The 1153433-nt window shown below is 42.7% G+C and overlaps 22 protein-coding genes and 13 long non-coding RNA genes across 97 annotated transcripts; 16 read left to right on the top strand and 19 right to left on the bottom strand.

The window, feature by feature from the left end:
• Positions 1-53897: 53897 nt before the first annotated feature.
• Positions 53898-56162, top strand: LOC147650818 (uncharacterized). The gene is made up of 4 exons (XR_015275351.1): positions 53898-54033; positions 54127-54201; positions 55628-55693; positions 56081-56162. It is a non-coding gene; the product is annotated as an uncharacterized LOC147650818 (long non-coding RNA).
• An 8170-nt stretch (positions 56163-64332) lies between these two features.
• Positions 64333-70147, bottom strand: LOC147650817 (uncharacterized). Its single transcript, XR_015275328.1, has 2 exons — positions 67949-70147; positions 64333-67837 (listed from the first exon to the last, which is right to left on the bottom strand). It is a non-coding gene; the product is annotated as an uncharacterized LOC147650817 (long non-coding RNA).
• A 21868-nt stretch (positions 70148-92015) lies between these two features.
• Positions 92016-94844, bottom strand: CEBPA (CCAAT enhancer binding protein alpha). Its single transcript, XM_023935007.2, has one exon. It carries the CDS (start codon positions 94588-94590, stop codon positions 93613-93615), a length of 978 nt encoding a protein of 325 aa, XP_023790775.2. The 5' UTR covers positions 94591-94844; the 3' UTR covers positions 92016-93612.
• A 4581-nt stretch (positions 94845-99425) lies between these two features.
• Positions 99426-105045, bottom strand: LOC147650816 (uncharacterized). Its single transcript, XR_015275457.1, has 2 exons — positions 103843-105045; positions 99426-102214 (listed from the first exon to the last, which is right to left on the bottom strand). It is a non-coding gene; the product is annotated as an uncharacterized LOC147650816 (long non-coding RNA).
• Positions 105046-112435: 7390 nt separating this feature from the next.
• On the top strand, positions 112436-119349 carry CEBPG (CCAAT enhancer binding protein gamma). The gene is made up of 2 exons (XM_086847817.1): positions 112436-112535; positions 117280-119349. Exon 2 carries the CDS (start codon positions 117390-117392, stop codon positions 117840-117842), a length of 453 nt encoding a protein of 150 aa, XP_086703943.1. The 5' UTR covers positions 112436-112535; positions 117280-117389; the 3' UTR covers positions 117843-119349.
• A 3296-nt stretch (positions 119350-122645) lies between these two features.
• PEPD (peptidase D) lies at positions 122646-268623 on the bottom strand. 3 transcript variants are annotated; one of them, XM_086847814.1, is made up of 15 exons: positions 268339-268623; positions 262532-262715; positions 261196-261323; positions 245624-245687; positions 243555-243602; positions 241851-241912; positions 234871-234915; positions 228472-228547; positions 227033-227079; positions 181314-181382; positions 175379-175456; positions 158892-159040; positions 141513-141697; positions 131084-131275; positions 122646-123298 (listed from the first exon to the last, which is right to left on the bottom strand). In XM_086847814.1, the coding sequence occupies exons 1-15, from the start codon at positions 268353-268355 to the stop codon at positions 123149-123151; spliced, it is 1494 nt and encodes a 497-aa protein (XP_086703940.1). In that variant the 5' UTR covers positions 268356-268623; the 3' UTR covers positions 122646-123148. The 3 variants fall into 3 exon arrangements, with proteins under 3 accessions (XP_086703940.1, XP_086703941.1, XP_086703942.1); XM_086847815.1 differs by lacking the exon at positions 261196-261323 and having other exon boundaries at positions 268339-268611; XM_086847816.1 differs by lacking the exons at positions 261196-261323; positions 268339-268623 and adding an exon at positions 263063-263136.
• A 51941-nt stretch (positions 268624-320564) lies between these two features.
• On the top strand, positions 320565-497507 carry CHST8 (carbohydrate sulfotransferase 8). Of its 3 annotated transcripts, XM_086847801.1 has the most exons (6): positions 320600-320672; positions 345875-345994; positions 356761-357065; positions 362385-362609; positions 494028-494065; positions 496094-497507. In XM_086847801.1, the coding sequence occupies exons 4-6, from the start codon at positions 362501-362503 to the stop codon at positions 497240-497242; spliced, it is 1296 nt and encodes a 431-aa protein (XP_086703927.1). In that variant the 5' UTR covers positions 320600-320672; positions 345875-345994; positions 356761-357065; positions 362385-362500; the 3' UTR covers positions 497243-497507. The 3 variants fall into 3 exon arrangements, with proteins under 3 accessions (XP_086703925.1, XP_086703927.1, XP_086703926.1); XM_086847800.1 differs by lacking the exons at positions 320600-320672; positions 345875-345994 and adding an exon at positions 358904-358970 and having other exon boundaries at positions 496091-497507; XM_086847799.1 differs by lacking the exons at positions 345875-345994; positions 356761-357065 and having other exon boundaries at positions 320565-320672; positions 496091-497507.
• LOC111922178 (uncharacterized) lies at positions 330020-342375 on the bottom strand. Of its 3 annotated transcripts, XR_015275450.1 has the most exons (3): positions 342112-342194; positions 335589-335721; positions 330020-333161 (listed from the first exon to the last, which is right to left on the bottom strand). It is a non-coding gene; the product is annotated as an uncharacterized LOC111922178 (long non-coding RNA). The 3 variants fall into 3 exon arrangements; XR_015275452.1 differs by lacking the exon at positions 335589-335721 and having other exon boundaries at positions 342112-342375; XR_015275451.1 differs by lacking the exons at positions 335589-335721; positions 342112-342194 and adding an exon at positions 341967-342090.
• Positions 339325-341949, top strand: LOC147650815 (uncharacterized). Its single transcript, XM_086847474.1, has 2 exons — positions 339325-339430; positions 341198-341949. The coding sequence occupies exons 1-2, from the start codon at positions 339325-339327 to the stop codon at positions 341947-341949; spliced, it is 858 nt and encodes a 285-aa protein (XP_086703600.1).
• Positions 348256-351647, bottom strand: LOC111934841 (uncharacterized). Its single transcript, XR_002867437.2, has 2 exons — positions 351379-351647; positions 348256-348416 (listed from the first exon to the last, which is right to left on the bottom strand). It is a non-coding gene; the product is annotated as an uncharacterized LOC111934841 (long non-coding RNA).
• On the bottom strand, positions 491988-499544 carry LOC111934699 (uncharacterized). The gene is made up of 2 exons (XR_015275454.1): positions 499452-499544; positions 491988-497913 (listed from the first exon to the last, which is right to left on the bottom strand). It is a non-coding gene; the product is annotated as an uncharacterized LOC111934699 (long non-coding RNA).
• A 3346-nt stretch (positions 499545-502890) lies between these two features.
• On the bottom strand, positions 502891-523025 carry LOC111934700 (uncharacterized). The gene is made up of 6 exons (XR_015275453.1): positions 522800-523025; positions 521963-522069; positions 521255-521363; positions 520607-520833; positions 519214-519291; positions 502891-502960 (listed from the first exon to the last, which is right to left on the bottom strand). It is a non-coding gene; the product is annotated as an uncharacterized LOC111934700 (long non-coding RNA).
• A 165-nt stretch (positions 523026-523190) lies between these two features.
• Positions 523191-577875, top strand: KCTD15 (potassium channel tetramerization domain containing 15). Of its 8 annotated transcripts, none has more exons than XM_086847802.1 (8): positions 523201-523409; positions 523450-525729; positions 528052-528158; positions 530708-530766; positions 538463-538638; positions 560889-561033; positions 568493-568798; positions 574144-577875. In XM_086847802.1, the coding sequence occupies exons 2-8, from the start codon at positions 525704-525706 to the stop codon at positions 574297-574299; spliced, it is 975 nt and encodes a 324-aa protein (XP_086703928.1). In that variant the 5' UTR covers positions 523201-523409; positions 523450-525703; the 3' UTR covers positions 574300-577875. The 8 variants fall into 8 exon arrangements, with proteins under 8 accessions (XP_086703931.1, XP_086703928.1, XP_086703932.1 ...); XM_086847804.1 differs by having other exon boundaries at positions 523244-523352; positions 523971-525729; XM_086847805.1 differs by lacking the exon at positions 530708-530766 and having other exon boundaries at positions 523191-523409.
• Positions 577577-724206, bottom strand: LOC111934701 (transcription initiation factor TFIID subunit 4-like). The gene is made up of 15 exons (XM_023934879.2): positions 723154-724206; positions 719323-719495; positions 705273-705404; positions 704770-704997; positions 703803-703925; positions 702067-702156; positions 699985-700242; positions 690735-690840; positions 686585-686699; positions 679166-679335; positions 661150-661280; positions 659080-659205; positions 649186-649242; positions 622843-622965; positions 577577-579285 (listed from the first exon to the last, which is right to left on the bottom strand). Exons 1-15 carry the CDS (start codon positions 724187-724189, stop codon positions 579118-579120), a joined length of 3036 nt encoding a protein of 1011 aa, XP_023790647.2. The 5' UTR covers positions 724190-724206; the 3' UTR covers positions 577577-579117.
• On the top strand, positions 614246-637979 carry LOC147650814 (uncharacterized). Of its 2 annotated transcripts, none has more exons than XR_015275456.1 (3): positions 614246-614552; positions 614666-614774; positions 635667-637979. It is a non-coding gene; the product is annotated as an uncharacterized LOC147650814 (long non-coding RNA). The 2 variants fall into 2 exon arrangements; XR_015275455.1 differs by having other exon boundaries at positions 614275-614552; positions 634731-637979.
• An 18-nt stretch (positions 724207-724224) lies between the features above and the next one.
• Positions 724225-726664, top strand: LOC111944869 (uncharacterized). The gene is made up of 2 exons (XM_086848189.1): positions 724225-724787; positions 724936-726664. Exons 1-2 carry the CDS (start codon positions 724225-724227, stop codon positions 724958-724960), a joined length of 588 nt encoding a protein of 195 aa, XP_086704315.1. The 3' UTR covers positions 724961-726664.
• Positions 726665-730581: 3917 nt separating this feature from the next.
• LSM14A (LSM14A mRNA processing body assembly factor) lies at positions 730582-749701 on the top strand. Of its 4 annotated transcripts, none has more exons than XM_086847796.1 (10): positions 730582-730922; positions 738403-738566; positions 739757-739889; positions 740841-740960; positions 742729-742905; positions 743217-743279; positions 743852-744031; positions 745614-745785; positions 746625-746853; positions 747900-749701. In XM_086847796.1, exons 1-10 carry the CDS (start codon positions 730802-730804, stop codon positions 747921-747923), a joined length of 1383 nt encoding a protein of 460 aa, XP_086703922.1. In that variant the 5' UTR covers positions 730582-730801; the 3' UTR covers positions 747924-749701. The 4 variants fall into 4 exon arrangements, with proteins under 4 accessions (XP_086703922.1, XP_086703921.1, XP_086703924.1 ...); XM_086847795.1 differs by having other exon boundaries at positions 740838-740960; XM_086847798.1 differs by lacking the exon at positions 743217-743279.
• Positions 749702-749750: 49 nt separating this feature from the next.
• SS18L2 (SS18 like 2) lies at positions 749751-752081 on the top strand. The gene is made up of 3 exons (XM_086847813.1): positions 749751-749883; positions 750029-750105; positions 750744-752081. The coding sequence occupies exons 1-3, from the start codon at positions 749815-749817 to the stop codon at positions 750829-750831; spliced, it is 234 nt and encodes a 77-aa protein (XP_086703939.1). The 5' UTR covers positions 749751-749814; the 3' UTR covers positions 750832-752081.
• A 2563-nt stretch (positions 752082-754644) lies between these two features.
• GARRE1 (granule associated Rac and RHOG effector 1) lies at positions 754645-810175 on the bottom strand. Of its 3 annotated transcripts, XM_086847792.1 has the most exons (15): positions 804649-804779; positions 804366-804459; positions 780841-782171; positions 773289-773495; positions 770784-770924; positions 770406-770501; positions 770109-770270; positions 769003-769161; positions 764489-764586; positions 762609-762734; positions 761158-762143; positions 757715-757880; positions 756739-756873; positions 755445-755523; positions 754645-755024 (listed from the first exon to the last, which is right to left on the bottom strand). In XM_086847792.1, the coding sequence occupies exons 3-15, from the start codon at positions 781333-781335 to the stop codon at positions 754707-754709; spliced, it is 3168 nt and encodes a 1055-aa protein (XP_086703918.1). In that variant the 5' UTR covers positions 781336-782171; positions 804366-804459; positions 804649-804779; the 3' UTR covers positions 754645-754706. The 3 variants fall into 3 exon arrangements, with proteins under 3 accessions (XP_086703918.1, XP_086703917.1, XP_023790655.1); XM_086847791.1 differs by lacking the exons at positions 804366-804459; positions 804649-804779 and adding an exon at positions 809986-810175; XM_023934887.2 differs by lacking the exons at positions 804366-804459; positions 804649-804779 and adding an exon at positions 809119-809366.
• On the top strand, positions 766806-773653 carry LOC111934706 (uncharacterized). Its single transcript, XR_002867395.2, has 3 exons — positions 766806-767155; positions 768770-771528; positions 772487-773653. It is a non-coding gene; the product is annotated as an uncharacterized LOC111934706 (long non-coding RNA).
• A 22946-nt stretch (positions 810176-833121) lies between the features above and the next one.
• Positions 833122-855165, top strand: GPI (glucose-6-phosphate isomerase). Its single transcript, XM_086847794.1, has 18 exons — positions 833122-833378; positions 837561-837651; positions 838035-838103; positions 840909-841028; positions 842849-842932; positions 843018-843164; positions 844912-844983; positions 845988-846032; positions 846824-846877; positions 847767-847827; positions 849307-849350; positions 849579-849731; positions 850050-850179; positions 850541-850617; positions 851877-852005; positions 852421-852496; positions 852579-852645; positions 854109-855165. Exons 1-18 carry the CDS (start codon positions 833260-833262, stop codon positions 854230-854232), a joined length of 1662 nt encoding a protein of 553 aa, XP_086703920.1. The 5' UTR covers positions 833122-833259; the 3' UTR covers positions 854233-855165.
• Positions 855166-855245: 80 nt separating this feature from the next.
• Positions 855246-946037, top strand: LOC111934709 (uncharacterized). Of its 18 annotated transcripts, XR_015275438.1 has the most exons (11): positions 855246-856481; positions 894911-894982; positions 896590-896897; positions 897077-897164; positions 899971-900139; positions 904182-904364; positions 909864-910004; positions 912502-912705; positions 913767-913998; positions 916202-916346; positions 927475-929105. XR_015275438.1 is itself a non-coding variant. In XM_086847809.1 (9 exons), exons 7-9 carry the CDS (start codon positions 912642-912644, stop codon positions 916297-916299), a joined length of 327 nt encoding a protein of 108 aa, XP_086703935.1. In that variant the 5' UTR covers positions 855504-856481; positions 896590-896897; positions 897077-897164; positions 899971-900139; positions 904182-904364; positions 909864-910004; positions 912502-912641; the 3' UTR covers positions 916300-917302. The 18 variants fall into 18 exon arrangements, 3 of the variants coding, with proteins under 3 accessions (XP_086703935.1, XP_086703936.1, XP_086703937.1); XM_086847809.1 differs by lacking the exons at positions 894911-894982; positions 927475-929105 and having other exon boundaries at positions 855504-856481; positions 913834-913998; positions 916202-917302; XR_015275443.1 differs by lacking the exons at positions 894911-894982; positions 896590-896897; positions 897077-897164; positions 909864-910004 and adding an exon at positions 943591-946037 and having other exon boundaries at positions 855493-856481; positions 927475-927607.
• Positions 908558-989341, bottom strand: WTIP (WT1 interacting protein). The gene is made up of 8 exons (XM_086847793.1): positions 987794-989341; positions 961080-961181; positions 933489-933556; positions 920842-920904; positions 918427-918557; positions 917302-917353; positions 915511-915579; positions 908558-912677 (listed from the first exon to the last, which is right to left on the bottom strand). Exons 1-8 carry the CDS (start codon positions 989235-989237, stop codon positions 912525-912527), a joined length of 2082 nt encoding a protein of 693 aa, XP_086703919.1. The 5' UTR covers positions 989238-989341; the 3' UTR covers positions 908558-912524.
• An 8891-nt stretch (positions 989342-998232) lies between these two features.
• Positions 998233-1015256, bottom strand: UBA2 (ubiquitin like modifier activating enzyme 2). 17 transcript variants are annotated; one of them, XM_086847775.1, is made up of 18 exons: positions 1014564-1014854; positions 1013732-1013799; positions 1011500-1011583; positions 1011157-1011227; positions 1009986-1010050; positions 1009455-1009555; positions 1009188-1009309; positions 1008447-1008514; positions 1006109-1006230; positions 1005237-1005336; positions 1004524-1004681; positions 1003542-1003635; positions 1003338-1003450; positions 1002778-1002933; positions 1002100-1002196; positions 1001390-1001495; positions 1000479-1000615; positions 998233-999566 (listed from the first exon to the last, which is right to left on the bottom strand). In XM_086847775.1, exons 2-18 carry the CDS (start codon positions 1013753-1013755, stop codon positions 999283-999285), a joined length of 1902 nt encoding a protein of 633 aa, XP_086703901.1. In that variant the 5' UTR covers positions 1013756-1013799; positions 1014564-1014854; the 3' UTR covers positions 998233-999282. The 17 variants fall into 17 exon arrangements, with proteins under 17 accessions (XP_086703901.1, XP_086703900.1, XP_086703903.1 ...); XM_086847774.1 differs by having other exon boundaries at positions 1004524-1004684; positions 1014729-1014849; XM_086847777.1 differs by having other exon boundaries at positions 1014729-1014849.
• Positions 1015257-1016543: 1287 nt separating this feature from the next.
• PDCD2L (programmed cell death 2 like) lies at positions 1016544-1022200 on the bottom strand. Its single transcript, XM_086847770.1, has 7 exons — positions 1022083-1022200; positions 1021815-1021978; positions 1021575-1021644; positions 1020108-1020547; positions 1018978-1019091; positions 1017201-1017349; positions 1016544-1016700 (listed from the first exon to the last, which is right to left on the bottom strand). The coding sequence occupies exons 1-7, from the start codon at positions 1022191-1022193 to the stop codon at positions 1016570-1016572; spliced, it is 1179 nt and encodes a 392-aa protein (XP_086703896.1). The 5' UTR covers positions 1022194-1022200; the 3' UTR covers positions 1016544-1016569.
• Positions 1022201-1022255: 55 nt separating this feature from the next.
• LOC147650812 (uncharacterized) lies at positions 1022256-1070229 on the top strand. Its single transcript, XR_015275432.1, has 12 exons — positions 1022256-1022536; positions 1026672-1026770; positions 1029122-1029194; positions 1030649-1031374; positions 1039688-1039766; positions 1042133-1042205; positions 1043663-1044388; positions 1053997-1054095; positions 1055997-1056069; positions 1057527-1058252; positions 1066709-1066893; positions 1068476-1070229. It is a non-coding gene; the product is annotated as an uncharacterized LOC147650812 (long non-coding RNA).
• On the bottom strand, positions 1025535-1036467 carry LOC147650813 (fatty acyl-CoA hydrolase precursor, medium chain-like). Its single transcript, XM_086847760.1, has 14 exons — positions 1034159-1036467; positions 1032747-1032939; positions 1031793-1031937; positions 1031207-1031340; positions 1030717-1030870; positions 1029744-1029845; positions 1029363-1029467; positions 1029178-1029231; positions 1028565-1028705; positions 1028394-1028480; positions 1027556-1027703; positions 1027234-1027365; positions 1026832-1026904; positions 1025535-1026411 (listed from the first exon to the last, which is right to left on the bottom strand). The coding sequence occupies exons 1-14, from the start codon at positions 1034229-1034231 to the stop codon at positions 1026237-1026239; spliced, it is 1716 nt and encodes a 571-aa protein (XP_086703886.1). The 5' UTR covers positions 1034232-1036467; the 3' UTR covers positions 1025535-1026236.
• LOC111946110 (fatty acyl-CoA hydrolase precursor, medium chain-like) lies at positions 1038691-1051245 on the bottom strand. 6 transcript variants are annotated; one of them, XM_086847755.1, is made up of 16 exons: positions 1050854-1051153; positions 1050241-1050309; positions 1047014-1048937; positions 1045768-1045960; positions 1044807-1044951; positions 1044221-1044354; positions 1043731-1043884; positions 1042758-1042859; positions 1042374-1042478; positions 1042189-1042242; positions 1041582-1041722; positions 1041411-1041497; positions 1040573-1040720; positions 1040251-1040382; positions 1039848-1039920; positions 1038691-1039429 (listed from the first exon to the last, which is right to left on the bottom strand). In XM_086847755.1, the coding sequence occupies exons 3-16, from the start codon at positions 1047084-1047086 to the stop codon at positions 1039255-1039257; spliced, it is 1716 nt and encodes a 571-aa protein (XP_086703881.1). In that variant the 5' UTR covers positions 1047087-1048937; positions 1050241-1050309; positions 1050854-1051153; the 3' UTR covers positions 1038691-1039254. The 6 variants fall into 6 exon arrangements, with proteins under 6 accessions (XP_086703881.1, XP_086703885.1, XP_086703883.1 ...); XM_086847759.1 differs by lacking the exon at positions 1047014-1048937 and having other exon boundaries at positions 1049870-1050309; positions 1050854-1051245; XM_086847757.1 differs by lacking the exons at positions 1047014-1048937; positions 1050854-1051153 and adding an exon at positions 1050450-1050653 and having other exon boundaries at positions 1049870-1050309.
• Positions 1052860-1060934, bottom strand: LOC111944463 (fatty acyl-CoA hydrolase precursor, medium chain-like). The gene is made up of 14 exons (XM_086847761.1): positions 1060481-1060934; positions 1059062-1059254; positions 1058671-1058815; positions 1058085-1058218; positions 1057595-1057748; positions 1056622-1056723; positions 1056238-1056342; positions 1056053-1056106; positions 1055447-1055587; positions 1055276-1055362; positions 1054881-1055028; positions 1054559-1054690; positions 1054157-1054229; positions 1052860-1053736 (listed from the first exon to the last, which is right to left on the bottom strand). The coding sequence occupies exons 1-14, from the start codon at positions 1060551-1060553 to the stop codon at positions 1053562-1053564; spliced, it is 1716 nt and encodes a 571-aa protein (XP_086703887.1). The 5' UTR covers positions 1060554-1060934; the 3' UTR covers positions 1052860-1053561.
• CES2 (carboxylesterase 2) lies at positions 1064835-1075819 on the bottom strand. Of its 4 annotated transcripts, XM_086847764.1 has the most exons (14): positions 1074989-1075159; positions 1074297-1074927; positions 1073541-1073745; positions 1072998-1073136; positions 1072623-1072756; positions 1072022-1072175; positions 1071682-1071783; positions 1070835-1070933; positions 1070222-1070362; positions 1069006-1069086; positions 1068006-1068153; positions 1067237-1067386; positions 1065453-1065525; positions 1064835-1065307 (listed from the first exon to the last, which is right to left on the bottom strand). In XM_086847764.1, the coding sequence occupies exons 2-14, from the start codon at positions 1074370-1074372 to the stop codon at positions 1065118-1065120; spliced, it is 1692 nt and encodes a 563-aa protein (XP_086703890.1). In that variant the 5' UTR covers positions 1074373-1074927; positions 1074989-1075159; the 3' UTR covers positions 1064835-1065117. The 4 variants fall into 4 exon arrangements, with proteins under 4 accessions (XP_086703890.1, XP_086703891.1, XP_086703889.1 ...); XM_086847765.1 differs by lacking the exons at positions 1074297-1074927; positions 1074989-1075159 and adding an exon at positions 1075404-1075819; XM_086847763.1 differs by having other exon boundaries at positions 1074297-1075646.
• Positions 1075820-1075854: 35 nt separating this feature from the next.
• On the top strand, positions 1075855-1078126 carry CIAO2B (cytosolic iron-sulfur assembly component 2B). Its single transcript, XM_086847772.1, has 5 exons — positions 1075855-1076029; positions 1076487-1076566; positions 1076737-1076862; positions 1077380-1077425; positions 1077907-1078126. Exons 1-5 carry the CDS (start codon positions 1075891-1075893, stop codon positions 1078002-1078004), a joined length of 489 nt encoding a protein of 162 aa, XP_086703898.1. The 5' UTR covers positions 1075855-1075890; the 3' UTR covers positions 1078005-1078126.
• A 3166-nt stretch (positions 1078127-1081292) lies between these two features.
• LOC111934719 (uncharacterized) lies at positions 1081293-1093742 on the bottom strand. Its single transcript, XR_015275434.1, has 9 exons — positions 1093694-1093742; positions 1089082-1089291; positions 1088506-1088674; positions 1088304-1088420; positions 1086895-1088195; positions 1085146-1085225; positions 1082860-1082988; positions 1082278-1082435; positions 1081293-1081603 (listed from the first exon to the last, which is right to left on the bottom strand). It is a non-coding gene; the product is annotated as an uncharacterized LOC111934719 (long non-coding RNA).
• Positions 1092405-1097887, top strand: RRAD (RRAD, Ras related glycolysis inhibitor and calcium channel regulator). Of its 3 annotated transcripts, XM_086847768.1 has the most exons (6): positions 1093359-1093578; positions 1093622-1093745; positions 1094204-1094540; positions 1094665-1094738; positions 1095269-1095473; positions 1097024-1097887. In XM_086847768.1, exons 3-6 carry the CDS (start codon positions 1094207-1094209, stop codon positions 1097299-1097301), a joined length of 891 nt encoding a protein of 296 aa, XP_086703894.1. In that variant the 5' UTR covers positions 1093359-1093578; positions 1093622-1093745; positions 1094204-1094206; the 3' UTR covers positions 1097302-1097887. The 3 variants fall into 3 exon arrangements, with proteins under 3 accessions (XP_086703895.1, XP_086703893.1, XP_086703894.1); XM_086847769.1 differs by lacking the exons at positions 1093359-1093578; positions 1093622-1093745 and adding an exon at positions 1092405-1092548 and having other exon boundaries at positions 1094187-1094540; XM_086847767.1 differs by having other exon boundaries at positions 1093263-1093745.
• Positions 1097888-1109253: 11366 nt separating this feature from the next.
• Positions 1109254-1123112, bottom strand: LOC147650811 (uncharacterized). The gene is made up of 2 exons (XR_015275435.1): positions 1121989-1123112; positions 1109254-1112972 (listed from the first exon to the last, which is right to left on the bottom strand). It is a non-coding gene; the product is annotated as an uncharacterized LOC147650811 (long non-coding RNA).
• LOC111934711 (uncharacterized) lies at positions 1123042-1143455 on the top strand. The gene is made up of 4 exons (XR_015275433.1): positions 1123042-1123180; positions 1124889-1124965; positions 1140449-1140600; positions 1141185-1143455. It is a non-coding gene; the product is annotated as an uncharacterized LOC111934711 (long non-coding RNA).
• The last annotated feature ends 9978 nt before the right edge of the window (positions 1143456-1153433 follow it).

Raw genomic sequence — 1153433 nt, 5'->3', positions numbered from 1 at the left:
TTTCAAGTGTTCAAAAACTAAGTTTTAATGTTGAATTGTGTAAAGAAAGGAGTAAAAAAAGGATCATAAAATAAAATATTAATTCATGTGCTTTAGTGAGATAAGAAAACCACACTGGATTTCTTCTGTCAATGAAGAACACATCTACAAAAATTGCCTCTCTATGGTTTTGGGGTAGAAATCTGCTGTTCAATTAAAGTGTTGGGGGATAATTTCTGTCTTTGTAGAAAATGTATTTTTTATTTGGGGGAAGAGAGGAAGACAAAATCTATAAATGGAAAGTAATGATTTTGTTCTGAAGGATGATAAAAAAATAATTTTCAGAATATGAACTTGGGCTAAAGGATGTGGCTTTATGAGTTGGATTGTGAGTTGGGAAGGGGACATTTAGTGCCACCATGAGCAATAGAGGGTACACAAAGCTGTATCACACCAATGCAGGGGCCCATGTTTCCACATCCCAATCCCTTAATAAGGGATTCTTATCCCTTGGTGAGCAAGAATGTGTATAAATGCCCAGTTCAGCTTCCAGATTGTCACCCTACAGTCACAGATCTGGGATTCAGAGCTGCAGCTGTAACCAGGCAGCCAGAGAACTAGAGCCATCCTTGTGAGCCTTGTCTGGAAAATGCCTCTGTTTTCCATCTCCTGGAGGAGACAGAAAAATGTTGGTGGGAAAAGTTTTCGAGTTTAGTTTCCAGCTTGTGCAGTCAGCTGTGTCTTCTAATCCTACCCATAAATGAGATGAATTTTTTCTTTCCTCTTTTCTTATTAGAGTCTAGTTCTGTCTCTCATCCTCTCATGACCAGAACTTTCCTTTGGTTTCTAACCCAAATATATTAATGGATATTTTATGCCTGTTTTTCTTTAGCTCTCTCTTTTAGTTTCAACAGCTCTTGAAGTGTCTCCCCCTCAGAATACCTACAGAGAGCTGTACCTTTGATTTAGCCAGGAAAGGGAAAAAAAAAAAAGAGACCCAAACTCTGCTGGGAAAAGAGAATATAATACAAAATCAGGCAGTTTCTCTCTCTTGCCATTTTGCAAAGTGCCATCAGCTCTGCCAGCTGCACCATCCCCTGCTCTCCAGCAGCAGTGGGATCCAGGCTGGCTGAGGATGTGATATTTCCTGCTTGTGAAACATTCCAGTGTAAGAAGGGGGCACTCTCAAATAGACTCCTCTTTAATGAGTATTGTTGTATCAATAAATTCCAATCAGTAGATGCCATCTGCATACCACTGTGACCACACATAGCTGCCAGAACGCCAGAGCTGTCAGTGGAAAGGCAGTGCTGTCTGCTGCTGCATCAGCCTCCCAGAGCTGCTCTCCAGCTTCCATTCAGGCACTGACAAGGCGTGCTTCACACAGAAACCAGATGTGGTGTGCTCCTTGTATAATTGCACAGCTGCACAGAGGTGGCCAGAGAGCAACGAGCAGGAGCCACGGGGAAGGGTTCTGTCTGCAGACCAGGCTGGATGCAGCCACTCAGTGCCATGGATTCCGACACCTGGGAGAGGTTAACCCTCATTTTGACTCACTGTAAATCTCTTGAATGACCTGAGACATGAGCTGTGGGCCAGAGCCCCTGCTCAGCCCTGTGAGGGGCACGGCCGGTGTGACAGCACACGAGCACCCGTGCTGGGCTGAGCACACCAACGTGCCACACAAACACCTCAAAGCTTTCTGGTCACACCTAACCTCTGCTATTTATGTTTTCAATTCAGACATTCATGTGTGTGTCCAGTGAATTTTGCAAACAAATAGTTGCAGAGCTTATATCAGATCCTCATTTGGATGTGCACGACTGTGCAGCCAAAATAATACTTTGTCACCATGAGGAGTAATGGTGACACTGCTGGCAGTATCATTACTAATCTCATCTTATTGGGAAAGCTGGATTTTTGATTGCAAAATTTTCATTCTCCCAAAGATTAGAATTTCAAGAACAGAAATGGTTATTCAGCATTTGATATTCAGCCAGAGCAGTTGAACTTCCACTAAAGATATAAATCCAGCTAACACTGAGAGGGAGCACTTTGTAAACATAGTCAGATGACTCAAAACCTTTACCAGTCCCAAAATACAGATAATTTATGATTTGAAATGTCCTTCTATCACGACAGGACTCAGGGAAGATGGTCAGGGGATACAACATATTTCTTGTTTGAAGCAGTATAAAATAATTCTCTCTGCTAATGATGCTCTGATATTTGTTACCCATCCAGATAATTGCATTAAATCTTTGCTTGAACTTGTTGACAAAGCTGCTTCAATATTTTCCTGTAATCCTGATTGGACAAAGTCAGGGCTTTTGCCAGTGAATGGTCTTTGCTCACAGCTAGTAGTTAACTGTTTAATTCTTAGGGTTTCACACCCTCAAGGTACACACTCAATTAGTGCAATTGCTAAATTTAAGGGTTAGAATTGCCAGAATTATCAGGGAAGTGTCAGCAGATTGATTTCCTTTAAATTTATCTTGGTAGGGGAGACTGGCAACTAATAAGATTATGATTGTTCCAAAAAACAATTACATATTGAAGATGCTGCCAGTTGCTATAAATCCTGGATGTTTTCAAGAGATGGCTGCATTACTAGCACTGTTTTTGTGGAAAAATGAGAACCACAACATTGGCATTAGGAAAATCCTGGAAACTGATAAAAGTGAGCTTTTGTTTGGAGGCAGAGTATCGTTCTGGTTCTCACCTCCTGAAACTGAAAGGGACCCTGTGTGGTTTTACCCAGAGGAAGCTCAAGCCCAGCCTTGTTTATTAAATATTTGAGCTACAATGTTATCTCTTGTGAAGAATCAGGTTCCACGCTGGCATGATTCACCGCAGATGGAGCCAAAGGGCTTTTGCTGCTGGCCTGGCTGGGTGTGTAGCTCGGGATGACAGAGGCAGGGAGTGAATCTGGGCTGTGTATGGAGTTCCACATGGATACAAGGTGTAGAAACATGTCCTGATGGCAGTGTGGTCTCAGCTCTCTCAGAAGCACACCTGAACCCCCGAGGTGGGCACAGAGGGGATGAGCAAAGAGCAGCTTTGGGTCTTGCATGTCACTGCCAGCCTCACTTCTCTGCTGTCAAACCCCTCTCCCTGCCTGTGGTAGCTGCAGAAATGCTTTCTAGAAATCTGTTTTGAGACAAATTCAATATTAGTAATTAGAGAGAAACCAATTATCCTCCAAGACCACTTGAACTGTGTTTCCAATCCCTGAACGTGCCTGTGATGAAACTGCCTTGGGAGCTGATAAGCTGTGAAAAGTCTCTGCATTTTCCCATTGCATCACATATGTTCAGTATTGATTTGGAGCATGTCCTCCCACAGCCAAAGGTTGTCTTTAACTTTCACCTGTGTAAGAATGCTCAGAATATAGCAAAATTAAAAACAATAAGTATTCTAACCAACCAAATGACATTCTGAAAATGTTAGGGAAAAAAAATCTAAAATAGTAAAACAGTTATTCTATAAAATTCCTGGCATCCTTGGGATGACTTTGTTTTTGTGTGCTGGAAGGGCCTTTATCACCCACTTTTGGTTGTGCCTCTCAGGGTAACCTGGTTTTCTCATAAATCAGTTCCAGATTAGAGAAAAGTACTGGCTTCACTGAAGTGGATGAGAATTTTGGTACACACAGAATATCCCCAGATTTTCAAACATGAGGAGATGAAAATCTGGCTCTTAACTCTCCCTTGGGATTCTTGAATTTGTGGTTCAACTTCCAAAAACTCTGACACACACTGATTTCAATAGGAGCTGCTGGAGCTCTGTGAAAAAAGGTTGTTGAATTCCAACACTAAATATGGATTGTAGAATCTTGAAATTAGTCTCCCACTTTTGAAAATCTTGGCCCAAACCTTTATTAATACCACACTACCATGTGTCCTCTATCTATTAGAAAAGATAACATCATTCAGATCCACATCTGTTGTATGCTGTAAACTCAGGAAACAAAAATGGTATTTTAATCAGATTTAGATGAAAAACTCTCTCTGATATAATAATTGACAGTTAGGGATAGTCCATAACTGTCTATCACCTAACTGACCAAATAATTTGCCATTAGTTAATATATCCCAAACAGCACATAGGACAAGTGGTATGTATATACAATGTCCCCAAACAGCTCTGGCCATTTGAGTAATTTCAGCAATTGCCAATTTTAGAGTGAATAACTAATCCCAGGTTACCTGTAGTCATTTTTACTGGCAATATTGTAGGTTTGAAACATTTTCTGCTTTGCCAATATCACAGACTGTGCAATTACAAATGTATCTGTCACTTCTGTATTTATATTATTAATACTGGTAGTTCTTAAAAGTATATTATTTAGGGCAGTCTCTGCCTCCATTAAAAAAATAAAAAGAGAAAAAATTAAGAGTGTTATTAAAATCAGTATGAAGTCATATCTCCTCTGATACAATTTCATCAGAGCTAACCAGCAAAACAGAGCTGGCTCTGATCTGAATTTGAATGGGAAACCTCTTGGTGCAATGAAAATGCTGAGGGAAGTGGTATTACTAGTTCTGTAGGTGGCTTGAGTCAATAGACTCACATTGCTTTTATATTGCTTTGAGCTGTCAAGGGCACTGCCTGTGTTTTAAATAAAAACTCTATGGGACATTTTGCAGAAGAAGTAGCACAGATGTTTTAGCTGGATTTCAATTTGGCTATCCTCTGCTTATCTCTCTAGAAACAGCTAGAGTTAGGGTTGCAAAATATTTTCCATTACAATCCTTGCTTTTAGTAGGCTTCTGATTTCCTGAACTGTGTCATTTTGTTTGCTGAAATTTCTTGAGTCCAGCTTCTGTTGTGCAGTGGGGTTCAGCACTCTGTGCTATGGTTGAGCAAGATCTCTTCAGCCACTTCTGGGTATGGGAGAAGAACTTTTTACACATTCCTCAGCACAAACTGAACCATGAATATGAATTGTTGTGAACAGAGCTCTGGTAAAAATCTTCCTCCCCACAAAACGGCTGGAGTGTGAAGTTCAAAACCTGGCACAAGCAAGGCAATTGTGGATAAATAATGATTACCACTGCATCTTTATACTTCTCATTTTATATTTGCATGAGCAGCAGCCCTGTGAATATCACAGGCCCTTTTGGTAATACAAGGTGCCTCTGAATACAACACTACTATCCAAATCTGGCTCTGGCCAAAGGAGGCAGAAGCTTCTTGCAGTTTCTGCTGCCTTGAAATTATGTCCTCCTGATAGTAATACTGCAAAGTAGTACCAGGACTCTGTCTCCTACATCCCTAGGAACCAAGAGACAGGGTAGTGAGAAGGAAACCACACAAAAGCCTTTCTGCATTGCTACATCAGCTTTCTGCATTTTATTACTGTAGGCAGGGTCTGCCTCCTCATCTGCTTCTCATCAAAGCTGAACCCTGTGGTACCTTTGTATGTTTGGGCCATTTAAGGCTACCATAATAAAAACAATATAAATAACAAATAAGCAGCTGGAGTCCAAAGCTGTAGGATGGATTCCTTCCAGCTCCTAATGGAGTGAAAGATGAAGTCCCAGTGGAGCAGCAGAGCCAGACGTGTCTGCAGGACTGTGGCGTGGGGCACACTGAGGCACATCAAGGATCAGACCCTGCTCAGAGCCAGCTGCCCAAGCCCATTGTGTGCCCCCAGTTCCTGACCTTAGCTTTGGCCTGCACACTTAAAGAGATTCTATCTCCTGCTTTCTTTCACAAGACTTGAACTTCTTCCATTTTCTACCTTGTCCCTGGCTTGCGGGAAACTCCCAGTGCTGCTGAGGGCATTCCTTTCTGTATGCCTCAGTGGCTCCTACATATTTATGACATTTAATTGAGGTATGATGCAGAGAGGAAGCATTTACAGGGCACTGAATTTCCCTGCTGTTGAGCAGTGAATTGCATGTCAGAGTAGTGTGGCACTGTTTGAAGATGACTGTGACAACAGCCTTCCTTCATATTCATTCTTCAGTCATCGAGATGTTGGATTTGTTTGCCTTTTGGAAATGAATATCCCTTCAGCTCTAAGGCTGTTTTCACCAGCACCCAAGCATGGTGCAGTCCTTGCCCTAATTCCATGCTAGTCTGTCAAGCTGTGCTAGCCAGAGCCACAAGTGACCCAAACTGGAGAGAGATCTGAAGGGTTGCTTGGCAGATTATTCCTTGCTGCTCAGCAGTGGTCCACAGTGTGTAGTCTCTAAATTTGGAAGATATCTGACAGGTTGAAAAACTGAAAACCAGAGGCTGCACCTTTAATGCCAGTTTAGAAATGTGTCTGGTTACCCCTGTCTGGGAAGCTAATTCTCAGAGAGCTGAAAGTATCTGGCAAAGAAACACATTTTGCCTTGGGCATCATTTGGGAAGGGAAAAAAAAGTAATATTTCCAGTTTTTTAATCAATCTTTGGCAGCCATGGAGCACTGCCTTACAGGATTACTATGATTATAGACTACAGATGACATGAGACATAGACTGCAAATGAAGACTTTTGAATACCTGCTCAGTGCCTGGTTGATAGGTGGCTGGTGAGGATGAGCACTGTGCTGAGCTCAGGAAGAAGTGAGAGCCACGTTTGCCTCCCATTTTTTTCAGCTCTAAAAGACAGATATGTTCACAATCAGTATTAACCTTGTAAAGTGCTATCCATTATGTGACATTGTCTTTTAGATCCTGTTACCAAATTTCTCCTTGGTTATAGAAAAAGTGAATAAAGTAGATGAGGGATTTTTAGTATACCCAGATAAAAGTAGACATGGTCTATGGCTTTTCAATTTCTTCCTACTTTAGCAAGGTTGATTATTTCAGCTTTTTCCATTTTATAAGTTTGTTACTTCTGGCTTTCTGCTGATAAGTATATTAATGTATTTGAAGATAATTCTGTTAGGATTCAATTGCTTATGTGCAGTTTCACACAGAGTTTTAAAATTCATTATTTAGTACTGTACATAGATTATCTTACTTTGTGATCCCTGAGAAGCCAAAAGCAGGACCTTTGCACTCAACCATTAGCTTTTGAAAGGATCCTAATCTTGACACAACCCAAGATGGTTTGTGTGTTCTGGCTGTACAATGCCTGTAAAGGAATCTGGGAGGTTGGGCAGGCATTCTCACAGGGTTTGAAAAGAAATTGGGCACCCAGGCCCCATCAGTGTCCTGACCACCGTGTCACATTAACGTGCCCACAAGGAACACCACACATCAATAAATGCCCCGCTCTTCTGCCGCCCACATCAGCATCTCCCAGAGAATTCCAAGGAGAACTTGTGCAAGAGAAGAGGCAAGAGAGTAAGATGTATCTGACATGTAAAACCAGAAAAAGTTATGAAACAGAGCTAGGGCCTCTGAAAGGCTTCCTCAAGAAGAAAGGCAAAAGGAGGCGATAGCGTAATCGTAACAGTTGATTGGCCGTAAGCCACAGCTCCGCGCTGTTGCAATGAGCATCTTCTGCTGTTGGGACATGCCATGATAGGGAACTCTGACATAGCCACCAAGTAACAGCAGCAGACCCAGAGCAGGCTCCTTCCTATTTTAGAATGTGGGGTAAGAATGGGTGGGAAAAGAACTGGGAAAAAGAATTGCTATAAAATGCAGAGCAGGGTCTCAGGGTGAGGAGCACCATGCTTAGCAGAAGAGATATTCCTTGCTGAAAAGAGTAATAATGGAATATGGGTAAGATTTGATTCAGAGACACACAGAGTGTCCACAAGGCACTGCAGGCAAAGCACACATTCGTGTGCCACATGCCCAATTCATCATTATTTCAAAGCCGTTTCACCATTGTTTCCCATTGAAATAGGCTTAGAAGAGAATTATGCATGGCATATTCATTCTTAAAATGACCTGGGGAAAGAAAAGCATTGACACATTCAAGTGAAAATATAAGGAGTGCTATGAACTCTAGGTGAGTATGGATTCTTCTTGCAATTCCCAAGCCCAGCACCTGTAGAAACAGTGTCAAATCTAATTTTTATAATTTTTCTTTTCTGGAAGGATGATTGCTAAAATTAGTATACCACTGAGATAGGCAACATTTCACCTTTTGAGCAGCCCATCCTGCTTGAATTAGAACTCAGAAATTATGTCCTACTATTTGTGGGCTGGAGTACCATGTGTTGATGGTTACACCCAGCCTTTGACAAAAATGTCAGAAGGTTTCAAAAAACACCATTAATTTCTAGCTCGGCACAATTTTATTACATTTCATGAAGGAGATCAATTAAATACCATTAGCCCATATCAGAAAAGATGTGAGAGCTCTAATTTGCAGCCTAGACTTAGCCTGACTTCCATTTTGTGGTCACCCCAAATCTGAGTCCAAAAGCTTTGCAGCTAAAATGGAGATTAGAGTCAGTAAAGTTGCTGTAAAGATGGAGAAATAAATAATCTCATCCCTAGAAAATAAGACTGAAACATATTTAGGGACAATGCCTCTGAATGCCTTCTACATATTTGGTAAACATGGGGCAACCAGATTGTTACTCAGGGCTGGTTTAGGAGCAGTTGATTTACTTAAGCATTATGACACTTATTTGTGCAAGGCAGATCTCTTTTAAGGCATGTGATGTTTTCCAAAGCTGTTGAACTGCTGTAATTTCTCAATTAAATAAGAGAGCTGCTTGACCTAACTTTTTTTTTCCACAGCTATATAGATGTATCTTAATACAGAGTTTAATTAATGCTGAAATTAATCACACAAGTGCTTTGTGTTTTCTTGAACGCTGTCTGGAGTTTAAAAACTCAACGGAGAAATTAAGGCCACTCAAGCCATCTCCTTTTCTATAATGGAGAAATAAATATTAAAGGAGGTTGAAGTTGAGTCACAATTTACTAAAGAGGCTCACAAGAAACACAGCAATAGTAATAAATGATTGTACAAAGAAAATGGTTTAACCAACAAAGACATCTCCTGCTTCCCCCTGAGGACAAAACCCAGATGGTGGCTGTCCCCAGGCTGTCACGTGGAGCCCCAGAGAGCAAGGGCAGCACGCCAGAGAGGTTCTTGGAGCTCAACCTTCTCCTCCTCCCAGCTTGGCAACAATGGAAAAACAGGGCCAAAACAAAACCTGGAGTGCCAGTTCAACCCATCCAGCCAGGAATAACTCAGCCCTGTGTTGGCAGTGCAGATCCAGCTGAGACACTTTACTCTGGCAGCCCAATCCACCTGTCTGTTGTTGGGATGTCCTTTGGCAGCCCCACATGAAGGGCTTTGACAGCCACGTTCTCTGCCAGGCACGGATGTTTGGCCACAGCTCAGCAGCCCTGATGGGTTTCCCCTCTGTGCTGCCGACTGCTCCTTTCCCATCACTCCAGCCACCCCCACAGGGCATTTGCCACCATCCACCAGGCACTGCAGAGCTGGTGTTGGCCATTTCTCTCTTTCAGCCACATCCAAGAGCCTTTCAGCTCTGCAACCTGACTTGATCCACCTTGTCCCTCAGGAGCTTTTGTGACCCATGGTGTAGGGCTCCGTGCAGCAGCTTTCCATTTTCAGAGTATCTCTGACACAGCAGTGAAGAGAGCGCATCGCTTTTCCTCTTCTGGTGGCTGATTGTATGGTGGGGCTTCCTCAGCACATCACCTTCTCCTCCTCCCATCATGCTAATCTGCAATTTTCACCTTCAGGCCAGTTTGTGGTAACTTTCAAGCTCCCTGGGCAATTGGGGTTTCCTGTTCAAGGTTGCTGTGTGATCAGAGCGATCCCCTTACTCCCCTCGGCATCAGGGCCAGGATGTGTGGAAGGGACTTCTCCTCTGAACATCCAGCCCAGCCTGGCAGTCGGGGTGCCAGGAGAGGCTGTGCCTCAGTGCCAGTCCCTTCTGATCAGCCCTTCCAAAGGTGCCAGGATCTCCTTCTCAGCTGGAGTGTAGCAGGCCTCAGACCCTTGGTATCCCCAGCTCCAGAACCCCAGAGATCACTCTCCACTCTCCCCAGGTACTTTTGGCCAGAGGCTGCAGGAAGGACCATTCTCCCTGGCTGCAGTGCACAGCAAGATTTCCCCTGTCCTGTCCTGACCAGCCCAAGGGCCATTGCATGAACAATCTCCTGTTTAATTTGTTCAAAAGTTTGATGTTCAGGACCTCCCTTGAAAGCATTCTTCTTCCAGGTCTCATGGCAGAGAAGAGGGCTGACAATCTGACTGTAACCTGGAATATGCATCCTCCAAAATCCCACAGCACCGAGGACAGCCTGTGTTTCCTTCCTGCTGCTTTCTGGGGACATAACTGGTATTTTGTTAATCATGTCCATTGGAATCTGATGACTTAAATCTGAATCTCGCCACTTCATTCCTAGAAACTGAATTTCCTGGGCAGGTTCCTTAACCTCACTTTGTGGTTTATGGCAAAACCAGCCCTCAGGAGGATTTGAATTGTCTTTTCTCCTTTCCCAAAAAGCTCCTGTGCCGTGTTCCCCATACAATGATGTCATCACTGTACTTCAGATGTTCTGGAGCCCTTTTCCAGTGCAGTGGGAATCAGTCTGTGCAAACAGTGGGGCTGTGCTCCCACCCCTGGGGCACTCGGTTCCAGGTGCACTGCACACCCTCCAGCTGAGAGCAAACTGTGGCTGCACTCTGCTGCCAGGGGAATGGAACAGCCACCCAGGTGACACTGATGGTGACACCACTTCTGACTGTCTGACCCCAGCTCACACTGAAACTCCAGCACGTCCAGCCCTGCAGCTCTCAGCCATGGTGTGACCTCATTGTGGCCACCACAGCCCACTGTCAGTCTCCACTGGGCTCATGCACAGGCCAGTGGGGCTGCTGAAGGGTGAGCAGGTCTTGCTGAGCACTCCCAGCTCTCCAGTTCATGGATCACCCCCTGTGTGGTGTCCCAAAATCCCAGCCAGTGCCAATTGCACAGGGCACTCTTGGGGTGCCCATCGGTACCTGCTGCTTTTCCAGCCTCAGCAGTCCCACAGCAGTCAAAGGATTCAGCTGTTCAATTTCCTCTGGCTCCACAGCAGCTCTCCCAAAGCCCAGTGATGTCCTTTTGTGTCCTTGGAATGTCCTCTCCTGAGGTAATCCACACCAAGGATACGCACAGGGCCTCTGGACCAGTCATGATGGGGGGTTTTGCCATTTGTTCCCAGTCAGGCTCACTTCAGTTTCCAGTACAGGCACTGGGGACACCCCTGCCAGCCCAGGAACAGACGGATTCTGCCCCTACAGGGCTCGATGGCATCAGAGTTCATTGTGTGCCAGTGTCAGCTAAAGCCTTGTACTCCTCTGATTCTGCTGTGCCAGGCCATGGATCCACTCAGTCCAACAGATCAAACTGACCCTTTCCTCCACCTGGCTGGAGGCAGGGTCCTTGTCATGGTATTCACTGCTCACTTGTAAATGTGATCTGGAGGTCTCTTCAAGAGTATCAGACACAACACCATCCCTGCTATTCTGCCTAGGGGCTTGTCCCTGAGCAACCACAACCACAACAAATTTCCTGTTCTAGTTCTTCCTCCTCTCAACTCACATACCCATGCTTCCAGGCCAGAGGTGGGTTTTCCACCCCACCTCCTCATGTATTCCCCATATTCAGGCAGGTAGAGCCAGATAACCTTGTGGAGTGTACCCCCTCTCCCTAGCCAAGGGTTCCTGCTCCTAAAAGCAGAGACTGGTCTGTACTGGTCAGATGGAAAACGAGTTTCTCTGAGTTTCTGGTGGAACTTTCTTCCAAGTTCTGGACATGCTTGGCCATTTTGGTTTCCACAGACAAGATGTGGACCTGCCAAGAGGCAGAGGTAGTGTCTTCAGATATAAGGAGTTTGCTAGTCATAGTACCCACTTTGTCTTCTCTCTTAGCATTGCCAAGTAGTGGTAACATATCTCTGGCTCCAACTCTATGAATTTTGGCCTCATCTGTGATGTGCACTGGACATGGATTTTTAGCAACTTGCTCATCATCTGAAAAAATTACCTCCAGCAAGCTATTTCTGTCAGGCCGTGGATACCTCACGTCATGGTGTTCCACTGGCCTTGCTGTGCACAGATGCCTTCCTTGCAAAGGTGTCTTTCCTTCAAACTTAACCTGAGTCAGCTCCAGAGGCTGAGATATTCTTCACCTTTTCCAATTCCCTGGTCAATAACTACATCCTGGAGCAGGGATAATACTTGCCTGGCTTCACTACCATCTAGGTTCATATTGTTGGCCACAGCATCCCAGATTTGGAACAGCCAGCTCAGTTTGGACTCATCTGTCAGGTGGGTGAGCTCTTTCTGCAGCTCACACAGCTCACACAGGGGGGAGGACTGGGGGATTACCTCTGGCTCCACCTCTTCCATTGGCTGGGAGGGTCCAGCCTCTTCTTCATCAAGTGTGAACTGTCTTGGACTTGGATTTCCTCCTCTGAACAGGGGCAATTGCTGCTGCCTTGTCCTTCTGGTTCAGCTGCAGTTTGATTGACTGTGATGGCAGCTGATTTGTTTTCCTTCCCTTTTCCCTGAAGCTGCTGTCCAGTAACAGTGTTCAATAAATCACAGCCAGGACCCAGCACACTGCATAAATTTGTGCCTCTCTGGAAATGACACAACATTTTCCCTTCACATATTTTATCACTTCAACAGCGCCCTGTTCAGTTCAGGGCTGAACTCCCAAACCATTGGAGGAGAGAAGTCCTCCAAATACTAATCTATTTCCTCCCCCATTCCATGGCAGTCAGGATTACCCACCCCTGGGGAAGGCCTCTGAACAGCTTCCCTCAAAATATTTGTATTTTCTCTGACCAAGGTAAATATATAAATATGTACAGAGGAAACATAGCAGAACAAGACTGGGCCATCCCGAGCATCCAGTGGGGAACACAACATCCTCAAAACCTGCTGTAACAGACCTGTAGGAGGAGGAGGAGGTGAAAGGCTGGGAAAAGTCATCCTCTCCTGTTTCCTCCACAGGCTTAGTGTGATTATTAATGAACTCCCATAAGTAGCAGCCAAGGCCAGAAAAAATACCACCAAATACACATTGGAAATGAACCTCATTTCCCCTGATGTTATCATGCCATAAACTGATTATCACCTAGTATATTAAAAAGAGCAGTCTTGATTCCTCCCCCTGGTTTGAAAAGTAACACCATGATGGGCAAATAATTCCACACATATGGACACAAACAGGGTTGGGTACCACACCCACATGAGAGGAGCAACATGGTGACCAGGGAGTTCTGTACTCTATATGCTTTAATCAAAATTGTGGCTTTAACTTCCCTCTTGTGCCCCTCATTGGCTGCCAAAGGTGCCCTGGGTTTAAAAACTCAATGGAGAAATTAAAGCCACTCAAGCCATCTCCTTTTCTATAATGGAGAAATAAATATTAAAGGAGGTTGAAGTTGAGTCACAATTTACTAAAGAGGCTCACAAGAAACACAGCAATAGTAATAATTGATTGTACAAAGAGAAAACGATTTAGCCAACAAATACAAGGTATCTCCTGCTTCCCCCTGAGGACAAAACCCAAATGGTGGCTGTCCCCAGGCTGTCACGTGGAGCCCCAGAGAGAAAAACCAGAGAGGTTCTTGGAGCTCAACCTTCTCCTCCTCCCAGCTTGGCAACAATGGAAAAACAGGGCCAAAACAAAACCTGGGGAGCTAGCTCAGTCCAGAAACCCTTCTGCCAAGCTGCTGTGGCGAGCAGCAGAGGATGCTTCTCTCTCTCTTTTTTTCTCTTTCTTTCTCTTTCTCTTTCTCTTTCTCTTTCTCTTTCTCTTTCTCTTTCTCTTTCTCTTTCTCTTTCTCTTTCTCTTTCTCTTTCTCTTTCTCTTTCTCTTTCTCTTTCCCTTTCCCTTTCCCTTTCTCTTTCTCAGCACCAACACGCGGCTGGTCCCTGGCAGATTTTGGCTGCACGCGGCTCAGCTGCGGCTGGGCTGGGCTGGCACTGTCCTGGTGCTCCATTTCTTGTGGCAGCCTGCCACACAGGAGCTGTTCAAGGTTTGAACTCCATGGGGCTGGAAAAATGATGATCCAGGGAGCTGTGGTGCCAGAGGTGCCGTCTGGGCAGCCCATAGCTCTCCCCAGCACCGGGCCAGAGAGGATTGGCCACCCTTCCTCTTCCTTCAAAAGTCAGTTCACTAAAGATGATGTAGGGGAGAGTAGAATACTCAGTTTTGGTCTCCCCCACATCATGGTAAGCTCTGCCTCCTACCCCTGTAACTAGGACAACCTGTATGTGCTACATTCTGATCATCAGATGGGAAGTGCTCTGCTTTGTTTCTCGGCAATACTTTGTACTCAGTTTTTATTGTCTGTGATAAAAGCTCAACCTCATTATTATCCCGGGATTTGGGTGACAGTAGAGAATGCATCACAGCAAAACTAAAGCCTAGCTGAGAGCAATTTTACTATTAGAGGCACAATTACTGTCCATTACAAGTTCCAGGAATGAGCACAAACATAACTTTAATAGGTGACTATGTTGCAGCAGCATGCAGAGAAAAATGGCATCCCTCCCTCAGCACAGAAGAACAAAGAAATAAATAAAAGACTTTTGGTTGCATGCTCTGTATTGAACTCAGGCAGTCCTGAAGGCATTTGGCTCTTCAGTGAAAAGCAGCCTGGCTGTTGCTGTTTCACTTGATTTAGTGAATCTGTCCTGCCTGGTTAGGCACCTGTGCTGAATGCAGCCAGCTCCAGTCAGTCTGCCCAGGATCTCTGGTTCCTGCTCTCCACAGAGTGCTGCTGCACCACGGCTGTGTCTGACTCTTCTTGTCCCAGAGAAAGGATGGGTGTTTGTGTGAACACTTGGACACTCCTGGGCCCAGGCTATAACTGGAGCTGAAAGGGATTTTTTTTCTGTTTAAATAGCAGGAACTGAAGCTTAACTGAAGTTGTTTGCATTTACTTTCTTTTCACAGTTCAATTATTACTGCTTTAAAGAAAGTTTTTTTTTTCAATAGAAATGAAACTTGGACCAAGGGGCCATTTCAGGAAAGCACTTCCTTATCCCAATAGCTCTAACGTCAATTCCTGATTTTAAACAGCTGCCCAAATGCCCTTGACTCTCCATCTCCTAAGGGCTGTTTAGCCAAGTGAATGAAGCAGGCCAGAAACAAATATGAAGCTGAAAAAAAGATCAATCAATTTACGTTGCCTATAGCTAGAGAACAGCACAAATGCTGAGGGAAAGGTAAGTGCTGAAACTCAGACTGATAGGTTTCCCCCCCCCAGCAAAACTATTTAATTTAAATAATCTCAAAGGTACATTTTGGATAAAAATTACACACACAATACTGTTCCTGTTCTTTCATGAATATTTCTTTATATCACACTTGTGTGCATGAAGAACACTAAGAAGGAAGGCTCTTGAGGAGTGGAGATTTCAGTGAAGGCTCTTGAAGTCTCTAACACTTTACTTGGCACGTTCTCATTTTCTTGCAACTTCAGTAATTCATCCAGCTATTGCAAGAAAGGGGAAGCTGTGTATACAGGTTCTAGACAACATAATTTCCATGCCCACATTTTGTAACTTTTAAATTAATTTCTGTTCTTGAAGTAACAATATTAACATAATTTGTTGCAGAGATTTAATCATACATGACACTTCAGCTACCCATTTGTATTTGAATAACTGTATAAGATTACTCATTAGAGCAGGATCTCCAAATACAACTGACTGCTTTTCTTTCCCAGATGTCTGTCCTCCTGTCCTTGAGTTCCCTTTGGCTTGGCACTGTGTTGAGTTTACAGCATTATGACCATATGAAATACAAAAGCTTTTCGGAGGGAATAATGGAGAAATTGTCTTCTGTGCCTTATTTTCCAGTAGAGGATCAGCAGCTGGAATATTTTTTGCACTCGGGCGTTGTGGCTGTGGCCCTGGGCAGGTCAGAGGAGTGGTGTGCTGGGGCAAGGCACAGGCACCAGACAGGTACACCCTGTCCAGGTGTAACCACAGACCTCTGCCCTTAGAAGTCAACTAAATACTAAATACAGAGTGCCTAAGAGCAGGGAGCTGATGGCTGAAACTCCTTTGCCACTGACTTCAGCACAGTTCTGGCTAAATTACTTGTTATTCCATTTGTAAAGAAGGAGTAACTACAGCCCAACACGTTAGAGTGAGCTCAGCTGAACTATGGAGATGTGCTAACATTAAAGAACAAGGGCTATAATGCACTGAGGAAAGCAGTGAAAGTGCCTGGGGTCATTGCCATAGACTTTCTCTGGGTAAATGACATAAAGATGTAAGTGGTGAGTTTTGATTTGTTTTTAATTTAAAGAACACCTATTCAATGAATTTTGCATGAATGCATTGCAGGCACTCTGCCTGTTGTCAGCATTTACATCTGTAAATGTGAATGTCCAAGGCATAGTTCAGTGGTGTTAATTCTTATTTCACTTCATGGGAAAAAGAAACAGAACAAGGAGTTAAGTGCCTTTTTTTTTTTTTTTTTAATTTCTGTGTCAATAATCCAACTAGCTTAAATGTATATTTATTCTACGTTGGAAATGCAAACTATTCAGAATGCTATGAGAGCTATGAAAAACACAGGGCTTGGAAAACTGGCAGTTTTTGTGGTTTTGGGGTTTTGAGTAAAGTTTCATAACCAATCAGCCCAGAATAATGTCCGGTAAAGGCATTTCTGCTTGTTAGTCTATTTATTTATTTACTTTGGCATCGTGGGGCACGGCAAGACTCATTTGGAGGAAGGTCAGTGAAAATACTCCAGATCTGCCCAAGGGGCTGATGCTGGAAAGTGCTGAGGTCCTGCTGCAGCTGAGGAGGTGCTGAGCAGCCCTCTGAGTCTGGTCAGTCAGGAGTGGGCTGGAGCACAACCTGTCTGCTCGGGCAGAGCGGGCACACACAGCCTTGCACGGAAAGCAAAATCAGCGTTGGGTCAGTTTGGCTTTGTTTCGGTGGCCACTGGATTCTGAGCATCTCCTTCTCTGCGAGTGGCCCTGATTGCATCTGCATCACTGGAGACCTGCCCTTTGCTCGATGCTGTGTGTTTTCCAGCAGCCTTCCCATCGAGGCACGCCGCCTGCCCCGTGGCCAGGCATGAACTCTTTACCCGGGCACTGGCAGAGCTTTGAAGGCGGTGGATGCAGTTTGTGGTTCCTGTCCCCGCTCCCCAGAATGTCATACGTGTCATGCAGCGTTTTGCTCGTGGGTTTATGGCCTTGGGGTGCTGGGATGACTCGAGTTCAGGAGAGGAGATCTCCCTGGGGGAATGTGTTTGCTCAATGGCTTGTTCAGCTCATCCTGGTGATTTCCAGCGGGAAAGGCTCTCCTTGCTCAGCTGTCACTGGGTGTGCTGCCCAAGGGGGGATGGAGGATGGCTCCAGAAGGACTTTGGTGTTTCCTTGGGAGCACAGGCAGTCCTGGGGCTCACAGCTGGCTGTCACACTAGTTGTCACCCTGTCTTGCCTGCAGTGGTGCCCGGGGAGCGGAGCTGTCCTGCCCGCAGAGCCCCGAGAGCCCTCGGTGCTGTGCCCAGGGCTGGCCTCGTGTGCAGGGTCCCCACTGCGCTGATTTCCTCTGCAGCTTTTGTTCATGTCCCTGAGTGTGACAGAGGGACAAGTACCCACCGCCAGGAGGCCTCTGCAGGGGAATAAACAGTTCAGAGAAGCAAAGGCTGCTTGTCCATCCTGCATCAGTCCCACAGCCCCCGCCCCACCGGCAGGCTCTCCACAGCCCTCCCTGCAGCCATGGACACAGAGAGCATCACATCACATCATCTCATCATCACATCACATCATCTCATCATCACATCATCCCATCCCATCCCATCCCATCCCATCCCATCCCATCCCATCCCATCCCATCCCATCCCCTCCCCTCCCATCCCATCCCATCCCCTCCCATCCCATCCCATCCCATCCCATCCCATCCCATCCCATCCCATCCCATCCCATCCCATCCCATCCCATCCCATCCCATCCCAGCTCTCATCCCATCCCATCCCATCCCATCCCATCCCATCCCATCCCATCCCATCCCATCCCATCCCATCCCATCCCATCCCATCCCATCCCAGCTCTCATCCCATCCCATCCCATCCCATCCCATCCCATCCCATCCCATCCCATCCCATCCCAGCTCTCATCCCATCCCATCCCATCCCATCCCATCCCATCCCATCCCATCCCATCCCATCCCATCCCATCCCATCCCATCCCCTCCCCTCCCCTCCCATCCCATCCCATCCCCTCCCAAGGAAGATCTGGCCTTGTGGCACACCAGGGCACACACGGCTGTGCTGAGGCACCGAGCAGCAGCCCCTGGCTCTGGGAGATGCCATTGGAGCCAGGATGTCCCAGGAGCTCTGGACCTTGTGCCTGTCCTCCCCTTGCTGTGGCTGGGCCATGTCCTGGCAGAGAGCAGCAATGTGCTGCCCATGAGAAAGCAGATCCCTCCATGGCCTGAGGTGGCTGAGGGACACTGCTGGCTGTCCCCTCCATGGGACATGGTGACACAGGGGCACAGCCTGCCTGTCCAGACAGCATGAGGAGCCTCAATACCACCAGCAGTCCTACCCAACAGCTCTGTGCAACACGGGAAGAGAGGCTAGAGCGTTTGGCTTTCTCCTTTAACCTGAAAGGCCATTTCCAGCCCTCCCCATCCTTTGCTGGGTGCCTGGATTGCTCAGAGCTGCATGCTTCCATCAGGCACATTCTGCACTGCATTAGTTTAATGGCACTGTCACTATGAATTGCAAACTTTCTCAGCTCCCCCCTGTGCTGGTGAAACATGGCAGCATAAGGAACATCTGTTCTCTTACCCTTTGCTGGAAATGGGAAACATCATATTGCATTTTTGTTATTAGCCTTATTTGGATGCCAGTGGTTTTGTTTCTAAACACATCAAGGCAGCTGAATAACCTTAATTGAGTACTACAGAAAAAAAAATGGTTTCATGCAAATGTGGCTGCCAGCATAATTATCAGGACAATGCTGAACTTCTATTCCTGAGATCGGTTCCAGTTCCTTGGTTTTTATATTGCTCCCTTGCTGCTGAACTTCATTATAAACATCTCCACAAAAACTGATCTATAGTTAGGCAGTAAACAAGTTAAGTCCTTAATTTTTGACATTAAAAGCCAAACAAACCTAATTATTACAAATGTGAATTCCAGTCTTTATTTATACACAACATAATTACCCAGTTTTCACTAGGAATAACTACCACAGGTAAAACCCTGCCTTATAAGACTTAGAATGGGCTCCAAGATTTTCAGTGCAATTTCATTAAAGACAACAGATTTTTGCAGCTCCTATGGAAGATGACAGCATGTATAAATAGAATCAATTTAATAATTCCCAGATTTAATTATGATGGATTTATTGTTATTGCATGATAAACCACAGAACACAATGGCAATTAAGCAGAGAGAATATATACAACTCTCTAGTCCACCCATTATATAGAATCATTTCATTATTAAGCCTGAGGGCAAGACATAGAACAAGACTAGAGTAAGAGCATAAAAAGTGGCAGAAATTGCTCCAATAACTTTGCTGGTGTCTTTCTGTGCTGCAAGTTACACACATCCTTCATGATATGCACACCTTTAATGGGCCTTCATAAAAATATTGCATTTTCATCCTGTCTCCTTTACCAGCTTACTAGGGCATTCCAGGAAACTGCCAGCCAGGTGTGGCATGCTCTATTTTTGGTGGATTTACCCAGGTTTGGAGAGGTTTTTGGTGAAACCTGAACATCAGGCTTCTGGTGTAAATGATGAGGAGGCTTTTTACCCTGATGATTTAATTAGGTTTTCTTTTCTGTTAGACCCACAGCAGAATTCAAGGGTGTTTTGGGTCTGCCATGAAGTTTGTTTGGTGTAATTCCTAGGAAGGGCGTGCTCATTGTCACAGAACAATCGTTTCTAGTGTCACACTGGTAGCAGTTTCTCTTTAAGAAAGGCAGACTGTAAAACCAGCAATCCTGGCCAGGTCAGGATTGTGTTGTATCAGCAGAACTTTTGTGGGGAAGCTTGCACAGCACGTGCCTGCCCTGTCTGGCTCAGTCCATCGTCTTCACAACTAATAACATTTACTCCAAATTTAAAGAGGCGCAAAGTTCAGCGAGCCAGATTTAGTCTTGGGGGTATCTTTACTGAAGCCAGTGAAGCTTGTAAACTTGGCCTGATATTTGGTGTAGGAGGAGTGAATATAAGAACAAATCTTCTGTTTGTTTTCTTTTTTACAATCACAGAACAAGGCAATTTGCAGCAAAGTGTTGCACACAACTGCTCTCAAAGTCCCAAAGGATGCTGGACTTGGGTTTAGCTTTAATTAATACTAGAAGTTTCCAGTAGGTTTGTGCTCGTTTCTGTCTCCCCCAGTATCCCCTCTATGAGAAACAGACTCCCTAACTAGTCTGGTCATTTGAAGCTGGAAATCTGCACTGATGGCACCCCATGATAGTGGGGGTATGCACTTCTTTACTTCATAAAACTCATGTTTCCCTAAATCTTTATCCACTGGTATTGATTCACATAGTGCAATAATGTAGTGTAATTATCAGCTACTTAAACTCATGCCTGGACCCCAATGCAGACTTGCCTATGCTTCTACAATTTTAAAAATGGCCAAACTGCCTGTGAATTTTTGTAGGAGTTGATATTGGCCAGGTGCATGTGCTACAGCCAAGCACTGAGGATGAACAACAAATGCCATCCTGAGAAGGGAAGACTGTTGTGGCAGAATTTGTTCAGTGCTTTCCTTGGCCTGTTTTATTCTATTTTAACAAATCTGCATTAGTGATTTTACAGTGGTTTGTAGTTTGAGCACAGTGTGAGCTATGCTGTATTTGTGATTTGCTGTTAGTAAACAGCCTGAGTGCACTGTTTGCAGAGCCTAAGCAGACCTTCCAGGCAGTTCAGCATGGTATGCTTCCCACCATCACCTTTGGAGCTCGGATGTTGAGATCACAGAACCAAGTCCTCTCGGAGCCAGAGTTTGTGGCCACCTCTTTTATTAATCAAAGAGGGAAAATTCAGTGCAAGCAGGGTACTCCAGTGTCCTGAGATGCCAAATTGTTGAATAATGACATTTTTAAAATCTTTCCAAGGAGATTTCTGTCTTGGGGAATGTACCTGAGATCCTTCCTCTCCTCTGACCAAGCCAGTTCCTCGGAGGTGGCCTGGGCTGTGACTTGTGCTTCCAGGCCAGCGTCACCTCTTGCTGTAGGTGACACCTGGGCTTCCCTTGGCTTCCCCAGGCCCAGCAGGGCTGATGGCAGTGTGATGGAGCATGCTGGTGCCACTTTCTCCCTCTCCTTCACAGCCCAGGGCTGGGGTGCCAGGCTGGATGTCCCAGCACAAGTCACTCCATTGCAGAGGCGGGAGAGAACAGGAAGCCAGCGGTGACTAACAGTCCACATTCTTTGCTTTTGAGGCAACAGAGCCACACACAGCCCCTCACTCAGGGCAAGCTGCTCAGGCACAGCCTAGTCCTTGGTAAAATTCACTGCATCTGGCATTGCTCATTTCCTTTCAGTTTTTATCTAGTCTTTCTGCGTTTCCTGTCAGCACCTAATGCCACTCGGGCCAGCACAGGGACTGCTGCTGGCTGTGTGCTTGTGAGACCAGCTGGTGATCCAGCTAGCTCCTGTCCTGCTCCATCCTGCCTGCACTTCTACATGTTCTGGCTCTTGCAGCAGGTGAAGTGCAAAGGATGAGGAGCTGAGGCGTGGAGGGGCCTCAGTGAAGTCTGTTAAATGGATCCTGTGTTTCTGCTGGAAAAAAAACTGAGGGAAACAAAGAGCAAAGACCAGACAGCTGTGCGTAAAATGTGGATTCTACTTCTTCTTCTTCTCATGTGTCTCCCTCTTTGACTGTTCTTTATTTGTACTGATATAACCATCCACTTCAATATTTCCTGCATTCTCAAGTCTGTGAACTTTTGTTTTTATAGGTTGAGCTTGTTTGCCAGGCAGGTTTTCCTCAAACTCTCCTGGTGCCAGTAATTAAGGGATTATTGTAATTACCTCACTGGTGCAGATATTGAGTATTAGTGCTTAGGCTGAATGTGCCCACTTTGATTTCTCTGCAGTGACGCTAGGTAGGCTGTGCCTGAGCTCTGCTCTAAATGAGCACAGTGTCATTAATGACAGAGCTTTTACAATCACCACTTTTGTGCTTAAGAAGCTTTTTATACCTTAATCCAACCTGATGCAAGCTATGGATGCAAGTGCATTACAGGTACAATTTACTTTGTGGCATTAACAAAACTTAAAAACTGATCTGGGCTGCACTGTGAGGTGTTTAATGAGCTGTGTGCCAGATCCTTGGAGCTGGCTGAATTCTCTGGCTGCCAGTCAGCATCTCTCCTTTCCCTGTGCTGTGCCTGGCACTGGCCTTAGTGCTTTGCTCCTTCCAGGAATGAGAGTTCTTCTGGTTCACATGGGCCTTCAGGGATCAGAAGGAAGTGAAAAATGTCCCAGACTCTTTGTGGATGGTGTGGCACGCTGCTGACAGCCGCTGCACCGTGGCCCAGCTGCAGGGGCAGCCACAGCCAAAACACACACATGTGCCACCCCAGGTGGACACAGAACAGCAGCAAATGTCCTGAGCACGTCCTGAGCAGGGGCCTCACCTCGGGCTGAGCTCTGAGAGGGAGCAGAACAGCTCTGCCAGAACTGCTGCTCGTGTGCTTCAGCACACCCGGCACTCCTGCCTCTCCAGGCCTGTTCTCAGGGGCTGCTGTGCCTTACCACATCTGGCTCCTTCATGTTTGGCCTGAAATGGCCCTTTGCTAATGGCAACCCTTCCCCTGCACACGGGCTCCTGAGCTGATGAGTACATTATGTTTCCCTGTAAGCTGTGCATGTGAAGCTGGGTCTTGTTTCTTGTCTTATTTCATCGGCAACTAAACTGGTGATGAAACCATTCAAATCCCGAATACCCCTGCACTGTGGTCAATACAAAGTTCTAACACTCATGAGAACGAGGTCTGATCCTCAAGTTCCCTTGCAGGTCATTATTTTTTATTCCATGTCCCTTTCTAAACCAGCTGCAAAAGCCTCTGTGCTGTAGGGCAAAGTGTCCCTCATGTGCACCACGAGAGAGCCCAGGCCCTCAGTGCCTGCAGTGACCATGCCCACAGAGAAATAATCTCTTCCACTTCTACAGCCTTTAATTTTTGTTTGTCCTGCTGCCATAGAGGTTGTATGTTATGTATGCCATCCTCGCTCGCTTCCTGCCCCTGGCCAGCTGGGGATTGATGATAGCATCTTCAAGTTGTTGGACTTCCCCTTCTTGCCTTTAATCTTTTGGTTTCAAAATGGCCCCACATTTACAGTTACCGACCACAGCGGGCAGATAGCAGCAGCTGGTAGCCAACCTGACAACCCTGAGTGCCTTTTAAAAACAAAAAGAGATCTGTTCTTCGGGTTATGTAAGAGGATCTAGTGCTAAGGTTTAGTGAAACAGAGTATTTCTGAAATGCTTGGCAGTAAATATATTAAATGTGCTGATTACTGACACTTTCAAATTCATGTTGGTCCAGTTTGACTCACCTGTACTTGAAGGAACAGTGATAGTCAGTAACACACTTATGCTGCACAGTACACAAATTCAAAAGGTAGCAAATGAAGGAGAATTTTATACTCCATGAACCTGCTTGACTGGCAGCAGACTCCTGCCCATCACACCACACGTTCCTCCCCCAGTTACTAAAGGCTGTTCAGGAAAGAAACACATTTTCTGTAGTTAACACCTGTGCTCAGAGCCAGGCTAAAGCAAACCTAATGCAAACATCCAGTTCTTCAGAAGCAAAGCCACAGGTAATTTTGCTTCCTCTTCCTTTCCTTCTACATTAAAACCTAGTTTCACAGGGCACAGAGCCTGACTGGGCTGAAGAGCAGATGTTTTGGAAAAAAAGTCCTGGCTATAAGCTGCTTTTTGGTTGGATTTCTTTAAAGATTGAGAGGGAAATGTATGCTATTGTACACTATTCCAAGATGCATGAAAAATAAGAACAAGTCAGGAAATGCAGATTTTCTTCAGTCAAATGCTACAGCCCTTCCAGCTGGGCGTGCAGCCAATGTACAACTTGCACAACTGAAGTATCCTCATGTGTCAGGATTAGGAAGATGAGAGAAATTCATTAGTTTGCTGCTAGTATGCACTATTCATTTCTAACTGCTTTTTAAACTTATTTTTATGCTACAATCATGCAATTCTGCTAATGAAGTTATAATTCTGTAATGTTAGCATCAGAGTCTAGACCTGGGCTGGTAGTAGCACATCTTGCTTCTGAGGTTTCTTCAACCATGACCTCTTGGTATACCTTTTAGACACTGCAAGTTCTTGCTTTCCTCATTCTGCTCACAATCCCAGATTTCTACATTTCAATATAAAACTTAAGTGGTTTATTGTAAAGGTTTTATCTAAGGCTATTATTATCTACTCAGTGCTTCGCTGTGAGGGAAGTTGTGTTTATCATTCAGGAATCATGGCCACAACCAGGAGATCTATATTCAGTTCATGATGTTTTACCTTAGGCCTCAACACTGCAGTGTCTCAGGTCCTCGGGCTAAAGCCAGTTGGGCATGATCAGTACCATGGACTGGTAGAGGAAGGTAGAGGGTTTATGTCCTCTAATCTCTTATCTGCTCTTATCTCTTGCTTCATTTATAAAATGGGGACTGTGTCATAAATGTTCCTTTATCAGCTTGTTTTTAGGGTTCTTTGAATAGCTTTGGTCCCAACCATCTCCTGTTGAAACCTGCCTGCATTCTGGGCTTGATCCAAAATCAAGGGCATCCAAACAAATCGGGCCAAACTCTCTCAGGCTCTGGGGAGAGGCTGGGAAAGGCTCTGAGGGGCAGCTCTCTGGGCTCTGCTGTGCAGCTCTGAGGGGCCAAAATACCCTCAGATTGCCCCAGCACTAACTGGGGCTCTGTAGCTGGACCTCCTGCCCCAGTGTGTTTGCAGCATAGCCAGGATCCCAGGCAGATGTGACACTGATCTGGTCCTCTCACCCCTCCCCTCTTTTTTGGCTCCAAGAGCCAGGGTGCAGATCCCAGACCCCACATCCCATTCTGTGGCAGTAGGTGCCTCTTGTCTGATGCTGTCTTCTGACAAAACAGGTCCTGCATCCATTCCAGGTTCTTTTGTAGAGCAGCTCACCCAGCAGGGAGGACTCCCAGCAAGGGCAGCGTGTGTGGTAAGTCCACACCACCCACCTGAGGGGAGGCTGGCCACTGCAGTGCCACGGCACCCATCTCCCCATCAGCCTGCCCACTGGCCTTTGCCTCTGTGCCAGCCATGCCCGGGCCTCCTGTAGAGCCTGACGTGCAGACCTGGGGAATTCTGTGCATGGGGACAACAACCCAGGGGGCAAGAGGGCACTGCCTGAGCTGCTGGCCCCACGGTGGCTCTGAGAAAATCAATGTGGTATTGTTAACACAGGTATCACCACCACTGTCTCATCTGGTTCGCCTTTAGTTGTAAACACCACGGGTGTTATGCAGTCATTTCATCTCCTGGCTTTACAGAATCCCCTGATTGTCCTGGAAGCACCTCAGCTGCCTGCCAGGGGTGGTCTGCAGCTGCCTCTGAGTACAGCTGGGCTGTGTGTTTCCAAGGGTAACTTCCACCCCCCAGCCCCAGCCTCAGGACAGGGAGACGTCAGAAGGACTCAGTGGACAGAGCTCAGCCTTGTCTCATTGGGCTGATAAATGCACTCCCTCTGCCCCACCTGATCTCTCTGACCTGCTGATGCAGAAATCTAATTGTCATTGGCAATATCCCATGTTGGCCTGAAAGCCACAGATTAGCTTCTGAGAAAACCTGATGTAATATTTCATTCTCATTCCCAAGTTTAGAGGGAAGACACCCCTCACACACCTCCTCCCTCCCCTTGGTAAAGGATTTCAGTTTCCACTCATTGGTTGATGGTGGTGGTGGGTGTGATACACGTAGTTGAATGGATATATTAAATTTGAGCCAGGGAAGAGCTGTTCTCCTCTCCAGGATGCTTCATCCTTATTTTCCCACTGAGATTGTGCCTATGCACAGCACTGACTTCTCAGAGAAGCTGAACCAATGGGAGCTGTAAAATTTCAGCTTGTGTTTCAGCCCATATGTACTTTTATTTCATGGTAGAGAAAGAAAGAATATCCCTTCTATGATGTTATCAATATATTCTCAAGTACTGGTTATGTTATATGTTATATGTTATATGTTATATGTTATGTTTTATGTTTGTTATGTTATATTATGTTATGTTATGTTATGTTATGTTATGTTATGTTATGTTATGTTATGTTATGTTATGTTATGTTACACGTTCTCAAAAGCTGAATACTGATCTTTGCCAAACTGGTGTAAATCCAGCCGTTCTCTACTGGCTTTGGGGAAGGCAGTCTGGATTTGTCCCATTGATTTAGTTTCAAAGCAATCGTGTCTTCACACTTTCAAAGTAATTGCATTTAATCTCATCAATATGAACAAAGTATGCAATCAATGCAGAAACACTAAGAAACGAGGGAAGTCTACCTTGAAAGTGCAGCAAGACTTGCCCTTATCAGCCCAGGACATATAAATTAGTTTCTTCTGCAACTCATTTAACCTTGGCCAGTGACTTTTTGTGTCAGTTTGCTTCACTTCCAAAAATATATCCAGTTCCTCTCTTGATGCATGAGTAAGGCTCTCTTCTATTGCTGACTCTGTCAACTGAGTAGTATCCCAGCCCCTTCTCATTGTGTAATTCTGCCCCAGTTCCAATATATTATTCCCCTTTTGCTTTCAAATGAGCTATCTCAGAAACAGCACTGGCACCATGCTGTCCCTTTAGCTTTCTGTGTGCCTTTCCTAGCCAAGCTCCAAGTGCTAATTTAAATCCCCCTTACACTCCCCACTGTCCCCTGTGCAGCTGCTGCTGGAGACACACAGGCAAGAGGGCAGGAGAGACCCAGTTTGTGTCTGCCATGAATAGCTCAGGGCTCAGCTTTGTGGTGCCAGCACAGAGAGGAGCTGAGAGACGCCTGCAGCTCAGCCTCAGGGGCAGCTCCTGCTGTGGGTGTGAGGCACCCGTGAGCTCCTGCAGCTCATACACCTGCTGTGCTTGACATTTGGAACCAAAATGTGCCCCTGCTGTTATGTTTGTGCTTTGGTGGCAGCTGGAACTCAGAAGTGTCCGATGTACATTTGATGGAACATCAGGAGGATGAGCAACAGTGGCTGTGACCAAAGGGGCTTCTGAGACAGGCTGCTGGCACTGGCCCTGTAATGACAGCTAGTCTGGTCTAGGGGTGTCCATGTTTCAGTGTAAAGCTCTTAAAAGGGCTAATAACAATTAAACCAGACAGACTGTTGAAAATGAAACCATGGGCTGTGTGTGGTGGTGTTTCCTCCATAAGGAGATGAGCTGTATGGTGCTGAGGGTGGGACACAATGAGCTGTGCAGTCTCTGCATGTGCACGAGGGACAGGGCAACTCCTTCCCTCTGTTCATCCTTGCCTAGAAGTGTGAGAAGACGCTGTGATTAGTGCTGATGTGTTTTAGACGAGCCCAGTGCACCTCAGGGGATCAGTGCACATATTCCAGCACAGTGGGCTGTACGAATTAGAATTGTGTAGCGAGCAATTATGCAGATGTGTAGGGTTTCCGTAATGTATTTCTGGTTTAGAACAAATTGCATGAATCTCTGCAAAATTTCCTGCAAAAATGCCCATCTTTGCTATCGCTGCCAGCTTACCAGGCTGTTTTGTCATCTGCTCAAAGCTTGTTAGGGCTTTGGAGTGCTGTGCAGAAAAATCCCTGGGTGAGATGTGTGCTGTGAATTACAGTCCTGACAGCTATCAGAGGGTGCATGCTGAGGTGCAGCATTCGTGTTTATTTGGGAACAGATGTCCTGGCTATTAGCCAGGGCATAACCTTGTTGTGTTAGATGCTGGGGAAAGAAGTCTTGCCCCTAAGAACTCAGTCCCTCTATAGCAAGTACTAAAAAGTATTTAATATTTTAGGTAAGTTAATTACTATGTAGAATAAAAGTGTGGGTGGAGGTAATGCTGTAATAACTTCTTTTCTCTCAACTGAAGAAAATATTTCTAAACAAAGGTCAATTTATGTATTTACTTTAAATGGGGTTTAAGTATCCTTTTTTATCCCAGCATTTTTACATGGAAAACCTTAGCTATAAAAGATTCTTATTTTGTTTATATGATAGAGATGTTAAGTAAGAATTCTTAAGCCATTTTCCTGCTCTGTAGAGTCATGGGAATGTAGCAACACCATATATAAAAATCTTCTTTCCCCTTCCTGTCAAGACTTTTAATTCCAGTGGAGAATGGCAACATCTCCTTCTGCTTTGTTGGTGTCATGTATGCATGTGCCTGCTGTTAGTTTCAGGAGAACAACTTCACACCAGACCCAAATGGGCAACAGGAAAAGCCAAAATAAGACTGTGTTTATGCTGGTAATAGCTCTCCTCTGTGCTTTGTGTGCTCTTTCTAGGGCAGAAACTAATTCCAGTTTTGAAGCAGTTTGCAGCAGGTCTCCTGCTGGGATGGCTTGGGAAGTCAGGGTGTGCTGCAGGGTTAGAATAGCTCCAGATTCTCCCAATGCCATTTGCAGAGGTGAACAACAGCTGGCTTGGCAGGGCTTTGATACTCCACAACTCCTGCCATGGCTCCTCTGCCAAGTCTTGGCGTTGAGCATCCAAGAGTTGAGCTACACATTTTTGTACATCCTCTCTGTTCTTTGTGCGTGCAGCAAGATGAAGCTTGCCTCGCTATTTGCTTTTCTAAATTAAGATCTCTGCTGGCAGGGCCCTGCTCAGGAGCTCGCAACAACACTGCCCAAAATGCTGCACACCCACTGGAGGGAGAGGCCCGAGGCTGTGGGCATTCAAACATGCCCCCTGCAGAAATGTAAATGTGGTCTCGATGTCAGCACAGGGAAATGTGGAGAACTCTGCCCAGAGTGTGCCATTTCTATAAGCACTGGAATTCAACCTTCCAAATTAGAGGCCAGGCAAGAAATTAACTCTATATAATGAATATCTAGGAAGGGAAGGAAGGGAAGGAAGGAAGGGAGGGAAGGGAAGGGAGGCAGGCAGGCAGGCAGGCAGGCAGGCAGGCAGGCAGGCAGGAAGGAAGGCAGGCAGGCAGGAAGGAAGGAAGGCAGGCAGGCAGGAAGGAAGGAAGGAAGGAAGGAAGGAAGGAAGGAAGGAAGGAAGGAAGGAAGGAAGGAAGGAAGGAAGGAAGGAAGGAAGGAAGGAAGGAAGGAAGGAAGGAAGGCAGGAAGGCAGGCAGGCAGGCAGGAAGGCAGGCAGGAAGGCAGGAAGGAAGGCAGGAAGGAAGGCAGGAAGGAAGGCAGGAAGGAAGGAAGGAAGGAAGGAAGGAAGGAAGGAAGGAAGGAAGGAAGGAAGGCAGGAAGGAAGGCAGGCAGGCAGGCAGGCAGGCAGGCAGGCAGGAAGGAAGGCAGGAAGGCAGGCAGGAAGGCAGGCAGGAAGGCAGGAAGGCAGGAAGGCAGGAAGGCAGGAAGGCAGGAAGGCAGGAAGGAAGGAAGGAAGGAAGGAAGGAAGGAAGGCAGGCAGGAAGGAAGGAAGGCAGGCAGGAAGGAAGGAAGGAAGGAAGGAAGGAAGGAAGGAAGGAAGGAAGGAAGGAAGGAAGGCAGGAAGGAAGGCAGGAAGGAAGGAAGGAAGGAAGGAAGGAAGGAAGGAAGGAAGGAAGGAAGGAAGGAAGGAAGGAAGGAAGGAAGGAAGGAAGGAAGGAAGGAAGGAAGGAAGGAAGGAAGGAAGGAAGGAAGGAAGGAAGGAAGGAAGGAAGGAAGGAAGGAAGGAAGGAAGGAAGGAAGGAAGGAAGGAAGGAAGGAAGGAAGGAAGGAAGGAAGGAAGGAAGGAAGGAAGGAAGGAAGGAAGGAAGGAAGGAAGGAAGGAAGGAAGGAATTAGTTCCAAAGCTTGTAGCCCTACTGATGAAGCCCCTGGTGTGTTTTACCCCAGAGAGGAACAGTGGGCTCTGCATGTCAGCAGTGCTGACAATCCAACAGGAAGCATAGAGGGCAGAGGCTTGACTCATCTCCATGGATGTAAGAGCAGTTCTTTGAACCCGCTGCACTCATGGGAGCATCTTTCTTGGAGAGGTGATTCATCACTGAGGCAGTCCAGGATGAAGAATGGACACCACCTTCCCAAAAGGGACAGCTGGGATCTCTAACACCAACTCCTCCCCTGACTGGTAACATTCATATTACTGTCTCAGCGACTCAGGGGATGTGCAGAGCTCAGGGATTTGTCTCCTCACTGCCTGAATTCCTAAAGCTGAGCCACTGTCCCCTCATAATGGGGTCTTTGTCAAAAAGGGCTTGCAGACAGTTTTATGGGTCCTTCTCAGGAGCCATAAAGATTGCATGGGGATTTCTGGAAAGACCTAAGGCTTTTGTCTTTTTCACACTGCAGAAATCTGATGTATGTTTCACCCACCTAGGAGTGTCACACACTCTGTGGTCCAGCCTTGATTACACAAGGTGACAGCACCAAGAACTCGGTCCACTCCCAATCAACAGTTCTGCTATAAATTAGCCCAGCATTTCAGGGGAGATTCTGACAATGCACTGAGATTTGGGGGGGACCACAGGTAAACCTCAAAAAGGGGCACCAGCCTAGACAAGGAGCTGCAAAAGTGAAGGGTCAGAAAGAAACAGTATGGTTGAAGAAATATGGGACAATATGTGTACCATGGAACCAGAAGGTTTTGAGGATTTATAGCAACTTGCAAGTGATGGACAGTCCCTGTGGGTGACTTTGAGCTTTAGGCATCTTCTTCATGAGTTGTGGTGAAGTTTGAAGGATGGAGAAGAAAGAAGGGGCATGTATGACTAAAACTCTGTGAAAACACAGATGAATTATATAAAGGGGCATACATCCAGCAGGAAGACAATGAAAAGTGTCTGAAGGGCAAATAAATAAGAGCCCAGAAAGAGTAAGGCTTGAGAAAGCATAAGGATATGAGAAAGCACAAGAACTGTTGAAGGATGCAACCCAGGGCTCTAAGCACATCAAAACATCCTTGGCTCCAAAATTTTCTAATCTGGAGATGGTGGCTGGGAGAGCACTCAGGGGAAATATTGTATGTGCTTACCCTGTGTTCATACTTTTCCCCAGGCATTTTGCTTTTGCCCACTGTTGGAGACAGGAGCTGGATGGACCTTTGGCCTGGCCCAGTGTGGCTGCTCTTCTGTTCTTGTGCTCTCATATTGTGAAAGAGCTGATGTCCTTGTGGTAAGGTCTTGCGTTCTTTAGCACAAGCTGCAGGACAAGCCATGCTTATCATGCTGCCATTGCTGAGTCAGACACAAAGGGATCTTGCAGAAATTCTGCATTGCTTTGCACTCACAACATGCTGAACAGATTGTGAAGACTGTGTTTCCCAAAACCAAGCGGGCTCTTCACCAAGATGACTCTTCTGTAGGGCCAGCAAATCGCTGTCTCCTGCAGCCAGGCTGCTCCAGCATCAGCTGTGCAAGGGTGGCAGCAGCAGCTCTCTGGCTGACACAACAAATTTTGGTTTAGCACCAGGGTGTTGTATCACTGGGACTACCTGGAAGCCTGTCAGGGGCATTCTCTCAGCTCTGTCCCACTGCAGCCCCACAGCCTCTGTTCTTCAGGCTGTTCCCCACAACGTGCATGTGAGGCTGCTTTCGTTCTCCGAGGGGATGGAGGTGCTGGCAGTTCTTCCCATTTCTCTTTTTGCTTGCATCTCAGCAGCTGGTGACAGGGGACCTTTCTGAGCCTCTCTACTGGATGTTTTGGCTGCCTTGCTCCTCCTCCTCTTCTCTGGCTCAGTAGTCCCAACTCTCTTGCTGTAATTATCTCCATGAGTTGTGCTATCCTGTCTTGATTATCAGGGCTGGAATTACCAGGAGGGGTCTCCATTTTTCCAAGAACACTGTGTCACTTTTCAAAAATAAGTATCTCCCAAGGACATGAACCTCCTGAGAGCTTCACTCACCTTTTTCCTTTTTCCTTTTTCCTTTTTCCTTTTTCCTTTTTCCTTTTTCCTTTTTCCTTTTTCCTTTTTCCTTTTCCCTTTTTCCTTTTTCCTTTTTCCTTTTCCCTTTTCCCTTTTTCCTTTTCCCTTTTTCCTTTTTCCTCCTCCCTTTTCCCTTTCCTCTCATTTATTCATTCCCATGGTAAGAATGGCAATATCTTTTTTTGCACAGTGTTGGTGTTTTTTCCCCCACAGTATTTTATCATTTATCATATTTATCAGGTAGGAAGAGGGGAGGAATTTGTAGGTAGTGAGAAGGGAAATTTTCTTCCAGAGTGAATGAGAGGAGGGTCAGAGTTCCAGAGCAATGTTTATACACAAGTACAGTAATTTTTTGCCCAGTTTATATGCAAATGTATGCACATGAACTACATGTTAACACTGCATTTTTCTAAGGTCAGTCTTCCTCTCTGCAAAGCCCAGACCCCACTTAGGGGTGAAATAAGCCTTGCCAATAAACGGATCCAATTTAAAAGAAACTAGGTGGAAATAATGATGAGGAAATGAGAAAAATAAGCATTTGATGAAATAATTAATGACTAGTTGTGACACAATCTCACAGCAGCAATCCAAGGCTCAGGGAGATCAGAGGAGACAATTTACTGCCAGACAATGCTTACTATGCAAAGCCAAGTAGCCTCCTGTTTGCAATTTAAAATCATACCCATATACATGAACTGCAGTTGGTGGTGGCTTGTTTGTTTTAAACTCTCTCCTAACAAAGCAACAGCACTCTCTTCACATCTGAGAGGGGAGCGAGTGCCCTCGGAGCAGTGTCACAGCGCTCAGGACAGGTCCAGCTCCCAGGCAGCCAAAGCCAGGAAATTAATGTTTCAACATGTGTGAATTACTTCACTGCCATCAAACTGAACAGAGCTCTGCTGCTCACAGACCTGCTCCAAAAGACTGAGGCTAGGAATTCTTAGCTGGGGGTGTCTGGGCTAGGGAGGCCTTCAGAAGAGCCTGCAAAAGGTGCAGAGGAAAAGCGAGCCTTGTGTCAGCAAGATTGCATTTGCTGTCACCGAGTCCTCACCCACGACAGGGGGCTTGGCAATATTTTTATGAACCCACAAGTGGACAAAGAAGAAAAACGCTTGGCACAAATATTTTTTGCAGAAGGCTCAGTTCTGCCCTCAGAGGTTATGTTCCTTAGTCCAGCCGTGCTGAGCTGCGGGGGGCAGCGCGCTGGCTCCCCTCAGTAGCTTTGGAAGAAAATCTTGCTGTTGTCCCCACTCACCCAAACCTGCTTCCATGGCAGCTTGGTCTTAGCAGTGCAGACTGGATTGCTGTGCCCAAAAGCACCCCAGGAGTGCCCTGGATGGGCTGTGGCTGCTAGAGGGGGTGTTCAGTCCACACAGCCAAACTGCAGATAGTCCGAAAGCACCAAAATCGCTCAGCAGGGACACAGGGATGGCCACACCATGGGTTTCACAGCACAGTCTGCTTCTTTGCAAGACATTGCCTGTCACTCCAGAAGAGCCACTGCCAGCACTCTTCCCTCAGCTCCTGAGACAGAGGCTGTGGAGGTGCAGAGCCATCGTCTGCTCCTTCCACTGGGCTGCTCTGCACATCTGCCATCCCCAGCAGATCAGTGCAGGAAGGCATGGCAGGAGACAGTCCACTCCTAATCACTTCCAGAGGTCCTGTTTCCAACTTGGTCAAGACACTGCTGAGTCATTTTCATGCAGAATGAGTTATGGCTGTGTTTAAAACCTCTTTATTGCCCTTCAGTAATCCAGAGCTCAATCTCGCGTTTTTAATGTTGCTCTTCTAAAGGGCAGATTTATATGTAAAACACTTTACACTTTGGTTTCCTCCTAAATAATAACTAACGTTGTTCTTATGAGTGCTTTATGACATTAGCTAACTAGTCCTGACAACACCCTGGTTTTACATATGCACAGCAGAAAGCTTGGATGAGCTTCCTAAGTCTGCTGTTTTCAATACTCATGATTTTATTGTGAGTCTAGGGTGGGCTTTTTCTTCAAGTCTCAGCTTCTGGAAGCACACAGTCACATGACTTTCTCATTTTATTTTTTTTTTTAACAATAAATTTCTAATTCTTCCAGTTCCAGGGAAAGCCTGAGGATGTGATCCTGATGCACTGCAAGGCTCAGAAACCAGATGCCAAACAAGAAGCCAAACCGTGCTGCCATTTTTAAATATCCAAAGTTTTAAGGAAGCCTTATGCTCTGGGTCCTCAGCCATGATTTCTGAGTGTGGGAGGGCTTCACATTTCATGGACACAAAGGCAAATAAAGACTTCAGGGGTGCTAATATTCCCCATCTCCCCTCTCTTGCGTACTTGTTTCTGATTTTCATCCTGCATGTGCTTTGCTTTCCACATTGTGAGTACTCACATTCCTCTCAGTGGTAAAGAAAAACACACAAATAAATCTTTGCAGATTTTAAATCAAAACTTTGCATAAAGTACTGTCAAGGTTTTAAACTCTTCCATCTGTTATTACATGTAGAGTGCACTTTGCATCAGGCTGGGGGATGCAGTTGATGGCTCTCAAGGCTACTGTAACACAACCATTACTGCTACTGATGCTTCTACTACCAATAAAATAGAAACGTTAAATAGACTTTGTGATTTTCTGCTTCAGAAGTTGCAAGAAAGCCTGCAGTGAGCTTTTCCTGTGCTATGGCACTGCAAACCAGCTTTTCCTACGTTGTAAAAGGAGCTGGACAACAAAAAAATGAGTGACATACTGATTTTATATCACAGAATTTGTGTTTCTTTTATTTCATCATTGGTTTTGTACTAATCCATTTAATTTTCCCCATTATTTCCTGCTGACACAGATGCAGATTAGAGACCATGGATAGCTGAGCTGACTTTGGGGCAGTGATTTCGATTTCTCTCACTGGTTTTTAGTCCTGTGTAATGCTCGCTGCTCTGCATGGGAATCTAATGCTATTTTAATTACTCCACACATGTATTTCTTCTTTAGATGTTAGAAAATCCCTGTTAGACTTGCAGGCCAGAGCTTTCCCAAAGAAAATATTTCCTATCCTGGTAATCTTAATGACACAAAATGGTCTTGATATTTATTATAAACCATCATTTCTTCATTTTCTCCCGTGGCTTCCACACAAATATTTCTGTGACTCCCCAAACAAATCCCTTGTTTCTCCAAGTTGGAGAGTTGCCTCTCTCTCACTCCTGCTCAGCTGAACAATATTCTTTTCTCCTTTCAGCATTTTAATCATGCTTGCTGTTTTTTGAGCCATCATCCCTGTGTGCCCACGTTTACGTGCTGAGTAGAAAAAAACATTTTGCAGGTACTATCAAAAAAACCTGGTGTTTTCCATCCTGTGGTGCCCAGATAATATGTTAGCACACCTTCACATGCCAGACTGCCAGCAGAAGCCACAAAGGAGCTCCCTGTGCCAGCCACATGGAGCTGTGCCACCATCACTCGATTGAAAGAGCTGATGGGAGAGCCAATTGCCTGCTTCAAGCATTGACCACAAACTTATCTAGACAGGTTTTGTCTAGGAATCTAAGAATTCCTGTATTGCAGTCTTCCCAGGACCAATTCTCTGCCCACTTCCCTAATTTATCTGCATAAGTATGGCTGCTTTAATTTTGCAAACGTCCTCTATTTTTGTTCCAGTTTGGAATGTTCAAAGCCAATTATGTTTGAACATAGTTTATGTTTACTAGTTTATGTTTATGTTTACTCTTGTTAAAGGCACTCTATTCTACAGGCACAGCAGAACCAAACCAAGGTTGACATTCACTTAAGAGTTGATGGTTTTTTGTGGGTCCCTTCCAACTCACAATACTTTGTATATTGAATTTTTTCACTGAGGAAAGTGAGCAAGACTCCAGCTGATGAATTTGCTAATATCAAACAAGTGAAATACTATCAAGCACGAGACAACCACAAATAGGCCTTTCCCAGCAAGGAGCCCTGCTAGACCCTTTCCTCTCACTTCCAGCTCCCTTCCAAGAGGGAAAGGGTTGCTGTTGAGCTGAGCTCATGGTGCTGGAGTGACAAGGTGCCTTGGCAGTGCTCCTGCCAGGGCAGCATCCCAGGAGAGACAGGAAAACGTTCCTTGGACAGCACGAGGTGAGGAGGAAGGGATTTATATGGGGATTGTATAACTGTGCTAAGGGCTATAAGGTGGATGGGCAGTCTAGAAAAGAAGGTGGTTTATATATGCAAGGTCAACAGCTAACTCAGTGGGATCATAGGAAATATCCTGCTGAGCTGAGGGATGGAAAAGGGACACACACAGTACTGATTCAGCTGGCCTTCTCTGTGTCATTCCTTGGTAGATTCACCATGATTTGGTTTGGTTTCCCCTCTCCAGTCCTTTAGAGAACAACTCCTTTCATGATGATTTAACACACACCTTACAATAGAGCAACTCAAGACTGTGGACTGAAAGATTTGCGTTGTTGATTCTGCAACAAACACATCAAGTTCCAAATGTGCTTTCAATACCTTCCTGCATCACCTGAGCTTGTTGGTGGAAGGCATCTTCAAAAAAAATCCCTCAGTCACACCTGGGCCTGATTTGATGTGCTGTCTTTCATTCCCTGCTGTTTCCTGCGCAGGCAGCTCGCTTCCACTCTCAGCTTTGCTCCTCTACCAACCACTGAAGCCGCTTAAATGAGCTGCACTCCAATATTTGGACATTGACCTGTGTTTTACTTGTTTGTTTAGTGAAACTGCCACCTAACTGAGCCAGCAGAGTCAGGAGTTATAAACAAACTTTGACTGCAGAGTGTGTGTTTGGTTCAGCTTTCACCTTGACACAAAGCCTGCAGTCCCTCAGCACAGTGCACACCAGCTTCCCTCCAGTAAAGCACAACCAGAAAAAGGCAGCAGAAAGTCCTATGGCATGCAGGGGTGCTTGGTTGATGTTTGGTTTTGGGTTTATTTTTATTTTATTTTAAAGCATGTGTGATAAACGTACAAGCTGTTGGTGTTAATGTATTTCAGTATCAGGCTGCTTCATACCTGCATGGTATATAAAGCTGCTGTGAGCAGAGTGGCCCATGAGATCATTTATGTCACCATAAATACAAAGTGACTCACTTGAAAATTAAACTTACAGTAAGTCTGCATTAGTGTTCATAACAATTAATTTGTCCTCTGGTAGGTTTCTGTCCCTTACACATGCAAATGCAAGTAGTTTGGGGTTTTTTGAGGCAGAACTATTTGCTAAGGCTGTAGATATTTAAATTCATCCAAATATTGTAATATATAGATGCTGTTCTATTGAATATTGTAGTCTGAACAAACAGGACTTACATTGAAAATGTAATAGAAAGCTCTTAATCTCTAGTTTAAACTATTAAAGGGTGTCCAACTAAAGCTGACTAAGAAAATAGTTATGGTATCAATTCTGTGGTCTGTTGTAAATAAGTGACAACTGTAACTGCCTGGTTAATATCAATGCCAGGAAATGACCACCATCAATTTTACAAAGTTAGCAATGCCTTTCAGAAATAAGTCTTTCAGGAGCTTGTGGAGGCTTCTTATGACTTGGAGGAGCTTTCAGGGGGGACACATTGGCTTGGACAAATTGACAAATCTATCAAACTATATGTTTGCACCAGTAAATTCATTCAGAGTCATTTTTCCTAAAGAGCTTCCCTGCAGGGGAGCTATTATACATGCTCTAGCCTGAAACTTGAGCTGGCCAGAGAGTGGAAATTGTGTTTCACAGACAATTTTGAGATTTTGAAATTTGTTTTCATTCCAATTCAAAACAAAACCTCAAAATGTTGAAATTCTCCACAAAGGAAAAAAAAATCCACAAAAATAAATAGTTTAGGCTTATTTAGATCATTATAGTTTTTAAAAATGCATATATTATATAAAATGAATAACTCTAAATGTTTTATTTTAAAAAATGTTGTCTTTTTTTTCTCTTTTTCTCTTCCCCCAGAAAAGCAGTTGGCAAAATGATAGTTTCACAAGCATTTTGATTGTGACAGAAGGACATTTTTGGAGGAAAGCTGCTCCATTAAATAATTCTCCATCTGAAGTCTATTAGAATTCCTATTGCCACATTGTCCAGACCTTTTGTTGGAACACAAAAACTCTACAAATAGTCCAGTGCCAGAGCCATGGTCTGTGAGGCTGCTGCTCCTGGGGTGCTCGCTGTGCTTTTGTGCTGTGGCGAGACCTGGAAGGTCCACGTGGGTGTCCTTGACAAGGTGTGAGCAGGAAGGAATGAGCACTATTTCTGAAAGAGCTCTCAAGGTGTGAGACGAATATCTTACAGCTGCTCTTGCTGCTGCCAGGCCCCCAAACACAAGAGATCCTCTCCCTGGCAGGAGAGCCAGCAAACAAACCAGCACTGGGCATTAGTGATGGCTCCTCTCACTGAAGGGAAACCACCCAGAGGAGGAAATGTGCCTCTTCTCTGTCACTAGCAGAGCAAAGTCCAAGTGAACAGACTCTAGGACACTTCAGCATGCACCAGTGACAACAGCCTGTATCCCACAGGCCAAGAGAGACAGTGGTGACACGCTTCCAGTGCCCCGCTGAATTTTGGAAGTCTTGCGCAGTCCCAGGGTTACCCGGGCAGAAGGGAGTCTCATTTTTCATCCATGTAAAACTGTGATCTATTTGACACCAGGACCAGATGGAGGATGCCTGACAAACTGAAGGCTTTGGGGAACACCAGGAGTGCTGGCCAAGCTGCATCAGCACTGCAGTGTAAGAGAGACGAGCAGCGAGGGCTGCACTGCCCTCACAGCAAAGGCAGTAAGAGCAAATGCTCTCCTGCATTTCACCCCTCCTTAGGGACCTGGGCAAAAGGGATGAGGCTTTGCTTTGGGGAGAAAAGGACTTCACATGTGCTGCTGCCTCTTTGCTTCTGATAAGCAAAACATTTGGTGTGGGTTGTTAGTAATGACAGTAGCAGGTGAAGAGGTTATTGGATGACAAACCTGTCCACACAGGTCTGGTGAGATTCTTGCCCTGCAGGCTGTGCCCAACAAGAAGGAGCAGGGTTTGAGTCCCTATTGTATGTACACAAAGCCAGCATGTTGTCTGCAAGTGGGACATTCAGGCTTGGAGGGTAATTCTGGAATATGTTTCTTTCCTTGGGATATTTCTGAGCTGCAGTCACTAGAAAGTGTCATGTAGGAGTCACCCTTACTTGTTGAAAACTTGGTAGAATGTCTGTGCAGTATTATGGCCATCAAACTATGTCTTAACCTAATTGGCTGCATGTGGGATTAATTGCTTTAATATAAAGAACTGAATGCACTGAAGACCTGCCAGGGGTTGTGGAGAAGATCAAAGGTGGTCAGATAAAAGGCCAAGTGTAGCTTTAGGAAGAGCAATTGTAAATGGTTATTCCTTCAGTGGAAGGGCTCTTGGCAGCTCCAGGCTGGGGCTGTGATCCTTAGGATGTAGGTTTGGACAGAGCCTGCCCTTGACATCACCTCCATCCTCTCATGGAAGCATTACGGTCCAGGCAGCTGCGTGGTTTCATCTTCATCTGGGGCCAATAATTCAGTGTGATGAGCTCAAAATGCTTCGGTCCTCTGGGAAGTAAAAATCTCTCTTGAGAAATTTATAAATTAAGTGTCTCAAACTATTGTCAGAAACTCCATAAAAGCGTCAGGAAAGAGGCACCAACCTTCCTGGTGACACTGCCACCCTGCCATCTCCAGAAAGACCAAAACCACGGCAAAGCTGTCACCGGCACGTTGTGCCCACACGCAACAGCCCCTCTGAAAGCCAAGAGTTCACTGCATTGTGAGAGGAGCATTGCAGCTCAGTACTGAGCAAGCAGGGTGCAGAGCCCTGCACAGGACCTCACTCACCCTCAGAGCCCACTGCAGGGCACAGCTCCACCCTGCTCTGCTGCCAGGAGCAGATCCACTGGGGATCACCAGAGTACTGATGGAATATTTGCATTAAGGTGAGATAGGTTTCTAGGTGAAAAAATGCCAGGAGCTTATTTTCCCACCAGCTACCTGTATCAGCTGTTCTTTGTTGGTTTAAAGCCATCCCAAAGCATGTGAAGAGCCCTGCTTAGTGCTCAGAGGCAGAGAACATCAGTGAGTCTGGAACAAGGGTGATTTTGGTGTTTTGGTGTCTGGAACAAGGAGGATTTTGGTGTTTTGGTGCAGATCTTCAGCAAATGACCTGAAGCAGAGCAAAACCTCAGCTGTGCTGGGGGCACAACCAGGAGAGGCTGCCCCTTCTGCAGGGATGCACATTGCCTGGCCAAGGGCTTATGCAAGATCCAAAAAACTTCTTCAAAGCCCAGTCTGTGCCATGAGAGATGCAAGACAGAGCTTATTGAACAGCACAAGATGTTGCCATTAGGCCCACACAAGGAAAAGGATCAACTCCAACACCTGAGTTTCATTTAAATTTTTGCTGCCATAGCTACAGTGGTCAGGAAGGGAAAGGTGAGAAGGAACCTCTGAGCAACAGAGCTATGCTGGCAAGAAGCCTGGAGTGAACAGCCAGGTCTCCTCTGTGCTCTGCAGGCTGGGGAGGATGGCACAGGAGCCCTCTCCAGCATGAACCTGTCCTTTCCAGATCAGCATCTTTGAGTTTCCAGGGTGTCCCTAAGCAAGACAAGGCAAGGAAGGCTGCAGACACTGAAAACTGGAGAGGCACTGGGCACCCTGGTGAGGGAATTTCCTCCATCTCTGCTTCTCAACAGCAGCTCCCAGTGAGGCTGCAAAGGCACAAGGACAAGATGCAAAACCAGAATCTTGCCAGACATGAAGTTTGAGCTGCACCAAATTCCCAAATATCTTTGGGGCTCTTCCCATTTTACACAGGGCTCCGTGACTGGCCCTGGACATTTCAGGACTGCTCTTCCCTGATGGGATCTGGAGGAATTCTCCTGTTCTGTTACATGTACAAGGAACTCTTGAGATATGCCTAAACACAACCCATAATTATGGTGCTGGTGTTAGCACATCAGAACAAACTGAGCTGAGGAATTAGATGAGGCTGCAATTGCACACTTGCTTTCTGCTGCTGCCTGGTGGGGCACTGACACAAAGTGAAAAGCTTGGCAGCATGTGAGAAGGGCAGCTGGCTGGTACAGTGTCTGTGTCCCTACCCAAACCCCTCAAGGTTCTGGGAGATAAAGGTTAGATGGACTAGAGTCATTTAAGCACACCTAGCTGAAATAATGAGCACATTTTAAAGCCTTTTATTTCCTTAAATAGCAGTGTGTATTTAGGCATCTCTAAAAGGGCTATGCCTACTTGGCACTCACCAGCCTCCCGTGGCTCATTTAAGGGCCTGCCTGGACTCATGGCAGAAGCCAGGACTGGTGTTGAGCACTCCAGAAATTCCTCTCCAGTTCCAGTTCTGTTTGTTTTATTATCTTTGCAGAGCAAGTCACCTAGAAGTCACTCTCTGAAGGGCCCCACACTAAAAAACACCAAACACTCCATGGTGCTGAGTGGTGACTCAAACTGGTGCTATTTTTCCCCAGGATGTTTGGGGAAGCCAAGGCACTGTGGTGGAGTGTCCCTGTGACCTGTGCTTGTGACTTTGAATGGCTTCAATGGCTTTGAGCTCCTCAGCTCAGGGCAGAGATGGCAGTGCTGAGAGAGAAGTTCATTATGAACAATATCCATGGGTTTGTCATTCCTTTTTTTTAATTAGCATTTCAGTAATTAGTACCAATTTAGCAAACGAATGCCGTGATTAGCTTGATTAGGACTGGAATGAAGGGGAAGGTGTGGGATATTGAGGAGAGAGGAGCTGCTGTCCTGCAGGGATGGAAGGTGCAGCTCTGGCTGTGCTGGGCTGGCCAGGAGGAGTGGGCAGGCTGCTGCTGCTGTGTGCTGTGATCACATCCCCAAAGGCAGCAGCCTTTAGCTTCAGGCAGGGGATCATGCTGGATTGATATTTCTGTAGAACTCTACTGAAGAGGAGGAGACCATTGCTGTCTCTGCTGGGATTAGGGGAGCCTGAGCCATCATCATGAGGCTTTTGGTACCTTCAGAGACTGTCACAGCATCTGCAGAGTGTCCCAGTGATGTCCATCCCTCCCAGCTTCCACCTGCTGCCATCAAATCCCTGCGCCCAGCCTGCCTGTGTCCTTGACACCATCACCCCCCAGCTCCCAGGGAACAGATTAAAGTGCAATAAGCAATGTATTGTAATGTAATTATATTTGTAATGGCCTCTTCCCATTATCATGCTGCCTGATTAGACAAGAGGGTAAAATCTCTACACAGGAATTGGACAAATGCTGTCCAGAACATGACCATGGGAAGCTGCCTGTGAGCTGGGGTGCTGAGGGCACCAAGCAAGGGAGCTGAGCACTGATACAGAGCCCTGGCACTGCTGCCCTGGGGTGGCTCAGGCCTCTCCAAGAGACACAGCTCCTCCAGTGCCACCAAATCCAGCCACCTCCCCCTGAGCAAATTTTGCTGTTTTCATCTCAAAACACTGCTGCAGCTGAGAGCTGTTCGGTGGATGCTGCACCTACCTCACAGACTGCTGCAAAATCCAGTTAAACTGAGAAACTTTGAGTTCAAGGATGGTCCAGAGGAAGCAGCAATTACATATCTATTGTCTGATTGCTGCTTTTTTTCTTTTTTCCAGCAGGCATGGCTCCTTGACATTAGGCCTATAATGGAATCTGCCCATTAATAGTAGTTTTAAATGGTCAAGAGGTTACAGCAGTAAGGAATGTTAGCAAAAAAATGTCTCTGTGGAGTTTAAACAACCAGTATTTTAGGCAGGGCTTGGTGGGTTACTGTCCCTGCACAAACAACTAGAATGTGAGAGTCTGGGCTGGGAAATACTTAAACTGTTTGGAAAAACTTGTTTTGTGCAGCTTGAGAGTGTCCCTGGAGGCTGTGGCCCGATGCCATGACTCCTGGTAAAGGCTGGGCTGCAGTAACAATGAAGCTTTTATGGGGAAGCTGGAGAACAATCAGAAAGTTTTTGGTCCCAAGGGATTATGGGGAGGGGAGTTCCTGGGTTCATGATGTCTGGCACATTATGCACATTTCCACCAGGATTTGGGGGTGTTCTGTGGCACGCAAGGTATGCAAATTGCTAAATGTGTTTTCAATTTTGCTGTGTTGTGCTGTCTTTCTTGGGTGATCATTTTCTCTTCAGTGTAGCCAGAAGACAAGATGGGTTTGTAGCACAATTTTTGTCTCACAAGCAGTACTGACCTATGTGGAGCTCGTCTCTGATCCTGCAGCCTGCTCCTGTCTGGGTGGCTGCAGGATATTCACTAATTAAACTTTCTCCAGGACAAAGTGTCCTGGACAGAAAGGCATCTCTGATGGACCTCCTTACCAGAGAGATCAGAGGAGAAACACGATTGTTATTGCTATGGTTTATCATTTGCATGCTACAGCAGATGTCAGCAAGGGATCTCTGAGCCACTCAGAATTCCATCAGTGCTGCAGCAGTAATTCAGATTTTCTTCAAAGACATCTCACTGCTGGTAATTAATTTGAGGGCGTTACAGAAGAGAAGGCATTTCCTTTTAGAAATAGGCTTCCATTACCAGTGGTGTTAGCTGCTAGAAAAACCAGGGCAGGATGGACCCTAAATCCAAAGGAGAAGTTCAGCCTGAGTCAGGGCTGCACTGCCACTACATGTCCATTCCAGCATCTGGTTTGGGAACATTAAACTGACCCACTGGGATCTGGGAAATGATTCCTGTAGATTTCAGCAGGCCTTGGAGCATCCAGAGGCCGAGGAGCAGGAAACCCAGCTGGGAGGCCAAGGAGCTCTGAGCCCTGAGCCCTGCACATACATGCCAGGACAGCAGAGGGCTGGGCAAACCTTGGCTTGAGCCTGGCAGTGAAGAGCTTGGAAGCAAATTGTATTTTATTTTTTTTTTTTTTAGATTACAGAAATGTGGGTACCAAGCTGAGACTGCCCAAAGACTGTAGGATTCAATGTGTTTTATTGCTGCTCTCTCTCCTTTCCCTGGACTCTCAAGGAAGCGAAGCAGTGATGAGTGGGCTGGTTTGCTGACTGGGTTCTCCTGCCAGGGTCCCCAGTTTGTGCATCTTCCCCCAACATTTGCTGAGGTTTAACCTCAGGCCTGCTTCCAGTTTGCAAATACTGAACAGCCCCTAATGACAGCAGCACAGACAAAACCCTAGAGAGGCAAGATTTGTTATTTACATGGGCTTAATTACCACATCAAGCATGTTTATTCACTTCTTTAATAAATTCTAAAGACAGGAACATGTGCTAGCTTGACCAGATTCATCTGTGCATTTATTTTTCTTGTAGCCATTTTTGCCAATCTGTATGTGCAGGATAGAAAGAGGCAGGGGATGTCCATTATTTAGGCAATAAGCCATGAGCTGAGTGTTTTTCTGCCTGAAATGGCATTTACTTCAGATCTGGCACAGAACTGACTTTATCAATACTTTTGCTGCCTTTTTTTTAAAAAGGAAATGAGTAGATCATAAATGAGTAGTAACTATCACTGACATCCACTTGCCATTGGAAGAATGTGAAGTCTGTGTCTGTTTCTACTAAATTAATAAGACCTGCTCATTATATTAATATTTTATATTAAAACCTGCAGTGGCAGATGCTGGTGCAAGCCCAGGATCTGTGATGTGAAGCTGAGGGTCCAACAAAGTTCATCATTTTCTTACACATTGCTGATGACAAGCTGAAGACTCACACCATCAATTTGAATTAATAGCTTGGTTTCATCAGTCTGATTTACTGATGTAGAGAGGTGACCAGTGGCCTCTGGTTTTAGGTGATGAACCACTTGAGCAACTCCATGAGGACCAGTATTATTAAACACCGTGTCTAGTATTTATTAATGAATTAACTGCATTAAACACCATTGCATTCTGTGGCAAATAGGATTTTCCTCAGTTCAAGCCTAGCTTTAGCCACCTTCCAGGTTCTCAGTGGTCACTCAGGTGTAAGGCTGTGTCCCTGGCTTCCTAGGAAAGTATTTTTACTGGATGGGAACCCTCTGCCATTCCTTGGGAATTTGTGTCAGACAGAACATTTCGTACAAGGCAGATTTGGTCACCTTCAGTCGAAGGAAGCTGTTTGTGTTAATGCTTAAAGGTAATGTGAGACAAGGCAAGCTCTTTACTTTAGAACACACATTGTGCCATTGATGTGCACAGTACAGTAAATATAAAAAAAAAACCCCAAAGAATCCGCTGTGGTATTTGCCCTCACTGCAAATGCATTAGGAAAATGGGATTATTTGCAATCAAATAAAACAGTATTGCTTTTAGGCAGAAATCCTGGGTGTTCAGGGAAGTGTTCTCCTCGTGTTTTTTACCATTTATCAACCCCAACACATTCCACCCCAATTTCTTTTTTTTTTTTATGCCTTCCATTAATAGTTAAGAAAAACCCAGGGAAAACAAACACTCTTTTCCTGATTGTTTATTCACCAGTCTCTTAGGAACCATAATTACGTCTCCCAGGAATTGTGTTTTATCATACTGTATATCTTAAAGAGCCACTTTAGGTAAAATAACAAGGAGTGCCTTATGAAGGAAAATTGGATTAATTTTAAGACTTTTTTAACCCTCTGAAGAATGGCTCTTTGTTTACTTCTTTAGTGCATGTGGCAACTTGCCCAAGTAAATACTATGCTGCATAAATACCAGAGATTGGTATTTATGATATTACATAAACACACAGGGAATAATGAGTCATTGTAAGAGTGAAGAAGAACATGAGGAACATACATTGCAGGGAATGCACTGCTCCCCATCACAGCACCAAAGAGGAAAAAACCTACAGCACTCTTTAGCACATCAGAGTTTACTAAACAGAGCAGAAAACAGCCAAAACAGGAATTTGATGAGGGTAAGAAGCACAGCAGGTGAGTCACCAACATGCAGGGGTGAGGGACCAGTGGTTAGGTATATTTTGGGGTTGATTTATCATTTATTTCTATTTATTTATCATTGCTCTTTATGCTGAAGCACCTCATGCTGCTGTTACGAGGAGCTCTCAGGGTTCATCCCCCTGACCCACAGTGACCCAGGTCTGCCTGTGGCAATAGGATGTTGAGAGCAGTTTTTCACTCACAGAGCCACCTTTCAAATTTCTGGAGTCTTAGTTTCTCCAGCTACAGTTTTATTAAATATTTACCTGTGCTTCTGCAGAATTCAGTGTGTGCTGAATTTGTGTGGACAGAAATGTCACCGTGCCACCCTTGGCATTAATGCCAAATGATCTGGCTCCTCTGCTCCATGGGGCTCATACCCAAAAAATCAAAACCCTAAAGAGAAGATGCCTATGCCAGACCTTCTCTTTTAAATCTAGCAGGGTATTAACAAACCTTATTTTCAAATCCATGTTGTAGTCTGTCTCATCCAAACAGAAAAACAAACAAAAATGTAAACACTCAAATCCTCAAAGGTACACTGAACCCTCCCCTTTCAAAAGGATAATAAAAACTGCCATCCATAATAAAGCACAAACCTAAAAGCATGATTTAAAAAAAAATAATTTTTCCTCCTTCCCTGGCACAGTCACAGCCCTGGAGGAACAGCAGAGAACTCCTGAAGGCAGATGAAGAAGATGGCTGATCCTCCTAAAATCCTCCTAAAATCCATAAATAAAATATTTTAGGATTTTATTATCCTAAAATAAAAGTTTGGGGTGCACTAAGCTGGGTGCCCCTCCCTCTCTGAGTGTGACAGAGGGGTGGCTCCTTGTGCTTGCTGTGCTTTGCTGTCAGCAGCAGGCACTTCCTAGGTGTGAATAAAGGCATTTAAATAAAGGAATTGAGGAATACCCCTGGTCCCCCTGCTCTCTCACCTGAGGAGATGGCAGTGGATATCCCCAGTGGCCTGGCAAAGTTCATGGCTTTATGGAAACCTCTGGATTACTACATGTTAGCAGTTGTTTATTGTGGTTATTAAACCAAACCTTATTCCTGTGGTTTTTTTTCCCCAATTTTATTTTAGTCAAACACCCTGGGCTCAAACAGAGCTGTGTTCTGATGTTGTTCTGGTGCCATTCCATCTCACACACAAGGCTTTACCAGACAACTGGGGCAGGCATTGACTTTTTTTTCCCTTGTTCTTTACAGATTTTTACATAACAGGAGGTGGCACAGGTGATGGGAGAATCAAAGGCTGCTCTGCAGGGAGTAATGTTTAGAGGATGTTGTGGCCAGGAACAAATGCATGGCAAGATTTGACAAGGCATTGCCAGTAAGCCTGGGCATGGCTGGGATGCCCTCTGTGCCATTCTGGATGACAGAGGATTTGTGCCTGGGCCACTTGCAGACAGCTGCCTGAAGCAGTGCAAGTCCAGGCAGAAAGTTACACCTTCAAGGTTTGTCTGTATTTCCTATTCTCCCAGATAAAAAGAAGTAGTAATATACTCTGACAAAGCTGAGAGAACAAGAAATGCAGTCATATTTCAAATTCAATCACAGTTCCATTTTGTATTTTAATATTATTAAATCAGCAGCACTGCCCAAAGCCTTGAGTTCCATGGTGTAGGATGCTCTTCAAACATATACTGGGATATTGTGCCAAGACATCTCCCCTTTGTTTGGATTTTGGAGCCATGTCTTAACCAGCAGTTATCTCAAAACACATATTGAGACTTGTCCCAGCCAACTTTAATCTGAATTCTTTCCTCACGTTGCTTGGGGTCTTCTGTTCTCGGTTCCTGGGAGCCTGGGTGAGGGCAAACTGAGCTCAGCACCAAACCCTGACAGGGAAATCAGAGGGAAGGCCTGGGTGGACAGCAGGCATCTTGGCTCAGGTCCAGAGATACTGGGAAAATAACAAAGGGGACAGAAAGAAATAGCTTGGACAGCTCTGGGGGTTATTCCTCCCGTCTTTGGAAAGGAATAAGGATTTGGCCTCTGTTACAAATTGATCTGGGGAGTTGTTTGTGTTCCCAGTCAGTGTCTTATAGCCATGTGCCTGTGTGATGCAGGCAGAGCTTACAGGTTTAAAATTTCTTTTTCAGTGCAGTTCATTACAAGGAGATTTGTACTGGTGAATTGTATTGGTGAATTGTGATTCACCAATCTTCCCTCTGCCACGCTGGTCTGCTGGGCATGAAAGCATTCAAACACCCAGCATGAGCATGAGGGTCACACTAACAAAGAATGATAGCACTGCTTTAGCAGTTAAGTTGGTTATTTATTAATTTAAATGTAGGCAGATCTGCAGCAGCTTCCACACCTCTGATTAGTTTGTAAGCTTTATTCTGTTCTGTCTTGTTATTTAGTTTTGCACAGAAGGATGGGGACACCATTTCACTGACAATTGCTTTGGAAACACTTTGGAAACTCTGCAGTACCTGTTGAAGAATAAAACAGTGCAGTTCCTGCACTGCTGTTCATTATTTCTGCACACCAGATCTCAGCACTCACTCTGCCTGTACAAATGAACATGAAAAATTCTCTTCCAGTCAAAATGTATCTGTGTGGGCCTAGAACTCACAATCCCTTTTAGATTTTAACCTTTTCAGAAGTTTTTCTAAAGGAAGCCATCGTGTTCTGGCTCCTTGTCCCAGCTGCTGCTGCACAAATGAGTTTGTGACTGCAGGATGGAGAGAAGAAGGATGCAAACTCAGAATATAACATTTCTTGAAATGGCCTAGAAGAGGATCTTACAACTTGAGGATGCTATCATGGCTCCTCAGTGGTCCTGATTCCTTCTGCCACTCCCCACAAACACAAACAAAGCAAATTCTGTCTCCCAATTTCACCTGTTCTTGTTTGTACAACAAATTTTGGTTTTCAGATATCTTTCCTGTTATTTTTGAAGAACCTATTCTGATATTTTAGTTCATTTTGAGAGCAAAAAGATAAATAAATTTGCAAACCAGACATGATCAAGTGTTAATCAAAGTTGTCTGACAGGTGGGAAGTTGGCATCCAGTTACCAAAGGAAGAGATTTGTCTCTTTTTTTGGCCATTTCAATATCAGATTTTGGGGATCCTGAAAGATGAAATTGCTGTGTAGAAGAGAATACACCTCCCCTGTAACTCAGCTATGCTGAGGGGTAACATTGCTTCATATTATGGATTTTTAACTCCATAGATAATATTTGTTTAAAAAATATTTAAAGATTCTCACATCAAAATGATGCATGGATCACATCCACAAATATATTACATCAAGACAAGATGTATAGCCATGAATGTACTTAGGGAACAATGCAAAATTATTTAATTGAGTTTTGTACAGTTCTGCATAGAGTTAAACCTCATTAAAATGAAAAATTACATTTTAATTCTACAGTTCATTAAATCACCAGCAAGGCACACTCTGCCAGCACCTGGGGAGCTGAGAACTACCCCAGACAGAAAGTGGTGGCTGCAGAGGAAGTGCTGGTAATTCAGAGGGCTCTGGGGCTGGAAAGAGTGTCCAGGGTCAGACCTTTACCCAAATGGATGGAAACTCCATCCTTCCCTACAGTCAGAGGGCAGGAGCATCCCCACTCCTGTCACCCACTGCCTGACTGCAAGGAGGGGCAGGGATGAGCCAACATTCAGATTCTGTGGTGGCATCACCCACCTGTCACCTGCCCTGTTCCAGCTGGGACAGGAGCCACGGATCCACTTCCATGCCCTGCTCTCACTGCCCTGCTGCATCCATCACCCATCCTCATCCCCCACACCTCACTGAGAACCTTTGGCCTTGGCTTTGCACCTCTGTGGGCACCTGGCTCCTTTTCTTTCAGCCAAATATTTTTGCTTGGACACAGGGATCAAAGTGCCCCAGGCTGACTGCAGGTGAGAGAAAAATGCACATGAGAATCACTGAGAACAGGCAGATTGATGGTTATGTTGCCTGTTATATTTATATATTTCACTTTTCCTGGTAGTCCTCCTAATTGCTGGGCTGTGGCAGGATTGTGTTCTTGAATTTCTAAATAGAAATATGCTGAAAAAATTACTTCTTCACTCAATGCTGTGCAGTCTATCCTTTCTTATGCAGATGTCTGTGAAATTACTTAAGTGCATTTTAGCACTTTAGACTAAACATGTAAGAATTCTTATTTTCCCACTCCACAGAAGCTTCTGTTTCTCTGCACCATTAAGGATTTGCCCCATCTCTGTCACAAAATTCACCTGTTCAACTCATGATAAAAAAATTACTGCAGAGTATCTGAAGAAAAGCTTACAACCAACAGGTACCAAGTGAAAAAGGCACTCAGCCACTTGATAGCTGTACAAGAGATGTGGTGTCAGAGATGTGTAAAAGCAGCCACAGATAATAAACTGCATAATAAGCTGGATAATAAACTACAGCAATGTCCTGGATAATTGATACAGTTGATATTGCTGAAAATAGCAGAACCTCCAGCCTTTGGACAGTAGTTAGATGCTTCATCAGGCAATGCCAAACTATCAGTGCATTTAAGGATCACATTCTTAGTGTACTCAGGTGTATTATTCACAGAGCATTTTCTATAAAATCAGTGGTTCATTCTAGGAAAAAAGATCTCAGTGCTCTTGTCAGATACCTCCCAGTGAATCACGAGTTGTTCTTGCTCACTGGTGAGGTCAGCTGGCTTTTTCCCTATCACCAAATGCTTTAAATTCAGCCTGTGATCTGAGGAGAACAGGCAGTGTATGCTCTTTCATTTCCATCAGTCTGCTAATAAAGATTTGCAGCTGGATCCTATCTGGCAAGATGATTAATTGCATTGCTGCACGAGTGTAAATAGAATTCAGGTCCATCCTCCATCTCTGCGTTTGGCTCTCCATGTAGTGATGGTTTTTTGGTTTGTTTAAAATGTGTGCATCCTGAAACTGGATCTGTTGATCAAATTCCATTTTTTACCACTTCTATAACCTTAACTACCCTTTTTTTAAAGAAAACTGAGATCAGCCTCATTGATGATCTATGAGTCAGAGAGCTGTCAGGGACTAGGAGGGTGATAGCTGTTCTCCTGCAGCCACAGGCACTCAGCTGGGATTATTTCTGTGCCATCATTAATGGAACATGCTCAGACTTGAAGGACTAGTGCTGACCTTCCCTTGCTAGCTAATCATTTATACACTCCTTGTTTTGAGTGCTCCACCTTAAGGTTTCTCATGACTCACTTTCTCTCTGCAGTGAGCAAAAAAATGCAGAAGGACACTGTACACTTCCAAGTGTGCAACTTGTCCCTTCACACTCCCAGCAGCAGCAGCAGCTCTCCAGGCAGCAGTGCTATTTATTGTGGTGTTTATTGTACAGAGGAACAGGATTTAGCTGAGAGGATGGTGCTGTTCTGGTTGTTTTAGGCTTCCCTTGATGGATACCCAATACTCTCACAGGTGCTCTGAGGAAGGGATAAAGTTCCTCTGCCTTTTGGGGAAGTTGCACATTTATAGTTCACCCTCCAAAGAGGGAACCCCAAATACTCAGATAGATTACCTTGACCATAGCCCAAGGCTCACTGAAGGAAAATGAAACCTATTATATCTCAAAGGGATGTGTATATATAATATAAACCCTATATGACATATATCATATCTACAACATAATATACAATTTGTTATGGTTTATTTGCAGTTCTACCTTAGCTGTGCATTACACATTAGGGGGGTTTATCTGCATGTATACCCACCTATCCATACCTACAGGTGCACATAAATGTGTGTGTGTGTTTATAAACACACCTCTTTTAAACCATTTTTGTTCATTTTATACACTGAGGGTTCCAAAGGTGCCTCACTGGATGGGCACTGGCAGACATGTGCTGTGTCTGAAGGGAACTGTGAATGGAGGAGAATTTCTGGGTTCTTCAGAGCAAAAGACTCAGCTGCTGGTAACTCCCATCCTCTGCACTCGCTGGGGTTCTCATGCTGACATCCCTGCCTCCCTCACACCACTTTTAGGACAAATAAACAGCAGCTGGTTACAAATGCTTTGGACTTACAAAGGGTGCACAGGGGTGAATATTAAAATGCTGTGGAATATAGCAACAATTGAAAAGAATTGATATTGCATTCATGAGATGTGCAGCAGTTCATAAACAAGAGAATGAGCCCAAGAAACCCAGTGGAAGCAGATGTGAGAGGAGACAGGTACGAGAGCGTGCAGGGAAATTCCATCTTGCCTTGGTCCTTCCCCTGGGTAGCTCTTTCCAGGAAGCATTGCAGGGAAGCAGGGGGTGGGAAGGCTTCCTCCAGAGACAGCTTATCTGCCTGGAGCAGGGTTAGTTTGGCTGAGAGGCCAGAAGCAGAGGGAAGGGAAGGACATCTTTTACATTACATTCAGCAGAGGTTGTGGGGCTGGAGCTTGATTCTCAGGGCTCGTGATAGGCCTAAATGGGTGGGGAACACATCAAAATGTCATTACAAAGAGGGAGGGAGATGTGATCTGACGTGCTGGGAGCACTGCTGCCCTCATGGTCCCTGGGTGAGACACTTCTGAAGGGATGGAGCTGCAGCACAGCAGTCACAGGGGAGCAGGGTGAGGAGCAGGGCACCAGGGCTTGGTCCAACTTAAACTGCAGGGCTGTGATGCAGAGGAGGATGTGGTTCTCTTAATTCCTTCCCCCTGTCCCATTGTTTCCTCTCCAGGCACACACAAAATCTTCCTCTGCTGCTCCCAGCTCAGCTTTTCTCCTCTCTTTGGCTTTTTGTCCTGTCTCTGTTGTAGAGCCAAGCTCACCAGCACCCACACCCAGTGCAGCGGGGACTTGCCCATATTGAGTTAAATTTGCCTTTTTATTTTTGCTGTTTCTCCCTATCTGGGACCCATATGTTGAGCAAAACAATTGTAAATGGAATTAATTCATAACTTTGGCATGGGGCAGCGGGAGGCAGGGCCAGAAATGGGTTCCTGAGAAAAGGTTGTATTTCACAGCTGTGCCCATTACTTGTGCTGGGTGGACTCTCATGACTTTACAGAGTGTGATGACAGCAAAAAGCTGCACATTGCAGCCCAGGCTGAGTCTCCTCCCTATCAGGAAGGTGCTGGAAAGGCCTGGGAGCCATGAGCACACATTCCTGCCTGGAATATAAAGGACATGACCTGTCCTGCCACCAGCTTTTAGAGCCAAACTCTGCCTGGCTTCAGAGGACACTTTATGTGTGTGTAAGGAACCGTGGCAAGGTCAGGGCTAGGTTGCTTCACATCACCAAAATATGAATTCATAGGTTCAAGCTAGAGCAAGGGTTGTGCAACAAAACTAAATGGAATAATATAAAAGCTGGGAACTGGGATGGACTGCAACAGGAAAATGACACAAAGATTAATGCAGCCAAATTAACCAGAGATTCATTTTTATTTTTATTTTTATTTTATCACAGACATGACCTTAGAGCTTTCCTCTTCATGCTGAAGATACCACCTTTGACATTGTGAGGTGCATTGCAGAACTGCATCTTTTAATGGAAGTTCCCAGGCAAGCTGCCAGTGCTCTGCAAACAGATAAATTTATGGTCTTTCAGGTACAAACAGGCATGATTTGTGGTCTGGAGGAGGATGTGGTTCTTTCCATTTGTTCTCCCTCTCCCCTTCTAAGCCTTCCAAAGCACACATGAGGGTGGCTCAGCAGTGTAATTGTCACAGGTCTGGTAACCTGGGACAATCAAGGTTACTTACATACCTTCAGCAAAAATAGGTAAAATTTCCATAAGCACAATCCATTAATCATTCTGCAAAATACTGTGTTTGCCTCACTGGTACAACCCAAGACACCCAGGAACCATATGCTTTATTCTTATTTCTGCTACTGTATCTGTGATCTTTTGTTACTTACAATAATTTAAAACTATGCAAACATGGAAAAGTTTGTAAACTGGGAAAATCCCTCTCTCAAAATTGGAAATGTATTTTTCCATACTGATCCTGCACCAAAATAAACAGCGTTCACCCTGGAAATGGACCCAAGTTCTTGTGCTTTGCTGAATAAATACATCTCTCCAGATGGGTGCAGGCAGCCCTGAACTTGCTCTGCTGGCACTCTGTGGGGTTTGGATGAGCTCCACAGCCGTGTTCCACAGCACCACGCCCCGTGCTCATGGGAACACCAGGCAACTGCAGAACAACACTGCCCAGAAACCTCCCTGCTCTGCCAGGGACCAGCAGCACTGCCCTGAGCTCTGGGGACATGCCATGGTGTCACCACCTCAGGTGTGCGCAGCCAGCTGCCATCCATGCTGTCATATTAGAAAAAATTCAGAATTAAAGCCACATCAAGTCCAAGGTGTGCTGGAATGGGTGAGACAAAGTGACAAATGCAGTGATTTATAATGAAGCAGTGATTTATAGCCCTGCTCTTCTGATTGTTTTCTGTCAGCTCAGAGAGAGTAACTTGTGGTGTCCACATTGAGCCCCCAGTTTATGGCATTATTGCTCAGGGACTGTAAACAGGGTAAGCTACTTTCTTTATATTATTATCTTTATAATATATATTTATTATATTATAATATGTAGTAATAATATAAACCCTCTTTGTAGCAGGGAGGGAGAGAGGAAGATGTGGAAGCTGCTGCATGCACAATAATATTTATTGAATCTTAGTTATTTCATTACCTGCATGGTGATATGGCTTTGCTTTCTTCCTCCATTCAAGGTCTTAAAATGCCTCACAGCAATCCAACTGATAGACAAACAAACTGGTATTTAAACAGACAAACATATGCAGGGCCACAAAGATCTGTCTCCATTTTAAAATAACCTTCAAGAGAAGCAGCAATTTTCAATGCTGAACGTGGGTTAAGTGCTACTGTGAGTTCAGGTGACCAGGGCAAGGTCCTTTGCTTCTCCAAGGGTAGCAGGGAGGCAAACAGTGTCCCATTGCTGCTCCAGAAATGCTCCAGTGAGAGATGCCTTGGCTCTCTTAAGGGTAGCTGCCAGTTTTGAGAAACTACCAACACCTTGATCCAAGGCTCCCAGTTTTTACTAAGGCCACAAAATCACATTTTCCTTCTTGTGAGTAGTATTGTCTCAGGAATAGTTTCGATTGCTCCCCTATAAAGCCTTTTTTCTGCCTTTGGGATGTTAATCTTGGCACATAGGTGTTTTTAACCTTTTCCAGAAAATTTAAATTGTTCTGAAAAGGGAATTAAGGTGGGAAGATTGTCAACAGTTTTAAAAATCCAGTGCTTCAATACCCATCCTCTAAAAATGCTTTGTGATCCAAAGTATTGTTGTCTGTCATTGCATTGGCAAGTCTTCCTTTGTCAGAGCCTTTCCATTTTTCTTCTTAGGATATTAACACAGACATAATCAGTTAAAGCATCTCATGAGGTAAAACTTGCTTCTAAAACTGGCTGGAAGGGACATCAAGTTATTTATCTTGCATTTTTAGTGGTATTTTTTTAAGCATTAATAACTATCCAGATTATTGGTTTTGCCTCCCTTCCAATAAGTTAATAAGGACAAAATTTGGAACTGTTTCACAGTGCTCTTGGAAGAACAGGAATGGGATGTCTTGCTCCCTGTGTAGGATTCATTCTAAACTCATTGTTATTTCCAGACAATGTCTTTATCTGGCTGTTTGCCCTGCTGTCTCCCTGGCTGTATGTTGTTAACCTAAAGATGATTTGAGATAAATAAACAGTGGCTCAAACTTTACCCTCCTCAAGCTGAGTTAATGGAAGTATAAATGCCACTTTTTCCAGCTTTCTTGACAGAAGTGCTGCTTGCCATTACCACAGCTGATTGTGTCCTTAAACCAAAGCATTTCCAGAGCTTGATGTCCTCCAGGTCTCCAGAGCCACAGCTGTGATGGCCAAGGCTGTTGCCTGTTGGAACCAAGTTGATGAAAAGCTACCAATCATTATTCCTCTGTACAGATTCACCAGAAGTCAGATGTGTCTCCATGGGCCCAACAAAAAACAAAAAACAGGAGTTTTGTGCAGGTGTGTAGTTTGGAAACAGCCACAGGTCAGAGATCCTCTTTTCTAGCAGGACAAGGGGTGGCCTTTTAAATTCATGGGACACTCGAAGCCCCAGCCAAGACGAGGCATTTGAGTGCTTAGATGCATTTTAGAAATATGGGTTTCAAATTGTTATGGGTTTCAAACTTATTACCTGCCATGGACAAGTCCTGAAGGACGGGCAGACCCTTCACTGTCACCGTCCTCTCTGAGTACACCAGTGTGGCAGGATCAAGCCTGGGTCACACATGACACTGCCACTGTCACAGTGTCCAAAGCTCTCCCAGGTGGTGCAGCAGGGCTCCCTTGCCCAACCTGTGGGGCAGGGAGAACCCACATGTCATTCCAAAGGACATTTTTATTTTTAAGCATCCTTCTGTGGCAGCAGCTGTTACCTGCAAACCAGCCTTCTTCTGCTATGGATTTTTGCCTTGGTGGGTAAGTTAAAGGAGCTGGGGGATGTAGGTGTACAGCTGACTTCTGCAGAAGAAAGAACACAGAGGATGTGCTGCAAGCAGGAGCTGCTGTCAGTGCTGCTACCCCGTGCAGCAGGGCTGGATCTCTCACAGACTCCCCCCACCCTCAGCCTCACAGCGGTAGAGCTGTCAGGGGGCTCTGTGCCAACCCAGCTCCCTCCAGCCACTGCCAAATCCCTTGCAGAGCCAGTATTTTCCTGGTGTCACGTCAAGAACCCTTGGGGAGGTGGTCTTGCAGCTCCCAGCAAGCATCTCTGCCAGGCCAGGCATCCCCTGGCCAGTGCCCTTGGCTGCTGGGCCATTCCTGGCAGAGGTGACTCAGAGGCAGGGAACCCTGAAAGCCCTGGCACAAACCTGTCCTGAACCTCTGCCTACAGACTCCTGCCTCTGCCCAGCTCACCCTTCCTGCCGCCTTTCCCCCAGGGTCCTCACTCCCAGCTTTGTTGCTCTATAAACATAATAACAATAATTATTCTCTCATTGGACACATAGCCATCTTCTTTGTTTGCAGGCTTAGATAAATATCATTCAAATCATGGAGTCTGATTCGTGAGTCAGGACCATGGCAGCCCTCCAAAACCTCCTGCCCATGGAGTGTGTTTGTGTGAGAGGGAGAGAGAGTTTCACTGCGTGAAGAGTAAGAAACTGGAAGCCAAGTGAATTAAATACAAAGCAGATAATTATGTGTAATTCATTTACTGACTAATGATTGCACCTTGGTATGGAGGTTCATGAATTTGACTCTGCAAGGTTCTCAAGAACAATCTCCCTGCTACAAGATAAGAGCTGGCTGACTTGTTAACAGACCAGTGTTTACATTAGTGTTATTGTAAGATTCTGCCTTTTTGGCTCATTTCACGTTTTACCTCATGGCCATTCACTTTTCCTGGGTTCATCTGGTGTCTCTGACAGTTTCAATAGCTCAGTGCTGGTCAAGGCTGGCTGTCCCTGCAGACTGAAGGCATCATCTGCTCCTGGAATCAATCACACACAGCTCTTCTCTCCTGTCTGCTGCAGCCAAACCTTGCCATGGCGCCTGTGATTTTGGCAGGGGAGCAGCAGGTCACAGCCCCCTTTCCCCAGTGCTGGTGTCCCCAGCACACTGTCACTCTTCCTGGTGTCACCAGTGGCCACTGCAGCCTGATGCCACCAGCACCTTCCAGCTGAAGGCAGTGCCAACCTCCCCCTACGAACACTGGGTGGATTTTGGGTTGAAGACACAAAGACAAAGCTTTTGATGGGGTGAAAAAGTTTGTGCTGACCCAATGAAACCCAGCAGCAGTGTCTCAGTGTTGATGTCACTGCTAAGACCTCGGCCTGTGTGACACCACTCATGCCTGGCACCCCCGGCCCCCTGGGCATCTGCAGCTCCAGGCTGGAGGTGTGAACCATGCCAGGCAGCAGAGGTGCCACCCAAGGTGACATTTGTACCAAGTGGCAGAAACAGAAGAGCTTTTGCAGTTGTGGTCCCATGCAATCGCCTGGCATAAGCAGAGCCCCTCTCCACCCCTCCCCTCCAAGTAAAACTCTACACTCAGTTTTAATTGCTCAGGACGTCTGTGGTTTGTCAGTCAATGGACATTTGACTGGGCCATCATGGAACTGGGAAGCATTGTTTTATCAATCAGTTTAAGCACAGGGCACATGAGAGGTGACTGCACAGCTTTGTGCTCGAGGCAGAGGGACAGGAAAAATGTACTTCTCTATGAGATACACATAAAGACTGATTTGGGGAAGGGAACAAAACAAGAATGAGATATCCTTAAGGGAATAATAAGGGAAAGGGGAAGTCATTTGGTAGCTTGAATAGAGACTATTTAATAAATCATGATCACACTGAAGGAAGAAAGGCCAGTAAGGTGATCACACTTGCACACACCTTCTGTCGTTCCTTGCCATGGTGTGGGCTGAAGTGTCACGCTGTGAAGCTGAGCTGGTGGCTGCCAGTAAAACAGTGGCAGCGTCTGCTGTGACTCCCACTGCTGCAGGAACTCACCCTTGCAGTGGATCTGCCCCCCTGCAGCTGCTCAGCCTTGCTGCAGGAGCTCACTCACAGCCAGGGACCCCTGGCCCCAGCTTTGCACCCTCCTGGGCAAGAGACAGAGCTGCTGCTTTCTACATCCATGGCAGCCAGGAAAAGAAAACAGCAGCAACAAACAAAAGCAACCCCCTGCTCTGCTCTGCTCTTTTTGATTTGAGCAATTTGTAATGAGAAAAGCCAAAACCAGCTCATCTGGTTGATATGAGTATTCCCATTGACTAAAATACAGTCACCATGCATTTTAATTTTGAGCCTGTGCAATCCTTTTCCGATGAAGATCTGGCAAGCCAGGACAGATTTCAGTCCGTGAGATACTTGCAGTGTGATAGTATTTTACCTGTAGGTGGATCTTCATTTTAGATACTGAGGTGCAAAGCCAATGAACCTGATTCACTGCTGTGTTACTCCAGTTTTTCAGTGGAATAACACCACTGAATCATCAGCAAAGCTGAAATAACAAATGATAAAATGGGAGCATTGTGTCAAAGTTTGCAGCGAGTGCATGGAAATGACTCGCTCCCTCTTGTAGAACCATTAACTTAAATGGACTTTTTTCAGTTTGAAATGTATCAAAAATATGACAATATGCCTAGGATAAAGTTTTACATGTCAAAAAACTTTTAAAATTTAATGTAATCATTAGTGTGGGAATCCCTCAGTATCTCTATGCGGTAAATAATACTTTACTTTCATTCAGAAAAAGAGGGTTTTTGAGATGAATCCTTGAACAGCTTCTAAGAAGATGCAAGTTTAGATGTGGTTGATTTCTATGCACCAGCTGGGCACCATGTAAAACTTAGAAATAGAAAAAAATTAAAACTAGAGTCTTGGGTTTTTTGTTGGTTTTTTTTTATTTATGAAAACACTCACTGAGCAGCTGAAAACAACTGAGTAATTGTGAGGTTTTTGCAAGTAATGCTCTGGAAAAGCCAACTGAAGGTAGTAGGCAAGCTTGCAATTAGTATTTCTAATTATAAAGTGTATACATAAAACAATGTAGCATCATAAATAAAGGCCAAATGTAAATGATGCAATAGGAACAGTAGAACATCGTATAAAGATAGACAAAAAAGCCAGCAATAGAAATACCGGTAAATAATCTATATTTTTCTAATAACAGCAACAACAACAGATAAAAGAATGTTGGTGCTTTGTTTTATTTGATGGAACTTTTCCAGCAGCCCTGTCTCAGTGGCACCTGATGCTCCTGCCTGTGTTGTGGAGCAGGGTGGTGATTCCCAGTCAGGTGTCAGAGGCTGACAGACCATCACACACATGATGCTGTGGCTGCCTCACTGATGGTGAGCCCCTGGCTCAAAGAGCAGGCTCAGAGTAGCTCTGTTGTTTCAATAACTCATGGCCATCATGGAAACAGCTTCCAGGTGCCACAGAGGGGCTGCTGAGCCTGACCCCGCAGGGTTTGGTGAGGCAGATTTGAGTCAAATCCAAGCTGTGGAGCTTGGACAGGCCTGTGGTGTGTTTGGATACAGCCCAAGCTTTGCCAGCCTGTGAATGTTGTGTGGAGGACGTGGGAAAGGGAAAATCCATCTCCATGGAGCATCCCCAAGGCAGCACTCCTGGGACTGACACCTGGGCAGGAGCACAGCAGGATTACGTGCTGCACTCCTCACAGAACTGCTCTCCAAAAAAGCCCTGGCTGCAACTAGAGAAGGTGAAGAGACATAATACCTCAGGGAAATGTTTTTATTTATTCTCCTTGGGTGCATATATGGCAATCACCCATGCAGCGTGATCCAGGATGTTGAAAACCATTTCATTATGTTCTATAAATAAAGGACTGATGTGGTTCAATTGTATCAATTATGCAATTCTTCTAAGTGGTGTAGTCAAGGGTAAATTCAGGCAAAGGGCACTCCCTTTGTAGCTACTTCTGCTCTGTGCACTTCTAGTATTTACCTGCTCCTTGCACACCACAGACAGATGAATCTACCCACTTTTATTTACCACTATACCACTGACTCCTCTGTGGCCAGGAGCTTTTCCTATGCACAGATCACACAATGAAATAGAAAATGGAAGTCAAGACACTGCTGTGTGTTAGTCTGTTGTGCAAGATATGTGGCTATACGGTAATTCTGAGCAAAGCATCAGGCTTAAACAATGTTTAAACTGACACCATTATTATGCAATATTGTTAATTATGGCTAATAGGGTATTTGAGGTTAGTTGGTGCTACCTGTGTCCATTTTATAATTATACCAAGAAAAGAATGACTAAATTGTGCCCAAGCTAATTGTATCCATTTGATTTTATCCCTCCTCTTCACCACTGTAAGTCACTTGCATTCTGAGCTGTTTTTTTGAGGGGATTGGGTGCATTTGAGCTAACTACAAAGGAGCTCAGCACTGACTGGGCAGCTGCAGGTAACATTGCAATAGCAGCACTAACAATAGTAATAATAATAATAAATACAGCTAGTCCCAGTGATAAGTACACAATAAATGTCACTTTTCTCCTGCCACAATTACCTGCCAGAGGTTTATCCTTATCTGCTCCTGTGCTGTGTGTTCTAGGATGTGAAGCTCTGCAGCCCCAGTGCCAGCCCTCCTGCCCACTGGGCTGCAGGGTTCTGTATTCGAGGGATGCACAGGACAAATCTGAGCTGATGGAGAATCCTAAAGTGCAGCCACCCTCCTGCTCTTCACCCACCCCAAAGCCAGCCCAGCACGTCCTGCACCGTGCCTGCCACGGGCAAAAGTGACATTGTGCCATATAAGCTGTCTCATTTGAATGTTACCTGTCAGTGTCAGGAAAAAACAAAATTTACAAAGAAACAACCAAAAAAACCCCCAAACCTAACCCAAAAAACAACTCCACCCAAAATACCCACAAAACCCCACAAAATCTAACCCACACAAACCAAACCAAAGGGAAAAAAAAATCCCCCAGTGTCAATGGATTTACCCTAGAAAGTAATTTGGTAACTCATGGTCTTGTTTGCCTATGACAAAAGGCTGCAGTCTGCCATTGATGGCAGTTACGTAAAATAGAGCTGCCTGCAAGGCCTGAATGCTGTAATTAACAAGCAGTTTTAGAAATTATTGGCTAATGCTATTTAATAGAAATATTGCCAACTATTGTTGTAAAAACGTGGTTTGTTCCTTTGCTATTAATATAAAATGACTCAACATGGCTTCACTGGGAAAACATACCTTTGTCTGTCACATATCATTACCTTCATTTTCACACTGGTTGAACATCACAGTGCAAAGTTTGGAATTTAAAGGTTTCATTTCTCAAAACTCACTAGAGGGTCAAAAGCCTCCTGAGCAGCTCCAGTGCTGGTGCTACAACCTGGCCCTTTTTTTGTAACATGGCATCACTGCCTAGGCAGCCAAGGCAGCTTTTGACACTGGTGGTGTTAAAGCAGTGGCAAGTTTAAAGGTTTTTGTATCAGGGAGATGCACTCCTGTAAGCCTGAGAAGCATTTCCCTTGCACTGTGTACAGCATCACTCAGAGAATTAATACACATTCTTGTTAATAACCTCTCTGGATCACACTGGAGAGCACAGCTAATTCTGAGATAATGTGCTCTGCTCATGTGATCTAGCTGTTGTATCACCTAAGAACATTTTCACTTATTTCACTTCAGTTGCAATAGTGACTAAAAGGTTATTTCTCAAACCTTGTCACCCAGGAGGAACCAGCTGAAATGTTTCTGTTTGATTGCTAAAGAGTAGAAAGCAACAAATTAATATTGGCAAATTTTAGACGAGGCATGATGTGAATGTTGCACACCTCAGTCTAACGCCCACCTTCAGGGAAAGGAGAAACCAGACTTGCAGACACATTAATTGCCTCCTGGTTTGAGAGTTCCCATTCACCTGTTTGGAAATGAACTCCAGAATCTCCCTGCTTTCTGTTTACTTGCTGAGAGCCAGAAATCTCATAGCACTTCTAAAGAGTCATTAATTGCACCCCTAGTACGGCATTTTATGATGCCTTTTAATGTACAGATTTTAAAAAAGGCAGTCCATACAGAGATTGACCTTCCTGATACATGAAGGGGAGGCAAAGTTCTCTCTCTGTTCAGCTGGCAGCAGCACAAAGGTGACACAGATGTTTGGGACATCTGCATGGGTGTGACTCCCCAAACCAGGGTCACCTCACCTCAGCTGCTGCAAGGACAAGCATGGGGCAGAGTCAAACAAAAACACAGCTCCCAAAGTCCAGCTTCTGGCAGCCCCCACTGGCACTCTGAACACACAGGCTGAGCATCCTTGCTGGGCCAAGAGCCAATGCCCACACCTTTCCCAGGGCTGGCACTTGAGAGCACACGGGCACTGACGCTGGTGGTCAGCGCCTTCGGGACATGCCTGAAGTGAGCAAGACAGGGACACTGACAGCACCAGAAGGATTTGGGTACCCCATGCCATTGGTTTCCAGAAGCACTTCCCACAGCAAGCTGCTGGAGAACCTTGTGGAAGCCAGACCAAGCTGCAATGGCAGGTGCAGCGTGCCCCGCTGGAGCGCTGGCTGGCTCTGGAACCCGCGCTGCTCTCGGAGCGGCTGGCAGCAGGGATCCTGCTCAGGAAGGCACAGCAACTCCCAGTTCCCTTCTGCACACCACACATGGTCTCAGTGGGGAGCAGAGCCTCTGGACAGTAAGGCACCCCAAAATACTCCCAGGTCTGTGGGCAGTCCTAGTGCTGGGGTCAGAAGCCGCAGCAAACATTCCAGGGTACGGCAGGGCTGTCGCTGGCCTAACCCCTGCCTCGTAAGCAGCATCCCTGTTAGGTGACATTTCACATGCCTGTAGCACGTGACACTGATATTACAGTACTTACAGAGGTTGTGGAACTCCTGTATTAATATATGGAGTGAACTGATTTCAGCTTCCATTGCTGTCTCTTCTCTTTTCCCTCCATTGATCTCGCACATTAAAAGACAATTTTTCTGGCCTTGTCCAGGCCCCATGTACCTTTGTATCAGGAGAATCCTTGTCCACTGGCTAGAAGCAGTGAAGATCTTAATGCATCTTCTCTTTTCAAGTGTTATTCCATCCTCCCACACATCTTTCTTCTTTGGTAACTACAGTCAGCCATCCCCCAGGACCTACACTCACTCTGACCCCAACTCACAGATGAGCATACATAAAACCAGATCTTGCTAAAGAGATTGCTGCTCGTGTTCCATAGTGTGTTTATCAGCTTGTCTGGATCCTACATCTGACCCCTAAATGTGAGCCCACTTCCTGGGTAAGGCCTCTGTGCTCAGCATCTCTCTGTGGAACAGGTCCCTGCTCACAGCTCTCTTGGACCCAGGGCAAGGGGAGGCTACCACAGGTCCTGGTGAAGTGTTTGGGAACATCCCCCCTGTGGGATGGGCTCCAGAGAGCCTGAGCCCAGCCAGAAGAATCCTCCTGCAGACTGTGCTATGGTGGAGCACCCAGCTGAGTGTCTGAAGTGCCCATGGAGCCCTTGCCCTGCTCCTCCTGCCCTCCCTGCCCAGGCAGAGCCCTGCACTCTGGGGCTGGGACACTCCCTACGTGCTTGCCTTGCTTCTGGTAGAGATTTTCCACTCCACACCAACAATTCCCTGTGTTGGTGGAAGATGCTGAGCAACTACAGAGTTTGGTGTGGGACACTGGTGCCAGAGAGGTTTCAAAAGGTGAAGGGAGGAAAAGTTGCCTACTGCTGGTACTGTAATGGCTCAGAACTGATGCCATTAATAAAAGGTAGTGTGCTGGATCTTTTGTTTTGCTTGTGTGTAAACTGTATGGTTAGAATCTGAATAAACATATTTTGTCCATTTTATTACCTTTTTGATATAAAAATAAATGACCTTAAACAAAGAAGGAGTGGAGACCTGCCAAGCCAGACTGGTTCAATAGGAACTGCACTGGCAAGGGAATAATTTTGTCCCAAAGATAAGGGGGATGAAATTGTAAGTTTTCAGGATGGCAAATCCCCTACAGTAGGAGCTGTGTTTTACACAGTAGGCTCTAGCATTTCAAAAGGGACTCTTTAAAACAGAAAGGAAAAACCAAAAATGCTATAAAGTTTTTGCTACCAGAGCTGCTTTCTGGCTTAATGGGAAGGCTGCATGCAAACAGCTGCTGAGAAATAAGAGCATGACAGGGTAACAGCAATTAGGAACATTTTAATGATCATTTAAAAAATCACAAGGAAATGATACCGAGTACAAAGTAACTGAATATAAAACAGACATCAAGAAATCAAGCTCTTACTTTGCAATTAACCCTAGCAGTGAGTTCTAGGCTCAACGCTCTGATGCCAACACGGGAACTTCCAGTAGGCAGCAACACAATTAGTGCTGGGTGAGGGTGAATCAAGCACTTCCAGTCATGAAGCAAAGAAAGGAGAGACCCTCAGCCCATCTGCAAAGGTGGGTGGCTGGGTGGGAGGGTGAATAGGAGTGTTACTTTCTCGCTAGACTCCAATCAGGGCACCACACCTTTTGATAGTATCTCTGTAATAAGCAAACAACTTTAAATGGTATTGTGTCACTCCAGGAGGGTGACCCAGCAAATCAGGTTTTGTTAAAGCACAAGGACTGCAGTGTGCAGCTGCTCACACTTCCCTTGGGACACTGGAATCCTCAGCCTGCCATGCAGAGGAATCTGTGTCTGCTTCATTATCAGTGCACATGGCTCCAAGCAGCACTTTTTGCTTTTAACATCCCTTTTGCTTTTCTGTGCAAAGTCTTCTGATGTGCTAGTAAAGACAGGTAAAAGTCCATCACAGAATTACCATCACATTAACATGGATATGACAAATGATGACAGAATTATGGATGTTTCTTCCAGTTAGCAAGCCATGCCTGATGCTGCTTGCCTGAGTGTTCCTACAGAGCTGTTACCAGCCACAACTCTGCTGCCTCTCTGCTCAGGTGCAATTCCATGGCATTCAGTCACAAAGATCGTGTCTGCTCTGCTGAGTCTTTCTGGCTGTGAAGGTCCCAATGAAGCCTGCAGACCACCTGAGGCCAGCCCATCTCTGCACTGACCAGTGTTCCCAGGAGTTTTGTTTTCCACCAGGGGTGATCCAGGGGGTGGCACAGCTGCTGCCTTGGCTGGGAGCAGCTGCTGTGGCTGCAGCTGGGGCCCTGTGGCAGGAATAAGTCTCAAGCCACCCAGATGCAAGCCAGCTTGGCACAGCAGCATTTCTCCTGCTTGAGCTCCACAGTCTGGTGGCTTTTCAACCATTCTCTTCTTCAGCAGTACCACTGACCTCAGTCCTGTATTCAGATACCCATGAACCAAAGTTACAACTAGTGAAACTCAAGTGCTGTCTCTGAATTCAAACCACTATATGCCAATTGTGCAAACTGGTTTTTCACAAATGCCTGGCCCTTCCTGTAGGCTGAACTACTCATGCTCTCTAGAAAGGACCATGCCTGCCCCAAACACTCCATGCAGCTGACCTTACCCTTTCTTCCTGCCTATTTTTTCCTTTTACTCCAACTATTTCATCTTTTCCAGGGCCAGGATTTGGCACTACCATACTGTGCTGTGGTAGCCACCACACACAGGGGCCTCATTCCCTGCTCCTCCCATTTCTTCCTCGCAGGGGTCCTGCTCTGAAGTAACACCAAGACCACAGCAGCAATGGCAGGACCATTGTCCCTTGGTGGTGGGGCTGGGGACAAAGGGAGTCCCAGAGGAGGAGAAATAGGAGTGTCCCAGTTAGGCTGCTTAGCCACTCCCTAACAAAAATTTCCTCAACCAACAGCACAGGCTCATGCTGAAGGTCTCACGAATCCAACACACGTCATTAACCCATGTGTTCTGAAAGGAACTAGCCAAAGCAAAGATGAAGATGTCTGACATAAGATATCCATACATTTTCCCTGGCAGTGTTTATGGAACAAATCCACAAAGGAGCCATGTCCAGAGCCAAGAAGCTAGATAGTAACAGCCAGTGTGTCTCTAATGGGGACAAATAGCAGCTAACTGGTGTGGTTGTCACCTGTACTGGAATGATGTACTCAATGGACAAGGTGGGGGAAGCAGTGGATGTCTCTTACTTTGTTTTAGTGTGGTTTTTGGCATTGTCTCCCATATGGGCCAGTCTAGGATGGCATTACCTGAATGGATGCCCCACAGCCTGCCTGAAAAAAGCTCACAGCTATCCTGGAAGGCTTGCAGGATAATAATGGTCAAGATTTAGACATTTAATTGGTATTAACAGTTGGTATTCCTCAGCTGACAACACTAGGGCCAATCTTCACCAGCAAATCTGGATGACAGAAAAGAATGGTTCTTCAGCAAGTCTGCAGGACACTGAATTGAGGTTCTGTGTCATTATGCTAGAGGACAAGGCAGCCATTCAGGTGGTTTGCAGCAGCCTGGAAGACAAGCCTGAAAGAAATCTGTTGAAATTCATCAAGGACAGATTTAAAGTCTGCAGCTGACACAGATTAAAGCTGTGTGACAGTCAGCAGCGTGCCTCTGCAGTGCTGACAGGCAAGGACACCCTGGCCTGTGTGAGACAGGCTCTCTGCAGAGGGAAACACAAGAAATCACAATGAACATCAGAGAAGAAGTTTTTCAAAATAAGAGCAGCTAAACTCGAGCAGGTGCCCAGAGAGGTTGGTGAAATCCTTACTGGTGATCTCCCTTAGAGAGTTCAAAAATGTAATGGACAAAGCCCTGAGCAGCCTAAGCTCATGTTGAGGTTAGCCCTGCTTTGAGGAGGTTGGTGTAGAGCCTCCAGATGTCCCTTCCAACCAATGTTATTTTGTGTCTGTTTTGTTGGGCTTTTAGGTTTGTTTTTATAGCTGCTAAGTAGGGAGATTCATCTGGAGTTAATGATTCCCCAGAAAGAGTGGAAGCTGTTACCACTGTTGTGGTTACCTGCCAATTATTTATTTATAATATGAATGAATTCTGAATATGCATCGCAAGTTCAAACAGTCAAGAGACTTCACTTCAGAGATTTTGTGTTTAAGGATCAAAGATACTTTCTCAGATCTTAAAACTAAACAGAAAAGAGGTTCTGCCTCCACATAGGAGTCAAATTTGCAAAACCTTCCTCAGTTCAGAGCTAGCAGAAGACTATTTCCCAGTTTTGCTTTGATATATGCAGCCTTCACATTCTTGTGGTGGCAACTCAACACGTTGAGAGGCTTTCTAATGAAAACATTGTTTTCATTAAAAGCAGCTCCTGAGATCTCACCTCCAAACCAAACCTCTGCTCCAGGATTTTCCTCCCAGCACGACTTGTTTGTGTAGATACCCCAGCCCATCTCTGCTCCCAGACTGTTCCTGGCACACGGTGTGGAGCAGCCTGAGAGCTCGGGGGTGCGGGGAACAACCTTCCAGTGCTCAGCCACTGCCCAGAGCAGGACACTCAGGGAGTGCCTGTGGCACAGGGCAGCTCTGCATACACTCACACTCACACTCACACTCACACTCACACTCACACTTACACTCAGGGAGTGCCTGTGGCACAGGGCAGCTCTGCATACACTCACACTCACACTTACACTCAGGGAGTGCCTGTGGCACAGGGCAGCTCTGCACACACTCACACTCACACTCACACTTACACTCAGGGAGTGCCTGTGGCACAGGGCAGCTCTGCATACTCACACTCACACTCACACTCACACTCAGGGAGTGCCTGTGGCACAGGGCAGCTCTGCATACACTCACACTCACACTCACACTCACACTCACACTCACACTCACACTCACACTCAGGGAGTGCCTGTGGCACAGGGCAGCTCTGCACACACTCACACTCACACTCACACTCACACACACTCACACTCACGGGGTGCCTGTGGCACAGGGCAGCTCTGCACACACACTCACACTCACACTCAGGGAGTGCCTGTGGCACAGAGCAGCTCTGCACACACTCACACTCACACTCAGACACACACACACACTCACACACACTCACACACACTGGCACTCACACTCACACTCACACTCAGACACACACACACACACTCACACTCACACTCAGACACACACATTCTCACTCTCACTCACACACTGGCACACAGGCACACTCACACTCACTCTCACACTCACACCCCTGGTTGGTACCTGCATTCAGCTCCATCCCAGCCAGCACTCTGGGCTGTGCATTATTTCTGTGCAGCCATCTGTCCAGCAGCCCAAGCTGTCAGAACTTCAGGAAAATCGTGCCTGATGCCATGACAAAACCACAACCAAAGCTGAGTCCCAGCAGAACCGTTCTGCAAACATTAGGGCATGGGAGACCTCCAAAAGCACTGCCTGCAATGCCAGGTGTGTCACCCAAAAATGGGCCAGGATATTGAGATACACAGTCTATAGATAGACCTGCTGGTCTCTGGAGAGACACAGATCACTCCTGTGAGTCAGCACAGACCCAAATTCCCCCCAGCCCTTCTGTGAGCTTATTGTTGTCTGAACAACCAATCTCAGAAAAGGCACCAGATTTGTGCATTAAAAATAGTGAATGCAGATCTCTGCATTAGTTGGGGTTTTGTGACACCAACACAAAATAATAAATAAATAGAAGTAAAAGCCCAAACTTATTTGAAAGTGTGTTCAGAAGCTAACAAGCAAAACCTCTTATCCAAACAAACCACAGCTGGATCTTGGGTGACACCATGCTTATCAGAGTTTAGCCAAGGAGTTTTGGAGATACTTCTCCAGCCTCAACATAACACTACCAGCCTGGACAAGTGCTACTGAAAACCTCATTAAAATGTTGTTGTGGTATTTCTGCATCGATGGTAATTTATATCACATCCATGGGATGATCTGGCAACTGTGATCAGCAAATTGGGCTGCTTCTCCCATGGCACAACCCACTCCCCACATCCCCCACTCCCTTACAACACCATTGCTTCCCACTGGGTGTCTGCATGTGTTCAGCCTGGCAGAAGTGTCATTCTGAATAAACTTTCCCCTGTCTGCATTTATCCAGCCCTGCAGCACTCCAAACATGCAGCTTTGCATGCAGAGATGCAGCAGCCACATCAGGAGCCAGCCACACATCTGGGGTGCTCTGCAGGTTAAGTGTGCCTGGCTGCAATCATCAGAGGCACTACAAACCTTATCCCTGCAGTGGACAGGCAGCTGGAATCTTTATTTGCTGGAGGGCCCAAGTGGCTTTGGGATGTGTGGAGGACAATACCAGAGAATCACATCTGCAGGTCACTGACACTAGTGCAGCAGGCAGTGTGGTAAAACACCCTCAGATGAAAGCACAGGGTGTGTCTTCTGTGGGGGGGTAAAAAAAAAAGGAAAAAAAAGAAAAAGACTGGCCAAAAACCAGATGTGATGTAGCTGGGCATTGCCAGGAGCAATGTGAAATCAGTTTACATTAGAGCAGGTTGCTCTTGATTTCACTGCAGCAGTCGTCATGCTTGGTAAGAATAACAAGTTATTCATGGCAGCTATCATTGTGCAGCCCAGCACATGCAGCCCAGTGTAAAAAAATCTGAGCAAAGGCAGTGCCTAGGATGGGACCTTTCTTTAAAAGAACATAAGAAGGTTATGTAAATGAGTTTCCACTTCAGGAATCTGTGAGAACAATAGTTTCCCTGTAATAGGAATTTGTTACTGGAGCACCTGATGTTTTACCTGAAATCTGCACTTTAGACTGAAAAGTCAAATTCATCCCCCTGCAGCTCCTCAGTCCTTCTCACTATCTGGCCCCTTCAGTCTCCAACTTACTTTAATACTTTCAAGCTCCTAAGATCTAGATTTGCACTTTCATGCATGCCCAGAACTGCCCTAGTCCTGACAAGGCCAAGCAGCTCAGCCCAACTCACACCTATGTCTGATCAGGATCAAGAAACTAGGTGTTGCTTTGCCTAAATGCCCCGAGGCTTTGATCAGGGATTATATGTTACCTGGTGACTGCTTCATGTACAATGCACAAACAGTCCTGGGAGCAGAGTCCAGAGCCCCAAACTCCCTTAGAGATGCTGGAAGAGGAGGTAGGACACCGTGCTCACCTCACCCACCAATGTTCTGCTGCCTTGTGGCTTTGGTGCTGTGCTGGAGGTGGCAGCTGAGAACAAACAGCCTCTGGAGAACAGTGACCCTGTTTGTCCCTTCCTGCCTGCTGGTGATCCACATTTCAGATTAGATATTTTTGCCGTGACTGAAGGCTGCTTCCAGGAGTTTGGATCACTGCAGCAGTAGCATTTAAGTCTTAAAATTTCCTTATTAATTTCTCTGGTCACCACCCTGAATGTTTTGATCCTTGTGTGGAAGTGGCAGGCTTGCCTCAGGCACGCTGCAGGGACTGCTGGCTCTAAAATCAGGAGCTGGGCACTAGAAATAAACACACAGCTTACTACAGAGACATCAAAGTATAACTTAAAAAACTTGCAATTGCATCTGCAAATTGATATATCACATCCTCGAGCTAGGAGCTCAGGTCCTGGTGTTTGACATGAGGCACATCATGAATTAACATGAGCTAAGTGAGAAAAGGCATTGGGAAAATCTGTACTGCTGCTATTGTACAGGGAAACAGCCCTCCCCTACCCAAATATCCCATCAGCTTCCTCCCTGATAATGCTCTAACCACTAGTGGTGCATTTGTCTCATTCAGGACTGTCTGGGGGGGAGAGCAAACAGCTTTGTTTCTTCTAAAAACGGGGGGAAATTGCATTTATTTTTTTAAATAGCAAAATTATTTCTGCATCTGTTTGCATTGCTCATAGAGGAATTATTTTACCTTAAAAATGCACAAATGATTGCATTTCTCTGAGGAAACATTCAGCTGAACATGCTTCCATCTGGACCAAATTCATGACAGTGTACATGTTGGTCTGGCTGGTTTCCATTTTTACTACAAAAATTAAATTTGTGATGGTAGAAATTGATAATTCTGCCCTGGACCAAATACACAAAAACACCTTGAAAAATGCTGTGTCTTGCTTATAAATGCAAAGCAGAGGTTGTTTCTTAGCCTCACTTATTCAAGAACTCTTCCATAGTGAACTTCCCTGTTTGCTGCAGTGCTGAGGACATTCCTTTGGAAACCACTCAGCACTCCCAGTACACACACCAAAAATACCAGGAGAGAGCCACAGGCCAAGTTGTTTCTCATAAATGCTCTCAGGCTTCCATCTGAGATGACACAATGAAGAGCAAAGCCATTCACATTGCTTTCACACCATGATCTAGAGGCAAAACCTCTTTCTGATACCTCAGAAGAATGAAAAAAAAAATGAAAGAGAAAGCTGGGAATATGCTTCTGAACTGTGCACTTCAGCCAAAGCAAGCTCCACCATGACTTCATGGCTGGTGCCACAATTCAGCTTTGGATTTCCACTGCCTTTGCCATCACAGGCAATATTAGCAACTCCCCAGCTAAAAGCTGACTGAGCTCTGCATCACCACAGCTGCTGCTCTAAGAAATTTGGCTCCTCCACAGCACAAGACAGAAGAAAAACAAAGCCACTGGTTGGTCCATCCCCAAGACCACCATTATCTACAGAGGGCTATGGATACTGCAGGGCTGGAAAAGGAAAACAGCTTTCTCTGAGGCTGCCAGGGTGAATGAAGCTCCAAGACACAAGTGAGGAAGCAGGTCACTGTTCTTCCCAAGAGTGGAGCTCACCTGCTCCAGCACTGATTCCCAGAGCTCCTGCTCCAGAGCTCTGATTCCCAGCTCTGCTCTGCTTGCAGGGCCTCCCTGTGCAAATCAGTAATGGCTTCAGGGGAAAATTAACAGATGGTCATGGGGAAAATTCCCAGGGTTTCTTCCTCCTCTCCTCTGTGATAATAGGCTACTTATGATTGTCTGAAAGCACCTGCATTTTTTCCCAGGCATCCTGGCTACCAGTTGGAACAAAGTGTGTGTCTCTACAGTGGTGCTGGCAGCACTGGGCTCGCTTTTCAGCCTCACATTCATGTGCAAGGACTGTACAGTCCAGAAGCTCACTGCCATGATGCCACTGAGGTGTGACATGGTAGTAATGGCTAATACTCAGGCTTAGGTTAGGGGATACTTAACATTTTCTAGATAATCCCACTGCTTCAGGTAGTACATCCTGGTATATCCCAGTTTTCCCACTGCTGGAAGGGGAAGAATAAAATCACCTGGTTTTTAGAGAAAGAGTGTGGTGAATCAGTGCTGTTAAAAACTCCTGCAACTTGCTAGACAACTTTGAAACAACAGATGCTACTCAGAAGAAAGCACAAAATGAGGAAATAGCACACAATCCAGGGAAAGGAGCAGAAGATGCTACCATGCTGGGTGTATATTGCTGCAGCAAATGTGTATCTCAAGTGTGTAAGGTGAATTTTCATGTGGTATCCCAATTGTGCAAAGTCTGCCATCCAGTAACACTTCCTGCTCTCCCTACCATGGCATGTGATGTACAGCATGGCCATGTGCCCCCCCAGAGCACACAGAGGAACAGGATCTGAACTTTTTATCACCATCCCTCTAGGCTTGCTTCAGGTATTTTCTAAAACCCCTGGCTCAGCCAGATTTCATAAAAGCAATCATCAGTTTCACTTAACTCCCTGTTTCTGACCCCAGGTTTTCCTGGCTGTGCATCCTGCACACACAGTGATCTGTGAGCTGTGCTGCTTGCCAGCCTGAAGCTCATCAGGCAGGCACAGACACCAGGGCAGCACCAGCTATGCCCCCAGGACACTGTGTGTCCTCCACTCCCCTCCTTCCCATCCTACTGTCAAGAACACATTAAGGCAAACATGAGGGCTCTGGGGCTCTGGGGCACCCAAAATATCCCTTTCCTGGCAGTAAAGAGCCACTGGTGCTGCCTCCTGATGTGTGTGAGCGCTCAGTTGCATGAATCCTCTTTTACTCCTGCTCCAAAGGCTCTACAACACATCCCACATATGTTCTTCCCAGAATATTCTGCTGTTCCTTCACACCAGAACCTGCTGCACAGCCTCACTGAGGCACTGCTCGGTGCAGAGGGCCAGCTTGGTACAAAGCCATTCCTTCCCTCTCCTGCTTGTGTGGCCAAGCCCTGGATGGAGGCAGGCCCTGCTCCCTCTGTGACTCCAGAAGATCCTGTTAAAGGTTTGGCTCTTGAGAGATGCTCTGACTTCACAGCCAAAAATGACCTGCTCTGCAGAGACAACCTCTCCTCACCAACCTCTCTCCCTCCCCCAGGCTTAACAGGCAGCTGGGGCTGCTGCAGCAGGGGTTGTTGGTTTGTTAAAGGATCACTGCCTTTCCAAATTGCATTTCAGGGAGCTAGGAATTGTAAGCTGCAGTCTGCAGGATTCCTGTTTCCAAAGGTGATCTTGTGTGTGTGTGTGTGTAGGTGCCACCCTCCCTTGAGAGCAGCCATGCCTGGGGCACCCCAGCCGTGCTGTGCTGGCTGTGCTGTGCTTATGGCTGCTCCAGTCCCGTGTCCATCACATTCCCTGTCTTGGGGACTAAACATGTGCCTCAAACCAGGCCAGCTGAAGGACAGGAGCACAAAGTGCTCCAGCTGAGAAGCTGTGGTTAGCTGGTGGGTGTCAGGAGTATTAATGGCAAAACCTTCTCTAGGGAATCCTACCTGCAGCCAGGAGATGAACCACAAAGGACAGCCTCCATCTCTTTTCCAGAATACTGCTTGGTATCTAAAGACAAATATTGCTTAGAAAATGACTGGGTTTCTTTTTGCAAAAGACAATGACAGAACACGGGTCACAATGCATAAAGTGCACTTGTGCTCAGTTAGTTGGAAGAAGGATGTGATGTAGCCCCCATGTTTGAATTTTAACTGTTTGAATTGACAGTGAGCCAGCTACAGAGATGATGTAGGTCTTTTTTTAAATTACATTAGTAACTTAGTGGCCAGCTGCACCACAGCTCTTGACTGGCACAATTCCATAGCGAAGATGCACAGGTCTGAGCCTAAAGGAGAATTTCCCAGGAGATAAATAATGCTCTGTCTGATATTTCAGTCTTGATTGCCTACAGTGTCCTGAGACAAACACTGGAAGATATATGGAAAAGATTTTGTTGTTGTTATTGTTGCTGTTGTCCCCACTTGTGAACCCTCTCAATAGATTTGGAGATGTTGAAAATAACCTATGAGAATGTGGATTATTTTTAACAGGTATTTTAATCCAGAACTGAAAATAATGGTGATGGAAGAAAAGCTAAGTCAGGCTGATTTGTTACAGTAAAGCTGTGCTGTACTTTAGATTACTTATTAACAAACAGCAAATGGACCTCTGCCTTGACCTTTTTCATTTGAGCAAATATACTCTTCCTGCCCCTTGTAAACAGAAGTTACTGGTAACTGAGTCACGTACCCCCTCACATCCCTGAAGTTAGTTTTTTTCATCTGTGGCAAAGATTTCAGTCAAATTGAATTTTGCCAGGCTCACCAAGGTTATTAGCAGTATTATTAGTCTTAATAATACAACAGTAATAATACTTCTTGGGATCACCATAAACCTGAAAACATCTAAGTACCTCACAAATATTAATTAAAAAAACTCCACAGGAGATCTGAGAAACCAACAGAAATTGTCAGCTTTGCTTCAGAGCTGAAAACAGCCACAGCAAGCAGAAGTGGCAGTTTCCTTGATGAATTTCAATTAATGGCTGTTCCCTTGGTGTCATGAAATGCCAGGTGCACAGTGCCTCTGGCAACACTGCCAGGTTAAAAGCAGCAGCCCACAGCACAAATCTGGAGCAGCAGAAGTCAGTAGTAGGTTTAGAACTGGAATCAAAAGGATAGGTTCTCCCACTGAGAGCTGGGGTTTCAGCAGCTGCTGGGCTTTTAATGGGACTGTTGGGATCTTGTGCCTTGGGATCCATAGCAAATGGCTCCTTTGGGATATCCCACTTCTGCAGGTCTTCAGTGAAGCTGAAGATCAGGAACACGCCCAGAAATCTGCAAATGTCCCAACAAGCTATGGCTATCCACTCCTTTATGTCAATTTTTGTGTTAAACCTTTTTTGAACGAAGGAGGCAAACTCTGACAACCACAAGGAGCTCCTCTGCAAAGCTGATGACTACTTTTCCTACCTAATTATTTCCCTGACTTGTCTCTACTGGTACAAAACCTCCAGAGGTGACCAAAACATGACAATAGCACCAAGGAGTTTTGTAGAATTCATCTTGATTTTAAGTGAATTTATCCTGCAGATATCACCCAAATCCATTTTGTAAAGCAAAACATCACGTATTTGGTCAACAAGGTGAAAGTTTCATCTGGATTCTTAACTGGTGATGTTTAACAGTTTTTGCCACATGGGCTAATTACTTGTACTAATTGCAGACTCCTCTAAGGTACCTTATGCCACAGCATTTGGATGATTGGATGTACAATTTGGAGCAGTGACTTTTATGTTTTGTTGATTTGTTCAAACCATTTGTAGGAATAGAAAGGACACAGACAAAGTCAGTCTGGACACAGACAAAGTCAATCTTTGCTTGAAGTCAGAAGGACAAAGTCCTAAGAATAACAGCCTCACAAGTGAGAGATCCAGGTGCAGTTTCTCACTCTGACACAGACTGCTCATGTGATCCTGAGCATGTCACATAAGCTGTCTGTCCCCACTCATAAAACTAGGATAATAGCAGTTAGTTCACGTCAAAACAGTATGAAAAAAAATTTGTCTACACTGACTCTTCACCCATCAGTGTCTTCTAAGACAAAAAGCATTGTGACCAGACTGATGCAATTTTCTTCTCTGTGGTACAATCACTCAACTTTGACAGGTGGGCAATTTCTTACTCTGTGTCTGTGCTCACTCCTCATGCTCCACACCTTGTGAAGACATTCTCTGAGAACCTCTTCTCTTCTCTGGAAAGGTGGATGCTCTGACTTCACCATCATATTATCCAATTTCACCATCATATTCATCCAATTTCACCATCATATTCATCCAATTACTCCTTTGCAATAAATTTGAAGGATCTCATTTGCTGACAATAAATCCTTATGTTTCACATGTTCCTTTACATCTCCTGTGATACCTGCTCCAATCACTCCTTGTAAAAAACCACACTGATCCTATGGCTGAAATCCTGTGAGGTCTTGCTTTTGCAGGCATGGCTGAGTCCATTTTCCTCCACTTCCCAGCCCCAGCAATTCCTCTGCACAACCACACTCTTTCCACAGAAGTTCTGCCATGTGATGCCCACTAACTTTAATGAGAACCCCATAGCTGCCATTCCACGCAGTGCTTTGAAGATCTGGGCTCTGTGCTTCATCCCAGATAGACAATCTGTGTGTTTGCCATAAAATCATGGCAAACAATTCAGGCACAGTCTCTGGCTTGGCCAGCTTTCTCCACTTACATGTTATTCCAGAGCAGAAGCAGCTTCTGGGCTTACACTCAGGCAGGAATGGAAGTGATGCTGCATCTCTCTGGGAGCCCTGCTAGCTAGCAGATCCTAGAACACACAACCCAAGGTGGGGGTCCTCTGCACACCCTGCTGGTCTTGCACTCTCCTGGCACAACATTTGGCAAACATCAGAGAGGGGCAGGAAGAATCCTGCCCCCACTCCCCACCCCTTCCCCCCAAGCCTGGCAGGAGTTTTGGGAGTTTCTGCAAGGTATGGCACACTGTCTAGTTACTCTGCAGTCACTCACAGAACCATGGAATTACACTGAGCTTTCTGAAGAGCTTTTGTGACTGTGATAGAAGAAAATAAAATAAGCAAAGGCAGGATGAAAGGAAGGATGCTGGAGTCTGCTGACAGTCCCTTTGCATGGGAGAATTTCTGTTCACAGCCTGGGCACAGCTGTGTATAACCTCCACTTGCTAAGGGCAGAGGCTCTCTGGATTAGACCCCAGTTTCTCCTAGCTCTGTTCCACTCAGCTGTGGGCTCTGTCCTCTACAGACACAACGGCCTTCACTGCTGGCCCTATTTCCCTCCCACAGCAGGGAAGGGCAGACAATCCTACAGGCAGACAGCAGGGCCATAATGTGAGACTACAGTGAGGAAATAGGTTGCTGAGGTCCCAGACTCATGGGCACATGAGTCCAATGCAAGGTATCAAAGAGCAGGATCATGTTGCCACAGCTTTCTGTATCATTCTTCCTCACTTCCATGATTCCATCAGCTGCCAAGAGCAGCTGCTGGTGGGGCTGACCTGCTCCACGCCACCCAAATATCCAGGAGCTGTTCTGCACCTGCAGCAGGGTGATGGTGCAACAGATCATGCCCTTCCCTCCCCTTCCCTTTTGTTTTATCAAACACTGGGTCTGTTGGTGGCTGTCTCCTTCCCTGAAGGGCACACCTGGGTGTGATGTCAGGTGAACAGGGAACAGTGTCTCACCATCACCCCATTCCTTGGCTGTCACACAATTGCAGAAGGTCTGGGATGACCATCCCTAGGCTTAGCTCCATGCCCAGACCCTCAGCCCTCTCCTCTATGGAGGTCCCCCTCAGCGGTAAAAAAGAAACAGAAAGGATCTGGAAAGCTCTGTGACCCAGTGCTGGTTTTGCATCTCTTCACACACATGACTCTCTAAATGGGCAGAGACCTGTGAAATTGCTGATTCATTAACATCTTTGCCATCTTGGCTGCTTCAAATGAGAGTTCACTCTGACCCAAGAATGATTTACTTCTCTTGGCTGTTCATCACAAACTGATACTGTCTCCAGTCCCTCAGATTTGAGGGATTTGTGTAAAAATAAACTTTATTGAATGTCTTGTGAAGTTTTTACTTTTGAGCAGTGAAACACTCAAGTCTCTGACAGAGAAGGGAATTATATCTAGAGTTAGTGCTGGGAGAAGACTACTCACCAGCTTCATACCCAGCCAACTCACTCAAACCTATCATTATCAGCATATTTACCAAGTGATAGCTTGGGGACCATGGAAGGATGGATGAGAACCTGTGACACTCAAGGGCCCTGAAACAGGTCTGTGCAGGGACTGGAAATAGGTTTCCAAGCTGCCACATACTGCACCTGTCTATCCCATACCAGCTACAGCCACCTTCTGTCACATCACCTGGAAAGCTTCATTTCCTCCTTTCTCACCTCAGCTGTCATCAGCAGCTGTTTTTGCAGATGATTTCAGCTCTTGTCCTAGTGCCTCTGCCTGCTATCTTTTCTCATTGTGCTCTAAGAATCTGTTACTGCCCATCTGCTTTCCCATGAATGATCACAGTCTCACTAGGCAGGGAAAGCTGTGGGAAGATTTCCTGCCAGTGCCATTTATAGGACACTATTGTGGCCAAGAAACTGCCCCCTTCCCCCCCTAGCTAAGTTTTCCTACTTGTGAAACCATCCCCCAGAACCAGAAGAACTCACTCCAGGGTAAGATGCCTGAATGGGGCTAGTAGGATTTGACCCTGAAACTTTATTAGAGCTGACACCAGAATCCAAAGAGGTGCTGCTCAGCTGCACCTCCCATTCAGATCACCAGCATGGAAGGTGCTTTTCATACCTCAGTATTAGCCCCAATGTTATCACAGGACAAATCAAAACCATCATAATAAAATTTTGCAGTAACCTCAGTTTAATTAATAGTAAGGAGAAAAAAAAGTCTTGCCAGGCCAGATGGCAAACTCGTGGTTTCTCACATGATGACTGTCAAATTACCTTCTCCACAAATGAACATCACAGAATACATTTAATAAACCTTGGAAATGTTTATCAAAGTGACAGTAAAGATCCTGACTGATCTGACTGGATCTGTCCACATGAAACAGCCAAATGTAGACTGGGTTTAAGGAGTTACCACCAATAAAAGACTCAAGTGCATAAAAATAGATTTTAGCAGTACTCAGGCACTGAAGTCGGGTCACAGAGGTCCTGCTCTCATGTGCCTATACTCTGTGGTCTCTCCTTGGCTCACATTCACATTTTATGTTTCCACACCTGGCCAGAACAGCATCTCCAAGGAGATGCACTTTACACTATTGTCCATGGGCATCCAGAGATGAGGCACCTCTTCTCTGAGTGTGCTAAGGGACGGGGTGCTGCAAACCAGCTCTGAGAACACCAAATGCAGCCTGAGGCTCCCCAAACCATGGAGCTCTAATCCCTTCACTCTCAAACAGAAGCTGCCCACCAGCAGTGGGACAGGGGGAATAACCATGCCATTAGTGGAGGGCATGGTTTCACTCTGAAGACCTTCACCCAGAATAGCTGGTCAGCTGGCAGTTCAACAGTCTCATGGGAAGTGAGAGACAAACACTCTCAGATTGAGGAAGGCATTGAACTCAGGTCTCCCACTTCCTCAGTGAATGCTCTAAAACAAAAGACAGTGACCTAGACACCAACCAGAAGGAAGGAACTCTACTCTCTTATCTCCAAGAGCACTGACCCTGGGGAGATGGATGCCATCAGAATGTTCAGGGGACTCAAGCACTAAGTCCTGAGTGAGGTTTCTGTGCTCTGATGGAATGGCAGGGAAGGGAGAGTAGAAGATTTCAGAAACACCTGTATTTTCAGTCTGCCCTCAGACACCAAACATGGTCACTGTTTGAGAGCAAGATGTGTCAAATGTCTAGGTTAGATCTGAAAGTAGCCCTTAGTTGAAGAGGGACAAGGAGAGGGAGAAAGTGCTGTGTCATTGTATAGCATTGCTGCTCTTGGGAGCACACACTCCTCTGGACCATGACCCCTTCAGCCCATCCCAGCAGCCTGGCCTGCTCTCCCCTCCCTGTCCATGGGCTAAGCCTTGGCACAGCAGTGCTGATTTTGGCACCAGTCTCTTCTTGAGACCAGAGACAGTGGCACCTCCTCTTTGGACACTGAGCCTTCCACATCTGGACTTGCAGTAAGTCAGCACCACAACTCGGGCACTGGGGTGCTTGGGTGGCACCGTCAGCACCAGGGGCTTGTCTTTCATCTATGCTCTTGGGATGAAAGAATGTGCTTCACTGAAGCTTTATAGGTTTTTGGCTAGTGAATGGACATGTTTCTATGGGAATTTGTTTTGGTTCTTCTATATTTTTGTCTTTTGGTGGGACAGTACACTCTGAAAATTTCTTTCATCCCTCCTTACAGAAAATAGGAGAAAAAAAAATGACACTTTCATACTGCAGCAGAACAATCTTCACACTGCACTAAGTTCTGCCTCATCTGTGTGAAAGCAAAGTACTTTCATGGCCTTATCTGTTATCTTGCAGTAATAATAACAACAATAAGAAAACAAATTTTCCATATAAAACAAAGCAATAAAAGTGCATCAGCTGCAAGTGCTGGTTGGTAATCCCATGGAAAAAAGGCAATATGACAATTTTTGCAAGCTGTTTCTCTTGGCAGGTGTTATTTCCATTTCCAGTGTAAAGGCTGAAGTGACTGACACCACTCAACTTTAGTGAAACCCTGCTAGAGCTGCTGAAGCCACTGCAGAGTTCTGCTTTCATGTTGCTGCTAGCACAGGGAGTTTCAGAATAATTTTGGATTGGCTTGGATACAAGTCTAGCAGGGTGCTAGAAATAGAAATAGCAGAAGAAGGTAGTAGAGTAAAAATATGCAGTTAGATCACGGGTGGAGAAGTGGCACAGACAGGAAGGCAATGAAAGCGACAGGCATGCTGCTGTTCTCTGCCACTTGCTAGATTTTGAATGCACTCTATTTACAAATTTCAGAAAAAACTATCACTTGTGCTAACCTTGCCTTCTGCCTACATATCAGCTTGGGTAGTCATTCTGGGTAAAAAGGCAGCCTTGACTGGAAGGGGAACATCTGCTTTAAAGCTGCCCTCTGAAAGCCACCCTGTGCATTGCATCACAGTTCACACAGTCACCACACTGAAGTTTCATCTCACAAACAGCTCCACTGGGGCACAACCCTGCACTTGAACCTCTCTGACCTCTGGGGATACCTGTTTGCAGTCTGGGCTCAATCCATTCCTCTGCTGGCCACATCTGACAATCTGCATGCCCGCAGCCAGACTTGGTTGATGCACCTAATGGCACGGCTTGCTGTCCACGAGCACGGCCAGTTCCTGCTGCCCCATGTGGGATTTGTCAGCCACGTTAAGGAATCTCCATCTGGATTTAGGAACCTAATTTACAGCACTTGGAGTGGAAAACTTTAGCCAGTAAGGCTGCACAATCCTATTACCATGACAGCTCAGGAATGCCAGAACTCAGCAGTCTGCAATAAGGTGCCACTTTAAATGTAGATTAAACTGAAAACAGCCCTTATGGCCTAGAGCGCCTGGGACAAGTGTCTGCCAGCTGAAATGCCTTGAAGGTAACTATTGCTAGTGAATCAGGTGCTGGCTTAAGGTGCCTACAGTCGCCTCAAGACACAGACAGATTTTTTTTTTTTTCCAGAGACACTGTGTTTTTTAATTTTCTTTTTAGTACCATACGAAACTTGGCAGCTCCAACTCTACGGAGATCCATGCAAACCTCCTGCTTGCTTTGGTTCCCATGGCACATCCACTGAGTTTCACTTTGAATTTCAGCCTCACAAATCTCCAAACTCAGCCTAGAGATATAAACTATGCCAAGCTCTGGCTCCAGCTCTTCCCCTTCCTCTGAACACTACTGTATGAAACCAACTTCCCCTACTGTGACCCAGGAAAAAATATGATCAGCATCAAGGTGTAGGGAGGATGTATTTTCTCCTCTGTTTGCAACCTGAGGGTGAAACAAAGGGTGAGGTTTTTTCCCTGGCTGGTGTCCTCCTGCTAGCCAGGGACAAAGTCACTTGTCCTTTTGGTTCTCTTAGATCTGTCTAGCAATGATCTCAGAGATTTGCTGACATGCTGGAGGGCACTTCTGACTGTGGATGGGGTGCCAGTGGTTCTGCATTTTCTTTTCTGACAACTCCCAGAGGACAGTGATGCTTTTATGCTTAATATATGCTGTCATTTTGTATTATAGCTTTTCTTGGGAAGTAACTTCATAAAGGACCAAAAGAAAACACAATCCCAAACCCCAAAATCCAAACACCATAGAAAACTGAGTTCTGCAGACATCACACATGAATTACTGCTCCTTCAACTGACACAGAGCCAAAAGAAGCCATAGCCCTGCCTGCTTTCCAACATGATCTGCCACTGACTGGTGGTTACTGGTCACCAGCATGGCTTCCCTGGGTTTCTGCTCTTTTTCTTCTTCAGTCCCATCATGTGGTGAGGCCCTTGATAGAGGCTTTTGCTGCTGTATCAGCATTTCTGGCATGAAAAAAAAAATAAAATTGTGACAATAGAGCAAAACTTTGGATTCCACAGCTATGTTGTTTGGAGACATAAATGACCAAGCACAACCCCAGCGCCAAACTGTCCTCCTCCTCAATCTGTCCTCCCATGCCTGATTCATGCAGCAGTCACACAGTGACAGCAAGGGTTACAGTCTTGCATAAAGAACTGACAAATGACTTGCTCAAAGCAGACTGGATGGATTTGCATGTAATGGTTCAATGTGCTGGCATAATATTACAAGCACACTCCATCCAATTTCATCTTCAGTGAGTACAGTAATTCATTCAATATTGCAATACACTTGACAGATTAAGAAACCTTTTTTTTTATTTTATTAGGCTTAATTCCCTTTGTATCTTTCTTATTTTCCCTGCAGGACTGTTTGGGAATGCCATACACTCACAGGACCAAAAATAGACCTGAATATACCAAGTATTTAATGGCTATGCCCCGTGGTAGAAACAATGCCATAACTTTGGGGTGATTTTTCAGTAATTCTATTTCTGTTAATACAGGTTGTCTGAAAATATAATTGACTAGGTTCTGGTGAATAAATAAAACCAGATAAATGATAGATGGGAATACACCTCCTGCACATCCTGAGTTTTTCAAAGGCATGCCTACTCCCTACACTCTACACAATCTATACATTTTAAGATCCAGAAGGCACCTTTTTTTCACACCTAACTTTATAATTTTACACTAGGCTTCATAATCCTAAAATACCTCCGTGGCACAAAGCCACATATACAATACGTGGGTGGAAAAGCTGTTAGCATAGTGAGAAAATATTCTGCTGAAACTCAAAACTTTGAAGAAACAGCTGAGTCACTCTTTCACAGTTAAGGTAGTCTGGCCTTGTTACTCTCCCATGCCCTGGATGGTGCCTGGCACACTGCCCCCATCCTCTGTCTCCCAGTGACTCCTGTGCACTGCTAAACAAGAACTGCCTTGGAAATATTGGGAGTTTCTCACATTCACACCTGGTGAATCTTTGCATCTAGCACATGGACTGAAGGAGCACTGATCCTCCTGGGGACTCCCCGGGCACGTGCAGCAGTGCAGGTACATCTGCACTGCCTGACTCAGACATCAGCTCTGCCTTGCTGTGCAAGGTGATGTTCAGCAACATCACCAGCTTACCATGTGATCACAGTTCTCAAGGCAAACCATGTTTTCCTGGCCTGAGAAAAAGATCTTTTTTTTATTAAAAATCATAAACACAGGCAAAATTTCAAACCCTAGCTCAAGTGTATTAATCTAAAGGAATGAGACAAAAATTTTAGAAAAAAAAAAACCCTCAGTTATCATTCTCTTTTTTCTTTTCTTTTCTTTTCTTTTCTTTTCTTTTCTTTTCTTTTCTTTTCTTTTCTTTTCTTTTCTTTTCTTTTCTTTTCTTTTCTTTTCTTTTCTTTTCTTTTCTTTTCTTTTCTTTTCTTTTCTTTTCTTTTCTTTTCTTTTCTTTTCTTTTTTCTTTTTTCTTTTTTCTTTTCCTCTCCTCTCCTCTCCTCTCCTCTCCTCTCCTCTCCTCTCCTCTCCTCTCCTCTCCTCTCCTCTCCTCTCCTCTCCTCTCCTCTCCTCTCCTCTCCTCTCCTCTCCTCTCCTCTCCTCTCCTCTCCTCTCCTCTCCTCTCCTCTCCTCTCCTCTCCTCTCCTCTCCTCTCCTCTCCTCTCCTCTCCTCTCCTCTCCTCTCCTCTCCTCTCCTCTCCTCTCCTCTCCTCTCCTCTCCTCTCCTCTCCTCTCCTCTCCTCTCCTCTCCTCTCCTCTCCTCTCCTCTCCTCTCCTCTCCTCTCCTCTCCTCTCCTCTCCTCTCCTCTCCTCTCCTCTCCTCTCCTCTCCTCTCCTCCCTTCCTGATTCTACAGTCAGCATTATTACTTTGGCAAAGAAGAGGGAGCTGCCTATGAGCCATTTATTACTACATAAAATTACTGAAATTACAAAGGTCCATAAGCAATAACTGCCAACAGATTATAGGCTCTACTAATGCAGCCACCCATGAAATATATAAGGCTTATTTTAGAAGGAACTCTAGTACAGCTTATGCATTTTGATCCCCAGAAAATAAAACTTGGCTTGAAAATATTTTTGATCTTTTGACCTGTATTTTAATCATAATGCAAGATTTCCCTGAAAACTTGTTTTTGTGTGTACAAATCAGAAAAGCTTACCCAGATGTAAACAACAAATCAATTTGTATGTATAACAATGTGCCAGGTTTTCAGCCTGTAAGAATAATTTTCATATGGACTGCAACAGCAATGCACACTAATTAGCTGCACCATACACACACAGCCATACAAATGTTATCACTGGGATTCACAGTGGCTTGTGGGACAGGTGTGCCAAAATGGCAATATCACAGCTAACTTTTGCATTTTAAGCCCTGTGATCACAAGCCCACTTTTATTAATAAACCTTCCATAAAAGCCTGTTTCTCAGTTTTGAGATATGTGTTAATGTGATAGCTTCTAGCCAGTCTGATGTGTTTAATGTGTGGAGAAAAAGAACACCCATGAGTTTCCTCTTCTTATAATCCATATTGTGCATCATAAAGCAGTGCTCAGGATGTGAACATACTCCAAACCTGAATTACCTTACTCTGCTCTACCATCACATTGGAATTATGGGTGGGACTCTTGTTGATGAAAGAAATGGAGGGAAGGATTCCCATATGTTTTCAAAAACTTTCTGCAACTTTTCTTGGTGTCCTCATATTTCATAATACCCAGAAGTCCTCCAGCAAGAGCACTTTTGCTTTTCACGGGAAATGACTCTGTCTGGGGCAAAAATATGCTTTTCTAAATAAACAAATTATGTTCTATAGCATGAAAGCTAAAAAAATAGCGTAGGCTCAGCACGCCTACACCCTGCCTGCCATCACCAAGCACACAGACATGCCCAGGCTTTTCAAGTGCTAGGCCCTCCAAGAGCAGATGTCCATTTTCTCTCTCTAGGACCCTATTTCTCCTTTTCCTGGATTTTTGTCCTTTTACATTTGCTCCCAGTCCAGTTAAACTCAATGCTAATTTTGCCACTGGTAGAATTAAACTCTAAATAGCCTCACATCCTAACTGCAGCCTTTTTTCTCCTGTCTTCTCCAACCTTCTCTCAGTATAACATTTTCTTCCAAATACATTCTTCCTTGTCTCCAGTGACATTTATGCTTCTGCTCACTGGGTACCTGTGGGTACCTGTAATGACCTGTGCTGTAGCACCACACTGGTGAAGGAAAACCTGCTCATTCACATGTGTTTTACACGTACAGAAGCACTGGAGACAGCACTGCCAGGCTCATGTGAAGGGTCTTTCCATGCTCATTTGCTCTGACCTTTTAACTCAGTCATTCCTAAACACAGCCCCTGCTGCACTGAGAACAGGCAGAGGCAGGACACCAGAACAGTTTCCATCATTGTCAGCTGCATTTGCATCTGCAAAGGAGGAGCAGCCACATCAGAATGTAAACTTTCTCTCTATTAACAGCATATCCTAAAAGAAAAGACAGACACAACTCCACGTGCTTCCAGGAAGCTCCTCCAGGCCAACCAGCAAAATCAAAGATACCTGTATTCCATGATGGGCATTTTGCATTAAGGTATGTAAGCCTCTAAAAATCATTGCTCAGTTGTGGGCACAAAATACAATTACCAAAATACATACTGTCCAGCTGAACCTCAAAATGTTTTCATTACTTAAAATCTTCTTCTATCAGCTACTGAAAGAGAAAGAGCAAATTGCACTCTACTGAATGGATACATGGCTGCACATGAGCTCTTGCAGGGATAACTCAGATCACTGATGTAACACTGAGGAATACATCCAGCTACTGAACAAAAGTCACGATGAACATCAGTCTTGTCAAGAAATACCTGCTACTGTTTAAAATTCTAAGGAAATAATCCATATACAAATTGGTTAATAAAAGTTAGTTATATTACTGAGAGCTAAAATATCAGATATCCTAAAGCACTTGGTAATCCCATTACATAATATATTACATGAAATAAATTAAAAACATGAATGGTATTCTTCATGTATTATATAATAATCAATAATTGCTATGGGTCTCATGAAATATGCACTTGGAATTTCCCTTAGCAAAGGTTGCCTTTAGACTGTTTTTATCAACTCAGAATTGTTGATGTGATATTTGTAAATGTTATTACTCACAATGCAAACAGAAATCAGTATACCTGGAGCTTTATTTATTTACATTGCCTACATGTTCACTTAAAATCAGCACTTGATGCTGTCCTGTGGAAATCATAGACTGACTTTTCCAAATAAATGTTGCCACTGGAGTTGTTACATACATTCCTCACTTAGCAAACCAAATACACAGTGTTAGTCTTAAGACTGCAGTCTAGGGAATCAAATACCAGTTTTATTCCAGTCAACAGGAACTCCAGAAAAATTTTGAATAAGCCAATTCTGCAACAAATAACAAGATAGGTCAAGAAATTTTTGGTATGAAAACTCTGGCAATCCCATTCTTTTGATATTTATCATGAGTTCCAGTAAGCACAGGAGGGTTTCTGACTGGAATGAAGCAAACATCAGTGGCACATAGCCTTTCAAATTTTATATTAGATTATGAGAAGTCTAAATGCTAATTTGCACAATTATGAATCAACATTTATTTCAGCCTGACTCTGTCATCAGCATTTTAACTGAACTGACATATCAATAAAAATGTGAACATAACTTTAAAAAAGTTAGGGAAGATACATTCCCAGTCCACCAAACTGAACATGGCTCCACCACAGCAAATAAACCCTAATGTACAAACAACAATATAAGAAAGAAAGATTTATATGACAGAACTGATAATAAGCTTTTATGTAAGAACTAGAATATGTGACACTTAGTGGCCAGAGCAGATCTGGCATTCAGCCCTGATCTCAGAGTTGCTGGTTTGTGTGCACTTACTGTTATTCATATAGTCTCCCCTCCCTGAGGGACTCGAATACAAATCATATGGTGGCTCTAATATGTAATAACAGCTCAAGAGTCATTTGGTTCTTGAGGCAAGTCTGCAGCCAGATGCATTAGGAACTGCAGAAAGAATACCCAGAGTGAGAAAACTGAGACACAAAATTTCCACAGTATTCATGAAAGTTCTGAAATGTTTTGAGGCATCTATTCAGACAAGATTTTCCCTGACTTCAAAATTATTTTGCCAGAGAAAGTAGTTTGAATGTCTGAAGTGGGGTTAATTCCTAAATGTGGTTCTTTATTTTAAATGTAAACAACTAAAAATCACAAAACCCCTCTAGAAAAGGTTCTGTGCTAATTCCTCTCTAGTTGTCAGTGAAGCTGTGCTCAGGAAAGCATTCATCACTGCCTTCTACTGAGCATTCTCACATTTTGTAGAAGTCATCAAACTAATAAAGAGTCATGCCTAAAACTAGGGGAGGTCTTGAATCTCTCTGTTGACAAAGAACTGTTGTTAAAATATAAGTTTCTCTGCCACACAGAAAATACAGTCAGTGCAGGTAACCAGAGCCAGCTTCTACCACATGGGCACAATCCTGTTCCCACTGAAGTCAATGGCACAACTCCAACCCGTCTAATGGGAACAGCAACAAGCCTTCTATCTACTTAATACAAATGAAGATACTCATCTCCTCTTTGACATATTTTGGGCTCAAAGCCATTGGCTGACACTTGTTTGGTTCTCTGCATGTATGTGACTCATGGGATAATATAATGCCTAACTTCCATTCTGCCAGACCTGTCTTTCTCTGTGGTTGCCTATTAATTTCAGAGGCAAGATGCAATACTGCAGTAAAATAGGATGGTGTTAAACGAAGAGAATTGCACTTACTGGGAGTAAATTAACCAGATTCCCTTTGTGAGGATTCCCTTCCAATTAAAGAGGTATACCCAAATAGCCCTGAAGGCGTCATCCCATTTCTGCATAGAAGGGGAGTTTGTGGAAGTATCTAGCAAAGTACTTGGCAATAAAGGCAGCGTAAACATAACTGCCTTTGCCCCACCAGGGGTAACCTAAGGAGCAACCTAATAGTGGAAAGGACATTTAAGAAGTCTGTATTTCAGGCTACATACACAGACTGGGTTACTCTGGATATACAGGTGTTCAATCAGCTAAGCATAAGCTGGTTTTCCACCAAAGGTATAAACTCTTTGAGATATGGGTTGATTTTCTCTCTTTGGATCCACAGACTGAGTAGTAGTACCATAAAATAATAATAATAATATAGTACAGACTGGAAGGAATATCTGAACAGACTTTCTGGTTCTTCTTGTTTCTTGTGATATGCTTTTTTTTACTAAGTCTTGGCTTTAAAACGCAGTACACATTTTATGTGTGATACAGCAAACCACACTGTAATACTGATATTTGTATGATGTTTGTATTTCATGCAATTTCATGTGTATAAACATGGATTTCATTACAGGAGAAGAAAGACACACACAAAACCAGAGGTGTCAATGTATAAAACATCATTTTTTACTTTATTACACCAAGACAGGGCAGTGGGCCTGTTTCTCCACCCTTTACTCAGACATTTGCCATTCTTTTCACCACTGAATAGGGTCAAAGCCAATTCAACCAATAAACCCAAATCAGTAAGTGCAAAACATCTGCTTTCTCCTGCCAGCAAAGCATCTCTCATTGCCCCACTCCAGTGTAGAAATTTGTTCCTTTCCTCCAAACTCCTGAAGCAGGTAGATGAGGAAAGCTCCTCAGGGGCAATTCTCTTGTGGCAGCAATAAAAATTAAAAGACTGAGAAATCATTGCATTCCTCTGCCACCCCCCCAACCTGCAGCAGGACTTTGCCATGGTCATGAGCAATCTCTCAACTCTGTACACAGTGCTAGCAGACAGATACTCCCTTCATCCTCAACATGTGATTACTTGCTCAGCCTCAGTTGGTGCCCAACCCCCTGCCTCACCCCCCGTCCATGTCCCCAGCCCCATGTCTGGGTCTGGTGAGGGACAGGGGTGCAAGAGGAAGGACTGCACAGCCCCACTAGTGAGGCAGGACAGGCAGAGCCTTGGCAGCAATGCAGCTGTGCTGTGCGTAAAAGGAACAAGTGCAGTGGGAAAACCAAAAACCACCCAGCAGTCATGAAGACAAAAGTTGCAGAGTACATCCACCCACAGCACCCTCCCAGAGCCAGAGCCGATCAAGCCTTTGTCCCTGCCAGGCTAATCTCGGTGCAGGGTGCCTGTGTGCAGGGGGGTGAGTGGAAGAATGTGAGAAGAGTCCCTGCCCACACTTACCCGTGTGTGCCACAGCACTGCAGAGCTGCTGCCTGCCATCCTCGGCAGCAGCACAGACTGTGCTCATACGAGAGTGCTGCTCCAGACAGTCCCCAGAGGTCCCTTCCAGTCCAACTGTCTGCTGATATTTGGAGTGGACAGTGCATAAAATCTTTTCCACCATCCAGCTGCTGTAGTACATGCCCAAATAGTGCTGAAACAGACAATGTATTGTGTCACACGTGAGCCTGGAGCACTGCAGGACTGCAGGCTTTGACCCTGGCGCTAAGGCACTCGCTCCTGGACGTGTCGCACGCAGAACATTTTTCACCTGAGCAATGGCTTAGGGACTTTTTGAAGGCTCGGCTGTGTGTGCCAGGGTAAGGGCTTGGTTTGAAAGGAAGAGAAAATGCAGATCTGCAGCTGGGAAGGGCTGGGATGAGGCTGCCAAAGCAAAAGGCAGTCCGAAAAGAGCACGTAGAAACTGCAGAAAGCTCCATGCTGTAAGAACTGTTTTGTCTGAGCCGTGACTGAGGGCCTTGTCGAGGGCTCAGCCTACAGTTAGGGTTAGGATTAGAGAACACTGCTCACTTTGGCACTGTGTTTAAGGAAAGTTCTCTAAACACTTTTCTGCTATCAATAATTTACCTTTCGTAGTATTGCAGGGCATTCTGTGTTTATATAACTATTGAAACACCTACGTGGTAGACAGGTGATCTTACTTTCGAATCACAGAATGGCTGATTCTTCTGCCACTGAAGACTAGTTTAATCTACAGTTAATTTAAATTAATGGAAAAATCTGCTTTGTGAGGCCATAAATGATTTGCTGAAACCACACACACACAACACACACACACGGTGAGTCACAGTTCAGAACGTAACTCAAACAACCAGGACTGTATTCCCATGCTCTAACCACTAGATTACAGTCCCTCCCACATATACCCTGCAATAATCTTTGCTCAAATGATAACAGCATTTCCCCACTTTACACGCTGGACAGCATTACTGAGTAAGGCACATCCTACCCAACGGGTGTATAGCTCTGCAGGGCTGGGGAAGGAAGGAAGCACAAGTAAAAGTCATTATTTTTGCCCAACACCACTAGAACTTAACTCTCTCCTTGAAAAATTACTAGCTCAGGGCCCCAGCACCCACATTTAACTGAAAAGTGAAATCCTTGATCCCGATTTGCATTCATCTTTCATCCCTCCCAAGCAGTGAGCGCTTGCAGACACCATCACAGTGGATTTGGGAAGAGCAGCTTCATCTTCCCTCGCTCCCGCTGACGGCCTAGCATGAGCCCCCTGGCAGAGGCAAAGCCTGGGCCCACGGCAGCCAGCCCAGGGCCAGCAGGGCTCGGGGGCTGCAGCCGCACCAGCCTCGGGCGCTTCGGGAGCCCAGGCTCTCCCCCACAGCTCGCGCATCGCCGGCTCACACACTCGTGGATGCAGATCTCTCTCTCTGCGGTGTTTAATTTCTGCTGTGATGTGTCGCGCTGGGCATACACAACGTGAGGGCAGTGGGCCCACCATGGAGCAGTGAGCTGCGGGGAGCTCGGCTGTCCGGCGGGATGCCCCTCCAGGGTGAAGGTGGAGCCAGGCGCTGCTGGGGGCCAGGGGCCGCTTTCCCTGGCACGCCTGAGGCGCAGTCCCAGCGCAGTCCAGGGCCGGCCGCCCGGACATCAAGGCCCGACGGAGAGAAGGGCGGGCGGTGCCCCGAGACCCCGGGGAGCCCCTCACAGGGCGCCCGGGCGCTGGGCCACAAGCCGGGGGATATTTCACCTCAGGGCCGGCCGCCCCCACGGGGCAGCTCCGGGACGGGACGGCCCAGGCGGAGCCACCTCTCTCCTCACGGCTGCCCCTCGCCTGCCCCTCGCCCTGCCCCGCGCCCCGCCCGCACCGAGGGCACCGAGGCGGTGCCTCTGGGCCTGACCCCGTGGGAGCGAAACTCCCCGGGGAAGAGGAGGGCTGCGTCCGGCCGGGAAGGGACGGGCAGCGGCGGTGCTGCCGGGCGAGCGGGACCCGGGCCTGCCCGCCGCCTCTTTCCGCCAGGCCCCGGGCTTGTCCCGCTGAGACCCGCGTTGTCCCGGGCGGAGCACGGGCAGCCCGGCCGGCCGGGCCCGGGGGAGCGGGCGGGCTGCGTGTCCTCGGCACCCGGCGCCTCCCTCGTCCCTCCCGGCCCCGCAGCCCGCCCACAGGCCCCCGGCCCGGCCGCGGCGGGGTAAAGGGTGAAGCGAGGCGTGACTCACGGGCACACATCTGCCACCGCAAGCGTTTAGGAAATTGCCGTTCTCTTAAAGGCAACCGTGTATTTATTTCTCTGGGGCGAAAACCGGGGAGTTGCACTCCATTAACGCGTTTTAGTCACCAGCCCCGGCAGGGGATGCAGAAGTCAGTGGAGAGCTGGATGCTGCTCTGGAGGAAGAAGAGAGCTTTTGCACTCCTGCTACAGGAGAAAGACTGGAAACAAGCAGAGAGGCAGATCATTATGGTAGAATATATGCTGTTTATTTATGAAGGTAACCAGGGTTTCTGACAAATTTTATATGCAGCTCCCCCCCCATTAAAAAAAAACAAACCAACGCACCAATGTGTGTGCATATACATACACGTATACATACCATACACACACACTGCACACACATACACATGCTGCCAGCACTGTGCTCTCACTGTCATGCTTCCAAACAGCTCCATCCACCTTGTTCTCTCTTGTCAAGGCTTACTTCAGTTGGACAAACTGTTACGCAGCTACGACACAAGGAAGAAATGTTCCGCATGGCTACCAGAATGCCCAGGGGGCCTGTTTGTTTGTTTATTTTTCTCTCACTCTGGGAGAAGCTCCAGAGTCCAAAGGTGCAGCAGCACCAGGGACAAGCCTCCTTGCCCCACACCAGGCATTCTGCAGCCCCACAACCCATGCCCCGTTCCAGGCACTCCTGTCTTGGGGTTGGGAGGCAGCAGCCAATACAGGACAATGTGAAGAAGGCAACACACACTCATACTCACCCACCCATACAAATAATAAAATAACGTTGCAGCACAAGGGCATAGTCTCTGTCACCAGATAAGAAAGTTGTGTGATGGCAAAGATCTAAGTAAGGCAATAAAGTATAGCTAGTGTACACAGAACGGCTTTCACATTACATGAGGCACAGTTTGGGCAGACAGAGACTTGGAGAAGCGCTAAATGTCCTGGAATAAAGCAAAATACACTGAAAGTTCATAGTAAATACCCGCATCAATAGGTATTTATTCATTTGTGCTTCGCCACGTCGTGACATACAGTACAAGACATTGCTGCTCTTTCTTTCGATGGAGAGAGCTCACCATACTCCTGCAAGCTGCTGCTCCATCACTCCCAGGCTGTCCATCGGTCCTGCAGCGGTCCTGGCCCCTTGCCCCGCTCCCAGCCAAGGCAGAGGACGGGTCTCGGCAGAGTCAGCCCAGCCAGGCTGCGACAGTCCTGGCAGCAGTCTGGTGGCTGCCCCACACCTCAGTGCTCCCAACGGCGTCCAGTGCTGCACATCTCTCAGCCTCAAGTCCTCATCGCTGACTTCCCCAAAGCTGCTCCTGCCTGCTGCACTGCAGGCCAGCTGCAAGGGGTCTGGCAGGACACCCCAGACACCCAACCCTCGAGCCTGCACGCCCCTCTGTCCTTCTCCTCGCACCCTGCAAGGCTGGAGGGCATAGTAAGCCCCAGAGCTCCTGCAGCCAGCTTTTAAGGCACATCTGGGTTGCTACGTGTGCTTTATTACTGTTGTTGTTATTATTATTATTATTATTATTATTACTGTAATTTACCCTGTGTAGACACGTGGTCTTTTAATTCTTTCTTCCCCTTGCCTTCCTCCTTAGAAAACCCACCATGTTTTCAGCTTATTCGTATGTCATCTCTAAGGCACAAACCTTTTAATACTAGAGCTGCCTGGCTTCTTGTACAGGTCGTGAATCGATAAAAAACAAACGAAACAAAACAAAACCAAAACAACCCCCCATTCCCCTCCCCGCGGCGCTTGCCGGGCGCCGGTACATAGAGTTTGTATGCGCGGCCAGGGCAGCCCGGCCGCTCCCGGCACGGCGCTAGGCGCAGCTGCCCATGGCCTTCACCAGCGAGCTCTCGGGCAGCTGCCTGAAGATGCCCCGCAGAGTCTCCAGCTCCCGGGTGAGCTGCTCCACCCGCTTGCGCAGCCGCTCGTTGTCGGTGGTGAGCTCCAGCACCTTCTGCTGCGTCTCCACATTGCGCTGCTTGGCCTTGTCCCGGCTCTTGCGCACCGCGATGTTGTTGCGCTCCCGGCGCACCCGGTACTCGTTGCTGTTCTTGTCCACTGTCTTTTTCGATTTGCTCCGGTGGTCCGAGGGCATCATCTTGAGGGTGCCCGCGGCGGGCAGGCCGCCGGGAGGGTGCGGGTGGTGCGGGTGGTGCGGGCTGGGCACGGGCGTGGGGGGCGGCGTGGGCTGCCCGGGCTGGAGGTGCATGGTGGTCTGGGCGCAGTGGGCGATCTGGTACTGGAGGTGGGACGGGTGCTGCTGCGGGGCGTGATGGGGATAGAGGGCCGACAGGGCCGCCGACTTCACCTCCTCCTCCTCGCGGGGCTCCTGCTTGATCACCAGCGGCCGCAAGCCCGGCGCGGCGATGCGCTCGTACAGGGGGTCGAGCTTGCCGTCCATGTAGCCGGCCACGCAGCCGAAGAGCGGCTGCTGGTGGTGCTGCGGCTGGTGCCCCGGCGCCGAGGCGGCGGCGCCGGCCCCGTGCATGGTGTGGAAGTCGAAATCCCCGGCCAGGATGGCCTTGGCTTTCTCCTGCTGCTTGTTGTGCTGGAAGAGGTCGGCCAAGAACTCGTCGTTGAAAGCGGCGGGGTCGATGTAGGCGCTGATGTCGATGGAGTTCTCGTTCTCGCAGATATCGCCGAGCTCCGCGCCGCCCGCAGCAGGTGCCGCCGCCGAGGAAGCCTCTCTGTAGCTGTAGGTGCTGCCGGGCAGGGGAGTCTGGAGCTGGTGGTGCTGGCCGCTGCTCATCGGGGGCCGGGAATCGACCTCGTAGAAATTGGCTTGCTCCATGAAGCAACTACAGTCTGCCGGGCATGGTGAAGGGCTCCTGCAATCCAGGTTTCGGACGGGACGGCAGCGGCGGCGGCTGTAGCAATGTCGCGGCACGGCTCGGTGCGCCCGGAGCCCGTCCCCCGGCCCAGCCCCGCTCCGCTCGCTGCCTGCCCTGTTGCTAGTGGGCTGCCGCGGTCCTGCGTGCCGTATATATACAGCCCGCAGCAGGGCCGGGGATCGCCCTCTAGTGTCCAGCCTCCTGCTGGGAACCTTTGACCGCCGCGCAGCCGGCTCCCAGCGCCCCGGCCGGGCGCAGCCGACCTCCCGCCCGCCCCCGGGAGCCGCCGCACCGCGGGGAGAGTGCCCCGCACTCCTGGGCCCCCCCTTCCCCCCTCCCGCCGCCGCCCCGAGCTCGGCGGGCGCTGCGCCCGGGCTGAGTCCCGCCGAGGAAGCTCGGCGCTGTTCGGAGGCCCGGGGCACGGCGCGGGGACTTTGCGCCCGCGCTGCCGGGGCCGCTCGGCGGGGCAGAGCGGCCAAACGCGGCCGGGACATTTCCAGATCCCGCTCCCGCCTCCGCGCCGAGAGATCCGGCCCAGCGCTCCCCGGCCGCGCTTCGCAGACAGTCTCAAAGTTCACCATCCGCGCCTGCTTGCACACAGTTGCCCAGTCGGGAATATTCGCCCCGTCGGGTTTGGGACCCCAGGCGCTGGCTCCCCGGCGGTGGTTACCTGCCGGCGGAGCCCTGGGGCTCGGAGCAGCCGGCCGAGGCCGCCCCCGCCGCATTCCAGCGCGGCCCGGCTTCACCGGCGGCACCCGCGGGGCTCGGCCGGTCACAGCGGGACCCGCGGAGCCCGGCCCCGAGCGCCGCCAGGACCTGTCCGGGATGGCGCCCGGCGGACAGGGGCGGAGGGCCCGGTGGCCCCTGAGGCTCCCCGGCTCGGAGGCGATCGGCCAGGCCGCTAGGTCCCGGTCCCGAGCCCAGAGGAGCTGCCCCGCTTGCACGGAACAGCCCGAGCCGGGTCACCTGCGGGCCGCTTCATTCCCCACACCAACGGAGCAGGTAAATTTAATGCCGGATTTCCCCAAAGGCACACTCGGCAATCCCGAGCAGTGCCGGGCACGGGCCTCCTCCCGGCCTTGAGCGGGGTCGAGCGGGCGCAGCTGGGCCCGGAGCCTCCCTCACAGCGCTGCAGCGGCCCGGTCTCCGTGTGCCGCCGTGTGCCCGGCCCCGCCGCCTGCCCAGCCTCGCTTTCTGCGGCTTTTGAAGGAGATCAGTGTTCCCTCGAGAGCGGGACTGGAGAGGATCCTGTCCCATTCTCTCCGCGCTATGCGCCTGCATGTGGCTCCGCTGTACAGGCCGCGGCCTCCCCAGGAGCCTCCGTCCCAAACTTCACTTGGTGAGGATGCACAGAATTCCTCTTGCTGCCACCACTCTCAGTACGCAGAAGAGATGTGTCTATCCCTTCTTGCAAACACCCAGCTGCGCTTGGGCAGCCCCATGGGCATTCAGCTCTCCTGGTCCTGAAGGTCCCCTTGAAAGGATGAGCCAAGCCCGCTGGAGCAGGTGCGAGCTTAAAATTGCTCCAGAAACATCTGCAGGGAAAATGAATCAAACATAGTGATGGCTGGAGGAAAAAAAAATTCAATTCTTAGTTCTGAGTGTTTTAGTAAAACAGAAATTTGTGACAGTGAATTCCTCAGAAAGGGTTTGAGAGATTTCTTGCAATTAAAAGTAATTGACAAGGATGCAGAAGGAAACAAAAATGACAGTGCACAAAAACCCCATGTTTTTGTTTCACACAGTGCAGGTGTGAACTTCTGTTTCATGAGCAAATGGAAGGCCAGCAGAGTCAGCTGGCACACTCCAGTGTTCTCTCAGGAGAATGGATTCTGTAATTAAAACAGGGAAACATTCATTTACAGATTACAAAGTACACTTTATCAATTGAAAAAAAAATCCTAAATTGTTTTTATATACAGTCAGTATTTTCTAAAATTATATGTCTTGGTTTCAATGCAGTGCCTTACAGGGCTGCTTCCACAGGGAGCTGCAGCACTGCCTAAGCAATGAAAACACTCATAAGAACTCTGAGCAAAGTCCTGGTCCAGAGGAAAAGCCTCAAGTCTATGACGGGAGTGAGTTTTAGGTGTTTCAGAGTGGAGAGTAAAATGTCCCTGACTGTACCCAACTGTCCAAATTCAGCTTGTTCTATTCAGATGAACCCATTTCCAGAAATGGGACAAACACAGAGCTGGGAGATACATCATCTTCTTTTGCCTGCTGGGTGAAATATGATGTGGAATAAAAGTTGGTAAGCAGTTTATGCTCAGAATATTCAAGAGGCCTTGTCTGACTCCAAAGTCAAAGACTTCGAAAACTTCTGTTTCAGCAGAAACAGGAATAGGCCATGAACATTTCAAATAAAAAGTCAGGGCTGCATGAAACAGCAGAAGGATAACCAAGAAAGTGTAAGCAGAAGTGTATCACTAAGTTTGTAATTTAATAACAATATCCACACCTCTCTCGTCTTTAAAACATTCTCACATTTTATAATCATTCTGAAATTAAGGCCTAACTACATATTAAAAAAAAAATTAAATCAGAACATTTAGGATCAGATTCCATTCCTAATTACTGTAATTAACGAACAAGTCCCCACAATTTAAGGACTGGTTTGCTCAGTTTTGTTGGTTTTTTTTTTAACATAGACCCCTTTTATTTAAGTTAGGGACTTTTAAATCTTCTATTTTTTACATGGAAACCTAAATTCCTGTTCAAATTATTTTAATATAGTATAAAGTGAAGTTCCCAGCCTTATAAAAAAAGACATAACTTTGTCTTTTTATTTTGCCTCCCCGTTTGAAGACAAATTAAATGTTTAGAACTTGATCATCCCCAAATGAGCACAAATGCTTATTTCCACATTCATATCATCAGTGATATAAGTGAATATTTAATACAAAGTATTTCAAATATTTAAACTTGTTGCTGAAGTTCCATGAACCAGGGAGCTGATTAGCTTAGAGAGGAAGGATGCGTGTTGCACACTGTGGCTCCCTGAAGCAGCGCTGTCAACTCTTGAGGGTGCTATTCTTCCATCCCAAAGCACATCTTGCTGTCCAGAAGCTCGGGGAGGGCGAGCGAAATGCTCCACAATTCAAAACTGCAGCAAGAGTCATCTGTACCGACTCAGCTGCACTCATGTCTGCTCAGGGAAGGAAACTGAGCAGAAAAACGTAACTGAGGAGGAATGTGACCAAGTGCATTTGTGACTGTTCAGAGTTTTTAATTGCACTGGAACATTGAAGTGTCTTTATTTCACCTAAGCTCTGCTCCTGTGTTGTTCTCAGGCCTCTCACTCCTGTGGGCTCCACACAGGCTGCAGGATATGGGCTGGCTCTGCAGGCTGTGGGCAGGATGGTGCTCTGCCTGCTGATCCCACAGCCTGGCAGTTTGTGCACAACATAGCATGTGGCAGCCCTGTTAGCAACCAGAGTGCAGCTCCACATTTATTTTACTACCTTGTTAAACCAGAATATTTTGTTGCTACTGACAAAGCTCCAGGCAGGAGTCTGCACGCAAAACTTCTTGGGGTAAATGGGAGCCCAGCCTCTCTCCCACTTGCAGAACTGGTGGGAGGAAAGAAGATTGGGGTGGGCACTGTGGAGCAGAAAGGATGGAGTGACAAGAGGATGATATCCTCAGCTGTGTCCTGAGTGCACCTGGGGAGTAGGCAGGGATGGAGCAGCAGTGGTTTCCTATGCAAATAAAGAGCTGGCAATCTACCATCTCACTTGTTGTGGTACACTGAAACACAAACTTCTCCCCTCTCCTGTTGTGTTTTCTGCCCCAGGGAGGAGACACGTGATACTGCACATAAAAGCTGCCCCACATGACAATTTTCAAAGGAAAAGACTTTATATGCCAAAGCCTTGGAGGCTCATAGATCAGTATGCAGCAGTGTGTGACAAGTCAACCAAAACCTTCCCTTCAGCTAGGAAAGGCAGCTGGGGACTGCTTTCCATTTTTCAATGTGTATTTTGGTCCAACAACAGATGATTTAATGACTTATTACAGCTTTTCACCTTTGGAGAAACACAACTCCAAGGTGAACCAACCCAGATCCACTTGAGGAGGATAGAATATCATCCTCTTTTTTTGTACCATTCCCCTTGTTTTCAAGGTGTCTATGACCATGTCACAGTTCTTGGTATTCTTGTGCTCTTCTGACTTCTGGCTCTTCTACTGAGAGCTCAGTCCTTTGCAATTTCCAAGCTAGGTAACCGAGGGCATCTTTTCACTTCCATTTACCTGATAACTGCTCACTTCCATTCAAATGACCCTCACAGCCCAGTCTGTTTCCAGCTTGTCACCTCTAATCTTGCACCAATCAGTCTGTGAAGCTGTTTCTTACCCATTCACAATCTTTGCATGGTTAATGAGCCATTGCATACACAGTTCCTTTCTTATAATTAGGACCACATTTCACTGCCCACATCCACAGTGCCCAAAACACTGCAGATATTTTTCAGACACGGGATTAAATCCTGTTCTAAAGAACATACAGTTGAAATACCACCAAGAAAAGCCCCAAACAAGTGACACTTGCTCATCACCGCTCAGTGTACTGCTTCTTCTGCAGTCCTGGGCCATCACCTCTGCCTTAAGACCTCCACAAAAACTGTTATGATGTTTAACAGTAATTCTGCTAGTGGTATGCATCAGTTGTCCCTTTGTTCAGTATTTGGCCTATCCACAATCACCCATTTTCACTCTTTAGTCTTTCACCTCTGATTAAATGATAAACTCCTTTCTTTCACACCTGAATTTCCAACCTTTTGTCTTTACCTTACAAACTTCAATGGTTTTTGTTGTCATCATAAGTGGCTCATCATCTTTAATTTGTTCATTCTCCATCTCTCTGGATGATGGAGCAGTTTATTACTCTCTATTTCATAGTTAGAGATCCATGAGATGGAATGACTTGCCAAGCCCATACAAGAAATACAAATCAAAGCTGAGTGTTTTATCTCTCCTATGCCTTAATAGTAGCCTTCTAATACCACCATCAGTGAGCATGCAAAAGTTCAACTACTGTGTTCCTACAAAGGAAATCCTTTCATGCACTGCCCTCTTGTCTGTTGGTTTTTTAAATAGAAATAGATCAATTTTTTATCTGAAATAAATTTATCTCTGAGGTGAACTGTCAAGAAAATGTCATTCTTTTTGATATTTGCCATTGTATGCTGAAAGAAACATATAGAAAATACAGCTTATTTTCTTCTAGATCCTAGCCCTAGTCTACTGGATTGGAAACTCTCACTGATCCCAGTAGGAACCTGTGCAGACCTTTACCTGGCATATAAATTATGCAGCAGAATAGTAAAAGAGTATACTCAATTCTCAGTTGTGCTTTTAGGGGTGTTCTCTAAGTATTCTCTGAACATTGTATCTCTTAGACTTTGGCTAGCTACTTTTCATGGCATTATACAAGAGGTAGTCCAAACCCAGAGATTTAAAATCCTTGAAAATCCAGAAAAATTATACTTTTTTTTTTTTTTTTCTCCCCACTTAGGTGACACCAACTTCTGGCATTTAATTAAGATGCTCTCAAAGTGCCTACATGAGCTGTGCAGGGAACTTAGATTTACAAATCTCAATGTCCTGAACTGCACCTAAAACTAGAGGCTGAAATAACAGCGACTTAAGATGTTGTCAGCAGGACTGCACAGCTGGGTTAGCATCAGTATTTATCAAACCCTACTAGTTAGAGCAGTAGCATCTCCTCACCTGTATGATTAATTCACTGATACCCAGAGTACATTATGATTATGAGCTTCTCCTTAAAACAGCAATTTGCAGCTGTTTTAAAAGTGGCATGTAAGGCTGAACAACTCCATTGGTTTCACAGCACACCTCTGTGAACACAAAGAAGAAAATACCCTTGTTTGTCTCTTGCACGTGACTGTGCATTAATCCTTTGAAAATACTCATGTAGTCATCCTGCAACATTATTCATACCTGTCCTTTTCATGCAAAAGGTCATTTTTAAGCATAGCTTTGGCGGTCCATAGTCAATCCAAAATCATCTGGTTTTGAGAAGGCACATCTACAAAGCTGAGCTAGTACTTGAGAAGACTCCTTAGGTAATGAGGAATCTTGCCACTGACTTAGATATTACATTTTGCTGTTTTCTAAAGAATTTCAAAAAAGATCATTCCTTATAAGTAGCTGGCAATGTAAACATTATTTTTTGAGTTTCTGAAAAAAAAAAAAAAAGACAAAAATACCAAAAAATGTTATGCATTTTTCAGAAATATAGAAAGAGATGCTTTGCTACACAAAGAATATACAATCAGAAGAAAATATGAAAAGTGAGAGCAATGGGACTGAAATGAAGAGAAAGATCAGTTTATTAAAATAGTTATAGCATTTCTTAATTATGTATTTTAGTACATAATCTATGGGACATCCTGTCATAAAACTTAGACCTTCACATGGACTAAATTCTATGTTTTCATCCAATTTATTCCCCTTTAGGAGAGACTGTTACAAGGATCAAGATTAGGCTAAAGAGTAAAAATGTGGTAAAAGTTTACATTCTGTAGTACAAAATGGATCTGAAAGCCTCATGCTGTTGTTTCACAGATGAAGACATTGCTAAATCCATGTCAGACTTCAGCATGAGAGCCCTCAGAGAACTCAGGGATCTGGTGATTCCACTACTCTTAGAGTGAAGATATTGTGTGATTCACTGTTTGGACACTGGGATAAGCCATGACCTCACAGTTTTTGATTGCCAGCCTGCAAATATTTGATACTCAAAGTACCCATGGAGTTAAGGACTAAAATTTTAATATATGAAGATAATATACTTTTGGTACAAACCTCCTTTTATTAATGTCATAAAGCATTCAACTTCAGTGGCAGAAAGTTTTGGGAACACACTCAACTCATATTTTAAAATGTCAGCTTCTATAAGTATTGACTCTAAAGTAAGAGGAAGCAATTTTACTGCTCAGAGCAGATGTCACTGTGTATCTTGAAATCTGACCCCCTTGTTGAGATAAATTCAGTTTTCTTTAATTATCCCACTCTTAGCCCAGGGATTGCTGGCATGAGTAATCCAAGCAAGAGCTGACCTACTAAATACAAAATGTCAATGGCAGCAAGAGGAAAGGGAGCTCAGGAAGGAAGGAAGCTCAGCAAAGTTCTTAGAGTCACTCAGTGACATCACCAAAGAATCCAAGCTGTGATCAAACCAACCACCAGCATGGGGAGCAACAGAAGGAAGGAATTGAGTCAGAGGCAAACCTAGCTTGAAAAGGAGCACAGTTTTGTCATCAGTTCCAAGCTAATCCTAGTAGCACTTCTGGCATCAGGATTTCCTTGGCCCTCCTAGGAGTAAGGCCAGAGCTGGAGGCAGCTCATCCTTTGGAGTGAGCATGGAGCTGACCTGCAGCAGGCTCAGGGCAGCAGCAGCTCTCCTGTGGCCCCTCCTTTCCTGCAGGGATTCCCAAGGTCACTTGGGGCATCCAGAGAAAGAACCTGGCACTCCTGCCTGCTGGGATAACAGCTATTCTGACTTCTCAGCCTTCACAGAAAGAGAAGTTGCCCACAGGAACATTCAGCATGCCAGTCCTGTTAATAGAAATAAGGAGTCTTTACTCACCACCACGTGAGTTCTTTAAAACCTTCATATTTACTTTTTTTTTTTTTTGTTCAAACTGGAATCTTCTGCTTTAGGTAAAACAAGTCTTAATTGAAATAAGAGTTAATCACAAAGCAAGCAGATCAGTAGGATTTTCCTGAAAGGATCACAGACAGATAAAAATCTAGAATCCAAAGTTTCAAAATTTTGGAGGAAAACAGGGCTGGCTACTTCAAATGATGATGTTTGGAACAAACCATTCCTTCTGCTTAGTGCTCAAAGGCAACTGACATCTGAGCTACAGAATACTTGAAATAAATATTATCGGAACTCATACAAATACAATCAGAAGATTAATTTTGATGGAAGCCATCATATTTTTTACTTATTTTATAGAATCATAAAAGTATTTTGTTTGCAATAATATTTCAGAAAGTAAAAAGCCAGTGACAGTGCTAGGTTTTTTGCAAGGTTTGGGTATATAAATGCTCATAAACAATGATGAAAAGACACTGCCCTTCACATAGGAGGGAGCAGCAATGTCGTGTGACTTACCTGGCCATAGTTAATAGTGGAGCTAAATATAATCAAGGCTAACCATTCAGCAAGAGCCCAGGGCTGAGAGGTTTCTAATTCCAAACAAAAAGTCCTTGCAAAATACTCGTGTTTCCAAGTAAAAAATGAACAAACTATGAAATGGGCTTCCATGCAGCAAAAATGTCTATTTTTTTCCTTCTGCTGTAATTAAAGATAGGAAATGGGAATAAGGTTTTGGACTCTAAATTATTCACTTTGAATAATTCTTTCAAGCCTAAACAATTATGCTAGATGCTAATTTTACATGTAATATGTTAATATGAGTATAAATTCTACATTCCTTGACAAACACCAAGATTATATTAATGTTACATAATTATATTAATGGGGAATATGAGCAGTACAAGCTGCTCCCATTTATGACTTGAATGTGGTAAATATAAAGTGAAATTCGACTTGGCAAACTAAAATTTAATTTCAGAAAAATTACTCCTGTCCTCTTTAAAGCAGGTAAAAATTCCAGATTTTTAATTACATGAGTTGCATGATTCTAAAAAGAATTCATGCAACATGTTTTAGTGTTGGGTGCTATAGTTCTTGTTTTTATTTTACTGAAATAAATGATTTTAAAAGGAATATGATGATTTAAAATCCCACGTGGCACAGACCCCATAGCAAGGGAAGGCTGAATCCATGCTGGTTGTCTGCAGTCTGACACTCAGCTGCAGAAGACAAGGAAAGTGTAACTTGGCACAGAACCCTGCTGCTCCCTGTCAGACAAACAACTGCTGACAGTTACCACAGCCAACACAGCTGGCATTTATGTTGGGTAAGACAGTACAGCTGATGGAGGGGCAGCATTTTCCCTTTAGAAAGGGGCTATTCCCCACCAGCATGGATGTTCTGGGACATTTTAGAAAGGCTTAGTAGATGGAAGTATTTATGTGACTAAGTGCTAGGCTTATGGACCATTTACATTTAATTTAAATCATCAAGAGATCGTTTGAATCTATGGTAGGGTCTAGACCACATGGGAATTACTCTTCTCCTTTATTAATAAACTGAAATAAACACCACTTACCCAGCTCAGGGTGTCATTGATAAAGTCTGAGGCTCCCATTTCCTTCTCTTTTATGGAAGTTGAAGACACTGTGGGACTCCTGACTGCAGTTGTCTCTTGTACACAGCTATGCAAACTCAGCTGCTGTTTCCACTGGATATGCAAAAAGTGGTGCCAGTGTTTCATGGAAGACAATCCATATAAATGTATGTGTCCCTAGTAAAGGAAATGCCATATGTTCAAACTGGAAAACGCTGCAGGAAGAGCTCAGACCTTGTGACATATCAACTGCAAACTCAGTCTTCAGGAGGGTGCTTTGCTCCAGTGCCCCTTGCCTATTTCTTGCAGTGGGCTCAGAGCTACACAGTCAAATCTCCCTTGCAGCACTGAAATCCTTCCAAGTCCTTGGATCTACATATTTGGATCACATCCATCTGGTGGGGGATTATCCAAATGTGTGACTTACCAAATTTTAAGTGGACTGCAAACCTTTCCAGAAATCTATTAAAAAACACTCAGAAAGTAAAAGCATGCAGCTCTTCAGTTTCCACAGCTCAGCTAGCAGTGCTGCTATAGCATGAGGTGTCAGAGCTGACTGTGAACTGGCAGGAGAACTACAACCTTCATGTGAGGGAATTCAGAGACACATGGGCTGTTCCAGATTGCTGCAGTACTCTCTCCTAATGCCATTCACTGGTGTTGAATAAATGCCCCTACACTAAATCAGTGTTCACACAAATGAAATATTGTGTTACAAACTTCCTGTGTTTAAGGCATTGGCATCTGTTTTGAAAAACTGAGTTTTTTCAGTAGTCTGTGGCACCACTAAAGCACAACATCCCACTTTATCTTGCTAGTGGTGCAGAAGTTTTCAAAGCTGGAGCTCTCTGGAAGTGGGTGCCTATGTGCAGATTCCTGCTAGGAGTACACATACACCTGTGAGCACTCATCCTATGCTACAAAGTGGGCTTTTTTTCTACAAATTTGTCTGCAATGTTTACATTCAATACAAACCCAGACTGTGTCTTGTAAGTTCACAATGACAGAGATATTTGGATGTCTACAAGTGCAAGTGCAATTGCTCTGTTCTTCTGGGAGCCTGCATCAGGTTTGAAGGCTGGCAGAGCCAAAGCAGAAAGCTGTTCTCCACTGTTTCTTTGGAAATCGTTTCTGTTTCAGGAGGCAAGAGAACTGATGCCTTGGAGTGGCTACCTAAAACAGAGGCTAGACAAAGTTCAGAGAATAAAAGTGGATATTTTTAAAAGTGGTGCACCTTGGGCAGTCAAAAGCCTCCAATGGACTACACCCAATACAGACAATGGTGACAAGCTTTTCATACAACTTACATTGCAAGTTTGGTGCGTTTACATAGCAGGGGTTAATCCTCCAATTACAATTTCAGGTAATGAAGTAATTTACTCCAAGTTTGTCCCCCCCAGTTCACTGTTGTTTACATCTCCTGGGGCCTGAGACAATAAGACATCCTTGAGTTTCAGGCCTAGAGAGGAATTGTTTTGTCTGAAGCAAATGGGAGATGAGCAGCTGGCAGGCTGTGGAGTTTAAAGTTATACACTAAAGCAGTACAGGATCTGAAAAATATAAAAGCTAAATGCCAAGGGATCAGGACTAGAAACAGTTAACTCACCAAATGCAAAGAACTGACGTTCTGGAAGGAACTGCTGCTGAGGTAAGCACTTACCTTCTTTTCTGGTGGGGACAAAGATAGAGTCTGCTTGTCTGACCAAAGTATCAGTCACTCATTATCTCGTCCAAAATTCTCCTCGGTGTTAGCAGCAGGAGGTCAATGACAGACAAGTTGCAATTGCCAATACATTTTCTCAAACTGTCCTCCCATATATTTTGTACAGTGATAAGTAATTCATTTTCTATTCATGTTTATGAACAGAATTGAGGTGGAGTAAACAGTCATGTTGGACTGTCCTCTGCCAGGTGCCAGACTCTCAGTTTTGTGTTTCAAATGGCTGTTCCTTGAGCTTTTCATGGTATTTCAGAGGTCATTTTGGTTGCAGGGAATAATAAAGCCATTGATAAGAATGCAGTTTGTGTCCTCATCTTTCCAAAACCATAGACCATAAACAAAGCTATGCCTCTCCAATTTCATTGCTTTTCTGGAAGGGTGTTTATTTCAGGTTTCTGTTCTGAACCATTTTGAAGTCTGGATAAAATTAATGACTAAAACTATTTACTCTTCTTGATATTATAGGAATAAGGTAAAGTTCTTCTCTAGAGTATACCCTGTGATAAATAATGCCCTAGTAATTATGGGTGGGGATTTTCACGCGGTGACTGATGATGCCTTGGAAAAGAGCCATGGCACTGTGCATTCAGAAGCTAAGCTATCTAAATCCTTGCAGGCCTCATTTATGCTTTTGGGAATATAGGACAGGTGTGGCAATTACTAAACCTGGATACTTGAGAATTCACCTCTTATTCCCAGGTGTGGGCCATTAATTCTCGCTCAGACTTGTTCAGTTCTAACAAGTCTCTTTTGAACCAGATTTTATATGTGCACACACACACAATAAATAGCATTTTCCTTTCAATCCATTTATCTATTTTGTTTTTACTCATCTTTAGCTATGCAATCTTTATCTTACCTAACATTTTACATACACATGGCAGCAAACCCCCAAGATGATCAGTGGAAGTCCACAGATCCCTGTCGTGTTCTGTAGATACCAGAAAACTTGCAGTTTGCATTATTTAGTACAATCACTAAAGAAGCTGGGGTAAAACTCCAGGCAAGCCACATGAAATTCACAACAAAGGCTATATTGATTTTTATTGGATCACTAGACATCAGATCAAAGCCAGAGAACACTCAAACACAAACACATGTTTGTTAAAATCCTTTTATAGAAAACTGTAAAGGAGTATAGTGTTCATTCTTTTTGTTAGATGGTCTTCCAGAAATGTGAACACTTTGGGTTGACACACCTAGAAGCCTCCTCACACACCAGGCATTCTTCAGGGATATATTTTTAAATTCAAGTACTTACAAGAAAGCTTCTAATTCCATGTTCTGATATTTCCATAGATGGTCACAGATAGTCTCAGCTGCTTCATTCACTTCAAAGAGACTCGTGGCTACTGAACTCCAATGTATGTCTGGTCATCTTTATGTACCTAAAATACATTGGTCATCTCCTAAGCAGTCCTCTGAAATACAGTGAAGAGATGGGATGATACATGCTAAATTGTGAAATAGCACACATTTTTGTGACAGTATTTTTATGTGCAAAGAATTGTAACAAAGGTAACAGATTCCCTCTGCCTTCAAATCCCTCAAGAAGCCATGGCTGTGATGGCACACTTGTCAGGTCAAAGTACCATCTGGTGAAATGGAACATTGGTTTTGGAGAACCTGAGCTGGCTTGTATTGAAGAACAAATTCTTCAGCATGACAGCACAGACTGAGTAAGGATTCTGTTAAAATATAAATTTACAATCAACAGTATTTTGTAGCTATGAAAAAAGACTCTGATATGTGACTGCTGAAGAACCCAACCTACTAACCAGAATACCACACAAAAAAGTGAAACTTGTAAAAATGGGCACACCTTTATCTTTGGCTGATTCTGAAGGTGCTTGCTAACAGTTCATGATTTAAAAAGTTACCTTCCTGATAACAGCATGAAACAAAAACATGGCCATTAGGAAATCAAATCTCACAGCACCACTACTGCAGACTCTACCCAGATTAAACCAGTTCATCAAGCTTGAAGTACCAACCCTGCCATTCCCCTCAAAGCTGCAGAGGGAAACGTGAGCAGCAGTAGCTGGAGAAGCATGGCTCACAACGCCTATAGAAGTGACAGCTTGGGTTTGTTGTAAAAGCACACAAATCATCAGTGCATTAGTTTTCTGCTATATGATGTATATATCTCATTGATCTATTAGATTTTTCAGATGCTGTAAGACTTCTGTGTTAGCCTGGTTCCTTTTGCTGTCACCCATTGAAGTTGTGGGGAACAGCTGTCTGCTCTGGGGGGTTGTGTCCTCCTCCATTTGAGAACCATTGCATTTACTTTGCACATGTAATTGAGATAATTGATTTTCAGAAGTAACTCTAGATAGATAACATGGATATTTTGATAACTGTAAATAAAGGGGAGTAGTTCTGGAAAATGCAGAACTAGAAACTGGAAATACTTAGTTAAAAGACTTATTAGCTGCATAGAGAGAAAGAACAAAGGCACTCAATTTTCCCTGCAAATGAACTCCAGGCAATGTGACAACAAAATGGATGTTTGCTATTAGAACAGATTGGTTCCTTTCTTTACTTTGTATTTGTTAGAGCAAAAGCTCTGTAACTTTCCAAGGGTGTAGTGAGTCAGTGCTAGAATTAGCAGCATGATACTGAAATAGCGATCACCACTCTGCAATCTCTCCTTTCTCCTCACCTAGTCAAAAAGGCTACCTCTGAAAAATCAGCTGTTGGCAGATAAGTTTCTGTCATTTAAATTATTAAATATAGTGAAAAACTCAACTCTGTGCTTAGGAAGTATAAGCTTTTTCAAACAAATAGGCAGAGCTATTCGTATTGCTTTTTCTCTCTGTGTTTAATTTTTTTTTAATATAGCCAGAGTCCTGAGGAAAGAAACTCAGTGATCCTTCTTCTTTCTGAAGCTTTAATAGCCTCAGCTCTGGAAAATTCAGATTTCTAACAATAGGATTTTGGTCTTGGTGCAGGCCAGTCCTGAACATGAAAAGTAATTATTGTAATACCAAAATGCAGGGCTGTTAAGAGAAGGGAGATTTGCAATAATAAGATTATGGAAAACCTCTATTACGGACTTTGTATTTCTGGGATATTCCTGAATTAATGCCATCTGCTTGGTGATCATGAGGAATATAATCATACTGAGAGAATCTTTCCAATTTTGAGTAAATCTAGGTTGAGAATACCAAGAAAAGGGGTAACAGTTACTAAGAAAAGGTTATATTTTGGTATAATTCAGTGCATTTGCCCTTAAATACATCTGAGTGTTCCTCGCAGCCTGGAATTATGTGTTTTGCTAAGGAAGGCAGGAGCTTCTCTTGAAATGGAAAATGTAAATCCCCTTTCTCCAAATTATTATGATTTTGAAATCAAGGGGCTCTCAGGCAAAGATATGGGAGTAGGAATAACAGTTCTTTACTAGTATGTATAAAAAACCAACTTAATAGGAAAATTAAATGTGATAGTATAAAAAACACTGACATTGTTAGAACACCTGACACCCCGTTGGTCAGGGTGCTGGTAGCTGTCTGATTGAATGCTGGCTGCAGTCCCCCTGCAGTGACAGACATGGTTTGTTGAAGCAGTGATTCTGTAGAAGGTGTAGTTTTCCTCTGAAGGCCCAGTGATGTAGAAGGGTCTGGTCTCTCCTCTGGGAATCCAGTGGGAAAAGGCTGCCTGTGGTGTTCCAATCCTCAGATTATATCCAGGCAGGAATTCTTGGCTCCCCCCTGGGTGGAGCATCTCCCAGTGGGATGATGGAATTGTATCAGTCCTGCAGTGAGACTCCATGGCCATTAACAGAAGGTTTCCCCCTGGAGGGAGGATGGGCTGTGGAAGAGATAAAGAACACTGCCCCAGCTGGTTTTAACAGATGGGAATAGAACACATCTGGTCACATCTTGTATTGCAGCCTAAGACAATATCTGAGCAGCCTATTTACTTCCACCTGTAAACTACATATACAAATATATTTATTCCTTTCTCTTCTAAATTGCTGGGGAGAAATTAGTGATTTCTTCTCTAGAATCCAAAGGCATAGCTGTTAGATCAGTATGAAAAAATTAGCAGCATCATGTGTGCAAAGTAAACTTTTAACTGAAATCTGCAAGTCTGAAGCATAAAAAAAACCAAAAACAAACCAGCAAAGGCTTAATCATGAGGGAAACAGAGGCAAGTGCTTATGGAACAAAACATTTTTTAATGTGTAGGTTGTAGTCCAGGAGTCTGTAGGGCTTTTATTTTAAGACAAAGAAGTAATTGCCCATGAAGATAGGAGGAAACACATGTGAACAAGGAATCAGACACAACAGAAATTATTCCAAGGGCAACAAAGTAGTTTCTGCTCTAAGTGAAAGGCACCAGAGAATTCTTAATGTTTTTGTGTTAAAGGAACATACTGCATGGGCAGTAAACAGGGACATTTGTACAACATTTGTACTCCTCTCCCCTTTATACCTTCTGCCTGCAGTTCCCAAACTTTCTCTTTCCTCAACGGCCATTCTGCCTCTAAATGTGAATTGCTGTAGATTACTTGAATATCAGTGTCATTTTTTTTCCAGGACTAAAGTCTTTAAACAATCATGAGACTGGAGAATGCATGTGAAAATGAGATACTATCACAGCATTATCTATAGTCATATGGGTAAGTGGTTGCTGTAGAAGCAGACCCAAAATCAAAGTGAGAGGGGCTGTGTCCCAGCAGGGATCAGGCTGCTTGTGACACCCGACTGCTCATTTGGCACAACTTGCACATAAGCAGGTAAAGTGTTTATTTCAATGCCACATCCCAGTTGTCCATGTATTTCCGTGCTTACTTTTTAGATAACTTCCACGATATTCTATTTTTACTGTAATATTGCAGGGAAAAAGAATCCTGCAAAAACTGTGTGGTGGTTTCCTTTAACAGGATATAATGCCAAGCAAGCACTGGAGTGGCTTACACACAGGCAATTATGTGTGAGCTTTAAGGTTTAAAATAGACTGTGAGAATAAGTTTGTCTACATTTGATTTTCCTCAGCTATCTTTGATGAGGATTAATGAATGAATGGCCATAAAGTGCTCTAAAATCCTACGAAAGCATACTAAGAGCACACATTTACTTAACTATTGTGAGCAAGGGATAATGTTTAAAGCTTACCTGGAATTTCAGTCTAGCTATAGATGGGTGAGTCATTGTCACAAAAAATGTAACAGTTTCAATTAAGAAGCACAAAAACATTAGAGAAGGTAAAGCAAATACTTGATGACTGACAAGGAGAAGTATCTTTGTGGTAAATGAGCTGAGTAAAGCTGTTTGCCCAGACTAACTCTCAGAATTTTTCTGCAAATATAGTTTATTTTCCACTGAGCTTTACAAAAATGAAACCCCTCCAGAACATCAGACAGCCATAAAAATGGTAAACATAAATAATTGTATCTATATTACTGAGCTCTGCAACTGAATTTACAAATCTAATTCTTTGCAGGTCTTTTGCAGACATAAAACATTTTCAAGCAGGTCTGTGTGCTAAAACATAGATTGTTAACTTTTTTTCTCTGCATTAAAAAAAATCTCATTTTTCCAATAGTACTGTTTTCACTGTCTGCACACTTGAACTTGTTCCAAACTTGCCTACTTTATAAACAGATGATTTTCAGACCTGCCCACTGCAAACACACACACCTGTGTACTGAAGTGTACATTTCCCACTCAGGGAGCTGCAAACACACCTTGCTCACACACAGCTTGAGATGTGAGCATATGTGTGTATATACACAGTAAGTATATGCTTGTTTGGGCAGAACTGAAGTGATGTTCACCAAAGTGTCTGGAAACTAATAAGGGCAAAAAGAACTTTTTTTCACAAAAAGTGAAGTATTTTATAACAAACATAACAGTGAAATGGTGCATAATCTTCCTGTGACTCTATGAACCAGATGTTTCCTAGCCTGACAGCATTTAGGATTTCTTTTCTAATACTAAGTTAGAAAAGAAAAATTAACCAGGAATCTATAAAATTTAGAAATTTGCCATAATTTCTGTTGTCAAGAAAAGTGTTGATACTTTTTTGGGATGTTTTTGGTATTCCTTCCCCTTCATCTCAACATTCTACGGAGGCAAACCACACGGCAGCTAGGATCGAGATGGGAATACAGTGCCAGGTGTTAATTAGCAGCCCAGGAACAATTAGGAGATGCCAATCAGTACAGAAACACACCACCATCAACTTCGATGCCCGGGGGGCACCGGCCAACTTCACCAGAATCGGGGAACATTTGTGAGTTGGGAGAGCCCCGCAGGGCTCAGGGAGCCCAGCCCTCCCGAGGCTGGAACCCCCGGCCGGTGCCGGGTCACGGCCCGGCCGGGCACACCGTACCGCGCTCACCGGGAACCCAGCCGGGACACGCGATTTCGGCCTCTCCCCCTCGGGCTGTGGGAGGTGCCGGACCCTCCTGGAAGTGCGGGCGGGCCGCCGGTTCCCACCGGCCGCCTCGCTCCCCGCCAGCCCCCGGCCCGGGCGGGGCGGCCTCTGGATCCGGTGCTCCGCTCCCGGGGTCCGGGCACAGCGCGGCCGCAGCAGCGCAGGGACACAAACCCTGCGAGCGGCCGCGACAAGAGCCCGGCAGCGGGCAGACCCGGGCCGTGGGCACACACAGCCGCGGGCCGGGCTCTCTCGGGCCACGAGCCGGGCTCCCTCGAGCCAGGCTCCTTCGAGCCACAGCCGGGCTGTCTCCGGCCGGGCTCCCTGGGCCCCGGGCAGCCGCAGCCGCGGCCGTGGCGGGGCCGGAGCGGAGCCTGCGGGGCCCCTCCCCTCAGCGCCTCGGGCCGAAGCCCCGCCCCCGGGCGCTGATTGGCCGCGCGCGCTGCCAATCGCTGTGCGGTTGCATCACCCGGGGCGGGCCCCGCGCGGTGTCGCAATCGGCGCTCGCCGCGCGCGCACGGTACCGAGCGCGGCCCGCCCGGCCCCTCCCGCCGCTCGCGCCGCTCAGGTAAGCGCGGGGGGCGCGCGCCGGGGCCGGGGGGCCGCGGCCGCCCCCGCCCGCCGGGCCCCGCTCGGCAGCGCGTGATGCAATCGGCGGGCGGCCCCGGCTCCCTCCCCTGCCCTCCCCCGGTGAAGTCACGGCTTGGCAGCGCCGGCGCCCCCGCGCTCCGCTCGGACGGGGGAGGAGCGGCGCGGCCTCGGCGGGCGGGCGGCCCGGGGAGGGCGGCGGCGGCGCCGCGGGCCCGCCGGGGAGGGCCGGGCCGGTCCCGGTGGCCGCGGTCGGTCCCGGCCCGGGCGCGGGGGGGGAGCGGGGCCGCGCCGGGGGCGGCGGCGGCGGGGCCGGGCGGGGAGCGCGGGCCGGGGGAGGCCGCGGATCCGCCCGGGCCCCGGCGAGCCGCTGCACAGATGCTCCGGGCTCCTCACGCCTTCCCAGGGCTGCTGCCCGAGCTCCAAAGCGGAGCCTTGGCAGGCAGGGAGCTCCGCGTCGGCCTTGGCGCTGACGTCCGGCAGGAAGAGCGGCCGCAGCTCCGCCAGGCACAGCCTCTCCGGAAAGCATAAGCGCTGATAATCTGCAAAACTTTCGGCTTTAAGGAATTAGTTTATCGTTAGAAGTCACAGCTGTCGTTCTAATTCCAAAGACAGAGTCTTTTGATACCTCCTTGCCTCCCAATGTTTGGGATTCTGTCGTGTCAAAATACATGCTTTATGTGTTCCGATACAGTCTGCTAAGGATGTCAGAGTGCGTTTTTCTTTTAAAATGTGTATTAAAAATGGAGATTCTGAAATAAACGTGGGAAAGTGAACGACATCACTATGGCAAGAAATGATGGGATGGAGCTACCCGGTCTCCACAGCGCTGTTGGGCAGCCTGCAGTAGGTGAGAGTTAGCATCAGCTCCTGCAAGCCTGAGTGAACCGTGCAGGAGTCATCCCTCAGTGATCAGCAAAGCTCCAGGGCCTGAGTCCTGGGCCACTGTCCTTAGTACAGGGTCACTGGAACCTAGAGTCGATTCCTGTTGAGTCCTAGTGAAGTCTAAGAGAAGAGAAGGCACCTATTGCTGTTCAGTTTGGGACCAATTTTGCATTTGACAAGGGAGCTTTGTGAATTTGTGCAATAAATTCATTCTGACTAAAGATCAGAATCAGCACAGTCACATATCAAGATAGGAGCAGAGAGAAACCAAGTTAAAAAAAAAGCAAAACTGATTTAATTGACAAAACACTTTTTCTTTTTTTTTTCTTTTTTTTTTTTTTTTTTTGTCAAAGCAAACATTTGGAAGTTTAACATCTTTATTTTTATTTTTTGTATGTGTGAAAGCAAATGAAGGCCTTCATTGCTTCATTGGTCCCTGAGGAGTACTGTGAGACAGTAAGAAACATCTTTCTGCCTGAGAAGACACCTCTTGAGCTAGCAGCTATTATGCTGTAGTGGGTGGCCATCTGGTTTCCTGGGTGGCCAGTCGGTGGCCCAAGGAGAGAAGCAGGCAGTTCTGACTGGCCACTGGAAACAGTACCATGTGTTGGGTGGAACCAGCCTAGGGCTGTTGCTGAGCTGAAGCTCTTGAGCAGCTTTATGGGAACAAGATGCTGGGAAGCTGGGCTGGCTCTCTGAGGAGTTGTCTCCTGCTGTGCTGGGGCTGTCACCCCGTGCCAGGAAGGCAACCTGTGTGCAGAGGTGTGGAGCAGCTGCATTTGTGCTGCACAGGCTCTGAGGAACTGGAGCCCCATCTGCCTCCCCACGTCATGGCCTCTCCCAGCTACCATGGGACATCACCCTTCTTGAGAGTCCCCTCTGTATTTCTTGTACCTCCTGCCTTTAAATCTCCTTGCAGTATCTGCTGAAGGATGCCCCTCTTGCTGTCTGGGGTAGCCTTCTGACATTTGGTAATAGGCATCCAGCCTCCAAATCAGGTGCAAAAATGAGTTTCAAGCCCCAGTTGTTGGCACTCGTGTAACTCTGTGATGCAGTACAGTTAGTGCTCCTTGCTCTGCATATTCTTTGGTGCAGAATATGCAAATATTGAAATATATATGAATACATATGAAATCTGGAGAGCAGCATCCAGGTGTCACCTGTCCCAGTTAAGGGTTCTGATCATCAGATAAGAGCACTTTTCACTCAAGAAATAGCAATTTAATAATAAACAAATGAATTCCAGTGGGAAGGAGCTGAGGGAGGTCAGTTCTAGCAGGCAGGGCTAGAATTCTTGCTTGAGAGGTGTGACATTGGTTATCTTCTCTGCTTATATCCATGTACTGCCCAGTTAAAATACTTCATTAATATTAGGTTTAATGGAACAAATAATTTTTCATTGAATCATAGGGAAATCCGATAGAGATAGAAGTGTTCAAGCAGTTTTAAATAGTTTTGCTAGCATAGAGAAGAGTAGCACATGGAAATGAGGGATGTGAAGAAACTTGTTACATGTCAGTTCCTTTGGGGGCAGGAGCCACCCCCTCCTCTGTAGAAACTTATGGAGCACAAAAATCAGATTGTGAAAATGGAATGGGTTACTTAACTGGCCTGTCCAGGTGAGCTTTGCAAGCACTGAAATGTGTCAAATCAGAGGGGACAGCAGAGCATTCTCTCTGATTTGGAAAAGGTGTCAAAAATCTACTTGTCACAGACAACCTAAGAGAATTGCATATGCTTACAGGGCTGCAGAAAGCCTGTATTTTAAAATAAAGTGCAGACAAGGCCAGTGTATGCTGTAAGAGGAGTATACACTTAGATTTTGACTAAAAATGTCTGTGCCATTACACATGCACAGCTACTACAGCTAGCCCTGCCAGTCTGGTGGTGGTGGTGGTGCACATCCCTGTTAGCTGGATGTTCAGTTTAACTGCCCAACCAAACTGCTTGTTAGGTCACAATCTGAGTCTGAAACACGGTTTGCAGAAGTCACTGTAAGTGTTGAAATTGGGAAAATAGTAACACAAAGGTGTCAGATACTGTATCCAGATCCAGCTCCACAGATGTCAGAAAGTGCTGATGGGCTCATTCTGCCCTGGAATAGGAAAATGAAAAGATTTCTTGATAGGAAGGGTGTGGGTATACTCATACATTTTCACAAGTGGGAAGACCTCTTGGTGTTAGAGAGTTAATTTGGAGTAACATTCAAGCCAAATTTAGTGGGCTTTTCCATGAATGTTATTGAACCACACTCTGTAGCTGCATCACATTCTGCCTCCTCCATCATGGAAGGAAGTATGCATTTGATCTAGACAGTTGAATTTTAACATTTTAATGATAGCCCCTCCAGAAGTAAAACAGCAGCTCAGACTGCGGAGGAAAACAGGAGGAATACACAGCTGATGGACCTGTGAGTTTAGAATGACAGCCATGAGCTTGCTTACAAACCTCTCTCACATCCCTGCATTCATCAGGCAGGCAGTGAAGCCATCCATCTGCTGTTATTGGATGTGAGGCTCATTCCTGGGCTGGACACTGCCCAGTGCTGCTGCAGCTGTTTGCTTTTCCCCAGCCCTCTGGAGGATGCCTCACACTGCTCCTGTGTGTGACAGTGCTGGGCTGCAGCTTGACAGTCTGACCTTGAGTAGGATTGTTTGGTGTGGGTTAAATGCTTCTCTTCAACATGACAAATCCATGTTGATTTGACTGCCCAGAGTGTTTTTTCATTGGAGCCATAGGTAGGTGTTTCAGGAGCTTAGGACCATCCTGTTGCCCTTCCCCTCTTCTCTCCCAGCCATTTAGGAAGTCATCCTGTGAGATGAGAAGAGAAGGGGACCAGCTGTTAGCCTTGCCAGGGCCATGGCCCTGCAGCTGTGGTGGAATCCTCCTTGTGCCACCAGTAGGGCCAGGAGCAGGCTGACCTCAGCAGCGGGAGGACGTGAGTCAGGTGAGAGGATGTCTTGCTCATCAGGATGGTTTGTCTGTGGAGAGTGGGCAGTGACCAGCGCACAGACTACGGCAGGCGGCCTCATTTGTGGATGAGTCAGCTGTGGTTGCTGTCTTTTGATAGGTGACAGTCCTCTGTGTGGTGATTTACACTGCTCCCTGTGCTGCTGTCCCACCTGCTTGATCCATACTGTTAGAGGCTCAGCACGCTGCTTGTGGTAGGAATGGCACCCAGAAACAGCCTTTGCAATGTGCTACCTTTTTCCATAGCTTTATTTTTCCACTCAGTGCTAGCAGGCCTTGAGACAGCCATCAATTTGAGCATCATCTTTAAAACAAGTGCTGTGAGATGGTTGAGAAAAGGTGGGCAGGCTGAGCACCTTTGCTCCATAGAAAAGAGATCAGGGAGAAATTTGTCTGTGGATACACCCAGAGATGTGGTCCGAAGAGGACAAGGATCAAATATCCCTGTTGGTCAAGAGTCAGGCTGTTAATAGGTTTAAGCCACAGAAGGCAAACTCCAGTCTGAAAACTAAGAAAATTGTATAACTGGAGGAAAAGTTAGACAGTGGAACACGTTGCCAAGACAGAGGTTGTGAAACTGGAGATATTTGAGGCTAGGCTAGACAGCCATCCATCAGGGATGGCTTTGGAATAACTGAGTGAAGCCAGTGAACAATTCAAACAGCTTGACTAGATGACCCAGTAATAGTTCCATCCAATTCAAATATGTTTGGGGCTTCAGAAATGCAGTTGGCAGCTTGTCCACTTCCAGCACAGTTGTGATGTGTTACTGCCAGATGTACCATCAATACTTTATGCTAAAGCCAGTGATGTATAAGATTGTAGCTGAAGTCAGCATCTTTAATAGCGCTTTTTTTCCCCCCTACTAGGTTCACCTTGCTCTTAATCCATGTGAAGATCTGTTGGAAACACCTTCTAGAAACCCAAGAGTTTTCAGTCTCCTAATAAATTTTGCTGTGTCCCAGAACAGCCTGTCCAAATGAGCAAGACATCCCAACAGAACACCACCACAGATGCGAGCGGAGTCAGTGTGATTCACACCCAAGCACACTCCAGTGGTTTGCAGCAGGTTCCCCAGCTGGTGCCAGTCAGTCCTGGTGGTGGAGGCAAAGCTGTGCCTCCGAGCAAACAGGGAAAGAAGAATTCCTTTGTGGATAGAAACAGCGATGAGTATCGGCAGCGCAGAGAGAGAAACAACATGGCTGTGAAAAAGAGCCGGTTAAAAAGCAAGCAAAAAGCACAAGACACCCTGCAAAGGGTCAACCAGCTTAAAGAAGAAAATGAACGTTTAGAGGCAAAAATTAAACTCCTGACCAAGGAGCTGAGTGTACTGAAAGACTTGTTCCTTGAGCATGCCCACAATTTTGCAGATAATGTGCAGCCTGTTGGCACTGAGACCAGCACAACAAATCCAGAAAGCAGCGGACAGTAGGCACCTGCGACCTTCTGAAACAAACTGTTGAGGGGCAGCTTGTCTGCAGTGCCCATGCAGTAACCAAGCAAAAACTGTACCTTTAGTCATTGTTTTGTGGAGATTTTTCTTCTTTTAGATTTAACACTGAAGATTTGTAACAATTAAACCAGAAACTGGTTAGATATTTGTTTTAAATATTTTTCTTCTCAAAGATTTATGCAGATCTGAACTCCTAGTCAACAAGGAATGTAATATTTAGGAGATAACACTTTCACAGGAATATTCACTTACCATTTTAGACTTCACATAATGGGAGGAATCCAGCAGGATGGCTCACTGCAGTATCAGAAACTTGTAATTGGATAGAAGCAATTAAATACCCGTTAATGTATTTTAGCCCTTTGTTTTCTCCATTACATATTACAAACTGCAAAGGCTGTGGAAAATTTTTGCTTTTTACTTTAAATCTGTAGAACAAATCTTCTATGAAGCACCTCATAGGTCCCTCCTGCTCAGTTAACAGGGAGGTTGCAGTAATAGTGAGCTGGGATGTTTAGCAGTGTTCACCAGAAAAATAGCAATATACTCCAGTGATAGATACAGGCAGTTGGCCTGCAAATGGCACAGAAACATCATGTACAAGAGGCAAAGCACCACACTGACAAAGCCTCTTATTTGTGTTCATATTGCTCACATAGTGACTGGGGCCTTATGAGAACAAGAGTTTGTTTTCAGAAAACTTCCAAATGCCACCAAAAAAACCGTGCCCCACAAAATTGCCTTCTTGTTGGGAAGGAGGAATTGGGGAGAACAAAAAGTGCAGCTTGGCTTAGCAGGGAGAGGGGCAGGACAGCAGGTGTTCAGCTGGGATGTATGGGTCACTGCTGCCTGACATTTATCTTCCAGAAATTCTTTGGTGATTTTAAAAATAAATGGCCCTAGTCTGAAAAACTGATTCAGTGGAATTTCTACAGCCATCATACAGCTGTGTGAAGGAGTAGCTTTAGTCTTGTTTTATTTCCATAGAAGTTTTTCTGTAGCAACTTTTTTTATTGCTACTGCTTAGTCTTTGCCATGATCCATAATGCAGTGCTATGTGCTATACTGAGGGTTTAAACAAAGTAAAGCAGGAACTTTGATATAACTTTAATTTATTTTCATTTTTAAGGATTTCATTGATGGTATGGTTATTTTACATTTAACCTGTGTGTCTGTCTTGTAGATTACTACACTGTCTTAATTTCCCTCTTACACTACCTTTGTCCATAGATTATTTTGGAGGATGCTTGTTTGCTTTGTATCTGTACTTAGAAAAGAACTTGGATGTTATCTCTATGAAGATATTGTTGGAGAATGGAACCTTGAAAAGTTCTTTATTGAATTTAAAGTTTTAATACACGTGGAAAACTTTAATGGATTGTTTTGGATTATGGTAGACTTTTTACAGATATGTTTTTTCATTCTAACTGCATCTTAAGTTGGTAGGGTTGAAATACCAGAAGTTAATAAAAATGTTTTGCTTGTAGTGGTCTCATTTTTCCTGTCCCTTTTCTATTTCCCTCAAGTGCAGAGTTGCCCAACTCACACAGCTCTCTTGGAGAAATCAGTGCAATAGTCTCTGTTCCCCTCTTCCACTCAGGTTTCTGCTGCATGGAACCAATCAGAAACTCATTACAGTTTTGTCTAAATGTCTGATTTAACAAAAAGGAAAAAAAAAACAACCTAAGACTGAAAATATACTGAAGTTATAGGGGAGGGGAGAGGAGCAGAACAAACAGTGACAGCAGCAACAGCAATGACAACAGCGTGGAACAGGACCAGAAGGGACAGAAATGGCTCCATTCATCCTGCCCCAGGACAGGACCAGAAGGGACAGAAGTGGTGGCACAGCACCTCTGTCTTCTCACATGCCCACACAGCTCCAGCCACAGCCTAGCCTGGCACAGGGACAGCAATCCCTGGCCTTGGGGACACCAGGACAAGGATCCTTGACCTTTGTGACACCAGGACAAGGATCCCTGGCCTTGGCTGACACTGGAACAAGAATCCCTGTCCTCGACTGGCACCAGGACAATGATCCTTGTCCTTGGCTGGCACCAGGACAAGGCCTGGGAGGAGCAATGGCCTCTGAAGCACCTCACTGCCACGATTACAACAAATCAATGTTTTAAAGGTTCCCTCAGTGAGAAGCTGGTTACAACAACGGGGTCACTCATTCTAAGCCCCCACCTGCCAAAGTAGCTGCAAGGACCAAAGGCAGTTTCCCCCAGGGTGAAGCAGCCCCGGCTGTGAGGCAGCAAAGTGCCTCCATCTCACCCCTCTACTGCAAGGCACAGAAAATTTCAGTGCAGACCTAGAAAATTTTCCTTTTGACACATTACTCTTAACTCCAGTCTGTGACAGAATCCAGTGCCTGTCAGAGTTACAGCACCCCACATTTGACCAGGAAAGCTGGTTCCCATTTTCTGGCTGTCCCGTTAGGGGAAGGGCTCTGCTGGAGCCCCCAGGAGCGCTCCTGGAACTGCTCTGTGGCTGCAGGTCATGGGCAGGTAAATCCAGAGCGCACCCAACCCCAGGGAGCTGAAGCAATTTGCTGAAACAATTTACATGTATCATTTCTGAAGCGCTCAGACGTTTCTAAAGGTACAAATTTGCTCAGCATAAGATACATTCTGTTATTTCGGTGCCAACTCTTTCTTTGTGCCAAGGGAAAAAGGCATTTGGGAAAACATGATGGTAAGAGTATAAAATATCTTAGTCAAAAAGAAAATTTGCCATAACCTGTACTTTCACCCCATTAATACACTTTAAATTATTAAACACCACTTTTTAATGTATTAAATATCACTCTGCCTTTTTAAAAAAGGTTTATTCCCTCTCTCCTCCCCAATTTAGGAGAAAAGGTCTAATTCACTTTTTGCTTAAGTGGATAAAAATGATCATAATTACAGAACAAACTTCTGGAACGAAGGATGTTCTGTACATTCACCAAGTTGGTGGGCCTGCTGAAGGAAAAGGGGAGAGCGAGGAGCATCCCCAGCCGGGCTGGCGGAGCAGGAGCTCCCCGGGCTCCGCGCGCGGCCGCGCCCCAAACAGAACCGGTTCTGCCTCCTGCGCCGCCCGACCTGCTCTGCAGCAGCACAGAACATCTGCTGGATCCTGCACAGCCAGCCCAAGAACTGCAAACAGTTCCAAAGCTCTCCTCTCCAAATCTGCTCAGTGTTGCTATAAAACAGCTGCTGCTGCAGAACCCCAGCAGGAGCAGCTTTTGGAGTGCCCAGAGCACTGAACCATCCCCTGGGTGGGTTCTGAGCCTGCCACGGGAAAACACTCGGCTCTGGAGGGAGTAGGCTGAGGCCACAAGCACTGCTTTGCACTGAAAAAACCCTGAGTTTTGGGGGCAGATGAGTTCAGAGCAGTGCCAGGATAGTCTCGGTGTTCATACCTGCAAGGCCACCAAAGCAAAGCCTGATGTCCTTGTGCAGGTACTGACTAAGTTTCAGAGGTGGAAGATTCCAGACACCACAGCAGGAACTTCAGTGCAGCAGCACATTTTAATGATAGCCCATCCAAAATAAAACAGCAACTCAGACTGCTGAGAAAAACAAACAGGAACAGCACACAGCTGATGAATCTCACACCTCCCTTCCTGAAAAAAACTGTTTCCCTTCAAAGTCAAGAATTTCTACGCTTGCCCGTTTTAAACCAATGTCAAGAAACACCCCAAAAAATGCAAATAGGGTTATTTATTGATTGAGTGATGTGAATGAAATCCTCTGGATGGTTTCACAATGTTTCTTTGGTCTCTCACATGAAGTTTCCTACACAGCAGTGGATCACCAGGCTGTTGGAATGAAGAGCAGGTTCTTGTCACACAAACCAACCCACTGAGCAAAAAGAGTTTTCTGAGAACAATGTATATGATGCTTTTTAAGGAAATTATTTCAGGCCTAAATGCAGTCCTGGGGAGGCAGAGAGGCAGCAGTGGTTTCTGTCCCCATCCCAGCCCGTGTTGTGCTGTGCCCCACAGGGCTCTCAGTGGGTCCTGTCCCCCACCGTGGCCCGATGTGAGCAGCAGAACTGAGCTGCTCTCACCGAGGTGCTGAGGTCCCAGCCCAGCCAATCCCTTCAGGAACTCCTCACCTGGCAGGCAGTGGCACCCAGGCTCTGCTCACCCAAGTGGCCTCAGCTCCCCCCAGCACAGCACAGGGATGATCTGAAGTGGCTTTGCAGTCAAACTGCAAGAAGTCAAATTTGCAGCAGAATCTGAATATTGAACAGTTCTGATGTGTATGTAGAGTGAGAAAGACTATTTTTATCTAGTTACCAGCACCCAGTGCTATTCTATGATGCAAGGATGATTATGATGCATAGTATTTATTATCCTGCAAGCTGATGAATACTTACAGTAAAGAAAAGCTTTTCTTGGTAATTTAAATCTTGCAAGAGTGAAAAATCAGTTTGTGACCAATATTAATATGTTTGTAAGGTACCCAAATAAAATTCACATGATTTCATTCTGAACAGTCTTAACACTGAACTTTTAAAAACAACTCTATCGTGCTGCACAGCATATGCTGCTGAATGACCATGAGCCCTGCAGCAAAGATATTCCCTTCTTTCAACTTTTAAGGGTCACAAACACCATAGAAATCTATGTTTTTAAGGAAAAAATAGATGAACAAATCTAATGGGCATGGGTGTGAAGGATCAGTACAGCCACTCTCCAGAGCAGAAAACTCTGACTAGACTAGGGTCTAGTCAGACCTAAGCAGGAACTGGAGCAGAAAAGCATAATGACCACAAAGTTGCCAACATAAATTATGCCAAGGTGAATTTTAATAAAAATTTGATTCTTACTGCGTGGATACAGATCCATAAGAAAAATATGTGTCATTATGTCCACCGAGAACAACTGATTTTTATTTCTGTTTTCCACAGCACTTGTGATAATGTTTAAAAAAGAACTTCAGAGTGTTACAATTGCTGATAGCTTTCAGATATTCCATTTGGTATTTCAGAGTCCCAATCATCAAAATTCAGATTTAATTGCAAGATACATCTGAGCTGAGATCTGACAGAAGTACAAGCCCCAGTGATAAGGCAGCAGGGCTGTTTAGCTGCCACTTGGTCACGTAAACTGCTGATTGCAAGCAGCAGTTGAGTTACCTGGGCCCTCTATCTTCGTTTTTAATACATGAATTATTCCAGCTAACAGCCTGCCTGCCTCTCTTGCTATTAAGAATTAGATGCATTTTATTTTATATTCCGCAGCATTAAGTCAGAACGATGGCTGATTAGGTGAGGCAGTATCATCCTGGAGGTTACTGCCTTTGGCTGGAGAGGCAGTCAAATGATTTGGCACCGCTCTGGCCTTCTGCCATGAAAGCCTCTATTTCCTGCACGGTCCGTGGGACACACGTGAGCAGCTCCATGCCCGTGGCTGTCACCGCAATGTCGTCCTCGATGCGCACCTGCACGGGAGCACACGGTTACCGGGGAGCAGCCAGGGCAGCAGCCAGGCTGAGCACCACACTGCCAGCAGGAATGGGCTGTGAGACCAGCAGGGAATGGGCTGTGAGACCAGCAGGGAATGGGCTGTGAGACCAGCAGGGAATGGGCTGTGAGCACCAGCAGGGAATGGGCTGTGAGACCAGCAGGGAATGGGCTGTGAGACCAGCAGGGAATGGGCTGTGAGCACCAGCAGGGAATGGTCTGTCAGTCACCAGCAGCACCTGGGCACGGGGCTCTGCAGGCTCCAGCTCCCCTTGGGCCCCTGGCACCTTGCTGGGATCACAAGAGCTTGGTGGTGAGCCCTGGTGTGTGGTGGCCCCTCGGGTGCCTCTGCTGCACTGGGTGCACCAAGGACAGTCTGAGCAAGGTGCTGCAACAGTGAGTTCATGCTATGTTGTTCTACAGAGCCAGTAAATCTCAGCACCCTGACAGCAGGAGCAGTAAAAAGAACATTCTTCCCTGGATTTGCCTCCAGCCTTATTAGCACTTGGCTTGCTCAGGACAGTGCCTCCTGACACCCACAGTGTCTGCTCTCAAAGCTGTCCTGGTGCTGAGCTGCAATTCAGGTGGCTTCTCTTTGCACCTAAAACTTTTCTCTAATCACAATAAACTTGCAAAGTGAAACTTAGAATATGAAATAGCTTGCAGCTGATATTCCAAACACTGAATTTTGAGTTGATGAGAAAGTTCTAAGCAGGTCAGACATTTCTTTAAAATACAATCACTAAATTTCAAATCCTGGAAGGAATAAGGAGATCCTCTCAGTTTTTCAACCCTTGCTATTAAAATGAAAAGTGTGCTCCATTTCTGTTTGTCTCTAATCTTCTCTTTCCAGTAAATGTGCCTACCCAGTCATTCCCGTTATCTTATCAGAAGAATGTTGCTAAGTTGCTAAGCTGCAATAAAAGCAATTTTAGTAAGGTGCAAATCCAAGAGAACACAAACCCTGGGTACTCCCACCTTACAATTGCTTTAATTGTTTCTGACCTCTTGACATTTTCAACTAAAAATAAAGCTGGTTAACATTTGTACTTCTGATTGCAAAATAATCCATTTGTTTAAACAAAATGAGTCATCCAGTCCTTATTAAACTGTTTAATGATGTCTTTGCCAGATTATTTCTTTTACTTGGTATCAAGTTAAGTGTATTATAAAGCAGAATTAAATAAACAAACTCCACTGAGTTTACACATTTATTTTGGACAGCTGTACATTTGAAAGCTGTGAGGCTCTGTGTGCTCAGTGTGCCTGAAAGGCTGCAGGAGAGATCAGCAGCACAAGCAGTGACTCTGCACTTGAACAGATTTTACCAGGATGGGCTTTGAAATTCACTGCTTCAAATTTGACTGCTGAGCAAAACATAACCCAAGGATTACAGCAGGAGGGTCCCACTGCATCCAAAGGCAAATCCTGCTGTGTGCCTGTCCTGCTGGCTCTTGGGCACAGCCTGCTTGGGTGGACCTTGCTAAAATCCTGCTGGTACCAGGCTGACCCTGCAGGAGTGCCAGAATCCAGGAACACACCTGGCAAAAGCCAAAGCATCACACTGGCAGGCCCAGGCAGTGTAAAGGGAGCTGGACACAGCAGTGATGTGGAAAGTAAAAATGACAGTGCAAAAGTAAGTCTGAGAGCAGAGGGAAGGCCAGCCAAAGCTAGAACTGACTCTGCCTACAGAGAGAGCCTTTTCCCAAGCACTGCCAGCTTCATAAAGCTCCCCCTGCTTGAGCTGAAATTCCCCAGCTACAGCGATGTATCAGCTACAATTCATCTGCTTAACCAGTAACACTAGCAAAAAAGCAAGAAAAATGGTTTGTGTTTTCCAGTCCAGTGTTTCATGCCTTCACTTCTGCACTCTTTGGGAGGATGGACTGACTTAAAAGCAGAGCAGATGAAAGCTGGACAATAGTGGGGAAGAACAAGTGGGGCAAGGTGCCTGTCCCTGCTGTTCTCTATCTAGGCCACACAAGAAAATCAGGGTGGGGAAGGAGCTGAGAAAGTTGAGTGATGAAAGGACCAGGGAAAGGAAAGTGTAGTGAGATGAGACAGGATTGACAAGTGACAAAGAGAGCTGGGACTGGCTAAGGGGTCCAGGTAGGGAGATGCTGGTGGAGGTGAGAAGTGAGACATCCTGAATGAGGAGAGCACTCAGGGGCTGAGCTGCCAAAGGCAGGGAACTGAGAGTGACCAAATGGAGGAGGATGAGGGCCCTGCCCAGTGACCCCTTGTACAGGAGGAGCACTGCCATGGATCCACAGCTGTCATCTGCTGTGAAAAGTGGGAGAGCCAGTACTTCACATCAGCCTGCTCAGCATCAGCACCTCCAAATGGTCTCTGGGGTGTGGATGGAGGCACAGAGAACCACCAGTCCCTGGGATCACCCAGCACTCCCTAGGAACACACCTCTTCCTTCCCCAGAATCTAACCCTTCCTCTGCTGGATGAATCTCACCTGAAATGGATGCTTGCCACAAGAGAGAAGTCAGATTTCTCATTTTCAACGCATAATTTTTAGTTTGCCTAAAAGCACCATGAGTGCAGAGGAACAGGCTTTCAAGGGGAAGGAAATGGTTTCATTTGCTCCTTTCCTTCACACCCTCCAAGCTTCACCCTGAGTTTAAACCCAGCAGCAGCAAGAGGCAGCTTCAGAGGACCTGCAAAACCTTCCCCATAGGAGACCCTGTCATTTGGTCTTGTCTTCTGTCCAAATGGACAAAAGATGCTGGATCTGCCTGGCAAGGCTCACTGGCGTGGGACTGCCTTTCCCAGAAGGGGACAGTGGTTATGAAACTTGCTCTCAGAGCTGTCCCTGTGTGCAGGCTCTTTGTTCATTAGTACTGCTTGCTTCAGGGCTACAGAGTGGTTTGGAGTTGGGCACTGAAGTGTGAGCCTCACTGCACCCCCAGCTTTCAGGGTGCTCTGTAAAACCCTAGGGGAGGCTTTATTTCTTTGGTGTGAAAAGGCAGACTTTGAAAAACCACTCCTGTAAAGTGGCAGTGGCCAGGAATGCCAGGACTGCTCCAAAAATGCCTTTTTCTTATCAAGGGTAGTGGCATGATCTGTCTAGATAGACCTGATTGCACAACTGCCTAGCTCCAGCAACAGCCCATGTGGCTCGTGGTCTCAGCTGGACCCAACTCTGTCCCCAAGTGGGGCAGAGCCAAGGACAGCACAGGAGTTGAAGGCTGGGCTGCTGTCAGCTCTGAACAGCCTCGCACTTTGTCCTGACTCACTAACACAGCCGCGCTCCCCAGAGCCTCCTGTGCTACCTGCCAAGGGAAACGGGGCTGAAGACTTATTAATGTCTTTTGGATGATAATACATATACATACAAGGCTTTTGACAAACAAGAAACTATTTTGGCCAATTAAATAATCCAGATTTGCATGATGACTGATCCCAGATGTCAAAAAAGGCAACCGGTGAAATGCCCCCCTTTAAAAAAAAAAATCTCTTGATCATTTGTTTGGTTATGGCTGTGGAAAGCAGCAACACTGTCACTGCAAGACCTCAGAGTGGGACATTGCCTGGAAATGATGAGAGGATGTGGCCATCACACATGGGACACACGTGTGGCTGGAGGACCTGTGCCTCGGTTCCTACAGAGGCAGCTGGTGGAGCCAAGGGAACTCACTCCAACTCAGCCAGCCACTTACCAACAATTTTTAACAGAGCAAACTTACCACGGGCAGAGTTTGACTTCTGTATCTCAGAGGGACTGGTCAGGAGGCAGAGCTGCTGCATCAAACCCAGGGGCAGGGCTGGGGGAGGCACTTTGCTGCTGTTACTCACAGTGGCTATGCCAGGGTGTTTTCTGTGCTCAGTGAATCCCATCCCATGCTGTAGTCTTCCTGGCACAAGCAGGTTTCATTCACAACCAAGTCCCCATGTCAAGAGAACCTTCCTTTTAAATGTTCACATTTAAATGTTTGTATTTTTATAGAAGAGGATGAATATTAGCAGGGTAAGGCCATGTATTTTATTAGATTAACTGATACAGATGGAAAAAAGCCTCAGGTGCCCAGTCCCTTCATCCAGGCTCAAAAAGCAGCATTAAACTACAAGCTAAATACAGGTTAGAAACAGCTGGTCTTACTTTAACCTAATTAAGTTAATTAGACAAGGGTTTAAAGAAGGTTTATAAGCAACTAGCAGTAGCTTTTGGGTTGCCTACACCTATCACTTCCCTTGAAGAACTTTTAAAGGAAGTATGTACATTGTGACAACTGCTTTCCTATGAAACTTTTGAAGAAATTCTGTGTAGCACCATTATTGAGATACAATAAGCAATGTTAAAAAGTAGATGAGCATGAAGTCTATTGCCTAATAAGCAATTTAATTTCACAGTACAAATTCACCATAAATTCAGAAACAGAGCCTAATCTTCTGAAGAATAAAAATCAGGACAGAGACAACTATATGTCCCTCTGAACCAAAGGTAGAAGCAGTTAAATATCTTGCTCTTTATTTGGTTAGCATTTATTCTGAGTAAGAGAAGTACTATTGTTTTGAAAAATATTGTAATATTAGCGGATCTTCAAGTTCCTGCTCTTTGTAAATCTGTTTAATTTTTAAATGAGAACAATCTGTAAACGAAAGAAAGTAATGCATTTAACACCCATCTGTTTTCAGCATTTTCTCTAAGTTGCATAGTTTTCAGATATTAAGTCTAGTGCTAGTTCTACAAATCCTAGGGAAAAATAAAGCCTGAACAGAGACTGAATGTGTAAGGCCAAAAAAAGACTGAATGGCTTTACTGTGTCTCTGAGAAAACATCATATGAACTGCATGAATCAGTAATCAGCTTATGAAGAATGGAAATGTCAAACCCTAAAGGGCAGCATTTGGAGTCAGCATTTCCCCTTCCCCGAGGATTCAGCTGCTTTTCCTGAGCGACACACATGTATGCACATCCCTCTGTTTGCACATCTGTGTTTGTTCAGGAGCCTGTGGGGCAGAGTCCAGGCAGAGCAAAGGTGCCCTGGGCCAGGCACGGTGCCAGCGTCCAGCAGCCCCTGTCCCACAGGAACGATGACCTCGGGAAACTGGACCTTGCTTTTGCAGATGGAGAGCTGAAGAACACAGGACTGAAACGTCCCAAAAGTGGCTGAGGGGGTTTGGGAAGGCCTGACCTCAACAGCTGTCAGGTGAAGAGCTTCAGACAGGGCAAGATCCCCTGAGCACTGCTTGCCTCCCTCTGGTGGGACCTCTCCTCTGGTGAGAGCCTGGATCAGGAGTCCCAGAGCAGCAGGGACAGGGGGAAGGCTGAGCCTGGGGCCGGATGGAGCCACAGAAACCTCACCTGCCCTTCTCCCCTGCTCCTCAATCTCTTCATGGCAGCACAAAGTACAATAAATGCCTACAGTCCTGCCCCTTTCTGGGAACTACAAGAGCTTTGCTTCTCAATGCAGAGACTTGTCGTAGTCGAGAAAATTATCCCAAAGCCCAAAAAAGATGGGAATTGGAGGTGAATTTATTAAAAATCCACAAATTCCCTGTGTGGACAGACTTAGAATTACAGTGGTGTTACTTCAGTGAATGTCAGTTCATTTTTGAAGTGAATTACACTAAACCAAATTAAGAACATTTTAATTAGTGCTGAGCTCTAGTGCTTTCCTGCAGAGGGAAATGGGAAATTTATTTCTTTTTGTAGAATGCATTGTACTTTTACACCAAAAGGAAGACTGGACTGGCTGCAGTGAACTCTTTAGCTAGAATTGACACCAATCCTAGCCCCTGTAGTATTAATATTTGTCAGTAAAAACACTGGGCTTTACAAGATCTTTTTTAATCCCATAGGAAGAAAGTTTTCTGGAATGCTTTTGTGAGAATTACTCACTTACTCTGGATAAACTAGAATGAAACATCTTGTTCATAACTAAGCACTCTACACAGCAAAAATTGAATCTTTTATTTATGCAGAATCAAGTCAAATTGGTAAAGATGGAAAAACTTATTTTGATTGCATTATAATTCAGCTTTTGTGAAGATTTCAGAAATATTCAGATGTATTCCAGTCTCAGATTTTATTTTCATTCTTCTCCTGGACAAAATCAAGTGACAACATCTGGCTCAGGGTACGTGTGTATTATTATTTTTTCCTTCTAAGTAAAATGTATTGTTCACAGGGGGATCAGAGATTTAGATTTTTGCTCAATCGTTTTTGGGCTGCCCCTTCTTTTAGCAAACTTTGTTGGCTGGCTCTCCTTACAAGTCATCATTACAGGAAGCTAAGCAAAAATGAGGGAACAAAGTTTGCTTGAAGTCTCTGGAACAAAAGTGATCCAGCAGCTCATGACCAAGGTATAGATCCCATGCTGTCACTCCTGCTCTGTGCAGCCACAGGCACACCTCAGGCTGCAGAAATGCAGTGGACATTCACATTTGGGAAAAATGTGGGCTTTGCTGAGCAGTTTCAGGGAACGCTCACCAGGAGTCAATCCATTGCTGAAAAACTCCCACTGAATGTTTACAAGGAAAATGAAGACAGTTAAACCTGTTTCCATTGCAGTGTGAAGCTACACAAGCACAGAATGTGCTCAGTAAGAAAATACAGAATTAGCTGCCTTTTGTTCACCAGAACCTCGGTTGTCTGGCTGGAAAATCCTGATAAAGAAACAACACAGAGACAGATAATGCCCCAGACCTCAGCAGTGAATTAAATACCAGCAAGGGTAAAGTCCTGTGTCTCTTAATAAGGCTGCAGCCACATCATGGGTGGCTGCCCTGGAGCCTGGTTGGCTCACACGACCAGGGATAGCACACACAACTCCTCTGTCAGGGCTGGTGGTTCCAAGGCAGCCCAGACCAAAGTGCTACAGTAATCACCCTCTCAAGGCTGGGGTACAGTGATAAATCAGTCAATGGCAACAGCAGACAATTCCTAATGAGTGACTTTTCATACCAGAAAACCACCAGCACTGCCAGTGATTGCTCACTGCACTGACACTTAGCAGAGGAGCCACAGGGAGGATGGGCCATGGCAGCTGCCTGCTCTATCTCCTCTGTGCAGGAACACAGAGGCTCACAGAACAATGTGGCACCCTTCTGAAATAAAAACCCACTGGGAGTGCTGAATGCTCTGCGAGGGTGGCTTTGAATGGACAGTGGTACAAACAAGGCCCCTGAACTTGCCCAGCAGCTGCTGCATGGCAATGATTGCCCAGATCACCTCTAGCTCCTGTGCACACTGCTGCCTGAGCCTGTCTGGGCACAGGTGCTCTGGAAACCCATCAGCCATTCTTCTGGAAAACAGGGAAGGCTCCCCCAAGACAGCCGTTCTGTCAGTAATCCTGCAAGAGCAATTATTGCTGTTTTCATCTAATGCCACCCCTGCTTAAACAGCATCAGGCTCTTCTGCCCTGGCAGGAAGCACTGGACTGTGCTGCTGTCAAGGAAGCTAACTCTGGACTGCAGAACTCAGTCTCATATTGCACAACATACGTGTTTCACATGTTAGACAAGACACCTACCTGGCAAGTCTCTGCATGGTGCTGGCAGAGGATGTTTCAGTCAATGGGAAAATATGGGTCTATCATTAATCACTAGTATAAAACCACATTGAAAAATTAGAATAAAACCCCCCAGTTTGTCTGCAGAGCCAAATGGACCAAGTGACCCAAGGTGCTGCTTCAGGAACAGCTCTACATGCAATCCATTACAACTCCCAAAAGACTTCTCCTCAGCTACGTCGTGAGGGCAAACGAAGAGAAAAGCGATGAATAGAAACAGCCGCTAGGAGTGACTCACCCCGCCGAAGCCTCTAAAGCGCTGCAGGACGCTGCTGTTGATGAAGCAGGACTGTGCAGGGTCCTGCAGGGCTTGGTCCAGGAGGTGGTTGATGAAGTAGATGCCCGGCTCGATGGTGAGCACCATGCCCTGCTGCAGGCGGCGGGCGGTGCGCAGGCTCCGCAGCCCCGGCTCCTCGATGCGCTCCACGCCCTGCAGGACACACACACTCACCCTCAGACACACCAAGGCAACACGTGGAGGACTTTATATCAAGCCCTCCTATGCTGACTGCTCCATAAGACACATAAAATATAAAAAATAATCATCAAGCACTGAAAGTTAGCAATGCAATTGCCTCCCTCCCACCAGTCCTCATTTAGCTTTCACACAGAGCGATGGCCAGTTTTCAACTCAACACCCCAACTGTATTTTTCACCACAGAAATCCTGACTTTGGATATGCTTGGTGCAGTTACTCTCTACCTTGGGAGAAACACTGCACTACAAAGCAAAAATAATGACTGGCAGTACTACTTGCTCTAGCCTCCCTTGCAAAGTATGGTATTGTAAGCGACACGCAAATCTTGAAATGCCCCTGCCACGTCATGGCTGAAACAGCTGAACTATGCAGCAGAGAACAATTTCTCCAAGGATATGCAAATACTTGGTCTCACCAAATGTTATTAAAATTACACATTTATGATCTTGATTCAGGAGCAATGAGTCTACACATGACCTCATAAAAGCAGCCCATTTAAACTAAACTTTTGTCAGATTCAGACTTTCAGGCAACACGGTGCTGATTGGTGTTATTAAAAGTTAAGTCAAAACAAGTCCAAACTAGCAAAACATTCTCTTCTTCCCAAAAGCTGGCAGAATAAAATGATATATGAGGATGTGCTTAGTCAAGGAATTAGAAACACTGCAAAGACTAGTTCCGGATATTAATTTTCTTCCCCTCAAATGTGCCAGGTATTGCAATATCAGAATAAATATATCTCAATCCCATTAGCTTCTTGAAAATTCTTTGCAACTGTAGCAAAATTTCCCCAACAAATTATGGTAATGACCCACGAACTGCTCACAGGCCCACCAAAGTGAGCAATGAGGATTGCAATGTGCAATCCTGCACACACACACTCTGCTCATGGAACATTTAGCCAGCGAGTCAGAGGTTAACACATCTGCGAGATCACGGCATTATTTATCTGCTCTCCACGGAGCTTTCCCAAATCCCACTCCTGGCCACAGCCACGGTGCTTTCCCTCGCTGGCAGAAGGGGTAGCTGGTGTCAGCATCCCTGTCAGCATGAGTGGCATCACGAGGATGAAGCTTCCCCTTGCTCCCAGACAAAGCCAGCCCTCGGTGCTGGGGCAGCACAGCCGAGCTCCCGTGGCTCTGCCAGGCCAGTGCAGAATCACCCACGTCTTCATCCTACTGGATCATTCCCTCCTCAATGGACACAGCCCTGCAGTGCTGTTTGCTCCTCTCTGAGCTCAGGGAAAGCCTGTTTTACAGAAACTCTGCTTTGCTTTGTGCTCACTGGTCACCCAAGCACTGCTGGGGCTGCTTTTGTTCCCTTGGCAGAGCTCATTCTGGTCCAATGTACAGCATCTTACAGTAGCCAAGATTTCTAAGCTAACCAGTCTGGACATTTGGACATAGGTTTGCCCATTTTGATTGTGTGTTCCATATGCTTTATGTCATATGTTTGATTTGGATTTTGCAGAGCACTATATATTACACCAAAATAAGAAAACATGGTTTTGTTTTTGTTTACTGAGCCTAGGAAACAAGAATACTGTGAGATTAAGCAAGGCATTTTGAATTTGTATTCTTATCAAAACTCAAAGAAAATCAATATATTTCTAAACTTGAAACAATAACTGCACTGAAATGGAGCCATTTTTTCTCTCATACTGCCCCTTGGGGTTTGGCATTTCACACATTCATTGTAATGTGTAAAGGAAATGAGGGCATCCAATCTTGTGGATTAATCTCTCCATGAGCTGTAAACAATTAGATTAGTGTCTGGACCTTTTGGTGCCTTGCCAACTATCTATCGGCTACTTTACAACAAACAACCCATATTTGGCTTTTAAGTACACTTCTCAATTCCACTTGTAAATGCCTTTTTCAAGGCAGCCAATCCAAGACAGATGCTAGAAAGACAAATACAGAGCGAGGAAAACAATTGCAAACATCCTCTGAAGGCAGCCCTGGCACAGCATCCGTATTTTTTTGCCTTTGCTTAAAAAAAATTGGTGTTTAACATCAGGTGTGACAATAAAGCCTGAGTAGCCCCTTTTATTTACCAATGTACAGCTGCTGAAGCAATGGCAGGCATTTTGTCTAGACTGCTTGCAGGCTGATACTGCTTTTAGCTCTTGCTTCAAGAAGCTAACAGCAACTCAGGAACAAGACCCAAAATGCACGTTTGGATTTGTCTCTCAGCAATGCAGGGAGACTGCCCAAGGCACCTGAATATTGCTGCTCACCCAAAAACAAAAATTTAACTTCTCTGGAAGGAATTTGCTAAGTCTTTTTGCTGTTCCCCCCATCATATCCCAGTGCTGGGTTGTGCTGGCTGCAGGTTTCCTCTCCAGGTCTTTGGATTCTGCAGGCACTGAAGCAGCTGCATCCCTAACATGAAAGCATCTCTAGCAGGCCTTCAAAGAGAGGGTAACATTGCTCAGCTTTCCAGAGCTGAAAAGCAAGCAGGACAGCAGTGGGTGGGCTTGTCCCTTTGACCAGAGGCTAGCAGGGTGCTCACAGGGAATGTGTGAAATGGCTGAAGAGAGCCAGAAGGCTGTGGCTTGTACGTGGCCACTCACACTCGGAGCAGAGGACAGCCCCAACCCAGTTTGCTGCAAGGCTGAAGGGCAAAAGGAGCTGGCACAGGAAATTAGCAGAGAGGGGCCAGTGACCAAGCTGGGCAGATGACAAAATCCCTTCTTCTGAGGACAGTGCTGGATTAAAACACACATCAGACTGTGGCTCCAGCATCCCAAGTGACATCTGATCTCTGGCCACTCATGGCCGGCCACCTTGGTAGCCACCAAACCCATCAGGTCCAGGGGCTGACAACCCTCAGTCTGCTGTGGCTGCTTATGAAAAGCAGGACAAATGGAGGACTCTTTAATGTCTGAAAAACCACAATCCCCAAACAGAAGATGACTTGCCATTTTTCATCAAGTCAAGCTCTCTTGGGAGCAAAGCCCGACAGGCCAACCTTGCACTGCCATTTGTCAGTGAGAATCTTCTGCCATCAGAAGGATTTCCTTCTTGGAGGAGGAACCTTCCCACACCTCACAGCTTTGTTTTCAACCATGACCATGATGTTGTTTTGCTGTCAGATGAAATGAAGAGTGAAAATGTGAGTGCTGGTTCAGCAGCTGTGTGGGTACCTGTTTCTATCATCATTATATCCTGGAGGCCTGGCCACTGAGCAGGACCCTTCTCACAGTGCTGCACACAGAGGAAGTATAAGCTGATACTTTTCCCCCCAAAAGTGTACAGAATAATCCATAAAATATTACTGCCTAGGCATCTAAAAAGTGACTTGCAGTTATATTCTGTGAAAATGAAATTTTGAATAACTGTTTATTCTCCCGTATATTGCAACAACAGATTATATCTGAAATTGTTTTCTAAGACTGACTTTATTTGGAGGTTCTGCTCACATTTTAAGATTGAGACACTCCACCCCCAGTAAGCACAGATGTATGACACTGTCATTTGTGACTGTACTCCTGCCAAGAACATTGGATTCCAATTAATGGTTCATCTAAGGTAACAAAAACCAGCATAGCTAGGCAATAAGGACTGTCAAGGGAACAAGAGAATTATTATGTAAACTGATTTTATTACTATGTAAGCAAAATAAAAGTTCAAATTAAGTGTAAAGTAATACAAACTATTACTATTTTTGGAATAAGCAGGGAATTAGGAAGTATGCAAATCTGCCTATTTCCCAGAAAAAGGGCTGTGGAAGACTAGAATTTGCAATATCCCCAGAATATCTCAGTATAAAGATGAACTACTGCTCGCTCCTAAGCAGCTCAATGGGTAATATGAACCATTCACGATACACAATGGAGTTCATGGAAGAGCTCCACTGTGTATCATGCTGGATCTTGTTCCACCAGGCAAAGCAATCAGAAGCAGAGGCAGCTCCAGACCCACTCAGGCCTGATCCTGGGTTTGTTTTTGGATCAGAAGAAAACCCCAGGTGCTGTCCAAAGCTGCACAAGGGCACCCAACCTGCCAAAACCAGGGGCTGCAAGCTGGCATCACCCCAAAGTTTCCTCAAGCCAGAGATGGCAACAAACCCCAGCCACGGCAGAAACACCTGAGGTACTCAAGCTGCAAATACTGAACCACAGTAAAAGATTCATCAGTGACACAATCTAGTTTCACATTCTATTTTCCAGCTAAATCATCACAGAACTTTTTGGAGCCTGACAGACTGTCCCAGTTGGAACACATCCAGTACAGTGAAGCCCTAACCACTTTACCAAGCTAAGTGCAATCAAGTGTTTAAATTAATCGGAATACTAACATTATATTTAGATAATATGAAATGAGCACCAAAGTGGAATCTCAGCTCTTTTACTCTTCCCTATTCTCCCACTGCATATACCTAACTTCCAATTAGCTCATTTAATGTAAAAAGAACAGAGCTCTGTGCAGCTAGGAAAATAAAAGTCTCAAATTCCATTTCGCGTGTCTCCTGCTCCCTTCTCTCTAAGCCTTGTTTCACTTGCTGAGTGCTGCTAATGAAGATTAGTTTATTCAATCTATCCTGCTTTTCCCCAGCAGCCTGAGCTGCCTGTAGTCACCTGAAGGAACTGCTGTCAGTCCTGCCTTTGAAATCAGCAGCAGGTTACAGGAGAATGTGCCCCAAGCACCACATATCACTCGTGGCATTTGCAAATCAAAGCTCCCACTTCTGCAGGAGAATCTCATTATTAGCTGGAGCTTTTGGGACACAGCTCAAAGTTAATATTGGGGGAATAGAGAAGTGGTGATGTTTAACTGGCTATTTGGACTATATAACACTTGAAGTGTTTTCTTCTTTTTCTATGTATTAACCATGGGATCAGGTTTAAATTACCTAATAACTTTCCTCTATTGCAGGGAATGAGGAAAAATTATCTGCCACTTATTTGAAGCACTGCTGCCTCATAATTCAGCTGGAGCTGAATTTTAATCTATCACTACAGCATGGTTCTGAGCAGAACTCCCCATATAAATTTTTGCTTTCTGATCCTCTGATGTTACCAAGCTCCAGTGTTATCATAATGGAAATAACAAAATATCTGGACTATATTTTTTCCTCTTTTCTTAGAACCTAAATTAGAGAAAAAAAAATAGCAAATAGTAAAAATCACCAAGCTGACAACTACAGCATTAACCTGGATGATGAGGAGAATATTTAGAAGAAATTTATATGAATTTTATGAGAAATGAGAGAAAGAATTGCAAAAGCTACCAACAACACTGTTTTAAAATGAAACTAAGACAAGCACCATTTAAAATCCAATTAACAAGTTTCTTGTGGCACACAGAAAGCAGACATAGGCAATAATCTCAAAAGAAAGGTTTTATCTTTAAATACCATTAGTGAATTGTATAGCAAAAACCCCAAAGTATGCCAATGATACCTTACTTTTTTTCATGTAATTGAAAGCATAACTCTACAGTTTTGTTTTTTCTCTCCTACTGCACCTAAAATGAATTGCTCAAAAACACATAAGCTCCATCAGTTGCTGCTAAAATTTCAGAAATATTTGGACAATAAACATTCAGATAAAAACTCTGTTAGCACACAAAGTCTTTTACAACAAACTCCAATAATATGAAATCCATGGATTTCAGTGCTGCTCTGCATGGAAAGGCAATTTCCACTCATCTGTTTCCTTCCTCCACGCTGCCTGCTCAGTGGCTGTATGTTTTTGCTATAAAGGAATTCAAAGAATAAAAAAAAAAAAAAAAAAGAAAAGAAGGATTCAAGGGGATCCTAGGAAGCAGAAACAGTGATGTTTTTTCTCCTAATTTTTTTCTCAAGGTGTACAATCACTTGCAAAACCAAAAGCTAAAACTAATGGCAAGTTTTTCTCCTTTTACTCTTTGTAAAGTAAAGACACTCTAAGTGCCTTCCATACAGGTTGTTTCATGTTTGCAGGTCCTGGGTAACCAAAGCTGGAGTGAGGCTTTGCAAGGTTATGGCAAGTGAAGCAATTTGCACCAGCAGGGCCCTACATAACAGCTTTAGGCTTCTTGGTAAATTCACTTCATCCTCTGATTCTTAAAGGAAAAAAACATTAATGCATCATTTGCAATGCTAACCACAAAAAAATGAAATCTTCTGCTTCAGCACGGTCAGATACATAAGGAAAGTAGTTTTTGCCAGAACAAGATTATTCCAGTATTCTCCAGTATGTTTGGTGACTTAAATTCCCAGTCAGTCATCTGGGATCTGGGAGCAAGCTTTTTTAAAGCCAGACACAGCAGAGATGTTCCCCAAGCATGCACAGGGATGGAAGGGTTTGGGAACTCCAAAACAGACCTCCAAACTTAATTTGTGATGCAGAATAACAACAAAAGGATCAGCTTTTCATGAGAATGGAATTAAAAATTTAAACCAAGGTAAATCTTATAATTTTAAAAAACAAACCAAAATTAAACTCTTAATTCATAAGATGTGAAAATCACAGTAGTTATTAACCTAACTTAAATTAACTGGCTTATTATTATAGAAAGTCATCAAATGTACTTAGCATTCTTTAGAGCCTTATAGTCAATTAATATAGCATGAAATTGAATCAAGTCAGGCATCCAGAGACACTGAACCTAGATTTAAATGAAAACTTCAGCCTCATCTACCTCAGGGTCTGAAAATTTGGGGCCACCTACCACATTTTCTTCATTGCAACAGGCACAAACCCTCATTTATATCCCATATCGAATTTACCCAGAAACAACTGAAAGAATGTGAGAAAACCATCTCCATGATTAAATTTTCCAGCAGAAGCTAAGCCCAGTGGGGTTTTCACCCTTTGAAGCAAGCTCTGTCTGACTGAGGGCCAGATTTGCTGGAGTGATTAGTACCACTGGGGCTGAGTTTTGAGAGCTGCTTGAGCTGCAGTCGGACCCTCAGAGGAAACAGGAGGATTTTCAAAGCAGGGCTCGGGTTCCCATGGGGAAAATCGCAGCCCCCAGGGAGCTCCTGGCTGCTCAGCACCCCTGAAATCCAGCACCTTCACTTCCTTCACTGGGAAACACTGCTCTGAACACTGTCCTAAAATCAGGTTGTCACATTCATTGCTGGCCAAAACCCATTATTCTTTATCACAGAAAAAAATAGGAAGGGAAATGTTATATTTTATAATATCCCAGAGTATAGTTTGCAAAAAATCTGCAAGCATTTACAACATTTATCAAAGAAGAAGAAAGTGCTTGTTCAATGCTGCATGTGAAAGCAGCTTACTGGAAAAGATGAAAACTTATTATTGCCAATTTTGAAAAAAGAAATCTTTGGCTACCAATGAATAACTAATCCAAGCTAACAATGTCTGGAAATAGTTTTTTTGGAACACACAAAACTTTCTGACGGATAAAAATTAGGAAATTAACGTTTATTGTATTATTTCAAATGTAACTGTTTACACTTGAGGAAAATAATGGAATAATATCCACTTGGAAAGTTTTTATTTTTAAAAAATCGTTTGTAATACTCCCAGAAATTCCCTCGGCCAAAAGCAAAGAAGTTGCTTTTTAACCAGCTAGAAAAAAGAACATGATACTATGGGCATGGGCTCAGTGTGCAATAAACACCAAAATGGCTTTATAAAAATCTTTGTGAAGATCTTGCTAGCTGGTAAACATTTAAAAAGCACCACAAATCTCTCCAGAGTGCACTAGATGCCTTCAAAATGTGCTTTTTCATGAAACAATGAGGCATGGACAATAAGCCTTCTCCCATTTAATCCAGACACATCCCACACTTGCAGGAAAGGTGCTCAGCTGCTCGTGTTCAGATGGGCAGGGGAAGAAGAACATCCCCTGCATCCCTGCACCCTGGGCAGGGACCAGGGGTCCTGTGAGCTCCTCAAGCCCAGAGAAGGCTGAGCAGATCCAGCTCTGACAGGCTCAGGTGTGCCCTGCCCACCCCCAGGTACCTCACCTTAGCCAAAGCCTCCTGCTTTGGGGCAGAGAGAAGTGAAGGGTCTACCAGAGATGGAATTAATGCTGCACAGAGAGTTTAAAGAATTAAAGAGTTTATTCTGCAGAATGCAGAATTCATAATTTTTCAAACTAAGGTGATGCCATACACCCATCTCTGTGCACTTCTATATGCAAATACAAAACATTAACTATTTGTTCATGAGCTTTCATATGTGCTTCACATTCAAGGAATTTGCTATTTAGGATTAGATTTTGAAAGTAAATTAGCCATGCAAAAATTCTTCATGTAAGAATGCAGTTGCATGCCAACACAAACAAATTTAGTATTTGCAGCTACAAAATTCTGTGTATAGCTCTGGCATTTTTACACACAGTAAGTACAAAGCTGGAGAGCCTAACTCATTTGACAGTACAGTCCCTACATCCATTTTTATCTGTAACAGGTTGCTCTTTCAAAATTGTGGATAGATCAGTTTGCTTTCAAAAAATGACCCTTAGATTATATAATATACCATAATAACAATTATAAATTCAGTGAAATGAAAACAAAAACTATTGTTGGAAAATTATTCCATAGCTTGTAGTCCACACAGCTGAAATCTGCTGAGAGATGGAAGGTGTACAGGGTTTATTGCTCCAGACTCACACAGAATCAGTTCTAGAAATCTCCTTTGACAGTAAGGTACCTGCTCTAAAATTAAAGAATACAGCTTTTAGGCAAAATCAAGAAGGGTCCTTTGCACTCTTAGAATTCTTCTCACTTGCTCCTAAAATTTAGTTATCTCTTTGCCCTTCTAAGTCTTGAACACACTCTCCTGGTTTTTCAAGTCCACCAAATTCAGAGAGGTTATTCACAACACAAGTGAAAACAAGCTAAGCAAAGGCATGCAACAGCAGGGGCCTGGGTTTGAAAGTTTATGAAGTCTCCAAGTGAGCACAGTCCTTGTGCTTTTCTGGATGTCTCCATTTGTACACAAACAGAATGCACTCTGGAGGAACAAAGGGACAAGCATCCATCCTTTATCTATCAGCTAGTGCAGAAACCTTACAATCAGAATAGGAATGCTTTTGATTTTTGTTTCATTTTTATTGCATGTAAGTTCATTAGCTGATGCTGATACATCATTATCACAATATTGTATGTCAACTACAATTATACTGTGAATGTAATAAGTATCCTCAAATATTCTATGTTTCTCCCCTGCCTGCAAAACTGAACCAGCCATAGCAGCTGTTTTGTAGCCTGGCCACCCAACATGAACAAGTACCAAAATATGCCTAAACCTCACCTAAAACGTTCTTAATTTCTTTTGCAGATTCTTGCAAAAGAAAAGATTATATATGAGAGGAGACAAATGATCTATTTTTGTACTGAAAATCCTTAAACAGTTAGCCTCAAATAACCACAACCTAACACAAATACAATCCTTCTGAAATCTTTCTGAAGCTGCTGTAAACCTTCTTTATTCAAACCTTGAGTACAATTCCCCATAGAGATTTTATTCTTTTATCATTTTTCATTGCATATTCATTTATCATTGCAGGCCGACCGCCGTTAATTGGTTACAGAATTTTACCTGTTCTGCTTTCAGATCATAGTCACAGATCAGCAAATTAATTCAAGGAAAAAGACAATCACTCTGTGTTTTCTGCAGAAACTCAGAATACAAGAGGATATGCTTTCACATTTGCAAAGACTGGGAGATTTGATGGTGTTTCTTCTTTCTGCTCCCACTCCTGGACAGCACCTCCACACCAGTGCCCATGCTGACTCTGGGCATCACAGACAGGGCTCTGAGCCAGCTTGCTTCCATGTGACACAGCATTTACTGCCCAGGTTCAGCAGGGGGCTCCTGCAGCTGCCTCACATCTGGAATGGAGCAGGTGAAGCTTGCCAGTACAGGGCTCAGGTAGACTGAGATGCTCTGCCACAGCACAGGGCACGTGGGTGTGTCAGAGCAGTGAGTCACAGAGGAACAACACAATGTGTGTAGAACAAATTGAACAGATGAAGAATGCCCAAAGAGCACCATCAGTTGACTTCTTCCCATAAATAATTTATGTTTCAATGAACTGATAGATTTTTTTTTTAGAGTAAACTGCATAAAATACCACATTTACAAAAGAGGAGACGCTTAAATGCACATCTGCTCTACCCCTGAGGAGATGCAACTGGGTAACACACACAAAGTCTGAGCAGTGCTGGTTGAACTGAGGGGGTTAATCTGCAGGGGAGTTGAGAAAGGACTAACACTAACCTCTGGGTAGCCTCCAACATCATGCACATCGATTCCAAGTAGATGTCCAAGTCCGTGTGGCATAAATATTGCACCCAGATGAACCTTCACCATGTCATCTACATTGCCTTTCAGAATGCCAATTCTAGTCAGCTCCTCCAGATGGACTCTGTCAGCCAGACGGTGCATATCAGGCCAGGAGACCCCTGAGAGAGCACAAACAGGCAGCTCAGTTAACTATTGCTACAAGGTTTTTAACAACAGCTCCCAAAAAACAGATGTAACACATGTGCCCTTTGTTTATATAAAAAAAAACAAAGGTGGAAAGAGCAACTACATTTTCACAAAAACGCTTTAAAGAAGACAAAACTATTTTAACGTGTCTGTGAAGTCCAGAAAACTACAAACAAGAGAAACAGCAGCACTTTATAATCCAGACCCAGATGAAAAGGTGTTAATAGATGTATCTAAGCAAGCCCATACAGATGTAAATGCATCAGTGAGTCTCCTGTAAGAATGGCAGCTGTAGATTGCAGTTATTTAAAATGCAGACCATAGAACAAAAGAATAAGATAAAATCCAATTATTTTCAAGAATGATCATACCCATTTAGAACATCTGACATGGACACTGCTTTTCTACGTACATTGAAGATTTAAAGCTCACATCTTTCTGGCAAAGACACTCTCCAGAAATTAATGATTCCCTTGTGTTAATGGGCTGTGTAAAACACAACTCCTCTAATACATGTACTGAAACAGCATTACAAAATACTGTTGTTTGACTAGAGACAGAGTGCCAGGATACATTAGGTTGCTATTATTTTGGTATAGGATACAATTTTGTTTGACAAACTGCTGGGGAGAGGAGGGAGGAAGAAAGCAGCTCTTTTGTTAGTAACAAAGTACTGTCCTAATTAGTTCACCATGGCATTGAGTCATCATCAACAGAGCAGCAGTTGCAGAGTCAAGACAACTAGGGCTAAGGTACAGCTGAAGAATATTTTCCTTATTCAATTCTGGCATGATTAAACAAATAAGAAATGAGTGATTTTTAAGGCCAAACTCCCACCAAGTTCTGTTTGCTTTAATCCAGTTAAACATGCAGCTCTAGGGTCTTGTGAACATAAATGTCATATCTTAATTACATTATCACTTTTTGCTGAAAGTACTGAGGCTTCAAAGACCAAAATAAACCCATCCTATGGGAGTGCTTGGATAAAGCACTCAGCTGACTTTTATGGCTCTGATCTAAAGATCAGAATCAAAGTGAGCAGCAAGTGGCTGCTGTTCTGTGCATCCTCTCCCAAACCCATGCACCTTTACCCTCCCATCAGCCCTGGGGAACAGCTGGGTGTGTAATCAATGAGCTCAGATCAATCAGATCCCATCAGATCAGCCAGGGATCCATCCTGCAGCCTGCTGCACACAGCTTCTGCTGCCAAGCAAGGCCACAAGGCAGGGGACAGGCACAGAGAAACCCTCAGCTGCTGCTTCCTCACAAAACCAACACTGAGTGTTGCTCACCCACACAATGTGTGCAGTCTTCCTGCTCAAAACGTGCTGCTTTTCTGGTTTCCCTACTTTAAAAAGGAATTTAGATTTTTCATTCAATATGAACCAATACAACTATAACCAGCTGTTCTTTAACAACTGTTCAATGTATTCTATGATTATTTATCTTTCTGAATACTGATTGTATTGCAATTTTCACTTCTCTAGCTTCACTTGTGTTTCACAGCTCTCTCACATTAGGATCCACTCTATTGAATGACAAATTGGAATCACTATAATCCATCACATCAATATTATACATATCACACTAAAAGTATTACTGAACCACAGTTGCTTTCCTGTTTATTTTATAATTGTGGGAATGGAGCATTTCTGTCTAAGCTGAGGTTCAGCTTTTGCAGTTTGCAGCTAACTCCAACTGCTCTAAAAGTCTTCAATCCCCTTTCTGAGGACACTGAATGTTCTTTCAAGATCTCTCCCACGATTTCTTAGCTGAGTGTTACTACATGTCACCTATTTTCACCTCCATAACTGCAGAGCCACACGTAACAACATCTGACCCTGCTCAGCTGTTTGAAGCCTCACCCTCTCTTGTTAAAAATGAAGGTCAGAACTCCATGGCTGGAAGACAAAACAGAGCCATATCCTGGATGCTCTGGATCAAGCTGAGTGAGGTGTCTGCTGCAAAGGGGAGCTTCAGCTTCCCTCTGCAGCTCTGCTGGTACTGCTGGTCTCAATCCAAACCCACTGACTCCACTTAAAGACACACAGTCACCTTTGTCAAACTGAGGAAGAGACACAAAAAGAGATACAAATATCAAACTGATCAGAAATAAAAACACCAAAACCATAAACCCATTTGTCTGCAGAAGTTTAACAGAGCAAATGAATGACACTATTGCCCTAACTGAAAAGACTGCCATGGTTGTAAATCCTGAGTGTTTCTGGGCACTGAGAACTCCATTAGAACTCCTTCCCTCGTCCCTATCTTTTTATTTATCTCTCATTGGCTGGAAGTGCAACTACTTCTCCTCTCCTTCTCCCCCATACTCTTAATTCCCTGTCTGTTTTGGTTTTTACTCATCTTATCTGTTTCATTAGAGACTGAGGACAAGAAAAAGCTCTACTGTGAAATAAATAATGAGGCTGGATGGAAAATCTGCAGCTTTGGGCTCTCTCTTGGAGCTAGGGTGGTGCTTCAGACAGAGCCCAGCAAAATGACTCTGGATCACTCTTTTATCATCTAGCCAGTGCCACAAGCTTTGCTAGAGATATGAAGGATTTCAGCTCCACTTCTCTCCCACACGCTGCCAGAGCTGCAGACAGCACTGGGGCAGCTCTGGGCAGAGGGAAATTAAAACTTCTGCTGGAGGCACCCTGCTAAATAATACAAATCTTGGTTTACAAATAAATAGGTATTCAAATAGTCTTAATTAAAAAGCAAAGGGTTTACAGATAGATTGCACTTTCTATTCTGTTGTCTGGCTTCATGGTTTATTATGGCTATGGGGTGGTGGCCAGCCCCCTCCAAGGCACTTAACCTACAAGCCCTGGATAAAACACTCATATACAGACTATTACTTGAGTGCAAAGACAAAATAGGAAGATATTTTGAGCTGACTAGAGACAGTGAATTAAGTGGAGTGATTTTTCTGGTCTTCACTTAAAAAATGGTGATACCCTTGGTCTTGTTTGATATGAGAGGATTCCCATCATGCTAGGAATAAACTTCAATAATAAGGTTCAAACAGATTGCTACCTATTTAACAGGTAATTTGACAAAGAAAGAGGATCTAAATGCAAATCTTCAAACACTTCCCACCACTCTTTTAATATTAAAAACATTAATTCTGTGAAGAGAAAAAAATTCTACAGTACTGAGGCAACTACTTAAAAGTATACAAAAAATTCCACTGAAGAAAGGAACAACTGTAGTTTAAGGAAGATGTCTTTGTCCTTTTTATACAGAAGTATATTCATATGCTGCAAACATTTATTATAAGCAAATATATGATCCTTTAAAGTTATTTTAAAACTAAAATGGTATTAGTTTGATCTGGCAATTGAAATCTTTGTAATACAATGGTCTGTGCAAGGCCAGCTGTCTCTGGGACTGACTGGCATGCCTGCACTCAAGTGTCATTTAGATAACTAGTAAGTATACTTAAAAAGTAGAAGTCCTTAAATTCTGTTAACCTAATTCTCCTTTGTGGGTACTCAACTTCAAATAATTGCAAAAAGTAGAGGAAAGGAGGAAAAATTAAATATCAGAGTTGACAGCTTCATCAAGCTGACAACTTGGTAAGAAGCCACGAACAGAACTTTTTGGAATTCTCACATGATGTGCAACTCAACAATCTGGAAATGGCACAAGGAGCTGCAGTGGGAATATGTTCAAGGGCAGAGGTGTCCATACTCTGCTCAGATGTCTGAGCACACATCTAAGCATGGACAGCTTTAGCATGTTAAAAAAACAATAACAAAGCAGAGGCTGTGGGCAGCCAGGGAACAATGTGCCCAACAGATTGCAGATTTGCAGATGTGAAGAAAAACTGGCCAAACAGTGCCGAGTGAACAACATTTTGTAAAAAGAGTCCTTAATTCATGGAGGCTCCTTCATGTTCAGGCACTTCAGCTTTTGGATTATTGGGGGTGCAGAGACCTCTGTGCCCTGCTGCAAGCCGACAGGAGAAATCAAACACCAGATCAGCTCTGGTAAGGAGAAAGAGCAGTTAAAAACCAACCAAACCCCACACACAACAACTCTACCATGGGGTGTGTGAGTTTCTTCAGTGGCTGTTCTGCAACATGGGCTGGCACTGACCTCCCTCCAACCACTCACCAGGCTCTTCTACTCATGTAATATTCAGGACTATTATTTTTAAGCTTTGGTGAAGTTTATCATAGTTGCAGACGTGGTTTTTTGTGTAAGAACTTTTATGATAGTTGCAGACGTGCTTTTTGTGTAGAAAGGTTAGTTCTGTTATTATCTTTAAGCCAATTTATAAACCAATTACAGTCCAGTGACAGATGAGGTTTAAAAAGTCAGATTGGAGGGTCCTTGGACTTTGACAGCTTGTACCAAAATGAGTCTGTACTCAGGAAAATCTGCTGATGAGGTGTCTGCTCCCTTCTTAATTCTCTGCAGAATGAGATCCTGGGTAACACAGGTCACAGGCAGTGCCTGGCTCCCCAGGAAAGCTCAGCTCCCAAGGCTCATTAGGCTGTGATTTGTTACCTGCCATGCAGCACGTGCTTAGGAGAGAGGCCAGCTCAAAACCCACCTTTTACAGCAACCAGAGCACCTGAGATTCCTGGAGATACAGAGTGAATGAACCACAGCAGCAACCAGATACTGGAGATGTCCAACAATGAAATAAAACAGACCACGGATTAATTAAACAACAGAAAATGAGGGAGGTTATTGGTTTTCAGACACCATGAGAACAGGACAGTGGAGGTTTGTAGATGTCTGAGGTACCACTTAAAAATGGCAAATTTAGTGCATTACATTTGCCAGAGGTTTTTTTTTAAAGTTATCCTCATAAAGTTAAACATTATCTGATACTCTTAGATATTACTGTGAAAAGAAAAAGATAAAATTAATATTGTTTTACTTCCTTGAAAATATTTCCTCTCTGATATCTGTTTGCCAAACCCCACAAAATTTCAGATAAAACACCAGGTTCAAGGACTCTGGAACATCATATAAGGATCTCTGCAATAATGTGTGACCTCTTTGATCACACCAATGAAGGAGATTTTTGCTCCCTCTTTGTCCCCTCACCCCAAAAAGAAAGAAATGCTTCTAGTGAAACCAGAAATCAAAAGCATTCCTATCTTTTGATGAATATACCATAAATTTTTAAACAGTAGAATTAAAGAGACGAGTTGCTATAACACATCACACCATAAACTGTTCCTCAGTTGCTCTTAACTCACTGGTACTTTTATCCCAGTGATTATTATCTGAAGTTTTATTAGAAGCCATTTGAGAACATAAAGTAGAAACAGCACACAGAAATAATTTAGAATTACTGTGTGGTATTTAGCCATTTTGGTCAGAAACACTAAGGCTCTGAAAAGGCCTAACAGGATTTTTTTGGCCACTACTTAGGGTACTTTGTGGTTGTAATGTGACAATGATTAAACCACAAATGATTTAACAGGTTTTTTGTTGTTGTTGTTGTTGTTGTTGGGTGGGAGTTTTTTGCCAACAGAGATGTCACAATCTTACTAAAAAAAAAATGAGCATGGCAAGGTTGTAGTAACTTCTCCCCAAATTGTGCTAAGGTTAAGTTACATTTAATTTCCAAGTGTCCACAGACAAGGGCAAAAGGCCCAATGTCCCCTGGCAGTGCCACTGAAATGCAGACAGAGCACACAATCCCAGGCCAGCCAGCAGCCCATTGGAACAGATTAAAATCTGCCAACTGGCACAGACCATATCAGACATAAAACAATAGCTCTTTAGAAATTCCAATCAGAGCCAGTTTAAAAAACAAACCAAAGCATAATTTAAATACTGAAACCAATTCTCTTTTCCCTCTTCACTTGGGTGCTAGAGAAACAGCTGTTATATGAGTGATTTTCATGTTTTATTTCCAGCCCACTACACCAAATATTCAGTGGTTGCTCTGGTTTTGAACTTGGTGTTTTGCAGCACCAGGTAAAGCAACTCTGCCATGGGGCAAACCCCCAGATTCTGCACTTTAACAATGTTTGGGAAGCTGTTCAAAGCTGCATTTACTGTGCAGATGAGCCCATGGCTCATGGGGTGAGCATCAGATGGGTACATGGGTGCCCAGCTGAGGGATGCAGTGCAGGGGAGAGGAGCCTGTGAACTTTCCCAGCCCAAAAGGAACCAGACAGAATTTGCTGCTGTGTCACACCTGCAAATACCCACAGTTCTGACTGCAGGGATTACTAGACCTGACCCTGCCCTGTGACACAGCTCCAGACCAGGATGGACTCCTTCAACATCCCTTTCTTCCCCAGGAAGATGCACCTGCCTTACAGGGATGGGAGTTACTGCAGGGAAATAGAGATTGATCCTCATCATCTCTGAAATTTGGGCTTCTTCAAAAGGCTGAACAGCATTGTGCAATTCAGCTGTACTGTGACATTCCTTTGCACCAGTAGGATGGAGGTTTTCAGCAGTGACTCCATCCTCCCAGTTATAAACCCTGCACAGGATGAGCTGTCACTCATCAGAAGCAATGTCAGGATACCATTCTGCCATGCAGAAACATTAAGAAAAGCAATACAAATAGATGAAGATGTGGAGCAAGAGGAGGGATTTTTTCCATGTCTGGATGCAGCTGGGATTGAGCAGTGCTGGCAGGCACTATGGATTTTACAGCATGTTCCTTCCACAAGAGGTGTATGCTGCAGAAGGAAAAAGGCAGATTGACAGGATGAAGGAAGTGCTTGGATGGAGTGACTGCGGTGTGGAAACTTATCAATCTTTGAAGCTCAGAAAAGGCTCTGTTTAGATAAGACTCAGGCCAAACAGCACAATTTCTGTCTAGCAGGTTTGCACTCTGACAGCTACAGCTGATGCAGTGTCGAGATTGAGGGACTTGTGAACTTTACACTGCAACTCAAATTACAACGTATGGCAAGCACAGTTCCTGAGCACTGCCAGAAATCAGGGCAGGTACTAAAAGTCAGACAAGGCACAGGCAGCTTACTCCCCAAAAGTCACTATTAAAAGCAGAATTGTACAATGTTACAATATACAGTGAACTACAACTACGAAAAAAAGGATAAAAAAAGGCCTTAAACCAAAATTTCTATATTCAGTATAGAAAGGCTAAAAAAACCTGCACCAATTTAGGTTGAGTCTGTAAAGACATCTAAATGTATTTGCTTGTGCAAGCCATATCTTTGAAGAATCCCTGAAGAAGCAGTGACAAAACCCACACATTAAGCTGTGCTGGAAAGCTGCAGGTTTGCCCCTGAACCATGGCAGCTCCTGCAGACCCTGCTCAGGTATCTTGAGATGAGAGGGACTTCAGGACAGAAATCCTGTTTTAAATGCCTGGTTTTATACCCTTGGGAGTAACCCAGCATTATTTTAGGCCTCTGAAGGCTGCAGTGGTCACTGTCTGTGGGGCAGCTCCTGTCCAAACCAGAGGAGCAGCTCCCAGGTCTGCAGCAGAGAACTGGCATTTCAGCAGATTGCTGCTTCCACAGAGGGTCTGCACATCTGCTGAAGCTGGCAGAAAATATTCCCTTTTCTTTCACCTCTTGCCATGGGTTACTGCTGTGCTGCACAAGGTTAGGTTACGTGACCAGCAATGAGAGCTGCAGTAATCAATCATACCATTTTTATTTAATATTTTGAAAGAATAAAGAATTTCAGATTGATTGACCGTATTGTCTATGCATCCTTTAGTGCCTTCTGCTTTTATTTCCTAAGTAGTAGCAATGCCTGAACCATTTTTACTGACAAAAGCAGAATTAAAGCACCACAGAAAGCTGGACTGCCTTTGCTGGGTCCATCTCAGATAGTCAGTACTCAACTTTCGTTGAATTTTTTTGTTTGTTCATTAATTAATGAACAATTAATGAAGCAAAAATGTACAACCAACTCCATTCAATAGAGAAGAGAGAGCAGATTTCAAAATAGCTTTTAAAAATATACATTGACAAGATTTACTTTCCAATCTGGCTTTCAATACAGTAACACATTCTGAGCTGCAAGGAGAGAAAAATAATACTGCAATGCCATTCAGCAAGATTTGTGAATATCAAATATTGGTTACAACATGCCCTAAAAGCATTTGCTCTTCAGAGGAACTGGAATAAAATCTTCAACTTCTGTCATTAATATTTTATTGCTGAGAAAAATTGTTTTGCTGCAGATATTACAGCAGATTAATAATGCTCAGCAGTGCTTTGACTAAAATATGACAATCTGGACAGGAATAATTCATATGGGCACCTTGAAATTATACAAACTGTAAACCAGATTGCACTCTCATACCCTTCCCTGTTGTGCTATTGTCAAAAATTCCAGTTTACAGTCCAGTTTCTTTTTAAAAACTCACCAAAATCAGCTACTGCTTTTATACAGCACAACAGAGAAGCATGACCACATGGTGTTCCACTAAGCACAACTCTGCACTACACAAAATAAAACTCAAAATTATTTCCATGCAAAAAAACACCCACTGCATGTGAATAAGAACCTTCTACCTGTGAGGATAAATATTAGTAACAGTTACAGTTATTTTCTTTAGGTATAATAGATTTCAATCCTAGTTGGGTACAGTGACAATTACTCTGAAGCAGTATTAGAAACCAAAAATAAATCTGAATTGTAAAGAAGTTAGAGAACTGTTGTGGACAAAAAGGAGCAGTAATCTGTGAAGCTGCAAATTTTGAATTTGCATATGTTGCCAAGTTCAACTCTGCTCAACTTAATAACAGAAACACCTGCTGGTAAAATGATCTGCTATGCCAAATATATACCCCAGCTATTAGTTTTCATTAAACTGTTTTTATTAAACAGTTCTTTAATTGAGTTATTTTCATCTTTGGTCTTAGTGCTATTCTACCTAAGCTGGATTCTCCACTATTCTTTCTCTGTTAGAGGCCTTTCACTAGAAAATAGAACAGGGAAACATACCACTGCTTTGAATTCAAATCACAGCATTTTTTGTTGTCTAAATAGGTTATTTATGGTAGTGGGTCACTAAACTTATTTCCTCTTGCCAGTCTCACTGAAAGAACTGTGCCTCAGTATTTAGGTACCAAAGGAGGACACACCATCCAAAATCTACATCCTGCTGTACTGAAATACAGATAATTCACCCTGTAAAGTCCCTGGCCCTACCCCTCTACCCCCACCAGCTTTACTGCTTCAATTCTTTAGCATCAGGAAGGAGGCAAAACACTAGAAAATAAAGTGGTTTCTTTGCTTTGCCCTTCTACTTCACATCATTTCTTGGTTGTAGATGGGAAAACTAGCTAAGACAACCCCTCCAGTACAAAGTTAGGAAGTTACACCAATAAAGAAAACCTGAAGAAACCAGGAGAAAAGCACAAAAAGTGGCTGGAGTTTCACAGAGCAGCTCAACCCTTGTGCAGTTACAGCTGCCCACGGGACAAAGCCCACATGGGATTAACTCTGTTCTGCATCCTGCACCTATGAATACACAAATATTCTCTTTAGCAAGGAGAAAGCAGGAGTGGCTGACACTCCCAAGGACTGTTTCTCCTGTCTTCAAAGTATAGTCCTCAAGTCAGACCTACAGAAGGGGTCCTCTCTGAAATATTATTATTATTATTATTATTATTATTATTATTATTCAATTTGTATCTCAAATTGTTCATTTTAAAGTTGTCTGAACATGACAGAGAAATGCCAGAGTGGAAGGGTTGCTCCTACCATTAGAGAAATGGTATTTCTCCTATTCTCAAATTCACAGAATGCCAGAGCTGACCCAGTGAGGCACCTGGAGCAAAGACAGAGGAGGGAGCATCAGCTACAGAGAATTTCTGAGCCAGACACTGCTGGTCTGGGCTCTCTGGCTGCTCCAGCCTGCTCCCCTTGGCCTCTCCACCTCAAAACACCCGAGTCTCTTGAGAACTTACTTACTTCTTTGTATTTATTTAGCATCCACAGCTAAAGGATATTTCTTGCAGGCTCTGAGGGTCAGCTGGTATCTACATGATTTATAAAAGGATCTTTTATTTGCTTAGCATGTAGGTCTACTGCTTTGCCTGAAATTTTTTTGACTGTACTTGAAGTGTACTTGACTGCACTTTCTTGGTCAAGGATTCTATGGCAATCCTGGCATCAATGAGGTCTGCAAAGTCTGATCTTTGATCCCAGAAGACAGGATTTAAGACCTTAAAGAACCCACATCTTTAAATGAAACTGGATTTCTGGGAATAAATCAGGAACCTTCCAGCCCTGAGATGGAGAAACCTCCATCTTGTGTTATCAGACATGTTAGCCCTAGGACTGAGATTTCCTTCAAGACCTTCCTCAAAAGCATTTATTGGAAAAGCAAAGCCTGAAAGCCAGAGGCACAAGGCAAAACTCGCTGTCTTGGATAGCAAAATGCAGAACTTTGGGATATGCATATTAGATGAGCTCCAACTTGAGAAATGCAGAGATACAAATTCTATAGGGAAACCCTGTGGTAATGTCAGTATCCCAAGGAGGAATTCACTGCACATAAACTGATGTGATGAACAACAACTTCTGTGCATATTTGGAACTAATTTTTATTTTTCATTTTATTGAAACAAACAAACATCAATCAGCAAATATTCCCAGCTGCATAGCTAATGTCTGAATGCAATTTTGATTCAGTGGGGACTCTGTATACACAAGTTTTCAAATAATAAAAATGTAGAGATAGGGACTTGAGTGGCTGCCAACCTAGCCTTACTCAACTGTTCCTTGGGAGCAGTTTGCTAGACAAGGAGATCTTTTTTGAAACTGGAATTTAGGACAATAAACCTTACAGAACGAGGTGCTTTAATTCCTTCTTCCTTGCACCCCACATTTTAATGTATATAGATGAAAAGATTGAAAAACAGATTTTTTAAACATAGATTTTGCAGTAGTACCAGGCATGATAAGCACAACCAGCTCCCTTCCTTCCCCTTCTGTGATTTTCCATTAGTCTAGAGAGAAGACAGAGAGTAATTCTTGGAGGTCCCAGGATGCAATTGCAAAAGGATGAAGATGGAAAATATGTGATTGCTCCAATATTTAGCTCATTAATCTTAAAGACTCTGTTTATGCTCTAGTGCATTAATGCAAACTAGTTCTAATTGCAAAGCTGAGATAGCCATGCTTCCTTTTTAGTTCTTCTCAACACAGTAGCAACTTAATATATTTCAGAAACTTCAAGGTTTCTATAAACAGAAACTTTCTATATGTAGCAACCATATTGTCCTGAACTAGGAAGTTATAGAACTGAAATTATTAATAAATAATTTCTAAATGCTCTAAATGCTTCAGATAAAAACCTGAACAATAAATAGCAGAAATCACCTGAGAGGCTGCACATGGTATAAATACACAGTCATTTGCTGAAGGATAAAAGAGAAGCCACTCCACAGGAACCTTCCCAACATTATTAGATGTAAGACCTTGGTCCAAGAAGCATTCCAATGCTGGAATGATTGCACTTGGCACAGAGCCACTGCTGAGGGCACGGGCACTGATCCTCACCAGCATCTCCTTGGCCTCCACCACTGGCATTTCCATGTGCATGGTTCACAACACAGCTTCAGGTTAGGGGGGATACCAGGAGGGTACCAAGGCCTGGCTCAGAGTAGGTTTAACTTCAAAGTTAGATCATGATTCTTCAACAAATTGTTTTCTTACGGTTGGAGAGAGGGACTTACAGCAAAACAAATTATTTCACACTTTTTTTTTTAAATAGATTGATATTAATTCCAAAGAGCAAACAATAGTGTTCTCCCAGGTGTAACCAGTGACAAATGATGGGTAACAAAGCTAACACATTGACACTGGATCTAACTTCTGCAACTAAGATAAAGAATGGACTGAGACAGGTTTGGGAACCATGCACAGGTGCCTTTTCTAGTCCCTCAGATCTCTCCACTATCAACAGACATGCCCAACTTGCTCACAAAAGACTCTAACCTGCTCCTGAGTTCAGCCTTTCAATGCTACCACGAGAGGAGCCCACTGGAGGTGCTACAGGCATGAGAGCTGGCACCCTGCCCTCCACCACTGCACTCTGCAGCCTCGTGCCTACTGAAGGTGTGCTTCATTTATTGTACACAATACCTTTTTTCCACCACAGTTTGCTTTTTTTATGCCTGGGCAATTATGGGGGTGGGGGAGAGCTGCACTAAAAGGAGTAATTTTATGGTTATAGCATCAAGGACTCCAGAGTTGAGCAATGTCAACTGACATGTGTGAGCTTTGCTTGGACCCTCGGTGCTGACGTGTTACGGTTCAGTCCTTTAGTGACATGAACATCTACTTCTTTACACAGGATTTCAGCAGTACCTAGGCCTTTTTGATGCTGCTGCTCATTCCAGTCCTGCAGTAAAATCTTGAAAAATGTAAAAAAATTTCCAATGACACTCACCAGAGGAACAGGGCTATGTTTTGCAATGTTAAATGCTGGCTAAAGGACAGAAGACCTCATGCAAGCAAGAGTGCAACATCCATTCATGTGTTACTATAGACATGGAGGGGAGCCTCAGAAGTACCAGTGGAAAAGACTCCACCACCCCAAGCAAAGCTTGCCACCAACTGCAAGATGCAAATCCACAGCAAACTCCAAGTTCATTTACTTCTAGGGCTACCCAGTTTCCAGAAGACTCCAACCTCCAAGACAAGCACACCTCCTGATAAACCACTGAAGATTTCTGTTCATTATATAACTCCTCTTCCATCTGTTACAAAAGTTGAAAACAGCAAGAAAAAACCCAAGGGACTTCACAAGCAGGCAAGCATGGCAAATGCACCTAAAAGTTGCCTCTGGTAATCAGCAACCTTTCCTGCACCAGACTCAGGTTCCCAGCAGGATGTTAAACAACTTGCTTCAAACACAGGGTTTTTGTAAAATTCATTTTACATTTTTTCATTAACAATTTTCTTTCATTTTACCAGAGTTTGGTTTGACAATCTGGAGCGTAATTTGCAGAAAGGCTGGGCACTCAACAGCTGTAACAGAGGTAACAGCTGGGGCTTGAGCAAGAGCAATGTTCAACTCTCTTAAAAAAGTCTGATGATTTTCCATCTTGGAATCCCAAACAGCTTTTACATTAACTTCTCTGGCTCCTGCCTGCACAAGGGGGACTGCTGCACACTTGCACAGCACTAAGATGCAGTGCAAGCAAACTTACTTGCCTGCCCAGCACCTGTGAACTGTTATGATGAGCACTCTGAGAAAAACTGGTGAGGACGTTGATAATTTTGGATTCTGAGCAGGTTTTGAACAGTAGGCAATAAACAGCTCCAGGCCATGCACAGAACAAAAGGTTAAACTAAATTACTGAATAGCTGCTCATTAGTTCAGCTCTTGCTGTTCTATGTGTGGTGTGAAGACAGCAGAGTGAGAAACAATGAATTTATCTACAGGAACATTTAATTCCAATCATCCTGGGAGGAGAAATCTCTTAGCTGTCCCCACTTACAGTGTTTTTGTTTACACAGTGGAATTTTGAAGTGCAGGAATTGAATTAATTTCAGATGAAAGTAAACTGGGAGATGTGCTCCAGGACTGCACTTAATGTGCCTCAACCTTTGGCAAATCCAATGAGATTAAAAAGAATGCAGAAGTGAGACAAATTAGGACACTAGCTTCTGGAATACTCTGAGACACGTGGCTTTACAATTTCACCCCTTTTTAACTATTCTTTCTGTGTAGCATACCTCTGTAAAGCGAATTGTTTCTCAAATCACTGTTCTGAGAAAGAACCAGACCATGCCTCAGCCACTGAAGGAAACGAAAGTGTCAATATTCTGCACATCTGCCCCTGTATTTTAGTTCTGTGGAAGAGGAAATTTAATGCAGATGGACTATTAAGAATATCCCCTAAGTAGGAATGCAACATTCTCCTCTGAAATGCTGGATCATGGGCCTGACTTTGTAGGAAAGACAATCAGCCCACTGCCACAGTAGGGCACTTTTTTGACTTTCCCTTCAGTGACAAGCATCGCTGTCTTCATCAGTGCTCCATGTTCAGTGGTTTCAAAACTGCTGCTTATGCAAGACTGAGTAAGTCTTCCTCCCCTTTTATTTTAAACAGATTTTGGTTGTGGCAGAAGTTGTGACAACTGCACTGAACTTGGGCTGTAATCCCACAGAGAGTGTTTCTTAACTTTCAGAATATATTATTTGCCTTGCAGAAGGAATTCTGCTCTTGGAATTGTAAGGTAAGGAAACCCATATATGTGATTAGAGCTGCTTGCACATTCAGACCATGCACAGAATATAGTCAGATGAATGCTTCTCTATAATGAAATACAATGTTCTGGAGTATTTTAAAAATTATAGCAACTGCTTGTACATAGAAATATAAACAGAATGTATTAGGAGGTCTATTATCTCTCAGAAATTACCTGCACTCAAAAGTTAATTAGGTTCCAAACTGAAAGAAGAAGTACAAATCTCTGAATTAAACACAGCTACACAGAATGTTTAAGGTTGCAGGCAAGCTGTGTCCTTCCATAAACACAGTTATGTAACCCAGGATTTGGTCAGTGACTCTCCCTAAAGTACTCACTCCTATCTGGCAGTCAGAAGGACCCCAGGAATCATTAACCCCCTGATGACAACTTCTAGATGTGCCCTGTGACCCTCTGCCACAAGGCCCAGCTCTGCAGCTGGGGATAATCCCCATTTCCAGCAGCTGCTGACTGTGCTGTGCCCACTCTGGCTCAGCCTGCTCCAGGAATGGCTCCTGCCACCTCAACCTGGCTGTCTTTGATCTTAGGAGCTCTGGGAAATGAAGCCTAGCAAAAATAACAGCAAAATGAATATAGGCTCCATAATCCAGCAAATATCACTAAAACATGATGGCTCTGGATTTTAAATTTAGATTTAAATTCAGTGCCTCTAATCCTGCAAGCTCCTCTGCCTCTTCTTTTGGAGACCCAAAGCATTACAGGGAGAAGAGACACTTGTGAATTCACATCATGATTTCCTGCTCCCCTCTGTGATAGTACCTGGCTCCCCCAGGAGCAGATCCTAGTTCTTTAGGCAAGGAGCTCACAAATTAGGTTTGTTTAAGGAGGCTGCAGCCTCTCTCCCTGGAACATCTCCCTCTGGCCAGCACTGACACTGCATCAGTTGGCATCAGCCCCTCGAGGGGCTCTGGGGTCTCTCAGCAGCCTGACAACATCAGGGGTTCCATTTCTTCTTTTTCAGAATGCTGAGGAGACCTTAGAAAGGACTTAAAAAGCAGACTTTTCAGATGGTGAAAATGTTTGCATGTTACCAGACTCTTAACAGGATCTGTAATTCAAGAGTCCACGTTGCATTTCATTCACTCTGAAGTACAAAAGAAATGAAACCAATGAACCAGTCCACAGACTTTTTTCTGTAGACACAAAATTCATGATTACTAGTCTCATAAAGAGTGTAAATGCATTTGCACTGTTCTTCCAAACAGGCAAGACAACAATAAGAACAGAAAGTTCAGTCCCTTTTTCTGCCAGAGATTAGGAATGATTTGTCTGTCTGTGGGTCTCCAGCTCCCAAAGCTTGTAAAAGACCCTTGCAACTACTTCTCAGAAATACTCAACTTAGTATGTCCTTATTTTCTGACACTGTAAATAAAGTGTTCAGCAAACTGAAAAATTCTCTATGCCATCCTGAGCACAACATCATATTAGCTCTCAAATTCTGAGGGCAGTATATTTTATTAGCATAAAATACTGCTAAAAATGTTACATGAAATTAAAGGTGACACTGAAATGCAATACAAACTGTGAAGAGGAATAGGGACGAGTCTTCAGAGGAGGAACAGCAGATGATGAAGAATTCATATTGTTATTAAAATAGCAAAATATCTAGTCTCATTTTGCAGATAAGCATCAAGTGTTATTTCCCCTGATGCCTTGAGAGGCTACCTAAAAGAGAGGCTAGAGAGTGTTAAAGGAATAAAGTAGGTATTTATTAAAAGGCCTTCACAGGATACACCTTGGGCAGTACAAGAGCCAGGCCAAGGCTCTGCCCTAGATGGAGAACAGATCATGAATTTTCACATTTTTATAAGTTTTGGTCCATTTCCACATTGGGGTTAATTGTCCAATTACAGCTTCAGGTGATGAAGACCCATCCTCCCAGATTGCTCTCCTCAATTTGCTGTTTGTACTTTTTGGGCCTGAAGCTGCAGCTGTGTCCTTGGTGCTGGGGAAGGATTGTTGTGTCTGCCTGAGCTGTGAGCAGCACTCGCTGACACTTCATGTGAAGCTCAGAGTTATGAACCAATGCACTGCAGAATCTGGGTAATATGAAAGCTAAAACTTAAGGCATCACTCCCTTGCAAGCTGCTCAAATAAACAGTGCTGCTGCCAGCCTGTACAGCAGGAAAATTGCTTCTGTTCCAAGTGGAAATGCAGAAAGCACATGCACTCAAGGCCTGACGACTGAAGATTAATACAGCACATTTAAAGGATAAGTGGGCTTTGTGCATTGAGTACATTCTTCTCAAAGATGTTCCATTAGCAATACTGAGAAATGCTCAAGTACCTTCACCACTGACAAAATCACAGTAGCAGCTAGCTTTAAAACATTTATTTGCTGCCCTGAAAGCAGAATGAGAGAAAAATAAGGCTTTCATTAAGGCAGACAGTTGTTTCAAATGAAAATGTATATTTGTTGAATCAGTTTGCTTGCAATTTAAAGGCATACAGTGAAGCACCCAATAGCCAGTGCTTTTGAAAGCTTTTTAAGGCTAATTATCCCTCCCAAAAATGCACACTCCATCCCCTTTTTCAACAGAGGATTTCTATTGTGCCTACACATAAAATACAGAAAATGCTTAAACCAAACTGAAGCACGTGTGCTCACTCGAACTCTGACTTCAGCATTTCACATAAGATTCCTAAAAAGATGGCTGTCTGTGTAAAGACACACCTGAGCAACAACTGCCACTCTTAGATGAAGGGAATCAAAATAATAATAAAAAAAAAGATTAAAGGATATTATTAATTGTGTTAATAATTGTTTCTATGTTACGTCTTTAAATGTGTATGGAAAATCTTTTGTATCCTATCTCTGTATTTTAGGAGCTGCTTAACCATGAAAATTAATTTTATCATCTTATTCCCTTCCAACACTTTCTAAAATGCAAACATAATAGATTTGGCAGCCTGAATGCTGCTACCAAACCTCTCAACTGCTGCTGACAGGCACTGATCTTTTACCTGGCTTGACTGCTTTCATCACAGCCCGTGATGCCTTCAGCACAGCCTCATAGATGGCCCTCTGGTCAGCAGTGAACTTGCCATTGGCAGGGAAGGTGCAGGTGATGTCAGAGCCATAGCAGTAATATTCTCCTCCCATATCAAACAGGCTGAAAAGGAAACACAGGGGAAAGAAATAAAAATTTAGTTCCAAAGAAGTTGGAGAACATAGTGGACCTTTCTGTTGCTCTGCACTTAAAATCACCTACATTTTGGTAGAACACCAATATAATCCCTGCTTGAACACTGTTCTAAGTAAAATGGGATGGCAGCCCTTTGGGATCTCCTGGCAGAAGGGTATCTGCATTCCATATGGCTTAAATGGACACCCTTCTGGGCTGTGCTGGTCCAGGATGGGAATGTTCAGAGAACACAGAAAGGAAGATAAAAAGTACATGAAGAATCCACTTTAAGCTCCTCTGTGGCAGTTTTTACGAATTCTTCTCAGAAGAAAAAGTAAGTCCTTTTTTCCTTTCCTGAAAAACGCTAGCACCACATACAGCACTTAAGAAAGAAATGTTAATGGAGTAAGGATTATGGAAAGATCCAACCATGAAAGTACACACTGTACAGCTTTCTGCATCAGAGGCAGAAGAAAGAAATTAGGAAGTGCTTTCTTTTATGGGGACAAAAAAACTGGCTTACCCCTTGAGAAGTACATTTATTCTATACATGAATAAATGACTCACCACTGATTGCTCAGCTGCCAGAAATCAATCTACAAGAACAGCAAGTGGGACTCCACACCCTTGTGAGGACCATGTAAGACATTTGCAGTGCTGTGCTTCTCAAGCCTGTTTGATAAGGCTTTCAGTGCCTTCAGCAGGCTCAGAAATCAGTAAATAACCAAATAATCATTTGGACCAGACAATACTCGAGCAAATAACCCCCTTGGTTCATCATATACTGATTACAGGAAGGCACATTATACATACAAGACTTTGATCTTGATACAGTATTTGTGTGACCTCCTGATTTCCATGGTAATGAGTCAGAGCTGAAATCTGAATTTAAGTCTTCTTCCAACCACCCCAAACAGTTATGAGAGGCTAATCACCATAAGAAATATGATTTTCCTTTGCTGTGTTTGAAAACCTTGGAGTTTTCCTCCTCTTGCTGTTTTTTCACAGCAGGGTCAGTCAGAGAGCACAAGCAGAAGGCAGGACACTCCACTGGGGCACCCTCTCTGCCACTGAGCCCTAATTACAGCAGTAATTAGGAAAACTGTGCAGTGCAGCTCTGTCCCCAAGCAGCATATGTGACTAGGTAAGGATAAATATAAGCTGCCACAAAAAGTGCTACCACACTGCTGTAGCTGATCACCATTTCCAACACAACTGCTACTGAAAGCAATGGACAGAGAGTAAACAAAGGCAACCATGAGAAAACTGATGAGTATTGCAGCAGGGCTAGGATTAGGATTAGGTTAGGTCTTGCTGCACTGCACACACAGACACACACTCATGAAAATTTACTCCAAGAACTTTTAAAATCCACTTTACAATTTCCTCCACGAACAAATCTCTGCACTGAGTGAATCTCTGCCCTGCCTGAAGTCTTTGCCAGCCTCCCCAAACTGGGCAGGGTTCAGCTGCAGAGACTTGCAGGACCGGAACATCAGGAACAGCCCTGGTGGCTGCAGAGCTGTGCAAGGCTTAAAGCTGCAGGAGCAAAGAGAGCTGCAAAGTTAGCTGTGTACACACCTAATACAGCACCACATTTGTCACTTCAATATGGAATATGGAACCTTAATCCAGAAAGTTGTTAGTTTAAAAAAATATATATAAAACAGGCAGCAAATGTCAGAGCCACAGGGTGAAAAAACCACGACTGGACACCAACACAGAAACTGTAAGCCAGCCTGGCCAAACCTCAAAAACATCAACACTGCCTAAGTTGTGATTTTATGGATAGGCTCACTTCTAAAAATAACTAGAGATACACATAAAAAAATCTTCAGATACAAAAAAGGACTTGCAGCAACTGAGAATCATGGAAGAAGCTGCTACATGCTGTAATGTACCAACAAGAACCAGATCCGCTCTAGACCTTTGAATGCACCCCAGACTGACCCTTTCAAAGTCACAAATCAGGTTTCAAGATGCTTTGTGGGTTCTGCAGCAGCTCTGTGGCCTAACTCTGTTGCATTTACCAGTGTAAATGCCCATATTCAGCATGGTGACAGGAAAGCTGTGACTAACAGCTTGAGAACCTGTACATGTCTACTGGAAGTTGCTATGCTTTATGTATTTTATTGTAAATTTTACCTACAAAGTAGTTATTCTGAACTTCCCAGAGGCAGAATTTTACCTGTGTCTTTAACCTTACAATTATCAGCATTTTCTCAAACCCATTCATCACTCAAGTGGCTGTTGAATAGTTTTTGAGTTACTGGAGAACTGAGCAATGGAAGAAAAAATCACAAAGCTAAAGGTACACCAAAACAAGGCTCACAAGCTAGGAAGCACCATTTGTTCAGGTTTCTTGGCTTCCAGACAAGAGAAGACATGAGGGAAGATGATCTTTCAAATTCCACCACAGATCACAGCACAGCATCCAGCCTGTATGCTTCAGTGAGAAAGCATCCAAACCAAATGGGACATCTGGGAGATATTTTGGCTCTTATCAGGAATTCTCTTCCATTTAACTTCAGTTGGGAACATATCCATTAGCTAAAATGTTGCCCAAGACATGGAAATAGCCCAAATATTGTAGTTACACTGAAAAAAATAATGGGAGCCTGAGAAGATCCCAGTTTCATATATTTGCTTGCCAGGCAAAAGAAATGGTGAAGCACATTTATATCAAATAAAATGTATGACAGCTACTATCTTTTCCTGTTGACTAACCAGAAAAAAAAATTCTAGAAGAAGGTTCCTTAGAAAAAATACATTTATTTTACCCTGGAATTGGGCAGTAAATTGCTAGTGAAAAGGATACTATTAGTACATTCTAGTTTGTTCTCAACTGCATGTACAAAATTACCTGTCTGATAGTGTAGTCTTAAAAGAGTCACATATAGAAAGAACTGTTTAATGTTATTTGGACTGTTATCAAATGTAGCAGCAATATAAACAAATTAAATGCAGAAATGAAAATAAGCCTTATAGGCATCTTGATCTATAGCTTACCTCTTAAGAGCTGTTTAAAACAGATCAACATATGCAATAATATCATAAACATTCACCAAAGCCTATCATATTTCCCTTTTAGATAAATAAAGTGCTACACATCTAGCAGACTGTGTGTGTCATCATTACATACACATTGCATATACATTACATTTTGTACAACAAAAATTAACTGTGAATTCAGTTTTCTGCTCAGTGATGAAAAACTTTATTCTAAAAATACCATTTTACCACTCCTTTTTCAGCAAGAACACAATTGTGAATTGCTGATTTCAATGAGGTGATATGTCTGAGGCTGTCAGGTTTCTGAGGCACTTGAAAGGGATGCTGAATAGAGCAGTGGTGCTGACCAAAGAGAGACATTAGGTTTTATGTCAAACTGTTCATTGATTTAGCTTGAAGCTGAGGAGGTCAGCTCAATCTCGTTCAAAACCTTCTGAGAGAGAAGCTAGTCTTGCTTTGCATCATTTTGCTGGGAGCAAAAGCAACAAACACCTCCATTTCAGGGTGAAAAGTGCATGATGTATAAAGGAGATTTAACAGTTAGAAGACCTGAGCACCCCATGAAAATCCCATGCTACTGTTTCAATTTATTTTGTAGAAGAACTTGGAAGCTATACCATAAATAAAAGATGCATAGTAAATATAGTACAAACTACTGAAGTATGGGCACTAACTAAAACTGGACAATGCAAAGCATAAGAAAAATCAGATTACCTGCCAGTTACCTGACAGAATGCCTTGCTTATGTACCAGTAATCCAACATCAGCCAATAGTGTCAGAGTACCAGCTGCCTTCTGCCTGCTTCATAAGTCACCTTCAAAATCAACTAAGAGCATTTAATTCCTTTCCCAAGGAAAAATATAAACCCACAAATTTTGCACATAAACCAGTATCACACAGTCAAAAAGAAGAAGAAACATGTGTGACATGGCAGAGCCTTGCAGAAAGGCTTGGCTGGACATGTCCCTCCTGATAGAGCTCCCCAGCCCTTCCCAGCAGCGGTTCTCCCCTGTACAACCCAGCTGGGGCTCTGCTCCCCAGGCAGGAAGCCAGGAGGGAAGTTTGCAGCAACCATTTCAAGTCCTGTCAATTTTAAAGTGAGTACAGGTTTGTAAGTCAATGCTGGAACTGAAACACGACGTGATGCACAAAAGCTCCTTTCCCCTCCTGTCCCTCTGAAACGAAATGGATGAGTAAGACATGGCTGTGTTACTTTCACAGAATATTGGCACCACAAAATGCAGATTTATAGTTATGTTTTTTGCTTCCAAGCCAAGCATTTTGATATTGATTTTAGCTTTCTTAACCTTTGACTGTGAAGCACCATGAAACACTTTGCGTAACACTTCAAATTTGAACGCTGGACTATAAAGAGTCACAGTTCTTTTCTTCATAAAGTCACTGTATAGCATTTTTTAAAAATAAAGCATCATCTTCCTTTAAGCATGTGTTTTACTTTTATAGGCTTGCTGACACTTTTATTGTCAAATAATTTGAAACTGCCAGGCAATGAAGCAAATTATGGCCAATATCACAATGGGAAGCAATACTTTATTTGGGATATCTGAGCCATGTGTATGAATTGTTATGATCCAACCACCAACCCAACCCAACCCAACGACAAGCTCTCGCAGGCATTTTTTGGGAAGCCTACATCTACTCCCACGAGCTAACACATAAAGCTGTCACCTTCCTGCTCTACAGATCTGCTTGATCTGTACACTCAGAACTGGATCTCCTCATGATAGTTATAAAATAATTACTCTTGTGCAGTTGTTAATGTGGCAGAGCGATGAGTGGGGCGAGTGCAGGTGGATGTCCTTGTGCAATGCACCCTGACACCGTGTCATCCTGAGCATCACCTGCCTGCAACCCACGGCCTCCCCACAGTCTATTCTGAGGACAAAACCTTCCCTTCCCCTGGGTGGGTTTGCAAGACTAGCAATTAGAAAACTGATATTGCCCTATCTTACCGTGCCCTCCTCACACCTCAGGTTAAACAGGTGTGAATACTGAAGCCATTTACTCAGCAACATTTACTGAGGGTTTAGGGGTTTGAGCCATTATTAAGCAACACATCTATGAGCAGCCACACAGGTGAACTGGTGCCAGCCAGACTTAGGACAGCAGGAATAAAGGTACATAGAGTCTTGTCTTCTTCTTATTGCCATAAAAGCAAGTCATCCCCAGCTGGAGATTTATCTGTGTGATCTCAGCATATTCTGCTCCGAGTTCACAGAGTGCACTTCATGCAGCAATTAAATCCTTAAGTATTCACACACTCACAAAATCCAACTGTTTGTTTGGTTAAACACTTCTAGGGCAATTTCAAGCTTAAGGGAACTAGGTATCAGCATTTCTATGAGATATGTTTTGGCAACAGGCCAACTGATTTGGAAATAGGGTGGTTTAATAGGAGACCACAAGAATGAATTATTGTAAATGATATCACAAGGAAGCAAACAGAGAGATAAGTGACAAATACTTTTTCATACACTTGCATCTTGACTAGTCAAGAGTTATCAATTAAAAAAAGCAACACTGGGTAAGATAACATCACAAACCCCAAGAGGGAATTGGGACAGTGTAGTGTACAGTCCTACCATGATCAGGAAGGGGTTTTTTAAGAGAAGCCTCAGTACAGCTTCCATCTGACATGGCACACAAGGAACTTGTACTGGCTCTCAAATCCACACTTGCCTCACTGGTTTAAAACCAGGTTTTTGCCATCAGGACCCATGGAGATGCTGAGGAGCACTTAAAAAAGTGTTGGAGAATAATTTTTGTGCAGGAAATTTGATTCTGGGTATTCACAAGAAATCAAGTTTTTGTTTAAGCCTCCTGTTCAAAAGAAGAGGCTGGAGCCACACAGGTAAATGCAGGTAGAGCTGCATGACTACTCTCACCCAGCTGCAAGTCAGGTAACCATGTGGTCCCACTCCTGTTGTTTCTCCTCAATTGTGTCTTTTCATGTTGTCTACCTTCTCTATGGCTTTTTTATCATCTTGTACCACTGTCTCACTTCACAGGCTTCCCCAAACTATCTTAAAGATAATGGGAGGTTTGTCTCAAACTTTTCTCACAGAAGATGACAAGCTTTGCTCAGACAGAAAGTGTGACAAAAATAAGTATCTCTGTCTACACTGAATTTTGAAGGAGAGAGGATTGCCTGCCTCTATCTCTACAATTCCAACTACAGAGACTTCAGTGGCTGTAGCAAGAATGCACAAAAGTTGGAGCTGGCTGGATTAAAAAAGGAAAAAGAAAAGAAAGCAACAAAACACAAAAGCTTCAGCAAGTGTTGGTGCCTGCACTGCTCAGGGCTTCCCCTCACTGTCACAGCCACAGGCTGACAGAATCACACCAGCAGTGTGGAGGGGGTGGGTGCTGTACCCTGGCAGGGAGCTGTGCTCCTGCTCTGCTGCTTCAGCCCTGATGCTGAGAAAAAAACAACAACTGCGTGTGGGAGTGTCCTCTCTTACAATAATTTGTGCCAAGCAGACCTTCAGATCCATTCCTCCCATAGGATATGAAATCTAAATCTCACTGAATCTACCAAATGAGCTGCATGTAAGAGCTGGTTCAGCAAACACCCACACATACTAGTAAGATTGCTATTTTCATACTCAGGAGTCCCTTGCTTACAGCATTTATCTCTTGAAGAAATCTATGACAAGATCCTTAAGCTTCTACGCTAAAACAATCAATTTCCACGTCAAATATAAGCCTCCTTCTACCCCCATGCAGTTTGCATTAATGCCTTCTTAAAAAGGTTAAGTTTGCCCAGAGCAAAGAGACAAAAAAATCTTGTGATTGGCTTGTTCATAGATAAATTTGCCCCCAGGTGAAATTCTCAGGGTTTCAGCTAAAGCAGAGGGATGTTTCTGATTCAGAGGTGCTGCACAGGAATAACAAGTACTGGGAACACCACGCCACTGCTGCTGGGTTGGGGGAAGGAGGTGGCAGCAATGAGGACTCCACAAGATGCAGAAGGCAGCTGAAAACCTCAGATCCATGCTGACAGTGTGCCAGAGACCAGGAGCAGGCTCAGGGGAAGTTCTGATGAAAGGGTTACCTATCTGACTTGTCTTTTTGCTGAATGGATGATTTATTTTTCCTGTCTTTACTACCCTAATTATTATTCATTTTTAACAGGCATGTTTAGTAAGTCTCTCAACTTACTCTCTTCAGCAGGTACAGCTTGCTGAGAAGTCAGCAGAGATGGCAGCAAACCCCAAGTTTTGGCTGGTTTCCATCCTTTAGGAGCCTCCCCATTGGAAAGGCAGTATCTGGGACACTCATGGCTGCAGCTGACTTGCTCAAACAAGGAGCAAGGAAGTCAGAGCTGCAGGGAAGAGAGGGGTGCATTCAGGGAGAAACCTGTATTGGCAGCTGACTACTTCCCAATCAACACCACAACAGCAAACCTCACTGGCTCCTCACCAGAGAGTGTCTCACCTGCACAGGTAACAACAGCACAGCTCCCTTTATAAGTTACTGAACTTCTGCAGCTGACTAAACCAGTCCATTTCCAGATCCTACTGAGAAGTGGAAGGCACTGAAAGTGAATTGTGGAAGTTTGATACTTCCAATACAGGCCACGATTCTTGGGTGCTGACATTGAGAACTAAAAGCCTGCTTTGCCTTCCAGCAGCTGTTTCTGGACACTCTGACCTGTGCTGCCCAGCCTTGACAAACAACCTCAGAGAGCATCTGAACAGGTGAAGGGTCAGAGCTTATTTAATGATTTTACTGTAAATACTGCCAAGTTCTCTTCCATGTGTGTATGTGCATGTTCACACATGTGTCCATGAAAGTAAAAGGCTAACACCTCCAATGTTTTTCCATGATGAAAACTGGGCCAGTGTCCAATGGCACAGGTTCACTGAAGATTTTTTGACAGCCTGTGGTTTTTTCATTGATTGTTCAAACAACCTGCAAATTATCAGTTCTCAAATGGAACAAAACAGACAGGAGTTTTAGAATACAGAAGCTGACAAGTGAATGAAAAACCCCTGAGAAGACAGCTGCTAGCATTTCCATAGACATATCCAGAAGTTCAAGCCAAGTGCACAGTAGTGAAGGTAGCAATGAGTATTTCCAAAGAGCAGGCTGCCTATTCCCCAGCCAAGCATGTTGTTTTGCCTGTAAGGACATTTCTTTCCTATTTGAGAGGAACACCCACTGTTCGTGGCAGCACCTGAAGTGGAAGTGCAGCCCTCAACTCCTCAGTGGGCTCAGCACCACAGCAGCTCCTCCTGAGGCTCTGCCAGACCGTGCCTCTGCCACGGGGTAACAAAAGAGTTTCTGCACACCCACAAGAGAAGATCTAGGGCTGACCCGAATCCAAGGACTGGGAATTACACCTGGTTCAGGGAGAGCACACAGAAGTTGTGTTGGGGGCTAACTGTACCTTCCCTCTGAGCCATACAGTGCTTTAAAAGCCAGGCAGACTCCCACTAAAATTGCATTTTGACCAATCCAGTTGTGTTCCCCACACCACTGAGAAAGATTTTGCTACTGAATTCTATTCAACACAAGCAATATCCATCTTCTATCACACTCAATGTGTATTTGTGTTAAAGACCACCACAAAAAGTAGATTACAAGTCCAACAGCAGCCAGTTTTTTTCAGAATATGCTGGAAATGCTATGCTAAAACTATGACAGATAAAACTCACAGCTGACAATTAAAAAGACATTTCACATACATTAGAGACAGCAAATATTACAAGGAAGACCATAATAAAGCACTTAAAGGAAAGCTAAAATTTGTTACAGCAAACACACTACTAATACTTAGTGATCTGGGCTTTGTATAAAGGCTTACACATTTCTGACAGCAAGCAACCTCACAGCCTGAATTAACCAGTACAAACAGAACACATTCAATTACAGCAAAATTATTGTTAATTCTAGCAAATACATTTCTCTATTTTTAATCAAATTCAATTTTTCTGAATTAGCATAAAATTAATATAGTCCATTGGTACAACAAAATGAAAAATACCTACACTTGATGAAAACAGTAAATATTAATCAAACGTGAGGAATCAAGCCAAAGGAATTATTTCAGAAATGGATAGCCAGTTAATTTTGCAATCAACCAGTAAGTAGTAGCAATGTACTTTGTATTATTATTAGAAACAAAACCATTACTACCAACAAGCTGTTTCAAAACTGCAGACTGAAAGCTAACCATAATTTTTGCATATTATTACAGCACTGAACTTCAAAATGCATAAAAGTGCACAAGGCCAAATGAAAATACTAGTCTTACCCACATAAAATAGTTGAGTATTTACATCTGACACATTAACATCCTGAGATCTTACAAACAGTGCTTTCAAGAAGTAATAAATACAATATTTTGTACTGTAGATACATGTAGATACATGGATAGATGGTTATAACAGCAGACACTGAAGGACTTGGGTTTGAAAAAGAAGGACTTCTACTATCTGATGGAAAAAGAGGGTCAGTTCCTGCTTTTTAAATGCAACATTGCCCCCACCTGGACAAATGAATTTTGGTTCTAGGTTGATACTGGTATCGTAAAACTTGATAAAATACTGAGAATTCCAAGAAGGAGTTTGGAAAACAGATGCAGAAAACTTTGATCATCTTTTCTGGAATACCTTTTTCAAACTCGTGTAAATCTTTTCTTGACTTACTAAAAATTTTCCAATATTTTCCTGAAAAAAATGACAGCCACTCAGTACTCACAGAAAGTCTTACACTTACTCATTCCTCCAAAGAAAAGAATAGTGCATTTCCTACAAATAAAACTGTATAATATTACAATAAATATGCAAATATCATTTCAGTGCAATATGTATACTGCACAAGCATAGTGTCTGCATATATAAAATATAAATACACATAGATTATACCTGAACTGACAAATATTTTGATTCTAGAAAACTTTATATAATGCTTTGAGATCAAAGAATTCAAATCAGCAAAGCATCTTTTATTTTAGCTAATAGAAGGCTTAGCCATGAAGAACTGAATCTGGCTAGCTCTTGCAAGAAGCAACTTTCTTTAGTGATATTCTTCACAGAATCACAGAATAGGCTGAGTTGGAAGGGACCCAAAAGGATCACCCTGGCAGCACTGCCCAAAGGCTCCTGGAGCTCTGGCAGCCTCAGGGCTGGGACCATTCCCTGGGGAGCCTGGGCAGTGCCAGCACCTCTGGGGGAAAAACCTTTCCCTGAGATCCAACCTAACCCTCCTTCTTCACACACCTTGGGGTGACCAGCCACTCCAGGGAGCCTGAACACTGTCACTTTTCAGTCATTAAAAATAAAAAGCCCCAAACATTCAACATCATCCCTCTGCTTCATCCAGAACAACCTTTCACAACTACCTGTACTTGCAGCCAGGAAAAACTCCCTGTGATGAACAGAGCTTCTGAAATGACAATAGGAGAGGTGCCAGAAGGATCTTTTGAGAGCACCACAGGTAATAATAAAAAGAAAACACCAAAAGCTATGTACAAGTGCCAAATGGAAGGAAGCAAACCCAAGTTTGACAACTTGAGCAGAACATATACATGTAAAGGCAGTGCTCCCAGAAGGCTGCTGCTGTTTGCTCTGGCAAATAAAGGACATTACCAGTATGAAAACTTGGGCAAAAATCACTTCTTTCCACAGCTCTTATTTTAGTGCCCCCTGCTGTCAGCATTATTCTGATGATTTAAATTTGCACTGGGATATTAAAGAAAGAAGTAGAAACAAAAATATGCCTCGGAGTTAAACTATTCAGATAAAGGCTTTTTGCAATACTAGACAGTTTTCCATATCCCCAGCTCTATCCTTTGACTCAGCAAATAACCATGCTTGTTGGTATAGCCAAGACACTTATAAATCATTTAACATTATGCTAAGATTATACTTTTATGACAGATGTGTTTGGTTTTGTGACACTAACAAAGCTTTCTGGTACCTGAACAAGATAAAACCATTTCCAGGTAAAATTTCTTTCACAGTCATCCACAGCAGTGGTGGCACATCATGGGAACAGCAGTGAGAGACATTCTGAGTCACCAATGATACTGTAACTCTGCCCAATGCTGTCACTGAAATCAATAAATTATTTCAATGAAACAAGTAATCAATAAGCAATTATGTGAGTGTTACAAGAAACAGTCAAATAAAATGAAAGACACCATCCAATGATCCAACCTGCTTCTGTTCAAACTTCCAAAAGCTGGTTTTATTTTATAAATAATAGATAGTCCCACTGTGAATACAAGGTTAATGGATTCTCTCTTAGGTCTGTTACACTTCCCAAGCAGTTGATGCTGGTTGTACTCCCTTATTTATGCTTTCACACAAGCCCTGTTAATAAATTCCACTCTGGCCCTGGCTCCAGTGAGGAACAGTGTCCCCTTCCAGCTGCCAGTGCTGCAGCAGCCCCTGCCCAGGTGAGTGTCTGTGTTCCCTGGGGTGTGGAGCAGACCCTGCTGCTCATTAACACTGTAGCTTAGGAGGATATTTCAGAATGTTAAAAATGCCTCTTTTTTTTTCAGCAAAATAGACAATTATTTTCATTATTTTGCAAAGCTAAAATGGACCCATTAACCTCCAAAAATATCATTAAGTGATTGAAGGCAGTGAACCTGCCAATGAGAGTTGTTTACAAAGTACTGAATTTTCACTGAGGTAAACTTGTCAGATGCCATAAAAATACCAAGACCTGCAACTCATGTTACCTGCAGAAAAACACCTCAGGTAATATCTGTATCCATTCCAGTTACATCTGGGGTCAGGCTGATTTTCTTACGTTTCTATTGTTTAAGTGTAAGCCTCATGATGAAGAATCAACCTTTATTTTAAGATCACAGCAGCATTTTCTATTTGCCAAACGTTGCAGGAGGCCTGCTGATCAACTGCAACACAACAATCAACTCCTGCCACACATCTGGCACATGGCAGTGCCAGGGACCCACAAAGTCAGGCTGCAGATCAAGTACAATTTTACTCAAAAAGCTTCTCAAATCACAACACAAAACATACACTTCAGCTTCCCATCTCTGCTGGTTTCTAGGACAATCCAGCAGACCACAAAGGTGAGCAGAGCCATTTTCCCTGTCCCAGGTTTCCTCTGCTGCACATGGCTTTGGTGTTCAGTGTCCCTTTGGCTGTCCCCACAGCCACGGTGTGACTCCACACTGCAGCACTGCCCACAAGGGCAGCAGGCAGAAAGGAGGACCCAAGGCAATTTGCTTCCATTATTTTTATGGAAGCCTTCATTTTCCAGATGGCAGATGCTGATTTGTTGGGACATCACTGTTCAGAGAAGCACACTGGCTCTTACTGAACTCGTTTGGACGCTGTTTCCCAGGGCCAAGTCACAACTGCCAGCCAAAGTCAGAGATCCATTTCGGAGAGTTGAAACCAGAGTTTCCACCTCCCACAAGGGCCCTCTAAGCATTGAACCAGAATCTTTCTGCAGTGTAAACAAAAGCAAAACTGCTCATGAGACACTTGCCCAGAAGAATGAGCCATGTGGGGGCTGCCATTCGATGAGCAGCAGTCCCAGCTCACATTTGCTCCTGATTTGCACCTAAAGGACTCAGATCTCTACCCCTTCCATTTATTTGGGTTATTGTCGCCTTGAGTGGCAGCTTTTCATTTTATTCTACTCCTCACCAAACTTTGAAAGGCTTTTGGTTTTCCAAAAAGCTGGAAGTCTTTTGTGTGCAAGGCAAGAGATTGCAAACTACAAGTACTTTAGCTTCTGACTCCACTTTCCCTACTACCAAACACAGTTACAGCCTCAGGAAGAGAAGGGGTCATGGTATCCAATTAGTAATGCAACACCTGGAGAGGATGCAGTCAACCTCCTCAGTCCAGGGCTCAGCTCCAATCCAAACTGTCAGAGTTTTAAGATAACAGAAGAAAATCAGTATTTGTGAATAGCCCCACACATCATCACTGCAAGCTGTGATTTGCAACATTCCAAGTAGAAGATTTTATTTGAAGTTAATAAAGTGACTACAATGGTGTCTCCTGATTATCTGGATGACTTTTCCAACCACAAAGACAACAGGTACCTGCTTAGGGAAGGTGTTTGGTTTGGAGCCAATTGATAATTTCAGTGTTCAGCACAGAATGCTATAGTACATGAATCATTTATACAAAACACTGACTTGCTGCTATTGGAATATTTCCTTTTAGTATCCATACCAGTTAAATATCTGTATCCTGAATACCTAAACTTCCCTAAAAATACTGATTTCTTTCTCTGTCAATCACAGTGCTTTGTGTTAGATAGCTATTTCAATATTTAACAGATTGAAAAGAATAGCCCTGCTTAGCAAGACAGTGGGTATTAACAAGAAGTGTCAGAAATTCCCTTGATAGTCCTTTGTTTTGCACTGGGATCTTTTAGAGCAGAAGCTGTGCCTATAAAAAGGGTGGATTATGATGCACTATCAGAGATGCAATTCCATACCAGTTTCTTACAGAAGCAATAAACCCATTTGATATAGGTTAATTTAAAAAAAAAAAAGAACAGCATAAAGGCAGGCTTTTCTAAACCTGCCACAGCTTTTGATGAAGAAGTCAGAATAACAGCCTTATAAAAAGATATAAAAATGCAACAGCACAAATATTTTGGCCCATGATCTTCTTTTGATACAACTAAATCCTTGTTGCTTGTACTTTTAAAAGAGCAAACAATGCAGGCACTCAAGCATTTCATAGAAGCAAAGCATCAGTCTTCCAAATGTATTTTTTTTTAATATTCAAGTGCTTAGTTGTCTTATTTATGATATTTACTGCACTGCACTGCTTTGTACATAGAAAAACTGAGCAGCACATTTCTGCAAAACCCATGAACACTATTCATATCCACTAAGTAATGTTAAGAAAAAGACATGAAATTCTACTGAATAATTTATTAAAAATCATACCAAATACCCAACCTCTCAATTCTATAACATACAACTCTGTGAACAGCTAAATTAATGTTATGCTGGCATAAATAAATAAAGTAAAAAAATAAATAAAATGCTGGCAGAAACAGAAATAACCCATAAAATACTCTTACCTCTTTATTCACCAGAAATAAAGTCTATTTTTTCCCCATGTTCAGGGCTTCCTAAGACTATCCAACAGAGGGCTCCCCATAGCTATTAAAAAGCTTAATTGAAAGCCAATATACAAATGCTAATAGACACAGACAAATCAGCACACTGTCATTTTAATGCCTCCTCTGTATGCACACACACACCCCACCTCCTACACCCAAATCAGACATTTGTAAAGTCACACAGACACTCGGGTAGTGGCAGAATTTGTAGGCTGCTCATGCATGCTGCACCTCAAGACTTTTTCTCAAACACTATATTTAACTGTGGAAAACTGGTGTGTTTTTAAATTGTCTTTACAGAAATTAAATCACTTTTTCTTATTTTTGGTTTTTTTTTTAATTCTCCCTTAAGAATAAAATAAATGCTAAGAAGCCAGTGTGCAGCAGAGTGTGCTCAGTGAGTACCAGCCTGTGGGAGAGGCAGGGCAGTGGCTGGAGCAGCAGGGGCAGCCTTTGCTGACACCCCCTGCACCTGCAAACACCTTCTCAGCAGGAGCACAGAGCCACCACTTCAGCCCCAGCTTATTCCAACCTCTGGTAGACCTTGCTCTCTTTGCTGGGGCTGCTCAGCAGCTTTGAAACGCTGAAGTGATCGATGTATGTTTGGTAGGTTATGGTTTCCTGACACTGAGATACCTGAGCTTGATAAAACCCAAACACATTGTAAAGATTTTTCCAGTACTGCAGAAAATAAGGGTTTGTGAAGTCTTGTATGAGCTCTTGTGGTTTAAGAAGCCACCCACAAAACCGTCCTTGGAGACTGTAAGTGGAAGATTCCTACACATACCCTTCACCCTGAGGCTTCCCTCACTGTTTAAAGACCTTAGTTTTTAATATGGGTATCATAATGCATGGTGGCATATCTTCTCTCAGTAACACAGGCTGAGATTTCCTGTATGCTACACACTTTCTTTTTAATATTTAATTAATGACACAGCTGATGGACTTTTATATTGGTATGTCTTTCCTGAACAAAATATGCTCATAGCATATTATCTACTCAAACATAACAATCATAAATAAAAACTATAGCCCTGCAGTAAATTAACTTTAGCATTTGATGGGTTTAGTAAGCTATTAACAGATGAGATAATATATTAACTATTGTACAAGAAGCTCTTAAAAAAGTTCTTACAATATTATAAAGGAATTATCTATCTGTAATTCCATAAATTCACTGTGCAGCAGCTGAAGATGTGCCAACTTTGGCCAACAAGGCATATTTTTTTAAATTCTGAGATTCAATTTGTTTTCCATAATAGGTTTTGAGCTTATTGATGATAATAGTAATTTGCTTTTCTTCATACATTTACATTCCACTGTGAAAATACATACCTACACTCTTCCTGCACAGGCTACAAGGGTAATCCAGTACAATTCCCCCACTGAACATCAGTGATTAACTTCTCCAAAACTAGTTTTGCATTTTTATAAACAAAGGCTTTTGACACATGTCTCTGGAGGTAAAGTATGAAAGTCATGATGGTATATTCCACATCACACAAACAGGTCTGTCTTTCAATCTATGGGAATGTGTTTGGTGCTTCCATTCACTCTGCTTTTACCTGCAGTGATACTGTGTGTGGACATGCAGTGCACATAGAGACAGCTTTATGGTATTTGCAGCTGTATTACACATCATTAAACTCTAAGTAAATCTTTATAGAAGTTTTTGGCATGACACAGAACTAGAAGCACCCTTCCCTGACCTGAACTGAGTTTGATCTCTTCACACATTCTAATCTCTACCTTCTTGTTGGGGTGTCTGTGGGCACATAGGCATTTGTAAGATCTAATCCATTCTGCAATTTAATGCAATTCTATAAAAGTAGCCAGCTCTCTCCTGATTCTCCACCCCACCAGCAGGTTTGGATCTGAGGTTCAGATGTGAGGCCCAAGAGCAAACTCAAATGAGGAATTTTGCAACTGCCCCTGTACTTAGAATACAGCCACTCCTTAAACTAAATTCTAAGTGTCTCTGGCCCAGAAGTGTTTGAAACAATATCTCCTTCTCCCTTTCAACTGGAGATGCAGGTGTACAGGACCTTTGGAAGAAACCAGAACAGTTTGGCATGCAAAGCTACCTTCTGTTTTAAAGATTCAGCCTTTTTATCAGTATGCAGTCATCCTTTTCCTAAGAATACATACAATTCCTGTATGGAAACAGCAGCAGCAAAACAAAAACATCAAACAAACTCTTACCCTTTACTTACCATAAATCTCCATCTTCAATGGTCCTGTCATTTGGGGCTCCAGCATGGCCATAGTGCAGAACAGATGAGTTCTCCCCACTGACAGGCAAAAAGAAAATGAGCACTATTAGTGGAAGAAGAAACATTAACACACATATTCACACAACAAGAAGGCATGCTGTAAGCATCAGTGTATTCACATAAAAAGCAGCCTGTGAGAGCTGCCACAAGCCCTGCCCTGGTGTGGGCTGCAATTGCTACCCCAGCACTTGTGCAGCAGAGATGGGCTTGGCACAGGAATTCTGCTGCTCTGGCTGCAGGACAGGACCTTGCTGCAGAAGGACCATGGCACAGTTCATATGAATATTTCCTATCTCCATGACAGTGTAAAGGAAACAATTATGCACAAGTAATTCTTCACTTAACACACATTTATTATTTTCTGGTTGGGTTTTTTTTAATTACTTAGTGCTGTTTTTCCCTAGTTGAGGTTAAGCAGTCTAAGGCATAAAACAAACTAACTTCCACTGGAGTAAAATCTGACATTTGAAACACTCTAGGGATGACTGGGACTGGAGAAATTGAGCTGTCCAAGGGAACAGCTCCAGTTCCCCTCTGGCATGGCTACAGGTGTTCTCTGCTGGAGGGGATGCACTGCTTGGGGAACATTCACAGCTCACAATGCCAGCAGCAGGAGCAGGTATGAAAACTGTCACTCTCCTCTTACCTGCTGTTGAAAAAATCACAGTGCAAAGAAAAGAGTTTTACTCCTGGAAACCTTTCAGAGTAAACTGCTGATTCATATGAATAAAACAGCTCCAGAGAAGGATGGACACTTGTTCTGTTGTTCTGTAATTCCATGATCCACTAGGTGACCTACATTTGGCCTTGGCATCCTCTCTTGCCTACTGATATTCCTCTGGGTCTATAAAATGTCAGTTAAGAGGCTGATAAAGATCTCAAGCTCTACCTGCTTTACTGTTCTCTTCAGATAGATGCTCTTGCTTTTTCTCTTCAAAAAGCTGGAAGAATTATATCACATCTAAAAATACACATGTTGGGACAGGGTTACTGCAGCTTCTCTCTGACCCCTCCAGCTCACTTGCCAGTCTGTACCTCAGCTTTCATCAAAACCTTTCATTGGTCACCCTGTTCAAATTTGGTTCTTTCAAGTTATGATGCTGGAACAGCTTTGTATCTTGGATGACAGGAATCCAAGGCTCAATTTCAATCAATCTTTTGTTGTATCTGCAGTAAATGTGACATTTGACACACTTCTCATACCAGACTTCTGATGTGTGCAGTCACAAAAACAGTAAGCATTCACTGTATCCAAAAAGAGATAACCTTCAAGATACATTAAGTACTTGTGATATTGGATATTTAACAGATCATCAGTCACTCAGATCATTTCATAAACAATGATTATGAAGTTGAAAGTAGTAGATTTCTGCAAGCTCTCAATCCAAATGGCTGGACTGTGTCCCTGGAAGTGTTAAGAAAGACATGTGGCTGTGGCACCTGGGGACACAGTTTAGCAGTCAGCTTGGCAGTGCTGGGTGGACTGGATGATCTCAGAGGGCTTTTACATCCTGAATAATTCTACATTGATATTTTGAAAACAATAAGTATTTATTGTTAACTATTTTTTAGCACTTAAGAATCACTATGTACTAAGACAGTGAAAGATGGTATTTCAGAATCATGGGGATGATTTTCTGATACAAAGTATACTTCATAAAATTATACACACTCCAAATAGAAAAATTAGAAAAGGTAAAAGTTGTTAAATCAAGAGTTAAAAAGCCCCACAGAACTAAGGCTGCAATATATTCATTTTGTCATGCTGGCCCAATGGCTTAAGCACAGTTTCACCACTGGCTGGATGCTTTTTCCTTGCTGGATGCTGGACTTGAGAACCTCTGCTGCTGTGCAGATAGCTAAAAATGGACCCAGAAAGCCTGTATACAAGATGAAGTCAGACATCAGCTTCTTTCTGAGATGTTCTGTCTCCTGAGCACTTTTGGAATATTTTCCACACCAGGACACTCTCAAAATTAGTTTGCTCTATCTGAAGAAGAAATCTGCAATAGGGCAATGGAGTGCAATCAGAAGAAAAGGTCTTGTGTGTTCCCACGGTGTGCAGGGGGAGCTGTGACAGGGATGCAGACTGCTCCACCCCTGTGCTATCGGCATGGGGAGGGGAGGCAGCTTCACCTCCTGCCTCAGCAATTCCCACCTGGAGAATGCACAGTTCTGGGAGGATGGAATGTGGAAGCAACTGGAATGACCTTGCATGACACTGTTTGGTGTTTAAGGGAAAACACAAGAAATAATAAAAAATCACCACCAGCTGGGGTGCACAGTCACACTCCACAGCAGTTTGCCAGGATTTTAGCTGCAGACACTGTTCCTTATCTCCCTCCCAAACTGGGGATAAAGCAGGAGAAGCAAACAACACATGCACATATTTATGATCAACTTTTAAAAAGTTATCATGAACCTTAAGGGCATGACTCCATGCTTATGTATTTGCAGACAGCTCATTTACTTACCAAGATATACTGGCACCCTCAAGTGATATATACCATACCAGTGCATAAATAAGTCAAATACTCAAATTTGACAACTGCACACATGCTTTCAACAAAACACATTGCAAATACAAAGATGAGGTGTTTCTTTTGCACATTTTAATGTAAAGGTTTAAGTTTACAAAATATTTCTGTTAGGCTCAGCACCAACTGTGATGGGAGCTGTGTGAAGGATCTGTTTTTCAGCACCGTTGGTGAAGCGTTAAGCAGGCACAATCTTTCTTGGCATTGGAGGCTCCTGATCTGTCAGGCACATCTTGGCTGTGTCACACACACGGGATCACAGCACACAGAGCACAGTTGGTGCTGGAGACCAGATCTGCACACCATATGCACTTCAGGGGTTTGGCTGCTGGGATTTATTGGTGTGAGAGGGGCTGCTCCCCTGGAACTGGCTCTGGGCAGATACCCTGGGCTCAACACCCACTAGCAACCACAGCTCCTGAAAGCTCTCCTGACTGCTTTTCACCCAAAACCAACCCAGCACATGCACTGCAGGACTGATCCCTGGCTCTGAGCAGGCCCTGCAGCTGAGGACGAGTGGGAGAGCCTGACTCAGGAATGCAGACCCAAATTAAGACAGCAATATGGAACCTCCAGCGGGTTCCTGCTAAGAGGTGCACATCCCATCTCCTCCCCAGGGTGCATCTTTACCACTGTCCTGAGAGGAAGGCAGGAAGATGCTTCTGGAGCAATGCTACAGAAATTATGTGTACCTAACAAGGTAAATGCTGCAGCTAGCCAGAAATTGTTCACACTGATTCAGTGAGCCTTTCAAGGTGGCTTTAAAACAGTTTAAACAAAACCCCCAGCCACTGGCAAAGCAAATGAGCCTTCACTGCTTTTTTCTCTCAGAGGCAACAGCTGCAAGGCCAAGCATTAGAGCCAAGTTGGGGTTTAGGATGAAGCTCTGTGGGGAGGTGAGGATCACTGGCTTCACTGCCTTCTTTTCAGTCAGCACCTCTGAAAATCACTGCACACGAGGATGCCAGTGCTCACCTTCAGGCAGCCAACCTGAAAAATCCTCCAAGAGGTTTTTGTGTATCTGTTTTTATTCCTCTAGTAACTTGCTTCTGACTGGTGTCAAGACATGCTTTGTTACAGAAAGGATTGCAGGAGGCAGCAGAAGAGCTGCAAATTAACACCACTGAGAATGCAAATTGCAGTAAGAGATTCTGATTACTAGCAAAGGAAAACAATCCCCCAAGATGCATTTTAGATCAGAAAACACCCTGAAAACAAATTATTAGAAGAAAGAGGAGAAATGTCAGCAATATTTTAAGAATAGGACTATGCTGAGCATCAAGCACTATAAAAAGTGTAGCTAGTAGCTCTTTATTAAGAACATCTAAAGAAACAACAAAAGACCATTAACTAAAACTGGGACCTATTTCCATCATGACTTAAATCATCATAGAATCAACCCAGAAGAAAGCAATGGCTCCTTGGTACCCTAAGACACTGCAGTGAATAATTCTTTAGCTTTTGGACAATACTTGGAAGTAGCACTTTGTAAATGAGTGCCAAATATATCCAAGTATGCTTAAAAAATGCTCCCTTCCTCCTTTCATGGCACTTAGTGATGTCTGCACTTCAAACCCCTCCCCAGCTGCCAGCATTTGAAAGTATCACTAACTACAGGGCTAATCCTGAAGGTAACACCCTGTCACACTCATCAATGTGTGTTACCATTCTCTTAATAACACTGAACACATTAAGCACTTCTGGTCACACCAAATATTCATTTAGCATCTCCTCAAGAATATAACACTGCACAGGAATAACAATATATAAAGGTACCCATCACATGGCAAGTGATTTATTTCTGTACTGAAATATCTTATTGATTACTCCTTGTAATTGATTTCCAGCTTCATCAGCATCTTTTTACAGAAATTTGAATAACAAACTTGGTTTTTTTATTTAAAAGGATTATTCTTTTCTGTGGAAACTGTAATCAGGCCTGTAATCTAAAAAGGAAAGATCCTGTCAAAATATGCCCATTTTAAGTGTTCAGAAAAATACAAAATTCAGCGTGAATGAACAGAATAAAACATTCAAAAATCCTAATTTCAAAAGCTATTTTTAGCTGTAAATGTACTTAAGTGGAATATTTACAATGCATGCCATTTTCACAGTATTAAAAAATGTCCATTATTTTTGCCATTATTATGTTAATTGAATTCATTCATTTATTAGGAGCTAGCTTAAAACTGTTACTATTATTCATTCTTACTTCATCACTCATAGTCAGAACATAGAATACAAAGACTTTGGTCTGTAAATTGCTATCTCATGTAATTATTTTGTTTTTAATCAAGTTTGTCTGCACTTTTAATTCTAGTGGTAGGATACAATGCCAGCTCCTAATGACAACAGTGAGTCAAATGTTTAGAGATGGAGTCTAATTCCACTGGGATGTCAATTCTCAAGTTATACAACAGTACTTAAACAAGCAAGTAAGCAAATTTTCAGACAATTTAGATACACAATTTGCCATGAAACTGCTCATGCTCCTGCTGCAATTTTGCATATAAATTGGAAAATTGCATTTACAAATAAGCAATTGAGCAAACTGCAGAAAGAAGTGAAGGTGTTAATTGTTCTTATTACCTTCGAAGCAATATAGCATTATTGTCATTAACATAAAAATTATCTTTTCTAAGTGTATGTGACTTCAGTGTAGGGCAAATGTTTCTGAGTAGCAGCAGAACAAGTGGAACATATACACCAACATATATGGCTCATCTAACTGTCATACATCTCTGATTAGATTGATTCCACTAAGTAAGATTAATCTCTGCATGAAACACACAGCTGTTCTTCAGCATGTATCTCACACTGTTCTCTTGTGTGTCTCTACAGCTGCAGGCAGAACTTTTATATTACTTTCCCCAACACAGGAACCTTCAACACTAGCTGTTCAGCAAGAAGGAGAGCAAAAAATTCCAAATTCCAAAGAGATTAGTTTCATTACATCCTAATCTTTGAGACAAAGAATTTTGAGGATGGTAAGAAACACTTGAGGTGTAAATACTTTCAAAGAACAGAGAATAGCTCTAAAGGCCTTCTCCATGATGCCATTTAATAAAAAAAGCCAACTGCAGCACAGGGGTGAACACAAACATGATCTTGGCAGCAGCAGCAGTCATTGGGAAACCTCTGGAGTGCAGCAGAATCTATTACCGAGTTATGTCCTCAGGAGACAGAGGTAGCCACCTACCTCTCCTTATCTTTTCCAGTGAAAACAGGCTGGAACTCTGGTGGCATTTGCATGACATGCCTAAAAGGACCAATTTTACAAATATACAGGGGGAAACTGACCATAAAGGTGCACAGCTGAGTGTAAATCATCCTCTTACCTGCCACAGATGCAAGTGTAGGAGGTGTGGCGCATGCCACCTCGGGTATAGCAGTAGTGCTGGAACAGGCTGCAAAGAAACAGAGGTGGTAATTAATGATTTATGCAAAATCACCCCAAGACAGGGAGAAAAACAAATTCTGCTTGAGTACAGATGTGTTGGTGTAAATCCCCAGCTGCCCAACAGGCTCTCTGCCCATTTCTGCTCAGCTGAACACTCCAATTGCCCCACATCACAGCTCAGCAGCCCTGCAGAGCTGCACGCGATTTCCACAGAGCCATTAAACAACTCTGCAGCAGAGAACAGGGCTCAAGTGCAGCTCTGTGACCTCAAATGGCAATTGCTTTCCTACCAAAAGGAAAATTACTGTAAGCAAGAGAGTTCATCTGACCACAGAACAAACAGGATGCTAACAGTTAGAACGTTGAAGCTGGTAAAGCTGGCCAAAATCTCCCAAGTGGAATTGAGAAAATCACTGCATTGCTGCATTCCAGCTACACAATCACATCCATGATCCTTCTTTTCAATCCTGCTGCCCTCAATCTATGTCATGTAGATTCAGGAAAAGTGAAGTCCAACTAGCCCTTCATGGAGGAAAGAGCTTGCCAGACTGGTCAAAGCTCCTCAAAGTAATGTGAGCAGAAGCCCTCTCATTTTTTACCACTTCACAGGCACCTTCTGCTGGAAGCTGAACTAAATATCCCCTAAGCCTGATCTGCATCTGACTACACTGTTCACCCTCCTCTCCAGACAAGGCAGCAGAGCTCTCCTTTCACATGAAACCAGGCACTTTCTGCATCACAGTCTAGGCTGGAATGGGCAGTCTCATGTTTTCTTGTCTGTAGCACAACAGACACGGAGAAAACATAAGAATTCCTCAATTTCAGATTATGGTACCTAAATACCTCTATGATCTTTCCCTGTCCAAATGTGGGGAAGAAAAATAACACAGACTCAATCCCAAGAGCAAGAAGATCATGTGGTAACACGAGGCCAAGCCTCCTGTAGCCTATAAAGAACAGTACAAGGCAGCATTGTTTGTATTTGTGTGTGCTTGGGACAGGAAGGGAAGGGGAACAGCCCATGGAATTCCTCTTTCACTGCCATCCTGCTGGAGGAGCTGTTTGGCCTTAAAAAGCATTACAATATTTTCATCTTCAAAGTCCCCTTCACATGAGGGCAGATGTGCCCAAAGCACAATTAATATGGGATTAGGTGCTTTACGAGCTAAGCACATATCATGGATCCTTTTATTCTTTTTGAAATATGTTCTAGTTACAATCCAATTCCCTGTAATACTGAATGAATTCCAAACTCTCATTTCTTGTAATACTGAAATCATTTCATTAACACAGAGTGATAATGGTGCTATTCAAAGAATAGAGATGTTGTGATTTTGTCCATATTCAGCAGCAAGCCACAGAATACAATTCAAATTCAAAAGATAGTAAAGACATTACATGCTTGTAAATCTAAACTGGATTTAAAAATTACACAAAATGAAGGTATTTCAAGAGAAACAAAAGAAAGCATACAAATTAATCACGTATGAAAAAAGAAAAGCTTCCATTTAGAGACTCAGTAGAGGAATGCCCTGTTTACAATACTGTGGTGGTTTACAAGGCAGAAAACACTAAGCTTGTTTTGGCCTGTAAATGAATAATGGCAATGAGTAGGTCAAATGCCAGAGAAGCTGAGGAGAAACTCTGACACGGTGAGAACCCAGCAGAGATATCACCAAATTGAGCTAATAAAATTTATCACCTGAACTGACAATTTTTCTGACACAGACATTCTTTCATAGAAATGGACATTTCATATGGAAACACTTCCTTGCAGGCAAGGTTTACTCTGTAAGGCATGATGCTATACACAAACACTTTGCACAATAATTATATTGTTATATATGTATAATTACATTTTAGAAAGCAACTTCTATTGTATTTTACAGCCCTTCACCTTAAATGATTGAATAAACTATGTCCTCTAGACAGCAACTTCCAGTAACCTTATAAAGAGCTTAAAAATGAAATGTAAAAATGAAATAATGAAGGCTCTAAACAGCTTTCCATCATCAGTGATGCAGGAGAGCAAGGTTTATTTTTCCATATGACAACTGATCATATATTCATGGTGGTAATTAATATGAAACTATGCAGCCAGTAATGGCAGTCACCTCTTGCAGTACTTCCCAACTAGCAGTAAAAAGCAATAAATAAATTAAGACATGCTTTGTATAATGCAGCTGCTGCCTGAACTTGGTTTCTGTTTTCATCAAACATCATGGACTTCCTTTTAAGACTAAGAAAGAAGGGGCTATCTGTGTGATTGAGCTGATGATGGTACAACCTTGCCAGGTGATGAGTGAAACTACTCACATCACTTTTTTGAATTTACTTTTTCATACAATGAGAAAAAATAATCCAAAATTTCCATCAGAGACAGCCTTGTATAATATGGCATGGATAAGTGAAGGACTGGACATCCCTTTGATGAAAAAGGCTGGCTTTTCAAAGCTAGAAAGTGTAAATGTAGAATTAGAGAAGGTGCCAGGACTTTGTAGGTAGAGTCCCAGTTCCACTGAAGTTAATGCAGATTCTGCCACTAGAGCCACCACACCAAGATTTCACTGTCCACACTCTGTAAGAATCTTTGTCCATAAGAACAACATGAAAGTATGAAGTCTGAAATAGTTGTAAGGTTTATAATTAAATCTGGCACTCTGCATGCATTGCATATATTGTATCCTGAATTTCTCCTGGTCTTTTTGACTGGAGGATGTGTGCTCAGCCAGTTTGATGTTGGTGCTGGATGCTTTGCCCTGAGCTTTTAATGCAACCAACACAGGCACAGAAATGAAGCAGCTCTTTCTCTTCTCACATGGGTTTCAAAGCTTCCTGCCCTGTTTTGTGCAGCATTTCTCCACAAGGCAGAAGTATCACTCACCATGCAAGCATGGCCTCAGTGGTGCACACAGATCAACCCCTGGTGCCTTGGCCTGTCACACATCACCTGTCAGCTTTGCTAGAGCTGCCATGGGCTGTGGATTGCTTTGGACACAGCGGGTTTGTTGCTGTGTAGAGGAACATCCTGGCTTTGGTGCTCTTTTTTTTCCCAAAACCATCACTTTTTTTGACTGAGAGTTTGCAGAGAGTTAAGGCAGTTTTTTAAAACTCACTGTTTTTTCCATCAATATAAAAAAGAAACAAGTATTAGTCACCATCAACTCAAGTAAATCTGACACAAGTCTGCTTCCCCTCCTTGCAAATTTGCTGAGGCACAAGGTGATGTTAACCTCACTGAGTCTCAGCTGCTTCACTGACAGTGCTGACTTGAGAGAAGAAAGCTCCCCTTTCAGAAATAATGGGTTATTCACCAGTAGAAATATCAGAACAAGTATATACCTGCTGTGTTTCAGATCCTATGGATTAACTGCATACTTTCAAATGAATCTCCAGAATGCTTAAGGAGCCTCAACTCCTAAACAGCCTAAAAGCAATTAAAGTAGAATCTTCTACAGTCTTTCTGACAAATTATCAAAATCACTCTGACAATGATGTTTGTGTTTTATGGTCATCTTTGGTCCAGTTTCTACTGCTGTCTAATGCACACTGACAATTACAGTCACGTGTGTGCTATGAATGGAAATTGCATTAAATAAGGTGGTTTAATGTCAACTGTTTTCCTAATCTAAAGGAACTTACAGAATAAAGACACATAAAGTAGGAGGAATAGAACATTCTGTATTGATTTCTCTCACATTTTGATTATTTTCAGGTCTTCCTCATCACTAGAATACAACATATCCATACACTGAGCAGTGTTATTTTTGTTCCCCAAAATAAGTACACAAATAATCTCTAATTTAAATTCTTATCATCAGCTCTTCTTGAGCTATAAGAAATTTCTAAGAAAGCAATATTTGCATTTTTCAGCTATTCACTCCTGAAACCAAGACACTTATAGATCAAAAAGGTTCCAATTTTAAATACAAATCCAATTGAGCATTTTGACCCGTATCTTACAAAACCAGTGAGAAATGCAATTAGAGAAAGCGTAATAAACATGGAGAACAGAGAGATACAGAAGGAATTAAAGCAGCAAGAATATCTGAGCAATGTCTGACACAAAAAAATAAATAAATTAAAACTTCACCAAGTTTCTATACCACTGCCCAATACATTCCTGTGACATCTGACAGTCCCACACCCTCAGTGACTGCAGCAAAGCACTGCAGAATGAGACATCCACATCACTTTAGGCTGGAGGAACAATTACTCATCCCTGATGAGAAACCACTGAATAATCCTGTTCATTATTCCCAGATACTGCATCTAGGACCCCTGTGGGAGTTCAAGAACCTGATTTTTAGGTTGTGTGTCAGAGATCTGCTGTCAATTTGCCCTGTGAAGCACACGAGTGCAGAGGAGTCAAGGACACTCCTTAGGTCAGTATCTCATGTTGTTTATATTGAAAACACATATTTGAGAAAGTTGCCTCCCAATAAAAAGAAACCTTTGTATACTTCAAAAATAGTGTTCTTTGAACATAGCCCTTGAGAGCTGCCTTGAAATGCAAGCAGGTGGGTTTGAACTATAAACTGGAAATCACAGTAACATAAGGGAGATCTGGACAGAACCTGGAGGGTTTTCTGTAGTTCCTTCTTTTATTTTTATGACCACAATTGGAAGATGTAGGTGAATATCTATTAGTTGCCTGTGCACTGAATTACTTTTGAATTACAACTAGAATGTGCCCTCATGTTTTTGTATGGTATAAATATGAAGCATAGCCATGATACAGGCTAAATTCCAAAGCCTTTCTAAAGCATTCACAGAAGGCCAAATATTCCAAAGTTGATCTCCCTAGTTATACCAGGACTGAAAACCATTATTTTGATCATTTAGACACATAAAAATCTCCACAAAAGAAAGCTATAAACCCAAACCCCACAAAAGTGTTGAGCCACAGTAAATATAATTTGCCCATGATTACTGAAGCATTTATACTTAATACCAAACTAGGCTGAAAGAAACATGTTCAGAGGAAAGAAGAGAAGGTGTCAGTAACAGCCCATCAGTGAATAACAGGAGCAAGGTGAGCAGTGCTTTCTTTAATCCCACACTAAACATAGTGAGGTTCTTAAAAACAGAGCATTTTTCTTTGTTAAACCACTTACTCTGCTAATGTAATTTATTTTCCATGGGCAACTAGATGCTTAAAGGCTTAGCCTATCTAATCCTATTTTCATTTAGTTCACAACAGCACACTGCAGTACTGCAAAACATCTCTGAGGTTGTTTTGTTTTGTTAAACAAAAACAAAAGTCAGTACTTCACTGCAAAAGGGTAAAATAGAGTGGAGAAGTGTAGGAGGAATAATCCAACTTAGTATTAATGAACAAACAATGGATTACTAACTTGCAGCCAAACAAGAAAAACAGCACAATGAGCAGATGAGCAAAGTTATTCTACACCTTGGAGACAATATATTTAATGATTTATGCCTGGAAATTGTTTAGAACAGAACTTGCAGATCCATGAATGGCAGGAAACAAAACCACCTGTGTGCACTGACTTCTTAAACTAACTGGTTACACCAATCCTAACGAAAATTTTAGATTCAAATCCCTGTGTTATAAACGCAAAGGCAAATTTATGATAGAAATGAAAAATAGATTTATTAATAAACAACAAAGAGAGAAACAACGATAAAAATCCACAATAAAAAGATCAGCGCAGCGCTGGGTGGACAGGGTCTACACCAAAAGGTATAGGTTTCCCAAATCCACGTCTGAGGGTCTCCAAGCCTCGGTTTTTATAGAGGTTTTGTGTCCTTAGGCTAAAATTCCAGGCAGGTTTCATTCACCAAGTGTCTCTGATTGTTCAGTGAATGAATTTCCTGCCGTAGAATGATGACATTAACTTGTGTCCGGCCAGAATCTCCTCATATGTAAAGGAGATTCTGTATGTATTTCAATTTGTGTTGTCCTGGCAGGGCGGGGGAATTCGGGCTGGTGCCGATGGATATCTTGACTGCGCCTTTCTCTTTGTTCCTCCTGATCGCTTTCTCAACACCAGGAACAGCCCTGGTCTGGCAAGGCTCAGTTTTTCGGAGCCTGTCTTTTCACTATTGATCAGATTGTTTCCACAGAAGTCTGCAGGGCGTTGCTCAGGTCCGGAGGCCGACGATTTCCCTGAGCCAGCTCCATTGTAGGTTTGACGAGCTTCGTCCTGTTTTTTTTGTTCGTGTTGATGGGCCTTGCCAAAGTTCGTTATCAAGGTGTCGTTTTGCAATCAGTTTCTCCCCAAAGGAGATTTCGGCCAGCCCCAAGAAGGGGTTTTTCTGTACATTTTATATTTTATATCCTTGCAAACACATTTGTCACATTTATACAATTTTCGAATTTTTAATACATATGGTAATTTATTACAGTCCCCCACCTAATAATTTATCACATTAAAAATTCGTGCAAACTGAAATAGTTTAACCTTTGAAAAGAGGAATATTTGTATTCCTTTTTACCCTTTTTCTTTTAGTGTCTTTCTCTATCTGTTTCTAAATCATCATTTTCAATTGACAACATGTGTTTGCTCTCAAAGTCTTTTAAAGCCTGTACTGCTTCCTCACTTTCTTTCTCCTCTTCTAATAATAATAATTTTGAGAGAAGGGCCGTTTTATTTTGTGCTTTTTCCGGTTCTACTGGGAGGGCGGCAATCTGCATCCCTTGAACCACGGAGTGAATTAATCTAATCAGGCATGGAATTAAACAGGGCAGGAAGATGACTCCGGCCGCGGAACACCCTATAAAGAATACTAGCTTTTTCCACCAAGCCCCTTGTCCAAAAATTTGGTCCCACCATGAGGCTTGCAAGATAGAATTCCATTTTTGGACAGGGACATGCGCTACCTTTTTAATTTCCGCAGCTAGACCCTTTATAGTTTCCCCGTAGTCATCTATCTCCATGCAACACTCGGATTCGTTATACCTTCCACACACTCCTCCCTCCTCGGCTAGCAAATAATCGAGAGCTAGTCTGTTCTGGTACACAAAAGCTCTCATCTGCGAATGTTGTTTTGCTAGGAGTTCCAGGGCTTCTGAAGTGTGGTTTGAGACTACTTCTACCACTGCCTGCAGTCTGATGAGTCGATTGAGGAGGTAGATGGGGGTTCTATAACTCCAACTGCCATCATTAGCCCAGGTGGCCGGACTATAATATTGTATGATCCTTTCCGCGGGCCATTCCTCCTCCTTCCACTTTTGACTGCCTCCTGCCATTGGTAGTCCCTTTTTCAAATCCCTTTTTTGTCGGGCCAGAGTTTCAAAGAGGGGAGCACCTAAAGACTTACTTTCATCTTTAGGTAGAGTAAAGAAAAATGGTCGAATGATTCCGAGTGTGCATGACCCTTTCCATTTCCGTGGTAATTCACTGTATGCTTTTTTCCCGCATACCCAGTAAATCCCATCGGGTGCTTCCCAATTTCTGCTAATTCTTGCCGGATCCTCCCAGTAGTCCCTCAGGCCTATGAATGAATGAAAGGGATTGGCCCCCAGTTTTTTGTTCCAGCAAAGCCCAATATCTTCTATCCATTCACAGTCATTTTCCCGATAGGAGTTCCAATATCCTTCGGGTGGCTCTGGTTGCCAGATTTTTGTCTTTTTGTCTGAATTTACTGCGAGAGTATTTACACAAGGGGTATACCCTACTAGGTCAGTAAATTCTTTTCCTTCCCGGCTGATACAAAATGTTCCGATTATTCTCTTGTCAATCACCCACCCTTCTGGTCTCTGGGTTGTTTTGGATAATATTAAACCTGTCCATTTTAATAATTGTTCTGGGGTCAATGCCTCTCCCTTCCAAGGCCACCTTTCGGCTGATTTCAAACCACCACATATCTAACAATTGGATAAACCCAATTCGGTGGCTATCTCTTGCATTAGATCTGCGAATAGATTTTGATTTGGATTTGGCAATTTCCAATTGTCATATTGTTTTTCCAATTGTTCATAATGTTCACTGAGAGAATTTAACCTCTCTTGTTCTAACCTCTTTCTTTTGTTTTCCATTTCTCGTCGTTTTATTTCTAATGTTAGCTGTTTTATTTTATTTTCCGGATCTAACCCTTCCCCGTCCTTCGAAAAACAAAACACCGGGTCAAACTGGAGACATACCCTTTCATCATTTGGTTCCAATAGGTCTAAAACTATTGGTTCGTTATTGAATGCCATTTTCTTTTCATGTTTCAAATTTTTCCCTTCCCAGTACAATTTATCACCCATTAAACACGGTTTTAAGTTTGCTTTGTTGTAGCAAACAGGGTTAACTCGGTGGTATGCCAAAAAGGTTGATTGTTCTCTCCCCCCGATCCAGACAGTTTTGTTACACTGTCCGCAGACCGAGATCGGGGGAATCCCCTTTATCTCTCTTTTACTCTGTAAGTGGGTCATCATAACCCCTAGTTCTTCCGAGGTCTGAATTGGTCTTTTTCTAATACTCGCTCCAGGGTTAGAACACCAGATTTTTTCTTCCAATTTGCACATTTTGAATTGCGTGTCGTTTAACTAGCATTCTCCCGAGTGTAATTCAGGTGGGCAGACAGTCAGTCCTTCGATTCTCGTGGCAATTTTACATTGCTCACACTTCCCCAGGGGACCCTCCCCTGGGGACACCTCGGACCCCATTCCTTTGGTCGAGTACGTGGCTAGGCTCAGGAGCATCAGGATTCCCCACAATTGCATCCCTCTGCCATTCCCTCCGCCCGTATAATAGCATACGGCGGGGATAACCATCTTCTCGGCAGCAAGGACTGTCTTCAGGGGCCCTTGATGTCCTGATGGCGAACCTTCGCTTGAAGGTCGCCCACCGAGAAGCCTTGACTGTATCAAACCGGCACGGTACTTGCACGGTTCTACGACACTCTATTTTCAGGGGCTCTGCCTTACAATCAAGTTGACCCCTTATTCCTTTTCGGTAAAACAGGAACCACTCCGGAGAGTCGAGTTCCAAAAGGCCCGCCCGGGTAGCGAGTATTAGAAACTTATTGGTCTGTTCTAATTCCCTTTCGTAGCACCTAGTGCACAGTCCCCTTGGCCTATACTCCCTTAAGCAATGAGTTACCCAAGTCTGCTTACAATAAGCACACTTAAAATGTACAAAGGGAAAACAATAGCAATCGCGGATTTCGCAACTTATCCTTTCGTTATTGTTCATTTGCGATGTCTCCGTAGTTTGATCTTCAGCTCTCCCGGCGGGGTGGTGACTTTCCACTCAGTGGCGCTGCAGTCCGGAACTTTCTTTGCTCGAGAGTGATGTGTCCACCCTTTCTCGGCTGTCCGTACTGCAGTATCGGTTGTCAGAAGAACGAGATAAGGGCCTTCCCAATGTGGGCCGAGGGGTAGCTCTTTCCAGACTTTGATTAATACTTTATCTCCCGGTTGAATTTTGTGGATTGGAAATCCCAAGGTGACACTTTGGGGAATCAATCCTCTCTTCCTGAGCTCCTGTAAATTTTTATTTACAGAGATGAGATATGGTTGTAATTGTGCATCCTCTGCTTGAGGATGTGACACGGGCATCCCGTGCTGATATGGCATTCCATACAGCATCTCAAAAGGGGACAAACCCGTTTCTGAATGGGGCATGGTCCGAATGTTTAACAACGCCAGAGGGAGACACCGAACCCAGGTTAATTTTGTCTCTATCATTAATTTAGATAATTGTGATTTTAGTGTTTGGTTCATCCTTTCCACTTGCCCAGAGCTTTGAGGGTGCCAAGGGGTGTGATATTGCCACCGGATTCCTAATGCTTCTGATAATTGTTTGATGATTTTCGATGTGAAGTGCGTGCCTTGATCCGAATCGATATGGTCCACTATCCCATATCTCGGAATTATCTCCTCTAACAGAATTTTGGATACGGTCTGGGCTGTGGCTTTTGCTCTAGGAAAAGCCTCCACCCAATGTGTTAATTTGTCTACTATTACTAGCAGATACTTGTTTCTTCCAATTTTTGGTAGTTCAGTGAAATCTACCTGAATTCTTTCGAAAGGTCGATATGAAAGTGGCCGACCCCCCAATTTTGTTTGTTTCGAATTTGATCGGTTGACTTTCTGGCATACCACGCACCCTTGTACCTCTTGCTTGGCAAGTTCGAAGATTCCCTTACACCCAAAAAATTTCAAAAATTGTTCTGCCAATGCTCTGGTTCCCCAATGTGTTTGTTCATGCAGTCTCCGGAGTATTCCCCTTGCTATGCTTTTGGGAACTAGTTCCCTCCCATCAGGTAACCACCATTTTTTGTCTTTAAATTGCCCCCCTACCTTTTTGAAGTCTTCCAGCTCCTTCTCCGATGGGAGCGCGGACACCTCTGGTGATTCCTTGTGACTAACCTCGGGAATACTTACCGTTAACAATGCCGCTCGTTTTGCCTCCTTGTCTGCCCAATTGTTTCCTCTGGTTTGAAATTGCCACCCAGTTTGGTGTCCCCTTACATGGACAACCGACACCTCCAGTGGCTCCCTGACTGCCTCTAAAATTTGCTTAATGATCTCTCCGTGTATTAATCTTTTACCTTTCGTATTTATTAGTCCTCGTTCTTCCCATATTTTTCCGAAAGTATGCACTACCCCAAATGCATACTTTGAGTCTGTGTAAATGGTTCCCCTTTTTCCTTTCAAGCCTTTGAGGGCTTTTAGGAGAGCAAATAGCTCACAGGCCTGGGCCGACCAGTTTGCCTGCAGGGGACCTGATTCTATGGTTTGTCCCGTCATACCATTTATGATGGCATAACCCGATTTTCTTTTACCTTCTACCATTTTCGATGATCCATCAATGAACCATTTTTCTCTACCTTCTAACTCCTGGTCTTCTAAGTCTGGTCTTATCTTAGTTTGCAGCTCTACTGCTTCGATGCAATTATGGAGTAGCTCGCCTGTTGGTTCCCCGAATAAAAACTGCGCTGGATTTTGGGCAGTGGTTGTTCTCAGCTCGAGACCCGGCGAACTGATTAACATCGCTTCATATTTCAGAAGCCTCGAATCAGTCAGCCATTTCTCGGCTTTTTGTTGTAAGACATTTCTTACATCATGTGGGGTATATACTGTTAAAGGGGCTCCAAAGGTTATCCTTTTTGCTTCCCCGACCAACAGAGCTACCGCAACAATTGCCTGCAAGCAAGTAGGCCAACCTCGGCTGACCGGATCTAGGATTTTCGATAGAAATCCTATTGGTTTTTTCTTTTCTGCCCACTCCTGGGTCAGAACTCCTTGGGCTGTTTGTCCACTGACGTCGACAAACAATTGGAACTCTTTATTCGTGTCAGGTAAAGTTAGAACCGGAGCAGTAATAAGTGCATTTTTCAGCTCCTGGAACTTACTTTCATCCTGCGCTGTCCATTTTAGTCGGTCCGTATTTAATCTTTCATACAAAAATTTTACCTTTTCGCTAAATCCTTCAATCCACTGCCGGCAGTATCCCAAAAGTCCTAAAAACTGTCTTATTTGTCTTTTCGTTTTAGGGGCAGGAAGTATGAGAATTCCTGCTACCCTGTCAGGATCTAACTTCTTTTTACCCTGTGATATCCAATGCCCTAGATACTTTACCTCGGGCTCTGTGAACTGCAGCTTAGATTTGGACACCTTCAAGCCCTTCTGTCCTAGGAAATTTAACAACGAAATTGTGCTCCTTTTAACTTGTTCCTCAGTCGTCTCAGCAATTAATAAATCATCTACGTATTGTAATAGTTTTGTCCCTTCCTCCGGATGAAATTGTGTGAGTAGTTGTTCCAATGCTTGTCCGAACAAGTTTGGTGATTCCACAAAGCCTTGTGGGAGGACAGTCCACCTTAACTGTTGATTTCTGTTCGTGTCAGGATCCTCCCATTGAAATGCAAAGAAATTTCTACTCCCTTCATCCAAAGGACAGGTCCAGAATGCATCCTTTAAGTCAATCACACTGTACCAAACATCCTCAGGCGAGAGTCTGTTTAGTAAAGTATAGGGGTTGGCTACGACTGGGAACCTGGTTCGGGTCCGAGCATTTACTGCTCTCAGATCCTGAACCAGTCGGAAACTCCCATCTGCTTTCTTTACGGCCAGGATGGGGGTGTTATGTTGGGACATGCACGGCTCGAGAGTTCCTCCTTTGAGGAGGTCGTCAATTACTAGTTTTAAACCCCTTCTCCCTTCTATAGGGATGGGATATTGCTTGATCCTGATTGGGTCTTCCGGGTTTTCTATCTCAATTTTGATGGGGGGAATATTCAATTTCCCCACCTCTCCCTTGGAATGCCACACCTGAGGATCAATTTCTTTCTCATCTTTTGGCGTTAAATGGAATATTTTTATTACTAATTCGGAATCTTTCACCACAATGTTTATCCCTAATGCAATAATCATATCTCTCCCTAATAAATTATAATCCGCTTCCTCTACTAACAACAAATTTCCTAAACAAACTTTATTTTCAGATTCAATTTCTACATCTTTTATTACAGAGACCTTAAAAGGGTCTCCCTTTGCGCCAATTACAACCACCTTTTCTTTGCTTGTGAGGCATCCCTTGGGTAATTTCTGTAGGGTGCTTCTTTCAGCTCCCGTGTCGACTAAAAATTCAATTTCCTGGCGATGGGGACCTACTTTAAGTTTTATCAAGGGCTCCGTTGCTGTTAATGTCCCCATCTGAAAGAGCCCAAGACCTCCCTAGTCTTCTTGAAATATTTTCTCATCTTTTTGTTTCTGCCGGCAATCCCGTTGGAAGTGCTCTACCTTTTTGCAATAAAAACATTCTGGAGGATTTTTTCGGGGAGCCGGGTTGTCCTTTTGCGACCCCTGTGGCTTTTTCGGTAATGTCTTACCTTGTTTCTGTTCTTGTTTTTGAACTTACTGCGGCCACTAGGATTTTGGCCTGCAGTTTCTGTTTTTCGTCTTCCCTTCGCATATATACTTTTTGAGCTTCTCTTAGAAGCTCTTGTAAACTTTTCTCTTGCCACCCATCAACCTTCTCTAATTTCCTTCTTATGTCCTCCCATGATTTTGCTACGAACTGTGTTTTTAGCAAAACCTCTCCCACTGGAGAGCTGGGGTCCGTTCCAGAATATATCTGTAAACTTCGCCTCAGTCTTTCTAACCACTCTGTGGGAGATTCTTCCTTTCCTTGGCATTCCCCGAATACTTTACTGATATTTTGTCCTCGGGGAACCGCTTCCCTTATTCCTTGTACAATCATGTTTCTTAAATCAATCATGTTCCTTCTTCCTTCTTCTGTTTGGGCACTCCAACTCGGGTTTACGCCGGGCCATTTTTGGCTTCCTGGCGTCCCCTGCGGGTTTCGCCGCTCCCAGTCTCTGATACCTGCCTGTTTGATCATTTCCCTTTCCTCCTGGCTGAACAACGATCTCAATATAGACATGAGATCCTCATAAGTGTAAATACTACTTCCTAGAAATTCGTCTAACTTCTCCGCCACCCCAAACGGGTCGTCTAACAATCGCCCCATCTCCTTTTTGAATGCCCGCACGTCCCCTGAATTAAGGGGTACATTTACAAATCCAATAACTCCTGGGGCGGTAGGCACTTCTCTGAGGGGAAACATTCGATGCCTACTTTCGTTTTCTCCCCAATCCTCATGCATCGATCTCGCTTTGTAGCGAGTTCGACTTGAGGGAGGGGAACTAAGATTCTCAAACATTGGTTCTCTTATTGTTTGCGGATATTCCGCTGTACCCACCTTATCAAATGGGGTACTTTCTGTTGTTTTTGAGGGTCCCGGCAGTGGTGGTTGGACTGGCAACGGGGGATAAGGTGTTTTCCAGCCTTGCATTCCCCTGGCCCCTGAGAGGGCTGTGGTTGCCGTGGTTTCAGTTGGCGGGGACATCGGGGGAGCCGCCGGAGCCGTTACCGGCGCCGTCTCCCTTATCTGTGGGGTGTGTCCACCAGCCGGTTGTTCAGGGGAACCCGTGGGTGCTGATGGCACCACTTGATCTGCCGCAGGAAGCCCCGCTGGCCCGTTGTATGGTGGGGGCAGGTGATCCAGGGGTTCCCAACTTTCTGTTTTTATTTCATTTTTCTGTTTCACTGGGAACAGCCCGACCTTGGGAGCTAACCAAAGTCGGGCGTATTCTTTTTCCTCGGAGTCCGAGGAGGCTTTACGCTCCACGTGAGAGATTAACTCGTTACATGTCCACTTCTCAAATGTACCTAGTACTGGCCAGATGAGGTAATTTCGCAACTCTTGCCCACCCCAAACCTCAGCACAGTAATAGATCATCTTTGCCTTGGACTTCCTTTTTCTTTCGGGACACTTTTCCCAATTTCTCAACATCCACCCCAAAGGACTTTCTGGGGGAATGTCTAACAATTCCTTCGTTCTTTCAGAAGGGTCCTTTTCCTTAATTTCTTTTTGTACCTTACTTTTTCTCTGCCCCATAGTGAAGAGAGAAAATTCTTACCTGTTCTCTGCGTTGTGTTCTTTCGGTTATACTTGGGAAGTCAAAAGGACTGCCAATACTCACCTTCGCGGTTTGCTGCACCGGGGTTTTTCTTGGCGCTCTGACCTTTCCCTCGGAACCCTCCCTGGGTTCTCTTTTGGGTTGAAAGAGTTTACTAATTCCCGAGCTCGATGGGACGTCCTCTTCCCCTTTCAACCCCCTTTGCGATCGGTCCTCCGGGACTCCCTTTAGCCCCGGGATTGACAAATGTGGCAGAGAGTCTCACACGGAATCGCTTCCTTCGCGGCCGGCCAATTCCCTCGCGGGAGGATGGAAACGCGGCCTTGAAGTCCACACTCGCTCCGTGATCAGATCACGTCTCACACACACTTGCCCAATCGCCTGCTCAACCTCACAATACTTACAGCAACTTTTCTTGCAAGGATGTCTTTGTGCACTTCAGACTTTTTACAAGCTACCAAGCCTCGGCTTTTCCTGAAGGCCCCGTGCCTTCCCGAGCTCTCTGGATCCGTTTCTTTTTATTGTGGTTTTTACCTTTCCCAAATTTGGTTCGGATGTTGGGGTGGGCTGCGGAGGTTCTCGACTTCCCAGGCCGCCGAAATCGGCGGGGGTACCCCCCTGGACAGCGAGATTCTCCCACAGCTGTTCCCAATCCGAGTCACGGCACCAATCTGTTATAAACGCAAAGGCAAATTTATGATAGAAATGAAAAATAGATTTATTAATAAACAACAAAGAGAGAAACAACGATAAAAATCCACAATAAAAAGATCAGCGCAGCGCTGGGTGGACAGGGTCTACACCAAAAGGTATAGGTTTCCCAAATCCACGTCTGAGGGTCTCCAAGCCTCGGTTTTTATAGAGGTTTTGTGTCCTTAGGCTAAAATTCCAGGCAGGTTTCATTCACCAAGTGTCTCTGATTGTTCAGTGAATGAATTTCCTGCCGTAGAATGATGACATTAACTTGTGTCCGGCCAGAATCTCCTCATATGTAAAGGAGATTCTGTATGTATTTCAATTTGTGTTGTCCTGGCAGGGCGGGGGAATTCGGGCTGGTGCCGATGGATATCTTGACTGCGCCTTTCTCTTTGTTCCTCCTGATCGCTTTCTCAACACCAGGAACAGCCCTGGTCTGGCAAGGCTCAGTTTTTCGGAGCCTGTCTTTTCACTATTGATCAGATTGTTTCCACAGAAGTCTGCAGGGCGTTGCTCAGGTCCGGAGGCCGACGATTTCCCTGAGCCAGCTCCATTGTAGGTTTGACGAGCTTCGTCCTGTTTTTTTTGTTCGTGTTGATGGGCCTTGCCAAAGTTCGTTATCAAGGTGTCGTTTTGCAATCAGTTTCTCCCCAAAGGAGATTTCGGCCAGCCCCAAGAAGGGGTTTTTCTGTACATTTTATATTTTATATCCTTGCAAACACATTTGTCACATTTATACAATTTTCGAATTTTTAATACATATGGTAATTTATTACACCTGGCTGGGTTATTTTCTGTGCTCACAGAGGAGAGCTGCTGAAGCTCACTATCAACCAGAGATACTGAAAGGAGATATACTTTGAAGCATCTCTATTTACAATTGTCCTAATTTCTATCATGCACAAGCAGAAATAATATGTGATTATTAAAAAACGTTGATCCTTCTGAATTCTAACATCAAGATTCTGTTCTCATTTTTGCTGTGTTTTCTTTAAATAAGTTATTTTTTATTATATGCAGCAATAATAGAACCTTAAAAGTGACTAATGTTATTTGAGTTCAGCAGGGACAGAAGAAGTGTAACTTTGGCAAGTAGGTATGACACAGGAAATTGGCAGTACATTAATGTAAATACAATAAGAACATTTATGAAGTAAAGAAGAGCTGTGTAGAAGCAGCACAGAAGTAAGTGGGCTCACCTCTGTAATAAATATCTATAAATAAAAATAAATAATTCATATGGGGATTTCTAAGTGTGTTACTGCTCTGTACAAAAATGCATCACAAGCCAGAGCTCAGGGCAGGAACAGAACAGGTAAGATTACCCTAAAATGCAGATATATTTTAAGATACAAAACAACACAGATCAGAAGGAATAACATTCCTTCAGGAAGCAAACTCCATCAGGGTAAAGCCATTAATGCTGCCTGGAAACCAGAAACACACAAAACAGAAAGTCCATAAATAATATAAAATTCAGCACTGTCACATATGTCATACATGATTTGCAATGATTGAAGGTAATTGATAATATCAGTTCAAGAACAGAGAGTTTAGGTGAGGGGTAATTAGCATTTTAATTGCATAATTGGGAATTATAAATTACCTGTCTTATGTAAAGAATAACTGAAGAGCTTATATGACATGAGCTGATAATTCATCTTTCTGTCTAAGCTATACAGGTTGGTGAATTTAGAGAATCAGGAATTGCATTTTCCTCATACACAGAGACATTTCCTTTTCGTTTTTTAATTTCACAGCTCTTCCTTTTATCTATTCCACATGATGAAAAATTTTCCCCATCAACTTGCAAATCTAGAATTTTTGAATGATTTTTGAGTTAGAGGACATGACTCTGATACTGCAGTAGTTTAAGATTTCCCCTTCTCCCATCCAAACTGATGTAAGTTTTTTCTGACCATTGGAGTTTAATCTATTTTTTTTTTTCTTTTTCCAGTATGAAGGAACAGCAAGAGCTTTCAAAGATGTGATTTTAAAGAAGTGCACATGGACACTCCAACTTGATTTGTGTTTCATCTCATTCTACACTGGTGCCACATCTCTAACTCTGAAAATTCATCAAGTTATGCTTTTTCACAGAAGTTCAGCAAAGCCATTTCACTATCAATGTTCAAATGCAAACAATGGTTATGTAAGCCTATAACCTCCTACTCAGCTGCTGCTTTTCCAGAAGATTGGCAAGACAACGGGATGGGAACCCTAGAGATAGGACAGTTACCAAGAATGCTCTGTAAATACCACTTTTCACTAAGTCAGCCTTTAAACTAACACTTAAGAAGCCTTTAAAAATGTCTCCAGGTATGGTTGTCAAATTATTATTTTCCTGAAACTCTTTTAACTCTACTCAGAAAATTCACCTATCATTTGTCAGAAGTGTTTGATTCATCTGCATAAAACCCAGTTGACTGTGGATTCAAATATTATGACTATTACGCTACTGAAATCTTGCACTATCAATCCTGTTGAAATAGTGTTTCATAGCAATTGAGCTGATTAAGATATTCAAAATAAAAGGGTTTAATGTCAACTCTGACAGACTTGTAAGTCAAGATGTACCTCACCTTCTGGTTTTTGGCAAGCAGAAGCTCAGAGGCAGGAGGTGTGCGCTCTGCTGGCACAGGACGCGTCTCCTGCAGAGCTGCCAGCTCTGCCCTAACAGGGGCTGGGAGAGGGAACACAAATTGGTAGAGGGAACACAAATAAGAATTCCCCACAGCAGGGCTCAGCCAGGAGAAGCCCATTACTACGAGATGGCCACGGCTGGAACTCCAGCTCTGATTAGCGCAGCGCGGGGCACAACACCGAGCTGATGTGACGGAACCATCGTGCTGCCCACAGAGCCACGGCCCCCGAGTGCCAGAGCAGGGAAAAGGGTCCCTTCACTGCTCCCCAGCTGCAGCTTCAGCACTGGCACCAGAGCACACAGTCTCAAGGAGGGAACTTGTCCCTCTGTGCCAAGCCCACATTCCATGTGCTCCTTCCCACTCCTGCCCCTGCCAGGCTGGCTGTGCTAACTCTGCTCCTCTGCAGTGAGGAGGAGATACAAACTCTTGAACAGGATTTGTTTTCATCCATTTTCCAGAGCAGAAGGATCCTCAAATAGTTTTCAATCTTTACTAAATACATAAATGGGAAACGTATCCTGCTGCAGCACTACAAGGCAACAATCACTCGAAAGAGTCTCTGTTTTAATTCTTCACCAATTCCAAAGAGCTCTTGGAATCACATCCATTACTAACAAGGCAGAACAAAGTTCTGTACTGGCCTACATTTCATATTTAATTTAATATTATGGAAAGAGATGGTACAGATTTTTCTGAGACTCGTTGCTCCATTTCCAGCTCTAATAATTCTACATCACAACTGGCATATTTTAAATTAAATTTTTTGTAGTTTAAACCTATTTATCAACAGCTAATTAACGAGGTCTAAATCCTTTGATGACAGAATGATTAAGCTGCATTTTAGCTAATCCATCTTTAATTAAAATGCTGCCAGCAAGCCATTTCTGGGTGTGTAAAAAAGACACATTTATAGATGCTCACTCTTTAACTATGCATTATGTAAAGCCAATAATTAGAAGAACTCATAATTTCAATTATATTTTAATTACTGTTACATATAAAACATGCTTTAATAGATGTAATGCAATACATTTTCTTTCTTTACAGCCTACTAATCATTCCTATTGGGGTGACAACCAAATAAAAGGAAGTTTAATATATGTGATAGTACAAAGCTAGAATCTTTTTCCAGCTTTGAACCAATTCTCTCTCCATTTCTTCTTTGCAGCAGAAAGGTACTTAATTATCTCCAAATCTAAACCACAAATGAATCCCTATAAATCCCTGTTAAAACTCTAAAAGGAGATTAGCAATAACTGACCATAATAAAGAGAAATGCTTTATCCTTATTATTGCACCAGCATCTCCTCAAGTTTCTTCAACTCAGAGCACAAGGCTACTAAAAGCCTGCTTGTTAGGAAAAAATAGAAGGTGACAATTAACCAATTTTCCTATTGAATTACTTTCTAATTTTAGGAAACAACAAGAACCAAGTGAGGCTTTAGTTCCTGGAGGAGCTATCTATTTTCATTTCTTTAGGGTATCCCCTTGCCTCCATGTGGGAAGGGAGGGTGGTGGGTGAACACAATGTCATGGCTGCAGCCAGCTCCCCACCACCTGCATTAATGGGAGACTGAGACTTATAAATGTGACAGTGATAAAAGTTTAACTGTTCTTTACTATGGCTAAGTCAGTTTTCAGTGCAAATCTCTATCTAAAGCTGGTCAGGAACACTCAATATCCCATAGCAATTCAACATTTAAAATTGCATGTTATTGCAATAGATTTTGTTTAGCTATGACAAACTAAAATGTGATAAATTACAGTTTTTAAACTTGTTTATAAGCTCTCCATGTTCCAATTAGTTGTACATCACTGTAAACTGTTTTACAGCTTCATTGCTTGTAGTGATCTGAATGTGACATGAGGAAACCAGTAACTCTGTAGGAGAATCCTGTTTACCTATTATATTGTACTTTATAAACATTAAAAAAGGTATATTATACTATTTCTTCTGACTCAGACATGTCAAAATTGAATTTTCATGTTGATTTCTACTGTTTGGATATCTCAATGAAATTTCTGGTATTTCAGCTTGTTTCAAGTTTTCTCTAAAAATATTTAACATTTAAAACACTGTGATAGTTAAGATGTTTTCAGCACAGGCACCTGTCACGAAGTCACTGAACATACAAATACTGAAATAACCAAACCAAACAAGACCTGAGCTGCTGTCTAGTTTGACTTACATAAATCCTATCCCTTCATTTCCATTTTTGACTATTTCTGCTTATAAGCAAGCTCTTTGGGGCAGAGAATATATTTTATTACCTTACAAAGTGCATTTTCCATTTATATTCTGATAAAATAATGAGAATAACAGCTTATTATTAACAGTATATGAGCTGTATCTCCTCGAAAGAACATGTCTGGAAAGGTCATTTGGAATATCTAAGTTCTCATATCTAACAAGAACAGATGCTGATGTAGCAATGAGTTTTATCAAGGTTTATGAAGAACACTCATTACTGTTTAAAAATTGCAGTAATTTGGAAGAGAAAACACACCTCAAAACTTATTATGAATGGTACCTGACTGCTGTTCCCCCAGAAGCCTTGTAGTGCCAACAGAAGTGACAAGCAGACAGCCAAGACTGCATCACCTCCTTCCACCTCTTCTCCCAACCACATTACTGGTTTTCCTGTCTCTCACAACGCCTTGGCAGTCTGACACCAAGGACAAATACATTTAAGGACTGCACACACAGTAATATTAAACAAGATCAAATATTCAAGAAGAAATATTTTAGCTGTTAGAAGCACTGGGGAAGGACAGTAATAAGGCCAATACCAGAAATAGCATTATGATAGAAGGTAATCAGATATATATTGACAGCTTGTCTGACTTTTGATTTAATGCATGGCTTCGTTTAAATGCTAACTATAGTAACTGCTTCTGTTTGAAGATGGCACTTTGGCCAGTAAGTGTTCTGATTTCCTTCTCAGTCTACACAGACTGCCAGAGCAAAGACACAGCATGCAAATGCCAGCTGTCACCTGAGAGGTGACTATCATCTTATTGGGAAGATACTTGCTTGCAGGAGGCTCATGCCAGACAATTTGACTTGCCAGAATTCAGAATCCTGCAACCCTGCCTGGATCTCCCACGTGCTTTCTGGAGTAACACAGTGCACTGCTGCTTCCCCAGCAGAGAAAATGCAACTAAAGATAGAAAAGCTGGTTAAGTATTTCAGAATCTTCTAGCAAACACTATCCAAACTTTCTTAAAACTGCATTTATCTTGGTCCCAGAGGTCTTGAGTAAGATGGTATGTTTGGCTGGGTCTGCTTCCAGATGCTGTATCGTCAGAAAGAAAGTTTTCTTGGCTTGATAAATAACAGATCAGAGATGTCCTTCTCTAATCTTTCTGACCATGTTTCAAGGGTCCCAGTCACATAAAATGAGTGAATGGCTGTCCAGAGGACTACACCATTTACCACAAATTACTTCTTTATGGAAGAATCAATTTTATAGTCTCCTGAATTTCAAACACTTGCCTCTTCAATCCAGTGGAATTACTCTTTTGAGAGCCAAGCCTGAGATAGATGACTCCAAGGATCTACTCTTGGGGCCATGAAATATCTGTTGTAAAAATCTAGGGAGGACTTATAAGTCTTTGCAAAAGACTCTGAGTAAAGAAAACATGTATCAACACCTTAAAATTATATGGCGAGAAGTGTCCAGACTAATCTGTTGAGTCACCAACAATCTTCTGTCCTGACACAGCAGGGAGCTGAATTCAAGTCAATCCAATCCAACAGAACCAGAAAGTGTTGTCAAGAGACACCCCCTCTATGCTGTCCTGGAAACTCCCACGTGCATGGTTTTCTGCTCATGCAGGGAGAGTTTTGCAAAGCTGAACTCATAATAAAGCTTTAAAGAAACTGTCAACTCCTAAGGAGCTGCAACTTGGGAAACAAATACCACTGCAAGACCTGGGGAACAAAATGAAATGCATTCAGGAGAGATGATTCCAACAGCTCTTAAGCTCTTGAAGTCTCAAGAAGAAATCCATAATACTGATTGTGATTCCCTTAATCCATATTGCAGAGTACAAATCATCATCTGGGTGAGAGTGAAGGGAAAGTACACCCTCAACACAACTTTCAACAATTCAAGCTGTCACACAAGGCTTGACAAATCCATTTGCCTGCTTTTAAGGGGCACACAGAAAATTGCCTGACTCGATGTTCATCAGTTTCTGCAGATGTACTGATCTTATTAGAAAGAATTAAAGCTGTAAGGATTGGAAAGATAGTATTAATCAACTATAAATGAGCCTAACATTTCACTGCATGCCTAAAACTCTGAGTTTCAGTTACTCCATTCATGGCAGAGCCTCCACCAGCAGCAAATAAAACAAGAATTTCAGTCCTTAGCTAACAGCATAAGGTCTAGAACTGTTAAAAGAGTGAAAAAACTTTTGTCCTGATGCTGCATGTCTGCTTAAAGATTGAAACTGTTTATGTCAAGATGTGAAACTGCATAGAAGAGCTCTGTCTGTGGGGAGGCACAGTCCAGCTCTTGCACCAAAATGTTCTCTCTATACAGAAGATTTGTGACCCACCAACTCCTTCCTTCTCCCTACAAGAAGATGAAGGCACACAGAAAAACAGGGCAACACACAGAGGCAGCACTTCCAGGACCACATCTCCCACATTTAATCCCACAAATTCTTCTATGCTTCCTGCTGATGTTGTTGGAGAAGTCACGTCCCCAAAGATGGTTGAAAAAGATGTACACAGTCACACTGCCTTACAGCATTCCCAGAGTCTAAGGCACATCCAAGCAGCAGTGGATTGAGCTACAGAAATTCTCAACTCTTATTTCTTACCATGCAAATCTCTGCAACAGGAATGTGAGTGGCTCCAACAGGTCATCCAGGATGCCTGCAAGCCACTAAATCTGCCAGGAATATAAAGTCTAAAATACCTCTTGATTCAGCTGGCAATTATCTTTTCACTAGCACACTCTACCTTTCAGCACCTCTGGAGGTGCCTGTATGCAGAAGAGGTAAACACCTTTCACTGTATTCAGTAAACTGAGCAGATATATAAACAGAAATACGGACTTTATTTGCCATTCCTCTCAAGGTGAGAACAGATGAAATCAGTGTTGAAACCCCACTAACAGGCTTTGGACACAGTCACTCCTACCGTCAGATTTGACAGGTCTCACCAACACAAAAAAGAGGAGGCAAAAGACCAGGATTGTTGAAGACAATGGAACACCAGGAAGCAGTGAGGGCTGCTGAATTCTGTGAATTCAGGGTGGTTAGGAACTGCCATTGGTTTGATCAGACACATGCATTTTTACACTTAACCTCTAAGTCCTTTCTTAAAAAAGTCTTTGCCAGAACAAACTGGTTCTCCACTTAAGAAGTGCTGATTCTGTAAACAGGTAGAATTCACCATTTCCTTTATTTATCATTTATATCTTATCTGTGCCCTTCAGTTTCTATTCAATGTCACCTGGCTTCACCATACAGATACTAAACATGTGGGGGCTTTTGTTTAAGCACTCAAGTAGCCCCCAAAAGAACCTGAACATTCCTTAAAGAATTATCTGTAAGTACCAAAATAGCTGTTCTTGGATAATGCTGGGTGTAGCCCTCATATTTCTCAAGAAAGAAGTGTTCCTTCCCATCACTTTCAAAATGGAGCTGACATTAGAAGACATTAGCTGTGACTTTCCACACAGAAGTAATATAGTGAGACATCCAAAAAACATTACCTTGGACCAGAGTCATTCCCCCTGAGGTAATTAAGCCTTTGTTCTGATGTACACAGAAACGTCTCATTAGCTGTTTCTGAGAGCTTACTCCACAGAGGACATGTTCAGTTGTTTGCAAACTCTCACATTTAAATTATTTCCAGATCACAAGTGCACTATTCTCTAGCTTTCATCTAAATATTTTCTTAAATTTATGACCACTTTCTTGTTTATCTTTAAAAAATACTATATTGATAGGCTCAACTGATCAAATGATCCAGATCTTACTGCTCAATTCCCATTTGATAACCTACTGACTTTCAGAGGTCCACACCTACATGATTTATTGAGATCCAGAAATTTCTTCTGAGACATTGGTACTGCCAGATGATCTCCTTTGCAACTCCACTTGTGAAAAAAGAACAAGTGTTAGAAGATGATTCGTTCCTGACAACCACTCCTGTCAGTTAGCCAAGCTCAAATTCACTGAATGTGTACCTTATTAATATGGTTATATAGCTAATCCCAATGTTGTGTGAGAATAAGTCAAATGCACTGCTAGATATATTAAATATAAGCCATTTATCAACTAAATGTAAACTAAATAAAAAATTAAATGCTGGTTTCTTTAATAAGATGTCCTTCATAATACATTATTTTGAATTAATTAAATACTTGTCCTCTGCTACTGGAACTTCATATCAGCACTGTTGTAGTTGCCAAATAAGCTTTTTTCATCATGAATTCAGCCTGATATCATCCATAACCCCAGGCTGCACCTACTGCTTGCTCCCTCTCCTCCTGCCCCAGTATAAATCAGAACCAGATGATCTGCTGAAGTTTAAGCCATGTTTTAGAATTTCCACATTGAACACACATATGGATAGTAAAATACTTAGGACACAGTAACAGCCAACAATATTCATTCATTTCCTCATGGAACAAATGTGCAGTTTTTCACTTTTAACACTCACTGAAGAAGAAATGGAACTGCTAAAGGAATCTGTCTGTATCATGGCTTCATTTAATAACGTAAATAATGAAATCATGTTTATCTATATACACATTTATACAAACCTGCATACATATATACATATATATATATGAATGTATAAAACCTGCATTTTTAGAAGGACTACTTATTTAACTACAGATGTCAGATGACTTTGGTAATTCTACCAAACAAATTCTTTTTTCGCTTCATTTTTGAGTTCAGTTACTTTTATTTGTCCTCAATTATTCAGCAGAAACCAGTAACATCAATAAAAAAATGTCAATTTTGATCTGCCTCATAAGATGCAAGAGCTCTAGATAGATTTTCAGTCAGGAGACAGGGTGAGTAGAACAGCTATTATTAACAGCCCTTAGACAGAGTGGCAGGAGCAGAAGACAGCTCCCTAGATTTAGGCTGGATTAAGTGGATACTGTTCTCAGACAGACCTTCAAGCACTGCAAATAACTTTAAAACTCTACATTGTGGCTGTAGTCTCTCTGCTGTCAGAATTGGTTAGGTCACATCATGAGATGGTTTACAGCAAAGTGACAAGGACTTTGCTGAATTGCAAACTGTATATGGCTTATCATAATAAATTAAAATTACTTAATACAGGTACTGGAGCAAAGGTCTACAAGAATGAGTGAGGCAAAGAAGATTGGCACAGAACTAACCAGAAAATCACTATGGGAGAGGAGAAAATACAGCAGCTTTGTTAGAAAGTTCACTAATTTTTAAATAACATTTTCTGCTTCTCCCCATGCTATCAAATCATTCTTTGGTGTCTTAGGTTAGAGTGTAAGATGTAACCAAAAGCATGTATTCTAGCACCATCTTCATAAGATGTTCAAAGCAGGTAGGGCAGTGTTCTTTACCCCTTCCATTACTCATCCCTGCTAATTCCAGGGGCTATCTCTGTTAACGAGCCATCAAGTCTCACTACACAGCTCATAAAATTCATTCATCCCATTGTGAGATGCTGTGCCCAGGGGGATGAGCTGAGCATTCCTACCTGGATATAATCTGAGGATTGGAACACCACAAGCAGCCTTATCTGGTGGATTCCCAGAGGACAAAGAGCTACATAACCACCACTGGACCCTTAGAGGAAGATGAAATCCTTCTACAGGATCACCAAGAGAACCACAGCTCCCCCTTTGAGAGGACTGCAGCCACCATTCAGTCACACTGCTACCACCCCCCTGACCAACAGGGTGTCAGGTTGTATCCTGACTCTGGCAGTTTGAGCCAGTGTTTTCTGCCTTTATTTTAGTTTTCCTATTAAATTGTAGTTCTGACTCAGAATCTCCTGCTGGTTTGATTTCAAAGTAGTACATTTGGTTTTATGCCACCTGTATTTAAAACAGACTAGTTAAATGGAAATAACTTAACTGGGCAGATACCCAAGTTCCAGGATTGTTGGGGATAAATGCCCACTGGGGATAAAGACAGGGACATCAGTATTATTCATATTAAGAAAGGAATCAAAGTGAAATGTTTCACAGCAGTTCCTCATCCTGTTTAACAAAAGCACAGAGATCATTCTAGGATTTAACTTTCTTTTCCCTTTCATTTCTAACATGTTTGCCAATATCCATCTCAAAAATGAAACCAAAACCCCAGAAAATATAGAATAGAAAAAGACTCCAAACCCAAACAACCAAAACCAGCTACTGGTAAAGAGCTGAAATGATCACAGAAAAGTTGTCATTTCTTCTTTACCATTAATATTTCCAGGTCTCCCTTATTGTTCTCTGAAGTTTCATATTTGTATTCCATAGCACTGCAGCTTTGGAATAGAACAAAGAGAAAATTACTTTTATTCAAATATTTTATGCTCTTATGCTAATTAAGACCATGAACTTCAAGAGAAACCACTTCATGGCATTCTCCTCATCCCACAGCCCTGCTCAGGAGCAGAGGCAGGACCAGCCCTTTTGGAGGTCCTTCCTCCCCTTGTCACCCCACACTCCCTGCACCAAACTGATGTCCTGTGTGCTGAACCACCAGTGCTGCTCACCAGTTTCTTTACTGGGGCTCTAGGGAGGAAGATGGCACACAGATTGCACAAACTTCTGCTGCTCCTTTTCAACAGGAGCATCTCCTCATGCCCACCCTGCATTAACAATAAGGCTTTCAAATTGAGAATAGCCAAAAAGGTAAGATGGTCTTTTCAGAAAGCACTTAAGTATCTTGGAAATTTAAGCCCATATCCCCAAAATATTACAGACTGATTCCTACCCTATCCAAAAAGATCCAGTTGGCCTTAGAAACCTAGCCTTTATAACTTTAAATTCTACTGAAAAGGTGATATGGAAGAGGAACTAGAGCACTTTTCAAAACTGAAGTCTTTCCTTACATTAACAGCAGCTCCTTTGATAATCTAAGCTGAAAGGAATCCAATATATTTTTCACTCTCCAGTCTTACTTTTAATACCCTGTTAGCCTGGATAACGAAAATAGATGAATCCATTTCACTTGCAGCTTCTTGTGCAGCAGGTGAGCTCGCCAGCCCCCAGCACAGCCCAAGCCTGCCTTTGGGAAAACACAGCTGCTTCAGGCTTCTCCAGGTAAGTGAATGGAATTACCTCAATTGCTCTTCATTAGGAAAAATGGGAGAGGAGTGGCTTAGGGATAACATTTAACAATTGTGGTTACTCTCAGGGAAGAATGCAGAGTTTAAATTTCTCTTTTTGAATTTTTAGCAACTGGAAAGGGATGTCATTATTATAATGCACACAATAAGGAAATAAACTGCAGTTCTCCAAACTATTTTGTTTGCTTTCCTACCAAAAAAATCAAACTGCTCAAACTCTTCAAACTGCTACAAGTCATCTTTACCAAGTTCAGTAAGCATCTTTTAAATCACAGCTAGCCAAAAGAAGACCATGATATACAAAAGACCATGACATACAAAGCTCACCCACTGGAAAAAAATTTTCGTTGTGCTACTAATTTTATAATATTTGATCATGTTTCTCTTGAGTGAGTTTTCTACAGAATCTTGCCAAACTAATTTACAACTACTCCCAGCTTTTGGGAGATAATAAAAAAGTTTTACCTATTTACTCCAGCTGCTTCCAGTACTTGCAGCAATTACCACACTGGGGTGAAGTGCAGTTTAGAGACTACCCAGACTCATGTTCCTATTCCCATCATTTACCAGGAGTTAAATTTTCTTCTCCTTATATTCACTAACTCGTGCTGAGAATCTTTAAAAGCATGTGTACTGCTCCTTTAATTAGTAATTTCCTGAGTTGTGTTCTGCATTTATTTCACCTCTTAATGACTACCAATAACTAAACCCCACCTCATAACAAAAGCAATCTGAATAGCTCCACAGCAAACTGGGATTTGACTCTCCTGCTCCAAAGGTGCACAGCTGTGGCAGCAGCTGAGCAGGAAGGAGGCCTGGGCTGGATTTGGGGGCACACCTGAATGCTGCACAGGAGATCCAGCTGAGGATGGTCCTTTGCTGTTACAGGTACTGTAGGGAGAATTGGAGTTTCTCTGTCTCCAGAGAGACAAGAAATAATGAAAGGAAAAACATGAGCTGGTCCAACAGACTTGTTTGGCATCTCCTGGAGCAGCTCAGCACAGAAACACATTTTTAAGTTCTGGTCCAAGGCTTAGCCCCTGGATATGCTGATCCTTGTCCCAGCTGGCTGACTTGGCAGTGTCTCAGCTGGCAGCTTTCTTCACTTCAGCTATTAGATGAGCATTTATTATAAATCTAGTTTTCTGTTCTGCTCTCATATGAGAACTTCAGTGCAAGGCAGGTTCATCTAGCCCCATTAATGAATTACATGTATTAACAGGATTAAAAACCCAAGTATTTTTCATACCTCAGGATGTACAGCCTAGGCATTGCCTAGCACTTTAATTGGAACTTAGTGATGTTTTTTTACACTTTATATCATCACTAAGGTTAGAAAAGCCCTCCAAGATCACTGAGTCCAACCTGTGTAAATTTCCCACCTTGTCCCCAGCCCAGAGCTCTGAGTGCCACATCCAGGCATTCCTTGGACACCTCCTGGGATGGGGACTCCAAACCTCCCTGGGCAGCCCCTGCCAATGTCTGACCACCCTTTCTAAGAATAAATTCCTCCTGATGTCCAACCTGGACCCCATGTGCAGCTTGAAGCTGTTTCCTCTTGTTCTGTCTGCCCTGTGCTTTGATTCCCCCACACCCACACAACAGGATTCTTTAGCCTTGGACAAAATTGTACATTCAGGCCAATTCATAATTAATTTACTATGGACTCTCATACACAACAAATATATTCCTTGAATAGGGAATACAACTGGACTTCACAGATGATTAATCTGATACAGTCTCCTAGCTGGAAAAAGGATAAAGTATACAATATTCTAAAAACTATCTGTTGTTATTTGGAATATAGATAATTATATAAACCATTTTACAGCTTCTGAGTTTGCTATCTACAACTCTCAAACTATTATCTCGCTATGAATCTTCTTTGACTAAAAAGGAGGAATAAACCAACAAGAAAGACAACAAATACCAAATTGCCAACCTGATGAAATCCTAGTGGCTTCTTAAGCTCTCATAACTAAAATGCAATCCTTTTCCTTCCTATTTCTTTCCTAAAAGAAATTTCCTATTTCCCACTCTCCTTTCCTAAAAACCCTGATAACATGAGGAATCTGTTTCCATTTTTGCTACTTTTTGATTTACTCTACGTTGGATTTTTGCAGTAACAACAAGGTCATGAAAAATTTTTTGCAAATATTTTGTTGGGTAAAGATCATATCTATATTTACTGCTTGCTTTTATGTTTAGTAGCCTTATAAGCATTCATTTTCCCTAATCCCTTTGGACTTCTGCACCTTTCAACCAAGTCTCCTCACAATCCTACTTCGACTCAGGGTAGCACTTCCTTTCTCTAATCACTCCAAAAATCAAGACCTTTGAACGGGATTATAAATACTGACTTTGATATTGCCTACGCTCCTGTGACAAGAGATCAGAACAACACACCAAATATACACTAAATCTGTGTGTGCTGCTGAGGCAAACAAATACTTTGCAATATGCAATGCCCACCTGTATTTCCTGATACTGAAATCTGGCATGTGCTGCTTGGTATTTCTCATTTCAGTGGTCCTCACTGCTGTGCTGAGGGGCCCAGCCAGTGTTCCCAGGCTCTACATGGCACCCTTTGGGACTGCAGACACATGAGACAAGCCCTGGGGTTGGAGTGAGGCACTGAGGGATGGCCACAGTCACTGGTGTTCTCCTCCTCACCTCTGCAGGTACGGATGCTTAAGAGCTTCACAGCCCCCTGCCAGCTTCGTATGTAGGGATAAAAGAGGAATAATGGGTCTTAACAAGAAAAAATTGGACAAGTTCATGTGTCTTCCTTTCCAAAACCCTGCCTGTAGGATGAGGAATGCAAGAATCTTCAGAAGCTGCTAATAACCCCACAGGGCACTGCTACTCACAGAGTCTTTTGAGAGAGATGTGTTTTATAGCTGTAACAATAACTCCTGAAGCTGCTAAAGCATATATGATGCTGTGTTTCATCAGGGCTTATTTAAAGCAATTTTAAATATTGTAGGGAGAGATATGCATGTGTGTGTGCACACTTACATCCTCTAAAATCTGAAATAGGCACAAATAATATTTTAAACATCCAGTATCTAACTAGAGCACTGAGTTCCATCCTTTCACCCATGCAGCTGGTTTCACAATATCACACCCTTCAGACATTCCATAATCTAGTAACTTTGCCAATGAAGAAAATGCATTTTGGAGGCTAACTAGTGCTTTTTAAAAAGTATCAGTATTCCTTTTGGTGTCTTTGCACCTAACTGGTATAAATCCTCATTAACAAAGGCTTTGACAGGCTCCTGTATCTGCAGAAAGCCCTCCTGAATCTCTCAGCACATTGCAGTATTGAACACAGCTCCATGCCAAGTACACAGATCTTGAAAACACTTCCGACAACCTCATTTCTTTCAGAATTTAACCATTCAAAACCCACAGGTTTTCAGCTCTAAAGAGGCTTTAAGCTCTCCCTGCAATAAGGTATTGTTATCCCTTGATGGCTTTAGAAAGACAAAATATTCTGTGGGAACAAGCAAAAGATCAGGCTGATAACAAGCAAAATTCTCATCTCTGGTATTTCTAATTTCTACTCTAACCTCAATTTTTTTAAAGTTTCTCTATAAATGATATTTTTAACACACTCCTTTTACCACTATTTTCTGAACTGTCCTGTCCCAAGTTCATTACTGCCTGTTGTAATCTGTCCACAACATTTTTACAAAACATATATCTCATATATCTCAAGTAATGGCATACATACTGTAAGACACTTTTCCTTGGTTTATTATATTTAATGTGGCTGAAGAGAGACTAAAAACAATTTAAAAGATGGGAAAGGGAAAAGGGAAAAGGGAAAAGGGAAAAGGGAAAAGGGAAAGGGAAAGGGAAAGGAAAAGGAAAAGGAAAAGGAAAAGGAAAAGGAAAAGGAAAAGGAAAAGGAAAAGGAAAAGGAAAAGGAAAAGGAAAAGGAAAAGGAAAAGGAAAAGGAAAAGGAAAAGGAAAAGGAAAAGGAAAAGGAAAAGGAAACTTGCTGACTTGCTCTCTGGTGCCAGTTAAGTGTGTTCAAGCAATTTCAAAGAAAAAAGGTATGAAAACAGATATGCTAAAAATGTAGTTGGAAATTTAAATTGATGTCTAATCCCACCTGAATTCTGGCAACTAGTGAAGCTGTATTTTCAGTCATGATTCTTCAGTGCTACATGTGTATGGCAGCCTCACCAGAGCTCTGCTCTCTGCTTCACAGTCCCTGTCAGCTGTTGGAAACACAATCACAGCTGGCACAGAATTTCCATATCACCTTTTCTATACATCCCATTCAGAAAAAACCAGCATGTAGAAAAAGCCATACTTTGAATTTTGAGCAATGTACATTGAGTCCAGGGTGCAGTATGATTTCACACATATTTATAGAAGAATATCTTGCAAGACAACAGTTTGAAGCATTTGTTCAATGAAATGTCAATCCTGTCAACTGCACCATTCTTCGAACAGCCACATCAGACCATTTTTTCACAGCAAGGGGTAGCATGAAAGTCTCAAGGCCAATGTGTTTTTCCAGGTCTTTTGTGTAAGATCAAGCCTGCATCAGGAAAAAGTAACAATTCTCTTAATAGGCTTCTTCTTTTCTGTTTTTCCTTGAATATGTTCCTCAGCACAGACTGAAAGCTTATTCAGATGTTCACACTCAGACCAAGCATTACCACATATGGTTTATAAGTATATCTCAGACAGGCACACTTCCAGGGAATTTAACAGATAGTTTGCTTGCACAATACAAATCAGCAAGACCAGTGGCTTTAAGAAAGTATTCTTGTTAGCAAAATGCTCTGTGAACATTACTTTTATCAAAACCATGTGCCAACTCACTGCACAAATAAATTGCAACCTCATAAAATTGTCAAAATTGTATCCCTTAGGAGCAACAAAGCACTTTCTGCATTGTAAAGTATTTCATATTTTGTTTCTCCTATGTAAAGTGTAATAGACTACATGATTTGATTTATATTTTGGGGATCCAGTACATCTATTAGCTATGTAAAACACAGCACACCAAATATTTCACAGTTTATGCCCTGAGTTTTAATTATTCCTGACACTGAAATAATGAATTGGTGCAGGCAAGAAAGTACTAGGGGAGCAGAAAAACCAAAAGCCAACCAAAAAAACCCAACTAACACCATTACCCAGAGGGGGCTGGCACTGCCCAGGCTCCCCAGGGAATGGGCACGGCCCTGAGGCTGTTGGAGCTCCAGGAGATTTGGACACCACTCCCAGGCACAGGGTGGGATTGTTGAGGTGTCTGTGCAGGCCCAGGAGTTGGACTGGATGGTCCTTGTGTGTCCCTTCCCACTCAGCCTATTCTGTGAATAAAGAAGAATTATCTGCTGACCACTGCCAGCCCAAAATCATTCCAGAGCAAAGCAGGAGCCAGACTGGGGAAACATGAGGAATTAAGAGACCAAGAAAAGATTTAGCTACATAAAACAATAGTAGTTTTCTAATGTGGGGTGGTGAAACATTTTAATTCATGCCTATACCATCATTAACATTGCAATTAATATTCCTATGTGAACTAAGAAAAACTATTTTATTATAAATAAAAAATAATTAGTTTGAAATATGAGAAAGAAATAAAGCTAGATAGATTGCTGCTATGAATGAAAACCCTACCTCAGTTCACAAGTTACCAGTTTTGGAAATGAAGATCATATTTGCAAGTTAGTAGCCATTTTTTTTTTAAAGTCCCACACAAATCCTTGCTTAAAATCCCTCTAGAAGTCTGTCACATGCAGTAAAAACCCCTGATACTATCTGCATGTCAACCCAGGAGCACTGACAGCAATCTGCACACAAGAGTCACACCTGTACATTTGAACAATTCTTTCAATTTTTCAGATGATGAAAACACAAGTTTCCTTGTGTTTCTTTTTTAATCCTAGATAAATCGTTCTGAGTAGAGGAAACAATTGCTCCAATACACATATTAAAAGATTTAAGATCAGCTTTGTTGTATGTGTTGAAGTTTTACTAATGTACCACAAAAAGCCTCCTGTGCATGTGAACAGCAAACCCCCAGGTCCCCAAACAACAGCTCTGCCCCCCTGCCATTAAAATGACAAACTGCATCCCCAGCTGCAGCACACCCAAACTCCCTAACAGATTAGATTTAAAATTGAGCAGTGCACCAAGGCAGCTATTAGTCTTTCAACTCAAGTGTCAACTTCAAACAAATTAATGGCTGAGCAATCTCAGCCAAATGGCGTCTTGACAATTAGAAATTGCAATTCTAAATCCAAATTCCAGGGCAAGATTACTGAGTAAGTTTTCTGAACTGTAGTAATTTGCTTGAGTAAAAAAAAAATACTGCTGAATGTGGTTCTGTGGTTATCACATCCACTTCACCATTCAATTCTGTGAAGAAAGACATACTGGAGATGAAAGAAGAGGAGATCAGAGCAGGAGTTTGATACGCAAGAACTGGAAGTTACAACACACATGCAATCCTTGTCAAATTCCTCCTACTACACCCATCTACACATAATCTACAGCTAAGATGAAACTGAATATTCTCCATGAACCAGCATGATGTGAACTGTATCTCAGCTTGAAACTACAAAGGAATTGGACAGTAGTTGAGATTTTTGCACACTATCATCCATTTTCATCACACACTCTTGGAATTAGGGAAGACAAGTAAGCAGACAGTTGCAACTAATTGTATGGCCCTTTCCTTTTCCTTAAAGATTTATTTTTTCTCTTCAAAGCTTTATAGATTGACTGCAAAGCTATGCTGTAAATCAAAAGGAAGCCACTACTCATTACCTAGTTAGAATTTTCTCAGCTCTTTACTGTGAAGCTGTTTCTCTGCTGTTTGATCCAAAGGCCACTGGCAATGTCTGAGTGCACTGCCTGCCATGGCAGCTGAGACTCATTGTTTCCCACATCCATTTTCAACTGCTTGATGAATTTCCAACTGCTTCCAGTTCTAAAGAGAATCACCAAGGTATATGATTCATGGATTCAAAATACTTGCTCAGAGTGAACAAAAAACAAAAAAGTAGTCTAAGAGACAGAGTAAAAGAAAGTGCATGCAGGTCTACCAGTGCAGACCAACATGCTCAGTTGTGATTACCTACACTCCACCTGAAAAATAAGGGAAGTAATGCCTTTTTCTTCTTCAAGAAAAAGAAAATTTAGAAGTACTGTTGCCACTGTAAAAGTTATCCCTCTGCAAGAAAAAATACATTGAAGAACACAAGCATCCTGCTCACCCTATCAGCTTCTAACTTTCTTCCTGATGTACGAAAGATGGCAGAGAAAGTTTTATTTTCTGGGTTTTTTTTAATCTCTGAAATAGACCAAGAGTCTTCTTTCTACTACTGCAAAAGGACACTACTCAAACAAAGCACTTCCATTTTCCAGTCCTTCAGCATGCAATAGTCATTTAGTCCTTCACCCATGTTCATTCTAGATAAAAGCAAATACCTTAAGCCATGTTTTTATCACTGCCAGCTTTGAGAAGCCCTGTGCCTCTTGTTTTAGTACAGTGAACACAGCTCCAAATGGCAGATCTCTGGCAGCAACCCAGCCTTGCTACCCAAGCACTGGCAAGTACAGGAAGCACCTGAAGGGATGCGGGAGTGTCTTGGGACCTGGGGACCTGTGCTGAGTGCTGCTGAGGGCTAGTGAGCCCAGGTGGAAGCAGTGCAGGAAGATGAATGGCATCTGGCAATGATCTGGCATTTATCTGGAGTGACAATGGGGACATCTGTGATTTGCCATGATTTGTAGCAGGAAGCCAGGAGCCCTACACCCCATTCAGGGGTTGAGGATTAAGGCAAAGCCACCAGCAGACAGTCAAGATGAACATGGTGTAAAGTGCTGGCTGGCAGGGGGAACTCCATGCCTGAGCTGGTCCCTCTGGCACCCACAGTCCCCACCCAGCCCCAGGGACCACAGTAACCACAGTGACGACAGTGAAGTGACCACAGTGACCACAATGACCACAGTGAGTGACCACTGCCAAGTGACCACAATGACCACAGCCAAGTGACCTGGCCCAGCACAAACCTGTAACACACAGCCTTTGTCTCCCACAGACTCAAGTGAAATCCTTGAGTGGTCTCTTCCTACACATGCTTGATTTTTCCAAGCTGTCCTCAGAGCATCAAAGCAGTGACAAATGGCATAACCCTGCCCCTCCTCTGTCACCAAGCAGGAGGGGAAAGTGGAGCAAGGTTAAATGTATAGACTGAACCCTGAAGCAATGAATACACCTGGCAAACAACAAAGTAATTTAGCTAAAAATAACCCCCAGGAATCATGGCCACAGATGCAGGTGCAGCCTGCAGAGCAGCAGTATATTCTGTGTACATCAAGTGGGATAACATGCAGGAGGTCACAGAGCTCCACCCGAGGTGTGGCAATGTCACCTGGGCTACAGAATGGGGTTCATAAAAGGAGAGCAGGGCATTTCTCCATATTTTGGAAGAAATTTTTCAATGCTTGTCACAATAATCTGAAATGACATTCTGACCTGCTGAAAGGCCTCACAAAAACTTTTAAAATTACTTAAGGACGCTAAGCAAAACTGAACCAAAACCTAATGTAACCTCTAGGAAGAAAAAGAACTTGTTAAATTTCACTGGAAGCTCTACATAATAACTAAAAGATATCATTTATGTCTACCCACACAAATGAAATTTGCAGCCTTTAGAAAGTAAAAAACTTATGGATTTTTACTTGCAAGTCCTCTCTTTATCTCTCAAAAACAGAAGTTCTTCACTAAATGTTGCCCGACACTATTTTGAGTATCATCAATATTTTATATTTGGAAAAGTACCAAACAATGTGATAAATACAAATCACTAACTAAGAAATAAAAAGTACAAGTAAAGGTGACTCATCCTGTCCCAGGGTTGGTATATTTGGGACCCATTTGTCTTTATGTCTCACTGCAATATTATGGTGAGTGAATGGTGCTCCTGACTGCACAACATTCCTCTTAGCATCTCACAAATACTGTCACTTTGCAAAAGCCTTTGAACACATGATGCAAGCTCTATCCATTTTATCAAAGTTTTGTCCCAGTTAATGACCAGACTGTATCCAGCACCAAGGAACACACATGAGAAAATAGGGAACGGGCAGGAAATCTGCTGCATTTGGATCTGTTACTTGGGGAATAGAAAAATATTCTTTTAATTTGTGCTAGGAATAATGGACAGGCTTTGATTCAGTAAGTCTTAAACAAACAGCAGAATTAAGGAAGCAGAAATGCACACCCACGTTGCACCTCCTCCAAAGGACGTGGGTTTCCCCGAAGGCAAGATCAGCTCCCACTCCCCATCGGTTCCGCGGCTGAACGCGCTGCTCTGAGCACCGAACGTGTCCCTGGGCTGCAGCTGAGAATCAGATCCAGCCGTGTTCCTAAGCAACCCCACACTCCCTCCACACTCTCCCCCTGCTGCCACCGCCAGACAAGAGGTTTTAATCATCAATTCACTCTGCATCCAACCTGCACGAGCCCCATCAGGAGAGGCTTGGGCACAGCACTGAGTTAAGCAGCATCAGGCAGCTCCAGCCCAATTTTGTCTTCACCAAGGCATGCAGACTGCGACTTAAAAGACAGCAATTCTACCTTTCAGTTGTTTATAAAGAAAAGCTTTTTAAAAAAAAATCCTGGCTCAAACATAAAATAATGCAAATACAAGCTAAATTTTTTTATTCTTGCCAGCAGGAATGAAAACATTCTGTTAGAGGTACTGAGGGTTAAACTTTTTTTTGACATTCATAATATTCAGTGCTGGAAAAAAAAAATCTCAGCAAAGAGTAATTGCTCCCACAGGGACCAATCCATGGGTCACAGTTTTTTGCACTTGATGGCAACGGAGCCTTGACTGAGATTTTCTGTAAGACCCAGATTTAAGCTTGCAGCATAATCACAATGTTTGCCCTAGCTCCAGAAGCTGAGCTAAAGCACCACTTCTACAGTGTAATTATTCTACATATGTTCCAAAAACCCATGGGGAAATTTTATTATTCAGAAGAATAAATAGGGTAAAAATAAATGGTTTTTAATTTTAGCCAGTTTTTAAACTCCTTATGAATTTTCATTTTTCTTATGCAAGTTTAAGTCCATGGGAGAAAGGATTTGCCTTGAAGAAATAATTAAACTTTCATCTTCAGTTACGCTTCTTAGCAAATACACAGCCACCCACATAGCACACAACGCATAAGTGCTGTTCAGTGACAGAGTGCCAACATAACCACTAATGCCTCATAATCTCCCTTTCAGTTTCAAATTGAATATTTAAAGTTTGAACTTGTGTTCAACAACCCAGAGCAAGCAGAAATGCAGTGAGGGCTTAGGTTAAAAGGGCGTTGGTGTCCCAGCATAGAGCTTAATTTGCCCTCAATAGATTTTTGAATACTTGAACTGTTCTGAGAGGAAAAGGCAGTAATTTGTCATTTGGGATATGCAAACCTGCTACCTTAAGGATAATAAAAGATTATAGCGCTCAATTTATGATGACAATGTCTGGACCAAATTTAGTCAGGTGCAGGAAAGTCAGAATTTTTAAGGGAAGGAAAGTTGAGGAAGCTTCCCCAGAGCTCAGCTTTAGGCTGGTCCTGGTTACCATCTTTACTGATCATCTGGATGTGGGGATTGAGAGCACCCTCAGTAAATTTGCAGAGGCCCAGTTGGGTGGGAGTGTGGATCTGCTGGAGGATGGGAAGGCTCTGCAGTGAGACTTGCACAGACTCAATCAGTGGGCCAAGGACAATGGCCTGAGGTTCCACAAGGCCAGGTGCCACATCCTGAGGGTCACCAGACACCTCAGAGTGAGCCAGAGTGTGCCCAAGGGGGCAAGAGGCCACGGGCACCTGGCCTGTATCAGCACCAGTGTGCGCAGCAGGAGCAGGGCAGTGCCGGCCCCTCCGTGCTGGGCACTGGTGAGGCCCCACCTCGAGTGCTGTGCCCAGCTCTGGGCCCCTCATGAAAAACAACATTGAGGGGCTGGAGTGTGTCCAGAGAAGGGCAGTAAGGCTCATGAAAGGCTGAGAAAATGTCCCATGAGGAGCAGTAGAGGGAGCTGGGTTTGGTCAGTCTGGAGAAGAGAAGGTTCAGAGCTCACTCTTCCCAAGCCCCTGACAGGAGGGAGCTGGGGCTGGTCTCTGCCGCCCTGCTACAGTCAGAGGACAGGAGGAAACGGCCTCAAGCTGAGATGGGGAGACTCAGACTAGGCATCATAAAAATACTTTTCACTGTTTGGGTGGTGGAATCAATAGTTTGCTCAGGAAGAAGGTGGAGTCACCACCCCTGGAGGTGGTTAAGAGGAATCTGGATTTGGCACTGGGAAATGCTGTAGTGGTGTAAGGTTTATGGTGGTGCTGCTGGGTTGATGGCTGGGCTTGATCTTTAAGGCCTCTTCCAACCTTGATTCTGTGATTACATATCATCCTGTAATGACAACCCTGATCTTGCATATTTCAAAACTGCTGATAATGTACACACTCAAAATACCACCTGCCAAAATAGCACACAATTCTGTAGTACACAACAGAAAACCAAACAAAAATCAAACAAACAAAAGAGCCATCCCAATAGACATTAGAAATGCTGATTAATAAGCTGTAAGGTGTCACTTGTACACTATGATGATGAGGATGCTCTAAGAACAAATTTGGAAAAGAATTTATGCAGCAGGCATGCCAGCAGCAAGGAACAAATTCTGTTCTTTTTCTTTCCATGTGTATAAAATAGCTTTAATTTTCAGGTTAGTGTGTGATATCATGACATTAATGGACAGTCTTGGTATTCTACCCATTTCCTTCAAGTTGAGCTTCTGGTCTCTGATCATTACCATGAGCAATTCTGTTTATCAAAAGATGGCCAACAAACACAAAGTTCTCATCTCTCTGTTTCCTCAGTAATTAGCAAAAAATATTGAGGTAAACCTTACAATGCAGATAAAGCCTCACATATGGTAGAATCTTTACTTTTGACTTGTCTGAACAAGCATGAACAAAATCCACATCAAATAATAATTTCAGCCTGCTGTCTTTTACAATGAGTTTCATTTCACATATCTCCAATCTTAGCTTGTCATTAGCAATGTTAATTAGTTCACTATCTCAATACCACACTAGAGTCAGTAAAAACTGAGATCACTGCTAATTTGAGAAGAAAGCTTGTTCTTTCTTTAATACAGTAATAGTCACTGCGGTGACTAATAGTAAGTCACTGTAGAAAACATCCATAGAATTAATAATGCTTGCAACTTTCAGTTAAAAAATTAAAATAAAAATGCTACTACTTTTTAATTTCCAAAAAGATAATCAAAGGATCATTATGAATTATCACATTCACTATATTACTAACCCTGTGAGGACATACAGTGACACAGCATTCAAAGTTGGGTTATCTCTTGCTATGGCACGAGCCAAGTTCTGGATGCACACCTGTGGTGTACATCCTGCCACAGCTCTCTTTCTGATGGCAACCAATTTCCAATACCAGCATGGTAATTCTTCTTTGGCATCTCTGTGATGATAGAGGGGCTTATTTTAAATCTCTCACATGGTCCAGGTTCACAGGTTTTTTGTAGAAGGTAAAACTCGATTATGTGGAATTTCAATCACAAGAGGGGCCTGTGCAATTAAACATTACTTTTGTACCAGGAGGTGACTGAAAGAACATCTGAGCTTCCCCCAGGATCTCCTGGAAAAGGAAAATGCTGAGAGGTTACTGGGAATGTACTGAAACTGCTCTGCTGCCTCCCAGCAGCTAATGGAGTCCATCACCAACCACCACGAACATACTGACCAGAGCAACTGGAAATGGGTGTATGTTTTCCAGGGCTGGGGCAGCTGAAACTTCTGCAGTGGATTTACATCTCCTAAAGCAGATGAGGTGCTGAGACAGGAGGTCTCCATGCTCACAGGTAATCCTCCCCCCCATTTCTGCTGAGTCGAGTGTGCACACATTTGCAATTGTGCAATGTCACAGAAGAGAAACAATGCTCAGGGGTTTTCTAAAGCAATTTTTCAATTTAGATTTATTTAAAGACTATTTACAACCTTATTTCAGCTGGATTAGGAAATGAGTGGTGACAGCCTAATTTAAAACATCAAAGGACCAGCTGTATGCAGGGAAGGTGGGCAGGAGGGGAAGGCTGCAGGAAGTGTCTCTCTGAATCCAGTTGCTCTTCCAGGAAAACACATTATATCTGACTTCCCTCTGGGCACTGAACACATGAGACTCAGCAGCTCAAACCAAGCAATTAGCAGGTATCCAGCATTTGCTGTCAGAGCTGTCTGCATTAAGCTGCCTACCCAGCTCTGGACACCATAAATTATTTCATATCAGCATTTTTAGGAAGTCCTGGATAACCACTGCTGCCCCTAACATGGGCACAGGTACAAAACCACTGGCTCAGCTCCTTCCCTGCCAGCCCCAGTGCATCCACATGGAACAGAAGCTCCCGGGCTGCTGCCTACTGAGGATCTCTTGCTAAAAACAGATTGTGGCTGATCCACTTCTTCCTTCAACCCTTGTGCTAGAACTAGATACACAGACAAATAAATAATATCAGGTACAGGGTCATCTTACACCAAACCAGCATCCAGACTGCAGTCTCCCTTCCCACCACACAAGGAACAAAGGAATGAGGATTAGTGGATTGCACTGGGGTTTTTAAAATGCAGGGAAAGGTCACCTTCCACCTCTCTCTCCATTTCTCATGCATTTAAAGGTTTTAAAACTAACCTTTTGATAGCAGCACTCTACATTTAAAAACACATCACCTCTAATTGCAAGGCAGTTTGGGAAATAAGGCAGCCAAGCCATTTGCAGGCTGCACAGCACTGTTAAAACAAAAATAAAACAAAAGAAAAACAAAAAGCAAAAAAAACTAAACCAAAAAAACCCAAAAAACAAAAAATAAAAATAAAAAAAAGGAAAAGAAAAAGACATAAAAGATGTATCAATAACTGAGCACTGACATGCTGACTGACATGCTGCTTGAGACTTAACAGAGTGCTGGTCTGCAGTTTAATAAAAATACACAAATACCAGTGAGGGTCATGATACAATTCAACACCATTCCCATGCCAAGGAGCAACTCTAAAAGATTCACCTGGGTATTTTTGTCAGCTGCAGTGGGCATTCTTATTTACTATCTATGTACAGTTATGTGAAGGACTTAATTGAGTTAAAATTCTATCCAGTGTCATTAAAAAAACCTCAAGTATTTCTGAAGATCATTTGCAGCAGATGTCAGTGACTTTTTGAAAAAAACATTCAAAGAGCAAAATCATGAGGAAATGGTAAGTGGCAAATACTGATTAGCTAAAATCATCAGCATTTCACTAAAAGGAAATACCCAAAGGAAAATAAAATTATTCTGGTTATTTTCTCTCTTTTTAGTGAAATAACATGTGTGTTTTATTGTCAGTTTGTTCCACTGGAGCAGAGGAGAGAGAGAAAAATGAAAGATGAGAGCCATAATCTGTGAAAGTACTCTCAGACTTCCCCAGATAGTGAAATTTAACACTGACAGATACAAAAGCAACTCATCTCAGAGCCCAGGCTCTGCTCTGGAATCAGGGACAGCGCTGAAAAGAATAGGGATAAAGAACTTTTATCAGCCTCAGCTGGTAAGAGAGGCAAAGTGTAAAAATAGTCTGTAAGCATTGTAAACCAACAAGAAAAAAACCTCTATAGCTGCTTTCTTGCCATTTTATTCCCCAAATTATTGCCGTTATAGCAGAGCAGAGTTTAAATTTAGTATTAACTGCTACAAAATCCCCACAATTATTTCCCCTCACAACAAAGAATTTTTTCCTAATATCCCATCTAGCCCTCTGTCACTTTGAAGCCATTCCCCCTTTGTCTTGTCCCTGCAGCCCTTGGCAATTGTCTCTGTCCAGCTTTGCTGCAGCTCCTTCAGGCCCTGCAAGGCCACCCTGAGCTCAGCCCAAAGCTTCTCCTGTGCAGGTGAACAATGGCAGCTGTGGCAGCCTTTCCTGCCAGCAGAGCTGCTCCATCCCTCTGCTCATCCTGGAGCCTCCTCTGGGCTCTCTGCAGCAGCTCCAGCTCCTTGCTGTGCTGGGCCCAGGCTGGGGCAGCTCTGCAGGTGGGGTCTCACCTGAGGCCCAGAGGGGCACCATCCCCTCCCCTGCTGCCCTCGCTGGCTGCTCTGTGCACTAGCTACTGTCCCCTGTGCACTAGCCACTGCTCTCTGTGCACTAGCCACTGCCTCCTATACACTAGCCACTGCTCTCTGTGCACTAGCCACTGCCCCCTGTACACTAGCCACTGTCCCCTGTACACTAGCCACTGTCCCCTGTGCACTAGCCACTGCCCCCTATACACTAACCACTGCTCTCTGTGCACTAGCCACTGTCCCCTGTGCACTAGCCACTGCCCCCTATACACTAGCCACTGCTCTCTGTGCACTAGCCACTGTCCCCTGTGCACTAGCCACTGTCCCCTGTGCACTAGCCACTGTCCCCTGTGCACTAGCCCCTGCTGCTCTGTTATAAAAGGCTCCACTCTGCAGGATCAGGAGCCGGGTTTTGGGCACTACAATCACAGTTATCTGCATGGCAACCCCCAGGTGCTCCCATGTTCAGCAGCCACAGAGGTTTCAGAGACAGTCACATAATCCAGGGGGTGTTGGACAAGGGAATGGGTGTTCAGGGCTGGTTTTGCTGCCTGTGATAAATACATCATCACTTAATGAACTCAGGACTGTGCACACACTCCTATCACACTGACACAAACAAAAGGGTTATTAATTCATTGTACTGTACCTGTGAAGCTTTTAGCAAACAAACAAGGCATGCAAAAGCTGCTTTCAAAGGACTGAATCTCTGGGAATATGGGGTGGGATTTATGGGAATGGCTAAATTTTAATGCCATTTTTATATGCAGGTAGCAACTGTACCTAAGGAACACTCTCATAGAACCATGTGTCCACATTAGGTTAGGATCTCCAGCATGAACTTCAGGCCTGAATAAATGATGCTCTCTTTAACACAACTTTAGTGTTGGACAGTCTTATTCTGATATTTTGGACATTTGGTAACAACAGCACCTTCAGTGCTATTAAGAAAAGGATAAACCCCCACAAAAATGTGCAATGCATGCAACAGCTGTGTGTCCAGAACTCGTGATGCAGAAGTCACTCACCCAATGCTACAGCACACACTTTCACATCATTCCCCAGTCAAAATGACATTCCAAGTAGCCATCCCAAACTTAAAAATGTTCTTTCTAATAAAAAGGGAACAAAAGAGGAAATACACACAAGATTCCACACTTCATTTGGTAAACAATACATAGATGAAATATAGAAATTGATGAACACTGATCTAGAGAAGTTATCTCCAGGCCTTCAGAGCACTCTGAAACAGATAACTGTAGGTCCTAATTAGTACTTTCAGTGTATTTATATATACACACAAAACATCTCTGTCTATAGAGGCACACTTAAACAACTTTGCTGAAATCACAGATTTTATTCACACACTTCTCAAGCTGAAGAGATCTTTTTTACCATTTTACCATATTTTTAACAGTATATTCGCTACAGAGCAGTTTCATAATTAAAAGCCATTAATTAAAGAAGATTAATTAAATATGAGATAAGCACAAATACTAAACAAACTGCTTCAGAGAAAGCCCAGAATCTGACCTACCAAAATGACTATATGCAATTATACATGCTGTGAATTACTGTTTGTAGATAATTGCCTTGGCTGTCTCCTTAAAGTCAACCGACCACGCATTAAAGTTAAATAATATCAAACCAGAAAAGAAGTCAGGGCTGACTGGAGTTGCAGTTAAATGCACTTATTTTTTATATATCTCAGCATTAACACATTACTGGTTCAAAATCATTTACCAGTGTTTAGCCAAATGGACAAAGAAAGGCAACACTTTGGTCTTAGATCCAGCAACAGAAAATTTTAATTGCTTTTGGGATCTCTGCCATTATTCTTCCTAGCAGACAGAAGAATAGCAGACAGCATTTAAATTTTTAGGGCCCTTTCCCCCTAAAGGAACGAGTGCAGGGATGAATTCCACCAGTAAAAGAAACTGAAATTCTAATTATAGTCTCCAAGGCAGACATAGTAGAGCAGTCTGCCAAGACCTCTTTCATTAGCTAAATACCTGCAAACTCTTTCAAGAGGTGTAATCCATCAAGATGTATGGAAGAATAGAAGGCAATTTTAAGTAGGTGTACTAGCTGCTTAATTTATTTCTTTATTTTCAATTGAAAGACACAAATAATCTTTTCAAAGGGTTGATGTGTATGGAAGGAGCTAGCCAGGGAAGAATGAAAGTCCTGGAGAAAAAAGGTAATATACCATGTAGACTTACAGAAGACTGCTTATATACATAGTTGTTGTATGACATTTAAATCAAACTGCCAGGATCATGACATTCAAAAGCACCTGAGAAAAAATTCTGCTCTAGGGAAATTTTTGATTGCTAATGACTTTCAGAGCCAAAATTTGATTATCAGCATGTACAGCATGGTCAGTGAGTAAAATTAACACAAAGAAAGTTCATAAATAAAGTTAAGGACAGAATGCAAACAATATATTCTTTTTTCCCTGTCACCTGCTGGTATATGTAAATGCAATTTGAGGCACTGAAAAGTTATAGGCATGAGCCTATAGTATCTGCAGAAATTTAAACTGCTTAAATGTAACATTAGTTTCTCCACGTTACATATGTTCTAAGGTCTTTTGAGCTACCTTGAAATCCTAATGACAAATATTGTGATGTCTTTATAGTCCCTGCCCTGGGTGCTGCTCTAGCCTACTTAGAAGCCTTTGAAAAATTACTGCCAAGAAAGAACAGTAACTGACATATGACTGCTATTTTCTATTTCTTCATTATGCAAATACTTTGAAAATTGAAAATACCATGTACAAGCTAAAAATAAATGGACTTGATGATCAAAACCGTGCTTTATATGATAAATGCTGATGCTTTCATGTAAATGTTGATTCAAGAGAGGAGGCAGTGTTTTCCTTAGATCTAGACACATCATCAGTGTCTCAGTTAGGACCAGCCAAACCCCTCTTGGATGTACAGCACGTTCTCCTCAACATAAGAGATGTCTGCTGCTTTCTTATTGACTTCTCAGCAGCTGTAGAACACTCACCACACGTGTGAGCTGAGCTCCTTGTGCAGGCTAAGCACAGGTACTGCTGCCTTGGAATTGCAGGCAAAATATAATTGAACACAGCCTTTCCTAAGACTCTTAAACACCCACTCATGCAGTCTTCTAAGCATAACCAGACTAAAGGCAATGTTTAACCATAAACACCATTTTATTGGATGGCTTCAAACAATGAAAACAGCTATTTCATCAAGCTTCTGTAAATTACTGTAACTCCAGGAAGAGAGATATGCTACACTTAACCAAAAAATAATCACCCCTCATCAAATGCATGTTTGAAACAGATGAAGTACCACCTCAAAATAACAAAGTAATGCTTACAATGGCCTTAAAACACCAATGAACTCTCAGTTTCAACTGAATCCATGCTATTGCATTGTCTCAGCTATTGTTTTTCCCCCTAGTACAGAGATATTATCTTTTCTATTATAATTAGTGTAAGAACTCTTACCTCTCCATCTCGTATTCTTTCATTCCTACTTTTACGGCCTTCATTACCTGTAAGATACATATTAGCATGGGACCATCACAGTGGGAGGGAGTCTCATATTTATAAATTTACAACTTGTGACTATCTCCAGAGAAACCTATATTACAAAAATATCATCTGTACTTCATTTAAATTTACATCAGTAGATGCATTTTAAAACTACACTGGAATCAAACCCTTTAATCTTTAAAAATGCCTGCAGTCTCCAGCAATAAAGCAAGTTTAATTGCCAAACTACCATATCCTAATGAAGTGCAGCTCATCAAAATGCCAGTGTTCAGTTGTGAAAGCTGTGGTGAACATGGCAGCAAGACCTTTTGTTCTACTTAGGCAAAACAAAGCTATGAACTGGATTATCCTACAATGGGAGAGTCTCTCATATACTTTGAGATCTGAATCAACAGAAAACTACTAGAATTACTGCTGGTTTACAAGTCTTAAATCTGATCCTTGTTCTCAGATTTGCTAAGAAAGTTTTACTCCCGTGTCTGTTTCCGTATTGCAGAAGTTCTAGGCAGCTGCTCTACAGAAAACAGTACTCTCAGATGTGATAAGATTATTCAAAGATGATGAAAAACCAAGGAGTACGAATGCAAAATGACTATCCTTTGAATTTTCAATTTTACAACATTCATTTTAAAACATTCTTACTTCATAGTTTGGATATCTGAGGAGCAGGAGCCAAGACAACATCTGAGCCAGTGACCTCATCAGCTACTTTTACCTAAGCTCCCTCTGCTCATCACCACTCTCAGAGCCCAGGGGCAGATCTGCATCACTCTGTGGAGTACAGCACTGACACCCAAGTTGATTTTATCATCACCACCAGCAGAGGAGTGCAGCTCCCCTGGTGCAGTGCCAGGTCCAACCTGAGCAGCCCTGCTGAGAGCCTGGACCTGTCATTGTCACACTGGCAGCCACAGAACAGCAGGGCTCAGCACTGCCCCAGGGACAAACCCAGCTCTGAGGAGCACCCTGAGGAATCCCTTCCCTGTCCTACACTGTGCATGGAAAGTCTTCCCCAGCCCACCAGGACCTGGGCACAGTTACCTGCTAGTTCAACTTTTCAGAGCTGCACATGGGCCTGACTAATCATGATCTTCTCTTTCTCCATTGTTACACAGGTATTTGTGCACACAGAACAGACAGACTGCAAGCAGGTCACCTTCTGCTGAGGTGAGCTACCCACACTTCATTTCTCACACATCACAAACACACCAGTGAGTTCAAGGACAATGCAAGGTATATTACTGGGCTGTAATAGGAGGGATATTATCCTCTTATTTCTATCCAGCCTTTCCATTATTTTATTACTAAGCAATTCTGGGTTGCTGGGGACATTTTCTGAGTACCACTGCTACACTAAGAGCAAAAATTATTAACGGTAAAGGATCCATTACCTCTTTATGAGCTTCACTGGAGATTTTATTGGTGTAGCGCAGAACTTCCAACTCCATGTCTGTCTTAATGACACGACTTAAAGAGAAGAACAACAGATAGCATGTTAGACTGCAACTTCACAGCTAAAGAATGCAAAATGAAAAAGCCCTGAAAATAATATGCATCACCTATAATAAGATTAGATCAAGTACACCTCAAGAGCAAACACCTATTACAGTATTCATGACAGCAAAGTATTGTTGGCATTGATTCAGCATTAGCAAAACAATCTCACAAAGGGAAGTCACAAGAATTTCAAACATCATCCTGCCCTATTTAATACTTACAAACAAGTGGTTCAACCACTTTTTTCAGCTCATTCTACAATACATTAGAAACAAAACCAATGCAATTCTGCATTTACCATAACTCTAACAACAATTCAAATGGAACATTTCTACAAGCATGCTTGATTTCACTTCAAACTCAATTTAAAACTATTTTGCATATTTAAATTCCCAGAGTTCCAGAATTTCTGTTCAGCACAATCCCAACTCCCACCTATTTGCAAAAGGTGGGCAGGGGGTGGTGCAAAAAAACACTATTTTTGTTTGGTATTAAAAAACTCAAACCATGAAATTCAGAAACCACAGCAGCAGTAATTAAAGCTGTGGTGTCCATTCTTTCACATGCTTCCAAAGGAAGATAAAAAACATAAAACCCCAAACAAACCAATGCCCTAAAAACCCCATTTTACTGTTTGTGCCTAACAAGATACTGAATTCACGTATGTTTATGTGCCTTGATACTCTCCTCTGAACTCATGTCAAAAATACACTGTTTAACTCTTCTCTGCATGTATTTCTATCATGTATTTCAAATAAAAGCAGCTATTGAGTGTGACATGCTCAGTAAAGCAGACACAGTTCCATAACCTCTATTAAACACCACGTACTCCTTCCACTGTTACACAAACTGAATTCCTAGTATTTTTCATGCCCATCTCAAAGGCAGCTGTGAAGTACATACTTACTGTTTACAAAGTACAGAACTACATCTATTGAATTGCATGAAAATATTTCAATCACATTTTCAAGCTGCACTCCAGGGTTTGCAGCAGTTACAAAGAACCATAACTGTTATACTTTGAAACTGCCACCAAGACCCCTCTTTTTATTGTTACATGCTCCTCCTCACACTGCTGTAGAAAACTATTTACTGTATTTCTGCTCTGTAGTTTGTTTTATTGAGTCCAGAAACAGGTTTCTCAGCCATCAGTGCCTCTGATGTGAGATTACAGCATCTCCCACAGATGGTGCTTTACTACAGCACAGCCACTCCCTTCCAAACACAACTCTTATGGCAAGAGTAAAGGTACCTTTGTTAAATCCTGATCTTGATCAAAATGCTTCTACAAACAGAAACACTGCAGAGGGGAGTGGATTGGCTTTCTAAGTCAAATGGAATATGACACAAAATAATCACTGTGCAATTGAGAATGAGAAGTACAAGGTTTTAAAATGCACACCCGGGTGAAGAAATTACACTGGGATGGTAAAATCTGCTGACCATGAGTGAGGAAATAAACTTCCACTCCTGTCTTTCAGCCAAGACATAAAAAAGAGTGGCTCAAATATATTCCAGTTAGAATGAGGCAGCAAAGGCTTATAGATTTTTAAATTTTTTTTTTTAAAAAAATCCTGTTCTTTGGAAGACTGCATGTGCTAGCAGGATAATTTAATACTTGTTTGATGTGCCCTTATATTACTTTCAGTATACAGTACATATCCATGATCTGCAATTGCCAAAAAAATAGGTTGTTTCATAATTCAGTTGTCTAATCTCTTTGTTGGAATCTGCTAGTAATAAAAGTCAGTAACTGCTCCACAGCAAGTGCAGAGAGTGTTAGAAACCATTTCCCTTGACTTTTCCTTGACTTGGGCCAAAGACTTCAAGATCAGGGTATTTGTATTAGATCACAAAATTCTCAGGTATCTCTTCATATATAGAAATTCATGCTCAGCCTCAGACTATTTATGCAATGCAACCCCTTCATGTACACAAGGTCAGGCACTGAAATACTTTACAGAAAATCATTCTGAGACCAAAAAAACAAAACCCAACCCCCAGGAGGAAGAAGAGGGAGGATGTACAGTTGTGCAGTGAACAGAATCAGCTTCACCCTACACCAGACACTGGGCTCCTGTGCTAGGCTGGTATGGTTGGTGGAGTTCCCACAGAATGTCTGGGTGGTAGAAAAGCCTGTATTTCACCACCTTCTCACCCTTCTGACACTGCAAAAAGCAGCATCCCCCCAAGGCAGGTTTACAGCAGTGCTTGGCACTTCAGGGCAATCATGCCATAGTCTCATGATGTTTTCCCCCACTTCCAAAATAAGGATAGGAAGAAAATCCCACCTTTTTTCATGAATGTGAACTTCAACATTCTATTAAAAACAGCTCTTGGATCAGTTACAGCCTCTGCATAAACGCATTAATATTATAATTGGAACAAATAATGATCCAGTCTCTGGCTAATGCAATTGCCACAATGTCCAGATTCCACATGTAAAGCACTCCTCAGATTAGCAGGGGGGCCACTAAGTGCAATCTAGTTGAAATACAGGCACAAGTCTGACTGTCAGGACTGACCTAAAACTTTCATATTTCCCCTCCCTCATTTTACCAGTGTAAAAACATTTCTTCTTCTTCATTCTCCTTTTATACTCATTTTCTGCTTTTATTTTCACTTAGCCATATGAGCAGCTGGTCTTTTCACACATGTCAGTCATCCAACAGGACAGAGAAACTTTAATATAAAGAAGCAGCATTTCAACCCTGAAAGTGCATTTGGGCATTTTAAATGTCTGGATACCAAATTACATGTATGACCTAATCAAGTGCTCAAGAGCATACAGAATTTGAGGCTGTTATGAGGCTGAAACTCACGTAACTGTATTTTCCTAAAGCAGTGCTCTCAAAGATACATAAATTGGTTCTCTATGTGCATTCTGCAGCTCTGATAATGCTGCCAGAAGTATTTGTTTCCAGTTATCAGATCAGTGTTTCATCAGCTGGCTTGTTTTGCTGCTTTTTAGTGCATGTGTGCATCCTTAATGTCTCCTTTCTGTGATATACATGGAAAACACCTGGGAATGTCCACTCCTCCTTTTCCTTCTGGAAATATTAGATTTACAGACCACCTAATAGGTAAGGATTATGTCTGTGTGGGCAGACTTCACAGGCCTGCCTTATTTTTACCCTTTCTCACCTTTGCTGTTACCTTTCCACATTTTATTTACAGAAATTTCTCTACCACGGTTTATACATTTATGTTCTTCTGCAATACATAAAAACTTGCAGACTGAATTAGCATCAAAGCCAGCAAACAGAGCAATGCACATATGAAAAGGAGAGGCATCACAGTACAATTCTGAAAGACAGGTGCATGAACACCAAAGACAGGAGTTCAAAAAAATGTTGAGAGGTTTACAGCATAGATAGGAAAACCTCTGAAAACACAAAAAGTGAATGCACAGTTTTAAGATGTTAACATACAGATCAGTTTTCATAAAGAAATAATTATAGCTTTCCATCAAAATACTGCAAAATACAGACCATATGAAATCTTTCACATTAAACTATCAAATCCCATTTTCACTGAGATTACAGGAAAATACAGTATATATATATATATGCATATATGTGCAGCACAAAGAGAAACACTTACTAAACATTTTAAATTTAAAATTTTAAAACACTTACTAAATGTTTACTTCTACCAACAACATGATTATGATAGACACTGGCAAATTACAGGAACAAAAGGCCATTTGGCTAAGTGTTGGAGTCAAAAAAACTGATTACTGAGGAGATAATTTGGACAAGTTTGAATTCGTTCTTCTGTTAGATGACATTTTCTTTTCAAAACACTGGAATCAATACTTAGCATATCCATTCATTATGAAATTTGGAGTGGAAGTCTTTAAATTTAAAATAAAAGTTTTAAAATATGTTTGAAAATACACCCACTCAATAAAATGAAAAAAAAAAATAAAATAATTAGAACACCATCTGCAAACTGCTGAAATCCAGTGTAAGGTTGAATTCTTTTGTTTTATCTTTAAGTTCCATACCAAGTCAGAAAATTATGAGATCTTGAAAAAGTAAGCAAGAGAGGCAACAGATCCTTAACCACAAACATTTTGCCTCTTGACAGTATGGAACCATTTTTTCTGTATTTTATTAGAAGCTTGTATAATACTAGAGCTGCCTTTTGTAGCTCCCAGTTCTCCCTGGCTGCTTCAGGAAGCTCAGCCATTTCATCTCTAGCTGGCAGCTTGACAGCATGGCATAGAGCAAAGTTTTTCTGACAAGTACCATGTAAAACACAGTAGTTCAGAGCTTGCCAAATCTGAAATGAAATGCATCCCTGCAAAGCAGATGATTCAAAGGGTGCAATTTCCTACCCCAGAATATAACCCAAAAGAATTCATCCTCCTAAACGAAAAATTTTCTTAACTCTAGAAATATTGCTTTCCAAACAAACTTTCTTGGCTGGTAACTTGACATTCCAAGGAGATTTCTACTTTAGTAAGCTTTAATATATATGACCTGTCATTCACATGTTAACTTCACCAGACACTTAAGTCCTAACAACCACCTTTAACATACTTCTGACTTAAAATGAAAGCCACCAAACTCAGTAAAACCTTTTAAAACATTTCTGAATACAAATCTGACCTCTTTTTTTTTTATTTAGAATTCCCTTTCCTTGAAAGCCAGGTGTAGGGAAGGTGCATACCAAGCATCCCTCACCTGTGAGGCTGCAGGAAGAACTAAATCAGAATTCCAAGTTGACACTCACAATCCACTGAAGAGATGATTTTTTCCACCCTGGCTCCAAGTGCTGCCCTTCTACTGCCTCAGTGCTCTCTCAGTACAACCTCCAGGGCATGGACCTTATGTTTGCCCATACCTGAGCTTTATAAAGGAGAGTTTATCTCTCTTTAATTGAAACCCCAGAGGAGAAAAGCTTATGACACCTTGGTAAGGTGGATGGAAACAACCTGAAAGCTACCTTGGGAAAAAGTCTGTAGCCCTACTCCAAAGCCTTCTGCAGTTGAAATTGCCACCTCTGTCCCTGTTGTCCTGCTGTGTCTTCACAGCAAAGCTGGGAAGTCAGACAGGGCCCTCTCCAGTCCTCTTCCTCACCCCTCTTAAATTCAGACAGCAAGCCTACAGCATAACTTCCCTGTTTAGGAAAAGGAACGACACAAATTCTAGAAGGACAGAATAGGCAAAATCTAAAAATCAGCAGCCCCTCTCACACTCATCAGGAGCAGGAGCAATGAGTCCACTCCCACAGCTCCAGCCCCAGCCACAGCTCAGGGATGGAACAACCTCTACACAAATCCTCCCCACGTCCCTTTTGCAGCTTTATGTCCTGCCAAGCAATGAAAAATATCTGCCACAACAGATCTGTGACCTTTTAATAATTCTAAATGTTCTGAAATCACTGATGTTCAAAAAAACATCTCCACGGTTTTCAAGCTGGCAATTAGCTGTAGATGGAGACAGCAGAAGATGGTTCTCAACATACATGCTGAAAATAAACATTAAAAAGCATAATATGTAGGAGCATGCAATACAATACAACAATGGTAGTCACTGTGCACCTGTGTTTTGTATTTTAAGCTTATCTGTCTTAACTAAGGATTTGCTTCCTCATTTCTAGATGAATACACAAAAAAAAAAAGCTTAGATTAAAAACCTAATTCATTAACAAAAATCCACTATGTTCTTTCTTCAGTAATTTCCTAAATGGAAAACTAGAGAGCCTTAGTTATGGAGCAATCCTGTGGACAAAGTCAGCAAAGTTGGCCAAAAGAGGAAAACTGGTAAAATGCAGTTAGTCACATGTCTAGTTTGTTTGTTTCAGATAGACCACAGCAGAATTCCCCAAGAATTACAAAGTACAGGTATGTGAATAATAATTCAACAAAATTAAGGCTATTCAAATAAATCCTGGAGAAGAAATAACACCTAATTAAATACTACCTGTTTAGACAGAGTTTAGATCTACATTTGATTTCTCTTGCTAGAACATAAATTATCTTCAGTTCTTTTCCCATTCATACAATTCATATTTACACAAATGTGACTTAAACCCTAACATATCCTAGAGAAATGTGTATCCAGACACAATGCTTAAGAAATGTTACATAAATTCTTTGGTTTTCAATGCTGTTACCTAGCCCTATTGCTACATTTGTACATGATTTCCAGTCCATAACATGAAATCAACTTAAAACTCCTGTGGTAATGCAGGAGGCTTCTGCTGAGGGCATCTCTCTGAAGCAATGGCACAGTATAAGCATGTTCAACACTACTCAAAGAGAAAGACTTTATGTTACTCACCATTCTGCAATTTCAGGATGAAGAATTTTGTTGTTCACATTAAATCTAAAAAAAGCCAAAGACACTAATATTAAAAAGCAGCCAGACACAATAGCAGAGATGACATACTCCTTTTTTTTAACCATGTCTTCCCCAAGGAAGTGAAAACAAGTATTGTATGGGAATTCAATAGAGAACCCAGAGAGAAGAATGCATTTAATTTTGAAATATGTGAGACTAAACCAGATACATAATTTTGAGAATGTGAAGAAGCCAATGTAACAGTATGTTTGAGACATGCTTCTTTTGACAATGATTAAATGTTAGATTATCAGTTCACTGCTGTGAGTGTGAGATGAACCAGACTGACCTCCAGATGTTCCTTCCAAATCATTGTGATTTTTACTTTGTTCCTCCAACACCCTTCAGTGAAATTAAACCCAGTGAATTGTAGATTTCATCCTTTGTTTCCTGCCTTTCCACTTTTGTGTGCACAGACGGTGGCCATGTGATAAACAAGCTTGCTTAGAGGATGGTGAAAAGAAAAATGACCTCTCCATGTCTTTTCTAATCTACACAAGAAGCAAAACAGAAGCTTCCAGCTTGCCTTGGCCTCTGACACTTCACTGTTTTTCTTGGAATGATTTTGAAGCTCTCTAAACAATAACACTACAGTGGCCAATAAATTAAGGAGCTGAGTAATTAGGTGGAACACAAATGGATTTTCAAGCATTGTTACAGGGTTTTTTTGTTTACAATTTAAATGTCTAAGGAGTGTTCTGCATCAAAGATTTTTTTGGTCTTCTAAGGACTGTTGGCTCTCCAGTTAGGGTATTTAAGAGAATTAAAATGCTACCAGCTCCCAACAGCTCTTCAAAAGAATATTATTAGGCAACTTCATTGTCCTGCATTTTTGAAGGAAAGAATTAAATCTATTCCAGGTTAATAACCATTCTTTATACCTCAGAAGGGACCAATGAAAGCACAAATTCCATTTTTAAAAAAGTTACTTAGCTTTTAATTGTGTTAGGGTCTCCCTGTGTCCTGAGAAAGCAGGAGAAAAACCCCTATGTTTCTCTTTTTCAGAAACAGATGCTCATAAACTTATAAAAACCTAATAGGGAGAAGTGCTAGTAGCTCTGTGTTTCTACACCAAGACACAAACCAAAAACTTACAACATCAGCAAGGACAAGCTGTATGGTATTCAATATTTGGGTATTAATGAGAAATCACTGTAAAAACAACTCAAGGCAAAAAGTCACCCACCAGTCACAGAAAAACGCATTGTTATGTAATAAAATTGGTCACTTGGAAACAAGAAAGTATCCAAAGGGTGTATTTTCAATTTAATCATCACCATCTCAAAAATTATCACTGATGTACACCAATGCAGAAATAATTCTAAAATAGTAGAAGGAAAGAAATAGTAAAGTAGTAAGTAAGAAATAAAAGATAGTAAAATAGTATAGAGATAATAAAATAAATAAAATAAAATTTATATGGAAGAAGATATATGAGTCACATAGTAAAATTAATCTATGAATATTCTAAGAGCCCAAAAGCCTGAGCCCCCTGTGTGGCTGGAGAACACAGCACCTGACATCAGCACAGAAAACCAAGACACAGAATTATGCTGCAGCTGTAACAAGAGACACAAAACCTCTCAATAATGTCATCAGTATGTCAGACAGAAAACTGATCAGTGAAGGCAAATATAAGGAGACAGTGCAGCACTGGAGTGTCCAACACCAGCTCTATGCAAATAGGAGTAAACTATGTGGTTATTGGGAAGTAACAAAAGAAAATAAAGCACAGGGAAGGGCAGTTACAGAAGGCAACCAACTTTGACTCTGAAAATCCACATTTCAAAAAACTGAATTGATCACTAACTGCAAGCACAAATGGATGAAATCAAAAGATAAATGAGCCAAACATGAACCTCATAAAAGAACACTGTGCCACTTGCTTCCCTCCCTCCTCCAAGTGGAAGCACAAAAGGCAAAGATCATGGGTTGAGACAAGAATAATTTTCTGGAAACATCAATGAGATAAGAAAATGAACAGGAACAGGAACAGCAACAAATTAAGAATAGAAGGTATAAATCAAAGAAAATATTTACATGGAAAAACCCTTGACAATAAAAACATGGAATGGGAGCATTCCTCCCCAGATATTTCTCTGCAGGAACATCCTTCTTCTCCAAAGCAAAAGAGTCCCTTCCCCAGCCCCCAGCAGTGACATGAGCTGGTACAGAACACCTGGCCTGGCAATGCCCCCTCCCAGACACTGCAGAAAATTAACCCCAGCCTGGTCACCCAGGACACCTACCAACAACACAGCTAAACAAACCAACCACATCCTCAAAGTTACTGCTTCAACTCATCAGGAAGAGCTTTTCACCACCAACAGTATGAGTATACAAATGGTGTTTAACTCACATAATTTGTGCACAAACCTGTACATAAAATTCCCTGACCATGGCCTCCCAGCAAGGTTTTAATCTCAGGAGACAGCAAACAATTTACTCTTCAACAAAATAACAAAACATGTTCTACCCTAATGTCAGGAGGATTAGGCGGTGCAATCTAATTCCATATTTCTCTGCAATTTGCAAATTGACAATACTTAGATGATGAGATACGTGGTCTTGAGGAAGGAAACAAATTGGCATTTGCTACAGTTGCAATCTGTAACATATTAAAGCTCTCATTTAATCAATGCAGAACTAAGAAATACAACACTTTGAGGCATGTCCAAATTGATTTCATACTCAGTTGTCCTTTCACATGCAAGAAAAATTCATTAGTTAAAACAACCCCAGAAATCTACACCTCCTATATAAAAGCACTGTATAATGATACCTCTTTTTGTCAGTTTAATGAATACACTATGTGTGTCTGCATGATAAAAATCTAAAACATTTTCATACACAACGTTAAAATTTTCTCTCTTCTTCAACATGGATAGTCTATGCAATATGGAAAGAGGGATTCACTGCAAAACTTTGAACATTAGGTACATTGCCTAAAATGTCCATCATTTACTTCACTTGACTCTGAAGATGAAAAAAATCCTGCCAACACTGTGAGAAAAGATTTATTCAACAGTGTTTTAAAGTATATGGCACATTACTGTTCAACCCTACAGATTCAAAATCCATTTTCTGTATAGTGAATCACATCCTCTCAAAACATTTTTACAAGGGGTACATAACTGACATAATTAAAGAAAATCCTGACCATTTTCCAGTCTGAAGAATGGATCCATGAATTGGGAAAAAAAACTGCAAACACAGAACTGGCCTCTATTAGCAAATAGAAATATCAGTTTCTAGAAAAGAAAGCACCAGAACTACTTTAGAAATCTGCCTTCTATGCTTAGGCCTTTTGGGGCAAGTGAACAATCCAGTTGTGCAGGACCCCAAAGAGCTGCACACAGAGCTGACCTCAGGGGAGTTACCAGAAGCAGCAGCAGGAAATTGTCCAGGTCTCCTGTCTCATGCCCTGTCCCAGGCTGGTCCCTCACTGACCCTCAGTGCCACCCTTGGCAGAGCAGGGAACCTTCCCTGTACCACTGCTCTCTGCTCCCACAGCCTGCAGCCACAGAGCAGCTCTTCTGAAGGACACCACCCCTTACATAAACTCATGGAAACCATGGAATGATCCACCACTATAGACCTGAAAAGCAGGACAGGATCAAGCTTAGCTATTGCTAGCATGACAAAAATAACTTCAGGGTCATCTTCAGGGCACAGAAATAACCCAAGACCACAGCAGTCATTTTGTCTCAAATGACTATTTATGACAGTAGAAAAATTAACCAAATAGCTTAGGTAATAATGTTCCAGAAGAAGTTCAAAAGGTTCAAAAAGTAAGGCAGGGAAGCAACATCACTAGGGCAAGAAAAAGACAGCTTCTGACAGAAGCAGATGAACAGCCTGCAAAGAGAGCAAAAAGATTCGACTTTTCCAGGAAATTAGGCATTATTTTCATTATTATCCATCAGTAAATGATGCCCCCATGCCCCCAAACCCCACCAGGCCAGGTCAACCTAGGAGAAAAAAGATCTTTGAGAGTAAGAGAAACATAAAATGGTCCTAGCAAGAAAATAGATCTTGGCCAGGAAGCCAGAAAACAAAACAAACAGGAGAACAGGCATAAAATAGAGCATCATGGGCAGGGCAGAGCCTGGCTGAGCTGAGGACACAGACAGGCAGGAGGAAGCACAGTTTGAAGGAACACATTCCTGTGGGTACAATCCTCTTGGAAACAATCAGTACATCTGAAATGTACTATAAAGGAAACATTTGCCACAGGAGAGGTGGAGAAGAAGGAAAACAGGAATGTTGAAATTGATTTGGGTCTGTATTGAAAACAAATATAAAATGGACTGGCTTATATAGACAGTTACAGAATTGTGAGGCAAGCAAAGTTTCAAAGGAAGCTCACCCCCTCCTCCAGAGCACCTCCCTGCATGTGGAGCAAGCATGAGCTCACAGAGCCACCACAGCCCAGGAGAAGACACAAACAGAATCAGGGAGCTCAAAGAAAGGCTGCAGTGACAAGTGGTGTGAAGGCATGGTCTCTGTCAGAAGAGGGGAGCTGATCCAGCAACAAAAATCAGTGAGCTTGGGAGGGGAAGGTACCAACCAGACCTTCAAAGGCAGCAGAACGAATGACCTGGTGCTCAGGGTTGGAGAGGGACACACATGTGCCAAGTCTCAAAAGAGAAATATCTGCCCACAGCTGGAAATCCCTGCTAGGAATGGAGAAGCACTCCTGGAGCACCCAGACAGAAAGTTTAGCACTAACTGAGAAGCCAATGCTTAAATATCATTAAGTGTTGTAGGAGATGCTCTATTAAAATCTCAAATAAATGCTAAATGGAGTGGATTCCTAGCTTAATGTTGACCAGTGAATGGGCTGCTAATTAAACCCTTTAAACGGAGTTTAGTGAAATTCAGGGTAAAAAAGGGGGTTCTGGTAGTTCAAACAGACTTTTCTACCTCATTCCAATAAAGAATTGCCAGTGAAGCTAATAACTGTTTATATTTCTTGAGAAAGGTGTATCATAAAACTGGAGATATTGCTCCACACAGATTTTGTAGTCCACCTCCAGAATGTATGTGGAGAGTGTAAGATGGACAAAGCAACAGAACTCACAGTGGTTGTAACAGCAGAAAGGACACCAAAATTAGAAGTGACTTGCCTGTATTGTGGAATACTTTATATTTAACTCAGTGGGTAGCAAAAGATGTCTAAAGGTTGGAGTCAGAGGCACAGAGAGTGTGCCCTTATCTCTGACACCTGGCTCTGACACCCAAGAAAGAACTGAATTTCATACAACACCATGAAAACAGCTGTTAAAGTTAAACAGAAAAACTAAGAGTGCAAGTGTATAAATTAGAAAGTTTTCGTAAGTCACTGAGTGAGAAAGTTCAACTTTAAGGTTTCAACTAGTTTAAAAAACAGAAGACAAGATAAAAAAATTAAAGCATTGTCTCTTATCCTTCTTTTCTTTTTCACCTTCTTCTAGAAGTTTTTGAGTAATAGTAAGTGATTAAATGAAAAATACCACAGTGCAACACACAAGTGTTGAGTCATTAAGTCACTAAAAAAAATAATTTACGTGCTTATTGTTAATTAAGTGAAAATAAGTATAAAAATAAAAGAACTGCATATTTCAAGGCCATTTTGTGCCATTTGAGCCAGGTGATGGTGGGTTAAGCTTGAGCAGAAGGTCTGGAGAAGACCTGCCAAGTCTTTTAATAATATATTAATAAACAAAAGAAACAAGAGCCTAACGAGCCTTCAGAATATTCTTCCTGACACAGAACTAAGGTAAGTGAAACTCCCCATGAGGGAGTATCCCAAAAAAACTCAGCCCTGAAGAAACCAAAATCTCCCACATCATCTAAATGCCTGGCACCTTGTTCCCAATATCCCTGACAGAACCATTAAATTCCTATTTAGGGTACAGAGGGAAGAATTAAGTAATTGTGAAATCAGATTCCAGATCACTTGACACAAAGAAGTGATCCCAGCAGAAAGCAAGCTCAGACTATACAAATGAGTGCCCAGACTTGCAGCAAATTCTGTGCCTTACCATCTTCACTGCAGAATTAACATGCTGTTGATAGAGGAGGGTGGAAAAAAATATAGTGGGGTGACTGGGAGTCAACAATCATAGAAAAAAACCTCAACATCTCAGCACATCTGTTTATTTTAACAGGCTTTTTCATGAGGAAGGTCTGCTTCTTTTTTGCCATAGTCATGAGCTAAAACCAGAAAATTATCTCCTTTAAAAGGTATCATAACAAAACAGACAGTTGTATGTCATTAAACATTGAGGCCATCATCCTCACATCCCAGAGCAAGCTGTGATGTATTTCTGTTTACTGCCCTTTCAAAATACTGCATGCAGGAAGACATTTTTACCTCACTAGTAAAGTAATTGTAGCCAAACTTCACAAAAGGACAGCATTAAGGACACTAAAAGCTCACCTGTAGACAGAGAAATGATTATTCCTTTTTTTTTGTGACTTCTGATTTTATTTTACACCTCGAATGTAATATTTTTTCAGAAGACTGTGCATTACCAGAATCCCTAATATCTAGACTAATAATGTACAAGGAACTCAGTAAGAGAAAGAGGCCACTCTTAAAGATTAATTTTCCTTCAATCTGAAAATCAAATATTCCAGTCTCAGAAGTGGAAATGGATGTATGAGGATGGGTTTATTTGGTTTTAAATAGCTACAGTATAAACACAGAGAAAGAGAATTAACTTAGATGCAAGAGAGATTAAAAAAAAAAAAAAAAGACTGTATTTCAAGTCATTTGAAACAAGTATCAAAATTTCTTTGGAAATAAAATGTTTGGCATCTGATCTGCCAATCAACATCCTTTCATTAAGAAAGAATAGAATTTAATTTGAAATATAAAATTAATTTAACATAACCATGTAACAATTAATATACAAAGAAGCTGTGTCACTTACTGGCTGATCCCCTCAAATGAAGCTTCTTTGGAGACATTTCCACTATCAGTATTAACACCACGCTGGGAGGAAAAAGATTAAAAGGATTGTGATTCTGAGCCAAACACATATATTTAAAATTTAATTCATGGGAACAACCTGATTGCAGTAAGTATTTGGGAAAACTTACACATAAGTTTACCTGAATCACTATAAATAAAAAAAACCCAACTGTTTGTTCAAACACAGTCCAATATAAGAAATAATCAGTTCCATAGGAGACCAGCAGAAAACTCAGGCTAGGATATGCTGCTTAACGAAAAAGACAAGCTTTGATTTCTAATGCCCTTATGTCTTGAGAGGGAGGTGTGAGACCTACAGTATAATTATACAGGGCAAGAGAATGAAAAATAGGCAAGGTTTCTTCTAAAGTAATTTAATATTAAAATTAATTATTATGCCCTGCCTTGGCAATGTTACTATTTAAATTTGCTTGCTGCTCCCCTACAGCTTTCCATTCAAGCAAGCAGCATAAGCAAGAGTATTTTGGCTGCTACACAGCCATGAACACTTGTGACATGTGCCTGGGGAACCCTGCAGAGCAGCAGTTCTGGAACGAGACCACAGGAGGACAGGACCAGATTTCCATTCAGCAGCAGACAGAGAAGTGCACTTCCCTGCTCTGAATACTTCTTCACAGCAGTGGGAGGAATGTGAAAGCACCACAGCACCCTCCTCTCAGCCAAAAATTATGTGAAAATTCCTGATTACAACAGGATGCTCCCAGAGTGATAACTATTCAACAACTCCATGGGAAGAAATGCACAGTAAGAAGCACAAGATAGGTCAAACATTCCAGTTCTCTCATTTCTCTTAAAGAACATGAAATTAAACCATTGGGGACATCTTTTAAGTGTTTATGTGTGTATACAAATATAAGTGAAAGAAAGACTGAAAACTATTTAGGGTCTCTGTTCTGAATGGATAAAGAATTCAGATCTGAGTCCATGTAACTTCCTATGGAGGGATTTTTTTGTTAAGATTTCTGTCTGGTCTCTATCATGGGAAAACAAGAAATCCAGGAGCTGCCACTGCATTTGTTGTAAGGGAAAGCTCTGAGTCAGCAAATAATTTTTATAAAGACTGGAGACAATAAACCAGATAGTAAGAGTTTACAGAACACCTGTAAAGCGGGGGAGCAGCTGGGAGAGAGGTGATGGAGAAACTTGCAGTCTTCACCTCCACTCATTCATGCCTCTTCCCAAGAAACAAGCAAGCACCATTCCAAATACTTAGCAAGCATTTAATATTGCCTCACTCCTCCCAGAAGCTGTTCTTACTAAACCACTCTATGCAGAAAACGTATTCCCTGAATCTTGTGGGATTCCCACAGAAAGGCCCAAACATGCTCATGACATGACCAGAGCAGCACAAAAGGAAAAAGGAGTCAGTGTGGGTGGGTTGGAGGCCACCACAGTTGATAGGCTTGTTATGTTTTCCCAGAAAACCAATACAGCTTTAGGCAGACAGAATGCAGGCTGGAGGAGGCCAGAAGCTACAAATGTTGAAATCATGGAGGAGCCAGAAGACCACGTTGTTATACACAGGTGACCTCAAACTTGGTGTAAGATAGGGGGGAAAAACTAGAGAATGCCAGTGCTAAGAAATGCTCCATAAACTGGTATCCTTATTGAAGGAATTTAGTACTTTCAAAATATGACTTACCAAAGTGAGAAGTACAGCAGGTTTCTTCGAAGCCAATACACTGGATATCTAAAAAGAGGTTTCAGATTACTGTTATTTGTCTTTTTTTCTTCCACATAACCAACCACACTGATACCAATTTCATCAATATTCACTGTATATACAGTAAACAACTTGCAAAGACAAAAATGTTCATCTGATACCTTTCAGATATTGTAGTATTACCTGAGATATGCAACAAGAGACAGTAGAATACAAAATACTGACAGAAACACAGTGATGAAGTTCATTGTGTCCTTTAAAGACATAAATACCAACTATAACTCATGTCTATTGTCATCATTAGGAAGACAAAACATAGGAGCCAAAAAATTGTAATGTCACAGAAATGAGGAACACCAGGGTGCTCTATCCTGCACACATAACATCTGCATCAATATTATTATGTTACAATGTGCTAAATGCTTAGCAAAGAATATTCACTGTTATTCTCGCTGGGTCACTTCCACTGAACTAATCCTTTTATTATCTCCTTCAGTCTCCTTCAAACATTCACAAACTGAGAACAAAATCCCTGGGTTTGTAGAGGGCTGGGCTTTCAGAGCAGCTGCAGCAGTTGGGTGCTGAATTAATATATCATGAGGCAATGAACACATGACACAGCCTCATGGAGCAATATTCTATCCACTTTGAAGCACCTTAATAGCATACTACTGATATTAACAAAAGAAAGTATATGGCAGTGAAGTTCAAAAATATCAATTCCACCCTTTATTTTTTTCATTTCTTAATTTCATTAAATATCAGGATAACACACAGATGTTGGTCATTCATTGACATAAAGCTATTCTATAAAATATAGACTGGTGTCCTGATGGTGGAAAACCAATTCCTTGGCAAACAAGGCAAAAGTTATAGAAGGAACTGTTGAGAGCTGAACAGTTATGTTACAAGCTTCAACAGCTTCCCACTTCAATACATGCAGTCCAGGTCAAAAGCAGCCTTCATTTCAAAATTTATTTACTGGTCCACATGAAGAGCTCTTTTTCTTATCAGTGGAGTTTTTAAGCAGTAAAAAAGCAGAGAATAGAACTGCAATAAAGACATTTGTTGATAGGAAGTGACCCAAAACGACTAAGGCAAATGTGATTTTTAAAAATGTGATTCTTAAAAATAAAACAAGTGTTTTCCATTTGCAATTTCCACCATCTGACAGATGAGCACTGGAGCACCTGAACACTACAGGACTCCAACCCACACACAGCAAAAATAAATCTCTCCATAGCTCACTCCATTCCCAATTCCTGACATAAAGATCAAGCTTTACTTTGTTGCTGAACTCATTATAAAAATGGAATGAAACCTCCTCACAGCTGATGAGAACAAGACTTTCGGTCTACAGAGTTAGTGTTCTATGGGAACAGAAGAAGCAGAAGAGTCTTCTTCAAGACTTTCTCCATGAAAGTCACACACAGCTTGGCAGGAATACTGTCCTCACCTGCTGAGCCTTCCTACCAAAGAAACAACTGCTGGCCAGGTGCACGAGTGTACAAACATCTGCTCAGAAATTAAATCAGAAACCTAACTAAGCAAGGCATTTGCACTGCAAAATGTGAATATATTTGCTTATTCAAGTAATAGGATACTCTTTTTTTTTTTTTTCTATAGAAAATAAGAGTGAGGCAGGTAGCCTTTCCCAATGGTTTTTTGGAGGCATAAAATGAATGTAGGCTCCCAAGTCCCAGCTAGGACATGAAACCTCCTTGACAGAAATCTCCTCAAATCTCCAAGGCATTCCAGAAACTGTATTTAGGAACATGTTTCAGTTGGATAAAGCCACACACTGACAGGTCTCACCATGCACAGAACATGTTTATGAGACTGTCTTTGGATTAAGAACTGTGTTCAAAAGAGCAGCCTTAAAAAAAAATTTTGCAAGTGCTTTGTAAGATAAACGGACATTTTGCAGTAACAGGGAAGGGAGAGCAGATGAAGATATCCATTAAGAAGGGGACTAAAATTAACCAAAGTCATAGCCACTCATTGATTTTGTATTCACAGAAAAAAATATTCAGACACAGACAACTCACCTCAGTCACATAGTGGGCTTCATCCACAGCATATTTGTTCTTGAAGAATTCAGGGGGATGAATCCTTTGGAAAACAATAAAAAGAAATATTTTGGCTTAGCTCTGCTTTTATATTTAGTAAGGCCAGAGACAAAGAAATAATGTTCTTTACTACCACAACAATAGAATCATATATGAGGAACATTTTATTAAGAATATCTTTAACTTTATTTCTCAAAATAGGAAAGTTGCCACGGCTACAAAAATCTGTGTGCTTTAATCCAGTCCATGTTTAGATAGCACCGTCTCCTCAGAAAGAAAGTGGGTTTTTTCCATTCCATGCAAGAAAATTTTGTTTTGCATGACTTTTGCCATGCAAATTTGGATCTAACTTTCCAACTCACCAAATTTGGAAGGATGTGGACACAACAAAAGACCAGCCTACCCTGTGTTACATTCAAAGAGCAAATAAAACATTCATTTTTTATCCTGGTAACTGCTCTAGCAGACTGAGGGCTATTAAGATGTGGGTTTGCTGCCTCTATTCCTCAGGACACCAGAGATACACTACTCTGACCCAACAGAGTGGGCAACTTTACAGGTCTATGTCCAAAACTAAATCTCTTCCACTCTTTTCTCCTGATACCCAGCCAAATGTATTTTTCTAAAGGCAAGAGGAATGTGAAGGATCTGCTTGCAGTCAGTCCCTCCAGGGCTGTCCTGCTGTCTTCTGTACCAGAGGCTGTACAGTTGCTCATTCCTTCCCTGTGTGGTAGCAGCCAGTTATTCAGGAGATTTCAGTCTCTGATAACACTGAAATAAATACAACCTCTGTAATCCTGAAAATGTGATCTCAAAATAATAAAATCACTCTGTTTATATCCTTATATCCTTCAACGAAAAAAAAACCCAATTTCTTTACTTCCAGAGTAAAGAAAACAGGAGGAAAAAAGCCATGACTGGAAGTGCTGGAGCTTGGAGGATCCCCTGCATTTTGCTTCCTGAGTGACAGCAGGAGAGCAAGAGGTGCCTCAACTGTGTAAACATTACACAACAAGAGCACAAGAGCAGCTAGGGAAAGAACAAATGAGGCTGGAGGCCAAAGAGCATTTCTAACCCCTGCAGGGAGGAGCATCACAAGTGGTGGGACACAGAGCTCAGCACCTTGAGGAGCTGCTCCACACCACAGGCACTGGGAGCTGCTGGCAGTGCCAGGAGGCTGGAGCACTGCCTCATGTCCATGTTTTTAATCTTGTCTGCTCGTTTAGCATTTACATTTCTTCATGCTCCAAACAGTACTGGGCTGTGACATGAACAACATGAAATTCTCAAACAGAAAATCACAGATATCAAAAAATTTCTTATCTGTGAAAGTGCTACTCAAAAGTAACACAAAACTATCTCATTATATGTTCCCTTTTGCAATACCCCTTGTGCAGACTCTTCCTATCAGTGATGGAGATTTCAAAGCAATTATCATTTATCTTTTATCCCTGGCTTATTTCACATATAATGTTTAAAAACCCACTATTATCATCTTTATACACTTTCTATATTATAGTTCCCTTACCTCCAACTTTTGCACTCTGTTTCTCCTACAGGCATCTCCTGATTTTTCCTTCATTCCTCACACACTGAAATATTTTAATAATCCAGAAACATGATGAATAGATTTAGCACCTTCCAGTGTTGTTCTCTTTTACAGTTTTAACCAATTTATCTGGTATCAGAAGAATCCCAAATGTCAAACCAGCTAATGTATGGCCAATGGTAATTTATGGTAACATATACTCTTTAGAGCAATACATCCAAAGCACCTTTTTATAATTAGCTGCATTGTTTAAATCAAAGAACTCTTTAATGTAAAGTAAATATTCACAAAAGTATCCCCACAAGTGTGTTGGATTTTATTGACTTCATTTAATTTAGTTAAAGTAAGAATAGGTCTCATTTTCCATCACTCCAATAAGAAAATTTCTTTCTTTTTGCAAGCTCTTTCTTAACTTCTTTTTTGTTCCTCTTGTTGCTAGTTGTCTTTTATAATTGTGTAGCCTACAGCACACAGCTACTAATTTAATTCTTCAGTTATGGTTAATGTTAATCTGTTCCAGCTTTAATCCCTCCAACATCTCTTTTTATGTACACTATGACTCTTTTGAGGAACAAAAGTGGCTCATCATTCTTTCAAGGCTGAGGAATTTTTCTCTACTTTAAGAGAAACAGAACAGCAGCTTCCCACAATCCTCCATCCTCTCCCTCAGTTGTTAAACTAGGTCATCTTTGAGATACTTTTGACTTCATCACACCTAATGACAAGTTGCCACGATTCCCAGATGTGTACCTCCCTGCTCATCTTCCTGCTATCTCACTCAAAAGTCAGCAAGACTTTTAGCACAAAGTTGAGAGCCAGACTTCTCAGCTCCTCTCAGAAGCACTCACAGCTCTGCCTCACTTTTTTTATACAGTCATTTAGCACCTCCAACTAGATGGAAAAATAAATTCATGTATACTTCCCACAAACTCCCATCCCATGGGAGCCATGATGCTCCAGTGATGAAGCTGCCTCTCCCACTGGGAAGATCTCTAAGACCAACTCTATTGCAGAACCACAGAGGTGCAAGGAAAAAGTGTACATGAAGTCTGTATTAGAGCCAAAAAATTCTATGCTGTCACATATAAAAAAGCAGCATAGAAAGCAACCAAAGTTCAGGGAGAAGGAGAAGCAAGAGAAGAAAAACAGGCCAAGGGAGGCAATTCTGGCCCTCTGCTCCACTCAGGTGAGACCTGCAGAGCTGCCCCAGCCTGGGCCCAGCACAGCAAGGAGCTGGAGCTGCTGCAGAGAGCCCAGAGGAGGCTCCAGGATGAGCAGAGGGATGGAGCAGCTCTGCTGGCAGGAAAGGCTGCCACAGCTGCCATTGTTCACCTGCACAGGAGAAGCTTTGGGATGACCTAATTGTGATCTTTCAGTACCTGGAGAAGCTGACAGGAAAGGTGGAGAGAGACACTGACAAGGGCCTGGATTGACAGGACAAGGGGGAATGGCTTCAAACTGACAGAAAACAGGGTTAGATGGGATACTGGGAAGGAATTCCTCCCTGGCAGGGTGGGCAGGCCCTGGCACAGGGTGCCCAGAGAAGCTGTGGCTGCCCCATGCCTGAAGTGTCCAAGGCCAGCCTGGATGGGGCTCTGAGCATCCTGGGATAGTGGAAGATGTCCTTACCCATGGTGGGAGGTTGGAACTTGATGATCTTTGAGGTCCTTTCCACATTCTCTCTACTCTCTTCCATTTTTTCCCCAGTGGAAATCAACAAAAGGTAATTATGCACAGCATGGTAGTTTTTGTAAAAAGTACCAGTGCAGAGTTCCTGAGCAGATACAGGGCTCAGTACCCATTTTTATCCAATCTGAATGCAAAACAGGCTAAAGCTAGCACTGATCCCCACTGTCACAGGTATCTCCCATGAAATGCTCATTGGCATAATGAAAAACAGAAGTTACATCCAGTTATCATAATTTCAAGTACATCTGACACTTCCCAGGGATGAGGAGTACTTCTCTCTACAAGGGACTCTCAAGAAGCTAGAGTAAGTTAACTGGCTACAACTTTTAGGTTTGGCTTTGTCATCTGTAACGCTGCTATGGGCTGCCAGTTTTAGAATTCTGATTAATCGCTGCAGAGACTATGTGCAAAAAACCCCACAGCAAGCCATAAATTAATTAGAAGGATTACCCAAGTGGAGGATATGATCCCAGATATTGTTGAATCATGCCTATTTACCTATAAAAAAAAATAAACCCCAACCCTTTTGTAAACAGATGTGAACAGAAGCAATGACCTAATTTTTACAGCATTCAGGCAGGGGCTTGGGGCGTGCAAAATTGTTTAGATTCCCTGACAACACAATTTGGCAAAAAACCCACAGAGAATAATGCATATCAGCCCTAAACAGGCTCAATATCCTTCCCCCATAGTTTTATAACTCCAGCCAAGCAGATACCAGTGTTAATTAGAATTGTCAATAGCTAACTTCCAGGATAAGGGGAGTCATCACTTTCTCTTATAGTGGAAATAAGCAACTCCCATGTACTCATGCCCATCTACTCACAGCCAAGCATCTAGGCAAAAATTCATCATCACAGACTTCATGGCCATTGGAAAGAAAACATTAAAAGTCCTACACTGATACTAATTTACATTAATATGGTCCTCATTTTTCTTATTTTCAGCCACAAAGGATTCCTTAAACAAGAGACTGTCTCAAGTTCATTGCTTACAATTCATCCCAATTTCCAGTGAAAAAGCGTGAGTTATTTTGAGTTAAACATTAAGCTGTCTACTTTCTGCTGATGCTTCTCATGAAACTCCTCTCTCTTCCATGTTTTTCTGCCCCATCTAGATCACCCACTTGGTTTCTTACTCCTAAGATTTTCACAGTGATTGGAAAATGCTGAAAATGGTATAAAGATGTGAAGCTATGTTTTAAGAAGATTTGAATTCTTATACACTGCCTTATTTTAACAGCTATGGTTTTATTTAAGCACCAAATACTGAAGATTCATCCTTCAATGACAAAAAAATAACAACTTTATTTTAAATAAAATTCTTCTCAGGTAGCAATGGGAAAAAAGAGGTGGGGGAGCAGCAGCAAAACTTTCACTGTAAAAATACAGTGTGAAACATTAAGTCAGAGAGTAAATTAATACCTTACAATAACTGTATTTCATTTCTCTTACAAACATTTATCAAGCACAAAAACCACCAGTAAAAGTGTCAGGGAGCATAGAATTAAAAACTAGCAATCACAGATCCCAGTCAGTTATTATTCTTAGTGAAAAAAATCCAAGTTTAGAATAAACTTTTCCATTTGGCTTAATTAAATTCACATGGTACATGATGGCATGTTTAAAAACCAAGATGCTTCATCAAATTACAACCAAATCACACCAGTTCAGATTTTGCCAGACCACATTATTAGGATTGGCTCCACTTTGATGTGATCCTCAAACTGGAATATAACACTGACTCCTCTGTTTATCCATCAGTAAGATGAATAGCTATAACAGTTCTATATATCTATAAACACATAAAGAAATTATTTTAAAGCTTTTACATATTTGGACAAAATTCAAATCACAATTTCTTTGCAGCAGTTTATCAACCATGTTGTGTTTCTACTTTAAACCAAATAAAAACTTGGTCTCCTCTAAAAACATTTTAAACCTATTGTTCATTACATTGCACAAGAATTCATAACACAAATTGTAAGAGATCTGTACAAATTTGATATTCCTGTAAGAATTCCATTAAGCAACATTTCTTTGTATGCTAAAGGACTCTGGAGCAATAGCCCTGTAATACCAACATGATAAAAATTATTCTAGTTTTCATAACAGTATTCAGAAAAGAGGTAAAATGAGATGGATCTAAACCACAAATGCCAAAGAAAAACTGTGAACAGAATTTGTAACAGCTGATAGCTATTCCTGAAAGAAACACATCTAAGCCACCTGCTAATATATTTGCAGCCTAATTGCTGATACACATTTTTATGTATATGCTTTCATTTGCATCTAAACATTCATCCAAACTTTAATATATTTAACACTTATTCCTAAAGGTTGCTCTGTATTTCCATGTTTCAATGATTCTAGGATAGATCTTCAGTTTTTAGTTTTTACAGTGGATCAGCTCTAAAATGAAATTCATCTTTTCCTGAATCAGTCCTATTTAGCTTTTCTTTGGCATTTCAGTTGAAGCTCCCAGTTCAAGATTAGTTATCTTACTGCATAGCCTAGAACGTAGAATATTCATCTAGGGGAAAAATATTCCAAATGATATGTTCACTATGAGTATTAAACAAATTGTACACCTTTAATGTTAATATTTGAATGGATTCAGAGAATTCCTTAAGTCCTCACACCTGGCCTTGTTTGTGTTTTGCAGATATTCTGGAAGTAATAGTTAAAAGTTAATTTTTCATGTAAAAGAAAGCAATAGGTGAAGCCTACCATAAGCACCAATAGGATGTAACTGCTCTTGTGAAAAATGAAATATTAATTTAATATCAAATGGCACAGACAACAAAGCAGTATTCTGGATGGCTGACCACTCATGCTGTCACTGAATGTATATTAGGGCAAATAATGGGAAATACCTACAGTTTCTAATCACTGTATCTGGCTTTAGTAAGAAAAAACAAACCAAAACAAAAACAAAAACACACAAACAACCCCCCCAAAAACAAACAAATAAACAAAAAAACCCCCAAATCACAAAAAACCTGCTAAAACCAAAAACCAACCAATCAGCAACACCCAACAGCATTAATTTGATGTGTTTTTTAAAAAGGAGCTGTAGGAATCTCAAAATAACCAGGCAACAACCATCTTGAGGAACTCCTACTATGTCAGGGAAGAAGACAGCAAGCAGTGACAGAAAGCAACATGTCATGCTAAAGACTCTCTCCTACAATTAAAATAAAGACCCACAAGTCTTATTGTCTTTAGGATCCACAGCTCCTGGTAGATACCAGAAAGTGCTTAGTTTTTTTCACAAGCACTAATTAAAAGTAAGGATTAACATAATTGGAACACTAACAGAATAGACCAATAACAAACACTTCTACACAATAATGTTCAGGGTACAGTATTCTCCTAATAGGTTTGAGAAGTTTTATTGCCTAAAATACACAAAAAATTGTCCAAGTTTGTGTCACAAAATCAGGAGAGGATTATTCTTGATGCAGTGAGACAGAAAGGCTAAAACTAGTTTACTTCACAGTAAAGCTTTCTGTTTCTTCCATTCAACCCTGACTTTCATATTCAGAGTAACAGATATAAAACATCACTTTATGGCAAAATCACTTTGTCTTGAGCAAATTGAATGCCTACATTATCCTGCAGGTAGCACCTGTACATGTGCTGCAACACACACACACAGCATGAATTACACTACATTTTTCCTCACATAAATGAGGGAAAGCACATGAACAAGGAGAAAATTGGACAAGCATAATCTTCAGCACTTGAAGTTCTACACAGTCAACAACTCATTTCTCAGTCCTTGCTAGAATGAGCTTAAAGCAGAGTATAAATTTCAGAGACTGCAAACACAGAGTAACAACCTTGGCAAAATTTAAAGCAGAAGAATAGAAATACATCAGCATATGTAGAGCTGAAAGAGGAAAAAGGATGCAATGTTTTAATGCTGTCAAAGATCCACCAATAAACTCCCTTCTCATTACAGTATCACCAAGTTAACAGATGGTAAAGCATTAACCAAACAAGAGGGTGTCAAGAATTGCTAGGAAGAACAACACAGTGCACTTTTAAAAGACACCAGCAGATGTTCCTGATTTTGTCCAAAAAAGTGCCATCACCTTTACATCCAAAAGGAATTTCACTATCTCAAATAAGATTAGAAGACATCAAGCTAGATTTAAAACAAAACAGTACTAATGGGCTTGCTGGTACCACAGATAACCTCCAGCAATGTTTTGACTACCTAAATGGTATTCCCTTTCCACATTTCCCTGGATTACTGCTACACTCTGAAAGACAAAACTACCTGCACACATGCAAACTCAGACTCCCTGCTCCTTTTGATACAGCCTACAGTAAGATGAAGTCTGAGAAAATAATGGACTTTAAAAGAAATCAAGATGAAGATGACAACTCAAGCTGATCTGACTGGAAAACAAGCAGGACTGTAAGTGAAGCCCCATCTGTCTGAGCATGGCTATGTGAGACTGAACTTCCCAGAGCTATACAGATCATGCAGAATCAGAATAACTAGGAGCAGCAAAACAGGCCATTTGACTTAGGAAATCAGAAATAAAGCATTGAGGAGAATCTCACAGTAAGTCCTAGTAAAAGCCAAACACTGACCTCCCTGTTCCATCAGCTTCAAGTGTACAGTCTCACTGCTCCTGCTTAGCTATTCCCACCACAGGCGTCTCCAAAAGATGAACAATCCTTTAGACTTTTATAATTTTTACCTGAAGCAGCAGTGTCTCAATTAGACATTTAAGAGATACTGTCAAGAGCTACCCAACAAAAACACAGAAAACTTGCAATGGGTAACCTTTCCTTTATTCCTCTTTGCAAACAAAATTCTTCCTCGGAGTCAAGGGCTCTATACAGAAAGAACTGAGGTTAAGGAAATGTTTACACACTGAAATCCCCGAAAGATTTCTTGTAGCATTAAACTGATGACATATATTCATTAGAAAGCTCTTTTCTCAAAAAAAAAGAGTATGAGAATTACAGTGGTTAAGGTATTAAGTGTAATTTCTAGGTCACTGTATACACTAAGTGTTTCACTCAAACAGTGGTCTCAGTTCATGCTTCTTAACAAAGGAAGTTATATACAGAATATGCCAATAGCAGATGTTCTGCTTGTACTTTGGAAAAACACCACTGGGGTGGGGGGAACAAGCAATATTTAATATCCCACACACAGAAGCAATATAGCAAGCTCTGGAATGTGAGTAGCATGTCTCACAGCTCCCATATTAATCAGTAACAGAGTGAGAGAAAGCAGCACTGATTTTTACAGCAGCATTAGATGACCTTATTAAGATGTTAAATAATTATAAGACATTATATATATTATTATAAGATGTTATTATTATCAGATGAGCAGCTTTAAGAAGAAAAGGGATAACATTCCCATTTTACAACTTGTAAGGAAAGCCAAGCCACAAAGAAATTAAATGAAGTTGACACATCAATGGGCACAAAGCAAAGACAAAACCTACCCTTGCTCACAGTGCCCTATCCACCACGTCATGTTGTCCCTGCCAGACAAAGAAGTGTCCCCCAGGACTGGGGTTGTGGCCACCTGCTCTGACTGCCAGAGCTCCAGCAAAACACAGCAGTAAAACACAATCTGCCCACTTTGCACTCACATTTAACTTTCAAGAAGCATTAATATTAATGATACATTTCCCTAACATATTTTAATAGACCAGTCAGGTTTGTTTTTTCTTTGTTTCTCAACAGAGACCACACTCTGTCAGAGAGTCCTTCCTGAGCACACAGACAGGTCACAGGGAATGAAAAACCTAAGGAAAACAACATCAAGAGCTAGGAATGTGGAATTTCAGAAGTGCAAGAATAGAGGAACAGTTGTAGGTATTTCACTTGAGGTTTTTTCACTGAAGTGCCCTCCCAAATGCAGGGCAACAAGAAGCAGAGCTCTGCCCTCAGGCTGGGCAGTGGCACAGCAGAAGGCAGAGTGGAGGTGCAGATCCTTGTTGGAGCACTGCTGGCAAACCCCCACAGACATTTCTTTTGCTGCAGCTCACCTTCCTACCAGCAGCAGCCAAGTCCTTGTAGAAAAAACACAGAGCACGCCTGATAAAAAAAAAACAGCTTGGATTCTCTGATATTTCAAAATGTTATCGGGAGTTTATATCACTGAACTCAGTACTCCTGGTAGCACATTACATAAAGTATAAAATAAGAAATGCCTGGTGGGGGCTATCAACATTCCCTGCAGCACCACCAAAATGAGATGTGCTATCTCAATCCGTGGTTTGAAGCCACATCCGGATATTAAAAAACTCTGGTGCAGCATCATCGAACAGATTTGCTTAGTGCTGGTTCTTCTCTCAATATGCCTGAATCAAACAGAGCAGAGGAAAAAGAAGACCTTTAATGCTTACAAAACCATCAACTGGAGCATTCACTTAAAGGTGTGTGCTGGTAGAGATGGCCAATCAATGGATTGATACAAATCGCTATTAGGGTTTCAAGCCTTCTCAACAAGAAACTTAAGCTGTTCGAAAAAGCCATAACAAAGCAAAGATTTATAAAAATAATTACACATTCATCCCAGACCAAGCAAGGCTTGTGGACAATAAGAATACTGGGACAATGACTAAACAGAACATTTGAGAAATCTGAGCATCTGAGCAGTGCTCTTAGATAAAACAATTGTCAGTAAAGTAGCAAGAGCAATCCAGACATAAATTATTCTGAAAAAGTCATTTTTATCCACAGAGAAATTGGGCAGCTGGTCCATGGGAATCTCATGAGGTTTAACAAGACCAAGTGCTCAGGCTGAAGAACCCTCAGGATCAATCTGGGCTGGGAATGAACAGGTCAAGAGCAGCCCTGGGAGAAGGACTTGGGGGTGCTGGGCCTGCCCCGGCCGTGGGCGCTGGGAGCCCAAAGCCCCTGCCCTGGGGAGGGGATTGTGCCCCTCTGGGCCTCAGGTGAGACCCCACCTGCAGAGCTGCCCCAGCCTGGGCCCAGCACAGCAAGGAGCTGGAGCTGCTGCAGAGAGCCCAGAGGAGGCTCCAGGATGATCACAGAGCTGGGAGAACTGGGATTGTTCAGCCTGGAAAAGAGAAGTTTCAGGGTGACCTGAAGCCTCCCACTGCCAGAAGGAGCCAAAAAAAAAGGTGGAGAAAGTCTGTTTTCAAGAGCCTGGAGAGACAGGACAAGGGGGAATAGCTTCAAACTAAAATAGAGTAGTTTAGATTACATATTAGAAAGAATTTTTTCCCTGTCAGGGTGCTGAGTTCCTGGCACAGGGTGCCCAGAGCAGCTGGGGCTGCCCCACCCCTGGAAGAGTCCAAGGCCAGGCTGGACAGGGCTTGGAGCACCCTGGGATAGTGGAAGGTGTCCCTGCCCATGGTGGGAGGTTGGAACTTGATCTTTGAAGTCCCTTCCAAGCCAGGCCATTCTATGATTCTATGAAATGCAATAGTAAATGAATGGGGGACAAGAAATGGAAATCAGTGTACAAGGAGAGAACTGGACTCATGGAAAAAAAGCACCCCAGGAAATTGCACAAGTCTTGTCAATCAAAAGCAGCCAGCTATATTGTGTAGTTTTGAAAGGATCAGATGAAGAGTAAAACAACAAATGTACTACCTGAATAATAGCAAAACATTTGACTAAAAACTCTCTCAAGGCTGCTACTCTCCAAAATCAACTCAAATTGCCTTGGACAGAAACACTACAATGTAACCTGAAACCAAATGACTGGTCATCATAGGAAAATGGAAAAGCCTAAAAGAGGAATTAAAATAAATAAATAAAAAGATGAGCATTCCCTGGGCTGGGAAAATCTCCAACTGCCACACTGAAAAGTGCTGTGTCAATTTAAACTGATGTTCCCAGAAGTTAAAGCAACAAACAGAAATGGACTGCAAGTCTTGATTAGTGGGATACTGCAAAGATTGAAATTAGTTCTGACACTGCTCACAGACAGAGGCAAACTGAGTATGTTTTGAGACCCATAGAGAACATTTCCAGGTGGTAACAAACTTTGCAGATAAATTGCAATGCCAATTGGTAGAAAACAATAATAAGATGACCTAAAGTGATTAAAACCTGGGGTTTTTTTAAACAGCAAAATAAGGATTCAGTGAGTACTGGGAAGTGACAAACTGCAGTAAAAGATCAGACTGAGAGACACAGAAAAGCATATTTCATTTTAGAGAAAAAATTACAATAAAAATAGCAGGAGATGGCAGATCAGTTCTGAAGGTGAAACAAAAAACCACACAGCTCTGGAGCAGGCTATGGAGAAGAGGACCTGTATGCTCCACCTTAATAAAACTCCTGTAGAAGATGTCCTTCATACCTGCAAAATGTACATTAAGAAGAGCAATTAAAATAATCTGGAGTTCATTCCCTACAACCCCCACACACACTCCACTCCCTTTCCAAAGAGCTGTCCCCACTGTCAGCTTCCCTTCTACAGACCTTGCCCTCTTGTTACCAGAACAAGGGTAATTAATGCACCAATCTCCATCAGCATGATACAGTCAGACAAACATAACATGCTCTGCATGATTTAACACTTACCATTATTCAAAATACAAATGCCACAAAATCTCACCAATCTCCATTAAGAGAAGGGATCAAGAAATCTATTTCTTAGCTTCTAATTTTCATGGTCACAAAAAGTCTATAAGAAAAAAAATGTAAAAGGCCACACAGACTGAGGGGGCTACTTCTTTTACAAAAGTGTTTAGAGGAAAAAAAGCAAACAAACAAAAAACCCCAACCATATACTTCTGAATTTATTTTTTTTTCAAAAGGCAGTAAAACTACTCAGCTTTGCTGATGTCAGTCAAGTGTAATCATCAAAACCAAAGGTTGATTTTGCTTGTAACCTACTTGAAATCTATTACAATGTTTTAAAGAGCTTCCTCATTAGGTCACTGAGAAATAACTAACATTTGCAAAGCATTTCACTGTGCTTTATTACAGCTCCAAGAGCTAATCCAAGGTTCAACTTTGAACACACAGACAGCTCTCAATCAAATTCATGGAAAAACATTACTTATAGTGGGTCAGATTAAAGCTGCAATATTTACCAGTCATCCAGCAGAGCTTCAGAGAAAACACAGCAATCTGCACCATTAACTGAGCACCACAACACCATTTTATTCTCTGAACCATTAACACATTTGTGTTTCTAAAGTTAGAGCATGAAAGGGTTAAATACTTTTTTTGTCTTCTAATAAAAACACTCTATGTGGCAAGGCTATTAAGTTATTCTGGCATGCTCTCCACATAAAGCAGCTGCTGTACAGTATGTTTTACTTTATAAAATATCTTTAATCAGCACACTGACTAGTTCTGTCATTTATAATTAAGGAGGTAAATGGCAGGTGCAGCATTAATTAGCAAAACTGAAGTCTTTGTGAAGACATGCAGTCATACCAACTCAATGCTTTCCAGGAATAGAAATGATGGCTAACAGCTTTGTTGCACCAAAAACTTGACTAGGTAAGACTGTGCCAAGAAAGAGGGACATTTACAAAACATTTACACTTCTGAAGCCTTTACTATCCTATATTACCAGATTAATTTCTTAAACTCTTCCTTCTAAAGTTAAAAACAGAAGAATATTCAGGAGCAGAAAAGCCACAGAGTCATTCTCAGAGTCTCTGTGCCTGCCCTACAAATGATGGAGGCACAGGGGCAGAGGTACAAGTCAAGAGACATGCAAAGTGGTTCTCTTACTTGGAAAGGTTTTTCCAGCCAACAGGTAAGAAATTGGCTGGCCCAACATCTGGAGAAATGCTCACACCCATAATTTAAAAACAGAGCAATGTTGTTGTAATCCCTTCCATCAATGTAGGACCACCAGTCCTACAATTACCCTCATACAATTCTGCAACTGCCACCTGGGAGTTCCTTTGGGTTCCTTTGGAGAAGGTCCATAGTCTGGGAGTTAAACTAAATCTCTCTTTTAAAACTGCAGAGGTTATTTTGGCTTGAAGGACTCCTGAAAGGTAGCCTTACAACTATTTTTACCCATCTTCAGAGCACACACACTTTCAGCATCCATAACTCTTGCAAAGTGGCAGTCACCCTTAACACCAGTACTGCTTGGTGCTGTGTTGTGGGCTGGTCCCAGCCCAGAGTGGTGCATTCCCCACCTCCATGTCCTCCTCTTCTGCAGAGTGCCCAGGCTCCCTCAGCACACAGCACCACTCAGAAAAACAAGAGCAGTGGTGAGGCTGGAAAAATTCTGCTGTTCATGGTCTCATTTGTAAACTTTCAGTCTGCTGGTCTCCAGGCAAACACTCTGAGATACTGCACTGCCTTTGGCCAAATTAAGACTGCAATCTGAAGGGAGGCAAGAAGCCCCATTTTTGTATTACTTCAAGGCAAAAAGGTGAATCCTTCTGAATGACACATTATCCACACTATACGTGTTCTTCAGAAATGAAGGCACAACACTACATCAAATGATATATTTAGTAGTACAGCAGTGGTAAAACTGTAGTAAAGAGACTTTTTCATTAATTTTAAGAGAATCTATGTGTTTCTGCCCTAATTCATAGGCTCCCACATTTGTCTTAAAAATAAGAAAGCAGAAGAGACACTGGACAAAGCAACTCCACCCCATGCTATGAAGCAGCAGCCCAGCTGCAGACCTCTGTCAGATACCAATCTCTCAAACACCACACAAGGCATTACACTGATTTGTGCTCCACTGATGTTAAATGACTGTTTCTCCAGTGGGTAAATAGTGCCTTCCATGAAGTAAGCATTTCTGAGGCAAACTGTAGTAATAAACTGCAGTGGATGGAAGGCATACTTACTTGTGTTTTTCTTTCAGTGCTAATTTTGAGTTAAAATTGAATCTTCTGGGAAGAAACACAACCTCTAGCTGTGTGCAGCACCCGCTGCCAACAAACTTATGAAGCAGAACTGCTACTGACTCACAAATGAGTTATTCACCCATCCTCCTTCTGACAAGCAGAAAAAAGTACATGACCACAGCTGACAGAAGAGAAAACAAGATTCAAACACAGGAATTCAGGAAGGGTAAGGAGAAGAATTTAGAAAACAACAAAGACCATTTGTTATACCCTGCAAGAAGACACAATGACAGTAAATCACTTTTAACTGGACTTAATTCTGTAAATGGACAGATAACATGTGCTGCACAAACAAATCAAAAAGGCCACTAGTTATAAACACCACAATATTTTGTCTGAGAATGCAAAATGAGATGCTGGAATTTCAATAATATTTTTAAGCTTTTTTATATTAGGCACAATAGGTGTAGGTACGAAACAGCTGTTTTGAACTTGCAGAAGAGAACTTAAAGATAGGAAAAATCTTTATCTATAAATGGGAACAAGCACCAAGTGTGAACAGATTTCAGTACACATGGGGGGCTTACAGAACCTGCCCTCCCAGACAGGTGTGGCTCACAGATAAAATATTTCAGACAGCAGTATGAAGATTTTTATGCCATCACAATTTCAGTCCCCAGACAGGTTTAAGACAGTGAAATTCTTATAAACTCTCAGAGAAGACAGCAGCCATGCCCTGCCATATGGTCTGGCACAGTTCAGCACATGGGATCAGTTACAACTGTTTTCCTTTTCCCAAAATTAGCATTAAAATATAAGTGATAGCTTCAATTAGAAGTGAAGCAGCTTGTCAGAAGATTAAATTAGAAGCAATCCAATGTTCTGAGACAATGTAGATGATACAAAAATTACAGTTTGGTAGAGGGTGTAAATACAATTAAGACTGAGAAAATAAATGAACACATAAATAAATCAATTCCTCCACTACTATGGCACTGTGCAGTATTTACTACCAGGGAAGATGGAGAGATGTTTATGGCATACCCACAGAACAGCATTAAAATCACATTTTTCTGTCTGTGAGTTCATTTCAAAAAACCCTATCAGAGGCTAAACTACCTTATGCCATTCAGAAAGCTTCATTAGCTAAAGTTGCTGGAAACTGGCAAAACAGCTTGAAAAAGCCTGCTTTATTATTTAACTTGCTTGGGCTTAACACAAGATACTGACTTTTCTTTATGGTTCTCCTTCCCCTCAGAGCTACCATGAGATTCATGGGTTCTAATTCTAAGGGTATTGTGCTCCAAGTGGTGGTAGATCATTTCATATCACATGATCAATATCAACTGATCATGTTTTGTATCTCTGTTTGTATATATCACTCTATGTATATATCATTCCCACGACATGATTTGGTGGAATCTGATTAAATGACACAACACTGGAGCTCTACAGGCAGTTACATTATATAAAGTACTCAGATACACCAGAATGCAGTTAAAAGACAGGTCTTACTTTCCCATCCAAACAGCATAGCTTTCAGGGAGTTGTGGAACAAAAAGTATAGATCTTCCAGTATCAACATCTACTGCTCCAAAGCAGCCTGCTTCAGTTACTCCAAAAGTCCAGTGAAAGTAAGATTCCTAGGTTAAAACAAAATATATTCTTAGACCTTACTTCTACCAGCTCTAAAAATACACTACAGTACATATTAATTCCTATTTCCACATATCTGGAAGAGGACTCTTGCTTTTGGAGGGGTTTAAGTCTAGACCTTTTCAGACTGGTTAGTTTTAAGTTAGAATAATACAAATCCCTTGGTTGGCAACTGGAAAGGATCAGAGATTAATAAACTACCATAAAGAGGTTAACTCAGCACATTAAACATACACCACACATTAAAATACATTCTTCCAATCTAGAAGTAGGGAAGGTATTATCAGGGAGAAACAATCATGTCACAAGAGACAAGGCAAAAGGAGAGTGAAGCTTCATTGGGTTCCAAAGGCAGAGTGCTGAAGTGAAACCCCAACCCTCCCCAGAGAAGAGGAAGCTGCACTAGGAACAGCCCTTAGCCAAGACTTATTTTAAGAACAAGCAAGCAAACAACAAGACATCTAACAAAACAGGATTTAATTTTGGTAAGAACAGGCATATGCTCTAGTACCCTGAAAAGTGCATCTCCTCTAAAACCAGACTAATAACTACATTAAGATATGTACTATCTAAATTAGAATTTACTGGGTTTGTTTCTTCATAACATAACTCAATTAAGTTCAAAAAACAAAGTGCTGCAGAAACCATGCAGGGTATGTGATATGCATAATTTGAGTTCTTTTACACCAACATCCCCTGAACATGTTAAGTCCTATCTGTGACAGGAGAACACATGGGTACTTAAGGAGGAGTCTAATTTAAGATACATGTTATAAATTCCAAGATACAGGCTGCTGTATCATGAAATATACTTTTCTATTAATTACTTCAGCTTAGGTCCACTGTAACATGTTTCATTACACAAATAAGGCTGTTTTTTGGATCACAGAGAAGACTGAAAAAATGAAAAAAATGAAAAAAATACTCCACTGCTGTCTTCAAGATTAGATTCAAACACTGCTGAGCAGTAAGGCCTTCAACAGGTGAAGGCCCTTTAAATAACAAATATAATGAGCCTGCGCTAAAGCACTGAAAGTGAGAGCAGCTCAAAGCTGAAGAAGCAATGTTATAAAGAAGCCAATTTATTGAAGCAAGACAATGTACATCAGAGAGACAAAGAGAAAATAATTTAAAATCATTTTAAAAATTCATGCAAAGAGAGTTTCTTAATTCGAAGTTTTGATTCAGCTCTTACCTGGCGAAACACAATACCAGTATCAGTACAGTATCTCTGGGTTTCTTCTCCACCCTGCAGCAGAACAACTGAATTCTTCTGGACATCCTTATTCTGTCTCAGGCGCTCACACAGTCGTCTTCTGTTCAAGGCAAAAAGTGCTACAGGCACTTTCAAAGTCTCATTCCCCAGCCAAAAGGAGGGTCTAGAAGAGATTTTTTCAATTGACAATTAAAGGCAAAGACAGTGGTTAGCACAATTTAGATGCACAGTGTTCACTAGTTTAGTTCAACTCTACTATAAAGGTGAAAACAACAGACAAGGCTGGCTGCAGGTACAGCCCACAGCACGTCCCTCATTACACCCCTTTGGGTAACACAGCACAAAGGGACTGCAGCCCATGTCAGCTGAGGAGAGGCAGAGCAGGAGGGAAGAAAATTAGCTCTGAGTTGCTGAAAACAGAAGTGGAGTTAAGTCTAGCAAGTCCTTCTGGGAAACAGGGGGCAGAGAGTAAAGATGATGGATAGCAGACACAGGACTGTGGTAACTGACAATAGGCAAATAAGAGATTTTTAGGCTTCAGGCATTAGCTTGAGCTTGTTGAAAGCAAGTCACATAACTTTCTCAGACTGGCCTGAGAAGTGTGGCCTGGGAAATCATAAGGAGGAACCCAAACAGTCCTTGGAGAAGGAAAGCAACCTTTGCAGGTGTTGTTTGGATCCTTGATGTTTGTTTGTAAGAAACAGCCAAAGGGTGGTGTTCCAATTGACCAGTGAAGGTAATGTGTTGATTTAATGACCAATGAGAGTTTTACCTTTCCAGACCTTCTTGGACCTGTCTATAAAAGAAGATCTGGAATAATAAAACTTGTTGTCTCGTGCAGGCCAGCTAGAGAGTCTGTGTCATGCTTTACCATTCCTAACATAGCACAACACAGGACAACAGCACTTCCCATACTCACACAGGATCTGCCATCTCTTTTCTATGTATGTATGTTTATTTTTGCATGCACACAAGCAGCTTCAGCTGGTGAACTCAACCATGTGGCCACAGGAGCACGTATTGGGTGCCACAGCTGGACCCTGAGTCAACACAAGTGCGCTGAGACAGCCCAGAAAGTTTCTGAAAGGTTGTACTCAACAGTTTCAACTGCAAGGATACAGTTTAAAAGCAGAGGACTCGCTGTTACTAAGTCATTTTAGAAGTTTAAAGTGCCTCAAGAATATGTGGCTGATTCACCCACATTAGTTTCAGGTCCATAAGTACAGTTTGGAGCTCTACCAGTAGAAACACTACAGCTTTTCTGGGATCTGGAGCAGAGGGAGGAGTTTAACCAGATGCTGTGAGAAGAATCTAAATGCAGTTTGTTTTGGGGGTGGTTTTTTATGCTTAATATAGCAAAGATATGCTTTGGAGCTTCAGTATTAGAGATGATCAATAAAATTTATCCATAAAATCCTATTATTTAAGCCAAATTTGTCCCTCAGCTTCTCCACGACTGAATGGACAGTCACTTTCTATCAGCTGTGCTTTACAGGAGATGTCAGAAAGGTGCAGTTAACTTGTTACTATGTTAAGATGACAAGAAATGAGCCAGCCACCAAAGGATTTAACCTTAGAGGAGCAAAGCCCCACATCTTAATTATTATATAGCTTTCATAGGCAATCTGAAAGGTAACCTTTGATTTATAGCTGCATAACCTCCTAAAAGACTTTATCAACCTCAGAAATGTAAACCCTATAATTTCCTACTGCAACCACAGCATAAAAGAGCTAATGAAATACTTTCTTTTACTTGCTTATAACCACTTGTTGTAACAGCATAAGTAATTTTAAAAGGTAAAAGACTGTTCTTGCTAATCCAGTTTTCAAACTCTCTGCTCACAAGTTCAGCTGGTGGTGCACAAAACCCAGAAGTGTTTATTTTAATTTCTTCCAACACACAGCTGACAACCCAGCACCAAGGCAGGAAATCATCCCAAGGGCTGCAGACTACCTACTGCAGCACATCAGCACAGCATAAGCTTTCGTTTTGGGGTACCCACACCTGAAGGAAGCACGTTCATACAATCCTAGCAAAAGCTGCAGGAAGTTCTAAGTCAGATAGTGAACCTTAAACTAAAAATAGGCAAGGCTTTCCAGGTACAAAGCTGTGGCTCAGTAATTCAGCAACGCACAAGAGGCTGAAAATGCTGTTCTCCAAACATGATCATCCCTTGGAGTAAATACATGCAAAGGCCTGGAAACCATGTGCTCACCTTACAGGACATTTATAAAAGAAGGAGAGAACATCATCAGATACCCTTATACCATATGTTCTCAGACCTTTGTATCTGCTGATAAAAAAACCCCAACAAAACAGACAGAGGTTGTAGCACAGCCTGTCTCATGTTTTGCTTCAAAGGAAGGAAGAAAGTCACCTTCATTCCTTCATTGCAATTTTACTCACTTCACAAGTTTGGGAATCTTTTTCTGTGATTTAAAAAAAAAAAAAAAAAAAGACAGAACTCTGACCTCTCTCCTCCAGGCCTATTCCCACACCCTGGAGTTCAGATGAAGCTGCTACAAAGGCACATTTTCATCTCCCTTAAGTCTAATATTAATGCTTTTATTACACTTAAAACCTTTGACAATCTAAATGAGACTCAAGGAGAAATAATTACATCAGGTAGCTATTCATACCAGTAATTTTACTAAGCCACTCCATTGTGCCTTTTAGTGGGATCTTAATGCTAAAGCTAAAATGTATTCTAGTGCAAAATGGAAGTTCTTGTGCACATTTTCTCTAGGTGTTCTCTAAGCGTGTTCTTCCTTGGACAGAAGAGATCCCATTTTCCCTGTCTGAATATGATGCCACAATGTTAATCCACAGCAGAGCATGGCCTCTGCAGTTATTTTAGAGTGGCACATTTTCTTTAGAGTCATGGCCCTGGTCTCTGTTTTAAGGCTCCTGTAGAAATCACAACAGCTGAGCATGCTGGACCCTGCAGCAAGGGCTGCAGAACCTGAGGACTCAGCTGAGTGTTGCTGCAAATCCTGCTCTGTTCTCAGGCTCTCTGCTGAGCACTCATGTTAATTCATACCTTGCCAGGAAATATACCTACTTTCACAACTGGAATCCTGCAGAGAAAACCAGCTAGGTTTTAGAGAGAATATTCAACTATAATATTTTAGGAGTTTTCTTCCTCCACAGCTCTTGTTCCCTTTTTATTCCTGCAAGCACCCGGATACCAAACTGACGGCACCCCCATGGACGGACTGACAACACGGCAGAACAAGAACACCCACAGGTGCTGCTTTGCCTGCAGAGATCTTGGCACACATGAACCATGCATGAGCTTTCCACAGCTAACACAGAGAGCTCTTTTCAGAGACAACACTGACAGGGGCATTTAAGTTTTACAAAAAGGTGTATGGCTGTACACCCGGCTTTCCATGGCAAATAAAAATTGGGAAACAGAACTCCCATAATACTCAAGATCATGAGAAAAAAAATGTGAGACATAGGACTGCCTGTTCAGTGACTTGCAGTAAATTGAGAGGGTACACATATTTAGCTGTCTCACATGTGTATCAACCCTACAAATACACATGCAATTACAGTGTAAGCAGTGTAAAACTATGGTATTTGCCTTGGAACAAAACTGCCACAAAATTCTCGCTAGGGAAGAAACTACAAGTTTTTCATTTTAGTCCATGATCTCTAATCACCCAGTTATATCCCACAAGACACACAAATCATAGAATGGGTTGGGTAGGAACAAACCTTAAAGATCATCTTGTCCCATGTCCCTGTCATGGGCAAGGACACCTTCCACTAGCTGGTTTTGTGCTTTGCACAGCCTGGCTTTGAACACCACCAGTGCTGGGGCATCCACAAACCTCCCTGGGAAACCTGCTCCAGTATCTTATCACTCTTACAGTTAAAAATTTCTAGTATCCAGCCTAAATTCCTGCTCTTTCAGTTTCTACCCATTACTCCTTGCCCTATCACTACACCTCCTGATGAGTCCCCCTCCAGTTTCCCTGCAGCCCTTTCAGATACTGGAAGGTGCTGTGAGTCTCCACACAGCCTTCTCCTTCCCAGACTGAACAGCCCCAATTTTCTCAGCTTGTCTTCTTTACAAGAGGCACTTCAGTCCTTTGATCAATGTCATGGCCTCCTCTGGACTTGCTTCAGCAGAGTTATCAGAATTGAATTAATACAACACATCGGCTGGTCCCTTAAGGTCAGTTTCTTCTGTTAGCACAAGGACTCTGGCATCTCCAGCCACAAACTCAATACAAAACTCTCATATGAAGTTACACATTTAAAGAAGTATATTTGATTGAAGCACTGCTTTGTGGTGCACACCTCTTTGAAGCTATGCAAGCTTCTGCAAATAAACCTTAGCTGGTATCAAAAGTGGATACTTGCAAGAACAAAACAGGGCAAGAGAGGCTCAGCTCCATTGTTTTCTCCAGTCTGGTACCAGCATTCAGCCACTGCTCAGTCTGGTAAAGGCCTCCCACAGTAGCTGACAGCTTCCTGCTGGCTGTCACATACAATTTTTATGATCACTTAGACCCAAGCTCACAGACAAGCTCTTTTATTTTATTATACTGCAAGTGAAATATAGCTAGGAACATTAAACTACATCTGTTTCTTCAAAGGATATTTTTCTTTTGCCTGGAGCTCCTGATTTTCAATGCTTATTTCAGAATCTTACAGAGCGTACATTCTGGCACGATATGATTCATCTAACGTTTTGGATTTGTTGTAAAGCAACCACCAGAACACACTGGTAACCAAAACTCCTATTTTATTTCTGGTTTTCCTACCATTTTTCAGTTAACCTTTTGTACTTCTGGGTTTTTTGAGCAGAAAATTAATGGACTGCCATTACTGTTCCATTGAGATCCCACAGAGAGGATCCAGATTTCAATGAAGACGAGAAACCACTGAAACTACTTTTCAGTAAATTATCACTTGTTTATTGACTGGGCCTTATTTATTTATTTGTTTGTTTTGAACAACAGATTCATCAGCATCAGCCTGAAGCCTAAGCAATTTCCAGTGCTGTTTCTACATCCCATATGTGAAGCGCAAGAGGCCCGTGCTAACAGCAGCGCGAGGAAACAGGTGCTACAACCAAACAGCAAAAGCAACTAAGACTGTTCAAGGTATAAAATGGGTATTTTCTTCACGGCCAGCTCGGTGTTTCTTGTGAAGCTGACAGCTTTTACTCCCGGCGGCGCTCCGTGTCCTCGGCAGCAGCCCGGGGCAGGGCGGCTCCCGGGGCAGGGAACGCCCGGGCAGCGCCGGGGGCTCCAGAGCCGGGGGGATCCCACAGGGACGGCAGCGACCGCCCCACAGCCCCGCTCACACCCGGCCCCGGCCTCACCCGTGCTCGGCAACTTTGGAAACTTCCCCCTTCGTCTGGATACGGTTATAATGGCACCTTCTTGCAGCACGGGAAGAAATGGCTGAATTTTGTTATAAAACGTGGGAAAGCCCCTGTGCTATGTAATCCAAGTCACCTTTAAGCATCGCTTCCAAACCTGAGACAACTTAAAGGATAATGCACGCCTAGGGACGAGGCACTGCGAGCCAACCCGACCCTTCACAGCTCTCACCGACCCACGCAGAGCCCGAAATCCTTTCGGGGAACCCCGGGTCCAGCGCACGCAGTCCGGCGCCAGCCTATGCCCTGCCTGCCCGGCCCCACCGCCGGCCCACCGGGCCCCCCGCGAGCCCTCAGCGGCCGCGCCGTGCCCCTGGCAGGGAGCGGGGGCTGCGGGGGCTGCGGGGGCTGCGGGGTCCCGGTGCCGCTCGGCCGCGCACTCACCCCGCCGCCGCAGCCATGTTCGCTCGCCGGCCCCGCGCGGTCACGTGGCGGCGGCGCCGCAGCGCGGGGCGGGCGGAGCGGCCACAGCACGCTCCCTTCTCGGCCCCGCCGTGCTCCCCTCACGGTCCCGCCGCGCTCTCCTCGCAACCCCGACACATTCCTCTCACGGCCCCTCCGTGCTGCCCTCGGAGCCCCGCCACGCTCCCCTCACGGCTCCGCCACGCTCCCTTCTCGGCCCCGCCGTGCTCTCCTCACGGCCCCGCCGCGCTCCCCTCACGGCCCCGCAGCCCCGCCACAGGCCGGGCTGACACCGCACCGGGACCCCCCGACCCCGGGAGTGTCGTCCTGAGGGACCATCTGTGGTTATTCCGGCCCTGTCCACCCGTGCTGGCTTCTAAGGAACAGTTCCAGGCCTCGAAGCCAATATAACATAATGTAAATACAATCTCTTACAGATGATTGCTGCCCTACCGCTGACCTGTCCTCAATGGTTTCTCAAATGTCCACTTCATGTGCAGTTCTACTGTAATCCCTGGGAGAGATGTTTTCCACCTGCATTTTGAAGTAGTGAAGGTTTTTAACACTAGACTTCGGGCATGGTGTGCTGGAGCCATCGCCAGCCCTTGGGCTCACCCCACCCTGCTGAGTTTTTCCTATTCACACAGATTTCATCAGAACCCAAAATTACCCATTCTTTCCTCAGAATTACTTGTTCTTGCTTCAAGATTACAAGATATCTGAAGAAACTATCGTAGTACAGGGTTCACATGTCAGGTAACTCGGTGCACTTGCAAAAGCAAATAGCCAGGAGCGTGAAACACAGATAAGAATGAGAGAGCTCTGCTCGGTGACCTGAATACAGGGTCGGCTGCTGCGTGCAGCAATAAAACAGCGATAAATGCAGCTCTGGGTGGGCAGGTAACCCTCTCTCCCTGCAAAGGAAATGTGAGTCCTTGTTCTAGGGCTGCTCAGTAATGCCACTGCTCTGTTGGTCAGGCACTGATCCCAAAAGAAAGTACTGTAATACCTGAAATATTTGGCTGCTGCACATGGAGGGTCTGCTTCCATCACAAAGGGAGGAATGCGGGGCAGTGCAAAGGCAGGGTATGATCGTGAAATACCTGGAGCTTAAAGTTCATATGTGTTATGAAAAATCAGCATGCACAATTAAGCCCCTTTTTCTCATTTGGTCATACTGTCCTCTAGAAGTTGTGAGAAAACTGCAGCTACTCATGCACGGCTGGCTCTGGAGTGTGAGAGCTGCAGGGCAGTCACAGGCAAAGACTGATTTCAGGAAGTCTGGATAAGTTGCATGTACATTGATAAAGCTAGAAAAGTCAAGCAGACATTCTCTACTTCTTTATGTTTTTAAGCCCAAGAGTTACAAAAGTACCTTTAGTACAAAATGTATAATGAAAAGTTTCATGAAGTGCACATTTGACAAGTTACAATATTTATTTTGGGGTCCAGATTCGTGGATAAAGCCCCATTATATTGAATTTCAAGAATTTCAAGAAACTTCCCTCAGTTTTTGCAGACTGAAAAAAAAAAAAAAAGTGAACTGTAGTGAAATATTTTACTGCTTTCAGTCCTCTAGAGGGGCTTCCTTCTGCTTAGGTTCCAGCAGAACCACTGGGAGGAGGCTGGGAAGCTCACTTTGCTTTTCCTTCTCAGGACTAGAGAGAAAAGACTAAAGCCTCAAGGCACTCTCCTGTCATTAGTGGCTTTGAGCATTCATCCTTCCCTGCTCCCCTTTGCCTACCCCTACACTTGCCCTATGTAAAGATCTCCTGCATTGTAGTATCTGCTCTCTAAAATAGGTTTTCTGGGTATCTGCTCTCTAAAATAGGTTTTCCTGGTCTCTGTCCTGTTTAATTTCCTTCTTGGTCATTTTACCTGCCTTCCAAAAACAATCACCACATTTAGAAGTTACCTGCAGTGTATTAAATCTCAGCAGGAAATAAGACTACATTCATTGGAGGGAAAAAATATCCTGTTCTTCTGTCTCAGGAATTGAGAGAATGAAACTCCTACACTGTGCACAACTTAAACTCATTTGCAAGGTGGCTCTGCTTGAAATGCCAGCCACAGGAATGACACTGGCTGCCAGACTGGGAGCAAGCCCAGCTTTATTGCACCTATAGACAATTCTGGTTCTCTCCATGCTGCAATTGACTCTGCAACTGAGAGGAGTAAACAAAAAAAAAAACAAAACAGAAACAAAACAAAGCAAAACAAAACCAGAAATAATGGGAAAAGCTGATTTATCAGCACAGGAATTGTTCTAAGTTCAGCTTGATCTGTTTTTCTGCTGATTATTCCTCCAAAATTTTGGAAGGTAGAAGACTGCTGTCTGAAATACTCTGACACTCTTCACTTGGGTGGGGGATCACTGGCTAGGCAAATAACAACAGATGGGTAGGTATTTGAGTCAAAGTCTTTCATACATCGTAGGATCAGCTGTTAGTCTCAACTAATTACACAGACTGCTATATTAAAATGTGTTAATACTGTGGGTTTTTTTAATAGAATCATTCTACAGAGACCCCTACTGCCTTTGTTTGATATAATGGTCATAAGTCTTTAATGTGGAATTAAGATTACAAGGTTACTTCAAAGCAACAGATTGAACAAAAGCATCTGCCTTTGGCATTTTCATCATGAAACGATTTTTAGTAAATTTTCCCTCAAGCACTAAATGTATACTGCTGTATTGATCTTTTGGATCTTGAAATAAAAGTGTGATTTTCCCAAAGCTTGCTTGAACTAAATTATTATAAAAGACAAGAAAGGTAAAGCATTACATTACCTCATTACTCTCACCATTGACTTTCAGCTGAGAGTAAGAAAATCTAGTATATTCAAAATGTACACATCAAGGATCACATAGCCAAAGGTAGCTTCTCCAACTATTGTTTGATCTTCACAAACATGTGTAATTTCTTTTTCTTTTCAGGTTCATTAGTATAGACTGTAATTGTTTCATTTATATAAGTTGCTGCCTCAGAAATTCCTATCTCATCAGGATGTATTAAAACAGCACTATCAAAACTGCTTCAAAGGCTTCTTTTTTTAGATGTTTAGATGCTTGGGTTGTCAGGTTTTCTTAAGAATTAGTGGCCAGTGTGATGTTCTCTGTAATGCTTCTCTAGTATCTCTGGCAGCTTGAAAGAATCAATTTTTGTATATTGCAACATATTGCTTTGCTTCAATGAAAGGAGACTTCTCAATGATTTTTCAGTCTGTTTGCTCGTATATTATATTTTTTGCTAACCCCCAGGCCAGGGAGGCAGGAAGGCCAGGAAGTTTATGTCTGTCTGTGTGTCCTTTGCCTAGTGCCCAGCACCATGGCTCCTTTCAGGTTTTCAAAGAGTTGGGTGTACTTGTACTTCATTAAAAATCTGACATGAGTACAGTTCACTCATGGCTAATTGGCAGGTATAAGAGATGAGCCACTATCCTGTATCTCCTTTTTTAACTGATAGTAGTTAACATGACAGATTAGCATTTCTGTTTATTCTAAGTAAGTTTTAATGAACACTCAGTAGTGAAATTTTGCAACAGTGGGTTTGGGACATGAATGTGGTCAGTATCACTGAAGCCATTACCCCACCAGCATCACCAAAATTTACAGCATCTGAGAACAAAATTCCTTCACATTACTCATGGTCTATTTCATCAGCATTTCTCACTTTCAGAAGTCCAGCCTCTTTCTACAATGAGGAGTGGCACCCTGGCTGTATTTTGAAGAGCACAACCAAAGAGCTTTGCACCACCTTCTACAGCAGAAGAGTCTGATGGGATTTCTGCATGGGAAGAGGCTGATGAAGCTTCTGAACTGTGTTACAGAGAATCTGCCCAGCCTGCACATATGGACATGCACCATTTGTACAATGGGAAAGCACCACTAATCTTGCAAGTTCCCTGTGGTACCTTGAACTTACCTGAACCCTTCCAATATACTGCACAGTTTTAATACAGAACATGTTTACAAAGCTTATTTTTTCTTTCTCTAGTGTCTGCATAATATAGTCTCCACCCAGTGCACAACAAATCCCCAAACAAGCTTATAATATGCATATGTAAATATTTTCTCAAAAGATTAATGCCTTCAGGTTTTTGCAGATTAAGATCCATATCTTCACACCAATTTAAAGTCAGATTTCTCACTTTTTTTAGTAGGAAAATCCTCTTTAATTACGGTTTATCTGGAATGTACTTTCCACTCTGAAATCTTACAATAAAATTGTAAGCCACTGGTTTATCAAGATCTGTATTTTGTTGATGATGAAGAAATTGCTTTCTCCTACACAGACATATTAGAATTGTCTGAAATTAGTTCTTTCAGGCTTTGCATGGGCAGCGTTTCTTTTTCTGCTTGAAACGGTCCTACCCTCCTTGCTAGGAAAGAAAGGCATGCTTATGATGCTGCCCTCTAATTCCAGGAACCAGTGCTCCTGTAGCTTTTCCTTTCTTGTGCTGCTGGGCTGAGTGGCAACAGTCAGTCTAGGAATGACAGCAAGGTTGCCATGGAGCCACGTCTGCCACCGCATGAACTCAGCCCTTCCCGGCCAAAAGTCATCGGTGCTGCTGCCCCAAAGCACCAGCCCCAGCGCTGGTCCTCGGAGCCAACTGCAGATGATGAGATAAATTACTTCCTTTTCCTGCAAACCACTCATCTAATCTCCTCTGCATCTGACTGGAAATTTAACCCAGCTGGCTCCTGCCTTCAATTTAAACCTAAAAAACCCCAAGTGATAAGAAACTGGCCATCAGATGATCTAATCACAGTCTGTGTCCGGGGACTTCAGCACTTTTTCAGTTTGGTCAGACCACTTACACCACCCAGTGTCCAAAGCCCCTCTCATGAGCCAGCTTTAACCTGGGAGCTTAGGAAGGACCAGGGGGACTTGTGCAATAAGATATTAGAGGACAGAGAGGATAAAAAACAAGAGCTTGTGAATCAGAGAATTCAATTATCTTTTGAGCTATAAAAAATGGCTGTTTTACACAGCCACACTCTCCCCTAAAGACATTACACAGCCTCTCTCCAGGCAGTGGAAACCGTGCCAAAAGCACAAAGTTCACTAAGGATGTTATCCACCTCTTTGCCTTTTAATGAATCAACTGACTAACATTTATTTTAAAAACGGGTCATATTTCCAGGCATTTTTCAAAGACTGCCAGTTTGAGGAGAGTGTGACTCAGTTTATTGCAGAGACAGCCCTTATTTGCAGCGTTTCTCCAGGGGTACAAGCTGGCACCTCCTTTCATGAGTCACACTGGGCACAGGTATCTACAAGGTGACTTCGATGCATGCATGAAAATTGGCTCAATGAGAGTCAATTGGGCATAAATATAAAAATAATGTCTACAGTCACCATCTTCTGCTGCCTAGCCTCTAAATTCAAATCTCATTGTTTTTAATTTTGCAGCCATGAATATTGAGGTGATTTCTAAGAAATTATTATTTGCCATCTCAAAAGACCTTTTTTGCTAAGCTACCTTGTGGTTCTGTACAAGTTTAAGCTTTTGTGCAAAGGAGATTTGGAAGCTCAAAGAATGTGTGTGTGGTTTAACTGTGTGGGTGTGTGGTATTTCCAAGCACCCTTTGTTTCAGGTGGCATCTGTCTGCATCCTTGAGAATAAAAAGGCTCATACAATTTCACTGATGTGGTGCTGCAGCAGTGCCATTTTTCCTGCCTCAAGCCCTGACAGGAGGCTTTGTCTGTATGCAAGGGCCCTGTTTGAACTGCTGCCTGGTGTCCTTGCTTTGTAGGCTGGCAGGAGAGGTGGAGGGGGTTTTTTTGGTTTGGTTTTGTTTCCATTTTCAGAAAAAGTTTGGACTCTTTTTGCGTCTGTTACTGTTGAGAGCAATAACTCCTCTAGTCCAGGCTGACATTATGTGATGGCCAGAGACAAAGGATTCAGCTTCAGAAAATTGTGTGGGTTCTCACTGAATCCCAGAACTGGGGAGATGCCAAGAAGCAATAAAGTGCAGGCTTCACCCTGGGATGCTCTTGTGGCAGGCAGCCTGCTCCCCTCCAGCCCCAGCTTCTTCTCAGTGCTAACTGTTAGGGCTTTATGCTGAGTATCAGGAGGTCTAAAGCAGCTATAAATCAGAACAGTTCCAATATTAAACATGACCTAACAGTGCTCATTTAGGACATGGCTTTGTGTGTTTGATTCCTGCTGACTGCACGTTTAACTGCAGCACCCCTTTGGTGATACCACCCTAACTCTTGTATGAGTAAGGGCAGAAAAGGAGTAACGTTGCTTTCCCAAGACTGTAAAAAGCTAATTTTCACTTGTTTGCAAAGATATAAAAAACAGAGAAGGAAAAAACTCTTCAGGCTCAGGCATCTTTCTGAAATCACACCTTGGGGCATTTGGGTACCACCCACCAGCTCATCAGCTGCTGCGGGCTGTGCCCATCTCCCTTGCTGTGTGAAGTCTTCCCAGTTTCACTTTTCTGCAGTGAAAATGGGAAAACAAATCACTGAGCCACACAGCAAAGTAAGCCAAATGACATGCTGACTAATGGTGCTTTGACATCATTCAATAGATTTTATAGACATTAAGGTCCCATCAGAAATTTGTCAGCAGTAGTTTAGGAAATACTGAAGATTTGCAGAGTTAACAGCATTGTGGGTGTTTGCTGTTTGGCTGTCTACCTAAACAAACAGCTGGTGCAGCTGGAATCAAGTCAGCAAAGTTGTAGTAATTTAGATTCTTCAGGCATGTCTCTGCTCCAGGCACAGAAATGACTGCTGGAGCATACTGGTACCCCAGCTATTTTTAAAGCACCTAGCTTGGTACTGAAGGAAATCAGTTACACTAGCACAGAGCTCATCATAGTTTCATTTACCCAGCTTTTTGGCTCAAATATTAGTGCCAGCAGGATTAACTAAACCCTTTTAAAATGAGGGAAAGGAGATAAAAGAGCTTGATTCAGCAATAGTCTGATTCAAAGAGAAAACTCACAGTTGCTCTCACTAGGAGCTATAACAGGCTACTTTGATAAAGACAAAAAGACAAAAAGCTTGAATTTGCTGTAGTGGACAACAAGGTGAGGGATGGGGGAGCAGGGAGCCAGGAAATACAGTGCCTGCTGTGGAGAAGGGTCTGGCCTTCACTGGGAATCCTCTATGTCACTGCAAATGGAAAATGCCACATGGAAATGAAGGAGACTCCTATTAATAAAGAGTCATTGGGGTAATGTGCACTCGAAGAGGAGAGATTGTGTCTAGAGTTATCTGCAAGGAGCTTTATTAGCTGCAAGAGCTCTGACTTACTGCTTCTGGAAGACTTTTCTAACTCCAGTGTCAAAGTTCAGGGGCCTTTCCTACATTCCCAGTGCTAGCTGGCAGAACCCCTCCTTTGTAATGATTTCTTTTTAGCAGTGACTTGTTTTATGCATGTGACTCTTGCCTGTTAGGAGCTGGTCAGGCAGGCAGGAAATAGCCCAAGGCAGTCAAATGCTCACTGTGTGGATAACTTCTGGCCAAGAGGGAGGAGACAGCCCCAGCTCCCCAATAACCTATTGACCTACCCCTAATCTGAGGTTTATACCCCTTGCCAGCTTGAGCAACGGTGAGAATAAAAAGCGCACTAAACAAAAATGTCAAATATCAAATGGAAATATCCAGTAAACTTCAGACTCCAGAAGGAGCCACACTATTTGCTGGGATTGCAATCTGTCAGAACAGGACTTGCTGGAAAAGCGGTTTCTTGTAAAAAACTGCCTTCTTGTTCAGAACATCAGGGGCTCTGGCTAAGGCACAGACTGGGGCTAGGTGCTCACAAAACTAAAAGTGAGACTAAGGAGCTGTACATTAAGGAGCCTCCTAAAGCTATGCCAGCCAAGTCCAAAGGGGATGGCAGTAGGAGATGTATCCAGCTATTAAACGGGGAGAAGCACAGCCCCTACAGTGCACCAAAGCAAGAGAGAGCAATGGCATTGCTGCGGCACAGCACAAGCCTCGCAGGCTCTAATGAGACAGGCTGACTAACGGGGAAAGATACGGGAGATGTTCAGCAGGAGCAGGCCTCAACCTTGGAACTGAGCCCAAATTCTGTAGCAGAGAGTAATAATGAGAAAGGCAAGATCAAAGGAGACAGCTCTAACAAAGGGGCAAAAGAGATGGGTAAAGACACGCGAGCACTTACCGAGCACTTGGCTCCTCAATCCTTCGCTTCCCGCTTGACCTCCTGTTCTCCCAACTCTCTGCCTTGTCTTTGTACACCTGAGCCTGGTGAGCAGGGACAGCTGGAGCTGAGCTATGTGGATATACACAGCATGCCTGCTTGATACATCCACAGCCATTATGCACGGGTAATTTTTATTACCCAGGGGCATTTCTCTTTTACATATCCCCAGCTCAAATTTTACTGAAATCATTTTCTTTTTTATTGGCCTCTTACATTGTTAGAGTGCCCGTGATTTCCCCAAGGTTAGATGATGAATGACAACACATCATACAAAGACAAAATACAGGCATTTGCCAACTATAAAACGGATTTTTTTTATTTGATATGTTTCCTTTTCTTGTGCAACAATGATAAGCAATCTCGATGGGATGAACAGTACAAATAGAAGTTTAACAAGCTCTCTTCGGAATCCAGGATCACACAAAATATAGATTTAATAAAAATACTAGATTTCTACCAACATGATGGAGCTGCAGTGGAGTAACCATTATAAAGACAATTTCAAATATAATCAGCTGGGTTCAATCCTGCAATTAGTTGTGCCTGGGCAGCCAGCTGAGTCCCTGAGAGGTTTCAGTGACCTCAGTAAAATCAGTGGGAATGTAGAGACATAACCTTTAATCTCTGTACTATCAAATGCAGGCTGAACTCCTCATCAGTTGAAGAATCTCCCTTTCCCCATGGCTCAGCACAGACTCCAAACAGGCTGCAGTGCCCCTTTCCCTCCCACCCTCCCATCTCCTCATGAGCATTTGATAGCTGCAATAGCTCCCAGCCAACCCTGTGCTGGAGGCAGCTTTTGTACAGACAGTATTTTCTGTTCAAACAGGCATTTCCAGCTGCTCCTAGGGAACAGAACATGACTATCATTGCTTTTCTGGCTGAAGCCGTGTGATCTAAGCCAAACCAACCTGACCAATAGGTTTTTCCTTAAAAAGGCAGGCAAGAAGTAGCAAGAAAAGTGTGGGTGCCCAGAGGCAGGTATCTGGGGTGACAGTGCTGCCTCACCTGTGGGTGGAAGAGGTTCAAGGACATTATTAATCCAAACAGAAGAACAGATGTTTCCTCTCAAACATACACAGATTACATGGGCAGCAGCAATTTGACCGAAAAAAACCCACACACACATACACACACAAAAAAAACAAACCCAAAAAGAGAAACTTAAATTCAGATTAGAAAAATAAATAAATCTAAATAAATAAATATTTGAACTATTTTATTATGGCAAATACTTCCAGAAGGTCCAGTTATCAAAATCTCCAAGTGAGCATTGTTATACCTGCTCTTCTGAAGGTGAATATATTGGTGGTAGAATGGTAAGATATGCAAATATCAAGTGCTCCACACACTCCAGAAGTACTTGTAATCAAATACTATTCACCCACTTACCCATACCTGTCCATGCCACACTGAAGGGAGAGCAGGTAGCCAATTTTTTTCAGCCTTCTTCAGTCCTGTCTGCCGAGGGTAATGAGCTGCCACCTCAATTTTATCTTCCATTTTGAAGAGCAGATCTCAAACTCAATGAAGTTCACTGAAAGACTTCAGCTGATCCAGGGCTTTTGTTGACCCTTCTACCCTAATTTCTTCTATTACTAGGATGGGAAAAAAAATTATTTTCTTTTGTTAAAAAAAATAAGAACTGAAAATCCAGCAGAGTAGAATTCCAAGGTATCAAACATAACTAATAGGGCTCTAAGGAGAAGTGCTAAGCTTAAAGCATAAATAACATATAACCCAGAAAGACCTTAGAAACAAGTTACACACCTGAACTTTTGAACTCAATCTTCCCACTGTACTATCATGTATAAAAATGGTATGATTGATGGGCTTGAAATTCACATTTCAAATTTTGCAGATGAGATTAAATTAGAGAAAACATCCAAACCATTTCTAATACCATGGAGGCTTTAGATTGATTATACTCTTGGATTAATAGATGGTAATTGTAGATACACAAAGACTTTTAAGTCTTCAAGCAAAGGATTTGCAGAAGAAATAACTATTATTTGGAAAGGCACTGGAGCAATCTACATCATAAAAGAGATAAAACTTACAGTGCAATATTGTTAAGGTTTTCAGCCAATGTACATATGAAATGAAAAAAAAAATAGAGAATCAGATTGCTAAAGGAATAATGGAGAGATAAAAGAAGCGACAGTTTTATTTTGTGAGGCACTGGTTAGATGTCACAGAGACTTCAATCACTGAAATGAAAATATATTTTCACTATACCAGCAGCAAGCAAAGAAAGAATAATATAATTAAGGGTGTGCTCAGACACAGAGTGTAAAATCTCTGCTATCACTTAGAAGAGTCAACAGTAAAATCCATTCCACACAGGCAGTCTGAGCTTCACAACACTCCAGGTACTGCCAGTCCAACACAACCAAAGCAGCACAGCACACCAGCTGAGGAGGGGCAACTCAGGTGTTTGCCCTGTCCTGAAAATATTCATGGACTCATTCTTTCAGGGATTCATGTAGGCCTCGAGCTCCTCTTGATGACTGTGTGTACCAGCTTATCACAAAATGTACAGCAGACAATATAAATCTGTGTTAAGTCTTCTGCTACATTTTTTAGACAAGCTGAAAATGGGAATCCCCAGTGTTTCAGCATTAGGTGGCAAGTGAAAAGGATACAAATGCAATAGCTCTAAAATCTCATGATTGATCTAATGTTTCTGTGCTTAAAGTAGGCTTTTATATCCAAAGTTCTGCCAATCATATCGAAATTGCTGACAAAACAATGAAAATCAAAACTAAGGGTTTAGAAATGCAGTTCTTCTTAAGCAATCATAATATTGATAAACAGACAGGCTGAGTGCTATGAATGCACAAGCCTGCCCATAGCAGCTGCAGGATTTCTGCTCTAACACATACATAACCACGGCTGACTCTCACCTGTGCTCCTTTGATTAGAACTATTTCTTTGGGATTTTTTAAAGTCTTAATGAAAATAGCATATATTCAATAGAGAAGTGAAATGATCAAAGTATTTGCAGCAGCTACTACCTTTTATAGTCCTGGAACAATCAATATTGGTCATAGTATTATCCAGCATTACTGCAACAGAGCTGTGCTGTGGAAGCTTAAGGAAAAGCAGTGTTGGATCAGTCCTGAGGGCCAGCGAGAAACAGATGCCACTCACCAGAATTTGTTTAATCTACAAAATAAAGTCCTTTTGTTCACATGCAGCAATGGTTAAGAAGTATTAAATCTTGATCTATTTGTCACAAAGATGCTGTGTGATTTCCAATCCTCCCACTACCCTTGGCATTTGCAAAAAAAAAAAAAAAAAAAAAGCTTTCTGCTATTCATAGCTCATATATATAATCATATATCCTGACAAACTGGTGGCACAGCAGTGCAGTAGCCAAGGGCTTGTGTAGCAGTAGGAGCAGCTTCTCTCACACATGCAAGCTTTGGGGCTTTGGATTGAAGCACGACATTTATTTGTTCACTCGTGGACAAACATGGAACCTACTGAGAGAAAGCTAACAGGAGAATAGCTGCTTAAACTATGATCCTAATCTTACAGTCCTCAGCTGAACCTCTTGAATGTGGGAAATGTGAGTTCAAAGCCTTTTTGGGGTGATGAAGTCCCTTGCCTTCTAACCATCACCAGTTCATAAAAAGAAAATTTGAATGGATCTATTGTGGGACAACTCATGGCAGCAGGGGACCTGTGCAAGCCCAGCCTGCTGCTCTCTGCCTTGCCTATCTCTGCAGTAGGAAACCAGGGCCCATGTTGAGACAACCTGCCTGAAAACCCTGCCTAAATGCCCATCTCTCCTGAAACCAGTCCATTCTGCTAAAAACATTTTAGCAGCACCTCGGTTGGAAGTGAATTCTTGTGTAGTTTTCTGAGCTCCGAGGCACGCCTGTGCAAGGGCTCTGGCCACAGACGTTCATAGGAAACCTCTCCCGAGTCAGCGTGGTGGGACTGCCAGATCCCAGCCTGGCACCTGGAGCTCTGCCCTGCAGCCTGCCTGGCACCAGGGTGTGAGGGCTGGGGCTCTGTGGGACTCTGGCCACAAGGGATCTGGATCATCCCTGCCAGGGACAGGGAATTGTCAGCCACACCTGGCCAGCGCGGCAGCAAACTCCCGGGACACACTGCCCAGTGCCAAGCACACTTGTGATAATTCCTGTGACACACTGCTCAGAACTATGGAAAGAGCAATCAGAAGACCTCCTGCTTCAAATGAACCATCTTAATTCACTCCAGGACCTGAAAATACTTTTGAAATGGAGTTCAAAGAAATACAGCTTGTTTTTACAAAACCTGGAATTTTTCAGTCCTGGCAGATCTGCCACCGAGTCTCATAATAAAACAAACCCCCCCAAAACCCCCAAGCAAACTAAAATCTTAGATGATTGAAACTAATACTTGCTTTCCTGCTGAGTTTATGTTTAAATTCAGACTTAATAGAATTTACTCCCATAAAACAAACTCAATCTGGAAAACAGGGAGCCTCCTCATCCTGCTTTATTGTTTAAACTAGACCTTCTGAAGACAGCTCTTCCTTTGCAAGAAAAACCTTGTTAGAGGTGACAAATAAGACTGAGATCAATGTTTTATTAAGGACAGACTTGTGCTACAACCTACACAGATTATTTTAAATCATGTCATTGTGTCTAAATTATAATTTTCATTTGAATAAGATTTTTTAATAGAGAAAGGATTTATTCTCTAAGTCTGGAATTCCCATTGGAGTACCAAAAATACAGTAGGTGCTATCAAAAAAAATATTAATTCTTAGATTAAAGCTATTATTCTGACCAGAGCTCACATGTGCAGCACAGTTCATATACTTGTAGCTATCTTTATTTCCATTTAGATATGTTCCACAGCAAAAGCAGATTTGTGATTCTAGCTGTTGCAGTAGCACTGAAGAACTTTTAAAACAGGAGCAGATAGAAAAGATTTAATTAATCTTATCTCGGCACATTCACACATTTCTCTCTTGAGAAAACCAAAGTTCTGCACATACAGTTGTTTGCAAGCTAATGCTTTAGATATATTTCTGAGCAGGAGTTAAATTGCTTGCACATTTACAGTAAATTGATAGCTAAACCTAGTCTGGGCTGTCCCTGAACAAAGCAGCTTCTTTGAGAAATGATAGCAGGTATCGGTTCTGGGCACTTCATGTCAGAGGGCAAGTGGCCATGGGAGTCTGCTCTGAAGGAAGCCACTTCAGCTGGCATTGTACTGAAAAGGTGCATGCATTTCAGAGTGCAAAAGCAGGAGATATTTACACTCTTAATTATAAAATGCACCTAGATCACAAGCAAAATATTAAGTGTAGCTCGCTGCTGGTGCCACTGCCAGTGTCCAGCGTGTGTCTGACCTGCCTGGCTGAAGGAGATGTGCACCCAGAGCAGCTCACCCTTGAGTCTGGGAGATGGACAGAAAACTGCAAAAACCTCATCCTGCTTGGGGACAGAACACTTCTTGCTGTGCTGTGCTGCTGTGTAGGCACCAAACAAGGGAACGGCACAGGCTGGGGAGACACAAAGACCTGTAGGATTTGGGGGTGACTGTTCTGAAGTGAGACAGTGGTGGTTGCATGGGGGAATGAAACCATGAATGCTTCCTCAGCTGCAGCAGATGGAGCTGATGACCAACATGGAGCATCTCCTGGGCTGAGCTCCTCCTTCCACCAGTTACACAAGAAGATTTCTGCTGGCAACAGACACCAAATGGAGGGGGCCAAGCTGTAGGAAGCTCTTTGCTCTGTGTGTGGATGGTAGAGCCACACCATCCTGCTAAACAGCCTAGGGCATGCACATGACTTCATTTGAACCTGGAAGAGACTAAACATCACTGCAAATTTTAGGACTATAATTTTAAAAGCCTGGTTGAGAATTCAATCAGAATATGGAAATTACTTGCATAAACTTAGTTTCTCTGCAAATGTTGACACATGCTCCAAACCCCTCCTATTGACAACTTTTCTTACTGAATTCTCTCTTGAACTTAAAAAAAAAAAATCAGAGCTCCCAACTGCAAGTTTCTGCTCTATGTGCTATATTTTTTTAAATTATCATAAAAGAAAATTGACATTTTCATAAACTAGAAGGATTGTATTAAGGTCATGCAATGAGTATTTATAGTCTTGTTACTCTTTAGTCCCTGGTAGCTACTACCAAAAATAATCATGTAATGTGATATTATCACACTCCTACTAGTTACAGTGTGAAAGTGAATTAAAACATGGTTAAAATCTTCTCAGTGGAAGCTCTGAAGAGAGGCCAGAAGGACAAAGGAGGACACTGAGACACAGATCTGAAAGCACAGCACATCCTGCTGTCGCTCAGTGTGAAGATTAGTGGCCCACCATGCCCCAGCAGAATTGCTTCACCATTTTCTGCTGCACCAGCAGAGAGAGAGCAAAGAAAATTAGCAAAGAAAGTGTCATTTGGATTTGTACAGTAACATACCTCCAAAAGTTCATCAATTCAGGCTATAATTCCACCTTGGGTTATGAGCACGTTAATGAACAGTTCCTTCTGGTCTCATGGATCTAAGACACCTCCAGGCAGAGGAATGAGATGAGTGGCACTCACTGTGGGCAGTGAGGGGGTGTTTCCAGCTCTGCTAGTCATGTTCTTCATGAGCTGCTTCTCCTTCCTTCCACAGCACACCCCCATTTATTCCCTTTGCACATGCAGGAGCAGATATTCTTCCTCCTCCCTCCACGATACTGCGGCATTTTGGTCTTACATGGAAAGATGGAGCCAAGAGGCCAAAAGTTTAGCTTCATTCCACAGCACAGCAGAAAATGGTAAATTTATGGCAAATCACAAAGTGTTATCCTGCTAACTGAAGAAGGTGCAAAGCAGAGCCATCTGGCAGTCTCTCCTCCCTCCCTCTGAATCGCTGTCACATTTCAAAATCAGCCTGTGTTTTCCATCAAAATTGGGAACCCATGGGCCACAGGCTGGGAAATATCTCTAGAGTAGGTGGAACAGGGGGCAGAAAGCTCGAATCCTTACTTGATACTGCATTTTGTAGTGATTTACTTCCAATCTGCTGCTTCCCCTGCTCCTAGAAGAGGGAGAGATGGCAGCTGGTGGTAGGACTCAGTCTGTCCTTTGGCTACAACCATAAATGTTGGAGTAGGCGATAGGCAGGACCCAACCCCAGAATTTTCTGAGGGTCCTTCATTTCTCCAAGGTCATGAGTCCAAAACAGTCATTCTACCCCTCCTCTGGGAAAACAAAAACATTCTTTCCCTCAGCCTCACTCCAAAGCTGCAGCTATGCTGATGTTTTTGTAAATGTTTTATATTTTGCTGCTTTTGAGTAAACAAGATTCTGTGGAGAGACAGAGAGAAGTGTGAGCTCAAATTCAGCTCTTTTGATGAACAGGGAATTTTTCTCTGTGTAGATTTAAGTTTTTTTTAGTTGATGTGACTGTTTAGGCTCCATCTGAACAGAGTTCATGGATACACATAGGTACCCATGACAACCCAGCACACAGAGGCCTGGATATTCTGCACGGGGATGGATGGGTTAGAACGTGCACAATGACGAGCATCTTCCAAATGAGGGATGACAGCAAATCACTTCCATCTGTGATGTAAAAGAAAACCTTGGCATTTCAGTCTACATACTTGATCTTCTCTAAGTACCTTCCCATATTTTCTATAAATAAATAATAGTTTTGCTTTGAGTGTGCTGTTCTCCCAGGTAAGTGGAAAAGACGTCTTCCCTTATCAAACACAGAAAATGTGCTATTGGCTATAGGAATGTCAACAAGGCAACATTTGTACTGCCCAGCAAACCCCAGGAAAGAAAATAAAACAGAAAAATAGAGTGGCTCCAAGTTTAATTTGTTTTCTGTTCTCATTCTGCCTGTTCATTTGTGTTACCAATCCAAAATTCTTAAATCTTTTCGGTAACATACTAGGTTAACTAGCAAAACAGAACTACACTGTAATCACGGTTCTGACCCAATTATTTCATTCTGCTTGGTGATCATTCCCTTCCATGGCTGAAAACTGCAATGTAGAGCCATAGTCTGGAGTGAAAAAACTGCCCCAGATCAGGATTATGCCACTTTTTTATCCCCTCTACTATTGTGAGGCATCCTTTGAACAGTTCCTTGTGAGGGTACAGTACACTACTTCCATGCATTTGCTTATGAGTCATGGAGAGCTCCATGTACATCTTCTGTATCTCTTCCTCAGCAGGAATACTTTTTAAAATGTTTTTGAACACAAGACATAAATTCTTGATCCAAGTACTCAGCTTAATCAGGACTTGCTCTCATGTCAGACTGCATCCCTGCATAAAAAAGACAGAATGTGTCCTTTAAATACTATGGAAATATTACCTCTGACAAAGATGCACAAAATGCCACAGAATGCAGAGTGCACTTACATCTCTTTTACTTATGCTGAGATATTGGAAGAGTTCTACTGTTGCCATTTATTTGATTGGGGAAGTTTTTACATATTCATGCTAATTCTCAAGCAAGTGCCTCAGTCCGATTTATGATGTAAGTTCTTTTCATTTTTTAAGCCATTCATGCAGGCTTTTCATTAAAGGGGAAGAGAATCTATAATGGATTCAATAAGTAATGCGAAGATCAGCTTTGAAAATGGACCTATTTCTGCCTAAGTCATCAAATATTACATGTACATGAGTCTAAGTTCTGAGAAAGCCAACTGAAATGAGAAGCTGCTTCTGAAGATGACACTGTGGGTGCTGGGAATTAGAGAGATTTTCATTTGTTCAAAGTCTCCTTTCTACTTCTGTACTCAGATCTTCCTTCCCAGGTCTGTATATCCTCCCTTCCCATATCCTGCAGCTTCTTTACCACCTCAGCTCGTGGAACTCCCTGGTTCCACAATCTTGTACTTTTGGCAGACTTTTGTCCCCCATCATTCTTGTCTAAGGCATCAGGCATACAGTACGAGGCCTTCCAGGATTTCTGTAGCACTGAAAATGGTAACTGGCCCAAACCTTTCATCTTCTTTTGGCAAAGCTTCTATTGAAGCCATTGGTTAAACAGTCAATGAATGATTTTTCCTGATTTGGCCTTAAATGCTGTGTATATTAAAATTGAAAGAAAAGCAAAGAGATGCTGTCAGTTAGCATCCCAGTATTGAGTACAAAATTAAGAATCAAAGTCTTTTCTCAAATTAGAGCAGACATGGACTCTTAAGAATAGAGGAGAACCTACCAGCAAAACATACAAATGAGCTCTCAAAAGGTATTTCTATTAATAATGTGTCACCCACCCATCAAGGCCAGATTTCTGAGCTCCCAGGGACATTTACAGGCTAATAAGTGAATCAAATAGGGTAACAAGGAGACAGAGGAACAGAAATCTTCAAGGCATCAGCTGCAGAAAATGGAAGAAAATGAGGAGATATTCTCATTTCACAGCAGTTTGCTGTGAAGGATCTGCCCAGGGCTGGAGGTAAAATGGAGCTCTCCAGTCCCACAGTGACATACATCCAGCTGGGCATGGAGCAACACACACAAACTGAACACACAAATCCAGGAACAATCTGAGCAGCTGCATAACATGGCCTACAGAACTTCAAGGCCAAGTCAACATCACTGGTGAGCCAGTGCTCATTATGTGGTTCTTTGACATTCTACTAGAGGAGACCAAAAACTGCTCGATTCATGTTTGACAAATAATTGACCTGACAACTTATTTGATTTATTTGGAACAAGGTATATAAGGATTGACCTTCGTCTTTCCCATATTTATTTTCAGCTGATAGAGCTGCATAGATTACTTGTGAATATATTCATTGAGCATTTTATTGGATCGATTTTTCAAAGATGCTTATAGACAACCAATGTTTTTTCCTTTTCATTTTCTTGCTCATGTCATGCAGCTACACCAAGAGTTATGGATGGCCAGGAGCACAGGAATCAGAGCCTCGGGGAGCCCTCATCCTTCTTGGTTACAAACAACAACAGCAAGCACCTCTTCATTAGCAGCTACGAGAGGACTTACAGCACACCAGTGGCAACCCTGTCTCCATCCATCAGGACCATTCGCCTTTTACCCTAGGAATACCCAAAACACTGCAACAGTTTTGCAAACATGAGAAAATGTATATTTTTGTCTATTGCCAGAGCCTGAAGTAGTCCAGAAAAAGAGATTTTACAATGCTTAAAATTTTGTGTTTATTTTTTAATGTCACTCTGCGTAAAATCAGAACCATTCCAATTCTTTCTGTAAAGGTATTTCAGTAAAAGCTTTGCTGGTAACATGAGAAGATGCCTGTTGTTTAATCCCCCACATCTTTGCTGTATTTCTCCTGCTGTTCTTGTTGTGCTTAGTTCCTTTGCTACTGGCTCAGTAAAAAAGCAGAGCATAGTGCTACTACTTGTTTAAATACATTTTTTGGGGAGAAAAAGGCAAGCCCTGTACAAAACCCTAACTAACAGGATTACTGTAAGCCCTGAGGAGCTGCAGCATTGCCTCTGTGTGTAGGTGGCCTGAGCAAATGGCAGACACAGCAAAGCACCAGGAATCTAAACACTACTGCAGAGCTGGGGATCGAGCTCAGTTCAAGTGTAAACAAGAGTAACTCCATCCAAATCAGTAGCTGTGCCTGCTTTTCCCACTAGGGTTTTCTGCCAAGTGTGTATTCCAGAGGCATGGCCCTGCAGCCAAGGCTGGCCAGCCTTGCAGAAGCTACTGCTGCCAGCAAGGAGGGACAGCACTGGGAAGCTTGGTTAGCCAAAACCTGCTGTTTTACAAACATTATTGTTTAGCACTACTGTTATTGTTTAGCACTGCTGTTATTGTTTCTCACTGTAGGCTAGGAGGTCTATACTGCATGGGAAAGGCTCAAAATGATGAATTCCTATGCAAGTGACATGTTTATGTGGCTTGCTTGCACATCATCTTGGTTTTGCTGGGAGCAAGGCAAGGACCAGAGCAGAAGCTGGAGTTTCAGTGGTCAGCAGGGTCCCCAGGACTCCCCTCTGAAGCCCTAACACAGCAGGTACAGGTCATGTGGAAACTTGCAGAATGTGGAAAAGCAAACAGCAATACAAACCCAGCTCAAAATCGGTGAAGATTGTGCCATGCTCTGTTTTAAAGCGTTCTGTTCTGTGTGGTAGAGATTACAGTGATGTTAGAGCAAGCCCTGGAGCAGATCAAAGCTCAGAGGGACTGTTCTCACACACAGACCCAACTTCAAATAGAGAAATCAGAGATGGGGAACAGGTGATAAAACATACTTCAGATGCCAAAATTCATCCCCCAGCTACTGCTGAACCAGATTAACTTGCCATGGCACGCAGGGAGCAACAGCATCACCAGAACAAGCAATCCAACTTCAGTGTCTGATACCACTTAATCACAGTGAAAGATGTTTGGCCTGTCTACCATGTGTACCCCAATCAGACATTCCTCACACTTTTACAGCAAGCCTACTCATCTTTCTTCCTAAAACAAATAATCTCTCAGGCTCATTGCAACCCACCAGTGACACTTAGTATTCCGATCACTCCGTGCAGGTCCACCTGGTATATTGTGTTTTAAATCCAAGTGCTGTTATGGCTATGCATTTTCACTAGCTCCATGGTAGAACACAATAGCTCTGTTCCCTAAGAAGTAAATCTAAATTTCAATCCTTGACTGATGAGGGTTATATAACAGTGGTTTTTTACACTTTTATGCATCTTGAAACCAAATCTGTCAAAACATGTTAACTAAACAATGGGATACTTAAACACTCACTGCAATATCAAGAAGCTTTTTCTTCCTCCCATTTCACTGGTTACAAACCTTTTTGATCTTAAACGGTGACAAAGGATCATTGAAAAAGTCCCCACTGTCTGGTAATGTCTGGAAAACACTATTTATCCTAGACAGTTTATCAATGTGTCATTTAGCTCAAGGAGATTATAAAAAGGGATGAAGCACATCAGCTCCAGAGGGACTTGCAGAAATGTGACAACAGCCCCACTTGGCTCATGGCTCACCTGCCCCCACAGCCCTGCAAAGCATCCTACTCTGATTTCCCCTCTGCTGCCATGTGGCTGGAGCTGTGCAGCACATCCTTTGGCTTGGCACTGGATGGAATCCCTGACCCTGCTTCCTGACAGCGTGAGGTGTGATCCCCAGAGGGACCAAGAGCCACGTGGGACTTCAACAGCAAAGGGAAACGCAATACTGGATCTGCTCCCAGGACTTCTGACATCCCTTGCAGTTTCTGCAGAGACCTCAAGGCCTTTGTGAACATTTTTGCTGTTCTTTTAGCTAAAGTCATTGGTAAAAGTAGGATAGATGTGAGCTCAAATCTACATAAGCTTCCAGATCTAAATAGTGTAATGCTAGAAAGATAATTTCCTGTAATCCTGCCAATATCTCTCATTTACCAGGGTCCAGCTCTCCTGTCTGTAGATCCTGCTCATACTTCCCCGTTAGCCTCTCTAGCAAAGATCAAACTCGTGTGTCTCCTAACTCCTTGATGTGATTTATAAAGCTATCTAACTTGTTTTCTTCCTAGCTTATCTCATGTAACCTATTTGTCTTTTTATTACAGCATCTTATCTGCCCCTTATTTGTTGTAGCTATTTATCAAAGACTTACAGTAATACCTATTCCTCCAACATTATTGATGTGGATGCTGCACAGCCAAACCCCAGGCTGGCTGTGGGGATGGCAGAGCTCAGGCTGGGGAGCAGCAGCACCACTGCCCAGGGGTCCTGCAGGGAGACTGCACAGCCCTGCACCTCAGCTGGGCTTGTAGGGGCCCTCACACCCCTCAGCTGTGCTTGTAGGGGCCTTCACATCCCTCAGCTGTGCTTGTAGGGGCCTTCACACCCCTCAGCTGTGCTTGTGGGTACCCTCACACCCCTCAGCTGGGCTTGTGGGCACCCTCACACCCCTCAGCTGGGCTTGTGGGTACCCTCACACCCCTCAGCTGGGCTTGTGGGTACCCTCACACCCCTCAGCTGGGCTTGTGGGCACCCTCACACCCCTCAGCTGGGCTTGTGGGTACCCTCACACCCCTCAGCTGTGCTTGTGGGCACCCTCACACCCCTCAGCTGTGCTTGTGGGCACCCTCACACCCCTCAGCTGGGCTTGTGGGCACCCTCACACCCCTCAGCTGGGCTTGTGGGTACCCTCACACCCCTCAGCTGTGCTTGTGGGCACCCTCACACCCCTCAGCTGGGCTTGTGGGTTCCTTCACTGCCTCGGGGGCAGGGGGATGTCCCCCCTGCTCTGCACAGGAGTGAGGGGCACATCCCAGTGTGGTCCCCAAACAGTGGCAAGGCCACAGATCACAGCCAGCAGCAGCTGTGGCTGTGGCTGATGAGAGCAGTGCATTTCAACTTTTTTGACTCACAGTCTCTACCCTGGATTGTCCATGGTAGGTGAGTTCCACTGGCATTTTGCTGCATGACAAAAGATATACAAGCCTTGGATCATTCAGTATATAGAGCCCTCTGGAGATGTGCTTGAGTTTATAACTCTATTGCCAATACCAACACTGTTGCTGCCATAGCTGTGGTTATTTGCAATCAAATACCTCAGCCAGTGACAGCTCTTTGTGGTTGGTTTTGAGTCTAATTTGTTACTTAACATCAGCTTTAAAGAGGTAATGAAAATCAAAATAATGACAAAAATATCGATCTTTAATATTCAAAGAAGGCAGTAGGAAATATCTCATTAGGGTGCAGGTATATTCATACACATGTGTTTATATCTCGGGGAGAGAGATGTTTTAAGGTGTGTGGTCAGTAAAGATCTGCCAGGTAGAACCTCTCCCATGCAGAAGGGCTCTGTGGTGTGCCCTGGGAATACAAAGAGCACAGACTCCTTCAGAGCCATATTCTGTGCCTCTATATTTGTATTTGAAAGCCGTAAAAAACTAAAGTCCATCGAGATGTTTATTCTCATGAAGAGATCCCATCAACCTTTCCTGAAACAGAGACACCACTTTACCCATCCTGTGAAAAAACAGATTGTCTAAAATGCCCTGTGCTTTCCTGAGCCAGGAAATTCAGCTGGGTGCCAGGGGAGCTGCTGCAGGCAGGGCAGGGTGCCCAGGGCAGGGTCCCCAGGACAGAACAGGGTCCCCAGGGCAGGGCAGGGTGTTCAGGGCAGGGCAGAGAGTTCAGGGTCCCCAGGGCAGGTCAGGGTCCCCAGGGCAGGGCAGGGTCCCCAGGGCAGGACAGGGTCCCCAGGGCAGGCCAGGGTGCCCAGGCCAGGGTCCCCAGGGTGCCCAGGGCAGGGTCCCCAGGGCAGGACAGGGTCCCCAGGGTGCCCAGGGCAGGGTCCCCAGGGCAGGACAGGGTGCCCAGGGCAGGGTCCCCAGGGCAGGACAGGGTGCTCAGGGCAGGGTCCCCAGGGCAGGACAGGGTGCTCAGGGTGCCCAGGGCAGGGCAGGGTGCTCAGGGTCCCTAGGGTGCCCAGGGTGCTCAGGGTGCCCAGGGCAGGGTCCCCAGGGCAGGACAGGGTGCTCAGGGTGCCCAGGGCAGGGTCCCCAGGGTGCCCAGGGCAGGACAGGGTGTTCAGGGCAGGGCAGAGAGTTCAGGGTCCCCAGAGCAGGTCAGGGTCCCCAGGGCAGGTCAGGGTCCCCAGGGCAGGACAGGGTCCCCAGGGCAGGGCAGGGTGTTCAGGGCAGGGCAGAGAGTTCAGGGTCCCCAGGGCAGGTCAGGGTCCCCAGGGCAGGGCAGGGTCCCCAGGGCAGGACAGGGTCCCCAGGGCAGGCCAGGGTGCCCAGGCCAGGGTCCCCAGGGTGCCCAGGGCAGGGTCCCCAGGGCAGGACAGGGTCCCCAGGGTGCCCAGGGCAGGGTCCCCAGGGCAGGACAGGGTGCCCAGGGCAGGGTCCCCAGGGCAGGACAGGGTGCTCAGGGCAGGGTCCCAGGGCAGGACAGGGTGCTCAGGGTGCCCAGGGCAGGACAGGGTGCTCAGGGCAGGGTCCCCAGGGCAGGACAGGGTGCTCAGGGTCCCCAGGGCAGGACAGGGTGCTCAGGGTGCCCAGGGCAGGGTCCCCAGGGTGCCCAGGGCAGGACAGGGTGTTCAGGGCAGGGCAGAGAGTTCAGGGTCCCCAGGGCAGGTCAGGGTCCCCAGGGCAGGTCAGGGTCCCCAGGGCAGGACAGGGTGCTCAGGGTGCCCAGGCCAGGGTCCCCAGGGTGCCCAGGGCAGGGTCCCCAGGGCAGGACAAGGTGCTCAGGGTACCCAGGGCAGGACAGGGTGCTCAGGGTGCCCAGGCCAGGGTCCCCAGGGTCCCCAGGGCAGGACAGGGTGCTCAGGGTACCCAGGGCAGGACAGGGTGCTCAGGGTACCCAAGGCAGGACAGGGTGCTCAGGGTGCCCAGGCCAGGGTCCCCAAGGCAGGACAGGGTGCTCAGGGTACCCAGGGCAGGGTCCCCAGGGCAGGACAGGGTGCTCAGGGTGCCCAGGGCAGGGTCCCCAGGGTGCCCAGGGCAGGACAGGGTGCTCAGGGTGCCCAGGGCAGGGTCCCCAGGGTGCCCAGGGCAGGACAGGGTGCTCAGGGTGCCCAGGGCAGGGTGCTCAGGGTCCCCAGGGTCCCCAGGGCAGGGTCCCCAGGGTGCCCAGGGCAGGACAGGGTGCTCAGGATGCCCAGGGCAGGGTGCTCAGGGTGCCCAGGGCAGGGTCCCCAGAGTCCCCAGGGCAGGACAGGGTGCTCAGGGTCCCCAGGGCAGGGTGCTCAGGGTACCCAGGGCAGGACAGGGTGCTCAGGGTGCCCAGGGCAGGGTCCCCAGGGTCCCCAGGGCAGGACAGGGTGCTCAGGGTCCCCAGGGCAGGACAGGGTGCTCAGGGTCCCCAGGGCAGGGTCCCCAGGGTCCCCAGGGCAGGACAGGGTGCTCAGGGTCCCCAGGGCAGGACAGGGTGCTCAGGGTGCCCAGGGCAGGCCCTGCTGCAGCGCTGCCTGCTGTGAATTTATAACAGAACTCTCTGATTAGTGGCTGCTTTCTGCTCTGAAGCCAGGGGGGTTATTTCAATGGGCACACACCCCTCTCAGTATATTCTAAGAATACATCTTACAGATTTTTTCTATTAATTAAATCTTCTCTAATTGTGTGAATTCTTATTAGCCACATAAATAAATGCCTTTTCCCATGAACATTACTATATATTGATAGACAAAAAGTAGCAAGTTCCAGGCACTCAGGACATATGTTTCAAAACTTCCTGGTTTTTGAATTGTTGTCTTTCTCTTGTCAATTTAATATTTCCATGCCCTTTTATTTTTTAACGCAGCAAACAGAAAGAAATTTGACTTGAAATTCTGATTTATGCATCAACTCTGACTAGTTTTCTTCAAAACTAGCTAATCTTGACCTTCTAACCCTGTCTTCACACTGAAATTTATCTAATCATTAACAATCCAATTCTCATTTGCCAGATCTACCAGGTGCCAAAAAATCTTAAATGGACAAGTGACAAGCGTGAGAAGAATGATGAGAAAGAAAATGAGGTGTCAGGTTTATAAGTAAGGGAAGATACAAAAGAGGTACAGAAGAAAAGCAGGTGAGAGGAGCAGTGCTTTATTAGCTGTAAAAGTCTTATTAGATTTTTCCAGCTCAGGCATTGAGTAGCAGCCAGGGGAGCACATCAGCTGCCCAGGAAAGCTAGCATTAGTCCTCTGGGAAATGCAAGTTACCCAGCCAGAGGGTTAGGAGCCTCCCATGGCAAATTTCCTGGAAGGAAGATGAATCAGACTGAGCTGGGACACTGGAGGAGGGATCCTGCTGGAGTTGGGAGAGGCCAGGGGCTGAAGCTGGAAGGGGGAATGTCAGCACCTACAAGATGGTTCCCTTTAAATCCTCCACAAAGGCTTCCTCGTGCACCAGTTAAGCCCAGAAAAATTGAGACATCAGAGAGATGTGGATGGCAGGGCAAGAGGAGAGGTCAAGCCTGAACAAGGGGAAACAAAAGGCACCATTTTATCTGCAGGAGAAAAGCAGTAGGATGCTTCAGGTACTGAGTGACCTGAACAAAGAATACAATAAGCATTACAAAGTCTGCATTAAGGAGGGAGAATAATTTCTTCTTTTCAAAATCAAATTCAAGTAGAAGCAGCCTTAGCAAAAGCCACTTTATATAAATTAGCACAATTCTTTCATATATCACAATGAGTGGCTGAGCCAGAGGAGGTTCTCTGCCTGCAGTTTCCTCCCAGCTGTGGTGTGTGCCACAGAACCGCGACAGAGCGGCTCAGCAGGAGGACAAGGGCTGCCTGTGATATTCACCAGTTGCCTTCTGCCTCCCAAAAGGAAAATGAAGGCCAGGTCATCTGAGTCTGGCTCATTTGGTCAGAGCAGAACAACACCAGAGTTGTGGGTTTGATTCTTATAGCAGCCATTTGGAGTGGGACTCCCTGATCCCCGTGGGTCTCTTCTGTGGACCCGATTTTCTCTGAGCCTGAGGCAATTGCAGCCTGTCAGTGGCTGGTCTGTTCCCAAAGGAAAGTTTCTTGGGGGATCTCTCACTCAAGGACAATATTTATAAACCATCTTGCTTTCTCAAAACAGTTCTGTGTAACTGTAGATAGTGTGTTTTTCTCTTGTCCCACCAATGGGACAAGAGGTGGTGTTCCCTTGACCATTCATGCTAACCCTGTAGTGTAAAACCCTATAAAAGCTGAAAAGTTCAGGGAATAAAGGCCCCTTTTTTTGTGGTTTGTGCTGTGAATCCACACTGACACATGGTGTCCAACAGTGACACTGTTCCAGCTCAGAATGCTCTGTGATTCTGTGGTCGGTCTGTTTGCACTGACTCAGTATAGACTGAGAACAAGGATGGAGGTGACTGTGGCATGGTTATTTCTGTGTGATCACCGAGCAGGAGGGCAGCAAAGGTTTCCCTTTCAGCAGCAGCAGAACCCTGCTGTGCCCACCCAGGCTCCAGTGCTGTGCTCCCAGCTGGGCTGTGTCACCAGCCCTGCCAGGACAGGCAGCCTCACACTGCAAGGTGGGCTGGAAGGTCAGTGAAACCACAGAACCTGCTACAACTCATCACCCAAGAACCCTAAAACTGAGGAAACTGGAGGAAAACCAGGAGTGCCACACCTCTGTACGCCAGAGGTGAATGCTGATGATGTTGAGGCTTTCTGTGAGCAATAATCTCCATCAACAGGTCCACAGCAGGGAAAGAGCTGTGATGAAAGTAACTATCACCATCTGCATGAAGGGAAAGAAAACACACAGCAACTGAGTTTCAAGGGTTCTTGAGTAAGTCTGGTCTCTGATTGTGTCAGCTCCTGAGGTAAACAGCCCATAGGTCATTACACAGAACTAGGCAGGGACATCACCAGGAATTCACCTTGGAGAAGTCATGGAGAGGCACAAAACAACAGGAAAGTGACAGTGCCCGTGCTGAACAAGGCGTAGGATGGCAGAGTGAGGAATGAAAGGGCAGCTGAGAATGCTGAAACAAATAAACAAGTGATTTGTAAGGCCAGGGAGGACACGAAGGAGATGAACAGCCCCATGCATGAATCTGTCATGTAGAAATAATGTCAAAACAATATCATTTCATTTTGCAACAAGGTAGCAGACCTTGTGCTGAAGGGAGAACATCATACTTAACCCATTGAGCTTCTGACACCATTTCTCATATTTTTATGTAAGATATGGATATACAATGTAGATTAAACTTGTGTAGGCGGATGCAAGAAAGACAGGGTGACTTCAGCTGGGGAGGAGTTATTGATTGTTTACTGCTCAAAATGGAAGGATGCACAGAACAAAGGTATTGCCTGGGGATTTGTCCTGAGCCAGCTCTGTTCAATGCCACATCTCTGTGACCTGCAAGGTGGGATATGGAGTATTGTCAGTACATGTGCAAATGACCCCCAGCCAGGAGGGACTGCTGAAGTGTGGGAGGACAGCATCAGAATTGCAAATGGTCCCAACAAGCAGGGGAACCAGCACAAACCAGGGAGCATTTCAGTAAGAGCCTGCAAAAATACTCCACTGCAGAAATACCAGATGGAGGAGAATTGGTCAGTTGGAAGTTCTTCAGGAAAGGATCAAAGAATTCCAGTAAATTATATTGAGTGGCAATCAAGAATGCCACGATTTTGAAAGAGACAGGGGTGTATAAATAAAGGGACAGTCTGCAAGTTGTGCAGTTTGCTGGGGAGGCTGAGCAGTGTGGGACACTGTCCTTCAGGACAGACCTGGGCCATTTGGTGAGGCTCTGAAGGAGAACAGAGGGAAAGGTCAAAGCCTAGAAAACAGGCCTACATGGAACTGTGAATGAGTATTTTTATTTAGCCTAATGCTAAATAAAAGCCAGCTAGCTAGCTCTGGTGAAAAGGCACAAGGAATCAAATGCTTGCTTTGTCCACAGCTGACAGAGTAGGAAGCAGTGTGGTGCCCAGCATCCCCAGCCCTGCACAAAAAGAGGCATCAGAGCCAGTTTCTACTGCAGATGAAGGGTTTTATTAGAGTAAAAAAAAAATTCCAACCCACTGGAATAATCCAAAACCAGGTTAGCATTGGCTCACACAACTACTTCAATAATCAGTCCTATGATGAGAAAGGCATAGTCAAGATCAACATACAATGATCAAGGAGTGTTAACCACTGAATGCTTGAGTTCAAGGTATGCCAGTCAATCAAGGTGAAAAAGAAATATTGTCACACAAATCCTACTTCAAGGGAAAAAACCTCCACGATTTGTATTTCCAGGTGATTGCAGGATTATAAGAGAGGTCATCACATTGAATATTCATAGACTGCCTTAGGCAATGCCTTAAAGTGATCAGAAAAATCTCTCACTTCCCAGCAGAATGATTTTATTTGTTCTTAATTGAAATTTAGGATCAAACAAGCTTGTGTAATTGTCCTTTAAAATGCTCCTTTCCTGGACGTTTATCCTGTCCAATCTCACCTCTGACTGTCCAGCCATTATTGGGCACTGCTTCTGTGTTAGCTGCACAGAGACCACTCCAAAACCTCCAGGAGGGACCTCCTTAAAGCACAGGCCAGGAGCCTTTCAGTGCCATCCCAAAGCCTCCAGCTGCTGTAAATCCCTCTGAGAGCAAAGATTCTCCAGCTGCAGCCTCCAGGACCCCTCTGGACACGAGTGCAAGGCCCATGGCCCAGCACAGGCAGAGAGGGACAGCAGGACACAACCGTGCCACAGCTCATTGCCAGGGACCCACCACCCTGCTTTCCATGGCTTACAGCTGTAATGACAATACCCACCCTGACAAACTCACACATCTCCTCCTGACAGTACCCACAGTGCTGTAAAATTAATGAATTAGCAGGAGGAGAAAACTACTCATTTGGAAGAAGACTTCTGGAGCAATATAAAGCTGCAGGAAACCTGCCTGATTTGTCTTTTGGCAAGTTCTGCTACTGGTTTTAAATTAACACCGCAAGTGTTCTCAACCAATTCCCTACAGGAACTAGTCAAGATGAACCTGAGCACACCTGTAATTGCACATTGAAGTTACTCAGACCCCAGTTTTCTGTCTTGGAACAAATTAGGTTTATTTTTAGGTTTTTGTCTTCACTTGAATCCAAAGCTACAGCTTTGGATTGTTAAATTCACAAAGGTCAAAATCAGAAGCAAATTATTGCAGCAGCTGTTTCAAAGTGAAACATGCATTTTACAGAGAACTGCTGGTAATGTTTTGTTCTCCTTCTCTGTTCTTGCACAATTTTCTGTGCAAAGGGACTCTTTTGACACTGGCATTGTATTCTGCAAGTGCTGGTTAGGAACAACTTCTCCAGCTTACACAAGGTTTTTTAAACTAACATTTTTTTTACTATTATATTCATCCCTCCCATGTCAACTTAGCAATAATTGAGAAAGGCTAATTGGGGTTTTTGGGTTTACCTTACATCTTGAGTGTAATAATGTGGATCTATTTGTTTTGTCACATTAGGATGCTGTAAGAGCTAAGGAAATTTTTATCTTATTACAGCTTCTGTATTCAAATTAAGATATGATGAAGAGGAGGAAACTTAAAAATATAGGAAAAAATAGTGTAAACCTGATAACTTTCAAAAGCATATATGAACTATGTAAACTTTGAGAACTATATAAGGCATCCCATATCCTTGCTCCTCTTGCTGAGAGTAATCTGGAACTCAAAGTCAACAAAAGCTCTCACCCCAAGTTATCCATTCTCAGCCACTATCAAAGCCTCTAAAATATGTTGGATTTTACAGTCAGCTCTAATTAAGGGTATTTTGGTGGCAGGATTTAACTCCTCCTAATCTTGGTAGCATAGCACCCACATTTTCTCTCAGCTTTTCTTTATGTGCCAAACTTTGCAGTTTCCCCAAGTCCATGGTGCCCATTCCCAGGCCCTGCTGTCCTTTGTGGCACTTTTCTGGGGCTGCCATTCACCAGAGACACTCAGAGCAGCCTTCAGATGTTTTTAATCCCCCTGAAAGACCCAGTGCTAGGGCAGCACAAGGTCCTGCAGGTGGTTTCAGCAGCTCAGCTGGAGTGGGATCAGGAGACCAAAGCAGCAGGTGCCAAGACCCTTCATATCTCCAGCATGTGGGGATCATGGGTTTAATTTGGATTAGATTGTGCTTGATCTTTAATCAGGGAATCAAAACTTCTCTGAAGAGAAAAAGCATTAGGTGCACTCTAAAATAATCTTCTGGTCCATGTGTCCTGTTAAACAGCATCCGATGGTCAACATCAAACCAAGCCACTGCCCCACCTAAACCACGATGTCAAAGGCCCACCTTCCTCCCTCCTCTGCCCCAAATCCTTGGAAAGTTTCTTTAGGGAACTGGGGAGGGATGCTGCAGATGCCTTGAAAGTCAAGATATGCAAATCTATCAATCTCAGTTATGAAGTGTCTTAATTATTCCCCACTATCTTCATTACATAGGTCTAACTCCCATCTGAAATGCATTCAGCTCCCAGCACAACCATTACATTTGATTACCACAGGATTTTTAGGAAAGGGCAGCATTGCTGACTCACAGAATTCTTCCTGAGCTATTTCAGGCCTGTTTGATTTAAGGAGCAGTACAAATTTCTCTTCTCTGTGCACTACAAACTTCATCTGCTTCCACTTACTTATAAAGTTGGGATCTAAAAAGGCAAAGTCCTACAAAGGCTGACACAAAGAAACACCCTGATTTATAATCTCGAGGTATGAAGGAGTAAATTTCCAGCATAGTGAGCTACTCACCTAGCTGCAGTTATTACATGTTAAAATTCCCTGTACACCACACAGAAAATTTGCCCCTAAGCATTTTTTACATTTTTTTCCCCATCTTACAAACTGCCAGAACACTGGAGTGATTTTTAGGAAATTGCTCTCACTGGTAAAAATTCACTATCTGCTATCCAAACACAAGCCTGAAACACAGAGGCCAGACCCAGCTCTCTAATTTGGAGTAGGTAGGGACAAAATATGTTCTGTCAGAAAATGTCAATTAATCAACTTTCCCCAAAAAAGGTGACTTTATCTATTTCATTAAAATGTTCCCTGAAAAGTGTCTGGCTGCCAGCATGGACAAAGCAGGCTCCTTTCCTGCCTAACTCCAGCAGAAATTGGAGCAGGAGATGTGGAGCACCTGGCTGGGATTCTTCTTTCCAGGAACTCCCGTTTTCCATTTTTCTCCCAGCCTCCCATTTTCCCATGTGTGCTGTTTGTGGAATAATTAACCATTCAGTGGCCCCAAGAGCCCACAGTGGTTCTGCCACCCTTGGAAGAGCAGGAAATTGGAAGGATAACTTCTCTCCAGCCCTAGGTACAAACCATCAGGACTGGATGTTTAATTCTGGTTTCCTGGCACCAGGCTCCATCCTAAGGTTCTCAGTTAACCCCCTGAAATGACTCCAACCCTCTGTGAGCTTTGGCTGGGTACAGAGGGGGGTTTGGACTGTGGCAAGTTATTTAAGGATAGTAGATAATAGGGATTTGTCATTTCCTCTGCAGGATGTGAGAAAGGCTATCAGCCAATCTGCCCCTCTCACAGAGCTATCAGCACCCGCTCCCTCCACAGGCTTTGGCCGATACATCCCAGCCTGGTGAAATTCATTAGAACAGATATGTCTGCCTTACTGCTTCTGCAGGAATGAGATTTTCTTCTGGAAACTGTGAGCTGATAAAAATTCCCTTTGTAAATATCAAGGTTGCTTGAAATTTTTTTCCTTCTAATTTTCTTTTATGAATGCGTTGGGGGATTTTTGTGAAGGATGTTCAAGGAACAGACCACAGAAAACAGGGAATGACAGAAATGTGGGGGCTTTTCCTCCTGAAGCAGTCAGCTTTTTATGGAAATGCTGAAAACATTTTAATTTTCTCCAGTTCTGAACTAAAAATATTTATTTTTGCATCTTCTAAGGCTTTTACAAGAAATCAGAAATTTTCTTCCAAAGAAATCATCATTTTACCAAAGCAGGCCAGTGTTTCCCAAAGGAATGAATAGCAGCTGCGCCTTTCAGCCCTGCTCAACATATTCTGCACATCAAAAAGAGAGAAAGATGTGTAAAACTATTGATCACTTCTGCTTGAATGCACTGAAATTCTGAATTTAACAAAAGTCCAAGCCCAACACTGGGAATTTCTGTCTGTTCTCAAGACAAGCACACTAAGAGATGGATAGTGGGCATTGCTCACAGCACCCCAAGTTTAGTTACTTTCCCCTGAAACAAAACCTGCCTTGGTCCTGTTGCAGGTTATAAGCAGGGCATCCAAAACAGGCTGTCAATTAATGTTCAGCTTGGGAGATTTTTATTATGTCCATAAAGAATTACACTGTGGCCATTGCACTCACACACTGAATCAAAGGGGAATGATATACAGTCAGAGCAAGCCTGAAATTATGCCTTGCTAGTAATCTAGCCACATTATTTTAATTCTCTCTAATTCTCTGTGCTTGTGGAAATCCCACAAGAGAAAAATCTAAATAAATGAATCATAATTATAAATGTTGTTTATGTAATTGGTAAATGGTGCAGAGATAAGTGAGCACTGCTTATTCCTACACAAATACAAATTAAATCTGGACACTGCACCAAAGATGTGCCCTATAATACTCCAAATTTAACAAGACTCAAAGATGAAGAGCTCAGCCCACTACTGTGATTTGTCTCTGTCTTGCCACACCTTCACATCTAAGCACGCCCATACACGGTTCCCAAACTGGAATTATGGATATTTTTAAGAAAACATAAGCACGTTTTTCATATCCCAAGTGCAAAAGGAAAGGGCAAGATAATCCTTCAGCAAACTAACCCCTTATCAGGATCACAGGCAGTCCCATTACTGCTGTGACAGCCAGCTCAGCTGCCAGCCAAATGCCTGCAAAAGGCCAGCCAAAAATCCATCAGTGAAGGCTCATTTTTCACTGCTAAAGGAAAAAGCAGCGCTGCCATGAGGGGCTGGCAGTGCTGGCCCCTCTCTGCCAGGCTCCCATCCCAAAGCAGAGCTGGGAAAGCAGGGATGGCACACAGGGCACGGTGATGTGCACAGCTCAGGGGGAGTCTGTGTGTCCTGAGGCTCTTGGAGCCTCCTGCAGCCAGGAGCCACAACGCCTTCATTTCAATATTTTACCAAATGAACTTTAGAAGGTCAGAAGATGGATTTTTTTAGTAAATGGACTACAGACAGGCTTTTAAGCACACCCTAGCTTTTAATTTTTCTTTTTTTCCAACTGTGCATTCCAAGGAAGCACAGTGCATCTGTACCTTTCTCTAAAAACATCTTTTTTAGGCACTCCGGTGCCCGTGGAGGCGCGGGATTGACAGCTCCGGAGATTGATTCTGCTGTTTACCCACTGAACAGGCACAGCACAGGCAGCACAAACTTCGCTCAGCCTGCCCGAGCAGCGTGCCTTTGGCACCTGTTAAAAAATGGAACAGCTGCAGGAGATGGTGTGCACTGCAGAGGGATGCAGGCTGAGGCTCAGCTGCTCCTCTCGCCCCAGCACCGCTGCCCTCCTCCCTGGCCACGCTGACCGCTGTGCCCAGGGCTGAGCACACAACAGCCATGAAACTCAGCTTTCCTCACTTCCAGCAAGAACCCACATGGAGCCTCTGAAAGCTGCTGCCTGAGGGGTGTCAGAGCCAGCAGATGCTCAGAGGTGCTGCTCCCTGTGATAGGAAAAGGTTTTTAAATCTTAGAAAATTCGGAGACTTAGAAAGAAAGTTAGGTTTGGAAAGGCCTGGGAAAAGTAGGCCCTGGGAAATGTTAGGCCTTGTCCTTGCTAAAGATCAGGTCAAACTGCACCTGTGTAGTCAGTACATGATAAATAATACAATTGTTAGATGTGATTAGATATAATTATTGTTTAAAGAATATGAGGAACAATATTAGGGGTTTAGGGGGATCACGAGAAATCCATGCTTGGGTAAAAACAATGCACACAATAGAACAATGTAAGTTTAATAATTAATATGTAAGTTGCATAATGATAGAGTATAAAATATGTTTAACTCAAAACCAAATTGGGTCAGATTTGGGTCTGTGTACCCCTGACACCCAGAGCTCTTCAATAAAGCACCTTCATATAATCATTTGTGATTATGTGTGTTCCTGAACGCTAACACCTGCTCCAGCAGCAGCCTGGCAGGGGCTGCAGGGCAGGGAATGGAAGTCTGATGTTTAAATATCTTCTCTACACTGTGTAAGCAGATCCAAGCTCATCTCCCTCAAATTGCTGTACTAACCACATTAACCTCTGGGACTCCCCTTTGTTTCCTGGGGGATGAGTAATAGCTCAGGGATACAGCAGGAATGGCTGAGCTCACTTTCCAGTGAGTACATGGGAAGCTGTGGTTTCCAGGAATGATATATTATTAGTGCTGCATCTGAAATAACCCAGTAATTGCTTAATGCTTTATATTTACATAGGCTGTACATTATGTTTGCTCTGAGAGAGGGAAGGAAAACTAAGCAGGAAAGGAGTTTGCAATAAACCTACAGTAAGCAATAAAAAGCTATAAATGGTAATCTGTCATTAGCATCAGCTTCATGAAGGGCTTGGTTTAGGAAAAGAGGAGCATCCTTAGCTCCCAACAGACCTAAACCAGTCCAAACTGAGGTAGTACCAAACAGGATTGAGTCCTGCCTGAAGGATGAGCTATTAAATGCAAACATACATAAAACCTTATTTGAAAGATCATATTCACTATTAACAAGGGAAAAGATGATTTTCCACATAAGGCACTGGTGTGTTGGGACTCTGCAGTGAGCTCCAGCTCTGCCACAGATTCCTTGCTTCTTCCTGACTTCTCAATGTCCCTGTTCCTCTCATCTCTACCCTCACAATGGGGATAATTCCTCTCCTTCCCTCCCTGTCCTGGGCTGTGCCATCTTTCTGTGAGCATGGACAGTTCCATTGTGAAAGGAGATACCCCAGTCCTTCTTTCCTTTTCCTTTTCCTTTTCCTTTTCCTTTTCCTTTTCCTTTTCCTTTTCCTTTTCCTTTCCATTCCAATTTTGCCGGCTGCATTTAAACTTCCATCCCTGGGAGATGGAGAACAATCATGCACACCAACTTGTGGGTGCTTTTCATAAACAAAAACTTCTGCAGATTTTAATAGCAAAATTGCCTGGCCTGAGAAATAAACAGCCAAACCCTTGTAAGTCAGCAAGAATGTGGATGTGTGTGCAGCACGATGTGAATACAAACCCAAAGGGGCAGGGGGTAACCAAAGTTTGCAATCTACTGGTTTTCCACGTCTTCAGTCTTCAATTTATGTTACACTGAATGCAAAATCAAACAGCTCTTATGTGTACAGGCTGAAGAACCCCTCTGAAATCAGCTTGAATGGCTAAAAACCATTAGGGCAGGAATTTTAAAAGCATGTGCAATGTGGAAAAAACCTACAGAGAGAGGCAGGGGCTGTGGCAGAGTGTGGGGATGGAGGTGAGACCAGCAGCAGTGGCCAGCCTCCCAGCAGCTGCACACTGCTCCGTGCTGTAGGGAGCAGAAAGTGGCAGCTGTGAGGCTACAGGAGAACTGGGAGCTATAAAACTCTGAGGATGTTATGGAAGGATTACCATGTTATACATATTGCAGTCTAACGTGGGCAAAAAGGAAGAAAAAGAAGAAAGAAAGGAAAAAGAAGAAAGAAAGGAAAAACCCAGCCAAAGCTAATTCACTCAATTTACATACAGTTGTGCCTTGCAAGTAAAATACAAGATTCAGCTGTTCCCAGCTCCTTGCTGTACCAAGGGAAAAGCTGCTTGATTGGCACAGGGGTGAGCAGCAACCAGAGCAGGAGAAGCTGTGATAAAGAGTCAGGGGTAGGAGGGATTGAAGGGCATGGACCCAGGTTGTAACACCCAGGCAGGTCTCTCATTAACAGGACAATTGTCTCTCCAGGGTCTGCTGCCTCTCCAGCTGCACAGGCCAGCGTGGCAGCACCCAAAATACACAAACATGAGCACAGCCAAGCAGTGCCTCACCTGCTCAAGGTGCAAACATCCACACAAAAAGTTATAAAATAAAAGAATTTCATTCCTGGTCTTTGCAGGGAAACTCTCACTGACATGCTCTCCCTGCCCCTCTGCACACTCATCCAGGGGAGTGGGCTGGAGGGACTGGGAGTGGTAAAAGGTAAGAAACCCTGTAGGAGGTGCCACCTTACCTGACTACTGAGAGAGCTTTGTGAAAATTGTGGGAAGAAAGAAACAATTATCAGTGAGTTGTAGGAGCAGATGAACTTTTTAAAAAGGAAGATCTCCAATTTATGCCCATGGCACCTCAGTAACAAGCAGAAGGAAGAAGAAATATAGAAAGTATATGAGAGTGATGAGGAATTATTTGAAAATTCATAGAGCAGGACTGGGCATTTAGTTACAATGACTGAACAAGAAATGTGTTACTGCTCCCTCCAAGGAGTTACTGCAAGGAGAGAAGCCTCTTCATCTCCAGGGCCTTTGCTGGGAAGGGATTCCTGCAAGTTTGCAGACAGAAGGAACATTTCAAGGTGCAGCAGCCTCAGAGAACCTCAGAGAAGGGGCCTGCATCTCTTGAGGGAGGAGCTGTGAATGCCACCCAGTGTTCAGGGAGTGACAGAGAGATCACACTCACCAATCAACCAAAATCAGTCTGGCCCCAATAAGATATATCCTGTTATGGACTAACCCAAGCCACAGAGCAAAGACCTCACAGACATCAGGGGAAACTGCAGAGTCCCAGGTGACACCTGCCAGAGACAAATGAAAGAATGTTTGCACAAAACATCCTTTAGAGGGACACTCAGCAGAAGTCCCAGGAGAGACAGAAATGGAAATACTGAAAAGCTGCATTCACATTTGGAGCCTGTCTCAAGGCTCCTGGCAGCAGTCTGGCCATGGACAGCACTGCAAAGGCTGAAGAATCTGACCAGCAATTTCTATTTTTCTGACAAAAGCCTCAAGCCCGCCCCACACACGAAAGCTGTGCAATAGTAAGATACTATTACAGTAGATTGCAGGGAAAATCTTCCAGTTGATCAGTCCAACCACAGAGCTGAGTAGCTTGAGAAGTCTGAATACATTTAACTTACTATTTTCACCATGGAAATGCTCAACAAAAGTGACCTTTTCAATTTCAATAAAACTGGATTTTCCCGTAGGTCCCCTGTCAGCCACTGCAATAATAAGTGGGAGTGCTAAAGCCCAGAATTATTAAAAACTGAAAAAGAATAAAATGGTGTCCCAGCCCCACTGCTGCTGAGCTGGATCTGACTGCATCCACTCTGCTGGCAGAGCTGTACTGTCCTTCAAAAATTTCAGAAAATACAATTCCATCTGTGATTTTGCTGATGCCAGTCTGGAGGATGCACTCATTTCTTGCTAGGTCCCACCCAGAGCAGGATACAGCAATTCCATCTTTGCTGACACACTGCTTCCACCTGGGGCAGACCATTTCTGGGGATTCCTGGCTGCTGCTGACTACCCTGGGGTGTTTATCCTTCCTCATCAAGCTCTTCATTTACCTGTTCCTAAGCAGAGCACTAAGATTCAGTCTTCCAGCACCAAGGAAAATGCTTCTTTCTTTGCCAGCCAAGATGCTGCTCCCCTCTGGCAGGCCAGGCCATGGATGGACAAGGGTACAGGTGAGGAAATGGACAGGGGAATGGGCAGACACTCATAGAATTATTTCAAACTGCCAAGTTTCTTACGTTTTTTACCCAGGAGTTTTGATATACCTGTCTTTCAGATTATGGTCAGTCTCCAGAATAATAGCTATAAAACATGGCTAGAAAAATATTGATGTCTGTTTAGACACATGCATTGTTAAATATCCATCATTTGGCAGAAGCTGAAGTAAAAAATTATTTCTTCTTTGTGTTTAACTTTCTCCAGTGTCTGTGCTCAGGAAGGTGTCCTAAGAGTGATGAAATTCAGGCATTCACATCTCAGTCAATGCTGTTGGGACTAGGTAGTTTTGAAGTACCTAAATCCACATTTCACATGTCACTTTTTTAAACAAAATATAGATATGGGTAGACAAAATGTGAAACAGAGCAGCTTCTAATAAACCCCTGAGGTTCCAGCAAAGCACATTGCTACCAGCCACAGCAGTTCCAGCGTGTCCTTGTCCCCCTGCTGCTGCAGGCTGTGCTAGCTCCACAGCTGCACCTTCCCCTGAGATTCACCATGGGCTGGTAACATGCCACTTGTTCACACTGCACTCAATTCAGATATTTCACAGACAGACAACATCTGCCTGCAGCCAGGCCCGTGGTCAGGGTGGAGCTGCTGTGCCCCAGGGAGCCCCAAGGCCCAGCCCTGCCCTGCCAGCTCAGGGCACCCTGCTCTCCCATCCCTCACACACAGGGCTGCACAGAATCAGGGCTTTGCCATCCTGGCAGGAGGCTCTGCCTGGCTCTGCCTGGCTCTGCCTGCAGTGCATTGCAGGGACAAGATCAGCACTGCCAAGTAGCAGTGATGCCATTTCCATCTGAAGTGTGCTTCCACGCACGCTGCCTCCTTGCCTAAAGGAAAGATACAAAACCGAGTTTAACCCTTTTCCTTGGCAGGTTTACAGAACCTTTGCACTTTCCAAAATACCAGATCATGCAAGTATCTGTGCTCACATCACTTTCTTTCCTTTTGCTAATATGGCAGAAGTTTTGGGTCTCTCTGTTCCCACAGTGGAATTAATCCCTGGAGGCCCAGCCTCAGCTGCACTTTATTCAGTATTTGTTGGCTGCTGCAGAAGTGCAGAACACACTGCTCAGCAGTGAGTTCACAGCTTTTGGTGCCTCCCTGCTGCTCCTTGAACAGAGGCATGAGAGGAGAAACACTCATGTTCTGCTCCCAGGTACCTGGTGATGGAGCTGTGCCCAGATTCCTCTTCCAAGATCTCTTCCCAACAGCTCCTGATGTGCCTGTCCCAGCCCTCTTCTGGCTGGGCACACCCAGCTCCTGCACAAAACCTGGCTGGAGCAGAGGGCAGGCAGAACCAAGAGCCCCAGCAGGTGTTTGCATGTGGGGAACTGCTGAAAGCTCCTGCTCCACCCGAGTTGCCTTAAACTCAATCTCTGCTTCAATATTTTTTTTTCCTTGACAGCTTGAGAAAAATAACTTCTGTTATTCTGAAGGCTATCAAAAGTAAAAGCCAACAAAAATAAAATCTCTCTTCCTATTTCCTCCTTTCCTGTAACTTACTGCAGTCCCACAGTGCATGTTCTGCACAGCTCCTCCAGCTGCCTGTGGGGTCAGAGCCTTTGGGGAAGGCACACACCAAATCCTGGGATTAAATAATCCATGCCTCTTACAGCCCCACGGGGTAATGGAACCCTTGGGACTACTGGGTCCTTCAGGGAGGTCCAGGTGCAGAGAAGTCTGAAGAGCAAATTCAACTTTCAGAAGAGTTAATCCAAAGTTTTGAGTTCACTGCATTAGCAGCTTTAGGTTGCCACCCAGGAGCCCTGTCCCTGCCAGCTGCATCTGCACTGCAGAGCCAGCAGTGCCTTCAGTGGGGAGCCTGTCAGGCTGGCAATACAAGGCAAATTACAGAACTAAGGATTTTAATTACTTATTTCATACCTCCTAAACAGAAATAATGTTCCTGAAAACCCATAGCAAAGCCAGCAGACAAACAAAGGAATAAAGGGAGCAGGAGAAAACCTAATCCTGAAGTAAGGATGAGGATGAGCCCATCCACAAACTCCGAGTTAGAGCATTTTATTTAAGGCCGTTTATCTTTGCTATGTCCTGTTTACCAGAGCTTTAGACCTCTGATCCTACCACTGCATTTGCCAAAGGCTGTACAGATGATTGCACCTGACACATTACCTCTACCAGTGACATTCAGATGCCTTTCAGCCGTATGACCAACACAGCTGCAGAGCAGGATGCTGATGGAAAGTGGATTAGGAGATTGCTCATCCTCTCACAAAGTCACCTGGGACAGCTGTGTGCTGCTAAGCCCTGCATCAGATGGAGAGAAAGGGGTATTTTGCACCAATCAGGAATTTGGTTTAATTGTCACAGTTCACAGCTTCAGCAGGAACCCAAGGCATGAGGCTGGTGCTTCACACTCCAAGAAGAAACATAAGAAAACAGATTTAAAAACCCAGTGGTTTTTAAAGTAGGCATGGCACACCAGGCAAAGTCTGTGGCACAGAAAGGGAAGATCCCAGAGCATCAGCACCAGGCTCTGTGCACCCACAGAAAAGGCTTTGAGCAGCTCTGGCCTCCCTCCCTGGCAGAGACATCAGCTCTGTACTTCCTACCAGCCACCTGGCTAGTGAGTCAGAGCACATTTTAAGCCAAATGCTTGTGAGATGGGGGTGGAGGGGAGGGGAAACCTCTTTATTCTGCAAAAAATTACAGGACTGACATGGTTCTTCATTTTATCTCTGCTCAGTACCCACAGCATCTCCAGGAATGTTCCTTCACAAACAGGGCCAAATGCAGTGCTGGTGCCACCCCTGTCCCTGTGGCTGGCAGATGGGGACTTGTCCCTCTCCTCCTGGGAACTGTGATTCCTTTCACCTTCCCAAGACAATTTCATATGAAAGTGGACTCAAAGGAACCATGCAAAATCAAAGACTGCCCGAAGGAAATTAAGCAAGCCTCTTTCTGCATGCCATTAAACCCCAAATTCTAAGGAAATAACCTTGTGTGCTTCAGACAGTTTGTTTCACTCTGCTAGTTTTTCAAATGATTTTAAATTACACATGCTCAAATGGAAAAGGATGGCAGTAAATAGGAAGCTGTAACTAAACATTGCTTCTTAACAGGTAGCAGATGAGATGCCAGCCATACCAAACAATGGCATCAAATATATACAGATTTTCCTAATATTTCTCTATCACTTGGATTTAAGAAAAAGATGGATCCTATTTGCAGCTGTCATGGAATGCTCTGAACACTGCTGTGGTCTTCCTTTGGGTTCCCTATAATTTATCTAATTTCCTAAGCACATTTCTTGAGAATCATTCAGGGATATTGCCAAGTTTTTATCTTTTTGCTGAGTTTCCCTCACTCCAAGTATCCCCACAGGAATTAAAGCTCCTGCAGGATTCCATGTCTCGGTGCCAGCCTTTGCCAGGCAGCCCCTGCTCTGCAGACTTGTGCCTTGGAGCAGGCATTTCAGGAGTGCCCAAAATAAACACTAATAGCTGCTGGGTCAGACTGTTTGCTGGCTCAGTGGGCACATGGGGCTTCCTCTCTGCTTCCGTGTGACTCCTTTGTTAAAAATGCCGAGAAAATGATACTTTCTTTTATAAATTAGACTATTATCTCGGCCTCACCTCTTCCCTTAATGAAAAGCAAGTTTCTACAGCATGTCAAATAAATATCCCTTAAGTACAATACTGTCAGGTTCTTCTAATGTGTGTCTTGGCACACGAGGAGCTCTCATGGTAGGTCCAGCTGTGCATTTGTGCCCCTCACAACACCCAGCAGGACAATCAGCATCTCTGCACCCCAGGAGAGAGCAGCACCACCTCCCTTCTTGTTACCAATGGCACCCACTTTCAAAAGCACTCTCTCTTTCTTCTCCTCAGTTTCCTTTCATGCTTTTCTTCTCACTCCTGCCATTGCTCAGCCTGTGAGGGAATGCTCTAACATCAAGCTCTGCTTCCCAGAGTCTCATTTTTTGAAAGGATGAGATTTCCCAGCATCCTCAAGCCACTTCACATTTCCCTGTCCTTTTTCTAACATATGCCCTATCCCTTCGTTTCTGTTTACCACCCTTATCCCCCTTTACTATTTTCCCCCATTTTTTTTATTGATCCATTTTTCTTTTTACCCTCTTCCCTTCAACTCTTTGCTTCCCTTTTTTCCTCCCTGCCCCATTCTAGTGATTTCTGGCTAGATGTATTACCCACTGTGCTGAGGGGAAGCAGTGCCTCTGAATTCACTGTACAACAAGAGCAATACTATATATACTTATATATATATACTTACAGAAGCAGCAAATCAAACTCCTGAGTGTTCTCTTCTCCCTGTGCTAAATTCCCAGAGCCAAATGCCTCCCATTATCAAAACAATGTTAAATAAAGCTAAGGAGAGATTTAAATGGGAAATAAATTGGGCATTTAAAGCCTGGTTTGCAGCACTGAGTGCTCTCTCTTCAATAGCTGCACTGCACACCTTCCATCCCCCTGCCCTGCAGAGCAGCCTGTGCTCACCAGCGTGTTCCTCACTCTGCTAGGGGTGATATGGACACCCTGCTCTGCCAGATAAGCAATATATGTCACTCTGCCTTGCCTAAGATTAAAATGAGTACATTCATTTATTTGCTATTACAGGCTCCAGCACAAATCACAGAGGGAGAGGGAGAGGAGCACGTTCTGTGCTCAGAGCTGTGCATCACCCCACGGGCGTGGGGCCTCCCTGCACACACCTGGCCAACAGTTCTGTGGAAAACCCTCTGCCACTTCTGCATAGAATGGGTGTCAGGAAATAACTGCTGCTCTGGGATGGCAGGATTTTGTTTACTTTTTACACTTATAGCAAGTGAATCCCAACATAACTTCTGAGCACATCCTTTTCAGACAGGCCCTCCCCAGCTGGATGGGCACAGAGCACATCTGGGTGATGTGTTCCCTTCATGGCCAATGCAATATCACCTGAGAAATAAAAGTGCTTTAATTGAAAGCAATCAAAAATCAGAGTGATGCCAAGAAATCCTTTTTTTTCAGCCCTAAACAAAATGAAAATCAAAACTGAGAAATTAGTTGTTCAGAGGTCAGGAGAGAACTAGCTAGATTATTATCAGGAGATAATGCTACATACATTTATGTACATATTTAAAACATATTTAGCATTATGTTTATACACTCTATGTATCTTCTTTCCTTTTTAAAGAGAGCCACTTCTAAACTGGCTGACACTCATGTGTGAATAATGACTTCTGGCTCTAGAGGTTATAGATACAGGCAGAGACTAAACACACAAGTACTGCACCTGTCCTGCTGGCACAGGGCTCCTTCTTGCACTGCTAAAGGGATGCAGAGGAAGTAACAAAGAAATGCTCATGTTTAAATTGAGATTCAGAAAATGTAAGTCTTCTTGTCAATGAAAAACAACAGAATATTTACACAGATGCAGATGGAGACACCTGCACACACTGTGGGGGGAAGGAGGGAATGAGACATGGGAAAACCATGAAGATCTTTCTGTTCTCACCAAAACACATTAGTCCTGTTAACAGCAAGAGATCCTTGTATACAAGCAAATTCCCCAGGTTGTGGTCTAATATGTATCTTTTGCTTTTTATTTAGCTATACTCTTGAAGTACTGAGTTACAGATTTAAAATACACAGAATCAGCGTAGGAAACTGTAGGGAAAAGCAGAAATAGGTTCCTCCTGAAGACTCAATTGGGTTATTTTGAAAAGATTAATTAAAATTGAATTCTCCTTTGACACAAAATCTCCTGTTTGGTAGTTCTTGGTATGTCTATTACCTAGTTTCCATTAGGAGTTATTATAGTCTGTAATGAAATAAACTTCAAGGACTCTGTGGGATTACACAAAAAGTTTAGTGTATTCTGAGAGCTGCAGGAGCAGCGAGGTTCCAGGGGAAACTGGCTTGCTTAATGAGAAAAGGTTCCCATGTCATCACTGAATTCACGTCAGGGATCTCCATCAATTCTTTTTAGGGTACAGAAGGGAAAATAACTGAGTGTAGATTGGAAAACAGCTTGATTTGCAAAGTGACAGCCAAAAGTCAGGTCTTCAGTCGATCTCTCCAAAAACCTAGGGAGAGGGGAGGGGAAGGAGGATATTTCCTTCAATCCTGAGAACAGCTTTGTAACTAAAATAAGAATTATTTAAAAGGAAAGGCCATTGGCACCTCCAGCATATGGCTGTGGTTTTGCTGCCAGTATTTGGGGAAGCCATCCAGGGAATCACCTACATAAGGGATCAGAAACAAGAGTGAGAGCATTTACATCGCAACTGGTGCTTCAGCTCTGACATGCTATAAAATATTGCTTTGTGCTTCACCATATCACACTTGGAGCCTAACAAGACACTTGACATACAAAGAAACCCCTCAGAATGGACCTGGGGGCAGAGCCTGGCCCTAGAGGACACAGAATAGAGAGAATTTCACTGTAGTGTGGAATTAACATAGCACACTGACCACTTTAACTGTACAAGGAAAATCAGTTTGAGAGAGACAGAACAAACATTATTTGTGTCCTTTTTTCCCCTGCATATTCTCATTTTATGGCACTTGCAGGGTCACTATGAAATCCCCACTGTCATAAGTCTTGGCCTCAGAAGCTGGCACTGATATCAAAAGGATAATATTTGTGTGTTGGCTGTTTGGAGCACTGTAACAGAGCCCACCAAACAGGTACCCACCACATCCCAAATCTGTGCTTCCAGCTACTCAGCCTCATAATGGAAAGTTAAAATGTAAACACAAGCTGCTATTTTAGTGCAATCACACAAATGTAACAGCTTATGTTCTCTTTTCCTTTATTTCCAGAATGGACAGGGTGCTTGAATCAAGCTACAGCTAATCCTTTTTCTTTTTGCTCCTTTTTTCTTCTCCCTAAGTGCCCAGTCAATTAAATCTTGCTTACATAAGGAATTCTTACTTGCCTTATTCCTACAATGACAGTTGACAATGTTCAGACTAAAGGATGCCAAAATCTGGTTTTCCCTTGATAGTAAAAGTACAAACAGAAATGAAAACCAAGCAGACTAATAAAGGATTACAAGAGCTGACAGTGCTTTGTGAATTTGAAAGGTTACATTGCTTAGTTCAAAATAAACCTGAAATCCTGAGTCTGCCCTGAGATTTTTTCCTCCCCTGCTCACAGCATTCTTCCCTTTGCCATATAGATAGCTGTTCACAAAGGAGTTCACTGACATCACTTTGCTCATCTAGTCCAGATGGCCCAAAGTGATGCAAATCCAAAGGTATTCCAGGAAGTGACCTTGGAGATGCTCTGTGACTCAAAATTCTGGGAAGACTGAAAGCCTGACTCTGGAAGCATCACAGCTCTAGCTCTAAGGAAAACCAGTTCACCTAGGCAGCAGCTGCCTGTTAAAGGACAACAGCAGATTCCCCAGTTGCCAAGACATCTGCTACAGTTTCCCACAGCTCCTGATTTACAAAGGAAATAAGAGCTGGTTTGCATCACATATGTCAATAGCTGGGATTTTTCCCTTCTTACCCTTCAGCTTGTGTTACCTCTAATGAGACAAGATGACAATGCCTGCTCAGAAATGAAAACAAAAGGGGAAAATCTACAGGACAAAGGTAGTTTACTTTTTTTTTTATTTCTGAACTGATCTGATAGCTTTCCTCTGAGGAGCTGGCCAAACTGAAAATCACAGATCTGTGCTGCTCTCACCCTCAGGGAGATAGATAGATAGATAGATAGATAGATAGATAGATAGATAGATAGATAGATAGATAGATAGATAGATAATAGAGAGATTATAGAGATATAATAAATATATAATATCTATTAATATTATCTCTATTATCTATATAATAGAGATATATATAGAGATCTATATCTCTATATCTCTATATAGAGATAGATAGATAGATAGATAGATAGATAGATAGATAAACAGATAAATAGATAAATAGATAGGTGATAGATAATAGATAGATAAATAGATAGATAGATAGATAGATAGATAGATAGATAGATAGACAGATAGATAAAGATTGATAAAGATACAAAGTACCTCTTTCCAAACCACACCAGGCTTGGCAAAATAGAAATGAAACCAACGTGGTTTTGCAACACAACAGCCACCCTCTCACTTTTGCTGAGGACTATTTGAAATAAAGATGGATCATAGTGTGAGTCATTTATCTCTCCTCTGTGATGCATTCACACACGCCTACCACTGCAGGGGGATTCAGAGGAATGACCTGAATCTCAAGCACCCGTGGGTTTGCAAACACAACCCAGCCCATGAGGTCATGCAAAGCCAGGCCTAAATCTATGGCTTCCCCTTTGCCCCTGGTTTGCTCCTCTCAGCATTTCAAACAGTGAAAGTGCAGGAGATACAAGGAGTGGTGGCACATAATGAAACCATGGATCACAGAGCAGCTCCAGTTTGGCATTCCCATTTCACAGGGGAGGTATTCAAGCAAGCAGATGAGGTGAAATCCCAGCTGACCACAATACTTGTACTTATTTTAATTGTTTATAGAAAACAGCACCACAGATGCAAAACTGAGGGAGAATGACGAAAAAGAAACACTGGCTTCGTTCACAGGCTCAGCTCCCTCTGCACCAACCACACATAAAATCAATTCTTCACACTGTATGTTAAAAAAACATTGAACTGTTAATAGTAATGTGAGAGGAAAAGACAGAGGCAGCAAAGGGAAAGAGAGGTGCAGGAAGCCCTGGTCAAAGACAGGTTTGTTTTGGCAGCAGGTGGGTGGGATGGATGATGCACAGGGGCACTCCAGGGATAAAGAAGCAGAAGGCAAGAGATGCTGAAGAGAGAGAAGATCTATGATCAGGGGTCAGGAGCCAGGCCTAACATGAGGCTGGGAAGAGCCTCACTTTGTAGCTATTTTTCTTTGCTTGGTGCTCAGGACTGTGGCTCAGGAGCAGGCTTACATGCCTGCACAGTGCTCCCTCTCTGCTGACTCATACCACCAATTTACAACACATCAAACTCAGAAGAGGGAATGCAAGAGTCAGGAGATCTGCCCTGTTCCCAGCAGCCTAAAAAGGAACTTGTTTATGCCACCTATGAAAGAGCTGTGACACATTCTTTCAGTGATGGAATGATCCCACTAGGATCACTTCTGCTGGCCAACATTGAGCATATTTTTCTCCAATTCATCTTTCCAGTGTGATTTATTCCACACATCCTCTTGGAAAAACATGCTCAGCACCATCACAACAGCTGCACAGCAAAGTCCATCACTATATTGATAGATCATGGCTTTGCTTCTTGCCCAAACACAGACAAGGAGCTGCAGACGAGGTGCACACAAGTTCTGTCCTGAGCTTTACTGTCTCAGGAAATGACAAAGCAAATCCATCCAGGACAATGAAGCCAAAAGAGCCCCAAACCCCAAATGCCAGCAAGGATAAGATTTGAATACACCCCCTGAAGACCCACACTTAGAACAGCACAACTGCAACAAGTTAGTCCTTAGAGAACTGCATTACCTTCAGGTTTGGTTTGGAAGAGCCATCATTACTCATCTTAACCACCATTTTTCTATGATGGACAAAAAACAGGAGCAGTAAAATCCTCCAAACCCCTGCACCCTTGTATGTTGTTCTGGGGAGTATTTCAACACACAGCTTTGTATATCCTGAGGAAATAATCCCTTCCTGCACCTACCCAGCGTAAGGAGCACAGCAGCTCCAGCTCCCAGTTACTCTAAGTTATTGATGGAGTTTCCAAAGAGTAGTTTTGAGAGCCATTTTTGGATTCTGTGTCTGCCAGGTCTGGCTGTTCTCACTTTAGACTAAATCAAATACTTCTCAGGCTTTCCTGTCTAAACCATATTGTTCCTTCTGGGGCCTTTGGCTATATTTTATGAAATAACTGATGTTCTCTATCTCCAGGGGGCAATTTATTACTGCTTCTACCAACAAGGAACCATATGATCTAATACTTCTCTTCCAGTTCTGTCTTCTGAGGTTTATATAATTTTTCCAGAGATTTTTATTTTGTTCCCAAAGAATGGTTTGTGTACCCTACAATTTGTCCCACAGATATTTCTTGGTCTGAAAAAGACACTGCCTCTCCACAGAAACCTTCCAGACTACCTATGCAGAAACATTGTTCCAGGGGCAGAGTGTGTGGAATTATTTAATATTTTCTTTATTTTGGTTAACTCCCAGGTGCACTATTGTTCCACTTTCTCCTGTCCTAGCACTGTGCTTTCCCCTCTCTGGCACTGCCCAGCCTGCCCAGCCCATCCTGACTGGCTCATTGTGTGTAAACAATTTGAAGAAAATGGTCTTCAGAGAAAAGCTCTGTTCCCCCACTCAGGTCTGGTAATTCTAAAGCAGCATCAGTAACATAATCAGATCCTGGAACTGGCCATAGAGGAAATTTAACTCTAGCCCAAGAGTCTGCATGGTTTGAAGCAGGGTTTTACCAAGCACCTCGTACACCCTTGTTTCAGCTGGGCACCAAAATGAGTGGAGCTTGCAGATGAGCTTGCTCCCCATGTAGTTTGTATATGGGGCTCGATTCCAGCTGCATTAGCACCCTGTTATGAGCTGCTTTTTCAGGGAAGGATCCAAAGGGAATGAAGGCTTAGAGGTCTGGGTGATAACATGGCCCAGATCTGCTTTAGACATTCCAATGAAGCTCTAAATTTGCTGCTTTGTTGCACTACACACACACACACACACACACACACACATATATAATATGTATATATACTTTTTTTTCCCCATAAACCCCAGCTGCTTTTGCTGCTTCTCGAGAAGGGTGGTCTGGAAATATCCCTTCCAAAGTTGGGGTTTATTAAGTTCCTGTGGCAGCTATTTCCAAGGCTGCTTTGTCACACATTTCTTTGCAGGAGACCAAGAGTGGCAGAGGGCCTTTGCAGATATGCATTCCAATTGCAACCTTTATACTACAGTATAACTTTATACTATATATAGTATAAAGTATAACTTTATACTAAAGTATACTAAAGTATGCTTCATACTGGGAATTAAATAAAATTATATTTTTCCTAGATGTCTGCTTAAAAAGGAAATTCAAGATTTTATGGATGCCCCAGAGACAAACTATTACATTACATTCCTCGCTGTTCTTTTTTGAGTTCTGTCTGTTTGAGCACCTCAAACAGCACAGAATCATTCATAAAGAATGGGCAAGAGAGACTGTGTCCCATCAATATTTCAAGCTTGGTTATCAAATCAAGAGAAATTCATGAGATCTGCTTCAGCTCAACATTTTCAGGTTTGCTACTATTGTTTGACAGTTTAGAGGGTTTTCCCTCTGCATTCTCATTGTCATTAATATTTTATATAATGTTCCAATGGATGCTATTGTAATATTTTTTTTTCTTACTTGGCTGTACTAACCAGTTTTTTTCTTTTCTCTTTCAGCAGGGAGAAATTCACACTCATTTGCTATTTGTGGGGTGATGACATAGTGTGAAGAAGCAGTAATGATGACTGACTGATAGAAGACACCATATGTTCTCTTCATTTTTCTCTGTGCTATTTTCCAAGAGATTAATAAAGACTCAGTATAAGATAAGCTTTCCTATATATAGTATTAAAAAAAAAATTGAGCTTTTTTTCCCCAATAATTGGCAGGATGGGAGAAATGATATTTTTTCCTAAAGCATTTAAACAGTATTGCTATAAATATCTGGCTCCAAATCACCAAGACAAATAATTTCCACCAGAAACATTTTACATGTATCCAGGCACCAGTAACAATTTTACAATTAATTCCACTCACCCCCAAAATGTTCTCCATTTTTCTGCAGCAAATATTTTGAAAATATAAGTTGCATTTGCTGATGACTAAGGAAAGGTAAACAATTCCTTCCGGTCTTAAAAGAAACTAGATTTTATGGAGGACTCTAAGTGACTGTGTGCAATGCATGATAATCAGAAATCCTGATTATAAGCACAGTACTAGCATCACTAGATCACAATACTAGATTATATGCTTGGGTGTTTCTTTGCACCCTGAGTGTCTGAGTCCGTGCAACTAATGAAACATTTCCTTCAATAAATATTGCCTTTGCTTTAACATGTTTTAATATCCAAATAATTGGAAATCTCATTTTCTAGAAATAGCAGAATAAAAATCTTTTCTTGTTCTAGCATACACATTTACCAAGTATATCATTTTCCTAAATAAATATTTTCTTTTTTTTGTTATCCCTGTCCTTTTTTGTTCATTCTACCCTCTCAAAACCAAGGCTTTGTGACTGCTGGTCTTCCTCCTAACTTTGTAATAACCACTAACCAGCCCCAGACTACAGCAGAGCCACACACATATCTGCTAATAAGCAGTCAGGAGCAGGAACAAAGAAGTAAACAAAAGGGATTCACATTGCCTTCTGTTCCATTGGAGACAGAAAAGGGAAAAAAAATAAAAATCAATCCTCCCAACACAAAAATAACCCCCAGAAATTGTTGGTTTAAGATACCATATTTTTCAGACTCACAGGATTTTTTTGTAAGTAATGGAGCCAAAATCAGAGAAAAACATAATTGTGAGTCCTGCAGGCAGCAGGGCAGAGAACTCACTGTCAATGGACCCAGTGCCAGGACTCTTGTTTGGGCTTTGCTTTCAAGGTCAGCCATTTAAAGCATTTTTCATGACACAACCTGAATAAAGAGTCCAGAGCCCCATTCTGCTCACCAAGGCACCCACCAGAGCTGTAGCAGGAAGGGTTCCTGATGCCAGGAGATGGCCCTTGGAGGACACTTTCTCCCAGGTCACCTGCCTTAGCAACAGACATCGAGCAGTGTTTTCCATTTATAGTATGCAACTCACTTTACCCAGTTATAGACTTAATTTTTTTGCTGTGACAGCTCACGCACCCTGCACCTCAGAGAGCAGGACAGGAGGTGCTCAGGTAAAGCAGTGACTGCAGTTTTCACATGTTATCCCTCCTTTGAGCTCCAAGTGGCATGAATGCATCTTCCCCTGGAAAGCTGTCACATGCACCTTCTTTTCTTATGACAGTAGAATTACATAAAGTCTGATCTCAGAACTTTCATTTAAATATTCCATCCTATCAGCAAAGAGCTGGCCTGCTTAAGAATTTACAGACTTGGGTCCCTAATCAGTGCTTTAATAAATAACACCTACTTAGAACAATTGATTTCTAGGGAGCAGACTAAGTATAATGTATTCCTGCTAATCTAGTCACAGGATAAATGTCATAGTTTATTTATAAGACACACCTGAAATTATTCTGAGGTCTGTAGACAGGATCCATCCTGACACACATTTCACAGTGCCAGGTTAAGGTGGGTGGGGGCCACTCCAGCAGCATTGTCCCACTGTCCCCGGGCTGCCAAAGCTCAGCTCCGTGGCTCCCTGGCAGCAAGGGCAGCTCCTGGGGTGCACACCCCGAATTGGGGTGTGGAGCACAGCACATCCCTCGCTGCCAGCCTTTGGGGGCACCACTCCATCTAGGAATGAATCGGCCACCCCATGACCCTGGCAATAGCCGGGCACGCCAGCGAGGCCGTTCTTGGGGATTACAGCCGTACCCCTTACGAGACTCTTTATTTTGCTGTGCTGTTATGTGGGAAAAGCCTCTCTGTATTTTAAGGTGGGCAGCAGCCAGCAGAGAGTGCAAGAGGCCCCTTCTGTGCTTTCACAGTCCATATCCAGGCTCAAGATAAGGCACCTTGGTGCCCACCGTGCCCTGGCTACAGCGTGTCTGCTCCAATTTATTGCTCGAGGACACCGTCACTTCAATTCTCTTCCAATTACTTTTGCGTCTGCCCTTGAGGTGTGTGTTCACAACCTTCTTTTGGGAGCAGGTGCGGGCCACAGATCTTCCCAACCAATCTCAAAACACATGTATAGCCTCCAAATTGCAGGCCGGAGGAGACGCCCGGCAGGATGCTCGTATCCACACGGAGGAGCCTCCCTTCTCCACTGCTCCCAGATGACACCCGGCAGCAGAGGCTCCTCCGCACGCTGCCCGGGACCTTTCCTCCGTGCCCGCATCGAGCCCCTCGGGGGTGCGATATCCTCCGGGAGCCCGGGGGCTGAGGCTCGGGATGCGGGATGCGGGATGCAGGGTGCGGGATGCAGGGTGCGGGATGCGGGGTGTGGGATGCAGGGTGCGGGATGCAGGGTGCGGGGTACGGGATGCGGGATGCAGGGTGCGGGATGCGGGATGCAGGGTGCGGGATGCAGGGTGCGGGATGCGGGATGCAGGGTGCGGGATGCGGGATGCGGGGTGCGGGATGCAGGGTACGGGATGCGGGATGCAGGGTACGGGATGCAGGGTGCGGGATGCGGGATGCAGGGTGCGGGATGCGGGATGCGGGATGCAGGGTGCGGGATGCAGGGTACGGGATGCAGGGTGCGGGATGCAGGGTGCGGGGTGCGGGATGCAGGATGCGGGATGCAGGGTATGGGATGCGGGATGCAGGGTGCGGGATGCGGAATGCAGGGTGCGGGATGCAGGGTGCGGGATGCGGAATGCAGGGTGCGGGATGCAGGGTGCGGGGTGCAGGATGCAGGGTACGGGATGCGGGATGCAGGGTACGGGATGCGGGATGCAGGGTACGGGATGCAGGGTACGGGATGCAGGGTGCGGGATGCAGGGTGCGGGAGCGCGCAGGGCGGTCACAGGCCGGGCCCGCAGCGCCCCGCTCCGCTCGGACCTGCCCTGCAGACAATGCGCGATCCGGCGGCGGAGAGCGCCCGGCGCCGCCGGAACGTGTCAAACTTGCGAGGCGAGAGCACCCCTGGAAAGGCGGCGGCCCCGGCCGGCCCCGCCCGCTCCGCGGCGAGGAAGATGCGCCGGGGGCGCGGCAGGAGCGGGAGCGCTCCCCGCCGGAGGCCGCACCTGCTCCCGGAGGTGCGCGCCGGGCGGCGGCCGCCAGCGGGGCCGGGGCCGGCGGGGCGGGAGGCGGGGAGGGGGGCGGCGGCCTCCCGTCTCCGGGCGGGCTGTCCCGCTTCACTCTCTCCTCCCCGGCGAGGAGCGCGGAGCCGCGGCTGCGGCGCGCAGGGCGGCGGCGGGAGCGGCGCGGAGGATGCGCTGAGCGAGCGCGGGAGGCGGCGCGGCCGCGGCTCAGGTCAGTGCCGAGACCCCCCTGTCCCCGGGCCCGGGATCCCCGCCCGGATCCCCGCATCCCCCGGCCGCTCCCCAACTTTTCCCCGCACCACTTCGGGAAAGTGACCGAACTTGCGGCGGGGCCGCGCCGGGGCCCCTCGTCCCGTGTCCCCTCCTGATCCCCGGCGGCGCGACCCCCCGTGCTCAGGGCTGCTCTCCCGGCTGTTAGCGGTAGCAGTCTAATAGCGGTCTCCCGGTAATTAGCGGTGCCGGTAATTGCGGGCCGGAGGGGCAGCGGCCGCGCTCGGGGCCGGGGGCGGTGCGGGTCACCCGGGGCTGCGGCGCGTCCCCTCCTCCCCAGCCCAGCCCAGCCCGGGCACCGGAGCCACCGCCGGCTGAGCGCCGAGCCCGCGGCTGCCACGGCTCAACGCCCGTGGGTCCGGGTCCGGCGTGGCTTTCTGCGAGGAAAACAGCGGGATCCAAAGCAAAGTAGTTGGGAAATGCAGGCATCGCCCTAGACTGGGAACCCGGTTCACGCGGAGTTCAGTCCATGCGAACAGGAGCGGTATGAAGGGACACACGGAGGCACTTTTTAATTTCTGGAGTTATCTTTAGACAACAGGGGGTTTCTTTGGGCGTTGCTCTCCCTCGGGAGCACGTCCCGATTCCCCTGCTCGGCCACACTTGGCAGCTCGGACCTTGCCATGCCCCTTTACACCGCAGCCCTCCCGAACGGGTCTGTCCAAGCCACGGCAAACATCCAGCAATGATCTGAACAAGTACATCAGCCCCGGGGTGCTGGGGATGGATGGGCAGTCGGACAGCCCTGCTCATGGCTGGCATTCCCGGGTGCTGGCTGTAGTAGCCAGGGATGATGTGATACACGCTCGTAGCTGTGTCATTAGTTTCTTAAGATTTTTCAGGGGTTAGGAAAACCCCTTATTGCCATTGTGTTGTAATATTGCTTTCTGTCTGTATCTGTCTTATATTCCATGTAGATTAACATGTTTAAAAAAACCCAAAGATGCCCTTTTTCTAATGTTAGACCCCTACCCTGAAATTCTTGCATTTTATTGCAAGATTTAAAAGTTGCAGCTATTAAGACAATAGGCTGTATCTACAGTACCAGGGAGAGAGGGTGGATAGTAAACCTGACCGGTCTCAGAAATGAAAATTGGAAATGCTGCTGCTAAATCTGTTTTGTTTGTTAATGATGCTCACTATTTGACAAGAAAGCTATCCTCAGTTTATCCCAAGAAGATTTTATTTTGTCAGATGCCTGGTGTCTCATCAATTCCTTTCATGTCCCTGGGATTTTCTCTTCTCCAGGCTCAGGCCACAGCAGCTCCCTGTGTTGGGGATAACTGTTAAGCTCTTCTTTTGAATTCATGAGCTTCCAAATTAAACTTTTGCTGACACCTGCTACCTAGCCTGGTTGAGCATAATGACAGTGTAACCCAGGCTGCTGGAGCTCCTCCACCAAACAAAGTAAATAGCAAACAAAAATAATTGTAAGGTGCCTGGACTTGATTTGAGGCACAATTATTTGAGGGACATCTGGGAAACTCTGGCTACTGGAAATCCAATCAAAGTCTGCTTCTAATGGAGCAAACTTTCCAACAGCAATCACAGGCAGGAATTAAATCCATAGAGTAGATGGCAACAGAGATTAATAATCATCATCAATTAGCTGATGGAATCAAACAGAACAAAATGAGGGTAAACAAAAACCTGTCTCCCCCTCCCCCTTGAATCCAGTCCCACCTTCATTTATCCAGAGTCAAGGATCTCTCCTGAGCGCTGGTTTCAAGTGCCAAAAAATTTAGCAGATGTCATAACATAAGGTCAAGACTTAATTATTTATATGGAGACATCAATCATCCTGTGGTTGGTGATTTATTTATAAATCACCAGAGCTGTAACACAAGACAGTGAATTCTGATTTCCTCCTGCTCCTTCCTGAAGGGACCAGGAAGGTCCAGGCTGTGGCCAAATGGCCTCAGGAACCTATAGAAGTTTTTGCCCAGCCCCACATGGAAGAAGCTTTTCTACGCCTTTTAGATCGTGCAACCAAAACACCACCGGGGAAATCTCATGCATATTTTCTACATCTCAGTAATGAACATTTACTGATTATGGATTATCTGGAGAATTTAGCTTTTTAAACATTATTCAAATTTTTATGTTTATGTAAGCTAATAAGACTGAGGAGATTCAGTAACTACTCTTTGCCTTATGGTATTTGAAAAGAGTGTCCATGGGGCTTAGCTCAGCATCTTCCACAGTCACTTTTAAAAGACTAAAATAGAATTTTTCTGCCTGAAAAAAAACACCCTATCTCTACTCAGTATAATGTTCTTTGCTCACAATTAATGCCAAAAATCAATTTTCTAATATGCTTTTTATGTTTCTGCTGAGCACAAACAGGATGGCACAGTAAAAGCTTTTATTGCCATCTGATTAGGCTGCAGTGGGGGTAAGTAAGTGGCTTGGGCCAGCAGGGCTGTGAGATTGCTGGGCTGGATGCAGCAAACAGAGAAGGGCATGGCATGCTGAGCACCAGCCACAGTCCTGCTCTCAGGGTCATTCAGAGAAATGTTATTAACTCTGTGGGCAGAAACAGGATCAGGCCCATTAGGTTTTGTGATAGCTGGACAAAGTCAGGAACGTGAGCTTGGGCTGTTCCATAACCTCCTCTTCTGGGATTTTGATAAAGGGTTAATTACAAATCAGAGATTTGTCCATTTGTTTATCTGTTAAGAGGAATCATGCTATTGATCTTATTCACATGACTGTTTTTCAGGCAGGGAGGTGATTAACTTTGAGTGAAACTGGTAAAAAAAGAATATAGGAAGAGAGATGGAAAGGAAAGTTGTGGTAAAAATAAGAGCTAGGGTGGAAGGTTTCCTTCGCTTTTCTGTCATTATCTTGTGGAACTGCGTAGTCCAGACTCATCAGCTTTACCATCAAGAAAAGAGGAGCACGATGAATATCCAGAGCATCTTGTGATCCTTCTGAACTTCATGGCAGGACTCCATTTTGACAAGAGCAAGTCAATAAGCTCTCCTGCACATCCATTATTCTGTTCCCACTGATTTTAAAAGAAGACCATTTATCACTGTATTTCAGCAACAGAAATACTAAAGTAATGTTTCACTGGGTTTCTAAGAGGGTGTGAAAAAGGATGGATGAGCTGGCAACGTCTTCAAGGAACAATTAGGGCATTAAGAGTGTGGGAAAATATTTTTAGGAAATAACTAGTTAGTGAGAAAATAGGAATTTAGGACCCGATTCAGTTATGAGATGTTCCTCAAGCACCCTCTGGATTTTGCTCAGAGCATGTGAAAAAAATGAAAAATTCATAGTATTTCTTGTAGGCAAGACCAGTCATCTGCTCGTCTGTTTTTATGGTATACTGGGTATATTTATAGCATTTAGTAATGCCAGCAACATTCAATGTAAAGAGTAACAGATGAATGTATCGTGAAACAAGGCACTGGCAAGGCAGGTGGGAAATGATTTCCAAAATATTGCAGCAAGCAGGCTGGGAGAAATCTAGGAAGATGGTAAACATGACAGACCTCGGGAGCTTGAAGCAATGGCAGGGTAAAAGCCCCAGGCTGAGCCCAGCTCTGTTCTGTAAGGAGGAGAGCCAGGGCTCTGGAGTGGCCTCCACACCACTCCAGCCTCAGTGCACCCAAGGGCACGGGCAACAGCAAAATTGCAGTTGGGTGCAGAGAGAAGAAAGGAGGGGAGTGAAATTGTATTGGCTCAACTGCAAGAAACAAATCACAGGCTTCCCTAATCAGACAGATGATGCCTAACTAGGGCACAACGTGAACCACAAAGAAAGGTGGCAGATTTCACAAATTAGTCATGGCAAAAATGGTGAATTTCACAGCTTGAAGTGAATTCATGTTATAGGATGAAACAGCATAAAGTGATTAAGAGTTCTAACTGATAGGAGCAATAAGCATGTGAGACTTAGTCATCACACAGCAGCCAACATTCGTCTCTGGCTTCAGCTGAGCCACAGGAGCGGCCCTTCAGCCTCCAGATTTTGATGCTGAGTGGGAGCTGGTGGGGACAATCACAAAGGAGATCCCACAGATGTTTCCTGGAGTTCTCTGTTTGTGTGAGGTACAACCATGGCAGTGCAGAGAGCTGGAGCAGCCGCTCTGTCGGGAGCTGTTCTGCAGGCACAGGCTCTGCTCCCAGTGCCACCACTGAAACCTTGGAGCTGTGGCAGCAGGACCAGCAGGAGCTGATGTTCACAGCATGACCCACTGGTGAAGAGCAGACAGGGAAGACAGCTGGAACAAAGAGGGGACACCTGCCAAGCTGGGAATGACCCTCCAGGTCTGGCAGTGCCATTTTTAGAGCCACTAGGTGCTGGCATGTGCCACCTCATAGTAACCACACCACAGTGTGCATCCCTAATAGAAAACAGCCATTAAACAAACAGTCTGTTCCCATTTTCTGTTCTTTCAGGAGATCAAAACCAGTGTCAAGCCTCTGTCACAGGTGGTGTTGCATGACTTTTGCTGGTAAAACGTTTTAATAGCTGTGACAGCACACTTTCAAGGAAATGTCTGTTAACAGATCCCTACCACTTGTACCCCTGCTTAGATGAAGATAAAAATTCTGTTGAAAAATGTCACCATTATATATTAATACTTTTGTTTCAAGGTACACACTTCTACCATAGCTGCTGAAAAACCATAGAGCAAAATGAGTTAATAGGGCAAAGTGAGCTAATACCAACCAGGCCAAGGGCACCCTGTAGAACTCCTCCTCTGGCAGCCTCCTTCAGACTCTTCCCATGGGTGGCAGGCTGTGGCCAGGCTCAGGCAGTGCCCAGCACGAGCAGAGCCGTGCCAGGGGGGTTAAAACACCCCGAGCTGACAGGCAGAGCCTCCAGCCCTTCAGGGAGCAGAGCCTGGCAGCTTTCCTCTGTTTATTGAGGATGTTCCAGCACCTCAGGTCCACTGAGCACAGCTGTGCTAATGTTGTGCAGGGACAGGGGAAGCTGTTGAAGTTGCCAGGACTGAAGCCACAGAGGAACTTCATGGGGCAGTGCCAGTTCCTTTAAACCCCACCTGGAACTTATGAGCCATCCACGAGGGGTAGCACCTGCATCCCAGATTCTGGAACACTCAAGCTCTGTGCAGAGCCCAGCTGCACCTCGACTGGCCACAGCTCCACTCCTGAGCCAGCACGAGAGGATTTTCAATGGCACCATGCAGAAAGACCCCAAGAGGAACTGATCACTCTTGAACAAGATGCAAATATGAAGTTTGAAAAGAATTATCATTTCTAAAGGATTTTAGAAATTTGAAAGGAATGTCCTTGGAGTCCTGGTAAGGAGCTGGAAAGGACTTTTAAGAAGGCAGTCAGGGTGAGAGACCCTCTTCTCCTACACTGATTTTGGAACCTGGCAAATTTTGAGAGATCTTTCAGTAACATTTTGCAAATCAATGCTAATTTGATGTATCAGAGCTCAGCACTGCGCAAATTCACTGTCAAACCAGTATTAACTAGGCATTTTTGGGGAATGCTTATAGCTCAAGGTCCATTAAATATGCAAACCTGGCAATTATTTCACCACCCTTAAAGTATTTAATTTGAAATGTGCATCAGAGCACCCATAAACGGCCTTTCAGTCTTCATCAGAATGAAGCCTCCCTCTCCTGAATGTGCAAGTGTCCTGGGAGAGAGGGCTGGTGGCTGTGCTTAGGATGAAGATGCAGGAGGGGACTGCTGCTGCCTGCAGTGCTGCCACAGAGAAGCACAGCCACGTTAAGATCTGCTAAGGCCTGATCTGCCACTGCCATTCATACAGCAAGCAACCTCGAGAAAGTCAGGAAATGTTAAGTAAATGGCAATCCTGGAGAGAGCACTAATTACTCGCCTTGGGAAAGGTGGCCAGATCAGTTGCATAAACTTTCTGAGTGCTTTTTGAACCTGAGTGCCTGTGATCTGACATTCACTTCAAGCTAGGAGCGAAATAAAAGTTGTTTTATTTTTTACAGTTGCTAATTTAGCCCAAGCTGCAAGAGATCCTGGTCTTTAAATCTGGGTTCCTTTAATGCCTGCACAGAAACAGTTTGAGAGAGGTTAGTTTATTCTTCTATTCAGTGTGGTCCTCAAATCCAGATCCCCTTCAGAGTTGGGAGAATCATAGCAGTAGTTAGTTGGTGACATGTATATTTAGATGTCTGACTTCAGGCACCTACGTTTGAATATGTAGATTTAATATGCCTTCGTTTTTATGTCCTGAAATGGGGATACTACTTAGCTCAAAGAAAATCAATTAATTTTTGTGTTGCTTTTAAGTCCTTTAATGGAAGATGTTACCTAAATAATTATTTAAAATACTTTAACAGGTTTTTTTGCATGAGCTGCTTGATCTGCTTAAAGCATATAAATCAGTATGAGCTGAATTAGTAAAAAAGTTCAGAAATATAAGGAGTGCATCAGAAGTTAGACTAGTGCATAAAAAAGGGTAAAAGCTAAGTTGCTCTTTCATTGGCAAAAAGCAGACAGATTGTTTTTTTGTGAACCTTTAGACTTCTCATTTCTCAGGAATCACAAAATCCATTTGTGAAAAGATCTAGGAAATAAAGAAAGAAATTGTACAAGTGGCATCCTGGTCAGTAAAGCACGTGAGTCTGCAGGCACACACACAGGGTGATGCCATGAATCTCCCCTTTGTGTTGCAGTTCAGAAAAGGAGTTATTTTCTCCATCTGAGCAGATGCCAAAGGCTCAGAGAAGGGCAAGCCTCGTTGTGGTAGCAGAAGTGTATTTGCCTGGTTTCTCAAGCAACAGAAGAGAGAATCCCATCCTAATCAGCAGTGATGAAACCTCGTCATCTGGGGGTTATCACAGCTCTGGTTGTAAGGCAGAGCACCACCAACTCTTATTTAATCCTTCCATACCCCAGTCCAGAACTTATTCCATCCAACACACATTTCCACATCCACCAGTTCTAGGGAAAGTTCCTTCCCTGCCATCCCTATGATATTTTACAAATATTTACATGTCTTTTTCCATCTTTCCCTGAAAGCAGAGTTTATCACACTCACATCCAAAAACCTCCCTCTCTAACTACAGAAGCTAATTTATTACTTTTCTCCCTTTTCTTCTCAACCATTATTCAGATCCCATTCTTAACATTTCTTCCCATAATACCAAAGCCCCGTGACCATGTTTTAACGAGTCACTTATAACTTACTAGCAAAATAATTCACATCTGAGTTAGTTATGGCTGTGTGATCAGCCCAAGGAAGCTGCTGTCCAATAAATTACTGAACTGTCTGCCTTCACACAGTGCTCCCCAAACTCTCCAGCATCTCTTCACTGCTTGCTATCACCTAACTTAGTGCCAAGACGAAGGATGGCAGCTGTTTCAGCACTTAATGCCAGTATTCCTTTGCAGACTAGGGGGAGGGCATTTCCTTTCAAGATGTCACTCTTCCCACTGAGACTGGCAGTAGTATTATTTCACATCTTTAAATACCAGTCTTGGAGTTACCAGTGTGACAGCAAGGTGCAGAGATTTTATGATACAGAAAATTTACATGAACGATTTCTTTCTTTTTTCTTTTTTTTTCCAACATTTAAAATCTAAAGCTACTTTTGAATCCTTGAATTAATTAATTAATCCTTTTCTCATAAAAACTTTAATTGTTTAATGCTTTGGAATAGCACTGCCCATATTGCTTTGTGTATCAAACAGGTCTCAGTGTCTCCTCACAGCACTAAATGTTGTATTCACCCCTAACATGTGCTTGTCTATAGCTCACACAAAGCTCTTCTATTCTGTCCCTTACACAGGAGGGCTACAGCACTGATGGCAGCCAGTGCATGGTATCTATAAATATCAAATCATTTACCTGCACTGTGTTCTTCTGATATATTATTAACCTCTGTTGCAGCACTTTTACTTCAAAATACTAGAATCAGCTTGTTATTCTCCCTTTAGTTTACATTGGGAGAAACCTCAGCTCAGGGTAATGTCAGATTAACTGAGGTCTCTGTTATAGTAGCAGCATGTGTTGCTAGCACAGAAATTCATCTGGTTTTCATAAATATTTGATAGGGTTCTATCATCCTCATCATCATTTTGGGCTGGTTGGAAGAGGATCCCCCTGCGATTGCAACCCATTTCCGGGTTGTCATGGAAAGTCACGGTGATGTTTCAATCAGAGTGTTCTTATAACAAATTCCATTCAAATTCTGTCTGAAAGGGAGTTAAGGTTTCATCCTGCTGCTTAGAGAATGATATGCTAAATGCAGCTTCCCATGGGCTTGGCTGCAGTCCAGCACTTCGTAATTTATAGTTCTCCTTCTGAGTTCTGGCTGTGACCTTGGGAGTGCTGGTGAAATTCTCCCAGCTCTGGCACTTTTTGCTAAAGCTCTGTCCTGGAGTCCTCACCCCCTTCCCAGGCAGCTCAGGGCAGCTCCTGGGAGAGCCAGGGCAGTGCTCTGGCACACGGGCAGGTGGGAGCAGCAGCACAGAGGAACGCTCATTTTCTCTTTTTTATTATTAGGAGCAAATCATGGAACGTTGTTCTTAAATGACAGAAATTATTAGCTAGCTTCAAAGCATGAAATTCATTCATAGAAGAGGTTTAAATTATATTAGCCAAAGGCATTTGCTGCAGAGACAGCCACAAAACAGCTCTAATTTGAGCTCTCCAAACAGCTGTTGTGCCCTATGTATTTATATTGAAAAAAATAACTGGGAAGATTATGCTAACATGCAATTAAATTTAAAAAAAATTTTCACATTAATACTGATCTTATTGATAGCATACAGGGGGTGCCTAAGATGCTTTACTGAGAAATGTGTGTGTCCATGGCCAGAGGAACTGACAACCCAGATTGTAACACATGCCACTTTTAACAGAAAAATTGTGTAATTGAGAGAAAGTATTGCCCCTTGAAGATTACATTCATTATAGATTGTAACAGAGATATGTCTTCAGAATGACTGCAGTTCCTTTCAGTTAAAGAGCTATTCAGAAATACCAGTGTTTGAGCTCATGGACGTGGCTGCAATTGTTTTAGCAAAGTTAGTGAGAGAAAGCAATTTAGAGGAAGGTACAGCAGACCCAAGCAGCTCTTTTGTTTCTTTATTCTTTCCAGATTCTTCAAGGACATACCTTCTGAAAGTACTTGTTTGTACTTACCTGTTTGGATTCCTTAGGATGGGGAATAATTTTAAATTAAAATAGGATGACTTTTAAAATCATTATTTTTCAAAATTTTTTAAAATTTTTTAAAATCATTATTTTAGAAGTCTCTTAGACTTCTTCTTTCACCAGTAATTCCCATGGATTTTCTGCAAAAGAAGTGATATGGATTTAGCTTTGAAACCAAAGAAAAACAACTCTTCATTTTTTAATTTGGTCTTCAAAGTATTGCATCTGACATTTTTAGTGATTGGCATTTACCATAAATGAACCTTCTCTCTAACCCAGTTGTATCCCAGTTATATCTCTTTTGAAGTGCTTCTTCTATTACCTGTTGTGAAGACATCAGAGAATCATTATGTTGAGTAGTTCTTTGTAAACAATAAACCAGCAAACCCAAGAAATTCCCTTTACTGGGTGCTCATCACCAAGATACCACTGGCAAATTGTTCTTTGGCTCCCTGGACCACTCTAAAAACGGTGGCCATCCACTGGAGAAATGTGTGAGAAGTATGTTTGGCTTTTTTGCTTCACTTGTGGCACAAGTAGTGAGATGATTACTGCCATGGGCAGTGCCCGGGGTGTGGAAAGGCCCCAGGGCAGCGGTGCTGGGTGTGCAGAGACCTTTGTGGCAGTGCCCCGATGGGAAAGGACAACTGGCAGTATTTATGGCAGGTTTCTGTGCTCTACACTGAGTATTTATTCTGGCAGTAGCTCTAATTGTTCTGTAAAGCACCCTGGGTGCTGGTAGCTGTGTGCCCAGGAGTTTGAGTAGAAGCCAGCCAACAGTGAGCTCTGTGATAATGGTGCATCATTTCGCTTCAGGAGCCTCACGCCCGTGGGTAGCAACAGCCTTCCTGCTTCCTCCCACGCTCCTCTGAGCAACCAAATCCCATCTCCAGGGTGTCTTCTGGGCTATAAACTTGCTGTTGTTTGTTATTAGCACACCTTATGAAGTGTGTGTATTAGAGATACCTTTCTCTCACATGTTAGAGAATTAGTATCAGCCTGTCTCCAGCCCAGCTGATCCCATTCCTGTGCATTTCTAGGGCGAAGAAGTAGCAGGGAGAACTTGTGCAGAGGACCCACCACTAGAGCTCATCATTTCCTTCAGGAGGAGTCTTCCCTTCACAAAGTCCTGCTCAGCCCTGGGAATCTCCTTATTCTTTCAGTGGAGACCAGTCCCTGTTGGCTTTTGCAGTGCTCTGAGCAGAGGCAGTGCTTTCTTCCAGTTTTTCAGTGCTGCAGAGTTTTTTGTATGATCATTGGCATTACTCATGCACACCTCCAGCTCCTCATCCTTAAGTGACTTTGAGACTTCCTTCCATAATCCATCATATCAGCAGCCCTCTTGGCTGGCCTTGCCTTAGTAACAACTGCTTCTTCTTCCAGCAGTTCTCCTGACACCTCTTGTCAGCGGGACAGAAAGCTGAGCTCAGTGAGAGGAGACTACATGGAATTCATCCACATTTGGATGGGAAGGGAGGGTGCATGATGGATAAAGGAGATATATAAGAGAGAATCAGAGGAAGCAGCTGAGCTAATTCAAAGAAGCAGCTCTGCCTTGTAATTCCATGTATCACTGTGTGCCATTACCTGGAGCAGAGCCTGTGGGACCAAGGAATACTCGATCCATCCGAGCTGGCTCCTGTGTGTCTGTACCAAGCCTCTGCTTTCTGCAGCCATACACCATCTCACTGCTGCACAAGCCTGGCAGTTATGCCACACTGGGAACTTTCCCTCTTTGGGTATTCAACTACCCTGTTATTTTCTTTTCTCAGGGCTTCTCTTCCCCTCTAATATCTCACCTAAACTTTTTCTTTCTTAGCTTCAGGCCATTGCTCCCTGGCCTACAATTTTCTGAGACTGCGAATAACTTCCTTCATTTCTGTTGTTCCTTTGATATTAGACTGTGCTCATGTTCACCCTGAGCCATCTCTTTCATGGGCTCTATGAATTTGGCTTTTCAGCTTCTCCACATGTTATGTTCTCTAATCTATATATCATTGTCCTCCTTTGTTTTCATCTCCTTTTGAAGTTTGGTTGCAAGAAATACAGAGCATCATGTTTTTAGATGGCTGTTGTTTGCATTGACTTACATGCACTTCCCACAGACAGCTGTATTTTCTTACCCAGAAGGGCTATTTTTGTTTATATTGGTTTACTTAATGAAATTATCTCTCTCCCCTCCAAATTTAATTTTGCAAATCAAAATATATGAAATAACTCTCCATTTTGCTGCCAAGGTATCAACAGAAAGCAGTAAGACTGAAGAAAGCAACTGCTTATAAAGGCTCCTAAGTTCAAATTTTGTTTGCTGCAAAAGCTTTGTATGAGTTTGGTGCAGCTTGTGCACAGGTAACAGGGAGGCAGGACTGTCCTCAGGATTATTCCTGCCCTATGTGGAAGGATCTCTGCTATTTTGGAATGTACTGTCAGCTACCTGTCCCCAGACATTCAGTTTCTCCAGTAACACAGTTTCCTCTGATTTATCACCAAAATATGAATTTCTGTCCTATGCAAAGTTTTAAGTTTGGGGTTTTTTTAAGATTAAAAAAAATCTCAGTTTTAAAACTTGTCATGCAATACAGAATTCTTGTAAAGAAAATTCAGTTTGGTGAAAGCAGAAAGGCTCTGTCTAGATGATTTTGATTCAGCCTGGGTGCTGTGATTTGGCTGTAGTGATGAATCTGCCCTTGTCTCAGCTCAGCATCCCACAGGAGCTGCCAGTCCCAGCCCACCCTGCCCTGGGCTCTCCCTGGCAGAGCAGGGCTCAGCCAGCACACAGCCTCTCTTGGCTTGCTGCTTTCCCTGGATAACAAATCTACACCTGACAAATGGAAAATGTAGAAAGCCTCAGGTAAAGGTTGTATCCCATCATGGAAAAGGAGATCATACCTGAGAGTGAGATCTTGGTATGGTGAAAGAATTGCAGGTCCCCAAAGCAACAGGGAGGTTGAGAAGAAGGGAGAAATTTGAACCTAAGTTTGTAAAATGAGGCCGTATGAAGATTTCTAACAATGTCAAAGATGTGAAAGATGGAAACAGCCTCCTGCACTGCAGCACGTTGGGTTCTGTGGACATGCTCAGGATGAGATTTCTGCACATTCCCTGGCACATGTACAGCCTGGCATTAATGGTGTCCATCATAAACCACAAGAATCCAGCAAGTGAGCGCTGCTTTTCCAGCTTCTTCCTTGTACTCCTCCAGCACTTGGTACCAGTCCCTTGGTTTGCTTACTCCTTTATTCTGTGAAACCATTGGCTCTTCTTGTCCTGGGCTTGTGTGGGTTTGCAATTGGGGTCCCAGTTCTGAAAAATCATGAGAGAAAGTACCTGTAATAATTCTGTTTTTAAAATAATTAATTCTAAGTTCTACATTGACCTATTGAAAAAAAAAACAAAACTCCAATAACTATGAATGCACATGAGGACTGCTGACAAATAGGACAGGACAAACTTTCTAAAATATCTCCTATCTTTGTACTCTATAAATATTTATTTGTAGCAATACTGCCGATTTCACTGGCACTTCACCTCGCTCTGTCAGCAGAGCCGTGACAGCTTCATAGGGCAATACCAAGTGAACAAGTAAAATCTGCAGAGCCTGTTCCTTCCAGAAGAATTGGACTCTGAATAATTTTTCCTTTCAGTGGTTAAACCAAAATCAGTAGGGGGAAGAATTGCTTCAGTTGTCCAAAAGACAATTCAAGTGTTTAGTTTTTATCACTTTTATCTTCAAAATTAAAACTAATTTCCAATACAAAAATTACTTTTTTTTCTTATAAGTGTTAAAACAAAACGTTTGGATTTTTTTTTTTAAGTTCAGAAAAACATTTCTCATGTTCAATTAGCTGCTACCCTCATTAAAAGAAAACTCTAGAAACAACAAATAGTTCATAAAACACTTGATAAATGAAAGATCCCAGCAAGCCTCAGCAAGAATTACAATGAAGTAATTGATTTTTAGACAATCAGTGTTTTTAATGGACACTGAAATGCACTTTGGAAATGGGCTGTTGCATCTGTCTTTTAGTTAATTATTAAATTCAAAATGTTTGAAATATGTGTTGTAAGATGACTTTATTTTAATTTTCCCGGCAGAGACATTGACAGCTCCTGGATGATACCGCACCGAACTGTCCTCTTTAATGACATTTTCTTTTTAATAATCATTGATCCACACGAATTTGTCAGTTCCTAAATAGGAGCTCATCACTCACATTGCTTGTGAGAGCTCTGTCAAGGGCTGAGCATGGCACAGAGGATCTCCTGCTATGCAAGTTCGCCATATAATCACATGATAGTTGGATATGATTTGGATTCTAATATTTTGTGGCTGCTCTAAATACCACAGTGTATCAAAATACCATGTCTTTTGTTCATGTGTGCTCACAACATTCTGAAAGGCAAGGTAAAATCCTGTGGTGAATCATAAGCAAAATAAACTGATTTGGAAAGCTGTATTTCCTGTCCGTCCCCAAGAACAAGAGCCTCTCATCTCCACCCTGTTTGGGCCAAAATATCACCTTTTTCTTAGTTGATTGTTTAAAAGATTGACCATCCCAACCCAGTTGTTTATGCAATAAGATCACAAAGGTTTTTGGCATCCTTTGGCAGGTGACAGGGATGGCTTAGCCCTCAGCAGGAGCCCTGGTCCTGGGAGCAGGTTGTGCTGGAGGGCAAAGCAGGGTCAGAGGGCAGGGAGAGGCTGAGGAGCACACAGTCCATGGTGAGACACCAATCCACAAACTGGGTTTGCCTCTGCAGACCTCCTGCCTCTGACATTGCTCCCAGCATATCCCTCCCCAGCCCCCACACTGACTGCAAAATACACTGAATAAATCAGGCAAAGACAGCAGCCCATGCACCTGCTTAAGGTGATGAAAGAAAAGAGGGATTTGGGCTGCCCAGGGGTCCTGGTGAGGCAACAGACACGAGGAAAAGGGGTAAAAGGGTGCAAGAGGAAGGTGTAAATTCAAGACCTAGACACTCAAATATAAAAGTGAGAAGCCAGAGGAGCCAAAAGGGGAGCTGGCTTTGTCCCCAAGGATCCATGGAGAACAGAATGCTGCCTGGCTGTTAAAGTGTCCTTTCAAGGACACCAAGGAGGATGGGAACAGTTTACAGCAATTCCTGGTGGCAGAGACAGGATGAGTCTCCCACAGGCTGGACCTTGAATCAGTCAAAGTATGGCAAAGCCTTGCTTTTCACTCTCACTGCTCTAGGTCTTGTCCTAGAGTCACCTTGAATGTTATGAAAGCAAACACCTTCTGGAAATGAAATTGTGACTTGTGGCACAAGAGCACACGTGAAGCCCTAAAAAACTATGGGCATTGCAAAATCATGTTTTAGTGGGTCTGGTCCTCAGGAGCAACTGTGGCTTCCAGCTGTTGTACAGAGCCTTGAGAGGCATTATAATTTTAAAAAGAAGACATCAACACTTTTGTGACTTCTTCCCTTTATAGGGATGCTGTGGGGGAGGGGATGGGGACAGCTTCCCTGTCCTTTCTCAGAGAATCCCCTGGATTAGGGAAAGGGGAGTCCTTTAGGACCCTCCTAGATACCACTACTACATTTATTCTTTTTTAGTGATTTCCAGCAATTCTCCCAGATTAGTACCCCCTCAGGACAGTTCTGCTCACAGACACATAATGCTCTGTTTTATCCTTCCCTCAGCATCTCCCCTGCTATCCTTGGGAAGGATAAATGTTTGCAGTTCTGCCCCCTTTTTCTCACCTTGTAAGCTGTACTCATTCTCTGCTGCTACACAAACAATAAACCAGGCATCCGAGCAGGGATTGTTTTAGTAAGAATATTCCATTTCTCTGTCAGACTTTAGGTCAGGTGATAATTTTGGGTGAGGTATTGTCTGCAAAGATAATGAAGGCAAAAAACCATCTTTATCCCAGCAAGGGATAAACTAGATGATCCAAGTGATTTTCTCTTTCACTATCTATGTTTCTACTATGGAATAAACTTCTGGATGAGGAGAAGGATTTATTGCTTGGACTGTAGTGATGGATACTTCCAAAAAAGCTCAACTCAGGTTATCTCCTCACTGCCTCATAAGGGCAGAATGTGTCCAGCAATAAAAGGATATTTCCCTGCTGTGTAGAGACAACCTGGAGATCCCCCTGAAGGGTGTCACAAGGATTCTTGGTGTGGATGGCTCAGGTCTTGAATATCAGCAAGAACTTGGGAAAATTTTGGCTTTCTTTCTTTTCAGCCTTGCTGAGACATATTTCCTTCTATCCTTAGACTTGTGTTCTAAGAAAGCTCTAGGAATACTGAAGTAGGGAGGGGAGTTTTGAGAAGATGCATGGATTTACAGCTTTTCCCTTGCCTGGAAGCCTGAACCACATTCACAGTCTGTCCATTACCAACCTCAGGGCAGGAAAAAATTTGTAGTCCTAATGCCAGCAGAAAACTCCCCCATGAAGCAGTCTGGTTTTAAGATCCTATTCATTATACAGTAAAAGTCTCACAGGTCAGCCTGTTGTTTCACTTTTTAAATGAGAGTGCCATAGTCCAGCTCATAACAACAGCGAGGTACCAGCCCTCAGCCTTGCACATTTGTTTTTCCAGGCTAGTGAAGAAAAAAACCCTTTAGTGGGTTCAACAAAGGGAACCAAAGATAATTGTTTATAGTATATAGACATGAAGGTGACTTGTGGATGTTTATACTTCCCAGACTGAGAAATGTTATTCAAGGGAACAGGATGTTTTGAGCCTACAGCATCCTATTTTTTTTTTCTGTGAAATAAAACTCCATAGTATCACAGAGTCAGTGGTTTTCCTCAGCTGTTAGCCCCTCAATTCTATTAAGAAATTCTTGAATATTCGTTCCCTGCCTCTTTTCCCTTTTTAATTTTTGTTTGTTTGTTTGTTGTTTGTTTTGCTTACCAGACATAGAAATGTTTCTCTTAAAACACTGTAGTCAGCGAGTGTCTGTAGCTGACACTGGATAAAGTTGTCATTATGATTTAGGATTTCACTGATTGTGCATTATTATTTTTATATTTTGCAAGAGGTTTTTAACTTTCATTTTGTATGTTCATAGAATTTTTTTAAGTGAAGGGGCTTTGCCATACTAAAAGGATATTGAGGAGAGCCTGTGTTATTACCATGCAAGCCAGACTCTGAACAGTCTTTTAGTCAGATGTAGATCCACAATTATAAATTACCATGTGAAGGGGAATAGCAATCACTGCATTCTGACCTACCACAATACTTTTCATATAAATATACTGACCACAATAGGAAATTCAGGTGTATTTTCTGTGTCTTTATGCAGTAAACATCTCTTCAAAGCACCATTTGTGCTAGATGTCAAGAGTATCCCTGAATAAAAACTGCTCAGGAAGAAGAGATGGTACCAACCTCATGCACAGCAGAGGGATTTAAAAAACACAAAAAAACCTGCTGGGTGGCAGAAGTGCATAGGCCTTTAAAATTTCTACAAACTGGGGTGTACAGCATGTGTAGTTGTGTCCAGGTAATGCTTAAATAGCTCCCTCTGCTTCAAAAAGAAGGGCTGTCCTGGGAGCTATGGGGCAATTAGAATTTAGTTCTTACTTTGCCAGGGACTTCTGTGGTATTTTCTGCAAGTCATTTAATTTCATTGTGCCTAAGTTTCTTCAACTGTAAAATAAATCCTTCAAATACAATTGGATCAGCTTCATACAGCAAATTACATCTGATGCTGAATCATGTCTTTTATCTATCTGCCTGCTTATTTTTATTGTGAGCTCCTCAGGGCAAAGACTATCACTTGAAGTCTCATATATAATAAAAGTGTCTTTAGCACCACAGATCCCATTCTCGGGGACTGGAACCTTAGTGTAATAAAAATAAACAAATGTGATCAGCCACGGGAATTAAAATAAAGCATCCAAACCAAAGAAAATCTATACTTATGACCTTCTCTCCTGAATATACTGACCCCCAGAACAGATACACTGTTTAGATGCATCCCTGGGCAGATGTAAAACACTTCATTGTTTGGCCAGTTGGATGTGTTAAGAAAAGCCTTCTTGCCACAGCAGAGCATTTATTCTTATATTTATGTAAGAATAAAATAAAGACTGTAGCCTAGGAAATGGGGTAGTCAATGTCTCAATGACCTTAACGAGGGTTTGGAAAGGAGCATTAATATTCCTGAACCTTTATTTTCATCTGTAAGAGCATGGTGGCTAGTCTAAACATATCTGAGTTGGATAAAAATGGGGGAAAAAAAGGATTTTTTTCTGGTGACACAGACATGTGGGGGTGGGGTACCTGGAAAGGAGAGCTGAGAACACAAACAGGTCTGCCTGTTTCCAGAGCCAGGGCTACCAGCCAGGTTTTGTGGCACGCTCACATAGCATAGAAAGACTTATTTAAAAAGTTATTTCTTAGAAGGCAGAAGCTAAAATTTTGTTCTTACTGTGAAAATGTTATCTCCTGATACAGAATAGAGATACAACTTGAATAGAAACATGACAGGGATTTGGTCTGCTGAGCAGTTTCAGAGCATGTTTACCATACCTCATCTGGTCAAAAAACTGAGGAATGGCAAAGATGGAAATATTTTCTTTTTTTAATGCCTAGATATGCTAGGTTTCAACATTATTTACAAATAAATGGAGAGGAGATAATAGGCTTATTAGGCTGTAGAAGCACACTTGAAAACTGTGGGAAGAGGTGAGGGGCCATTGAGGTCAGTCCCTTCAGGTTAAGCAGGAGCTCTTTGCTCAGACAAAGCTCAGTGTCTCCCATTCAAGTTGGATGCAAGTCCAGAGCCCAAGGTTGTGTCCTAATGATAAGCTCATGATACATTGCTCATTATTTTTCTTCCATATTAAACTAGTTTTGTTTCCAGGAGAGGTTTCTGGGGTCAGCAGACGCCCCTGATTCCTGCTCCCTTCAATGGCATTAACGCCTCTGTGGCGGAGGCTCAGCAATTTTGCTTGCTGGGCCCACATTTTAAAGAACATTATTTCCTTCCAGAAAAACATTTCGGTTCTTGCAATCAGTGCTTGTTTCTGTAAATTAAGGAATGAATTGTGCCAAATTGTTCTCCCCTTCTTCTCCCTTCTAGGGCTATTTGCAATGTAGCTTATGCTACTGTCAGTACATCCACTGCGTGCTTTACGGGAAAATGAAATCATTACACACAACACAAATTGCTAGACCTCTTTCATAATCACACACTCTTAATTGGCATGTAAGCACCAAGATCCCTGTAATACATGCGGAAAAATGTCTCTGACTCATTTTTTTCTCCCAGGTTGAAAGGTCAATGAGAATATTTTTCTTTAATTTGACAGGCACACAAGAAATAATGCAAGACTCATTTATGGTCAGGTAATGCACAAAGAAATCTATAAATCAAGCTAAGGGGAATATTAGATCATGCTCATATCTGAACCCATCTGGCTTAGTTCACGAAAGAATCAATATGAGGCAGAGAGCTCAGTATTACTCGTGATTTATGCTCTTGCATCTAAGGGGAGAAACATTTGCAATTTTTAAGTCTCTTCATCAGAAACAAAAGGTGAAAAAGAAACTACGGCTGGCTATTACGACACGTGGAACAGGTAAGTGATACAGTGAGAGATTAAAACTGTGGGGGGAAGGGGTGGTTCATTCTACTTAATGACTCAGCACATTGTTTTAGTGTTTTCATTTTCACATCCCCCAAAATGTATGAGCACACAGCTATTAAGAAATAAAATTGGCTAGATTTCCACAAGTTTGATATTTGTAAATGAATTGCAATTGTTAGTTCACGGCCACAGTACTGTTAGAAAATACAGCATATTGTAACATACAGTTTTCTTCACTGTCTTCTTTCAAATACTTCTTTCACTAATAAACCCTACACCTAAAAACGTAGCATGGCTAAATATTAATCCTGCCTCATGCTATTGTATACACATAAGCTTTTGATTCTTTTGTGAACACCCAGGATTTACATGAAATATTTCTACTCCTATAGTACATCTCTTAACTAAATAAAATCTCCAGTTGGCCTCGAGTTGAGCCTCCCCAAGAGGCAGGAGGAGTGTCAGACGGCATTGCTGAATGCTGTGCCAGCGCACGGGGTGGGAGGCACAGGCAGAGATCTCACAAAGCAATTAGGGTATGAAAAACACTCTGCAGTGATGGGTGCCATAAAAGTGTCAGGGGAACTGGGGCAAGTAAAACATCCATTTCAGCTTCAGTGATTTGTTTTACATACAGTGCTAATATCCTTCATACAAATACCAAATGCAATTTAATTTAAATCTCTGAAGCCATTTAGACTAAAGTGAGAGCCTGACATATTTTTCTCCCAGCTAAAGTGTACAAGAAGAATCAATAATTTTCCCAGTATAATTTGATAAATTATTACATCAGACATTATTGATCCAGTCAAAGAAGAAGGAGGTCAAAATAATGGAAATCAGTTGGTTGTGATTAGAAATGCTTGGGATATTCATTTGGAAAAGCCTGATAACTAAAATGGTCTATGGGCTTTACACTTATTGATTTAATAAATAGAATAAGCCTTGCTGATCCAAAGCAAGGTTACTTGTATAGGTGTTTCAGGGGTTTGTGTTGCTGAAAGACAGTCTATATGTCTTCTGTATGTGTTCAAATTATATTTTAGTTCAGCACACTGAAAGCATTCATTTTAAACATCTGTTCCTTTCAGCCACAATTTTCTACTTCACTTTGCTGCTGAGAACCCTTAGGCTGCATTCTGGTAGTAGGCTTAGTACTCTTTCAAGTATTTATTTTAAAGTTTTTCATATGTTTGTGTCATTATTAGTAATGAATGCATTCGTTATTTTACTCTTTATAAACACTGGGAAGGATCCAAGAGCCTCCCACGCAAGAGACAATTGTGTTGGGACTGTGTTATTGACTTCTGCTTGGGTATGTCCTTCTAGCAGAGAATTATACAGTGTTGCACATTTCAGTCCAAAAGACTCCAAAATGTTTTCCAAAACATCTCTGCAGTTAGCAGAGATCATCTCCATGCCAGGAAGGCCCTGGAGGCATTGTCTGGCAATGGCCTGGCAGAGCAGAGCCCTCAGCACCAGCAGGGAGCAGAGGCTGCCCTATCGCTCTCTAGAGAGAGAAAGGAGCTAGAATGGGATTTATCTGGGACACAGGACACGATACCCACAGCTTTCTCTCCCTTCATACCACCGGAGTCTCTACTGCTTTGGGCATCCCCCATGTCTTTGAATATTCCTTCACTAGCTTTACGGTCTGGGCACTATTCCCCTACCCGGGGTTCAGATTCCTTTTTGCCATCTCAGCCTTCCATTTCCGTGCTTCTGTTGCTATCATGCTCTGCAGCTGTTCTCTGTGAGACCCCCGCCACAAACAGCCCGAGCCGCAGCCCTGCCTGCGCAGCACGGCCCCGGGCCCGGGAGAGCCGGGCCCTGAGGGGGAGCCGGGCCCTGAGGGGGAGCCGGGCCCCGAGGGACAGCCGGGCCCCCCGGGAGAGCCGGGCCCCGAGGGGGAGCCGGGCCCTCGGGGACAGCCGGGCCCCCCGGGAGAGCCGGGCCCTGAGGGACAGCCGGACCCTGAGGAACAGCCGGGCCCTGAGGGACAGCCGGGCCCCGAGGGACAGCTGGGCCCCCCGGGAGAGCCGGGCCCTCGGGGACAGCCGGGCCCCCCGGGAGAGCCGGGCCCTGAGGGACAGCCGGGCCCCGAGGGGGAGCCGGGCCCCCCGGGAGAGCCGGGCCCCCCGGGAGAGCCGGGCCCTGAGGGACAGCCGGGCCCCGAGGGACAGCCGGGCCCCGAGGGACAGCCGGGCCCCGAGGGGGAGCCGGGCCCTCGGGGACAGCCGGGCCCCCCGGGAGAGCCGGGCCCTGAGGGACAGCCGGGCCCTGAGGGACAGCCGGGCCCCGAGGGACAGCTGGGCCCCCCGGGAGAGCCGGGCCCTGAGGGACAGCCGGGCCCCGAGGGACAGCCGGGCCCCGAGGGGGAGCCGGGCCCCCCTGGAGAGCTGGGCCCGTGTTCCACCCGGCCCTGCCTGAGGGCGCTACAAACCGGCTGCAGTAAATACAAGGGAACATCTCAGCCTGCCCCTTGCAAGAACTTTGAATGCTCTCGTTAAGAGCAATCAATGCCTACCAGCTGCTTGTAAGGAAGCAGTGGACCTGAATGTGTTTCACCTGCTCTCTCACAGGTGTCATTTTGCTGGTGCCCATCGGAGCAGGCCAGAGCACTGCCTCTGGGAAGGGCAATTTAACTGAGCATACAATAAAAGTATTATTACCATAGCCCTGAGTTACAAAAGAGAGCTCTGCTACATCTCTGGGAACGCGGGTGTTGGTCACATCCCATCCGCTTCAAATGTCCTTCTAGCATGGGAAATGTGTATGTGCAAATATGGCTCACTGAAAGTTTAAAAATTTTATCCTATCATCTTTCCTCACTTGGAATTATTCCAAAATTTCTCTTGAGGATGAGAAACTAAATATGCTTTCCTTAAGGTCTTTAGAAATTCCTTGCTCTGGTTCTGGTGTAATAAATACCAACTGACATTTGAGTTGACAGTAGTTACAGAGCCTGGGCCACACAGGACAGCAGTATAGCAAGAAGAATTAAAACATCTGTAGGTACTGCTTGTTTGCTGTGAGTAGAAGGAGATCCTGAAAAAGAATTCTATATTTCATCCCAATCATCCTTCAGCATGGCCAATGCCTAAAGATACGTGTGTTTTCCCTTGCCAGCAGCACATCTAACAGGCACGGCGGCTGCATAGGAGTTTTATAACCAGGATGACAAAAGTCATCTCCCAGACAGGTAGAAAGGGATACAAACTCAATGGCACATGACTGGATTGATCATTCCTGCTCTGCACCTATTTGAAGGTACAATAGCAGAGCACAGCTGGCTAACTCAGTGTAGCAGCATCGCAGCCTCTCTACTGAGTTATAGTTATGAATCTCCTCTAGACAGTACAAAGCAACTTTTCCTTCTGGATAAGATCTATTATTTTTGTCACCTGTTCTATAATAAGACACCTGGACCATCATTATCCCAGACCAACTTTATAGTTTCTTTTGCCTGCCCAAATTGTTTCATCCTAGAACTCACCGATATGAGCAGTGTTAGAATGAGAAGAGCTGGCTGGGGGGAAATGGAAGAGAAGCTAACTAATTCCCAATGCCTGTACATGCTGCAAGATGAAGCACAGACTTCTGAGTTATAGCACTGGGACGTGGCAAAGCTTTCTGGTCCTTTCTAAACAGCCCGGATTTCACTGAACTGAGGCCAGGCTGTAAAGTATAAGACAGAGAGTGCTTAAAGGACCATTGCAAAACATTTTCTTTGCTTTCCAGGGACTGAGTTCAGTTCTGGACATTTACATACAGTAGTGATTTAGGATTAGATTAAGAAGTACTTCATGCCTGGGATTACACCCAGATTCTGGGAAGTCATTTCAGATCTCTGAGGAGCAGTCATAGCCTAAAGCAGAAAGGCAGCTGTCCTGTGCATGGTGAGGTGCTGAGCGCTGAGCTCTTAACAAGGCACCAGAGAGTAATCTGGTGTCTCTCACCTGAAAAGAGATATGATTTCCCCAGCGGGGAGCCTGGTATTTGTGCTACAGTCAGGTCATAATGTTTGTATCTCTGTTAAAATGGCATATGACTCCCAACACCAGTATCTTACTGGCCACAGAGGCTAAAGTATTTCTTGTTCATACTTTATGCAGGTTTATTTTTCCTGCAAAGCTTCACTTCTTTATTGTTTCTTATTTAGAAACTCTGAGTTATGTAAATAAAATCACTTTTGCCTTTCCAGGGGCTGGAGCTAAGTTAATGTAGAGCGGTGCCAAGGAGCAAACAGGGTTAGAGCATGTTTTAAATTGCCATTTTCTCACTTGTAATTTATTCTTCCTATCTCTAGCATTCCTCTGCAGAGATATTTATAAAAAACAGGTGTTCCATGCACTGTATATCACAGGTTTATTTAGGATTGTTGTTGAAGATTTACACTGCTCAAAAGAGCAGTCCTAGCAGATAATTCCATTTGCAAGCTTCAACAAAGTGTTCTGGGGAAAGGGCTCTTATCACCGTGTAGAATTTTAATGATGGCAGGGTTTACAGACAACTTCTTTGGCAAACAAGGCTGCAGCAAGATAACTCAGCAAGTTCCTTTGCCAGTGGTGGTTTTGTATTTCTGCTGCTGCCTGTTAAATACACCTTACATCCACCTCCCAGCCCTCTCCAGAAGTTTCAGCACCATGTCTACCCTGCAGTGCTAACCTTCCTAAGCATGAAACACCTCTCACCTAAAAGGGTTGCTGGGCACCTCACAGACTGGCCACTGCTTCTTCTGTTAAAAAATTATTAATATAATATTAAATTATAATATTCATATATTATATTAATGCCTGTACATGCTGCATGTTAATATAATTAATATAATAATTATAATATTAAATTTAATATTAAAAACTTATTGTTTTATAATAATAAATATGTATATATCTTGTTTTATAATAATAAATATTAAATAAATGTGTGGTTTTGTTTTGCCATTACAATGAGGATAATAATAATTTTACTAATAACCTAATATGATTCAATGTGATCATGGGAGAAGCTGGGTTAAGATACTGTTTCCTTTCTGGGAGATTCCTCATTAATTCACATCCTGCTGACCACAAGTTTCACTATTGCAATAAATTAATACTACGTTTTAGTAATCCATTACCAAGTTCATCTCATAGTCCTCACTGACCTGAGAACCTCCCTACACATTTACACCTGCAGGGACATTCCAGAGGGATGCCAGTGATATTCTTGCTATATATTTTATGTAATATATAATTATTATGTGTAATACATTGCACATCATTTGTAATGATAATACAGTGCTATATATTGCTGTTACTCATCTTAGATTCCCTTCCCTACAAACTGTCACAGCCTTGGTAACCCCTGAGAAGCCTCTGCTTTGGCCACCCCGGGGTCCCAGTGCTGCAGGCCATGCCACTGCTGGGAGGGGAAGAGGGACTCACTGGTTTCTGAAAAAGAGAATTTTTGCTGCTCCTTCTCATGTTGTTCCTTTTCAGAAAACCATCAGATTTTGGTGTTGTCAGTCTGGCATCCCCTCATTAGCACTAGGAAGGCTCATCAGTGTAATTCTGTGTATATTGCACTGCAAACCTTGCAAGATGCCACAGAACTCCCCCGTGATTCTTTTCCTTTCTCTCACTGCTTTTATGTTGTCAGTTAGAACAAAAGGAGTTTCAGTTAATTATCTGTGTATTTGCTGAAACCACTAACCTACATCCCAGCTAGCACAAAACAGTTGCTTGACTGAAGTTCTTGGCAGATTTAAACACCTTCTGGTCGTGAGTTTAAAAACATCTATTTCCAATTTGCATATTCAATTTTTTTCTTATACAAAAGTAAACATTCTACTTCTTTCACTATTCTCCAGTACCTAAGGAAAAGGAGAATGATTCAGGAGATGGAAAACTAACCTAAACTGTGGAAGACCCAAACTCATCCACAAATTTACCACTTCTATGGGCAGGTTCTTCAATTTCCTCTGCCGCAGTTTTACTTTTGTAAAAGGAAAGCAACAGCGTTGTTTCCACCACTTCAGATTGTGAAAATCTCAGCTATTACAGTGACAGGAATGGTGCAGGTGATTAAATAGATAAACTGTACAGTAAGAACAGAACATGGAGGCATTTAAACTGCTTTACTGCTTTGAAAATATATTTATCTCCATGAATATAACTTCCTTTTGGTACCATTCTGTTTTGCTGCACTGTTCCTCACCTGAATCCGTTTCCTCAGCTCACTTCAGTACCCAAAGTATAGTGAGAAGACAGCTCAGAAAACACGATGCCAATGTAGTGCAGCACGCAGGGTGAGATGGCTCCAAGTAACTTCTTGAGTTGAACCACCACCACCAAACATCAAATCACAGCCCTGGAGATTCAGGAATCATTTCTTTTGCACGGTAGCACATGACATAGCTGGAACTCAATTAATGTTTCCACTGATTTTTCACAGATCTGTGCCCTTGCATGCAATATCCAGACAGATCACGTGCAAAGTCACAGCCACCTCACTGATGGACACAAACTGAATGTCACCATCTATGCTCCCACCATGCTGTCCTCACCCTTGATGGTAATTAAATGGGATTTTTTTTTTCTCCTCTTGGGGAAAAATTAAACAGCTGTGGGATGTGGAGATTCTATCATGTGTGTGGAGGGAGAGGGTTCAGATGTCTCTCTTCTAGCAGATAATTGCTTAGTTTAATGAGGAAGTTTTGTAGTATTTTTAACCGTTGCTTCTTTGCCTTGTTTAATTATTTGCATATGGCATCATCAAGTTAAAAAGAGTGTACACATTCAGCACTTCTTCTCAGTCTTGTATTAGACATTAATGAAAAGAAGCTGAGGATAGGTTTCTTGCTAATGATGATGGAAAATTACTTTCAAAACCCCAGAGGTGTCTTGCAAGATACACCAATGATATATAAAGGTCCACGGAGGGAAATTCAGCACAAAATATAGTCTAGGCTCTTTTGGACTGTTTCTCCGAGAGATCTCTTTTCCATTTAATTTTGTAGTTATGAGGGAGGATGGCAAAGTGTAAACACAGAAGGTTCCCAGAGATTGCAAGACTGCAATACTCTCAGCAAGTAAGCGAGGCTGATAAACAGCGCAGGCGAGACAGTGAATGCCAGCATGGCATATACAGTAAAGGTTACATGCCTGGAGACCTACAGCAAAAGACAGATTCATGGCTTTTTTTTTAAGTCTTGAGCTAGCGAAAAGTTGAGTGTCTGGAGAGGAGCAACGCTTTATGCATTAGTCATAACATTTTGAAGGGCAGCAAATCCACAGGCAGGAGCCCAAGAAAACAGCTTCTAGTCCTTTACCTCTCCTTCTGCAAGGTGCAGCCTCCAGTTATTCCCAGGCACCTCAGCCAAACAACAAGGAGCCAGTTCAGAGAGGACCACGCTGTAGCTGCACTCTGTGCTGCCCTGTGCTTCAGCATCTCATTTGCAATGTTTTGTATTCTCTGCTGAGGTTAGTTGAGTTTGGCAGTTGTTTGAAGTGTGAGTGGAAGAGCCAGAGTTGATCATTAGGCCTGGCTGGTTCAGACAGTGATGAACATCATGTGAGTGTGTGATACAAGCCACGCTAGGGATCTGTTTGCCCAGCTTCATGTCTTCCTGCAGCTAAACTGGGAAGAGCTGCAGGAGTCCCTCAGCTCAGCTCAGGTGATGCTGCTGACATGGCTCAACCATTTCAATGCAACAGATAGCTCTTCAGTTTGGGGGGTTGTTTATTTTCCTGAACAGCAGACTCCTAATTTTTTGAGGGTCTACAGAAAAATAAGCCTGTGGCAGTAAGGGTGCTTTTTTTGGGTAATTTTCAGAACAATTTAGATATAGCCCATATGCACACTGAGCTTGAGAATTCCTCCACCACACAGCTGCTGCTCACTGCCTACACTTGCTGTTTGCATTGTCTCCTATGTCCCCTGGGTTATCCCTTTAATGGCTTTGACATTAAACACCTGAACAGTTGCTCAATATACAGAATAGGGAAAAAAAAAGGCAAGATGGATAAAAGATAAATGGAGGTGACAAAGAAGGTAGCACTAATGGTTCAAACCAAAATAGCTCTTTTTATATTTGATCAGGTCCTTGAAACACAAGTGCATCACACCCATTAGCCATAAAGATGTACAGTTTGCTTGTGTTAGTCTCAGTGCTCTCGATTAACTTTGTTTTACTGATGTCCAATATTTTACACACAATTTTGATTTTGTAGTTAGAGTTTAGTTATGTGGGAAGAGGCTCTAAAGTGTTCTTGTCACACTGTGTGTGCTGGAAATGTGTTTAAACCAGAACTAAGGGTTTGAAGAGGTCTCAGGTCCTGCTTGTTTCGTAGTCAACATTTAGCAATAATACAGTCGTGATGCTGCCTTAACAGGGTGCAAAATTCACCTTTAGAAACAATCAATAAAATATACTAATGATTTGGAAGAAAAAGTAATGGACTGGAAGCTGGGAAAAGCCAGAAGAAAATCTGGCTAACATCTCTGTTACACCTGAGTATTTGGGGATCTGATACTGGTCCAGCCACTCTAAGGCACACACAGCAAGACAGTTTTTGGGCAAAGCTGTTGTTTTCCCCGTGGTGCATATATAAACTCTAGTCACTGTTAGCCCTGAAGAGGGCTGCAGAGCTGCAACATTGCTGTCTGGAACTACAGGCGTTCCTCTGCTGGCTTCTGCAGTTTGTTAAATTAAACTTTACAGCAAGATGTGATACCCAGAGCAGCACTGTGAAATTTTCATTCTAACCTCAGCTTTCTGCTAGTGATCAGCCCACACTAATTGCAAGTGGGGTAGAAATAATGTGCAGCCTGACTTGACTTTAAAAAAGTGTGTTTTCCTCAAATCCTACAGTGTTTTTCCTCTGTCAGAGTCACACAACCATGAAGGGTCATCTGATGAGGCAGCAGAACATAAAAGGTGTAGATTTCAAGCTCTGGATCTTTTCCTCTTGCCAGGATGAGTAGAGGCATCGGTCTGAAAAGAAAGTTAGGAGGCAGAAGTTGCTTTCAGTGAACTTGAGCAAAAAGCAGGCCAGTGACAGGACTTCCTTGGGAAACACACCCCAGTAAAGCTCAGCTGTGTTTACAGCAGCCCACCCCTCTGGTGTGAGCAGAGCCCACTGCCCAAGCACTCACTGCTTGCTCCTCTCGAGACCAAACCATGCTGTCAGTGCAGAATCAGCTCTGTCAGCCGCTCTGAAGAAGGCACAAAATCTGGTGTGAATCCTAATGTAGTCTAGCTAAAAGGAATGGAGTGATGGGCAGGATCTGCATCAAACTAAGGGAAATTTAAGGAAGAATACTTTTTCTTCTTAGAGACCAGACTTCTCTCTCCTGAGAGGTTATGGTGTGCAATTAGTGTGGCAACGTGGTTCAGCTCCAAATTTTTTCCTGGAGGCTGGAGCCCTTAATAGTGTCTTGTATCAATACATTTTGGTGTCCTTAAGGGGGTTTTGTATCACTATATTTACCATGCAACATGTATGTATTATGAAATTATGGCAATATTCACAATATTAGTTTTGGCAATATAGGAGACAGAATTTATCTTTGTCAAGGAAAGCATCCCTTACATCACCAAAAAAAAGGTATCATTTTGTCAAAAAGCCATTTTGCCCAAGAAAATTGACTTGCCCTAATCAAAACCACACTTAATAAAACACAATATAAAATTACAGAGAGGTGACTACACTTCTGTGGGCATCTGAGCATAAAATGATGAAACAAAATTACCTCTCAAATGAAGGATCTCAAGGATAATTTCTGTCACCTACCTACTGCTCTACCCACAGAAGTGAGAAATCACACTAGAGAGCACCTGAGTCAGGTAAAGAAAAATCAGTGGCATTTCATTTTTCTGTTTTACTGATTTCAAGTGTTCAAAATTCTTTAATGACACTCTCCAAAATAATGATGTTTAAAAATAGTAAATGTCATAAATGCTTTCTGGTTTTTATTCCATAATCAAAGTAATTACAACACTGTTTAAGGTTAAGTGCCTTATTATTAATCTTTCATTACCTGTGATTGAATTAAAGGCCAGCAGCATTCAAACCCGTCCTGCAGGCACTTGCTAGCTGGCTACTACCCCTTTTTTAATATAAGTAGCACAACTCTGTCGTCTCCAGGGACTCTAGCAAAACATTAGCTTTTGTAACATGACTGGAAAGGTACCAAGTTTGGGTTATTTTCAGTCTGTGGGAGTAAGTTCCAGAAAAAGAGCTGGTTGGGGAATTCTCCAGCAGAAGGTTTTTCAGCAAGAAAATGCCCTTTTCGCACAACCAATGTTTTTCTGTGTGGAAAAAGAAAATTTTTAAAAATACATTTTTCCCTGGGAGAATCAAAACAAAGGCTGGCCCAGCTGCTGCCTGCTACACGCTCCCCAGTTCCACTTTGAGCAAAAAATGAGTTTAACAGCTGCTTCCCAGGCAGGCTGCTGGGGGTGAACAGTCCCCAGCTCTCTGCCCTCCTGGCATGTGCCAGCTGCAAAGGGAGAGGAGCAGGATGAAGTGGGGAGGATTGGAGCTCTCCGCATTCCCAGTGAACCTTTGCCAGTTCCCAGGCTTGCTGCACAGCTCTCCAACTTGTAGCATCCACACACAATGAAAACTCTACTTCAGGGCCCAAGAAATTAAATTCTTCTGAAAATCCATTTCTACAAAAATGTCACTTTGACATTTTGTCCTGCTTCAATACACCTGTTTTCCCTGGGGAGCAGAGTTTCTGGTTTTGAGATGATTCTGCCCACGCACGGCAGGCTCTGGGGTGACCCCCTGCCACCCCTCCTGTGGGTGGAACGAGGACACGGTGGCTGAGGGACCCTGGAAGGGCTGTCCCCAAGGTGAGGCTTCTGCAGAGGTGCTGGGCTACCTCAGCAAGCAGTTAACAAACCTACCTTGAAATTAGAGCCGAGATCAGGAGAAAAGCTCATATCACCAGAGCTATGAAATGTTTATTCCAACCACAGCATAGAAGCATGGGTTTAATGGCACTTAAATATATTGGTGTCTTACAGCATCCTAGGACATGAATATATTCATCTCTTTGCTTAGTTGCAGGAAATTGTAGTGATGGATTGACATCATTTTGTAATTGCATGCGATGCACAACCAAAACAGAGCCCAGGCGCTGAGCTGCATTCTAACTAAATGCTCAGTAGTTGTTAATAATGAAAGTTCACCTAGCTTGATATAAGAACTGCATATATAGGATGAAATATTAATTTATTATGCTTCAGTTGAGATTTTTAAGGTAGTCTGATTTTCCTTGAATGCATGTGTTTATCATTATCAGCCTGAACACAACTAGCACTCCTCAGGATTTCTCGCTGAAAAGAAATTGAGCGTGCAAATACTCTTTCATCATGATCACACTGACTGTGCAGGGTAATTCATAAAAGAGCCAAAAATATATTGAAATTCAATATTATTTTAGTCCAAATCAATATTAATAATTGTTTGTATTTGGAAGTGAAATTTACAGTTGAAAAATGTGCAGAGATCAGCCCATAGTTGCTAACACATCAAATTTTCCTATTAAAGGCACAGTAATTTTACTTCAAAATGTTTCTTATAAAGCAAGAGAAGGCATTGATCTGTGAAAACAGCTATCTATTATTTATATGAACAACATTAGAATAGGTTTTAATTATAAATGAGCTGAAAGGTCAGTAACTATTTTATTTTTAAGGTTTGATTTTAAATTTGGATAGCTTAATAAAAATATTTATGTGGGGCAGCTCCCAGTGGAAAGTGTCCAGAAGGATTAGGCACAAAACTCTATGTACAAGCAAACCCCAATACTATTGGTACCTTTTACAGAACCATTAAATATGAGTGATTACAGTAAAATAATAATAATTGCTTTGATCTTCAGTCATGGAGTCATAGAATCATAGAACTTTTTGGAAGAGACCTTAAAGATCATTTAGTTCCAACCTGATGTCAATCTAGTTCCTTCCAGGTTCTTCTGAGTGTGAATGCATTGATTTCAGTACCAAATGCAGATAATTTGAGTTTGCAGTGATGTCTGAGCCCTGAGCCAGAGCTCGATCAGTGTCAGCCCATAGGAGAGATGGCACGAGAGATTGCTCAGTGTGGCACAGGGCACACCAAACAGGGAAATATCCCTGGTTTCTATTGGATTTACTGTTTCAGTGTCTGGGCCCAGCTCACCAAGGTGTCTCAGCAGTAGGGCCAGAGCACTGGCACTGGGGGGAGGAATGCCAGAATGCCTTTTTCCCCTCCCCGGGAGGAATCCTCTGTGTCACAAATACACTGACAGATGTTCCATTTCCTGGAGCAGGCACCATTCTGCCTGTCCACATCACTGCAAAAAGAGGGAGGAAAGCACTGAAGATTTTAGGCTGTGTTTATCTTTTTCTCACTGAATGCAGAAGCTGAGAAGGGATGAAGTTACAAACTGATTACAAATCTGATGCCAAGTGCTTGGAGTCAATAGAGTATGTCCATTCCTACAGAGCTTCAATGGAACAACAGGAAGTTTGCTGGTGACATTTAGTGATCTCCAATACTTGCAGCACACGGGTTTGCCCAGCAGCTACTTGTCTTATCTGTTCTTATTACAAATCACACAAAACGTGCTTAAAAATAACTGAATAACAGCAAATCAAATACTAATACTCTCCCACTGTACCAGCATTACAGAAGTGATTTTAAAGATATTTCATGGCTATTCAGGATTCTGGTTACAGTTCATTCTGTTTAAAAGGCTGAGCAGCTGCACTGATACCCATGTGTTTCCTCTGGCTGCTCTAAGTGTGGAGTGTCTGAAATTCAGGTGCAGGAAAGGAAGAACTAGAGGTGCATCACCAAGTTCCTGGTACAGTGACCATCATACAGGTGTCAGCTCCCCTGTGGAAATAGGACCTACAGACAACCTTGCAGCCCCTTTCTCACCCAGCCAGGGCCCTAGCTCTGCCCTCCTGTCCCTCAAAGCACGCCTGTGCTGAAGTTGCAGGTGGGATTCCACCCCTTTCCCAAAGCTGATTTGGGCAAAAGGCAAAACTTTTGGAAAGAAAAGCAGAGCAAATGTTCACTGCCCTGTGTAAGGAGTGCTCCAGTAGAACACCAGTGAACATTCTCTCACACTGCCTTGCAGCTGCCACTCCACCCCAAATGTTACAGCTCTGCCTCTCTGCAGCCCTTCCAGCTTCCACTCACCATCACACAGAGCCATTTCCCTCCTTAAAGTCATTGAAAAGTTTCCAGATACTTCTCTTCCCTCATACCTGGGAGATCTCTCAGTTTGCAGATCTTCCCCTGGTCCCACAAGGCATGTGAGCAGGAGGGGCTCAGTCTGGGCCAGCCCTTGTGGATGGTGACATGTCACAGCTCTGCCTCTGCACAACCAGCCAGCAACCCCTTCAGCATTCAGTGCAGCTTCCCTTTATATGCTGCAATAACACAATGACTAAATAAAAATAAAAATAAAAATAAAAATAAAAATAAAAATAAAAATTCTATTTCCTGTTGTTTAGAAATTGCACTTCAAAATAAAATTCAAATATTTGTTTCAGTTTGCTTTATTCTAGGGTAAAAGTTTCATTTGGAATCAAAATATAAAAGGCATTTTAAAGACAAAAAAAAAGACAGCTTCCCAAGTAGATCTAGTTGTAGAATATGTCTTCTCAACTTACTGCTTTTTTTTTAACTGCCCAAATCAAGAACAAGAGAAAATATCTCAGCTCTGATGTACAGGCATAGTCTAAGTGAAAAAGGACCTGGACTAAACTGATCTTTGATTAGGGAGAAAGCAAATTTCAATAAGAAACAAGTTACTCATCATGGCTGGAAGGATTAAGAGTCAGTATTAGCTGAGAACAGTCAGATGTGACCATTACAGAAGGTGCTGGAGTCAATAAAGGGACCCTCTCCACAGCCACAGCAAAATGTGCCATTTCAAGGTTAGGAGCCTATTTTGTTCTTCCTGTAGAAGGACATCACCACAAAGCCACACAGTGTGAGTCAGGAGCTTGTTTTCCTTCTGCTTTTGAAGAAATTTTGGTGCATTTTGTCTCCTCAAGTGCACAATTAAAACCACTCTCACTGGTGACAAAGGTTTTTAATTTCCATGTTACAGGGACCATTTCACAGTTTTCCCTTTTTGGTTTTTTTTTGGTTTTTTTTGGTTTTTTTGCTTGCTTATAACTCCCAGACAAAGATTCTCCACTTCAGATGCTTTTACCCTTTAGATAAAGGAAATACCATTGAGGAATCACAAACCTCCACACTGTACCATGTAGACTGTATTACATAAGTTAGGCCATAATGTTGAGGAAGAGGGCCCCACACATATATAAACATAAAGCCACTCAAAATTTTTGCTATAAAAAAATATTTAAAATCTCATAATAGCAAGAGGTGTGGCATGGAAATAAAACTTTTACCCAGTGGATAGGAACATATTAACTTTTTATACACACACATATATACATATATATTCAGCTGCTCACTTTAAGTTTTGTCATCTTTTCCTCCTTATCATAACACACCTAAAATTGCAAAGAAAAATGAAGTTATAAAGGAAAAATTCAAATTTACATTTTGGAAAGAAGGATGTCTGGGGTAATCACTTGTTTGGTAGCCCTGAAAATCCAGCTTATTCCAGGTACAGTGTAACTTCTGAAAGAAGGCATTTTCATTTGAAATACCCAAGAAACCTATGGAATAGACAAATGAAGGAAGACAACTGAAGAAGAGTATAATATCACATAGCTGTTATATGACAGTGCAATAATCTAAAAAACCCTTTGAAGATGTGAGAGTCACTTTAAATAGAAGAGAGATTGAGGCAAGTGGAGGATAGGGAAGCATTTCAAACCAGGCTGTAATGAGAACCAAGTGGGCAGCTGAATAACCAGAAATTTTCTGCTGTATTTTACAAGAGTTCAGTGTTCTCCACACAGCACATTTCTGTATGTAATATTGGATGTGGATAACATGTCTATAAACCCTGCTGCCAGGCAGTGCCTGGGAAGGTTGGGCTGCCGTGCAAATTGTGTCCCTTCCCCTCCAGTGTGGAAAAAAGCTGGACAAGTTTGTTACTGACACACTTTACACTGTCACTGTGCAGTTCCTGTGAGATGTTAATTTGAAACACAGTAAAAAAACTTTTTCATTTCAAAGGCAAACTGCTTTTTACATTATGTTTTAGTTTAGGAATAGAATTATAACCCCCTGGAGGATCTTGGAGAGGTGTGTGTTGACTTGCTAAGGCCCTGCTGCAGTACTGAGGAGATTAGTAACACATGATGCCTGCTACAATTTGCACCCAGAAAGATAGGAAAGAAATCTTCTTGACTTTGAAAGGATTATTTTGGTTGTTTACTGAGTGCTGTCCCTTTTGGTCTTAAATTGTAGATGAAAGTGGAAACCAGAAGTGCCTGCTTCCTATTGCAACATGTGAGGGAAGCGAGAGGAGCAGCTTTAGCAGATTTGCCAGGGGTTTTGGAGTGGGGAAAAGGGGTCATACTTTACCAGTCTTGACTTCAGCCACATAAAATAATAATACAGCTTTCTGCAATTATTCTGAAATTCAGGCTTTGGTACATTAAATGGCTTTAATATCCCTTCTAGCACCGTGTGGGTCCAAAGGACAACACTGGTATATGTGGGAGAGTAGAACTGGACCCACTAATACCTGACAAAATGAGTTTCCACCAGAGTAAGAGAAAGCCTCTTCCCCCCCTTTTTGCACTCTTTTGGGTAAATGGATTGATGTATAGGTGAGAAAAAGACGCTCCTGTAATTTTCAGGAATCTCTTCCTGACAAGAATTCCCCATTTTGCGTAACTGGAGAAGGTGCTGAAAGCAAAGAGGGGTAATGACACCAGTGACTGGAGAATGGAGCTGTTGATGGGCAATAAGTTCTAATTGCTTATAAATTCTAATAATAAGTGCCTGATTTGCTGCTTCACTGCTGGTGTGCACAGGTAGCAGATGGGTCAGCTCAGCATGTGCATTTAGGATCACTGGGCTGCAGGAGAGGCTGTTTAGGCAGCAGGGGGAAGAGATGTCAGCTCCTTGGGCTGGTCCCAAGCTCAGTAGGTCCAATTGACCCGAGTGGTGGTTCCTGCCTCTGCAGGTGGTTCTTGGGAAAGTGAAGAGTGTGAAGTGGCAGTGCACAAAGCCACACAAGGCAGGTGTGTGTTCCCTTCCTGAATTCCAGCTGCTGAACCGCTCTGTGCACCTGGCAGTGCTCAGCAGGTACCCACTGGAGCCACCTGGGTCCTGAGGACACCAGGCTGAGCCACCCCTCTCCACTCAAGTATTTCACTTTGGATTTAACAGGATTTCAGAGTTGGAGAAACCCTTAACTTCTCTGCTGATTTCATTGAAATAGGTTTAATTGCTTTTCCAATAGGAAGGGAAAATATGAATCCAGATCTTTTCAGAAGAAAGTTTTGGGGAATATTTCAGGAGCAGGATATTTTGAGCAGCTTCAAATTTAAAGTTAGAATTTCACCGTTCTCCAAAATGCTTCTTTTCTATTATCACACAAAGAAGAACATGATTATGTATGAAGTTGATATAAGCCAGACAAAATGTTTTGATTTGAAATATCATCTGGAAACAAATTTGTCCTTCCCAAATCTCAGGGAAAATCAAAGTTGTTGTTCTATTGATACATGAGCCTGAATATAGTGATAGAAAATACAGCACCCAAAGATGAACATTTGATGAATGGAAGCAGCCACAGCATTAATAGTTTCCTACATCTTTCTATACTAAAGAAGCTGGAGGATTTGGGGCATAATACTTAGGATTCATTTGCATTTCCTATTTCCAAGAAGTGATGACAGATACAGAATAATATGACTTTTAGTATCTCCATGCCTGCTTTTGTAAAACTCATATAAAAAGTTCATTTTGCTGGTGAATATGGGTAATGTTTATAAATCCAATCTTTGCTTCTATAAATGTTATGACAAGCCTGATCTAGAAGTCAGGGCTAAAACAGACTGGACACTTGAGTGATGGGAAAACTCAATGTCCTTGAAGTCTTTGAAGGCCTTTTGTCTCTCTAAGTGCTTTGAAGCAAGGAAACACATGCTTGGCTTGGCTGCAGAGTGAGAAGTAGCTGTTGTTCACACACCTCCTAGAAACAGCTAATGAATCTAGAAGAGATCACTTCAGTAATAATATTAAATTTTTCCTGTATTCTTGTAGTAATACTATTTCCTTTTTCTTAATTCAGCTATTTGTCCAGTATCACTATCCCAGTCTCTAACTATATTATACAAGTAAAATTATCTTAATAATGCAGAAAGTAAGTGCTTCATTATGTTTCCTTTTCAGGACACCCAAACCAAAACCCAGTAGAAGAAAAAAACCCTCACATCTCCCAGGTGCCAACAGCTCCCAGTTAAACTTCCCCAGATCAGGAGTGCTGAAATTTAACAAGTAGTTTTTATTGCTGCCAGGCAAATCTTGACTTAGAAAACCATTTCTTCATTAAAAAGGTGCTGGTTCCTGAATCCCAAAAGGCACCTGAGTCCTGCTGAATAAACAGTGGTCCCTTGCTCTGCTCTGAGGCACCAGCCTGCTCCACCTGCAGCAGGAGCAGCTGAAGCTCACACAGCATGAGAAATGAAGTTTACAGTGTAAGTGTGAGCCAAGCATTTACATTCATTCACAGGTGATTTGTAATTGTCCAATTTAGCTTTAAGTAGTTTCGTGATTTGTAAAGAATTTGGGTGTTTTGTTGACTTGCTGATTATATGGCAACAGTATTTAGTGCTGATGCTGGCATTAGTGTGTGTTCCCTGCATTCACTGGCAGCTGCCTTGCAGTGCAGCCTCAGGAAGGGAGAGTATAAAAGTGCCCTGCACCTCTACAGTCGCTGGCACACCTTGATCCTGCCCTTCTCCTGCTTCCACAGAGGAAAACACCCTCTTTTGCTTTCATTTTGGCACAGTGCCTTTCATCTTCAGGCTGATTTCACTGGGCTCTGCAGTGGAGTGACAGCAGACACCAGTGTCACTAAAGGACACAGAATGATTCACACGAACACATCTCGGTGCTGTGACAGGAAAAGAAGTGACTTTATTTTCTGACTCCAGTATTTATAGATTCTCAACAATGAGCAGGGATTGGATAATTAAGTTACCACCTTCCCAATCACACTGGTCATGCAAAACGTCTATCAAAGACATTTCTTAGAAGGAATGTGATAAATAACATATTTACAATTACTTTCCTGGGAAAGTAACTAAAACCATAAAAACAGGATCAGAAGGTTTCATTTTCAGGGTGACACACCAGCACTGATTACAAAGAGGGCCAGGCAGATCTTGGGTTCTGCAGGGTGGCTGCAGGTGAGCAAGCAGAGAGAGAAATGAGCCTTGGACCCTCTGGCCCTCCTGCTCTCTGCAAATGGCCAAGCTCTAGGTAAGCAAATGTTGGCATTGCAGTGTTGGGAAAGCTGCAAACCCTGATATCATGGTTTTCTGAGACAGTCTGAGATATGCTACGCTCATACTGACCTCAGCTGAGGAGAAAAAGGAACAGCTTATCCTGCCACTTTGCTCTGCAAGGTTTTATTTTACTGTCCTGTGATGCATCAGTGTGGTTAGGGAAAGATCCAGTTCTAGCTGGACCAAAGCCTAGCTCCTGAGTTTCTACCTGAGGATTATACCGTGCCCTTAGGTGGAATCTCATCAATGCTGTTGCTCACACTGGCTTGTTAGCAGCAGACAAGGGAGAGAACATCATGTCTGCAGCGCTCATGGATGAGCAAATGAGCTCTCAGGCACCACCCTGAGTGCAGCCTGGCTGACCCACCTCAGACCAGGGATCAGAGGTGTTGTTTTTCTTGGGCTGATCCAGTGTTATAACACCAAACTGCTCACAGTGAAAAGTGTTTGGTCATTAGGCCTCCAGGCAGAGGTTTCCAAAAGCAGACCTACATAGCACCACTTTCAGAGCCACTTTTGTCAGAAGATTTAAATAAATCTTTGCAGGGTCTTTCCATACTGCTTGGGAGCAGGGAGAAATTAGTTCAGCTTCTGTATTTGTAAAGAAAATATTTGCTGCCAGGAAATTTTGCTATAATATTCAAGTATTTTCCACAAACATATTTGGATTATTTTTTTTAATCTAAAACTGTACATCTTTTTCCTTGCATTAGTGATCCAACACCCATTCTCCCTACTTGGTGCTAATACTTCCTCAGCTCACAATTCATAGGAGTACCGTGGTGATTGATAAATGTCTTTGAACTGGAAAATGCTGAGTGCTAATTGCTGTCTGTGCACACTTGTGCTGCTTTCAAGTGCAGGGCAGTCACATACCACAGTAATGGGAAAGCTTAGGAAAACAGATATTGGTACCTAGGAGTTTTATCCAGCACAGGAATGTAATAAGGAAGAATAAATTAAAAGTTAGATGTCTCAAGTCATTATTGCACATTCTAATGAACCTCTTTCCATCTGTTTAATAGGTTCAGGGCAGCTCAAAATGGAGTTCAGATTGGAAGCTGCTTGCAACCTTATCTGCTTGCACTCTGGGTAATGCTAAGAATTATAAAAATATGTTATTGCCCATTATAAGGGGCACAGTTAAAGTATGTGACTGCAAAGTGCAAGTTGGAGGGTAGGGATTCATCCAAATTCTGCCCCCAGATGCTGGGGCACTGGACGGGTCAGTCCAGAGCTCCCACAGAAAGCATCTGTCACATGCCTGGGGAGGAGGTACTGCCTGATGAAACTCTTAGGTCAAGCTGCACTTAGGTTTTTTGTAGGTTTCTTCCCTCATCCATCTTTAAAATGATGTGATTGGAGTGTAAAGGGTATTTTCAAATGTTTCCTTAATGACGATACTTTGCTCACATTTATCAGTCAGTGCTAACTGCTTTCAGAGTTCCTCTGCTGCTGGAGCTCAGTGCCCAGCCCGGGAGGCTTGGGGAGCACATGCTCAGCATCCATAAAGCAGCCACTGCCATTCCCCAGCTCTGCTCACAGAGGACATGTTAATTAAAGTCAACTGATTGGAAAAATAATTACAGGAGAAGAGGAGGGGGAAAGCTTAGACCCACAATTTAAAGATCTCTGACGTTTGTGTGTTGTTGAGAGGTTGTAATTTTGTTGAGAGGAAAGAGGATCTCTTTCTCCCTGAGACTCCTGTGCTCATTGCTTGCAGAAACACACAATGGCTACAGGCAACAGGCAGCAATATTTCTTTAGTTATGCAAGTACATGTGGCCTTTTATTCTTTCAAATATGTGCTTTCACCTAGCTTTGTTACTGTTGAATCTTGAGGTGTCCTGAAGAGGCTCTAATGTCTTACCTAAGAGGTTTTGTATTCCTGGACACAGTTATTCTATGGGATGTGGAATAATGTAAACACTCAAACTGTTAAAAACTGCTATTGTAGCATTTCTTGCACTAATTAAAACCTGGCTAGGGATCTTTGTTGATGCTCCCTCTACTTCAAACAAAAACATTTCAACAAATCAAATCCAGGGAAAATGGTTTCACATTTTAAGCTAATAATAATAATAATAGTTTTAGAAACCCATATTTGCTCAAGGGTATAATTCATTAAAAAAAGCCCTTAGAATTCAGCACCAAGCAAATGTAAACCTCTTGTTATTTGGGGGTGGATGTTTTTCAGGTGATGATTCTGCGTTTCTCACCAGCCCTGTGTCCCAGCAGCTGGGGCCATTCCCAGTGCCCTGGGCTGCAGGACTGGGCTCCAGCTCTCTGCAGCATCCTGGCCTCCCTGAAAAACCTTGGGCAAGGCACCTGCCTTGTGCCTGTTGTGGCTTCCTCCTCCCCATGGGCATGCAGAGAGCATAAATAAGTGACAAAAGGGAAATCCTGTATGCTAGGAAAGAGAATACAATTCTCAGCAAGCTGTGGCTGCACAGATTTACCAAATGATGGTGTGAGTTTGGTGTTGTACCAGCCTGGCCACCCCTGGATCTGGCTGGAAGTGCCCATTCATCCAAACCCCAGCCAGACAAACACTGTGGTGAACCAGAGGGAGGTGGGGTTGTGTTCCCTGTTTGCTCACAGTAGCAGTGCTTGGAACTGGAGCACAGTTGCTTTGAAGGCTAATCTGGCTGCCCTGGTGTTTAGAGTTAGCATTTGGCATTTAAAGGGAAATATATATGTGGTAAATGCAAATGTCCATCCATACTAGATTCACAACAGGCACAGATGGACCTGTATAAGGGCTTGTAACAACCTGGCTTTGCTAGTGCTCAAAAACTCAGCAGTATTTTCTTTTAGTTTTACTTTGAAAGGTGTGAGAAAGTTTTAAGGTGAAAACAAGAATACACAATTACTGTCTGCCGTAATTTGAACAGAGAATAAAGCTGAATTTGCTTATGCATAGAAATTAGTGCTCTGCATTCATTTAAGATACAAACATCCCCCAGTGTTGCTGGCCTGGAGCTCTGGCTGCTTTACACATTGAATAAACATAGTTGCCACTAAATAATGTTAATAACCTTATCAGTCTGAGCCACAGAATGGCTTCATGTTTCACATCTCATCTTCTTCTTTGATGCATTTTAGAAATTTAGAATGTCAGTACACTACAGAAAATTGAGAACTGGCTAAGGAAGCCATGAAAAGCTCACAAGTTGCCCCAATACCAAATACTCCAGACACATTAAGAACAAATTTTTAAAGACTTCTCCTGACATAACTGCTTTGAATCATCACCTCTCCACAACCCATCCTTCCTGCAAACTGATGTTATACAGTCCTTCTGTATTTAAAATTCCCTTTGTAAATGAAGACCAGCTTCAGAACCTTTCCTTTACAGCAGGTCACGTTTGCAGTAAAAAATATGAGGAAAGCCAAGTGATTGCTACCCCTGCAACCTGTTGCAGCTCCAGCTGAGCCCTGGTGTTCAATAATTTGCTGCTAAGAAATCCCATTGCATTTTGGGAACCAATTACACTGCCTGTGCTCTAATGCACCTTTCCTTGTGTTACTGAAAAATGCAGGCTTGGCATAGCTCTGTGGCAGGAGCATTCACTTTAATTAATCATTAAATTATTAATTTAATTTAATTGGTAATAGTTGTCGCTGTTGGACACGAAATGAGTTGCACAGATGCAGCTCGAGGTGTGGTGAAAGAAAGAGACTTTTCTTTTCTTTTCTCAGTATTTATAAGTTTCTGACCATGACCAGGGATTGGATGGTCAGGATAACACCTTCCCAACCACACTGGCAGTGAGAGATGTCCATCACAAGATGTGTATCAGAAAGGATGTACACATATCTATATTTACAGTTACTGTATTGGAAAGTCTTTAGAAACTATGTCAGGGAGCTTGAAAAACTGAGTTTTCAGGGTGGCAATAGTTTTCCTCCCTGGTTCTCATTCCTTCCCTTGGTCACTTCTTAGTACCATCCAAGCACAGATGCTGGTTCCAGGACTTTCCTTGGAAAATCAGTTTTCCTGCAGAGCTGCTTCAATGGGTGACCTGTGGTGGTGGGTTTGAGCCTCTTTGACTCTTTTTCCTCAGAGGTGAAGCAGCAGCTGCCAGTTCTGTGCTTGGCACAAAGCTGCAGCTTCCACACATGATCGTTCCCACACATTATCTCCCTTTATGGTTTTCATATTATTTAATCACTGAGAAATAAAAATAAAATGTGACACATACTAAGAAAACTATTGAGAGGGATTTCTCTGGAAATTGCAGTCATGGCATGACTGGTTTTTTTCCCTAAATGCAATTTTTAACCATTTACTGCATTGTCTTTTCTACATGTTAAAAAAAGGACATTAAATTAAAGACAAACTGATGGGACAGAAACAGACTGGATGACTGCAATTAACTGTACAAAACAAATAGAGAAAAATAGTTTTTGGTCTAAATGAGAGCTTAAATCTACTAATCTGCACTGGAAAAATGAATACCCTCTGTGCTAAGTTTTAGGGGTTTGGTTTTTTACTTCTTGCAGACATATTACAGCAGACTTCCAGATGAGAGGACGAAGACTATGAGTGAAGAGTGCCCTGGAGATCTCCTGCAGTTCTTTTCCTGGCTCAGAACTGGATTGATCTGAGAAGAGTAATTATGAGGCTGACATGTATGTTCTCCTTCATCTTGCTGTTTGGAGCAGTTGGGCTCGTTGTTTTCATTCACCTGCAGGATCCAGAAGAAATAGTTCATCAGCAGACACCAGGTTAGCATTCCTGTTTCAGTTTGAATCACCTTTCATGGTCAGTAGGTTGTACTTATGTTCTCAACATGTTTTACATATTTCACAGAGGATACCTCAAAAAACAGGTATGTCATTCTTAATGAAGGCTACCTTGAAAGTAATTATCAATTTCTTATTTTTTTAAAAAAAAAAAAGCATTTGCTGATAAAACAGTTCCAAGAACCAATTAATTGTTTATACAGGGCCAACATGCACAGGGTCCATCTGGATGGAGTTAAGTTTCTGCTAAAGTTGAGACCTAAACTTTTGCTACCAACTATATCACTATAAATGTGAAAATGAGAGATTTCATCAAAAGTTCTGTTCCTGGAAATGCACACCTCTGAATTTACCTTTACTTTGCATGTGGTATTCAGTGTGTCATGAGATGCAAAATAAAAGATGTATGAATGAGTCACATCAGAAACTTTAAATACTTTAGGGTGGATTCACCTCATTTGCTTAACTTCAATTAAACCTTTCATAACTATTATTCATGTGCATGCCATTTTCCTGCACTACTAACTTGAAGCTGTGAAGAGCCACAAAGGCCACAGAGATGGGAGAACTAGAAAATTATGGGCTGAAATAGTAGTTTCCTTTAAAGGGAGGCACAAAAGAAATATGAAAAGACACAAGATCTCTTGATTTACTTACACTCCTTTTCTCTTTGACTATGGCTGTAATGAAGGCTGCTTTAGAGCCTAGACAAATGCCAGTGCAGTTATTCTTGTTCAGGATAATGCCACTGTGTTCTGGGGTTTGGTCCCTTTGTTTGCTCTTATATGCACTGAAATTGTCCTTTGACTAAACAAATGCTCCATAAAAACTTTATTCATTTGACATCTTCATTGTACAGTGAACACAACTGTGTCTATTTAAAATCATTGCTAACACATTTAAAGGAGCTGAACTGTAACACAGAGAACTCTTAAATAATTGCATTAATTGCTAATTTCTGTGTCTAGGTTTGTTAAGTGCTTGTTTCCGTGTCACTAAACAGTCTGTACTTTAATATGTTGTTTATTTAGTCCAACTGCACACACACCAATTTTGAAAGCAGCCACTCAGCTGAAACTATAGAAGTAATGAATCTTCAGTGTTGTGCAAAGCAGGGAATTAACTAGCTCCTTCAGTGCTTTTGCAATTTATTTTTGTATGCTTAGATGCAAAAGAGTTTATAGATTAAAAACAGAGGTACTGGCCATATTTGACTGAAACTGGCCTGTAGTTTAGGCACAGGGGAAAGATGTATGGACAGTGAATGTAGGCAGTACTCTAATGCATCTAAGAATGTGTAACTTTACATTGAAAAGTTCATTCTTTGCTCCTGAAAGAGAAGGTTTCCTAGTGTGGTCTCAAAACAAGTTCAATTTCTTTTCAATTTTTTCATTGTTGGTTCCCATCTCGCCCTGTTCTCTGCCATAAATCTTTTGAATGCTGATTGTAGTACAGTGGGAAGTGATTTTGGAGAGCAGTGGAACTGGAGAAGGGGACACCCAAGCATATTTAAATAAAAGCAAGTTTGAACAGAGCTCCTACCCCTGGCAGGGAAACTCTCTGTAAGTACCTAAAACACAAACATGCCAACGATGCTGTTACTGCCAAAGGTGTGTGATCAATTCCTCAATTCTCACATTCAATTACTATTTATGTTAATAGGAACCAGACTGTACCCTTGAGTAAAAGGTGCTCAGTACAATTACTTTTATTTCTGTTTGGCTGATTTTCATGTGTGTTAAGTGCTTTCAACTCCCGGTGGACTGAGAAACTCCTCATATCCACTGCTTTTGAAAATGATACCAGTTATCACTTAAAACATGTTAGGTGACTTAAAGAACACAGGAAAAAATATCCATTCATTTCATTTATAAAAACATGTTGGCATATTTCCTTCCTAGACAGTCTCCTGTGCAAATCTGTCAATCACAGGTGACATTTTTAGTGTGCTGAGAAGGATCCTTCCCTCTCTCTGCTCAGAGTGTTTCTCCATAAAGGGGCCCAGATCTAATGGAGATGGGATACTGCTATAATTTGCTTACCTGATTGCTCTCTCCAGAGAATTGAACAAATGCATGTATCATTAAGCTACTTAGGAAAACAGATTCTGCATGGAGAATACTGTACTGGCCTTTGCTTTTGTATGTCCTGTGTAGTAAAACACATCTGCCAGACGCTGGAATCTCATCAGCAGGGCTGGACAGAAGTTGGTAACACTCATTTTCCACTGAAAAGCAACATAGGAGGAGCCTTTGCATTGTCCAAAAGGACATTTTTCATTGTTAGCATGTTCAGTCACCTTTAATTAAGGGTAGAACAACTTATGAAACAAGTTTAATAAAAATACTTCGGTACTTCAGTTTTATCTGTCTGTTTTGGAAATTGTTCTTGATTGTTTTAGTCCTAGCAAGCATGACAGTGAGACCTTGATATACTACTTAAACCAGTATAAAATCCACAGTCATAAAACTTTAAGTAATGCTTACATTACTTTCACTGAGCAAAGTACTCCTGACAGTAGCTGTTTGTGTTGATTTGTTACTATTCATTTATTCTTTCCCTGTGCTTCACATTGCTACCTAATTGTGATGCTGTACTGAGAAAGCAATATCAAAGTAATTTTCCACAACATTAGTTACAATTTTCTTCTGATCTTTCAAGTGAAAAAATTCCATCCTGTTGGCTTCTGTGAGCATATAAACCTTGATTACATTTATCTGTTGGAAACCAGCTCTTACGAAGGACACGTGCCCCGGATAGCGGCTGTAGGGCCTTTTTTGCTGATTGATAAACATGCTCTCTGTGTCGTTTTATTTATATAACACACATCACTCTGAGCAGATATATTTAAGACAGACAGCCATTTGGGGTGGGCAGATTATAAATCTATTGGGGAAATAGATTTCCCAAAGCAATATATTAAATACATTAGATATTCCTGTGGTCGTTAAAGAGACAATAACTTCACTTAGGACACTTGTTTTCTTGGTATGTATGAAGGGTGCTCTTACTAGGGATAAAAACTGAGAAGTGGTATGAGAAATAGTTATACCCCATAGAGGAACACAATTTTATTGTAATAATTCTCCCTGCATAATTATATAAGTACCCCCTGTCAGAGCACAAATGCAGGGGTGGATGGAAAGCAGGTGAAGGATTTGGGGATTTGGTGGCTGAGGAGCTCAGCATGCCCTGCATGTGTGCAGTGGCTGCCCAGAGAGCCAGCCCTGTGCTGGGCTGGACATCAGTGCTGGCTGTCAAGGAAGGTGATTCTGCCCCTCTGCCCCACCCAGCTGAGACCCCACCTGCACAGGAAGGAGCTGGAGCTGCTGGGGAAAGTCCAGAGGAGGCCACAGAGAGGCTCCAAGGGCTGGAGCCCCTCTGGAGCCAGGCTGGGAGAGCTGGGGGTGCTCACCTGGAGAGGAGAAGGCTCCAGGGAGAGCTCAGAACCCCTTCCAGAGCCAAAAGCAGCTCCAAGAGAGCTGCAGAGGGACTGGGGACAAGGACCTGGGACAAAAGGGCAAGAAGGAATGGCCTCAAACTGAAAGAAGGTGGGCTTGGATCAGATGCAAGGAAGAAATTCTTCCCTGTGAGGCACTGGCACAGGTTGCTCAGAGACTCTGTGGATGCTGTCCCTGGAAGTATTCAAGGACAGAATGGATGAGGCTTTGAACAAACCTGAACCAGTGAAAGGTGTCCCTGGCCCAGGGCAGTGGAGTTGGAACTGGATTATCTATCTTCAAGGTTCCCTTCCACCCCAAACCATTTTCCAACTCTATGATCTCATGATATAAAATCTTGCCTTCTGCAATAATCATAAAATAATTAAAAAAAAAAAAATCATACCATAATTCTTAAACACACTAAAGGATTTGTTCTAAGCCAAACACATTTGCACATGGTGCATAAGAAAAAATTAATACATGTATCCCCACCCTAATGCTAATGCATAATTCTCCTGTCTGTGGCAAGATACTGAACATGAAAAAAACCACTTTACAGTAACAAAATATTTAGCCTTGGTCCTAGAACTGATGCCAGTTTGGGTTTTGCCTTTTTTTCTATGTTCTCTGTATTCTTTAGCCATATATTTGCAGCTCTGTAGCCTATTGTGTTAGTAGTTAGTTTTCCCAGTACTTTTCCATGGCCTTTCCCTAAGCAGAAAGACAAAACAAATTGCAGAGCTCCAAGCCCCAGGGCTGTCTTGGCTCTTCCTGGGAACCAAGGCTGGGAACAATCTCTGAGATACATCCCATGGACAAAGTGCAGCCAGTGCTGGGGGAGGGACTCCAGAGAAGGGGCTTGACCTGGGGGGAAATTGAAATTAGGAGGACCACTTGTCCTCCTAATTGGTGCTATTTATCAATTATGCTAATTTCCTAAAACCTATGAATATGTACTCATCCCTGTGGGGGTGGGATTTTGTGGACATCTTTCCCTAACTGCTCCTGAAGGCCTTCAAATAAAGATCCTGTTTTATATTACCTCCTTACTAAAATGATCTCAAGCTTCATTTCCAGGTTGGGAAAAAGGCAGCAGAACCACAAAAGAGAGGGTTCCTGTCCAGCCTGTGGTGTCCCCTCTGTGTCAGGGGGTGCAGTGGGAGTCAGCAGGGCTAAGGAGCCCTTCCAGCCTTGGCCACGGCCACAGCAGCTCGGGAGAGCCCTGAGAACAGGCAAAGGACACAGCAAGATCCCAGGTGGATTTCAAACACCACAGAAACTTCTGAGCCACACACCAGGGGCTGGAGGCAGGACTGGTGCTCAGGTGAGGTCCTGAGCTCCATCACTGCTTCCATGTGGCACCAGGGACACAATAAATGGCTGTATAGAATCCCTGTGTGCTCTGTGTGCTCTACAGGCTGTGGTCAGAAGAGATGGGGTGTTTTAAAATGGCACTGACTTTTCTAATATGAGATTTTTCCACATAAAATCTAGAGAAAGTATTGGTAATCTTCTACAGAAGCCTGTGGGGGGGAAAAAATTATTTGTTTTTGCCATATGGTTACTGAATTCACAAACCTGTAAGAGTTTTCAGTTAGAACTTTTAAGATGAATATATATGGTCACATGCTCCTTTGGGAGCTGAAAAAAGGTGGAAAATACATCTCAAAAGATCCATATTGTAAAAGCTCCTAAAGGGTGAAAACACTGAATGGCTTTGCACTCTGTATCAGAATTTGAAAGACAAATATGAATATAACCAAGCCTGAAACTCATCTGACTGAGATTTTGCAGTGATTGCCATCTTGCCTCATTGACCAGTTTCTAACATTATTGTGTCATCCTCTTTACTTTCTGCTTTCCTGAGGGTGTGATGGGGAGGAGAGGGAAGGAGAGGCAGGAGGAAGGGCTGGCACAGGGATGCTGCTGTCCCTGACAGCACAAGGGAGATGCAGCAAATATTGCAGCAGCCTTGAGGAAATACCAGTGCTACAGCTCCACTGAAAGTTCCTTATTCAGAGCACACACACCTTGTTACTCACAAACTACACTCTTATGCACATTTCCATGCTCATTGTACGTTTCCATAATGCTGTCCCAGTGCACTGTTTGCCAGAATGGAAACTTTCTATAAATACAGTTGAAAATGAACTAGCATTGTAGAATTTTGGAAGTCATTTTCCTGCCATTTACAACTTACTGCTCTTTATAAGCTAGAAGCCATTTAATCTGCTTCTCTACTGCCAGTATCAGCAGAAATGATGAGCAGAGAATCTGGTGACTGTGTCAGAGGTGAGGTGGCTTGCTGGTGCTCTTTTGAGGCAGAAGAAACATCTGTTATTTGTGAGAGGGTAATTCTGCCAACCCAAGAGTGGCTGAACCTTCTGCAGTCACATTCTCTGAGTCTTCTTAAACTGAAGTTCCCCAAAGAACTTCCCTGCAGGCTGCTTCACAATGCTCTGCAGTTATTGGGATGAAAAGAGAAATATCTATTTCCTTGCCTGCCAAGGCAAGGCACTTAGTAGGGTCTTATAATTATGATATTCCCTTTTCTGCTGCTTGAAATGGTTGTGGTTTGGACTGTGAATGTGAACCTGGTTGTTTTTCACATTGGAAAGAAGTGCTAGCAATGACTTCATCAGCCTACTGCTTGAAGGGATCAGACACTGGCCAGATGGTTTCAAAGGAAACCCTGCACCCCACTGCCAGTGCAAATCTGTTCAAAAGAAATGTGGTCTAGTGTAGAAAGCAATTATGAATAAGCTGTTTCATCACCAGTGTACTACACAGAGATTGTATTCTACAACCTTCTCCCTGCTTTCATGACTATGACATATTGTTATGTCATATGACATATTCTCAGTCTTATAAAAAAATGCAGCATTTATTTATTATATGATATTGAGAAGGCACTGCTTTTTTCCCCCTTTTTTTTCTTTTTTTCTCCTTTTCTTTCTTTTTTTTTTCTTTTTTTCATTTCTTTTAACATTCTTGAGCCTAAAGTCTAGTAAAGCAATTACAGCTCTTATGCTATAGCATGTCAGACCAGCATTTATTTGACCAGAATTTCCTGTCAACCATCAGCAAGTTTTCCACAGGAGTGACAGCTCTGAGGTGTTCAGGCTGTGGAGCTGGGATTCAAAGCTGCTGTGATTTGTTCCTGTCTTGCCCTACTGCTCACAGATTGTGCACTATTGTGTTAGATCAGGCAATTCACCCATTCACTGTTTCCATTTCCTCTTATAAAGGGAATTCTCTGCAGAGGATTCGAGGTACCCAAGGACTTTTAGATACCATGACAAAAGACCAAACCATATGAAGGATGATATGATCACCAAACCCAGTGCACTGGGTTCACAGTGCACTTACACACACATCAGATGGCTGAACCAGATCCACTGCCCATTTATTTGATGGCATAAAGATCATGTCACCTAATCCTAAATGGATTTATCAGCATGAAACCAGAGTGATGCAGTGCTGATTCACTCCCATAGGGCAGCTTTCACTTCCACAGATTTCCCTATCCTCTTTCTGTGAGCATTTCTTCTCTGACTGGTTTAAAAAAAAAAAAAAAAAAAAAAAGGTTTGATATTTCCTTTAAAGCTTAGTTTTAAAAACTGTCAGAGGTTGACACTTTGTTGTTGTGTCTGGCAAAATAAAAAGCAACCTGCCATCTCCGAGCTGCATTCATTTATGGTGCTTGGCAACATATCCTGGGCAAAACTCCGCTGCACCATGTCAGAGGGATCTCAGAATGGCAGCTTCCTGAAAGTGTATTCCCAGGGAATGAGCCTGCATGCACCTAAGATTCCCCTGGAAATTTGCAGAAGCATTACAAAAATGTTCAAAAGTTGATCAGCAGACTTTAATTTCACCTCAAAACGTTTATTCTAAATATAAGACTGTATTTAATCCATAGAAAATGTGTCTGCTCTAGAAAGCCTCCTTCCATATGTCAGCAATCATTCAATTTGCATGATTTTTAAAACATAATAACATATTGAGGAGCTTAAGTCAGTTTAAAATACTTCCTGGATTTTCTGCAGTTTATGCCATTTTAAACATGTTTTATAATATATGTTTCCATTTCTGAAAGTTATTAATATTCCCTTAAAAGCTTAAGCAAAACTTCCTCTCTCCAGCAATATCATCCTTTTTCATTTAGTAAACATTAATTTTCCTTTCATGATTCTAGTGGAGCTTGAAATTAAAGGTGCCTTTATTCCCTATTTTGGCTTTCTTTGTGTATCAGCACTGTTTTAGCACCACTCACGAGAGCAAAAAGCCAAAGTAAATGATCTTGTGTGGGCCCTACACAAGATCAGCTTCTTGGGGACATCTTTATAATTTTCTCCAAGCAAACAACCTATCTCTTTTTGAAGAGAAATGGCTGGTTTGAGATCTGTCACCACTTGATATGCACAGGGTGGTTAACAGATTTTAATTTTGTTCTGCACAGGCCCTCTCCTCTAAGACACTGTCCCAGCAATAGTGCAATAAACACTTCCCCATCTGAGTGGCTCAGCTGCTAACACTGCTCAATGCCTCGAGGGTCTGCTGCCCAAGGCTCAGAATATTCTGCATCTTGTGAAATTAAGTCCCATCTTTGTCACTTTTTGGTCTCAGCCACTTCAGAAGATCTGTGTGGTGATTAAGTGTCAAAATGTTCCTCCTGCCAGGCCCCTCCTGTACTGTCCCTTCTGCACATCAGGGAAATTCAGAGATGCTCTTCCCCTCTTTTCTTTGGAATCACTATCCATATTTACAGAAATGGACTCTTTGGGGTCTTCTGTTGCTGTGCTTGGTTGGAAGCCTCACGTTTTCTCACACAACTCTTGACAGGGATTGCATGTCTGATGCTTTTTGCTCATTTGCCAAGAAATCTGTGTTTGCAGATATGGGTGTCCCTAAATGCTGAAAGCAGAAGCTGCTGTGGCACTGAGGATGGATGTGCACACAGTTACACGGGCTGGGGGAAGGCAGGGACATCAGAGCCCTGTATGGAGCAATTGGTACAGAACAGCCTCGGCAGGGAAAAAAGGCAGGGTGTGAATGAAACTCCTCATCCTTCAGGAGGCACCTGGTGCTCCACTGCCCTGTGCCTTTTGAATTCTAATTCATTTACCTTTCTCCTCCCATTTGGCAGTGCTGAGCTTCCTGGAATGAAGGTGCAGATAATGCTTGGGACAAACAAAGGTGTATTGGCTTTAGAATTACTTCAGGTTGATTTTACAGGAGTCTGTGACCACTGCAGTCAGAGATGCTGATGTGGAAGCAGAGGACACACACACAGATCCTTATTGTGGCCAGGAGGAGAAAGCACAAGCCAAAACAGGGGAAACTGCTCACTTGCCCAGTGGCTACTTGAGAGGGGTGGGAGGCTCCTTTTCTCAAGTGAGTGCAAAAGGACCAAGGTCCTACACACCAGTTCCCAGCTTGCTGCATTTTTTTATTGTTGTTTGGTTTGACTTCATTTGTTAATGAAACCCTGCACAATTTAATACCCCCAAATCAAACCATGGGAGAAATTACAGACAGCAATCACTGCCACTCTGTGTGAATGGAATACAACTTTAATTGGGCCCTCCTAATTGTGTGTGCAGCTGCTCAGGAAAACATGATGATGCTTATCTCATACAGGAAAACAAACTCTGCTCACTGTTCCACCGTGAACAAATGAGAAGGTGTGTATTCAAATGGTCACAAAAGTAAATATACTCCCCTGCAGGTAGGGACCAGGAATTTTATACCATAGCAAAGCAATTCTGTACTCACTGAGACTTTAATGTAGTTCACTGTAATTGTTTAAAGCTCATCCTAAAGTCTGTGAGCAGAACTGGGATATCATTCAGGTGCTCAAAACAAACATCAGCACCTCAGCCACTGAGCTCACTTGGGTACTGTGACCAGCCAACACTAACAGTGGAAATGAATCATCTGCTTTTCTCTGAGCTGTCAGATTGAAACCTTCCCCTTGCCTTCATTCAGCTCAGGAGATGCTATTTCCTTGTAAACAGGAGACATCCTTAAATCACCACATAATTAAAATCCCCATTATTCTGCATTTATGAGCTGCTCATTCTCCCCTAGTGAAGGGAATGGAGTTGCTGAAGGATGTACCAATGTTCTTTAACACCTCTGCACTGGTGGTGTGGTGTGTTCATGTTGAACCAGCCACATCCCTGCCTGGTCCAGTGGTGTTTGCCACCAGTACCTGCAGAAAGCTTCTTGGCATGATTTATATTTTATAGGAGAAAAACCAAATGAACAGACCTTACTAAACCATTATAACAACAGTGTTAAGAACAAAAGGCATGTGTCTCCCCCATGTAAGTGAAACAGGAAAAAAAAAGTGCAGCAGAAGAATGGTGGGCAAGGAGGTCTGAGAAACATCAGCTGGGACAACTTCCTTTGCTGCTCTTCACTTGTGAAATTATCTAATGAAAGGAGCTTTGTGGGGGTTTTTTGGGAAAACATACAGAGAGACTGGTTCTGATAGATACTTTAACTTTTTTTAAAATGAAAAATTAAAAAAAAAAATATTAAACTGAAAATTTTTAATTCAGTGAGAATATAACATAAAATTTACTGCAGTTTTATAATGCATGTTAATAGGCAATGGGTCCAGAACCAGCATGACTGAAGCTCCCAGGGTGCTACAATGGAGACAAGGGAAGTAGGAAGGAAAATGTACATTTACTGCAATTGCCTTACAGTAGTTAACAAGCTTAGAAAGAACACCTGGAATTTTTACAGCACTAAATATTTCTAAGAAACAGTAATGATATAATTATATTATACTTCCATATACAAATCTTTGGAACATAATACATTCTTAATGTCTACACGTTTGCACACCATATTTTTCCTCTTGCTTATTTCCAGAGATCAAATTATATATTCAGTATATTCTGATTATTCTCTGCCTTTCCCTCCAAAGGCAGTGGCTTCACTTCTTAATTGCGACCCAGTGGAGATAAGTTCACCACAACATAATTTAATGAACTATGGAAGAGTTACCTCTTTCTGCATGAAGTATCAAGCTGCATGTCAGAGGAAGAGTATCTCCTAGGTGATGTTTCAGTAGATAATAATTAAGTAAGACATTTCCTACAATAATAACACCCACACACAAATGCAGCCCTTCCCCCCAAGTTGGACAGCACATAAAGTGAATTAATAAGCCAAGGACACTGTTCCTAAAAGAAATTTAGTCCCACAATTTCTTTCCTCTGTGAAATCACAGATTAGAAATTAGAAATCTACAGGACAGACAAGGGAATTTTCCTTTTTTCCCCCTTCAGCTTCAAAGGCTGAGATATACTTGATTTACCTTTCACACCAGTCCTGGATGTGCCATCACCAGAGTCCCTTCCAAGGGTGGAGGCTTTTCTTTCTGCCCTAAGTGGTTCTGAGCAGAGCAGCAGCAGCACTGTCAGCACACACAGCTGCCAGCTCAGCACCTCTGCCCCCTTCACTGGGGCCTTTGGGACTTCTGCAGCACCAGCCTTGCTGCATTTTAAAGTTAGTTATATTTTTGTGTAGGAAAAGAAACTCAGACTTGAAGGACTCAGGAGTGAGCTGCCCCCATCTCCCTCATCCACACCTGCTGTTTGCATCCTGCCCCTACCTGAAACAGCCAAGGCATCCTTCTGTCCCTTCATCTTTGTATATTTTTGTTGCAATTTAATCTTAATTAGATTTCAAATTCCTCAAATTAGGGTGTGCAAGTCAAATGCTGGCTCCTACTGAGTTCAGAAGGGTGTGTGGATTTTTTTAATGCATTTTTACAGCATTCAGCTGCTTTCATCACAGCTTCCATGCCACCACTGGCAAATAGTCATGTGATTAAAATGAAAGATGTTCCACAAAGAACTGCTGAGACAGCATTTCAAAAATTCTGAATATTTTAGTATTCATTAATTAAATGTTTCTGTGTTTCTGTCCTTTTAGCAACCAACCACTGATGCTGTTAAAACATTCAAATGAAGGCCTAATTATTCATATTCCAAGAGAAACCCTATTTGCCACAAGAGCAGCTGCAATTACCATCTTCTTGTAGTCATTTAGCAGAGTCAGAAGCAAGCACAGAATTCTGGCCTTGATAGAAGGGAAGTATTTGCCATCTCCTTCTCCATGAAGAAGTGTGTGGGGTTAGAGGCTCACCCTGGGAAAAGGCAATTCTGCTTTCTGGCTGTGACTTTGCTCCTTAAACAAAGCATTTATGAGACCTGTTACATGTAGTGACTGTTTTTACAGCCTAGTTGCATGAATCTGTCTCTATTTCTTTTATTTAGAGAGCTTAACTGTTCTTTGTCAGGAGTTTCACAAAACTGAGCTTCCTTGAAAGCACAGCTGCATTTGGGATTGTATGTCCATCTTCTCCACAGCTGTGTCTTACCTGTGGGGCACCTGGGAAATGGGAACCCAGGTGGCCAGGCAGGGTTTTTAGACACAGAATGGGACAATCCACAGGTTGTTTCACTGATAATTTCACTGTTCCCCATCACAAGGAGGAGCTGCAGCCAGACCCCCATGGCTTGGAGCCTCCAAGGAGGGGTGGCCAGGTCAGGGTGTGCAAAATATGTGGGAACCATTCTACACTACGTTTTTGAGCCCATGGATTGTTTTTAAGGTAACTAAATTGTCCAAACAAAGGGGAAAAAAGTAAGCTGACACCTAGCAAACCTCAATAGAAAGAGGTCTGTTTGTCCACACAATAATTTTAGGAGCTCATAGACTTCATGAATGTTAAAGCTCCAGTTTAAAGGGAATAGTACCAGAAATGCAAATAAAGCTATGCATTTGGTTTGAACTATAAACCAGAAATAATCTCTCCAAAAGTAGATTGAGGTAAAGCATATTATGAGTGCTCCACACCAGATGCAAATAACCACCCAGCTGGAAAGTTGCATTTCCTCACTGGGCCAGTGCAGAAAGATGGTCAGCAGTAAATGTGCCTGCACTTAATGGTGCTTTTTGCAGCCTCCCTCAAGTTTACAGGGAAAACTTCCAGCCCCAGATTTCTTCAGAAGCCCTATTTGCTTTGTCACAGTTCAGAAAACTTTTTAGGATGAATCTTTGAGGGTGCAGAGCTCTCTTCCCCTCCCATGCAGCTCATCCAGCAGTGAGCAGTGCTGTGTACTGATCACGTTAGATACACTCCAGCTGCTGACAGAAACCACACTGAACCTCCTGCAAACATCCAGATTTCAGATATCTTCTCACATTTCTTTCTAAACCTGAAATAACAGAAAGATACATCTGGGGAAATAACCAAAGCTTTGGAATGGTTAGTCTGTTTTAAAATTCATCTTTCCCAAAAAGTGATGCAGAAGTGATGCACATTGCTACAGCTGCTGCAAGCTCATCCTTTAAGCTGTGCTTCCATTCAGTCCTGTCCCTCTGCCCAGACAACAAATCCTACAGGCATTTCTGGAGGAAAGTCAGAGTGGGAAGGCCCTAAAGCAAGAGGGGTCAGTCTCAGCAGGTTCCAGTGACACCTCTGCTTCCAAACTTCGGGTGCCCTGGGCACATGGGTGTTCCTTGGATTGCTTTAGCCACTCAAACACTTAAATAGTTAATTTGCTTAATGACTGTGTTGGCTTCTAAAGCAGGTGGAGGTCCATGTACTTTAAAAATAGCTTTAGAAAACCTGATTCAAAGACTGTTGGAGAGAAGAGTAACTTTTCTTGATTCTCTTTCGAGTGTGTCCCAAGAATTTATCAGTTCCTGCAGCCCCTGCTTCAACAGAGTTGAACTCAGCTTACTGAACATTATAGTCTGCTTTTTGTTCATTATTGGTTAGAATTCATATTCACAGTGCAGCACTTTGAATCAGAGGTTTTCCCCAGATGCCTCTGATGCTTATCCTCCTTTGTTAAAGAGAATGCTACTTCATCTTGCAGAGCTGGTGGCCTCTTTTCAAAATCCACCACGCTGCAAAGAATGATGTTGTCAGACAGACTGATCTTTCTCCAGTAGCTTTTGCAGCACTTTTGTTATAAAGATGTTAAAGATAACATGGAAGAGAAAAGGAACAGATTTAGAGTCTCGGGGTAGCAAAACACAAAGCAGGACAAAGAGTCTTATTATTACTGATACTTGTAATTGTAAGGGTTACTGAGTAAGTCTGTTCTGAGTTTTGGGGAAGAATAAGGGAAATGAGTAATGCAGGTTGCTAAAAATAATATATAGATTTTTGTGAGAAATGATAACAATGTTCTTTTTAAGGATTGTTCATTGCTTTGTTTCATTGCTGTAACTGATACTTAATTGTGCTAACTGGAAAGAGCATCAGTCCAGGATAGCACCTTCAGCAGTCTGAGCCTGCAATTCACTGTTAAATTAATCCAGGGAACTATTAAGTACAATAAAAGGCCAGGAATAGCATGAATATCATGGGAACAGAGAGCCACAGCACTTACTGTAGCTCTGTGAAACAGAAATTATAATGATCAGATTTTAAAATGCATTGATATGGAGAGTCCTTAGTAACATCACACTTCTTAAAGTGATGGCTCACTGTGAGTTCTGCTCACAGGGTCAAGGTCTGTAGGCAGACTGGTAGATGGTGTTTTCTTAAAGAGAAAGATCTCCATCTGTCACTTACTGGTAACTCTATGTTAGCAGATTTACACTAGTGCTTAATACTTTGCAACACCTGAGATACTGAACAGTAGAAAGTCCCCTAGAGAAGATCTAGTTAGAGGTACAGGGGGCAAAGCACGAGGTTCATTATCCAGCATGTCCAAAGACAGCTTGTGCAGAGTGAGAGGTTCTCCTGATATCTTCCTTCAAGGGAATTGTTCTGTTCTTCAAGTAATCAGAAAGTACAGGTTGCCCTGAACTCACTTCTTTTGGCTAGATTTCCTGTTTGGAGGAGTTAGCCCTCCTCCTGTTAGAAAGAAAGACAAAACCCAAGGGAGCAAGAAGGCCTAAGACAGTTCCCACTGTTAAGTAAAGCCTGGATCTCCTCATTGCTGAGGGGCTGGCCCCTGTTCCTGAGGATGGAGCTGCAGTGCCTGGAGAAGGTTCTGGGAGCAGAGTTGGGCTGTTCCAGGCTCAGTGCCCCGGCGTGCTGCCAGCTGCTCCTGCATCACTCCTGTGCTGCTTCTCTCTCCTTGCTGCACCTGGTGAGCAAGTTCTAAAGGGTACAGACACCAAGTGGAGAATGTACCTGGTGGGCTCTCCCCAAGTATCTTTTTCTTGCTTTCTACCTTTGTAAACAAGTTAAAGATGCAGCAAAGAGGAAAATTGCTAGTGACACTTCAGATCTGCTGGGTCTCCCACCATTACCACTCTGAACAGCACAGAAGAGCAGTTATGTCAATTAAAAGGGCTGGAGTAATAATTTTGAAATAGCAGATGTCTAACTTGTCATTTCTGAAACACAATTTCAGAATTTTCTGGATTTTTTGCACCAAGTATTGTAGCCTGCACAGGTCTTATAATTAAAACACTATCACAGTGAATAGCAGGTACCAGGGTTGAGGATTAGGCGATCTTATTCCTGTAATAGGATTTGCCTGCTAATTGTCACTGAAATTACAGCAGCCTCTGTTATTAGGAGGAGAGGAATTGCCATGGTGGCTCAGATCAGCAGCCCTTCTATCCATTAAAATATCCTGTCTTCAGCACCAAGCACTGTGTAGTGGTTTAGAAGAAAAGCCAAGGCAAGCTGTTCTGGAATAAACTGCTGCCAGGTAAAGGCTCTTCAGTATTCTCATTACTTACACACAGTTTATGCCCTAACCCAGGAGCACTTCTATTTCTTACAGAACTCCTATTATGTTGGCAAAGAAGCACAATCTTTTAATTTCTCTTCATAGAATTCTCTTTCTGTGGCTCCCAGACAATCACTTAATTCAGAAGGCACACGGTGTGTTGGCTCTCCTTGTTCTTCATCTGAATTTGTTTGTGGCATCCTGGTCACACCCAGAGCAGCCCATGGTCAGAACTTCATGGGAGCCAAAGACCAAGAATTGAGGGGTTCACCCAGGAATGTGTGAGATAGTGATGCAAAAAGTGAGAAGCACAGAGAAGACTGGTCCTGAAATCATCAACTTCAGGATCAGTTCAAGAAATCTTGCACTTCACAAGGCAACAGCAGTGGTTGTAGAAAATGCAACTGAATTCAGTGATAACTCCTCCTGACTTTTGGAGAACAAATTCAGATCTTTAGGCAGGGCTGTCAGGAATGGGGTGAGCTACAGCAGCTTCCCAGTGACAAGGGAGCACCGAGGAACCTTGGCTGCATCAGCACAGCCCTGCCCCATCACCCCGTGTGTGGAATGTGCAAGGAAGGAGGATGCTGTGGAGGGAGGGGAATAGAGGTGGGTGATGTGAGAAGAGCAGCTCTCTGAATGCTTGTCTCATCAAAGCTCAAAACAATACCTGCCCATGGCTGAGTCCCAGATCACTCTGCTTCTGACTTCACTGCAGTAATTTAATAATTTCAGATTCTTCCTTCTTTATACTCCAAAACCAAGTGATTGTTCTGAAAACTCACACTGTGACTTCTGCACTTTTGTTTCTACTGCATGAGACAAAAACAAGCTCTGGAAGCAGTACACTGCAATATCAGGGAATTATTTCTATACATTCAATAATACACTCAAGCTCTTTCAAATCATTCATTAGTCAAACATCTGCTGCAGATTAATATTGGGCCAAACTTGTCTATTAGGTAATTCAATGGACTCCAGGACTGTTTAAGCAAGGGATGATCTGTTCCACACGTGTTCTGTCTGGGGGTAATTTACTCTGGTTTACAGCTTCTCCCTTGCACTGCTCTAGCTTGAAATCCTCTTGCAGTGCAGTTGCTATTTACTGGCTTGTACTGACACATCCACTTTTTCTGACCTAATTCAAGAAAATTCAAAATGCACACATTGCCAAGGAAATTAATTTATTCAATGTGCCCAGCAATGTCTACTCTTACTAATGCTGTAATGCTGGAATAAACAAAGTCAGAAATTATGCTTGGCTTTCTAGGCATCAATAAAACCTCATAAAACTGCAAGGACTCATAAATTTCACTGTATGAAACCTGATATTAAGGCAACTCTTAACTTGGAAAATTCATATTACATTTTAACCAAACAGCAAAGGAAGCTAATATGTATTGATTGCATTAACAATTCATAAACGCACAGAAAAGAAATAAACAGTCTTTAGTCTCTGAGGCATCGATTAAACTCTGTAGATGCTGGTCTGCCACTCCAGCAGCTGTTCAGTAAGGGTGGTGTTTGTTCATCAATGTCTTTTGTCACTGGTCTGATGTCCTGCTCCTTCCCAGGTTGGCAGGCATTTCAAAAAATGAACTGTCACCGTGGGATAATCAATTAATCAAGCGTGAATTGCCTGAGCGAATCTCCTAATGAATGTGAACATGTAAACACTTGTCAGACCCTTGCAGACCAGAGGGTTTGTGTGCTTCTCCTGGTGTCTGGGAAGCCACAGCAGCACAGCTCATTGTGTTAACGATGCACATTGCTTACAAGGATTTCTTTAAAATAGATTAGCTGCAACCATAATGATTTTATTGATTTTACAATCTTTTCTCCTTCTGTGGAAATTGAGATGAATCTGTGCAGGAAGAAGTTGGTGCCCTACAGGGACCAGGGGAGTATGCAGGGTATGAATGGTTGATGCATTTTCATGAGCCATTGCCTCTCCTCACAAGAGCAGTTTGTAGCCAATCCCTGTAATTACAAAACTGCTTAGCAACACCCCAAAAGTCCTATTGCTATTTCAATGATAAGCCTCATTCACAGGGATTACATTTGTTAAATTAATATTAAAACTATGCAACAGTTCTCTGTGAAGATGTACATATTAATTGTTTTGTATAAATGTGGTGGCTTAAACCACTGTGGCTGTGATTAGCAGAGGAGTGGAGGGTAATTATTTCAGTAAACAATGTTAATTGTCTGCTATGCTATCCAGGATCATAAGGCATGCACTAAAGTATCAATTTTTGTTCTCTAAACTTATTCTTGAACCTTTAAATAAATCATTTTATTCAAACTGGTCAACAGAGTGGGTTAAGGAATTTTTTACACAAAAGCATTTTGTTTCTAAGGTCACTGCCTTTCAACCAAACACTATAGATGTTTGTCCCTCAGAAGTTTTGTTTCTTTCTTTTTTCCCCAACAAAACTCACAAAAGACAAAATTCAATATGATGTTCTTCTACATTCAAACACAGCAGTTTTACATATAAATACTCTTTTTTCCTGGGGCACTTCCCCTCCCGAGCAATCTCCACTGACCACGTTTTTAAAACGAGAGCACTTACTCAGATGAAGGATTATGGATTTAATAATCCAACTTTAGTCAGGCTGGCTGTAAATTCAGAGCCTGTAGTGATGAGCTGCAGTGTGCCAGAGCAGAGCAGAGCTGTGCTGGAGGCTTTGTGCACTGCAGGACTTTGCACACAACAATGATTTTACAACACCCTCTTTCTGAAACTCCAAATCACAGTTTGTGGACTGGAACTTGTCATTTGAGAACACCAAGTATAGAGCCAGAGTTCCCATCACACATGCAGCACCTAGAGGGGGTTTTTTTTGAGGTAAAACTTTTTATTTTGGGGTTTTTCAATTCTTTTTATAAGGTGTTCCAATACAGGTTATCTTGATTGGTAGAAGGAACAACACCTCCCTCATCCCATTGGTGGTGCAAGAGAAAAACACTTCAGAGCACCTATGTTTTGTTTTGGGAAAGTAAAACTTTATTTACACAACAGTCTTTGAGAGAATAAAAGTTCCCAAATGTCACTGTCAGACACGAAATGATCCACACAGACACAGCTCAATGTGAGATAAAGGAAGAGAGACTTTATTGAGTTGTTTTGTAATATTTATAGATTTATAGATTTATAGATTCTCAACAACCACCAGGGATTGTACAGTCAGGTTACCACCTTCCCAACCACACTGATCACAAGAAATGTCCATCAAAAGATATTACTTTAATGGAATGTCTAAACATTTATGTTTATAATGACTTTCCTAGGAAAGTGTGTAGAAACTATGAAAAACAATGTCAGATTCTCAGGGTGACACCCAAAGACTTTCCCTTGGGAACAAATCAGCTCTTGAGAGCTTGAAACTCTCTCAGGTTTAGAAAATTATGTCTACAGGAACTGTCTTTTTTTGGTTTTGGTTTTTTTTTGACTCTGCCTGTGCTCTGAGCAGACTCCTGAAGGTGCACAGAGCCAGTTTGGGGTGCAGGATGCTGCTCTGTGCCAGCGCTGGCACCGCGAGCGCCTGGGACGGAGCCATGGGGATGTTCAGGAGGCACCCAAAGGGCAGAGCAACCCCAGCTGGGCAGGCTCGGAGCTCTCTCAGCACACAGCCCCAGGAATGTGCCATTGGAATTATAATTGTTTTTATTGAGTGAACTCCCCTTGTGGAAATTGCACCCAGACCTTGGAGCGCCGCGCGTTGGGTTTTATTCGGAAAGGAAGCAGCGCGTTCCCCTGTTCCTCTGCGCCTCCCAGAACACACAGGGCTGTTAATCTAACACAGAAAGCATCAAAGAATGGAAATGGAATCTGAGACAGTACATACCACACTGGATGCATGCTTTGCAAAGCATATAAAAGCGTGAAAATACGCTTCTAGTTGGTTTAATGCTAGTTACCCTGTATATTTCTCTTTTTCACAGAATCACTAAAGTTGGAAAAGATTTCTAAGTTCACCAAGTCCAACCATCAATTTACAGGGCCCAATCTTTTTGTCACATTACTGTAATAGAATGTTTGCTTACACTTATTTATATTATTACATTCAAAGCAAACACTTTGAATTTTTTCAAATTCAAATTTCAAATTTCAAATTCAAACTGACTACAGTTTCTAGAAAGTGACTAAACTTACAAACCTTGGCTTTATGAACTTTCCAAAGTTTGAATTTAGATCTTTCCATGTACAGCTGTTCTGTTTCAATCAAAACTGATTATTTTGATATTATTGCCACTTGCTTCTCTGGAGCCACATGTATGATAGAGCAGAGCAGTGTGTTTCATTCATTCCCTACATTATAGTTTGTAACATAAATTCTTCTTCTGAATATCCATGAAATTAATATGTAGATGAAGTTATTTTCTTCTGAAGAAGGAGTTATTTTCTCAAGGAGACATGGCTTTGGAGGAGCAAGGAAATCCCACCCAGGCTGCAGAAAATATTCCCTAGCTGTGCCCTCTCGAGTGTGGTCTTCAAAATATTAGGAAAAAGAGAAATGCTCAAGTGTAACAAAATTTTATCAGTTAATACAGCTGTCAATTTTATTTTGCTTATCTGCATGGAGTCTGGTTCTCATTTATGCTTTTCCACTATAATTTATACCCTGGGAAAGTTCATATAGAGGGATGTTAATGTTACTAAAAATTAGGTTCTCATAATGGCTTTATGTATATATTTATATATAAATTAAAAAAACAGCCTGCAATTGTCAGACTTTACTTACAGGTTTTATTTAAGGGATGGACATTTTTGCTACTTCCCTGGATTTAACAAAGTCAGTGGAAGGTATACATAAATACAAAGGATTGAAGAGACATTGAAAATACCTTTATGAAGCCTGAACTCTCCCTACATGGCATTCCCAATCCTTTAATATTGGCATTTTTGGGCTGATAACACCTATTCTTTGATATTGTTCAGGTTTTGTCCCCAAAAGCTGTTCATTTAAGCTTGCATATCAGTGTAGCTGCAAAAAAACCCCCAAAATCCAAACTGAAAGGCACTTGTAACAAATGCATTAAATCTGTGACCTCAGTGGAACCCCACTGCTGAGCATTAGTTTATTTTATATAACAAAATACATTTTATATAATAAAATATATAATTGCATATTAAATATGCAATATATAAATATATAATTATCATTAATGCTCACACACACACAAATATATATTTATAATTGATGTTCAGCACTTCTGAGCATTAGTTTATTTCATATAATAAAATACATTTAATATAATATATATAATTGTATATTATATAATATACAATAATATACAATTATAAAATATATAATTGCATATTAAATATGTAATATATAAATATATATACAATTAATGCTCACACACACATATATGTATATACATAATTGATGTTCAGCACTGCTGAGCATTAGTTTATTTTATATAGCAAAATACATTTTATATAATAAAATATATAATTTTATATTAAATATGTAATATATAAATATATATAATTAATGCTCACACACATATATATATGTATACATATAATAGATGTTCAGCACTGCTGAGCATCAGTTTATTTTATATAATAAAATGTATAATTATATATTAAATATGTAATATATAAATATACATATAATTAATGCTCACACACACACACATAAATGTATATATATATAATTGATGTTCAGCACTGCTGAGCATTAGTTTGTTTAATATAATAAAATACATTTTATATAATAAAATATATAACTATATATTAAATATGTAATATATAAATATATATACAATTAATGCTCACACACATAAATGTATATATATATAATAGATGTTCAGCACTGCTGAGCATTAGTTTATTTTATATAATAAAATACATTTTATATAATAAAATGTATAATATATTAAATATGCGGTATATAAATATATATATCATTAATTCTCACACACACATATATATGTATATATATATAACTGATGTTCAGCACTGCTGAGCATTAGTTTATTTTATATAATAAAGTACATTTTATATAATAAAATATATAATTATATATTAAATATGCAATAAATAAATATATATATCATTAATGCTCACACACACGCACATATATATATGTATATACATAATTGATGTTCAGCACTCTTGAGCATTAGTTTATTTTATATAATAAAATATATAATTATATATTAAATATGCAATATATAAATATATAAATATAATTAATGCTCTCACACACATATATATGTATATATATAATAGATGTTCAGCACTGCTGAGCATTAGTTTATTTTATATAATAAAATATATAATTATATATTAAATATGTAATATATAAATATAATTAATGCTCTCACACACACACATATATATGTGTGTATATATATAATGGATGTTCAGCGCTGCTGAGCATTAGTGTCATTTATATAATAATAACCCTGTCAGTGGCTCTGAGCAGACATCCCCACGCAGGATTTCCTGTCCCACTGCAGGTTTACTCATCTCCAAGTGGCCCTAGGGCTGGACAGGTGACTCCAGCAAAGCCCAGCACTGGTTTTAATGAGAGCTGCCCAGACTAAGTGTGCATGAAAACGACATTGCAGTGGTACCTGAGAGCCCCATCTATTTCCAGCAGCTCTCACTTGCGTTCCTGGAGCAGCAGTGACATTTCTGACACTTGTTCTGTGGCTGTCAGAACATTTTTTCTTAACCTTTTGCCAAAAGCACCTGGGGCTGGAAGGTCCCCCCTACCTGCCATGGCCAAGTCTGCTCCATATCCAGCAGATGAGCAATTCTCACGTCACCTTCAAGCCTCAGCCCACCTCCTGCATGTTCTTCCTCAGCAAGGACCTGACTTTGGGGAACCTCTGAAGTCTATTTCACATGGTTTCAAATCCATTTCCTTGCCTCCTGAAGTGCTTTATCCACAGCACATCTGTGATTATCTAACACCACATTACAGGGACCTTTTTTGGAAAGACTTTGCCTGAAGCGTTGATTTTGCAAACGTAGTCATACATGCTCAACCTTGATCGTGTGCCTACTCCTGTGAAAACCACTGACACTGTGTGAATATTTGCTTTCTACTTAATACACTGTGGAGTGATATCATGACAGAAAAGCTTCTCTGTGTAAACAGACTAAAGATTGTGAGAAACTACACAAAGAAACAACACCCACACTCCTCCCTTCTTCCCTCACCGCAGAAGTTTTTTCTCTCTCTCAGTGGTATTATTGTAAATTTCAGTTTCTACTCTTCTAAAGCTGTTTTTAATTCAGTATTTTCATTTAAAAATGCTGGCTGAAGATATAAAGAACCTATAGCATCAGTATTTTGAAGGCTAATTAAACTCGCAATATCAATGTGCAAGCATTTTTAAATTGTTTTATATTTATTTGGCTAATCTTAACATAGCAGAGGTTTGGGATTTTTTTGCAGTCATCTTTAATATTTTTTCTGTTAAGATGAGGGCAGAATATTTATTTTATGAAACACAAAATGAGAACTACTCACAAAATCGGTAAAAACCTCATGCATTTGAACAATTTTTTTTTTTAATGGTGTTTAAAACATGAGAACTATGTTGTTGTTAATATTATTTGCACATTTCCCCAAGGCCAGCTTGAGTCTGCCGTGGAGCACAGTTTGCTGAGAGCTCAGAGGGAAGCACCAGGGCAGGCAGGGGTGGCTCCCCTGGGGAAGGAGCAGGAGGATGCTCAGCCTGGACCAGTCCTTAAATATTTGGGATTTCCCTGCTGCTATCACCTTGGTCTGGCAGGGAGCAAGGGCAGGTGGGAGCCCAGGGACCCTGTGCTGGCAGGGGGGGAAATGCAGCCCCTGCAGCTCTCGTGGCTCCCAGGGGCAGCAGCACCCTCAGGCTGCAGTGGCACAGCAGAATTTAATGTCAACTTTCTCCTGCTGCCCTTTGAGATAAATACAGCATCCTCCTTAATCCTACCAGTGGCTTAGCTGTGCATTTGCACTACCTACAGCTTACAGGATCAAGCCTGGAGTTGTTAAAGGATCCAAGAGAAATGTGTTTCAGGATTTTGCTATCTTCAAGCTTTACAAAAAAAGCTATTGGTGGAAAAGACAGTGAATAATCATATTTGTTCCGCTATCAAATGGCAAAATATAAAGAAAATATTATCTGAGTTGGATCAATTCAAAGTGTTTATGCTGCTACTGAACACTGAATATTGCTGGGCAGATCAGTTGAAAGATGGAATTTGTCTCTAGTTTAGAGTTGGGAGTACAGGTTGCACATAGTATGCACCTGGTTAATCCACAGAAACCAGCAAAATACACAGAAAAAGGGAGTCTGGAACCCCCCAGCAGCACCAGCTCCCATCTGAAGCTGTACTGCTGATCATCTCTAACAGAAATCATTTCACTTTTCCTGACAAACAAAGGGTGTTCTTTACGAAATGCAAAATTCCTGCCCAGCTGGTGAGGCACACAGCACACTCCTTCCCTCGTACAAGTTCACCCCCACCTCACTCAGTGGCAAACCCTGTAAGCCTTTCTCAGGTAATGCTTTACACAAGAACACCTTTTCCTGCTGTTCAGTGGAGCAGGCATTCCTGTTGGAACATACATTGGAAGATTTAGTTTAAAATTTACCTGACATGTTACAGATAACAGGATCAGATCTTCAGTTCCTGTAATTCCAACAGAGAAATCCTGGTGGGAAACTGAGGAGAGCTGGTTCCCTGCTGGATTTCTCTGGCTAATTATGTCATCTACACCAAGCATTGTTTTGCAGACAGCATTGCACACATGCTGAAAGAGTCACTTAACCAGTAGAGCTGCTCATGTTAAGTGTTTGTACTGACTGTACTTAGTTAAAGAAAGCATGAATCTATTTGGAAGAGAAATCATTGCTATCATAAGGAGATTAGCTCAAAGATAGCTTATTTGTCAGGTAAATATATACCTGCATCTCTCTCCCCACATATAGATATAAAGGCATAAAAGTAACCCCCTTTTGGGTGGTATCTGTTCTTGCTCTCCATGAACACCTCTGTGCCCAAAAGGAATGATGAGCTCAGCAGAGCTGGTCCCAGCAGCCTCAGGGATGTCACAGCTTTTCCACTGCACAAGTGCAATCCTTGCTCCCCTCTCAATCCATCAGCAATTCCAAATGCAGCCCAGATTATAAACACTGACTGTTCTCCTGGTTTGTTTCAGCAGTTAAATCCTTGCACAAATGCAATCTGAAGTACTGAACAGGCTCAGCCCTGGTCTCTGTGCTCAAGGCCCAGGGAAGAACTCTTTGTGCTTTTTATCACATGACAGCACAGTCACTCTGAGCTGGAGCTTTAGATAAAAGATGGAAGTACCAGTAAAGCACAAGGTCCATCAGTAGCATAAGGAGACTTTCTAAAAGCCTAAAATTCATATAACTAAAGACCCTAATTTTCATAAATGTCCCAAGTGGCAAGAAAGAAAGGCTTTCTGCTGTATTTAATAAACATCACATGTAGGCGTGCAGCCAGCCTTCACGTGGGCCAAGGGACAGGCAGTAAATTCCTACATATTCAGTGTTTACTTCATGGCTCCTTTGGAAACAACAGTGGCTAACTGTGCTGATGGAAACCTTGCCTGAGGTGGCTGAGCAGTCATTAAACCCTTAGCCTTCTGTTCAATATGAAATGACGTGCTCATTCTGCATTTCTTTCACTGAGCTGCTGTGGAGGGGCCATGATTCAATTGATATGCCTGGCTCAAGCCCAGAAATGATTGCACTGCACTTTGCTGGAGCAGCCTGTCAGCTCACATTCAGAAAGCCATACAGGATGCAATTGTCTGGTCACTGAAAATAGCTTTGGTGCATATTTAAACCGTTTCAATGTGACAAAATGAGAATTAATTCTCTCTTCTCCTCCTGGAAATTGATCATTTGCATGGCAGTGCACGGAATCGTGGCATCCCACAACATATTAATATTTTAGTTTGTTATCTCTGAAGTTATTTTTAGCAGCCAGCTGTCCCTGTGTGAAGCTCCAGGCTGCAGCAGAGCGCTCAGGCCTGTTGTGTGCGTGGTCAAGGACGCCTCGTCACGCAGCTCCCAGCAGGCTGCAGCTATTCTCTACTATGCTCTATTATTAAAGTCATCTCTGAACCACCACTCTAACACATGGAATCATCAGACACAGGGTGTCTTTTCCCACCTGCTCACTCTCTATTAGCCTGTTATCCTGCAAGTTTTAACAGCAACTTGTGTTTCATCTGATAAACACCTAGAACGGAGGCTCACTGTAACAAAGCACAGCATTCTGGGATCAATTTGTTTTGAGTGACTGGAGCATATTCTATTTTTCAGTTGGCATTTCTGGTTTTAGCGTTGCTTTAGAGATCAAGAAATTTCTAATGATCAAGTTTAATTAAATATCAATATTCTGGCTTTACAGGCAAGAATCAATCACATTTAATAAAACAAGTGGGTAGTAGATTCTACTGCTTTTTGAAAATGCACAAGTTTTCTATAGGAGCTGAAATATTAGGATATGAATTCTAACTGATATTGAATTTATTGATTTCTTTATTGACACATAAAATTTGTGCTGGAAAGATCCATGGTCCCCAGCTGAAACTTCTGCTGCTTTTTTGTGACATAAGAAAGTCACAAAAAGCTCAACAAGATCTATGATGTACTAGCTGTATACACAACCTGTTAATTATCTCGATTTCTCTACTCCTTCAGAGCAGAACTTTTTGTATTTTGGCAAATTAACACAGTGCATATGGGTATTAAGGGATATATTAATTTTATTATTTCCTCCCTTCTAATACAGAGAGTGAAACCTTCAGCAGGCATTAATGATACAGAATTTGAATTTATTAGGCAGAAAACAAGGAAAATACCAGTAGAGAAGTAAAAATCAGTGGAGGAGCCTTGCAGGCTTTAAGTCTCACAGGCTTCACCTTCAGGAACCAGCCTTTCTAAAATTATGGCTTGATTTTGCCTTCCCTCCCCAAGTAACCACATTACACTCGTGATGTTCTCTGCACAAAGGGAAAATCCAACTCATGTTCACCATCAAAACTGACACCAAAGAAGGGTGGGGAGCTCTCTCATGATTTTGTTTCACGTGTGATTTCTGCCCAATCCTGTTCTGTCTCTGCTGGGAAGAGGAAAGTTCTGTGGATGTGCAGGCAGGAGCTGGAGAGACTCCTGTGCCCTGCTGCCCCTCCCTGCTTGTTCCTGCACAGGGCATGGGGCACAGCACCCCCTGCACACCTTCCTGCTGCTCCCCATCCTCACAGCCCCCTCGGGCCAAACTCCTCATCCTGACAAACCAGGCCAAGCAGCAGGGATGGGATTTCCATCCTCAGCAGGGTCAGGCCCTCCCAGGATGAGAAATCCTCCTGCTTCACCCCCAGCACGTTGGCATCCCCACCAAAGCAGCGCTGAGCAGAGTTTCACCTGCCTGTGTTTAAACACACAAGGCTCAGAAAACAAGGAATTCCTGATTTGTGTATTTCACAGAACAGCTTTAGGAAAACAGAAGTGGGGGATCCTACAGCTGTTGTTTGCTGTAGAGATTATTATGTACAGTAGAAGTTGGGTTAATACAGAAATATTAATGAAGTACTGCTTACTGAGCTTTTGCATTTTTTTCCAGCCAATTTCAGTGGGGTTTTATTTTTCTTCAGTCCCTTGCTTATAGATACATACTCAAGTTTGCTTTCTCATGTGTTATAGGATGTCTGAACTTTAAAAATTAATGTAATTTTCAGAAAAAAAATAGATTGTATTATGTCTGTAGTCATTATATGATACAACAAATGCTACAAAACTTGTATAAGAGGGATTTAAAATCTTAATTCCTACTATGTAAATCAAATAATATGATAAGTCTTCTTGAGAAAATTTTATTCTGAAAGAAACTCAGATTTGAACTGATTTTTAATAGTAATTCTACAGTCATTCCATAATAGGTTATAAAAATTCAGATGCTCAGTACCAAACTATCTTTCAGAATATAAAAGGCATATGACAGGGAGGATATAAAAAGGGTAATTAATTGGTTCATAATTTATTAATTGTAGAGTAAGGAGTTGGAAGGGGTAGCTTTGTTTAAAACACCTAGACATCACTGTAACCACATGTTAAAACCTCAGCAGGATTGCTTTTAGGAGGAAATGGGATAAAATCACATCATTAATTAACTCATAATTTATTAATTAAAAAGGAGGTGGAGGAGGCAGACTTGTTTAAAGCATCTACACCCCATTGCTAATGAATATTACAGTCTCACTGTGCTTCAGCCCATAAAGCAAGGACTGCAGCAGTTCCTGTGCCACATCTGAGGGGTTGGGCTGGGGACTCGAGGCACATCACACTTAGGAACAATTGTCAGTTCTGGGTTTGAAAGGCTGGGAAATAGCACAGCCCAGAAAATGAAGAATGTGCTGTGGTACAATACAGCCAGACTGACATTCCCAGGCTGTGAAAAACTTCTTATGGATATTTGGTCCTTAAGGTATCGACATAAACTGCCCCAGGAGCCTTTGGGCTGGAAAAGCTGGGATGAGTGCTTAAACCTAGATAAAAAAGCACAGCATTTGGTAATTAAAGTTGATAATAAGTTGATTGCAGGTCTGTATCTAGCAAAGCACTTCCATGCATGCTGAGCTTGAAGTAATTAATTAGTTGTGCTTACATGCTTTGAAAAAGTCAGGTGAGTGACTTCTGTAAGCAGCAGCAGATCTGGAAAACCACACTGAGGCTTGCTTTGAAAGAGATTTCTAAAGCAGCCTGCAGTTTTGTTTCTGTGTCCCTCATATTTCAACCTTGTTAGGTCCTACATGGCAGATAATTAGATAACACAACACTTCATCTGAACGTGTACATTCACTGCTTCAATTCGCTGCATGTCCTGGACAAGCCAATAAACAAAAGGTCTCAGGTGCTCAGCAGCACTTTACAGGATAAAGCTGGTAATGAGAAGCAACTACTCACAGGTCGTGCTTGCTTGGTAATCAATGACAAAAGATGAGGAATCTTGCTTATGTCTACAGTAAAAATACTCCTGGCTGCAGCCTGCAGATAATCACAACCATCAGTTTTGTTGGTGTGGGCAGGTAAGGAAGTGTCACAGCCCCATCTGAGAGAGCTCTTTGTCATTTCCCTCTCCTGTCTCTGAAGGCAGCAGAAGGATGGCATTGCTGAGGCCAGCACGAGCCACCCAGAGTGATTTGATCAGCTCAGCTCTTCTGTTGCTTTCTTCATTTTCTTTTAATGCTATTTTGTAAAAACAAAACCAGCAGATATTATTAGAAATACAACATCTATATATATATTTCACTATAAAATATCTATGAACTTTTTGATCTATTTTTGAAGGCACTTCATTCAATAGAGACTTCTTTTTAAAACTCAATCATGATTGCAACAATTTGATGATTTACCAACAATACAATTTACAAAGCTTCTAATTTTTGAATTGTCCAAATAAAACTCCCTCTTTTTTTTTTTTTTTTTTAATCCCTCTCCAAGATGTCCAGCTTTCTGTTGTTTCTCTTTTCTTTTGTTGCTTGAGGGTTGCTTTCTTTTGTTGTTTGAGGGTGGTTTTGGGAGCAGCTGTACAAGCCACAGAAGATGTCCTGTGAAAAGCAGGGCTGTGTTTAACACTTGTGGCTCACAAAAGGTTCCTGACTGCTGAGCATTATTTCTGACAAGTGTCCTGAGCCTCCTCAGACCTGTCTGCAGGTGCCAGGGAGGTGCTGAATACATATTTAATAGGCTTGTTCTGTAAACACACCCCAATGGAAACAGTATTTGCCATCAAGGACGGTCCTGCCCGTGCCTTTGAGCAGTAACAGTGAGTAAAGAGCTCTGTGCTTCCCTGGGTTTGGATCTGCAGGGCCAGCTCGTGATTCTGTGGTAGGAAAAGTTCCCTGAGGCTTGTTTGAAGGCAAATGCCACGGTTAGCACATGTCCCAGGGCAGGACAACCCAACAGAGCCAACAGAATCTCTGTGTACCATCTCAGGGAGCTTTTCTAACCTTTGCCCTTAAGACAGTATCTATAATTATTGAAATAATTAGATTAGAGTTATACAGAGGCAATCCAAGGCACTGGTCCCAGATAAATGATTTTTCTTTTGATGATAATTCATTGAAAATGGCTCATCCTAAGCACAAAGAAAAGATTGCAGACCAAACCAAAACCAAAACCAAAGCAGTTACCTCACCACGCCCCTGCCTGCCACAGCCAGGGCCCCACAGCATCATTCAAAAGACTTGGAACAAATCATACTCAGGACCACAGCAGGGCTAAGGAAGAAGCAGTCCTAGTTTCATTCATGCATTCCAGTTATTTTACCTTTTTTTTCCCCCAGTGTAGCCTGAACCAAACTCCCCAGCCCTATCTACAAACTCCTGAAACCCGGCATCCTTCGAGTGCAATTGCCGAGGCGTTTATATTTGTGATGGAGCACAGCTTTATATCAAGCTTGACTTTCTCGTGGAGATTCATTTCCACAGTCTTTTATTTCCATTGAGTGTAACAATCCCGAGCCACAACACCTCCTGGTATTGTGTGATGGAGCTGCAGAGCTTTGCAGCAGGAGCTGGAGGGGAGAGCATCACCAATGCATGGCTGAGCCCACTATTACAAGAAATCCCTCCTCTTCAGAAAACCCAAACATGTGGCAATAATACCTGCTAAAAATAATGTTTCTTTCAAAGCTAGAGGAAGCAGAGAACTTAAAGAAAGTACACTCTCAAAAACATTTCAATGTTTGCATATTTGCTGATCTAAAGGAAGAAAGGATCCAGGTTGCCTAAGAAATGGATTATTCAGAGGAATAATGTAAAATTCTTTCCCAGTAGGTGCTGTTTGTGGTAACAGGGGAGTCAGAGCCCTGTGTTTAATTTCCCCAGACAATGTCAAAGACACTGCTTCAGGGAGTGCTACATCAGGCACAGGTGGCAGTTTGCTAAACCAAGTCTCTCTGCTGTTTTCCACAGCAACCTGATCCTTCCCTTTGATTTTTTATGAAAGCGTAACACGGGTCCAGTGAGGCAAGAAAGGGTTAAGAAGAAAATGTGGTCTTCATACTTTTTTGATTTTGTGAGCATGAATCTCTTTCATGGAGCAGCTGTCAAGTCAGCCAACGAAACAGGTCTGCTTAGGTCTCCTGACAATACCAGCTGCTGTTGTTCATGTATCCTCAGTGACAGCAGCAAGATGAAAATCGAAATGAATCGCTCTACAAATGAGACACTTCTCTGCTTTGACTTTCCAAATGTGACAGTGTTGTTTGTTTTTTCAGTCAGCAACAGTTAGAGATGTTAGAAGGCTCTGGTGTCAGGAAGTTGCTCAGGGGCAGTTTCGAAAATTTAAAAATAAAAGGAGGGAGAAATCTGCATAACAGTTGCTTGCATAATAATGTTTGAATTTCTGTCCATTAGTACTGCTGCCACAAAACTGAACAGCAAAATATTCCTGGCCAAACAAATGACTGCAGGCTTTGAGCAGCAACTGTGAACGTTTCACATCTCACTACAAACTATTTATTCATTATCCTTTGCTAGGGGTGCAAAATGCAGCTTCTGGCCACAGAAACCACTGCTCAGCCCTGTGGAGGGGCTGCAAAGCACAGATCCTTTCCCTTCTGTCCTAGCAGGAGAATGTTTGTGGATTACACATGACATTGTTCAGATTGTAACCATTGTTCCTCTTCAATAAGAGATTGAAATAGGAATATTTTCCCTCCTATGCAAAGGGCTGAAATCACCCTCCAAAGAAGCATCTTCAGTGTCTGGGAAATAATATTTCTCCCCAGCTTGTACCAGAAGAACCTAAGGCACAAGGTGTGCACTGAAACCCATCAGTTCTCTATTGTTTTGTGCAATACACAGCAAGAAACAAAAACTAAACTTGTAAAAGGCTGAATTTTATAACAGTTGCATTAAAACTCATGAGCCATATCGAAACAAACACTGCAATATATTTTTGCACATCCAAATTAAACTTTCCTTTTAAAATACATCTTCACTCTGTCATTCTTCTCCTAATGTAACACCAATACAATACCTATTACAAGAAGCACAATCCAGCTTCTGGATTTCCCCACAATTCCAAAATTAAAATAAAAGAAATTCTATCCCTTCTTCCCCCCCAAAAAATCCAAAACAAAAACAACAACAAAAAAAAAATGGAGAAGGCTTTTAAAAGTGCATTATGTATTTATTTGGCTTCAAAGGACCATAGGCCTCACAGACTTCTCCCCATGGTGGTTACAGAAATGCCTCTTACAGTAAATGAGCTCAGGCAGTAGTGTGGCAGCAAAAAGAGAAATGCCTCTCACATCAGGATGGTTTTGGAGTGTACTCAGGGATTTCACAGTTACAAATCTCCCAATGGAACTTTTAGAAGTTTTCTGTAAATCCACCGAGTGAAAAATCTGTTCTTAGTCCATGGATGTTTCTCCAAAGCCCATCCTTGTCAATCAATCAACTTTCAAACTTCCTGTTCTGTCAAACAAAATTTATTTTAGGGAAGAACCTCCCAAAATCCCTGGGTTTGCAGGTGCCAGCAGGGGCCAACAGAGCCCAATTCTGTTTTAATAATTAATATCAGTACTATGTGCTAACAACACTTCCAATCTGAGAGGCTCAAAGTGATTTGCAAATACTAATTAAGCCTCCAAACATGTTGTGAGTGTCCCCACATTACCAGTGAAGGAAAAAAACCTCATCTGGTCACTTTATACAGAAAATCTGTGGGATTTGTCAAGAAAGAGTGTCAAGAACCCCACAATTCCCGTTTTGTGCTGCCAGCACAAAGCCATCTTGTGCTCCTGGGGTTTTATTAAACTCCAGCTATTTTCAGATTATACAATATTGTCTTGAACCATGTGGGTAGATAACACCAGAAATTTTCCATCATGAACAATTTGTTGATGATAACCAGATTATTTTGCATCTGTTCTTCTCTGAAGTTGAGGATTAAGTGAAGATGAGCACCACGTCCCTGCAGTTCCAGCACTGCCTTGTGAGATCTTGTCATTTAGCTGCTAAATTTGGAACTATTCCTTAAAACTGTCCTCTGAATCTCTAGCTGGGCTGCTTTTTTAACTCCCTTTTTGTTTTCCCCACAAATTAAGTGATACAGCAGATTAAAAATATAGCTGGGGAAGGGGAAGAGGCAATTTTTTTGTTCTACAGGTGTGTGTTCTGTTGAGCCAGTGCCATTGCTGCTAGTGAAGGGACAGTGGTGGTGACAGAGATTTTGATCTCTTTGTTGAAAGGTGCTCACATATGAACCTCTGCTCTCACTGAAAACAATTTCTTTGCACCTCTAAGTGGGAGGTGAGCCAGTCCAAACTTGGGACACAGAAAAAGTCAGATCAGAAATAAACAGAATAGTCAATTATACAAAATCTTCATCAATGACTGATGATAGTGCTGGTAGCATGCTTTCTCTTCATTTTAGTCCTGATGCTTGTGCATTCACAAACCTCCCTCAGTCCATCTGTGGAGTGTGCCAAAACCAAGAAATATTAAGTATTTGCTTTAGGCACTCTGAATTCATGTACAATGAATACACCTCAAGCATGAGGTGGCTCAGTTAGCAGGGCTGCACTCCCAAAGATGTAACAAGCAATCCTGAAGTGCAGGGAAAGGCTTTCAGTGCTGATCAATCATTTCTCATCCCTTCCCAAAGGAAGCAGAGCTGGTGCCACCTGGCACAGGGCCAGCACTCCCAACTGTGCAATCCCATACGAGGCTGCTTGATAAGGAATGCAACAGAATTTAATTCTGGCATTTCTGGCATCGCTCAGCTGAAGACAAGAGTAAGTAGGAACTTCCTTGGCTGTTAGCAACAGAAGTTTCCCTCCTCCAGAGCAAGCCCTGCCACAGGGACAGCCTTGTCAAATGAGCATGTAAACCACTACAGATTTCAACCTACTGATACCAGGCCATTGCTTCCCCCTTCTGATATTTTCTGTGTACCTTCTTCTCTTTTCTAACTCTTCCAGAGCAATATTTTATTTCTTCCAGAGTTATATGTTTTTTAAGCCTCCAGTATTCCCCACCAGTACATCTGATCCTTTTCCATCTGACCACTCCATCTGAAAAGTCACCCCAGCCTTGCAATATCTCTGCACTCCCCCGACAGCCAGAGCAGCAGGGCCAGAAATTATAAATTACTCTGTTGTGCCCCAGAACTGGCAGCTCAGGCTGCTTGCTGATGCATTAACCTGCAGAGAATGCTCCTGTCTTGGCCATCATGTGCCAGGCTGGAGCTGAGGTGAAAGAGCAAGCCTGGCCTTTTACTGGGCTCAGTCCAGGAGACCAAAGGGAACACCCCAAGGACGTCAGGTCTGCCAGCCTGCCCTACTCTAGGATATCAGTGGGTCTTTTCATGGCATTTTAAATAGAAAAATAAGCTGCTCTGGCACAACTGAGCTGGGTTTGGGGCTGCAAAAAGCAAAGAAATTTTCACATCTGTCAGATTAATTTAAATGAGGTTGGTTAGTCAGAGCAGTTCAGTGGTTTGGAAAGTAAAAATAAGTCCTCCAGAGATGAGTGGGGCCTCAGGGAAATCAATGATAAACAGGCTTACCAGCAGGCTATGCAATTTACTGCAACATATTAATCCATGAGTGTGAGAGCCACGTGTGTATTTGTGTGTCTGTAATCTGTATGTGCACACACACCTTCACTAATCAAACTCCAGAGAAAGAGCAAGGGGTCTTTTGTCCCTTAATTCATTGGAGCTGAGTGGATTTGATCAGCAGGTGGATAAATCACAGCCTCCTTCATTTGCTCAGGTGCCACCACAGACCTGGACAGTGTCCTGGACAGGGGCTGGGTGGCAGTGCCCTACCCACAGACAAGAACTGGTATTTGCTGTCCTGAATTTCCTGCTCTGGCTTCCTTTGCTCATTGAAGGAATCCTTCTTGCTACAGTGCTGCTTAACAGTTTTCCCCTCACCTTAATGTATATGTGTATATATATATATAATGTGTATATATATGTGTATATATATAATGTGTATATATATGTGTATATATATAATGTGTTTCCCCTCACCTAGGTATATGTTTGAAGAATCCATATAACAAATATTATATTTTATGTTGTATTTGACCAACACCAGAAAAGATGTAACACTGACTATTTCCCAGCATTTTAGAGTATGCTTTGGAAGCCCAGGAAACTCAGGATGATTTCCTTTTACTTCTACCTGAGCATTTATTTTCAGCCTGAGTCCTGTTTGACTGGCTTTTCTGAATGTAGCACCATAAAGAAGCACAGATTTCCAGGATTAGAGAAAGTGGGTTCACTGCACAGTTCAAGCATCAGCTGTTGATCTTTGTTCCTGTACTTTGTCATAGTATTACTGCAGCCCCTAAATAACACAGGGCTGAATTGCCAAACTAAAAACACATCATTTGCACAGATTCTCTGTGACAAAAATAGCAGGACCCAGATTATGGGGTAATTCAGCTTCTGGTGCTGCACGGTGTAGATCAAGCACCAGACTGTAATCTTTTTTAAGACCAGTATGAATAGCCAGATAGAAACTGGGGATCAGAACCTGCCCCATGAGGTGCACAGAGCTGTCCCTGCTCATTTTCTCTGCAAGGGTGGGGCAGGATGTGCTAGGGAAGGTCTCACCTGAGGCACAGCCTGGCTCTTGGACAGCTCCAAAAGAGCCTTCCTTCCCATTATCAGAGCCTCTGACAAGGGCTGAAATGGCCCAGAAAGAATTAGGTTTGAAATAGTTAAAAAATGGGGTTACAAATTTTGTGTGTTACAGAAAATCAAACACCCAGAGTAAGTGAATCCTGTATTAATTGGAAGTAAAATGCACATGAAGGTCTCACTGGCCAGTACATGGTGACAAGCACATTTTCTAAAGCCATCCTGAGATTCCAGTGTGTCCTGTGCAATCCCAACCTCTGTGCTCAGTGCAGGTGGAACCTCACTGCATAAGAGAGATTCCCATCCTACTTTCCTTAAAGATACATGAAAGACTTAGCAAATTCAGGATTTCCCTGAAAACATGGTCCTGTGATTTATTTCAAGTGTGATTTTTGGTCCTGTGATATATTTCAGGTATGATTTTTGGTCCTGTGATTTATTTCAGGTATGATTTCATTTTTAAAAATGGAAACATTAATGGTATAGACAGAATATATAAGGCAAAAAGTTTCTGACAGTGCAAGAAGGGAGCTTTGAGTAGACAGAAGATCAGGAGTCATCATTTTTTTTTGTTATTCTGGTTTGAAATTGCTATTGATTTACTTTGGTTTTGGTAAAGACCATGTAAACTGAGTTGTAGTACAAAACCTCTAAATAAGCTCCTGCCTGGAAGTGTGCTGGAATACATCTTGCTCATGGTCCCTACCTCTTCACCAGGGAAATTTTTCTGTGAATATTTGTTTAGAAAGTTGTTCTGCCAGGAGCTGGCTTTTGGTCACGTGCTGCATGCAATATTTTCACACAGTAAATTTAAGAGAAGGTAATCTCATTATGCAATTGTTCTTGTGAACATTAGGCAAGCTATTAAAATTTTGATGCGATCGTTTATCACAAGCACAGTTATTACAAATACTAATAAAACAGATGTGATTATAGTTTACAAGTCAGTGCTACATGGCTGGATGAGATCTTGGAAATTGTTTGTCACACTTGGCTTAGAATTAATTTTTATTAAATAATATTATAAATGTATCATTTTGGTTTTTTCACTGTGATCCCAGGTGGATGTTTGTCTTTTAGTAGCTCACTGTTTAAGTTCTTTAAGCAATTTCTAATATTAAAAAGGGTAAACTACCAAATAATGCCAAATAGTTGCCATGCTCCACATGTCAAACCCAGTTTGATACAAAGAATTGGTTGTGAGTTTTTCAGAGTGCAGGACACATTGTACAAGTTAACCAGCTTTATAACAAAATGTTCCTTCTGGCTTGATGCTAGACAATATTGTTTCTGAAAGGAGATTATTTATTTATTCAGAACAAAAACCCAGCAGTCCTACCATATGGTTTCATGTCAGACATGCAGTGTCAGTCAGGCATGCTCTGTTAGCCAAGACCATTTGCCTGCCCTATGTCATCTGTAAAAATCTCTGTGTTCTGTGTTTACCTTTTGGACACGTGTATTTGCTAAAATCCAAATGCTGAATAAATGAGTAACGAGTGAGATTTTGTGCAAACAGGAACAGAAGGTGGAGTGTCTGAGCATCAGCCTGGGACACATGATTGACAGTTAATAATTTCCAACCTAGTGATCTATAGATAAGACTATTTTTGCTTTCACCTTAATACCAGGTTATATGCAGATGGCAGCAAAAATACCTCTTGTACAGTCATTTATAGTGACTCTTGCACTCAGCTGATCCAACAGCTCTATTCAGCAGATACTATCAAAAATATGCAGCTAAACAACAGTACTTCAGAAATTACCAGAATTAGCTTCTAAGGCCCAAATGTTACCTTTAATAAACTATAGAGCAGAAAGATTATCATGGTAAAGAGTAGGCTAATCCATTAAATTTAGGATTTTGACTCCATGGTGACACCTCCAGCATTTTCCTACCTTACCTCTTCTACCTGGTTCCAAAAAAAGTTGCAATGTGCAAAATGTGAAGGTTCTTGTATGATGTCCTTAAAACAAGAATAGGGATGAGCCCAAATACCAGGCAGATGGAAAATTAAATTTTAGGGTAAATGAAAATATCCCCACCTTTGAGTTTCTGGGATAAAATGGAACAGACACCTCTCAGTTTGGGGCTGTCTTTGAGAGAGCTGAATTCATCTCACTGTTTAATCCAAGGAGAGGAGAAACAGAGCAATTTATCAAAAGCTTAAAACAGCATTTTCATCCTGCTGCTCTCCACTCACACAGAAAAATGAGAGTGGTGAAGAGGAACCACAGATAGGACTGAGCTCAAGGTTTCCAGGGAGAGGAACAAAAGTGGGCTCTGTCCTTGACTGCTGCAGCACCAGAGCTCCCACCTTTCCTCTCCTGCCCTGCCTGCCCTGCCAGCCCCTCCAGAGCTCAGCAGCTCTGCTCAGAAACACAGCAGAGGTGAAGTGCTGAAATCCATAATGTCTTCTTGAGGCAAACAGGTAATGCTGGGCCTCCCCAGAGTTTCTGTCAAGACAAATCAATTATCAGCTTTTACACCTTAGATGAGTTTGAAGTTTTTAGCCAAGTTTTTTCCTAATTTTAATTAACTCAGGAGATAGAGCTGGGGTAGGTAAGCTGCTGCTTTCACTTACCACAAACACTGGAAAACCCAGGTTTTTATTTGACCCCAAATGCCAACTTTAGGAGGAGAGACAGCCAGAAGGCTCTCTGGCCTCACAAGTGTGGCAATCATTTGGAATAACTAAGGGCCTGTCCTGGTACCAAATTAAATGCAACAGAAGGTTCAGCCTGAATTTTGCACATCCCTGTCAGCCACACATTCTGACTCAAATGCTGTTTAATTCTTTCTGTAGAGAGGAAACTGTTGGGTTTGAGAGCAGCACCTACACTCAAGTGACCTTGTAAGACAAGTTCATCCTGAATATTCACACCCTTAAAAACCTGTCAGGAGGTTGAGAAGACTGACCAATCTCTTATCAAGGTGTTATTCATTACCAAACACATTAATATATGTTTTGTTGACTACCTAGGATGGAGTATGCAGCACACTTCCCTAGAAAAAAACACAAACAGATATTTACATCGTTTCCAAACCTGCCCATTTTGCATTCATCCAGCAGAGCTTGAGGAGACCCTTTTGGGCACTGCCCTCCCCCAGTGTCCCCAGTTTGTGCATTAAGTGAGCCCCAGTCAGCTGGGGACAGCCACACCTGGCTGGGTGCCCTCCTGCACTGCCCAAGTGCTTGGAAATGCACAGGGATGGGGCAGGATGAAGGGAAGGCTTCAGCTTTATGGAAATGTTATGAAAAGCTCCTCTAAAATTGCTTCTGGGGTAGTGAAAAAAGGAAAGGGGAAGTGAGTATTGTTAACAAAACAGAGCCCCTTGAGACATATTTTATTTGCTAAGCAATGTACACAAAAACCAGATTAATTAAAGTTACATTCATATATTTTAAACAGCCTTAAATTATTCATTTCCATTTTAAAAATATATGCAAGCACAGTTTCTTCAGCAATAAATTTTTAAGGTGGTGGGACATTTTACATCATACTGTTCTCTGGAGGCTTTTCCTTCCATCTTGGATTGTTCATGAAGCCAGGAACAGTAGAATAGGGAGGACTGGACAATATTAAGCGAGGCATTTCTGGATCTGGACTCCCTGGGCACAAACAGCAGGAGCAGCTGAAGTGGAAGGAGGGAGCTGGAGGCTCGATGTGCTGCTGAGCAGGGCTCCAAAAGCAGGGCCAGAATCAGGTGCTCCTCCACAGGGATGCTCACAGCAGCTTTTCCACCACAGGCAGCTGCTGCAGGCTCCCTCAGGGACCCAACACAAAAGTTTTTTGCCAAAAGCAGGGAATTCAAATCCTCCTGCTCTGCTGCTGTGAGCCCTGAGTGAGCCCTCCAAACCCAGGTGCTGAGCTTCCCTCGCTGCCACCCTGCAGAGCAAGGTGATGTCTCCACTGCTCCCCTGAGACACTGAACCAGTGCTGAGCAGAACTTCCCCCCATAAACATTTCCTACCGTCTCTGTGGACAAACCAAGCCATCCTTTCACAGGACAGCATCACTTTCCTTTCTAAAAGTGGACAAATCAAGTGGATAAATAGACCAGCAAGGCACAGATTCGCACAGAATTTTTAATTCGATGCTTTACTTTTCAAGCTGCAGATTGAGGAGATAAACAGAAAAGTCTTCATAGGCTGAGATTTAAGTCACCAAGTTCTGGTAGTTTTTTCTCAAAAATGGGGGACAATAAAAAGTATCTAACCTGCCCCTCCCCAGCTCCACAGAGTGAGCAGAATGTCAGAGTTGGTGCTTGAGGTGAAGAACAGCCACTGAAGCTGAAGCTTGCAAGTTTTTGACAATTAAAGCTCTACCCTGCTGTCCTTCAGTGAAGCTGATGGGAGGTTTGCCTGAAATTGGTTTTGTGAAGCCAACAATGTGAGACTGCCATGAATATTTTAAAGTAGAGGAGTTGGAATACTCTAATGATCTTATGTAAATCTAGTCTAAGAAATTCATTGGTAATTTTTTTGAATGGGTCATTAAGCAGGGGAGAAAAGGTTGGAAAGCAGCCTGAAAAGGAGAACATTTTCAAAAGCCAAAATACTCCCCAAATGCTTCAGAACCATCCAATTAATCTAGCTTGGGGAAGCCAAAGGAGAACAAAGTGACAGATCATCAAATGCATGAGTAACTATAGGCAGGTGCTCCAGTTTGTCAGGAGACAGCAGGAAGTCAGTAATGCACAGTTACCATGCTTAAATGCAGGATTTGAACCTTATATACATTAAAAAATGCCTGTGATTTAGCATTTTGCTCCTTATCATTAGTGCTAAAAACAGAAGTCCTGCAAAAATTCCAGATTAAGAAGAGCAGGAAGCATGGTGGTGCTACTGCTGGGGAGAGTGCCAGCACCTCGTGGTACCCTGGCTCTCCTGAAGCCTCACCACTGCACATTCTGCTGCAGGACACTTGTTTGATTAGCTGTTCAACTAATTCTTTTTATTTTATTTTTTCTGTGAAACAACACAAATATTTCTTAAGAAACTGATTTTTAGGAAAAAAAACAACAGAACTGCCCTTGGCAGCTGAAGGACTTTTAATGCTTGATTTCCTTAGTCTTTGTGTGAATGCATACTATTGTTTGGAATGTGGGAAAAGCATATTTCTGAGCATTTTTGGTGAAGAAGTGATTGGGGTAAGGCTGTTTGTGTACTGTAGACAGTTTCACAGTCTCACTCATTAAATCCCATCAGTTTTCTGTTGGCTTTTCTCCTGAAGATTGATTCCACAAGCAGCACTGGGTCTGCAGCACCTATGGCACATCAGCACGCACTTACATGTATTTGGGATGTTGAAATAAAGATATTCTCACTCAGCTCATGCCCAGGAAAAGGACTTTTCCCCAGGGGAGGGTCTGGCTGAGCTGTACCCAGAACCTGGAGTGCTGTCCAGGTGTTGTAGCAGGTTCTCTCTTGGGTTCATGAGTTTTGAGTTAAGGATTGCTGGCACCTTGTGACCAGCTTTAATTTGGATTGCTTGTTCAGGGAGACAGAAGGCATCACTAACCAGGACACATTTAGATCATACAAAATATCATTTTTTCTCTAATTCCTGCTGTAAAAGTTCTGTTCCAATCTGATCCTCGTGGTCACAGCACAATGACCAAGTTCCTGGCAACCTGCAAGACACCTTCTTTTACCTCTCTGAGGTAAAAAGGATCCCTTGTCTTTGTGAGGAGGCAGGGAACTGAAGTTCTCTCAGGGTGATTGTCCCCACTGAGGCTGCAGAAATTGAGGAGCCCTCCCTCTTTATTTCCAGGACTTGGCAAATTTTCAAGTGATGCAGCCATTGGAAATACTCAGGTCATTAGAATGGCTCAGCAATTATTACATATGCAAATACCTGAATTAGCTTCAAAGGGGTATTTGGGAAAATTATCCTAGTATTAATGCCAAATAAATTTTTTATGAGGAGAAAAAATCAAGTTTTCATGGTTTTACCTAGAGGTAATGCTGATGGCAGCAATTCTGGGAAGAGACAGGTTTGGGTTTTTGTTTCAAACAGATCTTCACAAATTACTGAGGCTATATATATGATAAATATATATTGTTTGGCTTGTTTTGTAAGCAAAGGGTGAACCACTGAAATGAGCCATGCAATACACAGAAAAGATCCAGGGCCATTCCAGTGAGTCAATAGAACAAGGACAATGCCAAGTACAAACAGAGGTGAAGTTTGGAAAAAACTGTGATAGTGAAGCCTCCTGCAAATAGCTAATCCAGATGATTAAACAAGAAAATCACTAAGACAGATGTCATCCCTTATAATATACTTAGTAACTTCAAAAAGAACTCAGAAGTTGGTGTTGGTGTGCTGGAGAAAGAATCAATTGCCAAAGATGTGCTCATTATAGACAAAAGTATTTAGATTGCTTTTAGGGAGAATTAAGAGACCTGGGCCATTCAGAAAAGAGAATAAAAAACTGTTTTGTTGATAAAATAACTAAAATTGGCCAGAAGAATTTTGCATAAATCACTGGTTATGGGTCAGGCACTCAGGAATGTCTTTGTGCTCCAGATTGAGGGACCCAAATTCCTCTCTTTTTCCTCCTGGTACCAAGTGTCTGCTTTGGCCTCTGTTAGAGACTCTCCCCGAAATGAGGCTCATAAAGCAAAATAACCCTTCCCTTCCAAACAACAAAAAGTAAATTTGCAATGGAGATGGAAGCTGAGTACCAAAAGGCTTGGTGTAAACACATCTCACATTTCCTACATAAACTCCACACTTGAAAATACCACACTGATTAGGAAGCTCATAGTTTTGCATTCCAGGAAGCATCAGAAGTGTTACTTTCATTCTTATTAGGAATTATGAAGTAAAATACAATTCTCTGTACTATTGATAGGGTTGAGAAGTGTTGTCTATATTTAGACATTACAATAATCTCCCTTTCACAGCCCTTGAAGGAGGGAAGCATTTTTGCATATTTATTAACTGGTTCATTAATGTTCCCTTCCCTCCCATGTCGAGTTGCCCAGAGAATGAACAGGAGCACAGAAATTCACCTAGGGCCAAGGTATTATTGATCATGATCATAACATTCCAGTGACAGCTGCTTACATTTACTGCTGCACTAAATATTAATAAGGGTTAACTCTAAGTTCTTGGCATCATTATAGAAAGAAATTGGATTTCACATTTCTGTGTAAATTCCACCTTTTCATCCTGTAAATATCAGTGCACGTTAAATATTTGAATTTTCACTGTATTAAAGGTTCTAAAGTTCAGTGGTAATTAGTGCAATCAGGTGCCAAATGATTCAATTCCCAGGAGAGCAGTATTACAGAAGGAACTATGGCAAAACTTCAGGGACTGAATCTATAGTATAATTACTATAAACCTCACATTTTTAGCATAATAGAGTACTTACATCATTTGTTCTGAGGATTTTGCAAAGCATTACCTATAAAAAAATTTGAAGCACCTTAATTTGACAAAAATAAGAGTTCAATTATCTTATAATGCTGATGTTAATGTTTGACAGAGAACACAAATTACTTTAGGAAAATGCCTATTTAGTTGGGTAGATGTTTCTGCAGCACAACCCAGAAATCAAAATTATACAAATCTAAGTGCTGTCTAATGTTCCCTAATATTTACTCTAAGTCTCATTTTCCTCCCACCACAATCATTTCTGTTTCACAGGTTTGATACTGAACCCACTGTCAGTGAGAGGTGGTACCTCAGAAATGAGAGCACACATTGTCATCAAAGAAAACTGAGCTGTACACAACAATTAGCAGCCATCAATTCAAAAGTTTAGATTCTTGATTCTGGAAAACCTGATAAAATAGTTGTGATTTCACTCCCATGAACAGCACTAAGGGATCACTGAGAAAACATAGTTATGACCTTGCATATAGGGAATGATTTTTTTCTGGAGATCATTTGATTCCAAAGGTAAATTCAAAGATCCCTGGCGCTTATGTCTTATTAAAAAAAAAAAATCTCCAAAGATAACATTTTAATTAAAGCAATATAATTGCCTTGGATACATAATTTTCTCTCTGTCCCTTGGTCTGTTCAGCCTGGCCTTAGGTAACAGGAGCAGTTTTGTGAGCACCAGCATTAATGAAACCCTTGTTTCCTACAGGTTTGTGTGTCTTCATTGGCAGAAAAACTGGCCTGGTCAGGCTGAAGCTTTTCTAGCAGTTTGAACATTTTTTAAGATATTTTGTCATGCAATTTCTTGCACACTGTCTGGCATGGGAGCTCACCCTGAGCAGAGGCATTTGCTGGGCTTTCTCCCCCAGGTGCCAACCCCACAAAGATGCAGAGTGCAATTCTTGCTGAGATCCCTCCTGCTCCTTCTGCCTGATCCTGGCTGCTGGGTTCAACAGCTGGGAGAGGCAGGATGGACCTACACTTGTACAAATCTTGTATAAGTCTTTTCTCCACTTAAACCAACTTGTTTCTAAAAGAAATGTGTGGCCCATGCCTGCAGTGACCAGAGGGCTGGGAGAGCAGGGACACTGCAGCTGCTGTGCCTGGGAACACAGAGATGGCTCTTCCCTCTGCCCCACTCCCTTCTTGCTCGGTCCCTCAGCCTCGTGGGGGTTGTTCCCTGTGGCAATCAGTGAAACTCTCAACCTTCTCACTGCAAAGCACTTTGGAGTTCAGCCACTCCCCCCAAGGAGCCTCAAAGGGAGAGTGAGGACAGCTACACCAGAAACAATGCCCTGATAAAGGTTGTCTTCATCACTTTATATTGCTGGCACACGTTCTTCTAACCTCTCTCCACAGAAACTGATGTGATATTGTAATAAATATATAATATTTATAAAAAATAAATATTAATGGATATTAAATAATAGAATACATTAATAGATATTAAATAATCACCTACTCTAAATGACACTGCAGCATGCACCCAGTGCACCACGTAGGTGTTTTGCCCAGCTGAGGCAGCTGACTGTGCCTGACTAAGGCTGATCAGTGCTTAAACAAGCCTGGAAATGTCAGGTCTGTCAGGAGCTGCATTTTCTATGTTTCACACAACATTCATAGAATCACAGAATATGCTGAGCTGGAAGGGACCCATCAGAGCCATCCAGTCCAACTCCTGGCCCTGCACAGACACCCCAACAATCCCAGCCTGGGCATCCCAAAGTCTCCTGGAGCTCTGCCAGCCCCAGGGTCCTGCCCATTCCCTGGGGAGCCTGTTCAGTGTCCCAGCACTCTCTGGGGGAAGAACTTTTACCTGAGATCCAACCTAAACCTCTCCTGGCACAGCTCCAGATATTTCCTGAGGTCCTGTCCCTGGTCAGGAGAGTGAAGAGCTCAGAGCTGCCCCTTTGTGAGGATGTTGAAGACCCCAGTGAGGTCTGACCTGTCTCCTCCAGGCTGAACACACCAAGTGTCCTCAGCTGCTCCTCATTGAGGGCTTCCCTTCCAGACCCTTCCCCATCCTCGTGGCCTCCTCTGGGCACTCTGCAATGGTTTCATGTCTTTTTTATGCTGTGGTGCCCCAAACTGCCCCAGCCCAGAGCAGAGCGGAACAATCCCTCCCTGGCCCGGCTGGCAGTGCTGGGCCTGATGCCCCAGGACAGGGATGTCCCTCCTGGCTGCCAGGGCCCTGCTGGCTCAGATCCAGCTCCACTGAGCAGGACCCCCAGGCCCCTTCCTGCAGCTGCTCTCCAGCCTCTCATTGCCCAGTGCATGGGCACAGCCAGGGCTGCCCCGTGCCAGGTGCAGAATCCAGCACTGCCCTGCTCAGCCTCACACGCTGGGGATTGCCCATCTCTCTCCTTTGTCTGGGTCTCTCTGCAGGGCCTCTCTGCCCTCAGAGGAGCCACCAGCTCCTCCTAATTCAGTGTCAGCAGCAAACTTCCTCCGTGCTCCCCGGAGCCCTGGGTCCCAGTCATTAATGAAGGTGTTGAAAGCACAGGGCTGAGGATGGAGCCCTGCAGAGCCCCACTGCTGCCAGGCCCCAGGCTGGTGTCACCCCAGGCACTGTCACCCCCTGTGCCCGACCCGTGAGGCAGCTGCTCACCCAGCCCACCTTGTGTTTATCCAGCTGAATGCTGGGCATTTTGTCCAGAAGGATCCTGGGAGAGATGGTATCAAATCTTTGCTGAAGTCCACAAAGATTCCATCAGCTGGCTCCCCTTGGTCAGCCAGGGTTCCCCTGCTGCAGGAGATGAGGTTTGACAAGCAGCACTTTCCCCTCCTGAGGCCGTGCTGGCTGTGACCGATGGCTGCGTGGTCCTGGCAGATCCTCAACACCTCCCAGAATAAAGATTTCCATGATTTTACCAGGCACTGAAGTGACACTGACAAGCCTATGTCAGTCCAGGGTCCTTCTTGCCCCTCTTGAAAACTGGGACAACCTTCACCATCATCCAGTCAGCTGGGACCTCTCCAGGTTCCCAGGACTGCTCAAAAATCATCAAGAAAGGTTTGGAATGACATCAGCAGCTCTTTGAGAATCCTTGGACGGATCCCATCAGGCCTCATAGATTTGCAGGGATCCAGCTGGAGCAGCAGATCTCACACAGTTTCAGGGTCAGCTGGAGTTGATCACTGTCACAGTCATGGTCCTCCAGCTCAGGGAACTGATGACAGAGACAAAGAACACAATAAACCCTTCTGCCTTCCCCCTGTCCCTGTTTGTGAGGTGACCATCCTCATCCTGGAACACGACAGTGTTATTTCTACACTTCCTTTTGCCATTAATATATTTGAAAAAACTCTTTTTGATCGTCCCCTACATTTCTAGCAGCTTCAAGTCCAACTGAGCTTTGGCTGCAAAGATTTTCTCCCCGTGGTGGTGAGCAGCAGCTCTGTATTCTTCCCATGGCACCTGAACCTGCTTCCACTGGGGGTACACCTTCCTCTTTCACTAAATTTCCAAGAGGAGATTCCTGATCAGCCAAGCCACCCTTCTGCCTCAGCTGTTTGATATTTGGGAATTGCTGCTCCAGTGCCTTTAGGAGGTGATGTTTAAAAACTGGCCAGCACTGATGGAACCAGCACCTGCCACAGCATTTTCCCTGGGGATTTAACTCACTGGTTCCCTGAGCAGCTTGAGGTCTGCTCTCCTTCATGAAGTATGGTTCCTAAACTCCTATCTCCTTGATTGACAATTTAATATCTTTTTGGATCTTTTCATTCCCCATGAAAAAAGCCCACCACTTCCGATGAAGGATGCTGTGTTTTTAATCAAATGTCAGGTTTGGGCATCTCAGCTCCAGCCCTTTGGTGGAAAGCATTTGGCAATACAGGGCATGTCAAAATGAGTAAAGCAGTAACAGCCAGGTAGAGGAAGAGAGCTCCCAGATATGTTCTCCTGCTTCAAGGTTATCTCTTAGGTTGAAGATTAGATGTTCATTTGCCTTGGCTTATGTCAGGGAGAGCTGCCTTGACTTGGAGAAGAACTTCCATCCCCTCAAAGTGCAGACTATGCTGTATTTAAGGCTGAAATCTTGAACAAAATTATACTTTTATATATTGCTGTACTTGAACAAAGCAGGTACTTTCCAACCACTTCAGTAAAAATCTCCCATTCTCCTCCCAGAGAAGGTTTATGTAAATCTTAATTACTGCACCAGAGTTCCAATATTTACTGACACGCTGTAAATCCATTGTGTACAAAGCAGACTGGGATCCAATAATACAGAGGCATTGTTTAATTATATGTTTATTAGAGCGGTAAAACTAATAATCCCCAGTAAAATCTTTGAAAATTATCCCGTCATGATAGAGTAATCACTGTCCTTTCAGCACAGGATAAAAGCACAGCAAACAGACATTGCTGTGTCACAAAGCAGGCACAGCGACACGGCTCCAAACCCAAATCATTCTGTCAGCCCTACGTAATCAGTGCATTTAAAAACATGCATTAGGAAAGCAATGGAATAATTCCACTTTCAGTGCCTGTACCAATTACTTCATTTCAGTGGGTCTCACTCACAGGGAATGGATTCTAAAAGCTCACAGCTCTGACCCAAAAGGCAGAAACACTTAGGGGGGCTTCCCTTTGGAGCAGCCATCCTGAATGAGGCCAGTCCTGACAAGCCCTCTCTGGGGCAGTTCAGCAGGGCTCTGGCAGGAGGTTTTTGGTGTGTACACAGTACATTTCTGTTCAGACAGGTAGCATTAGGGCATTTTGCAGGTTTACTGTGCATGTGTCCTCTTGGTTACAGTGTCCCATAGCGCGTGAGGATGCAGGCTGGTCGTGCAACAGAGAAAATGTATATTTATCACCAGCTTTCCCTATAAATTAATTCTAACAGGGAGAAGAACACTTATTACAATGTGCAGGCATCTTTCCATGTGGATACAAAGCATCAATGTCTCTTTATCTGCCTGTGAGTTAAGAAGCTGCTCTTTAGCTTGTGGGCTGTGGTTGTTGCTAAGACAACTGCGGTGCAGCCCTTCACAATGTCCGTGATCACGCACCACAAGCTGTAATTTACCCACAGGTTCCTCCTTTCTTGGAGCACAGAAACAGCAGGATGGTCCCTGCACCACGTCCCACATGGTACAAGTGCTGTGAGCATGGTATGAGTGGCTGTCACCACCTGCTCTGGGTCTAAACAGATGCTGCATTTGAAAGGAAACACAATACTTGGTAAATGTTTTATCAAAGGAAAGGGAAACTCTGAGCCTGGGAAAGGAAATCAAGGAAAACCCTAACACTTTGAAATTGCCTCAGATAAAACACAACTGTCCACATTATAGACTTTGAAGGGCTTCCTCAATTTTGGTGCACACCTGTAATGTTATCTAAATGTAAGAGTCCTTCAGAGACTGAGGAAGCAAGCAAGGAACAGCACAGTCTGGGGCTTTGCATTTTGTCACTCCATGACCTGGCAAGGAACAGGGCAGTAATTAGGATTCTCATGCAGAGCCAGCACTACTTCATGCAGTGTGTTTTACCACCTGGGAGGATGAGCTAACAACAAAATTTCTTTGCTCTGTAAATGGTCTGTACCGTGTTCACCTTCAGGATCAGTCACTGACATTAGAGTGTGCTGTGGGAACTGACAGTGGTCAAACAAGAGATTTTCAGGCTTCAGGCACTAACTTGAGCCTGTGGGAAAGTCAAGTGCACAACTTTCTCACTCTGGCCTGAGAAATTGTGAGGAGGAATACAAACAGTCCTTAGAGAAGGAAAACAACCTTTGCAGGTGTTGTTTGTCCCCTTGTTGTTTCCTGGCAAGAAATGGTCAGGGGTGCTGCTCCTAATTGTCCAATGATGGTGATGTGTTGATTTCATGACCAATTAGAGTTTTACCTTTTTGGACCTTCTCAGAACTGTCTATAAAAGATGATCTGGAAGAATAAAAACTGCTCTTTTTTTGCAACTAAAGCTAGAGAGTCTGTGTCATCACTTTGCCATTCCTAATACAGCACCAGAGTGTGCAGCTCCTCAGGAGGAGCATCCAACAGTACATCCCCAGTGGCAGCAGGGTTCTGCAGTGCACAGAGTTCTCCTGGCCAGCAGAGCCTTACATCCCTGCTCTGGCTGAAATAGGAAGTTATTGAGGTGCTTTTCTAAGGCTGGTGTGTTGTAATCCTACGAGCATGCAGAAGTGGTGAGTCACTAAAGGTTAATGAGACAGGGACGAGGAGAGGGCTCTGTGTGGGCTGGGCTCAGCAGTCACCTCCTTGCTCAGAGGCAGGGCTGGAAGACAGGGATGCTGACCAGGCAAGAGGGAGAAAAGAGCACCTGAACACTCAGATTGCTGGAGGAGCTGCTGGGGCAGCAGCGCTGTCCACAGAATTCAGCAAGGCGCTCTGATATTTCTGAATTTCAGTTTTAAAATCACCACAACACTTGCAGCGCACAATGGTGTCATATTGTAGCTGCAGTGACACTGAGACATCAGAAACAGCTGCTGCTGTCCTGTTTTGTGTATCCAGCCTTCGCAGACATGCACCTTGTGTTCGGGGCTTGTCAGCAGCGAGCAGCCGTGCCTGTGCTCCTCCTGATAACAAGCACTAGGGAGGGGACAACTGAACACAGCTATAGAAGGGAGCTACAAAATGCATGTCAAATATTCATTTTCTTGTAATCCAGTGCTTCCATTGCTCTGGGAGTCCCACACATCACCGAGACATTTGTACCTACAGGTTCCCACTCCGATTTTCTGGCCGACATCAACCATGCCAGTCTCATTTCTTGAACAGTGTTCCACACTCTACAGTGTCTTTAAAATTCTTCTTCTGCCTCCTTTTAGCATGTATTTATTTTGTGCACAACTATTTTAGTTTACTGCAATAAAATCCATTCTCCTTAAGGCACAATCTATAATGAACAAATAAAAAAATGTTATTTTGTTCAGAATGTGTTATGAACAGCTTAGTATCAATTTTAAGGAAGTGTGACTAGCTTCCGAATGGCTTCTTATTTCAGTTATTTCTAGCTGCAACTAAGCCAGACAAATGCTCTAAAATCATTCCTATTAAAGCACTTGAGAGGTTTTTAGCAATGCTTAAATGTGCCATCAGTAAGATATTTTAAATAACACACCTAAAAATAGAACTGTTTCTAGAGATCATACAGGAAATGTGCCAGGAGGGAAATATGCTTATGATAAAAGAGATTTCCTATACATATTCTTAGCTTCATAAAACCACTTGAGAATCCCATTTTAGAGACAGGAAATTTATGTACCTTAATCCTTATTTTTGTTCTTTAAAATCAAACTATATTCCGAGATGCTCATGTCTGAATGCTCCAGTTATGTCCTAAAGGCTCAGCACTTTGGGAAAATTTCTGCCTTGCAGGACCCTGATCTCAAATTTAGGTTTTGAGTATTATTTTTCCATACTTGAACTCAAAAAACTAGCCCAAATTTTCCTGCAGCGATTCACATCTCCCAGGCTTCCACACTTACTTTGATCAATCTACTCATTCCCTGATTTCAGCTGCATAATGGAGCTCTCCAAATTCCATGGAACTCTGTGGAACTGCTGAGGTGCACATGTACATCCCACTGAAACTCTTTCTCCTGGTCTTCCTTCCTGCATTCCTTGCCTTTTTTCCCAGCAAACACACAGCATGAGCATTTACAATCAGCTCTTAAAGCACTACAGATATTCAAATCTGAGGAATAATTCTATTGTTCTCCATTTTCATTTCGATTGTGTCTGTGGCATTTACTCACTCTTACATTTCCCTGTCATCACTGGAGCTGAGCAGCTCCCACAAACACAGCCAAGTCCTTTGGGCTCCATCATTATTTGGATCTTGGTTTGCACACCGTGACAGAACCAAACTCAAGAGACGAATTTTATTTTTTTGGTGGAGGAGAGGGAGTGTTTGACACTGCTTGAACTGCTGTGGTGTGCCCAGGGAGCACCTCCCTGAGGCTGTGTGTCCCCTGCACTGCCCCACAGCCCTGGGTGACACCTTGTGTGTCACCACACATTGGCACAGGGCTGCCAGCCTCAACCACAGGAGAGCTCAAAACCCCCCAGGAGTGCAGCCAAGAGTTAGACATCATCCTTACATCCTTAGCAGGCACTTCATTTTCCTCATAAATAACCTGGAAATAAGAAAAAAAAAAAAAAAAAAAAAAAAAGAAAAGTTTTGCAAATGGTATAAAAGGAACCAGAGAATGTCTTGCATGTCCCCTAACTGCAGGAGTGGTTCTTTGAAAGAATGAGCTGCTCCCTCTGGTACCTGCCTGGAGAGCTGCTGCTGATGAATTTTTACATGGATAGTATTAATGACAGTCATTTATGTGGAAAGACAAAAGCCCAGTCTTCTCTTCACCTATCCTTTGAGATAATGGTAGAGATTGCTGTCCTGTTCCTGAAGGAAAAACAAAAAAAGTCTATAAATTCACATAGATATCTGCACTCAGCTTTCTATATATTACTCTGTAGTTTTCATTTTTAGCACATTACATCATTCCTATTTATCAACAACCTGAGTTCCCTTCTAATGGCTTACATTTAAAAATCCATTCAAAAGTGTGATACACAATTCAGTGTGACACAAAACACATTAATGCCTTAATATATTCCATTAAATCCTTAGAAGCCCCTTGTCTGTCAGTTAAAAATCACAAAGTGTAGTGCAGGTGTCTCCTCACTTCCCATCACCTTGGACTTGGCCAAAAAGGAAAGAGTTAATTCTACTACAGAAGAGCAAGGTCCATTAATTTAATTCCTTTCTTATTGACTCATTTCTCTTAAATCAGTTTAAGGAGCAGGTACTTTGTTTTAGAAATTTAATCACAGTTTCACTTTGGAAAGGCAACCCCTGTCAATATTACAGATATGAATGGGGTTGTGAAAATTCATACCTGCTTGGGTGATACTTATCTCTCTTGGGTCAACTGCAAAAGTATTCCATTCAAATTAAAAGAATGTTATAAATTATGTCATAAAGGCTGGATTAGGTGTGATTAGAAATAAGAGAGATGAAATGGAGTAGACCCCAAAAACATGAGATTTCTTTTTATTATTATACAGATTAAAATTGTGTATATAGTAATTGTCATTTGAAGGGATGTATGTCAGGTACTAAGTCAATAATTCAAGAAGAGAGGAACCAGTGAATCACTCAAAAGACCAGAGACAGCAGTGACTGAAAAAGATCTGCTGGGCTGCATTTGTGACTGAAGGAAGCATTTGCATTTTCCAGGAAAATAAAACACCCTCAAACAAACAAACCAGAAAAGAAAAAATGAACAAACAAACCAAAAACCACAAAAAAACCCACAACAAAACACCACCAAAAACCACAGACAGAAAAAAAAACCCACCACAAAAAACCAAAAGCATATTTCATAAAGAGAACTGAGTATTTAAACTTATCCAAAACAACAAAGGATTTTCACTTCTCTGGAGAATGAAGCCTGATGGTACAAAAAGCAGGTTTTTTATGGGGTGGGGTTGAGATTCTCGAATATTCTCCCACCCTGTTTCTCCCCACTGCCCCCTCCCAGCAGCTTTCAGTCCTTCCCAGGGCACCTCAGCCTGGAGCATCCCTGGCCAAAAGCTCCCTGACAACATCAAGAGGAGAAGAGAATTCAGAGAAAAAAGAAATTTGACACAAATATTACCTGAGTAGAAGGGTTTTGGTGGCAAGACAGTGTTTTGGTATGATAGTGACAGGACACAGCAAGCTGCAAAAGTGTGTCAAAAGAGGAGGATAGAGAGGAGCTGCTAAAAGAGAGTTCAGGCAGCTAGGAGCCACCAAGGAAAATTCATCTCCCAGGACAAAATCTCAAACTTCCAAAGGCATGCAAATTTCCAAAACTAGGCATCTATATTTGTTTCAGTCTCCTGTGAAATTAAAAAAAAAACAACCTATTTACTGATAGAGAGAATTCTTTAAATGTAGTTGTTCTGGTAAGTTAATTATTCATAGCATTTTTAAAGAAAGGAACATTGGGGTTTCCTCCATGGGTGACATGGGTGCACCTGGGAAGAGGAAAGGAATGAATTAGTGACTGTGAAGGTCTTTTTTTTAGACCTTTTCTTTCAGGCACGAGAGCATTCACAGTAAAACTATCACTTACAAAACCCAGATGATCAAAGAGCTTGCAGTAAGTCTGAAATGTCCCAAATAAAAACAGATTATTTCAATTGCAAATCCCTGAGCACACTGAAGTGTCTCCACAGTTTGGTGAATTACCCAACTAAATGGAGGAAATATAACAAAACTGCCCTAAATATCTATTCAATAACTGCCACCAGTGAACCTTCAAAAGGAACTAATTTTTTAAATGTCTTGATTAAAAACAAATATAAAATATTCCTGCAGAGCAATTACAGGATCCTTTATGTCTGACATGCCTTCTCTAATGAGGAAAGATACTGAAGTCAATTTTTATGAAAGTTCTTGTCATCTAATATTATTAAACTGGACTGGCTTTCAAGGGGCTCATAAGCAATTTGTTGACACTGTATTAAAAGGTTCATGTACTGAATTATAAGCAGTATAAGATTTCGGAACAGAGGCACAGAGAATATTTTTGGCTTCCATAGTTGTTTGCCTCACAAAATATGTCCTTTATGAAACTCATTTGTATATTACCAAATTATACTGGAAATATTGATTCCCTTGTAACAAATGAAATGGCAGCAAAACCACAAGGACTGGACAAGTCCATTAGATGAGCTGATAAGAAGGACATCAACATTAGAGGAACACTTACAAGTCTGTGCTTACAACATTCAAAAGAGTTTATTTCTTTGTTCAAATAAAGGACAATAGCTTTAATAATTCTTTTTCTAAATTAGTTTTTTTTTTAAATATTTATTCAGCGGTATGAGAGCTTGCTAGTATGCTGAAATAAAAGAACTGTTCCTGGATTTAGTCCTGAAATACTGACAAAATAAGCAAATGAAATGCAAACAGGTTAGATATTCTCAGCACAGACTGCACTATAAAGAAGCAGCTACATGGTGAGAGAGCCATTTCTGAAATGGCTATTCTCTCTTATTTCTGAATTTTACATGCAATTGATGAAAAGGTTCAACCTCCTTTGTTGGTGAGGTGTCTTTGTTATCCCAGCACCCAGGCAAGCATTTGAACAGGGCACACTGAGTTTCCTGCCAGGGAAATGCCCTGGGAGCTCAGGGCAGCTGGCACACTGCATCCCTCAGGAGCACACAGAGGAGGAAAACGCAGCAGTGGGGCTGCAATTTGGATATTCCAGAATCAAGAAATTGCTGTTTTATTCCCAGGGATTCACTGAGAGGTCTTGGCACTGCTCAGGTTCTCTCCTGCCCCACAGGCAGGAACAGGTTTGCCACATCTCCCCACTGCAAAAACTTTTGTCCCTCTTTGGGATCTGCCCCACACAGACCCACATTGCATCCAGCAAAGTCAGGAGTGCTACAGCAGCTATAACCAGGACAGTTGTGTACAAAATTTGGGTTTACTATTAAAGCTTTGTGCAGCTGCACAAACATAAAAAAAGCAGAATGTACATACAGATTTATCATTTTTTTTTAACCTGTTTTAAAACCAGCTGGTTTTCCTCAGCTGTATATTGTCATTTTATCCTGCTCTCATCTGGCATATACTTTGATTAATTTTTTTGTAATTAATTCTGTGCCCTTGATTAATATTTTAATTTTTCCCCTATCCGACTCTTTTTCTTCCTCCCCCAAAAAAAGAGGTTTGCAGTGTAATTAATTTTAAATGGTAGGAAAAAAAAAACAAGTGGAATTCTATGAAGTTTTTAATTTTGTGTGTTTTTTTCCCCCCAAGAGGATTAGTTATTAAGCCTTGTAACCTTGATATTGTCACTTGAACTTAAGACCTATAAGAAAAGTGGTCGCCTTGCAAACAGCACATTTGCACCATTTCAAACAAAAAAATTGACATGGTCAGCAAACACACCTAACTGAAATGAGAAGTCTCTGAAAAGCAATTGTTATGGAAGGAGCAATTTCAGACAGCAGGGGTCAGGAGAGAGGGTGCAGTGAAGGTTCCTGTAAATAGGGGGTGTCTCTGTTAGGTTTGTTTAGGGAAATCCTGCATCCCGCTGCTCCTGGGGGGAAATTCAGGCACTGAAGGAGAGGCCTGGCATGCAGGCCACTTTCAAAAATGAAAACATTGGTTTTTAAAGAAGATGATTAAAAAGCAAAGCTGACCCTTAGCACTGAATAGCTGGATTTGATGTGAAAGGTCAACACTGCCCAGTGTCCAGACTGCAGCTCTGTCACACCAACATCTGCATGAACATCTGTCAGCCTGCAGAGAGCCCAGAGGAGGCTCCAGGATGAGCAGAGGGATGGAGCAGCTCTGCTGGCAGGAAAGGCTGCCACAGCTGCCATTGTTCACCTGCACAGGAGAAGCTTTGGGCTGAGCTCAGGGTGGCCTTGCAGGGCCTGAAGGAGCTGCAGCAAAGCTGGAGAGAGACAATTGCCAAGGGCTGCAGGGCCAGGAGGCAGGGAATGGCTGCCAGTGGCAGAGGGCAGGGCTGGATGGGATCTTGGGCAGGAATTGTTCCCTGGCAGGGTGGGCAGGCCCTGGCACAGGGTGCCCAGAGCAGCTGGGGCTGCCCCTGGATCCCTGGCAGTGCCCAAGGCCAGCTTGGACATTGGGGCTGGAGCACCTGGGACACTGGGAGCTGGCCCTGCCATGGCTGGGGTGGGATGGGATCGGTTCAAGGTCCCTTCCTAGGCCTTTCTGTGATTCTACAATCTGGGCACCAGTTTTGTGAAGATGTTGGGAAGGACAGCCATAATCAGATGATGTCTAAACCCTTTCTGATGACTTGATAGGCAATAAAAATTATGCAGGAGAGACACTGAGAGCTGATTAAATATAAAGGTGTCAGATGCAGCACTGAGGGTAGGAGAGAATAAAGAGTTTAAACATTTGGATAAGCATTTTAACTCTCCCCACACATGCTTCTCCATCAAAACAGACTGCAGCATGACTCCCCACAATTTAGCCTATAGATCAACCTCAAAGCAAATTGGCTCACAGTGAGCTAAAAAGGAAATGGAAATTACTTTCTTCCCTGCTCTAGAAGTGATAAAATTTACCCATAATATAAATCATTTGACTGATTCCAAATCTCTTAGCCAGACACTTCTACTGATAGGATAAGAATAAACATTTCTATTTAAGAAATTATTTTGTAACCTGTTATCAAAATTACAATTTCTTTTTCTTTTATAAGCAAACAAGCAGCACTCTGAAAGAGAGGTATTTTGTACCAGTCTGGCAAGCACTGTGCTTTGTTAAGGCAGGAGAGACCAAGGTAGGTGAGTGCTGGGAAGGTGAACTGGACAGAATCAGGTACCAGGGGTGACAGCAGCAGCCAAGTGATGCTCCCTGGGCAAGTCCCTGTGCTCCCCCTGCCCCCCTGCAGAACAAACACCTGCATGGCCACAGCTCCAGAAATACAGACAGGGAGAACAACCACAGAAAATGCAGAGAACTGTAGCTCAGATAGAAAACTCCAGGCCATGGAGTTTCTTCATGCCTCACTCTGATTTTCCTGCCAGCCAGCCCTCAGGTGGAATCAATACCCCAAAGAAAACACAGTCCCAGGAGTGACAAAGCACACAGCCACTGGGTGGGAACAAAACCTTCTATTTACCAAATCAAATGTGATTTAGACCCCAAACATATGTGGTTTCCACAATGATCCTTTCAGGATGTGTCATTCTTCATCCCACAAGAGGAAGATGAGAGCAGAGACGGCCAGGGGCTGTGGGCTGGGTCCATTTGTGCCCAGACCCAGAGCAGCTGACAGTGTCCAGCCCCAGCCAACAAGGCAGATTAACCTTGTGTCTGAGGATATTCCTTCTGTACTGGGGAACTGGGCCACAGGAAAGTCAAATCACTTGTTCCTTCCACCAAGGAGTGGGCTCAGAGTGGGCTCAGAGCTGTGAAAAGTCAAATCTACTAAATCCTTCACTTCAAATGTAATCTTCAGAAGTTTCCTTCCAAATCCCTTGGATAGCTAGCTTCTCCCTACATTACTAGTTTTTCTTTACACTAGAGAATTTCTAAACAATTAAGTGTCTCAATTGGAGCTAAAGTTTTACCCTAAGTAAACATTTCCCATTGTGTGACACCTGAGTGGCAGCAGCACCTGTGGCTCTCCCCCAGGACACTCCAGACAGCCACCCTGAGGCCACAGACACCTCACAGTGTGGGAAAGCTCTGGAGAGCCACAGGGGAGATGCAAACAGAGCCTCTGGGCAGGATTTTGGAAGGTAGAAAAGCAGTTCAAAAGTTGTTAATGTTGTAAACAGGAGATCCCTCTGAACTGTGTGCCAACATCTGCTCTGCCCACAGCTGCACAGCCCAGGGGAGTGCAAGAATTAAACCCCAAGCAGAGCTCCTGCCCCTTGACAAAAATATAAAATGTGGAAACAAACAGGAATGCGTTTTCCATGCTGACAGTGCCAGTTTCTGTATGGTAAATCTAAAGGCACCTTCAGATTCAAATATAGTTCTGCAAAGGAATTGGGGAGTGGGGTTAAAGGGCCAGAAATACGAGTCTTTTCCCCTACACTCTGAAAAGCTGAGCTGATTTTGAAAGCATCCCACGTCTACTTTCTCTACTGTTTCTAAAATAATTTTCCTTCTTTCCCAAGATGCTACACGGTCATGCACAGGCCAAGTTTTGAAATTTAATCTGAAAAATGCTTGAATCTGCACTAGATATATTTACAAAGAAAAACCTTACAGCTGACAAGATTTGTAACACTGCAAGATGAAAAACTCCTGGGTATTTTAAAGAATAAATGATTGTATACTTGATACCCCAGAAGAATCAGCTTCTACTGCAAAGCAAACTGAAGCCAGAGGAAAGACTTCTGCTGCCTTTTGTGGGCTTTATGCCAGCTCTTGCACATCTGCAGCATTTGATGCCAAGCTATAGATGGAACAGAAATCATTAACCAGCATTACATCATTTTGTTGGCTATATTTTATGTTTTACTTTAATTTTAACACAGTCTCTGGCATTATATTTCCCATTTAAGAGTAGTGTATTCTTACCTTTCTCCCACAGCTTATTTCAAAGAGCATTCAATTAATTGTTGCATTACTGGCAGTGATTTTACCAATCCAGACTTCTTTAGGAAAGGCTGGTTTTAATTTCAAGTAGAAGGCAAATTAAAATAGATATTGGACTACAGAAAATCTCAAAAGCTTTCACAATGGTCATGAAAGGTGCCAGGCTGATAAAAATGGGAACTGATCTTTTGTGCTTATCTGCATAAAGGTAAGAAAGGAAATTTCAACACCTTCCTGTGCCAAAAAGCACCTGCCACTCAAACCAGCCACCCCAGAGGAGAGGGAAGGGAGCAGCCCAAGTCTCTTCTGCCCTATCAAAGCTGCACTCCCTGGTTCAATGACTATGTTTGCCAAACAAAACAAAATAATATTAAATTTCCATCCTCTAGCATTAATTTAAGTCAGAAACATTTTGAGAAACAATGGCAAGGCAGCTGGGATCCACATCTCAGAAACACTGACATGATGAGAAGGTCTTCACTGGGGCACACACAGCCAGTTTTGAATGCCATGACTCTTTTTACATTGATAAATTAACTTAGAGGCGTTACAAATTTGATTTGGGGAACAATTAATTTCCACCTTCTGAGGCAATTTGTGTTGCCCAGTTTTTATCCAGGTGAAATTTGCACAAATGCTTTCCCACATGGAGGGGAAACCTGATCTCTTTTATGTGACCAGTGGCTGTGAGGGCACTGCAGACTACAGCAGGTACCCCCAGCAGATGGCAACTCACTGACAGCTTTAGATGTTCTAAATTAAATGAATCAAGATGCCACTTGTTCCAAGTGAGTGGGTGTTTAATCACATTTGCCCTTTCTGTTGTGGAGAGACAATGTTGATTTTGATAATAAAAAACGTGAGAATTGTGCAGAAGATGGAAATGTGGTTTAAATTCAGAACAAAAGGTCAATTTTCCCCTCATAATCAACTCTTCCATTCTCCTATCAAATCACATTTGAAATTTTTGAATTTTTGGAGGTAGAAAAATCTGGCAGTTCCCACGGTGAAGGTAAATAAGTTGTTATAAGGCTGTGTATTTCTGTTACTCAGGAATACAGTACAAATAATCATCCCTGATCTTAAAACCTTTAGGTTTTCCAATCCTCGTGCCAAAATTCATATAAAAACGTGAATCACTGCCATGTTAATTGTCATATGAACCAAAGGGCACTGATTTCCACACATCTGTTTCATTAATCTCATGTTAATAACAGATATTTGAACATTATTCCTTCATACTTTAGCTTGCACGATAGGCACAATATGAGCCCAAAGTCTGAATAAACAGTTATAAATCCAAAATAAAAAATTCATTATTTCCTTGTCCTCATGTGCTCACATACACGGAAAATTGAGCAAACTTCACAGAAGTCTTTGGTCTGATTCAGGGCTTGAGCAGTCATCAAAGGGCTGGGTTGCATGATCAGTAGCATCAGGAGCACAGCAGACTGCTCACTGTTACCCTGAGCTCTCTTAATTGGCTTTTCCTCAAGGAAAGCAATTCTGTTTAATGACATGAATTGGCGAGAGCTGCTACTTGAGCATGACAGCAATATCAAATATTCTGCTTAATGGCAACATTTGGTCAGTATTGAGAAGCAAAGTGGTGTTTTACCAGGTGTGGTTTAGGCATGAAACACTCATCTCTTGTCTTTTATCAAATAAGTTACACCAAAAAGAGTAAAAAATACAAGACAAAAAAAAAATAAAAATAAACACAGTGAATGTTTTATAAATTTATTTGATATTTTATTTTGCCTTTTTAGACTTATCTGTGAATTCTTCCTACCACTTGTGAACGTGCTGCATTCAAAGAATAAATTACTTTTCCTTTAAGGGAGATAATGGGATCCACTGTGGTATCCCAATTAAGAGAATTCTCACGTACTAATTTTATGCCATCTAATTAAAGCTCATTTATGGCTCTAGGAGGCTGGCCTGGACTTGTGGTGAATAGCAAAGCCTTTGAACCTGCAAGGCTGGAGATGTTCACCCTGCTAGGTCATAAGCAGCATTAAGATCTCCCCAGCAGGTCACTGCAGCTGTGCTGCAGGCAGGGCAGATGCAGATGCAGATGCAGAACAGATGTGCAGCCCCTCCTGGGGCTGTCCCAGCCCCCCTGGCAGAGTCCCCCAGCCCCCAGCCCAGCTCAGCAGCGCTGGCACTGCCTCTCTGACAGCTCCAGCCCAGAGGAAAACCTGACCCAGCCCTCCCAGGTGGGGTCTAGAGGGAGGGGGAATAACCCCTTACACAGACCAAGCCCTGGGGATACAAAGGCTCACTCCTTGCCAGGGATACTGCCTAGAAACCAACCATTTTGTGATAAAAGACCATAAACAAGTGCAGTGTGCTCAGGAAAAAGAGCAAACTTGAGTAACTCGTCTGCTGTCACTTCAGTGTAATGGCCTCAACACTCTGAGCTCCTGCCCCAAAGAGTCCATCTGCTTTGCATTGAGAGTGTAACAGGTATTTATGATGTGTCTCTGCTGGAGACAAGGACAGACGCTGAAGGAAACCTTCCAAGGACTCCACTGGTTTGGAAATGTGTCCCAGGGTGCCAGCAGTGCCCTTGGCAGAACAGAAGGTAATGTTTTCCAAAGGATGAGCTGCTCCTGAACAAACTCTGCGATCTACTAAGGCACAAATAAACGCTGATTCCAAGGCAGCCACAAATGTCTTCAGCCTCAAACTCTTTTCACCAAGTGGACAAATTTATGGGAGCCAAAACAGAGCATCACTGGGCACAGTTTAGAGCTCTCCCTGTGGGAGCAGCAGCACTGTTATTGCCAGAGGACATGTGCACACATAGACTGAGGGTACAGAGATACACACACATCCAGGCTCCAGCCATGTTTGGTGCTGGGGAGCCCCACAGGGCTGTTAACCCTCCCAGCAGCATTTACTGGTGTGTGCTGTGCTGTGCACAGCCCTCAGAGCTGAGAGCACCCATTTCCCAGCCCCTGCAGGTCCCCAGCTCCCCACCAGAGCTGTCATTACTGAGTGTCTGCCCAGCCTCCTGCTCCCACAAAACTCATTTCCTCCTCTGGACAATCAGTGCAGCAAAGAGCAGAAAATACTATCGGACTAGAAAAAGAAAAATGAGAGCTGGTAGACCTACAAAGATTAGATGGGTTTGTTAGAATGGGAACAAAATCAGGTTTCTTGTTAGGAAAGGAAGAAGGAAGAGGCACTTTTCCAACCTTAATTTTTGCCCCTTCTGGAAAGGCTGTAATGAGTTTGGAGGAAAATGCTCTCCTCGTCGAGTTTTCTACTGCTTCAGTTGAGATTCCTCTGGGTAGTCTGGAAGCCTGCTACAGAGACCTAATACATTAATTTTTATTTCATGTTATAAATAAATAATACTGTGAAATAAGAGCAAAATGCAAACTTAAATATCTGTGTTTACATGCACATGTAAGAATTTGTGGGCAGAAATGGAGAAGCTGTCAAAGCACAGCAGCACAGATGCAAAGGTCTTGCTGTGACACTTGCTGCATTTTTCAAGCATGATAGCAGGGAAGGAAAAGCAGCCCAGGGAGAGAAAACACACTATTTCTAGTGTGTTTCTAAAACTTAAACTACTATGGCTACATTTTCAGTAAGAATTAAATACAACAAAAACCTAAGTATCTTGGAACAGTGAATCTTTTCTTTCTCCACTTGGTATAGCATTAAAATGAGTACAAACTGCATCAGCATCATGTGATTATAAACCTTGTCTCTGCTACAAGAGAGTCAAAGGGCAGCTTGCCTTCCAGCATTCTTGTTACCCAGGAATATGTTTTTTTGTTAGTGCTGACTCTAAGTCTCTACTTAGAAAAAAAAAGATGGCCCATGACTGCTGTTGTTGCTTTGTTATACTGTGAATCCAAAGGAAGGCTCACACCTTGTGATATTTCCCTTCCTTCCTCCTTGAGTATATGGAAACTGATGTACTGAAAATACCTAAACTGACTGCCTAAAGAGAGGCAAAATGAGCCCTCACAAAAAACAACCAGAAAACTCACCACAACTCCTAAGTGACTCTGTTGGTATCTTATGTCTTTGAGGGCAGTACAGCACAGAAATATCCAAAGGCAAAGAAGCAATACAACTCCAGTCTATAAATAACCAGTTTAGACTTTCCTCCAAATCTCCATGCCTGTGCTGGAATTTTTGTGTTGTAGGTATTTTCTTTTAAGATTTTAAACCTGCAGGAACAGACCTTTTTTGGTGCCCCGTGGTGCTGCTAAAGACATGACCTCCAGTGATTCTGTGTAAGGAGATCCAGCTGAAGGTGAGGATGGAATTTGGTGAGGGCACTCAGGAACTGCAGTTTTTGCTTGCCTTTGCTGCAGGAGAATTTACAAGTTACAAAATAACTGACTGGATTCTCAAAAACATCTTATTGACTTTCAAGTCAATGGTACTTGTGGTCTTAAACTACTTAAGTGCTTTCAGAAATCCAGCAGCAGTCTGTAAATCAGATTTGTTCTGTCCAGTTTGCCCGAGAGGCAGCACTTTCAAGTGTTCTCCCAAGTCCCAGAATCAGCAGTCATCTCAAGGAGCTCCTTTCTCAGAGACAGAAAATAAAAACTGTCTGAATTAAGAAACCTGTAATACTCAAAACTTCTGAGACTTCTGTTTCAGGTATGACATATGACTACCTTAAATGTTCTTGCTAAAAATAAACATTAGAAATAATTCTTTGTGAAACAGAGAAACAATTAAATTGCTAAGTTTCAGTTCAAAGCTTTTACTTGCTAAGAGAAAAAACTAAATAAGAGAGAGAGAGCAATATTCCCATCCTTGCTATGAACCTTGATGATTCTATGATTCTGTAATGTGCCCAGGACATCATGATGTAATAACCCAGGCAAAAGCTGACCCCCCCATTTCCCTGTTGGTCTCCAGACACTTGAAGCAAAACTGCCCTTACCCATCTCAGAGGTCAGGAATTTACCTGAGCTGTGCCAGGAGCACATCAAATTTCAGTCTGCTGTTAAACAATGCCAGTATTTTCCATGAACTTCCAAGGAAGGCAAAGTACAGTCAGAACTCATCCAAAGCTTTGAACTTTGGTAGCATCAAAAGTAGCAGAGAAATAATACAAAGAGCTGTAATTCTTACCAGCTTTTGTCAGTCCCAAGTACTGGACATGAAATGTCATTGGCAGGATGAGAGAATTTCAGGTAAATTCAGAGATTGCCAGGAAAGACATGTAAATAAATGCCAGATAAGTGCCTGCTGCAGCACTGTCTTACCCTCCGTTCCCAGGGTGTTTCCTGAGACTGCCACCCCTCGTGCACAAAGCTCTTCTTGCCACAGCCTGTCTGGTTTAATCATGTGCATCTATTTTAAAACAAAAGTGGAAAATCCCTTAAAAGAACCCGGCATCAAAATGCCTTTTTCAAACTGGGGCAAAACATATAAAATTAAGTCTTCCATCAGAATTCCTGCTGCTTCTGAAAAAACAGGAATTACATTCACTAAGTGAATTACAGGATTATAAATGGAAACTGATAACTGCAATTATATTTGACACAAAACAAGCTTGAAACTCATAGGGATATTATATGAGGCTTTCTTTGTATTTCCTCCCCTCCTTTTCCTTGTAATAAAGAAGTTGTTACTGGCAGGTGGAATTAACCACGAGCTGCTTTGAATGCTTTTAGTCTGTCACTTGGCTTTACACTCAAGAGCTGACACTGAAAGTAAGTCCCTTCTAATAATCCCACAACATCTTTTCTGAGTGCTCTGCTCTCTGATCACAACCATGGGTGCTTTCCAAATGAAGTCTGACAGGCCTTAGCCTGGCACTGGCACTGTAAATACGGCTGAACAAAGTCTCTCTGCTGCATGTGAACTTTAGGGAGGGGAAAACTTCTGATTTGTGAACATCTGAAATGTCTGACACGATTGTCCCACTCTGCTCTGCCCTCACAAGTCTGCAGCTCTGGGGCCTCCAGCCCAGCTGGGGCATGGTCCTGTTGGGCCACCAGGAGGCCACCAGGTCCAGAGGAGGCCACCAGGACCAGAGGAGGCCACCAGGACCAGAGGAGGCCACCAGGTCCAGAGGAGGCCACCAGGACCATCAGGGGCCTAGAGCACCTTTGCTGCACAGCCAGGCTGGGCTGCTCCAGCCTGGAGAAAAGCAGGCTCCAGGAAAAAAATCTCATTGCCACTGCCCAATGCTTAAAGGGGGATTATAAAGAGAGAGGGTTTTTAAATGGGCACATAGTGATAGGACCAAGGGGAATGGTTTTAACTTAAAAGAAAAGAGATTTATATTAGATATAGGAAAGAAATTCTTTTCTCTGAGGGCAGTGAGGCCCAGCACAGAGAAGCTGTGGCTGCTGCACCCCTGGAAATGTCCAAGGCCAGGTTGGATGGGACCCTGCCTGTACAGGGGGGATTGGAACTAGAGAAACACTTCTCTATTGCATATTGTCTTTACAGGAAGCTTAATTAAAGCAAACACTGGTGACTGCATTTCACAGGGAATACCTGGAAGAAATAGATCTGGAAGTTCTGACTCCTGAAACCTGCCAGTCTGTCCTTTCTGCTTATCTGCATTCAGTTCCCATTCAAACATTTAATGTGCTGTCAGCTAACTTAGGCATGCTGTGTTGAGAGTTCTCCAGGTGCTGACAAGGGCATGAGATGTTCTTGTGGTGGCCCTAAATCCCTGCACATCTTACCCACAGCAGCCTCTGCTGCAGAGGAATGGATGGGCCAGGCAGGACCCTGCAGCCAGGCTGCCCCAAGGCTGACACTGCAATTTGCAGCAGCTGGCACTGGCATAGAACTTTTTTCCCTTTGTTATGAAACTTGGGTCACAATTTATATCTGGAATAATTCAACAGTGTAATTGTGCACTGTTCCACTGCTGTGTGCCTGCCTGTGGATGCCATCCAAATACTGAGCCTCACCTGATGGCATTTCCTCCCACCCTGATAGCTTCATGCTCTGATGGAAAACTGACACAAAACTTAAGTCCATCATAAATCCTCAAGCAGTAGTTTATTACTATTATGCTAGGGGAATGTCCCCACTTACTGAGGCTATCCAAGGATGGATACTGTGTGAGTCTTTCTGACAGCAACCAATAAAAACGTTCACAGCCCTGGCTGCAGAGATAAATCTGCACAATGCAGCTGCCAGCTGAGGAGTGCTGGCCACAAACTGCTCCAAGAAAGGAAGGTGAGCAGGAAGAAGCCCATCAAAGGCACAGCAGAGATACAGCCAGCATCTCACAGTGGGTCTAACCCAAAACTTGGTTTGCTATAACCCTGCTGGGCTCCCTTCCCACAAATATCTGACAAGCTCCCTTTCCTAGAGTGTACAAGGAAATTGCTTATCAATTGTATTTAATCTAAAAATAATATCAGGAAATATCATGTACTGAGCCTGCAGCAAAGAGATGAGATAGCCTGAAAACTCCTCAATATAAATTGACATTTCTGGAGGTGACAAAGTGCAGTGTCATCTATTTCAAGCTTCATGGTACAGCATCTAAAAAATCAGAGACTATGAGCGTTGATTCAGATTGGAAAGAATTTTAGCCCTTTACAAATCTGTGAACTCTTATCCTAAGTTTTTAGATGTTTACATTCAAAATAGTTCCTATCCTTTAAAATGAAAAAAACAAACCAACCAAACAGAAATTAAATAACAAGTATTTTCCCAGGCAGAAAAAACTAATGTAGACTGTGGAGTCTCTGGTGGCTGATAGGGTGCAAATACCATTTGAAGGTTTTCTTGTGGCTTGTGGTGTTTAAAACATGTTTTTAGAGCACTTGTAGAGCTGAATAAAACCCATCATCCAAAGCTGGCAGCAGTGGTAGATGCACAATCCCTGGAAAAATAGTTCATAACTTTGGATAGCAAAGCTCATCACTGGGGGAGAGGCCAGGCTGAGCTCACAAGACACTAACTGCATTATTTCAGTTTGTTCCACAGATCTGAGGTTTCAGAAAGGCATCTGCTATGTATCTTGTTTCCTCACATCTATTTTTCAGTCTGTCTGTTTGAACACATTAATAAAATATGTGCGACAGACACTGCCAAATTCATCAGCATTCAGGAAAACAAATAAAATTCACTAATGTGGTTCATTTTATTTTGACTATTTCACACACCTTTCACCTTGTATATTCATCAACCTTTCAGCAGCTGCAGGAATCTGCAGGCTCTGGTCCTAAAGATGCAGTTTATACTTAAAGTGTTTTAACACTCTGACCTCTACCTGAGGAAATTCATGTGCATCCACACCTCCCTAAATATTGGAGGTGTCACGGTGAATATGAAGCTGGAAGAGAATTCTTTGTTTTCACTTATAACTCTTTTCTTTTCTCTGAAGTTTCCCCATTAACAATTCAGAAACCTTCCTGTTAATCATTCCAATTTTGTGAAGTTTTATTTTTGGGAAGTTTTATTGCCAAACTGACCAAGCCTGGAGATTTTCAGACTTGCTAGCAGACTGCAGCTGACAGGGGAAGCTTGTGCAGGCAGCATCAGCCTGGACTGCTGTCTGTAAGGCTGGGGTATTTTTTTGCTTATTTGGTGACCACAAATATAAATGCATGGTCATCACCCCAGTTAATGAAATTTCACATCATCAAAGATCTCTTGAAATTCATAAAAATAAGCCCAGCAAGGTTGCCTAAGCTATCACCCACAAAACTCTGGGCTGTTCTTTGCAGCATTGGTTTTTTTTTTTTCCCCAAAACAAGTTTTAAAACAGCAAAGTGATGGGTTTTTACAGCCCTTTCCTTGCAGCAAACAGGGACAGGAGTTCAGAATCATTATTATCCCTGGCAAAGGGCACAGAAATAGCCCAAGTCCTTCACACTGAATAGATCCAGAGCACAGACAGCTCTGTCAGCTGCACTTCCAGGGCCACTCCAGCAGAGCAGCACAGACTGGCACAAGCTGCCACCACAGGAGTCTAATTAGTGTTTTCCACAGCTTCAGTCGGATTTTTGCCAATGTAAATCCAAACATGCTGTATTAATTGTCATTTCATTAGGATTTCTAATAGCTTCTGAGTGGATAATAAAGAGAAGAGAAAAATATTCATATAATGGGAAATTAACTCCAGAAAATCTTGTAATATGGTTGTTGCTAAGCATGTGACCACCTTCTTTCTGTGACAGCTTTCTTCAACTAAATGCAAAGCAAACACAAATGCTGCTCCTGTTTAGAGTCTTTCTAGAGTACCATAGGTATCCTAAGATAACAGAATTAATTTACTAGAATTTTCAGCCACTTAAGGCTCTCCTGAAAGGAAAAGGAAAGAATTACAGATGAGGGTGCTTTTCAGACTACAATGCCCAATTCTCTCCTTTTAGTTTTGGCACCTTTCAAGTCAAGCCTTTACCTTTCTCTGAAGGTGTGATAGGCAGCCACTTTGATCCCTGCCTGCTTGCCACATTCCTTTGTGCACTCACAGCATTGTTCTCTATTACAAATACAGGCAAAATTGTAGCTTAAAAATAAATGAACATTGTGCAGCATTGGGGAGCTGATGTCAAAGTAGACTGAATAGGTTTTTATTTAATACTGAAGTCTGTGCTTCCCAGCTCAAAGCATGGTAATTCAATGGCAAATTAACACAAAGTAGCCTCATGTAGTAACTTTGAAAATTAGCATTATATGCCTTCTACCACACAGAAAAAAAATATCTCACTGTAATACATGAGACTTTTCCAGCTCTGATACCCTGGTGCTAAGCACAAAATCCTCACATACACACCCAGCAAGCAGTATCACAGCCCAGGCACTGCACACGTGAGCCTGAACAAAACAAATACCTCTGGCCAGAGGTGAGATTTAGAGGAAAAAGGAACAGGATTGGCTCAGAGAGGAATAACTCAGAGCACTGTTTCAACAGGAAGGAAATGTGTTGGTAATTCAGCAGTGTGGCACAGGTATCAGCAACCTGATCAAGGCATCCAGGCTCGGGAAACCCTTTAATGAATGCCCTGGCTGAGAGAACACAGAGGAGTCTGGAGCTCAAGAGGCTTAAATAACTAACTTAGCAGCAGAAAAAGTCACCAAGGGAAAACCATATCTTCCACCTCTGCAGATGGTCAACAGGGGCTCTGCAGTATGATATTTACACAGTTTAATATCATTTACCCTGCTGCAAAGACACTGCAATCTGGTCTCCTTCAAACCCTTTATGTGTACCTGCTCACAGAATCCAAAACCTCTTACAAAGCCCTTGGTTTCTAATCTCAAGGAAAACTCCTGATTTGGAATTCAGTCTTTTTCACAGCTCCATTTTGAAACCACATTTTCTGTCCAGCCCCATCTGGGAGCCATCCCAGCTGCCCCAGACCAGCCCTTCTGTGTCGCTCTGCTGCTCCTCCAGCACTCCCAAAAGTCTTGCAATCATAGCATAAAGTCATGCTTGACCCCAAAAGTGCAAAAATTGCCAGGTTGTGCTAATTCTATAGGTGATTTTGCAGCACCTCACTGCCCTCACACCACCCTCAGGCTTCAGAGCACGTCTGCTCCTCCCACACACGACATTAACCCACAGAATGTGCAGGGTTAAGCCAGGACTGATCTCTGAAGAGCATCATTACTCATTTCTCATAATATTCCTTTTAACAGGATCTGTGACAAGCTTCTCTTTAGTTAGTTCCCCACAGTCCTTGCATTGATTGGTTTGTATCTTCAAAAAGGGGAAAATACACATGCAGCTATCACACTATCAGCAAATACCTCTGCTTATCTCTCCTTTGCTCCTTTTAACTGACTGCCAGGCCTGTAAACTGACCATAAAATTACAGGAGCTAGAATTAAAAACATAATCTTGCTCCTTATTTGTTTGTAAAATCTGCAAAACCATTTTGTTGCTCATCATTTTGAAGATGTCTCCCCTCGACAGTGCTGCCGCTAACTTGGCCAAATTTATTTCTAATTTAAAGTCATTCTGGAATCTCTAATCCCTTATTTGAAATTTCCATTACTGGGGGCTCTAATCACAATTGCCTTGGCAAGAAATATGTTTACAAGGCTCCCATCTGCCAGTGCCAACCTAGTCAGAACCTCCATCAGAAATACCTGATTTCAGGGCAGGAGATGCTTTGCACACACACACTTTGTGCACTCACCCAACAGTCAAACCATTATTAGTTCTATAACTAATAGAACTGTCCCTTGAGCCAGTGGCTTTTTCCTGAAAACATTAAAAATTTTGGATTTTTGGGGAGTTATAATAGTTAAGATATTAGATATAAAATTAGATATTAGATATAAGAGTTACTACTATTATTATTAGTAGTATTAGTATTAGTATTAATATTATGTAACATATTATATTAGCATATCTATATGACATTAGGATATATATATATATGACAGGGATCTTGAACCTCAATACATTCTCATTCTCAAGTTCTTAGGGCTACAAGTCATCTCTGTCAGACACAAAACTGCAGCAATCAAAAGGTAAAGTCAAAATATTGTGTTGTTCTTCCTTCTTTTTTTACCTGGCATGTTCTTTTTGATGAGTAATAGAACAAATAGATCTCTGTTATGCCATATGAATCAAACAGCTTGAATTCCATCCTTTCAAGCCAGTATTTAACTCAGTTAATGAATACTTGAGTGCTTTGTGCAGTTTTGGACCCCAGAGTATAAAAAAGGCATTCAGTTATTAGAGAGCATCCAGAGGAGGCCACAAGGATGGGGAAGGCTCTGGAGGGAAAGTCCAGTGAGGAGCAGCTGAGGGCACTTGGTGTGCTCAGCCTGGAGGAGAGGTCACACCCCACTGAGCCCTCCAGCCCCTCCTGAGCCCAGGGACCAGTCCCAGGCTGTGTTCTGTGAGCAGGGATCAGCTGCAGCTGCGCCAGGGCAGGCTCAGGTTGGGTTTCAGGGAAAGGTTCTTCCCCAGAGGTGCTGGCACTGCCCAGATCCCCAGGGATGGGCAGGAGGCTGCCAGAGCTCCAGGAGCCCTTGGGCAGCGCTGCAGGGATGCCCAGGGGGATTGCTGGGGGGTCTGCAGGGACAGGGGATGGGCTGGGTGATCCTGCTGGGTCCCTCCCATCTCAGCATATTCTGTGATTCTCTGTGTTTTGCTGTGATTTAGCCACTTCTAAAAGTGTAGATATCTCACTTTTTTTCCTTTCTTCACACCCCCAGGACTTCCACTCAGGCTGTTCATCCATTCATTCCCACCTTCTCTCCAGGATCACAGACTCAGCTTAATATAAAAGACATTACATCCTTTCCAAACTGCTTCATGCACTTCTTTTTAAAACTGTTGATTAATTCCAGCTTTTATGCTAGAAATAATAGAAAACATCCTTCTTGAGCAAGATGACAAATATATATAACTTATAACAAACTAATTTCTGTCATTGCATCCTTGCTCTTTCCATGAAGTTCATTAAGCCACTCCACAGAATCACAGGTTTTCTTGGATTAACTGAGCACTGCTCCAGGTAAAGGTAATTTATGGGATGGTGTCAGTCTTTGTTTAAAAGAGTTTTTGCCCACAGCTGCTTCACCTTACTCTTAAAACCCAAAATTTACAGCCTTGGTTTATCTGTGGCCTGTTTCCCTCTTTGGCATAACTTTCAAAGGATTTCACTGCAGAACTTCTGGTCAGAGCTACTTTTAGCATCTATAGGGGTTCTTCAGGGACAAGAGTAGGGTCAAGTCTTTTAATGCTAACACTGATACCCTCACCATCAGACATCCAAGATATAAAATATCCATGTATTTATTTAACAGATAAATCTGTTAAAATGCTCATTGCACATATGACATCTGTCTCGAGCCTCTCCAGTGACACAGCATTGAGAGTTCCCTAAGTCATGCTCAGGCTCTGTTCCATCATTGATCCTTTCTGCCAGGACACTCAGCCCAGCAGGTTCCTGCAGAGTCCACACTGAAAATTCCCCTTCAGCCTGTGTCACATCCAACAGCTGCCTTAAAGCAAAACCTTGGGAATAACCTAGCCTTTAATAAATACATGGCTTGCATGATAAACACACCCTGATTTAAAAAAAACTCTCTAGAAAGAGAGTAAACAGTAAATACTTTCTGTTTCTGCTCCATCAGCTCTTTGTAAGGAACTGGTGTCATTTTCATCCTGAAGATGAGAATAATCAATATTTCCAGTATGTTGTTTTATTCAGCTGGCAAAGTCACCAGGAAATGTTGTGACATAGTCAGGGTGGAAGAGAGTGAACTTGAGATTGTAGTCCATGCACAGAGACATTACAAGGGGGTGTTTCTGCCCCTTGGTGAAGGGCTTTTATTGGATTGCTGAAGGTTTGGGCTGGGGGAAGGCCAAAACCAAAAGGACAGACACACCTTAGCGCAGGAACACATTTCTCTACTGAGAAGATTTTTCTAGACACATTTTTCTAGCCAGAGAACTGGAAGATGCAGAGCAGAGCATCCACACTTGAACAGAATACAAACTGACTTCTTTCACTCCATCAAAGGAGGTTTTTTAGTTGAGTATACTTTCAAATAATTGATCTACTACATTATGTCCTTCAGACCTTCATGGTGCAGCACACTGGCTGTACATCATCATAACCATGCTGAAGTAACCAAATCTGTGATTAAAAAAAGGAAAAAAAGATGCTAGAGAATTTGTTTTCCTGTTTAAACAAAACATTTCTTCATACTGAAAGGGAGATGCATCATATGGCAAATATACATAAGCAACCAATTTGCTAAGAAGATTTATACTTCCCATCTAAATATATTACCAGATGGGGAACAGAGAGAAAGGTCAGCATTCATTGGGCAAAATGAGGGGGGAAGAATTCATCTGATTAAAACATTAGCATATAAATATGACAGGAATCTTGATCCTCAATGCATTCCCAGCCTCAGGTTCTTTGGGGTACAAGTCATCCCTGTCAGAGACAAAACTGCAGCAATCAAAAGGGCAGAGAGCCATTGGTAGGAAGGAGATAACACCAGCTTTGAGAAAAAGGATGGCTTTAGCATAAGTCTTTCCTAAAATTTTGTGATACACTATTGGAATGCATCATAAATTCCAGAGGCTGTTAAATATATTGCCTGGGAAGAGGACTGTAAAAACACACAAGTAAAGTACAATTGGATTACAAAAGCTTTATAAGTTACTGCCCTTCATCTCAGTCACTGCCACTGGTGCAGGCTTTTAGCCTGCTCTGCTGCACTGTGAGCTCCATAAGGGCTCCTGCAGGAAATAAATTCCAATTCACCATTGCCATGACACAGAGTTTGTCCAAAGGCAGCACCTCAGCTGAACGTGACAACAGGAAAACACCTGGGCACGTGGAGCTGCCTTCCTGAGGGGGGACTTCTGCTCTGAGGAAAAGGCAAAAATATTTCAAATCCTCCTGATATTACACAGAACTTTATGAAAAATGTCCTCCCTTACCCAAATCCTTCTTCTACTTTATATCCAGTTGGTATCAGCAGACTTAGCTGAAAACACAGTAAGTAATGGGTGTGTACAAACTCTAATCATAAAATCTCGGTATTATATTATCTTAATATTCCTTTGTTTCACCGTGGTAAATTTACTGTTGCTAAAGGAAGCTGGATGTACATCGTATTTCCACAAAGTGCTCAAAAACATATTCAGCCTCAACCTTTATTATCTTACATCTCTGCATTGTGCAAACTCACACAGACTTGTGAATTCTCCTTCTCCATAAGAGACTGGGCATCCTAACAATCCTCACATGCAGAAAAAAAATATTCATTTCTTTGTCCACAGTTCTCCAGCTTTCAGAATCAACCAAAAAAACAAAGATTTCCATCTAACTAAACCTCTCCATAAATCCAACCACAAAATTGCCTTAATTCAGAGATAAAAAAATAACTGCATTGCAGTTTATGATCCCAGATCCTGAGATTAAAATGAACTCAATAAATAAACAAGCTGTGGCTTGCTGCATACTGCAAACCAGATTCCTCTTCTGCTTAAGGTATTACCAGGGATACTGTCTGTCATAAACTGGATAAATGATCAGCAGAGGGGTAGTTATCCACCTTGCAGCTTACAGAAGAAGAAACCAGTAACAGAAAGAGACTGCCTTGGCTGACACTGGTTAAAAACACTGCCAAGATAATAAAGTGAATTAGAGAAACTGGGCTGATGGTATTGGAAATAAATCAGAGGGGTGGGAGGGCAATGAGCAGGAGCATTGAGTCACAAATTCAGCGTGACTACTCAGACACCAATGCTAAAACTCAAAATTAAATCCAGAGAACTGTAATTTAAATGCAGAATTATTTTTATTTAGAGTTTTACTCACTTTGTTCCTGGTCCCCACTCAGAGCTCAGCCTGCAAAGAGCCCCAGACAGGCCAAGGGAAACTGCTCAGGAGAGGGGGCAGGGGCTGGGCAGGGACCTCCACAGGCACTGCAGAAATCAAGGCTTGATTTAAAATCACAGGACCAGCTCGGAATTTCCTGGATTCTCCAGGAACAAAAAGGCAAAACAATCCAAGGGCAGCTGTACCTCCAGCCTAAATGTTCACCAGTGGGGCTTTGCACAGGGATTTAACTCTTATGCAGTCTCTGAATAAGTTATTTCTCTTTCTTTGCTGTTTGTTGTTTTAAGGTGAGCACAGAGCTTGAGCAAATAGGAAAAAGCAGCAAAGCAAGAAGTGGGGTGTCCTTCAGGGCATGCCTGGGGGAACAGGAACCTTTCCTGCTGAGAGCAGAGTGTGAAACCTCCTGAGCACCTGGGCCAGCTCAGATCCCTGCCTGGACCCAGGTTCAGCCTTATCCCCACTGACTTCTCTGCTACTTCAAAGCAGCTCTTACAGATTAAATTATTGCAAAATACCAAAGCCTCCTTCCTGCATAAAAAATAAATCCTGTTTAATTTACCTCTCCTTTACATGATTGGTAACATTTTTCTTCAGCAATTAAATTTGTATTTACATGAATTTCTTCAAACATTAAAAGCTGGACATCCTCTGCAAGCTAGAGATTTTTATTGAAAATATTTGATAGAACTGGGACAAAGCCAGAAAAAACATTTCTTTTAATTTTTGAGACTACAACTCAAAGGTCTTCAAAATCTTCTCTATTTTTTTTTTTCATTTCTCATTTATGAAGCATCTTCCAAAAACACAGTTATATGGACACTCCAAATTTCTGAAAATTGCACTTCAAGTACCACTACAGCTATGCACAAGTGAAAACATGGAGCCAAATTTTGCTTTTAATTTGGAAAGGATTTGGTTCTCACCAGCATTTGTTTAAAAATCTCAAGTGATCTCATTTCCATAGTGAATTTCCATCTTATTTGTTGGGATTTTACACAGATAACAGAATCTGCCCCAATACATAAAATTATTCTCTTCAAGTAAACCTCCATAATTTACAAAGAAAGAATAGTTCAGTCAATTGGGAATTACAGCAAGCCATCCTCACTAAAGGTGATCAATATCCTAAATGCAAAATATTGAATGCTCTTTTCAGCCCCAGTATTAATAAAGGACTGTCAGTCAAAAATGGGGGTCACAACAATTCTGAAAAAATAAAACATGCTTTAAAATATTTATTTCAGCATTTGTTGACATATAACTACTCTGTGGAATAATAACTGCAAGAGCAGAGAGCTGTTATCATGGCTGGAAATTTAATCATTTAAGTGCTGCAAACTTCATAACTTATTGATGGTGCAGAACATCTCCAGAGCACCCAGGACATGGAGCCTCCCACTGCTTCCTGAATGTCTGGAGCAAAAAAAAAAGCTGGGATAGGAAAAAAGAACATTCTCCAAGTGATCCTGAGCAAAAAATGGATGTGGGGATCTTCCTTTGCTCCCCCACAGTGCCCAGGGAGGGCAGAAGGGGCTCACGTGCTCGTGGAGCTTCCCAAATAAAAGATTCTTGTTGAATTCACTGACCAGGCACCCTGAAGATCTGCAGAGAGAACAGAAATTTATCTTTTTGGCTGCTAGGCACAGCCCATCAGAGCAGCTGATCAGAGCAGGGAGTTTCAAGGAAGTTACCAAGAGCACTAAAAGCTTTGGGAAAAACGGGGGAAGATTCAGAGATTCAGCTTTTTTTCTTTCTAATGTAGAAAAGAGAGCAGGAGAGGACAGAAAATGAATTGTCTTAATGTAAAACGCTTACTAAGAGGGATCTTGATGAATGATTTTCTGTGTCTGCTGGGGAGACAAGACAAAATTGGCCTAATTTTCAGTGAGAAGGACTTAAATTGGGATAAATTCTATACATCAAAAGACAATTATAGCAGAAGAGGCTGCTAAGAGGTTATGCAAACCCTGTCATTCTTTACAGGCACAGGTTGGGTAAGACATTTGTCAGGCAGAGCTCAGGTATAACCTCCTCCTCTCAAGAGCTGCTCTTCCTAAACGTTTTAAGCCTAGAAAAACTTTATACAGATCAGATTTCAGCTTGCCTCAAGGCCTGCCATGTGTTCCTTTATCAAGTGTGGTGAAATAGGGACAGGATCAGAGGGGTGAGCTCATGGACCAGCTCCCTGGGCCGTGCAGGCCTTTGTCTTTGCAATCCTCATGTACTGGGGAAGAAATGGAAAAGAAAAGAAAGGAAAAGGAAAAGGAAAAGGAAAAGGAAAAGGAAAAGGAAAAGGAAAAGGAAAAGGAAAAGGAAAAGGAAAAGGAAAAGAAAAGGAAAAGGAAAAGGAAAAGGAAAAGGAAAAGGAAAAGGAAAAGGAAAAGGAAAAGGAAAAGGAAAAGGAAAAGGAAAAGGAAAAGGAAAAGGAAAAGGAAAAGGAAAAGGAAAAGGAAAAGGAAAAGGAAAAGAAGAGTCTGGGGGTTCTGCCTGTACCTGTGGGTGCAGCACAGCCTCCCCCAGCTCTGGCACTCTGGAACAGTGACTGTGGAAGGGCTCCAGGCTCTCCAAGCTCTCACTCTTCACACCTGTGATGTGGGATGTGTGAGACAGGAACCTGTACTTTATACAGGTCATGCAAAGCCTCAGGTCCTCTGATCATCTTACAATAAACCCCTAAACACTTTTAAATGTGCTTCTGCTTTCCTGACCCTGGGTTTCCCTGCATTCCCTTTGGAACAGGCAGGAGCTCCCCTCGGTGACAGCCAACATTTGCTGCACATCCCTCTTGCTGTCCTGCTCAGCCACATCAAGATAAGGTTCTTAGCTCTGTGGGGAGAAAGAAATGCCATGGAGAAAAGGAATCTGCAGGATTTCCTCCCTCTTAACGAGTGGATGAGCATTTAATCGTTCTAAGTCAATTTAAACTGCCTGGTTGTTCTTCAAAAGCTTAACTCCTAATATTCCTTCTTAACTGAATACCACAGAAAGAATATTTTATATACATATATATACTCTGTCACAGCCCCTGGGTGTCCCAGAATCAGTCTGCAAAGAGCCACTGACCAGCCACACACACCAGGAATTTCTTCATTTGCCTGTAACTGGTGGAATTTTAAAAACACCTTCAGGAACTGGATTAAGAGCATGTGAAATGTGGTACCAAACAACCTGGTAATGTACAGGAGCCTTGGAGGTGCCCAAGTCAGCCCAAACTGAAAGAAAAGGAGCAGTTTCATTTCCTTGGCATCCATAAATTTAAAAAGCAAAATAAAATAAAAATTTAACAAAACAAAACCAAAACACTGAACATCACAACCTGAAGCTTCCATCCAACTAAGAATTCAAAGTTAAATGGACAAGCAACAGCTCATCTTGGAATTCAAGGGTAGATATTAAAAACAAAGCATTTAAGTAGCAGCTCTGTGGATAGTGACATACAGGGGAATGTAAAGTGATGTCATGCAGTGATAGTAAAATTTTTCAAAGTCATATCTTTTAATTTAGTTGCTACCCTCTACATATACTGCTCAAACTGTATAAAAAGGGATTTCAGTCTTTCATTCATAGATAAAAATGGCTAAAATTGACTTTTCTCATTATCCATTGTCTGAAGGAGGCCATGCTTATGATGCACAGATAAGAAAGCTCTTTTAGAGCTATTTGTAAGAACTGGGATTTGCACTCATGTGTTTGGTAATAATTACAGCCACATCCTTACCCTGCTACACCTAATCTATCATCTGATCATTACTGTCCACCCACTGAATTTTAGTGATGCCAAATGTCTCTCATTACCAGGGACACTGGGACTGGGAGGTGCTGTAAAAGCAGGAGACAGCACTCTCATAAATAGTACCAACAATAGGAGCTCATTTGATGGGTCTTGCTCCCAACCCCAGTATCTCTTATGAATTGTTTTCATTAACTATCTCCAAGCCTGAGGTTATTTGAAATTTGTTACTGTCAAATTAGGCTTTGTGCCAGAGCAGCCTTGGAGCACCAGCCCAGTGAGCAGGGCAGGGAGGGGATGGGACAGGGACATGGGACAGTCACTGCTGGGACAGGGATGTGTGTCTGTCAGTGCTGGACAGGGATGTGTGTCTGTCAGTGCTGGACAGGGATGTGTGTCTGTCAGTGCTGGACAGGGATGTGTGTCTGTCAGTGCTGGGACAGGGATGTGTGTCTGTCACTGCTGGGACAGGGATGTGTGTCTGTCAGTGCTGGACAGGGATGTGTGTCTGTCAGTGCTGGACAGGGATGTGTGTCTGTCAGTGCTGCTGGGACAGGGATGTGTGTCTGTCAGTGCTGGACAGGGATGTGTGTCTGTCAGTGCTGCTGGACAGGGATGTGTGTCTGTCAGTGCTGGACAGGGATGTGTGTCTGTCAGTGCTGGGACAGGGATGTGTGTCTGTCAGTGCTGGGACAGGGATGTGTGTCTGTCAGTGCTGGACAGGGATGTGTGTCTGTCAGTGCTGGACAGGGATGTGTGTCTGTCAGTGCTGGACAGGGATGTGTGTCTGTCAGTGCTGGACAGGGATGTGTGTCTGTCAGTGCTGGACAGGGATGTGTGTCTGTCAGTGCTGGACAGGGATGTGTGTCTGTCAGTGCTGGGACAGGGATGTGTGTCTGTCACTGCTGGGACAGGGATGTGTGTCTGTCAGTGCTGGACAGGGATGTGTGTCTGTCAGTGCTGGACAGGGATGTGTGTCTGTCAGTGCTGGGACAGGGATGTGTGTCTGTCAGTGCTGGACAGGGATGTGTGTCTGTCAGTGCTGGGACAGGGATGTGTGTCTGTCAGTGCTGGGACAGGACAGAGGGACTCCAGCACCTGCCCCTCCTTGGTGCTCTCAGCTTGTCCAGGAGGAGCCTTCCAGAGCAGCTCTGGCCCCAGCCCTGTCTCTGATCTCCTGCACATCTCTCACTGCTGTGCAGGAGGCAGGAAACCTTGTCCAGATCCCCCAGGCTGGATTGCTGAGGAAGGAATGGGTTTAACCTGGGAGAGGATAACCCTGTGCCCAGAAGCACCCAGCAAGGAGCAGGGCTGGGATTCTGAGCGAGTCCCTTTGAGCAGGAACTGCTGGTCTCTGTCTCCACTCGCTGTGCCACAGGGTTTGGCCACCAGTGTCCCAACAGTGGCTGAGGTTTTAGCCCAAATGGAGTCCCTGAGCCCAGCTCTTGTGGCAGTGAGCAGCTCAGTCCCTGCCAAGACCTCCTGGAGCTGCAGCTGGCCACAGGGAGCTGTCACAAATATCTGGGCTGCACATCAGTCAGTCTGGAACAAGGCTTCCACCACCACTCCCAGCTTTCTAAATGCTCTTCATTTATAGGATAAAGCAGAAGATGGAGAAATTGATCACAAACTGAATAGAAAACACAAACTAGGGCCATACCGAATTCTGGGGGTCAGCACTTCCTTTCCCTTGCTGTATCAGACTGTCCCCTTGTCTTGGAGCAGTCCCTGTGGCTCCCCTCCAGTGCTCAGCTTTGCAGCCTCCCTCCCTGGGCTGGGAATTCTCAAGGTCTGACCCAAGAGGGGTCACAGACCAGGCACTGATCCCTGATCCCACCCTGGTCATGCCAAGGTCTGACCTCTCCTACTGAAGTACTCTAAATAAACCAGCCTTTAACACATCTGGGTATTTGAGATACCAGCCCAGGATGGGGTGAAAAAATAGCAGGGTAAGAGAAAGCAATGATATTGCATATTCAAAACAGAGTGCACAGACTGCCAGAGATGCACTAAAATTGCCTCAGTATCAAACAAATGCACAAAGCTGTGCATTTCCTAAAGCACTGCAAGAAACCTCTTCTAAAAAAAAAATGAGCTATGAACAGGAAAATTAACAAATATACTGAGAAGAGTTCTTCAAAACATATTCCTTGTAAGCCAAGTCTATTTTGAGTATATCTAGCATTGCCATAACAAATAGCACACACAGATGCATAACTGAAATTCTGCTGTCCTTGTCCAAGCAGTATTTTTACCTCTGGAAGCACACCCAGGCAGAACACAAATACTCACAGAGGATGGCTTTTGCTTCAGCACCCCTGGGTTCTCCTCTAACCTAGAATTCTAGGATAGAATTAATCCTAGGAAAAAGCCCAGACACCCTTTCTCAATACAGACAGTGAAGGAAGATGACAGTTCTTCCTCACCCAATTTTACTCAATTACAATTTGGATTAACTATGCCATTTAAGCCATTTTTTAGCTCAGCAGGTGTCAGGAGATGCCAACACCTTCTGAGCAGGAGAGGAAGGGTCAAATGCTTGGAACAGAACTGCTGCCAAGGGAGTTGATTAGGAGCTACCTGAATATTTCTATGGCATTTATTAAAGCTCCATTTTATTGTTATTTTAAACATACCCACAAGTGACAATCTGGGGAAACAACTGAAATCTTAGGAATCTTTCATTCTCTTTGTTTCTAAATATCCAGAAAAATCCAGGGGGTAGAAAAAACCCTGTCAATCTTTTCCTTCTCTGTCTTCACGCCTTGAACATCTGAATCAGTATTTTCCTGAATCAGGAATCTGGTTCTGGATTAATCTTTCTTAGCTTTATCTGGGTTGCTTCTTAGTACAATCACTATTTCACCTACAGCCTATCAAATCCGGTGGAATAATTTCCCTTTGTCTGTTGCAGTGGTATTCTGTTGCTTTTGTCAATGATTCAGGTTATGCTTCAGCATTTAACTCACTCCTGGAGAGTTCTTTGCTGTCATCTTCAGTGACAAGTGGGTGCAGTTTTCATAATCACAACTAAAAACTGTAGCTCAGAAAATAGATGTGTGACTTCAAACCTTCACATGGAACATCTTGACATTTAAATCCAATTACCCTTTCTCCTTCCTGATGAAAATATGATACCAACTAGAGGAGAATTCTCCTAGACAAATATATCATATTCTCCAGGTCCCATAAAGTTTTTGGCACCACTTCTGGTATTACACATTGCATTCTTTATCAGTCATTTTACAAAATAAAGGGTTAGAAAGTGTGTAGTAATTGATAGGTGTTGCCAACAAGTCTACAAAAAAATTATTTGGAAAGTCTTGGTAGAATGATGATCTTCTCCCCAGTTGAAATCATTAATTGCAAAACTGGAATGAACTCCAAGTTAAGACAGACTACTGCTCTTTGTAATAAATTAAACTGTCAATCACTCAAAGCACCTTTAATAACACACTGGTTCCCTGAGCTCTTAAATTACAGTCTGAATTTCATTTATCAGTCTGCTCTATGTGAAAAAGGATTAATTAAACTCATTCCAGTATTACAGTAAGGCTCTATTTCTCTTAGTACTACAGAATAATTGACTGCAAATGAATTGAAAAGCGAGTAAGTAATTGTAGTTATTATTCTGGTGTAAATATTAGTTCTCTTTTGACATTTCAAAAGATTTAGTAGAGGCACTTTAGTGATAAGACAGATCACTACGCTGGCTAGGAGGAAGAGATAGCATAGAGAAAGTGAAATTACACTCATTAGTTCAGATACCCAAAAATACTCCTATTATTTGCTTTTTCATATAGTTATGTACCTTAAAGTACATTTTCATTAACTGCTGCCCCTGATTTATTGTATTAAGTATGCTGCAGTAAAGGCAGTGCATTGTATCCTGGTGCTTTGGGAAGAATTCAGAGGTGAAATGAGTTCTGACAGAGGAAGGAGTGAGAAGTTTGTCTTGGAGACAGTCATGACACTGCCAGTGCCATAAAATTCAAATCAACAGATTGCCATTGTGCATGACTAAATGTAGGAAAAAATTATACCTACAGGCACATTGAACAGCAAAAAAATCACCTTTTAATTGGGCAATCAGGCTAGCTCAGGCAAGGAGCTGCAGCATCTCCAGGATGAAGGGAAGATTGGCTGTTCAGAATTGTGGGTGACAGGAGATCACTGAAGCCCTTCCTAAATACAGCATCTCCTGCCATCTCTCCAGAGATCAGGGCCACACACAGAAAAGCAGCAGCCCAAAATTTTTAGCTTCTAAGTCTGCATTTTCATTTTGGGAGCAGCTAGACTGTTTTTAGATTTCAGCAATTCTTTGACCCCTAAAGATTGGGGTTTTTTTACAATGTTCTTGTAAAGCAAAACCTGGAGAAAATAAAAACCAAACATGAAGCCTCTGAATCTGTTTGTTGTTTTTTGGGGTTTTTTTTCCCCAGGTTTTGCTTCTTTTCTATTTTCACTCCTTATATTCTTTGCAGTTTTGATTCTCAACCTCTCAATAGAAGATCACAAGAAAACTTCAAAGCAGTTTCAGCAGCCCAGCCTCCTGAGCAGGGCATGAATCGAGCATTTCATTCCCCAGCACGACCTGGGACCTGCCTGCTTTGACTGAACTGGCAGCACAACTTCTGCACATCCCAGTTGTTACCATGAAGCCACAGTTTAGACAGACTTTTCTTGTTATTGTTTATTTTCTGCTCCTCTTTTTTTTTTTTAACAGGCTGTTTACCTCACAGAACTTTAAATAAATGTTTCTTCCTCAAGTGCACAACATACCAACCTGCCAAGGAATGCAGATGGTATCTAATTTCTCTGAGAATTTATCTGTTCTTTAGAGATATCCTTTTCCTTTCCTTTTTTCCTCCTTTCCTCAGTTTGGATGAATGTTTAATTTTACACATCTTTGAAAGCAGAGCATCATAACACAGATATTTAGTACATATTTAGGCTTTCTTGTGGGTTGTGTACAATAGGAACAGGTGGATAAATGCAAGTTAGTTTTGAATTATCATAATTCAATGTAAGAGGAACCAGAAAACCATTTAAACCAGTTCATTTAGGGAGTCAATTAGAACACTGAGACTGTGCAAAAGAAGGACCCTGTGTAATCACTGGTGAAGGAACTTCAACAGAAAATTCTTCATCACTGAAATGGAAATGTAAACTCAATGTTTATCAATAGCTCGAAATAGGCAAGACATTATCGAGAATAAACATCTGAACAACAATTAATATATTGAAGTGGATAATTAATTTTTTTCCAGCTACTCTTTGAAGATCATTAATGTCAGAGATCTTTGGGTTTCCTCCTTACAGGTGTGTTACAAGCACTGCATTTTATAGATAACAAAGACATTCTGCAACTAGATAATTAAGTTTGCTCATAATTTGTTGTGCATTAAGGTAGCAAATCAATGTAACCACTGAAGCAAAATGATTCTTTATATTAAAAAACAAATGTGTCTGCAATTTGGGGTTTGCCCTGCCCTCCCTGCCTGACTTGTCACCAATTCTCTGTTTCAAGCAGGCTCTCAGATATAGCACATCCCACAATTTAAAAGCCTGGCTGAGGAAAATTAAAATAACTCCATTTTCATTACTTAGTTCTCCCAAAATATGGAAGTAGGCAAAAAAGAGAAATAAAAATAGATTACAAGAAAAAGGGATCAGGTTATTGGTCAAACTGCTGTGAGACAAATAAGCTGTAACATTAAGGAGTGATTTTTACACTCCATGGAAAGTTCAATACATTAAATAAACCTTTCAAAGGGTAATCTAAAACCCTGGAAAAATACCTTTATTTAGCAAAAGATAAGTATCTACTTGAAAGTGCAAACTAGAGGATCAGATTAATTTCACAAACTTGTGTATAAGCTCTTGAGTTTTATAGAAATCTGTAGCACTCTCTTGGAAATTAGGAATATTTCTTGTGAAGAGCAAGGGGCAGGGGAGAAGTAAATGCATGGCAATCCCAGAGAAAAAATATATCAAAGATGGGCTGAAAAATAACATGAACCAAATAAAGTTACACTCATCATGCAGAAAAACACAGGTCAGTGGAAGGGCAACACTTCAGATAAACGAGACATCACTCCATCAAAAACTCCAGGAAAGATGGGAAGGAGATTTGTAAATTTGTTTAATTTCTAGGTGTCAAAATTTGGCTGATAAAATAAAGATGAACTTCAGTATTTTGCCTGAATCTTTCCAAGCAGATAGTACAGTAGGAAACAAGGGACAAACTCCTTGATCTATTTGCCTTTGGAACACTCACCTGCTTTGTAAAGGGAAAATTTCTGCATCCCAAACTCTGCAAAACTTTCCCAGCATCGTGTCTGCTTTTTTCCAACACTTTAATTGGTAATATCCAGCTCCACAAAATCATAATGCCCACTGCAAAAACCATTCAAAATAAAAACCACAGCCTTTAGCCAAATCCTGAGATTTGTTTTTATTGAAATCATTCAATCCATTAAGAACTGGCATTCTTCATAGGTAGGATTTAAGAGCCAGGTTTCTCAAAGGCCTGAGCAATATTGGATAACAAATGGAATTAAGGCATGAAATGGTAAATGAGGACTAGAATGCAGCTGTCCATGGGGGCTGTTGCAGGATTCAGGACTGTCAGATTCCCCACCTGTAAATTGGTGGTTTCAGGTAAAACCTGTATCTTTATGTCTCAGCTTTCCAGCTGTGAAGCTTGAGGAAAATCCTCCCCTTTCAGACAGATTTCTCAAACAGTGCTGTGTAATTCCAGAGTGTGTTTGCATCTTCCAGGGCTCCCTGCATCCTTAGCCAGCTGAGCAGGCACAAGCAGAAACACAGACAAGGATTTCACCTGAAAACTGCAGCTGAGGAAATGCTTTGAGGTACTCCCAGTGTAGTGAAATCAGCATGAAATGATGATGAAATATGTGGGTAAGGTTCTTGCTGACCCAGAAAGGCTCAGGCATTTATTCAAAGGGAGCAGGTATAAAGGCATTCTGTTTTTTTTAAATAAGTTACCATAAAATCATCCAATGCTGATCAAACTGAATCAGGAGAAAAGCACTCATTAACTTTAGTAGAATTAAAATCCAGCCAATTTGATTAAAACTCTATGGACAATTACAGTTGTAATTGGTTATGTGTTACACAGTAGTAGTATTGATGCTTAAATTATCCATAAAGTTCAAACTGTGAACTATCCCAAACTTACACATTTAAATGGATTTTAATTTTAGCCCAACAAGTGGAACCTGTGTCTATTGACTGCTTTGTGTGTCTGGCAGGAGCCCCTCGTGCCTGTGCCTGTGTGCAGGTGCTCCAAGGACCTCCTCCTTTTGTCCCCTGCTGCACACAGGGATCCATCCCAAACTCCTCCAGATCCACACAGGGATCCATCCCAAACTCCAGATCCACACAGGGATCCATCCCTACCTCCTCATCCACACAGGGATCCATCCCAAACTCCACATCCACACAGGGATCCATCCCAAACTCCACATCCACACAGGGATCCATCCCAAACTCCTCCACATCCACACAGGGATCCATCCCAAACTCCACATCCACACAGGGATCCATCCCAAACTCCAGATCCACACAGGGATCCATCCCAAACTCCTCCACATCCACACAGGGATCCATCCCAAACTCCACATCCACACAGGGATCCATCCCAAACTCCTCCACATCCACACAGGGATCCATCCCAAACTCCAGATGCACACAGAGAGCACAGCTGAGGCTGCACAGAGCATTTCACTCCAGCCTTGCATCAATGGCAGAGTTAAGGTTGATCACATTGTTTAAAATTTCCATTGCATAAAGGACTCAGGAGAATCTTTAGGCTGCAGTCAAAAGCAGAGGTTTAACAATGCCTGGCAGGCTTCTCTCTTCTGTAGTTATGTTTTGTGATCTTCATTCTAGTGACACCTCGTTACCCAAACAGGCTCTACTGCCTGCTTTAAATTTCACCAAGCTCATGGTTATGGGGGTTTTTCATCCAGGTGCTGTGTACATGCACAGGAGAGGGGAGAGTTCTTTTGTAGAGCTTTCAGTTCTTTCTCTCATCTCCCTTCTTGTGCCACACTTGACTGACACGCTCTTGACTCTGTCCCCAAAGTAGCCCATCACACCCTTCTCATTAAATATTATACCCTTCTCCCACTGACTCTAACAACACAGCAATATTATATATAAACTGCTTCCTTCAAACCAAAAAGAAAGCACCTTTTTTTCCTTTAGCCTTCAAAAAAAATGTGAGTCAAACACATTTCTAGGACAATGACTCATTTAGATTCTGCCTTCAAAGTTCAATTTTGTATGTGCCTTTTAAAAATTGAATGCCAGGATCCTGCCAGGAAGTAAAGGGCATAATTTCCTAGGGTTCAGGAAGGCCAATCTCCCTTTACAGAAATCTTTTTGTTATTCCCTAGCTCAATCTGAACTGTTCAAGCCAGGATTTCAATGAGTCTCTAGCTCAGCATGCACCATTTGCTTTCAGGAAATGTCCAGGCAAAGGCATCTGATCCCAAACCTGCTGTCCACGTGGCCACAGGCATGGAAAACATTCCCAGCACAGAGCACTCTGCCTGCCTGTGTGCTAAATCCACTGCTCTGTAGACCAAAAAACCCACATTGAGTTCATTCAAACCACGTTCCCTTTTTCATTTTCCTTTTTTAAAGTTTCCTAACATTTAAATGTTGTTTCATATTCCAGGGAACATCAGTAGCTGACATTGTGTCAGGCAGGTGGCAAACACACAAACCCTGCATGTGAACTGCTTTGCTATTCCACCAGTAAAGGGGGAATATTAATGAGTGCTCTCTTCTATTCTCCTGTATATCCTGGAATATTTCTCCCTGCTTCCAAATGTGCAGCAGTCCAAATGTTGAACTAATATTCTTTAATTATGGTGCTGTTGCTGGATACTGCATCAAATTATGAGCATATTTAAATCCTGCTGTTGTCCCTACTGTGGCACACGAAACCAAGTTTATTTTCTCAGAACTTCAAGCATCAAGATGCACTCAAGTCATTCACAAACACAAAAGATGCCTTGATTGAATTGCTTTCTAATTACTTAGAAAAAACTTTAAATTATAACGCTGTGTGCTTAATTGCCATGAAAAAAAATTATTTCAACAACTTCCAGAAGAAAACGTATAAAGTTTTGTCTGTGCCCAAGAATTGACTTGAGAACAGAAAAATAAACACAAAATTAATCTTCAAATTGTATTTCACAGTCATGCTTAAAAGATCTGGAATTCTGCTACTGATGAAAACGGGTTCCAAAACTTGTTAGCAGATAGAATTAAAAATTCTAATTAGACTGGAACATCAAATTAGTTGAGTAATTTCAATCTCCAAGTGGTCTCTAGGAAGAGTTATTTTAAGAAGCTGTACCCAGCCCTGGGGCCCTCTGGAGCTGCAGCTCTGAGTGCCAGCAAGGTCAGCACACAATTCAAATGTCACCTGCTGTCCCCAGCTCCACTGACATCATAAAACTGATTTGTTTGAACTGAAACCAAAGCAAAATGGGTATCAAATGCAGTACAAACCTCAGCTGTACACCTAATTATTTATAGGTATGAACAAACCTGTTAGCAAGATATCTAAATCTCCTCCCTCCCCACGATATAAGGCACACGTGAGGTGGATATGCAGTAACTGCTCACACAAAATCAGACACTACAAACACACTGGCATCTTTTTAAATTCAAAAGCTAAATGCTGCTCCTTGGAAACCAAGATGCCATGGAGTTTAGTTTGCCCATTATTATTGGCCAAGCATCTCCTCCTCCCAGCAGGGTTGATGTGAGTTTTATATAACCCAGTGAGTTCTGAGGGCTCTGAAGACTGAAGAGAGAAATCTGTGTGGTCACTTTGCAGGGCTGGGGAGATGAACCATGCTTCACAGTGCTGTCACAGCACTTCTGAAAATTTAATTTAACATTTTGACTGCTAATACACATATGTGAGATGTGATCATCCAGATGGCAGAAAAACTTCTTCATGTACAGGGTCACAAGGGGAGGCTGGGGTTTGGGGGTTTTTTGACTCCACATGAAGAGGAAACAACCTTCTTTCATGAGTTTAACATCAATTAAATATACATAGATCTCTGTGCTGACTGCATTATGCTACATGGTTGTTTCTTTTCAGCATGTAACTCTCTAATTTCCTTTGAGTCCATTTAGAAGTCTATTACATTAAGGGAGGGAAATGCATCACTTTGGTAATTATTCTGTTTACACTCACACTAAACCACACAGCCTTAACCACAAGATGAATAAAGATCATTTCCCAGGTTAATAAGGGTTACAGTCACGGCAAAAAACTCGTGCAGTGCGACACAAAACACCTTCAGATCAATTCTGTGCATGTGCCCTGCTGTAATTCAGGAATTGCACTGCTGGCCATGCACCAGAGTAACTCTGATCAATGCCACATGCAACCTCCACCTGTGTCTGCCTCACTCCAGTTTGTGGTTTTGATGCAGCCCAAGATGAAAAATTGGGTCCTGTGACTTTTCTGGATTTTTAATGAACATTCTTAAAAAGGTTTGTGCTCATCTACACAATATAGGTTTTAAACTGTGAGAGCAATACCAAGTGAAGGGACTAATCTCACTTTTAACTAATCATGTTTTCTTTAAGGGACATTAAGGATTTAGCTGTACAGGACATTAAAAGACCACCAGATATCTTTCTCCAGGAACTCTCTGTTTTATTTCTTTGTAGTTAGTTACTGGGGAGATTGTCTGTCCTCTCCAGGCAGATGTGAAAAACTGCAGAAGGTGCTGAAAGGCTGTCAGCAATCATCTGAATCCTCATGAATTCCCACAGTGGTAATTAGCCAAGTTGATGTAATTTCTGATTCAAGGCATTAATGTTGAAAGTGACTATTAGAGTGAGTTGACAGGAGTTTTTGTGTGACTGGGACTCTGCTTAGGGATAAAAACAGTTATGACTTCACCTATGTTTTTCCATGAATTACGCATAGTTGTCTCACAGTAACCTTCCTGAAAAAGTCCTTTAAAATACTGACATTTTCAGTTCCTTTTGCTGTTTCTAGAAGTTATTCTATGAATTATTAGGAGGAGAAGCTGAAATTGAAGGACAATAAGTGTGTTAGATACATTGCAAAGCCCAGACTCACATGCTGAACTTCCCAAAAGCAGAGGGAAAGCCAAGGGCTGTGGGAAGCTCCAGGGGATCCATCAGAGCAGGGAGGATCTCCTGAGGATCCCTGGCCAGGTTCCATGCTCTGAGCACTGGGCACAATCCCTGCTCCAGCCACAGCTCTGCCAAAATCCTGCAGCTTCCACAGCAGCCTGGAACTGCTTCTTTTTGTGTCTTGGAGCCAAACCCCTCACACACTGAGCCTTCCACAAACGGAGCAAAGGCCTTTTAAAGGCAGTTCCTTACCCGTGTATTCTACATTGCATGGTTGGTTTGCTGGTGCTGTTGGTGCTCGTGGGGCTCCTGGCCAGGCTGTCCCTTCCTCAGCTCAGGCTGTGGTGCCAGGAGATAAAGAGGCTCCTTACCTCTCCAGAGTCTGTCTGAAAGCATCTCTGCTGTCCCTGTCCCTGTGGCACTGCTGCCAGCCAAACTGTGCTGCTGCTTGCTGGGGGAATGCTGGGGATGCTGCCCCAGCCCCAGCAAAGGGAATTCTGTCATCTGAACTATTCCATCAGTGGAGCTTCTTCAAATGGCAGAGAAAATAGAACAAAGTTAATTAGAGAGAAGAGAATCTAGCCTGAAATATGCACAGTACAGAGAGATGAAAGAGGACAGAATAATGCAAGAATTAAATTGTGAACAAAACAAGGGAGGCGCTCTGAAAAGGGGGTCAGGAACCGTGTGAAGGAGGGCATGAAGACCAGAGGGTAAAAAGATGATTAGCTGTTAATACACAAGCAGATCTGAAATGGAGAGGTAATTGTCTTAGGAAGCAAGAGAAACTTAAAACACACGCACAATAATAGCACCAAGTACAGAAAACCCTTTGAAATTTTTTTCTTAGGAGAGTTTTATATAAAGAAATAAAAGGAGAATGAGGCTGTGATGGGAAAAATAATTCAGAAATTGCAAAAGGCATAGAAGAAAGGGGAGAGACACAGGAAAAGATCTAAACGTGCAGTGCATTTAACATCAGCTGCCCAGCATCTGCAATGTCACAGTATTGATGTTTGGTGTCCTGGAGCTTTCCCTTTAAACTGAAAGGGAAATCAATTGAACCTCAAACAGAAAAAATTTGGCTCTGTGAAACATGGTTCTAGGCACCACTTTTTTGGTAAAATTCTTGTAGAAAATGAACAGCAGACATGTAATTTAATTTATGATCACACTGAAATGAGCAGGGAAAAACAGTTTCAGAACAATCCCCTCTTAAGTACTAGGATTCAACTTACATATTTCTTTAGAATACTCTCCTGTATTCACCTGCTCCTTAAGCCTAGGTGGGTCTCACAGTTGTGCTCAAAAGGACTGTTGAGTGTAATCCATAAAATCGCTTTTAATTCTTTGGGGAATCATTGAATGTGCTACAGTTTCCTTCATGTTTCCAAAGGCAGGTGAAGTGTTTTACTGTGGAGCTGTGAAAGGCAGTATTAAGCAGTACAAAATATGAACACAATAGAAATATGATGACCTGCTAAACTCGAGGGTGTCATAGAATCACAATAAAAATCAGGTTGCAGGGCACTTCTGGAGGTCTCCAGTGCAACCTCCTGCTCAAAGCAGAGCAGCCTTTAAAGTTAAATCAGGTTGCCATGGTCTATCTCACCTTCATGAGAAATTCCCACAGAGATTAAGAATAAGCAGATATTTCTAGGAGCCAGTTTTCTTCTGTCCAATCAGGAATTATGGTCCCTGAATCCTGCAAAGCAGCCTCACACATCAGAGAACAGTCAGACCTCACTCTTGGTGGGGCAGATGTTTCCATCCTGAGTCGATGATGCTTCTCTGGACAAAGCAAGAGCCCTGCTCTGGTCAGTGCCCTTGGAGGACAGCCAGGGTGGGCTGCAAGCACAGTGAGCTCAGCACCCCTGCCAGGAGCTCACCCAAAGCCATGCCCTAGTACAGGAGAACTGAAAATTGCCTTCTACTGACATTTCTGTTTGGAAAGTGCTTCTGACCCCAATAGTTAGATTTTCAGAAACTCATTCTCCCACAGATAATGGATTCATTTCTGCTGCATAAAGCAATATCCTCCTAACTAACAGGATTTCAGGGGAAGAAAAAGCTGCTTCATCCCCAGTACCATCAGAATCCCACTGATACTAACTGGGCTATTAAGGCTCCTTAAACCACAGCCAAAATTGACCTCAGTATGCACCAGTGAGCTGTGTAGGCCCTCAGTGAGCCAACATTTCATCCCAGCACCAGACTCCAGGATCACAGAAACAGCACAGGGTGCTGCCAGGACACCTGAGCCTGGGGGAGGAAGGAGGGCAGGGGCTGCTCCCCACACCAAACACAGCGTGGGCTACACTGGAGAGAAACACTCACACGCACAATTAGAACTTCTGTAAAACAGTCACTAGTTCCTTGGTTAAAAACATGTCTTATTGAGCACAGTAAAAGCTGTTAGAGAACTCCTTTGCTTCCAGTTTTGTCAAAAATTCCATTAAATGGTGCTGACATACAATTACTCTCCTGTTAAATGCCAGGCCACTGCTGAGCTTTGACTAAAGGCCACTAATGCATGCACTGGCAAACAGGCACTGGGTCATTGTCTGAGCTGGGGAAGGCAAAGAGAGCCTCAGCCAAAACTGCTAGTCAAAACTTAGTCAAAACTTCTATTTACCTTTGTTTTCATGAGCAATAAAAGTCTGAAACAGAAGTACAGTGGCTTCTACCTTATAGTCAGAATATTTGGCAATCCAAAAGTGTTTTATGAGCAAGTTTGAAGAACTGGGGTTCAGTGGTTGTAAGAGGAACCTGAACATTTCTCTGAATTTGCTCCGTATCAAGTAACCGACTCTGTTTAACAGAGAATCCCAAATCACAAACTGGTCTCCAGGTCTCAGTGCCACTCTGACAGAGGTGCTCCCTTCCCCAGCAGAGTTGGTTGTTCCAGTCTCAGCCAGGTTTGTGTGCAGGGTCCATCAGGGCAGCAGAGCTGGGACCAGCTGTTCCCTCACTGCAGCACCCCAGAGAGCCAGAGAGGCTCTCACAGCAAACTCTGGGGTAGGACAGGAGCTGACAGCTGGGCCTGGGGACACAGCAGAGGAACAAGGAGGTTGTGACAACCTCCCAGGGGTTCCCCTCATCTCTGAAAGTCCCTTATGAAAAACTGGTGAGGAGAAAAGCAAAGGGAGCCTGAGGGGAGTGAGCAGCTCAGGAAAGAGAGACAAGTGTCCCTTGCAGCCAAAGAGCAGAGCTGGGCTGTCAGAGGACAATGGAGATCCACTGGCACCTGGCTGCAGGTGTTTGGATGGACACAGCTCACACCCAGGGCCCACCTGCACAGCTCCTCCTGCTCCTCCTCATCCTCCATCTGCAGCCTGGGCTGGGGCAGACACCGAGGAACAGCAGCAGGGAGCATCCTGCACCCAAGGGGAGACACCCACCAGGATTTTACTTCCCAGGCTACTGTGCTGTATTAGTTCTCTTAAAATTAAAATGGTTTTGATCAAATAAAGCAGAACTACAAGGAGCTGTTGCTCCACCATTGATGCCTCAAAAGACATCACAAATAAGTATAATTTGGGCTGTTAGAACTTCACTTTCTTACATTTTATTTAATGCAGGTTTATTAATCCACATTTACATCAAAGTAGAAACCTTTTGTTATAGTGAAGAGAAGAAGGGAAGGGATGCTTGGAACCTTTCAAGCTCTTAGAAGACTATGAAACATAGGAGAGTATTATGAAAATCTTTATTTCATAATCCCTAGAAAGAATTAAGCTGTTTCTAATGTGAAAAACCTTAAACTCTTTCATTATTTAAAATTCATTGTGAAAAAAAATATCCGCCTAAGGTAAAATTTTATAAACAGAGAAACCTAAAAATATTTTCCCACAAATCCAAGGCTCTCTTTACAGAAGCATTTGCACAGTGGCCCAGCCCTGTTCCCTGCACACAGCCTGAGGAAGGTGGAGTGGGACAGCAGAGTCCTCTGCTGATGCTCAACATCTGCCCCCACCCTGCTTGGCTCCAAACCCCAGCTCTGCAAGAGGCTGAGCAGGAGTAGAGCACAAAATTCCTGCCTGTATCCCACCTTCCTCTGGAAACCCCTCACACACCCCAAACCCTCAGGAGCAGCTGGAGGAGCTCTGGGAATTCCAGCAGTGGCAATTTCAGACCTGCTGGTGCCCAGCAGGATCTGCCCTGCCCCACACACTGCCAGGTGCTGCTTTCCTGGGGGAGCTGCATTGTCAGAGCATCTTTCTGCACTCACAGTTAAGGTTTGGACTGCTTTAACTTGGGCAAAATGACCCTGATAAGCTACCCAGTGTAACAGAGAAGCACAAATCGCTTTGTGAGGCTCACAAACATTGACAAACACTAAATTTCACTCAAGTCTATCATGATCTCTCAGAGTCATTGAAATCTTCCCAAACAGCACTGCCTTTAATCACACCCATGCAGGGAGACACTTCAGCTTTGTTATAACCCTCCTGTTGACTGACAGAGGCTTCTCTTGCACTGAATTAATTCTTTGTGTGGTTGGAGCTGCAAAATAAGACCTTAGAGCAGTGAAAACCTGACCCTCCTCATCTTCCTCCCAAACAGCCACTCTCAATGTCCTGAACTGCAGCAGATAAAATGCTGGAAATGCACAGTGCTGCCCAGAGCCAGGGTGGCCTGGCTGTTCCACGCTGGAATTGAAAGGCAAATTTCAATTTGCCTTTTGAAAGCAGGGGTGCCTGCTGTCCTGCACCCTGTCTGTGCCAAGCAGGCACCAAACCACCCTTCCCCTGCTCTGGGAGCACCCTGGCTCTCTGCTGAACCATCATGAAAAACAGGGAGGGGGAATCAAGCCCAGAAAGCTGCTGCTGAAATGGTCATTTGACAGGAGACTTGACAAATGCCAAGAACACTCCTTGGAGGAAACCAAGACCTTTCACTGTTCAGAGGATGAGGAAGGTGGGGAGTTTTCTATGTGAGATGCTGAAGTTTTAGCTTTGTCCTGCCCTGCATCTCCTGCTCTCAGTGCAGTCTGTGAACCTGCATTACTGAACCAGCAAACAAAGGACACGGGAGGTTGTCCAAAGCTAGGTCAAGAATCCTTTAGTAAAGACAGGAATAAAATCCCAACCATGGATGAAACTCCTGTCTTAAGTTCACACTCGGAAGTCAAAGCCATGATGGACTTCTGAACTTCAGTCCTATGAACTCCAACCCATTGTACTTTTTGTGATCAGCCTACAGAGCTTGAAAAAAATTGAACTTCTGAGTACTTTTTTTCCAATAAAGTACAGACAATAAAACATACAGCAAGTCTACATTTTTAGCCTTCTTGATATAGCACAGAAATCAAAATAATTCAGTTACAGGAACTGGGTTTAATTCTGCAGCAGCTGCAAGGTGCAGCTATATTGTACAATACATTATTTTATTTGTTTTTGGAGTCTAATAATGATCTACCATTCCCCATTTCAGCAGTATTTGGATATTACTATGTTTCTGTAATATTAATATCATGGTAATCTTCATTAGTATGCAAATCTATACCATCTGACAAGCTCCTGCACTCTTCCATGAGCTCCTTTGTTGTTGCAGCCTCATGAATTTCATTATGACACAAGATTATTATCAGACAGTGGGAAGTGGGGGTGGGGAATAGAATGATGTGGAAATTATAATCTCTTGGTTTAATAATGAATCCAGTTTCATATTCCAGTTTGGTTTTGCACAAGCTGCTTCTGAGAGAAAAGGGAGCAAAAGGGAAGAAATTCTTCTGAAACTGCTTCTGTACAGTAATGTTTCAAACAGATGCCACTGGAGGGGTGCACTGGAGGGAGATGTTCCTCAGCCCTGTGTCTCATTTACATTTCAAAAAACAACAATGATTCCATCCATATGTTTTTTTCTATTCATAGCTTTACAGATGGCAAAAGAAAACAAGAGAATTCTTGCCATTCAAAAACTCGTGGCCATTTCCTCTCCAGTTAAACTGATACCAATTATCAGTCTTTGTCTGCAATCACAATAATTATTAAAAAACTGTAATTATTCTTGGAGCAGCCCATGGTTGCAAAAATAAACACCACTTGACAGACTAACAAAAAGCTTGTAGGAGTGCAAATATTCCTTCCAGTATGAAAACACAGAGCCCTGGTGCTGGGCAGGCTCCAGAGCAGCCCAGGCTGTGTCCCCTCAATTCCAGCATTCCCAGTTCCCCTGTGGGACCTCTCTGGTCTCACCCAATTTCTCTTTCAGGCAAGAGGGACTTCAGGGCAAAGCTAAAGCAACAGAAATGATGGGATTAAGCAGGAAAAATCTATTGGGCCCCCCAGCATTGCCCTGCTCCCCGTGCAGCCCTGGCAGTGGGGCAGCTCGCCCAGAGCTCTGGGAAACAGCAGCAGGGTCATTAAACCAGAAGAGCATCTAGAATTTTCTTAGCAAAATAAAAAACAACTCCTTCTAAGTGATATTGAATCCAGCAATTTCTAGAAACGAAGGTGATTCCTTGGAAAATAAATTGAAGTCATTAATGTTGTGTTGAGACACAATATTAAAAACAGATTTCTATCCCCCCTGTAATTTTTTTTACCTGAATTAGGTATTATTAATACCCAAATCAACCTTATTATTAAAACCTACAGTGCTCTCTACAAAAAGCCAGACCCAGGACCTGGTTTGGATGTTTAGTCAATTGTAGAAAATCTGATCAGCATTAATATGGGATTATCTTCTCCTTTCCTGATAAGCATGAGTGCACATCAGCTAACATCATCATGTGAATTTAGGTAACATTAACTGCTGTTGTTTATTAACCAATTTGTTAGAGGTTTCCCCTTCTCAAATGAGATTTTCGTACAAGAACAAGGCTTATCTCCAAAAACTCCGTGAATGGTGTAATTATTCTAAGCTATTTATCACAGAAAAGATTAGTAAACTCAACAAGAATTCCCAATTTCAAAAGCTATTTCAGATTACCTATAACAAAGAAGTGTGAGTTATTACATTATGTGACCTAAAATGTAAGATTTCTTTGGGTTTTTTTGCTATTTAAAACTTACATTAAAATGCTAATATAAATATGTTTATATTTTAAAATGCAGACGAGAAATTCATAATTACACATTAATTAAAACCCTGCCAGTTTCCCTATTTTCCTGGTTGGTGCTGTCAAAAATCAGAACTTTTTTGTCAGACTGAAGTTGCACTGACAAGCTCAGAACTGTTCACTTTATTCTCCTCCTCATTAAAGAAAAAACCTGTCATTAAAAGTAACTATTTAAAACAAGGAAAGAAATGTGTGAGTCTATTTAAAGCAAGCAGGGAAATGTGTTTGGACTTTGATTATGGCAATTAAAAAAGCCCTGCTATTCAAAGATGGTGATTTTTTTAGTATTTAAATAACACTTCACATTCTTCTAAGACATTTTACTAAGAAGATTCTTAAATTAGGTGATAAAAGGTTACTTTTGTCTTTGAAGCTGAAATATGTAACAATTATTTCTTATCTGTCTAGAATTAGAAAAGCGTCAATATCATATATTTTACAGGACTCATTATCAAAATTCACCAGACTTCATAAAGCAAACAAATGCTTCACTTCCTGCCCTTCTTTAATCTCAGTAAGACAATTTCTTCCATGTTTTGAAAAGAAAGATTTCTTTCAACATTTGATGGAATAATATATTTTCCTTTTCAAATTGCTGTGCAATAAACCATAACAACCTTCCTTTCAAAACATCAGAAATGGGGGGCTTGTCAGGAATGGATTTTAAGAGGAAGGCTCAGACAGATCAGATTTGGCAAAGAAAAACAATGTTATCTTTTTTCTTAAGGCCAGAAAAAGACTAAAATGCTACTTAAGATGTCCAAGTGGATCCACAATGCAAAATTAAGTACTGTGACACAAAATCATAATTATTTAAATAATGAGTAATAAATTAATCTTTACCTCCTACGGATTTGAATGCTGGAAAATATTCATGGCATTTATACACACAAAAATTTTTACTGGCAAAGTACACAGAGCGAAAAATCCTATGATGAATTACATTTTCATCTACTTCCTAAGCTTTGACTATTAATCCATCCTGCTGAAATTACATCATTTCAGATCTCTAAGCAGACTTGCAAAGTACTGTCAGTTTTTAGATAATCCATCATTAGTATTTCCATCACTAACCTTCGAGTTTATACTCCCCTCTAAATTCCAAATAAAGTTGGTCTAATGATGAAAGGATGCTGTTAATTCACTCTGGGACAGAGAGGTAGGTAGAGTTATCTCTAACACAGTTTCAATCAGAGGTAAAAGTACATAATCCATTTCCTCCAATGCCATCACTGAAATCACAGAATTTCAACCAGGTTGGGAAAGACCTTTGAGATTATTGAGTCCAACCTGTGACCCAACCCCACCCTGGTACCCACACCATGGCACTGGGTGCACATCCAGCCTTTCCTAAACAGCTCCAGGGATGGTGCCCACCTCCCTGGGCAGCCCATCCCAATGCCCAGTCACCTTTCTGTGTAGAACCTCTTCCTGATGTCCAGCCTAAACCTCCCCAGCACAGCCTAGGAGCTGTCCCTGTTCCCTGGGAGCAGAGCCAGTCCTCCCTAGCTGCTCCCTCCTGCCAGGGAGTTGTAGGTCTCTCCTGAGCCTCCTCCTCTCCAGGATGAACATCCCCAGCTCCCCCAGCTGTTCCTCACATGACTTGTGCTCCAGAGCCCTCACCAGCCTTGCTGCCCTTCTCTGGGCTCTCTCCAGCCCCTCTACACATCCCAATCGTGGTGCCAGGACTGGACACGGCACTCCAGGTGCCTGCAGTGCCAAGGGAAGGACAGCAGCTGCTGTGGGGATGTGCTGCCTCCCATTCACACGGGGTTACAACATCCAGCAGCAGCCAGGGCTGCCAAATACCAATCCCAATGGTACCCCCCAGTTAAAAGTGCTCAGCAACAGCTCTCTGCCCAGCTAACCATCGTGCCTTCATCAATGGGCTTCATTTCAGAAATAAATCACTTTGTGGATTCTTCTCCTTTTGTCTTGTTCCTTTCCAAGATGATTCATGCTCTTCTTCCAGACTTAACCATCCCCAATCAAATCCATGGGTCAGCCCAGTGCTAACATTTTACCTGTGTTATTTTAAGGTGTCAGCAGATTCAGTCATGAAATCATATAAATCAAGAGATATAACCACAGAGCAGAAAGTCTCCCAATCCAACTGTATTCTGAGAGTTTTACTGCCCTCTGAAACTTCTGTGAGCCATGACACATTAAAATTCCCAGCATTGCTGCCAGGGCCTGAGAAAAGCAAGAGCTGGCACAAAGTCTGAAGAGAGGCTCTGTGAGACACAGGACAGGAACTGCAGAACACACCAGACAATTCCAGCTCTCCAAGTTCATGCATTTAAACAGCACAAACAGTTTGGCCTTCCACTTCAGCAACAAGCACTTCTTAACATCCTCTCTCCTGCACCCTTGAGTTAAGCAGGATTCTCTTCATTTCTTGTTGACTCCAAAACTGGAGCATGTCAGCCTATTATGAACATTTCCCTAAATACCAGCAAATTATTGCTTTCCTCTATGCTTTAATTAAGGGTTGTATCTACACTTGTCATAGATATTTAATAGCTGGCAATTTTTTTGAGCTCTTACACGAGATAGTCTTGCAGTGACTGCATGTTAATAGATATTAAAGATCACAGTGCCTTGGTAGATAGAATTATAAATAACAGTATCAAAGAATATGGAAAAATCCTTGAAAGAAATTATTTACTGAGAGAATAATTCTGTAAACAGCAATGCTGTTTAACAGGTATCAAAACTAAAGATTTTTTGAATGAAAAAAAGTCTTCCTTCAAGAGCTGTCTCCATATACAAACCCCAAGATTTAAAATGATGAGTTTTATTTATGTATTTATTTATATTTTATTACATATTAATATATAATATATTATATATAATATATAATTAATAATATTTAATTAATTAATTGATTGATTAATTGATTAATTAATTAGTTTATTGTTGCCATAATGATGGCAATTGCACAGGAGGTCCTGCCTTTTTTTGACTTTTAATCATTTAAATGTTTCTGCAGCCCAGCCTGCACCCCACATAAACTAAAACTTAAAAGAGACAAGAAAAAAAAGTAGAAAACTAGAGCCAATGGGAATCCAACATCTTAAATATCTGCTGAACCTGTCCCTCATTTTTATACAGTGAATTTGCTTGGGTAGAGTCCTGTCCAATGGGGGTTAAATATCACCTCTGAACTAAAGCTCTTATCAACTTCAAGGGAAAACAACAGAATTCTGTTCTGCTCCCCCTAAAAATCCACAGCCAAGGCAGCAGCCAGGGCAGGGGAAGGATGAGAAACCTCACCCAAAGCTGCTTTGTACTCCAACAGGAATTAGAAGCAAACACACACATCTGCCACAAGGTTAAGAAAATCTCTTCTTTGCTCTGAAGCCTCTTGAGTAGACTCTGAATTTCTGGGTAAAGCATACAGTGTTCTAGCTGTGGAAATGAATCACAATTCAGCACTTAGAAATCAGAACTATTGCCCTCACTGTGCTGTAATTCAGATTTTGGCCAGCAAAAGGCAGGGAGTGGAACCCAGCAGGTCAGGGGTGCCTGGCTGGGAAATGCTGGTGGCTCCAGCTGAGATGAGGAGGCTGCACCATGGAATGGCACTGGCACCTCAATGTGTTGGTGTGATGGTTACTGAAGTATAGACTGCATTTTCATTCCTTTAAAAAAAACCAAAACATACCAAAAATAAACAAAAATTAAAAAACATTTTAAAAAAATCACTTTGCATCTATCAGTTGAATTAAGCTGGACATGGGGCCTACAGGACAATGTATTTGCAACCAGCAGAAGCAGAGGAAAGAACATAAATGAGATTTTATTATTCAGACACAATCACCACCATGTCTGTCCATACAAGCTTTTTATAGGCCACATCATCCCATCTATTTCAGTATGAATTGTTCACTAAACAATTGGGAAAATAATGCCTAGTGAAGAGTGAAATGCTTCTAATTGTGTCTGTCTTGCTAGGAAAATTTTAGGAAAAAATATCAAAATGTCCTTCTCCATCTTAAACAAAATGTTTCAATTTTCCCTGATAAAAATAATTCCTAATTTCAAAGCCTGTAATGATGAATTGTGCAAAAAATTGGGAAAATATTAACATTTTGAATTTATAAAAATATCTTACATATACCAAGACAATATTCTTGTAAAATTACAATCTCCCTAAGAAGAAAAGTCTCTCTTCAGCTCTAATTATTTCAAATATGCAAAACCATCCACATTTGGCACTTGATTCTGTGACTGCAACACTTTTTCTTGTAATTGTTCCTAAACCAGGAGAATACAGTGTTTGTTTAAAATAAAAACAAGGCATAACAGTAATCATACTTTATTTAGTAAAAACAACTTTCATGATGCAAATCATTAAAAAGAATGCAATCTAATCCCTGGGAAAATCTTGTGTTAAATTGGATAAATCAAAATTAATATCATTACATTTACAGAAGGCCTTTTATCCCATTTTTATATCAGCACATTTCAATTCATAATTAGAAGAGATGCAATGAACGTTTCAAATGAAAACAATTCAATAAAACCTGAAAAATGTTTGATTTTTCCTAGGAATAAATGGCCCCAGTGAGTGTAGAAAGTAACACGTGGCCTTTGGAACACCCACAGTTAATTATGGGATTTTAATTCTCCAACCAGAAGCATTTTAGGTCTGTCATCCCTGCTTTCTGAGAGTGGATTGTGTGATTTTGGCAGCTCAGGATGTGTTGTGCTCCAGAGGAAGGAGGAAACCAGCTTGGGATGTTTTTTTGATTGCAGCCCGTTGTGACCTCCCACCATCCCAAAATCTCTCCATGAAAGCAGGTGACACCCTGGCTGCTCCTGTTCCACAGGATATTTCTGGAGAAGTTATGATCCAAATAACAATGGGAAATATCAGCCTCCAACAGAACAGCTCAAGCTTTACAAACACTGTCAGGCTTTATCGTTAATTAATTTCTCTTTCAGTTCGAGAACACAAAGTGATGCAGAGAATTTTTTTTTAAAAAATTCCAAAAGTTTTCCAGCCCTTCACTCTTCCCTTTGGCTCCAAGTTTTCTCTTAGACAGCAAAGTTTGTAGAGAATGGCCCCATATTTGATTGTGGCTGAAAGCCCCAGTACTCCAGAAATAATATCAACAGCATTTACAGGAGTTGCTCTAATTAAAATAAATATAATAAAGTGCAGTACAAAAGTTTGTTTTCTCAAAAGCCAGAAAGAATGAAGTGCACCTGGATTTCCCACAGGTCTTGAAAACGACCACCTAAAAAACTACTGTGGACTTTGGGAATGAAAGGGCTCCAGAAAAATTGCTGGGAAATCTCTGCTCCAAGCTGAACATCAGCATGTCTGAAGGACAGAGCCAGCTGGTTTGGGAAAATGCATTCTTTCCAGTCAAACAAGGAACACTTTCCTGACAGAAAACAAGTCCTGTTCTTCCTCCAACAGAACTTAGAGAATTTAAATCTAAAATTTGGCTTGGGACTTTTCACCTAATTTTCATATATTTCTAATTAAAAAGTAATCTCTCACCCATTTAGGGTGTCAATAAAACAACTTTTAAAATATTTTTTAAGTGTTTCTTCTTTTCAAAAGAACATTCTGCTAATAAGAATTATTTCGTGAGAAATAATAATTATTTCTAACTATAATTAATAATAATTATAATTAGTGAGAAATAAATTGTGTTTCTAGTCCAAGGTGATGTATACTTCAAAAATAAAATCCTTAGCCTTCTTTATAATTAACACCATTATCCAACAGCTCATTCAGTACATTTGCTTTCAGATTTTTGTCTTGTGTTGGCTTTGTTCCCTTTTCTCTCTTCCTTAAAACACAAGACTCATAACTACATATCAAACAATAATTCCACATTAGGGTTAACTGGTTAATTACACTCATTCAGAATCTTCAGGTACCTTTTTTTTTGTTTAAGGCAGATGCAAACCTATTCTATTTTTCAAACAATGGCCCACTTTATCAAGAAACTGTTGTTAGCAGAAATCACCTGAAATGCCCAAAACATCAACTTAATCAACAATTCAAAAACATTGCTGCTTCTTGATTCATCACAAATAACAGCTAATGAAAATGTTTTAAATTGGGTAATATTAACTCTTCTAAATAGAATTTAAAACCTTTAATGCCCATTTATTTTTCCTATGTTTCTTGGAAAGTTAGAATTATTCTATGCCAGGTATGGCCGTGATGGCCACCTCTAAAGTGAATAAAGAAGGTTTATGTGAAAAAAGCCAGCAGATGTCCCTTTTCCAAAGTCTGTTACTGTTCTGTGAGGCAGCAGCTTCCTCTGTTAGTTCATTCAACACCAGGGATTTCTTATGCTGCTTGTGTGCCTCAGGAGAAATAATCTGGCAATTACTGAGAGCTAATGGGTACTTCAGAACTTTTCTCCTATTGCAAAAGCTGCCCACAGTATATTCTGTAAAATTATGGACCTTCAAAATTTCATTGTTGTTGATTGCTCCCCTCTTTCTGCAGTGCACAGGGCATCCTACTGCCTCACAATCATTCCTATTCTGAGTCAGGGAAATCAGCTGTTAATATCTTCCTTTGCCCTCCTCTCTGTTTCACAGGCAATGAAAAAAAAAGCTTAAATAAAAAAATAAAATAGTGGGTTTTGTCAAGCTGAACTATCAAGACTTCCTTTATACAACACAAAAACCTGAAATGCTTGTAATTCTTGCTATTTTTTATGACTATAATTCATTCCATCAGGCTTTCTTACATGTATCCATAAAGTGATGCAGACAACAGAAATTATCTCAGTAAATACAGAGTTGGTTTTCATTCTGTGCCTGGAACAACCAGGCTGATACAAAATTCCAGTTATTACATTTAACATGCAAAACTCTAGTCTTTCAGAGGGATGAAGTTACATTAATCTCCAGCAAATGGGGCTGTGGTTCTCATTCAGGGTAAGTTATTTATTATGCAGTGCCACTTCCATGCTAGCTTTAATGAAATGTGTTCTCTCTCTGGCCAGGCTGGGGAGCACAGGAGGACACAGCTGGCTGAGCCCTTGGCTCTGGGCTGTCAGTGCCAGCCTGGGCTCTGCCTCTCCAGCCTCAGCACAGGAGCAGGAGGCAAAAGAAAACCCTGCCAAGGGTGACTCCTGATTTGTAGCTGGCCAACTGAAAAGTGCATTTTGTTGATGCTCCATGGAAGGAGACTGGGCTGCTCTGCCAAGGATACAAAACCCCTTTTGTCTTAAAATGTGGCCAACAGAGCTGCAATGATCACTGCTGGTACCTTGGGGCTTTTCCACTGGGTGCTTCTCTTTGCAGACATTTCCACATAATCAGATATTCAAACTGGACCTTTCTTTGTTCCAAAATGAGCCAATTTGCACAGGCTCAGGTGCAGTTATGGCTCAGACAGAAATTAAAATGGTGACAATGAACCAGATTTGGTTCAGCTCCCTCAATAGCCCTTCCCAGCTGGAATATATTTCAGGTCTCATTTAGAAGGAGTGGGTTAAACAGCTCAAAAAATATATATCTGGACCAAAGATTTTCTGTCTGAGACAGAAACAGAGTCAAAAAGCAAAGCAATCATTATTCCCATTTGCAGGAAAGAATGACTTGCCTAACACCCCACAGGGAATCTGGAGTAGAACTAAACCTCAAAGCTGGTAAGCCCAGCTTGCTCCATCATCTGCCTGAAAAACATGGAGCAGACATGATACTGCTGTTTAAGACTCTTTGAAATTAAAAGGATTTTGACCCCACATGGACTCATAGGTGTTCAGCATCCATGAAAACTAAAAGGCTACATAAGAAGGTTAAGAAAGACAGAAAGAAAATGCATCTGTGTTTTATGGAGGTGGCTGAAATGGATTTCCCTTTTTTAACTATGCTGTGGAGCTCAGTAGGAAAGCTGATTTATCCTGTGAGTGCACAGCAGTTGCTCCCTGCTAGAGCTGCTGTTTAAGTTTAATTGGAATACACAGCATTTGTGTAATGTTCATCTCATGGAGAACATTTAAGAAAAGCAGAAAGGCCCTTTCAGTTCAGCACACTTATTTCTCTTGTGATCCTGGTCACTGAACCCAAGTGGAAATATGAGCCACCAAATGATTTCTTTGCTGCCTGTTTAATCTGACTCCAGGGACAGAAATGGCTCCTTGCAGAAGAGAAGCAAAAGGGGCCAGGACTGGGAGCTTTTCATCCACAGGTTGCTGAATCCAGCACAGGACTGCAGCAACCAAAAAATTATTCCCATCAAAGGGAGGTTCAGTGGCCTAAGAGAAATCATTTAAATGGTTTCTGCTTCATGCAGGCACTCACAGCAGAGAAATTATTGCTACAATTAGCGGTACTGCATCGTCATCAGTGATGTGGAAGATCTTGCTGGCTTTTTACGTTCCCAGAAACAGAATGGTGTTCCTGAAAAAATCCTCTAATGATTATTTTGACCAAGAACATTTATCATAAACCTTAAGATTTGGGGATTTCTTTTGCCTTTTGTCATTATTTTAGTTTTACTTAGGATCTTTTGGTAGTTTTCTTTGCCTTTCCCCATGCTATAGATCAGAAAAGTCTTCTCCAAATGACTTTTCCTAAAAAGTAATTTATACAAATACTGTGGAGTGAAAAATTACATCCTGTTCAAAACAGACACTGTTAATATATTTATTTCCACTGTTAATATATTTGCATTTGGCTCAAACATTAAACACGAGGTATTTTTAACTGAAAACTTCCCATTTTCCAGGGAACTGGGTGGCATGTTTAGTTTTGGGTATTTATAATGTACAATTTATTACCTATAATCTATAGAATCCACTAGATTTTAAGAGAAATTTTAGCCCACCACAAACTGTTTCCACAGAACAACACCAATATTGGAGCATAAGGACCTCTAGTGATTGGTTTAGTAGCTACAATGAACCTGAAAGGAATTTCCTGCAGGAGCTGGGAGCTGAGGTCAGGGGAGGCTGGCAGGGTCCACTCACCTGTCTCACACCTCCATGCTTTTGTTTGCCATAGGAGGGGCTTGAGTCAAAAAGGGCATTTCAAGGTCATGGAGTCCAACACCCCTGCAATGAGCAGGGACATCTTCAGTGGGATCAGCTTTCCCAGAGCTGTGGCCAACCTGACCTTGAAGGTTTCAGGGATGGGGCATCCACCCCTCTCCATGCAACCTGTTCTGCTGTTTCACCACCTTCAACCTAAAAAATTTCTTACCCACACCTGGTTTGAATCTCCCTGCTTTTAGATCAAAACCATTACCCCTGGTCCTATTGCCACAGGCCCTGTAAAATGCCTGTCCCTTCCTCATTAATTCACTTTCTGTGGCTGACACTCAGCCCTGACTCTGCTGTGGTTTATCTGTGGGGCAGCAGCCTCCTGCAGGAGCCCTAAGCAGCACTGACACACCCTCCTGCAGCAGTGAAGCACACCCTGACACCAAACATCTGGAAAGGCTAAAGCCAGGACTGGATCCAGGCAGATATATCCCTGTTACATTCTGTATTCCAGTTAACATTTCTGATTTTATCAATCTCATTATGCAGGTGCAAGTGTCACCGCAGAGGTCGCACGCTTACCCACAGTTTAACAGTTAAAGACATGCTTGTGCTAAATAAATTTGTGCAGTTGCATTGTGAAAATTCTGTGTTCAATAGGTCTCATCAAATGTTGTTGCCCAGATTGGTTTAATAACATGTTCAGCTGCAGAACAAAACATGCAAGGGCAGCAGTTCAAGAGTTCTTTCTACTCTGGTGCTACATGTAATGTTTCTGCAGTTTGAAAACTCATGTATACACACACACACATGCTCACTGGATTTCTTTACTGCCTAACAAAATGTCTCTGCATATTTATGGTAACAGTTATGCAAAGTATTCTGAACATTATGCAATTTAAAGCCTTATGACTACCTAAATGTAAGATTACTTTTTTTCAAAACAAAATTACTGCACACACTCAGGAGATGCAAAGGGATTGTTGAAAAGGTAGCAGCACATGACAATAAAAATGCAATTATGTCTGTGAAACTTCATATGCTTCACATTACAGAGTGTTACACAACAACACTAAAGATATGTTACATAGATAGTTAGAATTTAATTTGGGGGTATAACAGATTCCTGAGTCCATAACAGTCACTCCAGAATTCCATTTAGGTACATCCACAATAATGCCTTTCCTATTTTGAAATAAGATGGTGATCACAAAAGAGACAAGCTCTAGTGCAGTATATGAATGGAAACCCAAGGCTGCTTTCTAGAAGATGTAGGACAATTAAAGCAAGCTGGGATTTTGTAAAGGTTAGGCTCCACAATTCTGCCTCTTGATTATCTTGCAATAAATGGCTCATTTATTTGAACTTTTGGTGGGGGGTTTTGACATATTAGTTAGGTGCACAATGCAGTTTGACCTATAATTCTCAGCTCAGGCCACTCTCACACAGCCAGTGCTCCTCACACTTAGCTCTGGCTGTAGAACAGCCAGCTCTGGTGCAGGAGCCAGTAAAAGTGGATAAAAATCTGGCCCCAATGCAGAGAGCATCATGGCTTCAGAAAAACAGACATTATACCATATATCATGTAATTGTATTCCTGTAGTGAGGAACAAACAAAAAGTATCTCAATGAACTGTAGAGGCAATTAAGTTAATTGCTATCCTATAATGTTTTAAGAGAACACTATCCTTTCCCAAACCATCAGAGCAATGATTCTTTTTCTGTTCTAAGCCTCGTAGGATGACTGTAAAAATCTACAGGAAATCACTGACTTTGATACAGAAGACAGAAGTAGAGACTTTTCTTTATTAAATTGATATCTGCACCAATTTACACAGCTATCCAACATACCCCTTCAGTTCAGCTTTTGCTTTCCTGGTGTGAGGGGCTACCACAAAGAAAGGATGGGGAAAGATCACCCTCAGCAATGAGAACTGAACAAAGCCACAGCAACCCATCACATCACACTTCTGTCAGTCCTAACAGCCTGAAGAGCCCCTTAGCTTGGTAACCCCCATCCTACAAGGCAAAGCACAGGTTTAGGGGTGTCTGAGCATCCCACCCCAGGGAAGCAGAGCCTGAACTCCCCCTGCTCACCTGCAGCCCCCTGCACACACCTCCCCTGCTGGGACAAAATCCAAAGGGAAGCCCCAGGGCAGGAATTGAGAAATCCTTCCTTTGCCAGGGTCACCCCATTCAAAACTGTAGGATTCAAAGCTCAGTCTGGACTGTGCTGCTCCCAGGGGTTTATAGACAGGGATGGTGGGATAGTGATGAACAGCAGCAGCCTTTGTTTCAAAATGGAGTTTAAATAACCTGGGACATAAAGGAAAATCTGGGGAAGGCAAATCATGGTTGAAGAGGAAAATGGACTGTTTTGCCATGTTTCTAACAATATCAGCAAGGAAACAATAGATGAAAAGCAGAGGAAGGTAATCTCCTGGGGTAGTTCTGGGTAACCAGCCCCACACACACTACTGCCCCCAGAACTGTACCTAGCTAAAAATTCTCCACAGCCACAATGACTGTAACATGCCCTGAAGCTCCTCAGAACTCAGCCAGCCTACTCAGAGAATTTCCACTGGTGACACACTCTGTGTCTTTCTATACCCCATTTTCCTCATTCTTGTGCCACAGGACACATCTCAGTCCTGGTGAAAGGTCCCCAGGTATCTGCAGGCAGCTGACACTTTCTGGAGCTGTAGCATCTGTCAGGGAGGCTGTTTGAGCTTCTTCCTTGCAAAATGCCTGCTCACTGAGTCAGGAACAGCTCTGTCCCTGCTGCTGCAAGGCTTTCAGAAACCTGTGCAGAGGCTGCAGTAATTCAGAATTCACTGGATAGAGCTGGAAAAGAAGGGAATGCAGTGAGCCAGTCTCCAGCTGGATCAGATGTTTAACAGACAGTTGCATTTCTCTATAAGGATGGCACCCCAGAAGCTTTTGAGGAAAAGAAAGGTGATGCTCCAGCCTTTCTCTGAGCCTCATCCTTCCCAGCCCAGTACCTCCCACTTTCTTTAATCCCATGAAATCCAGATATCTCACACACAACCCTTTCTATTCCTCTCCCATTCTATTGACTCTATTTTACCTAGAACACTTTCCTTTTTCTCTATGTTCATTTTTCCACTAAATATTATTCCTCTGTGTATCTGTAATACCTAGTGAATTAAGGAATTTACATTTAAATGGATACACAGTGTGTTTATTGTAAGAAACCCTCCCCAGACCAACGTGTGGCAGACAACTCTCACCCTTTCAGTGGGCTGCAAGGCAATGATTTAGTAGGCATTGGCTCTAGAACAGGTTGCCTATTAACTCACATATATTTGTTCTTCTATTAATTATGATAGCATAGCCAAATGAGAACATAGCCACTCTATTCCTCACTGATACCACCACAAGGAATGCAGCTGGAGCAGGATGTTAGCCATGGGGTACAGAATTGGTTGTAACACCCATCACTTTTGGAGAAGTAAGAGAAATGGGACTGAAAATCCTTAGGGTTTTTTTTAATAACACTGAAAGAAGCAGTATTGAGAGATGAGCTAAAGCACCGAGGTTGTAAGGAATTAATGATACATGAAACTGTATCTTTTTGCTCTCTAAGTGATCCTGTAAGGTTGGGAGAGTAACAACTGGAAAGCTACAAAAATAGAGCAGTTAGGGAGAGAAAAAAGAAAGCACCCAAGAATGTCACTCCTTCTCTTGGTTTAAACCTCACACCCAAGTGTCTAATTGCAAGTGTCACACTTGGGTGCCAGGCTCCTTTGATCCACACTTTGCTGGCTGGAGCTGAGCAAGCCATCATTTTACTGGGATTCTTTTCTTGCCAATGGGAAAATACCTCGAAAGCAGGGAAGTTTTGCATATTGACTGGAAAATCCTCTGGTGTTTTAGCAGTTCCTACTTTGTACCCACCAGGCACACATTTCACACGCAGCAGGAGTGTCAAAACAAGGTGTGTGCAGCTAAAAATTCTTCCTGAATTTCACCTTTGAGGGAACAGACACCATTTTCTGATGCATGTAAACCCCATTTTATAGAGCAAATGTGTTATTAATGCAGCCCATGTGTGTGGTGTGGTCTAATCCTGACATCCCAGGGCTGCAGGCAACAGGCTTGGTCCTGAATTCAGGATTTCCCTGTCTGACAGGAGGGAATACTTGGCAGACAAATAAACATTACATTATGAATGCCTTAATTTTATCTTATAATAACAGGAAGAAAAATAATAGGGCTATAGGTCAGATGAAGTCCAGTCAGACACCCCGAATTTTCCCCTGATATATACTTAATACAAGAAATAGCAGATATATAGCAGCTGTAAGAGTCACTTGCTAATAATTAATTATTTATGATTTCATCTCCTTGCCAATTTTAAAATGCAGACTGAAGGAGGCAAAACATATTCATCTGATGCACAGAGCTTTTGTTTGGAAAAATAAAATCTCTTTACAAAACCTGCACAGCCATCTAAAATACTGTTTACTTCCCTCTACAGTTCTGTTTAATATGTATTTGGGGCTAGAACATACCATTTAAATGCTGACTCTCAAGTGTAATATTCTTCTCCCTGTTACTTGTGGAAAAAGAAATTTTTGCACAGAATCAAAAAATGAAAGAAGGTCATGGCATTCTAGTGGGCTTTTTTTATGGTTTATGCAACCCTTCATTAAACTTTTAGAAGCCAAAACCCTGAATAGCTTTGGGAGAAAGCAAAAAACCTGAGTGCTTCTGGGGAACATCACCTGTAATTTATTCACTTTGAATGCCTTTTATGGGGCAGCTCAAGACAGATGCATGACATGACTCCAACATCCACAAAGCCAAGGCATTAAGTAATTGAATCCATAACCAGAAGCTGGGAAGTGGGTAGTCTTATGAGCTCTTGTGTAAGTGTGACGTGGAGAACAGCTTGCTTCACAGTCATTATTTTACTGTAGTGCAGAAATCACATAATGAGGACTTCATGCTGTTAGGATCCTAAGCCTTGATTGTTAGAACATTTCAGTCATATTAAAAAAATGATATATTGGAAGCAGATAGGAAGAAAAACAGTAATTGGAAGCTCAGCAGTGGGTTAAAGCCACAATTTATTTACCATTTCCCTTGCATTAGATGAAACATTAACAGGATTATTAATAAAGATTCTGTATTGGGTTTGTCACATAGCAGCAACGTGTCATCCTAATCTGTGCCAAAAGAATGTCAGTAGAGTTTTCTTAAGGCTGCATAGAAATCTTATCTAGTCTAAAATTACTGAAATATGTTAATTTTTATAGCTGCTTGATTTAGTACATGACCTTTAAAACAGAGAGGCAAAAACCATACATCCATCTGATGATATTGATTTCTTGGTTACACAAGGTGCATGCATTAAAGAAAATGAATTCCAAATTAAAATTCATCACTGCTTTATTAAAAATCAGGTGTTGATGAAAAGTGATTCTCTTTACAAGATGCTTTTCTAATTTCCATTGCTGTTACTGTGACCAACTGTAGTCATTAGTCCCCAGAAAAGCTGGGTTTATTTTTGGTTGTGCAGTTATAATTCAGAATTGTTCCATGGTTTTTGCATCACTTTGCCATTTAGCTGGGAATGCCTGATTCTCTGCTCTGTGACATTAAAATAAAATAAACTTGTGCTCCTTCAGCTGCTGTTCAGGTGCCCAGAACAATCTCAGAAGTGGGAAGGGGGAAAGTGAACCAGAGGGCAGCCTTTGACCTCTACAAGTGTGAGCAAGTTTGGTTATGGTAGCAGAACACCTCCTGTCAATTCACCTCTTTGCCAACTGAGCTTCAAAAACAGTTCACTCTTTCAGGATAAAAAATAATAAAAATATGCCACTTAAAAATATCTCAAGTGAAGTCACTCAGATTTTGCTGTGGCAATTTTTCAAGGTAGATACTTCATGGCTTTTATTATTAAATTATTTTTAAATTTTATTTTATTTTTAAAATAATTTAATTTATTTTTTTAATTGACATGAAATAATTATGTAAAGTATTCATTTTAATAGTTCATAGAGCAAATGGAAGACAAGTTCACAAAAATAATGTGTATATGACAATTAAGTATATAAAATCTATAATTTTAAGATATTCCCAGTTCATTTGCTCAAAGGAGAAATGTACTATGAACAGCTTTTTTCTTGTTATTTTTAGGTATTTTTGAATATACAAACATTTTTTTTTTAATAAGTAATATTCCTTAGGTCAGTCTCAGAACGGTAACTTTAAACACAAACCCAGCTGCTGCAGATTAGATGAAAAATCAGAAAAAAAATATACAGAAGGACTTCTGATCTCAGGTTAGGGAGGAGATGGGAGCAGCTTGCTTTGAAATTATTATTTTACTGCAGAGTAGAAATGGCATAATGAGAACTTCACGCTGCCAGAAGCTGTAACCCTTGATGGCTGGAATACAGCTGTCACATTAAAAATGACACATTGCCAGTAGAGTGGCAGAGCTGCAGTAATCATAGACCTCACATCTGTGCTGCACTTGCCCAAATAAAGAGCTTCTTAGTGCAAGTCTAGGCCAAGGTTAATGAAATTATTTAATATGCTTTATTGCAGCAGGGTTGTTCAAATAAGTCAGTGGAAAGGTACATTAAAACTCATTATTCCTATTGATAATAGATAAAAGTTGAAAACCAGAACCTATTGTTCTAACAAATTGTCCTTAAGAACCCATTGCACAGAACTACAGGTAGTTTAACCACATTGTTCAGTTAAATCTATGTACTTTAAAGATAAATGTTTAAATGAAACTAAAGAAAAGAGTTTTCATCAGGACACTGATTCAGAAAAATAGGTTTGTGTCCATCTTCAATGCAGATCATACATCTACAGGAGTTCCACATTTCTGTATGAAATCCTGTTCCTGGGAGTGTGAGCCAGGTGATCTTCACTGTATTTCAATTCTTTATTATGTTCCTCCAAATAACAGCGAGCAGAAGTGATGCTTGCAAGGCTGGAGCTACAAACAGGATTCTGGCTACCTACAGGAGGGACAACCGGCCACAGACTGAGCCCTTCTGGTTCAAAACAAATAAGAGCAAAGCCCTTTCACTGCTGGTACAATCTACTCAACAAAACACTGCCTTATGTAGGAACTTCCACATTTCAGGAAGAGAAATCATGTGTTGAAATTCTATCAAACAGTATTTCCTTACTGTGACTCTCTTCATTATAATGAATGTAGCAACTTTCAGTGTTTGGATATGCTTGTCTTGAGTGTGGTACGATCTTCAGCTCTGGGAATAAATACCTTATAGTGAAAAGCCAGTCAGAATTCATTTGAAGTCTTTCTTGTCACTTTGAAGACTTCAGGAAGCCAAGCAAAACCCTCATTATACAATTTTAAATGATCTAAGAAGTTCCTTGATACCTGCAAATATTACAGAAAATCCTAGAGCAAGTCAGATTACATTGAATTAGAGAATATTGGCAGAGTCTCAACTGGGTAGACAGCATTTTAATGTCAGTTATTCATTAGATTTGGTTTTTAGGTGGTTTGGGTTGAGTTTTTATTTTGCTTTGGTGCTTCTTCTTTGGGAAGTGAGGGGTTGGTCCCTTCTTTTTCAAAATAAAGAACTTCACTGCTGGGATTTAACCCCAGCCAGCAACAAAGCTCCACACAAGGATCACTCACTTCCCCCACCCACAGTGGGACCATAACTAGAAAATAAAAGGGAGAACACCCACAGTGGAGATGAAGACAGTTTAACAGGTGAAGCAAAGCAAGGAATTCATTCCCTGCTTTCCATGGGCAGGTGCTGAGCACCCCATCACACACAGCAGCAACTGGGAAGGCAAACACCATCACAGCCATTATTCCCCACCTTCCCCTGATGCTCAGATCCTTGGGACCAGCTGGATTTGGGCTTCCCAAACTCTCCTGCATCCCCAGACTACTCCATGGTGGGCAAGGAACAGCAAAGACCTTGACTCTGTGTAAGCCCTGCCCAGCAGGGATGAAAACATCCCTGTGCTTCAACAATGCAAAACACACCCTCACACTGGCTACTGTGAAGAGAATTCACTGAATCCCAGCAAAAGTCATAATATTCACTAATTACCATTTGGTGACAGGAGAAAAGGAAGAGTTATTAGGGAGGTTCTGACTCAGTCCAACAGAGACAAGTTAAAAGTAAACAGCGGGAGATTATATAATATAAAATAAGGAGAAGGAGAATAAGGAATGTCCCAGGTCAAGGAGAGGTCTGTGTTATTATGGAGCCCTGGATTTGTGAGTGGACAGGAGCAGAAGGAAAAGACAAACTGGATGGGCAGAACATTCCAGAGCTTTGGGTCACCTGTTTCTTTGTGTTTGTGGTTTGGTTTTTTAGTTTGGGGATTTTTGCTGGTTTCTTTAGTTTTGCTCTTTTTTTTTTAAACCTTTGTATAAGCTATATAAAACATGAAAAGGACCTGGAATTCTCTCTAGAGTGAGAATTCTGGTTTTGCCATGAGCCCTGGCCAGAGGCAGTGCATGATGTGGTGCACTCATGCAGACTCACACTGGCCAGACTCTGCTTCTGGAGGGGGGATAGGAAAAGAAGAAAGAAAAACACCCCATGTGTCAAACTGACAACGTTGAGCAATCAAAAACCATGAGTCAGACTCAAAAGTACCATAATTTTAATCTAATAAATCTGAGAGATGAAGTAATAAAATGACAAATCTGATTAATTTTTTAATGTTTTGAGAGGGCCTTTAGATCCTATTCTCCTGGCAACTCACCTCATTTCCCAAGTGACTCTAGCATAAGAAGAGGCAGAGAAAAATCACCTGATAAAAGAGTGAATAGAAATACAGCCTTTCCCAGTGAGCTGCAATAATTTGAGTTCCCCTGTTGAGGAATAGAGCAGATTATGACTCGGCTTTACAGCTTTATTAAACTCCATGAGCACTGATTGGCATGAAATCATTTATAGGAGCAGTAGCATTAGAGATTTAAGTGATAAAACCCCACAGACATCCTTCAGTTGAAGCTCTGCTTCCATGTTCCCCACACACCAAGGAAGACTGCAGTACCTCTGGTACCAATTCCTCTCCTCCTGCCCCCCAAAAACAATACCAGGCTTCATGGAAGGAAAAAGAGAAACATAGCTGACCTTGCAGCTAGATACCTCAGTGTCTTGCAAGAGGAATAGGAAGAGCTAATACTGAAAATATCACATGCTTTGTGAGGCAAAATGTCATTTACAAAATGTAAATGGAGAATCTGAATAGATCTCTATGGCAGAGCTCAAAGCCCATGGGAGTTTAGTGGATTCACTGAGAAGTAGCTTGGACTTGTGCACGTGGGCAAACAGTTCAGAAAGGGATGCCTCAAAACTGTTTTTAAAAATACACAACTAATTTTTGCCCTATGGCATTTTTTTTTTGCCCAGATTGAGCAGTTAATTAGACAAAAAGCTAATAGTTATGATTTGAGTAGGTACAATCAGCTATGGAAGACAGCTTTTCCACTCTTTGGAAAGGTAGCAGGCAACTGCAAGCATTTTAGTCTATTGTTCATAGAAAAATTCCCTTTTACAACAGAATTTCCTGATTTTCTAGACAAATATTTTCATTTCTTTGTACATACTTACCTAGAGTGAGTGAGTACTATGTGCAAAGCATCTCAAGCCTCCTCATGAACGTTTCTCTGTCTGTCTTACTACAGTTTGGCACAAGCTCAGACAACCACTGAATAATTTAAACTCTACCAACACCTGTTAAGATGAAGGAAGAATTTCTGTAATTCTCATACTGTTGTAGCATGAGCATTCTAATTCAGAGTGGAAAAAACACACATACTTGGGTGTAACTACATTAATTTTCAACTAATTTGGGCTTTAACCATTAGCAGGTACAAAAAAAAAAAGAGAAAGCTTCATAAAGTGAGGAAATTCACCTCAACTGTGAATCCAGGAATTGTGATTTTAATGGATATGAAGTGATTTCTACCAGTACAGACTTAGCTCACTGAGCAGTTTCATATTTGCAAGCTTCATTAAATACATACACTTACAATTTCCAATTGCAGTGAAAACAGAGATGATTTTAACATCACTCTTTTTGAAATAGCTTAACTTATAGCATCAAATTGTGTCATGCATTGCCAAATAAAAATAGTGCTATCAGTCTTTATTTGACAGTGCTGGTAGAACAAAGCAGTGCCAAGCTCAGAGCACAAAGCTGCTGAGAGGCCTGCAGCTGTTTATGGGGAAGGCTTGTAGTCATGGAATTTGTTCAGAAATTCTTTAAAATGTGACAAAGGGAATTAAGGTTAAACTCCAGGTTAGAGAGAGTATGTTTTACAGTTTATGTTCCTATTACTTTATTTTTCCTATATTGAAGGTAGAGGTTATCTGGGCAAGATTTGACAAAAATAGAAAAAAATAAATAGATGTATTTCCATTGTTTTGTTATTAGGCCTTACCAAAGAATTTAATTAGTTAATTTTTTCTATTAATGCAATTGAAAATTTAATGAGTTTCTTAATTTATTACTCCACAAGCCTTGAATTATAAAACAATAACATAAGCTTGCACTCTAATTGCATGAGTATGTCTGAAGATGACAGAGTGTTTAGGCTTTCACTCGAGCATCTAATCTAAATATATTAACAAATAGCACAAAAAACATTGCAGTTGTTCAGAGACATCGCAGAATTAATCGTTTTTTGTGACAAATAAAACCATTCTATTAAAATATTATGTTTAGTGTTATATTCCACATCATGATGGGGAATTTCCAAGCTCTTTGCTTAATATTAATACAGTTCTGTGGCCCCCTCAAGAGCTTGTTAAGAAAGATTATTCCCACTAAACCAATAATCTGAAACAAGAGTGAGCTGCTTGTAGCATGGAACTTTAGGGGCTGAGCCAGGTCCTGAAGGCAGGGAATGGGCTCAGCTCCTCCAAGCACGCCTGCTGCTGCAGACAGCTCTCTCTTCAGGAGCCTGGCCCATGATACCTTTTTCTTGCATGACTTTCTCATCCATTCCAAAACCTCCTGGGTTCTGCAGTTTCCAAGAGTTTCCAGGTTTCTCTGTGCTGGGCTCCTGCAGGTGAGAGCCCTGGCTGTGGCAGGGGACAGCTCTGTGCCCTGTCCCCAGCTCCTGCAGCCCTGCCTGGGCTCAGCTGCCTCAGGCTCAGATCTCACCAGCACAGCTCCTCACCTGCAGACAAGGGACAAGGAGATTTCTAACATTAAAGATTTTTTTCAGATTATCCCAAACAAAAGTTTTCCTATCAGATATCATTCAAAATATATTTATATCTAAGAGTTTCATGCTCTTTCGTGACAGTTTAATAATATTGTTAGCTACAAAATTTTTACAATACATAGGAGTTGACATGTTAGTTGACATATTTCATATTACATTAGTAGACTGAGTGGGTGGATTGGTTGATTTGAGGTTTTTTAAACATATTAATATTTCTGAAAGTCATAAAAAATATATTCCAGAAAATACCATTATAAGAGAAACTGAATATTCCTAAAATGAGAATTTCTTAAATAAATCTGGTGTTTTTATTTAATGAAAACTTACACTCTAAGCTTGAATCAAAATTCTGTTTTGACCTGGATCTAAACTAAAAAAAAGTAGTACAGTTTTCTATTTTGTCCTTTGGAAGAGGATTTTGTTGTTTAATTACCTGTGCATTTGCACCTTGTCACCTGGAATAACATTATTCATAAAGTTGAATTGTTATTATGCCTGTCTGTCAGTCTTCCCATCAGGTGGTGGTAAAGTTGGGGCAGACCCAAAAGATTCAGAGTTCAAGTAAATTCCAGTCCAACTCAAATAAACTACTTACATCACATCTGTTAACTCTCACAATGAGAATTGCTCTCTCTCCAGCAGGACAATTGACAGCTTTTATTAAAGGTCACAGACCTATGTGGCAAAAAAAGGAGCAGATTTCTGGAATTTCTGGTTGCTGTAAGGTGTGCATCACTTTCTCATTGTCCTGGCTATGTTATCAGACCACTTACTGCAAGAATACAAAAAACTCATTGCAAGTGATCTCAGTGATATGTGGCAGCTCCTTCCTGAGGAAACAATCTACCGATTTCAGAATGTGACATGCTTTGTTGGTGGAGCTAAGTGACCTGGAAGGCTGTAAGGGTCTGAAATGTCCCTGGTTAATGGCTCAAAGCAGTGGCCACTGGCAAGAGCAGCGGGGCTTTGCTGGCCACGGGCCCAGGGAGCGCCCAGGGCAGGGGGTGAGAGCCCAGCCTGGAGGGGATGAGCCAGCCTGGGAGCCAGGGAGGGGAAGGGGCAGAGCAGAAGCAGATGCTGCCAGGGGGACAGGGCTTGCACCAGGGCAATGCCCTCCCTTTCACAGCTGGCTCAGCTCTGGAAACCGCCCTGGGGAAGGCTGGAGGTTTTCATCCCTTCCCAGGGGCCGTACCTGGCTCACCTGCACTGCCAGGACAGGCAGGGCCACATCTCAGAAGGGGCCATGAAACATCAGAGCCCCCCAGACAGTGTGACATCAGACAGTGTAAAACTCCCCCAGGGGAGGTACCTGGCCCTGCACCCACACCTGAACCTGTGTTAACTCAGGGAATTTTGTGTTTCATGGGCTTCCCCCACCCCCAATGGATCAAGACTTTGGCCACTTTCACCCCCACTTCAACAACTGGACACTGAAATTGCACCAGTCAAACTTTGTCATTGCATCCATGAATGGTGATGTTTCTACTCCTCTCCTTTCTGTCTCTTTCTTTCTCTCTTTCTTTTCCTAACTGCTCCTTCTCAGAATATATTATAAACCAGACTAGAAATTCCAGTCAATGCCTTAGTGAGTGCCTTGTTGTGCATGGATACATTCAAGATGGCTAAGTTTGAGTTTGCTCAGTTTAAGTTTGTAAAGCACCATACTTTGGATGTTGCTTTAAAATTTTTCAAGTAACTTATTCTGCCTTAATGTTCTAAACTTGACAAGTAAAAGTTTGTTATTAAACATCCTGAGAATTTTGTAAAAATTTCAGAGGAAATCAAGCAACCTTCCCATTTACCCACTGAGAGGATCAGAGCTGTGAATGACTAATTGACATCTAACCAAGACAAGCAAAGGGTTTCTATCATTCAACATACTGATTTTTTTTATTATCTTTTTTTTAAAGAGGGCAACTTCTGTTCTTTGCAGTCAGGCTCAGAGTTTGAGGAAGGTGAGGAAAAGAAAGATGCCATTTTTGAGCATCAGTATTCAAACTGTCTTCCCTGGCCTGTTCCTTTCTCCTCCCTCTAAAGACACAGAGGAAGAACATGAATAGAAGTAGTTGCAGGGTCTAACAGTGCCATTTGTCACTGCCAAGATTCATCAGTGATACAGGACTACATAAAGGAACAACTGAAAGGTTAAGGATTTATCTAGAACATCTGAAATGGATATTAAACTGAGATTTATAGCAAAGTGATTAATGAAAATTAATGTTTTCTGTCTTAGCTACTGTAGTACTGAAAACAAAAAACTTGTTCCCTTTCCAGGAGCCATCACTGACCTCTTTACTTGCTAGCAACTCTAAGAAGAGGTACATATGTTAAACATTTTGTATTTTGACTTTACTGTGCAGAAATTTAGACAAGAAAATAGATATGTTCACAGCACTGGAGTGCTGTAAGCGCAGAGGCAACGCTAGAGATGCCTCTGAGAAACAGGTTTTACTTTCTAAATGTGGTTCACTGCCTGCTGAAACTGAGACCCTCTGAGCAATAAAAAATTTCATAAAAGCTCATAAAGGCAGTTTTATTGGTTTTGTAGAGCCATGATCAGGATTTTCCTTTCAATATCTATCTGGTGACACGCTTTTTAAAAGAGTTATAGGCTTGCAAAGTTACAGGAGGTATTTAAAAGCCACGGAGTTAAGGAGTGGCTGGGGGGTGCTGGGTTAATGGTTGGACTGGGTGATTGCAAAGGATGTTTCCAGCCAAAACGATTCTTGTAAAGATCAATGGAAAGCTAATGGCCCATGAGCACAAGGGCTACGAGCCTGACATCTTCATGTCCGTGCAGCTTGGTGTGTTCACTGCAGCTCAGTGAGAGAAGGGTGCTGCACGAGCTGACTGAGCCACAGAAAACCTGTCTGCCCCAGCTTTCAGTGCAGAACCCAGCTAGGAACTGCATGAGGGTCTGGAAGAATACTTTTTTAAAAAATATGAAATCTCAAGTCATGTATATTAAACAAAACAGATTCTGATATAGAAAAGAAGAAGAAAAACATTATTATTTCCATGTAGTTTTTTTGCCAGAATTGTGCTTTACCTCTGAATGTGGACACTGAAAATCTACTAAACCATTTTCTGCTTTTTCTTATTAAATTGTATTTAACAAGATTTGAGTTCTTAGTGCTGTAACTTGCTGTCTAAAACACTAAAGAGACTTTTAGTGAATTTAACATAACATTTCCTTGGAATGAAATCAGCAGTATTCTTATAAAAGTGTAGGATAAAATATGTTTGTTATTATGTCTCTCAATTTCAATAAAGGTGCTGTATAGAAGGATGAAGTCCTTATTTAATAGTTTTGAACTAGTAGTAGCATTTTACATGTCATGAATATATGGATGTTTATTTGATTAAAGGAGACATTAAATACAGATAAATATAATTAAATACAGTGGAAACAAACAGTATTCATCACCTGAACTAGCATTTTTATATTACTTTATTTTAGTATTCAATAATTGTCTAATTCAATAAAAAGTGAATCAGGGTTCCTCAGTCCCTGTGTAGATTTAAGGCACAAGAAATCCCTATCTGAATTTCTAATTATTTGTAAGTTTACTCCTTAAACAAAGCCACATACAGTTAAAGGAAGGCAGAAAAAAAACATTCAAAACATTAGAAATCCTAATAGGCACTTCTCTTAAGATGTTTGCATACATTCATTTTGGCTACTGTGATGCCTTGGGGGTGTTGACAGAGAAGAAAGAGAACCCTGAGAACAAGGGAGAATTTGTGCAAAGCAGTAAAACAGACTCATTCCTTTTGGAGGACTCAGATGGTTTGAGCAAAGATACCACAGTTGGTTTTAGATCTCTGTAAACTTAATGTAACAGGCAGGGATTTCTTTGCATTATTTTGCTGACAAAGGTGAAATCATATTTTAAAATAATTAAAACATTTTACAGAGGGTTGGTTATGCAGATTTTGAGATTTTGACCAGAAAGTAGTATTAAAAAAATAAAAACAGTAAAGCTACCTCTATATAACAGTCACATATCCTATCCACATCTGAAACACTCTACAAAACCAAATAAAACTTACAAGCCCTGCACTAAAAGTCATTGAAGTGGTTCACATACACAAATCTAAGTTTCTCAAGGAACATTTCTATTATCTACATCAGTTATTCCACTGTGGCACTATAGGTCATACAGAATGTGAGACCAAACAATTGGAAAATGATATTTGAAGATCTATCCTGTCAAAGGAGCATGCACAGTAAGGGCATTGGGAAAATGTTTGTGTCAGCAGCATGTCCATCAATGTTAACATAGAAACACAAGCAGAACTTGGAAAACATTCCAAGACAAGTAAGGTGACACAAAACAAGACAGGAAAACCTTTTGGGCAGAAGTTAGGTAAAAAAAAAAGTAACTTTTTTCAAAAGTAGCACTTGTGATCAGCAATTTAATTCTCAGCAATTTTTTAAGTTAAGGAGAGCACCCTTAGGATGCTTGCAGGGTACTAACCACTCCTGTTCTTGCTTAATCAGCTTACAGGCACTGCACTCCTCTGAGGGCACAGCCTATTTTATAGCCAAGGAGACACACAGCCAGTGACTAACCCAAGCCCCCAGAACAAGCCAAGCCTGCCAAGCTCATAACTTTATGTTCCATGGGCTCTGAAACCTCCCATGCTGCAAACTCTTGAAAATTAAGCCCACTTAAAATATAATCAGCAAAACACAAAGTGATATTGTCTACATTAATTAAGTGCCATAACTTTAACCTCAGCCAGTAATTAAACATCACAGCCACTCACTCGCTTCCCTGCCCCCCCCTCCCACAGGGCTGGGAGAGAATCCAAAGGGTAGAAGTGAGAAAAATCATGGTTGAGATAAAGCCAGTTTAACAGGCTGTGAGGGGTAACAAAAAAAGTTCATGTATTCCACACCTATCTGTGCCCAAAATCATTACTGTGTCTTCAAAGCCCAATGCCATGGCTGGAAATGGGGTCAGGGGTTGCTGGGGACCTTTAAAAAGTTGGGGGTCTCTTGAGCAGGTCCTCTCTGGCCTCATTGACTTGGACTCAGGCAGATTCATTTGGCTTTTCCTGCCTCTTGGGCTTTTCCTGCCTCTTGGGCTTTTCCTGCCTCTTGTGCTCTCAGCACAGAGCTGAGGAAGCCTGGTGAAGTCTTCCCTTTTGGGTCTCTGTTGGTTTTTTCCAGGGGTGTTTGTTAGCCCTAGAATGCTCCAGGACAGTTGTGGTGATGTGTGTGCCTGAGCCACAGGGCAAAATACAAACACAAAATATCAAATACAGATATTTGCATTTCATTTCTCCTTATTGCTGGGAAGGGATCAGTTGAAACTATAAGGGAAGGCAGCTCATTGCAGAGTGTCTAGCTCTTAAACTGCCTTCACCCAAGACACAGGCAAAGGCAAGGCCATGCACACAAGCAAAGCAGAGCAAAGCAAGGATTTCATTCCCTGCTTCCCATGGGCAGCCCAAAGTTCAGCAGGGCCCCATCAGGTGTTAGAGTTTGCTTGGGCAGGCAAATGCCATCAGTCCATCATCCTCCTCTCCCTCCTGTTCCCACAGCTACACATGCTGAGCACAATGGAATGCCACTCACTATGGAATATCTGGGTCACCTGGGGCCAGCTGTGTCCCCTCCCCAATTCCTGTGCACCCCCTCCTCCATCACAGCAAAGGCCCTGACTCTGTGTAAGCCCTGCCCAGCACTAACAAAAACATCCCTGTATTTCCACACTGATTCCAGCACAAATGCAAAATGCAGCCCCACAGTAGCTACCTCGGAGAAAATTGATTCTATCCCAGCCAAAATGAGCACAGTAACAACCTCTGAAATTGCCTGACCCATACACAGCCATTTACTAACAGTAGATTACTTCAGAATTTTTCTTCCATTAATTCCCTTCAACACAATATCTGCTGACTTGTGATTTGACAAAATGGGTTTTTATTAAAACACACCATTATAAAATACAAAATTAGGCACTACAGAAAAGACCTCTTGAGCATGCAGTGTTGCAAAAATATATTCAGACTTCATACCAGAGGCTCTGTATCTAAACTTTTAGGATATTACAGCTTCTCTGTAAAAATAAAGCCTGCAATGAATCATTCAGTCTTCCAGCAAGCTCCCAAGCTAATCCAGCAGCACTAGGCTGGCAGCTGGCTTCAGCACACCAGCAAGAGACAAGCTTGCTAAGGACCACACTGCCTATCTTTGCCACAGTGTATTTCTTTTATTACAAATGTAGTTTGAAAGCCTGGCCTGAAGTGTCTGACAGCCACCGAGGAAATCACTCACATTGCTTCTTCCAGCACTTGCTGTCCACAGATTGGCAATTTCCACCTTCCTTAATGGGGAAAAAAAAAAGGAAAATTATGTCAAGTAAGAGGCTGGAATCTCATTTGTTTACAAGTAAAACTTGAACCCATAGCTCTGTTTAAGAGGTACGAGATTGAGACCAGATCAAGCTTACTATAATTTTAATTATTTCATTTTATTAACATAACATATTCTCATAAGATTACCAGCCCTGCACCTCATACCAAGCATACAGGTGAAAATGTATATTTCTCAAGTTCCTCTGGGTAAAATTGGCTTGAGAGAATCTCTGAGGAATATGCCCTGAAGAACTTCATTATTGTGCAAGCAAACCAAATGCACAAGAAGTTATGGGAAGGGATTTGAGGCCATGCTGCTATGCATTTTTCTCAAAGTAAGTGGAATCTTTATGTTCTGAATAGCAAAAAGTATAGAAAAGCTATCTGAAATGGCATGTGATGTGCCTCTGCAAGTTTTAGTTCATTTCAGCTCCACAAAGAAAGTTTAGAGCATCTTTGAAAAGAGAATCTGAGATTGCATGAAAAGCATAAACCCAATTCCTGCCAGAAGGCCTTTTTTGCCTTCAGATGAAAAAGAAAATCAAAAAGGGGTAAAAAGCAACAAAGCTGGATTTGCATGATGAAACAGAGACAGACATTTAAATGCATTCTAAAGAATGATGCAAAAAATCTGTATTTCTTTGTCCTTATGTTTTTGACATCTTCACTTTTTGGATAATTAAATCTTTGCCTACAGAGATTTATGACAATTTTGTAAATGCTGTCCCTTTTTATGCAAAGAGAGAAGACTGGAAAAAAGTGAGAGTGTGTGAAGTAGTGGTGCTCTTTTCCATTCCTGTTCCTTATAGTTTTAGTTTTATTTGAGTCAGAGACACAAAGAAATTAAAAATGAGACCAAAACTTTACTCTGTGGATTTTTTAACACATACTTATTTTCTCGTATTATAGTTCTTGCAGAAGTAAAAAAAAGTCACTGACAATTTTATCTAATATTTTTTTCTTCTTAAATAAAATTTAACAGGAAGGAACTTGTTTTTTGCAAGCCCATAGTAGTTTTCAACTGGTTTTAGAGCACAGTGAGAAGAGGCAGCATCAAGTAAAGAGATTAGCAGAGCAGTTTAGCACCACTTGTAAAAATCTATCATGTGTTGCTGCTTGCTCATGAAGGAGCTGATCCAGTACCCACTAAAGTAAATGCCAAATTTTCATGTTTGAAAAGACAGTGTATACAATCATAGATAACTATTTCTTTAGATGAGGCTGCTCTAATACTGCAAGAAAGGGAGTTTTAAAGCCATGCTTCCAATTCTCAGAGTAGCAAGTGTTCAGATAGTGGAGTTCAAAGATTTAAATATTTTATTTTTGAATAATAAGTAATAAAACTTAGGGAACTCAGTCATTTGAGTAAAAACTGTCTTTTTTTCTTTTTTTGCCCAATGGATCAATTCTAAGACCACAAAAAGATCACCAAATGTGATTTTCTAATGTTTACACATAGAGTGCAACCTGTATGCATCCTCAACGAAAACACCAGATAGAAAGTAGCTCGAAAAGAAGTCCATGCAAAAAGAAGTCTGAAGTAAAAGAGTTGCATCTCAGGTGGAACAAACAGCCAGGTCAGTAAAGGCCTGTAGTGGCTCACTTTTCTACAGTCCTGGGGTTTGAGCAGCACCAGAGCTGAGGCAGCCAAACAAGTGATTATGTTGAGTTTTACTGTGTAAACTCACAACCCAGTGCCTCACTGCCAGGAACAGCTCTGCCCCTGAAGGCTGAAACAGAGGGGCAGGTTGTGTCAGAGAGCCTTCAGCCAATGCATAACACAGAGAATGGATCATATAGAACTGAATGCAAGGTACTGAGTGAACCATGCTTACATTGAAATGCTCAGAACAATTGTCATAGAAAAGCTATCAGTGAAATCAGACACATTCACACACACTTTCATCAGCTAAATAAAAGTTTCATTCCTAGCTAACTATATTCAGCAATCAGTTGGCTACTCACTGTTTGTATGCACTGACTTACAAAATCAGATGATTCAATTGTCAGAGTAACAGTATCCCAAATTTGGGCTGACAAGGGTATATGCAAACAACCCATCTCTCAATTCAAATAACCCCTCATTGGGCTGATGCAGCATTCTACTCTAAAATGGTACTAAATGGTACTAAAAAAACAGCTAATATTCATGTGTGAATGAATAATGCAGATGTGCCCATAAATTGGCACATGGGTTCTCACTTCAGGTACCACTGATAGCTCAGACTGACAGAGAGAGGCAACTGCACCAGAGCCCTTTACCTCCTGCATCCCAAGGAAAGAGTGACCAAATGGAGAACATCTGTCTGTTCTCCCTGCCTGAGCAGCTGTGACCACTCTAGAAGAGCAGTGTATCTCAGCCAGGTGTGCAGATGAACAGAGCAGTCACCAACCCCCACAGAAGGCTGTTTTTCTCCCCCCACATTCCTGAGGTGCACTGCCACACCACTGCTGCAGCATCTCCTTTACTTCTCTGCCAGATCCCAAGTCCAGTGTGGTGCAGAGGGGAAGGAAGTGCAGTGACCTGGCAGAAGCAGGGACCTGGAGAGTGAAGAGATGAGCCATGTGGGTAGATGGAAACTATCTCCTGTAGCAGCAGCTCCCTGTGCTCCTTTACTCTGAGGTGTTCAGTCAAGTGGGGGTAGAATGGAGACAAGAGCTGTGCTGGGAAGTGCACAGGGAGAGAGGCACCAAAAGCTTCCCTCCAGTGCCAGTACCAAGCTGCAAATGGATCAGAGTCTGGGATATCCAGCTTCTAGTGGGAAGAGTTGTGAGCTGAAGCTAACAGAGCAAATGTCCTCCAAATCCCACTGCTGTTAAATTGTCTTTCAGTGTTCACGTGATACAAAGCTTGGTTAAGATCAAGCCTTATGTCCTGCTGTAAGCTCCTGAACCTCTCAGGCACACACCACATGAAGTATTAAGTGTCCTCAGTGAGGCATGTCCATTTTAGACTTTCCAGGTGTTCCACTACCAATTTCCATTGAACTTTGCATGGCCAAGGAGAAAAAATGAACTTCAAATTGCCGCTTTACTGATGGAGAAATTGTGAATTTCGAAAGTTTTGGAACATCTTTAAATGGCTTCCCCATACACTTAAAAAGTATCAAGCTTACTAAAACTCAATACTAGCACTTTGACTCCTCCTACCTGGGTTGCACCTCAGGTCAAGTCCTAGGTACCACCCAATGTCACCTGGATCCTGGAACAATCAGCACTTAGTTTTTGAGGAGAACTCTTTCTCCCTCAGTCTTACTGATAAGAAAGTCAACTCAAGACCCCATTCTCATACATACTCTGAGCTTCCCAAGAACTGTTTCTTTCTCACAGGGCATGAATCAAAGTCTGTCCAATTATCACCCTTTCTGCACCAAGTTTTGTAGCTGTTGCAGGTGTTAACCTTTTTTTTTTTTTAAGTTCCATATTGATGTCTTGTACTAAGCAGACTTGTCAATAATCAACTGTGAGAACAGAAGAAAGGGAAACTCTATCAGTTCCAGTTAATTGATTGTAACATAATAATATGCAACATTTGGATACACATCTGTGCTATTTGATCTACAGTCAATCTATCAAAGCAGTGAACTTCAGCACTCAGAGGCATGTCTGTGTAGATCTACTTTTTCAATTTTGCCTGCAGCCTTCTCTCTTTCCATTTGCACTTTCTTTCCCAAAGAAACATCTCTGCAGAGTGACATGAAAGCAGCCCAAAATTCCACCTGTATTACTTTGTCTCCCCTCCAAAAGAAGGACCAGTGAAGCTTTCGTGTCTGACCTGCACACTGTCTTGAAACATTTCTGGGTTCTGGGTGAGCTATTCTAACCAGCTACATGAAGTCAAATTACATGAAGTGCTTGCTTGAAATTCATTGAAATTCCTCTGGTTTCCTGAATAGTTCTACAGGCTACTAAATATAAATGCAGTGCTAGATTTTAAACTTTAGCTTTTACTTTTTAATAAATCTGGAAAAGTGTAATGTCCTTGCCAAAGTCATGCTACTAAGGCAATATGCAAATATGAAATATGAGAATGAAGAATAACTGAAAGATATTAAGTAGAAATTGCAAGTAACTGCTGACAGTGCCTGAAAGCTAATGATGTTAATTAACAGTATTCCCAGGGATAGGTCCAAAGAAGGAATGGGGAATGCAATAACACAGACTTGACTTTTCTGTTTTCTTTATAGAATTCTTATTGAATATAAATTAAGTCAGAAAATAGCAAGTTCTAATTAGTATGGCCAGATAGCAATGAAGACAAAGTAAACAAGTAGTTGTACCTTTCTCATAATAAATTCACAAACAGCTCCTCCTATTCCTTTGATTAAGCCCCCAATATAAATGTGCCATGCCCCTTTATTGGGTATCATGGAAACAGAGCAAGCCTAATTTGCATCATTATTTTGTCAAGATGATGGATTCAGTTTATATTAAAATATAAAATCATTCTGAAAAAAACACAATAATATGTGTTTTTCTCAGAGTTCATATACCTGTTCTATTAGTATGTTACAAGTCAAAGAAGTATCAGGGTTTCCAAATCCCAGTTAACAAAAGAATCTTTTCCTCAGTCAACTTCCAACCTCCACAGCAGAGCAGAGGACAGTTAACAGCCCCATTGCAAACTCTGAATGTGAATTTATAATTTTCTGGACAAAAGTTAACACCACAGATCCAGACAATACTCAGCTACTATGTCAGCTGTTTAGGTAGTGGGACTTAGCAGAATGACAAAGCAACACTTTATTTGGGTTTTGATTCAAAAGGAATTTATTCCATTCAAATGCTACCGTTTCTGTTTCTGCTTCTGTCCTGCTTTCACCTTGATGAATGTCACAGTGAGGGTGGCTGTGACAAACCTTTTGGTCCCCTGACTTCAGGGCAGAGGATGGCAAAAATAAATAGGAGTGGGAGCAATGGCTGGCACCAGGAAAAGAACACTTCAATAAAGAATTAAAGAAAATAGGAACGATGCCCAAAAGCCTACCAACTATAACCTGGGGGAGCTCAGTGAGGGTGACCAAGCAAAGATGAGAACAAAGGAGGTTGCAACAATATATAACCTTAAGGGAAGAACATTTGGCAAGCATGACTATAAAAGGAACAAAACTAACCAACAGGGGACCAGAACTTGGGTTAATTCACATATCAACTTCAAGGGATCTTGGGAGAAGGACTCAGGTTTGCCCTGACTTAACAAATGTCCCCCAGGGTTTAAAATGGAGGCTTGGCTCACCAGGGGTGAAATCTGACTGGCCCTGTGCCCCAGCCAGGCTGATTTCCACAGATGAATAAAAAAAATTTGCAAGGGTGGCCTAAAATAATCTGTCAAGAGGGACACAACACCTTATCTGTGAGGGAGTTCATGAGGGATCAGGAGGGAAGCAGTGACACCATGGCAGCAGCTGTGACTGCTTCAGAACAGCTCTGTGCAGATTTGCTGGTTCCAGCATACGAGATCAGCACCACAAATCAACTGGGAATACAAACTTCTTTGACAGTATGAAAGTCCTCAAGAGGCAAATATTAAAAGTCACTTAATGTGTGTACTGATCTCTGCTCTGGCTCCCCAATTTGTAATTTTTTCTTCTTCAAACTGATGGATGAACTGAATGTTTTTAATTATTTCCAGGCTATGCCCTTCAGAATTGCATTGCTTTCCCTGCATACAGTACTTCTGTCCAGAGACTCCCTTGCTTCATCAAGATGGAAAGTCATTTCAGTTACAAAAAGCCAGAGTAATCGTGTTTTAATCAACTGAAGTGCACACAAGCTGCTCCCATCCTAAGTACCCCTGACACAAATGCAGCAGCACGAGGCTGCACTGCATGCTGCTGTGGGATGGAGGGAGCCCAGATTTGCCTGCTTTAGAAATGACAGCCACAGTTTCACTCAGATCCAATGTCTGCATCTCTGAAACTGACTTGGACAGAAAAGCACAAGAACAATGGAAAGTAATGGTGTGTTATACTAGAACAGGAGAGGGGAAAATGAGGATCTCTTTTTGGGAAGTCTCCTACTTCACTACAACAACTGCTTAAGAATAAGCCATCAGTCAGAGTTCAAAATTCTTCAAATAGATTGCTTTTAAACTATTAGAAATTGTATGCTTGACAATGGTAGGATTATACAAAAAGCTGAGAATTCAGGACAAATGTGTTACCTGAGTTACAAAGGAACTCACACATGAAAGAAAGCTCAAAGAGACTTAAAAACCCCAACCCTCAGCAGCTCGGCAAACTTCTTATATCTTCCAAAACAGGGGGGAAAAATGAACTCTTTACTCAAAGAGCCATGGTTAACTATTTAGGGCTCCAAAGGGCTAATTTAGAGACTGGGAAACAGCCACAGGAGCATTCCATCATTTCCCCAGTGCAGAGGAACCACCAAGCCTGTCTGGCAAGGGCTGGACATGGATCATTTAACCCAGGCACTCCCACTTCCCACACCACACCCTTGCAGCTTCACTGGGGACCCAAAGGGATCAGATGATGTAGATTCACTGCACAGGTTTCCTTCTTTCCTGATGTACAATTTAAGATGTGCTACTGCTTTGTTAAGCCTTCTTTGCTTGGCCTCATTGATTCCATTTGTATTAAAATGAGATACTGTGTGCAGCTCAGATGCAGCTGTTGAAGGCATTTTTCCAAATCAAGCTATAAGTTTATGTTAGAAAAAGGATTTCTAGGACAGAGTTAAAACAGACACACATAAAAGGTCTGGTCTAATTAGGCCTTAATTTTTGTAGAAAATGCTTTTATTTTAGAGGTTTATATGTTTCAAAATTATTCCAGCTGTGTATACTACATCTATTTACATATAGATGTAAAACCAAATAATTTACTGTGGTAGAAATCTTTAACTAAATTCCTTTACTGAGTAATTTAATTCAAATATACAAACAAATGGTCATCAGAGTAAGTTAGGATCAGATATGTGCAGGTCTTTTATACTGTATGAGCTAAGTTTAAATTTTAAAAATAAAAAAATCAACAAAAAAACCTCACTATATTCATTTTCTGACCTCTATTTTTGTGAAAATTCTCTTCCAGCTAAATTTTTTTCATGCTTATCAGGATTCCAAGTACTATTCTATTAACCATTCTGCAATTAAGTACACATTGTTGTCTCTGAGAAAAGAGACTGGGGTATATGTGGATAGGACACTTGACACAGATGTTCCTGAAATGCCATAACAGAGCAAATTTCACAAATCTGTTTGGATGAAGCAAACAAGAGCACTCTGTGCACAGAAGCCCTTTAAGGGATGAGTTGCAGATGAAGACTTGAAGTTATCATTTTTATTAAAAAATACTTCAGCTGTAGTTGAGTATCAAAACAGAGCAAAACACCAGAGGCAAACCAAAATTAGGTCTTGAAGCAGAGACAGAGGAGAAGGCAGAATGGTAAAACTATACAGTATTACATAAGGAAGATGAAGGCCATTTTATTGAGTTACTAGTAGCATTTGGAAAAGAAAATAAAGGAAGAATAGCTCATAGTGGGTTTCACTGTGTGGTAGGACTGGATAAAACACAGGCCAGGCTGAAGCCTGGAAAATCATGGTCTCACAAGTGGAAAAGAACACCATGAAAACCAACATAAACAATCTGTAATTGAGAGAATGAGTCTGTCTCTGCTATTCCCTCTGTGTTTGGGCACCAGTGAGATGTTGGTCATCATCACGTCTGGCACCTTGGAGTTATTGATCCCTGCCTTCAACTGCGTGTACCAGACACCAGTGGTTTATTTATGACCAAAAATATTGTCCTTTTGGCAATAACACATCAAAGATCTGGTAAAAAATAGGGATAGTAAAGGTGTAGCATAACAATAAATTTAGATTTTGATTAGTATATTAGATCTGTGCAATATAACTTCTGACATCACTGCACTTAAGAGGTTTTTATCATGTAGATTTAAATCTTAAGTGACAGACTGTGTCATGAGAGACAGAAGCCAAATTTAGATGTCAGAAATTCAGAAAACATCAAAAAGATTGGCAAAAGCTTCACCAAACATTTATATTAAGCAGGAATTATTGTTCTGATTACCTCTTAAAGCCAGTAAACAAAAAACCATCTTTTAAAATGGTTACTCCTCTCCTCCTAGCATTTATTTTTCATTTTTCAAAGCAAAGCATATCAGCACAAAATATTAATCTCTCAAATAAATGATCTTTATGAAACACTACTACAAATACATAATCATAATTAACCACGAAAGAGTTAGGTCTCATACCTGCTCTTTGCACTTTTGTGGGATTTTATTAATAATTATTAATTGTGGCACCAAGTTTAAGAGGTAATTACACAAAGTATGTGTGTTTGCTACAAGGTACCAAAGATTGCTTTAAGTCAGAACAAATGACCATAACTGAAGAAAACCAGTCCTAAGTTACATTATAATTTGGAGACAACAAATGCTCCAGAATTTATAACTGATTCCATCTGAAGTACTTCCTCAGTTTTTTGATAAGTGACCAAAAGTCTTTCCTCACCTATTTAAGTTTTCAACTGTAAAAAGATCAAAATATTTTTGGAAAGGGAACACATCTTCCCCATCTCATGAGTTCAGTAACTATTCCAAGTACCTGTATTAATGATGCCTTAGAGCAAAGGCCAAGCAGCTCAAATAGCTTAAAATTACTCCCTTAGGGTTAGCAAAAAAGAAAAAGCAGTTACATCTATTGACAAATACAACATTTTTGTGATATTAACATATCACCCATGCTTTGGTATCAGTTGTTTCAGAGTTCTGGTGCTCAGGTTTTGCTGGGATTTTTGGACAGCAGGTTCCTGCCCTGCCTTGATCTGTAACACGTTACACAGCAGTAGAATAAATGTGGTTCTTTAACTGATCACATCAGGAACTGGACACCAGCTCAGGAACATCTCCTAAAGCCTAAAGGTGCAGAAGAATCAGCCTCAGGTCTCCAGAAACCACACAGAAATGCTACAGACAAGCTCTATTTCTCTTTAGTAGATACCTCCTGACTAATTTGTAGCAAAACATTTTTGAGAAGCATTTAGGAGAAGGCTTAAGACTCCTTCTGTAAGGTGTCTAGAACTCATTTCTGATGAAGTAGAAATAATATGCTTTTTACTCTTAATAGGCACAGAATCACAATATTCCACACAACCTTGAGTTCATTGCTAGCAATCTGCAGAAGTAGAGTTAAAGCTCAAACATAAGCCAAAAGAGGAGCTCTTGGAGCATAGAAATAACCAGAGCAATTTTATTTAGACTCTGCTGTGAATATTTATCAGTTTGCAGATCTGATTTCAAAAATAAAGCATGACTCATCATCTAAGCTGGACTTGCTGCCTTAACTGCAGTAAGTCACAATGTGAACTATCATGCAAGGTGTTTCTGAGAGCTTTCTTGGTACTGTGAAAATCAACCTGATGGGACTGAGCTTTCACTTAATGCTGTGCAAGACCTTTAGCTGTAATTGTTCTTGTCCAAAAGGCTGTGGATTCATCATGCAGACTTATTAAACTGAGTTATTCAAGCAACATTGACGGTGATAACAACAGTTCTAGCAGTAGAAAAGCCCCAAACAAATGTCATAATTCAGTAGTGTTTCCATTATCCATTCCTGCACTATTAAGTTATACCTAACAAAGGTTATGGACATGAAAGAACCCCTATACATCAGCCAAAGCTGCCATCTAGGATTTTCACACCTTTCTTATTCTATTTTCAGGTAAATATCACTGTAGAAGTCAGAAGATTAGAGAAAATAGGATTCTGTATTATTTGCCTCTCCAAAAGTGTGTGACTATGACCTCAGTTACCACTGTGTGTTGCCTTTACAGCAGAGAACACCCTGCAAGCTGCTACTGTGATTAAGCACAGTCCTATCTAAAGTAAAAAGGGTAGAGGTCATATAGTTTTGGGTAAATACACAAAGGACAGCTTTTTGCTTTTTTTTAGATCTCTAACCTGGAATCACAACCTTCAGATGATTCTTGGTCTGCTACTGGCCTTTTAACTGAGGTTAAGCAATCACTTTTGTTCCACTTGTGTTCATCGCAGTTTCCCCATCTGTAAAAGGGTGAAAGTCATAGAGTCTTTCACTCCATTTCACAATTTTTATGACATCTATACATAAAGAGGTCTTTCAAGGATTATTGTCACTATGAAATATACATTAATTATGATTCACCATTGTTCTATTAGTCATTGCATTAACACTTGGTCTATCAGTCTAGAAGAAAAGAAAATAATGTTTTGTATTTCTAAATAATTACTTTACTTTCTTTCTTTGTTTAGGGATAAAATATAACATGGGATTCCAGCAACCAAAAAAAGTAAGTTTTCAGAAGTACATAAAGAATATTGTACCCATATTCTGAGTATGGAGTACACATAGAGATGACTCAGATAAGGCCACTACACCGGAGATGAAGCACTGAAAAGGAAAAATGCATCAAAAGCTTAGCCATGAAAATGCAAATTTTCCTTTTAAAATAGGAATTTGATAAGCTATGCAACTTCAGTTTTATGAGTTTTTTCCTAGACTGGATATTGCTAAAAGATACTGTAAACTTTGCATATATTAATACTCTGTATGAAATCGCACTGATCAAATGAATTATTTGAGAGGTACTTAAAAACCGGCTAAAGAAAAATCCTGGTGAAATTCCTCCATCTAGCGGCTGTTTTTAGCCCGCAGTTAAAGGACAGGAGAGAAGCGTGGGAAGGAGCAGCTCCAGCTGTTCCCAGATGCCATCACCTGCTCACATCGCTGAGAGGGATTGACAGCTCCTCTGCAGCCCCAGCCAGACCTTCTGCATCAAGGGTTACACTCAAGTTTCCCAACAGCTCCAGGGTCATCAGCAGCGTCATTAAAGGTCCAGAATTCTAGGAAGCCTGAATTTGATAACCTTTAAATATCAGCCATGTCATGAGTAAATAGGATTGAATTACAACCAGGCTTGTGAAGGGTAATATTTAGAAATACATCTGGTATTTACAAACACGCTTCTGACTACAGAAACAACCTCTGAAGATAAGAGTACAACAATCACTCCTAACAACAGAATGGTGTTTTGCATAACAAATTATCAGTTGGTTTCCCAGTCCACACACCACCTTCACTACTAGAGTATCCAATCTAAATTCAGCAAGTGTCCTAAAACTTGTGTTTAATTGTGATCTGTTGTCATCAAATTTTGTATAGTAATTATCAGTATAAGCAAGTCACCTACAAAGTACAGTTTGATTTTTTTGTTTGTCACCAATGTTTTTTGTAGTGAATTCTGAATCACTCTTCTGAGACTTTTTTTATTCTCTGACCCTTTAACAAGAATGTGACAAGATATAACCTCCACGACAGAACAAGTTTGTCACCTATTGCATTGTTTTTTTCAGAAAACAAAGACGTGTAAAATTTATAAGATTTAATCTGTTACCTTCTAATCCCCAATTGTACACCTTAAAATTCACACAGTGTATTATTTTTAAGCCAGTTTTAAATACTACTGGGGAAACACTGAAAATCAAAAATTTAAATATAAAATTTTAAACAGGGAGATGTCCCAATGGAAAAGGACAAGTCCCAGAAAGCTTTGCCCATAGACCTGCTTTACTTAGTTTTTGCTGACCTAATCCCAGCCACAGCTTCATTCCCACCTTTTGCTGCTTCTCATCTCAATTGCTCTGCTCCCTGCCTCAAGCCTCCCTTTGGGGTTCCCTTCATGCTGCTCTCACCAAATCCACTTCTCATGTGCCAAACCTCGGTGTTTTCACTGCCATCCTTCCTGTTTCCCCCTGCCCACACTTCTCACTCCACCCTACAAACTCTACAAACCCCTCTCCCTTCCCTGCTGGGCTTCACTCTGTGCCAAACTGTCCTCACTGCAAAGATAAATTACTGACTTGGGGTGGTGGTGGTGGGAAACACACAACACAAACAAACAAACAAACACACAAACAAACCCTTCTGTTTGTGTGACAACAGGGGCAGTCTGGAATAATTAAACAAGTCCTCAAAATACTCAGATATCTTTTTGTAGAAATTTCAACAAAATCTAAGACAAAAGTATCTGTCAAGGTTGGGTACACCACCTAAAATACAGTAATACAGTTAAATCCAAATAGGAACTAGAATTTACTGGAAATTTAGATCAGGTTCATCTCTGCCTTTGAGTTTCACACAAGCACAGAACGAGGTTGCAAGAGGAGAGCCCGTACCACAGTGCAGTGCTGAGGCCTTGTGACAACACGGTTTGTTGGACAGTTCTAAAAGTTACAAAAGATCCACAGGAAGTGGTGCAAACTGTAAATAGTGACAATATCTCATTTCCTAATATCTTTAATCTGTTTTTCCTCAGCAGGACTGTGTCTCCAGCAATAACCAGGACAGAAGATTAAGAAATAATACAGCAGACAGAGCAGCCACAGTTAAGCAGAGCAATTCATTAGAGCCATCTGAAAGTGTGCCCACCAAGCTTCAAAGCATCGACAGAAGGCAGAGCACCGTCATGTTTGCTATGAAAGATCAACAGAAAGGTGAAGAAATTAATTCCATCAAGCTCCATAAACGCAGGAGGAGGTTTATAATTAAAAAGAGCCCAATTCTGATCTCCATGAACAGCTCCATTCTCAACCTGCCCACACTTAAATACGAGGATAGAAACAACAGCAAGTGGAAAAGTCTCTATCAGATCCAGGGAGAAAGGAAGCGGATTATGAGGGAAACTTGTTCAAAATACAAGAGTAATAACAGAAGAATAATCACTCCTTATCATGTGTCTAGAATATTTGTAGAAGACAAGTACAGAGTTTTATACTGTGAAGTACCAAAAGCCGGCTGCTCTAACTGGAAGCGGGTGCTGATGGTGCTGAACGGGCTGGCCTCCTCCACCAAGGACATCCAGCACAACACCGTGCACTACGGGAACTACCTGAAACGGCTGGATGGGTTTGACCACAAGGGAATTTATCACAGGCTCAACACTTACACAAAGATGCTGTTCATTCGTGAGCCTTTTGAAAAGCTGGTATCTGCGTTCCGGGACAAGTTTGAACATCCAAACAACTACTACCACCCGGTGTTTGGGAAAGCCATCATCTCCAGATACCGGGTCAATGCCACCAAAGAAGCATTAAGGACAGGCTCTGGAGTCAAGTTTAAAGAGTTCATTCAATATCTCCTGGATGTGCACAGGCCAGTGGGTATGGATATACACTGGGATCACGTCAATAGGCTTTGCAGCCCGTGTTTAATAGACTATGACTTCGTTGGGAAATTTGAAAGTATGGAAGAAGATGCAAACTTTTTCTTGCACTTAATAGGAGCTCCACAAAATTTAACTTTCCCCAAGTTTAAAGATCGTCACTCCAATGAAGAAAGAACTACCACTAAAATTACACAACAGTATTTTGCACAGCTTTCTCCTTCTCAACGACAACAAAGCTATGACTTTTACTATATGGATTACTTGATGTTCAACTACTCAAAACCTTTTGAAGATTTATATTAATTCGAGAGCCTGGATATTTCCACGTTCATATCAGTTGAATTGTGTGACAAATCCAGGTGGCATCTGTTTATATATACTTACCTGTTAGCAAACAATTGGTTGAAGAGCAGGGAAAAACCCAAACCAGAATATAAACAGATGTTTACACCTTCACCTTAATTGCCTCCTTTTTCAAATCATACTTTTTTCTATAATTTCTCCATATTAAATGTATGTATATATATGTATAATATGTCAGGGCCCCCAAATAAAGCACAGAATTTTCCAGGCTGGTGTGGCCTGTGTTTGCCTGTGGGGACAGTGTGAGGGAAACACAGCTGGCAAAAAAGCACAGCCAGTATTTCAAGTTCTTTACTGATCAGAAAATAAGTCTGAAATTGATAGAATAGCAAGAAAAAATACACTGAATAATATCTAAGTTTGTTGAAAATTGCAAGGCATGATGCCATACACAGGCCCTATGTGTTTGAAGGTGGATATTGATCACTGTTTCCTGATATTCTTAAATTAGTTAGGGAGAAAAAGTCTAATCACACTTACACTGTTCATAAACACACTGGTGAAAACAACTAATACTTAATGACCATGTGAGAGCAGTATTAAACCAGATGTTGCAATTTGCAGCGAGGATGTGTTCTCTCCCTTCAATATTTCCCTTATGGCACGTTCATCTGTGAAAAGATAAAATGCAGGCGAACATTTGCATCTTTATAAGTGTTATTAAAATTCTTTTAATCCTTTGCATTAACATAAATCTCTGGTTTAATCTTCATAGTCACCAGGAATATCAAATATTTCCATCATAATAACAAGCAAGACTAAATGCCACTTCCTGCCCAACAGAGTAGTTCTTTTCATTGCTGCAAACAATTTGCACTTGCTTATTTTAGTAACAATTATATCTGACTTAACATGCCAAAAATATTCCAGGTGTTTTAGTTCAATTTCTGTGCTTGAGAGGACTTTCTCATCTCAACCAGAGAATAAAATACTTGACATTCCACTAGTTACTGTCTCTAATCACAGAATATTAATTTGAAAGTGACCCACAGGAATTCTTAAGCCACTCTCAAGTGAATGGCCCATTCAGGAATCAACCCCCCAGCCCCTGGGGGTCAGCATATCAGCACCATGCTCTGACCAACTGAGCCAGTCTCAGCTCTGTAAATTTCCACTCAAATTCTGTATACAGAACCCTTCTTTACATGTCATTTATCCATTTGATATGATATTTAAACTGGCCGTACTGGAACAAGGATCAAACTCCATCACAATGCCAAATCTGAACTCCCCAGTAAATTCTAGAGTTTGTATTTTGCAGCCAAGAATTCCACCACGACTGGCACTGTACAAATGTAAATACCTAAGAAACAACGCTGGTTTCAATCTATTTCCAGGTTCAGATCCTCATATGGATATTTTTATGCATCACAAGAACTGGCATTAGAGTTTCCCCAGAAACATCCAGTATTTTTTTTGGGATTCAAAAATTTTAATAGGGAAAAAAATTGTTTTAAAATACCTTGTAGTGAAAGCTTCACTGAAAAATACTTTACATATCAAATCTGACATCACATTTTCCATTTTTGTTCAGAGAAAAATCTGTTGCATTAGAAAAGTAATGTGGAACTTACACTGTTCCATGAAACCAATTACCCTTCCCTGTCTGCCCAAGCTCCTCCTCACTGCCTTGCTGCTGCTCCCCACCCATTCCACATTTCCAGAGACTTGCTGGTCTGCTCACATGACTGCAGAGCAGCTTTTGTATTGAGAGCAATGTCTCTGCTAGTCCAGCTCAGATCAGCTGGGGTCTGTTAGCTCAGGCACAGCCAACAGCCTCACTCAACGGGTCACAGACAGGAGCAGCCAGGGCAAAACAAGGCACAGGGATCACTTCCTAGTGCAGATGGAGCAGATCCTGACAGTGGTAGGAATTCCTGGAGGGTGGATTCATAGCCAAGATCACCACTAGGAATTTAAGTTAAGCCATCTTTAGCATTAAATGATATTAAATGCTCTGAGAAGTGATGGTGTTCTGATTGATGCACCTGAAGCTCTATAGCTGCAGTCACCAACACAAGGAAAGGATATATTGGATATTGTAGCCCTCTTGGCCTTTTTCAGGGTCTGATCCTGTACCAGAGCTCAGAGTGCTGAGCTCATTCCAGGCAGCAGGTGAACTTCCACTGGGAGAATAATCTCAACTCACCTTATTGCAGCACCACTACAGCAGAGGGAACATGCAGTCATGGGTCAGCTGTGGTCTGTGAGGCAACCAGAATAAAGCTGGGCATTGTTTGTACTCACACCTCTGCTAGTTTTAGAGGGCTTTAAGGATAAGACTGAGGGACTTAATCCTTCAGCTGGATTCACATCGAAGACCTGGCTTTGCTTCCTCCTCCTGCCTCCTCCCAGTTCCTTTTCAGTTTAATCTACACATCAACATAAATTCATACATTTACAGTCACATTTGCATCTGAAAGGCTTGGTACATTCCCAGATCAGCAAGTGCTCACTGTATGACTGAAAAACACCAGCAATACCAGTGCAAAACTGCACTTCTGATTGTATCAAACCTGTGCTTTACCTACCACTACCCCCTCTGTATCTATTTTAATTCATTTACAGCAAAAGGTAACAACAGTGAAGTTGCATTTTTAATGACAAATTAAGGTGAAGACTTTACAGGATTTGTCTGGGATAAGAAGCACTCTTTAAACAAAAACTGATCAATTATTTGCATGTTTATAACAAGCTGTATATGGCACAGTAGTATCTGGTTTATAGTTCCTCAAGGAAGACAGAAGCATCCTTCTAATACAGGTACTTAATACTGGCCAGTTGCATTAATTTGGCTTTGTTACCTTCAGCTCCTATTCTCTGCTGAGTAGTAGAAACAAGGTAAGAAGTGGTTTTAAAAGAATATTTGTAAAGATGCATTTTAAAGCCAGAAGAAATGCAGTATCTTGAACAAAAAAATCCAAGGCAGCAGACAAGTAAACTAATATTTTCATGTCAAGAAAAATTTCTAAGTAAAAGCAATAGTTTTGACTAGATTGTGGTAAATTTTCAGACTGCTTATTTCCCTTTGGATTTTTTTTTTTTTCCCACATATAAAATCTCAACATTTTCATTTCAAGGCAATTGAATTTTTTCAGAGGTGTTTATTCTGAATTCATTCCCATATTTTATCCTTCTCTTCATAGAGAAATATTTCATTTCTTATGGAAAGTGGAAATCAAAGACTGCACACAAAAATCCTGTTTTCAAACAAACAGTCCAGCTTAAAGGTAAATATTAGACAAAATAATTTTGTCAGTCCATTTTTTTTTTAATTCTTCTTGAGATATCTTAGGTAAGAGGTGAATTTTTTTACTACTGGATTACTGACTACTAATTACTGAGTGTACTCCTAGCTCTCACTTTAAGTTTTTCAATGTTTCTACTCCTGATCCTTTTCTGCCCTTCCCCTCTACTCACAACTCCTCCTGTCCTAGAACTCTGGCCACCCTTGAGTGAGCAGCTACAAATAGCTCAGGTCCTGAGAGCAGCCCAAGTGTCCCACACATCTTAAACAAACCTGCTTCCAGCCTCACTCACCTGTGCTTAGCTTCCTTCCAGCACTGGGGACACTGCACTTGGTTCCATCTGGGGCAGCTCTCCATTAGACCTGATATACTGAAAACTCCTAAAATCACACCCTGGCATTTCATGGTCGGCATATTGGGGGTCAAACGCTCACAGTATTTTATTTACTTTATTTATTTATTATCACACTTACCATTCAGAGGTAAGGACCCCCCTACAGCAGACACAGCAGGTGAGATGTGAGGGCACACAGACAACAGAACAGAATCCCCCACCATACTCCTCAAAGTGGTCTAAAGCCTATAGCAGAAAAAGGGATTAACACAGACACAAAAGCAAACTGTGTAAACTAAGTGTGCATTCTATTATTTGCTTTTGGAGAGTCTGAAACTGAAGACAGCAATAATATTTCAATTAGGGGATAATTTAAGAATTTGATATTGGGGTGCTCTGTAAGTGAATTTCATTGAGATCTAAGCAAAATCATGTTCTTGAGATGTTTGTGCACCCAAAAAAGTCATCCTTGCAATCTGCACAAATTGAGTGATGGTGATTTGCTGGGGTTTTTGTAATTTAAGTCCCCCCACTACCATATTTACTTACCATGGCTGACCTCATACCAGAAGTGTCAGTTTATGGGGGCTTATGCCTCCAAAAATAAAGGAATCAAAATATTAAAATAAGTTTTCTTAACTCCTTACATCCATAACTTTTTCAGAATTTCCATGATGGGGTTCTAATGCTTTCTTCCATAACAATCACCAATGTTTGAGCACATCAGACTGAACAACATCAAAAGAGAAAATTAATTGAGGATAGGAGTTTGTTTTTTATTTGCCAAAATTTGGACTCAATTATCTCAGAGGTCTTTTCCAACTTAATTGATTCTGCAATTTGGCTTACTGGTTTACAGCTCATCTTATATAATGATTGAAGTAAAGAGTTTTTAAAGTTTTTAAATTGTAGGTACTAAATTCTGGTGATTGAGTTCCTCCCCTGCCTCATTTGAACGACTTACTGAGAAAACCCACTCTTTGGATGATCAAAGAGTATCTTTTTTGAGAGAGAGGGATACACAGAGTAAGGGAGAGATGCACACATGGACTGCATGCACTGTACATGAACTTAATCCCATTTCTTTGCACTACTTTTCCTCTTTAGGCAGCACCATGACTGACAGCAAGAGCACACCTATGACAAATCCATGTACAATTATCTGCTTATATACACCCAGATAAAGTACAAAGGAAAAAACCTTGTGTAAATAGCATTATATATTTTAAGGCACCTATAAACTTGTAAATGCATGGAGGGAGACATAGTGCTAAAAAAATGAATTAGAAAATCAGTTTAATGTATATAAAACATCTGCATTGTTTTTGACATGGTTGTTTTTAGTGTCTTTGTACAAGAGTACAAATTATTTTGTCAGGCCAACTCAACTGGTACCACATCAACAGGAATGAACAGATGAAAAGGGAACTTTCTTTTCTGATGTTGTTTCTATTAACCATGGTTGTTTTCTTGATGCAAGCTGGTGACACTGAGATGAAGGATATTCTATTCCTACCCCCAATAAGAAATCACAGAGGTAGCTGGGCATATTTGGAATCCACTGCACAAATCCCAGCCCCACCATTTCAGCTTCACTGAATCTGGAGCACGTCTGCATGCAGCAGCAGTTTGTTTCCAGAGCACAACATGAGAGGCAAGGCTGAGCACAGCCTGTTTGAGCTGATACTGCTTCAAGGGATGATTGTCAGGTTGGCATTGTTATGTGTGGGAATTTCAAAGCCTCAGCATGCACCTGCACGCTCCTGAATAACACTTGGGAAGTGTCCCAAGCTTCATATGGCAAGATGCATTTAATTTTTGTCCAAAGACAACAGCTACTTAAGAAGGACCAGCAATTTTCTTGGCTTCTCTCTTTGGATCCTCAAAGACAAGTCTGTAAACAAACATCTCTAATGTCATCCAGCAAGATACTGCTGTAAAAAATGCAGCAGAGTCAAGAACAAGACACCTTTTTCCATTAGCTGCACTGGTGACACTGATACTTACCAGTGGTGAGTCATTTTTGCCAAAATTTCTCAGAACTATCCATTCCAACAGAGGTGCCCAGAATTAAACCTGCAGCAAAAATTCACAATGGAGTCAGGTTTGGAGAATGTCAGGCATTCACCCATTCCACATTCAAATTAACCCTGGAATATGTTGAAGCATTACACACAATGCCCCACTTGAGCAGTAAGGGCAAGACAGCCCAGAAGTGACACAGAAGAGGAAGACAGACATGACTAAGCCTTGTTCACTGCCATCAAACTATTCTGGTAATATATTATGAAGCAATTGTCACACAGTTAGTTGTGACTCATGCTAGAGAATGATTGCTTTACCACAAGTCTAAGAGAAACATTCAACCTTATAAAAATATTTTCTGGTCTGGTTTAAGGAAGAACTCCAAATATTTAGTTTAAAATGACACTTGGGGAAGTCCTATGCATACACACACATAAGTGCACAACTGACTTGCACCTAGTGAGGAGCATATGTACATAACACCTTCTATGTGGATAAATCTTTCAGGAGTCATTTTCCAGGCAGTTTGTGTCATGGTGACTTTTACACAATTAGACAAATAAGCTTGTTCAAATCCTGCCATCTGTTGCCATTTTTGCCACCAATTTTTTTTTTTTTTTTTTTTTTTAACTGAAGACTCATTTATCAGCATTGCAGCAAAGGTCAATTTTTCCATTATGTACCTACTTTGCATGAGACCCAAATTCTCCTGTTTAAATTCAGCAATGACAGCAGTGCTGGCCCTATGTTTCACATTCAGCTTTATGGGATCTCTATGGGTGATCTTTTCTAATAGTGTCCTCTTTTTTTCATGGAATTTAAAATTACACTGTCATGTTAGGGAAAATGAAAGAGGCTTTCACAATCCAACTTTTCCACAGTTACTCTCCAATCTGGGAATTCTGTCCAGATTTATTTTCACTTATTATAGGAAATTTCCTCTCAACATATCCAAACATAAGCATGTCATGAGCTGCAAAAGGTGTTAAGATTATGTTCAAGCAGAGAGAACAGCAGCATGGGAAGCAATGGCCCAAGGCAACTGCACTGAGAGCTTGTCCCAATCCATTAAACACTAGTGGAGGTGGCTTCTTTCTCAAGAAAAGAAAGCTCCAGGCTACAGTTCACCTTCAAATTCATAGATACAGACTAACATACATTATGATCACAAGAAAAAGTTCTTTTATCTTTGTTTTAAGTGTGCATCCAGTCAGTATAACCCTTCCTATGTGCCATGATAGAGCCACAAAGAAGTCATGTGAAGGTGATGCCAGCCCACATACAGATCCCCCCAGTGAAGTCCACAGGACAGCTTTAGCTGTCTGTTGTGTAAAATGTCAACAGCTGAGCTCTTTCTACAATATTCATTCACAATACTGCTACACCTAGCAGTAACCAGGCATGCTAACACTTAAGGCAGGTAGCTGGGAGCTTTGGCCTACAATTTGCCTGTTATCTGACTGGTTTGGGTCTCATCTAGAATTGTTCCACTTATCTTTCCCTATTTCTGGTGAGAAGGAAAATGCAGGAATGGTATAATATTTAATGTTTTACACTACATTTTATTTACTGATCTCAAATTAATTTAATTCACCTATTGTAAAATATAATGGAAAAGAGTTTTCCCCACCAGTGTTACCAGAATATTGTTTTCTTATTAATACCAGGAAAAAAAAGGAAAAAAACAACAACAAAAATCCACAAAAAAAACAAACCAAAACAAACCACAAACTAAAACAAAGAAAAAAAACAACCAACCAAAAACCAACCAACATCACTACAGCACAGGTAACCTGCCTAATAAAACAGACAATGTGATAGAGCAAGCAGCTGCAATATTTATATTGTCTCACATTATATTTCTCCACTGAAATCCATAAAGACATGAATCCTGCTCAAGTGACACACTCTGTACTCATCAAGGTGATACTGTCTTTATAAATCAGGCATACAGTGACCATTTTAGGTACTGTGGAAAACACAGCAGACATAATATGAGATGGGCTATGAATCTGACAATTTATCCATGTTTATCCTTGAAAAAAGGGGGTTTATTTTTATTATCTAAAATAAATCTCAGAACTTCATTAGATCATCCCACCAAAATTGAATGTCAGGTTTATATTACAGTGTACAAAGCACACAGCAGCTGGTAATGATCAAAAACACACTGCCTTGGAGCTCTTTCACAGTGAGTTTCAAAATTGACCATTCAGAATAAAAAGCTAAGCCTGCCATACTTGACCAAAACATACAGCTTATGAACACTCCAGAATGAATATGTGCAGAAGTAAAATCAATTTTAGAAAAATTCAGAAAGTAAAAGGGTTGATAGTACACCCCATTTATCCCTTGTCTCCTCTGTCATAAGGAGCTATTTCTCTCCCACCATTTTACACTATGAGAAATAAGTAATACCTAGAATTACAATAAAGACTGGCTTCAAACACATTTTCCCACTCCCTACCTTCAATCTCTTTCCTTGCAGCTATACCTGGCAAGCAAAGTACTCTGAGGTAACACCTTCCAAAACCCTGAGCTTTCCAATCCCACTGGATTTGAAGGCATTGACTCACCTGTTTCTGCAGTAAAAGGAATTACTGACACAGCTATTTAAGGAGCATTGTCCACTCACTGACTTTGTATCAACCTGTGAGTGTCCAAAACTTAAAAGTATCTGGCTCCTCTTTTCTTGTCTTCAATTCAGATTTTGTATTGTAGCCTTGCAGATTATCTGCAAGCAGAATGGTTTCAAACCAAATGGGTTTGTTTCTCAGATATCAAAATCTCCTATTCCTCCTGAAACCTGCATAAAGAAATGGGGCTGGGGAGAAACTACACTGTCTGGTTTTAAATGGCCTGAATCTTCTCAGAACTTTTAAATGCTCCTGCATTTAACACTACTTGCACTAACACCTACCTTTTGCAGGTTTAGCATGTGGCATAAATGCCAAACAACACAAAACAGACAGATATGCTAGTTTGGAAAATCTAAGTCATGGTGTGGATTCACATTCTCCCTGACAGCAATCAAAACCTGCAGATACACTCAGCCTCACTAATCCAAATCTGTAGAAGAAATGCTAATACAAATCCAAGTAGATACATCCACACTTCAGTTCTGCCTTCATTGACTGTTTGATTGGTAATTAAGGCATATATTTGGTTCCAGAGATATAGGAAAAAACCCAAATCCCAAAGGAAGCAGTGGAATCTGAGCCCAAGGTTATTAATCATACTGCCTCTAATTGTATATAAAGTATCTTTACTCCCTCAAAAATGTTTTTTTTAAATATTATGGGATTTAAATATGTCACAATATTCTGGATATCTTGATTAGATCTCCTTTAATATACTGCCTCCGAATAATTCGTAATTTATTTAACAGAAATGAAGAACTCTTACTAATCATTAAGATTAAGCAGAATTTTTAGCCTGACTAGACTAGCAACAAAAGTTGATAAGGGGATTTTTTTTTTTCTTAAACAGTGCTTTTTACTGTCTTCTTGTAATTAAAGTTTCAACCAAGGTCCCATTAGGCTGATAGTGATCCCCCTGTGAATCAGACAGACCCTCAAGTCTTCAAGTTTCCACAGTAAAGTCTCACTGGTGACTAGCATCTGGGAAGGGTTTGAGGTTTGACTAAATCAAGTGAAAACTCACTAAGATTAAAAGCCTAAAGAATTTTGCTCCTCACTGACATTTAAAATACTTTCTACATCATTCCCCTGGCCCAGCCAGATCCCGTGTCCTCACGAAGCACCACACAGGTTACTTCAGCCTACCTTCTCTTGCAGTCAGCCCTGTACAGGTGCCAATCTCCTGTCAGGCAGCCAAAGTACACTAAAGCTCACTATAAATACCCTCCCTCACCCAGTGACCCCTCAGCAGCAGGGCACAAAAATCTGCCCAGTAAAAGTCAGGGAGGACAGAACCTGTGCCAAGGTGAGAGCCAAGGGAGAGGAGAGGGGAAAGGGGAGAGGGGAAAGGGGAGAGGGGAAAGGGGAGAGGGGAAAGGGGAGAGGGGAAAGGGGAGAGGGGAGAGGGGAGAGGGGAGAGGGGAGAGGGGAGAGGGGAGAGGGGAAAGGGGAGAGGGGAAAGGGGAAAGGGGAAAGGGGAAAGGGGAAAGGGGAAAGGGGAAAGGGGAAAGGGGAAAGGGGAAAGGGGAAAGGGGAAAGGGGAAAGGGGAAAGGGGAAAGGGGAAAGGGGAAAGGGGAAAGGGGAAAGGGGAAAGGGGAAAGGGGAAAGGGGAAAGGGGAAAGGGGAAAGCTACACAGAATCCCTGAAGAGAGGAAAAACTGGCTTGGAAGAAGAACTGCAAGGTCTGCCCAAGGTAGAACACACCAATTATACACTGCAGCTGGGCCAGGACTGGTCCTGCAGTGGAAGTGCTTTGTAGTTATTCCTCACATCTACAGAAGTTGAAGCAGGGACATGATGTTTTTTTTATGGCTTCCATGTCCACTACATCTTTGTGGTCCTTGTCCCAGCTTTGGTAAAAGTCATCACATCCCTCCTCTGCCAAGAGCACTTCCAAATTTCCTTTCCAAACCATGGTAATACATGTTCTCCACAGGGCTTCATCCATTTATCACCTTTGGATCCTGGCTTTCACAGTTTCTCTTCCATGTTACCCTCCCAGTTCCTATTCCCCCCTCAGTCTTTCCCTCTTCCCTCAATCAATGTGCCAGATTGTGAGACCAGTACAGGCTTTCATGGTAAAGATATTTTAGAACTGCCTCGGCACTGGTCTACCAGACCACCCAGATCAGCTTTCTTCATTGTGTTTATTCAGTTTCTCTCCCTAATAGTTTCTCTGGAGCTAATAAGCACAGATATTTGCATATCTATAAATAAGCATGCCTTTGCCATCTTCCAAACCATGCTCACACATCTTGAAGAAGTTCAACTTAAAATCCTTCTTGCTAATACTTGTTTCACTCCTCAAATCCAGAAGGTTAGCCCACAAACCGTGAGTGGGCCAGAAGGACAGACCTTCTGAAAATGGAGAATCGGATCCTCACACTCACAGCAGAGACAAGGTCAATCTTGTCTACCCATCATGGTCTTTAATACACTTATTAAAGCACAGCTGAACAGTCAATCCAGAGATATGGATAAGCAAAGCCAGAGGTTTTTTCTTTAAGAAAGGGATCCCCAAATGTAGGCAATGAAAATCTTTCTGTTATCTTATTTATGCATAACAGCTCAGTGCATGGCTCTGCTTTTTTTTAAGCTTTTAACAAAGACACCTCAAAACAACTACAAGCCATGGATCAAAGACTGCTCTTAAACAAGCATTAAAAAAAAGGACAGTATACCTTTAACCATACCATAACAGTGTGAGACCTTATATTTACCATTAAACAGAAACAAGGTTGTATATGGCATTTGATCAGCTGAAGAGTTCACCAATCCCTGTATTGTGTGTTAGTATTTTCAGCTCTAAAGAACTGAAAAAAATTGTAGCATTGTAGCACAGCCAGTCAAGGCAAAGGGAAAAAAAATCAAAGCACCAAATGGAGAAAAGGTAGAAATCCATACATTCCAGCTCTGCATTCAAAGTTACCTTCCTGCTTAGAGAAAGATTTTCCCTTTCATTCCTTTCTGAAGCATTCAATATAGCTTAGTGCCAAAGGCAAGATTTCATATTCACTAGAAGAAAAATTCTGATGTTCTATGGGAAGTCTCATTCATCTTGTCCCAATATGTTTCTCTGCATCCTACTGCTTGCCTGTAGCCTTAAAGAATAAGGGCCTCTTCATTACACAGGTGATCTGGTGGCAGAGAAGTATAAACTATTCCTGTAAAACACCTTGCTGCAGTTTGCTGAAGACTTCCATGTTCCAGTGCTGGGGAAGATAAGGTATTTCATTGGAAGAAGAAGGATTTTTAAGATCTAATTGAGTTACTTATTCAAAAGCATTTAAGTTATGATACTTTGTGCTGTAGGTACTTATTAGAGCTATTAACCAAGAAAATTAATTATTATTTTTAAATGCAGCCTGTTCTTTCAGAAAGAAGTGAAAGAAAGATGCTGCCATCATCTAGAAGTACAGGGCCAAGCACAAGAAGCTTAAATAACTCTTGATCACAGAGTGCCAAACTGCTTCAAAAATCAAGTTACTACAGCTGGGATCATCTGAATTAGAACTGTTAATGTAGTAAAGAGGTAAACAGTTCAGTTAGCTCTTCAAAGACAAAAGTTATCACAATTAAGTTTATCCAAGGTGAAAGGTCTCAAACATATCTGGGGGTACCAAGGCCACCCCACAAGAAACTCTTTGTTGCTCTGTGGCCAGAACACTCTGCAGAAGTGTCACTGTCCCCTGCCATGCTCCAAGGAGCAGCAGTTCTTGCATAACACAGAGCATTTCATGAGTCCCAGGGAAACTGCCAGAGACACTTTGCAAAGGACACAGATGCTGCCACTTGAAGAACGAATTTACTGCAATTAAGAAAATGGTCACAGAAATCAGGAATCTGAGCTACTGCTTGAACTGTCACTAATCCTTTGCAAGACACTATAAATGGATGCATTGGAAGTTTCTTGGAGTTTTCTATAACTTGACAATCAACACTTCATATGAGACAGAGTAAGAGTAATAAAATAACCAAAACAGCAACACAGTACATTCCAGTAGAACGACACCTAGGAGTCAGCTCTGATTGACCACTGTTGTTTCCAAGTACCACAAAATACATTTCAGAATGATGAGAAAGAACAAAACAAACTTTTGTGTTACTCAGTAGAAGGTACCTACTCAGTCCTCCAGAATGCATCTCTCAAAATGCACCTTCATTACCTACTGAATTTTTTTTACTTTTCTGACATTCAACTTTATGAAACAAAAGGATCACTTTAAATGAGAACAGGAAAATGCACCTGACAAATTAAGAAATATATCCATAGTTTACCACAATTGTATGATAGGAACTACCTTGGCACACTGTTATTTCATTTCCACTTAATTTTTGCCATACTCTTCCTTTACCTTGTTGTTTCCCCACAGTCACAGATTATTTAAATATCTGTCTTGGAAGAGGTGGTCTTTTCCTTTGAAAACTGGAAATATTAGTTTGCATCCTAAGCAACAGCGATCTCGGGTTTATAAAGAAGGCAGGGGCAGGGAAAAGAACTTAACCTTTCATAAGCTTTCCCATTGGTTTTGAAAAATCTGGCAGCTGCCCAAAGGAAAAGACTGTCCCAATAATAGAGGCTGTGCTGCTGAAAAATGTCATTTCTAAAACTGTTGATCATTAGCAAAATACCATAGATCAGGATCTTTTTAACCAGAAGCACTAGAATAACTCGAGAGGGTGACTAAAGCCAGTGAACAGTATTCCCCATAATTACTGAAAAATGAAACTAATTTCTTTTCACCCTGAACAGCTTTCACCTCTTGCCAGAGGCATTAATGTAGAATACGGATGTTAGTAATGAGGATAGTAGGAACAAGAAGTGCTTTAAGATTTAAAGGCTGACTTTTTAATGGTGTTCGTGTTGTAGCGTGGCATGCCATATAATTAATGCAACTCCTTTTTACCAGTTCACAGATGTGTACTTCTCTTCACAGAGCTGCAGTTCTGACACTACTTAGAGCAACTCTTGGCCCTTTTGAATCCTCTCTTATCTCAGATCATTAAGTGCTTTGAGTGACACCACAGTAATGCCACTTATTTTCATTTTGTAAAGTCTTTAATTTCCAAATATAATATAGTTGTAGGATGGTTTATGATCTCAGCACCCCACCTGATAAATAAGGAGACTGACAAAGTACTCAGTAGAAATGGACACAGCAAATCTTTCCTACCTTTCTCCAAGCACTGCCTACATTTCTCTCACAATTACAATCACCTTCATTCCAACTTTAGGGAAACTAGCTGGGGTATGAGCAACAAAACTGGAGCAGAACAAGGCAGTGTCACACAATGACAAATTGTGGAATATTCTTGGGCTGCTCACACTGAAAGCCAGGCAGCTTCATGCTCAGTGGAACCTGTAACCTGCAGTAGCTACATGAAAGTTATCAAGGAATCTCCATCCCTGTCACACCTTTCCTACAGTTCACATACATTCAGAGGTGCATAAAGACTGACAGTTTTCTTGAGAAAAAAAAAAAGAAAATAATAAAAAAAAACAAACCAGCACATATCCCACCTGAAAGACACGATTTTCAAAATTCCCTATTTTTCCTCAATTACTCTAAAGCCAGATTTGAGCAAAAATTCTTTTTTTTTTTTTGTTTAGGGTGAGGGGGGAAAGCGTACTAACAACTTCTTCACAGCTATATTCCACAGGCAAATTTAGATTAATGACCAGCCAGGCTATCTTTGCCCTTTGACCTTCAGTTATTCCCTTTACTCCATTTCCCAGAAAGCTCAGGAGAGCCTACACAGTAATTGAAGAATTTAATCTTTTGTGGCTTTTAATCAAAGAATTAATACTGTTGTACTGCTTTAAAATTCACACATCTATGATAATATTATTTCAAAAGACAAAAGTATTCTTTGTAAATGATGATAGTCTTGCCACTATCTGCTGTCCTGATCTCACATATTCACTGTAGACTTTAGTCTCAAAGTATTTTTAAAATACAGGAATGTCTTCATGCACTGTTTAAGTGTTGTCCTATCTATAGAAATAGCCTGAACTTGACTTCATGACATTGATAGGAGAGAAAGAAACCCAAAAAAATAAACCCATGTTTAAACATGTTGTAAAACACCAGCACCAAATCCCTAAAAACCTACCACAGAGCAAGGCTGACAGGGCAAGTTTCTGTAAGTCACACATGAGCTTCCCCTTTGCCATGGACTTTTTCTCAGTCACTTAAATAAAATGAACCTATAAATGTCTATTCTGTATCTTCTCTAAGTGATAACATTTCCATGAATAGCACAAATTGATGGGGAAGGTGCCTTCTCTAATTACTCACTGTAAAAGCAGGGAGTCCAAACTGAAATTCATGATCAGCTTAAATAATAATCAGTCTAATGACTAGGTTGGCAACAGACAGAGGCTTGAAGGAACAAGATGAATTGCTGCAGGGTTATCATGGGGGAAGCTGTTGCTTATGATCCAGGAGCTGTTGAAAAATCTCCTCTGAGAGTTTGAAGAAACTTGCAGTGGAGGACCACAGAGATCCAGCACCAACTCAAAGAGTTATAAATAAATTTGTACCAATGCATTTCCCATACATGAGCAGCCAGAGGATGCAGCATCCCCAAAGAGACCAGACAAATTTAGAAAGATCACCCCATAGAAGAGGAGACTACAAACATTTTTAATGTACTGCAGCAGCATGAAAGACAAGGACTTTAGAATAAAAACTTACCTTGTGAAGGTGTCATCTTTAAGATTCATACAACTATTAAATTGTGAAGGCTACAAATAGAGCTAAAAGAACGAGTGACTGCTTTCAAATAGATAAACAAGCATTGGCTTACATGGGGTAAAACCAGGTGGTTTCTGCTTCCTGATGATCCATGGCTATAAAGACATATATAGAGCCATATTCACAATCCTGACAATACCTAACTCTGATAATGTCTGTGGCATGGAGAAGTCCTCCCCATCCTTGCTCCAAAACATATTTGCTCTTTGCCTACTGCTTCTTGTAAAAGATACAGAAGGTTTTTTTGCCATTTCTGGCAGTGGGTCTTACTGTATACACATTTTAATGTTTCCAGTTAACAAAAGATGGCACAGCTAAGAATCAGTGATTTTTATCTTCAAAAGGCTCCTGATGTGGTAGAGACTGAATTCTGTGCACTTAAGGAACACTGAAAAGGCTGTGGAATCATTGCTGCTCTCTGCATCCATACACACCCAGTGTAGAGGGAGCCTGGGGATGGTGTTCAGCAGCAGCCTTCTGCATCACTCACTCTGAAATGGACAAGGGATGAGGGAGGAAAAAAAGAGGCAGCAGCAGCTCATTTATTTCATTCCTATGGTATGCATTCTTAATCCTTCACTGGCTTTGTCTCTACATTAGCTAGCTAGCTAACCTGACCACAACGTCTCAAGAACACAGGCTTGAATCCTGCTCCATTCCATCTTACTTTTTACCAGTACACATTACATTAAAAAGCCCAGGCCTTCCTGTGCTGAAGTCAAACTTCATCTAGCTATTTTTCTCTGACAGTTGCAAACCACAAAAGGTAGTGATGATATATTTAGGCTTTTGTCCAAACATACCAGAGATGTCTGGTTCTTTTATATTGCTGTACTTCATGTTATGGTTTGAGCAAGCCCACATCAAGCAACCGCAGAACCACTTAGTGTTCTCCAGCCATGAAACCAGTCCTACTGCAAAAGAACAGGGGGAACCTTCTCTCTGCATGGCACAACAAATGAGCACAACAGAAACCTTGTGAATTGTGAAACCTTGTCATTTCCACCTCAGCACAGAAGTGAGATGAAGTTGTGGCTAACTGCAGAGCTTCAGGGAAGGTAATTTAAAAACTAGTCCTGTCCCAGGTCTAGGCCAGAAGTAGGAACCAAGCAGAGGTTGGTAGATGAGGGGTAAGGGCACAAAAGCTCTTTTTAGAGAGCTGTCACATTTAGATGACTGCTGGGAATTCTCAAAACACATCACAGAGCCCAGGCAACCATTTTGGAAAGGTCTTTTACTAAGAACACTAAATCACCACAATTACCAAATAATTGCAATCCCTGTGTATTTTCTGAATTCACTTGTACAACTGAGCGAAGCCCAGCAGCTCCCAGAGCCCGTCAGTTTCTTGGGTAGATGGGGCTTAAGGGCAGGAACCACAGCACAGCTGGAGCTCTGCGAGGGGCTGGAGGAGACATTTATTCCTCCTGACACTGTAACTTACTGTGTCGGTCACAATGTTATCTGGGTCACCGCTACAAGTTTATGCGGCATCAACAGCAGCTCTGCTGGCAGGCTTCCCTTCGGAACCTACAGCGAGGTAGGGCAGCATCCAGCCCCGATCACAATACCTAATCCAGGCAAATCTCCAGTTCCAGAAGAGAGAGGGGAATTATCACCGAACAGTAGCATCATTGAACTGCATTCTGGCTGTCAGACATCCAGCACGAGGAGTCTGCATCCCATCCTTGAGAGTAAACTTACTCCATTTACTTGATGTTTTCCTCTCCCTCAATCTGCCTCCTAAGCCGGCGGTGAGGCAGCAGAAGGGCGGTGCATTTTAACCCTGCGCTGCCTCCCGCAGGCTGTGTGTGCGCCGCTGCCTGCGGGGCCGGGAGCCGGAGGGATCGGGCTGTGCGCGGTTTCCATGGCAGTGCCAGGCCCCGCGGCTGAGCCCCGCTCCCGGCCGCCTCGCAGGGGGAACGGAACGCGCTTTCTCGGGGCTGCACGGCTGCTCCTGCCTTCAGAGCCCCCGCAAGAGATCCTTTCCATTGTCTTCGCCTTCCCCACATTCCCACTGTTGCTAATTAGGCTGGAACCGACAGCATTTGTGCTTACCCAATTAAGCAGGCGCACAGCAGAAGGTGGACTGTCTCCGCAGAAGCCGGGCATGGCACTAGGAAATCTCTCACGGTTTTTTCCAACATTTTCTTTTCTTTTCCCACAGGAAAGATTAGGAATTAGATGCACTCGGAATAGAAAACTCCAATGATCTGATCTGAAACTTACGAGTCAGATGTTAGGATTTTTATTCCTTTTCATTTAATTAAATTAATTACATCTGGGGGGTTGCTTCAGTTAAAAAACAAACAAACAAAAAACCAAAAAAACAGCTATTTACAGAACCCCATACTGTATAACTTAGAGAAAAGTCCCAGAGTTGCCAATCAGGTGATTACAAATGTACCTGTAAAAACAAGCAACAGCCATCAAAAATTCACCTGGTGACCTTCACCCTCTCTGCTTCCCCAAGGCAGAAAAAATTGTAACGAGTGAAAAACATTCTTTCAAGTACAAAATGTCCAGCACTTGGGAAAGGAAATAAACAAGTATTTGCAAAAGTGACCTCCTGCCCTGCTCTGTAGGGTGACATTAAAACAGGAGTAAAGGCTCAGTGTCCAAATCTAGTTGTGATTAACACAGAGACAGAGAGAAGGAATTTAGTTACAAGGAAAATTGGCTGCTCTTTCATCTGAGCCTTTCTTCTGTTCAAAAAAAAAATTTTACCTTAGAAGAGGAAGAAAAAAAAAAAGAAAAGACAAATTTTGTGTCATTCCCTTTTCTTTCCTATGACAAGCTGTCACTTCTAGATATGGAAACCATATCACCATGTTGCTGGAGAGAATAAGTGGGGCACGATTTCTCCTTTCCTTTGATATGAACAAAGATTAAAGTAATAAAAAACTAAGAAGATGAGAGTGAAGGAAAAGCAGAATTTTTCAGCAAAGCTGACGTTATTTTAGTATGACATTCTATGAAGCAACAGTGGCATCCAGTGGTACATTTCCACAAGCAAGTTTCATATCCTACTTTTACTAAGTTTGGGCTTACATCAGATTTTTTTTTTTTTTGGCAACAGGTTCTCAAGGAACCTTCCCCCTATTCCTCCTATTTACACCACCAAAACAGCCACCATGCACCCAGTCCTCAGGACCAGTAATGGAGACCAAGATATCAGTTTTCTTAAAGGCTGTGCATCATGTCTGCATAGTCAGAAATCCCAGTCACTACTGAGAAGCTGCAACATTGATACAAACACGTTTTTAAACCATTCTCAGAAAAATAAAGAGCATTTTTCTACTGGTGCCCACAAGACTGCAGCAAATATAATTCTGTACTGTCCCTTCCTCAGTCCCCCTTCCCATTTTGTTTTTCTGCAAGGTAATACAATCATTCTTTTCTCATTTAGTGACATTAAGATTATTTTCACTTTATGATATCTCCTAAGTAGGTGCCCCAGGCAAAAAAAAGAAGGGCTTATAATTATAAGGGTATACTACAGAAGAAAGTCCATTCAGTGGATTTATTATGGTATTTTCAGGCTGAAATCACATTTGCAGTTAAGAAAGCACCTTGTACTAGCACAAGCTCAGTATCATTGTTAGTAATAATTTGGTAAGAAGGAGAATTGTTTCCTCACCAATAGAGAGCTGACAACTAAAACCTGACAGTCTGGCTCTTGGTCAATCAAAATTTCTGGTCTGATTTTTTTTAGTGTATGTCGAGAGATCTTTTGAAAGAGTCAACTCAACCTGACTAAAAATTATGTTTTTCACTTAAATTTCCAAAAGAATTAAACTAGACTACCTTCTCCCTTTTAATAGGACAATTTTTCTGTCTGCACACCCCGAATTAACCTTCAGAAAGCCATTGACTTATACACTGAGGTTCTCTGGAGGAAAGCATTAGGTTTGTTTCCCTCCCAACATGATAAAACATCAAACATTTAATGAAAAAACTGAAGCTTGGCCTACATCCCATGTCTTCATATGACAATACAGTAACAGTGTTAACTGGTTTTTAATTGATGTGCTTCCACAAGTATGAGAGTGCCTACTCAATCCATCCCAAGAAACACAGACAGAAAAGGATAATTACTGCCACCCTGCTGAGGAGGAGAGGTAGATTAGGAAGAAATTGTTCAGCACTGAAGTAAACTGCACTAAAATGTATCAGCAAACTCCCTGCCACAGGCCTTCTACTCAAACCCATTTGGATTATCCAAACCCCTGCCCACCAGAAGCAGAGCAGAACTATTCACTCTTTGGAGTAAACAATGTATTTTATTCATCATGGTACCAAAATACCTGAGTTCATGAATATCACCCATTTGTGACTGTAAAGATGAGGAGAAACAAGTTACACATGCTGCTGTTAAATGCCTGCTGAGCAAGAAGCCAGCCACCTGAGATGGGTGCACCCCATTGCAGTCTAGCATTGAAATGCTGGATTTGTGGGTTTAGGTATTTGTTAACTTGTTTCCTTCCTTGAACTGGCCAGTTCCCAAAAAGCATTATTTTTGTGTGAGCAGGCAAAAACTTGCCGATGGAATCTGCCCCCAAAGCAGGAAAAGGAATCAGAACTCTTATAATATATTGTCCTAGCAAGTGAAATGCTAACATTAAAAATAGAAGAAAAATGCATAAAGAACAAAAGAAGCTGAAGATTTATTGCCTTCTGATGAAGGGGGAAATCCCACATGATTGGGGCAGGGAGTTATGCACAGGAGATGAGCCTGAACTACAAAGCAGAACCACGACTGAACTTGTGCTGTGCTTGGGATAAAGCGATCTTTCAGTAGCAAAGTTGTAACACAGAAAAATCTCAAGACTGAAGTGGAATGATCAATATCCTATGGAATGAAACCTCAGAAGAATCAGGTGTTTTAAAGCAGAGCTGAAAGATTAAGATGAATTCTCTTTTTTTTTTTTTTTTTTCCCTGGGCTTTTGAGCTGAGCTAGGAGGTTCCTGAACATTCTTAATACATAGAGCTCCCAATGAATTTCAAACTCTTTTTCCACAACATACTGTAGAAATAAACACAATAAAGCAAGATCTCTGCAGCTCTGAGCCCACCTTGATTCTGTGCAAGTTCTAACTCTAGCAATATGACACCAAGCAAAAGGCAGCTCCAGTTCCACCCCCCTTCTCCTGCAGAATTCCTCCCTTCTTCTCCTGCCTCCTGCAATCCAAAACTATTCCCACACTCTGCAGAGGAGCCTCCCACCACCACCAGCTCTGGGAGCAGAGCAGCAGAACCCAAACAGAGGCTCCAGTGCTGGGCTCCAGTTATACCTCCAAGGCAGGGTCAGACCAGTATCTCCCAGAACAGCAGCATCAAATGATCCTGATCATTTGGGGCTTGCACCTGGAAGCAGTATTACAGGAGACTCAATAAGAACTCAAGAATAAAAAAAAAATTACTAGGATCATCATAGATGATAGATAAAAAATGTATTTAGATTACATTTTTCTGAAAAAATACTTGGATACCCAAAGGTGGTTAAATCTGTACCATATTAATTTATTTTCAGTGTAGATTAAGAGTTTGGGGGAGGAACTTAACAAAATAAGCTTTCTTTGATAGCTTAGAAAAGTTCACTGTTCATTAAGAACATAATCATATTGCCATGTATTTTGGTTCAGACAATATGAACTATGAGACCACAAAATATGTCACTCGTGAATTTTATATCCAGCAGTGATTTCAAACATCATATAATGCATTTTCATGCCAAATAATGCCATTTATCACTAATGGATCTCTTGCTCCTGATACCATCTTTCCACCAGATGTCACACTTCCCCTTTACCTGGTAACTCCAAACCTCTCAATAGAACCCTGTACACGGATGCATTTGTTCTTTTGCTGATCATTTCCACGCTCTATCCTTAATTAAATATTAGCCTTTCTATTGAGTTTGCAGTAACAACACTGCATTAAGCACCTAAACATATCATTTGTGCAGCTGAGTTCAAGACCTCACCTGTGTACTGGCGCTTATGCTGTCATGAACACTAAAAAAATCTGCATTGTTCTGTTGTGGTCCGAACCCCACACATTCGTATACATCAACAGGTTATTTGAAATGACAAAAATGCCTTTCCTAATGCCCATTTTTAAACAGTATCATTCTTCAGAGTCTTATTTTTCAGGCCTCTCAACACCCTAGATTAACTAGAGGAAAAAATCCATTCACATTGACCAAATGCACAAAACAGAAGCATTATTCTCAAACCCAAATACCTAAGTCCCAGCACTAAATAAGTTTTTTACGATATCATTTAACACATAAAAAAATGGGAGGTTCAAATCAGTAATATTTTAAGCATAAGAGCAAAGTTTGGTCCAGCCCTGCCACCTTCTGAGATTGTTTGTTTTACTTTACTGTTTCTAACTGCTGTGGCAGAAGTGACCCATTAGCATTAGCTGTCTTTAGAGTCTATTTTGATAAATACAGTGTTAATGCATTATTCTAGAAAATAATCCATGGAAAGCTGCAATTTTGAAGATAGCATTACCTCAGCTTCAGAGTATGCTATCCCACTAGACTGCAATGGTTTAGTTTATAGATTTATACAATTCCTTTCCTGTCCTTTGACAATGACCTATTTTTAGACACACATCACACTGAGTGGGTATGTCATTTGATAGAATACCATCCTGAAGATTCAAGTCTGTCATAAATAAATATGTAAGACAAACTGGTACATACAAGTTGCCTCTGAGACCTGCTTTCAAGTCCATTCCAGAATGCAGTGAATGAAAATCATTTCAAATGAATGTCTGCTGGTCTCTGCCATGTTTCTTCTCTGAGAATTGCACATCACAACATAGTCAAGCATTTCCAAACAGACAGCTCTAAGAAGGGACAGAGGAAGATAGAAAGGAACCCTTCTACTAACCAGGTGCAACCCTTTTCCAGCTCTTCCCCTTGCTGCCTCTTAGTGGGGAATGTCTCTATTGAGACTCAGCTGATGCATCTATTTTGAAGAAGGAAAAATCACTTAATTAGAAAAACAAATAAACAATAGCAAGACAACTTGTAATAAGTATTATTCTGAGGAGAGAGCAGCTGGGTTTTGGGGGTTTTGTTGTTGATATTTTTGTTGGTTTTTAACTCCACCTAGGAAATATTGCCTAGCAACAATGGGAGAACCCTTCTAACAAAATGAATCATGCAGGTATTGGCTGTTTATTCCCATGAAGGGCTGTGTTTCCACCCTGTCAAATGACATCAAGGCCATGTTGCCAGAGGCATTGGGAGTTTTGACCTCTAAAAGGCAATTTTCTCACTGTCTGCTCAGAATTGTAACATTTTTCATATTGAAGGCTTTTATATCATATCTTGTAGGTTTCAGATCTATAAATAACATACTAAAATTCTCCAGCACAACAAAGCACAGCTATTATCTTTACCTATTAACACTGTAAACATTAAATATCACAAAGTTAACACTCTATTAGCATAACTATCAGCTACCACCACAAAAAAAAAAAAATAAAAAGAAGAGAGAGAGAGAGAGAGAGAGAGAGAGAGAGAGAGAGAGAGAGAAGCAAACCACATTAAATTGCATGACCAAGTTTAATGGAAATGAACAGAGGCCAGAACTTGGTTCATACCAGCTCTGAATTTCAGAAAAAAAGTATCTACTAGATCACCAGATACCCATGCAAGATAAACTTTGGGTTTCCTTGCCCAACTAAGTCCTCCCTTAATTTCTTAATGGAGCTATTACAAAGAAAAGTTTTAAGTTACAGGCTGGTCTAACAGCATGTAAACAGAAAAGCTAAGACCTATTATTTGCAAAGAATGTAGAAGTATAAGTCTCACCAATAAATGGGCATGTACAGTGTGTGTGTCCCTTACCAAATTAATTCTTATTAAAGGCTTCCTATATTTTAATTGCAGCAGCTCTACTAAAAGCAAAGTGAGCCAGTGAGCTTTGGTCCTAAATTACTGCTTTCTCAGTTGCTCTGCAAAGAATGAAATGCAGCTTGTGACAACTAATTTTATCCAACAAACATAGTTAACTACAGCCTTATACACCAATATTATGTTTTTCAAGTAAGGAGACAATGAAGAGACCCACAACACTACAAGCCTGTTCTAACTGCACAGTTCAATACCATCAGGGGGTTTGTTCACTTGCTTCTTTGCCCACATTAAAAGAGTCATCAAATCTTTAAGAGAATCAGCATTTGCAAGTCATGTAAAGGCAAGCGGGTTGTCCTGAGAACACAAGTATTTTCACAAAATTATTCTGTCTTGGGGGTGATGGTTGATCAAAAACTCACCATGAGCCAGCAGTGAGTGCTCACAGCCCAGAAAGCCAAGGGCTTTTCTTGGCTGAATCCAGAGGAGAGTGGCCAGAAGGTCAAAGGAGGTGATTCTTCCCCCCACTCTGCTCTTGTGAGACCCCACTGGCAGGGCTGCATCCAGTTTTGGTGTTCCAAACACAAGAAGGACACGGAGATGTTGCAGCAAGTCCAGAGGATTGGGGCACTTCCCCTGTGAAGACAAGCTGAGAAAGTTGGAGCTGGTCAGCCCAAAGAAGAGAAGGTTCTTCTGTGTGGAGACCTCACGGCACCTTTCGGGGTCTGAAGGGGCTACAGGAAGGATGCTTCGTCAGGAGCTGTAGTGGTAGGACAGGATAGTTACAGATAGACTGGATATTAAGAAGAATTTTTTCACTGTGAGGCTGCTGAAACACTGGAACAGGCTGCGGATTCCTCATCCCTGGAAATGTCCAAGGGCAGGTTGTACAAGGCCTTGAGCAACCTGGTCCAGTGGAAGGTGTCCTGCCCATGGCCATGGCAGGGGGTTGGGACCAAGCAATGTTTAAGGTCCCTTGCAATCCCTTAGCAGTGTGTCATTCTGTGATTCTCTCAATCTTTTCCACTAAACTATTCTGTACAGCTAACAGAAATCAAAGTTCTACACACCAGAACAGGTTGTTCCGGTGCACCTCTCAGACTGAAGATTTCAGACTACACAAGTAGATGGTCAAGAAATTAAATTCCTAGGACTTCAACTTCCACAATCACTGACAATCTGCAAAACAATGAGGTATGAAATGAGGTAGAAGCACTCTTCGTGGGCTGGGTTTTATAAACAATCAGTAGCCATTCCCAAAATAATAGAAATCATTATCTGAATTATTAAGTAATCATTTTCCTCAAAAATATTCAAGAAAGATCATGCTTTGCTTCCAAAGATAAGCTACAACTTCTCCCGGATATCTATACTTTGGAACAGATATTTTTGCTATGTTCTTCAACAACATGATTTTTTTTTTAATTTATTGAAGTAAAAAGGCTCAAGACAAATAATAGGTTAGGACTTCTTTTATATAAAAGCAAAATATTAAAGTGCTTATTCTCTTATTCGATGAAACTACTCACAACATTTTCTTAGAACTCACTCTTATACTTTGTATTTTCTGTCCTAGAAATGCAGAATAGCTCTCAATCAACCACATTACTACTCTGTCATTTTCTGCAGGCCACAAAGAAACAGTAACACAATTTGTGTTTCAAACACCTGACTTAAACACCTATTTCTGGGAAGCCAAGTGTCAGCAGTGTTGGCACCCTACCCCTCGGAGAGGAAAAAAAATGAAGAAAAAAACCCGATAGTTGAGACAAGCTTACCATGCTTTGCAATGCAGTGTGAAAATCCAGAGTAAATGTGTAGCTCTGTGGCTAGATTTATTCAACCATACTGAACCCAGCTTCTGTATTATCTTCTTTCAGTTCGGCTTGATGAGAGAGACATTCTCCCTTGTTATCAGTCTCAGAAAGAAATTAACTCCAAAATAAACACACACAAACACAGATTTGTATATAGAAATCAGGTATTTTTCATCAAGTTTTTGCTTGAACTTCATTACTAGAGGCAAATCAGACACATCCTCACAAGTATGTGTTTAAGTGCATGGTTGATACTGAGTTTATAAAAAGTATATAGCCACAGAGAACACACATTAGATACTTCCACATGTACTTGAAAGAAAAAAACAGGGGTAGGTAGGGGGAAGCTTATTATAAAATAAACCAGAATTTAACACATGCCACCTTTTCAGTTCTCCTGGGGACTCATAACTTGATCCCAGCACAAATCTACCTAGAGGTGTGTGCTGCAAGCTCCAGCTCTAGAACCAAGTGCCCTTAGGAGAGCAGGCAGCCCAAGGCCGGCAGCAGAACAATCCCCAGGATCTGGGGACGTGCTCTGCTCCCGACACGGGAAAATCAGGTGTCAGTCCCATGTCCCCACCACAGCGAGTGAGGCTGATAGAACTGCAAACCCTTAGAATCCCATGAGGAACAGCACGGAAAAGAGCTCTACAGGAAATTAGCCAAACTACTGCTGGAACTGCATAAATATTGGGTATTTCTTCTGTGGTATAGCCACAACAGCAGAGTTAAGTGCAACACAGGACCTAGGCAGATTTATAAGTAATTTTTAATTAACTGAACCCCAGAATATACCTTTGGTGCGACAATACTCCTGAGAGCCCGGTAACACAGATTAGGCTACCACACAGGCATTAATTAGAAACAACAAGGCTCGGTGGCTCTCGGAGGGCCGCGCTCCCCGGCAGATCCCAGGGCCCGCGCCTCTCCCGCCGGGAGTTGCGGGGAGCCGGGGTGGCCCTGCGGCCCCGGGCACCCCTGCCGGGGCTGCTCACAGGCCGACAGGCCCCTCTGCCCTGCCACAGGAGCCATGGGCCCTGCAAGGCGCTGGACCCCCACCCAGAGGGTCCCGCTCAGCCCCCGGGGCTGCTCGGCAGTGCCGGCCCCCTCAGGGACCCCGCAGCGCCGGGCGCATCCCTCAGCCCGGGACGCCGCTCCCCTCCAGCCCCTCAGCCCCCGAGCAGCCGCCCGTCTCCACGGCAACGGGCGCGGGACGGGGCGGAAGCGGGGCCGAGGCTCAGCCGGGAACGGGGCTGAGGCGGGAGCGGGGCTGAGGCGGGAGCGGGGCCGAGGCGGGAGCGGGGCCGAGGCGAGGCTCAGACAGAAGCAAGGCTGAGGCGAGGCTCAGGCAGGAGCGAGGCTCAGACAGGAGCGGGGCTGAGGCTCAGGCAGGAGCGGGGCTCAGGCGGGAGCGGGGCTGAGGCTCAGGCAGGAGCGGGGCTCAGGCGGGAGCGGGGCTCAGACAGGAGCGGGGCAGAGGCGAGGCTGAGGCGGGAGCGGGGCTCAGACAGGAGCGGGGCTGAGGCTCAGGCAAAGCTGAGGCGAGGCTCAGGCAGGAGCGGGACTCAGCTGCTGCCCCAGGCCCTAGCACGGCTCCCGCACCCGGGCGGGCCCTGCGGGCTCTCCCCGATGCCCTGGGGCCAGAATGGCGACATGGGGACTGCCGGCCCCCGCTCGCCCCACGCCAGGTCTGAGCAAAGCCCCGACCTCGGCCATACAAACGGGGACCACAGCTTCTGTCCTGCATTATTCATTATCTCGCCAGTGGATACGAGTGGAAAACCCACCGAAATATATATATCTATATATTCATTTAAAACTATTTTTCAGATCGCTTCAAAATTCAAATTAATTAAGATTAATTAAAAATTAAATCAAAAATAAAAAGCTCCAAAAGTGATTTTTTTTTTTTATTTCACTTACATCTTTAATGTAGAAGTAACTCCAGTGGGGTTGATATTTTTAGTTTCATGCAGCATAACAGGAGAGATGGGGACTTGCTATTCTACTGTGGCAGAGCTGCTGAGCAGAGAACAATCAGATGGGGGCCTTCGTCTGGGGAAACAACAGGCAAAACTGTAGGGATGAAGAGGGGACACAGGAGGAAGACTGTGGCCGAGATGTCCTCCAAGAGTGGCCTCCTTTCCCTTCCTGTAAGCCATTCCAGTTTCTTACCGGCTCCACCAAATGTGAAGAGGAAAGGACAGAGTTTCTGCCTCTGCCATACCTGACCTCAGGAAAGCCACGGCCACAAGTCACACACCCTGCTTTACCATTCCCCAGATGCAATTAATCTTTAATCCTCTTGGAAGATCTGCACTCTTCACAGGCAAAACGTGTGCCCTCCCATCCCTGCCATTCTGGGAATATCAATGTAGATGCTCATGAAAAGCAAGTAAATACCTGGTCCACAGGGGGACGAGTCTGCGTTTGAATTTCAGGCCTATGACAGAAGAGAGAAACTCTAAAAAGCAGCAAATGAGAAGAAATATGGGATCCTGCACAGACCCAAGTGTAATTTTTTACTGCATCCCTTATCATTTAATCATAGCTGATGACACAACTCTTGCAAGCAATTGTGTGGTCAGTGTTGATGCCCAGATGAGAAATGAGCTCCTGTGTGTTGGATACACAAAACTATCACTGCTCCAAAAATTACCAGTGTCATCTGAAATAGCAGGCAAGAACTGAAGCAAAGCAGCAAGGGGAGGAAACTGGAGAGTCTTGGAGACGTAGATGATACTACTTGTCCTTGGACACCTCCATGGTCCTGTTGAATGAAGAGTATTTCCACCTGTTCAGTTCATTTACCCTTTTACTATTAAATCACCAATTCCTCAGAGGAAAGGCAGTTCCTAGCCAGGAGGTTCCTTGGTTATGTCATAACTCAAGAATATCTTGTAAGGAACGGGAATTGGTCTGGAAAACTAACTCCAAGATGAGGTTTTACAAGAAAAGACACTTCTGAGCAAGCAGCAGATCAGCCAAGGCTGATCTCCTCTCTTAGACTTAACACAGTGTCTTCAGAAATGAGGGATTAAAGTGAAACTTTTTTGTGCAAGGACTTTTCAAATGCCTTTATTCACTAAAGACTATCACATCTGAAAATATATGTGCACCTTTTTCCGAAGAGGATGCCTTGACAACAGAAAGCTCAACTGAATAGCATTCACAAAAATACTAAATGTGCACAACAACCCTTTGCATAAAGCAGATTTAGCATAATGTTCCAAAAATTAACAAAGCAGAAACATGTAATTTTTGCTACAAACCAAGAAGACTACTATGCTGGGGCTAGTAGTATCAAATAATTTTTATTTCAAATTGTATTGAATTCATCTGTTTACAAATTTCTTCTACAGGTTTTACATCTCAGATGCTAACTGCAAACTAAAAGTTGGATATAAAAATACAAATTAATTCCTTCAATAACAGTTCAAAGTGAAGACTGGAAAAATCTGTGACACTGTAATAAAACACTTGAACTAAAGTTTAAACAAGGGTTTAACAAAGACCTCTATTACTTTCTTCTCTGCACACCATTCAACATGCACTTCAAGATGAGAAATATGCCTCTTACTTAAGGAGTTTATACCAACAAGCATTCTGTTCTTCTTTTTCTGAGAAGAAACCCACGACAGAAATGTGGAATAATACAATGTTTACAAAGTCAAGAGTGCAAATCCATGGAAAGTGAACATGCATATGAATCCTCAAAGACACAGGTTAGAACAGATAAGTATAATTTCTACTACTTGGCAATGCTGTTTCTGTATCAGTTGCTTTAGGGATGCGTGTTTTATTAACTTTACATACTTGCATGACATCTGCTGTGACACCATGAATATAAAATATTCTACAGAGTCAGGATGCTGAAATTTAACTCCCACAGAATATCTGGCTCTGCTTTTTCAACCAAACACGCTGTTAAAGTAAAGAAGGATATCCCTCTGTGTCTGTCTGAAAGAATGCCAGACAGGGAAAATGGAAAGCTCTGACTAGCTGCATATCTGAAATCAGTGAAGCAAAGGAGAAGAGACCATCAGGGAGACTGCTAAGGTCCCTGATTCTCAGGCCCAGTGTAAATTAGAGCCCAGCTGGCAGTGGTACTCGGGAGACCATACGCTAGCCGAGGATGGCTGGAGCACAGCATGTTCCAACCATATGTCTGACATACTGCCTCCCTTCCAAGGGTCTCTGGCATAGCAGGATTTGGATAGGCTCTCGCTCAGCTGCCCAGGTTCAGAGCTCTCCTCTTCTTTGTGCTGAAACAATGGCAGCGAGGCTGCAGCGAGGCTCTCCCGCAGCCCAGGCACAGCAGCACTGAGGCATCAGCCCCTGTGGAAGGGGCACGCTCCAGCTGAGCCCGCCTGCGTCACAGGTGGGCAGGGAGAACTAGTGGGGCTTAGCACGCAGAAATCATCGGCCACAACACTCTGACTGCTCCCTTTTCATACTGTTGGCAGTAATGAGTTCTTTTCTGTTTTGTGTCTCACTCTGCAAGTTCACCACGGTCCCACAAATTCCAATTCGCTAATCATTTTATCCAACAGATGATCATCACTACCTCAAAATATTCTTTTCGTTTTCTCCTTTCAATTCTGCTATTTGTTTCTATTATTAGATATTTTTCAAAATAAAGGTGTGCTTAATTCCATTTCTGTGTGCTGTTAAATTCGGATTCTGGAAGAATTTGCTCCATTTTCTTTTTCTTCCATTTTCATGTCATTGTTGTAATATTTTACTGAGCTGCTGCTGCTCTCTCAGGTTCTGTCCCTGCCATGCATGATCCAAACCCCTTTGGTCTGATATTTGCCAAAGAAAATGCTGAAATGCTGCTACACAAATAAGCAACGCACCGATGATTCTAGAGGTGCCTGTGCCCAAAGATCCTAAAAAGTGGAAACGATTTGTTACAAAAGAGCCATTATAGCTCTTTTCTTCACTCTCTATATTCTGTTCAGTGATTTTTTTTTTGCAGTTTAACATATTCCAGACCTTTGCTGGCAGGAGCAATGCGTATAACCTCCCTTAGAAGTGTATTCAGTTGGGAGCTGCCTGGCTACACAGGATTTTATACATCGTTCAGCTAAGTCAGCGATCCATATGCAAAAATCAAGCGTTCAGGGACACCATGTGGATTTGTGACATTCTTCAGAGCACATTGTATCTCTAATAAACCAATGAATGGATTAAACTCAGCCATAAAAATGTTTTCTCCTCTCTGTGACATATACAATATGGATAAGCTTTATTTAATAAGTAGCTAAAAACTAACACCACACGCGTTACTTAAACAGGTTTTTTTAAAAACACTCCTCAGTTTTATAACCTGTTTAAGAAGAGGAGGCAGAGCACTTAACAAAATGTGTGAAACACCATGCTGAACGTTAACATGGGACATCTTGATTACGTAAATTTCTTTTTGGAAGCTACCTTTGCCTTATAACAGCTGGAAGCAGAGGAGACAAACAAACCTTCCCTATACTGTATTTCCTGACAAGCTATTTCGTCTTGGCATTCCAGGACAGATTATTTCTTTGTATCATGCTGTTGTCACGAGTTAGGCACTGGGTAATGGATAGTTTTAAAAACAGTCCATCTGTATTTAGTCAATAAAGTAATGGTTTGTAAACTTACTCAGCAGCAAGCTGTTTCTTGAAAAGAATAGAAGAGCATTCAAGGGAAAAGACTGACAAGACTTGCTTATTTCCTAATGATCAGATTTTGTTCTTTGCATGGTCATGCTTACTGCTCTCAGGAAACCCCTCATCTGTCTACAAATGACAAACAATTATTTGACTTAATTAGCAAACTCTGGGTCAAGTTCCTGTTCCAGAAAGACTGGCACTGCAACTGGCTTGAAAACTTCCACTGGGAGATGTCCTTTCTTTTTATTATTCCTTATATCTCAACTGACTGTAGCAAGTCCTGGGGTTTCCAGATGCTTAATATTTCCAGGTTCCTCACAAGAACAGACCTTTCTGGAGGCTCAACACATATGTAACATCAGCTTTCCACAGCTTCTTCTTTTCTCTCATTTCCAGTGACAGAAGCGATGGTGGCAGTCAGAGCAGCCATGGCCACCGACCCCTGAGTTCTGATGTGTTTGTTCCCGGTGCCTCTGCGGTCCAGGAGACAGAGCCAAACCCAGGTACAGCTGTGAAAACCCACTGAAAGCAACAGTCAGTGTTGAGTGTGTCTGAGTGTGCACCCAGTGCCCAACAACTACTTTTGAAATCCCAGTTATTTACTCAAATCTTCTCTTCCAAGATAAAAGTCCATCCAAGCTACAGCGGTATCTTAACTGTGACTGGGAGGAGTATTAATCTACATATAGACATTGATTCCTTTGTTTTAAAGGAACAATCCCTTAATTCTCCTTTATCTGCCTTAATCATTTAACAAAATGATCCATTTCCTCCCTTACTTCCTGCTTTATCCTAAAATGCCTGGTAGAACACGGTGAGTTTCAGTGAGGACCAGGCACTCCAGTCTTCTCCTCACATTTAGTGTAGCTGGTGGAAATGTTGGTATCATCATCAGGAATACCTCAAGTTAAGTTATGTAACATAACAAGTGCTGAGGACAGGTTTAAACCTCAGGATAAAACCCATAACATAAGGAAAAGAGTAAGGGCTAGGACAGGATGAGGTCTACTGCCACAAAGTCATACAGGGCCCTCAAGAACAACAGCTGGAAGTGGTCCTGCTTTAATTCAGAGAGCATGGTGAAAAAGAGGTTGATGTTGTCAATTTATGATACTTTCACACATCTCAAAATACATTTGGAGCATCTTTTTGATAGGAAATATGTATTCCTTCAAATCAGCATATTTTCATGATCTAGTAATATTCTATTCTGTAACATACATCGAATTCATTATTTTTTTGGAGGGAAAAAAAAAGAAAATGAGCTGGAGTTCCTTGTAGGCTTCTCTTTCAGACTGCCTTAGGTGTATCAATAAATACTTTACCCATGTATTAAAAAAATGAAAGCAAACCATGGAATAATCAAGTATAAAAACAGATAACAGAATAGTTCTGCCCAATTCTATTTTTAAGCATCTGCAGAGAATATAAAGAACTGTTGGTAAGAAAAAAAAATCCGAAGTATGTATTCTGAAGTACTTAGTATTGTAATAAACACATGCTGGGCATTTGGTTAAGAACTTTTAAGCACCTATGATAAATTACAATGTATAATTAATAATTCTAATATGCTTCAACTGATCTCAGGAATCTTCTGCTACAAATTTTATATTGCTTTATAGGGAGGATAATAGAATTGTTGAGAAAATAAGTTATATTAACTTCTAACAGTATTTCTTCCTTTTTGTTCACTACATACTATTTAATATTTTCCTTTGTACATTTCTTGATAGTTGAGCTTTAAGTGAAACTCTGAAAAACAACATTAGGATTCAAAATACAGTGGAAGATTTTATTTTCAGGGTCACAAGTAGCATAGCGAGATTTCTCTCTTAAACAATGACACTTAGTATCTCTGTAGTTCTATGAATACTTTTGAAGTGTCATATTAAAACCAATCTCTTGGCCTTCAGGCAAAGAGAAGCAATTAGTCTTGGAGTTGTGAATAAATAAAAATCCATTTATATACCCGTCCTTGACACGTACCTTGCAAATCTTAGAAACTTCATCTAGTGGGAAAAGAAATGTTAAATCATGAACACCAATACTAATCATACCGCAATGCTGCTTCCTCAAACTGTTTAGTTTATATCAATCTTTTAAGTATTGATTCATATGTATATATTCATACATATTGAAACAAAACAACAGAAAAGCACTCACACACTTGAGTGAGAAGAAAGAAACGAGAGCGTGCATATAGAGCTGTAACGCGTACCTTTATTACCCTCAACATTAATAGAGGCAAGAAAAAGCACAGAGCTCCCAAGTACATTGTGCTTTGCTCAGATCCAGTAAAAACAATCCCGCACAAGTTACGTACCACGCGCAGGATTTTCATCCCAAGTGCTACCGTGTCTTTGCTTTGATCTACGAGCAAACAAACAAACCGAATCTTTATTATCCGTGCATCCCGTTTCCGTGCAGCACAATTAAACAGTGCCTGTCACAGATGTGTTGGGATGAGTCAGATCACAATTCCTACTTTTCATACAAGTGCAGTATTTTTAGGTCTTCTCTTCCCTCTTTAGCTTGCCTCAGTGCAGAAGTATCCTATTTTTACGCTGCTCTAATTGCTGTTCGAGATTCTCATATTTATTTTTCACTTAGCAGTCAGTAATTCACAATGGAAGTAAAAATTATGATGCCAAGTCATTCCAAATAGTCCTTACAAAAGGACCCTTAGAAAAAATCTGAGTGAAGCTCGGGCTGTGCGGCAGGTCTCCGTCTCAGCGGAGCTGGTCCTGCCCGTATCCACTTGTTGACCAAGGAAAGGAAATGAGAGTGCTCAGGCTACAGCCCTGTGCAACCATCAGGTGAGGCAGCTGGCTGGGGACACGCTTCTGTTCCGAGCTTATTTTAGAATGAAATCTGCCCCTTTGTGCCGTGCTCACACAGGCAGAGATCCCCAGCCTGGAGGTCAGAGGTGGGACAGTGACCCCCACAAAGGATCACACCTGGGCTGATGGGATGGTCAAGGAAAACAAATTTTAGTCTGTTCTGGATGCAAATCTCTCTGCTGACCTAGTTCTCATTCTCCTTTTCATTTCAGAAGCTCAGCTAAAAATCCATAAATTAAGGAAATTAACTGATGGAGCCTCCGGCATCTTTGTAAGCTATTTAAATCTTTAAATTTACAACATCTTCTGCATATATCAAGTAATTGAACTAACTGCAGGGATGTAACTTTAATGAGAAAATTTCCCTCTTCTCCTGTAGTTTGTACTCTAGAAGGAAAAAAAAAAAAAAAAAAAAAAAAGAAAAAGCTCCCCTAAGGAGAAAAGTTTCTGTTTATTCCTGCCACGGACGAAAACTTTAAACCCCCCCAGTTTTCGGGGTGTCGTGCCCGCATGGCGGCCCCGCCGCTCCCGGGCCGTGGCGGCGCAGGCCCCGCGGGGGGCGCGGGGGGCGCGCGGGGCTGACCTGGCGGGGCCGCGCAGCGTTGCGTAACGGCCGCGCGGCGGCGCGCGCTAGCGGGCGCTGCGGCCCCGCCGAGCCGCGCGCGGCGCCGCTTCCGCGGCCGCGGAGGGTGCGGGGCCGCCCCGCCCCGAGAGCCCCGCGGGGCCGCCCGCCGGCGGCGGCGAGCTGGGCGCGGAGCGACCCCGCAGCCTCCGCCAAACTTCCGCGGGGAGCGGCGCGGAGACGGGGGGCGCATCCCCCGCGGCGGCGCGCAGGAACGCGCAGGCACCGGCAGACCCGCGCCTCTGGCTGAAAGTTGAGGGAGAGATTTGCCCTTTTTTATTTTATTTTATTTTCTTTTATTCTCCCCTTCGCGGTGGGGGTTCCCTGCCGGTCCCCCCCGGTACGTGGGCCGGGCGGGCTGCGCGCCCGCGGAGCCGCCCGCGGAGCCCCGCGCCATCGCGCCGCGCGCTCTAATTGAAATGGCGCTTTTGGCCGGGGGCGGGCTGCCAGGGCGCTCCGCAATAGCACAATGCATGTCGATAGACGTCATTTGGTTTTAATGGCCTACAGGAAATTTGGCGTTTACAATGCGAGACATTAGCAAAGGGTGAAAGGGAGGGGGAGGCAGGCAGGATGGATGGCTGGGAATAATTGCAGCCCCCCACCCCCCCGCTCCGTCCCCGAGGCCCCCGTCCGCACCTCGGCGGCGCTGGGTGCTGCAGGGAAGGGGGGGTGGGGGCTATTTTTTTATTATTTATTTTTTAACTTCATCTAGTTTATCAACAAGTGCAGAGTGGGTGCTACCCTAATTGTAACAGAGGAGTCAAGAGATGTGAGAAACGTGCCCTGTGTTACTTATTTGGGAGCTGAAAATTTATGCCTAGTTGAAAATGCCTGGGGAAATATTACATCAGACCAAATGACAATGATTAAAATCAGCTTTTTTCCCCCCTTCCCCCCCCCCCCCCCCCCCTTTTCCTCCTTCTTCTTTTCAGTAAGTCTGTTGAAGGACGTGACAGTGGCCTGATCCTCCCCAACACCGAACCGTTATCCCCCGGCAGGGCCGGGCCGGGCCGGGCCGGGCCGGGCCGGGCTGCGCGGGGCTCCGCGGGGCAGCGCAGGGCTCCCGCCCCGGCCGCGCCGCGCTCGGGCTCTGCGGGCGGCGGCGCCGGGGGCGCGGGCTGGGGAGCCGGCCGCCTTCCCAGCCTTATTTCATTTTCAAGGGCTGTATTTTATTTTATTTTGGGGCTGGGGGGTGGAGGGGGGGGGATGTAAATCTGTAGACCTTCACCAAAAGGAGGGAAAAATATCCAATTTTCATCGCAAAATTAGCTAGGGCGAGAGCAAAGGGCTGAGCTAATTGTAGCCTAATCCTCTGCCCTGCAGGCGTTTGCAAAGCCCTGAGCAAGAATTCGCTTTTTTTCCTCCTCTTCTCCCTTCCCTCTGTTATTTAGAGACGGGATTATTGCCTTTCTTCTCATAACAGCCTCGGCAGTTTCATTTAAAGGCTTTTTTTTCCCCCCCTCTCACACACACACATACACACACACGCACAAAATAAATAGGAAAAGAAGCAGCAAAAACAGGGGAAGAGAGAGGAGGCAGAGAAGCTTTAAAAATAATAATAATCACAGCAGGATCTGCGAAGCAAAGATAGTAATAAAAGCAAAAAAGCTGAGCCCATCCACACACAGCCCCGGCAGAGCCCAAAGCCAAAGGGGGGCTCGCAGATCTCTTCTGTGCTCAAGGTAAGGACCGCGGCAGCGGCTCCCGCAGCTGCCCGTGCGCCCGCCCGCGCGGGGCCGGAGCGCGCCGTGCGCGCATCGCGCCGTGAATCGCATCTCGCCGCGCTTCGCGCCTGCTCGCGCTCCTTCCTCCCCCCCCCCCCCCCCCACCTTTTTTTTTTTCTCCTTTTTTTTTTTTTTTTTTTTTTTTTTTTTTGGAAAGTGCCTCTTCAAACTCACTCAGCTGCCGGCTCCGGGGAGCAGCGGCGGAGGGGTGTTTTTTTAAAGCTACAGGATCCGTTTGCAGCCGCCCGGCTTTGGTAGCGCTGTGTGTGTGTGTCTGTGTGTGTGTGTGTGTGTGTGTGTGTGTGCGTGCGTGTGTATGTTTTGTTTTGCTCCGCTCCAGCATGGGCAGCGCCGGCGGAGCCCCGCGGCCCGGGGTGGCCGCGCTCGCCGTGCCCCCCCGGCCCCGGCTCTGAAGACGGGAAAGCGGCAGCGCGGCGGAGGCAGCGCGGCTCGCTCTGCGCGTTCGCATGGTACACGCGGAGCCGCGGGCTCGGGCGGCGGGAGCGCGGGCTGCGCGGGCCGGGCGCGGGGGCTGCCGGCGGGGCGGCTCGGCACAAAGGGAAGGCGGGCGACAATGGGGAGCGCCGCGTATGGAAAACACGGGCGGGCTGTGAATGAAACTCTGGCGCCAGTGAGAGTGGAAGGCTTGGTTTGGGGTAGACTTCAAACCACTCTAGGCTATAGTTTGCATTCCTGCTCCTGCATGCGATGTGGCACACTTCTGCAAAATTAATACATTAGCCTGGCTAATGCTCACCACCATTGGCTGCGCGGAAAATGTGCAGGATCGGGGATTCGGGCTTGACTTTTTTTTCTTGCATTCATCTAAGACATCTCCTTTCTTGTTATGTGGGAATAAGTAAAGGACGCCATGTTGTGCCTTTTTTTTTTTTTTTTTTTTTTTTTGGTTGAATTTTACCTGTGGGCATACAGTGTGTTCAAAAGAAAAAGGCAGAAGTTGAGTGACCGGGTGCGTTGCTCGCTGGTGATTTCCCTGACCATCAGTAGGGAAAAGCATTTGGGTGACGTGAAACTTGCACTAAATAGACTGGAGACTGCCAGAGAGAGGCGGGTTGCGGGGGGGGGAAGAGGGGGAGGAAGGAGAAAGCCTTCCCTTTTTTTTTTTCTTTTTTCCTCTTTTTTTTTTTTCTTTTTTTTGGTGTGGGGGGGCAACCAGAGCTCCAGAGGGAATTCCCCATTTGCCCCCCCTCACCCCCCCCCAAAAAAAAAGTTTTGGCCACGATCTCTTCTTGTCTCTCGGTGCAGCGTTCAGTAAAGCAGCGTGGAGGTGTGTGCAAATGTTTCTGGACTTTTCATTTCGGAGCCACCGAGGCCGAGGTTTGCAGGCCCCCCCGGCCCGCTTTGTGTTTGGGCAGGGAGCACGGCGTGGGCCGGTTGTGAGGGAGCGGCTCCGGAGGCAGAGGCGGGCTCTGGCCGGCGCAGTGTAGGCAGACAAAGGTAATTGCCCGGTGTGGGGCCGTGCCCCTCGGGCCACAGACACTGCCCTGCGGGAACGCGCGGCCCGCACTGCCGAGCATGGGCCGGCCGGGGGGCTGCAGTGCGTGGCTTTATCCCCAGTGGCTTTGCTGGTACAGAAATGAAGGTCCCTGGGGAGGAAGAGCAGCTTCCCCGAGGCTCCAGCAGCCCGGGGGCTGCAGCCGGGCCCGGCTCCTGCGGCCCGAGCCGCCCCCAGCCCGGCTCCCCGGGAGAGCAGCTCCATGGCAGGTCCCTAAACCTGCCGTTCTCATTTCACGTCTTAAATGTGCATGAAGGAATTAAACTGCACGAGTGAATAACAGCATTAGTTTCAATTAATTTTTATCCTGGCAACAATAAACTTTAGAAACAAAGCGCTTTTACATCCTTAATTAGTCTTGCTTCCCATCTGTAGTCTTTTAAGTGCCTGCTCCTTGATTTAACTTTGTCCCTCCTTCAGAGCCGCCTCCTTTTTTATTATTTTCCTTTTTTTTTTTTTTCGTTCCCCCTTCCAGACTGCTGCCTGTTTCTTTCCTGCAACCTTTCACCTCCCTTGTCCCTGTCTGCTCTACTCCGTGCAGTTTATTTCTCCTGTATTTTCCCAACATCAACAGCAGTATTGGTTACCATGGCCCCAAGCTATGTGCAGAGGTGGGAAAGCTTCATCCGCCCAAAACTTCTTACACTTTTGAAGTCTTTCTTTTAGTAGGATCTGAAATGTATCATCTAGAGTGTGTATTAAATGAACAGTATTCCTGAAGGCTTTAGAGCAAGAAAGGCAACACCCTGGAAAATTCTGCAGTCTTTCAGCATTCTCTGCCCTAGGGTTATAGCCCTGGGCACGGAGCTGAATGGAGCTCTTACAACTGCCTTCTGTTTACCTTTTATGGTTAAAATAACAGCTTAGCAAAGAAGCAACTTCATGGAGAAACGATTCAGTGAAATCATCTCAAGCTGTAGCAGCATAGCTAGTTTAATCACCCCTAGAGAGCTGAACAACTGTGAGCACAATGGGACACAAAATCATTTTGTGTGTAAATGAGCATGGCATTGTGATTATTTCACTTTGCATGGGCAAATAGTTTTTACAAGCAGTTAGCTTAGGAAGGCAGAAAAAGATAAGCTGGCTCTGAAAGATCTTGGTGTGTAATGTTTGAAAAACTAAATATTCACATAATTTGGGAATCAGGCTCTATTGATTTTGCCTTCAGCAGGTTCCTGTGTTACTTATTAGAGCAGGGTTATTGCCTGTGCCACTAGTTGGGATGCTGTATCCTGTTGTATGCAACTAAAGAGCAAGGATTATTTTACATGGTTTAATAAATGAAGTTTTTTAGTGTTTCTGCGATATTTACCCTTAAGGTTTTAATTTTCTCATCCATATTAGAAAATATGTGCATAAAGACTTTCACTGGATAAATACATTTAGGATTTTGCTTTGTGCATATAATAAGTACATTACTCAGTGTGATGAATTTTTGCTATGTGTTACATTAAGAGGAGGAAGGCGTCATTAGAAAGAGGGTTACGGTACCTTAAGAAGCAGGGGGTATTTTTTTTGGAGCAGTAGTGCCCTTTACGGAGTGCTTAGCAGTTGTGCCTCTTGATAGTTTGCTCATACAAAAATGATTGAATTCCACAATTTTAATAAAAATCTAGGATTCATTTTTTAATATGAATCCTCTCCAGCCAGTGTTTTAATTCCCCTTCTCCTCCTCTCCCCTCAAAAGCCAGTGGCACCTTCAATAAGTATGAAAAGCCATAAAAGTTTGAGAACTATTTTAGCTTTCCAGTGATTTTCTATAATTAAGTGTTTTTTCAACACATGCTCTAGCTGAGAAATGCCAAAAGCAGAGGATTGTTCAAAAGGTCCCTCCAGTGAATAGTATAAATTAAATATCTACTGTGTGAGTATGGCCTCACTGAGAATCTCAGTCTTTACAGATCAAGGAATTTACTGGTATACTAACATTAAACAAAATCCTAAGATAGCAGCAGTGTTTAAATATGCACAAATAGATTCATATCACTTGATCTTTAGCTATCTGTGCATATTTTAAAATTGATTTCTATATTTTGAGACAAATGGTTAAATGTAAGACGCATGTACAGAGGACAGGAAGTCCTTTGATTTCATTTGGAAATTGTAACAAGGGGTGCAGATGAGCCCTAATTAGACTCTTGTTTTGTGAAACTGCGTGAGATTTATTTCTAAGGCAGCCCTGTACCGTGCAAGGTCTGTACCTTTATCATTAGTGATAATGGTTGGGGTCTGAACAAAGACAGGGTTGACATTCAGCCTGGATCTTCTGACCCTTTCATTTAAGTGAAGGAGTAGAGACTGAGCATGAGTTTACAGTGCTCTTTGGTAAGAAAAATCCAGCAACCTTTGTCTGTGTTGGCAGACAGGTTAGTAAACACCTTGCTAAAATACTGTAGGTACTTACATACCGAGTTGTTTTTAAAAGTTAGTTGTTTTATTTATGCTATGTGACATATTTACTGAAGGTTGGCCACAAGAAGCTCTTGTGGGAAACAAGAAAGCAACATCTTCAGTCATGAGAGGATTCAGTCACTTTCCTTGAAGGTGGTGCTGTAGTGAAAATGTTAATGCCCAATTTCGCATCGGCTGACACAGAAGTCCTAGGACAGAGTTGGCATTTGCTTCGTGTTCAGTGCAGATGTCCATCCAGCCTCTGAGGAGACAAGGATGTGGATTCATAATGGGGTGATGTATTTCTGTGCTCTAGATGCAAGAAATTCTTAGGAGCTAACCGAGATGAAATACAGTAAATGGAGATGTTGTGATGACTTTGTGAAGCTGTTCAGATGTGTTAAGATTTTTCAATCCCTTTTTCTATAGCTTGGAAATTATTTTGCAAAGAATGTTGCTAATTTATGTTCATCAAGTGGCGTAATCAGGCATCTTGTGCGAAATACTGCTGAGATTAAGGCGAGACCAGCTTTAGATTTCTAAGAAATGTTGTCAAAGTAATGTGGGAGAAATAGAAATTCACTTTGCAATGCTGCATGTGAAGTGCTTGTCAGATGCAAGGAAGAGCCTGGGTGCTTGGTAGCATGCTTGAATTACAAAATACCAGGAAAATTAGATTATATTCAGAAATGTCTTCAACTATAATGTTTTGCATATGTTACTTTCCCCATAAGGGGGAGAATGGATGTACATTTTCTTAAACTTTTCTAAAAGGGTTTTTTTCCTTTTGACCTGTGTGCCGTCTGCACCGATTGAACTGAAATCAGCTTTGAGACACACATTTCGTGCAGAATAAACTGTGCTTTTCTGAAGAAGAGAATTGAGGAATTTTCTTTTGCTTGGTTGTCCTGTTCATTTTTAAGACATTTCAATATTTTTAGCTTTTGATTTTGCTGAAAATTTTTGGATTCAGTTCAGTAATTTCACTAATTTTCCAATATTTTTAGGGCAGGAAACATTAGGTGGATTGTGAAATTTATAATTTCATGTGCTAGATTATTCAGTACTTTCTTGTTCCGAAGGCATGGGTCAGTTTATTTATCTTTCTGTTTTTACTGCTTCCAGGTATTAATTGCTTTCAGTTTGAAAGCTTATTAGTTGCTTAGTTCTAATACTAAGGCTTAACTGAAAATTATCCATTTATTTCACAATTATTGAAAATAAACCAGAAAATTGATCTTAGTTTGATGTGAAATTTACTACATGTATAAACTAAATGCCTTAGGTACTGAGGAAGTCACTAATTTAGAGGTGTCTTGTTACTGAGACAAACTTGCAAAAACCCCCTGAATCCCAATTCACAAATTGGTTATTCGTTTGTCAGGGGATATTTCACATCTAACACATAAGCCCACGACCTTTAATTAGAATTTTGCAGTTTGTTTTATGCCCCTTGAGGCTGACACCTTGAAAATTTTTTTTTTCTTGATTTCTTATTGCTAATAAGCATCTTTCTCTTCCCCTCTGGTACTTAGAAGAAAATGATGCAAATACACTTAATTACAGTGGTGGCAATAATTTGTTAGCTGAATATGTGATCAGGCAGATGCAAAAATGATCTGATTAGATCTGTGATCACACTGGAAAGAAAGGTAACACACTGCTACATTTAAGAGAAACTGTTCTTTTTGCCTCCCCGTTGCAGGAGGGAAGAAGCATGTCCCGTCTGTCTCTAACACGGTCCCCGGTTTCTCCTCTGGCTGCTCAAGGAATTCCTCTCCCAGCTCAACTCACCAAGTCCAACGCTCCCGTGCACATCGATGTAGGAGGACACATGTACACCAGCAGCCTTGCTACCCTGACAAAGTACCCAGACTCCAGGTAAGACCTTGGCACTGCCAGGCTCGCTGCCTGCTTCTGTTCCCTGCACGTACCTGTGAGGAATATTTCAGTGCAAAGCACGATTTATTATATATTCACCACTTATGAATAATTCAGTTTCTGATTTATACAGTAACTTCACTGGGGTTCTGCAGAAAAAAGGCCTGTACAATTTATATATTATTTAGAGAGTCTATTCATTTTCTTTCTCAACATCTTCTGCGCTCTGCTGATACGTTTGAAGCACCTGTTGGTGTGCTGCCCTAGATTATTTCCAACTGTACCAGGAAACTTGTTTCTTTCAGGTTTAGGGGGAAAATTTGCTTTTTTTCTTCCTCAAGGAGAAAGAATGGTTCTACTACTGTGTGACTAATGGATGGTTCTGTTGGCCAGCCAGAATTCTGACCTCAGTGGTAGCTGTGTGCCTCAGCAGTCAGTTCCTGGCTGACCCACTCTGGCTGCTGCAGCTACAGCCTGGATTAAATTCCTGTGTGTTTTAATGCAGTGCCTTGTCCTGGACAGGTTGGTGACATGTCTGGCAAGATTTATGGAGGTCTGGCCAGTATTATCTCAGGATAGACTCCAGATATGCCAAATTAGGAATAGATGTGGCATGAGATTGTATTTGTGTATGACATGGAGTCTCTTTATTGTTTGCCTGGCTGCCAGCCCTGCAGGGTACTGGGCACCATGAAGGATGGGGGATCCTGGGCAGCGTGGAAGGCACTGCCCTGCGAGGGGTTAAAGCACATTCATGGGAGCAGGATGTTGAGAGGTGCCTGATTCTGATTTACAGTTCTGGTCACTAAACCAATTCAGCTTTTTGTCACTGAGGCTGCTCACGGTGCAGGGGCTGAGCTGCAGGGGCTGTGGGTGTGAGTGCAGGGCAGGTGTGGCTGTGCCAGGCCAGGGTGCCCAGTGTGCTGTTGGCTCCAGAGCAAACCAAAGCTCAGGTTTTCTTGCCAGAGGTTTTGCTACTTGCATGGCCAGTATTCCATAAGAAAGAGATTTTTTTTTTTCCTTCTTTTTGGGTATTGACAACAAGAGCTAGTTTCATCTGGAGATTTTTCTTTTGAAAGAACTAAGGGGTTTTGCAGATTTGGCAGGTTCCCAAGCAATAAATGACATTTATGGAGACACCTTGAAATGCCTCTAATATCATAAAGCATATGGCTGTGATTTCATTCCAAGGAAAGGGAGATGCTGAAATTCTCTATGGAAAAAAGCCCAATTATTAAAATACGTATATTTTATGATCAGACCAAAACAATATTAATTTTTTGGGCAGTGTCTGTTTACTAGTGTCTTTGTGGTACTGCTTTAATCATAGAGAAGAAATCTGTTTAGTGAAGAGAGATTTATAATGGAGAAACATACAAATGCTTCACAATATTAAAAAATACAGTGAAGATTCAGCAGTTGTAATAGACTGACACATCCGTTTCCACATTTTAAAATATTGCTGCTATTTTTAAAATATGCCCCACATCAAACTTAATAAAAGCTTCAGTTATTGAAGCTTTGGGAGAATATACATAAATTCACAGATTTTATTTCAAGAGAATACAGTACTGAACCAAAATATTTTTTTTTTCTGCTTGATAAATAACAAAAGCGTATTTCTTCAGGTTTTGAAAGTACAGAACTGACCAGAGCTTACATGCTGCCTGATGTTTTGCTGTGTACTGTCTTTTGTTTATATTGCTGTGTTGTCTCATAAGGCTTGAATGCTTTATCAGCTGCTCAAACTTCATTTCTCACTGAAGTGAGAGCTTCCAGGATGAAACCTGTAGATGACATTATTTATATAGCAAAAGATAACCATTCACCAGCATCCCAAGTAGGACATTCTGCTCGATACATTATGAAACTGGGTGAAGGCAGTATCTTAATTTATTATCTTATTTTTTTTTTTTTTAGTATTACTGTTTTTTCTGCAGTGCTGTGTAGTGGACTTCATTGTAAGCCCCTCATTGAGTCTGGCCTGCTCTCATTCCTGGTTGAGGCAAAGTACTTGCAGTGATTCCCATGGGGATAGTTGGAGCTCCTGATGCTGCCCTGTTGTGTGCCTTCCATGTGACACAGACTGGCTTTGCATGGTGTGGCTGGGAGAGGATCCCGGGTCTCTCATGGGGCAGGAGGAGGGAGATTGCTCTTCTGAGCAAAATATCTGGAAATCTGAGCAAAATATCTGGAAATAGTGTCAGGGCACTGCTGGCCTCTGCTCAGAGGTAACAGAGAGAGGCACACTGATCCACATGCAGAGCTTTCTGGATTATTTTGGACAACGTGTTAAACTCTCGGTTTGAGTGTGATTTTAAAAGCTTCAAATCCAAAAAATCACAAAAATCTGTGGATTATTTTTCAGTAAAAGATACAAGCATATGCTGAAATGCTTTGCTAAATCTTAGCTGCAGTCACATGAAATAGTTTGTGCTCACTGAAATTGAAAACTGTGGGAATAAACTTCCTTTTTATTTGTTTTACAATTTCTACTGCTTCCTCTGTGCTCCCAGATCCCAAAGAGCTTGTAGGCCTTTTAGCATATACTGTACTTGGATTTTTAAGGACTCATGGATTGTGGGCATGTGTATAAATGCAGCCCGGGTGTGCATACACAGAAACACCACACACTGATGGAAAACAGGAAAAAATAAATCACCAAGTCGTGTTTAAACTTTCTCAATATTTTGAGGAGGTCCAATCCTATTCAGTCCTGAGCAAACTCAGTTCATGTTGAGTTGAGTGAGAGGGAGGAGCTCCCAGCAGCTGGCCAGGTCAGGCCCAGCAGGAGCAGGTGTAGGTATGACCAGTTCCTGCCTGTACCTGCTCTGCAGTCACCCCTCTGGTGTGACACAAATCACACCTGACAGCAGGCAGCAGGATGCATTTCTTACTGTGAGCTCTGCTCTGCCCACTCTGCTCTGCCTGGTTGTGCCAAGTTATGTGTGTGCTTGGCTCTGATTTGGGAGGAAAAGGACCATATTCAGGAAATCTTACTCAAGTTAGTGAATGGCTGTTAATGTGAAGCCAGAGGCCAAATCTTGCATTTCAGAGATCCCAGAGTTGTTTCAGAGCAACTTCGACAAAGTCTTTGATGTTGTTTGTATTAGTGCAGCTGCTGTGATCAGAGCATTTGTCCATTGATTAAATTTGCATAAGTAAAGGGTGCCAGATTAGGCATTAAAGGGGGTAGATGTCCTCTTTCTCGTAAATTTTTATGGTCTGCATAAATTCTCTTCAGAGGAGAAATCTTGAGCAGGGAACAACTGGTGTGACAAAGGAGAAGAGGGTTAAACAGCCACTATCAGAGGTGGTTTCTGAGCCACTCACACTCACCCACTACTCTTGCACACCTTTCCAGCTGGCTTTTTCAAATTAAACAAGAAAAAAAAAGCTGGCTTTTCAGAGGGTAAAAGGGAAATGAGAAACATGGAAAGAAATTGTGATCAACAACAGCATAATGATGGTGGTCTCAGAAGTTACCTCACAAATAATATTATTCCCACATCCTGTACCTACTTGTGGCCACTTTCCGTGCATACCCAAAATCATTGTTGAAGTTGACAAGCTTCGAAGGTACAAGCAGGTCAATGTTGTCTTACCTGGATCTGAGGCTCAATTTCAGTAGCATGTTTTCAGCAAATTCTTCTACTTAAACTCCCAATTCTTGTTGTTCTGAATTACAGGTAAAAAAAACCAAAAATCAAACAAACCAAAAAACTGTTCAATTCTAATGCTTCTTACCATCAGCATCTTAATTCTATAATAACTGGCTAAGTAGAGAGATTATTCATCTTTCTAGCATTGCTCTGGAGATTTCATTCCTGTTTTCACCCAGAGGACCTCTAAAGCAGCCCCTTCACACATTGACACTTGAATGTGGATTTATATGACAGATTGTAAAGGCTGAAAAACCTCTAGCACATCTACAAAGTGAGTTGCAAATTGTATTTATCCAATGAAGTGATACTGTTTTTACATTTAGAAAACAAACCTGCACCGAAAGTCCAAGCTCCTTACGTGCAGTCAGGAATACCCAAAGGCATTGCCAGATCCCCCAGTCTTATTCCCACTGAACTCTGGCAGACATCTCATTGACTTCAAGCAGAAAAGAACCTCCAAATCCCTGTAGACCACAGCAAGCCCCAGCTTCTTGATTTCACTGGAAATTTTGATACCACTTTGAATTTTTGTTAGGAAGGAGAACAAGATTTTTCATCAGAAGCCTGTCCTTTTCACAGTCCTGAGTAGTGTTTTTATCTCAGAGAATTGCTGTGAGCTCTCTCTGAGTTGTTCTGCTGTAAGAGGTAAATATATTTCCCTTCCATTCTCGGGCAGTTTGTATCTGTGTCTAACCCTCTGTTAAAGATCCTTCCTTTTGCTATTAAAGTAATGCTTTCTGTGGCATTACTCATGACAGGGGAGCAGGAATGATCTCCTGTTCTGGGTGGGAGCAGGGTGGGTGCACAGAGCCCAGGGAGCCTCCCTGGGGGTTTGCCTCGGGGTTTGGGAGCCCTGCTCCCAGCCTTTCCCCTCGGACATGGAGCTCCCTGGCCCCAGGGCAGCACATTGCCCTTCCTGATCTCAGCTCTTGGGCACTGGGCTCTCCCAGCCCATCTCTGGATCCTGTGCCCTCCAAGGAAAACCAACACAGGTTTTGTTACTTGTTTCAGACACTGATGGCCTCTCCACAAGACAGTAGTTTTCCAGGCATATCCCTGCGTCGCTTTCCTGAACTCACGGGCTTCTTTGGTGATTTACAAAGGAGTCATCTAAAGCATGTGTCTTCTGCTCTGAATGTTTCTTGTCAAAACACATTGTCATTCATCTGACCCACCCTTAGACAAACTCTCCTGATTCCAGCTGCTCTTTAGGTATCTTTGGGTTTTAATTCACCTGCCTTTTCCTCCAGCACCTCCATCTCTCTGGTTGTTGAAGCTCAGCACTGGCACCTGAGATCCGCTTCTCTCCCCTCCTCTGCAGCCTGGACGGGGTTCAGGGAAATTCTCTGCTCCAAGTTTGAGGGCCCCTCTGTTTTCCCTGATGGAACATGATTACTGACCCTGTACAGCTGGATACAGTGGTTTTAAAGCTCAGACACACCTACTGAGATCTACAAGACAGATTTTCCACATCATCCTTTACAAGAAGGGCTCCCTACTGGGTCCCACTCTGCACTTCTTGGGCGGGAGCAGGGAAATTCTTAATTTGGATATATTTAGGGTACATAATTCTCCAGATTTAGCAGGGCTGAGAACATCTCATATATCTTGCTCATGTATTCAGTGTCAGTCTTATAATAATTTATTTGCTAATTTTCCATCAAATCTGTGTATTATTGAGGTTATTGCCTGAAGACAATGTCCAATTAGCAAATTTTGTCACTTACCCCATGCTGACAGTTAGGGTGTAAATCAGTGATTAAACAAGGCCTCTGCTCAAGACAGGTTAAGTGGGGTGAAGGCCAGATGTGTTTCTATGCAGTGAGTGCTGGTGGCTGTGAAAGCACAGCACAGCTGGGGGAAGGATCCCCATCTGGAGCCGTGTTGGTTCTCCTGGGACAGCAGAGCCTCCTGTCAGCCCTGTGCTGCTGCAGCCCTGTGCTGCTGCAGCTCTGTGCTGCTGCAGTCCTGCACCACTGCAGCCCTGTGCTGCTGCAGCCCTGCTGCAGTCACACTCATCCTCACTCAGGGTCTCCCCATGCCGCTGCCACTCCTTGCTGCTCACCCTCCCAGCAGCTCTGCAGGGTCCCTCTTCAATGCCTCCCTCATCCCCTGCTCTTCCAGGCACAGGGAGGGACATGGGGCCCGTTTCAGCTCTGAGGCACCGCTGTTGGAGCCAGGTCAGCCCTGTCTGGGGTGAGCCCCGGCCCTGGCAGGCCCAGCCTGGGCACCGCGCGTTCCCCAGAGGCACATCCAGCACCCCACGCTCCAGCAAAGTGCTACAAAATGTGCCTGCATGTGAGCTGCAGCACAAAGCTCATTAATTTTAATAGCTGTTGTGAACTTAACCCATACACAGACTTTTAAGCAAAGCACCTGAAGAGGCAGGAGCAGGTGTTTTCCCTGCATGTTAAGAAGGCTCTGAGAGGCAGATTGTGGGCACAGTGCAGGAGCACTGCCACAGCTCTGGAGTGAGGGGTGAGCCTGCCAGGGCTCCCCAGGGTATGTGCTGCAGATGAGAGCAAGAAACCAAGACCCAGAGGTTTTGGTTATGTGCAGTGCTTTTTCTGAATTAAAATATGAGTTCTTATAGAGATTACATAGCTTTTGAATTTGTATCATGCACTTGAGATTCAGAAATAAAGCCTTTGAGTTTTTCTTATCTGGTCATTGAGCAGACACCTCTCTGGTTTCTAAGGGAACTTTGACTAGCAGAACCCCTAAGATAAAAACCCAAAGGAGGGCCTTTCTCCCTTCACATCCTTCCACCCAGTCTGTCTGTGGATGTTGTATGTACTTAGTAAAGCAGGAGTTGGAGCAAGCAGAGGGTCTCCCTTTGCCAGTCTGCTTTATCAGGTGGTGCAAGCTGAACCTGTCTGTCCCCATCTGCAGAGCCAGTTCATTACAGGTGCTACATGGCCAAGGTCACACAAGTCCTTGCAGCATTTTGATAAGCTCTGGGAAAGGTGTGAAGTGTTTGCTCCTACAGGCCTTGTGTCTTACAGCACTGTGTGTTGCTGCTTGGACACATCCAGCACAGCTCCTGGGTACATCCAGCACAGCTCCTGGACACATCCACATCCAGCACAGCTGCTGGACACATCCACATCCAGCACAGCTGCTGGACACATCTTCTGGGCACATCCAGCCCAGCTCCTGGGTACATCCAGCCCAGCTCCTGAGCAGGGGGATGACTGACCACAGCTACTACAGCTCAAGCTGCAGCAGTGCCAGAGGAGGGGTACATGGCTTGGTCGCTATGGAAAATAAAAATAATCTGTAATAGGGATGTATTTACAGCTGGGAATGATGATGTTAAATACCCTGTCTCTACCTGTCTGCTGGACAAAGTTCTGGGTGCGGTGTCTGTCAGATGAGAGTGCAGCACACTGTGACAGCAGATTGCCATGTGTTCCCTCTGTTGTTCCACAGCTGGAGGAACAGCTTTGGTGGCAAAGGAGAATAATCCCTGTAACCCTAACACTGCATCCCATTGATTTAGGGAGATGGGAAGGATGGAATTTATATGAAAACTGATTCTTCAGACCTGTTTGTATCCACCTCTCCAGGATCTCCTACTAACTGGCATGTAGGGAGCCACAGCAGAGCTGAGCTGTCTGCTGTGATAAAGGTGTTTACTCCTTCCTGGACTTGATAACCACTGCCTTGCCCAGCACAGCCACAGACTGGCAACTGCCCACAGGCTCTGGAGAGGAAAGCAGAGTTTAGCCTTTGGGAGTGCAAATCTTACTGCTGTAATTGGGTGCTGAGATTGGGTCCTGTCGATGAACGAATTATTTGTGTGTTTACTTGGAAAAGTTGAAATGTTCAAGAAAATACTGCCTAGCTGGTCTCTGATGAACATTTTTTCAGAAATTTTTTTTTTTTTTCTCTCTACATTGGCAGCCTGGGTTGTGTGGAGTTCTAGGCATAAGTGGGTATTGCTGTGACTAGGAAGGGGCAGACTGAGCTCCTTATGTGGAGGAGCAGATAGCAAATCAACACTGGGATGACTTAGAGAAATAACATGGTTGTGGTGCTGTGCCTGGCACAGGTTGTTCAAACCCCCTGAATCTGAGGGAATTGCCCAGTCCTACCCAGACAGCAGCTTCCTTGCCTCAGGTAGTCAAAAGGAAGAGCAGGGCTGTCCATGCAGCTGGTGCAGCCAGGCTCTGGGCAGGAGGGATGGCACTGGTGGCCTCTGAGGACAATCCAAAAGATGAAGGTGTGAATGTGAATGATCCAGTACCTTGGGTGCAAACCCCAGCTGACCTTGCCTTGTTTCCTGCTCTTCTCTTTCATGTTCTGCAATGATAACATGACATAGCTGAGTTACACTTACCACATTAGTAATTCCCACCCTTCCTGCTAACAACAGGTTGAAAACTAGTCTGGTTTACTAAAACACACAGAGAAGCTGGCAGACAAGGAGACCAAAATTTCAACTGGTTTTTGTTGGTTTTGGGGTTTTTTTTTTCATTTAGCACTCTGTGTTTATCTGAGTTTCTTGTTGGTCAAGTTTAGTTTCTCACTTCTTTTGTTGCTACTTTTGCTTACCACTTACCTGACAGGGCACTTTGGTGCCAGCAGCATAATTTAAGTATTTTTCAGCAGTCAGGTTCAGGATAGTAAGAAGAAAAACATTAGCAGCATATTTTGAGAAGCCACTCCCACAGGATGCTGTGGAAGTAACTCTGCCTCTTTCTTTTGGGTGCTGCAAGTGGAGGCTCTTTCCTGCTCATAGTGTGGCGTAAAGTACTGTAACGATACTTACTATGAAATTCAGCATCTTTACACTTAAAACAAAGGGGGATCTCCTTTACTGATTGCTGCTTCATGTGCTGTGCATCCAGCTCCCTCATGGCATGCAGAGGAGTTGTGTAAAGATGCAGGTTCAGTAGCTTTGGACTGGAAATGGTGTCCTGAGGTCACAGCTCACCACCACACCTCTGGAGCTGACGAGGCGTTACCCCGTCACAGCTGCTCTTTGAACACACATCACTGTGTTTGTCTTTTGATTCATAAACTTTTGATTTATAAAGACCCTGCAATGGCAAGTAGACCTATTCTGCTTAGGGGGATATTTCATGAACTACTTAGGAAGTTTATAAAACAGACTCCCTAGATTATGAAGCAAGGGGGTATCTGTTTTGTAAGGAACATGTTATGAAATGAATTTGTCTCTAGGCCTAACTTAATTATTTTAATGATCCCACTGGTGGTTGTCGTAGGTGTCGTTCTGTGTGCATATTGTGACCTACATGCTTGTGATCATTTGTGAAATCTAAAGATTTAAAAATACATTGGACCTTATTATTTCCTCTCCTTCTTCCACTGAGATAAATGGAGGTGGTTTGGATATATGTAGTGCCACATCTCTCTTCCAGTGAAGTCAATGAGAGTTTTTCTGTAAGCTTAAATGCAAAAAAAACAAGCCCTGTTGTTTTAGAAAATGAGCCCAGTAATAGACCTGGCCAAAATAATTCTTAGTGTAACCCTGTTGTCCTCTGTGGAGTTACACCAGGGATCGAGCTGGTGTGCTGCATGAGGAGTTACCACAACCTGCAGATGTTTCTGCTGGGTGTCCACAGTGCTCAGTCTCAAAGACTTGTGAGGGTATAAAACCAACATTCAAATGAACACAAAGTGTCCTGCCTGTACAGGGTGCACACACCAACCTCTCCTGGCCTTCCCAAAGACATGACTGCTGGTTTTGAAGGAGTTCCTTTCAATTTGTGTCTGTATAACTGAAATCAGAATTAATCTATTCATGGGTTAATGAAATCTTTAAGAACAAAGTGCATATTTAAATAGAAGAAATATGCCGGCATGCAAACACAGGATTCATGTGTGAAAGCAGAAGGGAAGCTGGATCTCTGGAGCACAGAGTAACAAGCTGGTGTGGAGGATGCCAGGTGGGAGCTGATGCAGGCTGTGCCCTGTACTGCTGTTACCCCCATGAAATTTGCCAAGTTTTTGTTATGTGAAATGTGATAAATTGATGAGCATAGCTAGGCCTCAGCTTGTTCCCTTGTGCTGTCCTGACATTAAATGCATAATCTGATGGCAGGGACAGGTATTGTCAGTCACTGTCACCACTGCTGTAACTCCACTGATACAGAATTACACCAGGTTGGTGGCTTTCCTGACCCCAACTTACAGCTGGGAGAAGCTGCAGAGCTGGAATGAAACTCCAGAGTTGTAAACTCACTTGTCCATGCTCTGTCCACCAAACTGCTTACTCCTTCATCTCAGCTGCTGTGATTAGCATGTACTTTGTTCTTTTGATGCTTAAAAATGAAATGACATCTGTAAAAACTTTACAAGGGTTTGTTTTTACCTGACCTGCTCTCACTTGAAACTGCCAGGCAGGACAGCTCTTAACCTCACAAGTGTGCTTGATTGTGTTCCTTCCTGATGCAGGCACTGGCACTGGCCTGTCGGTCAGAGCTGGGCACCAGGACACACAGGCACAGCAGAGGAATTTGGTGTTCACCTGTACAGTTGGCTCTATTGCACTACAGTATGTGTTCAAAGGCTAAAATTGCTGCTTTTTCATCTGCTGAGGATCACATAAAGCAAAACCTGGATGCTGGGAAGTTATTATTCAGCATTTGCACCGTTCCTCTTGGTCAGACTCGGAAGGGATCGGTTGGCAAGCACTGGGAACTGAAATTTGCACCATAAAGCTGAAACACTGAAGGAATCCCAGTGCTCCCCTTTGCCTCCCTCCTAATGGAGTGCAGATGCTGCCAGTGCTGCAGGTAATCTGTTTAGATCTGGGAGGCGCTTTGGCAGCAGCAAATCTCTCTCTTGAGAAAGTGGACAATGAAAACCAGGGACTCTTTCTAACCTCTTTGGTGTCATACTGTGTTACACCAGCAATTTGTACCAGTGCAATTGACACCAAAGGCTGCAGCTTTGGCATTTGGGGAATGTGGTGTGCATACTGCTGCCTGAACTCTACAAAACTCAAATGCAGTTCCATGGGCAGATTTGACTAGTGGAACCCCAAGGAACCAGGACAATGCAGAAACTGGGTCCTTTGCTTGTGCCAGGGTTGTCTTGGAGGGAGTTAGAGCTGAGTTTTGGGCAGTAGTGCATGAGATTGCTGTTGAACAAGGCTTCTGCTTCCAGTTAAATCAGAAGATGTTTTGCCCTTCACCAGAACCAGATCAAACCCATGACCAGAGTATTCCATTTAAGAGTGAATCTCTCAGTCACTTTCTTTCATAAGAAAGTCAGGTTCAGCTTTCAGTAACTCATCAGAATTCAACAGTTAACAGTTTACTTATTATTTTAAAGTTCTTGATAAGCTTAATTTTGTAGGGCAGGTGTCCTCTCTGCAGCAGGTGTATTGCTGTCTCCTTCCCGGGTGGATTCCTTCTCCATAGCCCCTAGACAGGGGCTCCTTTTTTTGGGAATATGGCTGTGGGAATGGGCTCTTCTAAGCAGACCTGGTGGTGGTGAGGTGGTGGTGCATTGCTTCCTGTCTGTCCCTGCTCTCCAGCTGCAGAAGTGAAAATCCAGGCTGGAAATTCCTCTTTGTTTCTGTCCATCTGCCAATGACTCAGGCTCACCCACAAAAAACTTACACAAATCTTCCTGCTTGGTGTGGCTCCATGGGCTTTGGGGATTGTTTTCTCTCAAAATAGCTTTTTAACAAGTTGTTCTTGATGTGTTCAGTTTCTTTAAATACATTGGTTACAGCTTAATCAAAAGTTAAAATAAACAAGAGAATAAACATTAATCGTTCATCATTTGAAGCGTGATAATAAAACATGGATAGAGAAAGCTGGATGCAACTTCCCAGTCCAGAAGTAGGAGCAGTGACAGTCTCCTGTACCTTCCTGCAGTGTCTGCTCCAGAGCAGGTGCTGAGAGGAGCTGTGCTGGAGGTGTGCACTACTGTACTGCAGCAGTTTTACATTCTGGGACTGGGCAAAATCCGTGTGCTTTACTCAGTGGAGGACACAAGGATGGGCTGCAGGAAAAGCAAACGGAGCAAGAGTGTAAGACAAGCTGGGTTCTTTCCAAGTTACTGTCAACACCAGGAGAGCTGTAGCAGTTCAGTGGGTCAGCACACCAAGGAAATGTCCAAGCAGCAGAGGCAGCTGCTTGCAAGCAGAGAGCTCAGCACCCAGAGATTGGGATCATTCCTGTTCACAGCACGGGCCAGTGTGGGCACCAAGGGGCACCGGGTGTCCTTGCTCAGCCCAGGTGACACAGAGCTGCACAGTCCTGGGCAGCCTGTGTCTGGGAAGTGTTTCCTGTGAATCTGGAAATAAAGGAGATAATCACAAGCAAAAACTGCTCAGGTTTCATACGTCTGGGACTAGAGGTGAAGGCCTGTGACTCCAGCAGGTTAGACGCTCTAAGCTGTGTGTGTGAGCAGCGTGTGCCAGAGTCAGTGTGTTGGTTGTCACCATTTGTGCCTTATAAAAGGTTGTGAAGCCCTTGAGTCAATGACATCCCTCTTTCTCCTGCTGAAACGTCCTGGTTTCACAGCACCCACACATGCAAAAGATGTGGAGGGCCAGACTCACACTCTGAAAGGGAAATGAGTTCCATTTGAAATTTTCCCTGCCTTCGCTGAGTCTCAGTGGGAGTTTCACTCTTGACTTCAACAAGCGAGGATTTAGCCCATTTATATTATAATCTAACCAGTGTCTGCATGTTTCCAACCTCCCAGCATGCCCAGTTGCACTGGGGTGTTGGTAATGGAAGTAATGTCCAGATTTGGTCAGATTGAAAATCTCAGTAAAATATTGAGCTATCCTCCACCTGAAGTTACAGGGAGAAGGTGAACAGCAGGAGAGCTGGTGTTTGCAGCTCTGCCCTCACCAGGGCCCTGGTAGCACCATGATTAGGGGAAAGGGATGGTTAAAGGAATAGCAAGAAAAGACTTGTACAGGCAGGAATGTTTTATTTGAAATTTGTATCTTCTCATGTATTAACAACTTAATTTTCTTTAGTGCCCGCAACTCCCACAGAGGTTGAGCTGCAATGCAGCTATTGCAGGATTGGGACCTTTGGAAAACCAGGGAACACTTTGCAAAACTAAGATGCTAGTTTTGAATTTTGGTTTAAATTAAAGAACTTTTGTTCTGAGTCGATTTTCATGGCCAATATTTAGTGTAGATTATGCGTTGTGAAAACATGAGAGGCTCAGAATCCTCACAGGCCTCAAATCAGAGCAGCCGGAACAATTACCATTGTTAATAATAGAGGATACAATATAAATTTATATCAGTGTTTTTAATCTTCCCCAACTATTTAGTCAAAAGTTCAGTTAAAATAAAGTAAAAAGCACAAAGAGAGAAAAAATAGCCTGAATGTAATACTGGAAAAAAATCAATAGCACCAGAAATCCAGCTTACATGCTTCTTTAACTTCAAGTCCACAATTTAAAATAAAGAGAGGAATTCCCAGGTAGATGGATATTACCTACAGTGTAGCAACTTCTATGTAGTTACTTGGCATATTTCATTGAAAGAAGAATATTCAGCTTCTACCCTAAACACATACTGTGTTTTGAAGGCGCATAGTACATTGTCATATTATTTGGTTACTTTTATTAAAAATATGCAAGTCAGCCAGACTCTGCTGTTCTCACTCTCCCCAAACAGTCAGTGCTTGTTTGGAGCAGGGTGGCAGAACTGGCCTGTCTTGCACTACAGTAACAAAAACCTCTCTGCTTGGGCTGGGATCCTCACACCTGATGTGGGCAGAGCTCTGTTCTGGCCATGGTTACTCCAGAGCAGCTCAGCCAGACCAAACAGCGGGAGTTGGATGTTTAAGCATCATAAATCATGGGAGGCTCTTTGTCACAGTCCCTGGTAAAAAGATGTAAAAGCCATGGCAGTGGCAGGTAGGCAACTTCTAATGAAGAAATGCAAATTGTACCTGTATTTGAAGGTTACCTTTTTTCCCTTGTTGAGCACAGCAAATGTTTTTAGTCAGTGATGAGTTAAATAGGTGTGGTGGGATGCTGATGTGTGTGTAGCAAAAGGTCTCTGTCCTCTGTGGGTGTATCTGCTTCCCTTAGCTGAGGATGTAGGCGTGTGCCAAATTAAATGAAAGGATTCGTGATGCAGCAATTAACATACTAGAAATGTTTGGTTAGTGAAGTATTTTAATAGCTGTTAACACACTAAAATAGACAAACTCTTGAATAAAGCAACTCGTGGCTAACTCTGCTCCTGTTGGTCATCCAGGGAGAAACTGGCTGCTGAGAAATTGGGATAAGTGACCAGTGCTGATGGGCCTAATCCCATCAGCAGGTGAAGGGTTTAGGGTTAATACCTTTGTAAACCTGGTGAGAATTAAAAGCTTGGACAGGAATACTTGGGGGAAATCTCAATTCTTAGTATTTGGTCTGCTCAAATTGTAATTGACCACTCCTCCTCCTCCTCCCTGGTGGGATGGGTGGCTGAAGGGGTACAGGGCTGGAGTGGCTCTTGGCTATCAAGAAAATTTTTTCATTCAGGAAAAAACACAGGCTCCTCTGCCTGGGATTAGTTTCCACTTCCTTGTCTTACCAGCTAATTTATGTTGAGTTCTTGCTGTTTCTACAAACTAAGAGATAAGTGTAGTGCATCAAAATATGAATATACACACATTTCCAGGAAATGATATATCAAAGTCATCTGCTAGTGTCTTAAATGTGCAGATAGGCTATAAACAACAAGCATTTCTCACCCTTACCATGAATGCTTTGTGGTATTTCAGAAATAATAGCGAATTTCCACTTCAGTGGATTTTATTACCTGTTGCTCCAGTGGACTTTAATTGATAGTAACAGTGAACAGAAAACAGAATTGTCCATGGCTTTGTTTTAACTACAAAATCCATTATATACCTAATTTTGCTTTTTTATTGGTGGCATAGAAAGAAGAAAGAAAATCTTTCCAGAGCTTCCTAAGAATGATTCTGCATGGTAGATTATAATGCTCTTTATGGATTATTGACTTTTAAAAATACATGTTGATACTATACAGACTACCTCTGATCTGTAACAAAAATAGATACTGTAGCCTGAACAGCAAAATATGAGGTATTAAATCTAGGTAATAGATCCTGCAGTTCCTTCAGGTGCTCAATAGTTAATGAGTGTAATATCCTTCAGAAGCACGGCAAAGTGAGCATATGGCTCAAAAACTCCTATGGCATTCCAGGATCAGCACTGGGAGGCAGGAGCAGGAAGTTATAGGAATTGGAGATGGATAAACATGTTACCTTGTGAGTTACCTCCTTGTAGTGAGTTGACCCTGGCTGGACTCCAGGCACCACCAAAGCTGCTCTCTCACCCCTTCACAGCTGGACAGGGGAGAGAAAATATAACGAAGGTTCATTAAACACAGGGAGAGATCACTCAGGAAATACCATCACAGGCAAAACAGGCTGGAATTAAAGATATTAATTGGATTTATTTCTAACAAAATCAGAGCAGGATAATGAGAAGTAAAATAAACCTTTCTCCCCTAGCCCTACCTCCTTCCCAGCTCTATCTCCTCCCCTGTTGGCACAGGGAGACAGGGAATGGGGGCTTTGGTCATTTCATTCCCCATAGCTTCCCCTGCTGCTCAGGGAGAGGGGTTGTTCCCCTGTGAGATCATGGTGTCCCTCCCACAGGAGAGTTCTGCAGCAACTTCTCCAATGTGGCTCCATCTCAGAAGCAGCAGCTCTCTGTGAGAGCATCCCTGCCCCGGCACGTGGTCCTGCCAGAACTGCCGTGCCGTGGGTCCCTGTGCCACGGGGAGCAGGGACAGGGACAGGCTGCTCCAGCCTGGGGGCAGGGACCTCTCCCCACCGGGTCTGCCACTGGAGCAGAGCCTCCTCCAGGCATCCCTTGCCCCGGTGTGGGCACCTCTGCCACGGGTTATGGGTGGACCTCTGCTTCTCCCGTGGATCTCTGCACCTCCTGTGGATCTCTACATCCTGTGGGTCTCTGCATTCCCATGGGTCTCTGCATCCCCATGGATCCTCAGGGGCTGTGGGTGGATCTCTGCATCCCCATGGATCCCCAGGGCCTGCAGGGGCACAGCTGCCTCACCATGGGTCACCACAGGCTGCAGAAGAATCTTGGTTCCAGTGCCTGGAGCACTCCTGCCCCTCCTTCTGCACTGACCTTGGTGTCTGCAGAGCTGTTCCTCTCACATGTTCTCACCTTGCTCTTCTCTGGCCACAATTAAAACTGTGCAGTCACCTTTTATTTTTCTTCTTAAATCTGTAATCACAGAGGTGTTACCACCATTTCTAATTGGCCCAGCCTTGGCCTGTGGCCCATCTGCCTTTGGAGCTGCCGGGGGTTGGCTCTGCCAGACGTGGAGAAACTTCTGGCAGCTTCTCACAGAAGCCACCCCTGTAGCCCCTCTGCTACCAAAGCTTGGCCATGTCACTCCTCCACCCTTCTCCTGAGTTGGGACTGTACTGCTTGATGCTCTTGCTAAAAATGGAGGCTGTTTTGTTCTCACAGGTTGGTTTTGTTTTGAACATCTGTGGTAGCTCACTTGTGTCATCAGGATTGACAGCTCTGGGGCTGAGTGATGCCTGTAGGACACGGGCACTGAGCCTGCCTTGCTCAGGGGTAGCTGCTTGCCCCAGCCATGTGGGAGTGTGAGGAGCCAGTGCCCAGGGTGGATTGAGCCCATGGAGTGGTGGGTGACCTGTCTGACACCACAGGCTTGATGCCTGCACCACACCTGGGGCTTGATCTGGTACCTGCTTTTGTCAGGAACCCTTTTTGGGGCACCTCTCTGTGCCTTCAGGCACACCTGGCTGCTTGGATGTCACAATTCGCAGAGCAGCAGTTTATACCCAAAGTTTAAATCTCAGGCTCTCACACACACAGGTTTTCCTCACCACTGTCCAAACAAAAGATGCTTAAAATTCTCCCCAGCCAAAACACTCTCCAAGCCCAGCACACTGCCTGCAGCAGCCTTGGGTGGTGAAGATGTTGTCTTTGATTAAAAGGGAAGAGCTGCAGGGGCGAAGCCTCACAGGGCAGCCAGGTTGGGTGGGCACCGACCACCCTGCACCTCCTCAGTGCTTTCTTCTCTCAGCTGCAGAAGGGCTTAAAATCACTGCTCAGAGAGCAGGGAGGGAAGCTATGGTACAACCATACAATGGCACACTAATTGCAGCTGGAGTTTTAAACTGAGGCAGATCAGAAAACCTCCTGCAGCCAGATGCAACTTTTAGCCACGTTCCTCACTGTACAGGACGTGAGGGAGCTTGTGTCCTGGCAGAGGCAGTGCCTTCACACCTCTCTCATAACTAATGCCAGGCCAGAAGGCAGAAGACACCCATCTGCGGGCTTATCCCTGTCCTCCTCTGGCCAGCCTGGCCTGCTTTTCAGACAGGCTGGGGATTTTAAGGTACCTCCCTTGGGGAAAGCAGCTGCAGGTGCTTTCCCCATTATGGTTTGCTTTGCTGGGAACTTGTGTGCAAATCCAAACAGTTTTATAGAAATAATGGAAATAGGAAAAACGCTGCTGGGAAGGTCTGACAGCACTGTCCACTGCCCAGTCAGCCTGTGCTGCTTCAGCAGGGCTGTGGCAGTGCCAGCAGAGAACTGGCTCCTGGTACAGGCACTTGGGAGATTTTCCACAGAGCCTTCCCAGCAGTGTCTGCCTTGAGACGGGACAAGGAGCAGGCTCCTGATGCAGCTAGGCAAGCAGCTGTGCCAGACACAGTGTGAGGCCTGTCAAGCACCTCTGCTCCAATTCATGGCATTTTTTCTCTTCCAAGCAGATGACAGTATCTATCCTACCCACCTTGAGCAAATATTTAAGAGATAAGCAGCACTGTTTGTGCTCAGCAGCAATGACTGGACTCTGCTCATCCACCATAGACGCTTTGCTTGCCTGTCCTGCAGGGCAGTTTCAGGTCATGCTCGGTGTCCCACCTCTAAACAACCCTCTTCTCCCTCTCTGTGGCATTTCCCACAGCCTCCTCGTCCTTCTCCAGCTCCACAGACAGGCCCAAAAGCCAAGTACAGCTGGCAGCCCCCATAAAGCACAGGGAGATCTGCAGAGCTCGCGTTGGTTCTGCTGTTTGCACTGAGGACAGGAGGGCACACGGAGGGGACAGGTTCAGCAGGGAGGACACCAGGTGCAGCACAGACCCCCCACATGTTTGCAGGACCCACTGACAGGCATTTCTCCCTTCTTCCCCTGCCCTCCCATAAAATTAGGAAAGAGACACAATTTAATGACAGTTCACTGAAATGTGTGTTCCCTGCTGATTTGACATTGGGCAGAAAAAGTGTCTACAAAATCAATTTTTAATAAATGTAAACAACTAAATTATGAATTACAAAAATATCACTGAACAGTTAAATATTAATCGTGTAATTACTTAAATTAATACATTTAGTGCAATATTGTGATAGAGAGTTCTACTTACGCTGTGTCACTGTGCTGGCCAGAGCAGTGCACAGGGGACAGCAGGACCACAGTGACCCACAGCAGAGGGACCTGGGGGTTTTAGGGCCTCATGGTGCCACTGCCCCAGTTGCCCCACAGGTCCCACTTTGCTGGGTACTCTCCTTAAGACATCTGGAACCAGATTTATTAGGAAAGAACTTCTATTTTCTGTTCAAAATAAACTGGCCAAAGCCAGAGAGCAAACTGCCCCACCCCAAGAACTTTTCTGTCCCAAAGTGCCATGAAACTCCTCAACAGCTGTTTATGATGTGCAGACTCACAGCTGTGCTCAGTGATGATCTTTGGGAAGACCAAAGGTGCTCTGGAAGGTGCCAAAATCCCTGTCTGCTTCTGAAATGGAGTTGGGAGAGGTGATGAAGGAGTTGTGAGCTCTGCTGTGGGGGCTGGACTCGCTGCCCTGCAGGCCCCCTCTGTGCTCCTGCCTCAACAGGTGCTGCAGGGAGCCTGCAGCTGGAAAATTGGTCACCAGGATGAAGGGGGGTGGGCAGCAGCCTTCTGTTGGTATTTGCAGGCAGCACAGGGCTTCTTTCCATGCCCAAGAAACGAAGGAAAGAATTTACTGGCACTCTTGTCCTTGTGGGTTGGCTGTCTTTGTTGTTTGTTTTTAATCTAATAAAAGAAGATCTTAATATCATAGTAAAATTGGTACAAAGCTAGAAACTCACCCCTCGGCGTTTTGGCAAAACATTATTGAAAATGTAAAAGCCTTTAGCAGAAACAACAGAGGCACAAAGAAACAGCAGGAATGGGATCAACAGGTTGTGTTCCAGCTCTTGGGAGAGGCAGAGAAGTGCATCCAGCCAGGGCTGAGGTGCCAGGCTGGACACAGCCCCGTGGTGGCTCTGTGGCAGCGGTGGCCCAGGACAGGGACCCTTTGGGGGCTGGGGTGGGCAGCGCTGCAGTGCAGTGACCAGGCAGGTGGGAAGAGCACATTGCTGGCAGGGCAGGAGCAACTGAGCAGGAGGAAGAGGCAACTGGAGGATCTGTGCACTGGGCAGGTGGTGTGAGCATGGCTGGTGGAGGCAGTGGAAAGACGCGCTTGGCATCTTCAGGCTTGCGAGTGCTGGAGTCGATCCTGGCTCAGTCACCTCCCTGTATGGGAATGAAATATTGGACACACATTATACAAGTGTTTCTAAATTAGAAAGTGAAGCATCTCTTGCAAAAAGGTGGGAATGCTGAAGAAGTGTTCATTGTTCAGACTCGCCCTTTGCTGTAGGATCCCCGTGCAGCTCTTTTTGCCTTGTCTCCCTTTCCCTGTCCCTTTCCCTGTTTTCACAAGCATCACTGCAGGTACCATTCCTGTGTGCCATAAGTGCCTCCTGAAAATGCCATTAACTAATCAGTCCACCAGTACAGTACTGGTTGCCATGACCACTCATAAAAACAACCTTTTCAGGGTGACTACTGCCCAGTCTGAGATGCAGCAACTCCCCGTGGTTTTAACTCACGGTGCATGTTGGGTCACTGGAGGGAGTGGCTTCCTGAGGCTGCCAGCCAGGCTGGTACCCTATTTCTGACTGATCATCAGCAAGTCTGTACAGTGCAAAGCCCCTCTGTCCCCCTGCTCTTGCTGACTTGGCAGCTCTCTGACAGCCTGGGTGCATTTTGCTTCGCTGCTCCTGTGTGAGGAGTTTTGTTCTGGCCACCAAAGACCCATCCCCGGTGAGCTGCAGGTCCCGCTGCAGAGCATGGTCACTGTGCTCTTTTCCATAGCTTCACACATGGTGAGGAATCCTGTCAGGAGCTGTCCATTTGAAGCTGCCATTTGAGTTCATTTTGTGCTCTCACAGCATTGCATTTTCCAAAGGACTTCTCCAGGTATGGTTTAAACTGGTGAGATGGGAGAAGCGGGAGCACTTTCCTCATGCAGCATTACAAAATGCTGCAATGAAGTTGGTTCTTGGAACATAGCAACCCCCTAAAATGTCAAATAAATCCTTAAACTATTCATCACTCTGTTTTTGGGGTGGCAGTTAAGTCTTTCAACACTCTGTGAGTTTCTTTCCCCAGCAGTAATTTTGCTGGTGAAGAAATACAGCTCAGGGCACTCCACAAAGTGGAGCCTCAAAATTCATGTTTTGTTTTCATTACCAAAAAAATGCTTTACTACATTAAAGAGTGGCCCATTAAAATTTTGTACCCTGTCTTCTCTGCACCCTGTCGTTGTTGGCAAACCTTCCCCTGTGCCTGTGCAGAGCTGAGCAGCTTTGCTTCTGCAGACTCCACAGAGAAAGGGCAGCAAAGGGGAGGAGGGTTCAGCCACAGCTCAGCTTCTTTAGATGTAAGATCTCAAAACTTCCAATAGCCATGCAGATTTAGTCAGTAAACATATGTACTGAACCTTAAGCTATCAGTGCTTCCTCTGCTTTCAGTGTATCCCAGCACAGCACACTGCCAACGGAGATAAATTAACTGTCTGGTTCCTGGAATAAAATGGAACGCTGTACACAGCAGTATCTTTAACTGTCTTGGGCAAATGGCCCTAAAATAGCAACAAAAAAGAAAACAGTGAATTATGGAGGTCTTACTGAACCTTGTGATTATATAAATGAAATGCTGCAAGGTGAACTGGATGGTATTCTCTGATTCTGTAGGAACGCTGGAGGTTGGAGAAAACACTAAGTGTTATAATTAGGGTTTAGGAGAGCACTTGGTTATTCTCATAAGTAACTCAGATGAGCTGTGTGCTGGCATGGGCATGAGAGCAGGCAGTAAAATCTGGAGCTTCCTTAATTAAGAGGGCAGAAAGGTTTTTTAGCAAAATTCTGTGGAGATTTACTAAATCCAGTTTTATTTAATATTTCCACATTTTATTTAGATATAAACGGCACATTAATAAACTTACAACTATATTAGCAAGTTAGGAGATCAGAGCAAGGTGCAGCTGTGGGCCTGGGCCCAGGGCACAGCCAGGAGCCCCAGCAGGGCAGTGGGGCAGCAAACCTGCCCATTCCCAGGATGGGCACTGGGATCACTTCCAGATGCTCCCACGCTGCTGGGCCTGCTGGTGCTGGGAGGAGGGAGGCAGCAAGGCTGTGGCTGGTCAGCAGTGCTGGACATTCATTGCCTGCAGCAAGGCTCGATGAGCTGGTGTTCCAGGGAAGGGGAGAGCCCTGCCCTGGTCTCAGCCAGGCACAGGGGGGATTTCATGGGCGATTTGAAGGGGCGGCTCAATAGCGAACTGCAGCCAGCTGTGGGATGGCCTCTCTGGGAAATGGAGGAGCCCTCACTGGCAGCATTATTTAAGACTCGACTTTGAAAGATGAGACACTCTGCAGTTGGGAACAATGCTGCACTGTCAGAGAGATGGACTCAATTACTTAATAGGTCGTTGCTGTCTGTCTCCTGCGTTTTCCCTTTCAAGAACATATATTCAGCTGGGTTATTTCTCATGGGAAGACAAAGCCTTGTGAGAGAAGCCAGGCATTTGGAAGGGAGAGGCCGGAGGAGCAGCAGCCAGGCAGATGCCTGGTTTGCTCTCTGTGGAGCAGGCTCCTTGGGACTGGAAAAACCTGGAGTGCTGTAGCTGATGTGGTCCTTTGGTCCCCTAATCAGCTGATGCCCCGGTCTCACAGGTCTTGCTCCCGTTTTTTTCCTCATAAAAGATTTGCCGTGGTGCTCTCTCCCTGCCAGGCGCATCTCCAGGACTGCTGGTGGTGACACTGGCCCCACAGGCTGTGCTGTAGGGGCTGCATGGGCCATTGGTTTGTGTTTTTCCAAAACATTCTGCCCTGGATGGACACTGCCAGGTCCCCTCTTGGTGCGTGGGCAGCCTCTCCTGCAGCACAGAAAGGCTTGCATGGTGTTTGATCAAATGACAGCCACGCTCGTGGCCAGGAGCTGAAGTAAGCACTTGGTTCCACTGGCAGGACGTGGTGGACAGGGATGTTCCACAGCCAGGGACTCGTGTTCTCACCAAAACCACTCTGCCAGCCCTGGGGAGCACTCCAGGGCACTCTCCTGGTGGGACCATGGCCTGCCACCAGGGCACCTGCCCTCAGACATGTGTTTGTCACCAAATTCCCATCCTGCATTACCTTCTGCACTCTTCATTGATGCCCTAAATTGGTTGTTCTTAAGGCTGCAACGAGATTTTGTCTCTTTTGCCCATTTCTTTTTCTCTTTTTTTCCAGAATAAGTCGTCTGTTTAATGGCACAGAGCCTATTGTCTTGGACAGTTTAAAACAACATTATTTCATTGATCGAGATGGGGAAATTTTCAGATACATATTAAGCTTCCTGAGGACATCTAAGCTACTGCTCCCAGATGACTTTAAGGTAAGGAAAGCTATAGTGTGCAATCCAGTTTTTCCTGCCATTCTGTCATTTGTTTTGGTGCAGGTTGGTTTGTGTGCTTGACCTAAACACACCTAACTAAATGTTGCTGTTTATTTGTTAGGATTTATAGTACTTGTGTATTACACCAGGGATGCTATTATTTAATAAATGGACCAATGGTTGTCATGGATACATAGAAAAGTTAAACGATGAAGCTTATGGCTAAATCAGTTTTTCTAAACTAATTGTATTTTCTCACATTTTTAGCTTCTTTATCAGGGTATAACAACAATTAAGAAGCAACATCAGCAACTTGCACTTAGCAGGGTTTAAGGCCCAGCATCTGAAAGAAATGTTTTAAATTTGATATGAAGAGGACTTGAACTGTGTAAATCTTTTTCTTGTTGGTATAAAAATGAAACCCTTAAACAAGCCCATGAGGATTTGTGTTAGACATAGCCAGTGCAGATACTTTGACTTCAGGAAGTAATCTGCTCACAGTTAATGTCAAAATATTCTTGGGAGATGGAATTGACTGAGGGCTTTTTAAGGAGCAGGACACGTTTTGTATGGAGTCATGGTGCTGGGTGTTTCTCTGCAGGCCCTGATTGTTTAAAGGCTCTCCTTTTAGCCTTGTTTATTTGCAACAACATTGCACTTCCAACATTGTCACCCTTATGAATGAAAACTAGAAGACAAAAGTGTCCAAACCGTAGATGACAAGATTCAACAAAAACACTTTTTCCAGGATGAAACGATGAATAAATGGGGATGGCAGATGGGGATCTGCTCATTTAGAGGATGCAGAGCATTGCTAGGAGGAAAGCTCCTGCTTTCTCTGAAATGCCATTTCACTTTGTCCTACTGGCTGGGCCACAAGATTGCTTGGTCAGTCGTGACTGAGCCCAGAGCTGTGGTGGTGGCGGCTCTTTGGAGTAGAGCTGGTCCTTGTGCTGCAAACTCAGCCATTCTCTCCTGAGTTAGGAGGACAGTGATGTCTGACCCCACGGTGGGAGGGTCTGCAGCTCACCTTGGCCCGGGGCAGGGGCAGGTTTTGGCAGTCCTGGGTGGTTTGAGCTCCAGCCCAGAAGGGCTGTCCTGAGCACTGCTGTTCTGGTGATGGGCTGGGTGGGAGAAAGCTCTGCAGAGAAATGAGAGAAAACCTGTGTGTAGAAGAGAAGCTAAAGACCAGACCCGGGGTCCTAATATGGATCAAGGAAGGGGCATGGATGGAGAAGTGGGAGAGGTGCAGGAGAGATGCCTCAGCAGCAGTGTTTTGGACAATCCAGTGGGACAAGGTGTGAGAGGAGAGGGTGGGAGAGAAGAGAGAGGTGATTTGAGCTGATCCTGGCCTCATCCAGATTTCAGAGGTGCTCAGTAACAGCACCAGCAGGATTTGGCTGGAGCCTGGAGGGCAGAGTGCCCGTGGGTGCCAAGGACGTGTCTGCACAGCGAGCCCTGGCAGGGCTGGAGAGGCTCGGGGAGCCGGCGCTGTGCCCGGCTCAGGCCGCTGCTCCAGACCATCCCTTTGCACAGGGTTCACTGCTTTTTATTTAGTTCCTCCCTGGGAGAGCTTTAGAGCAAACCCCAGGCTAATGAGGGCTCAAGAACAAAGCAAAGCATTGCTAGGTAGGGAGTAACTAAATCAAAATGCATAGAAGAATGCGCTGTAAAGCTGTATTAAAACTGCACTGTAAACGGATTTAACTTCACAGAAATAGTGTAATTTTGCCAGCATGATTAAAGTGACAGAAGACAATAATCAAAGGCAGCAAATGGAATCACTCGGTGTTTCTAAATGCAAAACTCTATTTAAGGTATAAAACCTGACAGCTTTTCCAGTGAGACTTGCATTAAATGTTCTTTATGTCAAACAAAGCATTATCAAGTGTTTTGAATATTTATTAGTTTTTACCCCTTAATTTAATCAAGCAGTTTATTAGCCTTAAGGTTTAGCCAAGTTGCTTTTCAACTTGAATTGCTGCTCAGATGGTTATTTTGGAAAGTTGGGAATGTTAGTACCACACCAGCATTATTGTGTTTGCTATTTCAGTGTTGTTTTCAGACTGAGTTAACACTGAAATGCAGAGGAAGTGGTGTGTGTGTTCCGAGGCTAGTGATTCTTTATTATCAAGTCTGAGTGGTGTGTTTACAGTGAATATTAATTACACTTGCAGCTACTACTAAGTCAGAACTTGAAAGTTACTCCCTGGTCTTCCTGCTGAAAGCAGCAGTCTTAGGATTCCTGTAATTTCCCTGGGTCTGGGGGATTTTAAGGCACGTGAAGTGTGCTGAGGAGTGAGTGTGAGTGTTTGCCAAGCTGGTGATGGTGCCAGGCCTGGAGCTGCTTCCAGCTCCCTCTGCCTGCTCTGCTCTGTCCTGTGCATGGACAGCACACCTGAGCATCCCTGGGCCTCCAGCAGAGCCAGGGCACCCCAGCTCTGCCACACTGCTGGGCAGGGGTGCCTGCCCCAGGAGCTGCTCCTCCTCTGGTGCCCAGATACTCCTTCCTTCATCTCCCCCATCCTCAGAGGGGCTTCCCCAGGACATCAGGAGCAGCACACGTCCCCTTCACTGTCCGTGCCCAACTGCACACAGAACCAGGCTCTTGTGTGGGACTCACTCCCTGCTCAGAGAGCATCAAACACAAACAGACATAGGCAATGAGTATATTGTTACTCCCTCCCAGAGAGGGGAGGAGCACAAGGCACAGGACAGCTGAGTTTATGTGGATTCCAGAGTACCTGTAACACCCAAATGACAAGGCTACCACTCTAATTAATTAATTCAGTTACAAAATCTGTGTGTTTGCATCTGAAGTCTTCTCAAACCTCAGGAAATGGTGCAGTTGTCATCATAGAAGTGAGCAACTTTCTTTTATAGCCAGGAGTCAGATGTTCACCGCACTAAAAATGAAAAAGAAACACTGAGTTAAGATGACAGTTTGTTATTTCATGTAATAAAGAATAACAAGTGAAAAATGGACAGAAAGAGCCATTTCAGCCTGTTCAGGAGTCAACATTAGGTACAAAAATAAAGGATGTCTTTGGTACTGAGAGAACAGCATCAGGTCTGTGGGACACATGGTCTGAGTCTCTGCCAGGGTAGCAGATCTGTACCAGCCCATTGGCACTGACATGGGCACAGCAGCTCTGCAGGTCACACCTCACATCTCCTCCTCAGGAAGATGTCACCCATATCACCCTTGTCAGAGGTGACTGCAGAATTTAGCCCACTTGAAATCACCACAAAAATGCTTTCTTACTGAACAAAAAGCAGAAAATTATTTTGTGAAATCTGCATCTTTGAAAGATCTGTTTGTGTTTCCCATGAGATCTAAACGTGGGCTAGAGGCTGTGGCTGGAGAAGGGCTGTGTGAATCCCACCTGCCTGTCTGCTCCTTTTTTCAAGTGACCTGGCAGACCTTCCCCACTAGTTCCTGCAACAGCCACAGGAAGTCAAAGGCTCATGGTAGCTCTAAAGGCCTTTTGTGGTACTTTACAGAAAAATTAAAGGCTGTGCTGTCTTGTCTCCCCTTTCAGTCTATCAAAGAACACCCTGCTTGTGACTGCCACTGGTGCTGGGAGTCACCTTCGCAGTAAAATATTTTCTTAGGCCAAACAGAAACAGCTCCACTGTCTGTCATAGTGCTTGGTTCTAGTACTGCTTTTAGGGAGCTGGGAACACAGAGAAATAATGCTTGTAAGAAATGGAGATGCCTGAGTCCTGCACGACAAGGAGCTGGGTACTGTACAATATCTGCAGTGGAATACTGCCTGCTGCTCAGCAGCACTGCTCTGCCAGCAGGCTGGAGCCTCTGAGAGAGCCAGGCTCTGAGTGTCCATGTGCAGGGATCAGGGCTGGTGTGGAGCTCTGCTCTGAGTTTCTGTGAACCTCCTGTTGCAGTGAGGTGTGCCTCTCCTGGATGGGGCCAGGAAGGTTCATGTTTGGTAACTTAACAAAAATTACAGCATGGAAATGTTTTCATGCAGCTCCTGTGGCACCTCCCTGGTGAGGGCTTCTACCTTACATTTCATATTAAACATCAGTAAATCTTCAGGGTAGGATTTGTTATCCACAGTGCAGGGTTGGAAATACCTATGCCAGTATTACCTGGGCACCCTAAGCATGCAGTACAGATAGTCCAGGGCTGGGCTGTGCCAGTCTGGTCACAGACAGAATTCTGAACAGTGTATAAAACCTGAAGGAAAAGACTGTGGGCTTGCTGTGTGGAGCCCATGACTCTGCCCAAGTACAGGATTTAGAGAACCCCTGTGCTGTGAGCCACTCATTCTGTATTCCTGGCTTTGTGAAATCCTCTTCCTTCCCTAAACACACTGTCAGATTCTCTCATGATGCCCCAGTCCCTCCCTGCAGAAAGGCCAAATGTCCCATGGGCAGGGCAGCCTTTGCTGCTGGTGGCTGTGGGCAGCATTGGAGTGGGGTCACACGAGGTGTCCCCTTCCAGCATTGTCTCTGGTGGACAGCAGGGAATTTCTCTTGCCTACAGGAGACACTTCTTTATCTCCTCCACTTATTACTATTATTATAGCACAACAAATTCCCTCTGTTGGCAGTGCCTGACAGACCCTGATGCCCAGACATCACCTCAGTCCCCAGGGTCTGTCACAGGGCCCTTCTTCAGGTGCACAACCCTTTCCATATTTGTGCTCAGCCCAGGAAAACGTGTGGGATAGACACAGGCATGAGACTCTAGAGACTGACCCAACACCCTGGCTCAGCCCAGGCTGTTGTGGCAGGTGCCCACCTTGTCCCCCAGAGTGTGTGATGCTCCTGATTTCCACACAGCCACCTCAAGTGTGTCATTCTGGGAACAGCAATGGGAAGAGCTGTTCCATTTGAAAGCAGGTTTTCTTCTCACAAAATGGTAGCAGAATGTAAAATTTATTCTGTTCATTTTAGGGCAATGATAGCTAGCAAGAGTCACTAAAAAGCTGCGGCTGATGGTGTGGGCTGAGTTGGCTGTGGGAGAAGTAGGGCTGGTGTGATCTGGGTTTTGCTGGGTTGATGGCATTGCTGTTCTGGCCCCAGGGTGCAGGACCATTGAAGTCCTGTGGCTCAGGATGCTGTCAGGCTAGTCCTCAGCCAGTGAAGGCAGTCAAAGACTCTGTAATGTAATGGGCTTTGCATCCAGCCTCAGGAGCACTGTACCACTCTCTGCTCTCAGAAATGAAGGACTGCTTTTTCTGTCACTATACCATCTCTTCCAGGTTTTGCTGTTGCATTTTCTTAGCACACATTCACTTGATTGATTTTACAAATAATACCATATTTTATAGTGTCTATGAACCCACATACTCTATAACTGGTTTTTCAGGACCTGCTGAAAACAGCAGATGACTTTCTGTTGCCTTCAGAAAGTACTGGCTGTTTCTGTTCACTCCACACCATTACATTTTTCCTTAGCATTGCATGTTTCCTTGCTTGACAAAGCAATCCATGGCACCAGCAGATGCCAAGTGAACATTTGGCAGGCCACTGCACACCCCTCTGTAGTGAGCAGTTAGGTGGGAGACTGTGCTGATTCAGTGTCCTGCACAGAGATTTCTGAATTTATTTATTTTTTTTTAATTTAGGCCACTAATCCCTGTAGGTTTAAACTGATCCCCTGTTCAGTAGCCAGGGAGCATCACAAATGGACAGAGGAGAGCAGTAATGGTTCAGCAGAGAGTGCTGGTTCTGGGACAGGGTGAGAATGCCTCTCATCAGAGGATGAGGCTTTGGGGCTGATGTTGTCTTACCTGAGACCAGGTGGTGCAGGCAGCCTCCTCAGCTCTTTGCCTGTTCCCAACACGGCTGTTGGTTGTTTGCAGCGTGCTCTCTGCATGATTTCTTTAATCTTCTGTTGTTTTCCATCTTCAAGCTGTCCCGTGAGAGTGTTTGTTGCCCTCATTTCTTCCCACTTGCTCTCATCTCTCTTCCTCTCTGCTCCTCTTATCCTCCAGTCCTTTTTTCTCCCTTAGCGTGTGCACATTGTCCCAGCCTTAGCAGACATCAAAGAGATGTAAAGGATTGGATGTCCCTTTTGTAAGTCGATCACCTTGCCCTGTCACTGTGAATATTCATTCGTCTCCAGGCTGCAGGCAGCCCTGGGGTGAAGGAGCACCTCCACTACCGGTGGGTCTGTGGTGCCAAATCTGTGCAGAGCTAACTGCTTTGGTTCAGTGGTACCCTGCAGCAGGAGATTTTACAGGTTAATTCCAAACCACTATGAAGAGTCGCACCTTTTTGTGCTGCAAGTTCATTGGCCTTTGACTCCCCCTCCTCCCTGAGTCCCAGGGCAGCAGCACACCCCTTATTTTTCATGTAATTTTGGTGCCCATTTCTTGATTGTTTCTTGTCATATCATTCTTTCCAGTCCAAATGATTTCAGTCATTTCAGTCTTGGTTTTTCTTTTCCTTTAATTTCATTTTATTTTTCGTTTCACTGGTGTAGAGCCAGCCTTTGTCCCAGGTGTTGACCTCCAGCACACCCCACAGAAAGCACCTGTGGTGCAGCATTTGCACGTGTGAAGAGGTGCAAGAGCCAGGAGAGCAAACCCTGGCTTTGCAGGGAGGAGCTGGTGCTGAGCTCTCGTGTCTGCCCTTCCCTGGGAGGCTGGGGGGAGCAAAGTGCCCACAGGGGCTGCTCCCTCTCCTCCCCCTGGACCCGCTGGGCTCAGGGGATGCTCACACCCTTTGCCTCCACATGTTCTCACATACCTCAGCTGAGGTGGGAAGATCTGTCAGAATCTGATAAAACAATCACTGAACTGGGAATTGAATGAAGCTGGGGATTTGGATTGCCCAAAGCCCAAGTGAAGTGATGGACAAATGGCAGGGAAGAGCTGTGCCCAGCTGAGCTCACAGCCAGCAGGATGGTCACTGCCTCCATGCAATTCACCAGGCTCCAAAGCACACTTTAAATACATGAACACAGTCATCAACTGCAGGCAGCAGCTCAGCTGCTGGAGCTGAATTTCAGCCTCAGCAAAGACAGGTGAGAAGTGAAGCTGAACTGACATCTCCATCTCCTCACGTGTGTGAGAGCCGACAGCAAAGCCTGAGATCTGCTGGGAGATCAGAAGTAGCCGAGGCCACGAGTGGAGATTAGGGCTTGGAACATCTTCTCTTACATCAGTAAGCTTTGTTTATTGCAACCAGCTATTTTGATTTCTTAATCCAAGAGTAAAGCCTTCTGGCATTGAGCTTGTGGGATAATAAATGAAAGGATAATTCAGTGCAATGGGAACTTCTCAGTCAGCTCAGAGAGATTCAACACCAGCACGGTGTGGTTTTCTGTGGAGGTGTGAGTACGTGGGTACCTGTTGCCTTTGCTCTCTTGCTGACAGTACATAAGCCTAAGTAGGTCAAACAGGAACAATACTCATTTTTAAAAGAGAACTATAAGCATTTCTAGTTTCTCTCTCTCCTTCTCTCTCTCTTTTTTTTTTCCCAGGACTTTAATCTTTTATATGAAGAAGCAAAGTATTACCAGCTGCAGCCAATGATTAAGGAACTTGAGCGATGGAAACAAGAGAAAGAACAAAGGAAACATTTCCAGCCTTGTGACTGCTTGGTTGTGAGAGTGACTCCAGATCTGGGGGAAAGAATTGCATTGAGTGGGGAGAAGGCTTTGATAGAGGAGATCTTCCCAGAGACCGGGGATGTCATGTGCAACTCTGTGAACGCGGGCTGGAACCAGGACCCCACCCACGTTATCAGGTTTCCCTTGAATGGATACTGCCGGTTGAACTCAGTGCAGGTAATGAGCGGCCTCAGCCATTGTGGGCTGCTTTTTTACTCTGTCTTATTCAATTATATGCAAATTATTTGCTTCTGCCCAATTACTTTCAGTGCTTATTCTGCAAGGAAACATTTTTCTGCCTGGTGAGATCACAGTCTTTCAGGTTTTCCTAAGTCTAAGCAGAAAAATACATCTAGATTTTGTGTATGTTAGTGCCATGCTGGCCTCATAATGGTGTTATACTGATAAATGCTAATTTTTTTCATCAATGTATAGCCTTTGGCAGTTTTTTTTTTTTTTCCTCCAAAGTGCCTCTAGGAAGAAAGAGAGAGTTCCAAAAACTACAAAAAAAATCTCCACACCATTTTATAGAAAATGCAACAATGTGTAAATGCATAATTTATGTCTCACTCATAATTAAATGATGGTGCCTGCGGGATGGACTTAAAAAAATTGATCTCTGCACTTTTTTTTTTTTTCAAAAGGATGTTCTATAAAAATTGCCCAGAGTATTTTAAACAAAAATGTATTTCATTTTATACTCAGAGTTTTGACATTAGGTTTAAAATTAAACATATGAAACAAAAGAAGATAACTGGACAGATAAGTGGATGGCAGCAGGAATAAATAGGTGGTGTGTGTTTGGGCCAGCAGTGCCATTTCTCAGGGATCCCCAGTGCTGCAGCCAGAGCTCTGCTGCTGTTCCTGTCCTGGGGCTGTGGGGAGCAGCCAGGCCATGGTGCCCTTCCCTGGGCTTTCATTAACTCAGGCAAGACAGAGCTCCTGGTTTGCTGAGTGTTCCTTTGGAACACGCTGCAAATGCTCCTGTTATGGGAAGGGAAATCAACCTAGAGGGGAGCATTTCCCAAGTTACCATCCTCTGCAGAAGGGCTGTGGGAAATGCCACGGCTGCCTTGACAAACTCCCCTGTGGGCAAAAACCCACAGCAGAGCTGGTCCGTGGGCTGGGCTGCCTGGGGAGGACAAGAACCCAGAGCTCCTGTGCCTGTGTGGGTGTTGCACGGGCTCAGGCACCCTGTGTCCCCCAGGCTGCCAGGGGACATCTTCAGGAGAGCTGCAGTCATCTGGGTTTGTAAAGCTGGGTGGAGTCAGGAGTGATCCCAGTGCACTCACCTGAAACCAGCCCAAACCCAGCGCCTCGCTGCCTTCTGCATCCAGACTCCCAAGAGGTGTTGGTTCAACTTCACCAGGCTGTGGTTAATTCTGCACAGTCCTCAGCAATTTCACACTTGGAAAGGTTTGGGGGGGTGGCTTTGGGGTGGCTTTGGCAGGGTTTGGGGTGGGTTTGGGGTGGATTTGGCAGGGTTTGGGGTGGGTTTGGGGTGGATTTGGGGTGGCTGTGGCAGGGTTTGGGGTGGCTGTGGCAGGGTTTAGGGTGGATTTGGGGTGGATTTGGCAGGGTTTAGGGTGGATTTGGGGTGGTCAGAAGCAGCTCTGGGGATAGGGAGGTGCCTCAGGCTGTGCTGGGAGGAGAGGGAGCAGTGCAGCTCAGGAAGAGCATTTGTGTCCCAGCCGTGCTGTCCATGGGACCCTGTTAGATCACACAAGGAGCTGGAGGAACTGAAAGCAGAAAGGGTCACTGAGCCACTGACCAGCTCAGCACAGCCTGGCAGAGCTCTGGGCGCCCTCATGGCTCTCCTTTACCCAGTGCTGAAACTCCCAGGATACATGTGCTACATGTGTAGTAAAAGCTGAACACTAATTACTGGTATGATTTGAATGTGTTTTGAATTCAGTCAAAATTCAGACAGAATCAAAGGGTCTCTTTGCAAGTTCATGTTGTGGAAAAAATTAAATTTCTGTCAAAGAGTCTACAGTATAAGTAATGCTCTTAAATTACATCATTTTACTAAATTACATCATTTTACTATATAATTAATAGAAAGTGTTTTCAAACACTTTCTGGAAAATGATGCATTTCTGAGACCAAAGGCTGATGAAATCAGCAGCTAATTGGCATTGGCTCTGATGAACTCTGGTCAGCACATGGGCACTGCTCTTCCCCCCTCCAAGATTTTCTTGGCAAAACAATATTAAGTGAAAACTTGGAAGTACAGTGAGGCAAATGCACAGACTTAAGGGAGAGGGTAGTGATTGGAAGAGCAGAATTGCTTGCAAAGAATCCCAAGGAGGAGCACAGGAAGCCTGTCTGCTGCTTGCTGAGGTGATACATTACTTCTGTCTCCCTGGGGTCTGCTCAGTGTATTTGGTAGCACAATTGCAATATTTCTACATTTTCTTCTATATTTGAAAAATATTTTTATTACATGTTTTATATCAAGAATTGTGCATATAAAAACAACATCAACACCTAATAGGCAAAAAAATTACATTAACTCTTAATTTTACACCCATTTGTAATTGCATGTAGATAGAGGTTTTTTCAACTCCTTGCAATAGGTTCTGGTGGGAATCCTGAATTTAACTTGGAGAAAATTCTGTTACACTTGTGAATGTTGAACATTAGGTCCTCATAATTAAGAATGTATTTGTTAATATTCTGCAAAAATTAAATGAAATGCACTAAGTGAAAGGATCAGGTTTCCATTTGGAAAACCTTCCAACAAAATCAGATGTGCTTGGAATATTGGAAGGCAGCATATATTAAATCCGAGCACAAATCCTCTATTTAATAATGTGCATGTGTCCCTGCACATGGGAGAGTCACAGCTGATACTCAGTCTTTGGCATATTCTCTCTGGAGATTTGCAGCAAAGTAGCAGAGATGGTCACTGCTTTCCCCCTGTCTGAATCTTACCTTCAGAAGAAATAATGTGTATAGAGTCAAATTCTCTAAATGGAATTTAAACCTGTCCATGTTGAAACTGCTGCTCAGTCTCATGCAAGGAGACTCATGGAAGGAGCCTTTCTCCCGAGACCCGAGCTCAGCCTCATCCCAGGGACACTTAAAACTGCAGTATTTAAACATCCTCAGTGTTGTTTACAGGATTTGGCCTGTTCCATTTCTTGCTGAGAAAATTGATGATGCCAAGGTTTTTTACACCAGGTTATAGCCTGCAGTCTGGTCCTTCCAGCACGTTCTGAGCAAAAATGAATGGCTTTGTTTGGTGCTCTGAGGTGTGCTGCCTATCTGGGCTGCCTGTTTGCAGAGAGAGGCTCAGTGAAAAAGAATCCTGTGTTAACATCCAGCTTTCCATAGCTTTGGTCTGAGGCAAGCCAAGGGCACCCCCCTGCTTGTTTTGTCTTAGAAGCAAATTGATCTAAAAAACTTTTTAGCAAGGATTTTGAAGTCCCATCTCTCTCAGAAAGCTTACCTGTCAATCCTCTGTTCCACTATCCAGTTCAGTGGGAAAAGCCTCCTTTCCCATGGCTGGGTTGTCTCATCTTCATCCTGTCAGGGCTGGGAGCAGTGATCATAAAACAGGCAGAATATATTCCAGCCTGAGAAACAGCAGCCTGCTGAAGTCTTATTCCTCCTTCTGTCTCAGACTCCTCCTGCCCTCCTCTCTGAGGAGGAACACTGTTGGTGTCTGCACCCCATTTCTGTCCTACAGGCCACGACAGCCTGGGTGAGTAAGAGGGATGAAAGCTTTCTCTCTCTATCTTAAATGTGTTTTATTAACCCACTCTCCTGCCTCTTCTTTTCTTCTCTCCCACTTCATTTTTCTTCCATACTCTGGCGTGCTTCTTTGATCTTTCAGTTCTACTACTGTCTTGCAGTGTAGAATATGTAAAAATCAGGGCAAAAGTCAGGGAGGTTTGGCAGATGTGACTTTCTGAGAATGTTAAGTCCCTGTGTCCCAGGGCCAGGCAGAGCTCCTCAGGCAAGCTGATTTTCATCAGACTCGGCATGACTTAGGCAAAGCTCTGCTGGAGCAGCCTCTTTGCCCATCCTGAGAGCCAGGGTAGAAGGAGTAAAACGTTTTAGTTAGTCCTGAAAAGCCAAAGCCAGGATTAAATGCAGATGGAGAACACGGGCAGCCCCGAAGGAGGGATTGAACAGATTAAAGCCAGCAAATGCTGCTGCCATGGTTTGCATTGCACTATGACACCACCTTGGACACAGCTGTCCTTCCAAAATCACGTTTCTGCAAAGAGCAAAGCCAACACTCGGAAGAAATGTGCACTGAAGTGCACGGTGGCCTCTGGTGGCTCTGTGTGAGGGTAAGGGCAGTGCTCTGGTGTAAGCACTGATGAGCTCACTCTCAAACTGAGCACAGACCAAACTCTTCTAGAACCTAAGTCCAGAAAAGCAGGGGTTGACTCTGTCTGGAGGTGCATGTGTTGCTTAGACACTTCTCTAGGATGCAGAACAAGTTCCTAAAGGGCTTGGTCCAGGTTGCTGTGGGTGCAGAGAGGCGTCACACGGGGCTGGTGCTGCTGTGACCGGGATTCTTGGGTTTAGTAAACCATGGGGTCACTTCCCTGTCCCTCCAGTGGGAGCCACACTTAGGGTGAGGCTCTTGGAGAGCAGTGCAGGCTGCTGCCCCTTGATGGCATTTATCTGTAGAGAAAAACACTGCAGCCATTTTTCCAGGCTGCTGCCCAGGACTGGGGAGAGCCTGAGTGGGTCCTGCAGTGTGATCTGCCCAAGGTGGGTCTGGCACTGCCCTCACCTGACTCTGGGAAAAGTCTGCTGTGTCCTGCTCTGCTGGGGAACCAGAAATCAACGATGCCAGTGCCAGGATCAGTATATCCTGGGGAAATTGCTGCGTGACAGTCACAGAAATTAAAGTCGCCTCTGGGTTCCTTAAATTCGTGCATCCAAACTGCACCAACTTTTCTTTAGGAGGATAAAGAGAAAATACATATTTGGGCAGTACAGATTAACCTCTTTCCTGGGCCAGAACATTTCCCTGTTGTCCATGTCCTGGCTCATCCTGTCCCTGCTGTGCTTTGCGCCCTTCCAGCGAGGGCAAACAGCTGGGATTGCCACAAAGGTCTGGTGGATGTGTCACTGAACCCCCAACACATTTTTATCTGCCAAGGAAGAGCTTCTCAGCCCCCCTTTCTCTCAGACTGTTCACTTTACTGATGAATAATTGGCACTTTTTATTAGAACTCAAACCTGATGTTGCTTTCTATAAGCAGTGAGAGCATCACCACAGTCCGGTATTTTACTATATAATGTACTAAACTGCTCTGCAGAGTGCTTATTTCTTTGATTAATTTTTGTTTTCTACAGAGGTTTGCTGAGAGCGAGACTTTAATCACAGGACAGTCATTTAACAATAAGTTATAGAATTATAGCTGAGTAATATTCATTCAACGAGGACTCGAAAGACTAAATCCGTTATTTAGACCTGGTGCTTCTGAATGCTTTTGTCACTAAAATTTGCTAAATATTAATCTGATTTTTTTTTTTTTCCCTCCACATTGCAGGTGCTGGAAAGATTATTTCAGAAGGGATTTAACGTGGCAGCTTCCTGTGGTGGTGGGGTGGATTCCTCCCAGTTCAGCGAGTACGTGCTGTGTCGCGAGGACAGACGACCACAGCCCACCCCAACAATCAGAATAAAACAGGAGCCCCTGGACTAGACCCTCCCTGTGCCCCCTTTGTAACCGTAGAAGTGTTTAATAGTCCCTGATGTGAAACACTAAGGATTTGCAAAACAGTATTAGCAAACAGGTTTTGACTTTATGTTGCCAATTAGTGGTATTCTGAAACTACCTGTCACGTAGGCAGCCATGGAATGCATTTGAAAATCCAGCTGTCTGCTCACGGTGGAGCTCCTGGGCACACTCAGCGTGGCAGAGCTGGGATGTGCTCTGGGCTGACCAGCAGTGGTGTGGAACAGGCAAAGCTTGGGAAACCCTGGCCCTGGACTGGACTTCTACAGCAAGAGCCATGGAAGCAGTGGAACCGACCAGCAGGAGCCCAGGGACACCCCAGAGCTGCTGCGCTGCGGGGGCGTCTGCGGGAGGAAGAACCCCAAAACCTGCACTGAGAGCCTTCCCTGGCTGCTGGCCCTCCTCCATATCAGACGTGCTTCACACCCCAGCACCACGCTCAGCTGGTGATTGTACTCACCCACATGAGCAAATGGCTTATTTTTATACTACATTTCCAACTGAGGTCTCTCTCTGTGAACAGGATCCAGAACCAGAAAAGGACTGATTCGTAGTCACTGGTGCTCAGTACTTAACCCCCTCCCCAGACCAAACCAAACAAGTGACAAGAAATTAGACAGGCCCACTTATGGCAATATTTGCAACAGTAGGGATCTGGAAGCACAAAATAAAATGCCATCCACCATCACACGAGGGTCACACACCCCACGTGGAGCTGTAGCTCTTTTAAAGCCAATCTTGTTTTGACACATCTGTTAAGTTCTGCATCATCAAAGAAGCGTTGGTTCTACCAGGCAAGCCACCCCTTGTTAATCATTTACCAGCCATCTTAGGAGCCCACATTTAGGAGGAAACTTTAAGAATTTTGGACAAGCCTACTCTTTGTGGGCCTGGAATTCTTGCAAAAGAGTTGTTAAAACCCTGTATTGCCATTGCCAGATGAAAGCAGGCCACCTTCAGTTTAAATTGCTCGATTATTTTAAATTATTATTAAAATTTGAATTCTGTAGCTGCCCTCTATCTGTGTAACTTTCTCTGTAACAAAGTCAGGGGTCTGTCTGCAGGAGGGTCCTGCTTCTGTCAGGACTTGGCACTGACTCACAGGGCTTTCTAACTCAGGAGACAGCACCATGTTTGCAGGTGCAAGGTTATAAATAGCATTCTGCTAAATCCTGTTTATTGCTGTTTAGCATGATTGGGTCCTCAATCACTAATTCACATGGTAATCACAGTTTAGTTTCTCCCACATTAATTTATAGAATACTGTTGTAGATGCTGAATTTTAATTAAACTCTTTTTAGATGCATTAATATGGCCATATGGAACAAGGGACAGAGTATTAAGTGGTCAACAGTTCTTCATGCAAATTGATTGCAATCAGGCAAAATTTAAAAGTCGTGTTTAAGACTAATATTTTCAAAAGCAATGAGCTGTACTGACTATCCAAGGTAAAATCTAGGCAGGGGTCTAATTTTTGGAAAAGGGCTGGATACCTGTCCATGGAAAATCAGACCTCTGCAAGGTTTCCTCACCTTGGTCACCCACCTCGGAAATCTCTAATGGCAATCCTGGCCGCTTGGCCTGCTACCTTAGCAGAACAGTTGAGCAAATCTGTCTACTTTAAGAGTTGTAAAGTTATTTTATTTTGTGGTTTTATACTTGTACAACATTCTAAAGTTGCTAGGCATTGCCATATTTGAATATATGGCACAACATTCACCTTTGTATGTAAGATATCTGTAGAATTGTATATTATACATTTAATATTGTAAAGAACTTAACGTATAATTGTCATGTATTTGTGTATGCACATTTCTTATACAGTACTTCATGCCATAAACATTTCTGTAAAGTAAATGAACAAAAAGTAGCACATAGGGTGGAACACTCACTGTATCTCCCATGTTGTTTGAAAGAGGTGAGAATTTTTGATTGCGTCTTCTCCAGCCCTTTGCTCCGTTCAGCTTGATGTAGCCATGTCTTACAAAAAGATAGAAGTGTTTTATTTATTACTTTCATACCTTTAAGTCCAAAGTATCCTTCAATAATCCATTCAGGTTCTTGTTTTTATCCTGTCTCCACTCCTGCCCTGCCCTCTGGCAGCACACCCTGTCCAGTTCTTACCTCTCAGCCAGGGAATAAAGGTGATATTCCATCCCAGGGGCTGCTGCTGCCCCTGGTGCTCTCCCAGCAGCTCTGGGGAGCGCAGACTGGGATGGTGCTTTTACACATCTGTGGAACGTTGGAAGTATTTGTGGTTGGTTGGGTGGTTGGTTTTTCCTCAGTTTGGTGTTTACTGTATTTTTTTATGGCTCAATAAAGCAGCTCCCGTAGTTGGGGCAGCTTTGCTGAGGTGGCATTGGAAAGGGTTCCAGGCTGCGCCAGCCGAGTTAAATGTGAACTTGAGATGGAAAGTTGAAACCATGACATCACAGCATTGACTGCAAAACAGCACAAAGGCAAGGAAGACATGTGGAAACAATCACTTTCTTAGAAGAAATATGCCTTTAAAAAAAAAAAAAAGTTAAGCTAGGACATGTTCTTTTAGTTAGTAACTTCAGGTCACTTATTTAAAGATTATTACAGTTTCATTTATATATTTTTTACTTATTTCCCTATATTTTTAGGCATCAATATCAGCAAAAACTGATTTGAATATTTACTTCTGGCCTTAAACCACAGCAACATAACCTAATGAAGAACATTGCTCAGCATCAGTAAGATGTTTCAAAGCACCACAGAAGCCAGAGAAGCTGTGGTGTGCAGCCAGCACAGGTTTGCGTGGCGAAGGCCAAGAAGCAAAGCACAGCCTGGTTTAGGTTTTTCACCTAATCCCATTGAGCAAAACTGTTCTGATTCGCTGTTGCTGAGCACTGGCCCCGTGCTTGACAAGCACGAGGCTTCACAAGCACTTTGTGTCCAGGCTGTCACAGCTCCAGTGGCAGGCAGAAAGCGAAAGAGAATGTTCTGTTGTGCTTGTTGGACTCCTCGCTCCCGAGAAAGCCACTGCTGAGTGCATCCATTCTCTCTACTGATGGCACCGAGGTTTGTTGACAATTTTATTAGATGTTTCACAAAAGGATAAGAATCAGCACAACAAAACATTGAAGTATTTGGTTTTAATATTTGTTTGTGGGTATTCTGTTAATATTTTAATGCAAAATGTTTCTGACCAGTGCTTAAGAACTACAAGACAATGTGAAATTCATGTTTGATAAATTAATACTGTATGTCACTCGATGTGTTACTTTAGTAAATTGTTTTATTTCTTTACAAAATAAGTACAAATAAGGGAGTATGTTTTCACACAAATTGGGGGTATTTACCAGTATGTACAGAAATCATCAAAATAACGTAACTCTAATAAACACAAGGCCTTTATAAACAATATGTACAAATTATCAATACATTTAAAACATAACTTTACACTTCCTGGCCTTAAATACCTTATGAATAATCTTTTGGCTAAATAGCAGCAGTATAAATTTTCTTCTGCTTTTCATAAACCTTAAAAAATAATTAAAACCTTTGTTTTTAAAACTATTGGACAAATAGTTCTATTTGTGCTTTCGCTATGGTTTCCCATCAAAAAAAATATTGCCTCAAAAAAGTGGCAAGCATAACATAGTAAAAACAGAGAAGATAAATAAGCAAACGTCTCCCTTGCGTGGTGAGTGTAACACTGTGAACTCTGCAGCACAGCTCGTGGCTCCTGCCTGCTCGTGTCCTACTCGATCCCCATTCCTCAGGCTCACACCGACCCCGCTCGGCTCCGTGTGGGCCCAAATTCTGCTTCAGCAAAGCTTTTCCAAGGCATCCACCCCACCTTTAGGTACTTGCAGCTGCTCCTTAAAGCCACCTGCCAGTTCAGGAGCCTCTCCGGGCTGAGGCCGTGGTGGCAGAGGGGTCCAGGAGAGCTCGCCTGCTCTCCCCACTGCAGGAACAGCCCCCAAAAACCTTTACAGCGACTTTAAAAATCCATATAGAATAAAATCTTTACTGAACAATATTCTCTTTTAAAACCAACGTTAAACCGTACTCTTTGCAATAAATAAATTAACATTTTTATTTTTTTTTAGAAAATAAAACCCAACTTTGAATCTTGTTACTAACCGGCTGCTACAAATGCGCAAAAGGTTGACGAGATTTAGAAAACAAGAGGAAGCAAGTCAAGGTAACTCAGCTGAGACCCCACACACAGATTTCATACACTTAAGATTTGGTTCAGCAAATGGCTCAGGAAATGAGCTGTGCAGTAAAAGCAAAAATCCTAAATATATAAAATTTGTGGGAGTGTGCAGTGGCTAGTCTCTGGGCTGTGCAAAAAACTGCCATTACAGCTAAGTAAAAGAGCAACAGGTATCACCATGGTTAGTGAGACAGTGCTGGTAAATGAAAACAAAACCCAGCACCATGAGCAAACACTCAGGTGAACACCAAGGCTGGGACCCACTCCTGGGAGCCTGTCCCAGGCCTGGCCAGGAGATGGTTTAGGTGAGCCATTGCATTTGTGTAACTTCAACACCAGCCTTACCTAAACTGGCCAAATGAAGCAAGATTTCAATGTTGATTTGTGGAGTTAACGTTTTAAAACCTTTTGCACATTTTTTGTGGTTTTTATATATATATTTTTTTTACATAAAGGGAATTTATTGCATGTGTCTGACAATTTTACAAAACAAAATTACTGGAACATTGACTTCTGAAAAAAATAGAAGGCACATTAAAATGACAGCTTTCAATGCAGGTTGAGCTTCTGTGGAGCAATCAGTAGAAGTGTTGGCTTTATTTAAGCAGAGCTCTGTAGAGCAGGAGGGAATGGCTCATTTCTCGCTCCTGTTCCATGTAGAAGATGAAGTCCCTGAGGTTGACTCGTGTTATTTTCTGCCGCGGGTACTGCCGGGGGGAGGCCGTGCCCAGCCCGGCCTGGCTGCCCCCACACACCCCCACGCCCTGCAAGAGAACACAGCACAGCTGAGTCCTGCACAGCCAAGGGCTGCTGCATTCCTTTCAACAGCTTCAGTGCATCAGCAGCAGCCTCCTTCTGAACACTTTACACCAGGGGTTTTCTCACTATTATTGTTTTTTCTGTTCTTGTGAGCCTCACCGAGTTAACCTGAGTAAAGGCCTAAACCTTGCTCACTCACAACCCAGGACAAATCCATCCTGCTGCAGTCATGTTCACTGCAGACAGATCTGACCAGTTTAAATTCAGGAGCCTTTTAAGAAGAAATGGATTTTCAGCAGAAAAGGCCATTAATAAATCAAATGTGTGCAGGATGCTGCTGCTCAAGCAAGGACTGGGAACAGGTGAGTGGTGTACTGGGACCCCAGCTCTGTCCTCTGGTCTGCTCAAGAGAAGGGCTCAGCATGGGGAGATACTCAGCAAACAACCAAAAAATTAAATGGAAAAATCCAAAAGACCCAGACTTTGTGTGATAATAAACACAAACATTAGTATACTTGTTTTCACAGCTATGTTAAGTAATTATGCATTTTTAATTGGTTCATTGGTACTGAATACCTGCTGGCTTTGTATATAGAGAGGAAATTCTTAAACTGGGCCTGAGAACACTGTGATCTGAATATTTAGAGAAGGAAAGGACATAATTACAGCTCCAGTCTCATGGAGTTGAAACTGAAACCTGATGCACACACATGTTCAGTTGTTTTTTCATCCATAACAGTCCATTGTTTTTATCAATTCCAATTGGTTTGTAGCAAAATTAAGTGTTCTAGCTTCGAAAAATAGGTTTTAATCTCTGAAAAAATTTAAGCTATTTTTCAAACCTTTAAGACATCAGGTAAAATTTTCAATACTTTTAATATCCCAAATTTACTTACTGCTGCTCAAACCTACCTTTCTTTCCCCAGGAAATACTTATTCTAGGATCTTGACTCCAGACATTAAGAATACAGTTAAGGGTAATTTTAATAGTGAGAGGTTGTAGTGAGGGAAAAGAAATACGGTGTGCTGAGAGCAAGGCACAGCTTCCCTCTCTCTGTCCACCAGGTCAGTCTGACTCCTGGTGTTATTCCTCCCATACCTGCTCATTCAGTTACAGCACTGGGGCAAATCCTGTTCTGGAACCACAAACACAAAAGGCTTAATGGAGTGCAATGAATGTGGCTCAGCTTGCAGGGAACAGAGGGAGAAGCCCACAACCTTTGGGCACTCGGAGCATTTGAGCTGAGGGATTCTGCTCTCTGGGATGGAGCAGTTTTTGTTAATTAATTGATTCAGCACTGAGCCTCACTGCTCATAGGAAATGCAGCTGCAAGGGCTGCTCATCCCTGCTGGAGCCAGACACGTGCTCAGTGCATAATCCATGTATTCAGCAGTGCTTTGAGTTCACACCTTAACCCAAGAAACACTTTGCATTCCTAAAAATAAAAAAAAAATAAATCATTTAAACTCTTCCTCTCTTTCTTCTACAGGTTGGAACATTTGGACCTGCCTCTCACTGACCATGCACCCACTCTGCCAGGGCTGTGCCCACTGTTCCTAAGCCCTTAAGAAACCACTGTGTGTTTGTTTATTTTAAACCAAGCTGACTCAAAAAATACTTTTCCTTTTCCTCTGTTCTCCCCATGGTCATCTCTCCCCTGCCCACAGCAATAATTTCAGATTTATCCTGACCGCAGGACCTGTGACAAAAACACTTGTAAGGAACGTGGCCACCTTAAACTCAGTGGGAGCCACTGTCCATAGCACTCTGGGCTGGGAGCATCCCACACACACTTACCACACAGTCAGAGAAAAGCTGCATCATTTTAAAAAAACCTTTATAAAAAACTATTTCTTAATCAGTTGAGTTACATTTACAGCAAGGAACTGCTCTCTATTTGGACAGAGTAACTGGAAATAAGATGTGCCAGGTCATACTCATTGTATTTATCACTGGATATACAGAACTTCAACACAGGAAGAGCATATCCTTAACCAGAACATGGCACCAAGCTGTGCACACACCTGTGAGCCCATCAGTCACCTGATCATGCTCTGGAGTTGTTTCCCAAGATGAAAAATAAGCATAAAAATTATTTTAGAAATACAGAAGCACCTCTGTAAGCTGACAGAACAGCAATTTATAGGTGTCAATATGATAGCTAATTTAAATTAAAAACAGTTTGTTTGGTACTGCATTGTACTCAAAATCATTCTGCAGATGCCCTATAGAAAAAAGTAGATGCCTAAATGCCATAATTATTTAATTGCATTAATGAATTCAAGTACACTTAAAAATAATGGCCAAGAATAGTGGAATTGAAGTAATTCAAAATTTTCTCAAGAAAAATCACATTTTTTATCAGCATGACAGATTTTTTATCAACCCAAACAAGCCCCTGTGTTGTCTGTATCTATGGCAACTAATCAGAGTTACACAGACAAAAGCTCTAATAAAAGAATAAATGCTTGTAAATTGTTTACCTCCTTTATTTCCTGCCCTGCCACACACAAGCCATCCCCAAATCCCACACACTCACATAGACATCAGTGCTAGTTTATCTATCAGTGAACTTCTAGTTTTAATTTCAGGAAAACTTGAGACATTCTAGACCAGAAAAAACAGCCATGTAATTTATAAATGAACTCTCAACCTCTTCATTTTGAGACAGCTTTCCAAACATGAGTTACCTGCTATGCCCTTCCCTGCCAGCCTCTCTCCTTCAGTCCCTCCTTGTGCCACCCCTGGGCTCTGGGGACACATCCCAGCCCAGCCCAGCACACTGGGAGCAAACAGCCCCTCCTGGGCTCTCCCTGCAGGGCTGCAGAGAAAATCAACCCATGGAAAATCACAGGCAGGGATCTGTAACCCTGCCATGGTGCCGTGCTCTTGGTTAACCTGTAATCCCTGAGCAGCTTCACTGCACTCCAGCCTGGGAGCTGATGGGATAGAGCTCACAGCATTCCAAATCACTGCTGCACTGACCAGCTGCATTCTACTGCTGGAAGCTACCGGGCTGGAAATGATGGCTTTGCAAGAATCAGAGTAGTTACTCGTTCAGTATGTGCACTTTGAGGCAATTCTGAATTTCTGTCAGATGTGACACAAGATTTCAGCCACCTGTTTGCTGTTTTCATTATTTTCCTCTATGAGAAAACTCATGCTGTTTGCAAAGGGAAATACAAACAGCTCAGAATAAAATACTGACCCAAGATTTGGTAGATCAGTAGCTAAATATACAAGAGTCTGCCACAGAAAATAACCTCTCTGGGTGAGAGGGACACTACAGTGTGCACAGAGGGGCCAGCAAAGCCTCCTTTGTGTCCCAGCTCTGTGGCACTACTGACCACAGTAAATGTGCTTCCTCCTCAGTGTGTGCATCACCTCTCCTCTCTCCAGGAACAGTCTGACCCTCAAGGATCACCAAAGGTTTAAAGGGGAAAGGGGACTGAGGCACACAGACACATCTCCTCCAAAATGATCTCATTCCAAAATGGGCCAATGCACCCACTGCTCACAAAGCAGAAGTGTCTTTGTGCATTAAATTACAATAGTTACAGCAGCAGGTGGATGGAAATCAAAGTGTGTAAGTCCCAAAAATGTGCTGTTCCCTGCTCGAGATGGAAGTGCTTTCACAGAAGAAAGCAATGTAATACAATCTACACTTATTTTTATAACAATGGTTTCTACTGTCGAACAATTACTTTTCTTTCCTTCACAAACCTGCATCCCTTCAACTTTGAATTACAGAACCATGGAAATACAGTACAATATTCCTGTCAGGGAACAGAAAGATAAGGGCAAGTAGAAGATTGCATTTAATATTTTATCCATCCTTCCTTCACCAGAAAACAATTCAGTGCTGACATCCCTGCTTTGAACAGAGTCTTGATCTGGGGCTATTGCTTCTCTGTGAGCCAGAGACAAGGCAATAATGATAAAAGATCTGCTGGGTTTCTTCCCAGGCTACATGGCACATCCTTGTGGCAGACTTCACTTCAAGCCAAAGTCTGAAAGTGGGAATCATACAGCAACAATTCAAAGCCAAGCTATGGAGTAAAATACACCAGGAATTTTGTCTCTGCAAGCTGCATGCACTGCAGAGCAGTGGGAAGATAAGGTATCCATTAGTCTGCTCTTATGAATAAGAGGTCTTGAATCACAAGAAACATTCTGGAGATATTCTGCAGCAATTATGTTTTTACTTGCATAAAATGCTATTAGATCTTTGGCTGAGAGGCACATGAAAAACAGGTATAATACTATGTATGATTAGCTGTCCCACATAAATTAGGGTTTAATTCAACACCTAGTGAGGCTAATAGCAATGATTTCACTGAAACAGCCTAAAATTAAGATGCCTCTAAAGTACAGAAATGTAATAACTGTTCATCAGCACCTCAAAGATTACCAATACTATATGAAATATAATTATATCTACAAAAATACCGTGCATCTTTATATGTGCAACATGGTGGCTCTACAAGTGTCTTTAGAAAGCTTCATCACCAAAAGCTATCATTTAGGCCTTCAGATGAGCAGCATTTACAGGGAGGATTAGTCCCATGCTTTCTTCAGAAGCTGGTTATTTTCATTTGCCAACATTTTTACCCTGTACTATTTTAGTGCAACTGTTCCTACAGACTGTTTTGGCACTCGTTCACTTGCTACACCCTCCTGGATGCAAATGCATCTCCTTTCCCCTGGGCACACAAACACACGCCTCGCCCTGCAGACAAACATCACAAAAACTGATTTGCACAAGTACTTACAAGTACTTCAAATACCAACACAATTGCAACATTTCAAAGACAGCATGCAGTAATTTTGAAATTAAGAAATAACAAGGGGAAGGTAAATCTAAAACTAAGTCATGGATACCGTGAAATTTTTTTTCTTCAGATGTGATCACTTCAGTTTATAATTACCTGATGTTATTTGAAGCCAAAGAAATGGGCTGCCATTACAAGCAGCAGATTTTATATGTACCTGCTGCTTGCCTTATTACATTACACCAAGTCACATATTCAAGTGCTATTATAATAAAAAACCTGCTTGGTAAAGCAGCACCCAACCAAAATCTTGCAGTTGAGGGAACTGGGCATCTATTCCAACCTCCCCACTCATTGCTCCCTGTGAGACAGCATTTCCCCCCAGCTGAATGAGAGCAGGGGCAAAAAGCAGCCTATGAGGCATTTCAGTGGGAAACTACCTGGGGAGAAGGGGAGTCTGCCCCAATGCCAACAAATAATGAGATGAAGTGTAGGGCAGCTTTGGGCTATGACATTTACCTGCTCAAAAGAGATGGGTGTTCAGTAGCCAGTCCTCAATGGGTCGGAACCAGACTGCAACTGATTTTCACCCCTTAATCAATGTATCCATGCAGTGTCTGAATAATCACTTGAATTGATGTGAGGCAGAAAAACTCAGGTTTTTAGATAAGCTCTGCATTCTGCAGAGACTTTTGACCCTTCCAAGATATTTTGGTCCCCCCACTGCCCATTTGGTGTCTGATAAGAGCACAGTGCCTTGTATCCCCCAGCTCCCTGCAGCACACTCACGATGTGCTGGTGGTGAAAGCTCTGGGTCTCCTCCTCTCCTTTGTTGTGAACCTGCTCTTCAGAGCAGCTACAGGTCCTGCCAACATCTTTATCCACAAGCATCTCATCCTCAACACAACCCCCTGCCTTACTTGGCCTTAAAAGCAATGACAATTTTACCTGATTAAGAATTCTGAAGTTTGGGCTGCATTCTTGCCGTGGCAATTATAAGTGGAATATTCTATTTATCCTGTTTCCACCATACATGTGTATTTTCATTTTGCTTGGAATGTTTCTCCTCACATGCTTTCCAAATGTTTAATCAAGTGCTGCTCCCTTTGAAATACTAATCCTGCCAAAGTTTTTTATTGCTATTTTTCAAGCATTGTGGTGCTTTACCCTTCTCATCTTTCAATACTAACATAGCGATTTTTTCCTTGTTTTCTGTTGTTTTGTTGAGGTTTTTTTTTAAGGATTTGCCTCTGTTACTCCAGCCTAGTCACTTTGTACATCCCTGCACTCTCTTACACTGGGAGTCAAGAAACATCAAACCAACCTTGGGAGAAGCCCTACAGCTCAGACTGAAGGATTCACATTTTCCTTGAGACATATTTAATTCCCATCTGATTTTTTTCTAATATCCTTGATATTAGTTTGAAACTATCTCAGTTTTCATAGTGGGTGGCCCTTTCCTTTCTAACCTGTATGACTGTGACTTTCATTAAATCAAAACCATAAAATAATTAAAATATTCTTGACTTCCATCAATCTCTAGGCACATATAACTTTAAAATTCAATTGTTTAAATATCTAATTAAAAGATACTGATAATTGCCATACAGGAAAGGCTGCTTTTTGGCCTTACTGCAGACACTCTGAGCAGAGGGGCTGTAGGGGACCAGACTCATTCACAGCAGGTTTTGGTGAGGAGAACTCAGCACTCCCAGGTGAGAGCAGGGATCACACAAAGCTGCTCCATGCCCTGCCAGCCCTCCCACGACAGGGGGATGGGCAGGAGACAGAGAGAAAAGTACCCAAATCTTAAACACAAAATCACTTTCTCAGCTCTTGAGAGCATGAATTGCCCTCATTCATCTCAGCTGACTTTCGGTTCTTGAGCCTAATTATGATGTATAACACCCAGACTTTATAATAATTGTGTTTCCAGCTGTTGGCCATCCTGCTCTGTGCAAGTGCCAGTCAAGGGACTTCATGCACCAAAGGACAAAAATATCCACAGATGCACCAGCTCCTTAGGACTTTATTCCTGTGTGAAATCTGCTGCTGGATTAGTCACTCTCTCTGAACAGTGATCTAAACCTTTCCTTGTAATTACCACAGGCTCCTCTGTGGACTGAGGGTAATGCAGGGCCCTTACCCCTACCCAGCCCATTAAACAAACCAAAATAAAGCAGGCAATGCAGTTATCTCTGGATTGAGTGGCAATAAAATTAAGCCCTAAATGCTAATACCTTCAGCTTGCAGGATAAGCACATTGCTGGAACACAGTCCAGTGTGCAGGAAACAAGACATTAACATTTGTAAATAAAAGGTGGAAGACAGCTAACACTCTATTACTGCAAATATCATGGAATATAATTAAGGCTGGTGCATTTCAGACATTAGGGAGAAATGGCAGAGTCCAGCAGGGAGAAGTTACCAGATCATTCAGCCATTCAGTTCCTGATTTCTTCACATTTCTTACAGCTAAGTCTCACTCTTGGCTCTTTTTAAGTTAGTGGTTTGCTTGCTCCAAAAGCATTTTAAAAACTTAGATTGGCACAAAGAACTCTGAGAAAAAAGGCTCCCAAAAGGAAACAAATCCCTACAGACATCAGTAACCTTAAACGAGCCCCACTCCCTGCACTGCTTCCCCTTCCACAGCATGAGGAGAGTCCCCTGCACATCCTGATCACTGACTGCTGCTTCCATCATGCTCTAAGTCCTTTTCCACCCTCCTGTCTCTCTTTCCCACACCAGGATCCCTTCTCCAGGACTCACAGCAGATACACTCTGTGATCTGCATGTCTCTACCATTTCTGATTGCTCTGCATTAGACTGACCACCTAATCTGTCCCTAAACCTCCAAAAGTGACTCTGTGCTTCATACTGTCCTCTGACCTCCAAATGTCACCCCAAGTTTTTCCTCTGACCTCCAAATGTCACCCCAGGTTTTTCCTCTGACCTCCAAATGTCACCCCAGGTTTTTCCTCTGACCTCTAAATCTCACCCCAGGTTTTTCTCCTCCCTCCATTATTAGACAAAATAAGATGGCCAAGCCTTGAGTAACAACATTTTAATTTATGACCACATTACAATTCCAACCTTGTTCTACACTTTAGAAACCCTGTGATCCCCTCTTACTCACAAATTCCCAAATCCTTATCATCCTCCAGCCCATTTCACCACAAAGCAAACAACCCTTCTTTTAAAGACACATTCAATACAGCTAACAACAAAGAATAAACCTTAAATTTCAAATGGAGCTATTTGAAAAAAACTCAATCATATTTGTCTTTTATAAAGTTACCTTTTCACACATTCACAATTGTCCCAGATCCACCTGACTGCATAAACAGTGGGATTAAATGCATCGCAAAAGCTTTCCAAAAATTTCTTTAATCAACTTTATCTTGCTGTAACAAAATGATTGGGCAATCCATACCAATACCTACAGAGATTGTCTTCAGTCTATAGATAATCATGGAGGAGATGTAGTGATGCAGAAAACCATTTTTTTTCAGATGTTAAAGCTCTAGTCTTAATTATCTCTAGCTTTTCATTTTTCCTTTTCTGATAGGTTTGAACACCACTCAGACTACCTCAAGAAAAGATTTAACAAGTAAATGTCACAACTACAACCACCTTTCCTTTATTAAAATCACCCCCAACATATATAATTATTAATTACTTAAAATAAATTAAAAACCAGTAAGTCAAGTGCTCCACTACAAACAGCTCTAATTAAAACAAACCCTAAAATATATGATAGAAATAAGTCTAAGCCAGACACAAAATCACCTAATCAACCATCTGATACATACTGAAGAGCTCTTACAGATGGGTCCTGACAATTGACAGTAATCAACGTACAAACTGACAAGTCTATCGGCTCTAATTACTCCCAAAACAAAATAAACGTTAATATTATATTTAAAAGAAGGTTGTAACTACAAAAGGAAAACCTTTACCAAAGTACTGGCTGAAAGCAGAGGCTGGTGATGTGATATTTTTGGCTAAGTTAAACAAAAGGCAGCGGAGCTGGCACAACAACCCAGGGCAGCAACGTGAGAACGGAGCAGATGCTGGGCCAGGGCACCCAGGCAGACAAACACCGAGGGATTACTGCAGTAATTACAGAGCCAAGGGAAAGGGCAGTGTGGAATTCTGAGTGTGCTCCATAGCATGGAATGCTGCTACTGGCCTATTTTTCCCATTGGCAGTAGGAGGGGAGGCAGCTCCAGTAGGAGCAGAGCATTATGATACAACACAACATGAGCATTAGAAAATGCGAGATGAATCTCAAGCCCAGAGGCTCTTTAGCACCACTCCAAATCACAACTCTCTGCCTTCATTTTTCTTCTTTGCTACTATTCCACTTCTTCTCTCAGTACTTCTGACTTGATTAACCCTTTTTTCTCTTTCTTGTCTTGTACCTTCCTGTTTTCATGGTACCTCAGCAGATTCCTTAAAAAAGCATCTGAGTATCAGCAGCAGAGATTATAGATCAGCAGTCAGCTTTTCTGACCTCCTCTAGCCCAGTGAATGAAGCTCCAGTTGTTTCCAGTGAGAAATTTATCACTTCATTGGCACCTCAATAAGACAGCATGCTCTTTTGATGATCTGGCCCATGAATAAAAGTTACAAAAATCATAAATCAAACTGTAACCTGTTTTTAATGGTCTGAATTCAAGTGCTGTGAATTTGGTTTTTTCTTCAAATACCTTCCCCAGAAATTCAAGTCTAACGAGCCTGAAACAGACTTCCTGAAACACAAGCTTCATTTTTCTTTTCTGGGAATTAGAAAAGATGCAGTTATGTGTTACACCTCATTTCTGCTATCCCTTTCTGGAATGGTGAGTTCTGGTGTTTGCTTTAACAAATTACATCTTTCTCATTAACCTGGCCTGAAATGATGAAATTAATTTTTCAAGCTCTTTTTTGGTCTTTCCACAAATCCATGCTAGGATCCTTGATCTTTCCACACTGTACACATAGTGTGCTACCTGAATGTGTGCAGCAGCAACATATGGTACAGTAGGTTATAACTATTTTACCATCTGTTCTATCTGAACTCTGACCTCAATAATCCCGTATCAGCTTTTCCCGTTAACTGCCACGGCTCTTAGATCTTGGCTTCTACTTACTCTTTTAAAATTAAATTGCAGCAAAATGCACGGCCAGATCATAGACTGCTCTTCAGAAGCCTCCACTGCTCCCCAGGTGACTTCACTTGGCCAGGGTCTTAAACAAATTATGCCTTCAGAGCTACAGGCCTTCTTGTTTTTTCAGTGAAAAAGACAGATCAGTAGCTGGAACATTCTTCACTCTGAAAAATATTGCTCAAAATCCTTCTGTATCCTTTACATACTCATTTCCAAAGTATTTTGTTTCTATTATGCTGTTATTTAGAAAAGTTCCCTTCAGTGGAACTACAGATTCCAGATTCTATACTTTCCCAGAGCAAACTTCAGGGCTGGCCCTGTCCAACCACCTCCCACTATGGGCCAAACTCGTTTTCTCCACAAACAGCACCATCACTATAACCCCTGACTCCCTCCATGTACCCATAAAACCCCAACAGCATCATAGTGAACAATAAAATGTTCATTTTATTGCAATAAATCTAAGTTCTAGCCAAAAGATTCTGTAAAATGAGAGAAGACATTTGAAAGTTTTACTACTATTAGGTTTGCTGGTTTTGTGTTTCGTTTGAGCTGTAGGGTTTTTGTTTTGTTTGGGTGTTTTATGGTTTTATTTTGTTTTACTTTTAAGACTGGCATCTCATGTCATCAAGTTCTATTTCATATAGATGCTGGAATTTGAAAGTTAGCTCTAATTCCAGCTAGAACAGCTCATCTGGTGGACTGCCTTCAAATTTAAAGTCTGCTTCATTTACAAAAACTTCAAAAATAGCTACATAGTAATTAAAATCCATGAAAGACTGTGGCTTTGGTATGATTTATACATACCCATGCAAAACTACCACATACACACAGACATATGGAAAACAAAAATATATTTTTAGTATATACTAATCACAGCCACAGGAATATGCCCCTCTATTTTTTACTACAGCACTTGACAACACCAGTTCTTATGGATGATGAAATTGAAGAAAGAATCAAATATGATTATCACCAATTACTATTTTACAATATCCATATTCAACTAAAAACAGTAAATTATAACAGCTCAGTAAACTTCTCTGACTCATTATCAACTGAACCAGACTGTAATGCCTACACAATGAAAACTACATTTGTAAAAGAGTATCCTTATAAAATTATTCAACTTCTATAATCAGTATAATGCTTTCTCCTTAAAAGCAGTGCTATCTTCTCCATTTTGAAATATCACATTTGTGTAAAACATTGTTTCCTTTTGGATTCCTGCTTGGTATCTGAACAAAAGGGGAATTCGATTTTTTGAATGTGTGAAGAAATCAGTTCGTGAGATATAATTTTGCTTTTTCACACATGAGCAGTTTAAATATGTTATTCAATGTTATCTTGAGGCACAAACATAAGGCATGGAGGTTAGAGAAGTCAAAACTACATACTAGTCTGTTACCTCAAATGTCTTCCAAAACACGCAGCTGAAGATTATCATGGCATCTATGGTTTAATTAAGGAATATTAACTTTAATTGTCATCTGGGTCCTATTATACAGAGGGTATACAGTGCCTATACAAATATACAGAGTCACTAAATATATAATTCCCCAAGTGTTTCTCTACCACACAAATGGATCTATGTTCTATAGCTTTACTTGGGGGAAGAGAGCAGCATTTTGTTTCTTCTGGACTTTATGCTAAAACAGTCTTCCTCCACACCCTCTACTACACCAGGGAAATAAGAGCTGGAATGCTTATCAGCTGGACTTCACTTTTACCCTACAATTACAGGAGGGCACAGGATCTCCCCCCACCACCACCAATTCCTCTTTGCATTCTAAACATTTCCACCTCTGCATAAAAATGACTTTTTTATTATGCACTTTCACAGGCTTTCCTAGGTGGCACCCCAGGAGCATAATCCTGATTCACAGAACAAAACCATCTAATTACCCCAGCTGCATAATTCATTGGCCATGAACAGGAGCTGGCCAAGCCATGATCTTATCTGGCAGACTCTGGGGAGCACCTGTGGGAATCTCTGCCTGGGGAGAGGCCCAGACATCCTTGGGCATCTTGGGGTGGCCAAGGGGAAGGAGGACAAAGGAGAGGAGCCATCCTGCAGCCTGGACCTCTCCAGGCACTCAGCCCTGTCTTTGTCTGCTCAGGTGAATTGGTGCAGGAGAGGTTTCTTGGAGCTGTGATCCTCCACAGCCACACTGCAGTGAGCCAACAGTAACTGCAGGAAAACACTTGAAGTGGAAATACTCAAAGTATATACTACAGGTTTACTTCAAGCTCCTTCAGAGGCAAGACTGTAATTTGAAAATCAGACATTGCTCAGATGACAGAAACAAAACACAGTCATGGAGTATTCCATAGTATTTGCATCTATTTTTCTATCATCATGCTGATGAAAAGCTCTCAGTATTCTGGCAAACTTCCCAACAGAAACTTTTTAGACGCTGTCTTTAGAGAATTGCAGCAGGTCCTTTTATTACTGTTTGTTTGTTTTAATTTACCAGAGTTGCTCTCCAGTTCCATCTAACCTTTGAAAAACAGCATCCTGTTTGTTCTGATGATCAGGTATCTGCCATTCACTAAATTACATATGAAGACAAGCCCTGGACCACTCTTGCTGCCAGCTGGCAAAACACCTGGTCTCAGGTGAATTTCAAACGTCAAGTATTTGTATTTAAAAGAGCTATGAATTGGGTTCTAGTGTGTAACATTTTACCTTATAATAAAGACTAAGCCAGAAAACATTTCAATTCTCAACAATGTTTTCATCCTGCATTATAACAAACATGAGTGGCAGAGAGACTTGTCAGCCCAGTGGTTAAGGCACTATTCATCTTTCATCTCCTAGATCTGGGCTGCAACCACTCTGCAATAGACTCACTTTCTCACTAGAAATGTCATCTCGCAGCTGAGAAACCTTCTTGACAAATATGTTTTTGAAACAGATGTATTTTTGCTAAACATTTTATCTTTGACAAAAATGTATTTTGACAGAGGAAGTTTCATAGCAATTTTTTTTTTTCACCAGCTTTAATAACAACTTAAGACTTTTAGTGCCTAAATGGGGAAAGCTGCTCAGACTCTGCCTTGCTGGTTGAGGTGAGGCTAGAGCAATGACCATGAGCACCCCATGGAAATCTGTGTCCATTTTCCACTGCTCTGAACTGATTTCCCACTGCTTACCCTGAGCCAGTGAGCTACTGTGGTATCCTGAGCAAGGCTATGGATGGGACATGAGCTGCTCTCATCCTCCTCAGCTGCTCTTCGCAGCTTTGGCTGAACCTCCTTCCTGTACTTAAGTAGTAATTAACAACATAAATGTTTAGAATAAACAGTAAGGACAGGGCATTTGAAAAAAGAGTTAACAGATGTCCTTAACATTGCTGCTGGCCTAGTAACGTTTCTGCAGTAATTTATTTGATGTGGAGTTTATTTAGCTGCTGCAAACATGCAGGGTTATAATAATCACGAGCAGGTTGCATTAAGTCCAATACGACCTGGGTGTGTAACACAGTGTTAAAAATAATCCCAGAAACTGTATGCCTTGAAGATATTAGATGTGCAGTGTCTTCCACAACCTGATTGTGAAAAGCTAGCCAGAAAGCACCTTTCAGACTTAAAAAAAAAATGTTAAAAGAAATATGAAACCCAAGACTTCCTTTACAGATAATTTTGCCTATAGTTTAGGATAGCAAGCATTAAATTCAAACATCAAATCCTGGCATACTTCAGTAAGCTATCAGCACAGCAGTGCTGCCTTTTTTCCTTTGAAAAATGAAAGAATTAAATTCAAAACAAACAACTTCAATTTAACACCAAACTACAGGATAACCAATCTTAAAAATGTCAAATTGTAATGGATCTTAATACCCATATAAAACACAAAAATAGTGGCATTGTTCCTTGGTAATGCATAGCAACCTTACAGAATTTCAGTGAAGGAGAAAGAAGGGAAAAACACCTTATTACTTCTAACTCCTGCGAGCCATTTTGGTCTCCAAAGGTTTTAGACCGCCGGGGGCCATGTGTCTGCAGTGTTTCGGGAAATGACTTGCCTTCGCACGAACACTGCTATGTTCTGCAGCACTGCTGCCCCCCAGCATCCCCGCTCCATTTCTAGTTAACTCTTCCTTACCTGTATCAGCTTTTTCTCCTCCCCAATTCTTTTTTTTTTTTTTTTTTTTTTTTTTGCAGCAATATTCCAGAAAGGTTCTGCTTAGGAAAAGTAAAAAAAAAAACAAAAAAAATAAATCCCCAACATAAAATTCCCCCCACAAAAACGCAAACCAAAAACCCCTCTGCTTTTTCTGATGAGTTTTCTCAGAAAGAAACAGGACCAGAATTTAACTCTATAAACCTTTGAGAGAAAAAGGAAATCAATTTGAAAGTAAAATATTTGGCATCACAACTAGTTTAGCTGGCAATGGCTGTGGAGCTCTGAAGTTTGATACTGCTCTAATGTTTGTGTTTGCCTCAGTTAACAAACAACAGTGAGAAAACAAAAAAAACCACCTTCCAAGAATACAGTGGCACTACTAAAATCCTTCACTTATCACTGTATTTAGATTTTTAACTACACTCCCAGCACCACATTACAGGCTGTGATTAAGTCCCTGGATAAGGCCTCATAACTATTCACCAATTTCTCTTACCAGCAGTGTATTAAAAGTAGCAGGGAATAACCCATCTAGAGGGGAAGAGAAAGATTTCATCCTCCATATAATGTACTAATAAACTCACTTAGCAGAGACGTTTTGTGTTTCCCTCTATTTTCTGTAAAGATACATGGCTGCACACAAAGCTATTCTGCTTGATAGCTTTTTAAAAATCTCCAGAAAATTCTTTGCTAAGGTCACAGCTGATTGACTCAAAATATGACAGTGTGCGAGGCTCCTAAAATATTCTGTTCATCTCACAGGTTGAGTAAGCAGCTCTAACTAAGAGGAAAATCAATATAATACTTCACAGTGAGGAAGAAAATGGAAAAGAGTTTAGCAGTTAAGTGGTTAATGCAATTCCTAAGTGTTCAGCAATCATTGCAATTTAGTGCCATTTCGATTATTACACAATAAACAGACCATGTTGTCTGGAAGCAAATTTTTATGAGTATAGCTGAAGGGGTTGCAACTTATTTAGCTGCTGAAACTCTAAGGGAAAGAACATTTCTGAATGCTAACACTACAGATCAGAAATATACAGGTACACTGGAGAGGTTATTTTTAGGTCACTACTATGGTAACTAACCACACTGACCTTTAAAATTAGTATGCAGTTCAAGAAAAATGAAGTTCAGTAAAATGTTCTTTAAACAGTGTAATTTTAATAAACAATATTGCACATCCTTACAGCAGAATTCTGTCACTTTTTACAGCTATTAATTTTACTTTTATATCATAATATAATGTACAAAAATATCATGATGCAGAACCGGCTGGAAAAAAAATGTAAACAGCCAGAAAACTGATTAAACTATCATTAATTTATGTTTAAAGAATTAAAAAAAATAAGAACAGCTATATTTATTTCTGTAGAATAAAATAAAACTGCTAGCTGGAGAAAAGCAGTTTTTTCATGTCATATAAAGTCATGGAAAAATTTCAAATAGGCATAGTTAAAATCATCTTACTTTGTCTCATTTTGAAATACAGAATTTTAAGTGGATTTCAAAAGCAACCCAGTTCTTCAATTTCTAAATTCAAAGAAACAGGCAAGAATTATGTGTGGGGCAGATGAGATAAATAGCATGAGACTGAGAGTGTATGGTTGATGGCAGCAGGGACTCAATAAAGGAAACAGTATTTTGAACAAAAAGGGCTCTCTGATTCCAATGCACTAAGACAAAACATCAATTAGAATCGTGGCTTTAATAAATAATACATAATGTGCCAGTGCATTAGGTAAGAAATGGAAATCAAACTTTGGTTGGTCATAAAGATGTGCTGGCTGTCCAAGAAACCACCACACAGAACACACTAACAAGTAGTTACTGCTGGCACTTGGAAAGAGCCAATTTACCCCAGCAAGCCATAATCATCAAACACAGAACAAAACTCTTCTAATTTTTTTTTCTCAGCCATGTTTGAGACAGCTTATAATGTTATGTCAATTGGCTGATAATAAATCAGATACATAATCAAAAATTATTTGATAAGCAGACATATATGTCTATACCTGCATGTGTACAGGGAGAGATACACAAACATTTCAGTCTAGGCCATATTGTAGACCTTTTTCAAAATGTGGCTCTTCCAGAAGACTACATAAAAATGAATTTTAAAATTATATCTGCATTTTTCAATGCAATATGTGAATAGCATTGCTCTTGAAGCGACTTTTAAACATCTGGATCACAACTGCTATGAAAGAGGGAAAAAAAAATCTCAGCAACTAGAGGGATTCTGGGTGACCTGTAGAGTGTTCTGTGTTTCTTGAGTTTCTTCTCATACCTACACCTCTGTTAGTCTCAGGCAGGAGAAATGGGTGCTGCTCAGCTGGTAACTGTGTTCACTTTAAGTCTGGAAATGAGCTCTCTTACAATATTCACTGTACAAAGAGACAGCAAGGGACAGGCACTATTTCCGATCTAACACCACCAGCAACAAAATAAAAACAATCAAGACAACCCCCAAAGCCCGGATGATACACTGTGCTACATCCTCCTTGTCCTCCCAGGGCTGTCAGTGCAGCTGGTCCCCATGGCAAGGGGATAAACGTGAGCTGGGGACAGTGACCACAGCCAGGAACAGCCAGGGACAGCCAGGAACAGCCAGGAACCCTGCTCTGATCCCATCACCTGGGGACAGTGACCACAGCCAGGAACAGCCAGGAACCCTGCTCTGATCCCATCAGCTGGGGACAGTGACCACAGGCAGGAACCCTGCTCTGATCCCCTGAGCTGGGGACAGTGACCACAGGCAGGACCCCTGCTCTGATCCCCTGAGCTGGGGACAGTGACCACAGGCAGGACCCCTGCTCTGATCCCCTGAGCTGGGGACAGTGACCACAGGCAGGACCCCTGCTCTGATCCCCTGAGCTGGGGACAGTGACCACAGGCAGGACCCCTGCTCTGATCCCATCAGCTGGGGACAGTGACCACAGCCAGGAACCCTGCTCTGATCCCCTGAGCTGGGGACAGTGACCACAGGCAGGAACCCTGCTCTGATCCCCTGAGCTGGGGACAGTGACCACAGGCAGGACCCCTGCTCTGACACTGCTGGCTCAGGGTCCAGGGACACGCTTGCCAGGTTAGAAATTCAGTGGAGACAGCTCAGAAGCAGATATCCAATCTGTCCATGTCTAAAACTGGGCACCTAGGGCAGCACACTGATTTCCCTCCATCGGTGCTGCAGGAGCTACACTGGCAGCCACATTCTCTTTTTCTTTTTCCCCCATCTCATTAACACAATAGTTTTTCTGTTAGCAAAAAACAACTTAGGTGTATTAAAAAAAAGTGGTATGGCAACAGGGTCTTGTTTCCAAAATGTAAAGCAAAATCTTGAACTTTGCTTTTCTGAAAATTTAAGACCTACCGGTTAGTCTATGGGGTAATTTTGCTGATAGTAAATTATCAAAATTGAAAGCCAAACAAGACTTTGAGCATTCTTCTTGACATGTTTTCAGCCAAGACTGCTTCCAGCTGTTGGGCAAAGAGCTTATTGAAGGAATGGAAGGCTGTAATGTGCCAGCCAGATGAGAGTCCCGAGCAGGAAGGGAAGGAGCAAACACAACAGGTAGAATGTGTTTGAATTTCCTGGATGGAAAAAATCTCCCCATGGTATTCTCTCATCAGTGAGGACATTCATTCTGCTGTAATGAATGCTGCAATCTCCACATTTATATTAAGGCAGATACAGGTTCTGAAAGGTTATTTTTCATTTCGCTTGACTGATGTTTACGCAAACAAATCCAAATTTCAGTTCAAACAAAAATACTCATGTAAGTACTAATTCAGAACTAAGATTGCACCAAGATTATATTTTCCAACCTGACATAAGAGAAACATGAAGCAGAAATAATTACTGCCTGACACTAGGAAAAACAATGCTGATTAAATACACAGATATATTTTAAAATATAGATTTCACTGCAGTGCTATGGCCACATACAAATATCTAGCTTTAAAAATAAACTGCTAATTCAAAGGAGAACATGGAGGGTTTTTTTAAGAGTATAAATATATATTATTCTCATCTATTTAGTGTGCAAATTTATTTAAAACAAAATAAAATGACAGGCAGGTCTAAAAACTAAATATAAAACCAGAAGAATGTGAAATGAACAAACTTTTTCACTCTGCAGTTTTTATTTTATTATTAGATGCTATTCCTAACTTGTTAAAATTGATCAAATAGAAAGCTGTGAATAGAGAAAAAATTAAGCCAACTAGAAAAGTGTGACTTGGATTTAATATTTTATAATTGCCAAGGGACATACTGAGATCAATGAATTTTTGCCCGAGATGAACGTCAGAAAGAGATGTACTTCAGTCTTTTAGGGAACATTGGTCTATTTAATTCTTGTGTCTGATGCATGTGAAATATGCCTGTCTTGGCCTTCCTCGTGCCTCAAGGCCATGCTGGAGGCAGACATTACCACTTTTAATAGGCCGCCATCTGAGGAATGGCAAGGGATCCAATAACCCATCCACTCTAATGGATTTGCCTGTTTATTCACTTACACCTTTTTTGCAGCTAATTTTAGTTTTGCATGCTGAGTTGTTTCACTTTAAATTAAATGAATAGAAACAAAGGGGAAAAGACTGTGCAGCTAATAAACCATGATTATTTTCCAAGTTCTTCACAACAGGATCCTCCATATACCAAGGTATATCACTTGAGAACAGATTTGCTGCTGCGTTTTTCCACTTGTTGTCACAATTAACAAAGCTGCTTTTAAATTTAGTAGACAAAAAGTAGGTTATTATAAAGTCTTACTTATAATGCATTAATGATTTGCAGCAGTATAAGACAACCAGCTTCAAATCATTTTGAGAGTCATGAGCATCTTCAAAGAATAATAGAGGTAATGTTAATGACTGTGCAGTATTATCACAAACAAAAACAGTATACAGTTTAATCTAGCCCTTCACGTGTACTTTGAAGATCACAGGTAACATTTAATGTATTACTTATAAACTTATGGTCCCTCTAGATACAGAGGAACTCTGAGTAATGAAAATTTCCACTACATTTGATCCTTAGGAAAAATATACATTACAGGCTAAAACTTATTAGGGGATATAATCTCTATATTTGGACTGCATTAATATTTTGTTCCTTTACAGAAAAGCTCTTCCTCCCTTTCCTTAGGAGATGCCTCTTGCATCTCACTCCCCACAACTCGTGGGTGCTCTGCAAAAGCTCGAGGTGAGCTTTAAGGTCTCTTCCAACCCAAACCATTCTAGGATTTATTCCAGAACCTTCTGCTCACCCAGCATTTTTTACAGACCCACAGCTCAGGTGCTTTGCTTTTCTCAGAAAGGCTGAAAGGAACTTCCTCAGGGGCTGTCACTGCAAGGCACAGCTTCAGAACAGCTTTCAGTGAGTTACAAAGGGGCTTTTGCTCCAGCTTTGGTTGAATCTCCCATTCCCAGGGCTCCCCAGTGTCCAGCAGTTAGAGAGGGGCAGAGCAGGGCCAGGTGTCACCTGCTGCTGGCAGGAGCCTTTGTGTCCCTGCCTGGGGGACACCAACAGCCCCTGACCACTGCCTGCCCTGAGGAAATCACTGTGGCAGCAACTCATCCAATCTAGGCAGGAATCATCCCCTTTTAAAGGCATAAAAATAATGCAGCTCCTACTTCCAGAAAGAACAGCCCAGGCTTGGTCCCCAAGGTAACCAAAACACAGCATCACCAGGGTCAGCCCAGGAAAAACAGCTGCTGAGCTGGGGCACTCCCCAGAGACCCCAACTTCTGCAAAAAATCACTCCTTCCTGTAATAAAATTGCATAAAATACAGCAGCATGTGGCCATTTGTTCCCTCGTCATGACACAAACCAAAATGCACGACATCTACAAAAGGTTGTAATATGGGGTAAGGTTTGTTGACTGAACTGCAGGAATATGGATATGAAAAACTAATATTAAAGGGCCAAAAACTTGGGAGCCAAAACTCTGTACAGCACTCTGGGCCACAGCTGCAGGGAGAGATGAGATGCAGCAAAAAGGGAGAATGTGGACCCTTCATTTAGGAAAAATACATTTAGTTCAGGAGATGCTGCCCCTGTAAACGGTGTCTGTAACACTAAATAGCCATAAAATAATGCAAAAATTCTCTTTGGAGTGAAACACATTTCAACAAAAAAGGGTTTGTGTTGTTCAGAAGGGTCCACAGCAGTACCAGTTACTAACACAGAAGGAAAACTAAGCAGCTACAAGTCTTTTTTTGTCTCTAGCTGGTTATGTTTTCCTTTAAGGGATCACATTATGAATCTGACATCTCCTTATTTTTGCCAAAAAGACTTCACCTCCTTTTATATCAGTTGCTGATCTCTTACAGATTCCTTAATAACATGGTGTGACACAGAATCAACTCCCAGGCTTTACCAGGGCTTTTGGGCTGGATTTGGGTTTTTTGTCACTCGGTGGCTCACAAGACACAAAAGGATGTATTTCAGAGGATGAGCCACACATTATGAAAATTGGCATCTTTGCACTCTTTTTATTGCTAGTGAATGTTTTCTCTTAGAACTGAGACTGCAGTGGGAGACCCTTTTTCTGACACACAACTATCAGCAGTGTCCCCTTAAATATATAGCAAGAATTAAAATAAGGCTCCTTAAATAATTTCACATCAATCTACACATCCAAAGCTTAAACCTGTTGGAGATAAATATTTTGGATAGTTACAAATCCAGCTTCCCTTTTAAAATGTTAACTTAGACCTATTATTTAAATGTCACAAACACCCAAAACCAACAGGACATTTTACAAGCACACAGACAAGTTAAAAAAACCTGCCTGCTTTAGATATGTGTAAGTGAATCTGCAAAATAGAAGAAGTTACATAGCAGCAGAATAATTTTTTTCCCCAAATTGTATTTGTAGACCTGGATACTAACTCCCAGACACACTGTGGAAAGAAAAATGGGAACAACAGACTGAAGTTGGGATTGATTTACTTCATTAGCTGGGATTACAAGTTTAACTTACAAACCAGAGGTCAAAATTTCTCATTAACAAGGGGGCCATGAATCGCTGCAGGGCTTGGTTCAAGAGGAGACCACTCTTATTACTAACTACACATTTCAATCTGTCTTTGATGTTCTCCTTCTACCCTCCTCCCTTTTATTTTTTGGCAGAGGAGTTGATTTTAATTGTAGCTATACAACACAGCTCAGTTTGCCTGAGAGCCAGCCTCCACATCTGCAGTGAGTGCAGTTCTAGTGATATTGGGTGCAGTCCATAGCTTAGGGCTAATTTTAATGGCTCCCCTTTTCATACAAGGCTCAGATTGTTTTCCACGTGATTCCTGTTAATTTAGCTGCAGGAAAGGGCATCAGTTTTCCTTGCGAGTTTCTGATCCATACTTCTAAACTAGGTGAAATGTATTAAAGAAGAGAAATGATCATAAAATAAGAGATTGAATTTTCTACTGCCTCCCTAAGTGATTAAGCAAGTAATCCCACTATTTTAATACACAAAAGAAAAATGCAACATACAAGTGGTATTTTTCTTATGTCTGTATTTTGATAAACAATTTAATGCCACAAAGAAGCTCTTGAAATCTCTAACGGTGCTAAGGGTTAAAAAAGGAAATCTTTAATGCCTGGAAACAGTGCATTTTAAAAATCTACAGATTCAAACAAAGATTTCACAGTACATTTCTCAAATCAAGAGTTGTGTGCATCGTGGCAGCAGATGGTGGAGTACACCACCAAATAATAAAATGCTTAATGATTATTTTTTTATTTTTGATGAATAGAACTAAAATACAACTGAATAGTCAAAGGTGGAGTATTTCAACAGATTAAAAGTGCTCATTCTACAGGACCTACACCAGTTTTTAAAGGAAAACATAACACTAATGCTGGTTAAACAGCTGAAATTTTCATATATCACAAATAGTTGAAATCATAATCAAATTTGTCTCAGCAAAGTCATACTCTCTACAGTTGGAACAACCTTTGAGCATTGTCAAATTAGAAAACCCTCAAAAAGAACCCCAAAAAACCCCAAAACCCCAAAAAAAGAAGTCAATTCTTACAAGTTAGAAACACAGATATCCTTTTAACAAAAACAAAGTATGATGGCAATTTTTTTTTCATAATTTAAATGTAGAAGAACAATAGCTAAGGGTGATGGTTACCAAAATCATTTGCCATAGAGATACAGTTTCTTACCTTTGTTTACACACATCTATTTTGAGTACAAAGAGGTACCATCTCCAGCTTCATACCTATTTATTACCAGTAATGAAAGACAACTCTGCACATGGTAAATTCATGCAGGCTTATGATGCAAAACCCCAAGGTGAAAAGACAGGAATGATTAGGTGAGTAATTTTAGTTTAGGACCAACACAAATTTCTGTTTATTCCAATCGACACAAATCTCCTGTGTATCACCCAGATCTGTTCCACATTTCCCATTTTCTACTGGGCCAGTTCCCACTTCACACTTGGGGGTAGCATGTATTAAACCACTCTCTTGTTTATATGAACGGCTGCTGTTAATGCCCCTTTCCAAGCTTTCCCAGCCAGCTCAGAGCATTACAAGTTACGCTTTCAATCCACACTCATAGGCAAGAATTCACTTTTTCTGATGGCCAAGCCTTTTGTGCAAGCCCTCTATTGCCAGTGTGTATCTAATCTGCCTGCTGGAACTCCAGCAAGGTCCTTTGTGTGCCCCTGAGGCTCGGTGGCCACTCGGGTCACGGCGGTGGCCACGGCTGCCCGGCACCCTCGCGGGATCCGCGGCCGCTCGCGAGCGTCGCATCCGCACGGGGTGCGAGAGCCACCTCCAGCTTTCAACAGGGGGCTATCTTAACAACTAGACATCTTTAAAAGGTCATTATTGCAGTCTAATTTCAAACTGGCACCAAAATGAAGGGTTGTCTTTGTGTAGGATTAATTTAAAAACCTCAGGATTTGATGTCAGTGGGAAATAACCAGCGTGGGACTCATAATGCTGCCTTCTCCCGCTTCTGGCCAGCACCTAGGGCTAATTTCTTAGGAGATGAAAACTATGACAAGCCCTTCAGTTAAGCTGAAAGCAGGCAGCAGTCCAGTAACACCCACAGGCCTCAGAGGCATCCTGTGACCCCCTTAGAAAAGTCACATTCACTTTGCTCTTGAGAAAGGAAAAATAATGCTGGAGGCATTTTGTTTTAAACCATGTGAAATAAGGAAATGTGAGGATGTGAAAATGAAGTGAAAAAAGTTAGAATTCATTTCCTCCCTTTGCAATGGCTTAGAAGCAAAACTGGTTCATTTTGAAAGTGTGTGTAAAAATCTGATACATTCACCAGTAGGCAGTGACTACAAAATGCTTAAGGTGAAATATGTAAATATGTAAAATAATCTCTTGAAAACCATCTCCTTTTGTGCTTGAAAGCATTTTGTAAAAGCATCTTTATTTCTCAGTAGCATTAATAGACAGTCAGAAAGAAAACTTGTCAAAACAAAAAATAGCAACAAAATTCAAGGTACTAGAATAATATTTTGAAACAAATCTGCAGAACAGTGAAAGGGAAGAAAATTAATGCATAAGTTCCTTGGATGACTTCTGCCCTTTTAGTATTAATCTGAATAATAATAAAGGAACATGTAAATTACAGTTTCAAAATTTTAAATGGGGTTATTTTAACTATCATAGACTTAAGGCAAATCTAATCTGCCAAGTCTTCACTCTCATTTCAGTCTAAAACTGTGTCTCACTTTTTTACTCCTATTATGCCTTTTAACTTAGATGGGCTTTTTATCTCCTAGCTAAGCACATCCAACCTCATTTCCTCGTTCCCATTAAAGAGGTCTACACAAACGTGCATTCACTCTGTTTATTACTTGCCACAGACTGCTCATCTTGTTCCAAAATATTCTCATTAATAGAAGGTTGCACTTTGAGGACCCATTAGAACCCTCAAATTAAGAGAATACTTAATTCTTTATTTACATTAATTCTTTGTCCAAAATTCTTGAGATGTATTACGTGTTATCGTATTATCAACTACATAACCAAAACCAAGTAGCAGAGAATTCATTAACATTAATGCAATTTTCAAGAACTGTTCCACAAGTGAGGTCTCAAAACTGAAAAATTAACTCCAGCACTAGAATAATTTTTCTTGATTTAATTTTTTTTTCCTTCTGTGGAGAAAGCTAAGAATATACAAGGAAAATAGGTAAGGAACGTGTAAGGAAGAAGACAGGAACAAAGGCAGAGGATGGGAATCTTGAGCCACTGCAACACAGAGGTACCAAATGATCCTTCCAGCAAAAGGCTACAGGGAGTTGGCTGAAAAAATTCACATGGTATCAGGCTTCAAGGGGGTATGGAACTACAGAAACACCTACACTAGAAAGGAAATAAAGGACAAATTGGAATTCTTTTAAGACATGGCAAAATTTCCACAGTCCAGGAGTTTTTGTAAAAAAAAACTCATCAAAATTAAAACTTTTTCAACCTCAGAAATAACAAAAGAAATGATTTGCAGCATTGCATCTGAGCCCCAAACCAGACCACCCCACATTCATTTATGGGGATGTATTTACCATGTTGCAGAGGACTTCTTACTACCACCCCAGAATGCTGACACTACAAGTTGGAAGGAAATCTGGGCAGTTGATAATGTGAAAGAATGACATATCCAAAGTCTTCATCATTCTCTTTTCCACGGTACTATGATTAAGTAGGAATGGCAAAAGGATGGTGTGTGTCAGTATGAAAGGGAATCAAAACACCCAGCTTGATTTTGCTGCCCGCCATCCACTCCAAACTGTGATTTCTCAGTAAACCGAAGATGGAACGATGATGAATCTTGACATGCTTTTAATATGCAAACTATTATCTTAGAGCCTATGATTCTGCAAAATTTTTAAGTCTGAAGTGCATGCTTGAGTTAAGTATTTAGATAAATTGGCTTTTTTTTCTACCTAAGACAGCTATAGTTAATGGGTCAAAACATAATTTGCCTGTCTTGTTTGAGCTCACAGACATTTGTACAAGTGTCACAATCATTCATGTGACACTTGTCTGCTTTATTATTCTATGCCAAAACCAAGGAAATGTTTACAAGGTTTGTTTTTCTGAAGCATATAGGGAACATATAAGAAAAGGGAAAGACATGATGAATAAGAGTAAACAGGGGAGCTTCAGAGATAGCAAGACTGCTCCTTTCCAACACCACTTTTTTGAATGCAAGCTTCTCCTCCCCGTTGTCATTAAATTATTATAAGAATGTGTGTCATCAACTCAGTTTTGGTCAAGAGTGCACCGGCCTCTAAATTCAAATATCCTGCCCTCCCATCATCCATTCACTTCCTCACAGGCACACAGAGGAGCTTCATGAGTGAAATATCCCGGGAATATGGGCACATGCACTCCTCCCTCAGCTCTGACCGCCAAGGAGCGAGTTTGCACACAGCTCTTCAATGGCAATCTCAGCACAACTAAACAGCTTCTTTGTGTAATTCCTTTATTTTCATTCCACAGCTGCTCTTTACTGAGACTTACACGTATAACCATTGCTGGGAAAGTATAGGAAAGTTAATAATTGTTAAAGGCTTACACGAAAGTAATTGTTCTGTTTCTTCTGAATTGCCAATACTGATTTTGCTGTGAGAGGGGATTATGGAAAGAAATGGAACACTAGAGACGGGGAAGTACTGTTACTAAAATAATCTAACAAATGCAAATACAGCCCCCAGTATTAACAGAAGTGTCGAGTCTAAGAGTACAGGCAGATGTTCGCTGCGGATCCAGCTGTGCTGATGAAGGGCTTTGTGCCCCCCAGCTGCTCCTCGGTGCCCCCCGCTGAAGTCATTATCCTGCAGATCCGCCCCGATTCACTGGGGCAGGGCCAGCCCTGCTCACATGGGCCACCATAACCCAGCTGATTCTGCCCCCAGTGAGTGTCCTGGCACAGAGCCTCTGCCCCAGCCCCTGGCACTGACCTCCTCAACCCCTCACGTGATGGAAACCAGAGCAGTCCTTGCACTGCCACGCTCCTTCTGAGGCCCTAGAGAACAGGCACTGCTAAAATATCATCTCCCTCAGTAACAGAAATAAAAAGCATTTTTAAAATCACCTAGGCAAACAAAGCAATGCCTAGCATCTGATTTTTATTTCTTTTTTTTTCCCAACAAGCATACTCATGGATTTTTCCTACTGAACTACAGACAGGATTCAAACAGCAATGACATCTGAAAACAGCACAAACAGTAACTTAAAATGTGCACAGCACCAAAACCATCACCTTTGTTCAAATAACACTTATAAATGGTCACAAGAGCAACAACTCAAACCACAAGACAAAACATTGGTTGGTTTGGTGATTCTTGATTTTGAGGGCACAGATTCTACTTGACACAATCTTCACACTAAAACAATCTGAGATTTTTGTTAATAAAGACAAAACTAAATATACAAATCAGGTAACATTTAGAGTTGCAAACTCCTTATCTAGAATGATACATTCCCTTGCCAACCTGCAAAATGCACTGTAGAAAAGTATTTTTTTCATTTAAAATTTGCAAGATACTTTTGTATCATCTTTCACTTATTTTCGGAGGTGTATTTCAAAGCATACAACACACATTTCCCAGCCTAATCACAAGGTGTCTAGTGTTACACTACCCATGTTTAAAGAGCTCTTTAAATACTAAAAACTAACTATGACCATATTTTCAGTTGGATTTCAGCCTGCTCTGGTAACTTCTCTCTTCAGGTGACAAACTAGCAGTAACTGAATTCATTACAGCCTGATTAATTATGCTGCTCTCATACAAAGGAAAAAGAGACTTCAATCAGAAGTGGTAACCTTAAACAGTACCTGTGTAGCAGCATATATCAGAACATCAATCCCAGATTCATGCACTTCCATTTGCTTTGAGAATTCTTAGTAATTACTTCTCCCTTACTATCACATAGTTCAGCTTAACTCCACGGCCTGAAAAACTAAAGGAAGAGGTTTGGAACACACCAGTTCCAGCTGACAGGATTTATACCAGTTACCAGAAATACTGAAAACTGCACCTTATGCTTACCACGACCTAACTACACAACCAGCCTTTTTCTCCCCAGCTGAACACAGCAGGAGTTTGGGGAATAAAAGTAGAAGAGAGAAGCAGAGCCAAATGTCAGAGATCTCTTTTCTCATAAGCTGATGCCTTGCCAGGTTTTCATCTTCTATATATTTGGAGACAATTTCCTTAAATGATCCAGAAGCTGAGGACCACCTGGTTATTTCCTTCTCCTAAAGCAGGTCAATCACCCCAGCACAGAGATGGCACCCAGACCATGATACTGCTTTTTCTCACTTGCCTTTTGTGCTTGTTAACATGCAAAGGCAAATTAATGTAATGTAAGGATCTGGCATACGTGTCTAAAATACACACAGCACAATTAAACTGAGAATGAAAACAAATCAAAGATATATATGTTCAAATAGTATTTATTGTTCCTTTACATAAAGGAACAAGGAACTTGGCAAATATTTCTTATGAATAAAGGCCCCTCTTCACAAAGTATGGGTTATGAATAGCAATGAACAAGATAAGAGCACATGAGATAAAGCCAGCTAGAGTAAGCCACAGATGGAAGCAGAGCCAGACTGACAATGGAAGAATTCCCACCCTACCGGGCTATGGAGCGCTCTCCACACAACCATTTAATGCCAACACACATCAGCATTTACTCTAAAGGAGACACTTCAGAGAAATATTTTTAAATGCAAAGTTTAGGATATCTCTTTTTTAATATGGATAATACTCAAAGCATGTATCTCTCTACAGACTTGGGTCTCTCGTGCTTAGTCTGTAACATGCCTGTGTGCTCTGCTGCTAACGGCGATTTGAAGAATTTGCTGTACCTACAGAATTGTATTATGGAGATCCTAGAGGGTATGACTAAAACTTGTTGAAATTAAGTTCTAAGGAAATATATAAATGTAGGTGACTGGTTACAGTTTGGTTAAAGTCAAGAAGAGAAGGTGCTCCCAGGTCTCTGTCTCAGAGCCAATAGCCTGTAATAATAAATACACAGGGTTGGATGTGGAATTGGGTGCTTTGGAGAAAAATAATAATGCATTACAAATATTGCCAGACCAACAGACTTCTCTGTCTCATTCAAACACACCATCATCCTGTATGAACAAAAAAAAACTGCAGGAAGACAGCTTAGACTGTCACACTTAGGCAAAAGGAGCTGGCACTGCCTGCAAACAAAATGCAGTGACAAAATGTCATCCCTCTTGTTCTTCACTCAGGAATGCCCCTGCATTACACTTATGGACCCAGATTTTCACATCTCTCTTTTAATTAGGCAAAATATGCTGAAGCTAATACCTAGCAGAAGAATTTCCTGTGGTTGTGGGAAAAGTATGAGATCAGTTTGCAAACCCTCACTCCTAGAAGGAAAAAAAAGGAATTGAAACTCAAAAATAGGTTCTATAACAGAGCATTGTTTAAACACTTAAGGCAGCTCCTTATCTTTATCCAATTTCTGTAAACAAAACTCTGATTTTTGTCACAGATAAGAGATTTAAAACCACAGAATAACAAGTAAGCAAAAAATGTTTTGTGCATTAATTAAAACAAGTTGTGAAACTATTATTCGCTAAATTGCTAACACATTCTGCTAAAGAGAATGAAATGTAAAGAAAAATTCAGTGGATTTATCTTCAATCATATGACTGCCTTTTCAAAATTTTTCCTCAAAATTTAACCACAAAAACAAAACTTTTGTATGTCTGAATAGAGATGAAAATATATACTTAATATTTTATCAATTTCTATTAACCTTACTATTAGTGTACATATTCAAAGACTTAAAAATACCTGTTCCAAAAATATATATAAACCAGCCAAAAATTAATCTTAAAATAAAAACAGTAGAGCAGAAGCCTCCCTCACAGAGTCTTCAGATTTGGCTAGCTCAACCAATCTGCTGTGGCCACTGAACCAGTTAAATAAATTTCTATAATGATTTCACCATTTTAGGCTGCCTATCTGCAAGTTCTTACTGTCAACACGAATTACCCTGTGTGCTGCAATTCCCCCATCAACTGAGACAAAGTATGACTGTGGCAGTGCCCTGTTAGCATGACATGCTTCACATGGATCTGTATTCCAAATGTCAGGATGATCTGGCATGGCCAGCCACAAGTGTCCTGGTATCAGACCTGGGAGAACAATTCCCACGAGAGGGTGAAGCCTGGGAAGGTGCAGGATTTTCTCTGCTCTGGAGGTGGGTGTCAGCTCTGAGTGCTGGGTGCTGCAGCGGCTCTGGGGATTCACAGGACACAGCTTGGGGTGCCTGATGTGACACCCATCCCAGCAGGGAAAGGGCTCAGGGGATTAATGGGACACCCATCCCAGCAGGGAGAGGGCTCAGGGGACTGATGTGACACCCATCCCAGCAGGGAGAGGGTCAGAGGATTAATGTGACACCCATCCCAGCAGGGAGAGGGTCAGGGGATTAATGTGACACCCATCCCAGCAGGGAGAGGGTCAGGGGATTAATGTGACACCCATCCCAGCAGGGAGAGGGTCAGGGGATTAATGGGACACCCATCCCAGCAGAGAGAGGGTCAGGGGATTAATGTGACACCCATCCCAGCAGGGAGAGGGTCAGGGGATTAATGTGACACCCATTCCAGCAGGGAGAGGGTCAGGGGATTAATGTGACACCCATTCCAGCAGGGAGAGGGTCAGGGGATTAATGTGACACCCATCCCAGCAGGGAAAGGTTCAGGGGATTAATGGGACACCCATCCCAGCAGAGAGAGGGTCAGGGGATTAATGGGGTACCCATCCCAGCAAGGAAAGGCTCAGGGGATTAATGGGGCACCCATCCCAGCAGGGAGAGGGCACAGGGAGGGCAAAGCTACTCATGAGCTGCTCTCAGGTTTTGCTCTGGAGAAAAGTTGTATCAGACATTCAGCACAAATCAAGTTTTCATAAAGGAGCTACTCACATAAACCAGTTGAATGCTGGAGATAAAAATACCCCCCTGAAACTCTAAAAAACTATAACTATTGTTAAGGTTTATAGGATTGCACATTTAATTTAAAAAACAATGTTTCTCAGTATATGCACTAACTAAATAACTCAGAAGTTACAGATAATACTGCTTCATTAAAAAATTATTCTGAAATTAGAAAGCTTACGTTAAATTCATTATTTAAATAGGACAAACAAAAATCTAATTTTGTAGAATCTGTAGTTGGAAAAACAGTTACTCAAGAAGAAACACAGCTTTGCTATCCTATCTCCCACCCACACACTCAGTACAACTTAATAAACTTACCACAGCAGTATATAATACCTAGAGAGTAAGAGCAGAAATATAGAAAATTATGTTAAAAAGTAATTGGTCTTCATCACCACCAGGATAAAAGGCAATATATAACTTTTTAGAAGTTGTATGAAGCCCACAAAATCTTGTATCCCAGTAGAGCTGATATAAGAAATGCATTTGACTGCAGACCAACCAGGATTTACAGCCCAACACAGGCTGCACAAGCTGAATTATGGATTACATTACATTTTTTTATATATGGCACTGTAGAAAAGAAACCCCAACAGGTCAAACTGACATATTAATCACTATAGCTAAAATAAATACTCTGTGTGAATACTATCTACTCATGGGGCACAAAATAGAACAAGGCTGAGGATTCTGAAGACATTTGGAACACTGGAGCTTTCAGTACCTATCAACAATATCAACTGAAAAGCATTAAAATGCTTATTAAACATTTGTAATTTCCTAACTTAGGGCTGCAGACTGGGCAAACATCACACTGAAATACACAATGTACACATCCAGATTTGATTATGGAGAGACCAGAGTCAGGACAAACAGTTGACTCCAGCCTGTACTTTGAGACTTTACTCCAGATGCTCTTCACTAGGAATTCCCTAAAACAATGCACTATTGTTTAAGTGATTTGGACACTCAAAACTGAAAATCTGTGGTGGAATCAAATCACCTGCTGTACTGCTTCTTGTCCTCAACCAGGAGAAGACAAAGAACATGTCCCAGTAGTTAAGCTCTTTAAAATATGGAACATTTCACAATATTAAAAAACTAATTAAAGATTCAGGCTCACAGTACTTCCTGAAGTAAATAAAATAATTCTTTTTCTGGATTCTCATCAAGACATAAGACAGGATGTCAAGTACTTCCAAAGATGCAATATTTATTTCTTTAGAGAGAGAAAACCTACCTTCTAATTTTCTTCTAGCAACTCTTCCATATTGGTTCTAAGTTACATAAGAAATATTATGAAAAGAATACTTGAAGTCTTGATGCATGCTTGCTCTTAACATTACTGGAAAATTACTTTGACTACCTGCACAGCTGCCAACAACACCAGGGAACAGTACCTGCAGTTCTTCATTGTTCTGTTACTTAGTAAGGTAAAAGCTAGTCAACAACAGCATCAAATTTATCCCATCTCACTGCAGCTACATAGCTGAAGATAAAAAGTCTTGCTAAAACAATTTTGTGGAAATGTAAGTTTTACCAAAATGCAACACACCTATGGCTGTCAATGGTGTTCAGGGGCAGGAGGCAAGCTTGTGCAGAGTGCACTTTATTTCCCTTTCCTTCCTTTAGCTGAGCTTTAAGGTACTGAAACTGAATGCTATTCATAAAAATTACTTATAGAGATGAGAAAAGTAATTTTGGCTTTGGAGACAAGCACTAGACACATCTTTCAAGTCCATTAGGTATAGCTCATTTTTCTCTTTGTAAAGATATCTCTTAAAGTTGCTTTTTAAAAAACTGTAATTTTTTTATTATGTAATTTTTAAGTATAAAAATGAAAACAAAAAGAGAAAACCAAGGGATTAACAAAAGCCTGCAAAAGAAAGAAATGCAGGTGTGGCTTCTTTTATGGATTAGGAAAAATGTATCACAGGCCAGTGATATGGCCTGGGAAAAAAATGCCCTCTGCCAACACGTCCCCTATAGATAAAGCAGGCTGCAGTGCTGCTGTCTTTTTGATCAAGAGAAGAAATCCCACACCAATGACTGTTTCCCCTGACAGACTGCTTGTCCTTTTTAATGTTACATGAGAGCCCCAGCCTGAACTTCCCTCCCCTCAGAGCTCATACCACTACCACTGATTAGAGATGCTGGTCTGCCTAGGGGTACTCACTTCTTTGCCAAGGCTGTTTAACCTGTTGTGCTCCTTGTACTCCTTACCTTCTCCTTTGGAGATAGAAAGTTTGCTTTTTTTTATGAACTTTTGCTCATTCTCCTGGCAGAGCTTCCTCTAAATTGTTCAGTAATTGGTGCATCATGCAGCAGTTCAGTTCTTGCTAGGCTCCTGTCTTTGCAAGAGAGTGTCATGCTCCAAAAGATTAGATAATTATCCCTTTTCTTGCTAAAACTATAGTATGGCCCAACAGTATTTTCGTACTGCTATAGCACAGAAATCACTATTTATGATACCTTCTACCTTCTCAAACACAGCTGCAGAAAACCTCATCATTCTCATTTGCCTTCCCTTACAGCACTGCTGTTCTTTGCCCTTTTATTTGTTAAAATAATTATTATACCAAGAGTATTACAAACAGAATAACAAAAGCCAGTGAAAATAAGTCTCCTGCACTACCTCCTTCAGACACCTCATCCACAGGCCAGCTCAAAACTCACCACAAAAGTTGGAGGGTGAGGTAGGGTAAGAATTCCCGAAGTGGTTCAATGGCCCAGAAGTCTGACTTAAGGACTGAGACTCCCAAGTGACCTATGGTTTCCATATCCAAGTTTTGTAACAATTTAACTTATTTTTAGTTAACGCTGAAATATCTGTGTGTATTTCCAGTCATGCTTGGAAAAGTGATCTGTAACTCGTTAGCAAAACTATGCCATGAAACTAACTCCAGAATCCCATGAACTCATACCAGTTAAAAAGCTATAAAGACTAATTTTATGCAAATCACTGTAACTTCATATAGGCCAAAAAAGGAAGATTTTTTTTCCAAAGACAGAAGGAGAGGAGGGGAAAAACCCAAGTCTGACTTACAAGTCATGGAGGCATAATAATTTTATCACTACAGTCCTTCTAGACAGTAAAAAATTTCCTTAAGTTGTTGCTATTTTTTAACTTCTCTGCTTCTCTTTTTGACCGTCTCTTGGGCTGCCAATATTAAAAAAACCCCAAACTCCACCAGTGTCAGAAATCTTGCCAAGGTTGGGGAGCTGCAGCTCTGCCTGATGCCCTTCCCTCCCTATTGCACCTCCCCTGCAGGAACTGGCTGCCAGCCTGTAACTTGAAGGCAAGCAGTAACCAAGTAACTAATAAATAAGGAGTACACCACTAAAGTAAACAGTACCCCAGCTATAATTAGCTAGAACAGACAAGCTGCTGGTGGTAGATGTCTCTCCGAGTTCCCTCAGGCCTTCTCCAGCCCCCACAGAATCCCTTTAACCAGCATGCTCCTGTTTGACTCCAGGCAAAACAAAAACAAAAACCCCCTTTTTTTCCTCGTCATTCACTAGAACAGAGTATGCAACAAAAGGAATACCAAGATGAAGATCCCACTATTAGCTATTTTTACTGTATTATTTCTTTGAAAGCAAAATGCTGCCTGTAATATTCCAGACACATTGGAAAACTTCATAAACCTGCATTTAACACACACTGATTAGTCCCAAAGTCTTCCGTGGTCAGATAGCATGAGGCTTTCCAAAAAGCACACAATATTACAATTTCTAGAAAGAAAACCCTGGTTTTACTATAGAAGGAAATACAGAAAAGAAAGTGTTTTCCTACACCAGAACCAATCAGGGATTTAGCAAAGCCCAGCTCATGCAGTGGGAAAAGCAGGGAGATTGACAGGAACACAGCGCTCCAACAAAAGCTTATTGCAGGTAATTAATGTTCTACACGAGGCACATTACTGACTTCAAACAAACTCACCCCTCTGCTTAAAGTTAAGCATGTGCACATGTCCTTGCAGGTTTGGAGCTCCAAGCTCAACTTCTCATGAATGTGGCCAAACAAGACCCACTTTGCCATCACTCCCACAAAGGAAGGATGTGCAAAGAACACAGTTCCATTATCTGTGAAGAGTTTTTAACAAAGCTGAAAAGCTCGTTTCAGCTCAAAATTTAAATATTTGAGCTCCACCTTTGAATTTTATGGGTGGCAAATTTCAGCCAAATTCTGAAGGAGGAGTGTGGACAGTAAGAGACTGGTCAACACATGTTAAAAAAAGGGTGAGCGCTCCTTTCCAAATTAAACAAGTATTTGCTCAAAATACTCTTGCAATTTGGAATAAATCACAGGGATTCAAATGCATCGTGTTCCTTGAACAGCAAGGTTGGTCAAAATAAATCTGCCTGCAACACAAACCGCTGATATTGTGTCATTTCATGATGACATCACTTATGAAACCTGCAATAGGGACCTGCCTTTAAATGTTGTGCAGAGATATACACAGGATATGCACACATTAAACACTCAGAAAAACATTCTGACTTGCAGTGAAATCTTCGAAGACTTACACATGGTAAAAAGAAACCATGACAGGCCTGTTTTTATTTCTCTTTCTTATACACTAAGCTTGTTTTCAGCTAGAGTACTGAAAATGAAAGGATAATTTTTTGAACACATATGACAGCAAGCTCTGAATGAAATGTTTATCTGTCAGGCTTTTGTTTTGTTTTCTTTTTAATTCAAGAACTCATACTTTTTTATCAACAGACCACATTCAGCTGTGGTCTGTTGCACCAGCTGAATGTGGTGTGCTGATAAAAAAGTGTAAATTTTTGAATTAATGCACAGTGCTGATGGAGAGGGGGCCACGGCCATTGCTGTTCTATCCCACCCACATCATCACTTGGGATGTGGCTTTGGGGGGAAGAAAACGTGGCCTTACAGCAGAATTGTGGTGTTGAGTTTCTCCCCCAGGGAAGCTGTGGGATGGTGTGGTGTGTCCTCCTGCAGGACACAGCCGGGGCCTGGTGCAGCTCCGAGCGCTGAAGGGAGCTGAGGAGAGCCCTGCCGGCCACACTGGACAATCCAGCTCTTCATGGCTGTGTCCATCACTGCCTCTGCTGCCTCAGGGACAGAAAATGAGGCTGCAGGAGCTCCACCACCTTGTTTGTGTCCCAGGAATACCTGTGTGTCACGGCTGTGCCACAGGAACAGCTCTGGTCTGGGCCTCACCACACGGACTGGGCCGAGGCGGGGAACTCCTCTTGTGTGTAAATCTCCTGCTCTTTTGTGCCCTTTTGCTATCGAAATTGTTCTGTTCCTCTGCATTTCCTATGCCACTGCTGTTTGTATTTAGCAAATTGTTCTCTCACCCCACAGTCTCTGCCTTTGTCCATCTCTCACTGGAAGGGTGAAGTGGAGTGGCTTATTTGGAGTTTAATTCCCACCACATGGCTTGGACAATGTTTGGTTCTGCAACTGACAGCAGGTAAAATAACAAAAATTCTGTTCAGCATTTCTAGGTAGGTGTGTTTACTTTAGAAGCTGGCAACCAGATTTCCTTGAAGTTCAAGACTGTTTGCCCAAAGGCCCAGGGTAAACTAAAAATGTTAAATAAGTAATTGCCACTCTCTGTAGGACCAACACTTTACTTGACTGCCTATAAAAGAATTGTCTGAAAAAAAATCTAAAAATGTGCATCTTTATACATTTTAAGTTCTTTAGACTTCTTCCAAACCTTAACTTCAGTAAAAAAGGTATTAGACAAAAAGGAAAAAGATTATTCCACAAAATTTGCCTAGCACTGAATAGGATCGAAGCAGAAGGAAATGAATCTATTTAATGATTCATCTAACTGCTCTAGGGAAGAATTACTTAAATGTGAAACATTGCCACCTTAAGATATGGGTATGAATCTTTCCATGTACACCTTGAAAATTTTTTGGTCAGGTTTTAAAAATTATTTTCAGTGACATTTAAAACTGTCACAGCATCTTGGGCTTTACCTCCTAAAGACAATGGATAAACCCTCTGCTAGGCCCTTCTATGCTTTCTCTCAGTCTTACCAGTTTTCTGGCTAAGTTTCTACTTAGCCAGAAGAAGGAAAAAAAATCTGTCATTATAAGCATCAGAAAAACAGAGACTGCAAAACAGATTCCATCCTTCAGTGTCTGAAAATCAGGGAGACAACTGAAAATGCAGAAAAACTCAACCCAAAACCAACTCCAGAAACAACCCCAAAATGCAAATTCGCATACCCTCTGTCCCACACATCCTTAAGGTAACTCCTTTTGCAAGAAAAACACAACCTTCCCAGGAATAGCAGGAGAGGTCCACAGGGATTGACAATGGATGAACTCTTAGCTACTCAGAAGTCTTTGTGCCAAGTTCTCATTTTCCATGCTAATAAGCTGCACACACTAGATTTACAATGTATCCATAAATAAAACAATTGTATTTATTATTACCAAATCGATAAAATTTTCTATTAAAAAATGTAATAATTTTTTTTGCAACCAAGGAGGAGGATTTATATTTCTATTAAAAAAAAAAAAAAAGAACAAAACACTATTTAAGTAAGAATGCAGTAGAAACCTTGGAGAGGCAGAGAAAAAAATGCTCTCATGGTCTTCTCCTACATGCTACATCAACATCATGCAGTCAGGTGGGACCAACTTCCATCTCCAAATGAAGTAAAAATCGAATTTGTCTTGGCCAATAAGGAAAAATTATTAATATCATTGAACCTCTGTCAGAATATTTTGTGTTCCACAGATCAAAGGAATACACACAGCATGCAAACCTGTTCTACTAGTAAAAAAGAATGTTTTTCCTGGCACAGAGCCCACTTGCTATTTTCTTGCATTGCTGCCTGGCTTCTTCCTCCTGTGAACTGAGATCCATGCAAAAATGTTCTACTGCCTCCTGACTCACTGTCTGTATTCCTGCCTGTTTGCAACAGGCATGGATATGTATTTCTATACATTCACTCCCAGTTACAATTATTAATCATCAATGTAAACATCACATTATCCATCATCTTCAATCTCTTCTTTGTTTTGCTGCTAAGTCTGTAAGAAGCATTAGAGTAATGTTTGTAAGCTTTGTTTCACAAAATAAAACCAGAATTCTAAAAAAGCCCAGTTTGTGATCATCATGGACTAAAACAGAGTTTGAATTAAATTTTTAAAAATGAAAACTCATTGCTGGGGGAATTGATTTTTAAATTCAATTTTAAATTGAAATCTCATTCATTTAAGAATACAGAAAAAAGGTGTAATTATTAATTACAATAACATCTATAGAGTGTTCCAAAATATTGCTTTTGAAATAGACATCAACATGTTTATGGTGAATTATTTTAATATTTATTTGATTTTGAAAACAGTAAGTAAAACAAAACAAAAGTAAAAGAGAAGTTGAAGCCAAACGTGAGATTTTCAAAGATTTATAAAGTAGTATACATGTAATTCCATTTAAAAAAAAAAAGTGAGGACAGACTCCTTTCTTCTGTCTCCTTGAAAATTCAAACCCATAAATTTAAGTGATAGTTTTGGGATACCTCAAATGAAATCATAACTGTCAGCAGCAGTGACATCCTGCACCAAAACAGGTCTGAGAGAACACTGCATTTTATCATGTCAGTGAGACATGGAGCAAAGAGTGCTTGAAAAGGTAATGATACAACAAACCATAAAAATTCTTCCTGTTCTGCTCCTAATCTACAGGCTTAAAAAGCACAAAAAGCAAGCTTTAACTTCTTGATCCATAAATGCTTGCAAAATGTGTTCTGCTCCATTGTATCTCTTTCATATAACTCAAGCTTAACCAGTGTGATGGGGCTTTAGATTCCAGTGCTTTCTAAACATATCTTGACCACTTTAAACAAGCAGTAATTCATCAAGAGCCAGCAGGAAGACCAAGTTGAGACTTGAGTTGTTGAACATGTTGTTCCAAGGATTTTTGAAAGTGGATGCCATAAAATAAACTTTAGTTCCAGAAAGGTGAGGGAACAGCCTGAAGATTTGCTCAGAGAACAGCAATGCTGATGATTGGTGGTTTTCCCCAAAATAAAAGACTATCCCTTGGTTCCAGTTCTTTTGGATCTGTCAGGACCAGTTATGCCTCATACATTGGCTGATTCATGACCTTCTAAAGTGGGTGATATTCACTGAGTAGAAACTGGACAGAAGCCAAGGTACAACCCTCCTGTAACAGAGACTTCTGCAGGACACACTACTCATCTCTTATGGTTTAAAAGGGTGAGAAATGAAGAAAACAAGGCCAAGTTTTCCAAGAGGCAGCTCATGTCTAACCAATTCCAAAGAGAAAATTACCTAGTATCCTGATTTCTTCTTAATATTGTGAAAATATTGACAATGGATTTGAGGAATAATTGCAGGTGTTGCTGAAATGTCCATGGATAACCCAAGCATGAAGTGAGAATGTCAGCTGAAATGGTGAAATGAATCACGTTCAGTATTGCATAACCAAAAAGAGATTGCAGTCAAAAGTACTTTTTTCCAACTATAGCACACACCCAAGTGCTCCCCACTTAACCCTGAATCCATCCTTACATTTCCACTTCGAAATCAGGAGTTACTAAAAGTATAAAAACCTAATAGTAACTTCTGTGTGTCTGCCTCTGGTACAACACAGATTTCCACGTCTTAAACCAGAATTTTAATCATGTTTTGGACAAAACCTAAACATGAAAACAGCTTTAAAATACTCAAATTATACCATCTGAAAGATTAATTTAATTAAAAAATGTGGTGCCTCGTGCCCAAAATACATCTCACAATCACTTCAGCAATTAGCTTTTCTCTACACAAAACATCTCTGTTTTAACTGCTAGTTTGGGACTTTCCAGGTATGCAAGAATATTATCTTTCCTGACTAATATAATGGCTGGAATATAATGGATGAGAAAACACACAAGAGTATCAGATCTCCCTTGAGCACTGGCCCAACATATGGTCCTGCACATTTTGAAAGATGGTATTTGGGATAGTTTGCTGAATATTCTTAAGATGACTGCTCTTCTGCTGTGTGAGGAAGAGGGCTTTTTCTTATCCCTAAAATGACTGTCTTCAATAAGCGGTGATTCACTGAACTAGCCCTGAAGCTGCCTTTGGAAGCTCAGTATTCAAAAACCATCTGTGCCAGCAAGTACCAGGAGAGGGTTTTCACTTGATATTTAAACAAATTATACCCTCAGATATTTCAAACATATACTCTGTATTTATGCATTTTGGGATACTAGCCATAGGTCTTGATGAAAAGCCAAATAATCTTAGTATTATTATTAAATACAGAAAAATACTTGTGTTTAACCTCTACACTTTAATTCCATAATAAGAAATGAGAGACTTGAAAATATGCCAATTCTGCATTCATGCCACCTTAGCAGTACTCAAATATTTAGCTTGTAAAGCTATCTGACCTAGTCTTGCAATGGCTAATCCTTTTTTAAAAGCTTTAACTCTTACAATTACAGGGAAATATCTATTTCATAAACAAAACAAAATTTTAATTCTAACTTTTAAAAGCCTTAGAATTCAAGAAAAAAAAAAAAACACACGGAAAATGTGACCTGTGTAGATTGAAAATCAAACAAAAAGCAATTAAGGTAAACAAAAGCAATGCAAACCTTTTATTTAATCTGACATTAGAGGTGCTTAGGGATGCCAAGTGAAGAGTTTCAGTGCTTGCTGTCCTGAATGCTGTAACCTGTTTGTGTCAGCCACCACTGAGTGCCACATGAGCATCACAGGACCACAGCACCCATCACACCTGGGCAGCTCTGCTGCTAAACACCACATGGGCCAGGATCCTTAGATACCTAACTTGATAATCACATGCTAAATCCCAAAAAGCTGTGACTTTAAAAGATATTTTCCAAGAATTTTTGTCTAGTATTACTAAAGAAATGGAAAACCCCTAAAAAATTCCACAAATGCAGTAATTTCAACTCTGCCTGGCAGAGAAGCTGAATCCATCCAAAGGTATCTCGCTTCTCTTTACCTCTTCTCCTTCACTCTTGATCTAAACCCCATTATAATAATGAGCAGGCTGAATTACTGATGAGCTGCTGGCTGCTACAGAGGCAGCTGTGTTTCTAGCAGATCATCTAAAATACCAGCAGACACGAAAGGCACTAAAAAGGAAGCGAATGAAGTGCAGGTGATCTCACATTTGCTGTCTCTGGCTGGCTGTAAGTTCCTTTTCCAGTGTTCACTGGGCTCTAGGCCAAACTACTTCAACAAGCAAAGCTGCAACTATTCACTTTTTACTCTTGTTAGATCAGTCTTCTTCCTATTTATTGCATGGAGATGGGTCAGCCCAGGGTGCAAGAGCCAGGGCCAAGCAAATGGAAGGGGCAGGAATGCAGGGATTGGGATAGGGCTCACAGTGACATTAGCCCAGGCCACTTTGTATTCATGGTCTGAAACCAGTCACTCACTTGCTGGCAGTGCTATTTGGGGACACCAAGCCTCTGCTCATCCACTGTTTTATAAAATATTTTTCTCATGTTTTGGAAAGGCATTTTTTATATGGTTGCACGTAGAAGCAATTTTTTAAAAAAAATTAAACAAAACAAACATGTAAAAATAACTTCACTCCAAAACTGCTGATTTTCCATGTCCCCCAGTAAAAGCAGTAAAAAAAAATTATCTGTACTAGTCCAGGAAAGACAATTGATGGGCCTGGTCTTGATAATTTGTAATAATCCTGCCATTAAAAAAAAAAAAAAAAAGAAAAAAAGTCTGTTTAGCTATGTCTTGAAAACAAGCAAAGAAGTTCAGATGAGCTCTGGCAATGTGAGACAGAGAATAAGTTTAAAGAAAAAGCTCTCAAACTGCTGGTAAAAAATACTCACAGTTATTAATACAAGCTTTTTCACATTTCCAAGAGCTGTAGAAGAGTTATGTCTCTCTGTGTAAATTAGGAAATACTAATCTTTTCCATCAACTTCTTAAGTAGAATATCCATCACTACTCCTAAATCAACCTCCTGCTCAGATAAAAAGGGTATTATTAAAGAGATCCAATTTCCAAAAATAAATTGTTGGTATTCCTGTTAAACCAAGAAGCTGGACTGAAACTTACAGCACTGTTCACTGAAAAATGGCCAATGCAACTAAGTGTCAAACAAGTTCAGAAAAGGGGAGAAACAAAAAGGAACATGCCAGGGTGGGATGTATAAATGACATCTCTTTGGATCAGTAAACATGCAGGGTCCCAGCTACAACAACAGCAGACAGTAAGTCAAAAAACATTAGTAAGGAGACTAGCAACAATTCAAAAACTGGGTATTTTGACCAAGAAAAAAGGGCAGGCCAAAAAAACTCTGGCCAAGTCAGACCTTGCAAGCAGAGATTATCAGTAGCAAGGGCTTTAAGCAGCTTAGAAATTGCTGGGAGAAATCAGCATGTCATAGACCATGGAGGAGGTTGGATATTTGAAGATGGAATTGGGCTAAGGGGGTGTTGGTAGCACAGAACACAGAATCATAATGACGTTTATAATCTCCAGAAACCCAAAGAAGATCTATCAGACAGTCCTAAACAAATAATACAAAATCCCAGTACCTTTTTACAGTGAAACATTTTGGAGGAGTTGAGTTTATTTCTGCACAGCAGCCCTAATAAGCTCAGAAGAATAGCAGAAAGGGAGTTTCTAGGAGCCAAGCTGTGTGACACAGCCTCCACAGCACTTTAGGTCCTATTCCCTACAAAAGACATTGAATAATGCAGATCCAGTTTCCAAGACCTGGAAATCAGCTTCCAGCCAGCCATCTATATGAGCTGGCCAGGATGGTTAGGAGCTAGGAGGGGAGGGATGGCAGCAAATCCATCTGAACTGGCACACAATTCATGGCTCCGGGAAATCCATGGACCGGCAAAAACTTCAAGGATAGTTTGCCAATTGAATAATACAGTTGTTCAGCAAAATTTGGGCTAGGAGAGCAGAAAAAGAAAGCAAAAAAATATCCAGAAGCCTTTGGAATTTGCCCCAGACCTTTCTTTTTCCTTGAAGCATTATAGCAAGAGAAGGAGGAGGAGCTTCTGGAGAGGGAAGCTGTTCATCATAATCCATTCAGATATGGACCTCTGATTAAAGTATTTCACTCACTGAAGCCGATCCAAATTTTGTTCATCAAATTATTAATACTTACAAAATATTTCTTTTTTTAAAGAGACAGATAATAAGAGATAGATAATAAAAATTAAATTCTGTTCCTTAGGAGAAAATACTCCCTTGGTGAAGGGTCCATGTCCATCTGAAGGGGTCCATGTATTATTAGAAGGTTGAAATTATTTTTAAATGAGGGAAAGCCAAAGCTATGAACACCCAGTTGAGCTTCTAATAAAAGCTTCTTTGGGCCTATTGCTGTAAGATTTGGTACAGCTGCATGTGAAGGAGAATAGAATTCTTCACTGAAGATAAAGGAGACTGAAAGGAAGGGAATAAAAGGACAACACAAAACTTGGGGAACTCCCTCAGTCTGAAACAAGTTTTACCAGAAATGGGAGCACCTCTTACGTATCTGAAGTCCTAAGTCAATTTTAGAGCATAAACAAGATCCACTTCTGTTCCTAGCTCAGCTAATTCCCTAGCACTAATCTTAGCACACGAAAAGAGAGAGAAGTCAGAAAAAAGCTATCCAAAATGGGAAACAAAAAGGCCTTTGGAAATGCCTGGCATTTAGACAGTCAAATGTCTGAGCCAAAACTGTTAGTTTAGTTATTCAAAACAAAATGTTTGCATTTTCCTCAGAACAGGCATGTAATAGGGAGAATTCCTCTGACTCCACTGCGTGGGCAGACTCAGCAGAACGAAAAGCAGCCCAAGTGAATCTGTACTAAACCACACAGTGCTCTTACAGAGCCACCCACAGCAGTGGGACCACATCACCCTGGCTCTCCACCTCGCTTAATACAGATCAGGCTTTCAATTTTGCATTTATTGCGTAGCACAGCTACTTGTCCACTTAAATTAACAGGAGAATCATGCTAAAGAATCCAATCCTATTTCTAGAGCACAGTATTCTTATGGAAATTAGATTTTAGCATGATTATAAACTCATCTTTGAAGTGGTGGGGGATACTTTGTCGTTCTTGAAGAAGTTTATACACATATTTATCATAAATCCATGGTATTACTACAAGCTCATGGTTCAAACTGTAAGCAAGACTGCAGTTATGGTTTTTAACATACTTCTTCATTCCCTACTCTTTTTGGGTTTTTTCAGATTATGCAGAGGAGAAAACAGATATAAAAGCAGTGAACAGTTTAAAACCTACACTTCACATTTAAAAATATTCTTTTAAATATATTTTAAAAATATTCTTTAATTATCTGCTGAAAGTTCACACTTGAAAATACAACTAAAAGGAGATGTCGTTTTAACCGTGGCCAGATAAGCTGGGCTCCTGGTGCCGATGTGCATTTCCAAATGACACAGCTCCCTGACAGCAGCAGCAGGAGCAGCTCCAGCTGTTCCCCCGAGGTTCTGCAGGAGGGATTTCCCTCAGCCTGGTACACACATACCTCTCCTCCTATGGTGAGCAGCCCAGGTGCATCCAGCTTCCGTTTCTTGCGGGGACCGATGGCTGCCAGAGCCGTCAGGTTGGCATCCCTCTGCCTCATCTGGGCAAGCTCTTGCTGCTGCATCTGTCACACAGGGAAAGAACTCGCTTTAGTTTCTGTTCTGTTGCCATATCAAAAAGTTATCTTCAGACCTGTGAGCATCAGCTGCAAGTCACACATAGGCAACCCCCAAGAGTATTTTACTGCTCTTGGTACTATTTTAGCAGCCTGGCCATAGAGGAATAATGAAGATACCGAAGTTCTCATGTCTTTTCACAAGATTTCTGCTTCCAAATATCTCAACTGTTTCCAAAACCACCATTCTTTTCATTAAAAACTGTCTTAGCAACTACTGTATACTAACTACACATCTCCAGTTTAAGACTGATATAAAGAATGTAAATATCAATTCAAAAAAACTGTCTTAGCAACTACTATATACTAACTACACATCTCCAGTTTAAGACTGATATAAAGAATGTAAATATCAATTCAAATCTTTTAAAAAACCCTCCATTTTTAGCTTGTATTTATTTTGAATATTTTAAACACGCTTGATGTTTTCTTAAAAAAAAAATCTAAATTAATAAAATATCTCTATCTAAATGCTAGCCAAAGGTACACAAAACCTTTACAAACTGAATTTACAAGTGCTTTCTGGGCTTAGGCTTTAGGTAAGAACACATTTGACCAGTTTGAAGCAGCTGCCAGCTGTGTTATGTAACAATGTAGCACACTACAGAAACCAGGAGAAAATGCTCCGGACAGCAAAGAGATAAGATTGCATATTCACTATAAATATGTATAATCATTCCAGTGTTAATGGTAAGTGTCATATTCCCAGGAACACTAATATTTTAATAAATATTCTGATCAATACCACACAAGAATAATTGATTAGGCAACACAGTATATTATTTTAATTAGATAAAAGCATTCATAGCTCTTAGCAGTAATTCGTATTAACCTCAAAACTTTGGGTTTGCAAAATCTATCAATAAACTGAGAGGTGTTTGCTTTTCAATCCCACTGATGTCACTCTTGTCCCCCCTTCAGCAGCAGTGCACAAAAAAACATCTCAAGAAATTCAGTGGTGATAATAAAAAGATTGTAGGATACGGGATAATCAAGAATTCTTCATTGGAATGGAACTGAAGTGACAAGCAGAGATAGAAGTGGCTCAGCCATTACCTACACATGATCTGAACATGCAAGCAGGGCCTGAAGTATCTCACCCAATGTCAAAAGAAAAGGAGCTTTAAGCAACAAAGTGCCCATGTGGGATCTGTTTTCTCCACCCAGCTCTGCCCAGCAAAAGCAGATCCACCTCACACCTCCCCTTCAGCACAGCCTCAATGTGTTCATTTAGCAGTCAGTGAACTTGTGACCAAGCCCTGTGCCTGGGCACCTTTGGTCACAGGCTCACCACGAGTGTCCCAGGGCCCAGGGGCTGCTCCAGGGCCCAGCACAGGCACAGCTGGGGAGGGCTGGAGGTGCCAGAGAGTCCCTGAAGGGCAGCACCGAGGAACTGGGGCCAGAGAGCTGTGAGTGTGAGCTGTGAGTGAGAGCTGTGAGTGTGAGCTGTGAGTGTGAGCTGTGAGTGTGAGCTGTGAGTGTGAGCTGAGTGTGAGTGTGAGCTGTGAGTGTGAGCTGAGTGTGAGCTGTGAGTGTGAGCTGTGAGTGAGAGCTGTGAGTGTGAGCTGTGAGTGTGAGCTGAGTGTGAGTGTGAGCTGTGAGTGTGTGAGCTGTGAGTGTGAGCTGAGTGTGAGTGTGAGCTGTGAGTGTGTGAGCTGTGAGTGAGCTGAGTGTGAGTGTGAGCTGTGAGTGTGTGAGCTGTGAGTGTGAGCTGAGTGTGAGTGTGAGCTGTGAGTGTGTGAGCTGTGAGTGAGCTGAGTGTGAGTGTGAGCTGTGAGTGTGTGAGCTGTGAGTGTGAGCTGAGTGTGAGTGTGAGCTGTGAGTGTGAGCTGTGAGTGTGAGCTGTGAGTGTGAGCTGAGTGTGAGTGTGAGCTGAGTGTGAGTGTGAGCTGAGTGTGAGCTGTGAGTGTGTGAGCTGTGAGTGTGTGAGCTGTGAGTGTGAGCTGAGTGTGAGTGTGAGCTGTGAGTGTGAGCTGTGAGTGTGAGTGTGAGCGTGAGTGTGAGCGTGAGTGTGAGCGTGAGTGTGAGCGTGAGTGTGAGCTGTGAGTGTGAGCTGTGTGAGTGTGAGCTGTGAGTGTGAGCTGTGAGTGTGAGCTGTGTGAGTGTGAGCTGTGAGTGTGAGCTGTGAGTGTGAGCTGTGAGTGTGAGCTGAGTGTGAGTGTGAGCTGTGAGTGTGAGCTGAGTGTGAGTGTGAGCTGAGTGTGAGCTGAGTGTGAGTGTGAGCTGTGAGTGTGTGAGCTGTGAGTGTGAGCTGTGAGTGTGAGCTGTGTGAGCTGAGTGTGAGTGTGAGCTGTGTGAGCTGTGAGTGTGAGCTGAGTGTGAGTGTGAGCTGTGAGTGTGAGCTGTGAGTGTGTGAGCTGTGAGTGTGAGCTGTGAGTGTGAGCTGAGTGTGAGTGTGAGCTGTGTGAGCTGTGAGTGTGTGAGCTGTGAGTGTGAGCTGTGAGTGTGAGCTGTGAGTGTGAGCTGTGAGTGTGAGCTGTGTGAGTGTGAGCTGAGTGTGAGTGTGAGCTGAGTGTGAGTGTGAGCTGAGTGTGAGCTGAGTGTGAGCTGTGAGTGTGTGAGCTGTGAGTGTGAGCTGAGTGTGAGTGTGAGCTGTGAGTGTGAGCTGTGAGTGTGAGCTGTGAGTGTGAGTGTGAGCGTGAGTGTGAGCGTGAGTGTGAGCTGTGTGAGTGTGAGCTGTGAGTGTGAGCTGTGAGTGTGAGCTGAGTGTGAGTGTGAGCTGTGAGTGTGAGCTGTGAGTGTGTGAGCTGTGAGTGTGAGCTGTGAGTGTGAGCTGAGTGTGAGTGTGAGCTGTGTGAGCTGTGAGTGTGTGAGCTGTGAGTGTGAGCTGTGAGTGTGAGCTGTGAGTGTGAGCTGTGAGTGTGAGCTGTGTGAGTGTGAGCTGTGTGAGAGCAAGCTGAGTGAGCTGTGAGAGCTGTGTGAGCTGAGTGTGAGCTGAATGAGAGCTGTGTGAGCTGTGAGTGTGCCCAGAGCTGCGCACAGCACTCGAGGTGGGGCCAGCCCTGCCCTGCTCCTGCTGCCCACACTGCTGCTGATCCAGGCCAGGTGGTCTCTTGCCCACCTGGGCACAGCTGGACTCACCTGGGCTCACCTGGGCTCACGCTCAGCTGCTGTCAGCCAGCACTGGCACCTTCCCCATCTTTGTCAGCAATGGAGACACCAGGAGCAAGCACAGCCTCAGCAACCTGAGCAGGAACTGGGAGTGTTCTGCCTGGAGAACAGAAGGCTCCACAAAGACCTCACTGGGGCTTTCCAGTGCCTGAAGGGAGCTGACAGGGAAGACAGAGAGGGACTTGGGACAAGGGCCTGGAGTGACAGGACATGAGGGAATAGCTTCAAACTGAGAGAGTGTGGATTTGGATGAGATACAAGGAAAAGATCCTTCCCTGGGAGGGTGCTGAGCTCCTGGCACAGGTTGCCCAGAGAAGCAACCCTCCACCCCTGGGAGTGTCAAAGGCTGGACAGGGCTTGGAGCAACCTAGGACAGTGGAAGGGTCTGCCCATGGCAGATGATATCTAAGATCCCCTCCAAACCAAACCATTCTATATTCTCACATTCTTCAGAAAACTGAATTCAGTCATTTAGATTTTGAAACCCCATTTTTCACACTTTTATGCTATATATTTTGCAAGCACAGTTATTATCATCACTTCTGTATAACATTATCTAAAAATACACATCTCATCTACAGGGTAAAAGAATTTCCTAAATACAAAAAAGAAATATAGAAAATAATAGTGCAAAGGTCTATATATACTTCTCTTTGCCAACTCATATTAGGTTTTTAGCTCAAATATCTTTGGCTCTCTTCCAGATTAAATGCCAGTTAGACAGAGCTGCCCGCTTACCCTTTCAAGGTAGATAGCAACAGTGGTGAGCTCTAATCATTTACAAAGGTCATGATCGGAAGCTAGCCCGTAAGCAGTCATTTAAAATTCGATTGATCCCTATTTGTAGTCAGGGAAAGAAAATGGACATTTCAGCTGTATTGTAATTATGAGGCTTCAAGGCAACTGTAAATAGATGTGCAAATCTAGATACTGGCAAATACCTTAGAGAAGAAATTATTACTATAGTATAACATATATCCAGGAAAGGTTGAAGATAAAACTGCATATAAAAAAAGATCAATCATCTTTTTGCTAATTTGCCTTGCTTGCCAGCCTACAAGGGTTATCACAATTATCAGAAGTCTGATGAATATTTAAGCAAGGGCCAACTGGCTTAGAGTGATCTCAGACGAAGTTGTCAAGCTTTGCAGAATAAGAAATTTTACACTGGAGTAAGTATTCGTTTCCTGGGAGGTGCAGGTCAGAAATACAGTCTGATAGATAACTGGTATCATGGAAAGGTTATATGAATATTGTATCAGTATCTTATCCAAAGTCACCATTTTCAAGCCCACAGGAAGTTAAGACTTGGCTCTCTGTGCTACCTGTACTACACTGTACCCTGGCTGTTTCCATGTGGAGTATCAGCACACAGTGCCTCTTGTCGGCTTTTTTGGCACATCTAAATTGTAAAGCAAAACATGCCATTTCTCTAAATTTCCTGTAGTGGGATAAAGCTTGCCCTCACTTTGAAACCTACAAACTGATGCTGTTTTACCATGAAAATATGGAATAGCTTCAAGAGTCTGCAGAAAGGTTTGCACCCCTCTATTCCTCAGGTTCTTTGTTCTTTCTTTTTTAATCAGTGAGAAAAGCTAAAGATGGTTCTTGATATCATATACTAATTTTGACAAATGCACAGGTTTTCCACTACCAGTAGTTCATTACCTGACAGGACACTTGGCTCAACAGACAGAGCCAAAGGAGCTGGGCTCTGTTCTAGCCACACTGGGTGAATACTGGTAAGATTTTGTTCTTCAACCCCCTGTGTCTCTCACCCCACATCACCCAGCTTGTCTGTGACTGCTATGGGCTCTCCAGATGAGGATCCTCCTCTACTACGTGCCTCACTTACCATCAAGCCCCAGTGGGCTGAATAGACATTACTTTAATACAAATAAGGAATATGCTGCCAGCTACAAAAGATCCAGACAAAAGCACAATACAGTTTCTGATACTGGTTTAACAGCACACACCATGGTAAACTACAGCAGGAAAGAGTAACCTTGTGTAACCTTCATGAATGCTGATCAAAAAATTTCTAATACATCAAACCTATCATCAGTGAGATCACAGCAGCCCAATGTTTTACAGCATAGTGGCTGAAGTGCTGAAAACATTTGATAAATACTGTAGTGCACAAATTCTCCACAATCTTTTATAAATTACCACTGGTGGTTTTTCAGGTTTTCTTTAAAGCTCATCTGAAAGCAGGGAATCATAAAATTACTTTTAAAAAATAATCAGAAGAGCTATGATTCTGCTACTGGTTCCCAACAGAGGCCTTCATCTTGCAGACATCAGTGGATTCCAGCTAACAGGACAGCATCACTGTGCACTGTTATCAATGAATCTGCTTACAAGAAAACATCTTTGTAGTTTATAGACACTTATTAGCAAGACATTTGCCAAGACCTTATTTAACATCCCAGACTACCCTTTAACACCCCACTATTGCCGGCTTCTTCGTACCTCTATTCCAACTTTATCTTTTCTCCAAGTCACATACTTCTGGTTTTTTATAGCCTACATCAGATTACCTGCAGCAGTCTCTTTCCTACCCATCACCTGCTTTTTCATGAAAAATATTACCCCCAATTGTAATCTCTGTTAAACAGAAGTTTTTTAAAAAGCAGTACCTTGGCTTTGGTTCAAAGGAGGGGACACTGACAGCAGATGCACACCCTGGCCTGTTCTCCCCAGTGCACTCTGGAATCACACTCTGTGTCAAGTGGAAATCACTTTGCAACCAGTTCTGCTTACCTGGTTCCACAATAATCACCCTCTGAATTCTCAGCACTAAGAATAACACTAATAAAATGTCACCATCTTCAGTGTTCTGAAATTACTCTTAGAACTACCTGTAAAACTAAAGCTACTAAAGCTTCTTACTTTACATGATCAATTATATTTTCAAGTTAACGAAGCAGCCTGTTATTACAATGCAGTTTATCTTCTAACTAGCCAGCTACTAATTTCTGGATATTTAAACAAATGAACCACCTGTTACTATCTGTACATCCTGATAAAACAATTTCCTGTTACTTAACAAGATTTACCAGAAATGAATCTAACTCACTACATCAACCAATGAGATGCAATCGTTTGATAGCTGCATTCATTCACACTCTCATTTTCATATTGGGCTGCTGATGCAAAATCTTTCTTGAACTTGCCTCTATCACAAATAATATGGATATACTCATCAATAGCATATTAAAATTTCTGCCCTCTGGGAAGAAAGCAATGTTTCAATTCAGAACCACACTCATTAACAACAATTAACTTTTTTGAAAGTAAAAATATTTATCTAAAACACAGACAAATATCCCAATATATTACACAAGAAAAACGCTTACAAATTAGATACTGTTCCTTGCTCCTTATCAAATCCACTGTATTTTTAGCATGCCATTTACTTACTGGGAGATCTCTCATTTGATGAAAAGTACATCATAAGAACAAAGCATTAGTCTGAACAATGACATTTTCTTGGGATGGTGGCACAGCATTAAAACCCCAGAAAGAACACTACTTCACCACTTTAATAAAGTGCAGCTAACCACAGAAGTTCTAAAATTCTAGTTTGTTTTCTGTAGATCATTATTTGTTATGATACATTTAGGTATTTAAGAAAGAAGTGCCACAAGCCATATGCCACAAGGAAGACAGCCATATGCCTATGTGAAGTATAAACATTAGATCTCAAAAGCTAGGTTTAGTCATTTCCAAAACCCAAAAATGCACTTATTTGTCAGGCAAAACCAGGCAAACAGAAGTGAGCTTTGTCTAAAGCAGAGATGGAGATAAAATATGGGTACGAGCTGTAGCTGCTAAGGAGTAAGAGAAATTTCCTTTCATATCATCAGAAAGTAAGAGGACAGCTGGAACTCTTAAAAATCCTAGTCCACATATAAATACCTTCAAAAATTAAAGGGAGAAGAGGGAGTAGGATCACATGAGAGACAGAAAGGTCAATGAGGTGCTTCTGTGCCTACAGGCAGAATCCAGGGATGTTTTTTGGCCAAGAAGGAAAATAACCCAGTGACAGAGACTCAGAAATGATTGTGAAGATAAAGAAGAAGAAAAAGCTTAAGGAAGTAGTCATGTATGTTTAAATACTGCCAATACAGGATTTGATAAGGGAATAGAAGCCAAGTTGTAAAAGTAAGTTTCTGTAGTCACAGAGCCAACTCAGCCCACCAGGATCTACATTTTATCCACTTCCAATTCCCAACTTCAGAAACACCAGCTAAGAAGAAACAAGAGCAGGCTCCCAGCACCACAGAAGCTATAAATAAATATCCACGGCACTCATGGGTGAAGACAGGCAGCAGTGAACCCCGAGCAGGAAGCTGGCAACCAAGGGTGCTAAATGGCAGAAATGTTTGGTGAAAGCAAGATCATATAAACAATGATTTAAGCATTGATTTCTAGCCAATGGGCATCAATGGAAATCCCTCCTAATTCTGTTTGCGATGGATGGCTTAATTCCTGATAACAGGGTCATATGCTGAGAAAAACTTGTCTGAATTGATGGTTCTGTAACATGTATCTATCAGTCCCAGACAGTGATTACATCCCCTGGAAAAACAGCTTTTCTGCTGAGGAGTGCCTGGAATGAGGAACCATTACACATGTCCTATGATGCCCACAACAGAAGGTGCAATTAAAAATGAGATTCATTGAAAATGCTGGCAGGAACCTCAAGAAGTCCAGGAAAGGATGGGTGCCTCAGTGAATTTCAGGGAGCCTCACAAAGCAGCTGGGGTGTGCAGCAGGTCTGTGCTGTCCCCCAGCCCTGCTCTCCTGCTGAACCCTCTGGGGCTCAGCACAGCTCCAGTGCCTGCTAAGGAACTGCTCTGAGTACTGAAGCACTGCAAAAACACCACAGCAGAGAGGTTTCACCTGTGTAACAGCAGCTCATACACCAAACACATTCCATGAGACTTCTCAACATTCCCAGCTCTGACAAATTGTATCTGATTTTCTTCAGTACAAAGCTGGATGCTGCTCCTTCACAAGTGTTCTCCCACAAATCAGTAAAAGCTCCAGCTGTCCCCTGCGATGGCTGCACATCTATCTGAACTACATCAAGATTTTTCTTTACTGAGAAAGGTGTTTGTTGGGTTTCAGTGGGGGGAGTTTCTCCTTTTTCTTACCCACACACTTTTAACAGCAGTTGAAAATTATTGCATAGCGTTAGGAAAAAAATCACCCTGGGCAAAGACCAAGCTGGGAATGTTTCAGCCTGGAGAAGACTGTTTCTCAAAATAATGAGCATCTGAACACAGTTCTGGAATCTTAACTGGGGTACTCTGGACCAAGCATCTTTCCTACAACAGACATTTCTGTTTATTACATCTAATTTCATTATGTTTTACAAGTTTGCTCAAATTTTCCATCTAAATGTGTCCTATTACTTTCAAGACAATGTGTCAAACTCTGATACAGAAAATGCCAGGTGCATCCTGCCTTTTATTTTTATTTTTTCCCTGAAATTAAAAGCTTTAATTATAATTCTCCCCAGTCTTATATGGGGATTTTTAAAATGCGATTTTTTAAACAATTATCCTTATAGCTACAATTTTATCCCCTTACTACTCAAGACTACATACTGTCTGAACTGATTTATATAGATAGATAGATATATAAATATTATAGTCACAGGTTTAATTTTCTTGGCAGTATCCTTAACAGCTGACTCATAAAAAATCAAAAGCATGAAGAATTTGAGATTTGACTTTAAACTCCTGCAATTTTTTAACATACTGGGTTGCATTTTTTGATTTTCCAAATAGAATGCACTATCATTTATTTCTTAACTTAAGCCCTTTATTTCTGCTACATTCCAACCATTTCTTAAGCTACATATTCCTAGAGTAACACAGGGTATAATAAATACTTAAGGAAGATATCCCTCAGACACCTCTGAAAGAGTTCTACAACAATTTTTTTTGTCCTTCCAGTAACTTTAATCATTACATTCCTTCACTCCTCAGAATCTGTTGTCTGAACTCCAATATTGTTTCTCTGGTTTTGGTTATATTATTCCTCAAACAATTTATCTCCACCAGCACCAGTTCCAGGCTCTCCTATGCTAAACTGGAGACACATCTGTTTTAAACCTTGGTATTTGTTAGGTCCTGTAAGAGTTGGTGGCACATTTGCCAAACCAAATTTGATCAAAGGGTTTCAGAGGCACAGAGAACTGGGCAGGACCAGCACTACTAGAGCTGGCAACTTCCTGCAGTGTCAGGAACTTACCTGGAGTGAGAGCAGAAAAAAACTCTGAAAAAAATTCCCTAAGATCTGTTTGTTTGTTATTATCACTTGTAATTTTATTTTGGAGCAAGGCAACTATGAGCAATCGTGAATCTTCTCAAGCTGCTCCTCAAAGGACACAAGACAGCATCGGTCTGCCTGGGAAGAACACGAGGCAAAGAGCTCAGAGACTTTACTCAGGGGTGTAAAGTTCAGGAGCAGCCCATGGAACATCCTCACTCCCTCACTCTGGGAGAAATATGGGATAAGGTATTTTCCCCGACCCTTTCTTCATCTAACTGGAGGTTTACTATCCTCCCCAGGTTTCTAGGATTTGCTTTCCCCCTGGAGTTGGACACTGTGTGAGGACTCAACCTGATGTTTTGGAATATAAAACACAGTGAAAGCTGTGTGGAGGTCGGTCATGTCTAGAGTTACAGACTGCAGCAATAAGAACAAAACCTGTTGAGCTGTGGCTTTGGGACAACTGACAGAAACACTGGCATGTGGGAGGATACTCAACAAAGAGTTTGCTTTTTTAAAATCATGCACTGGAAAATATGAGTGCCAACACTAACTCCCAAAGGCTGTGCTGCCCACTAACACACTGCTCAATGCTGGACTAGAACGTGAACCAACTGCTCAGCTTTTCACATGCTTAAGTAGCCAACAAACCTTCCTGAAAATCCCCTTTAAAGAATCTGCTGTTGTGTCTGAGCTATTTGGATGGTGAGAACTCTCCATCTTCCAACTCTGTGTTAGTGCTAGGGGAGTCTGATCAGGAATTTTATCTGCACCATCTTCTCTGTGCATCAGGAGTTTCAAGCACAGCACGGCCTTTTGTTGCTTTTATTTCTGCTCATCTCTGGCACACACTTGAAATCTCAATTAATTAAAAACCAGTATACCAGAACTACACCAAGAAGATGGAAGAAGTTCTTGGCTGGTCTGTCAATGGAACCAACTGAAGGCTGAGGCACACAGGAATATCACATCTTCCTAGAAGTGAAGAGTGGTGATATTTCATACCATAAAGTCTCACATCAGCCTGAAGAATTTTCCCCATTTTTTTTCCAAATAAGTATTTCTATTTTTCGGTAAAATTTCTCTGGCTATATGCCATTAGCACAAAACTTCAGGATAGCAGAAATTTTAAGTGCATTTAAAATAGCAGTTCATCAGAAATTCCAGTAAGAGGCTTTATTAACTAGATTATTCCAAAAGAAAATGCCCAGATTTTGATACCAGTCCTCTAGCATTCTTATGGGAAATCTGCATCTTGAAACTGCCAGCCTCATTTGAGGAAATGAGGCAAACGTAGCAATCTACTAAAAATCATTTGGCTGTAATAAGTAATTTTAATCAAATAGTTAGAGAGAATGGCATTGGAGTTAATGTCTGAAGTGTCATAAACAGATGGGAAATGTGCAGTGTAGCGACTGGTTGTGCACTTTTAACGCAATATCCTCTTCTGCAGTCTGGATTGTGGTTTGATCAAGTCTAAGTGACACGACAAAAACAAATTTAATTTATTCTGAAACTCTGTTCAACTAAAGAATACACAATACAGCAAGTATGCTACTCTGCTGGAAAGTGAGGTTTGAGGCAGAACACCAGGAACAAAAATAGCCACACGCCCACCACCTTCTTCCCCTTAAAAGTTGTGGGGGTAGTGCTGGGGGTTCACTTGTAAAATGGAAGTTCCACTGGGGATGCAAAACAAGCTTGAATTTAAATAATCTACATCTTTTCTATTTTAGACTTAACTATAGCAAAACTGCTACTGCTCATTTGTGCTGCAGATCAAGGGAACAACACACCACAGTGTGGGGACAAAATATTTCAAGCAATTTCTCAGACACTGACAAGTAGTAAATTAGGGAATCTTGTAAGTACAATACAGTAGTCATCCCCTTCTATTGATCACATATAATTTACATCTTACAAAGATGTGAATTCTTGCATTCTCACTCCACAAGGAAAATCTCAATGATTTATTCATTTCAAATAAAAAATAGAAGGTAGATGAGAAGAATTACTTCACAGGCTGTAGCTTTCTCAGGGCACTAGTGCTAGGCTCTTCTTTCGCACTGCCCGAAGGGCCTTTGTGTGCAAGTCCCTCTAATTAACAAGGTGAATCATGCAGCAGTTCCCTAATTAGTGAACATGACAAGCCAATGGAAACAAGCAGACAGACCTGGCGTACAGATATGGTCAACAAAAGGCACGGCAATACACCATTAAAAAATGCCTATTTCATGTAAATAAAATAGCAAGAGAACTAGCATAATGCTTAATTTTCCTTTTCATGTTTTATGCTTATTCCTCATTTATTGCAGATATAAATAACGACACGATAAATCAAGGTTTCCAACTGCAAGTCACACCACCTCTCCAAAATCAAAGACTACTTATCCTACGTGAACAAGAATCTGCTTAAGGGCCATTATTTGTTTTCTCTCTTGTTTTTCTGCTTTAAAGAACTGCAGTTACATTAAGCTTAGGACTTTAAGAATCCTTTAATTAATTCTATTCAAAATTATTTTTTCTTTAAATCCTTTTTCACCAATAGATGAAAGGAGTGCAATAGTTGCACTATTATTGCAGTATAAAAAACTCCTACATTCCCAACATGTCATAATTTCTACCTTTTGTACGAGGATAAATAAATAATATAAGTGAATAATCAAAGAATCCGATTTGCATTAAAAGGAAATGAGATGATCCTCTTTCCAAGTAAAATGTTTTTAATTTTTCACTCTTCCTTCTGCTTTTCCTAAAAACACTCATCCCATCTCCAAAACAATACAAGGGGGGTTAATTAATTTTCAATTTATTGCATACTGAACCTTTGATTTAGATTTTTATAATCCTTCAGCATATTACAAGTCTAAAATGTGTGTCACCACCAGCAGAATATAAGTCTTCACAGAAAAACTCCACTATGCTTTTTGCTCTCTATTCCTTGGCATATTATCATAAGTAAGGAGAACTACAGATTATATCCTCATTACAGGCTCCTCTTTCTCACAGTCTTGGGGAGGAAAAAAATCTGACTTTCCTCTTCCAATTTTAAGGGTAGAAAGATAAAACTTCCTTATGTTCTAAAAATGATGTTCAAAATATTAATGTCTAAAAACCCCACATTTTTCTGACCAGTCCAGTTTTAAAAATCTGGAAATGAAAATACTGTCCCCTGAGAAGTAATTGTTCTACATGCCTTAAATGTTGTTTTTTGGCTAGAAATTTGAAGATTTAACGACATTCCATTCCAGAACTGACCAGCTGTTTCAAAGGAGCTTAAAATTCACAATAAACACCATCAGGGATCACAAGGAGAACACTGGAATCACTGCTGTTCACCGTGTTCATTTCCCCCTCTCGTCTGCGCGCACTTCCCAACTTCCCTCGGATCCCTGCCTAGGACAGCTCCAAAGCCAGGCTGGAAGTATCCTCTTTTAACATCAAGGCACGATGGATAATCTGCTAACAACTGAACTCTGATCTGCCATATGCAGGCAGGAAGGATTCAGCAAACAGCCTGTCACAAACGCTTACTGTCGCACGGAGGAGTCGCCCGAGCAGCGGGCTGTGCTCAGCCCGGCCGCGCCATCCATGCCACACACAGCTGCAGTGCATGGCAGCCCCTGCACAGGCCAACACTGCACTAAAAACCTTCCCCTTCTTACCTGTGTCTTCAATAAAACAAGGCTGGGCATGGGAAATAGACACTGAACAGGCACGGCGAGAAATCAATGGAAAATGGCAAAATTTGATTGACTGCAATTGATTTTTAAATAAATTGAATACATAGGTTATTTTATATAAACAACTGGAAAAGTGTTTTGCATTTAAGCAAAAATGTTAGGTGCATCTGATAACAGTAAATCCTAATTGTCCACAGGAGTTGATATGAGATTGTATCTAATACCAGAGGGGCAAATTCTGTTTGTTTTGAATATTGCTACTGATGTCAATAGAGTTATTCCAGGTACAATGGTGTGGCAGAAGAATTCAATTATTACATTTAAATGTAAGGGACACGCATTTAAAAAGTGACAGGAGCAAAAATGCACCCAGATTTACACAGGGCAAGAATAAAAATCTCCATCACAAAACATTCTCATACTTGCTACACAGCCTACCACATGTCCTCAGCATTCCTGAGTGCTGGCATGCCTGCTAAGGCAGACATTTCCTTACTCTTTGGATTTAGGACATTTGTTTTTCAAATTTCAGTACTTCCCAGAAATTATTACTCCATAGATTAATATTTTTTAACTGAGGAATTATTTTTAAAGCCTCAGTTAAAATTACCTGAGGATATTTTTGAAATGTGAATTTATGATTTTTTTTTCTTTTGTATAGCTGAGCAGTTCACAGAAATCACCATATATTGTAAAGTTAACAGAAGCATATATTGACAAATTGAAGAAATAGATGCATTTTAGATAGAATAACAATGTACAAGGTATTTAAATATTACAGTAGCTCTCTATCCAAATCATCTAACAAATACAGAACAGAACACTGTCACATATTAGTGAAACCCAGCACCTTGTGCTGAGCACCATGACTGCACACAAAACAGAAGTTTACTTTAATAGTTAAGCATATTTTATCTCTGTGTAAATTACCAGAGTAAACCTTGACAAAACTGGGATAAAAAAAAGCTCTCAAGAAACTTTGCCAGTCTCTCATGGTCTCACCTTACCTCTCTCATCTGCTAAAATCAGAGTATTGTTTGATTTCTGCACCCTAAAATAAGGTACAAGTTTTCAATCTGAGACTTAATTACAGAAGCTCATAGGGTGAGCTAATGGAGCTTCGTATTTTTTGGGTGTTTCCATGCAACCTGAAGGTCTGTATCACTCTATCTCACAGTCACCTAGATCACTAAAAAGGTGAAAACATGAAAAAGGATGCAAACAAGAGGAAGGAAAAAATCATCCCTTACTTTTGTTTTCTGACACACCTTAGTACACAAGAGATTCCTGCACATACTGCTTTAGAAGGAAAGACTGAACCTGGACTCCCTTAAGGCTAAGGGCTCCAGGAAAACACAGATCACACTTGCCCAGAATTTAAATACAGATATTGAAAGTAGACAAAATTATCCTATTTCTCATAAAAACATGCTCTCTTCTCCCCAGTTTCACCTATAGTATGTTTCTGGTAGAGTGAACGTTCTGCTCCTCTCCTGTTGTCCTGAACACAATTAACACTTGAGTTTAGTACTTATGTTTATTTTCCCATTTAGTATTTTTGACACTTTCCTAAAGCTTACTTAAATTATCTGACACGTTTGCCAGATATGAGCTCTTCTGCCAGGACAGATTTTTTTATTATTACTATTTTTTTTTTCTAAATAATAGATTTTCAAGCACCTCACCACATGAATATGGCTTTTGGCCATTAAGAGAAATCTTCAGAATCTACATGCTGTTATTTCTGTTTTGAGAATATAAATGTCTGTTCTGGATATAAATACATTATCTACTGATGGAGGGAAAGACACAGCGGTGTAAGAGGCCTACTCTGTACTTCATGGCTGTGCAGAGTCAATAAACCCATGAACTGTAATTGCATCACACTGTTTTTCAACTTGCTTCACTTCACCCCCACCCAATACTGAAGTATCAGTTTTTAGGAAGCTGTAACACCTCACTGTAGACACTCATCAGCATAAATGCATGTAATATACCTTCCCATCCCAGGAAATCAGTTACTTATGACCATTTCCATGGAAATCTGGAAGTTAACCACCAATTCAGCAGCAATTTGTAATACTGAATGAAAATAAAACTCCTATAAATCGTGACTCAACTGCTCAATAACATTAAAAATACATTAATACCTTTCAAGAGTTTACATTTTAGAGAGAATCATAGTTACCTTTAACGAACATATTTGAGGGGAAAACAGTCTATATTGTGAATGGCAATAAGAAATTTTATTTATTTAAAAGATTACTACTGTAGGATAACTAATTTTTCAGGGTATGTTGAGCAGTATCTCATTCAGCAAAGATGATGTAACTGCTCTTTCACAGGCTGACACAGTATTTTTTAACAAGACTAAACTAAAAATAGGATATAGCACTACCACACCTTTCAGGACCTCTGCATGTTACTCTCCAGCCATCTAGGTTGTAGTTTGGAGAAGAGCTGCATAAAAGCTAGCTACAGTCAGAAATGCTGAGTGTTTAGTCAACCAAAATGGACATTTTACCCTACTGTTAATGGTACTAAATAGTCTCGAAAATGGGTTGATGAGAAAGTTTTAAATTACTCTTTTTAAAATTTTACTACTGCAATTTGAAATTTTGCTTTAACTGTGCTCCCATGAACTCTTTCATCTTCAACTAACAGGTCAGAAACAGATCCCAGGTTTTATGAAAAGCAACGTGCTGGATGAAATGTGTATCCCAAACGAGGTGCTTGCTGCCCTTGGGAGAACACAGAACACGTGAACACCCCCCCAGACTGCAGCCAGGAGAGGGCTGTGGGGAGCAGGGGGAGCTCTGGGGGTGCTGTGGGGCTCACACCAGAGGAGCTGGGGCAGGGACACGGGATGGGCACCAGCCTGAGGGGACAGGGACACACAGGAGCTGGGATGTGCACAGGGACACACAGGAGCTGGGATGTGCACAGGGACACACACACAGGAGCAGGGATGTGCACAGGGACACAGGGACACAGGAGCAGGGATGTGCACAGGGACACACAGGAGCTGGGATGTGCACAGGGACACACACAGGAGCAGGGATGTGCACAGGGACACACAGGAGCTGGGATGTGCACAGGGACACACACAGGAGCAGGGATGTGCACAGGGACACAGGAGCAGGGATGTGCACAGGGACACAGGAGCTGGGATGTGCACAGGGACACAGGAGCTGGGATGTGCACAGGGACACAGGAGCTGGGATGTGCACAGGGACACACAGGAGCAGGGATGTGCACAGGACACACAGGAGCTGGGATGTGCACAGGACACACAGGAGCTGGGATGTGCACAGGATACAGGAGCAGGGATGTGCTCCCAGCCCGACACAGGGACACAGGAGCAGGGATGTGCACAGGGACACAGGAGCAGGGATGTGCACAGGAGCAGGGATGTGCTCCCAGCCCGACACAGGGACACAGGAGCAGGGATGTGCACAGGGACACAGGAGCAGGGATGTGCACAGGATACAGGAGCAGGGATGTGCTCCCAGCCCGACACAGGGACACAGGAGCCAGGCGCTTCGCCCCCGTCCCCCCGGGCAGCGCATGTGACGCGAGCGCCCGGAGGATCTGGGGGCAGATGAAAGCTGGCAGCTGTGGCTGCCTTGGGCGCTCCAGGCTGCCAAACAGGGCTTACAAACACGTTAGCTCAGCAGCAGAATTAAAGCCCTCATTCAGGTTTGTTTTGGAGTGAGAAACCAATGCACACAGAGGGGATGGGGGAAAATTTGCCCTGCAGACTTAAGCCTAAATACACCTTGACCTCCCCCCGCAAGCTGCTACAGAGCAGAGCAGGCTTGACAAAGGGACCAAATCATCTAAATAATAATTTATGTTGTTGTCCAAGCAACCTCCTCAGTTTCTGACAAGCAGGCACAGCTGACATTTGCTGCCCTCTACTTATTAAACAGGCAATCATATTCTAAAGTGGTGTTATTCAGCCAAATTAGCACAAAAGTAAATCTGTTGCAGTGCTCAGATAAAACAGTTATGTGATTTTTCCACATTCACAGCTTGCTCCAAACAATTTTTTTTCTTTTTTCTCCCTGTCTATGCCAGTGTGATAAATTGCTCTTAACAAGGTTGTTTCTACCTGAGGAGGACCCATATTTAGACAGAATACCACTGAAGCAAAAGGAGAACTGGAAATTCAGTCCTGACCTCTCCCTTGCACAGACTGATCTATCATGTGTGTATATATATATATATATATATATATATATATATACACAGAGAGAGAGAGAGAGAGAGAGATAGAGAGAGAGAATGAGAGAGTGGGTTTATATTTAAATAGATTTTTTAAAAAAATTAAAATTATTTCATGAAAGGAAGTACCATTCATTCCTCACTGCTTCTTCTGGAACCTCTGGATGCAACTGTCAGTACTCGGGAAAGGCAAACCCAAAGCACCCTTATCACAAATCTTACATGCTAAACATGTTAAAGAATAGCTCCCTTATCTCTCCACCAAGCTTGGTTGTCCAGGCATCCAAAAGGGATTAGAAACAGAAGGCTGCCACCCTCCACTTGTTCAAAATCAAAAAGCAGTAGCACTGCTTAGTCCTACAGATACAGAAGGAAAACTACAGGAGATCTGAAGGTCTGAACAGTAGAATGTTACTTCCTTCAAAAGGAAGGAAGTTCTTTTACTTCCTTCAAAAAACTCATTTTACAAGAGGAAATTCCTGCTGGAATATTTTGGTGAAATTCAGAAAAGTAAAGTCACCTTCAGCTTCAGAAATTCTTAGCAAAAAGCTTTTACCATTCTAAACCCAAGTTCTGGAAATTCACATTTAAGTAGTCCTGTTGCTGTATAATGAGAGGCTACTTATTCCAAGAACCGTGTGCTGTGTGAGGCAGGACTCCATCAGGGTGTGTGCTCTGGAAGGCAATGAGACAACAGCGATGCCTTTCTCCTTCCCTACCACCTTTTTGCTTTAAAAAAATGAAATCTATTAGGTAGAGCAGACTTTGTAACAGGTTCTTTTGTTCTTTTGGAACTGTTCACACACAACCCAAATATATTTCACACCAGAACTAAACTCTATTTTGAAAATGAATTTTGAGTCTTCCTCGCAAGTTTTACTTGAAAATTAAGAGCACACAGTTACTCACAGTTTTGTTAAGAAACGTGAAAAAACAATAAATAATCACAAAAAGAAAAGCCAGCTTTTACAGGTGTATACAACTATCAATTGTTTCAATCCTCCCCATTCTCAGAGCCTTTGGTAGCTTGGGAACCCTTTTGGTAGCAAGGCAAGAAAATCACTGTATTTAATTGGTTATGAATAGCTGCTAAAGCTTTAAACAGCAGACTGCACCAGGACAAATACACTTGGCACACAAGAGCTAAGGAAATTACATTGCTGATGGGTTAATCTGAAGGTTGATCCCTTTCAAATACTCAGTGAGACATCAGCTAAACAAGGAACAGTGCTTGACTAAACAGCTTGCTTTCCTGTTCCTTCCTCCTGTCACACCCACAGAACCCCAGAATGGTTTGGCTTGGAAGGGAACTCAAAGATCCTCTCATTGAATGGGCAGGGACACCTTCCACCATCCCAGGCTGCTCCAAGCCCTGTCCAGCCTGGCCTTGGGCAGTGCCAGGGATCCAGGGACAGCCCCAGCTGCTCTGGGCACCCTGTGCCAGGCCCTCACCTCCCTCACAGGGAAGAGATTTTCATTAAAGTCTGATCTAAACCTACTCTCTCTGTCAGTGTGAAGCCATTCTCCCTTGTCCTGTTGCTCCAGACCCTTGTCAATTGTCTCCCTCCACCTTTCCTGTCAGCTCCACCAGGTACTGGAAGATCACAGGTCATCCTGAAGCTTCTCTTCTCCAGGCTCCACAATCCCATTCCCATTTGGTTTTGCATAAGCCTCTGCTCTCCAAGCTATGCAATCTCATTTTTCCTGCTTCAAAACACCTCCCATGCAGAGCCTCCCAGATCTGACATGGACCTTTGTGAGGAGCAAAACATGGATCCTTCTCACACAAGGCACTCACATTGGTGTAAACCAAGTGCTAAGAATTTGTTTTCTAGGTAGCAAGTATAAACAAAGGAGTGTTCTTACTTTATACTATAAAGATGGTGGTATAGAAGTAGTTTGTTACTTAAGAATAGCTGTGTATTTAGCTCCTCTATCAGTAAGACAGCATTTCCCTTTAAGAATGCTAAACCCAACAGTTTTCATCAGTCATGAAAAATAAGCATTCATGTTAACTAAACAAGAGCTGGGCAGTATGTGTATGCTGGAATAATGCATCACTACAGAATGCCACCAACTTGATTTTGTAAAGGAAAATTATTATGTTGGACAGCATTGGATTTAATTTAGATTTCTGGTAGATTAATATGGTAAGCTTGGGTCAAACTTGGGTTAGAAAAAACACAAAATAAGCCCCAGCCCTTGACTCAGCTCTAATTGATATACGTTTTACCTAAGCAGGAATAAATAATTGACTCAGCTGGAAGGTATCATGGCCATCCCCTGGCATTTTTCTCTCAATTATCCACTTTCTGACTCTCTGTACAGCAAGGGTGACACCACACCTCAACATCAGGCAGACAACTTGCCACAGCTTCTGCTCTAAGTCCAGGAGAACAGGGTGGAATTGTCATCACCTTCAATTTTACAGAGAGATATGCAAGAAGTTCTGCTGAATAGTAAGATTGCTATTGACCAAAGTTCTTCAGGACCTGTAGAATTCATCACAGGGCAGGACCTCATCCTGGAAACACAGGAAATCTGGAAGACTTACACACCAAGATCCATTTGTAATAAACTTACTAGTGGTTATGGATTATCTTGTTTCCTCAGCACCATTTGCTCATGCAAATGTAATGCCATTCCTCTACTGTCCTTGGTTGTAAGTTTTATAATTAACTTGAGTCACCAGGATTTAGGACTGTTACCATAATAAACCTGTACATCTAAAGTAATAGCTACTAAAATGAAAAAAACAAACCAAACCCAGCTAACACAAGCAGTAAATCTGATAATGCAGCAGGACTTCTAGGAGTGTATTTTGACTGGTAAGACGGGACCACTCCTGTTTGAGGTGCAAGTTTAGTACTAAAATATTATTATTAAATTACTAAAATACATTGCAACAACTCTGTAACTTCTGAAAAATCTTGTACTCTGAAGCCAAATCCAGGGCAGCGCTGCACGAGCTTAAACCAGATGGGAATGGTCAAAGCATTTTTCTGGGTACAAACAACAGATCTGTGATACAGGGAAAGTACTAAAAAAGTGACTTATCTGACTTTCTACATGTATTGACAAAAGGCTTTCATTCCTTCTGCATTACAGCTCTAGCACTGGTAACCTGATGCAGAAAACTATTCATGAAATAACTCTGTTCTGAGGGATCAGTGTTGCCTAAACATTGCTTCATCATTACTTCAGGTATCACATTCACAGCTTTTCCTTCTTTCCACCTACTGACACTCAGATGGGTTAGAGAGCTACATGGAAATTTAATTTCAATTTATCCCTGTTCAAGTGCCCCACTTCTCAGTGGACTGTGTTATAAGAAACCAATTTAAGATAAGATTGTTGCTTTTGAATCAATATTTTTATGTCAGGTATGATAAAATAGAAAACCTTCTGAAACTTCTCATCACTGAGGCACTGCTTTAGTAGTACAATCTTTAAGGACTTTAGCTTTGCTGAAAAAAAAAATGAATAAATTAACCAGCCAAAAAAAACCCCAAAATCCTTTTCATTTGCTTTTCATTTTCAGTAATTACAATAACTGCAGTAAACTATCATTTAAATATTTTAAAAGAAACCATTCCTACTGAGTTGATACATAAATATTAGTGTGGTGACAAGAACTTAGTGTGTAATTGTTTTCCTACTGTAATCACTAAGTATACAACACTAGAGTTTCAGCTATTCTGCTACAAGTTAAATTCTGGGGGATTTAAAACCTCTAAGGAAATGTTAGAACCACATAACATACACATCATAGGATGCACATTTGTCATTATTTTGAAGAGAAGGAATCTGTAGCTTCTTCTAGATCACCATCTGCTAACAGTCCATCTATTTTCCTGCACATACCTCAGAAAAGGATACAGGTGAAAGCCTAAAGCTCAGCCCAGCAAGGCTCTTGTTCCAGAGGACACTGCAAACAGGGGGGATGGCAGCACCCAAGGCCAGTGGTCAGCACAATGTGCTGCCCTGCTGGGAGCATGGAGAAGCCTGTGCTCCTGCAGAACCCAGCACTGCCACAGCTCCTGGCCAGGGAACGCTCCCAAACCCTTCAGGGCCTGACAAGGGACCTTAACCAGCCCTGGGCAGCTGGGCCAAGGACACACAAAGGGCTGGCTTGTGTCTTCCCCAGCATCCACAGCCTTCTGGTATGAAAATCAACAGGTCAGAGACTTCCCCTGTGTGGCTGATGAGCACATCTGAGACCAGATTCCACTGGGTGTTATCTAACCTGATCTGGGGCCTGGCTACATGCCCAGACATTCAGGGTGTCTGGTTCAAGTTTTCATTATTGTGCCATATTCTTGGCTGGTGACGACATAAAAATTTGAACCAAGTTCATCTTTCAGGATCAAGCTCAGCTACTTGACTTTAAAATTAAAACTTTTTTTTAGACAACAGACCCTGAAATGCAGAATATCCATTCCAGAAAGGATGCTGAGGATCTTACCCTCCCTGCCTTTCCTTTTAACCATTTCTATCATTAATTACTAGGTGTTTACTCAGATATTCCTAATCTTGATCTATTCCTGATATCAGTTATATGGCCTGTTTCATGTTCTATTTAAAGAAGCTTTTTAAGGAAATTAGAGAACTCATAATTTCGTTAACTTACATTTGTGACTTCCAGACTTCATAAATCAGTGTATTTCCTAAAACTTGATTTTAAAAGCTTTAGTCATGCTTTGTTCATTGAAGCTTATCAGGGTTAGCTTATCAAAACTTAAAAGTTTCAGTGATTTTCTAATCACTCTCTAACAACAGCAGACTGTAAAAACTTAACTATGTGTTGGCTAAAATGGAAAATTCCACTGCTTATGATTAATACACTGCTTACTATTAACTACAACAATTAATTTAAAAGTTAAGTAAAACCATTAATTAGAAAAAAAGAATAGGGAAGTTACATAATTTCCAACAAAACAGTGTTCACAAATGATGCTATTTCTTACATTAAGTTGCACTAAGTCAGACATCTCAGAATTTGTTACAACACAATGAAACAAGTAATAGCTGAAAAGCATCATTTTCCCCTGAAATGGTCACAGTGGAAAATATTTTTCAGTATTTTATTAAATAGGTTTACCATTGAAACAATCACATGCTGGCCACTGAAAAGAGGCTGCACCAACTTAGAAGTGTGAAAGCAAATGGAGAGCTTTGAGCAATATAATCCTCCACAGGCATATTTTGCTACTGCTTTCACTTAAGTCCATTTGAAACAGGTTAATACCAAAGCAAAATAAATCACTTAAATTGAAATCAGAGCAGGTTTGCACTGACTTAACTAAAACAGTGCTAGTCTGGGTGGGAATGAAACCTGACTGCTATGTCTTGTCTCTGCAATAAGACCCTGTGTAGATGAGTCTTCCCTTTGTTTGGGTAATCATTTAAATGCAGTTTTAAGTTGATTTATGCCAATTTGGTTTAAACAATATGTAGAGTGGTTTGAAAATTGGCTAATAAATGGATCAAGATGGAGTTACAGAGAAAAAAACAGTCTTCACCTAATCAAATCAATTTTAAAACATGTTCAAAGGATTACACTTATATTGTCTTCATGGCACTAAGAAGCAAGAAGGAAACTTTCAGCTGGTAGATGTTCTGTGAAAGAAACTGAGCTAATCTTTTTTTTTCTTAAATTAGGAAGAAAAACAGAGAGTTATGGAACAAAGACTCCAAAATATCCATAAATGAGAATGTTTTGGAATGAACACCCTTTCCTAGTTTTCTTTCTTTCCTCTTCATCCTGTTATCATTGTATTGGTATCTTTATTTTGCACTCCAAGACAGCATTTTCCAGAGTTCCTTCAACATTTTGAATAGTTTTTTCCTTTTAAGGAAAGATTTAGAAGACTTCAAATTACTTCTTTTGGTACTTCACTTTCTCTCTCTGACTTTTGTCAGTAGTGTCACTGTTCAAACTTATTGAAGTTTGAAAACTTATGGATAAACTATTATCCATTTTCAGAACATAATAATGGTATCATCAGCTGTTCTGATGGGATGAAAAAACAAGCTGACAATCATATCATTAAACAAGTAATACAAGCTCAAAGAGCTGCAGGTTTCTTGGGGGTCCTCTTTGTGCTTTTTAAAACACTAACACCACTTTACTATAGGCTACAAGAATGTGGTAAAAGGTCTTCAGGCAATAGTCAAAACACAGAAGTGTCATGGAATCACAGATTCAAATCCAGCTTATTATTGAAGCTAATGGTATTTTATTCATCAGCTTATACAAAACCTGGAAGAAACACAATTCCTCTCTGAGCTATGGGTCAAAAGCACATTTAACAGTAGCCTAGCCTGCAGTGAATCCCTGATTTTTTTTACATTTTTGTTGGCATTGATTTAAAATGTTTTATTTCAAAAGACAAAACCAAAGACAGTTTTTCTAATCAGCCTTTTATACCATAAAATTAGGTTGTTTTTTTTTTATTTTGGCAGAACCAATATAATTTGAGATATCAGCATATATCCAGTATCCAATGCAGAAAAAATATGAACAATCTTAAAACAACATCTTGCCAGAACCATGCCACACTCCCCTTTGCAAAAGAAAATGTTTTTACTAACTAAATTTTAATATTTTAAGTGAAAGTCTCTAGAGCTTTAGAACCCTGATTACTAAAACCAGAGACACTTCTTACGGTTGCAAACATGCAGAATGAAATTCAACTTCAGAAAGAGGTGCAGTGGCAGCAAATGATGCATTTCTGTGAGCAGGCTGGGAGAGCAGGCAGGGCCAGTGGCCGAGAGCAGAGGGAGCAGCTCCCAGGCTGAGGAGCTCCTGAGCTGCCCCAAAGGCAGAACTTCACCCCCAGAGCGATGTGCTCGAGCCACCTCCAACCCCCAGAGATCTGCTCCTCACCCCTGCAGAGCCCCAGCCCTGCTGTGCCCAGGGCAGCTCCCGGACAGCCCCAGCTGCAGCAGGGCAGGGCTGCAGCGGGGCAGGGCTGCAGCGGGGCAGGGCTGCAGCGGGGCAGGGCTGCAGCGGGGCAGGGCTGCAATAAGGCAGGGCTGCAGCGGGGCAGGGCTGCAGCGGGGCAGGGCTGCAGCGGGGCAGGGCTGCAGCGGGGCAGGGCTGCAGCGGGGCAGGGCTGCAATAGAGCTGGGCTGCAATAGAGCTGGGCTGCAATAGGGCTGGGCTGCAGCGGGGCAGGGCTGCAGCGGGGCAGGGTTGCAATAGAGCAACCTGCAGGGCTGCAGCGGGGCAGGGCTGCAATAGAGCAGGGCTGCAGCAGGGCAGGGCTGCAATAGAGCAGGGCTGCAGCGGGGCAGGGCTGCAGCGGGGCAGGGCTGCAGCGGGGCTGGGCTGCAGCGGGGCTGGGCTGCAGCGGGGCTGGGCTGCAATAGAGCAGGATTGCAGCAGGGCAGGGCTGCAATAGAGCAGGGCTGCAGCGGGGCAGGGCTGCAGCGGGGCAGGGCTGCAGCGGGGCAGGGCTGCAATAGAGCAGGATTGCAGCAGGGCAGGGCTGCAATAGAGCAGGGCTGCCACGGGGCAGGGCTGCATCCACACACCGGCACTGCCACAGCACCAGGCTGCCTCGCAGCTATTAAAGAACAGCTGTTCCACTCTGATTACTGGGAAATGTGAGGTTACTCTCCCTGTCTTTCCCTTCCTCAGGTTTCCAATGGCCAAGAAAGAATGCCCAGGAAAGCCAACACTGATGCAGCAGCAATGCATTAAATCCCAGCTCTGTTCACTCGCAGCAGCACGACACCTTCAGTTCTCAGCTCAACAGCCCTTTCTGCCTGCCATCAATTGCTCTCAGAAATCTGATTCTTCCTTTGCATACACTGGCTACATACAGAACCCAAGTGTTATTAAAATCCAGCCTCTTTTCCTGCCAAATATTTGATTACACTATTTAATTTCAGTGCTTGCTTAACAAATCTGACTCTGGAAACACTAAGGCCTGGTCTAATGTTTACAAGAATTCATTTCAGCAAGTCTTACGACAAAATCACAGAATGAAATGAAGACAAATAAAACTCATCCATGTATTTGGGGGTTTTTGACTGTTATATACATAAAATCTGTGTAGTTAACGGGTCTCCAGAATACTGCCAAGAGGGAAAAGAAACAGGAAGAACAGGTCAATACAAAGGAACTTGCTATTTGCATTTTTCTGTATATCTTACCTTCCAGTGCATAATTATTACCTGCTAATATGTATATCCAAACAAGTTGGCTAAAAAGAATGGCATCATTTTGCTGAAATTGCTTTCAACTGATGGATATTTTAATCTTTCTAATTGATTTAAGTTACAACCCAATCCTAAGGCGTGAGATGCCTTAAGCAAAGGACAGTCACTCATTTATAGCAAATTAAGGTACTCTTAGAGTAACACATCACAACTTCATGGGAAATTATTTGATATTTTTTAGATTATTATAATTTAGACAAATGAGTAAACAGTCCACTGAATCACAGGGTAGAGAAAATGATTGGCAATTACATTACTTGAAAAAAATGTTACCAGAACAAAATTGTTAAGTAGCACATTTCTAAGAAAGTGACATTTTACAAAAAGACAAAGGCGTATATTTTCCACCAAAATCTAGAGCTGCTGTCATCAACAACCCAACAAAAGCTACAGCTACCTAAAATGGAAATGAAAATGTAATGTATGGAAATATTCTCTTATAAAATCTCCTTAGGCTTCACATGTATTAATGTATTAGTTTGCAAACATTAAGATCAAAGGCAAAGCAACAAATACATCCTAAAAAGTTTTTAGTCAGATTTTTATTAACGATATACAAGTAGCAAGGCATAAAAAATTAATATGTTCAAGCCTTGAAATGTCAAGTGTAATGATCTCTAGCTCTGCTTACCTCCTTTGCTTTTTGTTTCAGTCTAGCTTGCTCTGGGTCTTCTTGCCTTGAGCGACTCTACATGTTTAAAAAAAAATGGGGAAAAAAGGTTAACAGATGGTTTAAGAACCCCTCATCTGTTGCAGTAAGTTAAAAAAGAGCAAAGAAATAGGAACAGGATATAAGGAATGTACATGGGACACTTAAATTGATAAAAGTGCAATTTCAAACCTATAAGCCTCATCCAAAAGATTGTTAAATGTTCAGTTGTAAATGAAGATTTGAATTTAAAAAAACAAACCAAACAAAAAAAACCCCACTACCAAGCCAAACAAACCCCTCCACCAAAAACACAAAAAATCCCAAACAAACAAAAAGCCCCAAACAAATTAAAAACCCCCAACCCACCCATGTGTTTGTCAATGTGCAAGTTTCCATACAGGTTTAGATTTAATTATTTAATACAAACAAATTCAAGCATCCAAGAGCAGAAGTTACACCTTTTCCATTATCCAAACTTTTTAATTTAACTCCTTACAGTCACATATTTTAAAATTTACTGTTTGCAATTAAGCTTGTATTTAGCTCTTGGTAAATAATAAATGTATTTAGCTTCTTGGTGGAGAAAACCATTGTAGAGTAGTCCCCCCAAAAGATAAACCTTTGTAATAAATATGTTACTATTTCATATGAGCTTATTTTGAGTATAGCATAGAAATACACTCTGTTAACTCCATTCATGCACTACTACTAATAGTAATGTTGTCATTTTTAAAACTGGATAAATATTGCTAAATGACAACTTTTGTATTTTCCTTCAAAACCAGAAACAGCTCTAAAAGCAGATCACTTAATTGCAATAACAAGTTGTAACTTTTCTTTAGACACAGACTATTTTATAACCATATGTTAAAAACCATTAAATTTATATTTGTGCTCACTACACGTTCTCAGACTGATGGAATTCAAAACTCAAGAGGCAGATAATACACACATTGTAATTTTATAAATGTGTGATAGGTCAGCATTCAGCAAATGTTGCATGAGAAGTTGTAAGAAGCTCCAATAGTACTTGTGATATCCATGGAAAACTGTTGTTCCTGATACCTGGGAGATACAGCAGTTCTACTTCAGTATTTCTTTGAGATTTAAAGTGATATCATTTACACTACTCCTAAAGGAATATCTGTGCCCTCTCCTATCATTCTGTGCTTATTGCTATGCTGAAGGCAGACCTGAAGGCAGACCTGAAACTTGAAAGAATATTAGTTTGCAAACTTACATATTCTCAGATTTTTTTTCCTGGTGTTTAAATTTTTCATACCATATTCTGGTCAGAATTCAAAAATCCATTAAGAAAACCAAAGGGAGATAGGTTTCAAGGGCTTACACTTAAAAGGGTCGTGTACCATTCTTGATACCTGGAGAGTGCCTTGGCTTGATTCGGCACAGAATTTCATATCTCCTGTTAGTTTTGTGGCTTTTGTGAGTTTGGTTGGGTTTTTTGAACTGGGATTATTTTTTTTCAGCTTATATAGCACACCTATATAAAACAGTGCTGATGATGCAAAGTGACATTAAACCAAAATGAGATTTTCAGATGTGCTTAACTCTTCCACTGTGTAGATCAGCTTCACCTTCCAACACCTACAAGTGCTTTTGTGTCTGTTGGCTAAAGGGGCTGTTGGACAGGACAGTGTCTGCAGCAAAGAAATGACAAATTGAAATCCGAGATAGCCACTGACCAATTCAGACTCTCATGTTGCAGTTGTGCCAAGCAAGGAAGAAACTCCACCTCAAGACAGGCTGAGGTTCCTTCTAACTGCTGTGGCCAGACAAAAAGAAAAATGTAAATAATGTGACCTAATATAAATTTATGACCTAAATATAAATTTAATGTTCAAAGGACAAAAGGTATTTCATTAAATATGTGGGTCTGCCAGAGAGTTGCGTTTCTAAAGAATTTGATTCTATTTATACCCATTAGGTTAAAAACCAAACTAACAAAACCCCAGTCTGTGAGTGAGCTGCTTCTCTAGGAGATGGGCTCAGGTCAGTATTTATGAACTGAGCTGAACAAGGTCCTTGCTGTCATTCTGCAATAACAATTCAATCACTGAAGCCTCAGTTTCTCAGTATGGAAAAGCACATTTAGCCCTTTTATGGGTTTTGATGATAAATTTATAAATGTACAACCAACTTCTATTGCCTTGTGAGTCTCACAGTGAAAGCAGTACAAAAACACAAAGTATTGTTATAGCACTGTATGAAGCTGAAAATTCGCCAAATGCAAAGTACAAGTTAAAAGCACGTCAGCTTTAGGAGAAAGCAGAGTGTCCTGAGAGAATCCAGCTGAGACTTCTAATATTGCTACTAACTTTCTACAAGGAAATGACAGAATCCTGGAAAACACACCAGATATGCTGTGTTTGGGGACATTGTAAGAAAAATTAAAGCAGAAGATGCAAAGTAACATTGCAATTTCCTGGGTTCCAGAAGTGAAGGAAAAACTCTGCAAGTTCTACAAAGTAACACATTTACAAGTTGGGGCTTTTTCTTTTTTCTCCAGAAACTGACCAAATAAGAGTAGATCTGGAGTTCAGGATAATCTCAACATGCAAAAGCAAATCATCTGCTCTGTGCAAACCCGCAGCTTGTTCATTGTCAATATACAATAAAAAATTATTGCAAAGGTAAAAACAGGTACTCAACTCCTGAATTATGTCAAATACAGCAATCTTGTTTCAAAAATTAAGATCTAAAATACCAGGTGAAGTTAAATATACAACCCAGACTGAAGGTGAAGATAGAACTACTTTTACATTTAGAATAATGCAATGATTTTATAGTTATTGCCTGAACCCATGCCAAAGAGCTTTTCCAAACAATCTTGTTTCAGACAAGCAGAATTCCAACTTCATGCTGGATGCATCACTACTACTAAAAAAACTAAGGAATTTAACTCTTTTGTGTCCAGGTAAATTTTAACAGATTCTTTTAAAAGCAGATTTGTAAGGCTGAAATATTTTCCTGCTGGTTACCATGCCATTAAGCTGCAAAAATAAAATCATCAGCATATGGACGCTAAAATGTATTAAAGGACAAGTATAAACAGAACTATTTCATTAATTCTTCACTTTATGATCTAATGTAAATTATAAAAGGCTTCACCAATGCTCATGCAACACAGATTAAAGCAAATCTAAGCAAATGCAAATGTCAAGCTTAAGAGAGGTGCTTAAATAAGCTTTAGAAATGTCACTGGATTCCCTTTACACTCCATTCCACACGTGAACATCTCTCCCTTCCTCTGGAGAGTTTGCACAATTTTGCTGCTGCTCAGCTCTGCTTGTCTACATTGTCAACATCACCAGGCAATTATTTTAGTATTTTATGCTTCCTTTGGTCAATCTACTGACTAATCATTCCCAGCTTTTTCAAAATTGCACTTTAACTTTTTTCTTTCAGTTAATTCATATTTTGGATATTTTCTTCCTTTCTCCTTTCTCCACCTGTTTTGTGAAACATGCTTCTCCAAAATCTTTTCATGCACCAGTGTTTCCTTTCTCTAAAGCTTTGGAAACACCCACTAATAAGAGAACCCACAAAATCAAATATTTTCAAGGACTTTATCACAATTCCTTTGCCTTCCCCTCCCTGTTCATCATGTCTAGATCTGTAAATAAAGCAGGCTGAATTTACGTAATGTCTTTTCCTGTTGATGAATAAACACCTTTAGAAGCAAGCAAGCTTCCCATAGTAATTTCAGAGAAACCCAGGACTGATCCTAAGCAGATAACATACTTCTAAATATATTAAATGCTGTCTCTTACTGAGAATGTATTCAGCAAACTAGACTTGTTAACATTTCTCCCAAACACCAGCTATTTTATTAGACCAGAAAACCTGGTATTTTAATTGTGAAGAACCAAAGTGCTTTGTGTTAGAGAGTTCTTTATCTGGAAACTGAAAACTGCATAGATCACATTAGGTTTATGGAAATATTGGACTTCCAAAGTATGAAAAGCAGCATATGTTAAATGTGTGTATTCAAAATAACAGAAATAAGGGGTTTCATTTACATATTACCAAACTCCCTAATGTTCCAAACCTCAGCTCTTCCCCTGGCTTGTGTTCAGGCAGGAGGCCACAAAAAGAGAGACATCTAATCACACATGGAAGAGTTTAGTTTTAAGGGTACTTCAGATTTCACAGAATTGCCTTAAATTAGAAAGCAACTGTGTTTTAAAAATTATAAAAGTATTTATAACCCACTCCATACTTAAATTCATGCACCAATTTTTTTAAAATTGGAGCATACTCTGAAATCCATGCAGATGGACAGACTAGAAGTACTTCTGATGTTTCATTATCATAATTATTCAATACTTTGCTTGATTAATAATATCAAAGTTGCACTGTTGCTAAATTTTTGCTCCACTAACAAAAATAAGTTTTCTGCTGAGATTTGTATGGGCTTGAAAGTCTCAGCTTGTCACACCTGTGTTGGGAAATGTCTCACAGGGTCTGTCCTGCATTTAGCTCCATCTGATCCCAGCTAAGGCACTTGCAGCTCTACTCCCCCTTATCAATCTATACACTGGGGGTCTTTAATGCCTCAAATTCATCTTTTTTCATTAAATAAAGTTAAGAGTCACAACTGCAGGTACTGTACTATTGAGAGCCACTGCTGTGCCAACAGTTTCGATTTTAAACCATTTTTCCCCACTGATGACATTAGAACTTCACCCACGGCTGTACCAGCTTATAACTTTCACTTTTAATTAAAGAAATTAAATTGGCAACATGAAACACTTTGCTTTCACATTAGCTTTGTTAATAAAAAGTGAAAGTTAAAAGCATCATAGCTGAGGGTAAAACGCTGCTCAGTGTTATGACCATGGTGAGGTGGAATGCAAAAGCACAGGTCTGAAAAATGATTTATATTAAAATCATTAAAACTGAAGTAACAAATTCCTAAAAATTCAGAAAATCATCTCAACACAATAATTCCCTTTTTGCTCTGCTCTCGTCAGAAGTGAGTTCCAAGTGCTGGTGCAGGCAGAAGGCTGCTCTGAATCCACAGATCTCTGAAGGGAGGGAAAGGATTAAATGGAATGACAGCTGAACTCATCTCAGACTCAGAATAGCCCCTCCAAGTCATCACAGCACATGTATGGAAGGAAATCTGCAGCACCAAATTCCACTGATCTCTCCAATAAAAAAAACCCCTTCAGTCTATAGTACTACCCAATCATCCACAGATGCTAATTAACTTTACAAACAATTATAAACATAATTTTCCATTTACTTATGTAAATTTTCTTTTTACAGAACACACCTGACTCTTGTGATGGTTTTATGTAAGATCCCAGAACTTAACAGACTTGTGCTACTAACACATAACACTGACCATAATGGACTAATCGAATGAATAGATTGGAAATTAAATTTCAACATTAATTGTATAATAAAATACACAGGCATTCAGCCAGTTTGAGCAGAGCAATTAACAGACTATTTTTAACATGATGTGCTTTATCACAGATTATAACACAGAAGTATGATTCATTCATTTTCTAAGAGCCAGGACAACCCCAAGCTGTAACTCTTTACTGTCATCACTTCAAAAAACAATTCAGAAATAAAAACAACAAAACAACAACAAATCAGCTACAACCTCCTACTCTTTCTGCAGCCAGAAATATTTCCATTATTAGCCCAGAACCAGAATTTCATTCACTTTGACAGACACCACCTGCATCTTCCAGGTTTTGGAAACATCTATGAAAGCAGCAAGAACAGAGATTTACTATAATAAGACCAGTGCTTTGTTGGGTTTGGTTTGGGTTTGTTCTTTTGTTCATGTCTTTGTTTTGTTTTTTTTTAGAGAATCTGCACGAGACACACCATGTCAAATGTAAAGGTAAATTCCTCAAGTGATTTTAGCCTGGCTTTTGACCTTTCTGCAGCCTTAAGACTCCTCAGTGCTGCCTGCACCATCCCCAAAGGCCGAGAGAGGATGTCTGGTTCTGCACACACCTGGCAACAACAGCCAGTGGCTCTTACTGCCAAAACAAACCAGGGCCAAGAGTTGACTCCCCCAAATATTTCCTTTAAAGAGACTTTGTGCTCTACTTATGTGTTTATACACAAGAAGGTCCCTCCTTATACCATTTTTTTTGTATCTGTGATGCTCGTGTCAGGAAGGAAACCCAAATTCAGTGACAACCGAGGCAGCTCAGTCCTTCCCTGCACAGCTTCTCCTTTTGACACATCACATTCTCTGGGGGCTTGGGACAGGAGCTCTTCCAGCAGCAGGAGGTGACTCCATCTCAAAGTCTGGGGAGCAAGATGCCTTTATACACTTATAAATTATATATTATTCTATAATAAAAACAGTTACTAGAAAGTAAATTAGAGAAAAGCTTTGGGCTGCACGTTCAAGGCTGGTATGGGAACACTGTAGAACGTTCTGGAATGCTGTGGAACACTGTGGAAGGTTATGGAACGCTGAGGAATATGATGCAGGTTCCCTGAGGTGCAGGAGGTCATTCTGGCTCCTGAAACAGCATAGTAGCAGTTTCAGTTTTTGGATTTTTAATGTAAGTAGCATTGCTACTGTAGCATACTGTGATTTTTCCTTTCCTGTCAATTTTGTCTTCCCCCAAAATATTTCACTGGAATAAGAACGTTACTCACAATGCTTATCAGCTTGTGATATGAAGTTTGTATTTCTCAAGTATTTCCCAGGCATGGGACATAAGATTTTGTAAAATTCTCTCATTTAACAAGCTAAATAATACTGCTTTTTTGTTTCAAAGACACTCATGTAGCATCACAGCTAATTTTAACTTTAGTGACTTTTCTTCGAATGTCAAAATACGTATTTTTTTGAAACCTAACTTTTTTTCCTTCTGTCTTCTCATCTGATTTGATCTCTCCTTCTCCCAAAAACATTTCCTGAAGCAAAACCAAGCCCATCAGATGCTTACAAATTTTGCTATAATTTCCTCCTTGTAACAGCTGAAATTACAGCTGCAGATCAACCAGAACATTTGTGTCAAATATTTTGCTTTCTCCTCCTAAAGAAACCCATGCATCACCCAAAACAACAAAAACCTGCAAACCTGACACTTTCTTTGGCCATCATTTAACTTTTTTTTCTTTACCCCTTACTGAACTGCAGTGCTAAGTTACCAGACCAGTTTCAAGGCTTCCCAAAGACTCATGCTGCCTCCCCTTTAATTTCAACCTATTCCTTCATTTTTCATTATCTTCTCCATTGATTAACCTGTTTCTGAGTAGATTATTTACCATCTGCTTCAATGCCCAAAACATTTCCTTCACTATCTTACTCTTCATCAAAACCTGGACTTTGGCTGTTCACAAGGCTCCAAAGCGTAAATAATTAAAAAAGAATTTTCACTATGCAACTTCAGCCTTTTTATGCTCCTCCATATGAGACAGTAGATGAGGTACCAGCAGCAGGAAGCTTTGAAACTTTCACTGAAATGGTTCTGCTGAGTAACCTTAAAAACACTTTGCACAATAACCTGTCAAAACACTTCCAAGATAAAACATCACAGTATTTCTTTACAAGGCACATTAAGAAGCTGCAGTTATAAATACATATGATTTTCAGATTTAAGCATCTGTAGCAAGGAAAACAGATATTTCATTTTAAACCCCAGAGTTTTTTATATATTAAAAAGAACACCATCAAGGTGACAAAGGTGCCATGACTGGGGGAACAATGCCTTTGCATGGTGGATATTTTGAGTTTCCAGAGTCAGTTTAAGCATCTCCCCATTGGCAGACACAAATATCACCAGACCACAGACAGAGAGAAGTGGGTACTGATGGGTATCACTTCACCAGGGGCAGATTTTAACTGTGTCCCTTTCATTTCTGTGACATTAAAATGACTGCATCCTGCCCACGAGGGCTGAGATCTCCTCATACACAAGGCATGTTGAAAAAAAACCCAGAAAAATCCAGAATCCTGGGTAAGGAATTAGTACACAGGAATTCAGAATAAAGGCCTCAACAAGTATCACTGTTCAAGTACAGGTGCTTTTGCATTTGAGCAGCACCAGAGAATTTAAGGAAATAATGTAAAATCTATTATTTGGAATAAAAAATTCAGTTCCAAGCTGGCATCTACACTTGAATCACAACATTGCATAAGCACCTTCCAAGGGGTCCACAGTGCCTTCTACTTCTCTAAACATTAATACTGATAAATCAGGACTGCTGATGGCTACTCTGTGCTTTGGTTTTGGATTTTTAACACCTTCATTTATTTTCCACTTTCATATATTTTTATAGTATACCATGTATTTCTTCCAAGCTGTCTCCTGGTTAGGAAGATGAGGTATGCATTCAATAATTTCATTAAGGTACTTTTTTTCAAATAAATTAGGGGATTCATTTACATTTTTTGTAGTAGAATTCTTTAATTTTCTCTTCCTGTATTTTATAGGAATCAAACTTGTTGATTGTGTATTTATTTCCTAACTTTAGACTTCATAGGACTTTGTATTATGCAAGACTAAAATAACAACAAAAAAACCCTGTCCAAAACATAATTTTTGTATCAATTCATAAAGGAATTCAGGTTGGAAGGAACACCAGGAGTTCCTCTAACCCAATCTCAGACCAGCCTGCATAAGGCTTTGTGCAGTCAGGGAAACATTTCTGAACTAAGGACTACAAGCTACTGCATTTTTCTCAATTAAAAAAATGACCAACATAACTAACAAGTAGCAGGACACACAGAAGATCATTCACCAAGATGTAGCCACTGAATGAAGAGAACAGGACCAAAAATAAATAAGCATTTCTTTATTTTTAATAAATAAGAATTAAGAATGAAAATGGCAAACATGTTTTCTTGCAATTAAAGAGTATCTAGGTTGTTAAAAAATCTGTGGACTATTTAACAATGTGAACAATTATAAACTAAGAGTACAAACAGGTCAGATTAATGTAGGCTAATTGAGAAATCAATTTCTAAATAAGCGAGGCTTGGGTTTGTTTGGGGGTTTTTTTTGATCTCTCAATTTGTGAACATTAATGGCATGAAATCAGGAGGCTGTGTTACAATTGAACATTGAGTTGTTCTGTATAATCTCTTCAGAATATACAATAAATAACTCAATGAAGATTCAAATACAATTAAAAATGGGATAACTAAGGGATAAACTTATTTGCAATTAGATATGATATATATGATTAAATTTACAGTTACAAGCAGGAGACTTATCTATACTTATGTGCTCTTGAAACAAAGTTATCTGAGCTTGTTCAAGTGAACCTATGAACACTGAGTCCCTGGAAATGAAGTTACAAAGGAACAAGTCCTGAGAGCTGGCAGTTAACTGGAGACAGGCATGAATCAATCAAACACTGCAGTTATAGAGGAGACTGGAACACATTTAAATCAAGATGAACAAATGAACAAAACTGTTTGAAAACAAAGTCTAAAAAACTAAGAAGTAAAAAAGCCTCTATAAAAGTTCATCAGAATTTACTGAATTTGTTTAAAGGCCAGCAGTGTAGGCTATGATTCTCCAGCAGCACAGAAACCCTTGGCATCTGTTAAATTTGAAAGGCAATTGTAAAAATCATTTCGCAGAATTATTTTGGAAGTGTTAGCCACTGTCTCCTGGATTCTCAAGAACTCATCAGATTTGGAGCTGTGTGTTGAAAAGGCAGAGGCATCCCAGGCAGGTGGGTCTGGAATCAGCACAGATCAGAGCCTGACTCACGAGCTCAAGGTGTGATGACAAACCAACAGTATTTTCTTTTAGTAAGAAACAAAATGTGCTTATGCACATATCACAAAATTAAATAATTGTTTGAAGGCTATGGATTGTTAAGTAGCTAAAAAAAAGCCAGTAGAAGTGATACCTTGGCAGCCTTCAGCAAAATTTCCCTCTCTTGTTCATCTTTCCTTTGCTTTTCTAAACGCTCCAACTGTTCAAAGAACTTTAGCTGTGATCGGACATCCGTGGCTTGTTCGTACCATTCATCATCCTGTAAAACAGACACAGGCCTTCAGAGAAACAGGCACTTTATCCACACCATGCATTTAAAGACTGGTGTTACACATTAAAATCTTGCCATTTTACTAACAATAAAAAAAAAAATTATTAATTTTTAGGCTTGGGGGAATGAAGCCAGCCTATGGTTAATAATGCAGTGAGAATCTGATAATTTTATTAATATCTAAGCAATTAAAAAAAAAACAAGGATTGATTTATCAGCACCAGATACGTGAAAAGAGTTAAAAAAGTAAAACCAACTGACTTAATGATGGAAAACATCTAAAATGCTTAACTTTATTACTGAATAATCCTAGCTATAGTTTATAACCAGGCTCATAACCTATAATTCCTGCATTTGTACTAATCTTGAACCAGTAACAGACTTTCTCAAGATGCAGCATTATAAAAGCATTAAAGCTAAAAACTCAAGTTGAAAATAAGCCTCTAACTCCAATTAAAACAGCAGCTTAAGACAATTAAGAACATGCAAGTTTTCCTAGCACACAGCAACCAGGAGAGTTTATGGCATGAGCCACATGAAGAACACTCCGAATGTCACATCAGAAAAATAAGTTATCCACATTACTTTCAGCCCATTTATCCACTTAATGTTCTCCTTTCTGACTACCATGCTATGAAATCAAAGAATAGCATAAACAAAGAAAACTACAGAATACAATAACAAGGCTACATTTCAGTCAGAGGCAACACTAGTTTTTTTCCTATGGATCCTTTTAGATATTGTTTTAAATGCTTCTTTGGCTTAATATGGTCTAAACAAACTGTTTTCTTCTCAGACACCATCCTAGAGAGAAGGAAGGAGGGATTTAACACTCCTGATGACAATAAAGAACACTGACAATAAACAAGGGTATTTTATGTTTAATCTAGCATAGTAGAATATATCCATCAATTGCAATGAAATATCTATGTGTAGGTAATAACCAGGAAGAGTGGACTTTATTTTTTTAATCCATTTTTCTATCATAATGATGTTGATTATAGTCACAGATCCCAGAGTTGATTATTTTTGCAAATATCACACAGAATTAGTCCAACCTTGACTCGGGTCATGGGGTCCCCAGGTTTGGGAAACAGCTGGGCTAAGACAATCCAAAGCTGTTTGACCTAACTGCTACTCCAGGAATATAAAGTACACCACAAAACCAAGGAAAAACTAAACCAGAGCTATTCAATGTATATATATGCTAAAAAAAATCTAAACACAGCTTAGATAACACACAACTAGTTATTGCCACCTTCCTTTGACACCAGTTTAACAACTGTAATAACTAACAAGCATCTTACTTCTACTGGAAAAGATATTTCAATATATCAATAAAGATGTTTGATTCACTTGAATTTCAAACTGATTTGTAGATCTTTATTTAAATTTCCCCCTGATTTGACATAATCAAAATTGTTTCAGTTTTCTTCAGGAATACAATCACTAACAAAAGAATCAGTAGCATTTTACCTTTAATATTTTTTTAATAGAAAAATCGTGCTTAATTACAGTGAAGAATTTACAGCTGAATTATTTGGTTGCTAAGGCATATATTGGCAGCTTCTGTAAAATATTAATATTTCTCACATCCAGAAAAGTTACTCTGGATTCTGAAATACCAAAGCAATTTCAATCCAATTCCTGAATACCCTGGATAAAAAAGGAGCTATCAGGAATCAAATCTTAGTCACAAGCCACGAGCAGAAAAAGCTCAGCACACGCTCCACGCCAGACACTTCAGCACAGAAAGACAGAGACAATTCCACACCCAAATTCCCCTGGAGAGAAGAAGATGAGCTGGCAGGCAGAGCCACCATCCATCCCATCATGTTTGCTGAGCAGACAAACCTGCAGTCCAGGGGAGCTCTCAGCACGAAGCAGAACGTGCCAGTGCTGGGAGCACAAACCCGCTCTGGGCTCACTTACTTTGTACGACTCCATCCGGTGCTGGGTTATCACTGTCACCTTCTCTAGCACTGTTCTTAATCTGTTCTGTGTTGCATGGGAAATAAAAGTAACGACCTCAGCTGGCACATCAGTAATTCCTAGTTTTTTAGCTAAAGCAAGAAAACAAAACAAAACAGAATTAGCTTACCCCCAATAGAAAAAAAACCCAAAACACAAACAACGCTCTAAAGGACTTGACATCACAACTTCGTTTTCCTGAGTAGAAAATTCCCTGGCAGTGTATTTTTGTGGCTTTGGTGACACATTCATGACCCCTGAAAAGGGTGAGACTGTACACATTTAAAAGAGAGATCAGAGAATTTCTTTAACACTTGAAAGCATTTAAGAACTTTGCTGAAGTTTAGCCTGGCACACTAAACCTAGGCATATCAGTGTATGAGACAATCTGAGTTCTCAGGTGTTCTATGTAAGAAAAACCAATTCCTTTACTTTCAGAAACATTAGTGCAGATGAATTTCAGTGTCAAAAGGGTGAGGGTGCAGCCCAAAGCATTCTGTTGCATCCTTTAGCTTACATCACTGGCATAGTACCAATAACAGAAATTCTTTAGGGAAAAAAACCAACTTATTAATTGAAGGCAAAGAATTCAAATCCTATGAAAAAGAGTTATTTAGAAACACCAGCTGTCCCCCCAACATATATTCATGGTTACTTGGACATTTGATACTTCATGCTGAGTTTGTAAGGAAAGCAAACATTCTACAGTCTAATGAATTTATATATTTAAAATAACCATCCAAGCTACAGAAGAAAAGAAGATGGGTAACATTTAAGGATTCCTAAATTCATCAAAACAATTAATAAGTTTTGGGTATAAATTCATAGGTATATGAATATATGTACTTACTTAAACTACAGTTCTACAAAGGCATATGTGGTCCCAGCAGGGCAGTTTTCTGGACAGAAAACTCCTGTGTGCATGCACAGATATATGTATTTTACACAGGAAAAAAAAATGGGTAGCTGTATTTTGTATGGACCATTGGTGCTGACTCACCACAAAAGAATAATTACTCTGAGTCAGTGTTCCATTGAATGGACACAAGACTTCCAAAAGTGGTTTGGCTTGGACACATGAATGGTTATGCCAAACACTACAGGAAATTTGTGACTATTTTGGGAAGTGCTTCCTACAGAGACAACTGCAAGAGGAATCCTTGTCTGGGGAGAGGTCCCTGAGCAAACACCGACCTTGGCTGCACTAGAGTGAATGTTTGCTTTGCAAGGCGTTCCTACCTTTCCCTGGCTAAATTTGAGAGCAAGAAACCATCCCACTGAAGAGATCCCATGTCTGAAGAGATCAGGCTGGCCCCAGGAGCAGGGTGGGGCTGCTGCAGGGGGAGCGGGCAACTGCCCCGTGCCTCACCTCCTTCCTTCCCTTTCCCTTCGCTTGGATCCCTCTCCAGCGGGATCTCCATCCCATCCCATCCCATCCCATCCCATCCCATCCCATCAGGATCTGTCCATTCCAGTGATGGCTGGACCACAGCCCCACTGTTCTCCCCAGCACAGTTCTCTACTCCAGCTACCGCTGATGTTCATTTCAGGGATTCTTTGAAGTCGTTACCTCTTTAACTTAACCACCAACTCCCTATCTTACATGTTACCTTAAGGATTTCAGCAAGATGTATATATGATTTTTAACTAATTTTTGCTTTATCATGGGGAAGAAAATAAATTAAACCTTTCTTGGTGCCCAATTTGTTCTGTGTAATAGAGCTGGAGCTGCGCTCAGGCTGCTGAAAGCTGAACGCGTAATGGGAAGCAGACACACGCATTAAATCCCAACACTGCAACAGCCACCGAGGCAAATGAAGTCCTTGAAGTTGGAAGGATGATTCCTATGGGCAGGAGAAATTCCTCCAAGTCAGACTGGCAATATTGAGGCCTATCTGAGCATGCACCATTTTACTATGCAAACACGTGTAAGCAAAGCCATCAGTCAGAAAACCCTAGTCTGAAAGATAAAATGCAAGAAAGAAGGGACATTTCATTAACTACCATCCAGAAAGAGGCCTGGAGATGGAAAATTCTGTCCTATTCTAGGTAAGGGTGAGAATGTGTAATTGTTACAGTTCTTTGAATTTCACTGTAACTGTAGCTATCCAACTGCCCATAAAACACACATACTCCTTTTATAACAAGAACTGTTGCCATCTTTTGTTTTTTTTCACCACAATAAAGGTCTTTCTAATCTTAAAGAATTTTATTCTAAGTAAAGTCAACCATTATAGGACTTTTCTTGTCCCTTTAACTCTTCAGAAATTCATCCATAATCAATGCCACATTCTCTGAGATACCTGATGCCTCAAGATTCTTGTCCTTCATTAGCCTCTGCAATATCCCATAACTTTCTTCTCCTAAAATCCCTCAACATAATATTCCCAAGTCCAGAAAACTACCCAGAGGCCATAGAGTCCCTCGAGAATCTGCCCTGGGACTTACCCTTTTTAATGGGTGTCTCAGAGACCTCGGGGGTGAGACACAAAGCTGCCTCTCCAAGTCTGCAGATGGCACCACCTGAGCAGTGCAGAGGGAAAGGACCTGGCCAGGGAAACAAGAGGAACTTCACAGAACTCCTGAAGGACAAGCACAAAGCCCTGAGCCTGGACTCTGCAATGCCATGGGCTGGGGTGAGCAGCAGCCATGGGAAGCACAGAGAGCCTGGAGGCCAGCAGGGTTATCCAGGTCCCAGCACTGCACCTGGCACCCGTGGGTTGTACCTACAGCAAAAACAGTAAATCAGTGGTAGCCAACCCACCAAGGGAGGCAACTACTCCTCTTCACTCAGCCCACATTAACAATCCTGCACACTTGGGTCACCCAGCACAAGAAAAGCTTTAAAAAACGTGAATCCAGGAAAAAAATCAATGAGATGGTCATGGGGTTGCAGCACACAACCTATATGAGAGGAACACGAGGGCTCATTTTCTTGGAGTAAGAAGACTTAAGGGAAAGTTTATTGAGAAGATGGAACCAGATCCTTTATTAAGGTTGCCTGGAAGAAGAATGAGAAATAAATTCATAAACTGAAACAGCTGTTTCTGACTGGCTATAGGGAAGAATTCTTTCATGAAGACAAATAATGGAACACGATGCACAAACAAGTTGTAGACTGTCCTACCTCTCAAGTTTTTAAGACTTGGCCAATTGAAGTCCTAAACAACCCAGTCTGAACTGAATGTTGATCCAGCTTTGCTCAAGAGACTAGAGTGATTTGATGATCCCTGTCCTCCTGCATACGTGCTTCCATATTCCTTACTACTGCACAATCCTGTGACATCTCTCCTACATCTCAGATCATCTCCTGGCACACCTCCCAGTCCAGATTTGTCCAGCATGCCAGCTGAGCACAGCCAGAGACCCTGAGCCTGGCCAGTCTGTGCCAGAGAGCTCACGGGCAGCCAACCAGGCAGAAGAGCAGAGAAAAGGAAAAAATGGGTTCATTTCTCCCTCAACTCAGACACACAGAGGGGGTTTCTATCTAGCTCCTGATTTATCAAGTGTCTCAAAAGTGACCTGAAGGGAAAGAATAAAGGCAAATGGAATATTCTATCGCTTAAGGCTAAAATTCTTTGGAAAACAGGATAAGGGGAAAATAATTCAATTTCCCCCCAAATGAATTAGCATCAAGGAACCAGACTACAAAAAGATTTTTAAAAAGTCATCTTGTCATCCACACGATTCATCATGTGTGGAAGCATCATCACATCTTCCCTGCTCTAAATTACATTAGCTAAACCCTGTTAGCTTGGGATGTCAGAAGCAGGGTGCATTCCAAAGCTGCGTACTACATGAAGATTTGGCACGCTCCTTAAATATTTGGATTGTACTTGGGGCAAGGGCGGAAAAATTACCAATTTCACTTAAGTTTGGAAATGCTGGCCTGGTTGCACTTTCATACACAGTTGTTCACACCACTGTGCTGAATCCTCTGACCTACGAGATGTTGTGACAGCACTGCTTAGAGCCTGTCCCTTTTTAGTTTTCTGCTCCTCAGAAAAAATGCCAAATAGAAACTGAATCTATGCACAGGGCTAGCATCTGTTAATTTTCATGTTTTCATATTAAAGTCTTAGTTTTGTGGTTTTTTTTTTCCTTGACTGCCACTTCTCCTCTTGAGATGTGCTCTCATTTATGAATTTCGTAAAATGAAATGTATAAAATTTCATCCACTCTCATTTATAAGAAGCATGCTGGAATCCTGTCTGCCATCAAAGGAAAATAACACTTATCTCTAAATAGGAAACTCCTGACATATTCTTCTAGTCTGCTTAATTACTTTCCCCAGTGTTAATAGGAAAAGGCTTCTCTTCCCTTTTCAAGATTCCCTAGAGTGATAATGATGTGAGAACAGAAATATGATTTATACTTTTAAGAAATTTATATATACACATATATATTCTAAAATACTACACATAGTTAAATTGTAACACAAAACACAAGTATCCATGTTATTACTCATTTTTCTAACCAAGTTTTTGGACAGTTGGCTACATCCACTGATATTTTTATTTAGGTCCCAGCATTCTGAATTCTGGTCTTAACTGGACCATCTGATCTTTACAATATATACACTTAAATATGTGCAGAAATTAAGGAGAAAATTCAGATTAAAAAGAAAAACAAAAAGAACTTCTATCAACAGAGTGCTTTCCCCTGTCTTCTGTTTTTAGAAAGTCGAACTTCTTTCTGATTTTTAGGTGATCATCTCCTTTACTTTACTTTAAGTTTGATGATGTGGCAATCTTAACTTGCAGTCTTATGGTCAAAAGTATCATATGTGGAATTTAAAAAGAGTTGCTTCCTTTTAAATAATACATTTTTTAAATTTAGACATTTTGGATAGCAAGTATATGCCTCAAGTCTTTAAAATTACTTTAGCAATGTAATTTTGTACTTTTCCTAGAGCTATGATAAAAACATCATCAAGGTTAACAACAAAAAGGGAGCTGGAGCAAAGCAATGCTCCAAGCTATAATTTTAACCAATCTCTCCAGTTGAATTCAAGTTTTGATATTTTTAGAGACAAAACTAAGGTCATACTCTTTATTCAAGTGCTCTTGCCAGATCTCTACTACACCAGAACCAGGTACAAGACCATCAAGAATTGATGACTGATTGAAAGAAAACTTCAATTCTTTGTGGCAGAACTCAGTCACAGCACATCCTCAGAGGCACCAGATGCTACTGAAGAGTCACACAATCCTACATGAGAAATATGAGGGACAAATTTACACTCAAAGTGCAAATTCTGAATCTGCCAAGCATTATAGAATAACACAATGAAGTCTGCCTATATGTTAATTCTTAATTACATGTCTGGAAGCTTTAATAGCAAACCCTGGTTCAATCAGAGTTTAATAAAGATCTACAGTATATAAGCATGCAGAGAAGTGTGTTAGGATATTTTGTTACAAATAAACTATATTATATTTAATTTTTTTTTTATATTGCAACAGTTACTATAAAGTCAGAACTTAGATACAAGTTCCAAAAACCTTGAGGGAAAAACTGTTCAGCAATATTATTCTGATATTGGCATATGTGTCAGTAGCACAAGATTGTTTTTCACAAATAAGAAAGCACCTAAATCTTGTAACTGAAAACTTTTTAGGTCTCAAGAAGTGAAAATTCTGCTATCATCTGCTTAGATATCTGAAAGTCACTGACTTTGCTGCACTTTAGAAGTTTAATTATATTTTATTGATCAAAAACCGAAACAAATCACAAGGAGGATACTGCCCTATTTGGGAAGCAGAAGAAAAATACTGTCTTTGCAGATAGGCTTTCAAAGAATCAAAAAGTTACTTCAATAATTTATACTATAAGAGGACTGACAGGATTGAGATCAAAGATAAAAAAAATTATTTGTAAAACATCAGGTCTGACTCTGATTATTGATGTGATAAATTATTGAGTGCCTGTATAAAATCTCTTTACGTTTACACTCAAAACAAAAAAACCTTGAAGAACTGGCTTTAAGCAGTTAAACAGCTTATATTTAGGGCTTGAGTTGTCCTTCAAGAGCAATGTGAGAGTGCATAATTAGTGTCTATTTGCCCAGCTGCAGGAAGCACTCACTCCTATCACCCTAACACCAGGAGCAACTTCTTGAACTTTCAATTCTGTGCATGAAATATTGGCCCAAGATCCAACTGGAACCAGTCTCGTTAGCTCCAGACCCCTTCTGCCATTACAGCTGGCCAAAAAATGGACAGAAAAGTCCATCCCCCTCCAATCCAAGACATTCATTATTTAAGTTTTTGTTTAACCTCATTCAATACCATCAGATCTAGGAAAATGCAGCAAAGAAGCATCTGGTCAGATGTACCCACAGCACACAGTGTTGGGCTGTGCCTCGGATTGCATCTGCAATTGAGGCTCAAGCCCCCTTCCCACATCATCCCAAAAGAACCAGCACAGTTTTGTGCCTCAGTCCCCCATCAGGAATAGCAATGTATTGGAAACACTACCACTTCAATTCCTGCAGCCTTCCAAACTATTCAATTCTCTAAGAATGAACTCTATTCCTTCTTTTCACCAGCATAAGGGAAACTGACAATTTTATAGTGCTGCTGTAGATGCAGCAGTGAAATGTTTAAAACACCTTAATCTCTGTACAATTACATATAATTAAATACAACATGACTGGTTAAGTAGACTCTGTTCAAGAGTTACAATATACAGGAACTTCTGGAAATTACAGTCTGAAGAAATTGGGGTAAGGGGGAGAGAAGTTCACCTTCTGAAACTAAATAAGCAATATTTGTGTAAGACTCAGCTTGTCTTACACAGAAAGCAAGGCATTAAATCAAGAGAAAGCAATCAGAGCTTTGTCTGATTAATTTGTCTGTGTATTAATAATTCTAAGCTGAGCAGTCCCATTCAAATTGTCAGGCTGAATAAACACAATGGGGAAACAACTCCACTGTACAGAGAGGCTTTAATATCCTGAAAAACACAAACAGCAATTACTGAACTCACTTCTCTCAGCCTCATCAGGTAACTTAAGATTAGGAACTTAAGAACAGGATACGTCTCCCACAGAGCAGTGTCCTCAGCCCACAGTCACCCATCAGAGCTGCATTCCTAGTGCTATCAAGGGGAAAACCCAACCCTAAATATTAAGCTAAAGAACGAGGGATAGAACACAGGAAAGGAAAAAATTAAGGAGGTTGTTTAGGTTCAGAATACCCTGGGGTTGTGTTGGGGGGGCTAGCAGTGCCCCACAGAGACTTTCAGTACTAAAAACTGAAGGCAGAGCTTGTTAAACAGTGGTAGGGCAAACAGCAACTCCTAGTTCTGATGATTAAAATTAGAGATTCCTAGGGGTGCAAGATAACCCAGCGATTCCAGGCAAAGGAAGCACTAAGATAATTTTAGCTGTAACCTTCTGGTTTCAGTCCCTTGAATAAAAGCTTCAATTTAAGTCTTACTAACTAAATGCATAAATAATTTAATCAGTGTTGACTTGCTGTACTGTTAAGCTGGTCTGCTGCTAGAAGACAGTATGAGGAAAGGAGAAACTACAGAATGTTAGTTGCCCCTTCACAAAAACCAAGCCAAATGAAGTGGTTGGAGCAGGCACCTCTGAGGAAGCTGTAACCAGGAGCGTGTTTAGGAAAGCCCCAGGCCAGGGAGTGTTTCCTGCCAAACTAGAGAATCCCTGCCAAGTGCTTGGAGATTTGCTGCAGCTCTCCTGGAGCAGGTACAAACCAGCACTGCTCTGAGAGGGGCAAATGGCCAAGACACAACAGCTCCAAGCCACCCCCACCTGCAATGGGAAAGGTTCTGCAAACCAGACCCTGATACTGGTCAACACTTCCAGCACACCTTCATGGGGAACAGCTACTTCTGGAGAGAATGACTTGTCATTGTTATTTACAAAACAATGGAAAACCCTGCACTCCTGACTTCAGTAAGCTTGTTTGTAAAAAAACCACTCCTCCTCTCAGAGCTGAACAACTAACTCATGAGTGGACTTCTGGACAAACTGCACAACCTTACTGAGAACTCCTGATCTGCTGGGAGTAGTTGTCCTACACTTCTGCAGGATTACCCACCTCAGGCTGATTGCCCAGGAAGCATATTGTGAAACTGAGAAACTGTTCAAACATTGGTTATTTTTTTAAAAATAAATTCCAAACTTGCAGATTAAAATCTTCAGAATACATACCATGTTCAGTGCAAGACACAGTAGGGAAAAAATATAACCAGCCATGTAATGCAACCTAAAGGAATAAAAATGCTGAATAAAACGCCACACAATTTTTAATATTGTCTTCTCCTGCTCCCTCCAAAACAAATGACAATCAAACTATTTTAGCAAAGATTCAGCTGAGACTTTTAAGCTCTGTAGTGTGAATGCACAAGCAGAAAATCATTCAAAGTTATGTTTCAGGCATGCTAGTGGATTTAACTTTTTCAGTACAAACTATACTATAATAAATACTTATGTATTTATATAACTGCATAAAAAGTTAAGTAAACCTACACTGGGTAACAGAGTCCATCTTCCTTTCTCTAACAGTAATATTAGGAGATGCTGCTAGAAGATTATTAAAACAAAAAATGTGTTGTGCTCACTGGGCACTAAAATTATGCCTTGTCCTGTCCTGTCAGAGCATCTTATCTATTAGGTCAGGACAGAATTCTTTCTCCATTAATGTTTCAAGTAACATTTTGAATCTGCAACACTGTAAAACAAAGAGTTCCACAACTTAACTGCAGAGCTGGCAAAAGCAACCTTTTTGTTTATTTAAAACTTTTACTTTTTCATTTTAATACACTTTCTTCTTATCAACAGAAAACAAGCAGAAGAGCGCCACTCTAGAGGGGTGCATGGGTGTAACCATTTTAACACAACAGAGTCAGAGAGACAGTTGCATCCATGCAAAAATCTATGTGTAACCCTGGCCATGGACTCATCCTATTTTCTGTGCTGATTCCAAACAGTTCATAGGATTTGGAGTAGGACAAAAAAATCAATCTTTCTCATCAAGTAGAGAAAGAATTTGTCAAGAATCTGACATTATCCTATCTATACAACTTGTGGTTTTTTTAATGAAGTCATATAAGATTGACCAGCAAAAGGCCTCCACTTCTCTAAAGTCTCAAGCAGTGGACAAGTCTGAGAACTCACTCACACTTCATGCTTTTTGGTGAGAAGAAAAACTACTTTGAGAAGAGGTCTGTGCTACTGTATATATAACCAGACAATCCAGTTTCCAAAATTCTTTCTCTAAGCTAGATAATTAAACAGCTGAAAGGCAGCTATTAATCATCCATAAAGAGTATTTTTTATTACCCTTGGTGGTTTGTCTCTAACAGAAGCCAGCTAGTCACCAAACAACATTCTGCACAGGTATGTGGAGGCTTGGAAAATGGAAGGAATTGCCACAGAGCATGGAAGAATACACACATGAAGAGTGCATCTAGGAGCAGAGAACACTTGGAATTGTGACAGCAAGGAAGGCTTGCAGCTTGATCAGGGAGGACAGAAGAATATCAGCTCTGAAGGAACATAAGGTACTACAATTAATTGTTTGCCTGCTCTCTTCTGTAACTAACCTGTGTCTCACCTAACTTCTTTTAGAAGAAATCAAAATCTCAGTGTTAAGCAAAGACAATATCCTTAAGTTTGATATTTAGTTACTCCTCTTTAAATAATTCAGCTTTAAGATTATTGTTGTGCCATTTGATGTGTGTATTCTAAAAGAAGGGTGGGAGCTGAAGTCATTAAAAGGAAGCATTGAAGGACAAAGTCTTTGAGAACTACAGCTCCACATCCTACCCTATAATCCCAGTAATGTGCTGCAGCAATTGAACAGTGTGAGGAAAATACTAAAGACAGAGGAGAGGATGAGAACTGAAACAGAGGCAGGTCTCAACAAGTCAAATAACACACAGATTACAGTTACATGATCTTTTCTTCTTCATCTTGGTTTTCCCAAAACAAAAAATACAGCATAATAAGCATGTCCAAAGACATTCAGGAACATTCAAGAATAAACACAGAGTGACTGCAGAGGACTAGAAAATATGTTCACTATTTTTATGAATAATAGTAAATGCCTTTTGTACTTGGTTACTCACTAGTGTCAAATCAAAAGAGATTTTTACAGGGACCAGACCAGAAAGAACTAATATGGCAATGACACCAACAGGAGTCCCTAAGAAAACAACAGAGAAGTTGTTAGTTGGGGATTTATCTGTTTTCATGCAGAGTAGACAAATGTGTTTCTTGAGCTAAACTCAAAATAGTAAACCAAGAGAGGACCTCAGGCTTAAACACCATAAATACATGATTATGACAGTACACCAGGTAAGACAAAGATGGAGCAGAACCCCTGTAAGAATGTCAGAGATGACGAACAGATGCCAGCATCCTATAGCATAGTTCTCACAAGGAACAGAACACACTCTCCATCACATCCACAGGATTTAAAGGAATACCAAGTATAATAACTTGCCTATGTGGTTCTATTCTTTTAAAGCAAACTATGTGAACAGTACAGACATTTTGACAATTTTTTCTCAAGAAAAAAGCCATCTCTGACACCACAATCAGAACAGGTATCACAGTTGTCACCACAAGCCTGATGCCAGGCAGACTAGTGAGACGTGAGACTTCGTCTAAGGAGGCAGGATGGGCATGTCAGACAGGGAGGATATGCACAAAACCCAGGAAATTCAAAGGATACCAGAAGAGTAGAAAAAAGATCATAACCTGAATTTCAAAAATGTCAGGACCTTCATCTGTGTATGCCCAGGATTAGAATTAAAACTGCCAAGATCAGGACATCATGCCACATTCATTAATACCAAATAGAGCATCACCAGATCCACCACTGAAAAATTTAACCAGGTCAGATACAGTCACTTAGTTTTGTCAAAATAGCTTTAGTTCATGATAGTTTATATTAAAGTTGCACTTCCACACTATTGTGTGCACGGACAGATGGTGGTACCTCATCTGGCACAACTTTGTGTTGCAGCTACTTCCTTGAAAACAAATATCCTTTGGTTAGCAGCAGAATGTCTTTGTACCAGTTCAATATTTGGCTCTGACTTATTTAACACAAGGGACTGCAAAACTGGTTAAACCACAGATTAACCCTCTCTGCATTACAACCACTGAAAAAAGTGTCAAACTGCCAATGAGTTATAGAAAATTCTGGACTTCTGTGCAATAAACTCAGCATCATGAAGGAGGCTGGCAAACGCATTTCTAACTCATGGGAGAAGGAAAGACTGAAGGAAGTTTATGAAGTTTCTCAGAAATTTTAAGAAATGAAAACACTACAACCTTAGTATGAGCAGCAGGATTGCCAAATAAACATAATGAACAATCATTCCAACATATTTTTAAAAATATTACCTTTTACTTTTTCCCCCTTAAACGATCCTTGAAGATGCTGCTCACTGATCAATGACTTCCTCCTCCACAAAGATGTTCCAACATGTGTTGAGTGCTGGGGACATTAGCACCACCTCTAGAGCATGGAGTTTGCCTACAGGGATAATGTAAGTCAGCTTTATTGCAATATTGAATGGTTCTCTAAGGTTTTCTTTTTATTGTTCTTATTTTACATCCATGGACTTTATAAATTAATCTGGTAGAGAATGCATCTCCACAGAATGATGATCTTAATTTTGCTCTCCTTTGCAGAGACCTGGAAATTTAAGCCGTTCAATTCCCAGATGCAAATTTATTCTGAGGCTGGGTAACATATTTTGGTGGGCCCTGAAGGCCAGAACTGCCTTCCAGAAATAGCAAGACCTTTTAAAGATGGAGCTTCAGTACATTCACAAAACAGAATGAAAACTGGGTGAAAACAAAATTATTATGGTGAAAAGAAAACTTGAATTCTCTAAATATTTCTAAGACCAAGTAGTACGGTCATGCTCTCAGTTCAGCTGGAGTAAAACCTTTGAAAATGATGCCTGAAGAAACAGCATCATTTTCTTCATAAATAATCATAGTTTAAACATAGCTAAATTAATCATATTTATTTTGAGAAATTACTGCTTGATGAAATAACATCAGTTCTGACACCTAAAGGTGATACTGCTAAAAGCATAACTCAGATTCTGTAGTGTTGCAGAGCCAATAAGATTAATAAAAAGAAAACCTTGGAAATACACAAAAAATATTGAACAGAAGCTGCCCTACCTTTCACAGAAAGGCAGACTCCAAGCTCTCAGGTGGTACTGAAGTTACCATTCCAACACATGTTGGGACATCTTGTAAAACAGGAAGTCTAATCATGGACCTATTAAAGAAAGAACAACAACAGGGTTTAACATTCTGCTGAAGTACTTACTGGTTATGTTTATTTGGCAACACTGCTGCTGATACTAAGATGGGAATTTATTCCCACCTTTTTTGAAAAGGAAATAATAAATGTAAATAAAATATCATTGTCTTATAACATTGTAACATTTACAATTGATTCAGCTGGAATACACTAAACTCCAATCTCAGCCTAAGAAACAACTCTCACAACTATGGACACTGATTAGCAAACTGGGAGCAGCACACATCTTCTCAACTAAATACAATTTCTAGCAAATTGCTTGTTTTATACTAATGAAAAAAGCCCAAGTTACAGAACTATTCCAGATGTCAGAATGAGGATATATCTCTACACCTGCCACATCTCTGCAGTGCCAGACTGAAGTTTACAGGAACTAGAGAAAGTCCATGCTTTTGGCATGCACAATAACTTGCAATTTGGATTATACAATACCTAACACGACTGTTTTTGTTCCCTGAGAAAAAGCAAGTAGAATCCAGAGAACTCCACTGTAGGTACAGTTCAAGCAGACTAAGCTTGTCCTTAGGACAGTGCATGACTTCAATCTGCTACACTTATGAACAGGTAGGTGTTAGAGCAATCCCCAAAGACAATCAAGAGTTATGTCCACAGGCATTCACGGAGGTCATCCTGACAGAAAGATGCTGATGGAAAAAATTATATTCAAACCAATACTTCAGTTTTAAGACAAATCAACTTATGGACAGAAAGCTCAAAGTCAGCAGTGAAAACAACTAAGTCACATTAACAAAAAGTACAGTGAAAACAAAAAAATATATTAACAGTTAATCAGAGAGCTCAGAATTTCAGAACACACAACCACTGCAATGGAAGCAGCTATAAAGGCCCTCGAAAGTAAAGCAACCACAGAAATAACTATATTCTTATGTGAGAGCTGCTCTGGATATGAAAGAGCAGTCATCAATAGGACAGCTTCATCTCATTCAAACATGAACACAAATGTTGACAAACAAACACAAAAAAAGAGGATGAAAAAGACTTACTGAGCTAATAACAAATGCTTTAAATAGAGGCTGAAATCACCTGGCCTGGTTCCATGAAGGGTACCCCTATGGGTTTTCACATGGTTCAGCAATATAAAATGCCCTCTAGAGCACACAAATTCTGTATTTAAAATATATACATATGCACACAACTGCTGCCACAGCAATGCCACACAGTAGATTCAATACACTTCAGAATATAGAAAACACAGATAAGCTATTTCTATATGTTTTAACATGCATTTTTACAGCAGACATGCAATTCAAGCAGGGCTGAACAAAGAAAGAATCAAGGCAGAGCAATGATCAATATTTCATCAGACAGAATTAAAAACATATTTTACATGTAAAATAACAGCAAGGTAAATCTATAAATTATGTTGAGCCTAACCATACAACTGTTATATTGACAGAAACAGTGGCTCAATCCTAACCAGCCAAGCTTCTCTGAGGTTGTTTTAAGGAACACTGTAGGCCATAGAACTAACTGAACTAGGAGAAACTGGATTCATCAGCACATTTTCAAGCTTTATAATAACTGGCATGCACCACTATGTGTCTCCTAGACTAAAAAATTATTTATATGAAGCAAGAGAACCTTGAACTACATCTGTGGTGGGAAATACTGTAGATGTATGCTAAGTCAGTGTAACAGACTTTTTCCAAAGGACATTGATACTAATGCTAGGTAACAAATAAACACAGCATTTTGTAAAACCATGCTACAGACAATCTGATTTCTTAATGCAGATGTGAAAAACTCTGAATGAATGTGAAATAAAAGTATCTTGGCTGATTCTCAAATAAATTTCTATGATATGTATTTAAGTTAAAATCATTTGGAAGATACAAGATGAACAGTATTCAAAATGTATTCAATGTGGCCAAACCAGTCCCGTATTTCTTGGAATGCCACATCTGTTCTATTCAGCCAGTGTTCTGTAACAATAAAACTGAAGTAGAAAAATGTGGTGAAGAACACAAAGTGAAGAAAAAGAGAGAAAGGAACCCTCTAAGTCAAAGAATATGCCAAACTCCTATTTAAATAGTATTACACTATGACAGTTGGTTTATGGTTAGGGTTCACCACAAATTGTGACATTTTAGGGAGAGTTAATAAAGGCAAAATGGCATCACCTGGTTGTAGAAGAAATCACTTAGAGCTAAAAGTTGTGGGAATTAATAAGCTGCTGCAGATTCTAAGCCTGTGAAGGTATCATGCTCTGCTGTTTACAAAATACAAAGCAAAGCTTTTTGGAACCCCCAGTGAAGATTTGAGAGACCACCAAGTTCCCAGGAAAGTACATGAGACAGCTGTTCCATTTTTCCAAGGATTTAGTTATCAGACATTACAAAAAGGGTCATGTTTTATGCCATCCTTCACTGTGTCCTGCTATCTTTCACTAAAACTTAATATAAAATGCAGTGCAGCCTTGTTCTTATCTGTGCTCAGAAACCATCATGCTGTTATCAATGAATTAAAGCCAAGAAGTCTCCATTTTCACAAGATGGTTATGAACTACAGAAAACTGTCACACTTAAAAACCTGCCTTATTACTTGTTGCCTGTTCCTTCATCATTCAGTAAACAGCAAAAACTCAGTGTCAAAAACTAGCTTCTAAAACCTAACTCAGCATTTTCACCCAGCAAGAAGTGACATATGAATCAACAAAAGTGAAACAACTACGAATTATGAAGGTTATTTTTCTTGCTTTGTTCCCATAAAACCATGTGGAAAAGCAAGGATTTTTCAGCATTATTTATTTGTGAGGGTCTAATCAACTTACTGGCCCCTCTGAAGAAACACTACTCATTCAACTAACAAAGTTAAAGACCTAGAAAGTGTCAGGAGTTAGTATGCACATGCATGATGAATATCAACCTCTGCCTCTCAACTTCCCAAAAAGAGAAACAAAAGCCTTTGTATATGTTTCACTGTGCTATGCTGTCATGTAGAAAGATCAGGGTTTAAAGTTTTATGATTCCAAGTGGAATAACAAAAGAAATACATTATATGCTGAGAAATACCCACTCTTGATTTTGCATCAAGGAAGAATTTGAAACAGTCACAGCCTTGCCTTCCTACATGAACAAATGGCAATGATTACCAGCCCAAAATGACTAGATACAAAATTGGATAAGGAAGCATGTGGGAAGCGGATGAATATCTTTGCATTAATTACCTTTCAGTTACTTCTTCCATTTAAATGGATCAATATTAGTCCCCCAGATTTAAAATAAACTTTGGATTATAACACTGCCAAGCTCAAATACAGATAAGAACATACAATATATTAAGAAACCTCTTTCACTATGACTTTGAGGCATCTGGCTGGTGGTTACTGCCAAAGTCTGAAGAGCATCTGCTCTCACTTTAGCAGTTTATATTCCAACTCTGGTGAATGGAAGCACAATCTCTGAAACAGCCTTTGGGGAACACTACTGAGTTGCTCGACAGAGCTCTTACTCAGAAAAGAGAGGAGGAGATTAATATTACAGAAAACTTGAAAGATCTAGCTTCTGAGAAAGGAGACGAGCAGTTTCCTAATACTGTACACATCACAAATCTCTCTTTTACTAAAACATTAAAACCCTGCCCTTAAACTGAAGTGATTAAATATGAATAGACCAAAAGGTAGAAAATAACATCTGTTTAAGTCATATTCAGGCAAAGGTAAGAAGAAACAATGTATCTTATCTCACTGTCAACAGGCACAATGAAAACAGAAGAATGAGGACTCACATCACAGACTTTTTCCTAATGTGCTCAAGAAGGTCACAGGCGCTTTGCTCAGTCCCGGTGCTGTCACAGCAACATATGGCAATACTGAGTCTTGTCCTGAACTCACAATGTCATTATTTTAAGTGCCCAGTAGCACAAATTACTAAATTTGTGTGTGGTCCTAAGCAAACAACAAATCTGGCCACACACAGTGAAAACCCAGCTTCTAAAACTTCAAAATCAGCTGAAGGAATTCTCTCCTCAAGAGCCATAGATCCTAGATAGTAGCCACTTCTGAACTCCACAGCCACTTTCAAAACTATAAAAGATTTCATGTAAAACCAAAATAAAGCTCTAAAAGTGGCTGCAGGAGATCACTAGGAGTGGCCGCTCTTCTGGATTCACTGCTTTTGAGAAGTAAATCCCTGCAGCTGCTTTTAAAAGCTTTGAAAGTTTCATTTCAATTATCAAAGCCAATAAAGCTTCAAAAACAGCCATAGGGATTTGTTCCTCAGAGGAGCAAACCCCAAAAGGCAGTGATGAATAGTGTGATGGGTTCTGTGGCTCTTAAAGTATGTACAGATTCCTGTAAGTCCTGCACTTGTAATTACAGCTCCGTGTTGTGCAGCAATTGTTACAGCCAGACAGCTCATTAAGGCTTATGTGGCAAATTCATTACTGATTTCCCATTCTTTAAAACAGTTTTATGTCTGCTGCCTTTTCCTTTTCTTACACCTGTATCAGCTATTATGTGAGCACCCCTCCCAACAGTTTCTCAGACACATTTCATGAAGACCTTGCTGGCTGCAGTCTCAGGTGGTGCTAAGCCAGTCCCAAAAGGCAGGACATGCTTTCCCAGCTGTCATCACATCCTCACAGCAAGCTCACTACAGCCTGCAAAACCATTCCTTTCTCTAAAGGGGAACTTAAAATGGCATTTTGTTAAGTACAAGAGTGAAGTCTGACAATAAGTCAATGAAGAACTTGCCTGCAACTGCAATATAAAAAGGCTCCCGTTAATTCAATGAACACAAACACAAATAACATTTCAGAAGCAACCACATGACTTATAAAAACCTAGCTGCACTGATTTGCAACAACATTATGTTCATATCTTCAAAACTCTGAGAATTGGATCCCTTAAGATTTGTGATGTAGGCACAGGTCTGAAAGAGATACAATTTACATCCTTAAATAATTGAAGGTTAGTATGCCACTGATGGCACTGAAAACACAAGCAAAATTATGCTGAAAATTATACATTTAAGTACATATAGTGTATATTAATAAAGTATGTATTATAAAATACATTCAGTTTTATATAAGCATATTTCCTAACCTTAAAACATCACTGATTTTGAACAGTTATTCTTCTAAAGCTTTTAAATTTCCATTTTCAAATGGCAGAATAAATAAACATACCTTTTTGCCACGACAAATAAACACAGTTTTTAAAAACACATCATAAGAAAATCGCTATGAACTTATATAGATGCAGGTGTTAAGAACTGAATAACTGGTTTGTATGGGGAAAGAAAATCTTGACAGGAAACTTAAGCATTCTGTTAAATGTTAATCACAGGTGTCCTCTGTGACCTGTACTACTTACTTTACCTCTCTGTTTCAATCTTCTCGTGTGTAAAAGGTAAAGGAGGATTGTGAGAAATAATTAATGTTTGCAAAGAGCTTTGAGATCCTTGGATAAAAAAAAATGGGGAAAGTATGAAGTTTAAAAGTACCAGCATGCTATTTTATTTCCAACTTGAGGTAAGTCACTTTTATCACAAAAACCTTGAAAATTTAGAAATACAAAATTATGTAATCAAATGCTTAAAAAACCATGGTAAGTGCTAAGCATATTCTGTTCCTCAGAACCTCATCCCTCCGAAGGAAACACTCCCAGAAGGAAAGGATGTGCTTCTCACCCGTTTCAAGTATGCGTTTATGGAGAGGTATAGCAGCAAGAAAGGGTTCATCTTTACAGGACTGGATCTGGGTTCCAACCAAGTCAGAGTTGGTAGCCATAATTCGGGCACTTTCTTCATTAAGATTAACGCCAGCCATAGAGGCAACATCATTGATGTCGTCGTCATCTCTACAATAAAAAAGAAAAGCCGTATAAAACCAAATTCTGCATGTAATAAATTCATTTTTTGTAAAATCAACATGCCCACATGCCCAGTGGGTGGGCCAATTGAGACACAACCCCCAGTGTCTCCATTTTCACAGAATATCTTCAGAAACAACCAGGTATTTCTCTGACCATATCATAGGAAAACATCAGAAGCTGGCCAACTTGACTGGTAACAAAGTGTGGCAGAGGTGTCTTCATCTGAGAGTCAGTGATATCAGTGGCACCAGGCTGATCAGGAAACTGAAGGCAATGATCACCACTAACACTGGGCTTTTCTCTTTATAAAGAAAACCAGGCATAAAATGGTAAAATAACAGAAATTAAAAGCAAAACTATGAATTTCTAATCCTGCACTGTTTCACAAGTTCCTACTAAAATGGGGATCAAAACAATTTCAGGAACAGCCAGGGAAGATTCTTTGACCATGCTGAGCTCATAGGTAAACCTGGGCTCCAAGTGTGGCTTTGAATATGTTGTTGGTATTTTCTCTGGCAACATATAAATATCAGTTGTGTCAACAAGTTTTAGGAAAATGAGCTGCATTTGAGAAGATGATAGCAACTCCCAGGTCATTTTTGGCTCTGCAACATCCTTTTCAACAGCTTGAGAAAGTACAAACAAATTTGAGTTTCCATACCGGTATCTCCCAAGCATCTTTACCTCCTACCTGTCTGAGGTATGACTCAGAGCTGTGGAAACAGCCATCAGGATTTAGCACATTCTGTTTCACAGCTATTATTGACAGAAACACTATTTCAACATATTCTGGACTGATTACACAACCTTTGAGAATATTATTTTCAGAATACATATATATGGATAAGAACATTCAAGTCCAGACTCATATTACTGTATAAAGTAAACAAACGAAGCTTAATTTAAAATGTTTTTTAAAAATTGTTTCATAAATCACATCCCATGCACCCTAAAATACTTGTCACTTGTAACAAGCTTAATGCCCACAGTAAAAACCAATAACTGCAAGTAAGGTCTGAGAATAAAAGGAGGGAAATCCAGAAATCCATAATCTAGGTCCTCCCTCTCCTCCCATCCTTTACCTGTTATCTGCACTACAGCAGCTAATTTTGGTGGAAGACCACTATGGTGATACTGGTTTTGTTTTCTTAGGTGGGAATATGTCAAGAAGGGACTTTTATTTGTGTAAACCAGCAGAAACGTGCTGAACACTCGAGGCAGAAAATTGAATATTTTAGAATGCTTTTCAGAAAAATTCTATACAAATGAGCTTCTATTAATTTCCAGGAGCGTTATGCACTTGATTTCTTGTCTTAAATTGAAATTCCTGAGAACAGTGTTGCAACATCATCGAATGCTTTTGGTTGGAAGGAAACTTAAAAGCCTGTCCAGTGCCACCCCAGCCATGGCAGGGACAGCTCCCACTGTCCCAGGTGCTCCAAGCCCTGTCCAGCCTGGCCTTGGGCAGTGCCAGGGATCCAGGGACAGCCACAGCTGCTCTGGGCACCCTGTGCCAGAGCCTCAGCACCCTCACAGGGAACCATTTCTTCCTAACATCAAATGTAAACCTATTCCTTTTTAGTTTGGAGCCATTTCTCCTCATCCTGCCACTCCACACCCTTGTAAACTGTCTCTCCCCATCTTCACTGCAGGCTCCCTTCAGGAACTGGAAAGCCACATCTGGGTTACCCTGAAGCCTTCTCCAGGCTGAAAAATCCCAATTCCCTCAGCCTTTCTTCCCAGGGGAGGCACCTCTAATCCTGTCACCTTTACATCTGACACGGTGTGGACAGAGAGGGACCTGGGGACTGCCCCAGCACCACACAAACAACACCCACTGAAATGTTCAGTGGCCAACTCCAAAGTCTGTAATTCTACAAATAAAAAACCACAGGTCAAAAAGAAACTAAGATTTTGCTGGGTTAAAACCTCAAAGCTTGAAACAGAATGGGAATCACCCAGGACTCACAAGGCCCAAATCCAGCAGGCCTCACACCATGGGAAAAACTAACTCCTATCAAGTTAAAACTCTGTAAAACAGCAGAAGTTTCTGGAACACAGACTTGAACCCAGAATTTCCAAATGAATCTCAAACTGACCAAACCACAAAAGCAGCAGTGACACCTCACAGGCCCTGACCCTGCAGGAGCCAGAGCCTCCAGGCAGCACTGCCACAGCTGGGCACAGCTGGCCAGCAGCAACCCAGAGTCTGTCCTGTACCTCCACAGCACACTGCCAGGACAGAGGTACTTCCATCTCCTTCAAGCCATCATCCATTTAAAAATAAATAAATCAAAAAAATCAGGACAGCAGTCTTGACTTCCAGGACATAACTTGTAAGAGATGTTTATACTTCTTTCTCCTCTTATTTCATAGCTGAAGAAAGTACCATTCATCTGTTACCTTCCTTCTGCTTAGCAGTTTAGCTACTCCAAGTTTTATTCAGTGTACAGATCTGTGACCACATTATAAATAAATATTTTCTGAAATAAAACCAGACAAGTACTTTGGACACAAATTAGATTTCAATGAAATTATTAAAACCAGTGCAATAGCACTTACAAAGACCATCGCTGTAACTCCTGCACAGAATCATTTTCTTCCATCTTACACTTGCAAGCTACAAATTGCAAGTACATCCTTTTTTTTTTTAGTATTATATGGAAGGCGAATAAGAAATATATTTATCACAGCTGGGATTATAATTTTTTCCTGACAGGAAGAACCTTATCCATATATCCTTCCTTACTTTGAGGAATCTCATAATGAAAAATGTTTGGCTACTGAAACATACATTTATATATAAAGACAGTTGCTATTTTTGCTGAACAGTTTCCTATAAAAGTGAACTTTTAAGCCCAGATAAGTGAGTTTTCAGAAGTCATTCAGTGGAACAAAGATGCCATCCAGTGGTCATCTAGACTGATGATTACTGTCTATCTTTCCTTTTTCATCAGAGCACAGTATTTAACAATTTCATATTTCTTGGCATATATTGCTATGCCCGTCCTAATTCTACTGTTTCAGTAAGTATTTCTGGTTTTCACTGAATTAAATTCTGAGTCTCATAGGATCAATCTAACATTCCAACACACATGGTATTTTTAAGACAGCATGAGTTCTCAAAATCCCTCCAAACACGAACTGTATCTTAAAATGATCCAAGAGTCCAATTCTTCCTCCTATATTCAACCTCTTGTAACAATATTCCCTTTCATTTTCATTATAAACACTAATGCAATTACAAAAAAAAAAATTATCTGAAAATAAGCAAGAAAACCCAAAGCACTTGCACAGTTATCTGTGAAAGGTTTCAAAGATTTTGTTTAAACTAAGACAAAAATCAAAAAACCTGCTGTCATTTTCTTTATGAACAAACCATAACTGCATGATTGCACAGTTTTTCTTTCTCGTGCACTTTGTCAGATTTGAGCCACTGATGTCCCAAACTGCAACACTGAACTGCTCCCAAAATAAGCCAGAAGAATGCATAAAGCAATGGAGACCTCATTCTGCTACTGACTCCGCTCTCTCTTACAAGGGAAATTGCCTGTCACTAGGATAAAGTCCCTACATCCCACAGATTCCATGGATCACACAATCAGAGATTCACAACACATGGCATAAAAATGGTGACTTGAAATTACTGTAATTACTACTGTAATATAGTTTACAATGACATAGATTCCATTTACACATTAACTACAATGTTTATTCTGACTTTCATGTTATAATTTGGAATGTCTCCCTAATATTGTTTGCCACACAATTCATTTACAGTCTATGTGGAATCTTCTCCCTGACAGGCAAAAGGGCTGACAGAACAGGCCACATTTCTGGTCAGCATTTTTCTTTATTTTAAAATATATGGAAAAAATACAATCCACTTATAGCTTGAAATATTCATTTGGAAAAGCAAAAACTTCAAGGGCATTTTGAGAAGAAAACTTTAAAAGTTATCCATTTAACATCCACATTAGCTTTCTACCACTTCAAGGGCAAGCTACTTTGCTTATGTTGTTAAACTTTTATTTTTAAAAATGAAAATAAGATAAAAAACCAGAGTTGGGGTTTTTTTTGGCTATGCAAGAAAGGTCTGAAAACAAATTTTTAATTTCCACATAGAGTCTACCTCAAAACGCAGCCAGACAGCAGAATAAAACACAGACACTAAAATCAGCTTCAAATGATCTCAGAAATCTCACAGAACTATCTCTGAAAACAAACCCCTTCACACTGGCTGTACAAAACCTGACACTGCCAAGTTCCAGGATGTAACTTGCAAGTTCCACTTCAGCAAAGGAAAGGCTTCCATGGAAAGGAAGGAGCACCTGGCTACCTGGCAGCCAATGGCAAACAGAACACAGCATCATGCCCACACCAAAGGACAGATCTGCTCACCTCTGGCCCTGCCATGCAGTGCTCTGAGCCCTGCTCAGCACACTTTGGAAGTGGTGGGAAGACACAAGAGGACAAACATCCACCTCCATCCTTGGAGAAATGCAGAGCACACATGGAGCGGGCCCCGAGCCAACCAGACCCACTCCGAGTGGGAAGCTGGACCCTGCAACTGAAATTATTCTAGCTCAACATCAGGAACTAATGTTTGCACTTCAGTGACCACCACCCAACTGTGGGTAAGAACTGATTGGGAGGCTGCTGCTTTCACCACAGCAGGAGGAGTTGGTGTCACTGGGAACTCTGAGGGGTCCAGGGGAGGTGATGAGCAGCAGCTGTGGATGAATGCACAGGTCCCTGGCAGACTTCAGTGGGATTTTTGCTTCTTGCAACTACAGAAACCTCAAGCTGGCCTGTTCTGGTACAAACCCAAGCCTAGACCTCTGCTTGCAAAACAAACAGAACCACCACTAAAAATGAAATTCAAATTTCTGTCCTTAGGTAGTAACGGAGTTGAGAAGTCACCTAACTGGGGTTGTATGCAGTTCTCTCTGAAAAATACAGCAACAATAAATTTAATACCAAAAAAGGTGACCTAAAATTTCACAGCACAGCTTCACATTGCAGAACAGCTACTGTAACAGTGAACTCATGTGAGCAGTCTTACAGTTCATTAATTAACGTTGACCTTAAAGGCATAGCTGCAATTTGCAAAATTCTTAATTGCTGGATCTTTTATGTAATTCCATCTTGTATCTCCTACAGTTCAGAATAGAGAAGAGGAAAAAAACAAGTCAAAAACCATACAATGAAGTTCAAATTTCTGTTTCTAGTGACCAACACTTCGCTCACAAGAGTGAAAAGCTCAAATAAGTTATTTTAAAGAAAGCAGAATGTAAAATAATGAAACAAATATGCAATAATAAAACACTAAGGGCAAAATAAATTTATACATAACACAACTATTTTTCAAAATTCTTGCTTTGCTTTAGATGCCAGTTTGCCTTCTGGCTAAAAACACATTCTTCACACACGCTGGGAATGTTGAGGAAAACTAGTCAGCATTCAGAGGATTAATACAGATTTCCAGCTCTGTGCCTTTAGGCTTAATAGTCAGACATCTATTTGTCCTCAGGAGAGGTTAGGGGTTGAAATGCAAATATGCAAACAACTGAATTCTTTGTTGAGATATCAGGAAAAAGCTTGATCTTTGCTGCTGTTTAATAAATCCTTGCAATTTTATGGACTTATTTAAATGCAGCTTTGTGTCTTACTATTTTGAAGGAGAAAACAATGTAAGGAAACAAACACATTAATTCTGACTAAAATTTGTTCTCTAGAGGAAAAATGACATACACCCTTGACAGCTTATTTACCAAACTCACTAAAGATTTATTGATTTATCAATCAGTGCCTTGAGCATTTGCTTCTCCCCAAGGGAAAATTAACAATTCCAGCTAACCTAATATATTCTATGTATAAACTAAGTGAATGCAAGAATCAATCCTGGCACAGTTTACAACATCCAGTTAAAAAAATGCTGTCCCTTTTGGTGTATGTAAAATTGAAAGCTATACTAACGAAGAATAAATGCTCATGTTGCTTACAAACATAAAAAATACTTATTAAGACAGTACAATTGAACCCAACAGACATTTTAATTCATTTAAATACTCAGTGGGAGGCAAAAGCATTGGAAAATAAAAAATTGAATGATTTTGCTTCCAGATTAATACTAAGTACTACCACTATTAGTTACAATACTGACATGCCTCAAAGCAGAGATATTTCAAAGAGCTACAAATTCTCTTTTATTTCACCTGCAAAAGCATAAACCTGAAAATTAATTAGTGTTTTGATTATGTTTGAGCAACATAAGAGGATGAAAATTAAAATCTAGGAATATTTTGTCTTTCAATAAAGAAAGCAAATATTTTACCACATCTAAAATGGTGTTAACAAGAGCAAAATGCAGGAAACATAAGATTTGCTTTTCACTACAAAAGTAAAAATACCCCAAATATATATAAATAAAAGTTTGGAGTATAAAGAACTGGCAAGAGCAGCTCAGTGCATCACTGCTACTGTGCTGAACCTTTGCAGCACCTGATTCCTACAGGGGCTCACAGAGCCCCTATGACCTAAGGAAGCTCAGACACAGCCAAGCTCTCCCTTGGAACCAGGACCAACAATCCCCAGGCTCAGGGATCCCCTCCCTTGGAACCAGGACCAACAATCCCCAGGCTCAGGGATCCTCTCCCTTGGAACCAGGACCAACAATCCCCAGGCTCAGGGATTCCCCCTCCCTTGGAACCAGGACCAACAATCCCCAGGCTCAGGAATCCCCTCCCTTGGAACCAGGACCAACAATCCCCAGGCTCAGGGATCCCCTCCCAGGCCCCTGGGATTGTCCCTGGCCCAGGAGGGGCTGTTCCACAAAGGTCTTGTCCTCACAACCCCAAATTCTCAGCCAGACACATTGCACAGGAGCAGCAGAATGCAAAGCATAACCACAGTTTCTTTTAAATCCTCGTGCACATAATTCCATTCAGCAGAAGTTTTAATATAATCCACAGAATCTACTCTTTTGTTAAACGTTAAAATGTTCATTTAAGAGAAAAATCCCCAAGATATGTCATGATCCCCTCCCTTTTATAAAAAAATATAATTAAGTATGAAAATTGCCACCCAATTCCAGGGAAAAAAAAAAAAAAGACAGGAATTATTGTAAAAGACTGCCCTCTGGTGTTACACCAATTCTAAATTCTGTTTTATACTTCAGATCCCCCCCAACCACCCTGCTGCATTTTTTTATTATTGTTTTTTCTTTTTTTACCTGAAAGAACCACCTCCAGGGTCATTCAGCTTGTTTTTCTGATTTGCAGAGACCTGAACACCAAAGCCCCCAGGACTTTTACTGGCTTGTATTGTTGGTGCCTTCCCTACTGTGCCTGAAAAACACCAAGCAATGTTATTATGAGCTGTCTTAGACAATTTACATCAAAGAACCTTCTGTCCAGGAACTAAATTTAACTGTCTGTAAATTGCAAACAAAGGAAGTTATTATTTTTAAAGACTACATGCTGAAGAAGAACAATTTAAAATACAAAATTTATATTAACATTACAGTTTGCTCAATATTTACAGAACAGATTCCAAAACTGAAAAACATTGGTCATAAACAGCTATAATATTTATAATGGCTATAAGTGTGTTTGCAATTGCCAGTAAACCACTTTTCTGGATAATCTGTACAGAATAAAGAAGGCAAATTTGAAATGTTCTTAATACAAATACTTAAAGTCAGAGTTATTCAGGGTATTAGCTATGCCTTTTACATTTTCTATATAGTAATTGATCTTTATTGCAGTGAAAAACATGTATTTCAGAGTTGAAAACACTGCATGTATTTTAAAATGTTTTGCATTGCATATAAAAGAAAAAAGACTACTGCCAAATTTGACACACACCCCCCATAAAGGTTGTCTTTTACTTTCTCATCTTGAAAACAATGACTCAAAAATAATTCATGTCTGTATCTAGGCTTTACAAGTCTTGAAGTACAGGTAAAACAGGGCTTTCTAAATGAGCCAAAGTGTGGTGGACATTCAGTAAATTAAAGAGATCTAAATTCCTCTCTGACATGAAACTGTTGGGGTAAGCCCTCCCTGACTGCCTGAACACATTTACTTGGGTTACATTTCGGGTTTCCTTTAATCCCCCCTGTGTTTTGGCATGTAAAGACAACTCATGTCTACTTGATTTAAAAGCTCTCACCTCGCTGTGTGTACCACTCCATTTGACTGAGCATTACAGATGCAGTGTTTGAGACTTTGGGAAGGACGTGGAGGTTGTTCCTGCACCCCAGTGACTCAGTGGCACATGAATGGCATGGTAAGAACCTCGGTAGAGTTACAATATTTTTCTTTCATGAATAGTAAAAATCTGAAACACAACTACCCTAATAAATCCTTTTAAGAACATTTCATGGCTAATACAAAGCTGCTAGCTTTGACTGAGTCCTGCATTCCTTTTTTTTTTTTTTTTAAATTTTATTTTAAAGTCTTCATCGACTCCAACATATGATCTTAAAGAGAAACTAATTTGATAGTGTTTGTTGAGTTCTCCATCTCTATAAATAAACTGTAATGTGGACTCTCAACATTAGCAAATACAAAACCAGATTTAGGACTTCAGGCTCAAGCCTGGGGAATAAAAATATTTTGTCATCAGAATATTCAAGGTCCATGAGATGTCACAGACAGCATTAGTTCACAGACCAGGCAATTCATTTATCTGTTTCAGATGAACTAATGGAAAGGTTTTCTACTAAGTGAACTGGAAGGAAAGAAAGAAATAATACAATAACAAAATTAGCAGATTTCTGCTTTGTACAATTAAGATCTAGAAGATTAAAAATGTGTTAATCTTGAAAAATGATTGCAATGGCAAACTTAAAGTAACAACAGCACTCCTCCAGAATTAATCTATTGTTTTTGGAATCAGCATCAATGCTTTGTTTTCTACAGATAATAACTTTTGATCGAAAAACACCCCCAAAACATGTATATCCATATAGATATGGAAGAATTAAGTCTCATATTCATCTCAAGTATATGTAATTCTACCCAATGGACTGGGCAAACTGAATGTAAGATTCGGGATGACATTTGAGTTTTCTGGTTTAAAGAAATCACAACTGTGCATGACTAAGATTAGACATAAAATATGCCTAAAATATCCATTTTTATTATGGGCAGAGCATATTTTGAAAATTATAATCACCTGTGGGCCTAGATAGTTCATGGGATTGGTAATGACATACAGAGTCTTTCACCACTGCATCCTTGCTTCAAAATTTAATTAGCATGATCTAGAAAAATAAACCCAAATTTAGGAGCTCATAAATTCCTAGCTGTATTTCAGCACTGGTTAAATAGCTGCAACAAGTTAATTATTTTATTATTTGGCTCAATTCCTCCATCCATAAGATGGAATTCACCTAATTATTATACTAATAGAGTGCTTTGTTAAAGGAGTGTGAATTTTTCATGCAGTAACAATGGTGTTACTTCCACTGGCATGGAAGTAATCTTATTTATATAAAAGTCCTTAAAGCCTGCCAGTTTGATCTAAACTACTGTTTTAAGAAGCATTACAGTCTGTTCACATGGATGTATTGAAGATATATTAGGCTTGGAGATTCACTCCCGTCAAGGAGGAAAAATGCAGCACTTTGTGGAGGTCAGCTCAGTTTTGAGATAATTATCCTTAACAGGTCACACTCCACAAAATCATGCTACTGTAATTTTGATTTGGATGGTGTCCCATTCCAGTATATTATCTCCTTCTGCAGGAATGCCTAGGTCAGTATAAAATATCATTACACTGGTGTTTACAGTAAAAGGTTTTAACAATATACCACAATGATGCACTCTTGACAGTGCTGCCAGCACACAGGCACACTGCTCCCTAAACGTGGGCTGCAGGATGAGTGGTTTTATACTGAGATGTTTTCTAAATGCCTATTCCTGTTTGTTTTGTCTGTGTAAATAAAACAATGTATGGGAAGGCTTAACCAAACCTGTAAATTGGAATAAGCTCACCAGAAAGTAGGACCTTGCACAAATTGGCTTTTATGAAACCATCTACCATAAGCGAAACTGCCAGTTAAGTTGTATTGCACTGGCTGATCAAGGACTACCAAGAATAAACTCATATTCCAAACCTACTGACAGATGCCAGTATCATGCAAATTCTCATCACACTGTTGACATTCACAACTTGGAGACTGAACAAGCAAAGAAATGAAATCTGCCTTCACTCTCAAACACATTAGTCAGAAGTGAAAGCTCATGCTATAAGATGCATGGACATGTTACAAACTCAGGACATGAGTATCAGTGCTATCAAACAAACACATTTTATGGTGAGTAACTGTATTTCTTCCTAACTTGGAAAATAGCCTACAGGATTACAGTGACAGCTTGGTCTCTGTGTCCATTCAACCTTTGGATTCCCCTAGGAGAGCAGAGCAAGTAAAACATCAACTGCTATTAAACATTTTTTGGTTTTTTTTTCCCAAGGAGAACAGAAACAACCAAGCAATGAAGTCAAGTAGGCAGCAACAAATTTTATGTGCATTTGAACTAGTTTGATTCCTAATTCAGTACCTGAGGATGGATGACAAGCTCTGTATTCCATTACAAACCCTCAATCATGTAAATGCCCACATCCAATAAGTACTCTCACACATATTCAGGAAAAATAAAACCCAAGCCTAAGAGGTTCAGTGGCAGAAAGAAACAAATGGGTGCTTATTAGGAAGTAAAGGAGGCTTCAAGAATCCTTTAGAAAGTGGGAAGTATCAGCCAGACATGAACCCACCTGTGCACAGACAGATGAGGAAGGTGTGTACAAACCACATGCCATGGCTATTCATGACATGTCAGGTTGCTGCAGCCAGTCTCTGACCTCACCCAAAAGTAAATATACAGGAGTCAAAGAAAACCAACCTGAGGCTTGACAAATTTCTCTAGGGCTTCCACCTTGACCTCTGTAGCTGCAGAGATGGGGACTACCATGTTCTGCTTCAGGAGTATGAATTAGAAGTAGGATGATTAAATTGAGGCATCCACTAGGCTTGAGGAAACTGAAGAATTTCTTTCTTGGCCCAGAGTTACAGTTTAGGATAGTGAAAGCCAAGCTCCTGACCTGGTTTAAAACTTTGGATGGAAAACTGCTAAGTAAGGAGCTAAACATGTGAGAGTTTAGTCCTAAGGTTGTTTCAAAACATTTCGCTGTGTTGGTCTGAAACACTTTGAAACTGCATATGAAAACATGCATTTTTCAGCCAGCATGAGGTAAAAATAAATGTCAACAATGTTGCCAATGTCAACACTGTACATTCTTCCATGCTACTCGTTTGTAATTACAACAAAATTCATACAAAGGTAACAATCTCACTAAAACATTTAAACCCATACCTTGTGGTCTAATGGTCTGAGTTATTACCACTGGCATCCTAATCTGGGTAGTCTGGCAAGCAGGGGTTCGTTTCACAGTTTGAGCAGATGTTGACTGGATAATCTGCTATTATTAAAGAAAAGTATACTTATATTATACTCTTTATACACAAACACACACAACGTAAATACACTAATACCTGTAATTACCAAGATAAGCACGTGGATCTCTACAAGCACAACCAGCTGCTGACAAAAGTCATATTCATGTAATGCATGTGGTTGTGTGTGTGTGTATATACCTATTTTGCCATTATACCTTAAAAAAAATTAAATCATATACGACACAGATGTCATATCTCACAACCTTCACTAAAAATGTATTTCAAATTCTTAAGGTTAATATTAAAATTCAGACTTTTGTCTTCAGAAATTTTACTAGGAAGAAAAGCAGTTTTGTAGAAGAAAATGCTGCAATAATTGTAGTGGAATCCACCTACAAACATTAGGCCTTGCACTAAATATCTACGCTTTTTAAAGAAAACATACTAAAAATAAATTATAAATATTATGGGTTCCAAAGTCAGATATACACAAGAATACAAATCAAATTTTGTGGTGATCATTTAAATGCTAATTTGATATTCTCAGGGTTTCACTTACTACTAACTCAGGTTCTGAAGTCCTTCCCCAAAACTGAACCTGGGTTAGAAACTTAAAATGTGACCCATAAACAAATCAAATCAAATAGAAAACGTGCAAGGGTCATGTTCAATCAACAGCAAAATGTACATTTATATGATCAAGGACAAGGTAGGCACAGACGTAATGAACAGAAGATTCAGAAAGATGTGTGGATGCTGCAGAGCTGTAAAAAAAAACACAAATAAACTTTGAAAATAAACCACTGGCAAATAGCTATTTGGGTAAGATTCCAACCACAACTTGGGCATGGCAACTTCAGAAGCCAAGTGCTCCTCAGAGTCACAATGAGTTCCTGCCATGGTGTGAGGTGCCTGCAGAGCCCCGAGCCGCCCGCCCTGGGATGCAGCATTCCCTCCTGGAAGGCAGCACCACGCTGCATCTCCACCCAGCACCACTCCCACAAGGAGCATCTGAAACCATTTCACTCAGCTGGACAACAAGTGGACAAATCTCTGACTGCAAAGCAACCTATGGAGAAAAGGAAAGGAGAAACTGCATCTGCAAGTGAGACGCTAAAGCAGATGATGAGCAAGGCACAAACCATTCCATTAGCAGGAACCAGGGCTCCAAAACTGGGAGGGAGACAGGTGAAAACTACAAACAAGAAAAGAGCAATCAGGGATCTGTGATGTATTTTGGAGAAAAAACAAATAGGGCTGTTCTGAAGTTACAAAACTGCATTTTGTACATCCTAAAATACAGAGAGTAGAAAAGTTATAATAAACCTGTGGATGTAGAACAACAGTCACACTCAGAAGGGAAAGAATAAAGCAACTACCATGCTTAAAAACAGGAAACAAACAACTGATCAATAAAAATAATAGAATAAAGTTGAATTTAACTGCATTTTGATGCACAGGAAAGATGAACAAATGTGGTTTTGGTAAAAAGACTGAACAGCCCATGTTAAGAAAGGATACATTGGTATGAAAAAGGAGAATGTTGCCATTTTTACAATAATTTATTGGATCTGTTTTCAGAGAACAGTGAAGAAAAGCTGCTGTACCCTAACGGGCCAGAAGCCAGGCCATAAAGGAGATTTTATGACCTCTGGACAGAATTACTATCTGGTATTACAGTGATCTTCTGCAATTACATTTTTTTCTCTCTACGAGGCAAATTCTAAAGTTCAGAACCAAGTTGTGTTTCCCTTGATTAATTCATGTGAATACCCTACAAAATGAGCCACTAATACCATTAAAGACAGGACAGTATTAACCATTCAAGATGACATAAATGGCAATGTTTTCTTTTACCATCTAATACATTCCAAGAACTGTCTTTTGGCAAGTACTGTACTACGATTTCAATGTATGTACTAACGGAGAAAGTCTAGAAAACTGTTGAGAAACAAACTTTTCCAAGGGGCAGAGACCAAAATCATCATCTTAAACTCCATACAGAAAGCAATCAGCAACATGCACACACTCTCTCAAAAGAACAACTGCACCAGAGTTCAGAGTAGCATCTTACACTAAATCCCAGTTTCTGTACTGGAGTTTTAAGATATGTTTCAACACAGATGCAATCTCCAGATCTGGAAGTCATTGAGGAATCAACATTAGCAATTTGTTTTTGAAACAGAGTTTGTAACTTCATACTTCTTTGTATGTAATTTCTATGCAGGCAAACTAGGGACATAGCCATAAATTTTTATTAAAAATTAATTGGTTTTTACTATCTAAGCCATACTTCATCAATTAAGATAATTCCAACTGTTCTAATCCTCTTTCCTGTTTTCCCAACATGATAACATTATTATTAAATCCTTGGCTTGACCTAAACGTTGTAGACAATGAACAAGTGTACTAGCAAGCTGGTCTGGGAGATGATTAATTTGAATTATTTCATATTTCTCACAGACTAAAAACACGCACAACAAGTGTATCCCATGTTATCTGTCCATATTCTGAATCAAAGCTGATTCACAAACACTGACCCAGACTGAGAGAGCAGATACAGAAGTTTTAGGACACCAAGGTTATCAGGGACATTACCCCAGCCTTCAGAAAAGGGGAGATCTTGGTGCTGCTGCAGCCACCTTTGGGAAGATGTAGAGAAGACAGAGACTCCCTCAGATGTGCAGAAGGATGTAACACCAAAGACAGAAGTTGGAATATAGCAGATTCCAATGTAATATAAGAAAAAGAAAACTAGCATGAGGGTGGGCAAGCTCTGGAAAAGGTTGCCCCGAGAGGCTGTGTCATTTCTTCTTGAAGACACCCAAAACATGACTGGACACATGGGAGCCATCCCAGTGTGTAAGCAGGAGGCTGCACAAGATGCCTCCAGGATTCCTTTCCAACCTTTCACCACTGTGTCCATAAACACATCATCACAGATTTTATTGAATTGCTGAGTCACAAAAGATAACAAGACAGAATACAGAAGTCTTCAGAGCTTACAGAAACTGTTCATCCTTCCACCTCCACTAAATAGGGAAGCATTTTGATTATGTACGCCCCTGAGGACAGCAAGCACAACAACAGAACAACAAAGGCACAGAAAATAGAAAAGACAGAATGTGATTTAGTCATTGTCTAGATTTGATAGAGTTTGGGAAATGGCAAAATTACCTAACAAAATTAGGATCAAGACAGTGTTGAGACAGCAAGTACTGTCATACACTAGTTATTCCTCTTCAATTTATCTGTCTAAAGTTGAAGAATCATGTCCCTAGGCTGCACTTTGGAACACTTCTAGGGACACACTAAAGCAGCAAAGTCATGGCATTGCTTCTCCAAGTGCAATGTGTGAAAAGTTACCTACATTTTTCTTCTATAAAATAACATTTTTCTGCAAAGTAAGATGTACATTTCTCACTATAGGAAGTATTCTCCCTCTCTTTTTATTTAACCTTTGCACTTCTCCCCTTGTCATCTCTCTCCACTATTCACACTCCTTTGATTCACCATTTGTCTGCTCTGCCAGACCAGTTCCTCCTCTCACCTCCTGAACACTGCAGGTACTACTCTGCCCTTTGCTAAAGCTGACTGTATTTCCACAGGTGAAAAAAGGGATGTTTATACAAAGGTGCTTCTGTAAGGCAGCAGGCTCACAAAGACAAGAAAGGATATACAACAATCACACACTACTGATAATCAAAATTACAAAGAGGTGACAGCTGAAATACTCTTTTTTTTCTAAGGGTTTTCTTCAAAAAGCATAGATTTGGTAACTCTATGAGAATAAAATAATGGTTCTAATCTCAAGTCCAAAGGTGATGATCATTCCATGCCATCTACTGTGGAAGTTATTGCAGGACAGAGAACAAATCACAAACATGAACACAGACCAATAATCAACAACAAAACCAACTACAGACTGAGAAAGAATCCAGCCAAAGCACATCAAACACACAGAAGCAGAAAGAGAACAGAAGTTATCAGGCTTTCTCATGCCTGCATAAGGGAGACAAAAGGAAGTAAGAGCCACTACCTACAAACACTGAAAGGAAAATTCCTTTAGGCCAGTAGGATTGGAACTCATTGCTAAAGTTTCTGAGGACAAGGATTTTGCAAATGTCCTGGACCAGTACAGATGCATGAGCTTCCAACCTTTACTTGCCCCTCCCTTTTACTTGACAAGGGCTGCAAAACCAGCCTGGCTCAATTCACAGAAGTCACCCTTTGCAACAAAAGCATCTGATCCAAAACCTATCAAGTACTGCAATAAAGACAAAAACCACAGTAAACAGGAGCTTCTGCAAAGAATGAAAAACAAAAATAAATCTCAAAAATATATCCTTTACCAAGCATTTTTTTTTCTCTCAATTAAGTTAAAAAAAAATCTTGTGGAAAGAAGAAACAAGACACGCGTAAACATATAAAATTCAGAATGGCTGTGGTCTGATATGACATTTATCTTCACTCATGAGTAAACACTTGCTAACTCACTTGTGGCTATGCCACTTGTGATTTATCAGTCTACTCACTCCTGAAGATAAATGTCATATCAAACCTCAGCTATCATGTAATCTGGCAGCATTAACTTACAATGTTCATGCTTTTATGGGCCTAGAATTCATATTTACCATTGCTAACCACACTGCAGTAGCAGCTACAGTTTTACAAAGGTACCTCAAGATCTGCATAAGCAATTATTCTTCCCCCCAAATAAAAAAAAAATTGACTATTTAAAAATTCAGCACATAAATTTTAATGTTAATACAATATTATTCCATTGAGTATAGGTTTTCAACAAAGAAATGAAGAAAAATAAAACAGAAGTCACGAGATCACTTGTACCACCTGCTCCTCAATTTATTATACAATTCTTCCTACAATGTTCAGAGTCTACTTTTGAGTGTTTTTAATTATGGCTTTTTCAACACTGTCCTTGAAAGCTTGATCTACACCTAATATTCTCTCATTTTAAGGATATTTTGCCTTATATCCTACTTAAATCCTACTTCATTTAATTGTATCCTGTTATTCATATTTATACCATATTGGTGTGTTCCTAAAAATGGATTCTCCCTTTTGTTCTTCCTTATAATCAGTGTTTGGCCCAGTTATGTGTGTTCAACTCTCTTAAGCTTTTATTTTAATTTTTGCTTTCAAGCCTGGCCTTTTGGTATTGGTTTCCAAACAGCAATCAGTGACAATATTCTCCTTATATTAAAGTACAGCCCACAAAATTCTGAAGATAAAGTCCATGATAACAACTCAGAAAACCACTAGGCTGTGTTTCAAATAGCCATACAATTTGTCATGTACATGCTTTGTTCCTGTTAATGGATCCCAGATATTTACTGCTCAACAGCCATTTCAATTTAAATTACAGTGCACACCAAATTCCATGTCAGTGGCTAGATCTTTATTAGTTAATTAATAGAGAATATTCCTTTTATCCAAACAGCTATCCATTACTCTTCCATTTCTAAGCTGCCTTGCAGACAAGACAAGACTAAAATTTCACTAAAAAGTGTACAAATTACTTTTATTCATGAACAGAAAAGTGATGCCAGAAAAGCTTTGGTGTAGAATTAAAAAGCCAAGGAGAACATCCCCATATTACATAATTCTTATTCTGCTGCTCTATCTTGTTTCCAAATTCCACTACTCTATCTCAACTCTGAGAGACTCCAACCACAGTGAAAGTGCAGGGGAAGTGTCAGTAAATGAGCAAATCCTGTTCTAATGTAATTGAGAATATGGCAGAGCCTACCCTCTGGACACTGTGCCCAATTAGTGCAGCTGTAACAGTGCAGATGTATTTCCACACACCCCTCCTAATTCTAGACCTACATCAATCTTTATACAGCTTTGTATATTAATTAAATTTGTTTCAATTAAGATGGATCACTGATTTTCTTACTGGGTTCTTTATCACTCAAGTTTAATACTTGGCTTTAATCTCCAGGAGTACTTTCTCCTTATGATGCACTCAGTTCCAACACAATAAAGTGCTAATCCATCTCCACTCCCCATCAATCTACTTATCACCTCAACATGTGCAATAAAGAATATCTCTCTTATTCACACAAATTTTACCTGCTGCAACAGCCAAAACAAGACAGGCAATGTCTGCATGTATAAGGCAACACAGAGCACATGGACTCTAAGAATAGCAATTTAGACAAACTTTAACTATTGCACTCAGAACAATTAAAAAATTGATTGCTGGCTTATCTCGTTAGTGTTTCATCAATAAAATGTTAGCCTAAGATTGTTCCCCTTTTCTTTATGTAAAAGTAGCACTATCCAGCTTTATAAAGTGTTGTTTTTCAGTTTGGAACATGATTCCAGTATTTTACAAAACAGATTAGAAGTCTCCTGCTCGATCTCCACTAACACTGCACATTTCAAAGCCTTTGTGCAAGCTATGCTGCATGCTGACAGCGTGCACAGGATTTCCATGTTGCAAGGAACCTCAGTGTAACTGGAGAAAGCATCACCTCAGCTGACATCCTTGAGAAACAGGAAAGACAAAGGAAGGAACAGCTAACAGACCCTTCATGTTTTAAGGGAAACTGGACTACCATAACTGGCTGGTATGAAAATATCTATATTCTAAAACAAGCTTGCCCTTCTGCAGCTGGACAGTTTGCAAAGCCAGCTGGAACTCTCTCCAATGAGCTTCGGGCTTGGAAAACCTGGAGCTCAGCCAGTTCTTCCATCAGTGCTGGCTACCCTCAGGCAAGCCAGCTGCAATCTTCCTCTTCTGGACAAGTCCAAGGCAAGATGGCCAGCAGCTCTGTGCTCTGATTTCGAGGAGCACTGAGAACTGTGACAGTGTGATCACTGTCACTACCAAAAAATCAATACTTATCATCAATTACTGGGCTGATATGGAGCTGCTGCTGTGTTGTCTGCTTGGCACCTGAGCTGATGACTGCTGTGTTAAGATCTTTGATGCAGTAACTCTTGATGTCTGATGCTGCTTTTGTCTGTAGAGAACCACTCTGAGGGTCATTAAGTGCCTGGTTAATGTAATGTTTGATTCCATTAACTAATGACTGATAAATTTAAAGAAAATACGAAAAGACAGTTTCACACTAAAGCAAATAAATTACTATTTTAATGTCTTCTCCCTATTTTCATATATATATATATATATATATATTTTCCAGAAAATAAATAATATTAACCATAGTTTTGCTTTGTGCAGTTTGTGACCCGCAATGGTCATTTCCTGTACACAGTAAATGAAAATTCAGCCCTAGACCTGTGACTTCCTTACAGACAGAAAAGCAACTTCTCTTGCTCATCAGATCCATCTCCACAATGTTACTTGAGCAGTTTTAGCTCCTCCTGTGTGTGTCAGAAAAGCTCTCCACGTTGTTAATCTCTCAGGTTAACATCACAGTTGTTTGCTTAGAGTACCCATTGACATGAGACAGGCAGAACATGCCTCTTCCAGACATTTGGCTTTATCCCAGTCAGAAAATACTCCACCAGAACTATCATCATAAGAGTACAAACTCCTGTGATCTTAACCCATTTTTGTCCTACATCAGTGTTTCTCAAAAGGTGGGGTGAGAGCTGCCTAGTGGGTACAGGAGCACTGAAGGTGGGCTGCACAACACTGGAAAAAGCCAGGTTACATGGCAGCAGGTTAGCCTTAGGTTGTGGAATGAGGCAAGGCCAGACTTACTGGCCATGGCCATTTCTACCTGTAAGCAATCTGTGAGCTTCAGGCAGAAATTTCCTTAACCTGGGACAGGAAGTAATTTTTCCACCTACTGCCTGTAATTATCACCAGTTTCTGCTCTTCTGTCTAGAAGAAATAGCCAAAGCTATTGTCCATTCAGTCATGAAACATGGACAAATCAAAGAGATGTCATAAAAAGCAGGAAACTTGAGGAAAAAAGTGAGGAACATGTTTCTAATTAATACAACAATCCAGACAGGGTGGAGAGAAGCCATCTCAGAAAAAGAAAGAATGCAAGTGGCTGGACTTTCATTGAAGCAGCTGAATTAAGGTGGAAAACACCCAACTTTGTGTGACAGAGTCAGAAATCTAACCACTTAAGATGTTCTTACACATTAAAACTATGCTCACTAAAGGATTATTAAATGATATTAATTTTATTTTAAAGTTCCTATTTTAACCAGTAGAAAGGTAACCTTGTAAGGTTCAAGACACAGCTCAGGTATTTTCAGACTGTGCACTGCTACTTTTAAATTAAAGCAAAAGAATTTTTCTCCACACACCTTACAAGTTATCTATATGCTTTACAGAGTTTATAAACTCGAGGTTAGATCATTGTGAGGTTTTGCATTATCACATTTGCAATTATCTACCTTGCTAATATAAATTTTTATCAACTTGATACATGTTCTGGGACCTCTATATGATTTTGAAACCTGAAAGTGAAGTATTTTACTCACACATACACAGAAACCAGAGACAAGGAAACTCTCACAAAGGGTAGTAAAGCCTGTATAAACTCAAGGCCTTGTAAAAATCCTTAACACCTTTTAATTACAATGCAAACACACACACACACAAGACCCTGTGTAAGAGCAGGATAAAGTCACCACGCTCTCAGTAGCTCCCTGGCTGTACAGCTGCCTTACTGAGAGTGCCTTTGAAATTAATAACTCTAAGCACTTAATACTCCACTATGCACAACAAAGACACAGCTCAGTGAGTAACAGAGAATGGCATTATTGCTAAACAAAACATCCTGGTACAGCACAGCTATTCTTCTACAAGATTTTATAACTATGTGCAGAAGAGTTTAAAATGAGAGAGTTAATTTTAATTTTAAAGCAAAGCAGCATACCTAATGACACTGAACATTATACTCTTGCCTGTAAATTTTGGAAAGCTTTCTGTTCTACATTTGTAATTCCCTCAAATTCCACTGTGCTCATACAACAACCACTCTACTGCAGACAAAAAGACCAAGAGTGCACTTCCTTAAATTTATGTTAATAATCTTATCTGAAGTAATGGTTGAGCATAAATGTGAAATGACAGAAAATGAGGTACTACCACATACCACAGAATATGATACAAACAAAAAAGAATTTTCCCAAACAAGCTGCAATGAAAGTGACATTGAAAACTGTTATACAGTTCATCAAGAAATCCTCTTTTATACTACAGTACCTACCAGTTGAGAACTCTGATTTGACTGTACCACCTTAACCTGAGGAGGCTGCACTGTATTTGATACAGAGACTGTGCAAATGTTGTTTGGTTGCCTTATTCCTATTGTCTGTGTCGTGACAACAGAGGAAATGCTTCCCGAGGCAGATTGAGGTATAACTTGTGAGAGCTTGGTTTGTTGGAGTGACTGCTGAGACGGCTGTCCTTGCAAAACCAAATGTTGACTATTCAGTAAAGATTGTCTCAGTGCAGGTAGACTTTTCTAAAAAAAGAAGAAAGTTTATGAAATATCAAACTTAGCAGATTGACCAAAAGCATTTAGAAATTTGCTGTAAACATAATTAAAAGAATGTATCTTTCTTTCCAATTTTACTAACTGCCTGCTCATCAACTAAGATTGAACACATTTTCTAAGAGAAAGTTCAGTTTTTAATAAGCTTTCCATTTGGATTTAGCAACCCTGTAAATTTTCACATGCCCTTAATTCCACTGTAGCAGAAAAACGTAACACTCTCCTTCTCAAGACTATCTAGAACTTGTAGCTTAGGTCTTTGGAAGGGCAAGAAATGGATGCAGAAAAGGCAGAGCCATGGAAGAACCCTATTCCCAGCAAGCTGCATCAGTTTAGTCCCCCTAACACAGCTCCCCCTCCAGTACCCAGAACCAGATGATCTCACTCTCGGTGCCCTACAGCAGCAGCTCTTTATTGTATTATTTCTGAAGTAATGTATTGTGAGTGGACTAGAAAAGTGTATTTCTGTAAGCCCCATGCTCATAATATTTCAAGGAAAATATACTTCTAAAAGGCTGTACTGTACCTTCATGAACAAACTTTTTACTTTTTAAGTGGCAGAAGTGTTCTTTTGAAGTGCTCCCCCAGGCAGCTGTACAATGCAAGTGCTTAGCCCAAGCTACAGTTCTTTCCAAACTTCTAATATTGATTTAAAAACTTAATGCCTGTTGCCCAGAAAGGACTTCAAAGAAAGAAAATAAATCAAAACTTATCATGATGCTGGAAGTGACTGCAGTAAAAGCCACAAACAAGAGTTGATGATAACTTGAAAAACAAGGAGCAGAAGTTCTGAAGCAAAGTTGCAGTGAGAGAAGAGAGAGAAAATCTCCCCCAAACAGAGTTTTGAACTAGACCAAAAATACTTTTACTGTAATATTTGTGGTTTTGTTGGAAACTTAAACATGCTTTTCATGTTTGTATATAATCCTGCATATGGAAGTTATTGTAGCTAATTTACAGAACCAATAAAAGTTAAATTTACCCCCACATATATTAACTTAGGACCCCACCATAAATCAATTTGGTATCATATCAGAAATTCTACTGTTGATTAACTCCAGATTAGAAGCAGAATCATGTAATCAACACATTATCCAGTTTAGTTTTTCATAATCATTGTTATATGTGGATTGAGAGTTATCAATGACCCAAACACAGATTAGGAAAAAAGTATGGAAACGTATCAAATGCAAACTTATGAAACTTATTCCAAACTATGGAAACTTCTTAAATTTCAGCTTATTAAATTACTTGAAGCATTCTGTAAAAATAACTTGGGACTTTCTGAAATGTGAATGTTTTATTTCTTCACAAAAAATCACCCACTACCACAGGAAAGTCTATTTATTCTAAAAGTAAAGGATCACTACAGAATAGCCAATGGACGGTTTCAAAATGAGGGAGTAACTGGTTGGGGTTTTTTTGGTTTTTTTTTAAATCTAATTACTGCAACATTCTAGACCAGGGCTACTCGAGCTGTGAACTCCAGATCAGCTCTGGATGACAAACACATTTTGGTAAAACTCAGCCAAGGTCCCAAATCTACGAGGTGCCCTCTCCTTTGGGAAGTCCCTATTTCTCTGTGAGCAGCACCTGCCTGGCCTGACACACATGGAGCCTGCACAGGACTTGCAGCCAGGAAGATCCTGGCAGAAATGGGCACCATTTAGAAGTAAGGAAGTGTATTCCTGCTCTGGACCAGTGAAGACAACACTATTTAAAAAGTATATTCTAACACTTAATGTAACAAAATTTTGCATTGAAATAGATTTATCCAAACAATATTCACATTACCTTAAGGAAAGGTACAAGATATGGCTGAGGAGATGATTTGAGTTCTGTCTGAAGGCGGCCTGTAAATTCTTCTGGATCAATTTTTGCATCCTTCAGGACGAAGAGAAAAAAAAAAAAAGCATCAACATCTCAGTTCAGTTGTTTGCTTGCCTCTTTCCCAGCTACAATATGCACATATCTCTCTAGCTAAACAGGCTACCATATGAAAAACTTTCTGAGCTGAAGTCCCTTAAATCCTCTCTAAGGTCTTTCTGCCAAACTCTAATTCAAACTCGTAACTTACCACTCAAAATTCAGACAGTTTCCTTGGGGATGCACAGCCTAAGACAAAACAAAGCCCCAGAAAGACTCAAGTCTCTTTTGGGACTCCACTGTCTTGCTAACATTTACACAGTGGTTTCTTTCTTTAAAATTAAAGGAAAACAACAACAGGTTGTTGATGTAACCTTACAAATATTAAATTTGTCAGCCTTTGTAATAATTCCAAAACCAATTCTGCTGGTACAATTTAACTTGCATAATCCATATATATAAAACTATACATGTAAAGTATGGCCATACCTAAAAAGCATGCTTATAAGTAGATATAAGATTTTCTCATCTATTAATTTGTATGTATACTCATAAAATACACACTTATAAACATATCAAGTATATAATCAGTCATTTATTTAGTAGTAATTCAAGAAAATTCTAACTTGGATGCATTTTATGATACTTCTAGAGTATCATTAGTTACAAGATCAGGTTGTAATATAAACATTAATTAGTCTTCCTGACTGACACAGAACAGAGAAAAACTAAACCAAAACAAGCTTCAATAAATATATTTATTATATATGTGTGTTGATGTCTTCTTTAAAATACTCTAAGTAGTTACCTTTACTTATTTACTCTTTTCATGTTTGTAAAAGTTAGAACAAGTTTTCACTGGAATCACTGAATGTGATTGTTGAATGGCTCACACTTAGGTCTTAGGCTTGTCTAAAATACACAGATTTCTCTGGGAATTAATTCAAAGAAATGTCTAACAACTACTTTTAAATCCAAGTTTTTCATAGACTGTATTACATTTCTTTTAAGAAGCTTGACTTTTCCCAGCTCCACAGTAACCTGTGTCTGCAGCTCATTTATACATTCACTGCAGCACCTGTTGCATGGGAGACTGCAGCAAGACCAGCCTTTTCCTGGCTCCAATGAGTCCAAGGCAGCTTCACCTCTGGAAATCCCTGTGCCACCAAGGCTCCATGCAGGGGCATCTGTCTGCAGAATAGCTGCAAACCAGCAGCTCAGGAAAATACTTTTCCTTCAGTCCTAGAAACTCTAAAGCACGTTGTGAAGGGATTGTATCTACAGTCCTTCTGTGCTTCAAAAATTAAGAGCTTTTTGTTTCAGAGAAGACCAGGGTTTGGAGTAAAAAATACTTATTGAATCCTCAAGGAAAAATCCTGTATTTTACTAAAGAAACAACCAAAATATTACCCATCAAAACAAGAGTGGCTTTGAAAACTGCCTACTAAATTCTTTCCTGCATTTCCCTTTTCGAAAGCCAAGACAAAGTCTGCCTTCAACAGATTTTTTAATATATGTAACATACAGAATACTGCATTTTGATGAAGCCCAACCCCTTTCATTACAGCCAAAATAACAGTTAAGATCAAAGCATTGGTTTTTAGCACCCAAAAATAAGAAGTTCACTAGACAACTGACAAGATAAAAAGTAACTAAAAATTTACCAACAAATCTTGAACCAGAGCTTTCACATTGCGGGACGTTTCTGGAGATGGTGAATTATGAGAAGCAAGTTTTATAAGGGTAGCTAAAAAGTTTTTACATTTTTTCACATTCTCTTGCATTTCCTGCAGAAACCAAAGAAAACAAGTATTAGCTCCATGCTATTTTTCCATCACAACCAATGCATGCTCTGACCACTACAAATAAGGAAAATGATGAATTCTTTCTAATTCAGACAGGCCATACATGAAATATGTTTTGCTGTTACTGCTTGTTACCTGAGACTTTCTTATCTTTTTTAAGTAACTGAACATCATAGTTCACAAATAACAACAAAAATCAATGAAATAAATATATTCTATATTTTACAGTCTGCTTTGGTACAAATAACCATAAATTTGAGAAGTAACACAACAATTTGCTGGAGATGCATTCCCCTTTGAGATGCCCAATAGACAGTGTACAAATGTCCCCCAAGCTATCTTAATTTGTTAAATTATTGATTCAGTATGTTTTTGTACAAAGCAGCTACAGCAGTAAAATCAAATTAGAAATAAGTCTTCAAACATCATCCTATCTAATCTTTTTTTCATTAGCAGTACAACAAGCCATTATTTTTATATGGCACAATTGCTCCAAGAGACAGAAACATCACACTTCAGTGTAACCAAAGGCCCAGCAACAGGATAATCATGAAGTCCACAGACCAAAGGCCTGACTGTTCCAGGTACAGGAACAGAATGGTTCTTTCACTAGTGCCACAAAAAGCAGACCATGAGTGTTTTTCCTCTGTCCCAGAATTTGTATCCCATTTAGCCAAAACCAGAGGAAGGGTTTTCCTGTCTGCCAGAATTTGTTCCATCAGGGGATACATACTTGCCCCAAGAAAAAGCCCTTCCAGCTTCTGAATACACCCCAGGACTTCCTAAAGTACTAAGAAAACAATGTTTCCACAGTTTCCACACTTGCCTGTGATACAACGGTGGTTCCAGGCACGGGAGAGCTGGGGATGACCAGGGGCTGTGCCGGGACCTGCGCTGCCGTGTGCGGGGGCAGCGGCAGCCGGGGCTGGCCCTGGGGCTGGGCAGAGCCCTGGCTCTGTCCCCCACTGAGCACTGCAGCCTGCTGAGAACCTGAACTTCCAGTTGCTACTGTTGTCTTGAACAAATTTTGAGCACTCGTCGTAGCTACTGATACCTATAAATATTTTACATTAAAAAAAAAAAAAATTAATTTTCACTTTCAAAAAACCAAAGAATGGTTTGGGTTGGAAAGGAACTTAAAGCTTATCCAGTCCCACTGTCCCAGGAGCTCCCAGCCCCAGTGTCCAGCCTGGCCTTGGGCACTGCCATGGATCCAGGGGCAGCTCCAGCTGCTCTGGGCACCCTGTGCCAGGGAACAATTTCCTTCGTGTGTCCACCCTAAATCTCCCTTCCTTGTCCTCCCAGCACAGTTCCCGTTCCCAGACTGACCGTGGGATGTGCCAGCACAGCCCCTCCTGGCAGCGTGGCCGCGGCGCTGGCGGGCGCAGCCGTGGATGGCACCACCTTGGCCTGCACGGGGAGGCCCAGGCGCACGCCGGACGTGCCCACGGATGCTGGCTGCTGACAGAGCAAAAATGAACATTTTACTTCATTTCTCCTGAGTAACTTCATCTCCAAGGCTTTTTAACAATAGTCATTACAAGTATAATCAAAATTAATACTGAAAAAAAAAATATCAAACCTAGTAATGTGCTAGGTTACAGACATATAATTATATACTATTATATCATATTTATTATTATATATTATACTATTATCTTTTACATATTATATAATTATATATAATATATATTTATATATGTAATGTGTATATGTGTGTGTGAATATATATACACACAAATATATACATATAATATTATATATAGATATATAATATATAATACTATAATATGTAATACTATATAATCATATTATACAATATTATAATTAGATAATATATAAAATATACTAGTATATTAAAATAATAAATATTATTATATAATAACATATAATATATACTTATATATAATATTATGTGTATATATGTATATATATATGTATGTGTATATATATATATATATTCACAAATACTAGAAAAATTAGCTTTCCCAAGTTGAATGACAGGTTTGCAGCATTTCTCCTAAAAGCCATTACTCGTTACATTTCTCCTAAAAGCTATATGGAAAAGATTAGAATAAACAAATGTGACCTGCAAAAAAATTGATGTTACATTGATGCATTAATTTAGTTGTAATATTTACGTGTCAGTACTCATCAATATTTGTGTTTATCACTGCCAGTAACACATATTGGTCCTCTTGGTATTTACAGGCCTGTTCTAGTGATTTTTTGTTATGAAAATTAATATGGATGGAAAATTTAGAAAGCAGAAAAATATTCTTAAAATAATTTGATATTGAATGATATACAAATTAACTTGAAGAGAAATGGAATCTAAGCATTGGGAGAACCTTTGTCATAGAACAGAGGCTCTGTACCCAAACAGCAACTGCAACGTGAAATGCAGACAAAGGAAAATGACTGACCTACAGCCTTTGAGTCAGGGGCACACTCTATAGCTCAGGAAAATTTAGCAAACATATTACTTATTTTATGATTTACTTTCATTGCAAGACTGAAATCTCTTGCCATCTTACAAAAGGACAAGATTTAGGAATTAAAAAATGTCTCCAGAGAATTTATTTAATTTTGCAGGAATGTAAATACCATCATAAACAAAATGCATCACACAATATGGCAATTATGACAAAATGAGAATCACACATTACTAAAAATGGAGGCCACACTGGTGTCTTATAACTTGCATTTATTAAGATTTGCACTCACACACTTGAAAAAGACAAATTTTCTAAGTGGATAGAGTAATAAATCATGGCTGATGTTGTTTCTCACAAGATAAAAATAGTTTTCCTTGATTTAGATTTTATTTCATATGTCTCTAAAATTTCAATTTTATAAAGAACTTCTTATTTTAGATTCTTACATTGTCTACTAAACCTACATAAAATACTTCTCTAAAGAACATCTAGTGTACTCTAAAATATTTCCAAAAGGAACAGAAGCCCAGGCAGGCATTCAAAGCCCCAAGCATTGCTTACAAATCATTCCAGCAACATCATCTACTGGATATCAATCTTCTATACTTGGGGAAAAAAAGGAGGAAAGAAAACAAATCAAATAAATCTACCTGACATCTGAACAAACCCCTTTTTTTGTTTGTATAGCCTTCAAGATTTTTAAAATCTTGACTAGGGCTGCATTCCATCCTGAGACAGCCTAGAGACAATAAACAGCATCATCATGAAGAGGCAGATTTGTCAGGTTCTCTGAAAGATGGACCACATAAGCTTTTTCTGTTTTAAATACCCTACACCTTCATTAGAAAAATGACCAAGTATTTTAAAATACTGGTTGAATTAAATTGTATCAACCTGATGAGAGCTGCATTTAAAATATAAATATTTTGTATCTTGTTCACTTGCTTATAATCAGATTCCAGCCTAAGAACAAGACATGCCTGTGGTATTTGCCCCCTTATCAGTCTGGGCTTCCAGAAGTGAGGATCTGGGAAAAAAGCAGATAACCAGGGGCACTTCTGGCAGCTACTTGCTTCCAGGCAAGACCTGCAGCCAGAAATCCACAAACAGACAGTGAGACTGCAAGCTAGAGAATTTTCCTCAGCTAATAAATGCCCATTATTCATCACAGGAACATACCTGAAAACTGCACATAATTAAAACATAAATTTTCACTAATAATACCCAACTAACAATGTATTCCAATGTTCCAGACCTCAGCAGCAAATTGTGAAACTTGAAGACTAAATTCACCCTTGGTTTTAAAAATCAATAGTGACAAAAGCCTTTGGTAGAAAATGGCAGTAAAATCTAGTAATGTGCTGGATATGAAGAAATCCCTCACCACCAGAGAACTGCAAACAAAGTAATGCAATGGTTTACTAATGTTGTTCCAAAACTCAGAAAGATTAAAAAGGTAAGTATGAAATAAGGAGATGAGAAACATAACAAGGAAGTAGCCTGAAGAAATTCTTAAGTATCATGGAAATGATCTTCAAGTGACAGCTACAAGTTGTCAGAAGACACTTGAAGGGTTCCAAACATGAACACTTTGAGAACTGATAAAAATTATTTTGAAAGAAAAAGCTGTGTTCTCTATGGAAGGAAACTTGTAAACAGATCTCATGAGAAATAAGTCAAAAAGAAAACAAAAATTATCAACATGATTTCAACAAAAAATTGTAACCCAATGTGTCAAGTTCCTACTGCAATAATCTAAAAGAATTTATGATGTTCTTTAAGGAGAAGCTGCTGAGGTTTTGTAGGATGCTATTAAATTCTGAAATTACCAGAAGAGTTAGAAAGAAATATGTTTTTTAATGTAACTAGTATTTTTTATTAGATAAATCAGATGTTTTTACATTCCCTAAATACATGGAAGTAGCACTGAAGAGCCTTTTGCCCTGTACTCAAGACATAACAGGAGGAAGGCAGACCATGAATGAGCAGAGTCAGTATCCTGCTACTGACAGGAGCCCAAGGGGACACTGAGGATGCATCCTGAGGATGCATCTACACCCAGACCTGAGCTGGCTCTGTCCTCCCAGCTCAGAAACAGGAGCACAGCACAGTGCTACACAGGAAAGGAGGATTGCAGGAGGGACAGGGGTGTCCCAGGGTTTGCTCTGCCTGCCCAGGTCACACAGGTAAACACAAGTGACTCCCATTTCAGGGTGCAACAAGTCACTTCCACTGAGGCAGTCAGAGCACATTGGGAATTGTTCACAGTGCAGAAATACTCTGTGTCCCCTAAATTCACTCCTTAAACAGCATCTCCACTTTCCTTCTCCCCAGAGCTCTGGGCACGCAAATAGAGAGACAAAGCTTGGGAGAGAATCCATTGTACCTGCTGTGAACAAACAAGCTGGCTCTGTACCTCAAGGAATACACAAGGCTGCCTCTGAAAAAGCAAGTACCTTGAATACAGAGAAAACAGTCAAAACAGCCAAAGATTATCTCTCACTGCCAAGACAGGACTGTACCAGTTTTAGAGACTGCATTGAGTATTTAAAGTCAAACTGCCAGAGAGTTAGTGTGTAAATCCTTGGGAGCAGGTTTGGGATTCCCTTTTATTTTGTACTACAGAACCACCTACTGACCAACCCTCCAGGTACCAGCAGCACAGGCTCTGCATTAGAGCTCATTTTTGATAAATAAGTTCCATACTTTTTTCATTATCATTCCTTTCAATAAACTTCGTCACTATCAACCAAAAAGAAGAAAATACCTCAGTAGCATTTGAACAAACACTAACACAAAAGCCAAGTTTTTCACAACAGACTGTGACACCTCTTTACATCTTCCAACACACAGCTTCACTAAGTGATGTGCTAAACTCAATTTTCAGAAGATCTTTAAGTTTAGATTTAAATTTGAAAAATCTGAAATGAAATTCAATTTTATTTCTAATCACTAATCTATAAGACTTCTTATAGATTCAAAAGGTCATGCTAAGATGCCATGTGAGATGCCTCAAACAATCAAGGGCACTGTTGAACAAAGAGAAAACTGAAGTGGGATCACAGGCACTGGCAGAAGCAGAATCTAAAGGTCAAATCTGGGAGCTCACTTGCACTGGGCTGGCATGGCCAGGCTTTAGTTCTGGGGTGGCTTTGTGAGGAGCTGCCAGAAGCTTCCCCCTGTGTCCAGCAGAGCCAATTCCAGCTGGCTCCAGGATGGACTGGCCAAGGCTGGGCCCATGGGTGACAGTGGCAGCACCTCTGGGGAGCCTTTAGGAAAGGGGAGAAATCCCCCTGGAACTGCAGCTGGTGAGAGGAGTGAGGATGTGTGAGAGGAGCAGCTCTGCAAACCCCCAGGGCAGGGCACGAGGGGCAGGAGCTGCTCCAGGAGCTGGAGCTGAGGTTCCCCCAGCCTGGGCAGAGGCAGCTGTGCCCCTGCAGCCCACGGGGTCCAGGATGGATCAGAGACCCCCCTGCAGCCCTGGAGGGCCCCACACGGGAGCAGGGGGTGCCTGAACCCCCTGTGACCCCCAGAACCCCACGCTGGAGCAGCTCCTGGCAGGACCTGTGGAGAGAGGAGCCCAAGCTGGAACAGCTTTGGTTTGCTGGCAGGACCTGTGACCCCACAGGGACCCAGAGCAGCTCCTGAAGGACTGACTGCAGCCCATGGGAAGTTTTTAGGATGGAGCAGCTCCTGAAGGACTGACTGCAGCCCATGGGAAGTTTTTAGGATGGAGCAGCTCCTGAAGGACTGACTGCAGCCCATGGGAAGTTTTTAGGATGGAGCAGCTCCTGAAGGACTGACTGCAGCCCATGGGAAGTTTTTAGGATGGAGCAGCTCCTGAAGGACTGACTGCAGCCCATGGGAAGGATCAGGATGGAGCAGCTCCTGAAGGACTGACTGCAGCCCATGGGAAGTTTTTAGGATGGAGCAACTCCTGAAGGACTGACTGCAGCCCATGGGAAGTTTTTAGGATGGAGCAGCTCCTGAAGGACTGACTGCAGCCCATGGGAAGGATCAGGATGGAGCAGCTCCTGAAGGACTGACTGCAGCCCATGGGAAGTTTTTAGGATGGAGCAGCTCCTGAAGGACTGACTGCAGCCCATGGGAAGTTTTTAGGATGGAGCAGCTCCTGAAGGACTGACTGCAGCCCATGGGAAGGACCAGGCTGGAGCAGCTCATGGAGCTCACTGTCTCCTGGGGGAAGGACCCCACACTGGAGCACAGGAAGAGTGTGAGGAGCCCTTCCCCTGAGGAGGAAGGAGCAGCAGAGACAACCTGGGATGAGCTGAGCACAGCCCCCATTCCCCATCCCCTGCAGCACTGGGGGAGAGGTGGAGAAAGCTGGGAGTAAAGTTAAACTCAGGAGGAAAGGAGGCGTGAGGAGAAGGGTTTTAAGACTTAGTTTTTATTTCTTATTATCCAACTCTGATTTGATTGGTAATGAATTAATTCCCCCCAGTCACACCTGTTTTGCTGTTCAGTAACAGGTGAGGCATCTCTCTCCTGACTCATGAGACTTCCCTTGCATTTTCTCTCTTTGGCCAGCTGAGGAAAGGCAGGGATGGAGAGGCTCTGGTGGGTACCTGCTGTCCAGCCATGGTCAACTACCACATAATTTTTCAGTAACTAACTCATACAACCTTTCCTCCAGGCATGGCTGTAGCCCAAATTGCTATTAATCCATCATAACATTCCCCACTAGCAAACTCTGCCTCCCAAGACTTGAACTCCTGAAGAGTTCATGGAGAAACTTCACACATTGATTGACTGCCTCTCAATTCCTCTGGCTACAGGTCACATGAACAGGCACTTAAATGTCAGATGCAGAGAAACTTTTTATCAGAGATTTGATTTTTCTCAGCCTAGTAAAAATACAGTGAAACTGACCTAAAGTATCCCTTTAAAAGCCTGATATTCACACAAAATTACAGAAGATTACTGGGAACAGAACCTCTAACAGGTCAGACAGCAGAGACAGAACCTTCACTGCCATCACAGTGTCACTGAGTGGAGCTTCAGAACCCAGAGCAGGGAGATGCTGCTCTGTTCCTCATGTGCCCAATGTCTCTCTTGGGATAACGGGGCAGAAGGACACAGGACTGGGAGCAATTACACAGGACAGGCAGAGCAGTTTGGGACCACAAGGGAAAACCTTCAAAAACCAGGGGTTCTAAGTCCAAAACCCCTATTGCTGAAGCAAATACTTATCAAAGTACTTTCTCAAGCCCTGGTGAAGTGGCTGGTCCTCCTGCAATCACTAAGTTCCATCCAAAATATCTGGTGAATAAAAAACAGCTGAATTTTGTCACTTCAGTTGGATTCTACTCCTGTCTCCAGTGCTCAGTGCTGCCTGCAAATACAGATAATCCATTGTAATCAATACTCTAATGCAATGTATTTATGAGTGCCCAACTTGCAACGTGGAGTTTCTGACCATGAGTGGCCATGGCTGCAACCAAAGGGAATGAAGTCAAACTGCACACAAAAAATTAATCAGCATTTTTCATTTCATATTTAAAATAGAGACAATTAGGCACCATTTCCTACTTACAAAAGAAGACTAGTAATCCCCTTAACTGCATTGTTGAGAAAATTGTTATAGAGATAAGCTTCACAAAAAAAACTGCTTGGTTATTAATTCCACTGCAGAGAGGGGCAGCAAGTAAGCCTGGATCAACCCACTAAACAGTGGAGAAAAAAATATTATATAAATCTTCATTAATTAGGACTGTCCAGCTTATACACTGTAGAAATTAAAAATAACAGTAGTTTATGGTCATGCAGCATAATGCATATGCACATGGGAGCCACTGTGACAGTGCTCAGGAACCTCCTTTGTAGCACTTCCTAACCTTTGCATGTTTAAATTTACAGCCTTATTGACATTTGAGTGTTTTCTGAGTTTTGGAGTTGTGTTAATGCTACAAAAATGTAAACAGTATCATTTGTAAGCACTGAAAACCTTGAATTGTGTCCTTATACAGAAAAGAACCACTCATGATGAAGGAAAAGAAGGAAAAGAAGGAAAACAGTTTTGTGATTAAAGCACAGTAAAGACCACACATTTCTTCCTGACCTCCCAACCCACCTGCCCTAACACCCCAAATGTATTCTCCAGAACACTGCAAAGAAGCCCAAAAACCATCTATACAAAATAAATAGTATGGAATAGTTTATCTGGTAATAATGGCAGTGCATCTTAGCAACAACAAAGATTTATCTATTTGCTTAAAATTTCTGCAGACTAAAACAAGCATTTATCCAAAAAGCAGAAAGAATGTGAAGAACAGAAAGAAAAACAAGAGTCAATAATAAAAAATAAGTGGGGAAAAAAAATACCAAAGCTGCCATAAAAATATAAACAACGCTGAAAACCCAGGCATAAGTGTATGACCAGCCCAATCTCAGATTTGAAAGGTTCTGCTTCAGCAAGAACAGCAGCTAGGGAACCACCAGCCAAGCTCAGACTGCCCTCAGCATCAAGTGAAGGCACAGCCTGAGCTGTTGCTGATGCTCAGATCGTGTTCTGCAGCAAAAACACGGCCACAGCAGGGGATGCAGCACTTGGCACACCCTCCAAAAACTTCTTTTTTTTTTTTTTCATTTTAAAAACAGATGGTAAAGTGAAACTTAACAGAAAGTGAGTACTGAAACTAAAAAAATAAAAGAGTAAAGTTCATGATGTAAACTTCAGATTCTGAAGAGCAGAAGTTTGAAAAATGCCTTAAGCAAGAAAAAAAAAAGCTAGAAAAACTGTCATTTTCTTAAAAAAAAATCTATATCAGACTGTTTAGACAACGACAACAAAACACTAAATCATCAAACTTCACACCTAACTGCCTTTTCCGATCACTAAAAATATATATAAAAAATAAGCTTAATAATGGAAAACACATTTTGAATCAAACTTGAAAACAAAAACATTCGTAAACTCTGAATCCATTTTCAGTAGCAGTCCCATGAAAATTCCAATACTTTCAACTGAAAGGTGAATTCTTTCACCTGCTTTGAAGTTCCAACAACAGATATTGCAAAATAAAATATTACAGACCAGGCTAACATTGGTCTTTCCTGTATGAAATTCACTTTATAGTCTTAATTTACAGCAGCACTTTAACTTTGTAACTAACATAAAATAATTGCAATTAAAGATAATTTGAAATAAGCAGCATTTTTTGCTACTTGGTTATGAATCTAAGCCCTCCTGGGTATTACAACACTGAAAACCAGTGAAAAAAATACATCAAAGGCATGAAAATCCATAAAGTGTACAAATGAAGAACTCAGATAAACAAAAGAAACACAGCAAAGGAAAACTAGATGGCAGCACCTCCCTATTTTTCACAATTTCACAAGTCTAAGATTCAAAACAAGATATGGATGCAAATATTTAATGCAATCTAATAATCAGTTTTAGAAGACTTCCAAATTTACTTACTATCTCAGAAGAATTCTCTATTACTTATTATCTCTGAAGAATATGTGTAAGCAAACCCACCCTGTTTGAGCTGCTCATAATACAAGAATCCAGAGCAGAATTCTCCTAAGATCAATTTAAGTTCCAACTAATTATGGCTTGTTTCCTAAAAATCCTATACCTTAATATTCTAAAGCTGATTAAATTTTGGCAACATTAAAAATTTATTAATATTCAGCTAAAATTAATGTCCACCAAAAAGTAAAAGGAAATTAAAATCACAAAGAGAAAATAGTTAAATTGAAATTATGGACATAAAAGTATAAAACATGCAAACCATATTTTTCTAAAGAAGCACATTATCACTTTCACAGTACAACAAACTTGCACTTTTTAATGCATCCAAAGATTATTATAATACTCAGGGAAGACCAAGTATTTCCATGTAAACCCTGAGATACCAACTTTAAAAAACAAACAAAAAAAAAAATCTCTTGTAGCTGCACTAATATGAGAAATACTTTTAATATACCTTAATATTTTGCTATTTTTCTCTAAACAAAACAAAACACCAGAGAAAAACTGCAGCTAAGAGTGGTATATTCATTTAGGTTGGAAAAGGTCACAAAGGTCAGTGAGTCCAACCATTAAAGTCCCCATTACAATCCTATACAATCTTATAATTTAAACCAAATTAAAACTTACTTGGTACAATTACACTCACTTGTGTTTTTCTTGAATACTTTAAAGATACCAGAAAGACTGTAAATGGAAAAGTTCATTAAAATACCAAATGCACCTTTCTGTTACAGGTACTTCTCTCAGTCCCTGCTCTCTGTACTGTTGCTATTTCAGGTTCTGACTCTTTGGACCGGATGTGTTTTGTTGCTGCTCTGTGGTGGCTGTGCTGCAGACACTGTCCATCCTCCTAGGACATGTGTCCCTGCTCCAGCACCTTCGAGCTCAGCCCTAAACTGACCCAAACTGACTTCCCTACAAGCTTTGTGCTTACCCCATTTACCAGATTTCCAGAATCCCACTAAGAATGGAAACAATCAGATTTTATTCATGCTTTACACCGTAGTAATTAAGAGGAGCATAACTAAATGTCTAATCAAAGATTACCCCAGCTAAGAGTCAAGAAGAACCCAAGTCTCCCTTTCAAAATCGATTTGCCTCTCCCAAGAATCTAACACAAAGGTGTACCCAAAGCTGTACATCTGCCTCTACTCCTGAAAGCTGCAAAAACTAGATTCTATAAACAGCAGAAGTCAAACAATTTAAATAGCAAATCCAAGCAAAGAATAAGAAACATCAGACTGAAGCCTGCTGTGCAACTCAATCCTGTGCCTTGACTGCCCAGCTGAAGCATTCACCATGGAAAGGCTGGAATTCACTGCACACCCACAGGACACAGCAGCGTGGGATCAATGGGAAGTTACGGATATTAGTCTTTCTGAACTCCTGTGTTTGGCACTGCAATCCAAATACACTTTTTTTTAAACTTGGGAAGGGAGAGAGGCAGCTCTATCAATTCCCTACAAGGGTAAGTACTGCTGTGTACAGGTATTTAACTTCTGAACCTTCAACTACAGAATATGCACGGATAGTGCCACTGCCTTTAAGGAAAGCCTTTACTCAAGCCCTTTCACAAATTCCTCAGAGGAAACACACTACACTTTCCTTATCTCAGCAGCTTCCATTGTTCCCAGAGAAAAGTGGCTCCTTCCTCACATACTGTCCTGATATCAGCCCAGCTGCTGAAGCTAGAGGAGTTTTCAGGGAAAACCTGGTTCATTTTCCTCCAAAATAATCTGTGAGCAAATGACAGTCCTGGGTACGGAAAGGAAAGTCTTGCTGTAGTACCCAGGTTGCAGGAATGGTTCAGAATCTGAACAGCTCTGTATGTAGTGAGCAAGCTAATCTTATTTTACAACATTTAAAACATTGCCTTATTTTTCTCTCCTTTTTTGATAGTAGAGAAATTACACAGTTGTCAAGGGGAGAGAACCAAAGAGCTTTCAAATTTAGATGAACACTTGGTAGTTTTTCAGACACTCTTTCTTCTAGTTTAAAAAAAAGTAATTCCAAATCTATTTTATGTTCTCCAGTTAGCACTTTCAACACTTCCTAATGAGTTGCCAGAAGTAACTGCCAGCTTTTGCAATTTCTTTGGCATGTTATTTAATATCATGTATTTTACATCTAGCTGTATAGCTCACAACAGATTCTCTCATCACAATAATTATTTGCAGTGTATAAACAGATGAACACTGAGAACAATCACTTAGTTGAGTAATTTGTGACACTTGACACAGGCTAAAAATTAGGACAGTCTACAGAACAGTAACCATAACACCCATAAAGTATGAAATCCATGTCTTTTTCTGATACATTCTTCATAAGGTATTATTTCCTAGAATCCTTAAGGCAGACTGCAAATTCCCACCTGTGCTGACTTTCTGCATAGGTAAAAGAAGGGTAAAATGCAAACTCAATGACTAAAATACAATGCTAAGCTCTACAAATTTAAAGCACTCTGCATTTTAATCGAAATAAAGCTATCTTAAAATAACTGAATAAAGATACACTAATTAAGTTGAGTTCTGCACAGTAAAATACCAACCATCCCACTAATATCAGAAGGAAAGGTTAAAACTCCATAGCCTGCCATGTTCATCCATCTCACAAAACACTTTGCAGGATTTAGGCAATTAATGTTTATATTCTGTCTTGAGCTACTGGCACCAGAATTTTTCTGTGTTTCAGTCACAGTGGACACCATGATGTTTGAATATTCAAACTCTATATACATAAAAAGCTAGGACATTATTTTTGATTCATTTAAAACTTCTGGAAATTTTAATTCACTGAATTCAGCTTTCTAACCACCAGAAAGAGATTCTGAAAGAAAACAGCTTAATTAAAAATTCCCTGAAAAAATTGTTTTTCAGTGCACACAATTTCCTTTATTTTAGAACCATCCACCTCATCAAATAAACGCTTTGTGTCTAGTTCTGATTAGATAAACCTTTAGAATTTATATCTTTACAATCTTGTTTTAAAAGGCTGTCAACCACAATTTTTAGAGAACACTCTAAGGTCAAACATATATAAAACATAAGCATGTCACGATGAAAGAAGATCAAATGCAGAGTCAGGGAAGTTCAATGTAAATTTCCCAAGGGAAATATTAATTATTTCTTACCCCTGTTAATTACAACAAATACAGAAATGATGCAGTACAGTTTGGGCAGCTATCACTAAGACTTTCAAATTAAATTACCCCTGACAAGCTACAATATCATGACTCTAATCACTAAAATAATTAAACTTTTGTGTCTTGCAAGATATTGATCATCCCTAAGGCCTTGCTGGCTTCCTCTATTCCGAGCCAGTGTGTTAGCCCTAGGCAGGGTAAAGTGGGGTATTTGGGCAGAACCCTGTACAAAAACCACAACTTTCAAATACCTGAACTCCTCTAGACTTCAGCTGACTCTACAAACACTTGAACATGCAGTATCCTCACAGGTTTATTTTTACATAAAACCATCAAGTAGGATTATACTCCTTCTGCAACATTAACTGCTTTATAAAAGTAGAGAGCAGCTGCCTGAGATCAACATGATCTACATTTGCTGAGCACGCATCTTAAGGCTGACTTTGGGATCCAACCCCCAGACTGAACCCAGAGCCAAGCAGGGGGTCTACATTTCTGCTCATTTCCTTAGATTCCATGTGCAGTAAAGGTCATTCCTCAGAAGTCATCAAATTACAAACAATTTGTTAATATCTGTTATGAATGCTTCCATGTTGAATTTTAATTCAGTATGCTAGCCACATAAAAAACTAACAGTATGGAAGAAAAATACCTGAAACAGACAGATCCCATTGTTGGTACAGTTCCACCATACACCTGTTTTGCATTTACACCACACACTTGTCTCAGGAGCTGTTGCTAGAACATCTGCTTGTAGTAATTACTAAAGAAGTTACTGCACTTATTCACAAAGAAAGCCCCCAACAACCAAAGACAGATGTACAAATTCAGGAACTGCCTGCAATTTCGTTCTTATCAAACTAGTTAAAAAAGAAAAAAAGATCTGTTAATGAACACAGGCTTATCTGTCTTTATTTTTCCTGGAATACATTTCTCTAGGAAGGTTTCTACAACTCTTATTTTTCCAGATAGCCCAAATTTAAACATTATATGGCTGCCTTTTCTGCAAAGAGCTCTTTAACAAATTTCATCCAATACTGCACCTACCTCTCTTATGAGAGCACAGAATTTTTCCAAGTGTTTCCAGGCTTTCATTTATGTCTTTTCTGACACTGAGCTACGCTATTCCTAGGTACACTCACTTCTAAAACTTACATTCTACTTGGCTAGAATGTAGTTGGCTGTGGTTTATACATTGCCTCATGCTACTATTTTCAATTCTCCAAATTTATTCCAGCTTCCTTCTCTTCTGAAATGTTTATCACTTTTCAGTTTTGAATTAAATTTTAAAATATTTTAGACTATAAATATGGTGTGATACATAAAGCATATAAAGGAAAAGTAACGTAATTATAAATATTGGGAAATACCTGTTGAACTTATTTCAAGCAACTTCTACAACAACTAAAAAGTTGTAAAGGTAACTTTTTCATCTTTCCACACAGAATTACTTATCTCTTCTGTAAACACAGACCTTAGCCAAAACTACCTTGAACTCCACCTCTTATTACTATGGGACAGCAGTCTAACATCCTACAATGTCTGTGTACACATTTTAGTGAAATAGCTCAGTTCTAGCCCTAAATGGCCCAAAGCTAAATTGTCTCTCTACAAAGCTTTAAACCAATGCAGCCTTCAAAGAAATTAAAAATGAACAAAACACAAAAATAAAAAACACAAGACCACCCCACATTCACTCTAGAAAATAAATTGGCTTTGAGTTCAAATCAACACAACCCACGAATGAGTTTGAGACAGCAAAGCACTCTATCTTACCAATCTCTAGAAAAAGGGAAATGTACTCACAACATGGGCAAAACTTTCAGTGTAGACAGATCACACCCAGAGGCGAATTACAAGAGTCAAATCTTTCTTTTGAATCAAGTATATTTTAAAAGTTACTTAAATATTATTGCAAACCCTTGGATAGAATGTGATTGGCTTTCTCTTTTCTAATGTCCAGTGAAATCAGCTATCCTGGGATTCAGCATGCTGGGATATCACAGTGCTTGTGATTCAGAACAGCAAGGTACACTTATTAAACCAGTGCTATACAATCTAGACTAAGACTGAGCTTGGTAGCCTCCAATCATTTCTCAGTCTGAACAGTCTTAAGAGACTCTCTAAAGCAGATTTTTTCCTTATATAAAAAAAAGAAACCCTGGGCCTCATATAATAAACTACACTTGAATAAGTATTTCCTGTTTTCACAACAAAAAGGGGAGGAAAGCACAGTTGCAGAGATATGAGGTAATAATGGGTAAGATATAATGCAGCAAAGTGAAATCAAGCAGGACATACCTGAGCTGTTGACAGGCGAAAAACAGGGCCAGTTGTGGGCACAGAGAGCCTGGGTGACATGTTGGCAGGACCCTGTCCCTGTGTTTGCACCTGAGCCTGCATCTGAGCCTGTGCCAGGGCCTGCTGGGGCACCATCACGAGCTGTCCGGTGTCCGTGCGCACCAGCACCATCCCTGGCAAGGGCAAGGAACAGTCACTACACAGCAAATAACAGCAAGAGTAACATAAAGAACTATCTAAACAGACATGCAGAGTAAAATTAATGCATAGCACTGTACATTATTCTCTATAGTGTACCTTTTTTTGATTCTCATGTAACACGAGATTTTATTTCAAAGGAGAAAAGGAGCCCCCACTAGCAGACCCAATTCGGTTTGGAATTTAAGTAACTGCAGTTTATGGAAAGCAGTGATGGAAGAAGCAGCCACTTGAGAGTTTGGGGGACAGCGAATTCTAGCAGTCTAGTCAGGGTCAGGACAACCAAATTAGAAATAAATACTCATTAAAAGTAAACTTTAAGGACAACACAGCTGCTGAGAACACAATTGAGGACAGAGACAAGAGCTTCACTAAACAGCTTATGAGTACATGCAAATATTAGGCCTGACACACTTCTGAGTATACAATATTTGAGATTTACTTAACACTGAGCATTAACAGATTAATCTATCTGGTACCCACCATCACCACTTTGGGAGGCACTACCTGTGGTTTAAACATCAACAATAAACAATGTCAGGCCCACAGAACCAACAGGACCCCTCACATATCACACAATGAAACAGTGCAGCAATTTTAGAAGATTGGCAAGTGCTTTCTAACACTTTCCAGAAGTAAATGATATTTTATTCTGACTATTTTCTTGTAAAGCTCCTCATAAATAGAGGCCTTCTACACAACAGGACTCTTGCCATGAAGCTGTGCCCAAAGTTTTGCAGTCAGCAGGTCAGAAAAGGGGAGACAATGGCTAAGCTGGTCCATGGATCTTGGAGATTCACACATTCAAGGTCATTGCAAAGCACGTAATGTTCTTCCTACAGTTCACTCAGAACTAAGAAACAGTTCTCCAGATAGATTACTAAAAAGAATTTCCAAGTTAGTTTCAGAATACATTTTAATAGTTTAACCTAGATAGGATACAACAGGTCAAACAAACAGAAAAACATCTTGTCTGCAACTACTAGAGAACCAAAAACTAAAAACCTATGAAGACACTTTTAATCTGCTGGTAACAGGGTCAGTAGACACTGTTCCTACAGCTTATCTCTATGTGCAAATTGCTTCATATATTTTTTTAACTCTTCAAAGGAAAATGAAGAAGGTAAAATCTTATATCCAATTCTAAAGGTAAAATCCAATTCTAATTGTTAATTTTCCAGGGAAAAAAAACCCGAAGCCTTGCTAAAGGGGCACAGTTTGCAACATACCCTGAGGATAAAGAAATTCAAACACTATTATAACAAATTTCAGAACCCTATAGCAAGGAAGTCTTTCTTTCAGTCTAACATGGAAAAACCAAATCCCAGTTGTGGGATGAACACATGAGAGAACTGCAGCACACATAAAAGCCCTTACTCACAGAGTTGGGTGCTCCCAGCCAACCCTTCCTGCTATAAACACAAACAGAAGGCAAATTTCTGCCACTAGAAACCAAAGATTCATGAAAATCAAAGTTTAAGGTAACAGGCATACAGAGCTACAGCAAGGACCACATCCAAAAGCCATAATAGTAATTCTCTTTCAAAGCCAAGAGTAATTTAAAAATCAAAAAGTTGAAAGAAACTCATTAAAAACTCATCTAAAAGGTAACTTTTAAGGTCCATTAGCCATTTAAACACCAAGCCTCAGTTTATATTTGCAGAAAATCCTGCAAGCAGATGATATATTTGGCATATGCCATTCCTAAACCATCTGGACACCCCAATACGCCAACTGGCCAAATGGGTTATCACTTTTCTGATTATGTTGTGAACCTTATATAAAAATCCTCATAGGATAATGTGTACCACACATTAAAAAATACATGTTCTATTTGCATTACACAGATTCACAGGTGTGTTCTTAATTTATCTTCCCATTTTCTAAACCTAATTCTGAATAGAGAAAACTGAGTGAAAAGGACAAATGAACTGCAACATGTGCCACACAGTCTCAATCAAAGTTGCAGACACAATTACTACTACAAATGAATAAATGCTCATGTGTTAACATCATATTTTAATTCAGTTTGGAGGACTACAAATTCCTGTTACTGAGCAGCTGGTACAAGTTAGAATCCAGTTAAATGATGAGATTAATTTTACCTTCCTGTCAGTCACATAAAGATGAAATACACAACTTATGAGCATTATCTGCTAAAATGACCTGTTCTCAGAAAGTGATTCTAAATTTCTATTTTATATAGAAGTTTGCTATATGGAAGTTTCAGATTAATTATAGATCATTCACCAAGTTAAAAACTCAAAAATAATGTTGCATTTTCCAATTAACTTCCTTTTAGAACATACTACCCTCCCATTTATGCAAATTTAATGGACTTCCAACTATATTGTAATAAAATCAAATTTGAATTAAAATTTTCTGGTGTACTATTTCCATAGCATTTCCTAAATCCTGGATCAGACTGTTCAAGGCTCAGTTTTCCCTCTCCTCTTTGAAAGTAACAGATCAAAGTATTGACACAATGAACTTCAGAAACTGTGTGCAAAGTTACAATGCACATTATCATCTGCATAGAGTAATCTTCAACAGATTAACAAAGGGAGGCAAAGGCTACAGGCACACAGTCTGAACAAGAATTTATCTGTTTCAAGTTAGTTGGGTCTTCATGAAACCACCAAGATTCAAAATTGTTTGGAGCATCAGACTCTGGACTTTTCATAATCTAGGGCCACAACTACTAAAAGTCCACTTAGAAGCAAACATCTACACCATCACATTGCCACTCCATTTAGCTAATAAATATCAAATATTTCAAAAAAATAAGTTGGAAGAACTAACTTATTTCAGACTACATCAGCAGGTCCACATCTTAACATGCTACTAATATTAACAGGAAAAAAAAATTATCTTAAATATTAAGTCCGCTTCTAAATCAAGAAGACGTGAAGATACCTAAGATATTTCAACATGAAAATCTAAGTAGGGGACCACAGCACCCCCCAGATGGAACAATATACAGGTTAAGAGTAGGAATCATGAGGATGAAGGGATGATGGTTTGGTTAGCTAACAACCTTGCTGAACTTAAATTTTTATTAATTAAAGTTAAGAAACTTAAAGGAGTACAAAGAGGACATAATTACTTCAGAATAGCAAATACAATCTGATGATGTGGAGACTACCCTCACACAACATCATCACAATTACTGCAATTATAAATTTTAGATTACACGCATTTACACCACCTGGTTCACAGCAGAAAACATCCTTTCAAGCAGAAAAACTTTTCAGGACTAACATAAAGTACATATAAAACGTACATATAAAGTACATATAAAATACATAGAAAGTTATTCTTAGCTACCACTCCAGCTTCTTATCCTGTGTCCAACATCACCATCACAGGGTAACTCACCGTGCCTGCCGCTCTCCCCAGGACGAAAGCAGTAACTCACTCAACAACAGCTGCAATTACTCTGCATTAGCCGTACCAGTTACACCCTAATTAGCGGCAGCCTGTTCCTCACACGGTGCCCTCAGACAGGTGACTCTTCTTTGGTTTCCAGCACGTCGAGCAGCGGGGACGCGACAGCTTTGGAGGAAAGACAAGCCCTCGGCCAAGACAAGGTTAGAGCGAGCGGCGATGCCGGGAGCGCTGCGCAGCACTTACCGGGCGGGATGGTGAAGCCGGGCGGCAGCTGGATGGTGGTCTGCGGCGGCGGCCGCACGATCAGCTGCGGGGCCACGATCCGGGGGGCAGCGCCCAGCGCCGGCCGCGGAGACACGGCCTGAGGGGCGGCGGGCAGGGCAGCGCCCGCCTTGGCGGTGACCGCGGGCTTGGGCGCGGCGGGGGCCGCGGGGGCCGGCGGGGCCGAGCCCGGGGCCGGAGGTGCGGGCGCGGGGCTGGCGGAGGAGCCGAGCGCGGTGACCGCGGGCAGCGCGCCGGGCGCGGGCTGGGGCTGCGCGGCGGCGACCCCGCCGTGCCCGCTGACGGGCGGCACCGCGGCCGCCCGGGCCCCCGCGCCCTCCCCGTTGGGCGCCGCCTCGCCGGGGCGCGGCGCGGGGGCAGCGGCGGCGCCCTCGGCCGCTCCCGCCGCTCCGCCGCCCCCGGCCGGGGTCCCGCCGCCCCCCGCGGCCCCGGGCGCGCCTTCGGCGGCGGGCGGGCTGGGGCCGGGGCCGGGGCTCCCCGCGTCCCGCGCGGCGGCGGTGGCAGCGGCCACATGGTTGTTGACAGGCTGGGCAGGGGCGGCGGGCTGCGGCGGGGCGGGAGCGGCGGGGCTGCCGACGCCGGGAGCCGCTCCATGTGATTGCTGCACACTACTACTGTTTACACTCGCTCCCCTCCCCGCCGCCGCTGCTGCCGCCGCCGCTGCCGGGGGAGATGGGGACGGGAGAGGCCCCTGGGCGGGGGCTCGGCTCCCCGCGCTGCCGGGGCACCCCGCCGCCTCCCCTGCCCCGGGCGCGGGAGGGGGCGCGGGGCGGCCGTGCTGCTGCCGGCCGGGGCTGCTGCCCCCCGCCAGGCTCCCCTGCTGCGGCTGCGGCTGCTGGGACGGGGCGGAGGTCCTGGGCGGGGGCGGCTCGGCGGGGCCGCGGCCGCCGGCCAGCTGCGATTCCAGGGATCCCACCAGGTCGCTGAGCGCCTTCTCGTCCACCTCCTCGGAGAAGAGCAGCATCTCCTCCAGTGGGTCCGACGCGCCCGCCGCCATCTTGCGCTGAGCTGGGAGCCGGCGGCGCTGTGCGCATGCGCGGGGCTCTGCCGCGCGCGGGGCACCATGGGAGGGGCCGCCGTCTCCGCCCCGCCCCGGGGCGGCACCGGGACCGCCCGAGCGGCCCGACGGGAGCGCGCCCGGCACCGGGACCGCCCGAGCGGCCCGACGGGAGCGCGCCCGGCACCGGGACCGCCCGAGCGCCCCGGCGGGAGCGCGCCCGGCACCGGGACCGCCCGAGCGCCCCGGCGGGAGCGCGCCCGGGACCGCCCGGGTGGATGCGGCTCCCCAGAGAGAGGGCGGCGATGCCCCCTCGGGACGCTGCGGGTGTGGAGCAGCCTCCGTGCCCCCCCGGGTGTCCGCAGGGACCCGGCGCTGTCCCGGTGAGTCCCGTGCCGTCCCGCCGGGAGCAGCGGGCGCAGCGCCTGGGCCGGGCCGCTGCGGCCCCTCCGCGGGACGCGCAGCGCTCGGAGCTGTCCCGGAGGCTGAGGCACACACGGCTGGTTGCGCTGCTCCGCTTGGCAGCTCCCCGTGTCCGAAGCTATTGCTCTAGCCACAGCAGAAGGGCTCTTCCGAACGGGGACGCTGTTGGCAGGAGGTCTGGAAAACAAAATAAGGCTCTTGGCATCTCCGGAGCTGCTGCCCTGGCGTGCCGCTCCCTCGGCATCCTCGCGGGAAGTTTAAGGTAGTTCATTTTATTGCTAACACTTTTCTTATCGCTCTCCTGTGTGCCCTTTTCCCACCAGCACTTCCTCACGCACTCTGAAATAACTTCTAAGAGAAAGGCAGTCTTCCTAAATCATCGGGATTTTAACTAATGACAGGACATGTCTTCGGTAGGACCCTCCAAACAAAAACATTTTCCCGTGTGAATAACACACAAGGGATGGCCGTGGATTTGTGCCCCCAGCAGCAGGCACCAGCTGGGATCTGGCCTGCAACAGCACGAGTCGTCTGCAAACTGGGATGTACTGGAGCTGCTCCTCTGTGGTCTGAAACGGTGAATCATCCCTCATTTTGTCATCTCTCAGGGTTTTCCAAAAAACTGGAAAAGGTGCCTCGGTGAATAAGGACTTTCAATTGCTCGATGCCCTGGTGGGAAGGAGTGGGGGCTGGCTCAGCTCCTCTCCAGTCCTGGCTCAATCTGCTCAGTCCCACCTTGTTCCACTCGCTGGACTCACAGCACCAAACTGCTCCTGGCTGCTCTGTTTCCTCTCAAAGCAGGTTACATTTTTATTCACCATAGTTATTTTTTCCTGATCGTCCTTTAGGAGCAAGTTTATGATGAATCAAAAGAAACCACTTTTAAAATGCATTACATATAGGTTGCACCATTTTAATTAGGATAAGTTTAAATATCTCCTGAAATTAAGCCAGTGCATATTTCTTCAAGGAAGAAGCAAGTGAAAATACTGGAGGTCCAAAGGTGTGGTAGGATGTATGAGCAGGAGATGCTGCAGTGTGTGAAAGTACAGCAGTGTTTGTGGAAAGCAGCATTAAATGTACAGAAGAGATCTATACATCAAAAATTTGCTTAGAAAATAAGCATTGCTTTTGTGGAGTGCTACAGCTAAATTAAATTTGGATTTTTAATGAATGCTTCTACCTGAAAGTTTAATTAAAACATAGTAGATATTAAGATTCAATTTGCTGTTGTACAAATATAAAGAATAATTATTTGTGTTGGAAAAAATAGAAATCCACCCAATACTACTTTTTTTATGAGTCACAGACTTTATTGATTTTATCAGAGAACATTCCATGCAGTCCTCACTTAGTTTCCCTGCTCGTGAACTTCATTTGTATACAACCATCTCCAGAATTTTCATAAGAGAATGGAAAGCTAGACATATGATTCTGCAATTAGTCCTGACTATGAAACAAATTTTAGTGCCCATTTTTCTAATGCTGTGACATTAAACTGGGTTTAATTAATCTGGTTTCCCTAAAAACCACCCTGGAGGAAACTGGATTGCTTTGTAACTTTAGAAATAAAAGTTACCTTCCCACTGGATGGAGAAAATGGCAAGTATTGCAATTTGAATGTACATTTGTGCACAGGTAATCTGTAAAACATTAATTTGTATTTCTCTCCACTCACTTATTTTAAATTGAGCCGTAATACACATAAACACACAGGGTAAGGAAGTGTAATGGAATGTTTTATTTAATAAAACATGATGTATACTGACTCACATTGGACTTCCTTCAAGTCAAGAGGTGAGGACCTACCTAGGAATGCTTATAAACTTGTTGCTGAAACTGCCTTTGGGCTTGAGATTTTTCATAGGGAAAAATACTTCTAGTAAAGTACAGAATTTCTGAATGTTTGTATTCATTGTATTAGAAAAATGTTTTCCAAATATTTTTCATGCATTTCATCACAAAAAACATTTCTGAATATATTTGTTGCATTTTAATTTTTTGAGTTATATATGTACAGAATAAAAAAAAATAAAAGAAAAATCTAAGATATCATTGTGATAATCTCATCTGATCTTTTAAGATACAATCTTTCCTGAATTATTTTTTGTTTGAGATAGAGAATGGTCTTTAGAAAAGTTAACTTCTTACCATGGTTTCAAAATTGACTGAAAGAAAAATCTACCACAGAACCTGCTGAGCTGCTCTTCAGTTCTCAGCACTGCTCAGACCTGTGCCCTGATTGCAGCCCAAGTTTGTCATTAATAACTCGGCACACAGCAAAGTCCCTCTGCCCTGTTCAGCTGCTTGGAGTGCTAACAGGGCACAGGCATGAGTAACCTATTGTCTTCTACAGAAGTGCTTAGAAAGGAGCACTATTTCCTGCTTATGTGTCATGGGTTTGTCTCAAATACACACTTTCAGTGCCTTCAAATACAAAACTTAACCATTTTAAGTTTAAATTTAATATCAAGATGCTACCTACCAATTCCGATAAGATTTTGAGATAACTTCTTAAAATGAAGAACTCTTTATCTATGGTACTGGAATTCACTTTACACTATAAAAATATTCCTTCTGCTGCTGATTTTAAGTATGACATAGAAATGATAAATTGGAGAGCACAAATATGACTAGAGAACTAAGAGCTGTCCCAGGAATAGCATAGGTGTAGGTTAGAAAAGACCTCTAAGATTCCCTCAGTGCTGCCAAGGCCACCACTAACCCATGTCCTCAAGTGCCACATCCACACATTTTTTCCCTCCAGGGATTGGGAGTCTGCCCTGGGCAGCCTGACCACCCCTTTCCATGAAGAAATGTTTCCAAATACGCACCTTGAGCCTTCCCTGGCCCAGCCTGAGGCCGTTCCCTCTCCTCCTGTCCCTGTTCGCTGGGAGCAGAGCCTGATCCCCCCGGCTGTCCCCTCCTGCCAGGGACTTGTGCAGAGCCACAAGGGCCCCCTGAGCTCCTTTTCTCCAGGCTGAGCCCCTTTCCAGCTCCCTCAGCTGGTCTTCACAAGATTTCTACTCTAGACCCTTCACCAAACGTGGCTCCCCAGCTTGGAAGGCAGGATGTGTCTAATTTTTGTTTGATGTACTTCAGTTGCAAATGAATTTCATTTTAAATATGGCTTATAGAAATTTTGGAGCTTGCAAAGCTAATTGTAAATACTTGTTTAATAACCTAGAAAGGACTTGATGAATATTTCCTTGAAAGGACTTAGGAATATTTATCATCAAGGTTAGAATTTAACCCTTAAGTGTTTCTAGGGGGTGGTTTTCTATTCCTAGACATTTGTGCAGATTTTTTGTTTGTCTATTTTGTCTTTTGTTTTGTTTTTGTCATTCATTCTGGCCAACTTTTCCAGAAACTTACAAGTTGTTTCAGGAAAGGCTGTTAAGCCTGTTCAGCCTAAAGACAGCTGAGAGGGGCCCTCAGCCCTGTCCATCCCTGTCCATCCCTGGGTACAGGAGGGGCAGAGCAGGCCCAGGCTCTGCTCCAGGCCCAGCAATGGCAGCAGAGCCACGGGCAGGGGCTGAGCCCAGGCCCTGCCCTGCACAGGAGGCAGAACTTGTGCCCTGGGCAGTGCCCAGCCCCGAGCAGATTGTGCAGAGAGGCTGTGCAGTCTCCTCCCTGGGGATATTGCAGAGCCACATGGACACACTGCTGTGCCCTGGGCTCTGGGATGGCCCTGCTGGAGCAGGGAGGTGGCACCAGAGGAGCCCCCGTGGGCCCCTCCAGCCTGACCCAACCTGGGGTTCTGTGAAAAATAAATCCTGACAGTTTTCCATTTGATTTCTCTTCTGAAATGCTCATCTGTTGTGTCCCAAACTCAGAGAAATATGCATTTCTATTCCTTCTTCCAACCACATGACCTTGGAACCCTAATTCTATGAATGCAGAATGGGAGGTAAACATGATTCTGCAACTAGTCCTGACTATGAAATAAATTTTATTGTCCGTTTTTCTAATACTGTGGCATTAAACTGGGTGTTTCCATAAAAACCACCCTGTCCAATTTTGAGAGGCAGATGATAGAAGTCTTAAGAAGATGCACACCAGAACTTTTCCTATTCCTTTTCCTGTTCCTTTTCCTTCCTGTGTAAGACGGCAGGAAATCCGTGTAACAGGGGTGTAGCTGATCCTTTACACTGTTACAAGCATCTCTACCTCCTCCAAGAGGTTGAGAAGCAGCCACAGGCCAGCTTCTTTCCTTGTAACAGAATATAGGTGTCTTTCTTATTTCTCTAAACAGGAGCTTTGCTTTGAGCTGAATCACAAATGCAAATTTTCAACAGTAGTGTCCCACAGACTTGACACAGTATATCCAGTCATTTACAGCCCAAGTTTGCTTCATAATCTTTCAAGTAGTTCAGGACACACTGGAAGCAACTACAGTAAAGCTCCCTGGGCACTCCAGTCCTCCTGGAAACTTTAGCCAGTTCAACTTGGGCACAAAGCCCCCCCTGAGTCCAGTCTGGCTGCTGTTTAGGCACATTCGGGCCCCTTCTGGAAAAATCTGGTTGGTTATTGCATTTCAAAGGCCTATTCTGAACAAAATACTTGCTGAATCTTTGCAACATGATAATGTCCATGTGAAAAACAGAGTTCATTTTTTAGAATTTTTAAAAGTTTGCTAAAGGGATTAAAAAAGGATAAATATTTAGTGCTGAGGTGTTTTTGGTGATTGGCCAAAAAAACCACAGCTTAGCTTAAAATAATGTTTTCCATATACTGTTACATTACAAAGGATACAAATATACCTTGCATGTATTATTTAAATACTCTTGTGACCTTTTTGATATTTTAGGAACTCTTCTGTTTGATTTTACGCTCTGACTTACCTGCATGAGATCTTGTGGGTTAAATTCATATTTTATTTTTTCTTATTTTTCACTCTTGTTGTTTCACACTCTTTGATAAGGAGTTTTTCCTTTAATTCTTCTCTGGTGTTCTGTTTTGTGTCACTGTTATCTTATTACTTTGAGAGGTTGGTAAGCAGATGTAGGGGAAACAAGCATAATTGCTTTGCACCATTCCCTTAGTTATATAGGAGCATTTCAACATTTTGTGTTTTGCTAAGGCATACATAGATATATTCATCACACCACTATTTCTACAAGCTATATGCTGCAAAACAAATAGATTGTGTTATACTAATAAACAGCTAAAAGGAGTTACAAATTGTACCATATCTAAATACTTGGGATTAATAACAGCAGGTGAAAGCTAATACATAAATGCAAAAGCCAATATTATATTGTCATTTTAAACAGTCCAGTTGCTGAAACAAAAGCCAACATGCTTCCAGAGGTTTGTCTTTGTTCTGGTGTTTTCTAGGAGGGCCTGAGGCACTATCGTGGCCTCCAACAGAAGCCTCATTTGTGATTCTTAGTTAAGGTGCACAAATCAAGTGCAATCACAAAATCATGAGGTGTTTGTGTGTGTTTACTCGTACTAAAAGGGTGTTCTTTCAGGGTTAATCCCACACTTTGGTTAAGGTTTCATCAACAATTGTGTTGCTTCGTGTTGGCTGCCAGGACCTGACAACCCTGTCAGCAGAGTAAAACACCAAGCGATGTTCTCACCCCCCACTCCTGCGCTTCTCCGCATGTCTCCACTGCTCTCGGGAGTCACCAGGATTTGCCGCTCAACCACCGGGCCCTCAAACACCCCGGAACCCCCATCACCAAAGCTGCTGTCACCTGCCCGGTGACACGAGCTGCACCAGGGCCGGGGCAGCCGAGCGACGACACGGGACCGCCGGTGTGGGGCAGCGCTGGGGGCTTCCGGGCCGAGCGGGGCCGGGCCGGGCCGGGCCGGGCCGAGCCGAGCCGAAGCCCCGCGCTGTGCTCCCGCCGTCACGCGCGGGACCCCGACGCACCATTCCCGTCCGCAGTTATCGCGAGAGCAGCCGCGCTCCCGGCATGCACCTGGCGGGCCGGGCGGGGGGGGCGCTGTGAGGGAAGATGAAGTCGGCGGCCATGTTGGGAGCCGCGGGGCGCGGGCCGTGTTGAGCGCTCCGCTGAAGGTTGTGCCGAGGGCTCCGCTGTGCGGGGAGTGGCGGGTCGGGGCGGCAGGAGTACAGCACCTACTACGACTCAGGGTCGGGCTTACTTGGCTGCTTGTGCCTGGCTTAAAGAGCCCTCGGCAGCGGCGAAGGGGTGTCCCTGACCGATAAGCAGCGCCATGAGCGGGGGGACGCCCTACATCGGGAGTAAGATCAGCCTCATCTCCAAGGCTGAGATCCGCTATGAGGGGATCCTGTACACCATCGACACCGAGAACTCCACGGTGGCGCTAGCCAAGGGTAAGGACGCGGCCGGCCGGAGGAGCGGGCCCGGCGGCGCTCAGGGAGGGGCGGGAGGGGAGCGCGGCCGCGGGACGGGATCGAGGCCGCGGGACCGGGATTGAGCGAGGACCTGGAGCCGCGGCGCTGTCCGGGCGCTAAGGAGGCCCGGCGGGCGGCCTACCGCCTCTGGGGGCCCGGCGGAGCTCGATCAGAGCCCGCCTCGTCCCGCCGTCCTCCCGGCGGGGCGGCTGCGGGGGAGGTGGAAGCGGGAGAGGGTCTGGCTGTGGGAGCGGCGGCGCGACAGCGCTGCGAGGCCCTGATCCCCCCTGTTCCCCCCGCTGCGGGGAGGGACCCTCGCGGAGAGCAGCCGGGAGCGGTACCGCGCCGGGGGCTGCTCAGAGGTGTTCCTAGTACAGTGCAAGTATGAAACCCGCGGCGGTTCAGAGCTAGTGCGTGAAAGGGAGTAGGAGGGGGAGGCTAGAAAGAGATTTTCTTTGCATCGTTAAAAATTCTAGACCTACAGGGTATAGGGTTGTGTGTGAGTGGATTGCTCTGCATCTTAGGACGGCAGACAGCTTGGGTCTGAAGGGTATCCTGAGTGATGGATTACCGACAAAAGCTGAACGTAAGATGTTAATTTTGGAGGTATATGGTATATGTAGTTCGAAAAGGTTATGAAGATGTTATCGGTCAGAAGATATATATATACATCTATAGATCGAGAGAGAAGGGATCTGAGTGAATGTATAAGAAAGTTAAAAAAACAGGTTTTCTGAGAAGAGAGCTGGGGAAAAAAAATTTTTGAAACTAGGCATTCGAAGGACCTCAGTGTTTCTCATGCATGACAGTTCATTCTCAACGTAAAATATTAAGTCATAACTTTTAATAACCTTTTTATAATAGATTCTGCAAAACTCAGCATTTTTTTCCTTTACACTTCTAGCCTCTGTGAAGTCTTCCTAAGTAATCTAAATCCATATGTAAAAGCAGAGAGTCTGTCTAGCCATTAGGTAAGAGGAAAAATTGCTCCTTGTGTAAATGAAATATTTGGAACAGAGAGGATTCCAGAGCTCGGTTCCTGGCTGATAGGAAAGGCTTAACGCCGGTCTGTTCCGTTCCGCACAGCTGCCGCGGGTGCTGGTGCATACCATCAGCGTGTTCGCTTTCGCGAGCCTTTGTGGTAATTCTTGTTTGTGCTTTAAGGCCTTCCCTCCTCGCAAACAACAACCCGCCCCCCAGTTATTGTTTAAGGGATAGGTTACTCTGTTTTGTAAATGGTGATACATGGGCTTTGAAACACCCTAGAGTGGGTTTGGTCCCAGGCTTGCACAGTTCGTTTATGGGGCAGTTAGCTTTCATTATGTGATTTTTTACTTATTTCTAAAGTTGCCTTTAGGTTAAATTGCCTGGCTGGAGTTGCATTATCTACTTTGAAAGGACAGCTGGTTTTGGTTTATACAAGCAAAAGCTGGATACTGTGATTAAAAATATATGTTCAGAAATTCCAGTTGCATGCTGTGATTGTTAAGGTTTATGCAGAAATACATAGAAAAAGAATCCTATCTTTGAGGACCTTGTGATAGTCTTGTCCAAAATTAGACTGATTTAGTGCTGACCGAGCCAATTTTGCATGACTTCTCAAGAGTGGTTAAGTCATACTGTGGTGTGTCTGCCAAAGTGTACATATTTAAGATAGTTCAAACTAAGTTACAAGTCTAAGCTACTCTCTTCTCATAGCTCTCATCAGAAATGTAACTCTAAACCACTGAATTTACTTTAATAAAACTTGACTGAGTTAGCTGAAGAATGTGTTTTGTAATAGAGTGTTATGATTCAGAAGAGAATAAACCAGTATTTCTAGGCCACACAGAACCAAAAATCTTGAGATTAATCTGGAGCTGATGAATTAACAACCATATTAGACTGTAGAGCTGTTCTCCGTGCTCATGAACAGAATGCTTCATGGCTTAGGCCATTGAATGTATATGACAATATGGTGGCAAGTGTGCTTAATTGTTGGCCAGGTCTGTTGGTGAAAGAAGCAGAACTTGTACTCTAGCTGTAAATATGTTGATCAGGTAATAGTTACCTCTTCTTCTTGTGCTGAGTCCAGAAGTCAAACCAAAACTGTTTAATGAGAATCTTGACCACAAATGTCAACTTTTTTGCCAGAGAAAGACAAAAAAAGTCCCCAAAACACTTGATGCTTTCATTTGCTCAGCTGTGTAGTCTCTGTGACATAACTGTTCCCTAAGCTAAACGCAGGGCACCTTATCATTATTCATATTCTAACCGAGGTCACTGAAATGGTGACATAAAGTGCAAAAGTAGAGATAGTCTGTTCTTGAATAGCCACGGATTTGCCCAGCCATAGGATTTGTGTAGGCTAAACCAAAGTCGGATATTAATCTCACCAAGTTGTATTCATGGAATGCCTTCATTTATCTTAAATTGTCTAGGGTTTCAGATAGAAATACGTTTTTTGCATTGCCAGCACAGACTGTAGTTCTCCCTTACTGGGGGCAGTCTGCTCTAGTTCTCTAATCAGCATTTTGTTTGCAATGTTGTGATCTCTTCACTAAGCAAAACTTGTAACCTGTATCTCACAATTAGAGAAAGATAGGGACTGTTAAGTATTGAGCATAACATTTTTAACCTAAGCTGCAGTCCGATAAAATGAAGTGATGCATCCTTTTACAAAGTGGATAAGTGTATAGTTATTTAAATAACAGGGAAAACATCCATCCGTAGTGGATTCTAAACACTAAGCAAGCTGTGGAGACATTTGAGGTTCTTAAATGTTATTGGTGCTTATGTTTTCTTTGGATCGACAGCTTCTCACAGACAGTGTCTGGAACCAAAACCCACTCCTATTGTTAAGCCTCAAGTTAGAATAACTTGAAATGTCCTTCTAGTTACTGGTTCTAGTTAACATTTAGTTTTTAAAAAAATCGTTAATTTTTAAAACCTCATTAAGTCCAAGCAATTTAAGAGGACTTTGCAAGCCATTGTTAGTTTTCTTGTTGGAAAATGATTGCTGCCCTACCTGGGGCATTTACAGAATAATCACAGTGCTTGATCTTAAATGTGGCATTAAAAAGGAGATGTGATCTTTCATTATTAGTTATACATAACACTTTCCTATTTCAAGGCACTGTTTTAGAGAGAGTTATTTTTAATGCAGGTAAGCTGTGTGGGAACAACAGTGTTGGGTCAGAAAAGGCTTTGTGGCTTTAACAACAGGGAATCCTTAGGTATGTGAGTATAAGAAACAAAATTATATATTGTCTCTGCTATAATGCATCAGTTCTCACTTAGCAACTCTCAGACCATTGAGAGTTGCATTGGAACCATTATAATTGATAGATATTAATGAAACAGCTTTTGGTAATTTAAAAAAGTAGTTAAACTTCTGGCTTTTTCAGCTGTCTGTGATAGTGTTGTTCATGGCATAATGACACATCAAAAGGAAAACTTCCCTTTTAGACTTCTACTGAACATTAATTGCAGGTGAAAGACAAAGGCAGAGGAAAGTTAAAATCTTGTGAAGAGTTGAGCTCATTCAGGTGTGGGAGCAGGAAAGAGAAGGGTTAATTTTCTATCAATAGTTTATGAATGTTTTTAGTCAGTTTTTAGTCAGTTAAGTAACATGCTCCTTGTGGGTCTTGAAGGTTAGGGCATGTGTGCCAAACCAAACTCGTGCACAGTATGTCACAGCAGAAAAATTCCTCTTGTCGAAGCCTACTCCTGGCTACTGCCCTCATCCATCTCCTGCAAGTAAGGGAATGCAGGCTGAGTTAATTGTTGTGGAGGAATGAGCCTGGAAATGATTTGTTCCCCTGTGGTGTTCTCATTTCAGTCATCATGCTCCTCCTGGGTGCCTTAGGAGCAAGGAGGAGCTGGTTTCTGTGTGTGTTTGCTCCTCAGGGAGTGAGGAAAGAGTGTCAGTGCTGTGCACAGACTGAGCTACTGCTTGCAGTAGTTCACGCTGTAGGGAAACAGTCCTCTTGCTAACGGTGTCAGTGGCTTCACTTCTGACTAAGATTCGGCTTAGATTCCCTGTGTTAATCAACAAGTAATCATATCTATTAACTGACAGGGAAAGCTGCAATGTTCCATTGAATGCTACAGTAGTAAAATATGGTAATATGCATTAAAATATTGTATAGTAGTAATATCACAGTCAAAATCTGTACAAAAAGTTGCTCACAGCACTTTAATATGAACTTGATGGAACTACTTGGGCACAAATATATAAATAAATAGGCTCGAGAGAGTTAGATATTTTAGCTAGCTACTTAATTGTGTGTATTTACACTGACAAAAAATAAGTTTGTTTTTAACATGTACTGTTTGTCCTTTTGTTTGCTAGTCCTTAGGGCAGTTTAGCTCTTTCAAAAACCAAAGAAAAAAACAATCCTGAAATCGACAAGGTAAGATTAATTAGATTTACCACAGTTGTAAGATTGTCTTTCACGTGCTTATTTTCATCTCCCCTCGCTGTTCAGTATTTTGCTATATATGAACCACTGCACCTTGTTCTGGAGGAAGGAAGTAGTCTGAGGAAATTCCTCAAGAGACAGAGCTGGATACAGCTCTAAGCCTGCTGCTGCTGCAATACCTTGTGCTCTTGATACTCTGGCAACTTAATATTTCTGAGTATGAGAAAAACATGGTAAAAGCTATTTCTTTCTAAAATCCTGTTAATACAGGCCACTTCTAATATTAGACTAATTACTTTCATGAGCTCAGATTGTGTTAAATCCTAATCTAAGTGAGGAAGACAGAAACTGTAAAGAGAGGTATGCCTTTGCAAAATACAAAAACTAACTTTCGGCTCCTGAACGCTACTCTGACTGGGGCGGACTCATTAAGTAGCCCTTCCTAAGATTGCTGTACGTGCAGTTCTGGTTCCTGCTTTAAAAGGAAATTGGACTTGGGGTGGTTATTTTGGTTGCTTGTGGCAAGAGGGTGAGTCTGAACTGCAAATCAGGGGAGTTTACTTCTCTCCAGCAGAGCAAATTTTCATTGGATGAAATTGTGTTTATATTTTGCAGAAGGCTGTGGTAAAACCAGTTTGATTTGAAGCAGGAGAGAAATAAAGGAAGAATCAAACTTTTAGTAGCAAGTCTTGATGTGTTTTATTGCTAAACCATTGGCAACCATATCAGTGGCTTGAGTTAGCTGCATAGACAGTTGAATCTCTTAAAGATCAGTTCTAAATTTTGGCATTGAAAAACTTCCTTTTGATGTTATGATAATTTCATGGTGTGGAGAAAGACATTGTTTTTTAACATGCACTGAAATCCCTTTGCTTCTTTCAGCACGTTAGTAGATGAAAGTCTGGTGGTTCTCTTTTTTTTTTTTTAATTGGTTTAGAATGGAGAAAGGTAATTACCAGGTGTTAGAACAGTGTAGTGTTAGTGTCCAGTGTAGCTCTGACTTAAGAGAAATACTTTCAAAGCATATTTCTTCCTCAGTTCATCAGATTTTTATTTCCATGTAAAGGCAAAATGCAACCCTCTAACTTTCTACCCTTTCTCTGTAGTGTTGCTGTAGAGTAGTTTCTTCACTTTAGCTAGAAGGTAAAATGTTTGGTAACTTCCTGATCATACTCTGGCCATTTTTGTTCACCTTTGTAGACAAAATGGCTACTGGAGAAACCATTTCAGTATGGAACAGAGAGAATCAGTACAGAATAAACTTTGGTTTTACTTACCAAGGCAGCAGGTCAAATGATGGAATGAAAGTCCAAGATAATTTATTAATTATCTGATAAATTAGAGTATAAAAGAAAAAGAAAGTAAAGAAAAAAGAAAGAGGGTAGATCCATGGTTAAGATAGTGAAATAGAAAAGCCTGGTGAATAAAAAGCAAGGAATGCACACGACCCATTGATAATATTATTAAGCTACTGTGCGTTACTTTGAGTTAATTTCTGCAAATTCTTAAGCTTCAGACACTTTTTTCTGTAGAGGAAAAGAAGACAGATTCCTCTTCTAACAAGGACTGACATTAACTAAACAGTGTGTGCCTTTTTACATTGCTCACATTTTGTAGTACCGTTCAGAGCAGACTTTCAGATGCACAGAAGCACAAAAGATAATGAAAGTTAGCTCACTAGATGATACATGAACAAAATAATTGTAACCACTTAATACTATTTTCTTTGTAATATGGACACGATCTCTTTACCCCTGAATTATGCTTCTTGAAAAAAATTTAATACCTGACTGTTAAGCTCTGTTTATGCAGTATCACAAGAAGCAACAGTGATGGAAGATGGCTGGTGCAGCCTGAGAAATGACTCAGAATTACTTTATGCATCTCTATGGGAGACTGCTTTTCTTGACTAATGATTCTGTGGCTGAAAAAAAGTGCCTAATGATGTCTCCAAAATGTTGATGCATCTGAAAATGGAGGGAAATCTGATTCTGGTAAATTAAAGCAAAGTACAGATTTTTTTTTATTTTTTTTTTTCCTCAGCATAACCTGTACCTTGCAAAGCAAACACTTTCTGAAAGGCTGGAGGAAAAAGTCATGAGGGATTGTTAAAGCCGCTACAAGTTGATGAGATTGTGATTGAATGTGACTGTCATGATTTTGGGGGCTTGGTTTTTTCCCCTCTCTGGTTTTAATCCATTGGTTAGTTTTTGCTTACAAAACTAGCCCTTTGAGACAAATCTCTTCTTCAGTTATTTGTTTGTTTCATTTGATACTCACCAAGGGTTGGCAGTCTAAGGATGAGGAAAAGTTTCTGAGAGGGCAGTGACAGCAAAGTGGTGGTATCACTTGTATAATGTAGTGATTATACGTAGTGCAAAAGGAAAAGCTTGATTGCTTCTTTGCTGTGCAGTCAGAAAGCTGTTGGAATTCATACAAGGAATTTAATGTCTTGGTATGGTGCACACTAGGAAGATAGTTATGCCCCGGTGAGTTTACCTAATTTGGCAGAGATCATATGAGCCTTACACCAGGAAGAATGCATTTTGCTTAGTGAAAATTGTATATACATACCACAGAATTCTTGTTGTTTTATTAAATTTTTAATCTCTTGAGAAATTCACATGTGATAATTTTTAATATTCCAGCTTCTAGTAGTATTAGCATATTTTTCCTGTTTTGCAAATACAGAAATATGAAGTATGTAAACTCGTCTATTCGTTGATTCATAGGATTGACTTACCAGACAAAAAAAACCTGCTCTGCTGCTTCCCCTTACCTTCACAAAACAGTTGAAATATTCAACATGTAATTGGTTGCATAAATGATCTCTCAGTCTTTCAGCTTGGATTTTAACTCAGAATTTTTAGCTAAAATTACTTGTTTGTCTGAGGAGAGTTCATAATGATAAAGAATATGATGCCAATTCAATAAAAGTTTTTTTCTCAATGAAATTTTATTTTTTTATTATTTAAAGCTGTCGGTCTCTGTATATTTTAAACCCTTTTGTTGAATGTGGGACATTTCATTCTTTTTCTCTCTTCCCAACTTTGCAGTTCGCTCCTTTGGTACAGAAGACAGACCGACGGACAGACCCATCCCACCTCGCGATGAAGTCTTTGAGTACATTATATTCCGTGGCAGCGACATTAAAGACCTGACTGTTTGTGAGCCACCGAAACCTCAGTGCTCCTTGCCACAGGACCCTGCTATTGTTCAGGTATGTCAAAACAGAGTTGTAAATAATTGTTGCTGAAGAGGTAACTTGCTAGGTTAAGTGCTCTCTAGCTGAGTGCTTAAAAATTAAAGTGTTTATCACTGTAAGGTTCACAACGCAATGGTAAAGAACTCTGAAAGTATTTTCTCCTTTCACAGTTTTAACTGTGAAAATGAAGGTTGAAATCTAACTCTTGCACTGTCCACTACATACCAAAGCTGCTGTCTTTTCAAAACCAACTGAGGATGTTATGTAGGTCTTGATGCCTTTTTTGAAAAGGACTTGGCTTAGGAGGACACATAGTTCTTGGGAAGATCAGACTTGCTATAAATCAAATGGAGTAGATGCTGAAATATCTCCAGATCATTGATTTTGCTTTTGTTTGCTTGTTTGTGTTATTTTTGTTTTAATGTTCAACATTTTTTGCTGACTATAACTTTAAAGTGTTTCATCTAGTTATGTGTTTTTAAACAGGCTTCATACTATAAGGCAGTTACTTGAATAATGAGTACTTGGTTTCTGAGGGGAAAGCAACTTAAAACTTGAAGCCTTCAGATTTAATTAGTCTGCCATTTTGTAGTAAACAGACTGATAAAGAGTTTCCTCAGAAATTTGTTGCCTCTGATTGTGCTTATGGGGTATCTTGAAATTATCCCTGAGAGCAAGGGGAAATCTCTTGCTTCAAATGGAGGTTGATAATTCTGTGTAATACGATTCTACTGCTTTATCTATTCTGTAGGATAAAATTCTTGAACTTCCTTACAAGGTGCCTTTGCGTTTCTCCACGGACTTTTATTAAACTTGGTGCAAGTCCTTCTCAGTTGTAGTCAAGAGTGAAGTTGTGTTACTGGGAACCCAAATAACTGGTAACCCCAGCCTTCTCCAGTATGCTTGGGTGTCTTATTGTACGTGTGGGGTTTGAAAGATAGGACTCTTTCTAAATTTACCAACAAAGCTTGTATCTGTGTGTCGGACAAGAGAGTCCGGTGTCTGAGGTTATAGGGAAGATTGCAAAATTCTGTGGTACTGTTTCCACAGGTCTGCCATGGTGGAAGGGTAAAAGTGCTTTCTAAGCTGTACATACTTTGGAAAATGTTTATTTTAGAGTTTCTACATTTCTTGCCTCACAGAACTATTTCCTAATTTTTGTGTAAATACGCATTTTTGCTAGTGTGTGTGTGTTTTGTCTTTAGTCTTCACTAGGATCTTCGACTACATCTTCATTCCAGTCTGTGGGGTCCTATGGTCCTTTTGGCAGGATGCCTGCGTACAGTCAGTTCAGCCCGAGCCCGCTGGTGGGGCAGCAGTTCGGCGCTGTGGGAGTTGGTAGGTGTTTTCCTGGGAGTGAAGCTCTGTGTGTGCACAGACAGTCGTCACTGCTTAGAATTTCATCAGTCTTATCCTAAGGCAGAGTCTAAGTCCTTCGTCTCTGTTAGTTCTGCAGTTTAGCTCAAAAGTAGAGAGTTCTTCACAGTCTTTGCATCTTAAATCAAAATAATTATGATTGAGAACTAAACACCTACCTCAGAGGAACAAGTATTCATTATATTTCACAAGTGGTAGAGGCAGCCCCTCCAGAGAAGCCCCATAGCTGTGCTGTTGGGTTGATCAGGCGCTGTGTGCCTTAACTAAGGATTTGGATTATTCAGCAGCCATGTACCAGCACAGTCTTCCAGCTGTTCGTGAGGTGTTGGTTAGGTGGGAAATAGGCACTGGAAGTGTTTGTGAGCTGCATGGGCTACTTGCTCCTTTATCCTGCACATTCTCTGAGACTGACCAACCAGCTTGCCTTCCACCCTGAGAGTTTATTTCACAGCTTAGTTTTTCTCATAGGAACTTACAGTCTTTTAACTGTTATGGCAGCAGTATTACACCTGGTACTGAAAATGTTAGCCATGTGAAAGAAAGGCTGTAGAATTGGCTGTAATTTGATATCAATTAATTAAGATATGGCAGTCATATTTTTGCTGAAAGGATCGTAAATGGAGATATGTACCAATAACACATATGGCTCTGTAAAATGACTGTGTTTTGTTGATACTTGTGATGGTGAAGTTAGAAGTGCTCTTTTTCATTTTAGATTAAAAAAATCAAGATATTAGTCTTACCAGCTTATGAGCATACATCTTTTTTATTAAACAAAAAGTATGGGATGGGCAGACTTACGAGTACTCTAGAATAACTGCCTAATAAAGCTTCACTAATCATTTAGTGCTAATTAAAAAAAAAAACAACTCTAAAACACATTTTACAACTATATTATTTCTTTCAAAGCAGGAGGTTCTTTAACATCTTTTGGAACAGACTCTTCAGGCAGTGCTAGCATGTCCCAAAGCACTGCAGTTGGTTCTGCATTTACAACAGATGCAAGATCACTAAAATCACAGATGTCTCAAGGTAAAATCTTTTTTAGTGACTTCAGTCTTTCTTTGAACAATTGTGTCCTTGTGATTTTGGTGGTTGCTGGAAATGCCAACCAAACAGGTGAATTCTCTCATGAAAACACTTGGTATTAAACCTAGGAAACACAGAGAGGCTTTGTGTTTGCTCTTAAATGTGTTTTCTCTACATCTTGGACTGCTGCAGGTAGTAATGCATTTATTGTTACCTTTAAAGCATCTGTACTGAGAAATAGGACTTAATTATGTGAAGTAATGTTAGCAAAGAAGTACATGTGGAAATTCAGTATTTAGTTTTACTGATAACATGCCAGAGCTGCAGATACTTCATACTGATTGAAATGGAAAGTCCTTCAGGTTAAAATTGTAAAATCTTTATTCCTAACTGTAGTTCTTCTGTTCATGTATAGTTACATATATGATATTAACAGCAGACTTGATTTCTTGTAGAGATAGTGACATGACACTTAAGTGAGCTAAATAGTAACAGGAACTGTATGGATAGTTTATGTAATACTGGAAAAAATTAGATTCCGGATGATAATGATAATGATTGAATGGCAAAGAAAAAAGAAAGCAAACATTGGGCAACTTCACCCTCACCCTTTGTGCAAATGTTGTTAACATTGCTCCTTGAAAACTCAAACCCCATTATTTCCTGCTCTTCCACTTTTCCTTACTGTCAAAGTATGTGCCAAGATATATTCCTAATGCCATTTTTAAATTATGCAGTCATTTTAAAGGGCAAAACACTTATAACAAACAGGTTTTTTCCTAAATTCCATTTGTATATCCATGAGGAGTGTTTCTAGGACTAGTTGAGTGGGTTGCCAAAGATAGGTTCTACTTTGTTGGATTTATTCAAGGGGCAAAAGTATGCTGAGACTTTCTCTGTTGCAACAGTAGTTTGAGTTTCTGTATTTAAAGCCTGTATGATTCATGGACATGTATGAATATATATGACTTATGCTCCAGGTGAACATACATTCTGCCACAGCATTTCCTGTGGGGCATTAACAGGTTTTTTCTCAGTGTGTTTGCTCTGGAAAATATTTTTGGTCTTCGTAGATTGCAAGCGTGGGATGGTTGGATTTATTGTTGTGTTCTGTTTCGTTCATAGGATTATGTGGGTTTGGTTTATTTTTTGTTTTCCTTTTGTTTTGTAATGAGATAGAGCCTTGTTCTTTTATTCACTGGGACTTGAGTCTTATTCTAATTTCTGCGTAGATTTACCTATTTGATGTTGTAAACTTGTCTGGCTGGATCAGTGGCTCCGTTCTGATGGTGCTGCTGCCTCCAGCCCCTCGTGCTGCACGTGGCTGTGTGTGAGCAGTGCTGTGTGGGGCAGCTCCCACAGCTGTCCTTGCACGGGCAGGGATCCTGCAGCAGAGCCTAAGCAGCAGCACTGCTGCCTTGGGGAGCAGCCCCTTCCCACTTGACATCCTAGGGAGGAAGAAGGAGCATTTTTATCTCCAATCAATGCCAAAGTTTCATTCCTCAGCTAAATGCACATAGTTAATGGGTTGGTAGGGATTGGGTGTTCTGCCCATTATTTCCTTTTAGGCTGGAGGAAGGGGTATTTCTAAATATCCTTTATTCTGAATTAGTGGATCTGATGTTGCAGAATTTTTTTTTTTTTTGACTCAGCTGTCTTGACTGCTCAGCCAGATAAACTTGTGAGTCTAGATTGGTTGAGACCAGTAACTCATCTTTGTAGATGAGAAATAATCCTGTGGGGTTTGGTTTTGTTTTATTTTTTCCCCAAGGTCGTTCAAGCCCTCAGATGGACCATTTGAGAAGGAGCCCCACCATGGAACAAGCTGTACAAACAGCTTCAGCCCACCTGCCCACTCCAGCACCCGTTGGGAGGAGGAGTCCTGTACAAACCAGACCTTTGGTGTCTGCAAGCCAAAAATCCCTAGAGAACCAAGAGCACAGACGAGGTAGCTTTGGATAGTTTTCATACAGCTTAATTCCTTCCATACACATACAAAGTGCTCTCTTAAAGGGTAATACATAGGAATTGTCCTGCTGTCTATTACTGGTAGGTTGGCCAGCAGAGATCTGGATTAGATACATATTTCTTTTTAAATTTAAGCATATATTCTAAATATTTTTTTTTTCTTTTATGAATTAAACATGTGGTTTCCATTTATAGGTTTGGATTTTTTTTAAAATCTGAACTATATATACAAAAGTATGATCAAAAATACCTAATTGGATAAACAAATCATGTTTTTATTTCCAACTTTAGCTGAAGCACACAAGGTTTCAAGATCAGAAAATGAACTCAGAAATGAAAACAAACGACAAATTGGTAAATCATGTTTTGAGAAATAGCTATCATTGTTTTCAGACCAATAAGTTTTTTTTAAATTTGCTAAAATAAATAAATTCTTTCACATTTTGCCTTGAGAGGGTAGCAATTTTGCCTTGAGCCAGAAGAATACAAGTAAATAAAGTCAACATTAAAGAGAAAAATCTCTTCTTGTTGGTTTATACTAAGCAATCAATTTAAATAAAAACGTAAATCAGGGACCATTCAGGGATTTATAAACATAATAGTATGAAATAAGACTTTCTAGAAAAATACTTGACTGAAACACTACTAATATTTTAACTCCTCTTCCAAAAGCTTTTAATGACTTTTAGAGAGTCTTTTGACACACAGATTCAGTACTGTTATGCTGTCTGTGCCATCGTTACTGTAAGTGAATTTACAAATTACAAGTTGCTCTGATGAGACATTAAACAACAGGCATTCTCTTCATGCACTTCTGAAGTCCCAACCTGTTACCCCAGGAATGAGAAAGCAAACCAAAAAACCAAAATACCCTCCACCACCCTCAGAGGAAAGCTGATCCACAAACAGAATTTCCCTCTTTTCAGTTCCAGGTGCACCTGCAGCACGGAGAGGCCGTGGAGGTCACAGAGGGGGCCGAGGAAGATTTGGTATTAGGAGGGATGGTCCAATGAAGTTTGAGAAGGACTTTGACTTTGAAAGTGCAAATGCACAATTCAATAAGGAGGAAATTGATAGAGAATTTCATAACAAACTTAAATTAAAAGGTAAACCAATTTTTGCTTTAGGTTTGAGCATGGAAAAGCTATCTTGCTGTTTTGATCCTACCTTGGAGAAAACTCTTAAAAGGCATACAGTATTAAGTCTTGTTCGCAGTCATTAAAAAATAAATTTAAAAACCAATTAATAAGTAAACTGGGATCATACGTTAATTAAATACTTGGCTCAGTGTTTGAGTTTTTAAAAATTATAGCTAGCAGATATTATTTGTGACGTTCTAACAAGTCTCTGTTAAAAATGCAGATTACTTACCCAGAAGTCCCAATAATGTTTGTGACTTTAAAGTTCTGGAAAGGATGCAAGAAAAGAAAATCCATATTTTAGGTTTTCAATTATTAGACCAAAATTATAATGTCAATTACAGACCAAAAGCAAAGGAGTTTAGGATCAGAACTTCACTGTAGTATGCAGGAGAGTTTGTTTGAAGGTTTCTAGTATTTTCTTGCTTTTATCCTTTTCCAGAGGAACCCAGGAGTAGTTAGAAACCATGCTGCCAGCACTTGTTTTCTAGCAGGATTCTGTTTTGATTACCTCATTCTCTTGTGACCAGCCACCTGTTTGTTGCACTGCTGCTACTATTTTTGGACAAAATTGTTGCAGGTTAATATAGTGAGTTCCCTATTTCAGTGAATGATTGGCTAAAAGCTGGGAAACAAAAGGTGGGAATAAATGGTCAGATTTCAGTGTAGAATAAAAACATCCATTGAGTCCCATAAGATCTGTCCTGTGGTGCTTGCCTGTTTTTCTGGACCATTTTTCAGTGAGCTGGTTTGCTGTTGGTACTGTTGTTTTTTTCAGAATAATAAATGGAAAAGGGAAAGCTATAATATTATGCAAATTACATATAAAAAATATGTATAAAATACTATATCCGTTTTATATGCATAATATATTAGTATTATAGTATTTTATAATATTATTTATAATATGTATTATATAGAGTATAATTCATAGCTATAAATAGCTGTAGAAATGTTTCTGAGTGTGGTAATTCTTGTGGTGTGGAAAGGTTGAGCTAGTTACGTGAAGTTTATGCACAGCATTGTGAGATTTAAGCTGTATACATTTAGGAATGAGATTTGAAGATAGTAATAGCTGCAGGTGTTGAGCTGTCAGCTTTGTTTTCAGTACCAGTCAAAACAGTAAGCTGAACTTTTAGCATTATTAGGAAATAAATACAACATAAAGTCAGAATGCTGGCCCTGCGTCTTAAAGGAGATAACAGCAAAACCAGAAGACAAAGGAGAAGGACAACAGGGATGAACAAAACCATGGGATGGCTTTCAGGAGGATTCACTGAATGAGGCTCTTAAGCCCAGGAAGGAGGAAGCTAAAGAGGGGAGAAAATAGATGGCTATCAGATTAATTCTGCACAGGGTTTTTTTAACTAAACCCACAGGAAGCATAGAAACTTCCAGACAGCAGCAGCAATACCTTCTAATTTACATGTGAAATTATTTGACTTCCATATTGAATTATTTTTGTAGCATTCAGTATAGTTCCTCTCTGACTGGGAAGAAGTGGATACTGCTGGATTTTTTAGGCTTCTGTTTTCTTTTTGTTTTCCAGAAGATAAACTTGAGAAACCAGAGAAGCCTGTAAATGGAGAAGACAAAGGTGACTCAGGTGTTGATACCCAAAACAGCGAAGGGAATGCCGATGAGGAAGATCCACTTGGACCCAATTGCTACTATGACAAAACCAAATCCTTCTTTGATAACATTTCCTGTGATGACAATAGGTATGTCCTGCAAGGAGAAGCTTTGTGCTTAATGCATGTCTATATTTTACAGTACTGTCAGTGCTACTGATTCCAGTCAACTCTAATCAAAGGTGATTAGAGCTTATTTCCTCTGCAGCTGGCAAAAATAAAACAGAAATGAGAAGCACAAAATTTCTTTGTGGGCAGGTGCAATGTGGTCATAGCAAGGTATTTTAAGATGTTTTAGAGCCATGCTTTTAGAACTTAATGCACAGGCTCTAGAATCTCCTTCCCAGATTTACTAAGATGGGGGGGTTTGGTTTGTTTTGTTTGTTTTGCTTTGGTCCTAAATTAACACTTCAGTTAAATCAATTATGACCCTGCTTTTATAATGGTTTCTAAGCAGATTACATAACTGTCTTGGCTAGTAGTGTTATTCAAGTGGGCAGAAATCATTTCAGGAAAATTAAAGCTTATCTTGTGCTGCTGCATTTTTATTAGACATGTCAATGTGGATTGCTGACCTATTTTGACTTGCAGGAGGGGGAGTTGTTGATTGTACTCGAAGCCAGATAAAATAACATCTGTAACTGTAAACTGTTTCTTGGTTTAAATGATACTGTGTGCAGAGGATGCAGAGTGTGTTCTTCAGTATGGCAAACTCTTAGAGCATTATTAATATCTAATTAATGACTCTGTAATATGTTCCTTCTTGATGAGTCCAGTGAAGTGTAGCAGACACCTGGGTTCTTGTGGAAGGGATACCATGGAGATTTCCCATGTGATTAATGCATCATTTTTAATCTCAGGCGCTTTCTGGCGCCTCTCCCTTCCTCACCAAGTGTTTCACAGCAATCCGTGTTCGTTCTGTGCTGCAGGGAGCGGCGACCGACCTGGGCCGAGGAGCGGCGGTTGAACGCCGAGACCTTCGGCATCCCCCTGCGCCCCAACCGCGGCCGCGGCGGCTACAGGGGCCGGGGCGTCATCGGCTTCCGAGGGGGCAGAGGCCGGGGGGGCGGCAGGGGCGGCTTCCCCGCCTCCCGCGGCTTCCGCGGTGGCTTCCGAGGAGGCCGCGGAGGGAGGGAGTTCGCTGACTTCGAGTATAGGGTAAGGTGCTCTGCACGTGGCTCTGACCCAATCCACTGCTCTGGGAAAGGAGTGCTCAAAATCTCCTGCCTTTAGATTTGATGTTGAACAAGAATTTCTTGAGCGGCATTCAGCAGGGACTCTGAGCTACTTTTTCAAAGTCCATTAATGCTGAAATTTTAGTTACATTGCATCATTTTACTATCAACAGCAATCAAAAATAAAGGTTGTCTTTCATCACATGACCTGAATAGCTATTTGATAGCTGGTATTGCGGAGGAGAAAAAAAAAGAAAGGGGAAAAAAGAGTTCTACAGATGGAATGCAAGTGTTAGAAATGTAAATTGCAAGCATTTTCCAAGCAATATTGTAAAATACAAAGAATGAGAAGGAATAATTTAACTTGCTTCCAGTGTGCAACAAACTTCTGAATCATTGTGAAATGAGTTGGCACAAATCCTATTGACTGGTGTACTGGTTAAAAACAGTAACAAAGACAACAATCCAGATTGGTTCAGATAAACTAGGCTTTTAGAGTTCTGACTGGGACCGTAGAGCAACTTCTGTTAGTTTACTGCATGAGCAGTTAGAGTTTTGCAAACAAAAATCTCTTGATCTTTGATAGAAATTTAAATTTTTTTTTTAATTAAAAAAGAGGGGTTTCATCACAGCATATTCCTCTCTGTTGTGAGACATCCCTCAGCTATTCCTTGATTAGTTCGCAACAGTTAGTCCTGTGACTAAAAGAAACTTTGGGTAGCTGAAAGCGAATGGAAATGAGGGATCGAAGATTAGCAATTTGAATTTCTAAACAAGATCTTGCTGCCTTCCAGTTGAGTAGGAGATGGTGTAAGGGCTGAGGATTTGTGCTGTGCTTCTATTTGGCTCTACTCACTGCCAGACTGAGGGGCTTTGACCAGATGCCAACCTGATCTCCTCCGGAGGTCTCCCTTCTGCTGCTGGACATGGGGAATAGCCAGCACAGCACAACTGCTCCCAGGGCTGTTGCCCAGATTGGTTTGTAAGGTTTGTTTTGCAATTTTAACACTGTACTTCTGTTCCCTCTAGAAAGACAACAAAGTTGCTGCGTAGTCTACAAGAAAGCTGAAACCAGGTGAACGTCTAGATCTTCTTGAATCAGAGAAATAGTTTTGATCTCTGCAAAGAATGAATTTGCTGTATACTTGTCACCAGCACTGGGATTTAACTATTTAATTTCAAAGGGGTGTAATGCAGTTACTTTTGAGAAATGGCCATCTTTGAAAACAGTAAGCATTAAATATATTTGAGACAGAAGGATAAGTAATTTCTTATGTATAGTTAATTATAAGCAGTACTTCGATGGAGTTTAAGTATTTTTTCATCACTGAAAGGATTTTTCTTATTACTAAACTGTATTTGATAATTGCTTCAAGTTGTAAGGACAATGGTATGCAGAAGGCCGTCGATACTGTGAGTGTTTTGACCCACCGAAGGTTGTTTTTTGGAAATCCTGTAAAATCCCTTTTGAGGTAGTTGTTCTTGTATCAACTAGGGTGCTGGACAGTAGAAAACTTGCTTTGTCAGTCAGATATGTACACACAGTAAATACTGTTTCTTAGGCAAAGGAAAGTTTTTATATAGTTGTAAAATTCCATTATATCCCATTGCCAAAGAAACATTACAAACTTTGTATAGCTGTATAAAAAGCAACTAATTTTTTAAAGAATAAACATTTTTAAGTCGGTAAACATACTGTTATTGCAGAAAGTTGATATGCTGAAGAACACTGAATTAGTTGGGGGTTTTTTTCTTTAGCAGCTTTTCAAGCTTAAATGTTTGATTTTATATTTGGACTATAATGAAGTTTTGAAAATGTTCTTCCATTACACAAAACTGGATACACGCTTCACTGCTCTTGCAAGAATTTGATTTTGTAGTTTCTGGCATATCACAGGATTTGACCAAGTTAAGGAGATATTTTCAAAGAAAAGGAGAAAAGGAATTTTCATATGTCAAGATTTGCAATTAATTTTACTTAGTGAGAAATATTAACTTTTTTTAATAATGGACCAGGCACACGAGTTGGTGATTCTCCTGGAATGCCTGGGATAAAAGTCTGTCTCCATTTGTCAATTCTTGAAACGTTAACTTTGTTGTAATACCTGTAGAAATGAGCAATTTAAAGAATTCTTAGTGTTTGAAGTTGTTTGCATTTTGATAGACCGTAGCTTGGAGACATTGAGACTCTGGTTCTAAGACCACGAAGTCACAAATGACAGTATGGACTTTTTGCCACTTCTGGATAACTAGTTGCAACTTTCTGATATGCTGAAATAGAAACCTGGTCATTTGTGTCTGTGTATGTATATGAAGGCCACAGGAATAAAGGGATCCAAAGATTACATCACTTTGATCTAATTTGCTGATTTTTTTTTTTTTTTTTTACTTCAAAATGTTCAGTGGTGATAAAGACGTAAAAAACTGCACTGTTGAAAAATTGGAATATTTAAAAGTGGTTGATAGAATCTTAATTTTATAACTTTTGTATAGCACTACAAGGAAGTATTTTGTAATTGGTTTCCTTATTAAGGTCAAGTATTTGACAGCTGTAGAAGTTAGATAATATTGTTTAGTAATGTTTTTGCATGTTTAACAACTGCCTTTTGGGATCCACAAGTCATGATTCTGAACACCTGTTGAGATTTTTGACCGTAGAGGCAAGTGCTGTCCTGTTGCAATAACTCTTTACTGTCTGAGGTGTTCCAGCTGTAAATACCCGGGCCGGGAGCCGCGGGCGGGGGCAAACCCTGCGTCGCCCCGTCCCGCCCGCCCAGGCTTTCTGTTTTTTTTAATTTGAAACCAGAATAAACTGTTGGGTAAAAGCGGCACGGCGGCGCTTCTTTGTTGCGTTCGGGGCGGGCTGGGCTCGGGGCAGCCCCGGCGGGAGCGCCGCCCGCGCGGGCCCAGCGCGCGTGCGCGGGGCCCCTCAGCCGGAGCCGCCATGTCCGTGGCGTTCGTGCCCGAGCGGCTGCGCGGCAAGGCGGAGGTGAACCAGGACACGCTGCAGAGGGTGAGCGAAACTGGGTCGGGACGGAGCGGGGACCGGGCCGGGACGGAGCCGGGCGGTGATGCGGACCCTTCCCGCCCGCTTGGGGCACAGGCGGGCGGGGCGGGACGGAGGCCGGGGCGGGCGGTGACCGCGCTCTGTGCCGCAGCTGCTGGAGGAGAACGACCAGCTGATCCGGTGCATCGTGGAGTACCAGAGCAAGGGCCGGGCCGCCGACTGTGTGCAGTAAGTGACCGACGTGGGCGGGCAGGGCGGAGCGCTGGGAGCCCAGGTGTCGGTAACGGGAGTGAAACTCGGCTCGAGCCTCCTAGAGCTTTCCTACTGCCAAGAGGAAAATGCGTCTGGGCTTGCAAAGGGATTTCCCCAAAAACATCTTCGGAGACGTATAAAGCATGGAGCGACCCCGCCGTGTTGGTCAGGGGGTTTGCTCAGTATTGCTGTGACGTGCACTCTGCCCTCCGTGCCTGTGTGTGGCACACCGAGCCGTGTCCCAACAGGGCAGCCAGGCGGAGGCTCTGCCGCTCCAGAACCTGCGGGGGAGCCGCTGCAGCTGCTCTGACCAGCCCCACAGACTGCTCTGTCCTCTCCTGCTCCGCTGCCGTTCGGCGGCTTTCAGGGTTGTGAGCTGAATGTCCTCCTTCCCATCGATGTGGGGTAGTAGCACATGCTCGGCTAGAAGAGTCCAGTTCAGTGTGCTGTACCGGGATTCAGAGTAAGAGCAAGACAAGTTTCCCCTGACTTACTATTCTAGTTCGCAGGGTTTTTTCCCTAACTGTAAATATTAATCAGAGTACACCAGTGCAAGTATGGGTACTTGTCTAGAAAAGAACATGTACCAGATCCTGTGTTTCCTCCTCTCACAGGTACCAGCATATCCTGCACAGAAACCTCATTTATTTAGCTACAATTGCTGATGCCACTCCGCCCAGCACACAGAAGCCTGTAGACTGACTGCAATACCTGGATGTGAGCAGTGCTGCTTTCAGAGGCTGTAGAAATAGTTTAGAGTTCCTCTTAGAGAGCCAAGAAAGTGTGTGTTTGAAAAAAAGCAGGTAAAAAGTGATCTGTACTTCTGTGTTTAAAATGTGAAGTAGTTTTCAGTGCAGTATTAGGCCAGCTTTTCCCCTGTTACTGTAACTAACAGAGCTTAAGAATGATCACATTCCCTTTTCCCTCTGAAAAACTCAATTCGGTGTACTTCTGGGAATAGCCTGGCTGTCAGGACAGCACTATGGGAAGCAGAGCCCATTTCATGAGTAAGGCTCTGTAATAACAAATGTTATGGTAGGTGACTCATACCTCCAACATGACAAAGTCAGGCACGTGTTCCATATATAAAAGCAGTAGACTCTTGTATCCTGTATCAGAACAATTGTGCTAAATAAACTAAAGATGTTCTTTGTAAATTGTAGTATATGCTAAATTAATGTAATGCATTAACAAAGGAGCTGCTCTGTGATTTAGTCAAACAGAAGTGTTAACTTTCCTTTAAGTGGGACTGCTGCACCACTGAGCAATTATGTGCAAGGGAGAAACCAAGCCATTACTTTAGCAAGTTTTTGCCCAAGTTTATTAAGGCTTTTTCTCCGTGTTTGAATTGCTCTGTAAACAAGTCAATTCTTGCATAATCAAAATGGGTTCATGTGCTTCCTGGGTACTGGCAGCATGTTGGCCAGGTGCTTGCTTGTGTGCTCCTACCCAGGAAGGAAAAAAGCAGCTTTACACACCCTGCATATGGCATTCCAGTGCCACAATTAACACACACTAACCTAATAGCCTTGATCTCATAACAGGGACAGAGTCTACTTTTTGCTTACTACCATCAAAGTTACTTACTCTGTGATTCCTAAAAATTCAAGTAACGTGACTTTGGCAACAATCACCTGTACTACTGGTTTGAAGACCCTGCTGAGGCATTGTCTGTACCATATTCTTCTGTGCCATCACTTGAGAAAGCAGCTTTAAAGATTGGACTGTGCATAAAGTTCATTTTTATATGATAGAGTCAGTAAGTAGGCAGTTGACAATTTTCAAACTGTTAAATAATCCCATGTTAATGAAATAAGATCTTTGTTTACAAACTGAAATTACAGTTTAAGGTGCTGCTCATTTTCAGCAAGGTGCATATTTTAAACAGGTATGACCTATTAAATGTATATCTTTAATAAAGCAAATAGTTTACTTTTACAGAAGCTTTAAAATACAAACTGTACAGTTCCAGTTCAGAAGCGTTCGCTATTCACAAGAAGCACTGCAATAAGGGTAAGTTAACTAAGCACCAAACCCTTGCACTTGGCAGTGTAAGTGAAGTTTAAGGGCAAGACTCATTTGCCAAGTGCAACAATTCTTAAAATTACCAGTGTTCAGAACAATCGGAAGCAAAGGACAGAGTAGCACCCACGTGGTCAAAATGCAGACAAACTTTCTTTGTTTTCACAATTCACTTATGTAGGTCCAGAAACTTGCCAGCATTTGTAATTATGAATAAACTGCAAAAACTGCAATCATTTTGGCACTTGTTAGAAAAAAAGTTCAAAATTAAGTTGTTTTCATTAACTTCCATTTTGGTCTTAGTATGAATAACCAAGTAAGTACAACCAAATTTGGGATTTAATATTAGATCTAAACAACAAGATTTAGGAAACTTGAAACCATTCATGAAGTTAAATAACCACTAACATTTTCAGTGGAGGGTTTTCAAAATTATAGTAGTACAGACCATTAACAATTTACAGACAGAAGCCACACTGATTGTGCAAAGCACATTACTGTAAAAAGTCTATGTACAGCAAACAAATCTTTGTAAACATGGTAAGTATGAAGTTTCAGAAAACATGGTGACAATATCATAAATACAGGCAACATTGGCATCCTCAAACAGCACAAAAGGTAACAATCTGGGCCTGCAAATAGAGCCCGTCACCATACAAACAAAAAAGGTGGATGGGTTTTAAATACCCAAATGTTTAATAGTTTTAGTGTTGTGTATACTTTATATTTATATATATATATATAATGTATTTATTTTTTTGGTATCTTTAGATATAGATGTACTTAGTTTGTAAAACCAAAACCAAAAAATGTGCTTTATCTTCATTGAAAAATTATGTAGTTAGAACTAATAACCCATTTTACTAGTAGTTAACATATTAGAATGATATGACTTAAGAAAAATACAAAAATAAGATTAATACTGTCAAAACTCTTATACCAGAAAATATTGTGGTTTTTAGACTCTTTCAAAGATGAAATATGAAAATTTAAATAAGCTCTAACTATATAAAGAATCTTCTGTAATCTCAGTTCATATACAGTGGGATAGGTATACATATATTTACCATTGTTCTTCAATTTGTAAGCACCAGTCACTCACCCCAATCCACTTTGGTTGGAAGATTATTCCTAATTCCACAGGTTCACTTAATGGCACATATTGACTGCAAATAATTACTTTATCCTTTAAAAAAAATAATGTTCTTTTAACTAACTGCTACCCCACATTTCAGTTTTAGTATCTTCTGAGCCAGCTCACAATTCGTAATCAACTGTAGCATCTGAAATAAGACTTTAAATAAATGCAAGTAGTCTCTTAGGCTTTGCTTTCACACACTGCGGGAGCACCGTGTGGATGCCTTCGGCCAAACACAGCCACAGGACATGGTTTGTGTGAGAACCAGGGTGCCCCTCTCCACACAGGTGTGTGAGAACCAGGGTGCCCCTCTCCACACAGGTGTGTGAGAACCAGGGTGCCCCTCTCCACACAGGTGTGTGAGAACCAGGGTGCCCCTCTCCACACAGGTGTGTGAGAACCAGGGTGCCACTCTCCACACAGGTGTGTGAGAACCAGGGTGCCCCTCTCCACACAGGTGTGTGAGAACCAGGGTGCCACTGCCCACACAGGTGTGTGAGAACCAGGGTGCCACTCTCCACACAGGTGTGTGAGAACCAGGGTGCCACTCTCCACACAGGTGTGTGAGAACCAGGGTGCCACTGCCCGCACAGGTGTGTGAGAACCAGGGTGCCACTGCCCACACAGGTGTGTGAGAACCAGGGTGCCACTGCCCACACAGGTGTGTGAGAACCAGGGTGCCCCTCTCCACACAGGTGTGTGAGAACCAGGGTGCCACTCTCCACACAGGTGTGTGAGAACCAGGGTGCCACTGCCCACACAGGTGCCATCTACATCTAGCAGCTCAGGTAACATTGGTGACACAAGGCTGAGTGGTTCTGCTGATCTTCACCTAGAAACTGCCACAAAAACTCAGTTTTGCAGCTGTTTCTGCAGCAGTTCCCAAATAAACTCCCTTGTGTGGCACAGGAAAAGCTGCTGTTGCACTTCATTTTAAAAAAGCTGCCCACAGGCTGTAATGGAGAATACAAAGGCTCTACAGCTTGTCCTTTATAAATTTAAACACAAACAGTGTTGAGCAAAGTGACCACTATATATTTGCTTCAACATATTCAATGTGTTTCAGTAAGATGTTTTAACTATAAATCTATATGAAAAATAGCTATAAAATACAGTGTTTCTTGTATGGTAGTCCTTCAGCAGTTCTTTTTAGAAAAAAAAAATGTCTTGAAAGTAAAGGCAATTATGCGTTTTTTAAAAGCATTTCTACATCACAGTTTTGGGCTGTTTCATGTACTCCAAACATATTGGCCATATTTGCTCAGCACTGTAACTCAAAGTCCGAGTTTGTCTATCTCACCCAAGCCCCCTCAATCCCACATCAAGAGAGAAACAGGATATAGCCAACACAGCACTTTGAATCAAAGTAATGTAATTTTCATTTGGCCCTCTGCTGCATTTCCAGTACGAAGAGCAGTTAGTACTGGTGCAGGTAAGATGGTCTGCGTTCGTGCTTTACTGGGAAAGATTTGAAGCCCTTGTTGATCTGTTTGTGCTGGGAAGCCTGTTGGGATTGCTGCTGCTGCTGCGCGTAGGCAAAGCTGGAGGAGAGGCCGGCTGCCGGGGCGCAGTCACTGGCCCACATGGGCGACTGGAGCATCTGCATGGTGTCACTCCACTGGCTCATGGGGCTGCTCATGGGGTACAGGGACGTGCTCTGGCTGGGCAGCGTGCTGGGCACAGAGGATGTGTGCTGCCACGGGGCCTTGGGAGGCCAGGTTTTGGTCTTGTTATCCTGAGAAAACAAAATCAGTTGGGGGTGGTTTGGTTTAATTAACAGAATGCTGCTTTTTTGAGACAATACTTAACTTTTCACTTTATCATTTCCTGAAGATATTTTCACAAGATTAGTTTATATTTGAAAGCCAAACTGATGCATACATATAGCACTCTCAATTCTTAAAATATCTGCCTATTAAAAAACATTTATTTTAGCTTGACACAGAGGTCTCGCTAAAAGGGAAAAAGTGACTCCCAATTTTAATATATTAAGCTTGGTGACTTTGCCAAAAGCACCTCATGGTACTTGAGTGCAGATGGTTTAGGTTTTCACTGAAGTAAGCAATCTGGAGATACAGATGCTTTTCCAGTTGGCTGCCTCATGTAGACCCATCCCCAAATGGCAGCAGGAGAAAGTACAAAGCACTGAGCTCACCTGACTGCGGTCATCTGCTGCAGAGAGAAGAGGAGGCGATGGCAGTGTGCTGGGTTCCTGTTCACCACTGCTGTGTTTTCTGCCCAGAAACAGATACATTTACTTCCTGGTTTTAAATGAGTCACCCTTATTAATCTGCCACTGGCACAGATCTGGCAGCCTACAGTACTGTTTTCAGTGCAAGTGTTTTCAGAAACATCTGGTTTCATGTACTTTTTGTTCAGTACAGGTAAAAGCAACAATACAGAAACTGCTAGGGTCTTCACAATGCAATAGTTCTTGGAGCTACAGCTTCAACATTTTTGTAAAGGTAAAAGGAAGCTGGGATAGACTTTTGCCCACTTTAAAGAAATCTGCCAGAAATTGTTTTTCTTCTGTTACCTGCTCTTGTGGCTGGGTTTCTTTTGTTTGTTTCTTTCTTTCTTTTTTTGTGTTGACTCCAAATTACTCTGTGACTGTGAACAAAGCCAGAATCTTTGGCCACTTATTTAATTTTTAGAAAAGACTGAAAAATAGTTGGAAAGAACAATCCCAGAGTAGAATTGGGTTGGTATTCATCCTTCATCTTGTGCCTTTTGTTACTGTTGTTCTAACTGCCCTCTGTTGTGAAGTCACTGAGGTTCCAAAGACACGTATCCTCCAGCCCTTTAGAAAAGCAGAATTGCCATAATTCACTTTACTGATAGAAGTGGACTGTTCATAGCTGAAAATCCTGGCTTAGTTTTTCCATTACTGAAATTATTTATGAAGGCGATTTGGCCTCCTCTTCCTCCTGTGAGAAACAGAGGACTAAGCAGGCGTGTATTTCCCACTCCCAGAATGGCAGCAGCAGCTGAGGTGAGACAAGTCCACACCAAGTTAGCAGCAGCTTCTCCCCAGTGCCACAGGGCTGCAGCTGAGGCCAGGCAAGGCATACACTGGCACCCAGATGCCACATCAGGCACAGCCCAGTTGCAGCCAGGCACTCTGCAAAACCAGTGAGGATCTTGGAAAGCCCCAGGAAGCAGCATCCAAAGGATACTCTCATGGAAGATGGAAAGCATCAGATCTTTTCTAGACATTCTGGCCCTCGGTGAACAGCTGGCTGTTTGCACAGGTGCTGGTTTGTTCAAGGAGGAAGCTGCTAACACAACTCACTTCAGGAATCCCTCAGTCCACATCACCCGTGTAGTACACAAAATGTTTGTGAAGACTTGTCTCATTCTCAGGAATTTCCTCTGTCTGGCTACTCAAATTAAATTATATAAGCAAAAGGAATCTTAACAAGTGATCTATTTCTGTTCATTTTGCTCACCTCCTCTGCTTTACAGCAGCAACAAGGTCTGGCCCTGAGAACATGGAGAACAAACTGTCTCCGTTAGCTGAGGAGGTCTCATCACTTGAGCTGGCAGAGTCTCCTTGAGTACCAGACCAGCTGTTTGTCACATCACTGCAAGACAAAAACTTGTATTAGTCCTTGGATTTACAGTGCCTGGTCCAGACTGTGTGCCACAGTTGTGTTAAATCTTTGTCACAGGTGATACCTCAGAGCACAGAATTTCAGTACTTGGTAAAATGTGCCAGTAATACAAATACTTTCACTAGTTCTGAGTGGTCACACTAACTGCTCTGTCTGTTACAGCCTCTTTATATATATTTTACTAAAATAATTATATCAACTAGAAGCACTTCTCCTGTTCTAGGTTTAGAATCACTAAGTACTTGACTTTTTCACTGCAGAACTGAGCTAGAACACATATCCATCCTACTGATTTTACACTAGAGAGTCACAGCTCTTACATTACGGACAAATGGACAGAGAATCTTGAAACACTTGTGTAGTAAATAGTTATAATATGGAAAAAACTACAAATACACTTGCTGTGAGGTACCTGCCTTTTAGTAGCAAGATTAAGTGGCTAAAATCTGGAAAACTGAATTCAGTCAGGCATCACAACTTTGACAGCATCACTTTTCATCAAAACTAGGTCTTAAAGCTGTTTACAAAATACTCAGAAAACTGTGCTGAATACATCTGTGCTATAGTTTCCTTATTTACTCGGCTGGAGTCACAGTCAGTGTCCATGGCACTCTGAAGATGATATCAAGCATGTCAATGCCTTGGGACCAGCAAAGCAGGCAGGGCTCACAGTGCTCAGTCCCAACAGTCAAGTGCAGCTGTCACAGATGCATCAGCAACTGAAAAAACACCCAGTATTCCCACATTCTGCTAAGTCTGGGTGCAAAATGAACCTATACAATCAAAACATACAGCCTGTCCAGTCTCTTACCCCTCTGTGAAATACTCAGGAAAGGGCCAGGTTTTATGAGGATCATCAGGAAGAGGCCAGTTGCCACGCGTGGTGCTTGGACGACGGACGTGCTGTGCTTGCCTCTTCTGTTGCATAGCCTGGTTCACCCCAGCAACATAGCGGGCAAACTCTGGATCAGAGCCAACTGAATGAAAGAAACCAACAAGTCCATTGCTGACACTCGGCTATTTCTGCTGCACTTTCAATCCTTTAGGTTTGACCAAACCCCACAACAAAGTCATTCCCTCCCTGATAAATGGCAGCCAGCAGTGGATAGGTCTTCATGGAGCAGTGAAGAACACTGAACAGGAAATGTTTTACAAAGATGAGATACACAGCATCCATGGTGGATAACGATTATCACATGAAGTACATCTGCCCTTTGCATTCCATCAGGGAAACTGTGTTTGTACTATGACTGTGTCTATGCTGAAAGGTCCAATATCCATCAGGAGACACTGATGAAATGGACACTGTGCACATTTATCCACACACGTGAAAAAGAGCAGAACAATTACTGTACTTGATACCAGAGTGCAACATGATTTCCAGCTATGCTGTGATCCTGCTTAATCGGGAAATCACAATCCCAGATGGATCATACTAGAACACAGCACCAAAACTGCCTCCTTCCTACAAGGATGAGACAATTCTGAAAACGTTCTGATCCTGACCTACAAAACATTTTAGAATAAGAATTATATTTACATAAAAATTTCTTCCATTCTCAACATGATTTTTGTGTTCCAAGCATCCATTAAGAAATAAGCAGTCTTGAGCAGACATACCAAAAGCCCTAATTGAAAAGGGTTTCAGATGCTCCACTGATTAGAGTAAGCAATTGCTGTATTCAGAAGACTGCTGATAATGAGTCACTGTAACTGACTTTCCACAGCTTCTCTTTCTTTTGCCTTTTTTTTCTTCTCTGAGAAAAAACTTGGCAATCTGACTGGATTTATAGAAAATGTCTAGACTACATGCACAGTAATTGCAGTGGGAAGTATTGAGCTGCTGGCTTGCCAGTCTTAGTTGGAGATTGAGTGAAGACTGAAGAACATCCAACAATCATACACAGTTCACAAAGCAGAAATCTTTATCTACTGCTCCCTACATTCAGTTCTGCATTTAGAAGATACATTTCCTTGTTCTCATTTGACACATCCAGAAAAGACCTCGACGATGATTTATTGGATGCAAATTAAGAAAACAGTGAAGAAAACTTTGTTTCTCTGCCTCTTTTATTAAGGAAGGGCTATCTGAGAGCCATCTAGGAACAAAACATCCCCACTAGTGCTTCTTCTCCCTCTGAAATATCATTGTGTCTATTTAAGATGAGGCTGGAAGCCAGACAGTTCCTCAAATCTAAGAATAGAGTCTAGATGGATTCTGAAGGACATCCAGGCTTTTTTTACCTGTGGACAGCATTAAATTCTAATGTGCTGGTAATATTAAAAATAGAAGCTTGCGTTCATTTTTTTTTACCTCACTGAAAACATCAGGTGAACAGTTTTTTACTCCAAAAGATTGGAGTTACCAACATTCCTTCTGCTAGTTCTTACTGCAATATTCCTTCATCAAGTTCTTAGTGAGGATTAAAGTACTACAAAATACATTGTTGGGACTAGTTAGGCCTTCAGCATGAAAGGGCATATATTTAAATTTTATAAATTCTTAATCAGCAATTTTGCATCTGAAGAGAGACATCATTTTCAGACTCTAAAAGTATTTATCAAAAGAAAAATGCGTTTTGCTTCAAATGACAAATGTACAGTTCTAGGAAAGCTTGGAAATTAAAAACTGTCTTCTGTTGTACAGCTTTTTTGTACTATACTAAAGCTTAAAATGAAAATTCTACACCACAGCTCAACTAGGCAAGGTCTATGAAGAAAAGTTCTTTATAGTGGCAAAATATTAAGTTGGAAGGATTTTTGTTTGGTTTCCATTTTTTAAATGCCAGATCTGTGAAAAATACTGCTTACTAAGCACTACAACTGCAGAAGGGTGTATCTTAATCCTCTGAGCACCATTTATGGAACCTGAGTAAGTCACCTTTTCCAAGTACCACTTTCTGCATCCTTGACATTCATCTAATGGAACAAAACAAGTAGTTTTATGTAGAGCAAAAGGAAAATACTACAGAAATAAAATGGATTCAAAGTGCTGAGAATGTCAGTCCTTCGCATACCTGCTACCCACACATGGATTTAGTGCTTGCTGAAAATAATTTTGTCCTCCCTTGGAGGCTGTGATAATCCTTAAGTCTATACACTAAGTATGTTTAAGTAAGATGATGCTAATTCAGACTTACAGTTATTAAGCAACAACATAACTATGGTGGCTATTTTTGCCATAGAAACTTGACTAATTTATCAACTGCACTGACAAAATAACTATCATGAGTCAAAGGAGCTGGTTTGAGACGCCTACACTTTCAAACACAGACGAGTGCAAATGAGCACGGGAAACTGAGCTCTACTTTGATAAAAGGTTTCCCTGTTCTCGTGCTCCTCCCTCCAGGCAGTTGCCATAAATGCACACTACAACATTCCTGCAGCTGTGTTCCAGGCCAACAGAAGTTACATTTACAAGGTAGCAGCTGTGTAAGTTGTTCTTAATATTACCATCAGAATCACACAATCACAGAATATTCTGAGTTGGAAGAGACCCACAAGGATCATCAAGTCCAGCTCTCAAATCAGTGGCCCATATGGGGATCAAACGTTCATCTCCTCTAGGATTCCACAGTCAATTTCTTGGTCTGTAGTTATTTGTTTATTACTCAAAACCTTATCTCACCTCATCTTTGAGAATGAATAATTCATCTATATTTACAATTTATTGGTGGTCCAAACACATGTGACAAACCTCAAAGCACTTGCTCTTTAGTCTCTAATCCTTTGACATCCAAAGTTTTCATTGCAGAATCAGCTGTGGAACAGGAACCAGTATGACTCCCAGGGAATTAGGGAGCAATGGAGGGAAAATGTGGGGATGTGGGAAAGATTCCATACAGCTGTATCTCCAGATTACAGGACTGGTAAAGAGCAGGAAGAATAATTCTGAGAAGGAACACACCTGAGCTCAAGAGTTTGATTTTAAACAGTTTTACAAACTAAGAATAGGAGGAACATCATCTGTAAGTATCTTCTCAGTACTCTGCTGTGCTCTTTATAGGATAGGTCAGACTACTACAGCTGGGACAAGAAACAAGGAATTAGTTCCCATGCTTGCTAATTAATTAGAATTTTAAGATCACCTTCTGTTAAAAAAGCAAATAAGCACACACAAATCCCTGCTTGCATTGTCAGCACCCTTACAGCGGGTGGGCAGCACGTGAAACGACAGTTACTGCCAGCAGAATTTCACAGTATTCTTTTACAAAGGACCCTTACAAAAAGCATAATAAAGGAAAAGACACACACCTGCAGGGTCAAAAGGCAGGATTTCTCCCAACATCCCAAACACTCCATCAGTTTGGTCACGATTTGGCCATGTGTTGTTTCTAGGTCCTTGTGGTTTCTGTCCTAACATTTCTGCCATCATATTGTCCATATAGCTGCTCACAAGACCCAGGCTGTACAAATCAGAGCTTAAATCTGAAAAACCAGGATTGTTCCACTGATTTATATGAGACAATCCAGCTCCAACAGCCGGGGCTTGCTGCTGTGAAGAATTACTGAGCCATTTGGCAGGTACACGTTGCTGTGGTCCAATAGGTTGAAGCAAGTGTTGATAATACTGCATTTGCTGCTGCTGTTTTTGGGACTGCTGCTGGGACAAGCCTTGCTGAGGAGGATGCAGCGGGGTGTGAGACACAGACTGCGGCTGCTGTTGAACTGCTCCTGACTTTTGTTCTGTTGCTGTAGAGGATGCAACAGAGTTCCTTCTTTTCACCATCGGAGAAGTCTGCTGGGATTTGCCCATGTTAAAACCAGACAAGAAATCTATAACATCCTGCATTTCTTGGTCAGTTGGTAAATTCATACCTTTGTCATCCTTGCCATCATCTGGTTTGAAGAAGCTGTCCCGTCTTTCCACTAGAAACCCATTGACGAGCTGGTTATTTGTGCTCTGAACTGGCTGCAGGGCATCTGCGGTCCGAGGGAAGTTACCAATGTTCAGGATGTTCTGCAACCGTGCATCCATGTTAGTGGGTATTTTAGCTTTCTCCTCTGAGCTGGAACTTATGAAGACATTTTTGGAAGGTGTATTGGGGATTGAGTAACTTCCTGTGTTACTTGTACTGGTGCAGGAAGTTTTTTTTGTAAACCGTGAAGTCAGTTTTGAGAATGTCTTTTGCAGACCCCCTGAAGATTTGCTTCCATTCCCCGACGGCATGTCAACTTGGCTCCCAAAGTCTGAGATTTCACGCTGTAACTGGATCTGAATACAAGGCAAAGCTTGCTCCCTGCATCAATAAAAAACATGTATATCAAACCACCTATTACATAACTGAGTTTGTACTTCGGGGAAAAACGTGTATTTCAATAACAGCTCAAGAAAGAAACAACACCAAAGACTGCCAAGTCCACCAACTACTTCTTATGGTAACAAAGCAAATTATTCCTCATATTTGCACACTTTCCATTCCTTAAATTTTACCTGTGCTTCAAGGCCTAAATGGAGACCAATTTAATATAAATCAAATATTTTTATAAGAGAAAAGCAAATACTTTTTTACCCTTGGATATGCTGCTGGTTTGGTTTTAAGCAGTCTCCTGTATCTGTGGATGTACCCAGAAGGTAACTGTGGGGATTAAGAATGTCTTGCTCTCAGTTTGACTCCTGTTTTCCTCTTCTGATGAGCTGGCACTATCAAATCCCTCAGCACAAATTATTCAACAGCTTAGTTTGAACTAGAAAAGGCATGTACCTTCCTTCCTTCCACCTGTGTATATCAAACACAGCAGTATAGAGCACATCTACCAGCCCCAAAGTCTTCTCCGGATCCAGACTCCTCTGTAGCAAAGACATTGTTGCTGGATCTTCTTTCAGACACCTGTCATCGATAAGTTTAAATTAGAAATCAAAATGCTCGTTTTTTATATTAAGCAATTGTACTTTATCAGTCAGAATACAGAAGGCCAATTGTTGCACTCCTGCAGAACAACATGGGAAGCGTAGAGGGGTTCCTGGGCTGCAGCCTGAGCAGTGTGCCTGCTGTGAAACACAGAGCTAATTTACCTGTGAGGTTCAGCAGCACAGGGTATTGAAATCATCACTGGCAAGAGCTCTTTAGGGCAGGCACAGCAGCAATGAACACCAAACACACAACAGCCATTTCTGGAACACAGCGAGAGCCTGAGCCTGGCAGGGTCCGTGCAGAGATGATTCCGCACATCCCAGAGCTGGGGAAATGTCCCTGAGCCGGGACCCTCTGGGCTTGGGACACTTTCCCCCGTGGTCCCGCGGTACCGCCGGGCGACAGCAGGCGGCGCTGCCCCCGGCGGCGAGCACGGGCAGCGGGGACGGTCCCGGAGCACCGCGACACTCCTTCCTTCCTTCCTGCCTTCCTCTGGGAAACAGCACCGCGACACTCCTTCCTTCTTTCCTTCCTGCCTTCCTCTGGGAAACAGCACCGCGACACTCCTTCCTTCCTGCCTTCCTCTGGGAAACAGCACCGCGACACTCCTTCCTTCCTTCCTTCCTTCCTTCCTTCCTTCCTTCCTGCCTTCCTCTGGGAAACAGCACCGCGACACTCCTTCCTTCCTTCCTTCCTCTGGGAAACAGCACCGCGACACTCCTTCCTTCCTTCCTTCCTCTGGGAAACAGCACCGCGACACTCCTTCCTTCCTTCCTTCCTCTGGGAAACAGCACCGCGACACTCCTTCCTTCCTTCCTTCCTCTGGGAAACAGCACCGCGACACTCCTTCCTTCCTTCCTTCCTCTGGGAAACAGCACCGCGACACTCCTTCCTTCCTTCCTGCCTTCCTCTGGGAAACAGCACCGCGACACTCCTTCCTTCCTTCCTTCCTTACTGCCTTCCTCTGGGAAACAGCACCGCGACACTCCTTCCTTCCTTCCTCCAGGAAACAGCACCAGGACACTCCTTCCTTCCCACCTTCCCCCAGGAAACAGCCTCAGGTCACTCCTCCTTCCGGCCGTGCCATCAGCACCACTAGGAACAGGCTGCCCCCGTAAGGAATCACACGTGCTGTACTGCAATTCCTAACACTGACTCCTTCCGAGTTAGAGACAAGTGCTGCCATTGTTCCTACTGCTCTGAATGGGAAGAAATCCTTACAAACTGCAGATCAACCATTTTTCATTAGGCAGTCACCTAAACTATAAATAAATCCCTATATCATAAATGTAGGAACAGCATGTCTTGGAGCCCAGAGGTTCATGGCTCATGACAGCAGAGTGAAGAACAGCCCAGTGAAGAAAGAGCAAAGGCTCTTACATTAAACTCAGCCCATTCTTGGCCTTCCTGAGATACAGCTGGGACCTGCCAGGCCGGAGCATGACAGGAGTACTGGTAGATTATTATTTTTGAAATCTTCTCTTTTACCATCAAGCTTTTACATTTTCTTCAGGTCTCAAAGCCCCAGCACTGCCTCTCTTGCCTCGCCTCCTCCAGAGGCAGCTGAAGTACAGCCCATCAGGAATGGAGGTGTTCAACCAGTCCAGATAGAGGACTGAAATTTAAGGAAGCTGTGCCATAATTGTGCACGTTCTCTTCCATTTGTACTGAAACAATTTTCCCCATTTCCCCATTTCAGTCACAATCTACAATACAGTATTTTTATTTACCAAGTTGATGGAACTTGCACCACAATTCTTGATCCTTCTAAACTTATCTGAGGAGCATAGGCTTCTTTATTTTCAATCTGTGCAGTGTCCACAACCACCTAGCAAATAAAAAAAAAGGGAAAAATTTTAAGCATTAGTTTATCACCCCTGTAGTTAAAGTCTAATAATTTAAACTCCCAGTCATGCTACAAGTACAAAAAAAACCCAAATAAAACCAAACCAACTCACAAAATCATTCTGAATTTACTTATATTTTAATATAAAATTAGTTTAGTAGAGAAACGTGTACTTTAGTTCTTCTCAGTTAAATCCTGTAGTAATGCATCACTATGTCATTACCAGCTGCTCTACCTCCCTGCTAGTGGTTCTCAGTGGCTCCACACAACAGCCCTTATTTTTGACAAGTTTAGCCCAGTTACTACTTTAAGAGCTCCCAAACACCTACTCAGCAACGTTTTAAACAATTTAACTGTAGTGCATGGTATGATATAGAAAAGTAACATTAAGCCATAAAAACCATCACAATTCCTAACATACACCCCTCCCTTTTAAGATTATAAAATTCCAAACCAATATTTCTCTATTCCACCTAATGAAAACGTACTATTATTAATTTCTGAATAAATAAAGAGAAGAAAAGTGACTGTTCAGTTTGTTGGACTCTGAGCCATCTGTAAGATGTCATGAAGACAAATAGAAGAGGAAAGTCTTGAAAATCAACCCTGTGTCATGAACCTTTCTTTTTAGACAATGGAAAAGGAATGTATTCACTTCAGCTTTATTTTAACTTTTAATTTAGTGATAGTGAGTTCCATATTTGGTTCATGCTTTCTGTTGTTGTCCGGTCTGTGTGGGTTGGCCTTTTTGATCATTTCCATAATTTCCTATTTTGGTCATGCTGAAACAGCAGCTTTTTGGCAGCAGTCAGCAGTTCTTGCTTCAGTGACTAGCAGATTAGCTGTACCATTTATCCTTGAAATGGCAAAAGTCCTCGGGTATAAATAAGCCTCAAGGGACATTATTGACTTTGCTGCCATCACCTAACCTACACTGGTCCTGTTTCTAACTGCTTGTCTGTTACTGGGTATGAAAAAATGTGAAACATAATGCTGAGTTTCTCCTCTCTCACTTTAACAAAACCATCAAATAATACTTGAACATAATTATTTCCCACCTTTCAAATATTTTAGCATAAGGCCTTCTTTTTCCTTCAGCTGAATCTAGGCATTTGCCCAGGTTTATTCAATTTTAAACATGTCTAAGCATGGTGATACAAGGCCACACTATCACCCACCCATGAAAATACGTCTCATTTTGGAACAGGGCAATTCCAGTATTCATTTCTTGGTGTTTGTACGTTTTCATTTTACTTAATTTGGTAATCTGCAATTCAGCCCTACTGCAGTTTTAACTGTGAAAAGGAGAAATGAACTTAGGATTTTCTCAACTCCCAAGAAAAGTACAGTCTGCACCCCAGACCTGAAGTCAGAGGTAAAACTCTGATTTGTGCAGACCTGTGTCAGGTTCTGGTTGTGGTGCATGGTTGATGCCCAAGCTCTGGGCTTTGCTGGGGTGTTCCTACCCCAGGACAAACCTTCCTTCCCTTTACAAAAAGTTTTACATTTCTCAACATCTGTCAGAGTCAGGATGTCTGGGATTTAAATTTTACTAGGGGATTTAGTGCTCCTGCAATGCATGTTGGAAAGATCGACTAGCACAAAAAAAAGAATTTTATCTGTTAACCTCTTTGCATGAGGCCAATTAGAGGTTTTATTTCCACTCATCCTCTGAATTCAGCTATTTGAATGTAAATTACTTTCATTCAAACACGCAGATTTCATCAGCTGTCCCAAATCTCAAAATGCAATTCTTATTATATACATGCTAAGGTAAGAACTGAAAATCTGCACTTCAAATTATTTCTTATGTGAAAAGAAATACAGCCCAAAATAACCAAGCAAACTAAGTCACAACTCACTGTGCTTTCCACACTTAATGAAAGTAAATTTAATGAAAGTAAACTTAATGAAAGTAAACACTTCTCAAAAGGCACATGGTGAGATGGTTTAAAAACAATGAGACTGTCAAGTCATGTTTTTTTGAATTGGGCATTTAAGGTACAGATCCACACACAATTCTGAATGAATGCATAGAGCCCAGTACCTAAAAACAGAATAATGCTATGTGCTATGCCACAATTCATTTATCTACCTTCCTCACTAAATAAACTTAAAATAAACACATCCTCCCTCCCTGCCTGGTGGTGCTTAGAGAACAGCTTCCTGTACCTCAGACACCCATTGTTCTTGTTTTACAGGTGCTTCCTCTCTCCCTTCCACCCAAAGAACTCTTTCACAAGCCAAATTCCAGTTTCTTGTCACTGCATGAAGTGGATACAAGCATAACTGGATGTTGTAAAAAAAGATGGCACAAAGTTTATAAAGAGAAACCTCAATGCTCATACCCCTCTAAACTGTAACAAATCAAAGTGAGAATGAAGGAGAGCAGGCTTGCAGGTCTTCTGTCATGTGCATGGCTCATTATGTGCCTTTGAAGAGTGAAGCCTGCTGCTTTCAGAACCTGAGGTTCATGCAAGAATCTTTGCAGACATTGAGGATTCAACACAAGTAAAACTCCATAGCTCAGCTCTTTCATTTGGGAGAACATGTAAGTTTTATGCTGACACTCTCCAAAAGTGATGACAAACCTGAAGAATGTCAGTGCTTCAATTACCAACAGGTCTAACTCGTTATGTCTAGACTGGGGGACACCAAATTTCCAGATTCCTGAGTCCAAATGTGCTTCATGCCACTCCTCAAACCTCCTCAGGGCAGGACTTGGGTGTGCACAGCACTGAAACCCCCTGGAAAGGAAACGGTGGAAGGTGCAGCATCCTCCCAGGCACTCCTCATCCAGACACTCCGGAGCCACAAACTGCTCCTGCATTTCAGCACACTCCCATAGGGCTGCTGAGAAACTCCTTCCTCCCTGGCCTCATTTCCTGCACCTCGCTGCTGACTCCCAGCATCCTACCACAGACTGTGGCAGCTCAAGACACAATCCCATTTAACCATACCCTTTTTCCAGTCCTCTTCATATTTATTAACATTTAATACATGCTTTCCTTCAAAACACCTAAGTAGAAATTTGATAAATCCTACTGTTCCAGTTCCTCTGTCCCTGCAAAGACACCACCTTCTTATGCCTCCCTATAAAACTTCCCAGCCAAAGCACCACTATTTCCTACCCTTCAACCCCTGCATCTCAGTGAAGCAGCTGCACTGTTGTTATGACAGTGATGGTCTGCACCTTTGATTTTAGGCTGCCATTATAAGAATAGTCAGTTGAATTCCAGTGTCATTTCAACCTACTTCTCTAACAGGTATTTAATATTAAGGGGATACTTAAGATCTGATATCTAGTATGAAAGGGATGCTGTATAAAGTAGAAATATCTGGCAAATTCATCATTTCAAATTTACCATTCAACATTACTGGAGAACCTTTTAGCAGTTCCAAAAGCACATGGTTTAATTTGCTAGGACAGAAGGTGAAGGTCACCTAACCAGCTGCGTGATTTGTCTGAAAAACAGATTTAAAAAATATGCAGCTATTTGGGTCCTTTAACCACAAATTAATTACAAAGCCCTTGTGGTCTCCCATCACCTTGAACAAGGAATCAGTGATGAACCAGCAAGAAGCATTTAACTCACTGCAGGTTAAAGATAATTCAAAGAATACTTGACAATCCTATCACAGGCCACAGTGCAGCTTTATCCTTGCATTTCCTCCCTATGCTGAAGGTGCAGCCTTTTCCCCAACTCACAGGAGACCCAAAGACCCACGTGTCACACACAAACACTGCACCAAGTGCAGAGATTGCAGTAATTAGGGGAGCACAAATGCATTTTCTTATCAGAGTATCTTCAAGCATCTATTTTTATCAGCTGCTTAGATACTGTAAATTCCACTGGTTTTCTTCCCCTCAAGAACACATGTCTACAGCAAGGCATTTAATTGTTCTGCCCTCGGTTGGAGATAATCAGGTAGCATTACCTGGAGCAGAGACTCACTGGTTTATGCTGGGCAGGAAACTCAGCTTCCAATCAAAGCAGAGGGGAAATTTTAAAAATGGCAGGTTTTGAAGCTAATTTGAGAGGGGGGGTAGATGTGTGTTTGGGTCTGTTTAGTTTTTTTGTAACATGGTCATGTATAGATTTGAAAATATTTCTATTTCTCCATGAAGCAGAAGTTTCATTTCTTGTGTTCTCTCTTGAAACAGAGACGAGGAAGCACCTGGTGCATTCTTCTGTTCCTGTCAACTATTGACACCACCTACAGACTCCCATTCTACAAGGACACATTTTGCTCAGAAATTGAGTTAACTGCAGCACTAAAAATAGAGCAACACAGAACAAAACTCTGCAAATTAACTCCTAAACTCCAAAATATCTAGTTTCTCTTCAGGGTGTTTACATAACCTTTGTTTTCCTGTGATTAGTGGTAGTCACCTACCAGTCCAGCCTGGCCAAACAAGAGCTGCACAGCAGTTTTGCAGGCTCCTCTCCACGTGGAAGGGCAGACCTGGTTCAGTACTTCAGTCACAGGAGAGTCGTCACGGGGTGTGAGTCCATTATGGCATCCAGCTTCCTTGATCAACTGCAGCATTGTGTGCTGGAAAAATAATAAACACTCTGTGCTACCCAAGACATGATTTACAAATGGTATCACCAATGCTTCCAGATGGATTTGTCGTTGTTCTACACACTTTTCAAACAGCTATAATGTCTGCAACCTCTGAACAGTCTTATATAACGAGGAGAGTTCCACTGCAGAACAGAAATATGGAAGATTGTCTCTGCTGTTTGGAACACAATCCTGTTCCAAAATCATAAAACACTATTTCTGCTTATATTCTGGCAAACCAGTTTAATCAGAAATACAAAAAGCACTGCAAAGACAACAGAAGAGCAGCATTTTGAGCAACTTATTATTTCAACTCTTTCAGGAGCAAGGAACTAGGTTTATCTAAAAAAAAAAGTGGAAGTGTTGATTAAAATTGCCCAAATTACTTCTGAATGGACATATTTTCCATTTTTTTATACAGACACTACAATTAACTTATCCATAATTTAAAATTCTTTCTAAAAAATTGATTCCAGTTTGTAAGATGACATCAACATGAGCTCTGTTACAAAGTACTTTTTTCAAGTACCTCCCTTATCACCAGGCTGGGCTGACTTATTTTGGCACCTAAGGAGATGAAGGCTCTGACATGCATCACCTGGCTGGGGAATCTGTAAGGGCTCACTTTCTTCTCTACTTCCTCACACCTAACACATCTATTTTCAAATGTTCACAGATGCTCCATTGCCTCCTAGATCTCTATGCCTGTGCCTCTCTCAGATTGGACTGAAATTGCTCAGATGGTCAAAACAGGCGGAACAGGCGTAGCTCTACAATGTTATCAACATCGTGTTTCCACAGGAAGCCAGGCTGAAAAAAAGCACTTTTAAACACAGCTTTGGCACAAAACCTCTATTACTGTTGTTCTCTACATTTTAATGAATTCTACTCCTTCTCCCTCATCTTTACTTCTGTGGTTAATTAGGAGTGATTACCGTTTTCAGCTTCAGGTTTTCTGCTGCAGACTCATTGAAGGAGATTCCTTTCAGAAAATGGGACCCGATCTGGACAGGGACAGTGGGCAGCTCACACTGAATGGGCTGAGGTGGAGTCTGTCTCCTTCCTGTCTGCTGGGCTTCAGCTTCACTGCAACAGCCCTGAAGTACAGAACAGATCAAACAGAAGGAACTAAGACATTAGAAACTCCTAATATGGGTCCAAATGTTTGTGTATTTTAAGCACCCATTTTCAAGTGAGGAGGGATGAAAGAGAGGAGGATTAGCAGATCCTACCTGAAGACTTGCTTCAATTGCTTTTGGGTTCAAGTGGAAGCCAGCCTTCATTGCATATTCACAATGACCCAAGCTCTCCAGGGCCACTTTGTAAGCCTGACATCAAACAAAAAGTTGAGATAGCACAGGCGTATCAGCAAGGAAGCAAGCACACAGTCAATGTGTCTGGGTACAGACAGGGATTGGTACAAGGATTTACCCCACTCAGTTCTATGGCATACACACATTTATCATGGAAGATTCCAAAGCTGTAATTCCCAAATACCTCTGAGCTGTCTGTGGTACACAATTCTGCAGGAACACACTCCTTCCCTATTTCACTCCTTGACCCACTGACTGTACTACATGCACATGAAAGCAGCAGACTTGAAAAACCACCTGCAAAGCACTGTCAATTTTCATGTTTAGCTCTTTGAGCTGATGTTCAGGGATGGCCACACTCTGTGAGCAGAAAAGTTGCTGAACTTCAATTCCTGCCAAACATCCATCACAGCCTCTTTCTCGCAGTCGAGATGTGGCCTGTAATGTAAAATAAAAATCCAGGGTGAGGAAGGTCAGCATTAAACCAGGTCAAGGCTTAAATAGATTTCAAAGAAGAGCAAAAAAGCCCTTTAAAGGGGGCTTTAAACACAATACAGACTTTAAAACCTTCTACAGGAAATAAGAAGCAGCACCTGGGGGAAAGGACCTGGAGACTTTATTATAACTTACTCAAATTCTACTGCCACTTTGGAAGCAGAACTCTGACGTAACCTGCACAGCACATGGGTGTTGGCCAGCACTTGGGTTCAGCATTGTTTGCTGTTACTATTTCAGCTCCCTCTCAGGACCAGGGATCCTGTTACACAGACCACACCATGGCTGTGGTTACCTGAGGACAGACTTGGAACTCCAACATAAACAGAAAATATGGTACACCATGTGTACAAGCACTCCTGTGTTCATGGGATGATACATTTCATAAACTTAAGGGTGATTACTGCGGTGCAATTTGAGAAGAGCCACACGATGCTAAGATCAACTTAGCACAGCAAGAAAATAGCTTTGTGTAATATGATTTTGAAAAACAAGAAATAAGCCAAATATCTACTTTTAGCTGTAAAATCCTACATCAGTGAGCAGGGTAAAGCAATTAGATGTGGGTTATTTTCCAGTCTAGGAGGGAGTCTTGCTCTAAAGCAGGATGTCCAAACTGGGGGGTTCTGGTACTACAGCCAATGGACAGACATGGGCTCACCTCATGGACAGAATTACTGCATTTCCCAAAGCAAATCTTAAAGAGCAAAACCAGTTTTGAGCTACTGACAAAGAATCACCTTAAACATCACTCTGAAGCAGCAGCGCTCTCCTGCCAGAGAGGCTGATTTTATCAGAAAACAATGGGTTGCCTTCCACTCCAAAGTAGAGATTGACAAATATTTCAGTATTTCAAATCCCCTTTCTATTAAAATTATTTGTATTAGTCTATCTACAATTATGAGAGAGATATTTTATTTATTTAAAAACCAAGCATTTTTCTTATGCTACCCTAATACCTCACACAGATACCCCAAATCAGTTATTTCAATCAATCATAAAAGCTGAGATGTGTCTTCTATTGTTATTTTGGAACTATGGAGAATCTCTGTTTTATCTCTCTCCTCCCCATGTATGTTTAATACAGGATTTGATTAGTACAATACTTGTACAAGATTCTTTTGAAATACTGGTTTTGTATTTCTAAAAAACATAAATAGGTGAAGTGGGTTGCTCAAAAGCTAAAAAAAAAATCAAGTTAATGTTCTCTGTGAAGCCAAGTTTAATTTTAATCACTGCTTAAACAAATTTGATAGCAATTGCAGGGCATTTCTAGAAATTGTTGTAGTTTTAAGAAGCTAAGTGTCATACACATAAAATTAACTGCTTCTGTACCACAGAAGTACAGCTATACCAAGATTAGACCTGTTACAATTACCTGTAATACACCTAAAGCACTCCCAAATCCCAGTTTTATCCAGTAAAATAAATTTATGCTGTAGTAAAAAAATCACACATAATCCCTCTGCATTCATGCAACTCATCAGCTTTCCTGTACCTTGCAGATGTCAGTGAGAAATGGAGACCTTGACAAGATTTCCAGTCAGGATGACTAACAAGCCATGTGGGCAAATGAGACTGCAAAAGCACATGCTCCAAGTCATCTGAATTTAGGGAAAACACACACTCTGTGTCTGAAGCCATTCTGATCTATCAGGTCCAGACTTCAACAGTGCCAGGGAAAGCAGAAAACCTCATAAAACTGAGTGTCTTTATAAAGTACTGGTTTTGGCTGGCAAAGGGTTCCACAGATGACAGGTGATTGTGAAAGTACAAGTCCTGAGAGTGGCACATTTAAGTAACATGGGTCATATTCCAACAGTGGATGGATGAAGTAACATCAAGCTCACCAGCATGAAGACAAAAGTGTTAAAAATTACCACAAAGATTTTGAAGCATAAAATAGAATTAGTGCTCAAAATTTGAGAGAAATAGACAGTATCTAAATTATTTTTTCATCAAGATTTTGCTCTGTTTTCACAAAGACTCGCTGAGGTTTTTATTTTTAATTCCCTCTGTCTGCCCTATTTGAACAGTGGCAGTTCATTACCAATAACAAAAATCTGTTTGCACTGCTTGTGTGCTCCTTATGCACAACCCTACAGCAAAGAAAACTTTACACAGGGCAAAGATAGTGCACTCATCCCATGAGAAAAATGAGTTTTAGTGTCTGAAACCAACTGTGCCACATTTCCCCCTCCAAATGCAGCATGTCTTTAAAATCAGCTGTTTTCTTCCTTTGTTAGGACACCCAGGTTAACCTTAGGTTTCACTAAATCTGCTGTGCTTACAGCAAGACCTCCTCACCTCTGCTGCTCCTCTCCATGATCTTATTGCATCTTCCAGCTCATTTGTGGGGCTTATATTTGAGGCTCCAGTCCCACTAACGTTCTTCCTCTCCTGAGCCACAGCTTCAGCAAAGCAGGAGTGTGCCACAGGCTGGACTTTCTGCAGAGCTTGTGACAGGAATTGGAAGTGGACCTGCATCACTGTCAAGAAACATCGCCCAAGTACCTGTGGGAGACAGACAAACCACATAGAACACACACACGTGTTTCAAGCACACGGAAGAGCTCACAGAAGTTTCCCTTCTTCCTTTCTGTTTGGTGTTTGGGTAAGGAACTATGTTAAAGTCTGGTCTTTTCTTATTAAAATAATGCTTCAGATTGTAAGATATGATATTCAACCATTTACTTAAAATACAAATGAGCATTAGTTTCTATGAATGAAGGGGACATTCGGAGTCATTTTTAGTTCTGTACTCAAGTTCTGACTACTTGACAAATGAGAAGCTTGCTCAGTTACTTGGCAAAATCAAGCACAAAAGTGGGAGTAGCATATTATCACAAGGACCAGGTCAACACCAAAACCCATCTGCACAAAGAGCTGGCTGAATTTCTGATAAAAACCCAAAGCAGCAACAACAAAACATGAATAACTGATAAATGATGAATAAAATGATACTGCACTGGGGAACACTGCACTGGGGGACACTGCACTGGGGGACACTGCACTGGGGGACACTGCACTGGGGGACACTGCACTCCTGCCAAGCTCCCTCAGGGAGGCCAGGCCAGGCCAGGGCAGGGCAGGGCAGGGCAGGGCAGGGAGGCTCCCTGGGCTGAGGACAGGCAATGCCATCCCCCACTGGTCCCCCCAGCTGTGCCCAAGGACACTGGGGCCCCTTGGGCGGCAGCAGCACAGCAGAGCTGCTGTGCCAGAGGTGCAGGGACAGCAGCCAGGGACACCCTGGAGAGCCAAAGGCTCCAGCAGGAACGCTCCATCCGGGGCCACGCTCCCCAGGCAGGAAAAAGCTGACAACCAAGTGTACAACTAGAGAGCTGCAGAGAAAGAGGGATTTTCCAAATCACAGCAGAAAGTATTTAAAAACTATTCAAAGTGTTTCTTTTATGGAGTTTATCACATGAAGTGCTTTAAAATGTGTATTTGACTTGGATTTATTAAAAAAGAGTCAACTCCAATTCCATTTTAGGAATAATTCATAAAACACACAGATAATGTACAAAGCTATCATGCCTTGGAGGCATTAAATCATCTGCCTTATTTTCAGCTACATTCTTCTGGACCAGAACTGTTCAGACACAATGTATCTTCCTGGCAGGACTCTCCAGTCACAGGAACAGCTACATGCATTTACTATCTACTTCCGAAGAACCAATGGTGGCAATGCTTTTTTCCACTGCATCCAGACTCCTTTTGACATTCCATTCTAGTTCAATCACTTCCCTTCTTTGTACAAGGCATAAAATTAAACATTTTTGGTACTTTGACTGACCTCTGAAAGTGGAGCTTGCCTTATTAAAAAAAAAAACAGTCAGCAAATGATAAAATGAAGAAAACTCCAACTTTCCTGGGTATGAGATTATAAAGATTTATTTAAAAACTGCAGGAAGAGGCAACTGGTGATCTGAATTATTTCTGTGTAGGAAGAATGCAGTTCTCAGGGGAAGATGAAACTAGTACTCATTAGGAATTTCAAGCTGATTAAATTTCAAAGAATATTTAAGGTACAAAGGTTGAAGTTTCCCCAGCCTGGGAATAATGCTCAAAATAAACAAATGATTCAGGTTTTAAGTGGCAGCACACAACATTCCTATTATAACTTACAATGTTAAACAGTGAAGATAAATAGTAACATCTGCTTTACTGAACTTTTATTTTGTTTGAAAAAAATTCATTTCAGCTTTCCTCCAAAATGAGTAAGAATGGTTTAAACTTCACTATCAAAGTGGTGGAGGATTTCTGTACTGTTGAACACCCCCTTTGGATGGATGGCAGATGCCAAACTCACTTTAAAGAGCTTTAAAGAGCTCACTTGGTCAGATTTTCTGCCCAAGAGCCCAAAGTTTGCCTTATCCATGGGGAAGGCAGTGAGCTCCCCCAGGCAGGGCTGGGCACTGACCCCTGTGCAGAGCAGCACAGGGAACCTCTGCTGCACGTCCCTGCACCAGCACATGGAAAACATGCAGTTTTCCTCAGCTAGAGACACCACCATGTCTTTTTCAAGTTTATTTTCCCTGCTTTCCCATGCAGAAGTGTGTGACTCCTCCTTCAGACCAGAATAAACACAAACCCTACAAACTGTGCAGGAATCAAAGCTGAAATGGAATCATCTCAAGTGTCAAACAGTGAGATTTCCTTGGGAGTGGTGATGTTTTCTTAATTTCATAGATTCATTTACATTGCATAAACAATGAGGTCTTCAGCATCCAAATTTTTTGTCCCACAGAACACAGCTCGACCTCCCTGACCTCCATCAGGCAGGACAGATGTCTGCCTGTCTCAGCAGAGCCTTACCTGAAGGAATCTCTCTTTTCCTGCTGAGGCTCTTACAAGAAATGGGATTTTTGGTTCCCTACCAGCAGGAGCACCAGGTGTGATGCAGTGTTAGGTTACTCTGTCCCACTTTATCCTCTTCATGGGGGCACACAATCAGCTTTGGAATATCCCACTGGACAAAGTGTACACAAAATTGCCAGTTTTCATTGCTAAACAGGGATGCCATACAAAATTGCCTGGCAAGAAAATCTTGTACAAGTTTCCTTAAAACAGAGCACTACCAGTAACAAAGTCAGCAAATAACAAGTGTCAGTCTTCTACATTTGATACAAATGCTGACTTGCAGTTCTCCAAATACCATTTTATGCAGTAGAACTTTCTTCTTCTTTCCTTTTTTTTTTTGGCTATTTCCTTAAACAAGCAGAATGCTCAAAAAGCCAAACACCACAACAGAATTACTCAGTGGTTTCCATTAACAGTGTCCTTAGTGGCACAGCCTGGCTGCCACTGAACTGCTGTGCCCCATTACGAGCCAAGAACCTTCCTGTACATCACCAGAAGTGGGCAGAATATTATTCATTTTCACTCTGTAGCAGACCCCTGCAGTTCCAAAGAGCAATCTCATGAACAGAACACCTCCAAGGGAAGGCTTGGTCCTGCCCATAGGTGGAATCATCTGCAGGCTGAATTCCAGCAGAATCTAGTTCAACAGACTCATTTCTTCCAGCAGTGACCCTAAAAGCCACTCATGATAATCTGATCTTGACAGCTAGTGGTCACTATCATTTAGCAAAAAAAAAAAACTAACAACATTTAAGTGTGAAGCATTTTAAAAATAAAAAGCAGCAATTAAAATGTAAGAAAAATTTTTTTTTGCTTCTAACAGTTCCTCAGTTCAGAAGAGTCTGGAAGCAATCACTGAAAATTCCAGGAAAGACTAATTTAAGAAATAGTGAAATTGGGCTTTACAATGTTTGCTAAGGAAAGCCTACATTTAATATTTACTTAGACATTTTGTCTCACATTTTGTTCAAAAATTCTTAGGCTATTTTATACACACAAAAGCCAAAAATTATCTCCATTTAATACAGAACAGAGCATCCAAGAATATATCTGGTGCCTATCTGTGCTTCCTTTTTGTACAGGAAGGCAACATTCCCCTCATTACTACCACTTCTAAGACAATTCACAAGCCCTGTGTAGCTAGCAGTCATTCTTTATGTATTTTGCAGTACTGAGGCTTCTCCAAAGCTTCATAAGAGATGGGGAAATATACTTACTTCTACCACTTTTACTTCTCCCTATGGATTTGCTTTAATGCTTTTATTAACAGAAGTACAGAGTTACTGCATTCCCCCAGCAGACAGATATGGAAAACACCCTCTCATTTACCCTGATTTCCAAGCTGTTCCTCCTCACCCATACAGGCACAGAATACCCAATAATTCAAAGGTGTTTGAAAGAGGAAAAGAGAAAGAAGAATATAAAAATCAGCATTTGCATTTCTGAAATTAAGAAACCTTGGGAAACTCCATCTGTCACCACACTTTGATCAAGAGAAGTCACCTTCTTACACAGCCTGGCAGACAGTTCTGAACCAGCAAGCTTTGTTCTAAGTAACAATAAATAAATTAAAAACCTCATCCTGTGGTGCTATCATCCAGGCTGCATAAAAGTTTTCTGCCCAAATTCAAGTCAGGTATGTTCACCAAAACTGAAGTTTTCCTGACATTGCCTTCCCTGGGGGGCAGAGCTCAAGATGTGTGGAACCCCAGAAAAGCCACAGCTCTCTGCTCAATTCCTAAAGACAAACCTGCTGAGCTTGGACTTCTCATTCCTCCCAAAAACTACAGCCTGTGTTAAGCAAGGTTTAGGAAAATTGCATTTTCCTTAGCTGGGCTCACACACAGAAAGTCCCATTCTCGTGTCCTTCTCATGAATTTGGGGTTCTGCCCCACTGCACCCTGAGCTCAAGTCACCTCCTGTAACAGCAGCCTCCATCCCTCCCACAGGAGCCCTGCAGGGCCATTCTCAGAACTGCTGAGCTGCCACTGGGGTGTTCCCCCATCTCTCAGGGCTGTGAGCTCTCTCAGTCACCCAGCAGAGAAGCTGACAAAGCAGCTTCAGATACACCTGCATTCCCCTCCTGGTATTTTCCAGGGGAACAATTATGCTGCCTCACACTCTTCCCCCATCACTTCCCTGTTCAGCAAACTCTGATGAAGTCAGGCAAGCCCTTTATGTTTTTCTGCTTACACTGTGAGATTTTTAATCCTGCTGGCAGTTTTATGAAATGTTAACTTCTCTATCCACCAGGGGGGAAAAAAGCAAACCACTTTTTAAACTGAAATTTTAGCATCAACAGCTCAGTCTTCAAACCCCACAAAAGCACAAAGGGAGAGGATCTCACCAGGTCACCCTTCTGTCCCTAGCAAGGAGCAATTTCACCTAGGTCAGTTCTACCTGAGGCAGGTTTAACCTGTTCTGTAAGCACTGCTCCCTACCCTTTGTAGCAATCCACATCAGTGCTCCACTAACATTACAAAGGGTTTCCACAGCATCTAATGTAAACTTTTCCTTCTGAAATTTAAGTTCCTTGCTCCACCTTACATGGACATGAAGAACAGACACTGACATGTTCTGGCAGCTTCTCACATACCTGAGCAATTTTGATTTTCCTTCTCAGCCTCTTCTTCTGTAGAGTCCATCTTTTCAATTTGTCCTCTGATGTTCTGTTTCCTGGATGTCTGACTGCTCTTGCTGCTCTCCTCTGCTGCCTCTCCAGTTGCTCCCTGTTTCTCTGAGTGCACCAGCAGTGCTGTGCATGTGCACTGCTGTGTTTAAGGCCATAATAACCAGTGAAGTGCTCAGCTCATGGTTCTCACAGGTTAGGGTTGTGTTAAATTCATGGTAACTGTCTCTTTGCACAACAGCAACAGCGCTGCTTTATTATTTCCAACTGCACAACGCTGACTCTTACCCTACACACAACTCCCACAAGCCCTAGGACTGCTCTCCAGAGCTGCTGCCCAGTGGCCTTCACTCCTGAAGCTGAAAAAGTCTATTTAAATATTACAACATTCAGCTTTCCCCTCTGAATTCCATCCCAACGGGAAAACTCGGTTGTTCAAGATTATTTTTAGTTCAGCAGGTCTCCCAGCATGCTTATATCCTGTGCTTCCAAGTCACCTACAAACAAATATATTCCTGTACTGGCCTCTGCCAAGGTCCAGTTCAGCTATGAGCAGCTGCTGCTCCCTGGGCACAACCACCCAGCAGAATTCACCCCTCTACTCCACAGAACAACCACGAGTCGCTGTCAAATCCCACATTCTGCTGCTGCTTAAGCCAAAGCAGAACACAACACTGGTCTCCTTATGCAGAAGTTCCCATAAATCCTGCATATTGACTGTTTTCAGAGCCTTGTGCAAGGTGCAGTTTTAATGAAGAAAAAGATACCAGAAGAGTAGGATGGGAAGTGGTGGGACAGCCCAAGAGGAGAGGCAGGAGCAGCTGCTCACACTCGTTCCCACCACGGAGCTGCCAGGGCAGGGGAGGGAGCGCTGCAGGTGCACAGAACAAGGCTCAGGCCTGGCCAGGAAAAGCTGGGACCAGAGCAAGTTTCTCTGCCTTCAAGCTGGCAGGACTTGCACCCACCTGATGCAATTGCTGCTTTGTTTCTGCTCCTCAGTTCCCTGCAGAGCGAGGGGCAGCACACAGCCAGCACCCACCTCTGCTGCCCACCTGACAAAAGCAGCTCCACACAGGGCTCCTACACTTTGGAAGACATTTCCAAGTCCACAAAAACTCCTAGAAGACATCTAGTGCTTTTGATTTTTTTTAATTCAGAAAGTATTTCAGCTCATCTCTTATAAAGATCAATTAATTACATAAACTCACTCTTTTTTATATACATTGCTACAGCTTTAGCTGAAGAGTGATATTATTGGATTGTCTTTAAAAACATCAGCCTACAGAAGACATCTATAGCAAATATACAGCCCATCTTCATTCTATACCAAGCATACAACACTGAGAACTGTAGTACACAACTGCAGGGAGAGCTGTGACTGACAAATTGCATCCCCCTTAAGATTCCATCTGGAAGTGGAGCTAGAGAAAGCAGATAATGCCTGACAGGCACAAACATTCACTCTTACAAAGTTACCTGAAATCTAAATCAAAACCAAGAGAATTTAAAAGTAACTTTTCCATTCAGGATGTAGTTCTGAAGGAATAACTCTGCAAAGATTGCAGCAAAGTGAAGAAATGTGTCAAAACACAAGGAACTGCTTAAAACTCCAGGGATTTAATCTGTGACTATCTCGTAACACTGCCTGCTACATAACACATTTACTGGAGGAGAAATACCCAGACCTTCCCAGGCAGCCTTGGTGGGAAAGCTGGGGGTCCTCTCTGAATCCTACATATATATATATATATATATATATATATATATAGGATCTAGACTATGAACATTATAGCCAATTCATGACACATTTTACAGCACTAATCTCTCACACAGCGTGTTATTTTCCTCTTACAACAGCTCAAAAGGACAAAAATGTTGTGAAGAGTGATAAAATATTAGTCAACTAATATGTAGTTTTACTGAAACACTGATGACAATATGCTACTCCCACGTGCTCAGGTTTCCCCTCGGAATGGAAAACACCAAGGAAAGTGTAGGCTGATTTAGAATATGGCATAACATTGTTAGAAACATTAGCTAACATAGAACAAAAAATGGTTTAAAATATTTGTCTGGTTGGTTCTTCTACCAACTAAATATAATAGGTGTAAGAAATACCTATTAAATAAATAGGCATAAGAAATACCTATTAAATACCTGATTTAACACAGATGGAGGTCAGATCTCACATGACTTGGTACTTTTAGGACATAACAAATGAAGAGTTTCTTTTTCCCCCAGCATCACCCACAAATACATAGCAAGGTGGAGAAAACTTCTGGTGTAGAAGGGATTTTGAAGAGAAATCCAGTTAAGAAGGAATGATACAAATTCAAGTACGAAACAGTATCCTCCAAGGCAACTTACCTCAATGTCTTGTAGGCTGAACTCTTTTTGATCTTTGAAGTTTGCAGCTCCTGCACTCAGTTCCATCAGCATTTTTGCTATTTCTGGTTTTATTGCTGCTGTGAGTCGGCTGGCCGCTTCCATGACATGTTCCTGCACGTCTTTCAGTTGCATAGCTGCCTTAGAGTAGTGCGAGTTCCTAAACACGCTGCTGAAAAGGTCTGTGAGGAAAGTGCTCGTACGGCAAAAGACGTTGAGTGCATCCAGGTATTTGGAGATTCCCTGCTGGATGTCTGCGATGGGAGTCGTGTGGGAGGCGGGGTGGGAGCAGCCGCCCGCAGCAGCCGGGGACACCAGGGGGGTGCTGGGGGTGGCGGATGCCAGCGGGGCGCTCAGGGTCCTGCCCAGCTCGGGCATTTGATACTGCTGGTGTTGCTGCACTTTCTGCTTGGACCCGCCAAGCAAAAAGCGCCGCTTATAGTCCATTTTGCTTTCTTGTGCACTGCAGCAATACATAAGTGAGTGCTTGTCCAGAGAGTTCTTGAATCAACAATCACTTGTCAAATTCCTTCCTCGAGTATCTATGTACAGTAACAGAGCGGGACTGTGTACATAGGTTTCACAAAAGGCATTTCAGAAAGGCAAGCGTCTGTATAATCTGTATCAGCAGTGGGAACGGCAGCAGATCTGCTGACTCCGTGTTTTCAGTGTTCGGTGCAGCCCTGCTGCAGTTATAAACTGTACTCAAAAACAAGCCCAAGTATCTGAACAAAGCTCTGTCTCTTGTGTGGTATCCCCCCTGCACACAGAAAAGCCAACTGGAGCAGAGTAGGGATCGCCTACAAGTTCCTCACGAGCGTAACGCTGTCACTTGCTCTTCCATCTACAAAAGTTGATTTTGTCAATGCAAGTAATAGTTACAGAAGCAATACCTTAATACAACTCTCCCATTAGTAGTATCAGGAAAAGTGGAGCAAACCACCGATCAACAGCGATTATAAAAGCAGTGCAGAGGCTCTTTCCTTGAAAAAGCAAATCCTTATGTCAGCAGATCAAATATCTTCAAATGTCTTGACAGATCCAGTCTGCCAACTCAGTTTACTTGTAGTGTCTCTTCTTAATATTAGAGGGGGAAAAAAAAAATCTGGACTGTTTACAGAAGACTTTGCAAGTATAAGCTATTAAAAACTAGAGTGTTTGTTATTGCAAGCCTTCTTCCCCTTTCCCTGTTTGTTGAGGTAGTTGTTTCTGTTGTAACATTAAGAAGTGGTGCTTCCAGACTGCGTTTGCCCTCAATTGCAGACTCAGAACAAAAATGCACAAATGTATTTGTAAGGCCTCTAGGTCATTTCCTGTGAATGGAGGGGAAAAAAAAAAAAATTTAAACGTTAGAGAACAATGAGAAGGTTTAAAAATTTAACTCCTGCAGTGTCCTGGTTCACGTTTCTGGGCACAAACTGTCAACAACACCCAAGATCCAAATGGAGATAGCTGCACTGACAGTTTAAAACTCTGTTAGAAGCCAGCGTCATCCTGTTGCTAAACTCAACACAAATATTTTCTTGTTAATTCTTTCATTCTAGGCTGTCAAACTTAAGAGTCTGGTTAATCCCCAGTGCAAGTCTTGCACAGTTAAGAACAGTCAAAGGTGATTACTGCAGAGCTCAAGGGGAGTTAATCACATTTTCTAATCTCATCCTTTACAAATAATTAAAGACTGAAATAAATTAAAACTTTTTTTCATGCACTATAATTTATTGCAGAACTCTCCATTCATTTTAATAGTTTACTAAAACAACAGATACAGGTCCTTAATTTTTTTTTTTTTTTATTAGAACAACAACAGACAAATCTGCCTAATCCTACCTGAGATTAGCTGAGAAATACAACATCCATGTCCCATTCCAGTGTGATGGGCAGGCAGCATCTCTCATGCACAACTGCCCAAGAATCTGATTGATGTAAATAACACTCTCAGCACACATCAAAGTAGGGAGGAAATACAATTTCTGTACTGCCCTGCTCCTACTGGCAAACCCTGGTGCAGCTGGGGAGCCAAGAGCTCCCTGAAGGTGTCTGAAGGAAGGTGAACAGAGCCTGAGCAGTGGAAAAGGGCCAAGAAGGAGCACGAGGGATTCAATACTGATCAAACAGTGTCAGGACAATATCAGGATACAATTCCTTCCATCAGTTTGCCAGTCCCAGCTCCATTCCCTTCAGGCCACTCTCTCCCTCTCCTTCACACCCTTGATTCTATCAAACAAGGACATCCTTTTCCTTACTGCAGCAATTGCAATGTCCCAGGCACTTAGAAGAATAATCCAGGAACACTTTCATTTAAAAAAAAAATGTTCCTTTAGCTATTATATTTGAGCAATGAAATCTGTAGTAATATTGTCAAAACAGCTGGGGAACAAAGAGTTTATTTTCAGTCAAAATTTCTCATTTCCATCTGTCTGAAGACACACAATATTCACTCATTCCCATTTTAGCACACATGTAGGATACAAGCATCCAACAGATAAAGAAGGCAAGACACAGAAGGACAAAACATCCAGAGCTGGGGAGTCTCACTCCCATTAAAGCAACCGGGCACAAGTTTTTCGGGAAGTCTGAAAATGGTTCTGCTTCAGAGATCTAGTGCAAATATTCTTTTTCACTCACCCTTTTTAAAACCTAAAACTCAAAGAAACTCCCATATGCATTTCAACATCCTTAAATCACTCCAAGCTGATACTTACCTCCCTAACTACTTTATACTTCCCTCAGTATTCACTCTGAATGTGTCAAAATGCAAGGAACTCATTAAAACCATAATTTTCTAGGAAGTCTTGATGTCACATGCATAGCTGAAAGTAATTTTCTCCTTGTTTTACAAGCTAGGGTGCCTTACAGTGGAGAGCATGATTAAATTGATTTCCTTGATTTCATATAAATGTAGATGGAACAAGAGAGTTGGTTAATTTTAATGCAACATGTAAGTAAATTAGTGATTGTTTTTCCTAAGCAAACATGAAATTTCTCATTGCAGAGGAACTTAAGAAATTATCATGAAAGAAAAAACTAAGAAGGAGGGGTTTTCAAGGTCCAGGGCACTGAATTAGATGAGATTATCAAAGATGCACCTCAGCTCAGTGCTTGTGATTACACACAGAACCTTTCAGGATCAAACACACTGAACTCATCATCTGGAACTGTCAGATATTCAGCCAAGACATAAACTGCTGCATCCTAAAAGAACATTAATGCAATGAATGGGGGAGTGAGAAAGTGGCTTCATATTTTCCATAGTTATAAACAAAAACAACAAATCATTGTGTTTTACTTCTGGGCAATTTTATAGTCAAATTTGCAGGTACTTACTCAATTCTTCAGCTTCAAAATTCCCTTGTAATAAAACCTACACAGAAAGAGGACAGCTTGTATCTTCAGCTGATATTTATTCAAAGAGAGGAAAGCTGCACGCCTCAATACCAGACATGTGTCTGAATACCATGTCTGAAACTCCATATAATGAGCTCTCTGACATGCTACACACAAAATAAACATCCCTCCTTTTGCATCTTTTTCTGAAAAAGTGAAGCACAGAAGGTTCCCACGCTCTCCCCTCCCCTTCCCACTGCTTTTGGTGCGTGGGTTAAATGTGAGGGCTCCACACTGAACTCGAGGGACTTCAGGCCAATCTACCTCTTGCCACCTTAGGGGGAAAAAGTAATAATTTGTTTCCCTCTAGTGATACAAGAACAGCATGTTATCACCCAAAATATAAACATTAAACTTACACTTCATTTTGTAGAAAACAGAAATACTCACGGAAACCAAGTGAAGAAATTCTTTAAAATGTTACCATAGCACAAGAAAAGGTGTTTTATCCTTCCTTTATGTAATCAAAACCAAAACAGAGCTTTTCAGGTACTATTAAAGACTGTAATAGAATTAATATATAGTATAAACCCAGCTCCACACTGAACACTGCTCTGCTCAAAATGGCAAAACACTACTGGAAAAGCTCAGCACACTGTTTACATTATCACTTCAAGGAGTTAATGCTGAAGTTAAGGAATTGCTACTAGTTTGGACTGTTTGAACTTCCAGAGAATCAGCTGCACAAGCTGCTCTAAAAATGGCCACATTTGCATAGAGGATACAGAAATTGAAGGCAAATGAGTGCAAATGCAAATTGAGTTCACTACTTTTTAAAAATGCAGCATCCAAATTTTTTTGTTTAGATACTTCCCCAAAAAATGCTTTTTTCCAACTTCACCAGTTGCAGGAGATACAAATAAACAGGGAAGACTCTCAGACAAGTGGAATTTGGTACCCTCCAGTTTGTTTTGGAGCAGCATGAGGGGTCTAATCCCCATCTGTCCTGTTTGGGATTACCCTGCTAGAAGAGAAGGCAGCTTTTTCCCTGAATTAACACAGCAAACTGAGCAGAGGAAGCAGTGCTTTAAATAAGGTTCTGACCTCAACTTTAAAAACTGGCAAAAGTTTCCCTTCAAATGGTGTTCTTTATGGATTCTGTTCCAGTGAATATGCAATAAAACACAGAAGAGTAAGATAGTCCAAAACACCTGAGCTGATTTTTTTGAATGCAACACTTCATGTTATTTTCATGCCGGTTTTAATTTTATGAGATACAGATTCCAAATCTCAGGATGAACTTTACACTGCACTCACCATTTATGTAAAACAAACTAAATTCAATTAATGTTCAAAAAAAAAAAAAAAAAGCAGCTAATTCCAAAAGACACAAGCCAGAGCAGCCAGATTGCTTACCCGGGAAAAGCCTGAACAAACAAACCCACTGTGAGGCCAAAAGGCCAGGAAGCTGCCAGAGCCAAGGGCCTCCTGTCACACACACAGAAGGCCCTCTGGCATTCAGTGATACAAATGTGGTGCAAATCTAAAAGTCACTCCACAAGGAAAGGTGTTCCACCTTCACAGTTTCCTGCCACTAACCTGTTCATCCCATCCACCACCCAGCCAGGCTGCCTAGAGTCCAGATGTGAACGCCTTAAACCAAAGCGATTCTGCACGCTCCTCAACACCTGCACAGCAAACCGGCACAGGAGGGCAAGGGAGGCACCTCCTGAGGGCTGCTCAGCGTCCCTCTGTCCCTCTGTCCTCACCACAGCTGGCTCAGGGCTGCAAGAGTGACCAGGCAACAACAATTTGAGTGTGGGACCCAGCTACAAAGCCCTGGCTGGGGAGGATGCGCGGAGCCAGAGCAGCCCAGGACACCACGCTGGCAGGAGAACAGCCGGGGCTTCAGGAGGAGCAGAGAGCCTGAATGGACACTTGAGAGCAGAGATTTGAGAGCACAGGCACTGCTGCAGCAGCAGCAAAGGGAAGGAGTGCCAGGCACAGCCAGCCTGCACCCCCAGGGAACAGCCAGGCCCTTCTGCCCCTCCTGGCACACAGCTCACTAAGTGGAGGTAACAACACAAGTGGGCTAAGACACACGGTGGGAACTCCTCCAAGTAAACTTTTCAGGAGCTGCATAAATAAATAGGTTAAAAAAAACAGTCTGGTATCCTCAGATACTTTTGGGGAGGGTTTTTAAGAGAGCCATCACATTTTTAACTGGGTGTTGATTCTTTATACACTCTTCCAAACTGAAGATGGATTACATCTACAAAACACATCCATTCAAAAATACTAGAAACTGGAATCCACAGGCCAGGGATTAAATACAAAGAACAGTTCTCATTTCAGCAACAAATCTCAGCCTTTGACTTTGACTACAACTTCTCCACTACTCTCATCAATATACCACATCTATTAATATAAAAATTGCCACAGGAATGGCACCTATCTAATATATTCAATCCACCCATGAAGAGAAAACACATCAAATGAAATGTGTGTGGGCTTTTAGAATTTGTTTTCATTTTCAAACAGTTTTGAACGTAAAACTTTTGAGATTAATACAAGAGCTGAAACTATGTTTCAAAAATTAAACTTCTCAGTCAACAAGAGCCACCTTCAAGTAATGCTGACTGGCAGAAAATATGCCTCCACCTCTGACATCAACCAAGTCATTCTGCACCTGGAATTCCTTACCAGCACATCATAAATACTTACAGCATGCAAATGCTTTTATAGGGGTTGACAAGTACTGATTATCTTCACTGCCAGGGCAAACGAGGCTCAGGAGTTTTCCAGACTCACTCCCACAGTTGGCAGGCTGCAGACACAGGACAACAGCCCCAGAGCCTGGGAATGCCAGCAGGGAGAGGATTCTCCTCACCAAACCTGACTGCTTCTGGTCTGGAGCTACAGACCCAGGAAGGAAAACCAGCATTGCCTGCCAAGGCTTTCTAATGCGGTGGGCTGCAGCCTCCAGGAGACCCAGGAACCTCCTGGATGGGTTTTTTAGTTTGGGGCTTTTTTGTCACCCAAGTTGTAAAAATCTCCTACTAGAGGAGGATAGAGGAAAGTCAGAAATAGACCATTATACCAAAATCATTTTAGTTCTTGTTAGCTCATGAATTGCTCACTGGGATTCCTTTTTTGGCTGCTTGCCCAGAACAGTTGGAGGAAAAAAAAAACCATACCAAAACAAAAAAGTAGTCAAGTGAATCCTTAGTGAATCCATGAAGCTCCTGTTGGGAACATTCCTCTCCCAACACCCGTGGGCTCTCTGGGCAGATGGGTACCAGCAGCCCCACTGGAAGTGCCCCAGCTGGGGACCAGAGCTCCCACAACACGCTCCACAGCACCTGTGGGGTTAGCACACCTCAACCACAATCAAACTGAGCACTCCAGCTCTCAACAGAGCTGTTTATTAATCTGGAACCTGTAACCAGTGAAGCAATTACCAACCAAAGCACCGACATCTGTTAAACCAGCAACCTGGTTTTATTAACTCAAAAGACCAATTTCACTGATGATTTATCTACCTATATATAGACCTATTTATAGACAGTCTCTGAATGGATTTATTATGCATTTTGTCATTTTCCTTGAAAATGACACTCCTTAAAGCAATGATAGTAAATAATTTGTGCTGATTTGTGTCTTTTGCTTTTGTACTGAAAAATCCTGTAGAGGCACATGTCTGGTAGGTACCCAAAATGACAAGCAAAGACAAAAAATATGTCCATGCCCTGCCCAAAAATCCCAAATAACCAAAGACTCTGACATGAAAACCATTCAGAAACAGAACTGGGAAAGACTGAAGAACATCAAATTTGGGGAGTTAGGTAAGTACTGAGGCTCCTGCCTGCTCAGCTGTGCACCACCTCACTTCCAACTCTATAAACCTGTGTAATTACACTCCTAAAAGATACAAATGGAATGTAGGTGTCCCTCAGTCAGAATCAGACTTGTCAGCACAGCAAACTGGATTTTTCCAAGGCACAGCCTACAGTCCATCAGGAGACTTTCTGCATTTTGTTTGAAGTGAAACACGTAACACCCCAAACAGCACTAACTCAAGTCTCAGCAACAAGGTATGACAGCAAAAGGAAAAGCTGGTGAAAGGAATGTGTTAAACCAGAGCTTCTTTCAGCCTCGTGTGCCTCCAACAGCATCAAAAATAGATGCCTGTGTCAGATCAGGATCACTGTTTCAATCCTCCCTTGGCAATAGGTGCTTCCATTATCTATTTTGAAAGCAGGACCGGTTCCCCTTTGAAAAGGGAAGGAAAATAATTCCCATTCTTTTGAGAGAGCAGCCTAACAAAGGCCCTGCACACAGCAGAGCAATTCCCATACCTGAGTGTCAGCCAGGGGAGACCCAGGGCTCCATCTCTCCTCTCCCAGAAGGGAGCACCCACCACCAGCCACGGGCACATTCCCCCACCAGAGCTGGCAACTGTGCTAGAATCAGGAAAAAGCTCATGGGACCACACTGAGAGCAAGCATAAGCAGCACAAATTCCTGTAGAAAAGGCACAGCTCTGCCTCCCAGAACAGCTCACCTCCAGAAATCTCTGATCCCACAGGACTGCTCAGGAAGAGACAGATGCCTGTGCACAGGGACAGCCATCCATGGGAAAAACACACTTCCAAACAGAGAAAAACTGCAGGCCAGGGTTTCTACCCAGGGACAGTGAGCTGGCAATTTCTAGAAAATCCAGAGATTAAGTTAACATATTCCTATAAATTATCTTTTTAGGCCACAGATTTCACTTCCTGCTGAAGGGAAGTCAGGAAGGAAAGGCTGAGCTAGATAAATATTCAATTAAGCAAATGTGGGACAGGAATATTACCTGATCAGGCTTATGCACCAGCTACAGCCACCTGAGACAATCCCCAAGTCTGTCTTTGCACCCCAACCCAGCACATCACATCCTCACCTGAAGTCCTAAGCAGAAGCCACCCACACAGGAATTCTTCTTCACCCTGTCACTCCTGATTACTGTACTCAAAAGTAAAAATGTAAATGCAAAATCTAGGATGGTGTTTTCATTTTAAAACTTAGCTGAAAAAACAAGCATTAAGAAAATATTCTCACTTGTGTAGTGAAAACTCCAAAAATCACCATTTCCCAAGTTTATGCAGAAAACCACGGTGAAAGAAATACAATAAAAAACAATAAAAAGCCCCAACATAAACCATCCTACAATCCCATGAGATTACAGCAGGCATTTGAAACCTCTGGGCTCACTTCAGTAATGAACTTCAGCATGTGTTTAGTTGCAGGTCCAGTCAGTGGTGTCTCCCACAGAGTCAGGTAAAAGTTAAACTCCTTGTTACACCATCAATCACAGCTTTCCAGCACAAGCAAATGCTTCCTTTTCAGTAACATTAACTGGGAAGAGATGTTTTCAATACACATCTTAAAATCCATGCTAAAAATTTCTACTAGAACTCATTAAAGGGGTTTAGGAAATCACTTTGAAGAGCTCAGTTACTGCTGAGTCAGTGCACATCAAGAAGCCAGGCAGAAAGCTCTCCGTAGAGCTTTATTATCACCAGCTTAAAATGATTTCTCCATGGACTCCAACACTGCAGAAAATGCTTCCACACCCAGAAAAACAGGAGTAATTCCCACTCTTTGACAAAGTGCATAGAGAAATAAATGAAAGATACTCTTCAACACATCTTTCAACAGTTTGGGTTTTCTTAGGAAGCTTTCATTGTCCTGAACAAATCACACCTTAAACAAGACTTGGAAAGACAAGTGGGAGTAAGAACCCAGGTCAGCACTATTGAGGCATGACATACTGCACACTCTAACACATTATATATAGATATATAAATATATATACAGGACTAAGGAACTGAAGACACTAGATTAATTAGGGATAAATTTATTATTTATTAGGGATAAATTTATCAACTCATACATGGAAAAAGAATCCTAATCACACTCAAAATGATGGGCTCTGGTCTGACCACTATCATTGAGGAAGGTGATTTCAGTGCTACAACTGACTGGTTTTGCTATACATCAGCCTGATACTGAATGGCAGAGTCAGAAGAATAGATGTGAAAGGGAACAGCAGTGTTAGAAAAGCCAGACACATACTTATGCCACTGCATAAATCCATGGTTCACCCACACTTCAAATTTAGTGTGCAGTTGTGGTCTCTTATCACCCTCCCTTAAAGAGGGGCTCACTTGTGTTCCTGAACAGTCTGACCACATACTCAGGAAATCCCAGATGCAGAAAGTCCCAGATGCAGCAAGTTGTTGAGGACAGTTTTAAATTAGTATTGCCCACAAATTCACCCTGCTCTTGCCTTTCCCTATATATCCATTTGTAACCTCCAAAGGAGGTTGAGGTGGATCAGTTTGGAATCCTGAATCAGCCACTTTTACTGTGTCACTCTCTCCACCCCAGCAACCACTGAAAGCAGTGGAACAGTCACAAAAGTGCCACAAGGACACACTGTTTACAACTCCTCTGCAAACAGAAACATTTCCTCATCCCAGCTCAGCTGTTCCCTTTCAGACTTGCAGCCATTCTGCCGCTCCTGCAAACACAGATAGCACATTGCACAAATGCCCCAGGACTTGCACTTCCCAGCACACACACATTTGAATTTTCCCACTGAAATAAATACCCCTAAGCCAAACTGCTTTAAGAGTTTGTGATGCTATACAACTTTAAAACGCCTACTGAAGTTACTCTGAGTTTGGGGTTTTTAATTATTTTAGTAGTGTTAGACAAAAGTAGTATTTCTACACATTTAAAGCTCTTCAATGAAGAAGGAAGCTCTGAGTACAAGAAACATGAGACAGATTATATACAGCAAATCCTGTAAAGCCTGTATGTGATTTTTTTTTTGCCTGTTTGCAGCGAGGATGATGAAAGCTTTCAAAACATTTGGAGTAACTCAACACCAACAATCTTTCCTCACCCAAATTACTATGCTGCTCCTGAATTCTCAACACTTGCCACAGAATTCATCTACAACATTCTCGATACCAGACTACATCAGAACAATGAAAAAGCCCTGTAAATGCACTTTCTTAGCTGCACTAAATGTACTAATTCTAACATATAAATGAAGTGGCAACCACTGGCATGTATTTCCACATGGAAACTATCCTCTTTTTCATTTAATAACTATTACCATAAACACTCCTTTGTGACTGAAATTAAAACCTAATCCAGTATTTACTGATATTTATTCTCTTCGGTACAGAGCAGGAGTTTATCTTAATGCTCTCCCAACTCATTCATTGAAAGTCTCCTACTTGACAAGTATTAAGTATTCTGAAATGATATTAATTTCTTTTCCAAAAATAGGAAACGAGTCCATATCAGAAAAACTGACATCAGCACATCCCCTCAGTGCCACGGGGCTTTTGCTGTCTGTGCACACAGAGATTCTGTCTCCACAGCACAGCTCCTGTCCCAGGAACAGCCTTTCCAAATGCTTTATGGGCTCACTGTATTTGAGCAGCAGTAAATTCATCAACTGAACAGCTGGAGTTTTGCCCAGGAAAACAAACTATATTCTACACTGAAGAGAGGGACACGATGATTACGCCTTTCATATCCCTCTCATGTTGAAAATTATGGAATTACCAGAAAACTGTAATCATGAAAATGTTAAACTAAGGAGAATGTATTTTTACAGCAAATGAACATAATTATGTTTACCATATTTGGGCCCAAAGCTGGCTGGCAATTCAGTCTGTATACAGGCAGCAGTATCTGATTCACTGTCACAGGATATGAATAAACCAGAGCAATCCAGTGTGAATTACAGTCTCTCTCCCATAACAAAACCAAACATTAGTGTGTACATAATACTACACAAGCATAATACTACTGTAAATAGCAATTCCATAAATAGTAGTAGATGAGTAGTTTTCACTTTAATTCTAAAAACTCTTCTTGAACTAGACCTCTGTAACAGGAGACTTGCAGAACAGTCAAAATGCTTTATTTCTAACAAACCCATGGTTTGTAATATATTATCTTATGTAGAACTAATCTCTGCAGCTGATGAAGGAACAGTGGTGACAAGTAATTTGAGATCATAAAGATTAGCAAAGTAGAAGCAGTAGCATGCATACTTCATAACCTTCCCTCATTTTTTCTGATCAAAAAAAGCTGCTTGTGTGTCCTGGGCACATAATTCACCTCCTCACTAAGGCCAGAATTTTTCAAGCTTAATTAAATATAGATGGGATTTTTAAAATAGCCTTAACTCATCTTGCATAGCTGGGGCCAAAAGAGGCTTAGTTATAAGATCAAATATAGCACCCTTCCAGTTTATAAATCTCTAATACAAATTCCAAGGAAAAGACAGAGCACAAACCTGCCACCTGTAACATCTCCTCAAGACCACCCAAAGCTTAGTGCCCATCTACTTGTTCTGCTTTACACAGCAGACAACTGAAAAAAATCCCTCCCTGAGCTGCTCAGTCTACTGCAAATGCTGAGACACAAACATGGGGGACAAAGGGGGACAAGGGGGGGACAAAGGGATCCTCCTCCTGCCCATCACCCAGACTCCAGATTCCAGTGCCCTCCATTAGCTGCCCCAGTAATCCCACCTGCTATTTCAGTCCACACAATAATTTGCTGCCTTTCATCCACACAATGTAAATGCCAAAATAAGCCACAGGTCAACATCAAAAAGCTGCAGGCTGAGGAACTCTGCAGCAACCTTGGGTCTCCTCCACCCACTCCCTACACAGAAAGCTGTAAGAAATCTCTCTCTTCAAAAACAATTAGTTACCTGGGCTTTACATTTGATACGTTTTTCCTATGAAGACTAGCTTGATTAAATCTATTTTCTTTTTACTAAGAAAGACAAGTATTTTAATATTTTACCAATTGTTTTGCTGCTCCTTTCCAAACAGAGTTAACATTCTTAAAAATGAAGTTTAACTTCTTTCAACACAAATAAATTTACACATTTGGTAAATCAAGCTGGTGTAGATGCTACCAAGGAGTATAAATAACTCTTTGCTAACAAATGCATACACAGAATTCTGTTGGTGCTCTCCTTCCTCCTGGCTCGAAGCTGCTGCATTAACTATACAGCAGGGAAAGGCACACAGCAGTCAGAATGATGTGCACAGAAATACTGATGGCTACAGCTGATGGAATGTGATTTCTTCCCTTCAAAAAAATTGCCTTGTTCTTAGGTTAAAAATTATTCACCAAAGAACTCTCAAATATTTCCCAATAAAAACATCAGCAGTTAAATAATTATCAGTCCTAATCTACAACATAAAAAATACAGTCACACCACTTTACCATGTCCTGAAATTAAAAGTACTGATAGTTTTATATAAACAACTAAGCCCTCAATCATGGGCATGACTTGTCACCAGGTTATGTGCCAAATATTTCTGCACTGAGTTGTGCAAGAACTCTTTTGTGCAGCAGAGGATACAATGGGATATTTATGCTGGTATAATGCATTTTGAAAGAGAAACAAATGTAATGCTTTAATCCATAAAACAAATTAACACAATGGGATTGATCTATTCAGTAGAAATATAACATCCAGAGGCAAACCTGGAGATTTAAACTTTCATTATTTGTTAGATCTTTCTGAAAGCTCAGGTGTGCTCCCCTGAAGTACCAAGTCCCAACGTTGCACACACACAAGTGGAAGATCCCAAGCCCACACCTAACCAAGTACATGCTATGGCATCTCTCCATACTCCTTTAGAGGGCTGGATTTTCTTCACAAACACAAAGACAGGAGAGAAACATTTAAAATTTTAAGTGGCATCTTCTGATGTGTCAATTATACTTAAAATTTATTAGCAACATGAAAGACTAAGCTTCAATTAAATGATATTTAGGTAACTCGAGCCATGCTGACACTCCTTCCCAGCAACTTTTATTGACAAAGGGCTTTTCTGCTGCATTAACAGTGACACAGTAAAGTTCTGCCAGCCAGGAGACATTGCAAAGATGCCAAATACATTTAAGCAATGTCTCAATACCAGCTGATGCATCTCCCATGGATTTGGCCATTCCAAACACACTTCCCCAGGATCAGGTTTAGAGAAAGCGACCTTTTCAGCACCAGGACTGGTTGTGCCGGCGCCAGGACCCCCCCTGTGGTACCAAGCACTGCCCATGACTAAGCTGGCACCAGCAAGGAGAAGGCTACAATGCACAAGGCTCAGCATCAGGGCAATTCCTCACCCTGGCAATTCCTATTGTGTTTATTACTACAAACTCCCCCAGGCACCATTTTTAGCCACTGCTGGATTTCCTCCCTTCTCCCATCCCCCAGCCAGGCTCCAAACCTTGAAGTAACCTTGTTCTGTTCCCCCCCCAGAGACAGCTCCATGCCTGAAACATAACCTCTAATCTTATTTTCTATTTCTAGCATACAATTCACGACCCTTATCCCAATTTTTTAAATTAAATATCCTCCACACTGCACACTCTGCTTCCGACAGTCAGGACTGTGCATGGAGTATGTCAGAATTTATAGCCATATGTTTCTTGTTGAGGACAACTTAACATTACTTTTAAGAGCATTAGAAACAATGTATTTATACAATATAAGTTTAAAGCTTTCTCTGAAAAAGATATTAAACGCTACTGTCAGTATTCTGCTGCAATGAAACAGCTTAATTTGTTGGAAGGTTTATCTAAAGACCTTAAAATACAACAGATCTGCACTTCAGGGCAGTTTGCAATGCAGAGCATTAACTTCCAGCAATTATTCATACTTGAGAAACTATCTATGGACTTTAAGTTAAAGTCTTACAAATTACAGGGGTTTGTTACAAAGCAAATCTCATCTGACACCATCTGTTTATGAGACCTTTGCTTAAATTTGTTTGGGTTTTTGCAATGACAAAAAAAAAAGTCATTTGTTTGCCATTGATTCTGTAACATTTGTTAAACAAAGCCAATTAAAAGTGGCACACTGGACCAGACACCCACCTAGGCCACAATGGCAGCAGTCAAATCTCCACTTTTAACTAATGCCCACTATTCATAACCCTCTTTTCTGTTTTTACCAATTATACCTGATCTGTGTAGTTGCTAGGGCAAATGTTTTTCCATGACCAAATTCTCCCACAAAAGCACTTTGATACAGAACAGCTCCCAGAGGAATGAAAAAAGGTTCTTCTGTCTCCCAAGTGCTGAAAAACAAGAAGTTTCCAGGATGCATCCCAAGCCTGGAGGCTGCAGCCTGACATGGCCAGGCACTCTTGGAGCTGCCAAGAGCTACAAGCACGTCTGGGTTTTCATCAAGCACTCTGAGCCCACCCCAAAATGAGGGATTTTGGTCCCAAAAAGCATCCCAGGAGCAGGAGGGAGCGCAGGGCACAGCTGAGCTTGGTCTGTGCTCACCCTGCACAGAGCTGGGCCGAGCTGGTCCTGCCCCTTAGGGAACTCACTGACACTGAGGGGAGAAAGGGAATTCCCATGGACCTCAAAATATTCATAAAACACCAAGACTGAAGCAAATCTTTCAAAACAAGGCCAACAATACTGATACAACTTGATTAAACATCTAGCCAGCCTAGATGCTAAGAGCAAAGAAATTGCCTCAAGTACTTCCCAAAATTACCTTCTAAATTATATTTCAGACATAATCAGTTACAGGACAACTTGTCCACAGAAGCAAAATTAAGAAAGGAATAATCCTTGAACCATGACATAAGGTGTTATGACACAATATGTTGATTTATTTACATATGTACCTTATCAATGCACTTGACAATTAATATGGGTTGTTTCACACCAGTTTGCATAGGCAGTTCTAGTAAATATCATCAGTTTGTTCTACTTCTCTCTCCCACTCCTTCAGCTTCCAACCTATTCTCAGCAGGGCATAATTTGAATTTCTCACCAGCTCCCCACAAACTGAACAGTGTAAGTGGGAGGACAGCCTCCAGAAATTAAGAATAAAAGTAGACAAGTGAACACATACCAGACTAGAGAAAACCAAGAGTGAGAACTTTTTAAGGGAGCAGAGCTGGATTTTGGAATGGACTGAAAAACAACAGAGAAATTGGGAAGTCAAGAGTCACCTCATTAACATATTTATCCAACACTGGGTATCATGAAACAAAAGTTATCAACAACAGGAACAGCACCCCCAGGAGCAGCCCATGAGATTCATTCCTAGATGACTCCTGGGGGATAACAATACTTTCTTTCCTTTTTTTAAAAAAAATAGATAAAATTACACTATGAACATAAAGAAATACAAGTCAGGACTACCTCATCCCTCAGCAAAAACATTATATTGTACACCCATATTTTTAATGGTAACTTCATTGAGTCTTAAGGGTCAACATTTGAAAACTTCTCTACCCCACCTCAAAATGAGGACTTCAAGCATCTTAAAAAACCTCACTGAGATTCTCATGTCAATGAATGACAGCCACAAAAATTTATCATGCCACTAGGAAAATATGTGAAAATATGTTTTCAAAAGGTTACTGTTAGTCAAACGGAAAAAGAGTGTCACAACAGCACTGTCCAATAACCCAACTACTTCAAAATATTGACTTAATTAAGCATTTTATGAACACCACAGTAATAAAATGTATAATTTAAAGAAATAATAAAATATTGTTTGTCAGTATAAATATAAGTTAATTCTCCCAGAGTCTCTGCCTTTACTATGAAAGGTACTGAAGCAATTCTAAGTCCTCATCAAGGACAGCATTAAAGTCTTTAATTTTTCAGCACTGTTTCCACTCCCATCTTCCATAAACTTGTGGGAACACGGCATAGGTGGCTTCATTTGTGCTAAGAATATTCTTCATTAGTCATAAAAATGAAGCCCAAGTTGTACCAGAGTGAATCCATACGTGACACCATTTAAAAATCATTACTTCATAGGGAAAGGGCTCCTGGAGCACAGTCACTGATGCAGGCTGGAGCTGCATGCTGATCTGTGCCTTCATTTCCAATAAAGCGTGCAATGCACATTCAACCAAGTCAAAACAACCCTTTCACATGCAATCATTTATAGGAAACATTCAAATTATTAATGAGTGCATGAAAAGCTTTGAAGCTCACTGAAAATTTAGCTATTTTAAAAATATTTCTGAAAGAAAAGCTGAGAATTATTTTTTGAAAAATCAGCTTTTCCCTTGGAGCACTCCAGCATCACCAGGTAAGTGAGGAAGGGCTGGCAGCAGTGCTGTTATCACCGCTGTCCCTGCTGGAGGGAGCTGAAATGGAAACTGAGCACCAGAGTGCCTGATGGCTTCTTTGATATTTAGCAACACAGTCATTAAACTAATGTTTAAAAATTAATTTAACAATTCAATTGAAATGAGTAAGCACATTAATATGATCTACAAGGATACCAGTGTGATCTGGTAAACACTGTATTATCACTGTGCCCTGTGACTCTGCTACCTGCCACCAGCTTCCCCAGCACACCTGGCTGAGCTCCCCTGCCAGGACAGCCTGGAACCTGCTGGGAGGACACTGCAGGTCCACCACCCTCCAGAAACACAGCAGCAATCTTGTCTGAACACAGTCCTCAGGTAAGACATCCCCACATACTCACTGCTTCCAGCTTCCTCCAGCCCCAGTGGAACCATCATACAGCACTTATGGCTCAGCCAAGCTGATTTTGGACAGAACTCAATGCCCACACTCTTCCATAATCAATATCATGGAAACAACTTCCACAATGGCTCTGGAGAAGGTAAGTGAAACTTATATTTATGAAAAAAATTCTCCTTGCATCTGCTTTAAGATAAGGAGCACAGTAACAGAGCCCAGGGAACAATGAAGTGGCTGGGAAGAACCCTGCTGCTAGACCTTGACATCTCAGGCTTGAACTTCCACTGCAGTTCTTATTATGCTCTCTATTTAATGCCCCTTCTTCCACATTTTTTCCCCATTAGGCAGGCTCTGACAAAAACCTGAACTTGTGTATCCTGTGCCCCTGAATTAGTGGTGGCAGCAGAAAGTGCCAATGGCTACAGCACCACCAAACAAAACAGCAAATGCTTCTGCAGGAGGATTTCCATCCACTCCTGTTCCCCACACTGCTAGATGGGAAAGCACAGGGAAATGTCTTCCTACCCTACCAAAACTCCTTCCCTCTACAGCTCTGTAAGGATTTTGCTCTGCTTTTACAATTATTCTGTCAGGCAATTACAGTATCTATATTCTACCTAAGTCCACAACTGTATCTGTGGAAACCTCTCAGGGAACACTAGAATGCATAAACACAGGGATGCCACATTTATTTTCTGCATTTCTATCATAACATCAAGTCTGTCGTTTTTTGCAAATTTTGAACACTAAAAACATATCCTGCTGTCTTGCTTCCAATTCAGCAACACTGGTCCATCTTCAATTTCTTTTCCCTACTTTTAGATTAACTCCAGCCAGCTTAAACCCCCCAGTATTAGACAAGCATCCTTACTACACACTGAGGTATTTATAGATTTGGTTTTATCCACAGCAATACAAAAAAAGGATTTCCTGCATGTACCTAGCAATGCCTGTAACATTCACACTACACAATGCACGTTCTCCCTACTGAGGGAGTCGAATTTCAATGAGACATTTTCACAAAATTTCAAGTCTAGAAATAAATAAAATAATTACCTTCCTTCAAAGCATCCAGTAACACTCTGCAGCTGGAGCAGGCCATACCACTTTGTGCATTTATTTTATTAGGAACAATGTGTTCTAAAGACAGAACTGGGACTAACCACAATCACAGTATTATTGGATACATCAAGGGGTTTTATCCTCTGCTACCACTTGTGCATTTCCATGAAGCAAGGAGAGCTGAAGCAGTGCTTTAGCTGCCTCAGGGACGCTAACTCGCACCAAAATGAGTAACAACAACAGGAAATCTTTTGCATTTTCAGCACAGCAGATTCCTCTCCCCATCTTTCTGCTAACATTCCAATCCTCACTGTGCAACACATACAATCAGGAGAGTTTTATATGGGAATTGAAGTCCAAAGCAGGGGGAAAAAAAAGTTAAACTAAAAGTAAAAACAAAAAAAAAAAAACACAGGAGAAAAGGAGAGTGACTGGATTCAGCAGCATAAAAAACGAGATGACTCTGTGCCTGGCAATGAAACTGATGGGCTTTTTACAGCATACCAATATAAAAATATTTAAAATTAAGATGAAACTATATTTTAGGGCTCTCAAATGATACCAGTGAAGCACCCTGCTGCTTTCTGAGTTGCTGCATACCTATCAGCAAATCACTGTAAATAGCAGAGTCACTTGTAAAATGGAACCTTAGCTACTCTTACAGCTAATGTTTTATTCTGTCTGAAACAGAAAATTATTCCATGGACTGCTTTTCATATTTTTCAGGTGATTATGCTGTTATTTCTTTGCCTCTGTAGTTGAAACATACACTCTGTATAGGAGTCATTTCTCTGTCCACACTTTGGTCAAAACAATGAATTTTTATTAGTCAAAACTGACACTTACTTGCTACTAATAAAAATTATTTCAATGTTATATTAAGCAATCACTACTAGTAAGTAGCTAGAAGATAACTACTCAAGAAAAAGCATCAATTAAAAAATCTTGTGGCACTGACATTTTTACCTCATACCAATGTTGTAAATACCTGACTTATCCTGAATTCATAGAATGGTTTGGGTTGGAAAAACCTTAAAGCCCATCTCATCCCACCCCTGCCATGTGTAGGGACACCTTGCACTATTCCAGTTATCCTTGGTTATTCCAAGGGCTCATCCAACACAGCCTTGGATATTTCCAGGGATGGGGCAGCCACAGCTTCTCTGGGCACTCTGTGCCAGGGCCTGCCCACCCCACAATTTCCTACCAATATTTAATATACATCCCTCAGCAAAGGCCATTCTCCCCTGTCATATCACTACATGCTCTTGTGAAAAGTGACAGATTTAAGCTTGTTTCTCATAGAGGAAAGGGGTTTTTTACCTAATGTTTGTAATTCAGGAGATTACATTGAATAGTCTCAATTACTTACTGAGTTCATGACTGTGAGCAGCTGCTTTGCTATGTTTCTTACGACAGTCTCCTCGTATTTAACAAAACCCAACTTTTTGATCAAAGAAAACAAAAAAAGGAGAGGCACTGCAATGTAAGTGAAGTAAGCCACAAGTACCTGCCTCAGCCTTCAGCTAACCACAGCTCCAGGATGGGGCAGTATCTTCCAGAAGAACATGAAGCAGCACTTTTAGGTAAAAAGTCATTTCACCAGTGAAAACAAAAGCCAGTTTTTCCCTTTACATCAAATACAAAGCATCACTTTTGAAGTATTAGTCCTTTAAATGCTGGCTCTTACCAAAGAGGAACACAACATCTGACCTGCTGTGCTGGAATACCGCACAGTTAAGACAAAGTTACACCTGAGGACACACACTGATATATTTAAGTCATATTGGCAAGTGTTTCCCTCCTTTGAGGGTTATTCTACAGCTGCAATTACCATTCCCTGCTTTTTTTTTCAGATTTTGTTAAGTGGGTGCCTGAGATCTCCAGGTTTGGACTGTTTCAGACAGAAACCCACCAACCTTTGGTGAAAACAGTCCCTGCCTGTGACAGTGTAAGGGCAGGGAAAGCCAGTGAACTACAGCACTTCAGTCAATGGTGTGAAGTAAAAAGAAATTTTAAAAAACCCCTCAACACAAATCCTTAGCAACAGCTAAATAAGGGATTTTAAGTCCACTAAGGCAACAGTGCTCTGAGGCACGATGAGGTTTTTCACATGCTGCCGAGCATAATAATCAATATTCACACAGAACTACTTGCATTTTTGCCTCAAGTCTACTGTTCCAAATTATACCAGTTTAACTTTGCTCACATTAGAATTCATTTTACAGAAAAATATTTAGCATAGACACAGCACACAAGATGCCCTGCCTTCATATTATAATTTATTCTTCAACACACTGAACATCTGAATCAAAACACAGCACACCTTCCTAGGAACACTCGTGATTATGAAGACTGGATCACTTACAAAGCTTTAAGTTAAAGGAAAAGGAGCATTATTATGTAGTGCAGAAAATTTTGTAAACTATACTTACTCTTGTTTTTCTTGGTCTTCCATTTCATGTGCAGTGAAATACAATCACACAGCAGAGAGGAAAACTCATGCTCCAGATCAGAATATATCAAATAGCACATATGCAAAGAAGACACAATATATTACCTCCCTGAAACCACAAGAATTTTTGGAAAGAAGTTGCCTCATCTGTGCTACAACAATTTCAGAACAAAATTCAGACACAACTTTTTAGCAGAAAGCAACTGACTGAAATACCTTATTTTCTCCTGTTTCAGAACACGACTTAAAATACCAGTAACAACATATTACATCAGACAGAGAAAAGCACCCACCAGCTGCAATGTGAAGCTGAAAACAAGCCCATAAAAATGTGAATGTCTCAGGAAAAGGAAAAAACTACAACATCAAGCCAAACATTGTCAGTCATATAAAACCAGCAGTAGTCTTCTTCAGCTCTCACACTGCACAAAGTTAAAGGCCATGAAGTCCTTGCAAGTGAAACACAGCAAAAGAAGCTGAAACACAAGAGAAGGCAGTCTAGACAGACATTTCCATCAATAATCCCCCTAAGTGCAAGGGAATAATGAATAAGGGGTAAGGGTAGAGGAGCTTGAAGAACAGCAACACGCCAACCTACAGACACATCCTCAGAACCTGACTTGAGAAGCTTCATTTAAAAATCACTGCAAATTGTCACAACCTCCCCCATCAATGCACTGCACAAGCAGCAAACTGCAGCTGTTTAACAAGAAATTAATCTTATAGATTGTACTTTAAAGCCAGGGGAGCTCCTCAGCCTTGCCCTTTGCTGCCCTGAGCCACAGCAAATCCCACACTGTGTTTGTTCACCCAACACATCTGAGCACACAACACCCTTCAGAAATGTGCCCTAACACACAGAACCACCTGGCTCCTCCTGACACCCGAGTCTGTGCCTGTGATCTGACAGGGACCTGATGGTCACTGTGACATGGAAAAGGAGGGCACACACAGAAGAGCTCTCATCTTCTAACCCTTGTTCAGCAGAAGCACAAGTACAGAGCAAAACATGGTCTGTTACTCATTTGTCCGACTGCATCAGACAATCCAATCAAACCTCCTACAACCCAACCATTCCAGAAGCTAAGACTGGAAAAAAAACCCCAAACAAACTCTTTTCCTGCTGCATCTTCAAAGGAAGAAAATGCACTCTACCCAAAAAACATTGCCCTAAATCTTGTGTGTCAACTACAGATTTAACCTATCATACCAATTCACCACCACAAAAATGTAACATTCCTATACAAAAACAAAAAATGTATCATTAGTGGTTTTCAACAGATTTCATATCCAGAAACATTTGCAGAGCAATGGATTCACTTACCCAGTCAAAGAACTTTTCTAACCACTAAACACCAAGCAACAGATTTACTTCAAAATAGCACGGATCAGACGTACCACTTTGCCACAAGGAAAAAACTCCAAGTGCACTTGACCAGAGACTGCCAAACCAGACCATGTACTGTCCCACAACCCAGCACTGGTCTTAAAACTGAAATAGTCATTTATGTGAAAGACAACACTTAAATTAGGGTTGATAACCTGGGTCTGTACTGTATCTTTGCTAAGAAGAAGGTGTGAATAAGTGTGTGGTAAATTCACAGGCAAATTTTATATAAAATTTGTTACTTATCAAAGTTGTTTTATAATACCTGCCTGAAACTTTAAAATGTTTACTCCTCTTTGGGCCTGGAATGAGGTCAAAGTGTTGAATTCAACATCACAATCTGCTGCCCTGGAAATTATTGCAATGTTTACACAAAGAAGTTTATGATTAGATCTAATAGGATTGCTAAAAAAAAAAAAAATGTTTTCATTCTCCTTCTGAAAGCAATACAAGACAGACAGAAAGACTCTTTTGAGTAGGGACATTTCCAACATTTCAATACAGGACCAAGCATATTCCCAGAAGCAGAATGTTGCTATAACACGCTCTGTTTTCCAGGGTTTCGTTCTAACAATTGGCATTTCCTTCCAGAACTCCATAAAATTTTCATCAGCATAAAACAAAAATAAGCCACAGAATTAGAAGTTCACGTACACTTCCATTATTTTAGGAAATTTAATTTTTAGTTTAGTTAATTTTTAGTTTACCCTGCTCTTTTATACATAAACTTCAGCAGCTTCTCTTCAAAAACAGCCAAAACAAGTGTAACACTACCAAAGCCTTAACCTCATTTCTATCAGAAGATGTGCAACTATTTACACTGGTGGAAGGACAATTTATTTGTACTGCACTCTGAGTTACTAAAGTATGCCAAGTTTGCTCTCTGTACATAAAGAATGTCCAAGGACCCACTCACACCTCTGCTCTCCTGCCAACAACAGCACTCTTGGTTTCATCTGCATCACACACAACTGAACTCAGTAAAACAAAATTCTGACCATTACCAAGTTTCTGCATTCTCTTTTTTTGTTTAGTAAATTAAAGGTTTCAGTTTTTCCTAAAGAATACATGCATATTTAGCAGAAGACAAATTTTTCATCACAATATTAAAGTTTTTGATTGCATCACTTGCTTGCAAATGCTCATCTCTTATAGCAAAAAGGGTTGATCTTATTACCTTAATATTTAAATATTTGCAAGCTGTGTTGCTCAGCCAAGAAACCACAAACACTTAACCATGTCTTTGGTAAGAGGCTAAATAAAGTTTATTCTGCAGCTCACAAATATACACTGATGAAGCAGGATTCTGTAACAACAGCTTTGCACAGTTTTAGTTAACACTACTCTGCACCAGCTGGCCTTAACTCCTGCTGGGACCAAGAACTGCAGACCACTAAACACAAGAAGAATTGTGTTTCTACCCCCTCCCATCAAGAGTCTTCTCTCCTCATGATCTTTCCATCTCTTACAAAACACGGAGGCCTCTAACAAGTGATGAACACCTGCATTCATTTTTACCTGCATTTGACAAACATGGTTTATTCTGAGCATTTGCAAATGACAAACTCATCCTACACTGAAGTTCCCCTGAAGAAGAACACACAGAACTGGAAGAATAGCATTTTTAGGTACCCTCCTCCTCCTTCCACATAATACAATACCATCTGGTGCAAGGCTTGCAAATAGCATTTGAGAAATATTTTTAAATACTCACCAGAAAGAGGTTTCCTCAAATCTTTTGGTCTGGCACAGAATTACATTTACCCATTGTGATCCTTCCCCTGTGATTCCCCAGTCTTTTACTGCACCTGTGAGGATGCAGACATGAGAAGAGTCTTTCAAGAAGAGGAGTGTCTCTGTGTGCATCCTTCCCAGGCACTACAGCTCTCTCTGCTTTTCAGCAGTTTTGTTACAAGATCATATAAGAAGAGTATCTGGATTCTTCAGGATAAGATTGCCAGCTTCAAATATTTTTAAAGAACTTTAAAAAATAATACCTTGTACTTAGACTCTTAGAAAAAGATCTCCAGATTTTCCTGGAATGTGAGCTGCAGAGGTGCTTTATCTTTCTCCAGGGAAGTTCTTGTGCTCGGACTCTAAGTGTTCCCATGTACACAGCCAACTTCTGTAATATGTACAGAAGAGCAGGAAGTTCAACTTTCATTAAAAAACACCTAGGAACATCGCTCCTGGTATGAGACAAATCACATGGACACACTTTGAAGGATCTAGTTTTACCCCAGCAAATGCAGAGGAATTCCCAACACCATCCAGAAACTCACAAACATACCAGGTATGACAGTCAGGTCATACTTGGGAAACTAAAAACACTCTGTTACTGACAGGATTAGAGATAAATGTCATTGGTAGACAACCCTCACATGAATGAATCACACTAGAGATGGCTGTGGAGAAATGGAAAAAAAGCACCGTCCCTTCCTCCTGCTCTTCTCCTACCCTCTCCTCTACAACTCATTCTATACACTGCTTTACAGTTCCCAAAATGTCTTAAAATAAAGCATTAAAGAAATAAAGTCCAATATTATTATTTCTATCAAGGGAAACAAACTTTCTCTTACATTCAGAAGCTGTTTAGGTAGAGGAGATTTATTCTGTTCCCAGATTGCAGAGTACGCGACACAGAGTCCAAGGAATTTTCTATAATTGGACAGTACCATTTAAATGTCAACTTTGAGTGCACAACTAAACAAGAGTCACACCTAAAATACTGTTATTAAACAGTCAGTTGACATGTTCCCTTACAGCATTCTAACCAGCACAGAGGTAGTAGCAGGAAAGAACAAAAATAGAATATCTCAACACGAGGAGCGACCGACAGGGTGGTGGAAGACTTTCCCTGCTGAAATTTTCCAAAGAATCTTGTGCAATTTGCACAATTGTCTTGTGCAATGCTGTTGTACAGAAATGCTTATCACAAAATGTTAATGCCTAACAAGTACCCCACTGTAATATGACTCAATAAAGCAAAACAGAGTCACGTCAACCCCAAACCCCCCAGCCACTTGAAAAAGCAGAAAACTGTTAGGAAAGCAGCAACAAAAGCCCACAAAGAAGGATCAGTGAAAATCTAGCTAGCCTAAACCAGAAAATACTCATCAGATATTTTAGAGAGAAAATGTTACTAAAAATATAAGCAGGAATTGGTCACAATTTAGAGAGGTATTGTAAAGATATAATAAAAATAATTCCCAAGGCATTGCTTTGTCTGATGTGACCCTGAGAGTAAAACACGGGCAGTTACTCTACAGCAAAAATTATTTTTAAAATTTTTGGTTTGTTTTTTAACTAATACAGCAAAAAAAATCTATCTACCAGTGCTATCGTGTTCTCCTACGAGGACTTTCCTTAGAAGGAAGAATATTTATTTCCTTAGTGAAAATGGTTCTTCAAAGCCAAGTCCTAGAATATCACACTTCCAACTTCAGTTGGATAAGCTGCCGTATGTTATCACCAGACTGAAGCCAATTTGCCATCGATGGAATGCAGGATCACAGCTGGGAAAATGCCTGACGTGCTGCACAGCCTCTCAAAGATGCCTGAAAGCCTCACAGAGCCTCTGCTACTCCCACCTCTGACCCACCCATGCACTCAGACATCCCAGGACTCCCCCAGCTGTACCTGGAGTCCTTTGCATTCCCCTTTTCTGTCATTCTTCAAAGCCTGACCAGCATTTCTAAACCTTCTATTCTGTTTTTTCTCACACTCACTCCTTTTTTCTTTTACTCCAAAGCGCTCCAGCCTGAATCCCTGGAAGTCGGTTTGCCGCATGCAAAGCTTGTGACCTCAACAGAACCACACAGATCAAGTCCCCAAAATTTATCCTAAGTAACCAACACACTAATTCATTAATTACAGCAGGGTAAGACATGATTGATATTCCAAGACCACAGTTCTCAAAACAATTTGTCTTGTCACAGTAGAGCTCTTCAAAGTGAAACACACCTCATTACCACCAAAATTATAATTTTGAAGTTTCATTTAAAAAAAACTTTTTTCTCTTCTGGTTTTAAACACCATTTTGACAAAATTCAAGGACTGGACTAAACCAGTTTATCCACAGAACACTACAAGACTGGAATCCTATCAGACCAAATTGGCAACTAACCTGGCAAAGCAGAATTTGTAATGGAATGTGTCCTACTCTCCCACACAGACCTTAAGGGTCTCTTTGATGGCTGAAAGAACAAATGTCTAAACAGCTCCTGATGTAAAATTGTCTTGAGGTACATAAAGAGCAGAAGAGAAGAAACACAAAGCCAGAAGTGCAACAGGCACAACTTCAAGCTTCTTCTCAGGGAGTTTGAACCCATCTTTAGCATATTCTCCTTAATTTTCAAAATATTTCTTCATCCTACAAGCCAGAATTCAGATTTTACAGATATCTAGACACAGGACCTCCTATGGTTTAAATCCACAGTCCCCATTAAGTTTCCAGCACATACAAAATCCAAACAGAACCTGGAATGTGCCATGGCCCAGGAGCATGGGATTGCCTGCAGCATGTCACCATCACTTGCTGTCCAAAGGCTTGGGAAGGGTATCCAGAGCCATCACCGAGCTCTAGGAGGAGCAGAGCAATTGCAACACAGATTTTTGTCAAGGGCAGCAGCGCCAGCCCCAGCACAATGCCCTGTGATGAGGTTACCCATGCTGCTGGAAATGTCATCTTTCATGTATGATATAAATGCCTTCTGTAGCTACTAACAATACCCTGGCATTGTCTGCAACACGTAGGGTGTTCCACTGGCTAACACCCAATTCCAGTAATAATATTCTGTCTACCTACAACCACAAGAAAATACTCATTCTCAGCCTCAACTGGTCCTGCAGCACAACAGCAAGCTCCTGAGAGCTGCCACACTCCAGCAACTTCTGCATCTCCCCGTGCAGTTATCTGTCTGCACTGATCAGACACTTCTCCAAAACTCTAGAAACACCTTGAGATTACTGGGAATAAAGGAGCTCTTTTCATACAGCACAATTAGTCATATCAGCAGTGAAAGCTATTTTGAGCAGCACCCATTAATCACTATCATTAGCAGGATTTCTGGTGTACCAGCATTCATTGTACCAAGAACAAGTCTTTTCCTATTACAGTACTACCACATAAACAAAAGCAGCAGCACAATTTCTCTTGACATAACCCTGTTTTGAGTAAAGCAAGTGGCAGTAAAATGACTGTCAGTGTCAGGTTTAAAGAAAAAGCTTACTTAGGACAGAAAAATACAATTGTTTTGCTGCAAAGAAAATCCAGCCATCATTTGTATGCTGGGGGAGAAGTGGTGTTGAAAAATAATAAATAGTGGGAAGAAATGGGGAATAGAGATCTCAAGCTGGAGACTGCACACCCTCAAAAAAAACAAGATGCCAGTGACCAAATCCAAGCTGATGCCCAAGAAGCAGAAGAAACCTAGACTTCACTTTTAAATGTCAGTAGCCTATATCTGCCTTATTATATTTTATGAGGGATTATTTACCTGTTAGCCACATTTCAGAGTCTCAGAACAGCTTTCAACTAGAAAAATATTCCCTGCACACATTATTTCTAGTTTCCTAACCACCCTGAGTAACTCCTGATGCAGAATGAGGAAGGCCAGCAGAAGCATTCTTGCCTTACACCGACCGAGGAACACGTACATTTGACCTGAAACACACCTTCACCACAACCACAGATTAAATACTTAGAAAGTTCTGCTGGGAAGGAAAGAACAGAAAATACAGGAAGAAAGAAAAACCTCCTGCAAGTCTTGGAACTCGGAAAACTTGCCATTCTTTACAGAAGGGTCCAGCTTTATCTTCTGGAGAAACATTGCCTGGTAGAAGACTCGAGCCAAGTGCAAAATGATGTTGGTGCCCACGATACACAAACAGCACCTGTGCACACATCAAAATGGGCCAACACTGCTGATCCCATGAGCTGCACACCAAAACCTTCATATGGCCAGGAGCCACACAACACACACCACACACCTCAGAGAGGTGAGGGAAGGGGAGCTTCAGCCGCCTGTGCCCACAGAACACAAAATCAGTTCCTCAAGAGCACCACTACCTCTTTGCAGACAGCACTGGGCTGAGGAAAACAGAAACATCCAGCAACAACCGCCTTAAAATGCACAAGCTGTAGATTTGAGATTGTCCAACAGCCACCCCAGCAGTTAGAGATGCAGTGCCATTTTGGGAACCGAGCCCCAGCCTTGTGCCAGCTGCGTGTGCCTCCGAAGGCACCGCATGAGCCACTCCAGCACCGAGCTTATTGCAGCCACGCACCACTGAGGTATGGCTCTCCACAACACCCAGACACCTGTGCCTCTATAAAAACAGCAATGATAACAATAACGGCCAATTTATACCTGTATCAGGGTTTATAATCTCACATCAAACAAACAAATAAGACCTTCTGACTGCTTTCAAGGTCCTAAGCCGACATTCACCCGACAAGTACATACCTCTACCATTTCCTCTCCGCTCAAACGGATAAAACCCCTCAAGCAGGGACAAGCAAGGGAACATTAGTAAAGTTTTAAGCTACAGCCCAAAATGCGTTATCCTCTTCTGCTGGCAGCTACCATATGCACACAACATAAGGCTCGGCAACAACAAGCGGCACTTGCAGCTCGCATCAGGTGAACAATCTGTACGCAGCCCCTGCAGCGCCCGGGGACTCTGCTGCCCGCAGGCCCCGGGCCGGGGGCGCGGAGGGGCCCGGGAGCCCCGAGCCCGGCCGGGCTTTGGGCGGCGCCGCTGCCGCCCTGCCCGGGGAGCTCCGGCCGGCGCCGCCCGGGAGAGGCCGCGCGGCGGGGCCGCCCCAGCGCCGGGGGCCGGCGGGGCCGGGCCGGGCGGGCGCCCCGGGTCACCGCGGAGCAGGAAGGTGCGCAGGAATTCCCGCAGGCGCAGTCCCGGCCCCGCCGCGCTGCCCGGGCTGCCCGCACACGGGTCACGGTGGGGGGAGGGCGACCGCAGCCCCGACACCGCCCCGGGCTGCCCCCGACACCGCCCCGGGCTGCCCCCGCCGCACGGCCGGCACGGCCCGGCCCCGCCGGGGCACCGCGGCCACGGTCCCGGGCACCGCCGCCTCGCCTCCCCCCGGCCGGGGCCCCCCCCTCTCCCCGGCCCCGGCCCCGGCCCCCGCCGGCGCCTCCCGAGCGGCCCAGGGGCTGCCCCGGGCGCTGCCGCCTCTGCGCCGCGTCCCCCCGGTGCCGCGGGCGCTGCCAGCCCGGTGCCCGCACGGCCGGGCCCGCGGGCCGCGCTGAGGGGCGGGGGCCGGGCCGGGCCGGGCCGCGGGGCTCGGCGGGGACGGCGCGGAGCTCACTCACCTGCCCGCGACAGCCCCGGGCCCCGCGCCGAGCGCTCCGGAAACGGCGGCGGCTCCGCCGGGGCCGGGGAGGGGCCGGAGAGGGGCGGGCGGAGCCGCGAGTGACAGCGGGAAGGGGCGGCGGGAGCGGCGGGCGGCGCCGACAGCGGCTGCGGCGAGCAGGGGACGGCAGGGAGCAGCCAGGGAATGGCAGGGAATGGCAGGGGACAGCAGGGAGCGGCAGGGGACGACAGGAGAGCAAAGGGAATGGCAGGGGAACGGCAGGGAATGGCAGCGGCGGGGTCCGGGCGGGGGGCACGGAGCGCCCGGGACCGGCCCGAAGTGAGGGGCGAAGAGCTTGAGGGGCGGCCTGGCGGCACAAAAAGGGAGAATGGGATGAATTAGTGAATATTTTATATGAGCTTAAAATTGTGAGGGCTCTCGCTCGGGTGTTTTGGGGTCAGATGCAGGGTCCCGATTCGGGAGAGCCGTTCGAGATGGAGGTTGCCAGCAGCACCTGCAAAGTTGTGTATTCCTCTTCTGTCCAAAGTCACTTGCTGAACAAAATGCAGGATTCAGCACTGGTGTTCAGTGCATTTATTTGGGAATTAAGTAAAACGCACAAACATCATCTCAAACTGATCCCTTTGACGTAATTGTCATGGTGCTACCAGCTTTAGGAATTGTTCAGAAATAGGCCTGGTCTAGGTGTGAGTGTAAACTGGTTCTGTATTATTTCTCAGGCTTAATGCAGGTTTTATACAGAAAAGTTTGCTGTACAAAATGATGTCTTTTCAAATCTTATTTCCACAGTCTCTGTTAGTCCTGTCTTCCTCAGTAAAAACTGATTGCTTTTTATTTCCATGACTTATTTAGAATCTTACTTCTAAATGGATCAAGCATTTACTAATGTACAGAAATGTCTAGTAAAGTTAGAAAATAAGGTAATGTGTAGTAGGAGGAGAGTAGTTAAAAGTTGTTGAAATACACGTAAGCAAAAATTTTGCCTACAGGGCTCAGCATCCAATCATCTGGCTCTAATTCCCCCCCCAAAAACCCCAAACCCACACACTTGGATATGATACTCATAAAGTGAAAATAACCATAATTTCAGTGCTGCTAATCAGAAAACTCTGTGGGAAGAAGTGAAATTGTCAATTTATTGGACACCTTCTAGCCACAAGCTAGAAATAGTCCTCAAGTAGCGTCTGCGGGGAGCTGCCTAGGAGCAATCTGTGGCTTTGTTTCCTTCTCCAGAACAGATGGTTGCTGGCAGACCGGGCTTCTCATCAGTGCCTTCCCTCTGAACTCTTCTGATTCTTGCATGTCTACTAAGCATGTCTCTTCCTAGTAAATTTAGTCCTCAAATTAAGAGATACCTGGGAAATACTTGGAAAGACACAAGGGAACAGAAGGCTGTCATATTGTTGGCTCCTTCAAGAGAGAGAGAGGTGTTGAGTATTCTTTGTACTGGAGGAGTACAATAAAGGGCTGGAGATGGTAATTTTCTTTACTTTTTTTTTTTTCTTTTTCGGTTATTAACTAAATGGTTGGTGAAACACTGATTTTAAAAAAAGGTAAAAAGACTGGTGAGGTTTCAACAAGGTTTTGTTTGGAAGAAGGTATAGCTATGAAGTGGAAAAACCGAGTGTAAAGTCAAAAGAAGCTGAAGAGGAAGGGGAAGGGAAAGAGAAAATAAAATACTGGGATGACTTTTCCTTCCTTCCAGGACAGATAATGAGGACATAAAAGTAATCTAAAAAAAACCCTATAAAATGCCTCCTGGTGTTTTTTTTGGGGTTTTTGGTTGGGTTTTTTTTTTGTTTGTTTGTTTCTTTAATGTTGTTTTGCTTTCTGGGTTTTTTTCAGGAATGAAGAGAGAGAGAGAGAGATACGAACACACACAAACAGATGTATTTTTAGGGATGCTTCTCTTTCGTGGCCATGGGGAGCAGGGCTGTATGAGCAGCTGTGCTGCTGTGCTGAGGTGTGGCAGTGCGAGCTGCAGGAGGACAAAGCCAGGAGATCCTGAAGGAAACATTTCCTTGGGCTTGCTGCGTGTCCCCTCCAGGCCTGGCTCTGCTGAGCTCTTGTTGCCTGTTCTGCTCCCCAGGGAGCCTCTCCTCTCCCAGCCACGTCCCCTGCAGTTCCTGGCCATTGGAGAGTGTCATGTGCTGCTTCAGGACATGGCCCCTCCTGCCCTGGGGAATCACAGAATCACAGAATCACGAGGTTGCAAGAGACCTTCAAGATCATCGAGTCCAACCCATGCCCTAATACCTCAACTAAACCACGGCACCGAGTGCCACATCCAGTCTTTTTTTAAACACATCCAGGGATGGTGACTCCACCACCTCCCCAGGCAGACCATTCCAGTATTTTATCACTCTTTCCATGAAGAACTTTTTCCTTTTCCCATTTTTTTCCCTAACGTCCAGCCTAAATTTCCCTTGGTGCAGCTTAAGGCTGTGTCCTCTCGTTCTGTCAGTGCTGCCTGGAGAGAGAGACCAACCTCACTTGGCTACAGCCACCTTTTTTCATAGAGAGCAATGAGGTCACCTCTGAGTCTCCTTTTCTCCAGGATAAACAACCCCAGCTCCCTCAGCTGTTCCTCACAGGGTTTGTGTTCCCAGCCCCTCACCAGCCTCGTTGTCTCCTCTGGACGTGCTCAGGTGTCTCAATGTCCTCCCCAAACTGAGGGCCCAGAACTGGACACAGTGGCAAGTGTTGCTGCAGGAGCTCAGGGCCACCACCACAGCTCTTGTAACCTGTTTTACCAACATGAGGTTTTACCAAGAGATCCCAAAGCTACACAAGCGGTGCTGACTGAAGTGCCCTGTATTCACAGGCAGAAATCTGTTCTGCAGAGTCTTACAGTTCAGTACACCAACGTGTTCTTTCACACTAGCTGGAGGTATGCAAATATGCTCCTATTTTGTTATCCTACTGATTTAATTGTGTTCAGTGGAGTGTGCAGAATTTGGTTCTGTCAACACTAACAGTGGAGTTACACACAATAGTCATATTTTTTTGTTTTGATTCCCTGGATTTATTTACATATTCTTATAGGGGTTTATTTTACAGTGCTGTATAACAACTTTTAGCACATAACTATCTCTAATGATCAGACATTTCATTTGAAATTTTCTGCAGATTAAATTTATAGCTTGAGAGCACAAAGGCACAAAGGACTTGTAAGAATCGTAGCCTTAAAGTTAATATGTCTTACCAGATGGCAGGAATTTTAGACAGACTGTGAAATAAATAAGTTCACACTTCCTGGTATAAACAGGGCATGAAAACATGTAATTCAACAGAGTGTATAATAACCAATGCAGAATAAAGAGGAAACTCTCAAGGGCTAGAAAATATGTGATGTAGGTATCTATTGTGACATTGTGCATTAAAATTATTTTTCTCAGGTCTTACAATGCAATATTTATACTGAGTAGTCTATTTTTTTATTTTGTGAATTCTGTTTTGAAAGATGGTAGTATGCTTAATTATTTAGTAAAGTCCTAGGTAGAGCAGCATAGAAGTATTCAGTTATATTTAGTTTTCCCCACTGATGTTACGTATATGTGAAAAGTGCTTTCCAAGACCTCCCTTGAATAGGAAGGAAATCAGTGCACAGTTTAAACAAAAAAATGTAACAATGTTGTTTAAAAAAAGGAAAGCAGCTTTGAAATGTATTATGAGTGCAACTCGATGTCATGGGCTGCAGGAGGAAGAAATTAGCTTGGGAAAAAAGCAGCACTGGCACAATAGCCATGTGCAGATGTTAATAAGGATATGCCTATCAGCAAGGTGTGGGATAAGATTAGGAGGATGAACGTTAGTAATATAATCCCTAAAGAGTGCGTTAAAGGGAAAACCTCATTCACAAGAGGTTGTTTATGTTAACCAGATGGAGATATGTTTAGGAAAAGGAAATGTGGGGAAAACCACGGTGATTTTGGAAAACAGACTTGACCACTAATGTCCTATTGTATCAGCAGTGATTTTCCCTTTGAGGTTAGTAATTACTGTGAATTAGTGGAGCATGTTGGAGTGCAGGATGAGCAGCAGCAGCGTTGTCCTGGTGTTTGGGCTGTGTGTGCAGGTGGAGCTGAGCAGCGCAGTGTGTGCAGGTGCAGTGAGCACAGCTCTGGCTGGAGCTGTGTTGTACAGTCTGTACAGTGTGTCACAGCCCCCGTGGCCACAGCCTGACCCACTCCTGCTGCCTGCATGTTTGACAATGCAGGCATATATGTAGGCAAATCGAGCTTCCAAAAATACATTTCACAAATCATCCATTCCAGCTGTCAGGGTGAGAGCAGTCCTTTTGTCCTGCAGCCCTGGACAACAAAAATCCCATTTCAGACAAATGAAATGTAGTCCTTTGCTGCCCACCAGGAAAGCTGCTGACCTGTGCTTTACACCCTCAATGCTCTGCCCACTATTGTGTCCAGCCTGAGGCTCAGCACACGGCAGGAGCTGGTCTCCTGCCCAGATCCTCTGTAAACAGCACAAACTGGCAAAAGCAGCGTGGACAGAGCCCCAAGGGCTCTCTGGAGCAGTTCCTGCCCTGTACCTCCACAGGGCCAGTCCCACTCTGCAAGGACTGAACGTGGCTGGCTATAAATGGCTACCTAAAAATAAAAATAGGGACAATCACCTTTTCTTGTCTGACAGATCAAAGATCCAGGTCACCTTAAAAAATGCTAGGCTGCAAGCCATTGTGATTATACAAAAAAGAAGTAAATATGTAAAGTATACAAACTTCTTGATCCTGCCTGGATCAGTCCAGGTTTGATCAAACTGAACGGAGGCCACTGACTTCAACTGACACTGGATGTGTCCCATGACCTTCTGGTTTATATATTTAGACTCCCCATACTAATCTTCACTTCTACAGGTCTGATGTCATCACCATTATTATAAGCAGAACTTGTCACTTGATTGACAGCAAACAACTTTTCCAAAAAGTAGCCAAGGAGTCAGAATGTTTTGTCAGAGTGACATATGATCATGACTGCCTGCAGTCCATTTTTGTTTACAGGCAGTGGAAGAATTTCAGATATTTATAAGGTCAGTGTCCCTAGTCCAGAGAAGAAGGAGAAGATGTGTTTGGTTTTAAATTGTTGTTCTGCTTAAAAAATTGACTTAAAGAATTGGACTTGAATGAAGGACTAGGCTGTGATGTAAATCCTTTGCCTGTTGCAGCCTGGAATGGGCTGCTCCCAACTGCACACACAAAGGGGTCACTGGCATGCCATATTTTTGCTTTAGGAAGTCAAATACTTAAAAATATGCCTATTTCTTTTTGACTGTCTGGTGATTCAGATGTCTGGGATCTCGTTTTGCTGGTTTTTTTGAAAACTTTCACAAAAAGGAATCGGCTTGCAAAACCACAAAAATGTACTTCTCAGCCAGCTGTGGTAAAATAGTTTGCACGGCCATCTCGATACTAGAGAAATCTTTATATTTAAAAAAATCATTCTGATGAGTAACAAATGAGTATTCATTCATTATTAGTAAGTCATTAGCAGTTACCTTAGAACTGTTCAAGGTATGCTGCAAACACAGAGGTGCTGTGAGAATATTTGTGAGACAAAAGAACTGTTGACATTCAATCATACTGGAACTTAGAATATTGTTTTAAAACAGATATGCTGCAAATGTGGGAATGAGAACTAAACTGATTTTTTTTTTCTCTACTTAATTTGGCATTTAAGTATATGGCACAATAAAGTTTGACAGAAATGTAAATCTGTGTAACTGACTCCAGTGATTAATAGGCTGTTAAGGACTTGTAATATTCTAGAGTCTAAATACTATTTAGGAAGAAGTGAAACAAAATTTAGAATTAATTCTAGAACATTTATAAACAGGCATAGAAAAATATATAGGTCCATTCTACTAAAGGTTAGAAATGAAAGGCTACCTACCAAATAATATTGTGTTTGTTTGACCTTGTTCAACTGATTCCATTAAAGTGTTGTGCACGTTTCAGATAACAAAATTTGACTTTTTTAGTGATATATCCAATATATCCAATATATTGGTTATTAAATTGTTGTTTTAACTGTCTATACTAAACATTTTACCATAAGAACTGTAAGTTTTATCTAACACATTCATATAAATACACAAAAATAATACATGTTTATAAATATACATAAATATTTAAAGTGATCTAGAAAGAAGCCTAAATGGTAGTTTAAAATCATTTCCATGTGGTAATTCCTGCAACATGGGATTGTTGCAGGGGGATTGGATAGGGCCCCAAATGCTATTGCATTGACTTAATTTTTGTCTGGGCACTGTAACAAAGGCAACTAAATTTCAGCTGCCTTCGTGGTATTATTACCTTTTGCCTATACAGATTTTTATTGTGGAAGACTGCCAAATAAGGAGTCGTTTTGTAATCGAGAACATGGAATTATGAAAGCAGTTTGAACAGAAGGATAACAGGGAAACATGTAAGTTAATATTTCGTGGATGAAACTTTGCTGAGTTATTTGATAACACAGAGAAAAGTGTAGTAGATTCTTCATTAATTACAGAAATGCTCTGTGTGTCACACAGTGTATCATAGATCCAGCTATGCCTGAGATTGGGATGGAAGTGACCTCCTTACAGGGAGGCAGGAATCCACTTACAGGAGCAACCTGTGAGACTGACAGTGCTTCTTTCCTAAACGACTCCTGCTTTACCCACCATGCAGAGCCTCTTTTGGGAGTCCTGTCAAAACCAGGCCAGGTCTCCTGGTGACATCATGAAATGGGAGATGCCCATGAGCTCGTCTTTGGCCACAACAGAGCTTTGGCCACCTGTCTGTCCTAGGCTTGAGAAGATATTCAGGATATTGCTAGAGAAGAGTGGGGCTTATCTGCTAAAACTTGGCAACCCAGGCTCATCTGTTTTCTATGGGAGATGCAGCCCCCAGTGCTTGATTGGCTGAGGACCATTTCCCTCTGGCTCCAACAGGAAAAGCAGCATAGGTGACCTCACTGGCTGGTTTCAGGTTCCTGATTTGTTTAGTCAGCTTCCAATGCCTTCACACTTTCTCAGTAACTGCTGCCAAGAGTACGTGTGTGGTTTGTTTGTATCATTGGCCTCCTGCAGGGCCAGGCTCTCCTCAACACATCTGATACCAGGTTTGAGCAGCTTGCTCCTCTCATCACTAATGTTGATCATACAGCGCCCAGTAATTTTTTTTTTTTAATTTTAAACTTGCTCTTTAAGCTTTCTCAGCAAAAATGGTACCCAGCTGGCTGTGTTATTAGGTGCAGATATCCTGCACTCCTGGACACAGGCCAGGGATGCAGAAGCAGATATCACAGGGGTTATTGTTCACTCTGCTGTTGTCTTTTTTACAGCCCAGAAATTCCACAGTTGAAAATTAAGGGCTAACAGAAGTTATTTCTCTGGCATCCCACAAAACTGAGATCCTTCAGGTGCACCAGGCAGAGAGATGCCCTTGATGTCTGAGTGACTGCTTAATGGTGCTCTCTGCATCCCCTGTCTCAATTCCTGTGCCCTCCTTGTTTCATGAGACACATACAAACCTCTCTGTTGTTGTTGGGTTCCAAAGGTCATGATCCATCTGTCGATATAAGTAGTGTGTAGCTTTGTTGAAATTGATAATTGTGGTTCCCATGACGCCTAATCAATTGCAGTTTTGTAAAAGAAGGTAGAATAATCTACCAAGTGTGTATCAGACTCTCAGATGGCAGTTGTGCCTGGTGTGAGAGGCAGGAAACAAACCATCAGTCCCACCAGAACTGCACATATGAATTATGCAACTCTTGTGTGAGTTGTCACGTCTGTGAGTGCGGGGGACCGTGAGACAGCAGCCCTGTGGTAGCAACTGACAACTGAGGGAAGGAAAATCTTCCTTTGTGTGTGCACTGCTAAATAATTCAAAGACAAGATAAACAGTACCTACGGATGCATCTTTTTTTTCATTTCACAGTAATGAATCAAGATGCTGTAAGTCAAATATGTGTATTTCAGATTCTTTTAGGCACCCATTAAGCCACCAGTTACTAAAAGATAAGGAAGGTAAGACAAAGTGATCATAGGCCATACAAACCCTATACATCAGCTGTTTTCTGTTGTTGAGTTTTGCACATGTTAGTTTTTCTTTCGGAATTCCAAGAGTAAGGAAATTATCTGATATAATTCTTGTGAAGTTAAGCTTTGATAGCGGTGTTGAGTGTCAACACACTGTATTCACATCTCGAGGATCATTGTAATTCCGGGAGCTGGAAGATGAGAAGGCAATAAATAACAGGATACAGGGTAAGTTCTTCTTCCTTTTTAATGGGAAAATAGCCATGGTAGTGTACTTGACACACATTTGTTTTAACATTAAAGAAAAAGGAGAAGAAAAGAGATTGGAATGCATAGTCATATAGGAAATAGAAAACCTAATCAATAAGTAGTGACAAAAGCAGTGAAAAACTTCTCCTATAGTGCTCTTAAGTTAAAATGTAGAACATGCACATGTATTCCCCAATCTGCTCAATATAATTTCTAGAGAATAAATAATCTGTAGATTTGTTGGGGTAACATGATTTTGCCATTTCCTGGAATAATTGCCCACAAACATGCCCTGTGTTAAACTAACAAACTCTTGCCCTGCGTATGGAGGGTGATCCCAGGGATGGATGGTTACAGAAAAGCCAGATTTGGATATTAGACAGACATGTCCCTAGCAGGAGTTGTGGTTTTCTCCTCATGTGGATTAAAAACACACTGGCAGTCTTCAGAGTTGCTAATTTAGGGCTTTCTGATTGCAAGTTCCAGGCAACTTCATGTTTTGCTTCATCTTATAATTCTAGGAATGGTGGTTTCCTGAGAAAAACAAGCTCATCAGACTTTGGAGCTCTCTCTCCTGTGCTCTGTGCATACAGAATTGGCAAACCAGCACAGAGCATAATAAGAATGAAGTTCAATCTGTAGTGGTTTTACACCCTATGTTTTTAAGAGTCTGCAATCATTTTTCTGAAAACATATGAACAGAAATCCTTGTAAAGCTCTTTTCTCCAGCTGTACAATGGTATACATGTAATTTGAAGATTTTTCAGCCGTAACTATAGTAGCACTCGCAAAAGTTTGTTAGCTTCAGTTATGTTTTTATTTAATGATTTCAAAAATCATTGTGCTGGTCTTACAGTGAGGTCCATTTGCACATAGATATCATTGAAGGCCCAGGACCTGCAGTTAATATGATTCCATTCTGTATCTAATCACGCTCCCATTTTACATAAAAGGAAGGTGGGAGGTTGTTTCAAGGTCAGCAATTTATTTATTAATAGTAATATTTGTAAATAGCATCAAAATCCAATTCAATAGGAATTTGAAAACCCCAAAAATGCAAAGATCTGGAGAGTTTATGCCCTGAAAAATTGGATGGTATCATGAATGATGGGGTATTAAATTGTATCTGTAATTTAAGAACCTGCAGTTATTTGCAGTGTAGTAATTTTTGCCCCCTGTATGACCAAATCTTTTAAATTCAAGTGTCTGATAATACAGACAACCAGAATCAAACAGGCAGGTAGTTCAAACAGAATCTGTAGAAAGGACAGCAGTAACATGTAGATCTTTTTGAAAAGATTCAGTCTATAGAAGCGGGATTTTAAAGAGACTGGCAAAAAAATCAGGTTCATCTGATATGCAGAGGAAAAAATGTCAACCTGAGGCTAGCATCTTCTAGAACAAAATCTACATTTCCAGAGAACTTCCTTGAACTGAAACAAGCTGCAAGATGGGCTAATTTCTTAAAATATTAATATTAAACTTGGGTGAGACATTCTTTTTATTCTTTCACTGATTCAAATTCATTAAATTGCAATGATAATAAATCTTGAGAGATTAAGTTTACAACAGAATATCAGGTGGTTGTTTCTGGGTTTTCTAAGACCCCAAGATTTGTTTGGCATGCAGCTGAAGCATCATTTATCTTTGCTGACAGCCCGGTTTTCATTCCCAGGCTTTGTGCTGCTGTGCACCAAATGCCACTGTCCAGTTGGGGGTATTTTTAGTCTGCTGTCCAGCAGATGCAGGCTGGCACATCCCTGCCAGTGATGTGGGTCACATTCCCAGCAGCAGCCCCACCACGAGGGGAGGAAGGAAACACTTGCAGAAATGGGAGTGGTGCAAAGCCCAAGCCTCAGAGCTCTGCTTTAGTGGGTCAGCTGCCAAGAACCGCGTGTGAGTGGTGCTTTAAAGCTGTCTTTGCTTCCCTGCAGGGACTCAACTTGCAATTGAAATATCACACATGGGGAATTTGCCAGAACTTTGAATTAATATGCACATGACCAAAACAGTTAAAGTCACCTTCTGTTTGGTGCTGTGAATTCCTCATCCTCAGATGTGTATTCTATTCACTGCAGCAGTGAGAGACATTTAAAGAAGTGAGTGTAGAATAAAGAATATATTCCAGGAATTTAGTTGTGCTGCTTTTTTAAATGTGCAGAGATCTTTGTGTTAAATTTAGCTGAGGAGATCAGGCCCTATGACTGCAAAAAAATTATTTTTCTAGAAACCAAAGTAACCAAAATGTCTGTATTAAAGCATTTCCATTGTGAAAAATACCTCTAATCTGGAAAGATGTAGCATTTAATCTCAATAGCATAAGACCTGTACTCTATTGTATAGTGCATGTGCAAAATCAATACAATGTGTAATATGTATATAATCATGCATAATTATAATGATTAATAATAATGCTAATACAACAAATTATAAATATGACTATTACTTTAAAAAGTAATTAACAACAGAATCAACTGCCCATTGTTTTCAGCAGAACACCATTTCCTCAGCTGATGGAGTCACCTTATGGAAACATGGCTGGGATAGCTGGATCACAGACCTGCAAACCAGGCTTGGGCAAGATGGATTTCTGCTTTTACTCTGAATGTAGGCTAAAAGTACACATATTTTAACAACTTTGCTACCCTTCTATATGAAAAAAAAAAAAATCTGCTTGCTTTCTTTTTAGGTGAGTCCTTCTCCTGCCAGTTTGTCTCATTCTTGTATCACCACTAATGCACTTAGGACTGAATAAGCTCCCTGGCTGTGGCATCAGGAGCAGAATTATTGCTTGCACTTCCTGAATTTATCTTCATTTTCATATTGATGTCAGCAATAGTAACTCTTAATATTAAATGAGCCAGGCTGACAACTAGTAAATTGAAACTGTAAACAAAATGTGATAGAAAAATCAAAGGAGTCACCATTGCTTTTCTTCTAAACACTTGAAATAAGAGTAAAATTCCTATTTCTGCTTCACTGCTCGTTAAGGGGAGGTAACACTGCTTTGCAGGAGATTAATTTTCTGGTTGTGTATAAAAATACTGTGCAGGGGTTTACCTGTCAGCATGGCTTGTGGAGCCACCCCGGGCAGGGGCTTTGGAAGGGGCATCCCCAGTGTGCTGCCCGTGCTGGCACTGCAGCTCAGCCCCGTGATGGCACTTGGGTGACAATTGGTGCTCTGAGGTGTCTTTTTGGCAGGGTTTTTGTGGAAAAGGGAAAGCATCCCGGGGTCACCTGCAGCAGCTCCTGCAGCCAGGCTCCTCCACTCGTGTCTGTGCCACAGCTGCTAAGTGCCCGAGAAACTTCAGCCTCTGTACATACACATATATCTGAAAGGGATTTTGCACTACTCAAGTGTTCTTGACCACTGTTAAAAGCTCTGGAGCAGTGTTACTCAAAATTCGTGGTTGTGTGCTTATTATTCAAAAGAATATCCTTACTTGTTGCAGCTGGACACGAAATGAGTTACACAGATGCAGCTCGAGGTGTGGTGAAAGAAAGAGACTTTTCTTTTCTTTTCTCAGTATTTATAAGTTTCTGACCATGACCAGGGATTGGATGGTCAAGATAACACCTTCCCAACCACACTGGCAGTGAGAGATGTCCATCACAAGATGTGTATCAGAAAGGATGTACACATATCTATATTTACAGTTACTGTATTGGAAAGTCTTTAGAAACTATGTCAGCAGGCTCAAAAAGCTGAGTTTTCAGGGTGACACTTACTTTCTGATATAATGGTAAATTATAAATTAATTTTCTACACAATGGTTAAAATCCATTGTGTAAAGAGGAATTGTACCCAAAATGAAAGTATTCCTGGGCTACCAACACAGATTTATATCTGGTAGCCAGTAATTGTTTCATCTAACAAAGAACAGCAGTCTTTGTTAGAAAAAAGACATTTTAGAAACTCTATTACTTGGTAGCTTTAGCAAAACAATAGTTAACTGCAGAGATTTTTTTTCTGTGCTAATAGAAGCCATTGTCACAATTTGTAAAGTCAGGAAAGATATCTCCTAAAATAACTCTTCTAACTTTCTCAAGTGCAGGATTCTAGTGCTGGGTTTGCCTTCCATGACCATATAAACAGTGGTACCCGAGCTCCTCTCCAAGGAAATGCAGGGTTTAACTACACATGCATCTTAGCAGAGACAAGACCTAAATGTGGCAAAAAGGAAATTGCTCTCATCTTACAGAGCTTGATTAAAGCTTTAGGCATAGAGCTTTTTAAATGACAAATGCTCAATGAAATAATATTATGTCTTTATACTCCAGAGCACTATTAATCTGAGGTTCTAGGACTTTGAGAAATGTTAATTAACTCATTACCATTCACATAAAGTGTTACCATGACATTCATTTTGTGGGCTGATAACCAAAGCATGGAATTATTATGTTTTTTCAGAAAGAATGAGATTGGGGTTCTCTTCCATGTGTGTTCCCTATCAGGTATTTACAGAGATGTTAACTGTTCGTGTAGTGGTGGATTCCATGGATCTTCAATCAAGTTAGCCCAAAAGGAACAGCAATGATTTTTGGAGAGATTGAACAACTTCAGCAGTACCTAAAGCAAGATGTTTCTGCAGCCTGAAGCTTGTGTTGGGTATTTGGGAGCCCAGATTTGATAGCTAAGAAGCTAGGCAGTGTTCTTAAGGGTTTGAAGAAGTTGCATGCTCCAGGAAAGAACTGAGACACTTTTGGCCATTCTGCAGAAATGTAAAGGTTTGCATGACTTTAAGTAATTTTTTTCCCCCAGGAAGCTGCCTGCTCTTATAATTTAGGGTAAATCGTGTGCAAATTAAGAAGCCACTGTTTGGTCCTTTGAATTGCATCTCAGGCTTGTTGCAATATGTTTGTGGTTTCAATATAATGAAAGAATATGATCACTGCAAAACACAACTCACCACAGAAACATTGTGCAGTGTGGGTACAGAATTTGTTCACCAAGTGCACACACAGCCTCTGCTTTGTTTCCAATGAAATCACCAGCAGGTGATTTGGGAGAAGATGTAGAAGACCCACAGGTAAAGAATAATCTGCTGTATGCATTAGATCTCTGTCTTAAATCTGTTTGTATGATAAAAACATGAAGCATGATATTTTCATATACTTACTACAGGTTTCTAATCAAAGAAATCACTGCTTTTCAGTCCCACTGGTAACAATTTAGCTACTGAAACTCTTTTGAATCTTATGAAACTGTTGGTCTCGATTTTTTCTTAAGAGTTAGATTTTGTAATATAATAAGTTTATATTATTGTTATTTTGCATTTTACAACAAATTTTCCCTTGTTTCCTGTTACAAGACAGCAAGAACTGAGGTTCAAGATCTAGCTTTTCTGTATTACACTAAACTTACTTATGTTTTGGTTTGTTTGGTTTTTTTATCAAGGTCTTTCATGCCTGATTCATTTTTAGGGTAAAAACCAAACATCTTTCAGTTTACCTTTTCCATTGCCCAGGTCATTCTACTCATCCTTTTATTAATTTCACCTAACTCTGAGGAATCCTTTATTGAGATCTTTGCTGCTCATATCATTACACTTTCTCCTCCTATATATGAAAATACTGATTTATCTAACATTCTTCAACTTCTTAATTATAATTTTATGCACACCAACATTTTGTTAACTTGTTTTGACCACAACTAGGTATGACCTCAGTCTGCTCTCTAAGCTGGGACCCTTTCTAAAAGTGAATCATACAAGTAACTCCTTCCCTTCCATAGCTCAACACTTCGGACTTACCAAATTTGAGTTTTGTGTGCCATCAGCCTGCCCAGGTGATGCTACCCAGCTGGGTCTTTTGAAATTCTTCCCAGGCCTCTCTAACCCTCACATAAATAACCTGTCATCTACAGATTTTGCTGCTCCCTTGTCAAATTTTGCTTTTTTCCAAATCAGTGATAAATATACTAAATCACAGAGAACTATTATTTTATTTAGTACAATTGCTAGTATCATTCCAATATAAAAAAGCTCTAGTTTATGTAATTTTATGTCTCTTTGAATGTTAGCCCATTTCCTACGTGTGTTTTAACCTTTAGTAGCCATTGCCTTTTTTAGAATGGCAAGTAATTAAAACATGGTGGTTTAAAGCTCACTTCTACTCTGGCTCCCTTTTCCAGAGATGAAAAGCTATCAGTAATAAAAAACTGATAGGAAATACCTCTAGTATACAGAACTGGATTTTTTTTCCCCCACAGTTGTAGAATTTATGTTCTTAGCCTGCCTGTGTTACAGGGGTTTGGCCTACATAATTATTTCTTTAAAGGAGAAAGATTTTTGAGCAGCTGGAGAGGTCCCAGCTGACTGGATGATGGTGAAGGTTGTCCCAGTTTGCAAGAGGGGCAAGAAGGACTCTGGACTGACATAGGCTTGTCAGTGTCACTTCAGTGCCTGGTAAAATCATGGAAATCTTTATTCTGGGAGGTGTTGAGGATCTGCCAGGACCACGCAGCCATCGGTCACAGCCAGCACGGCCTCAGGAGGGGAAAGTGCTGCTTGTCAAACCTCATCTCCTGCAGCAGGGGAACCCTGGCTGACCAAGGGGAGCCAGCTGATGGAATCTTTGTGGACTTCAGCAAAGATTTGATACCATCTCTCCCAGGATCCTTCTGGACAAAATGCCCAGCATTCAGCTGGATAAACACAAGGTGGGCTGGGTGAGCAGCTGCCTCACGGGTCGGGCACAGGGGGTGACAGTGCCTGGGGTGACACCAGCCTGGGGCCTGGCAGCAGTGGGGCTCTGCAGGGCTCCATCCTCAGCCCTGTGCTTTCAACACCTTCATTAATGACTGGGACCCAGGGCTCCGGGGAGCACGGAGGAAGTTTGCTGCTGACACTGAATTAGGAGGAGCTGGTGGCTCCTCTGAGGGCAGAGAGGCCCTGCAGAGAGACCCAGACAAAGGAGAGAGATGGGCAATCCCCAGCGTGTGAGGCTGAGCAGGGCAGTGCTGGATTCTGCACCTGGCACGGGGCAGCCCTGGCTGTGCCCATGCACTGGGCAATGAGAGGCTGGAGAGCAGCTGCAGGAAGGGGCCTGGGGGTCCTGCTCAGTGGAGCTGGATCTGAGCCAGCAGGGCCCTGGCAGCCAGGAGGGACATCCCTGTCCTGGGGCATCAGGCCCAGCACTGCCAGCCGGGCCAGGGAGGGATTGTTCCGCTCTGCTCTGGGCTGGGGCAGTTTGGGGCACCACAGCATAAAAAAGGCATGAAACCATTGCAGAGTGCCCAGAGGAGGCCACAAGGATGGGGAAGGGTCTGGAAGGGAAGCCCTCAATGAGGAGCAGCTGAGGACACTTGGTGTGTTCAGCCTGGAGAAGACAGGTCAGACCTCACTGGGGTCTTCAACATCCTCACAAAGGGGCAGCTCTGAGCTCTTCACTCTCCTGACCAGGGACAGGACCTCAGGAAATATCTGGAGCTGTGCCAGGAGAGGTTTAGGTTGGATCTCAGGTAAAAGTTCTTCCCCCAGAGAGTGCTGGGACAATGAACAGGCTCCCCAGGGAATGGTTATGGCCCCAAAGTTGCCAGAGCTCAAGAAGAGTTTGGCAACACTCACAGACACAACATGGGATTGTTGTGGTGTCTGAGCAGGGCTGGATGGTTTTGATGGGTCCCTCCCAATTCCCTCAGCCCAGTCTCTGATTCCATGGTTCCATGATAAGATAACCATCGTGGTTTAACCCCAGCAGCCCCCAAGCCCCTCACAGGGCTCACTCTCCTTCCACCAGTGGGATCAGGCAGAGAATGGGGAGGGGAAAAGTGAGAAATCCCCTGGGTTGAGGTAAAGACAATTTAATAGGGAAAGCAAAAGCTGTGCACACGAGCTAAGCAAAACAAGGACCCGATTCCCATGGGCAGGCAGGTGCTCAGCACCTTCAGAGAGCAGGGCCACATCCCCTGGAATGGTGCCTTGGAAAGTCAAACATCACCACTCCAAACATGCCCTCTTCTTCCTTCCCCCCTTCCCATCCTGATGCCGTAATGTGTGGGATTACTCCTGTGGTCACTTGGGGTCACCTGTCCTGGCTGTGTCCCCCCAAACCTCCCAGGCACCCCCAACTTCCTTGTCAGCACAGCAAGTCTCTAGTATTTTAAGGGTGACATCTTTCAAAAATGTTCATTATTAAGAGAACCCGCAGTGAAACCATGGACTCTCCTGCTACCTGCCGTGGGTAACGAGATGAACCGCCCTGATGGCACCCAAAGCACCATGGCGTGTATAAAGAGCGAAAGCAGGGAAGTTCAGAATTCCTTTTCAGGACCGCTTGGCAGCTCCCGGGCAGGGAAGGGCCCCGCATGAGGGTGGCGAATTCTCGGTGCGGTACCGCCATCTCTCGGCCCCGCTCCGCACAGCAGCGCAGCGACCACGCATCCCTCACTCCGCATCCCTCATCCCTCACTCCGCATCCCTCATCCCGCACTCTGCATCCCTCATCCCGCACTCTGCATCCCTCATCCCGCACTCCACATCCCTCATCCCGCACTCTGCATCCCTCATCCCGCACTCCACATCCCTCATCCCGCACTCTGCATCCCTCATCCCGCACTCCACATCCCTCATCCCGCACTCTGCATCCCTCATCCCGCACTCCACATCCCTCATCCCGCACTCCGCATCCCTCATCCCGCATCCCTCATCCCTCATTCCGCATCCCGCACTCTGCATCCCTCATCCCTCACTCCGCATCCCTCATCCCGCACTCCGCATCCCTCATCCCGCACTCTGCATCCCTCATCCCTCACTCCGCATCCCTCATCCCTCACTCCGCATCCCTCATCCCGCACTCCGCATCCCTCATCCCGCACTCTGCATCCCTCATCCCTCACTCCGCATCCCTCATCCCGCATCCCTCATCCCTCATTCCGCATCCCTCACTCCACATCCCTCATCCCGCACTCCGCATCCCTCATCCCGCACTCCGCATCCCTCATCCCGCACTCTGCATCCCTCATCCCGCACTCTGCATCCCTCATCCCGCACTCTTCATCCCTCATCCCGCACTCTGCATCCCTCATCCCGCACTCTGCATCCCTCATCCCGCGCTCTGCATCCCTCATCCCTCACTCCGCATCCCTCATCCCTCACTCCGCATCCCTCATCCCTCACTCCGCATCCCTCATCCCTCACTCCGCATCCCTCATCCCGCACTCCGCATCCCTCATCCCGCACTCTACACCGCACCTGCACACTCCCTCAGTCCTGCTCTCGGCATTCCTGCAGTGTACCCTCGCAGCCCTGCTCTCCGCGCTCCCTCATCCCGCTCTCCCGAGCTCCCCCGCCCCGCTGTAAGTGGTTCCCGTCGGCTGCTCCCGGGAGGCGGCGTTTTCCCGGCAGGAATTGCCCTGCACGGCCGGGCGGGGCTGGGCGGGACAGCGGGCCCGAGGCTCCAGCTCTGCTCGCACCGTTCACAGCCTCCTCCGCACCAGGGCAAAGCTGCGGACACCCGGCAGGTCTGTAACAGGAATATCTGAGAATCTCTCACCCCTCCGAGGGGGAAAGTAGAGACTATATTTTAGAGTATCTGCAGAACTTCTCTGCATGAGTTTTAAAACCTGTAAAACCTGTGACAGATAAAAAGCTTATTAAAAACACAGTTCTAGTTTCTAGCCAAGACATGTTTGCCTATCACAAATCTAATAGACAGCTGTACTTTTAAGTACAAAAGATGTGGTGCAAGAGCTGGGATTGGGTGTGTGGAGTCCCAGTTCCAGTGACTCACCAGGAACCTGTCAGAGCACCGTGCAGAGGTTCAATTTCTCGGCACTGCCAAGCAGAACTGCTCTGTAGCAAGTGTCAGGAGTGCCAAGCATCTCTACAGGGAATTCAAAGTCCTGGAGGTGCTGAACTCTGCACAAGATCTACCAATATCCATGTTTCCTAAACCTGGATCTGCCAAAATTTTCTTTTATCTAATGAATCAAAAGTCCTTATGAGGACTACATGAATCACAGTTCCTAGAACCAAACAATTATTCCATACAGAAATTAATTCCAATAGACAAGCAATACAACACAGAATTAGCAGTGGGAGCCTTAACCAAAGTAAGCATCACCTGTGATTGCTCTCCTGACCACCAAGAAAGACTTAAAAAGTATTCTGAAAAGACAAGCCCAGGAACAAAAATGACAACATGAATACAGTGGAGACATTGATCTTAAAGTACACGATATTTTCCAATCACAAACCACCTTGTGGCCCAAAGGAAATGGCTAACTGCTGTTTTCTGTTCTGTATAAGACATGTATGACTTTTCCCTTTGCAAGTTTCCTCTACTGTTGCATGTGCCAGGTACCCTTTCCTTTTCCCCCTCATGTTGTCTAACCAATTTACCTAGCAAAATTAAATTCAGAGCAATTTCTTCCTGTCTGTGCTTAGTATAAAGTTTGCTCTCTCTGTAACACTTCTGAAGAGGAGTTTGTATCTGAACATCACAGTCTGAAAAAGAAATTACCTTTCCTTTCAAGACATCCCACCCTTGAAAATGCAGGATGCTTACTTTATGGGAAATATTTAAACATGTAGTTATAGACCAGCAGCTCAAGTATTTCTGAGTTAGTGCAGTGACACAGTCCCCTGACCTCAGGCTGCTCTGTGCTTTTGCCCCACAGCTGCTCCAATCCCTCCAAAGTGCTCTCAGTGAGCCCTGGTCCACCCAATTCCCCACAGCCAGCTGCAGCCACATTTGTCCCAGAGCTAAAAAGGAAAGCTGATACCTGTGAAGCACTCTGCAAACCTGGGTCCTTTTTTATCTTTGAAACTAGGGACTGGATTTGAATGTTTTATCCCTTGAGAATCCATTCTACTACTTTCTATGTGACCATGTAAGTATTTTGTTCCATTACTGGAAGAAGAAAGCAGGATTCAAGACTAGTTTTGTTTGCTTTCGTATAATAAGTTAGTACAATGGATTTAAATGGAAGTGGAATTATATATGAAAATTTTTTATCATGCCAGCAAATTTCAATTAGGGGAAATTAGCCACTTGGTTCTTTCCAATAAATTAATCATAGAGATTATCTATTAAACGTGCTACTTAACCTTTCTGGCATAAGTGCCTGAGGCAGTAGTATTTAGGCTCTCCACATTAATTTGGAAATATTAATTTCTAGGCAGCTGTCTTCCAAAATGGAATTTTCACTTGTCTTTTTTATAAGTAGGTCATTGTGCAGCTGTTGTTAATAGAGGCTGGCATTTTGGAATGGTAAATCCACCATTAGTACCCTATTGGCCACAAAATTGATCTCCATCCATTACAGAATATCCTTTACTGAAATGCCCTTTCTCAGCCCCAAAGGGTGTCATCCCTAGCTGTGGTAGCCTTTGGCCTTTTCTGGAATGGGAATGTGTTTCAGTGGGTCACCCTGCAGGAGCAGAAGCACCACTTTGCTCCCACTCCCTGCCTTCCATGAGATAAGGGCTTGCCTTGACATTATATTATCTCTTCCATCTGCATTAGAGCTGTCTTTAAATGAATCCTGAGGGAAATCAGGATGACAGCTCTCAGCTGTCAAAGGAGCAGCTGGTTCAACTGCTGAACACCAAGTCCAAACCTTCCTTGTACCTCCACCATGAAATCAATTGGTGCTTTCACTGGGGACAAGGTCTCGCTGTCCCTATGGTGCTCAGCTGTTGCACAGCTTACGGAGGAACAAGCGGCTCCTGGAACTGCTACAAACCTTGTACTGTGCTCTTTCAGAATTAGAATCAGGACCTTTTCCTGGTTATCCTCCTCATATGTCATAAAATTTGCATGGTCTGCTGCAGGAATGATTTGAACTCTAGAACTCTCTGCATTCTAGGGGAAAAAGAGAGGAAGTAAGAAAGTTCTGGAACCAAAGGAGGCGGTCTAAAGAAAGAAAATAGGAATGGCAGGCAATTTATATAATTTAAGGTTAATGAAGTGAGAAAGAATATCTCAAAATCTTAGAATAAAATGTTACAAAAGACAATGGAATGTACATTATGTGAGCAGCAGGCACATTAGCTACGGGTAACCAAATCAGTGTCCTAGAAGGCAGAACTGGTAGCCAGGCTGTGATGGCAGGGTTAGTTTGTCCCTACTGTGAACTAGAATCAGCAGATTATTAATTACCTTATTGATTACCTCAACACATAAATTATTGCACCGATGCAATAAAGCATAAGAATGCTTGTAGACTTGGGATGGAAAGTTAAAAACAAATCCTGCTTACTTTGGGATTGGGTCAGATAAACTTGAAGATCTTCCAGGTTTAAGATATGGAGGGTTTTGAGATAATTCAAATAGTGCAAGGACTATTATAAAATAAGACAGGGAAGGGAAAATAGAGTTGAGACCTGTGTCCCAGCCAAAACTGAATTAATTGGAATTCAGACTTGGACTGAGATACAGCTGAGCAGCTTTGCTGCACAAGGCCATAGGATTAATATTTTGTGTGAAAAGAGAAAGAACTATTTCAATAATAACAATTTTTGTGATCAGAGCAGTAAGAAGCTAATGTGGCTCTGTAGTTTGGAAAGAAAGTAGGAAAGTGAAGTGACCAGAAAAGAGAAGTTTAGTAATAGATGAGGATTTAAGAATTGTCAGAAGACCTTTTAGCAGGTCTTGTAACCTGACTGTGAAATCATGAACATGAAGAGAGCAACAACTCAGACACCATCCAAATTTTACAGTGAAAGGCAGGATGGGAATTGCCAGTTTTGAAATAATAAAGGTAGAAGAGTTGGTGCAAAACTAACACATTATTATCATTTAAAAAACAACAGGATAGCTGGGGGGACCTGCAGGAGAAGTGACTGTTAGTGTGTAAACATGGCAGGCCTTTGGCTGATCACTAGAAAGAGGTGAAGGTGCTTTGAGAACAATGCCTTCTGCTAATAACAGCAGAGAAGCTTGGGAAAATGTGTGAATGAGATCCCTGGGTTTGATAGTGATGTGGAAAGAACACTTCAATTAATTCTGCTTCCCCTGATTTGAGAAAAATCTAACAGGTGAGTCAGGAGTGTTTCATGGCTGAATATCAAATGCTGTCAGTAAGATTAACATTTTTTTAAAGGGTATTTGCTCTTTCCCTGTGACTAATAGGAGATATTTATTAAGCCAAAGAACTTTACATCACAGGTTACAATTGGGCTACAGTTCCTGATTGAACAGGAATCTGTGATTATTCAGGGTTTTATCCTAAAGGCCTTGGACAGGAAGGAAAATACGTAGAGGTGACAGAGTAGTGTGTGTGGTAATTCTTCTTAAAGACTTACTGGGCACTTGTGTTCTCCTTTATGGAATCAACTCCATAGTTTAATTTTTGCCATTTTATTTTCCTGCCTTACATGAAGACATGCAGTGAAAAATGGCCAGGTAGGTTTGGGTGGCATGAAAAAAGCTTTGTCTTGGCAAAGTTGTCAAACCTATGACTGGCAAGGCTGAGAGTGGCCTCCAAAACTGTAAAAAAAACCCAAGAATATATCAAGTGATTAAGATTAATTTTGCTGAAGAAAAATGTTTTGATCTATTAAACAGTTTAAGTCTGAAAAAGCAAACCTTAGAAACAAGACAGAGTGAGATATGGAAGGACTTTTGTTAAGGATCAATTATGAATGCTTTTTGTTTTGCAGCAAGGACAAGATGCTGATTCTGCATCTTAAGACTTGGGCTGTGTTTTTAGTGCTCTGAGCCAAGTTCATGCTCTGTGACTCTGATTTGGGCCCAGATCCATAAAGGGGCTTAGGTACTTAAAACATGATTTCACTGGGATTTGCTCCCCTAAGCTGCAGAATGCAATCTCTGGAATTTGACAAACTCCTTTATACACCCATGCTTAAACAACATCCTGCTTTATGCCCAGAACAGCTTTTGCCCCCAAGGATGGCACAGCTGCTGCTCTGCCTGCCCTGGCCTGCCCAGACCTCAGCCAGGTGTGATGCACGGGGTGGCAGATGGGGGTGAAGGCAACAGGGACACAGACAGGGACACATCTGGCACACAGGAACAGGGATCTGGCACACAGGGACAGGGATCTTGCACACAGGGACACGGGCAGAGATCTGGCACACAGGGACAGGGATCTGGCACCCAGGGACAGGGATCTGGCACACAGGGACACGGGCAGGGATCTGGCACCCAGGGACAGGGATCTGGCACACAGGGACACGGGCAGGGGTCTGGCACCCAGGGACAGGGATCTGGCACACAGGGACACGGGCAGGGTTCTGGCACCCAGGGACAGGGATCTGGCACACAGGGACACGGGCAGGGATCTGGCACCCAGGGACAGGGATCTGGCACACAGGGACACGGGCAGGGGTCTGGCACCCAGGGACAGGGATCTGGCACACAGGGACACGGGCAGGGATCTGGCACCCAGGGACAGGGATCTGGCACACAGGGACACGGACAGGGATCTGGCACACAGGGACAGGGATCTGGCACACAGGGACACGGGCAGGGTTCTGGCCCCCTCTGTCCCGGCGGTGCGCGGCTTTCGGGGTGCGGATGTCGCGCAGCGCTGTCCCAGGCTGGTGCTGAGGCCGCCTCCGAGCGCTGCCGCAGGAGCAGCCGGGGCCAGGCCCGGGGTAGAACCGGCCCGACAAGGGACAGTGTTTTCACCGAGTAGCCACAGGAGCAGCGGCCCCACACAGCCCCGCGGAGCGCTGCGCCATGACGGGGACACCGCGATTCCCTCACACGGGAGGTACAACCGGGAGCGCCGCGTTCCCAAGGGCCCCGGCCACAGCTCCGGCCTCAGCCTCGGCTCCGGCTCCGGCTCCAGCCCCCGCCGCCGCCGCCCCCGCGCAGGTACCCGCAGGCCGCTCCGCCCCGTCTGGCGCGGCACGGAGGGAATCCCACGGCGGAGGGAGGGGAGGGGGCCGGGCCGGGCCGGGCCGGGGCGGGGCGGCTGCTGGAGGCCGCGTCGCTGCTATAAAAGCGGAAGCGGCGGTAGGAGCTCTACTCGCCTTCCTCGGTTCATTCTGCCTTCCGTGCTCATCCCGCGGACATGGCGCTGTCCGGCGACCCCCATTTTAAGAAGCTGGTAGAGTGGCACAAGGCCAACTCCTCCAAGCTCATCCTGCGGCAGCTCTTCGAGGCCGACAAGGATCGCTTCCAGAAGTTCAGGTGAGGCCGGGCGGTCCCGCGGCTGAGGGGGGCAGCGGCCCGCGGGCCCTGAGGCTGCAGCGCCCGGGCGGTGCCGCGTACGAGGCCCGGGGCCGCCTCAGCGCTGGGGCCGGGCCCGGGCGGGCAGGGCTGGCGTGGCCCGGCCGCGCTCCGCTCGCTCCCCCCGCGCAGCCCCGGGCGGGAGCGGGGCCGGCAGGGAGCGGATGGCGCACGGCCCGCGGTGCTGTGAGGCCGATGGCCGCTCGGGCACATGGGCCCGCAGCGCCGCCGGGGGGGGCCGGGCCGGGGCGGGGGGAGCGCCCCGCAGCTCCCGAGGGGCGGCCGCGCCGCCTGCCCTTGACTCATCCTTGCAGCAGGGTACGTGCCGGGCAGCACAGCGCCCGCTGCGCTCGCACAGCCGCACTGTGGGGCGGCACTCGCAGCCTCTCGCACCCCGTGCTTAGTCATGACAAGCTCCGCGATAGGGCCGCGCATCCCCGTGAGCCCCTTCCTCCCGTAGGACCCTGCCCTGAGCCGGCCAGCGGGGGATGGTGAGGTTTCACCCTCGGCTCGCGCGATCGCTGCTACAGAAAATGCCTTGCAGCGCATGGAGGAGGAAGTAACAAGTGGAAGCACCGTGGTTACGTTCAGCGCCTTCATTTTGTAAAGTGGGGCGCGTATTTTCTGTACGCTGGAGACCGTGCCGGGAAGGCACGTGTGTGGTTACGCTGTTGTACTATAGCAGCAGTCGGAAATGTCTAGTATGATGAGATGCACCCCAGATTTGAGTTTTAAAGTGCGCCTGAGTAACGGAGATAAACTGACCTTCCATTCTAGAGTGTTGTGATAAGACTTGTTGCGTGCATCAAGCTTTTCATTACTGTCCTGTGCAAAGGGATTTTTTTTCCCTTCTGAGCTCATTAAAAAATTCTTAGATTGTAATTTAAGACTGCATGTGAAGTCCTGCATATCAACATATGAGAGATAAAATATCATTTGCCTCGGTGGGAAGAAGTACACTAAATTTTTCGAATCCTGGCTTCACCTGGCACTTTTAACAGAACTTCTTATGTTGTTAAGAAATTGATTAGAAATATCTTATTAAATCTGCTAGGTCCTCACTAATTGACTTAGTTCTCATGGTAAATTTTATCTCCAGAATTTTTTTAGTGAAATGGCCTTTACTGAGGTTATTTATTTCAAATGGCTCTCCTAATTCACGTCCTGTTGTGCTGCCCCTAAGTAAACTGTTGAAGTGTCTTAAGTTTACTTCATCTATCTTAAGCCTTTCTTCTAATTATTTCAGTCCTGTTTCCCGATAAGCCACTTCACTCTAGTCTAGAGAACTTCCTCATAGCAAAGTACAATTGCAGAGCTGACAGCTTCACTGGTACGCTTACCAGTGCTGGCCACTCTGAGCCGGATCAGCAGGAGGACAGTATTTAATATCTATTGGAAACCAAAGTGGTCTGGAGGTTTGGCCACGTGGTCCTGTGTAGTTTGTAACTTCCCTCACGGGAAATTAAGATTTATAAAAGTCTCTTAGTTCTTCTACATGTTGTAAAATCATTGACTCCCTTTCTTTAGAAGGAAAAGAGAAACTACCCAGGTGAAAGTAGTTTCTGATATGGGTTCTGGAGGAACTTCAGACTGGTGTGAATAGTTTTTAATCTGAATATTTTATATCTGGGCACAAGTATCTATTTAATATTATTCTAAGAACCTTACACTCACTGACTGCATCCTATCAAATATATATATAGAAGATCCTTTCTTTGTTTTGTCCTTTTTTCTTCTAGTTCAGAATTTGTATATCCTGTGTTTCTGATAAGGAGTGTAGTCAGACATGTAAGAGATCTTTGCTGCCCAGGGTGGTAAGGTAAGGTGTGGTAGAAGCAGGAGTTCTTATCACCATGGGTTGTTCACTGGAAGCTGCTGGTTTTGAAAGGATTAGAACAGATATGTTACAGCCATCATAAAACTCAGCAGGTAAGGGGTTCCTGGATGCTGACCAAGGTACCCTGATGCAGATAGAAAGTGCTAGAATAACACTCTTGCCGCTTGGCTTGTCCATTATCAAGGATAAGAGCCACCAGTGTAAATGGAAAATGTGATGGGAGATGAAATTATTGAGACGGTGCAGGTTAAGGGCTGCATCACTTAGAAGTGGCTGTGGCTTACGTGACAAGGCTCTTGTCCCCCTCGAGCAGCACTGCCACGAGGTGCTGCATTGCAGAGTGGGTACTTGGGCAGAGCACAGCTCAGCTGCAGGGTTTGGGGCTTCTGCCTAAACAAAGGGTGGATGGATCCCTTGCTATAAGGGCTTAACACAGGATTACCTTGTACACTGTGCTCCACCTTCTGCGTGGGAAGTTAAATCTGGTAACCATTGCTTGATTTGATTTTGCCTGAAAAGTCTTGGCTAGCACATTTCTGCAGTTTCTTCAAATGATCAGTGGCTTGAATCCAGCTGTAATTTCATGAGATACTTTGTCTTCTAGATCTAGTGAGATTGATTTTCATTCATGTAAAATAATGAATTGTAGGTGGAAGACACGCCAAGTAAACGTGAAATCCTTTTCTTTGCGGAGTAGAACAATGGGTGAGGCGATCATCTGGATTTTAATGTAGAAAGAGAATTTCAAGGGTTCTGCTACCCTAAACTGAAGGGATATGCTAGTATGCTAATGGTCTTGCTGTATCATCAGTGAAGTGCATTCAAGTCTGAGATGTCTGTAAATAAATTCCATCACATATCAAAGACTTGTTCTTATTTTTCTTCTGTACTGTATCTGAATAACAATTGTGGTAGGTGAGCCAAACCACTCCATTAGCTAGCCATATTCCAGGGATCCTAATGCTGGGTGGGCAGGGTTTCAGAATTACTGTTGGCAGCCTGCTGAAGAAAAGAGTGGTTAACAGCACTGATACTGCTTTTCTTTTCTTGTCTGCATTCTCACTTATTAAAGAAACATGGTTCTAAGACTGTGCTTGAGGACACCTTCCTTTCCTTATTCACTCATATACTTTAAGACAGTAAAAAGGATGTTACTGTTAATGAAGTTAGCACTAAGTGAAACCACTGAAATGTTAAGGCCTTGCTGGTTATTATGGTTATTGCACATTTAGCTCCATACTTCCTTTGAAGAATCTGCTCTGTCATGTTATGTATGAATAACAGTTATGCCATGGTGTGTCCCTGTGAAGTCTTTGGCACAAGTGGTGGCTAAAATAACAGCATGTTTCTGTGCTCAGGTATGGAAAAAAGAAAAAGCAGGGGAGACAATAAACAAGGGAGAAACACTGAGAATTTAGGTGGCTGCAATTTCCTGTGGGGGTGTGCGTAGCAACAGGGAGAGCAAGACTTTGCTTTTATCAAAGGCTGGCTTAGAGAATTCAATCCTTCAGTTAGAGTAAATGTATTGATTTGCTTGGAAATGATTGCAAAGAAGACATTGATAAAAAAACCAATATTGTAAAGGACTAGAGGAGCTATAGAAACCATCACATAGATACAAGGATAATAAATACAAATGGGCTCACTTGGTTTCTGCTGGGCTACCATTTCTGTGTTTCCTCTCAGAGATGAACCTACAAGTACCTGTATTCTGAAGGGTTAGTCTGTAGCTTGTAGATCATTGGTTAAATAATTTGGAGTCCTCCACTGAATCAATGAGGAATGTGAGACTAAGCTATGCACAAATGGCATTTAATTCTGCATAGTAGTTGGCAATGTTTCTGCTGATGATGTATAGATTTTTAAATTAGACTTGTTCAAGACTCTGTATGAAAGAATGACAGGACCTGTAGGAAGACAGTTTACTTTTCCAGCAGAAGAAGAATTTGACAAGCTCTTTACTGATAATACATCAGGGAAAAGCCAGTTATTGCTAGAGAACAATGGTGGTTCAGTGGAAACAGCATGTGATTGTCCAACTATGCATCAAATATACTTCACTGTATTTGGGTTTTCACAAGCAGAAAGTGAACACTGTAATTCAGATTGTTGAAAAACATGGTTTTTAAAAAGACGGTAGTCTTCTGTGAAACTTATTAGGCAAATTGGTCACTCACCTCTTCTTTACTAACTTAGTCTAATTAGGATTCCCATTATTTTGTAATCTATAGCAGAGTTACTATTGTCTTGCTTAAAACAGTCACCCCTCAGGAATGTGCTATTAAACAACCTGTTGGTTTTGACAGCTTGACCCTAAACACTGACCATGGGGATATCTTACTGGATTACTCCAAGAACCTTGTTACAGAAGAAGTGATGAAAATGCTGATGGAGCTGGTAACTATTTAAAATCTTGCACTAATAAACAACACAGCTTTTACCTGCAACTCACTATTCTAGCACTATGTTTATGTTTATAAACATAAGCTAATGTAAGTTAAAAGGCATCTGTTTACAAATCTTGGCAGTATTCAAATTCTTGCACTGTCATCTAGCCCCGAGTTACAAAGCCATTTTTCAATGCATAGCTGCATAAAAATTCTTGCTTTAAAAAAGGAGAATCAAATTTCTTTTACCTAGAATCTAGTGGGTGTTTTAATCTATCATAATTTCTTTGTCTTGTGTTAAATGTTCATATTCTTTAATATAGCTGGACCTTTGTAATGCACGTTACACTGACTTCCACTATTTTAAGGGGAATCTGTATTTACCTTTCTCAGGCTAAGTCAAGGGGTGTGGAAAGTGCCAGAGAGCGCATGTTTAGTGGAGAGAAGATCAACTTCACTGAGGTAAGGCTACTTCTGACCACGGTTCTTTCTGCTTTAGTTGTGCCTGTGTATTATGGATGTTCATGCATCTGTGTAAACAGTCTTGAAAAAAACTTACTTTAAATACTCCTTTGAAATCATGAGTGGTTGTGATGTTTGTTGCTCTACTTCAAGGGAAAATTTTACAGCTCTTACTAAAAATACCTTTTGCCTTTAGTACATCTTATTTTAGAGATTTTGGTGGTATTTCTTTTTCTTCTCTTCCCTCTCTTTTGGAGAGGAAGATGAGTTAGACCTTGCAAAGGGCATGGAGCAGAGTATTGCATTCCAGGTATCCCTTATATGTTTTTGCCTAGTGTTAATGTTTATAAAGCTTAGTAAACTGCCTGAAGGGTGTGAGGGAGGACTGTGTAAGACCTTCTGCTTTGAGCTGTGATGCTGCTTGTCTTTGGGTGCATTTAACAGTAAAGACTATCAATAGTTGTGGGAAATCAGCTGTGTATTTCAGTAAGAGGATGAGTACCACCTTGTTTTTGTAGATCTGAAGGTTGTAGTTATGGTTAAAGTCTTCCCTAAAACATATAGAAAGCCAGCTGTACTTTTTTGATATTAAAAATAAGATGAAAACTGGGAACTCAACAGTACAGTGGGTTTAATTAGTCTGCATTAAAAATTAGGCTACTTAGTATGTTTGAGGCAAATTCAGAGGAGCCAGTATTTCTTTTGACTTGGCTATTGACCGATTTAGCTATTGCACAAGCTGTTTGCTTAAAGTAACTCAGCAGTTGGACATTATATTGTTTGTGAATGATTCATGTTTGTAAAAAGGGACAGACAGAAACAGATACAGTCACACTGGAAAAATGGTTCCTGTTCCTTCTGTATTAAAGCCTTCAATTTGCAGATGTAGCTACTGAAAAAAGAAAGCAGGGAAAGAGGGTGAGCAATCTTAAATCTGTCTGGAGGATTGTTTTGTCTGATACTGTCTTTCACTAGCCTCATGTAACACAAATGGTTACAGGGTTAGCCCATCTCTGACTGTATGTAATGGAGTTACTCTTCATTGTGTATTGAGAGCAGGTGTAGCAGTTCAAGTCTCAGAAGGGTGCAATTTTCACCATAAGCACCTAAACACAGTATCAAACTCTGATGTGTTCGGTTTCTGCCCGTAGCTACCTCTTTTCCTACTGTCTTGATAGCACTTCATGTATCTTATAAGTCCAGAAACACCTCTTTTCTTATCAGGCTGTTTCTCAGTCAATTTTTTCCAATTCAGAATTTGACTTAGATAGGGTTTGCCTAATTTTTCTGGTTGTATAGACTGTCAAATGAGGTTGGTTTGCCTCTGGAATAGGAGCATGTGGACAATGTGTAACTGTCAGATTACAGAATTTGACAGCAGGATGCTGTCAAACATCATGAATAAACCTAAAGCAGTGAGACATAAGGGTTCTTGATGGCAAGAACTGACTTGTCCAGCACTCTTGATCTGCTTTAGAACATTCTTTGGATAGTTGAAGTATTTTAGGCTTGTCTGTATTTGGTGCTGCAGGCATTGGCTGCATGGTGTGTGCTTATGTGGAGGTTCTTTATAGTGTACCCATGCGTGTCACTGCCAGGTGCTTGTCTCAGATGAGTTAAAACTTGGAGCTTGATACGGTACAGAGCATTACAAGGTAACTCATCTGAGCACATATCATGGGAACAGTCTTCATAGCCTGCATGATGTTTAGAGAATACTTCTGCTGAAGTGTAGAGATCAGGTCAAGTATGACTGCTCTTGATTAGACAAAGCATCTTTCAAGCCTGATAGTGAGCAGCACTTACCAAATACCATTCCATGGCTGCAAAAAAAATTCTCTGTTCACCCCAAATTTGAGTGGGTATATTTTAATTAGCAAGTGAAAGAGGTCTTTTGTATTCCAAGTCAGTAATAATGTACTCAATGATTTCTGAATTAGCATTTGTATTAGTATTTAAATCATAACTTGGCAGTTCATATTGTCTGTGTTGTCTTTGTCTCACAGTGCCTCTTCTTGTAGTAAGGAACAATAAGGTAGAGCAGACAATTTTTTTAATTTGTTCATTAGTATTACTTCATTCTGGATTAAAACTGTCAAGCTCTTAAAAAGCTGAACCACAGGCCAGATTTCAGTGCTTTGACTTATGTGTAACTGTGGAGAAGTAACATAAAATTGTGCATGCTAAGAGATTTTTTTGCCTTATAGCACTACCTACATATTTGGTGTGCAAGTGTTCAGGCACCATTTAATTGTGGCCAGTAGATAGAGGGATGTAGCTATTGTATCCTTTGTCAAATATTTAAATTATTTATCTCTTCCTATATGAAATGGACTACTCTGGATAATTGAGAAGATGCCTGAGAAAATAACTTCAGCTGCTTGTTGTAATTGATATTTTTTTTTAGTATTGTCATCAGTAAGAAACAATTTCATTCTTGTATTCATTTTTGGCATACCTAAAGCATGCCAAAATAAAGATCACTGCACAGTGAATATTGCTGAATTATGAACCTCAATCTATAAATGCTTGTAAAGGGATTTTGAGCCTTTTTTCCTGAGTAAACTATTACTTTGCACATTGTGCAAGCCCCCTGCACTGAGTCAGTGAAGTGAGACCGTGACTGAGGTAGCTGCTGCTGTGTATATACACACACACACTGAAAACACTGCTCTGCTAATCCCAGTTAATCTAAAGGATTTTAAAATCTTGATGATTGTACTGCCTTCTGGAGGCATCTGAGGCCCTGGGGTGGGAGTCTCATCTTGATTATTTTCCCTTTATTTTCCCCTTCTCGTTCCACAGAACCGAGCTGTGCTTCACATTGCTCTGAGAAATCGCTCCAATAAGCCAATCCTTGTGGATGGGAAGGATGTTGTTCCAGAAGTAAACAAAGTGTTGGACAAAATGAAGCACTTTTGTCAGGTATAGTACCTGCATAGCTTATTTTTTATATATTCTATACCCAGCTAGGTTCTTACATGTGGATTGTGAAGTGTTGATTGTAGACTGGGTCACAAGGCTTAGTGTCCCTCTTTGAGGTTTACAATAGCTCTGACTCAAGCATGGACTTGGAGCTTGTTTTATTGATTCACTTCTCTCACTGTTTCCAGTTGGGTTTTTCTTTAATGGGCTCCCTAGATTTTGCTCTTTCAGCAGTAATCTTGTGTGTACTTTGGAAGTCTTGTAGATCATTAAGTACTATTCAAATATTACTTTATTTCTTGTTAATTTTTCAACTAATTGGCTGCATCAGGTAGAAACTGTCTCTTAACATTTGTGTAAAATCAGGAGAGAGATAGAAGTTCCCAGCTTAATTGCAATTTAATTATGCTCTATTTAAATAGCTTCTTAAGGACCTTCTGGTTTTAGGTCAAATTACTTTGATTCTATTCTGTTTGCAGAATACCAGCCTGGGTAGTTTTAATGCCTTTTATACAAGGACCAGGACCTGCTTGGTTGCTGTTGTGGGACTTACCCAGTGGTAGTGCCCTGTTTCATTGCCAAGTCATACTTCTAACCTACGCAAAATGAGCTTGCATTGTGTTCTGTTCTTAATGGAAATGCCAAAACCACAATAACTGACAGCAATTGGTGTGAATTTGGTACTTTGCCCATATGCTGTGAGAATTGAATGGCCATGGAAATTCTGTGGTGTCTGCCACTGTAGAATTCCTAGCAGATTAAGGTTTTGGTAATGCAAAACAAGAGTTTTCGCTGGTGCCATCCTCTTGTTTGCTCTATGGTTTCAATTATCAGGACCTGTGAATATTACTTTCCACGCAGATATCGTCTCTGCAAAATAAAGATCATGTTAAGCAGTTTCTTTGAAAATATTGACAAAGATGCTGGTTTCAGTTGACTTACTTAGCAGATGGGATTTTAAAACTATGGCAATATCATCTATGGGGTCCAGGAATGCTGTTACTAAAAATGGGTTCTTTGTTTGGAAAAATGAAAAGCTGAAGTATTTGTAGTGAAAGAGCAAGTATCAGCATAACTGAGTGCTATGTAGAAAAATTGCTTTAGAATGTGGAATGTACTTGGAAGTATTCATGATACCCAAAAGATTGCTTTTGTGATTGGAACAGATTGAATGTGTAGGTGGTAGATGATGGACAAAATTCAATGTAGAGTTTGTTATTTAATGATTGTAATTTTGTTTTGGAACTTTCAGTGATGCTTAAAGAACAGGAATAAAGCAGGAACTTCTACCATATGCTAAGGTGCAGCCCAGAAATGAATTTTAATGCAAAGCATATTTGCAAGAGAAGTTTTTAGGATGTTTGATTGCCAATAAATCTCTTATCTCTTTGGTTTTATTCATACTGTCTTCCAGTTTAGTTATGAAGCTGTCTCTAATTAAAGATGTTTAAAGAACTGCTTCAGGTTCAAGTATTTTTTGCACCTAGTTTAATGTCCAGGATGTTTTCATTTTTGGATAGATATCTCTTGCCTTAGCAAACACTGTAAATGCTACAGCAGTCCACACAGAAGGGCTGAGTTTTAATTTCATTAAGTGTTTGATGTTGCAGTGTGTTTTTACTTCTATCTTAGACATAATACAAAATGTAGCTAAGAAGGTAGCTCCGAGTGTAGGCCTTAAGGTCTAGAAGATTGAAAGCTTTTTTGGTGACTTTCTACAGCAATACCTGAAAACAAAGGCTATTTCCAGGGTTAGCACCAGTAGCTTTAGTGTAAGTATAAAGTAGTCATTGTTTTGGTTTTGGTTTTTTTGTCTGCAGAGGGTCCGTAGCGGTGAATGGAAAGGCTACACTGGAAAGACAATCACTGATGTGGTCAATATTGGGATTGGTGGCTCTGACTTGGTAAGCCCCTGACTTCTGTACACCCTGCCCATCTTTTTGTACATGCTTATTGTGAGGATAAAATCTAATTGTGGCTTCTATCCAGGGCCCTCTGATGGTAACTGAAGCCCTGAAACCGTATTCCAAGGGAGGCCCTCGTGTCTGGTTTGTATCCAACATCGATGGTACTCATATAGCCAAAACCCTGGCTGAGCTCAAACCAGACACTACTCTCTTCATCATTGCATCAAAGGTATGTCTGATACAAGCACTGCCTGTGGCTTGCTCTGCTGGTAAAGAATTCAGTCAGAAGAGAGGGCTGTCTGCAGGGATATCTACATCAGGGACTTCCAGCGTGGATTATTTCTTAACAGGCCTGTTGTGATTCTTTCTAATCTTGCAGTGCAAGGTTGTGTTGCTGCTGAAATACTTGGGGATCTGTAAGTCAAGTGCTGAGAATTTCTTAACCTAAACAAGATACATGAACAATTCCATGTTGTCTGGGGTTTATTTCTCAGTCAGTGCAAGCTTTAGCTTTATTAACGAAAGTTTGTTTTCCTGCATTTCTCTGTAGGTGGAGTGTAGGATCCAATGTAGTTATTTCTTTAAAATTCTGGGTATTATTTCATTCCTTTTGATTAAGTACTGTGTACTTGTTAACTGTTCTGATTTTTTGTATTAATGAATTACATGTACTTTAAGACTCTCAGTTTTGTAGGCTAGTCACAAAATGCCTTCACATAAATAACTTAAATGCTGGGTTCCTTGAGCACTATAAATACTAAGCTGCTTTACTTAGAGGTAAAGATAGTCTGCTGGTACTTCATAAGATGACACCTATTTTTGATTACACACTGAATAGCTTTAAGTCTTGCCTTGCTAAGAACTTACTCTGTAAGCAGTAATTGCCAGCAGCCCTCTCCCTCTGAGGAATGCTTCTGTGTGAGCAGAGGAAAGAGGTGGAGACAAACTTCATGGTTATGTAACCTGGGTTGCCTTTGGTAAAGCGCAATAGACCCTTTCTGCTGTTGGAAACAATCTGCAACAAATGAACACATGTGCAGTGTGGCTGTGCTCTGCACAGTGCTCATTCTCTTATCTTGGCACTGCTGCAGCTGAGCAACAGCTAATGGAGTAATAAGGAAGCTGCACAAAGTAATACTAATGGTCACTTGGAATAATTGAGTCCAGGAGTCACGGTTCAAAGGCTTAGAAAACTGCCAAATTGAAAAAGTAACACTTGAGTTTGTTTGCCAGACTGTAGTTAGATAATTGGGTTTGTTTGGAAGAGGATGAATGGCTTTTTTTTTCTTTCCATAACAGGCTTATGTTTCATAATGAAAAATTTCTGGGGATGGATGAGAATAGGATGAATCTAGTGTTCACCCTTAAAGCTAAATTTTGATGGCTGAATAAATCAGAATGGTTGTAGATATTTGCGAAGCTGCCTGACTGAACTTCTGTGCACACTTTGTGAAGCAGGAAAATGTTTTCCTCTAATCAGCAAAAGAAAAATTATGACAGGAGTCTTGGCAGAAATGAATGTTCTTCCATGAAAAAGTAGGAATTGAAGAGCAATAGGACAGTCTAGCTGGGTTATCCTGTTTAGATGTTCAATTAGTTTATTTTTAGTTTAATATTTAGTAATTTAGTATTTTATGTATTTAGTTTAATACTTTAATAAAAGACTAAAGTAGAAAACTTTAACCTCAAGGTTTTGAGGAACAGTTTGGGAAATGGGAAGGCAGGAGATGGGGAATAATTATTCCAATTACAGATCCATACTAGTTTAAAACCAAATGGATAAATTTAGCAATATTACTATTTACTAGATTCATAAGCTAGCTTTTTTCTGTAATCTGGCAGCAGCTAAATCTAGAATGTCTAGAACAGCTAGAATCACTCTGCTGTGGTTATCTGAACACGGGATGCTTTAGTAACCTGAAGTTGCTTCCATTTTAAGAACACTTTTACTTATTTGGTTGTTTTCCACTGTGCAGACTTTCACCACACAGGAAACCATCACCAATGCAGAAACGGCCAAAGAGTGGTTCTTGCGTGCTGCTAATGATGTAAGTCTGAGATGTGTAGCTTAAGTAACAGAAAGGAGCAGTTTTTGTTGTGCAGTTTCTTCCTGGTCATTCTGTGTGCTTTAGAGCAGAGCCAGTAACTGCCCAAACATAAGCTTAGCAAATGCTGTACTTGGATCATTTCAGTGTTTTGGTAATGACAGACTGTTTTGTCCAATCAAAGTGATAACCCACTAGTTTTACATTATAAATGGTTCTCATGCATTGTTCCTCCAATTCTTGCCTGTTAAGTAATAGTGTAGTGTTGCCTTAAAGCTAACCAATAATTTGGTAGAACTACTGGTAATGAAAATTGAAAAATAGTGTGTGTGGCATTACCTTTAAATTATGCCAAATCTTTAAAAACTAGAAATGAGGCTATGGTTGGAACGATATGCTTGACATTTCTATGGCAGATGGCTGTGCTATGAATAGAAACCTTGTATTGGGCTCATTCTCTCCTGTTTCTAACTCTTAAAGGAAAAAAGCAGATAATGCCTGTTCAGGTAATTAAGGTGGTCTGTAACCTGTTCCAGTCAGGGTAGCTGTACTTAGTTTGAAAGCTGTGTTTTGAAATTCCTCCTTACACTACTGTTCAGGCAGCTCATCTGTGTTTTACCACAACACCTTCTGAAAGACTGAAGTCTGAATCTAGAGCTTGGCATTTATCAGTAATTCCAGTTGTCTTGGCTTTTTGCCTCTGGCTGGAAGGGCAGTGGGTGTACATGGAGCTCTGTCTGCTCCAGAGCCTGAGGTGGTGGTGTCCAGGCTGGTAACAGACTGAGGGAGAGGGTGTGCCCCTCTCTGGAGGGAATGATGGGAATAACATCAGAATGTTCTCTTTGGGTATGCTGCCAAATCCCACACTGAATATGAATAAGATGATTTCAAGTTAATAACTGATGATAGTCAACAGTGTTTTGTTTAAATGGTAGCAGATCAGCTTTATAACCAGAAATGAAAATAGTTAATATTCTAGATCTAACTATGTGTTTATTTTTATTAAGCCTTCAGCTGTGGCCAAGCATTTTGTTGCCTTGTCTACCAATGCTGTAAGTATAGTAAATCTTATAGTTGATTTTTAATATGTACCTTTAAGGCAGCCTTACCTTAAAATCTTTTAAGAAAGCCTATCCTTTTCTTAAAGGATTCTTGCTTGAATACCAAATTTTAGTATTCCCCTTGAAGGGAAGCTTTTTCCTACTCAAAGTAACTGAAACACTTCTAGAAGATTGAACTGTACTAAGACTGGATGTTGATTATGGATGTTTGCTTTTTTTGCTAGAGCTTTAAATGTGAAATCAAGATCTCTTGTGCTTGAAATGACCCATTATTAATGAGTGTTTCCTTTAATTGCCTAAGTTGTGTGTGAATGCAGTTACATAAACAAATGCTTTTCAAAACTCCAGGTAAGAGCTGAAATAGTGCAGGCAATTTGAAAAATGCTTATGATGAGCACATGCTGATGTGGTGCTTCATGCAAAAGTATGAAGTAGAGAGATCAGCAGCAATGAAAAGAACACTGCAGTCATTGACAGGCTGTCAGGGACTGACATTATGGTTCTGGTAAATGTAAACTGAATGTCAGTCCAGCTTTAACTATATGGCCACTTAGATGCATTAGAAAATGAACCTATGTAATTGATTTTTAATAGTGAGTAGTGATAGTTATTTCTGGAAATGAAAATGTAATTTTTGTGATGGATGCTGTGCATTTTTTTAAAAATATATGTAGTTGTAGGGTTATTTATTTAATAGATACCAAACTTGTATTTGCTTGCTAGGTATAAAGCTTTTTATGACTCTTGGTTGTACTTACAGTGTCTTTTTGTGTTTATTTTAGCCTAAAGTTAAAGACTTTGGAATTGACCCAGAGAACATGTTTGAGTTTTGGGATGTAAGTAAATGTCTGATATTATGTGGTGATGTTAACTGTTAGTTTTTTCTGAAGTAAGTAAGAGGATTCTGACTAGATGTCTGGAAACTGCAAAAGCAGTTTCTTAAGCAGCAACTCCTAAATTATAGGAATTGTACTCAGTGCACTGAAATACCTGAAAACCCTTAACTAAAGGCAAATTGAGAACTCTTGCTCATTCTGTTAAAATCTTCCAGTCAGAGGTCTGAAGACGAGTCTATGTTTTTAGCTGTCTTAATCAGCTGTTGAGTAACAGGAGATAGTCTTAGCTTACTACTCTATGCAAGTAGTTATTATAAGCTGTGACATTTGCCTGTTGGGGTCTATGGTATATAAGCTAGGCCTGGTAAAGGTCAGACATCAGAAATGGGAGCCTGATTGGAGATTTTGTAGCAGATGCATATTTTAAGTATACTGCCCCTAGTCTTGGTCCTTACACTTAATTAGAAACAGGTTGGTATGTTTCCTTGACTAATTGCCTGACAAATGAGCTGCTGTTCAGAAGTTATTTGGAATGTTACCTTTCCCAAGTGTCAGTATTTTGCTGAAGCAGGCTTTCCCTGTAGAGGAGTGGTATTATGGCAGCAGTTATACAAGCTGCAAATTCAGGATTTGGAAGTGAACTGGAATCAGGCTATTTACTTTACAGATGCTATAAAAATTGGCCAAGTAGGATAACTTCAGACTCTCAAAAAAGACATTCATTAGGGTGCACTGTAAAGTGCATATTCCCTTGACTATGCCAAATATATATCACCAGAAAGAGTTTTGATTTTGCTGGGAAAGGTCTAAACACATGCTGCTGATTTCTAATAGTTTGAATGTAACAGCCTAGCACTTCTCTATCTCAACCATTTTTTTTTTTTTGCAGTGGGTTGGTGGCCGCTACTCCCTGTGGTCTGCCATTGGTCTCTCCATTGCCCTGCATATTGGTAGGTATTCCTGTGATGTCACCATGCCAAAAACTGCTGTTTGCTTCAGAAATGTAACTGTGGAGTGCATTAACAATAATGTAATGTGAATCAGATCTGGGGGAAATATGTTTACCTGCCTACTCTGAGTGGTTGGATGTGGGTGCTAAAAAATGATCTGGAATGTAATGGAAATGTTGATATTTTAGTACTGCAAATACAGTTTTGGGAATTACCCCATACCTGGGGACAAACAATCAAATTGCATTGCTTTAGTCACATAGCCAAAAGTGTCTGATTTAGGTAAAGCTGTTGATAATCAGTGCTGAAAATCAGACCTTGCAATAGACATTCCTAAACCTGAAGTGTAGGGTGTTTATTATCTGTAAGTATACAGCACTAACACCAGTCATGTCTCTGGTTCTGCATATGAGCTCTGTTCAGCATTGTTAACTGTGTCCTTCTGCTGTTAATTCCTTTTGTTCCCAGTACTTTGTCAAGGCTACAGGGACTGATGATTACGTTTGTTCCCTCATCACTGCTTTCAGATCTTTAAAGTCTGAAACTATAATGTAATTTATTTTTCTAGGCAAAAGCTAGAATTCCCTTAGACTGGGTTTAGAAGATTAACACTGGGTTTGGTGTTTTTGGAATGATATGAATAGAAGTTTTCATGTGTAGAAGAACGTATTATATGAGCAAAATAAACAAGTCAAGCTCTTACTGTTTCATTTGCAATAAACTGTTCATTGGTTCTGTCAGACAGATTTGGTGCTGACTGCTGACATGCCAGCCTATCTGCACTTCTTCCTCTTAGACCTCTCAGCTCCCACAGCTGGCTTCTGACCATAGGTAGAGCAACTGATTTGAGTCCAAACACTTCACCTCCCAGTTACTGTGTGGAATCAGGATTTCTGTTGTTGCAGGAAAGACTAGCCTTAGTGAAACTATTCATTTGGGAATGTGAATGGAGATTTCAATACCCTAACTACCGAGCAAAGGAAGCTCAGGTGAATTGTTAAGAGAGAACAGGGAAGGGAGGGCAGTCTTTTTCTTTGAGAATATCTTATTAGAGTTGTTTCTTCTCACACCAGTGCAGAAATCCCTGCTAATCCTTGCCCTATTTTTTGTGGGATGTGTCTCCCACTGGCTGTGATTGTGTTCAAATTTGCTAAAAACGATGTGGCCTTAAAGCAGGCTCTGTATTAAAGGCTTCTGTTTTCCTTCTAGTTGCTCATTCTGCCTGAATGGGGATTTTAGTTAAAGGTTTTTGAATTGTTTCATGAAGCTGGAGTTGCTCTGAAGGCTGGGCTTTAAGCATAAATTAATGTCTGGCTTATGGGATACAAAATTCAGGAGAAGTCTAAGTGCAGCTTTAAACTTGATTAGTAGTTGGGAGCCTTTCTGCATACAAGGGATCAAAACTGTTTCACAGTTGTCTAAGAAAAATCAAGTTTGAGTTGTAATAGTAAATACAAACTGACTTCTTTCCATTGTTAGGTTTTGACAACTTTGAGAGTCTGCTTGCAGGAGCCCATTGGATGGTGAGTGTGGGATGCCCATTTCAGATTTGTTCCTCTTTAAGAGTTGTTAGTAAGGAAATGGAAGGCAGGTTAATTTCTAACATTCAGCTCCCCGTGTCCTCCTCAATGATGTTAAAATGAGATTGTGGGAAGCTCTCACTGGATCAACACAGCAATAAAAACAGTGTAGGAGTTGGGAGGGAGGGCAGTTGCTTTATCAGAAGTGTAACTTTGCTTTGTGTGGTGCAGGATAATCACTTCCACACTGCCCCCCTGGAGAAGAACGTGCCGGTTCTGCTGGCCATGCTGGGGGTGTGGTACATCAACTGCTACGGCTGTGAGACCCACGCCCTGCTGCCCTACGACCAGTACATGCACCGCTTCGCTGCCTACTTCCAGCAGGTAGGGCTCAGCACAGCACGGCTTCCAACCACCTGTAGATGAGATTCTGCCCTGCTTCAGGGTCCTGAATGCATGTGGCAGATAAAACTGCTGTCACTTAATTCATGTAATCAGTTGCCTAAATAGACTGGTGCCGAGATTGGTATCAGATTGTAAAGACCTTTTCCTCATATGTCCTCATATGTCTGTTATCTTGAATCCACAAATTAAGCAGCTGTATCCCTGATGCTTAGAAAATTTCTATAAACAAGCACTGTTTATTGTAGTTTATGTATGGAAGCTTATACTGATGCCCAGTGATCCTGCCCTTCCCCTTAGGGTGATATGGAGTCTAATGGCAAATACATTACCAAGAAGGGCTCTCGTGTGGACTACAGCACTGGCCCTATTGTGTGGGGAGAGCCTGGCACCAATGGGCAGCATGCTTTCTACCAGCTCATTCACCAAGGTAAACAAACTGTTAAATACCTTCTTCTGGAAGTAAAGTCTGAATGGCTACAGAGCTGCAGGAGTCTGCAGAGTTTGTGTTTGTCTAGAGGTTAGACTCCTATCTAACCTAACATCACATAGCTAAGGGGTTTTTAATTAGTGGCTTGTGAAGGCTACAAGATGTGGGTTTTAACCACAATAAGGAGGTCAAATAAAACTGAAGCTACTGAGCTGTATTGTTACTTCCCCCTGCTACAAATAGTATTCTTCTCTAAAGCTTTTAAAAATTGAGTCTGCCAGTAACTCCGAAAATGGGGTGAGAAGTGAAGGTTTTCTAAGACTTGCCCAATGCAGAGTTATTTACCTGGCTTTTTTTACAGGAACTCGCATGATTCCCTGTGACTTCCTGATCCCAGTGCAGACTCAGCACCCCATCAGAAATGGCTTACATCACAAGGTATGTTCTTTGTCTGGGCACCATATTTCTTGAGGCTCAAGGCACTGAAGCTTACTTGTTATTGCATTGTGTGATATTTTTAAATGTCCCTTTGAAACTATACACAAAAGCTCTGTCAACACTGACAACAGATTTAAAAATACCTAGATTATGATTCTAAGTTATATGTAATGCAGTGGTATGTTTATTCTTGAAGCAATTGCAGTGGCAGCTGTTGAGGCAGCTCAGTGGTGTTTCCTGTGGGCCTACTGAAGCTGGAAAGAGTTGAGCAATTAAGTATTTGAAATTCCTTCAAGAATTGTAAGAAATGTAGAGAGTAGGAAGAAACAAATTCTCAAACCTGGTATGACACCATCTCTGGGGAAGCTTTCAGGTATTGAATTCTAGGACAAGATTTGGTGAATGTAATGGTATGGCTGGGGTGATGACCTTCTACACAGATGTTTTTAACCTGTCTAGTTTTTAGTTTACCATCTGACTAAGGATTTTCAATGAACTAAGATTTTTTTTCTTAACTTCCAAAGGTGGAAACATGTTCAGGTTAACTATTTACTGCATATTTCACAAAAAAGCTCCTTTACTCACTGAATTTCAGTCTTGTCATGATTTCAGATGGCAAGTGCTATTTGAATTGTGTAATAGTCACTTTTCTTCCAAGTAAGGCCAAATACAGGTGAAAATTTATAGTATGGCTTCACAAAAGAAGGGGAAAAAAGGTTTCATTTGACTGTAAAAAACTTACAGTATCTTCAGGTAGGATGAAGCCACAGATAAATTTGCAGGCTAACATTAGACAGGGAGCAGTAAGTTAAAACCTTGCACTGCATTGGTAGGGATTGGTGTATGGTAAGCTATTTCCTACATACAGATGAGTAAATACATCTTAGCTGGTTACCCTTGACTAATCTTTGCACCTGGCTTTCCATGAGATGGTGTAGCATGAGATAAAATCATAGATTATACTGGCTGAAAGAGCTGCATGAAATCCTGGCTCCTCTGGTGGGGGACTTGCTGCCAGCATCAGCAGGAGCAAGATTCTGCAAAACTGTCCTGGTTGTCTTTGGACACATGTACTTTAGAATAGTAACTAAGTCTCCTTAGGCACTCTGAGGTAAGAAGCAATAGCTAAAACTGCTGCATATTTTACTGCCACAGTGTTAAAACTGAACTTTTAAGTCTAGACTAGGCCTTGGTATGGGTTCAGGCACCACTATTGCAGCTTATAGAAATGGTAACTTGAGTTTATTTCTACCTGCTAGATCCTTTTGGCCAACTTCCTTGCTCAGACTGAGGCCTTGATGAAAGGGAAGACGGCTGATGAGGCTCGCAAGGAGCTTCAGGCAGCCGGGCTGAGTGGAGAGGCTCTGGAGAAGCTCCTTCCCCACAAGGTACCCGGGGCTGGGGAGGTGCTGTGGCAGTGAGGGCTCTGCTGGGATGGGGTAGCACTGATAGGACCTTGGCAGGGCACTTGGAACAGGTGCAAGCAGCACTTTGGCTGTGAAGATAGCCCATTCCAGGAAACATGGGCTATCTCAGCACTGCCCTGGGCTAGTGACTTTTGGGTTACTTCTTGCACCCCACAGTAGCCAGCTGTGGTGCTTGGAGACGTTTTTTCATTGTGTTTGTAAAAAAAAACATGGGAATGATACAATTTCATGGTTGAAGGCCTTTACACCTTTCAGGACTTTGTATTTGCTGCTAATGCAAGTAGTCTAGTGTGGACTCTAAAAAAGATAAAGCCTGTAAGTTTCTAATGTAAGTTTTATAACATCCTAGGTGACAATGTAACTCTTGTTTTGAAAGGTCTTTGAGGGAAATCGACCAACGAATTCCATCATGTTTACAAAACTCAACCCCTTCACCCTGGGAGCCATCATTGGTAAGTAAATTTATTTCTTATCTGTGAATGCTAGTGAAGGCTTTCTGATCAAGTTTATTGATAAATCTCTTTCTGCTTATAGCCATGTATGAGCACAAGATATTTGTTCAAGGAGTTGTATGGGACATTAACAGTTATGACCAGTGGGGGTAAGTTTCCTTGGTTTGTTTCTTGTACACTTCTTGACAGATCTTGAAATCATGAGTTAGAAAAGACAATCAAAAAGGTTTTATACTTAGAGCACTTACTTGATTATAGTAAGTATTTATAGTTATAAACGAAAACAGATTTTCTGGGGATAAGTTACTATGCCATAATGCGTAGGTTAGCTATGCATAATGACTTGAGATAGCAATTTTGGCTAAGGACCTCTGTTAAATTTAGAAAAATACAGTGAATGTAAAAAAGATGCAGTAGTGAGGAAGATGGTCAAGTAAGCTGAACACATGCTCTGAGAATTAGGAAAGAAAACATTTTCCCTACAGCATGCAAAAAATTATTTTGCCTCTAGATTTGGAGGCAGTTTGAGTGGCAAAAGATTGATTGCCTCTTAATTTTCCTGTGCTGGAGAGACAACATTCCTGACAGAGGTCTGTGTATTCAGCAGCCCTTGGTTTCATGCAAGGCTGCCATCTGTGACTGGAAGCTGTGCTGGAGCTCCATGTGTGCAACAGCAGCTTGGAGGAGTCTGTTACAGTGTCATTTTAAAAGTTTAATCAGGAGCTAATCAGGTTCTTTAATTTGTAGTAATAGGTACTGTAAACATACTGTATGTAGGTTAGGTAGAGGGATTGGGAAATAAATTTTTTACAGGTGCACCTGCCTATGCTGTGAAGAGGGGTTGTGTGAAAGAGCACATTTGCTCTACAGGTGTAGAATATCAGTTTACACGAAGCTACCTTAGTCTTTGTATGTGTCATTTGGTGCTTGCTACCACAGCATGTTCTATAACAAAATACTGTAGCAGAACCTGAAAACAGAAGACTGTTTAGTACAAGTTGATGTCTGCTATAAACTCAGAAATCAGGAGTGCAGTAGGAGCAAGTACAGCTTTTACTGTCACACATGAAATTCCAGAATGACATCCCAAACTGGAATGTGGGAATGCTGTAGAATCAGTCTCATTTCTTGCAGCTGTTGGAATAGCCTATGTTCTTAGACAGTGAGGCTGTAACTCCTGGATAGGTGCTGGGGTGCTTCCAGGCTGCAGCTCAGCTGACCATTGTTCAGGTGACACAAATGGGTGTTCTGAGCACTATCATGTTCAACAGGGAACAGGTGCCAGCTGAATGCATTCTGCACTGAGGCAGGCTGCATTACACAAGTGAATACTGAGGTGAAAAGACTCCGCTTAACTTGTAAAACAAAATGTTCACTTAGACATTCTGTAATTTGAGCTGTCTGCTCAGCTAAGGAGCTATGAGAACTCCAGTTTTTCATGACTGGCACTGACTTGAATGCTTGAACAGTAATTTTTGAGGGGTAAAACATGGTGTTCACTGGGAAGTTACTTTTTACTGGTATCTTTTTAATATCAAGAGCTTATTAAAAATACTGTAAGTTGCTAGCACTAATACTGCTTTTTTTTTTCTTTTCCTGCTTTTATAAACAGAGTTGAGCTTGGAAAGCAACTTGCCAAGAAAATTGAGCCTGAGCTGGAGTCAGATGCTCCAGTGACATCTCATGATAGCTCAACAAATGGGCTCATCAATTTCATCAAAAAACACAGAGCTTGAAATGAAATACTTGGAGGATGTCGACAATCTCACCACCGAGTACCCAAATCTGTTGTAGTTGTGCATTTTTAGCCACTTTTAACAAAAATAGCACTTTACAGATGTAGCTCTCTTCACTTGTTGCAGTTAACGTTGTTGCGTCAAGTGTTACAAATGAAACTAGTTTTGTGAAACCCTGAGATTGTATAGTTGCTTTCTATTTCTGTGGCTGTTAATCTGTAAAGTGCAGCTGGTATATTCCTCAATTCTTATCCCTCAACTCCTTTAAAGATGGTCACCTCCTGATACTAGAAAATAAAAGGTAGGATGGATGAGTGAAACTTCTTCACTCTCTTTAAATTGCAGCCCTATTAACATTTGCCTCATTCACTGTGTAAGGTCCTCTGAAGCCAAGTAAGCTTACTTTTGTCTTTTTGAACTGGCTCTACTGTAAGCTGGAAACCAGAATGTGTTTAAAGAATCAGACCTACAGCTGTAGGTTGTTCGGTTACATTTCATCCCTTTTGAGCAAGATACAGACTTGTTTTTTTCCCCAGTGCTACTGTGAAAACGCAAGTTTACTGATGTTTGGTGAGATTTCCTGTTTTGTCTGTAACCTCTGTGGACAGCTATCCAAAAAGGAAGAAAGTTCCTGAAGAGACAGTGATAGCTTAACTTTTCCTAACAATTTTCCAGAGTTTGTGAAGCAAAAGCTTGGGATCACTTGGAGAAGAAATGTGGTTTTGGTATCCTCCAGGGGCAATTTCTCACTGTTTTATCAGCATCACTGTCTGACAACAACAATGAAAAAAACAGAGAAACCTGCTTGTCAATCTGTTGTTTATCCTCTTTTTTTCTCTACTGCTGTTAACCTCTTTGCTAGCAAACTGGCATGCTCCGGCTATTGTTCTGTAACACCTTTAATAAAGGTAAGACACAAGCATTGAAAAGAAACTTTGGTTCTCATACCTCCAAGGCTGCCTACACTCTTTGAGCTGGGACTCCTCAGTGCCCGTCTCTGCTGTGGCTTCACTGGCAAGGCTGGGTGCTGTGGGCTGAACCTCCCTGAAGCGGCACCTCCATGGTGCTTCACCATCAGTCTGCAGGCCTTAGGATCGGACCGATGGAGCAGTATTTCCATGTGAAGCACGGACACGAAAAGAGAACCCGCTAGAGGGAAGCATCCTGTTCTCGCAGGCGGCTTTAACCCTCTCCTCCCGCCGTGCTCAGGTGCTCGGCGCCGCTCGCTCGTCTCTCGCTGTGTCCCTGAGCGGCCGGGCCAGACCCGCCCCGCTCCCTGAGGGGCCATGGCTGCGCGCGGGGCGCCCCCTGGCGGCGCGGCCCTCAGGGCTCTGCCCCGCCCCGCTGCCCTGAGGGAAAGGCGTGCGGGCATCGTGTGGGATCGGTACCGGCACTGCCCGAACTGCCGCCCCGCTCCGCTGCCCTGAGGGAAAGGCGTGCGGGCATCGTGTGGGATCGGTACCGGCACTGCCCGAACTGCCGCCCCGCCCCGCTGCCGTGAGGGAAAGGCGTGCGGGCATCGTGTGGGATCGGTACCGGCACTGCCCGAACTCTGCCGCCCTCGGGCTCACACACTGCGGCACGGGCTGCTCTGTGCCCGAACGCCGCGGGGCTGCGGGCAAACACGGCATGAAAGCGGTAAAGAGCCTTTTTAAAAAGAGCTAGTTTTCCCTGCAGTGGTTGAGGAGGCCACAAGTAATGTGCAAGGGGTGGGTGGGTCTGTGGCTGCATTTTGAAGATGAGATGGTGTAAAACCCACGTATGGTTCAGGAACTTTCTGTCAGTGATGGGAAGTTTTTGCGGCCTTTGGGTCTTCTGCTATTCCCTTACAGGGACTCAGCACTGTTTTCTGATCTGTGCCCTGACAAAAGTCCTGTGGGGTAACACAGCCAGCCACTTTGTGACTCAGTTTCTTGAGCTCCACTGAACTGCTTTAAATCTTTCTATTTAATATCAAGCTACTGTATTCCCACAAGAATAAAAGCAATTTCTGCATAATTTGTGCTCTGGTAATGAGAAATTTCAACCCATTCAAGTATATCTGGGAAATTCTAATAGGCATGGGTGAGGTCTGATAAAACTGTTGTCATCTGCAAGGGAGAATGAAAGGTGCCTGAAGTAAGCAGAAACTTGTCATACCCCTAAAATGGGATACACAACCCCTAATCCTCAGCCCCATCCATTACCTACAAGAGCTGCTCCTCAGGAAAGCCTCTGAGGAAATACTGTGTGGAGATGCTTCAGTCAATGTAAGTTGATGATATATTTTACACTTGTTAATTTGACTATCTAATCATAATAGTATCTCTATGTCAATTCATCTATGAATGTATTTCAGGAGTTCTTGAAAAGATAATTACTATATTCATGGGAAAAAATTAATTCTTAAGATTATGCTAAATTAATATTGTATTCTCACTGGACATGTACTTAATATAGATTGTGTAGGCTTGAGTTTAACGGAGGAATATGTTTGTATAGCAGTTGGTCTAAAAAGACCGTCTTACAAGACCTATGTCTGTGAAGGTGTCGTCCAGTCCTTTTGTTTAAAGAGGATTTGGCAGGAATAATCAATGAGCGATCCCTTTTGGCCAAGTCACAGTGATCTGATCTGCTGGGACTGTTCTAATTCCCAAATTATCCTGTGTTACATGTGGAGTTCCTGCAGACTTCATGAGCTTAAGCTGAAACCTTGAAGGAGGATAAGATAAATAAAATTCAAAATTTTATTTATCTTCTCAAACTATACCAAGAGCTTCAGTTGAACCTGTTGCTGTTATCAAGGAATAAAGAGCACTTACAGATCTGCAGTGATAGTGCTGCAGTGCTCAGGTCATGAGTCCGTATGGATCAGTCAAGTAAAAAAGAAGATAGCTTTGCCTCATTTGTTTTTTATCTTTACCTATTTCAGATATAGTGTTTATGTTTAGATGCTCTTGAAATTATTCTGCTTGGCAATTCCTACTGTTATTTATTGTTTTGCTTCCAGAGAGAACAGTTAAACAACTTGGATTATTAATGAAAATTCAGCAGAGAAGAGCTTGCTTTTGCCTTCTAGCTCAAACTCAGTCAAACTTGAATGCTAGTAACTGAATTGCTCTACCCTCTCTGGAAGAGAACTTCCAGGTTTTGTTAGTTTTGTGGCACAGGGATTGTCAAAATAGACCAGATAAAAAGTAGTCTTAAAGCTAAACATTTCCAGAAGGCTAGTAATGTCCAGATCATTGGTCCTCCATTTTTCTTTTGTGTTCATTCTTGGATGAATTTTTCTGGGAGAAGGAAATTATAAAATCCTGATGTTTTGTTAAAATAAGATTTCCCAAACCATTGGGATGTATTTGAAATTTCAAAAAGTATACTCACAAAATAATTTGTATTCAGGTTGTCATATCCAGTCCCTGGATTTCACTTGATGGTGGTTTCAAAAGTAGTGTGTGAATGGAGCTATCCCTGGCTAGGGGAAATGAAAGGAGCTGGGGAATGGATAATCCTTGCAGAGTCTGGAAGCTGGCTGCATGCAGGATGCAGCTGAGGGAAGAGCTGGATGTCAAGGAGTTGGCCCGCGACCCTGCATCTGGAGCGCTCTCAAGAATGTTGTAATTCCTAGAAAGGCTGAGCTCTGCCTTTCATCATTAGCAACAGCCACAAGAGACAAGATCTGCTAGAAAGATCCCTCACACAGGATAAAAGCAGAGCGTGTTGTTTGTTGTTCTAAGTGCTAGTGAACTGTGAAAAAAAAGTTACATAAATCTGGAGTAGCAGTCTTCTGTTGAATATTTCTGTGTGGCTTTGGATTTACTAAAAAAACCAGTTTTGTCATTCTAAGTCAGTAAGATGGGTAACAAATGAGTTTGGCAAGTTCAGACCTTGACTCTGACTTTTCATAAAATTTTCAATTTACAGTTGATATAAATTTGTTTGAAACTGATGCATTAACTAAAAGGCTTTGCTGTGCTAGCAGAGCTGCTCATTTTAGAACTGTTACTCCAGGCTTTTTGAGATATGCAATACTTTTTTTATTCAGCTATCTTGACAAATCTATTCAGTTGTGCTCTGCTTAGCTTAGATACTTTATCTAATAGGTCTTTATATTTTCTTTCTTTTTTTTTAAGTTTGCTTTATTTTCCAAAACCCATTGTAGGCATCAACACAACAACAAAAGAGCAGTTGTCATAGCTCTGTTGTGCTCTGGTAGTTGTTGTGCTTTAGCAACAATGTTTCCTGAGCTGCTTTAGAAAATCAATGTTCCAAGAGCCAGTACAGGGCATCAGGACAGAACAAGAGGGGCCAACACTTACAGCAGGACAGGAGTTGCACCAGGGGAGATTCAGACTGGACACCAGGAAAAATTTCATCACTGAAAGAATTATCAAGTATTGAAACAGGTTGCCCAGGGAAGTTACGAAATCGCTGTCCCTGGACGTGTTCAGAAAACATGTTGATTTACACGGACGTGGTGTAGTGGTGGGCCTGACAGTGTTAGATTAATGGTTGGGTTTGACGATCTTAAAGGTCTTTTACAATCTTAATGATTCTCTGACCATCCAGAGCCTCACTGGAGCTCTCAATAAATAATTATCAGATTGAACTTCAATGGACTTTTAACCGTGAATTATGTAATTTCGAGCTGGGTGAGTGTCTGGTTTTGCAATAATTGACTTTTGATAAAGAGGGGAAAAAATCAGCCCTGGAAGTGATAATGTTCTATTCACAGTGAGTGATAATGGTCTATTGCCTAAGTCATGTTCAATTCTCAGCTCATACACCTGCCACATGTAATCACAGTGGATTTTAGACTGACAAAGGAGTGAAATTAAAATGAGTACAGGGACTTCAGCCACTCAAATCTTAGAGCTATGAGCATGGTATAAGGACTACTGTCCACATGTACAGCTTGGGTCAGATCCTGCTTAGTTATATTTCCACTGGATTGAGACTTTACTGGGGAGATTTACTATCTTAGAATTCTTACCTAGGATTTCATGGACCTGTGGAAATGTCTCACTGGCTTCAGTAGACAGTGGTCTGTGCCTTGGATTATTAACTGCAGTTCTGAGGAGTTTGGGGTGACCTGGCAAAGATATTTTGGGCTATTTCAGCCTGGTTACAGATCTACCTCCCCACAGAATAAGTTACAACAGGAATCTGCAGTAAGAGGTAGATGCACATGCAAGGAATTTACAGTGTAGTTAGCCTATAGGTTCATTCTAATCTGGCCTCATAACTCTTTGCAGAGGTGAGCAGTATTCAATAATAAAAAGCACCAATTTTGTTTGAAATATGTACCTTTGGAGCTAAATTAAAGTTGTAGAAGAAGAATGATGCTGTATGATGCATGATGAGATCCTGTAGTAGTGCTCTTCCTTGCTGAAAACATTTTGCTGTTAAGATGGAACAAAAATATGGTGATGTCCTTAATTCTTTTCATTAGAAAAAAACATACATAAATATTTAAAATAGACACATGGGTTTTACATGTGAAAAACTGCATTAAACTTCTTTTCCCTTTTAAAGCCTCAGAGATCTTCCTTGTGGGAGATACTGACATTCCCCTCATATTGGGTGGATTTACCGCAAGGAAAGCTGGAGAAAACTTAAAAGTGTCCGGTTTTATTTAAAACCTTGGTGGTCTTTAACGGCTGCCCCACAGTTCCAGCCTGGTACAAACTTAAACAGAGCTCTTTGTTGCTCTTGAATGTGACATAATCCTTTCATCTGGCATGCTGAATGAAGTATGCACATGGCTTTTTTGCTACCCCTGCTGGGCTGCCTTGTTACACCTTCAGAGCAAACCACCCCCAGTAAAAAAGCTTGGGCTCTGTCATCCACCCCAATGCCAATAAACAACAGATAACTATGGCATCTTTTGGCTTTAAAATGCTGCCCCTCACTAAACTTGTGTGTTGAGGAAGGAAACAGCTCCCCACATCATTGTTTCTTGCAGATACAGAGTACATTTTTTTGTTGTTTGCATGTTTGCTAATTTGAAGCTCTTTGAAGAATCCTACAGGGAGATCAAAGACAAAAGATTAGAACGTTTTTAATAAAGTGAAGAAGGATCAGGTTAGATCAAAGGGACAAGCTGACAGGAAATAAGTAGGTGCCGTTGTTGGCTGACACTTGCATGCTGTAGGGTGATTTCTGTGTTAATGTGAGGTCAGAAGGAGGATTGCTTTACATCTTATTGTCTCCAGACTTTGCTGACTGGGTGTGTCTTTGTACTTCACTTTAATCTCAAAAATTAAAACCCATAAAGTCAGTTTGGCTCAGCCCCATGATTTTTCTAGTTATTTAACTTTGATTTTGAAATAAAAATAAAATATAGAATGCAGCAGCAGGGTTTGGAGGTAATTAATTGGCCTGCAAGGGGATTCAGCTACAGAAATATTCATTATCAGAGGCACTGGGCCTCAGCCACCCCCACTGTCATTCTGCTGACTTTAAGGGAATTAAGTCTTCCCTCACTGTCGCAAGAGGAAATGTATTTTCTTTATATACACACCAAAGCCTTACATGCTCACAGGTTGTTCTGCTGTAGATAAACCAGTATAATAAATTAATATAGCCCCTTCAGTTTATGATGCAGTTTTATTAGTATAGAGCTGCTAATTGGGCAGAGTTTATTTCTCTGAGATATTGAAGTTGCAGCACTAATTGGAATGGGCTCACTGGCCTCCTTGTGAACTTCACTGTCTAGGCTGTGGTGGATGCAGGGTTGGCTTTTGCAGCCTGTTATCTGTACATCAGAAGTAAGGTGCCTCACAAAATATTCTTTTCTTCTAACAGTAAATCATTATTTCTAGCCTGATGTAGCTAGTAGCTAATCTGAGGACAGTCAGAGGAAATCAAGTGCATTTCTTTACTATATGAACCAGGAGTGATTTTGTAATTCCACAGAGCTTGATCTCCCTGTGTGTCTTCACAGGTGAAGACAACAAACAAGTGCTCGAGAGGTTTCTGTGTCTTTCTGCTCATGAAACCTCCTCTGAAAGGATATTTCCAGGGCAAGCTGCAGGACTGGGGCCACAGAACCAATCTTGTTTTGTTCCACAAAGGCTGGAAGCATTGGTTTTCCACTCCACTCAACTACACATGCAGTGCTCCTCCAGCACTGAGGGTTCTGCTTGCCTCAATGCAGAAGGGCACAGCAGTGCTTAGGTACCTTGGGCATGGTGCAAGCAATAACTGGCTGTTTTCAATCCAGTCATGTTAAATCAAATTAGCAGGGTTTGGTACGGCCTTAACAGGAAGAGCTGTGCTCAGCCCCTTGCTTAGGACTATGATACAGATAGTAATTGTACTTGATTAAAGAAATATATTTTTATTGCATTTTGTTATTTTTGTCTTGCAGTTGTTTATGTAAATGAGCGATCATTCCACTAAAACAAAGGGAAGTATTGTGTAAAATAAAGTTACCCAAATTTTTTGGGGCAAAGTAAAACCAATGGGAAGAGGTATCTATTCACAAACTGAAGAAAGTTTGTGAGTCTCAAAGGGGCTGTCAGAGCACTGGGTTTGACTAATGTGCACCAGTTGGAAAAAAGGGTTCCTTTCCCTTCCTGTGCTGTGGCTGAGCAGAGCTGTTCTATCCTGGGACACGTGGCTCAAAGCCAGAGCTTCACATGCACCATTGTTTGCTGCTCCACACACTCCTCACCGGGGGATCCAGCAGGGAGTGATGGAAAGCCACACGTGAGGCTGTGGGAAGTGCTGCTGTTCTGGATGTGGTCAGGACCACTTCACAGCGCAGCCTGTGAAGAGTCAGTTTCAGGACACATGATGATGCTTGGGGTGCCATTAACCAACAGTAGAGAATGACATAAGAGGGAAATGACATGGTTTGCTTTTGAACGTTGTCTCAGGTTTTTTGTGTTCCATGGTGCTTATTGGGTAGCCTGCTCTTAGTTTTTGTCTTGGTAGAATCCAATTTAAATTGCTTTTAAGTCAGAAATGTGCAGCATTCAGAGAGAAAAGAGATTGAAGGCTCCTCAAACAGCCCAAATGCTTTTTTGTGCCCCTTGTAACAGCCCTGTCCATCTACCTCTGCACCCAGACCTGACCTCTTGCCTTAGTCCCTGGTGAGTCCCTTGCTAGACTTGGCTTTGGTGAGAACTACGCCCTGATGTGCTTCTTTAAGCTTTAGGACTTGGAAGTAGCACATCATTATTTTTGAGATTTATCTGTCTAGTTAGAACACTGGAATATTGCCTAATTTTAGGTACTGCATGAAGCTGTTCTTTTGCAACAAAATATAGGACAAAGACATTGCAAAAAGGAGTAGTGCTTGTATAGCAGAAAGCTAGGGATCTTTGGGATCTCAGTAGTGCATAGAAATGTCTAAATCCCACTGAAGTTGTGAGGGATTCTAATAAATCCATCTGAACATAAGCTTCTTGATTATAGAAGTGCAGGAAAAATAGGCTGTCTCCAAATCAGAATAATCAGGAGTTGTAAATTGATTAAGTTAAATTTATGCAGTCTTTTAATATATGTAACACCATAAACCTACAGGCATTGCAGAAGACTGATAGGATTGGAATGTAGCAGAAATTCAAGGTACTCAAAGCAGTCTAACAGTATGAAAGGAAATGGAGGAAAAAGAGAGTCTCTTTTAATGGACTTAGCAGAATGAAGATTAAAAATTCAGGGAGAGGTGCAAAGTGGGGAATAAGGATGTTGAGAAAGTGTTATGGTAACAGAAAATTCAGTGATGAAATGCAGAATTCCCCGAGGGAATCATAAATCAGCTTTAGTCTACAAGGTATGTTGGTTCCTAAATCAGCAGGAGTCTGGTACCTAAATAGCTTTGCAGTCCAGTCCCAGATGCTTTACTTTGGACTTTTCTATTTGCTTTAGGTTTCATGTGGTTTTAAATTTAACAAGGCACTCACTCCTTTTGAACCAAAGCATGTTAATAGTGTCTTTAATATATCTATAAAGCAAAGAGTCTTGAAGGGTAGCTTGGTATTTCTCAGTGCTCAGAAATGCTAAGTGTTCTAATAAAGCAGAAACCATTAAGAAAAGGTTGAAAAATGACAGGGAGTGTCAAGTTGAGACTAACTTTGGAAGATTTGATTTATCCCATGCTTGAATTTTTAATATTTCTTTTTGTGGTTCCTTGGATGGTGTGGCTGCAGCGGTTGGGTACTCAGAACAAGTTAGTATGATCCAAACACATTAATTTACTCATTAGTGGCACATCAGCCGGGTGATGTGAAGTTTCCCGTGAGGATGCAGCTGGGAGCCGCAGGACAGCAGCCCGTGTCCACTAGGTGGTAATGCTGGGTGTGGAACGGGCTCCCTCCCGCTTCGGGGCTGCTGCAGGACAATTTCCAACAGTCATTTAATGCCACCTCGGATCCCAGAGTCTGCTACCTTGTCAAGGAAAGCAGGGCTTGGTAAACACAGAGCTGGTGCCAGAGCACCAAAGCCTTGTATAGATGCACCTTATGGAGTGGCATACATCTGTAATTTCTCTATGCAAGTTTTGGGATGGTTTCTAAAATTGTTGACTGTTAACTCTACAATGGCTGTTTTCAGTACCTGTTATCTCTGTTTTAAAAAATCTTCCTCACAGTAAAAAGTAAAAAAACAGTCTTTGGTCTAAATAATACACAGAACTGAAGGAATAGCTGGATTACAAAGTGCTGTCACTGGTGTCAGTGTGAAGGAAAATTTACTTGGAGTGATTTTTGGGGAAAAAGCCTGCTAAGAGACATTTTAAACTAACTCAGTATAGCAATCTGTATGTTGAAGCCTCTGTTTAATAGTAGATCCTGGTGTCTTGGACTTCCACAGTGTCAGGTTAGAAATTAACCCAAGCTGAAAAGAGAATTTAGGGAAGGAAGAATGTGATTATTTGATATAGAATTTGGAGATAATTATTTAAGAAACATTTCTTTGGGTCTCTTGACTGGAGAAATCAGCTACATTTCTATTATTTTTCATGAAGACAAAATAACCAGAAGCAAAATATTTTGTGGATCAAACATCAGGTCTTTCAGGATTAACTGCATAATTACTCTTTCCTGCAGAAGTCTAGGGATGCCCACTGGAAAACTCCTGCTTCAGTCTTGAAACAGCACAGAGCAGTTTCATCTTACTTTTCACTGGCCTGTGAAACAAACCCATGTGTAGAAAGACCACAGACAGAGATGGGCTCTGTCCCACTTCTCCTGTGACAGTCTGTCCCTGGAGGGGCTGCAAACTTACTTTGGGGTAGAAAGCAAAAATTCTGGAGTTTTTTAACAGGATTTCAGAAAATTCTGAAAAATATATTTGAGGATATCATTCTGAAAAAAATTCTAATTTTGAACTCTATATAAATCTTTAAAAATGTAAAAGAAAACACAGCTTTCAGCTGCCAAGTGTTAAGGTTCAGTGTTGTGTTCTGGGTCCTCTGGTCCAGGTTTTGCTCAGGGAGTTCCCTGTGTAGCACTGACTTGAGAGGGACAGAGAGTGAGAAGACATTGGCCACATTCACTGGGGAAGTGGGCGACAACTTCCACGCCCGATGTCGGGGAGGTGTGGGTGGCACTGGTGGAGTCCCGGTGTTTATTTGAACGTGGGGCGTGTGCGGGGCTGCTGCCTGAGCCTCGTGTGTATCCACGGGCTCCTTCTGCCTGGCAGCGTCAAACGGCCCCTTGTCACACCCACACTGAGGTTATGAGTACCTGCAAGGCTCACACAGGTCCAAGTAATGAGCAAAATTGCAAGCCAGAGGTGAGGAGAGCCACTATACCATTTCATTTTGGGGGAATTGGCTTTTTAAAAATCTTTTCCCCCTGCAGTCTGAGCTCAGTCTGGAGTCAAGCTGTGTGATTGCTGCTTTCATCATCTTGCCTCTTCTCTCTCAATCAGGTGTTTATCTCCTTTCAAGTGGTGAGATAGTTCAAAGTACACTTAAGCCCCAGCATTAACTCTAGACTCAAACCAGACCAGTAATATCACTCGTATAAATTAAAGCTTACAAGAACAATAGATGTTACTGTTTTAATGCTGGAAATGGAGATTACTCATGTCCTTTCTGAAGTAAATTTTATATTTCTGCAGTGCACTTTGTTTTACCCAATTAGATTTCTTGTCAGGCTGTGCTGTGTAACTTAATCTAATTTTGCTAAGCCTGTCATTGTAGAAAGAAACCAACAACAACAGCACTAAAACTCATGTTCTTGAGCCTGCAATATCACCCACAGAGATGGCACTTTTGGTTGGTAAAGACCCCACTAGTTTAAATGCATTTCTTTGTGTGCATAATTATTCAATTGGGTAAATCAGTGCCCTGGTCAAGAACAGTACTTGCCAGGATTCACTTGGAATAGACATACCATGCCCTGCCAACTCTAAGAAAAATATAGTTCATCTCACCGTGGGTGATTTTTTTTACTTAAAAAAATAAAAAAAATATTATATACTTTTTTTTTTTTACTTATCTGTACTTACTGTACTTTTTTACTACCTGTATTTGATGTAATTGTCATTTGCTGTTTTAAACTTCTCTCAAATATCTTATGTTTCTGTGACTGGAGAAAAAAACTATTTTCTTAGCAAGACAGAATTTTATTTTAGCACTATTAAGCTTCTGCCTCAAAAGTAAAATATTAACATTTGGTGGAATGAGGCACATCACCCAATATGTTAATTATGGAGACAGACAATCATTAACTTTATTAAAAGATCTTGAGACTGATCCAGGATTGCAGAAAACAAATTGTCTTTTTGCTCATATTTTGTTATTTTAAAAAGTGTAAATTCCTTGTGGATGGGATTTGAAAAATAAGTACAACAATCTCAATTTTGAAAACAGTATGTATACTCTTTGTACACAACTCTGACAAAATGTAGGATTTAACTCTAGGATAAGCTTGCTGAAATATTTGAACAGTTCTCTCCAGAAAATGTTAATTGAAACCTTAATCTTTTCAACTTAGGAAAAAAAGATTGGAGTTTTTATAGTTAAAAAAAAAATCAGCAAGACAATTCTTACCTAAACTTGTGTTTTTAAGACTTTGGATCTACTATCTGTTGCTGATACCAGAAAAGACATAGAAGAATGTTCAAAACACACTAAAGCCCCAAAGTTATAGTGCAGGTATTTTCTTGGGGACACTGGAAATATTGAAGGAAGTAGTGCATATCCTACAAATGAGCAGGGCATTTCTCTTCATTGTACACCTGATACTGGCATTAAATCCTCTGGGATCACCAGGCCATGAACCCCTCTGAGGAGATGTGCAGGGCACAGAGCTGTCTTTGGCCTCTGCCATTGGGAAACTCTGCCTGCCCTGGCCTGTGCCAGTGCTGGTGATGCAGGGGACACCCTGAGGATGTGCTGGTGTCTCTGAGGTGTCCCTGACCTGCTGTCATACAGCTGCTGGCCCAGCCTGCTCATGTGTAGGATCACTTTCTGTCACACAGTGAGAATGGAGAAGCAGAAATTTGGAGGAATGTTGAGGTTTTAGGAGGCATTTCCTCATCACACTCCATTTTTTGCTTCTAAGTTTTGGCTATCATTGACTAGAGAGTCTGGGGTCACTGAGGAATAAAAACTGCAATGTGTGGCAAATCTCACCTGGAGGAAAGGAGCAGTTCCAAAGGATTGTGTCTCACCCTGAGTAGGTGCTTATAAGCTTCACTTTGGTTTTTTGAGGCATGACAGGGAACTTGTTCAAGCCTCTTGTTTAAGACTACAGATATTATCATCTCTGGCTTCCAAGGGAAAACCAGTGCTTTTTACTGGGGAATCCTGTGTCTTATTTGCCCATTTTGAAAGGACATAATAATACCTTACAAATAATAATTTACATTGAAAGGTAGAGTGTGCTCTCTGTGTGTACTGTGGAACAAAGGATTTGTTACTTTTTTCCCACCCCTAATTAATTGATAGATAAATCACATATTCTCTTGTACTTCATATTTCCTGTCCTTTTGTAAAATATTGTCTTTGTAGGTACATGTAGTGTTTGTTCAGCCTGCAGAAGACAGATGAGAGAGGAAAGAACTCTCCTCTTTCTTGAATGCTTTAGACACTTGCTCTGTATAGTTGCTGTAATATGAAAAGAGAGATCATCTTGGCATGTGCTGTTTGCTTTTAAATAGTAGTAGATGTTTCTTAAAAGGAAATGGGCATGTGATGTTCAGTTGGAACTGGACTAAAGCAAACACAGGCTTTCTCCTTTCACAAGCTTACAGTTCATTAGGGTAAATTACCCAGCTCCCTGTATGATTAGATGGTTATGGGATCCAACCTAATTAGTTTAAAGCTGGCTTGGGTATCTCTGCACAACATGGCTGTTATTTCTGTGCTACTGTGCAGACTTAGTCCAAATTCTTCATTTGAAGTCCATTAAAGTCAAAGCAGCCCTTTCTGTTGGTTGAATAAGCTTTGCATCAGGCTGAAGGTGTGTCAAGAGTACAGTACAGAAAACAGAGAGCCTGGCAATGTGGTCCAGGCCTGGCATGTTTATGGGGATGCTGTGCCGTGGGGAGGGGACCAGGAATGCAGGCACAGGGTGGCACAGAAGGGGAACAGCAGGCTCATGGGCCAGAGCACGGAGATGGTGAAGGGGTCCTGTGTGTAATGGAAAAGCACAGCAAGGAGAGGGGGAGAAGCTGGAGTACCAGAGAGATGGGGGAAGACTTGTGAGGAGTTTTGCCAGCGATGGGAGAGGCTTGGATTTTGTCTGGAGAAAGCCAGAGCAGCACCCAGTGGAAAAGGGCTCAGCCAGCCTCTGGGAGAGGTGGGTGAGCAAAGGCAGGGCTGGCAGCTGCCATAAATGGCACGGAGGGAACAGCTTGGGGGAGTAGGCAGTACAACCAATCTAGTGGTGAATATTCAAGTCTTCTTTCCCCACTGCATGAAGTGATTTGCTGCAGCCAACACTCTTTAAAGAAATCCATCCTGACAGCAGTGGGGGAGCAGCAGGTGAGCCCCAGGGGCTGGAACAGACAGTTGCTCCTCAGACTGGTGGAGACATGACCACGCTAAGGAGCGATATGCTTCTGAAAAAAAAAATCTGAAAAAGCATAGCAAGCATATTTTAGGGCAGGATGGAATGTTTGCACAATTAACTAGTCAAAACAGGATTTCTTTGTGTTCCTCACAGCACTGAAAAGGGAACTCCCTTTATGAGAATTAAGTTCTTTGCCTGTATCTTTATTACCCAACATACACCGTCTTGAGGAGTTTAACCAGCATTAGCTGATCACACTCCCTACTCCCTGTTGTGGATTAAAGAAACTGTTTTGTCCTGACCTCACTGGATACAGAAGCACTAGGGTCAAAATTAGACAGCTTGCTCAAAACCTGAAGGATTTGCAATCACAGTGAATGTCACAACACTGTTCTGCTCATATAAGCAGGACCATAAGATCAGCAGAAATCATGTTTTCATCAAGACTTGCTCACTGCAACCATGTGTTTTTTGTTGTGTTTTTTTTTTTAATTCTAGAAGGGTCTTCAGAACACCCACTTCATACTCATCTACATACTGCAGGTTGCAAAACACACCCTATAACAAACTTCAAACTGTTGATATAAACTGTTAATCTTATATAAAAGATCAAAAGCACTGAACTGCCATGTCCCAATAAAAGAGGTCTGGAGTGAGAGCTTCATTCTGGTCTTAGGTCCTTACATTAACATGAAACTTGTTAAGTGACATTCCCAGATTAACTGGAAAGCAAACTATGCACTACAGTACACAAGAAGACAGAACAATTATTGTGCTGTCCCTTAACAATATGATCAAATTTAAAAGTTTTGCCTAACCCTGTGCATCAAAGGTGTATAAATACCATAAATAGTGTGAATATCCTGACTCTATAAAATGTTTGCTGCTTCAGGGAAAAGGCATCAATTTTCCCTCTTCCACCACAAGTCCTAAAAAGCTGTATATAAGAGGGAGAAATATATGCAATTTCCTAGCTTATTTTGGACAACGGGAGTACCACACAGATATGGTGCAAAAACCACAATCTCCTCAACATCCAAAGAGCACATTTAAATCAGACAAGACTAAAGTAAGCAGATCAGCCTTCCTCAGCCTCACACCTGCTCTCTTGTATTGGGACTTGACAATGCCTCATAACTCTGAATCTTCTATAATTTTTTTTTATTTTCTGCTTGAATTAAGGTTATCAGAAATATGGTATTTTTTTCAAGGTTTATACCAACAGAATATGCAGCAGGAATATGTCATCTCTGCTTTAGCCCCTTTATTACCTGAGGATTAGGTGAACCATTTTGGCCATAGTTTCATGGGATGCTGTTTCCCCTGCAAACCACCCCATCAAGGAGGGAGCTGTGGCCTGCAGTTTTTAGGCATGACAGAGTTACATCTGACTACTTGCAGTGCACACAGCCACTCTGTCAAGCATCTGGTTTGTCTTGGAACCCTGCTCTTATTACTATTTGCCATTCTCAAACAGCTGTGTCATCTGTGGATTTAATATCCAAACAGTTTGAATTTTTTCCAGTTTATAGGTAAAGATACTAAAAAGTCTACTGTAAAGAGCCAACCCTGTGCGATGCCACTAAAAATACAGCTAATTAATGATGAGTCTCCATTGATTGTTGTGTTTGTGGAGACACTGCTGAAGTGGTTAAAAGGATTGAACCCCAGCCAGGTTGGTTGCAGTGGCTGGTACAGCTGCAGATGCACCACTGCTGTTTGTTTCTCACTGGAGAGAAGAACTTCCTGCTTGTTCCCAGCTGTGTTACCAAACTGTTTCTTCTTGGGGTAAGAGCTATGGCTCTAGCTCTCACTCGAACGGTTGGATGAGAGGGAGGACCTGCTCTGTGTGAAGCTGACCCATCTCTATGGCCTCTCAACTGGGCTAAGGCCAAGAGTACCAGTCCAGTGCATGTGCTCTGCCTGCCTTGGCCCTGTGAGACACAGCCACTTCTGTGCTGGGACAGTTTGAGTTGGCTCCTTCACTGCAGATTCCTGAGCACTGGCGAGGGACCACTGTGGTCCTTTGGCCTGGGCTCTTCTTCTGGTCCCAGGTGGCTCAGCCTGGGTTGTCAGTGTATGTCAGCACACTGCTGAAGCATGAACCTCCTCAATGTCCAGGGAAGAGCTGTGGACTGATGTTTGCACTTGTTGATGACCTGTAATGCACAAGAGACTTCAAGAGACTAAACACTGGCTTCCTGCAGAGAGGTCTATGCCACAAAATGCAGCTCTAGGCTGCATAACTGAGGGGACTTACTCTAGACAGTTCACTGACTTCTGCAGAGAAGAGCAGCATCAGGTGCAGGGTCAAGGCTGGGAAGCCCTAGAGACCCTTTAGGAGCCTATGATCTCACCTGACTGAGTTATTGCTCTCCTGCAGCCTATAATAAACGATTTAATTCATTTATACTGTGTTTTGACCTTGTGTTTTTATATCCTATAGAGCTGAAAGTAGGCAAAAAAATGATGGAATATAGCCATACCTAAAAATGGATATATTCATTTCTATTAGCCATCTATTGTAGTCTGTACTCTTCAGAGTTGATGTTTTAACCTCATTCCTGCTGTACTATAATGAACAGGGTGCCTAGGAGCCAGGAGATTGGAATGGGTGCTGAGGCTGAGGGTTGAGCTGTAATTTACATACATGCTACAGTCCTCAGATCTGTGGCTGTAACCATTTTTATATATGGTTATATGTAGTCCTGCCACATCTCTGAAACATCTAAAACTGCAGACCAGAGCCAAGGAAAGTTTGCTATTGTAGACATGTAAAACTGAGAATCTGAGTGGTGGCTGCTGCCTGACAAGGTGACAGCATTGTTGCTGTAGCAACTGCACACTGGTAAAGAAACAGAAACCTTTTTGGTGTCATTTTTGTCTGCAAAGCCCAGACAGTACAGTGCAGTTTAATGACTGGCTTGGGATTGGGTGCAGGTCTCCTTGCTTGTCTTGGATTTTTGGTGGTGGAGTTTTTTTCCAACAATGCAGCTTTTCACTTTACATTGAGGAAAACATGGGTTGAACTTGCTAAGACCAATTGAATAAAATGTAGGGTGAAGGACGATAATAACTTATAAGCAGACAAACATTGTTGGTCCTTCTCTCCACTAAATATGTCACATGAAAACAGAAATGTAACCTGGAATAGGCTTCATTCATTCAGAAGTGAGCCAAATCCATAAAGGCCATTAGCTATAACATGGGAAATGTGTAAGCCTAATACACCTGTTCTTTAATTTACAAAAATACCATTCTAATAATACTGCCTTGAAGACATAAAGCAATTCCTTATTACAGTCTTTGGTTTGTGTTCACTTTCATTTTTTAGATATAATTTCACTAAGGGAATCAGTAGCTTATAACTGTGGACACTTCACAGTTCCTCTATATGTTGCTCAGGAAATAAAGTGTTTCTTTGTTTTGGTAGAGCCCTTTGTACTAACCTTGAGTTTAAAGGGTTTTTTTCACTTGTTTTAATATATTTTAGGTTTTTTTCTGGTTTGCATTCCTTCTGATGCTGCCCTGGCTACCTTTATAAACATCTGAACAGTTACTCTGTTTTCAGATACAAAGAACAATAGCACCTCAAGCGCAGTGAAAATACCAAATATTGATCTGTCCCTTGAATGCCAGAAAAGCTCAGCAGGAGGCACACAAAATATTTCTGAAAAATGATAGCTTATCACCTGCAGACCTGGAGATTGCTGTCTATTATTACAAAGACCTGCTGGGGGGCTCCAGTGACCTCGAGCCTTCAGCTATTTGTGTCTCTTTCAAGGCAAAGAGAAAAAAATCTCAACCCTCTCTACAATGTTTGCATTCACCTCATTTCCCGCGTCTTTCACCTAAGCTATGAAGGTGCCCTGAAACACATTGGCCACAGTGATGCAGCAGCATCAAAATTTCACAACAGTGGTGGGACCTGATGCATGAGCTGCTTTCAGAGTAAAGATTTGGCTGCCTTGTTTACACCCTTGCAATATCCCTATCACTTAATCAAGTGGGGTGGCTTTTGGAGACGTGACTCTTGCTATATATAGATTTAAAATCAAGCTGCATGCTTGATAATAATGCTAATTGCACTGTGTGCTCTGATGTGGTAATTATTTCCCTGTTAAAAACATGTTTGTGTTAACCTGGGAACACCAGAAATGTTAATGTTGCTTTTCCAGTCAAATTTGGCCCTGTGGGTGCAATGGGGGTTTCTGTTTGCTCTTCCTGGCCTGTCGGTGGCAGTGGCCAAACGCTGCTGCTGAGGGGCACTCAGCAGCCACCACAGGTTGCTCAGGGAGCTGCAAGAGTCATTGTAATCTCCAGAGTCATCCATTTTGGAGAAACAGAGACTACTTCATCTTTTCTTTTGGACAGGTCCTGTGTGATCCCAGCAGCCTGTTTCCCTTTCTTGGTGTTCCCTTGGTGTTTTGCAGAGGGACAGTGGGTTCTGAGCTATTGGTCTCTCATCAGAGAATGGAAAGTGTGGTGTTCAAGTGAACAGCTGTGGGTGAACAACTAACTAAAGGAGAATTTGAACCCTGGGCTTGTGGTGGAAAGTTGGAAAGTGGAACAAAAAGTGATCTATGAATGGTGAACCTGCCATAGGATGAAGCGTGCTTGAGAACACCCGCTCCACACAGCCCCTTGGGAGCGAGCTGCAGGACCCCAGTCTGACGTGCAGTGTCCCTGTGTGTTGTGGGAATGGGTGCTACAGAGGTGGCAGTGCCACCCTTTAGTGTCACACAGCTTTTCTGTCTGCCTGCATTTTACTTTTATTGCGGTCATGAGGTAGTAGTGTGATAGTATCCCCCTTTTAATATAATAAGTCTGGGTGATAACTGCTATAACAACTCCACAGACATTAAATTCAGCTGGAAGAGCTAAGCTGAGGTGTAAAGTGTCCCTGGTTCCACTCATGGGAAAGGTGCTGACACTCTTATTTTCTGGAGACTGTCTTTTCTGAAGAGAATATAGTAGAAGGCAGTATTTGGGATGGGGTAGATTCAGCTCTTGGCTTGGTAGGGAAGCCTGCCTGGTGAGCAGGGAGAAACAAGAGCTGGGCACAGTTGAATTGGGTTTCCTTCTGTGTTTGTGAAGCTTAAAAATATCAACACAGAAGGTTTGTCTGAGTAAAATGATTAATCTCCATGTATGGCAGAAATCCACGTTAAATTACTACTTTTTAAGAATTTCAGTTAAAAATATCAAATCGATGTCTGTTATGTAGTAAATCTCCTGCAATTCAGTTGGGGTTTTATGCTTTACTGCCAGGGATGCTCTAACTACTTTCACAGTCAAGGTGATTCCTCTGTTCTCTTGCCTTAAGCACAAAATCAGGTACCTTGTGGTCCTTTTAAAATGTCACATCAGTTACTGTCACAGTGTGGGCTTTTTCTTGTCCTTTTGGTTTATCTTACTCAGTCATTTCAGTACACTCATTGTGTGTACCTATAGTGTCCTCAGGACTTTGCTAACATTTCACTCAAGTTGTTAGTCTGAATTAGCCAGCCATGCCAAACATAGCATCACATGCACCCCTACTGCAACCACAAATAATGAACAGAATACTAAAGCTCAGTTTGTCCCAATATGGTCAGAGTCTGCCACTGACAAAAGTTTTTTTGAAAACTGTGGAAATAAAACCCAAGCACACCATTGCTGAGAGCTTTAAATCTGTCTCTCTCTCTCTCTCTTTCTATGACACAAAACCTATATATTCTCCTATGGTTACTAACCCCTGAGATAATTTAATTTAACTCTTTATATATCTTATAACCTGTATATACCTTATAACCTCTCCTGGATAAAAATGGTCAGTCCTTGCAGAAATTGCTGTGAGAATTAAAATTTAGGTTTTTTACTTCTGGTTTTCAACAGAGGGAGCTCTAAAGAAGCTTATCTTTCTATTGAGAGATTTAACAGACTGCATCTTCAAAAATGCTTGAGGAAACAGCAACTCCAAAGTACATGCCTTTCATGATCATGTTTCTAAGTGAACTAAGGCCAGCCTTGAATTCTCTAACAAGAGAGAGAGTTTTCATTGATTGCTGTATCGAGGCTGGTCTGTAGGTTTTTCTTGCTTGATGAGAGTCACTCTGGAAAACTCATCTTACAGACCTTCCCTGGGGACACCGGGGCTGCGCTCCTGCTGCCCCGGGGAGCGAGGAGTCCTTGATAAAGAGATTTACAGGGAGTAGGGATATCAGGGTGGGTGTTTCCCCAGGGGTGAGCTGGACTCACAGCTCTAATGGAAAGGTGAATTCCCAGACTGGTTGGAAATCACACCTGTGAGGCAGCAGGGCTCAGAGGACCTGTCCCAGCACCTTGGTGATGGTGATGCTCAGGTGTCCCATGCACAAGAGAAGAACCTTGGGGTGGTTATGGAGCCAGCTGGAATGTGGGGTCACTGCCACTGGGGATTGAATGCCTCATGGATCCATGTGCTCCCCTGAGTACAAATGCACACCAAAGGGCCTTCAGACTTTAAAGATAAAAATGTATTAGGAGCCAGGCTAGTACTGAGTGAGTAAGTGTGTGTGTAGAGACTGGGGCTGGTTTTATCAAAGCCATCTGTTGACAATATATACTTAATGTCTGGCAGGGACCTATGGAGTTCTTAAATTGTATTTGTATATACAGTACCTGGAAACACAAGCCCAAGTTCTTCTAAAAATCATTTTGATTTACATTTTTGGGAGGAAAAAGGCATACCATTGTAAAAAACAGGGTTTTTACTGTTACAATGCAAATATACATTTGGCTATGTCATTAATGCTTTTACAAAGGGTTCCTTTTACCAATCATACAGGAAAACAGATCTGAGAAAAATGACAAATGCCACCCAGCCTTGCTGCAGCTTCAGCTTTTAGAAGCAGCAGGGTGTGGTTTATGGACTCAGTATACCTTTGCTTTCATAAGATCATCTTTGCTCTTGTCCTTGAACCAAAGCTTTTTATTAACAATCACATACTCTTTGTTTTTCAGAGGCTGTTGTACTAGAAGAAAATTACTAAAAAAATCTTAAAAATGAAAACCTAAATACCCCTGCTCCTTCCCCAGCTGACAGATATTCTTCAAAGTATAACAAGGTGCAGCAATCTGTGGATTCTGCTGACATACTAGAAATTACATTCAAACTAAAAAGCTTTCTCAGCAGTAAAATGGCAAAGACTAAATACTAAATTTTTGTTCTTGTAAGTCTTCACCTCTGGGTTAGTGTGATTCTTATTTTCTGGTTTTCTTTAGTCAGCCAGCTCCTGACATGGCTAACATTGACAGTAGATGTTTGTCAGCTGGGAGGTGACCGTACATCAACATAAAGGATTTCAGGTGTGACCAGTTTAGCTTACTGCTTTTGCTCTGTACAATTCTGTAGCATTTTAAAATACAGTCTCCTTTGTTTATCGAATCATATGATTAAGGAATGCAAACTCCTATACTATTCCATTGAATTGGAGTTCTCCCCTCCACAATGGTGACTGTGGAAGGCTTTTATTGTTCTCTTCAAGTCAGGCCCTATGCAAGCAAAGGTCAGGCTGCAGACATAACTGTATGAACAAAAACACTTGCTAGTAGAGGCTGTTTTGCTTGTAAACTGATACAAGGTAGGCTGTTTAAAGGCAGACAAACAGTATTTTTTTACTCAGGATAGACTGCGTGTATTCTTAGATGTTTTGTTCACCGTACGTGCAAACTGCAGAAGTGAGGCTTGTTTGGAAGAAGGTATTTCATGAGTGGCTGCTTTGGAGTTTCAAGAGTGAGTGTACTTGTGCAGCAGCAGCTCCGGAGCTGTGCTGAACCTGACACCTCACCGGGAGGAAACAGCAGGAAGACTCCCTGTGATCCTTATCTGGCTGCCTGTAATTATGAAAGCTTAGTGTGAGAGAAAACTTGTATCACTGCTGCTGGAGCTCTGTGGAAATTGTCTTAAGTAATTCAATACATTTTGTCCTTTCAATCTTGGTGGGCTCTGTAGTTCACATGTACAATCAAAACCCCCCACACTGCTAGTGAAAGAGAGGCTTCAGTTAAATAACATAAAATGTGAATTGCAAGTGGGGCAATGTCTGCGGCCAGCATGAACAGCTCAGAAAAGACCAAGTTCTGGCCCAGGAAGCCTCATCCAGGCAGAAGTAGGAAATGTCAGTGAGAGAAGTGGGTTCAGAGCAGAAAAGGCAGCAGTCTCTCATGCTACTCTCATCCTCTGCACTGCCTGCAGGAAAGCTCTGACTGCAAGATGTACTGATGGGGGAATTTAAAAAGACTCCCCAGTTTATCCTGAGGAAAGGCTGAGCCAGGAGAGGTTTTTTGATTGCCAGCTAATAAATTGTTGACTGTGACACATGGCATCCACTCCACATTTTTAATTCATTCCTTCATTGTGCTCAACCAAGTTTCAGTTTAATAATGTTAAGGAAAGAACAGCAGTACAAAACCTTTAAAGGAGGAATAATTCAAAATAGATCTAGAGATGTCAGTCTGACTATGAAAACTGGTCACTGTTATGGAGCAGTGTACTCCTTATACAGTCATTTGTATAATTTATAGTAACTGTGCAGTTCTCATAGCCACAAGACTATCAGCACTCTTTCAGACAGTATTTTTGAAAACACGTAATAATAAATCCCAGTTGGCAAGAAATCTCTTCTTTTAACTTTAAAACTATTTCTTTTCAATACCACAACAATGTAGAGCTTACAGAAATGTCAGGTTTGAACAAAGTCTGTCTTCTTTGAACAAAAAAACTCCTTCAATACTAGAAAATAGGAGTAGGCAGAAATATCTTCCAAGTAGCGTGTTTCAAATTTCAGTTTGCTGCCAAGGGCAAATGGAGATACGAGGCTGGTGCCTGTGCCGTGGTTCTGGCTGGTTTGCATCACCTGAGAGCTGCTTTGCTCTCTCTCACAGCTGTGCTCAGCTAGTGCCAGCCTGGAGGAGACACCTCCCTCTGCCGAGTTAGCCTGACCTGAGAATAAACCCTGGCTTGTTCTCCACATTGCTTGTTTTATAGAAGATGTTTGAGAGTATGGTTTTGCTATTTGAAAAAGTCAAGCATGTAACCACCAGCTTCCTCAGATACTGCCATGTATTTGTGGAGCACAGGTCCTTGCAAATGGCAATTATGCAGGAAAATTCAACTGAACTTTGCAAACATGAACTAGTGTAAAAAATCATAGGTTTTTGGGGTTGGGAATTTTTGTTGTTTGTTTTTTTTAAGTGAGGCTGATATTAAGACTCTTTCCTATTTAAATTTTAATGCTGTCTTCATATTTTTTAAATATTAGTAGCTAATCCTATTTATATTTGCCCAAGATGCTCATGAACATCAGTGGACCTAATCTATTCACATTCATATTTGTTACACCAGTCACACTGCCTTCCAAAAATCAGCCAGTTGGTATGCAACACAAATGCAAAAGCTATCCTACTTAAAAATTTGAGAAGCAGAGTTCATTTGAGGAGCACAGATGAGGTGATGATGGGAGCAGGAGAGAAGGATGAGGGGGTGGTGGGACTCTGGGCTCCAGGAGGTGCATTTCAGGTGCTGAGTGTCCCCCAGCTGGGATCAAGGCCAGCTCTGATATGGGGCAGCTGTGGAACTGTGAGTCAGACTGGTGTGAAAAAAAGCTGGGAGGTTTCCTGGGGCCTCTCTCCTTTTAGGAGTCCCACTTAAGCTCAGTTCCTTGCCTGAGTGTGTGCCTGTACTTGGCTGTGTTCCTGCCTGGCCCTGGCCTTGGCTTGGCTTCCTGGCCTGAGCTTGGTCCTGCCTCATCACTGCAGACTTGTCTGGTGAGTGCAGGACTGTGGCTGACCCCAGGTAATGCAACTGGACCTGCTCTGCCTGCTCAGAGGCTGTGGGACTGTGCTGCTTGTTTGGGAGGTCCCTGCCTGCCTTGCTTTGCCCCTGGCTCCCACCTTGCCCTCCTGGCCAGCGTCTTGCTGCTCTCATGTATGTGTTGACCTTTTCCCCCTCTTCGTCAAGAAAAAATTGCTGTCCAGTTGGTGTGAGTGTCTGTGAGAATGAATGTGTTTGCTTGGGAAGATGGACTTGTGGAAACATGTGGGTGGAATTATCCTGATGTGGTATTGATTTGGTCATTAGAGAAATTAATTGTACTGATCTGTGTTCACAACTGGTGCTTTTTGTCAGAAGGGTAGGTAGTGCATGTTTTGGTAATGTTAAAAATAAATAAAAGGCACGTAATTATTGGTTATACTGTAAATTCTACAGACAAGAGGCTTAATGTGTCTTACTATCTAAGAGAAGGAAATTATATCAGATGTTAAATTTTTTGTCAATTTAGTGGGTTGAAAATTCAGAGCTGAAAAGGGATGGGGTAAATATTTCTACTGTGGGTTTCTTAGCTGAGAAATTTTATACCTCTGAGATTTCTTTCCCTGATGGCCAGAGCAAGTCTGGCAATGAGCTGATGTTGCCTGTGCCCATGGGAGGCCTTAACCAGGTACACATGTGCAAAGTATCCAGTTTTGAGAAGAATGAGAAAATGTAAGTCCAAAAATAATTGGTTAAATCTTGGGGAATAGCACTGTGTTTACTGTCCCCTAAAATAAAGCTCATGACTGTCTAGCAGGTAACTAATACTTTCATAAGAAGGAATTCTGCAATAAAAGGGTACTTTGATGCTAAAACCCTTCACACTTTGGGACAAAGCTCTTTCTCTGGCTCACTGCTTGTGGTAGCTTTGTTGGCAGAGTAGGGTAGAGGAAGAACAAATTCCTTGCTTCATGCCAGGCTGAAGCCTGGCAGAGCTGCTCTGTGCTGCCCTGCCTGGAGGGCTGCCCAGGGGGACAGAGTTCTCCTCCTCCACACTCCTGGCTGCAGGGTCCCAGCTCCCACCTCATTTTTCAGTTGGGTCTTTCTGGAAGCAAATGCTGCTCCTGCTCTGTGCTTGGCATTCCCCGTTCCCGGCTGGCCTCGAGCTGCCTTCTCCTGTTGGAGACCCTTTCTCCAAGACTGCTCCAGTGCTCTTTGAGGACTCCTCTGCTCTCTCCCGGCACCTCTGGGGTTTGGTCTGGGACTAAACTAGTGAAGGACTTTGAGGAGCTCTCATGTGCTGCTGTGCCACACCACTGGCTGTGGCCATGGGGCCAGCCTGGGCACAGCCTCGCCCTGCAGTGGCTGGGCCATCCTGAGGAAACCCTCTTCTCCTGCGGATGGGAAGCAGCCAGCACAGAGGGACAGCTACAGGAGCTAAGAAAATAGCTACAGTATGCATAACAATTAAAAAGAATGGATCTACTGTATTGGTGTTGCTCTTAATTTTCAGCTTTGACAGGTTGTTATTAAAAGACCAGACATGTTTTAGAAATGGTGGGTGTAAACATTACTTCATCTCTTTGCTATGAGTACTTGGTAGAGCTCTGCTCCCTCTTCTTTTTATTTTTCCTTCTTCCTTAAGAAAAGAGGAATGTTTTCTCTTTGTGAATAGGTGTAAAGTACTAGCTTGTGCCAAGATGCCTGGTATTTGGCCTCCTCACATGCTTGCAGGACATGGGCTGCATGTAAAGCAGGAGAAGTGTAGAGGGTCAGGACAATGGATGTTGGGGAGTAATTGAAAGATTAAAAAGAAATCTCAGACATCGCAGGGAGACAAAAATTATAATGAAAGGAAAAGGAAGGAATAAGGGCAAAACTTTGGAGGGCAAAAGAAGCTTTTTTTTTTTTTGAGAGACAAACGCAGTCACACAGCTTTTCTTTTTTTCTTGGCATTTACGTACTTTTAGCATGACAGGGGCATTGCAGTACAGGTTTTGGCAAGAACCTAGGTTAAAATAAAAATCTACAGTGCTACTGTACCCTTGTTCAATTCTGTGATGGAGAGAAAAAGGTAATGACGCTCAAAATGTTTTCCATTCTTCTCTGTGAATCTCCTCTCTTCTCTATGAATTATTTGAAACCCTTCTAAATGGCTCAGACTCGAGGCCAGCTTGAAACTTCACATTAAGCAACACAAGTGAACAAAATCTCCTCTCTTGCAGCTTAGCTCAGTAAATAGAGGTTCCCGTTGCCTGTTGCCCTGAGCTGGTTCCTTGGGCAGGCTGCACAAGCTGCTGGAGCTCAGCCATTCCACCCTCCTGGGCCAGGAGCAGGTCAGTGTCCTCCCTGCTGCGGATCAGAGCAGCTCAGGATTGCTCTGAGTGACTCGAATCCACCCGCCTCGGTTTGGCTGGTGGAAGGGTTGGTTCCTGCTTGCCCGAGGAGTCAGAAGCAGCTGAGCTGACAGGGCCCCATTGGTTCCTCTTTGAAGCAGGAAAAGGTGCGCGGTTGGGGCCGGGAAGGTCCCTCTGTGCTCGGGCTTCAGGGGCCGCCACTGCCGGGCCTGGCGCTCCGGGGGTCCTGCCCAAACACAGAACCTGACAAACACTGGAGGCGGGGAATTCATCTCTCCACGGAGAGATGATGATTATTAACGCTGATGTTAAGGGACTTTTGTCTGCCTCTGACACTACAAATGTACTTTGAAATAAATTTAGGTGATTTACCATTTCCTAAATAGAAAAACCTTTTCAGAATTCTTGAGTTCTCTAATAATTTCTTAATATTGTTAATTAATAATAGAGTTTTCTCTGCATAAGTGAGCATTAGTTAAACTTTGCAGAAGAATAAATCATCTTCAGAAGAATACAACTTTAGAAATACAAATTACTGTTTGGAATTCTTCAATCTGAAAGATCTCTTTCTTTTACTGAGCACCCTATTACTAATTAGAAGGAATACATAAAAATGTCATATCAGGTTCTGTCACAACTCAATAGACTTCACAGCTATTTAAAATAAAAATTAGTACTAATATAAACAAATAAATTTACTCTCAAGTATATCTGAACAAGACTTAATGTTTACATTTTATTTTGCATCAAAATTCTTGCACTTCTAAAACCACTGGAGTTTTTTCCAGCGTGACTGTATGCCTACCTTGGAACCTAAAAGAAATAATTATTTAAACTACTATAATGTAATACATGTAATGATGTACCACTGACATCGTTGCATTGGGTTTTTCCTGTAACACAGAAATCCCAAATTTTCACCCGAAACATTTGTAGGAACCTGGAAAATAACTTTTATTTCCTACAGAAAACAACCATCAAGTTTTTATTTTTGAAATACAAACTCAAGTTTTATGTAGCTACATTAATAAGCATAATAAAAAAAATAAAAAATAAAGTCCTGGCTTGTATTTAGGCTTAGAGAGGACTCTGAGAAGACCTTATGGTGACCTTGCAATACTTGAAGGGCACTTATAAGAAAGATGGGATCAGACATTTAAGAAGATCTGTACTGATGATGGTAAAAGGACAAGGAATAATTGTTTTAAATTAAAATAGAGTCACTTCAGCCTAGATACAAGGCAGAAGTGTTTCATCACCTTCCTCATGAAACAGCAGAATAGGTTGCCTGGGGAGAGGGTGGATGCCCCATCCCTAGAAACATTCAATGTCAGGTTGTGACAGGGCTCAGAGATGCCTGAACTTGTTAAAGATGTTCCTACTCATTGAAGGAGGTTTGGACTTGACCTTTAAAGGTCCCTTCCAAACCATTCTGTGATTTTAAGAATCATTTTTGGAAGTTGGGTGGCTTTCCCAAGAGATCTACACCCTTATTTTGTTTTTCATATATGAACATTTGGTTGACTAAGGTATCAGCCTTTCGGGGATAGAAAATGAGGATTGCCTGGTGTCCTGTCCAGGTGTCACTGGGATATTTTTTTTCTTTATTTTAAAAAATCAGCCACTAATGGGATACAGTCCAGGACACATATCCAATCTTCATGAAGATTTATGAGGCTGCTTCTGTTCTCATTTCATTAACCCTGCTGGGGGCCAGTCACATGCTCTGAGTCAGGAGAGGCAGGGGCTGAGCAATTGGGCAATATCTACCCTCCCAAGGGCAGGAAGGTGATGAGGAGGGGAACAAGGCATTTTCAGGAAGTGTTTCACTAGCATGGTCCAATTCAGAGCAGCTGCTGACACACTGCCTGTGCAGGGAAGCACCACTGGATTGACATCTCTTGGTGGGAATGTCCTAGAAATAATTTTTTCAGAGGTCTGCTACTCTGACAGAGATCTGTGACTTTTCAGAAGATGACTCAGAAAAGCCCAGCTTGGTTATGGAGGGCTGACACAACATCAGGAAGCGGAGTCACGGCTCGCTGCCTGGATGGAATTCTTTGAAGATATTGCTGCTCAGGAAATGTGAGGGACAAACTATAAAGACACAACCTGAAGCTTGCCAAAGTGCATCTGAAAATGTTTGATCTGTGTGTCAAGCCTCTGCCCTTTGTAAATGGCTCTTTTAAAGCTATATGTGTAACCCTGCATTTGCAGAGTACAGCCAGTTTGTGAGCATCGCTGATGAAATCTCACAATTACTTAAATAGTGTGCCAAGAGCAAGTTTTTAAGCTTAATAGTGACAAATACTACCAGGAAATTTGGCCTGATAGCAGAGTATGAAATTGCAACAGTAAATAGTCATTTGAAAACTTCACACAGTAGAAATAATTTAAATTCTTTCTCATATTTACATCAACAATAAAGGAATTCAAGGACAAGAATGAGAGATAAAAATACTATTTGGAAGAATGGATGGCCCATTGCACGTCTGAGTAAACAGATCAGCTTCAGGCTGTTTTCAGGAAGAACTGGAACTGGAGAAGCTGTAACTTTCCTCCTCCATGGAGTCTGACAGCAACTGCTGGATGGGGCTTCACATTCTGCAAATGCCAGGGGGTCAGGCCCCAGGGGCAACACCAGCCATGTGTGCTGTCCTTGTTGCAGTCATGCAGACCTGAATGATTTTACCTGGGAGCTTGAGGTGATTCTTCTTCGTATCATGTTCCACCCTTACTGAGACTGAACGCTGAAGGACAATGCGTTGGGTCCAGGAGGAGGAGGCAACATCCCACCTCTGCTTCCCAGGAGACTTGGTTGTAATTTCTCATCTTCATACATCTAGAGAATCTGGACCAAGTTTCAGTGCCTGGTGCACAGTAGGTCCTTTGCTGTTTACCAGGAAAAGAGGAAATGTGACCCCCAGTAGCCCTTTGTGCCAATTCTGGCATCTTTGTGAATATGGTATTTGCTGTTAAGATTGTGCAGTTCTAGTCAGGTGGTAAATTTGGGGAACAGCAGTGTGCAGAATAGCCTGTGGCCTTCAGATGGTCATTGTGTGTGTGTTAGAATGAGCTCCTGAGAGCTCTAGAGATAGCAACGGAGACTGCTGGCAGATGGACAAACCAAAATGTGTGTTTTCTCCAGAAAAAAAGCAGAAACCTCTAGGATGTGATAATGGAAAAGAGGAAAGAGTTAAACTAAGGAACTGCCTCATTGTCACAGGTCAGAAGAAAGAAAAAAATGGTGGAGAAAATGAGGATAGGGATCCAAATGTCAGGTTTTCACCTGCCAATTCCATTTGCACAGACTAGACACCTCCTTTACAACTGTGGCTTTGATAAGGTCTAACACAGGTGTTATGTTGGGGGTTCTTTTTAGACTTCCATAGCATTAATAAGGTTTTTCTAAGGAAATCATGCCAAAGACAGGATTTTTGACATTACTTTATCAGTCCCCTTCTGAATTTTGGGCCAACTTCTAACCAAATTTGGTTGTTCTTAAAAGTGATATGAAAATAGCTGCAGAGAAAGAGGAAAGAACTTTAACTTTTTGTGAGGGAAAAATTGTATTCATTAGAGAATCCTCTGAGGACTTCAATCTTGGGACATAAATTGTATGAGAAATAGTATTTTATTTTGCTGCTCAAAGAACTATTTGTCTTAACATCTCAACAAGATCTTTAAAAAGTTACATTTAAAGAGAGCCCTCTCTCTCATTTTGAGGCTATTAATCCCTTGTGCTACAAATGTTTATGTGCAAGACTAGTCTTGGCAGATCATTAGGCTTTAAAGCTATTCCCCATTAAGTCCATATATAAATACTTGCAATATCAGGTCTTTGCTGAAACTAAATAAATGCTAGAAAGAGCTTTTTACTGTGGCTGGAATGAAATGTCTTCAGTGATGGTGCATTATGCCCTCCAAGTTCTGGGGTTTTTAATGAAAGGCAAAATGGTAACCAACAGCTTGCTCACCATACAGAGATCTGAAGGGATATCCTTTGTAAGGAGACTTACTGACCCTCTGCTCCAGCACAGTATAACTAGGGAAAAAACAAACTCTGGATAAATTAGATAAAGAAATTTGATTTTATGAGTTACGGTGGTTGCAAAATTCCTGCAAAATGCAATCCTGTTTACCTAGTTAAAAAAAATTGATCAATGTTCTATGGCTATTTACACAAGGGAATGGAAGCTGAATCAAATGTTAAAAAAAAAATCCCCAAAACAACACAGTTTTTCTTGATTATTTAGAAAATATGAAAAAATACCACACTGATGTCAGACTGGCACTGTGTTTCAAGATTTAAAATTAGCATTGAACAGTCTGTTCTGGAAGCCCATGGTTTTGGTACATTTTTTTTCCACCACAGTCAGGCTGGATTAACTCGCACTGCTCTCCGTGCTTTGAGCGCTGTGGCTGCTCAGTTAGGAATGCAAAACTACAACGAACAACAGGGAGGAGGAATTATTAGGATTGTTTACAAATTTCGATTTGCATGAGGGAGCAGAGATGTTGACAGTTATACTTTGAGAATCAAGCTACCGCAGCTGGATAAACACGTACTGGATATCTCAAGGCCTCGCTTTCTCCCACTCCCATGGCAGAGAATGAACCAAATGCAAGTCCAAGCTAATCTGAAAAATAATAGAACAGCTTTCAACAAAACCTATTTATCTATGAGGTCAAAAAGGCTCAGCCTAGTTACACTCCTAGGGAGGCTCTACTTGACAACATGGTCATACTATCTCAGGGCTGGGAGCTGTAGTGTTACAGACCACCCAGAATTATTGCTCCCACAAGGCAATGGTAATGGTGCTATGATTTCATTGCCTGCAGACCTGATCTAACATTTAATAGCTTGGGTAGCCATGGGAAACCTGCTGCATTTTTGTGTCTTATGGATCACTTTTCCTGAGTACTTTTTAGGCACTGATAAAACTAGCTTTGTAGATTGGAAAAGTAAAGAAGGGTTGTTAGAAAAGAAATGAATAAGCAAATTGGTATTGGTGTGCAGAGCTTCAGCAAAGGTAGCTGTGACTAATGGACAGGTTTTATCTTCTTGGGCTTCAGTGTGTTTGACACTCCAGAATTCCGTCAAACTCCTTATAGAAGTAAAAAACCTGATGGTTTTTATGGTTAAAATAAAATAGTGTATTCTCTGGAATGAAAATGTGAATGAATCCCAAATGCAAAGGGCTCTCAGTTTTCTGAATCTCTAGACAAACCTCCTGGGACCTTTGGGTGCATCCGGCAATGTGAATATGAGTGCAGGCTACGGGAAATAAGCACTTGGGAAAGCTGTTCTGACCTTGTGTTGAGAGAAGTTTCTAGAAATAAATTCCCATAAATCTATTCTAATTGCTGAATGATGTTCGAGCTGATGGACCATTCCCCCTATGTAGGTCTGTTTGAAAGAAAACAGCAAAAACAAAACAAACCCAAGCATAAACCCCAAACAAACTTGAGAATGTTTTTGTAGAGGTTGGGTTTCTATTCTTGCTTCCTCTGAAGTCAAAAGAAATTTTGCCATAGGTTTGAATGGGAGAAGATTTGGCTTTAGAAAGGAGCAGTTTTCATGGGAAAATATTTGTGCACATGGCAATCTGTTTGTGTAAGTGATGATTTACATATTCAAGTGCCTGTTTGCATAAAGAAGTTTATTTGGGCCCAGCTCTTCATAAGTACTGCAAGGTGCATGTAAAACTCCTTTTCTCTATTACTGTTGGAAAAACTCTGTTACCATCCAGCTGGACCTGCAAAGTAATGTGATCTCTTTTGTCTTTTTCTTGCCCTCTGAGCTGTTTCACATCCCAAATCTAACAAGATAGCTTTGAATTATGGGAACTATCATGTTGATTTCCAGGTAAACCTTTCATATCTACAAATAATTTTTTGTTACATTCATGCAGGTGTGAGTAATGTTACTAGTAGGCTGAGATGAATCTTTTTATATCATGTTCCACTCTGGATAATGAATAGCACATACTTTAATCAACATGCTCTCTCTTTTTGTGGGTTGTTGTGTTGGGTTTTGGGTATTGGGATAGTTATGGTTGATGGTATGAATTTTTTTGAGTGCATTAGGATGTAGTGACTCACATCTGTATGTTTGTGGTGGGTTTTGAGTGTTTTGTTTGTTTCATTGGACACATTTTCAATTCTGAATACTGAAGTCACGTCTAGCACCAAATGGGAATGGTGCCATCATTGTCTTCCCAAGAAGCTCCCAGATTTGTGAATGCAGTTCTCTCTGAATTGTAATTTTGCACAAGCACAAACACTACCATAAATATCATATTGAACAGAATTCCCGGTGGGTCCCCCAGGGCCACACCTGGTGTTGGGATCCCCAGTGTGTGAGCACTGCCTTTAAAATCTGTTTTGCAGTGATGATTAGCTCTGGTGCCGGGGAAAGCACATATGGAGGAGGAAAAGGAGACAGGAACTGCTCTGATGTTTCCCTCCCAGCTCATTCAAGGGACTTTGATCCCAAATAGTCTCAGAATTCAAAGCCCTTTAAAATCCTCAGTGGTTATAAAGATGAATATTGGATATCATACAGTTTTTAGTTTAGATTAGAACTAATCTTTTAGAGAAAGAGAATTTTAGCTGCAGGTTGTCAATAATGCTTCTGTAGGGCTAGAAATATTTAATTCCCATCCAGATATTGGGAACTAAAGCTGACTTTCCACAGTCTGTGATCTACTTTGAATGCTGCTGCTCTTGTTTACTATTTTGATATCTATAAACCTTGTCATGGATAGAGATTTTTGTGTGATTTTCTTTTTGAATATATCATATTAGTCATGGATTTCTTTGGGATTGGGATTTTTTCCCTCCTTGTTTTGTAAACCACAGAGAAACTTCCCACTCCTTGTGTTGTTGTTAATTCCTTGAGCAGCATGCCAGAAGTATGTGGTGTCATAGAAACATCTCTTCCCATCTGAACAGATGGATCCCATGGCCAGGAGTGGGTGGGTTTGGTGTGCTGTTCTTGGCAGCCTGACTCGTAGCCCAGGAACAGGGCTCCTCTGTAGCACTCGTTTTGTAGCGTGTGGCCCTCATAATATCTATATAAACTGGAATAAACTTGTGCTGTTCTTCCAAAGATGGATGGTTTGGGCTGTGATGCACTCCTTGGTCTGATCTTCAGAGAGAACTGCGAAGTTTTTCCCTGTTTCTTTTTCCAGATGAAGAAGTTTTTATGTTGAAGAAAGACACAGATACTCCGTCCAGTTTGAAAATGGCCCCAGTGTCGTTTGAGATAGCTCAGGATGGGATAAGTGGCATCAACCCCCATGTGATCCCCTGGGACTGGGCATCACCTCCAGTTTCTGTTCTTTGTCACCTCTCCCATCTCAGCCAAGTCCTGGGCACAGCTGGAGGCACCCCAAACACCCCCATGTCCCATGAACTCTGTAGGTTTAACCTCAACACCCCTCACCACACAGCTGAGTCTCCCTGTGCAGTTTGGGAATGCTCAGTACAGCTGAATCCTGCAAACCACCTGTGCGTGACTCATTCTCTGTGTGTTGTATTGTCTGTTTTGATGGCTTGGTTGGAAAGCCTTAAGAAGTTTGTATGTTTTCCAGCTAGCTGGTATTGCCCTGGATGTGGGTATTCTCTTCTAAAGGGAGAGACTGAGCTGCCCATGCCCCAAAACACGGAGGAAATGTCCCTGTCTGACATCTCTTAGTAATCTGAGTGCAACATTTGCTCAGAGAGTACAGTGCTAGTGTTGCATGTCCTGAGATCTGAAATAAACCCCTTAAAACCTGTACTGGAAAGGCTTTCAAAAATACTCCAAAAAGTGAGGGGAATTAAATCATTACTAGGGAAAAAATCCCTTTTTGTTTTCTCTGGATCAGCCTAGATTTTATCAACTTTCCCCTCCTGATTTTAGAATGGGGCATAACTGGTAGAAAAGGCAGTAGTTCTGTGGGAAATACCCATTTTGAACTTGCAAAAAGATATTTATTTGTGATTCTAGAAAAGTCATTGATAAGTTCAGTCAATTTGTGGGAAAGATTACTGAATTCTTATTGCACTGACTGAGGGCTATATTTGGTGTTTTCAAAGACTCTATCTTGCTTTGTAGAAAGCTCCAAGTCTGTTTTTGACTTAGGAGTTACTCAGGTGGATTTTTGTGGTTAAAGTTCACTACTGAGAGAAGAATCCTGTGTGTGCCTTGAACATCAGCAAGGAATCAGCTGCATCTTTCCCCTTGCACATGAAGGTTCCCAGCCCTGGAGGAGCAGCTCATTTGCCTCACATTCCGAGGCTGTACAAACACAATGTGTTCAAGTTTTGGCTTTGCTTATTTGTTTGCTTGGGATTTTTTCTAATGTGAATGATAGAGCCCTTCATCACAGTTATCTGCACCTGCTGTTGATTTCCCATTTTTCACAGCAGTCCCTGGCTCTTCCCTTGGAGATGAATCTCATCCCTGTGGCAGCAGAAGCTGATGAGCTTTGAAGGGGCAGAGAGAGTCTCTGTGCAATCAGTGCAGGCAGTGCAGTGCTGGGCCAGAAGTGCTGATGTGTGACAGACACGTTGTGGTGACCTCTACTTTTTCAGAAGCATCACTTTGTGTCCAAGGAAAGGAATGCACTGCCCTGTTCAGGTATTCAAGGATAATAAGATCCTAACCATAAGTCCTCAGGGGATACTGTACTTCTATCAGGCACCCAAACATGGACATTGACCTTTTTTAGTGTTCTGGAAGATGAGTTTCCACTTAAATTATATCTTGAACATTAAATGAAGCCACTGTGTAACTATAACTACATGAAGGATTTCTTTAAAAAAAGAAATAGATGCATCTACCCCTGTGAAATATTTTAGTGTTTTTCCCTCTGAAAACCAGGTTTTGTCTTGGGAAGGAAAGCTATTTTTATCTTCAGAAATCTGCTATTTATCTTGTAACCATAAGAGATGCAAGCATGTATCTCAGTTGACTTTCAAGTCACATGAAAGTGTCCAAAATATTTGCAGTGAAATGTTCCACTAGGAAACAGCTTTCAAAATTTCATCTAATGATGGAAAACAATCTGTCTTGCCAAAACTTTCCCTGCGTGTCTAACAGGATTTTAATTTTATAAGTCTATTTCCTACTTAATAGCAGAACAGCTGCACTTGAAATGCAAGGTGTTTTCAGATTTTGCCATGTGGGAAACCTGTATTTGAACACTCCTGCAGTAAATGTAACTGTTTGTTATGCTTATCTGTTTGCCAACTGTATTATCAATTTATGCCAAATTATTTCTCTACTAATATTTGTCTGTAGGTGGTTTCATGGTTTCTTCTCAGTTATACCAATACCTGAGAAATGGCCACATAAACATGAAATTTGAAATTTAGTTTTGATGCAAAGATAAAAATATCATCTTAAGAAGTACATTTTTGAAAGCACGGGTGTGTGTTTATCAGCTTTTTTAACACAATGTGATTTTTTTCTCTTGAATAAAACAATAAATACATGGTGGCTCTGTGTCAGGCACTGTTCCTCATGCAAGGAGTACCTTTGCAAGGAATTCACTGATCCAAAAGTCACTGTTAGCTAATTTTAATATACCTGGTAAAGGGCTCCTCCTAACTTTAAGATTTTTGCCCTAGTTTTGCTTGTACATGTGGATTTTATCTATCTGTGATTCTCCATGATCAGCAACACAGAAATTTGCTGGTCTCCTAAGTATTATAAATATTCTGTCTATGCTTTTGTATCCAAGACAATAACTTTTCACACAGCACAATTCAAAGTGATGTGACCACGGGGAATAAGGAGAGGAGATAAATGCTAAGATTAGAGATTGTCAGACTATTTGGGGCTGAAAAAAATTGAATCAAAATGCATCACTTGACTGGAGCATCTCTGGGACCAGGAGATGGAGGAGGAAATATTGGGGGAAGAAAGATCGCTTGCACCTGGGACATGAGAAAACGAGTGCCTGCTATGTCTGAGATAAAGCAGATTTTCAGTCCAGGTCTCTGCAATATGGCAAGAAAAATCTTGAATTTGGGGATCCCACATCCCAGTGAAGTCCCCAGTGTGTTCTCTTGTGTTCATGATGGCCATTTCTGTTTGTTGAGAGGAATTGTGCCAAAACAATGTTCTGTGTTTTGTTCCTTATGCAGTGTGGGTTCTAAGGAAAAACAAAAACACGAGTGCAAGATACAGATCTTTCTGGTTTCACAGAAGAGTCCCCTTGTCCTTGATCTGTTCCAGTTAGGATTGAGGTCACTCATTAGGTCTGGAGTGACCTGTTCTTTGAGGGTGATTTCTGTAGGAGTTAACAGTGCTCAGCTGCTCTTTGGAACCTTCTGGCTGGAGTCACCTTGGTCATCCCTCTCTGTACCAGTGCATTTCTTTCCTGTGAGCCTTGTGTTCTTCACAGTCCCCACTACTGGAAATATTAAGAAAAATTGTGTTTTACTCTGCTGTCATTTTTGGGAAATTAATGAGATTAGAATTACTGACCAGACTGGTTTCCAAAAGAGTGAACCTGAAGCCATGAAAGGAGCTGGAATTGAGGCAAGAAAAGCGGTAAGGAAAAGAGACATAAAATAATAGCACCAAATTTTGTACTGCAGAAAATTTTGTAGTATTTGTCAACTGTGTATTAGTAGATGTTGTCAGCTGTCCTTAACTGAGCTAAAAAGTGGTGTGGGATGATAAAAAGAGTGTAAGTAATCATAACTAAAACCTGCCACATCTGAGCTCAGAAGTGCTTGCCCCAGGCACACTCTTTTTATTTGGTTCACTGAGATGAATGACTTGTAATGCTCTTAAATTGTACCTCCCTTGGAACTGGAGTAAATTCACATGTCACCCAGCTAGTTTCAAGTCTTGATTAAGGTTTTAAGCAACATTATTTTTTTTCAGGTGTTGAAGAGCCAGCTTACAGGTCATTGTGGTGTCATTTGACTTCAGCAAGACACCACTCTGAATCTTACCATTTAGGAATGGAGCAGCAGGGATGTGCTGGTGACTACAGCCAGCAGCCCTGTGGAAGCTCAGATCAAGGCTTTGTCAGATACAGAAACTTCATGAGAATCTCACTTCTAATTTTTGCTGTTAATATTATAACTTTATTGATTTATATCCTTAAGTATCAGCTGTGTGATTCTCACATGTGGTTTGTGAGGGTCTTTGCTAGTGGGGAAGGAAATCTTGATCTTGATTAATTTTCACACCAAGTTTGCTTGCTGAAGTGCAGTCCTTATGTCCACTTGAATGGTTCCCTTTTAACCTCATCATTGTTCTAAAGGAGGGAATAAATGTCCAGTGCAAAATATCCTCTCAGTTGTCTCACAAGCACTGGTGGGGATACTGCCATGGAAAACACACTCCTTGGTTGGAATTCTGGCAGGAAAAGCCACAAAAACCTTGTGTTGTAGTTCAATTCATTCAGAAACCCTCCTTCAATTTTATCTCTTAAGTAGAAGTTATATGTGAGACAGAGCTGGATTTACATAAGTAGTAAATACACATTTGCCTATCCAGAGCTGTATTTTCTCCCTTTCTACAGACATCTGTTTCTAAATCTCACCTGGTGTCCATCACCACAGAGTCAATCAGCATTCAGAAGTCAACAAATTATTTCTTGGGATAGCACTGGGAGATAGATATTGCAGTTCCATCTCAATGGATGGGTTACTGGGGCTTAAACAAATTGCTCAGACAGGCAGTGAGAGAAGGCAGGAGCAGATGTGTTAAGTATTGTCCCCATCCCCACTCCTCAGGAATTGCATGAGGGAGCTGCTCTCTGTCCAGCTGACAGGAACCCATGCTGTCAGCTCCCTTCCAAACTTTGATAGCAGACTTGGAAACAAATGTCTCCTTGCGCTTTGAGCCCTATTCCTTTCAGAAATCTCAACTTTGGAAACTTGTTCTGCACAGAATTGGAGGGAGGCTCAAGTTTCAAAATGCACTTCTCATCTTTGTTGTCATTTCGTTGACTCTTCAGCACCCAGGTTTGGTATTGGCTTGCTTGGAGCCATAAAAAGACTGCAGAGAATTCTTTTCAGTACATGTGCAGGCCTGGGGAAAATGTCCTGTAACATTATGAGGGGTTCTAACTAAGATAAAGAGTTCTTGGTGCTCTTCATATAAAACTTTACAGCAGTTCTTAAGAATGAAGCTATTTCATCTATTTAGTTCCTTTCAGAATATCCACTTGATATGTTTATTTGTGAAGTTGCAGTGCTTTCTTGGTCCTTTGTATAAATACTGACCCACTTGTTCTCTTTCCCAGTGTATCTATGTGATCCTAGTTGTAAGCTGTTGTTCTCCTTAGGATGAATCCAGTGTAACTCCAAATGATGCAGTTCTCTGCTGCTAATAGCCCTGTTACCTGGGTTTTGCTTTGTTTGTGAGAGGTACATGCTTAGTGGTACCTGGGTAAGTCCCAGACCAACAGCTTTGTTACTGCCTGGATTCCATCAAGTCTCTGTTTTCACAGTGGGAAAATAAGAGGACTAGCTCCTGCAAGAATCTATTCATACAGTTGAAATTAGCAGCCAGGCTTCTGCTCAGAAATTATTTACCCACTGTCAAATACTTGCCAAGGGATGCTTTGATCCATGAATGGGATATCCTTGTGACCTTTGTGAAACTCCTAACAATGTATTTTTTTAAACTTCATAAAAACATCTGAATTAGTTTCAATTTCTTGAGTGAGACTTCAGAAGGCTGGGCATGCAGAAACAAATAAAAGCCAGTATGGGAGGGCTATGTGTGTATTTGGAAATTACTGATTGTACCTTTTCATTTTGTCTCCATGATTTTCCACTCAGTCACAGGAACTGATTTGTCTTGTGATGGGGCACACCAGTGATTCCTGCACAGGAAACTGATGTGCACATATGGTCTGGGCCTGCACCCCTAGAGACAATCAGGAAATGCAGGAGACTTTTTCCCAGAGTATTCTGATGGATTGCCAGAAATGTCCCATTTCCAAAAAGTCACAATACAAGCTTTTGCTCTTCTGGCAATATTGTCACATTGCTGTGCTACAAGCAAAGCAAGAAAACACAGATGCATAGTTCAGGTCAGTGAAGGATTGTGTATGGACAGAGAAGCTCTTTGGGATGGAAACAAGGCTCAGCGTTGCTGGTGAGTCCATCTGTGGTGCTCCCTGGTTGCCCACAGGAGGGACAATATGCAAGGATCCAAAAGGAAGGGAAGGGAAGGGAAGGACTGGCCCTGTAAACGAGCCCTGGTGACAGCTGGCAGCAGGGAGCTCAGGCAGAGCCAGGCAGGCAGCAGTGCTGCCAGCTCATGTGGCTCTCTGGCTGGGCAGCTGACAGGGCTGAGCTCCTCCAGGGACAGGCAGTGTGCTGGGAGAGGTGCAACAAGCTCCCCCAGACTGTGTCAGGTTATCCTGGTCCCTCTCTCCTGCAGAGGGCACCTGTGTTAGTGCAAGGCTGCTTTGGCTGAGTGTGCGTGGCAAAGTGGTAACAAACAAAGTAGCTGGAAAATAAAGGAGGCGGGTACCTGAGCATAAACTCTTGAAACTCTTAAAACCTCACTTGAAGTCTGATTTAGCAACTAAAATCTTTTTACACGCAACTGACTTCTTGGGCCTGCAGTCAGTATAGTCTGGGCTATACTTTCAGGTATTTAAGCCTCCATGTAAACATCTGAATTCCTTTTTCCATCCTTGTATCATTTCAGAGCTTGTGGCTATGGCATAAAATGAATGTGGAAGAGAGGAGTGTTCCTTAGGTTTTATCTATTTATTCATTCATTTGTTTGTGTATGTATGTATGCATTTATTAATTTACTGCTCCTCATGAGGCCTATGAAACATTCTCAGCCATGGAAAGACTTCATCAGTAATTGGTGGGGGAGGGGGAGGGATGGGAAAAGAGGGTGCCTGATCTATTTTAGTCCTCCAAGATGGCAAAAAGTACCCTAAAAACTGCAGAAGTAGTCGGGAGTAGGAGGTTTACTATTTCCCTCTTGTATGCAGCCTCTGCTGCTCTGGAGATTTTAAAAGGCCCAAGTGGCTTTGAAAGGTAGAAGTGACACTGAGCAGGGAGATGCTGACTGGAGACTCTCCCAGGCCCATGGAAGTAAGGAAACATTCTGGGGCAGCTGTTGTGTGTCACTGCTGTCACACCATTCTTTAACTGGAGGGACAATGCTGCACAGAGCTGCCAGTCCTGTGGGGAGCCTCACCTTCCTCTGGTGGAGAAGGAGAGTTTGACAAACACAAAGGGAATCCTTAATTAGGCATTAATTCAGGACTCTGTTGGTTTCACACCATGGTGCTCTGCTGTGGGACTGTTTCAGATGTGGAGAGTTCCAAATGGCAAACTCCAAACCTCCTGAACACCATCACCCCTGTGAGCTCTCTGCTGCCCAGGAGATGCTGTCAGGACTTGGTGCTTGGAAATGGTGATTGTTTCACTTGCTCATGGCATGATTCATAGGCTTGAACTGATACTTTAGGACTCTATTTGATTTTCTTTGTTGTGTGCTCTGTGGGAAACCCAAAATATTCTGCTGTCTTGAGTTGTCACTCTCTTTCAGCAATAAAGTGTCATTTAAGACATCTTTGATAACTTAATTCTCTGTTTCATAGATATTCTACACAAGCAAAGAGCAAGAAAACATAAAGGCTTCTTCATTAGGAAATTTGCCTGAAGTTTAACAGGTTTGTTGGAAAAACAGGGCATAAAAGAGGGGTTGCTGCTGTGCTACAGTCATGCCAAAGGGCTTTGCTGGAATGACATATATAAATGAAGACTTGAGAGGCATTTACTCTTTGGGTTAGCGTTGCTGTTTCTTATTTTTCAGTATATTGTAGACTTAATCATGAAGCAGAATAGCTAATAGACTGTCTGACTCTTAATTACAAGTGAAGGGCAGAGCTGAAGGAACTTTTAAGGGTTTGGCCAAAAGGAACATTTGTCTCTAATATTCAGCATTAAAAATGGCACTTCAGGGAATTTTTTCATTTTTGCTGGTTTGAGAAACAAGACAAACTGAAAAAAAATGTCTCAAGTCAACAAAAAATAAAGTGACCATGGATTAAATTTATATTTTTATATGGCACAGGAACACTAACCTTCCAAAAGCCATTTTAAAAAACAAAACAAAACATCTCCCCCGTTCAAGGCAGAGCTGGAATTGTTGTGGTTGTACTTTATTATACAACCTTATGTAGGAAATTGAGATTTGGGAGGATTTGCAAATGGATTCCCATTGAAATAAGTGTTCCACATCCATTAGAAAACACCACAGTTGCTCTGGGAGAGCACTTGCAGGTGTCTCTCCCTGCAAAGCAGCTGCAGCAAGAGCCCTGGTGCCGACACTTTCATTTAAACACCCTAAGATCTAATATTTCTTTGATGTCCTTCTGATCCTTCCTCTTGAGGAACTGAACGAAGTGAAACCATTACTGTAAACACAGAAGACATTCAGTGATGTTCCAAAGAGCACATTTTTGGCAGCGGCAGATTTTTCCGGATAGCTGCCTGGGAATTTACAAATCTGTCACATCTGAATCCATTTTGTGAACCTTTCTTGAGGCTGCACCTGCCTCCCAGAGCCAGGGAGAGGCTGTAGATATGTTATCCATTTGCTGATGCTTCATTAGAGCTGAAAGGGAACAGCCACGTGTTATGGTCTGATTACAACACCTTGGGTGGCAAAAGCTTGTGAGGGAGCACTCAGTGGGTCAGTTCTGCTTTCTGTCCTGTTTTCCCCACCCCAGACTAAAGGGTGGGGGTTTTCTTCTAAGCGAAGTGTAACTTTCTCCGAGTTATTCTCGCTGAGAAGAGAGAACAAGTAGTGGAGATTGAGTAACCGGGCGGGAGAAAGATTCCTGGCTCTGCTGTGTTCATCCTGGAGCTGCTGCTGGAGTAAAGAGGGCAGCAGCGAGTCACGATCGTGCAGCATCGCAAGGGGTGGCACTGGGAGTGCAGGTGACATAGCAGAGACGTCTTCGGATAGCCTGGAGTGCGAATTGTGCTAATTCACGTTCATCAAGTGCATATTTGCTGGTCAAATGTGGGTCACAGTAACTCTTAACTGCAAAATTACCCAAGTGTTTGTCTAGAAAACATGAAAGCTATTTTATTATTAGGATTTGATAGATTGTCTGTTGTCCTGTTAGATTCAGGCATAGAAAGTGAATTTAAAGCTTCACTTTCAAAGTGAATTGATTATTGTTCCAGCTCAGCAGCTCTGGAAACGAAAGGAAGTTCTTTTAAGAAGAAGACAGACTTATTGGTTTGTTCCTGTCGTTTCTGTCTGCAGGACAGTTTAATTTTGCCTCTGACCCTGGCACTCCTGACACTCACTGGGTGATGTGACTGCCACAGGAAGACTGCAGCTCATGTGATTTTAACATTTCTCCAGTCCCAAGCAGAACCAGTTTGATGTGAGCAGACAATTTCTGATGGAACTGAATGCTCTGAAATGACAGAAGGGCTCAAAAGGCTCGTTTCTTGGTAACAGCTTTTGGTCAGCCAGAAAAACAAAACCAAACTGGTGGAGTCTGGATGTAGACTTTTGGATGCAGATGCTTTATAGCCCCTTTGGCTTCAGCCAGACCTACCAGAGAGGTATAAATCTGTGAGGAGTCAACTACTCATGTTCAATTTTCTGCAGTTTTGGGAGGCATCTCCTAACCCACTGTATCCCTATGGACTTTATTAAAAAAACACTTGGACATAGGTATTTACATACATACAAACACAAATCTATTCTCTAAAACATAAATGCTTTCTAATTCTTTTTGAAGGCATTATTTCAAGGCTGGTAGTGACTTGAAGGTAGAGCATCCTGTTTCTAGTGAGATTAGAATAGAGAAAGCTCAGAAAGGCTTTAAGGTAAGTCCTTGAACAGTTCCAAATGTAATTTATGATGTAGCCTTATAGAGGCTAATGTAGCTTTACAGATACAGAAGGCATCTGTATAAATGCACTATATAACAAAGAAGTAGTTATTTGCAAATAACTGTTGGGTTTTGTTAGCTCTTCTCCCTTTTTCATGGCATGAACATTTTCCTAATATAGTTTGGGGCAGCCTAAAGCTTTACCACAAGTATTTGTGACACTCTGTACAGTGCAATCTATCTCCACAGTAATGCATAACAAAACACTTTGCTCCTTCTCATGCTTGTTCCTGCTCATTCCTGTGGAAATCTTCTGATAAAAGCCTGGCTTTATCTGGGAAGGTACCAATATATATCTCTTTCACACCTAACTAAATAATTTTTCACATGGCAGCTTTAAAAGCTTCTAGGCTTATCAGTGGAAAAAAAAATGCTTGGAAAAAAAGAGATTTAATACTTAAATTAGTTCTATCAGCACTGCTTTTTTTTTTTTTTTTTTTTTTTTTTTTTTTTTTTTTTTTTTTGGTTGGCTGGGACTTGTTCTCACAGAACTTCAAGCTGGATTATTTGTGTTAAACTTCCTGACTGAATTCCGAACAAGTCATCTTTCCCCACAACGCTGACCTTTAGTACGAGGCCAGTATAATTTTAATTCGTTTCAAGTTTCCCTTATAAGCAAGAGAACAAGAAACCATATCCCTCTAAGACCTGGTTAGCTAGCTGCATGGCAGAATATTTTCAAATTCTAAAAGGAAAACCCCCCAATAAATTTGGATATTCCAAACTGCCATTCAAATTGCATGCATCCTGAGTGGGGTTAGCTCTACCATCTTCCAGGCAACCAGTCTAGAAGCTATGGAAAAACACAGGCTTCAAAGAAAGCTTTAACTAAGTAACCTGATTTTGATCAGGGTTATGCCCTAGTGGAGGCATTGCAGGGCATTTTCCAGATTTCTGCTGGCAGTTTCTGGCTGTGGTGGGGCAGAGATGATGACTGGAGCTGCAGTTTGCTGAAAGTATCAGGTGCCAGGGCTGTCCCAGCCTCCTACTGGCACAAGCATCTGTTTCCCCAAGTGGTGAGCAGGACCCAGGTAATGGACCTGGCTGGATGCAAACCTTTTTTTCTTGTCTTCTTCGCTTTGCTGGAAGTGTTTTAATCCAGATTGTTTCCCTGATCTGTTCCACGCCACAGCTCCACGTGACTGCCTATGTCTAGGAGCAGGTGAATGTAGGAGCAAGTGGCTTGGAAGGAACATGCTGTACTTTCCTTTTCTAGCCATGATTAGATATGAGGACAGGAAATCTCGGTCCCATCATGGCAAGGAATTGCTGTGAAATGAGATTATTTTCACTGAAGAAAATCGTAGTAGTTCCCTGTCAGGAAGAGAGCAACATGTTTGGTGAGACAGAGTTGGGAGGGTCAGCAGTGGGGTGGGCAGCTTGGGTACCCTTGAAAATAATCAGATCTTCTTGCTACTCAGCCTAACCCAGAGTACTGAGGAGATGTGCCACAGATAACATCAGCCACAGTCATGTCATTTGTGGGATGTCTTTCCTTGTCTTTATTGGGATAAAAGCGTGTTTCCTGTGTGCGGTTCATCAGCCGTTTTGTTCTCAAACTTGCTGCTGTCCAGAACTGGAAGTGCAGTCATGACTTTTGCAGAGACTTGGCTTTTGTTCCTCCTTGCTGGACACTTGGTCTCAACTGCACTTGTGGGACTACAAAGGACAGTCCCAGATGTGGGAAGTGATTTTTTTTCCAGCGCTAGGTGGCTGTATGGCATTCTGCAGTGTCCTGTATGCAAGTATTTAAAAAGCTGGGAAGTGGGCCATTCTCAAAGGGAAAGTCTTCTGTGTTTTCACACCTCTACTCCAGCATCATCTTTTTGAAAGTTAAGAAATCAAGGAATGAAGGCATTTTAATTGTATAAGCTTGTCACTGGCTGCAGACACTTTTATCTCTGTGGAGGTGAGGTAGGCATGCAGTCCATCACGAAAGTGATGCTGGTGGCTGGGCTGATTGCTGCAGTTGTGTGGTGTTGCTGCTTTTTGCTGAGAGGCCTGGGTATGAACATTAAAGGGAGAGTCTGCATGTGTAATATCTGGTCTAGATCTCTCCTGCTACTTGGAGGTTACATGGGCTCCCCATGGGACACGAGGATGGTCACGAGGGGGGCGTCCACTCTGCCATGGGACCTGGGGCAGTGGGTCTGTCTCTGACTTCTGGTGATCCTTAAGTGCCCTGAGGGATGGGGAGTTGCACCAAATCTTGCTCATGGACCAAGAGCTTTGACAGGATTGAGTTGTCCGAAGAGCTGGCTGTGCCCCCAGGCTGAGTGCCTTTGCCAAGGCCAAACACATTCCCCCAGGAGCCGTGCTCAGCTGCTGCTTTTCATGAAACCCAGCTCTGAGAAGCAATTTGTCTCCAAATGAAAGAGAGGTAGTTTTTTTCCTTGGGCACTGGAAAAAAACTTTCCTTTCTCTCCTTGCTCTTTTCTCTGCCATGCTCTAGTCTCTGTACATTTCCCTGCCCATGCCCTTCCCCTCTCACTAGCAAAGAAAAAGAACTAGGTTTTGGCTTAAACATGAATATAAAATCCCAGTGTAGTGGTTTGTGGAATCCTACATACATGAAGGCTGATGCAGCAGGGGTTTGACAATGCTCAGTGGTGCCTTTGGTTATTTCTTTGCACTGAACAACAGTGAAAAACCTTTCACAACTGGAATCCTTTATGTGTTTGAGCTTCACCTTCTGAATATTTTATTGTGATTAAAGCTACTGTAATTTTCTTCTTTTCCAGAGCTCTCTGGGGTGAAATTTGTGCAGCTCCACACCAAAAAAATGTGATGATACAGAACACTTATTTTGCATTTCCACACTGGATGTGCCACGACACATATTTTTAAGGGAAGAGGCCTAGTTGAGGATTAAAGATCTTGGGATGTTGAAAGCTGTTATAAATGCATAAGGTGAGACATCTAATGAATTAGCAGGTCTGCTGAAATTGTTTATTGGGCCACAATAATACATTAGGTCTCCATTGTGCTGGGTACTGTATGTGGGTAGCAAAAGGTTGGCTTAGGCCCCCAGATGTTTTTTGTAACTCTGCTGAAATTCTTAAATGATGTCACTTCGCAGCCTTGTTTCATGCTTGTTTTCTCTGAATGGTTTTGAATGAAGATCCCCAGGACATAAGAGTAATGTGCAGGAGTATTTGTCCCCAGGATTTTGCACACTTGATCAGACGTGAAAAGGAGACGCTGCAGTGACTCATCTGACCTTGTAGACCCAAGAGTGCCGACAGTGGTCTCTGCTAAGGTCCCCATCACAAGAATGCAAAGCATTCCAGAAGGTTTCGTCAACAATTCTAGATAGCAGCCAGCAATTTTCTCACCAATGTTACATAAAATGGACAGGGAAAGCAAAAGGCTAATTGAGTAAATTATTGCAAACTGCTTATGGAATCTCTTTAATTTATACCTAGCAATGTAAACCCACTGCAGGAATGGTACTGCTAAGGATGGCTGTGATCAATTTTTTTTTTTATTTTTCATTTTATATATTTCATTTTTAATAAGGACAGCTTTCAGTGCTAGATATAAAAATTCTTCCTATAGCAGAATTGCTATTACATTAGGCAAGATTTTGGCAATACTGAAAGATTTGCTGATATTTACTTGTAAATTTGTCAGATTGCAAGACTGTCTTCCTTCTAATTAAAACCAGGACTTTTTTCCCTCAGAAACTTACTGCCCAAATTTAGGCAGGGCAGATAGATACAGGTCATAGCCATAGCACGTTACCATCTCTAATTGGCAAAATTCATTTAACCATAACAACAGATGAAGGTATTAGGGAGGGATTTAAAGGAGGATAATGAGGTAAAAAACTCCTAAATGGCAATCCTGTATAATCAGGAAGGAGCAGGCAGAGGGAGAGGGCACCCTGGAAACTGAGCTGGGGCAGCAGCACTCCCAAGGTGCTGGGAGCAGCAGCCAGCACTGAGAGCAGAGCACAGCAAGGACACAACCTCTGTGCTGCCCTACCCAGCCCAAGCACTCACATACATCTAATTAATGTCTCCTTAATGGAGAAATAGCTGGGCTAGAGCTTGGGGTTTGTTGGTTTTTTCTGGGAGGGGGGGGAAGGTCAGTTTGTTTCAATGTCTAATTTTATATTGGAAGCAAACTCCCTTTGCCCTCTGAAGGCAGCAGCTGAGGCTGATGTGTCTCGGGGGGCAGCAGTGCTGGACGGAAGTGGCCTGCCAGGCCTGCTCTGGGATTTGTTTTCTTTTGATTATGGGAAAAGTAACCCGAGATATTTCTGTGCATACAGAGCATTCTTAATGACTGACAAATCTGTTGTCAAGTAGGCGCAAGGGGGAGGTGCCATCTTGAAAGATGACACAAATATGTTTGAATTTGGCTTAAAAACCCAAACAAACTTATTTTTAGTGACTTCCAGAATCTTCTACTATCAAAACATGGGAAAAAAAAAATTGAGATAGTACACAGTTAAACCTGGCCTTGCTGTGGTGGGACTTATTGGAGTTCACTGCAGTTCACAGCAGCAGGCACAGGAGGAGGGTTTCCTCCACGGTGTCCCAGATAATCATTTCTGATCTCCTCAGGCAGGAGCACAGCAGAGCTGTGGGGGTTCCTTCCACAGCTGGGGGGGCTCGATGAGTTCTTGTGCTGGCCCTCAGCTTCCAGCCATTTTGGCAGAGATGGGGAGGAACTGGAGGTGCTGTTCTTGCCTTTCTAGTGCTCATTTTGGTAGCTGGGGAGGGCTGGGAACATTCCTCAAGGGTACCTGCTTTGAAATAACTTTGGTATTTCTGCTGGAAAAGGTCCTCTGGTGACATTCCCATGTCCTTCAAAGTTGGTGCACTTGACACCATGCAGGAGGCTGAGCAATGACCAGCTGCTCTTCAATCCAGCCCCTGGCTGTGTCACCTCTGACTCTTCTCTCCTTTTGTCCACCTTTAGTTCTACATGCTGCAGCTTTTTTCTCTCCCTGAGACCCAAACACAGCAAACCCCAGAGGGTTCATCTTGCTGTGCTCACAGACCTGAGCTTTGTTGGGGGAAGCTGTGGGGCACCACCACAGTCTGGTCCCCATCTTTGGCCATGCCTGGCCCCAGGCTGTGCCCTGCCGTGGTCACAGGGGGCATTGCCTCTGCTGCCTGTCCTTGTGTGTGCTCTGCAGCTCAGATGGAGAATTTCCTCCTGGTAGAACAGGATATTTGGTACACTTCAGCTGGAGAGGGAGTGAGGAGTAACTACTATCACACAGTGAGAGGAAATGTGCTTATGTACATGTCAGTGGTGTTATCATCTGCCCCAACAAGTAATACTGGGGAATGTGTAAAATACTCTGTAACCCTCTGTCAGTGAATCTGATGGGACCAGCTTCCCTCTAAAAGGAGAACTTTGTACACAACAGCCCTTCAGCCCGCTTACACCTCTACATGAGGATTTTTTAGCTGCATATATTGAGTACAGTATTTACAGTGAATTCATATACATATGGGATTTGGGCTTTTTTGAGGTGGGAGGTGCTGTAAGGACAAACAAAACCTTTGCCCTCTTCACAAGCAGCTACAAAGGACAACATGCAGTGAGAGTAAACTGCCAAGACTTTGGACAAAGCAGAGACTGCTCATACACCACATCAAGAGAGCTTTGCTGTTCTTCACAAAGAGGGGCAGCTGGCACTTCATACCCAGCCGAGCTCACCAGGCACAAGGCTGCAATTGAAGATCCAGCTCAAGGAAAACAGCAGCCTTTGGTACCTCCTCCTTTGTCCTCCCTGACTGTGCCTGCTAAGCCTGCAAGCAAATTCCTGCTGCAGGAGATCCTTGGACTTGGGTGCCAATAAAGCCATAAAGCTTTTGGGAAAAGTCATATGGAAATTACTGACTGCAGTGCAGTAGCTGCCTAACTTCACACTATCTTTTGGCTCATCAGCCAAGGAAAGTATTTCACCTCTGAAGATATTGTGATTAATGCAGGAAAAAAAAAAAATCATCAGATGATGAAATCCATCATGCTTTATCAAAGCACTGTCTGGTGCCTGCCAGAGCCATTGGTTTAGCAGGTTTTCTTCTGTATGTTGCAGAATAAAATGAGAATCACAGAATGTTAGGGGTTGGAATGGACCTTAAAGAGCATCAAATCCCAACCCCCCCTGCCGTGTGCAGGGACACCTCCCACAACATCAGGTTGATCAAGGCCTTATCCAAGAAACATGAAAAGAAAGTTTTGTCTTGCTCCACTTTCCTTCTTTTCTGATTCTGTTTGAATTGCACATTCTTTAGGGACTTCTGTTCCTTTTCAGGAGCATTCATGGACTCTTCCATACAGACTTCTTTGTTAATTTTTCCCCATTCTGATGAGGCTTCTGAAAAATTATTGGCTAGTTATATATTAACTGTCAAGTACATTTATTAATTTTAAAAATAGGCTTTTCTGGCTTTAAAAAATAAGTTTTTAACTAGAGATTTGAAAATGTGCTGTGGTTAGGTGAGCAGCTAGCAACTGATTGCAAAGAGAGTAAGTAATTAAAAAAAAGGTCACAAATATTTTCTTTTAAATAGAGAATGAAATAACATCTATAGCCAAGTAAAGGCAGATCTAAATCTAGCTGCATGTCTGTCACTTTTACCATTAACTGCAGTATATTGGGGTGATAAAAGAACGAGCCAAATAAACTGCTGCTGTAACTTTTATGGGTGAGGAATGTAGGTAGAAATGAATTATTCCACAAGATAAGACATCACTAGAAGCAGTGGGATGTGTCTAAAGTGACCATGATGTTTGTTGGGCCAAGGCTTGCCATTTTTACAGAAGGATTCACGTGTGACAGTGACACTGCACCGACAGCCCCAGCCTTGTGCCCAGCCAGCTTCTTCTTCTCCTTTGCTGGGAAATGCCCCGATAAGGAATGGAAAGTAAATGGTGCAGAAAGCTGTGATGTTTTTTTATTTCCCCTGTTCTTTTTCTGACATAGGAAGAAGTGGGAAAAAGGATGAACTCCCAGGTGAGCCCAGACACAGCCATATGTGGAGGAGTGTCATTACCATCCTGTTGGGAGACAGGCAGCAATGCCTGATGCAGGACACCAGCCCCTTCTTTTGCTTCACTGAAGAAGCTCTGTGAAAAAAATTTTTGGGAGCCATGTCCATTGATACAGGTAAGTGCAGTTAAACATGTGGCTTGAAGGTACTGCAGATAACTCTTTTGTTATTCTCTCCTTGGCACTGCACCCTGCCACACAGGCCATTTTAATTTTCTGCCCTACTCTGTTGTGTATCCATCCATAGTGTGTGAGCTTTGAAAACTTCAGGTCAAGACACCAAGGTGAGACCAAATCCCCACAATACCCAACCCTCACAGAGCAGAATTTGTCACTGCTTTATTTCCCTCTGATAGCTTGTTGCATTTGACCGAGGAACTTTTCAGCTGCATGCCTGAGATAGTAAAAGACCCAGCTTTATCCAGTGATTTCCTCTCCTGTCCCAATGCCCTTGAGGACTCAGCAGGACCCAGCACAGTGCCAGGGTCAGCAGTGCCAGGCCTGCTGACACCGTTTGGGAACTGTGCGTGTCACCGTTCCCTTCCTGTGCTGGAGGCACTGAGGGTGTCTCTGGCTTTCATTTCCTCGCCAGAGCAGCCAGTAATTAACTGATCAGTTGGCTTTAACATTCCTGCAATAGTTTAAATGTGCCAAATTTTTAATTAACATGTTTTTTTTGGATAGTCCACTTAACCGCTTGACTTACTGTGACTAACCAAAGCAGACCTTGTTCTTCAAGGCAATGGCTTCCCAGACATGTACATACAAATGAGGGGGTTTGAGGATTTCTTTTTTCAGCTGTGATGCAAACCTTTAAGAATTTGTTCTTAAATGTGTTGCTGGATAGATACTTAATCACTTCTGGCAAACCAGATCTCCTCATGGTCTCTTACTTATTGTACAGTTTTCAATTTGTCCTTCTCCTGTGCTCTTTGTGTGAGCAGTGATTTATATTCTCTAATGTTGTGTATTGTCTTCAGATGGGACAGAAACTGACAGCACAGGGACAGTGCAGGTACTGCAGACATGAGCCAGTTCTTAATATATGTTCTTAAACAACATGGGACCTTGCCTTTGTTATCTCAAAGCATTAAGAGATAGTGGGAATTGTATTGAGTGCTCTGATAGGATCTCAAATGATTTTTGAACAGAAAGAAAATATTTTTTTGGTCTTCTGGAGTTTTATCAGAAGTTATGGTGAACCCCATAGCTTTTAAAATTACATAAATCAGCTGCTGATGAGCCCAGTAGTGGTGACCGAGGAATGGCCTGCAATTTATTCCAGAAACCAAAGCCCTCTGTTTAGAGGGTGACATTTTCATGTCTAGCTTAGACACCCAGTGAAGACTGATGTCTCCTACTCCATGTCCAGTAGCTCTTGGTCACTATTTAGCAAATTTAGCTAAATCAAATGATGACATCAAGTTGGGTGGGAGTGTTGACCTATTGGAGAGTAGAAGGCTCTGCTGAGGGATGGATCAGGACAGGTTGGATGGATGGGCTGAGGTCATCTGTGTGAGGGGTCAACAGGGTAAAATGCTGGGTCTTGTCCTTGGGTCACAACCACCACCAGCAGAGCAACGTGCTGGGGCAGAGGGGCTGGAAATCTGCACAGAGGGAAAGGCCCAGGGGGTGCTGCTGACAGTGGCTAAACATGAGCCCAGGAGCACCCAAGTGGGCATCAGGACCAGGGCAGTGATTGTCACCCTGTACTTGGCACTGCTGAGGGCAAACCCTGAGTGTTGTGCTCAGCTCTGGGCCCCTCACTACAGGAAAGACTTGGGAGAGCTGGAGCATGTCCAGGGAAGGGGCTGGAACCCCAGGAGTGGCTGAGAGAGCTGGGGAAGGGGTTCAGCCTGGAGAAAATGAAGCTCAGGGGGGACCTTCTGGCTCTGCACATTCCCTGACAGGAGTGGACAGCCAGGGAGTGTTGGGCTCTTCTCCCAGGAAACAAGGGACAGGACAAGACAAAATGGCCTCAAGTTGTGCCAGATGAGGTTTAGGCAGGGTAATAGGGAAAATGTCTTCACAGAACAGGTTGTCAAGCATTGGCATAACTATCCCTGGGTGGATATAAAAGGTGTGTGGATGTGGCATTTGGGGACAGGTTAGTAGGGGCCTTGGCTGTGTTGGGTTAATGGTTGGAACTCAATGATCTTAGAGGTCTTTGCCAACCTAAACAATTCTATGATTTATGTACACGTGCATATTTTGCTTTGTGTGCACATGTGTGTGTTGATGGGTGAGGTGTTGCATCAAATGACATCTTGTCCAGCCACATTTATTCTGAGTCTATGAACTGTGGGGAATGAAGATAACCTCACCAGCCTAGTTCACATACTCCTAATAGTTTCCATAAGTAGCCAAATGTCTCTGGCTCAGTCCTGGGATGACCTGGCAGAATCCTGGTTCTGTGCAGTAGCTGCAAGGTGAGGGGTGCAGCCCTGGGGACAGCTGGTGAGATGGAAGAACAGGGCTGGCCAGGCCCTCCCAAATCATCTGCACGCCAGGTTTAGCAGCCATGGGATTCAACAGTGTCAGAACACGTGGGCTGTGACCTGGCTGCCATGCCAGAGACCCAGCACAGGGCCAGGGACCCAGCACAGGGCCAGGGAACTCAGCACAGGGCCAGGGACCCAGCACAGGGCCAGAGACCCAGCACAGGGCCAGGGACCCAGCACAGGGCCAGGGAACTCAGCACAGGGCCAGGGACCCAGCACAGGGCCAGAGACCCAGGACAGGCCCAGGGACCCCAGCACAGGGCCAGGGACCCCAGCACAGGGCCAGAGACCCAGCACAGGGCCAGGGACCAGCACAGGGCCAGGGACCCCAGCACAGGGCCAGGGACCAGCACAGGGCCAGGGACCCCAGCACAGGGCCAGGAACCAGCACAGGGCCAGAGACCAACACAGTGCAGCCTTTGGTGGTGCTCCCCTGGGAGCCAGGACTCACACCCACCCTACCATGAACAAATGTTCTTTTTTCCAGTATGTGCTTTCTGCACGGAGGCCCACACAGAACAGTTAAGATTTTAAAGTATTCTGTTCTTTTCAGTCAGGCTGATTATGAGTTGGTGTAAATTCTTGCTGCATTAAGATGTCCTAGATTTTTATTAAGTACATTTGTGTTACCCATGTAGTAAGGCCCTGTTAAAATGCTTTGAGTTGGCCAGTCTTTGTGGCTTTTTTTTTTATTTCCTTCAAGGAGGGCATGGATTGCTCATTCTGAATGAATTTTTGAAAATAACGAGTGAGAAAACAGCATGTATGTGAAGGCCCTACAGAAGTATGGTACATCTGTTTCAAAGCACCAAAGTGCAGACTGTCCCTAAAACAATTGTGGCATCTGTAACTCTTTCCATTCTGACTGTGCAGAAGAAAAATTTGCCAAAATAGCCGTTGTGGGAAAACCTCTAGGAAGTTTCTTTCCAGCTGTGAAGTTATTTGGGCTTTGCCCAGCCAGGGTGGCAGAGCTGCAGAGGCCCCTCTGATGGGAGGGTGGCCACAGACGCAAAGAGCAGCTTGTGAGTGTTTGATGTCTGCCGGTCACTGGAGGGAAGAACATTCACCAGGAGAGCAGACTGGCCAGCCTGATGGAAAGGAAGGACACTGGCTATGAGGAAACAAGGAAGGAACTGGCTGTTGTACTTTCTCCCCTGGCCAGCTGGAGACAAGACACCAGAGCACGTTCTGCCCGACAGACACAGCTGCTCCTGCAGGACCATGGGGTGAGGGAAGGTACATGTGACCAAGCTCCCATCTGTGCCGTGAAACTGGAATCAGGAAGATGGCAAAAAGCTTCAAAAAGGCAAAATAGATAAACATGCATCTCCTTTGATCCTATCAGAGCTTTGGCCACACTTTCTGGATTACTGTGATTTAGCAAGAATATAGAGAAAGTTCCCCAAACCAAGGTCCAAGTGCTTCAAGCTAAGTTCATAGCCCAGGCAAATAATTCTCTTGTGTAACACTCCAAAAAATAATGAGAGTTTTGAAAAGGAAGTGTTCCTCAATACTGACTGTCTGACATGTGAACTAGCCAGACTAGTTAAAGCTTAATTAAAAAGTGCCAGAGTGACTAAATTCTTTTCTGAGTGCAGCTGCAGAACGTTAGCTGTGGGCATATTTTAGACCTTAATTAGTAACACTTGCACTAGAGGACCAAAATCTTTCATGAATGCAGCTGCAATCAATTAATATCAGTCAGGCATTTCTGTAGGCAATACAAGGGTTCTGAAAATTCTTTTAGTGCCCACCTAGATTAAATTAAAAAAAAAAATACTTACATGCAACAGATTACAAAACCAGACATAACTACAAAATGTCTTTATTGAAAAAAGCAGATTATAGCATCTAAGGTTAAATGAAACTTCTGACTTTAATATTAAATAACTTAAGATGATAGCAAGTAGCTTCTTCTTTAGATAAATAAATCTACATTTCCCAATTTTTTTCTTCAACAATCAGGGGAATCAAACACTGAAACACAAAACCACAAGTAATTCTAAAGACTAAAAGACAGAAGCACATTGAAAGGTTTTACAAGGATATATATATACAAAAATAGTTAACTAATGTATATTTTCAGCATGTAAACTAGTTACATGATATACAAACTGGGAATTCATTTATTTCCTACAAAATAAAAATCAACGTTGGTCCAAGTTCTTGGAAGAAAACTATATTCTTTTAAAGAAAATGAAAATATTTCTCAAATGAAAACTTAATTTAAGTCAAATTATATACTCTAGTTACGGCATTAGTTACAGGATGAATCACAAACTTTTAAACTTTTCTTGAAACACAAGAAAGCAGCTTTTGTTTCCTTTAGAGCTTTGGTTTACTTTACTACTCTGGAATTTCTGGTCTTAAAGAGTTCCTCTAACCATGTTTTCCTTTTGAAGCTCCACCTTACAAAATATATACACACACGTGCACACAAGTGAAAGGAAAAGGAAAGAAACCCAAACAAACCCTCTTGGAACCTCAATTCTCTGAGTGCATTCTTTTGTTTTCAAATGAGTATTTTGGTCCTTTCTTTGGAACATGTCCTCCTGTGGACGAGGGACCCTGCACTGCCCACAGCAGCTGATGCTGGAGAGGCTTGGGAAGATTCCCTTCCTGCAAGGGAAGGTGATTTGCCTGATGCAAATGAGAGCAGGTTGTTATTGATGGAACTTTATGGAAATAGTACAGTACAGTAAAGGCTTCTGAAGAACAATTGCACTGTAAGATGAACTTAGGAAGTTTTCATCTGTGTTGAACTGATTTAACGTAAGAATATTCCGTAAGAAAATAATTAAAACAAGATTTCTCATTTATGTAATTCCCCAGGCAGGAGGTAAAATGTGTAGAAACTGTCACTTAGCACTAAAGAGTACAGCACATCAGTATTTTAGGTTTGATTTTATTTTTCTCTTTGATTTGAAAAAAAACCCAACCAAACCTGGGAAATCTAACTCAAGCCCCAGTTTTTACAGTAAATGCTGGAAAAGCAAAGCTGTACTTCGTAATACAGTAATGGAATGCATCTGTCTGTAGAAAATACTAGAACAACAACTGCTGCTTTCTAGTTTTAAACAAATCACTTATTCCATATTCACATATTACCTTTCAGAATTTTTACCATGATGACACTTAACAGATCAGACCTGCACAGAACTACAAGAGATTGAAAAATCAGCATGTGAAATGAAATGAAATATTATTCTGTTCTATGGGATGATTGTTTTGAGAAAAAAAACAAAGAAATGTTCTGGTATGTACATGTTTGAAAGTGTGCTGGCCCTTGGAAGGTATGTTGGAAACTTAAACCTGTCCCTGATGGAGGCACAGTGTTCAGGAAGGTGCTGGCAGAGGACTGGGCTGAATGTCAGAGTCAGTCACCTCCAGCTCTGTCCACCGTCAGTGTGAAGGTTTTGCCTCTCTACTGGAAGAGCAAAGCATTTTCCAGTTCAGCAAGTAACTGTTATTTGTTCCCAGGAAGAGACCCAAATCTTCTTTGTGTATTTTAATCACCTTTCTTAATCTGGGTCCCTTAATATATATTGTAAAGACAAGCAGATGAAAATACCTCAAGGCTAAATGTGGTCCAAAGCACCCTCCTGCAATGAAAAAAGAATTCCATTGTAGCTGATGCTAAAAGTTTATCCTGAAGCTCTGGTGCCTTCCATGTTTGTAATGACCTGAAGGAATTGACCTGGTCATACAATCCAGTTTAAGACATTTTTTTTTCCCCTTTCTCCAACATTTGCTGGAATGTGTAGTTCCACTTCCTCCTGAGGCTGGGCTGCTGACTATGGACACAGAGAGAGTGTCAGCAAATGCAGAATTGCACGTGCACTCCTGGCCTCTCATTTGCAGGCCAGGCCTCTAGGACCACAGCACAGGAATGGGGCACTGATTGCACTGTAGTTCCTTCAAATCCTGGCATTCACATTAAATATTTTAATTATAAACTGATATATATTAACTACAAAATTACTTTGCCCAGGAGCCTTCAGTAGGACAGGTTAATTTAGGCCATGGAAGTCTGACAGAAGTTCAGGAAGCATCCCTTTTGTTCCTCACTAACAGAAAAAAAATAGTTCTCAAGAATTTTTTCTGTTCCCCTGCCCCCCACCTTTCCCCATAAGGAAATTCCAGACTATCAAAAAGTTCTGTTAAGGGAGTTAATTATTCCACTTAGGAATTAGTGGCCATTGGATGCTCTTTGTGCTTTTCAAGAGCACCACAAATGGCTTTCAAAAAGTCAATGGAGCATAAGAAACTAAACTGCAATGGTGTTGCCAAATAAGTCATTCCATCAGTCTGCATGCTGAATTTAACACAGGATCATTTCCGAACAGATCGGGCAGATTCTCAAGTGTGGAGAACTGGCATGGAAATATCCCAGTTTACACATGCCAAGAACCTGGTATTTCTGCTTCCTCTGGAGCTGAAGAATTTTATTTTATTGTAACTTTGAATACAGTTAAAGACAGCAATGATAAATTGCAGCTTCAGGAAGGCTGGGTCAATTCTCATGAGAATGCAAGGAATTTTTTTGACATACAGATGGTGTGATTTGTATGTAAAACATCAGCACGTGGTAGAAAACAAACCATAAAAAAAGATTCATCTAACTTCCTATATGGAAGACATATATCTCTCCCCAGAGCTCTGAGGGTACTGTAAAAGCTTATGCAAAACATGAAAGTGTGTACATTCTGTGTACAGCTAATACTTGTTGTAAACACCGATGTTTTGTGGTCTGACTCTCTAAGTTACTATTCCTGCCATACTGCACTTTGTTTTCCAGTGAAGACAATAACCATAATCAGTTCAAAAGTAATCTCGAAAAGAACACAAAGCTGAAAAGGTAATACCAAACCACTGGGCCTCTCTTTAATAATGTCTCAACATACAATCATGAAGCAGTTGGTAACAAATGAAGTCTTGGATAAAACAAGCAGTATAAAGACAAGTGTACCCTTGCATAGAACCCTATTGAACAAAAAACAGGTTTGAAAGATGAATTCTTTAGTAAGTGCCAAATGGTCCAGTTGATAGGAATGCATTTTGAAGCCATGGCTACACAGCCAGCAATTACAGAGGGCTGCAACTACTGACCCTGCACGTGCCAATCTTTTGGATACAATCCTCTGTACCATGGGTTTTACATCAAATCCTTGCCATATTTCTTGAGCAAGCTGAATAATTAGTCTTTGGATGACTGTGGGACCCTGCAGGATGGAGAGCTGGCCTGACACTTCTTCACAGAACACAGAACACCCTTCCTTACCTTGCTGAAAACTGCCCTGGCTTAAACACCTGCTTGCTGCCTATTCCCTACTTCTGGAATCTAAGTATTCTCTAAGACCAGAATTCAACAAAACTAGCTAAAATGCAAGCATTTATCTTATCATGCTTGCTGCAATATGATAAGGTGCTAACTTTTGGAAAGTAATTCTACTCCTTACTTGGGTGAAATCTCCACTGAAGGAAGCAAGTAGGGAGTCCAGAACAGCCCTTTGTACCATTGTTTTCAGAAATGCTGCCATTTACAGTTACAGTTTAGTGGTGAATTATTTGTTCAAGTAGACAGTGTCTCGGTGAAAATGTCTAGATAAAAGAACATATGTACAAGATCAGAAAAGGACCCCCTCACCTCTGATTTAAAAAATAAATAGATGGTTTAGATGGTTATTACTGGAACCTCATCTTTAAAGGAACATGAAAGTGATTTTTAAACTTTTGTCTTCTCTTTCAAACAGCTTATTGACCATGGAAATGTCTTTCAGAGTTCTGTGACATGCATGGGGTAGCTCGGAGGTGGATGTGATGGCAGTTTGATATTAAGGCGCCTGATATGACAGCTGTGGCAGAGCAAGTGGCCCTCTAGGGGATAACAACGATGGCCTTCCTCATCATTGAGCTGCAAGCCACAGTCCTAGAAGAAAGAGAGACATCTCAGATCAGTGAGTGACTCAGGCAGGCCTCTCACAGTGCTGCTGGTCTGTCCTGCACGGCCCCAAGAGCTCCCTCCCGCCTCCAAAGCCAGCAGCCTCCACAGCTTCTGGGAGGTGCACCCTGACCATCGCACACTGACATTACTGAAATCCAACAGCACAGGCTATAATAGGGCCCAGCCTTTTTTCACCACTGTTTCCCATTCTGGTCTCTCCTCCATCTAATAAATGGTGATGCAAATCAAAAGCCTAAAAGCAGGCTAGGGGCTGACCCTGACAAACACAACCTGGAAGAGGCTCGAACAGAGAAGGAAATAATTCTGCAGCGAGGCAGCGAGCAAGATGTGAGGGAGGATAAGTAGAGAATGAGAGGGGAGGGGAAAAGGGGGGAGAGGTGACATATCTTACTTCTGGAGCAGATTTACACTAATTTGGAATTAAAAGAACTTAAAGACTTCAAGGCCAGTGGTCCATCTTTACTAGAAATGCTGGTAACTCCTGGGACTGGCACGTAACTACAGACAGAGACAGAGAAGCAACTAACAGTGATCCTGCCTCCTGACTCTTATGTACACTGCAATAGAGACCATCCTGATTTCCACTTGCCATCACTGTAATTCTGAGGGCATTTGGAAATCACTGAAGTTTGGTGTTCAGATTTAATATTTCAAGGATGTTAAATACTTAGAAATTATTAACATGATCAATTCTGAGAAATCGGGGATTCTGAGTATGTATCTGTGCACATAATAGAAAGAAAAAAAAACCCAGAATAAACTGGGAATAGAGAAGGTTTTACTACTGAAAACAAATGCAAAGATTTTAAATGAACACAAAGTATAATTTTTCAGCTTTCACAGCTCAAGTTTAAATCCCCAAATTTTACAATAATGAAATAAGACTAAAAATGGGTTTTAAAGTTTTAAAGTAAGCTTTAAAACTGGAGTGTTAGTTTAGAAGGGTCTTAATCAAAGTATCTGCCAAAGTAATTTTCTGTGTGTTGCTACATATTATATAATGATTTTATAGCAATTTATACAAGATTTAAAATTAGAATTTGCCAATTTCAGATGCCTTGCAGATGTGCCAAGTGTTTGTATCTTTTCCTTCTCCAATACTGCACTCCCTTTCTGCAAGGAGAAAGCCTGCCTTGTCAGTGGATTCCAGTTTCAGAATGGGGCTCCAGTGATCTGCAAAAGGGCTTCAGCTCCTCCACAGAAATCAAGTGGTTGCACATGGAAGAGATGACACAGAAAAGCTGCGAAGTTTCCAACCTGACCACTGACTGTGCATGGCCAGCAGGTGAGAATGACATCAAAAGCAGATGAGAAGTGGTGCTCTAAGTCATGGCAACCTTTGCTAAAGTTTTCATGTGTGTACCTCAAAATCCTGGCACTCACTTTTGCCGCAGCATTTGGGGACAGCAGTGTACAGAGAGCCTGATTTGAGAGCATCAGGCAGTAACCCACCCCTGCTGACACATGGCTAACTCCTGATTTCTGTACATAAATGCACTCTGCCTTTCTGGGCAGATGTGGAGGCAGCTTGCTTTGCCTCAAAATGGGGAGGAGAATGGGGAAATGAATAATGAAACGATAGAAAATAAACCCCCAGTGGGACATTCCAGCATAAAGTCAATAGCCTGAGAGCAGGGGAGGGAGCTGTCATCTTAGGTGAAGCCTGCACAAAGCAATAGTTGGGGGAAGGAGGAGGGAAGTTCAGCTCTCCAAAATACTGTGATTTCCTGTACCAATTTCTCTTGAAAAATTAATAGAAATGGATGGAGTATCAGGTGTCAGTTGAAAAGAGATGGCTGACTGGATGGGGCCTTCCTTACATTTAGGTACATACTATTTCAAGATGCCCTGAATTTTGTAATTTTCTCTCAGTCAGCAGATTCTTTGTAAAACCTTTGTGCAACAGTGCATGAAGGCAGCACTGCTGTATGGTTGCCCCTGGTGTTAACAGGTAAGATCTGTGTGTTATATCAGAGTGCCAAACCTACAGCAAAAGGGAAGTTTTTGGTTGATCCCAACTTAGTGAGTTTGTTTCCCTGCTTATGTTCCTGGATGCAGGACTAAGGATGAACTCAGGTCTCCTCTCTGAAGCAAGAGCATTAATTCCACAACTTGATCTGTGACAATAACTGTTTAAATGTTCTGCTCAATAAGAAACTACTCCCAAAAAAATGACAGCAAGTCCATGGTATCCCTGTCAATTTCCTAGTAAAGAATCAATATTCATTCAGCACAGAAAAACCAGATCCCCTAGAAAGGCCTTCCAGTGAGACTCCTTCCCTACACAGCCAATGTAAATTCAAGTCTCCTCAGACTGGAGCCCTACAGACTGTACCTAGAGATGAGGAAAAAGAGAACTGACACCTACCTACTCTTTGCTCACTCCCCATCCAGAAGTATTGAGAAAATTCAACCCAACAAACCAAGTCCAGCTTTGAAGGTAATATATTGGGGAAAACCCCTCCATAACTAATTTGGTACTGGTGATGGCAGCACCACTTGCAGCCCAGGCAGCATTCACCCCTTTGTCTTCCTCCAGGAGCTGTGGGGCAGAGCCCTACCTGCCCAGGTGTGTTAGAGCCAGCAAGCACAGCCCATGGGGTGAGTCAAGGTCCTTCTGAGATAGAGCAGATCCCCCCCACGAGACAGAGCAGATCCCCCCGAGGCAGAGCAGATTCCCCCCGCCCCGAGGCAGAGCAGGACTCCTCTGAGGAAGATCAGATCCCCCCCTGAAGCAGAGCAGATCCCCCCGAGGCAGAGCCGGCCGTGGGGCAGGCGGGCAGAGCCCGGGGCTCACCTCGCAGTGGTAGCACTCCACGTGGTAGTCCTTGTCCATCGACACCACCCGGATGGTCTCCTCGGAGCCCTGGGGTGGAGCAGAGAGAAAGTGACAGTGGTGTCTAAGCATTTCTTCAGTCTTTGGAGAGCTGTTCCCCTGTTCCCCCATGCAGCAGAGCTCTGTGACCACTGAAGGTCTTAACCCCAGGACCTGGCACTGCACCACCCCTTAGCTTTGTAGCAGCAGTCGGGGTGTCTGGCACATCTAAGCTGCAGAGGTCATTTGGGAATTGTAGCCACAACCTCATCCTCAAGGAACAAATCAGTCTTGAAATCAAGCAATCTTCCAAGGGCACCCAGGATCTGAACAAATTACCAGTCAAAAACCTGCTCTTTGGGTAGCTTTTCCTTGTACACATCCTGCTCTGATTTCCAGGACTTGTATTCCTCTCAAACCACCTGCTGCACAGCTCTTTTGCACATGCACATGTCACTGTGTCCCCACAGGGACTGACATACCAGTCTGGCAGGTAATTACGTGCACAGGCCAAACCTCAGCGTGAGGGTGGGTGTAGGAGAGTTGTGCAATTCCTGGCTGAGCCCCAGGCCCTGCAGAGCAGCCCATACCCTTCTAGTAACCTCACAGGCTCTTTTGCTGATCCACTCTGAAGACAGAGCTCATTAAATTGGTTGCCTTGCATTGTTTCCAGGTCCAGGTGTGGTTGGAGCACCAGATATGACGTGGACTATGTCTGAGAGAAGCTGTGGGCAAGTTAGCACCTGCACTGCTAGACTTGAACTAACCTAAGAAGTCTCCCTGGGAAAGAATATGGAGTGTGTCCTGCCAGTCATCAGGTGAGTCAGCACTATGACTGCCTTTTATTCCTTTTTCTTTCTTGAAAAGAAAAAAAGAACTATTTTTTAAGACCCAAATTCAGTGGCATTTACATAGAGGTTTTCTCCTCACAATCCATCAGGACAAACAGTTCTGGTTCAGCCTTTATAGGGTTTTTGGTTATGTAAGACTTAGCCAGTTAACAGAAATGCTACTGACAAATGAGAGTAATATGCAGTGATGGAGAGGTGGGCAGGTGAGAGGCTCTAGCATCAGTCTTTACTGCAGCCCAGCAGCTTACAGGAGAGAAACTCTGACTGGAGGAAAAGCAGGGAGATGCTGAGGCCCTTGTTTACAAATGAAATGGTGGTCAGTGACCTCAGCAAAGGCAACTCAGAGGGTTCTGCACCAACCAGAGCATGAGGGAGCCCCACTCTGGTCTAATTGTGCCGACAGCACTGTCAGCCTGGGCTGAGCTTGCAAGCAGGCTTCACCTGGTTCCATTTTTGTTGTTGCCTTTTCAACCCCTTTAAAAACTTTCATTCTATTGCCACCTCAGAACAACAGACTGTGTGTGGCCTTCTCACAGGGTCAGGGTAACCATCAGATGCCTTTTCAAGGGCTTTACTCCCAGAGTTGTTCTCCAGTCAGTGTTTTCAATTAAATGAGGTTTCTAACAGATTAATGAAGACCTGGAAAGCTAAGGTTTAAAGACCTAAAGACCAATATCTTTAGGTATTCAGCTAAGACCTGAAGACCTAAAGATATAAAGTACTATGCTGTAGAGGTAGTATGACTATTACAACCTCTGGGAATGTTTGGAAGTGACTTTACTGATGAACTCTGATTTAATTTGGTAACTAACATAGTACAGATTCTGGGAGAGGAAGGAAAAGCCTTCATGTGTGTTTTTAGGAAGTGCCCATATGCCAACAGCTGTTTTCCCTAAGAGTCAGTTAACATGTTAACACCTACCTGTGCTGGGAGGATCGGCTGGTTACAGGAAGCACATTTTGGTGCAAAAACCCTACGGTGCAAGAAGAAAGTGTTCCAATCACATTTAAAGCACCTTCAAAAAGTAGAACCAAAAGAGCCATTCTAATCATGCCTTGTTTTTAGTAAAATGGAGATCCACAGGATTTGAAACGCCTCTAATTGTTTGATGATATTAATTGAGAAGGAGATTTGGAAAAGGCTGATCGACCCCAACTTTATTGTTTAGGTCTTCCTGACCTTGAGGCATAATTAATCCACCTCTCTTCCTGTATATGCCATTTTTCTTTCTTTCCTTTATTTATAAAACCATTCAAATTCTTCCAGAGCCTTGATGCTTGACTACAAAGCAGCTCCTGACTTCTGGATGTCATTCTCTGACATCAGAAAGACATAACCATGCTAAAGGAGAGGAGAGGGGCTGATCATGGCCAGAATCTTCCAGCTAAATACACAAATGGGTTTATGGTCCACAGCTGCACTGTATGACAGCCACTGGGACAACACTCACTGTGTCCTTGTAACACAGTCAGATTGGCACCCACAGGGCTGACTTCAGGGTGATTTACTCCTGCTGCATAACTGAGTTATTGGTTAACTGGAGCTAAGAGCAGGATCCTGTTGCCTTTGAGCAGAATCAGGAAGGAGTCCAAAAGCAATCTCTTAGCCCTCTACCTTTTGTCAGATAAGGCTCAAATTGTTCTAAACTAACTGTTAATTACACTTCTGTCTCAGTTAACAAAACTTACACCTGTGTCAAGCACTGCCAGAACCTCTACTCTTGTAACAGCCAGCAGAACCTACCAACACCTGCAGAGCTGGCCTGGTATAATTAGTGTTGGTAGTCCTGAAAGTAGAGGAACAGCCCCCAAGAAACACATCCTCTGATATAATCTGATTTTCAGCCTCACTTGGCTGAAGTATGCCATACTTAACATACTACTTAACAAATCTTAAAATACTTTACAAATGAAACACATGAAAGAAGCAGTTGAGGGACATCTGAGCAAATAGGAGTGACCTTTTTACCCATCACAAGGCTTATAACTACATCAGTGATTTAACTGGTATTATTTTTCTGAGCATGCAGTGGATTTGTGTACTCACGTATGGTAGTCTTTGACACAGTAAATATTGTTTTCCACATCTACAGTGAAGGGGACTCCATCCAAACACTCGTTACACACCACACAGCGGAAGCAGCCAGGATGGTAGGATTTTCCAAGGGCCTGTAAGATCTTAAGAGGCAAACAACAAAATAAATGGATACTTGATTACATGAACTATTTACTCCCCATAAACTGCTGTGTCTCTCTTATTCTTTATAATGACAGTGAGAAAAGCAATTCAGGATGAAATTACCACTCTGCAGATCTGTCAGCAAGGGGTGTCTTAAAACAATCAAGTTGCTTATTTTAGTGGGTTTCAATATGCTCCCAAAGAAGAGCAAGAACTGAAAATCAGGCTAAACCCATCAAGCTTTAGCTCTGCAGTGCCAATATTGCCAATGGAAATTAAAAACTGCTTCACAGACCACTTCTGGGGAAATCCCAAATACAAGTTACTGGGCTACAGAGTTACTTTACCAAACTTAGCAGGCTGTGACAGAATCCAAACTGGTCATTACTCAAAAAGTTAAATAATAAAACAAGCAAATAAAGAGGTGCTTCTTTATTAACTAAGGATCCTAATCTCCCAGAGTTACTGACTGGTTATCATTTAGTCCATCCATTTCTAATAAGATGCCATCACTATCCATGTGTTTGGTTACTGATCCATGCACCTGCCCAGGCTTTTCCCATGCTGACCTTCCCTACTGCATTTTAAAGGTTTCAAGGAAAGGTCTGAAGCAGCTTTGGCTGCACTGCTACAGAACAGATCCCCCCCAATCCTGACCATCCTTGTAGGTAACACCCAGTGTGGCACTGGGACATTGAGGAGGATGCTGCAAGCCCATGAACAAGCCCCTGGGAAGAGTGAGACACAGTTATCAATTTCAGGCAGCTCTCAACAGACTATATGACCAATTCCATACATTTTGGGCATAAGTATGTTTGGAAGGTAATTTCAACATTTCAGCTGCTAGCTGTACTCAGCCTGGAGCTGCTGGGAAGCTTGAGATGAGAAATCTCCACTGACCAAGCTCCCTTGGCCCTATTGGTGATTCTATGAATAAAGATCAAACCAGGAGGAAAGAAGTACAGAAAAAAAGGCTAATTTAATTTAACCTTTTTCCCCCTCCCTGCTGAAGCCCTGTAGAGTTCAGTGAGTGCTATCAGACTCTGTTTGACTGGAAAGGCTGGAGCTGGTGCTGCTGCAGGAGCGTGCTGTGGTGCCTGGCACAGCTGTGCAGGCACTGGGCACAGGGCAGCTCCTCACCCAGCCCTGCACAGCCCCAGCTCTGCCCCAGGCCAGCACACGGCAGGAAGCCACTGGAATTAGCCAAATAGGAGTGCTGAATTCCTGGAGCTCCCAGAGCTGTTTCCTTTTGTCAGAGCACACTTGCTGATGGGAGAGAGGCAGACAAGCACCTGCCAAAGCTTCAGCTACTGAGCTCCACCAGCAAGATATTATGGACTCTTGCCTGGGATTCTGCAATTAAGGGCCAGCTCAAAGCATGCAAGTCAGGATCCCCCTCCCCCTCCCAGCATGACACAACTCTAGAAATTTGCTCTTGGGCTAAAACGAACAATATCCTTGTCCAACCAGTGGTGCCAGGATATAAGCCAGAATCCTCATTAGTGAAGTCTCTGTTCCAGCTCCAACTGAACCTCCGTGTGTGCAGCACAACAGCTACTTGTCTTAGGCACACTGAGGTTCATGCACACTTTAAATCAAAAGGAGAACAGATACACTATAGGATCTGCCCTTCTCCGTTGTGAAAACCACTTCATTTTGTTAGGGAATTTCTGCTTAGGAAGAGCACACAAAACTCTTTTCACATCATTTCACCCACTGAAACGATGTCAGTAGTATCTGGCCAACCCAAAGCCCTTTGACTTTTTTTTATCACAGAAGTAACTCTGACTACTGGCTCCCTACAAATCCCAGTGGCAATAATGCATTTGGAATGACATGGAGCAAACAGAGGGTAAACAAAGCAAGTCACAGAGCAGGTGACAAACCTCAGGACTATTGATAATGTCCCTCTCTGCTCTATCCCAGATTCCACCCACTTGACTGAGCTCTTGTTATCTGCTGTCTTACAGAGCACACCCACCATGCTTCTTTACCATGTTCTGATATGAAGTTGTGCTGTACTTTCACCCTTTAATATTAAAATTCTATTTTATTTTAACTCACAAATGGCAGAATAACAACCTTCCATATTCGTAGGCAGAAAAGAAGCCAAATTTTCTGTACTTTATAGTAATAATAGAGTATGAAGGTATTTTTATTTACTGCTTCAGTTTCAATAACTATATTGACAGCAGTGAAGACACAACAGCAGCCTGGGTAAGGAAAAGCAGTCTCACAGTGCACTTCCCAAGCCACCCATCATTAGGAGTTTAGGTCTCTTACCATTTCCATTATGAGGTGTCCACAAACAAAGCACTTGTCTGCTGTTTGCTGAAAACCCGAATACTGTTAAAACGACAGAAAAGAAAGGATCATTAGTAGCCACTCCTCTTGCCACAGAAATACCTTTTAGGTGAAAGCTGTGCTATTTTACTGTGCTGTGTATGACACAGGTTTGGGAGACAGTGACTCAGAAGCCTTTGCTTGGCTTTTGCAGCATGTTCAGATACCAGTTTGGCCTTCTGATCCACTGCAATATTTCCACTGAGATTCCCAATGTAACAGTATTATTGTAAGTTTGATATATGGAAAGTTTGTGTTTGATGTGCAGAAATTAGCTTGAATTGACTCTTTTGGTGGTTGTTTTAAATAGCATTGGACTCACCTCCCAATTCCTGCTGAAATTAGAGATCTCAGACTTTGGACCTATATTTCACTCAGTGCTATTTGCAAGCTAAAAAATGAAGATAGGCCTGAGAAGGATTTAGCTGCCTTGTGGATACCAAGCCTTCCAGGCAGGGAAGAATCCAGTGCACTCACAGGAGCTTGGGCTCACTGCACAATGTGGGCAGCAGTGAGGTACCTCAGAAGGATGATCCAAAGCCCAGCTGTCAGCCCATGCTGCACTGCCAAGGGCATGGCTCTGGGGAGATGCTTTGCCTGCTTGGGACCAAAGCTCTGTGTTCTCTGCCTGAGCAGTTCTGACCTTAACTCTGTACTCCTGTCCCCAAGGCAGATCCTGTTTCAGATGCCAAGGTCTGCTTTTAGTCCTCTGTTTAGAGGTATAGAAGAACCATCCAGGTAATCAGACTGACCTACAAGCCACAGCCTACAAACAAGAGACATCTTCCTGAGGAACTCCAGCCATGTACATTTGAAGCTGGTGTTTGCAGGGGCTGAACTTTCTTTCTCCTCACCCTCTGCAGCCCCATCTCAGCTGAGAGTTGTGTGTGCACCATCCTGCCAGGAGAAGGGGTACCCCCCTACCTGGGGGTGTTGTACACTGATGCTCTTCTAGCAGAGCTCACCTGAAATGTGCTTTAATTGCACAACATAAAGGATGAGGAAGAGGAGGATGAATGTAAACCAGACTCTTCTAGAACACAGGTTAATTGGCTCAGGCACCTAATGCATCCCCTGAGCCCCAGAGTGTGTATCTTGCTCCATTCCTCCTGGTTTAGTGGGGATTAGCTGTCCCCTCACATCAAAAGCCTGTGGTTCCCTGCCTGGAGCTGCCATATGTTTTCCTTTTTATTGGAGTGAGGGGATTACATATTATGTTGGATCAATAGGTTGGAGATAAAATTATTGTTGCTATGCAACAAAGTGATTATGAAGGGAAAGGTCTCATAGACACTTAAATGGCTCTGGAAGTCAGTAAATGATATAGCAGCTGTCACAGCCCAAAACTCACCATGCCCTAAGAAACACAGCTCATGCAGTCTTAAGAAACTTTTCAACTCCCCTAGAAGAGATCAGGGTGTTGAGGAACAAATACAGAGGCAGGCAGTCCTAGCTGGCTATTTCTGCAACATACTACTTTTCTTTGCTTTTTTGCTCTTCTTACTGATGCAGAAAAAAGGTCTCACTGCTTGGGATGTTTCTTGGCTGCCCCATGACTGAGTAACCCTCTGGCTAGACTGCTTCCTAGGGCTGGGAACTCCAGGCTTACTGGAAACAGGTGGGCAGGTCCTAGTGACACAGACAGCAGAGGATTAACAACAGCACAAACCCAGCTAATTCTAAAATCCTGCTGGAATGAATTTACCAGTACCATCTGGCTGTCATTTGATAAGGAATGCAAAGGAGCATTCACACAGCTATTGATTAAGAGGGGACATTATTCCCCAGGAAAAGAATGGCATAGTGGTCAGATTAATGGCATTTATTGCTAACTAGATTGTCATAAATTACACTTCTGTCAGAAAGAAAGGCTTTGCTGACACAAAATCACTCTTTATATAACTAACCCTATTAAATTAAAACCATTATTTGTTTTTAGCAAGAGAATTGTTATTAGTCAAACATATCCAGAACTGGATTACCCCATTAAGAAAACTTTGCAGAATGGCAGTAAGTCTAACAGCAGTGACACAGTATTTCATGGGCTCAGGGAGCTGGTCCTTTAGCACTCCACTCTTTTCTCTCCTAGTCACAGGGTCAGTCCCAGACAGACTGAAGGCCTGGTTCAGTTAGATCGAGGTTTTGGATCCAGGTCTGCTTTGTTTTAAACCTAATTGGACTGGAAAAGAATAACAGCCTCAGAGCCCAGCAGCACTCTTTTCTACATGATGGCAATACTGTGGGACACTGCTGCTAAAAGCAATAAATTAATTTCTCGACATTTCTGGAGCTTACTGCTGCTTCTTTGCACTGTTTGATCCTAATTTGGAGTGTTCAAACAGAGCTACAGTACTAAGCTTTGACTTTTAGAAGCAGAATTTAAAAGTCTTAAAATACTAATTAAAATTGTCAACGTCTGTCTTTGAAGCACTCGATTATTAACAATCTTCAGAGATGTGGAGAGGAGTTGTGACTTGCTCCAGACTGCAGACAAGGCAGAACAGCCTCTTTATTGTCTCTCAGCACACCAAGAGCCTCCCGGGTGGGCTCCCAGCATGGCTGGGAGGGAGGAGCAGGCAACTGAGCAGGTAACTGAGAGAGGTTTCACTACACAGACTTGGAGCCTTTCTTATTCCTGACAGAGTCAGAGGAGTAAAAAGAGCTTTTGAGCACATCCATTCCAAATCTGAAGGTGTGAAAAACAGGCTGAGGTGAAGCAGTGAAGTGACACAGGCTTATAGGCAAGACCCCCATGGGGAAGCCAAAAATCTCAGCTCTGGTTCCTGTTCCCATGGTATTCATAGGCACAAATTCATTCAGGATCTAAGCAGTGTGGGGCTCAATTCTAGCCTTACTCTAGAAGGGTTCCCACTGTGCCAGGTTCTTAAAAAAAGCATTTTCTTGGCAGAGCAATAAAGTGATGTAAATACAGACCAATCTCAGGCTGGATAGGAACAGTCAGAAGTCTATGGACACCCTGTATCCACAACAAATGGGAAACCTCATTTTGAACTCTCCCTAATATTCACTACAGATACTCCTTAAGCATATATAAAAACACTGAGAGAAGTTGTTATTAAAAGACCAGTTTTGAAATTCAAAGCTGAAAATGAAGTGTTACCCTTTGCTCTCCCTTCTGTGACTCAGGAGTACAATGCTGGATACACCAGGATGCAAAGAAAACAAAGTGTAAGTTGAAGAGCTGGCATATTATTTTTCCTGATTTCTTAGTCTGGTCTCAACTGTTTTCTCCCATATTTACCTTGTCCTTGTCTTCTCTACCAGGATAATAAAATCTCATTTTATATGCACAAATCAAGACTTTGTAATTCAGCTCCTCAATGACACTTATATAAAATAAGACTCTGGGAAACTAAATAAACCTTGAGAAATATGTTAATTATGTTAGAATAGAAGAGTAAAAATAAAGTAGAAGACTTGGCTGGCTGAACTTTTCTTTTGTTTGCTGTCCAATATACTTTGATTATCAAACAGGCAAAAAAACCAAAAAACAAAACTCTAATGATCCTGTCCAAGAGTCTTTGTTCCAATGTAAGAGGAAAACAAGACCCCTTCTGTCCTGAATATTTAGGCCTGTTAGTATCCTCCTGTGATAATCTTGGGATTTATAACTCTTCTATCTAATATGCAATATCTCTAAAAGAAATTAACAATGAATTTTGAGCATATAATGAACAATTATGCATGGAGGATAATCCCACCAAGTACTATGAGAAACAATTTCTCCTGTCTGTTCTCAGTCCTGCGGCAAATCTCGGTTGTCTACCAGGGTCTTTTAAAGTTCGATGTTCCCATCATGACTTTCAAAAGAAAAACATTCAGAAAATAGTGTGCCTGAAAAAGGCTTCAGGACCCAAACTTTGTACCTTAGGCAATGTCAGGCCTTTGAAAAGACATGTCACTGGCTCCTCCTTCACATGCCTGACCGTGCCCAAGGAGGGGCTGCTGCTCTTCCCTGCTGTTATGCACTCAACAACACAAAACCTTCCTCCTGGAAACAGACCCTGGAATCTCATTCAGGCCCATTTGCTTCTTTGATGAGGATGTTCAAAACCTGCTGAAGGTTTGTGCAAGCAGAGCCAGTGGGTTACATTTCAGTGGGTGTGGCAGCTGCTGCCCCGGCAATGGTATGAAGCTGTAAAATCTCCAATTCACTGCAGCAGCACTGCAAAGTCCCCAAGCGTGGCTGCTCAGCCTAGGCTGGAGATTCCTACTCTTTTACGCTTTAAGAGTTTTTAAGCGGGATGATAAGGAATTTTTGCCAAAATGCTTCAGGCATTTAGTTCTGAAAACTAATTTCTGAATTGGGTGCTATGCTAATAATGTATTCCAACCCCAGGCTGCCTGTAATCCCTCACAGGCTCTCTGCTCCTTGCTTTCCCATTAGTAGAGCATCTGTCTTCTCACTGCTGTATTGTTTGCTCTCTGCATGGGACCTTTACTACATGGGACACAACAATGTAAGAAATTCATGGGATTGCATTAAGAGAGGGAACAAATATCAAATTTGGTTTCATGCAGATGGGGTTTTGTTGTTGTTTTTTACACGCATATTTAAATGCAGCGATTAAAATGAACTGGACAAAATGGGGCCTTCTCAGGCTCAAAGATAAAGGAGCCTCATAGCAGGTGACAGATTAATGAAAGGAAAATAGTCCAGAACTTTACTCTTCATCCTGCTGAAACCCTTTCATGTATCCTGTTGCTTCACTCTGTCTTGCTGTCTGTGAGGAAACACCACACAGCAGTTTGCCTTCTTGCTTCTGTCTTTTCACTTTGTTATGTTTAAAGGAGAAGGACAGGACAAGGAGGGACTCCATGCTCTGCACAGAGCTAGCAGGTGGTGTGGCCATGCACAAAACTCTGCCAAGAATTCAGCTGATCCTGAACTCTGCCTATGCCAGTCAGGCATTTTATAACCCCTGAGAAGAGACCATTTACATCCTACAGTACCACGGAGATCCTGGGTGAGCACTCGCCAAGGCTGCTTGCTGTGTGATTAATTAGGAGCCACCAATGATTTTCTTACCTAGACCTTTCTTAAACAAACTCCTGTTGGAGCTTCCCAGTGACAATGATCAAGAAAAAAGGCTGAATCAACAGTTTTAACTCTGCATCATATTACAGAGCCCAACATTTACTGACTCCATTCACACTGTCCAGCACTTCACACTGCACAGGGCCATGCTGCAGGTTGTTTACTGTCACTGCTACCATCTACTGCAAACACTGAAAGAAAATGTTTACACAAGAACCTATCTTCCTGGAAAAAAAATTATCTGGATTTTATTCAAAACAGTTGTTGAGAGATTTCAATTCAGAACATAACAGCAGTTAATACCAACGTTTATTACCAAAGTGGAAACATGCCACTTTCTCACATGGGTCTTTTTCTAACCCTCCCGTAGAAAAAAATTAGTACTGTCTGCTTACAAGTGTTTGGCAGGAGTTAAGACATAATTAGAAAGGGCCCTAGTTCTTTTAAGTGTGCTTCAGTTATTGTAATTTACTTTCCAATGTAATATTAAGCAAAATGGATAGTCTGGCTATTTGGATCACCATCTCAAGAGGAAATAGGGGAGTAATTATCTGGCATGAAACCAACTGGACTTCGTAACAGGCTCTTCCAACATTCCACCAGCAAATATAACATATGGGATAGTTACAAAAGGTAGTGAGCAGTGCTACATCTCAGAAAAAAAACATCTTTGCCTTTTCTCCTTTGCCATTTCCCAGAGAGTGATCCCTGCAACTCATTTAACAATCTGCAACCCAGTTCAGGAAATGCTGAGTGCCCTTTCACTGAACACAGACCTTACTCACACCCTGAAATTTCACTGCATTATGTTTATCTGCATTATCACCTGGGCCCAGGCACTGCCTGTGTATTGCTCTTTTATAAACCTGAGATGTCTCAGGACTCCAGCTGGCTTCCTCTTGTGGCCCCAGTGTTGCCCAGTGAGCCCTGTGGTGTGTCCTGCACTCCTGCACCTGCGCTCACAGCCTTCACCCTCAGCTTCTTTCACTGTTTATGGGCCCCAGCTTTAAAACTTTGTCCTCTGGGGTGAATCCCTGGGAGAAAACCCAGGTGCCCCCCTGAAGACAATAGGACTTCTGCCACCAGCTTCAGTGGACTTGTAACTTCCTGATCCAGGATACAGCACTCCAGAATTGTGTTGCAGTAAGAGGCAAACCCAAACTCAGCTCTTCACACTCTTCATGCTGATTCATATCCAAGTCCAAAGTGCACAGGCAGACCAATATCTGACCTTGATACCCCTGGATAGTATGAAACTTGAATTTTAAACCATCTGTAGGTTTGACCCAATGCTTCACAATTTATCATCATTACTGTCAAATTCATTTATAAAATAAACCCAGGACCACTGGCACATTACAAACTTAGGGAAAACTAAGGAAAGAAACTTTTCAAATTTTTTTGGCAGGGAGGGGCTGGAGCAAGACCTTCACAAGCAGCAACATGACTGCACTCCCTCGTGTCCTAATGTTCCCATTAGGAACATGCTAGAAACTGTTTGTCTTTGTTTTCAGTGACAGCATCTGGGAGCACAGCAACGCTTGGCATTCATGATGCCTCTGGAACCTTCTGTCCCAACCTAGAGCAACCAGCACCTTGAAAACACTCACAGCCTTCCTTATGCTTCTGTACATCAGGAATATTGCAGTAAGTCCCTTTTCTAAGCTTTGATTCCATCATTCTTTAAACATATCAATAAACTCCCATGTCTGTCTGTTCTCTGACTGGAGTATGGCTTCTAATAGCAAGTCTCCTAAATACAGAATCCTCCCAGTTATCTAGAACTCCATGTGCTCTGTGATTCCCATTAGATAGGAAATGGACACAAGCTGCAACTTCAATCATTCACCTTTTCAACTGAGTCTATTTTTTTTGAGTCTCACTTAGCAGAAATGGGCTCTCTGACTAATGCACCAGTCCCAGGGCTCCCTCCCAAGGGGGACTTCCAAACATTTATAGTCACTGAGATGGAAAATCAAACCTCTGACTCCAGCTGACACCAGCTTCCATCAGCTTCCATTACACTAAATAAAAACTATCTTCTGAGTGCCCCAGCAAGTGGGACAGGCCATTTCCCACACTGCCAGGCCTGGAAAACAGCATGTGCACAAACTGAGAAGAAAAGCCTCATTAGTATTAATATTTACATTGCAGCCATGCCCAGGGGCCCTGGCTGGGGTGAGGGTCTTGCTGTGTTTGGTGCTACAGGAGATGAAGGTGCAAGCCCTGCTCTGAGGAGCTGCCCATCATCACTCAGCTGCTCCCAAGGTGATATCCTATCCCTTCCCCCCATGAAAGGCTGAGCATTTCCATTTCCCACCTGCCTCCTGGTCCTGCACACCCTGATACTTTTGCATTTCTGAAATCATTGTGACTTTTATGGTTGTGGATATAAGACAAGGCTCTCTATGTCCTCTGTAACCAACTTTTGCATTGCAGTGACCAGCAAAGAGAAGTGTCCTGGGTGGGCACCAGTGGCTGGTGCAGGGGAGAAAGGGATCCAGAAGCCCACCAGACTGGATGGAGAGGAGAAGGAAGGCTGGGGAGGGACAGCAGGGCTGCAAGGGGCTCTGCTGGGGCTGTGAGCTGCTTGCCTTCCTCCTGGAGACAGCAGGGAGGGGACACCCAAAGGCTCCTGAAGGTTTGCAATGCACCGAGTCTCTTTATGGTTGCCATGTGCAAAACAAAGCTTTTATCCTTTCTCTCTGAGGATTTATGGGCAGAGTTCCTCCAGTCTTACTCACTGAAATGGATGAACAGCTCTAGATGAAACTTTCAACAACTAATGACAGTAAAGTTAGCCAGAGGCAAAAACCTAGCATGAAGTTCAGCCTAAATGATTAAATTTGGCAAAGTTTTAAGACAGTGAAAGAGAAAATCTTAAAAGGGGAAGTTTTGGATGACCTTAATGCAATGCACTGCGGCCTGTAGTGTCTGTAATAGGTTATTTCCAGAGCATCTGAGTGTCTTCCAGTAGTGCATTAAGCAATGTAACTAACATCTGTCACGAGCTTCATTTTCCCTCTCATCTCCTCCCTCGAGGGAAATTCTCTCATTTCTTAACCTCTACTGGACCCCCACTCAATAATGTTCATTACCTCAAGAGAAAAAGGAAAAGCCTATCAAAAAGAGGAAAAAAAGAAAAGAGATAGATAATAGATCTAAGATTCAGGCTGCTTTGGTGACATTTTAAAAGTGTTTTTTGCCAAGCAAAACAGTATTTATTTAAAAAAAAAATTCTTTACGTGATATTTAAGCATGGAAAAGGAAAGACAAAATTATTTTTCCTTCACCCATGATTATGCAGCAATTTATCAACAAAATGAAACATGAACATCTGACTGGGATTATTTATTATACAGTAAGGCATTTATTTTTTGTTCACTTCACCAGGAACAGTGTCTCTGTTATGGCTAGTTAGCCATCTGTGTCCAAAGAGCTTTCAGGAAAGGATTAAACTGTCATTTGTTTTATTTCCTTTCATGAAATAACTCTCCTAACAGGGCTGGGGCAAGACTTGGGTATTGTTGGACTTGTTACTTTAAGGTGGCATTTAAAGGAGTAACTGGATCCTCCCTAGAGCTAAAGCAAAGCAATGTAAAGTTTGGGAGGTTGTTTTTGTTCTTTTTGCTCCTCACACATGCAGTGTCCTACTGGCAATGGCACAGATCAGGCAATGTCTAAGGCAGAAGTAGAATTATCTGTGGATTTATTTTTTTAAATCTGATTCTTTCATTCAATTAGCCAATAAGGGTTTAAGCTCTGAGAGAATGTGCAGCTAATCAGAGCTGGAAGCAGAAGGCTGATAAAAATAACCCTGGGAGGCAGAGATATTCCAAATCCTCCAGGTGCAGGGGATTCCCAGCCCTACAGAAGGCAGCACTGTGGCTTCCTTTGCCCACCAAAACACTTCTGGCACTTCTTCCCTGCAAAGAAAGAGCAAAAGAAGCCATCTGGTGTGGAGACTGTGCCCTCAGTAGGAGCAAACGTGGGAAAACGTTGCCAGAAGGATGTACCTTGTGGCTCTTGCAGGGTGTCCTGGGGCTCACCAGGAGCACGAGCACCAGCAGCAGCTCACTCAGGACCTGTGTCCACAAACCAAAAACACTTTTCCGAGAAAGGGGAGGATTTGGAAAGTTTGATGCCAGCAGCTCCTCACGCCACACTTACACTGAGTGATTGTCTGGAAGCACTTGGCAGCCAAAGCTCTCAGGCTCTTCCTGAAGTGACAACTGTGCTCTGCTCAAACATAACCTGCACAGGAGCTCTTGGCCAGAGTGCAAACAGAGGAGACCCCTGGAGCAGCTGGACCCGGCACTGGATGGACCTCGAGGGGGACACTTTAGCCAAGGAGAGCACTTCCAAAAGCCAAACATTTGAAAGGATCAGAAAGCAGGTTTTCTCAAGGCCTTGGCTTCAGGGATCACTGCAGTGAATTCCACATACCACCTCTGATTGAGTGGAAGAGCTCATTTGTCATGAGTGAGTGGTAGTTAAAGAACCAGGTATCCCATGTGAGCCACTGGCTGCAGCTCTGGAGACTGCTCCAGCAGGAGCTACTCTGCCACAGCAAAATGCAGAATTGCAGGAGAAATAAAATACTGACATCTATAGGATGTTCGATATTTCTAGCAGCTACAAAAGGAGGAAACCCATAAATTAAAGAATATCTATTCTTTACTTAAATTTTCTGCATTCACTCACATCAAGAGCCATTTCAGCTTTTCTTCCATCACTGTTCAGGGGCTACTCAATGCAGCCCCAAAATCGCTGTGTCCTGCCTGGACTGGCCTGCAGGACACACAGGTGTGACTCCAGGGATGATGGGGAATGGGATGGGATAATGAATGGGATAAACAGAGGCACAGTGGGGAAGGACAGAGCTGTGCAGCAATGACAGCCCTCCCTGCTAGGGGATGGCTCTCCTCCAGGTACCAGGGAGTGCCACCAGCTCTGTCCCCCATGGGCAGGACAGCAACTTCCCCTCAGGATGCCTCTTGCTGGGAGCACACGAGGGGCTCATTCAGACCACTGCTGCCTCAGTGGCACCGTGGGCAAGGAAACATCGACCTCTGAGGCTGACCTGGGAACCCGTGGAAGGATCAAGGCTGGTACACAGAGCCCGTCCTGGGTCACCAGTGCCCCCAGTGGGGCTGTGCTGCACCTCCTGCCCTCATCTGAAGCTGCTCTGCCTTCTAGCCTTGCTGGGTTTGAAATAACCTGGTCTGGGGCTGTGAATCCACAGAGCTGTGACCCTGCTCCCAAACCAACAGGAGCATCTAATTCTCCTGATCAATTCCCAAACAGAAGCCAAGAAAGAGGAAGGACACCCAGGGCAGGCAGCATTTTCTTAGCAGCAATACAATTACAACACAGTTAGACTGTATCTGTTTACATTCCCAAATTGAAATAATCTTTCTCTTATCCCCCTGCTTTACCTTCCCTAACATTCCACTACCATGGTGTCAGCAGGGAATCCTGCTGCACTGTAACAGAGCTGCACTAAAGAGTTGGAGTCATGCTAGAGACTGAAATTCTCAGTTATCCAGAAAAAGCATTTCATTTTCTGCTTTGGACTGAAAATGCCTTTTCTTAAAAAGAATTGGGGTTTCCCAGCGTTCAGGAGGAAGACTTGGGAAGATGAAGTAGTTAAAATAATTTCCTTTTTAATGGCTATTTTGTAACCTTTTTCCTTTCAACTTTGAGAAAAGCTTTCTGCTTTCTCTATTTACAGAACTCTAAAATAGGCAAGGTTGATTGATTTCATTAGTGATACCATACAATTCCTAGGAATTCCTAGGATTCTTGCTATGACATTTCCTCAAGGGAGCTGAGAGAAGATGCAATCACTTCCTGAGAAACAGTGAGAATATCACAAGCAGGGACAAAGTCAGAATTTGGTTTCTTTGCTGACTTACACAAGTGTCCTTTCGTTTGCTTCTCCCCCATGCCTCTGCTACTAGGAATCTGCTAAAACACACCTGTGGGATGTTTGGGCTTTTAAATCTGTGCCTTAAACGTCCCAACAGTTCCCAAACTTGCAGAAAGTTTATTCCTATCAGGCCCTTAATCTCAGTTTTCCTAGGAAAATCTCTGCAAGTATCTTCCTTCAGAAACCCAGTTCACAACATGCCTGAGCTGAAGAGTTTTTCCCCCCACCCCATGAAAACTGAATGTTCTCCAAAAGATTAAGATTTTTAGATTTAAAATTCTTGTGTTTAGGCTGAAATTACAAGCTAATAACAACAATCATGTCATTAAGTCTGGATGAAAGGTTTTGATCATGGGGAAAGTACATTCCAAGACAGTTCAAATGAAAAATCTCAAAGGTTTGAGCCCCTCCCTCTCACACTCCACCTCCTCTCCCCCTCCCTGTGCTGCTGCAGAAACACAGTAAAGAGCTGGAAAAAAAAAAAAAAGGAAGAAAAAAGAATTTTCTCTCCAGAATGCAAGCAAAACAGCAACAAGTTTCAATTGTAACAAGATACTTATTTTCTGCACAAAACACATTTTGGTTTCTTTTCCAACAGGTTCCAGCTCACAGTAAAGGTGTAACATGTAAAGGCAAATACAGCTTATATTTTAGGAATTTCCATGAATTTTATGGATTGCATTGATGAGAAATGCATTAGTGCACTTTGAACTGCCAGTAAGAATTTTGTTGTGGGATATACTTTGAATAATTCCTTTGCAAAAAGCATGATTATATATTCATTAGAAATGGAAAGTCGTCCTGGAAGACCCAAGCTTCTAAATTAATGGTATTTCAATAAATAAGCTGGCATAAATTCAACATACTGATTGTCCAAATTCATCTTCCTCTAAGCTAAAATATATCATTGCTCTCTAATTGCAATTCTCAGCCACGCCATACTCTTCATCTTAACTCTAAATGGTCTGCACATATTGAATCATTTGTGGTGCAATGCACAATCCTCACCCTTAATTGCATGAATATTTTATTTTTGGAACAACACAGCCCAACAATAGGCTTCATTTCTTTTTTGACTTAGTCTCTACTAAAGTAAAGCATTTACAAAAGCTCTGTGAGCAAGGACAGAACCTGAGTTGCCCCTCCATGACCAACAGCTCCCAGCTAATCACAAGTCAGCCCCACAGCCCCGTGAGCAGAGCAGTGATTAAACTGTGCCTCAACAAAGCAACTTTGTGCACAGCTCTGCCGTGCTCCCAGCACAAACCTCTCCCTCCTGTTATGATTGGTTTTCCCCAGATGTTTGACTTCGAGCTCAGCCTTGGCAGGCAAGTCTCTGTGGCTGCAATTCAAGTGCCAGGCTTGAGCAGCTCCAGTGTTTATCCTGGTAATTTACACTTTGTGCTGGCTTATGGGCAGTTATGTACTTGGTTTTACAGCCACCACTTCAAACCAAGGAGTCAGTGGAAGATGCTTCCCAATTCCGCCACTGGCAGGAGGCCCCGCATCATCAAACCATCTCTCAAAGCAAACAAGCCAACATAAAAGAACGACTTGCTTTAGAAATGATAAAAAAATGCCTGAAATCTTACTTACTAGGAAGTCTTCTTCACAGTACACCTTGCCATTGACATTGTAGAATGCTTTCCCTCGTAGTCTTCTCCCTGTTAAAACACAGGACCATCAGAATTTTGTTCTTCATCCCCAAACACAGTTGTTCAGGATGCAAAGTGCAAAGCACATCCCCTGTGTGTCTGTGGGGTCTGTTCCTGGCCCCTCTCCTCCCTGGAGGGTCCATCCAGAGCCAGGCCTGAGGGTCAGGCTCTTGGCTCTTACCAAATCAGGTACCAAAGCTCGCCTTAGGTACCAAGTAAATGTTACCTTTAAGTGTTACATTATGAAACCCAGCTGATAACAGTTTCTGAAAAACTTGCAATCTAAGCTCAAAATTGATGGGGGGGAAAAAGCTCCTTTGCAAATTGAGACAATTTTATTGGCATGTAAAATCCCAGCAGGCTCACATCCACTGCCATCAACAGCAGCAGCATTTGTCTCCAAAGGACTACACAAAGGATACTGCATATGGATGTTCCTGCACCCTCAAAAATATTAATAATCAATGCCACAGCAGTTCCCTGCAACACTAAAGCAGTACAAGGCACATCTAACGGAGGAAAGGGCAGTAAAATCACACTGAAAATGAGAGATTTTGTATTCAAGTTTTGACATTTGCCATTTCATTAGACCATGTGGAACTTGACTAACAGCCTGTGGTAGTCATGATCTGCTGGCTCCCTTTGCAGTGAAGAAATGCACAGCATCCACAGAGAGTCCCAACAGAAAGGATTCAAACCAGGAATGCAAGAACCACCAAGCCAAATAACTTTGTAGATACAGCACATCAGAGCTGCCTTACACCAGAGCTGCTCTGCTGAAAGCAGCGCTGCTTCAGCAGAGTAAAACCAGAGAGGGAGAAGGGAAAGCAAACTCATCCCAGCTCACCTCATTCCCACTGTGCCAGGCTCCCACTGGCCAAAGCTCCCGGGCACGGAGCTCTCAGCAGCCTCACATGGACAGCGGCTGCCTCGGGCTGTGCCAGCAGCAACACAGGCAAGGGAGAGGGCAAGAGGAGTTCCCAGCACAACAGATCCCAGGTCACTGCTGGAGCTTCACTCCATGGAATCAGCCTGGATGTCTCCTCCAGCTGCACCAGGAACACCACTGATCCCCGTGGGGCGGTGAGCTGAGCCAACTGGCCAGCACAGAGGGGCAGGAGCGCTCTCCACGGTTTCCATAAACAGTGTTGAGGAAAATATGATTAATTTGCAGTGTTTGAAAACACCTTTTCCATGTTGCCACTGTGATCTGATCCTGGGAAACAGTGTGTGGCACAAAGGAGTTGGGATCTGGGCTGATGCTTTTGGGAAATCACATGCTGCATGCGGTTGTCTGGTGGTTTTACTGTCGTGGCTGAGGGAAATGCTTCTTTTGTGTGCACATTCTTGGGCTGCTGATCTCACGGCTGCTGTCTCCATACTGCTGGTAGGTGGAGTCAGCTCTTGTTTGTCTTTCCAGCTCCTGGTGGCTCTGGTGGGGACCAGGACCCCAGGGACATGGGCAATGCACCCTCTGAGAGTCTGAGGTGAAGCTGGGCCATCCCCTGAACAAGGCTGGGACAGCAACCAGGGGACCTTGGGGCCTCTCTCAACTGATGCAGGAGCAACCACATCTACATTTTCCCTCCTGCTTGTCAAAGCTGTTTTTACACCACTCTAGGGAAAGGTAAAGTACGTGGAATGAAAGGGAAAAAGGAAAGAGGCCAGAATGGCTTTGTAAAGGACATGTTGTCTCTGTCAGATCCAGCCTTGGCACACAACTTGTCTTCAGCTGGTGGACATGAAGTGTCCAGCCAGAACAGGGACCTGCCTTGGATGTGTTGATGCAGCACATCCCCCGTGCTCACTCACCCCAGAGCTGGGTGTTTGCTGCAGGGGAAGCAGCGTTGGCCATCAGGGACAAATCCCAGCGCTGGCTGCTGGAAGGGTCTCTGCAGGAGAGCAGTGCGGGGAGGAACCAGCATCTCCCAAGGCACTGCCAAAGGGGCAGGAGGACCCCAACATGCCACCCTGTACCCCAGCCTGGCAGTGCTGAGGTTGATAGGAATGGCACAAATTCTGCTCTGGTTCTTTCCTTAGCACAGCATCACTGGCAGGAACCAGTGGGGCCAGGACTTTCCTGGACTGAGATGGAGCAGAAAGCTTCTGATCCAAACCAACAAGGCAAATCCAGTGTTCTGGAGCATCTCTCAGACACATCAGAGGTCCCAGCTGCATTTGGCAGCTGCCTGCCCTGTGCCCAGCCCCACTGGGAGTGTCCCCATGCCACCTCTGCAGCACACTGCACTCCCAGCACAACACCTCTCAAAACTGAGGGAAAATACCATTTCCCCCATTTTTCAGCTGAAAAATACAGGACACCCATTAGGGAACTGACTTGCCTAAACTCATAAAGCAGGCAAGCAGCTTGCCCACATGATAATGACTATTACTAGCAATGATTAACAAGACTGACAGGCCTTTTACCTGACAAGAATTTCATTCAAGGACTGTACAATAATTATCTCATAAACAAGATATCACTCAACCAACCATGGATGCCTATATTGGCTTCTACATCCTGCATTTTAGAAATAAAGGCAAAAGTGTACATTCCTGTCCTGTGGAAGGGTTGACTGAATGACAGCACTGAACATGGTCAAACATCAGCCTCGGAGTGCATCATGTGCAAACTGCAGTCGAGAGGGAAGCGCTGCCAGGGAGACAGGAATCCTGAGGAGAGGCAGTGCTGTGGCCCCAGCCCCAGGGTGGGTGCATCACCTTGATATTGGGATGCTTTCCCCGAGCTCCAGATGCTGGACAAGGGGGCTTCACCTCTCAAAGGGCTGGATCAACTCGGGGACCAGGACTGTTGGGTGTAGCTGTGACCTGTTACTGTCAATAAGGCAGAAATTATGAGTAAAAACCCCCTGATGTTGCTTTAGCCAGCTGATGCAAGCACCTGGCCAGCCAGGGAAGGTAACATCATCCTGCCCACTGGCACACAGGTCCTGCTGCTTGGCTCTCCTTTGAATGACTGTGTCTAGCCAAGCCTGGTTACTATTTGCTTTCATAATATTGAAACAAAAAAAGTCAAGAGCTTCTGACAAAACTTGATGCAACTTGCTGACGGCTCATTACAATAACAATGAGCAGCCTAGCACAGAGTTCAGAGTATGGGGTTTCACAAACACATCCTCCTCCTGCTGGATTCCCACCTTGGCATGCCTGCCCCGTCAGACCAGTTTGCAGCAGCAGCAGTGAGGAATTGGCTCTGTTTCACACCCAAAGAGCAGCAGAACAGGGGATGCACAGGGAATGTATAGGGGATGTATAGGGAGCACACAGGGGATGCACAGGGAGCGCACAGGGGGATCTGGCCCGGGGCAGGAGCCACCCAGCTGTGTGCAGGCTCCTGACACCAGCAGCAGTTTTTGGGGGGAAGCCCCTTCTCCCCTGAGTGCTCTTCAGCCTTGTTTTCCCACAGTAAACAAAGATTTTGCACTGCCAGTGACAAACAAATAGTTTCCATTTCCCAACAGCCCCACCTTGGAGGGGGAGCGAGCACCAGGAGAAGGGAGTCCCACCACCTTGGGTGGGAGGCAGAGACCTCACAAACACCCCAGCAAACAGTGCAAACATTCATGAGATAATCTAGAAGATAATAAAATGAAAGCTAGAAATGACTCTATCCCAAGGACCGATCACAACTGGTGATTGCAACCAACATGACAAACATCCAAAAGAATGCAGGTTTTGTGGAACTCTAAAAAAAAAAGAGAAATTAAAGCAGAACCATCTCTAAGTTTTTAATAGCGGTTTGGACATTTAGCCTTTTTATAAATGTCTGTTATTTAAATGTGTCCATCAAGTATTTCCTGCACAATTTTTATCTCCTACATGTCACAGACTAGGAGGAATGGGACAGCTGCTCCTTTATCAAAGGGTCCAACTCAAAGGCAGCTTGCAAAAGGAAAAATGAACCCCAGTTCACTTGGGCTGTCCACAGTATTCTCCCCAGTCTCCACTACACTTTGCTGCCTGGTGAAAACACACCAGCTAGGAAGCCAAGATGGAATACAACTTTTTTCCACTCCTGTTTCAAATGCTGCTCCAGGTCCCCATGGAACAAAACGTGAATGAGCCCAGATTTTACAGTCTTGGGGACATGGCCCAAAAGAGCACTGGAAGTGTCCTGCCTTTCCCCTCCAGCCTGGAAAGCATCACTGCTGCTGCTGGCCGTGAGTGTTTGCCTGTGGAGAGGTCAGTTTATCAATCACAGCCTTCAGTGGAAGATCTCCTGTCTCACACAGGATGGATGCAACCGGAGCAGGGGCTGACACCCCCCTGGCTGCTGTAAAACAGGAGATAGGAATGTCTCATTGTCACAGCAGGGTTATTAGACCTAATTATTGTTTGCAGCATGCTTTGAAGTTGAAAAGTGCTAAGCATTATTATAATATTTCAAGTTCTTTGATGATTGAAAACACACAACCCTTTGGTAATCATGATTTAGTAGTAGTGTGAAGTAAGCAAGTTCATGTGAGAAGCCTGCATTGTCTCCGTGCCTGACGCTACTCAAACACAAGCAGCTCCCCTCTGACATCATGGGAATGCTGCAGCCCCAGCCCTGCCTCCCAGATAATGCCTGCTGCATCCCAGAGATTACCAGCGTGCTGAAAAACCCACAGCAGAGCACCCCCTCACCATCAGGCTCCCTGTCCTGCCACTCTCAACAGAGATGTTCCTCTATTAACTCCATGTGGGAAAGTTTCAGTGTTAGAGGAGACAGTTATAATAATGTCCAGTTACTCCTAATGTCACAGCTGTGTGGAACAGGGATACTGTTTTAGCCACAAAATGTAATTAAACCTTCCCATATGGAGTGCAATCCAGGAGTTCAGTTGTAGGCATCACTGCTAAAGATGGGAAATTCATTAAAGCAGAGCTAATTAACAGTCTGAACAGCCCAAGTTAACACCATGGAATATCACTTCAGTGGCTGCCATTCCTGCTGGCTGGGGACATGGCTGTGCAGCACAGGGAGAGCCAAGGCACAGGCAGGGTGGCTGTTCCTGCCCTGCACAGCACCAGGGCTCTGCCAGAGCCCCCAGCACAGCCATGTCCTGCTCCTGCTGGGAAAGGGGCACCCAGGAGCTCCTGTCCTGTCTCACAGCAAGACAGATCCACAGCATCCCTCTTTAACAGCTCTTTCTGGAGGCAAAAAAAAATATCTCACATTGCTTCTCTCCTTGAGATTCTTCCTCCTTCCTATTTAATGAACTGTCAATGCTAAGGCTGATCAGGACACACAGAGAGGATCTCTGCAAGCTCTGGTCCATGACTTGTCTAACTTCCTGAGCGTGGCAGCCCGAGCTCTTCATGCCTGGCTGACCAAAGAACTGTGCCTGTTTTAGTTAGCAATATTAAACATGGACCTAATTGCTCGTTAACTGCTTCAGATGCCATCCCAGCAGTGACTGATGTGACACCAGCACCAGGACTCGTCTCATCCCAGCACCTTAAGTGACAGTCTCCCAAAGCCAGGCTGCAGTGATGTGTGAACACACACACAGAGCATTAATACAGAACAACATTCACTCAAATATCTCCCAGCTACCTTAACAGTGAAGGAAAGCTCCCATGTATTGCCCCAAAGCCCTGTGCAAGTGGAATGAGACACGAGGTGGCTTGAGCTGAGCAAATGCTTCTGCCTGCTCACAGCTCACCTTGCCACACTCTCCATCACTGCTCAGTGAAATGGAAACTTTTACCAGGCCAAACCTGGTTTTTGTTTTGCAAAACGCTCTGGCTCTTGATGTGGGGCTGCTGGGATTGTGAGCTGGTCTGTGGTGCATCCACAGGCTGCCCACACTCCCAAAGGCACTTTTCCAGCCAGGGTCCCCTTGAAGGTCCTGCCCACAGCAGCATTACCATGGGCACCACTGCCCACCAACCCCTGGCACAAACTGCAGCTTCTGCACGTGAGCAGTGACCGTCCCTCTGAGCTGTGTGACACCACCTGCTGACCGAGGAACTGGCCACACAGAACCCAAAAGATGAAGGGCAAGAGAAACCTCCACAACCCAAACCAGTTCTCCACAAACCCCTAGGTTGGACAGCCACCATTTCTAAACAGTAGAAGCTAAAATTTAAGTCACCGAGTCCAAAAGTTGAAACTTCAAGAAAAATACCAAGTTTTACAAACACAATAATTGAAAACGTTAAGTAATAACAAACCATCCCTGCTACCTCCTCTGCCCAGACACCCCTGGCTAAAACAGGAGCAGAATTTCACCCAGAGAATTGTTTCCTTTTAAGCAGCAGAGGAGGTTTGCCTGCCTTGGAGTTGAAGATGTGCCAAAAGAAAACAAAAGCTTCTAATACTTTATCTGTTACCATTCCTCCTTTACCCACATGTGAGTTTGGGCCTGGAGTTGCCCATCCTGGCTTACACTGCCTCTCTCTCACAGTGGTTTTCTTTCCACAGGGTTTCTGCCACCCCAGCCATTGAGCAGGGCAAACCGAGGCTGCTTTAGCCTCTCAATAACTGTTAATTAAGTTTTTCTCCTTGGTTTCCTACAGTGGACTCACACAAAGCCACTGAGCACAGGCTCTCCATGCTGGGGTCCTGTGATGAAGCTGCCACCACAGTCAGGGTGCCAGGAGGGGACTGAGCTCCAGCCCCTGGGCTTGAAGAAACTTCCATCCGCCCACTGCCATGGCCCCCTCCCCTCCTCATAATGCTCAGCCTTTGTGAAAGAAGGGGTGAATTTCTAGGGTTTTCAGGGGTTTTAAGATAGGGGAAGAAAAAAAATCGATGCCAAATTCCTTTGAATAGAAGATACTGCATGTTGGCAGAAGCCACTTTTCACAGACTCTGGCCGTTTGAAATCTGAAACACTAAAAAGTGGCTACTGTGGATGTGCTGTATTCTTCTTTTCAAAGCAATCTGGCACACAATTTTGCTCCCCTGTTCCAGGACCCAATCCTGCATTCCTTTCACGCTCAGACTCCCATTGACTTTAAGGAATGCAGGATTGGATCCTAAATGTGTGCTTTACTCACACAATAGCTCCTCATGGTTACGATCTATTGAGAAAGGCACACTTTAAAAACCATTTGGAATTGCAGGCTCATCCACCAGGCCAGAATGCCTGTAAAGATCTCCCATTATTTCAGGAAAAATGCTCAGTGTCTGGATTGCACACACACACACTCACACGTTTTCCTGGTTTCAAGCTGCAGGCACAGCTTAGCTTGAGATGCATCAAAATATTTTGAGCACTGACCTGATAGCTCCTAAAGAAACCACGTGTAATTTTAGGTTTTTTAAAAAAACAAAACTCTGAGGAAAAAAAAAGGAGAAAAAAAAAAAAAAAAAAGCCACCAAAGCAAACATATAAGCAGCTGAATCTTAAGGTCGGGTTTTTCAGAGAACTTTTGTAAAAGCCTCTAAAAGACCAGCCCTGGCTAAGACAAAACAGAGCCTTGCACTGCTATTTTTGAGGATGCTGTATATTGAGTTACGAGGCTATTACGATGCAAATCTCAAATGTACAAGCTTTTTACTCGGCCATAAACACAAAACAGTATACATTGTCCTTTCAGAAGAAAAGGTTTGCTGCTAAAATAGCAGAAGCCCTACGTAAATAACCAACATTCTTTCTGCCTGAGGTCACTGACTTGGCCTATTCAATTCCAGGCTAGTCTGGGATTTGACAATCTAAGCAGGGGAGAGGCCCTTTCCTTTTTTTCAAAAGAATGCTGGGATTTTATTTGAAATTTAAACTCTTGCAAACAAAAGGTGGCATCGTATGTTGGAGGCCTATGAAGGTGGAGTACAGGATGTGTATTGTTTTCTCCCTTTACATAGGTTCTTTCAGGAAAGAGTATTCAGAGTCTGTGAACAAATTCCAATAAAATATTATCATCAGGTAGGCAGACATAGCAAGATATGAACAAACACTTTAAAGAGATTCAATTCCAAGAAATATTGATGCGGAAAAAGCATAAAAAACGGTTTAAAATGATAATTTAAATTATCATTTGAAACAAATTATTTTCAAATTAATAATTTGAAACCATTTTCTAGTTTAGATCCTATACCGATTCATATTTGTACACCAAAACCGAGCTTTTCAGTGCAAATTAACCGTGGCTACAAAGTCAGCATTCTTTCTCACTCTCCATCTCGTTGCTCTGCCCTGGGGAAGCAGATGGTAGTTAACTATTTTTCCTCCCAATTACCGTTTCCCTGCTCTTCCCTGGACTCTCACAAAAGCACACTCTGGTGTAATACAATTATCATCCTCTCCCTGCTGCCCCGCCGGGCTCGCAGCTGCTGGGGATGGAGGCCCCAGGTACCAGCATCACCAGGAAGGGCTCTGTGCTCTGCACCCACCAACGTGCCACAAAACCCAAGGGAAAACACAGCACAACTATTCTGATGTGTGTAATCCCAAGGTAAACTCGAGATTCATCTCTGCAGTTTAACCTTAACCTGCCACGAGTGAAAAACTTCATTAACTTCCCCTGGATTCTGCCCTGTGGCACAGGAGGGAACACCTCTGTACCCAGTGGTGCTCCTTTGCTGCATCCTGCATCCCAGAGATCTCCGCAGGACTCTGCCCACCACAGCTCCAAGTGGGTGCTGGACACATTTCTGAGGTGTGCAGGGCACATTTCTGCCCCAACCTCTCCGCATGACTGCAGCTGTCAGCCTCCAGCAGGATTATGTAGATAGATAGCTAATATCTTTTGTTACCTTGCTGGAAAACCCCACCTTTCTTGGCAGGGTATCCCTAATCTCCGTGCCATGTTTACTCTAGTGTGGAATTCTCTCTTCCTTTCTGTCTCCTCCTACTCTTCAGTCAGGTTATTTAACCAAAAGGTTGCTTAAAGCTGCAGGGACAAGAAGCTCTCTGACCTCTGGCACTCTGGCAAGGCGTTCCTGTGCAGACTGTATTATAAACTTAGCAGATACTTTCAGGCTTCCATATAATTTGCTGAAGTTTGAATTGGCAGATGTTTCCTTTCTCTCCCACTTACATATTTATTCTACCCCATACCACCCATCAATTTCTGGGTTAACACATAAATTATTTCCACAGAGTCTAACAGAAGAACTTATGCTGAAAAAGGGTTTGCAAAAACATAAGCCAAGTACATATTTAAAAACAGAAATACAACTGCCTGCATTGATCTAACAGCTACATTGGGTCCATATATTAACATATATCTTAAAATATATATTACTTAACAACCCAGCAAGTGGCAACAGAAGAAAATGTAAAATAAAGCTCCAAGTGTACTTCAATTTAATGTTTTTCCCCCAGGGCTGGGTTTACAAATGCAAAAAACCCCCACCAAACCATGAGAGGCCTCGCCACCACTCACAAGCTGGGAGGGCAGGGTTTGTAGCTCTTCCCCCAAGGTAGCTTCCACTGTGGGAAGCTTTCACCGCTCCATCACAGCCTCTTGTTCATTATCAGCAAGGAATTCCAATTTTCCAGCTGCTGCCTGTAAGCCAGGACTTAAAAGAGCACTTGTCTTATCACACTGTCCCAGGGTGCAAGTGCCAGCCCATTCCATGGCAGAGTAAACCCATCCCCAAAGCACAGCCCACTCCAGCCCAAGCCTGCCAGGCAGGACACGGCCTCCAGGAGCCTGGCTGGAGCCACGTGTGCCATGGGGGTGGCTCTCATTCAGCCTCCAGCAAGAGCCACCACAACGTGAGCAACAAGCCTCCATCCATCCTGGCATCCTGGCTCCACATCTGGCCAGGAGTGGAAGCTCACTGGGAAGGAGCACTGCAAACAGGGCTCACACAGCTGCAGTGTTCCCAAGAATAACCTCTCAGCTTCCAGCAGCCAGCACTTAAGGCCTTCCTGCACCACAGGTTGCATCATAACTATTATGTTTAATAGCCTCACTGGAGCAATTCTTCTCTAATTTGTCTAATTTCTCTATGAGATCATTTATATTTTTGGCCTCCACACTGTCCCTATGGCAGAGTCCCACAATTTCACTGTGCATTGTATGAAACATTCTCTTTTTTTGTTTTGAACCTCTGCTGATCTTAAGCTCCTGTTGCATCCTAGAGAACACAGCAGCCTCCAGAGTCATCACCAGCAGACTAAAGAGCTCTCTAAGTCAAAGTCTGAAACTTCAGCTGCACCTGGATATGAATGGGATGCACACCTCCAGCACAACTGGTATTTTTATCTAGCAGCATTCTGAGACTCTGCTCAGGCCTTCTTTTGGACACACACACACGGAACAGAGTCCCTGAATCCAAGTTCACACTGTGTGATCTCCCTGAGGGAGACAGGATCAACCTCCTGAGCTCTGCACTGCCCCAAGTTCCTGAGCAGCCTTTGTGAGAGGGGTGCTGAGAAACACAAAGGGAGGCAACTCCTATGGGAATGCATCCCATAAGACTGAAGGAAGAAGAAGGAAGAAATAAAAAAGGATGTTTGGTGTCAGGTGGACATTCACAGCAGGGCAAGAACCCACTGGAGCCTCCACCTGAAAACTGGCAAATGCTGGGTAAGGCTGTTGGGTACTGCAGACCCCTCACCATTGATACATTGAACCATTGCAGGTTCTTTCCTGCAAGTCATTGTTTTCCATTCAAGTTCAGCCTCAGCTCAAAGTCCCAGCTTTGCCAGGCTCTGAAGCACATGAGACATGAACAAGAGCTGGAAGAGCAGGCAGCTTGCTGAATGTCATCTTAACATGGAGTGAGCTGCAGCATCACCTCTCCCAACATACAAAAAAGCACGTTGAACAAAAGGAGTGGACACAGCCCAGTCCTGTGGCAACATGCAGGAGAGCCTCAAGGGAGATGAGCAATTTCCCTAAACTCTCTCGTGCGTTGTCTCACAAGAACAAGAATGGATTTGCAGAGTTCACTAGCACCATGTGAGTCAGCACCCAGCACGAGAGCATCAAAGGGCGCTGCTGCTGAACCTCCACACGCCAGCAGGGCTTGGCTTGAGTCGTGTCCACAAAGTGCTCAGCAGCCAGCACCCACGGCACCCCACGCTGGTGAAATTAAGCTCACAGTGCACAATTCCCCTTCCCTTGAGATAAATCTCAAAAAAGTGAGACTGTTAAGATCCACGGTGCCTAGAAATGACATCTTGAGCAACAGCTGTAACCCTTTTCTTCATGGGACAATGGAAGAATGTGTCAGGGAGTGGTCCTTGGGTCCAGAAGCATGAAGAAGACTTAGCACAGTACACAGTGAGAGAAGTTCAGAATAACTAAGTATTAAAGCATCTGCTAGTTTTGAAGGGCATTCTCTGGGTTTAGATTATGCAGCTGTAAATCTGAAAGACCTGCACAGAGAACAACTCTCCTGTTGCCCACACTGGTGAACAATTACACTGATGTTAAAAAAATTACTTCAGATTTATCCTGGGTAACTTGAAATAAAACCTCGCTAGGACCTTAGATATGTGTTTTAGACAATATTCCAGTATTCTTTGCTGTAAACAAAACAAAACTGAAAATCATAGTTGTACTCAGTTACTGAAATGGACTGGGGTCTGCTCAGCCAATTTGAAATCTAATCAAAGCTCAGCCCTCCTTGATGTTTTGTGCTGGACTGACCACAGCTTCCTGCAACAGGTCACATTAGTACTAAAGCCACAAGCAGCTCCCAAGCCAGAGGGTGAATAGGTACAGCTCCTGACAGTACACTCACTTCTTCTGGCACTCAGGTACAATAAGGATATTGTTCCTTTAATGCTTAGCTTTCCTTTTAAGAAGTATGTGAGATTTCAGCCAATTCTCCACAACGATTAGTTCAGGATGAATGTACTTAACTCAGGATTCAGCTGGAAAGAGCCCAAGTAGATGCAATCAATTTTCTGCTAAATCCACTTCCTTCCTCTCTTCTCTACCCAGCATGAGACATCAGCTCTCCACTACAGCCACTGGTGACTAAGACACTGCAAACCTCTGCCTTCAGCCATGCTCCTATCAAAGCTGCTTACTCCTGATTTCCCCTGGTTTTTGGGTTTTGCATATCCTGTTCACTTGCCCAACATTTGGGCTAGGGGGAAAAGGCTAGAAGCAAATATGAAAAAGCAGCTATACATCAAACCACAAACATCAAATGCACTGGCTCCTGTGACCCAGAAGTTAATCACTCACAACTGCACAGGATCAGCTGCAGAACTCCACTGATAAAGAACTTTCCTCTTTGTGCAAATTCTGAAACCTCCTCGAGGTTTCAATGTGCAGGTACTGTATGACCTGCTGGCTTCTGTGCTGCCATCTCTGTATGTGCAACAAATTATCTTCACCATCATCACCCAAACCCCACAGGACTTCAGAGAGAGCAGCCACTGGCTCCTCTCGTGAACCAGCCTCATGCAGCAGGGCCCAAACCAGCACATTCTAACAACAGGGATGATTTGCCACTTGAATATAAACAGGGCAATAAAAAATAACATCCCTTCAAAAACAATGATCTCTGGCTCTCACCTACCTACTTTCTTAAGAGATTAAAAGATGATTTCCAGCCTTATTTTCCCAAGTGCATACATTGTGCTTTGTCAAATAACTCATGGAATCAGCAGAAGAAGTCCTGGTGGCTGTGTGTTCTTTAGGCTTTCTTCCCCTAGTCCAAACTTTTGATCATGCTCCCCTACCAGTAAAACAACATTTGCACATGCATTCCAATACATGTACATTTATATATTTATAAATTATAAACATTCACTTGTGAAGTATTTTCTTCCTGCACCCTAAAGGATCATCTTGAACATTTGTCAGGGGAGACTGCTGCTCTAGAGACCACTGCACTGTTAATACTGATTCAGCAAATTGTTTCTACAGGTCTGAATTTACACTGCTGTGGTTCCTAAGGTCAGTAATCCACTGACTCACTCAATGAAGGTATTTACATTACTTCCAGGAAAAATTTTGCAGGCAGTGCAGTTGGAAGTGTGATAGTGCAGAGTAGCCAGGCAGCCAGGGAAGTTGTGTGACTGAATCTAATTTAATGTCAGGACATAGCACACTTTTGTTTTAGAGCACACTGACAGACAACTGCTGAGATGTAACAGTGAGTAATCAAAAACAAGCAATCAATCCATTCCTGCTTTTAGATATGCACTAAATCAGGGGCCTGTCACTCTGCACAGGCACAGCTATAAGAGCTGGAAGGTATCAGTGGCTGTGTGCTGGCACAGTCACCACTCCAGCACAGCAAACCCTGCTGGATGGAGTCAGAGCCACTGCTCTTCTTACAGCAGATACTTTGAAAGTGTCTCTTGTCCAGTTCCCTGCCTGTTCCTTGCCTGGCGCATCATTCACTTTTGCTACCACTACTCCAAACACAGTGCAAGTTCACAGGAGTTAGGTAAACAAATAGTTATGCTGGAAAGTTTTAGGCAAGAAGAAATCAGGCTGGGGGCTGGTGGAGAGGAGGAGAAAGCACCAAGCCTACGTGGGCATCCAGAGCAGGGAGTGCTGCTGGAAGCCCTTCCCCAGCCACAGTGACTGCCTGGCCCAGGCTGGGCTGCAGGAGCTGGATGAGGGAGCAGCAGGGGATGGCACAGCCAGGGATGAGGGAGCAGGAGGGGATGGCACAGCCAGGGATAGGGGAGCAGCAGGGGATGGCACAGCCAGGGATGAGGGAGCAGCAGGGGATGGCAGAGCCAGGGGAGCAGCAGGGGATGGCAGAGCCAGGGATAGGGGAGCAGCAGGGGATGGCACAGCCAGGGATGAGGGAGCAGCAGGGGATGGCACAGCCAGGGATAGGGGAGCAGCAGGGGATGGCACAGCCAGGGGAGCAGCAGGGGATGGCAGAGCCAGGGATGAGGGAGCAGCAGGGGATGGCACAGCCAGGGGAGCAGCAGGGGATGGCACAGCCAGGGATGGGGGAGCAGCAGGGGATGGCAGAGCCAGGGATGAGGGAGCAGCAGGGGATGGCACAGCCAGGGATAGGGGAGCAGCAGGGGATGGCAGAGCCAGGGATGAGGGAGCAGCAGGGGATGGCACAGCCAGGGATGAGGGAGCAGCAGGGGATGGCACAGCCAGGGATGAGGGAACAGCAGGGGATGGCACAGCCAGGGATGAGGGAGCAGCAGGGGATGGCACAGCGAGGGCCAGGCCCAAGACTGAGCCACAGCCCAGAAGCAGTAAGAGCACATCAGGAGGGCCCTGAACAGGAATGGGAAAGGAACACAGGATTTTGTGCACCCACAAAAGGAGCCTGTGGGGACAGGAAGAGCAGGACAGTGCACAGGGCAGTGAGGGACCCCGTCACCAAGCAGCCAGCACTGCTGTGCCACCAGCACCCCATGGCATGAACAGGCAGAGGAGAGGGAGGATCTCTGTGGGACCTGAAACCTGGTCCTCCAGGCCTGCCCCTAACACCACAAGGCAGAAAGCACTCATGGGGCATTTTGGGAATGGGCCCAAATAACCTCAAAAGCAAGGTAAAAGAGTTTACCTTGAGGTTTTTAAACCCCATTGCAGAGGCTGTGACTGTCAAAAGCCTCCTGGGCACCCCTCCTGCCCCAAACAGCATGAGGAGACCAGAGCACTTGAAAAAATACTGGGCAGAAGATGCTTTGAGAGGATGAGTGACACTTCTGGCCCCACAGGCTGCCAGGTCCCTCCAGTCATGTCACACACAAACAGAAAAACACACTGAAGCTACATCTTCATGTGTCACTTGGCTTTGCAGGACGTGGGACGGAGATGGAAATGCTCTTTGCCACTTCAGCATAAAGGGTGGGTTATTTATTGCCCAGGAACAGCCACTTTATGGGTGAAATGCTGAAAGCCCTGAGCACCCACCACCCCAAAACAATGGCAGGAGGTTACTCTGGCCCATGACCAGAGGACACAACCTTCTCTCAAGTCCCCAGTGTCTGTGAGAAACAAAGCAAGAGGCCCAAGTGTCCACCAAACACCCAGCACCATTCCCAGAGGAACCCCAGCACCATTCCCAGAGGAACCTCAGCACCATTCCCTCCTCACTCCTTGCAAGCCCTGAGCCTGCAGGGATGTTTGGGACAGGGGAGGAACACAGAACTACACCAGAAGTTATTACACTCCTGCTCTCTCCACTGTTTGAAGAAAATAACCCTCATTAATTTGAAGCCAGGAGATTGGGTAAGCCCTGTTTGGGGACAGCCCAGCACCAAGAGCACAGCACAGCATCTCCACTCCATCAAACGCCTGGGAACTGCCAGAGGGAGCCACTGACCCCTGTGAAGGGAGCAGCACTGGATATGGATGGACTGGACACTGACCACTGGTGAGGTGTGACAGTGACCAAATGCTTCAGATTTCCTTTCAGAAAGCATTTACTGTACTTAACTCAAACTTGTGGGATCAAGTTTGCAAGTGTGACAATTGCATATTTTTACTTGTGTCAGTTCAGTGCAAGGCACCCACGTGTAGGATTCACACTGGTAAAATAATAGGAATTTCACAAAAAAACCCATAAAATAATTCCTTACTGTTTCTGGCAGGGTGTCCACAATCAAAGGCATATTGCAAAATGACATTATTTTTATAGTGACCTGGGGATTGCTGTCGGTGTGATGGGAGCAAGCTCCTGCTGCCCAGCTCAGAGCTCATCACACTGCCCTCCATGAACTCAACACTACTCCAACACTGAAACTGGATTTGGCCATGAGTGATGATAAATCTAGAAAGTCCCAGAAGTTTTGGTCAAAGTCAGGATTTTCAGGAAATGAGATATTTATTGGAAGCAAGGGAAAAAAATAGCTTTCTGGCCAAGATTGAATTCACTGAGTTTCTTCCTGTTCTAAGGGAATGAGGCAGCGAGGGATGGTTGGAAACAAGAGCTCTTCATTACCTGGGTTAAAACAAGCTAAAATTTTCTGAGAAGTCCAAGGAGAGGAGAAAACATCCATTGCTGGTAAATAACTTTGACCTGTAGAAGTGAATTTACCAGAACCAAGCTGGTCAGTCTGTAACAGTAATTTTATAAGCAGACAAAACATTCAGGTCATGTCAAATACCAGGGGTTACCAAAGCACTTTCCTTGGTGCCCAAGGCCAGCCCACTGCCGCTATAATCGGCCAATCCTCCCGAGTCCTCTCATTTAAATGAGAAAAATTTATGGTTGTTTATGTAGGCTTCATGCCAAGCCTGTTTCTCTGATAAGCTTCTCTGGTGCATTTGTGTCTCACATCCGATTTAGAGTCCTCTGAATACTGGAGACAGCATTCCTTGGATACTGAAAATAAATTGAAAACACAACGCTGGGCTTGGACAGAGGAATGGGAACGCTTTTGACGTGGCCCAGGCACTAAGGGCTCTTGGGAGCAGTGCTGGGAAAGCAGACTTTTTAAAATCTTGCATTAGTCCATTTATTTAATGATATATAATCCTCAAACTGGTCCCCCATAAACTGTAAATACGCATTATTTAAGCAAGTAATTAGTTTCAGTAGCATGCAGTAGCAGCTGTATGGTTTGGCTGCCAGACACTGCAAGTGTTTCCTCCAGCAAATGCAGCTATTTGTGCTATAAGATATAACAATCATTACTGAAAGATATAAAAAACTTCTCACTCCTCTGGTGCTTTCACCTCAGGATCTCCACATAATTTCAAAGTATTGAAAGCAGCACAGTAGCACACAGGTGAGGGAGGGGAGAAGGATTATGTCCACATGAGCCAAGCCAGACAGGCAAAGTGATCTGTCCAAGAGGACAAGGAACCCTTAGCAAGTGGGAAAAAACCTGTCCTCTGCCTCCCTGGGCTGATCCACCCCTTGGTGACCACCAACCTACCAATCCTCTCAGCTAAGAATTGTTCCTCTGTCATTTGCCAATATCCTCTGCCAGAAGAAAGCCTCAAACACAGAGTGCTGAAGTCTGCTGCAGCTGCATATTTTATAAATGTGAAGACAAATTTTAGCAAAAGAAAAATCTTTATTTTGTTTTGTACATGGCAAGATTCTTATGGGAAAGAGCTTTTCTAGTCCCACAGGAAGTCAAAGCATCCTTAAGGTGAAGAGTGGCAGTGGAAACCTTTGATCTGTAAAATGAATTTGCAAGGTAAAACCCAGGCAGCTTTCTGGTGAGAACCTCAATGTGTTTTCAGGCCATATAGACAACTCTCCCTGGAAATAAGCAGTTAACAAGAATTAAGGATGAGATTGTAACCCAACTTGGACAGGGGGCATGGCTGAGGAGCAAAGCCAGAGCTCCCCTGTCAGACAGCTCAGGAGGTGAAGGCAACAGAAGCAGCAAAAACCAGATTTCCTGATCATGCTGTGTCCTCTGCTAAGAGCTCCAGTCCCGGTCAGGTGGGAGCTGCAGAGCTGGACTGAGAGCTGGCCTGGCAGGAGGGGAGAGGTCCTGTCCCTGCACTGTCACCAGGGAATGACAAGTCCAAGACTAGAAACAGCAGGAAAACAGGTAACAGGAATAAGAATAGAAAACTATTTTGGAGTTTGGAAAAGGAATTTTTGCTGGTGAGGGAGGACAGACTAAAGTTTCCATGGCAGCAAAGTGGTATAATCCTGCCTCCTTGATATGGGGATGATGAGCTGCCAGAAGTCCTTAGACACTGGGAATTCCAGGAAAAGCCAAAGATACACATAAAAAATCAAAACAGGCAATTACCAGGGCACAGTAAGATTTCAAACAGTCCCAGAGGAGCTCACTATATTCTGGAGATAAAGGTACTGACAAGCAGTTAAGATCTTGACTAAAGTCATCCACGGTGCCTGTGTGAGATGGAAAACAAAAGATGCCCACACAGAAACCGTAACAAAGTTTGAATTCCTCAGTAGCAGACACATCAGAGCAAATGCAGGCAGAAAGACAAAGACAACACATGAGGAATGGAAAACGTCCCACAAGATGCATCAGAGACAAAAACTGAAGTTCAATCCTTCCAACACATCAGGAAAACAATCAGGTAGTGGTGACCCACTGAGCAGCAATGGTGAGATCAACACCAGGGCAAAGGAAAGCTGGAGAGGCACACAAATTCCAGGAGAGGATCCAGGTGATCCCCAGCTTTAGGACAGGCTGAACATGTTTATAAACATGGACAGGTTTTGTATGAGGATAAAATGTACTGGGACAGGCACCAGGAAAGAAATCATCAGTTGGTTGTGGGCACGGATTCCCTGAGTGCTGAAGGACAAACCTGATTAACTGCATGTGTGGACACAGAATTGACTTCTTGTTCAAGAACTGATGATGATCTACATTACATGAGAAATTATTTTGGAGTTTAGTTTGCAGGTTTAGTTTTCAGATGAGCAAAAATCAAGGACACTACTAAAGCATTTTATACACTTGGCAAAATATATAGGGACAACATACAGAGAAACAGATCAACAGAATAACAGGAAACCAGCCCTGTGTTTGCCCTTTAATTCGTTTTTTCCTCCACTTTTTCCTTCCACCTGTTTTTTGGTAACACTTAAAAATTACAGAACCTGGAAATGGGAAACAGAAACATCTGTTGACAACGTCAATGACTTGCCTGTGCTCTGTTCTGGATTATCTGGATTTCTTCCCTTCTGAGAGACAAACTCAACAGCAGCCCAAGGGAATCTCTTCTTTTGTAGCAACTGAGGTGTGTTCCAAGAGAACATTTTAAATGGGTAGAAGGGAAGGTAAGAAGTTAAAAAAGAGAGTAGCAGGGAAGACTGAACACCCAAAAGATGTGGGTTTCAGAGAAGACCATCAAGACCTGCAGATAAAAGATGCCAATAAGGAAATGCGGAAATTTAACCAAATCTTGTTATTCTAGAAAATAGGTGACATTTCAGATTCACAAAAGTGTACAAAGAAGTGATTAGGTTCTCTGGAGTTTTTAGAGAAATAAAAAACATAGACAGAAACCTTGTTAATTAGAGCACATTTTTTGTATTTTATGTGTTTTTCAACCCTTGAAAGGACCACAGGTGCCATCAGTGAATTATTCCACATTATGAATACAAAAATTTTGTGGAAGGAATACATCTATGGTCAATGAACACAGAAGAAAGTTTCTGTCATGAGTTGCCAGGCAACCCCACCAATTAAAACAGCTATCCAAAGCCATATATTTCATGCTGGAATCATTAATAGCAGAATGCAATTACAGCCCTTCAAGGAAACAAGGAGACAGGGACAAACCACCAGCCAACCATTGATCACATGCCCTCTGATCATCAGAAATAGAGAAGCATTTCCCAGTTCCCTGGCAGCCAGGTACTGACCCCACCACCTTTCCCTGGGGCTGAGCCTCCAGCTCCACCACAGCTGCTAAAGCAGCTCTCAGAGAAAAGTGGCACTGTACCAAGACACACACCCCACAACCAAAAAAAAGCTTTAAGCCCCTGCATCTTCAATATCTGGGATGCCCCCATGGAAGTAAAGCAATCACATAAGCCAGCTCTAAAAAATCCAGGTTCTCTCCTAGAGCTGAACTAATTTTAAATTAGTCACAGAATTGAAAACATCTCATGACATAATATTTACAGCACAGTCTGTAGCAAGGACCCAGCAATGGAGTGCTTTATTTCCAGCCCAGCACACACATCAGTGCCCTGCTGGGCCAGAGCTACCTGGGACAACATACAGCAATGCAGGAAAATACAAAATGCCTCCTAAAAAGTAAAACCCAACTACATAAATTTCAAATAAAGGAGAGTTTCCTGTGTCTATCCCATCTCAAACATTTCTGATGACCCTTTCCCATCCCACTGTTTTTGTTCTTCTAAAGCCTGGGATATTATCAGACTAGCCATGGAACAAGATAAAACATTTTTCTAGCAGTCAGTACCCAAAGATACTTGGGCTCTTACATGGGCTGATATCCAAGTTTGACTTTTAATTAAAATTAAGCTTACATTCCTTTGCTGAGACTCGGTCATGGCTCGGAGTCTTGCACAGGGGACCCCAAACCAAGTGAAGCCAGCTGAAATCTCTGCCATCCTCTGCCACCACCCTTCCCTGAGTCCTGCACTGGGGGCTGGCTGCGCCTGCTGCTGCAGCCAGACTTGAAACGGCTTTATCCATCTGACAGGTGCTAAATGGGAAGTGTGGGGCTGAGCACAGGCTGTAACTCATCCCAGAAATGCAGAGTGGCTCAGGCAGAGGAGTTATCTCAGTGACACGTCTACACCAGCCACAGGCAGCGGCACAGACTCCAAATCCTCCCTCTTACCCAACTTCGCGCCTCCGCACGCTGCTCCTGGAAATCCTGGGAATCACATCTCCAAGTGCCTGCCCCAAGCACAACAGGACCTGCTGCCAGCTCCAGGCATGGCCTGGAAACCACCAAACATCCAGGTGGCCACAGATTCAATCCAACCACGGGAGTCGTGGATGAGCAACAACGGCAGGGTGTGAGCTAAAGGAGTCGGGAGGGATGTTCCTACAGCACTGAGTCACTCCTCAGCTTGGCCCCTGAGCACCAGGAATCAGCCAGTGCCTCTGGCAGGGTGACAGACAAAAAATCCCAACATTTCAGCCTGCTCCAGTCCAACAAGATGTGGTTAGAAAATGGCAGGGAAAAGCGCACAAGGACACGAGGTACCCAGCAGCTGTCACTGCACGGCTCCTTGCAGCAATGCCCACCAGCCCCTCTCCCTTCAGGGCTCCTGTTGGGTTTCCCTGGTGCCCAGAAGGGCTGCACAAAGTGGCTGCACAAAGATGAACAGATACTGAACCTGCAGCTAAGTCAGTGAAAAGTCAGTCATGAGGCACCAAGGGTGAACCCCTGACACAAACACAAATATTTGTACCACTGTGATTAACAACCCTAACACTGATGAACACACATTGTAGAGCTCACAGATTTCACACTGAATTCAGTTTTATTTTATGGCAAAGCCACACTTACAGACAATTTAATTTGCAGCTACAAAGCAAGTACTGGCAGTGTGCAATTTGGATGCAGCAACTCATGCCAAAATTATAAATACGCTGTGGGGACAGAACAAATACGAATTGAAAATGAACCTTCCATTGGGAATTTGGGTATTTTGAAAACTCACCAAGTGCTGTAAATATACACTGAAGGGACACAGCTTCCTTAAGATGTTCTGTGCCTTACTACCACCAAAAGCAAACAAAGGTTCAACTTGGGGCAGCAAATACGCAAAAGACCATTTCCAGTGTCACAAGGAACTTTTCTGGGACATGAGCAGCCTCTATTAATAGACATCTACATCCAGTAGCACTGAGTGGCCTCAGACAGAAGTGAAAAGGCAGGTTGTGACTGTGGTCATGAACTGACTCCCTTTTCCCATCAGCTGGGGGCGTGGGCTTGTTCAGAAGTGCTCTTCATACCCTCAGGGTAATCATAATATTCCTACTGTGGCTGTCCCACCTGGGCCTTCGAAAGCAGCAGCTCTGGGACCTCAGCCCTGCCTGGGATCCCTCCCAGAGACCTGGCTGAGCTTGTGAAGGCTGAACAAAGGCAGCAGCTCTGCCCATTATCACCTAAATGTGACTCCTTCACCACCGTCCCTCAAAACTGAAGTGCTGTCTGACCCCTGGGAGTGCTCCAGGCTGGCCACCAGCCATCAGCTGAGAGCTGCATCAATTCAGATGCCACAGTTTGCTTTAAGCTTCTGGGTGATCTTGCCATGATTTTCAGTGCCTTAAAACCAGCAGCAAGAGCTCCAGTTAAAGATGAATAGCATGCTCAAGTGTTTGCTTTTACACAGGAGAGCAGAACATGTTCCTGATTTTTATGGTGAAACACATCTCAGCTTTGAGAGCAGAGCCTTCAAACCCTTAGTTCTGCAAGGCTCATTCCCTGGCCAAAGCTCATTCCCTTACACCCTCTGAGTTACAAACAGAAAACTGATACTCCTCATTGTAAAGATTTATCTTATTCCTGCCATCATTGCCACTGCATTAAAATTTTGAGCCTGAAAAGATGCTGTGGGTGACATTATGATCTGCAAACTGAAGGTGCCTGGTAAGTTCACTTCTTTAATGAGTATCAACCAGAGTTCATTAACTCCTGCAACTGTTCACCTGCACTTAGATCACACAAGCAATCTGGCATTACAGCAATTATCCTTCAAGAAATCCTGTCATGCTCTGAAATGCTATTAAGAGGAATTAGATGATGAGCTGTTCAGGCAGATATTTTTCAGCTCTTGTCGTCCATAAGCAAAATCTGCAACTGAACTCCTGCCAAAGCCAAGATTTTACACTTAACAGAAGGGACAGACTATGTTGTTGCCTGAATTAATATTTGTTATTTAAAATTCAGCAAAGCAATTTTACACATGACTAATATAACATATTTAAGCACATCTAAGTGCTTTGCTGAATCAAGGCCTAAAAGAGATTCTGTTGGTGTCAGCGCTGAGACAGAATCTGCATTTTAAAACCATCCTAACAAGCTTCAGTTGTATCCTCTAGGAGATTGTGAATAAAGATCTACATTGAGATACTTGATCTCAGGAAATCAGATCACTTTGGCTTCTACCTTAACTGAAGAGAATTATTTGACCTCTGAAAGAAAGCTATCTGAGGACCATGGCTTTAGGCAAAAGGCTGTAGGGATTTTTGCCACAGAGATGTAGCAAAAATCTACTGACAGAGCAAGGATCTGAGATGCTGAACTTGCCCAGTTATGGGAGCAGAGCTCAGCCACCCAGAGCCCACTGAACACATTTCAGAGGTGGAAAAGCAGCACATAAAATATAAATATAAATAAGCACATAAAATATGCCAAATAAGTCATCTACTCTTCCTTTCCATTTTAACTCCAATCTCAGCTTATTGGTGCTGAGTCCTTTTCTTGAGGAGATCCTGTACAACTCTGAATCAATGCATTACTGAGGCTTTTTCCCAAAGTTGCCAGAACCGAGGAAGACAATTAAGAGATTTACCATCTGAGCATTTTACCAAAATGTCTAGAAGGGACAGAAATCTCCTGTTTATTTACTGAAAAACTTTTTCATCTTTCTGCATTCATGTCCTCAAGGAGGGAACCACCCTCAGCTGCAGGAGACCCCAATAACCCCCATTCCATCCTCACACCTCTACACTGGCAAGCCTGGAGCCCACAGGGAGGTGCCCATGGCTGAGAATCTGTTTCTGGATTTCCTCTTAATTATAAGCCATAGAAACCCCCAGCAATGATGTGATAAACAAGGGTGGGAGCAGGAAAGGACAGCACTGGAGCTCCCAGGAAGGCACAGGAGGGGACACGCTGCCTCCTTCAAGCAGGACCCCCTGACAGATGGCACCTGGCACTGAAAGAACTCAGAGAAGTGTCTAAGAAAGGGCTCTGACTCAGACAGAATTTCCACTTCTCTGCACAACTGCACTTGTCTTTGCAGAGTTGAAAACACTCACTGCCAAGTGATGAAATGAGGCCTTGGAGGCTCCACCATTCATTATCACATTTCAGCCTGAGTGGTCTCCAAACCACAACTTCTCCCAAGGGTTTGAAATATTATTTTATTTATTTTTTAATTGTAGCTGGTTAAATATTGAGCCTTTATCTAAATCAGATATCTTCAGGTGCAAAATTATTGGTTTTTAGTAACTGCCTTTTATTTTCTACAGCCATTCTATTGAATGCTTGAGGTGAGCTCAGATCATTCTTGGTACTTGAGTTAAAAAAGACAGACTAAAAAACCAGGCAATCTCGTGCTCTTATTCTCACATTTCGAATTTGCATGGCCAGGCTTTAGTTCTGGGGTGGCTTTGTGAGGAGCTGCCAGAAGCTTCCCCCTGTGTCCAGCAGAGCCAATTCCAGCTGGCTCCAGGATGGACTGGCCAAGGCTGGGCCCGTGGGTGACAGTGGCAGCACCTCTGGGGAGCCTTTAGGAAAGGGGAGAAAATCCCCCTGGAACTGCAGCTGGTGAGAGGAGTGAGGATGTGTGAGAGGAGCAGCTCTGCAAACCCCCAGGGCAGGGCACGAGGGGCAGGAGCTGCTCCAGGAGCTGGAGCTGAGGTTCCCCCAGCCTGGGCAGAGGCAGCTGTGCCCCTGCAGCCCACGGGGTCCAGGATGGATCAGAGACCCCCCTGCAGCCCTGGAGGGCCCCACACGGGAGCAGGGGGTGCCTGAACCCCCTGTGACCCCCAGAACCCCACGCTGGAGCAGCTCCTGGCAGGACCTGTGGAGAGAGGAGCCCAAGCTGGAACAGCTTTGGTTTGCTGGCAGGACCTGTGACCCCACAGGGACCCAGAGCAGCTCCTGAAGGACTGACTGCAGCCCATGGGAAGTTTTTAGGATGGAGCAGCTCCTGAAGGACTGACTGCAGCCCATGGGAAGTTTTTAGGATGGAGCAGCTCCTGAAGGACTGACTGCAGCCCATGGGAAGTTTTTAGGATGGAGCAGCTCCTGAAGGACTGACTGCAGCCCATGGGAAGGACTAGGCTGGAGCAGCTCATGGAGCTCACTGTCTCCTGGGGGAAGGACCCCACACTGGAGCACAGGAAGAGTGTGAGGAGCCCTTCCCCTGAGGAGAAAGGAGCAGCAGAGACAACCTGGGATGAGCTGAGCACAGCCCCCATTCCCCACCCCCCTGCACCACTGGGGGAGAGGTGGAGAAAGCTGGGAGTAAAGTTAAACTCAGGAGGAAAGGAGGGGTGAGGAAGAAGGGTTTTAAGGTTTAGTTTTTATTTGCCATTATCCTACTCTGATTTGGTTGTTAACAGATTTTTTTCCTTTGCTGTGTCAGTAACTGGTGAGGGAGCTCTCCCTGCCCTGATCCCTACTCACAAACTTTTCCTTCTATTTCCTCTCCCCATCCAGCTGGGGAGGGCAGGGATGGAGTGGCTTTGGTGGGCACCTGGTGTCCAGCCAGGGCCAACCACATGTACAGGAACTACAGCATGGACACTGGTTTAGGCAGAGAGAACCAATGGACTTCTCTCCTGTCAAAGGCTCACAAGGAGCACCAGTGTGTGTGCTGTGACCCCTCGCCTAGCAAAGATCATTAATGATCATCCAATTACCTAAAGCTTGGCTCAACTTAAAACATTCTCCAAAGGGACATTTGGTCTTAATTTGAAAACAAAGAAGAACAGAGAATCTTCCACTTCTCTTGTTATTTTGTTCTAGCAGTTAATCATCCTCATTGCAGAAAAACTGTCTTTGATTTCCTATTTGAATTGTGTAATTTCAGCCTCCAGGAAAGATCTCGCTTGTGTTTGTCTCTAGTACAAATGACACCACTTTCTAATACTGTTTTATGGCTCATGTACTTACAAGTTCCAGCCACATGTCCCTCCCATAATTTCAGATACCCAAAATACACTGGGCTGTTGTGATTAGCTTTTCTCCAGCCTTTAATCATCTATTTAAGTCCTTCTGGGCCCCCTCTGGTTACTTTCATCCATTTAAAGGTGGGCACCAGACCTACAGCTCAGGATTGTCACACAGGTCCCAGCAGTGTCACAAAATGGACCCCCTGTTCATCAGCTGCAGTCCCGTGAGAAGTCTCCATTTGGTTGCTTGCCCATGAGCTCCTGTAAAGCCTTTTCAGCACCATTCTCAAGGGTGTATTTCCCACAGACAGGACCTGCATGCCTTGGTTCCAGGGTCTGGATCTACTGGCACTGTCCTGAACCACTCTGGGTTTTCCATGGGTTGCACAGCCCAAAATACAGTGAGAAATTAAAGAGTTAATGCAACACCCTCCTCCCAGCTACTCTCACGTTGATCCTATTTCAGAGCTGAGAGGAAAAGCTCTGTTGGACTCACCCTTGAACACAGGTGAACCTGAGCTTTGCTGAGGTGTTTTAGCTGCCCTCAGCCCTGCCCCAGCAGCAGCACAGCCCCTCTCCAGTGCCTGCCTAAGAAGTGCCCAAACACTCCCCTCCCAGCCAGGCTTGTACCAGAGGCTGCAAACAGAAGGAAATCCCAGTCCTCAGTGGTGAACCATCCTGGAGGGCCCAGAGCAGCACAGTGAGAGGCTCAGAAGACAACCTGGAGCATCTCCCTGTGCATGGGGTGGGGTGACTCATGGGAAGCTGCCTGAATCACCAAATTCCAGGGCACTGAAGGGTGGGGCAAAGAGTGCTTCAAGTGGACATGTCTCAAATTGTCCTGTGGTGGGTGAATACAGGCCACACACACCTCTCCACAACAGTCAGAAAAGCTTGTTATGCGTTTAAATAATTGAGTTTTGTTTGTATTTTGCTGTTAAAATACACTTATTGTCCCTTATACACTTTTCTAAGGACCAGTGACCTGCATACAAAACCCCGTGGTAGCAAACATGCAACCTGAGTACTTAAAAACAACATTTCTGCCCCAGAGAGGAAACTGGAATTCACCCATGCAATTAGGTTGGGTTAATGCTGTGGAGAGACATTATCTGATATCCTATTTTGTAATCCTCTGCTAAGCAGGATGCTGCTCACTTTGGGAGCCAACAGAACAGCTACTCACTGTCAGACCTGAGCAAAGTCACCAGCCATCCCTGAGGCTTTCAGATGAGTTCAGCCCCACATCTGGTAATGGTCCAGAGTCATTCAGACAGGTCAATAAATTCTACATTCAGGTTGAAGGTTTCTTTAAACCAATATTTATCAGTACAAACCTCAGGAGAAAAGACAACACTTCTCCTGTGAGCGGTGAACTTTACAATGTTCTTCTGATCATCAACTTATTTGGTTCTATGCCAATAATCTTTTACTCTTTTTCTAATCCTTAATTAATCCTTTTTATAAACAATCTGTGCTCAGCACATTCTGCTCAGAATAAATTTTTTGCAGTGTATATATATATCATAACAAGATCTTCAATATCCAGGCAAACATTTTCACATATAAGTAACTTCACTAGATGGGTGCATAAAACAAGAAAAATCACCTGACTCCTGAAAATTGAGCTCTCACACTTCCCTTGAGCTTGGTGGGAATTTGTGAGCTCTCAGCAGTTACAGACAAGACACTGAGGAAGTTTCCAACTTAAATTCATAATGCCTGACTTAAGGCACACTTCTGAAAATGCTGCCCTGAATTTTCCATTTCCCCTGGCAAAGCCAGGACTTCCCCAAATCACACACAGAAACATCTCTTTCAGATTAAAAGGGAAACCTAAAAAGGTCCTGGGAACAAGGAGGAAACAGTGATTTATCGTCTAGTTTTCCCCCACAAAAATAAAATCTTGTAATAGCATAAGACATTTCAACACACAGTTTCTATTTGTTCTTGTCACATTCAACCATAAGTGAACAATTTCTGAGCACTGTGCATACACAGAAATGACAAATACACATGCCTGACTAGACTTGTATTTGCAAATAGTGACAAAAATATGGTTTTGGCTGAACAAATTTTACTTTTTTTTTCTATAAAAATGATACATGCACATTACAGTTCCATAAACACAAGTGATTTAAAGCACATAGTGCTTCTACCAGCCAGGTTGAAGCCATTTTGTAAATGCAGCCCTTCAAACAACCAAACACTACTTTTCTGGGCTGCTGCTTAGGAAAACACCACTGAGCACTTACAGATGGCAAATAAAAAAATAACTTTTGAAGCTGGAGCCTTGTGTGGGAATTTTGCCTGGGGAAGCAGCAGGATGAGGTCTCACTTTGTGCACTGGTCGCTAAAGGAAGCCAGAGAAGAAGGGCACGGCAGATCTGACTTACCACAAGAGCAGCACGTGAAGCAGTTGGTATGATAGAGGTTACCCATTGCTTGGCAAGCCTGGCTCGCTCCATACACACCTTTTCCACATTTTATACAAATACCTACAAAGCAGAAAGAGAATCAAAGTTAAAATCCTCCACAGCTCCTAAAAACAGCTCCAGGCTGTCGATTCACAGCACTCATGATACCCCCATCAGGCCCTAAATCAATGAGCTCCTCACCCTGAATAGATTCAAGTACCCAAGAGAGCAGCAGGCGGTTGCAGTGAAACAAATGCATGGAAATTCACCCAAAATGAAGGGGGGCCAAGCCTCTGCTGGTGTTTCAATGCAGGGAGACTGAGGCTGGCTGCAGACAGAAACCCAGAGGAGGCAGGTGCAGCCAGGAAGGACGGAGAAATCCATGCACTCCCTACAAACAACCCTGCCAGTCCAAGAAATCATTCAGTGAGACCTTCACAGCAAAGTGCTCCACCACATGACATTCAACAGACACTGATAACACAACAATCCAGTCCAAGCCTGGAAGATTTCTCCTTGGCCCTCTCCACAAACACAATATCAAGTATGTTTGTCTGCAGTGAAAACCACTGGGAAAATGGATCTGTCAGTCACATTTAGTAATTGTTTCATGAACAGAGGATGTAACCTCATAACCACAACCTGGCACCTTACCACAGCCAACAGCAAAGCCTCTGCCTTCCTTTTGGTCTCAGGGCACAAATTCAGCTCACAGCTGTGCTTCAGTGGGCTCAGAAATTCACCTTCACTGCTCCTGGAAATGCCAGGGATGACTCCTGTGGAGTCCTCAGGAGACCAAAGCACCAGGAGCCAACAAGTCAGAGATCAGCTCTGCACATGGCAAACTCACAGGGAAGGTAATGATCTCAGTAAGTTCTTTAAAAGTCTTTTGCCTGTGCATTTATTTCTACCTATGCATAACCTCTCCAAATTCAAACCAAGGAAGGGAATTAACTCAAGGATTAATTTGGTTTTGTATCCCTATGAAGAAGAACTTAAATTCAGGGGAATCCATGTCCTTCTGTCACACAATTGGGACTACTGATTTTTAAGTTTTTCTTAGATGTCCACAATCATCTATTCAATTCTAGCAGGACAGCCCATCAAGACAAGGCTGGTGATATTTTTTTAATACTACAGTAGAAAATAAAAATGAAGATTTTTTTTTTTTGCTTCAAACAACTCTAAAAAAACTGCTGTTGTTTGAGGCTCTATTTCTACAAGTGCAATATTAGCATTAATCACTGGCACCAACAAAACTGCTAATACACCTAAGGACTTAGCAACTGCAGAAGTGCAAAACAGGCTTTTATCTTCCAGAATTCTTCTCTGCTGTGCTGTGAACATTCTATATAAGTACTGGCAAAATAAAAATGCAATTTCTTTTGGGGGAGATGAGCCTGTTTTGAACAGGTGTCCGTCTCTTGTTCAGGGAGACAACCCTCCATGAACTTCTCCAGCCTGGTCCTTCCCATGGGCTGCAGTCAGTCCTTCAGGAGCTGCTCCATCCTAAAACTTCCCATGGGCTGCAGTCAGTCCTTCAGGAGCTGCTCCATCCTAAAAACTTCCCATGGGCTGCAGTCAGTCCTTCAGGAGCTGCTCCATCCTGGTCCTTCCCATGGGCTGCAGTCAGTCCTTCAGGAGCTGCTCCATCCTAAAAACTTCCCATGGGCTGCAGTCAGTCCTTCAGGAGCTGCTCTGGGTCCCTGTGGGGTCACAGGTCCTGCCAGCAAACCAAAGCTGTTCCAGCTTGGGCTCCTCTCTCCACAGGGCCACAGGTCTGGCAGCTCCTCACAAAGCCACCACACCACCCCAGTACAACACACCCTTTCTAAAACTGAGCTGTTTCAGTTCAGACCAGTATCAACACAGCCATCAGTATGAGCTGCGGGGTGTGATCAGATTAACTGGGACACTGGCAAGTGTAAAAAAGTATTTTTCCTATACTATAAATTCCAATACTGAAATGGAAAGACCATTCATTAAATCACAGGGTTTATTGGTGTTTATACCTTTAACTCCCTCATTTCATGTCATGAAGGGATATTTTCTTTTAGCTAGCTCAACATCCTGGCACAACATTGCCATTTTAGACTATTTGTCAAATGGCATGATAAATTTAAAACCCAAGACATCCATTCATATTTTTTTAAAATCTTAAACCTGATTTCAGAAATTTAGGGAAGCAAAAACTCTTAAGATTAACAGCTAGACTGTTAAAACTCTAAGATTACCCAAGCTAGACCTATTGAGACAAACTAGCTGCCATTCAGATCCATCAGTTCATTGCAAACTTGTTAAGAGAATGCCAGTCCTTGGGTGAGCTCAGCCCTGACACAAGAAATGGGAAGTTCAGAACATCGGTTGCCTTATCCAAGGCTGCTGAGTCTGTTCATTTATTTGTAACCAAACATTATAGAAAACATCTTCTATTTGCCGTGAGTTACCTGAGCAGAGATGGCTGTGGGTCCCTGCAGACACTGACTGAAGAAGGGATGAGCTCCTCACTCCTGCCCAGGGCTCCTCTGGCTGTCCCTGCAGGAGCCTGGGGCAGGAGGGGCTGCACAGAACAGGGACACAGCTGCACCAGCTGCTGCCACCTCAGCACCTGGGGACAGAGGAAGCCCCTTCAGAGCCCCCCAGCCCCTGGGCACTCCTTGCCCACCTTCCCATGCCAACCCTGGCAGCTGCTGATTATCTGACAGGTTACACCAACAGAGCTACGCTGTCCCATCTACTTTCCACTTAAAGCTACTCAAAGAAGAGCAGAAATCCACAGTCTGCAACTCTGGCAATTCTGTCTCTGAGCTCTTGTGCACAAATCTACTACAGTCCAAACTGCTTTGATAAATGAAAGTTATTACCTCATTTCTTTGCCATTGCTGCACTGAACCATCACAAGCAAAAGAAGGATTTATTGTGGATGTTAAACCTGCACTGCCTCTCCAAGCCAGTGATTTGTTAGGAGCAGCTGTCAGTTTGTTAACTTGTTTTCTCCAAGAGTAGTCATTAACTCCAGGAATGAATGAGCACAGAGAAGATTAGCATACTAAAAAAGCGAATGTAAAATTCCAAAAGTGTATTTTGGAAAATGTATCTGCAGCTGCAGTGTGAGTTTAGTGTGAGCTCATAGCTGCCTAGGAAAAGCCCTTATTCCATGGCTGCTCAGGTCTGCTTTTCCACCAGTCACAGCCCAGACTGCACACTGCGGGCTTGTGAAGCCCTGACATAACAGCTACATCACTTTTCCCCCCAGAAATTCCCAGATTTAATTCCAAGGCTTGTTAAACCAGCTGTGAAGAATATTCTGTTGCAGAGCAAGCGTTGTCTCATTTCTGACACTTCCCCTGACATGACTTCAGATCAACTTCTGCCTTTAGACGATTCCTTGCCCCTCCTGACACCTCAATTCTGAGCAGCCAGCTGTACCCCAGACCTTTAACGCATCAGCTCTCCCACAGATCTGGTGTCTCTACCCAGAAGAAGACATTACAAGATGCTGTACATACTCCAAGTTGCCATGAAGGCTGGCTGAGCCAGGAACACAGTGTCACAGCAGTCCTGGGCTGGGGTGGAGATACATTCACACCCTCCCCGAGTGTTTAACCAGACAGGAGAGTGGAGACTGAACCAACACTCCGTGGAGCAAAAGACCATCAACAAAAATGGTACTGGAAAGAGAAGGAGCTCCCAGAGACTCCCTGCTGGACTCCAGCACATGGCCAGTGCTCCCCACACCTTTCAGCAGCCCACTGAGCCTGACCACACCACGAACATCATCTCTGGACACAAGGCAGGCGAGCCTCCAGCACGGCACAGCCACAGCCATCAGAGCACAGCGCTCCCTGGGCAGCTCACACACCAGCAAACACAAGTATCAGCACAGCAGAAAATCACACAGCTATTTTCTCATGTGTTCAGTGACTGCTCCAGACCTGAGACCAAATGCAATGCATTATAATTAGCAAAGGTACCAGCACCAACCCTTATTTCAGACTGCTGGTACTTGTGAGAGTTCCCTGTAGCAGCCTGTGCATTACAAGAAGTTCAGTTTGGGACCTGTACATCAGATCCTCTAATGCTTTTTTGGCCACACCAGTACAGGCTGCTACTTCCTACAGACTTCACCAGGCAGCCAGAAGTAGGGAAAAGACTGATAAATGCCTTGCAGATCATGGCAGATATTTAACCACCTTTTGGCCCAGCTTTGTCCACAGACACAAGTGGAATTCAGCCTGTGCCTGATGCCATCCTCATGTAACCGAAAGGCAAAGGTTTAGCACAAATGCAAGAAAAATGGTTCCATGTGGGCTCTCAACTCCAGCAGGCAGCAGCTGTGTGAGCTGGGAGGATGCAGCTGCCACAGACTGAGCACCATGGCCCAGGGAGGAGCTGCAGCTTTTCTGTCTTGCAGCCACACCGTATCTCCAGGAAAACTGCTACACGCTGCCTACAGCAGGAAACAACCAAGCCCTGTCATCAGGAGTTATGGTAAAGCTAAAATTAACAGCTAACACATGGCACAGATGACTCCCTGCTCTGCAGTTCTGGGAAAAGGGCGGATGAACGTCACATTGGGCCATGTAAAATCTCCTTTTCTTCTCTCAGAGATGGAACACCATCTCTGCACAAGCCCCAAACAAGATTCTCCACACCTGCAGCCTACCCACGGCACAGGGGCAGGGAAATGGACACCCACTGCCAAGGAGCAGGGAGAACAAACGAGGAGGGAAGCCTCAGCTCCAAACAAGAAGCCAAACTGCAGCAAGAGCTACAAGAGCAGAGGGCTGCAGCAGACACCTGCAGGTGCCCCTGGCCAGGGGAGGTGTTCCCACACCACCTGCAGCCAGGGATGTCACACAGGGTGCTGCTGCTACCTGTAAAATGTGTTTTGCTAGGAACCAGGTAAGCAGTGAAGCCCCAGAGCTGCCACTGCTGCTGCAGTACCTGCTGAGCTCCCGTGCACGCCCTGGGCTGTGGCAGCTCGGATTGAAGAGGTGATTTCAGGGGAGAAAAATGCTCTTTTCCTTCCAACAACCACAGGAGGAGGGATCTTCCAACACACACGTCATCCCTCAGCCAGGCACAGACAGAAGACTCGAGGCACCTGCACAGGGCAGAGCGAGGGAGGCAGCCCAGGGAGCCCTCCCAGTCCTCACCACCACGGGCAGCTCTCACTGCACAGCTTTCATCTGTCACCTGACAGATTCCTTGAAAATGCACCAAGGATTGGAACATTTGATTAGAATGTCAGTATCTAACATGAAATCTGAAATACAGGTTATAAATAGATACAACCTGGATGCACTCAGCAGCAACATCTTGTGATAGGAATGATGGAGGGACTGTCTGGCTCAGCTGCCAGCACTGCCTCTGCCCCAGGAAACAGCAGGAGACACCACAACTTGAATTAAGGTTGAAAATGACAGGCTAAGAAAAGTGGGAAATGCTCAAGTAAAAGTTTTAGGCTCTCCTGCCAAGCCCCAGCCCACCCACACCAAGAGCCAGAAGGGAACTGGTCCCATCTGGCAACACAACCCCAATTCCAGCCTGGAAAGCCCCACGTGCTCCCTGCAGTGACTGTGCTGGAGGAACATGGGCCACAACACCTAACACAGATCACAGCTTAGGCAAAGCAAGGCAAGAAGCAGCCTATGGACTGGGAAACTTCCTGTTGTCACTGTTAACCTTGTTGAGATTGCCTCCAATCTTACTTTCATCCTCAAGGAATAAACAAACTGTTTAGGCCCTTGATATGCATCTGCTGACTGAAAAAGATCTCCATCACTTCAGTGCCTGCCTGCTACAGGAGGCTTTACTCAATTAATTCACAGGAGGGATGCACATGTAGAACTTTACTCAGAAAAATCAAAACTTGAGATAATTTGTGTTTGGTTACAAATACAGCAAAGTTCACATTCACTGGAAGCTTTGCAGAAGCAAAGCTCTAGGTCCTGGAATAACTTTCATTACCTGCACTCTGCCTGTTGCTTACCAAGGCTTGTGTGGGACAAGGCTGCTGAGAGAGGTCATGACCACAAAGGGAGGCACTGGGACCAGTTCCAGGAATGACAGCACTGCTCAGAGCACAGGAGCCAGGCTCTACCTGCCTGAGGGGTCGGTGCTGCCAGCGGGACCCAGCCCATCCCTGCTGGCTCTGGAAGCAGCAGCACACTCTGCTTTGTCCTGAAGTGATGGGAACGCAGAAGGCCACAGAAACAATCCATAAATACCACCCTCCCCAATTCCCTATTTTAGCAGCTCTGAGCCCCGGGCATGTCTGTGCTGGTGAATTAAAGCAGCTCCAGGCCAGCACTGCAGAGTGGAGATGCCATGGGAGCCAGGATCAGCCCTGATTAGCAGCTGCTGCAAACTGGAAGGCTTTTATTCCTGCTGAAGTAGATCCACCCCAGCACACAGTGAAAGCCCAAAGCCAGCACAGCAAATGCTTATTGCTTCATACAGAATGTGAAATGTCTGCTGTGAAGCATGAAATTACTGACACTATCTGCAGGGCTCACCCCTCGCCGCTGCCTCTGCAGAGCTCCCTTTGTGTGGAGCCATCGGTACCCACACTCTTTCAGTTACACTGATGCTTGCTTTACAAATATTCATTCATTTCTCTGTCTTGCTTTAGTGCCTGGCAGTGCCAGGGTAATTTATATTTCTTATTTGGCATTCATAGAAAAATCTTTTGCCACTGAGGCGCTGAAGTGGAATTCGGAGGAGTTCTCGTGGCTGCCCCATGGGCTGTGCAACTTTGGGTTGCTTTGTCTGGGATTCAGAGCTCAGTTGACTGCTCAAGGCTCGTGCTCACACAATCACAGCACACGGGGACCTGCAAATAACTTCAGAACCCAAGTACTAAGCAAAAATAAAGACAGAAAAAAAAATCCTGTTTGTAAAAGTACCTTGTGATGACCGGGATTATCAAAGTAAGGAGACATACAGCTGGGGTGGCAAAGGAGGGCACCACTGGGAATTTACAACTTGCAGGGAAAGTTTGTAAATCACATTCCTGTCCCACTGCCCCTCCACTGCTGAACACCTGAGTGTCTTGCTATGGACATGAGCCCAAAGGGACCAGGTCAACGAGGCCCTTCAGCTCCAACCACACTTACTTTGCCTGGAGCACAGTGGGTGAAATCACATTTATAATTCAGCCAGTTGAGGAGTGTTGAATTTCCAGCAGTGTAGCAGCAATCAGAGGATAGGCTATGGCCAAAAACTGGAGCTGGTACAGCTGCTGGCAGAGGAGGACACAGCACCAGAGTCTCAGTGAGCCCAGCACACACACAGGTAGGGCTCAGACCCAGCAGAACTGGGAGATGCTCCTGCAGCTCCTGGTTGCAGTCCAGAATCATCAAATACCAACATCCAAAGCTCCACAGTGTCCTAGGAAAATTCCCTGTTAGAAGCTGGTGTGCAGCACCAGGGGCATTCAGCCCAGCTCTACACACACTGACAAGGAACAGGGCAGACCTTGGCACTGCACACCCCAATAGAATGGGAAACAGGAGAAGTGGCACTTCACAGAGGGTGATAGAGGAGATTCTCCAAAAAAAAGTACTTGGTTTTTAATTATCATGGATACTGCAATTTCTACCAGTTGCTGATTAGACCAGCTGGGGATCACCTGAGCTCTGGGGCAAGATGCTTGCCCATGCCATTACTTCAGACTTTAGCACAATGCAGGTCAGACTGTAGACCTTTTATATTTAATCTTTTATTAAGTTGTTTTTTTTTTTCCCCAGTGACAAGTTTACAGACATTGAGACAGTTTTATTACAGTAAATAAACAAAAAACTAAATATCTGGAGCTCATATAGCCATCTTTCTTTTCTGCTGATGCCACACATTAATAATAGTACTTTTATCTACACATTGCAGACTTTTTCCTGTGTGAGAGTGCTCACAGTACAGAACCAGTCAGAAAACCTACTGCACCAGCCCCCTTTTCCAGTTTTGATGTTCTTAGTTTTTAGTTTCTGTCTTGGATCTTTTCTGTATTAAATATGAGTCACTGTCACCTCTATGGTCTTCAGAGAAAAAAACCTTGAGATGAGATGGCACGGAAAAGACAGAATCAATTTAAATACTTCAGTTTACAGAAATCTGTGCAAACAGGTGACAACAGTGAGATACTGAAAAGCCCAAACACCCTGAGCTCCACAGCACGTCAGAGCTGCAAACATCAGCTGCACAGACGTCAGCCTGGAGACTTTTCATTACATTCTCCTGACATTGCACATATGAGTCATCTCTCTAATATATGGCAGAAAAAGGTCATATATTACAGCTGCCTTCCTTGACATATTTAAAATGGGTTCATGATTAAACAAGGAGACTAGTCTAAAAGTTTCCAGGTGCACTTTCCTATTTTCTTAGATAACTGTCTGTTTGCAGCACGAGCATGACAGTCTGGAAAAGGCATGGAATTACATAACCACGTTTGGTTACAAACTCAGCAGCTCCTTCCACAAGCAGCTCCCAGCCCCATACGGACCCCACAGATCCAGCACCACCCCACAAACGTGCTGACACCTCTGCACAGCTCACACCTGCCCCAGGGAGGTTCTCCAGTACCACCAGAAGCATAAATAGGTTTGCCCAAACACAAACATGCGTATAGGTAGGTATTATACCAAGCTAATATTCAGAAAGATTGAACTATTCACTAAAGAAAAGCTGGAAGTGACTTAAAAATCCGTCACCTCGACCCTCTGAACCAGTTTTTTTCCAGACACTTCAAGTCCAGTGACTCAGGGATGCTTTGAGAACATGGGGAGGAGGAAAGTATGTTCTGTAAGGAACAGCCATTTCAGAAAGTCACTTGCCATAGGTTTCTCCCACCTTCAGTCATAAAGGACTTTAGCTCTGAGGTACCTGGCAAGCCCCAGCTTCCCCACATGGCAGCAGTGAGAAGCAGTCTCCTCTGCACTGCAAGGCTCAGCCCAGGGAGGTGCAAACAGCCACACTCCTCCACTCAGACAGGAAGATGCTCAGACTGAAAGAAAAGCCTGTCCTGATCTAGCAAGTTGAAAACCCTTGGGACAGCTGGTCAAATACAGCTCCAACGACATGTAAACAGGATATTCTAATTTTGCCTTCTCTACCTTTGGGAAACAGCAGCACTAAATGCTGTAGATGTGGGTTCATTTCCTGCCTGTGAATTCAGCTGAGGGGGAAAAAGCAAAAGTTAGCAAATCAACACGCTGCCCACGAGTTCAGCTGCTCTCCAAGGCAGACCTCAGGTGGGCAAGGGGGTTGTTCCAGGCTTTTGTCAGACTCCTGTGTGCAGTGATTCCTGCAAGAAGGCAACTCTGAGCTTCCCACAGCCATGAGAGGACCTGAGCTCCATTCTCAGCATCAGGGACCGGCTGTCCCCAGCACCACCCAGACCTGCAGGAGAGGACAGATCTCCCTCTGACTGACACTGAACCTTCATTGACGTGGGCAGCAGCACAGGAGCACATTCCATCACCTGAATAAAGCCAGCTTCACAACTCCTAGGAAAAGATGCACACAGTGTAAAGTACTGATAGTTCACTTCATCCTGGCAGGATTTCTGCTAGGTCAGGTATCTCCTGTCTGGACTGCTTTGACTTTTTGCTGGATCAGGTATTGTCAGTCCTGGATCAGGTAACAGTCTGCTTTCCAGCAGCTGGAATGAACTCCAGGGTATGAGTTCTGTCTGGCTAATCTGACACAAATGTGAACACACACTTGACCCACATCCAAAAAGCATCAACAAATGATCCAGAAATGTACAAATACTACACTCAGGACCATCCCTCCCCCCCTGCTTTGACCTAGACTGTCATCTTGATGTGAAACAGGAGCAAAGTGGGTATAAAAGGGCAGAAATTGGAGAAAAAAAAAAGAAATCAAGCCACAGTGCTAGTTTTCTCTGATGAAAAAGGTGTGAAATGGGGATTGGTCACAACACTCAGCTAAGAAGCACATGTTGAATCTGCTAATGCCCTCAGTTATGAGCTCCCTCCCTCCCTCCCAGTGACAAACCAGCACCAGAGCTGGCAGACTGTCTAAAAGCACACTTTTTTTGCCATCCACCTTTTCTGTTCTCACAGACAGACCAGTGACACAAGCACCAGCTCTGCAGAACCCGGGGACTGAGGGAGAAACACCCAAAACACTGAGTTTGAAAAGGAGCTGGCACAGAAGGCAGCCCCCACCTGTACCAGGGTTTTGGCATCATCTGCTCTTTTCAGCCTGTCCACTGCACCTGTAGCCAGAGCTTTGGCCCACGAGCCCTGCAGAGAAACCCACAGCCCCTCAGCTGAGCTGCTGCTGCTGGAAAGTGTCCTGCAAGAGCACTTGGCACTGAGATGCAAACAGGGAAACAGCCCTGGCCTCAATGGCTCCTGCCAAAGAGCAATTTGCTTGAGGGGGAAAGGATTTCTCTTTGCTAATGATCCCTGTGCCCAAGGAATCTTCACAAAACAGCACAAACACACAGCACGAGAGGCCTTCCCCAGAACTACACAGAGTCCTTCTCCACCCTACTCACCAGCCCCATGCCAAGACAGACAAGAATCCTCTTTTTAGGATGATTTTTGGAAGATGGATGGATGGATTCTTGTAAGTTGGATGCCAGACTCAAAGTGAGGAACAAGACACAAGATGCTCTTCTCTCCCACTCCTGACATCTCACCACCCAAACATCTCTTATTTAGTAATTCATCAGCTCCCACCACCCACAGTCATAAGACAGCAAAGGAGTTGTGGCTAAATTTCTGTAAAATTACAAAAATACAGCTAAAGCACAGTTAAAGAGCAAACTCCACTGGTATAATTATTCTTTAAAAATCTTTCTAGAAACAGCAAAAATCACCTCCTGAAGAACTGCATAACCAGGGAAAGAGTGAGGAGATAGAAAAGGGTTAGGAAGGCAATTTTTCACTTTGTTAGTTACAGTTAACATCTCCAAATAAATGTGAGCTTATGAATTTCATCAGCCAACCTTCCCTTCTCCATTTTGAAAGGTTACATGGAGTGGTGAAATGTTAGTTAATTTATGAGTTAGAGGACTGGCTAAAAAATAACAGAAACCTGCAATCTTTTTATAATTATAAGTCAACACGTAACTGATATGAGAAGCCTCTATTCATAGCCACTAAAAGGAGCATTCATTCCTTTTTACATCATCCCTTCACTGCTATGTCTTGATGCAATTTTCAACAGCAGGTGAAACCACTAAAAATTGGAAACAGTGTGAGAAATTTTCCTCTATCTGGTTTTAATTAAAAAACTCAGCAAAAGAGAGAAGTGATAAAGGGAGGGAGCCCTTTCCACCTCAGCTGCTGCCTGTGCACCCGTCCTTGGAGAGCCCAGAGGAAACCTCACGTGCAATGTCAGTGGTATTTTCCCTACTGCTAGAGCAGTGGTTCGGATTAGGATCATGACAAAAGCAATAAAAGATAATTCACATCTGATTGTGAGCTATGTGGAAGCTGTTTGGTGCCCTTTCAGGGGACCCACCTGAGCAGTGGGCACTGCCTTTGGGAAGCCTGGGTGAGACCTGAGCTCCCACCACAGAGGGACCTTCCACGTGGGCACTGTCTGGGAGCTGCAGTGTCCCAGCTGCAGGAGACCACACCAGAGGAGACCCAGCCTGGTTCAGACACAGATTCTGTGGGCAGACAGCCCCAGACACTGGAGCTGGGCACATGGGCACCCAGGACATGCAGGCAGCAGCAGTGTCCCCATCACCCAGGACAGCCAGCCTGACCTCCAGCTCAAGCTGCTGTTGGTTTCCTTTGCCAAACACACCCCGGGCTCCAGAGGGCCTTTCTGCAGAGCTGCTTCCAGCCAAGTGGGCTCCCAGCACTGGATGAGGCTCCCCATGTGCAGGGCTTGGCTTTTCCCTGTGCTGAATTTCATGATGTTCCCATTCCCACATTTCTGAAGCCTGACAGGGTCCTGCTGAGCACCACCACATCCATCCAGTCTATCAAGCTGTGCTCCATGGTGGTACAGTCCACAGGCTGGGCTAGAGGGGTACTGTCCCATCACCCTGGGGATTAATGGAGATGTCAAACACTTCTGACTCCAGCGAGGATTTCTGAGGAGCACTACCAGTGACTGGCTCCAACTCAACCTCATCCTGCTGGTCACACTTCAGCTCAGCCACCTTTCAGTCCCTCTCACTCTGTTTCCAGACAAATTCACCCATTTGTGCAGAGGGATGTTATGGGTGACAGCATCAAAAGCTTTACTAAAGCTGAGATCAAGCACCACTGCTCTCCCCTAACTCCCCAAGCTTTTCATCACAGAAGGCCAGCCCAGCACCCCTCTGCTCCACATTTTCCCATCTTCCTTTCTCTCACATTCCTGCAGAAGCACTTCTTGACTTCCCTGTCCTTCACCAGGGCCAGCTCTAGATGAGCCTTGTGTCTCCTGATATTCCCCCAGGTCACTGGGCCGGCTTCCACCCCTTATATATTACACACATCCTTCCTTTTTCTTCAGAGTCCCTGCTCATCCAAGCAGGCCTCTTGCAACTTCTATTCCTGAACCTGGACATTGCAAGCCTTGAAAAATCAGCCAGTTTTCCTGACCCCTCTTCAACTTTCCCTACCTACTTTAGAACTCCCGTAAGTCAGTAAAATACAGAATCTATGCAAGAAATATTCAGAGTCAGTTCGGTTTGCAGAAATGCTCTCCCCTGTTGTAGGTACTGGCAGAGTCTGGACTTCAGCTTCCAAGTAAATCTCACCCTGTCTAAATTCACAGCAAAATGACATGGCTAAGTAAAGAGCTACCTGTGAATATTTACACATTAAATGCCTACTTAGAGATTTAACTCCCCACTGGATTCTCTTTGGACTTAAAAATAAGCATAAATGCATTTCTGAGTCTGACCTTTGATCAAAACATTCGAGATCAGTGTGTAAATCACTCAGCTGGGATTTTTCCTTCTCATGAGTTAAATCACTGCAGCATAACCTAATGCAAACATTCCCTTAATTGCACAAAAGCCCTTTTGGAATCTTTCCTTTCACTGTATTCACCAAGAAATAGGTTCTTCAATGCTCCCTTGAAAAAAAACACAACAAAGGAACTAACACAACCCACAAAACTTATCTTCTGAAAACTAGCTAAAAGAATTAGTCTAGTTGTTGGGGGTTTTAAAATTTATTTCTGCTTTTTAAAAAAAAATACTAGAGCCTTTGTTTGCAGATGAATGTAAGCTCTTCTGTATTTATATTCATGAAAATAAGGGCAGCTTTTATCAAATCAATGATGAAACTCTCTACTGTGCTTTCTCTGTAAGGTTAAGAGTGAGGTACAGAGTTGGTGCTGAGCTGCTGCTTGCACATCCCTTGCTTCTCCCACTGCTGCCTTTGACAGATGAAGGATTTTATCATTTCTCCAGAGTAGCAATTGTCCCTCTTAAAGAAGAAATCTTTGTTGATCCTCAATTAAAACAGACTGTGCTTCACTCTAGTACCAGTCACAAAATGTCTTCTCTGGCTGTCTTTCACCACAGCAAGACAGACATTTCTTCAAACAAAGAAAAATAAACCAAACCCTAAGAGATCACTAAGAATGGCTGTTCCCCATGGGGAACAATCCCCATCACCTTCCCCCATGGGGAACAACCCCATCACCCTCTCCCATGGGGAACAATCCCCATCACCTTCCCCCATGGGGAACAATCCCCATCACCCTCTCCCATGGGGAACAATCCCCATCACCCTCTCCCATGGGGAACAATCCCCATCACCTTCCCCCATGGGGAACAATCCCCATCACCCTCTCCCATGGGGAACAATCCCCATCACCCTCTCCCATGGGGAACAATCCCCATCACCCTCTCCCATGGGGAACAATCCCCATCACCCTCTCCCATGGGGAACAATCCCCATCACCCTCTCCCATGGGGAAGTTCCCCACTGTTTTTCAGCTGCTGGAGGCACGGTTTTTATCCTGCAGTGGAGTCAGTGACTCAGGCTGGCAGGAGTGGCTGTGCAAGGAGGAACATGCATCCCTGTGCTGTCCTGCCCTGCCCCAGCAGGCACAGCACAGAGCTGTGTGCTGAGGAGGAGCTGAGCACCCTGCTGCTCCCTGTCCTCAGCAGGGCCAGGCTGAAACCCCAGCCAGCCCCCCAGCCCTTCACCTGCTGGCAGCAGGAGGGCCTTCAGCCCAGCCCTGAAATACTGCCTGTCCCCCAGGCTCCAGACTCCCCTTCCCCTGCACGACACTTGCTGCTATTTCTTCACGACCTGATCGTGCAGCTCTTTGAGAGAAGAACATCTGAACTATTTTATTCTTGTTTAGGACTAAACCTGTGGGCTGCCACCTGTTCTGATCTCTATATTCCAGCCTGCACAGAACATCCTTATCTCACTTCTTCCCTCCCCCTGGTGCTTCCAGCCTTGTGCCCTGCCCTGGGCTGCAGAAGAGCACAAACCTGCAATTGCTTGCTCCAACGTGGTCACACTTGACCTCAGTCAGTCCTACTTAATTTAGACCCAAGACAACACTTACTTTGTTGACTTAAGTTAACTGCTTGGTGAGAAGCTGCATGGTCCAAAAAATTCCAACACCAATTGATTTGCAGGTTTATTGGATGCTTTTTCTGGCTGGTAGCTATTTTTTTTAGGAACAGTAGTGTTCCAGCAGGAAATGATGTAAGCAGAACTGAGCCTGCCCCAGCAGCACATCCAGCTCCAGATCTTCCTTCAGAACAGTAATCAGTGTCCACTCTTTAGGGAGATCTTTTACACGTTTGTCACCCGGGTGTGCAGCTCTTGTCCCTCAAGAAGGGCACACTCATTCATCTCACTGCATTTTGGTTGCACTCCCAATCACATTTACAACACGTGCAAGCAAAACTGAAGTCATGACCTAAAATTCCCTCACAATGCCCCTATAGTTTGGTTCCTTGGTCAAAATGAGAATGGCTCCAATTAAAGTGAGTTTATACCACTATCAGCTCAGTCCTGGTGGTGGCAGTTCTGGACCAACCCCAGAAAACACTTTGGGGGATGCAAATACACAGGCATAAGCTTCATAATAAAAGTGAACTAATGTATTTCTCAGAAACTTAAGCAATTATTACCATGTATCTGCCAGAACACTCAGCAGCCTCCCTCTTTTTTTATAATCAAAGTTCTCTCTTGCCTTTTCCACATTGTAGGGAACATTAAGTTCGAATCTCCCCAAATGCACGCAGTGGTGAGCACCCCCAGAGTGAGTGGCTCCCTGAAGAGGTGTTCCCACACACACACTGCACATCTCTTCCTCTCTGCTTTTAAATATCACACCAAAGTTCACAGCAGCCTTGAGATGAGAGCAGTCAAGTCCTTGAAGAAGCTGTGGTCTCTGAACAAGCCCACACAGATCTTGCACTTGGAGGCTGAGAGGAACAGGAGTCAAAGCAGGGACAGCCCCACCCAAAAGAGCAGAAGAGAGGAACTCTGACCATTGGGATCAGCCAATGCTCATCACCCTTAACCAACAGTGTGGGCTCAGAGTTGGAGGAGATGACACCTGGAGCAGGGCTAGAGACTCCCCATGCAGGCCTTGACCCAGCTGGGAACAGAGGAGCTCTAAGTCAGTGCTCATCATTCAAGGGGTACTTTGTCAGAAAAACAAAACAAAGTCCTTCCCCCCAATCTGGAAATGCACTTTTTCTCTGACCTTACTATAATCTAACACCAGGTTTCCCAATTCTGCCAGTCCAACCAAGCAAAACACCCAGTAATTTCAAAGGAAGTTCTGCCACAAAGGAGTCCAGGATTTGTCCTTCAGCTCAGGAGTGTGGGTGTTGTGTTGTGTTTGTGGGTTCATTTTTTCCCTTTCATGAGCTACAGAAGTAAATCAGACAAAGTGAGATGTGGTGTCCAGCCAGAGCCGGACCCCACAAGGGTTTGAGCTGCTCCCTGCTCCTGCCTGTCATCCCTCCTGGTCGCTCCTGCCACCCCATGGGGAATTCAGACAAAGCCCCCGGAGGTGGGAAGCAGGGAAAAGCAGAGCTTCCCACACTCAGCACACCAGGAAGCTGATTTGCAAGTCTGCACTTGGCACAGCTTCAGAGTGTTTCCTCTGGGGCAGCCTCTGTGGATCACCTCTTTCTGGGCTGGTTCTTCCCTGGCCTGGATTCCTCCCAGGTGGGAAAGAGGGGCTGAGAAAGCTTTTTCCCAAAAGAGTCGCCACCAGTTTGCTCTTACACAGCAAGCAAGGCTGTCTCAGCCTAACCCAAACTTTCTTCTTTTTTCACATTTTCTTATGATTATAAATTATTATATTATTTCCCTTCTCTTTTTACATTTTCTCAATAGGTCAGGGAGGGTTTGGGGTTTGCTTTTTTAAAAGGTGTGGTCTGCCACTGCAGTCATTCCACGTGGAATTGCCCCACTGCTCTCAGTGTGGGGTTTGGTGAGTGAATTGCCACATCTCCACTCTGCAGAAACTCCTGTGCTCAAAGCCCCAGGCCTAAACCTGCCGTGGATTTGAGTTCTTCTCTCTCTGAAGGGGGCAGTGACCAGCTGCAGGTGCTGCTGGTGTGGTTGCACCACTCCCCACGAGCAGGCAACACCTCCCAGCACTGGCACAGGAACATCTCCCTCAAAACCAACACACACAAAGACTGGGAAAAAAATCTCTTTCCAGGCAAAGCAAAACAAGCTTTTCTTCTAATTGTTTGTGAAGCAAAAAGCATCTGAGTCCACCACCTGGTGACTGCCATGATTTCATAAAAAGACATTAAGTAAGACTAAGTTGGACCTATTTTTTATGAAGAAAACATCAAGAGTCCTCAGAGCCCCAGCGCCTCACTCAGCACAGGCAGCACCAGGGTGATCTCCAGAAGCCCCTGCAGCTCATGTACATCACCCTCTCTGTGCCTGTAGCTGTGCTGTACCTCCTCTCCAGGCTCAGCTCTGGATTCCTTTAAGGAGCCCTGCTCTGGGCAGAAGGTAACAGGAGAAGAAAAGCAGAGGATGCACAGCTCACATCTGGACACAGCCTCCATCCCATCCCACTCACCTTCCACCCCGTCCTGAGAGTGCAGCACCCTGAGAGCTCTGTGCCCACAGGTGACTTGGTACAAGCTGAAAGAGGTCAGCAGGACACACCATAGCCCCCTCCCACACTACTGACCCCACCAGTGGTCACCAATCTCCTGAAAATTGTGACACAAGTATTTATCTGTCAAAACACCAGGTTCCCAGGCACACAGCACATGGCTTTTACAGCCCCAGCACAAAGCAGGGATACACCAGACCATTCCATGTGGCATGGCCTGGGAGGTGCAGGGGCTGCTGGACGAGCCAGGGAAAAGCACTGGTGTGAATTTACTCATTCCCTGATCCCTGGTGTAACAAAAACAACTCAAGATGACTCCCAGCTGTCAGAAACAAGTCAGTCATGCCCCCATGACCTAAACCCCCACGACTGTCATTCATGGGGCAGCACTGCGTTTATCAGATGTGCTCCATCTTCTAAATAAAACTGCAAGAATTCTAAATACCTTGCATGAATTTTATTTTGAGATGTTTTTAGGGTTTTTACCCCCCTGAGCTGATCCACAAAAGCCTGCACCCAAGTCACGGGGGGTTTCCAACAGAGCAAGTGCATCCTTTGCTCTGCATCACTGCATCCCTGCACTGCCAAGCCCAGCCCTGCTCCAGCCAGGAACAGGTACAACAAGCCAAGAGACTTTCCAAGACAACCAGCTACTGACCTACACTTCAAAAAAATTACATGCTTATTTCTGAAACCAGCTCCAAATATGGACTCTAACACACTTGATTGGTGTGCAGGTCTGGTTTCTATTGAGTGTTTAGATTTGGGAAACATGGCTTTGATTAAAAATGGGCAACCCACCAACTGCAGAGAGTTTTCACATAACTGCCTGGCAAAAACCAAAAAAAATAATAAAGCTGCAACAGTTATTGCCATTCATCAAATCTTCTGCCTTGTTTCCTGAGGAATTGCCTGCTTGCCCCACCTACACCTGATAAAGCACCTACACCTGGGATGCTCAAGGTTAAGAGCAACTGCCACAACCAGAGAAACACAGAGAATGCAAGGTTTTACTAATTACAGCTCTTTCCACTGCCTGCTATACAGCTGTTTGGTCTTAGCTGATACTCCACTCCAGTACCTATTGCTTCTTCCCTTTTTCCTTAAACAAATGCAAAAATCAACATTCCCTTTGAAGCAGCACAGTTATGGAGAGAGGGAAGAGCAGCAGGTGAGACCATTTGCAGACAGTGGGTCTGATCCTGCTGCATTTCATGCTGGTCACAAGAACAGGCAGCACAGCAGAGAGCAGCACACAGCCAGGTAACACACTTCTGTGAGCAGGGAAGCCACAGAGAATTACAAAGTTTATTCACTATCCCCTTGCTCAGAACCAGTCTGTCAGTGATTATTTTCCAGTCATTCAATATCTGATCCAAACAGATGGATTTAGCAGGAATTTCACACCAGCAAAACATAGAAAACCAAGATCCTGCTCTAACTCTAACACCACTGAAGGCAATGTCATATCCACAAAGCCAGGAAAACAGAACCAGCCCCAGCAGCAGAGCCCTTGGTTGTCCCAGTTCAGCCAAGTCCATGTTTGCTTTATCATAGTCACTATCATACCTCTCCCACCTGGTTAGAAATCCCTTCCTACCAAAGGTTTCCACTCCACACTCACACACGCTGCAGCTTTGCTCTTGACAGAGACAAGCACAAAAAGGAGCCTCAAATTCCTGGCATTAAAATTTGGGACATCCATGAACTGTTTCAACAGCACCTGGGACAACCAGAGCCCCAGCTGATGCCCCACTGGGGCAGAGCCAGCACAGAGGAGGCTGAGGAGCAGCAGCAGGACCACACAGCCCAGCCAGGAGCTTCACCCCCAGCATCCCTGCACGCCTGGGGAAGAGCTGCTGCTCAAGGGAAAGGTTTGTGCCACGAGCACCAGAACAAAAGGGTATTTCCCATGCCTGGGAGAGGCCACAGGCTCTCCAAGGACCACAGGAAATATGATCCAAGCCAGCTGAAGCATCTAAACATGCACAACTGTCAAACTGCATTTAGGAATGGCTTTTTGTTTCTCTTCATTTTAACTTTGAAATTTTCTCATTTTTTCAAGTGACCACATTAAAGGAAGAAAACATCTTGTTTTCTTTTTCCAGGAGGTGTCTTTCTGAGGTGTCATCAGTGAAACAATTCACCAGTTAAATAAATGTTTGGATGGCTGGGAAACAACGAACGTCCCTAGCAGCTCTTCCACAATAGCCATCCACTTTTCCAAAAAAATATAAATATATTCTGAACTGAAACAAGCTTTGCTCAATCAGATTCTTTAAAGAGCAATATTACATGTGAGATGTGATCTTTTGTAACCTCTTAAACACCTCCTGCTTGTCCATTTGAGCCAGTCCCTATTTCACGACAACCTCTGACATTAACATCCCTCACACTCGTGTGCTGCCTTCCCTGCTCCTCTCCCCACAATCCCAAACACACACACTGACCCTCACAGGACACCAAATTTCACTGCTGCTGCCTGCAATTAAAGACTTTACAGTCAAGGCTGGAGTTGAGGGAGATGATTGAGTATTTGTGCTGTTATTCCAACCCAGTTTTATCCCTCTTCCAAAGTTATTGGATTTCTCACCCCTGGCACCTGAGGAACTCAATTCTCTGTTGGGTATCTCAGCTCCCAAAAGCCCATCAGGGGGTCCCTGAGCTCACCTGCACAAGGGCAGCAGCAGGGGCTCCAGGGCAGCTGAGCCCACCAGCTCAAGGTGGATTTTTAACCAGGCCAGGCAGAGCTGCCACTGGAGCCCCTTCCCCGAGCAGCAGAGGGTGGGACAGCAGCACAGAACAGAGCCTCAAACACAAATACCTACAGCTTTTCATACAAAACCTGCCAGTGGAAACTCTTCCAGCATCTAAAACCCGGAAATAGGTGTCACTAGCGATAAATCCTCACCCCTCAGCTGAGTCCCCCTGTGTAAGCCCTTCCACGTTCATGTGCACAGGAGTTCTCAGCTGAGCATTAAATGAGTGTTTGTGCTCTGCGGTGCTGGGGTTTTTCCTTAATGAGTCATAGGCTTTTTCTTAAAAGTTTGCTGGAACACATAAATGTGACATTAGAAATTTAGTAAAAACTGCTCCAGAAAACAAGGAATGAAGTTTCAGACAATGTGAAATATTCCAGCTGGAAGAGATACATGACTTGCTTGGCCACTTTTTTGTGCTCAGTCTCAGCACAGTAACAAGGCTATGCTGACAGGGAGCTAAAACAACCCAGTCAGGTTAATAAGAAGAGATAACACATAGCACAGAATTGGAACTATCTGCTCCAATGTAGAAAAAAAGGAGAAACTCCACTTCCAGAGACAGCACCCAGACAGGCACATTGAAAAATCACATAAAAATCCAGCCAAACACCACATTTACTGGTTGATTATTAGCACATTTGCTAATTTTGTTCAGAGCTGAAGGCTAATAAGCCAGCAGGAATCCTGCTGCCAGCCCCAGGAGCTGTCACACCCCTGGAGCAGCTCCAAGCAATGCCACATCACAACCCCAGGTACGATGGTCCTGTCAGGACTTGAACCTCTCAGGCAGCTGAACACAGCCCTCCAAAGTGAGCATTTCCAAGCTCTTAACAGAACTTACAGACATCATTCACATTCCTGAATCCCACCCTTCTGCTGCAGTTTTGCTTTATTTCACACATCCCCATCCCTGGCACTTTGTCCAGGACAGGCACAAAAATCAACCACCACGTCACACTCAAAGACACTCGGCTTCTCCAGCCTCAGAACGTGAAATTATTTTGGACACAACCAACCAGACTCTGCCAGCATGCTGTGAAGAGCTGTCCTGAGATATTTGGGACATATGAGGTAGATAGAAGGCCAAGCCTAGAGTTTATTAAATATCTGCATAAATGTTCTGATCTTAGTAAAACTATCTGGCTTATCACTGTTAGTTTATTTTCTTACCACCACTGCACAATCCTACTATACACCTGCAAATTACTTTGCCAAATTTGGGGTGTTTTTTTAATAATCTTTTTTTTAAAATAATCACTTTATGATTAGGCAAATTCACTTCCTTTCAGAGTGTTTTCTAAGCACCCAATATCCACACAGCTAAGAGACATTTACATCTTCATTTTTTAATTGTAGATATTAAGGATTTCAGCCTGGACCTGCTGCCACAAAGCCATCAGTGGTAACACACAAACTTGTACCATTTACACATTTTAGATGTAAAATTTATACAACTTTAGGGACATTTTCCACTGGAAAAAAAAAAATTCAATCAAATTATAAAAACAGCTACTTTGACAGTTCCTTCACAGCAGGATACCATTTCTACTCAGCAAACTGAGCCCATTAAAGTCATTAAACTGGGATTTACTCCCAATTCATACACCACCATGTATGAGCCTCCAGTGAGTGACTGCACCTCAAATGGGACATTCACACCCAAAAATCTGTGTGGAAGATCCAGCACAGAGGTGAGGGGAAATAACTGCCAGTACAAGTTCAACTCTGCTACAGAACAATTTTTGACTTTCAATCTTGCCTAGGATATCTCCCAACCCACCTGAGAGGGCAGAGCTGACTGCTGAGGTTTGTTTTTGGGGTGAAGGGGTTAGGCAAAGAGAGAAGGGTATGTTTAAAAGCCTGATTTACTTCTGGATTTATCCTTGAGGAAAGCAGCACAGCCTTGGCCTGGACCTTGTGACAACCCTAAAAGCTGAGCAGGAGCAATGAATTGCTGAGTGTTTCTCCCAGCATTCCCACTCCAAACCAAGCTGCAGCCCAGGCTCTACCCAGCCCCTGCAAACCTCCCTCCCCTTGGCACAGTGCTGCACAAAGCCTGGCTGGGAACACACAGGAACATTCCCAAACCTCCCAGCACAGGAGGGTCCCAAACCACAGGAGGTGCCTGCACCAACTCTTGTCCTGCACACAAACCTCGGCACTGGAAACCTCACCTTGGTACCACAAATCAAACACGTGGCAGCTCTTTGGAAGAATCCGTTCCTTCTTTCCTTTTTACAACAGAGTAAAAGCATGTGCAATAAAAAGAAATAAAAACATTTGTTATGAAACAATACCTCATTCACAGCCAAGTGTCATGCAACTGAAGATAAGAAAACATTTGTCCCCATTCATGACACAGGCTTCTCTCCAAGTTACAGCCATCCAAATCCCATTTCATGTTAATTGGACATGTTACATGTATTACTTAATAAAATAAACTCACACATGTTCCACAGCGCTCTCCTGCTGTTATTATGCCACTTCCCAACCTCAAGGAGTCATAGGGATGTGCATGGCTGGCAGGGACTGCAAGAAGCCACCTCAGGAGCATCCCTCAGAGCACATTTCACACCACAGACAAGACTCCATTCTTCTACCTCTGCAGACTTGTGTTATCCCCTGTTTTTTTCATGTTAATTCCTTCTACTTTTTCTCCCCCCACTTTCCTACTCTTTCCTCCTCTCTGGATGATGCTCCAGCTGCAGACTTTCTCTATCATTCTGATTTCCTTGCCTCATTCAGGGTTCAGGTTCTTGGTAGCTGTGAGCCACAGGATGCTGCTCCACCCCGGCATCGCCCACTGCAGCTCCTCCTGCACCTTGCCCCAGGAACACACACCTCCCTTGCCTGACCCCTTTTTGAGGGCTTTCCTGCTCTTTGGCTAGAAAAGCCTGACCACTCTCAGATTAGTTTCAGCAATGTATTTCTGAGCTGTAATAGGGAGATTAGAAAACAAAACCAGAACCGTGAGATACACAGCCTGTCTGAACACTTCAGGAGACCCCAACATGTGAGTTTATTTCTATTTAAGTGTTTGCCTATCAAAGGCAATTTTTTCCCAGGACAGCCTCAACTGTAAATGCTGAAGGATATCAGCTGCTTACCAACACTGAATGAATTTCTAAGCCCAGCAAAAGAGAAATATAAAGTAATTACCAGATGACACATCTTTGCTTATCCCCACAAAAAATATAGTACAATCATTACCTCTACTTTGATGGAAACAGGAAAGATCTAATATTTCACAAAGAAACCTTCAGGAACTCCTAAGACAAAAAGAACTCCATAGTCAATCTCTCAAGTGTTCCGGTCACCAACTGCAAGCTCATCTAAATTTCATTCAAATTTTCAAATTTCATCCCTATGCAATAAAGCTTTTAGATATTTACCACCGTTACCCGTCTTAATTTTGATCTCACTTGCATAAACACCCTTCCATCACCTCAACCTGCACACACAGAATAAGCACAAACATAAAACTCTGAATTCATAAACATACTGCAGATTGTAAATCCAGATGTACATGGGTGACAACGCACATAGAGTGCAGAGAGGGCCTGGATGGGCCTAGAGATTTATTTCTTCCCTTCACCTGGTCTTCCCTTCCCTCACCTACCAGGCCAAAGGCTTTTCAACACCATGTTATCAGCACTGTTTCTTGGTGGTGCTCCAAAAAACATGCGCTGGTACTGCAGGATGGCTTTAGGAGAGAGACAGCTCTCAAAAGTCAAGGCTACTCACCAGGGTAGGCACAGGCTGTGCTACACTGAGGGTGCATTATTTACAGAATCCAGACTTTGTGTCTCATTCTGAGACATCCCTGCTTCCTCTGGCAAACCTCCTCCAGGTCCCCAGGAACTCAGGTCCCCTGGCTTTTTCTGCAGGGCGAAGACAAAGGTGCCCCTGGAGGACATGGAAGGTGGCAGCTCTGTGACAGGACAGAGGGTGGAATGACCTTGCTCTGTTCTGCATCTCAGCTGTGAGGGGGGTGAGGCAGGTGTGAGGGCTGGGGAAGGCTCTGGATGTCAGAGGTGGGAAAAGCACCTTCACAAAGGGTACTCCCTGCACAAGGGCAGCTGAAGGACAACGACAGAGCTGCCAGTCTCTCTGGACTTTGCACAGGCAGGCACCTGCACTCCCCACCCCACCAGGGCAGGTGCGTCCTGCATCTTTAGTAGAGGACAACGAGACAATTAAATCACTTCTTGTGCTGGATTCCACCACCACAGAACCCTTGCTGGGGGACGGCTGCAGCAGAGCAGGGGCTGCCAGCAGTGTGTGAGTGCTGCCTGCACCCCTCAGCACCCTCCTGCCACTGCTGCCAGCCAGCAGAGACACCTCCATCAAAAGGAACAGCCAAACCAGCCCCCACATCCACGGCACTGCTCAGCAGGACCTGCCCCTCCGGTGATGAGCCAGGCTTTACAGCCAGTCCCACAAGGATGTGTGACTTGGATGGGTGTGCCAAAATACAACTTTAACCTTTACACCCTTTTTCAACACCTAAGCACCGGACTGAAGTATTCTGCAAAGAAAACAGAATTTAAGACGGCATGACTGAGCTCATGGACTTTCCAACACCCACAAATGTCCTGCTGACACCTCGGGATGAACATTCAATTTAAAAAACACTCCTGAAACATCTTTTACCTCACCTTATATCAATGTTCAGCTCAAAAGAGTTATGAAAATGAGTGAAATTACTTTTTTTTTACCTCACTTCTCAGCATCTGCCACTAAACCAAGCACATTTAGTAAACTGTCAGTACCCTGACAGGGGGTCTCAGAGGAAGAGGTTTGGGCAGGGAATGCACAGGAAGCAGCTACAAGAGAACAAAGTCTCACAGCCTTACCCAATTCAGCTGCTGCCAAAGGAAGGGTCTCAGCTTCCTGGAGCCCTCTGTCTGCACCCTCTGCCTTGGGTCAGCTCCAGCCATCTCTTTGACAAGGATGAATTGGAGCAGCTCACCAATCCAGCCCCAAACAACCTTCCCTCTTCTCCCTCCTCCTCTGCAGGCTTTGTTTTCCTCACACCAGTGGTGCAGGTGGCTGCAAGGTGCTGGAGGGAGCACTTGGAAGTGGAATGGTGCGGTCACCTGTGCAACCAGGCAGGGGCAGAGCCTTCCTTTGGCAGCACTGGCGTCTTTAGTCAGATTAAACCAAGGAGGGCACCTTCCTTCTCTCTACAGATGTCCTTCGTTCTGCCCCAGCAGGAGCCTCCGGAGCATCCCAGAGGCTTCCCAGGCACAGGCTCACTGCTCACCCCGCACCGGGCACATCTCCCGAGGCTCGGGGCCTGCTGCAACACATCGCTGTGGAGCACGGTGCAGCCAAATCTGACAAACCAGAAAACCTATCCACAACACAGATTCCCCACATTTCCTCCTGGAGCCCCTCATTGCACACCCAGCTTTCCCAGGCCACTGGAAACACTTCCCAGAGGCTCAGGACAGATAATTTCTTTCTTACCTCTTACTTTTTACTCCTCAGCCTCTCACCGTGGAAATGCTGAAGGTAACACTGCCTGCAGCTCGTGTGTTACAGGCCCCACATCCTCAGAAGTGCCCTCAGCAGGATCCCCTCAGCTGCTGAGGAGCATCTGCCAGGTGCCAGCACTGAGAGATGCAGCGGGTGATCCATCAGCCTTCTTATCAGCCCAGGACAGATGAAGGCAGGCAGTAAGCACCGCATTCAGCCTCCTTTGTCTGGGCACAAAAGCTTGGAGAAACTCTGCCGCTGCAGTGTACAGAGAGGTTTTCCTGCTAGAGAGGCTGCTGCTCCCTTAGCTACCTCCAGCGAGCGGCCCAGGCCTCTCTCGCAGAGAACCCTGCGAGTCCTCCGTTCCCTGCAGAGCCCCAGGGCTGAACACGCGGCTCCATCCTCGGGAACGCACACAAAGCACGGAGAGAACCATTCCCTCCGAGGCCTGCGGTGGGGCTGGCTCACCCGCACCCCTCACCCCGCCCGGCCCCGCGGGAGCTCCGCAGGCCCCGCGGGAGCTCCGCAGGCCCCGCGGGAGCTGTGCAGGCCCCGCGGGAGCCCTCGGAGGAGCTCCCGGCTCACCGCAGCCCCCGAGCAGGAGGGACAGGGCAGAATTTGCACGCTCCAGATCAACTTTTCACAGGTGTTTTTAGCTTTTGCCACCCAGCACGAAGAAAGACGGGAAGCTAATCCTAACCAGTGGGGCTATAAAACACACGCACTCTTCCGCAGTTCAAGAAGTTACTTTTCTTCCATAAAGAAGCAACAAAAATTCAGGAGACGACCAGCAGGCCGATTTAACCTCAGCAAGGGCCGAGAGCTCCTCCAAACTCCCCTCGGTCACAGGGATGTCCCTGTGTGCTGCGCAGACCCTGCGAGGCCTCGCGGGGTGGGGACAATGCCGGGCTCCCACAGGTGTTCCCAACCAGCACAAAGATTTCACCGAGAACCGCTCCAGCAGTTCATCATCTGCACAGGTTAGCACAGACTGAGGAAAGCAGGATGGCAAACACCACAGCCTCTGGGATGCTGGAGGGTAGCAGAGAAGCTTCAGCAGCCCGCGAGGAAGGGAGACAAAAGAGAATCACCCCGACTACACAAACAGCTCTCATCACACTCCAGACAAGTCTCCCATCCGCACGTGGAAAGGGAAGCATCACACATGCAAACAAACCGCGCTAGGAAGAGACGGGAGAGGGTTCACATACCGGGAGCGAACTACGGTGCGAGCACTTCGGACACCAGACAGTGTCTGTGGCCATGTGAGACTTCAGCAGGCACCTGGTCCAGAGCAGCCCCGGGCATCGCACACACCCGCCTTCTCCACGGCCCGACTCGGCCGGCCCCGCACACCGCCGCCCTCCAGCCGCCCGCTCCCCCCGCCCCACTCACCGAAGTACTCCTTCTTCATGTGCATCTCCAGCTCCTTCTCCAGCTCCAGCGTCAGCGCCTCCAGCCGCCTCTCCGCCTGGCTGGGGCCGCTCTCCCGGCACGGCGTCACCTGGTAGGGGAGCTTGAATTTGGGAGCCGAAGCGGAGCCTTTGGTCGGGCTGTAGGCGTAGGGGGGCGGCGGCTCGGGGGCGCCGGCCGGGTGCTGCTGGTCGTGCCGCGGCGGGGACTGGGCATGGATCCGGTGGAACGCGTCCCCCAGCTCGGGCACGGCGCCGTCCTCCTGCAGGCCGGGCCCCAGCAGGGACGAGCGGGGCGACGGCAGCTGCAGCTCGGGGTAGGCGCTCATGGAGCCGCGGGAGCTCCGCGAGCTCTGGCTGGAGATGCTGGAGCGGGGGCTGACCACGGCGGGGCCGGCCGAGCCGCGGCCCTCGGGGCCGCAGAGGCTGGAGCGGGGGCTGGCCAGGGCGAGCCCGGCGCCGCCCGCCCCCTCGGGCTCGGCGCTGCCCGGCGGGCCGTACCTGCAGTCCGAGTAGCTGGAGCGGGGGCTGGCGGTGCAGGAGTACTGGCTGGCGGTGCTGGAGCGGGGGCTGGCGTGGCGCTGGTCGTAGCCCATGCTGATGCCGCTGGTGCGGTTGCTGCTGGGCTTGCTGCCGCCGCCGTCGTAGCCGGTGAGGCTGGCGCGGGGGCTGGAGTGTTTGCTGGTGTCGCTGGCCGTGCTGGCGTAGCTGGAGCGGGGGCTGAGGGCGGCTCCGTCGTACTGCACCAGGCTGGCGCGGGGGCTGCCGTACTTGTCCTGCCCGGGCACCACCAGGCTGGAGCGGGGGCTGGAGAACTTCTCGTAGGGCAGCGCGACCGCGCCGCCCAGGCTGGAGCGCGGGCTGGAGAACTTGCCGTGCTCGGCGGCGGGGCCCGGTGAGGCGGCGGCCAGGCTGGCCCGCGGGCTGGCCGCGCCGAACTTGCCGTCCGGGCCGCCGGGCGCCCGCCCGCCGCCCTTGGCCACGTAGCCGCCCTCGTAGGCGCTGCCCGCGGCGTAGCGGTAGCCCTCGGCCGAGTAGCGCTTGCCCTTGTCGGCGAAGCCGCTGTAGCAGGGCAGCGCCACCTCGGAGCGGGTGCACAGCCCCTCCTCGCAGCACGGCGGGCCCGGGCCCGGCTCGGCGGCGGCGCGGCCGTTGGCGCGGAGCGGGGCGGCTCTGCCGCAGGGGGCGGCGGCGGGGAAGCCTTCGGCGGGCGGCGGCGGCGCGGCGGTGCCGTTCATCTTCCGGCCCCGCTGCTCCGCCGTCATGTGGGCGGCGATGACCCGCTTGGTCTCCTCCAGGTCGGGGTGCAGCGCCAGGTCCCGGCGGCCGCCCCGGCCGTACGGACCCTCCGGGCAGGGCTCGTACAGGGACAGGTCCTCCATGAACTTGGTGGCCTTCAGTGCCATGTCCTCCTCGTACTTCTCCATGCTCGGCCGGAGCCCGGCGGCGCGGGGCGGGGGAGGACGGTGAACTCTCCGCGAAAGCGCAGTCCGGAGCGGAGAAAGAAGAAAGGTAAAGAAAAAAAAAAAAAAAAAAAAAAAAGCCAAAGAGGAAAAAAAAGAAAAAAAATCCCCAAATGCTGCAACACAAAAAGCACCCCAGAAGAAAGCCCCTTCCCGCGGTCCTGGCGGGGCAGCGGCGGGACGCGGCTCCTTGTCCGGAGAGCGGCGAGGCGGCGGCCGGGCTCGGGGCGGTCACCCGGGCGGCATCCCGCGGCGCTGGGCTCGGTGCGGCCGGGCTGCCCGGCGGAGCGCGGCCGGCACAGACGAGGCGCCCCTGTGTCACTTTCCAGCCTTAAATAAGTTGCTCGGTCCAGTCAATGGCGCGCTGCGCGGAGGAATTTGCGCTCGGCGGGTCCCTGCCCCCGCCGCCCCCGGCGGCCGCCCCGCGGCGGGGCCGCGGCCCGCCCGCACCCCGGGCGGGGGGCGAAGGCGGCGGCCGGCCCGGAGGGGCGAGCGCGGAGCGGCGAGCGCGGCGCGGGGCGCGGCGAGGCAGGGACTCCTTTGTGTGGGGCAGGAATGCGAGGAAGGAGACTGGGCGCTGCGTCCCGCTGGAATGTAGTTAATGCCGGAGCCAAACAATGATTTTCCCCGAGTCAGTCAGGGAGAGGGCGGCCGCGGCGCTGCTCCGCGGCGGGGTCGGCGGCTCCCTCCTCGGCTGGGGCCGGCCGAGCCCGGCCCGGGGCGGGCGGCGGGGCTGTCACCGCTCCCGGGGTCCCCACGCGGGGCTCGGGGTCCCGGCCCGGGGGGGCTCCGCTGCTGGAACTCTCCGGCAGAACCCGCGGCCTCGTCCCGCGTGGGGAAGGGGCGGCTCTGCCCCACCTGCGGCCGGGGCTCCCCCGCACGAACAGCGGCATCCCTGCGGGGACCGGCGCTCGGGAGCGGCCCCGCACCTGTGCCGAGTCCCCAGCGCCGGCCAGGTGCCTCCGCTGAAAGGACTCGTGTTTGTAGCACGGCGGCTGAGGGCTGTTGCCAGTTATTTATTAAGTCTTTTTTTAAAAAAAATAAATAAAAGGCAGCGCTAAGACATATGATAAACATATTGTGGCCTAAAGCAATCTGTGAGCTGACGGGAGTGTAAAAAAGCAGCTACTGTGTGTGTGTCACTGCAAGAGCTTCATCTGTTGATCGGTGATGAAACACCCCGGCACCGCTTGCTATTTACATCTGTGTGCTCACAAGAAAAGGTGTCAGAAAACAACCCCTCAAAACGACAAGACCCCCAGTACTAAACTGTAGCCTACAGGTTTGTTTGGTTTGGGTTTTTTTGTAACTGAGCTGCAGCTCCCTGACAATCATTTGCGTTGATGGCAGAAATGCTGGCAAAGCTCTAACAGCAGGTATCTGACGGGTGTTCTTTCACTGCTGGGTGCTGAGCACCATGAGAGGGGAGAAATATGGCTCAGGTTTGAGCTATAGGCACTCTGCTGTGCCAAGAAGATTTTATTCTGTTATCAGACCTAATTAAACATTAAAAGCGACTGTGTGCTCCAAAATGTCCCCAGCTGTGGAGGGCAATTGATTGGCAATCTGTTTTCTTGTGTGTGCAGGGGTGGCAGGAAAAAAATTCAATAAACCATGTAAATGTGCAGAGAAAGATGTGAAAAACAAATCTGTTAGGCATGAGAGAGGCAGTCCATGTCCATGTGGACATACATGAACAAACACCTCCACTCTTGGGAGTCAAGTACTCTTTTCTATGGTCACATCTTTCATTACACTTTTTGCCCGTCTCCTACACACGTGTGCTACTTGTGGAACAAGTTACATTTCATCTGTAGCCCAGAGGTGTGTGAAGGCACCTTTGCAGCTGTGTGTCCTGGTGCAGCCCCTCACTGCTGCTGCCCTGGCTGTGAGGGGATCAAAGCTCGAGTCCCTGTCCCATTCAAGCCATGGACTCTGGTAAAGTTGTGAGCACAGACACAAACTGTGCTGTCAGCCACATTGCACGGACACATCCCTTCCAAGAACAAAGAGAGCTTCCTCCCACAGAGCACATGGAGACCACCTTTAACTTGAGGCTTCATCTGCCCCACCTGGGATGAAGCTTGTTAGTGGCAGTGGGCATCTCATGACCTGCTGCCCTCAAATGTACTGCTGCAGAGCTCCTTCAATCCTTCCTGGGGCCTGTACGAGGCTGTTCTCTCCTGTTACTGGCTTAGCACCGCTTAGTGTCAGCTTTTGTAAGGTCGCCTTCCCGAGAAACTGGGAGAGACTCATAGACAGCCTGGAAGGTTGGTCCATCAGAGCACGTCTCAAGAAAATGTACTCTGTTTTAAGGGTGTTTTGATTTGGTTGTTTCTTCTTCTTGTTGCTGCTGCTGTTTGGTTTTTTATTTAACCTTACAACATTAGACAGCTTTATTGTTAATCTGACAGAGTAGGTGGGATGTGCTGGAAAACCCTGCTCGTGTGCTCACAAGAGGCAGCATTTTGGGCAGGTATCCTTACAGAAGGAATGAAGCCACAGGTTACTCTTACAGCAGCAGTGTCCTTCTGTAGCTCCGTCCTTCTGAGCCACAAATCTGCCCCTGCTCTGCCTTTTGAGGCCACTCAGTTCTGTGCTGCTTCTGCTGCCAGCAGGTTTCTGCACTAAGTCTATTGCTACATAAGTCATGAAAGCATGGGCTTTGCTGGGTGTGAACTCATAGGAAAAACATTCTGGGGAGTCTAAGGAAATAACCCTTTTTAGTAAGCAGTGTGGATCAAATGGTAAAAATCATTTTTACTGTTAGAAAGCTTGTGCTTGATAAGTAACATCCTGGTACTGTGTTCTCATCCCAGCCCTGCTGCAGGGGCAATGCTCCTGGCCCCCTCCTCACCAGGGAGTTGTACTTCTGTCACACACATGAAAAAACTCATATTTATCTGCAGTACAGCCCCAGGTGTGGGCAATGCAGGCCCAGGAATGGTGTAAATAAATATGTAGGTGGAGTAAATAAATATGCTGGCAGTGGTACACAGCACACACTGCACTGCTCACAGAGGACCATCTGTACCAGGTTGTGCAAACAAAAAGAGTGGAATTAAAGCTGATGTTGCTGTACTAAGTAGCCCCATCATTCTCCTCACTGTTAGATATATGAAAATCCAAATCAGTAGGTAGTTACAGCTTGACAATCCTGATGTGGTTTTCTCTCTACCTGATTTTCAAAGTAATTCCTTAATTATAACAAACAGCAGTAATATGTACATACTGCAAAAAGACTGACACTTCTGCAGTAAGAGCACAAGAGCTGTTGGGGGGTGTTGGAAAAGCTGAACTTCATAGTTTGGTATGGTTATCCTCATGCCTGATCTTAAGTTATCTCAGTAAATCAGATATTAAGGAAAGCCAGCTGCTTCTGTTAAATAAACTTCATTGTCTAAGACTTAAAGGGAGCAGAATAGCCAGGTGGGGTTATTGATCTGTGAATATCAGCTGGCTGGGCCTCCCAGGCTGAGCACTCCTGTTCCCTGTAATTGCCAGCATCTACAAGGGAGCAGGGAGACCTGCTGCTCTGCTGGGCTTTGCTTCTCTGAGCTGCAAACAGTTTATTACCAACAAGGCAGGGAATCTGTCAGTGCAAGAACTCCCCGTGGAAACTTGAGCTGGGGTGAAGACAATGGCAAAAATCCCATGACTTGTGTTGTGGTGTGCATGTGTTATATCAGAGCTGACACAATGCAGGAGGGAGTTCTTTGTCTCACTTCATCAACTGAACGATTTGAAGCTGCTCCACAGATTTGCCTCCTGAACTGGATGCTACCTGTTTTTTTACAATTTATTTCTTTGTCTCCAGCATTAAGAAATCAATGAAATTATACCCTGACATCCACAAGGTAACTGTTTTCCACTTTTAAAACTGATCAGTTTTTTTGGAAAGGAACGTAAATGATTATTCTTTTATCTCTGGTCTGTTTTAAGCCTGATGAAAATAACCTCAAACCCAAACAAACATAAAACCCAAAAAAACTTTATGAAATTAATTCAACATTATGCTAAGAAGGGTTTATATTTTGGGATGGGAGACTGAAGCTTTGATTTTCTTTGAAGTGGTAACTGTATTGGGTTTATATTGCTTTGTTTTGCATGTTTAGATCCTGTACATTAATTTGTGTTGTCATACTTTTAAGTATTAGCAAACATTTTAGCATATGAAGTTTGGATGTTAATACGTATTTGGACTTGGGTGATTTGTTTGCAAATCACTCTGTTCTGACCTGTTTTTTAAAATTCTTATTTGCAGTTGATCGTAGCTTCTAAAAATTGCAATTCTAGGGTGTGTTTTAGAGCACCATCTTCTGGCAGACAGCACTCACTGTGTTTGAAAGGCTGCCCTTGCTAGGCACAACTATTTAAAATATTTCTGACTAACACCACTCTGCAGGCTTACAGGTCATTTCTCATTCTAAATCCGCAATAAAACACTATTTAACATTTTTTACATTCTTCTTATTCACTGCAACTGCAGTTATTCACTGTGCTGCACAAACATAATTTGGGACAGACCCTGTAAAATTCCAGTCACAACAGGCGCTTTGTGAACGTGCTGGGGTAGACAGACAACATCTGTCCAAGCACTTATGATTAATGCACCATATATGTATCTTATTTCTTTTACAGCTTCATCTTCCACTTCTCTTACATATTTCAGATAATCACACTTTTGTCCAGCACAGTTTATGGGCTCATACTTTGGAGGCTGCACAGGGCACTGGCCATAATTCCTTGTACTCACAGGACACAGTCACTGAATATTCCAATGCAATCAGTGAGCAACCACTACATTTGCATAAATCCATCATTTATGTGGCCAGCTCAGTTAGCAGTGCACCCACTTAGTGCTTTATAGCTTCTGAATTCAGAGACTTGGAGGAGCTACAATTTCTTTTGGATATGATAAAAAGAAAGTCCTGATTCCAACACTGCAAACCTTCATCCAGCAAAGGAATCAGAGAGCATTAGTGCACTGAATAAAGAACAGAAACGCTGCATGAGGGTCAGGCTGCCACACATGGCTCCCTCTGCTCTGCTGGTGAAATGTATCAGCCAGACTCTATGTGCCTCTTCACACCCATTGAAGAAAGGAGGCAGGCTGCAAGCACTGACCTCCTGGCCTGGCAACACAACACACTTCAGCTGGGATCAGAAGGATCATCTCAGAAGGAAGGGGGCATTGGTTTGTTGAGAACACCAGTTACATTTACATTTCATTGTATTTTAGAGGTTATTATAGAGGCATCACTTGTTAACTAAAATAATGACCAAATTTGCAAGGATAGAGCTGTTCCATGAGTGTAACTAATGAAGTCTGGCCTCTGTATTCTGCATCCTCTGCACTCTCCAGCTTGTAGCTCCTCTCCAAATCCTCAGTAGTGCTGCAGTCCAGTGTGCCTGTGTCCCACAGAGCCAGATCCAGCACCTGCCTGATGTTTGCCAGGTCCAGAAGAATCACAGAACCATTAGGGCTGGGAAAGACCTCCAAGGTCTTTCCCAAAGACCAAATCCAGCCTTCAACAGCACCCCACTACAGACACTAATCCACATCACCAGTGCCATGTCCACTCATTTTTTTAACACTTCCAGGGGTGCTGACTTCACCACTGCCCTGGGCAGCCTGTGCCAGGGCTTGATCACTCTTTCAGTGAAGGAATTTCCATAATATCCAACCTGAACCCTGTCTGACACAAGTTGAAGTCATTCCCTCTCCTCCTGTCCCTGTTCCCTGGGAGCAGAGCCCGACACCCCCGGCTGTCCCCTCCTGCCAGGGACTTGTGCAGAGCCACAAGGGCCCCCTGAGCCTCCTTTGCTCCATCCTGAGCCCCTTTCCAGCTCCCTCAGCCCCTCCTGGGGCTCCAGACCCTTCCCAGCTCCGTTCCCTGCCCTGGACATGCTCCAGCCCCTCCATGTCCTTCTTATCCTGAGGATCTCAGAACTGAGCCCAGGACTGGAGCTCTGGCTCTGCACTCACCCAGCAGTAAAGGGGTCAGTCCCACACCTCCAAAGCCAAAGTGCTACCACAGAAGCTTCTGGGGCTCTGTCTCTTCTCCAGCACTGCAGGGTTGGGATTGATTAATGTTTGCAGGTATCTTCAAGTGTCACTGGAGAGGACTGGCAGAGCAATTCCATAAATTTCTTTTGGAAAGTGTTCTACAAACTTGTAACTTTTTCTCATGAGTGAAGGAGTCTGCCAATGGGAGAGATAAAGATAACATGTATCCTAAACAGCAATTTTCTTCTTTTAATATAATGGCTATCAAGCCATATCTACAAGTACATGTAATTACTCCATCCTGTTCACCCTTAAAAGCATCAAGGCCTCCAAATCAAAGCATTGCCTCTCCCTCATGTACATTTGTCTGCAGGTATAAGCTCCCTGTAGTCATTCTGCTTAGGCACCAGCCCAGAAACAATCTCAGGCAAGCAAAAACCAGATAACTGACGTGTGTACAATTTGTTGCATTATCCTGATCCTGTTCCTGCTTTTTTGCACATTCTGTATTTTAGATACAAAATGGAGGGCTTTTTTTTCCTTTTAGCTGCAAAGAAAAAAATATCTCTAGCACAGAAACAGAACAACACCAAATCTATTTCCCTTAATTCTGTGTTTATTCAGTTTTCTAATCCAAATTTAAAATTTTGGGGCAGTAGAAGTAAGGCTTGAAGCAGATATCAGTGGTATCTACAGACTGAATACAAGCTGATTTTATCTTCTGAAGTCTAATAAATGGTTAGCAAGAAGTCTTTGTTGTAAAGGTCAGAACTTGAAATGGCACATCAATCTATTCCCAGCTGTCAGAGGCAAGAGGCCAGGAAAGGATGCACCTCTCTCTGTGGCTCAGCTATGGAATGGTTTCATAAAATAAAGCTAAAATATCACACAGAAACATCACAAACACTAAATGGTCATATCTACAAGTTGCAGTGGCTCTTTAGGAAATGGGCTGGCTGTCACCAGGGCCCCGGGGTTCTTTCTCCTGGGTGGTTAACATTTGCCTGATAAAGGTGACTCTCCTGATGCTTTGGGAATTCCTTCACCCTCCATCAGAACAGCTTAATGCATCTCTGGTTAATTGCTGTCAATTATCAATGCTCAATATTCCTTTCCATGCTCTGATGCAGAAAAGGGATATTGAATTAAAAGCATGCAGACACTAGGTACATTCTGTAATAGTTGTATTTTTTTGTCCATACATGGCACTTGAATTCACTAAGTAAATTAAAAATGCAAACATCAAGAATTGTTTCTATAAAAGCAGCCAGAAAAGCTTAGCTGCATTAGAGAATTTTGCATGCTTATAAACAAACAACTTGAGAACCCTGCAGAGCCAATTTATATCACTGCAGATAGCAGTTTGTAGACTGATTTAATGAAGTGGGCTCCAAAATTGTCAGTGAAGATAGAGCCTAGATTAGATTGCTGAGCCAAAGCACTGGGAAGAATTTCTCCTCCATTTAAACATTTAGATCTTGTGCCTTCCAACTATACTTCCTTCCATATGACCATTACTGCTATTAGGAGTTGAAGAAATTGTCATTTGAAAAATGGAGGGGTTTTTAATTACTTGAAAGCTTAAATAATGCTTCAATTTAGATTTTTTTTTTTCTAGAGAACAAAGGAAAGTTTAAGTTGGAAAATTCTCTACTGATACAATGTTGGTGACTAGTAGCCAATTAAGGACACTCATACTCCACCAGTCCTGAAAAGCAGCTTTTCATTCTGCACAGCAGCAGTTTGCATTTAGTGCCTCATTCTGTACTGCCAAACTTCCAAAGGACTGACCAGAACAGCCAAGAGCTGACCCATGTTCTGTGGGAGCAGCCTGTGGAAAGGAAATACATTAAAAATCTCTTTCACATAAAAGTGTGTGACAGGAGGGATCCAGGAGCATTCTTGCACTACCCAGGCACGAGCAGCACAACTGCACCTTGTAAATACATCACCAGGTCATTGCTTGTGCAGTTCATTCTGGCCTTTCATGCTGCAAACCCAATGACACAAGGTTAAGAACAATAAACAATAACTTGAGGAGCAGCCAGGCAGAACCCCCCTGGTTGTTTTTTTTTACCCTTCAATCTGTTTGTGATATTTCAATCCTCCTCATACTCCACTCAACTTCCAGCCCACAAACACTCTGAACTTCAGTAGAAATAATGCAGTAAGTTACCAGGGTATATCCTCTACAGGTGTTTTAAAAAGAAGCTTGAAAGTAATTTTATTTTTAATAAAGATTAAACCCAAAATGTATCAGCCTTAATTTTTGGAAGATGTCATTAGACATGAAATTCTAGTGCTTCACCTGATTATGGCAAGTTTTCCACTGTAGCACTGAAATCCTTCCTCTAACACCTCTTATTTACATCTTTACCTCATCTTCACTCCTGCGAGCCAAGCAGCAACTAACTCAACAGGATTTCACTATTATTCCTCCAACCAAGCCCCTGCATATGCCTAAAAGGAGAAATAAAACATTAATTGCCTTGTAGAAGTTGTTTTGCACAGCATTGGCAATTCTAACACAATGATGAGCTGGCCTTTTTTAACATACTCTTTCTATAAAATTCACATTTGCTTTACAATTCACTCAGTCTGCAAACAGAGTAAATCTTGCTGCTCTGTGAGGCTCACTGCACACTCACCTATGAATGGGAGCAGTTTTGGGTCCCCAGCACAAAAGTGGGAATTATTTTGGTGCAGTGACAGAAATGGCTAATTAATGCATTCTGAGAAGCAACAGTGACTGTTTTGAGAGTTCCCAAGACAAATGCAGTAGGATTTAAGACACTGATTCTAAACATTACACTTTTGTCCCACACATGAAGTGTAATGCATAAAAATCAGAGTTTTATTCCTTCTGAAGTCATGAGGTGGTGAAAGTGTGTGTGTGGTGGCACAACTGCTGCAGCTCAAGAGCCCAAGAATTGATTGTCCAAGAAAAAAAACATTCACAAAAATTTTATTAAAAAAATTCCCCTTTCATCTCAAACAAGTGAAGCTTAAGTTCTGTACTACTAGGTTATGTTTAGAAAAATGGAAAGAATACAGTAATTTTTGAAGGCTATACATTGTAAAATCCCATAAGTCAGCATAATCTTGGACTGTGCAAGCAAATATAGCAAGTATTTCAGATGTTATTTATTTGGTCCATCAGATGTACAGTATAGTAGTAGTATCTGAGTTTACAAAACATCAAATATAAATAACCTGAAACTGTAACAATACACAAAAATTTGCTTCTTACATTGACATACCAGGCAGTACGAGCTGAAAAACTGGAGTAAATTAACAGTTTTACAGTAATGTACATAGTGCCAGCTGATGTTTAAGAACACTGTTAGAACATGGCACTAATTTGCTTTGTTGGATTTTCTTCTTTACTTGTTCAGGGTGTGAAAAATGTATAGGACTAGGCTAAAAATGTTATTCTTTAAGCATCTGTGATTCTGTGAATGCTGAAGGTGAAGCAGGCACACTTGCAACACGGCCTCAGAAAGGGATAAGCAAATGTGCAGGCAGGCCACTGCTGGGAAACTTCAAAGGCAATCATTGAAAAATAAAAAATTTAGTTGCTTAAAATGTGGGCATCTGATGATGGCCCTTTCACTCAATAGAAGTAGGGGGTTTTGTCCTGTTGGATGATACCTAAAAGGCATTTACACAAAAATACCATGCTGTTTTCATGACTGTTTAGGTAAATACTTATCTGCAGGTATTCATAGACTATGTTTCTACCACATTTAATACATGGAATATGGAAATAACTTCTGGAAGAGTCTATTGATAGTAGAGCTTTATCATCAAGAGAAACAGACACAAATTATTTAAGCCAGCAATTTGGTATCCACTTTGAACCAAGATCTTAGAGTTAGTCTAGTTCTGGACATTTTTCACATCCCACCACAATTTGCTGTTACAGTATGACATTATGTGAATCACTTTGTCAAGGGGCCTTAGGAGGTTCCCCCAAATGCTCTTCATCTTGCTCTTAGCTCAGCACACGCTCTTCGCCCCGACGCACTCACACCCTTTCTCCTCAAGTTTCCTCTTGTGGCTCCTGTTCTCCTCCTCCCCAAGGCTGCTGGAAGCACCCTCATCCTCAGACTCCACGATCATGAGGTCATCCTGCTCCTGCTCAGCACGCAATCTCTTGGGCCCCACGCACTCACAGCCCTTCTCCAGCTTCCTCTTGCGGTTCCTGCTCTCCACATCGTCAGCATTGCTGGAAGTACCTTCGTCCTCAGAGTCAACAATCACCACATCATCCTGCTCTGGAGCTGTAAAAGAGGTTTTGGGGATTCAAATGGATCCTGCAAAGACAGTCTACTCTCAAACCAATTTTTCTACATAAAAAATTGGAGCATTCTTTATCCGCATTCTTTGCCATGCAACTGCAAATGTCCCTGAAGTTACTAGAAAATATGGTTTTCACACTGCTATTCCTTCTTCACTACAGGTGTGGAAAATACTGCAATAAGCCAAAAATAGGGAAATGTGTTAGTTAGCAGGACTTTTTTTGCACATACAAAGCAGATTTGCTGCTGCCTGCAGCAGCTGTTGGGAAAAGAAGTTTTGAACACAGGAAGCTGTAGAGCAGCCTCTCCTTTCCCTACTGCACCCAGCACAACTCCCAGGAGAGGGCAGGTTCCAGGAGAGAGAAGCCTCAAAGAGAGGGAGAAGTGGAAGGGTGAGCAGACTTACAAAGCTAAAGGATAACAATGGATAGTATCAAGAAGGAAGATAGAACCAAATGTAAACTTTCAAGACATCTAGTGGATTTTGTTTGGTTTTAAACACAAATTCACTGTCAAAACTTATTAATTGTGTTTAATTGTGCAATTCTTAATATAATTAGGAGGAAATTTTAGCAATATTCTTAAAATTCAGTTTTCCCTCAAACAGGAGGGAAGGGACTACATACTTTGTGTCTTAAATCTGTGCACATATTTTATATGCAAAGGAACACCGGGTAAATAACAATTTCAGAGTGTATGTACTATAAGCTTTTGTGCCTTTTGTGCTCTGTAAAAATTGTAAATGTGCATTTTTCTATGTATTATTAGTAATATACAGAGGCAACTTAAATGCCTTTTACTTTGTATTGGTGAAGTTAAATCACAAAACTGAAGACAACTTTAATTGGACTGCACTAGTGAAAGTCTGATTTAATACTGATTACTGTTGATTACCTGTTGATGTTGAGGGTTGTGCTCCATCATCACTACCATTGCTAATGTTCTTGGATGTTGGTTCTGGTGGTTTAGGGCCAATTCTTTCAGGGGTATCACCAACAACTTCAAATTCTACATCTTTTTCTAGGTCTTCACTGCAGAAAAATACATGTTTTAAACAGTTAGAAAATAAAATCCTGGTTTTTAAACAAAAAAAACCCATTCAAGTATTAGAACACCTTGCAACTGTGACAAAATGAGAAAACACACTGAAAAAGAAGAAAATCTGCACAGTCTTCTTTCATAATTTATGCTTTGTCTATTCCTAAGCACTATTCCACCCAGTGCTACAAATTCCAAATGTTGAGGAATCAGAAAAAAAATTGTCTGAGCTTCCCTTTCTTCCTTAACAGCACAGCCCTACTGCCACTGAACATGAAGTGTGAGTTTCTGTGGATGTCTATTACTTACCCAGGGTTAAATACAGACCTCAGCTACATCAGAGGGACTTCTGAACACAAGCAGTCAAGCAGAGGATATATTATCCTAGCAGGCTGAGATTTTTTTGCCTTTCTAAATTTTAGGGGTTTTTTAAAATGCCAGTTTTTTGCTTGTTGGTTGCCCCAAAAGTTAATTTGTTTTTGCAATGTATTTTTATGTTGTGTAACAACAAATTACTGAAATAAACCTCTTTCAGTTATTGTTGTAAAAAGCAAAACCACAACAAAACAAGACTACAATAAGACACAAAACAAAACCAACCAAAACCCCTTAATTTCATAAAACATAACCATTATCTTTTGCCTCTATATTCCTTTTCAGCAGCTTAATCTTTGAACTTCATTCATGTATTTGAACTGTGAGTCAAAAATTCCCTGTGGAACTGTTCTATGTATATACACAAAAGATCCTTATTTCAGAATCCTTACCTATGAAGCACATTGATTAACAGAGTATAGTCCTGGAGGAAATCATCTGCTTGGAGTCGAGTGCCATTTCGAATTCCAAAGTCTGATAATTTCCTGTGATTATTTGCTACAAAAACAGTAAAAAAAGTGCAGTGTAAAGAGCTATTTACAGAAAGATCTTTATACCTGAATAAATATGGAGTACTCCAGAACTCTTATGTAGGAACATAAGATTAACTTCAAAGGTAAACAGATTATATAAGATATAATATAAGGTATAAGATTAACACATATTAGCTATATTTAAATTAAAAGCTGACATTTAAGCCTATTAGGAGTTAAAGCTACTTATGTTTGATTTATTTACTCCTCATGCCATCACATTCAAGCACTTCACAATTACTATGTTTGGGAACATTTTGGACATGGTTTCTGGCATCATGAACAGAGCACCACCTATGAGCCAGCAAATGCAGGAGGTTTGCAGGCAGAAAACTGTTCCTGAAAGGAATCCTGACACTGAAAATCCAGCCCAGCAGGGCTTTGTGCAGGAAAGCTGAGCTGCACATGCAGCTTGCACACAATACCCCTGGCTGTCCTCAGACCACTTAAAACACTTGCAAACCCAGTGCACAGGGTGAGCACTGCAACATCTTCCATACAGCACTCTGCAGAGCCTCTTGCAAGAGTTTGTGTACTCTCACCCCAAACCCTCAGGAGAGCACACATACCTTCTGTTTCACCTTCTTCTGACGAGATCAGGATAGTTCCCTTTCCATCATCTATTTGTACATCTGGTGCTACCATAGCAAATTTTTCTTTCAGTATCTGAAAATATAAATATATCCATAATTTATTAATAATTAATATATATTAAAATATATTAAATCTCTGACTTAAAAAGATCTATTAAAAAAAGAATCTTATGTTGATTTTATTATTTTGGCTCATTTTCAGGCATCTACTGAAAGTCTATACTTTTTTTGTTCACTTCCACAAACAAAATTATTTTATTTTTGAGAACTAATACTCACAGGTTCATATATTCTAGAAAGTTCTTTAGAATACTTCATAAAATAACAGAATTACAAATCAATTGTGACCACAACTGTAATGTAGCTACTGAACTTTCAACTTAAATGAAAATTTCGTTTTTTGCACTCAGACATAGGCTTTAAAACCAAATTTTTATAGGCTTTAAAACCAAAATTTATAAAATGCAAATATTCTTCCACAAGACATACAACACACATGGGCAAGAAGAATATTGGCTAATCAGTTCTTGTAGCTGAGAGAAATGTAGAGTAAATACAAACAGGAGATGCTTGGCCAAAATATACTGAGCAAATAACTTATTTTAATAATTTACAGTATTAGATTCTAAATGAAAGCTGTAGCTCGAGATTTACCTTATCTTGGAGTGTCAACACAGTAACTTTGTGTGTGTTAAGTTTCACAGTCACTTCTGGCTTACTTGCACATACATAACAATTGGGATTTGGTGGATCCAAAGCACAAGGAACCAACAGCTTCTTCCTGGGATTTGGCTGCTTGTTCAGAAAAATCTTGAGGACAGACAAGAAGAAATCAGATTATTCTTTAATTACCAGCATGTCTTAAGCCTGTTTTCCTGCAGATTTCTTGTCCTGGTCTCCCAGACTGTCCTGTTCCCTAATCCCCTCTGCTGTGCCTGCTGAGCAGGAGTCTCACACAACCAGCTCACCCTGTGCTGACAGAGCAGCTCCTGCCAACATCTCTAATACCGAACAGCCACACTGCAAGTGATGGCAGCCTGGTTCTCTCTCCTATCCAGCACAAATTTGTATTAAGTCATTGGAATTTACTGATCCTTAAGACCTGTGACAGTAAAACTACACTAGTGAAAAAATGTTAAATCTAGAAAAAAAAATGTTAACTTTTAAACAAATAATAAATAGCAAGAAAACAAATGGATTTTATTCCCACTTACCGTTCTACACTGATCTATTTTTCCCGATAAAATCTTCAAACCCTCCAGCACTATCAGCCCAGCTATCACTGCATTGGTAGTGGCTATAGCTGGGATAATATTTCCTGCCATTGCTGCAAAACAAACAAGAGTACGCAGATTTTTAACAGCAAAAGAAACAAGGAATCATAATATAAATAAAACAATGCTACATTTTATCCTTACACTTGATATCAAATCTGCTCTTCATATTCATTCCAAAAACATGCATCCTGAGGTTTGCAGCAGCAGTGACAAAATCCATGGCAGAAGGGTCATCCTAAAAAGAAGTTAATACAAAAAGCACTTAAAAATCTGATTACTCATTGGAAAGAGTTTGCAACACGTGGTTCCTAAAATCTTAAAAAACAGAATTTAAAAAACAAAAATTCTATACAAAATTCTATTTCAAATTCAATATACTTCCTCTTTTAGATGGTGTACTCAGAGCAGTAGCACTTTTAATACTAACTACAGTTTCTAAACATGTATTTTAGTATAATTAGTATATTTAATTTAGTTTAATTAATTTATTTGTACTAATAAAACGCCTTGTACATATATTTAAATCCTAAGTCTTCCAATGTTTCAAACATTTTCAACATTGACTTTTAATTCTGAATCAGTTTCAAACACTGGGTGTTTCAGAAAGAAGCATTTGTACTACTTGTCACAGCAGTATTTTACTATTTTGCCCTGCCCCCCCTATATTTACAGACTACTTTTTTCTTATGCCAAATGACCACTGACTGGAAGTGATACTGTGTGTGGTGATAAACGAGAAAATTCTTGTTTTCTTCAACAGCTGATTGCTCATAACCTCAGTAAAACTCCAGCTACTGACACCTGGCTAAGAGCAGGTTTTGCAGACAGATAAGAAGGGAAAAATTAAGTTGAGTTATTAAAATGTTTTCAAAAATCAAAATATGACAAAATACTCTGTGCTTTTATGAGCTGGAGAATTTGATGAATTAAGTTATTTCACACCACAGCAGTTAATCCTTACTCAGTGAGTTACACAATACAGTGTTTAAAGAATATATTTGTTTACATATGGAAAGGGTTTCCATAAGGTGCCAGTTCTAAGCAGTATCATTTTGGAAGGAAACTGAATGAGCCCAACTAATATTTGTATTACACATGTAGATTTTATACATGGCAAACTAACCTTATCCCATATAAGTGCTTCTCCATCAGCCTTCTCAGCCAGGTGAAGACTCAGGGTTTTAACACTCTTTGAAAACAGGTCTGCATAGCTCCTGACATTGAGAACCTGCTGATCCTTCAACACTGCAGAGCTCTCATTCTGCTGGTCAGATATGTTCTCTTCTTTGGGAAAAAAAAAAATAATCAGGAATATTTAGAAGTTCCACAGAAGTTCTCTCAAATAACTTTCCAATTTCACCAAAATTTGGTGTTTTTGAAGATATATATATATATATATATTGAAGAATATCCTTTATCTACAGTAGCCCAAACATTTTACAACAAATCTGCATTTAAAACTGCAAGTATAGCTAAGATATCAGTCACCTAAACATGCACAAATTACAGCAAATATAAATTTTCAACCAAACAACTTTCAGAGATAAATCTTATGAGAAGTGCTTATGGTAAAGTGTCCTAGAATAAACTGACCTAATTTTGTTAAACCTGTATTTTCTACAGCCAATACTGAGCATCTAAAACAACAATTGCAAAACAGTCTTAGAAAAAGTGGTGTTAATATAGAGAAAAACTTTAAATATTCAGGAAATGTAATGAATTAATGTGTTCATTATCAGAATTCAACTGCAGCAGTAAAAAAATGCAAATATCACAGAGATGCACTAATAAACAGCAGGCACAACTTACAAATATACAGGAGGGAGGGACAGTTACCTTGCTTTTGTACCTCAGCCCAGTCCAGTGGCACTGGAGGCTTTCTTTTCCTCCACAGCTTATCCATTGTCAGCAGATATCTAATGTCATCTTTGAAAAGCTAGGAAACATGAAAAAAAAATAAATTAAAGGGAAAGAAAAAAAAAAAACCAACCTGAAAAATCAGCATTACACTGATGAGGTTTTGATTTTCTCCTTGACAGTATTTTAACTACATAGAAAGATTCTAAAAACTTATTCCCCACTCTTTAACACTCATTGCATAGAGCAGACACAGTTCTGATTAATCTGGGGAGGAATAAAGTGAAAAATCAAGAAACAGTAGTTCAAACAGTGGTTTCACCTGTCTACTGAAGCCACCCCTACAGTACTTTGTATGCCCTCTCTGAGATACATGAATGAACATGCCAAAGAATTTCCAAAGAAAAGTTATTCCTACCTATGAACATTACACTCAAGCTCATTTCCTCTATTTATCCACTTTCAGTAATTATTTGAAACAAGAACTCCTAAATCAGTTTGTTTTTTCTTATGCCAGAGCCTGATAATGCACAGATATAATGCACAGATGCCTGATGCTTTCAGGTCCTCAGATTGATTCTGATTATGCCCAGTGCAATTCCAGAGATCAAACAGACCCTTTCCCATTAAAAGTAATTGCAATGGAGCTTTGCTGCTGCAGCTATCTCTACAGATGCAATGGAATCTACAGATGCAAATGTTGCAAGATACCAACACGACAGCAAATGTTGGTGGATGTCACACCATGATATCCACCAACTAGCATTCAGTGTCCAAGCTGGGGCTTGACTTAATTTTGCAGCACTTCATACATTTCAAATAAAGACATTTATTTGGGGTAAAGAAGATACCTTAGTAAAAAGTTTAACTGGATCATAGCCAGTGGATTTAGCCCACTCCTTAGTTGAAACACGCTTAATCTCACCATCTTCATTGGATGCTAGTGCTCTGGCTTCTGCTTCTGCTGGCTCCCCTATTAATAAAGCAATAACCAGTATTTTAAATTAAATTAAAAAAAAAAAAATCCCATCCAAATATTACCCCCAGAGTCAATTACCAAAATTATGCAGGGAGCATAAAATGACTTTATTGCACCAAATAAAAGCTGAATTAGGCACAGTGTGCCTGATCCTCTTTGCCTCTGCAACTGCAACACTGATTTAACCTGATACCACCCAACTCCTTTATTGGCAGAAACAATGAATGATTGTTTCCCACCAATTTTCTCACATAATTTGCTACTTCAGAAATGTCTTACCACCCCCTTTTAGTAGTCTCTTTTCTGGCTAGAATCTTAGTTCGGGTGGGATTTCAAAACAAACAAATTTTAAAAAATCAGTTCCCTATCTCTGGTTCTTTTTATACAAAAAAAATCTCTATAAAGATGCTAACAATTTCATTTCTTTCCCAGTCACATCCAAGAATTGCTATTGTGATTTCTAATAATGATGTTGATGTTTTCATGGAACTATCTATTAACGTCTCAACTGAATGAGAAAAATCAACTCAGAGACCATCACTTTATGTGTGAATTTGTGAATGTTTCCCCCCTTTCACCAATGCATCATTTGCATTACTTCATATTTATCTGCCTCATGTATCATTGCCCAGACATTCTGTATTGTGAAGCCTTCTACTACTTTTTGCAGTCAGTCCTCATCTTTTTTATTCTGAGTGACTTTGGCTAATCATCTGTGCTGAACAGCACACATCTCCCATCTGAGACTCCTCTAATCACTATTTATCTCTACCATTCAAGTAGTTTATTCACTTCAGGACCTTCAGCCTTTTTTGTCCCCTTGGCTGCTTATTCGCCTTGGAACCCCTTGGGTTCGCCTCAACAGTTTTTGGATTTGGCCCCTGCACATTCAGAACAGCCTAAACCAGACACACACTGCACAGGCTTGCTGATTCCTTCCACAGACCCACAGAGCACAACTTCCCTTCATAAATGTTGCATTGACTCTTCCCTGGATGTCCTGCTTTGGGCTGAGAGTTAATTTTCCTCCTGGTCCAGTGCTGTGCTTTGCAGTTGTCATGTTGGTAACACTCTGATGTTTTAGTTGTTCTAAGTTGTTCCTATGCCAAGTCAAGGACTTTTCAGTTTCCTGTGCTTTGCCAGAGAGCAGAAGCACAAGGAGCTGGGAGGGAGCAGAGCCAGGACAGCTGACCTGAACTGACCACAGGGATATTCCAGACCTCAGAACGTCCTGCTCAGCACATAAACTGGGGGAGTTGGCTGGGAGGGGCTGATCTCTGCCTGGGGACTGGCTGAGCATCCACTGGCCAGCAGGCAATCAGCAACTGTGTAACCTGTTGGTCTTGAGTATTATTCCCCCTTTCTTTATTCCAATTACTATCAATAATATGATACATTTGTTTCCATTATTAGCTGTTCTTATCCCAGCCTGTGAGGTTCACTTTTTGTGTGGTTCTCCCTGCTCTGGGCACAGCAGTGAGCAAGGGGTGCTGAGCTGCCAGCTGGGGTCAAACTTGGACATTGCCACCTCTGTGTGACCACAGCACCCCTAGGGGGGCCAGTGCAGACACCAGGATCCAGCTCAGCACTCCTGTAACTCCCCTGCTGGCTTTACTTAAATAAGTGGCATTGCATTTGCTACCTATCAATTACTTTGTTTCAAGTGACTTGATATTGCCACTCTTTTTAAGACTCACCTATTTCATTCTGCACTTCCTGTAGGAACAACCTGTCCAGTGATCATTATCTGTTGTTCAAAGAATTTGAAGAGTCGGAGGATCCTCTAAGCTCCCCCTCCCAAGTCCATTCATCTATCAAAGGATCCAAAAGAAGCAACCAACAATGATGCTTATTCACCTCATAGTAACTATGATTACTGTCCTTACAGAAAAATACTGAATAGCCTAAAAATATCACTCCAAATGGGCTTATTTCCAATGTAGATTAATGCTGAAGTGTTGCAGGCTAGAAGAGCTCAAACACAACTCCTGAAGTTCTTTGCAAACCCTCAGCTAAGAGTGGGAAATGCAGAGTGACTACAAACATCACTCAGTACAAAATACAAGCCTCCCAGAGGCCAGGAACAGAATCTTCTTTAAAGAAAACTGGGCTGAACTCTCTAACCTTAAGAAACGTACAGAAATGAGTCATAATCTCTGAAACAGAACATTTCAGTAACAGGGTAAGCCACCAGCTTATATCACACTCACAGGCAGCTTCAGGATCAGCTCTGTCAGGTGAGACTTCTTGATCAGCATCTTCTTCTCCAAACAACTGGCTATATAACAATTAAGAACAACAAAACTAGAATTTCAGCATATCTGGTTAAAGATTCCAATATTTGCTAATGGATATATATTCATTTTAGGATTCTTGCTTTCAGACAGATTGCCACTGCATACATTGTTTTTTAAACTGATGGGATTCATCACATGTGGACTTAACACTGACAACACAAATATAAAAATGAATTTAGCAAAACAATTTTCTGTATAACTCACTCAGTAGTGAGTTATAATTATATTACTTATATTTCACCCAATATTCAGCCTAATATTTACACTGCAGTACTAAATGCATTTTTAGAACCTCTGGGATATCCAAGGCTCCAACAAACTTTACACTTGTTTATACATGCATTAAACTGAAAAATGTGCTTCATACAAAGATGAAGAATAAAGCAACCTCAACTGCTGTGCCAAACAAATCTGCCAGATTTATTGTGCTATTAGAGCAAGGCCTAAATACTAATCAACCTTCCATCTTTATGACCACTCCAGAACCCAGGTCAAGGAACTCAATTTTCACCATAATCCATCTAAATCAATTTAAAATTAATTTAAAATCCATTATAATAAATAAAAGGGGTGTGAATTTTATTTCTTTCTCTGCAGGTTTAGAAACCAGAAGAATGAACCATAGTAGCTATTTTTTAAAAAAAAGTCACTTACTTGAACAAATACTTTGCCCACACAATGCAGTGGATAGGCTCCGAGGGCGTATTTCGGATTGTGCAGCCTGGGAAAGTTTTCTGAGTTGGTTTAGGCTGACATTCATAACATTCTGTCACTCCCTGGTGAAAAATGAAGCATTTACTTGTCACTCTAACAAGGCTACTGATTGTTTGGGCTATTAACAGATGAACTGTAACTCTATCTCCAAACACCCACTCCCTGTTGTCTAAAATAGCCAATGACAAGAGTGACACCCCACCTAACCTTTTTGATAACAGTTACTTGTCCAAGGTAGCCTGCAGTTCCACTCTCTATAAGAGGAATATCAGCAGCCAGACACATCCTGTTCACATGGTTACGGGCAGCTGCAAATCAAGAGGGTTTTAAAGAAAAAAATTGAATAGTTAAGAAAAAAGAAGTTTTACTTCTCCAAATTCAAACTAGCATCCTATGTGCTTATCTTTAATATACCTTGTTTCTCTATAGAGCACTACACCATTTTCACAAAGCCCAGTTTCCCATTCTCACAAGATATATGGACAATAATAAACACATCAAACTCAAGTGACTAAAGCTACCCACAGTACCCAGCAGTTCCCATGAAGTAGCAATTAATTAGCAGTGTACACTTCCTTTCAGAACACCTGCAGATGCACTAAACCACCCCTTCAAGTTTCTAGCAAAGCACAGGCTTAGTCCAGCTGCAGATGTGTTAGGAAGATACTTGTTACTCAAATGACACTGCAGCAAAGAACAAGCAACATCTGCAATATAAAATCATAGTGAAAACTTCACCTCTGTTATCCAGAGCATTCATAACCAACGTAAACTGGCGGAAGAACTCTACGTTATAGTCAGGGCTACAGAAAACAAAAACAACATTTCAAATGGCACATCTGAGTTGTTGGTTATTACTGCACAACAGAAACTCTACTCATGCAACTGATGTTCGTGTGATAAATTACACATATTAGAAATGTATAGATTTAGCTACCCTTTAACTTCCCCATTTGTCTTCTGCCCACTTTAAAGCTGGGTGAAAGCATGACTTTCATGCTGCTGGTAGGAAGCTACTGCAATTAGTACTAATTTGACCAATGAAACAGGCAGACAAGGGAAACTGATTAAACTACTCTGACCTAATGAGTAAATTGGCTGAGCTGTGGTAACTGACCTTAAAAACCATCAGCTGTGTCTAAAACATGCACACTGTAATTACCACAGCTCATCAGACTGTGCATAATTCATTGTGCTGTGATAGCTCCATTGGTTTGGCTGTGTGGCCATACCCTGAGGAGCCAACACATGGGACCTTAAATCCTGATGCTTCAGTTATCTTTACATTGCATTTTTCTGACTTAAAGAAGAAGGTGGAGAAGAAGAGAGAAAAGAAGAAATAGGATTAACAGTATCAGGAGAAGGATACAGCAAGTCAGTGTTTCACTGGCTAAGAGCAACATCAAAATTCAAACCTCCATGGTACATGGAAATTAGGGCAAATATAAATTAAAACATGGGGAACAGCTAGTGGAACCCTACAGAATTGTACTCTGCTCACTGGCTGCAGATCATAAAGCCTAAATTTCAGCAGCTTGGGGCATATATAAATGATACTTAGTTACCTACACACACACACAAAGGACTTAAATTTTTAATCACATATTCAACATTCATGTGTCTTTTAATTTCATTACTGCTCAAGACATCAGGACATCCTTACAGAGTAGAAACTCATGTTGCCAATAAAATGAAAAACAGACACAAACAAATGACTACAGCTTACTACCAGAGCTTAAAACCCATGCAAAAGCCAGATTTCCACTCATGTGTGTGGTAGTTCACATTCACAGCTATTTCTCCTTACTGAGGAAGCCTTGTAAGATACCTTAAAGCACACCATTGTAGCATTTAAATAACACAGTACTTGCAAATCAAACATGTAATTAGAGCTTAAAACCAAACATACTTCATGATGCTATCATGGTAAGCTATAATATTAGCTTCTGGACAAAACTGTAACACGCTTTCCTTGGCAACCTAGAAACAAAACAAAAAAAAAGAAAACAAAAAAAACACTTATTATTTCTTCCTTCCTTCTAAAAGACAGACTTGATACCACCTGTGTATCGAGTAACTTGACTACCTTAAAAGATTTAAATATTTTAATAATGAAATGCTGCGGACAGCCACAATCAGCCAACCAACACTTACTTACCTCTTCTGAGCAGAAACTAAACTGTGACATGTTTCTAACACTATCCACAAAATAATACAGAATAACAAGGCTTGAGCTTTGACTTTTTCCTCACCTGCGATTTTGATCTTCCAACATGTTTCTTCTGAAACAGAAACTGTCTGTTGAGATTGCTGACATCAATAGTATCCAAATCAATCTATAAACACACAAAAGAGGCATTTCACTTTCATAGGAAGAAAAGGAACAAAACCATTAACACAGTTTGAAGAAAAGACAATTGGCCAAAATGCAGAAACTTTACAGACCACTTCTCAAACGTTTCAGGTGTTACATCAGCACTACAGCAACTGAAGAGGCACAAGTGGTCACCTAATTATCTTCAGGAATCCACCTGTTATCAATGCTTGCTGACAGGGGACCAGACAAAAGTGCAGGGCTACATGAGAACAAACTTTCTGCAGAGAGCCCCTGCTGAAAATGCACGTGACTCTCGAGACACATCCACACAGCAGCGAGCAGAAAGCAAACACCAATGGTGCTGCTTGCACAAGATAAAGATTGTAGCAGCAGTTCCTGAAGAGCTCAGTGCAAGCTCAGGTGAGAAAATGCCAAAATCCATCGAAACAGGTCCGGCCAGCCTCTCCCTGCACCGCCCACCCTGAGCACTGACTCGGTGCTTCCCCCAGGCCCAGGAAAGGCTGCTCCAAACCAACTGGTCCTTCCACTTTATAGAGCATGGCTTTAAGCACCTGAATCAGTAAATCAAGGGCTGCACAGCCACCTTACACACACACTGCAGGGCAAAAGCTTTTACTGCCTGTCCCCAGGACTAACTGCCCAAGTGCACATTAACAAATTATGAAGTCTACTTATAATAAAAGAAATCAAATCACTCAGTCAAAATGTTTAAAAATATGAAGCATAGAGCACAAAGGATGCCATGACTGCAATTCCCCTAACAGCTATGTTTCTATTTATTTATGCACAGGAACAGCATAAACCCTCATATCTTTAGCCCCCACAAGAATTAAGAAGATTTAACTAGAACTTTGCCATTTATTCCTAGCTTTGTTATCACTTCTTCTTGTGCAATTGAAATTTCTTTGATCAACAGCTCTTATTAGAGTCTTCTCCCGTCCTTAACATTTTTAATGAGGAGAGTTTTTCTGAGCATCAGAGATATTTCTCCCAAATTCTCACAGGTAATGCTGACATACTCAGCACAGTAACACCTTCAGCTGGAGAGCACTCCCAGACTGACTGTGCAGTGTGAAATTTAAATGTGACCTACTCAGGGTGCTCTCACATGCTTCTGACTACCTGAACTATGAAAAAAGCATGGCACGAATTCTTTGAATATCCTCTACATGAGAGATCCAAAACCTGAGATTAATCCACCTCTTTTCTTTACAGTGTATTTTCAATTGAAGGAGTGTAAGTTTCAACATACTAAAAACTGCAATAGCTACAGTTTAAATAAAACAGTTAATAAAAGTGCCTGTGGATACAGAGCAAACAGAAAAGATACTATGTTTTCAAAATATATTAGAGAGCTGAGACTATTAAACATCACTGCCACAGCAGTTACTCGTGGCATTGTCTCTTTTCATGAAAATGGTATTTGCGTAATTCACATTTCTACCTCCGTTCCTTCCTCGAAAGACACACAGAAAGCTTGCTTAGTCCAAACCCAGAAAGCCCAAGAACTTCAAGGGAAAACAGTAAAATACAAAACTGTTAAAAACTTCACTGGCCAGAAAGCTTTGACTATTTCAACTGGAGAGGATGACAAGTGACATCAGCTCCTGCTGAGAACAAGAATTACAGCATTAAAGGGAGCAAAGGGAGTTCTCCAGAGAGAAAACTTGAGACCATCAGACCTCAACAGAAGCTTCAGTCTAGCTAAGAATGATGAGAATTTAACAGCTCATTTATAAGATAACTACACTCTTCCCATTTTGGTAACCTGGAAGAAAAGGCATCATAAACTTAACAACATTTATTCATGTTCTTAATTCAGACCTGGATCCCAAAAAAATGTAATTCTGTTCTTCTTTCATAGGACAAGGGTATGCCTTTCAAGACACTAAGGTCACATATTAGTCAGTTGTCTGGTATTCAAAACTAGTAATTTTTTTTTAGTATTAATATTATTTTTAAAAAATCACAACTTACTTATAAAAATAAAAAGTATTTTCAGATGTTCAAGTTTGTTAATATTTAATAACTGATGAAAACTCTCAAAAATATCACAAATGCTGACAAAAGCTATTTATTCTGCTAACAACAAAATCCCTCTTTGTCTAACAAGTCATCTTTTGCCTTTGCCTTGTCTTGTACCCACCTGTTCCCTATTTATGTCTTGCATAAAACACTGCCATCACTGGCATATGAAGACAGCCCTGATCCAACCTGTATTTAAGTTAATGAAGTCCCACCAAGTCAGCCTTGAAAGGCAGTACCGACTCCCAAACCATAACAAATGAAACAACAAGCACACCCCGATGACATTCATGCCTAATGACTAATTGGAAAATCGGGAGCTTTAAGCTGTGTTATAATGGACTGCAGGAGCACATAACTGACAGCAGAGCAGGGGGGGAAAGAGGGGAACAGTGCACAAAATGCTCCCACTCCTCTGCAGCTATTTATTTCCCTGGTGCAGTGATCAAACTGGACAGTCTCTCAAACCAAATGAAAAATTGGAATTAAACATATTCTACAAGTTTAAAAACTTGTAGGACAGCCCAAGCTGTAAGAATAACCAGTAACAGTTTTCTTCTAGAAGCTGATATGGTTGCAGATAGGAGCTGCTCTGCTCAGCAAGTCTGACTGCAAACCCAAACTCCTCACAACCTATCACACAAAACTCTCAGATGTGACTCCTGGACACGTTAGTTAAAAGGAACTGAAGGAAACAGCCTTATGCTCTAGCTGGTTTTAAAACAATATGCCCTTCCTTACTACAGTAAAAAACCAATAAAGGTCTGGATTTGGTAATCATATTTTCACCAACAGTATTTCTCTCTTATCTCTTTCATATTACTAGCCTCTCACATCTGCCTTTCCTGTACGCATTCACAGATTAATATCTGGAAGCAAAAGTGAAAGCACGAGCCCGCGGGAAGCGCCAGCACTGACGGGTTTACAGCCCGGGATCTGAAAGCACAGTTCACCTCTCCCGGGGGTTTCTGGCAGCAATTCACCACCAGACCATCACCCCCAGCACCGGCAAAGGCGGCACTCAGCAAAACTAAAGACTTTCAAGATCTCTCCGGGCAGCAAGCAGGGCACAGCGCGGTCTCCCGGGCGGTTCCATCCGCGGGCTCACGGACACATACGGCCTTGCCAGGACGGCGGCCGGACCTCGGCGGGGGAAGGAGGAGCTCCCGCGCCCGGCGGGGGCCGGGGCTGAGGGGGGGCGGCGATGGCGCGCAGGCCGCGGCCCCTTTGTGGCGCCCCGGCCCGGCGGTCCCGCGGCGGCTTTGGCGGGCCGGGGCGCTTTGAAACCGCGCCCACAGCGCAGCGACAGAGCGGCCCCGCCGACGCCGCGCCCCCGCCGAGCGGCACCCGCGGCCCGGGCCCGGCCTCCCCCCGCCCGCCCGCCCGCGCCGGAGCGCCCCAGCTCCCGCCCCGGCATCGACCCGCACCACGTAAATGCTGCTGAAGCCGGTGAGCACCAGGTTCTTGAGCAGCTCGCAGCCGATGCCGCCGGCCCCCACCACCAGGACCCGCGCCTGGGACACGGCCTGCGCCAGCTCGGGGCGCAGCGGCCCCGACAGCGCCGCCGCCATGATGGACACGGCGGCGCCTCCGCGCGCCTCCTCACGGGCCCGCCGGGACAGAGCGCCGCCCACGAGCGCGCAGCGCCCCCTACCGCCCCGGAGGACCGCGCACTGCCAAAGCCACGGCGGGGCGGGGCGGGGCCGGAGTGATCCGAGTTCGAGCCCCGCTGCCGCCAGAGAGCCCCAGGGAGCACTCCTGGCACAAGATTTTTATTTGTTGCATTAATTCTTAATATATTTATTGTTCAAACATACATATTTGATATGTTTATACGCTAAAGATTTTTATATATTATATTATTATAAAGAGAGCTCAAGAAGCATTTGGATAATGCTCCCAAGCACATGGTGGGATTCATGGGGCATCCTGAGCAGGGCCAGGACTTCATGATCCTGATGGGTCCCCCCCAGCCCAGCATATTCTATGATATTTTTAATATATTTATTTATAATGTTTTTTATTTTTTATATTAATTTTTATGACTTCACCTAAGTTAACTAGCTTGCCTCCAGAAGCTAACATGGTAAGCTGCAATTCCTCCTTAAGAGCAATTTTGTAATGTGTGTCATTTCCTCTCCTCCCCATCTCCCCTTTAAACCCACACTTTTAGTGCATTCATTCATGTTGGAGCATTAAACCTGTATAAAATGCTCGAAGGCCACTCAAATTACTTTTCTTTCAGTCGGTGAAGATATTGCAGTTCAGCCCAGGCCAGCAGGGAAGGCACAGGAGAATGCAGATGGTTTTAAAGCTGCACAATCCCCCTGCACCGAGGCAGGTGCTGAGCCTACCCCACTTCTGTACCTGTGAGAACACAAGGGTTAACTCACCCCTGCATCTTCACCCTACACAAATCCATGGAACTGCCACAGCTCATTTTACAAACTGAACAAATGGAACCTTTCCTTCACTGGAAAAACAGAAAAGCTTCATGTTGGAAGGCTGCAGGGACAGCAAGGCCCTTCAGCCACTCCCCACCGAATTTCCAATCCGTGGTCAAATCAAAGCAGAACTGCTTTTTAAAATCAGGTTAGCATTAAGTTCTCCACTGGTAAGAGTTTCTAAAAACTGGATTCTGTGTGGCTGATGGATACTAATAGTATACGAGAAAGGTTTTCTCCTTTACTTCTTTCCCAAATACTAAGAGTAACTAGAACTGTGAAACAAGCTCTACACTACAACTTCCATGTGTAATCAAAGTATGTGAATTTTGCCACCACATTTTAGAGGCATGCTAATATCTTCCAATCAGTTATTCTTGGAAATAAGCACAATGCCATTAAACAAACTTAATTCTTCACCACATCTGAGGAAAATTCTGTATGTAATTACATACTAGTAGTAAAAGAAACCAAAACACCCCAACAGACTTTTCATCTATGCAGAGAAATACAATTTATTTAAATAATCTCTGATCTGGGTCTTCTTGTACAAAAATAAATTCTTCAAGAGGAGTTTGATGATTGGTCGGCCAACAGCTTCTCTCACACGTGTAAACTATAACAGTTCCAAATTCCACTGACAGATCTAGAAACAAAGCAACAAAGGTACATAAGGGTATGAAAAGTAACATAATTAGGGGCTATTGCTTACCTCTAGACTTTAGTCTTTGCACAAATTAATTCAGTCTCCTCTGTAAATAGCATTTTGTAATGTTAAACATTTTACAGGCAGCCGAATCAGAATTTTCAAAGAGATTTTTAATTATCTGAAATCTTATCTCCAAATCTCCTATCTATTTTCCAAGGCCTCCTTTAAGAGGCAATAAAGACAAATACTCCCAAGGCCGTGGAATTATGCCTACTGCAGTTATTCAAGTTCACTAGTGAGCAACTCAAACTGTAATCAGAGACTCCATAAAGCAGAGTTTTCTCTTTGCTCACTGAAATCTGCAATGGAGATTCTCTGAACACCATCCCTGTGGTTAAGCTCATGTGGGTAGCTGGAAACAACCCAAACTGCAGTTCAAAACTGCACTTTCCCAAAAAGGAGACTGACAGAAATATTGATTCAACCAAGTCAAGCACCTGAGTCACTCTGAAGCATGCTGACCAGTGTGGGCATCAGCTGGAACTCAAACACTCTGCTGCTTCCACAGTTACTGCAGGCTGGAATATCCTGGTCCAGGTTGGCTGGAGGACATGTGATGAATAAAGGCTGGCCACCCCAAGAGTATCTGAAAGAAGACAGGAAAGAAAAAATGATAAATATTTTAAATATCTAAATTTGATAGGAAATCTTAGATGCTGGCAACAGTGTTCAGGATTTGCTGAAATCTCTGAACCTACTTCAAGTAAAAAACATGGTTGTCAGTCAGGAGCTTCAAAGGAATGATGAACCAAAAAATAAAGACAGAGGGGGAAACGGTAGGTTAATGTTTGGAAAATCTTAAGGAAAGAGTTGGATTTAGAGGAGACAAATGCTTTGACTGGACACATCCAAAATATGCTGTACTGGAATAATTTCATTAATTTGCCTAAGAAATGGAATCCTAAACAGTGGCAATAAAATATAAAAATTCAACAAAACATAAAATTCAGCAAGTATAAGATTTAACATCAAACTGGTCTCAAAACCACTGTAGCTATGGCTCAGAAGTGTTGGTTTATTTTTAAGAGCTACCAGAACGTTGCAGCTTACAGGAAACAAAGACTAAGGATGGTTTCCACTGAATATCAAGCAGGAGATTCTGTGCTCTGCTGAAGGCCAACAGGGACCCTGCAGGCAGGGGAAATGTGAGTCTAAGAACACACTGACAGCCCTCAGGGAGAGCAAAGGGAAGCTATGGAAAGATTCTAACCAGGGACAGCCCAAGGAGTACCAGAGCTGATGTTTTATAGGAATGGAAAATTCAAAGAGCATAATACTGCAAAGTAACAGATCCAGTGAAAAGCTGTCTGAAAATGCTACTTGTACTCTACACTAGAAAATCTCCTATATAATCTTTGGCAATTAATAAGTTTTCATGTCCCTTTTTTGTCTAAGCAGCCACTCAGACTTTTAACTCCTCATCAAAAAGAGATGAACTAACTCCAGTTAGCTCCACCTGGTACTGCAAAGTTGGTAAAACAAAAACCCTCTCACTACACTGAGACAGCCTGACCAGACAGGCAGCACTGGACTCCCTGGAGCAGTCAGTGTGATCCAAGAAAACCTGTATTTTCTGATACTATGAATGACTTAAGATTTACTCTTTGCTATATTCCCATCCAGAATCAACTCTTCACTCAGGAAGAGCAGCTACTCTGAGGTTACACCTGCTTTTGTTCTAGGAAAAGCAACAGATTTAAAAGACCTGAAGACTGCTGGGTGCTGAGGGGAGTCCACAACGAGCTGCAGAACTGGGGCCTTAAAACAAGTAATTCCTTGCAGGATAGACATTAGAAATTCCACAACATTTCAGAGGAGCAGACAGCATTGGAAATCTATCACAACAGCACCCCACTGTCATATTTCCCCCTCAACACTGTCTCTTGGAAACCTCTGTGCCTTCAAGACAGTCAGGCTTCAAAGCTTCAAAGACAGTCAGGCTCTCTTCTCATCAGGTCTTATTTCAAAACTCTCCCACAGCCAGAGCTATGGTCTCTGATTCTGCTTTGCTTCTCATCTACTTAAACTTTGTAAAAAGAAAGCCCAACCAGGGACTGAAGTCTGACCAGAGACATGGCAACAGCCTCCACTGCAGTTTTTTTCAGTTAAGAAATTAAAACATACACATATTTCCAATAAAGAATTTATTTTGATGTACCAACCATCCATGCCAATGATTTGTATCTCCCTGTTACAACCAGATTATCAACATACCTTAGAATCTGTTCAGGACAGATAGATATTCTTTTCATGAATTTATGGAATGTGTGATCCCAGCTTTTTACTTCACTCTTCTCGTATTTTTCACTACCATCTTCACCTGCAAAACTGTATGAAAACAAGAAACAAACTGTCTGGTAAGGTTTTTAGTATGACATGAATGTTTTAATTAAGGAATGGTTACTCAAATCTCACATTAAATTATACTAAATACATTAAAAAAAGATCTACAGGTTAGGAGCAAATTGCTGTTAGAGGCTGCAAGTGAACCTTTTTGCTTCTCGTTCTTTGGTTTCTGGTGACTTACTAACAGTGTTGCAAACTATCACATGGGACTCAAATCCACCAGATACCTGCTTTATTCCATCAAAAACCCCTTCCTCTAATAACTCCTGAAAAATTTTGTGGTTTTTAAATTGTGATGTTGTCTTTTGCAATTTTGAATCAAGCATAATTGAACTTCTACAGTTGTATAAAGGTCAACAAAAATCAACAGGACCAGCACTGTTGAAAAGTCTTCTCTGCAAATTCTGCAGCTGACAGCAGCTTTAGCTCTAAACAAATCAATGCTGTCCACAGCTCAAGCTCAAGTGGCCAAAAGTCCTCACTGTGACCACCTAAGTTCAATATTTTACTAAGAAAACATTTTCAGTAACCACGCTCAACAATTGCTTTTCAGGCAACCTTTACTAAACCTTCAGGTGTCCTACCATCAACCTGGTCTCTAGCCAAAATCCCTGAAAAATTCAACTCCTGAACATGCAACAGGAACATAAGAAGAGCTTTAGCCCGGTAAAGAAAAAGGCATGAAATGTCATGATAGAAAGTCATGCCATTTAGCACAGATGCTGTTTCAGAGATTAACTATCCACTGCACCACCTGGAGCCGGTGAACACTCCAAGTGCTCTGTCACTCAGAAATAGCTGCTTCTTTGAGTAACTCCAGATCTGGCAGCACTGGCTGCACTGCTCTGATCTTCCTGCACAGCACACCACTGGCTCCTGAAGGAGCTTCCAGACATCATCGTTCAGGTTTAGTGAGAGTCCCATTTAGATTATCAATCAGCATACAGGAAACAACACAATTCCTTCAGTTTCTCCATGAAATCCAGACCTGTTCTCACCTTTCTGACATCATCTGTTCCAAATCAACACACTCTCTCTGCTGATACTCCTTCAGTAGCTTATGTGCATGATGTGTGTCAAGGAAACCCATGTAGTCTTCCTCATCCACAACATTAATGTAGAAGGGCTGGAACACAGGAGCTGAAGCAGCTGTTGCCATCACCATGTCCTCACAGGCTGCAGGATGTGTGTCCTGGGCACCTGGGTCATCCATGTCCTCCCTGGGTGCAGGATGTGTGTCCTGGGGACCCGAGCCATCGGCAGGCTCACACAGGTGCAGCTGCTGGAGCTGGGATGCAAACTCCACCTCGCTGCTCACAGCTTCCTTTAGGCCAAGCAGCTCAAGGGAGGCACATGCAGGAGGCTCTGCTCCATCACAGGCTCCCCAGTCATCTGCATCTTCACACCAATCCTTTGCAGAAAAGTTCCATTCTTCTTTCTGAGAACAAAAAAAAGCCAAAAGGGAAGAGAACATTGCCAAGGTCTGCCACCCTGATGCGCTTCAAATTCAGCTTCTAACAGATGACAGAACTGAGGCCTTAACCTAATGCTCAGCGCTGTTGCACCTACTCTCCTCACCGTGGTACTTCCCAACACAGCCACAGTTCCTTCACCCACCAGCAGAGTTCTGGTGTGAAAAAAACATCTCATGCTGCAAAACCAGAGCAAGAATTCACGAGCCCTCAGAGAGGCCCTTGTGCTCCTGCTGCCATGTCCTGGCTGCAGCACAGCCCCTGCCATCTGCGGGGGCAGCTGAAGTTGCTGAAGCAGCAACTGCACCCAACTGGAATTCTGCACCCAAAGGGCAAAAAGAAAGAGATAATAATAACACCACCACCATATTATCAGAGTACAAGCCCATTTACCACAGGCTAAGGTTTCACACTGCAAATGCACCAACTGAATAAACCCTCTCTGCCTGCCTCCACTAGCTTGGTGTCACCCTACTCCTCCAGTCTGCTGTAGCCAACATGCCATTTTCCCTCACAAGTATATCAGTATTAACTGAGTCATGTTAATTAAAAAGCTTGTGTTAAATTTAAAATTAAATATTAAAATAGAAGACAAAGAAAACAGCTTTAAGATCCAAACCTAAACAGTATAGCCCAATCCACCTGAAGTCGAAGAATCAAGTTTAGTCAGCTGCACTATTAAGTATCAGTTTTGGCCATACAGCTGGACTGTTATTTCCACTTTAAAACCAGCCTGCAAATAGTAGCTTAATCACTGTTTAACTGTCTTATAGTCAACAGCATAGTGCAGCGACAAAAATTCTGTGACCACGACTTCTCCACACAACCACGGAACGTGACTGGAAACCATCAGAGTACAGCTTCTGCAGGAAGCTTATTTAAACAAGGAGATGCAGGGTGTGCAAGTCATGCAGCTCAGCCTCGGCTCTGGTCCGGAGCGCTCTCCCTGCAGCACCGGCACAGCCCGGGCAGGCACAGAAAGCTGAGCTGTACCTGTTTGACGCCGAGATCTCGGGGCTCTTTCTCCTGGGCCTGCGAGTACTGGGAGCGCAGCACCTTCCAGCTTCCATGTGCCGGGCAAAGAGAAACAGAGTGTGAAGGGGACAACGGACTGGCGGCAGGAACAACAACAGGAACAGGAACAACAGGAACAGGAACAACAGGAACAGCAGCAGCAACAACACCACCACCACCACCACGGAGGAGGGACCCGCCCCGCGGCCCGGCGCTCACCTGCGGGCGGCTCCCCAGCAGCGCGGCGCGGCGCAGGCGAACACGTGGAGCGCGCGGTGCGCGGGGCCGCGCTCCAGCGGGCAGTACACCTGCACCAGCAGCAGCAGCGCCCGCCCGCACCGAGCGCACCGCGCCGGCCCGGCCCGCACCGCCGGCACCCAGTCCTGCAACACCGACACCACCGCTCAGGCCCGGCCGGGGCCCGGCGCACACCACTCGCCCCGGCCGGGCCCCCCAGCCCCGTCCCGCCCCACCGGCCCGGCCGTACCGCGGTGCCGCCGAGCTTGTTGGTGGCCCATGCGGGGAGCGGCCCGGCCGGGCTCGGCCCCGCCATGGCGGCGTCGCGCAGCCCCAGCAGTACGGGCGGCCCTGCCGCCATGGCCCCGCCGCCGTGCGCGTGCCCGCCTGAGGCGCCGTGCGCGTGCCCGCCTGAGCGGCCCCGCGCCGCGCGCGCGCCCCCGGGCCGGGCGTTCCCCTCACGGCAGCTCCGTCCCCGCTCCCGCCCGCACGGCTGAGGCACCGAGCCTCGGCCGGGGCACTCGGGGCTGGCCCCGAACCGGCCCTTTCCTGCCAGGGCCCGCCATGCCTTCATTCACACTTCTGCCCACAAAGGGCACCGAAAGGTGCCGAATCCACCAAGGCAGGCGGCGCGACTGGCAAAACTTTCCACTCTTTACACCTTTCAGCAAACAAAGACATTAACCTGCACTTACGGTTCCAAGGTACATAGTTCTCTTATTGACTACTATTCTGTCTTCTATCGCTTAATGGGTGTCCTGGTTTAAGGCAAATTTGGAAGAAAACCTCCAGTGGGGCTCCCCCCCCGGGAAGCAAACCCACGTGGCTCCTTTCTCCCACCCCCCAACCGGTTCGGGAAGAGATTTCTCTGAGAGAAGTGGAAAAAACCTGTTTATTTCACAGGCACAACACTACCCAGCACAAAAATGAATGATATCAAATTACAAAACCTCTCGCCCTTCAGCAGAGATGAGGAACTTCAGAGGGTCTCTTTCCTGGGGGTGTTGGCTCTGTTATCAGTCCCTCTGGCGCTGGAAAATGCCGCTGCCCAGGCCGGGCTCCCGGTAGTCCAGGGGTGCTCCCGGTGCTCCCTCGAGTCCCCAGTTCAGAGCAGGTTCGATTCGTCCAAGGAAAAGAAAAGAGTCCAGGAAGACCTCTCTACTCCGGCTAGTTGGAAAGCCAAGGCGATCTGTGTCTTGTTGTCTGTCTGTGCTGTAGTCAAAACTCCTGATGCGGGGGGGGAGCAAGTGCAGTCTGATAACAGACTCGGTGCTTCTTTTCCACTCACTTTTACTCTTAGATGGAATTTTAAGAATACAAAACCTGTGTCTGGGTTAGGTGGATGAATGGGGATACAATTTAACATCGTAATCTACCCAGGACAACGGGTCTTTCACTTCTCGTGCTAATTACTGCCCTGCTCTATCTCTCTCCTCCTTTGGCTCGGTGCTTTCCTGTGTGGGGGCTCCATCACTTGGGGGTCCTGATCTGCCCCTGCCGGCATTGCCCTTTAGCCAGGCCGAGCTGGTCCCACACCGTTGTCGAGTTCCTTTATTTGTCTCTTCCTTATCTGGGGGTTCTGCCCGATGTCCTCGTGGCCCAGGAATTCTGCATTCGGCGTGGATCAGTGGAAATCCTTCTGGCCGAGCTTTGTTGACCTCGCCCGGGGCCGAGATCATTGGAACGTGTCCGGCCCCAAACCTTAACAAGGCAACTCTGCTGAGCGGGAATTTGTGTTTCGAGCAGCTGGACATCACTTAGCGCTTGTGGCCTGCTCTGTTTCACGGATTAAATCTCCCTCCTTGTTGATCAGGCTTGAATGGGACAGAGATCAAACGGCAAAGATCATCCTAGCGCAATGAAAATTTCCCTATATCGCATTTAGCAACAAAAGGATCAGAGAAGCAGGAGTGGCACAGAACAAACACATTTGGTGACCACCTTGGAAAGGCAATTAGAGTAATTATGGAACATTAATACACTTTTAAAAAAAATACTAAGGCTTTTATATACAGAATGTGAAAAACAGAACAGCAGCAGCTCTTGCTGAGTATTACCACTAAATATACTGCTAAGAATTTCTTCCAATATAGGTGCAGCTGGGAATCTATACCAAGTCACCACGAACACTAAAGCTATGAGATAAAATGAGGTTTGGCCCATAATGTAAGGATCTGTTGCTTAAGTGTAGCCTTTACACTGTGCCTTTGCTGTTATTCCTTTCTCAGCTGTTTGTCAGAGTACCGGTCTCTGTATTTGGGGTTTGTTTAAAATCCACAGAGGGACACAACACTTCCTCTCACACAGTCAGAAACTGCTTTGTTATCATGTGTGCCTGTGGCAGCCGCCTCAGGGGAGACAAAGAGTTACATTGTCCCACCCCAAACCCCTTGTGAAGGGTGGCCCAGGTGCTCTGATTTGGTTTGAGTCCCTGGGGGTTTCTCCCTTGCTGTGCTGCTACTGGTCCCTGACCCTGAACTCCACCCTCAAAGGTGGGGACCCTTGAGAGTTCTGTCCCTCAAAAACCCCTGCTGTGCCTCTGTTCAGGGCTCTCTGTTCTGGACCTGACTTTGTTCCATGCTGAATAACTGGTTTCGTGAACCGGAGCCCGTCTCGGTTGGTGTTTCATGCTGGTCCCCAGAATCCTGCTGCTTCCCTGGACGAGATCCTGAGGTTGCTGACTGCAACATGTGCCTAATAAAACAGCTGCCTTCTACACAGGAGTTATACCTGTGGCTTTGCATTCCCAAACACAGGGCATTTCTTCTGTCCCGGTCAATAATGATTTTTTGAATGTACAAGGGCAGACACATTGATTCAACAAACCAATAATGGGCCTAAAGGCTGTGTCAGACCAAAACAAGAGAAGGGGTAAGAAAAGTGTGACACAAGTTGAAGGAATTTTGCTGCAATCAGCTGTTACTAATTGCAACAACTGGTGGTTTTCACAAGTTATGGAACGTGCACAAAAGGGGGTGGCCAGGTAGTGTAGATCTCACTGCTTGAGGTCCACAGGTGGGCAAAAGCAAGTGACCCCAGAGGTGAGGAGGAGGAGGAAGAAGAAAGAAGAAGCCTCCTCCAAAGGGTCAACAGCTGCAGCAGGAGCTTGGGCTGTCCCTGTGAGAGCCCCCCTTGGGGTGCTGTGGCATGTGAGAGCTGGGCACCAGTTAAAGGGGTGGTAGTGACAGTAGGGCTGGTTGTTTGTTTGTGCTCATGAGGAGAGCTCCCCTGGCTTGCTGGATTCCCACATTGTTCCTTTGTAGCTGCTGCTCATGTAACTTGGCAAAAAAGCCACTTCAGTGCCTGTGTGCCCGGACCCCTCCCACAGCTGTGGGAGGCTGGGGGTGCACACTCTGCCTGTCAGCAGATCTTCTCTCTGCTGCTGCTGAGCCAACAGCGTGCAGGGAACACCAGCAGCCTCTGCTCCCCCCTCTGCCTCTGTGCGTGTCTGTCCTGCCAGCACTGCGTCCTCCCTGCAGCCACTGCACTGGGAATTTGCCAGGAAGGGTTGAAGGACACACAGTCACAGCCCAGAAGAGTTCCTGGAAAGAGCCTTAAGCCTCAGGTCCTGCACAGAAACCTGAAAGATTCATACCTGAAACCGTTGAGATGGAAGAGAGAAACTGGGCACATTTCTGGCTTCTTGGGTGTGACATAACCTCTCAGAATTAGCCTCTGTCAATTAGGTGAAAGCAAAGCAAGTTCCAAAAAATCAAAGCAAGATTTATTTATAACAATTCACAAACCAATACAACAAATAAAGATTTCCCCTCCTCTTCTGTGAGATGTCAAGCCCACCTCAGAGATGTAGCTTGATGGATGCTCTGCTGCCTACAAGCAACTTCCAGTTAAAGAAGGCAGAAGGGGTCTCTAGGAAGGACAACTGACCATGCTCTTCTGAAAGAAGAGGGGAATAGGCACATCAAACAGTCTGACACTCATGGTACATTCTGTATAGATAAGTTTTTACAGATTTCAATTAATTTTTCAATTTTTTCAAATTCAGTGTTTTTCTGGATCTCAGAGCTATGCATCAGAAACAAGGACACACATTCTGTGTCTCAGACTCCAACAATTTCTTACAGATTTCAATTCATTTGCCCATTCCCAGCTCATTTTTCAGCTTTAATATGCACTAAGTAGGTACTATGGTCTGTTTGGACCTGGAAAGACTCGGTGGGGTTTCTGCTTGCTTCATTAAATAGTGATTTTTAGTCTGACAAACATTCCAAATGGCCCTTGTTTCTCTCCTTTCACTGTGATTGGGACAGCAGATGACAACTGTGAGTTAGAAGGTGACTATTACTCTGCATCCTGACAAACTCATTTTGTTTGTCTTTCCTTTGGCTTTTAAAAGCAAACTGAACCCCCCACAGCACTTATAAATCTATGTAAATATAAATCTTATAAATCTATGTGTTTTCTCTTTCCAGTCTGGCTTTGTTTCATGAGTTGTGCCCAAAACTCCATTTTGTGTTCTTTCAGTTTCTCTGCTGCCTTTTGCTCCAGGTCTATTCCCAGGTATTTTTCCTCCAGGCCATACTGGGGCCAGTGGACCAAGCCCTCTCCGTTGGGATTTCTGGAAATAACAGAAGGAAAAGTTAGCTCTCCGTTTGCCAATCCATTGCTCTCTGAGTGCTCAGGTTCAGAGCATTCCAGAAAACCAGCAGGAGCCCAGACTATGTGATTCTGGTACCTGAATACATGGACAGTACTTGATGAAAAAGCTCCTCAGTGGAAGAGCAAAAGTGTAATAGTTGTCATTAATTTTAGATCTAAACCACCATTGCAGATGGAGTAACAGCTCTTAGATTTTTTTTCCTTGTTTTGTGTCTGCAGGTTCTTTTAAAAGACCATGAAGAAGAGAAACTTCTTCAACATTTATCTTCAATTCTGCCAAATTTCTAGGAACCAACATGTAGGTACTGCTTCAGGCAGGTAGGTGTGTTCTGGGTAGCACAGACGAAACCTGAGCTGTAATTAGCATTGTGGTTCTCACCCATTTTTAGCAAAGTTGGTCCAGTATCTCATAACAGTTCTACTCAGTTTATTTTCTTCTTTTGTAGCACCTCCTGAAACGGGAGAGATGAAACGGCCACATTAGAAAGTAAAAAATTGGAATGAGCTCTATCAATTGCAACACTTCTACTTGTTGCCCTGAGCTACTGGATTGTTTTCTAGGAGAGAACATCAGATGAATGAGGGAATGAAAAGTATCTGCTAGTGAGGAGAGAAAATGTTTATGCTCATAATAATGTCTATGATATATAAATTATGCTTATAATATATATCATGTTTCTAATGCTTATAAGAGAGAAGTTCTATTCTAAAGACCTGCAGTAATTAAAATGAGTACTAATGAGCTTCTAAAAGGAATATGGAGTAAGCATGGGTACATCACCAGCTAAGAATGGCTTTCCAAGGACAAAGGCAATCTCAGCTCCATGATCTGCTTTGACAAACTCAGGTACCACACCTTCCACGGAACTTGGTCGATGCTGGAATTCATAAAAGTAGACTGGGTTGCCAGCATCTAGAGGATACAGAGAAGTGCTGGTTTGAGAGTTGAAAATACCTACCCCAGGGATGATAAAGGTTCCTTAGAAGCTGTTTTGGTTGAATGGAAACACTGCCAGTTGTCTGGGTAGTGAAAAGTGCTGCACACTGCCCACACCATCCCCAGACAGAATTCTACAGTTGTTCTGTAGAAGCTGCTGAGTTACCCCTGTGGTGTCTGGCCACTTCCACAGATGAGATGACAAAGAAGACATCTCCCATTGCATCCAGGAGCCCATCTCGGACCTGAGCAGGGCTTTCTGCATTCCCCATGTACTCCTTGTACACTCTGTCAACAACTTCAGATGTAATACCCTGAAACAGCAATAAAAAGCACTTTAGAATGATGATGAACAGTATAAGGACTAAGAGCAGTGAGTCTGTGGCATCTGCACATCCCTGGCTAACCCCAAACATCACCTTTCAGAGAAAATCCTCAGCTGTGTCAGAGTGTGGCTCAGAGCTCAGGACTGGAGTTACACAGCTATGGATACAGGTGATCTCAGGGAAAAGGGGGATGCAAGATCTAAGGATCCAACACCTCTGGATAAACAGCAGTCAGTGAAGCAGACTGTTCTCCCTTCTGTGGAAAGAAGCCTCCTAACTGCAGAGAAATCCTGCTGGGTTTTAGGAGGTTGTGTCCCATTGGTCTGCTGTCATACCTGCTGGGACTCTGCATGTCTTGCATTACCTGGGGTATCTAAAATATCCCAAGATATTTTATATATCTTTAACCCAAGAACTTGTGTTCAAGTACCTGCATCACTCCTGGTTTCCCACAGGCCTCTTTTTAAACAAGAGAGGCATTTAGGCTGGAGATTTCGAGAGTATTTTCAGTCACTATGGGTAACAGGAGTGCAGCACATCTCTGCCCATTTCTGCCCCAATTCAGGGAGCCCAGTGTCCAGCACAATGGCATTTCCAGTGCAATATGTTCCTCCAGGGGTAAAAACAGCCAGACCAGGGAGGAAGGAGCATGGGGTTATTCTGGCAATGGCCTCTTACCTTAATGAATACTGGTAATTGGCTGTGTAAAATTTGACGTGCAACATCTTTACTCAGACCGTCCACGAAAGGAGGGTATTTCATCATCTGTGTGATACAGAGAATCATACTAAATAAAAAAGCTTCTATTTACAAAATGATGTTTAATTTACAACATTTTCAGTGTCTTACCATTGGAAGTACCCATCCAAATTCACAGTTATTTACTCCAATTATGTATGGGACCGCATTGATTGATTTTTCAGACAGTAATTCCCTGGGACTCCTTGGAAAAAATACACCATCTACACATCCACCAATAGAAATGTAATCCTGAAAAAACAAAGAAATAAGAAAAATAAAGCTTTATTTAATGAATTAATGTTGCTTCTAGAGGAAGTTCAGATTTTTTACTGCATTTCCAATGTGAAGACAAATGAAAATAAAAGAAATTATGCCATCCAAGCCATCTTAATTTTTTTTCTGAATGATTTTCTGCACTAGGCAGAAGACTTTGAAGATAATACTGATGTTTGTGAAACAGAAGTCATTATGTTGAATTTACATCTTTTCTTAGTTCAGTATGGCCATGGATGTTTGGAACAGTGGGGCAAAAACCAATTTCTGTATTGAAGTGTCAAAGGCTCATAAGCATTGTGATAAGAGCTTTTAAGTAGGAGATAAGAAATGATTTGATGTTCAGGTTCTCCAGAATAATCTGTGCCGTTTTCTTCTCCTTGCCCTGGTAGAGCACAACAGCAAACCACAGGAAGCTCCAAGTGATGCAGAATGGAAGGGCAGGAACCTGTTTGCAATTTTCAGGTGAGGCATCGCTGCAGAGCTGCAGGGCTCTCGTGTCCTGAAAAAGTCAAGAAAGTCAGAGTTTACATGCACATCAGGTTCTTCTAATATTGCAGCACACAAAGAGTATTCTCTGCTATGAAAAGGTCTGAGATGTCATTTAAATGCAGGAAGTGTCATTTCACCTACCATTTTCAGTGTTATCTCTACTAGTTCTTCTTCTGTTTTCCCTCTCAAGCATTCGACCATTGCAGCTGAACTGGATTTTTCACAGCCAGAGACAGCAGCAATTTTCTGCAAGCAGTGAGAACAAACAGTTTTGGACACATTTCCTGTATCTGGCTCTATGAGACACCAAGGCCTTTACATTTCATTCCTCTCTCTTTGTGGAATTTGGGTGTTTGAAAAGCAACACATCATTAAGCATGTACAATTTGCACACAGAAATACTGTCTTTAATGAGTGTATTAATGAGAAGAAGAATAAACATGTTTCTGTATTTTGGAATGAATAGTTTAGGATGTGCAAATCTATCTGGAAAAAGGAATTTAAATTGCCACAAATACCCACTTGTGCCTCCTCGTTAGGCTGGTCAGTGAACAAGCCCATGGCTGCAGTACCACTCTCTGAAATGGCCTTGTGGAACAGCCCCTTGGCCAGGGGAGACAGGACCTGTGAAAAAGCAAGAACAAACATGACAAGCACTGTGTTCCACGCAGTGGTTTTGGATTTCAGTGCCATCAGTGGCCATCTGGAACATTTTGACAGCCCATGTGGTAAGAGTGTTCTTGTGCAGCCTCTGAGCACAGTCCAGCAGTGCAAAGTGCTTTGGCAGCTCTCGCATGGAGGAGGAGTTCAGCTGCCTTTCCCCTCCCACTGCACTTGGCTTCCAGCGCCCCACGGCACCACACTGCAAGCCACGTACAGACCGAGGGTGCCCAAGGCAGTCTGGCTCTGCTGCACAAGGGCAAGAAAGAGCTTTTGGCCTCAGGAAACGGGGGTTTGTACCCCATGTACAATGAACCCTGGTGTGCTCTCTACCAAAGTGTGAGGGACTGGAGAAAGAGAGCTTTGTCACAGCTCGTGTGCTCCATGTTGAAATAAAGATTTTACACAATCACTGGGTCACAAACTGCAGGGCTGCTTCAGCTGTCAGCACTATTCACCTCGAGCACTTTGCACACGTGGCTGTCAAAGCAAACCAAAAATGGGCAAGAGTCCACAACTCCTCTTAAAGGACATTTCTCAGAGATTAGACTTTTGAGGGTCTAATCTCAAACCCACCAGAATTTAATTCAGCAGATGAGGAATAACGTTCTGTTCCTTAACTACAGCATTTGAGTATGAAAAGTGCACATTTTTATCAATCAGAATCTGTATTGTTTTGCTATCCTGTTGCCTTGTGGTTGTATCAAAGACCCGGGTGATGTGCCACTGTAACACCGTCCCTTTTGTCTCGCTGACTTCTCTTGCAGATACTGAAAATGGATGGAGGGCATTTCTCCCCCTAAGTAATTCAAATTCCATATTACTGTGAACTCACAAGAGCAGAAACACTGATTGCTCCTGCAGATTCTCCAAAGATAGTGACAGATCCTGGATCTCCCCCAAAATGTACGATATTTTCCTGAATCCACCGAAGAGCCGCTACTTGGTCTAAATAGCCCCAGTTACCTCGGGCATGCTCATCACCAGTGCTGCAGGGAGAGAACAGATTTGTTTAAATGCTCAATGCAAGCAGAAGGGCAGAGGAGAGGACAATCTGTGGTGGGAGAAATCATCTGCCATTCTCTACACAGAACTTCTCTACACAACTGACAGATAAATGGCTCGGAAAGCCCTGAGATTGGAGCAGCAACCGCACAAGAACAGAGCTGGAAACTGCCTGGGGACTGGAAATTGTCCCCAGCTCTTGCAGCTGCAGCTCAGAAATATTTCTCTGCATAAGCAAGTCTTTTGCACTTGTCTTTACAAAGGCTTTGCACACTTCATTTTGGAAATCACTTAGGAAAAACAGAGATCAAGCATCTTACCTGAAATACCCAGCAATACCTAGCCTGTACTGAATTGCTACAACCACCACGTTGTCAAAGGCTGCTAATGCTGAGCCATCATATGATGAAGCTGCTCCAAGAACTAATGCGCCTCCATGGATCCAAACTAAAACCTGGAAAGAGAAAAACAGGATCCACCCAGCACAGGTATGAGCTCCCAGTGATAAAATTTAAATATACCCCAAGATCTAATATTTTGTACTGTTTTATTCCTGATACTTTTAGATTACATTTCACAAATTGTAGAAATCCTTTGAGTCTCAGGCCTGCAGGTCTACCAAATGTCACTGATTTATAGCAGGTTAAATACCTACACTGTGCCAGTGCCCTGTGACTTTGGACAGATCATTTAGGTTAAATCAAGCACTGCTCAGCTAAAATGCCAATACAATTTTACTTGTAAAATGGGATTTTGTGTCTCTCTTCAATCTCGGCTAATATTTGATGGGGCAAAGCAGGTAAGTTGACCATCACTACAAAACTGCCCCTGCATGTCGGCTCATGGCACAGGTTGAAGGTTGCTGTCAGATGATTTTGCTCAAGGTGTTATGAGGATTTTGCTTACAGGCAGCTTCTCCTGTTTTCCTGTGGAAACGGGTGTGTACACATTTAGGTACAGGCAATCCTCAGACACTTGGAGAGGAACTTTCTCTTTTCTGTTGGTAACCATGTCTGAAACATACTGTCCTATTACTTTGTCCTGTAGACACCTGCATAAATGAAAATGTAACAATTAACAGAATTAACTAAAACCTGGAAGGTATGAAGAGAAGCTTTTTGGTGTTTCCCCAACAAAGTGCCAACCAGAAACTGATCTCTAGCACATTTCTAGATTGGTAGCACTGCAAGCATAATATTTTTCTGCTTTTAGTAGGTTTTCTTTCTTTGACCTGTTATTAATGAGATCTGTAAAAATAAAGCCACTTCAGTACACAGTGACATGCAGATACAGTTTTGCATGTTTCAAAAACAGAGAAAAGCAGAAATACATCAGAAAATACATAAGGCAGTGAAAGTATAAGTTAATCATTTTACATCTCCAATAGTTGCTATGTTGCAATGGCAGGTATTAGGCTTGAGACACTAAACAAGGGCAGTAGGAGCATGGGAGTGAGACATTTACAAGGTAGGTCAGAATTGCTCTGCTTATCTCATGTGCCCTTTTAAACAGCTGACTCAGCACTTTCTCCCTAATGCTGTATTCCAACGTTTCCTCAGCTTCTTCTATCTGTGTTCCAAAGGTCTCTAGTGACTGGTAAGTGATGGCCAAGTGCTCCTGAGGCAGAGCATTATCTGGAAAGTGCTGCTCCATCTCAGTTCATCGCTGGTGCCCGAGGAACAGCAGCTTTTGGTAAAGGCAGCAGCTCATTCAGAAATGCATCCCCTGGAAGAGCTGCAGGTGCAACCAGAGGACACCAAGGAATTCATCTTGGTGGATGGCCCTGTGTGCACATCAGAGTCATGGAATTGCATAGAGCATAACGTTTGGAAAGGTTCCGTGGTTTTATCATTGCCTTACATTGGTGGGTAGGAAGTGGCGTCTCTGACACCTTCCCATGGCTCAGGTGGCTGGGGTTCAGCAAACCTCAGTGATCCAACCGGAGGCTTAGCAAAGGGAAGCCCCAAAAAGACATTTACAGTCCTCTCAGCTGCGTCCACTCGGAACTGGTACCCTCGCACTCTCCCATGTTTGGTCTCTGCTTCTGGGTGTTCTGTGGGACAGGAGCACAACAACACAGAATTGGTCTGTTTCTATGGAATTGCTTGATTTGCTACTTAAATAGGCACCTTTAGTTTACTTAAACGAGTAACGTTTATACAAAAAGCTTCAACAACCTCCAGTCTGTTTAAACAGTACACTATTCTAATCTGCTAGTTTATTTTACGAGTTTGTTTTGCTCAATATTTTACTCATTTGATTACTAATGTTTCCTCATTTAAATTTTAGATTTACTAATTTCTTCAAACACATTTTTATTTTACCTTTATTAAATCAGTATAGCTGACATAATTTTAGCCTTCATTTTGATTGGTCTGTATGTACAATCTCCTTCAGGTATATAATATGTATTGTCTTACCTCCCAGGCATTAGTGGTTGCACATAGATCTTAATCTTTTTTTTTGCCCTGGGTTGGTAGATAAAAACCCAATAGATTGCTCTCATTAAGAAAAGACAATGAACACAGAAACTCTTAGTAGTAAGTACAGCCAAAAGAAAAAGCTTCTAACATAGCTAAAAGTAGTCTGGCACAAACAAATCCTGATAACATTTAAGCAAGTCTCATTTTAAGATCTGTGTGAAAGTTCTAGTATCAAATTACAGATGTGGCACTGTGGCTGCTCAGCGTCAGCAGGCAAGATTTTGGGACAGGAATTTGATTTTGCTGTTTGCATAGGAGGCAAATGAGACAAATGACTGAAAGCAGATTAAAAATTGAAATGCACTTTTTGCTATTGCAGCTCACTTTGAGTGCCCAGCTCAGCCCAGGGTTTGTGCCCGGCTCAGCTCAGCCCAGGGTTTGTGCCCGGCTCAGCTCAGGCTCTGAGTCCGGCTCAGCCCAGGCTTTGTGCCCAACTCAGCCCAGGCTTTGTGCCCGGCTCAGCCCAGGGTTTGTGCCCGGCTCAGCCCAGGGTTTGTGCCCAGCTCAGCCCAGGGTTTGTGCCCGGCTCAGCCCAGGGTTTGTGCCCGGCTCAGCCCAGGGTTTGTGCCCGGCTCAGCCCAGGGATTGTGCTCAGCTCAGCTCAGGGTTTGTGCCCGGCTCAGCCCAGGCTTTGTGCCCAGCTCAGCCCAGAGTTTGTGCCCAGCTCAGCCCAGGGTTTGTGCCCAGCTCAGCCCAGGGTTTGTGCCCGGCTCTCGGGTGGCAGCAGGAGGCAGCTGCTGGTTCCCTGTCGCCCTACAGCGAGCAAAGGGCAGAAGCCCCGGTGTTTACCTGTCGCCACCAGCGCCGTGCCCCCGAGGAAGAGGATGCAGGCCAGCAGCGCCGTGTCCCTCGCAGCTGCCATGGTGCCGCTGGCACCAAGGCCGCAGGCCGGGCCTTTATAGGCTGGGCCAGGGCCGCCTTACGCAAGGCAAAGGCGGAGGGGGCCAGGGAGTGCTCGGGCTGCGAGCCAGCACCGGGACTGCCGGGCTCGGCTCGGGAACGGGGAGCCCTCCTGCCCCTCGGGGCTCCTGCTGCCTCCCCGCTGCTCCTTTCGAATCGCACTCACAGGAGCTCGGGCACAGCTTGCCAATGCTTTGGAAGCAGCCCTGCACTGGTGCAGCTGCAGCGCTGTCCTGCTGCTGCAGCACCAGCGCCTGGGACAGGGAGGGGAGGGTTTCCTCAGCCTGCGCTGCAGAGAGCAGGAACGCGCCTCCAGTCTGCTTTATTGCATTTACTGCATTTGGCCAGTAAGATCGCACTGGAAGAAACACAATATAGCCACCTCCAAACCAAAACCCCTGCAAAGTGTACTTTTACTGAAGTCAAAGTCGAGTGATATTTAGTCTCATTCAAAGGTATTTTGGGACAGAAAAAACAATACTGGAGAAATCCCAGCTTTTCCTGCAGGGTGCAGGAGACTCCTGTCACTCAGTTCTGTGTGTGCAGGGATGTTTGGTTCAGTGCTGCAATAGAGTTACAACAATAAACAGATGAATGATCAGCTTTGGTAACGTGGGAGCAATATTGAAGGGTGGTATCTGGGTGGTAACTAAATATATCTAATGCCTCTTGAAAATCCCGAGGATTTATTTTGAGTCATTTCCCACCCATAAGTGAAGGATGATGTGAAAAGGAGAGAACAGACTAGCTGAACAGAGATTACCTGCTGACGTTAACTAAGAGGTTGTGTTGATTTTATGCAGGCATTAGGCTCTGCCTTTTTCTGTTTGTTTGGGTTTTTTCACTGACTCAGCAGCTCTTGCCCCCAGCAAGGCACTTTTGTAATTCCAGATCATGGGAATTCTCAGTTGTCAGAAACAGCATTTCAAAGATTCACATGATATGATCACAGAATGGTTTGGGTTGGAAGAAGCCTCAAAGCTCTACTCATCCCACCTCTGCCATGGGCAGGGACCCCTTCCTCTATCCCAGGCTGCTCCAAGCCCTGTCCAGCCTGGCCTTGGGCAGTGCCAGGGATCCAGGGACGGCCCCAGCTGCTCTGGGCACCCTGTGCCAGGGCCTGCCCACCCTGCCAGGGAGGAATTTCTGTTGCATATCTGATTCACACCTGAATTGCTTTGAATTGTGCTGTTGCTACATGCCCTTGGCAAATGCCCCTCTCCATTTTTCTTGCAGTCTCCCTTGGGGTGCTCCAAGGGGCTCCAAGATCTCCCCAGAGCCTTCTCTTGTCCAGGCTGGACAACACAGCTCTCTCAGCCTGTCTCCACAGGAGAGGTGCTCCATTTCTATAGATCCATTCCTGCTCACACCTCTCTTTACAGCTCAGTGGCTTACAAGACCCACAGTCTTTAAATTAGTTTAGCACATCTGTGATGCACCTGTTAATCCTGAGTGCTGTGGCTGTGCTTGTGCACTGTACTGCAAATGCTGCTTGTGGCCTTTACTCCAGATGTTCCTCCGTGTCTGTGCACAGGTGTGAGTTACAGCCCCTGGAGACAAACTCCAGTCAACTTTAACCTGGCTGCTCACAGAGCAAACTGCTGGCAGGGACTGCAGGTGGTGCCAGGCAGTGCACGCTGTGTCTGCAGCCTTTGCTGTGTTTGGGTGGCTCCTGAGCTCTGCCCCAGTGCCCTGCACACCCGGCTAGGCTGTGCTGGGGTGCGGCTCCTGGGGCTGAGGGCACGGCCCTGGGCACTGCAGATGGGAAACGCTCTAAATCTGAGCTGCTGAGATAACAGTGAGGACAAAAACTTCACAGTCTCCGCAGTCATCTGCATCTTCACACCAATCCTTTGCAGAAAAGTTCCATTCTTCTTTCTGAGAACCAAAAAAAGCCAAAAGGGAAGAGAACATTGCCAAGGTCTGCCACCCTGATGCGCTTCAAATTCAGCTTCTAACAGATGACAGAACTGAGGCCTTAACCTAATGCTCAGCGCTGTTGCACCTACTCTCCTCACCGTGGTACTTCCCAACACAGCCATAGTTCCTTCACCCACCAGCAGAGTTCAGGCAAAAACATCTCATGGTACAAAACCAGAGCAAGAATTCACGAGCCCTCAGAGAGGCCCTTGTGCTCCTGCCAGCCTGAGGCGCCGCGCGCGCGCCCCCGGGCCGGGCGTTCCCCTCACGGCAGCTCCGTCCCCGCTCCCGCCCGCACGGCTGAGGCACCGAGCCTCGGCCGGGGCACTCGGGGCTGGCCCCGAACCGGCCCTTTCCTGCCAGGGCCCGCCATGCCCTCATTCACACTTCTGCCCACAAAGGGCACCGAAAGGTGCCGAATCCACCAAGGCAGGCGGCGCGACTGGCAAAACTTTCCACTCTTTACACCTTTCAGCAAACAAACACATAAACCTGCACTTACGGTTCCAAGGTACATAGTTCTCTTATTGACTACTATTCTCTCTTCTATCGCTTAACGAGTCTCTCGCTTCTCGTGCTAATTACTGCCCTGCTCTATCTCTCTCCTCCTTTGGCTCGGTGCTTTCCTGTGTGGGGGCTCCATCACTTGGGGGTCCTGATCTGCCCCTGCCGGCATTGCCCTTTAGCCAGGCCGAGCTGGTCCCACACCGTTATCGAGTTCCTTTATTTGTCTCTTCCTTATCTGGGGGTTCTGCCCGATGTCCTCGTGGCCCAGGAATTCTGCATTCGGCGTGGATCAGTGGAAATCCTTCTGGCCGAGCTTTGTTGACCTCGCCCGGGGCCGAGATCATTGGAACGTGTCCGGCCCCAAACCTTAACAAGGCAACTCTGCTGAGCGGGAATTTGTGTTTCGAGCAGCTGGACATCACTTAGCGCTTGTGGCCTGCTCTGTTTCACGGATTAAATCTCCCTCCTTGTTGATCAGGCTTGAATGGGACAGAGATCAAACGGCAAAGATCATCCTAGCGCAATGAAAATTTCCCTATATCGCATTTAGCAACAAAAGGATCAGAGAAGCAGGAGTGGCACAGAACAAACACATTTGGTGACCACCTTGGAAAGGCAATTAGAGTAATTATGGAACATTAATACACTTTTAAAAAAAATACTAAGGCTTTTATATACAGAATGTGAAAAACAGAACAGCAGCAGCTCTTGCTGAGTATTACCACTAAATATACTGCTAAGAATTTCTTCCAATATAGGTGCAGCTGGGAATCTATACCAAGTCACCACGAACACTAAAGCTATGAAATAAAATGAGGTTTGGCCCATAATGTAAGGATCTGTTGCTTAAGTGTAGCCTTTGCTGTTATTTCTTTCTCAGCTGTTTGTCAGAGTACCGGTCTCTATATTGGGGGTTTGTTTAAAATCCACAGAGGGACACAACACTTCCTCTCACACAGTCAGAAACTGCTTTGTTATCATGTGTGCCTAATAAAACAGCTGCCTTCTACACAGGTGTTATACCTGTGGCTTTGCATTCCCAAACACAGGGCATTTCTTCTGTCCCGGTCAATAATGATTTTTTGAATGTACAAGGCAGACACATTGATTCAACAAACCAATAATGGGCCTAAAGGCTGTGTCAGACCAAAACAAGAGAAGGGGTAAGAAAAGTGTGACACAAGTTGAAGGAATTTTGCTGCAATCAGCTGTTACTAATTGCAACAACTGGTGGTTTTCACAAGTTATGGAACGTGCACAAAAGGGGGTGGCCAGGTAGTGTAGATCTCACTGCTTGAGGTCCACAGGTGGGCAAAAGCAAGTGACCCCAGAGGTGAGGAGGAGGAGGAAGAAGAAAGAAGAAGCCTCCTCCAAAGGGTCAACAGCTGCAGCAGGAGCTTGGGCTGTCCCTGTGAGAGCCCCCCTTGGGGTGCTGTGGCATGTGAGAGCTGGGCTCCAGTTAAAGGGGTGGTAGTGACAGTAGGGCTGGTTGTTTGTTTGTGCTCATGAGGAGAGCTCCCCTGGCTTGCTGGATTCCCACATTGTTCCTTTGTAGCTGCTGCTCGTGTAACTTGGCAAAAAAGCCACTTCAGTGCCTGTGTGCCCGGACCCCTCCCACAGCTGTGGGAGGCTGGGGGTGCACACTCTGCCTGTCAGCAGATCTTCTCTCTGCTGCTGCTGAGCCAACAGCGTGCAGGGAACACCAGCAGCCTCTGCTCCCCCCTCTGCCTCTGTGCGTGTCTGTCCTGCCAGCACTGCGTCCTCCCTGCAGCCACTGCACTGGGAATTTGCCAGGAAGGGTTGAAGGACACACAGTCACAGCCCAGAAGAGTTCCTGGAAAGAGCCTCAAGCCTCAGGTCCTGCACAGAAACCTGAAAGATTCATACCTGAAACCATTGAGATGGAATAGAGAAACTGGGCACATTTCTGGCTTCTTGGGTGTGACATAACCTCTCAGAATTAGCCTCTGTCAATTAGGTGAAAGCAAAGCAAGTTCCAAAAAATCAAAGCAAGATTTATTTATAACAATTCACAAACCAATACAACAAATAAAGATTTCCTCTCCTCTTCTGTGAGATGTCAAGCCCACCTCAGAGATGTAGCTTGATGGATGCTCTGCTGCCTACAAGCAACTTCCAGTTAAAGAAGGCAGAAGGGGTCTCTAGGAAGGACAACTGACCATGCTCTTCTGAAAGAAGAGGGGAATAGGCACATCAAACAGTCTGACACTCATGGTACATTCTGTATAGATAATTTCTTACAGATTTCAATTCATTTGCCCATTCCCAGCTCATTATTCAGTTTTGACAGGCACTGAGTAGGTACCATTGTCTGTTTGGACCTGGAAAGACTCGGTGGGGTTTCTGCTTGCTTCATTAAATAGTGATTTTTAGTCTGACAAACATTCCAAATGGCCCTTGTTTCTCTCCTTTCACTGTGATTGGGACAGCAGATTTCAACAGTGAATTAGAAGGTGACTATTACTCTGCATCCTGACAAACTCATTTTGTTTGAGTTTCCTTTGGCTTTTAAAAGCAAACTGAACCCTCCACAGCACTTATAAATCTGTGTGTTTTCTCCTTTCAGTCTGGCTTTGTTTCATGAGTTGTGCCCAAAACTCCATTTTGTGTTCTTTCAGTTTCTCTGCTGCCTTTTGCTCCAGGTCTATTCCCAGGTATTTTTCCTCCAGGCCATACTGGGGCCAGTGGACCAAGCCCTCTCCGTTGGGATTTCTGGAAATAACAGAAGGAAAAGTTAGCTCTCTGTTTGCCAATCCACTGCTCTCTGAGTGCTCAGGTTCAGAGCATTCCAGAAAACCAGCAGGAGCCCAGACTATGTGATTCTGGTACCTGAATACATGGACAGTACTTGATGAAAAAGCTCCTCAGTGGAAGAGCAAAAGTGTAATAGTTGTCATTAATTTTAGATCTAAACCACCATTGCAGATGGAGTAACAGCTCTTAGATTTTTTTGTTTTCTCATGTCTGCAGGTTCTTTTAAAAGACCATGAAGAAGAGAAACTTCTTCAACATTTATCTTCAATTCTGCCAAATTTCTAGGAACCAACATGTAGGTACTGCTTCAGGCAGGTAGGTGTGTTCTGGGCAGCACAGACAAAACCTGAGCTGTAATTAGCATTGTGGTTCTCACCCATTTTTAGCAAAGTTGGTCCAGTATCTCATAACAGTTCTACTCAGTTTATTTTCTTCTTTTGTAGCACCTCCTGAAACGGGAGAGATGAAACGGCCACATTAGAAAGTAAAAAAATTGGAATGAGCTCTATCAATTGCAACACTTCTACTTGTTGCCCTGAGCTACTGGATTGTTTTCTAGGAGAGAACATCAGATGAATGATGGAATGAAAAGTATCTGCTAGTGAGGAGAGAAAATGTTTATGCTCATAATAATGTCTATGATATATAAATTATGCTTATAATATATATCATGCTTCTAATGCTTATAAGAGAGAAGTTCTATTCTAAAGACCTGCAGTAATTAAAATGAGTACTAATGAGCTTCTAAAAGGAATATGGAGTAAGCATGGGTACATCACCAGCTAAGAATGGCTTTCCAAGGACAAAGGCAATCTCAGCTCCATGATCTGCTTTGACAAACTCAGGTACCACACCTTCCACGGAACTTGGTCGATGCTGGAATTCATAAAAGTAGACTGGGTTGCCAGCATCTAGAGGATACAGAGAAGTGCTGGTTTGAGAGCTGAAAATACCTACCCCAGGGATGATAAAGGTTCCTTAGAAGCTGTTTTGGTTGAATGGAAACACTGCCAGTTGTCTGGGTAGTGAAAAGTGCTGCACACTGCCCACACCATCCCCAGACAGAATTCTACAGTTGTTCTGTAGAAGCTGCTGAGTTACCCCTGTGGTGTCTGGCCACTTCCACAGATGAGATGACAAAGAAGACATCTCCCATTGCATCCAGGAGCCCATCTCGGACCTGAGCAGGGCTTTCTGCATTCCCCATGTACTCCTTGTACACTCTGTCAACAACTTCAGATGTAATACCCTGAAACAGCAATAAAAAGCACTTTAGAATGATGATGAACAGTATAAGGACTAAGAGCAGTGAGTCTGTGGCATCTGCACATCCCTGGCTAACCCCAAACATCACCTTTCAGAGAAAATCCTCAGCTGTGTCAGAGTGTGGCTCAGAGCTCAGGACTGGAGTTACACAGCTATGGATACAGGTGATCTCAGGGAAAAGGGGGATGCAAGATCTAAGGATCCAACACCTCTGGATAAACAGCAGTCAGTGAAGCAGACTGTTCTCCCTTCTGTGGAAAGAAGCCTCCTAACTGCAGAGAAATCCTGCTGGGTTTTAGGAGGTTGTGTCCCATTGGTCTGCTGTCATACCTGCTGGGACTCTGCATGTCTTGCATTACCTGGGGTATCTAAAATATCCCAAGATATTTTATATATCTTTAACCCAAGAACTTGTGTTCAAGTACCTGCATCACTCCTGGTTTCCCACAGGCCTCTTTTTAAACAAGAGAGGCATTTAGGCTGGAGATTTCGAGAGTATTTTCAGTCACTATGGGTAACAGGAGTGCAGCACATCTCTGCCCATTTCTGCCCCAATTCAGGGAGCCCAGTGTCCAGCACAATGGCATTTCCAGTGCAATATGTTCCTCCAGGGGTAAAAACAGCCAGACCAGGGAGGAAGGAGCATGGGGTTATTCTGGCAATGGCCTCTTACCTTAATGAATACTGGTAATTGGCTGTGTAAAATTTGACGTGCAACATCTTTACTCAGACCGTCCACGAAAGGAGGGTATTTCATCATCTGTGTGATACAGAGAATCATACTAAATAAAAAAGCTTCTATTTACAAAATGATGTTTAATTTACAACATTTTCAGTGTCTTACCATTGGAAGTACCCATCCAAATTCACAGTTATTTACTCCAATTATGTATGGGACCGCATTGATTGATTTTTCAGACAGTAATTCCCTGGGACTCTTTGGAAAAAATACACCATCTACACATGCACTGATGAAAAAGAAGTCCTAAACAAAAAGGAGAAAAAGAAAGCTTCATTAATACATTCATGGTACTTCTAGAGGAAGTTCAGATTTTTTACTGCATTTCCAATGTGAAGCCAAATGAAAATAGAAGAAAGGATGCCTTCCAAGCCATCTCAATTTTTTTTTCTGAATGATTTTCTGCACTAGGCAGAAGACTGTGAAGATAATATTAATGTTTGTGAAACAGAAGTCATTATGTTGAATATACATATTTTCCTAGTTCTCTATAGCCATGGATGTTTGGAACAGTGGGGCAAAAACCAATTTCTGTATTGAAGTGTCAAAGGCTCATAAGCATTGTGATAAGAGCTTTTAAGTAGGAGATAAGAAATGATTTGATGTTCAGGTTCTCCAGAATAATCTGTGCTGTTTTCTTCTCCTTGCCCTGGTAGAGCACAACAGCAAACCACAGGAAGCTCCAAGTGATGCAGAATGGAAGGGCAGGAACCTGTTTGCAATTTTCAGGTGAGGCGTCGCTGCAGAGCTGCAGTGTTGTCATGTCCTGAAAAAGTCAAGAAAGTCAGAGTTTACATGCACATCAGGTTCTTCTAATATTGCAGCACACAAAGAGTATTCTCTGCTATGAAAAGGTCTGAGACGTCATTTAAATGCAGGAAGTGTCATTTCACCTACCATTTTCAGTGTTATCTCTACTAGTTCTTCTTCTGTTTTCCCTCTCAAGCATTCGACCATTGCAGCTGAACTGGATTTTTCACAGCCAGAGACAGCAGCAATTTTCTGCAAGCAGTGAGAACAAACAGTTTTGGACACATTTCCTGTATCTGGCTCTATGAGACACCAAGTCCTTTATATTTCATTCTTCTCTCTTTGTGGATATTTGGGTGTTTGAAAAGCAACACATCATTAAGCATGTACAATTTGCACACAGAAATATTGTCTTTAATGACTGTGTTTTGTTTCACAAGTAGAAAACAATGTTTATGTACTTTGGAATGAATAGTTTAGGATGTGCAAATCTATCTGGAAAAAGGAATTTAAACTGCCACAAATACCCACTTGTGCCTCCTCGTTAGGCTGGTCAGTGAACAAGCCCATGGCTGCAGTACCACTCTCTGAAATGGCCTTGTGGAACAGCCCCTTGGCCAGGGGAGACAAGACCTGTGAAAAAGCAAGAACAAACATGACAAGCACTGTGTTCCACGCAGTGGTTTTGGATTTCAGTGCCATCAGTGGCCATCTGGAACATTTTGACAGCCCATGTGGTAAGAGTGTTCTTGTGCAGCCTCTGAGCACAGTCCAGCAGTGCAAAGTGCTTTGGCAGCTCTCGCATGGAGGAGGAGTTCAGCTGCCTTTCCCCTCCCACTGCACTTGGCTTCCAGCGCCCCACGGCACCACACTGCAAGCCACGTACAGACCAAGGGTGCCCAAGGCAGTCTGGCTCTGCTGCACAAGGGCAAGAAAGAGCTTTTGGCCTCAGGAAACGGGGGTTTGTACCCCATGTACAATGAACCCTGGTGTGCTCTCTACCAAAGTGTGAGGGACTGGAAAAGGAGAGCTTTGTCACAGCTCGTGTGCTCCATGTTGAAATAAAGATTTTACACAATCACTGGGTCACAAACTGCAGGGCTGCTTCAGCTGTCAGCACTATTCACCTCGAGCACTTTGCACACGTGGCTGTCAAAGCAAACCAAAAATGGGCAAGAGTCCACAACTCCTCTTAAAGGACATTTCTCAGAGATTAGACTTTTGAGGGTCTAATCTCAAACCCACCAGAATTTAATTCAGCAGATGAGGAATAACGTTCTGTTCCTTAACTACAGCATTTGAGTATGAAAAGTGCACATTTTTATCAATCAGAATCTGTATTGTTTTGCTATCCTGTTGCCTTGTGGTTGTATCAAAGACCCAGGTGATGTGCCACTGTAACACCGTCCCTTTTGTCTCGCTGACTTCTCTTGCAGATACTGAAAATGGATGGAGGGCATTTCTCCCCCTAAGTAATTCAAATTCCATATTACTGTGAACTCACAAGAGCAGAAACACTGATTGCTCCTGCAGATTCTCCAAAGATAGTGACAGATCCTGGATCTCCCCCAAAATGTACGATATTTTCCTGAATCCACCGAAGAGCCGCTACTTGGTCTAAATAGCCCCAGTTACCTCGGGCATGCTCATCACCAGTGCTGCAGGGAGAGAACAGATTTGTTTAAATGCTCAATGCAAGCAGAAGGGCAGAGGAGAGGACAATCTGTGGTGGGAGAAATCATCTGCCATTCTCTACACAGAACTTCTCTACACAACTGACAGATAAATGGCTCGGAAAGCCCTGAGATTGGAGCAGCAACCGCACAAGAACAGAGCTGGAAACTGCCTGGGGACTGGAAATTGTCCCCAGCTCTTGCAGCTGCAGCTCAGAAATATTTCTCTGCATAAGCAAGTCTTTTGCACTTGTCTTTACAAAGGCTTTGCACACTTCATTTTGGAAATCACTTAGGAAAAACAGAGATCAAGCATCTTACCTGAAATACCCAGCAATACCTAGCCTGTACTGAATTGCTACAACCACCACGTTGTCAAAGGCTGCTAATGCTGAGCCATCATATGATGAAGCTGCTCCAAGAACTAATGCGCCTCCATGGATCCAAACTAAAACCTGGAAAGAGAAAAACAGGATCCACCCAGCACAGGTATGAGCTCCCAGTGATAAAATTTAAATATACCCCAAGATCTAATATTTTGTACTGTTTTATTCCTGATACTTTTAGATTACATTTCACAAATTGTAGAAATCCTTTGAGTCTCAGGCCTGCAGGTCTACCAAATGTCACTGATTTATAGCAGGTTAAATACCTACACTGTGCCAGTGCCCTGTGACTTTGGACAGATCATTTAGGTTAAATCAAGCACTGCTCAGCTAAAATGCCAATACAATTTTACTTGTAAAATGGGATTTTGTGTCTCTCTTCAATCTCAGCTAATATTTGATGGGGCAAAGCAGGTAAGTTGACCATCACTACAAAACTGCCCCTGCATGTCGGCTCATGGCACAGGTTGAAGGTTGCTGTCAGATGATTTTGCTCAAGGTGTTATGAGGATTTTGCTTACAGGCAGCTTCTCCTGTTTTCCTGTGGAAACGGGTGTGTACACATTTAGGTACAGGCAATCCTCAGACACTTGGAGAGGAACTTTCTCTTTTCTGTTGGTAACCATGTCTGAAACATACTGTCCTATTACTTTGTCCTGTAGACACCTGCATAAATGAAAATGTAACAATTAACAGAATTAACTAAAACCTGGAAGGTATGAAGAGAAGCTTTTTGGTGTTTCCCCAACAAAGTGCCAACCAGAAACTGATCTCTAGCACATTTCTAGATTGGTAGCACTGCAAGCATAATATTTTTCTGCTTTTAGTAGGTTTTCTTTCTTTGACCTGTTATTAATGAGATCTGTAAAAATAAAGCCACTTCAGTACACAGTGACATGCAGATACAATTTTGCATGTTTTAAAATATCACAGAAATATATCAGCAAATACATATGGCTGTAAATTACTTCAGTGAAAGTATACGTTAATCATTTTACATCTCCAATAGTTGCTATGTTGCAATGGCAGGTATTAGGCTTGAGACACTAAACAAGGGCAGTAGGAGCATGGGAGTGAGACATTTACAAGGTAGGTCAGAATTGCTCTGCTTATCTCATGTGCCCTTTTAAACAGCTGACTCAGCACTTTCTCCCTAATGCTGTATTCCAACGTTTCCTCAGCTTCTTCTATCTGTGTTCCAAAGGTCTCTAGTGACTGGTAAGTGATGGCCAAGTGCTCCTGAGGCAGAGCATTATCTGGAAAGTGCTGCTCCATCTCAGTTCATCGCTGGTGCCCGAGGAACAGCAGCTTTTGGTAAAGGCAGCAGCTCATTCAGAAATGCATCCCCTGGAAGAGCTGCAGGTGCAACCAGAGGACACCAAGGAATTCATCTTGGTGGATGGCCCTGTGTGCACATCAGAGTCATGGAATTGCATAGAGCATAACGTTTGGAAAGGTTCCGTGGTTTTATCATTGCCTTACATTGGTGGGTAGGAAGTGGCGTCTCTGACACCTTCCCATGGCTCAGGTGGCTGGGGTTCAGCAAACCTCAGTGATCCAACCGGAGGCTTAGCAAAGGGAAGCCCCAAAAAGACATTTACAGTCCTCTCAGCTGCGTCCACTCGGAACTGGTACCCTCGCACTCTCCCATGTTTGGTCTCTGCTTCTGGGTGTTCTGTGGGACAGGAGCACAACAACACAGAATTGGTCTGTTTCTATGGAATTGCTTGATTTGCTACTTAAATAGGCACCTTTAGTTTACTTAAACGAGTAACGTTTATACAAAAAGCTTCAACAACCTCCAGTCTGTTTAAACAGTACACTATTCTAATCTGCTAGTTTATTTTACGAGTTTGTTTTGCTCAATATTTTACTCATTTGATTACTAATGTTTCCTCATTTAAATTTTAGATTTACTAATTTCTTCAAACACATTTTTATTTTACCTTTATTAAATCAGTATAGCTGACATAATTTTAGCCTTCATTTTGATTGGTCTGTATGTACAATCTCCTTCAGGTATATAATATGTATTGTCTTACCTCCCAGGCATTAGTGGTTGCACATAGATCTTAATCTTTTTTTTTGCCCTGGGTTGGTAGATAAAAACCCAATAGATTGCTCTCATTAAGAAAAGACAATGAACACAGAAACTCTTAGTAGTAAGTACAGCCAAAAGAAAAAGCTTCTAACATAGCTAAAAGTAGTCTGGCACAAACAAATCCTGATAACATTTAAGCAAGTCTCATTTTAAGATCTGTGTGAAAGTTCTAGTATCAAATTACAGATGTGGCACTGTGGCTGCTCAGCGTCAGCAGGCAAGATTTTGGGACAGGAATTTGATTTTGCTGTTTGCATAGGAGGCAAATGAGATAAATGACTGAAAGCAGATTAAAAATTGAAATGCACTTTTTGCTATTGCAGCTCACTTTGAATGCCCAGCTCAGCCCAGGTTTTGTGCCCAGCTCAGCCCAGGTTTTGTGCCCGGCTCAGCCCAGGGTTTGTGCCCGGCTCAGCCCAGGGTTTGTGCTCAGCTCAGCCCAGGTTCTGTGCCCGGCTCAGCCCAGGGTTTGTGCCCAGCTCAGCCCAGGGTTTGTGCTCAGCTCAGCTCAGGGTTTGTGCCCGGCTCAGCCCAGGCTTTGTGCCCGGCTCTCGGGTGGCAGCAGGAGGCAGCTGCTGGTTCCCTGTCGCCCTACAGCGAGCAAAGGGCAGAAGCCCCGGTGTTTACCTGTCGCCACCAGCGCCGTGCCCCCGAGGAAGAGGATGCAGGCCAGCAGCGCCGTGTCCCTCGCAGCTGCCATGGTGCCGCTGGCACCAAGGCCGCAGGCCGGGCCTTTATAGGCTGGGCCAGGGCCGCCTTACGCAAGGCAAAGGCGGAGGGGGCCAGGGAGTGCTCGGGCTGCGAGCCAGCACCGGGACTGCCGGGCTCGGCTCGGGAACGGGGAGCCCTCCTGCCCCTCGGGGCTCCTGCTGCCTCCCCGCTGCTCCTTTCGAATCGCACTCACAGGAGCTCGGGCACAGCTTGCCAATGCTTTGGAAGCAGCCCTGCACTGGTGCAGCTTGCAGCGCTGTCCTGCTGCTGCAGCACCAGCGCCTGGGACAGGGAGGGGAGGGTTTCCTCAGCCTGCGCTGCAGAGAGCAGGAACGCGCCTCCAGTCTGCTTTATTGCATTTACTGCATTTGGCCAGTAAGATCGCACTGGAAGAAACACAATATAGCCACCTCCAAACCAAAACCCCTGCAAAGTGTACTTTTACTGAAGTCAAAGTCGAGTGATATTTAGTCTCATTCAAAGGTATTTTGGGACAGAAAAAACAATACTGGAGAAATCCCAGCTTTTCCTGCAGGGTGCAGGAGACTCCTGTCACTCAGTTCTGTGTGTGCAGGGATGTTTGGTTCAGTGCTGCAATAGAGTTACAACAATAAACAGATGAATGATCAGCTTTGGTAACGTGGGAGCAACATTGAAGGGTGGTATTTGGGTGGTAACTAAATATATCTAATGCCTCTTGAAAATCCCGAGGATTTATTTTGAGTCATTTCCCACCCGTAATTGAAGGATGATGTGAAAAGGAGAGAACAGACTAGCTGAACAGAGATTACCTGCTGACATTAAGTAAGAGGTTGTGTTGATTTTATGCAGGCATTAGGCTCTGCCTTTTTCTGTTTGTTTGGGTTTTTTCACAGACTCAGCAGCTCTTGCCCCCAGCAAGGCACTTTTGTGATTCCAGATCATGGGAATTCTCAGTTGTCAGAAACAGCATTTCAAAGATTCACATGATATGATCACAGAATGGTTTGGGTTGGAAGAAGCCTCAAAGCTCTATTCATCCCACATCTGCCATGGGCAGGGACCCCTTCCTCTATCCCAGGCTGCTCCAAGCCCTGTCCAGCCTGGCCTTGGGCAGTGCCAGGGATCCAGGGACAGCCCCAGCTGCTCTGGGCACCCTGTGCCAGGGCCTGCCCACCCTGCCAGGGAGGAATTTCTGTTGCATATCTGATTCACACCTGAATTGCTTTGAACTGTGCTGTTGCTACATGCCTTTGGCAAATGTCCCTCTCCGTTTTTCTTGCAGGCTCCCTTGGGGTGCTCCAAGGGGCTCCAAGATCTCCCCAGAGCCTTCTCTTGTCCAGGCTGGACAACGCAGCTCTCTCAGCCTGTCTCCACAGGAGAGGTGCTCCATTTCTACAGATCCATTCCTGCTCACACCTCTCTTTACAGCTCAGTGGCTTACAAGACCCACAGTCTTTAAATTAGTTTAGCACATCTATGGTGCACTTGTTAATCCTGAGTGCTGTGGCTGTGCTTGTGCACTGTACTGCAAATGCTGCTTGTGGCCTTTACTCCAGATGTTCCTCCGTGTCTGTGCACAGGTGTGAGTTACAGCCCCTGGAGACAAACTCCAGTCAACTTTAACCTGGCTGCTCACAGAGCAAACTGCTGGCAGGGACTGCAGGTGGTGCCAGGCAGTGCACGCTGTGTCTGCAGCCTTTGCTGTGTTTGGGTGGCTCCTGAGCTCTGCCCCAGTGCCCTGCACACCCGGCCAGGCTGTGCTGGGGTGCGGCTCCTGGGGCTGAGGGCACGGCCCTGGGCACTGCAGATGGGAAACGCTCTAAATCTGAGCTGCTGAGATAACAGTGAGGGTTATAAACTCACATTAAATTATGCTAAATGCACTGAAAAAATACCCATGTTAAGAGCAAATTCCTGTTAGGGGTTGCAAGTGAAACTTTTTTCTTCTCATTCTTTGGTTTCTGGTGACTTACTAACAGTGTTGTAGACTATCACATGGGACTCAAATCCTCCAGATACCAACTTTATTCCATCAAAACCCCCTTCCTCTAATAACTCCTGAAGAATTTTGTGGTTTTTAAATTGTGATGTTTTCTTTTGTAATTTTGAATCAAGCATAATTGAACTTCTACAGTTGTATAAAGGTCAACAAAAATCAACAGGACCAGCACTGTTGAAAAGTCTTCTCTGCAGATTCTGCAGCTGACAGCAGCTTTATCTCTAAACAAATCAATGCTGTCCACAGCTCAAGCTCAAGTGGCCAAAAGTCCTCACTGTGACCACCTAAGTTCAATATTTTACTAAGAAAACATTTTCAGTAACCACGCTCAACAATTGCTTTTCAGGCAACCTTTACTAAACCTTCAGGTGTCCTACCATCAACCCGGTCTCTAGCCAAAATCCCTGAAAAATTCAACTCCTGAACATGCAACAGGAACATAAGAAGAGCTTTAGCCCGGTAAAGAAAAAGGCATGAAATGTCATGATAGAAAGTCATGCCATTTAGCACAGATGCTGTTTCAGAGATTAACCATCCACTGCACCACCTGGAGCCGGTGAACACTCCAAGTGCTCTGTCACTCAGAAATAGCTGCTTCTTTGAGTAACTCCAGATCTGGCAGCACTGGCTGCACTGCTCTGATCTTCCTGCACAGCACACCACTGGCTCCTGAAGGAGCTTCCAGACATCATCGTTCAGGTTTAGTGAGAGTCCCATTTAGATTATCAATCAGCATACAGGAAACAACACAATTCCTTCAGTTTCTCCATGAAATCCAGACCTGTTCTCACCTTTCTGACATCATCTGTTCCAAATCAACACACTCTCTCTGCTGATACTCCTTCAGTAGCTTATGTGCATGATGTGTGTCAAGGAAACCCATGTAGTCTTCCTCATCCACAACATTAATGTAGAAGGGCTGGAACACAGGAGCTGAAGCAGCTGTTGCCATCACCATGTCCTCACAGGCTGCAGGATGTGTGTCCTGGGCACCTGGGCCATCCATGTCCTCCCTGGGTGCAGGATGTGTGTCCCGGGGACCCGAGCCATCGGCAGGCTCACACAGGTGCAGCTGCTGGAGCTGGGATGCAAACTCCACCTCGCTGCTCACAGCTTCCTTTAGGCCAAGCAGCTCAAGGGAGGCACATGCAGGAGGCTCTGCTCCATCACAGGCTCCCCAGTCATCTGCATCTTCACACCAATCCTTTGCAGAAAAGTTCCATTCTTCTTTCTGAGAACAAAAAAAAGCCAAAAGGGAAGAGAACATTGCCAAGGTCTGCCACCCTGATGCGCTTCAAATTCAGCTTCTAACAGATGACAGAACTGAGGCCTTAACCTAATGCTCAGCGCTGTTGCACCTACTCTCCTCACCGTGGTACTTCCCAACACAGCCACAGTTCCTTCTCCCACCAGCAGAGTTCAGGCAAAAACATCTCATGGTACAAAACCAGAGCAAGAATTCAGGAGCCCTCAGAGAGGCCCTTGTGCTCCTGCCCGCCTGAGGCGCCGCGCGCGCGCCCCCGGGCCGGGCGTTCCCCTCACGGCAGCTCCGTCCCCGCTCCCGCCCGCACGGCTGAGGCACCGAGCCTCGGCCGGGGCACTCGGGGCTGGCCCCGAACCGGCCCTTTCCTGCCAGGGCCCGCCATGCCTTCATTCACACTTCTGCCCACAAAGGGCACCGAAAGGTGCCGAATCCACCAAGGCAGGCGGCGCGACTGGCAAAACTTTCCACTCTTTACACCTTTCAGCAAACAAACACATAAACCTGCACTTACGGTTCCAAGCAAGGTACATAGTTCTCTTATTGACTACTATTCTCTCTTCTATCGCTTAACGAGTCTCTCGCTTCTCGTGCTAATTACTGCCCTGCTCTATCTCTCTCCTCCTTTGGCTCGGTGCTTTCCTGTGTGGGGGCTCCATCACTTGGGGGTCCTGATCTGCCCCTGCCGGCATTGCCCTTTAGCCAGGCCGAGCTGGTCCCACACCGTTATCGAGTTCCTTTATTTGTCTCTTCCTTATCTGGGGGTTCTGCCCGATGTCCTCGTGGCCCAGGAATTCTGCATTCGGCGTGGATCAGTGGAAATCCTTCTGGCCGAGCTTTGTTGACCTCGCCCGGGGCCGAGATCATTGGAACGTGTCCGGCCCCAAACCTTAACAAGGCAACTCTGCTGAGCGGGAATTTGTGTTTCGAGCAGCTGGACATCACTTAGCGCTTGTGGCCTGCTCTGTTTCACGGATTAAATCTCCCTCCTTGTTGATCAGGCTTGAATGGGACAGAGATCAAACGGCAAAGATCATCCTAGCGCAATGAAAATTTCCCTATATCGCATTTAGCAACAAAAGGATCAGAGAAGCAGGAGTGGCACAGAACAAACACATTTGGTGACCACCTTGGAAAGGCAATTAGAGTAATTATGGAACATTAATACACTTTTAAAAAAAATACTAAGGCTTTTATATACAGAATGTGAAAAACAGAACAGCAGCAGCTCTTGCTGAGTATTACCACTAAATATACTGCTAAGAATTTCTTCCAATATAGGTGCAGCTGGGAATCTATACCAAGTCACCACGAACACTAAAGCTATGAAATAAAATGAGGTTTGGCCCATAATGTAAGGATCTGTTGCTTAAGTGTAGCCTTTGCTGTTATTTCTTTCTCAGCTGTTTGTCAGAGTACCGGTCTCTATATTGGGGGTTTGTTTAAAATCCACAGAGGGACACAACACTTCCTCTCACACAGTCAGAAACTGCTTTGTTATCATGTGTGCCTAATAAAACAGCTGCCTTCTACACAGGTGTTATACCTGTGGCTTTGCATTCCCAAACACAGGGCATTTCTTCTGTCCCGGTCAATAATGATTTTTTGAATGTACAAGGCAGACACATTGATTCAACAAACCAATAATGGGCCTAAAGGCTGTGTCAGACCAAGACAACGGAAGGGGTAAGAAAAGTGTGACACAAGTTGAAGGAATTTTGCTGCAATCAGCTGTTACTAATTATAGCATCTGGTGGTTTTCACAAGTTATGGAACGTGCACAAAAGGGGGTGGCCAGGTAGTGCAGATCTCACTGCTTGAGGTCCACAGGTGGGCAAAAGCAAGTGAACCCAGAAGTGAGGAGGAGGAGGAGGAAGAAGAAAGAAGAAGCCTCCTCCAAAGGGTCAACAGCTGCAGCAGGAGCTTGGGCTGTCCCTGTGAGAGCCCCCCTTGGGGTGCTGTGGCATGTGAGAGCTGGGCACCAGTTAAAGGGGTGGTAGTGACAGTAGGGCTGGTTGTTTGTTTGTGCTCATGAGGAGAGCTCCCCTGGCTTGCTGGATTCCCACATTGTTCCTTTGTAGCTGCTGCTCGTGTAACTTGGCAAAAAAGCCACTTCAGTGCCTGTGTGCCCGGACCCCTCCCACAGCTGTGGGAGGCTGGGGGTGCACACTCTGCCTGTCAGCAGATCTTCTCTCTGCTGCTGCTGAGCCAACAGCGTGCAGGGAACACCAGCAGCCTCTGCTCCCCCCTCTGCCTCTGTGCGTGTCTGTCCTGCCAGCACTGTGTCCTCCCTGCAGCCACTGCACTGGGAATTTGCCAGGAAGGGTTGAAGGACACACAGTCACAGCCCAGAAGAGTTCCTGGAAAGAGCCTCAAGCCTCAGGTCCTGCACAGAAACCTGAAAGATTCATACCTGAAACCATTGAGATGGAATAGAGAAACTGGGCACATTTCTGGCTTCTTGGGTGTGACATAACCTCTCAGAATTAGCCTCTGTCAATTAGGTGAAAGCAAAGCAAGTTCCAAAAAATCAAAGCAAGATTTATTTATAACAATTCACAAACCAATACAACAAATAAAGATTTCCTCTCCTCTTCTGTGAGATGTCAAGCCCACCTCAGAGATGTAGCTTGATGGATGCTCTGCTGCCTACAAGCAACTTCCAGTTAAAGAAGGCAGAAGGGGTCTCTAGGAAGGACAACTGACCATGCTCTTCTGAAAGAAGAGGGGAATAGGCACATCAAACAGTCTGACACTCATGGTACATTCTGTATAGATAAGTTTTTACAGATTTCAATTCATTTTTCAATTTTTTCAAATTCAGTGTTTTTCTGGATCTCAGAGCTATGCATCAGAAACAAGGACACACACTCTGTGTCTCAGACTCCAACAATTTCTTACAGATTTCAATTCATTTGCCCATTCCCAGCTCATTATTCAGCTTTAATATGCACTAAGTAGGTACTATGGTCTGTTTGGACCTGGAAAGACTCGGTGGGGTTTCTGCTTGCTTCATTAAATAGTGATTTTTAGTCTGACAAACATTCCAAATGGCCCTTGTTTCTCTCCTTTCACTGTGATTGGGACAGCAGATGACAACTGTGAGTTAGAAGGTGACTATTACTCTGCATCCTGACAAACTCATTTTGTTTGTCTTTCCTTTGGCTTTTAAAAGCAAACTGAACCCCCCACAGCACTTATAAATCTATGTAAATATAAATCTTATAAATCTATGTGTTTTCTCTTTCCAGTCTGGCTTTGTTTCATGAGTTGTGCCCAAAACTCCATTTTGTGTTCTTTCAGTTTCTCTGCTGCCTTTTGCTCCAGGTCTATTCCCAGGTATTTTTCCTCCAGGCCATACTGGGGCCAGTGGACCAAGCCCTCTCCGTTGGGATTTCTGGAAATAACAGAAGGAAAAGTTAGCTCTCCGTTTGCCAATCCACTGCTCTCTGAGTGCTCAGGTTCAGAGCATTCCAGAAAACCAGCAGGAGCCCAGACTATGTGATTCTGGTACCTGAATACATGGACAGTACTTGATGAAAAAGTTCCTCAGTGGAAGAGCAAAAGTGTAATAGTTGTCATTAATTTTAGATCTAAACCACCATTGCAGATGGAGTAACAGCTCTTAGATTTTTTTTCCTTGTTTTGTGTCTGCAGGTTCTTTTAAAAGACCATGAAGAAGAGAAACTTCTTCAACATTTATCTTCAATTCTGCCAAATTTCTAGGAACCACCATGTAGGTACTGCTTCAGGCAGGTAGGTGTGTTCTGGGTAGCACAGACGAAACCTGAGCTGTAATTAGCATTGTGGTTCTCACCCATTTTTAGCAAAGTTGGTCCAGTATCTCATAACAGTTCTGCTCAGTTTATTTTCTTCTTTTGTAGCACCTCCTGAAACGGGAGAGATGAAATGGCCACATTAGAAAGTAAATAATTGGAATGAGCTCTATCAATTGCAACACTTCTACTTGTTGCCCTGAGCTACTGGATTGTTTTCTAGGAGAGAACATCAGATGAATGAGGGAATGAAAAGTATCTGCTAGTGAGGAGAGAAAATGTTTATGCTCATAATAATGTCTATGATATATAAATTATGCTTATAATATATATCATGCTTCTAATGCTTATAAGAGAGAAGTTCCATTCTAAAGACCTGCAGTAATTAAAATGAGTACTAATGAGCTTCTAAAAGGAATATGGAGTAAGCATGGGTACATCACCAGCTAAGAATGGCTTTCCAAGGACAAAGGCAATCTCAGCTCCATGATCTGCTTTGACAAACTCAGGTACCACACCTTCCACGGAACTTGGTCGATGCTGGAATTCATAAAAGTAGACTGGGTTGCCAGCATCTAGAGGATACAGAGAAGTGCTGGTTTGAGAGCTGAAAATACCTACCCCAGGGATGATAAAGGTTCCTTAGAAGCTGTTTTGGTTGAATGGAAACACTGCCAGTTGTCTGGGTAGTGAAAAGTGCTGCACGCTGCCCACACCATCCCCAGACAGAATTCTACAGTTGTTCTGTAGAAGCTGCTGAGTTACCCCTGTGGTGTCTGGCCACTTCCACAGATGAGATGACAAAGAAGACATCTCCCATTGCATCCAGGAGCCCATCTCGGACCTGAGCAGGGCTTTCTGCATTCCCCATGTACTCCTTGTACACTCTGTCAACAACTTCAGATGTAATACCCTGAAACAGCAATAAAAAGCACAGGCCTTCTTTTAAACAAGAGGGGCATTTAGGCTGGAGATTTTGAGAGTATTTTCAGTCACTATGGGTAACAGGAGTGCAGCACATCTCTGCCCATTTCTGCCCCAATTCAGGGAGCCCAATGTCCAGCACAATGGCATTTCCAGTGCAATATGTTCCTCCAGGGGTAAAAACAGCCAGACCAGGGAGGAAGCAGCACGGGGTTATTCTGGCAATGGCCTCTTACCTTAATGAATAGTGCTAAGTGGCTCTGTAAAATTTGACGTGCAACATCTTTACTCAGACCGTCCACGAAAGGAGGGTATTTCATCATCTGTGTGATACAGAGAATCATACTAAATAAAAAAGCTTCTATTTACAAAATGATGTTTAATTTACAACATTTTCAGTGTCTTACCATTGGAATTACCCATCCAAATTCACCGTTATTTACTCCAATTATGTATGGGACCGCATTGATTGATTTTTCAGACAGTAATTCCCTGGGACTCTTTGGAAAAAATACACCATCTACACATGCACTGATGAAAAAGAAGTCCTAAACAAAAAGGAGAAAAAGAAAGCTTCATTAATACATTCATGGTACTTCTAGAGGAAGTTCAGATTTTTTACTGCATTTCCAATGTGAAGCCAAATGAAAATGGAAGAAATGATGCCTTCCAAGCCATCTCAATTTTTTTTCTGAATGATTTTCTGCACTAGGCAGAAGACTGTGAAGATAATACTGATGTTTGTGAAACAGAAGTCATTATGTTGAATATACATATTTTCCTAGTTCTCTATAGCCATGGATGTTTGGAACAGTGGGGCAAAAACCAATTTCTGTATTGAGGTTTCAAAGGCTCATAAGCATTGTGATAAGAGCTTTTAAGTAGGAGATAAGAAATGATTTGATGTTCAGGTTCTCCAGAATAATCTGTGCCATTTTCTTCTCCTTGCCCTGGTAGAGCACAACAGCAAACCACAGGAAGCTCCAAGTGATGCAGAATGGAAGGGCAGGAACCTGTTTGCAATTTTCAGGTGAGGCGTCGCTGCAGAGCTGCAGGGCTGTCGTGTCCTGAAAAAGTCAAGAAAGTCAGAGTTTACATGCACATCAGGTTCTTCTAATATTACAGCACACAAAGAATATTCTCTGTTATGAAAAGGTCTGAGACGTCATTTAAATGCAGGAAGTGTCATTTCACCTACCATTTTCAGTGTTATCTCTACTAGTTCTTCTTCTGTTTTCCCTCTCAAGCATTCGACCATTGCAGCTGAACTGGATTTTTCACAGCCAGAGACAGCAGCAATTTTCTGCAAGCAGTGAGAACAAACAGTTTTGGACACATTTCCTGTATCTGGCTCTATGAGACACCAAGTCCTTTATATTTCATTCTTCTCTCTTTGTGGATATTTGGGTGTTTGAAAAGCAACACATCATTAAGCATGTACAATTTGCACACAGAAATATTGTCTTTAATGACTGTGTTTTGTTTCACAAGTAGAAAACAATGTTTATGTACTTTGGAATGAATAGTTTAGGATGTGCAAATCTATCTGGAAAAAGGAATTTAAATTGCCACAAATACCCACTTGTGCCTCCTCGTTAGGCTGGTCAGTGAACAAGCCCATGGCTGCAGTACCACTCTCTGAAATGGCCTTGTGGAACAGCCCCTTGGCCAGGGGAGACAAGACCTGTGAAAAAGCAAGAACAAACATGACAAGCACTGTGTTCCACGCAGTGGTTTTGGATTTCAGTGCCATCAGTGGCCATCTGGAACATTTTGACAGCCCATGTGGTAAGAGTGTTCTTGTGCAGCCTCTGAGCACAGTCCAGCAGTGCAAAGTGCTTTGGCAGCTCTCGCATGGAGGAGGAGTTCAGCTGCCTTTCCCCTCCCACTGCACTTGGCTTCCAGCGCCCCACGGCACCACACTGCAAGCCACGTACAGACCGAGGGTGCCCAAGGCAGTCTGGCTCTGCTGCACAAGGGCAAGAAAGAGCTTTTGGCCTCAGGAAACAGGGGTTTGTACCCCATGTACAATGAACCCTGGTGTGCTCTCTACCAAAGTGTGAGGGACTGGAAAAGGAGAGCTTTGTCACAGCTCGTGTGCTCCATGTTGAAATAAAGATTTTACACAATCACTGGGTCACAAACTGCAGGGCTGCTTCAGCTGTCAGCACTATTCACCTCGAGCACTTTGCACAAGCGGCTGTCAAAGCAAACCAAAAATGGGCAAGAGTCCACAACTCCTCTTAAAGGACATTTCTCAGAGATTAGACTTTTGAGGGTCTAATCTCAAACCCACCAGAATTTAATTCAGCAGATGAGGAATAACGTTCTGTTCCTTAACTACAGCATTTGAGTATGAAAAGTGCACATTTTTATCAATCAGAATCTGTATTGTTTTGCTATCCTGTTGCCTTGTGGTTGTATCAAAGACCCGGGTGATGTGCCACTGTAACACCGTCCCTTTTGTCTCGCTGACTTCTCTTGCAGATACTGAAAATGGATGGAGGGCATTTCTCCCCCTAAGTAATTCAAATTCCATATTACTGTGAACTCACAAGAGCAGAAACACTGATTGCTCCTGCAGATTCTCCAAAGATAGTGACAGATCCTGGATCTCCCCCAAAATGTACGATATTTTCCTGAATCCACCGAAGAGCCGCTACTTGGTCTAAATAGCCCCAGTTACCTCGGGCATGTTCATCACCAGTGCTGCAGGGAGAGAACAGATTTGTTTAAATGCTCAATGCAAGCAGAAGGGCAGAGGAGAGGACAATCTGTGGTGGGAGAAATCATCTGCCATTCTCTACACAGAACTTCTCTACACAACTGACAGATGAATGGCTCGGAAAGCCCTGAGATTGGAGCAGGAACCGCACAAGAACAGAGCTGGAAACTGCCTGGGGACTGGAAATTGTCCCCAGCTCTTGCAGCTGCAGCTCAGAAATATTTCTCTGCATAAGCAAGTCTTCTGCACTTGTCTTTACAAAGGCTTTGCACACTTCATTTTGGAAATCACTTAGGAAAAACAGAGATCAAGCATCTTACCTGAAATACCCAGCAATACCTAGCCTGTACTGAATTGCTACAACCACCACGTTGTCAAAGGCTGCTAATGCTGAGCCATCATATGATGAAGCTGCTCCAAGAACTAATCCACCTCCATGGATCCAAACTAAAACCTGGAAAGAGAAAAACAGGATCAACCCAGCACAGGTATGAGCTCCCAGTGATAAAATTTAAATATACCCCAAGATCTAATATTTTGTACTGTTTTATTCCTGATACTTTTAGATTACATTTCACAAATTGTAGAAATCCTTTGAGTCTCAGGCCTGCAGGTCTACCAAATGTCACTGATTTATAGCAGGTTAAATACCTACACTGTGCCAGTGCCCTGTGACTTTGGACAGATCATTTAGGTTAAATCAAGCACTGCTCAGCTAAAATGCCAATACAATTTTACTTGTAAAATGGGATTTTGTGTCTCTCTTCAATCTCAGCTAATATTTGATGGGGCAAAGCAGGTAAGTTGACCATCACTACAAAACTGCCCCTGCATGTCGGCTCATGGCACAGGTTGAAGGTTGCTGTCAGATGATTTTGCTCAAGGTGTTATGAGGATTTTGCTTACAGGCAGCTTCTCCTGTTTTCCTGTAGAAACGGGTGTGTACACATTTAGGTACAGGCAATCCTCAGACACTTGGAGAGGAACTTTCTCTTTTCTGTTGGTAATCATGTCTGAAAAATACTGTCCTTGCACTTTGTCCTGTAGACACCTGAATAAATGAAAAAGTAACAATTAACAGAATTAACTAAAACCTGGAAGGTATGAAGAGAAGCTTTTGGTAAAGACAGCAGCTCATAAAGTGTCTTCAGAAATGCATCCCCTGGAAGAGCTGCAGGTGCAACCAGAGGACACCAAGGAATTCATCTTGGTGGATGGCCCTGTGTGCACATCAGAGTCATGGAATTGCATAGAGCATAACATTTGGAAAGGTTCCGTGGTTTTATCATTGCCTTACATTGGTGGGTAGGAAGTGGCGTCTCTGACACCTTCCCATGGCTCAGGTGGCTGGGGTTCAGCAAACCTCAGTGATCCAACCGGAGGCTTAGCAAAGGGAAGCCCCAAAAAGACATTTACAGTCCTCTCAGCTGCGTCCACTCGGAACTGGTACCCTCGCACTCTCCCATGTTTGGTCTCTGCTTCTGGGTGTTCTGTGGGACAGGAGCACAACAACAACACAGAATTGGTCTGTTTCTATGGAATTCCTTGATTTGCTACTTAAATAGGCACCTTTAGTTTACTTAAACGAGTAATGTTTATACAGAAAGCTTCAACAACCTCCAGTCTGTTTAAACAGTACACTATTCTAATCTGCTAGTTTATTTTACGAGTTTGATTTACTCAATATTTTACTCATTTGATTACTAGTGTTTCCTCATTTAAATTTTAGATTTACTAATTTCTTCAAACACATTTTTATTTTACCTTTATAAAATCAGTATAGCTGACATAATTTTAGCCTTCATTTTGATTTGTCTATATGTACAATCTCCTTCAGGTATATAATTGTCTTACCTCCCAGACATTAGTGGTTGCACATAGATCTTAATAATTTTTTTTGCCCTGGGTTGTTAGATAAAAACCCAATAGATTGCTCTCATTAAGAAAAGACAATGAACACAGAAACTCTTAGTAGTAAGTACAGCCAAAAGAAAAAGCTTCTAACATAGCTAAAAGTAGTCTGGCACAAACAAATCCTGATAACAAGTCTCATTTTAAGATCTGTGTGAAAGTTCTAGTATCAAATTACAGATGTGGCACTGTGGCTGCTCAGCGTCAGCAGGCAAGATTTTGGGACAGGAATTTGATTTTGCTGTTTACATAGGAGGCAAATGAGACAAATGACTGAAAGCAGATTAAAAATTGAAATGCACTTTTTGCTATTGCAGCTCACTTTGAATGCCCAGCTCAGCCCAGGTTTTATGCCCAGCTCAGCCCAGAGTTTGTGCCCAGCTCAGCCCAGGCTCTGTGCCCAGCTCAGCCCAGGCTTTGTGCCCAGCTCAGCCCAGAGTTTGTGCCCAGCTCAGCCCAGGGTTTGTGCCCGGCTCAGCCCAGAGTTTGTGCCCAGCTCAGCCCCGGGTTTGTGCCCGGCTCAGCCCAGGCTTTGTGCCCAGCTCAGCCCAGGCTCTGTGCCCGGCTCAGCCCAGAGTTTGTGCCCAGCTCAGCCCAGGCTCTGTGCCCAGCTCAGCCCAGGCTTTGTGCCCAGCTCAGCCCAGAGTTTGTGCCCAGCTCAGCCCAGGGTTTGTGCTCAGCTCAGCCCAGGTTCTGTGCCCAGCTCAGCCCAGGGTTTGTGCCCAGCTCTCGGGTGGCAGCAGGAGGCAGCTGCTGGTTCCCTGTCGCCCTACAGCGAGCAAAGGGCAGAAGCCCCGGTGTTTACCTGTCGCCACCAGCGCCGTGCCCCCGAGGAAGAGGATGCAGGCCAGCAGCGCCGTGTCCCTCGCAGCTGCCATGGTGCCGCTGGCACCAAGGCCGCAGGCCGGGCCTTTATAGGCTGGGCCAGGGCCGCCTTACGCAAGGCAAAGGCGGAGGGGGCCAGGGAGCGCTCGGGCTGCGAGCCAGCACCGGGACTGCCGGGCTCGGCTCGGGAACGGGGAGCCCTCCTGCCCCTCGGGGCTCCTGCTGCCTCCCCGCTGCTCCTTTCGAATCGCACTCACAGGAGCTCGGGCACAGCTTGCCAATGCTTTGGAAGCAGCCCTGCACTGGTGCAGCTTGCAGCGCTGTCCTGCTGCTGCAGCACCAGCGCCTGGGACAGGGAGGGGAGGGTTTCCTCAGCCTGCGCTGCAGAGAGCAGGAACGCGCCTCCAGTCTGCTTTATTGCATTTACTGCATTTGGCCAGTAAGATCGCACTGGAAGAAACACAATATAGCCACCTCCAAACCAAAACCCCTGCAAAGTGTACTTTTACTGAAGTCAAAGTCGAGTGATATTTAGTCTCATTCAAAGGTATTTTGGGACAGAAAAAACAATACTGGAGAAATCCCAGCTTTTCCTGCAGGGTGCAGGAGACTCCTGTCACTCAGTTCTGTGTGTGCAGGGATGTTTGGTTCAGTGCTGCAATAGAGTTACAACAATAAACAGATGAATGATCAGCTTTGGTAACGTGGGAGCAATATTGAAGGGTGGTATTTGTGTGGTAACTAAATATATCTAATGCCTCTTGAAAATCCCGAGGATTTATTTTGAGTCATTTCCCACCCATAAGTGAAGGATGATGTGAAAAGGAGAGAACAGACTAGCTGAACAGAGATTACCTGCTGACATTAAGTAAGAGGTTGTGTTGATTTTATGCAGGCATTAAGCTCTGCCTTTTTCTGTTTGTTTGGGTTTTTTCACTGACTCAGCAGCTCTTGCCCCCAGCAAGGCACTTTTGTAATTCCAGATCATGGGAATTCTCAGTTGTCAGAAACAGCATTTCAAAGATTCACATGATATGATAACAGAACGGTTTGGGTTGGAAGAAGCCTCAAAGCTCTACTCATCCCACCTCTGCCATGGGCAGGGACCCCTTCCTCTATCCCAGGCTGCTCCAAGCCCTGTCCAGCCTGGCCTTGGGCAGTGCCAGGGATCCAGGGACAGCCCCAGCTGCTCTGGGCACCCTGTGCCAGGGCCTGCCCACCCTGCCAGGGAGGAATTTCTGTTGCATATCTGATTCATACCTGAATTGCTTTGAATTGTGCTGTTGCTACATGCCCTTGGCAAATGCCCCTCTCCATTTTTCTTGCAGGCTCCCTTGGGGTGCTCCAAGGGGCTCCAAGATCTCCCCAGAGCCTTCTCTTGTCCAGGCTGGACAACACAGCTCTCTCAGCCTGTCTCCACAGGAGAGGTGCTCCATTTCTATAGATCCATTCCTGCTCACACCTCTCTTTACAGCTCAGTGGCTTACAAGACCCACAGCCTTTAAAATAGTTTAGCACATCTATGGTGCACTTGTTAATCCTGAGTGCTGTGGCTGTGCTTGTGCACTGTACTGCAAAAGCTGCTTGTGGCCTTTACTCCAGATGTTCCTCCGTGTCTGTGCACAGGTGTGAGTTACAGCCCCTGGAGACAAACTCCAGTCAACTTTAACCTGGCTGCTCACAGAGCAAACTGCTGGCAGGGACTGCAGGTGGTGCCAGGCAGTGCACGCTGTGTCTGCAGCCTTTGCTGTGTTTGGGTGGCTCCTGAGCTCTGCCCCAGTGCCCTGCACACCCGGCCAGGCTGTGCTGGGGTGCGGCTCCTGGGGCTGAGGGCACGGCCCTGGGCACTGCAGATGGGAAACGCTCTAAATCTGAGCTGCTGAGACAACAGTGAGGAAAAAAACTTTGCTGCAGAATTACAATGAATTGTGGCTCTATAGGTGTTCCCTGGCAGACTTTTAGCTGATTTCCAAGAGTGACACTAAAGGTCAATAAAACTGGTCTGGGAATAGTCTGCAGTGCTTGAATATACAGCTTGAATATACAGCCTATACAGTTATGATAAATGTGTGCAGTGTCTAATGCAGTCAGTGGCACAGGGGCCTGGGATACCAGTGATGGAGCTGAGAGTAATTTATCTTTCACCTGTATCTTTCTGAGACACCTCAGAAACACTGCACAGGAGTACTGCTAAGCACTGCACTGCTTGGGTGCTGCTGTAAACTGTCTCACTCTCTCCTCTTATCTTGGGCTGCTTTGGTTCCTGGCAAGGGAAAACTGCTTCCTTGCGAGGTGGAACTGCAAGAATCCCTCTTTCTGGTTCAGTTCCCACACTGGTGGGCATTCATGCATCAGCTCACTCAAGACCCACAAGCTACAGGGGGAGTCCTTTGCTGCAAAGCTGAATGCTCTGTACTCCACCTGCTGTTCTTCTGCTGCAAAAAACTTTATTTCCAATACCAATTTATCTTCTATCTCCCATTCTTTGCTGATTTTACTAGACTCCATATTTTCTCACTTTCCTTTTATTTTTCCCCTTCGTTACTATTTTAATTCCTAAGTTTTTCTCTTCAGTCTTTGTTCTACTCACAGCTTCTCTCTCAAGTACCCACTCTGCAAAAAGTCTGAGCCCATATCCCATCCACAGGCCTGGACAAGTAGCCATTCTGAAAATATGACGTGTGCAAACCAATTCCTGCAAACTCTGCCCATCTTATAGTAAGATAACAAAAAATGGGATTTTAGATGCCTACAGCCTTGTCTGGAGGTACTTTGGTGGATTTGCAAGCATAGCCTATATGCTTTGCAAATGTGGAGACTCTTACCCCAGTGACACAGACTGGACTTGTAGAATCTGAGGAAATACCTGGTGAGTACAATTCTTGAATCCTGTTTGGCATTAATTTAAAGAGATGTTGCACCCTGCCCTCAGTGAATAATGCTTAAGTCAATGGTCAATCAAAAAATCCTGCCACATAATGACCTTTACCTCTTCGTAGTTCAATGAACTGCTACCTGTCCTGATTTCAACAGCTGCAAAAAAAAATAGACAAATATCACAGTCCCTGCTGAGGATTCAGTGAAACTACAGAATGTAAAACTTAGAGCTAGAGCCTCTAAAGCTCAGACAGCTTCACCACATGCTAAAGAGACAGTGTGAATCTCACCTCAGGAGGGCTCTGGGATAAGACAAGAGCATCACAGTGCTCATCTCTACACAGAAACGTATAGAGAATTTACAGAAATGTAAAGATCTTCTGTCATTTTCCACTGTGATTTATTTTTAGTGCTGGCCTGTGCTAGGAAGTCAGTTCAACTGCTCTGCATACACAAGATGAGTATGTATTCTGTGCACACCCATACCACACTGCCTGTTTATCTCCTTTTAAAGAAAGTGGCACAGCACCTCAAGGGTTTGTGCAATGAAGATTTAGCAAGACTGTTTTGAAATTATTTTCCCCTCACATGACAAAGGAGGTAAAACAAAGAAGCAGGGACAGAGGAAGGAGGAAGTTCTGCTTAAAGCACAAAGCTGTGCTTTAACCACAGCAGTGGTTAAACAGTCTCACCCTACTCCCATGTTTTGCCTGGCAACAGAACGTGGGCAAGAAGATGTAGAAAATCCCACTCCACTCCTTCCAGTAAAGTAATTTGGAAAGAAGGGATGGGTAGCTAGTTGCTGTAGGACATTATTAGCCATGAACAATTTAAAATTCTTCCAGAGATACAGAGGGGAGCTGAAGGGAGAGGGAACTGATGCTCATTGCCCTATAAGATCTGTGGAGCTGCATCACTGCTGTGAGGCATCAGTGTGACCAGGAATGTGTCTGGGACAGCTGGAGCAGCCTAGGAGCCAAAGACATGGCAGAGAAGCGATGGACAGTTCTGCCATGAAGAGTCCAAGCCTTGATCCTGGCAGCCCAAGCACCAATCAGCCGGTGAGAGTCCTGGAGCGGTTCTGGGACACACCCAGTGCTGGCAGCACTGAGGCTGTGACAGGGACAGTGGCACTGACTGGTGGCACAGGGGACAAGCACAGGGAAAAGCACTGGGGAGAAGATAGAAATGTTAATTCTTGTAGAGGAGTTACAACTAAATTTAAAAGGAGAGAATTGTGGGTACTGGAAAAATTTTCTCCCTTTTCTAACATTTGGGAGAAGTCTTAATTCCAGCACTACTGTTAGAGATTAAGTACCACAACAGTCAGAACTATCCTGTCTCAGTTGTAAAAGCAGAACATTCTGTAGTTTCATTTTCTTTCCATAGAGGACATTTCTATATCTATACCACACCAAAACCAATAAACTTGGCATCAAGACAGTCTTACTCACAAATTGGGTCTTCATTTATTCCACTTTATTAAAACAACGCTGCTGCTACATTCTGTCTTCAGTCATGGGGGAGTGTCAGAAAAACCTGAGCATTGGGGAAATCTGGCAGCTGTATTTAACAAAAGTGAGGATCAACTGGAATTATTACAGTGAATAATTGCAAATATGACAACTGTGAAGAAAAGGTGAAAAAAAGGGAAATGCAGTTTTATCCTCAAATATACTTCAAGTAATTTTTTTTAATACCCTAATAGTTTGCATATTATGTGTGTGTTTAGACTGTAAACTATAACTCTAATTTAAACTTCTTGTTTGGCATGCTTTTGTTATTTGTCTTTTCAAGGATCACTTTTTTCCAGAATTCTACCTTCTTTCCTTTCAACTTTCTGTCTTTCTTTTGTTGTAGATTTATCTGCAGGTATTCTTCATTGAGGTTGTAAGATGGCCATTCAACCAGACCCTCTCCATTAGGATTTCTGTAAGCAAGAGGAAAGAGCGAGTGCTCTTTTCAGTCACAGGGGAATTCAATCACACAAGTTAAGACTGAATCAATAAACCAGCCAATTCCCCATGGAGCCAGTGCAAAGCAGCAATATCTGTCATGAATCTCATGGTTCTTACCCATTTCGAGCAAAGTTAGCCCAGTACTTCATTAGAGTTCTGCTGAGGTTCTTCTCTTCCTCTGTAACTTCACCTGGAAGACAAAACACAGACCAGTTACTCTGTGTGGCAGAAATCAAGACATTGCTACTACAGCAGCGGCATTTCTCTGTGAGAATATGCTGTAACAATTTGGCAATTGCAACAGAGACACACCACCAGCAAAACATCACTCATACAGCAAGCATCCAGGGACTCCTCATGAATGATTTCAGCATAATTACCTTATTGTAGAAATCAGGGAATTTGGGAACAAGGAAATAAGGTGATGTGACTGTAACCTTCCAGGAAAACTGAGTAGGACCAAAAACCCCCCATCATGTGTTTTGCATCCCAGTACAACTCCAGGAATGGGCTACATGGCAGTGTTTCCTGGATCCCATTCTAGTTTTGTGGGATTGAAATTCTCCCTATTACTCAGAGCATGACTAGGCAAAGATTTCTTCATTCTCAGTACTTCAAGAGTATTTCTTTAAATATAACACATAAGCTCACTGTATCACTAGGTGAAAATTATCACTAGGTGAAAATTATTTCAGTTCCTGTGTGTTTTTAATTATAAATGCATCTCAATACACTAAGAAAAATGTTTGGTATCTTAAAGCCCTTGGTAAATTCAGGCAAAGAGGTCAGCATTTTCTAGAGCCAAAGGTACATAAGTAAAAATAAAAATGTAAAATATAAGCAAAAGGAAAAGGCTCTGGTAACAGATTAACAAGGGGCTTTACAACACAGCTGGATTGCTCCAAAGTTCAATGGACTACAAGGAAATACTTTCACTTATGTAGGCTTTGACCAGACTATGAACTACTGCACAAATGACAAAAATAGAAGCAGAAAAAAACAGTGAATTCACTTAAAATAAGCAGAATTTTTGTGTCTCTGTGAAAATAAGAACTGTTCCCAACATGTTCCATGGGAAAGAAAATACTCCATGCTGAGTATTACTGTCTTAAGCATATGTAATTAAATAATATTGCTGGATTCATAATGTTCCTTAGGAAGTGGCATCATGTTTCTTAACTGTTCAGTGATTGGAAGATTCTTTGTGAGTGTAACAATGTGGGATTCTGTCAGAAGGAACTTCCAGAATCTCCTGGAAATTTGGGGAATACGCCCTTAATCCTCCCACAGTGGACTGGTTCCATTTGAATAAATGCTCAAGTATTACTTAAATTGTGAAGCAGAACAGTCCTAACCATTAGATCTTCACACAGAAAATGATACACTGGAATTCTAAGCCCTGCTGTGAACACAACTGGAATCACTTCCTGCAGAAGAAACTAAGTCCCCCATTTTCTGGAGCCTGACAGCCTGTGGGATTTCCTGGAAAGGAGGAGACACTGGCCTAAACTCCTCAGGGAAAGAAGAGATCCTGGATTTCTTGCTTCCCAAGCACTCTGTAAGTTCAATTGACCTTTCCTTCAATTTCATTTTCAGCCAAAGATATTTGGCAAATTTATGCACAGTGCTGGGATAATGAAAGTGAATTCTCTAGCAAATACCCTATTTGCTGAACTGCTGGCAAGATGTGGAACTTACTGTGCTTCAGAAAGAGCAAACTGTAAAGGAGAGATGGGCAAGACAGTTAAATGCATAAAACCAATTCTGCCAGGGGAAAGGGTTATGGCTTGGTCTCACTGCCAATATATGCACTTTAATCTGATGAAAATGAAAGGAACACTGAATAGAGAAATGCCAGGGTCACCGGACCAATTCATGAGTGAACGGTGTCTGTTCCTTACTGCGGAGCTGGATGTCCCCAGCCAGAAATGGCCCCCCAAAGACAAAACCAACTTCATCCCCGTGGTCAGCCTTCACATAGTCTGGTTTACTGTCCCAGTATGCACTCGGCCGGTGCTGGAATTCAAAGAAGTAGGTGGGAGCTCCAGACTCTGCAAGACAACATTTAGAGATTTACAGAAGAGATATATAAACTACAGCTGTCATCAGCTGTTTAAAATACTACTTTAAACAAAGCTTTATACTGGGCACATTTCTAGTGTGATTGTTACATTCAAATATTATGTACTTTTAATGCAAAATTAAGAATTCAGCACTTGCACTAAAAAAATTGGAAGATCCACCCTAACAAAACTTGCAGAACACAAAAAATCAAACTATTTCCGCTTTTGAGTATCTTGTCTACACCTAAGCACCACAAAATTTACAGACCACAGAGCTGCTGACTTCCCAAGTAGCCATGAGCCAAAGGACAAAGGTTGCTTTGATATGTTTTAAGCCTGCATACTTCAGCTATCAAACATTTACCTGTGGTAAATATACATGTGGTATCATGCTCTGCTCTCAGTGTATTGTGATTATGAGCACAGTGCAGGACACTTTATACAGAGAGAAGGGACTACACACAACCCTGCAGACCTGTATCATTCCTGATGTTCCCAGTGGGAATCTCAAGAAGGGTTGCCTACATATGACAGGGTTTGTGTCTGCATCATTGGATCCAGCCTGCAGTAGGAGGTTTGAGTGTCCCACTACTGTTGATCAGCTTACCCCTGTGATAATTCAGTGCTTTAATGGCTGGCATGACAATTGCCATGTCCCCCAGCAGGTCCAGGAATCGGTCTCGTAGCTCTGCAGGGTCCTCTGTGTCTCCCAGATATTCATCTATGATCATGGGCAGAAAATCTGAGGGTACATCCTAAGAGACAAGAAACAAATGGACAAACAAACACTGTCTGAATTAGCTAAAATTGACATATTTTAAACTTCAGAGATTCTGCAAAGGCACAAATGTCCAGGACAGGTGATGGGAAACAAAACTTATTCATGCTTTTTGTGGGCAAAAAATACCAAACAAATCAAACCACCTCAGGTCAAATTTGCACCAGATTTATATAGGTTAATAAATGTATAAGACATTATACATGTAATTTATATACATGAAATATATGTTGATCCATGGAATAAATGTAGATCCAGCAACTTCTCCTGACACTATCTTTGGCTTCTGTTTTCTTCAGGAAAACAAAGATGGGAATCACAAAAGTAAATTCTCAGTCCTTGGAAGATTTATGGATCATTTTACAAGAGGACAAGACCAATGGGATCTCCAAGCACAGTGTGAGTTTTCAGGGTTAGAATTTGCTGCTTGAAAGATACATCTCAAAACTCAGAGTGCAAAGTAACTACTTTAAAAGTTACATTTAATGTAAACATACTGAAAAATACACATTGAAATTCCCTAAGTAGGAGATTAGCCATGAGATACCTTAACATTAGGGATATTATTACAGTAATCCCACACATACATAAGATAAAAGTATTGGTTGAGGTCTGGAATGAAAAAAGCATTTTCCCAAATCCCAACTCAATCCTATTTCTGTGTAATTCCATATACCCAGGTCCTGTCAACTTTGCTGGGACTCTCCCCAAAGCGTAACATCACCTAAGGCCTCAGTAACACTCTCACTCAAGCTGTGAGACCTAAATCTGTAACATACATGAAGAAGAAAATTCACTTCTCAAATTAGATTAGTGCAGCAGTACTTACGATCATTGGTAGAAAAACCTCTACAGTTGAGGCAATTGATTTTCTATCTCCTATTTCCCTCAAACTTTTCATTTTTGATGTCTGTACAGAGAAAAAAAAACCAATGATATTAGCACCATCCAATGTCTCCATTACTTTAAACACTGGAACTACATTAATCTATTAATTCTTATTACTGGTGTTTATTTTTGAAGCATCATGTATGCAGAAGTGCTGCTCAACACAGCAACTGTCTTGAAAAGCTTGTATTTACTGCACTAAATGTTGCCTTGGTGAAGGTTTCTACATAAACCACTCATAATATAAAGTTTATCCTTCAATCAACATTAATAAACTTGTAAGACTAGAAGACATGAGAGCAGAGTTGAAGCAAGAAGCTGCTTCTGTCTCACAGGCTTATTTTCATTGTGTTGGGGGAGATCTTAAAAATCACTGGCAGTCTGTCTCTAGTCCAATTGTTTGAGCCCTTTGAAGTAAGGATAATGCAGTGTTCCTCCTCTTTCACAGCATTACATAAAACAAGTCTTCTGTCTGCAAAATAAATTCAGATTTCACTTTGCATTGTTCTTCTGGGACTTACAACCAGCTCCCAGTGACAGCTGCTTCATAGATTCAGAACAAATGCTTTGTACTACAGAAAGGAACCTGAATATTTAGGTATTAAAATAAAGGGAGAGGAAAGAGAGAGGAAACAAATCAATCTCCTGCAGTTTTTGTGCACTGGGAGAATTTGCTCATGTTTTGGAGTTACCCATTGAGTTCCCATAAGAAAGGAGAATGTCTCCTCACTCTGCCCCAGGTGAGAAATGAAAGCTCTTCCTGCAGGGTGGTAATGACACCCAGGGGAAGCTGGTCTAGCTGATCAGTGGCACATTTTTAAGCACATTATGTATCAACACTGACTACTGAGCCTTGTGGGGGAAAGGATTGGCTTTATTTGTCTTTGATTGTTGCATTCTTTTTCCTCTCTCTGCCTGGATGAGGGATTAAAATTTTAGGATAAGAAACACTGTACAAAATTGATGTTCCAACTGATGTGTCCATGTAGGATGAAGCCTCTCTCACCCTCTTGTTACCCAGTGGTTCTGGGTCACTGCAGAGCCATGATGCAAGAAAAGTTTACCTTGTATGTATTTCCAGCAATGCAAAGACTTGTCCTATCACTTAACACAAGCATTAAAAACACATTAAAAATAAAGAATATACGTTACAATACCGATCTAATATTCCAGCCAAATTCATTGTTGGTGACTCCTATCATTAATGGGACTGCATTGAATTCTTTTCCAGCCAGTATCTCTTCAGGTGGCTTATGAAGAAACACTCCATCCAAAACCAAGGGAAGAAATGAGATTTCCTGAAGGAAGAGAAAAAACCCAATCAAATTAGTTGTTAATAGTATTTCCAATTTTTCCTTCAAATCATGTAAGATGTCCACATTAAATGTCCTAAGTGCAAAAAAGAGCTTTAAGAAATTCAAGTATCTACAGCCACTGTAACATAAATTTAGTTTAGCACAGGAGTATAAAATGCAGGCCTGGCTGGGTCAAGGTGTAGAGGAATGTAATGGGTTCCTGATCCTGTGCTGTTCTGACATTAAAACATAGGGATGCTCAAACCTTGCTCACAACTTCACAGGTGCTATGACATGGTCAAAATTTCCAGAAAGAAATTACATGTGAAATTATTTCAACATAGGGAGTGTATTTTGACAAAAGATAAGAAAAATCAACTTTGGAATGGATCATCAATGAACTCTGATCAGAGGCTGAGCTAAACTTTTGCAAGTGAGCCATTAAAAAGCTCAGTTGCCATGAAGTCTCACTGACCTTGCTCTTAAGGACTATGTGCTCTGCTTCCTGCTTCCTCAAGCAGCTCAGCAGGGAGAGGGAACTGCTCGTCTCACACTCGAAGATACTGGCAATTTTCTGAAAATTATCAACAAAGACAGGCACTGTTATAAAATCATTAGACACACTGCTATTAATAGCTTGATTTAGTGGCAGATTTAGGTGAGACTGGTAGATCTTGGAGTATTTTATTTTACTAGAAATGCTACAGTTTGATCACAAAGTAGAATCATTGTGGTATACTTGTCCTTCTTGCTGTATTTCCATTCACTGCTTTTCAAACTTTGCTGTAGAGATAATACAAACTTGTAGCATAAACCCCATAAAAAAAGAAAATTCAGAAACATTTACATTATTACTGTCATTACAAGAAAAGATATTAAAAGGCACTTAGAGAAGGTGATTTTATTTTAAGGTTTTTTGTTTGTTTTATGTTTAATTAATTTACCTCACAAAAAGGCCCACCCTAAAAGATTGTAGGTCAATTAAAAAATGATTTTTTTTTCTAGATTCTTGTTAAACTTTCCATAATAAATGCCACAGTTACTGTATAGAGTACACTAGGTATGAAAATGGACATTTGCCTAGCTTAGCATGTGTGTGACTGCAAATACCTTTGTCAGCCCACAGCTGTTATAATCATACAGCTGTACAATCTGTCAGACTGAAATTAAACAGGTTTGCTGCAACAATTAACTGGATCAACTTTGTTGCACACTATGCAATGAGATTTTCCCCTTTTTTCTTTTAAGCAAATTATCACATAGAAGTATCCTATTTTAGGCTATAAAGACTTAAAATGAAGAAAAAAATAAAATGAGCTTACCTTAAGATCTGTTGAAAGATGTAAATCTTTACTGGGGGGAATTAGAACTCCACTCTCTGATATTGCTTTATGAAAGAGACCCTTAGATAAAGGAGAGAGCACCTGCCAAAAGGAATGAAAAAACCTTTTATTCTGCATTAACATCCTTACCACATAACTTTGTGCTAGTTATTGTCTAGTCCACCCTTGGATTCAGTTGGGTATTATACATCTTTATTTGCTAAATCTCCAGATTTAGCCCAATGTGCTGTTAAACTTACTGTCAAAAAACAGACTAGGCATGAAATGTTGTCTTAATTGAGCATTTGAAGATTTTTATTTTTATCTACTATATACCTACATGTGCAAAAACAAAGCAAGATCCTGCAGATATCCCAAAGAGAGTGACAGATGCTGGGTCTCCACCAAAGTGCTCAATATTTCCTTGGACCCAGCGAAGAGCTGCGACTTGATCCAGGTACGCCCAGTTCCCGCGGGCGTGCTCGTCACCAGTACTGAAAGGAAAGCAGCAGAGCCACTCCTCAGGAACAGTGACAACACCACAACAAAGGCAGTCTCAGCCATCTGTGCTTCGTGCAGTGACCTACAGCCCTCACTGTCACACCTCAGCCCCTGACTCCCCTGCACAGCTGGATCCCTGGCCTTTACCCGAGTTTTGGCTTTACACACCAGAGGATGGAAAGGCCAGAACAAACATCCTGTCCAGCACCAAACACGCCCAGCTATGATCTGATAGCAGGCTGCAATCACACAACCATGCAGATGGAATGTACAGACATTTCTTGCTGTTCTGAAGTCCTGATGTCAGTGAATTATGTACATTAAAACCACTGCAACAGTGGGAAGCTGATATAGACATTCAGCAGATTTAGCAAACAGAACTACCCATGCTTTAAACACAACAGCAAGTAGTTTTTACAAAGTAAAATAGGTGCTCTTACTTAAAGAATCCAAGGAGTCCCAGTCTGTACTGAATTATTACCACCACAACATTCTCATAGGCTGACAGTGCAGAGCCATCATACCGAGCAGCACCTCCAAATATAAAATTGCCTCCATGGATCCACACCATTACCTTGGAAACAAAAGGGTGAGACAGCTTTATGCACTGCTTTGCAGATTTCCCTTGAAAAAGGAAAACATCAGAGAGTTAGGAACACCAAATCAACAATTTCAGACTGGTGGACTTTGAATTTTACATGCTAATATTATTTCTGCTTGTGCAGCATCACCTTTTCAAAAGCATTTAAGTCCCTTAGGAGCAATCATTACTTGCAAGCTTTATAAAACACAAGTTTATTCAATGGTTTACATACAGGTAACTTGTCCTTCTTGCTTGAGCCAGCAGGGCTGTAAACACTGAGATACAAACAGTCCTCAGAAGTTTGGAATGCAAGATGCTTTTCTTTATAGTTTTTTTCAGCTGTTTTCAACATGGACAGATCTTGAGGACAGCTTCATAAAAACAAACAAATAAACAAAACAATGAAAAAAAACCCCCAAACAAACAAACCACCCACAAAACAACAACACAAAAAACCAACACAAAACACACAGTCATTAGTACTAAACCTGCAATAGCATCAATGTAACAATGGTAGAGAAAATACACTTATTTTGCCCCTGGCTGAATCCCCACAGGGTGCTTGAATTTTGTGTTATCTATAATCAGTGAGAAGTGCAGCCTGTAAAAGCACATCTCCACACCTGCACCAGGAATATTCCAGTACTGGCAGTGCCTCCACTACCAAATATAAATTCCTCAGCAAAAAAACAGGCCAATAAACCAAAACTGCACCCCAATAAACACAACTCTGACCAGCATGGGCAGGTTCTATTTACAAATGAACAGCTCTCACAGTGGTGGGTAAGAAGTTGCATCTCTCAGACCAGTCCAGGGCTCAGGTGGTTCAGGTGGGGAAAACCTCAGGGATCCAAGAGGGGCTTTTGCAAAAGGAATTCCAAGGAAAACATTTACAAGCTTGTCTGTCCCCTTCACATTTTCCTGTGTTCCTTTGAGCCGGCCGAGTGCAATAGTCACTTCTGGCTCAGCACCACTCTGTCCTAAGTAACACAAAAGGTAAAAAAAATAAAATAAATTGCATCTTCATAATTATCATACAGACTTTTCTATTAAGTATTTTTAACCGACTGTTTAATTTAGAACACTTCAGCTTATTCCTTTCAATTTTGTTCAGTTTTCATTTTGCTTTGGTGCAGTGACAGACACCCCCTGTCAAACCCTCCTGTCAGTGATACCTGGAGCCAGGTAGGGTAGAGTTTAGTCACTGTGCAAGAGCAAATTCCAGAGCAAACAGCAAAAACATTAACATTTCCTAAATTTATCATTCAGCAAGATCTTAAAAATATTTTGTTTAGAGAATTCAGAAATGTTGCTGCTTTCAACCTTTTAAAAAAGACAGAAAGCTTTATTTTTATTAAATCATCTCAAAAACAGTTTCATCTCACAAACCCCGTAATTTTTGCATCATGAAAGCATTTTTGCAGATTGGTAACCAAAGCATAAGAGATTTACCGCCTTTGAAAAAATCATTGGAATTGTTGGTGCAGTGGCTTCCCCAGCTGGAACAAGAAGAGATTGCACACCCTCTCACCTTCTGCCCCGCACACGAGGAACGCTACGCTACAAAACAAGGCACAAAGCAACGCGAGCGGGCTCGCCGGAGACATTTTCAGCCCCGGTCGGGCTCCCGGTGACTCTCTCCGGTTTCATGCGGAACAGAAGGGGACAAAGGTCCCAGCAAGGGCACTCGGAACGCGGCTGAATTGCGAGTGTGAATTGCAGCGTGGAACGCTTCCAGAGCGATAAATACAGCCCCGAGAAATACAGCCCCTCAGAGCCGGGACACGGCCCCTCGGAGCCCGGGACACGGCCCCTCGGAGCCCGGGACACGGCCCCTCACAGCCCGGGACACGGCCCCTCAGAGCCGGGACACGGCCCCACACAGCCCGGGACACGGCCCCACACAGCCCGGGACACGGCCCCACACAGCCCGGGACACGGCCCCACACAGCCCGGGACACGGCCCCTCAGAGCCGGGACACGGCCCCACACAGCCCGGGACACGGCCCCACACAGCCCGGGACACGGCCCCACACAGCCCGGGACACGGCCCCACACAGCCCGGGACACGGCCCCTCAGAGCCGGGACACGGCCCCACACAGCCCGGGACACGGCCCCACACAGCCCGGGACACGGCCCCACACAGCCCGGGACACGGCCCCTCACAGCCCGGGACACGGGCCCTCGGAGCCCGGGACACGGCCCCTCACAGCCCGGGACACGGCCCCACACAGCCCGGGACACGGCCCCACACAGCCCGGGACACGGCCCCTCACAGCCCGGGACACGGCCCCACACAGCCCGGGACACGGCCCCACACGGAACCCCCTTCGCGTTTCCTGCTCCCGGCACTGGCCCAGCACCGCCAGCCCCAATCCGCAGTTCATTCATCTGCTGTCAGTGCCAGTGGCACAGAAAACAGGGCAAGTCTGAACAGACTCCAGAGTTTAAACACTATAAAGTTCTTAAAACCCCCTTAAATCAACAAAAATCTCACCAGAACACCTCCGCAAATAAAACCAAGTAACAATCCCTCCCCCCAAAAAACACCGGTACTAGAGATTACAAATAAAAAAAGGACATTAACTAGAAACTAGCAATAAAGAAGATAAGCAAATCAAAGTAGTTAATTCTTGCCTTAGTATCTTTTAGAGGGGTGCATGAAGCCAGAGTATGTCATCGCTGTATTCTATCACTCCAGTTTAATTTTGCCTGGTTTTTTTTGTTTGATTTTTCAAAGTAGGGAACAGAAGAGAAAAACAACTTTAACCGGAGCATCCTCAGCAGCACCTGGTCCAGTCCGGAGGCCCCTGGCGGACACCGCGCCGCCAACTCCATTGGCTTCCAGCCTGGTGCTGCAGCCGATGGGGGCTCGGGGGCAGCACAAAGTCCAAGGACCGAAGCCCGAGGCCCGAAACCCGAGGCCCAAAGCCCCGCAGCCCCTGCCGCCCTCGGGAGGAGCCCTCGGAACCGGGCCCGGCTCCGCCCCCGCCCAGGCCCCGCGCGGTGCGGCGCCGATCGCGATCCGGGCTGGTTCCGGTGTGCGCGGTTCCGGTCCGGGCTGGTTCCGGTGTGCGCGGTTCCGGTCCGGGCTGGTTCCGGTGTGCGCGGTTCCGGTGCCGCCATGGTGGGCCCGGGTCCGGGCCTGGCGCCGCTGGAGAACGCGAACCCCCTCATCTACCGCCGCTCCGGGGAGCGCCCCGTGACGGCCCGTGAGGAGGACGATGAGCTGCCCGACGCCATCGACGACCGGGAGATCTTCGATATCCTGCGGGAGCAGCGGGCAGGGATGGGCCGGGCCGGGCAGGGCAGAACAAGGCAGGGCAGGGCCGGGCCGGGCAGGGCAGAGCAGGGCAGGGCAGGGCAGGGCCGGGCAGGGCAGGGCAGGGCAGGACCAAGCAGGCCGGGCAGGCCGGGCCGGGCAGGGCAGGGCAGGGCAGAACAAGGCAGGGCAGGACCAGGCAGGGCAGGACCAGGCAGGGCCGGGCCGGGCAGGGCAGGGCAGGGCAGGACCAGGCAGGCCGGGCAGGGCAGGGCAGGGCCGGGCAGGGCCGGGCCGGGCAGGGCAGGGCAGAACAAGGCAGGGCAGGACCAGGCAGGGCAGGACCAGGCAGGGCCGGGCCGGGCAGGGCAGGGCAGGGCAGGACCAGGCAGGGCAGGACCAGGCAGGCCGGGCAGGGCAGGGCCGGGCAGGGCAGAGGCGCTTTCCTTAACCCGCACATCTGATCCGCTCCATCAATGACCCCGAGCACCCGCTCACCCTGGAGGAGCTGAACGTCGTCGAGCAAGTGCGAGTGAAAGTGAGATCCCGTGCTGCCTCAGCCCCCCGATAACTAATTGCTTTTTTATAATATTTAAATATATTTATAGTAGCGCCTAAACACAGTCCTGAAAAATGTCACTGAGCACATGTCTGTCAGTTTCCTCGGGGCGGTTTGGGCTGGAGCAGGGCTGTGTTTCCCCATCGCAGGTGAGCGATGCCGAGAGCACGGTGTCGGTGGAGTTCACCCCCACCATCCCACACTGCAGCATGGCCACCCTCATCGGCCTCTCCATCAAGGTCAAACTGCTCCGCTCTCTGCCCGAGAGATTCAAGGTGAGGAATCAAATCGCTGGGTGAAGCAAAAGATTGTATTTGGAAAAATTGTTTTAAAAAAAGAAAAAGAAAAAAAAGCGCTAATTGGCTTGCAGTGAAAAATAACTGGAGCTTTTTGGATTTGTTGTGTGAGGGAGACTGCAGGAAGCAGAGAGGGCAGTGGGCTGAAATGTCAGTGCCCAGTTGTGGTTGTGGGGCTGTTTTTATGGGCCCAGGGGGTTCTGAGAGGAATCACTACAGTGCTCTGAGCCGTGGCAGGAGGAGAGGTCTCACCCTTGTCTCAAGTAGGCTTAAGCACATGCAAATGCAGTGTACTCTGTAATTTTAGGCTTTTATTCTGTTTTATAGAACAAAATAAAAGTTATATAGAGTAACTAATATAGTCATGTAGAATAACTGATAGTGGCAAGAACATCCTTTCTCTGTTCTTTTTGTTCCTGTCTTGTTTTTATTTGTTTGACCTTTGCCTTCCAGTGATTTGTTGAACTCATCTGTTTCTTTTGTGCTGCTATTTCAGCTGGATGTTCATATAACACCAGGAACTCATGTCTCTGAGCACGCAGGTAAGGCTTTTAGTCCTCTCTTGTGTGGTCTTTATATTTGTTTTATCTTGAAGATTAGTGAGGAGAGCGATTCCCACAGCTGCAGAGCAGCTGCTCAGTGTCTGGGACTTTCTGTCCCATTCTGGGGGATGTTCCAGAACAAGAACATGGAATGTCACTTAGATTGTCCTGTAGTGTTCTTTAAACATCTCCTCAGGCAACCTGTGCTCTCAGTCAGTCACTGATTTGTCTGAGCACTCAGAAAAGGGGAGGGAAATGGGGTTTTTCTCATTACACCTCCAGAGCAGCTCCCTGCTGCTGAATCACAGCCAGCTCCCTGCAAAACTGTGATGACAGAGAGCCTCTGCCTTGAGACAGCAGCTCTGGGATGCACTTGGCATCCTCAGAGCTGCAGCACCATGGCAACTGTGATTATGTGGCTCAACGTGAAGACATCGGGTCCCAGTCCTGACTGGTTTCTTGTGGGTTTTTTCCTGCACAGTTAACAAACAGCTCGCAGATAAAGAACGTGTGGCAGCTGCTTTGGAAAACTCTCACCTGCTGGAAGTGGTGAATCAGTGTTTGTCTGCTCGGTCATAATTGCCTGGTGAGGAAATCATTGGTATTCTGATCTATTAAACTTATTTTGTATATAAGTGGTGATGTTACAATTTACATAAACCTATGAGCAAAATAAAGTCACTTAAATTCTCTTGAGGAAATGTTTTCTTGCTCTTTCAAAAATACTATGTGGGGAGTTAGCTTACAAACAGCTATAAAAATATAATGAAAATTGGCTTTTTAATTGTATGAGTCATTGCATAGGTACAATTTTACATTAAAAATATTTTTTGTTTTTAAGTGGTTTCTCACTACTAAAAATAAGTTATAAGCTGCATTTTAGAAGTGGATTTTGCACACTGGACTTCACAAATACACCAAGAGAACTTGCAGTTAAAATCTTTACATTCCTGTGACAGTTTCAGACTGCTAAGACAGTGTCACTTTCAGACATCAGCAGTTGTATGAGCTGATTGTGTGCAAAGTTGGAGGACATTTTAGCAGTAACTGTGCACACTTCCAAATCATGTGTCTGGTTTTAATTCTCTTACCTTAGATTAGCCAGAATATGGAGGGCTCTTTAGACCTGTGTAAAACACGATTTGTTTTTAATTCCTACTCCATTATGGTAGGAAATAGAGTATCTTTGAAGGAGGTTTTATTTGTGCACCTGCAATACAGCAGTCATTACCAATTCTCAGTAGGAACAGCCCAGCAGGCTCTGCTGAAAGACTGTCCTGGCAGTGTTTGTCAGCTAAAGGACAAGTTTTGCTCTAAATGCCTTGAGATTTAATGCTAAAACCCAGCCTATGCTTCTGGTTTGGGAACTGTAGCATTCACTAAACTGTTGTCTTTGGCAGACAATTCATTAGGAATTAATTTGAATTTTTGTAAAAGATGTCTCTAGTCCTGGACCACATGGAAAAATAACAACCTGTTGAGAAATCCTGGTGGGTCCTTTGGTGCATGCACCAATGTTGCCTTCTTTGCCATTAGTTTTCTGGAAAATAAGAAATACACTTTCTGAAAATACAGGTTGTGCTCATCAGTGTGGTGGGAGTGCTTTGTACTCCAGTAGCATTTTCTCTGGGAGGGTCTCAGATGCTGTTTGAAAAGGGTGAAGCTTATGGACATTGTGTAAAGCTCAGCCTAGCAGTCCAGTCCAGTGCTCCAAGTGTGACATCTAGAGTCACACAGCAAAGCAGGAGAGACACAAAGCCCAAAGCCAGACCTTCCCATTTCAGAGCTGAGCCTCCCTGTTTGCACAGGGCTACAGAAAACCAGCCCTGCAGCAGCCTCAGCCTGTGGCTCAGCATCCTTTGAATGGGCAGCACTGCTGGGATGTATGAATGAAACTGCAAATAAAGACAGTATTTATGTAATACTAATACTGGGCAGGGAACAGAATGACCCAGCTTTCCTCTGCCTCTCTTGTTGAATCACTGAACTGATTAGTTCTGACACTGCCAACATTTGCACCACAGATGGAACTCCAGCCATGGTAATGCATGCAGGCAGCTCTTGGGCACCACGCTTGGTTGGTTTATTTTGTTTTCTGGTTTTTGGTGGCTTTTTAAAAATAAAATAAATATTGCCCCCAGATTTTGGGGAAGAAAGAAATGCAAGTATGTGCCAGGGGAAAACAGGAGGATGACTCAGCTTCCAACAGATTGCTTCAACCTGCACTCCAAACAGAGAAGGGATCAGTAAATGGTGCTTTGCTCTGCTTGGCTTTCACCACCCCATAATAGTTGTGTTAAATAATTTATTGGGATGTTGGCACTTGTTTCCTGAAGCACAATGTGCACAGCAGCCCTGGGGGTGCACTTTGTACCATTTACCTTCTCAGAGAAGCAACTGAATGTGTTTGATGGTTTACATTTCTAGTTAATAGTTGGGGAATGACTTTTCAGTAAGGGGAATCTGCTGTGGGTTTTCAAAGAAGAGGTCTGACTTCTGCTATTTAGGGATGGAGAATCTGATTACTTTAGGTCTGGTGTGTTTTAAGTGTATTTAGGATAGAAACAACCACAGTGACTTTGCTGAAGGCCCCAGGGCCTCCTGTCCAGGCTCCTTCAGTTCTGTACTTGCTGATAATGTTTCTCACCAGTTTTTACCAGTTCTGGTAAAAACCTTCCATCCTGCTTTTGATGATCATTAGCTGGTTCCTTTTGTATGGAGATAAAATGGGAGAAGAAAACACTTAATTTGTTAGAAATATTTCTTTTCAGATGCTTATTATTCCAAAACACCACCCCTAAATTTAGCCTCTGGAATGCTTTGTAATAGGACACATTCCATGAGAAACTGTGACCCTTTGGAGCAGCTGTGTTGAGTACAAACAGCCTTATTCAAGTCCAGGAAAAATGCCAGGAGCAGACATCTGCTTCACATTCCTGAGCTCTGGGCAGAGTCTTCCAGGGGTGGCTGGATGGCATTCCCCACTCCCAGGGCAGCTGGATGGCATTCCCCACTCCCAGGGCAGCTGGATGGCATTCCCCACTCCCAGGGCAGCTGGATGGCATTCCCCACTCCCAGGGCAGTGTCTCTAGAGTGTTTGAGCCCACAGCCCACAGCAGCACCTTGGGGTGGGGCAGGATTCCCCTGCTGCTCCCACAGTGTCCCTGCTGCTGGTCCCAACCTCTGAACTCTGCAGCCCCTGCATGTCTCAGGTTCAGCAGTGGCAGCTCAGCAGCTCTGTATCCAAAGATGCAGCTGAACTGTCCATGGAAGAGCTTCACCCTTGCATGGCATCATTTCTCATGGCCCTGGGGTGGAGCAGCATGTGCCACACACTGTAAATGTTAATTAATAAAAGCTATTTCAGTATTCTGGCCATGCTCAAGGGTGCTGTGTCTGCGTCAATAGAGGGCTTTGATAAGGATCTCCCTCTGAAGCTTTGATTTATAAACTCTGTGTTTTACAATTTTTTTTTTTTTCTATAGCTGTTAAAAGCATTTCTCTTTGGTCTGTCAGGCAGAGAACTGGACCACTTTCCCTTCCTTTACCAAATGTGCTGTTTGGCATAAATAGAGACTGAGGAAGTGGCAGAGTGAGTGTGTTTTCATAGGCAAAAGAAAAGTTTATAGTAAAATCTCTCTGATGTTACTAAGTAACAGCAAAGAGTACCAAAGTAGGGAAAATTGAGGTGTGTTTAAGTTTCTGGTCTCAGCCATTTGCCAGCAACATTTAATAGCACATAAAACTTTCATTCCACAAAATGCTAAAAATACAGGACATTTTTACAAGATGCACAAATAGCAGAGAACCCTCATTTTGTCCAACACACTTCAGTAGCTGCAGAACATATTCTGTCACACTGACCTCTTTACCTCTTATCATCAACTCATTTATTATTTTATGTCCTAAATGCTTTTGCATCCTGCCACACACAGGTTATCTCCATTCCTTAACTTTTCTTTTGTGGACCTGAGGATCAGCACTGTCTGCAGTGATAAAAACCTCCTGGTTCTTTGGCTGGATGAATCCCTGCTCTCCCAGTTCCATTCCACCACTGCTCAGGGTCTCTTTCCAGCTGTCTCATCAGTTTGTTGCCTTGCAGCACCTCATGGCAGCACTTGCACACTTCTGACAGTGAGGTTCTTGAACAGGAGCTAAGGCAGGCCCTGGTTCCTGAGCTTCCAGAGCAGGATAGGAGGGAGAGAATAGGCCAGAAGTTATTTTCCACTAAATCTGTGGAAAAAATATGACCTGGGAATGAGGAGCAGCTGCTGCCAGGTACCTTTGGACAGAGAGATGTGCCACACCTCCCTGTGCTGCCACTGCCCTCACACAGAGCTTCTCCTTCGCTGGAGGCTTTGTCCTTCCGATCCCATCAGCTCATGCTGACACCTCCCTGCCCTCTGCTTTCCTCCTTCCCTTCGAGCTGCCTGCCTGGAGGGGAGGTTCCCTCCAGGTGTGGGGTCTGCAGCCCAGGCACAGCCCCAGCCTGGCCCCTGCGCCTCCCGTGCCACGTCCCGGAGTGCCCCGAGCTGCTGCAGGGTGTTTCTGCCCGCTGCAGGTGGGTCACACACAGCAGGAGGATCACCCCTGGCCCCAAAAACCCCGTGTTTGAAGCTGACAAAGAGCTCTGGCCCACTGGCCAGCTCCAGGTGCAGTGGCCAAAGGGTTTGGGCACAGCTGTGTCCCTGCTGAGCCGAGCAGGACCCAGCGAGGCATCGCTGCCAAACTCTTCTGGAGCTGATCCTCCCCGTTTTTGTGGTGTAACTTGGAGATGATGGTTTATCAAAGCACTTTTATCTCTAATCTACCCAAATTAGTTCCATCTAGGTTCCCATCACATGTGCCACACCTGGCTTTGTCTGAAGTGACCTCAGGAGGTCGTCAGGAGCTTGCTTCACCCCGAGATCCTGGTAGTTTGATTTCTTCACCTTGCTGATGGGAGAGCTGGCACATGCTCTGCCTAAGGGTTATGAAGGTATCTAAGCAGCAAAATACTTTTCATTTCCTCTGCAAAGTGACAAATAAATCATCCACACAATCTGAAATGCTTGCAGAGAAAAGCAAATAATGCCAACAGATTCCATTCTTTTTCCCTAGCAGTTTTAATACAACAAAACTAGTTTTTATTACTGAAAATCAGAAAATCGTTTCACTAACACTGCAGCCAACTTTAAAAAAAAAAAACAAACAATTGTTTTTTAGGCAGAAAGAAAATAATTAGGACTGAGTCACATAAATTGTTTCTCTTCAAATTTGTACTGACTTGTTTTCATAACAACACATTTATGCACTGGGTTTTTTAAAACACAAGTCAACATTGTAAAGACCCTGTCAAATTCTACTTTAGTAATGCTTCTTACTAATGACAAAATTGACTAGGAGCCTGAAACAGGAGCTGTTATTTAAAAAATTTCTTCTCCTTCCCACTTACCATTTTGGGTCTGATCCTGAAAACTTAAAACCTTTAACTGAGGTCATACTCTGGATTATATTTTTAGCATAGAAGTGATGAAATTTTGTCACATTTATCTTTGTTTGTAAGGACAATATTGGGCCATTCCTAGTAAAACAAGAGAGTGAATTTATTTTTTCAAACAAAAAGTAAACATTGTATCAGCTTTAATATAAGTCCTATCTGCCTTCCTTTAAGTGCATATGTCATTTGGGTGCACACAGTTCAGTCCATCTGTGTTTTAGGCGCTTGGCTGCACAGGAGAAGTACTTATGCAGTTACCAAGTCACACAATTAACTGGTTTGCTCCATTTTATGGCTGAATAAATAAACTCTGTAGCTTTTATGCAAATTCTGGACACATCAGGTAATGCATCGTATTAGATTAGTCCTTGTGGCATATTCTGCTAATCCTTAAAACTGCAGTTTTTTGTTGGGAGCGTTATGAAGCCGGTGCACCTTCCTCTGACATTCTGCTGCCCTGGGGGGTTCAGCATCTTAAAAGCCGCTCGGGTCTTTCCCTGGCTACAAAGGAATTGTGGCTTCTCGCCCGGCCCAGCGGGCAATCCCCGCTTGGGCAGGGCGGGCGAGACACGGCTCTGCCCACAGCTCTGGAACACACAAATAAAACAAGAAGCCGAGGAGAGGGAAGACGGGAGAGCTGCCAAGGCTGTGAGGTGATGGCCCCGATGGGCGCAGGCAGGGCTGGAGCGGGAGCCCCGCACGGAGCCCGGCCCGGCCCGGCCGGCGCAGCTCGGGATGCTCCGGCCGGGATTGGTGGCGCTTCCCGCGGCGCCCCGGGCCAGCCCTGCCCGCAAACACCGCTCACAGCACCGAGCAGGGAAACACTGCCAGCACAGAGCGCGGATGTGGGGAAATGGGAACACGGAGGGGTTCCCGGGATGGGTTCCCGGGCGGGCCCCGGCAGATGGAGCTGCGCTCTCAGCGGGAGCGGGGAGCGGCTCCCGCAGCGCACGGACAGCCCCGGGTATGGACACTGCCCGGGTATGGACACTGACTGGGTATGGACACTGACAGGGTATGGACACTGACCCGGGTATGGACACTGACTGGGTATGGACACTGACAGGGTATGGACACTGACCCGGGTATGGACACTGACAGGGTATGGACACTGACAGGGTATGGACACTGACCAGGTATGGACACTGCCCGGGTATGGACACTGACCAGGTATGGACACTGACCAGGTATGGACACTGACCCAGGTATGGACACTGACAGGGTATGGACACTGCCCGGGTATGGACACTGACCAGGTATGGACACTGACCAGGTATGGACACTGACCCAGGTATGGACACTGACCAGGTATGGACACTGACAGGGTATGGACACTGACAGGGTATGGACACTGTCCAGGTATGGACACTGACCAGGTATGGACACTGACCCAGGTATGGACACTGACAGGGTATGGACACTGCCCGGGTATGGACACTGACCAGGTATGGACACTGACCAGGTATGGACACTGACCCAGGTATGGACACTGACCAGGTATGGACACTGACAGGGTATGGACACTGCCCGGGTATGGACACTGACAGGGTATGGACACTGACTGGACACGGACACTGTCCAGACACGGACACTGACTGGACACTGACTGGACACTGACACTGACCTGACACCTCTGCCGGCCCCTTTGCCGGGCTCACCATCCTCACCCCTGGCTCCAAGGCAGGATCCTGCTGGATCATATTGGGCACCTGACCAAATCCCTTCACGAGCAAAATATCAGTGTACACCATCCACAGCAGCTCTGTCCCTACAAAGAGTGATGGACTGTTCTTACACAGGATGTCTTTCCCATTCATAAAACCTTTTTTTTTTTTTAAAAAGCTGACACAGTTTCAGCTGAACTGAGATACAGTTTATCTCAGCTGACTTGGTAATTACTGAAGCATTCCACTTTAATCTGGGTGATGGTTAATGAAATCTGCAATAAAATCGTTTGTGGCTTTTGTCTTTGTAGAAAAACCTCACAAATATGTAACAGATATGGAGAAATAAATAGGAATGGTATAGAATGCATTGTTATTTTCTGTCACAGCTAATCGAGGGAAGCCTATACATCAACGTGGCTTGATGGTGCCAGGATGACAGACTCATTTCTCCAATGAACCATTTTCTTCTTATATGGCAAAAAAGCACTGCATCTGTATGAGATCATCTAGAAAAATCCTCCTTCCTGAAAAATACTATATTCTTTTTTGTTGCCTAGCTACATGCTGCTGTTACCTTAGAAGGCTGTAGATTCATCTGAATGATTCTGGTGGAGCTGGTGTGCTTGAACAGAGGAGTGATGCAAATTTATAAGCCTTGTAAAGATATGAAAGAAAAGGGTGAGTGTGAAAGAAAGGCTTTGCAGCAAAGCAATTTGCTGTGTATTTCATATTCTTTTATGACATTACTTGTTGAATAAAGTACATTTCACCCCACAGCCCAGGTACATGAGCAGGCAGTGACTGACACACACGCTCAGTGTTTTTAATGTGAGAGTCTGATGCCAAGGAAACGTTTGCTTGGTTCACATTAATTGCTGCTGTGAGTAAGTGTAGAGGAGGGAAAAGAATGCTAAGGCTTGATTCTGATCTCATTCCCAAAACTGTGACATGGAAAAATGCCATGGAAAGCAATCAGCGTGCTGAATTCCATTGGCACCAGGGAATGGGATGATCACCGAGTCTTTCACTGAAAATCAGTAGCTTTGATGACTTGGGAAATGAAGGGCCTAAAGCCCAAAGGTTTACATTGTAATGAGCCCATCACAAAAACCTCTGACTGGAAACTCCTCATGCATGAGACATGAAGAGATTGAGAGCTGAGCAATAACTCCCTGTCACTGTCCCAGCCTGATCAGCAGCTCAGGGTGTCCAGAGGTGAAATCCTCACTGAAGGCACCAGTTCGCTGCTATTCCCTAAAAGTGAGGATTTACCTCTGGGAAGATGAACAAGGAAATAAAGTTATTTCTTACCTGCTCCACTGTAACTTCTTTGGGTGTAGGATGTCCTTGATACACATCACAATTTTGCAGTTTTTGTCTTTAGGACTGACAGATTTTAGCACTGGAGTTTTGATTCAGATTTATCTAGTTAGGGCTGGCTTTCAAATTAAAATCTGCATTTGCTTTCACAAGATAACATTTTTCAAGTTTATTGCCTATAAACCCCCTTATATAAGGAACACACTTCATACCATTCTCTTATCTCAGTCTAGGCTCGTATTTGCTCTCTGTATTTAATTATGAGCCTAAATGCTGACCATTTTATATTTTTTGAGAGAGAGTGGTGGATAATGAAGCATATTATGGTTATAATAATGACATAATTTCACAAGAATAGAATCAGAAAGAAATTTGATGATTTAAAATAGAAAAAAAATTAAAAGATAATTATATTCATTCAAGTATAACTCTACAATTAGAATTTTGACGATTTTTACCAGAAAGTCTTGTATAGCAGCAGAGGCAAAGCAGGAAATGTGACATTCAAAAGAAGCAGAGATTCCTTTTACTGATATGATGCAAATATGGAATTTGCCAAACTCTGTACATTCCAACAGGACAAATTCTGAGTTTCTCCTGGAAGAAATGATAACATCTCTCACATCCAAATTCCCACACACTTTGCATGGGTGCTTCCACTCACCACAGGAAAAGACACCATAAATTCTGCACTGGCTTATAAAGAAGTACAAAGCTTTTCCAATTCAAATTCTTGTCTCCCCTGTGACTGTGAGTTTTTGTCCCTACTTCAAGGTTTCATTTATTGAAATGTAAGGAAAACGGAGTTTCAGCACAAGGGAGGCAAGAACAAGCTTTGGCACCTAAAGCAGCAGCTCTGATTCTGTCCCCACTGGTCCCCACCAGGAGCCTCACGTAACGTGCAGTGATTCTCAGCCTTGGAAATGCACATTTGGACACAGAACTGAAGGCATCTGTGTAAAAAAAAAGCTACATTAAACATTCCTTGTCCTTTTTTTCTTACCTGGTACACAGAAGAGGGCAGCACAGCAGAAGTTTCCCTTTATATTGCCGTCAGCACTTGAAGCTGTGTTTCTGTGCTGTGTCCTTCCCTCAGCAATGCATCCACTGGAAGCCTCTTGGGTGTTTCCTCTGAGGGCCACAGGGCTGCTCCCACTATGGGTTTTCAATCCAGGAAGACTTTTTCTTCTTCACCTGTCATTTTCATGGAAGTATCTCCATTTCCATGAAATACATTTCCATGAATATCTACATTATGACAACTCTATCAGATTTTCAGAGCTGCTAACAGGCAACTTTTGAAGACTCTGTCCCCACAGGTGTATGGAGAAATGAGTTCTGTGGGTTAGCAAGGGTGGCTTTAGGCTGTTTTCTACACAATTTCCTGCCTATCAAATGCTTATGTCCTCAATAAAATAGAAGTAGGTCTGCAAAAATGTTACTCAGTGCTCAGCTGACAGCGTAAACAGATGATAAAAATTCTTGGGATTAAGAAAGAAAGCAGAAAGCCTCAGCATCCACAGTGAAAGTCTACAGGAACATGTTGAATAATCCATCTTTCTAATCTGTACTTTTTGTCCCCTAATGTCTAAAAAGATGTATTAGTTAAGATAGAGAAGAGCAAGCAGGGATTCATGTTTATACATGGACTGAGGAACTCCAGGTTCCAAAGCCACACGAGAAAACTCCTGCAGAAAGCTGTAAAACCACTGCATGTGTGAAGGAGACATGAGGGAAATCTTATTTTCTGCTTCACCATACAGTAAATGGGGGTGGTACAGGGTGTTGAAAATCAAGGTGTGTTAAAAAACAGTTTGAAAAATAGGCAGAAAAATCCTACATCAAGAGCCTCAGGTGGCTGCGTGTGTGGAGTTTTAATTGTGTTTATCATGTTTTTGCTGTCCATTCTTCTTTAGATATCTGCTACAGACAGCTGCTGGAAACTGGCTGTAAGTTGAGTCTGACCCAAGATGGCTTCTTTGATTTGTTATTGTAAATAGATTCACTCCTCTTGCCAAGGGCTATTGCTGGTAAACAATAAATCTTCCCTTCTCAGTTTGCTTCCTTAGCACTACGTAATTCTTAGTAAGACACACAGCCACTTACTTTGCCCACTCCCTAAACCAACTGTCTGTAAATTCAGAAACCTTTTCATGGTCTCTGAATTCCAAATATTTCTCGTGAAGGGGCTGTGAAATCCCCACCAAGGAGAATACATCCTGCAAGAATTGTAAGGGGATATTTAGCGTTCCAGTCACAGAGGGATGATGTATGTCACACACATCGGCTGCGACAGGTTTAATTCTGAAACAGAGGAATTAGGGGTGATTAAAGAAAACAATTATGGAAATATCTTAGGTCATGTTCTGTTTTTACTCTGAACTTGAAACGTAATAGGGGCAAACAGCTGACCACATCCAGTACGTGCTGAGAGCCCGAGGGGGATCCGAGCACCCAAAGCCTGCCTCCCGTAGCCGCGGCACATGAGCAGTTACCGCCCCGGCGAGAAGGAAACTCGCCACTGAAAACCTGAAATTAAGCAGGAATTTAGTGTTAAACTTAGACAGAATGTTTTCCCAAAGTATCCCCCAACATATATTAGTAGTTTACTAACAGCCTGTGGTAAAGAAGAGGAGGAATTCCATGGGCACAATGAAATTGGATCTGCCCCTTGTGCAACTCCTTTTTTCCGGAGCCGTGATTCACCTGGTTCCGCTGGTCATTGGCTTTTCCAGGACTGGAAGTTTTGTAGCTTACTCAAAGCAGTGAGAAATCCAGAGCAGCTGAAAGATGAACCACATTTCCCGTTATTCCTGTCCCAGGTTATTTTTTGCACTCCTTTGCAAGAGCTTAAGAAAGACAGGCCTTTGCTTTACATTATGAGCCATGAACTTAAAACGTGCCTATTTTATCATTCTCTACCTGAAAATGCAAACAGTTCTGCATTCTTTTGTAGAGATCTTTAGAATTTCTGGTCTAGAGCTGGGAGGAAGCACAGTAGCCATGAAAGGTTTATTATTTTTGTAGCTGTAACAATGGCTTTAGTTGGGTTTCTGTTTGCATTTCCCCCTTGGCACTCTGTGTGAGCTTTCTAAGCTGTATCAATTTCTGTTGACTCCAAAGCTCATATTTCTCCCATTATTCTTTCAGCCCCAATTCATGGCTACCACCACTCAATCAAAAGTATTACCTGCCATTAAATACAAGAGTAATTATCAGGGAAAGCTTGGCCCCTTGGCTGAAGAGGTGTGCTGCCTTCCCTCAGCAACCTCCAAAGGCAGGGTCAGCGTGGATGTGACATTTGTCACCTTCCCACAAAGGAGTTCATGGAGCTGAAAGCTCCACCTCTGCTGCTTCTTGTACACTTCAAAGAGTCCCTTGCTTTTACCCCATACATCACCTGCAGGACAATGGAATATAAATATGCCTCATGTGAAAAGGTCTGATACAAACTGAATCAGTTAGCCCAGGGCTCTTCAGCTCACAGTGATCTGTGATTTTAAGGCTGATGCTGAGGGAAAACTGATACCATATTTGCACTATATCCTACTTTTTGTGGGATAAGGACAAATATGTTTTCACTTCCCTGTACCTCTATCTCTCTTGCTTAGGTTAAAACCCCAACATATTTCATGCTGCTGCCTCTGTCTCTTCTCCCAGTGGCCCGAGTGTGTCAGTTCTGTAATAAAAGTAATAGTAAATGCTGCTATTTCTTTCTCAGTCCAGGTGTTTGGAAGGTAGCCAGGCTCATGCTCCTGCAGGAGTAATGCTTCATATTCCTTGGCAAGAACAGACCTTTGTGGGTATCTCTACCATTTGTATAGAAATAACTTCACCCACATAATGGCTGATTAATTAGACTTGAGCACTGCAGATGAGTTGAAAAGTAAGGAGGAGAGAAACCCACAACTTCAGTGTAGAGCCACACTAAGAACAATGCTGACTTATGGCTAATCCAGCCTTTGGACTGGTCAAAATATCAAAATAGTCCTATTTTTCCCAATCAGTTGTGAAACAGTTCTGGTGTAAGATAGCAGCAACCCCACAAACTGGAATTCGGTAATAATATTAATTTGATGTAAAAAAAATATAAACACTATTTATAATATGGCATTTGACCTTGAACAAACACTCATGAGGATCAAACACATAAAGTTCATGCAACCCCAAAATTTTTCGTTTTCAAGCTGTAAATTCAAAGGGGAGGGTGTTAGGTTTTACATGCTTGGTTTAGTTTAGTTTAGTTTAGTTTAGTTTAGTTTAGTTAACTTAGTTTACTGCACCCCCTGCAAAGTCTGTGCTTGTCATTTAGACCATGAAATGCCCTCTGCCCCTAATACAGAATAAAGGAATTCCTTTGGCTTTATTACCCCAGGAATACATAACTGGAAAAACAGGATCAAACTGCATGTTTTGTATTTTCCAGCTGATGAAATGTACTTGGGCTGAGAGAGTGCACTAGAAACAAACACTGGCACTTCTCAAAAGCTTGAGGAAGAGTGAGAGGGAAAAGAAACAGAGAAAGAATAAAATAGGAAAGAGATAAGAGAAAAAGAAGAAACTGGGTATACTACAACAGTGAAATGCAAGGAAAGGCACTCTAAGTGGAAAGTGTATGAAATGAGGAAAATTAAAATCATGCAAAGATGAAACTAAACTGAAAAAAATGTAATCCTTTTTTTTTTTAGAGAGAAGTAGAAGCTAGAACAATAGAAAATAAGGGTAGAAAAGCAAGGCATGAAAATATCTTTTAAATAGAAATAAATTACAGTTCATGTATCTGTTAGAGGCATGATCACACAGAAGTGGAAATGGAGAGCAGGTGAGAAGATGATCCTAAAGTCTTTCAAAGAAATGAAAGATCACCATTTGAAGGGCTCATATGCACCCCACTGAAATCAGTGGGTGCCACAGTAATGTATACATGAAAATACAATAATTACAATAATTACCAGCAAACAGGAAAAACACAGCAATAATTACCAGCAAGCAGAACTACATGTGATGTGAAGAGATATGTTTCTCAAGTCATTAGCCTGAATTATCAGCTAATTCCTTCCAGCTTCACAAAATAGCTGGACCTATTAAGATCCCAGGAGGTGACCCAGCTCGTGCCCCCTGTGTTCCCCAGGGCAGAGGGGAGCAGGAACAGCCCTGGCACCGTGCTGCTCATCCCTCCAGGAACCAGCACAAGCCAAGGCCACCTCACCTTCCAGTAAGGGACACTCAAAGAACCCAGTGCCAGATCCTGAGCAGGATCCTGTGACCATGGTGCTGTTCTGTAATTCTAAATTCATTACTTGAATCTGGGTGCTGGGAAAATACCCCCGTGTTTGTCATGGAATGTTCTGTATGATTTCCACGGGGTAGAATTTTATTTTTGGTCCCTTTTCCTGCTGAAACACTGTTCTCTCAAAGTTTTTATTCATCACTTTGACATATACCTTTCCTGAGAGTTTTTGGCTAGCACAGGGTCTATCTAACATCTACATCATTAAAATATCCATAATTCTCATCAGCAAAAGACTTGGAATAAAACACAGCTTCTTTGAGTGGTGTCAATGAAATCCCCATTCTTAGTGTGTTTCCAGTCCAAGAGTGCTCTTTGTGGCACAGAAGTGGCGCTGTCTCTTTGGTTCTGTTGCTTCTCAGATTTCTCTTTTTTCCCACACAGAAAAGAATTAAAAATACCCCCATTTTATATGTCAACTTCTAAAGTGTGATCCTGACACACAGTAAAGGCATGCAACAAAGTCTGGTGCAAAAGATAGAGAATCTCCCTGAGAATAGTTTCAGGTGACAATGTCAGGCAGAAAAACAAGGAAGGAAGTCAGCCGAAGACCAACCATATCTAGAAGTGTATTTACATAATTAATTGTCTATAAATTCAGAATGATCAAGGCAGTTTGGCAGATTCCAGTTTATCCACCTAAAGCAACCACAGTGTAGTTCAAATGCAAACCATAATTTATTTAACATATGGTTCCAAATGCTAGCCAGAGCTTTCGAACTCAGTTCAGTTAGCTGAAGCATGCATGTTTTACCACCAAACTCTGACTATTTAAACTGACAAGGCTATTTTGGTTGCTGTTTTGTGAAACAAGCAGGGACAGCTCGCTGCGAGCACTTGGTGATCTTTAGCTACCACATTAACACTCCCAATTGCAGTTTATCAGCGTGAAGCGGCCAAAACCACCCCGAAAGCGTGGACTGGAGAGTTAAAATTGGCTCCTGAAAATAACAGAATATTCACCCACTTAGCCCAATCCTACAGAGTTTTCTTTCCCTTATTTTCTTCCCTACATCTCGAACTTCGTTTCCATCACCTCTCGCCTTCTTTAACCTTGTTTCTGCCGCTGATTTGAAAACCCGAAAATTGACAGGGATTTGATGGCAACCATCCCTGCCCAGAGTCCCAGGGATTTTCCCGTTCTGCTGGGGCTGTAATCTTTCGGGAGCAGGGGCCAGGGCTATTTTGGCCGCACAACGTGGGACCCGTTTCGGTTGCTAAGTAAACACAAACTGTATTCAGGGCGCTGGGTGAGCCATGCAGGAGACAAGCAGAGTTATCTGCTGAGTGCTGTCTTGGCCCGATCACATGCGCATGACTGTGCCACTCGTGAGATACGGCTTGCACTGTCTCGCTTTGCTGCTCAGGTGAAAGCGAGAGGAGAATTTGACCTTTCAAAGCCTTTTGAGCCTCCCAAGCCGCTCGCCCCGCACGTGGGGCAGTGGCACAGCCGTGAGAGAGAGGTCCCGGCATGGGCACTGCTCCCGGGGCGCTGGGCAGAGCCAGCACGGGGATGCACGGGGGATACACGGGGATACACGGGGATGAACGGGGATACACGGGGGATGAACGGGGATACACGGGGGATGAACGGGGATACACGGGGGATGAACGGGGATACACGGGGGATGAACGGGGGATGCACGGGGGATGCACGGGGATACACGGGGATGCACGGGGGATGCACGGGGATACACGGGGGATGCACGGGGATGAACGGGGATACACGGGGGATGAACGGGGGATGCACGGGGGATGCACGGGGGATGCACGGGGATGCATGGGGGATGCACGGGGGATGAACGGGGGATGCAGAGAGCGCAGAGATTGTCCCTGACACTCCCGCACACTCCAGGAGCTCGCCCCGGCTCCAGCGCCGCGACAGAGCCGAGGGAAGCTCCCCGTGCTCTCTCACACTGGCCGGGAGGGCACACGAGAGGCACACACGGCAAATGCTGCGGGTATTGCACCGGGGGCAGCGGGAGGCAGCCCCAGCTTGCAGAGCAGCCCCGACGGGCGGAACCCCCGCTCTGAGAGCGGAGCGGATCGTGCCTCCCCCCGCCCCCGGGGGCTCCCGCCTCCCCCCGGGCTCCCCGCGCCGCCGCCGCCCCCGCTCAGCGCTGCGGAGCCCGCGGGGGCGGCGGCGCTGCCGAGGATGCGCTGGCGGAGCGCCCGGAGAGCGTCACGGCGGGGAGGGCCCCGCGCCTCCGCCGGGACATAAAGAGCGGAGCGGGGAGCGGTGGCGGCAGCAGCGCTCGGGAGCTCCCGCGGCGGCCACCGGGGAATCCCTCAGCGCTCCCCTCACTGCGCCCTCAGCGCTCCTTCAGCGATCCCTCAGCGATCCCTCAGCGCTCCCCTCAGCGATCCCTCAGCGATCCCCTCAGCGCTCCCCTCACCGCGCCCTCAGCGCTCCTTCAGCGATCCCTCAGCGATCCCTCAGCGCTCCCCTCAGCGATCCCCCTCAGCGCTCCCCTCAGCGCTCCCCTCACCGCGCCCTCAGCGCTCCCCTCACCGCTCCCCTCAGCGATCCCTCACCGCGCCCTCGCTCCGCGCAGCGCCCCGAGGTAAGCGCGGCTGCGGGGCTGGGGCTGTGCGGGGCTGTGGTTGGGGTTGGGGCTGGGGCTGTGTTTGTGCGGGGCTGGGACTATGCGGAGCTGTGTGGGGCTGTGCGGAGCTGTGTGGGGCTGTGCGGGACCGGTGCTGTGCGGGGCTGTGCGGGGCTGTGTGGGGCTGTGAGGGGCTGTGCGGAGCTGTGAGGGGCTGTGTGGGGGCTGTGTGGGGGCTGTGCGGGGCTGTGCGGGGCTGTGTGGGGCTGTGCGGGGCTATGAGGGGCTGTACGGGGCTGTGAGGGGCTGTGTGGGGCTGTGTGGGGCTGTGTGGGGCTGTGCGGGGCTGTGTGGAGCTGTGAGGGGCCGTGTGGGGGCTGTGCAGGGCTGTGGCTCTGCGGGGCTGTACGGGACAGCGGGTGCCGAGGGCCCCGCCGTGGCCGCAGCCCGGGCTGACAGCCGTGCCCTGCCCGCAGCCCATGACTCTGAACCGCGGGGACAAGCGGAGGGGCAGCACGCCGTTCGCGGCCCAGCAGCACCTGCACCGCCGCAGCATGCCCGTGGACGAGCGCGACCTGCGGCCGCTGCCGCCCGGAGAGCTGTCGGGCTTGGTGCGCTGCACCTCGTACAGCCCCGGCGGGCAGCACCGCCAGAGCTGGGCCTCCGACTCCTCCGACTCCGTCATCTCCTCGGGCAGCGACTCGGACGGCGGCCTCTACAAGGTGATCCTGCTGGGCGAGCACGGCGTGGGCAAGACCAGCCTGGCGCGCATCTTCGGCGGCGTGGAGGAGTGCGCGGACGCCGAGGAGGCCGGTGAGGGCACAGCGGGCTCGGAGCCTCCCCTGCCATCCCCTCCCGGGCCACCGGCAGGGACGGAGCACAATAACTTCTTCTGCTGAATTTTATTCATTTATTTATTTATTTCAATTTTCTATAGGAAATACATACGACAGATCAATTATAGTCGATGGAGAAGAAGCGTCTCTCGTGGTGTTCGATATATGGGAGCAGGTACCTACAGCTCTTTCCTTATGCTTTTGCTTTATGGCTTGGTCTGTAGTTCTATTAAAAAGAATTAAAAAAATCAAAAAGTAGAAATGGAACAACTATACCTATTTGCTCAATCAGATAATTGACATCAAAAAATTAGAGTTCATACTGCCTTTTTTCTCTCTGCAATTAATTTCTTGCAGCTAGGCAGGCAGTTTAAAACCCTGAATAGAGCTGAGCATTCTCTTAATGCTTTGAATAATCAGTATCTGTCATGAACAGCCCAGGGAATTACTGTAAAATTAGAGATTGTCAATCCTGATATTATTTCTGGAAACAAGAGTAATTTCTTTTGTTTTGTATTTTAAATAACAAAAATTTAAATAACAAAATCTTTGAAATTTTGGGGAGATTGGCTTACTTTTTTTTACTGACTTTTTTAACAATAAAGCTAAGAAAAAAAATCTTTAAGGTGCTTAGAGTAATAAATCATCACTCAGTGTTGAATAGATTTTTCAGCACAATAAATCTATTTCTTGTTGTTGTTTCAGGATGACAGCCAATGGCTCCAGAACCACTGCATGAAGATGGGAGATGCCTACATTATTGTATATTCAGTGACAGACAAAGTTAGTTTTGAAAAGGCTTCTGAGCTAAGAATCCAGCTGAGAAGAGCAAGGCAGACAGAGGACATCCCTATTATTCTTGTGGGAAATAAAAGTGACCTGGTCAGGTCCCGGGAGGTCTCAGTTGATGGTAAGAGCCACTGAATTTTACAAGTGCTGACTAAAGTAGTAGCAAAAGCTGTGCAGGATCAGAGCCAATGGGAATGGTCTGGGTTTGATGAAGAAAAATGTGTGATTTGAGGCTCACTGGGGAAGTGGAGCCAGCTGGTTTGTGCTGAAGGGCTTGGTACCACAGAAAACACTGGGGATGGCTGTGGGGGGAAATGTGTGTCTGTGCAGAGCTCTGAGCTGCACTGTGAGAGCAAAATGCATCAGAGCTGCAGTTTTAGAGCAGGACTAATAAAGCCAGGCTTTAATTGTGTGGTACATGTGCAGCAGCTCTTGCCAGGCTCGGGATGTGACAGTGTGAGCTGTGCTCTTTAGGGACACAGTGCCATGTCACAGAGCCCAGGCAGCCTGAGGAAAGGGCATCCCATGCAGCCTGTGCAGCCCTTTCTGCTGAGGTGACTCCACATTTGAGCTGAGCTGGTGGGACCAGGCTCACACAACTCAAAAGTCTTCTTGTGTATTTTCTCAGCTGTGATCAGTGAGAATCCTCTCTGCCAGTTCCAGCTGGCATTTGGGTGCCTAGAGCACAGGAACCAGTGCCAACACCACAGTATTGATTCTGCTTATTTAAACACTTTCTGAGGCTTTTTCTTTGGCTGGATTTTGTTTTGTTTTGGGGTGGTTTTCTTTGCCTTGCACTGGAAAGAATACTCTGAAACATTGGTGCCTTGATGATGAACCATCTCTCCCTATCTGGCTTCCCATGCTCCGAGTGTTGAATTCCCGCACAGGGAATTACTGGAGTTTATCAGAAGATTATTTTTCAGGCTGGAGCAGGGCATGGTTGAGCTGTCCTAGTTCTGGCATCTGTACTTTCCTCAGGTTTACAACTCTGCCATTATTTACTTCAGCTGACTGTGGAAATTTGTGCTGCAGGAATGTTCCAGGGTTAAGTGCTTATGTCCAGAACAATGAACATCTTGTATTTCAAATTCAGTCCTGGTCAGATTCAGTGGTGCACAACTTTGTGACCTCTATTGATGTGTTCAATGACTTGACCTTGTGGCCTGTATCAGCTCCACTTCTATTGGTGTGGAAAACTCACTTGCTACAGCAAGGCAGAGGTGCAGAATTGCTCAACAGCTCCCAGAATAAACCCCATTTCTTTTTTTATCTCGCTGTAGTGGGTCTTTACCAAAAGTCAGTTAAATGCAAAACCAGGGCACTCACAGTGCTCCTTATCAAACTGCAAACACGTTTCCAAGAGCCTCTCCTAAACCAGCTTCAGCTCTCAAACAGCTCAGGGGCAGCCTGGCTGAAGGACCACTGCTGCCATCTATTCAGTTCCATTGATCAAATGAGATTTCTGACCATAGCACACAAAAAAGCCAAGAAGAGTAAGGGGGCAAAACCATGAGAGCAAATTTGGGTTTTCCTATTTTGCAGTAAAGCTCTTTCATGGCACTGAGGGCACTTCCCTTACTTAGAGCCAATTTTTGTTGTGTTTTTCTGACAATATGTGAAGAGAAAACGTCCATCTCCACTCATCTTCCTTTTTGTCTCTCTGTGCAGAGGGCAGGGCCTGTGCTGTGGTGTTTGACTGCAAGTTCATCGAGACCTCAGCTGCTCTGCACCACAACGTGAAGGATCTGTTCGAGGGCATCGTGCGGCAGATCCGGCTGCGCAAGGACAGCAAGGAGGACAACGCCCGCAGGATGGCCAACACCAAGAGGAGGGAGAGCATCAGCAAAAAGGCCAAGAGATTCCTCGGCAGAATTGTGGCAAAGAACAACAAGAAGATGGCTTTCAAAGCAAAATCAAAGTCTTGCCACGACTTGTCTGTGCTATAGGAGCTTTCAGCAGGGGCGGGTGATGAACAAGCCCCTGGCTCCTCACAAGTGTGCCGAGGATCCTCGTGCTGGGAACAGCCAGGACTTCTCCACTGAGACTCTCGTTCATGCCTTAAGGTGCTCAAGCAAGTCTGGAAGTTACACTACAGCGCTCCATTGACAAATGGTTTAAGTTTCAGTGTGTGCAAGTAAATGAACTAACTTGAAATATGAGGCTTGACATGCCCACGGTGTACATATGTTCTTTATCTTCTTGTCTTGTGGATACCAGAGATGCAAAGATAAGAAAGGATAATTATCACCATAGACTTGTCTCGTTTGCAGAGCAAAACTTAAACTTGTACGCAGGCTCGTACGCTCTTTTTAGTATAAAGCAAGCAGTGATAAATCTTTTTAAACTCAAATGTGGGGAGGGGGGAGTAGAACCACAGTAGAATGGGAGAAAACAAATTATATATATATTTAAATACAGAACAGATATCATTTTATGAAATTAATTTGCACTTCCATTAACTGTTATTCAATTAATTGGTTACTTGTTTACATGCAGATTTTATAATAAAATATTATTTCCTGTTATAATAAACTGTGCTTTTCTCATAGTGTGGATAAAGAATGAGAGAGCAGTATTTTTATACTGACCTTTTTCCACGGTACAAAATGTTATACACAGACTGAAGATTTACATGTGATAAAGTTCTGGAACAAGGTGAATTGGGAAAATCCTCTGTCCTTTTCTTTAATAGAGAGTTTCTTTAAAAAGTAAACCCTTCTTTTATGAACACTCTGCTTCAACAGCTCTTCTTGGCAAGGGAGCCCCTGACTCTTCATATTATTGTTCATCCTCAACCTGGCTCTCATCAGCTCTGGCAGGAGCAAGGCTTTATATACAGCCTTTAGTGAGATTGATGTGTTGTGTTTATATTGATAAATTGAGCCCTGTAATGTTTGAAGTCCTCTCCTGGCTTGAAGGTCTTGTGTTACAGCCAATAAGCAAATGCAGGAGGTTGGTTTTTTTCCTTCCTGGCAGCAGTATAATTGTCCAATCTACTCCCACTCCTGTAGACAGCTTCCAGTGCTTTCAAGAAGTTCAGGCTGGCAAGGGTGTTTGAAGGAGTTGTAGGATTCAGTTGTGTACAGTGGCCTTCAGTGCTCTTTTTGTGGCAATTTAGTGTGTAATAATCGATTTTCCCCTATCTGCTATCAATGAAGTTAAAACCAAATGTTGCAGTGCAGGAACTGGGACAGCATTTTCTTTATAAATTCTTCTTCATAGGATTCATTCTCTTAAAAATAATCCATACACTCTGTTCTCAAAGCCCATAAAACACACATTCCTCTGCCTCTTTCCACTGTTCCTGCCTGAGTTCAGTTCATTAGAGATTGTTCCAGCTGCCTGAGAGCACAGTTTGTCCATGGTGTTAGAGGGGCTGAGCTTTCCCAAAGCTCTGGGCGGCTTCCTCAGGTCTCACACCTTGCACTGGGCTGCCAGAGCTCGGGCAAACAGCTCTCCATGGAGTTATTCCATATTCCTCAACACAGGAATTCACATGGGGAATGCAAGAATTAGGAAATGAACATCTCCTGCTGTGCTGCTGCTGGGCCTGGCTGGTTACATGCCCAGTTTAGCTTATGTTGCTGCTAACAGGTCACATTTCTTGTGAAGTGCTGCCTTTGTGTCCTGAGTGGTCTAAAGTGAATGATTCTGTCCTGCAGTCAAAGCTCACATTTACCTGAGCAGACACTTTAATTGGATTTGGCTTTATTTTTCCACTAGCCTTGCTTCCTGGCAAGGTATTTTCTATTACATATCTATTCACTGAATATTATATATCTATTATTATCCATTATGGGACACCTGACCACTGTCAGAGTATGGCACCAGGCATCTCTGTACATGGAAGCTTTTAGTGTCAACACCAATTGTCAAATTTCAATTGCCAGTTGTCAAAGCTCTAATCCTGAAAATTCTACAGCAAAGTGTCCAAATTTGGCACATCCCCATTCAGGTACGTGCCAAGGTTAATGGCAAAACCACATCATGTTCCCTGCTGGCAAAGCCTCGGACTTCTGGTTGCCCTTTGCTTTCACAGTGGCCAGGAAAGGACTGACCTGTCTGGCTGATTTATGGGATGAAATCCTGTCCATAAGAAGCACCAGGAATGGGATGCACACCTGGAGTGTAAGACTGGGTGTTCACAAAGTGACAACGATCTCTTGTGTCACTGCAGCTGCAAAATCTCTTCAAGGTTGTGGTTACCAGCTGGGGTTTTTGCACACTGACATAGAAATCATAGAAAACAGTTTTTACTGTTCATGAATTCAAAGGTCAGTTTGGGGCAGTTCTTAAGCCTCAGATATTTCTGAGGAGCTCTAACACGTTCCTAGTGGCTCATTTAAACTGTAGAGAAGAATTTGTATTTTGGAAGTGTGTCATAGAGGACACTGTGAGACAATAAACTGTGAGTCACTCTGAAGAAACATAGGCTAATCTAGAATGTTTTCTATCACTTGTTGATATTGCACAATAAAATACTTCTTCAAATCCTCGTTGTATTTTTTTTTCATTCATTTGTTTGTACAGGTATTAGCATAATTCAGCCATGGCTCTTGAGGAGGGGAAGGTTTGTTGTTATTGCATCTCTGACAATAATTGCTCCAGACCAAGATCATATTCTATACTGTAGAAGTATTATCATGAGTAGTATTTTGCAGAGATTTTGAAGCTCCTGGAAGATATCATGCCCAGAAAAAAAATAAAAAATATTTGATCTAATTTATTGGAATTTCCAAGCAGCGTTTTTGGAAGCACATATGAAGCACTAGATAAAAATCAGTAACAGGCTGACAAATGTCTCTAAAAATCAACTTTCTCCAAAAGATTTTCTGTATCCTCAAACATTTGAAAGTCATCTATAAGTTTTTGCAATTTGAGATGTTTTCCTGGTGTGCTTACTCAGATTCTTGTCATTAATGGGGTGAATCTGTCACATCAAAAATACTGAGTCCCAGACAGCAACATTTTCTCTAATTATTAAGTAGAACAGAGTATAAGGGGTAACACGTGAGTTTTCTTATTTTTTGCCAATGCACATCAGTTTTAATTTGGAGAGACAGTTCACACAGTCATTTAATCTTTACTGCTTTCTCTGCTGCTGCCAGCTGAAGTTCCCACTACTGCTAATTGTGGTGGTGGATTCTGTGTTGGCACAAATCCATTTGGAGCAGCCAGTTATTAACAGGCACAGTGCAAGGACATTGCCTTTTAGATGTGACACACATGTTAGGAAAACAAATCAAACCCTCTGTGCTTGCTGTGCTAAATTAGGCTCTCTACATTCTTCACCATATGAAAAAAAGTGAAAAATAGCATTCCTCCACCTGCCAAAACCACGAAGCATAAAATCATGTCACATAAATATAGATGAAATGTTATCTGCTGGGGAAGACTTGGCATCACCAAAAATGAAGTTTTACTCAGAAGCATTTTCTCAAAATAGGAGTAGAAAAACCAGAGCATGATCTACATAGTAACATTGCATAACATCACCACTCCTCACTGAGAAGGAAAATATAGTGAGTTGACAGTGATTAAGAATGCAGCCTATGACAGGAGATGTAAGATGTAGTCTAAAAAAAGCCAGTTAATACTTATGTCATGCTGAAATTTACTTCAGTGCTCTTAATTTTATTGAAAGACAATACAGGTTTAATTTCAAGTACATCACAGAGACCTGAATGAATCTGCAGTTGCAGTCAAAAGTGATGCCTGTTCATTCCAGGAGGTTTAACTCATAATTTACCAATGACTTTAACTCATAATTTACCACAAGACCCCTGGCATTGTGATGGACACCTTGATTCTCTCTTTGCACAAAGGAATTGAACACCAATACTACTGAAAATACAAGTGTCTAAAAGTTGAAATAGTAAATTCCATCCACTGTCCTTGTGCTCTGTGCCATGGAGGTTGAACAGAGAAGTAAGAGAGAACAAATCCCAATTGCATGCCTGCAAATAATGTTTCTGTAGCCACTTCTCAGAATTCAAGAGGGAACAACATTGTTTAACTTGAAAATGCACTAAGGATTCCAGCACTAGAAGGTAGGAAGCAGGCTGAAAAATTTACTTCACCAACAAAATAGCATCAGTTGAGTAGCACAGAAATGTTCTGGCCCCTGGTTAAAATGGCAGCTGTATGTCTGAAGGTTTCCTTTCTCTTGCTGACTTCTTCCCCTCCCCTTTTTTCCTATTTATAAATGTGCTGCTGAATGAATCATTGGAAACCAATTAGGAGCCTACAGATTTTTCTTTTTTTTTTTTTTTAATAATACCCATCATAGGAAATGAAGAAAATATTAATCTGAATTACAATTTAATGCTCAGAGACAAAGGTAAATAGAATATGTTTGCAAATACTAATTTTCCCACCCTCCTAAAGAAGCCTCACTAAGTTCTTACACAGGGCTGGAGAATGGAAAGGATTTGGACAAGTGCTCCTGCTCAGAACAGTTCGGTGAGACCCAGGAAAATCTCCTCAGCTTGTTCCTGGCATTAAGTCCCACTTCCATCAGCTTCACTTTATTAGCATAAATAATTATGATACTGTTTAGCTTGCAGCCCCACCGAAGGCTGTGACCCTTTCTTTGGGAATGAGTTTTCAGTTCAGGAGATGCCTTGGCAGAGGGACAGTAATTTTTGTCAATTCTGCATTGGATTATTGTAATGCCTTGTGCTTAACAAAGAGCCTGCAGGAGCTGCAGGTGGGAAATGGAGCCCTGCAAACGGAGCTGGCCGTGGCCAAAGGAGCACAGCACTCCTGAGTGTTCCACACTCCCAGAAAGGCTGGAAATGGCATTGCACCAATGGCAAAAATGCCTCTCTTGGTTGCAGTCTCTTGGCTGGCTGCAGAGCGTGTTGGGCACACCATGAATTCAGCAGCATGGCTGGAATTCACTCCACAAAAGCAAAGTGCATTTCTGCTGGCAGGGGAGCAGGAAGCTCTTGCAGGTGTTGGGGGCTCATTGCAGCCCTGGGACCTGCAGGAGGTCCTGTCCTCCTCCTTCCCCCTGCAGCTCAGGGGTGCCTGACTGCACTCACACACACAGGGAGCTTTAAATCCATGCATTTCCTTCCAGGGCCTGGAATTCAGTGGGGAGAGTCCACCCCTGTCCCTCAATGAAAACAAGAACAGAACAGTGGGTATCAGCCAGGTGCTCAGCAACTTTCTGACAGATCTTTCAGTTTTGGGTATCCCAGCTGTGGATACCCAGCTTTGTCACACGCTTTTCACATCAGCTGCAGCTTTATCTCTGCAGCCTCCATGGCAACACTGTCACCCTTGCACTGCTGCTGCTGCACGACTGCCTGCAAGCATCAGCTGCAGCACGAACCTGGGCCCCCAGCTCACTGCTTCACATAACACTGGCTGGGTAAAAAATGTCAGATTTTGCTGCACTTAAGTCCCTGATTAAGATGGCATAGCAAATTAAATTCCTCTCTTCCTGACTGTCAGAGCTGTGCTTACATTTGCAAGGCAAAGGGAAGATTTTCAGCTAATCTGTGTATGGAGAAAAGAAATAAAAACTTATGGAATCCAATAGCCACCTCTCTTTTTTACCCTCTAGCCGTTTTCTCCATAGAAATAGTTTTGGCTATTGGATAATGTTGTGTATGCTCTTCTGCCCTCTCACTACACATGAATTCTTGGATCTCTATCCTTCCTGCCCAGTCCCATACAGAAAATCTTCTAAGAAGTCTAACACGTGAAATCTCAGGGAAAACAAAGAGCAATTGCAAATTGTGCAATTTTGAAAGGCACTAATAAAAGCATTTTATTCAACAAATCAACATTTCTGTGCAGGGTTTACAACCCACAGTCTACAGCACTTTGATAGCCCATTAAATTAAAAAAAAAATCTATGTTATAGAAAACACAAAACTATTAGTCTTCATCAATAATAAATATTTTCTGTGTTTTTTTAGATACTCTGCAGCAGATCTAAGTCTGTAATAAACTGCACTGAAGCAGAGAAAATGGAAACTATAAGACCAGGCTGTTCCAATCTACCTTTTTGTCATTACCAATAACAAGCTTTCACTGGTGCAAATTAAGACCCTCAGCTCATATGTATGACAAATACACAACAAATGCATCTACATGTGGTCATTACTGCTGAACTGGTTTTCTTCCTTTTTTCTACTTAGGTAGTAATTAAAAAAAATAACAGTGGAGGTCTAAGTTATGGAATAGAAATAAATAAGCATGAAAATAAGGCAGCAGACAGCACTGAGTGAGCAAATGATTCCTCCTGCACATCTGTCTCATAGCTAGTGTTAGGTTTTCAAGACCCTGCAGAGCTACAGGATCCCTGCATTCTCCACAACATTTATCCAAAGGCTGAGCTGGCCAAGTACCAGAGCAAAACTCCTGAACAGCCAAGTCCTCAAGCACAAAGATTTAGGCTGCAAATAAGCACCACTGTACCTCCTATCTTCCCAGGGATTTCATTAGCAAAATGTCCAGCTCTGTTTAGAAAGGTTTCAGGGGTTCTAGAAAAGAAATATTATAATAATATATTAATATTATATATAAATATAATAATATATTAGAAAAACATAGTCAAAACCAAAAAGGTGTTAGGAGTTTTTTAATGAACAGATTTATTCTCAGCCTTCAGAAAATTAGTAAATTAAATTAAAGTAAATTTAATTAGAAAATTAATTTCTTATTTAAATTTTAGAGATCTTGGCTTGGCTAGTAATTGTTTCATTTTTAATTAGAGAGTAAATAATTAACAAACAAATCTTTATTATTTCAGACCCAAAAGTAACATTCTGCCCTTTCAAGGCTAAGATGGATTAAGGAGCATCAAATTTTAACCATGAACTGGTTGACTTTGTCTTTTTTTGCTGGTTTGGATTGTGACTCCTTTAAACTCCCCCTGCTCTCACCTGTCCCCCTCCAGTGTGAGGGAGAACATCTCCAGACTCTGAAGTGAGCAGTTGAGTGTTTTTCCTGCTTTTCTGCTTTCTCATTTCTTTTTGAATGACTACTGCTAATACAGTATTCATCTGAGGAGTCTGATGTAGAGCAGATGTCAAATCCGAAAGAACAAACCACAGGCAAATTTTGACAGGAGTTTGGATGTTGTGAATATTGCAAAGGCAAATTAATATTTTGGGTGGTAACTTCAGGTCATCCTTGGCTGGACAAAGCCTTTTACTACTCTCATTAATAACTATATAGACAGTACAAAAAATATGTCAGTATTTTGTAGCTTTGTTTTCATTTAGGAGCTTTTAAGCATTCAAGTACTCTAAATTTTCAATTTTGTCCTTGTCCTAAATGTTCAATTTTGTTCTAAATTTACCCTGCTGAGGAGGATTTTTAATTTGGGTGTCACAGTCAGACTGCCCCTGTGCTGGCACCCACTGGAACCACACAAAAGAGAGAGTGCAGAGGAAAGCACTGACAGGAATTGTGTGTGCAGAGATTTGCCATCCCAGGGCAGAGCTGGAGGGTTTGTGATGCAAACCAGCCCCGAGTTCCCCTCTGGAGCTGCAGCTGGAGGAGGGAGTGGATCAACAGGGCACGGAAATCCTGCAGGTCCAGCTGCCCTGGGTCACCCCTGCTGCTCCCTGCCCAAACTCCACAGCCCAAGCCAGGGCTTCTCCAGCTGGGGCAGAGAAAGGAACTCCAACCAGAGGAGGAATGAAAGCATCACTTGCACTAATTCCTGCTCTCTGAGCTGCCTCAAGAAGCAGCCCAAGGATTGTTGACTTCAACAAGGAGCTGTGCCTGAAGAGGATCAAGTGAAAAGTCTCCAAAGTGCTCAAGAAGGAGTTTGCTGGTCCATGCCATGGTGGGAAACTTCCTGCATCCCAAAGCATCACCTCCATCCCTCCTGCTCTCCCCTCCCTGCTTCCCCCAAGAAAGCTATTTTTAATTCACTGATTGTAAAGCTTTGTTTCCAAACAGCAGGCTAGAGGTTTAATTAAAACTCCACCTGGTACTAACATAATCCAGCAAAATCCATCCATTTCAGGAAATAAATCCTTGATGAGGTTGGTTAACCTAAGAGATGAGGTTTAGGCAGTTTTCTGCACTCTTCCTTGAATTGTGCTGAATTTCTGTGAGAAAAACTGCCCAAACCATTCAAATCTCTGAAACATTTTACATGACATTGGAAATGCTTATTAAGGTCACTTGGTGAATAATGAACTAAAAACATTGACTGAATTTTAATGTTTTTTGTCATTTCCACAAAGATGAAGAGTGGGAAAATCCCGAGCTGAAATTCCCAATACCTGGGTGGCAGAGAAGGCACAGCACTTCTGTTGTTAAATGAACACACAGCTTCTTAATTCCTCATTCAACTCAGAGCTGTTTATGCAGATAATGTTATTAGGCTCACAGGAGAGATGCTGCTCTTTTCTGGAGAGTCAGCAGGTTCAGCCTCTGCTTTTGCAAACACCAGCATTCACATCCTGTCAGCAGAGTACCCTGCATGTGTAAAACTGAGTGAATATTTCAAAGGCTGACAGTTTAGAATTTGGTTATTGCTACACTATGGGAAAAACAAAAATAGAACTTGTTATTGCAGGTGAGGTCTTCATCACCTCATGAAACTGAGTGGTACATTCGAGTTTTGAAAAGAAAATAATTGCAGGGAGATTTCTGGGAGACAAAACCACACTGGGGCAAGGACATGAGCAAGCAGAGAGAGTTCTCCAAACTGATCAAAACCAAAGCCAAACAGTTCCTCCACTGATGAGGAACATTCTGAGCCTTAATGGTTAATGTTACATTTTTTCCCTTTTCTTTCACAGTTCAGACCCATCCCAAGGGCATCTTGGAGAATGGATGGTTCTGGATCCAGCTGCTTTAGCTTCCAGAATCATTCCCTGATGAGATTTCTCTAATGCAGAGATTAGATTTCTCTAGATTTCTCTAATTTGGGGGGCTGTCCTGAGGCTGGGAGTAAGAAAAAAGCTGAATGTCCCCAAGAACAGAGTGGGAGGACAATGTTTTCCTGCTGAGCCTGGCAAATACAAGGTGTTAAACACCACCCCAGTGAAGACACTGAGCTTTCCCTCAGAGCTGACTGTAGCTGCATTTCCTCTCAGCAAAGATGAAAAAGCACAAATGGGAAACATACTTCTGTTTTCAAGGATATTTTGAACAAAATGGCAAACTATGCACAGAAAGAATTTGAAACCTGTACCTCATGTTATGTGTTTTGCACAGGAATGTTTTGACAGATGGATGCATTCAGACAGAGAAATTAAGAAAATGAACCCAGTAAGGGTTTTCTGATTATTTTTGTTTCCAACATCTCAAATATTTGAATGACTAAAAGCAAAAGTATGTTTCCATGTCTGGGAGGTAATTAACAACAACAAAACTGTGGACAGGTCTTGCATTCAATTTGATTAAAAATAGCAGAGGTTCTACAAAGACAAATGCTTCCACCACACTGTCTGCTGCAGAAGAGCTTTGTTGAGCTCAGAGGAACAGTTTTAATTTAAGAAATTAAACATCTGCTGTGATTTTGAGGAGCTGACCTGCCCCAGCTCTCTGTCCCCCACCTCTGCTCCCAACACCCCAGCTCAAGGCACAGGACTAAAAGCAGGGCTGAAACACGACCTGGATGCTCCTCACCTGAGAGGTGCTGTCCTTATTTGTGAACATGTCAGAGATCCACAGCAGTGTCCCAAAGCTCTCCCATCACAGCTTTCACTGCTCAGAGCTCTCCTGTGCAGGCTGCTGTGTGGTAAATAATGGATCAGAACTGAAACTGATGGGCAGCTTTACCAAAGGTACTTTGATTATTGCTCCTTCCCTGATTTGCTGACATTTGGCCTTGTGCTTGATGCTGCCTGAACAAAATTCAGAGTAATTTGTGCACATGTTTTTCCAGAGTTGCTGCTCCAGTCACTGAGCAGGACATCCACTGTGCTATCACTCTTCTTTTTGTGCAAACCAGTATTTTTATCCCAGAATAATTTATTTGAAAGACATCAGGATAATACTGATAAATTAAAATAGTGCCCAAGATTTACATGAAAACAGGAGAAATCAAAAGCATTCATCCACTGTTGGATTTTGTGGCATTACATCATGGGAATGGTCAATTAAATTGATTCAATTCTTTTAATTTAGTTTATACTAGAGATGCAATTAAGCCAGTTTTCTGACACTGAGCCAGAGAGTAGGCACAGCTGGCTTCACAAATAATTCTTCCACATATTGTTGCATTATCATTAATTTTCAGTAAACATAAGCATTTCCACACTACGCTAATAATCATCCATTTAATTTTAATAAATAGTATTTACAATAAAAATCCTTCTTTAATGTTCTATTCTGATCAAATTGCTATTTCAAATTTTCTGGTATAAATGAGCTTTTATTTCACCTTAAAATCCCTTTCATGGGGCTATTTAAACACCAGATTCCAGGTGTGTGGCACCCATTGTTAGCATTCAGGAACACAGAATCACAGAATGATTATATGAAGGTGCTTTATTAAGAGCTCTGGGTGTCAGGGGTACACAGACCCAAATCTGACCCAACATGGTTTTGAGCTGAACATGTTTTTATACTCTATCATTATATAACTTACATATTAATTATTAAACTTACATTGTTCTATTGTATGCATTGATTTTACCCAAGCATGGACTTCTCATGATCCCCTCAAACCCCTAACATTGTTTCTCATGATTCTTTAAACAATAATTATATCTAATCACATCTACAATTTTATCATTTATCATGTACTGACTACACAGGTGCAGTTTCACCTGATCTTGGCAAGCACAAGGCCCAACATTTCCCAGGGCCTACTTTTAACACTTTTCCCAGGGCTTGCCAAGCCTGACTTTCTTTCTAACTCCCTGAATTTTCAATGATTTTGAAATCTTTTACTGTCACCATCATCAGTCTCATTTTGGGAGTGTCACAGTGAGGTCCCAGCACAGCACCAAGGGCACAGGGGAGCTCAGCCCCTCTGTAATGAGATTCCTGACAAATGCAGACACCTCTGCTCAAGGCTGATTATTTTTTCTAGTTAAAACTCTGAGCCTTAGAAAGAAAGAACATTTTCTTTGAAGATGTAAATGAAAAAAATAATCCAGAACCATGGTAGGTAAGAGTTAGGCCTTCTAGAAAGAAGTCAGTGTTTCTTTCCTTTACTCTTTCTTTTGACTGAAGGGTCCAAGAGTAAATTTAATGAGCAGAGTTACCACTAGGTGTGGGCCCAGTGGGATACTCACTGCCAGGGGAGTAAGCAGGAATCCTCCCTATTTCTTATTTAGGTGCTGTATATGCTAATTCTTTTATTATTTTATAAGGCTAACTATATGTATTTTAATAACATATTAACATATTATTTGCATCTTACTCCATTAATGTATTTTGATTTTTTTTTTAGTTATTTCTAAGCAAACCAGAAGATTAAAATAGCGTAAAAAGTTTTCTAGCTATGTTCTTTTGTTTCATTTCAGAGTGCCTAAAATAAAATTTTCTGCCCACTTATTGATCACTTCCTTTCCATACCTGAAAATAGAAGCAGTTTGTTCTATTAATATCTTTGCTGTGACACATACCTTAGGATTCCATAGAGTAGATATTGTAGGACTCCACCTGCAGCATAAAAATTAAACAATCATAAAATCCCAGAATGGTTTGGGTTGGGAGGGACCTTAAAATCCATCCAGTGTCACCTCTGCCATGGCAGGGACACCTCCCACTGTCCCAGGTGCTCCAAGCCCTGTCCAGCCTGGCCTTGGGCAGTGCCAGGGATCCAGGGGCAGCCCCAGCTGCTCTGGGCACCCTGTGCCAGAGCCTCAGCACCCTCACAGGGAGGAATTGCAACAGAAGTCCCTGCTAAGAGAAGTAGTAGAATATTACAATAGGCTTGGCTCCTGACAAGAAATAAAACAGCATTCATTTTTAAACTTATTTTATTAGCATTAAAATAAGGAAATAAGATTTTACTGTTAAATACAGATTTGTGATCCCAGCTATGCTCCATTCTAAAGATGGAAAGTCCCTTCCAATAAAAAAATCCACTACAGGGCTGTCATCCTCCTATGAGTCGTTGCCTTATTCATGTGCCTAAAACTGGATGTCTACTCAAGAAAGGGGGTGAATCATGGCCTGAATCAAGAGTTACTCTACTGAGTTGAACTCACGCTGCTGTGAGATCAGAATGGAATACAGAGGGACCCCCTCTGTACTTCTCTTTTGTATTTTTATGCAAAGCAAGTCTCAAGAGGAGAGCAGAGGGCTGGAATGAGGTGCCAGCTGCCTGGAGATAAAAGAGGGGCAGAGGAAGGGAGGCCTGGCTGTGTTGTTCCTCATCTGGGGGCAATCCCTGTGGGAAATCCCATTTGTGCAGGTTTCCCCCCCTCTCTCTCCAGCCAGACTCACTCATGGCAAGGCTGCAGTTTCCCAGCACTGCCATGTAATGCTGATTGATCCACGCCAGCTGGGAAACAGCAGGGACAGGTTTAGTTCTGGGCTCTCTGAACAAACTGAGGGCTCAGCAAGGGCCAGCTAAACCCAAATATTCAGAAATTTAGGGTGATCCGACAAGACACACCTTCACAGGAATAATGAAGAGATATTTGGATTGTAACACTGTGATCTAAGAGGAACAGGGGACAAAAAGAGTCCTTTGTACCACAGATATTCTTCCTGGATCATAAAAGGTGTGAGTTGGTTTTGTCCCTAAAGTACACAATGAACCTGCTCTGGGAGTTTGAACCATGAGCAGAAACCTTGCTATGATTTGGATTGTTACAATCTTATAACACATCTATCCACAGCCAGCTTATTATTGCATTTATTCCATAATTAGATCTAAAAGCGTGCAGGATGACAAAGGCAATGTCCCAGAAAAGCAGAAAATTATGAAAATAAGGTGATAACACTGTAGGAGATCATAACAAAGGCTTCCAAAGACTCAGAGAAACCTCACAGCCGTGCACTGACAGAATATTGAAGCCCAGCCACTCTCTGGTTTTGCAGGAGTGAGTTTGTGCTTTGTCTCACTTGGATACCACGCTTCCCAAGAGGGGAAGATTCATCGCAGGGAACGTCACTGGTATTTCTGCCTGTGTGGTGACGTCAGCACCAAAGGAGCAGAGCCTCCATTTCCGTCCTCTTCACACCTTCTGGATATTACAGACAGATTTACAACACTCCTCTGAGGTCTCTTCATCCTTACAAAGAGTTATAGGAGCAGCCCACAATTATTCATATTCTTTTTCCTCTCCGTGGTGGTTCACAATACAGCAAATAGACACTGGTTATTTTCCTAATTTTTCTTACTGGGTGGTGAAACAACTGTATTGTTTTGACCCTTTTTTCATTGGACAGGCATCATACAAATGTACAATGTAGGGTTTTATCCAGGATTTGGTTAAACCCCTGTTTCCTTCATTCAGAGGAGTGGGAATGGCCTGAGCTTTTCTCTCACTGCTCACTATGCACAGAATTGTTAACTCAGCTAGGGAGTAAATAAAAGGAGGTAACTTAAAATTCATGTGGGATAACCTATCTTTCCTGCAGGTCACTTTAATACAAATAGGGACCCCATATCTGAGAAATATATTTTATATTGGTACCCAATATACCAGTAATGTCATAGCAGTGAGTAAGTAATGGTGTATTTGTATCAAGGAGTGCTAATGGCATTATATTATTAAATGGGATGATATGTTTGTGACACCATTCAGAATTTTCCTTTATGCTTTTTGCCTAGGATGTAATTAGTGGAAAACATCAAAAACAAATTATGAAAATGCAACACCTCTCAGTCTCCCAGCTCAAGCATTCTCTGTTTCCTCATGTCATCTGATGGGCAGGGATTTTAGAAACATTTGTTTCTGCAGTGCTGGGAATGAGATGTATTTCTTCCACATGACCTTTACAAGTGCAGAATGCTGTCACCTGAGCAGCCACCTGTGAAATCTGCCCGTCTGTTTAATTACCCTGAGACTTTATTCAGACCTGATTCAAGGTTGATGGTAATTATTCACATGATCATGAACCATAAACTTAGCCTGAGGCAAAATTTTTCACAAGTGCAGGGGTATCTATTGCTCAGCTTTTATTCTGACCATCTCTAACTACAATAACCTGCTAGGTGGAGTTTATTTAAGAAGAAGAAACTTGACTGTGCCTGGTTCCTGTACCAGGTACTGAGAGCTGAGGAGCTCAGACCAAACCCAAACATTACAGGTTGGTTCAGAGCTCATTGCTGAACATTAAAAACTCCAGATTAGGCAGATGAGTTCAGGTACCTGTGATTAGAAACCTGACACAAGGACATTCTGGATGCCAGGTGACTTGGTGGACATTGTCAGTGTCCAGCACTACTCAAGATTAAATCCTCTATGACAGTTGGGGCTTATCCTTTCTGGTGCCAGAAAGAGTCTGGACATTTCCTGAAGTACAGCCAGACCTCAGCCACTGGGGTCACACTGAAGGGGAAGATTAAACACACTATGTTGTGTTTAAGTTTTTAACCTATGCAAACATTTCCCTTGTGTAGGAGTGTTCCTGTTCTGTGCTTAGGGGCACTGTGCAAATAAAAAAAACCCCAATTATTCTGATTAGAAAGAGGAGAAAGGAGGACTAAGGTCTGCTCTAGTGCCTATCAATCAACTTCAGAAGAACAGGACTAATTTTCAGGGAGTTGTGGTGCTGAATGAGTTTGGTATTGGTTATATTGCTGAAAGGGAATGCATCATTCTGGTTATTTTCAATTGATTTTGTCTGAATTAAGAAGATAATTTATCTTTTAGGTTTTTATGCTGTTATTAACAATATAACTCATTAGAATGTGTGAAGGAAGCTGAAAGGTATGGTGGCTCAGTCTCAATGTTCCTTATGCTGCCCTAAAACCCAGGACTACACAATTATTGTTCTCCTCTCATTTCCAGTTTGGTAGCACCATCCAAGTCCATGAAATGACACCACTGTAAAGCAGGAGTGAGCCAAGCAGACTAAGCTGGCTCACCTGCACTCCACAGCCTGGTGCTGCTGTCAGGAGACCTTTCAAATAATAAATAATATAGAGAAGCTTTATAATAATAAATAATAAAGAAAAACTTTCAATCTCACTTGCTGTGAGCTTCCCAATTCTTTCTAGTCTTCCAGGTCCTTATGGCTGGTATCCAGGAAATACATGAAAAAGCCACTAGTATCAAATAAAAATATATTGATTTTAATATCTCTGTCTTGAGCAGCCTCTTGTTTGCTTTATATCCAAAAAATCTTTTATACTGATAACATTTTTAAAACAGACCAAGAATGGAAGTTCAGTGTAAGTAAGGGACTATAAAAGCTTTGTCTGGTCTTCATTTACTTAAAAGAATTATCTCAGTGCTTAAAAGGAGTATTTGGAAAATGTTTTTCCTCCAAGAAAAATATAATCAGAAACATATAAACATTTTTTTTAAAAAAAATCAAAGAATAATAAAAAAAAACCCTCCTGAAAATGTGGGCCTGAATTTGTTGCTCCAAATGGTGGTAGCTCCAAGAAATCACAGTTCATACTCTCTTCTATTGCATGAGCTGGGTCCCTCATGGGCAACAGGCATCCATAAAGCACCAAAGTGTTCCTGCTTCTTCCACATCAAAAGAGTTCCTGGTCCTTGTGCATTAAAAATAAAAAAGTGGGATAATGGAGGTGAGTTCACAGAGGAGAGGAGAGCTACAAGAGAATACATTCTAGAAGGCTCTGAAGGTCTCCAAATATATTCTTTACTACTTGAAGCTGTAATTTCTCAGATTTTAGTCAGCAGCTACATTTTCAAAGAAGATTTTTACGTACCCAGCCTGTCTTGAGGTCTGCAATTACTTTATAACCTTTGCACTGTGAATGGTGGAAAACAAATACAATATCCTACATTTGTAAGGATAAATGTTGCTGACTGGAGTCACTCACTTTAAATACATTTTGAAAACAAAGTGCAGTGGGCTCTTGGGGTCTCATAAAGCACAGGGAGATTTTGGAGAAGGCATCAAAATTATTAAAAAAAAAAAAAGTCCCCTTAAATTTTCTCTTCCTGATCAATCTTATGGAGCCTGCAACCAAAACAAAATAAATGCCACTGATTCTATTTGCCTTTTAATTCCTAACAACCAGTTTGACTTCAGTAACTGCCCTCTGCTAGAATAACAAATGGAAATTCTCCTTCCCAGCCATAAGCACCATCTGCCATTTCATAGGTGCTTCAGTGACTCATTAATCTGTACTTAAATTGACTTTGCACAGAACACTGCCATTTTATTGCTGCTGTGCTTTGCAGCAGCTCCTTGGACCCTTAAAGTCAATGCTGAGAATGTCAATAGCCCTGAAAACTCTTTCCAGGTTTGTGTAACCTCTGCTGGAACTTTATTCCCAGTCTTTTATTATTTTCCCCACCTGTCCTCTTCTGAATTCTGAGAAACAATATCATTGAAATACAACTGTGCTATTTTTCATAGAGTGAAACTAAAGTACATATTTTTAAAGGCAATTTTAAAATGTTTCTGTGAGCTAAAAGTGTGATTGGATTGCATAACTGTCCAAGTGTGAGTGCAGAGTTGACTTTTGTGCACTGAAATAGATATTAAATGAATGTGGAAAAGTATTTCTAGAGATATTTTGGATCTTTCTTGAAAGGCTACTTAGAAAACATTAGCAGAACCTCTTTAAATAACAAATTGCTACCAATTTGCCTTCTCCTTAAAATTACTTTCAGATGCATCCATTTCTGTAAACTTTATAAGTGTTGAATATAGAAAAAATTCTTAAGGTCATATTGCTTAAAAAAACCCAGAAATTCTTATTACGACCAACATATGCTTTGCCCATGTCTATCAAAAATGTGTTTTTATCCATATCCCTTTTCTCCTGTGATTGTCATGTCCTCACTCGTGGTGTCAGACTGGAGCACTGCACCTGGAGGTCACTGGATGGAAAAACCCAGTAGCCCCATGCAATCCCAGATTTCTGTCCCTGGGACCTTGCTACCAGCAATGGCAGGAGCTGGAGGTCTCAGCTGGAGCCTGATTTTGTGTTCCCATCACCTTTTTCTGAGGGGCAGATGAGGGACAGATTCAGACTGGACAGAGGAATTCTCTCTCCACACCTCATTCTGTTTCTTTTCCCTGTATTTTAAATATTTTTTAATTGGACTTTAAACGTCACATGCCCTTTACTAGCAGTAGCTGATAGAAGTTTTCCTACTGCTCTAGTAATCCCATGTGTGTCATAAAACACATTTTAAAAACTGGCATTTGGGAAAGATGAAGGTGAGCAGCCAGAATTTTTCAGTTCTGTGACCACAGCAGTAAAAGATGAAAAAAGACAATATGACCAAAGATGTCATTCTTCTCTGCAGTTCTTAACACAACTTAGCAAATTAACACCAACCTCCCAGCTCCTTTCGAAAAAGGGGCATTCCTGTGTCTTCTCCTACATTCAAAGTTTTTGCAGACCATACATATCAATCTTTGTAAATCTAGTCAAACATTTCATTATAATAATTCACTTTCTATAAATCACATCATTTTTATACTAACAAATTCACAAATTATTTGCATTACCAGAGAGAAGACTTGAACAGAATATTAGAAAAAAAACCCCAAATATAAAATGCCTTCCCTCCCCAAAGATAATCACAACCATCCATGTGGGAAGGAGAAATACCATGCCTCACTCTTTGGGATTAGGGCATTCTTTTAATTTGCCATTTGGCATTATGAACACAGTAAACAAAGAGAGAAAATATAGAAACCATGTGACTGCTTGTTCCACAGCCGTTTGCACGCTGCTGCTGGAGCCTTGCTTTCAGATGTCAGTACAAAGCTGCCTGCTCACTGATGCTCAGTAAGAAATGTCAGGGGAGAGATAAGCAGGCTAAAAGGAGACTATTTTAGAAACGTGGTCTGTTCTATCATTAGTTCTATAGATAAACTTCCCAACATATTTTTGAAGAGCAAATGTTTTTCCTTAGCCAATTGTAAAGTCAAAAGGAGAGAGTGTTTTAATATGGGAGTGGGGGTGATTTCAGGACCTTCATTTTAGGGGAGATACTTTAAACTTGTTAGGCTGGTGGTTTAAGCTGCTACTGTACTTAAGCCTTTATGTTAAAATGATTCTGCTTGTCAGAAAAATGGGGAAAATGTAAGTCTAAATTTTCAGGACATAAATCAGAAGTAAAGAGAAGATTATCCTCATGTAAGCATTCAGATGATATGGAATGGTAAATAAGGGCAAATTTCTTGATAAGTCTCAGATTTGCAATAAAAAGAATTCATAGAATCATTGAATGATTTGAGTTGGAAAGGACCTTTAAAAGCCATTGAGTCCTGCAGTGATCAGGGACATCTTCAATGAGATCAAATTTCTCAGAAATTCCCTGTCCAATCTGACCTTGAACATTTCAGGGAAGGGGCATCCACCACTTCTCTGGGCAACCTATTCTGCTGTTCCACCACCTTCACCCCAAAAAACTTCCCACACCTTTTAGTTTGAAACCATTGCTCTTTGTCCTGTCACCACAGGCCCTACTAAAGAGTCTATCCCCATCTTTCCACAAGCTTCCTGCAGGTATTGAAAAGCCACAATAAGGCTTCCCCAGAGCTTTTTCTTCCCCAAGCTGAACAAGACAAACTTTGTCAGCCTTTCTGCACAGGAGAGGTGCTCCAGCCCTCTGATTATTTTTTAACCTTCTTCTGGAGCTGATCCAGCAGCTCCAGGTCCTTGCTGTGCTGGGCCCAGGCTGGGGCAGCTCTGCAGGTGGGGTCTCAGAGGGGCAGAGTCCCCCTGGCCCTGCTGCCCACGCTGGGCTCAGCCCAGGGCAGGGCTGGCTCTCCAGCTTCCAGGTACACAGCTCACCTTGAGCTTCTTCCTCACCAGCACCTCAAGCTCTTCTCCCCAGGACTCCTCTCCATCCTCTCATCCCCTGCCTTGTTCTGACACTGGGGGTTGCTCTGGCCTGGGTGCAGGACCCTGCACTTGATTCATGTGCACGCATTTCCTGAGCTGGTCCATTGCTCTGGGGCTCCTATCCTGGGACCTGTGGTACCTGAGGTGTTCACTGTCCCAGCACACAAGCTCCAAACAGCAAAGGGCAGGTCCCTCATCTGCTGGAAATACTACAGAGAGTTAAACTGGAGAGATTTGTCAGCTTCCCAGCAAAAAAGTGCATTAAACTAACTGAGTATCTGCTTGTGGTTTACTAATGGCAGAGAGCAGCAAAATCAGGTGCACCACGTCTCACTTGTCAATGTTTACAACACAGAAAATGTGTTGGGACCACAAAGGACAAGAGGTGGTTTTACACCACCTTAGGTAGCACATGATGGACATTGTCAAAGACTGGAGAGGTGACAGACTAGATAATATTCTAATTTCTTGAGCTGATCCCAAAAAGGCACACTCAGTCTGTAGATCACCTTTACCTGCAAGCACATATTAAAATGTTCTATTTTCTTTTCCCAATAAAGCATGTTAGTTAACATATTTTTAGAAGTCCTCTTAGTCACATCTAAATGCATGCCAAAGGGATTTAATTTAGACTGCAATTAATTTTCTTCTCCCCTACACAGCAAGTACAAATGGTATAAAAAGCTCCTACATGAAACAGAAAGTATTTTAAAGCCAGCAGAGATGTCAGGCAGTCATGATGTGAGGCAGCAATCAGCAGAGAATGTGACCTATTTGGTACTTACTCTAGTCCTCTGGCTTTGTTATAAATCAGGAGTAACTCCACAGAGCTCTGGTCTATTATACTGATGGAAATGAGGTGCAAGCCAGAGAATAAGATCCTTGATTAATCACAAGAAATTTCTTTCTTTCTGAAATTCTTAGTTGTCTTCAGTATTAAGGTTTCCTCAATATATTCTTTTGGCTTGCACTGGTCATGCTGTCTTGTATTATTTTGCCACAGAAGGTGGCTTTTGACAGCAATATTTGTTAAATTGCATACATTGTAAAGGTTTTGCTGTGCATTTCCATGTGTTTGCAAGAGAGGAAAAAGTCACTTCCCACCACAGCAGCAGAGAGATTCATAGTGTGAAGGCTGAATTAGTTTTAATGTGTGCTTGTCATCTGCCCCAATCTGAACAAAAAGCCTTGAGAACAAAAGGAAAATGGGTAGAGAAATGGAGGGCTCCAATCCACAGTGCTACATTACTGACATGTCACACAACACTGCTTTCTTAAAGTTATTTCTTAATATTTCTGCTGTTCCCAGTACTGACCCTCACGTGGGCTGTCTCCACTTTCATATCAGTGCAAATACACTGTGTTGGGTTAGGTGATTTATTAATGATGGGTCCTCAAAGCAATTCTGCAAAACTTCATTGGGCCTGCACTATCCCTCATAAGAAGAGACACATTTTTGTCCTGGCAGGTCCTTTGGGATTCCCCACGAATGTCAAACCACAATTCCAACAACACCATTGAATTTACATTTAGCAGATGCTACCTGATTACATGAGCCACAAACACGTGGAAATTCTCCACAATGTCCAGAAAATCCCACTTACATTGACACATGGGCAAAGGCAAAACGTGGCCAGGTTTTGACCACAGAAACAGCTGCCTCAACTATGGAACACAAAAGCCATTTAGCAGCTGTTTAATGCTCACACAAAGGTAAAAATGGTTTTAAAAAAGCTTTTGAAAAAGGTTTTCTTCAAGGTATGTTTCATTCTGAAGAAGTCAGGAGCATAGTGTTAAAATATAGAAAGGAAAGAATTGACATTGTTCACATGAGGGAAAATCACTGAGATAAACCAACACTCTAAGCAGAACATCTGTTTGGTGTCTGCTTCACACTTTTGCTAGAGAAATGGGAGAATTTGCCTTCACTCCAAGCAGAAAATGAATGTTTTTGAAATGCTGCCATCCCCAAGAGACAGTCCTTGACCTGAACTCATGTCTGAGCTGTTGCTTCTTGAGTCATAACTGATCTCAGTGAAGGCAAAAGGAAACCCCATGGATCCAGCAGGAATTACTCCATCCCAGCTTGGGGATGTGTGTACAGATGAGGCTCACCAACATCTGTGCCCTGCATTTCCATCACTTGGACAAATCACTGTATTTTGCTTGAATTTTGTACCTTTGGTGAGGCACCAGGAGATTCTGCTGGCACAGGACACACACACAGGTGCCTGAAGATTTGCTCTACTGACCACTGTGCTCCTTCCACACATCACACATGCAAACATAACATAACAGAAACCATAGGCAGTTCTTTAACCCCAAATTATCAGCTTAAGTTTTCTGTCTGACAGTTTAAGAACAAAACCAGCAAGGAGCTCTCTGTACCTTCTCCATACATTTCCAAGGCACAAGACACAGCCTGTGAGAAACATCTCCAGCTAAGCTGAAGGGTTTAAAAAGCAATAACTGGAAAGAACCTCCTGTGCCCAGAGCCTCAGGCTACACTTTAAAGGTTTTCTGTGCAATCAGGAAAACTTGCTGTTCTACCACAGCCTAATCAAAACTGTCAGCAGATGGGTTAGTGAGAATGACAACAAATACTGCAAGAGTTAGTGGGAAAGACAACAAATGCTGTGAGAGCTGGAAACACTGAGTCTCCAAGATGGGGCTGGTAAGGAATACAGTAAGGCCCTCGGATGCCTCAGAGAAAAGGTGCTATCAATGTGCTTTTGCTGGAGTCTCACATTTACAGAAGGTAACCAAGGCAGCCCTAAGATTTAAGAACTGAAAGTTTAAAAAAAGAAACCACGAAACAAGCAAAGAATGCAGGATCAGCTTGAACACAGTGATTATGGGAAGGAAAACACTTCCACCTGAAAAAAACAGCAAAGTGCCACACAAAATGCCTATAAATACAATGCATTTAATGTTTGCAGGGTAGGCAGATGCTCACTGGGAAAACAAGTGTGTCTGTACAAGGGATTTGTCATGATGAATCCTGCTGGGTTTTAGATGAATTACTGTGCCACCAGAGCCAACCTGCAGCCCTCCAGCCTGGAGCATCCTTTGGCCTGGCTGTGCCACTGACTCAGATCCCCCCTTGTCCTGCTTTGGGCTGAGAGTTAATTTTCCTCCTGGTCCAGTGCTGTGCTTTGCAGTTGTCATGTTGGTAACACTCTGATGTTTTAGTTGTTCTAAGTTGTTCCTATGCCAAGTCAAGGACTTTTCAGTTTCCTGTGCTTTGCCAGAGAGCAGGAGCACAAGGAGCTGGGAGGGAGCAGAGCCAGGACAGCTGACCTGAACTGACCACAGGGATATTCCAGACCTCAGAACATCCTGCTCAGCACATAAACTGGGGGAGTTGGCCATGGGGCAGGCATCAGTGCCTGGAGACTGACTGGACATTGGTGGTGAGCAATTGTATTATGCATTGCTCATTTTGTAAATTGTGTTATCATTATTATTATTTTCCCTTCACTTCCTGGCCTACTAATCTGTCTCTATCTCAGCCCACTTTTTCCCTGGCTCCATTCCCCATCCCACTGAGGCTGAGGGGAGCAGTGAGCAGGCAGCTGTGGGTGCCAGCTGGGCTTAAACCACGACACTTCACACCAAACACTGAGTTACGGTACAAAACCCTCCCACGGGCTCCAAGGCACCCTTCAGAGCATATGTTCCAGAGAGATTCAAGAACACCAGCTATTTCTTTATCTGTAGAAGGTAAGATACAGCTGAGTAGTTCTCTCTTGGTTTGTATTGAAGTGTTGGAACAATTATAGACCTTAAGTCTTAGGAAACAGAAGGCAATTTTCTATTTTGAGACCCTGTAGAACACAGACAAGCATGTGAACTAAAGAAATGTTTTTAGAGGCTCAAGGATGTGCTGTCTCTTTTAGAGTAAGGCTCTAGGTTTGGAGAGCTGTTTGGGTGTTGCTACCACATAAAGAAAATCCCCTGAGCTCCCTGCACTGCTCCAGTGATAAAATCCCTGAATAACCAAATTCACACATAGCAGGGAAACGAGAGCACCCAACAGAGCAGCTGTCACATCACAGGACTCCTTGGGTTTGTATGAAAACAAGGGCCCTTAGTCATATGTGATGTAAAATTTTCCATCAGGTTTTCAGTTCTGATTTCAGGTTACTGAAGCAGCAGAAACACAATACCTTGGCATTACTCACCAAGTGGAACTCCACAATGAGCTTGGTAATACCGAGATTTTCGTGACTCCAGGCATGGAGCTGTACACCAGATTGCATCCCAGTGCACCTCCCACCAGATGATGCTGGCCTGATGAGTCCTACCCTCACTTCTTTAGTGAATAAAATCCAGGAAATTTGACTTTATACTGGATTGTTTTTCTGAATCTGCAGATCATAAAGTACAGCTGAGAATGTGCAGATTGCTGTCCTTGAAAAACACTGCCTGATGCTTTGTGTACACCCACACAGTGCCCCACCACCAATGACTGGGTTTTTCTGTAGTGCAGTGAAAGGATTTTTGAAGTTCATTTTGTATGCCTGCAGTCAATTTGTGCTGTATGAGATTCTTGAAAGACTAAATCCATACTAACATAACAGCCATAAAAAGTTTTGGAAAGTGCAGTTAAAAGATAGATGTATGAGATGGGGATTAAATAAATCTATCTGGGTTTTTTTAAACCCGTAATTTGGAATTGTGTCAACAAACTGCATAATATTTTACATCAGTGGGAAAGAAAAGAGGAAGGGAAAGGGAGCCTTTCCTTTAGAAAATTCCATCAAAATAATAAATGTCAAACATTGCAAAAGTTCAAATATCTGCTCCCCCAAAACAGGATATGCAGCCTGGGAAGTTTTTAATTACATGCTATATTGCCTGAAGAATTAGTGTTTTGGCTTGGGCTGCAAGGAGCTGTCTGTAGTAGATTCACCTTCCTTGGTGCAAATGACATTTTATACAGAGAAAAGAAACTTGTAGATATAGCAGTAGAACAGGACAATGCAAAAACACTAATGGAAAGAACTGGGCAGGGAGAATAATCTCAGCATTTAAGAAGCTAACGCAAGTCACAGTGCCCTGTTTAAATGTACAGCACTGCATTTTGTTACAAAAGTACACTGGTCATCTCCCCATGTTCTTGTATGCAAGAGTATGGAAAGCTTCAGTCAATTAATTATAAATTAAAAGCGCAGGTCTGTGAACTGCTCCTCAATGTATTTTTCACTTATTTTTACATTTCCCTATGCCATGCAAGACTCACCACCACAATGGGAAGAACACTTAAAAAGAATCCCAATGCTTAAACAGTAAATTAAGTGTTTTTATGGAACTGGGAAAGGAGTTTTTTTCTGATGGAAAACCAGCTGATGTCCATGACTTGAGATCTTTGTTTATGTTTTAGATAAAGGCTGAGGTCAGAGTAACACTCAGGAACAGTGACCAGCCTGACAGCTGGTTTCTTAGGTTATGGGAAGGCTGTAGCTAATCACTGAACATGTGTGTCAAATTAAGCAACAAACACCAAAAAGAAAACTCCAAATGAAATATTTTCCCAGTTTTCTAATCTAATACTGCTCATCTGATATGTAAAATACAGCTGTCCTTCAATTGACTTCCTTTGTTCCAGGAACAGTTTAACAGTGAAACACATCATCCAGATAACTCTCTTTTGGGTACAGATGGAAGAACACCCAGCTCTCAAAACTTCCATCTCCTGGCTGACACAGCAACCTGATACAAATCTCACCTCTGATCCAAAAGCAAATCATCCTCTGCCTCCCTGGTGATAACAGAAGTGCCCATCTTCCCTCACGCAAGACTTCAGAGAAATTTCCGTGGTTTTCAGGTATTAGTCACTACAGAATCATTACAGAAAGCTGCATCATCAGCTCGACAGAAATGTAGGAGGGAGCAGCATTCAAAGATAAATCACTGTCCCCCCTCCAGGCTCTGTCAAGATAAGTTTAAAGCCTCCATCCCCTCCCACACCTGACATTCCTAACTCCAGTCACAGATTACTGGTACAGAGGAGGCACAAAGGTAACCTTAGCAAAATCCTGAGCTGGAGGAGAACTGCAGAGCACTTGGGAGAGGAAGGGCTGCCTTCTGCTGGAAAGGCAGGGGGAGATGTCGGAGGCACCGGTGACAAATTGCCGGGGCTCAGGTTCTGAGGTGGGGACGCTCTGGTCACTCTGACCCAGCCTGACATCATCCCTGCCCGGCCCCATCCCTGGCACACCAGGCACTCATGGAGGAGTAAGGAAAGAAAGGATTCCTCCACTGGAAATGGGAAGGGGCATTTCCCTGAATCCCTGAAAGCTTTTCCCCCCGAGTGCCTGCAGCAGCAGTGCTGTGGGGTGCCACAAAGCCCCGGCTGAGGGATGGCGGGCACAGGCCCAGAGCCAGATCAGCTTCATGTCGAGGTGAGGTTCCTCACTTATGAAATGAGTGGGGGGCTTGAGCGATCGCACACCGTGCCCAGTTTCCATGCAAAGGAGGAGATTAACTTTGCCACACGGCAGAGTCGGAGCTTCTGTCCTCACGGGAGTCCTCAGGAACACTCAATTTCTTGACCCCGTAGTCTAGGGTGTCATCCTAATCGAGTCCCCTGTGGGTATGTCGGCCTCTGGAGGGAAGTCAGAGGACTCCTCTGGGTCTTCCTTGTTCGACGGTCCTGTTTTTATTCCTTCCCTTTTGTGTGGCTCCTTGTCTCGGGGTTTTTTTATCAGTCTGCGTGTGTCCCATGAGTCTCTGGTTTCTCTCGTTTACATGAAAGTCCTTCTGTCCTCCTCCTCCTCAGGGCCCGGCTGAACAAGGTACAGCAGCTCGGGGCAGGGGTACAGTGTTGGCATGTGGGAGTGTAGGAGCAGTGGGGGCAGGGCCTGGCTGAGCACAGAACAAGAAACACAGGGTACAGCAACTTGGGACAGAGGTACAAGGTAAGGGGTTTACAAACTGTAACATGGCTAACAATCTTCTAATTATTCTTAACACTTACCTACAGACCCTTCCTCTGCCCCTCCCAGAGCAGCTTTCCCCTCTGAGCCAAGAGCTGTGCTTCTCTCTCCCGGCACCTCTCCTTCAGGGCAGCTTTTCCCGACATGGCTTCGTTCCCTTTCCAGCAGCAAAGGCTGCAGGCCTGAACCCTGTCACCTCAGTACAGCCATTACACCTCCCTGAAAGGCTGCTAGTGACCCACAGGTGTCATGGAAAACATGGTACAGGTCAGACCCAAAAACCCCCCAAATTCCTCTTTTCTTCCTCAGGACCTTGCTGCCACTGGCAGTAACAAAAGTGGGGTGGACCATAAGTACAGAAATACAGGAAAATATACAAACTCAAGAATACAGAAACATCCTGATGGCAAGTAGCTGCTGTAATTATTAAGCAGCAATTAACTTAATTCCACGTTCCTGGACCAGCTGTCACACATTTGCAAAAGAATTATAAATTATGTCTTTGATAAGTTGCCCTTATTTGTAGCCAGCTCTATGCCAAACACATCCCAGGTCAGCAATTGTCATCTGACTGTGTGAGTTTGATTTGGGGAATCAGTCTCCAGGGAATTGTGTCTTAGCAACACTGGAAATTGCAATTCTGGAGAGCACCCGAGTGCCATTTTCCTTCCAGTAGTTCTGAACATGAGTTATCTCCAGATAATTTCCAAGGTAATTCAGGAGACCCTGATGTTCAAGATCATTAAACTCAGATGAGCTGAGATTGTCCTGCAATCCTAAATCTACTCTGTGCAATTTTAAATCTACTTGGGGTAAATCCTTTGGATTAGGAACATTGGCTTTGATGCTGTAAACCTGTGGTTAATTTAAGCTTATGAATAATTTCATTAAATTCAGCCTTTTTTTGGTACATTTGCAGAAATGCTGCCACGTGCACAGGTTTGTTATGAAAGGCACATTTGCTGTGTGCTGCACATTGGAAAACAAAATGGGAAATGTGGCAGCAGGGGAGTGTGGCCCTTTTTAATGAGGGGATCAGAAACAGCTCCCAGGTGCTTGACCTTCAGTGTTCAGCTGACAACGTGGTTCACTTACATGAACAGTTTAAAATCATCTGCATGCCTGTGTTTTGGAATGACAGGCTGGTTTTTCTCCTTGGCTAAAGGAGAAATGCTAAACTCCACACTTTTGCATTCTGACCCCTACATTCTTGGGAACAGCTAAATTCACTGCTGTGTTTTCCCAGGATCTTGCTCCAGCCCTCACTGCCTGTTCAGCAGTGACAGAAACACAGGGCTGCCCAAAGCAGAGTAAAGCCTGCTGTTTTATTTATTGTGACTCCAAAGGGAATCCCTCAAGCATGCAAAGATTCAAAAGGGGGAGGAAAGGTTGCTTAAAATAACAATCTTATTTTAAACATGGATTAGAGACTGCCCTGCCTTTCCTCACAGTGCAGCAAGTGACTGCAGTGAGGAGAGTGAGCTCCCACATACTTTGGGAATGCAGTCAGAGGGGTTAAGAGGCACAAAATCTAAACAAAATCACCCAAGAAATACATGAATGGATTAACAAATAGATGTTTAAGTTAGAATGAGGCCTCCATCAGGGCCTTGCCCTGGTGTTTTGAGGACTGATGAGGACCTGCACACCTCCCATGTATAACATTCTCTTTCTACTCTCTCCTTCTTAGGAGCTGTTCTGCATCCGTGGAGTTGAAAGGGTTTATGGCTCATAAAAAGAACTGACAAGCTGTATTTCATGAGGATTGTAAGTCCAAACACAAGTGTTTGTAGCTGCATTGCCATGGTAACAGCAAAAAAATGGGTTATCATTTTCTCAGAGGTTGCTGTCCATTCTTCCATAGACTATTTGGCATAAAAGGGTTTATTGCTTTTCACCAGTGCAGTACTGCAGAAATATTTTTAGCTCCACTAATTCAATTTCATATTCAAATCAATCTGAAAATGAGTTGCCTTCCAGTCTGCCAAAGGATGTCAGGCAAAGCTTTCACTGATTTGGTTTTGCTTTGGCTTGTGATGATAGAATGATTACACCATGTAACAATGTGGAAATGTGTCCCAAAGTTCTAGAATTCCATTATTTCATTATTTCATTTCAATTTCATTATTACTCATTTGAATTTGATATAAAATGTTGTTCTTTGGGGAATTGTGGAGACTTGCACTATCTCTTCAGAGGTCTGAATAATAACAAAATTACACATTCAAAAGTATCTCAAAGCAGATTGAGAAAATTGCATATAGAAGTCCTGCAATATTGCAGAAGACAAGCATAAATTATTATGTTTTACACTAATTGATGCAGAGTATTTAGATATTAATTTACAAATCCAGTAAAATAGAAACCAGTTAACTTCAGAGTCATAACTCCTCTGCTTACTGATGCACAGAATGAGCCAAGCCCAGCATTTCTCCATTCCCAGATGCCTTCTGTGGCCAGCAGACCACATCTCAACATTTTGGATAAAATAAACAGCTTAAGAAGCCTATTCTGGCACAAGCCCTTGGCACAGCCTCCATCACAGCTGCTCTGGGAGCAGACCCTGCACTGTGGGAGATGCCAGAGCTCTGCTGTCCCCAGCTTCATTCTGAGGCCTTCTGCTGCCTCTCTAAAAACAACTGAAAAAAAAGATTAAGTTCTTTTGATAAGATCAAACCCAGGGCTGCTAACACCAGAGACAAGGTTGGTTCATGCTCAGTACAGGGCACTGCTCTGAGTAGATGATTTCTGCAGGGCAGTTTCATTTCTATGCCTGCTTATTCTGAACTGCAACTTCCTGCAGCTGCCAGCAAAATTTTAATGCTGTTTCTGAGGGACCCCTTTGTCCTTGAGACTTAAACATTCTAATATTTTTCTCTTTTTTTTTTTTTAAAACTTAGAATATTTCCATTTACATTAATGTTTTAGCCATGAGTCCAGGTTCAGTGGCAAAGTAGAGAGGTCCATTACAGTTTGAGGGGGAGCTTCCTCAGAACTTTTTTTTTTTTCCCATTGATCCAGCTGAAAATATTTCTGTGGCACCAGAGAGTTAATGACAAAGAAAGTCAGGCAGAGGTAAGGAAAAATACAAGGAACAGTCTGAAGTTGTAACATGACTTCAAGTACTGCTCAGGAGATCTGAGTACAGAGAGGATTTTGTTAATATGGATTAAGGAAACGTCAGGAATTTGTGAAACAACAGGATCCTGAAAGATAAGGCCAGGAAAACAATCTTCTGCTTGCTAATAATTCCTTGTCTCACAGCACTTGGATTTCTGTCCCTGCCACCGTAATGCTCACCAGAACAGAGAGCCCTGCAGCATTTCTGGGCAGTGGGAAAATGCAATTATCTCACCCTACAAAGGGAAGGACACAAGGCAGAGTCACTCACCCAAATTCCTACAGGCAGCCAGCAGCTCACCCTGTTCAGTGCCCTACCCACTCAACTCCTCCCTGGAGGAACAAGCTCCTGACACCAGTGGCAGAAAACAGATCCACTTTCCAGTACAGAGTTAAGAGAGGGATTTGCCCTTCGTCTGTAAACCAGGTGATTTCTCACATATAACTCAGATTTTTAATTTTGATTTGATTTGGAGCACTAACTCTGTTTAGGTTTTTACAACAATATTGCATTCCTTTATGCTTCTTTCATAATTATTTTCATGGGATTATATGTCATGATATTTCACTATGTAATTTGTCACAATTCCCCCAAAATACCAGGGATACCAACTTTAATTTGCCTGGAAACAGAATGAAAGCCCCAGCCTCTAGCCCAGTGAGGACAGGAACATGTTCTGGATTAATGGTGCAGCCCAGAGCCCTCTGAGGAAAAGGAGAGCACAGAAAGCTGTTTGTGCACTCCTGCTGCAGCACAGGTGTGGCAGCAACGCTAGATCTGGATTTAAATACTGTTTCATGTCCTCCTAAACTTGATCCCAGAATTAATCAGCCCATAACAAGCATTATTAAGCAAGAATACTGAGCCAATGTTGGGTAGACACACAGCACAGATATTATCCTGTCCAAACCATCTTGTCTTAGATTTTCTGATGTCCTTACTATGATGCTCCTGTCCCACTTTCCCAAAGGGATCTAAGGGCAGAGTTTAGTGATGTTTCAGAGATGCAGGAACATATGGTCCTGGATATTTATAGAAAGAGCCCTGGGACTTCCATGCATGAGGAAAGCCTGCAAGCTCCCATCTGGGACTCTGGAGTGATTTTCTGTCAGTGCAGTGGCCAAAGGCTCTGAGCCCTGATGGACATCAGTGGTCAGTGGTGTCCCCCAGGGGTCTGGGCTGGCCCAGAGCTCTTTAATGTCTGCAGCAGTGACACAGACAGAGCCATCAGGCCACCCTCAGCACATCTGCAGGTGACACCAAGCTGAGGGTGCAGGGACACCCCTGAGGGCTTTTAGATTTTTCTCTGGAATCTGTGAAACTGAGAATAGTGTGTGCAACGAAGTCCTGATTGAGGATCTCTATTGACAAACTCTCATTTTTGAACACTCCCAGTGTCATTTGACATGGGATCAATGCTTGTCAGAGAAATTTATAAATAGAAAGTAATTTGAGCTCTGCCCTTGTAGTCCAGATCATGTGAGAAACTCTGAGCTCCTGGACAAGACCGACTACTCAGCTTGTTTTGGTGAGGCACCACTTCCAGAGCAGAGAGGCTCCCAAGTTTAGAGCATCTACCAGCACAGCCCACATGGAGTAGCTAAGAGTGAATTTTTATGCTTTCCTGTAACTAAAGACACAATTGACAGAGGCAAAAAAGGAGGAATTTTAATTTTTTTTCTTTTTTAAACACACTAGCTGTCCCCTATTGTATTCTCCTCTCCTATTCTTGTTTCCATTACTTCTGCTAATATAGCACTAGGCTTTGAGCAATCTATTAAAAAAAAAACTTATTGTAAAGTTTTATATAACACAAGGGTTTTCAAAAATATATATATAAAACACAAGCTGCCTGTGCTGCTCAATACAGAACTCTTAACAGTTTAAACCCCTTTCACATCCTTACAATTTTTCCAAAGTCAGATGAATATTGTATATATCAACACTGCAGATCACAGCAGAGTTTTATACAAATGGAATTATTCATTCCAAATTTTAGTAAAATTTAAAAAGAACATTTTAAACATATAACTTAATTTTTTTTTCCCCATCAGTTTGAGCTGTATCAGCCTGAGTTTCATGTTCTTGCTGGGAGCAGGCACAGGCTGCTGTACAGTGACCCCCTTGAGGTGCTGATAATGGGATGGATGGGAATGACAATCTGCCAGCAGCCATCCAGGACTTTTATCAGGCAGCACTCAAGGAGCACAGCCAAATGTGAGAATGGTTCTTAAGCAGTAACTCAGGCTGTGAAATCAGGATGGGCCAGCCACAACTCTGAGAAGGAGCAATAATTTACTTAGGACTCAGCTGCACAGTTTTTGCTTTAGTGAGAATCTTCCCTTAGAAGTGGCGAAATGAGAGAAATCAATGCATCCTGTTTGTTTTTTGCACAGGACTTGGAAGAGCACTCAAAGTTTTATTGATTTTGATCTACAAGAGGCATGATCACCCATAAAGTAACAAAAAACCCTTGAGGAAAAGCTCAGAGATCAGCAATGGGGATAATACTTATTAAAAATGATGAAAGACCTCATTAATTAATTGGAGATGAATCTACAATACCTGAATATTCACTATTTATTTCTCATGTCTGTTTCTTTTAACTTCTTGTTTAATTTATATTTCTACAAGGCAACTCATTATCACATTCTTTATAAAATATATATTACAAAAACTCTCAAACCACTCTAAACAACTTCTTTTTGCTGAGTAGTGATCAAAGAATATACATCATTAAAACAACCTTTTTACCTGCTGTATTTATGTTTGGGTTTTATAATTCACTCTCAGCTCAGTGTTCCTGTGTGCAGGAAGTGAGATCATCACAGTGAAAGCAGAGAATATTAATGACTCAAAGACTAATAGGCTAATTGCTTATGGGATACTGAGCCAGAAGCCTCAGGTATCAAATGGCTTTTCATTTAATACTGGCAGAGACAGAATGATAAGCATGGAGATTGGAGAGATAACCATGCAGGATGACAATGTGGGTGCCAGGGCTGTGTCCCCTCCCTGCTCAGCAGCAGCCCTGGCCAGTGGCTCTGAGCCCAGCAGGTTCTGCAGTGCCTGGAGGAATAAATTCTCACTCCAGATCCCTGCTCTGGGCACCACGGTGGCTCCCAGTGATGCAGGGACACAGCACTGCTGCAGCTGACACGGGCATTTCCACAGGAACCTGCTCAATACCTGCTAAATACATAAATAAATACAGAAATGCATAAATAATGGCAGTCAGGAAGTGACCACCCTGGCAAACAAATCCTTTTTACACGGAGTATCCACAAACACAGACAATTTCACAGTTACAGACAATTTTACAATTAACACTGCACTGACCGAACTGATCACTTGAACTTTGTTATCCCAACTTTCTTGAAATCAGGTCTGGAACAGATCTTGAATCAGAAGAGCAGATTCTTTCTTGTCAAACTTCACAACAACAATCACAGACCCTGTAGCAGACAGGACAGTTAAAGAACCTCTGCTTCTGCAAAAATATTTCCTTTGGGTCAAGAAGTTCACCTGTGTTTCCTTACCGGTTCTTAGCAACTCTTGTAATGTTTTCCTTAAAGAGTTGGAGGTAAATAACTCTCCCACATTTTCACAAAGGACAGCTTTGCTGCTGTTAGTGAGCTCCTGCCCTGCAGTGCCTGCTGAGCACTGTGCTGGTGACCAGGAGATGCTTTCTGCTGCAAGGGCTTCTCAGAAGCATCTCCCAGAGTGGTTATCACTGCAGCCTTGGGCTTGTCTCCTGTCTGTTCTGTACATGAAGCAAGCCCAGACACATTGTTGAATGATCCAATAAACTGGGAAATGCATGGGGACTCAAATTTATAATATATTTATCAACCATGGACAACAAACCAGTATTTTAATGAGCTAATAGGCACATGACCAATGCATGGGTGGTTAACCCGCCTTGTGGTTGCACAGAGGCACAATCTGGGGCTGGAGGGACTGGAAATACATTCATAGGTCTTCTTTTGCACCTTTAAACATGTATTTGAGTAATTCTGGGACTAGCAGTCCATATATTTGCTGCTTTGGGAGGTGTGTGAGCTCTCAATGCAGGTGTGCAGATTTACCTGCTCTTGCCTGTATTTAATGTACAGTCAAAAATCTGTTTGTACAGATTGTGCACCCAGTAGTGACTGGATGAGTTACACCATGGAACATCATCTCTGGTAAAAACATCAGGGAGAAGTCTCTCAGACCATGACATTATTCTAAGTCCAACATCCACACAGAGACAGATTTACGCACAAATTGTAAAGGGGAGAAGGGGAAAAAAATGTCATTTGTTTTTAGAACATCTGCATTTCAATCAATTCACATTTCTACACTGCTTGTGGGAGTTAAAACTTAAAGTTAAAAGTACCTGTTTTCAGAAGATTTTAGCAGCATGAGCATGGGCACACTAACTTGGATATCTACACACCTGTATGTACTTGACAAAATACCAGGTGCATCTTGAGGCTTTTACTGCAGGTCAGAGTTTTATCCTGCACACCCAGGTTTGACAAGTTCTCCTTTCCATTGGTTTCTGAAGACATGGCCTGCTCAGGTTAGAAAAATGCTCTGAAAATTAAAAGCAGTTTCAGTAAGACTGACAGCTCCTTCTCACAATCTCAGTATTTCTCAGTTGTTTTTAGAAGAGTCTGTGAGGGCTCAAGGCCAAGATAAACACAGCTCAAAGCAGAGCAGTGGCTCCAATCACCCCTGATAAGTATCTGACCCGTTAAGATGATGTCAGGCTTATTATAGAAGGTGCAGTGTTTGATCTCAGAGGGGCCAGATTAACACAGCAGACGTGGAAACTTTGCTGTGACAGGCAGCTGTGGCAGGAGTGCTGACACCCCCGAGGGCTCTCCCTGCAGTGGCCCATGCTGCTCATGGACTTGCCAGCTCGGGCACTTCTCCATGTAGACAGCTGTGACTAAGGGAAAGGGTAGACCTGATTTTGTTCCCACTGAAGTCAGTGATGAAATCTTCACTAATTCCACTGGGAGAAGAATCAGGCTGGTTGTAGTCTGATGTCCCAGAGATGAGTTCAGAGCTGGAAATCTGATTGCACTGGCACAAACCTTCCCCAGTGTGAGACAGGAGACTCATTTCTGTCAGCAGCCACTGACAGCAAGTGTAGCACAGCAGGTGAAGCTCATATCCAAGTTCATTCACACTCATTTCATGGTTCATTCCACCATCATTTGATGGTGGAACCTTCAAAAGTGTAAATGACCCCAGACTGTGAGACCTGGTCTGCAAAGGTACCACAGGGTTCTAGCCAGGGACAAAATAATTTAAAGCTCATGAACCAATGGGCTAAAATTTGTTCACATTAAGAGGTTATGAGTAAATCCACTAAGCTTGAATTCAGCCAGTAGCTGTTTGTGTACTTGGTCACTTACAAAGACTTAGAGAATATGTCGTGATAGACTTAGAGAACATGTTGTGATACGTAAAAAGCTGGAAGTTACACTTGCATTGCAGAGTTGGTATTTTTAGATGGGATAATTCATAGGTTAAAGTGTCTAGCAGAAGAGATTTACCAGTTTAAACTAATTTCTACATTTAAACCTCTGGGCTAGATAGTAAATTCCAGTATAAAAATAATACCAAGTGCCATAAAAAACTCCAGTCCAGAGTAACTGCGTGTTTTGTAGAGTCTGGGTATCTCTTGGAATTGAAAACAGATTTTCACTGTGTTTTCAGCTTAGACATTAGACTAATTCAGCTAATAAATACTAGAATAGTGGCAGCTCCTAATACAAACTGTAGAACTAGAAATGCTATTTCTAACAGTGGATGTATGAAAAACCAATAGAAATACCTTCATGATAAATTTTTTAATTACATTTTTATTCAATCAGCTCTGCCCATAATTTGCTCTTACTGTGGTACCATATGACAGGGGAGGTGTTATTAGCACTAAAGTGCCTGAATATGGTGGCATCTGACAAACTAAGTTATTATTCCCAGATATTTACCAGCCTGTGGACTGATCTTGTATAGCACTCCAGCCTTTTTATAGCATAAGATCTAATAAGAGTTATTTAGAAGCAGTTCAGTCTGGCCTCTAAACCCGAACATCTTCTCTTCTGAAGATTTAAGGTAACCAGGGTTTGTGAAAATGACTTAATGACCCTTCTGGACCCTGCTTTCACTGTTACAAATGTGGTTTTTTTCCCTGTGTGTAGGGCAAGGAACACGAGACTTTCTAAGGAGAAAAAAAACCTCAAACCCAGCAATAAAAAAATCCACAAAAATAAAAAACTCTGGAGAAAAGACACTTGAGCCCCCATTCCACACAATTTACTGTACTGGTATTTCTGCTTGATCAGGGTGAATCAGACACCAGAACTGAGGAGATCCTTACAATGTAGAGATAAGGACTGGATGAAGCTCCAGGCTGGAACTCTGATTTACCAACAGTCCTTACTAAATGCCAACGTATCACTAAGAGTCTGCTGGAATCACAGCCAGCCATTATCCCTCTCCATGGAGCTGAAACAGTGTTAAAATAAAAAGAACAGAACCAAACCAAACAAAAATCCTTCAGTTTGTTGTAATCTAGTTTCCAGGTAACTCCACTGTTCTGTGAAACCCAGGCTGTTCCCTCTTTTCCTGCCTGTAAAAGAGCACAATGTGATATAAAGCTACAAAAGGAAAAAGGGAGATGAAACTATTTATTATTTTTTAAATTAAAATTAAATTACCTCCTTCCTAAAATATAGCCTTAAGCTCCTGGAAATTAGTGTTTAGTTCTTCCTCTACTTTAATCTGGCAGTTTGGCTGTAATTGAAGTGACAAGTGATGCTGCAGAATAAGTAAACAAATGGGTCACTGCACTTGTTAAAATAACCTGAATTATTTCTGCAGCCATCCCCACGAGTAGATGGGGCTGTGAATACCTGGCCTTGCACCCCTGGTGTAACCTCTGCCCCTGGCTGGAATCCTGCAGGGTGAGGGATAAGAACCGAGCCCTGGAGATTCATTTTCCTTCTGATTTAAGTGGCAATGACAGAATTCATTAAACCACAGTGTCTATTCTGTCCTGGGACCACATGAGTCACTAATAAAAGCAGTGAAAAAAAGAGATTATCTTTTAGTAATTGTGTGATGCAGTCCATCCTTATTGGTTTATTTCTGTGTAAACCAGCCTTGCCTTGCTGCTGACGTCAGTGAAAGGGTAAAATCTGGGATTTTTGGTGTCATCATTGAAAGTGCTAATGCTGCTAAGCAGCCAGCCAGGTAAATGATAACATCCTGTCAGTGAGGTCAGCTGGAACAGGCTGTCTTTAGTCCCTGCATGTCACCTTCAAGGAAATTGTAGCTTCTGACAAAAGTGGAATTAGGTAAAAGAATATTCAGACCCAAGTACCCGGCACGTTCTCAGTCAATAACTTAATAAGCACAGGCTGGCAGCTATCAAGTATCAGTTTTAGTACAAACTGTTCAAAAGACAAGGTGTTAGTTCAAAACTGAGCTTTCAAATGGTTTAAATCCAAAAAGTTAAAATAATGTTTTATCCAATTTGCAGATTATAAAAGTACGGAGTTTGGTGCCACCAACTAAAAAGACATTTTGTCCTTGACACGTAACACAATCTATTGAATCTCAGCAGATGCCAGGAAATACTCTGCAGCAGAATATGGCAATATTATATCCAGGGGATGTGGTTTTAATTATGAATATCCATTTTTATCCAGTGGTTCTGCTGCCTCAGGAGACAGTGCTTTTCAAATACCTTAAAAATGAGAGTAACCTGTATTCCATGTGTTTCTCCAGACCTTAATATCTCTGTTCAGATGCCTCTCCTGGCTGCCTTCCTCCCCTGGGTCTCTCACAGGATGGGGAGAAAGAAAGTACCAGCCCTCAGTCCCACTCCACACAAGGATGTGGGGAAAGCCCTGCTGGAGCTCTCCAGATTGTGTTTTCATGCACTGGAAACTTGGAATCCCAAGGGGTTTCACATATTCCCAGTGGGAAATGTGGGGTCAGAGCCTGAAAGCTTAGAAACAAAGGGAAAAGACTGAAGCGCTTTAACAAAAAAACCACACCAGCACACTTATAAATAACATACCAGTGGCCTATGAAGTGCTAGGTTTGAATCAGGCAAATTCCTGAATGGAGTTTGAATGGAGTTTAGATAGTTAGATCCCAAGGTCAGAGGAAGAAATCCATAGCACTCTTCTAAACCAAACTAAATTAAATTGCTCTTACCCTCCAGAGTGCTTAATTACTCTCATTTCAATGAGCTTGGCTCAGGTTGCTGAAGTGTAGAATTTGAAGGATAAATTCATAACTTCCCAAGAAAGAAACAGTCAGTTTTCTCTCTCTGGTCAACATATCAGTCACATTTCTGTAGAAAAAGTTCCAAAGGGGAAAAGCATTTAGATCATCCTGCCACTGAAAGCTGCAGAGAGGAATTCTGTCTCTGGATGACAGGTGGAGGGTGGCAAGCAGCAAAGAAGGATGAGCTGAGGTCTCACAGTGCCTGGGACAGAGATCCCCAGCACCACACTGCCTGTCCTGAATTCTCTCTACCCATCACTGCTATCTTGTGAGATTGCAGAGATTATTTTAAAAGGGGGCACACAGGAACACAAGTGTTCATGTAATTGCTATTAAAACTAGGGATAAGGTTCCCGGCCCGTGGCAGAGGGGTAAGAATTGGATAAACCTTTAAGGTCCCTTCCAAGACAAGCCACTCTGTTCCTCTGTGTTTCTATGCAACTGCCACTAAAACTGTGCCTAAACTAACTGGGGTAAACAGTAATTGTTTCCCACTTCTTCATAAATCACATCAAGCCAGAGATGATTACAGCTAACCCCAAATACAGTCCCTCAGCAGAGACCCAAGTGCAGCGCAGGGAAATGCTTCAGAGCATGCATGAGTTTGTATGAGCTGGCTTTACACAGCAGCCTTTAAAGAGTGAGAGTGATTATATTACCATAACCTCATTTACCATCTCTGAGACAAATGCTGACTTTGTTTCAGTGTTTGGTAAGCCAAAATAATTCTGCTCTGTCTCTACAATTTCACTGTGGTTTGTGCACTGCCTTGATGCCAAGCCAGGCATGTCTGAAGGTAAATCAGCACATCCAAGACAGCTGGAAATTTAAGTGTCCATCAGATTATTGTGGTATTCAGAGAAATTGTCCCTACTGCTTCTGATTTGGATCCTTCATTTGTAGCCAGTTTTTCTTAGTTGGGAGATACTCATCCAATTGCTATACTGTTTTTTTGTTTTCCTTCAGAATAATATTTATCTGAGGAGGACACAGGCTAGGTAGAGGGAATTAAGGTGTTTAACTTAATTTGAAGGTTTCAATGCTTGTGATAGCTGAACAAAAATACTAAAAACACTGAATTATTAAAAGCATAAACAGCATCCAGAATTGAAGAAGAAGAGCCCAAGGAGAAAACAGGACCATAACCTTGACTCTTCTTTGTAACTATCCTGCTCATTTTTGCCCTTCGGGGATTGAGGACAGCCCTACCTACTACACTCACCTGGTGAATTTGATGTTCTTTCCTTTGGAATGAGAGAAACATCATTAAATGTCAGTCTTTTGAATTCTTGGAGCTATTGTGATAAAAATGCCTCTTCCCATTAATTATTTTCTCCTATCTTAATTACCACAGAGGCCACATGCCAAACCCTCCACAGGCTCACAGCTGAGCAGGGGAGGGCAATGCCCAACTTCAGGATGCTCTGGCAGCTGTGCCCTGGCCAGAGGCAGGAAAAGGAGATTGCCACCTGCACTGAAACCTGGAGCTGTGACATGTGGATGTCTTGAGCAGTGATGCTAAAAGTGTAACTTGTGGTCCTTAAAACCCAGTCAAGTACATGGGACAGGTGAAGCAGAGGTTTCTCTTGTTCCATGCATAACAACGTGGGCTAGGGACAAGTTTATCAATACCAGCAACAGCACTGCTGCATGTTCATTAATATTTCTAGTCAAAGTATCTATCCCATAAACTCTTGGAAAGTTTCAGCTTTGTAGCAAGGGGCAGAGAAATAAAATTATGAAGAATGTTTTGGATTTGGCAGTAAAGGCTGTTCTGGCAAGAACCGAAATGTGAGAATTTTGTTCATAGCTGTATCTGGGCTCATTGATGTATTATTTACTCTTCCTTAGACCCTTATTTGCACACCTTGCTGTCCAATGGTTAGAATAGCCAAAATCAATAAGGCAAGCTATTGGAGGAACAACTTTGTTCAAAAGGACTTGTGGACTTTGTTTCCTTAATGATGCTGGGGAAGTTGTCAAATCCACACAAGAGACTGAGCTGTTCCCAGTAGCACCTGGATGCTGCCAGCTGAGGAAAGAGGATGGAAAAGATGCTCGTGCTCTGAAAACATTTATCACACTCATGGTCAGCCTTAAAGGCTGCAGGTTTTTGATAGCATAGCACATTTACTTTTCTATATTTCCTTTTTATATACAGAACCTCAAGTGAAAGTAAGAGTGAGAAGGTTGGCCATGTTGTAAAAGAACAAATCTGGAATTCTGGTTAGAACTCAGGCAGTATTTGAGGTAGATGCTTTGGCACCCTGCCAGCAAGCACACAGGCACTAAGGAGCTAATGTTTGATTTCTTTCAAAGCACAATCTACAACTCAAATTCCCTTCTATTTGCCTTGGTAATGTGTGCCCAAACAACATTAACACAAGAGCATAGATTCTTTTCAGAGTAGATAAATCACTGGTTAACAGGAACTGAATGCAGGGGAGCACCATATAGAGGAACTTAAAGAAATCTAGATTTTTTCTTTTCTGCCAATCCAGCAGTACAGCTTCTCATGTAACTTACCACATCTGTATCCTATGTCAGACTTAAATTTTATTAGCATTGATATTTCTTTTCCTGGACTGCTTAGTACAGATTCTTCCTTTTCAAGCTCCTTAATTCAACTTCCTCCCATCTAAGACACTGATTTGCATTTTCCACCTTTTCAAATATCTGGACATCTAAATTCCAGATAAAAGAGGTGGGCATCCCTCCAACCCAGCACACTCTCTTCTGTGATTGAGCTGTTGCAGCTCTTTACAGTCATTCTCCAATGTAAAAAATGTCAAGAATTGTAAAAGCTATTTCATATGCAGACAATAATTTTTCAAAGTGCAAGATTGTTTTAAAGGATGTATTACACACAATTGTCCAGCTTCCAACACCCTGATATACAGATTGCAAAATTATTTCAAGAGCTAGGACATTTAAAAAAATCAAACTAAAGAACATTATAAGAGAGCATACATGGGAAACTCCTATGATTCTCTTTTTTTTGAGGGCAACATAGAGGTTCCTGACATCTAATTTCTGTCCTTAGATGAAATTATCAAAATTGATAGATCATTGTTGCCTAATTTGAGATCCATTTTCCATAAAAGTCTTCCTTTGTGCTTTATTTACTGCTGGAAAGGCAGGATACCTGCACACATTTAGGTCAGTGGAGAGCATTCTGTGGCACTGTGGGGACTGCAAGGGTTATTAGAAACCTTTGGTGTGGTTGTTTATTCCTGCAAAAATCTATTCCTGAGTACAACAAAGAAAATGTACTGTAAGATACTATAACCATGTGGCAAAAAGAATTTTCTTTCATACAAGGCAAGTATTCTTTGGTAGCCCTTTCTTTTGTTTTCTGATGAAGTTTGTTGTTTAGCTGAGAAAGAGTTCCTTCATGCCCCAATGTTGTATCTTGAGAAGCAGTAGGAATGCACACAAGGAAAAGCTGAACAGCCCTTGCTGGTTTTGAGGCTTTAGCAGCAATTCCCTGATTCCAAAGCACATTCCTGGCAGCTGGGACAGCTGCACCTTGGAAATGTCTCTGTTCTGTGAGTCGAGACGGTGGCAGCCACATAATCCAGATTACACTGAGTGTGACAAACATCAAAACTTCAGTGTGACTTCTCCTCCCCAAAAGCTGCTTTGCAGTCAGGTGAGGCTGGGAAGAGCTGAGAGAAGTGCCAGGCTGTGTGTGAGGACCAGGCTGCCCCTCCAGCCCCCAGCTCCAGCCATGCCCAGCTCTGGGAGCTGCTTCTCCTCTGATTCCCACACAGTGACATCACCAACCAGTTTACCTTAAAAACCCCACAAGAAAGTTGGACAAGAATGCTTTTTTTCAGCCTCTGAATCACATCTAGCTGTGATAGCAGATGGGGAATCTACTCATGCCATTGTGAATGAAAGAACCATCTGTGTGAGCGAGTGCTGTGAGTTAAAACTCGTCTGTGTCCCACCAGGCTGCTGTGAGCTGCCCAGGGGGAGCGAGGCTGGCACTCAACCCACCCCAGGCAGCCTCAGCTGCTGACTGCTAAAGCACTGACAGCATGGACCCAAGAGGGGAAGGTCAACAAGAGGACTGTGACCACATTTCTTTATAGACAATTGCAGTGGGAATCAAATGGGATGATTCATTCCTGAATATAAATAGTGTCAAGCACTCCAAAAGCCCAGTCCTGAACAGTTTTAAAATCAGGGCTGGAAGGAGCTGAGCTCTGCATTCCCAGGAAGTCTCCAAGGGTGCACTCACAACTTTGGGTGTTGGCAGCAGGATTAGGCACATTGGCCTAACAGATTCTGGGTTGTGGCTTTTGCTAATCCAAAACTTTCTTTATTTGAAAGATTAATCTCAGTCTGAGATTCAAAGGGAAGCAATACACTGCTTCTTCCATCATTTGTTCATGTCGGCAAATATGAAGAATTTGTGGCTTGGTTTGGATCCCTTTTTTGTCCATTAGCATTGGAAGAGATTTCCTAGACATCCTGAGCTTTCCAGTGTCTAGATTCCAAACCAAAAGAAACTGGTTTCCCACTCCATTCCCTAAAAGCTGAGGACTATTTAGATATATGTTTATATATTTATTTCAAAACCCAATGTAAATTATATTTGTAATTCAAGAAATACTAACGTGAACTACAGACCCTACTTGAATCATATGGAAGCCATGGACTCACATGGCAGAGACTTCTCTTGTAGTCCTCTGATCATAATTTCTCTGCCCTTATTTCTACTTTCTGATTTAATAAAGTTGGGGGAGTGTGGGAGGCTAGCATTATGCATACTTCTTTAAATGAAGTTGAATCAGTGCAACACTAAAAGTCATTATATTGCTCCTGCTTCAAAATCTGTTTCCAGACATCTCATGACATCACCTGAGACATGAGTCACATAGACATTGTAAGAGTTCTTTTTAGCAATGCTGGAATGACACAGCAGTGTCTGCACTTTCAGCTGCTGCTTCTAAATCTCTGCTTACAAAATATCAGACAATAAAAACCATAGATTGTGTGTGTACAAGTAAGGTTTTATTCCTGTGGTCTTGGTATTCTGCAAAAGGACTACTGCAGTATTTTTCTTGCAGTTTTAAGTAATTAAAGAACAGTTGAACATCTTGCTCTAAAAGACACTAAAGGAGTCTCTAGGAAATGCCCTGGTGGAGTGCAGGATCAGTAGAGTTCCTGGGACTCTCTTGGCCTGATTGGATGGCAGGGGTGGAAGAAGCTCATGTTGATCCCTTCCCCAGTGATTGGTCACATCAGGATCTCACCACTACTGCAGTTACAGGTAGAAATCCTACACAAACACTACACTGAACAGCTTTGCTCTGTGTGCACCTTTCAGAGAGAAGTGGGCAAATTCAATATTTGTCTCTATTATCTATAATGCATGTTAGGGCTGGGCTGGGATATTCACAGGACATTTTGCTAATTTGGCAGATTCTATTCCCTTATTTTCCCTGGTTAATCTGCACCTGTAAGGATGTAGGGCACCAACAGACTCATGATCAGAACTGTGCATTTTTACTTGGAAATCTCTCCATCTGTGAAATAAGAGTGTTCTTCACAGTGAACATTTCAGTAATCTGTACAATTTGCCTACTCATCCTGAACTTCCCAATGTCCAGACTCCAAACCAAAAGAAACTGGTTTTCCACTTCATTGCCTAAAAGCTGAGGACTATTTAGATGCTTATACATTCATTTAAAAACTCAAACAAGCAAACCCAAACAAAACCCCAGACATGTTACTCAGAGAATTGCATGTTATAGCCCTGCCTTCCTGGCAGCTTTATGGTAAGGTTGCTCCATGAATTCTCACTGATGCTGTTTTTGCAGCCTTGCTTAGAGCTGTTCTCCATGCCAAAGCACAGTTTTTGGAGAAGCAATGTTATTAATCTGACAACGTGCCATGGAAGCTCTCTGTCACCTTGTCCTAAAACAAAAACTCCAGTGTCTCCACTGCTGCTGAGCAGTTGCCTCTGCGTTTGGTAAGTCACCTGCAACTTCAGCAGGATCCAGACAGTAAATTGTTTTCTTCTTGTTGTTGTTCCTGTCATGCCACCTGTAATGCAGGAAATAACTGAAGGGAATAAATCTTGTCCAAGACCTTCTCTTACACCTCAGTCTGGATTGTGTTCAATGTCCCAGCACTACACCATTATAATTATCTGTTCATATAATTTATTTTCATTTAAAAATACATTTTAATAATGAAAACTTAAATTATGGAATTTATCTGCTTAATATTTCCATTAGCAAGCTTTTGTTCTGTACTATAGACTCAAGTACATGCAGTGATAACTGGGTGGAAAAACAGCTCAAGTGTATTTAGGAGAAACGGGGGGCACAATGTCAAGGGTTCCCAGTGGTGGCATCCACCTGCAGAGAGGGACTGCAGAAGACAATGAGTTCCTAAGCAAGCAGGAGGGAAGGAGAAGTTTGTCTCCTGTAGCTTGGTAGATTGACACATGAATAAGAGATGAAACCACAAAACTAGGATATATATGCTGTTAAAAATGAGTCAACGTAAATAGTAAATCTTGTTTGACAGACTTAATGAAATTTATTTAAGGGCAAGTGCTGAGGACACAGGAGGCTGACCAAGGCAGGAAATAACAGAATCCACATTCAGGAAAAGACACCTCATGTTTTGCAGCTTTGTGGACTATCCAGTGGAGGTAACAACAGGACAATACTGAGAAAATAACACTGAAATATGGAAAAGGAGTAATGGCAGGAGTCTGGAATGGGCCCTCATTTGAACCTGCACTGCAGCACTTTTCAGCATTTGTATCACATGAGCCTAAGGAAAACAGCCTTCAATTTATCCTGCATGCTGACCTTTGCCTCTGGCCTTGAGGGGCCAAGTTGTTGTACCTGCTATTAAAGAAGTCATGGCATCTTAAAATAGAATTAAGAGCAGATTGCCAACGTGCTTTTTTTTCCCTGCTGTTGTCAGTGACCTACAAGATCCATTTATAAATACTGCTCACTAGTTTCTCCAGGCCCTTACTCACCCGAGTGGAAAGGCCAAGGACTGTTTCTGCTGCAGCACAGATGAAGAAAATTATTTCCACCCAGAGAAGAGGGCAGTGACCTGTTTTGCTCTTATATAGCCTACTGGTGTCTGTGCAGAGCTTCCTTGATTGTCCTTGATTAAGATCTCAAATCTGTTTCCAGGAAGGGTAGGATTAAAATGCAAAATGAAGAAGGGCAGCTGGATAAGTTCATTCGAGTTTGAAGCTTGAGCGTATTGTGCTACCAAGGCACAACAACCATTCAGGGAAGATTGAGTGTTATCCATCTAAAATGTTATTTCCTGCATTATTTCTATGTTCTCTTTTCCTTATTTCCAGGATATCAATGATCAAGGTCTGGTTTCCCCACTTGTGGGACAGTTTGGAATGTACCAGCCATGGAGTCCACTCTCCCTGATGGCCCTCAGCATCTTCAAGGGCTCAAATCCAGAGGAACCTTCCTGTGATACCTCTGGCACTGACACCATCTCCCTGCTCAGGAGATCTAGAGCTCCTCTTGGAACGTATTTTCTTCTTCAGATGAGGTGTTCTGGCCCTGTTTGCAACTGCAGAAAACCAGAACCAATCTCTTGTAGGTTGTGCTGAGCTCCCACCTCAGACTGGGCACCTTCCCTCTGTGAGGGTGTAAAATGCCAGAAACAAAGCCCCCCTTCAGCTCCTGTGTCCCTGCTTGCCCCACATGGAACTGTGCAGGATGGAACCCACAACTTCTCTCGGGTCCCTGAGCTCTCAATGCCTCCCTGAAAAATCAGCCCAGCAACCAGCAAGGACCACAGGAAGAAAATCAGCATGACCAAGGAGTCATCCAGCCCTAGGGCAGCACAGGTTGATGGAACTTGAGGGACAATTCAATCTTCATTCTTTGGTTTGCTGCTCCCAGCTAGAGCAGGAGCCTGTCTGTGAGAGCTGCCTTCAGGGGCACGGCTCCTTTTATCAGCTGGGCACTGCACCCGGTGCCACCTGCTTGTGACAAACCTGGACAGGAGGAGGTTCTGCCCTGGGCCTTGCCTGGCACTGCTCTGGAGTGACCAGCAGTCCTGGTGCTGCATCTCCATGGATAAGGACACCAAAGTGAGTGCAGAACGTGGACAAAGCCCACGGTAATTACTCAGGGCCTGATCCTCAGTAAGGACACCTTAGCTGTAGGAACCGCTTTTGTTGTGAAATTCCATTATTCCATGAGATTTCTTCTGCAGTGAGGTCCTGATCCCAGCTTCTGCATGAAGTGGAAACAGATGAAGTTGCAGGATGGTCTGATACACATTTTGCCTGTTTAATGAGCTTGGGATTTTTAATAGCTAATGCACTGCAGTGTGTTTTGGCTGAGTCCCTAAGATGTTTCAAAGCCCAATTATCTCCTACAAGGTCAGTAGGCACTTATTCTTAAGGGCCCATGAGTCAATATATGTTTGCATTCTATGGTCCCTTTGATGTTTTAATGTTTGTTATAAAAATTGCCACAGTGATTCATTTGCATGTATTTCTTCTTTGTTTGGAAGGGAATCGCTTGGAGTGGCTATTTTAAGGGTTGTTAAGTGGAACAACCTAAGTGTGAACACTCTGAAAAGATAAATGGAAACATTTAATATTTATGCTCTGCTATTCTACTGTGTCTCAGTCACGTAAAATCAGATCACTATCCTCCAGCTCTTGTTTTAAAAAGATAGCACTAAAAATAAGAAAATGTAGCAATAATTGACTTGTTAAAACAAATGTGATAAACAATTCAAAGGCACAGTTCTATCACATTTGCAATGCTGAAAGTGTGCTGAAACCATGCTGAAATAAAGAAATACAAAAGAAAAGATTCTTCTATCCTAAGGCAACTATTTTACAGTGAGGCTGCTCAGCCATAGCTGCATCCAATGTGATTTTGAGCTGCATCAGCCCCTTGCTCCTGCTCCCAGTACATCCTGAACTACATCCTGCAGTTCATATCTCCTGGCAGCAGTGTTAGTCTGCAGAGTTCCCTCAATTTTATTCACAATTTTCCCTACACAACAGCTTGTGAGTTTACCGTACAAATCTAATAATCAGTTCTTGTGTTAGCAAAAAGGGACTGTGAAAGGCAGCACAAAATCTCCTTGAATGGGCTTTGCTGCAGGAGCCAGACAGTTCCAAACACGGCCTCCCAGTACTTCAGGCAAGATCCTGATCCCAATTCTGTCAGCAATAAAACTATGGCTATGAAAATGCATATTTTACCAGATCAGAGCTGTACTGCCTCCAGGAGCAGAGCTGATGGAGCTGATGGAGCTGATGGAGCTGATGGGCAGTGGCACAAGGACCCCACACAGCCACCCTGAGTGACAACCACAGCCTCACCTCAAAGCCATTCCCTCTGGGAGACTCCCAGCCTCGAGCTATGAGATGAACACAACAATTAAACTTGGTGCCAACCAGCATAAATTTACACATTGCCCACATACAGAGCTAGCCCCTTTTCGAATCTTAGTCCTTAAATTTGGAGGATTAGGATCCACTGTGCTACACAGACAAAGGGATTCCTTGTTAAGAGCATTTTGAATCAAGCTCCCACAGACAGACTGATCAGTGCATTTGTAATATCTACAGTCAGTGTTCAACTTCTGACATATCTTGGTCTCTGATTGAATTCTGAAAGGCTATTTTTGTCCTTCAAATGGAAGTTAACAGATCTATTTATCATTTCCATGGGTTTTGAGGAGTGTAACAGAGCTATTTTTTCCTGCTGTGAAACATTTGGCAAACATTTTTTGACTGACAATAAGTTTTATAGGTGCAGACGTTTGCAGGCAATACATGAACTAAAATTCACCATTTAATTGTTTCAAGTCATTCACCCATTCTAACAATGTCTAGTAGTATCCCATATTAGGGTTAAACCTTCATTCTCAGAATTGAAACTTGGCTGCTAAATATAAACTTGAGCCTAATCCAAGATCTTGCCTCAAAAATGTTGGTTTATACAGCTGACTGTGCTAAGTGGGGACAGAAAGCTGTTATGCTGAAGTTCTTTACTATTTTAAAGCAACTTTACCAGCAATTCCTTTGCTGTATCTCTCCCTGTCACATTGCTGGTCACAGCTAAAAATACATGGAATATTTTTACCACTCTCCCTGGGGCAGTAGGTGAGGGCAGTGAAATGCTCAGGGGCTTTCACTGCTGACATCCTGTGTGTCCAACCACACTTGCCCAGGGACAAGGCTGGGTGAAGAAACACGAGCAAAAATAATCTGTGAAGACTGATCTGAAGGTAAACTCCTCCCTTGTGAATAAAGGTCTGTTAGAGCACTGAGAAGACTCAGCTCTCCTCAAAAGAAGGGGATACACCCACAGCACCTGGTGTGACACTCACTCACATGGCAGCTGCTTCCTCCTTCCTCCTTTCCTCCTCCTCCTCCTTGGACTAGGGTGCAGCTTGACCCTGCTTTTGTCTGTCCTTTAGAGTATGATCCATCTGCAGCTGTGAAGAGAAATAAAATCTTTTTGGTTGGAACAAACCTTTAAGACAGAGTTTTGCTGCTGAGTCCACACCAAACCAGGTCCCTGTGCTCAGGTCTTCACTTGTGCTTGGCTATGCTGTTCATCTGCAGAAAAAAAAGCAAAAGAAATCAAAGGTGAATTTAGCTGCCAGCTGGGGATTTCTACTCTGAATGTTCAGAAACACTTGCACATATTTTCTTCCATCTTATTCCAAAACTGGCAAAGGAGGTATAAATAACTATCTTGCTGCATGTTAATAATGACCAAAAAGAGCTAGAAAGTTTGGGTGAATATTAATAATTATTAGTATTTAGAATTTATTAAGAGGGATCTCCTTCTGTTAAGGAAGTAATAAGACCTCAGACTTATTACAGAACTGGAATTTAATCTTCAGGTTTTCAGACAAGAATGTGCTTCCACATGGAAATACAGAATGGTTTGGGTTGGAAGAAACCTTGAAGCTCATCCCATCCCTGCCATGGGCAGAGACACTTTTCTCTATCCCAGGCCGCTCCAAGTCTCAACCTGGCCTTGGACATTTCCAGGGATCCAGGGGAAGACCCTCTGGGCCCTGCCAGGGCCTGCCCACCCTGCCAGGGAACAACTCCTTCCTTAAACCTGTTACAAACCCACTCTCTTTCAGTTCAAAGCCATTCCCTCTTGTCCCAGTCCCTCTCCAGCTCTCCTGGAGCCCCTTTAGGCCTTGGCAGGGGCTCTGAGCTCTGCCCGGAGCCTTCTCCTCTCCAGGTGAGCACCCCCAGCTCTCCCAGCCTGGCTCCAGAGCAGAGGGGTCCAGCCCTCAGAGCATCTCCATGGGCTCCTCTGGATCTGCTCCAGCAGCTCCATGTCCTTGTGTTGGGGTCCCGGAGCTGAACGCAAAGAGCCAATTTGATCTTGTGCTCTTCCTATTTAGTGTATTTTCTCAAGACAGGATCAAAGGAGTAGTTGGTGTGGTCTCCATGGCAGCCTAATTAGGTAGAATTTGTTCCCCTTTTTGCCACATAAGGTACCTATTATTAGCAAATAGCCCTGTGCCCCTGAGGAGAAAAGCAGCACTGCTGTGTGTGGTGGTACAACAGAACATCCTGATCACGTTGGCCACGGGTAATTCACTGTTTGGCCATAGTACAACAGGCTGTGTTCTTAAACAGCCATTACTGCAAAAAGGTTTTCATCCCTGGCTCTTCAAACAGGAATGTGTTCTTCCTACCCCTTTCTTCTTGCTTCTGGTTATCAACTATCAGCTGAAGCTCAGAAAAAACTCTTCTGTTCTTTATCTCTGTAGTCCAGCACAAGCAGGAAATGAGGATTTTGGCTTTAATAAAGAGCTACACTGGAGAGCACAGATTTGTCTGGGAAGCTTTTTAGCAAATCTGTAAATTTATGGACCACAAAGGAAATCAACAAAACTGCTGAATAGAGCTTATGAGATTTATTGGTTTATAAACTGTATAAATCCAATAAGGTTTACTCAATATTGCAGTGAAATGACCTGTTGGTTTTATCTGATAAGCAAAGTGATCTGTAAGCTAAACTGTTCACTAAATATCTCCCTGGTTACTCCTAAACTGTACCCATGGAATGCCAGGCAATCTACAAGCATCCTCAGAAATTAAAGCAGTAGCATCAGCACTCATTTCATATCCCATCCTTCAGTAAGAAAATTCAGTAAGAAGCACTGTTGTCCTACACTGTTCTCCAAATCTCTGAAGCATCAGCTAGAAACCACTAAAAGCATAAAAATGTGAATTTACTTGGCTCTTGTACTGATCCAAAGGTTCAGGTAGCCAAGGAATCTCTCCTGTAACTGAAGGCAGTCAGGTTTGTTCCTGCTTTGTCTCCAAAGACTGCTCTGCCACCTGGAACAACACAAACTCATTTTATAGACAAGCCAGCCAGGTAGAGCTCGAGCTGTCCCCTTGGCAGGGGTGGTTTGGGGGAGCCATGGTGCAGGTCAGCTGAGGGATGGTGCCTGCTCAGGACAAACCAAACCTGTCCCTTCACAGCTCTTCATCTCTAGCTGCACACCTGAGTGAGGAGAAAGGAGGAATTCTTCAAACCCACAGAAGTGCTTTTAGTGAAATGGGGCTTTGGTGGTATTCACATGGCAGTTGCCAAAGATCCCTGGGATCTCTGGATGTGAGGAAAATGTGTTTTGGTGGGAAAAGTAAGTGTACCTCTGAAACAGCTCTAGCACATACCTCTTAACAAGCTCCAGTGGATGGAAGGTTGATTTTTTCAGCTACATGCACAGGAACTCAGCTTTTCAAAGGGGAAAGGTTCCTGAGCCAGCAGGAGCTACCCCTGTTCTTGAGGGTAAAAACCAGAGAGCCTCACACACTTGGTGTGGTGAAGAGCTGAAGGGGTTTCTGTGCCAGTCTGCCTGTTCCACTCCAAACAACACAGGGTGTGACTTGGGGTGTCCTGTGCAGGGCCAGGAACTGCACTCAGTGATCCTTGTACATCCAGCTCAGCTGATTCTGTGCTTGGTGAATTGTTTGGTTTCCCTCTATTCTGTGCCTATCAATCCCTTCCTCTTGCACTAAAAAAAAGTACAACTTTTTAATCAAAGAGGAGCATTCTGCCTCTCTAGTCCAAGGTAGAAATGCATTGAATGATTTTCCAGAGTGAAGGTTTCTGTGTCAGAAACCAGCAACCACATATTCCCAACGAAACAGGGACTTGAACAGTGAGAACTCTCTGGGGTTGAGCAGCAGGAATTCAAACACCCATTTTGTCCCTGGAAGAAGTTAAACATATTCTCTTTATCTAATCCTGAAGTTGAACATAATCAACAGGTTTATTTAGAAATTTCTCTAAATTCTCAGCAGAAAAATTAGTTTTACTGCCTGAAGTGAATGACTTTCAATCCATGCAGGCTGTGCTTTCAGAGGCTCTTTGGGGCAGAGGAATGAAAGTTCAGCTCCTTTGTGGAGGGCTCTGAACGATGCTCCTTGGAAACTGAAATACAGGCAGCCAGCTGAGATTGCTTGTGAAAATGAACACTTCTCATTTATAATTCATAGGAAATAAATACCCATCCTGAATGGTTCAGCAGAGTGTTTTTGTACCTTTGTAACGATGAAGGGAATTTCGTATGAGGGAATTTCCCTTGTCTTGTGACAAAGGGGGAAAAGATTTCTTGTAATTGAGGCCGATTTCAGAGTTTTGAACTTGTAAAATAATTAAATCCACTACCTGTATGTCTGGACTAATTTTTTAGTAAAACTTAACTGGAAATACAACTGAAATGCAGCAGCTGATAGGGCAGAGAGACAGTGGAAGCGCAACAGCACTTTCTCTTTAGGCTTGGTGCTGAATCAAACTGAAAACCACGAAATATAAAGGAAAATGAAGAATTTTCAGCCACTTTTGGAACAAAAGAAATCCCATCCAGAAAAAAAGAAAGAAAAAAAATTACTGAAATAGGTAGAAATATTGTGGAAGGTAATTTTAAAACCTGTGGAAGCTTGAGGGGCTGCTCTGACCCAAGAGGTTTCCAGACAAAAAAATACTAAAAATAAGCTATTATGTAGAAACTCCTTTAAGTTAATCCAGTGAGCTTTTCTGGGGACAGGAGGAACTAGCACCTTGAATAAAAAGGTTCTACAAACAGACAGAAGTTTGAAGGGAAAACTTTGATGAAATGTTCATCTTGGTTACTGAGAAAAGGACCAAGTTTAATTTAATGCAGAGCATTCAGAGCAAGAAGGACACTCCCCCTCCTCATCCAGGGGTCCTCACTCTGAAAAAGCAACCTAATGACTTAAAGACAGTTTGAACTTTTTTCTAGCATGTATTCCTGCCAAGTCTGAGTGATGTGTTCAGGAGAAAGGAGAAAATATTGATGCTGTGTCAGGTGTTAAGGAAGCTAGTCAAGTGCAGTACAGTTTGGTTCACATTTTATTGCAAGAAAATTATGTATTTCCCAGGAAAATCTTCACTAATGTACTTGACCAATAATTTTGATACAGCTGGATAAAACTCCCCCAAAGAGATATTCAGGGATTCCTTTTATGAGTATTCATTCCCTTACAATGGTAATACTTACAGATGAACAAAGTCTCTTACAAATACTTGGCACACATTTTAGCTGGAGCCTTTTGGATAATACTGCTTTGTTTAGAGAGAATCTAAGCAAATTTGATGCCATTGCAGAGGTATCCTCAAGGGTATTAGTAGAAATAATTGTGAAATTCACATTAAAACAATAGACTTTATTATTAAAATTCACAGCTTGGGTTAAGCAAACAGGCAATGAGCAATAACTCTAGTTTGGCATGAAAGATCAAAGGAGCCCGAGTGAAAGATTCACAGCAGGAAAGAAGCAAGTCCTTCCTTTGTCATTTCCAAAACAAGATCCTTGCTACACAAAATGTAACCAATTGAACTACAGAGCCTCAGCTGATAATTCTGATGATATTATCTAATTAATTAGAGCACACTGATTAGCCCTATGAGGTTTGCTTTGGGCAGCCAGGTGTTCTTTACTCAAATGTCAGGAGAGCTGCCCCAGCTGCTTCTCCAGTGTCTCCAGGACAGCAGCATTCCACTGGAGCCATTAAGGTGAACTTCCTATTTTTAGCAGTCCAGAAAGCATATTCTGCCAGAATTCCCTCAGCATTCAGGCAGTGAGCAGTTAGAGGAGCTGAAATTGCATTTGTTCAAACCCAGATCCTGGCAGTTCAAGTGTCAGACGTTCACAGGGATGCGCTGATGGTTTTGACAACTCGTCTCAGCCTCCCGTGCAGAATTTCTGCTTTCATGGTGGGACTGTGCAACACTCACCAGAATACACCAGATTATACTGACCCAGAAATAACAACAGCTCAAAAGGCGCCAAATGAGACAAGTTTCCAGACCAAAAGTGGATTGAAAAATGAGCAATGAGTGATTAAATAAACCAAAAATGAGAATAGAGCCACTATACACAAGGAATGTAAACATGAAGCATATTTTTAAACCTTTTTCCATCCCCAGAATGGTGCAACACCTTAAATAATGCAGATGTTTGTTCTGGAACTGAGGAAGAGTTTGGTAAGCACCATATTGATCTTTTCAACTGATGTACAAATGCATTTGTATTGACAAATCTCTGTTAGCAATCTGCTCAGCAGACCAGCAATGATCCCCTAGCACCCTGTTTGGGAAATTGGATTATACTCCCAGATCTACACATGGATACACATTTTCATTTTGTATGTGCCTAAAAAATAAATATATTCAAATTCCCATTTTACAAAGATAGGACTTGTTGGCCTACTAGAAATCTGTGATGAGAAAATGCATTCTCAACTCCACTGACAGCCTTGGCACCTGAGTTTAAGTGAAAAGTCAGATAATTCAAGTGCAATTCACCCTGACCTTTTGGATGGTCACCTATTTAGATCAAAGACTCCTTGTTTTGCCTTCTAACACTTCTAATACTAGTTAAATACTAGTACTGGTACTAGTTAAATACTAGTTAAATACTAGTTAAATACTAGTATTAGTATTTAACTTGGCCTGTAGAACCTCCACATCACATCAGGTATTGCTCTGGGGTAAAGATAAATGAAAGAGCTTCTTTTGAGTTACTTGTAGACTACTTTCTTATAGAACTGAAATGTAGGCATCTGTGCAGTTACATATTTATGTATAATCACTTGTGCATCTCAGCCTCAAAACATATTTTGAATCTGGTGAGAAATTTCACATAAATTGCAATACTATCAATAAGTTAAACTTATGAGGCCCTTCCCCAAGAGAATAAAACCCCCAAGCAACCCCTGGGCAGCAGAGTCCAGTCACTCTGTGAACAGCTCCAGATCAGCTGCAGAGCCCTCTGAGTGTCACCCAGCCCAGGACTGGCAGCTGGGACACTCTGGGTGGGATGCAATGCAAAGCTGGTGAAGGGCAGCAGAAAATCCTGGAAACACAGGAAGGATGTGGGGAATTGCAGGGAAAGCTGTGGGAGATGTGGGAGGGCTGAAGATGGTACAATGAGATGAGATGAGATATGAGATATATGAGATACGAGATGTGAGATATATAAGAGATATGAGATATGAGATGAGATATGAGATATATTATATATGAAATATGAGATGTGATATATATGAGATATGAGATATATGAGATATAAAATATGAGATATATAAGAGATATGAGATGAGATATGATATATATGAGATATGAGATAAGAGATATGAGATATATGAGATATGAGATATGATTTCTGTTTATAAACTGGTGCCTTTTTGGCCTCAGCAGCTCTGGCCCTGCAGGCTGCAGGTAAACAGAGCAGGGAGGTAGGCAAAGGACAGGAGATGAGCTCCATTCCACAAGCACAGGAGGGAGACCTTGCAGTCAGAACTCACCTTTTTCAGCACCAGATCATCTCCTGTCTGGATCTGTCTCCCATGAGGATTTTCTGGTCTCCAATAAGCACACACTCCCACTGCAGCTTTTCCAAGAGCACACTCAGCTCTTCCTGTGGCATTTCCCTCCCAAGTAATGCAGATTCATATCAAGTTTCAGCCTTTTAAAACTCACTTAAAATCCATTAACTACAGGAAGTGAATAGTTAGACAACCAAGTTACATCGATGTCTCCCAGTGAGAGTGAGAATATTTGTTTCTCTTGAAGATCTTTTTGGGTGATCTGCATCATGTCTTACTCTAGTATTGTCTTTCCAGTACAAGGTACATTTATTGCTATTCTGCCTGTACACCCAGTGCCTGGAAAGGAGAACATTATACACATGTGTAATTTGAAGACAAAGAGCATTCACTATTTATTTCAATGAAAAAAATTGCTTTAATTATGCACATCCAAAAGCTGCAGATTCACAGCCAGTTCAGACTTCAGTAAAATCATGTTGTCACTGAAAGAAAAGATTTCCAAACATCTCCTTTTTCTTGAGTAGAGCAAGCATTCACAGACAAGCACTGAATGAGATCAGCAACAAGAACATTTGTCAGTCTGCCTTGGGAAAAGAATCTTTTCAGGACAAACTGGAATTTCACCTTTTTCCTGCAGTCTCCCTGGCAGCCAGACACCCCACCTTTGGCTGCTCCCCATCACCCACTTCCCTTACTAGGCAAAGTGTTTCAAGCATCCAGAGAGGGCCCCCACACCCTGCTTGGGTTCCTCACTCTGTTTTCTTGCAAAAGCTGCCAATTTAAACAGTTCCTGTTCTTAGCTGCATCCACATCACTCCTTCCACAGCGCCAGCAGAGCTGATGTGCCAAATGTGCAGTGCACAAGATCTTAAAGTGATATTAAAAACAAATGTTCAGGTTTTTCAGGTGGTCACAGCCTATTCCCAGGGAGCCCTACACTTCTGTCCACGTAATGTGGTGACAATGCACAGGGTCTGAAAGGTGAAACAGCTCCCTGGACTGAGTGTGATGAGTTCTGCCTGCACAGAGTGAATATCACACATGGAATTAGAGCTCAGGAATTCTTGGATAAGAAGATTAGTAAAAAGCCCATATTTAGTAAGCAAAGCAGAAGAAGAAAGAACAAGAATGTACAAAAATAGGAATAAATGAGAATCCAGTCATGTTAAACAGCAAAGTCACTAAAATACCTTGCACTTTGAGGCTGGCAGTGTGTTTATATTATAATTATAGCTGGAGTCCCACCAGGTACAAGATGAATAGAAATAGCACAGGAGTAAAGACTGACCTCTCACCACACGTTGCCAAAACCAGCACATCCTCGACACATCAAAGTAGTCTTTTTGGGAAAAAAAGCCCAAATCACTTTGAAACAAACCCTCAGACAAAATATTGATTCCACATCACTTAACAACTATGAACCTCACTGGTAGAACTCTCTGCTCAAGCCAGAGCTTTTTAATTTGGAGTTTACCTGAAGAAGCCATGAGGAGACATTGCTGTGGGGAATACTGCAAAAATGCCTCAGAGAAAGAGCAATTATATAAATATTGTGTGCAAGGCATCAGGGGGGCAGAATTAATTTGGTTATTGAAGCAAAGCCATCCTGTGGCCACAAGAACTGCCCGTGCAAGCAATTCTCCAGATAGATCATTGGCATATTTACATATCAGTATACTTGATATTGGTATATTTGCATAAAATTTGCATGATAATGACATGAAAAATGAAAATTTAAATGCAAAGAAAACCTCAAAGTTTCTACATTTTGTGCTTTCAAATGTTTACATTCAAATCATAGCACCACTGCTGCAGGAAGCAAGATCTGGATTTACTTTTGCATTCAAATTTAGGAAATAAATCCTCAATTCCACATCTGTGTTTAAAGTTCCCAAGCGAGGTGTGCCTCTAAAACTGGGCAATGGACTGGCCTG

Source organism: Cyanistes caeruleus, chromosome 12, assembly GCF_971803275.1.
Source record: "Cyanistes caeruleus chromosome 12, bCyaCae1.hap1.1, whole genome shotgun sequence".
NCBI lineage: Eukaryota > Metazoa > Chordata > Aves > Passeriformes > Paridae > Cyanistes > Cyanistes caeruleus.
Note: the sequence above shows the minus strand (reverse complement) of the source record. Positions and strands in the feature narration are given on the sequence as shown.

Coding starts and splice junctions, on each gene's coding strand:
- UBA2 (XM_086847790.1), bottom strand. CDS start 1,015,181: ATGGCGGCGGCGCTGTCGGGGCCGCTGCGCCCCGAGCTGGCGCAGGCC. Junction 1,009,310..1,009,454: donor AAGTAACTGTTATCAAAAAG/GTTAGGTGGGGT, acceptor ATTTTTCACCAG/GGAGTGACAGAATGTTATGA. Junction 1,001,496..1,002,099: donor AGAAGAAGGTGAAACAGAAG/GTATGTGTGCTC, acceptor CTGTTTTTGTAG/CAAATAATCACAGGAAATTA.
- CHST8 (XM_086847799.1), top strand. CDS start 362,501: ATGAGGCTGACATGTATGTTCTCCTTCATCTTGCTGTTTGGAGCAGTT. Junction 362,610..494,027: donor AGTTCATCAGCAGACACCAG/GTTAGCATTCCT, acceptor TTCTTTGTTTAG/GGATAAAATATAACATGGGA. Junction 494,066..496,090: donor GATTCCAGCAACCAAAAAAA/GTAAGTTTTCAG, acceptor GTTTTTCCTCAG/CAGGACTGTGTCTCCAGCAA.
- PDCD2L (XM_086847770.1), bottom strand. CDS start 1,022,193: ATGGCGGCAGGGCCGCCCGTACTGCTGGGGCTGCGCGACGCCGCCATG. Junction 1,021,979..1,022,082: donor ACAAGCTCGGCGGCACCGCG/GTACGGCCGGGC, acceptor TCGGTGTTGCAG/GACTGGGTGCCGGCGGTGCG. Junction 1,021,645..1,021,814: donor TGCTGGGGAGCCGCCCGCAG/GTGAGCGCCGGG, acceptor GGCACATGGAAG/CTGGAAGGTGCTGCGCTCCC.
- WTIP (XM_086847793.1), bottom strand. CDS start 989,237: ATGGAGAAGTACGAGGAGGACATGGCACTGAAGGCCACCAAGTTCATG. Junction 961,182..987,793: donor CATGAAGAAGGAGTACTTCG/GTGAGTGGGGCG, acceptor TCTGCTTTGTAG/GTATTTGTATAAAATGTGGA. Junction 912,678..915,510: donor TGGAGTGCTACCACTGCGAG/GTGAGCCCCGGG, acceptor TCTTTCTTCTAG/GACTGTGGCTTGCAGCTCAA.
- CES2 (XM_086847763.1), bottom strand. CDS start 1,074,372: ATGTCTCCGGCGAGCCCGCTCGCGTTGCTTTGTGCCTTGTTTTGTAGC. Junction 1,073,137..1,073,540: donor GCAACTTCTTACCCACCACT/GTGAGAGCTGTT, acceptor GTTTTTATGAAG/CTGTCCTCAAGATCTGTCCA. Junction 1,070,363..1,070,834: donor ACATAGTCCTTAAGAGCAAG/GTCAGTGAGACT, acceptor CTCTTCCTTCAG/GAAATCTCATTTCTTCCCTT.
- CIAO2B (XM_086847772.1), top strand. CDS start 1,075,891: ATGGTGGGCCCGGGTCCGGGCCTGGCGCCGCTGGAGAACGCGAACCCC. Junction 1,076,567..1,076,736: donor TCGAGCAAGTGCGAGTGAAA/GTGAGATCCCGT, acceptor TCCCCATCGCAG/GTGAGCGATGCCGAGAGCAC. Junction 1,076,863..1,077,379: donor CTCTGCCCGAGAGATTCAAG/GTGAGGAATCAA, acceptor CTGCTATTTCAG/CTGGATGTTCATATAACACC.
- LOC111944463 (XM_086847761.1), bottom strand. CDS start 1,060,553: ATGGCAGCTGCGAGGGACACGGCGCTGCTGGCCTGCATCCTCTTCCTC. Junction 1,059,255..1,060,480: donor CACGGCGCTGGTGGCGACAG/GTAAACACCGGG, acceptor CCTGTCCCACAG/AACACCCAGAAGCAGAGACC. Junction 1,057,749..1,058,084: donor GGTATTGCTGGGTATTTCAG/GTAAGATGCTTG, acceptor CTCTCCCTGCAG/CACTGGTGATGAACATGCCC.
- RRAD (XM_086847769.1), top strand. CDS start 1,094,207: ATGACTCTGAACCGCGGGGACAAGCGGAGGGGCAGCACGCCGTTCGCG. Junction 1,094,541..1,094,664: donor CGCGGACGCCGAGGAGGCCG/GTGAGGGCACAG, acceptor AATTTTCTATAG/GAAATACATACGACAGATCA. Junction 1,094,739..1,095,268: donor TGTTCGATATATGGGAGCAG/GTACCTACAGCT, acceptor TTGTTGTTTCAG/GATGACAGCCAATGGCTCCA.
- KCTD15 (XM_086847802.1), top strand. CDS start 525,704: ATGCATATGAATCCTCAAAGACACAG. Junction 525,730..528,051: donor ATGAATCCTCAAAGACACAG/GTTAGAACAGAT, acceptor TCTCATTTCCAG/TGACAGAAGCGATGGTGGCA. Junction 530,767..538,462: donor ATGGAGCCTCCGGCATCTTT/GTAAGCTATTTA, acceptor TCCCCGTTGCAG/GAGGGAAGAAGCATGTCCCG.
- LOC147650815 (XM_086847474.1), top strand. CDS start 339,325: ATGCTCTTGCATCTAAGGGGAGAAACATTTGCAATTTTTAAGTCTCTT. Junction 339,431..341,197: donor TATTACGACACGTGGAACAG/GTAAGTGATACA, acceptor GTTCTCTGTGAG/ACCCCCGCCACAAACAGCCC.
- LOC111934701 (XM_023934879.2), bottom strand. CDS start 724,189: ATGGCGGCGGGCGCGTCGGACCCACTGGAGGAGATGCTGCTCTTCTCC. Junction 700,243..702,066: donor ATCTTGTACCTTTCCTTAAG/GTAATGTGAATA, acceptor TTCTTTTTTTAG/AAAAGTCTACCTGCACTGAG. Junction 649,243..659,079: donor TTTTGCTGAAGGCTGCCAAG/GTATCACTTCTA, acceptor TTAAACATGTAG/AGTCGCTCAAGGCAAGAAGA.
- PEPD (XM_086847814.1), bottom strand. Junction 241,913..243,554: donor CTGCTGTACTTCTCACTTTG/GTAAGTCATATT, acceptor TTTTCCTCCCAG/CGTGGTGTTAATACTGATAG. Junction 228,548..234,870: donor CATCCTGAAATTGCAGAATG/GTGAGTAACATA, acceptor CTTCTCTTTAAG/TCGTGTCATTAAGACAGACA.
- LOC111944869 (XM_086848189.1), top strand. CDS start 724,225: ATGCGCGGGGCTCTGCCGCGCGCGGGGCACCATGGGAGGGGCCGCCGT. Junction 724,788..724,935: donor GGGGACGCTGTTGGCAGGAG/GTCTGGAAAACA, acceptor TTTTCCCACCAG/CACTTCCTCACGCACTCTGA.
- GARRE1 (XM_086847791.1), bottom strand. CDS start 781,335: ATGTATTGCTGCAGTGCACAAGAAAGCAAAATGGACTATAAGCGGCGC. Junction 773,496..780,840: donor TCAGCCTACAAGACATTGAG/GTAAGTTGCCTT, acceptor TGTCTCCCACAG/GTACTTGGGCGATGTTTCTT. Junction 755,025..755,444: donor CAGCAGATGACCGCAGTCAG/GTGAGCTCAGTG, acceptor TTGTTTTCTCAG/GATAACAAGACCAAAACCTG.
- LOC111934709 (XM_086847811.1), top strand. CDS start 912,642: ATGGCCTTCCTCATCATTGAGCTGCAAGCCACAGTCCTAGAAGAAAGA. Junction 912,706..913,833: donor AAGAGAGACATCTCAGATCA/GTGAGTGACTCA, acceptor CCTTTCTGCAAG/GAGAAAGCCTGCCTTGTCAG. Junction 913,999..916,201: donor TGACTGTGCATGGCCAGCAG/GTGAGAATGACA, acceptor CATTGTTTCCAG/GTCCAGGTGTGGTTGGAGCA.
- LOC111946110 (XM_086847755.1), bottom strand. CDS start 1,047,086: ATGGCAGCTGCGAGGGACACGGCGCTGCTGGCCTGCATCCTCTTCCTC. Junction 1,041,498..1,041,581: donor TTGGATGGGTACTTCCAATG/GTAAGACACTGA, acceptor TGTATCACACAG/ATGATGAAATACCCTCCTTT. Junction 1,040,383..1,040,572: donor AGTGGCCAGACACCACAGGG/GTAACTCAGCAG, acceptor TGTATCCTCTAG/ATGCTGGCAACCCAGTCTAC.
- CEBPG (XM_086847817.1), top strand. CDS start 117,390: ATGAGCAAGACATCCCAACAGAACACCACCACAGATGCGAGCGGAGTC.
- LSM14A (XM_086847795.1), top strand. CDS start 730,802: ATGAGCGGGGGGACGCCCTACATCGGGAGTAAGATCAGCCTCATCTCC. Junction 738,567..739,756: donor AGGACCCTGCTATTGTTCAG/GTATGTCAAAAC, acceptor TTTTGTCTTTAG/TCTTCACTAGGATCTTCGAC. Junction 745,786..746,624: donor ATTTCCTGTGATGACAATAG/GTATGTCCTGCA, acceptor TCTGTGCTGCAG/GGAGCGGCGACCGACCTGGG.
- CEBPA (XM_023935007.2), bottom strand. CDS start 94,590: ATGGAGCAAGCCAATTTCTACGAGGTCGATTCCCGGCCCCCGATGAGC.
- SS18L2 (XM_086847813.1), top strand. CDS start 749,815: ATGTCCGTGGCGTTCGTGCCCGAGCGGCTGCGCGGCAAGGCGGAGGTG. Junction 749,884..750,028: donor ACCAGGACACGCTGCAGAGG/GTGAGCGAAACT, acceptor TCTGTGCCGCAG/CTGCTGGAGGAGAACGACCA. Junction 750,106..750,743: donor CGGGCCGCCGACTGTGTGCA/GTAAGTGACCGA, acceptor CTCCTCTCACAG/GTACCAGCATATCCTGCACA.
- LOC147650813 (XM_086847760.1), bottom strand. CDS start 1,034,231: ATGGCAGCTGCGAGGGACACGGCGCTGCTGGCCTGCATCCTCTTCCTC. Junction 1,030,871..1,031,206: donor GGTATTGCTGGGTATTTCAG/GTAAGATGCTTG, acceptor CTCTCCCTGCAG/CACTGGTGATGAGCATGCCC. Junction 1,028,481..1,028,564: donor TTGGATGGGTACTTCCAATG/GTAAGACACTGA, acceptor TGTATCACACAG/ATGATGAAATACCCTCCTTT.
- GPI (XM_086847794.1), top strand. CDS start 833,260: ATGGCGCTGTCCGGCGACCCCCATTTTAAGAAGCTGGTAGAGTGGCAC. Junction 842,933..843,017: donor GGATTGGTGGCTCTGACTTG/GTAAGCCCCTGA, acceptor GCTTCTATCCAG/GGCCCTCTGATGGTAACTGA. Junction 850,618..851,876: donor GAAATGGCTTACATCACAAG/GTATGTTCTTTG, acceptor TCTACCTGCTAG/ATCCTTTTGGCCAACTTCCT.